The following is a 1136239-nucleotide window of genomic DNA, read 5'->3' as shown; positions in this document are numbered from 1 at the left end:
GATTAACATTTTCCTTAGGTGGCTTATTAGGTTAATGGTGGTAAGTGCAGAATGGACGTGGGTTACGGTTGCATTGATAGGCAGCGAGACGGATGGAATGTGTAATCAACTGAGTGTTTAGGCAAGGCAGATGGGATTGTTAGGGTGAGTATATCTGTATGAGGACGAGTGGAATTGGTCTGGAGCAAAAGATCATTGCATTAAACGTGCAATTGGCTATTTCGTCATTCAATGAGGCCATGCAATTGTAAAAATTGTAATTCCAGTACCATGACCAGAAATTGTGATTGATCAAATGAATTTGGAAGCCGTTGGAAGGGAAAACAAAATCCTCCTCCCCATTTACTCGAATATGTCTATGTGTAATCAGAAAACTTCCCTGCCACTTTCCATAAGTTGGTGACGTCACAATGGCTCTGGTTCATTAGCTAGTTCAGGAGGAACCTTTGTTAGAGATAGGAAGATTATGCATTTTGAAACCCAATATTAGACGACCAAATTATGATTATTTATGCCGCAAAATTCTGAATCTATGCTGACATCATGTGGCTTAAAAATTGCACTTATGCATTTTCATAAAAATTATGCAACATGTATTTTATTTTTGAAGATAAGTAGAGATATTTGATGGTTGGTGGGGTACACAATTGTATTAATATATATAATAATATTAGTATTAATACTATAGTAGTGTAGAAACAGACATTCTGCCCAGAAGGTCATATTTTTTTTACAAAAAACAGGGTCCACCGTTTTGTATCGTATTGGCCACAATAATACAACTGAGTCGTGAAAGTTGCCAAGAATTAACAATAATAAACCGTATAATAATATTGTAAATTTTTGTTTCATTGAATTACTACAGAAGGTGAGGCATTAGTTTTAACGTCCTGAATTTAAAAAATAATGCATTGATGGTAATTTTTGTGAAATTTGTTCGACTTTGAGGCCCAGTAATTTGTTTAAAAAATTACGTATGAAAGACGCTTTGCATCCAAATGTGCACAAATGTATTGGCAACAACTGTGCCAAGTTTCAATTTCCGCACTAAAAAAAATCGTTTATGAGGGTACGTCCAGCTTTTTCTGATTTCAGCCCACTTGTCGCCTGGTCAATCCTAAGCGAAGAGACCATGTGCTTCGCCGCTCTGCATTAATTTTTTCTTCTCTTGTGGATAGTAATTAACGAAGATAAGATTCCATCTAAACAGCCAGCGTATACCAGCACTGGCGCAGCGAGGGGGGGGTTTGGGGGATAAACCCCATCCTCCACAGCGCTCATAGCAATGTTTAAGTTAAATCTATTTTACTTAATTGGATAAATATTGCTTATAGACTAGCGTGAGGATTAATAAAATATCCCTCAGAAGGCTGTAAAAATCACCATTTTGAACCGTTTATCTTAATTTTTTCCGGCGGAAGGCCTCCGCACTTCCCGCTTACCCTGGTGGGTATTCCACACTCCCAGACACCCCAGTATTAGTTGCACGCGAAACCCCCCTAGCCTTAATTCCTAGCTGTGCCCCTGTTTACCAGGACCCCTTCGTGACATTTTCTCCTCTCTTGATGGAGCTTCGAAACCTCGGGCTTCAGTCCACTAGAACCGTTCATGCTGCGGGGTGTTCTTTCAGGTAGTGCGTTGAAATTCTCGTCGGGTGCACTTCCTGTGTGTGGTTATTCTTTATTTATGATTGGGGATCTTAAGAAATGGGAATAGGCAAAAAAGAGACTCGGAAGTCTGTTTGTGTGTCAGGTTTTAATAAATTCATTGGTAGGGTGGATCTCGAGGACCTGTTATTGCATTAGTACCTAATGGAAAGAAAATTCCTTAATAAGGGGTGTTTGAAGTTATTTTGGACTTGAATCCCGCAGCCTTATATTCATGTGTTATTCACAGGGAAAACACGATAAAAATTGGCCCTATCATCACTTTCCGTGCAGCTGGTTGAGGTAATATATTTTAAACATGCAACTCCATGCGGACAGTTTGGACACAGAATAGGGACCTACGGAGACTCCGTAGGTTCTTATTTTGTGGTTTGGACATGGCCGTTACTCTTAAGACAATTTAGTTCCAAGACTCACCGAAAGGCATTTCCTAAGGAGAATTTCTGCTGCTGGGAAGGAAAACCCCAAACAAAGTGTGCAGTGGGGAAGTAAAAATAATCAACGAGCTTTGTAGTAGTTCCTCAAAGGACAAGTTGACTTAATAGGGATTTAATAAAGCGCAATACGTCAGTTTACTTTTGGTCGACTTCCATATGGCGGCTGATTTTCTGAAAAATAGTGATTGCTTCCAAATCTCACCAAACAATCCCCTTCATTTGTTTCAATAACGCCTTGGCAACCCAACATATTCACAATCTGACGTTGAAACAGCAATTATTTATGCCATAGTTGCATTTGAGCCCTCGTAGATCGATTTTCTATCCACTTCCTCAGTCTGTCATCAGTGGATTCCGTGCCGTGACGTCACGCTCCGATGAGGTCGTGTTTTCAAGCAGCCGATGAAGATGAATTTTCAAAGACTCATAACTCAGCTAAAAAACATTATTCATCTGCGAAAATTTCGGTGAGTACATTTGAGATAGAAACCTTCGATAGAAATGTCCGATTGGTTATGAAATTTTCAACCCCATATCACTGAAATACAATCTGTTATTATAAAAAATGCATGGAATGTTTGAGACCTTGCAGCGTAATCGAAACTAAATTTAAACCTTTGAAAATTGAAAATATATTCATTAGTTTAGAGAACGAGATACATAAAACAATAATTATTTATTAAAATTGCTTGAAAAATTATCATAGAGTAGCGCATTATGTAACGCATGTTTACAAAAATTTTCGACGATACTGATTATATGTCATTAAATTTATAAACTATTGAATGATAGCATCCTAAATAAGGCGAAGTCATCTAAATCTCATCCGGCCGCTGGCATTGGATTCAATTAAATGCCCACTGCGCTTGAGGGGATAACACTATTTATACGTTTATTTTCTTAAGCCTTCTGTTGATTTCTCTATAATAAATTTGTGTCTATATTCCATTAGTAGGAATTTTTCGTTTTATGATACGAGTTTATTCATTGATTAGCAATAAAATCAATGATTCATTCATTAGCATTGACGTTATTAGTGTCCGGATATATTTAAAATAAATGGCTTTCCTATTTCGTGGTACCAATTCGGCGATTAAGTACGCAGAGGAAACGGCTTTTATGGTGCTAAATTTATTTTGGAGGTGACGAGACGAGAGGAGAGTCTCAATTCTGCAATAAAAAGTTAAAATGAACAATGGTCGCGTCGCTCAGTGCGCCAAAATCCAAAAAAGCTGGCCAAAAGTCGAAAAATGATGTTTGTGCAAATCAACAAAAAACAACATATCCATTATTAAGCATGTACTATTTAAGATAGGCTACCATACAGATCATGGAATACGTTAATATAATTTTTACAGCTGGTCAAAGTAGAGCACGTCAGAGTGATTTTAGCGACCAAATACCCACACAGCACACGGACACCTTTCGGACATCCGGTGATTCGCCAAGGGCCAAGTGGCCTATGGACGTCCTACGGACGTGCGAATTCATGCCAAAGTATGTCCGCTGCAAGTCCGCATGTCAGTAAAAAAGGTGGCCTACGGACGTCCTGAAAGTGTCCGCTCCGGACACCTTCAGGACACGTTTAGGTTAGGATTGCATTTTGTTCGATACAAATAAATAATAGGTCCAGACAAGAATTTAAATAAATAAGGCATCAATTCCATGCACAATATTTATTTGGCTTCTTAAAATAATACAATGCAAGAAACTACATACATATTATTTAATTTTCTTCTTCCCCTGCAACCGCTCCTTGGCGTGCCTTAGCCAGTTTTGGATGGCAACCTCCACATCTTTTTCAGCGGTCATGCTCTCCTGCACTGCTCCTGTAATAATGAAGTATATAAACATTTCATTGTAGCAAGAAATTGTATCTTGTACGTAACAAGCAGATTACATAAGACAGGACGCTACAGTCTTATTAGTCACGTGTTTAACATTCTTAAGGTTTCAAAATTAGGAAACCTGTCCATTACAGACTGAATACATTTTACAAACTTTTCTTTGACTTTTTCTTGTTCTTAAATAAGAAAAGATTTTTAGTAAAAATATTATTATGTTAGTAATGTATATATTATGATTAAGAACATTTTTCATAGAACAATTGTTGCACTAGATTTTAATCCCAAATATGAGAAGACTGTTTGCCTGTTAGACCCTGATGCACCATCTAGCAAAACATTCTTTGATCCATCCTTGCCAGACAGCTAAGTAGAGGTCTCGAAAAAGATATTGGAAAAAGCATTCAAATGGAGGATAATATTTCTGAACAATTGGTCTCTGCTTGAAGATTATGACTACACTAGAGTGAATTGTGGAGGTAAAGAAAAGTGTTACAAAAGCTGGAGCTAAGGAAGACTAATGCGGAAGAGCTGAATATGATATAGGAGTAAAGGAAACTAGAAAATTTAAAGGAGGAAGTTTAAGTGGACTAGATCTCTTGGGATTAGTGTGAAAACAGCCACACTGATTTGGCACACAAACCACTTAGCTGCATTGGCCGAGATGCAACTTAAAAAAATAGAAACTTTGAAAAACTTGCTGTAGTTAAGGTCATTCCATGATTTAGATCTCCGAATTCTTCCGATCTTAATAATTAAAATAGATCTTCTAATGTAGTCTGGTATCGAGGCAAAAGTGACAACCTAGCTCACTGGCAATATTCACATTTCGACAGAGACATAACAGGGGAATAGCAGCTAAGGCCTGCTGTGAGCTACTGAAATTTCTATAGCTCCTACAATAACACCTACTTCAAAACATCTTAGTTAGCTAGAGCTACTAGAAAATAGTAGCTTCTGTAGTACTGTGCAACTACCATCCCTGTTGAATAAGTTATCCCATTCTTAAGTTCTACAGGTGTTATACATCGAACTTTTATAGAGCATGAGATCCTTTTCAACCATGTTTTTGGTAATTATACCTCCCATATGCAGAACAAAAATTTTTTTCAAATGTTTGAATTACTTGGTAGTGGAATCTGCATCTGAAAATAATACATAACAATACTATTTTCTCTACCTTTAGCATGGAAAGGTGAACCTTGTATTACAAGATGTTTAATAATTATTTAAATTTACTTTATATGAGCTCCCTTAACAGGAGCAACTTGCCAAAAAAGTATCCAGACCAAAATTATTCCTCCTTGCCCAAACCTATATAATAATCAAACGAATACTTACACCTCTCTCTCATGCCTTGCTTTAGCATGTTCCAGCCAGCTCTTCACTGTAACTTCCACACTAGAATTGGTGGCTGTATCGTCCTGGTTCAGTGCAACATCTGTAAAGAATGAAGACAAATAAGTATACAGACAATTATAAGAAGAGAGACATACAAACTTATAAATAGAGATAGGAACTAAATAAAAATACAGATAAGCTATTTTTATTCAACTCCACTACATGAAAGCTATAGTCAGTAAATGCCTCCAGGTAAATATATCAGGTTCACGATACTCTACACCAAAATGTGTACCGATGGCTGTACGAAAAGATGCACAAGTTCTATTTTCTGGGTATAAGATTTCATGCAGCAGTTTGAGCAAATAAATGAACCATGAAACATAGCCGTAAGGTTTGTTTACATAATATATCACTTACAATTAGACCTTGTTTAGATTCATCCCGAGTTTCTTACAGTCGTCCTATAGTTTCCACTAAATTAAATGCATGGATGACTAATAGCACAGTTACTTAGTTTGTAGTTAAATTAGTTTATAGTTTAGTAGGTTAGCAAAGTTTGGCAGAAAAAAATATATTAAACGCAATAAAGTCACGTCGGCATTGTAATTTTTTAATCCCTAAGCCTTATCTTTACTGACATAATAGATCATTTATTTATTTAGGACCTAAAATTTTTAATTATTAACCTAGTTCCATCAAACAGATAAAGAGTATTACAACTTTTTGTAAAAAGGCTAAACATTGGTGGTTATCCTATCATAACATTAATGTTCTTTTTCGATGCGTGCGTGAATATACATATCGAAAGAAATCACACGGTGTAGTCCGATTTCAAAGAATTAATAATTTACGTGAAACCTATTAATCATACATGCGTGTTGCAAAATCCCCCGGTTACACGTAAATACAATTCCTAGTTATATTTATTGCCAAGAACCCTACTTGATTTGATTTAGGAACGGAACCAAACGGACCGTTTGGACTTTGGTTTGGACTTCAAAACAAATTCAGCCGTAGCCTACGTTATCAAAACAACAGGTTCTATTTTATACGCTAGCACTTACATTATTTCCTATACGTTCTCGCGTACAGAGACTATAGTACAAGAACTTCCACTTTACAGTATATCATGTAAACAAGGAACAAAAGCGAAAATTTCACCATGAACAACGGAAAAAGACGCTACCTTTAGTTGCCAAGTAACGGTTATACCCAGATGGTCATGTTGTTCCAAGCAGAGCCATATTTTTCCTCGAGATGTTACAGGCTGAGTTATAAGAAATATAAGCAGCATGCGGAAACACTATACTGCCGCCAGTGAACGCCAAGAAAAATTATTTAGATGTCACATCAAACTTACTTGGAATTTAGCTGCGTTTTTGTAACCGCCAAACCACCATGCTGTCTCCTGTTATAGAGCTGTGTCGTTCATGAATGAATCGTTCATTTTGAACGGTTCATTGGCATGAACCGAATGAATCGAAATACGCTCCTCGTTCAAATGGTTCAAAGAGTTCATAAAGAATCGTGTGGTTCATGAAGAATCAAAGAATCATTTAGAATCGAAGAATCATTTAGAATCGAAGAATCATTTAGAATCGAAGAATCATTTAAGAATCGCAGATTCGTTTAAGAACCGAAGAATCATAAGAATTGAAGAATCATGTAAGAATCGAAGAATCATTTGAACAATCGTCGGAGTAGTAGAAGTATAAAGGTCTTGAATTACTTCGCGGGCCGCGGATGACAGTAGGTCTTTCTACCCAGTCAACACAGGAGTCGTGATGAGGTCATATAAGAGGTCGTACGTGAGACCTCTTTTAGACTCGACTCTAGGAGGTCTTAAAGAGGTCTTCACGGCTCATGCTGTGTGACTCTTGTTCGACTCGACTAGTAGTATAAGGTCTAAAGGTCTGGTTACACGGATATTTACACGTACAAGTTAATGTACGAGTGCATTTCCCAAATAATGAGGGTGAACTTGCCTCTGAACGTAAGACATTAAAAAAAATAGAGGACGTATAATGTCTTTGAGATATACTAAATTGAGGAGACATTTATAGACCAAAGATTGGACCAATGGATTATAAAGTACATTTTTTTCTTAATTCTCCACCATTCCAACGGTGTGGGTATATTTCTCCTGTATTCTTATTTCCCCTGTAACTTCGTAATTCCGCGCGGAATAAATTTAAAATGGCGGTATTGCGAAAATACGAACGGAAAGTTACACCATAGTTACACAATCGGCCCCCTTGTGGTAGACCACAGAAACGACACATTCAGTTGTTAGTTGGCGTGGGCGCGTGGGTTTCCTTGTGATTCGGTGTGTTTGTTTTGCGACTCGGCTTCTTGTATTATTTGACCTCTGCTTCGTTTGGACTTTGCTCTCCTGTTTTGACCTCCGCACCTGATTGAACTACCCTAACGGAACCTTTATTGACTTCGCGCGTAATTTGGACCTCTCTCTCCCGTTTTCGACCCTCGCACCGCTTTGGACATTCCGCTCAGTGAATCTATTTTGACCCTGCCTCCTTCGGACTTTCTTTGATTTTCACCCTGCCTGAATCGGACTATTGCATCGTTTTACTTGCCCGATTTTTCTGGGTCTGTTTTGACATTTGGTGGACTTGAGTGTCGTCGTAGGACGCGTGCGTGCCCGGACATCGTCTTGAATTTCCGAACTGAGTGATGAGCAAGCCCGGAAACAGTTGGTGAGCCATATCTTCAATTGATTCATATTTCTTAAGATGTGAAATATATTGTTTCTATGCAAGGTTTTCATTGTAGTAATGAGCCATGAATTTTAAACATTTTCCTGAAATAATAAGCATTATGAATTTTAAACATTTTCCTGAAATAATAAGCATTGTGAATTCCTTAGGAACTGGGTATGATGATCCAAAACATTCTAATTGAGATCTTTCTTGCACTTCGCAGAAGCTGAAAGTAAAACTCATTGGAGGAGCAAGTGGAGATGCCCACCTGAGGAGGGTGTTGTCGACCCTCCTGACTAATGAGTTAGCATATCAACTGACGTGGACTGGTCCACAGCATGGGAGCAAGAAAGGAGGGTGCTCCCAAGATACCATGTCTTTAAGAACTACTAAGTTTGCAGATACATTGATTGGTATGAATAAGTTTTCCTCCTGAATGGTATTTAGGTGGCTTATGAAGTCTACTTAATCATTTCCTCAGCCTTATAGTTATTTTCTATCACCCTTATGATGAATATATTTTCCAGCTGCTGTAATGGAGTCCCATTGTTCAAGCAACATTGCCAGCTTGGAGAGAGTAGCCAAGCAGTGGCTGCAGCATGCAGGAGACCGTTTGAAGTATGCCGGAAAAAAAAATGTTCCTGCTGTTTAGTTGTTGATATTGTTCCCATTTCGTGTCCAATAAAAAATTGTTCATGCCTGTAAAGTGAATTATATGTCTACTTATGACTTCCCATGCTTCCTTCCATTAGTGGTTTAGTTGCCTTTATTGTCAGTTCGTTTTATAATTTCTGGTGATTTATTAACAGGATGAGGAATGCATTTGTTAATCCAGCCTCTGCCAGCTTAACATCTAGGTAATTGATACTATTTGCCAAGGAACCAAAACCTTGGGAGATTGGTTGATGGCTGTCTACTTTTTTAACTGGAAACTTTTCTCTAAATGGTTATTTCTATTGAGTAGGTTAATGTTTTGGTATTTTTATACCTCTCCCTAGTGTGTTTGAATGTGTAGCTACTCTATTTCCTTTTTAATAACAAAGAAGATTGGTTTCTTTCACTGCTTTTTTCCAGTAATATTCATGGTCAGTAAGTTTTAGAACAACGGAATTACTATATTATTAACAGACGGTACTGTGGTCTCCCGGGGGTTATATAGGCAACCCGGCGTATTATGAATCGATTTTAGCGCCATCTTTCGGTATAATTAAGCGATGATAGATCGTAGTTCTACCATCAATCAACAGATGGCGCCCCCTTCGCAGCTACGGTCTTATAGGAGTCTTACGGGACCTCATGCAGGAGGTCTTTAGGAGTCTTACGTGACATCCTTCATGACTCTTGTATGATTGCATAAGACCTCATAAAGACCTCCTCATGAGGCATTTGAGACCGTGTCATAAGACTCATACAAATTTGTATGAGCTCTTTAAGACTTCACATAGGACTCATGTGTGTTGACTGGGTAGTCATTTAAGAGCAGTGGCGGATCCAGAGAGCCTCTAAATATTACCATTATATCTTGGGTTTTTTAATACACCTTTATATTTAGAGTTAAAGAAAATAATAATTTTGTTCAGTTGTCAGGGAAGGTTTACTCCCAATCCCCCCCACGTTACCTAGGTTACCCCAGGTACCTAGCCCCCTTCTTGTCACAATCTTGAATCCACCTGCACTGCACTGGTTGAGAGTGAATATTCCATGAATTACTCGCTTATTATATGGAACCTATGGAACTTAACGTTCTTCATCCTCCGACAGTTGATACATAAGAAAACATATCAATAGGAATATACTGAAAAATAGGAATTACTTAAATTCAATGAGACAAGAATAGCAATATTCCTTATTAAATGTTTTGTATAAGAACGGAATATCTAGGACGTATATATACTCGCTTGAGAGGTTAAATCTTAATTGCCTCTTCTTGAATTACTTCGTGAAACATTTATTTTATTTTCAATGTCACTATGGTTTCATTAACTAATTTTTTGTAGCATAATTGATTTCATTGCGGTAGCATCATGATCATTCTCTTTTGATGCTAAAAGGTTAAAAGCCCTCTGAGAGACTGACGCATAATGCCAGGTGGCTCAGGCTTTAATTCTTTCTTTGAGCAGCTTAAGGTTCGTCGCTGAATTTTTCATAAAATCACTTTTTTCCTAGAGTTAATATGACAAATGTTATCCCGTTTCACCCGTATGTTGTAGGGGTCGCGTGCGCCATGATGCCTAACAATATTGCTAACACCGCTGTCAGAGGTACCTGCGTGTTGCGTGAGTTACCCGGAATAATTTCATGACCACTTTGCTCCCGATAAGTCTGTCTGTTTTAGGGAAAATTTCTTTATGGTGTAACGCCAATAGGGTAGTTTCCTTCATCAAAGAAAACAAAAGTCATTGATGGCGATTCGTTACCCACCATTAGTGTATTCATAATACACAAATTATTTGGTTTTTGAAATACCGGTTTAGACGAATGGCAAGGGTCAAATTTTAACCTCATTTGAAAAAGGCCAGATTGGCGCCCATGCGATTCCACGCCACGTGACGTCACAGGGACCTAGTTTCTACACGAGAGGATAGGAGTTATGCATCGTCAGAGGCTACCAATGCATGCATGAGGCACAGAGCTCAGGGAAACATGTCTTAATAATCACCTATTAAAACTGGCTAAGGTCGGAAAGTTTTCTTCGCTTGATAAGGTATTAATAAACCTTTTTTAAGCCATGCGCTACCAGACAGGAAGGTACTCAGCTACCCGTTAGCATCCTGCGTCCTATCAGCGCTCAGAGCCTCGATCAAGGTCACCTACCAGGCGGGAGGGGGAACCAGAAATGCGTCGCACGGACTTTTTCCCTTCATTCCTACTTACGCGTCGCGTTTTCGCGCGCTTGAAATTTTTCACTTTTCATTTGATCGCGAAAAATAGATATCGTCATTTAAAAATCTAAAAGCGTGAAATACGTACTCCAGGAGTAATAATCTTTCGATTTAGGCAATAAAAAAATAATAGGAAACCACCCTATTAATAGAATCTAATTTAATAATGAATCACCGAATACGAAGGAAACATGTTTAGTCGTATTTCTCGATTATTACCTTAAATTTTTATATGCATATACTCATGAAGATATTCTTACTAATAATTACATACATAATTATGTAAGTTCATGCGTACAGCCTTCAATGTTTTCGGTTAACTCTGGATTATTTCGCTTCATTGCAATCATTTGATTCACATTGTTCGTTTAGCTCGCAGAGTTCCTTTAGTTCACGTTGTTCATTTAGTTCGCAGAATTCATTTTGTTCACGTTGTTCATTTGGTTCGCAGAATTCATTTAGTTCACGTTGTTCATTCGGTTCGCAGAGTTCCTTTAGTTCACGTTGTTCATTTAGTTCGCAGAGTTCATTTTGTTCACGTTGTTCATTCGGTTCGCAGAGTTCATTTAGTTCACGTTGTTCATTCGGTCCGCGGTGTTCATTTGGTTCATGTGATTCTTTATGAACGACATGAAAGAACAGTTCATTCACATGAATAGAACCGAATGAATCGAATCACGGAAATGAACCGAAAACCCCACCTCTACTCCAGTATTCCGTTCCGGTTCCTCTGTTGGAAAGGAGGAACGGAGGAATGTGAGGAACCATGGGAGAATCTGTATCGCGGAGTAGCGGTAGATTCAAAATTCGTTCGCCACCAAAAAAACTAGAATTTCAATATAAAGTAAAGGTACGGCAGTACTTACCTTCTATTGCCTATCCTTAAATTGGACAATTACAATGTCTAATCTGGGAATGAGGCCATCGATGCTGTGATAATTTTAGGAGAATTCTTACCATTAAAAATTAAAATAAATTTAACGCGTTATATGTTTCATTAAAATACTTTCCAATCAATCGCCTCTGATATTTTTTAATCCCTAGAGAGTAAATATTAAATAATCAATAAGTTGAAAGAGTTCATTAAACCTGTAGGAATGGAATGTCCCCGAGACGGCTACGCGACGTCCGCAGGACATTGGTACATAATATAAAATTTCAGTAAAAATCGATAAATTCCATTATTCCTGTTGTTAATTTTTGTAAAAGTTGCTAAATTTGTTTAAATTTAAGTAATTTTTATAATCATGAAAGAGTACGGGTTTATTGTTCATCCAACGCTTCTCAATCGTACAACATGCGGAAATTTTTAATTTTTTGAAAGTTGCTAAAATTGTTGCTAAATTTGTTTAAACTTTAAAAATTGTTATAAATAATGTAGAGAGTCATAAGTTCGTTCAATTGTTGTTGTTTAACCCGTAAGGCATGTAGAAATTTTTAACGCTCGTAAATGTTACTTAAATTGTTGCTAACTTTGTTTAAACTTAATTAATTGTTATAAACAATATAAAACTTAAAAATAGCGTACATTTGTAGTTCTTAAACCATAGAAGCGGTAAAAATGTTAAATTTTTTTTTCGTTAAATAGTTTATAATTTCCTCCCAGAGTCCACACTCCAACAAGAGGATTACATTTGGTTACCTAAAATAATCCTCAAAATATCTCTTCCTCCACGAAAAATTTCCTCTTCCTCGATCGGGAGGAAGTATTCTGGCTTCAGAAACGAGAGAGAGTTTTTTTTCTTTCTCCCTTCTCCTATACTCCCTACTCGGAGGAGGATCTCGAGACTTTCTCTCGGAGTTCCTCCTTGAGGAGGTGAGTGTTTTAAGAGGAAACCAAAACTCCCAAACCCTGCATAATGGGACACTAGCTGGACGTCCGCTGGACATCCGAGATAGGACAGTGTGCGGACGGATGGCCAGGACAGCCGGCGGATGTCCTCTGGCTGTCCTGAAAATCCGCGGACACTGCGAGGACGCGACGGACGCGCAGCGGACGTCCTCTGGCAAAGATGTGCTGTGTGGGTATTTTCCGTTGAAAATAGCTAAATTTGTGGCTTCATTACAGGGTCGTTAAGAATATTGGTTTCAAAGTATTTTTATCCGTAAAATTGATCTTCATGAAATGAATAGAGACAGTGTTTGTATCATTTTTCTAGTTAATATTTTTATAATTTTTCAAAGACTGTGTCGATTTTTCATTGAATTTTATGTTTAACGTTAATTATCGTTTATATCGACATCAGGCTACGCGGAGTTATTTGCACTGTGAGATAGACAAAAGCATATAGAATAATTATTACGGAGGCTTCCGCGGTGACTTGATTGGTGATTGTTTTTCGGGTTCATTCCGCGTTGACTCATATTTTTGCGAACGACAGAAGACGGGATTTGCTGGAACGCGCCCGAAACTGTCGTTCGCAAAAATATGAATCAACGCGGAATGAACCCGAAAAACAATCACCATATAGAACAATGTTTAGAATGCAGTTTTTGCGATAGCTTGCGATTCTAATTTTAGCTACCATATTTATGTAAATCCATACCGGCCACTCGGACTCGGCGGGACTAAGCGAGGAAAGGATATGATATCCGTGCATAAAGACGATGGAATGCCTGTTCAATGACATTTATCACTTGAATTCATATTTTATGAATAAATTTTATCTTGATTTTTGCAAATTATACTAGGTATAAATGGCTAAATTCAACGTACATCTTTTCGCAAATAACAATTTCTTGCTGTAGTAGTGACTGGCAATTCTACGATTAGGAACTCATTATGAGGTTTCTCACCAGAGTTATGGGCTGAAATAGCTTAGAAAGGATTTTCCCAGAATTGCGGATTTCCCTCAAGCATCATGGGCAGGCTGCGGTCGAGGGGTTTAGGGAAGGTCATGCACGTGCAGCGGCAGGTGCCCGCGCCGGCTGGTTGAGAATTTGCGACCCTCCGTACTTACTGGCCCGATAATGCTGGTTTTACAACCTTATCGGTGTTGACTCTTTTCTACTTCCCCTAATTCATCATTAGCTATCCAAAGTAATGCTTTTTACACTTTTTTGTCTGTTTTTGCCTTCCCTTACCACCACTTTTCTGACTAATGGAATAGGGTGGTTTCCTATTATTTTTTTATTGCCTAAATCGAAAGATTATTACTCCTGGAGTACGTATTTCACGCTTTTAGATTTTTATATGACGATATCTATTTTTCACGACTAAATGAAAAGTGAAAATTTTCAAGCGCGCGAAAACGCGACGCGTAAGTATGAATGCCGGGAAATCTCTCCGTACGACGTATTTTTGGTTCCCGCTGCCGACCTGTGAGGTGACCTTGAGGCGAGGCTTAGCGCTGATACGACCCAGGCTGCTAGCGGGTAGCTGAGTACCCTGCTGGCTGGTAGCGCTTGGCTTAAAAAAGGTTTATTAATACCTTATCAAACGAGGAAAACTTTCCGACCTCAGCCAGTTTTAATAAGTGATTATTAAGACATGTTTCCCTGAGCTCTGTGTCTCATGCATGCATTGGTAACCTCAGACGATGTAAAACTCCTATCTACTCGTATAGAAACTAGGTCCCTGTGACGTCACGTGGAGTGGCATCGCATGGGCGCCAATCTGGCCCTTTTCAAATGAGGATAAAAATGGACCATTGCCATTCGTCTAAACCGGTATTTCTAAAACGAAATAATTTATATATTATGAATATACTAATGGTGGGTAACGAATCGCAATCAATGCCTTTCGTTTTCTTTGATGAAGGAAACTACCCTATTGCAACGCCTTCTGCTTGTCCGCCACACGTACCACATGCATCAGTTGTCCTAGAGAGAATGTCGAGTGAACATCCACTGTAAGTGACTATGCTGTGTAATAACACTGAATTGATCTATTCAACGTTAGAAGCGCTTCAAATGAGGATATAGTTACCTACTTGTACCTGGGAACCTGGCCTCCTTGCACCCGCCTCCGATTCGTTGTGACTTCAATAAGTGTACTCTGCATCAATCGAAAAAGATTTTACTTTCCATTGTGGCGAGAAGCAGTTTGAAGTGCTAATGGTTAGCAAAATTTTAATTTTTTAAATGGATTCCTAGTTGGAGTCCGCAATTTGTTTTTTGCTATCCATGTAAGAATGATGATAGTTCGGCTGTCGATGGAACTGATTACCTGATATTTATTTCGGAGGTTGCTGCTCACCTCTGATCCCTTGATATCTTCGATTTCATTTCATAATAGTAATTTGAAGGAATATCTAGATCCAGAAGTGAAAAAAAAACTGATTGACTACGGGAATTATGAATGTGAAGATAAGAGTGATGGCGAGTCATCAGAGGATGAGTGAACACTTTTATTTGATGCCTTAACTGAGTAAAAATATTGATTCAAGTTTTTGACAGTGAAATTATTAGCTGATATTTCTTCAATATTAAAATTATAAATTATCATGGTTCTCCCACTGGTTCACATTAATGTTTCATTGCACTCAACTACTTATTATTTGCGGTGCCTTCATGGTATGCACCCTTATCTGGCGGTTTTACCCTTGGGTCTTCGCGCGGAGGCCGCGAGCGGACGGTAATAAAGCTAACGGTTCGCGCGCTCCCCTAGCCCTTTTCACTCGGCGGCTGCCCATTAGTGTACCCAGATTTGTTCTTTTACTTTGAATACGTGTAAATGTTTCCAATCTAGAAATTGAGTTTTCCCGAAATAAGCAGTCTATTCAACTGGCTCGCTCATTTCTAGCCGAGTCAGTCTCCTTTCAGTGTTCCTTGTCGAATTGCCGAAGGACGTTACTGAGTAGTTGCTCAGTTATGGAAACAACAAAAGTGACTTGTCAAGATTTTCATAGTGTGGTCTTGGAAAATAGAGAGGGGACTATTCACAAAGTTTTAATACATGGAGTGGGAGTTGTGAAACATGACATTCTTCCTATTGTACGGCTTTCCGAAGAGCCATTTGAACCCGACACAAGGAAATTAGAAGATTAGAACATATCGGGAAAAACATGCCAGAAAAGTTTTTTTTACTCAAATTTTACCTTAAGCGCAACTATTGGATGGCTTTAACGTAGTCAACTGTAGAAAAAATTCTATTTTCCCTTGATATTTCCTGGGCAGAAGCTAGGCGTGCCCCTTTACAGTTTGCTTCCCGCATCACATTCGCCAATTTTAATTGTTATCGCCCATCTAAACAATATTGTGGCCTCCATAATCTTAAAGAAGTTCAATTGCATCTTTACAATACACAATTTGTAAAAAGTTTCGTTAATTTATTAATACTTTAGACTAGCGACTTTTGGCCAGTTTTTTTTCTTCAATTTTAGCCCACTGTGCGTCGATGCTTCTTCTACTCTCCTGATCTACCACAAGCCACTCACTACGGCAGATATGCAGATTATTTCCATTCAAAAAGTAATAAGGTATTTTAAATGCATAAATTTGCTAACTAAAATATCAAAGTGGTCGGACGTAATGCTATGTATACATTTCCCGAATAAAACACGCATCACAAATAAAAAAGAACACCAAAATAGTCATTAAGAGATGTTTTAGTCTTTTCAGACAGCCAATAAACTCCATTTCTACGAGAAAAAAAATATTTTTTAAACAGCATACGTACCATATAAAATAAATAAAAGTCAAAAAAACTTGAAAAAAATATCGAGGCAATATGGATAAGTTAGTAGAGGTTGCCCATCAGAAAGACAAGTCCTTCTAGTGTAAACATAATTGATAAGGTATACTTTATTTAGGGATTGAGAATACGTAACTCTTTATTATATTTGATGCTTGAAAATATTTGTACTACATAAACGAGACACAATTGTGTCCCCTTGACAATTCGTTATACATATATATAATAGGGTGGATTCCTATTATTTTTTATTGCCTGAATCGAAAGATTATTACTCCTGGAGTACGTATTTCACGCTTTTAGATTTTTAAATGACGATATCTATTTATTTCGCGAATGAAAAGTGAAAATTTTTATGCGCGCGAAAACGCGACGGCTAAGTCTGAATGCTGGGAAAAGCCCACTTGATGTCATTCTGGTTCCGGCTGTCACTTTGTGAAGCCACCTTGGTGCGAGGCTTTGAGTGCTGATACGATGCAGGATGCTAGCAGGTAGCAGAGTACCCTGCTAGCTGGTAGCGCTTCGATTAAATAAGGATTATTAATACCCTACCAACCGAAGGAAACTTTCCGACCTTAGCCAGTTTTAATAAGTGATTATTAAGACATGTTTCCCTGAGCTCTGTGCCTCATGCATGCGTTGGTAATCTCAGACGATGTATAACTCTTATCTACTCGTATACATAGAAACTAGGTCCCTGTGACGTCACGTGGAGTGGAATCGCAAGGGCGCCAATCTGGCCTTTTTCTAATGAGAATAAATTGATCATTAACATTCGTTTAAACAGGGATTTCTGAAACCAAATAATTTGTATATTATGTATACACTTACGGTGGGTAAGGATTTGCAATCGATGCCTTTCGTTTCCTTGGATGAATTGATTGACTACCCTATTGTTACCTGAGGCGATCCAAAACGGTTTTCGAGTACGCTCGTATCTCAGCGATGAGTAAAAAGTGAGAACCGATTGCATTCATAAAAAAGTTCGTTCCCAGGGTCAAATGTAGAGAGGCCTTGATCATTCAAGTTGTAACACAAAAAAGGTTTAGGGAACCAAAAGTTCAAGAAAATTATAAGAACGCTTTATTAGTTTTAAAAAATGTTTACTCATAAAAATTCCTTTGATTTTAATTGCATGTTTTATAATAATATCACTTTTTTGGATTCAAAGAAAACTTTTTTGAAATATTTCGTCTTCTTCTTCTTCTTCTTCCTTCCAGGATTAGGCTACTAAGCCTGTTCCGGCTCCACATCACCATCTTTTCCTTGGTCTTCCTATACTTCTCTTGCCAAATGGTTGATATTCCATTGCTTGCTTTGGAATTCTTTCATTTGGCATTCGAAGTAAATGTTCTTTCCATCTATGTTTGTATTCTTTTAATTTGTCAGTGACTGCTTGGACACCCAGTTCATCTCTTATTTGAGTGTTTCTTATTTTATCCAATATTGTGCAACCTTTAACTGATCTTAAAAATTTCATTTCAGACGATTCTATCTGCCTTAATTCCTTCTTTTTTGTTACCCAACATTCTGATCCGTAGAGTACAGTAGGGACTGCCATCACTTTGTAAAATTTTATTTGTGTTTCTTTTCTTGTTTTGTTCTTTAGAGTTCTTCTGATAGTGCCACATATTCTCTGGAAAGTGTTAACCTCATTTATAATATCTTTTTCCTCGTCATATGTTATGTCGCATCCTAAGTACTGGAAGTGCGACACTTGCTCCAGGACTTGGTCCTCAATAACAATTTTTGTTCTCATCGGGTTGCTTCCTAAAAATGCCATAGTCTTTGTTTTGTTTTTTGAAATTCTCAGGTTGTATAGCTTGCTCAACTCGTGTAGTCTGTGTACTGCCATCTGGAGTTTGTCCTCTTTATCTTGTATTATAACCTGATCGTCAGCAAACAGCATCGTATTTAAGTATTGAGATGGTCCTATTTCTATGTCTGGTGATACATTATTCTCTTTCCACATTCTTAGAACATCATCTATGTATAGATTAAACAAGGTTGGGGATAGGCTGCAACCCTGTCTAACTCCTCGGTTAATGATAATTTCTTGGGTGATCTGTTTCCCTGTGTCAATTACAATTCTGGTGTCTCTGTATAGACTCTGGGAAGCTTTTATCAGATGTCTAGGAAACCCTCTTTTCTGCATAACTGACCATAACATTTCTCTATTTACACGATCGAATGCTTTTTCAAAATCTATGAATGCCAGATGCGTTTCCAGATTGAACTCTCTTCGTTTTTGAATTATTTGTTTTAAAGTAAAAACATCGTCGATGCAAGATCTTCCCTTCCTAAATCCAGCCTGTTCTTCTAATAAAATGGCATCAGAGATAGCTTGTAGTCTAGTATTTATTATTCTACTGTAAATTTTGTATGCAGTATTTAGTAGGCTTATACCTCTGTAATTCTCTGGATTATTTCTTTTTCCTTTTTTAAACAATGAAACAACCTTCGCCACATTCCAATCCTTTGGGATTTCAACCTTTTTCAACACATGTTGTAAAGATGGAGGATTCTTATTTGTAGGGATGTACCTCCATATTTTATCAGCTCTGATTCAATTCCATCTATGCCAGCAGCTTTCCTATTTTTTGTCTTATTCAGAGCACATTCTAGTTCTTTCAAATCAATAGGGTCTACTCCTATTGTTTCCTTTGGAGTGTTGATCGTATCATCTAATGTTGGATCATACCATAATCTCCTATAGTGTTCTATCCATTCTTCCTTCGGTACAACATTTAGTTGGGCAGTATCTTTCTCTGATTTGTTGAGTTGTTTCATCAGTTTATATGCTATTTCTTGCCTACCATGAATATCATCCTCTACTCCACTTATAAATCTATCCCATGATATCATATGTGCATTCCTTATTATTGCTTTCGTGCGGTTTCTGACCCTGTGATATTTTTCTTTCGTTTCCTCTGTTTTTCTCTGTAGGTATTCTCTGTATGCTTTGTTTTTATTTTCGATGGCCTGTGCTATTTCTTCGCTCCAGATTTTTAAACCTCTTTTCCGTTTCTTTTTATTTCTGGTGCCCAAAACTTCATTAGCTATTTGTAAAATGGCTTTCTTAAGATTTTCCCATTCCTTATTGGTGTCATGTTCTGGTTTTATCTGTTCGAGCAGTTGTGTAATCCTGTGTTGGTACAGTTTTCGAATACTACTCTCTTTCAAAAGGTATGTTTTGAAGATTTTCTTTACTTGACATTGTTTCTTTTCCGTATTATGCTTCTTCCACCTTGCCCATAGTTGTATTTTTGCCTTAACAAGGAAATGATCGGTGCATATATTTGCTCCTCTATATACATGTGTATCAGTTATCCTCGAGGCTAATTTTCGGTTAACAATTATGTAATCAATTAGGGATCGGTGACCCCTGGCTGACCAGGTGAATTTATTGATATCTTTTTTCTTGAATGTTTTCTATGTGTTCGTTACTTTTAATTCGTTGAAAGTTATAAATTCTCTTAATTTACTTCCATTTTGGTTCAGATGGTCTTCTCCATGTACTCCAATCAATTGTGGAATTGGCTCTTTCCCAATTCTAGCGTTAAGATCACCAGCTATTATTACGTAGTCCCTGTTATTTAACTTCCCTATTTCTTTTTGCAGTTGCTCATAGAAAATCTCCGTTTCTTCCTTTTTCCCATCTTCAGGTGCATATGTTCCAAGTATTGTTAAATAACCCCTATCAAATTTGAGTCGCACCGTTATTATTCTTTCGTTTATGAAAGTGATATTCCCTGATATTATTTTTCCATTTTTTGTCTATTAAAACACTCACTCCACAACGTGCTCTTTTATTCTGATCAACTCCACTGTATATCATTACGTAATCTTCCAAGTCTTTTGTCCCTTTGAGTTTCTTCTTTGTTTCAGTGATGACCGCCATATTCACTTTGTATTCTTTAAGGGTGTTGTTAAGTTCTAACTCGTGATTGCCTAAGCCTTGTACATTCCATGTGGCTATGTTTAATATATCCGTTATACCCGTATTCATGTCCTTACTTTTGCCTAGTCGTCGTCTGTTGAATCCTAACCTATTCCGAGGCTCTCTGTGAAGCTTATGAGTTAAAGAAGGTTTTACATGGGCAGGTTACCGGCCTGTCGCACAACCCCCAACCTGGAGGACCAGTGGGCTACACTTAGTCAGTCCCCTACCCTTCGACCTGTCTGGCTTGGGTGGCCCTACCAGGAGCATACGCTCCCGCCAGCATAGCTCTCCGGGTCATTGGGGCACTCAAACCTCTCCACCACGATAAGGTGGTAGCCCTGGGAGAGGGAAATATTTCGTTTTGAACTAAATTTAATTTCGATTCTAGGGGGCGGGGACTAGTCCCTGCCGGGTACGTCCATGTTAATTACATTTGCAACGGATTGTCTGCAAATGCGAGGAATAACGTGGGAAGGAGATGAATTTGATGCATTGTGTCATCTTATATGTAAATTTCGGTTATGATCCCTAATCAGTGCTGGTAAAAGCACAGAAAATAAGTAATTGACTAATTAAAAAAGTAATAAAAACTGTATGCTTCAGCTGATGATGAAATGTGGCGATCATCATTCAATTGTTTGTATTTACGAGTCTTCACCTTTATGCTTTTAATTTTGAGTCGAGGCTATTGTAGGCCGCAGTGGAGTCTGATGTTTTATCCCTCGCTCCATATTATAGTTATCTATTTGGCAATGCGCTCAAAGGGAATAATTTCTCTGGATTCCGTTTACGAAACCATCGCGAATAATCGCTACCATTCCCACTCTCGGTGAACGCGATGCATCACTGCATTTCGACCCGCTGCAGCGGGTCCGTCCTCGCAGAAAAATCTGATCGAGTTGGATTTTCTCTTCGTGAAGGCGGCAGTACGCCTATATTTCGAATCGGTGTGCGTTTATTGAAAGCTTAGGTATGCAAATATGAGGGAGTGGGTCTAATGGGAGTTACGAATGCTATTTATTCCATTATTCACTATTCATTGAAGTTTTAAGCATAGATATTTCGAATATTTCCTAAACATGAGATAAATGTTAACCCTAGATTAGACTACAATCACTGAGGTGCGTAGAATCGCATAACGCACATCCAATAATCACTGTTGATCCCGTACGAAGTCATCGTGAATGATCGCTAATATTTTCACTCGCGCGGTAAACATGACGAATCCATGCCCGCCCGAATCCGTTCGGCTGCCCGCATATTCTTCATTGTTTGCGGGCTTCAAATGCAGTGAAGTGTGGTCACGTAGGTACCTCCGCATGACGCAATTCAGAGTTGAGTGTGGAGAAAACTTATTCGGATTGGTACGAAGTGACTCTGAATTTCGTTCAGTTTCTGGGTAACCGTGTGATGAGAGTGTTGAATTTTATTCCCGAGTGGTTGGGACGCCTTTTCCGTCTTGAGAAGATATTATTCCCATATTCTAATAACATGAAGGAAGTGATTTATATACATATCTTACACACGTAAATCTTTCGTTGTGCATTGTGAAGAATTATATTCGTGTATGTGGATTGAGTGGAAAAGGTCTTAATTTTGCAATCACTGGGTCAGCACGCGCCATAATGTTAAGTGTGTTCGACGGTTTGCTTGTGGAAGCATCTTGTGGTGATTGTGTTTGAATGTGTAGTTTGTTGTGTTACCATGTGAGATACCGAAGAGGATTAACTTATCTAACGATTAACGGATCATACGATTTGGATTCATTCTCGCGGATAGAGTCAAATTACTCTAAATCCAAGGAAATGTGCAAGTACTCATAAGTTTTACCTCCTAAAACTAATTATTATTTTATTTATGCAGTAGCTTGTGAGAAAACAATTATTTTAGCTCTATGTATGTCACTCAGTGTATTTAGAATTCTTTATCGTCGAGGTGCTGCATAATTTTACTATAAAACCCACTACCGACCACTGACTGACTGATTTATACTAACATTTGGTTTGAACGAATTGAGATACGAAAAAAATCATGTTATCCACCCCCTCTGAATCTCTAGGAAACTCTTTAGAAACATTACTTTTTCTATCTATTTGTAATCAAGCGAAAGTTAGATATCACTAAAAATGCTTAGATCAATAGTAATTGTCTTCCATCGCTATCGCCTCCGTGGTTCAATCGGCTAGCGCGTTCGGCTGTTAACCGAAAGGTTGGTGGCTCGAGTCCACCCGGGGGCGTTCTTTTATTTCACTTTGCTTTTCGTTCCTCATTTTCTTTCAGTTCTGTTTGAAAAATAAAACGCAAGTTGTAATTGCTCAATGTTTTTATTAATTTGTAGCAATTATTGTTAACACGCGGATCACCTGTTGCTATAACCCAATTGTATGAGTACCCGCCTTGAACTGTAATTTCTGGTTCTACATGACTAGAGTTAACGCTGTCTATACACAGGGGCTTGTCACACTTTGAGCCCAAACTATTTAGGATCTTTCATATTTCTCCAACCTCGGGATACCCACGATTGCTCAGAATATGCCCGATGAAATGGTAACAGGGTAATTGATATGTCGTAGAGCGCACTTCCGACCACTGACTAATTGCAACAACTACAACGGTCCCGTTATTGGGTTCAGTAGTGGGAATTTGCCGATCCTGGCGCATGACGTCACAACGTCGCCTCTCTCACTCCCAGTGCATTCCAGACACGTGCCGCACCCATAGCTTCTCCCACTCGAGTTGGATATGTTCCCATTAGCAGTTACCAAGGTCTTAACACGTGTGGTTGCAACGTGACTCCTCCCACTCCCGCATATAAATGACTCCCGAGTGATTATTACCTCATTCAACGTTAACATGACCTCCAGAACTGTTGCTGAGCTGCGAAGAGATCCCGAAGCCTCCCTGGAGGACACCAATCTCCGGGTGGAGAAGCAGTCAGATCCGGATACTTACATCGTGTACATCCCTCAACGAGGCACAGATTTTGTGCTCTCGGTACTTTTTAACGAAGTTTACTACTGCGTATTCCGACACCAGAGAAAGATATTTGAAGTGATCGGACATAAAGTGACTTTCTCCGGCTTCGAGAATGAGAATGGTGTAGTGGAGAGATTTAACATAACGAACCAGGATGACATCACCGATCCGGAAAAGCGACGCCTCGCGGACAAGCAGCACCCAATCATCTGGTTGGATGTGTACGAGTGCTACCAGCCCCGAGTCTACGCAAAAGGAGGAGGAACGAGGACTCAAAGTGATTGTATTGACGGACCAAAACCTGTTTGTTATACAGACCATAGAAAATCAAAAGTGGATTATGGTACCACAGACGCCATTAAAGGTACCCGTCTGAGAGTGATAAAGTTTATACTCAAAATTGAAGTTGATATGTATATTTATTAACAATAAATATATTAAATACTATACTATGTGTTTTTTATTTCGAAATGAAAGACCAGGGTAAATTTTAACAACAAAAGTTTATTTTCTTCAACCACACACAGATGAGTTTGTTACATTGTTCACCATATACATGGTTTCATAGTTCATTTCCCCACTCATACTTATGTTATAATCCTCTTGAAACAATTGAACAGCACGTCTGAGCGCAGACAGTTCTCTAGCACTCTCGTTTAAATAACCACATTCGATTAAATATCCCCAGATACAATCATATTGTCTCAATTGTATAGCATCGTAAATGATCAAAGTGAACATGATGATGTAAAACAATAAAATGATACATTTGACTAGAAAATCTAACATATTTTATTTCGTATACACCAATCAGCTAGCTTAAAACAATTTTTTCTGGCACATTGTAGATTACCATCCATATGAATTTCAATTAAACAACCCTCATTCGTGGTCAATTTCGTGAATGAAGGACACCCATAAAGTTCCAGATTAGCCACACAAATTCCCTTGGGAAGAAGACTTGTTAAGAAGGCAGCTTTTTGAGCACCCTTTGTGAATAGATATTTAAAATTTTTAGTATAATTGTGAAGTATACTCTCCAGTTCTGAATAATCCACATCTCCAGAGTATTCGCACAAGCCGTGATAGTTGTTTCTCAGCCAAGAAGACTCTTTTGTAAAGAGCAATCTCTGTGGTGATTTAAATAACCACGTATTACAGCATTTATTCTGGACAGCGATAATTGCCAATTCTTTGACAATAAAATGTCCATTGCTACCCGTAAATCCTTGAAATTCGACAATGGCACCCATCGTGATGTATGTCCAACTTACAAGGTTTTTACACCCAATGCCAGGGGTTGAACTTACATCAAGACTCTCTAACTTACGGAACTTTCATTCACGCCAGAGGTTAGAAAGCCTTTCACTCACACAGGCTATTCATCAGCCGAACCATACGCTATGAGTACCATCTCTAATTCAAGTCTTTCAAAATCACAATCTGTGATATTCTTTGCTAATTTTGTGGCGAGAAAATGTCTCACTTTGTCACGACTAGCTGAAAGTCTCTGGAGAAATAAATCAATCAGCTTGAAGAGTTTCACCAATGCAAACCACTCTTCTTGCTTTAAATTAAAGGTCTTTTTAATAACCAAATGAGTCTTCCCAAAGTAATTCGCATAAGCCAAACAGGAAGTTAAAAAATGCTTTTCTCCTTTGTAAAAGAACAAATCCACATCCTTTTCACAGTTCAAGATGTTTGCCCACTCGCTTTGTGAAACAATTACACTTTTTTTTCCAACTTGATTAAATTGCACAACTGATTCAAAGTCTCTACCAGGATCGTAACCAATACACACACTCTTTGTCTTTGTTTTGTTCAAATAATACACAGTTTGAAGAAGTAAATTGTCCGATTGTCCAATAGAAGGAATAAAATTTCCAGCAGGTTTCTTTCTCTTCACCGGAGGAGACTGATGGTCTGCATCCACCGATGACTGCATGACGACTGGCGTATGGTGACGTAACCGTCCTTATTTAGAGGTTGATGTAGGAGGAGGGGTGGGGGAACAGTCATCCGGGCAAGGATCAACTTCGGTTTTGAGACGGTTATACTGGAACCACTGGGCGAGAGAATGTGCATCTCTCAATGCGCAAGTGCTGTTGCGCAATTTGTGACAAGGATTGAGGCAGGAAAAGGCAAGAAAGGAACATTTTTCGGGAGGGGGACAGTTTAACTCTTTTTCGAGAGAGATGAAAGTGCGTCCCGTCAGATCGGTCAGGAACTCACACTCTGCTTCGCTGAATGCGTAGAGAGCGCTTGCACCCTCAGTCATAGCTTCCAGGGTAGTTGAAAGTTCGGTGTGTGAAATGAATCCTTCGTTGAAGGATGTCTCATCTCGTTGTAAGGGGTCTGGGAAACGTAGCTTCTTTCCTCCAGCGATGAGCTTCCCATGTTTCTTGAAACTGCCCCAAAATAAACGATTTGAATCCACGTCGACGGCTGCAAGCTCCGTCACCCCGCCTTGGCTATAAGTCACAGATACCACGATCTGCATTCTGCGGCTGTTTCTTCTCAAATAATCACCTCCTCTTCCTGCTCATCGTATTTATTCGGGAACAGCACCGCTGAGCTCTGGGATGACATTTGGCCCGCCGAACCCGCTTGAAGGTCTGATGAAACAGCTTCAGGGCTCGACAGTCGTTGAGATGAGGGATGGTGTGATGAAAGTGTGCGAGGAATTTGTGTAGTGTTTGACCTAATGATTTACTAGCGGTATAGAGGCAGCAGTATTCACCGCAAATATCCGAACGAAAGCTTTGAATTTGAACGTGATTGCGAGTGACTGAGAATGACTTTAAAAAATTACTTATATTTGAAACAAAAGGAGGTAAGCCGTAGGAATCAAAATACTCTGCATAATTATTATGTAAATAGACTGCAACCCAGTGTGAACCCGGTAATTTAGATGGATCTAAATTTATTATGTAAACTCCATTTCGTGGTGATTTTGGTAACCTATCAGATGCGTAAACTCCGCGAAATATATTGAGTGGTCTCAGTAACCTGTTAATTTGAATTCCATCCATGACTAAAAGTTTGTGATAATGTTTCTGTTTTTATCAATTTCCACTGTTGCATCATACTCTGAGAAAAGTAAACACGTAACCGTTCTCGATAATTCGTTTTCAAATCTCGCCTCTATTCTCACCACACCTCTATCTCCTAAACTTATATAGTCCTCATTACCCGAATCATCGGGTGTTAGATCGAAGACTAGCATAAAATAACCGTGTCCAAACATATCGTAAGTGATTTGATTACCCCGATTGTAATGCTTTATCCCACTTCCTGAGAATATTGTGTCATACGCTCGCGCCCAATACTTTTTACTTGAAAAATTGCATTGTAATCCCTCGGACGGAATTTGCACACCGTTCACAAAGAGTGAAAAATTCTCGAGCGAATAGTGAGAGAGAGCAAATGGATTCTTATTCAAACTTCCCGCATATGCTTCATTATCCACCATCGTAAAAATAATTACATTAGGTATTCGACCCACGATCGCATTGTCAAGGCTTAAAGTTCGTCCACCAGAAGGAACAGTAAAGGTTTTCAACTCGGTACGCTTGTAGTGATATTTGGCATTGTTGTTTTCCAGGATTTTATTATGTGCAACTAAAATGGATGGGTTAATATCGAAATGTTGAACGTATAAAGTTGCGTCTAAAATTTTCAATAGTCCATCATCATTCCCTCCCATAAGATGGAAAGCATGATTAGAGAGCAATAGTCTTATACCGATGTCTACTCGATCCATCATTAATTGTATCTGATTAAAAACATCTACGTGCAGTTTACCATACAACTCAACCTCTGCACTGTTCTTAAACCAACCCTTACGCCTTGTATAACCAGAATTTGAAGTATCTGTCAAGTTAATATCGTCTCCCGTGTCCAACTCCCACCCCACATTTCGTAAATGTGTTTTGCTCGCATCTGTTCCATAATTTAACACATTTTCCAGGTAGCTTCTGTAATGGTAATTATCCTCTGATGGTGTGACCAACGTCCCATTGAAATAAACGTTACACTGCTCGAACAGAGAGTGCAGAATATTGTTCACTACTCCCGGTTGATTGGTAGCGGATTCATTGTAATCAGTCCCGTCTTTTTTGCAAAGTTTCACTTTAAGTCTAAGATATATACTATTCAAATCCTTATACGCATCCCCAGAGTCTTTGATCAGGAATTCTATAACCGATCGATTATCTAGCGAAGATATGGGTTTGTAGGACACGAGTCTTTTTGCCAAGATGTTAGTTTGCACCGGCGGATTGGGCTGAAATAAATCCAACGAAGTCAGCATATGCTCTGCCATTATCGCGAAAAAATATCTCCTCCAACAACCTTCTTTCCTCTTCGACTTCTCATCGACTGTCGCTTTTTTCTTACGCAGCTATGTTTTATTTTATTTAACCTTGGACGTTTCGCGATCCTCAACCCACCCCCAGACATGCCTTTTATCTTTTCCTCGGCCTTGCGTTTCAAGTTCTGACCTGCCTCGTTTATTCTACTGCGCAGTATCTCCTTAACCGGTTTTGTTCCAAGGTCTCCAAGAGCTGCTGCCCCAGCGCTCGCGGCCTCCTTACCAACAGTCTTAAGCCCGCTAAATAGCAAAGGTTTTGCAAATCGCCACAATCCCGTGAGGAAACTCCCGATACCTCGTCCCTTTTGCACCCTATAAGAAGCTCTATACAAGGATCCAATCTCTCCTCCCACCTGTTTTGAATAATAACTATAATATCGATCCATCACCGGCGCCATCTCGTCGTAAAATGATGTACTAACGTGAATCAATTCTTTTTTATAAAGTGCAGCACAACTATCGAGCTTTGCTCCCCACTATGAAAAGAAATTGCTTCACCGAGTTTATCAGCAAAAAGAATTTCAACACTCTCGATATTGTTTTTCTCGACGGGGTAGTAATAAATCGGATTGAAAGTTTGATATTCACCAATTTTGACATTTATGATGCGGATGCATCGACTCAAAGTGTCACCCACCAACTGCGGTTTTATTATATCTGTGTAAACGTAAACATTTTTTGAGGAGGTTGCAATGCTTCTTTTTCCTCTTTTTCCTTTGTCTTCTTTAGTGTTAATCTCTACCCTGGCATCATCGATGATATCAGCTAACTCATCATCTGTCAACGTTGAATCTTTAAATGATAATCTAATAAGAACTGCCGATAATAATGATAGGTCATTTTTTATCTTTTCCTTGCCTTTTCCACTAAAGCCTGACAAAGTTCTATTGAATAAGTTAGCAAACGAATCATACGTTCCCGGAGACAACGAGTATTTTACTCCGCTCGCAAAAATTTGCGCAGACCGTGGTAATATGCGTTCATCAACTCCAACCTGGTTAATCCTTACACTCAGTTTATCAATATAACGCATTACTTCATTTGAAATGTACGTTTGTTTTTGTGTACTGGAGGTAATATATGGTTTTGCAAATGCCGCCGCAATACTGTCATAAGTACCAATGGGAATTGTAAAGTATGAATCATCTAAAAGTTTCACGTTTATAACTTCTTTATCCCCTCGAACTAATCCCTCTTCAGTCCGGGTCCTATTATCCTTAGGAGGCAATTCGTCTGCTACGTGAGGCGCTGGAGTAAAGTTTTCGATAACAGCTGGTGTGTCTTCGGAAACTTTTTTTACCTCAATAGAAGGAATCGAAATCTCAGCTAGACCGACATACCACTCGTTATTTTCTAAATCGATGCGATGACTCAACTTTGTACGATAATGAGCGATTGTATTTCTTGGGAAAAAATCCCTCGAGCTATCGCTGGGTAGTGTAAGATAAAATTCGTTCATATTTTACGCACGGAAGAAGCTGAAATCCACGAGTTAAAAGACGGTGGGTATCCGTCCCACTTGATAAAATACTCCAAATTAGGACCACTCCCCCGACGTCTCAATATTTTCTCGATCCTGTACTCCGTGTCAGGAGACACGTTAACTTTGACTAATTCTTCCGCATAGAAACTACCCTTTATATCCTCCCCGTTCAAATCATTCAATTTATAGGTTGGTATTAGTTTCATTCGATCAATGTTTGTAACTTGAAATATTTCCTTGGTATAATTTGGTGTGTATCCTTTGGTGAATGGAATCCTCTCTTTACTAATCCTCACATAATCACCTTTATTAAATTTTGCATCCGTCTTCTTTAAGCTTTTTCTCCGACTAGCAATGATAAATGCATTTTTAGCATTCACTTGAGAGGGAGCGATCCTAATACTAGAATGCGTACTATGGTTATAAGAACTGATGAGTTTTGGAAGCACATCGATATATTTGTAAGTTGCGTATTTTGTAAAATATTTATACATTTTTGTCTTGAGAGTTCGATTAAAGCGTTCCACGAGGCTAGCTTTAATTTCAGGATTATTTGTAGTGTAAAACTTTACACCTTGATTCGAGAGAAAACTTTTAAACTTGCTATTAACAAATTCCCCTCCCTTATCGCTCTGAATTTTCAATGGTTTGCGCTCGCGAAATATGACCTTAAATGCTTCTATAATTTCCTCTGGTCTTTTTGACTTGAGAGGACTAGCCCACGCATAACGGGAAAATATGTCTATTACGGTTAAAATGTAACAGAACCCGTTGTTGTATTTTTTTCAAACTTCTCAAATCATTTAAATCACATTGCCAACACTCATCTATATAGTTTACTTCGTAACGGTTTCTAACATACTTTTTTCTCACCGGCTTGTGACGCGTGTACGCTTCTTGAGATTCCAACCACTCGCGAATTGTTTTTATAGGGATTCCAGTCGCTTTATTTAATTTTTTATCTGTGGAAAAACCAGCAGGATGTGCGGGATTGTTGTACACGCTAGCTATTACGTCGTGTCCCACTCTGCCCCGAACATTTTTGGTACCCTTTTTCGCTTGCTTCGCCTTGGAATTGGTCTCGGAGATGTCCATCGCTCCTTTGGAGATGTTCTTTGCTCCCTTGGAGGTGTGCTTGGCTCTCTTGGAGTTGCTATTATCCGCTTCATTTTTCTCGGTGGAGAATCGCTTTCGATTTGTTCCTTTATTCGTGCCCATGTCGAATCCAACTCTGAATTTGTCCTCCTAATTTCGTCTAACCGCCTTCTCATTGCATCGCTACCCTCATATAGCCGTGTTGGTGGTGAGTGTTTCACTATCGGAACGTGTACGGGAGATTTAAAGTCTGACACTGAGTCGAGATATTTATCGAGTATTCTTTTATACAAATGCCACTTGTCAATATCCTTGAGCCCTTTACTCGCTAACACAAGTTTCATTTCCTTATCCAATTTACTCAACCTAGCCTTTGCATGACTTCGATCAAAGACTTCGGGACTCACTACGAGCATTTTCTGCAAACTCATTTTCCCAGCAGGCTACCGATCACACCGCTTAAAATCGAACCCAGTAGTAATGGCAAAAAGCCACCTTTTTGTACGAGAAGCGCTCGTTTTCTTTTTACACTCGTCCTCCGTTCAGCCAACTTTCTCAGTGTGTTACGATGCTTGGATAATTTTCGTTTCAATCGCTCATCGATCTTATGATTTCCGTTTAGAGTATTGAGGCAACAATCGCAAATTGTTTTAATCAACTCCTCGTCCGAGCTATTCAATATGGCAGTACGTAATTTAGGCTTTGCAGATTTTAGGACGTGGAGCAAGTGTTTATTGTTCTTCAACCTTTTCATCGCGTTGGGGCATGTAAATGACAGTGGCCCCGTCTTGGGGAAAAATTTTGGTTCTAAAGCGGAATCTCTCGTCCGTATCCTGACCAAGATCTAGAACCAAATAACCGAATGGTTCTTGCGTAACCTGTTTATATACCCTCTCCAATTCCCCCGATTTTTCCGGATAGACCTGCCTAGCTAAATGACCAAATTGTAACTTATCTCTGGGATTTTTGAACGCTACAATATACTTTGAATTCAATGATATGTTTCTCGATTGCTGGCTTTGATAGAAAATATTCTGCGTGATCAAAAACACCGAAATGTTAAAATGATGGCTACCTCTGGTGAATAATCTACACACATCTTTGCTGTAGGCTCCCTCACTCATTAAATCATCTATAACGTACAAAGTAGGAACACCACCAAATTCTTCGAAAGGAGGTATTTCAGAGTAAAATTCAACTGGTATTCGTATGTTAGGCTCACTCCCTGGGGCACAGCACCAAACCACTTGCTCTATTGGACTATCTATCATATAATCCAATTTTTCCAAAAACTGCGTGACAAATGTGGTTTTTCCACAACCTGACGGACCCGCGCAGATGCATGTGAAAGGATGTTTCCAGGCCAACGTCATGATTAACACTGGAATTATGATTACGATGAAACTAGTTTTTATCAATTTCAATCATTACCAAATGCCTGATCATGTGTACGTTTCCGTGGAATTTTGTAATGTCCCCAAGCAAGCGTATTCATTCCATCCTCGCAAATATATCGTTTATCATCGGATGCATTTAGTGTCACCTTATTTATTTTAACAGTGTATAACTCGTGCATTTTGCTACGGATTACGTTCATCTTTCGAAATTGCGTCGAGTTCTCTCTTAAACAATTAATATAATCACCAAATTTTAGGCATTTTTCCTTCACAGATTTCGTTATCCCCTTTGCCTTCTTTTTTTCTTTACCCGATTCCATCTTGAATGAGTACAATTTGCTTCTTAATCCAACGAAAGCCGTCATAATGAGACCATCGCATTCGTCTTTGAACTTTCCAATGACCTTCTTGTTTTTTTCAGAATAACACGGATGTTCTTTTGGATAATTCGAGGTGTCGAATGCATCTAGGTATTCTAGCATATCTCTGTATACATCATCCGTTCTAATCTCATACATGAAGCTGTCAGTGTCTGTGTAGGCGAGTGACAATTTATTTTGGTACTTGGGCAGCATGGTACGGTAATGAAAGTCGTACATTAGAGTTTTGCTGAGATCGAGAACGCAGAAACCAATATATATTGGCTTAACCATTTTGATGGTGGCTTTCCGCATGTGAACGGCTACTAAAGACTCGTTGAAAATTGTCCTATCCAAAAATGTCGATTTATTGATTAATTTTTGAAGTTTTTTTTCGCTTGTCACTAATTGCATATTCATCCGTTTCCTTACATTCTCCATTGTCTTGCCAAATACGGCGTTATTCATGAGCTTGTAAAAGTCCTTCTCAAACTCATTTTTAGCAACTTTTCGACGATCTGTATTTAGGTCAATATAGGTCTTTAACCACGAAGACTGTTTGAACTCGATAACTCTGTGCACTTTTTTGAGTATGATGCCTAATTCTAATGCCTGTTTCAGGTTCATGTAATGAATTACATATTTACTTTTATTTTCGAGGGTGGTCAAAAGTTTTTCGTGTTTACCGTTAGGTGGTGTCTTGTTTTCCGGGCAAAGAGGGAAATCTGAATGCGTATCGTGCAACCGATGTGGGTACTCAAGATCCACTTCGAGAATGTATCCATTTTCACTGTCATCGGGAACATTTTCCACGCCTAAACCGTCAATTTATTCCTGAGTTAACCACCGAAATTCACCGTAAGGAAGGGGTCTGGAGAGTGCCCATCCGTAGAGATTATTCGCGTCAAGATAGGTTAAAAATATCGAATCTTTACCTGGGTCATAACCTGACATGTACTTATTGTTCGATGCGCAGTATCTTTTACAACACTGTGAAATTCCTCCGCGAATTCCGTTTTCGATCATGAGTATCATATCGTAATCAGTCAAAAGCTCTAGCTCTATTTCGGTATATTTTAGCATTGCATCAAATGTTAAACCTGGTGCAGTGTAATACCACGCCGGATCTAACTTGTAGGCTCCGTAGCACACGTCGCGAAAGTTCTCAAAAACATCGGCGAGAAGAGTGACGTCACTTTTCAAATAAACATCACTGTAATCACCGAGTGTTTCACATCCAAACGAAGACCATACGTTCAAAGCGTGACCATAATCTTCATCTGACACATGCTCGTCGTTCAACCTGTTGTAAAATTTATCCTTGTCCGGGAGCAAGGTTTCATCGAGCTTATTCAACGAATCAGTGTAATCATAGGGATAAACCCCCTTTCGTGTAACTAGTCGCGTCTTGTCACCAAAAATTTCTGAGGTATTTTTAAATTCAGTCAGGTTCGAGACTAGAGAAGCAAGAGAAGCGGGCATAAATCGAAAGGTATCGACAAAACGAATTTTGAAATTATCCTCTATAGACTTGGAAAAAGTGATATATTTTTCTTCAGAATTTGGAATAATGAATATTTCCCTCTCATCATAGTCTAGCTCTCGTACAATGAAATGACCATCATACGCGGACAGGTTATGAATAAAAATTGGAAGAAATTGAGGCATCTTATACTGAACATTGCAAAACGAATGAGCTGGACCTCGATACTGTCCCGTCAGGTGATCGTGATCCCTAACCCTATCCTCGTTCAACTCATTCCCACAAATGTGGCACGTCGATGCGTTTTGGAAAGCGCTCTCTTTTTCCTCTGTGAGTGGTGTTATAGGAATAGTATTTTTGTACAACTTGAAAACCTTCTGGGCTTCATCTTTTATACTTTCAATAAAAACACGTGCTGCATTAGGCCCTCGATACAATACTGGCTCCTCGCATCCGTTTGGAGTCATCATGATATAACAAAAGCTGAATGGCTCATGCTTCTGTATGATGTTAGTGAACGAAGTATTAGAACACGGTTCGCATGTGTTTACATTTTTCAGTAGACATTCAAAATCGGCATATATCACGTAAGGTACACGGAAAGTGCGATTAATGTTGGTAAATTTCAATAATTTATTGTTCTCGTCTGGTAGCACTATTTTACTTGGTGTCCCCGTTCCTCTACATAATTCTTTGTGAGCCTGCAATTTTTGTTCGTCATGATAAAGAGTAAGGCAACGTTTGCAAATAAATATTTTGTGTTGATGTTTTGTTATTTGGGAGCCTACGAGTTTTTCAAAATTCTTTATCCAGCAGTAGTGAGCAGTTGTTTCATTGGTTATGTAGAGGAGGTCGCGATGATCCTCGAGCTCACAATCTACAATTTTCAAAGGATATACATTGTTTTTATCATCTAGTCCAAACACATTAATTGAAATGTTATTGGTGCGCTCGAATTTGGGGATATCCTTCAGATCGACTGGGTAATCGAGACATTCCCAATGGTAACTTTCATGAAATATATTAGTATTATACTTTGAAACTCTCTGGGGATCTTTTGCGATATTTTTTGCCCATATCGCATACTTGAAACAAAACTGGTCTTCATTTTCCACGTTTATAACTGCTTTGGTATTTTTTATCTTTCGTGGCAAATCTATATACGTTGAACCTCGAAGGGGGGTGTACTTGTTAATACGGAGCTCTAAACCTACAACTTCAGCCAAAGTCCATCCTGACCCTTTTGCTTGAAACTCGGACTTTTCTTTTAAAAGTTTAGAAAATTTCTCGTCCACAATCTCATTTAACTGATCAACAAGTAGGACACGGTGATTACTAGTCTTAAATGAGGTATCTAGCTCCTCATGTTCTCCTTTTCGAAATTTGCAAATCAATACAAGGTTGAACTTTATACTTCTTTGCGTCCTTATTTGCTCTCTGATTTTCTCAATCAACAGAGTTTTTATTTCACCAAGAAAAGTTACAACGTCCTGAACATCCCCCTCGGGAGTTATCCAAAATGTTTTTAGCCTGGATCTAATTGCCGATTCGATTTCATTGAACCCTCTCCCTATTTGCTCGTTAATTTTCATCCGGTGTGCGTTGGTATTCTCATGAGGCATAGCCTCATCAATGTTGTAGAAGATTTCGCAGTAAGAGCAAAATTTTCTACCATTTGCTTTATCTAACGCATCTTTCATTTCATGATAAGTTTCCATGTCATCAATGCTTTCGTTTTCAAAAGCTATTTTTCTGTAAATGCACGCTAACGCTTGTTCAAGTTCTTCTTTAGTTCTATATGCATTGTTTTTAAAGTTAAAAATGATGTCTGTAATGGATGTCATGATTAAAGTGAGAAATCTGAAAAAATAGAGAAAATTTTATCTCATTCTTCGTCTTGGATCAAATATGGGATCATAAAAACGTTCGATTCTAACCTCGTAACGCGTACCATCTACTTAAAATCTCAATTTAAATAAAATATTAGTTTGTTCTGCGATAATAATTCCCTCAAGGTGGTATTTTAAGTTGAGAACTTGGAATATGGCTAAAAAGTTGGACTTACCAAGATGTAGATACGATATGGTTGTCTTCGTTGAGAGCAGATGACGTTTTCTTTGAGGAGTAGTCACCAAGAGGAAGTTCTCGGATCAAATGACGAGATTGCAATGAATGCTTCCGTCTTCGATCGGTATTTATAAAAGGAAATCTTCTCCTCCTACTCTTCAGCGGATGGCTGCCAAGTGGGTTGAGAAGACTGTGAATGATGTCAGCTGCAGAGGTATTCCAACTAAGTGGAAAAAAAACCGAGGTCAATCCTCACGGATAGATGACAAAGTTATGCATTTCCTTACACCTAAATAAGGTAAGGAATGCGCAAAGCTGCTACTGAATGACGCCAGCAGTGTGGCACATACCTAGCTAAATTATCCTCGGGTGGATAGCAAAGTCGTTCCCTATTTCCTTTCACCCCAAATAGGGTAAGAAATCCACAAATAAGGGAGTTAGACCACCGCAGGAATTATCTCCTGAGTAAAGGGGTCACATCCTTGGAGTGAGGTGATTTCTTTTGCATACAAAAGATCAGTGGACACTTACTCATCAACATTCAAATTTAAACTATGGTCCTATTTGTTCAAATAAGGGAGTTATAGACGGTCGTAGGAATTATCTCCCGAGTATAGGGGCCACGCCCTTGGAGTGAGGTGATTTCTTTTACATACAAAAGATCAGTGGACACTTACTCATCAACATTCAAATTTAAACTATGGTCCTATTCGTTCAATTAAGGGAGTTATAGACGGTCGTAGGAATTATCTCCCGAGTATAGGGGCCACGCCCTTGGAGTGAGGTGATTTCTTTTACATACAAAAGATCAGTGGACACTTACTCATCAACATTCAAATTTAAACTATGGTCCTATTCGTTCAATTAAGGGAGTTATACACCATCGCAGGAATTATCTCCAGAGTATAGGGGTCACGCCCTTGGAGTGAGATGAATTCTTTTACATACAAAAGATGAGTTGTCACTTACTCATCAACATTTAAATTTAAACTATGGTCCTATTTGTTCAAATAAGGGAGTTATAGACCATCGCAGGAATTATCTCCAGAGTATAGGGGCCACACCCTTGGAGTGAGATGATTTCTTTTACACACAAAAGATGAGTTGTCACTTACTCATCAACATTTAAATTTAAACTATGGTCCTATTTGCTCCAATAAGGGAGTTATAGACGGTCGTAGGAATTATCTCCACAGTATAGGGACCACGCCCTTGGAGTGAGATGATTTCTTTTACATACAAAAGATGAGTGGTTACTTACTCATCAACATTCAAATTTAAACTATGGTCCTATTCGTTCAATTAAGGGAGTTATAGATGGTCGTAGGAATTATTTCCCGAGTATAGGGGCCACGCCCTTGGAGTGAGGTGATTTCTTTTACACGCAAAAGATGAGTGGTCACCTACTCATCAACATTCAAATTTAAACTATGGTCGTATTTGTTCAAATAAGGGAGTTATAGACAATCGCAGGAAGTATCTCCAGAGTGTAGGGGCCACGCCCTTGGAGTGAGGTGATTTTTTTTACACACAAAAGATGAGTGGTCACTTACCCATCAACATTCAAATTTAAACTATGGTCTTATTCGTTCAAATAAGGGAGTTATTAAAGATTTTCTTACAAAGATACCTGCTACTAACCTATATTCTCCTAATACCATCATTCATATATTGGCCCACCGAATCTAAACTATTTGCTCTATCAAAATTTTTCAAACGGAATTATTCCTTTACTCATCTCCCCGAATTTTAGAGGAGAAAACGAGATTACTAGGACCAGGATTTCTACCATACCCTTAGTATCCTAGGATACTTAAAAAATTTCATCCTGTTTTTTGACCGGGAGTCGAAGGGGGGTATTGAGCATAACACGCTCATGAATTTTCTCGGTTCTAAAAGCAATAGAAAAAATAGGAAAAATCCGAAAAACTCAGTTTTACGGATCATATTTACCTTAAAGCGGCAAACTCCTTCGGCGTCCGGGTCTCTGATGATTCTTCCGGAATTCAATCAGAATTCATAAAGAATTCCTACAGAATTCACTTCTAGAAGACCTGCTCGATGATTCAGTTGGACCGATGGAATCAGACTAGTTCTGAGACCGCTGGTGATTCTCTCAGAGACTTCACGGCCTTATATACTGCTTAGAAGGTACCGTGGAAGGGGCAAATCTAGGCGTAACCTACCCATCCCACTTGGATCGCTTGGAAACGACTTTCACTTATAGCCTTGTCTCCTAGGCGTAACCTACCCATCCCACTTAGATCGCTTGGAAACGCCTTTCACTTATAGCCTTGCCTCATACCATAGACAATATGTGCAGTTTTTGAGGAGGGTTCTGAAAATGAGTATTTATCGCTGTGGTGACGAATTTTTGGAAATGCTAAAGTATTCTAGATTGAATTTGATGATGATAGGAATTTGAATGGTGATCATAGCGTAAATATTAACAAAGTTATTGCGATTTTTAATAATCAACAATTGTTTATAAGACAAGATACTATTTATCTTCATAACTATGACTTGTATCGAAAAAGTGTAGGAGACCTTTTTTACTGATAATTATTTGCTCTTTTACTAAAAAGGATTTATTTTCAAAAATGTTCAATAGCAAAGTAGTTAGAGGTATTATTTCGGTTATTTCCGATGCCGAGACGGGAAAATACGATTCACGTTGCAACCGCACGTGTTTAGACCTTGGTAACTGCCAATAGGAACATATCCAACTCGAGTGGGAGAAGCTATGGTCTCGGCACGTGTCTGGAATTCACTGGGAGCGAAAGGGAACGTTGTGACGTCATGCGCCAGGATCGGCAAATTCCCACTACTGGGTTCCTTATGCATACACGTGTATTATCCGGTTTTCAGCGGACATAAGACCATTTATTCCGTTTTTACTCGGGAAATATCGGTTTTTACTTGAGATAAAACACGTGTAATACACGGCCTATATGCCAGTTTGCGGCGGTTTGTGTTGTATGGCGTTTGGCAAACTTGTATAGATTGCGGTTTCACTTGAAAGTACACGAAAACTGATTCTTTCACTTACTTAATCACCATTATTCCCGTGAATTTCTGCGAATTGCGAATGAATATGAAAGTGAAATATGTGAATTTCTGCTCCGTGGGCATTTTCGTGCCATTCGAAGTCCACTTTTAAGTTTAAGAAGATATATATACCATATGGTATATGCTGTTAGAAATACTCTTAACATTCAGAAATATGCTTTAAGGAGAACGTAAGTTAGTAGGCCTCATTAGAAGTTAACTAATATATTTCTATATTTTATTATTTATTTTTAAGTCCTAACACGCGCTCTCATCGGTGGTGGAAAAAACTACATTCTGCATCAATGTAGTCGATCTCTCTTAATTTAATTTTATGATCTGTTCTACCGTAGTATGTTGGCGTTCGTAGGATATGGTTAACTCCCTCTATATACACTCCCATTACTCCTTTACAAGGATGCAAAAATTATTAAACTATTAGGAATAAAATTATTTAGATAAAATTTGGGGGGTCATAACCCCTGCAACCCCCCCCCCCCTACATCCGTGGTTAGTCGCATCAAGAGCAGTGTCTTATCTAACGAAGTTAGCCATATCTTACGGACGCCAAAATACTACGGAAGATCAGATCATAAAAATAAAATAAGAGGCATATACTGTAGAAAAGACAGATTCAGAATGTCTTTTTATTCACGATCAATAAGAGATTATAACTGCAGCGATAGAACTAATAAATAGATTTGATGACTTTGTAGTGTATCCTACTAATGCATACCTTAATGCATGTTTTTATATAACAGCATGTGGTACTATGATTTGTTAGTATGCTTACGATATGTTAGTATGTTAACGCATGTGGTACTATGCGTTACGTTTTTTGGACCGTGTGGTGTGCATGTGGTAGTCCAATTGCATGCTGCATGATTGATCATCCCCTGCCAAACACCTTAGAGGTGGCTCGCAGGGTATTATGTAGATGTAGATCTGTTTTTGCAGGATTTAGCCGGCAGTGAGGGCGAGCCGTAACGCAGCCATGGAACTCCTTTATAGATTGCAATTTCTCTTGAATTCATATGAAAATTCATTTTTTTACTCACCTTATCACTATTATTCCCGTGACGTTCTGCTCCGCTGGTATACTCGTACCAAGTGTCCACTCCAAAATATCTTGTCGCTTCAAGCTCATTACCGTGACAGTCCCGTCGAACAACAGGATAACTTTCCAGGAAAAACCGTAGTCCAGGGTCACTGCAAAATTACACCGAAGAATATAGCATTAGAAAGGTTTTTGAAGTAGTTGCACGTTATAGACATTGCACAAATCCGATTGCTTGAATAAATGTTTAAGTGTTATCATCGTTATCTGTATAACTTGTAGGAAATATGTTGATAAGATTATTTAACAAACAAATGGTAGTCTTAAATGTCAATAAATTACCAAATTCTTTACGTGGATTAAATATATTTCTGAGAAACAGGGAGGTTATCCGATAAATTGAATAAATCACTTGTAAAATATTATGGGACTGAAAACTGAAATACAATTTCGATAATCATTCAGTGCAACCCGATAAGTTTATGGAATATTAATGAGGGATGACCATTGACATGGCAGCGCATAGGGCGCCATTGCACACTCGCGGTGGTGCGTAGAACTACATTTGAGGGAATTTACGAAAATATATTTATATTGTCATCGCTAACTCAATCGCTGCCTCAAACGGAAGGTTCATTTGCGTAATAATAATAATAATAGTTTATTTACGGGAAAAACCTCCCAATTACAAAAATGCACAAATTAACACAAGATTGAAACATTTCCAAGCTCCCAAAAATACAGGAACAATCGCACAAACTTGCTGCAAAAACCAACAATAGAAAAAAACAAACACAGCAGTCAAGAATAACAGATTGAAACAGTCACACATCTCTCAAACAGTGGAAACAGACACTATCACCATACACAAGAACAAATCATCCAAGTCATTGCACAAACAAAGGCAGCTCCTTCCTTAAATTCTTTGGATTTAAATTAAAAAGGTCAATGTTACTACATTTGTAATTAATGCTCCGCATAGTTCTGGTTAAGGGTGAGTGGAAGGCGTAATTTCTATTAGAATGAGGGAGTGAAAACATGAATGTTTGCCTAGTGTTAAAAATGGGGACATGGAAAGGGATCATTTCTACCAGATGGACAGAGTCAATGTCTCCATGCAGTAGACGGTGAAGGAATGTTATGTCCAGGTGTAATCGACGGGTTGCCAAAGGTAACAGATTAAGAAGGGATAGTGTTAAGTCATAAATAATAGGGAGGATGTTAAATCTGTAGGATACTAATCTAATGAATCTGCGTTGCACACTCTCAATAGCTTAGATGTGAATGTTATAGAACGGGGACCATACAATAGAGGCATACTCAAGAATAGGGCGGATTAAAGTGCAATAGAGGATCTTATAAGTATGAATATTATCAAAATCTCTTGAAATTCTGAATATGAAACCCATTGTTTTAGTAGCTTTTATGACTATGGATTGGATATGATTCTGAAATGTCAGGGATGAATCAAATGTAACACCTAAGTCACATATTCTACTAACTCTAGAGATAGTAGCATTATTTAAGCTATAGTCGTACATAATTGGAGACTTAATTTTATGAAAGGTTATTACATTACATTTTAATGCGTTTAGTGCCATGAGGTTATCATTACACCATTTTTCAAATTTGTAGAGACAATTTTGCAATTTGTTACAATCCTCAAGTGATCGGATGCAGCCATAAATTTTTAAATCATCAGCATATAGTAAGTACTTGAATGGATGCAGGGGGAAGTTGATATCATTAATATACATTAGGAACAGAAGTGGCCCCAAATGCGACCCTTGTGGTACACCAGAATTGGCAGTGAAGACAGAGGACAGAACTCCGCTCACTTTAACATACAAGTTCCTATCATGTAGGTAACTTTCAACCCAGGCTAGAAGTTGACCACTTATACCATATGCTTTTAGTTTAGCAATTAGAATTTTATGATTAATTTTATCAAATGCCTTTGAAAAATCTGTATAGATTGAATCAACCTGAGAGTGCTGGGACATGGAATTTATTATGTATTCTTGATATATTAGGAGGTTAGTTACAGTGGAACGACCTGGCCGAAATCCATGTTGCTCTTCCACTATCAGCGAGTTTAAGTCAGGAGCTATTTTGTCTACAATTATGCTCTCAAGAACTTTGGTTATTACAGACTGAATTATAATTGGTCTGTAGTTCGACACATCAGTTTTATCTCCACTTTTGAAGATGGGTACAACATAACTGGTCTTTAGTGCACTTGGGACTGTGCCACTTTCCAGGGATTTATTAAACAATATGAACAAAGGATAGGCTAATGAATGACGACAACTTTTTAGGACGATTGCAGGAATGTTGTCAGGGCCAGTACCCTTTGTTAGATCTAGATGAGACAGTTTGCTGATAATGTTTTCACAAGAAATGTGAAGCTTGCTCAGATTGAGTGTTGTGTCATAGTTAGGTATAACTAAGTTGTCAGGCTGTTGATTGCTGTAGACTTTGACAAAACAGGAGGCAAATAGGTCAGCTATTTCTTTATAATTTTCAGCAATCATATTGTCGTAGGTCATGTGGTGGGGAAATTTGTCCATCTGTTTGGTATTCTTGACATAAGTCCAGAAATATTTAGTATTATGTGAAATGGATGATTGAACCTCGTCCATATACTTAGAGTAGCATTCTTTAGATAGGATTTTGCACTTCCTTCTGATTTCAGAAAATTTTGCATAGTCTAAATGACTCCCAGTTCTTTTAAACGTTTGATGATGCAGCTTCTTAAGACATATTAAATTTCTGAGCTCAGCAGAGAACCATTTTGGAAAGCCATTACTTTTGATGTTAATGATAGGAGTGTAGAGTTGGATAGCATTGTGGAGGACACTGTAAAATGAGTGAGTCGCGTTATCAATATTTTGATTAGAGAGTATTTGGGGCCAATTAATATTGATCAAGTAGTTATCAAGGCTTTCAAAATCACAGGCTTTGAAGTCATACAATTGCATTGAATACTCAATCAGCTCAATGGGGTTGGACAAGCACACATCAAAGTAAAGGGCGGGATGATATTTATCACAGACAGTAAATGGATCACATACAATATCACAGTGTAATTTGTCAGAGGATGTAAACACCAGGTCAAGGAGTGTACCATGCTTATTGTGAACAGAGTTCCTTTGAGAAAGCCCTAAGAATGACATACCGTTAATAAGGGCCCAGGCTTGGTGATAGGATGGATTATTGTCCGTAATATTTAGCCAGTTCACATTTGGCACGTTGTAATCACCGGCAATTACAACTTCCGAATATTGAGAAGAATTTAACAGGTTTTCAAGTGAATAAACGTGAGCCTCATAACAGTCAGGATGAGATTTGGGGGGTAGGTACACAGCACTAATCAGGATTTTGGAGGAAGCACCAGTGATGGCCACAAATAATTGCTCGATATTGTTTACCGGCGATTTAACAACCTGAGCCTTAAGCCCGTATGACACTTGCCAATTTATTGGCCAATCCATTGGATATTGGATTGTGTACCCACTGACACACGCCAATTTCTAGCCCAATCTCAGTTTCACAATATTGGGCACAATTTCTTGGCCAATCTACAATTTAGAACAGGTTCTATTTTCTCGAGGCCAATCTCCAATCAGAACTCAGTCTTGTCGACTCCTAGTGGCCAAAACTAGAAGCTCTTTGCAAAACATTTCACCTCGGAATTTTAATATCATATATAAAAACTTTACAAGCATAGCAACCCATGAAATAGCTCAAATAATTAATGTGTACTTTGAGAGAATATAAATTCACAAACATCAACTGTCTAAAGTGGGTAATTCGGAAATAACATTTCGGATATTTAATGAATAAAAACGTCGTGTTTCTCCTCGATAGCGTCTATATTTTGTTTATTTTACAATTATTAAACTATTTTTCATGATTTGAGCGCTAAAATTTCGGGTGAAAGTCCCAATTGATGACACAATCTCTGTTTATTCGATGAACATATTCCAGCCAAAACGAGCCGCTACGTTATCTTGGCTCACCTATGAGATCACCATATTGCCTATCTCTCATCATTCAAGGAACTCACCCGAATGAAATTTCGAGCAATTCGAGAATATCTTTGCAGCCCCTCGAAATAGTTATTAAATTTACAATTATTATGCCACCTCCCATTCTGTAGCTCATTGGCAATTAACCTGCGTCTTGAGATGCTCTTTTGTCATTTTGTGTTATGTGGCGTTCTCTAGTGGGGTATTAGAACACTATAACGGCCAATATTGGTGTAAATATTGGTACGTGTCATACGATGCGTAAAGCCCAATATTTTTACCAATATTGGGCCAATTTATTGGCCAATATATTGGCCAATAAATTGGCAAGTGTCATACGGGCTTTAAGGGAACGATGTACTCCAATCAACACACCACCACCGGATAATTTATCTGATGTTTCACGCGAACGATCACATCTGAATATAGCATAGTTATGAATTAGCAGTTCACAAGAGGAGATATCGTCGTTCAACCAGGTTTCTGTCAGAATAAATACATCATAGTGAGAAATGGAGATTGCACTTCGTAGGTGACTGAGTTTAGTTCTAATACCTCGGGTATTTTGATAATACACAGAAATATTAGCTGTATTCAATCGTTTTTTGATGCTTGCTGATTCACAATTTTGGGAAAACCATTCATGTACTTTATCGTTCGTAGACGTAAATATTGAAAGCATACCACTTACAGTTCAACAACTTACTCCGTACTCCAATTCTATATAAGCAGATCTAATTGAGGCATCTTAAGATCATTTCCCAGAGAAAAGATAGGAAACATTTATTTGAAAAAAAATGCACGCAAGAGACCGACACTTACGGCCTGATTACACGATACATTAAAACGTACAAGTTAATGGGTAAATATATGAAAGCGTGAATGAACACGACAATGCACCGTGTAACCACCCAACGTAAGCGAATGCACGTATGGAAAATAGAACCTGTTCTCATTCGGTTCATGCATTAGTACATGTTCCATTCATATCCACCAAAATCGTTCATGAATACACACATTACCTAGTGCTTGTTAACGTACCGTTTAAATAGGCCTTAGACAGAAAGGCATACCCTTAGAAGGAAAACCAATTTTCCCGCACACGGATTAAAACGCAGGGCGGCCAGATTTGTGGCGCGTTTTCAAGTCTAAAAGTGTGCAAATTGCATCATAAAAATGGAACAATTGACCTTATTGATGTATTTTAATGGAGAATTGCCAAACAACGACGAATCAAGCATTGCAATGCACATTATACGATGAAAATAATAATAATACACATTAATAATATTTTACTCACGTACCCAAACACTTCCAATCACGTTAATGTCGTCACACCAAGCCGCTGTCTGCGACAGGTTTTCTTCTAACTCTGACATCACATGCACTCATTATTTAACTGTTTTTAAATTTCCTTAGGAAACTCTGTGTGCACCAAAAAAACAGTCACTTCGCTGCACCCATGTATCCATTGGGTAGTTACACAGATGTCGTAGAAATAATGGGTCGGTGGTCCGCTGATGTACACACTATGTCACGCTATCAGTGTGCAAACAGTTTGAAATAAAAAAAAGAGAACGAGTCATGGTGCGATGACTGTTAACAAGACCGTTTAGCTAGGGTGGGGGGAGGAAATTCAGGATGTGGGGAGGATTTGTAATAGAATGAAGAGACGCCTAGTTGAATTGAGCGTTTAAAATCGTCGGAAAGTCAAAAAGGCCTACGCACTGAGAAAACCGAACTTGTTAGCGCAACACAATGAAAGCAGGCGTGACGACAGGAAAACAAAAGACAATCGGTGTTCGAAAGCGTTGATCAAAAAGTGATATTATAGTTTTATAATTATTTTAAAAGTATTATTAAACAATATTACATTTTAAAATTAGTTTTAATTGAATATTACTTATTGCCTGAACATTGATAATCTATTTTCATTTCTTTTAAGAAATAACTGAAACTAAATTTTTCGTGACGTCATAAACGTCCTTCACTCACGTGACGAATCACTCACGCGGAGCTCCTAACCTTCTCAGTTTCCTGCCAACCGTCGTGGAGTTAAGACGTAAGTAAACACGCCATATATAAGTTTTTTTTTATTTCCCCGTGTCGTACATTTGTCATTGCTATATCGTTTCAGATATCAGTAAATTTGCTGTGGTTAGTGCTGATAATAATTCGTGAGTTTCTCTGCTTTATTGAGATTTTTCCCAACTTTGATTATTTTTTACCTTTTGCAAATAACCTCAAGGTTTGAAGGTAGCGTAATTGTGATATCTTCGCCGGTGATTGTATGACTTTATTGCCCAAGCCAAAGATACGACGATAGTGTGGATATTTTGTTTTACATTTCCAACCCGTTCCTTATTCATCACATCTTTTTCGCTTTCACGGGTTCGATTGATGTCGTGAAACGGGATGCACCTAAATTATTCATCAATTGCGTTCGATGTCTAGTAATCTAGTTTCAGTAATGTTGTCAGCAAGTCTCGCATATCAGTTGTTCGTAAATTGTCCGTTGCAGCGAATCTTATTGCGAACTTATATTCACTAAGGCGGATTCTGATTAGTGAGACATGATTAAGATACTATGTGAATTGTTTTACGAAGTGCTTTTCCCAAAGTCATTCATACTTACTACTTCGATGATTTCAAATAGGTTTTGAGAACAGTTCACATATATGAATTTGTTCCCCATTGTTGGCTGAAAACGTTTGTTATGAGAATTCTCGTCTTAGTAGCTCTTGCCGCAAGAATGTTCCGAGTTTTATGGGGCGTGTCACCTAGGAGATGGAATTTTTGCACGACTGCCCCATTTGACCGCCGATTGTAACACCCAGATGTTTTCAGTCACGAGAGGTTATGTGGATATCCTAGTGGACTCTTTCCTTAATATTTCGTGTTAATATTTAAAATACAATTCTCTCCTATGTTTTATCAGTTAATGGTTGTGATCACGTAAATTCATCACAGTTATTCGAATATTTCGTCTGAATTCATCCAATAAAGACTTCTCAGCTTTCTTCTTTAATTTTCTCTTCCTGTCCGAGAAAAAGACATAAGCAATTGACAAGGAAATTGAATATTAAGTGGGTTCACTATCATTTTTCACTAATTTAATTTACTACCTATTTAAAATTTTCCGTCTTCGCTATAGCAAAACGTTGCTTCGATATCAGTTAATTATTCAGATGTTGTGCATTTTGTACTCTTGGTTTGCACATGATGACACATTGTTTTAATATGTCTCCGTTTCTCATTATTTCCAGTAAATCGATTGCGTGTGAAAGTAGTGCAGTGTGAGTTATACGAGTGAAATTTCTGTGAATTATTTTACATCGGGGAGAGTTTCTGAGGGGAGAAATGGTATGTAGATTTATTTTTCTTAATTACACAATATTTCATAATGTTATATGCCAAAAAGTGCCATTGATGTGCTATATTTAACTCGAACTAGAAGCAATTGTTTCTTACATGCACGGGAATATATGCTTTCGTCTACGAATAGACGATTTCATGTTTCTTTGGTTTGTTTGGCACGAATGGAATTATTATAAACAATTAAAGAGAAAATAATGGATAAGATCGATAGAACCTTGTATGTTTGGTTTTCTATGCATATCTTATGATGGAGGTGACGGATTTAAAAAAAATTCCCACTGCATAGTTTACTTGTTTCAAAATTTATAATTTTACCACTTAGTAGCCTCTAAAACTTTTCCTACACTTGAGTATTCGTCATGGATACTAGCGGAATAGGAATGAGCTTGCCGAGTGACCTTCCGAATGTATTCTCGCTTTGAAAATGGTCGACCGTATTTATTTCGCTGCTGTTATTATTTGGGAACAGCTGATTGTTTCCTTGGCAACATAGCACGTTTATGCTTCCATGCTACTTATTGATTCGCCTGCTGTTAATCGATAATATTTGAACGTTATAAATAGTAGCAGATAAATAGTTAATAGTCTTGTCTTCTGGGCATATATTGAAAAACTACTCAATGAACTTCAATGAACTCCCTTCTCTGCAACGCAAGTACCTTCTGATATGTTATTGCGTTGGTCTCTCTACTGTATGTTTAAAAGGATGGCAAAGCCTTCCCCAATGAAAAAATTGTATAAACCTGTTTCAAAATTTTATACAATTTATACAATTGCCATGGCAATGTATAAGATTGTATAAAATTTTGAAACAGGTTTATACAATTTTTTCATAGGGGTTATAACTTGACCTTTCACTTCTTCCGAAAGCATTAAGTCATAATTTCAGTTGAGAATTAATTGTCATTAGGAGATCCTTGCCATATATATTCAAGGTTAACTCCCAAACAACGTATTCAGCTGTTTTCATTTACCGTATGAGACACCAGAATTGGAGTAATAGTCTTCGTAATGAAAAAAGCAACATAATGTCCTGTAAAATGTATGGTTGAAAGTATGATCGGATGAATATAACTTGGCTGCTTACTCCTTTACGAAAGAGAGTCGTTGACCTTCAGAGTTACTCACTTGAATTTTAGTATTCGCAAAGCTTTGCCGGTTCCAAAGACTGGGTAGTTTAGGTCTTTCTTCTTTTGAAGGTTGACCTCGTTGCTGCGGACATGACTCCAAGCTTAACTTCATTTTTCCTTTTTTTATGTCATTGTTGGCTGTGATTCTCATTTCTATCGCAAACACTTTTACGCATTGAATTCTCAATACTTTTTCTTCTGTAGTACTCTGCATGAAGAGATGTGGCCTGAGTAAGTGAAAGATGAATTTTGCTTTCTCTTGAACTATTGTGACTTGCTGCAGCCATGACTACAAGCATAACTTCATTTTCCGATATTTCTACCTTTTACATTCTATTATTAGAAATGCATACTATTCATATCGCCAACACTTTTACAAATGAATTCACATCGGTCTTTTTCCACTAGGTTTTTCTTCTGCAATATTCTGTATGAAGAGATGTTGACTGAGTAAACAATTAATGAATTTTTCTTTTTGTTGGGATTTGTGCTGGAATACACTCCCATATTTATCGAATATGAGTGCTCTTTTTTTATTGTTTTGATATTTATTTTTTTGTGTTGTGGTCCATGGATACTTTCGTTCCGGTGACTATTGCCGTTAAAACGGTTCTGCCATTTTTAGTGTCGTCCAATTTTTTAGTAGGCGAATGCGTAAAATCGAATTTTTTCTCATTTTGATATTTTTTCCCTTGGTTATTTTCCAAATTGGACATCATGTGGTGATTGCTTAGTAAGTTTTATGTCGGCCCACCAAGTTCTTGTAAACCATGTGTCACAGCACACTATAAGAAGCGGGTAATTATTTGGAAAAGGTGGGAGTATAAACGGGGTAAATATCAATATGGCGGAGAGTGACATGCGTGGTAATCGAAATAGTAAAAAAACATTGATACAAGCATTGCGCTTAATTTAGAGCAGAAGGGGAGTAGGGGGGTAAAAGTCGTTCTACACTGGGTACGAAATTGTATGTCATCCACCTTCATGCCCTTTCGGGTATGCCAGGTAGGTAACCATTGTATTTTTCTGATCATTGAAATTTCGCAGAACGGAAAGTGAGGCCAAGAGAATGTCACATGACTGTACAAGTACAACCTGACATTTTAAAACTATATACCCTTTGTACTTTTGGAAATTTAATCACGTACTTCGAAGGAAGACAACTCCTAAAAGAGTCATCTACGAATTCTTCCCCACGCCTCACTGAATGAATTTACCCTCATCGGTATATCTGTGAACACTGCCGTGATCTGGAATTGAAACTGCCAATCGTTCACGTGGCGTAGTGGGTAAAACTGTCATCTACATCTACATCTACAAATTACCCTGCGAGCCACCTCTAGGGTGTTTGGCAGGGGGTGATCAATCACCAGCATGCAGCATGCATTTGGATTCCCACATGCACACCACACCGTCCAAGAAACGTCCCGTATAATAACAAACTATACTACTATATGCTGTTAGAAATAGAATATAGAATAGAAATTCAGAAACATGCAGTAAGTTTTACATAGGTTAGTAGGCTACACTACAAGTCATGCAATCTATTTACGCGCTCTATTGCTGCCGTTATAATCTCTTATTGATCGTGGAAAAAATGACATTCGGAATCTGTCTGTTCTGCAATCTATCTCTCTTATTTTATTTATATGATCTGATCTTCCATAGTACGTTGGCGTCCGCAAGATATGGTTAACTTCGTCAGAAAAGACACTGCTCTTGAATTTATCTAAAAGGTTTAGTCTATTTTTCAATCTACGGTCCGACAGAGATTCCCATCCGAGTTTATCTAAGAGGTCAGTTACACTAACAAGACTATCGTAACGACCTTTCACATACCTGGCAGCTCTTCTTTGCACGCGTTCTAACTCTGTTATTAAGCCTTTTTCATGAGGGTCCCAAACACTGGCAGCGTATTCCAAATGTGGTCTAACGAGGGAAAAGTAGCTAATTTCTCTCACTTTGTCGTCGCACTTTCCTAATATTCTTGTAACAAAACCCATTTTACGATTAGCTTGACCGGTTATTTCTCGAATATGTTTATTCCACGATAGATCATTATTGAGTCTAACCCCTAGATATTTCACAGATTCAACTGCCTTTAACTGCGTGCCCCGAATGACATAGTTACGCTGTAGGGAGTTATCCTTCTTCCAGAAATTCATTACGACGCATTTTTCCAAATTTAATTCTAACTGCCAAGCATCGCACCAAGCTTGGATAGCAGCAAGGTCATTCGTTAGTTCATCTATATCTTTGCTGGAACGGATTTCTCGGGATGCGTCCGTTCAGGTCAGGAGCTGGAGGCAGAATGTCATGCTACGGATCAAAACTTAATGATGGATGATTGGGTTTTGCGCACACTATGTGCACATTTTTCTAATCACAGAAACTTAGCAGAAAGTCGCGTGAGGTGTGGAGGATTTCCCATTGCTATAGAATTATGAAGCGCTTAGGTATTTCTTTGAATTTTAAACTCCTGCCTTCCATAACCATTCCGACAGTTGACCGTAGAGGAAATTTTTGACCACATTTTCCTCGTTATTTTTTCGGTTCCACTAACCATTAGCGTGCGCGTGCGATGCATCACGGCCTCGTCTTCCTCATCCATTCAAAGGGCAAATTCCTCGATGCTCGAGGTTAAGAAAAAAAAGACTTCGCTGTTTCACAAAATAAAATATACTAGGAATGGTGGGATCGGATACCTCGGATCCAAATATCCGCGGATATTGCCCTTCATCGGATACATCTGATCTAAAGTCGCGAAAGACGTCGGATCTGAATCCGAAATTTTAAACAATAGCTTCAGTGATTGCAACGCCCCGCAATAAGGGAGAAAAGAGTGCCGATTCTCTCTTCGAATGCGCCGTCGCATGCGATTCTTGCCTTAATCATGAACCGTTTTGTTTGAAAGCTCTCGCACAGGTTTCGTAGCAGAATTTTAGCCGTGGAAAATAAAAAAGGCAAAATACGACTGGCACATGGTTTTACTCTTCCCAAGAGATTGAATAACCATCTACATGTAAATGATACCCTGCGAGCTACCTCTAGGGTGTTTGGCAGGGGGTGATCAATCTCCAGCATGCAGCATGCATTTGGACTCACACATGGACACCACACCGTCCAAAAAACGTCCCGTATACTAACAACTAACTAATTGAATTACGAAACATGCATTAATTTTTACATAGGTTAGTAGGCTACACTACAAGTCATGCAATCTATTTATGAGTTCTATCGGTGCCGTTATAATCTCTTATTGATCGTGGAAAAAAAGGCATTCTGAACCTTTCTGCTCTACAATATATCTCTCTTATTTTATAAATATGATCTGATCTTCCGTAGTATGTTGGCGTCCGTAAGATATGGTTAACTTCGTTAGATAAGACACTGCTCTTGAATTTATTTAAAAGGTGTAGTCTATTTTTCAATCTACGATCCGACAGAGATTCCCATCCGAGTTTATCTAACAGGTCAGTTACACTAACAAGACTATCGTAACGACCTTACACGTACCTGGCAGCTCTTCTTTGCACGCGTTCTAACTCTGTTATTAAGCCTTTTTCATGAGGGTCCCAACACTGGCAGCGTATTCCAAATGTGGTCTAACGAGGGAAAAGTAGCTAATTTCTCCCACTTTGTCGTCGCACTTTCCTAATATTCTTTTAACAAAACCCATTTTACGATTAGCTTGACCGGTTATTTCTCGAATATGTTTATTCCACGATAGATCATTATTGAGTCTAATTCCTAGATATTTCGCGGATTCAACAGTCTCTAATTGGGTGCCCCGAATGATATAGTTACGCTGTAGGGAGTTATTCTTCTTCCAGAAATTCATTACGACGCATTTTTCCAAATTTAATTCTAACTGCCATGCATCGCCCCACGCTTGGATAGCAGCAAGGTCATTCGTTAGTTCATCTATATCTTTGCTGGAACGGATTTCTCTGTAAACTACAGCGTCGTCTGCAAATAATCGTAACTTACTCTGCACTACTTCGCCAATGTCCTTTATATAAAGAAGGAATAGGAGTGCGCCAATGACACTACCCGAGGAACGCCAGAAGTGACTCTAACCTCATTGGAGACTGCACCGTCTAATATACTACTATTTGGACGCGGTCGCTCAAATGTTCTCTTATCCAGGAAATGACATCTTGGTCTAGACCATAAGATTTCAGTTTTATTATTAACTTTCCATGGGGTACTTTATCAAATGCCTTTTTAAAATCAAGAAAAATCGCGTGTACTGGAATGTTATCCTCTCCGGAGATTAGAATATCGTGGGCGAAAAGCGCTAACTGGGTTTCGCGCGATCTGCTTTTCCTGAATCTATGTCGACTTCTCATTAACAAGTTTTGCGCGTGTAGGTGTTTCATTACCGAGCTGACTACGATGTGTTCAAGGACCTTGCATGAGATGGACGTTAAAGATATCGGTCTGTAATTAGATGGCTGTTCCTTGTCTCCACTTTTGCATATTGGCGTAACTTTAGCGATTTTCCAGTCATTGGGTACTAGGTGTTGCTTGATGGATTTACTGTATATTGACTGTTTTCCCACTGTCCCTCTCATTGGGATTTTTCTTCCTCATAGGAAAATCCACTAGAATAGGTAGAAGAAAAATTGCGTATGCTTGGTTTCGCTAGGTAGGGTAGGGCCTCCTTCGCTTCTATAGCGCTTGGGTGTTTTATCCCTATTCCCCTCCCTTCCATTCCTATCCTTTCCCTGGAGGCGTCGGCGGGCTCCGATCGCGACGGCGCGATCCCCTTGAGAGATCCCCTTGAGCTCTCATGGTTCTCTGTATATTGACTGCAGGTAGGGTGCTATTTCTGACGCTAGTTCTCTATATACGGGAGAAGGGATTTCGTCTGGACCAGGTGATTAATTTGGACTGAGCTACTTCAATATATTTTCTATTCCGTGCGTACTAATGTCAATAGGCGGTATCTTTCGTATGCAGAGATTGTCAACGGTCTCGGGTGAGTTCTCGGAAGCTCGTGAACAAACGATATTTCTCGGGTTTGCAGCCAGGTTAATGCTTTTATGCAAGCCGACGTTTCGGGAGACGACATGTATCCCATCCTCAAGGCTGTGTTACTTTATGGAAGTCCAATTTCACACTCAAATTTCTTTCATTAACCTGGCTGCAAACCCGATAAATATTCGTCACAAGTATTCACCAGGAAAAATTAAAATCGTTTGGTTATATACTAATTTCTGGCTAACCTTAATTTGCACCCATGGCCATTGCACGTATTTTGTGTTGTTTTAATTTCGTCATGCGAATCAAAACGTAATGTTATAGCAGTTTTTTTAACCTTCATAACCTTCTCCCCGAATTTGTTTTTATTTACAATTAGCTGACCCAGCGAACTTCGTACCGCCTATTAATCACTGAACAGTTTCGTTACACCATTTATTAATTAAGAGCGGATTGTATTGATTTTAATAAAATTAGAATACGTTAATGAGTTAATAAAAAAAATAAATAGACATAAATAAGGATACCAATGGCTCGTTAGAAATATATTTTCTTTATTCAAACTATACCGGGGAAGTAGACAAAGGCATTTACTATGGGGAGGGAAAAAGTATCCCAACAAAGTTTGTGTCGCCACTATCGCTCCGCGGGATAGTCGGTTTCCTTTCAAAGGGGTATTTATTCTTTGGTCAGTGAGAGAAATTCAAACAAGGCACCCCATATCCTTTCTTCGTCGTCCAAATACGCGACCGACTGATTCTGAGTCTCCCGCAACCCAAAGCTTGACTGGCGATGAACTCCGTAGAATGGGGAACTTGTATGAATTTTTTTTATTTTACAGGCGGACAGAAAATTATTTTCTGAATACAACAAAGAAAACTGCATGTATATCTGAGTTTTCCTTCGCGAGATATTTAATGATAAATATAACGAATTTTAAAGCGCGGGAAAAACTCCCTCACCCCCCAAGCCACTGCCGACGAAGCCTCGATGACGTCAAAGGTGCCTAAACATCACGCGAAGCTATTGTTGTCATTGTTTTTAATAGTTGCCAGAAGTTTTTAGAGCTTCGTTTGTTAGACGTGTTGATTATTTTATATTTATAGATAAATATCCGACGATAGAGGCTTGGAAGCCCTCATATTTTGCATTATTTATAATATTAATATCCGAGTAAGGGCATAAAATATAAAAATGGAGCAGTTAAACCAAAAATTTTATAATACCTAAATAACATCGTTGTAGGAGTCTGAGCCACGGCCATTGGAAGGGGGATACGTCAATTGTAAGTTGATGTTATCGACGGCATATCATTCATTTAAGTATGTAATTAGAACGATTTTGATGTTTACTAATGTCCGCTATACTTTTATATACAATAACTTCGTCCGTTTATTCGTAGGTATCGGAGAATTCGTCGTTTAGGACTGTCTGTGCTTGTATTATGGTGTGAATTCCAGTCAAAGCAACTTTTGCTCGCTGATTGGAGACAGCTATAGGAACATTTTTTGTGCCAAAATAGTGTTATTTTCAACGTGACATCTCCCGTTAAGCTACTGCTAATAATCACAGTGCCAGTGGCTGTAATGCACAAAGTTTGACAAGATTGAAAAATATCGGCCATGAGTTATCAGTGTTCCATCGTGATTGAATTGTAAAAAGTGCTATTACGCTATCGATAAATGTCTAACAGTAGTGTAAAAATTGTCAGTGGCGTGCTAATCTCCGTTGTTCACCGTAGATATGACATTTCACGATCACGCTATTGAAATAAAAACTGAGTGTGAAGTTTGTTATTCCATTATTTCAACGAATAGTAGTGAGAAAAGTCACCTGTATCACTTGTGTGGGCTAATTTAAGGGTTTAAAACAGTGAATAAATAGTTGTTTTCATCATAACGAGTTTTGTTATTGTAAGTTGTACGTGATGAATATAAGAATGTGATAGTGACATCCAGTTTTTGATAAGAGTATTTGCCTATTTCCCACTATTTTTATGGTATATGCTATTATATTGTTTATGGATTTACCTATATTATTGAAATAGGTTGTAGCTTGTGTGTGTTTTGGCAGCGGAACCGATTCGCGATCTCACATGTGGATTGTGTGCAGACTGTTTTGCTGTGAATTCGTACCATAGGACCTTCTCCGCTAATTCGGCGTTGCCAAATTCAACAGCACAGCTTACTCTAATGTCAACAGCACAGCTTACGATCGTTATCCTCCAGTATTACAAGTTTCTTTTACATCTCGATTTGCCGCCGACGTATAGCAATAATATGTCTTAACAAATTCCATGAGGGTCGTGGCATCAATTTTTGGTGTCCTATAAAAAGGCTGGTGTCCTATCACCCCATGCCACACGCCTTTTAGGCGGCTTGAGGGGTATTGTGTAGATGTAGATGAATTTCAGGTGTGCTATTCGAACGAGCGGCAACGTTATCATCCATTTCTCTGATAACTAAAACATACGAAGTGAAACGCTTGTCCTTCATCATCCCGATGTCGCATTATTAATATCCCAAGTAATAATCGAGGCACAATAGCAATAGCAAAACTTGCCCAAGAATAACAGAACAAAATAAAGTGACGATGAGCGGCTAAATACTCCCTCAAAACAAATTTTACACCATGCGCTCAGCGTATTTCCCAACTCCCTACGGTTGTTTAGGCACCTATGACGTCACGCCTGGCCTCGGCAACGCTCGGGTGTCTTCGCGCAGTGGTCGGCTCAGAGAAATTTTTCTCGATTTTAAATGCAATTTTTTTATTTCTTTTGATGTTGAATGGAGAAACTGAAGGTATTTTTGCGAGCTAATGTATCCATTTGACTTATTCAAAATAGTTTTTAGAGCAATCTACGACCCATGCAAGTTTCTCATTGAGGCGCATTCGACGACATCATGTGCGCACATTGGGAACGCTCCTCCGAATTTTCCTTCGCATATCTCAACGAAACGGCAAAAATCACTACGGACCATAGCAAGCTTTCTCTTTAGATAAACAAGACAGTCAACGAGCAGTTTCCATGGGCCACGTATTTGAATGCAGTTGTTTTTGAAGAAGTTTTAGCTTTTCCGGAAGGACTGCCGTGCACATTGCCAGACCGCGTTTATCTTTCGATCTAGAAGGATATGTTCCTATCTTGATTTATGATGACGTTGTCAGCCGGCGAAAGGGATAAAAAGGTGCCAGCTTGTTGGAGGCAGGCTTTACAGTGGTAGAAATATTGCCAAGGATGAATAAAAATTGAAGTGCCGTGTATTACTCGGAGAAACGCAACAGGGAGGGTAATGAGGCATTGAAAAATCTGACTGGTCCTCCACCTGAGAAGTGACCGATTAGGACCGAGGTGTATCCCGGAGATGTTGATGCTGACATATAATACATCGAAGTGCTGATTATATTTCGCATGTAATAAAAAGAGAGATATTGTCCCAAGTGAAGTGTGGATTCATTTGAGTATATTTTTCGTCCTTCATTTTTTTGTCCATATCAATGTAGATATTTTATTTGACCCTTAAATATTGTCAAAAGTAATTTGCCAGCAAAATATCATGCATTGTTAAAATTTTTCAAAGTTGGTTTTTAAATAAAATGAAAGGAAAGTGAGGTATCAAACTGCAGAAAATTTCCTTTGGTCGGACTAAGGGAAAACATCATAAGGGATTTTCCATTGCCATGATTATGCCTTGGCAGATCCTTCTTCAGACTGTTATCTTTGTTGAAAAAATGAAAGGAATTACACCGAAGTCAAAATACAGTAAAATATCCAGACAACTTTGAATGAGCGTTACTACCGTTCCCTCACTCCGAAAATTTACAAGTGCCGGAATCAATGGATCATGTTAATCTTAGCGAAGATTCAGAAAGTAATCAAGAACGTGATAAGGAAGGATTCGGAAACTCGGAGGACCCAAATTTTGGACCGAGTACATGTGATGGACCTCATTTTATAATGCAACAGGATTTAAATGATCTAATGTACGATTTAAATTTTATTCAAAAAGCAGGTTGAAATCTTAGGACCACGATCAAAGAGTTGGAAATTGCTGGATCCAAATACGAAACTTTTGATGTCTCGATCTCGACATGACGAATTTGATTTATTTTTTCTTCAGAAAACTATTTGCCTTTTACAATGATGTTCTCGCTGTTGTGGATACTCTTAATTCTGAATCTAACACATATGATTAGGGTTTGTTCATTTATTCCTCATAGGTTATTTTAATGCTAATCTCTTACATAATGGCAATGAGCTCCCATGAATATTGTTAACTCATGAAACTGAAATAAAAGAATCTTTACGACAATATGCAGTTTTTTTAATTGCTTTTCCTTTTACGTGTAGTGGTGTTATTATTACTAATAGCTGCTGGAAAAAATATAAGCAAAAGATTTCACAAGTATTCAGTACTTTATAACATATACAGGGTGTGTCCTGAAAGTAGTAGGACTGATTTTTTCCCACACACGCGGACGGTCGGACGGAAGTTTTCTGGGTTGTAGGTGGTGGAAGGGACTCTAACAAAGCGCTGCGAACACGCGGCAGTCGGCTCTGAGCTCTTGCGGAGTGTGAATCGTATTTCTTCCAGACCTCTGTCAAGTGACCTCGTCACGGTGCGTCATGGAACGTTTAGTGGAGCAGCGTTACGCAGTGAAATTCTGCGTTAAACTCGAGAAAAGCGGCAAGGAGACCCATGAACTCATCAAGGCAGCTTACGGGGATAGTGCCATGAGCAGAACAACCGCTCAACGTTTGAATACGACCCAGAAACGAAGCGGCAAAGTGCAGAATGGCACACAGCGACATCGCCGAAACCCAAAAAAGCTCGCATGTCCAAATCGAAGCAAAAATCCATGCTCATGTGCTTCTTCGATTCTAAAGGTGTCATCCACAGTGAGTTTGTGCCACCAGGGCAAACCGTTAATGCAGCTTTTTACGTGCAAGTACTGGAAAGACTGCGAAAACGCATTTTCCGCGTCCGACCAGCCATCGCCGCTTCGTGGATCCTTCATCATGACAATGCGCCGGCCCACACCGCGTTCATTGTCGTTGACTAACTGGCGAAACACGGCGTGGAAACCCACCCTAAAGCCCGGATATCGCCCCCCGGACTTCTTTCTCTTTCCCAAGCTCAAGACCCCTCTGAAAGGGCGTCACCACGGGTCGGTGGAAGCTCTCCAAAAGGCCGTGACGCGCGCTGTAAAGGACATCCCGGAGTCAGCCTTCCAGGAAGCGTATGCTGCGTGGAAAACTCGCCGGCAGCGTTGTGTCGATGCTCAAGGGGACTACTTTGAAGATTTTTGAAGCGATGTACCTATATGAGAAATACATTTTTTGTTCTCGACTCAGTCCTACTACTTTCAGGACACACCCTGTAGTGTTGCCGCGAGACGAGACTTGCGCCAGTCTCGTCTCAGTCTCGTATTCCGCACTCGGGTATCGTCTCGAGTCTCGTCTCGGTCTCGAGCGAGACGAGACGAGACTCTCGTCTCGTTACCCCCAAAATAAATTTAGCACCATAAAAAGCCGTTTCCTTTGCGTACTTTGTCGCTAAATCGGTGCCTCGAAATAGGTTAGCCATTAATTTTAAATATATATTGATGTGGACACCAATCACGTCAATGTTTGTAAAATTATTGATTTTGTTGATACTCAATGAATAAACTCGTAGCATAAAACGAAAAGTTTCTAAAAAGGGAATAGAGACACAAATATGCTGCAGAGTAATATGTTAACCCCTCAAGCGCAGCGGTTATTTAATTAAATCCCTTCCCAGTGGCCGGATGAGATTTAGATGACTTCGCCATTTTGGTATGCTATCTTTCAATAGTTTATAATTTTCATGACATATGATCAGTATCGTTGATAATTTTTGTAAATATGGGTCATATAATGCGCTACTCCCCCCTGCGTATACCCTCCTTCCCATCTTATATTCTATGTTATATTAATCCTTTACAAAATAGGGGGGTGAACAGTGTAATTATCCCTTAAAAACTTCTCCACTAGCTACCATTCATATGTCGTAAAAAACGAAGAAAATTGGTTATTTTAATGTCTTTTAAAGTATTTTTTTTCAATATTCACCCCCTAAATATTTTCAACCCCAGAGAAATTTGTCTCTATCTTGACCCTGATAGCCTTAAAACATCAATTTTTTTCAATCAGAAGCAGAGAACAATAGTAAAAGTGCCTTGAAAAGCGAGAAGTTTAGATAAGGGGTTGTTTTCCCCGATTTTGGGGTTGCGTAAAAATGGAGGGTGATAGAAAAAAACGGAGGTCATTTTCGGATTCAGCAACCCAAAATTGACCAGAGATACCCTAAATTGTAGCCAGGCATTTTTTGAACTATATTTTTGCAGAACAGTGTAATTTATCGAAAAGTAATTGTAGAATTATATTTCAAATTTAATGCTTTGTAAAAACGTTAACGTTACTTCGTCTTAACAGAAGGAAAGTTTTAGGGATAAAGCTATGCCAAATACCAAATGGGTGGTTTTCTATTATTTTTTATTACCTAAATCGAAAGATTATTCGTCCTGGAGTACGTATTTCAGGCTATTAGATTTTTAAATGACCATATCCATTTTTCGCGATTAAATAAAAAGTGAAAAATTTCAAGCGCGCGAAAACGCGACGGCTAAGTAGAAATGATGGGAAAAGTCCGTGTGACGTATTTCTGGTTCCCCCAGCTGCCTTGTGAGGTGACCTTGGGGCGAGGCTTGAGCGCTGATACGACGCAGGCAGCTAGCAGGTAGCGCTAGGCTTAGATAAGGATTATTATTCCTTTATCAAACGAAGGAAACTTTCCGAACTCAGGTGTTTTTAAAGTGTGATTAATTAGAGATGTTTCCCTGAGCTCTGTGTCTCATGCATGCATTAATAATCTTAGGCAATGTGAAACTCCTATCTGCTCGTATAGAAACTAAGTCCCGGTACGTCACGTGGAGTGGCATCGCATGGGCGCCAATCTGGCCTCTTTCAAATGAGGTTAAAATTGACCGTTGCCATTCGTCTAAACCGATTTCTAGAAACAAATAAATTGTATATTATGAATACACCAATGGTGGGTAAGGAAATGCAATCAATGCATTTCGTTTTCTTTAATGACGGAAACTACCCTATTTAGGACATATATCTGAATTTCGAGACTTTCCAGAGTTTCGTGGATGTGGTATCGTGTCGTCTCGTAAAAAAGTGGTCTCGTCTCGATTAGGATTTTACATCCACGGGCATTGTTGACCAGGAATTATAGAGTAGATGACCATAGACTGGAATTAAAATCTACAGCATTGCGGATTTTGCAGTACAGATGTAAGTATAATCGAAAGATCGAATCGATTATTGTAGCAAATACGCAAATTGGCCTATTTTTAATAGTATATCCGTTGGACCAATGAAATGTTGTGAATGAGTACATATTGGTATTCCTCACAATGCCCAATAGAAATATGTTTTGTATGTAGTCTCACGTTCGATATATATCGAATATGCTTTTTCTTCAAATATATCGAATTGCCCTAACATATAGGGTTTTATATCCAAGGGCATAATTTACCGGGAATTATATAGTAGATGACCATTAACTGGAATTAAAATCTACAGCATAGCGGATTTTACAGTACAGGTGGCAGTTTAATCGAAAGATCGATTCGATTATTATAGCAAATACGCGAATTGGAATAACTTGATTAGTATATACGTTGGACAGAAGAAATTTGGTGAATGGGTACATCTTGGTATTTCTCACAATGACCAATGGTAATATGTTTCGTATATAGTCTCACGTTCGAAATATATCGAATCTACTTTTTCTTAAAATATAACGAATTGCTATAACACATAGGATATTTCATCCAAGGACCTAATTGACCAGGAATTACATAGTAGATACCCATAGACTGGAAGTTAAACCAATAGCATTGCATATTTTACAGTACAGATGTCAGTATAATCGAAAAATCGATTCGATTATTATAGCAAATACATAAAATTGGCATTACTTGAATAGTATATCCGTTGGCCCAATGAAATTTGGCGAATGTGTACATCTTGTTATTCCTCAAAATGCTCAATGGAAATAGTTGAGCATTTTTTGGTTCTTTCTCCAATTCAAGTTTCTTAAACGTATTCATATATTTATTGTGATCAATTCGTTTCGTTCTTTAAACCTTCCTGTTGTGACTGATGGCCGGTAAATAATAAAGATATCTCTCGCATCGATCACCATTTGATACTACTCGAATTTATTAGCAGAGATCAACAACAACAACAATACTCATCTCTATGTAAATATAGGTATTGAATCATCCATAAACATAAACATTAATATAAACATTATTATACACATTTAATATAAACATTTAATCACATTAGTTCTCCCCCACTTATTTGAAGACAACATAGTCTTTAAGATAGGTCGGCCTTTGCCGGTTCCTGGGAAGGTGCGGTAGGAGGCTACTGGCCGAAGGAGACGGGGTTGGTCGAACGACTTGCGGAGGAGAAGGTGCCAGCGGCGATTGGTGGGTTGGCGGCAATTGATAATCAGGAGGCACCCCTGCAGCTCCTGCTGAGGATGGCACACCCATTGTGTGTTGTGGAAACAAAGGCGAGAATGTGACTTGTTTCTTCGGAACCAAGGTGGCTATCAGCTGATTGATGTGACGTTTTATGATTCGACCGTTATCCAACTTTACGATGTAATGGCAATTGCCGAGCTTCTTTAATACGATGCCAAACTGCCAACTGTGATGAATTCCTGCATAAATCTTCACCTGTACTCTCTCCCCCAACTGGAGACTGCGAATTCGTGAGTTAGTATGTTTTGTTGGGACAAAAGCTTTGCAGTTGGGAAGCAGGGCATCGAGACGAGTGCGGATCCTCCTCTTTAAGTACAGCTCTGCAGGAGTCTGACCTGAGGCCAAAGGTGTTGCCCTATAGCGGAACATAATGTCCCGTAACTTGGTGGTCAGTGGAGTAGGATCATCAGCAGCAGCCTTAAGTCTCCTCTTCAATGTCTGGATGCTGCGTTCCGCAAGTCCATTTGTGGCTGGGTGATTAGGTGCGCTGAACTTCTGGAATATTCCACGCTCTTTGCAGTATTTTAGGAACTCTTCGCTCCTGAAGATGCTTGCATTGTCTGACACCATTACGGAAGGGTAGCCATGTACTGAAAAGATGCCTTCCAGCGTAGCGATTGTTGTGGCAGAGGATGGAGCGTCACGGATCATGCGGACTTCTGCCCACTTCGACCTTGCATCCACACACATTAGGAAAAATTGGCTATCAAATGGCCCTGCAAAATCAATATGCACCCTCTCCCAATTCTCATCAGGCTGATTCCAGGGATGAATAGGTGCTTTTGGCGGACTGTGACGGACCTTAGCACAGGACTCGCAACTCTTCACAAGACGTTCTATATCTTTGTCTAAGCCTTCCCAGTACACGTATCTCCTGGCAAGTTGCTTCATCTTCGTTACTCCCAAATGCGACATATGAAGCTCTTTAAGAATTTCTGCTTGGAGAGACTTCGGAATTACTGCACGATCAGAGCGGAACAACATGTCACCAGAGACAGTGTACGGGCTATCCTTGCGGCTGGTCTTGAGCTCCTGTAGAAGCGCTTGCAACTCTGGATCCTTGGCGGTTTCCTCAGCAACAATATCTGCAGTGATTGATGCGCTCGAGATTTGTAGCAGGGTTTCAGCATGCAAAGCGTTGATTTCTTGATCGATAGAGATTTCTAGAGAAGGACTAGATGTAGAGGCTGGGGCGCGAGATAAACAGTCAACATTCTCATTCTCTCTCCCCTTCTTGCATCGAACTGTGTAATCAAGACCACTGAGAAAAGATGCATACCTCAGTAAACGCGAAGAGGTCATCCGTGGTAGTGGACGATCTGGGTGAAAAATCCTTGAGAGTGGCTCATTATCTGTGACGAGAACGAAACGCTTTCCGAAAATGTAGTTGAAGAAGTGCGTTGTTGCATATATAATGGCCAAGGCCTCTCTGTCAAGCTGACTATAATTAGACTCAGCCTGCGTCAGAGCTCGTGAGGCATAAGCAATTGGGCGCTCGTGACCATCAATATTATGGCTAAGTACTGCAGCTATCCCAGTTGGTGAGGCATCAGTTGTGAGTATGACTTGCTTTGATGGATCGAATGGAATGAGTAGTCTATCCGAGCACAACTCTGATTTGAGATTTACGAAGGCAGCTTCTTCAGCAGCAGACCAAACGAAGCGTTCACCCGTTCTTAGCAAGCGGCGTAGTGGATAGGACTTTGAAGAGAAGTCTGGAATAAACCTGGAATAATATGTTACTAAGCCCAGGAATCTCCTCAATTCACCTAAATCCTTTGGTCGTGGCATTTGAGAAACTGCTTGAATTTTAACTGGGCACTTTTGAATCTGATTGTGCGACACTACATGACCAAGATAACTGATGCTTTCCTTGAAGAATGAACATTTGGCACGATTGAGATGAAGATCATTCTCTCTGAGGCGTTCCAAACATGCAGTAAGATTTCTGGTACATTCTTCAAGATCTGAACCATGACAGATAATGTCATCGAAGTATGCCTCCACCTTTGGTAAGCCATTCAACAATTGACCTAGAATGCGATTGAATTCCGCTGGAGCAGTCTTAATCCCGAAGCTGAGGCGATTCATTCGGAACGTGCCTTTGTGTGTTGAAATCGTTTGAATCTTGCTCCCTTCTTCATCGACCCGTAAATGCAGGTAAGCCTTGTACAAGTCCAATTTGCAAAAATACTTGGAACCTCTGAGGCTGTGGAGAACCTCGTCTATTCTGCGGATGGGGTAATTTGATGCAACGAGTCTAGAATTCACCCCACATTTGTAGTCTACGCATAGCCTCACTCCTCCATCGGGCTTAGGTATTACCACGAGTGGCGATCCCCAGTCACTTGATACAATGGGAGTGATGACACCTTGTTTTTCCAATGTGGATAACTCTCTTTCAACTCTCTCTCTCAATGCAAAAGGAACATCTCGTTCACGGTTAAAAATGGGTGTCACGCCTTCTCTAAGTTGAAGATGTACTTCGACGTTTGGAACACACCCGATTCTTTCTTCAAAAATTTGTTCATATTTCTTGAAGATGTCTTCTAGTGAGGTAACTACTTTCACATTGACAACTGTGCGAAGACCTGATTCATGGTTATCTATTTCTTTTAGACTAATTCCAAGTCCACGAATCCACATTCGTCCGAGTAGAGCATCATGCCCTGCTGGTACTATAAATAGATCGGCGTCCATTGACTTCCTATTATAGGTAACTGAGACCGTAACTTTGCCTATGGGTTTGATGACGTGGTCTGAGTATGAGCGGAAAGAAATTGATGTCGGTTGAAGCGGTATATTAAGTCCAAGTTTGTTGAAATCGGGTTCTGAGATTAAAGAGAAACGCGCACCTGAATCCACTTCGAACAACTGCGGCTTGTTATTGAGAGTGACTGTTACGATGTATTTATCGGTGTCTGGTCCAACTTCATACAAATCCTCAGTGTCTTCGATGCGAGTGATGCCATAATCATTGTTTGAGTGACGATCTTCTTCTTGTTCTTGAGAGCGTTGAGACGACAGGGTGTTGGTCTTCGATTTACGGAGCAGGGTGGTGATGCAGACTTTTGAAATGTGACCGATTTTCCCACAGGAAATGCACTTTAGAGATTCGCGCATTGTTCTGCAATCTCGCGATTTATGGTTTGTGCGACCACATTTGAGGCAAATACCATCAAGACCTAATGACCGATAATTAATATGCCCTCTAGAATTGCGGGAATGGGAAAAATGACGCGGATGAGAGTTGGACTGACGGCGATTATCTTGAGACTCGGAACTCCGGCGACTGCGACGTTTTCCTTCTTGACGACGATAAATCTTATTTGTATCTGCGGCTTGATCCGATGTCTTCTCAGGCGATTTACTCAACTGTCCCGATTCGAAGCGAGATGCTTCTAGTGCTGTGGCTTTCGTCAGGATTCCGTCGAAATCCTTGAGATTTGTCTCTTGCAGTATCGCTTCTCGTATCCAGCTATCCTTCAGGCCTCTGATAAACTGAGCACGGAGGAATATATCAGCTATTGAGAACTTCTTTTTGCAAGTGGTAGTAGGACAAGTAGCGTAGAAATCACAGTCTTTAAGCTTTCCCTTCAGCGATGCGACGAAATCCGAGATTGATTGATGCGGCTGTTGAGTAATGCTGAGAAAATAATGCTGTGAGACGACCGTTGAGACTGATGGTGACAGCATTTTCTCGAAATGAGCCTTCAAGGTTTCGAAATCGATTTCTTTAATAGGATCATCTGGGGCGGAATTCTGTACTCGGATACCGACGATCGTCGGTGTCGGTAGCTACCGACGATCGTCGGTAGCACCGATAGAAATGTGATTCACAAAACGCCGCTACCGACAGATTGTCGGTGCAACCGACAAATTCGTGACGTAATGCTTTTGTCGGTACGAAAGTGGCACCCGCACGCGAGGCTAGGCGCCTCGACCAATCATATTTCTCCTTTGTTTGCATTAAACAAATGAGGCTCCGAAAACGCCATCTGTTATTCGTCAGCCCGCGAAGAAGTTAAAAAGAGTTGATCACTGCTTTGTGAGATATTTACGATGTTTAATCACTCTGCGAACACAATTTCTTACTCCCGTTGGTGCGATGTGGCTTGTATTCCGAGATTTTGCTGTATTTACCATCGGATTTTTTCTAGCCCAAGTAAAAAAGCCTTTATATTCAAGGATTCAACGGTCATTGATAGAAGAACACCGGCAACATTTGGTGCTCAATGTATTGGAATTTTCAAGTATAATTGTCTTGAAGAGGACTTTGTATGCTACATAATTGTTCACCTACGCTTATTTTAATTGTATTCTTGGGATTAGCAGTGACAAAATTATTTTTATTAGTATTGTAACAATGTACCTTCATCTTGAGCCACGGCTTGTTTACATCGTTTGCCTCATTGTTCGCCGTAAGTCCGATACTTCCACAAGGGTAATTATTTAATTAGAAAACATTTTTGTCGCTTGAATTCACATTTTGGGCTATTTAAAATACATTCGTTGAGAAAAATACCGAGGTTCCGCGGATGTCACGGAAGGTATCATCAGTATCATCGCGTCAAGTGTTGTGATTGTGAACTTGAGTGACATACTTTACGCTATCTATTTGGAAGTGTTAACTTTTGCATTTTGATACCATTTGTGTGTTATTTCAAACTTTGCGTTGATATGACTTTGACTAAATATGCTTGATCAGTGTTAATTTGTGATATACCGTTGAAAGTATGAAGGTTTTCTCGTGTTGAAATGAAATTTTTGTAGTTTTATGATGAATAATTCATTAAATGTTTCCTTGTTTCGTGCAATCATTCTTTTTATTTGCCCCTTTCTACCGATGGAATACACGGTACGTACCTACTCTGTGCTCTTATAGTAATAATGAAAATCTATCTTGAAGTCCCGTACGGCGTTTGGTTAGTATGGTGAAGTAAATTCAGCATTAATTTTACGGGAAGTTTTGTGCACCGGTAACGACGTCAAAGAGTGAGAGGAGTTAAGTGATGCCATTTATATTCTTCTAAAATATAGTAGCAATAGGCTTTTTCTATTTCGTCGTTGCTGTCTGATGCTCTCAAGAGTACTTACGAAGGTAGGAGAGTTATTTTCATTATAAACCCCATTCTCAGATGCTCACTTAGGGTATTGAAGTTAATATGAAAGTGAGCGAAATGTCTACGTATATGTTTCATTGAAAGTGCATCAATAGGCATTCGTTTTTATTGAAAAAATAAATTAATTTCGGATCCAAACTTTACGAATCAACAATAGATACCTATCGTGTCTTGTTGTGAGTAATTTAAAAGCAAAGCAATACGTTACATACTTAAAATTACGGAATATTTATAATGTAAAATACATTACGCTATTGGAACGCATAATGCAATATACGTGTAACATTGGTAAAGTTAAATACTGCTCCCACTGTGTAAATTTTACGTTTCAAGTGTTTAATCAATCATTTTTATTATAAATAACATACAATTAGAGCGCTTCCACGGATCTAGCGTCGTAGATTATGATTTAAAATCGTCAGCTTAGGCCGAAAAGTGTAAACAAAAGTCCGCCATGTTGCTAAAAATTTGTCGGTAGGTCCTACCGAGCGTTTTGAAATCGTCGGTATGTACCGACGGGTTTACCGACAACTGTCGGTGGGATAACGACAATCGTCGGTAAAACGTGTCTCCTGAATCGCTCGTACCGAGACTTATCGGTAGGACCGGCTTACCGACACCGACAATCGTCGGTACGGTGTACAGAATTCCGCCCCTGGTCCCAGAAATGCAGCAAGATTATTGTAGTGATCTTTTCCGATCGATGAACGCAGGAGTTGAGCCTTTTTTATATCATCGCTGACGTTCTTGAGATCGCAGTAATTATTGAAGCGTTCCATATACGAAGAAAACTTTTCAGTTTTTGCGTCGTAGGCTTCAAATGGAATTATCTGCGGAGCTGGTGTGGTTTGCTGATTTTGCTGTTTGATGACGGAAGTCAGCGCAGAAAGTAATTCTTTGAGCTGTTTTGAGTCCATTATATCCGGGTTAAATTTACGTAAATAAGCGTCGACAAGGTTTTTTCTGGTCTTTGAACTTCACAATCTTTCTTTTTTTTAATCCTCGTCGCCAACTTGTTGTGACTGATGGCCGGTAAATAATAAAGATATCTCTCGCATCGATCACCATTTGATACTACTCGAATTTATTAGCAGAGATCAACAACAACAACAATACTCATCTCTATGTAAATATAGGTATTGAATCATCCATAAACATAAACATTAATATAAACATTATTATACACATTTAATATAAACATTTAATCACATTACTTCCTCAGATATTAAAAGGTGACAGTATTAATAGACATACGTCGTCAGTAACATCCGAACATTACTTCATTATTCGAGACATATTAATTCCGATAGTCATTTCCGAATTAGTCTCTGTGCGTTTATTTTCTAAAAATGATGTTTTTTATTTGATTCAGTTTGGTGCGTTCGAACCCTCATAACAAAAAATGGAGGTACTACAATCCTAGGGTAAGGGCTAAAATACGAAAATCGACTATATTTCACAAGTTCATCCGTCATTAAATTTAAATTTCTCTCCATTACGTAAATATAAAGTTGAAAACGTTCTCCTAACGTTTATATCATCGTGGTAACTAAGACGACCTTAAGTATTGTTGAGGGCGAATGAGCGAGTTGTTCGCCCATTTCAATGACATTGTGATTGTTTTTTTCGCTTTTTTTTAGCAACTTATGGACCCAACCCAGGTGACATTTTTGGTTGGCCCTCTGTTGGCAGATGGTGGGACACAGCGGTTGGCCCATGGTATGATTTGGCCACCTCGCCAACCGTATCCCAACCAACGATTCCCCACCGATGGGCCAACAGAGCATTACAGTCGGGCCTTGGTATTCCCAACCCAAGGCCAACAAATCTCCAACGATATACCGTTGGCCCTTTTACATTCTGCCATCCGTTTCCCAACAAAAGCTATATTTTACTGGCATTTCTCATTTTTATAGAATGAAAGTTAAATTAATTTACCTTCTCACTTGATACGATACCGGTAGATAGAATCTTTACCTTTAACTCCCTATAAATCAAAATGAAATTAAATACATAAACAATCAATGCTATTGGACAAAGTAAGGTTACAGTGGTTAAAAGTGGAAAACAAAAAATCAATATCAGTTCAGAAGGTCCCCAACTTTTATTTTCACAAATTAGGACAATTTTTATTAGGACAAAATTAGGAAAATTTCAACAGCACCTTTCCATATTACAATATGGCACACAAAAACTGTCCATCTTCTTTGTAGGGCAACAAAACACACTTACATAAAATCTGGGTGGACTGCAATTTGCATCCAGGTACTAATTTTTTTACTACAGATATACCAATGGTACCACTTCTAAGAGGTAATTCAAAGAAATACTCCTTGTCACACTGCAAGATGTACACCCCTGAGTTATTTGATTCAATTGCCTTCACAATTCCTATTCTCTGGTCTTCGGTAACGAAATTTTTAAGTTTAGTCCATTTTACTTAATTGGATCAGTTATAAATTAATTAATCCTAACACAATGCTATATTACTTATAGCATAGTGTTAGGATTAATCAAATATCCCCCAGAAAGCCGTAAAACTCGCCATTTTGAACCATTATTCTTAAAACTTTCCTGGAGGACGACCCCGCAACTCCTGCTTTCCCTGGCGGGTATGCAATACTCCCACACTCCTAAGTATTACTTGCGCCTAAAACCCCCCTATTGGAAAATTCTTATAAGAAAATTTCTTATAAAATTTTCCTACAAGAAAATTTCTTACAACTATCAGTTACAAAATGTTATTAATAAGAAATTTTCTGATGGAAATATTTATTATAAATATCATATCAACATGCTTAAAACACTTGCGCAAACTTCTATAAAAAGCTACATAAGATTTACATCCCTACTGAGAGTACAAAGTTAGCATTATACCTAATTCAATCCAAATGTAGATGCCTATATCTGGTATACAGCAAACCTAATGATTTTCCATGAACCAAATGTAGATGTCTATCATTGGTGTACATCAAAAAGGACACTCAAGCTCAGCAAAGTTCACCTGACTGGCCAGACAAGGCGATATACCGTAGAGGTCTTTCAGGGCATGGGTTCTGTATAGGGTTAACATCCTCACATGCTAAAAGAAACTAAAATCAATGAAACCAACGATAGCCTAGAATGATGGACTGATAATTGAATACGACTTTGGCAATCATTACACAATGAAAGATACAGGAATCGCAATAGGGAATATGATTTAACCTGGAAAGTTGAAGAAGCAAATGAAATAAAATTCAAGTTCGACTGGGGATAGGTACTTCAAGAAATTATATGGGAAGGAAAAGTAAAATTTGATAAATCAAATGCATATGAGCAATGTTTATTTAAGATACCAGAGAGATGAGACCTCTATCATGCAGATTTGGATAGATAATGAAAGAAATAAACAAAGCAAAATGGAATTTGATGCCATTTTGGAGAAAAGGATATGTAGAATATGGCTAACAATAAGTGCAAAATTTAGGGATATTAATAGGAATCACAGAAAAATTGATTGAGTATAATAGTTGATGTATTTTCCATAAAATAATAACTGTGCAGATGTTATTTAGGTTTACTCATATAAATTCAATCTCATTCTCTTCAGAGAGGTCTAAATCACTCACTTTGTCCATTGAAACACTGTTTTCATTAAAACTTCCACTGATACTAGATATGCCACAATCTGAAAAAAATATACATATCGATCTATCTAAATTAATGATGAAAAGTTTAAAATTCCACGAAACTATCTGCTTAAGGTAACATGATTTTAGGAATGCCAGTTTTGTAAGACTTACCAAATGAGGTCAATGACTTATTTTTGTTAGAATCACTCGACTTATTTTATTTAACTGCAATCACAAAGACATACAAAGACATAGTGAATGATTAACATATAAAAGCAATCCCTAACAACCAAACAAGTTTTGGTTGTTAGGTTGCTAGGGAACCATGTGAACTGTATCCTGCAACGTATGCAATCGTACTATAATGGTATGATGTCCCAACGGTGGCCCAATGATAATCCATTTCGTAGGGCCATCGTTGAGGATTTCCGTTGGGCCAACAGCATAAACCGTTTCGTTGGGCCGACGAACAATATCTGCGTTGGGCCAACAGCGGAATTTGGTAGGCATATCCACCCACAATGAGCCAACCGTGACTACGGTTCCCCAACCGAGGCCCAACGGTCAATGTTACTTGGGAATACTTGAACACAGGTGACACAAATACGTTCCCACCCCCCTACTTACCCGCTTGATGAATTCAAGCGCCCATCGACTCGTATATATATAGACTAGCTGACCCGGCGAACTTCGTACCGCCTGACAATCAATGAACTTACAATTTAGTTACACCACTTATAAATAGAGCCAAAGATTATTGGTGAATAAAACTGTAAATTTCCTCATTAAAATCTGTCAATTTCGATTTAAAATTTCGCCATATAGCTTCAGTTTCGTCATAAAAAATACAGTTTCTTGTCCTCCTTAGAAATGTACTTTAAACAACTTCTCGTTGAACGACAAGGTTGCACGTCAAAATTACAACCAGGGAAGTAACACTCCAGAAGAGAGCGAACTCGTACACAATCAATGTCTTCAGAAAAGTTAAACCAACAGTGAATGTGATAATTGACTATTTCACTAGTGGAAGACACTTCCTTTGCAATACAATATGATATTAACAAAACACTGAGAGCATCAAGTACATCAATGCGCTCCAAAGAGGCTGAGGGATCACTAATGGTCACAAAGAATATACGTCCTTTCGAGCCGCGTCCTGCAAAGCAATGAAAAATTCTATGTGTGAATTTCCCGTACGTACATCAGTTATTCTAGTGTACGTACGGAAGTGGTGGGGGAAGGGAAATTTTGCGTCGTACGTACTCTAGAATAACTGTTGTACGTACGGGAAATTCACACTTAGAAATTTTTCAAAGAATCATGAAAAGTTAAAGTCCAGGGGCGGAATTCTGTACACGGATACCGACGATCGTCGGTGTCGGTAGCTACCGACGATCGTCGGTCGCACCGATAGAAATGTGATTCACAAAACCCCGCTACCGACAGATTGTCGGTGCAACCGACAAATTCGTGACGTAATGCTTTTGTCGGTACGAAAGTGGCACCCGCACGCGAGGCTAGGCGCCTCGACCAATCATATTTCTCCTTTGTTTGCATTAAACAAATGAGGCTCCGAAAACGCCATCTGTTATTCGTCAGCCCGCGAAGAAGTTAAAAAGAGTTGATCACTGCTTTGTGAAATATTTACGATGTTTAATCACTCTGCGAACACAATTTCTTACTCCCGTTGGTGCGATGTGGCTTGTATTCCGAGATTTTGCTGTATTTACCATCGGATTTTTTCTAGCCCAAGTAAAAAAGCCTTTACATTCAAGGATTCAACGGTCGTTGATAGAAGAACACCGGCAACATTTGGTGCTCAATGTATTGGAATTTTCAAGTATAATTGTCTTGAAGAGGACTTTGTCTGCTACATAATTGTTCACCTACGCTTATTTTAATTGTATTCTTGGGATTAGCAGTGACAAAATTATTTTTATTAGTATTGTAACAATGTACCTTCATCTTGAGCCACGGCTTGTTTACATCGTTTGCCTCATTGTTCGCCGTAAGTCCGATACTTCCACAAGGGTAATTATTTAATTAGAAAACATTTTTGTCGCTTGAATTCACATTTTGGGCTATTTAAAATACATTCGTTGAGAAAAATACCGAGATTCCGCGGATGTCACGGAAGGTATCATCAGTATCATCGCGTCAAGTGTTGTGATTGTGAACTTGAGTGACATACTTTACGCTATCTATTTGGAAGTGTTAACTTTTGCATTTTGATACCATTTGTGTGTTATTTCAAACTTTGCGTTGATATGACTTTGACTAAATATGCTTGATCAGTGTTAATTTGTGATATACCGTTGAAAGTATGAAGGTTTTCTCGTGTTGAAATGAAATTTTTGTAGTTTTATGATGAATAATTCATTAAATGTTTCCTTGTTTCGTGCAATCATTCTTTTTATTTGCCCCTTTCTACCGATGGAATACACGGTACGTACGTACTCAGTGCTCTTATAGTAATAATGAAAATCTATCTTGAAGTCCCGTACGGTGTTTGGTTAGTATGGTGAAGTAAATTCAGCATTAATTTTACGGGAAGTTTTGTGCACCGGTAACGACGTCAAAGTGAGAGGAGTTAAGTGATGCCATTTATATTCTTCTAAAATATAGTAGCAATATGCTTTTTTTGCAATATGCTTTCGTCGTTGCTGCCTGATGCTCCTAAGAGTACTTACGAAGGTAGGAGAGTTATTTTCATTATAAACCCCATTCTCAGACGCTCACATAGGGTATTGAAGTTAATATGAAAGTGAACGAAATGTCCACGTATATATTTCATTGGAAGTGCATCAATAGGCATTCGTTTTTATTGAAAATATAAATTAATTTCGGATCCAAACTTTACGAATCAACAATAGATACCTATCGTGTCTTGTTGTGAGTAATTTAAAATATTAATTATAATATAAAAGTATAATTACTAATAATATAAAAGTAAATTAAAATACTTGTTACTTTAATTGACAACTTATTTGCATGCTTCACCGTCACAGATCTTATACCTCAACAATAAACTGCTCAACACGCTGATACAGCGACAACATGGTAACTTCGGGAATAAATAGCTACATCCCTAGTAAAATAGTAAAAGAAGGCAGCGAACCGAGATGGTACGACGCGGAAGTGAGAAAATCATTGAGGCGACAGAGAGCGTGTCATGCTAAAATGAAAAAAGTCAGCACGGATTTATCCGCTAATGAACGCGAGCTAATAATTAAAAAATATAGGATGACTAAAGCCGCCACGAAGGAAGCGTTCAGGAATGCGTTCACGAATTTTAAAAGAAAAACACTAGTAGAGCAGTTACAGGATAACCCAAAAGCATTTTGGTCATATGTTAGGGAAGTTCAAGGTAAACGATCTACCGTATGTTCGCTGAGAAACGACAATGGAGATGTGTTGACAAGCAGTTACGATAAAGCCAATTTATTAAATTCCTACTTCAACAGCGTGTTCATCGAGCCTTTCGAGAACTCACCCGAGACCGATGACAATCCCTGTCTACATAAGATGCCAGCTATTGACATTAGTACGCTCGGAATAGAAAATATATTGAAATCGCTTAGTCCAAATAAATCACCTGGTCCAGACGAAATCCCTTCTCGCGTATATAAAGGACTAGCCTCAGAAATTGCCCATTACTTGCAGTTAATATTCAGTAAATCCATCCAGCAACGCGAAGTACCTAATGACTGGAAAATGGCGAATGTAACGTCTATATTTAAAAGTGGAGACAAGGAACAGCCATCTAATTACAGGCCGATATCTTTAACTTCCATTTCTTGCAAAGTCCTTGAACACATCGTAGTCAGCTCGGTAATGAAACACCTAGACGCGCAAAACTTATTAATGGGAACTCAACATCGATTCAGGAAAAGCAGATCGCGCGAAACCCAGTTAGCGCTTTTCGCCCACGATATTCTAATCTCCGGAGAGGATAACATTCCAGTACACGCGATTTTTCTTGATTTTAAAAAGGCATTTGATAAAGTACCCCATGGAAAGTTAATAATAAAACTGAAATCTTATGGTCTAGACCAAGATGTCATTTCCTGGATAAGAGAACATTTGAGCGACCGCGTCCAAATAGTAGTATTAGACGGTGCAGTCTCCAATGAGGTTAGAGTCACTTCTGGCGTTCCTCGGGTAGTGTCATTGGCGCACTCCTATTCCTTCTTTATATAAAGGACATTGGCGAAGTAGTGCAGAGTAAGTTACGATTATTTGCAGACGACGCTGTAGTTTACAGAGAAATCCGTTCCAGCAAAGATATAGATGAACTAACGAATGACCTTGCTGCTATCCAAGCGTGGGGCGATGCATGGCAGTTAGAATTAAATTTGGAAAAATGCGTCGTAATGAATTTCTGGAAGAAGAATAACTCCCTACAGCGTAACTATATCATTCGGGGCACCCAGTTAAAGGCAGTTGAATCCGTGAAATATCTAGGGGTTAGAATCAATAATGATCTATCGTGGAATAAACATATTCGAGAAATAACCGGTCAAGCTAATCGTAAAATGGGTTTTGTTAAAAGAATATTAGGAAAGTGCGACGACAAAGTGAGAGAAATTAGCTACTTTTCCCTCGTTAGACCACATTTGGAATACGCTGCCAGTGTTTGGGACCCTCATGAAAAAGGCTTAATAACAGAGTTAGAACGCGTGCAAAGAAGAGCTGCCAGGTACGTGTAAGGTCGTTACGATAGTCATGTTAGTGTAACTGACCTCTTAGATAAACTCGGATGGGAATCTCTGTCTGACCGTAGATTGAAAAATAGACTAAACCTTTTAGATAAATTCAAGAGCAGTGTCTTTTCTGACGAAGTTAACCATATCTTGCGGACGCCAACGTACTACGGAAGATCAGATCATATGAATAAAATAAGAGAGATAGATTGCAGAACAGACAGATTCCGAATGTCATTTTTTCCTCGATCAATAAGAGATTATAAAGGCAGCAATAGAACTCGTAAATAGATTGCATAACTTGTAGTGTAGCCTACTAACCTATGTAAAAATTAATGCATGTTTCTTAATTCAATTATTATTTCTAACAGCATATAGTAGTATAGTTTGTTATTATACGGGACGTTCTTTGGACGGTGTGGTGTGCATGTGGGAGTCCAAATGCATGCTGCATGCTGGTGATTGATCACCCCCTGCCAAACACCCTAGAGGTGGCTCGCAGGGTATTATGTAGATGTAGATGTAGATGAACTGAGCGGCCATTGACGCAAAATTGTAATGCGGTTATATAAGGAGGATAAACACACTTGTCGACGCCTTGCATAGGTTTATCAACTTACGAATAGACTCTCGAAACGCATCTTGCTCGTATGTCGAAGAATTGCTGTATATATACATGAATCAATCTTTAGAGCACTTTCAGACGAAATGATTTTCCGCGGGCGTCGTCCACGGCACGGAAAAGCTGGTCGAAAGTAATTTTTTCAACTTTTTTGAAGGATTTTTTGAAAGTACTATTCGTATTCTACACTATATGATCTATGATATAGGCTAGGATCTACTTCGACTATTTTATGGTTCATAGTAGTTTGTATAAATGGACAAACATGAGCCCTCCGGGATAAAAACGCCTGGCGCGTAAAATCACTCATTTTTAGAGAAGTTCACCTTCATATAAAGAAGGTTTCAGATAATTTATGGATATTAAAAAAATACAGAGCATAAATAGGTATCTTCGTGTACAAATACTGCTACCGAGCGGCGCGCCGCCCGGTCGGCCTGGCGGAGGTCTGGTGATTTTTTTAAATTTCTATAGTTCATTTCCATTGGGAATAAAAATGTTTAAATTTTATGCTATTTTAATTGAATTTTTAAATATAAATAGTAATATCGTTTTGGGCACCTCCGAGGCCCCCGGAGATTTTGACGCGAATAAAAAGCATAGAGTCTATAGAATGTATAGCAAAAGATAAATCTTGCTACTATTTGCGACTTTGGCCTCGCGATGGTTTTATGGTGAACGGTGCAATGCGCTGCCGCGACCTCCGCCAGGCCGACCGGGCGGCGCGCCGCTCGGTAGCAGTATTGTGAGCGCGGTGTATTCCGAGGAAAGGTTACACTGCCAGGTTTCTTTGACGTTATATTGCTCCTTTGTTTTCAATACGGGATCTATTTATTATAGATTTCTCTTTCCTTTATTGCATGTAGGGCTTTCCAGTAGCCCCAGCGTATGATATTCAGTGAGGCTCGATATTCATCAGAAATAATCTTTAGAACAGCAACAGTGGCGAATATAATCGAACTTCTGGCCTGTGCAAGATATGTTTCAAGAATTTCTGGATTTTTAACTTTCACAATATCCAGAATACCCTTTCGTCGTCACACGTTGGGAAAGCGGACTCTTCAAATGTATTTCATAGCACGCTAATTCACTGGAAGCCGCCGCACGGTCGAAAAGGATTATTGCAGCCAAAAAAGGGTAGCACCCGGCCGCAGTTTTATTGCTCTTCAACGAGGTTTACCCGATCTCATATTTGTCCTTCATTCTTAATGTGTGCTTGGAATGAATTGCTCTCTGACTACCCTCAACATTCGCCGTACACCATTTACCATGGTCAACTAAGAAGGGGTTCAGATACGAAAGGGGCCCAAGGCCGAGAAAAATAAAACCACCGAAGGGACGTAGGCGTGAAAAAACCCCAACCCTAAGAGTCAAACGTCGCAAAGAAGATACCAGAATCTTTTGCGGTATTACCAGATCCTGGAAGGTCTTCGAGGTTCCGAAAACCAATGAGTGACAATGCCTGGACGGTCCATGCCTTCACTATCATTGCCACGATGAAATGGGAAGTTAACGATAAGGCAGAAAAGCAGATGATAATGATACAGAGAGGAAATCATTAAGCGTCCCCACATAGAACACACAATCGCTAAGAAAGTACTATCGTTTTCGAAAGTATGTAGACACGCCATAGTCCCACTTAACTTATGGGGCCGGGTGGTGAAAACTTGTGAGGTTGCCACATAAAGCGACTTGCATCCCTCACTCGTATGCCACCGGGAGCCGACGGTGACGGAGGTGGACGCGACCTAGCTACCGAAGCTGGAGTCAAACTGCAGGAGCATAAGCCCATTCAGAATTAAGATTATCGGATGGAATGTACTGGGATAACTCACGTCCACGCTCACATTATGACCTCTGAGTGTTTTCTTTCAAGCTCCGTGGCAGGGTTTTCCTATCTTTAGGTTCATATTTGGACTCAGCGTTTATCTCTTACCAATGAGTCGATCCTTGGCCGAGTAGGTCTCTACTGTGCGCGGTGGTTGCGGCAAAGTTCTGGGAGGGTTCGATTACGAAATTATATTTTTTCACTTTTTAAAGGAGACATACTGAACATCACAACAATCTTTGCAGATGACTCCAGAAAAAGTTAGTACTTGCTGAATTTTTTAAACCACTGAAGTTATTAAAATGATGACTTTATAAGACAAGATTTGTGTTCTTGGTTTCGTCATGTGTGTCAAAATGAAATGATATTGCCGGGTTTTTAGCCTTCAGAACCTTCACGTACTTCCCGAATTTGTTTTTATTTACAAATTGTGTTTCATATGTCAATTGTTGCGAAGACTTGCAGAGGCCCAACTAATCTCTCAGTAAGGATTCTTCCAGTTTGTCCCTGGGCGAAAAAACACAACATGTTGATGTTATGAGCTATCGTAAATCCACAATACCTTAAGAAAGAATTTCTTTTTTGTTTTCATTTGTGATTGTAGGGGCACGCACAAGATGTCGCGTCTTCTAAGATGTTTTAAAGAGGACTTCATGGCTATCTCACCCAAGAAACGGAAGCAAAAGAAATAAACGATATTGACGATTGAGAATTAGAAATGAAACACCTCCACTATGATTGTAGTCCGTCTATTAGGAAATTCACGTTTTTATTCCATTTTATTTGATTAAATTTGAAAGCAGAGTCACCGCCATAAACATAAAAAATTATCTACATCTACATGTAGTACATAATACCCTGCGAGCCACCTCTGGGGTGTTTGGCAGGGGGTTGCTAAATTGCTTATAATTGCTAAATACCGGTGCAAATAAATAGGTAGTTCATTGGCTTTAAGTTCTTTCTTTGAAAATCTTAGAAAATATTTTGACATAATCAATTCCTCCGTTATCCGTTATTATTTGCATTCAACTTCGTGAAATGGACTGCCACCTAATCAGGTTAAAAAGAGTTGTATTTTCGACGAAGTAGCAACGATATTAAAGGTTTGATTCAATTTGGGAGCAGAGTCACCGCTATAACTATTAATTACTAGTAACCGCCATTTTAAAAATTGCAGAGTACAGATCGTAATGAGTATATATATATGTCGTTTATCGTTTTGAAGTTCTTCCTATGAAGGTTTTCGTTTATGTTTTGTATTAATTAAAATCATATCTCCGTATTTATGTTGCAAGTTTCTGTTGAAAAGATGAAGTGCGTCCTATACGTACCATTATGTCCTTTTAAGCATATAGCCTCACCTTAATTAGTTGTACTAAGATCACCAGGGAAACATTTTTGTTGATAAATTATTAAAATGCAATAATTTTAGCCTAAATTAATTGGGAAATAACTATTCGTTGACGTGGGTCTGACATGTCTCCTCTTATTTGAGATTAAAAACAAAATGTAATAATTACTGTTCAAACTATTCCCTTTATTTTGATATGAAAGTTATAAAATGGAATTCAATGATTGAGGCTCCGTAATACACGTTAAATTTATTACCACAAGCAAAATATGACTTCACCAAACATAACGAACGTAACGGTAAGCGTATTTAACATCTGGTCTATTTCTTCGGCTTCTGGGGGGGGGGGGGGGGGACGTGCCCCCGTCACCCCTTAAATCCGCCTAGGTCCTCCACCGTTATCGTAAGTCATCCATCTGAAGATTGGTTGGGGTAGCAGTCCACTCCATTCTCACGTCACCTGATATTTATTATCATATTTTCGTATTTCTTCTCCATTACACCCTTGATGAACTCATCTATTCATTCTGGACGATCCGTTGCTCACACAATGGGACTATCTCATAAAATTCAAGTATTAATTTTTATATTCATAGATAATTAAGTGAAAGTTATTAACATATGAAAATTATGACTTCATAATTCTAATATTTTTGTTGCTACAGAGCTTCAAAGTTCGCGAAAATTTCTAAATTCTTTCGTGCTGCAAGAACGTCCCTGTGACGTCAGAATGCGAGAATCAGAATGAAAATGTGATGTCATAATGACGTCAGTTAGCAGATTCGCTCCGTGGCAATAACGAACAGCAACGACGATACCAATTCATGACTTGAAGGGTGTGAGAAAAATAATTGTGAATAGCTTTAAATATTTTACGGCGCACTCATTTTACGATGGCTGACTAGCTCCGACTTCGTTACGGCACATTTTGGGAACATTCTGAGGGTAGATTAATATATGGCCGCGAATTTCTTCTCCGGAAATGAAGATTTCTCGGCGCAGAGGTGGGAAGCCGAAAAATTCAAATTTAGCAGAAATAAAATCAACTATCTTGTTCGCCGGTAATCTAGAGCTTGGATATTAAATTGTATGAGAAAAATCCTCTAAGAGACACGTAGGATTTTCTAAAATTCTGACAAATAGTCTACCGGCACCACGTAAACGTTTTGTGTTCTGGACTCTGACGTCACCCTCAGCCAACATGGCGATGGGTCGTTAGGCTCGCAAGATTTTCATAAAATATTTCAGAGTGGAATTTTACGAATAATACTCAGGTTAGATAAGGACTTCTTTTACTGCAATTTCCAGAGTGGAGGATATTTTTTCATCGCGTGATCATTCATTTTCAGTGAAATTCCCAATTGATCCATTTGATTATAAATATAATCTCTATGCATCTCATATTCATCTTCCTTCTGCAACTTCAAATTTCTTAAGATTCCACCAATACCTATTACTTCCTACCTATCTGCTTCTGACAACGTCCAAGCCTACCAGGTGACCCTCGCGTAGAATGCCCGCTTCGCCTGCGCTATTCTACTATTTTTTTCTTCTTTCGCTCATCGCTTGTGAATCGGTAACTTCTGAGAAAGTATCATTTTTCAGCTCTTAAATCTTTTGCTGTCCTACTTAAATGTTTTTTCTCGTCCCTTCTCCTTTGCTTCATATCTTAGTTTTCTTTTCATTGATTTGTAGCTGCTTTATTGCCATCATCCTTTCCACACTTATTGGTCTTCTTCAATCCCCTCTCTGTCCCAGCTATGGCTTCTATTTGGTCCGCAAATCGTCAAATCGCAGCATTGCCACTAATTTTTCCTCCTTGGACATTGACTCATGAAGCCTTCTCTTTGATTTTATTAATGGCCTTCTTGATGTAAACAATAATGTTGTGGGGCGGAGTATAAGCTGATCCCGGGCGCAATTTATCTACGGGAATCGTTTTCCATTGTTTACTATTTCATATGATAACCGTCCTTCGTGCCTGCTTTGTTCTTTCTCCTGTCATGTGAGCGTGTATTCCTGGGTCCATCTTGTGGCACTATCCTTTCCGACCACGCCGGATGGCCTCCCATTTTTTTTATACATACATGAGTCATGGCCTTGAGTTGGTTGTACCGCGATCGTGGAATTCACTCTGTTACCCAGGGGAATGGCTGCCTGGCGAAAGACACGAACGTTTTACCTCAGAGAAAATAGTGATACTAATTTTATTTTGTATTTTAAATACAGAAGTTTACTAATTTGGGTGTATTATATAAATTCTTTCGATTTTCAGAGTGGTGCCACGTTTAAAGCTAATAGTACGACAGGAAATCGAGAAAGATGGCTGGTATGATTGGATTGAAAGGTTTTTTCTTATTAGTGACAGTCGTCCTATTAGCAAAACTATTGGGAAAAGCGGACTATGCAATGGGATAGAGGAGCAGCTTGCCCATCTGAACCTATGTCACAGTATTGCGTGAGGCATCGCGCGCCGTACACGCTAGCAGGCACACATTGGTTTTCAGCAGTCAAAGTAAATATTTTTGTTCGATTACTTTCATGATTTTTGTTACATGAATATACATCGAAATCTTAGTATTTTTCCTCCATATAAGGTAGACATTCCTCGTTCAATAGCTGCGATTCCTTTGTTAGAAAGTCATTCTGTATTGACATTGCTTTTTTTTTTGCGAAAAAGTTTATGAGTGCTGTTGTGACATTCTTCCTGGGTATGGTTGTGACTAGGGATGGTCGGATCGGATACTTCGGATCCAAATATACGCGGATATTGCCCTTCATCGGATGCATCGTGTCTAAAGTCGCGGAAGACTTCGGATCTGGATACGAAATTTTAAATAATAGCTTCAGTGCATGCAAGGGCAAGTTCAGTGCATGCCCCATAAGGATGGAAAGAGTTCCGATTCTCTCTTCGAAGGCGCCGTCGCATGCGATTCTTGTCCTACTCATGAACCGTTTTGTTTGAAAGCTCTCGCAGAGGTTACGTAGCAGAGTTTAAGACGTGGAAAATAATAAAAAAATAAAAATACGACTGGCACATAGCGTGACTCTTCCCAAGAGATTGAACAATCATCGGGGTAATCTCAGCGTCAGAAATTTGAAAACTTATTTGGATCCGAAAATATCCGATCCGTAAGATTCGGCTCCAAAAATCAAGCATCCGATCCGAATCCAGATCGGAAAAAAATCCTGGATCCGTCCATCCCTAGTTGTCGCACAGGTAGAAGTTGTTTTTTGATGAGACCAGTTTTAAAACGGCAAGGCCATTATTCGTGACGAGTCTCAGTGCGACTGATTTAATGGTTAAAAAAATATGTTACAATCTGTCGCTGACAAAATCAAATTACATTTGTCATACTCAAATTTATGCATAAAAACCATAGTTACGGAGGGATTTTGATGGGGCAGCAGCCATCAAAATACTTAACACGCAGCGCGGACATTTATTTTGGACTATCTCCTTATGGACTTTGTATTTCGATAGAATGCCTTTAAAGTGTATATAGAAATACTTACTACACTTCGCAACTAATTGTTTATGAAGACTGATGTATTGATTATAGAGTATATGTGAAGACTGACATAATAATTTTAGATGCTATACTGCCTTATTAGTTGTAAATGATTAAAGTGTTCTCAGATTTTATTTATTTTGATATTAAGTTTCAATGTTTTCAGAAAGAAGGAACCATTTCTTGTAATTAAAATGGTTTCAGACCATCTTAGAGTATTTTGGAAACTGTCATAACCGCCCATGCAATGTGGTCGGTTATGGTACTTAATTTTTCTTATAACTTGCTCCTATGAGCTAGCAATTGTGTTCAGGGATACGAATTTAATATTAAAATGTGTATTAATGTACAAATTACATAAGAAATACTCTTTGTTGAGCTTAGTAGCGTACTGACAGAAACAAGGGCGATTAAATGAAAATTGTCACAACCGGACCCAGTCTCCCCTACGACAGACTTTCCCAGGGACCTGACCGACCGATTTCCATCCTTCCACTATTCATTCATTCGGTTCTCAAAATGCTTATAAACTACCGTTTAGGGCCTCCATATGCAAACTCCTGCCTCTGACTTTCGTCAACCGTAAAGTCTCAACTTTGAAAGAATGACCTCGCCTCCGCATTTACCCACGTAAACTTGACTCTATCTGTCGTTAGGGCAACGACTGAACTTGACTTAATCTGACGTAGTACTTAACTGATGACTGAATCTTCCATTGACGTAAATGCGAGCTTGGGCACACATGAGTGTGGGCTGTCCGCGCGCGCAAGAGCCATCCGCGTGGCCACTCCGCCGATAATCCGCGCGCGTTAAGGGCCACTGAGACAGGGCAGTGCTTTCACATGAACGTCCGAAGCGGACCAAGCAATTTGTGATTGGAAATAGAGCGAGATTTAGAGATGACAGTGCGAGCGCGTCTCTTCCCCATGTACATATAGAGTGAAGGGGAGTGGACGTGCGAAAACAATTGAAAACTTTCGTCAAGATGGACTGCTTTCAACTGTCTTTGTGCCACAATAGGGTGCACCCTAAATCTCCTTTGACGGGTACTTTTCTTCCGTATTTCTAACATTTTATACAGCAATTGCTTGAATTGCACTTGGCAGTATGGCGTTCTTCTGCCTTGGCAAGCTGAACCAGCTGATATTGCCCCGGACGAAGAGAGATTCCGTCCGCGCCAACGTGAACAGCGGCGACCGCGCCCTGCGTAGCGCGGACCGTCCCCGTGAAACGGACCTTAATCAAATCACCACTTATTGCAATGCACTATTTTCGTTAGTAGTAAATTTTTATGTAGAACGATAATTACGTTGTTTTCAACATTTTTTGCAATGGAAGGATGAAATGCACGTATAATTTTATATATTAATTTCAGTAATTATATTGTTTTACAGAACAAGGAATTAACCTTAATTTTCCCTGCAAAATCTTCTTCAGCCATAGCGAAAATTTTTTATACATAGTAGTACATAGCATACAAAATAGTTTACTATTTATGTTTTATTATTAAGTATCATTTACACTTTGAAAATGGATTGATATTTAGAATTAATACTTTTTTGGAATCCAAAGATGAATAACTCGTGGACTTTAATAAATAACTTACAGTAATATATTTTGTTTAACAAATCAAAGGATGAACTTTTATTTTCCCTGAGAAATCTTATACAACTATTGTAAAAATTTGTGCTAATAATATATTCTTACCACGCGTTATTATAAGTTTTTAAAAATAAAAAGCCAACGGATGAAATAATTACATAATGGGCGTGGAAACGTCTTCCATTATCCTGAATATTTCCATTGTATGATGGATACAGCAATCTATGTAGTTAGCTAAAATTACGAGAACTCGTACAAATAATGAAAACAAATTAACTTGTAAATAAGTAGCATGAAATGGCAACAAAAATTTGGCATATAAATGAAATGTATTAATTAATATTGATATTCACCGATATGTTAAAAATAAACTTCAAAACTAAAATAATATTTTTATATTTATCTATTTCAGGGTGAACGCAGAAACTGCTTATCATGAGTAATAAGATCGTGCAGTTTTCCGAAGCAAACAGAAAGCTGACACAATGGAGGATTCACAATGAAGGAGATACAGCATGCATAAACATGACTTCGGAAGGCGTGTTTGCGGTAGATGGATCTCCTATCAAGTAGAGGTTTTCAGTGATGAGCAGGAAGCTGCCCATTGCTGTGGGTTTATTTTATATAAATCAGTGATTTCTGTTATGCCGTTAATATTTTGTGTCTTTCCCAAAAGAATTCATCGGAAGAAAAGGTAATTAGCATGATATATATACCGCGGTATAATCGTAACATGAGGTCTCTCTTTGATGAGTGTGTTTCAAAGAGGGACCAGCTGGTATTATGAGCTATGAGTTGAGTTCAGTTCTAGGTAAAATCGGATCCGATGAGGTTATTATATGGTGATAGACTCAAATAGCAAATGGGTCTTCCTATGAGAATTCTCGTGAACACAAAGTACACAAAAACACATGGTGAAAAGAGAAAACTTGAAAAAAAGGCGCCATAAATACAAAAGGTATCAAAATGTGCACAAATTAGGTCTAAAATACAAAACTTAAGTTGGCACGGATAAAGGTATTATATTGAGCAAATTGATGTCTGTGATTATGATTCTTTGTTGGTGATTCATTTTTTGGGTGACTTTGAATTTGTATATCATATATACATGTGCACTAAACAGTCCTATTACAATATACTGTATATATCAAGGTATTAGGGTTACATAAGGTCTCTCTCTGATATTTCTTTATAAGAGGGACCAACTGGTCTAATAGGGTATGAGTTGCATTCAGCTCATGGTAAAATCGGATCAGATGAGGTTATTTTATGGTATAGAGGCTCATAAAGTAAATGGGTCTTCCTATGAGAATTCCCGTGAGCACAAAGTACACAAAAACACACTGTGAAAAAATTCACATATTTAAAGGGCGCCAAGCGTAAAAAAGGTACCAAAATATTAACAAAGAAGGCCTAAAATACAAAAATGAAGTTGGCATGCATAAGGGTATCATGTGGAGCAAATTTAGAATGTAATTATGATTTGTTTGTTTAGTGATGCATTTATTGGGTGACTTGCAAACTTGTATTTCATGTCCATGTGCACTGAACCAGCCATATTACAGGATAATGTGGAAGAGAGAAGTCAACAATGTAACCTCGAAGAAAAGAAGCGATACGATATGCGTGACAACATTGCGTTTTTTGCGATGCGTTGCGCGATTGAGCGAAAATTTCCTTTTATTTCGTGCGAACGGCGAAAGGATCCGTGTGTCCTCCAAATTTAGGAGGAGAAGAGAGAAGATGACAAGAGAAGAGGACCTCAAGAAGATTTATTTTAGTTTTTTTTGTGTCGAACCAAGGTTTGGCATGCGCTGTAAACCATTGCATTACACGGGGATGAAACTGTGTCACTTGGATGGAAAAGTGGTCATTTCCTCCTTTTGTCATGGTGACTTCCCGTACATTGTAGTGGGGCGTATGCTATTCCTTGGGGGAAGGGTTATTTATTTTCCTTGTATGTACTCTCTCCCTCTCTCCCCAGGATCTAGGTCATCAGAACTTCACGTGAAGAGGACCCCAGCTTCATAACTAGGTTAGCTTTTGGGCCTTTAGGGCCGTGATGATTGCGTCGAGTAAGGCTAGGATTTTTAGCTCGCGTTAATTTTAGTTTTTTTTGTGTCGAACCGAGGTCTGGCATGTGCTGTAAACCATTGCAGTGTATGGGATTGGAACTGTGTCACTTGGATGGAAAAGTGGTGATTTCCTCCTTGTGTCATGGTGACTTCCCGTACATTGTATTGGGGCGTATGGAATTCCTTGGGGGAAGGGTCATTTAATTATCTTGTATGTACTAACCCGCTCTCTCCCTAGGCTCAAGATGTTCCCGTGGCCGAAGATAAGAAGACGTCTGAAGATTGAGACTATCAGTTAACTGAAGATGGGACGCGAGAAAATCAACCAGGAATTTCTTCACATGGAGATCGGTAAGAATCAAGTTTTAAAATACATTTCTCCATTGCTCCTATGGGTGTTGTTTAAATTTTTATATTTTTACCACATTATGAGGCTTAAGTAATTCGTTTGGTGGGCGGGTGAGCTTAAGTGTTTCCCATGGACTTATTTGTTGCTAAGTTTCCGAATCAAATTGTCTCACCCGAGTACCATTAAAACTGAAATCGCTCTATAAATCGAAGCTTGAATAATAAAATGATATACAGTTATACTTAATATGAGTTCTCAGCAACCAATTACTGTTTCAACTTAGTTTTCAGTTGGTTATTTTTTAAATTTTAATCCTCTTTTTACTGTATCCGAATGATTGTACATTTTTTAAAAATTCTTGATGCATATTATACCATTTGGAATACTTTCCTCTAGGGATGAGTCGATTCCAAATGTCGATTCTCGATTCCACCGATTCTCGGGCGCGGAATCGGAATCGAGAATCGATCGCCTAAAGTCGATTCCGATTCCATCGATTCCAGGAAGATAAATGTTTTGAGCATAGGCTATAATTTTGAGGCATAAATGCTGCCACATACCTGAGCGGCCGCGGTGTCAGCCTTGCCCGTGCGGAGGATACGCCCGGCACGCGGGTGCTGCGACGAACATACCTAAGCGGCCTCGGAAACATGAAAATGTCGGCAGGAGCGACAAACCGACGAACCCTGAATTGGCGCGTGTTCATGAGCAACTCTTAGAGAAAAAAAAAATTGGAAACCTCGGGATCGGGAAGCAATGCATGCGTTTTCCGTTCTTTTATTAACCGCTGGTCACGGCAAATCAAATTATTGCGATTATGAATCACATTCGGAGAATTCATCTGGACCACCAATTTTAAAGTACAATAGATCGAAATATATTTTTTTTTATTTTAGAATGATGTTTGAAGTCTGGTGATAATAAAAACGTGCATAGAGCGAGTTTTCCTGTGAAAAAAAGTTTCTTACAAATACGCGCTGAGAGCGGGTTTTTTTATGTGTAACTTTTTTAGAATAACACGTGTCTGCGTCAATAATAAAAAAAATTAGACACATTCGCGTTTGTATAGCCCAGTTTCATCAATGCAACCCTTGAGGAAGTTAATACTTGCTTGGCATAAGCCGCCGCGGCCTCCGGGCGGACTCGACAGGTTGCGTTCGGGCGCCACCGTGCACCCGCCAGGCTGCTCTGGTATGTATGGACGCAATGAACGCTACATTATTGTTTAGCCACCGAGGCCAAACGAGAATGTAGCCACCGCGGCTATTGTTATTTTTAGGGATGGTCGGATCGGATACCTCGGATCCAAATATCCGCGGATATTGCCCTTCATCGGATACATCGGAATTGAAGTCGTGGAAGACATCGGATCTGGATCCGAAATTTTAAATAATAGCTTCAGTGAATACAACGCCCCATCAGGGTGGAAAGAGTTCCGATTCTCTCTCCGAATGCGTCGTCGCATGCGATTCTTGTCCTACTCATTAACCGTTTTGTTTGAAAGCTCTCGCAGAGGTTGCGAGTAGAATTTCAGCTGTGGCGAGGATTTTCAGCCAGAAAATAAATAAGGCAAAATACGACTGGCACATAGTGTGACTCTTCCCAAGAGATTGAACAATCATCGGAGGAATCTCAGCGCCGTAGGATAATAACCACGTCAAAAGTAACTACGTCGCAGATTTCAGAAAACCAGCCTCGGCCGTCCATCAGCCCGTGCCTCTGTTGTTTTTTTTCGTATCCGAAATCACACGGACCAAAAATCATTGTCTTATAAGGAAAATATCAAATCACACGAAAAAAATTGACGCGTGTTTCATCCCTAACTCGTCTCACCAACTGACCTTTTTGGCCTACCTGCTTCAATTCTCCGTTTCTAGACGTCAAATGTTAGGAGAGTGACTTTCTGGGCCCGAAGATATCTTGATAGCTTTTCAGCTCTAATTGATTGCCACTCAGTTTTCTATCTACAATTCTACAATTACACTTTCCTGATATGCAACATTGTCCAAACAGCACAATTTTCAAAGAAACAAGCGCAGCATTAACCCCTCAAACAATTAGAGACGGATCGGAAACGCCAACTACATGTATCACGTAGCGCGCCCGGCTTCCCTTTGAAGGCAACGACGTCATTGAAGCAAGATCTGACTTCTTCGTCCAACTCCCTCATTTGTAGCCTCGTTGTTTGAAATACGGAGGGAGCGTGCTCTTTCCTCTCCACCTCTCATTTACGCGCTCCTTCCCAGTGGCGGAGCCATGGGGAGGGTCCGGACCCCACCCCCCGAAATATAAAAACACAGTTATTGTCCTTCACAAAAGAAAACAAAATATTGAAAAATCATGAATTTACAAAATTTTTCTTTAACAAATTAAGTTTTTCGATTATAGAAAGTGTTAAAATTAGTTTAAAACCCATTATTTTGTGCCCGGTTTTTCAAAAATTTCCCCCCCTGGTTTTGGATCCCCCCCCGATTGAAATTCCTGGCTACGCCACTGCTGCTTCCTCTCCACCTCTCCTTTACGAGCTTCTGCTGCCCACCCCTTCCTCATGCTGAGCGGTTGAACACATCATCGCACGTGACGATAATGCCGTTTTAAATACTGTTAATTGTGTTGCTTATTGATCAGTGCAATTCAATTTAATGATACATCGATAATAATGTCTTTCATTGTGCATAAACATTTCCAATGAGATAAGCAGAACCAATGAATGCCGTGTGCATGCAATGTGGCGTAAATTATCGCGAGGATGTGCTAAATCCACCTCACCATAGTCGATGGCAGGGGGGTAGCCAGGAATTTTGTTAAGGGGGGGTCCAAAACCAAGGGGGAAAATTTTAAAACAACAGGGTACAAAGGAGAGAGTTTCAAACTAATTTTAATCTAATATTTTTTCCCTTTTATGAAGGAAAGTAATTGTGTTTTTATATTTAGGGGGGTCCTCTCGCTGTGCCACTGGTCAGTGGTTCATCCTAAGATTTTTCCTATTTTCATTTCCAAACCCAAGCGTAACAGTTTAGGCCCTGTGTATGTAAAGATGTTTTTAAAAAACAACTTGAAAGCCAATAAAATAATTTTTAATTTATAAAAATATTAAAATGTGCATGAAAATCTAAAAAGCATTCTATTGATTGTATGTTCCCACAATAAACTTGAATAGTGACTTTGTGAAATCGCAGGAATTTGAAAATGCATTTGGATTCGAAAATATCCTATTCAAAAGATCAGGCTCCAAAAATCCTGGATCCGTCCATCCCTAGTTATTTTATTCCATTCAATTCTTAAATTTTAACGACAGCAATGGTACAGATAAATCAAAATCCCACCCGTTAGGAGGAGTAAGAATCGATGGAATCGGAATCGAGAATCGGGAATCGATTTGAAGGAATCGAAAAAAAGTGGAATCGACTCATCCCTACTTTCCTCATTTTTCGCCATTTCTGCGCCATTAAAAGAAGACATCTTTTGTTCTCTTTGCTTAAGAAGAAATTTAAATTTATCCTTTTTTAAACGTCGTTGCGTGACACACGTTGGCATGCCACGATCCCTGAATGCAATCAGTTTTTTCAATTTTCTTAAGAGCGTTTGAATCTGCAATCAATGCATTAATCTGTTGAATCATGAATCATATTCAAGATTTTTTCCATTCCCTGTTAATGAATTTGACTCTTTCCCAAAAACATTCCTAAAGTAGTTATTTTCGGAGCATAACTTTTTTATTTTTGTGAATAAGCTTGAATACCATTGAATGCGTAGATAACATTAATACTGTTGCCTACATAGTGATTCAATGGAAATAACTTTAAATGTATTTTTCACAGACCTCAATTTAAAGCTTTGAAACATAAGTGTAAGTTATCTTCAGGCTTCAGGTCACCATTTATTCAATAACTTAGTAAACCACTCTGAAGAAATTTCTCCATATTCCCCTGAAAATTAGATTTTTTATATCATTCCTCTCTGTCGAAATGAATCCCCTTTTCAACTTTTCGTAAAGAAGTATGACGTGCGCTTTTTATTGCATTACGTACAATCAGCGCACGGCTGCATATAAAGTCATTTCTTGTGTCCCAATAAATCTCAGTGCATTTTCATGGAGTTTATGTGAATCCACGGAGGAAATTCAATTCCCATTTCTCTCTCTTCAGCTGCTGGTCATTTGATCTTGGATGATGTGGGCAGGAAGCTGTTGAAAACATCGCGCTAATCCGGAATGCGATATTTCACAGGATAGTTCACCACAAAAGGTAAGAAAATCATTCTTTTACGCTTTTTCTGTGTGCCCGTCAATTAATTAATGTGAATATTTTTTAAAAAGGGGAAGAAAATTCTTTTATCCTGGTTAAATGCGGTAATATTATTTCTCTGGAATTTTTCGTTGTGGTATATGGCAACTGATCGGATACTTTAGGAACGAGACAAGTGTTCCAGGAAATGGCGGATTTTTATTCGGAGACCTTATAATTTCCTCAATTTTTGCCGTTTTTTAGAGTGCATGGAAAGGAGAATTAAATAACGAAATAACAATAATTGAAAAAGAATTAAAATAATTCTACAGATTTCACCGTAATATCAGTTACGGTTACCGTCAATAGGTACCATAGTGTGACGGTCACGCCCGTCACGGTCTTGTTCCGGGGGTTGGGCGGCGGCCGCCCTGGGCTCGCGTAATCTTCCAAAGCTAGGTCTTTCTCCTTTCTTTTCCCCTTCCCCACCACCCTTAGCGTTCCAGCCCCCAGGCATGCGTGTGTGTGTGAATGGGTATTCTGGTGATCTTGGGTCGAATGACCAAGTGGTTATATAATGATGTAACGGCCACTTGACCCGGCCGAGTTGTTTTATATAAGTCCTTTTGTGCAATGTCATGTGACCCTCTCCACCCCGCAAGTGGTGAATATAAGGCGGGTGGAAGGGAGTGATAAGGGGGGTCTTCCTTCTTGGGAGCCGCGTTAGCTGGTTGTGAGGTACTGCGGAGTCCGGGGGTTGATTTGGTGAAAGTTGTCTGATAAGTTGTCAGTTACTTTACGAAAAGTGTTCAGCAATTTGTCTTACGGGTGAGACTTAGACAACCATCGCTGAGCATCGCTGGGAAAGCTGGGCCAGGCAAAGGGCATATTGAGGTGCAAATTGGAGAACGCCGTATGTTGATGCAGGTCTCAACGCCTGCAGCTGGACAATAATTATAACGCCGCGAAGTCGTTTTGCCTTGAGATGGTTTATTACAATTTAAGAACAAATTTGGTTGCTAATACAATGAACAGGTGAGTCGGTTCTGCTCCCTTTCACGACTCGCTTCACGACTGCTCTCGTCTTGTCACCCGCACACACTCCCTCCGCGAACCGCCGGCAGCGCCACGCCTCGTCTCCCCGGCGAACCACGACGGCGGGAGTTTGAAAGGCCAACACCGTGCTAACCGGAGTGCAAGGACTGCCTAGTGCCTAGTCGAGGCGGGACTTGCCATCTGTCGAAATTTCGCTCCGCGGGCGTGAATGCCACAGCATCCTTCGCGAGCAGGAGGAACGACGGAGACGGAGGCATCCAGCGTTTAAGCACCAATCCTGCCCAACTTAAGCCTGCAGAGGAGGAGCGAGAAGATACGAGCGACGAGGCAGTGGGTGTGTATCGGCCACACAAACTTGTGTCGCCCTGCCATATAAACCCCCCCCCCCAGAAAACGCCGTATAATCGCCCTCCAAGTATCCCCAGTGATTACTTCCCATTGTATAACTGGACAATAAGACAACTCCCCTTTTCTCACCACAATCGCTAAGTAATTCAAAGGACTCCATCGCCTTCAGCAATTCATAATCAATTCAATGCTCTAATGAACTGTATTTGACTCATATCTGCCTAATATTCACTTACGCTAGAAGGGTAATTGATCCACGATTATTGTAAATTCATTGTTAAATCATTGTGTGTTGCTAAAATTTAATTCATTTATGTTTCACGTACATCATCCGTAATATTGATCACCCATCACATCCCTCACTAGGATTATTCTTGTATTTTTTTGTGCCAAGGGTCATTTTTATTGGAATTGTAAATTTAACCAGTGCAATATATGTATGTGAAATTGAACTAAACTCGAGTACGTGTGGTTATTTGGGGCGTCAGCTGGGGAGCTGGGGCTGCGTTGTTCCTGATTACCTCCCCCTTGAATCGTTCCTAACCCACTTCCCGATCTCAAATCCTTTGATAAATGAGAAAACGACCCACCAAAAGGGAGGAATTCTTCGGGGTTTGTCAATATAGGGGCGGGTTGTAGGTCGCCGTGGGGACGAAACGTCCCACCCTGTTGCCGAGGACCCTCCACAAGTGTTGTCGGTTCCCCCGCCTTCGCCGCGGCCACCACAGATAGCGGCGAGGTGGAATGGACCGTCACAATAGTTATTCATCCAGTCGGGGTGGATATCCGAAATCCAGTTCAACATAAGTTTGGTAGTATTCCTATCAGCTGAATTAATTCCTGCTAAAGTGAGCGTTGACCGATGAAAAGTACCTACGAATTTTTACTAAACTGCTCTATTTTTGCTCATTGTTTTTCCATATTTTTGTTAATGAGATCGGCAGCCTTTAAAAATTGATCATCGAGTTCGCTGCAAGCTTTTCTGTTATCTTGAAATTTTTAGTTCGATGTTTCGGATGTAAAAAAATATTTTGCGCCAAACAAGTGTCGTGCGTGATTTTATATCCGTCCTCCCCCCACTCCTCGATGGAGAAATAATTCTCAACCGTCGTCCATTCTTCCAGGAGTATTTTTCAGCTTTGCGAAAGAGAATGACGATAATGTATACGTGACTATATCTGGAGAATCGATTTCCGCGGGATGCTGAGCCGAAAGTCAATTTGTTTTTGGGAAATGATATTTAAAGGTTCCCATTAATGGATTTGTTGTTGTGGTTGGGAAGAGGTTTCATTGTAGCTTCATTTGGCCTTAAATTCTTTAATGGTGTCACAAATCACATAATGTATAAAAACTAGTATGACTCTATTTTATTATCTTTAAATCACATGTAGGGTACATTACTATATGCGATGGAAATGTAAATAACTTATAAAAATTAATATTAATTAGAAAAGCAGGACAGGAAAATATTTTATAGCACCTCTCAAAGCATCTAATTTTTGGCAAAATGTAAATGATCATGTAGTGCATTTATAATGGTTTCCAGAGATTTTTAACGAAGAATAGTAAAAGCACTAACTGGGGCTTAAAAATGAAAAAAACTATATTCACTCCAAGAAATCCATATTTTTCGTATCCATTTGATCCAAGACGATGATTTATACCACATGTTCTAAGGTAAAATAATTTTCGTACAAAAAATCTTATTTGATTCAATTGACTCTTACGCCATTTACGAGACTGCAAGTAAAATTTGGAAGTATCAGGATGTTCACTTTCCCTTTTTTATGCGTCTTTTTTTAATGATATTTGATTTTTTGTAATATTATCATCAGAATGATTTCATTATCATATTTTTCCATCGTGTAACAGTGAATCTTAATTTTTCCAATCGGTATGCTCCATGTTTTGTAGTTTAGTATTTTGACAGGTGAATTTTTTTTTTTCAGCTGTTAAAATGTCAGTTAATCCTTGCGTACGTTAATATCATTTGCTACGCTATCATATTGACCCTAAAGGCGTGGGGCATAATTAAATATTTCAGTTGAATTTTCCCCTCTCAAGGTGCCATCCATTTCTATTTGATCCTGAGAGTGTTTTTTTACGCTTCGTAAAAGATATCATACCAGCCCCATTAGATGAAAATTAGTTTTTTTCAAATAATTTTCGTTGTCCGTTTTTTACCCTTGTCTTCGTTTCGCTTGTTTTTTCAAGGATGACAAATTAATCTTTTTAGATAATACCAAATTTTTAGCAGGGACCTAATATTCAGCGACGACACTGAATAATTTTTTTTTAATTTCGACATCCATTCCGTTATTTATAGAACTTAATCATGTGAGTCAAATCCTTTTTTTCTTTCAATTATATTCTTAATTTTTCCACTTGGTTATGTGAAGAATTTATGCCTTACAACACCTTTATGCCGTACAAGGAGACCTTTCTACCTCATTGTTGAGTACATTGGATATTTGTTTTTCAACAGGATCTCGAAGAAGAATATTTAGGAATATAATTAACGTGGAATGCCTCCACATTGACCAATTGAAGTGACTCAGGAACTCGGGGATATGAAGAAGGAAACGAATTGTATAGGCTGAGAAGTGAAGAGCGTCAAGAGATGAAGACACAGTGGGAACATATGACCCATTTGAAGAATCAAGAGATGAAGAATGGTGGCGATCCGAAGACTGAAGACTTTGATTGCATTTTGTTTTTGATATTTTGCGTGTATTTGAATTGTATGCGACTTTTTATACTTTTTGATTAATTTGATTTAATTTGTGTCAATTAGTGAATGAGATTTAGTTTGTGTGTGAGAATGGAATGAAGTGTGAATGTGAGAATGATATTTAGTATATATGTATAAGGAATTGAGTAAGTGTGGGTTATATGACGTGCTTTACGCTGAATGAATGTGCCTTATTTGATGTGAATGACGTTGTTACTTGGTGTGAATGATAGTGTTTTAATAAGTCTGATGAAGTATGCTATTTCGTGTGAATGAGGTATGCTATATGATGTGAATGGGGTATATTATTTCGTGTGAATGTTGAATGCTGTATGATGTGAATGAAGTATGTTTTCTTCGTTTGAATGAGGGTGTAATATAGTAAAAATGAGTATGGTATTCGTGTGAATGAGGTAGTTTTTTATGCGAATGATGTGTGTTTTTTCGTGTGAATGTGAATTGTTATATTGTGTGAATGAGGTATATTATTCGTGTGAATGAAGGTATATTTGCCGGCCTCGGTGGCGGCGGGGTAACGTCCTCGCCTGCCAAACAAGAGGTCGCGGGTTCGAGTCCCGCCTGGGTAGGTTTCCCTACTCCAGGGCATGGTTGTTTGTGTACGTTTACTTGTTAAAATTTGTTGAATACCCCGATGTAAAATGGCCAATAAGAGCTGTATTCGGTGGTTTGAGGATAAAATAAAAATAAAATAAAAAATATTAATTAGTCTGAATGATGTATGCTATTTCATGTGAATGAGGTATTATGTTCGTGTGAATGTGGTATATTATTGGTGTGAATGTGGTGTATTATTCGAATGAATGAGGGTATATTATTAAGTCTGAATGATGTATGCTATTTCCTATGAATGAGGTATATTGTTCGTGTGAATGTGGTATAATATTCGTGTGATTGAGGTTATATTATATAGTACGAATGTGGTGTTATATGATGTAAATGAGGTATGTTATTTCGTGTGAATGTGGAATGCTTTATGATGTGAATTAAGTATGATATTTAGAGTGAAAGAGTTATGCTATTTCGTATGAATGAGTTATTTTATTTGCTGTGAAAGAGGGTGTATTATTTAGCCTGAATGACGTATGTTATCTGTGTGAATCATGGTATGTTGCTTAATGCGAATGACCTTGTGTTACTGATTGTGAGTGTGAATGAAGGTTTCATATATATTTGGTGTGAATGAAAGTGCCATTTAGTTTTCATTTGAGGAAGCCATTTTAAGGGATGGCTGAAGTAGTGCTTGTTTCTATCGTAGAACTTGGGTAGCGTAGAGTAGATGGTAGTGTAGTGCATGTCCCCCTCAAATCCAACTGCGTCCTCAACGTGGAGAGGGGGCTGCGAGCATTCAGATACAGATCCGTGTGCGTATCTGAATGCTCGCAGCCATCACCACCCTTCTCACAGAGCGGCGGTACTTTCTACCTTAGTACATCGTGCCAAAGCCATCGCGGACACGGAAAGTCTTCCAGATGAGATGAGATATTTGAAGAGAACATTCCGGCAAAATGGATACAGTGACCGACAGATCACTTTGGCCATGAAAAGAACTTTTAACGAAAATTTGTCGGGTGGGAAAGAAGAGTCTAAGCCTGTAGCCAGGGCCGTTCTGCCATATATGTCGACAGTATCTACTAAGATCTCGAACATTCTCAAAAGATACAATATAGAGACAATACATAAACCTATTAGTAAACTGAGGGACCAATTAGTGAAGGCAAAAGACCCCGTTGGCCTAATGACACCTGGCGTCTACCAGATTTCCTGTGAATGTGGCCAAATCTACGTGGGAGAGACTGGTAGAACGATAGCCACCAGGATTAAGGAGCATCGGAGGCATTTCAGACTTGGACAGCCTGATAAGTCTGCTGTGGCTGAACATAGCATTAATAGGGATCACCAAATTAAATGGGATAGCGCCAAATTAATCTGCCGTTCCAACAACTTCTGGGACAGGCTCGCTAAGGAGGCCATTGAAATTAGGCTTAATGAAAATAATTTCAATAGGGACACTGGATACAAAATTAGCAATGCGTGGAATTTTGCGTGGAAACCATTTTAAAGAAAATTAAAAATCATAGAACCCCACCGTTTCATAAAAATTCAGATTTTTCCGGCCGATCAGGGGTAACTTAATTGTTGCAATTTGTTTATAGTTACTTATAAACATTCTTTAATCAGTAAAAATTTATTATTCACCCTGAGGACGATGAACGAGGCGTTCATTGAAACGTTGGTGCCTATAAATCAAATCAACCGGTGGAAATCCCGAGAGGACTTCACTCAAGCTAGAGTAGCTTTGTCCACAGTGGAAGCAGAGTCAATGGCCATGATAGAGGCAACCAAGGTCATTTGGCTGACTAGTTTGCTTGTAGAGATCGGACAAGATAGGTTTTTGCCTAAGCCATGTAGGATTTTTGCTGACAATACTGGTGCTATTAGTCAGACAAAACGTGAAATGGTATCTGAAAGAACCAAGCATGTGCATAAGGATTGTACCTATGTTTCTGAAAGATGCTGTGGAACAGGGAGATGTGGAATTTGTTTATTGCTCATCTAGGGATAATTTAGCTGATATCCTAACCAAAGTTTTAACTGGGCCAAGGATAAAGGAAGTAATTCCCAAATTAGGATTAAGAGAATTGCATTCTGATTAATTTGTTTTTTTTTTTTTTTGTTTATGTCAGTGAAGTGTTCCTTTTTTTTTGTATTGTAAATTAATTGTGATCGAGGGGAGGTGTTGGATATGCGATCTCAATTGCTTTTGGATTCATGCTAATGCAGTGTGTCATTATTGTGTACGAGTTATGATTATGTTTTGTTTCCTTTTTTGTGACGAATAAAGTTTCGTTTTTTGTTTCTTGATATACAACCGGAAACGATTGGAGAATGGCGTGGTTTATTTCTTTTTCCTCGCAACCGATATCTTAAATTTGGAGTGAATTTCTAATAGTTTAGTGTGGTTGAGGGTATACGGCATTGCAATAACCGGAAAGAGTAAGTTGTTTTTTTTCCTGTGCCTGAGAGTATATATAAAGGCTGAATGAGGGTATTTAATTTAGTGCCATGAGCGTTGTCAAGAGTGAGTTAGACACTGTAATTAAGTGTGAGTAGGTGAATGTTTTTGTGTGAATGTTTTTGTGTGAATGTCGGCATGTAATTTAGCGTCAACGAGGGAGTTGTCCTTGTTATCAATAAATGTAAGCACTATGGTCTGGAGTTCATGTACAAATGGACAGAAGTATGGAGGTAAGCGAAAAAAAATAAGGTTATTACTCACAGTATTGGAAATCGTCCTATGATACAGGTGATCTGAAACTACTGCCTACCATCATAAAAGTTGCAAAACATGTCCAGACTTGACATGACTTTGTGATTTTATTGTACCTGTCCCAGGTGAGGCCACGATCCCTCTTCCCCTCGACCAAGGATCTTTCACAGAGTGTTAGTCATTTGAATCGGGTATCGCAAATCAGCTGCGGTATTTAACACGCAGGCCAATTTCAGTTCACGTTGTGGCTGATGGAATCGAGCCATGACAACGACTGATTGAATAACTTACTCCCTCTAACAATTGCATCGGTATCATCAGGCAACCACACGGTTTTTGTGTATACATATATGTAACAGATTTTTGGAATTAAAAATGTTACTAATTAATAAGTAAATGAATAAATAAATACGCGTAAAATATGACTCTGGTTAAAAATGGTAAAAGGAATCATGGTTCATCAATGGAATTAAAACCAATAAATAATAAAATACTTGGGAACAAGTTTTGGGGATAAAACCCCCTTAAAACTCATAGAAATTTTTAGGTTAAATCCATTTTACTTAATTGCATTAATATTACCTATTGAATAGTGTAAGGATTAATAAAATACCCCTCAGATAACCATGAAACCAACCAATTTGAACCATTTAATTCGGATGTATCTTTAGAAAAATTGGTTTAAAATGTAGTATAAAATAGGGAAAATGGGTATCATAAAAACATGAATTTTAGAGATTTTTAATAAATGAGTTCCTTTTTAAAGTTATATAGAGGTATATATAGGGTAAAAAATAGAAAACATGTGGGTGTCAAACAGTTATCGGCCCATTTTGTGATGATAACGCGTGATGAAATGCAATAGATATCAACATGTTGCAATGTCTATAAAAGTCATTATGAAAACGAAATTTATAGCCTAAGCGCGCATCACGTGGTCACTTTTCCGTACACACAGTGATAACTTTTGCGATGGCTTTTCATTCGATTGGTCCTCCATTTGTCATTAAGAAATACATAACACATGTTATTTGTGTCACGTGTCACGTTCTGTACAGAACGCGACTCGCGGCACGAACTTAGTCCATTGGAGCTTTGGCGCGTGTGGGGCGGTCACCCGTGGTGAGATATACCGGGTACCAACCGACAGAAATGAAAGATATACTTGACTTGATTCACTAGATGTGTATTACGTGTCGCTGTGAAAAATCATAAAAACGATAGAAAAATCCGAGAGTGGCATTATCATCAGGTATGTCCGAAAAACACCCTAAACATATGCCGCCCTGAAATAAAATTTTTGTTAAAAAACAGTTTCTAATTAAATGCATAGAAATTTTAGGTTCATATGAATCATTGAACATAGAACCCCTGCGTGAGATATGTAGACTTTAAGAACCGATTCAAAATGATTGCTGTAAAAGCAATGTACAGGAACAGGAATGTATATTATAGTTCTAATTACCCAACCTAAGTTCTGAAATATGAATTAGGTGTGACTGCAGTGTCCATTTCTAAGCTTAAGAGGAATATATAACTAAATACTACGCTGGCAGTGACGTAGCTAGGAATTTCGTTCGGGGAGTCCAAAATCAGAGAGGAAAATTAAAAAAACGGGGTAATATTAAGAGGGCTTTAAACTAATTTTAAAACTTTTCATATATGAACAAATGAAGTTTTTTCGACTATAGTCGGAAAAACTTTATTTGTTTAAGAAATATTTTAGAAATCATGATTTAGGTATCAATATTTTGTATTCTTTGATGAAGGAAAGGAATTGTGTTTTTATATTTCGGGATTGGGGGTCCGGACCCCCGAAATATAATATAACTCCCCCGGCTACGCCACTGTACGAAGGTTATAAATAACAATATATCTATTGCAGTTGCGTAAGAACGCTCGCTTTATTTGCAGGCTTTTTTACATTGATTTAATGTGACTATAACGTGTTAGTCAAAGATCCCAGGCATGAATTGTGTTTAGCGCGACGAATTTTATCACATACTCATTCGTCATGATCGCGAATGATAACACTTCAAGGCAGAGACGGCGCTAGCAGGTGCGGGGCTAGGGGCGAACCTTCAGTGCGGGGCCCTTCACTAAATAAAATATTAAACTCTATACCCCATCTACAAACTCGAGCATTTTGAATCCCTACCACTCTCTGGCTAAGTATGTGTTCCCCTCCCAAATTCAGACTTCGTAATCACGCCGTTATGATACGATCACGCAGTTGAGTTCAAAATAGTATAATACAAATAAAATTTATAATTATATTCATTCATAAAATTATAACGTAAAATAAACATAAAAAGCGCGCTTTATACTTTAAATTACTGCATTATTATTCCTTATTCATAATATTATTTTTTGTCTAGCACGGACTTAACAATACAGTAATAGTTGAAATTGCGTTTTCAAACTATCGTATATTTTAATTTTTTTCACGAACGCGGGGCCCCCAAAGCGCGGGGCCCGGGGCAGTCGCCCCGGTCACCCCGCCCTGAGGCCGGCTCTGCTTCAAGGGGCTTATTACGAACGGTTCACCACATGCGGTGAGAATCCGCCTGCGGTGTCGTTACATCCGGAAGCGCGTTCACCAATGACCACGAAGCGCGTTCACCGCCCCCGAGCGATTACGAGTGGCCGCCGCGCCGCACAGTGGGGCGAAGTGCCTGAAAGCTGGTCAAAACTAAAAAACGTTATTGAATCTATTCAAAATTTTGTGCTTTAAGGTTTTTGAGGTCGCTGACTATGAACCTGCTCTTATAATTTTGCAAAAGTTGTTATTTTTGTAAAACCTGTGTAAAAGTTGACAATCATTGCGTAACTATCGTTTGATCGGATTTTAAGTTCTATAGTGAAAATACGTTTACTCGATTTTTTTATGGATACACCTATTCACGAAATAATAAAATTTAATGGGATTTATTAATTATAATAACAAATTAAAAAATCAACAATATGCAAATTCAACAACAAATAAAAATAATAATTGTATATGAAGGAAGCAGATAAACATATGTGCTCGCACACAGCTCATTCTTCTTCTGAATCTTCATTATCTGAAGTGAATTGGCGTTCTGAGATATCGGGAGCAACAAGCATTTGCCTCACTTCATCACTAAGAGGCTTCATCACTTTAGGAACAAGGTCTTTTTGAGATGAAATGACCGGGTCCGAGTAAACCATTAGCCGGTGAAACATATCGCTCATCGTCAGGATTCTGGAGCATTTCCGCGAATTTTCGAGGCGGAAGCGCTTCAAATATTTATTTGTTGCTTCCTGGGCTTCCTCTGACATCTGCCCAATGGGTAGCAAAGCATGGGCTATTATATGTTTTCCATGCAGTAAAATTTTATGCACGGCTGTGGGCATATTATACCATGGGTATAAATCTACAAACATTCTAGCGGTCCTCAGGGAATATTCCTCGAAAATATCCAAATCAATTTGATACTCGCAAGCGAGTACTTGTAAAATATTGTAGAAACTTTCAAGTAACTTTATGTCCAGGCCAGTGATAGCAGCCGATACATTTGTATTTTGAAAGAAACGGCGAGCAGTATTGCCGTCATTTGTGCTGCCATAGACTTGTTTCGGCCGATCAACGATCAAATTTAGCTGTTCTCGCAAACCATTCTGCACAAGAGTCTTACGCTTTTCAACGATGGATTTCTGCAGGGGATCGCGAACTTGCCATACTTTAACGTCCAACCTGTATGACACATGCAGACAACACTCCAACATTCTTATCCATGCGTGAAGAGTGGATAGACCTAGCTGACAGTAGTCCTCATTTATTGGCAGCTGCAGAATATCGTCGATGTTGTTGAACACCGTAGTGGTGGCTCCACACAGGTAGCACCTCTGGTTTGATGATGTATTTGTTATTGCGTTTGCAACCTTACCATCAATCATGGTTAATCCCAGCTTGTACTTCACCTCCACAATTCTTCCATCGATTTCTGTTGTTAATGGGACGAGATTACATGCCTGCTGTTCCACATCATGGATAGCTCCAATTGTATGCTCTTTCGTCTCTTTTACGAACTCAACTTTTAAAGGACGGCAAAACCGAGGTGAAGACGGTCGTGGGTTTTTCCATACAACAATTTCCCCTACCCTGTCAGACGATGTAAGCTGCAGTGGGACCAGTGACGTCAAAAACAAGTTGGAATCGTCTTTTTCCACGCCATCACTATCCATCATTTTTTGTTTGTAGTTCTTCTGCCCAGAACTTCCATCGCAACCCCACTTCACTATGAGCTGAAGGTCGCCTACTACTTGCTCTGGTAAGGCATGAATTACTTCTTGTTGGAGTAACAAGATGCGCTTTGTGGTGTGATCAAGAAGGGCCTGGAGTTCGGTTTCCGCACTCCAGTCGCGGCACAAGATATTTTTCGGGTAACATTCTATTTTAGCATCTGCAACTAACTTATAAGGAGGTACCATTCTACTGTTTTGCATAATCGACCAGTTTCGTAATGCCTGGTACGAACTTTTTGTTTGGTGTGTTTGCACTAACCAGGCAAGAGCACGCTCAGGAGTTGAAGGTTCTTCGTGGCTCTCCTCAAGCGACGAGCGGTATTTCCGTGCTTTGGTTGGCGACCCTAGGGCTGCATTCATAACAACCACTGCTGCGTCAGTTTTTCCTTGAGCACGGAGAGACATTTGTGCTGCATACGCCAACTCTTCGGGTGTGGCTTCAGAACGCATCTGCTCAGTGCGTCTCCTTTTTGTGCGATCACTAGCTGCTGTAAAGTCCGCCGTTGGCCGGCCATCTTTTCCTGGAGCGCTTTCGAATTTCTGGTGAATATCTTCGAAGTAGATGGTAGTTGTGAGCCAGTCCTTGTACATACCGTTAAATCGCTCCACAAAACGGTTGGCTTTATTCCATCTGCTTTTCATATCTGATATTAACGATCTTAACCGTGCTCTATCTCCCTCAGACAGCGTAAAAATGCAGCCGTATTTGCTACAAATTGCCTCCTCCACAGCTACATATACAGCTGAAGATGTCTCCTTCCAAAGTGGCCGACTCAATTCAAATATTTCCTCACGTGTAAGGCCGTATGTTTTACCTACAATATTAAAAAAACGCGTAGTATTGTATCAAAACTGCATCTCACTATGCAGGCATGTTTGAAGTACCAATAATCCGCAATGAAGTAGTATCAGGCTATGCACTCACCAGAAAAGCGTCTTGCTTCCATCATGTTGGACTTTTCTAAACAACTCAACAATCCCCATTGGTTACCATGTGGCTTTATTTAACGTTCTGGTTATTGACATTATATATTTTATTTTATTTTCAAAAATATAAATTGAGAATCGGCAATCCTCGAAAAGACTAACCACCGTAAATTTAATGACTTCTACTTATTATTTTCATCAAGAAACCCATAAGCAGCTATAAGCAAAATTTTATTATTGCAGTCTATATCTAAGGTCTTCAGCTATAAGATGGCATAGATATTATTTTCATGCAAAGCCGTTCAGAGTAACTTTTCAATGTTTTTTTGTCGATTTTTCATTTGAAAATTCAATATATTTCCTTATTTTTGATCAATAATAACTTGGATAGATTGATTTCTGTCATATTTAAACAATATATACTAAAATACACTGGTATCAGGGGAGATAAATCATTTTTGATATTTAAAATTGGTATCAAATTAGCTGCACTACATATTTTTAAACACCGCTATCGTGGAGCGGTCCCCTGCCGTGGCAGAAGGTAACCGAGAAACTTTCATTTGAACATTCATTGAAAACCGCAGGTGAATACTTACAGACTCCTAGCATACGCATTAAAGTGGCAAAACTATTTAACTACCAAGCCCTATATAGAAAAAACATAAATTTTAATGTTTATTTTTTTACTTTTGACCACGATTTTGGTGTTTCGCCCCACTGTGCGCCGGTCGGAGGCACCATGCCACGGCTTGGGGGCCGGTGCGACCCCCCGGCCGGATAACATGCCTTTGTGACTCTGACCCCTTAATGGCGGACGTTTGATTACCTTTTTTGGTCGAGCTCGTGTTTACAAAGAAAAATATCCTACGATAGAGACTCGGTAGCCCTTATAAGTTTATTATTATTTTATATTTTTTTATGTTTTCACGGCATTTTTGCTGGTTTTAGGCGAGGTACGGGTATCACCAAGTACTCTCGTCTCTTTACTCTGTTTTGAAAAATTTTCTGACAATCCGGCAGGTATTTAAAATTGCTGCTTTTTGTATGGTAATAAACAAGTTTTTCGGCAGTCCAATAGTTTGAAGACCTTGATGGAGTGAATGAGGCACTACTCCTGTGGCGGAGATACTCGGAGAGACTCGGTAGCCCTTATAAGTTTATTATTATTACTTTATATTTTTTTATGTTTTCACAGCATTTTTGCTGGTTGTAGGCGAGGTACGGGTATCACCAAGTACTCTCGTCTCTTTACTCTGTTTTGAAAAATTTTCTGACAATCCGGCAAGTATTTAAAATTGCTGCTTTTTGTATTGTAATAAACAAGTTTTTCGGCAGTCCAATAGTTTGAAGACCTTGATGAAGTGAATGAGGCACTACACCCGTGGCGGAGATAATGATGGGTATTATGTGTACTTTATCTGATTTCCACAATCTCTTGATTTCATTTTTAAGTTCTTCATACTTTTCCATTTTGCTGGTGTAGGCTGTAGTGATATTATGCGAATTAGGTACGGTAATGTCTATCAAGTACGTTTCATTGTGAGTTTTATCTTGTACTACTAGATCAGGTCTATTGCTATGGACTGTTTTATCGGTAATGATTGAACGGTCATAATAAATCTTACAGTGGTCGTTTTCAAGGATGGTTTTAGGTGTGTACTTATAATAAGGAACTCCATTTTCTATGAGTTTATACTTCAGAGCTAATTTCTGGTGTATGATGTTGCATATTTGATTGTGACGGTGCAGGTAGTCTTTTTGTGATAAGTTAGAGCATCCACTTGTGATGTGCTGTATCGTCTCAGAGGCATTATCACATTTTCTGCATCTGTCATCCAATAAATTTGGGTTTTTAATTATATATTTTTCATAATTTTTTGTTTTCACCACCTGGTCTTGTATTGCGATCATAAATCCTTCTGTTTCTGGGAAGAGTTGCCCATGCCTGAGCCATGCGTGCGATGCATCTTTATCGATTTCAGGGGCCTCCAGGGCATGAGGGTGTCTTCCGTGAAGGGATTTAGCTTTCCATATTGACATTTTACTGTCTATAGTAACAGTGGTTTCACTAACTTGCATACTTTCGTCAGATAGGTTTAACGGTGTGTATTTATTGTCTGCGTCACAGATAGTTCTCAGGAGATCCGAGGTAGATTTCTTGCTGAAAAAATATTTCCGTAACTGAGAAAGTTGTGAGTTGTGCTGATTCTTGATGTCTACGATACCCCTTCCACCAAATTTTCTGGGCAACGTGCTCCTCTCTATATTTGAGCTTTTATGGAGCATATTTTTCTCTGTCATTTGGGATCGAATTTTTCTTTGTAGGTCGTCTAGATCTGTTTGTGACCATTTGATTATACCAAAGGAGTATGTCAGGAGAGGGATGGCAAAGGTATTAATTGAATTAGTGAGGTTTCTGCTGTTCAATTCCGTGCGAACAAGTTTCTTGATTCTATTTTGGAATTCAGTCGAAAGTTTTTGCTTTATCGTAGAGTGGTCTAGTCGTCTTGCTTGCTGGAATCCTAGGTATTTATAGGTATCTCCCTCATCCATGGCCTCTATTATTTGCCCATCCAGTAGTGGAATATCATTCCTTTGTACTTTACCTCGGAATATTGTGATAGTTCTACATTTATCTATTCCAAATTCCATGTTTATATCCTTAGAAAATATTTCAGTTAAACGGACTAATTGATTTAGATTATTATTAGATCCTGCATATAGCTTGAGATCGTCCATATAGAAGAGATGCGATAGAGTGTGGCATCTTGGTTCTTTTCCTTTTATTTTGACTCCATATTGAGTATTATTCAGGAGGTTTGATAGAGGGTTTAGCGCAAGGCATAACCATAACGCACTCAAAGAGTCACCTTGAAATATTCCCCGTTTGATTTTGATATTATTCGTCTGCAAAAGACCCTCGTCAGTTTTTATGTGCAAGATGGTGCTCCACTTTTTCATCACAGTATGGAGACATTTAATAACTTCTGGGTGAATTTTATAGATGTTTAGTACTTCAATAAGCCAGGAATGGGGAACAGAGTCAAAAGCTTTTTTGTAATCTATGTAGCAACTGTGTAGGTTCCTGTTCTTTTCTTGTATTTGTTTAAGAATAATTGAATCAATTATCAACTGTTCCTTGCAACCTTTGCTTCCTCTGTGACACCCCTTTTGCTCTTCCGTAAAAATGTGGTTCTCATCTATATGGTTGTTGATGACTTCTGTTATGCAAGAGGTGAAAATTTTATAAAATGTTTGTAGACAAGTAATCGGTCTATATTTTGATGGATCGTTACATGCAACTTCTTTTGGCAATAAATATGTTTTACCTTCCATTAAAAAAACTGGAATATTTTCTGGAAACTTCAAAAATTGGTTTATATATTTCAGTAGATGCTTATGGCAGCTGGTGAATTTTTTGTACCAAAAGTTGTGTATATTATCACTTCCTGGACTTTTCCAGTTATGGGTTCGGCTAAGAATTTTTTCCAGAATTTCCATTGTAATAATGGGGGGAAGCATAGTTTCTATGTTTTCCGCTGCTGTTCTTTCATTTCTCATCCAGGTCGCATTTCCATTATGGGATGTATCATTCGACTATATATTTGACCAAAATTTCTCCACTTCCTGAGAGTTAGAATTACTTAGGTTTTTATTTTGACAAGAAATAGATTTCTTCTGTTTGTTATTGCCCAATGTTCTGTAAAAATTTCGTTGATTATTTTCAAATTGGGAATTCTGTTGTTTTCTTCTTGTGCATTTATTATATCTGTTGAGTCTCATTTTTGTGGCTGCAAGTTTTTGCTTGAGGGTGTCAATAATTTCTTTTATATTTTCATTTGGTTTGTCATATTGAGTGTGGGAACGGTATTTTATGAATGCCTTCTCAACTTTTTTTTTAATGATGTACTTGGATTACCAGTCGAAAACTGGATTAAACGTGCAAGGTCTTGTCTTAAGGCATCCACTTTCCGTTCTAATCGGACTTTCCATTTTGGTTTGCGCCAAATGCGTTCTCCTTTGACCATCGGCGGTCTTGGCTCCTCCCCATTGTTGCCATTACTGCTATTCGGGACAATCCTGCCACCATTGCACAAAACAGCTGTGGCTGCTCCGCAGTATATAAAATCGTGTAGGTCTTGAAATGTTTTTTCATCACTTAAATATACCGGTAATAGTTTTTCATTTATTATACTAATAATTTTTGCAAGCTTGACAGACGATTGTTGTTTGGGTATTCCTGGTTTGCCTGTGGGGTCTAGTCCTCTATACTTGATAAGGCACGTATTGAACTCATCTTCCACACGTTTGTACAGTGCCTCTTCACAAATTGAAGCTTGGTGTTCTGTGACAACCGTGTCGATATTATCCTGTTGTTCGCCGCTGATGTTGGTCTCCCCGACGGCCGCGTCTGTTGTCTCGCATTCAAGGTGATTTCCCATTCCTGTGCTTATGTCATGTGAACTATTATCCGTAGCTAGGGAGTCGTAGACTTCTTGTTTTATTTTACTTAGCATGGGCTTTGAGATGAGGTTATTTCTGAATATTGTTCTAATTTGGTCGGATAATCTTTGAGGTGTTACATTACAGTTGGGGTACATTTCTTTGAATTTTTCATGCAGCTTTCCTCGATATGCCGTCATGTCAGTTTCATTATTTGTTACGAAAAAATACATACGCATGATAGAGCAGTTTATTTCATGGTTCCATTTCATGCGCATACGTTTACGGCCAGCTTCAGTGGTCTCAGGAAAAAGTGGATTCTGGGAAGCACTTTCAGCTGTCGCAGCCTGTGTAGGTGTTGGGGTGCTGCTTATGTGGCGGGCTGTATTTTCTTCGGGTCTCCCGGTCAGCACCCGCCTCCTCAGTGCATGACCACCGTCGGTTCGCATACTGTTACCTCCAGCGACGGCTCCAGAGGCACCCTGGCGATCCCCAGGCAGCGGCAGGCCATCCGAGGCTTCCGATTTAGTCTCCATCATTAAGAATGGGTATTGCCTTTTATACCTACGGCCAGGTACAGAGACAGCCGCCCCTAACATGGGGACAAACGCTGACCAGGACGCCGCCCAATATGGGATCAGACGCGCCTGGATTTCGGTTTCCGTTTTGGTCCGCGGGTGGTATTTTATTTCCCACCTACCCTGCATATCTGCCGAGCATTCCCCTATCCGCCACCTGGGGACGCGCCCGATGGGGGACGGAAAACCCGACACGGGTTATTATTATTATTATTATTAAATAATTGGTTACAAGTCGACCATGTAGTCAGGTGGTAACATAAAGTTATTACACAATAATATACATAAACCAAAATGCAAAACAAAATACTTAGTACCACAAATTTTTTAAAAAGCCCTCAACAAAACCATTTTTACACAATACATGTCCCCGTATACCTAGCACCAAATCAGCAAAAATACATTACATATCTACATTTACATTGCCCTCAAAATCCATTTTTACACAATAATATACTAAGACCAAAGAAAAAAAACAAGAAACACAAAATTTTAAAAATATACAATTACAAAGCCCTCAAAATTCAATTTTATCTACCCTTTTGGTAAATATAGAGGCGTGAGTTGGAAATGGGTCAGAAAAAATTTCTTCGGGTAAGCCATTCCAATCCTCTATCCCCCGATGTAGGAAGGAAAATTTTATTCTATCTGTCAGCTGCCTTAAGGCAGCTGACAGATAGAATAAAATTGGGGCCTTAATCTTATAATTATGATCCCTCCTCCCTAGATAACTTGGTCCTTTTAACCGCTTCGTTAGCTCCCTCCACGCAGGATCACCACTGTAAGTTTTAAATACACACTTCAAGCGTGCTTTCTTCCTCCTTGATTCTAAAGAATACCATCCCAGCGTTTTTAACATTTCCGTGACGCTTGCCTTCCTTCTGAAATTTCCCAAAACAAATCTAGCTGCTAATCGCTGAACTTTTGCTAATTGCTTGATCTCACGATTCAAATGAGGATCCCATACTGATGCTCCGTATTCTAGAATGGGCCTAACAAACGTTTTGTACGCGAATTCCTTTGTTTTTTTACAGCTTTTTCCAAGGGTCCTCATCAAAAAATGTAACGCCCTGAAAGCTTTGGTCGCAGTTTTTTCGATATGAGTTCCCCATTGCAAATCCCAGCTTAATGTCACTCCTAGGTAATTACAACATTTGGTTTCTGACAGTAAGTCACCCATAATATGGTAATTATTTTGTACACAACTCCTACCTTTCCGAAATCTAATTAGATTAGTTTTGCTGGCATTGATGATCATTTTATTTTCTTTAGACCATTTATCCAAATTATTTAGGTCATTTTGTAAGATGATACAATCATCTACTTTGTCTATGACTCTATAAATAATGCAATCATCTGCAAACATTCTAATTGTGCTCTTTATATTCCCACTAATATCATTTACGTAGATAATAAATAGCAAAGGACCTAGCACACTTCCTTGCGGTACCCCTGAAGTGGCATTGAATTCATCGGAAAAAATATCGCCGACTCTAACACGTTGTGATCTACCTACAGTAAATGAATTTATCCATTTTACGACCCTACCATCCAAGCCGAGCGCGTTTATTTTTTTAAATAGAATCTCATGATATACCCTATCAAAAGCTTTTGAGAAATCAATCAGAACCCCATCGATTTGCTTCCCGTTGTCAAGCCCCTCCACCAAATCCTGATAAAGAGATGCTCATTGACTTTCACAGGAGTAACCCTTACGGAAACCATGTTGTCCTTCCCAAAACCAGTTCTTTTTTCTTAATACCTCCTTGATATAGTCCGCGATCAGATGCTCCATTAATTTACACACGATGCAAGTTAGACTAACCGGCCGATAGGAATTGACACTATCTCGAGGCCCTTTTTTGTAGATGGGAGCTATGTATGACTGTTTCCAGTCATCGGGTAAATCACCATTGTTAATTATTACCGTGAACAAGTGTTTAAGAAAAGGAACTAGAAAATTACCTAACCTTTTAATTAGTTCCCCCGGAAGACCGTCAGGTCCACAGGACGCGTGACTTTTTATTTTTTTCAATCTATTTCTTATATCACTGCCTTTGATTTCAAAAGAGTCAAACGAATGATCTTCCCCAACTATTGGTGATAATACTTCATCTTCACTGTACACTTTGGAAAAAAAGTTCTTAAAAGCTGTGGCTTTTGAATAATTATCGTTTACAATACGGTCTTCACACTTGAGAGAAATATTTTCTAGAGCATTATACCCTTTTCGTCTCCTTCGAATATATTTGTAAAGCCCACTCCAGCCCTAGTCTTTTAGTGAGTTCCTCAAATATGTATCCTTGGCCTTTAATTTTTCGGCGTTTAGTTTCTTATAGGCATCCTTATAATCACTTAAATATACGCCCCCTCGATGTCTTATCTTATGAAGCCTTCTCACTCGGCGCTTAAGCCTTCTGATTTTTGCGTTATAATATTCGGGATCGGGGTTTGCTTTTAATATTTTGGAGGGAACGTATCGATCTGATCCTTCGATTAGTAGGCTTTTGAAATTTTCCCATACTTTATTTACACAATTCCCATTCCCTACCCATCCCAAGAATCTTTCCGCTAGAAAATCACTAAAACCAACCATATCCATCCTACTATATTGCTTGCACAGTTTTCCTTTTAAGGGTTTATTGGACTTTCTACACTTAACAGACAAGGAAACCGCCTTATGGTCGCTTATGCCGTCAAGAACATCGGAAGAGATAAACATATCAATAGGCCTCACTAAAAACACATCAAAATATTTTCCCCACGGGTAGGGTCCTTAACTACCTGAGAAAATCCCCCTAGCCTTACAAGGTCATTTACTCTCTGCTGCGCCTCGCCTCCCGTTGCAGTTCGGGCTTTCCCACATGAGGTAGGTTGAGGTCCCCCACTATAATTACCGGATTATCCCTCCCGCTCGCAACTTGGCCCTCATACAATGTGTTTAAACGGTCAAGGATACCTAGGCCGTCATTTGGAGGATTATAGACCGCAGTTATTTCAAACTCCCTGTCGGTTCCTGGAAACAGAAGTACGCTAATCATTTCATAGGTCTCATCCACCCTATACAGAAGACAATGTATATTTTCCTTTACGCCGAGAAATAGCCCTCCCCCTCTGCCGGCCCGGTCTCTTCTGTAAACCGTAAATCCATTGGGAAAAACCTCATCATTCATTATATCCTCATTCAACCATGATTCAGTGCCAATGATGATATCCGGACATTGTATTTCGACAATTGAACTCAACTCAACTGATTTGGATGCGACACTTCTACAATTTAATTGTAGTAATTTCAAATATCCATTCGACGACTCCAACATCTCAACTGAATCTTGGCATTCCCCATCCAAAATATTTAAATTTGTGCAATTTACATTGATATTATAGTCCAAGTTTTGTGTAGTAACCTTGTTTGTCTTTTTAACATCTCTCAAAACAACACCTCCCGGACCCCTACTCAGTTTCCCTTCATTAGGACGGAGTTTACCACATCACATAAAAGTCCTCCAAACTTCTTTGTACCTCTTCTATTTAGGTGCAGTCCATCTCTACCCAGATCATATTCCTTAACCCAGCAGTTTGGATCAACAAAAAGCAGTCCTTTTTTCTGGCAAACCCACTCGATCCCTTCATTAATATAATCAATTCTGTTTGGGTCGAAATTTCTTCTTCTTAAGATACCACTGATAATAATTGTTGCTCTTTTAAACTTTTTTCTTGCCGCGGAGCACAAATCCCATAAATATCCAGTTATGTGATCGTCAGATTTAGCATGTTTAATATCGTTGGTACCCACATGCAATACTACCACTTTTTCGTCACGCCGATCATCCAAATTATTTATTCTTTTCTCTAAATGCTCTGTTCTAATTCCGGGTACCTAAACAGTCCACCCGAAAGTTGTCCGGGCAAAAATCACTAACAAATCTCAGCAAAGAGTGTCCCATAATACGTACATTTGGCTCAGCAGCATTCACAACTAGAGACTCATTTGCTTCTAATTTATCCCTAATGTCCCCTCCTTTTCCTGAATCATTGGGCTCACTCTGATGCATCGACCCAACACCGTTTTTACGCACAGATGAACTTACGTCCTTCTCAGCAACAATCCCACTTCTTTTTCCTTTTGCTGTTGAACGTGAGTATGATCTCACATCAACTTCAGACCTCTCACATCTTGTCTTACCTAGAGTTTTTGTTGTTGTAGCACTGGGAATCCGCCCTCGCAGTCTGTTATTCTCAGCTTCTAGCACTTCAATCCGTCTCCTTGCTTCGTCCAGCTCCGTAGTCAACCTCGCGATTTGAAGTTCCTGCTCAATGGTGAGCTGTCTCTCCCGCTCGACTCCACACTTCCAGCAACTCCATCCATCTTTAACGCATTCTTCCAAGTTTGATCTAGAGCAGTTAAAGTGGAACCAGCAACTACACACTCCACATTGCACTCCATTCCGTAGGTGTTTGTGACAAACGGAACATTTAACCCCGACCGTAACTTCCGACTTCCCAGACTTTGTCATTTCAAGGCAAATTTCCCTTCACCACGAGCAACGCGGCCAAACACGTCTGGCCCTCACGACGGCCCGGAGATTTATAAATTCCTGAAGTTCGAAACTTTCACTGCGATCACGATTTCCTGTTCTATTATTGCTATAAATTTTCACAAGAATTATTTTTTTAGCCAAATGGGACAAGTCTAGGGTTTAAAAAGAAATTAGAAAACTTTTTAAAATAAGGGCAACCCTACTTTAAACAGACCAAGCATATGGTCGCTCATTGGCCCATCTTATTCTGATTCACACAATCATTCCGATGTCTCTTTTCCCGTCGCCTCCCGTATTTAAAACTCTCATTCTGTTAAAATACAAACATGAAGTTTAAAATCGCTTTTAGCAGCCGCGCGTTCTGAATAGACGATGTCAGCGATGGTTTCAGGGACGTTGCCAATTGGAGTGAAAAAAGGATGGAATTTCTATCATTGGAGCCATCGACTTAATTTAATATAAAAGTTCAGTTGTCCGAATACTTTTTGTGCGACACAGTTGGAGTTGTTTTTCTTTTTCGTTTTAATTTTCGAAAGTTTATATTCTGTTGCTGTAGTTGCAGTGTACCTATGCATTAACAAGGCGTCTATAGAACACATTGATATTTATTTCAATTCAGAAAAAAATCCGCAGCACCGGGAAAATGAAAATTATAGCTAGAAACAAGCAGTGGCGAAGCGAGGGGGTGGGTTTGGGGGATAAACCTACCCCCCCCCCCCCAGAGCTCAGAATATTTTGTAAGTTTAATGTATTTCATTTATTTGGAATAATAATCCTTATAGAATAGTGTAAGGATTGATAAAATATCCCACCGAAAGCCGTAAAACTCACCATTTTGAACCATTTATCTTTTTTTCTGACGTAAGACCCTCTCGCATCTTCCGCTTACCCTGGCAGGTAGGCCACACCCCCAGACGCATCAGTATAGTTGTGCCTGAAACCCCCATAATATTAATTCCTCCCCTGAAAACAAGAGCTGTCCGAATGCTTTATGCACTAACTGCACCTCACTCTCACGGCACGAAAGAAGCGAGGAAATTGCTCTCCAAGACTGACTTCCCTGCTAGCGGAATTGGTCATGGTCTATCCCACTCAATAAGGGCAAGCAACTTGGACGCGTCGCAGTATTCGCTTTGCACTTTCGAGCGTCTTTGCCCGGGTCCCATTTGACTCTGAGTGATTCCTGAGAGAGCCTCGCATCGAGCGCCCCCCTTCCAGCAGATGGGGATGACTGCAGTTGCGTGCGGGATGAGGGGAGAGAGTGAGGGATGCATTTGAGCTGCCTCGTTTCGGCAAACTGCGCGTGACGTCGTCTCCCCTCATTCCCCCCCCCCCTCTCCACCACCTAAACCGCGTTCCTCCGCCCTCTCCCCTCCTTGGCCCTCATGGCGGTATCATCGCTATCATCGTACGTGGAATATATCAGATGCCCCGTTCACATTACCATCTTTCTTAACCAGCGTAAGATGACGTCAGAACCAACGCGCGTTCACACTCGACCATGGTTAGACCCTGGCGACATCTGATGAGTGGTAGAGTAATTCTAAGTGAAAAATGAATTGACAAGAGCGAATACCTTGTTGGAAGGAAATATAGAATGTGCAGGGAAAAGTTCATGTGTTAATTGCAATGATATTGATGATGAATTTAAACATATGTGCATATTATGAGCTGCTTATGAATTAAAAATTGCATTCCAGCGTCGACAATCATTGTTCCTTGCTACGTAGAAGGTAATTCAAATGTGTTCGTCCAACTAATCATTTCATCCATAGTGTGGCTTGCATTCTTCTACTGCTCTATTTAATACGAATGAAAGCGAATATTACTGATAATTAGGTTGATATCAACAACATATACTACTACTTGCCCTTGATTCGGATGTGTCGACAAATCATTGATGTAGGTGAAGAAAATCGAGGACCTAATCTTGAGACTTGAGCCTCAATTTGAGACACTTGTGATTTGGGATGGAGATACACTTTTCGCTGCATTACATTCTTAGCTATTATTGTTTTCTGACTTTGACAAAGGACATGATCCACTCTGATGCTATACCGTAAATTAAAACTCTTTTACCTCTTCTTCAAATGTGGACGAATAACTTGCAGAATGTGACAATTGTTGAAATTTAACTTATGAAATAAGAGAGAGAACGTGGTAATTTATGCAATATGTGGTATCACCCGACGTTTCTAAATTTATTTTCTATCGTTACATCTGACTAGCCGTTAGCCTGATACTTTATATTGATATGGGAAGAACTTTTGTTCAAGGATGAACATAAGTGATCTTTTTCAAACTGGGACAAAGAACTCTTACCAAAACATTAAAATCATTGTGACCTTCGGATTTTTAGTATGGTAGTTTCGCACATTTTACTTAATTCTAGCAAAATATTAATATAGATTATTCAATCTGTCCGTAACAATACAATACGAGCTAATAGCTAATTCACTACGAACTATAAAGTATATCGCATAACTTAAATCAGGTTTAAAATCTCATAATATACAACACATTACGGAATGAATCAATAGCACTTTCCTTAGAATTAATTCTGACGAATATAATTCAACAATAACGGCCGTCTCCTCTTCGAAACTTTATTTTCTGTTTTCTTTCCTCCTATCCCACTTCGTTGCTGCTTCGCCTTCTTCTTTTTCTAACCAGCTTTTAACCAACTTGCGTTCACACCCGCATGAACTACCGCCAACCATGGTCGGAAAACGGTGGTCAGAATCCCAACCACGGTTAACGGGAACTTGCGTTCACACCTCGTTTTGTAACCATGGTCGGGGCTAACCGGCGTAAAAAGGACGTAGTGTGAACGGGGCATTAAGGGAGGTGCAATGTTATGCAAGGATAGGTTCAGTTGTTTAAGTCAATCAAATTTCATTTCATTTCTAATAAAAAAATTACACCCTCCGTTATATATTGCACCCGAATGTTGGTTTGGATAGGTGAGGGTAGAGCTCAGTCCAGGATTAGCCATAGGCGCGAGAATATCATATATTCAGGGTGGGGGAGGGCAGTTCCTTTTTACTCTCCGCCTCCTCACTCTTCAAGGATTTTTTTAGGGGCGTCCGGACGGGTTAAGAATGTTTCGAAGTGCGAGGGAATGGAACTGCTGCCCTCTATACAAGCCCTGCATACATGCGAGAGAATTAACACGCTTAAGGATTAGTAAAAGATGAGCTATAATTCCCACCGCACAAGGATCCTCCGCTGATGCATGCTGGTTACGGTGACTCGAAGTTTGGCTGAAGGGATGGGAGTTGCTGAAGGGGGAGCCAGTTCGGCCAGGGGCGGCGTGGCCAGGTCGGCTGGTCGGCAATCGCCGAGGCCCCAGAGGGCCTAATGGGGGCCCCCACAACGCTCGCGTCTATGTTGAAGCGTATAGGAAAAGTGTAATAAAAAAGACTCTGATAACCTTTTTGCAATTATAAAATTTAACGTTTTCATTAGTTGCTCTATGCGTACAACATAGCGTAATAATATTACATAAAAAATAAAGTTATGGTATTAGGAGATAAAAGAGAACCTGATACTATATGGAAATTCGAAAAATTATTTTAGAGGTCTTTTATATTTTAGTGCAGTTCAGGGATGCCGACTTACAAAAAATATTTGGGGGGGGGGGGGGCCAAATCGGGGATCTTGCACAGGGAAATTTTATAAGTAGTGAGTTTTTTAAGTATTTTAGGGGAGCCATATGATCAAAATCAGAACCGTGATAACTCGAATCTCGATATCTGGACATAGGCGGATCCAGGGGGGGGGCACGGGGGCACGTGCCCCCCCCAGACCCTTAAAAATATGCTAGATTTTTAATACGGTCCCATTATCATTTCGTTCGTTTTGTATGACGAAGTATCCTTGTGCCCCCCCCTGAACAAAATCCTGGATACGGCCTTGCTTGTGCCCCTCCCAGAAAGAAATCCTGGATCCGCCCCTGTATCTGGAATATACGGGGAAAATCGTCAAACCTGACACATTTTTTTCCTACACCCATAATGAATTTTTGAGGGGGCTCGGGCCCCCTCTAGCCCCATGGTGTCGGCGCCACTGGACCAATTCACTAAATAGATAATTAATAGAACCATAATACATTATTAAATTTTAGAATTATTTTTTTAAATTCCTATTTTATTTACTTTCATATAGTTTTTAAGAGCCAGAATAGAGTCAAAATCCATTTCGCTGTATGCATGCAGGGGGTTGGCCTCACCTGCCTTGCCTTCTTACCTCTCCTTCACTTCTCCCTCCCCCCCCCTTCAAACCCCCAGGGGCCTCTGATAACACTGTAATGGCGGCATTTTTCTCTTGCAGTGCTGTCTCAATTCTCCAACCACGTGGCGAACACCATGACCTCAAGCCCCCACTCCACAACCCTCAAGACCTATGGTATGCAGTGGCGCAGCGAGGGGGGTTTTGGGGGATAAACCCCCCCCTCTCGAGCTCAGAGAAACTTTAAGGTTCAATGCATTTTACTTCACTTGATTAATATACTTATAGAAAAGTGTAAGGATTAGTAAAATATCCCTCAGAAAGCCATAAAACTCACCATTTTAACCATTTATTTTTAAAAATAAAAACAATAACGTCACCATACATCAGTGGTCATGCAGCCGTCGGTGGATGCAGACCATCAGTCTCCTCCGGTGAAGAGAAAGAAACCTTCTGGAAATTCTATTCCTTCCATTGGACAATACTTCTTCAAACTGTGTATTATTTGAACAAAACAAAGACAAAGAGTGTGGGCATTGGTTACGATCCTGGTCGAGACTTTGAGGCAGTCGTGCAATTTAATCAAGTTGGAAAAAAGTAACAGTTTCACAAAGCAAGTGGGTAAACATCTTGAACTGTAAAGAGGACGTGGATTTGTTCTTTTACAAAGGAGAAAAGCATTTTTTAACTTCCTGTTTGGCGTATGCAAATTACTTTGGGAAGACACATTTGGTTATTAAAAAATCTTTTAACTTAAAGGAATATGAGTGGTTTGCATTGGTATAACTCTTCAAGCCGATTGATTTATTTCTCCAGCGACTTTCGGCTAGTCGTGACAAAGTGAGACATTTTCTCGCCACAAAATTGGCAAAGAATAACAAAGATTGTGATTTTGAAAGACTTGAATTAGAGATGGTGCTCATAGCCCTCATAGCGTATGGTTCGGCTGATAATTAAAAGTTGTCCTTTTAAGTGTGAGTGAAAGGCTTTCTAATCTCTAGCGTGAATGAAAGTTCTGTAAGTTAGAAAGTCTTGATGAAGTTCAAGTTCATGAAGTTGACAAAACGGCTAATTTTATGGTGCGCGGAGTCATTTATTGCACTTGTGTCTTAATTTTTGAATTCTTCTTACAACAAAAAATAAATCAGAATTGAAAATAAAATTTCCTTTAAAATGACGTATTATTCAATATTATGGCATGCACTGAAGTCAAGATATAATTTTGCAAAGTACAGCGGCATATCATTTTGACGCCGACAGTTGGGATAAGTACGTACTTTGTGTGGGAGACAGAGGTCTTTAAGTAGTTCCTGAGCTAATTACATTCAGATGCCAATGAGGTTTGTTTCTCCACCACTGCACTACTAAATATTTCCTTAAACCCACATGTACGGCTGCTTTGTCATTTGCCATATGGGTACAGTCTGGGAAATTTAAAATGAAAAGTTGGTAGGAATCTATGGTCTTCTTTTCCTCTAATGATAATGAGGGTGCAAATCCCAGGTTTTGAGAGTGTTGGGTTTAGTTATGGCATTTGGGAGCAAGAGGTAACTGTGGGAAGAATGATATTTTGCAGTAAAGGAAGTTGAAACACCAAGAATGATATGAACCAAATATGAAGACAAATCACGTTGTAATGAAATTATTTAGTAATAACCTTTCAATACATATATTAACAAAATAAAAAGGATATTTCTCACAAAAAGAGATGACACTGAAACCATGCATTAACAAACTTAAACCATATGGCACTGTCAAACTCATAATCATAACAATAATGTTAGCTTTTCTTTGTCCTCTTATCTTTATCTCTTATTTTTATCAATAATATTAGCTGCTTGTCTGTACAGAAATAACTAATTCAATCAAAATACATACTTCCAAACTATTTCAATAACTAGAATTTGCACTCCTGGCATCATTTCCTGTAATTTGAAATCACAATCGCACATTGATTGTAAAACATTGAAAACCTTACTGCAACACTCAAACACATGTCAGTATAAGGCATTGTACTGAGGAGTGGATTTGAGAGATGATAACACATGAGGATATTCCAAATTTATACCCTACTTCTTACGGAAACTGTGAGTCATAACAGAGAGTAAGTTCTTTACTTCTGCAGCAAGAATTCTTGTTAAACACTTTCCACAAAGATCCACAAATAATTTGGATGGACATTTTCCTCACCTAAAAAAATTTTTCCAACTTTGATAGAAGATACAGGTAACTACAAAAAGTCTAGAGTAATAAACTTATCACAGACAGAAAACTGCCTCAAATAAATGCATGATCTTAAGTAAATACCAGAGACAGCCATTAACTTGATAATGGTTTACATCTACATTCCTATTCGAACTTTTCTCAAAGGTTGAAACATTTACATAAACTTAATAATAAAATGAATAACCGTATTGCCATGTTATCCTTATCTAATCAAACAATTGAGGAGAAAAGCATTACATGTGTATTAACAACAAAATTCAAGTCATCAACCACTTAGTGAACACTTGAAAATGGCAGATTGTCCAAAAGCACCATGATATTTCCCTGTAAAAACAAGCACACAGCACTGATGACATGCTTGATGCATAGGTCCATATTTAAATAGCCTTTGTATGTATACTGCACTATCACTGCAGTCATTCTTGGTTACTGGAAGCAGTCAACGACTGAACAACTTCCCTTGATGTCAAATCAGGACCAGCAGAGAGAGACATGTGAGAATACCCACTATTCTTCTTAACCGCTATTTGTCGCAATACCTTTCGAATTCTCGCCTCTTTGGGACTGTATATATAGCCTGGGTAGCGAATCTTGTGTTCTTGATCAGCTCGTCGAGCAGCAGCAAAGTAAGACTCTTTAGCATCAGCGGGCAACTCCTTCCACATGGCACCCAACCTAACACTAATGTCCTTATTTGTTTCTCCGTGATGAAGGATGGCCAACTTACGACGCCACTCATTGGCAAAAACCATGAAAGCATTTGGAGGCCTGGGAATTTTGCACCGTCCTTGAGAAAACATTGTTTTGCGAGCAGTATTCCCTAATTTTAATGGTAGCACTGGGTCCACTTCCTCACAAATCTTTTGGAGAACTGTACTTGGGCCAACTGCTTTGGGTAATTCATGTCTGTTTGGAATTACTTCTGTAGCAGTAGCGAGGCTAACTTCACTACTAACTTCCACTGGATTTCCTTCCTTCACCTAGTAGATGAAAATAACATTAGAAGATGATACAATGTCACTATATATAAGGGTAGTTTTATCATGAAATATATTGTTCGTACGCAGGTTTCCACGGTGATTACTTGAGTTCAGCATTCTTTTGGGCTGCATCCGCGTCCGTTGTCGAAGAACCACAACAGTTTCGCCAGCTCTCCTGCCAGCGTCCTCAGATGAAGGATGAAGTGAAGCTTTTAGTCCTCTCTTATATAGTCAATTTTTGGTGCCAATTCGGTGGATTTCTTTCGACCAATCAGGGAACGTCCTCGTATTTGCGTCGAATATACCTTTTCCACGCGCTGTGCAAAGGATAGCTATCCTCCCTGTTAAAGTTCGCTGGTCTTTTGACTATCTCAATGGCCTCTCTTATTATTCTCGGGAAGTACTTGTCTTCTCTCGCAATTATTTTGGCGTCGTAAAATAAAATTGAATGTCCGGATTCATTCCAGGCGTGCTCCGCGATGGCAGAGGCTTTGAACTGTTTGTTTCTGGTCGCTCTTCGGTGTTCGCTCATACGGGTGTTCAGCGCTCTGCATGTTTCACCAATGTACCATTTACTGCAAGAGCATGGCACTTGGTACACGCCTTCGGAGAGTAGTGGTGAGATTCTGTCCTTGGGCCCGGGTAGGATGTCAGCTATGGTGAGATTCTGTCCTTGGGCCCGGGTAGGATGTCAGCTATAGCTATCTTAGTGACGCAGTTGAACCTGGTCACTACATCATGCTTCCTCAATACTCTCGCGATTTTCTCAGACGTCCCTGCGATGAAGGGGATGGTGACATAAGCCTTCGGATCCGGCCTGGCGGCATCTTCCGGGTCAGGCGTCGCGGGCACTTGTCCTCTGTTTTCTCCCTTCTCGGCCCTTTTCAGGACCATGTTGGCGCTGTATCCATTTCTTAGTAAGACTGATGTCAGGTGCTTCTTCTCGCTGGCAATTGAGTCCGAGTCGCAAATTTTATATGCTCGGTTAACAAGAGTAGCCACTAGTGAGCTCTTATGGCTGGGATGGTGATGTGATGCGTCATTTAGATAGCGGTCGGTGTGTGTAGGCTTTCTGTATACACTGTGTCCAAGCCTTCCATTCCCTTTTCTCTTCACCAGGACGTCCAAGAAGGGTAGCTGATGCTCTTTTTCCAACTCCATAGTAAATTGGATGGCGTGATGCTGTGAGTTCAGATGATTCAGGAACCTTTTTAGTTCTTCCTCGCCGTGTGGCCAAATCACAAATGTGTCGTCAACATATCTCAGCCACAGTGAAGGCCGCTTGTCGTACGACAAGCGGCTCTCCGAAGGCGTGTACCAAGTGCCATGCTCTTGCAGTAAATGGTACATTGGTGAAACATGCAGAGCGCTGAACACCCGTATGAGCGAACACCGAAGAGCGACCAGAAACAAACAGTTCAAAGCCTCTGCCATCGCGGAGCACGCCTGGAATGAATCCGGACATTCAATTTTATTTTACGACGCCAAAATAATTGCGAGAGAAGACAAGTACTTCCCGAGAATAATAAGAGAGGCCATTGAGATAGTCAAAAGACCAGCGAACTTTAACAGGGAGGATGGCTATCCTTTGCACAGCGCGTGGTAAAGGTATATTCGACGCAAATACGAGGACGTTCCCTGATTGGTCGAAAGAAATCCACCGAATTGGCGCCAAAAATTGACTATATAAGAGAGGACTAAAAGCTTCACTTCATCCTTCACCTGAGGACGCTGGCAGGAGAGCTGGCGAAACTGTTGTGGTTCTTCGACAACGGACGCGGATGCAGCCCGAAAGAATGCTGAACTCATGAAATATATATACTAAACTTAAAATAATATTTAATACAGGTTTTCAAGATTGGAGCTAATTAGCTTATATGCAGACATACAGCCAAATAAGTTAATAATACAACTTTTAAAAATGAAATTGGCTGCCTTATGAAAAACGTCCATGCTTGTGAAGTCATTTCATAGTTTGATGCAGTCTTTAGATACCAAGTCTGTCTGGCCTGTCAAGCCTGTCCAAGCCAAATTGGATTGGTAATGAATGAATTAAGTTAAGTCACAATAAAGGTCTTTCAATACAAGTTCTTATGTGAGACTTCAAGATCCATGGTATTTTTGAAACAAGTTACAGTGAAAGCCCAGGATAGTGATGGTGGCATATAGTAAGAATCACTTTATTGTGAGTGATAGCCTTTGTACTGTGTAACAGCCTAAGTTTCACATGTAAAATAAATCGGATATAGCGAGGCCAAAAGTTCCTTCCACTGTATATGCTCGGTATTACAACTGATATCTCTATTGGCGATGCACTGCCAAGCAAAAATGAACCAATGTGTTTTGTATTATCTGTTTACTAAACTAAAAATATAGGTAAGATGTGCATCATATTTACAACACTTAAAGGTACCCATACAAAAAAATCTGTGCTGTGACTGCACTAAATCTGCACTGTAACTGGACTAAACTCTGTGTTTAGCACAGTCAAAGTACACTTTTCTGTACTAGACTGTACTATGGCAGCTGAAATTTGAGAAAAACTGTAGTGTAATAGTGCTGAATCACTGTGCTGAAACTGTGCTAGAACTCCCACTGCACTGTGACTGGGCTGGGTAACATGACTGGAGCTGTACTATGGCTCAAACTGGACTGTGACTGGGCTGGGTAACATGACTGGAACTGTACTATGACTCAAACTCCACTGTGACAGGGCTGGACTTTCACTAGTAACTGACTGGAGAAAATAATTACTATGTATATTATTTCGTAAACAATCAATTATCATTTCCATGAGTAAATGAATGCGTAAATTATATAAAAAAATATGTTGACATTACTGCGGCAATGCATAGCTCCAGCTTGCTTATTATTTTGGTAAAGTATGGTCAAAAGAACAACTTCCGCCGATACTCCTCCATCTTTGTTGCACAGGACTGGTGTTGTATCATTACTTGTTTACGTGCTCTCATCCTCTGAATTCTACGCTGCATGATGGATATGTCGATGTAAGAACATGAAGAAGTGAACGTTGCATCAATTACATTGAAATTAGCTACTTAGCGAGGAATTTTTCTGTGGGTGAAGTGATATTGTCGATTTTGCTGAAATGCGTGTGGTTCACGATGAATCAACTGTCCTCGATTGATTCCGACGACTTGCAATCTACTCCTTGCGAGGCACGAGAGAGTTGAAAAAATGCATATCTTTATTTTTACTCTGTTAAGAGCACGGCAGCAACTAAAGATCTTCGGTATTCTATTAAAACTGACCTCAAATTGGGTGAATAGTATATGCTGAATATATGTTATCACGATGGTGTGCAGTTTGCATTGTGGCTGCTGGGGGTAAGTACTTAACTTCTCTGAAATTAAATTCAGACAAATTTAAACAGTCAAATTTTGACAGAACACTTTATTAGCTATAAGTTTATACATATGTAATGTGTGTTCCTTTTAATTTCAGGAAGGAAGCCAAAGAGGTGAATGAATTGAGCAGCCATGCCTTATCAAGACTTTCCAGTCATTGTTATGAATATAATCATGAGTATATTTGTGTTTAATAAATTTCTTTTCATATCTTATTGTCAATTATTGTGCTCCACGGCGTTAGAACTTAAACTTCATCAATAAAAACTATCAAGGTGGGCTTATGTGTGGCAACTGGACAAATAGCACTGAAGTAAATTTTGGTAGTTTTTATGTTAACACGTTGCGTACGGATGGCGAGAATTCTCGTCATTTTTTTCCCGAACGTTCCGGACGGATGACGAAGATTCTCGTCATTTAGGCGCGTCAACCAAAACAATTTTAAAGCGTGCAATCCGTATTCGTTAGAACGTTATCAGTTGTTGTTCGTTATTAATAATGAATTGATACATCATTAAGTTTGATTGGGTAAAGTTATATTCTAAACATTAGCTTTTTAACTATGTTTAAACCAAAGGCATTACGCCCGAATAGGCACATATTTCCATTCTCAACACCTCCACCCAGAATCGGCGTTCCTCTTCTTACCAGCGTTGGCTTCTTATTTATCGTTTTCCTTGAGTTACCCCACACACTTGGCTTATTATTTCCAAAGAGTTTATCCACATGGCCTTGTTTTATCTAGCGAGTTTGACCCTTATCTTCATCGCCGCTTCTTCGAGATGCACTCTCAGCAAGTGGACTGCTCTGCTCCGTCAACATAAACATTCTCGACAAAAGGAACTGGGGGACTCACAATGAGGCCCCCAGTTCTTTTCGTCCATGCCATGGAGGGAGATGATGCTCTCTTACTTGTTTCCTGCCTCTGGGTTAGTTTCCTCTCCTAATGTGTCAAGAGCAGTTGGTGTTTCCCTGAGTCCAAGTGAATAGAACATTTGGTGTCAAGTTTTTCTCGCTTGAAGGTTTGCACGCATTTGTGCTCTAAAAACCACTCATAAGAATATTCCATATTATGGCATCACATCGGAAGGACAACACTTTGGATGAAGAAGAAATTTTGTTAGACTTGTGTGCTGATGATTTGTCAGATGTACCATTAGGGTATGACGAAGATAACGACGAAAGTGAAAGCGATTCTGATGTTGTGGTGAATATGAAAACTAGAAAACGTATTCCTCTAGTTATCAGTGAAAGTGACTCCGATGCGAGTGAAAATGAAGACAATACTTTGGCAGGAAGTTCTACTTCATGGGAAAAAATAAATTTTGAGAGACATTTAGAGCAATTTTTGGGCCAACCTGGAGTGAAGCGATTACCAGAAAATTCCAATTACATCCTTGACGTAGTCTCACTATTTCTTGGTAATGATTATTTTGAAATGATGTGCCATCAATCCAATTTGTATTACTGTCAAAATAAGCATAAATACAAAGAATCGCCAAAAACAGGGAAGTGGTCAAACATAACCATGGCTGAAATGAAAAAATTCTTTTCTATTTTGATTCTGATGGGTCAAGTGAGGAAAGATACACTGAAGGAGTATTGGAGTACAGATCCTTTCATCGAAACAAAAATATTTAGAGAGCTACTGACGAGAAACAGATTTGAGCAGATATGGAAAGCGTGGCATTTTAGTGATAACGAAGCATTCTCAGATACTTCGGATAGACTATATAAAATAAGACCCACCCTGGAATACTTAGTTGAAAAATTTCAAAATGTGTATAAACCAAAGCAGGAATTGTCACTTGATGAAGCCATGATTCCATGGAGAGGAAGATTGAAAATCAAGACCTATAATCCTGCAAAAATTGTAAAATATGGTTTACTAGTTCGAATGGTTTGTGAAAGTGATTCTGGCTACATTAGTAATTTAGAAATTTATTCAGCCGAGGGGAAAAAATTAGAACAAACCATCTTGTCTCTTTTGAAGCCACATCTCAATCTTTGGCATCATGTCTATCAAGACAACTATTATAATAGTGTGAAAATCGCAGAACTGCTCTTAGATAACAAAGTAAGAGTGTGTGGAACCATAAGACCAAATCGGGGACTCCCTCCCACGTTGAAGAGCGAGGCAAAAACTTTGAAAAAGGGACAGAGCACGTTCTCTCGTAAAGGTGAGGTGTTACTAGTGGTTTGGAAAGACAAGAGGGAAGTAAGAATGATTAGCACTGTTCATAACGCCAGCATGGGTAACTCAAAGGTAAAAGATAGGGTTACAGGACAGTCAATCAGAAAACCCACTTGTATTCTAAAATACAATGAGTGCATGAAAGGTGTTGACAGGGCGGATATGTACTTATCCTATTACTCCATCATGAGAAAAACAATGAAATGGTCGAAGAAAGTCGTGCTTTGGCTAATAAATTGCGCTCTTTTTAATGCTTTCAGATTTTATAAAACTCTAAACAAAAATAATGGCATTTGATTCAAAAGCTTTTTGCTCCAGACCGCCAAAGAGTGGGCAGCGAGTAGGCAGGAGTCGAGTGAATCATTCTCGGACGATGACTGCGATGATAAGCCAACAGGACGGGCCCCTTCAAGAGATCACCCACAGCGCTTATCGAGAGACCTTAGCAAACACCATCTCGTTCCTATTGTGGGGAAGGGGACGAAAAAATATCACACAAGAAGATGCAAAATGTGCGCTACGAGAAAAATTAGAAAAGAGACAAGATATGTGTGCTCAACTTGCGGCATTCCACTCCACAAGGGAAAGTGTTTCATGGAGTATCACACGAGAAAAAGATTCTGAAATTATTTGTGAGTATTGCATTCAAAATTGCATGAAAAAATTTTAATTTTTAAATAAGTTATGGCATTTTTTCGAATGGAAGGTTTTCTAAGTGAGTGATGTTTAAAAAACCGCCGGAACAGAGGGTTAAAAGGAATTTAAATACCCCGGTACGCAACGTGTTAAGTGCCTGTTGATGTGCAGAATAGGATTTGTCAATTTTTCTCATAGAACCTTAGTGCTTCCATATCAATGTTGTTAGTACCATCAACTTTGTTTATATTAAGAAATGGAACGTAACAAATTCAGTAAGTGTTTGTTAGAAATATGGACTATCTTTCCTTAGACTAGCAAACATTTGAATGAGTGTAGTCGTTTTGGCCACTGTTATATCTCTGCCATTTTCAGGTTGGATCAGTCAACCAATCTTCACAAACACCTAAAAAGGGAACTACATATATATCTTTGCTAAATGGCCTATCTTGATTTTATTCTGCTTCTTGTTTTCAATTAGATATGCAGGGAATGCAATAGCCACTTCTAGACTGTGAATTATTGATTCAAGGAAAGAGTAGTTTTTAGTAGTATTTTCAAAAACTCAACAAAGCTGACATTATTGTCATGAAATAATGGCAAAATTATCTAAAAACTTCTCAGCATACCTAATATATTAACTTAACCCTTTCGCTGCTGTGAATGTACCTGGTACATTCACTCGGCAGGCTGCTATGAACGCATTTTTAAATCCTGCCTGTCATGCGGTCAACACTTTCACTGCATGTGACAGGTAGGTTTCCAGAGGGTGGGCCACAGTGAAAGGGTTAAACTAGTTATGTACACTGTTTTTACAGCTTTCTTCCGCAATCTCAAAATATAAGAACAGGAAGAAAATCATCAAGCCTGTGGAATCAATGTTTCATATATATAAAGGAAAATATCCTGTTTCTTTCTTTTCATACTGATACTCCACCAGATTATGCCTCAAATGACTTATTTGCTGTTTACATTTGTCCAAATTTGAACAAAAGAAAAACAGTAAACACGGACGGCTATGAGAATTACATGGGTTTATTCAATACCTTTGGATATAATGAGCACTCGATTTAGTGAGTAATTTCCAAGGGATTATGATCACTTTTAATTCCAGGCTTCACTTTTTCACTTTACTACATACGTATACATTAATCAGGAATTCCTCTCCCAGGATTTGAACTAGGGACCCTTTAGTCAGAAACCAAGTATATAGTTAAACCCTTTAGGCTGCTGTGCTCTCCTCCTTTTAAGTTTACACAAGACAAAACGGAACATCCCAATGTAAATTTGGGATAAATAGAGGGAGGTTGAACTCAAAAACTGCTATAAAACTATAGATTAAAATGCAACGACATGTACTCACACTTAGAGTTTTTGGCAACGGAGACAATCCATTTCCTGAACTCGAATTTGAATCAGCACATTCACCACTGCCTATTGTGACCTCACCATCTGAATCACGGATTTCTTCCTTCACCTGAATTGATAAAATTTGTTTCACAGTAACCAATTATGTACTCTCAAAACAAGTCTCCATGCATCAAACATCAATGACTATAGCTTTTTATTATGAAAAAAATTTGACAACACCAGACCCTTGATGGCACTGGAAATCCAGGCACTATATCTTCAACAATTTTCCTGTGACTGCTGTGTATACTTCTTTCTTCTCTTCCTTCTATAGCTAGCCATTCAAATACTCCGATAGATATCAAAATTATTGAATGGCTAGCTATATTTATAAAGGTATACACCTATTTCAATTCCAGATACTTAAAAGAAACTATGTAATGAACTTAGTAAGGTGCACCACATATGTTTAATGCACATGATCTGGGTATCATAATATAGTAACATCTTCAGGTCTGAAGGTGGTAAAAATAGTTTCACAGTGGCAACCAATTAATCACAGATTCAGAAGGATTACAGCTTTTTATGTCCGTAGCCCTACTGCATATCCTTGCTATATAATTTTTTTACAAAATGTTGAGAATGGAATGTTAAAAATTTTTCAATGAAGGTCAGATTAAATACTTTTTGCACAAACAACAACAATATTTTGGTTCCCTTTGATTGCTACTCGTCTATGACCAAAAGACTTATTATTGGATTTATATAAAAAAGGAGACAGCAACCCATTAAAGGATGAACACACTGTGGGTGGCACTACAAACCATGGAGCCCTGTTGTGGTTCTAGAGATGAGGGAGAGATAAGAGATGGGGAAGACATTTTCAAAGCCCCAAAAACCTCGGGCAAATAACCAATTGCCGACTCGACCTTGTTTGTATGTTCCTAAACTTCTAAAGTGAATTGAATTGGATCATGTGGAATTGGATCTGAAGTGGATTGAATACTCACATGGATATCTTGGGGATGATTTGAACAGCTTTCTTCATCTGGTACAACAAGCAGATTGGCACTATTAGAAACACAATTGTCTCCAACTTGGGTGGCTTTTCCAACAACAGGATTTGTATTCTGTCCAGCCTAATGAGAAAATTATATTCCTCTAAAGTATTTCTATAATTGGGCATGGGTTGAAAATGAATGCAATTCAACTAAAAATATGCTTAAAAGCAAGCTGATATGCATAGTATCATAAACACAGATATAAATATGCTATCTTCGCACTACCTCACTGAATTTTCTTTTTTTGCCAGTGTGTCCTCTGCTGTATCTTCCGCTGCTACCAGCTCCACTACCCGCAACTTCGTTTGTAAGACTTTCACTTTCCGAATGTTCTTTATCACTGGCAGAGGACTTCTTGTGCCTATTTTCATAGCTTCCCCGTACATCTGACAGCCCTTTCACTTCTAATGCCTCTGCAACAGCAAGAACTCCTTCCATTTCCTGCTCTGCAACCTAAAATGGGAGAGACCTATACATCTTGAAAATTCCCAGGCCAAGTGGAAAAATTCTCCATTGGAAAAATATCCCTCATAAAGTACAACAAAATAGCACTCAATGGCCTTAATTGCAATAAAAAGTGTACTGTTCGCAGAGTCAATAATGAAAGTTAAATTAAAAAACTAAATGAATTTCGCACATGCAATTTTTTATACAACCAGTTTGGTTGCGGAGAGACATCCTCTAGTCTAACCAGCAACACAATGAAACTGCTAGCATAAAGTTATGTATGTGAAATTTATTAAGTTTTTTATTGTTAACACCTTGAGTGCGGCATGACGTGACATCACGTCATGGTGCGCTATCCCCTGGTGCTGATGACGTGATATCACGTCATGCGTACCCCGAGGGCTCCGGCCCTCTGTAAGAGCTCGGTTCAGTTCTATTATGACATTTTTCGCCTCTAAGTTGCTCAGCAGGGATCTAGCAGCGCATTTGTGAACGCCGTTTCAAGCAACCTTTCCTGGGAGGATCGGGAGAATTTTTTTCTTTTATCTTAAGGTAAGCCAATTTCCATTCATATTCCCCTTGTATTTTATGCTATTATTTTTATTTCTTTCTATTAGAGCGTGAGTATTGTAACGTTACGTCGTAAAATCTGGTTGATTTATCACGTAGGCCCAGACAAGGGAAATACTCCAACCGTCGGTCTCAAGCTGGATCAGGGAAAGACTCCACAAACAAGAAAAACAGCTCACAAGAAAAAGGTAGCCAAAAACAATTTACGAGTTATTACCGTACGATATCTATTCAAAGTAGAGTATTCAAAAAATCAGAAGTATTACAGAAAACAATGATAGTAATTCATGATGCCAAAGGAAACATTACCAGCTAAAAACCAGCAGAATAATTGCACTAAATTTGCCATGTCTCACTAGACATGCGTCAACGACGACTCCCCGAGCACAAGAGAGCTTGGCTATGCAGGACAAGACAGGATGTGAGGGGAGGGATTCTTCCAGGGAGTGGAGGGGTAGCCAGGCGAATTCAACTACTGCCCCACTGATGCGTCACTGCCCCTGCAGAAACGGCCGCTCCGCAAAACACCATTCCCTGGTTTTGAGACAACAGCATACCAGCCAGAATTTTCCCCTCAACTTCTGGGTTGGAGACATCAGTTGAATCAGAGGGATATTCATTGGAACACATGGAGGGGAAGGAGATACTGGGGTGAGGTGTTGGAGGGAGAGAGAGTTGTGATAGGACAATGGTAAAACTTCTCACTCCAAGTGCAATACTAAAGCCTTAGCACCGATTTCCCCTTGCTTGCCAAGTAGTAAGTATTTCTCCGCAGTAGTCCTATATAAGTCTTGCATTGCAGGTAGGTTGGTTCGGGGTTGTTTCGGGGCTGTTTCAGAGGCTGATTCCAGAGGCAGGGTTTTCAGAGACAGGATTTTCCAGAGACAGGATTTTCCAGAGACAGGATTTTGCAGAGACAGGATTTTGCTACAGGCCTTTTGCGCGAAAAATCCTTTGCGCGAAAAAACCTTAGCGCGAAAAGTTCTTGGCGGGAGAAGTTCTGCAGATAAGTTCGGAGGAAGTTCGAGGAATTTCTGGGGGGGGAGGGGTACCAGAAATTTTTGGGGGGGGGGAACACTAAAAAATGCCACAGTATGACACATTTTATTTGAGTTATATTTTACAAATAATATGTATTAACCATCTGGAACTTAATTATGAGTGATTATTAATTGTTTATTACGTTTTTATAATATTTAGCGAGAATTTAGATATTTTTTCCATCCTTCCTTTTTTAGCTCTCTGCCTTCTCTAGGCGAATGTACACGAAGAAGGAATAGCGGGAGCTCCTGGAAGAGATGGGCATCAGGCATTCTCTGAAAACTCCAAGCTAGAAATTTAGAGAGGAGGAGGGTGGGGAGGAGGTTGAACCCTCACAGTCAGGTACTCCGTTGCCTCCTTCTACGCCCGATCCCTTTATGTCAATCCCTGGCCCATCCCCTTTGTCTATTCTTTCCCTGAACCCTCTAACAATACCGTCAGTCTTTCTCCATCCCAACGTCCTTTGCGGTGGACCCGTAGTTCAGTGACCCCTCAAAATATCACTTTCATAGAAAACTCAGCTCTCACCATTCCACCCCCTTCCAACGACCCAAGTGTTTTTGCGTCTCCTTTTTCCAGACACCCTCTTTCGTATACAGACATACTTTCTTGTAATCTCCGAAAAAATAGGTTAGCGTTTGGAAACAATGACCTATGACGAGTTTTACCTTCATAGGCCTAATATTTCAGAAAGTAGGTATTCCTATAACCAATATATCCGACTAATGGAGCATTGCTATCTTGTTTGACCTTGTTTGCTTTCATGAGTCGTGATTGATTCTTTAGCATTCTTCAAGCACTTCATTTTTCACCGAACACCGGCCAAAACGATTCAGAGCCTGAGTGTTTCCTTTAAAAAAATCCGTCCATTTATATTCATTTCACTCCTCCATCGATTCCCTAATAATTCCTTCCCGAAACTATGCACACTTTTTCATGTATCGTGAACCCACCGGAAAGATTTCCCTTTATAAATTCCGTCTTTCTGTCATTACATCCTTTATTATTCCATCCTACATTCCTTATCCCAAGCCACTTTTACCATCATTATCTCAATCCCACTTTCCTGAACTCATCCAAGAGGAAGGTGGCAGAAAGAAGTATCGATGGTGCAAGTATTGCACTATTGCGGTGCAAGCACTCTCGGGCTTAGGAAAGAGACCGCAGATATCTACACTGGCTGCAAGGATTCTCCTCTACTCTGTCCCGAGTTTTTTTCTTTCTTTCATAAGAAGGCATAAATAGTATTATATATTTTTGTATCATATATTGCAAATAGCATTACAGGTTAAATATATTGTTATAAAATTTGTGAGAGAGGTATTTCCTACATTGGTAAAACATACATGACTGTACTTGTATATAATATATAATTTGAAAATGGTCATCATTTCGATTGTATTGAATTTGTTTTGGGTAAATACAATAGTTTTTTCATGTCATGTGATTCCTTTTTTCAATAGACTAGGGCTGCTACATAAATAAGAAGTAACTAGAGATTTCTAAGCACGATGGAATTAGTTTTTCCCTCGTGTAATAAGAAAGAAAACATTGCTTTCGGTAATCGGGTATGTAATAATGGGCATAGATGCTGAAAATCTATTCCTAGCAATACGTATTATTGAATGGTTTACTCGAATTGATATTATTATGCACTAAATGAAAAAATATTATAGCTGTAAAAATTTACATCATTTTCAGATTTTCGCAGAATATTCGTAGTTAGAACCGCGATACGTGGCCTAAATGAAGATTACTTGTGAGATATTAGTTTCAGTTTTTATGTATTAACTTTTAACTCGGTCACATCATATTGCATAAATATGTTATTTGCTTGAGTTCAGAAGATAGTAATGAGGAAGTTATGGGTTGATTATTTCTGTTTCCACATCCATTATTATTTCGGCCCCGGAATCTCCACCCCAACGACCCAAAAAGGACATGTGTCAGCAAAATCATTCCTCATACCTTCCTCATCTTTTTCATGTGCCGATGGCACTCCCAAAAAAGCTATTCCTAGTTCTTACAAGCGGACCGACTAAATTTTACTATCATCCCTCGCTTCATCTCCGTACCCCCTCCAACCTTACAACAGTTGGCAGGAGTGGTGCACGTCAAGAGACACCCTAATACACCGTCGGAAAATAATCTCGAAAGCAGAGTGCCAACCATCTCAAGCACCTGCAGTGAAGGGACTACATAATGGTATGTGAAAACCATTTTTGTTAAATGTGAAGAAAGCTGATGTTAATGTCGTATGTGAAGAAAGGAATTGGAGCTGAAAACAAGAAACGAGTAAAGGAATTTGTGACGAGAATAGTGGCTTCAGAAGAAAATGTAAAAATTATTCAATATTATAGAACCCTACCCCGATACTTAGGATTACTAGTACAAGGAATACGCCGAAATATCTTGCCCAGAATTACCATCACAATCAAACAGCTGTTCACGGCGACTCCTTGTACTTATAACTTGCATCACATTCATCTAAGCCAAAAATTTCCCTGTGGCAATGGCAAAATACCAATGGCGATACCAGTAGAACATTACAAATCCATTTTCCTAGTATTTTTTTGGATACATAGCGCAGAAAATAAATTGAAAGAAAACGGAGGCGCGGGGAAAAAGCCGACAGTATGCAACCCGCATCACGTTTTTATCCCGCTGTGCGGGTGACGTGATATCACGTCATAAATAAAAAAATTCATAGCTAACAAATTAGGGCCAAGAAAATTTTTTCATTATTTTTCCCAGCTCTTTTGGCACCCATGCATGCGTTTTGCATTAAAAAACGACATCCGCACCGGGGGTCGATTTTCAGTTTTACATGGTCAGCATTGAAAGTGTTAAGTATGAATGTGAAATATGTATCTATTTTACACAGTTCGAAGAGGCAGGGCTCTTGACGAATAGGTTGTAATCATAAGTTACTCATCAACAAATGCTCTTCTCTTCCCAGCACAAGGGAAATATATAAAAAAAATTCTATCCCTTACCTTCGTAAAAGGAAAATTAATAATAAGATTTAGGCTTAGAAACCATAGAGTACCATGTGAAACTACGAAAGATCATTCAAAACGTACAAAGGCTAATTTCCAGTTCTTTAAAGGAAAAATCTTCTATATACGAATATAATTCTATAATTAATAGTGCCTCTGGAGCAGGCAATGTGAGGATGCTAAAGGATTTTCCTGAAATGATATCTAATCCATGCTGTAATTTCTCACACAAAGATTATTATTGCATGGAAGGTACTTAAGAACTTACCTCAATTTCTCCACAGTACATGAAGCTGACCACAGACTTTAAATGGCTGAATTTCATCCCATTTACAATTATGACTGGATTCTGCTCTTTGTGGTATGAGAATAGGTCCTGGAAAATTAAAAAGATAGCATTTTTAAAATTAAAATTATGGGGTAAGTATCTGTGAAAGGGATAGGTGGAAATAATTGACCTCTTACAGCTAATAAATATGGAAAGTCTCACCCACAGCCAGAAATAATAAAACTTTTCATCCTGAGTGAGAATTGAGCAAAGTCAAATTTATTAACTCCCTCTCAATTAAAACACCAGAAGAAACATAAACCTGTCCAATCTACTCAACTCACGTCGGCTCTTACAACAATTTGGCACCCTCCCTTCGGCATGCTGAAGAGTTTTACTCTATTACCATAATATCCATCGCTTACCTTTTCATTATTTCCCTAAATGAGCTGTTAAGTCAAAAAACCTAAGGATGATATTGCCCAGGAGGTACCTGATAGAACTGGACCCAAGAAGTCAACTCTCATGACTGGAGATTAAAAACACTTGGCAATAGAATTACTGGAAAGTGTGTATGCATGTTTTTTGATTGTGGTAGTATAATCTCTGGCCTGCTCATATGATTACAAACTGTTTTTATTCCTACATTGAGGGAACAATTCCAAGAAAGATAACCTCTAGCTGATTGTATACAGTATATATAACTATATTATAACTATAGTTATATATAACTATAGTTAATGGATTTAGTTTACATGTGTCTCTAATGGTTTCAACAATCACCTGACCCATGGGTTTACTCCAGCTTAAGTTAAAATGCGTTACAGTTAACATCATTGAGGGGTATTTGGGGCTAGTAAAAAATCTTTAACAATAAATAAACATATACCATGACACAAACAAAAGGACAGACCAGTATAAAACAAAAAACTACCAGCAGCAACTGCATACTAACCTGAAAATATGGGCTACAGGCGGAAAGAACCATCCGATGAACTTTTAAAAACTTTCCCTCACAGGACAAGGTAACATCAACCAATGCCTCACTTGCAAGCTGATCAAGGAATACCTAAGGAGTGGGAGAGCAATATTACTTTCCTTAGAAGGTAATGTAACAAAATATACTTGAAATAATACATTTGAAATACCTGCAGCATATTGTTTGAATGATTATTCCAGCGCAAGTTGAAAATTTGACGAGTGGTCATGACATTGTCAGTTGCCATTGTATTTTTTTTTGTTTTGGCTGGGCACCACTGAAAAATAATAGAATAAAATAGGATATAAGAGAGATTGCAAACAACGTCAAAATTTAAATATCGGTCGACATCCGCAAATGAAGAAATTGAGTCGCTTCGTCAACAATGGACAACAATAAGGCAGGTAAGAATTTTCCTCGCTTGCAGCGGAAAGGAAAGATCACTTATTGAATATATTCGTATTTTCAGGAATGAACAGATGTAATTAAGATCGGATGAAATTAGGCGCTTGAAATACTTTTAATATGCTTGAATTGCTTGAGTACAAAAAAGATGAAACAACAATGGCGATGAAGACCCCTCACGCACAACAGAGGCGCGGAGATGGTCAACCATATCTTGCCGTAGTCGCGGCATAAGCGCACGTTTAAAAGTAAATTAATTTCAATACATATTAAATGATCAAACGGAATCAAATGGTCCATCAATACCGAATATTTCATTAAGAGAGTTGACTAAATAACACAAGTCTGCTGACGTACAATCAGTTCTCAAAACATAGCGATACTATAAGTAAGTAAGAAAACACTATCAAAAAGTTGGTCCTTGAACGTGCCATAGTTAATCCTGGACCATAAATTTCGAAAATAATGGTTTAAATATTTAAAACTACCATGCACTCACGATCAAAATGAAATTCCCACACAGACAGACAGGTAACAATTGAGAGTTGGAGTCCGCTACTGTGGCTACTGGCGCCACTTGTTTATGAATTGCACGTAATTTGTTTGCAAACGTACTGCCGCGTAACTTCTTTTTGTGATACTAAGTGTTTTTGAAGTCGTTTTAAATTACTGCGGAATCGCTTTGTGATTATTGTGAATGCTAATGTATACTTCGAAGTTATTAAACCAAACTTCTAAGTATGGGGAAGGATGTGATGGTTCGTCAATATTCTCTAGCTCATTTGATGCTGATAAATTCAGTTGTTTGCGGTCTTGAAGTCTCAGCAAGTGTAGGGTACACGTATTTACCTCCTCTGTTACTGAAAGCAGGATTCTGTGCAGCTACTACTGGTTTTATCCTGGGTATCGGTGCGTATATGCAATGTTTTTGGCAATGCTTTTTTATTACTTCTTAAAAATTACATTTATTACAAAACTTCATCCCTTGGAAACTGCACAGGACCGTTATTAGCCCTTTTATCAGTTCCTCATATGGGTCGCGTTGCGGACAAATCTCGGTGGAGATTGGGAAGGAGGCGTCCGGTTATATTCATGTTTGCTGCCGTACTTTCAACGTCACTAATCACCATCATAATCGGACAAAAGGTAGTGAAAAATGCTAGTGGAGATGCATCATTCACTATGATAGGGTAAGCATTTGTTTATAAGCAAAACGCGTTTTGCCTTAAAAGACAGCGTTTCCTTTCTCTATCTGTGTTTTGGAATTATTTTTTCAGCAATATTAACTCGTTTACCTTTTTTTTTGCTTTTCTTGCGCACTGATCTCCAAGCAGGCGAAAGAACTTGGTTTGAGACTTTTTCCGTCCTGGATTGAAACTGAAATCAAATGCCTCTTACTGTTATGTTAACTATGTTGAACTCTTGAAATGATGCTAATAGTAATTAAATGATTAATTAAATCAATTTAGGTTAATTAATATTTGGAAAGTCGTAAAGGATGTAAATTGTATGGAGTAAATGGTTGGTGATTGTGATAATCTCATGAAATAGTGCATCCCTGCACATAGTTATCATATCTTGAAATGCATCCCATGGTCTGTTGAAGTTAGATGATATGAAAATGTCTTGTTTCAGAATGTTTGAACTGACTTGATCTCTCTGTTTAACGTCAGTGTATGTTTTAGCCTGAATTTTCATTAAGTATACATGCGTAGACTGTTGGACTCATGATACAATTTTTAATATACTTGTATGAAGTACTTTTGTGGAAGTTTCAGCACTAATTCTTCCTCGAGTGCCCACATCTCACAATTGTCTTCAACAAAGTAATTGCCATTGATATTTGGAAGGTGGTTGACACGAACAAACTATAAGTACCTACACCTTACCTATGTTATTATCTTTTTTAGTTATGCCAGTTGCTGCCAGAAATGGCAAGTGAATGCAATAACCAGAGAATATATTGTATCCGCTTGCTTATGTCAGTGTAAGGAACTGTAAATCCTCATATTTGCATAACGTTACGTACTCAGCTGTAACATATCCATTGGAAATGAACCTGATTACCTCCAAAAAAAATTTCTATCAATAGTCAGTCATACTACCAAACATGAAACATGTACCATTTAAACATGTTCTGGAAAACTATCCACCGAGTAACAATCTATATAGGCTAAAGTGCCTAATGCTATTTTCAGCCAAATATTTTAGGTATTTCAGCTATTCATTTTCTCATGCATGTGTGATCTTTGCGGATAGTAAATTTTATTGTCTCTTCTATTGTTATGTTTTCCAACAGTGCTGGGCTTCTGATGATTGGTGGGGTCCTCCTCGACTATTCTTCTCAGGCTGCTTTTAATCCTTGTGAGGCTCTCCTCTCCGATCTGCTTGAGGGAGGATCCCGTTCCAATGTGGATGCTGGCTTTGCTGTCTACTCGGGTCTCCTGAGTTTGGGTGCCTGCCTTGGCTACCTAATCACGGCAGTTCGATGGCCACGACCCCTCTCAGGTTCGCTGCTTGGAGGCCAGGAGGGGGCAGCATGCGGAGTCGCACTTGCTCTCCTCCTTGCATCTGTCGTGGCAACAGGCGTGGCTGCCAAGGAAGAGTCGACCTTGTCACTCAGTGTCCAGCCTGGATCCAGCCCCCTCCGAGCTCACAGGGTAGATGCCGGTGGCAATATACTGTGCATTGCCTTTCGTCATGGTTATGGTGTTCTTCCTCTCCTTAGATCACCATTTCATACTCTACGGCGAGTAACTGTCTCAATTTTTGAAATGGTAAGTTGGAAAGAAATAGTGGCATTCATGGATGATTCAATGTACCTATGTACTATGATTACATATGTACGTAAATGTGTTCAGGAACTGCTCTCACAATAGGGTAGTTTCCTTCATCAAAGAAAACGAAGGCATTGATTGCGATTCGTTACCCACCATTAGTGTATTCATAATATACAAATTATTTCGATTTAGAAATTCCGGTTTTGAAGAATGGCAATGGTCCATTTTTATCCTCATTTGAAAACGGCCAGATTGGCGCCCATGCGATTCCACTCCACGTGACGTCACAGGGACCTAGTTTCTATACGAGTAGATAGGAGTTATACATCGTCTGAGATTACCAATGCATGCATGAGGCGCAGAGCTCAGAGAAACATGTCTTATTAATCACTTATTAAAACTGCCTATGGTCGGAAAGTTTTCTTCATTTGATAAGGTATTAATAATGCTTATTTAAGCCAAGCACTACCAGCTAGCAGGGTACTCTGGTACCTGCTAGCATCCTGCGTCGTCTTAGCGCTCAAGCCTCGCCTCAATGTCACATCACAGGGCGGCAGCGGGATGCAGACCGACGTCACGCAGAGTTTTTCCCATCATTCCTACTTAGCCGTCACGTTTTCGCGCACTTGAAAATTTTAACTTTTCATTTAATCGCGAAAAATAGATATAGTCATTTAAAAATCTAAATGCGTGAAATACGTACTCCAGGAGTAATAATCTTTCGATTTAGGCAATAAAAAAACAATAGGAAACCACCCTATTCCAGTCAGGTTAATAATCTGTTTTTTTCTGGAGAAGGAGAGTTAGAGGGGAAGGAATGGGTTTCAGCTGTCTTTCAAGCAATGAGGCTATGAGCAAGGGACGAACACGTCCGACCTTGTATGTGACATCATTGTCTTCAAAGCGAAGGCAGGCAAGCTATTTGATGTATGCAGTTAGCGTTACCTGAAGTTTTCAGTCCGTCTTGTCTTGTTTGAATGCGCTCATGCTATGCTTGTTTCTTTGGAAATTGTACTGAAAGGACTTTGTTGAATATAAGTAGCCTTATTGTAACTAGAAAGCTTTGTGTCAATCAATTAGAGCTTAAATAACTTAAATGCTGTCAGAAATGTTTCTTGTTAGGTCTCCTTCATTTTGAACCTTGTGCATGTTGTAAAATCATGCAATTGCTGAAAGCTATCGAGATACCTTCGAGCTCAGTACGTGACTCACCTAAAATTTGGCCTCCAGAAACTGGGAGAATTGAAATTGGTAGACCGAAAAAGGTAAGTTAGTGAGATAGGGTAGGGATGAAACATGTTTCCATTGTTCATATGCAACTTGATATTTTCCTTTGAGGCAAGTGACTTATGGTTTGTGGGGTCTCGGAAAGGAAAAAAAAACGTCAGAGGCATTGGCTGATTGTGGTTCCGTAAAAACTATGACATGGTTATTATCCTACAGTGCTGAGATTCCCCAGATTGTTGTACAATCTCTTGGGAAGATTCATGCTATGTGCCTGTCGTGTTTTGCCTTAAAATTTTCTATGGCAAATATTGAATGAAAAAATTCTATGGCAATACTCCTCCAAGAGCTTTTGAACAAAATTTTTCATGAGTAGGACAAGCATCATAGAGCAATGGCATATGCAAAGAGAGGATCGGAACTCTTTCTACTCCCTCTTATAGGACGTTGCATTCACGAAAGCATTGATTTAAAATTTTGGATTCAGATTAAATTTCTTCGACGAATTTGGATCCGGAGTATAAGGTGAATGGCACTATCCATGGATATTTGGACCCAGGATATACGATCTGACCATCCCTAGTATGCATCATAATGTTAAGACTGCGAGTGAATACCTACATATCTCAGAGCTCAATACATATCGTGTAAATTTAGCTGAGAAAATACCACGTAAATTTTTTTTATTGAAAGAGGAAATTTTGATAATTGTCGAAAGTCCAGGCAAACATCTGCAACACCGCACAATAGGATTAAAAAAATGCCACAAAATTTTTTGCTTTAGCTTTGATGCTCAAAATAGGGGTTCGTTTCTTACACGTGTGCGGCTCTTACATGCGCTTTTATGGTATTTGGATCCGAGGTTTCCAATCCAACCATCCATATTGTAACCAGCCCGTTCAATGGGTCCTCCCTTCCCCTGATGCCTACGTCCCAAGGAAGTGGTTATTTGCAAGAATAAAAAAAAAAATTGGAAAATTTTGAAATCCCAGATGGGTGTTGGGGTTCGCCCACGAGTAAAATACGCTGATGATTCGGATGGAAATGACGGTTAGCCACCTTACAATACAGAAATAACAACTTATTATAACATCAAAAAAAATTGTTGAACAATGAAAGGACCAAGTTATAACAACCAAAGAGAAATCAAAAAAATCCCTTTTCCCACACACGAACAGTGTTCACCGTATACGAGGAGGGGGGGGTCTTCACTGGGGGGGGGGGGGAATGGAGTGCAGATACTTTACGTTCTGTCCTTGACGTTACTGCGTCCGTACGGCTCCGCGGTGTCGAACTTCCTTTCCTTGGTTTCACTCACCACTCACTACAACATCGTTGCACTCCTTTTTCTGTCCTCAGTCCTCACCCGCCGCACCTTTTTATGCCGTCCCTCGGGACGGCGGCGTGCGAAAACCAGCCATGCTATCGAATCATCCGATTCGATAGCCCGCGAGTTCAAAACAAAGCATACAACATAAAATAAAATGTTGAATTAAAACTTTTGGGCTATGTCGCCGCGTCAGATTTTGGGTGGCCCCAACGTTTCCCGACCGATGCTGGTCGCTTTCTCAAGGGAATCTGAAGAGGTGGGATTTAAAATTTTTAAATCCCACCTCTTCAGATTCCCTTGAGAAAGCGACCAGCATCGGTCGGGAAACGTTGGGGCCACCCAAAATCTGACGCGGCGACATAGCCCAAAAGTTTTAATTCAACATGACGAGCACCCGCGAAAGTTTTAACGAAGAATTACGACGCCTCTATGGGGAGGAATTGCGACATCGATCGAAGAAATTCGACAAACTCCGAGCCAAGAAGTCATCGCTTCTGTGCCAACTATCCTTTCTACTACGTTGCCGAGACCAGCAGATTCTGCCAAATTTCCTGAGACTACGTCACCATCTTCGCTCTCAACGCACACCCCGGATTCTTCACAACGCCAGTAAACAATTACTACGAGCAGCTATTCAAGAGACCCGCCGTGAACTGGACCACGTCGGCAAGGAACTTTTCAACATTCACATCATTCTCGCCAATGCCATGAAGAAGGAAGATTTCGAGAGGCTCGACAGGATGACGGCATCACACATGATCGCGGTAGCAGAGACTACGACGGAGAAGCAGAAGAGGAAATTTACAAGATTGGAAATTTCACAGAAACCCTACAATCCACAATGCGAGGCAAAGGTCATCGTCAACCTCTCAAAACTTCCCCTGGACCCTGCCGCCCAGTCGATCCTTCAAAAAGGATTCAATTACGCGCTGACGCCGAAGAAAATTCCAGTAGAAGAAATCATCAGTGGAGTAGAGAGCGCCATTGGCCACTTGCCCCCCAGCGAGGCTGAAATAGTTCGACAGGACGCCTGCCGAATCCTCAGAATGAAAAGCAAAAACCAGAAGCATAACACCACCATGGCGGAGAGAGAAGCCCTTAGAAAATTGAAAGAAAATGAGAGCATCGTGATTTTACCAGCTGACAAAGGCAACGCGACGGTCGTCCTGGAGAAAGAAGACTACGACAAGAAGATGGAAGATTTACTCGCGGAAGGACCTTATCAAAAGATCGACAGAGACCCAACCGCCCGATACAAGAGGATAGTGACAGAAATAATCAAGACGCATATACCAGATCCCGCCGATAGAAGAAGACTCAACCCACAGGATCCGAAAACTCCGTGTATCTACGGCCTGCCGAAAATTCATAAGGAAGGAGTGCCCCTTAGACCCATAGTCAGCGCCATTGACTCACCAGCATATAAACTAGCGAAATATCTGGCACCGATCTTACAGCCCGCAGTAGAAGACGCTAAATCTTTCGTGAAAAACTCGCAACATTTTCTTCAGATCATTAGTGGCGTCAAGGTCAAAGAAGAAGACATCCTAGTCAGCTTTGACGTAACATCGCTCTTCACAAATATTCCTTGTGACGAGGCGGTAAATATCATAAAAGACAGGTTCGGAGAAAACATCGCCAAGATGACAGAGATTTGCCTCAAGAGCACTTTCTTCCGGTGGAGGAATAATTTTTATCAACAGACGTCTGGAGCAGCGATGGGTTCCCCTCTCTCCCCAGCAATTGCAAATATATTCATGGAGCACATAGAAGATACAGCCATTCAGAACGCCCCCTACAAGCCGAAGATTTGGGTGAGATATATCGACGACACTTTTATCATTTGGACGCACGGCAAAGAAAAGCTTCAGGAATTTTTTACTTATTTGAACGGGATCAACAGCAACATAAAGTTTACAATGGAGGTGGAGGAAGGCGGAAAACTTCCATTCTTAGATGTCCTCGTGGAAAAGAAGAAGGACGGAACATTGGGGCATGCAGTGTATCGAAAACCTACAGCAACAAATCGGTACCTGCACGCCTTATCTCACCATCATCCAGCGCAAATAAATGGAGTGGTCAACACGTTAATTCACCGCTCCTACAAAATAAGCGACCAGAACAACTTTGCCGAAGAGAGGAAGAAGCTAGAGGCCATTCTACGGGCAAATGGATTCGACGACAGAGTTATCTCTCGAACATTTAATAAAGTTATCAGAAAGAACAATGAGATCAAAATCAACACTGCAGAAGCAGCGAACTCCTCTGTTAATGACCTCAGCGACCAGAAGAAAGCCTTCCTGCCATACATTAAGGGGACGACTGACAGAATAGGAAATATCCTACGCAAATTCCAGATAAGGACAATATTCTCGCCTCACGTACAAATAAAGCATCTATTGAAAACCGTCAAGGATAGAACTCCACTACAAGTCGAAGGGGTATACCGAATTCCTTGCCAGACCTGTGGGAAGAACTATATCGGCGAAACAGGCAGATCGGTTAAAACACGTCTAGAGGAGCACGAGAGAGCAATTCGACTGGGGCAGTCAACGAAGTCCGCAGTAGCCGAACACGCAGCGCTGGGCCACACAATCGACCTTAAGGAAGCAAAAATTGTTGCGAGAGTGAAAGGCTTTAAACAGAGACTCGTAAGAGAAGCAATAGAAATATCTAAAGAGGAGAAAAACAACTTTAACAGAGACACTGGCCTTAAAATCAACCGTACTTGGCAACCCGTAATCGGCAAAAATAATCGACAACCTACTCCTCCAACCTCTCACTCCCCTCCCCCCACCACCTGACACGTATACCTATATATACCAATTTTAAATCCCACCTCTTCAGATTCCCTTGAGAAAGCGACCAGCATCGGTCGGGAAACGTTGGGGCCACCCAAAATCTGACGCGGCGACATAGCCCAAAAGTTTTAATTCAACATGACGAGCACCCGCGAAAGTTTTAACGAAGAATAAAATAAAATGGTTGGTGGCTAACCGTTACAATATTAAGCATCATAAGGTAAAGACTACCAGTGAATATGTATCTTCTTATCTCTGAGCACCATACATGTTGTGTTAGCTGAAAAATTCTTCGTAAATTTTTAGCATTGAAAATGGAAATTTCGATAATTGTCGTAAGTCGTGGCATACGTCTACAACACTGAGCAATGAGACAAAGAAAAATGCTGCAAAATTTTTTTATCTTTAGTTCTGATACTGAATGTAGTTGTGTGTCTCTTACACGAGTTTATACAGCACTGCAGCTTGTCAAGGTGTAGTCTTAGCCAATCAAGTTGGAGTTGACTCCTGGAAAATCAAAGTTGAGAGTTGAAGTGAAGTACATAGTACATAGTGGAGGAACACAAGAGGAGCCTGCATTGGGTGAGAGAAGTGAAATTTGTCATGGAGAGAGGTAGAGATAGCAACAGTGTGGGGTTATACTAATGCTCTTACAAACTGTTAAAGAGACTGCCATCATTGTATTCACTACGATAAGGGCCCTTGTCTTTGTCAAACACAGTTGACAACGACACACAGAAATCGCAATCAATGCAGGTTTAGAGACTCACAAAACGGACTGTAGAATAACCTGATAGAGGACAATTGAGGGTGATGGGAAATGGAGGTTGGGTGAGGAAGACACTCCCGCCCTTCTCAAGGCTGGACGTCCTCCTGAAGAGCGCAGGCAAATCGTTCGCAATTCTCTTCTTGCTCATTATTCCTCACCTATTCAAGTGACAACTATTATTTCTAAAGGGCATTGAACATGCCACCACGAGACCTTGCTGTACACTTTCAATTTTTCTCTCCATCCAACCCTTACAATACACAATATCCCATTTTTGAATGAATATATGCAAAAGGTAAATCTGTGCTTCTATCAACTTTATTATACAAGACATACAATTATATGATAAACTTGACCAGTGATAGTGTGTTTATATGCATATCTTAGCTAAGCATGTGTAGATGGCTCTTGAGGCAAATTCAATCTTGATCCTTCATGTAGCTAAAGAAAGTACATCTATGTATTTACTTCACGACGCAAGACTTAAAGTTCTATAACTGTGAGGTCATTCACAGCATTTATGCATGAGACAAATCTTGACTTTTGATCTTTTCTTTCTCTTTGTCCTTCCCCACTGCTCACCATACCACCATTTTTGCTTGTTTCCTGAGCATTGAGATGCAGGAGAAGGCCTCTCCTCTAGTGTTATGTATTGTCTCTGCTCAAAAAAGGTCTTCCTTTCTCTTACCTCCATTCACATTCTTTTTGCCTTGTGTTTTGGTTGGAAGACAAAAGACAGCTGAGGGCACTCAAGTTTCTTTTTATCAGATGCAATTGCTGACTGACACATGGTAAAAATAATGGTTATATGGGCTGAACATAGCATTTGGAAAAAATATTATTATACTTAGTACATACACAGCTTCATAAACCCTGGTATTCAAAAGCATTCAATGATATTTGATCAGTTTTTCTGGTAAAAAATAATTCAGAGTAAAAAATTACCTAGTATCATTTAATTGATATTGTTCATTCCCTCTAATTTTGGATGTAAAAAGGGGAGAGACATGAAACACAGCATCTTGCTTGTCTTGAAAGGAGGTGTGGTACTTTGCATTGAGCATTTTGACAAAACAAAAGCACAGTTTGATATTCCACACCATATTTTCTTAACGTTTCCACCAAGACTTAAGAATATTCTGTGGCTGTGTCACTCTGGGGCACATTAGAAGTAGCAATGGAAAGTTTGCTACCTTCTTATTTAAGTTCTTTAAATAAGACTGCAAATACACACTGACTGTTTCTGTTAGTGGTTTTATGTCTTTTTTTTTACTGCTTTGGTTTCCTATCCATTATTTTCTATAAATACATTCCTCAGATTTTTAGAATGAAGAAAACTACCTGCCACAGGACTACATTTATCCATCCTCTCCCTAATAGCTGGCTGATAAAATCGAAACAAAGGTATACGTATATGCTTTCACAAATGCCCTCATCACCCTAATTGTTTCAGAGCCTGCCATTTTGATCTTTCCTTATTTGCTTCATGAGATGCTCTGGCCTTGACATGCCTCCTATCTCCTCTAGTGACTCCTCTCACGACCTATTCCTATTTTCTTCCTAAGTTCACCAAGTGATACAATTCGAAAAAGCAATACAGCTACAATGTACAGTGAAACCTCGATATAACGACACCCCACGGTGCACTAATAAACACTCGCTATAGCGAATTGTCGCTTTACCGGAGGTGGAGCAAATATTAGCCAATATACCTGTTGCGAACAGATATACAGGAACAGGAGTGGTGCGGCGACAGATAAACATCTATCCGATAAACGTAAGCATAAATCCAGACGAAAGACGATGTTTTTTTGCATCACTAAATTTCCTTACTCAAATAACGACCAACTATTCGAACAATTTATAAGCGCCGCACTGAATAAAAATCATGCAAAGCATTGTTTCGTCATCATTGTATTTATCGAACGACAGTTTACCACATAAATTTGAGACTGAGCACTCCATTAACTTCATTTCTAACAGATCGCTAGCAATTACAGAGGTTAAGGAGTCTTGATGAAAGTCTTCCGGCGGTGAAACCCTCGCTATGGCGAGAGCCAACACCGAAAGGGTCTCGTAAAAACGAATTTTTTAACACGCTTATTATAGGGTCAATTGACGGTGCATCGGCTATCTCTCGTAATAGCGGGGGTGTCGTTATAGCCCGTACTCGCTTTAACGAGGTTCCACTGTACATAGTTACCTACATGATTTTGTGTAGATAAGTCTGTCGAGTTTGAAAGCAAAAAAAGAGTGAGCAGTAGTAGCATTCACAAGGGAGGCAACAAGCCCACTACTTGTTGGCAAAAACCTTATCCTCATGGAGTAGAGACAGAGGGAGACATCAATTGGTAATCGAAATCCTTTAACCCCTCAACGCCGTCATGCGTACCCAGTACGCTTCCTGATGTACTGTATATAATATTATTTCTCCGCCAGATGTTGTATTTTAAATTAAAACTAATTACTCTATCTTTTGAAGAAATGTTTTCCCTCTCCAATAAAATATTCATAGTGACTTTATGCCTTCAGGATTTTTTAAAATATGTATTTCGATGAAATTCTGTTTTAAACCGCCTTGACGAATTCGGTTCAAAAACTCAAGGCATTCCTTCAACTGTACAATCTTGAAAACTGCCGCCTATTCTGCTTGTGAGACGTCTAGAAGGGTCAGCTACTTGAGCTTGAGATACGGTATCTTCTGAGCTCACTGCCATCTCTCCGTCTTCTCCTTGAACGTCGTCACCTCAAACCCCAAGTGTGTTTGGTCCGCCTCGTTAGTTCTAAGCGAAGGGGCCATGTGCTTCGCTCTGCATTTATTTTTTTCTTTTTTTTATGGACAGTAATCAACGAAGATAAGATTCCTTCAAAACAGTCAGCGTGTACCAGGACCTCTAAGATATTTTCTCGTCTCTTGATGGACGTTCGAAACCACGTGCTAGCTTCAGTCCACTAGAGTCATTCATGCTGTGTGGTGTTCTTTCAAGCAGTGTGTTGAAATTCTCATTGGGTGTACTTCCTGCGTGTGGTATTTTTATCTATTATTGGGGATCCTACGAAATAGGAATAGTATTGAAAGGCAAAACAGAGACTCGGAAGTCTGTTTGTGTGTCACGTTATAATATATTCATTGGTGGGATGAATTTCAAGGACCTGTTATTACATTCCTACCTAATGGAAAGAAAATGCCATTACAAGTGGTGTTTGAAGTTATTCAGGAGACTATTGAATGCAGCAGTCCTAAATTCATATGTTGTTCGTAGGAAAAACACGTAAAAAAATTTGACTTGTCATTTCGCGTGCCATTGGTCAAGGTAATATTTTTGAAATATCCAACATCGTATGAACTGTTTGGACAAATTATTTATTCAAATCGCTCAAAAAATTATTATATAGTAGTGCATTATATTATGCAAGTTTACAAAAATTTTCAACGATACTGATCGTATATTATGAAAGATATAAATTATTGAATGATAGTAAGCCAAAAAGGCAAAGTCATTTAAATCTCATCCGGCCGCTGGGATGGGATTTAATTAAATGCCCGCCGTGCTTGAGGGGTTAAGGGACTTCTGAACACCACACTGTTCTGACACTGTTAATTGTCCAATTTCCTCTGATTATATGCGAGGAAGCACTGCTCTTCCAATCACATGCATAGCTTGCCATTAGTCCGCTTCAGCTCTACTCAGGTGGGCAAATTTTTTTTAAGTGTAGTTCGGAATGGTAACCTAAATTGATATTCTGATTTTTTAGGAAATCTTTACTTAAACTGGAATATTTTAGATGGGAATCGAATTATCCTTTCCCACAGTGTCCAACTTAAATATTTTCAGGCTAGTGTTGGATCGCAATATGATAAAAATTAAATGTGTATTTTCAAATCTGGATATCCTGTGAATACTTTGTTTGTATAAATGTGAAACATTATCCATTTTGCGATACAAGGGTAGAATTAATTGTTTGAAATGGCTTTTTTAAACATATATAGGTACTAAAAATCAGTAGGTAACATAATATTATTGCTTACTACACTATAAACTGCAAAGCATCTATTGTTGATGTGAAACTTCCATAAGTTGCGCTCAATGAAATTTCATGTTATGACATGATAATTTTCATGGACCTGGTTTTGTGAAATAGTATGGATGTTGAGATAAAAAATGCTTAGACTCCACTTTTATCTACAGTAATGCATCTAGAAGTGGCAGCTCGGTTTCTTGAACTCCTTTCAGGACTTCTGCCATCTCATCAAAAACAAAAATAGCCTACCTGTACTTAAGTGTAATGTTTGAGTGTGTATTTAAAATTTAACTTATGCTGAAAGTTTTATGCTAATTCTCAGAAGGATGTGTTTTACAAAATAAAATGTTTGTAAATATAATATTGGTGGAATTTCTTTTTGATAATCAGAAAAACTTACTCAATATAATTGTGTTCAAAAGCTAACAAGATTTTGCTACAATTTCTGCTTTATGCGAAAAGGCATGGATATGTATTCCATACAAAAAAATCAGCAAAAATATGGAATAATAATAATAATAATAATATTTATTTGCCCAAGGATACAATATGTCATGATAAAATCATTAAACAGGTATATAGGGCACGTCAAAATTAACAAATTCAACATAAGAAAATGCTACATTTCAGATTGAAGATATTCTTTTATACTATAAAAACACTTCTCTATTAAGTAAGCAAAGACCCTCTTTTTAAAAACATCAATATTTTCTATACTTTTAATGTTTGCAGGTAGGTTATTATACAATTTTGTACACATGCACTCAGGCCCTCTAGATACCAGAGCTAGGTTCGATTGTTTGACATGAACGTCATTACATCTCCTTGTTTCATAGGAATGTATCCTATTATTCATAGTAAAACAACCTTTATACCTTTTTACATATATGACACTCTGATATATATATACGCAAGGTACAGTGAGTAATTTAAGGCTTTTAAAAAAAGGGCGACAATGAGCTCGATACTTTAGTTTGCACATACTTCTCACAAATTTCTTTTGTATAACAAACACATCATGAAGTTGGGGCGAAGATCCCCATATTATAATTCCATATGAAATTCTTGAGTAGAATAGTCCATAGTAAAGGGTTTTCAGAACATACTGGCTTACACTATGCTTTAATACTGATATAAGATAAAACACTGTATTCAGTTTTTTACATAGGTGCTCTATATGTGCATCCCACTTCATATTTCTATCCACATAAATTCCTAGAAACTTTACACATTCCATATCATTAAGATAATTATTTTTACATTGCAGTAGATCATTGTCCTTTGGGCTGTGCCCAGCAGAAAACAATATCACTTGGGTTTTATCATCATTTAGCCTTAGTTCATTGACATCACACCAAGTTTGCATGCATTTTATTATATATTGACTGGAATCAATTAACGCGGTCAGATTTTTTCTTTTTGATAAGATGGTTACATCATCTGCATATAATACACACTTATTATCTTGGGTTACAATTTTATTAGGTAGGTCATTGATGAATATTAGAAAGAGAAGAGGACCCAATACTGACCCCTGTGGTACTCCCTTTTTGACTTCTAATGTGGAGGAGAAATAGACTGTCCCATCTTTCCTGTATGCTACTTTCTGTTTTCTTCCATGAAGATATGTCTTAAGCCAATTTAGAGGAATGCCCCTAATACCTATTGATTCACATTTTTTTAGCAATTTGTCATGATCCACAGCATCAAAGGCTCGGCTCATGTCAAAAAATATCCCCATTACCTTATTTTTACTATTTATTTCCTGTGTAATATTATCAATTGCATTAAATAGAGCCAATTCTGTCGATTTTCCATGCTGAAAGCCATATTGATGGAGTGATATTATGTTTTGCTTATCAAGATAGTCAATGAGCCTTTTACAGAATACATACTCCAATGGTTTTGATTGTATATCAAAAAAGTGGACTTTGGGAATTGATACTAAATGGCATTTTTTTTATGTTCTCAGGCTTTCAATGTACCACGGAGTGTGTATACAGAAGTGAAGAAATCTCCAGTTGTTCTTCAGCGATTATTCGTGGCCGATGTGTCATCGTGGGCTGCAATCACGTGCCACGCTCTGTTCTACACCAACTACGTTGGCCAAGTGGTGTATGGGGGCAGTCCTGTTGCAGGCGTGGGCACGCTCCACGAAGCGCTTTACAACGAAGGCGTACGAATGGGCTCCTGGGGACTACTCCTCCACAGTCTCACTGGCAAGTCGCTCTCTTTCCATACAATTTTGTAGCCAGAAGCTGTAGCATTTGCAATTGTGATTCATTCAGAGTTACAGTAGACAATGCAAACAATGTTATTATGAAGTTCTCATTTTTACAAAACAAATCATTGTCCCGATGAAAATGCTAATCCAATCTATAGTAAAAGGAACATCATTACGAAATTTTTGTTATTAGGACATTATGAACCTCAGTTCTGGTCCTGGGGGTTATAAGGTGAACTTTATTACAAAGTTCCTAGGATAGGCAACGACCTGTTTTATAACACACTAACAGAGTTTTTAAAGGTGGATGTACACTATGCTACGTCATAATCATTGCGCTACGTTTAGGTTCTCCTCGTGCACTGAGCCCAAGAGCATCAATTATAGTTCTTTCCTCAATAGGAGATACAGTGAGTCCTCGTTTAACGTCACTTACCGTTCCTGAAAAATGTGACGATAAACGAAATGACGTTAATCGAAGCACAATATCCCATAAGAAACAATGTAAAAAGTGAATATCGGCTCCTAGACCTCACAATTCCTACGCGAAAAAATTTTAGCGTTTCATATTTGGGCCATTTCTTACGATGGGAATGCCAAACTATGGCATAAACACGAGTCCCTGTCTTCATTGACGGCAATACCAGCAGCGACGTACATCCTTCTCCATTTTTGTATCTTCCCGCGTTTGTTTTTTCGGCTTCGCTATGGTGGTCACCTGGGCATCATCATCGCTGAAACATTGTCGCAGTTACAGAAACCAAGATTATTGAGAACACGGCGAAAAAGTGACGACAAATACTCCGAGTTCAACACAGAAAAATTCCTAGAAATCACTTTTCAGGTTCCAGAAAACCGTTAAGTCAAGTAAAATTTGCTAAAACTTTACTTGACATTTGCGCACCTACCTAAGAATTCATTTTGCAGAAAATTTGCTATAAACGTAATCGAAATTGACAATGAACACACCGTTTTACACTTCGTTTAGACTGACTGTATTACCGCCCACAAAACGAACAACCTGCAACGCCTGCCGCTTCGCATTTTTTCTCGCGCGAAATTTAAAAGACCTGACCAGACCTGACGTTATCGCGAAGCAAAGGTGCGATAAACGAATGACGGTCTCAAAATTTTCGTGACGTTATCGCGAAATGACATTAAACGGGGTGACGTAGAACGAGGACTCACTGTACTTCAGTATGCACGCAACATCACGCAATAAGTTTCACCCCTGTGGAATCAACGTGACTCACTCATTACTGTTCGTAAATTACGATCATTGTGTCCTCTTCTTATGAGCATTTGAAAAATCAAGCGTGCCCGAAATCTCAAATTCGGTGCCTTTGGAGTTGACCTATGTGAGTCACAGTGAGGCGTAAAGGAACTCGCACTTTGGGCACAGTCTGAGCAAAGCGTCAATTAAATCTGTTGCGAAGTCGGTAACTATTCAGTGTTTCACATCAGCGGATGGTACATTTTATTTGGCTCCATTTGCATCGCACATGCAGCTAGATCAGTTTGACACGATCGTGAGTTAATTCAACATTGTAATGCAGTGTTGCATTATGCAGGATAGCAACACTTTTCGATGCCTTGCATAGGTTTATCAACTTACGAATAAGCTCTCGTAAACCATCTTGTTTGTCTGTCTAAGACTGTCTGTATATGTGCATGATTTAGTTGCGTGTATTGTAGACTCGACTCTGAAGCTATTCCACAGTGGGAGTGGAAGTACAGGAGATTGAAGAGATTAGGAATTTTCGTTAGGCATGTTTGTTTTGCAACTATTCCTGAAAGAAACTGTCTTTGGAAGTTCGTTATTTCAAACCTGTGGTTTTTTGGTCCTGTGAACATTGTAATAACGAGAGTTTACTGTGATGCAACATGAGGTCTATTTTGTTTTTGAGTTCGTATGAAAACCTGGAGTCTATTCGATTTTTCGCAGTAATCCCTTCAAACTTTCATTTCTAAGGAAATGCGTCAACATTTCCATACTAATTTTTAAGTCCATATACATACACTTACTGAAAAAAGGTAATTGGAGAATATGATTACTGATTGTGTTTGAACATTCTATTTGCTTTCAGCCTGTGGCTATACAACTTTTCTTCAAGACCAAATGATACGAAATTATGGCCTGAGGTGGACTTATCTCTGTGGCCTGATGACTTTTTCAGCTTGTATGTTTGGAATACTAGTTTCATCTGACATCAAACTTCTGAATTTGTTTGCCGCCTTTTCCGGTGTGGGATTTGCTGCTATAACCACAATACCCAACTCATTGGTTGCCATATACCGGTCAAATCAACAGGTAAATATTTTATACTTCATGCCTATGGTTTTCCTAGCATCAATGTCTGCCTTTTCATTCAGGTAATTGCCAATCAATTGACTCTCATTATTGTAAGGAATTTCGAGCCTCCTGTCTCATAAAATTTACGAGGATACTGTTCATTACAGTGGAACTTCCCTGTAAGGCATTTTCTAGGTTTGAAAAGATTCTGACTTTGTTTTATTAATGTTTTAACATACTATGGGATTTGCTTTTGAAACACAAAGATTTCAAGCTTAAGAAGGTTTTAGTGAGGATCCAGCTTATAAATGTTTCATTGCTAATTGGCTTGTTGGAGTTCGGGCACAACAAATGTTCACTCAGACATTCTCTAATTTTCATTAATTTTTCTCAATTTTCACTGATTCAATTTCTTGCCTGATAAAACTAGTATCAAACCCTAAATTTTGCAGAACCCGTATTTTGTAAACTAAAGGCTTTGTATATAAACTCCCAATTGTGTTACCATACCCAAAACAACGTAATAGATATGTTATAAAATTCAGAAATAAAGTGTTCATGCCTAGGGTTTTGGCCTGCTATATGTGATATTATGAGTAAGTCATAGGATAAAGGTAGGATATGATTAATTCCATATGAAGGATAGCAATTCTGTGGCTTGAGCAAATGAGTAAATTAAAATGGAAGAATCGAAAGCATAGCATTTGCATGTCAGCATTTCCTGCGAGATACACTGCAGACAAACTCAACCAAGGAAAAAAAAATATGTATTAACAAATATTAAATAAAAATTTATGGCTTACCGATGTATGTGTATTTAGTTAGTGTATTATTTGTGTAATGGGTTAATAACACTTAACAGAATAATTAAAATTTTGCAGAAATAGTGGTGCTTGAAATAGAAATAAAATAAAAAATAAATGATATTTACACTAAGATGTATGCTCAAATTTCAGATTACTAAACGAATTTACATAGCATATATCATAAGATATCTAAAGATAGATCTGACCATAAGCTTTTTAAACAGTAAGCGATCTAAACACTTTCATACAAACATTTGGCTTTATGATGCACAAAGGTTAAGAAAACCCTTAGCTGTTTCACAAAATAAAATATATTGCGACCGGTTTCGATACAGCGTATCATCATCTGATGATACGCTGTATCGAAACCGGTCGCAATATATTTTATTTTGTGAAACAGCTAAGGGTTTTCTTAACCTTTGTGCATCATGAAGGAGTTTCACCATGTTACGCCAACCACCATCGCATTTATTTGGCTTTATGTTTGAATTGCTTAAGAGATGAAGATGTGACGTCTTGCGCAGATAGAGGCAAGGTGTTCCACAATCTGCAGAGCCTGTTGGAAGAGTTAAAAAAATTCTAAAGTAGACCAAAGAGCATGCTGGGGTCACCAAAGGATAGGGATATCCCGGAGGAGCGGAGCGGAGTATATCGCCTAAATTGCGCCGACTGTGACGCGATTTACATCGGCCAAACAGGGAGGAGTTTTTCCATCCGGGCAGCCGAGCATCAGATGTGTCATAGACAGGGGAAGGATCACTCCCAATTTGCAAAACACCTTAATGACATGGGGCACATTAGTGACTTCATCCCTACCATTCTGCATTTTGAGAAGAAAGGACGGAGATTAGACGCTTTAGAAGAATTGGAAATTTTAAGCCACAGGGACTCATACCTTGTTAATGACCACCTTTACCCTTCTCGCTCCCCCCTCCTCCACTTTCCCCCTTACTCATCCACCCCTCCACCCACCCCACCTACAGTGACGCCAAACCCAGCTCCAACCCCAACCCTTACCTCCCCTAACCAACGACTCCTGCTATATATATACTGTCAATTTACCTAAATCTTCACCTTGATAATGTTACTCTGTAACGAAACCATGGTCGGTGCTAATAAAATATTATGTGGAAATAGCAAAGTTCTTGATCCTTGTATTCGTGCAATCACAACAATAGCTTCGCGTGATGTTCAGGCACCTTTGACGTCATCGAGGCTTCGTCGGCAGTGGCTTGGGGGGTGAGGTAGTTTTTCCCGTGCTTTAAAATTCGTAATATTTATCATTAAATATCTCGCGAAGGAAAACTCAGATAAACATGCGGTTTTCTTTGTTGTATTCAGAAAATAATTTTCTGTCCGCCTGTGAAATAAAAAAAAAAATTCATGCAAGTTCCCCATTGGAATGGTTTGAGTACAAATATTTTTCCACTAGCTGAAAGTGTGCCTTGTATATATTATGTGGAACACCAGGATTTTTTCTTAATATCTCTTTATCCTATTTGCTAAAAGTTGTTATTGATAAATATTGATGAATGCTGTTTGCGTTATTAATTATTTTTGTTATTTTCTTTTGGTTTTCTTTCTTTCTTTTTAAGACTTACTTTTTCGATGTCCGTGAAGACAGAGGATCTGGGGAAGATTTTGCAGTGCTGGATTTGGCGTATTACCTCGGGCAAATCCTCCTCTCTGTCGTCATGAGCTACATTGGGCAGTTACTCGGTCAGCCTCAGTGCTATATCATATTTGCTGGGCTCGCTGGCCTAGCATCCTGCTATTTTGCCAACAAGGTAATATTTTCACCCTGCCAATTGAGTAGCTTGAAAGGCTTTAATTAATAAACCACTGCACTGTGTCATGTTTTCATGTGATGAAAGTCCACCTATTTGCAATTATATGTACTATCTTTGCTGTTTATACAGTGTATGTATTATAGTTAATGTATCTGGACCAAAGATTCTGATATTTTTGTTAAAACTTTTCATGGAAAGAAGAGTGAAAAGTATTGTGTGACTGTCACTTGGAGTGGCTACGTATTTTATATGAATGTTGAATTTGTAAGATAACATTATATTAACTTGGTATTATGCAGAGGATTATATATGTTGTGATGAAATATATTTTATATTGCCTTTTAAAAGATACTTTTCATGTGACATTTTTAGTTATTTTCCTTAGCTATGTTTCCTTCTATTTAGGCCATATCTTTTAGGCTTTTGAATTTGTTCATAGTGTTCTTTGACTCATATTATAAGTATTTTATTATGTGTACTTAAAAATGTTTAAAAAATCCTAAACATTGCATACATTCCTCAATGTTTGGTCACCATAATAACTGGTCATTCTAATCTAATGCAGTTGAGCACCCTAAATCTGAAATTTCATAATCTGGGAGCACCCATAGTCTGACAATATTACCAAGGCATACTTTGCAGGAAACATTGCTTAGAGCTGAATTAAATGGCACTCTTCTTCACCTGCAGGAACTCAATGCTAACTATGAAAGAGAGAAAATGATATACATAAAGTGAAAGTAATACAAATATCTAATTCATAAATACAGTAGAACCTCGGTTATACGACCCTCAGATATACGATGACCTCACTAATACACCAATTTCTTTTGGTCCGGAGAATAACCCATGTATTTCTACCTCGGTTGTGAAACTTTTCACTTATACGATGACCTCGCTTACGAAACGTATTTTTCCAGTCCAATGAGATGAAATATCTCACTTATATGACTTGTCAGAGAACTGCTCTATGAGAAGATTGGGTTACATGCACCAATTTTAGTCACAGGAGGGGGAGTAGTATGTGCTCATTACATAGATATGTCGATAAAGAATAATAAGTGTTAATGTTGAGGGATACTATTTATTAGATATTAATATAAACTATGGTAGATGATCGTCAATCCGGAATTATATATACTACGGAATATCTATCATTAACAGAAGATTTTCTTGAATTTTTCCAAGGTTATGTTTTCCATTGCCCCAGCAAAATAACATCCAAATAAGCCGATAAAAGTCCTCGCGTACCAAAATTTTGGCTTCCAAGGTCATCCAAAAAATATTATCGTATTTGCAGTGTGGACGAAAGTCGATGGTGACTCAGCACAGTGGTAAAAACAGCATGTGTGGTCTCATTCTGCGGGCTTATCCCACTTCTGCGGGACAAATTGCGCCGGGGTGAAAGTTGTTTGTGCGGCACAAAGATCAAAACAGACCCAACTTGTATCTCAGTGGGTTTTAATTAAACATAGCTGGGCCTTGAATAGCTATCAGTCTAACTCTGCCCGGTGGCAAGCCTTTAATTTTTTAACAGAATGAGAGCTAGTGTTAATGCCCTCAGAGAATAACTCACGTCGTCAATCGTCATGTAAACATTAAAGTCAAATTCAAAATGTGAAAGATAAGGCAGTTCCTTTCAACTCAGGAATGTCTCATAACCATTATATCGAAGTATAAAAGTGCCCGGTGTTGTTATCAGAAATGGGAATGCAATAATTCCGTGAAGACAAATCACATGGCTTGTGAGTCGAAGTTCCTAGCGCTGATTTTGCAGAAGAATGACAACAGATAAGCTATACTCCGTAGATTCAATATACTATTGCTAAAATTTCATGGGAAAATTCTTTCTTAGTGCATAAACGTGATAGAGGGGGAGATTTTTCCGGGCTCTTAATCTATTTTTGTTCATTCATCACTGTCGGCAGTTGTGCGATTATTTAAGGCAGGGGAGTTTCCCTGAGTGATGTATTTTTAAAATGCACCTGTTTGCGTGTCTTACTCGTAAGCATCGTGGGGTTTTTCGTTCCAAAGGGCAAACCAAATTTACTGCTTCAAGTGGGCATCCTGCGGCATTTGTACTGCTAATGGTAATTGTGTATCAAACGTAGAGAAACGTGTAGTTTTGAAGGACAATACCTGGTTAATAGTCAACATCTGTCTTGCCGAGTAATTTTCTTTACGCTAAGGACCTGATTTTTCAAAAATCATCTTTAGATGCCGTTATGAGGATTATTGCAACTGAAAATTATATTTGTGTCAAAACCTGCGGTTTAAAAAATTCGAAGGAGTCTGTACATTGCTGGACTAAATGGTGGATAGAAGAAATCGGAAATGCTTATAAGTGAAGATTGCAGTGGCGGATACATGTGGGGAAAAGGGAGTGCCTGCCCGCCCTCCCCTTGCAGGGCTGCCCGCTTTGCCGAACATTGTAGAACCACAAATGTAACTCTTTCATATCATAAGATAGCATTGTCTTGTATACAGTAAAACTTCGATTTTACGCACTTTGATTTTACATCAAGTCTCGTTTTTATGCAGTGACATTCAAGTCCGCCCGGAAAGCATTGGGAATTGCAATGGCAGAACTTCGATTTTATATCTTTTCTTGATTTTACTCAGTTTTTTTTTATTTTGTGCAGCATAACCCCAGCCAAAAGGAGGCTGCTATTTTTGATTTTATGCAGTTCTCTTTTGACTTTTTACGGAACAACTGTAGTATTGAAGATAATTCTGATCTCAAGTTCATCTACTTATCGTCAAGTTTCTCAAAGAATAATGCATGCCTATGTTAGGGTTCAATAGACTGAATCAAAACATAGGTATTGCATTAAAATGTGCACTAACAAAGCTAGACTGATAACAGCAACTGTGCTTACCATTTACAAACCATGTCGTTCCAAATTATGTTCCCGCGTAATTACTTGATATGTTTTGTATGGTAATGGCATATGATTGAGTAGTCGGCACCCCAAGGTCATCGGAGCCGGGCAACAGTTCATATCATCGTCCGCTAGATGGGAATGACGTAAAAAGCTTTAAAGGCAATCCAAGGTCGACTTTTGTCCTTCGCCAGGAGCACCTAGGGAATGATGCGGCTCTATATTGTGTTCATTTTCAGCATTGGAAAGCCCTGACTGGAGTAATATGAAGTTATGTTCTTTATTCATATCAGTGAGTTGCAAAAATGAATACGGGAACAGTTGATGTGACGTTGTGCTGTTGAGCGTGAAACTGAAAACATTGAGAATCTAATTATTGCTTCCCGCCCTGTGGCCTCTCAGTAATTTTTCAGCCTCCTCTATGTTAATGAATATTCCTCTTGGTTCAAATTTGCCCCAGGAGGACACCAAAACCACAAAGATAATGCAATTGCCGTCTATGCGTAACTACTTTTGATTAAGAAAGTTGATCCTCGGACATCTGAACATAATGACGAAAGGTCCATAAAATCAGTGATAGCACTTGCTGCTCTTTCTTTTTTTTTTCCCTCCTTAAAGTAGAGACCTAGCGATAGACGACTATTCTACTTCGAAAAGACAGCCGCGACGTGACTAATCAATCACCATTTTTTGCCACAAATTGGAAGCATGCTGAGAAGAAAACTTCAGTTTTGTGCCTGAAAAGTTTGGTATTTTATTGCCTTGAATTATTGTTAATTTTTGCCTTGATTTTACAGCTTGAAAACCCATATTAACCATTATAATCGAAGCAGTTGGTAGTCTATAGATTCGTACATTGTGTTGCTGGCGCACTTTTTCATTGTGTTGCAGCTACCTCCTCCAACATCATATATGCAACATAGAAAAGATAAAATACAATGGCACATTATTTTCTTTAGAATATGTAGATCATGCACATGTTTTTATATGATTTCATTGGGGTAATAGCAAATCAGCTCAGCCTTGGACTCCTGCATGCTGTCAGAAGCATAGCTCAAGCATGGAACTATGTTTTGATGGAAAATATCAAAAACTGCTAGATATCAGCAGGTTATGGAGAGGTAGAAGACAATATGGCTGAGGAGACCATATTTAGTTCTCCTTCATAACAGGATCTACTTGCTAATGAACTCGAACTGTTCAATCAAGTTTGCCCAATAAACCCAGATGCTTAATCAATTACCTACAATGAGATAGATGAAGGCTTGACTGCAAATGAAGAAACAGTGAGTGCAGAATTGAACAACACACCAGCTGTGAAGCTCGAGGAAGAGAGTGGTGTAATTGATGACAGTGATGCAGTGCTTGTTAATCCTTCCCATAGTGATATTAAAGAAGCCTTCAGGCATTTGCACAATTTTTAATGCACATTCAGAGATTAGTGAAGGTCATATTGAAAACATTGATGCATTAGAGGCAGTTCTGAATAAAATATTTGAGAAGGGTTTGCAACAAAGTAAAATCAAAGATGTTTTTACCCAACATGAATGATTGCATAAAATAAGATTTTTTTTTTTTAATATCTCCATAAATCAGAGCTTTACAAGTTTGAGTAAGTGTTCTAATAATAATTGTGCAAATTATCCTAAAAAGTATACTCCTCATCATTACCAACTCTTGATTTTACCATAGAGTAAATATATAATACATTAAGAATATACTTACTCTATGATTTCACACACTTGGATTTTACACAGAGCCCATATTTTGGTCCCTCCAACTGCATAAAATCGAAGTTTTACTGTAGGTATTACCTTCACAGTAGAAATGGAACCCAACAACCAGCTAAACTTTCTTGATCTCTCCATATCTATATTTGTTGATAAACACGAATTTAGTGTGTACAGAAAATCCTGCTATAGTGACTCATGCCAGTTGACCTCCCATAAACTATTCGTCTTTCATTCAGTGCTTCATAGACTTGTCAATTTACCATTACATTTAACCAATTTCAATCGTGAACTTTCCACAATTAAATCAAATGCAGTTTCTTATGGATGCAGCTTAAATACTAAATAGTTAATACTAATTATTAAAATCCTTCAGAGAAAGTTGAAAATGCAAGCTATTTCACAGCTTGGGTCCCTTCCGCCCATCACAGAAAAATCTGGAATATTGTGCTGATTTTTGTTTGTTGGAGATCTCTCCAATAGGCTTGCTTGCAAATCCCCAATTAGTATAATACCTGCAATTTTTCTTTTTACAACCCTTCTACTGTCGAAAACATTTTATGTAGTTATAAGGATAAAATGGAACCCTTCCATTTCTCCAGCATGTACAAAGTTAATTGTGATTCATGCTATATGTCAGCAATCAACAGGCCAGACAAGCAGAAGCACAGTGTAACCAGAATGAAAGAACCCAAATGGGGGTGAATTATCACTCACGCCAAAGACTTGCTGTTGACTTGTCATTTCCGTCCAGAAATTCTTCACCTTGAAAATAGGGGCACTAGGTTAGACATTTTAGAGCTACTTCTAATTGTACAAAGTGATATGAATAAACAATCCATGATAAAAAGAAGAACACAATGGTAATTTCCACACTTTTAATGTCACAACTCAGCAACCGACCATGGTTTCAACACCTAAGTGTCATGGTCGGTTGCTGAGTTGTGACATTAAAAGTGTGGAAATTACCATTGTGTTCTTCTTTTTATCATGGATATAAAGAACTTCCACAAAATCGAGCTGGATACGATTTTATATGAATAAACAATTTTTTTGTCACCCACTCTCCTCTCCCGTCCTGAAAACAAATGGTCGAATTCTTTCTTCAGCCACTCTTGAACTGACTCCAACCTCCACTGGGTTTTTCCTTCTACCCACCCACCCACTCCCTCCGTATTGTGTGGACCATTTTTTCTTCCTGCAATCATTTCCCCGAACCCCTGCCAATTCTACCCTCGCCCTTTTCTCAGTTACACTTTTGAGGACTTCTCTCCCCCTTGCCTCACAGCTACTCACTCCGGCCCACCCTGCATTTCTAATGCCCTTTCTAATCTTCTCCACCCCCTTCCTTGGCCTTCCCCTGTCTGTGGTCTTCCCCTAATGTCATTCTTCTACTGTCCTCCTCTCTCTCGCTCCCCAGGGTTTTTCCATATCTATTTAGTTGTATCTTTTCTCACTGTCTCCACTCTTTATCTCTATTTCCTGCTCCTTTCTCAAACTTGTCAAATCCTCCCCCAACCCTTCCTCAAAGCTACACGTAAATGTGATTTTCTCATGTACAATAGTGTCTTGTACCAGATGGTGGCTCTGTGTGCCAAAATCCATCGTACACACGAAATAATTATCAAATAGGGCAATTACCTTTAATTTTAATTCTTAGATGCCTGTTTATACATCGATTGGAAGCTAATGCTGTCTAGCCCCCGCTTACAGATCAAATGCAAATTTTGGGAGAAAGGGTCTTCAGGACGTCCTTCTGCAGCATGGCAATTCCGAAAACAGTTCTACATATCTAGTAAGGCCTTTAACTTCACCCTTGCAGTCAGTGATTAAGACTGCAGTGTTACATGGGTAACACTTTTGTTCAGCTGAAAGGGCATTCTTCTCTGAGCCCCTTTCTATTTTCCGTGTAGGTAAGAGACAAATCTGATTCAATCACTAGGGCAATGGCTTCCTGAGGTGAGTATGGCTGGATGAACGTGCGTACTCCATTTCAGATGTGACTTTTTCCAAGCTTCAGCTATTTTAGATGCTCGAATAGGAGTACATAGAGTGGAGATCCCCTTTCACCAGTCCGACCCCTTTATTCCTACCTTGGGCTCAAAAAGCCGTTTCGGTTGCAAACGTTAGGGCCGTTGTTCTTGTTGCAGTTGCCTCCTCCACTCTCAACTTACTCTCCTTGTCTCTTCTTTGCCAACTGCAGCCTGCAAAAATTTACTCAGCAATTTGATTGAATATATTGTGATGTGCAGAGTTGTAATTGAATATTGTTCATGATATTGAAATTCAATTAAAAATACCTGCAGTTTTGGTGGTCTTTTTTGCAGTTCACGGAGTATTAATTGCAATCTTTGCTTGCATTCAGTCTCCATGGTAGCAAAGGAAGTCCTCTTTCACGTGGTGAGACTCCACTTACAATTTCTTTTGCACTTCCCCACAAAGCCGATGCACCGTCCCTTTCATTATCTCCTCTATCACCTTGTCGTTGGGAATACTGTAAGGCTTCATCCGAATGTAGAGATACACACTCATAAATTGATGACCATGTGAGATGTTTTCCCTCATCTACTGCCTATACAATTCATTCCTTGGTATCATAGCCATCACCATAAGCACACTTTAGAACACATCAAAGAATGCTTCTAAAGGCACTAGTGGCCCTATCTCAGTCATTGTTGAACATATAACTGTGAAAAGTACCTAAGTGACAAAATCTTCATGGTGGCGATAGGTGGGAGGGTTTATTGCTAAAATCAGGGCCGGCCGTAGCAGGTGTGGGGCTAGGGGCGAACCTTCAGTGCAGGGCCCTTCACTTATATATTATGTATAGGCAGAACATGTGCAATGTCGGAAAAACTACACTTGCAGTAGTACTATTGCTTCAGTGGAAAGACATCATGAAGCGGATCAAGCCAGTACATCGAAAGTAAGTCCTCCTTGTACAAGAGTACACGTAAATAACTCAGCTTTTTGTTTTAACGGTGGCGGCGGGTAATGCCCTCACTTGCCAAGCAAGAGGTCGCGGGGTCGAGTCCCGCCTGGGTAGGTTTTTTCCTGTCCAGGGCATGGTTTTTCATGTACAATTAATTGTTAAAATTGTTCAATACCCCGATATAAAATGGCCAATATGAGCTGTATTCGGTGGTTTAAGAATAAAATGAAAAACAAATGAAATAAATTCCTTCTTTTGCTGCGATAAACGGAATGAAGAATAGAAAGGAAACGAGCTGAGAAGTATTGACTTAGAATTTGTAAAGTTACTACACTTTCATTCAAAGAATCGGTCCTGTGTATAGCTCATAATAATTCGTTCTGATAGTAATTTTAAAAATATCATCGCTCGCATGAGGTTTAACATAATTTAGTAGCTGCTGAGGCTAGTTATCGTCATGGTTGCAGTTTCTTTTTTAAAACCGCCCACTGGAAGTAAAACTGGTTCTCCCCGAGGTGAAGCATTGAATCTAGCCATGGAAGAAATATTAGCCTACATCGAGAGTACTGACGACTGTCAGTCTACACTGGAAGAATTAAAAACTGTTTGCAAATATGGTAATAAGGTTATTATCACTGATAAACCCGAAAAATTAACATTTATATGCTTAATTGGTAATCATAATGATCGATTAAATCAAGAAAAGAAGAGTGACTTTAGATTCTGGAAGCTGCGGCAGCAATCATCCGAGATGTTATTCAATCGTTAGCCATTGATAATTCTCTGTATATATCCTGACAAACACTTATGTGTATCACTAGTCTTGAAAATGGTACAGTGGAACCGAAACTAGTCGGCAATAAAGTTTGTGTTTTGTAGAAAAGCAAAGTAATTTCCTTCCAACCTTTCTTGAACACTGTTTAGCACTGTGTCAACAATTGGGTAGAAGAATTCGATTTTGAATTTTTCTTCTTGAGATTGGTCCTTCACGTCACTACTTTCATAATCAAACTTCTTCCTCTTCCGGTCTTGACAGGTGCCCTTATCAGCTGTGTTGCTGGCCAACACGGCACCGCGCCGATTGCGATGAATCATCACTCCTCCCCTCGCCACACTACGCCTTCAACTACCTAGCCGCGCCCGCTCTCACTCACATCAAGTTCTCTCACTCGTTGTTATCACTCACACGACACGGTACTGTACTGACAAACACAATTGCACAATAAAAATTGCTGCATTATTATTCCTTTTTCATAATATTATTTTTTGTCTAGCACGGACTTAACCATACAGTAATAGTTGAAATTGCGTTTTCAAAACTGTCGTATATTTTAATTTTTTTCACAACCGCAGGGCCCCCCAAAGCGTGGGGCCTGGGGCGGTCGCGCCGCCCTAAGGCCGGCCCTGGCTAAAATATGCTGCAAATATCTTAGCAGAGTGAAAAATATAGTTGCATTCTCAAGCAAATATCTTGAAAACATGTATGAACCAGCATCATATTTTTTTATCGCACTGAGAGCACATGCTAGCCATTTGGTTCAAAGTAATATATTGGCCCGACATCCTTAGACATTTTTTGTAGCCCATGCGAAATTAATGATATTCTAAAATCTGTAGCTTATCTACTACCATACTACCACTGACTACCATAGATAGTGAGTATGTGTATTTTTTTTAATGCGGCCACTAATCAGCGTCAATTCAATGATTGTTACAATGTTTAAGCTTAGGCCTCCCTAACCCCCGCAGGCCACCCACTTAAACTTTATTGTAGGTATATGTGTATTACCAGTTTCAATAAAACTTCCTAAATTATGCATGTCATCATTTGCCATTGCTACGAAAGTAAAGGTAGTTCAAGTTATCCTTCGTGCTCCCCCACCCCTTGAGCTTTTTCTGTATCCGCTACTGTATGTAGGTGAGGTCCGCTACTGTGCTGAGGTGAGGAACCAGATGCTATCCGTCTCTCTCTCCAGGGAATAAAAATCGGATGTTTAATTCGGAGAGGATACCTCCAAACTGGTCACGCGGTCCGTTAACTTTTAAAAGTCCATGTTTAAATTTGCATGAACATTTTTAAAGAATTAAACGTCTGAATAAATGTTACTTTGTACTAATTTTTCACGTAATTTGGGCCCCCAAAACAGTATAACCTAAAAAATTTCATTTCCAGAGGTTTGAGCCCTCCTGGGTTCCTGGTTGCTTCCTTTGCCTTTGCAGGGGACGAGAACAGCTGGGGGGGGGGAGACGTCCCCTCAACTCTCCTTTCTGCTTTCATCATTCTCATGCCACCTCTTGTGCCAGCAATTGACTCCCGGCATGTTGATAACTTATGGCCTGTGGCGAGTGGTGTAGCCAGGGGGGGTCCGGACCCCCCCGAAATATAAAAACACAATTATTTTTATCCATAAAATATAACAAAATATTGAAAAATTATGAATTTGCAAAATATTTTTTTAACAAATGAAGTTTTTTCGATTATGAAAAGCGTTAAAATTAGTTAAAAACCCTCTACTTAGTACCCTGTTTTTTTTAAATTTTCCCCCCTGATTGGTTAGCCCCTCCGCACCCCCTCCCACCCCCGAAAGAAATTCTTGGCTCCGCCACTGCTTGCGGCTTCTTCTCAAGAAACTCGTGAAGGTCCGTTCCCTTGGAGCTCTAGGTGTGTTGGAAACGCAAGGCGTCCTTGTTTTTGAGCGGAGGTGAGTGGGTGGAGCCGAGGGAGTGCGCGCGCTCTTTGCGAGGTATTTGGGTCAGTCTCTTTTTCACATCTGTTTTTCAATCTCTCCGATGCATAGAGAGCCCTGTTATAGCCAACGTCTCGTATCTACTATTCGCCCAGCTAAAATAAAATGCATTTCGTTCAGAATTTTTTTATGGTTACATCTCCGACAAAAATTAATCGCGTTTTTTATGCAAATGACAAATTGCTCATCACGAAAACGCGTCTACCGTTCAAATGAAACAATGTGGGTAGGTGAAATTAAACCATAAAAATTCCCGTTGGAAACAGCCAGGTTAAATAGAGCACCTCGAAGTACATAACCTCTGAAAGTTCGGTAAGAACATTTCTCGGAGCGAAAGGAGAATTCTTCGGAGAGAAATTAATGGAAAAAAATTTATGATGTTCGCGTCCTCTATGATTACCCGGTCCTTTCGTTTTTCCTGTCGCGCGATGAAGGAGGATTGATTTAAAAAATATATTTTCTATATTTATTCTTTAAGCACTCGGATGAATCGCACATTTTAGCTCATATTGTTTTAAATTATTACCCGGGCCTATTCTAAGCATTTTTCTAGTGTAAGCAAACAACATCCCCGTCAAAAATAATCTGAGAGTTTATAGGGGTTCTCTCTGCGTAAATTTTACAATATATACAATTACTTTAGGAAAAAGGGCTGTGATATTTTAAGGCTTAAAAACCAGCACTTGGGCGCCCCACAGTGGGCTGAAATCTAAATGTCAAATCATAGAATAATCAGTGATAAAAATACTGAAATAATTTTAGTTCTAAATTGACGTCTGTCAATTTAGTATAAAATGATCTCAAAATATTTTTTTCCATTTATTTTTATACTGAAGTTTTTGTGCTACTGTTGCGTTATGTTTTAAAATACCTAAATTTAAATCATGTCATAATTAAAATGAATACATTTTTAATCCGTTGTAGTGAAAGTTTTATTTCTAATGATAATTTTTATTACTTTTAATTAAACAATTAATTAAATTTTTCACGTGTTTTTAACATAGTGTAGAGGAAAACTTAATGTTTTTCAACTTACCTCACAAAGTGTTTATTACCATCTTGTAAAACAAATTGTCAACTTTAATTGTAAAATGAAAAAATCCTGCCTTCGTTTGCCACCCCGCCTCTCCTATGTGCGTGAATGTCCAACCGCACGACGCGGTTAGATGCGAACATTTTTTCAGACTTAGTTGTAGTCGATGGTAATAGGGTAGTTTCCTTCATCTAAGAAAACGAAGGCATTGATTGCGATTCGTCACCCAACATTAGTGTATTCATGACTTACAAATTATTTTGTTTTAGAAATACCGGTTTAGACGAATGGCAGGGTCAATTTTATCCTCATTTGAAAAAGGCCAGATTGGCGCCCACGCGATGCCACTCCACGTGACGTCACCGGGACCTAGTTTCCATACGAGTAGATGGGAGTTATACATCGTCTGAGATTACCAATGCGTGCATGAGGCACAGAGCTCAGGGAAACATGTCTTAATAATCTCTTATTAAAACTGGCTAAGGTCGGAAAGTTTTCTTCGTTTGATAAGGTATTAATAATCCTTATTTAGGCCAAGCGCTACCTGCTAGAAGCCTGCGTCGTATCAGCGCTCAAGCCTCCCTCAAGGTCACCTCACTTGCTGCAGCGGGAAGCAGAACGACGTCACGCGGAGTTTTTCCCGGCATTCATTCTTAGCCGTCGCGTTTTCGCGCGCTTGAAAATTTTCCGTTTTCATTTAATCGTGAAAAATAGATATCGTCATGTAAAAATCTAAAAGCGTGAAATACAAACTCCAGTAGTAATAATCTTTCGATTTAGGTAATAAAAAAATAATAGGAAACCACCCCATTTGCTAAAAGTGAGGCGAAATTACTTTTTTCTACACTTGCATACATTTAACATTCCATACTGTTCCAATTTTTCAATGGGCACATTACGATTTCTTTCACAAGACATACGATTGCTCCGACGAGTGCTTGGTGCGAAGGCTTCTGCGTGGCGCTGGTAATGTAGGCTGCATTGTCCGGGTTTCACCGCGTCGTGGTTGTGTTGGAACAAATAATAAGGCGGGTGCAAATGATACAACCGGGCGTCTGCAAAGTAATATATTCTAAATCCTGAAAAACCCAATTCTAACCACTATGCACTCGCATATTCTGCTATCTGCACTCTCCTTTGGCATTTTATAGTTCCCATTAGCTCAAACATTGAAGGGCAACGCGAGAAGCGGAGCGTCGCGTCGCCGCCGCGGCAGCGGGCATTACCCTGCCGACCGCGTTATAATCCCTATATATTGTGCCCGTGAACCCAACCTCCGAGTTATGATTCTTATCTAGCGTGTAAGAAGTTCTGTAATCGATACATAGCTGTCAGTTTGTATAAATGCCGCATATTGCTTTATTGCCTCGGTTTATGAATGGGTTTTTGTACTTTTGAGGATCGCTTCTCTCTTCGACTTACGCGCAACCGATTTCTACAAAGTTGCTAGCACAAAGGGGTTTTCCACTAATGCTTATTTCAATTTGATTGAAAAATATTCCCTTTCACGATTTTACCGAGAAAATTAGTCAATTTATCTTCGTTAGTACGAAGGATTTCAGTACTTGTGTTACGGAAGAGAAGAACCAGGGTTTATTATCCCTAGATCCAGAAATTTCAGCTTTGAGGCCAAACTACCAGTGGCGCAGTGAGGGGGGGGGGGTTGGGGGATAAATCCCCCCCCCCCCAGAGCTCAGGGAAATTTTTAAGTTTAATCCATTTTACTTATTTGGATGAGTATTACTTATAGAATAGTGTGAGGATTTATCAAAAAGCCGTAAAAATCGCCTATTTGAACCATTATTCTCCAAAATTTTCTGTAGGATGGCCCCCGCAACTCCTGCTTACCCTGGTGGATATGGAGTACCCCCACACCCGTAAGTATTGTTTGCGCATAACCCCCCCCCAGCCTTAATTCCTAGCTGCTCCCCTGCAAACTACCACTACTGCGCTGAAGTGTGAAGGATAATGGTAGTGAAGGATAAATCGGAACGATAAAAAGGTACGTTTTTCCAGTGAAATATCTCAGTGACTGTTTGTATTATCCAGGGAATTTTATTCTAAATTTGATTTCCTTGTCCCGTGATTTTCCCGCAAAATTTCATCAGATTCATGTTTAATAGCCTAATAAAAAATAGTTGTTGGAAAGATTTTATCGAGCTACTAGTAAAAATATGGAAGATATGATTTTTGGCCAGCTTTTTTCGATCTCGGCCCATTATGCACCCCCTTCTGCTTGGCGCCGCAGCGCCGTCAAGTGCTTTGCTTACCGCAACCGGCCGTGAGTATTCCTGCCCCTTCCTGGCGTAAAAAAGCTGTAGAAACTTGAAACTTATATGTACGATATTTGGTAATAAAATGTTAGGGAATACATTCTATATTAGGTGATATTATGTTAGGCAGCAACTATAAAAACATCCATGTATGCAAAGAATTATCGCAGGCTTTCCCGGCGTATAGAATTGTGGAAGGTTACTCGGGATTTCTACCGGGTCAGGTTCTCCAACTCCACCTCAGCCTGATGACGATGGACAACTCGTTCATCGAAACGTCGCGTCGGCCGAGATGGAGTTGGAGAACATGACCCGGTGGAAATCCCGAGTAACCTTCCACATTGATGCATGCAATCGTTACCCCATTCTACAGAATAAAGGGCGCCAATAAACTACCCTCTTTTACTTAAAAATTCCTTCGACCGGCTCTTTTGGAGAATTTGAGAAAGAGAATACGAAGAAACTGAAATGAAAAAAAAGTATATGAAGGAAAAATACCAAAACAATCAACCTAACCAGTAATCTTGAAAACTCAGCGCGTGCGAAATCTAAGAGTGATATTTGCAATCGAGAGCACCTTTTTTAGCACTCTTATGTCCAAATATAACTTCTGAATGCTGAGATTCAGGAACATTTTTGTCCACATCACTTTCCATCCTTTTAATTCTGCCATTTTCATGTATCTATGAACCATCGTCTGCTGCGTCCATTTTTGCTTGTCATCGCGTGAAAGGAATACGTTATGCATGACTTTCAGTTTTTGACACCATTTATGTGAAATGACGGGAAGATGAACAAGCAGCTTTCGCAATATTGGTTATTTGCTGTTTTATATTCTTAAAAGAGTTCATGGATGATATGCATCTTCTATTCCACAGACCAATTATACTATAGGTATAGGTAGTCCAAGGACGCGAGCAGAAACGCCGTTTTTCAAGACACATTTTTTTCGTTGAAAATATTAAACATCACTATTTGAAACATTCTGGTAAGCTCCGACCATAATGAGATTTTTTAATGCCAGTCACTCAATGAAAAGTTAAATTTAATTCTTGACGAATGGATTAATTTCTCCGTGTATTGTACATCATAATGGCTATTATAATTATAGTTTGTCCTGTCCAGAATAGTCCACATAACAATTTTTTTCTTTCTATGGAGGAAACCGATGCAACCGCGCTTGTCGCCAATCACCACTACCTCCACTATACTATACCATATTATCTACTATACTACTATCATATTATCCACTGGCAACCGTGGTCACGGCAAAGAATTGCACAAATGACACTCTCCTTTTTTATCGAGCAATTTCGTCAGAAAGTTGAGAATAAAACCTACATCTTGCTCGTATTTAAAATTATTTTCTTAAACTTATACAATTATAGTTAGTATTTCAGGTCGATAATAAATTACAAAACTACCTTTCAAAGAAGATCACGATATATAATAATGGATTACCAATTCTAAAAGAAGTTACTAATGAAAGTAATTGCAAGGTGGAAATTACATATAATTATATTTTTAAGCGTACGCTTAAATCTGAGAAACAAAAAATATATATTAAGCGTCAATTATTTAACGAACCATTAATTATATCTCAAATACTATTAATTTCACGATCGAGTGTTTTTATTTCCAAATGAAAATTGATAAGAGTGTTTGGGATGCCGGAATTGATTTAATATACTTGATTCAATACTAGTGATGGTTAATGTTAGGGTTGAGCATGCAGGGATTAGGTTTGAATGTGGCGGTCATGTCAATTTTTTATGCGGCCACCGTCGGAGGTTCGATCGCGAAAATCGTTTGATTTTTTTTTTTAGAGAATTTAGGTATGTATTTACATAAAAACTAACATTGAAATTTAAAGCTACCCGAAATCACTACCACCGTTCCTTTCCTTGTTTTTTTCTTCCACTCCTCCCCCACTCCTGCCACCTTGCGTTTCGCGCCGTTTCCCCCTCCCCCCGGCCGCTCGAGTATTTTCTTATCAATTGAACTTGGCAACGTTGTGGTGCAGTCGTGCAGTGAAGTATTCCTGCATCATTAACTTTCGCAACAGGCCGACTTGCGGTTTTCCGTTTTCTTGTTGCCTTCTTGTAGGTCAGCCCTCGTCAGTTACATCACGCTGTTTCATTTTGAAAGGAATGGCAGAAGTCGAGTGTAACCCGAAGAAAATCAACATGTCCTCGCTCGCGCAGCTTAAACAATTCACTACGGTGGTAGCCGATACCGGCGATTTCGAAGGTTTGTTACAGAATGAGACGGCTTATCTTTCTTTATCTGAAATTAGTGTATTTCGCTATCCTTTCTATTGAATGTACATGTATTTTCAGCCATGAAAAAGTACAAACCGACGGATGCAACCACAAATCCATCGCTTATTTTGTCTGCTGCCAACATGCCGCAGTACAAACACCTGATAGAAAAAGCTGTGGATTACGCAAAGAAGACGTCTAGGTTTGTATGCACCGTCATAAGTTCTTTTGATTCGTGTGAATGCTATTTTCAATGTACCGGCTAAGCTATTAATTCTATGTAGAGTACGTAATTTCAATCAGTATGCCTACTGATCCTATTCTTGTAGTTATCTGTAAAACAACTCTGCCGAGAATGAGATATTACCAGCATTAGAATCTCATGCGTGAACGTAAGGTACTGCCGTCTTCTCTCGGGGAACTTAACCTGTTATAAAATTGTTTGTTCTACGATATTCTTTGTAAGGACCTAAATCCCCTCCGAATACACTCAGAATTGATTTTGAAATGTTTTCTATTATGAACTTGCGACTTCACTATATAAGTGGTACTTTTAAATTTTTAAAATGTCATAGATCTCATTTGTGCAAACCTTTATGATGCTTTGCTGATATTTAAAGGGTCAACTATTACTATTTCTCGTAGCATTGGGAGACAAATGTTTTCTCATTTAAAGTAGGTGTAGCACGTTATGTTTCATCAAGGGAATTTTATTTCATTGATATCCATCATGATTTCGATGTTATCCCAATTTTTTCAGTGACCACTATTTCTTAGGAAATCCAGCTGGTTAATCAGTGTTCATTGAAATAGGGAGTTATGAAGGTATCAGTTAAACACGCTATAAGACATAATGTGTGTAGACCTGTTTCATTCTCCCCCTCAAAACTGAATTGAGACATTGGTAGGTCAAATAGAGGTCATGGAGATGAAGGCTTAAACTTGTAGTCCTGTGTTGGTTTTCAAGGATGAAAATTAATTAATAACTTGAACCTTAAAAACAAATGTATTGTCTATTGAAAGATTCTCACAACTGATATTTATATAAAGAAAACAACAATGCACTTAGTAACTCACAAAAATAAACATTGAAAATGCATTCACGTATATTCCAACGCTCCTCCATTTCCATGTTAAACCCACACTTCACACATACCTAAGGCCCCTTGCACACACCGATTTTGAACGGCCAGTAAAATATCGTCCCATATTTTACAGGCTAAGCGATGCTTGCACACACGCCGGATTTTTACCGGTCAAACGATATGTTTTTGAGCCGACGCTGGCGATCCACAGTGACAATGTCCGGCAACTAACCAGCATTTTGCCGTTGCTGGTGCATGATCGGTGGGTCATTGCATGTCAGTTCACCCAGTCATGGCACCCACAGACTACGATTTTGATGAAATTTTTGTCACCAGCTACTATCACTTATCTCATGACCCATGTAAAATAGTTTGCAAGATATGAGGAGTCGAAGTTTGAGATGTTTGCTCAGAAGTGGCGCTAGTGGGAGTCAAATTCCAGAGTGCAGGGCACTGGGTAAAAATTCATAACTCAGACACCACATAATATATTTGAATGAAATTTTGACCCCTTGTCTATCCAAGTACATAGCTTCCATAGTAATGTCTTTCATTCCCCTTGGATTGTTATGTCAGCCAAAATGATGTCAACAGTTGTGAATTAACTGATTTTTTTAGCTCAAAAACATTACTTCATATTTTCAGAACTATATCAAAAGGCAGAGTAGTTAACTCATCCAATGTTTTTTCTAATTGAAGGTAATATATGTGCTCGAATATACTGTGAAATAAAAATGGTGGTGTTTTGACTGCCACTATGAATATTTCAGGTTTTACTTTTTTTCTGTCTCCATGAGAGGGATTTTGGACACATACTGTAAGATAATAACCCTGAGAGTGCTCACAAAGTTTGCAGAATACCACATGTAAACCAGATGTAGACATCTATATGTGGTATACAGCAAACCTAATGGTTTGCCGTATACCAAATGTAGGCGACTTCATTTGGTCTACATCAGGTCTACATTCGGTCTACATTAGGTGCAAATGTCTTCCTTTTTTGGTCTACTGGTAACTTATAATGGTATAATTTTGGTCTGCGGTTATACCAAATGTAGACGTCTATATTTGGTCTACATTAGGGGCAAATGTCGCCCATTTATGATAATTTTGTTCTACGGTTATACCAAATGTAGGCGTAATTTTTTTTTACAAAAACAGGCATTTCATACTGCTAACCTTGTAGCAATATGTGTTATTTTCAACTGAAATGAATTTATGGCAATTATGCGGAGAAGGTATTCCTATCCCTCCGAAAATGCTAAAAACCCATCACGAATACTTAGGAGAACCTTATCAGGATCTCCTAAGCACTAAACCTAATTATAATTACAGACAAAAACACTGAACTCCTATGAAATAACAAATAATCGGTTGCTCTGCATTCTTTTCGTGTATGTAGCGGGGTTTGGAAAGCAATAATGCCAATTCAGGGAGCAAAAGAAAACGCTTTCTAAAATAATGAAAAATAACTTTTAGGCAGTTATCTATGAAAAGCAATATACAGTTAACGAAACACAAGACATGCACTTATTGTAGAAAGAAACTTTTATTTCATGATAATGTGACAAAGCTTCACCATTTCCTTGGTTTGACGAATACGAATTCACAGCAAGTGTATGCACACAATTCACATCTGAGATCGCGAATCGGTTCCACTGCCAACACACACACACAAGCAACAACGTATTTCAATAATATAGGTAAATCCACAAACGATATACTAGCACACACCATAAAAACATAGTGGGAAATAGGCAAATATAATCATCAAAAACTGGAAGTCACTACCATACTTATATTAATCACGTACAACTTACAATCACAGAGCTCGTTATGATGAAAAATACTATATATTCACCGATTTGGAGACTTAATTAGTCCATTCAAGTGGCACAGGTGACTTTTCACACTGCTATTCGTTGATATACTAGAAAAATAAACTTCACAAACAGCTTTGATATTGATAGCTTGATCGTGATATATATGTCATACCCACGGTGAACAACGGAGGATAGCACGCCACTGACATTAACATAACTGTCAATTTATCGATAGCGTAATAGCACTGTTTACAATTCAATCACGTTGGAAATCTGAAAATACAACTCTTGGCCGATGTTTTTCAACCTTGTCAAACTTAACTGTCACAGTGCATTACAACCACTGGCACTGTGATTGCCAGCAGTAGATTAACGAGAGTTGTCACGATGAAAATAACACTATTTTGGCACAAAAGATGTTTTAGTAAAAACCGAAAATCTCCAAGCATAGCGAACTAAGTTGTATTCTCTGGTGTTCACCTAATAATACAAGCACAAGCAGTCCTTAACGGTGAATTTTTCAGTACCTACGAAGAAATGGATGAAATTATTGACTGTCAAAACATAGCGGGCATTAGAAAATATCAAAATTGTTCTAATTACATAAATGGATGAGGCGCCGTCGATAACATCAACTTACAATTAACGTATCCACCTCCAACGGCCGTGGCTCATTGTCAGACTGCTATACAACGATGCTACTGACTTTTTGGTTTAACCACTGTTCCAGTTTATATTTTATGCGCTTACTCAGATATTAATATTGTAAATAATACAAAATATGAGGGCTTCTGAGCCTCTATCGTCGGATATTTTGCTTTACATTGGAAATAACCAACACGTATCACAAACGAAGCTCTCACAACTGCTCGCAACTCATAAACAATCAAAACAATACACTAACGTGGTCTGCAGACGACCAACTGTGTTATCATCTCCAGCATACGGCTCGCGTATCGTAATACATCGCGTATATTTATGGTCTACAGGTAACTTCCATCATTTAAGTTACCTGTAGACTTGAAATATCCCAATTGCGGTAGTAGTACATGGCGTATATTTTTGGTCTACAGCCTTCCATCGGTTAAGTTACCTGTAGACTAGAAATATCCCAAATGTATACGCCTTCAATTTTTCGTGTATTATATATCGCGTATATTTATAATTAGCTGTTTCAGGCGTAACTCTCTGGAATCTACCTGTCATGATGAATATACATGACATGATATTTATGTGAAATAACTAATGTTTTCTTTGCTTTTCATCACGCGTATATTTTTGGTCTACAGCCTTACATCGGTTAAGTTACCAGTAGACTTGAAATATCCCAATTGCGCTAGTAGTACATCGCGTATATTTATGGTCTACTGGTAACTTCCATCGGTTAAGTTACCTGTAGACTAGGAATATCCCAAATGTATACGTCTACAATTTTTCGTGTGCTCTCAGGGAAACTTGTATAAGTGTATCCATACCTTCTTGAGGATATATTTGAAATAATGGTCGGTAAATCTAAGACCAAAACATGTAGTCTAGTGAATGTGGCTCTTGTTCATATAATTTTTTTAAGAACAATACTTTGCTTGTGGCAGCTGAGGGGAAAAGAGTCCAAATGGCTCAGAAACTGTGAAATGATGCTCTTTTCCTGGAGTTGACCCATTTTTAGTTCATGGAAAAATGGTATCAACATACATTAGACTCTTGCTGTGTATTAGAGGATAAATGGAAATCCTAATTTAAGTAACATTATTTAAATAATACTCTTAAATTATAAAATTTACTTTCAAAAAGAGGTGAAATGAGTCCGGCTGAACTGCTGTTGTAAAGTCAGCCTCACTTTCACTGAAGAAGTACATTCTTCCAGAACCTTTGGTGATGGGAGGGCTGACAGAACATATGATGTTGCTGATGAGTACGTAACAGACATCTTCTCTCTCCTGTGAAGGCCAGTGAAATGATCTGGCAGGTTCATAAGGGTGCATAAATTTCACTTTCACATCATGTTCTTCCTCGTGTTTAGAAATCACTAATCCAAAAAAGCAGTGGTCATCATAAGCACATGCAATGTTTGAGATCCTTTGAATTTCTTAGCAATGATTAAAAGCTCCTCTGTCAAAAAAACATCCCGCTCCTAATTTGACGACGCAGCATATGCTTCTTCGATACTCCATTCCCATGCGGTGCATTTATCATAGGTATGTAAACGGGCTAGGGTAATGTTTCCCAGAGGAGATGAAGATTTTGTACATTAAGGAAAATATTTATATGATCGCAATCCCTCTCCAGAAAACCCTTAGACTACAGTCCGGCCGGCGAGAGTTGTCCGATGACAGTTGAAAAGGAGGGCCGAAGAACCAGCACGGATTGAGGCCAATCATTGCCTCCAAAGTGCACCTCACACCCTCGCCTAGTCATGCAACAGTTGTCACATGCATGTGGAGCTCAGAAACCTAAGAGCACTTTCTTCGAAACACCAAAACAAGGGATTGTCCCTTTGAGTCTGTCAGTGTCGTCCTCCCTTCTGGCTCCTTTCTTCATAGGAGCATTTTGTTTACGTTTAACGTGGGCCTTTCTTACCTGGCAACCTTACCCCCCCAACCCCGAACAATTCTCCAGACTGTGTAGAGAGGGGTGAACTCAATGCACCCGAGCATCCTTTTTGAGCACGATCCAAGGCAGGGGGCTGATTTATGGGGCCTCAGCATTCAGCAGAAGAGAGCGATTGAAAAACTTCTACCATCCCATCGACTGGATGCGCCCAATCACACGACAATGGAGATTTGGGGTGTGGTTTAGGGGTGGGGTTTATTCGCAAGGAGGGGTGGAGTGTACTCGGTCTCAGGGGCATAATAGTGTCAGGTGGTTTGCATGAGTGCATCATATCCGAGAAACTTAAATATTTGGACATAAAAATTATTTATTTATTTTTTATTTATTTTATTCTCAAACCTCCGGATACAGCTCTTATTGGCCATTTTACACCGGGGTGTTCAACAAATGTAACAAGTAAACGTACACAAACAACCATGCCCTGGACCGTTGAAACCTACCCAGGCGGGACTCGAACCCGCGACCTCTTATTTGGTAGACGATAACGTTACCCCGCCGCCACCGAGGCCGGCAATTACAGATGAGTGTGAGAGTAGCTGGACTTTCGAGACTGATGTCCGGAGCCGGTTTGGCATCTCGTCATTTAGGTAGTTCATAAGATTAAAGAAAGATACAATTCTTGCAGTAGTGAACGAACTAAGAACACCTAGCACTCAAAAATATTTGTGGCAAGAGGAACATTCACAAACGGAATCTGTACTATTCAAGTGGTTTGTCAACAAAGGTCTGCAGAACTGCCCATAAACGGTGTGATGTTGTAGACGAACACTGATTACATTTCACATGGGGAGAAATTTCTTTGCAAGCAGTATCTTCGACCACCGAATCATGCCATATTTCGGTGAATCTTTCGGCCTATTTTCTAAACTGTCTGATGTACTGGTTAAATATTCGAAAGCTCAACAAAACTGGTATTTCCACCTTGATGTATTCGCAAAATTATCTGAAAACTTCCACCGCTTACCAAACGTATTGATTCCGATTAGTTACGCTGTTTTTACAGCTTTCTTCGGCGATCAAAAAATACAAGAACAGGAATAAAGTCACCGAAACTGGGGGAATTATTATTTTATAAAATTGAGAATCCCCCGTTTCCTTCTTTAAATATGTTGATACTCAATTATATTGTGCCTGATAATGACTCTCTACCGGTTTAACTTCATTAAATACCACAGAAACAAAATAAAAACTGTAAATATGAAGGATTTGGGTGGGTTTACAGAATACAACTGAATGTGTCTTACAAGGATATTTATCCAAATTATGTTAAATATTTTTCTTTGTTAACTTTTTTGTCTTATATTTCCTATTTTATATACATTTTAGGAATCTGCAAGAGCAAGTGGAAGCTGCTGCAGATATGCTTTTTGTACTTTTTGGAATGGAAATATTAAAAATTATTCCTGGACGAGTCTCAACTGAAGTTGATGCGAGGTAAGTTAAGAATTACCTGCTTCTGACATCATGCTTTAATGCATTACCACCCAGGAAATTGTCTTTTCAAATATGGTCAAAGAAGTTTAGAATTGATCCCTTAGGATAGGAATGAATTAAGGATAAATTAAGTTTAGCTTAAGTGTCACGCTCCATTATCTCGTTTGTTTGTTCGGTTGTAAACCACCCATTTGGAAGTTCCTCAAGGAAAAGTTTTCAAGCACGAAATATTATTTCAATTAGCTTTTTATGTTTATATTCAGTACCAGATGACCCGGTGATCTTCGTATCATCTTCGTAATTGTGTGTACATAAATCAATTGCAGTTAGTTCTTCTCGCTAAAAATTGAAAACGGCTGAACTGATTCAGCTAATTTTGGTTATAGAATATCTGTGGAAGTCTGATTTAATACTCCTGCTGTCTTTCAACCACTTTTATGTCATCATTGTGTTGCAGGCAATTATGTCAACCAATACGAACCTAACTACAATTTTTTTCTGTCAGTACCATTTTTGGCCTATAACTGTGAAATATGGTTATTAAATAAAACTTCCTTGCGATAAAAATTGATATAATATCTTCATTTACATTAAATACAACTCAGTTACAATAGAGTTCTTCAATTTAATCCGTTCTGATAAACTTTTTTTGTTTGTGTTTAAATATGCAAAGATGTCGAAGTTATTTGAAAACAACTCACCTTTTTGAATTTTGACCATTAAAGGTTTAGAATCATTTCCCATTCCAGTTACTAGTGAATGTAATGGATTTGGTGGTGGAACCCATTGAGGTAATTTTACTTTTCCTTTAGCACTACATAATCTAGTAGATTCACCGCTGTATGTTAACGCCTTACAATATTGAGAAATGAATTTAATTTTCCCAATGGCTGCTGATTTATTGGCCTAATAACCTACAACCCTATCGTAGTTGAATGCTACTACTCGTTCCAGGGTCACACGTGCACGGCTTCTTAATCGTTTAATTTCATGGTGTCGTGCTCGCTGTGTTGTGTTTGATGCTCACGAACTCTTGCATTCTAAGCCTATCCTCTTCATTTTCAGTCCCTCTATAATGCAATTCTGCCATTTCTACACGACTATTAATTATTATCTACCTCTCGCTGGTCATCAATTCGGTTAGCAGGTAAGGTAGCTTGTGATGTTTTCGCTCACTTAATTTGTGAATAAATAATGACGAATGAACTTCTAAATGACTAAATCAAAGATTTATTTTGTGAATAAACATTTGAATAATTGATGAATTCTTCTCGGGTTCTCAGCCAGGTTAATTCTTTTGTATAAGCCGACGTTTCGAGAGATGACTTGTCTCCCATCCTCAAGGCCGTGTTACTCTTTCAAAGTCCAATTTCACACTGAAACAATATGACTGTTTACCGAGGACAACAATACGGCTCAGGTGTCGTACAACATTTAATTAATACGTTAAACTGGGTACATTTAATTTTAGGTTGTCATTTGATAAGGAGGGGAGCATCAATAAGGCCAAAAAGCTCATCAGCCTGTATGAGGAACTGGGAATAAAAAAGGAGCGCATTCTAATCAAGCTTGCATCAACGTGGGAAGGCATTCAAGCAGCAAGGTACGTACAGATTAGCTAAGAGGCAAGATGTTGGCTGGTCTAGGAGGAGATTGTGTGGAGTCACTTTCTTCCAATGGTAATACATACATAGGATTGGAAAGTTTGGCTGTTAATGAACTTTCAAACTGATTTCAGAATAGCTCAAACATTAATGGAGTTACATTTCACTGAATATTCAGTTATTTGTAATATTTCTTATCCTGCCATGTGAATGGTGGTGAAATATACAAGAATTGCTGTGAGAAAAAATTCCCCTGGACCGGGAATCGAACCATGGACCTTAGGCTTTCCACGCAGACCACTATGCTATCCAGGTTCTTTAATTCCCATGGCAATTATACCGAACCTGAGCCATGGTCTCCATGAGCCTCGATATAATTGCCATGGGAATTGAAGAACCTGGATAGCGTAGTGGTCTGCGCGGAAAGCCAAAGGTCTGTGGTTCGATTCCCGGTCCAGGGGAATTTTGCTCATGGCAATTCTTGTATATTCAGTTATTTGTTGGGAGTGTGTGAATTGCTAGAGTTTAGCTTGGAAAGCTCAACTAAGATTTGTGATAGTTAAGAATAGACAGTAATGCTAGCTGTTTCATTTGTGTATCCTAACTATTAATATGTTTACATTTTGTTATGTAGGACTTGCACTTTTTATGAAAATAAGTATAAAAATGCTTAATGTGTGCTACTATCCATTTAACAATCTCTAAGATAGCAAGAATCCCATTGTTGCAAGTGTCTCATGGTTGAATGGACATGCATGCATTAATATGAAGTCTATAACTTTAAACATTTTCCTTTTTTCATTTCTCCTCTGTCACAAATCTGTGGTATTAATATTGTCTGATTTTAATTGTTATACATTAAAATTCCGGTGCATGTTCCTTAGATATACATTCATAACATATTTTGGAGAGTCATGCTAGTGGCTTCACTGGATAAGAGGGCTTATTCATTGACCGAAGGCTCAGCAGTTTTTTTTCTTCAGAAAATAGCTTTGGAAAGGTCTCAACCATACTGTACTGTTGAAGCATCAGTAGTAAGAGGTAGTAGAATCTACTGATTGAATATGTATTAGGCATCTAACCTCTTTCTTTTTCTTCATCCTCCACAAAACTCCTCTCAGTGCCTTGTGAGGCATCTTTGGGCATTATATAAGATTGGAAAAAATCAGTGGTGATGTTTGTTTACAGATTTATGTGGTGATGAATGGGTGAATTCAACGTCAATTTTCAGGTTGAGTCTGTGCATGTTGTTGAATAATCCATAATAGCTTTGCCAGCTTTCCTGCTGGCGTCCTTAGGTGAAGGATGGGAAAATGTCGTGGTCCTCTCATATATATGGAATTCTCTTCAGCCAATGAGGAATATCCTCAAATTTGCGCACATTAATTCTTTCGGAATAATGTGCTGTGGAGTGAATACCCATTTTCCCTGTTGAAATTATCTGGTCTTTTCACAATCTCTTATTTTTCTTGGGAAATACTTTTATTCTTTTATTTACATGAGGGTGGCTGGAAAAGTTCTCGGAATGGAATTGAAATAAGTAATTACTACATCACTGAAACTTTTTTTATTTTTCAATGTAGTCTCTTTGTAGATTAATGCATTTGGTCCAACGATGTTCCAGTGCCTTGGTCCCATTTCGGAAATAAGATTCCTCCAAGCCTGCAAAATAGTTCTCAGCTCTGGCTATCAGCTGTTTGTTTGAAGCGAATCTTGGTCCATTAAGAAAAATTTCAAGTTTTGGGAAGAGATGGAAGTGTGAAGGAGCCATATTAGGTGAATTAGGAGGGTGTGTCTACAATTCATACCTTAGTTTGAGTAATTTTGCCATGGCGACGGCGCATTTGTACTTGCATTGACTAAATGGAATTACTTACTTCCTTGCTAAACCTTATCTTTTGTTGCAATTTGTCGAGGAGGTTAGCCTTGTATTCTCAAGTAATTGTTTGCCTAGTGGGATCTACAAACAGAATCCCCTTCACATTCCAGAACTCTGATGCCATGTCCTTTCCAGCCTTAAGAATTGTCTATGCTTTCTTTGGTGGTGGGGAATTTAGAAGGTTTCCACAGCTTTGACTGTTGTTTTGTCTCCGTGGTATGGTAGTGAACCCAAGTTTCATCTTTGGTACAAAACATTGTTTTGCTAAAGCACTATTTACTGCAAGGACATGACAGAATGGTGACATAAGCCTTTGGGTCCAGTTTTGAATCTTCCTCCAAGCCCTTCATTAACCTCTTGGCCCTTTTCAGGACCATGTGTCCATTTCTTTGCAGTACTGTTGTCAGGTGCTTCTTCTCATCGACAATTGAGTCTGAGTCACATATTTAATATGCTCGGTTAATGAGTGTGGTTACTAGTGAGGTCTTCTGGCTTGGGAGAGTGAAGTGATGCAGCATTTAGGTAGCGGCGGGTGTGCATAGGGTTTCTATATACACTGTACCCAAGCTTCCCATTCCCTTTTCTCTTCACCATGACGTCCAAGAAGGGCAATTTATGCTCCTTTTCCACCTTTGTAGTAAAGTGGATGGTGTGATGCTGTGACTTTGGATGAATCAGGAGCCTTCTTACTTCTTCTTTGCCATGTGGCCAAATTACCAAAGACCTGCCATTTCTTAAGTAAAGTCCATTTAATTAATACCTCCAAAGTACATGTTATAGCTTTGGCTTACTCATCTCAGAACATGGCTACTTGGGTGGCTAGAAGTACAGCTCGACTGCAGAGTAGAGTTAGGTGAAGCGTGTCGTCGACAAGAGGTCTTGGCCAGGGCCGTTGGCTATCGACAGTGTCTTCACGGAGCAGCGGCTGCACGATGTTGACAGTCTAAGAGATAATGAGCGAGAGCGCGACTTTTGGGGAAGTCCCATATTGATGCCATTTGTGCTCCTATTTGTCTCCAGAATGTTCGACAGTCATCAGGCAGGTGGAAAGGGAGAAACTGCGAAGCATTCCCGACCTCTCTGTGCCAACCTCTTTTAACCCTTTCGCTGCTGTTCTATCTCCGAAAACATTCTCCTCACATGCGGCGAAAAGGTTAAAATGCATTTCGTGGGCCCATGGAGCAGGTACTTCATTAGTGGGCGTGGTACACCCTCCGAAGGGTCGCTAATCCGCGGCCCTATCCTCGACGAGCTCACCCACGCAGGACCGTCTCCTCGACCCTACCAGCAGGGGCCTACCTCCCGAAAAGAACCGCTGTGACTGCAATTTCAAAATCAATCAATCAATCCGATCATCAAAAAATTATTGTTTTCATCGCACTCCTGCCAATCACACCTGCCATCACAAAAACGTGGCTTCGGACAACCAGAAAAATGGTCATTTTAGCAAAGTTAACAAAATCTGTGTTTTTCATTGCAGAAACACGTTTCAAAGACGTATTTGATTGCATTATTGGCAAGAGTGCGATGAAAACAATCTTTTTTTGATGATCGGATTGATTGATTGATTTTCAAATTGCAGTCAGAGCGGTCACTTTTCGGGAGGTAGGCTGCCTGCTGTCGAGGAGACGGTCCTGCGTGGGTGAGCTGGTTGGGGATAGGGTCCCGGATTAGGGACCCTTCGAAGTGCTTCGGCGAAAGTGCTGACCACATGGTAGGGAGGAAGAAAAAGTACATCCACAGCAGTCTGCAGTGCGGACATAAGTAAGGTAAGTCCACAGCAGTGAAAGGGTTAAATATACTGTGAAATATCTCTTTAGCGGAATCTTTCGGGACAGCATTTTTTAAGACAGCATTCCACTTAACTCAAGGTTTGACAACTCAAAAATGACCGCGAAGGTCAAATCACGTCTATTACATGCGTCGCCTGAAAGGTTGGCTTGACTCTAATTCTACATGTTATAGGCGAAATTGTCATGAAATAACAAATGACCAGCATCACATTGTGGTTAGACTTGTTTGTTTGAAGAAATTAACATAAAAAGTGATCCATGCAATAATCATATAAGCTGTCATTTTTGTCTGTTTTTCCTGTATAACACAACTCTCTACGTTGCCAATAGCCCCATGTAAGCCACTAAATAAATCAGTGTTACCTTTGTTGAGACTACATTCTGCTAGTTTTTTTAACGAAACCAACATTTCTCGGTAGGATGTTTTGTTTTCTTTACATGTTACGGTTATATTTACTTCATCGGATTCATAGGTTTCGTCTTCTTTTACAGGCGGTCCCCGACTTTCGTACACAATGCGTTCCCGAAAACTTGTACGAAAGTCGAACCATTGACTTCCATACTAATTAGGGGTTACGTTCCAAAAGAGCGGAATATACGTACTAAAACCTTTTTTTCGCGGATTTTATTTCAATGGACTTAATTTTAATCATACGTCAATAAAACTCCTCAAATCATCTAATTTCAGTCGAAAGTACGCTGAAAATGCAAATAAAAGTTTAAAAAAACAAGAACTCCGTTGGCTATCGAATGAAACTTCCTCTTGGCGTTTAAGTTGACATTCCACTTATTACGTCCACTATAAATAAAAATACATATCAAGAAGCATAACAAAATGTAGTTGTCGAACCCGCACTCTGGATACCTTTTAATTTTTACACCAACATTCGACATTCGGCAGGTGAAATTCGTGATCGCGTTTATTTCGCAGGTTATTCAAAAAAGACAAACGGAATTCGGCTGATATTTCGTGCAATATCATTTCTGAAGGTGTACATGAATTAAACAGCACTCAAACGAAAAGAAACACAATTAAAAAGACGATCTTACTAGTTTTATTGAAAGCTATTTGATGATGTCTAGTCAACTTCTTTTGAAAAATATCTCCAATGAAGGCTTTCTTATTCTCTCGATAAAGGAGCCTATTGCGGGCAGTCTCTCTCCCAAATAAATCACCTAGATTAGAGTCTACTACCGACAATTCCCTTCATTATATACGTTCGTTTTGTTCGCATATGCTGCCATTTGAAACAATTGAATGTTGGGATGCGCAATAAACATCACAAATATTTTAGAAGGCAGAGATCTAAAAAACATTCAGGTTTCATCTCGTTATAGATATCACATGGTTGGTAGTCTTTCATTTATACATGAACCGTGCATTTCAATTGCTCTACGGTTTCCATATCCTAGTTGTTTGACTCGCCAGCAACAATGCTCCAAACAATATTGCGTCTGGTTCTGAAGCACTCTAGCTGCCCATCAGAGGCTTTAAAATCTAATTTTCCTAAATAAACTGCAAACTCTTTTGCCTTTTTTTGCACCATTGGACCTGACAATGGAATATTCCTCGATCTTGCTCGCACAAACCATTCCCAAACTAATTCGTTTAATTCTTCCTATTCGCTGAGAGGTGTATTCTTCTTTGAACGAAAACTCAGGCCTAAAATAGTGGACAGAAAGAGCAATTATTTTATGGTGTGTCGTTTTGCAAACTATTGTGTTATGGGATATGAAGAAATATGTTTCTAAGGACCTACCCCTTTCAAAGTCTTTCTTAATTACGTCCTTCTTCTTAATTGCTTCATAAACTTGTCAATACATATCTTTCCACAATTAACTTCTCATGTGCCTTTCTGCCTCACGGAAAACTTTTTTTGCTCAAAACACTCGATCAAGTCCAGTTTATTTTTTAATAAACTGGACTTGATCGATAAATAAACCGCAATAATTTAGAAAGAGAGAGGTAAGAGGAGGGAGTGTTGATGAGTATTTGATGCAATGTACGTGAAACAAAACTCACAGCAGGACATTAGGCTCTAGAGGAGGGTTAGCGCCAGGTTTAGGGACACGTGGAAGTGTTTTGGTCAAGATTGATGCCATATTCTTCCTGAGTCCCTCGCGTGACGTGATGTCTGTCAACAATGACGTACACCATAGAGAACGAATGACAACTTAGGCTGGTTCCATTTTAAGGATTGTTTTCTTCGGGAGAGGGCTTTACAGAACATTTTAGGATTTCATTTCCTTACGGTAAAAATTATCCTTGCAATTATTTTTCTTGGAATTCCGCTTAACCCATATACTCATGCCCAGGAATCGATTCCGTTTCCATGTTTGACAGTTTCCGTTTAACTGAGGGCACCTATACATGTAAAACACTATTGCAACCACCAGAGCCAACATTATTTTCCGGATGAGACAGGTTTCTGCTTAAATCAGGTTCATGTCTCACTGTATATTTATCATCCACGTTAAGCAAGGCAAGCAGCGCTCTTGTCACAAACAGGATACAATGCTGTCTGGGTGGTCTGAGTTTCAGGCGGCTATCGACCACTATTTAGAAAGATAATTAAAGTCGTGAGCATGGAGGCGAAGAAACAGGAAAAAATGCTTAAGGAAAGGCACAGGTGGCCTCCGTAGAATCATGAAAATGGGTGGCCCCTTTGAAAAAGGCGGCTGAGATTAGAATTTGGAGGAGAGTGGAGATGGGCAGAATTTAGAAAGTGGGAATTGAATCAAGTTATTTCGAGCAGTAAGATAAATTAGCGTATGGTGGAAAGAAATGAAATGGCATTGGAAGCGACTGGCCATTTGAAAAGCGGGGATAGTTTTAGGTTCAGAACCAGTAATAGCCAATCGGCACATAACAATGTATACTTTACACATCAGCCCATATTGAGGGCAAAATGGCTCCTCTGGGCGTAGTCCAGTGCAAGCTCCCAGTGCATCAGAGCAATGGGAGCGAGTCTTTGCGTGGTCCAGTAGAAGCTACAAAAGCTCCTGTAGCTTTCTTGTACGTCACGCATTATCTCAGTATATTCGCTTCTCTCTCACTACAAACGCTCCTGCAAAAAACGTGGATGGAACCGCTCTTCAGCATGAGCTAAACTATATTCAAGTTAGTTTTGATATCTTTGGGCATTAACCCTTTCAAAAACAAGTGTTTGATAACCATGCTAAACTCAATTTTCTCCATTTTTATAAACAAACAAAAGTTGTTCACTACAATCGGCATCAATGATGAAACTATTGGATGGATAAAACTGACAGCTATTCACAAGTGCTATTTTCCAGTCAAAATTAATTTTTGATGTTAAGAGAGTGCCGTATATGTCTGAATATAGTCCCCCCCTTTTCTTCCAAAAATGCCCGTGGTAAAAGTAAAGGGGGGGACAATATTCAAACGCATCTTTTTAACTCCGAAACTGAAGCCTCGAAATTAGGGGGGGGGGGGGAGACTATATTCGGAGAAATGCGGTAATTTCTTGGCGATTCTAAGCACTTATTGAACTACCCTCGTATCTGTCCAGGATGGAGGCGGTGTCTGGCTGTCTTTCATCTTGGAAGCGATGAATCGTAGGCTATGGACTTGAACTAAATTCATGAGAGAATGTGCGAAGGGCTTCAGTCGGTGCCTAGGGAGTGTCTTAGCAGCAAACAGTGGAGTAGAAGCAGCGGCCGGGACAAGACATGTATGACAGCAGTGAAGACGAAGATGAAAGTGAGGAGGAGTATCTTAAATATTGGGCTATAGTGGTGAAAAATTTCTCGGGATTCCCACTGGGTGTGGTATTGGGTTAATTCTCCCAACGTTTCAATGGGTGAGTCTGCCAAAAAAAAAGTAAAGTTTTGTCTGCCGTAAGAAAGCACCATCAAGATAAAACCCCTGAAGACGATGGCAGACTCAGCCATTGAAACGTTGGGAGAATTAACCCAATACCACACCCGGTGGGAATTCCGAGAAATTTTTCATCAATCTATAAGCTGGGAATACCTAAAATTTTACATTGGGCTATATTTTCCACCAATTTATTTTGTAGGCTACTCGTAATGAGGAGGCACTTCCAACTCTAACCATGAACTTTCTTGTAGCACTTCTACCCATTCCCCCATGCCGAGAGATCTTTCTTTCCAAAACCTTTGTCTACTCTCTCCTATTGCCTTTTGCTGATCTTCCTGACATCAAACTTACGCATCCAAAACCCCCCTCCACTTGCATTTCCCAGTGATGACTTGGAGTGCATCGTAAAAAAACATGGCCCCCAAACGTAGTCTGAGGCAAGGCTGAAGGCCCTTAACCCACCCCTATTCCTCCCACCCGCTGCACCCTTATCTTTATCCTGTCCCCACTTCCTCAACCAGGCAGCACTCATCCCACTCTTATTTACCCCATCCCCTTGGAATGCTCTCTGACTGTGGAAGGGAATGGTTCATCTCTTCTTGCAACAGGGGTAAGTTTCTAACTGGAGAGAGGCTGGAGAAATATATTCCATTATCGGGGAAATGAAGAGGAAAACTTTGCTATCCACATTCATTTTATTGGCTAAGGCACGTGTTTTGTTATATCTTGACATATTTTTAGTCTGATCTTGCTCCCGTGAGACTTGGCGGATTAGCATTCCCTCCCCCTCCGTTCACTCAAAGATAAGGATGAGCCAATGCCTGCCACGCCAATTGTGTAACTGACCCTAATTATGATAGCCAAGTTAGGAAGCAGGTGTCGCGTGTTGGGGAAAACTAATCAAAGCATCAACTTTTAAAATCAGTTATTTTATGTTTGTGACATTAAAAAAATAGCAATCTGCTTGATATTTGAAAAGATTAAGCCAAAACCTGACATCAGTCTGAAATTATGAGCTATTTTTTTTGTTTTGTTAACCTAATATAAACATGATCAGCAAATGCAGTTGTTTTCTTGGAAACGTTTTACTTTAACCCCGCCCTCCCCTCGCTGCTCAGATACCTATCCCCATAGGAAAAACCCTCGTCCCAAATCAAGGTTGCCCCTTCCCCCCTCTTCGATTCTTGTTTAACCCCTATCCCCCGCCCTCTCAACCAGTCCATTCCCTTCTGATAGATGTCCTCACTGTCATATGTATGTATAAATGTAATATGCATGTAAGATCAGTCACCTGAAGATGTAACTACGTTACGAAACCCGGGTCGTGCCCAGATTATAATAATGGTGAACCTTGTAAAGTTTTATCCCATTATTTCCATTTTAAATACAAGATGAGCTTTGGCAGTTTTTAAAAGTATTTTTTATAGTAAAGAGAAAGTTATTGTTAAAAGGGGAGCGTGTGTGTCACCTTTGGTTGCTCTCGAAATGATTCTCGCTCACTTCTACCTCTATGACACTTTATTCTTCACACTTATACAAACAGGACTCTCCAACCCAGACACTCTCCGTGTCCCTCCGCACACTTGACTTCCCTCAACTCAACTGTCCTTACGGCTTCTCGACGCGTCCCAACGCGTCCCCTTGAGCCACCTCTGTTGGTTCACGGTCACTCCCTCAGGGGGCAGCATCTCCCGGGGGGGACACGCCGCCTGGCGGCGTAACATTATGATACATCATTCTAGCTCAAGGTGGACGATAGTGTTATTCCTTGACACCATACTGTCAATTGAAGAGGCAGACACTAAGACACTAGCGTCTATGGCATACAATATGGGAAGTGTATTAGATACAATTCAGCAGCTATGGTAGGTTGTTTATACATATGAGGAAAATCCATGGGCCTAGAACATGTTTGAGTAGAATTTGTCACATGCAAGTGCAAGTTCCTCTTTGCCACTCTTGAGTCTCATCGTCCTACTCCAGCGGCACTAAATTTGAAAGTTTGGACGTACTTGAATGTTTTGAATGTTGGTATCTCTGAAAGTTCAGAAGTTGGGTGCTCGCAAGGAGAGGACTCAATGTATTTATTCAATTCCATAGGTTTTTGGTGCAAAATATCTAGGGGTATTATCTGCATTTTCATTATTTTGATAAATGTCTCTGTATAGTTGCAGTTTTTGTCTTTGAAATCTTTGTGCTGTCATATTATAGTTCAATTTGCATTCCTATGATAATCCTGTTATCCCAAGTGTTCCGAAATTAAATATGAAAGGAAGAAGTCTGTTTCTGTAATTACTTCAGCCTAAAATATTGATACTTATCTACTTTTTCAGGGTACTCGAGAAGGATCATGGTATCCACTGCAATCTTACTTTATTGTTCTCTTTGTGCCAGGCTGTGGCATGTGCTGATGCCAAGGTGACTCTAATATCACCATTTGTTGGACGGATACTTGATTGGTAAGGGTATAGTGTAGAGATGGGTCGAATAGCAGATTTCTCGAATTCGAATATCGAATTCGAATATTAAATCATTGCTCGAATATTCGAATACCTCGAATTTCGAATACCTCGAATACTAAATGATGAATGCTGGAATGTTTGACTCGGTTGCCTATGCAGCAGGCAACACAAGATTTTGGGGAGTAATTTTGATTTACTTCAAAGGATTCGAACAGGAATTTAGCTGATTAATGAATATTTTAATTTTATGGAAACAATTGGGCATATAATTAATTCAACTAACATCGCTTTACCCCCACTCCTGCTGCCAAGTGCTAGCTGACAATCTGAGGCGTTTTGCAAAATACAGGTGCTTCTCCACCGGATTTTCTTCAATTATTTTCAGTCCATCTTTGGAAGTTCTCACGAGATAAGCAGATGAATTTGAATTTCTAGCGGGGAAAAACCCAATATCCTGAGAAAATATCCCTTCGACTGTGAAAAAAGAGATTTATAGCATAACTCATAAATTGTAACTTGATGTATGTTTTCGAAAAAAATACCGCATCAACTTCCGAGAAGCTCAGTTGCGAGGATATTGAGTTTCGCCAGAATGCTAAGTCTCCCTCGTATTTTGACCTTTATTTCTTTGCGTAAATTGCTTAAATAAACTCAGAAATATGTCGTGTTTGGTCTTATTCTAATTGAAATTACGCGCACATTACTAATATTTCAATTCAATAAAGGTGTAACATCAATTGACGAAAGTCATTCTTAGACACCTTTTGTGCTAATAGATGACTCATGCAGCGGTTGACCTCCACAGAAATGGGGAACTTCGAAGCTAGTAGGAAAAAAAAGGTCAGTGGGGGAGAAAAGGGAGGGCCCGAAACAAGCTTCTATTGTTCTCGTGTAACTTGGTATTTTTTCGAAGCTAAGGTCTTCGTAATATGATCCCTGCGCGAGCTGTGACCTTTTTTTTATTTCAAAGAAGAGGAAAGCTTCAGAGGGGGGGCTGGTGCTGAGTGGAGAGGGATACCAGATCTTGGGAAATGCGCTAATGTAAGTATCCCACGGTACTCACACAGCAGTTGACCTCCAGAAATGGGGAACTTCGAAGCAGGTAGCCAGAAAAAGGTCAGTGGGTGAGAAAAGGGGGGAGGGCGTGAAACACGTTTTTTTTTGTTCTCGTAACTCGATATTTTTTTCGAAGCAGGGGTCTTCGTAATGCGATCCCTGCGCGAGCTGGGAACTTTTGTTTGATTTCGGAGAAGAGGAAAGCCTCAGAGTGGTTGAGGCGAGTGCAGAATGGAGGGGGATAGCGGATCGTGGGAAATGCCCTAAGGATGCTATCCCACGGCACTGAGGTTCTCCTGGTGGGGGGAATCGGGGATTTTCGGATTTTTTCACCCGACCATTTTCTGTTCCCCTCGTCGAACTCTTTTCACCGCTAAAATCCACGAATTTGATGTAATTCGTCAACTTGCGTAAAACGGCACTGCGAGCACTAAATGACTACAGTTCTCTACATTTTTCCGAGTCAACTACCAACGACGTGCGTGCGACAGTGTATGACGCGAAATTCAAAGTATTCGAGGTATTCGAGGCGGTACTTTTCGCATAAATATTCGAAACCTCGAATATCGAATACTTTCTAGTATTCGAGGTATTCGAGTATTCGCGGATACTATTCGCACATCTCTAGTATAGTGTGTGATAAATAAGTTTAGAGGAACTTATACCTTAGTATTCAACAAGAGGGTTAATAGTGAAATGTTCTATGATTTTTGCCTCAATCTGTTTAAAGTTAAGGCTGTTTTACAGTGTGAATTTTCATTGGAATGATTAATATTTGAATGAAATTTTGAGCATTTTTTAATTTGCTTGAACAATTCCGTGAATATTATGAGAGTGCAGTGTCCATCTTGCCACTGGCACCACCTTCGTTTTTTTAGATCATCACAAGATACAGCGGATGAATCGAAATAAATATAGCAAAGTGAGGAAAGAGATTAAGCAGATGGTTTACCTACTCGTGAACATACTACATATAAAGTCTTGGGTTTTTCTTTTTTTTTACATGCTTATTTTAGGGTCAAATGACGATGCCTGGGCTAACTCTCATAATGGCGGGGGTATCGCAATAGCCCTTACTCGCTTTGACGAGGTTCCACTGTGGACAAGTGTCAACTCGAGCTGGGCATACAATTAGCTCGAATTAAATTTTAAAAATTCAATTTCAATATTATGATTGTATTTTCAATTAAAATTTTATATTGTTACAAAGTTCAGTCATTAAATTGGTAAAAAAAACAAATAATTTAGTTTGTAGTTTTGACCGACTTATCAATTGTTGTAGTGTTACGAACTCCTAAAAACGTATCCTTAAGAAAAAGATGAATTTTTTGTGAACTTTTTCTATTTTTTAATGTTCTATATGTCATCCGGGGCTGAAACGAATCCAATGAACCTAATATCATTTAAATAGGTGCAGCCGTTCTTGAGTTATAAGTGTTCTAACTAACCCGATTTTAGACTTTCTTTTATATATATTTATAGATTATACAAATGATTTTTAATCTTCTTTTGAGTACTTGTTATTGTAAAAAAAATAGCTTACAAGAATGTTTGTACAAAAAGATATAAGAATTGCTTTTTCAGTTTCAGAAAAATCAGTTTTATTCATAACTAAAATATTTGACTCACGACTTTTTGTAGGCATGTGGCCAACACGGGAGTGAAGACTTTTGAACCAAAAGAGGATCCAGGTGTCAAATCAGTTACTCAGATTTATAACTACTACAAAAAATTTGGGCACAAAACAGTTGTCATGGGAGCATCATTTAGGAATGTTGGTAAGGAGTAGTACATCTTTATTTTGTATTTTTTCCAGGTGAAGGTGGTTGAAATTGCATGCATTGTGTTGACAAATCAAAATTGATCCATTAATCCAGGCCACCTTTTTCTGCCTGATTTGATTGGTTTGTGCCTAACCAATGCATAACCCTTATCTGTGAATGATTTATCAGCTCTGTTTAGCACTAAAATGACATTATAAAAGACAAGAACTTAATGTAAAATATGTAGGAATGGTAGTAGTACAGCAAGAACTGGTCAAGTTTCCTTCTTTTGTCTGGAACGTCTTCGGGTGCCAGACTATGCAAAAGTGTGTCATCTAAGCATCAGAGGTACTATGTAATCATACAACAGGTACCGTATGGGTTTCAGGAGAGCAAGTCTGTAACTCGTGTTTTCTCACGAAAATGGTAGAAAGGAGCTTCGTGAAGTGCCTGGATGAGAGTTGTCGCTTTCCCCAAGTCTCTATCGCTTTCTACTGGAGGAAGGAGACAATTTGTCGTCTGGGAGAGTACTAGTCTCCCGAACCAAGCCTGTAAGCCCTCTCAAATGCCTTCCGGCATCCCGGACGGGCGCTTCAGTTACGTCCCCCTCTCAAGAGCCCAATGTATCTCTTTCTCCCATGGAGAAAGTGCGTCTCTCGACAGTGTTTTGTTTTATTCTCTCAACACGGCGCATTTTCTTTCAAACCATATAAGATTATTGCTCTATAAGATGATTGATTTATTAAGATGAGGTGCATTTAGAAGAAGTGGGGCAATTCAGACTGGTGAGAAATTGTTATGGTGTAAGACCCCTGATGGTCTAAGGGGTGTCGCCAATCAATTGGCAGGGATATTTGGAAGGAAACTCATAGACTACGGAGAGATGATTTTATTCGACCCTTTAACATTAGTCGCCGTCACGCGTCCGACTCCACGACGTCCTTCTTCCAACGGCCCCCTCCACTGACCTCTCCTCCCCATTCCTCATCCTCGGCCATCGTCTTTCTCTTTCACCCAGCTGTGCAGTTTCCCACGGGAGGATGGAAGATGAGAGCAAAGCGACCCGACTCTTCGCAGAGACAGAAACACATGACTCGGGAAAGAATATGAAGGAGAGTGTAGGTGATGGGTTGGGAGCTTGGAAAGGATGGGAACGGAAATTGAGTCTGCTGTTTCTGTCTATTCTACGAAGAATTTCTAAGTCTACAGAATAATAATAAACTGTTCGAGGCGAGGGAGGAAGATTTCCGGCTGCATTAGCGGAGAAGGTTGTCCTATCCGTCCTACCAAGGTCTGATTCTCTACCTGCTGAAAATCCATCACGAATACTTAGCTGATCACAGACAGCCGTAATCAGAGACAAAAACACTGAAATCCTATGATATAACAATAATATGTAGCTCTGCATTTTTTTCGTGTAAGTAGTGGGGTTTAGAAAGCTAATGCTAATAGGGTGGTTTCCTATTATTTTTTTATTGCCTTAATCGAAAGATTATTACTCCTGGAGTACGTATTTCACGCTTTTAGATTTTTAAATGATAATATCTATTTTTCGCGATTAAATGAAAAGTGAAAATTTTCAAGCGCGCGAAAACGCGACGCGTTAGTAGGAATGATGGGAAATCTCTCCGTACGTCGTATTTCTGGTTCCCCCTCCGCCCGGTGAGGTGACCTTGAGGCGAGGCTTAGCGCTGATACGTCGCAGGCTGCCAGCGGGTAGCCTAGTGCCCTGCCGCCAGGTAGTGCTTGGCTTAAATAAGGATTATTAATACCTTACCAAACGAGGAAAACTTTCCGACCTTAGCCAGTTTTAATAGGTGATTATTAAGACATGTTTCCCTGAGCTCTGCGCCTCATGCATGCATTGGTAACCTCAGACGACGTATAACTCCTATCTTCTCCTATAGAAACTAGGTCCCTGTGACGTCACGTGGAGTGGCATTGCATGGGAGCCAATCTGGCCCTTTTCAAATGAGGATAAAAATGGACCATTGCCATTCGTCTACACCGGCATTTATAAAACGAAATAATTTGTATATTATGAATACACTAATGGTGGGTAACGAATCGCAATTATTGCCTTTTGTTTTCTTTGATGAAGGAAACTACCCTATTCAGAGAGCACAAGAAAAGCACTTTCTTAAATAATGGAAAATAACTTCTAAGCAGTCACCTATGAAAAGCAATAGACAGTGAAAGAAACACAAGACATGCCCTTATTGTTTAAAGAAACTTTTATTTCATGATAATGCGACATAATTTCACCATTTCATTGGTTTCACAAATACGACTGCACGGCAAAACCATCTGCACACAACATGTGAGATCGTGAATCGGTTCCGCTGTCAACACATACACAAGCTATACTAATGTACTTCAATAATAAATGAATATCCACAAACTAAATACTAGCTCACACCATAAATTTAAAGTGAGGTACAGGCATCCCCCGAGTTACGTAAGAGATGCGTTCCGGCAGACTCTGCGTAAGTCGAACCTTTGCGTTAGTGCTTCAGAGATTTTGATCGGCGCAGTGAAATTCTCAGCAGAGAAATGCGCGGTAAAGTTTCATTCAATTCACTGCGATATTCATGAACTCTACCGCATATTCTTACGTTATTAGATACAAAATCGGTAAACATTAATATAGTCTGAGAGTTGCATCTCGAGCATTGCCAATCAAAATGCGTAATATTATTCCCAGAGTTGACTGATTGCGTGGATTCGGGAAAGTACGGTATCTCAACGCTACATTACTAAACTGAATACTTAAATTGATTCATTATGTTATACTGCGATCTAAGGGCCCAAAGAATGTATTGTCTACCTACCTTTAATCATTATATCTTCTGCCTTTTATGTATTACGTTGACCGATGAATCTGGTGGTTTCACTGTCACAGTTAATACACGTAGGAGGAGAGTCTAGGATTACGAGCAAATAACACACAAAAAAATACCAGTAAATTACTATATTCTTAGATACATTCACACGCACATACCCTCAATCGTTCACGCACGGAAGCATACTTTCATTATCTCATATCTCAATAAAATAATGTGAAAATATCATCATTTGAATATTTACTGCGCTGGAAACATCGAAGAGTATTTCCCAAGCACGAACCTAATTAAAAGTGAGCTTTTATTCAGCCAACTCCGTCATTAACGTGCACCAAAGTTAGTGGGGAAAAGCTTTAAATGACGCAATATTCATTTACAGTTGCACACAATATGAGAAATGAGAAAATGCAGCTGTATAAAATTTTCCGCCAGAAACATGTAAAAAATTACGCAATTAATATCGTGTGTCAACTTTTCCTTAACTTTTTCGCGGCGTTCATTGCCAACACTCAAAATTTCAATGCCGTTACGTGGGTACTAAACAATTCTTTTCCGCAATAAAAATTTCTGCTAGAACTTCATTTTCTTTTAATTCCACAGATGGAAATGTCCAAACTTAAGGATACAATTTTTAAAAAGTTGAAAGTCTGAGTTCGGGTGTGCATGCTGTATAACAAGTTGTATCGTACGGGAATGAGCGCAACCACATCCATCGCTAGAACTGCAAATTTTTAATTGATTGCTGACTTGGGATTTTTAAGTGATTTTTCTACAGAAATTAATGAAAATTCCTTCGAGGAATGACAAAAATAGGTCACTTTGTTATTTTTAGCAAGTAAAAAACTCGATAACTATTCAATTTTTTTTCTACCATAGGTTGTACGAGCGAATATCTACTTCTTCGCGCTCGCATTCGAAAATTAACGTAATCATTTGAAATACGGTTATCACTTACGTAAGTACGGATTTACGTAAGTCGAGACATACGTAACTCGGGGGATGCCTGTATAGGCAAATAAAATCATCAAAAACTGGAAGTCACTACCATTCTTATATTCATCACGAACAACTTACAACCACAGAGCTCGTTATGATAAAAACTATTTATTAATAACTGATTTAAAGCCATAAATTAGCCCATGAAAGTGGCACAGGTGACTTTTCTCACTAATATTTGTTAATATACTATAAAAACAAACTTCACACTCAGCTTTGATCTTGATCGTGAAATGTCAATCTACCTGCGATGAAAAATGGAGGTGAACGTGCTGCTGTCAGTGTTTACATTGCTGTCAGGCATTTATCGATAGTGTAATAGCACTGTTTAAAATTCAATCAAGATGGAGCACTGATAATTACAACTCATAGCCTATATTTTTCAATCTTGTCAAACTTTGTACATTTATGCGGCTATGTATTTAATCTTTGAATTTTTTGTGTATGTTGACTACATTTTTTTTTAATTCAGGTGAAGTTCGTGCACTTGCTGGATGTGATTTACTTACCATTAGCCCTAAACTCCTTGAGGAACTGGATAGCAGTAATGCAGAGGTTCAGTGTGTTCTATCCGAGAAATCAGGTGAGATAACCTAAATGTGGGAATACACTGTAAGCCATATCCAGTTAGTGAGAGTGTGTTTGCTTTGAGTTTTTAACTCTCATGTGTAATTTTTTCAACAATATTGACAGCACTGCATTCAAACGTGATGTAATTTATATGTTAAGCATTTGTCTCAGAATTTGCTGACCCAATCCTAGTGATCTGTCGAAATGAGTGTCTCTGTACAGTGTTCCTCCTGCTTCAAGTTGAGAAGCTTTATCCAGATTCTTCAGGTAAAAAGATATGAATCATTCAATATTTAAAGCAAAATCAAAACTGTGAATGGGATTCAATAACTAATTTTTGACTGTGTTGGGTCCAATTTGTAAGCAAGTCTTAAATGGTCGTCTTTACCTTGGCCACTGCACGATAAAGTGAGGTTTTAGCTGAAGTAAGTATCACAATCATCTCAAGGGTCTAACTTTAAAAAGTGGGTCTTCAGCTGCTAAAGTCTTAGTATCTCATTGGAATCTTTCATGTCGGCAGTGGAAGTTACAAAAGAGTAAACAAAAAGTTGACACATGATTGTTATTGCTTAGTTGTTCCCAGGGGCTGGGTTTCTGTGTTGTTCTGTGCTGTTTGATGAAGTTTTAATTCTTGTTCACCCTTATTGTGTGCAAATGTTTTTGTGAGCATCATTGTTGACAGTTTTTCCTTGTTAACCTGTTAGTATGTTACTGTATAAGCGCGTGTAAGAGGCGCACCTTTTTTTCCCAGAAATTGCAGCCGAAAATGGGGGTGCGCCTCTTACACAATCTTCTTATCTTCCCCCCTCCCCTCCACCAGTCGCAAGTCCAAGTGGAACTGAGTGGCCTTAGTTTTCAGCGTGAGTCAGTCATCTGAAACCCTGGGTCAAAATCAAGCGGCAGGCAGGGGAGTTTCTCTCTTAGTGACGTATTTTAAAATGCTCCTGTTTGAATTTCTTGTGAGCATCGCGCCGTCACGTCAATACCTCAGAGGTGAACATGGAAAACGTCACGTGGAGTTTTTCGCTCTGTAGGGCATGCTAAATTTACTGCCACGAATGGGAATCCCGTGACTTTTACACTGCAAATACCGTATAAGCGTGTGTAAGAGGCGCACCCCTATTTTGAGCATCGAAGCTATGAAGAAAAAAATTTTGCAGTATTTTTTTATACTATCGCGCGGTGTTGCAGACGTACGCCTGGAATTTCGGCAGTTATCGAAATTTCCTTTTTCAATACTATTTGAAAGAGGAAATTTTGATAACTGCGGCGGTAATAGCGGCATAAGAGGGAGTAGAAAAAGTTCCGATCCTCCCTTCGCATACGCCGTTGCTCTACGATGCTTGTCCTATTCACGAACAATTTTGTTTAAATGCTCTCGCAGGGGTATTGCAATAGAATTGCAGCCATGGAAATTTTTAAGGCAAAACACGACAGGCACATAGCATGAACCTTCCCAAGAGCTTGGACAATAATTGGGGCAATCTCAGTGCCGTAGGATAATGACCACGTCGTAGATTTAACGGAGCCACACTCGGCCCTACATCAGCCTATGCCTCTGCCGTTTTTTTTCTTTTCCGAGACCCCACAGGAAAATAGGAAAATATCAAGTGACAGGGGAACAATGGAAACGTGTTTCATCCCTACCCCGTCTCACCAACTGACCTTGATCGATCTCCCAGTTTCTGGAGGCCAAATGCTAGGTGAGTCATCTACTGAGCCCGAAGATATCTCGATAGCTTTCAATAATTGTATGACACGTACGAGGTTCAAAAAAAGAGATCTAACGCGACGAATATCTTACAAAATTTAAGTTTTTTAAGCTCTAATTGTTTGACACAAAGATTTATAGTTACAACAAGGCTACTAATATTCAAAATAGTCCAAACAGGACAATTTCGGAAGAAACAAGCGAAGCATAAGGGCATTCAAACAAGACGAGACTGATTGGAATCTTCAGGCAACTCAAACTGCGTATATGTATCACATTGCTGCGCCGTCGCCCCTTCACTTTGAAGGTAACAACGTCACATGCAAGATCGGACGTGTTCGTCCCTTGCTCCTTCACTCGTAGCATCGTTGCTTCGAAGACGGAGGGATCGCGCTCCTTCCCTTCGACCTCTCCTTCCGCGCTCTTCACTTAGAAGCATTTCTTATTTCTTCTATCCACAATTTAGTCCAACAATGAACACACTCGTTCGACCTTTTTAAAGCGCAGGTTTTGACACCAATATAATTTTCAGTTGCAATAATCCTCATATTAGCGTCTGAAGATGATTTTTGAAAAATCAGGTCCTCAGCGTAATGGAAATTATTCGGCAAGGCAGATATTGACTATTGACCAGGTATGTCCTTCAAAACTACGCGTTTCTCTACGTTTGATAAGCGATTACTATATGCAGTATAAATGCCGTGGGATGCCCACTCGTGGCAGTAAATTTAGCGTACCCTCCGGAGCGAAAAACCCCGCGCGATCTTTTCCATGTTCACCTCTGGAGTACCGACTTGACGGCGCGATGCTTACAAGAAAAGCGATCAGGATCATTTTAAAAATATGTCACTATGGGAGAAACTCCCCTGCCAGCCGCTTGTTTTGACCTAGGGTTTCAGATGGCTGACTAATGTTGAAAACTAAGGCCACTCAGTTCCTCTTGGACTTGCGACCGGCTAAGGGGTGGGGGGGGGGGCGGGAGGGGGGTGGGGGGAGATAAGAAGTTTGAGTAAGAGGCGCACTCTCATTTTCGGCTGCGATTTCTGGGAAAAAAGTTGCACCTCTTACACGCGCTTATACGGTAGTAATCGCATATCAAATCTAGAGAAATGCTTAGTTTCGAATGACAATACCTGGTTAATAGTCAACATCTGTCATGCCGAGCAATTTCCATTACGCTGAGCACCTGATTTTTCAAAAATCATCTTCCGCGCTAATATGAGGATTTTTGCAACTGAAAATTATATTGGTGTCAAAACCTGCGGTTTAAAAAATTCGATCGAGTGTGTTCATTGTTGGACTAAATGGTAGATTGAAGAAATCTGAAATGCTTTTAAGTGAGGAGCGCGCTCCCTCCCCTCCGTATTTCAAGCTACGAGGCTATGAGCAAAGGAGCAAGGGAAGAACACGTCCGATCTTGCATGTCACGTCGTTGCCTGTAAAGCGAAGGGGCGAAGGCGCAGCAATGTGATATACGCAGTTTGCGTTGCCTGAAGTTTCCAGTCCGTCTTGTCTTGTTTGAATGCGCTTATGCTACCTTAGTTTCTTCCTAAATTGTGCTGTTTGGACTGTGTTGAATACTAGTAGCCTTGTTTTAACTATAAATCTTTGTGTCAATCAATTAGAGCTCAAAAAACTTAAATGCTGTCAGATATACGTTGCGTTAGGTCTCATTCTTTTTAGAACCTCGTGCGTGTCATACAATTGCTGAAAGATATTGAGATATCTTCGAGCTCAGTAGGTGACTCACCTAGTATTTGACCTCCAGAAACTGGGAGAATTGAACCTGGTAGACAAAAAGGTCAGTTGGTGAGATGGGGTAGGGATGAAACACGTTTCCATTGTTCCCCTGTAACTTGATATTTTCCTATTTTCCTGTGGGGTCACAGAAAGGAGAAAAAAAAATGGCAGAGGCATTGGCTGATACAGGGCTGAGTGTAGTTCCGTTAAATCTACGACGTGGTTATTATCTTACGGCGCTGAGATTGCCTCGATTGTTGTCCAATCTCTTGGGAAGGTTCATGCTATGTGCCTGTCGTGTTTTGCCTTAAAATTTTCCACGGCTGCAATTCTATTGCAATACTCCTGCGAGAGCTTTTAAACAAAATTGTTCGTGAGTAGGACTAGCAACGTAGAGCAACGGCATATGCGAAGAGAGGATCGGAACTCTTTCTACTTCCTCTTATGCCGCTATTACCGCCGCAGTTATCAAAATTCCAGGCATACGTCTGCATCACCGTACGATTGGATTAAAAAAATGCCACAATTTTTTTTCTTTTTAGCTTCGATCCTCAAAATAGGGGTGCGCACTTACGGGTGAGGGGCCTCTTACACATGCTTATACGGTAATTACTGAGTGGACTGATAAGAGTCTCTTTTGTAATTAGCTTTGTGTATTGTAAAAGCACTTCCAGCGATGTATAGACTCAAATGGTGATACTTTCATGCCCGTTTATGACCATCTTGCAGATTTAACTGCACGTGTTTGTTTACACTGAATGTAGTCAAAGTTTAATGGCATACATACATGCAAGTTGGGTTAAATAGTGACTTGTGTCACTTTAACTTGAAACTTTACCATTCCCTTGAACATTTGCCAATCAATGTTACCCTAAGTGGAGGCATACTTTGAAGGAGGTATGGGAGTGTATTGAAGTCTTTTTTGTTTAGCATTCTTTAAAAGTTGGAATTTTGATGGGCTTTATGCTAGATGAATGGACTCACTCTTGTTTCATCATAACAAGTGAATGCATGGCCAAATCATAGCCTTAACAAAGTATAAACAGTTTAGACTATGACCACTTAATAAAATGCATTATGTGTGAGAATGGATTTTTCTCAATAAATGTCTGTGTTCCACTCCAAATGACATGATTTCAAATCAGTCAAGGAAAAATACTGTGCATTCCTCAGCTGGTCAATAATACAGTAGACTCTCATTAATAATAACAACGTTACTACGAAGCAAATTGATGGTCCCGACAAAAAGGCCTATCCACGCTATAGTAAAAGAAACATAATTACAGAATTTTTGTTTTCACGAAATTAAGAACCTCAGTCCCGGTCCCAGCGGTTACAAAATGGACTTTACAACAAAGTTCCACAAATAAACAACATCATATAATAAGCTTCATTCCAGTGGAGCCATGGTGAACCACTCATAAATTGGACGCACAGTTAGTCCTCTTCCTACGCAGATTTGATTTACAAACTTTCAGAGATACCAGCATTCAAAAATTTCAAATTTCGAATTTGGCGCCTTTCAATTTGTGCAATGCTACGCGGTTAGGCATAGAGGAACTCGCACTTTGGGCAAAATCTGAGCAAAGTATTATTGAATCCGGTGTGAAGTTAGGAACTGTTCAGCCTTTCGCCCTTTCTTCCTTGGTGTAGAGAGCGATTTTTTTGTCTCCGGCTGTGTTGCACGCCCACTTAGATCAGTTCGTCACAAGCGTGAGTTAGCGCATAATTGTTATGCAGTGTTGCATTCTGCAGGATAACCGTACTCCTCGATGCCTTGCATACAGTGCGGCCGGCGAGAGTTGTCCGATGAGAGCACAAAAGGAGGGGCAGAAAACCCTGCACCAGCACGTTTTGCAGCCAATCGCTGACCTCCAAAAGCACCTCACTCCCTCGCCTAGTCGTACAATGTCGTTAAGAGCATAAGAAGCACTGAAATAAGCCTGAACCACCAAAACAAACCCTTTCTTCGAATTACCAAAACAAGTGATTCTTCCTTTGGGTCCTTCATGCTCGTCGTCCCTTCCGTCTCCTTTCTCAGGGTTCCCACTCAACCGTGAAAACCTTAAAACCGTGAATAAGCCGTGAATTTCATCTACCGTGAAAAAACCTGGAAATAGCGGTGAATTTCGTCATAGATCCTTAAAAATGTATCAAACTTGATTGTAGAACAACGATAGACAGGTTGAAAGAAAAAAAAATGATATTTCAAGGTCATTCACGTGCAGGCAATGTCCATGCATTTACCTGCACACGTGTATTCGAAAGTGCAACTATTAATTGGTCCGTATATGCCATGGCAGCGCATTGACCTAAAGCCTGCGGTTGGAAGATGTTAATCCTGGCAAAATATCAGGCACTTCTTCACTTCCCTGCCACCCTGCTCTCTCCATTTTCCCACACACACCCTTTCGCCGGACATGAACTTTGCTAACGATAGGTGACGTCATAATAGATAGCACTGTCATTGCTGAGTTTGCATTCAAGGCATCTGTTGCGTTTGTTACATTTTTAGTTTACGTGCGGCCGATGATTGTTACGTGATCAATATTTCTGCCTTAAATGTCCTATCTACAAACCGTGAATTTGAAGACATTTAGACCGTGAAAACCTGGAAAAAACCGTGAATTGTATAATGTAGTTAGAGTGGGAACCCTGCTTTCTTCACGGAACCCTTTTGTTTAAAAGTTAAGTTGGTGTTTCCCATTCTCACTTGGCAACCTTGCCCCCTACCCCGACCTAGACCATTCTGCCTGTTATCGGACAACTGTCAGCAGCCAGACTGTAGATTTATCAATTTATGAACAAGGTCTTGGAACACATCTGGTTCATATATCGAGGACTTATTGTATTCGGGAAGATATCAACTCCAGATTGCGTCATGCCGCATTCTTCTATTGAGAAACTGAAGGGAATTTTTCTGTTTTGCACATAATTTAATCGCGTTGATTTTATATAGGTTTTTTTCGACGATTCCTAAAAGAAACGTTCATACGAACCTCATTATTATGAACCTCCAGTTTTTCAATCCCGTGAACAAGGTAATAACCTCACCAAAATCTAATCCATCTCAGAAATGTGACTGTCAACGAAATGCAACAATGGTGCAGCAACAATAACCTCATGCTCAATGAAGAAAAAACTGTCTCTCAGTAATTCCTGTATAAGAGGTCCAAGAAGATGGATCTCCTTCCCAGTAATAATAAAAATCCACGCGGAAACAACATAAATACCTCGAAGTTCCTTGGGCTTAGCATTTCCCAGACCCTAGATTGGTCACATCGTATTCAAGCCGTAATCAGCAAATTAGCTGTAGGCACCTATATGATTAGGATGTTAGCACCTGTTGTGACTTCCTGTATTTTGCTAAAATACACTCTCACTTATCCTATGGCATTCTGTTCTGGGGAAATCAACTGCCTCAAGAAGAGCTTTTTCTGCCCAAAAGCAAGCCATCAAGTCAATGTTTCAAGTCTCCATACGAACCCCTGGCAAAGCTCTTTTTTCAAATGCTAAAGTCCTCACACTGCCTTCTTTATATTTATTTTGACATGTGCTTGCTTCATACTCTCCAACAGGAACAAATTTCCTGCAAATGCCTCTTGCCACAATTACTCTACTCGCTCCAGAAATAATATACACAGCAATCAGCAATTCTCAAGTTCTCTCTGCCTGAAAGGCCCCTACCACTCCGCCTCTGCAATTTTTAATGATACCCCAGATGAAATTAAAGCAGTCTCTTCACCTGCTTTGTTTAAATCGAGGGTTAAAAATCTCCTAATCAAAAGGTGCTGTTACAGTGTCACTGAATGTCTTGAAGACTCATAAAAACATGATATCGTAATCTGTATTGTATTGTTTTCCTTTTTCTTTATACATATATATGTGGTATACGCATCTCTGAACGTCATTTGTACAGTGAATCCTCGTTCTTCGTCACCTTGTTTGATTTTTCAAATGCTTATAAGAAGAGGACACAATGATCGTAATTTACGAACAGTAATGAGTGAGTCATGTTGATTCCACAGGGGTGAAACTTATTGCGTGATGTTGCGTGCATATTGAAGTACCCATTTCTCCTCACTCAGTTGTTACTTGACAATGATGTAGTATCATCGAAACTCGAGTCGTCGTAAAATTTTATTTTTGTGGAAAATTGCAAGTAAGTGTTTCATTATGAATCAATTCCACTCCATCCCGCTTGATTCCTCGAATTTTATTGAAGTACAGTGAGTCCTCGTTCTGCGTCACCCCGTTTAACGTCATTTCGCGATAACGTCACGAAAATTTTGAGACCGTCATTCATTTATCGCACCTACGCTTCGCGATAACGTCAAGTTTTTTAAATTTCGTGCAAAAAAAAAGGTGAAGCGGCGGGCATTGCAGGTTGTTCGTTTTGTGGGGCGGTAAAATAGTCAGTCTAAGCAAAGTATAAAATGGTGTGTTTATTCTCAATTGCGATTACGGTTTTAGCAAAAATTTCTGAAAAATGAATTCTTACGTAGTTGCCCAAGGTTTTACTTGACGTAATGGTTTACAGGAACCTAAAAATTTTGTCTTCACTTTTTTTTCCGAATGCACAATAATTTTGGTTCCTGTAACTGTGACGATGTTTCAGCGATTATGATGCCCAGGCGACGCTCGCCCAGGCGACCACCATAGCCAAGCCGAAAAGCAAATGCTGGAAGATACAAAAATGGAGAATGATTTAACGTCACTGCTGCTATTGTCATCGATGAAGACAGGAACTTGTATTTATGCAATAGTTTGGCATTCCCACCGTAAAAAATGCCCCAGATATAATACGCTAACATTTTTTTTGCGTAGGAATTGTGAGGTCTAGGAGCCGATATTCACTTTTTACTTTGTGTCTTATGGGATATTATGCTTCGATTAACGTCATTTCGTTTATCGTCACATTTTTCAGAAACGGTAAGTGACGTTAAACGAGGACTCACTGCTCAGAAGGTGACTCACGTAGCATTCGAACCTCCAGAAACTCGGGGAATTGAACCAGGTAGACCGAAAAAGGTCAGTTGGTGCAATGGGGTAGGGATGAAACATGTTTCCATTGTTCCCCTGTAACTTGATATTTTCCTGTGGAGTCTCGGAAAGGAAAAAAACGGCAGAGGCATTGGCTGATGGAGAGCCGAGTGTGGTTCCGTTAGGCCCCTTGCACACACACCGATTTTTGGACGGCCAGTAAAATATTGGCCGATATTTTACCGGCGAAGCGATGCTTGCACACATGCCGGATTTTTACCGGTCAAACGATACGTTGCTAAGTTTTTGAGCCGGCGCCGGCGATCCACAGTGACAATGGCCGGCGCCGGCGTGTGGTCGGTACGTGTGCAATAGGCCGGGCCTTATTTTTCAGAATTGCGAAAATTTATGTTTTCCTGGTCTCAAAATGATCCAAATGGTGCTCATATTCACGTGTTAAAATTTGGTTACTTTAAAATAATGGCAACCCGTGCCCCAAGGGCCCTAAGTACTAAGGACCCTCAATTGAGTTTTTTGGGGCCGAAAAAGCGCAATTTATATGTAAAACGTAAAAGTAAAGCCCTTTAGGGCCGATTTTCTGTTTGTTTTAACCTATCTCTAAGCGTTTAGGAGCGATCGCCCGTCGTAATGCAATCCCCCCCCCCCCCTTGGGCGCCACCCCGCACCGCGGAACCGCTGAGGTATGTCCCGCACCACTTACTAGAGACTTCCCCTCAACCCCCTCCCCTCCCTCGGCAAACACTTTGCTCCTGATGTCAAGATCTAGCCTCTGAAGAAATGTGCTTACCTTAGAAAGAATTTTATTGCCATAATTATACTTCCAATGCAAGAGATCAATTTATTTTCACTCTGTCCATGAATTTCGGTACATTAACCAAAATAAAATAGATTTTCATCGTATTTCTAATTTTTCACTGACATCCTATATTTGGCAATGAAAGTGCCTTTCCGCACGTAAGGGTTGTATTGCGATCAAAAGTCACACTTAGTAATAAATTTTGAAAGCTCTCTTCCTTCAACGTGACTGCCTAAAAATCTTGAATAAGTTTCACTTTTCTCGCTGCACAATCATTTCCCACTTGATGACCCCGAATAATTTGCAAATCGTTCTTGTATGTTCATCCCATTCTCGCATGTTCACATCAAAGAATGAAATGCATATTTACAATACATTAAGTAGCTTTCTCGAATTAGTGGTGACAAAATTTGGTATAGATACCTTAGTCATGTCTTTACGTTTATAGAATGCCTTCTTCGGTGGATCATATTTTCCCACACAAGACCACATACGGCGTATCACGTTTTTTTTCACACCTAGAAATGGATCCGTCAAAGAATGACAGGCCTACCAACTCCTCACTCATGTACCACAAGTGGTTGGAAAACCTCTTTTGTGCTGCTTTCGCTATGTCTAGGTTAGCACTTTCGTAATTAACAAGTCTTTGTAGGAACTGCGGGTCACTGATGGAAGCTAATGCAACCAAAGGAGCTAAGAACCACATCTTTTCATTTCTTCTTGAATATATTGAAATCTATTTAACCAATAACTGCATTTCGTTCTCCTCTTTATTTGCGTAAGATCTTTATTTCTTCAGCCCGAGCACATTTATCCGAGAGATTAACTGCACTTTCCTCCTTGCGCGTCAAAAATTCAATGGTACCTCTCCTTGCAATGTCAAGCAAATCACCAAGTTTTGTTGCGAAAGATTCTCTTCTCTTCATATCCACTGTAGTTCGCACTCTCTTTATGCCGTTGCACGTTCATCCATTCTCTGCGTCATTTTTCTAACTTTTCAATCGCCTTATTTTCCGTAACAACAGGAATTCTAGTTTTATACTATGGATGAGACGCATTTCTCACGGTTTTTCTCGCACTAAGTCTTACAAATTTCGAACCCATTAGGTGATAGAGAAAATACATAGTACTTCTCTCACTGTCGGTAAATTTGAGCCGAGTATTTCTTCACTTTCTTTTCCAATCAGTTCAATGCCTGGATTTAGTCTTGATTACATGCCTTTCCTTGTTGTTCTATTCTTAAAATGAACGTCACGTTCATGATAAAGTATTTATTTCACCACTTTTCTCCTTGCATCCTAAAAAACTTAGCACCTTCTATCCTTTGCACACTATACACAAGAACTATCTCTATCTATCCTTAGTGATCTACATCCGTGAACTGACTGCCTCGTTTCTTCTTCCTTGAATATTTCTATCTACTGTTGGAGCCCTGGAAGCCCTGCTCATTCCCTTCATTCCTTTATTATTCAAAGACACATGTCTATCACATGCTTATAATATTTTGTACATAAAAAGCACTTTGGAACAAAGCCTGCTGGAATGGTTCGCGGCCGTTTGGCAGCAAAAAATCAAGGTTTAAAGGGTCGGTACCCAGTACATAGGACGGCGTTAAAGGGTTAAAATTGACATTATAGGCTTTAACAACATAAATCATGACACAAGAGGAACAACCTATTCAATACTGTACCACTAACATGTAAATCTTGTCATCAGGAGCAAAGTCTTTGCCGAGGGAGGGGAGGGGGTTGAGGGGAAGTCTCTAGTAAGTGGTGCGGGACATACCTCAGCGGTTCCGCGGTGCGGGGTGGCGCCCAAGGGGGGGGGGGGATTGCATTACGACGGGCGATCGCTCCTAAACGCTTAGAGATAGGTTAAAACAAACAGAAAATCGGCCCTAAAGGGCTTTACTTTTACGTTTTACATATAAATTGCGCTTTTTCGGCCCCAAAAAACTCAATTGAGGGTCCTTAGGGCCCTTGGGGCACGGGTTGCCGTTATTTTAAAGTAACCAAATTTTAACACGTGAATATGAACACCATTTGGATCATTTTGAGACCAGGAAAACATAACTTTTCGCAATTCTAAAAAATAAGGGCCGGCCTAGTGTGCAAGCTCCAATGCTCTCCCATTGTTCACTATTGGAATGTGGACGGCCGATATTTTACCGGCCGTCCAAAATCGGTGTATGTGCAAGGGGTCTTAAATCTACGACGTGGTTATTATCCTACGGCGCTGAGATTGCCCCGATTGTTGTTCAATCTCTTGGGAAAGCTCATGCCATTTGCCTGTCATGTTTTGCCTTAAAATTTCCCACGGCTGCAATTCTATCGCAATACTCCTGCGAGAGCTTTTAAACAAAATTGTTCGTGAGTAGGACAAGCAACGTAGAGCGATGGCGTATGCAAAGAGAGGATCGGAACTCTTTCTACTCCCTCTTATGCCGCCGCAGTTATCAAAATTTCCTCTTTCAAATAGTACTGAAAGAGGACATTTCGATAACTGTTGAAATTCCAGGCATACGTCTGCAACACCGTACAATAGGATAAAAAAAAATGTCGCAAAAATTTTTTTCTTTACAGCTTCGATCCTCGAAAAAGGGGTGCGCCTCTTACACACGCTTATACGTTAGTTCCTGATCTGGCCACTTTCATACGCCAATCAGCTTTGTGTTAATTTTTTCCACCACTGTGCATTGTCAACATTTCGACAGTTATAACTGGTAAAGGTCTTTATGCTAATATCCGAAAAAGTTATTTATTTTGTAGTTTTGTATGTAATCATCATGTATTTCAATCAGGTTAGTTTATTGTGGATTCAAATTTGCTGGCTCCTCCATACCCTTATCCATAGAATGAGACAATTTTAACTGTGAAAAATGCTATGTACGCAACTTTATTGAAGGGGTTGTGTAGCCTAGTCCGTGGCCTAGAAACTGGTTTATGCCACATTTATTCTTTCAGCATCTCTTAGTTGAATTCTTTTAATTTCAGCCCTTAAAGAAGATATTGAGGCAATGGAAATGAATGAGAGTGCATTCCGTTGGCATTTAAATGAAGATCAGATGGCTACTGATAAGCTGAGTGAAGGAATAAGAAAATTTGCTCAGGATTCAAGAAAGCTGGAAAAAATGTTAATGGAATTGCTTGGGAAGGCTTAATTTAGGGTGGAATCTCAAATGGAGAGAATGCATTTAAAGAGAAAAATATTTTTCATAACTGTTGAGTACGAATGGGTGCTCTCAAGACTGCTGTTTTTCCATATGATCAAGAGTGCATTATGTCAGTTGATTTATTCAAACTTTTAACTTTTATTTTCAGTGTGTGGTCTGTTAATTAAAACTAAGCTTATTTTGCATTTATCTAACAATGAGAGGTTTTGGTCATTTTCTTGAAGGATATTCTGTGTACTTTGTTTCATTACTCTGTAAACGGAATTAAATTTGTTTTTCAAAAATATGTGTAGTTTTGTTGATCAACTTTAAATCTGATAACTTCCAAAGTTGCTAACCAAATGTGCCCAGATCCATGAGAGTCAGGCAATTCCGCCTTTAAATTTTCATGCAATGGGGATTCCCCATATCCTTCGCCTTTGTAATATGATGTATTTTCCCCACTCCAACCTTAAAGATTTGGGCCAGTATCTTACACTGCCACCTGGGGTACTAGGTCTTACCTGGGACAAAGACCATAGATGCACTAGAGAGATTGTAACAGAAGAATGCTATGGCCACATACATATGACTCATTGGTGTTTGTTCCACCAATTAGGCGTATAGTTTGCTTTGTTGTAATTAACTCGCCATATGCAACTGGCTGTGGTGGCAACAAGGTGCACCTGACCTAATGGCTGAACATGTTGCTCCATTTTGTGAACATGGTTTCTGTGCTTCTGCTGCAATGCTTGAAGTGTGATGATCATGGATCAAAGAGGCCTGTCTCTCCATAAGGGTGGTTTTCTCCCCCTAACTATAACCTGCTGGTCTAGTTGCAGACAGATGAGGGCTTTCCCCTATCTGCAGCGTGGGGGCATGTCCTTAGGGCCATGTGAAGAGCATCGAGACTGAGGCAGACCACTATATTAACTCTCAGCCAATGGTAAGAATAATGACAGGTGTTGAGAATAGAATGATAGCCTAGTGTATGGAGTACTTGGCGGCTGAACCGGGTGGAGCCTTTAGACTCCCCAAAAGAAAAAAAATCCTGTGTATGTGAGATGGCCCAATGAAGGAAATGGCCCTTCTACCTTTAATGTGTGATGCTAACTTTTTTGCTGCATTTGGCATACTCCTCACCCATCTAAGGTTTGGGTTGAAATGGTTTTTGAGTGAAGTCTGAGGCAAAAATCAAATGTCAGATAGGCCATCGAGGGACAATGGGGGCTTGAGATATGCTGTGTATTCCAACAGTGACTCCCCTGTGAAAGAAATGTGTACATTCCAACAGTGACTCCCCTGTGAAAAAAATATGTACAAATTTTAAACAGGTTAATATAATTTTATCATAGGGACTGATACACACCAATGTACACATAGCAGCCTGTAGGTAGTTACCACAAATTAATGTTGACGGGCTCCATTCAGTAAGTGCTTACATTGGCACTATTAGGCCGTGTAAGCCCACAAATAACAGTCCTTTATACCCCTCCTTCACCATTGAGAGCGTTGAGAATGTTTTAGGGGCTCCCTACATGTAAACTGAAGCTACAAGGCAAACTGGGCGTGACGCTGTAGATTTCAAACTCCAACTTTTTTTTAGCGTTTGGTAAGAAAATAAAGTCGGTAGCGAATAATGGGAGGCGCTGCAGAGCATTGGTATCATTCATTATACCACTCCCGTGGTGTTGGTTCTCGCCTATTGTTCACAACGCCCCCGGAAAAATCTTGGTCTTGGGTCTGCGACGGCATATTGACGCGCAACGCTAAAATGTTAGCAAAGATATGGGGGGTTTATCTCGTCAATTAATCAATTTTGATAATACTCTCTTCATGGTCCCTGACTATTACGACTGTCGGTAGTCAGTTTTGAAAAGATCGCTGGTATTATAGAATCCATATAATAATTGGGATGACCTTTTAAGGGCCAACGTTATTTGCGTCGCAACCGTCGCAACTCATCTGTTTAATTGCAAATGTGCAGTCACATTTAAACCAGGAGAAGTCTTGACTTAGTTGTATATCATTGTATTTGAGTTTTATAGTCGTACGATTCGCACGTGAGAGGTTATTAGCAGCATATGTAAGCTCACATACACCCATTTTAAGCCACCTGTCTATTGTGATGCGAGTGGTTTCGTATAAATATGGATTCGAAAATTTATGTCCTCTCTGCAGTTGTTTTGTTTGCAATTCTCCTATTTCAAGGTAGTAGTACTGTTCCTAACGTTGTAATTTTAGATTCTTTGTCTCTTTGAAACCAATATTTACCAGAGTTATGACTATGTTGCTGGTTTTCTTAACGTATTTTATGGATACTGTTTCGAAACCCTTGATACAGTTGTTGTTGGGAAACAGTCTGATTTAAAAGTGCCGAGAAGAGCAGCAAGAGAACGCCGCCAGTTGGAGAGCCAACATAATTGCCAGGACATTAACAACCCATGTAAAGGAAAAGGAATATGCGACGCAAAGGACCCGGAGAAGTAAGTGTGTTCATAGCTAATTATTTAATTCCCTTACAATGAATGCGCGCATCATAGTTTCCATGAATTTTAAGTGCTTTTTCACCCACTTTCATCATTTCGCACTTTTACTTTATTCTTGCGTAATTACACTGGACACACAATTAATGTGATAATATCTTTTTTTCATGTTTTTACTGTATGCTTACGTAACTTTCAGTTCACTGTATTCGTAAATAGGATTAAACCTAAAGGGCTGGTCACATATGTAATGTTAACACGTCCCATTTGTGAATCCATGAATGATTCGGTGGACATGAATTAATTAAAACAGGTTTTGGGGACTTTACTATGGAGAATTTTATTCCCACATTGCCTACAGCATAATTTTTCGGGGTTCATCCTGTAGGGCCTTGTCCATTTTCGGAAAAGAGCCATTCGGCTCATGACTTTTTCCAAACGTAATGCCCCTTGCCGTCCCCTGTTCAAAAAACTGGATATATTATCAGTGCCATGTGTATATATTTTTCATATACATACTTGTATGTACTAAAAGAATCCCATTATGTTAAGAACCGTGATGTTCACCATCGTTCTACCAGACAAGTTGATCAGCTGCATGTTTCATGTGTGTGCACTAGGTATGCAGGTGCGGGTCCAAACTGTATGGGCCTTCAATTCTATAAAAAATTGCCAGTTGAGCTTAAGGCACCATTGAGTGTAACTGCTTTTAAGACCAACCTCCTAAAATATCTGAAACTAAAAATGCATCATTCTATTGATGAGCTTCTAAACAAAGTTTGACGTATCTCATATCCATTGTATCTTTGTGCATATTGTATATATATAATATACATATTGTATTATAATGATTCTTCAACCAGATGTGTTCTGTATCAGTGTAACCTTTGTATTACTTGATCTCTGGACACAATAAAACATTACATATTTTGTGTTGGTGCATTTGCAAAAATTGGTGGTTTCACGGTGCATTTTTTTGTCCATATTCACAGCCATACATTTAGTCATTAACCAGTTAAGTGTAACCAAGCCTTTACAATTTGTTATGATCCAAGATGGTGCTACTATATACAGAATAGCAGTAACCTTGGAACTTCCCACCTTTACAGGTAGTTTAGTTTCTACCCCTACTGCAAGTATATAATATTTGTTAGATTAGGGCATGTAGTAGCATTGCTACTATTTCGCTAACGCATTATCTGAAATGTGCATTAAAACCTTCATTGGCTACTGAGCAGGCCAAGAAGAAAAGAGGACATGACTGCGAATGTGACACATTAATCTTAAACTTTTACCATCACAGGAAATTCACAGTTGCCGCTGTTGTTTAACATCATCGCGTTGACTTAAGTGAAGAGGTTACTCACTTGGGAGAAGAAAAAAATGGCTGTGTGAATTTTCCGTCGATTGGCTGTGCAGTCAGTGGGTGCAACCAGGGGGAGTGAGGGCCCTGAGGAGTACGTACTGCTGAGGATATTTTCCCGCAATGCGACTGCTTCATAGCTGCTTAGTTTGAGTGCTCAATAATTTCTCGGAGTGATCTTTTTGGCTGCATCTTGCCTGAGCAATGGTCTCTGATTGGTGGAAGCTCAAATATTAGTTCTAGGTGGCCAATAGTGTGTTGCAAGAGTATTAAAAAACCCTTGAGACGGGCTAATGTTTGAGCAGCTCCTGTGTTGAGCGACAGCTTTGAGTGCTCTCTCCTCCTACATGTGCCCACTGGCACTGCAATGATTATTTACCACCGCCTTTCAAATACTTAGTGTCATCACGAGCAAGTGTCAGCTTACACTCTTGACACTTTATTTTACCTTAAATTCTATTAATTCATATGCTCAGTATTGATTGCGCTATTGGAAATTTGCAATTGAAAAATATTCAATTGAACCGTTCAATTGAAATTTCTCACTTTCTCAATTAAATTCAATTGAAAATATAACTTCATCCAGTATAGTAAATTTCTATGGTAGGATATACTTAAAGTCTAAATTTTATGAATGCCAGCTTCTAAATAAATAATTTATGTAAACAGAAATTACAGTGATTTTTCTTTTGAAGAATACTGTCGTAAATACTTCAATTGTGCTTTTCCATCTTCTTGTGACCTTCCATCACCGGTCTATCAATTTTAAATAGTTATAGAAAAGCGATAGAGTTTTGCCATCATCATTAGTACTCCAAATGTACCAGAGCTACATCTTCATGAGTTCAAACAATCTTGAATAGTCATCGTCAAGCAAAATCTTTGCCTCAGTTACCTGTTATCCTGCCTTCTGTTTCAAAATACCTCCATTGCCAGTGAGTATAGCATTAATCTTTGACTCTTTTTCCATTTCAACCCTCTATTTGAATTCCTTAAATTTTTCTAAAACTTCATTCTTGTGTCTCATTATCTTCGCGAAGTACATGTACGTGAAATCATTTATCTGTATAAGTGATGTAATATCTCCCCGCACCTAACGATGCTGGTTCAAGAGGCCCTTCTGCATTCAAATGCATCAACTCCTAAGGATTTATTCACATCTTGAGTTAAAGTTCTATCTTTTACTTTTGCCTTGTATACAAACCCTGTATTTCTCATTAGAATCTCTTATTTCTTCTTGATTAATATCTTTAACCCTTTTTCGGTCTCTACTCTCTTCAGTAAACTTTATGCCATCTATTTTCTTAGAGTCTTGAATGTTAGTGCCCCAGTCTTCTTTTCCATAGTTCAGTAACTGCTTTATTCACTTGCATTAGATAATTATCATATTCATATAAAATTCGAGGAATCAAGCGAGATGGAGTGGAATTGATTCATAATGAAAGATGATTTGCAATTTTCCACAAAAATAAATTTAATGCGACCCGAGTTTCAATGTTACTACGTGATTTTCAAGGTACATACAAGATCTTGAACCTTGAAAATTGCTAAACTTGTACCTTGAAAATGATGTAGTAACTTCGAAACTCGGGTCGGATTAAATTTATTTTTGTGGAAAATTACAAATCATCTTTCATTATTAATTATCTTATTCTTCCGTATTCTTTTTTTCTCCTCTTCTTTGTTTTCTGTATTTTCAGTTTCCAATTTTCCATCTTCTCCTTTTCCTTATTTTTCTCCTCTGACTCTTTCTGTTATTCTTCCTTTGTCATTATTAACTTCCTAATTATTTCCTTCATGAGTATCATTGAGGCTTTTATGAGGGGATGACATTTGACAAGGTTCCTTCTTCTTATATGTAATGCACCTGCATCTTACAATGGGCAAAGTGATTCCACATTCAGGTGAAGATGTAAATGTACACATGTAAAGAAGGAAGAGTGAAAATTCTAGATTTAGCAAAGGTTTTACCTGGAGTGCGAATAGGGACTTGATACATAGCTTTGAATGCTTGTTTTTTAGTAGAAAAGCTCTCTTGGCAGCCGATGAATTCCCCAAAATAATATACCATGAGAAATATGAGGATCGATTTTTGTAGTAGATCAAAAAAGTAGAATATTTTATTGAGTTTCAAATGAAACCATAGTAATTAACCTCTGGATTATATATATATGCCTACAGAAATTTTCAATTTCGTTCTAAATCTTCATGCCACGATCACCTCACGCATTCAAGAAATACCTAATATCCACTCGAATCGGCACTCCAGCTCTCCCTGCCTTAAAAGTCCCTACCACTCTGCCTCTATCATATAAAATAAGATACCAGAAGGAATAAAAGATGGCACTTCACTTTCTTTGTTTAAAAAGAAATTGAAACTTCTTTTATATAAAAAATGCTATGATAATGTTGTGTAATATTGGGAAGATGATTTTTGAATTGAATTTGTTGTAGGTAATCTGGAATCTCCTTGTGCCTCCATGTCCCTGCTATTGGTTGTGCCAGGTTTTAACGTTTTTGCGCTATTTTAATTTTTGTGTTATTTAAATTAATATTACTTTGGAAAATTGTTAACTTGATGAAGCTCACTTGTCATGTATGTATGTGATTATATTTTATTCTTTTTTTTACTTTAGACATGCAGATGTATGCTCTGCCAATGGCAAAATAAATTTATTTTAATTATTTCATTTTTAAGGTGTATTTGCCATTCCCGTCTTTTCGAAGGTGATAATTGTGATCAAAGAGTGAAGCATTGTACGCCTACAACATGCATGAACGGCGGCACATGTGAGGAGTATCAGGCCACTTTCTTTTGCTCTTGTACACCGCAATATGAGGGAGTCCGATGTGAAAAAGGTACATTTTGTCATTTTTTACATCCTGTAGTGGGTACATTGCTATTAGTGAATTCTGAATCACATAATTATCTTTGTAGTAGAAGGTATTTCATTGGTTTTTTCAGAATTGATTTTTCTCTCACACTACTTAGAAGACTACTTAATCACTATTTATGACCCTGCCTCTACTCAATATTCAGCTTCCTGCCAAAATTGCTGTTGCCTCAAACTGAATTATATACCCCTTATCACCTAAAAAATTGTATTTTATACATGCAAATACATTTCCTGGTCATTTTATGCAGTAGCATCAACATCATATGGTTTTCTATTCTGCCAGCTTGACCCACCTGCTGGCAAAATAAAATACTTAACAGCATTAGACGTGTATGTTATTTTCTGTTATTCAGAGCATATCATGGTGAAATAATTGTGCAAAAATATAAAATGCCCTATTCAAGGTATGAATTAAAATAAAATCTAGTTCTTAATACCATATGCACCTTAAAATTCACCGTCAAATCTAAACTTTTTACTGGGGATAGTCAGATCGGATACAAATATCCGCGGATGTTGCCTTTCACCGAATAATTGGGATCCAAATTAGCTGAAGACATTGGATCTGGATCTCAAATTTTAAATTAATGCTTCAGAGAATGCAGCGTCCCATGAAAGGGAGTGGAAAGGGTTCCAATCCTCTCTCCGCATGCGTGCACTGCGAGGCTTGTTCTACTCATGAACCATTTTGTTTATAAGCTCTTGTGGGGGTTATGATGCAAAATTTCTTCTGTGGAAAATTTTAATGCAAAATATTACAGGCACAGAGTGTGACTCAGTCCCAAGCAATCATTCGGGGGAATCTCAGCGCCATAGGATAATAACCATGTCAATAGTAACTATGTCACAAATTTCAAAAAACCACCCTCTGCCCTTCATCAGCCCGTGACTTAGATATTTTTTCCTCCCCGATACTACACAGACTATAAATCATTTTTAGGATGGCTCGGGCTCCGTGATTTTTGCGAAAGTAAAATTTTGCAATCTTTTGCAAATTTTGCAATCTTTTGCAAATTTTGGCACTTGATCAGTTTTTACACAAATTTCAATGTTTTTGACTTTTTTTGTGGTTCTTTTCCACAATTTCAAAAATATTTTTGATCATTTCACTACTTTTTAAACTTCAAACTACTACTACAAACTACTTCAGAAACTGTTTGTTTTTTAAAAACAAATTCGCGAATAAAGTTGAAGCAGCAAATTTAAACTATGGGCTCTCAATGCCACCTCATTTCCTTATCCCAAAAACTCTCATTTGAAGAGTCATCATCAATATTGCTACGCTGCCACCAAGTTCTTTTTCCCAATCAACTAAACATTGCTTGTTCCAACAAGTGTCGTGGAGAAAAGTTTGCAAAGCGGCCTATAGCATGTTGAAGACACGGGTGCATTCACGAGGAGTGAGCACTAGGCCGTGAATTGCATTGGAGTGGTGGCTGCTACATGAACCTTCCTGACTGCGTTAGCGATTCAGTAGGGCACCCTAGTTTTTTAGGCATTTATATCTAGGCTTTTATATCCCATAATAACACGCCCCTAGCACAACGGATTGCTTCAGCAGGAACGAGTGCTAGGGCAAGAAGCGGCCTCAATGAATGTTCCGAAAAACCACTCTGCTCTAATAGTGAATGCGTTCGGGCCGTGGCTACAACTGTTGGGCTCTGGGATTCCGTAGCACCTGACTTAGTCCGAACAAGGTGGTATAGTGGCATATTTGGAATCAAATGCTCGCGTGTTGCGACATATTTCAACTATGATCGAGCATTTTAATTCATTATCAACAAGATTTTTTAGAAAAGTAAGGAGGAGTCCCATGAAGCTGGACCATCGGCACAACAGGTTTCACCGGAAGACTTTAGGTAAATGAAAGACAACCAAGCTAAATAAAGAACAGTTCAACTATGATTTAACTGAAGCATTTATAAAGGCTGTTATACTACTCGAAAGAATAGAAAATCTTGCTTAAAGAGGTTTCCTCAACAAAAACTGCCTTGGTTAGTTTTTCTTTGGTGATAAAAGAGGTTGTAAAAGATAAGCCAGGTAGAATAATGTGTGACAAAACTACTGACCCAACTGGGAAATGAGTCTTCATTGTTATTATAAAGCCATTTAATTGCTCAAGTAAGAGGTGTATTTAAGTAGGTGGAGTTAGGGTTTTGGAGAACCCAAGTGGTGCAGTATATTCTAGAGGAATACTGAAAGTGATTGCTGAGTTTACTGAGACTGAGGCATTAACTTTGAAAATGTAGTGGCAATAGTTACAATAACGGCTAGGTACAGGGGCGGATCTAGGATTTCTTTCTGGGGGGACACAAGCAAGGCCGTATCCAGGATTTTGTTCTGGAGGGGGGGGGCACAAGGATACCTCGTAATACAAAACGAACGATATGATAATGGGACCGTATTAAAAATCTTGCATATTTTTTAAGGGTATGAGGGGGGCACATGCCCCCGTGTCCCTTACCCTCCCTCCCTCCCCCCCCAAGATCCGCCTATGGCTAGGTACAGTGAAACCTCTCTTTAGCAGAATCTATTGGTACATCATTTTTTCCGGATAAGACACTATTCTGCTTAACTCATGGGTTGGCAACTCAAAAAAGACAGCGAATGTCAAATCACGGCTATTACATGTGTCGCCTGAAAGGTTGGCTTGACTCAAATTCTACATGTAGATGAATTGTTATGAAATAACAAAAGACCAGCATTACATTGTGGTTAAACTTGTTTATTTGAAGAAATTAACATAAAAAGCGATCCATACAATAATCATATAATCCGCTGTTTTCCTGCATGACACAACTCTCTACGTTGCCAATAGTCCAATGTAAGGCAATAAATAAATCAGTATTACCTTTGTTGAGACTAAATTCTGCTAGTTCTATCAATGAAACTGACATTTCTCTGTAGGATTTTTTGTTTTCTTTACATATTACGGTTATATTTACTTCGTCGGATTCATAGAAAAAACATTCACAGAAAAACTTTAGACTTGGGTCGCCATATCCTTTTTTCGGCGACCTGATAACTGAATCTCCTGCCCCCACAAGTGCAAAATCTCATTGCACACATCCAATACACCTCGATGTTTTGCCAAAAAGTCCAATCCCATGATACCATCAACTCCTTCCCACTCGTCCACAACTTGCACTTGCATGGGATAGACGTGATTACCCAAGCGTAAAGACACCACCTTTTGCCTGTATGTCCAAAGCATCCTCCCCATGATTCCTCTCAGGTGGCACCTCGGCCTTGAGAGTCCATAACGACCTCTTATTTTACTTGATATTAAAGATACTTGGGCTCCTGTGTCGATCAAAAGTGTGCACTCGCGTCTATATGCCCTTCACTCTTAAGTCGCCCTCTGCCGCATTACAGTCTGTCACAGGAATTGTAACGTTTAGAGGCACCCGGTGCTCGTGGCCATGCCAGTGCCATTTATATCAGGCCCAGGTCTTCCACGATGGTGGCATTCGCGAGGGATGTGTCCCACCTGGTCACAAGCATAACATTGATCCTTGAGTGGCAGTCTGCATTCCCATGCAAAATATCCAGGTTGGTTACAATTGAAATGCTTCCTCTCGTTTGGTACCCAAAAAATCTTGAGTGGGTATTGGTGGCACCTGTGGTGCCACCTTCACTTCAATTGCCTCAGCCCGCGAGCGCTTCTCACAGCGTCGTCGAGGGCCTTCGGCTCATCATGGTGGTATCTGTGCTCTACCTCACTGGAAAGTCCATTCAAGAATGGGTCCAATGCCCTCTGCTCGGCTTCAAATATGGTGGCCTCAAAAAACTCCTGGGATCCATTTCTCTCATAAGTGTTCACGTTAGCACTCCTTACCCAATCAGCGAAAGCCACTATATCCTCCATTGGGCCCTGCTCTATCTGTGAGACATTCTCCCGATAAAACCGAGCCTCAATGTTTCCACTTATACCTTTCAGTAATCACTTGTTTAAAGTCTTCATAAGAAACGGCATCACAGCACTTCTGCTGCACCATTAGGCACATGCAATTTTGCCACCCGTAACCTATACCTATAACAGTTGACTATGTGCTTTCCGATCACTTGGCTTTAGAGTTAAAGGTTAAAGGTACAACCAAACTCAAGAATGCAAATGGAACGATTACCTTGATGGCCAGACCTCAATGTGCTTTAGTCAGACCCATCACACCTGCTGGTGTATGAAATCTTAAAAGTCTTCTGTCGAATATCACCTGGTTTTCACTCTTAAAACAAAATGGGAAGGAAATTTTTAAACTCTTCTTTTCTGAATTTATGGGTTTCTTTGACATGTGTTTCCCAAAAAAGTTATCCAGGACCAATTCAAGAATATCTAAGATGGCTTATTACACTCCTGACATTCCCGTGTAAAGGAGAGACTTGTTTCTGCCCAAAAGACATACATATCTAATAGCAACAAATTAAACAAAGAACTCTTAACCAAAGTACAGATTGAATATAATCAGCAGGTAACAGATGCCAAAAGAGTTGCTAACCTTGAATATATCTCTAACTTTGGTAACAAACTTAAGGCAGCATGGGCTGTAATTAAAAAAGAGGCTGGCATAACAAAATCTTCTTCCGATCTCGCAATATCTCCAGCTGACCTCAACAAATTCTTTATTGAGACAGTTGAAAACATAACTTCAACTACCTTTCTTGACAAAGCTGAAGCTATTTCTCTGCTAAATAAGTACACAATACACAGAAGACATTTTAAGTGGAAATGGGTAACACCTTATGAGATATTTAAAATAATAAAAACTAATAGCAAAGACATTTATGGTCTCTCTAACAATCTCCTCAAGAGCTGAAACGAATCTATAACTGAGCATCTCAGTATCATTATCAATACTTGTCTTCAATCTGGTGTCTTTCCGCATCATCTCAAATATTCAAAAGTGACCCCAGTATACAAGAAAGGCCCCAAGTATGACCCCAACTCATATCGCCCTATTTCTGTCATACCGATCTTTGGTAAAATCTTTGAGGTCATTATTAAATCTCAGTTGTACAACCATTTAGAAAATTGTGGTTTTTTCAGTTCATTTCAACATGGTTTCCGTAAAGGTAAAACCACCACACAAGCCCTCCTATATATCATCAATATCATTCACAACTCTTATGAAGACCAATTATCTGTTGCCCTTACCCTTTGTGATCTCTCTAAGGCTTTTGATTGTGTCTATCATTCAATATTACTGCAAAAATTGAAATACTATGGGGTCTCAGGAGTGGAGTTAACATTCTTTCAGTCATATCTTTCTCAGCGCCAACAGTGTGTTGAAATGAAGGGAGTGCAGTCCTCTTTCCTCCCTACTCAATTTGGTGTTCCCCAGGGGTCTGTCCTGGGTCCCATTTTGTTCATAGTAATGATCAATGACCTACCACATTGTAATCCCTCTAATTGCATCCTCTACGCAGATGATACAACCTTAATGGATGTTTGTAAAAGTACTACCTTTGCTGTAGAAAGGGCAGAAAATCATCTAGCAATAGCTGATGATTGGTTTATAGTAAATGGCTTTCTACTAAACAAGGAAAAACTCAAAAGCTTATCTGTAGCCATAAGCCTACCTAAGGTGATCTGAAGCCTACTAAGTTACTTGGGTTTTACCTCGATACTAAACTTAGCTGGAGCCATCACATCACTGAAGTAAACAAAAAGCTTTCCAAAGCTCTCTTTATCCTAAGAAAGCTAAGCTTGATAATCCCTTCTGATTTCATGCGTTGTATATATTTTTCATTTTTTAACAGCCATTTAGACTATGGTTTGGAAATATGGGGGAATGCCCCTGACATAAAATCTGTATTTCTGCTACAAAAAAAGGCCCTCAGAATGCTCACCAAATCACTGTCTAGGGAACACTGTCGTCCAATTTTCATGAAATTGAAAATTTTAACTGTTTATAGCATGTATGTGTATAAAGCTCTGATATATGTGAAAGAAAATCTTGATATCTTCCCTAAAAGATGTGAAACTCACAACTACAGCACAAGAAATAAGAACCTCTTATCATTAAACCAGTGTCGATTAGTGAAAACCAAATCTTCTCTTCCTAATAATAATAATAATAATTATAATAATAATTCTTTATTGGTTCCAGGACATGTGGTCAACATGTATAGAACAAGTATAGTATGTACTGCACAAAACAAAACATAAACAATGAAAGTAAAAATTAGAAATTCAAATGCAATGACATATACTCACCAACAGAATAACAAGAATTGCTCACCAGATACAAGTACAGTTTTTTTCTTAAAGGTGCTCATAGAGCATATTTCCCTTAACTCTTTCGGCAATGCATTGTAAAAACTCACTCCAGCATAAACAGAGTTTTTAGAATACATGTTTAGATTATGGGGGACAATCCTGAAGTTTTTAGATGCTCTTGTGTTGTAATTATGTATATCACCATTTACTCCAATCTCGAACATGCTTTTGTATTGACAGATAAAAACTATAGTTGAAAAAATATATATACATGGTAATGTAAGAATACCCAGAGATTTAAAATGCTCCCGGCAGCTACTTCTACCAGAAATACCTTGAATGATCCTAATGGCCCATTTCTGGAGTCTAAAAAGCATAATACTGTGTTGAGAGTGGCCCCAGACCACAATTCCATATTACAGCCTACTATGGATATACACATGGTAGACAGTAGTTGGTGTCGGTGAGCGATTTGATCCTTCTAAGGAGGTAACATCCAGATGCCACTTTGGTACAAAGAGTATCAATATGAATTTCCCACGATAATGATTCATGCACATATAGTCCCAGGAATTTCGTTTCATTGGAAGAACTGAAAATTTTGCCATTTACCCTCAGAAGTGGAGTAGAGGTTATTTTCTTTTGATGTGTATGAAACTGAATAAACATAGATTTTTTATCATTTATGACCACATTGTTGTCATCACACCATTTACTCATTGCATTCATGTTTCCTTGTACTACATCATAGTTAAAATACTTTGAGGAAAATAAATAGGTTGTATCATCTGCATACATGTAAACAGTACCACCATTAAAATATGAGGGAAGATTGTTAATATATATGAGGAAAAGAAGAGGACCCAAAATAGACCCTTGGGGAACACCTTTAGTGACTGTTTAAGGGGTTGATGTTGCATAAGTGCTTATAGTCGAGGAGAAGATACTCACTGATTGAGATCTACCTGTTAGGAAGGATTTTATCCACTGATTTGCTATGCCTGAGATACCATAGCTTTCAAGTTTAGAAAGTAAGATCTCATGATCCACAGAATCAAAAGCTTTTTTTAGGTCATAGAAGATTCCTGTAACAGAATTGTGTTTGTCAAGTTCACTAATAACATTGTGAATGAACTTAGCCATGGCAATTTCAGTTGACCTATTTTTCATGAAACCAAATTGTTTTTTAGAGAGAATATCAAATTTATTTAAAAACGATAAGATTCTGTTAAAGATGACTTGTTCAAAAACCTTTGAAAATACAGATAGAACAGAAATTGGTCTGTAATTATTCATATCTTGGGGGTCACCATTCTTGAAAATTGGGACAACTCTCGCTACCTTTAATTTCTCTGGAAAAATACCCAGTGACAGTGACTCATTAACTAAATATACAAGTGGAGTCATAATAGCCATTTTTACATTTCCTTTCAATATGGTGCCAGGAATGTTATCATAACCAGCAGAGTGTTTCCTACTAATTTTAGTCAGTATGCTATTAATTTCTTTCTCATCTGTGGGGTAAAGGAGGATAGACTGAGAATAATGAATTCCGAGGTTAGGAGAGTTAACAGGATTCTTAATATAGGAATTAGGTTATTTAACCACCTGCCAATTACAGCCAGAATGACCAGTTTGTCTACATTTAAGAGGGTGACTCATAATTGGCTTGTTTCTCATCCTTTTTATTCTCTCAATGAATTTTTTACGCACAGTACTGATGGCTTTGTATTTTGATGTAACCTATATATTCGATTGTATGTGATTTCCCTTGCATATTTTTGTACTACTTTTTCCTGACGAGGTCACAGTATTTCTGAATACTATTGACCAATAAAATTATTATTATTATTATCTGCATCGACCCATCCTCTAATTTCCTCTATTTTGTCTAAACACTCAAAAAACGCAAACACATTCGCGGACGGGCTCACTCCCACAGGCGATAACAATGAAAACTTCCTGCTGTAGGGGATTAAGCTGGGATTAAGGGTGCTGTTGCGTTCAACCAATCAGGATTTAGGGGCTTGATTTTCACAGGCTAACTCACGTAGCCTCTCATGGACCTCCTCTATCACTTCCTGCAACTCAACCTCTTTTCCGCCAACACTAACTTGCCCCGCCATGATGATCTTACCTCCTTATTCTGCAATGATATTCCATCCTCTGGTCTGCTATAATTAGATCGACCAATCCCACTTCTGACACCAAATTGTAAGTTGCCATGGCCCTCTCGTCGTCGTCGCCCAGGGGTTGATGATAGGGAAAATCGCAGAGGAAACGGGAAGAACTCATGTCGGGAACAATCGCACTTTATTCTCACTTCAGTATTGTCCACACGCCGACCACCCCAAGGAGCTGTCGCCTTCTCTCTTCGGCATTTCCGCTGTTGGGTCAGGTGCATGGAAAGATCCCACTCTCAGTGTTGCCTTATTCTCTAGGGAGTTGGGAGCATGGGAACAAAAAGGGAAGAAGGGCTGAGTTTGGATGGGAATGGAAATGAGGCGAGGAAGACGAAAGCCACCACTTGCAATGCTCAAAATAAGGGTGCATCTCTTACACACGCTTATGCGGCATAAGCGTTTTGAAAAAAAAAAACAACTCGAAAGCTTATAAAAATTATTTTCAATTCATAAAAATATAAAAATGTGAATGAAAATCTAAAAAGTATTCCTTTGATTGTATGTACCCAAAAGAAACTTGAGTAATTAATTCCTTTTATAGCAGGAATTTGAAAATGCATTTGGATCCAAAATTATCCGTAGATGCAGCTTTAAAAATCAAGGATCCGAGCCGGATCTGGATCCAAAAAAATCCTGGATCTGTCTATCCCTAATTAAAATTGTTAAATTTATAATTAACTGTTTCGGAGGATTCGGGGTAAATTTTGTTGCTTATTTTTCTAGCTCAAGAGGAACACAATGAAAGAGGTGGTGGAGGACATTTCATTTGGTATGAAATGGACATTCCTGAAGGCTCAAATCAGACTTTCTTAATCTTTGTGCGAGATGTAACACCACTTTTTCGCTATGAATTTTCATCTGGAGATGGATTAAAATTCAATGCAACCGATGATGCATTCGATGAAACCAATAATGCTCGTATGCTTGCGTTACAGTATTTTAATATTAATTCAGAAGATATTCCTTCAGGTTAGTCCTATGCTTATTTTTACTCCTACTAGAAGTGGACATTGTAACTAATTGTAGATATTTTTGGTATTGAAAATATTGCTTTCTCCCTGCTTATGAAAAGATACCTAGGTGTACATACATACATATACATTTTGATGAGTTTTTGCTACTGTGAATGCACAAATTCACAGCAGTTGCTGTCCAAGTAAAATTACACAACAATCAACTTTGTGTAACTTTACTTGGCAGATATGTACTAAGTTTTCAACTGAATAATTACATCAAGTTAATTTATTTTGAATGTGGTTCTGAAGTACTGCATGGAGAAAAAGCAATTTTCAATGACCACTGATGGAAATTAAATGACATTGGAGAAAATTTGATATTGGAAGTAAGTACATATGTATGTGGTCAAAGTAATGAAATGCCCTCAATGATGATGAATAATTAATTACTGTAATAGTAAGGAAAATATGCCATCTTGTGTAATATGTTGAACGTGATTGAGCAAAGTAATAGTCTCCAAAATGCACTACCACGTCTAAAAAAATGCCCAGTTTTGCTTTTGCAACTAAATCAATGACAATGGCAATCTAAATTCTTTTCTCATCAAGTTAATATGTAGTATATCATTTTTTATAAAAAGAGAAAAAGGTCGTTTTTGGAGTTAGAAGTATAATATGTTTAGGCAAATATTCATGGCAAACTAAATTCGACTGCTATGAATAGAAATTTAATTCTTTCATCCATTAACTGTAAAAAAGTATACACACATATAGATCCCGGTGAATGTGTCCATCGGTTATTTGGAGCAGTTGCTTAATTGGGGCAGATCTTGAAGAACAGAAACCAATTGTAGAAAATCCTAGAGTTTTCTATACTTAACTGGGACAGCATGCCGCTTTATTGGGCCATGAGTCGGCGACATAGGCTACACCCGCAACGATATTAAAAAATTTTCGTACTGTTTTTTTTTAACATTCTACTTATTCTTAAAGCTCTTGTAGTTATACTGTCCATTAGAGGATTTGGATTCAGTTTTCCGGCCTCGAGACCTCATTCAACGTAATGTTGTTTTTAAGAGGAGAGGAATCCTCTGGCAGCAGTTTGGCTGCAGATGATAGAATGAACCCGGGATAATGACAAAGATAAGAAGTGGCGACACCCATGCTGAGGGTTTACGATACGAGCGGATATGAGCCAAATTATAGATATTACTCGCCGATGTTGAGCTGAGGAGACTGGTTGAGATGAACAATGTTGCTTAACAAGAGCATTTTGTTTGCGACATCTTGCACAAAATTCAACCGACTCATGTGGTCTATCCCCTCTCCCACTTTCGACTACCAATGCAACTGAGCTATCGCTATTAAAAGATTATAAATATAAATTCCTTTTTTTTCCATCCTCATCTCAGCAGTTGATGCATGCCCAGAAGTCATTTTTCTCTCCACTCGCAACTAGTCAACTTAGAAGGTAGAGTCTAAAACCAGTGTCTGTGGTGTGAATGTTTGGTGGAATTTATCCTCTGTTCTATGATCTAAGGGAACCCTTAATAATTGATATTGTTTAAGTGCTGAGAGTTCAATAACACTCTTGAGTAATATGCCACATAAGGACCTTTTACTTGATGAAAAAATTAAAGATCATCCCCAATCCAGTCATTGTCGTTTGGCTGAAACTGAACTGGAGTGTTGAAATCGACGATAGCTTGGTTATTGCAGCAACAGGATAAGAGGAGAGAAGAATAGAGACACAATGGAAAGCAAGTACACACCACCCCCAAAACGCAAACATCAAGGTAAGGATGCAGATGTTGAGGAGGCCTTAAACCAATAGTTTTCGATTGTGAGCGAACAAGGGGTTTGCGTTTGCAATCCAGTGTTAAAAAAGAAGTCGGAGGAACTAGTCATGACCATTTTAAGGCAACATATGGTTGTCTGTCTAGATGGAAGACCAGAAACGAAATAAATTTTAAGAGAGTATATTAAAACGAATATTAAAAAATGTTAACAAATAAACTATTCTCACAGAATTATTAAGCAAATGAATAGTTTGATAAATTTGATTTGAATTATAAACATTCTTTAGTCTTCTTTCTATCATTTAAACGTTTGTTTATGTCGTATACGGGATAGTTTGCCTAATTGGGGCAGCCGCTTAGTTGTGGTAAGGTGCACCTGTCCCGAAGTGTCCCAATTAACAGGAATCTACTGTAAAAGAATTAAGCTATCTTGTGTTATGCTTTACTGTATAATTATCAAAGTAATGATAATGTTGGAAGTTTGATATGGGATGCAAGCAGCTATTGACAATTGATTCTGTAATACTTCAACAATTCTGGAAAAATAACAGAAACTTTAATGTTGCCTATATAGACTGCAGTAAGGCATTTGACAGTGTCCCACGTACAGTACACTTATCCTGATTATCCTAATGGGCTAATTAACGATGGGGAGATACGCCATGAATAATCGGGAAGCACGGATAATCCAAACTATCACTTAAACGTCTTGTAATGTTCATAGTTTACGTAAAACAAACAATATATTATTATTTATGCAGTTATTCTGTTGTTTAAGTGTGCTTCCCGGACTCATTGAGAGCTTTCTTCAGCAATTCACGATCTTTTTACCAGCTATGAAATTGTTTTGCTTGTATTATTAATGCTCCATGCTTCCTGGTTTCGAAAACCATACATCCGTGGCTGTGCGATCACGGATACAGAAAAGTGGTTTGCACGAATGCTTCAAAACCACTGCTCGACATCAGAAACTACACTGTCCGGCACCACGCCATGTAGGCACATGTCGCACAAGTTGCTCGGGTTGCAACTGCTGCACGACGTGTATCCGTGATCAAGGAGCGAGGTCGCACACTGCGAGGCTTGGAAAACAGGAACACGGTGCTTCCGTGAATGCAACTAGTGCGTGATCACTTCCATTTTACGAATGTGATTCTAACGGAAATCCAGGTATATCCTAGCATTAATACCATAATTCAGATGATTAGGCATAGTTGCATATGTTGAAAGTATAGTAAAAAAACAAAATTTTTGTCAGAGAGGGACACAAATAACTCACAGCGCAATGTGAAATCCTTCGGGCTATAGTAGTTGTTGCTCAGTAATTACTTCTTCAGAGCATTCTTAAATGGAATAGGTGGAAGACATTTATGTGATGATTTTATGTGGTAATTTGTTATATTAAGAAATTAAAATCTCCTTGGGAGAATTCCTCTTAAAGAGGTAAGGGCAAAATTGCAAAAAATGCATTTAGAAATGATAAGGAATCCAAATAAGCAAATATTAATTCATGCAGATGCTGAGAGCATACATGTTCTCACTTTAGGTTGTTGAAAGTGATCAAGAAATAGGGGCATTTTTATGTTTTTCAACCACGTTTTAATTAATACAGTTTGAAAGTTCATCACATTAGCGATAGGGTTTGTTTAAGGAGTTCCTATGAGAAACGTATGCTTTTGGGCAGATTTATGATCGTAAGTGATGACACAAGATTAATGGATGGATGGATATTTGATATATAGTAGACCTAGTAACTGTTGTTTTCTTTTTTGTGATCATAAATGATGTCTTGATGGACCTACATAGTTACTTTTTGTGTTGTGGAAAATAATGTCTCCCTGATAAAAAAATGATTATTCTGTATACCTTAGTGATTTAAATGTAATTAAAATTTTCAGAGCAAAGGAGCTATATATATGTTCATCATGTTTACCGCAGTGCTGGAGTTTATTCTTTGACTATTAAAATCCTGAGTTTTGACGTTCTTGTGATGGAGACAAAGCTTCCAGTGGTAGTGTATTCTAACCCTGCGAAATGTGTTCCACAAATATCTGCTATTCACGGATGGTTAGTATGCCAACAAGTCCTAGTGATTAGTTATTATGTAGTATGACTCCTAGATTATGGTAAATAAAAGCTTCACTTAGTGGTATAAAAATGGACCAAAATTCCATGTATGAAGTTGGTATAAAGATCCATTTTGTGATAAGGGCGGTAAAAAAAAGCTTTGAATAAAGCATCCTTTGCCAAGAACATAAATGAACTTTTATTGAGCCAAATACTACAAAGCAACACATATCAAAGGGGGAAATACTGATCACAAGGTAATACAAAATATTGAAAACTTCTAACTTAACTTAGCAACTTCCTGACATAGAAAATAATGAAGAGTCTACTTGTGCATGCAATTTTATAGCATATAAATAATCTCCTCATCCGAAGTTGACCAAAATTCCTGTCCTTACAATATCCTTTAATATATTCCACTAACGTATCCCAGCTTGTCCACCTTGTTAAAATAGGAATAGGAACTAGTTGGCACAATTTTCTCCGATAGAGTACTCTAATTCCTTAAGTCTGACAGATATCTATGCTCTCTTCAAGAACTAAAGTTTGCATAGTGCAACAAGTGTTGAGCTCCTGAAGTTGTGTAAACCATTATATGCTGGCTACTAAGTTGAGCTTGTAGGCCCAACACTGTACATGTACCATGTCTTCATAGAATGGTACCATTAACACTTTGAAGTGCAAGCCCAAATATTCCTTTGCAAAAAAAGTCAAAACATTGAAATTGGTGTAAAATCTGAAAATCTTGTGCGACTCAGCAGATAGATAGAGCTATGAGGCGAGAAAGTCTTGTTTGGTGAGTTGCTACTCCCTCCCCTCCACACACCACACACGACTCCCTCCCCTTTGCAGACCCCACACGACTCTCTCCACGCACACTGGACGTGTTGGAGTCGTGATCGGTGGAAGCCGGCTCCATGCGCAAACGATTCCCTCAGCGCACAATGTGCACTGGAATTGTGCAAGGTGAAGTCAAGACTCCTGGTGCTCACGACTCCCTCAGCGCACAACGTGCACGTTGGAGTCGTGTGCGGTTGGAGTCGAACTCCGCAGGCACGTAACTCCCTTCGCTCACACTGTGCGTTGCATTGGAGTCACGTGCACTTGGAGTCGCACTCCATGCGCACACTGCTCCTTCCACAAACATTTACCGTGTGAGGCTCATCGCAACGTTTGGCAGGTCAAAGGGAGCACATGGCACTATTCGCAGGTAGCCCACTGCTCACCTTTTCATGCCGCTTGAAAGATTCTCCTGAACTACTTATTTATTGAATGAGAGTTTACCACTTGAATTTCCATGTTAACTTCATTTAGAACGGATTGTCAGCAATTACAGAGATTAGGGACTCTTGGTGAAGGTTTTCTGGCGATGGAAACTCTCTCTGTGGAAAGTGCCAAAACCAAAAGGGCCTCGTAAAAACGAATTTTTTTTTTATATGCTAATCATGGGGTCAATTGATGGTGCTCGGCTATCTCTCGTGATGGTGGGGGTCTCACAATAGCCCATACTCGCTTTAATGCCGTTCCACTGTACCTTGGGTGTATTCATGGTCTACATTGAACTTTTATCGGTTAAGTTAGACCGTATACTTGAAATAGAGAGATTTTATACATCTGCCATTTTTCATGTGCTCTCATAGTATTTAAAGCTAATCATGTTGGTAACTGTGTTACTTTATTTCATATATTGATTCTCATGATGTGTGCTGATTCTAATTTCTGCTTAAAATTCTTTTGTTACCATAATTATTTCAGTGGAACTAGTTTTGATACAGAAGTTTCTTACTTTCGTGCAATGACATTTAGTTTCTATCCGAGAGTGACCACTGGATGCACTAATACAAGAGTGGAATTCAAATGGCATTACTACATGAGAGTGTATCCTTATGAATATCCTTGTGGTAAGTAAGTTAATGCTACACCATGGAAATTCCTCTTTTCCTTCTTTTATCATGGATTATCTTTCACCAAAATTTTCAGAGTAGGTCTTGTTATAATTATTAAATTATATAATCATCAACTGCAATGCAATGTGTGAATGAAAAGTAATAACTTGGTTGATCTGCATGAATTTAGAAAAAAAGGGCTAAAAGCTTGTTTTTGAAGACACCATTTTGTATTTCTGATCTGAAAGAGACACTGGCCAAAATTGATCTGCAGCCATGCTTTTTTTGTTGGGAAAATGGTTAAAGGACTCCTTTTGCAGTTTTGTTTCCTTCCTCTCTTTATCTTTTTGAGATGTACAGTGAAACTGAATTTGAGTTTTTTTTATAAAATTTCATGACTCATTGTAAAAATGGCAAAACTTTTTAGATATATCTTCTAATTAAAGAATTGAATATGTAGCATTACCATCTAATGTTGTCTCTGAGGATTTTTTCTTTGACCAACCATGGAGGATCCATAAGAAAGTATCAGCTTTCTGTCCTTTTCCCCACCTTCTCCAGACCTAACAAAATAAGCCTGAAGTAGATTTAGTTATTGATAAATTAATCATATACATTCAGAAATGAAACCTTAAATTACCTTAATTTTCTTCCTTCTTGTCGGATATTTCAGATTCAGTACCTACTCAAAACTTTTTTCTATAAGCTACGTATGTATTCAGAATTAGCATAGTCAATCATGTACTTCCCATAGGTAAAATGGAAATGTCTGAATTGAATGAGGGTATGGCTTACTGACCCCTTGATTTCTCATTAAATTCGGAAAAGGTAGCATAAATTACTACACATTCTGGTGCACTGTTAAATTGTGTTTTTTTTTATTACGTACATAATTTTCATGGGGTGCATTTATGTCACTAAAAAACAATCCCCTTTTTAACCACTGGTAGTAACAAGGGTGATGTCTATATTATAATTATTTAATTCCACATTTATGTGGACCACTCAGGCTCTAATTCATCCATTAATTATAGAGATGTGTGAATAGTATCCGTGAATATTTCGAATACTAGAAAGTATTCGATATTTTAGGTCTCGAATAATTATGCTAAAGGTACAAGCTCGAATACCTGGAATACTTTGAATTTTGCGCCATACATTGTCACACGCACGTCGTTGGTAGTTGACTCAGAAAAATGTAGAGAAATCTAGTCGTTTAGTGCATGCAGCATCGTGTTAGGCAAGTTGATGAACTACATCAAATTCGCTGATTAGAGTGATGAAAAGAATTCGACATGGGGAACCGAAAATGATCGAATGAAAAAATCTGAAAATCCCCGGTTTCCCCCACCAGGAGAACCTAAGTGCCGTGGAATAGTTACTACGTAGCACAATTCCCAATATCCGCTACCCCCTCCATCCATCAGCCCTCGGTCCCTCCTCTGATGCTTTCCTCCTCTCCGAAATCAAACAAAAGGCATGCAGCTCACGCAGGGTTCGCATTAGGAAGACCATAAATGAAAAGCTTCAAAAGAAAATATCAAGTTACAGGAGATTAATAGAATGGTGTTTCACTCTTTCTCCCCCACTGACCTTCTTCTGCTTACCTGCTTCGAAGTTCCCCATTTCCGGAGGGCAATTGCTGCATGAGTCACCTATTAGCCCAAAAGGTGTCTAACAATGACTTTCAGCAATTGATGTTACACCTTTATTGGATTGAAATATTAGTAATGTGCGCGAAAATTTAAAAAGGAACAAGACCAAACGTGACATATTTTTGACTTTATTTAAGCATTTTATGCAAGGAAATTAGAGATGTGCGAATAGTATCCGCGAATACTCGAATACCTCGAATACGAGAAAGTATTCGATATTCGAGGTTTCGAATAGTTATGCGAAAAGTACCGCCTCGAATACCTCGAATACTTTGAATTTCGCGTCATACACTGTCGCACACACGTCGTTGGTAGTTGACTCGGAAAAATAGAGAACTGTAGTCATTTAGTGCTCGCAGCGCCGTTTTACTCAAGTTGACGAATTACATCAAATTCGTGGATTTTAGTGGTGAAAAGAGTTCGTCAAGGGGAACCGAAAATGGTCGGGTGAAAAAATCCGAAAATCCCATATTCCCCCCACCAGGAGAACCTCAGTGCCGTGGGATAGCAACCTTAGGGCATTTCCCACGATCCGCTATCCCCCTCCATTCAGCACTCGCCTCAACCACTCTGACGCTTTCCTCTTCTCCGAAATCAAACAAAAGGTCCCAGCTCGCGCAGGGATCGCATTACGAAGACCCCTGCTTCGAAAAAAATATCGAGTTACGAGAACATTAAAAACGTGTTTCACGCCCTCCCCCCTTTTCTCACCCACTGACCTTTTTCTGGCTACCTGCTTCGAAGTTCCCCATTTCTGGACGTCAACTGCTGTGTGAGTACCGTGGGATACTTACATTAGCGCATTTCCCAAGATCCGGTATCCCTCTCCATTCAGCACTAGCCTCCCCTCTGAGGCTTTCTTCTTCTTCGAAATAAAAAAAAGGTCACAGCTCGCGCAGGGATCATATATTACGAAGACCTTAGCTTCGAAAAAATACCAAGTTACACGAGAACAATAGAAACGTCTTTCGGGCCCTCCCTTTTCTCCCCCTCTGACCTTTTTTTTCCCTACCAGCTTCCAAGTTCCCCATTTCTGTGGAGGTCAACCGCTGCATGAGTCATCTATTAGCACAAAAGGTGTCTAAGAATGACTTTCGTCAATTGATGTTACACCTTTTTTGAATTGAAATATTAGTAATGTGCGCGTAATTTCAAAAAGAATAAGACCAAACACGACGTATTTCTGAGTTTATTTAAGCATTTTACGCAAAGAAATAAATGTCAGAATACGACGGAGACTTAGCATTCTGGCGAAACTCGATATGAGCAGCAGAACTTCTCGGAAGTTGATGCGGTATTGTTTTCCGAAAACATATATCAAGTTACAATTTATGAGTGGTGCTATAAATCTTCATTGTTACAGTCCCATACAATCATAGGCGGATCCAGGGGGGGGGGGGGCACGGGGGCACGTGCCCCCCCCAGACCCTAAAAAATATGCAAGATTTTTAATACGGTCCCATTATCAGTGCGTTCGTTTTGTATTACGAGGTATCCTTGTGCCCCACCCAGAACAAAATCCTGGATACGGCCTTGCTTGTGCCCCTCCCAGAAAAAATCCTGGATCCGCCCCTGCATACAATTGGGATATTTTCTCAGAATATTTGGTTTCTCCCTGATAGCAATTCCAATTCATCTTCTTATCTCGTGAGAACTCCCAAAGATGGACTGAAAATAATTGAAGAAAATCCGGTGGAAAAGAGCTTGTATTTTGCAAAATGCCTCAGATTGTCAGCTAGCACTTGGCAGCAGGAGTGGGGGTAAAGCGATGTTAGTTGAAATAATTATGTGCCAAATTGTTTCCATAAAATTAAAATATTCATTAATCAGCTAATTTCCTGTTCGAATCATTTAAAGGAAATCAAAATTACTCCCCACAATCTTGTGTTGCCTGCTGCATAGGCAACCGAGTCAAACATTCCAGCATTCATCATTTAGTATTCGAGGTATTCGAATATTCGAGCAATGATTTAACCCGTTAACGCCTAGCGGTACCATATGGTACCAGCCGGTAGCGCAATGCTAAACGTAACTGTTTTGTCTTTTATTGTAATTTATTTGGGTTTTTGAGAGCTTAAACATAATAAAAATGTTTTTTTTTTACATTTTCCCGAAAAGTTTGCTTTTTTAAAGCTGAAATTAACGTATTTATAGCCGTTTGAAAATTGAGAATTTTCAGCTATGCGAAAAAAACGGAATTTTTAGTGCAAGCGTTTCGATTTTCTTTACTTGTGTCTTATGTACTCATAATATGAAGATGTTTTTACGTAATTATGATTGTTATAACATGTAAATTTCATATTAAGCATGGTATTTGTATGTGAGCCTAGTATTTGGGATGTTATGATGCAAAACATTTTGGTGGTACCATATGGTACCGCTAGGCGCTTGCACTACCATGTTTTGGCGGAAAGCGTAAATACCAATATTTCTGTTGTTTTCGTTTTCTAACAGTTATTTATTTTACAATTATTTATTTTTCATCATTTATACTATAAATTTTGCGTTATTTAAATGTTATAACGCATATTGAATGAGTACATAAATTAATTTTTTTCTTGTAAGGACGTCATCCAAGTACATAAGATCCTGAATTGTCCGCATTTTTTCATAATCTCGTACCCTCACGAGGGCTCAAGGAGTGGGAGGTATAATTGCATACCTGAATCCTATTTAGAAGAACATGAATAGGAAGAGTATCCGTGTACTCAATTAGGAAGGGGGCATGCTGGGGAATAAGGGGGCTTGCTAAGGGGAAAATTCAATGACGGCTGGCGGCGAGAGACGACCACGCGACAGGCATCACTTCGACAAGAGCAGCGTAATCCTAATTTTTGTCTAACGCATCACAATCACACTCCGATTCACACTTTCATGTGCTAGTAAAACCGAAATAACTTACACATACTGCTTATAATGTAGCATGTGCTGCTGCAAAGAGAGGATGAATACCTTCCTTCTGACTTAGGAAAATGGAATAACGAGTGGACGCCAATTTTGCTCGAATTTGAAGTTGCTGTTCGAAAAGGTGGACAGTCAGCTGAGTTTATCTCAAGAAATGTCTGAGAATTTTCAAAAGTGTAGTAAAACTGGTCAGAGCCGTAAAGCACCCAAAAGGTATAAAAATAGGGAGGAAGGACGCGTTTTTGATGATGAAGAGGTGGTAAAGCACGAAAGGATTTCTCGTAATCCTGATTACCAACTCACTGTTTCATTCGAAGCATCTCCAACTAGAATATTTGAACTGTTCTTTGACGAAAATGTCCTTACACACTAAGTGTTAGAGTCGAATAGGTGTGTACAATTCTGCAACAGTTATGACCCAAATATAACGCATGAGGTACTGAAAATATTTGTTGCAATTCTTTTTATAATTTGGCATAAAACGACTCCCAGTAAAAGGCACTATTGTGAGGCAGCACTAAACGCCAGAAATAATCTTGTTTATTACACAATGAGACGTAACAGATTTCTACAACTTCGTAGGTTTATTCATTGCGGCAATAACACCGCTATGGATAAATCATATAAGATATGGAAAAGAAAGATTCGGCGGATATTTCTGAGAAAAGCAGTCCTTGAGTTTCAATGAGTCGATAATGTTCTCTTTTGGAAGACATGGCTGTTAGCTATTCATGCGGGGGAGGCTAATTAGGTTTGGCTAGAAAGTGTGGTGCATCAATAGCTCAGATAGCTACTTCGTAAAACTCAGGAATGTGAAAGCCTACGAAAAATGAATTGGGAAAGATAGTGTGGGGGTCGACAAAATGTTCGTGGCCCATTTTTACTTGGATTCTGGATGCAATGACGCCTAACGTATGGATGCTGATGCGGAAATCGTGAAAAAACATAACTCAGCCTGAGTTCCGATGGCCAGTAGTATAATCACAGCTGGATACAAGGATCCCCTAAAATGTCAAGGACGTGCTCAATTTACCAGAAGTGCGACTGGAATGGGGTACTTGGCTAAAGAAATAGATTTGTAATTGATTCATGTTTCAAAGATTGCATTCAACTGACAGCGGCCTATCTTCTTTCCAATGCCCCTGATAGGTTCGACGGGCACAACCAACAAATAAACTCCAAGCCCAAGCGGGGACGGTGTGCTACTGAAAACTGAACCAGTAGAATAGAAACAGAATGCTTGAAATGCAATGCAGTGACTGCTTTGTTCATTTCCATGTGCGGCAACGGCTGAGTGAAACACTAAAATCATGTTATTCTTGATTTCTACGTCAATTATACATAACTTCTATTTTATATACAATAATATTTAATAATTAATTGAATATTATCGATATTTGAGCGTAATTTTGGATGAAAATGAATGTATTTTCCGGAAAATAATAAATATTTAACGTTTATGGCTTTAAAATGTGATTTCCAAAAAGTTTTTCAAATTTTGATTTTTTGACCCCTTAAACGCCTGGCGGTACCATATGGTACCAGGCTGTATCTCGCTAACTATTAGAGATAAAAGAATAAAATTTGCACTGAATGACTCAGAATTTCATTCATATTAAAACATATGATTATCACAAAAATCGCAGAAACTTTTTAATTCAGGCGTTACCGGGTTAATATTCGAATTCGAGAAATCTGCTATTCGACCCATCTCTAAAGGAAATAAATGTCAAAATACGACGGGGACTTAGCATTCTGGCGAAATTCAATATCCTCGCGGCTGAGCTTCTTTTAAGTTGATGCTGTATTTTTTTCCGAAAACATGTATCGATCGATAAATTGTAACTCGAGTTACAATTTATCATCACAGTCACAGAGGAAGGGATATTTTCTCAGGATATTTGGTTTCTCCCTACTAGGGATTCGTATTCATCTGCTATCTCGTGAGAACTTCTAAAGATGGACTGAAAATAATTCAAGAAAATCCGGTGGAGAAGCGCGTGTATTTTGCAAAATGCATCAGATTGTCCGCTAGCACTTGACAGCAGGAGTGGGGGTACAGCGAGCTACCTGTTGAAAATAAGAAGTTGGATGAAGCCGATTATCAGATGGACGTGCTGCTGAAATGGCATTTGGTAGATAAGAATATATATATCAGACAGAAACCCATCGTAGCAGTGTAAATGCCAAGACGGCATGCTATCATTTTTTCGCGAGGTGGTGTGTCCCCTTAGAATATTTGAAAGAGATGTTAGTTGAATCAACTATATGCCCAACTTGTTTCCATGAAATTAAAATATTCCATAAATCAGCTAAATTCCTGTTTGAATCCTTTAGAGGAACTCACAATTACTCGCCAAAATCTTGGATTTCCTGCTGAATAGGCAACTTAGTCAAACATTCCCGCATTCATCGTTTAGTATTCGAGGTATTTGAATATTTAAGCAGTTATTTAATATTCGATATCCGTGTTCGAGAAATCTGCTATTCGACCCATCTCTTATTAATTACATTTTTTGCTTAGGATCCATCACATTACAGCATGCAGCAATATTTTTCTTTTAAGGGAATGGTTGAGGTAAATTTTATACAATTTGTCTTTATTTGTGAGTTCCCCATGTAAATTAAAAGTTTTAAAAATGTCATTAAGTTTTTATATTTGGCAGAACAGGATTCTTCATTGTAACTTTTACCACAATTTTTAAAAAATCAGAAATTTTGGGGGGTGGCAAGTTTGAAGACAGAGATCAAATAATTTAAAGGTGCATTCAATTCGCTCTCAAATACCTCTTCTTCTCTAGATCTCTTTGCCTCCTGCACCAGTTTCTACTGCCAACTGCAAATCCTTTCATTCTGATACCCCCCTTTTGTCTATGCATATTGCAGAGTACCATTTACAGTAAGTATCATAGAGGGCTCACTGCACGTACAAAACTCTTAGATATTTTACACATAGTTCTGGAAGAATTAATCATGTGATAATCAGAAGTAAGAAAATATATTCTGAAGCAAAAAGGGTTGCTACTTTTAGTGTTGACAATACTTAGTCAATTTTATTAATAAGAGTAGTTATAAAAATATATTGTACATTTTTTTCCATACTGGTCACCTTTAATTTGTTCTCAACTCAGTTTCAACATTTTTATGTTTGTATATACTGTGCCGGTCCCGTCTCCCTGGTATGGTTTCCGAAGACGTTAGGATGAGTGGGTTTTGCAAACGAGACGACACGTACGTATTTGTTTTCCCCTGAGTCGGAGGAGTCACTGCTTCCGTCTACCACTCTCCTCCTCCGATCCGGACTTAGGGAACACCGGTTTCGGGCGGCCAGCGCCGTTGGATTTGCTCTAAAGCTAGTAAAATTGGTGTGGGGCAGAAGAATCGCTACGTACTGTTACCAAACTCCCACCTTAAATAAATTAGATTCCGGTTCTTTTCCTTTTACCATAAATCACTTTTAATGAACCGTTAACAAAATAACAACAAAAAATACCCCCATAGACATTGAAATACCCTCCAAAAAAACACAAAAAAATATATCTTTAAACACGAATATACCCTAACACTCAATAAACCCTCATACACAATATTGTTTAAACAATGAAATTCAGAACAATTAAGTAATGCCTTCGAAAACAAAAGAAGTATTTTAGTCATTAAGGCAATTTAAATAGCAACCCATTTACAATGGTGAGATCAACACTCTTTAGCAATGTCAGTTTTTGTTTGAGAAAGATGAATTATCGTCAATGCAACTTTGAGAAAACAGAGAACAATGAGGGATTGACACAAAAACACTGGTCCTTCCTCTTCTTCGGACGAGAGATAGAGAGAGAGCACGAAACACTCACTTTTTTGGGGGCACACTATTTTAGCTGTGACCAGCTTCACGAGAAGAAAATAGGGAAATTGGGGAGTTGTTTGCTTACGCTTCCATTCTGCGGCGGGGATCTGGGCCAGAAGCCACTCGGGCCAAAAGCCAGCTGATTGCATCTGCAAAACGTGGCCAGTGCTTCCTCCAAAGATTTGACCCCTTCAGCGCCCAGGAACATGCGTACCAGCTTACTCAAGGCCCTCTTCAGCCTTTCCTTCTCTTTGGTGCGTTTCCGCCGTAGTGCCTTTTAAATTTCTCTCCTCTGTTGTGCGTTCCGACTGTACACCTTGTTCTGTCTCTCTCCTCTCTCGCCTATGCTCGGCCTTTTTATCCCATCTCTTTTACCCATCGTTCCCCCACACTAACGTCGTCTGCACCTCACGTACAGTGATGACGTTAGCGGGGAACTTAGCGAACTACATTTTTGCATTTCACTTGTTCTCCGAGTCAACATGATTTGAAAAATTATACAATTCTAGCGATTCAAAATTATATTACACAAAAAATAAAATAAACCACTTAGCAACAAAAAACAAAATAAGGCGTTCCGTCACAATACGTATATATCTTTTGCATGAAAAATCTGAAATATTGGTTGGTATAAAGTAGAGATGTACGAATAGTATCTGCAAATACTCCAATATCTGAATACTAGAAAGTATTTGATATTCGAGATCTCGAATAATTATGCTAAAGGTATAACCTCGAATACTTTGAGTTTCACGCCATACATTGTCACACACACGTCGTTGGTAGTTGACGCGGAAAAATGCAGAGGACTCTAGTCGTTTAGTGCATGCAGAACCGGTTCAGGAAAGCTGACAAACTACATCAAATTCGTGGATTAGAGTGGTGAAAAGAATTCGACATGGGGAACCGAAAATGATCGAATGAAAAAATCCGAAAATCCCCGGTTTCCCCCACGAAACCCCTCAAAAAAATAAAAAATGGTGGGAAGAAATATCGACTTTTGGGTACCTTCTATTACGCATTGAGCTACTGCTCCCAAACTGTTCCACTCATCGGAAAGATCATCACGAATTCAAAGACTGCAAGGATGGGGGCTTCACCTGATGCGTTTTTTTTTTAAGCTGAACAACAGCTCTCCAATGACGCATCAAAGTTGATAAAGGATCAAAATATTTATAAGACACGGTCTCAGGTGTTACTTTGTGGAATTGCTTCATGTTAAATGAAATAAAATAACTATGTTTTATTCCACTCTTTATTTTAAATCGTACGACCGGTTTCAACACTTAGTGTTATCATGGGGGGGGGGTGGGAAGGAACATTACAGCTGTTTTTTGAAGAAAGGAGTGGGGGAGGCTTTGGGCTGGCTTGCATGGGATAAACGACAAGGAACAAAGGGGGGGATAAAGGGGTGAGGGGTTCTCAAAAGGTTTAGAAGACATGAGGGAATCAAGGTTGAGGGTCGTAGGGGGGTGGTAGTGTGACGTTAAGTAAAGGTGACTGGGAGGGGAACATATGGTCATTACAAAGTTTAGTGGGGCAACTCACAATTTCAAACTGTTCTAAGAAGTCCATTTTTCTCCCCTTGTCAATACAATGTAAAATCCTGGGTTCAAAATTACACCAATGGTACTCGTCACACAAATGTCTTGCTATTCCAGAGGATTCGTCATTATTTAAAAAACATCGTCGATGTTCTTTCATTCTCACGTTAAAGTTTCTCCCAGTTTGTCCGATATATATTTAATCTCACAGGTATCACACTTCAACTGATAAACACCACTTTTTTGGAGATCATCATACTTGTCTTTTGTATTAAAAAGGATTTTACCCACTGTCACAGGATTAAAAATGACACTTTTACATTATGAATTACATTACACAATTTGTATGATACATGGGGTATGAAAGGTAGCTTGCACCAGCGTGAAGGATTTTCAGTATTAACTTGAAAGGAAGTTATAAGATTTATGGCTTGTTTTTTGTTACATCTTTCAATAAGTTTATCGATCAGTTTTGGGTCGAAGCCATTTTGTTGGGCAATATACTTAATGGTATTTAATTCCTTCTTAAAATTGTCTTGAGACATAGGGATACTTTTTAGCCTGTTCACCGTTGATTTTAGCAAAGCTGTTTTATGAATACGGTGATGGTTTGAGGTTATTGGAATAATGACATCCGTAAACATAGGTTTACGGTAGATTGAAAACTCATGTCTTCCCGTTCTAATATCGATGTTTAGGTCTGAAAAGTTAATTTTAGGTCCACCGTATTCCAAGGTGAACTCGATTGATCGGTGCAGAGAGTTTATGAATGACGTGAAGGTATTCAGCTGACGCAAGGTACCTGACCACAAACATATAATGTCATCGACGTAACGGTGACAATAACATATGTTACTTACCAATGGATGCTTACAATCAAATAATTTATTTTCAATTTCATTCATAAATATCTCAGCTAGAATTGGTGACAAATGTGACCCCATAGCAAAACCAGACGTTTGTTTATAAAATGAACCGTTAAATAAGAAGTAATTTTGTTCAATACATATATCCAAAAGTAATTTTATCTCCTTTAACATTTTCTCATCACCACCTTAACTTTTTATTAACTTTACCGCTAAGGTTGAGGCTTCCTTGGCAGGGACAGACGTAAACAGGTTAGTCACATCAGATGAAATGAGCTTGGAATTGGGAGGGGGTTGCACTGTTGATATTTTTGTCACTAAGTCCACTGCGTTCTTAATACTAAATTTAGATTGGAAAGAAGAATAATTTCTCAACAGACTATTTAATTTCATAGACAATTTATGACATGGGGCGGTGAAGTGAGAAACAACTTATTTAAGTAAATGAAAAATCGTAGCACTTTTCCTCAAGAATTCTCGTGGAAAAGTGCTACGATCTTTCATTTACTTAAATATGTCTAACTTCCACCAATTGAAGCCTGAATCTGTTGAACTTATGAGAAACAACTGGTCGAATAGGGATATTGGGCTTGTGGGTTTTAGGTAGGCCGAAGAACCTTGGAGGTAAGGGGTTCATGTTGAATAGTTTCCACTTGTCATCGGCACTAAAAACACTTCCACACTTTGCCACTGCAGCTTTAAGTTGATTATGGAATTTTGTAGTAGGGTCTTTGGTCATCACTTCAAAATCATTGTTGTTTAAGAAGGTGTCACATTTACTCACGTAGTCGTCTCTATTCAAAATCACCACACTGTTACCCTTGTCGGCTTTTGTCATAACAAAGTTCACCTCCGACATCGAGGTTTTAATGTTCTGAATAATCTGCATGTGCAAGCCATTTCGAGGTTGTTTTAATTGATGAGACAAAAACTTAGATATAATGTCTGCGGCTATCTGTTTTCTACCGGAAGATTCTTTGTGCAGGGCAAGGTCGCACTCAGCGGCGACGTTGATAGCGGCTTTGCGGGTGAAAGGTGTGTGGGGAGCGAATTTATAGCCATTATTCAGGAACTTCATCTCTTGTTCCAAAAAAGAATGATTGGATAAATTCATCACTCTGGGGTAAAACGTTATATTATCTAAAACCCGGAATGAATTTCGATTGGACTTCCCCAACTGGGAATCACACAAATTTGCGAGTTTTTTATTCACAGTGTTGAGTTTTTGGAAGGCGATTACACTCACCCGACACTTCACCCGTTCTTCTAAGTGATTTCATTCCCAGATCGTGAGTGAGCTCGTCAGGTCCATGTGTAGGTAGTGAGAGATGGAATCCCTGATCCCACACCAGCACTTCAACTCCTTCTTTATCCAAATCTTCTTAGCCAAGGCAACCGCTGCAATTGCTGGTCTCGATGTTGATGAGGTCCATAGGTTGACGTATCTGGGGGTAACTCCTAGCTTCAGACACCGGTTGTTGAAGTAGATGTTGAGGCTCGCCACCCGATGTATAATTGACAACTTGAAAAATAGGTACGCCTTTTCTGCTAAACTAGCACTTTTAATATAAGACTCGGTCTCAGGCGTTACTTTGTGGAATTGCTTCATGTTAAATGAAGTAAAATAATTATGTTTTATTCCACAAGGAATAGCAAGACATTTGTGTGACGAGTACCATTGGTGTAATTTTGAACCCAGGATTTTACATTGTATTGACAAGGGGAGAAAAATGGATTTTTTGGAACAGTTTGAAATTGTGAATTGCCCCACTAAACTTTGTAATGACCATATGTTCCCCTCCCAGTCACCTTTACTTGACGTCACTCTACCATCCCCCTATGACCCTCAACCTTGATTCCCTCATGTCTTCTAAACCTTTTGAGAACCCCTCACCCCTTTATCCCCCCCTTTGTTCCTTGTCGTTTATCCCATGCAAGCCAGCCCAAGGCCTCCCCCACTCCTTTCTTCAAAAAACAGCTGTAATGTTCCTTCCCACCCCCCCCCATGATAACACTAAGTGTTGAAACCGGTCGTACGATTTAAAATAAAGAGTGGAATAAAACATAGTTATTTTATTTCATTTAAGATCAAAATATTCATTAAAATAATTTTTAAAAACAGCATATGCAGGGGCCCCCCAGAAACATATATGAATATATATTTATAGGGCCCAGGCCCTCTCTGAAACTTCCCTCTCCGTCCTGATTGGCTTTCGGACTGCAATCTTTGAAGTGAGACCATTTCAACACTTTTTCACTGTTGCAAGTTGTAAAACTGTTTTCAGTAGTAGTGGGTAAAGCCAAGCAGAAGAGAATGAGGATTCATGGAAAATGCAGCTCTCCAAGCGAGAAAGAAATCCTTCCTATAGGACCCTGCTGCCTTTTGTCCCAGTTCCGCATGCTGGGAGGAGAGAGACTTCTCTTTCAGCTCGAGGTGACGATCGCCTTCCCTCTGCCCCAGGCGATGTGTGGGAGACTGACCGAGAGTTAGGAAGAGGGGAGGTCGGTAAGGAGAAGGGTCCAGGTAGTTGTAGGTGAGAGACCAGAAACGTTGCCATGGAACTGAAGAAAAACTGTTTTGTCAATGTAGACTTGCAGGGCGTTATCATGACACCATTGAGACTTGCTGTTGATACTGATTTGGGTGCTATTAACTAGATCGCTCCTGTTTACCTCAATCGAAATGATCAAGGTGTCATTTGTATATGGAATGGCATTTTGGAGGAGGGCTTTGTCATTAATAAAAAAATTAGGAAAAGCTATGGCCCTAGGATAGAACCCTGCAGTACTCTTGTGTTAACAGTTAGGGATTTGACTTGGCTACTGTTATACTTTCTGCTGTTCTGGAGGTATATTTGACAAATCGTTGGTGGTCAGTTAGGTATGATGACAACCAGGAGAGAGCTTTCCCCAAGATGCCCTCTGTCAGCAGTGTGGTGAGAAGAATTGTATAATTATTTCGATCAAAGGCTTTGCTTGGATCAAAGAAAACACCAGCTGCTAATTTATGCTCCTGAAAAGCTATGCATAGTTGCTCTAAAAGCTGAAAGATGGCCGTACTTGTGGATCTGGATTCACAGAAGCCATATTGAGCACTTTTCAGTATTTTAAAGGTTATAAGTTTACTCATGACACGATGGTAAAAGAGTTTTTCAAATATCTTAGAGATAGCAGACAGTACAGATAGAGGTCTGTAGTTTGCTGAGTCATTCAGAGAGCCTATATTATGGATTGTGGTAATGGAAGCATATTTGAAAAGCTCTGAGAAGATTCCAGAGCATATGGAGGAATTAAATATGTAAAAATTAAATATATATTAAATATAATATTAAATATATTAATAGAAAGGGGACCAGCAATGATTTTGGCAACATGCTTAATAATAGGCATGGGTATACCATCAGTACCTGCTGAGCAACTATTTTTGAAGGAGTGAATAATCTGAATAATTTCAGGTTGCGTGCTTGGGAAGAGAATAATGCTCTGTTTGGGGTTGACTGCTTTGAAATCAATGATGGACTTCAGGGTTGAGGGTGAATAACAGAATTGTTTGTTGAAGCTGTGTGCAGTGATTGATGGATCAGTGCAAGAAGTTCCATTGAAGAGGATCGGGGAGGGGTCAGGGTTCCACAGGAGGATTTTGTGTTATCTATGACCACTTTCCATGAAGCCTTTAAAATGTTGTTTGAATTTTCAATCTCCCAGACTCCTCTGTGCACAATGAGTGCGTTGGAGTCGTGAGAGTTGGACTCCATGCGAACACCACTCATTTCATGCGCACTGTGCCCTGGGATTGTGCGAGGTGAAGTCAGACTCCCAGCGCCCATGACCTTCTCAGCGCACACTGTGCTTGTTGGAATCGTGAGCGGTGACAGTCGGATTCCTTCCACAAACATTTTCTGTGTGAGGCTCATTGCACGTTTGGCAAGTCAAAGGGAGCACATGGCACTATTCGCAGAGGGGTAGCCCACTGCTCACCTTTTCATGCTACTTGAAATATTCTCCTGTTTCATTTTCTGGGTATTACTCTAAAGAATCTCATATGACCCTTATCGTAATTCTCTTTCCTGCATGTTCTATGAATCTTGAAAGAAAAATGGTGGAAGATGCTCATGTTAAAGTTTTCAGCAACGGCAAATTTAATAAAAATAATATGTTACAATGATACAATACAACGAAAATTTGTTCTATCACAAACAACTAAGATTAATCGAGGAAATGAATTATGAATTGCTAACATGATCATGTAGTTTTGGAGGGATTATTTTGTTACAACAGAATTTTTTAAATTGTCGTCATCTCTAAGCACAGGAGATGGAATACAGTTTCCATCTTCCATGAAAGTGATAACATATCAGCAGAAATGGTTCCTCAGTTATATCACCTGTTAAACATTGTGACCATGCAATATGTGATTGATTTGAATGCAATTTTTCAAATTATGATCTACGAAATGTTGCATTTTAAATGTTTGTTCCGAAATCCTCCCCTCACCACCATCCCCTCTTCCCCTTTATTCCACTCCCCTCATCCCCCCTCCCCTCAACATAGAGGCACTTTGCCGAGTTGCACAGTGCGAGTGGCTCTCAGGAGTGCTATGAGCGGTGAGGCAGCTCCACAAAAAGAGTCGTTTATGCCATCACTACTGTACATCAATTAAGGATTTCATATCATAGCTGGATGAGGTTGAAGATATTTCACAAAGATCTTTTCATTTGCACTCTCTCAACTTCTTTTGTGACTTTTTAATTTTTTCCATTTTCAGCGGAGAATTATGTGGAATCAGATGATACCTTCTTACATTCAGTTGAAAAAATTGGCCGTCCTTACACCTTTTTGGATAGTGGATATCTATTTATTATGGTTGTGAAGGAAATTGATGACAAAAATATGGAAAGAACTGCCACCAATGCAGCCATGGTATGTATTCTTTATGCCATAAACCTTGTTTTAAGTTATGCAGTTAGGTATTATGTTTTAATGATCATAAACAAGCGTAAAGTTATAGAAAGCATATGAGTGGGTTGGAAGCCAATGGGTACAAGTGATTTCTCTTTTCTGTACAGAGTTAGGTACAGAAATTCATCTACATCTACATATATACCCCGCAAGCCACCTAGAAGGCGTGTGGCAGGGGGTGTTAGGACACCAGCCGTTTACAGCGTGTGGGAGAAGGCACTTTAAATTAAATACTAGTGCCGGGTAACGAAGGAACTTTATTATTGAGGCACCGTCACAATACAAGGCAAACTGGTGATTCGCTGGCTTCGCGAGAACTGCCTGGCTGCTGGCATCGACGTATTTATATAACCCTTGCCCGAACATTCTGGAAGGGCGATCTGGAAGGTTCCCCCGTCCCCTAGAAGCTTCGGGCGAAAATCGAGGGAATAGCCGAGCGCCGGTTGAATGGTGCCACAAGGTAATGAAAAAAATGAAGTGCTCTAACGAAGTTGGGACTAGCGTTTATTTAAGTCCTTTATGGTTCGAGGGAAAAACGAATTCCCATATCTATCCGTTCGGCAAAACATCTCTCTTAATTTATCGCTTCTATCGAACCTGGAAATATAGTGTGGCTCCAATATAATGTTCTCTGTGTCTCTCTTAAAGATGTCCATTCTCAATTGTTCAAGCAATCTAAGCCTAGCGCGCAGCCTCCGAGTCTCCAACGGCTCCCGGCCTAATTCGCTTAACATCTGGGTAACAATGTCTGTACGCCCATAGCGTGCAGCCTTCCTTTGTATTTTATTCGGTTCGCGGATGAAGTCTTTCTGCCCCGGATCCCTTACCCTCGCTGCATATTCAAGGTGCGGTCGGACGAGAGTGAAATAGCACCTTTCTTTTACTATCTCATCCGAAAATCTTCCCACAATATGCTTGACGAATCCTAATTTCTTCAGGGCTATGCCGCAAATATTCTTTATATGTGTTCCCCACGTAAGGTTCGAGGTTATCATAACTCCCAGGTACTTCACTTTTTGTCTGTTGCCTTTATGTTAATGCCATCCACTGCATAGACATGGTTAGAGTTGGACGAATTAGGTAATTAGGAAGGTAAAGGAAACAAACGAGATCAATTGGATACTTAGTAGTGCATTTGATTTTCCACTCGACGTCAGCACACAACAGAGACTCACTCATTTCTTTTGGCAACCAGGTTTTTGTCTATTTGTTCTAACAATTAACTTTACCTCACTTGATTGAGAAAAAAATCACTTGTACCCCTTGGCTTCCAACCCACTCATATATGATGTTCTTTTTTAAAAAAAAAGAAATCTGCCTTTGAACCATGCATTTTTAATTATTTAAATATTTAGCACTACCTAAATAAATTGTAATCATCTAGCTGTTAGTTTGTTATACACGACTACAGTGTGGCTTGTATATTAGGGCAGATCGGAAAAATCATTTTTTTTTCAATTCCATCTGGCACAGTGAAAAAAAGTTGTGGGGCGAAAAAAAATAAGTCCCGAAAATTTTGAGACCGCTAGGTGAACCCCTGACCCTCGCTCAAATGCAATAGGGGGCGAGGGTCAAAATTCTAAAAAATTAATGTTTTATGGCCATTCCCTATAGATTTTGCTGAGTTACTGTCCTTCTAGGAAAAATTTTGTGCATTTTGACACATATGCCACCATTAAGCCACAAAATGCCAAATTGGAGTCCATGTCCACGAAGAATATATTCCAACGCCCACGCAGCATCGTGGATACAAGAGCTGCAGGCCACTCCTGTCCCCTCCCCGCTCGCCTCTCCCCCTCCCATGCCTCGAATACAGCAAAATTCATCCTGCATGTATATCCTTGATAACATAAATCGGAAGATGTTAGGAGTGTTAAAAGGATGCGTAGTGAGAAGACTTGTCCTTTAATTGGTGCCTCCTCGGCATAAATCTATGTTACCAACTTTTAGAGAAGTAATGAAATATTTTTAGATCCGAGAATGCAGGCAAGGAGCCTACTATCTATGAAGAGGCCTCTCGAGTGGCTATAAAGGTGTATGAACTTGGGATATGTGCTTCTATTCCGGTATAAACGTATTGTCCGACAGCTGTGACTAAATGGATTTTGGACATCCCCTCCCTTCATTGCCTCTCCCACTCTCCAAGTGCACCAAAATTCACACCAAGTGCGTCTTTCTTCGTAAGTCTAACTAATATCTGATGTTTCAGCATCATCTGTGGAGGAACAATCATGAAAAAATTATTCAATTACATGCTCTCCAGTCTGTATTTCTTATGTTAGTGTCGTTCTTCATCTTTCGCTCTATGTTGTATCTATGTTGTACCTGTGTATATAAAGAATAATTTCTGTCAGTTTGTGACTAATGACTGCCACCATAGTCACTTTACAAGGGCATGTAAAGATCTTCACAAAAATTACATAAGAATTTGTAACACTGCCCATGGACCCAACTCAATGGGTTTAGAGATATGTAACAGGTTACCACATGAGGTTATGCTTGAAAAAAAGACATCAATTTTCAAGGAAAAACTGAAAAAGTTTCTGCAGGATCACCTGTTTTACTCCATAAAAGAATTTCTGTTGTCCAAACATTGACATGCCCTGTGCTTATATTATGTATATATGTTTAATAATTTAGCATTGTATTTTCTTCTTTTTTTTCCTCTACAATTATGACGTGTCCTATATTTGTACATTTGCAACAAATCCTTGAACAAATAAAAAATTATTATTATTATTATTCGCTACTCTCAACAAAGTTTAGATGACGTCTTTCATGAATCTTTCAACCGCATGTATAATAAAAGGATTATGTAACTTCAAAGTTGAACATTTCTCAAAAAAAATTTTAATTTCCACAGCGCTAAGGTCAGATATAATGGCGTAACTTTAATATTTTTTCCGTCCATCCCATCTCACCTCGTCACAATCAATCAGCTACTATGTAGCAGGTACCGTATAAGCGCGTGTAAGAGGCGCAGCCCTATTTTGAGCATCGTAGCTAAAGAAAAAAAACTTTCCGGCATTTTTTATCTTATTGCACGGTGTTGCAGACTTATGCCTGGACTTTCAACGGTCATAAAAATTTCTACTATCAATACTAATAATTCTCGCAGCATTTTTCAGCTGAATTTACACGATATGTATGGCGCTCGCAGATAAGTCGGTATTCACTTGTAGTCTTAACACTTTCAGTGCGGATGACATACATATATGCCATGAAGGCTTTTCCACTCAGGCGGAAGACATAAAGGTATGTCTTTACGAGTTTGTTTTTCCGCAGGTCACAAGGGTGCTCCGAGGGCGCCTAGCATTACTTTTTCACCCTCCCACAGTTCGGGAGTGACCTTACACCATTGCGGAAGTGTCCGTTTCTTGTTCTAAGAGTTCCTTCATTTATAGTGTTTTTTTTTGTTTACTTTGGTGCTATTTTTGGAAAAATTTGGCAGGTTGAGATTTTTCTTTTCATTTCTTTCACCTCTTTTTCATTATTCTTTTCGTAAATATCCCTTTATGTCTTACAAATGGATTATTTTTTTAAATTAGTTTTTTACCTTCCTTTTTAATTTATTCCTATTTTATGTGCTTTCATAAAAATTATGATTAGACTAACTAAGTTATTTAAAATATTTATCCCCGTTTCATACTCACTACAAAAAAATCTTAGTGCGGTGCTTCAGTTCATTATGTTGTATTTCTATTTATCCTGAGTGATTCTTTTGGGTCTTTTTCCTACTTTTATGTACTTACAGTATTGGGCTGTATTTTCTTACTCATGTATTTGTTTCCTTAGCTTTGTAAACAAAATTGCGGGAATGAATAGATAAACTCATTTACTCAGGCATTTTACGCATTTCGGCATTTAACCACTATTTATTCCCTAGAATTAGTATTTTTATCTTATTTTTTTAATTTATTCATATCTCATGTGCAGCCACAAAAATTATGATCAGACTTAGTTTTTGTTAATAACATTTATGCCCGTCTGAAAACTCACTATTTTATTCCAATTTGTTTCCATTGCGGTCCATAAGTTCATATTTAATACTTTATTAATAATTTTTTACATCATTATTGCAAATTACTTTTTTTTTACATATTCTGAGATTTTTTTTTCTAATATTACGGCATATTTTCTCATTTGTAGCTCCATATTAATTACTAGTCCTCTGTTCATTATGGTGTTTTCATTTTATAGGTAATTTATACGTTCTAGTGTTAGGTACAGATACAGTCTTACTTTTCATAAAAACTAACATATTAATCACATATGCAACACTCCATTACACAAATTGTAATATTTTGCTGGATAATTTTTAAGGCTCAAGGTTGGAGTCCCTCCCTACCAGCGGCACTCCGAGGGATTATTTCAACTTGCAAATGAAATTTTCTTTGAAATAATCCTCTCGTAGATGGAGAAAAATGTATAAAGTATTTTCCTCCGAAATCCTTCACCAAGGGCCCTCACTAAGGGCATTATGGTTTGGAAGCCATTGGGCAGGGAAGAACTGGAAACTTGGCTGGGCCTTCTTCTCCACATGGGCGCAATTAGGGTTAACATGATTTCTAACGATTGGAGGAGGTTAGAGTTAGTGCGAGTACCGATATTCGGGGAGAAAATGTGCCATGATAGGTTTTTAGGAATGATGCAGGCTTTTCATTTCTCCGCAAACACTCGAGAAAATGAACCTTTACCTAGGCTGTATAAAATTAGACCCCTGCTCGACTGTCTCCACCAGTCCATGAAAGACATTGTTTCTCTGGGTAGGGAATTGTGCGTTGACAAAAAAGTGTTTATTCCATAAATTTATATTTTTCTTGCCGTTCATTGTGTTCTATTTCTGTGGCTTGAAAAAATTAAATCTACAGCCTTTGAAACAAAAACTTACACCTAAAGGCTAATTCCAAGATATTTTTGTCATTAACCTAAGGCATCAGCGGTAGAAGAAGTCGTATAAACGGAAAAATTATAAGTTTACTTCTTCATATAAGTAAAATTACATGTGTGTAATGCGGGTGGCGTGAATTGTCAATTAGGTACTGGTGACGGGTGGCATACATGTATGTCATTAACGTTTTTTACAAATTGCATGAAATAGAAACGAAAAATTTTGCCAATTCTGTTGTATTACTTCCAACACCACCATTATGAAGGAAAATCACCCATCCGTCACTGGAGGTTACGGCGAAAATATCATCTGCATTGAATGTGTTAACCTTATGATGCTTACTAGGGATGGTCGGAACGGATACCTCAGATCCAAATATCCACGAATAATGCCCTTCACCTTAATGTACTTTGGATCCAAATTATTGGAAGAAATTGAATCTGAATCCGAAATTTTCAATCAGTGCTTTCGTGATTGCAATGTCCCATAAGAGGGAGTAGAAAGAGTTCCAATCCTCTCTTCGCATATGCAGTCGCACTACGATGATTCTCGCAGCTGAGCTTAAAGCCACCGAGTGCGTCCACCGGGTTGCGGATGGTGGGTTGACCTTTAGATATAGAGGTTAACTGCGAGATAAGCGAGTTCTCTCGTCGAATTAGCAGTCGTGGACAAAAAGCGGCGGTATTCTGAGGGGGTATTGGGCTACCCTTGGGTAAGGTAGACCATTTAAAAGATACCAAAACCTGTGAAGATACTGTGACTTGGCGACTGGGGGCCGCCAACAATTATGCCTCTCATCACCCGGGGGAGAGGGCAGCAGCTCTTCTTCACATGTGCGAAGGTGGAGACCATACTGGTCGGTACAGCGACACACATTCCACTACGGGCGTGGTAACATTTACTTTAACGGCTGTAGTACTGCGATGTGGAAGGCAAGGGGAAACCACCACATTATCATCCCAAGGAGTCACAGCTACTCCACTCAATTTATATAATGACATGATGGAATTCTCTCGGGTAAAATATTCCGGAGGTAAACTAGTCCCCCATTTGGATCTCCGGGCGGGGACTACTCGAGAGGGTACATCGGTCAAACGAGATAGAATGTTACGGATAGGAACATGGAACGTCAGATCACTTTGTACCTGCGGTAAGCTAGAGAACTTGAAGGTGGAGATGCGAAGAATGAACCTCGATGTATTAGGCATCAGCGAAATAAAGTGGCCCCAGGAAGGAGACATTTGGATTGGAAGCTACAGAATGATACACACGGGATCGCTAAATGGTAATGCTGGAGTAGGCATAATGCTTAGAAAGAGCGCCGGGATGCGTGTTAAAAGCTACCTGCAGTTTCATGAAAGGATAGTAATGGTGAAGATAGATACTAAACCCGTAGCTACTGTAGTGGTACAGGTTTACATGCCTACGTCAGATTATGAAGACGAAGAAGTAGAAGATGTCTACCAAGATATAGCGGAAGTTATCAAGCAGGTAAGAGGGGAAGAAAATCTTATTATTTTAGGTGACTGGAACGCTGTCGTCGGCGAAGGTCAAGACGGAATAATAACTGGGAAATATGGGTTGGGTAACCGAAATGAAAGAGGAGAAAGGCTACTTGAATTCTGCACGGAGCACAGGCTAGTGGTTGCCAACACTTTATTCAAAAATCCCCTGCGAAGAAGATACTCGTGGAAGATGCCAGGAGACCGTAGAAGATTCCAAATCGACTACATTCTAGTGAAACAAAGATTCAGGAACCAGGTGAAGGACTGCAAAAGCTATCCAGGGGCAGATATCGATAGTGACCATAATTTAGTCATGATGAAATACCACCTTAAATTTAAAAAGTTGAAGAAAGCCGTGAAAAACATATGGCAGGTTGAAAAATTGTTTCTGTAAATTGAAAGGAAATTGGGGTTCTTTATAATGACAGAAGAATCATCCACAGTTTATACAAAAACCAAGTAGCCGTGATAAAATCAGGGCCCAGCTGTGAAGAAGTAAGAATTAAGAAAGGAGTGCGACAAGGCTGTACATTGTCACCCGTAATTTTCAACGTTTACATTGAGAAAGCCATTAATGAAATCATAGAAAAGGAATTGGGAGTGAATATCCATGGAGAAAAAATTAGCATGCTAAGATTTGCCGATGACATAGCCGTTATAGCAGAAACAGAGAAGGATTTGAAAAATATTCTGGCTAATATGGGTAGGGTAATGAGTAGATATCAACTGAAAATAAGCACGAAGAAAACCAAGATCTTAGTATGCAGCAGAAGAGAAGAAGTCAAGACCAACATTAAAATAGGGAGGCAAATACTGATAGAGGTGGATGAATTCTGTTATTTGGGAAGCAAGATAACTAGTGACTGGAGAAGCAAGAAAGAAATTATCAGCAGAATAGCCCAGGCGAAGAGAGCATTCCACCAAAAGAGAGACCTGCTTACAGCGGGAAACTTAAATATGGAAGTAAAGAAACAATTCATAAGAACCTACATCTGGAATATGCTCCTATACGGAAGTGAGGCATAACAATGACCGCAGCGGAGAAAGCAAGGATAGAGGCCTTTGAAATGTGGTGCTACAGAAGAATGATGAAAATCAAATGGATTGACCGAGTTAGTAACGAGGAAGTCCTAAGAAGGGTAGGAGAGAAGAGAAGCCTCTTGAGACATGATGGCCTGATGAAGACAATCGTCGAAGGGCAAGTGGAAGGCAAGAATGGAAAAGGAAGACCTCGGACAAAATATATGGAACAAGTAAAGAGAGATGTGAAAGAGAAGAATTACGTAGGTGTGAAAAGATTAGCTGATAGGAGAACTGAGTGGAGAGCTGCGTCAAACCAATCCTAGGATTGTTGACCAGTGATGATGACTACGATGATTGCCCTACTCATGATCAATTTTTTTTTAAAAGCTCTCGAAGGGGTATCGCAACAGAATTTCAGCCGTGGAAATTTTTAAGCAAAACACGACAGGTACATTGCCTGAATCTTCCCAAGAGAGTCACCTCCCAAATGAGTCACCTACTGAGCCCAAAGATATCTTGATAGCTTTCAATAATTGTATTTTGAAAAAAGTAGCTTATAAATGTTTCTTTTAAATAAAATGTATTACTCAGAGAATGAGTTCTTCTTCTTCAGATGACTCTTTTTAACTTAATTTTTTTCTTTGTACCCTCATAATTAATGGCTTTTATTGTTTTGAATTGAATGTATATTTGTATGGGTATTTTTATTGTTTTTTTTTCCTCTTTTTGATGTGCCTTATATCATTGTACATACTGCTCTCATTTTGTATATTTGATCGCAGAGCAAATAAATATTATTATTATAGCAATTGTTAAGTTAGCATATTGAAGTACTCATTTCGGCTTAATGCTTGATTCTTTAACCCCTTAAGTGGGGAGAGCGACTTTAGTCGCAAGCGGACTCCGCTCCCCATGTGGGGAGCGCGACTATAGTCGCGCGTGCCGTCGCGTCGCAATGTTATGCGGAGAAGGCGTGAATATACATTCTTTATGCATCATCGCATGTTTTTTGCTTTGTCAGAGGTTCAATACCAATAAATTTTAAGTATATTGCCATTTTTGTGCCATAGCTTTACTATAAATTTTTTTTTCGAAAACGGCATCTCTGAAAATCGGTGGATTTGCTCCCCACCAGATGAAAGATAAGGAAATTTCTGCCCCCAACCAAGGGGTTAAAGTGCCAAGGTTTTTATATACCTTAGCTTTGTTGCGATTCCTCAACTTAAAACGAATGTACAGCATTCAAATTTGTTTTTGCGTCTACTACTTTTGCTACAGATTCTTTTTGGCCCCAGTTCCGGTCCTTACTTGAAGAATCAGTGGAGCGGAAAACCAATGAACTGAACCTCCCCATCCCCAATTTCTTTCAATAAATTATAAATGAGGAGTGTCCACTTTCTTAAGCAAATTAGCACAAAACGTGATATGTTCATTGGCACCATTCTCTGTATCTTCATAAACTCATTCCATTAGCTTCAATAGAAAAAAGCAAACGTGCTTCATTTCAACTATGAGAATGAAAAACAAGAACTGCCCTTGATAATGTGAATGCACAAGCAAGAAATATGATTGGTGAAAAAGTAATAGATTATATATATAAATTATGGGAATGTCAGAATGAGAGGTGGTATCAAGGGATGTAATGACATCAAACTCAAATTTTGAGGAATGACTGTGGCTGTTTTTTTTACTCATTTTGGCTCAGTTGTCTGTGCACAAACCTTACTCGTATGTTAGAAAATGATCCTCACTATGTAATTACTGTATTTCTCTGAATATAGTCCCCCTCTGAATATAGTCCCCCCCCTTATTTTGAGGCTTGAGTTTTGGGAAAAAATTTTAAAAATGGGTATGAATATAGTCCTCCCTTAACTTTTATCATGGGCATTTTTGGAAAAAAAGGGGGGACTATATTCAGACATATACGGTATGTAAGATTTCTCAAATTCATGGTTTTTTCCTCAGTGCTGGTTTAAAATCATCCATCGCCCTCCCCAGGCTGTTATATCTGGTGGAAATCAGCGAACAGTGGATTGGAGGAAAGAGTTTGTTGTCGATGGATCCTCTTCAACTGACATTGACACTGATCCTGCTTCCAGACATTTGATAGTGTGGAAGTTCACTTGGTCTTGCTGGAATTCAAAGCATCCAGAAATCTCAGAGAATTTCTGCAAAGGGAGAAATGCAACACTTCCAATCACAGGTAATTAACTCCTGCATCTAATCCCTCCAGAGCTTCAGTGAGGGAGTTCACCCGATGTGTGGGAAAGCTTGAAAATGTGCCTAGTGATGTGATGTGCAAGCAGGTTGGCACAAACGTGTTAATCTGCAGCAGAGCAGCCACATTTAAGGAGGAGTCCCCTTGCAATTGCGACTCCCCCTTGGAGCTAGACTCCCTCGCACTGCTTCCATGCGCCTCTCCTCTAAATGTGATTCTAATACTTTGCATCATAGAAAGTTCAGTTCCTAGCGAATGTATTTTTTCCAAAGCTCATCATATTATCGCTGAAAGGAGAAATAATCTTCCTGGAGATAAAGTATCTGTATTTTTTCCTAAATAATAATTAGTTCAAAGGATCCATTAATTTTTCCAAGTACGCTTCCGTGGAGATTATGATGATATCTGGTGATTTTCCCGGGTATTCTTCTGCGTTTATCCATTTTGTTGGACAATATTTCGCCAACGTTCCAGTTGGCTTCCTCAGGTCCACTGAAGTGTCGATGCAGACAGTTGTTCATATTATATACACCCCGTTTGCCGCCTTTTTTGCGGAGGTGTGCCCTGATTGGTCAGGATCTTTGAAGACCCTTTTTCATGCGCTGGCGATATTGTAGCCGTCTTCACAGTTGAAGTTCTTTGTTGTTTTGGCGATTACAATTGCCTCCCTGATTATTCTCGGGTAGTAGCGGCCTTCTTTGTTCAAAAGAGAGGCGTTGTCAAAGTCAATATTGTGTGTCGGTCCACTCCATTGGTGTTCCGCCACCGCTGACTTGGTGAAATATCTATTTTTTACTGCCCTTCTGTGCTCTTGGACTCGGCATTTCAGTGCTCGTGATGTTTGGCCGATGTTAGGACTCATTGCAGCTGCATTTAATTTGATATACTCCTCCACAGATGTCTTTAGGGTGGACACGATCAACACGAAAGACCACCACCGTTGGGTTGGGCCTTAAGTTGGCCCTGAATTTTCCAAACGTTAACGTCATAACAGATATCACTTTTCATTGCTGCGTTTACATTATATGTATCGTACGTATGGCGTATGTCGCGTACATTAATTTTTAGTTAATATACGGCCGGTGATTGTCCTATTTTTCACTTATAAACGGACCATGAATTTGATGACATTAAGACCGTGAAAACCTGAAAAAAAAACGTGAAAACCTGGAAAAAACCGTGAATTTCATTATTTTGGTAGAGTGGGAACCCTGTTTTTAGGTCCCAGTCTGTTACGTACAAACTTATCTCGGTCTTGGGGGAAGTTTATGCAGTGCTAGACAGATGCTTGACTAACGCTCAAAATCTCATGAGAATAGCCCCTAAGGAGCAGCATTAATATGAAATGACTTTCGGTGTGACAGTTATAGAAACTCAGTTTGGAAAAAGTTGACTGTGTAAACGTGCCCCAGTCTACCCTACATCTCCGGGTTTATTCTCTTGAGTCAAGCATCTTCTGATATAAAGCAGTTTTTCTTTTGTTATCAGGCACAAGAACAAATATAGTGAATGGTTTACCAACTCGCCAATACACCACACATATTTGACCATGAGAAAGACATGGGTTTTCTACATTCATGCCACAAACACTCACCTTGTGATGTGTTCATCATCATCACAAATGAAACGCAGATTGGAACTTAAATTCGTATGAACTCAAAGGGCATATTGGTTGGGATCATGGTAATCCTCGGAATGAACTTCCTCATCTTTGAATTTTCCTTCGAATGCAGTTGCATAAATCAAATTGTCACTCTCTTCCTTTATGAACTCCACCATGTATATTTAAAATGAGAGTTTCCATGATGAAGAATGCAGGCATATAAAATCGTATCCGGCTTGATTTTGTGGAAGTTCTTTTATATCCATGATAAAAAATGACACTTAGGTGTTGAAACCATGGTCGGTTGCTGAGTTGTGACATTAAAAGTGTGGAAATTACCATTGTGTTCTTCTTTTTATCAAGAATGCAGGATTAATTTATTTTTAAACATTATTTTTGTGTCACTGACTGCGATGAAATCATAGTTGTTTTGTTTGAATAGATATGTCATAATTTATATATTCTTTGATTATGTATTATGTATTGTCTGTCCCATTTCGAGGCAATTGCTGCTTCACTGGTGGGAGGGAAAAGAACCTTCATCATAAAACCTGAAAGATTTCAGGTGGATGCAATATTTTTCCATTGAATTTGTGCACCACTGAAATGTTTTTTGAAGTGAAAACTTCTTTAGCGGCATTAAGCACTTCTGCGGGATGGGGAAAAAGCATAGAAGGGCCATTTCATCTCAAATCAGGCAGATAGTGCAAAATCATGTCAGGTGACCATCACAGATTTCTCTGGAACTTATAAATGTGAAAGCAGTATCCTTATGATGAATAATGATGCCTTTATCTTTGCTCAGAACTGAACCTTTATAAAGTTATTATCATTTGAACATTGCAGTGTCAGGCCTCAGGGTAAAAAATGAAAAATCACATAAATACTAATTACTAAGGAACCATGGCTTGTAAAGCAGTGGTTATTGTTTCATTTTGAAGAGAATTCATTTATGCACATTCCGGCATAACTTTTAAGTCATTTGAAGCAATAATAAACAAATAGGACTTGTTTAAACAATAAAAATTAGTCATTATTTAACAATTTATTACTAAAAAAGGCCACCTTTAATTTTCTTTAAAATTTCTCACTGGGTATTTTAAATGTTCTGCTTTCAATTAAAAAAATAAAAAAGGTAGTATTTTTATGCTTTTTGTTTTAAGGCATGTCAAACAAAGTTAGGCATGTTGTCGACTCTTTTACACCAAGATAGTATACCTTCAAGGGGGGGAAAAATGTCGTTTCATTCCACTTAGCATTCATAACAGTGAAAAGTTCATATCTGAATGATTGGTCACATCTATTGAGTGAAAGCAAGTTCAATCTTGTTTACTTCCACGGCATCCAGTGTGTGCAAACACCCACTGCTACTGGCTGCAAACGGTCAATGAGTCACAATTTGCACAGTGTATTTTTCAATGGCACTTCACATAAGTCTTCCACATACTTTGGGCCATGTGGAACATTTTGATGGACCATGTGGATGCATAAACGAGACACTAATGTCATTCTCTTCTAAACACACTACAGTGATTTTAGAAATGCACCAGGTTTTTCGGAAGCACACGATGAAGTCATACATGGTGAGATTTTGAGTACTGTATGTCTTTATATCCGAATTTGTTAGTGTCACAGCCTGTTTGATTGTGCGGATTACAGATCAGGGTATAGTTGTCACGTATGTGTTAACACCAAGACATGAAACTGTTGATGCCTTAGACCATATAAGAACTAGACCCGCCATTCCCCACCCCTACCCATGTCTCGCCGTGTGGCCAACATCTCCCCTCCGCTCCCTTCCTTCCCCTCCCACTTTTAAAGGGGCGTGACGTCACGGTTGGGACGCTCATCGTCGTAGCGCATGGCTACGAATGGGGATTCACTGTATCACTGCGGTATTTTGACCATTTTTTTTCGCGATTTTTCAATTAAAAGTACTAATATTTATTGCGTTATGTACGAGAAGTATTCTCTCAGCCATGGTTGGATTGAAGAACATACAATTAATGAACAGTGGCCTTTTTTCGGCATTGGCAGCGACGAAAAATATTGTGGCAGTAAAATGAAGACAAAGCCCTTTGTAAACTTCCGCAGATTTTTTCTTATCTCGTTTGCGATCTAGCATCATTCGGAACATCGTTACAAAAACATGAAATCTTGCACAAAAGTTGTAAACGAGGGGAATTTTAGAGAGGAAAAGGGTCATGGTGTAAAGAATTTGCCGGTCGTCCACGAAGTAACGCGGCAACGCCTTCGCATATAGTAATTTTTAAACGGTCAATTATGCGATGCAAATTGAACTGCGCGCTAGCGCTAATAAAAAGGGATGTCAACAAATCAGCATTCATATTATTTAGGTAAGTAATTTAGTTATTTCATAAATGCATAATTTTTTACTTATCAGAAAGCTCTCGTGTTATTTATATTTTGCGATGGTTGGAAAAAGGTCTAGCGCCGGCTTTGCAAGTGACACCTACGATTTACGTACGCCACGGAAAATTCTGGGAATAAATAATACCTATTAACATATTTATAATTAGAAAGAAAGAGAAGATTGGATTAAAATAATTTTAAAGATAAATTTGCTTTAAAACAATCAATAATATTTAATTCATTGAATAACTTAATAAATATATTCTTGTAATTTTGTAAGTATGTACTTACCGAGTTTTCAATGAATTTTTAAAAAACTATTTATGACATGATTTTATTTTTTAGATTTTTGTCCTAATGCGTAACAATAGAGGATGCAAATTCAAAGATCATCTAAGAAGTGAATGTCATTTTATTTAAAAAAATCCAGGAGCGATTACTTTGTCCAATGTATGAAATGTAACGGGTAATTTTCTATTTTTCACGGCAGTAGGAATGATATTTCGAAGCACTTGGAGACGCAAGAGCATAAAAGATATTTAAATACTTCTGCATCTTCCTCCAAAATACAGAAATTTATAATAAAAACGAAGAAAATAAACTAGCATCAGCAGAAGGATGTCTTTCCAAGCCATTTTTCATACTCATTCCTTCAGATCTAAGGCCTGTACATCACAAGTTATCAAATCGGTTTTGCAGCGCACATGATACATAATGCCCTTCAAACAGTTGCTTTTTTGTTTCCCGCAGATGTGGAAAATATTGTCATTAAAATATATTTCTTTTTCTACATTACACTGTGCGTCTTCAAATGCTGAAAGAATTTTGTGAAACTGCGGAAGTCGAATGTATAAGAAAATACTTGGTTACAGTAAAACGCGCTAGTTACCCCTTTCGTCAGCTGTAGATAGAATTTTTAAATTATACCACACCATGAATTCCTACTTTCTCTATCAGGCTTAATGTCCTAGAATTGTAGAAGAGAGTTTTGAAAAAGAATCCTAAAATTTAGCTAGAGTTTAAAAACAATCAATCACCTTTTTTTAAAATGCTATGGAAGTTATTGAGGGTGATAAAATTTTGGTAATCGAAGTAGCGAATGAAGTTTAAAATATCTGAATCAAAAGCGGTCAGAAAGTCAAAGCGGTCGACTAAAATCTCTATGACCTTTGACCCCCATTATGACTTTCGGAGGTCAAAATAAATTGTTGTACGGATGAATGAACTGTGTAACCGACTTTGGCACTCTTCAAAACCTATGGTTTGACACGTTGGTTGTCATGATGGCCAGACATTCAACTCTATGACCTTTGACCCCCATTGAGACCTCGGTGGTCAAAAAATCAACAATACGGATCTATTAACTGAAAAATCCACTTTGGCACCCTTCAAAACATCTGGTTCGTAACCTGGGTGTCACGATGGCCGGACGTTTACCTCTATGGCCTTTGACCTCCGTATTAACCTTGGAGGTCAATTAGTGAATAATACGGGTATTTGGACAATACCAATGACTTGGGTGCCCTATAAAATCCATGGATCGACACCTTTGTTGGTATGCTATTCTTTTTGCCACCCTTATGACCTTGACGGTGACCTTACTGGGTCAACGGTTGAATTTTCGTAAATGAAAGTGTTTTTTTTTCGGGTTTCTTGTGTCCGAAAACCCAAGAATTGACATTTTGGTCAATGAAATTCAGACATTTTTCAATCTCGATTTTTTACATTAAAACCACATAAGGCAAATTAAAATTTTTGGTTTGGACCCAAATTGTGAGGTCAAAAGGTCAAAATTGTAAAATTTTGCTCAAAATCAACAAAACTTAGGACTTTTCCCCATAATTGTGCCAATTTTGATAAATATTGCTCGATGCAAAGTTACTAAAATTACAGGTCAAAAATGATACACGACCCTTGGGACAGTCTTAATATTCATTTACTAGGAATGTCACCGTTAGGTTAATCTACTAGTAATAAGTAATACTTCTAAAATAATTTTGCCTTTTTATGGACCCCTCCCTTCATCCTTTGTGAGATATCGTGGGATTTTGCTCCACGCCTTCTTTCTAATCTCACGTAGGATTTTTCAAAATGCGTATTTTCAGTGTAAATACGTTAATCTAGGCTTCATTGTGTTGGGTTTATAAATAAAACGATTTGTTTAATTATTTTTATTGAAGATTACCGAGATCGCAATAACCTGATTTTTGCGGAAAAAATTACGTGATACTTGCCAGAACCCCTTCTTTTTACTTAGAGGGGGTGAAGCCATGGTCTAGGGGGAGGATAGCCATGGTCTAGGGGGGGAAGCCATGATCTAGGAGGGGGGTGGGGCAAGCCAAGTTGTGACATTTTAGCATGGAAAAGATGAATGAAACCAACATTATAAGAACATTATAACAGCGCTTTATTAGTTTATGAGATTATTCCATTGAAAAAATATTTTTATTTCAGTTACTTAACTTATACTAATACATATCATTTTTTGTTGGTTTCAAGAAAATTTGTTGAATACTTTCGTTTCAATTCAGTACTGATTTTGCTTAAAGACTTTTGCGATTTTTGCTTCTAGGGGGACAGCTGCTCCCCCCTGCCCTTCGCTGGGTACGCCCATGTTTACATATGACATTCTTAATCAATTTATTTAATACGATCGCTTCTCGCTTTATCTTGATTTAATTAGCTTTTTCGCACAGTCAAGGCTATAAAATGCCTTAGTTCATCGTAAAAATATATTTATTAAGTGTATAATCATTTTGCGTGCCCAATATCGTCACTTTTCAGCGACTTTGCAGCGGATGAGCGTTAAAATATCTCAAGCGCGCATATGGAATATCGTCTGCTGTCCCAACCGTGACGTCACGCTCCCTCATCCCACTCACTTCCCCGCTGTGCGATGTTGGCCACAGCGTTCCGCCCTAATGGCAGGTCTACTTACTTAAATGGTCTAAGGTTGATGCCATGTACTGGTGCTCCTTTCACCTAATTATTTTTTTGTCTAAATTGAGCTAGTTAACATGTGTAAAATGGAAGTTTCATATGAGGCAAGAATTTAATTACTCAAAGAAAGTGATAAATGTCAAACATGTACTTCATGGGAAAATAATGTCTCAGCAGCTTTTGAAGAAGCGAGAGTGAAATGTCTATGAGCGACCATGTTCAAATTTTATCATTCTTATCCACAAGTTAATCTAAACAACATAAATTGGCTGCTTTTCCAGTTTCAACCAAACATACGATTGACATATCATGCAGAGCTAAAAAAACAACTAGGAATATGGGCCAATGCTTATGTATACTGTTGGCATCCTCTTTCTCAATGGTGCTCAATCAACATTGTGCTCTCATTTTACTTAAAATAGGAAATAGTTCAGGGAAGCTATTCAAAAAGAGAAGTTGGTAACTCTAATTGGTGTGGGATTGGTGCTTCATTTTGACTTTTCCGAGAATTGGAGTGTGATTCTTCCAGATAAAGTACAACCCTATCACTGGCAAAAAGTACAGATATCAATATCTACCTGTGTGGAATATAATAACTAAGGTATGCAGGCACTTCAGACGATTTCTCACATGACACTGCACATGCTTTTCTTAGGATGAATCAAATAGAAGAACAATAGTGTAAAAAGATATCATATGGAGAAATAAATCATATATATTTTATAAAAGTCAGTCACTAATTAAAAAAAATAGATGTCAGATATTTGACGTCGGGAAAGGTCTTAAACAGGAAGAAAGTCATAGGTGGTTGTTCAGTGCAACTGGACATGAATAAGGGCCATCTGATAGAGTTGTAAGAATTGGTCAAAAATTATGCCACTAACTAAAACCTGAGATATTTCAACTGTGGCAAGTAAATTCAAAAAGTACTTTGTTGAACATGTGAGTATATCCTTGCCTAATATCAAACTTTTGCATTTAACACATGTTAAACTAGCCGAATAGGCTAATTTCCTTTGTCAAAGAAATCGGAAGGCATTGATTGCGATTCGTTACCCACCTTTAGTGTATTCATAATATACAAATTATTTGGTTTTTAGAAATCCCTGTTTAGATGAATGTTAATGGTCAATTTTAACCTCATTTGGAAAAGGCCAGATTGGCACCAATGCAATGCCACTCCACGTGACGTCACAGGGACCTAGATGCTATACGAGTAGATAGGAGATTTACATCATCTGAGATTACCAATGTATACATGAGGCACAGAGCTCCGGGAAACATCCCTTAACAATCAACTATTAAATTGCCTTTGGTCAAAGAGTTTCCTTTGTTTGATAGGGTAATAATAATCCTTATTTAAACCAAGAACTACCTCCTAGAAGGGAACTCTACGCTATGGTGAAAGGAGCACCTTACATGGCATCAACAGTTTCATGTCTTGGTGTTAACACATACGTGACAACTATACCCTGATCTGTAATCCGCACAATCAAACAGGCTGTGACACTAACAAATTCGGATATAAAGACATACAGTACTCAAAATCTCACCATGTATGACTTCATCGTGTGCTTCCGAAAAACCTGGTGCATTTCTAAAATCACTGTAGTGTGTTTAGAAGAGAATGACATTAGTGTCTCGTTTATGCATCCACATGGTCCATCAAAATGTTCCACATGGCCCAAAGTATGTGGAAGACTTATGTGAAGTGCCATTGAAAAATACACTGTGCAAATTGTGACTCATTGACCGTTTGCAGCCAGTAGCAGTGGGTGTTTGCACACACTGGATGCCGTGGAAGTAAACAAGATTGAACTTGCTTTCACTCAATAGATGTGACCAATCATTCAGATATGAACTTTTCACTGTCATGAATGCTAAGTGGAATGAAACGACATTTTTCCCCCCCTTGAAGGTATACTATCTTGGTGTAAAAGAGTCGACAACATGCCTAACTTTGTTTGACATGCCTTAAAACAAAAAGCATAAAAATACTACCTTTTTTATTTTTTTAATTGAAAGCAGAACATTTAAAATACCCAGTGAGAAATTTTAAAGAAAATTAAAGGTGGCCTTTTTTAGTAATAAATTGTTAAATAATGACTAATTTTTATTGTTTAAACAAGTCCTATTTGTTTATTATTGCTTCAAATGACTTAAAAGTTATGCCGGAATGTGCATAAATGAATTCTCTTCAAAATGAAACAATAACCACTGCTTTACAAGCCATGGTTCCTTAGTAATTAGTATTTATGTGATTTTTCATTTTTTACCCTGAGGCCTGACACTGCAATGTTCAAATGATAATAACTTTATAAAGGTTCAGTTCTGAGCTGAGATAAAGGCATCATTATTCATCATAAGGATACTGCTTTCACATATATAAATTTCAGAGAAATCGGTGATGGTCACCTGACACCCCTCTGCCTGATTTGAGATGAAATCCCCCAGAATTCATGGGAGAGTGACTGACCCGACACCGCGATTGCTACAGCGAGATCTACATTTCCGTCTTAAAATTCTTCTCTAAGTATCACATCCTCGGTATTGTAGTGGTCAGTATCCCCGCCTGTCACACGGGAGACCGGGGTTCGATTCCCCGCCGGGGAGGATTTTTTTCTCAATCTCATACAATTTAAAAAATTTTACAATGGATATTTCAACTACGCAGGCTGATTAGGTGTAGTAAATAAACTTTGTTAATATATTGTTAACATATAGACTGCTAAAGTCTTTTTGTTTTAGAAATATTAAAATTGAAAATAAAAATCTATAGTGTATATTGTATAAGTTCATTAAATATAATGAGCTCGTGCATGTAGAATGAACTTGTAGAAGAGTGTACTCGCTATAAAAATACAGGTCAGTACAATTTACGGCTGTTTCTTTTGTATGCATAGTGAACAATTATAGGTTTAAAGCATATTAAATAAAAGAAATAAAAGCATATTATATTTTAATATATAAATGATGCTACTTTCTATTCATACACATCGAATTTTTAATATATATTTAATAATTAACAATTTGCTGAAAAAAATAATTTCAATTTTTGTTGAAAAATGAGTATTACTGGAAAAATTAGATCTTCAATGATATTAAATCTACGTAAAAAATAAATGGATAATTATTATTTCAGTTTTCACTTCTGTCGGCCAGTCCCACGACTGCCCCGGTTTTTTTTTTTTTTTTTTTTTTTAGATAAATGGTTGGCTGTTAAAAAAATCATACATCTTCAAATTGGAATATTATTGATTTTTAACTACATAAATTAATTTCTTAGATCTCAAACTACCCGTTGCTTTTTCTATTGAGATGCCTTTTAAATGTGACTACAGTATGAATTCTCTTTTTTTTTATTCTGAGCTTTCTTTGCTTGACAGATAATATTTTTATTATTATGATTTTTCCAGGGTCCACAGTAGTAGTTCCTGGAGAGGCATTGAAGGCAAATGAAACATATATTTTCTCATTGACTGCATCTGTAGGAGAAAAGGTGTCCATTCCAGTGCAGCAGGAAATCATTGCTGTTGTGAAAACTGTGGTGGCATTGGAACTACGGTAAATTGAGTTCTTTTTACACGCTTTTATTTAACTCACTCTGTTTGTGTGTTTAGTTCAAATCTTGCAATCGAAAATTCGACCACTTTCCGACTTCCAATCGATCTGAAACTTTACAGGAAGTCGTATTCCTGGTGACAATACAATGTTTACCACTTTCGAACATCTTGTGGGCATTTTGATCATTATAAACATATTAATTTTAAATATGGAATTTTCAACATGGCGGATTTTTTCGAAAAAAATACGTTATCCAATGTCAAACATGTATTTTGGTAAATCTTTAGAATAGTTTAAAATCATTCCAAAAATATGTTTCGTTGCTTTATTTCAGTAAATATACAATTATGAAAGTTAATTACTGATGATTATAAATGATTTTAACTCATGTCAAAAGAGCATAACAAGGTAGTTTTTAGTAGTAGTGAAGACTAAAAAGTAGAAAATAAATACTTCTTTAAAAAAAACTTAAAAAAAAACACGCTTTTATTTCGCTTGGAACAAGTAATAAAAAATATATTTCAAAAAATGGACTAAAAAGTAAAAAATAAATTTTTATATGAATAGTTCAAAGAACCTGGGTAATCCATAATATTTTCACTAATAAATTTTTGAAATGATAATTCAAAGAACCTGGGTAATCTATAATGTTTTCTCTAAAAATAAAAGCGTGGGGGCCTCACCATATGGTGTCATCAGGTGTGTTCTAGATATAAAATGTAATAGAAATTTAGTGGAGTAGTATTTTTATGTAATGGAGTAATATGTTATGGTGGGGGCCCCGCGCTTTTATTTTTAGTGAAAATATTATAGATTACCCAGGTTCTTTGAATTATCATTTCAAAAATTTATTAGTGAAAATATTACGGATTACCCAGGTTCTTTGAACTATTCATATAAAAATTTATTTTTTACTTTTAGTCCATTTTTTGAAATATTTTTTTTATTACTCGTTCCAAGCGAATTAAAAGCGTGTTTTTTAAAGAAGTATTTATTATAATTAATGTGTATCATAAAACTCGCTATATTGGACCAAGGAAAAATTTTGTTAAATTGAAGTTGATGAACTCTGACATGGGAAAACATTTATTTCCACTGTTCAAAGTAGTTAGGTAAATCTTAATCAACCTTTCAGGGGACGAATAAAGATAATAAATGTAAAGGAAGAACTTGGTGTCACTCATTGATTTTATTTTTACTTCTTTCACCAAGTGCAGTGTTGATGTGAGGTTTCTAAACATTCTGCTTCCATTGGGGATGAGATGAAAAACTCATGTTGGATAAAATCAATGCTTACTTTTTCAGGTGCAAGAAAAATTGTGCTGACTTTGTTTTGCCCCTGGAGTCTGTAATATACGAGGTGGCATGTCCATCTTGTGAAGGTCATAAAGTGTCCTATTCATGGACAATGGTACCTGGATCCTCAAATAAAAAAAAGGAAATTGACTGGGAGAAGGAAGTGGAGAGAGGAAGGAATTCCAAGTTATTAATTATTTCATCAGAATGCCTGCTGCCTGGGGATGTTTATAATTTCACCGTAGATGGTAATGCCATGGGTTTGATATTTGGTTTCTGGTTCGGTGTAAGGTTTTGGTTACAGGGGTGGGCTGATAATAGGGTGGTTTCCTAGTATTTTTTAATTGCTTAAATCGAAAGATTATAACTCCTGGAGTACGTATTTCACGCTGTTAGATTTTTAAATGAAAATATCTATTTTTCGCAATTAAATGAAAAGTAAAAATTTTCAACCACACGAAAACGCGATGGCTAAGTATGACTGCTCGGTAAACACCGTGTGATGTCGTTCTGGTTCCCATGGCCGCTAGTGAGGTGAACTTGGGGCGAGGCTTTGAGCGCTGATACGACGCAGGATGCTAGCAGGTAGCAGAGTACCCTGCTAGTTGGTAGCGCTTGGCTTAAGGGTGTTCTATCCTAATTCAAAAATCCAAATTCAACCGTCGCCGGATTTTAGTTGCGAAGTCGGCCGCTACGGCCAGTGGAATGGGAAGCCTCCTTGGGTGGAGGGGAGGAGTCGCTGATTGAAGGAAAAAAAAGGAAAGGAGGAGGGGTCGAGCTTCGCTCCGACCGAAAAAAACACCCGACGCTGTATCAAGTTTCACTGCGGAGGGGCGATATTGAGAATGGTCAGGATTCGGAGGTTGATTTTTGCTCTCTGGCGGCATTAGTCCCACTTCAGCCACTCGGTTGCCGTTTCTTGGAAGAATCCAAATACGCACGCTCTCGACGAGGCTGGGAAGTGCGGCCGGCTTCTATGAAGAAAGGCGATTACTTGCATTGTTCTCTCCTTATTCGACTCTCCTCGAAGGGGAGATCTGGTCAACGTTCATATCACAAAATTGTTAAGTGCTATTCAAAAAATCGTAAAAGTCAATTATGCTAACCGAAATGCGCGTACTTCGTGAAACTTTTTTTTAAGTACAACTTTACATTTTTACGTTTTTCCTCAGTATGAATGAAATAGTAATCACCCACGTCCATTTGAAAACGTGTATTCAATACAGTTACTTTCCGAAACATGTTTATTCAGTAATCATAGCACTGCAGGGAGAACACTAATGAGACAAATGACAAATAATGAATGAACGAAAATTGATTTTCTATCATCTTTAATATTTATTGATTTATATGGTAGGAACATCATAAATTGCATATTGCATCAGAACATCACATACAGCTTTAATAAGGCCAATAACCCTGAATAGATCGCATTGGGTCATATTGACTTTTTCTTCGATGTTTTTTTAATAAAATGATGCCGTTCGAACTAGAGTTTTTCTGGTCTCTAATTTCTTGTAATTCTAACTCTAAGTAACGTTTAATATTCAAAGTGTTCCCTAGTTTTGCTGCAACCGAAGTTTTGACCCGATGCGACCGAAAGTGTTACAATTTATTCTCGCTTTCGATCCATCGTGAAAACGATTAAAATTCATTCGCTCGCATTTGGCTTGATGACTCATCTTCCTGGAATACACCCATGTGCAAAAAGTGTGTGTGATGAATCATCAGCATTTCGCCTCTTTTTGCGCAGAATTATTAGTTATAATTGTGAAAATCACAAATCTCTACTTTAATTCTGTTTCTGGAAATTATGCAAGAGATCGTGATACTAGGCAGTTGAGTGAAGATGATTAACTAGCTCTTATTAGTCCCCTTTTTCTCTCAGGTGCGTATAAAATTTCCCGTGTTGATATTAGGGAGATTTGGAGCAAAGAAGTCTATCAAATTTTTTCCCGTACACTGGGCTATCGGATTTTTTTTCTACGGTGCATTAGATTTTATGACCTTAGCACTGACTACAAAGTAATAAAATTGACTAGTAAGCCGCAGTTACTGAGTTCATTAATAAAATATCCAAAAAAAATTGAATTTACAAATACACCATCCGAGTACATCACGATCCTTGACCAACTTATACCATTTCGAGGCCGATGTCCTGTAACGCAGTATCTATCCAAAAGCAAAAGAAATATGGTATTGAAGTCATTGCTGTGGTGGATGCTAGGAAAATTTACCTAAAAATTGAAATTTATATGGGCACGTAGCCAGATGCCCTTTCAAAGAATCCAATTCACCTCATGAAATTGCCAAACGCTTAGCAGAGCACAATGAATGCAGAGGAAGAAATATTACCAGTAACAATTGGTGTACCAGCATGCCTTTAACAGTAGAACTTTATCAAAAAAAGATTGGCTACAGTAAGGACGATGAGTAAGAACAAAGCAGACTTTCCTCCTGAATTTCCCCCAAGAAAAAATAGAACCTTACATCATAGGCGAGGGGCAGGGGGGGCAGCTGCCCCCCCCTCCAGAGGCAAAAATCGCAAAAGTCTTTCATCAAAATCAGTACTGAATTGAAACGAAAGTATTCAACAAATTTTCTTTAAACCCACGAAAAATGATATGCATTAGTAGGTATAAGATATGTAAGTAAAATAAAAATATTTTTTCTAGGAAATGATATCATAATCTAATAATGTGCTGTTATAATTTTCTTAAAATATTTGTTTCATTCACCTTTTCCATGCTAAAATGTCACAACTTGGCTTGCGCCCCCTTCTAGACTATGGCTTTCCCCCCCCCCCCCCTAGTTATGACCCTGGGTATGCCCTTGTCTTACATCCTTCCCTTTTTGGCTTTACTCCCGATATTTCCGCATTGTAATACCTACGTTTCAATAAAATCCGTATAGTACTTACTTCTGCCATTATCCATGACGCAAGTATTACTGCCTCAAGTGGTAACAAAATGCTTCCTGACATTATATCATTTTACAAAACTATCAAGGGGGTGTGGATTCAAATGATCAGCTTTGCTCAAATTATAATGCCTTCGACATCACATGTAAAATGACCTCCTAAATCCGAATATGAACTCTGTTTTTCTCCATCACCCACCATTTTTGGGGGAACTCCCCTCCCTCCAATTTTTACCACTTATCGGTCATTTGGAGAAATTAAAAGGATTATTTTAGCATTTAAATTTTTCCTAGGGGTTTTGAGGGGTGCAAAATTCTGAAAAAATAATATTAATGGTAAAGATGTAGATTTGAGGGAAATTAGTCTCCGTAAATTGTGTAATAACGCATTAAAATGACCAATTTTGCCATTTTTCGCAAATTTTCACGTATTTTAAAACATTTCTAGCTTCTATTTCACATCATCCTCCCTGAAATATAATAATACATAACAGCAAGAAACAGCAGTATTAATAAAAATATTTTGCTGTATAGCATAGCAACAATAATTAAAATATGTAGCCATAGCTCGGAAGATTCACTTTACTACTCTGGCCCTCGCACTGCCTCTCCCGCTAAGGATTGGACGGCAATTCTCTTGATTTCGCAGCTAAAAAAAAAGAAATGTAATACTTTCTAGTTCCATGCAGAATATAAAACTGAGATTTTATATTTTCATTGGATTAAAAAAGATGATTTTTAAAGTGTTTTTTTTAGTCATTAACGGAAACTAATCCCCCTAAATGTACATCCTTACCATTAATTATCATGTTTTAGAACTTTTATACTCTCAAAAGCCAAATAAGAAATATAAATTCTAAAATAATCCTTTTCATTCCTCCAAATTATTGCAAAATTGATGAAAATTATAGGGGGGCCTTCCCCCAAAAAATGGTGGGTGATGGAGGAAAACGGATTTCATATTCGGATTCAGGTGGTCATTTTATATAAGAATCAGCAGGAATGGTACCAGGGCTCGAGAAAAAATTATTTTTTCCGTCCAGTGTTACAGTATCGGCCGAAGAACGAAAATGTGTCCCTTTCCATGGGATATTGTCTCCCTTTTCCGACACAAAGCGACTGATACCCTTCCCGTATTATGTTTAATTTCTTTGCGATTTCCCTCCACCTGTTGCAGTAGTTGCACAATAAATGATTTATGCACTCTACTACGGTATCAACTGCCCAGTACTGGGCAGTTGATACCGTAGGGTGGTACTTCAATCAATTTCTTCGTAACGCTGCTGTCGCCATCACCTACGAATGAAATGACAGTATTATAGTATCTTCCAGAACAATAACACTGAATTATTCCGTGCCTTATATTATCGTACCAATTATCCAATGATATTTTAATTCGCGCATCTTTATACCTGTTTCGAACCCTTCGACTAATATGTCAGCTTCCATTACTGTCGAGGATTTGCTCCAATTTTTTTAGCATTGCTCTTTCACCTCCGATTTTGTATCGCTACTTCTCGCACAAATACAGCAGTATCTGTTCCTCACTTCAATAAACAAGACCTTCTGAGTTCGAAAGCCGACAATACGGGCCTGTGAAATGAGAGAGAATTTTAATTTTAATGCTATCAAAATGTAGTTTAAAATAAAAAAATTACATCCAATATTGTCCTACAGAAGAATCTCTCTCTTATTCCAATAGTAGATATTAATGCCAATGTGTTGACAAAATTCATACTGCTACATTTGGGCAATAGTAAAAGTTGTTGGACTAGTGTGCTTCTCAATATTTCTGCTCTTTTAGGTACCTGATGGATTATAGGTATGAGATCATAATTATTGGTCAACAATCCTAAGATTGATTTGACGCAGCTCTCCATCCTTCCCTCCTATCCGTTAGCCTCTTTACAGCGACATATTTCTTCCCTTTTGCATCCTTTATAATCTGTCCAATGTAACTCATTCGGGAGCGTCCCTTGCCATTCTTCCCTTTCACTTGTCCTTCTATGAATGTTTTCATCAGGCTATCAGGTCTCATAATGTGGACAAGTAAGTTGTCCCGTCTTCTGCTTAAGGTTTTTAGAAGTCTTATTTTTTATCCCACTTTTTTTGCACTCATTCATTATTTACACGTTCGATCAATTTTATATTCATCATTCTTCGGTAGCAACACATTTCGAATGCTTCCACTCTTTGACTTCTCTGCTGCTATCAACGTCTGAGCCTCACTTCCTTAGAGAATCATACTCCATATGTAGCATATGATGAATTGTTTCCTTACTTCTATGCTTGTATTCTCAGATGTAAGAAGATTCATCTTTTTGTAGTAAGCCCTCTTCGCCAGCGCTTTTCTACTATTTCTTTCTTGCTTCGTCCATCGTTGGTAATTCGGCTTCCCTGGTAAGAAAACGCTTTCACCTCTTCTAACTTTTGATTTCTTAGCTTAATGTTTGTCCTAGCCTCCTCTCTTTTGCTCCATACTAATATCTTAGTCTTCCTTTTGTTGATTTTCAACTGATATCTGGCCATATTCCTTTATATATTTGTCAAAGTCTTCTTAAAATTCTTCTCTGTCTCGGCTATGACTGCTATGTCGTCAGCGAATCGTAGCATACTATTTTCTCTCCGTTAATATTGACACCCAAAGCCTTCTCCTTACAATCACCTAAAATTATAAGGTTTTCTTCACCTCTTACCTGTTTGATTACTGCTGTGATATCTTCATAGACGTCTTTAACTTCTTCATCCTAGTAGTCCGTCGTAGGTATGTTAACATGTACCACTACGGTATCTACCGGCTTAGTCTCAAGCTTTACCATAATTATCCTTTTATTTAGCGCGGAACCTTTTTCCATGAATATCGATCGTATGATCCTTATCTGTTACATAATTAACGGAAGGAGGAATATTTCTCGCAGTTTTTCAAAGTAAATTAGTAAAGGCATTAGAAATAATTTATCCCCTACGAAATTAAAGCGGGCCAAATGTTGGCAAAGTCGAATCCATTAGTTCGTAATCAGACATAGCTTAGTCCTAAGAAGATACATTGAATGAATTACACACAATTTGTACGTTGAAGATGTTGTTATAACATTGAAATCTAGGTCACATTAACTTTTCTTATAATCGTGGAAAATTGCAAGTGTTTCTTTCAATATGGAAAAATTCCGCTCCATCACGTTTGAATCTTCGGATTTTATTTGTAAGTTGAATTAAGTATATGTTTTTATGTAGAGCGTTTTGAAAATCATTAATCATTCTACCAAATAAAGTTGTTAAGCATGGAACGGCAACTATAAATTATCTACCGTGTAGTGGTTAGAGTTATTCGTAAAAGAGGATATTCCAGCGTCACATGCAAAAGGTTTTGTGCTCTCACTCATACAAAGTATGTACTACATTGAACAAGCAAATTTGTACGCAGTCACGCGCACGAGTGCATAGTTAAATACACTAGTGCATAGTTAAATAAGTATGATAATCGACATGAAAATATCATTTGACTAACCTGGGATTCGAACCCGGATATCCCCGATGGCCGGTTAAATATGCTATCACTTATACCACGAAGCAACCTTTTTCCTTGAATATGAAATTCACTGACTCTTTTTACTTGTGTCTAAGATTCGCCTAGAAAAAATTACTCGGTAATGTAACGGACCGGCAATCGGGAGGATCTGGGTTTGAATCGTGGCTAACATAAGCGAAATGTTTTTTTCGTGGCAAATAACAGTCTTGGTATATATGTAATCTCATTCATATTAAATAATAGTGTAGTATAAGATCTAAAATTCCCTTCGAAATTAAAAAAATGGGAGACATATTAAGTACAAGACCTAACTTCAATGCAGGGTTCCATCCCGGAAGGGTCCATACAGTGTACTCGAGGGGTAGAGAAAAATTGATCGGGTAATGCTCCTGAGAAATTTTAGTTTCTTCCCAATGACTACAACCGCTCTGCGGTGATGTTAGTATCATTCTAAACTGGAGAACTTTTAATGAAATTACATTTAGTTGTCATAAATTTCTAGACGTCTTATTATGCCTAATAATTTCAACAGTTAAATATAATGAGTCTACCTGATCCTGTGCACTAGTATTTTACATGAAGTCTCGCATATTTATATCGCAATGTGGTCGTTTACTCTGGCACGAAATCTTAATTTTAGTTAATAACTCGGTCGATGGATGGGTAAAAAAAACTAACTACCTCGTTCAGTCATTCTCACAAAAATTAGCATTGAAAAATCGCGGAAGTTGCCGCCCACTTCTGAGAAAAGTTGCATTCATCATCAGAGTTTCGGTTCATTACGACCTGTAGTGAGAACAATTCATTGAGAGAATCAATCGCTCAGAAGAGTGTAAGCAGCACGTGAAACAGGTTGTTGGTGAGAGATATAACGCAAAGTTAGTTTGCATAACTTCACTCGAGCGAAATAAATATCCCACATTCGAGTTTTATCTGTGTGTATTGTTTGTTTTCTCGTCACTCCTGTTACACAAGTAAAATTCTTGTCTTATACTTGTAAAACTGGTTTGCAGGTTCATTGGATCTCGCGTATCTAATTTTTGCATACAACAAGCATATTTACGCAAATAGTTAGATAGATAGTTAAAGATTAAATTCGGTCATCTAGACGTCGTCGCTGTATAACATCGACCAAACATCAACCCCTGCTTAGTGATACGGTGGTTCAAGTTCAAATTCTTTCTTTTGGGTGACTCATGTAATGATTAATAATGGTAATTTTAATAAATAAGAATATTTTTATAAGAAAATAACTTTTCGAAATTTCTCCCTCGATTGCAAGTTATCGAGAAACATATATGTCGGAAATACGAGACAAATAAACCAACGTGATACTTTTCATATTGTGTTTTGATGACATAACGGTTACTTTTGAAAATATTTAGACACGAAATGAAGATATGCACGTTATATTACCTACTCAGTGAAATATTTATTCTTGGTTAGCGTCAGCAAGAACTTAAAAGGCAATGGTGCAACCTAGAATCTAATTGATAATGTGCAGTATATTCTCTGTATTCATCTTATTTTCAATGCTTGGTTACAAAAAATTAATATATTATAGTCACAGCCAATAAATTATCGAGAGGTAGGTACTTACTTTAAAGCAGTTTCTCCTTCTGTAGTGTAAATAACATCTATTATTGCAGGTTTGTAATGACTAAAATGGTTAAAATAATTTGATAGTCTATTTCTTAGCTGCATCACGTTTTTACAGATTTTACGTGGATGAAAATACGTGTCTAAAGATATACTAACTGTTAATAAAGCACTTAAAATGGATTTATACATTCACCATTATTCCTAGTCCTTCTTTTCCACCTTCCCACAAAAGATATGCTTCCTCTTTGATTTCCTTTCACTTTCCATGCATAAGAACAGAAAACTTGAAAACTCGCGCTAGCCCCGTTTCAAACATGCCGCTCGCAACACAAGAACACAGGGCTTCGGATAATAACGAAAAAAACTGTTGGCCTGCTGGGGCCCGACCACGGGTCAGACGGGCTTCTTAGGTCGAGGAAAGCATAGAGGAAAAAAAAACAGATGTAGGGGACACAAGAGACGATGGAGGGGAGGTAGTGAGAGAGACTGCTGTGGGGTGAGAAGCTCTTTCACCGAGAGTGGGGGTTCATACAGCAGCGCCATGGAAGAAAAGATCGTAAGCGCTTGACGTTGAGAAAACACGCTCGGGAAATTGAGCTATAGTGTGGTTATTACAAATATTACATTGATGAAACGTATCTTATTTCCAAGAAGAAGGATGAATGTTCTCATTTCCCGAAAAAAAAATTCAAATCGCATTTTCTACGTGGTCGAATTACATCGAGAAAACAGGCGTTTTATTGTGTTTTTCAGCGCAAATAACTAATTAACAAATGGTTTTCAAATAATTTTTTTTCACTTGCCAATAACAATAATCTTAGCTTAAACCATATCCAAAACAAGTTCTCTCCAGAGTGTATAATAAGCGAGCAAATGGCAAGCAACCTGAAGTCTGCAGAGCCGTTTTTCGCGGAGGTATAGAACACCCTTAAATAAGGATTATTAATACCTTATCAAACAAAGAAAACTTTCTGACCTTAGCCAGTTTTAATAAGTGATTATTAAGACATATTTCCCTGAGCTCTGCATCTCATGCATGCATTGGTAATCTCAGACGATGCATAACTCCTATCTACTCATATAGAAACTAGGTCCCTGTGACGTCACGTGGAGTGGCATCGCATGGGCACCAATCTGGCCTTTTTCAAATGAGAATAAAATTGACCTTTGCCATTCATCTAAAACGGTATTTCTAAAACCAAATAATTTGTATATTATGAATACACTGATGGTGGGTAACGAATCGCAATCAATGCCTTTCGTTTTCTTTGATGTAGGAAACTACCCTATTGAATGAGATTGAAATAATAATATGGTCACTTATTCTTCTCAAATCATTTAGGTTTCATACAGATATTAAAGCTCTTATGGTACTCACTCTTATTGCCAGGTTTGCCAATAAGGACTCAACAAATCAATTTTGAACTATGGACTACTGTAGTAGTGTAACCTACATACCATTGATTTAAATTAAGTGCTATTATGTTCCATTTTCGAGACAATTTCTCTCCAATGTTTTTTCTCCTCAATTTGTTTCCGGATATGGCTTAAGTGGTAAAACTTATTATTATAAATGTCCTATTGTTGAGTGTAGGGCCACCATGAAGAATATTTTTCAAAAATATATGCATATGTAGTAGTCTTTCGTCATTATAAAGTTATTAGACTTTCAATTTCAGAGGTTTATATTTACAAACTTCATGTGAATGTTTCTATTCAGAAACATCTAAAAAAGCATTCCATTTTTTACGCACGGATTAGCGAATAATTTATAGTTTCAATGGATTTCAATTTTATTATGATCTTAATTTGATTGTAGTTATAAATTTAGAGTAATTTGAGACTTGCTGATAAGATTGGCAATGGGGTAATGCACAGGTGTTTCCCGTAAAAAGCATTTCAATATGCTATGGGAAAATCATGCATTGCATCATTCTTTGTCCAAATGGTCATTATCAGTGGATGTTTGCTTCCTATCATAGACAGTAGCAATGCCAACTCAGTGTAGTCATGTATCATAGAACATTTTCTGGTGGTTGAGAAGAAGTCCCCAACTGATGGGTTAGGAGGACAAGGATACCGGCGTGCTGAATATTTTTGGTCTCTGTTTCAGTGACTCAATGCTGCGAACATTAAGCATTGCTGAAGTGTATTGTGAGCATGAGAAATGGCTGAAACACTTATTAGATAAATGTGCTCGAAACTTTTACTCAATACAGAACATGAAATCTCAGAAAACAATGTCATATTATTGAAACAAACTCCTAACCATTTACTTAATGCCTATGAAAGTATGTGCAAAAACAAGAGTAAAATTGTCAACAACGACCATGGACCCATCCCACTCAGCTCACTTTTTTCCATCATCGAATAAGAAAGTTTCAATCAATGCATCATTCATTCAATAACAGTGTAAAGTATTTTAATTTGGTGGTTATATTAACAGTTTACCTAACCTGAAATCCCAGAGTTCATTAAAAATTTCTTCAAGACCCTTCCCCCCTGTTCCACCCTCACCCCTCCCACTCCCTCTTCTCCCCCTATTCCTCATGCCCCCTTGTCCCCTTCCCCTCCCCCACTCTCCTATTGCCATTGGTCTCCCCTTAAGCAGTGCTATCAAAAATTCTTCAGGCCTTCACCCTCACAGTTTTTACATTCCTCCCCTTAATTTTCACCCCTCCAGTCCCTTTTCTATTGAAGTTAGATTGTCCTCCCATCCCCCCCACTTTCGACCTTGTGTTGGGAGCGCGTTTCTCCTTCAGCTCGCTGAGGAGGGCCACATTGTGTATTTTATCCAATCTGGTCCTCGTCCCAATGTGTGTGTGATTGTTTTCAGAGTGCTGAGTATTTACATTAACCAAACACCAGGCATCCTTAGCAGGGTCTTTCCAGCCCTTAAGAATCCTGGGTTGTAAACCAAGAATCCTTAGTTTGGGTCCCTCACAAGGATCTTGTTTTGGTTTGATTGTGTGTGTGATTTGGCTATTCCTATTAGGCCCCCTGGGGTTTGGTCCCTGCGGTGGAACTCTTTCCTGCACACTGTTTAATTTTTGCAAGGTGGACGAGGAGTGGGAGATATTATATATTTGTCCAATTGAGTAGTTTTTGTTTCATGTTACCACCATATTTACTCATCTATCCTGCGATCCCCCATTTTTGGGCCGGCTCGTGAGGGAAAAAACTTCTTCGCGCTTTTAGTGGTCTAATATTGTCGTGTCATCCCGTGGACAGCTCAACAAGGGGCGACTCAGAATAGGGATCTTGGACTAACGCTGAGGGATTCCGGACAGCGAAGGTGGTCCTCTAGGAGGGACGGTATCGGTGGAAATGAAAGATCCCGGGTTTGCCGCAAGAAGTGTATTTGATTCCGTCGATTCTTGCACGAGAGTGATCTCCTCCCTCGGCCTCTCCAGGTAAATCGTTGACCTTCCCTTCCCCAGCCCTGTGGGCTCCCGCTACGTAAGTCCCGACTCTTGACGAAATGACGATTGACCTCGAGTCAATGATGCGTGCAGTTTTTAAGGCATCCCTACATCCGTCCACCCCTCCCCCCCCCCCCCCCTCCGTGAGTTCTAGAACCTTCCAACGGTACGCCATTCTTTGCTGAAAAGTGCAAACGCATCGGCAATCAAAAATGCTGTTCCTGCGGCAAAATTAGCGCAGTGCGGACATTGTGGCTTTCCTTTTATGAAAGTGCAGATGCACCGTCTATCCGAAAATGCATTCCTCGCCATCAGCACAATCAACACCGTGCAGGCATAAAGGAAAGTTGAAGAGTCCCACGCAAGAAAGGTGAATAGACGATGATGAGGACGCATAGGCCGACCAAAAGAATATGCACACATCAACAAAAAGAGTGTGAGGACTTAGTCGAATGCAAAATGAAGTCGGGATTTAACAGTATAATTTTGAGGATTCGTGTAAGCCGCACAACCACTTTTTTCACCGGCATTCTCGGAAAAAAGGTGCACAGCTTCTATGAGAAAATACAGTATGTATATCTTTGAGAACGTGGAGATGATTTCCACTGATATTTTTCTACGTGTCTGAAAGGAATGTCAGCGGTGGTACTGCGGTTTATGCTACAGATAGTGAGTACTAGTGAAACCTGGAAGTTGAGATTCTTTCGCTCAGAATGAAAAACAGAGACAGATTATGACTCCTTTACAGAGTAAAGGATAAGTGCGGGGAAAAGGAAAAATTTGGTGTTATGTGACAATCTGAGATCGGATAGCTTTGCAGAGATGATTCCTTATCCTTACACAAATATTGCACTATTCATCTTTATGGTGAATAAAGGCTTATATCTATCCTCTCAGGCTCAATTTTGTGGAAGTTCATTTTATTCATAATAAAATGAAAAAATTTTTATTTTATTCCACTAATTTATATAAGGGTGTGACTAGTTTCGATAGAGCAGCATCGTCATCAGATATGTACTTATGAATGTATATAGCAGCGGCGTTATTATCAGACACACAGAGTCGAATCAAAGGCTTGGTTCTTATATTCGTTCCAGGTTAAGGGAGAGGAAGAAGGTAGGGGGAAGAGGTCGACACTTGTAGGTGTGAGTAGGAGAGGAAACGAAGGCCTTTGGCAGGTTTGGGTATTGCCAGATTGCTGGTGGCTAAGGTAGCCAGTTGTGAGGGTGTACGTGGGAGTGGGGGGCAGGGGAGAATTATGGGTTTATGCTTTTTCTGTTGCGGTTCATGAGGCTTCCAGGAGTGGGGAAAAATTCTCAAATAGAATGTCATTAAGAAGAGGACATTTCTTCATATGCCTCCATATCCCCAACTCTTCTCTCTGTCCATTCTCCTCCGTTTGTCTTTGGGGTGCATAAATTTTGGGGTGAAATCACTAGTGTGGTTTTTTTTCTGCAGGTGTTTCGGAAAGTGGGACTGCAAGAGGTAACACTTCTGGAAGCATCTCTTGTGCTCCTCTGCTCTCATGTGGAAAGTGTGCCCTATCTGTCCAATATAGGCCGCAGAAAATTCGTTGCATTGTCACAAATATACCCCACTGTGTAGTGGCACATCGAGGGAGGGCGGTTTTGGGGGATAAACCCTTCCCCCAGAACTCAAGGAAATTTTAAGTTGAATCCATTTTACTTAAATGGATTGATAATACTAATATAATTATGTAAAGATTAATAAAATATCCCTCAGAAAGCTGTAAAACTCAGCATTCTGAACCATTTATCTTTCAATTCAGCAGTTTGTTAATCTCACACCTACCACTTATCCTGGTGGATATTCCATACCCCCACACACACTGTTATCAGTTGCACCTAAATCCCCCTAGCCTTAATTCCTAGCTGTGCCCATGCCACTATGTATTCTCTAATGGATCTCTTTATCCTATGTTTTATTGAAATTTTTTAATCGTTATTGTTGTAAAAGGCTATTTTAAAATTGTCCTTAGGAAACAGGTTGCTTATTTCCTGTGAAAGAACTCCGTAATAGGGCAATTCTCCCCTCTTAAATGTATCTGATGATGATGTCACTGCATCGAAACTAGTCATACATTTATATAATTGGTGGAATAAAGCAAAGGATTTTCTCATTTTAACAAATGAATGAAGGCATTGATTTAAGAACGAGGGACTTATTTAGCCATTCCTCTCCCTCCTTGGCCATCTTTCGTAGTCATTGTGTGGCTATAATGGTTGGTACACTGGATTCTCCCATCCAGGCCCAGTTTCATAACTTCCCATTTGTGGTCTCCTCTAAAAACTCCTTGATTCTCTCCAAACTCCCATGGTGTGCTAATTGTTAATACGTATGAGGAAAATTGATATTGACAGGTTTTTGGGTATTTGCGTATTCAATTTCATCTGTTGTGATGATTTACAGCTTATCAAGCTGGAGATCTATGCCTGTAGCTAAATGGCCATTGGCCCAATAATAATTAATCCATTTGTCTTTTGATTGGTCCATGGTGCGCATTCAATGTTTATCACGAAATTTTTGAACTCAGGAGAGTGTCGGGGGCTCAACATGATCGCATTCATAGTGAGGAAACATTGTTAAGCCACTCAAACAAATCTGTTTCATCTACACTTGATGAGAGCACAAAAACTCTTAAATTAAGGGATGGAGAGGTAGAGGATCTCTCCTTTATCCTGGAAAGAATCTATATTGGCTTTCTGGAGGATATAATTGTGGATATTGGCTAAAACAGAGAGATATATATCTGTGTGACTCATCCTGGGAACTAAGGTATTCTCATCCTTACAAATAGATATGGAATAAAATAAACTGCCATCTTTATTTCCTTTGAACAATTTACCCCCTCTAGCAGACCTCTGACACATTCAAGGTCCGCTGATCCACTGGAAACACTCTAACCTCAACCAAGAAAACCTTACTGCTCTTGGGGCACATTCATTGTTTGCTTGGAAGTTCGAGAATTCTATAGAGCCTGTCTTACGGATTATTTGTAGTTTGCAATACTATGGACATTTTAAATCCAGTTGTTCAAGCTTCAAACTTAAACTTACAATCACTCATAACTTTTTTCGATGCTGTTGGAACCGCGACTTAGGCTCATAATTGCATGCCAGAAAAAAATTGTAATAAGTCTTCTTGTACAATATGTTTAACCTATCCTTATCATTGGGACCATGACGTTATGAACTTTGGAAAAAAAACATACTTTGTAATTACATTGTTCATATTAAAGAGAGTCTATTGTATGCTGTTGGCCAACAACAGTGACAACTTTTCTTCTTTTAACTTTCCCAGTTAATTTTTCATGAAGTTACAGCCATTTGAAAAAATTATAAAAATGACTGTTCATTGGAGAATAGGGAAAAATGGCTGATTCTCAAATTTCTATAATGTGGCTGTCGTGTTGAAAATCGTTATTTGAAACTGATTAATTAGCATTCGTTCTTAACAATTGGAAATGAGCATTATGTATATTAAGAAGCAAAATATAAATTTCACAATTATTTAATAATCACAAAATAGTGTCAACATTAACAGTTTTTGATAGCTGGTCTTGAAATCCAAGGAAATGTGTGACAAGCATTAAAAAATTAATCAATCAGCTATGTCACGTTCAGTGACTTCTGCATCTCTTTGACTTGTCTCAGCAAGTTTTTTTTCCTATCTATGGTATTAACTGGAGAATTTTTTTCATTGGGATATTCAAAGCAGAAAGAAAAAGTTATTTATTTTTTTTCTTACTGGTTAGTGGTGTCAAGGGTGCCCATAGTGATTGGGGGATCGACCTCTCCAAATGCTCAAAGTGTTCCACCTCTGAATGAATTCCCTGAAATGTATCCCTTCGCCTTATAAATAGTCTGCCTGAAATGCACAGATTGAAAGCTCCCCCTATCAAATGGGAGTAAAAATTCACAGCTGTATGTTGGGAAAAATCAATTCAAATAACATGGTACTTTCAAAAGAGGCATTAAATAAAGAAAAAGAAAATGTTCATCGAAAAAAGCTATTATAGTGTGAATGAATATTTGAATGAGGGCTACTTATTTTTGTAATTTATGTAATGAATGTAATGTTTTTTAATGTATATCCTTAATATAGGTTTTTATATATTACATTTGTGTTTTTTCTGTATAACATATATGGCGAGACACCAATTTTCTTTTAGCTGGTAATGATGCTATGAACTGTATATGTTATTTGTCAATAAATTATCATTATCATTTTTTTTCTGGCCATGGCTTTGAATGGGGAACAAATTGATGCATGTCGAACGTTGCTTTTATAAGTTATTGTGCTAAGTATTTTTAGTATCCTATGTGCGTAATTTAAAAGTTATTAATGTAAATCGCATTGTCCAAAACCGCCCATGCATAAGGCCAATGCACCCACAAGGTCGATGCATCGTCCATTGTCCTTATCTTTGATATGTACAGTCATGACCATCTAAAAATTAAGGTTATAAAATAATCTAGCTTTTGTTTTAAGACTTTCGTTATAACTTACAGTTACAGTGGATGATCTACATCAGGAAGGAAGCAGTGGTGTGACATTGAATGTACATCCTGGTTTGGTGGCTGGTAAGTGCACCATATCACCAGAAGAAGGAATGAGCCTGATTACATTATTCACCATCAAGTGCGAGGGTTTTGAAGATAACTTGGAGAAATCAAATGCTGCCCTGTTATACCAATTCTTTCAGAAATCCCTTGGTGATGACGGAGAAGAATCGTGTAAGCATTCCTTGATATTTTCATCCTGTTTTAATTCTGTTTCTCCATTTTATCATAGCCCCCTCATATCACTATCCATTTTTTTATTTTAATGAAGAGAGTACACCCACGTTTAGCAAGTTAAAGTGGACATATGATTCTCTGGATAAAGACTTGAGCACCAAATTAGTTTGACCATGATACAAAGTTAAACGGGTTATCTAGTTCTAAATATTTTTAGAGGAATTAAATTTCAAATATAGTTGTCCATTTTGTTGCTACTCCCAGCCGGAATTCATCATTCCACTGTTCTGCTGAAGTTGACGTGGATATTTCAATAGCTAAGATGAGACATTATTGTTATTAATGAGCTGTCTAATTCACCTTGATTGCCAATCACTTTTCTTTTTCAGTGTCTCTCTTAGATCAAGACACTGAAGCAATTGGAGAGAAGCTAATTCTAATGCCTGGTGATGTGCATAAAGACTACACTGCCACAATTGTCATCAAAGTTTCTAACCATATAGCGATGAATGCAATGTACAACTTGACAGTCAAGGTATGTTGTACTTGGCACCCAATTATTCTCTTGCTCATTTGTTCTATGAGGGTGAGCTGGAGTGGCTTAAGCAAGTGGGGGGAGGGGCAGGAAAGTTTCTCGCCACGTGACTTTCCCTTTGCCAATGAGGAGACAGCAGGCGTGGCCCAAGTCAGTCGCTCTCAGACCTCCATCGAGTTAACATCGGGAATCTGCTCATGGAGCAATGTTGCCAAACCTCTCGCGTTCTCCTTGTATGTCTCAAAGTATGCCTTCCACCAACAGTGCCTCATTCTGCGCCCCCCAATCTTACCCCTGTTTACACTGACGGTTCGAAAGATAACTCTGCTTGTGCATGTGCTGTGTTCTCCCTTATCCACGGGAACATCAAAACGAAGCTACACCTGATGTGCAGTGTTTGCACGGCGGAGCTTTATGCTATAAGGACAGCTCTTGAAGCCCTAGGTGACTACGGCGGCTCGTTTTTCATATGCACTGACTCCCTGAGCTCGCTACAAGCCATCTCTGGCTTCTCACCCATGCACCTGATCGTGCAAGAAATACACTCCCTGCTGCTGACCCTTACGAGAAAGGGTTTTAATATCTGTTTTCTGTGGGTACCGGGACATGAGGGGATAGCTGGGAATGAGATAGCAGACGCTATGGCCAAGGAAGCTCTGAAGTGACGAAGAGTTTGCCTTAACGCTGGTTCCCTACGAGGACTTTAGAGCATCTCTAAGAAATGCGGTATTGGAACAATGGAGGGAGTCGTGGAGGAATCTGAACAATAACAAGCTCCGTGGCATCAAGGACATAGTAGCAGCGTGGCTCTCCTCAGCTCGTAGTAATCGGAGAGAGGAGGTAGTACTCACACGATTGAGGATAGGGCACAGCCCCCTTATCCATGCGTATCTCTTTACTGAAGAGAAGGAACCTCCCCAATGTGATGATTGTAGGTGCCCGTTAAGTATTAGAACCATCATGTTAGATTGTGTTAAGTACCGCGAAGCACGGAGACGGAATAATCTAGGGGGAGACCTAGAAGCCCTTTTAGGAGACCATCCTACCAACTTAAATAGTACATTTTGGTTCCTCAGAGAAATAAACATTTTTAATAAAGTCTAATTGCGCACACTCTTTGTACGAAGACATCATATGCTGTGGATCACTTTCTACATAAGTTTTGTAATCAAATTACACAGTAGTGGTGCAAAATGACCTAGCCGTCGACGCACCCTAAATCCAAACACTAATACTACTACTCATTCAGCGTGGTAGCTGACAATGTCATGGGCTTCTGAGAAAGGATTATCCCCAATGCCTTCCAAATGAGTAGATATATTGTCTTGGCACCGGGGCCAAAATACCTGTGGCCACCCAGGACTCACACGTTTCCAAATACATATACCACTACTATTTCAGCCTCCTTTTAAAATGATTATTTGTTATGTTAACATGATGTAAAACACGTTTGAAATTACAAACTGTGCCAAAAACACTACGAAATGTTTCCCACCTGATAATAACCTGTACCCACTTGATAATTGGCATGAATATCTTAAATGTAATCGTAAGAGCAAGAGAATCAAGAGCATGTCTAATTGAATGCATCCATTGATTGCCTCACAAGGGTAATCAACACTTGATGTGCCACCGGTGGCATTCTGGAGGCATTCATACCGGAGGAGATTACATTAGGAGATATTCTGACGAATTATTTTGTAGTAGTTTTGGGGTTATCACTTTTTAGTATGCAATGAACCACATATTGGGAGTGTTTTCAGGTGTTGCTTGGTTGCATTCTTGAATCATTCAGTGTCCATTTTTCAGTGATATGCCTACAATTGGGTATATTTTTGCTGTAAATTCATTATTTTAAATTCCTAAAAATTTTGTGGAAAAGTGCCAATAAAAACTTTTTCGTGAACTTTCAAGAAGTACTGAGAACAACAAAATTCAAACTCACTTTTGAAAAAGGGATTCATTTTTGGTGGAAAAAGTCTCCAATCTTATGTAATACCTTAAGTACTGTACAAAAGTGGGTTTGGAGTGCATTAACTTGCTGAATGGAGGCTGGCGCGTACGAAATAATGAAGGCTTACGTAACAGTTTACAATTTCAACAACACTTTTAATATACACTTCGACTTGAAAATGAACAACAAAATACATAAATGGATTATTCTCTGCATTAAAAAAATTAAACTATTGATACTGGCCAGTTAAATACCATGTGACAGCAATTAATGAATAACAAAAGAAAAGAAACTCTGTTTAACAATTGTTGGCGTAAAAGACAGCAAAATGGTGGAGTAATGGCAAACGCCAATTCCAAATAATCACTTTCTGTCCTATTAACTACAATTAACCATTCACACACACGGGGAAAAGGGAGGGCATAAAAAAATATTTAAAAATAATGCACGGGAATGTATCACAGTTCTTCTTATCTTCAATGGTGGGGGAAATGGGGCTCTTCTGGTTCTGCTGACTTTGGGGGGGGTATAGGTGGCTTGAGTACTTATCGCTCTCTCTGAGTTGTGGCTGGAGAAGGCTTCCTTAGCTGGCTCTGGTCAACGTTGATGCGTCTCCTCTCGCTGTGGGATGAGAGAACTTCTTCACTGGGCGTCGTGGAGTGACATTTTTCTATTTTGCGAGCCGGAAATCTGTTCGATACTTAGTACGCGTCTTCAAACCGACTTGTCCAAGGGTGGTAACTTTAATGAAATGAAAAACGCGTAAAGATACTTAGTGGACTGTATTAACAATCGGAAAAGGTTCACATCACAGAATAGATGCTTCTCGGTTGTGGTCACGCCGAACACTGCCCCCTTGTCTCTGTCTCTGAGCGTGCAGCCCTCGCACTAAATCATGTCACCCTAGGGCCGCCACCCCCGACCCCACCGAAGGCCCCTAACCCAGTCCTCCACTCATAGATCCATCGTCGACCTCCACTCACCCCAACCCTAAGGTCCAAACATACCGCCCGCCAAAAGGGACTAAAATTCCCTATTCTCATTTTGTGAAGGGAAGGGACACAATTTTGTGACGGGACGTTTAAATGTTCCCTTTGAGTTCCACACTGTGGCCACCCTGACAAGTCCATCAGCCCCAGGATGCACCTCGTCGATAACCGCAAGCTTCCAGGTTAATGGGGGTGTATTGTCGTCCTTGAGTAACACCACCATGCCAGGGCGAACGTTGCTGGATTCCCTTGTCCACTTGGCTTGCTGTTGCAGATGTGTCAAATAATCATTTGACCAGCTCCGCCAAAATTGCTGAAGTTTTGCTTGGAGTAATTGCCACCTGGAAAGCAAACCAGCACGAGTATCGCTCAGATCTGGCTCATGAAGGGAAGTCAAGGGAGCTCCGATGAGAAAGTGACCAGGTGTTAAGGGCAAGGGATCATTGGGATCATTTGACAAAGGTGTTATTGGTCGGGAATTAAGGCATGCCTCTATTTGAGTTAAAAGGGTTGCTAGCTCTTCGAACGTTAGACAATTGGTTCCCATAACCCTTCTCAAGTGATGTTTCACTGATTTTACTCCTACCTCCCAGATGCCTCCGAAGTGTGGAGCTCTCGCAGGGATAAAGTGCCATTGGATGCCTTCTTGAGCACTATAATCCTGTGTGATGCTTGATTGTTGAACTGCTAGGAAAAACTCAGCTAATTCTCGTAGTTCTCTAGCGGCACCTACAAAGTTTGAACCATTATCGCTGTATATCTGGGAACACCTTCCTCGTCTTGCAATAAATCTTCGCAATGCGGCAAGGAAAGCTTGGCTTGTCATATCACTCACAACTTCTAAGTGAATCGCCTTGGATGCCAAACAAACAAATATGGTGACGTAACATTTCACCTTTGTTTTAGTTCTCCGCGAACCAGACTTGATGAGCAACGGCCCAGCACAATCCACTCCTGTGTTTAAAAATGGTCTTTCAGCCGTAACCCTATATTGTGGAAGTTGCCCCATAAGTTGTTTTGCTGCCTCTGCCTTCAACTTATAGCATGTCAAGCACTGATGAATAATTTTCTTTATCACATTCTTGCCATTGATGATCCAGTACCTTTGTCTCAGGGATGAATGTACTGACTGACAACCAGCATGCAACAATCTTCTGTGTTCTTCCTCAATAATTAACTTCGTAAGATGATGTTCAGGGGGAAGAATCACTTGATGTTTTTGCTCAAATGGCAGTTGAGAAGCTTGGAGCCTTCCTCCTACTCTGAGAATTTGATTTTGACAAATCAATGGGTGCAATGACTTCAGCTTGCTCTTGTTTGAGACTGCTGACTTGGTCAAGAGATCAGTTATCTCGCCAAAATACTCCGATGGTTGCACTAACTTAATGCATACCATTAGGGCTTCTTGCAGCTCTGGACTTGTAAGTGATCCGCTTCTCCGTAGCGACCGTTCACGATGCACGTTGAAGGTAAATCTCCGCTTGTAAGATATTTGTAATCTTGATCTATGTAAACTTGAGAATCGAAGAGTGATATCCTCCTGAGTTACTGCTAGACAAACAGTGTGTATCTTTCTTTCTTCATTATGAATGTTCTCGGCAAATGCCTCGTGTTTCGATAGCCAACTTGCAGGTGAATTCACCATCCATGCCGGCCCATTCCACCATAAGTTGCAATTAATGAGGGCATCTCCAGTATTTCCCCTAGAAATCAAGTCTGCTGGATTCTCACCGGATAAGATATGCTTCCATTTGCATCCGGATACATTCTCCTGAATTTCTGAGACTCTGTTTGCTACAAATGTTTTCCATCTTGTTGGGCTTGTTGCGATCCAATGCAGCACAATTGTGGAGTCAGTCCACAAAAAACATTCCGAAATCTCTACCCTTAATGAATTTATCACCTTCTTGTACAGGCGTGAAAGTAGAAGTGCACCGCACAACTCCAATCTCGGAATGGAAATCTTTTTCACAGGTGCTACCTTAGATTTGGCGCATAGAAGTTTGACATTGATGTTTCCGTCAGTGTCGGATGACCTTAGGTAAATGCATGCTCCATAGGCTTCCTCGGACGCATCTGAGAAGCCATGCAGTTGCAGTTCTTTGAGGTTGTTATTAATAGTGACTTGTCTATCTATCCTGATGTTGTCAATGAAATGCAATTTTCCGTACCAATTCATCCACTGTTGTAGCAGATCCTTTGGAAGTGGTTCATCCCAGTTCAACTTGCCCAACCAAGTTCGCTGCAGGAAGATCTTGCCTAGGATGACAATAGGGCTTATCAGTCCTAGTGGATCGAAAATTGATGCTATTGTGGCTAGTACCTGCCTCTTTGTTGGGTGATTGGCAACCCTTGAATCATCTTGATTACCCTTTAGAATTTGAAGTTTGTCTGTCCCTGGATGCCACAAGAGGCCTAAGGTTCTTACACCGTCACTGCCATCCAAGTTCAAAGGGAACTGCGTTCCTCTTATATCTGTGGGAATAGCGTTGAGCAGTGCAGGGTTATTTAAACACCATTTTCTGAGCTGGAATTCACCTTTCAATAGTAATTGTTGAAGTTGACCTTGGATCTCGAGAGCTTCGTTTAAGCTCTGACAGCCGGAAATACAATCATCTACATAGAAATCTTGTAATAGGATTTCTGCTGCCTTGGGGTACTCTTCAGCTTCTTCTCTTGCTAGTTGTTGCAAGCATCTAGTGGCGAGAAATGGAGCTGACGCAGTCCCGTAAGTAACTGTTTGTAGCTCATACGTCTTCACTGGCTGATCCTCTGACTGTCTCCAAAGTATTCGTTGGACTCTGCAATCGTGATTGTCAACCTTGATTTGCCTGTGCATTTTCTCTATATCGGCAGTGAAGGCTATCCGATGCATGCGGAACCTAAGAACAATGGATTGTAAATCGTCTTGTACTGTAGGTCCTACCATGAGGATGTCATTTAGTGATTTTCTATTTGTAGTTCTTGCTGACGCATCAAATACAACCCTAGTCTTAGTTGTAGAACTACATTGCTTCACTACTGGATGATGAGGTAAATAACATGTTAAATGTGTCTTTGATGGCTCTTTGACGAGTTTCATATGACCTAATCTTTCATATTCATCCATAAATCCAACATATTCCCTTCGTAGGTTTGAGTCCCCTTTGAATCGCCTTTCAAGTTGCTGCAGTCTTGACTTGGCTGCCTCTAGAGAGTCTCCTAGTTCTGTGGGGTTCTTTCGGAACGGAGGTCGTACAATGAATCCACCTGTATGGTCTCTCCTTGTATTTTTGACAAAGTGATCTTCGCATTCCCTTTCCTCGACTGTTGAAGGTTTCTGGTTCATGTCTTCTAATTCCCAAAATCGTTGCAGCTGCTCTTCTAGATTGCTGCACTCTCTCACTATGAATGTTTCCAATGGTCGAGGCTCTGCACATCTATCGTCAGGAGTTTCAAACCTTCCAGCTAAGATCCAGCCGAATTCTGTGTCCAGCAAAATCGGATAAGGTCCAGGTCTCACTTGTTTACCTTGTTTGAGAACACTGAAGAACACTTCTGCTCCAATCAGCATATCAATTGGTCCTGGCGTGTTGAACTCAGGATCTGCTAAGGTAAGTTCTCTTGGAATGTTCCAGTCTTGAGTTGCGACATATGACGCTGGGATGTGCCCTGATATACTAGGAAGTACTAAACATTCAAGCTGAGTGTGGTAGTTACTGACCCGTGAGTGCATTTTCACGGTAGTACTATACTTGATGGTTGATTTGGTACTATTAATGCCTTGTATTGGCACAAAGCTGCGCACCTTCTTCAGTTTAAGACGTTGAGTTAGTGCCTCAGTGACGAAGTGAGCTTGTGAACAAGAATCTAGTAATGCTCTGCATTCATGTAACCTTCCGTCACTACCTTGTATCTGCACTAATGCAGTAGAAAGCAAAACCTGAGAATGTGGTTTGCCTTTCACGGAACAGTATGTCATCGCATTGTTGAAGGGAGAGACGTTGTCTCCGGGAGCGTTCACTTCTGACTGTGCAGCCTGCTGAGAACTGCCACACTGTTTCTGACGCGAATAGAGATTCTTCTTGAATTCAATGTGAAGTAGAGTGTGGTGTTTCTGCTTGCAAATATGACACCTTCCTGCTCTGCACTCTTTGATGTGGTGATTCGGGTATAAACAGTTGAAACAAAGGCCCTTTTTCTTCACGAGTTCCTTCCTCTGCGGAACACTTTGCTGGGTAAATGTTGGACATTTATAAATTGCATGGTCATGTTAGCAAACTGGACACTCATGATTTGTTGTGACATAACTATGGCTTGTAGATTGGACTCGATTGCATGATTCGCGTTGTTTGCTGGTGGTTGATTTTTCCTTTTGTGTTTGATTGGATTTAACTACCTCCAATGCCTGACACTTAGCTTCTAAAAACTCAATTAGTTCATGCAATCTTGGGAACTGTTGGTTGTTAGCCTTCACCTCCCATTCTTTGCAAGTCTGTTCGTCAATCTTCTCGAGCAGAAGTTGAGATAGCAGCACTTCATGCAATGGCGTGTCAAGCTTTAATGCCTCGATCGCATTGTAGTTGCTAACTAGCTGATTAAGCACCATTCTTAATTCATTTACAGACTCGCATTTCATCGATGGTAATGAAAATAATGTCTTCATGTGTGCGGTTGCTATAAGTTTCAGATTGTAGTAACGTTTGCAAATTATTTCCCATGCAACCTTGAAATTCTCTGATGTTATGGGCAAATTTTCAATCAATTGATGCGCTTCTCCAGTGAGCGCTGACAGCAAATAATGATATCGTTGGATATCATCCACCGAATTGTTTTCGATGACCAAACTATTGAAAGTATCATAAAAATGTTTGAAGTCTATTACCTTTCCACTAAAGCTGGGTAATTGGATGTTTGGAAGTTTTAATTCCCGTTTCCCGTTATCTCGACCACTGCTATGCCTGGAGAGCGACTCTTGTGAGTGTGAAGACTGCGCTTCTTGATCTCTTTCTATAATGCTTCTCATTTTTCCTACCACTGCATAGTAGGTATTTTCAAACTCGTCCCTGTCCGCTTCGTGAGCCTCTCCTTCCTCTTCTAATTCAAGTTGTAACTGAATTTCGTCGTACTCTTTCCATATGCTTGGCATTTTATCCAATCGTACTTGAACTTGAGTGGCATCTGATTCTTCTACGAAATTATCGAGGAAAGTTTTCGCTCGTGTTAATTTACTCTTTGCTAAATCCCTTTTTCTAATAAGCACGCCTTTGGATGGCATGATAAAGGTATGGATAGGTGATTTAGGGATAAATACAATGCAAGAAAGGAGAAATAAGCCAGACTTAAGCAATACTTATCTTAGTTGGCTAGCACGCCATGCAGTGACGGTGATGTTGCGATGAGCTCCTTGCGGCGTGAGAGGCTTCCGACGACCTTATCTGCGTCAGCTGTGCTCCCGCCGAAGTCCTCCCCTATGTCCCCCGATGGTCCAGAAAATGCGTCGTAGATGCTAGCGCGGAGTAGGGTGCTTCCCCTGGTGAGAGGCTATTCTTGACGCTTGCCGCCCGCCGTGATATGTTGACGGAAGCAAGGACGCCAGAATTATCCCTTTTGAACGTGCACTGTTGAAGTGATCTCCCGCTATCACCACTGTAATGTCATCGTAATCAAACTCGGGACTGTTCTGGAAGCAACGTTCACTGGAGTATTCGACGCGTGGCTTAACAATACAACACTAATGCACATAACACTAATATTATGCACAAACCGATCACATCTATCCGGCCCGAAGGACCAAAAAATGTTCGATACTTAGTACGCGTCTTCAAACCGACTTGTCCAAGGGTGGTAACTTTAATGAAATGAAAAACGCGTAAAGATACTAAGTGGACTGTATTAACAATTGGAAAAGGTTCACATCACAGAATAGATGCTTCTCGGTTGTGGTCACGCCGAACACTGCCCCTTGTCTCTGTCTCTGAGGGTGCAGCCCTCGCACTAAATCATGTCACCCTAGGGCCACCACCCCCGACCCCACCGAAGGCCCCTAACCCAGTCCTCCACTCATAGATCCATCGTCGACCTCCACTCACCCCAACCCTAAGGTCCAAACAAAATCTCCCTCTCGTCTCCTCTTTCCTAGCTACTGCCGTAATCAAAGGGTCTAGCCGGTTAACCTGAATCCGCCCAATGTAACAAAAATGTCACACCCTGTATCGCTCCACTGCAATGGCTCTTGCATCGTTCGGGCACGGTATATTGTTGTGTTTTATACCTTGTAAGAAAGAGGAAGCTAAGTGCTTCAATTCAAGGTAAGAATTGTCAAATGAGAGTGAAGACCTATCCTTTAAGTACCCCTGGTACTTAGGTGCCTTCGCTAGACACTAAAAATGGACGTTCGCTTTGTGTAAATATTTAATTTTTTCATTAACTTTATGCGCTACAGCGACAATTTTTGGTATGTATCAACATAATGATACAAAATTATTAATAATACATTAATATGTTTGGTATTGCTTTCCATTTCTGTAATATACTCTGATAAATGTTACTGTGACATAAATGTCACATTGGGTGGATCCCTATGCAAATCTTCAAAGTTTTGAATTTTTTGCTCTAGTTAGTATATATTGCATTTTCAACGTTTTTCTTTTGTATTCCCGCCAAAAGATTTATTATTTTTCAATAAATCGATAAATTTGCATTTATTTACTTTTATTCCGATAATTACTTTTGAATTAAAATTTTTAATATTAGGGATATCGATAGCTCAGCACTGTGTGAACCCAAATAGCTTCCGGAAAACGAAGACTTAGACGAAGTACAATATACCTTGAGCCACCAGAAGCAGCAATTGTTACTGATTAGGACATTGCAGATGACCAGGCTGGTGGACTTGTGGAAAATTTAACGGGAAGACAACTTCGGGCAAGAGTGGAGCTTGTTTTGCAGCTTGATAATGATAATACTAATGAATTTCAAGAGAAGTCCGGAAGAATTTCGGTACCAGTTACATGTAAGGAAAAGGATTCGAAGTCAACGAAGCTTACGTCACTTCTCCAATAGAAGAAAGTAAAAAGAGAAGCTGCCAATTTGCGACAAGAAGGTCATTTTTTAAGAAATAGGTTATTCCCCGAAACAGATCTTCCTGAATAGAGGGAAAAATTAAGTGTAGAAATTTTTTAAATTGTTTTTTCGGATGACATTCTTTTTTCTCATGGCAGAATTATATAATTATACTACTTCTATTGTTTTTTCATCTTCTAGCATCAATAAAGAGGAGATGAAAATTTTCATTGGAATTTTACTGTTATGAGGTTGTAACTGGTTTCCATCCAAGCGATGCTCCTGGGAAGATTCTGGGGGTGCTCACAACTCAATGGTTACCGTAGCCTAGCGAAGGAATAGGTTCTTTGTGATGAGTAGATACCTTCACTGTGCAGACAATACGATGCCCGACATAAGAGACAAATTGTGGGACCTTCGCCGTAGATCACTACATTGAAAGAGCGTTTCAAGGGAATTTTTCCCACTGAGAAAATTCTCTTTTAGCAGGAGAATGATTGCGTATTTTGATATCCTTCCTTGCATGCAATTCATTCGGCGGAAGACAATCAGTTTTAATGGTGGTGGTGGAATATTTTTCCTTGGCTGTTGGATGTAGCTGTTCACAATCTTAAGCTGTTCACAATCTGTTCGCGAGCGAAATATGGTCATTGAATGTCACAATTAGAGATCAGGCGTGTAATAGTGCAAACATAACTGGCCATACATCGATGCAAAGCCAAGTATATCCGCCGTACTACTTCATTTTCAACAGAGGCAGACAGTTACATATGTTATGATGCTAATGATCAATTAGTCTCTGTTTTAGTGTAACAAAAGATTGCGTCGCCGTGCTGGAGAACATTGCGCTTCCGTCAAATGTACTGCATGCGATGCATGTAATATGGAAAAATATTTCTTTACTACTTACCACTCAAAATGGTACGTATATGCCGGCATTGAACTCTAAATCAATCTTTAGGTTATATGAAACAAATTGGCTCAAATTTCATTCAATTTTATACTGTATTACACTCTTATGTGTCGCGAGAATATTTATCAAACATGTATATTTATTCTATGTATTTTCCAAAATTGAGAAATGTATTTTCAACTGTTTTACTTATTAGCCATGTAAAAATATTATTTAAATGTACCTTCAACAAATCCATTGATTGTGTCAATTCAAGGTTCTATAATTTCATAACACTCCTGCCGAAAACTTTACATAAATTTAAAATAATTTTTCTTGGTGTGCATTTGACAAGTTTATAATATAAACATTATAAATTTGAATAAACACCACATTTGTGAAATAACATTGTAAAAATCCAAAAAATTTGTGCATTTAAAAAAATCACAATTTAGATCGAAAAATTTATGAATCGCGGGCAATGGAACTCAGAAAATTATTGCTAAATTTTTAAACAATTTACTTTAAATTTAAACAAAAGCTTTAAAACAGTGTATGTAATTAATAATATGTTTTTCTAGTGTATTTTTATCATTTAAATGAACAGTCCAGCTCAAATGCAAAAAATATTTGCTTTTTCTGGGGAAATATTACCTTGCACCAAAAGACAACATATCCGCCCAATGTGACATTTATGTCACAGCCTGTATCTCGGAAACTACTCAACCGATCAACGTAATATTTTCAGAATGTAGTAAAAATGAGACCTTAACCATTCTCCTAGAATATGAATTATTAATCTAAAAAAAAAATATTTTGGGCGGATCCAGGTTCAGATGGTGAAAAGTGCCCCCCGAGATTTTGAAAAATAAAAAATATACAAAAAAAAATATGATGAGATTCTTTCCCGGCGTATTATTTGAGTGAAGTCCTCTCGGGATTTCCACCGGTTGATTTGATTTATAGGCACCAACGTTTCAATGAACACCTCGTTCATCGTACTCAGGGTGAATAATAAATTTTAACTGATTAAAGAATGTTTATAAGTAACTATAAACAAATTGCAACAATTAAGTTACCCCTGATCGGCCGGAAAAATCTGAATTTTTATGAAACGGTGGGGTTCTATGATTTTTAATTTTCTTTAAAATGGGATTCCACGCATTACTAATTTTGTATCCAGTGTCCCTATTGAAATTATTTTTATTAAGCCTAATTTCAATGGCCTCCTTAGCGAGCCTGTCCCAGAAGTTGTTGGAACGGCAGATTAATTTGGCGCTATCCCATTTAATTTGGTGATCCCTATTAATGCTATGTTCAGCCACAGCAGACTTATCAGGCTGTCCAAGTCTGAAATGCCTCCGATGCTCCTTAATCCTGTTGGCTATCGTTCTACCAGTCTCCCCCACGTAGATTTGGCCACATTTACAGGAAATCTGGTAGACGCCAGGTGTCATTAGGCCAACGGGGTCTTTTGCCTTCACTAATTGGTCCCTCAGTTTACTAATACGTTTATGTATTGTCTCTATATTGTATCTTTTGAGAATGTTCGAGATCTTAGTAGATACTGTCGACATATATGGCAGAACGGCCCTGGCTACAGGCTTAGACTCTTCTTTCCCACCCGACAAATTTTCGTTAAAAGTTCTTTTCATGGCCAAAGTGATCTGTCGGTCACTGTATCCATTTTGCCGGAATGTTCTCTTCAAATATCTCATCTCATCTGGAAGACTTTCCGTGTCCGCGATGGCTTTGGCACGATGTACTAAGGTAGAAAGTACCGCCGCTCTGTGAGAAGGGTGGTGATGGCTGCGAGCATTCAAATACAGATCCGTGTGCGTCGGCTTGCGATACACGCCATGTCCCAGGCAACCATTACTCTTCCGGTGGATCAAGATATCGAGGAAAGGAATCTTGCCGTTTATTTCTTTTTCCATAGTAAACTGAATGTTTTTATGTTGGTTATTCATATGTTCTAAAAACTTCATTAAAGCCTCAGACCCATGAGGCCAAATTAGGAAGGTATCATCCACATATCGGAAAAAATACCTTGGGCGTAGCGGAGCTGTGGAGAGTGCCTTTTCTTCAAAATGTTCCATATAAAAATTTGCAATGGCTGGAGATAGAGGGGATCCCATAGGAACTACGTCCGTCTGCTCGAAAAATTCCTGGTCATATTTGAAATAAGTTGACGTCAGTACGTGATGGAATAGTTTCACCGTGTTGTCATGAAAAATATTCTGCAGCAACTCAATGGTGTCAACGAGTGGCACTCGAGTAAAAAGGGACACAACATCCAAGCTGACCAAAATGTCCGTATCTTTCACTTTAATATCATCCAGGATATTCACAAACTCGGCCGAGTTTTTGACATGGTGTTCACCAAGCCCAACATACGGAGAAAGGAGCCATGTTAAATATTTAGCCAAGTTATAGGTGGGCGAAGCGATAGAACTCACTATCGGTCTTAACGGCACTCCTTTTTTATGGATTTTGGGCAGTCCATAAAGCCTAGGGGGAGCCGGAGCATCAGGTTGTAGATTCTTTGCTTCTTCAGGTGCTAAACCGGACTTCTTGATGAGGGAAATCGTCTTTCTTGTTACCGCTTCTGTGGGGTCTCTATGCAGTTTCCGGTAAGCCTGGTCTTCTAGAATATCACGTATTTTATTACGATAATCTTCGGTTTTTAAGATTACGGTGGCGTTCCCCTTGTCTGCTGGCAAGATAGTAACCTCCTCGTTCCCACGAAGGGCTCTGATGGCAGATCGTTCCTCTCTGGATATATTAGGTTTTGGTGGGACGGCTTAAAACATAGGTGGGACTTAAAACATAGGAAACTTCGACCCTCACTTCTTCGGCCAAATCATCCGGAAGTTTACGAACAGCATTTTCTATTCCACCTAAATAATCTAAATATGGGATGGTCTTGGGTGCTGGAGCAAAGTTAAGTCCCTTGGACAATGCCGTAAAAGTTGCCTCGTTAAAACTTTCATTTGTCAAATTAATAACAACACGTTTTGGGTCCAATGGAGGAGCGACAGGCTTAGACTTTGGAAGGCGATCGCACTTACTCTTCTGTCTTATTTTCTCCTTTTCCAATAAAATTTCTCCAATGGCAGTAGTGACTCGGTCAATAAATTCCCAGTCCAATTCTCTCTCCTCTGGACGCACACGGATCTGTATCTGAATGCTCGCAGCCATCACCACCCTTCTCACAGAGCGGCGGTACTTTCTACCTTAGTACATCGTGCCAAAGCCATCGCGGACACGGAAAGTCTTCCAGATGAGATGAGATATTTGAAGAGAACATTCCGGCAAAATGGATACAGTGACCGACAGATCACTTTGGCCATGAAAAGAACTTTTAACGAAAATTTGTCGGGTGGGAAAGAAGAGTCTAAGCCTGTAGCCAGGGCCGTTCTGCCATATATGTCGACAGTATCTACTAAGATCTCGAACATTCTCAAAAGATACAATATAGAGACAATACATAAACCTATTAGTAAACTGAGGGACCAATTAGTGAAGGCAAAAGACCCCGTTGGCCTAATGACACCTGGCGTCTACCAGATTTCCTGTAAATGTGGCCAAATCTACGTGGGGGAGACTGGTAGAACGATAGCCACCAGGATTAAGGAGCATCGGAGGCATTTCAGACTTGGACAGCCTGATAAGTCTGCTGTGGCTGAACATAGCATTAATAGGGATCACCAAATTAAATGGGATAGCGCCAAATTAATCTGCCGTTCCAACAACTTCTGGGACAGGCTCGCTAAGGAGGCCATTGAAATTAGGCTTAATAAAAATAATTTCAATAGGGACACTGGATACAAAATTAGTAATGCGTGGAATCCCATTTTAAAGAAAATTAAAAATCATAGAACCCCACCGTTTCATAAAAATTCAGATTTTTCCGGCCGATCAGGGGTAACTTAATTGTTGCAATTTGTTTATAGTTACTTATAAACATTCTTTAATCAGTTAAAATTTATTATTCACCCTGAGTACGATGAACGAGGTGTTCATTGAAACGTTGGTGCCTATAAATCAAATCAACCGGTGGAAATCCCGAGAGGACTTCACTCAAAAAATATACACATGAAGTGCATCCAAAATAATATGTTTCCCCAAAGTTTCAGGCCTCAACAATGGAAAATAACTCCAAAAAAAATTGAAACACGATTTTTAGTTTTTTAACCATATCTCCAGTATTTATTTCTTTAAAATTGTTATTGTGATTTTAAAATGTAAATGCAGTTACGTTTTACCATCCTGATTTTTTTCAAAAATTTTTGATCCAAAACTCAACTTTTACATAAGTTTGAAATTTTCAAAATTAAATTAAAAAATTTAGGAAACGATAGTCACGCCGAAAAAATATATGTTGTCACCCCTACCCTGAAGTATAATTTTAATTTTTTTCAGATTTTTAAAATTGGTGGAACACGGTCAAAAGCACGAATAACTGCTTCGCGCCATTTGCATCTATGTATTCCAAAAGGATATTTGATTTGATTGTTGAGAGCAACTATTGTTGATCAGTTTCTAATATTATCGAGTAAGAATAAACATTAACATGAACAATGCCTATCACACTTAGATTGATCGTACTTATTTTTTATAACCATGCTGTTAAATTTTAAATTCCTAATTACTGCGCGAGTATGACAGAAGCGGTGATAATTGGTATATCGCCTTTTCGAATATGCATAATGGCCGTTTCCCTGGAAAAATCATTGCGCAGGTTAGTATTGAAAACATTTGTTGAAATTGCGAGAATCGGAGCCTGCAGTTAGAGGAGGGCCTATTTTCCCCCCTGATAGCAGCAGCACATTCTCTCGTGCGTTGTACCAATTCACCGCTTTTCACGAAGCAATTTTGACTCTGCTTTCGTACATACGTAAGATTGCGCAGTGATGTGACCGGAGTAAAACGGCCTAAGTCATACTAGTACACCATTTACGGCACAAAATATGTTTGAACCAGACCACGTCACTAATTTCCTAAGAAATTCCTTCATAAACTAAGCTGTGTTAAGCGACTTTTTGTGTGCGATTTTTTCCTTGCAATGAATGCCACGCCTTACAAATTTTAATCCATATTCTGTTTCCTTGTAGACATGACTGTCCATTAGAACAGATTCAAACCAACAGATTCAAACAAATTCCCCTAAATCCGAACGAATCTTCAAATTACAAAAGTGGGCCATACGAATTATTTGTAATGCAAGACGAAGAGACAGTTGTAGAGACCTATTTAAAAAACTGAAGATTATGCCTCTGTCTTGTATTTACATGTATGAGTCAATATTATTGGTAAAAAATTTTGGAGGTAAATTTAACTTGAAGACAAATGAAAATGTTCATAATCATGATACGAGAAAAAAATCTAATTATATAACTAGTACTCACAACCTTTCTCTGTTCAGCAAAGGGCCTGCATATATGGGATGCAAATTGTTTAACAATTTACCAGATGGAATAAAAAATGTGCAAAGACTAGAATGTTTTAAACATAAATTAAAAGAATATTTACTTGACAATTGTTTTTACAATGTAAAAGAATACTTGTATAAAGACATGTAATATTGCTGTATTTTGTTTAAATTTCTTTATATATGTACGGTCACTTTATTGACCGTACATATATAAAGAAATTTAATATATGTCACTACATATCAACGGGGCCAATAAAATATTTATTTATTATTATTTATTATTTATTGGCTTTAATGCAATGCTCTACCGATGAAGTTATTAACAGTATGTTTGTAAAACCAAGAAATAGAATGGGTATACAATTTAAAAATGAAGTCATATGTAGCAGTAGCTATGCTTTATTGCAAAATGATTTTTTATATTACATTTTAAAATTAATTAAACAATATCTCCATTATATAATACCATTCATAGAAAAGGGCAAAAAACACTCTTTATTTTGTTACAATAAACATTTCGTCATACCATCCTTAACATCACAATCTCTAACCCTGTCAGTTATTTAATATAGGGTATCGTATCTCTTCGCGTTCCTAAACTGAGAAATGGAAACCTCTACGACTCAACTTCGTATGTCATAGGGCAGCTGCCTGGTTCCTTTGGAATACAATAATTGCACTTTTCTCAAGTTGAAATTCCGCCATTGCTCCTTCCGAATGTGGTGTCTCTGGTTCCTCTTCTGTCTCGGTGAATACCAGGTGCCAACGGACGAGATTATTCGACTGCCCTATTTTTTCTACAGAATTGGACTAACTCTTACAATGTACACGCATGTAGACTTTTATAATCAACATTCATGGAAACCTGTCTCTCACTTAGCAATTAATTCCGAATAATTTTCTCTCTCAGTGCTGCACGTGACTCGTACGTATTGTTTCACATTCACTGATTAAGAAATTAGGCATCAGAGAAAGCCTATTGCTGGCATTAACAATGAGGAGGTGTCATTGACTCGTCGAAAACCCTTCCCCGAATATTCAGTCATATTCTCATACTATTGGGAAGTCGGCTTAAATGTAGGTGATAAATACATAGTTAATTAGAGTCAGGAGATCATTCTTAAAAATCATTTTCGGCAGACGTATTTGTAGAAGCTTGGGGGCTAACTTAACCTTTCGTCAGGCGCAGTATTGGAATTGCTGTGTTCAGGCGCAATTTGCCTTGCAGGCAAAGATGTAAAATAACATAAATGACTCTTAGCGCGGCTAAGTAGTTCGCCTTTAAACTCATAAGCGCCTTTATTAGCGTAGTCTAACACATAAATTAATTATTATTTGTTATGTACAATACAAGGATATATTATATATCCGATCAAGTTTTTATTTCGCTTTATTTTACCATTATTTTGCTTAATTATGCTTGGCAGGGAAAGCCTATTGCTGGCATTAACCATAAAATTCTTAACTGATATGTTGGCATAAATGTGAAAACCGAAAGGCTGCATGTAGCGTTAGAAAGCAAACAGATACTATGAGTATAAAAGGTCTATGACCCCTATTGGCAAGAAAAGCGCCGAGTCTGTCAGATCCATTGCTCCCGAATGAAGATTAAAGTTTAACAGTATGGTTATAAACAATAATTACGATCAATCTAAGTGTGATAGGCATTGTTCATGTTAATTTTTATTTTTACTCAATAATATTAGAAACTGATCAACAATAGTTGTTCTCAACAATCAAATCAAATATCCTTTTGGAATACATAGATGCAAATGGCGCGAAGCAGTTATTCGTGCTTTTGACCGTGTTCCACCAATTTTAAAAATCTGAAAAAAATTAAAATTATACTTCAGGGTAGGGGTGACGACATATATTTTTTTCGGCGTGACTATCATTTCCTAAATTTTTTAATTTAATTTTGAAAATTTCAAACTTATGTAAAAGTTGAGTTTTGGATCAAAAATTTTTGAAAAAAATCAGGATGGTAAAACGTAACTGTATTTACATTTTAAAATCACGATAACGATTTTAAAGAAATAAATACTGGAGATATGGTTAAAAAACTAAAAATCGTGTTACAATTTTTTTTGGATTTATTTTCCATTGTTGAGGCCTGAAACTTTGGGGAAACATATTATTTTGGATGCACTTTATGTGTATATTTTTTATTTTTCAAAATCTCGGGGGGCACTTTTCACCATCTTAACCGGCTAGACCCTTTATAGTCGACTTCCACGCCTCGCTGCTTCTCTCTCTCTCTCGTCCACATGATTGGATCAGCAGACAACCAGAGCCTCCGGCCGCGATTCCAAGCTGAATAGAGTTCCAGTCGTCGTCTGTACTCCGCTTTTATAGCCCCGTGAGTCACTTTTTGGGGGGGGGGGTGGGGTAAGCAGAGGAAAATCCAGGATAGCAGGTTCTTGGATCCTTCAGTAGGGGAGGGGGGGATTTTCGCCAAAGTTTGTGGAGGGCGGGGTTGGCGGGTTACATCACCTTCAGCTTGCTATGTGCAGGTGTTCTTGTTTCACAGTGGGGTGGGGTAAACTTGCCGCGAATCACGTACACATCGGAAATTTCTGCTCTTCCTAGGCGGAAGTATCGTGGGAGGGGGGGGGATGGAAAAATATAGTACCGGGTCATTCTCGCTTCACTTCCCATTCACACACACACATTCACACAAAATTACGTAAGCCTTCCCTACCTCGTAAACGCCAATTTAAACGCCCATGAACCGCGCCAAACGGCACCCGTTACAGTATCGAAATAAACCATTTTGAGTTGAAGACATAACATGGGCATGGATTGTTTCAGCTATTAAAATTGATGCAAAAATAACTTTTTATAAAGAAAAATAACGATGTTTTTTTTAATAAAAATAGGTGTTAAAAAACATCCTGTTTATGAAGACGTTATGGCAAAATAATTGAATCAGATGAAATGCATTTTGGGTTAGTTTTTAAATAATCATTAATTAATGCATTCAATAAGTACCTACTTAATGTTAAAATTATGTATCTTTTGCCTGTCGACAGGCGAATGTCTTGCTCAAGGCAAATGATTTCTTCTGTGGAATTTTTCGCACTTATATACACTGGTGAGTGACTGTGTAAATGTAATCACATCGCTAGTCCTGGTGTATCAAAAATAAGCCAAATATAATTCAATTGGAATCCAAGTTCGATTCAAGCAGTTGTTTTATGCATAGCTACAGCTGTCAGTTAAGTCACTATCATCTCAAAGGTATGAGAATTTTTATACTGGTTTATTTTATCACTTAGGTATGACTAAATTTATCTGTACCAATTAAGATTTATATTAGGGATTTAAAATGATTTCAAAATAATAATCTAATTGCTTCATAATTGTGCTAAAATGACGTATTATTCTAAAAATATGAAGTTGAAAAAAGAACTACGCAAAAAAATAAGCCATTACTTCCTACATATCCATATGTATGTTATGAACAAAATGAGATCAATTGGTACTAGACTTCATAAGAGCAACACCTGATGCCGGCCTCGGTGGCAGCGGGGTTAAGTCCTCACCTGCCAAACCGAAGGTCGTGGGTTCGAGTCCCGCCTGGGTAGGATGCCCCTTCCCAGGGAATGGTTGTGTGTGATAGTCGTTGTTTCATGTTACATATTTCCTCCAATGTGAAAGGCCTTAAATGATTGTTTCCGGTGCGATGAAAGTAAATGAATAAAATATTACGATACCTCCGCTGCACAAACGCTCAAAAATTGCCCACCGAATCAAATCCGCTCATCTAGTGCTATTAGGGCTACAACTTCCTTAACTCTTTCGAGATGGTGGAGTTCTCTCCTTAGGATAAATTGAGGTCTGAGCTCCATGAGACTCTTTGGTTCCCTCTGTATGGAACATTTATGTTGGACATTTGTTAGGAAAGGTCTTGTGGATAATCACTCTCTCTCAACATCAACCTTTTTCGATCCTTCCTAGTGGGGACTTCTCATTACCTTGGACTCCGAGGGTAGTTGGTCTCCCTCTTCACCCGGTTTATAACCCTACCAGTGGCATTGGTTTGCTGTCAACTCATGCTTTGTTTATATGAATGAGCTATATGGATGATTGTTGCTTGCACGTAAATTGCAGACTTCCAATTGAATTCCTCGTTTTATTCTGAGAATTTTCAAATTTTGAACAAATGGATTTGATGCATTTACAATTTCCATGTTGATTTTTGTACTGAAATCAAGATGAAGTTAATATTTATGGTAGAATTTTGTTTAAATATTATAATGCTGCTCAAAAGACAAAGAATTCAACTCTTAGTTTATATTTTTTGAGAAAGAAGCATATATTTATTTTGCAAACTAACTGAATGAACAATTGTATGACTGCGGTCCCTTACCATTAAGAGGGGTAATATAGGATGAGGGGTCCAGGTACCTGCTCCCAGATTTCGAGAGTACGGCCCAAGTCCCGCTAGTTACGTCCCGAAACTATGACTTCGCAAACCTGTGACCGTCATAAAAGGGGGAGAGTAAGGAAATGAATATTTTCGGCATTCGTTCTCCTGCGCATAAAAATCTTGGTCGAAAATTTGCGGCTTTCGTCTCCCGGGTCAAGAAACGTCCTGCCGCATATTTTCATTGTTAGTAGCGAAAGGTTTAACTCTCTATAGGATGTGTGTACATTAGGATAGTTTGAACCTTCCAGTAATATGAGTGAGTCAACCAGCAGATTCCTATGGCATTTTGGCTAATATTTAGACATTGTGTGAAAGTGGTTTAGAGATCCTCCTGACAATCAAGTTGCCTTATTTCCTCAAATTGTTTCTTTGTGTAAATCATGAATTTTTTCACTGCATGGGCCACTTTCCAACGCGACGAATTTCCGTGGGCCGCTGTTCACGGCACAGTGCCATGAAATCCAGTGAGTCTTCTCATCCGAAAGCAGCCTGAATTTCATGGTGCCGTGCTGGAAATGGCAGCCGGCAAAAAGTCATTTCGGCTGAAAGCTGCCTCAATGTAACTCCGTGTGTATTTCACGGCATAGCGGCACATCGCCACTATTTGCCTCTTTCAGACGAGGCGGCTTTGCTCTGGCCGTCGTCAACGCATGGCACCGTGCATTCAAATAACCATTGGTCTCAATGGATGTCTTCAAACGAGACGAATCGCGTAGCTGACGGCACGGCGTTGTCGACTGTCAGCAAGGCGTTCATTTCAATCCGGCCTGGTAGTGCGTCGTCTAAGGCGTGAAATACACACAGTGCTACCTTGAGGCTACTTTTAGATGCGACGACTTTTCGTTGGCTGCCGTTCTCGGCACGGTGCCATGAAATTCAGGCGGCTTTCAAACGAGATATCTCTCTGGGTTTCACGGCGCTGTGCGTGAATGGCGGCCCGCGGAAATTTATTGTGTCGGAAAGCGGCCAATGCAGTGAAAAGTTTCAGCTTAAATATACGCCTCGAAAAACAATTTTGTGGGAGAAGCATGAGCAGAAGAAAAAAATGATGAAAATCTTGCCTGAGATAGTGAAAATTGCCCATGAATCGGATAAAATCGCAATTAGCTCGAAATTCGTGTATTCGCAGGAAAAACCCGGAATTCGCGGTATAATTCGAGTTATCGCATTTGCAACTTTTGCATGTCCCTACTCATTGTTTAGAAAATGCAATTTATGTACTGAAAATTACTGAGTCACTAAAATATGATGAATCCATTAGCTGTATTGCACATGTTTCTTATCAACATATATAGCCTCTACAAGGTACTACATATTACCGTTTTCTTTGAATAAAGTTCCTGTGTTTTGTTGCACTGGCTTCACAATGATGCTAAATAGGTATGAAAAGTACAGTGTTATAGTGGTAGAGTTTTGTAGATTCCAATTCTTATGATGTTGACAAAAACCATGGAAAAAGTAATATTATTTCATGAAAGGGTATGAAAGAGGAAAATATGTGTGCAGCGCAGGCCAAATTTAAATTTAAAATTTGGATTATTTATTTGCTAATGAGTGAGTCGGCACACCCTAAAGCAAGACAAAACTTTCAAAAGGTGTCTGATTCCAAGTCTTTGTTTGTTTTTATTTCATGTATGATGAGAAATTGAAATTATTATCATATAATTTTTAGCATTGAATTCAGAGAAGCTGTAACATAACAAGATTCTTGGCATAATTTACTTCTAACTGATCCTACACATTCCCATGAACTTCATCCATAATCATATATCTTGTAACTTTGAGCAGTAACGAATTTCTTTTCCATTACATAGCTAAAATGAAAGCAATAAAATTTGCTATTGTTTCATTTGAACTCAGGTTTTCTTAAAGCACATGAAATTATCGTAAAAGTGAAAATCTCTTTGGAATTATCCATCCCACTGTGCCTCAATCGAAGAGGCTCATGAACTAGTGCTTCCCATTCGTTGTGGGTTAAAATGCTCAGATGATCTAATCCATTAGCCAGCGTATAGTATGGTAAAGGCTTATCCACTTTTTTTAAGTGATCATGCCGGAAGAAGCATAATTATTTTTGCATACAACTACCTCGAACTACCTACTACTCAAACTTAATCTGAGCAAATGCATGTTGGTACATTTTTTGCAGAGTTTGTCCAACTTCAACTATGTTTATGCTGTGGATGGTATTAACATAAAGGCAACAGACGAAGTGAAGTACCTGAGAGTTACTATAACCTCGAACCTCTCATGGGGAGCACATACAAGGAATATTTGCGGAATAGCCCTGAAGAAATTAGGATTCGTCAAGTATATTGTGGGAAAAATTTTGGATGAGAAAGTAAAGAAAGGTATTATTTCACACTCGTCCGACCGTACCTTGAATATGCAGCGACCGTATGGGGTCCGGTGAAGATAGGCTTAATCCGCAAGCTGAACAAAATACAAAGGAAGGCTGGACGTTTCATCAAAAACTGCAACGGGTGTACAGACAGTGTTACCCAGACGTTAAGCGAATTAGGCTGAGAGCCACTGGAGACTCGGAGGCCATTAGTCCATATCTGCCATTTAGTCCAACAATGTACACACTCATTTGAATTTTTTAACCGCAGGTTTTGACACTAATATAATTTTCAGTTGCAATAATCCTCATGGTAGTGTCTGAAGATTATTTTTGAAAAGTTCAGTGTCTTAGGGTAATGGAAACTATTTGGCAAGGCAGATGTTGATGATTAACTAGGTATTGTCCTTCAATACTATGCCTTTCTCTACATTATGCGATTACTATTTGTAGTATAAATGCCGTGGGATGCCCACTCGTGGCAGTAAATTTAGCGTGCCTTCCGGAGAGAAAAACCCTGCACGATCTTTTCCATGTTCACCCCTGAGGTACTGATGTGATGGCACAATGCTTACAAGTGAGAAAAGCAAACAGGAGCATTTTAAAAACATGTCACTAAAGGAGAAACTCCCCTGCCTTCTGCTTGTTTTTGACCTTGGGTTTCAGATGACCGACTCACGCTGAAAACCAAGGCCTCTTAGTTCCCCTTGGACTTGCGTCTGGTCAAGGGGAGGGGGGAAGACAAGAAGTATGTGTAAGATACACACCCCCATTTTTGGCTGCAATTTCTGGGAAAAAAGGTGGGCCTCGTATATGCGCTTATACAGTATTCTTGATATTTCAGGTTGAACCGTTGATTTCGTCATCGGATGATATAAATGTTGCTGAAGAATATATTGAAACTTTCACTTCCGGATCTGAGGACTCAATTCTTCACATGCTTCAATCTGGAAATGTACCAGGTGTAACGTCTTTTTCTCATATCATAATTTCATGTCTTTTGCTATTTAAAAGTCTTCATAACTTTGAAACTTTGGAAATAGCTCTTTGCTATGGTGATAGCATAAATACTCTACGCACGATATTCCACTCCCATAATTCCATTGATTTCCACCAGTAACGGATACAGAAGAAACTCAAGGGGGGCACCAAAGATATTTTGGGCTACCTATACATTTATTGTAATGAAAAATCATCAAGTACATGCAAAATTAAGATATGTAGTTTTATTTAGACTGATTATGCGCTTATACAAGACAATGCTGTCTTATAATATAAAAAAGTTACAATCGTGGTTCTGCAATGTTTGGCAATACAGGCAGCCCTGCAGGAAGGGTAGTGCTTGCCCCCTGCATTCCCCTTGAGTATCCACTACTGATTCCCACAGGTCGCAATAAATAGCGGCACTCCAGTCACTAGGATACAAATCAACGTAATTATTAACCCGCAAGATATACGCTATCCAATGAATGTAATTGTTTATTGCTCAAACTGAAGCCCAATCTACACAAGAATTTTTCTGGGTGGTTGTCAAATTATGTGGATTCCAACGTGCACAATTTTTTTTTCACGGCTAAATGTTTGTGTAAAATCTTGTGTATGCTAGTCATTAGAGATGGGTCAAAGAGAACTGAACTGCCAAAATGAACTGTTCACTGAAATGAACCGGTAATAAAACAAACAGTTCTCTAAAACTCCCAGTTCACTGTTCAAGACTGCACTGCATACGTGTGGCATATTCGGTCCATCAGTATGCTCACCAAGAGGTATTTTGAACTGCAACTTACTCCATCAAGTGCGTGGCGGCTACAACAGATGGCGGGTAAGATGCAAACCATTCAAGGCCAGCGAAGCGCGACATAGACGACTGAGCCCCACCCTTTCTTTCTCTACCATTCCTCTCTGTCCATAAAAACGAACAGGATAGCTCCTGAACATTTCGATTCCCCTAATATTTCAAACGGGTGTTCAAAATATTAGGTTCATTTTACCTGTTTGTTTTCTCAGGGTGTTCATTTCTCAGAGGCCATTCTTTTCCCCAGGGCTTGCGGAGGGTATTCATTTCTCAAAGGGCATTCATTTCTTGGAGGGTTTTCATTCCTCGAAGGGCGTTCTTTTTTTAGGAGCTGTTCATTTGGGATCTCGCATTCATTTTGATCTCTTGTGCATTTGAGCATTTGCATTCAATGAACAGGATGCATTGGTTCTGGTTCGCGGTCAATTTACGGGTTGGTTATCTACTCGTAATGTGTGCTATGGTTCAAAGTTAATTTAAAAATCAAGTTAAAACTTTATTTTGATTAGTTATAATGATACAAAAATCTATTTCAGCAAACGGAAAAGTTAAACATAAATTATTTAACTGTGTCATATCCACTATATATTTTGCTCTTAAATTATTCGTAATGGAACGAACTTTTAACTGGGTTAATCTATATTATACCATGCGTTCCTTTAAGAGCTCTGAACTGATGATTTTGGGAAACAAAAATTTGGCTTCAACTTTCCTCAAATTTCTTGTTTGTAGTATAATTAGAAATCGAAGGGTAAGCACTTGGTACTCTTCTGGAGAAAGTATACGGAGGCATATATCCAGCATTTTGGAAGGAATGAAAACAATGTGTTACCTATTGCGATTTTTATTTGATGATATTAGGTTTGTGACGTTGTGACATTTTAAGTATTTTTTTGATGAAATCTTCTCGGGAAATCAGCCGGGTCAAGATTGACATTGCTGCCTACGTTTCAATGGCCTTCTCTGCCATCGTCTTGAGGGCGAATAATTCGTTAAATTCACCTCAAAAGGGCTAACTCCTTCTTTGCTTTCCACGGTTAATATTTAAATATGTTACTGAATTCCATGGGTGTAACATATTTTACTATTTTTATATTCTACCAAAAGTACTAATTTAGCAATGAAACTGATTAATTCTCACCATCTTACACATGCTATTATTGACAGCTCATTGCATCGTTAGAGTGGATAGATACCGGACACAGACTGTACCAAGGAGAAAAAAATCGATATCTTACCGAGGAGTCTAAGAGAGAGATTCACAAATGACGTTTATACTAAAAATATTTATAAAGAACAGTTAGCTGTGTATGAAAGTCTAAATTGCTCATTAGAGCAACATTTAAAAACTTTTCTGGTGCTAAATATGCGAAAAACATCAGACACTGGGCTGATAAATATTAATTCTGGCTCATTCTACAAGTGGACAGCAGATATTATCCTGCAAACGGATAACCAAGTTAAGGCACGGGACAGTATTTGCTTGAAATTACTATGACAAGCTGCACAAACCATATGATACCACACTAAGCTTTCATTTACTCTAAACATCCGATAAACAGTATTTTCTTCCTGAATGACCCTGACTGTTCGCCGCGAACAGATATTTTGAACTGTTATTTTTACTGAACAGGTTCTAAGTGAACGGTTCATCAAAATGAACAGTTTAACCCACCTCTACTAGTCATACTAGTACCCAAGAATCCCTCAATTTCACAGTATGTCACATGACAATTATGCTTTATTACTTCGTGCACATTATCGATCTTTTCTACAGTACAATCGATTTTGGATGACCTTCTTTAAAGTCGTTCTTGAATTAACCACGGTCGCAATTGAATTCACTAAACCAGTGATATACAGTAGTGCAAAATTGCCAAAAGCCACAGTGAGTTGATTGATGTTCTGTTGTAGAGATAATTCAATTCGAAAGTCATACTAAATTATTGCACGAAAATCCTTGCGGTATAATTACATTGTTTGACTGAGATGAAATTTTCAACTTACAGTAAACAATACAAATAGTGCTTGCACTTCAAGGCATTCTGAATACATATAAAATCAAAAATATCAAACTTTGAGATATATATGTCAGATTGCACCTGGCTACACCACTGTTGCAAGTTCCGAATTCATAAATAGCTATCTTCATAGGTACTATATATCGAGTTGATTTTGTTTGTTGTCTTTACTTAATTTCTTTCCCTAACTCCGTTTAGAAAAATAAATCACTCGTACCCCTTGGCTTCTCACCCCCCCCCCCTATATCTAATACTTAAAAATTTGCAGTTAAACATTTACAAGTGAAATGTTTTCCCTCATAATGATTTGCAAGTAGGTACTTGTAAATGTGGTCCAGTGGTTACGGTACTGGAATATATACCATTCTGAAGTTCCATGTTCGATACACATCTGTGGTAATTTTTTTCATAATATCCTACTTTTTTTCATTTGCAGAAACCTGATATTCATGATTTTCAGTGAAAATTTTAATTCTGTGCGAGGAAATGTTTATGTACACTTGCAACGTCTGATGTTTTCCCATTTTTTCATACAGAAGCTTCCTTTGAATTTTTTCATTTTCACGTTGCAGCACGACAATGTAGATACATGTTAGATACTTATGTATTTGGTTTCCTTTTATGCTACAATATGATATTGTGGACTCATTCTTACCATTTATGCCTAGTTTTCCAAATGGATTTCGTTATTATTTGAACTTTTAACACCCAGCAGAGTAGGAAAAAACATAACCGGGGAAAAATGTATTCTTTGATGATTAAAATTGATAATTCTCTTGATGGAAAAAGCAAAATTTACCATAAAGACGCTTCTCTGGAGCCTCTTGTTAGATGAGTGATAGCTTGCTGAGTGAAAAGATGCTTGACCATCCCCGGCTCCGGAGGAATAACCCATTCCCTCCCTGGCTTGCAAGGGATCTGGATTTCAAGGGTTCTTTTCAAACGGTTTGAAAACTAGGCTTGAATTGTAAGAGTCCACAAACCCGTATTGCAATATAAAAGGAGTCCAAGTACATGTGTATCTTAACAATGCGTCCGCTTGCGACAAGGAAATGAAATAATTCAAAGAGAAAAATTGGGAAAACCTCACATGCCGCATGAACACAAAAAAAAATCCTTGTACAGAAAGAGTGAAAATCAGGCTTCCGTAAAAGAAAAAGTAAAAAGACGTAATAAATAAGTACTGCAGGTCAGCAAAACTGTTGTTGCCAAAAGCAAATGGACACAGTGAAAACCCGAAGAGAATGCAGAGATCATCTGATCAACGCAACGAAAATCTTCGTACCTACATGAATTTTTGGATATTCAATTGAATAAAAGTAACAGAAGCAGGCGTTACGTAGTGGAATGGCATTCTAAGTTTTTAAAATAACACAAAGATGGCAATATTCCACAGGTTTATTTTCAGTACAACGCGTTTCGACCGTTAGGTCATTATCTACATTATTAAGATGCACATGTTATTGAACTTGATAATGACCTAACGGTCGTAACGCGTTATACCGAAAATAAACCTGTGGAATATTGCCATCTTTGTGTTATTTTTTAAAAATTCAATTGAATATTTGGAAATTCAATTGAATTAAATTGGAATTTTCAATTGAATCAGCCTTTTTTTTTTTCAATAGGGTGCCAACATTGCTGTATCTCTTGACTACCAATGGAAGTGCCATTGGAAGAAAATTGGTGCAGTGAGCTGCAGAAATATGTACTGGTAGTTTGTGGTGTCTGTTTCGTTTGAGGGGAAGCCCTCGAGAGATTGTTTCCCATGAGAGTACCATGTCTTAAATGATCTCATTGTATTTCACATAAAGCTCTGATTGAAGCACTGTGTCTTATCTTTCTCTTTTTTACATTGCCAAGACTCTAAAGTTTTGGTGACCTAATATTTCCTTCAAATGTGCTTTATATGTTTTTGCAGAAGCAATGCAGTACGTCCATGCGTTAACTGAGCTTATGTCTGGAATAGAAGGTACTGATGATGATCAAATTGCTGATACATATAATAATTTACGTGGCCAGCTTTTGGATATACTGAGTGAGGTATTATTTCATCCTTCTAGTTAATATACTTAAGCAAATTTTGGATCGAGTTTAATTTTTGTAAAACTTGATCAGTAATTTTAAAATCTTGGTCAAAGTATGGGTCACCAATCAAATACAGTGGAAGATCGGTTTAATGATTGTCCATTATCTCCAGATAATTGCTCTCTACATTGAGTGCTCTTTATATCTGGAGGTGAAGGAGTCCCTTAATATCCACTTTTCTTTCATATTAGTGCTGTTTCCCAAAAGGAATGAGATTTGCTCTTGCCTTACCTTGCATATTTGCATATAATTTGGCAATTGAAATATGTATCACATAATAGTTATTGGTGGTCATTACCAAAAAAGCATGCATCCATGGCTGCATATTGTAAAATGAGTGGGGATTTCATGGCGGATCTGGGATTGTCAAGGATGGGATTTGGAATCATCAGGTGTCAGTCAGTGTACTGTAGCGTTACGTTGTAAAATCTTCGAGATTGTGAACGTAAGCCCCAGACACAGGGATTTCCAATCATCTGTCACAAGCTGGTTCTGGGAAAGACTCCACAAACCAGAAATCAACACTCAAGAAACAATTGTCACAAATTTACGAGTTATTTTCAATCAATATCTATTTGAAGTAGAGTATTCAAAATCAGAATTATTACAGAAAACAACGATAATAACTAATGATCTCATAGCAAACATTACCAAAAACCAAGTACAAGCTGTGTAATTTTGCAGAAACCACCCATCTCAGCCAAGACATCTGTCCACCGCGGGCGCCTAAGCAAGAGAGAGCTTGCGAGCTCCGAAACGTGTCAGGGTGGAGGGGTGGGAATTTGCAAAGGAGTGGAGGGGTAATAGGGCAATGTTTAATTAGCTGCAAAATCTGCCATGTAAATCTACCCCTGTTGACTGGCACCACTTCAAAACATCCTTCATCCAAGCCGGAGTTGGGGGGTAGAACCGCGTACTGCCGGATTTTCTCTCCTCAATCTTCTGGGTTGGAGACATAACCAAGTGGTGTGATTGCTGGTAGAGGCAAGTCATTGGAATTCATAGAGGGGAGAGACATAGTGGGGTGAGGTGTTGGAGGGAGAGAGAGTTGTGATGGGACAAAGTGGAGTACTTCTCACTCCAAACTGCATACTTGAGCCTCAGCACCCATTTCCCCTTGATTGCCAAGGAGTAGGTATTCCTCCGCCGTACTACCTATATAAGTCTTGATCTCCAGGTGGGCTTGGCATCGGAGGGTTAGCGTCGTAGGGCTGCCTCGAAGGACAGAGTTCAGAGACAAGAGTTCCAAGACTTAAGAGTCTCCAAGCCTTTGAGTCAAAGGGCCTTTGTGCGAAAATCCTTTGTGTGAAAAACCTTAGCGCGAAAACTCCTTAGCGGGAGAAGTTCTACAGATAAGTTTGGAGAAAGTTCAAAGGAATTTCTGGGGGGAAGGGGGTACGAGAATTTTTTGGGGGGGTACACTAAAAAATGCCACAGTACAATGGCTGAAACCATATTCCAGACACTATACCTAACAGTTACCTCACAAGAAATTGCATCCGATACAGTTGTAGCGGGACGTGGTTCTGTGAGTATGCAGCAAAATTTCTCCATCCGCAACACTTGGAAACCATTAATGAAGAGCTCTAGTGTAGGCAAGCAATGCATAATTGTGGCATCATGCTGCCACAGATGCGTGTGTGGAGCTTGGATACAAGCGCTTAAAGCTGCATTTAATTTGTGAGTGAGGTTGCCCTTGCTCATTGACATTAGTCAGTGTTGCTCATTTTTTTTCTTTTCACTCTTCAAGATTGATATAATGACTTAGACAATCAGGCTCAGAATCGCAGTCTGAAATAAATATCCCACTTTGATGCTAATGCTTTATTTTAGTTTTGATGCATAGGTCTGAAAACTTAATTTCCATAGGATGTTTTCATCCATATGTGTTTTGGGACATGTGAAATAAGCCAAATAAGCTGATACACTACTTCATTCGTTCACATGACCCCTTAAGCACAAACATACAAATAAATTCATAAGATAGGACAGAAAGAGATTGGAACGATTAACAGAAAAAGGAAGAGGACAACGATGCTGTGGTATATGGATAAAAGCCAGAAAAGTGAAAATGCGGCCAGTTTGGGACTTGAACCCAGAACCTCCCCGTTGCCGGCTGGGTACTCTACCAGTTGCCCAATTGCACTACCAGAACACTTTGATTTACCATGATTTCAGTGGGGGTTTATACACAGAAAACTCCCTTTGCTTTGGCCCTCAAGAGTAACAAATGGATGGCACTGGGGCAGCTCACCAACAGAAGAAATCGACAAGGACACAAGAACGAAAGGAAAGATACACACTCACTAGTTAATTTAGGAGGAGTATACTTTTTAGGATAACACTTGCACATTATTTTTAGAACACTTACTCAAACTTGTAAAGCTCTGATTTATGGAGATATTAAAAAAAAATTCTTATTTTATGCAATCATTCATGTTGGGTAAAAACATCTTTGATTTTACTTTGTTGCAAACATTTCTCAGATATTTAATTCACAACTGCTTCTAATGCATCAATATTTTCAATATGACCTTCACTAATCTCTGAATGTGCCTAATACAACTTGTGCAAATACCTGAAGGCTTCTTTAATATCACTATGGGAAGGATTAAAAAGAACTGCATCACTGTCATCCATTACATCACTCTCTTCCTCGAGCTCCAAAGCTGGTGTGTTGTTCAATTCTGCACTCACTGTTTCTTCATTTGTAGCCAAGCCTTCATCTATTTCATTGTAGGTAATTGATTACATATACAGCTAGGTTTATTGGGCGAACTTGTTTGAACTGTTTGAGTTCATTAGCAAGTAGATCCTGTTATGAAGGAGGACCATATGGTCTCCTCAGCCATATTGTCTCCTACCTCCCCGCAACATGCTAAATTAGTTATTTTCATTATGATTCTGTCGTGATCATAAATTACGTAGGGTATGATTTTCTTCTGGCAAATATTTGAAGTAAATTCTTTTCGGGCTCTCCGTCCGGCTGCCGTGCTCCATCATGTTTACGGACATTAAAATGGAAGACTGTATTAGTCATCAAGGCCATTGATACCGGGACTTAGGTGCCATGTTTATATAAGTCTCTCTTCTTTTATGCTGACAGGAGCAAGGTTTCTACCGGAGCAAGGCTGGAGAAGCATCTTCTGTTGTTGGGGAAATAAAGAGAGAAACGTTATTATCCATATTCACTTTTTTTCCTACGACACACATTTCATCATTACCATCATCATTCATATTTAGGTGAAGTATTGGTTCACTTTCCTGTATTCCCAAAAATGGTAACCCAAAACGTGTACCATAACCTCATTTTGTTTTTGTGTTTCTTTCTTCATTGTATTGAAAACTATGCAAAGTATCATAAATAAAGAGAAAAGATATTCTTTTTGTTAGTCCTAAAAATTAGTTGCTCCATCATTGTAAAATAAATATCAGTGTGGAAAGGACAAAGCAAAAAGCTAATTTCTATTGAAAGTCTGTTGGAAGGAAGAGAGACAATTTTATAATCGCAGCTCCTCACACCCTGTAGGTATCAACGGCATTGATCTTCGATTGAATTGTCGGCTCAGATCTTGCCCATCCGCTTGGTGTCGGGTCGATTTTAAGGAGTAGGTTGCAAAGTTGTCTTGATTTCCAACACCTTGCCTGTGATGAGCACCAGGGGCACAGATAAGAATTAAGGCTGGGGGGGATTTATGTGTAACTAATACCGGGTGTGTGGGAGTATAGCATACCCACCAGGATAAATGGTAGGTGCGACATTAATAACTTGCGGAATTTTAAGATAAATGGTTCAAAATGGTGAGTTTTATGGCTTTGTGGGGGGTTATTTATTAATACTTACACTATTCTATTAGTAATATCAATCCAATTAAGTAAAATGGATTAAAATTAAAAATTTCTCTGATCTCTGGGGGTGGATTTATCCCCTAAACCCCCCCCCCCCCCTCGCTGCACCACTGATGAGCACTATGTCAACTATAGGCAGAAGTTCTGCAGACATGTGGTCAATACCACTGTCATTGCATGGTGCAACAGCTACCTTAACGGCAAGCGTTGTAAACCAACTAAGGCAATGGATGTCATTCATGCCTTGGCTCTTGAATACTTTTGCAAATAGAGGGGTGGTAAATGTTAATTACGCAAAGGGATTATTTTCTTTATGGGGGTCAGATTTTCACTTTTAATTTATTAATTAATAAAGTGGGATGTAGTTTGTTAGTTTTAAGTTTCCAGCTAACACTAACAACACACAACACACTACTCTTACAATGCAAAATTGTGCCCAAAATTAAATTTACTGTAAACTGGCTGGTTATAGTGAACAATGGTTCACTGGAATGGCTTTTGAATGCACCTGTGGCACCCAGTCATGTGTAGGGACATGCAAAAGTCGCAAATGCGATAACGCGAATTCCGGGGTTTTCCCGCGAAATACGCCATTTCCGGGGTTTTCCCGCGAATACGCGAATTCTCCAATTCATGGGCGATTTTCACCATATTTTTCTTCTGCTCATGCTTCTCCCATGAAATTGATTTTCGAGGCGTACATTTAAGCCGTAATTTTTTCACTGCATTGGCCGATTTCCGATGCGAAGAATTTCCATGGGCCGCCGTTCACGGCACAGCGCCGTGAGATGTCTCGTTTGAAAGTCAGAGAGATGTCTCGTTTGAAAGTGGCCTGAATTTCACGGAACCGTGCCGTGAACGGCGGCTGTCGAAAAGTCGTCGCGTTTGAAAGTAGCCCCAAGGTAGCACGGTGTGTATTTCACGCCATAAACGGCGCACCGCTGGGCCGGATTGAACCTTGCCTTGCTGATCGTCAGCAACGCCGTGCCGTCAACTGCGCAATTCGACTCACTTGAAGACATGCATTGAGACCAGTGGTTAAATGAAAGCACAGTGCCGTGCCGTTGACGATGGCCGGAGCAAAGCAAAAGTCTGAAAGCGGCAAAAAGTGGCTATGCGCCGTCTATTCCGTGAAATATACACGGAGCTACATTGTGGCAGCTTTCAGCCGAAACGACTTATCGCCGGCTGCCGTTCCCGGTACAGCGCTGTAAAATTCAGGCCACTTTCCGACAAGACGACTCTCTGGATTTCACGGCGCTGTGGCGGGAACGGCGGCCCGCGGAAATTAGTCGCGTCGGTGAGCGGCCAATGCCGTGAAATAATTACGGCTTAAATATACGCCTCGAAAAACAATTTCATGCAGAGCAGAAGGAAAAAATGAAGAAAATCGCGTGTGAGTTGGTGAAAATCGCCCATGAATAGGAGAAAATTCATGATTTCCACAAAGAAACACACTCGAGGAAAAAAGGCGACTTGTTTGTCCGGAGGATGTCTAAACCGCATTCACGATGTCTACAAAGCCAAAAATACCATGGAAACTGATGGTTGACTAAATAAAATTACTGGAGGGTTCAAGCTATCTAAATGCTCACATTCGATAGAGAGTTAACCCTTTCGCTGCTAATGACGAAAATATGTGGGAGGACGTTTCTTGGCCCGGGAGACGAAAGGCAAAATTTTTGTCTGAGATTTTCCTATGCAGGCCTAATGCCGAAAATACGTTTCCTTGCTCTCCTCCTAATATGACATTCGTGGGTTCGCTAAGTCTTAGTTTCGGAACCCAACACAGGCCAGCACCATAAAACTGGCAAAATCTGTAACTGCCGAAATCCGGAAGCATGAACCTAGACCCTCATCTCTTATTACCCCTCTTTGTGGCAAGGGACCGCAGTCATACAATTGTTCATTCAGTTAGTTTGCGAAATAAATATACATACATGGTTCTTTCTCAAAAAATATAAACGAAGAATTGAATTCTTTGTCTTTTGGCAGCGTTTGCAATTTTTAAACGAAATTCTACCATAAATATTAACTTAAACCTCGATTTCAGTATAAATTCATGAATTTAATTGGTTAATGAATTAAATTGGTTAATGCTGACGGTAGAGCTTCATTCAAAATTTTAAAATTCTCAGAATAAATCGAGGAATTCAATTGGAAGACTGCAATTTACATGCAAGTAACAATCATCCATATTGCTAATTCATATAAACAAAGCATGAGTTGATAGCGAACCAATGCCGCTGGTAGGGTTATAAAGTGGGAAAGGAGGGAGACCAACTACCCTCGGAGCCCAAGATAATGCGAAATGCCCACTAGGAAGGATCAGTAAAGGTTGGTGTTGAGAGGGTGTGATTATCCGCAAGACTTTTCTTAAAAGATGTCCAGCATAAATGCTCCATACAGAGGGAACCGAAGAGCCTCATGGAGCTCAGTCCTACATTCATGCTAAGGAGAGAACTTCGCCATTTTGAAAGGGTTAAGGAAGTTAAAAATGAGCCTCGAGAATATTCATAAGAGTACTTTTTTAGATAAAACCACTTATTACATCTGCAAAGCATGACAACCTCTAAAGTAGCTGCTGTAAAGTCAATACCTATGCAGATGGCTGAAAAGGCATCAACCAAACTTAGTTCTCTTATGGTAGAAGACCTAAGCAGAAAAATAGGTATTTGAAAAGATCTCAGTTTTTGATCCCCAAGAAGTTCCCTCTACAGACATGAACCCTGACTTAAAAATAAAACATTCATGGCCTGGAATCAATGGAGACAGAGAAGTTGAGGTTGGGAGAATACAGAAATTACTACAAAAGCAAAATTCCCGGGGTTCAGTGGATGTAATTAAATGTCTGAGATATCGTTTGCATCTAAGTGCCTTTAAGCAATTTGGATCCCTTCTGCAAACATCGACTGAGAAAGATTTCTTTCCTGCTATAGCACTGTGTTAACAGATAAGAGAACAAATGTAAAAGATGACAACTTGATCACAATTGCAATATTTCATTTGAAATTACAAACATTTAAAAGTAAATTCTCCCTACGTAAGCTAGATATATGGATAAGCGAAGGATAAAATATGTAAAATAGGTAAATTCAGTCAATACTCCATGAATATTATTGCCTAAATTATTCCAGGTCAATAATATCCTAAATTTAGGGGAATGGGTGGGCCACTGGAAGGATGGCTCTCAATCAACATCAATTATTTTGCCGTGAAAATAACACCGATTTCAGGGAAAAATAACATCGCTTTTGTAGAAAAATAACACCACTTTGGGCCATAAAATAACCCCACCTTTTGCATGTCCCTAGTCATATGTCTGGAGTGCCCATTAAAATTGGGACGGAAACAGTGAGTGATCGGTACTGTGAGATGTTGTAATCATGAATATTGGATTTGTCGCGACTCAATTAACATTTAGGATAAGTGTCGTTGGATTGTGTTTGAGTTTCCTTTGGGGTCATACACTGTATCTTTTGTGATATTAAAACTTAGTTTTCATTGATCTCCATCGGTGCAAGATCTGGCACTTTTGGCAATGCTTAATACTCGTGTAAGCACATGCAGTGCATTAAATGATGCCGTAGAAAATGTGCCCAAAACACAGTTCATTAACCTAATAGCATTTAACTTAAAAACAGTTAATTTAACACTTTAATAAGGGAAGGTGGCCTCCTTTCCTTGAAGGTTAGGTCCATATGTACCACTACAAGTATATTCCATGGATTCCAAAGCCTATATTGCCTTGGCCCAGAACTCCATGTGACCTGAAGAAGATGACAGTGCACACAGGAGAGGCTTCTGAGGAGGTGATGCTCTCGACCTTCCATTGACACTGTCAAAGAGTTGGTCAAAGAATGATATAACTCGGAAGTGTCGGCTGCCTGTGGCTCAACACCACTACCAGCTGAAAGTAATAGTGGGCAAAATTAGCAGCAAATCACCAACTGTATTTATTTGAACACTTGGTGTCACCAAAGTTTATTCAGAAATGACATGTCCTTGCACAAATGGCCCAAAGGACTGGCATCACTCTTTTCATCTAAGGTACATACTCCCGTATTACAGATGACAGCCGCATAACAACTGAGAGCCGGTCTATAAAACCCCTGTGTGCATTATTTCACCATCTTCTTAGGGACCACATGGAAGTCTGATAGCTTTGGCAGATATCGCTTCTGACCACAATCCATGGAATATACTTACAGCACATGATGCCAGGAAGCAATTCCAGAGACACCTAGGAGAGAAAACTTTAAATCTTTGGTGAGGAGGCCATTTCCAATCCCCTTCAACAGATGAGGAGGGTCATAAAAAAGGGATTATTTTCATGCCATTGACACAAAAATAATCACCCCTGTATTCCTCTCCACGCCTGAGGACAGCTGCTTTTGTGTTCTCATATGTGGGAATGTTCACCAGGGAACAGTTAGTGGGTGCTTGGTCGTAAATTGTTGCGTACAGTGTGAGTCCACAATCCAACACTCGACCTATAACATCTGAGAGTAGTTGGGACAATGCCAAAGTATTCGCACTACCAGAATGAAAAACATAAGCCACAGGCTGCTTAAATGTAGCTACTTCCTATTCAGACACCATTTTCTGTGGTGATGACGTGATGATCAAAAACTAATGTCAATGAAAGCAAAATTCGATAGAAATATAGAATGAACTCAATGCAGAGCAGGCAATCACAGCTCATTATTATTATTATTATTATCATAAATGCAATTACTTACTAAGAGATATTGGGAAAGTGATGTTTGGGAGTTTATTTGTTGATGTTATTTTCTGAAATGGTACTGAAAATTTAGATAAAAGTGTCGAGGCTTCCTTCCCCAGAGACCGAGGTTGGAGATATAAATACAACATCTGTTGCAATATTAGCATCGTAAGTCAACAACTGCAGTATCTTCTGAGGCACACGGCCGGTCACCCTCACACGGGTGCCCTAGGTTCGAGTCCCGCAGAAGCCGAATGTTTCTATTCTTATAATTTAAGGAATCTCTGTTACAACACAACCCGATTCATTTAGGTCAGTTGCATCAGTAATGCTTTCATTTTACTTTTTAGATTTGTAATACACTTAGGAATGAGTACTTACGGTACGAGTTAGGGGATATTATTTTCCCGTTACAGTCTCACAGTAGGTTTAGATTTTGAAGGTCCGTGAATACATTAACAAATATGAATTGCTTCAATTATTCGCCGTAGTACCCTAAGACCAAATTGAATGAACTCAATGTTAATTACACTTTGACTAATGGAGGGGAAAATGGCTGGAAATGACATTATGGATAAAAGAATTTTAGAGCCGGAGAATACCATTTTCAGAAACTAACATCAGCATTTAGATCCAGAACATCACTCTCGTGATGTCTCCTTGTTAGTAGAATTATGCTCAGATATCAATAACTGTGTCTTTGAAAGATCATCCCACATTTATATAAAACAACTGGAAAATGCAATATGGATTCATAATGTCTAGAGGTGGAAAAATGAATTACAGACCTAATAAATTAGTCAAATATTATCACTGTTCTGAATGAAGAGACTTGAAGGCATTCTGTAATAATACACCGTGAAAAAATATGTCAATAAACGCAAATTCACGGCAACGAATATTTAATATGATGCCATTTGGACTAATGTCACAGGTGCTTTACATCAAATTGTGATACACATTTGAGTTCACTTGACGCTAATATCTTACAACTTACTACTTTGCCGAAATGATATGCCTGATAGAGATGATATATGACGTCTTACTAAGTGAAACAGTAAGTGACACAGTGACACGCATTCTTTGTGTTAATTATGTGTCACGGAAAAGTTGAATTTCTTTCATTCTTAAATCGCAACGCTTGATTTATGTATTTAACTAGATTTCACATTAAATGACCCAGCACATGCTAGAAAATGTATAATTCCGATCATTTTGAGGTATGAACGTGTCTGTGAGACACATATTAACTTTGCATTTTTAACCTAAGATTTGAATAAACTCCCACAACTGCCACCTAGAATATCACATGGTACATTGAAAAAATAACAAGTTCCTTACCAAAAACTGAGTTTCTTGTTTTCTCCACAAGTAGGGACACAGCATTGGGGCCAACCCATTCTACCTGCAGGTTGAAATAGAATTTATTATGGACATCACAAGAATTCAAGCCGAATATTTCTTTCATTCAGAGGGCTATCCATAGATTAATCTTTCACTTACCTAGTATCCAATAAATACCAAACACTAAAACCTGATTAGCCAAGTTCAAATAATTAATCCCGCGCTGTCAATGTCGGAATGAACGGCACAAATCACACCACGTGTCAAAACCTGAGCTGTTTTTCTTCAAATTGTTTCAAAAAGTGACGAGTTCAGGCACGATTTGCAGGTGGGGTGTAACGCCGTGCTCATCCTCCTCAGAGTCCATGCCATCGGGAGCAGCTCTCATTGCTTGCTCATGCAAAGGTCCCCACTCTCTCTGCCATGACCCTGGTTCAGTCTTTGCTCTACCCAAGAACCCTAGAACCATGTAAGATTCTTGGCTGTACCCATCATTCCGCAGAAACAAAGCCACTGGATAGCGAGTGAAGCACTGGCCGTAAGAAAATATGAGAGAGTCAACAGAAAAAAGTAAACCGGGCTTTTTGTTGATAGGAGGATTCCCTACATTGCAGCAACACCAGATGGTGTCTTGTCAGATGGTGATGATATGGTGGAAGTGAAGTGCCCTCACCCATGCACGGAAATTTTACAGGCAATAAAAATCTTTTCTTCTTGATAATGCCTTTTATAGCATTGCTGAATATTATGACATCTGTTGCTGTCTGTAAATTTTAGGAATGTACGTATGTTATGTGTTAGCTTTATATGTTTTTATGTAACGATTATTTTTGTTTCTCTTGTTATACTAACGTAATGAGGTAATTTTTAAATTGACACCTTCCAATGTCTCTAACACCATATGGAATTAAAGAATATATTATTATTATTAAATACATATTCACATTAATTATGAGCTGCAATATATTTTTTTTCAATTCAATCCTTCACCATGAATCATGTTAATATTTTATTTTGTATGAGATTTTCTTTTCTGACAAGGAGACATCGCCAAAGTGATGTTCGGGATCTGGAAGCAGATGTTATTTTCTGAATATGTATATATAGGTAAGGTAGAAAAAGTGTCACGGCTTTCTTCCACATTGGCCCGGGTTCGAGAGATATTCGCATATAAATATTTTGTGCAGTATGAATTCCCATGAGTAATTGCTTTAACTACGGCTGTGGCTGTGCAGTCTAGGCTGCTAGTCCTCTAACCTATGGTGGGTGTCCCAGGTTCGAGTCCCAGTGTCAGCAATATTTTTTTCTCTCTTCTAATTTTTGAAATCGCTGTTACAATTCATCCCCATTCGTTTTATTTAGTTACTTCATGATTTCTTTTATTTTCATTTCACCACGCAAACTAGAGAATGTATTTAATTATTATACTACACAAATTAGAGAACGTATTTAATAACTTACAGGCAAATTTCCGGGGAATTTACTCATCCTCGCCCTAGCCATTGCTCCCACAGCCTCTTCGAATATTCATAATCTCAAGTCATTCTTCTCGACAAATAAACACCATTGTCTATCCTCACATTTAGTTACTGACCGTAGCGTACCCGATCGTTTTCCCGAAACGTTTTTCCGACAACCTTTTTCCCGAATCGTAACGCGTCCTCTTTCCCGAAAGCTTTTTTCCCGAAACCCTTTTTTCCGAAATATTTTTTACCAAACACCTTATTTTCCAATCGTATAAAAATGAGTTCATATTATTCAAAACCAAATATATTCATACACAAGATACATCATTTTTTTAGAAAATTATATTGTGCGCGATAGCTCTAAGAAATTCAAGAAAATTCCTATCTTTCTTGTAATCTTCATATTCTTCTACAACCAATTTCAGCCTCTCGTGCATGTCGTACCATTTCTTTTTTGGCTTGCCCTTGATACTTTTCCCAACACTTAATTCAATCAAGGCAATCTCTGTATCAGCTTGTTCTTTCTGCAGCTCTTTTACAGCTGAGTATAAATCCGAGTGGTTTTTCCCGACTAGTAACCTAAAGCTGTTATTCCAACCTTCAGATGCATTATTTGTTGTTGCATAACCTGCTGAGGATATTGAGGAGGAACAGTGCGTCGTCTGCCAACAGCTTTTACACCAATAACGTATGTTTCTTGAGAATATTTCATAATTGGCTCAAGTCTGGGAATATTTTTATCCGCGTACTTTCTTAGAAGCTCGAAAGTTGTTTCAACGTCTTCAACTAGAACAAACGCTAAAGCCAGAATTTTCTCTTGTCAATAATAAACAATAACAGTGCCATGGAAACACATTCGTAGCAATGGAATCATCGAACAAAAGTTTCGAAAAAAAAACGTTCGGTATAATTGACTTTGGGAAAAAGGTTATTCGGGGAAAAGGTTGTCGGAAAAACAATTCGGGAGAAAGGTAGGGAATCGACCCTAGCCAGTTTCCCCTGCTACCCTTCAAGTACAATTACCCTGAGTTCCAGCAGCCTAATCAAACTGTTTTCAAGGTCTTCTTTGTTATCTTTCGTACCCATTTTCACACAATTGGGCCGTCTCATTCAGGGATTATCGAGGGTAAGCTGTGGAGGGAGGGTTGTTGTGACGGAAGTCTTTGAAGGACGCTAGAAGGCAGATCATGAGGGACGTATGGTGAGTGGAGGGATGATCTGTTGTAAGGATCGAGATTTGTTGGGAAGACAGTGGGTGGGCTGTGAAGAAAATCTAATGGAGGGAATGCCCAGTGGAAATGATATTTTGAATAAAAAACGTTGAAGCCGGAAAATAACGGTGCTTCAGAAATGGAATAAAAGGCATTGAAAGTGGAGACACACGCGTCAAAAACCGGGGAACGATTCATGAATAGATGTACAATCGGTTAACTGATGCGAGGCAGAGGTGTGCATCGGTGCACATGATGAGCACATTACACAGAAATTCACGTATAAGTAATTATATATGTCCTCTAATTTGCGTGGTTAGTCACAATTCAGAGTTTGACTTAAAATCCATAAATTGATATAAAAATAAAAAAATTGCAAAGTAACTAAATAAAACAAATCGGGATGAGTTGTAACAGTGATTTCAAAAATTAGAAGAGAGAAAAAAATATTGCTGACCCTGGGACTCGAACCTAGGACACCCACCATAGATTAGAAGACTAGCAGCCTAGACCATGCTACCAAGTCCATAGTTATGAGGGAGTGATTAGTCAATGGAAGTCATGCTGGGCGAAATCTTCACATACGATTATCTCTCGAACCCGGGCCTATGTGGAAGAAAGCCGTGACACTTTTTCTACCTTACCTATATTGTTTCAGGAAATAACATCTGCATCCAGATCCCGAACATCACTTAGGCGATGTCTCCTTGTGAGTGTTTCATGTCTGCTTTTGGTAACGTTTTGTGTGTTGCTAGGTTTCTATGGAGACCCTGTCGGATGTTAAGCTGGTTTCAAATGCTCTGCATAAAGTTGCATCTCCATGGGCTGGTGAGAAATCTGAAGGAAGTAAAACTGAAGAAAAAGGAATGTTCAATGTATCTTCTGTGCTGGCTGAGAGTGCGGGGGAATTGATTTTCAAATTGGCCACTGCTCTCTCGCACGAGGCTGTCTCTCAGGAGGACTTTTACTCGACACAGGACGTGAATCAAGTTGCTAGGTAAGAATGAAACTACCTATTATTGTATTGAGGGTGTTCGAAAAACACACTTCAACCCTCTCCTTCCTGACCCACCCAAAACCAGTTGTAAACAATTCCCTGTTGAGAACAAAATTTAAATAGAGTAAAAACCGGCGGAAAACAAATTTGTGGAGACCAAAATAGTCATGACTTCAATGTGGAGGGTGTCACTGTAAGGAGGTAATGTGCAAGTTGCGTTATCACAGGGACATCCAAGTATGTATTCTGAATGTTAATTGATGCAAGTCAGGTAAGTTTATTAACCTTTTCCCTACTATACACATATGTATACGTGTGGACGTTTCCTGACCTGGGAGATGACGGCCATATATTTACGTGTGAGATTTTGCCGGCCAGGATAACGAAAGCCGTATATATACTTTTTCTACCTCTCCCCCTCATAGGACAGTCGTGGGTTTACATTGTCTTTGTCTCGGGATCCAACACTGCGGAGTTTAGGATTTACCCTCGGAATCCGGGAGCAGGTATAACCCCTCTTAGCGGTGAGGGACAGTGGTCGTACAATTGTTTATCCAGTCAGGTTTCGAAATAAATATTTGTTCATTTCTCATAAATAATAAACTAAGAATTGAATTATTTGTCTTTTGAACAGCATTTACAATTTTTAAACGAAATTCTACGATAAATATTAACTTATATCTCGAGTTATGTATAAACATCAACATGGAAATTGTTGCTGCATTAAATGCGTCAATATTGACCTTAGAACTTCATTTAAAATTTGACAATGCTCAGGAAAAAATTAGGAATTCAATTTAAAGTCTGTAATTTACTTGCAAGCAACAATTATCCATTTGCTAAATACATATAAGCAATACATAAGTTGACCGTGAACCTATGCCGCAGGTATGGTTGTAAACCCGGAAATGAGGGGGAGCACAACTACTCTCGGAATGCGAAGTCCCTGCGTGGAGGGGTCAAAAAAGGTTCAGCAAGACCCTTCTTAATGAATGTCCTCCAAAAATGCCCCGTACCACGAGAAGGAAGAGTCTCTTGGGGCTCAGTACAGCAGTCATGCTAAGACGAAAACTCCGCCGTCTCGAAACGGTTAATTTTGTTTCATTCTTCATCAAGCATTCCCTATAGTGATGATAAACGTGTGTTATAATTTACCATTAAATATTGAGGCTATCATTGCATCATGTTCAATCTGGGTATTTGTAATTGAAATGATTGCTTTTCTCATTCATTCATATTTAAACCTAATCCCTTCATTAAATTATAGTCAGAAATAAAAGGATGGCTGAAGTAAATGCCTGTTACTAATAAACTTTAAAGTGCTCTGTAATTTTACTAAATAACTTGTCGATTTTATTCTTGGAGTGCAATAGTTTAAAGTGATTTCAATTGATTGTGTCATACTGGCAGCTTTCTGAAGCATTTTTGCATGAAAGAGCACATACATATTAGGTACCCTTTAGATTGACAAAATGAAATGAATTTTTGGAATCCAAAAAAAGTGTGCATGTACTGCTATGTCTGTATGTTCAAATCCACAATACTTACTATTAGAGATGGGTCGAATAGCAGATTTCTCGAACTTGAACCTCGAATTCAAATATTAAGTCATTGCTCGAATATTCGAATACCTCTAATACTAAACGATGAATGCGGGAATGTTTGACTCGGTTGCCTATGCAGCAAGAAACACAAGATTTTGGGGAGTAATTTTGATTTCCTTTAAAGGATTCAAACTGGAATTTAGCTGATTAATGGAATATTTTAATTTTATGGAAACAATTGGGCATATAGTTGATTCAAGTAACATCTTTTTCAAATATTCTAAGGGGACACACCACCTTGCGAAAAATGATTGCATTCTGTCTCGGCATTTACACTGCTACGATGGATTTCTGTCTGATGTATACATTCTTATCTACCAAACACCATTGCAGCGGCACGCCCATCTGATACTCGGCTTCATCCAACTTCTTATTTTCAACAGGTAGCTCGCTTTACTCCCTCTCCTACTGTCAAGTGCTAGCGGACAATCGGAGTCGTTTTGCAAAATACACGCGCTTTTCACTGGATTTTCTTCTTCTTCAATTATTTTCAGTCCATCTTTGGAAGTTCTCACGAGATAAGCGCATGAATTCAAATTGTTATCAGGGAGAAACCAAATATCCTGAGAAAATATCCCTTCCTCTGTGACTGTGACAATAGAATTATAGCATAACTCATAAATTGTAACTTGATATATGTTTTCGAAAAAAAATACCTCATCAACTTCCGATAAGCTCAGCTGCATGGATATCGAGTTCGTCTTTCTGACATTTATTTTCTTGCGTAAAGTGCTTAAATAAAGTCAGAAATATGTCATGTTTGGTCTTATCCTTTTTTAAATTACTCGCACATTACTAATATTACCTTTTGGGCTAATAGATGACTAATGCAGCAGTTGACCTCCAGAAATGGGGAACTTCGAAGCAGGTAGGTAGAAAAAGTTCAGTGGGTGAGAAAGAGTGAAGGGTGAAACACGATTCTATTATTCTCTTGTAACTTGATAATAATAATAATAATAATAATAATATTTATTTGCCTGGAGATCTTGGTACATACATGTTCCATGATATATGGCACGTCAATGTTTAGTTACAAAAAAAAAGACATTTAAGGAAATAATTATAAACATTACCCATACAGAACATATTTGCACAGTTAAATATTTGTCAATAGAATAAAATAAATGTGTCAAAAAGAACTCCTTCACCTTAAATTTAAAACTAGACATTTTTTCCAAGCTCTTAATGTTTCTAGGAAGCTTGTTGTATAGTAGTAGGCCCATGTTAAGGGGGGAAAGGCTGGTTTTACTGGTTCTGATGAACTTTACATGTAAATTGTTAGAGTTCCTGGTGTAGTGGTCGTCAATACTATCGTTGGTAGCATACAGACCAAGATTGCGTTTAGCACAGATGATTGTACTCAACATGTAAACACACGGAATTGGGAGAATGGAGAGTTTCTTGAAAAGAGGGCGACATGGAGCTCTAAGGGGTGCACCACACATCAGTCTCACTATCTTCTTTTGTATTTTAAAAATAACATGAGCACAGGGAAAAGGGCCCCAAAAAAGGATGCTATAAAGATATAATATATTTTCTTTCAAAGCTAAGGTCTTTATAATACAATCCCTGCAAGAGCTGGGACCTTTTGTTTGATTTTGGAGAAGAAGAGGAAAGCGTCAGAGGGGGAAGGAGAGTGCTGAATGGAGGGGGATAATTGATCTTGGGAATTGCGCTAATGTTACTTTCCCACGGCACTGAGATTCTCCCTAAGGTAGTTCCATCTCCTGGGGAAGATTCAAACTGTAACTTGATATTTTCTTTTGAAGCTTTTGATTTATGGTCTTCGTAATATGAACCCTGGGCATGCTGGGGCCTTTTGTTTGATTTCGAAGAGGAGGAAAGCGTCGGAGGAGGGGCCGAGGGCTGATGGATGGAGGGGGTAGAGGATTTTGGGAATTGTGCTTCATAGTGACTATCCCATGGCACTGAGGTTCTCCTGATGGGGGACGCCGGGGATTTCGGATTTTTTCACCCAATCAATTTCGGTTCCCCACATCGAACTCTTTTCACCGCTCTAATCCACAAATTTGATGTAGTTCGTCCACTTGCCTAAAACAGCACTGCATGCACTAAATTACTAGATTTCTCTACATTTTTCTGAGTCAACTACCAACGACGTGCGTGCGACAGTGTATGGCGTGAAATTCAAAGTATTCCAGGTATTCGAGCTTGTACCTTTAGCATAATCGAGACCTCAAATAATGAATACTTTCTAGTATTCGAGTATTCGCAGAAACTATTCCCACATCTCTACTTTTAAGTAATGCAGATATGAAAACGTTATGTCTTCAAATATTCTTTATTGATTTACTCATGTTCTCAAGCCACAGAACTACTTTCCCTCATTCACAATTAACTTTATCCTACCCTAATCTTATGTCTAATTATATTGTGCATGGCAGATCAGAAGTCGTAACGTGAACTTTATTTCTAACTTTTAATCTATAAAATATGGGCTTGGTCTGTGAAATTGAGGATATTTCATATGACGGTGGGAAAAAAAAAACTTTTTAGACTGTTTTCATTGCCCATAGCTCTTTTAGAGCAGATCTGTTTCTGAGGATAGTTTGTGCAAAGATGAATGCAGTAGACATATGGATCATTTTTATCGGGAAAGTATTTTGGTATATAGCATTAGGTCCTCAGAAACATAAAAAGCTGATTTTCTCATTTTATTTCTGCAAAATAGAAAGTGTAAATTAAAAATTTATTGTGATAGGCCTATGCATGCATCCATCCTTCTCTTTTTTAATGATACGAATGTAAAAACAACATCTGTACAATGAATACGGTGTGGTGTGATTAACCCTTAACCAGTGACGTGAAATATTTGTTACATTACTAAAGACATGCGGTCTTGGAGACCGCAATAAATCAAAAATTCATAAAATGTTGCAACGCCATTGTTATTCTTTTGTTTAACTTTTTTTTTAAATGCTTAAGTATTCTTAAACTTATATTAAAATTTTTACACTCCCAATACGAACCAATTTGTCATTAAAAATTGTGATTTGAAGCAGGCTGAAAAAACTGATGCCCAAAACACTTGAGATGTAATTATTCTATTTATGCATCAATATGTCGCCAGATTTAAAAAAAAGCCTTAAATTTCAAAGTTGGAAGGCTAAGTAGTAAGTAGCTATGAAATTTATCCAGCTTATTCCATTCTTGATGCTTTCTTATGCTAGTGACGTACAGTCTCACAGACCGCTAATCGAATTGAAATTCAAATTTACAAAATTTAATAAAAGGAACATTAATTTTTAAGAGTGGGATGTCCTTGTTGTGCAAAAATATGAAGCTAACGAGAATTATAGATATTTTGAAATCTTAATTTTGAAAATATTCATAATTTTAGAAACTCTCTCAGACGTCACGCACGTCACCGGCCAAGGGTTAATTGAGCGTGTGAAATCTTTTCTCCGTTGGCGCTCGAGTGTTCTCCCCTCCCCTTTCGTGCTCTTTCACTCCCGATCTACTTACCCTCCATCTGTCCATCCCTTCTCTCTCACTTCTTCTCTGGCCCTCTCCTACCAGACTTCACTCACCTGAGGAGTGAAGGCATTTTTATCATTCCCTACTGAAGGAAACCCTTTTTTGCTGCATTACAAGGGAAAACCTTTATCAGCTATAACAGCAGTAAGAGCAGCAAATTCACAATTTTCATGTCCTTTTTCATGGATGGAAAGTCATACAAAATGAATGCAAGCATACAGTCATTTCCAGTGATAAATTCTCCTCCGTAACATGTAATATTTTTAATAATTTTATTGCATGCGCAACAGAGAGAACAAATGTAAATAGGAAAAATTAACCTCCAGTTAATCTTCCTGAATTACGACCCTTTTTCAAAACATTTTATTATTTCATTAGTGGATAATGACACAATAATATTCAATGGGTACTTTGCCTTCTTAAAGAAGCATGAATAAAATACCATGTCAAACATCCGGCTGAAATGCAGCGCAACATTAATGCACTCAATGATGTAAATGGCCGTGACAATAAATAGCTGTGGGGTATATTACTGCCCCCACACTCCTACATTCTCTTCCACTAACCAGCTGAGCAAGTCAGCATATTACAAAAAGTCAGATATCATACGTACATAGGCAATTCATTCAAAGAAATTTTTCCTTGAATTATAATTCTCTATAAATACCGTATAAGCGCGTGTAGGAGGCGCACAGGTGTATGAGAGTTTTGAGCATTGGAGCTAAAGAAAAAAAATTTGCAGCGTTTTTTTTTTTATCCTATCGTGTGGTGTTGCAGACGCATGCCTGGACTTTTGACAGTTATCAAATTTTCTTCTTTTAACACTAAAAATTTACGCAACATTTTTTTCAGCTAAATTTGCACGATACATATGGCGCTTGGAGATATGTAGGTATTCACTTGTAGCCTTTACCGTATGATGCTTAATAGTTATGGTCGGATTGGATACCTTCGGATCCAAATATCCACGGATAATGCCCTTCACCTTATACTCTGGATCCAAATTCATTGAAGAAATTGAATCTGAATCCAAAATTTTAAATCAATGTTTTCGTGAATGCAACGTCCCATTAGAATGAGTAGAAAGAGTTCCGATCCTCTCTTCGCATACGCAGTTGCTCTGTGTTACTTGTCCTACTCATGAACCGTTTTGTTTAAAAGCTCTCATTGGAGTATTGCCATAGAATTGCAGCCATGGAAAATTTTAAGGCAAAACACGACAGGCACATAACATGAACCTTCCCAAGAGAATGAACAACAATAGGGGGAATCTCAGCACCATAGGATATTAACCACGTCGTAGATTTCACGTATATTGGAATGTGCATTTTTGTATTGCGTGGTCCAGATATTACCATACTTGGCTCAACTCGATACTCCCGAGTAGTTTTCAACTTGACTTGATACTGAACTTGAGATGAAAAGAGTGCTCCTTGCAAATTCCCACAAAATAGTAATTACAGTCATATCTTATATAATCAATAGGGAGAATAAAAAATATATAAGAAAGCCTGTCCCTCTTCTTTTTGCATCTTGTAAAGCACTGAAAGGGCCGCATTTTGCTCCAAGCAGAAGAGCTAAGATCACTTTTCTGAAAACTCCTGTAGTTGCACTGGTAATTCTACTTTCTGAAAATTTTAAATGGAGATGTTTTGAGTTGGATGCAACAAGAAATGTTACTTAGAGTATGCACTCAATGGAGTAATTGGATGAAGTGTGTTGCCAGCTAACCCCTCCCATGCCAAAATGCCTGTACTTATTCAACAACTTTCCCCCTCCCAAAGAAAGAGGAACCTTGCCCTTACCTCTGTAGAGGAACCTCTCCTTTGGAGAGCCCTTCCTCCACCATTCCACTCATACCTCCACTCCCCATCCCCTTATACTGAAGGCTCGTTTGTTCTAGATCGAGTGATCGTTCTGCAGGGGAATGGGACATCTAGGCTCGGCCATCTCGGTGCAGCTGTCTTGGCGCAAGCCACCTTTGTGTAAGGCCATCTCGGTGCAGGCCACTTTGACGTCTTGGCCTGAAAGTGGGTTTGCAGTTGTGATTTTTTCTTCTTGGGGAGATACAATGGTACCTAGTTTGTCAGTTCGGCTGATAACGCAGGATATAAATATGCATTCAAACATGAATCCAAAATGAAACAAAACCTAAGGACAGGCAGCATATCAATTACTCAGTCAATCAAGATTGATTAAAATGCCAGAACTGCTTCAATCATACAAAGACAGAATATAACTAATGGCCTCAAATACTTTGAATTTCATGCCATACACTGTAACACGCACGTCGTTGGTAGTTGACTCGGAAACAACGTAGATGAGTCTAGTCATTTAGTGCATGCAGCACCGTTTAAGGTAAGTTGATGAACTACATCAAATTTGCGGAAAAGAGTGGTGAATAGATATTGTTAGACTCGGGAATCAAAAATGGTCGGGGAAAAAACTGGAAATGAGTGTTTAGTATGCTTTGTGCAATTCTAGTATTCAAGGTATTCCAAATTTGGGATATTTGAATATTCGAGCTATGATTTAATATTTGAGTTAGAAAAATCTGCTAATCGACCAATCTCTAGTTTAAACATATAAACAGGCAATATCGCTTTGACGATTTCCATTTTTACACCAATTGATCACTTTAAATGTATCTTCTAGGTTTATGCTTTTTCTTGATAGCTTCTTGATTTTTTTTCCCACATTCCTGTTTTTTGTCATTGTTCTCTTGGTTTGTACTCCTTATGGCTTCAATTCTCCCAGTTTCTGGAGCCCAAATGCTAGGTGAGTCACCTACTGCGCTCAAAGATATCTGGATAGCTTTCAGCAATTGTATGATTGTATGACATGCTCGAGGTTCAAGAAAGAATGAGACCTAATGCAATGCATATCTGACAGTATTTAAGGTTTTTAAGCATAGCATGAGTGCATTCAAATAAGACGATACGGACTGGAAACTTCAGGCAACGAGAACTGCGTATATCACATTGCTGTGCCTTCGTCCCTTTGCTTTGAAGGCAACTACTTCACATGTAAGATCTTCCCTTGCTCCTTCACTCGTACGTTTAAGAACAGAGGGAACGCGCTCCTTCCCCTTGACCTCTCCTTCAATGCTCTTCACTTATAAGCATTTCCAATTTCTTGTATCTGCCATTTAGTCCAACAATGTACACACTCGTTCGAATTTTTTAAACAGCAGGATTTGACACCAATATAATTTTCAGATGCAATAATCCTCATAATAGCGTCTGAAGATGATTTTTGAAAAATCAGGTCCTTATCGTAATGGAAATTACTCGGCAAGACAGATGTTGACTGTTAATCAGGTATTGTCCTTCAAAACTGCGAATTTCTGTACGTTTGATATGGAATTACAATTTACAGTATAAATGCTGCAGGATGTTCGCTGGTAGCGGTAAATTTAGCGTGCCCTTCGGAGCAAAAAACCCCACGTGATCTTTTCCATGTTCACCTCTGAGGTACCGACGTGACAGTGCGATGCTTACGAGTATGATAATAATAATAGTAATAATAATATTTAATTTCCTGTTGGCTATACAAGTATAACATAGGATTTAGTCCAAAAGGAAGAAAAGTTTATACAAAAGTTGCATAGAAATTACAAATAAATGATAAGCAGTTAAATACATACATAATTATATTAATTTGTCATTAAGATACTCATCAATGCTATAATAGCATTTCTTAAGTAGCGGTTCTTTTAGCTTATTTTTAAAAGTATTATCACTCACTGCACATTTTATTGGATTTGGAACTTTATTATAAACCATAGAGGCTGAGTGGTGAGGACCTTTTCTGCTTACATTAAAAGGCTGATTATTCAGATGGACATTGTCTTTACCACGTGTCCCGTGGTTATGGATTGACGAGTTGGGCATAAACAGGTGCCTATTGTTTCTTACAAAAGTACAGCAATTCAAGATATAAATACAGGGGAGAGTAAGTATTTTAAGTTCTTTGAATAGGGGTCTTCCTGGGGTCCTAATTGAGACCCTTAGCATACTCTTGATAGCCCTCTTTTGTATTGAAAATGCCTTTATTGCAGCACTATTATTATCCCAGAATACAATTCCATAAACTAAAAAAGAATGGATTTTGGCGAAGTAGATGAGACTTAGAATCTGAGTTGAGGTAGTTTGGGCAAGTTTCCTGATCATATAGATCCCAGTATTCATTTTATTGATTAATTTGGTTATGTGAGGCTGCCAGTCAAGGTTCTTATTGAGATATGAACCGAGAAATTTAGTGGTGTCACAGTGAAGTATAGTGATATTTGAGTCTTTTCTGAGAAGAGGGCTTTGAATTGGTGGGTTTGTTTTATTATGAAAATGAATGAAGCATGTTTTGTTTTCATTAAGAAGCAGGTTGTTTGACCGGCACCATTTGGACATAGTTATTGAGGTTTGACGGGCTGCACTGCTAGCATCTAGAAAATTGTCACCTATGTTCAGTGTGGATGTATCATCCGCATAAAAAGCATACTGGAGCATTTTAAAAATATGTCTAAGGGAGAAACTCCCCTGCCTGCCACTTGTTTTTGACCAAAGTTTTCAGATGACTGACTCATGCTGAAAACCAAGGCCACTTAATTACTCTTGGGTTCGCGACTGGGAAAAGGATGGAGGGGAAGAATAGAAGTTTGTATGAGAGGTGCACCTCCATTTCCTGCTGCAATTTCTGGGAAAAAAGGTGCGCCTCTTACACATGCTTTTACGGTATTATTATGTACAATTTTGTTATTCTGAATCTTGTAATGCTATGTTTCAGACAACTCATGTATGTTGGAGATAGATACATTATTCAAAATCATTCTGAAAATCTGTACCCAAAAGATGATGACTGGAATGAAGACATTCCTGAGCAAACACCTAATAGGTTCGGAAAAGAAAAAAATGAAGACTATCCCGATTATATGGAATTTGATGCAACATATCAAGATAATTTATTGAATGTAAGTTCCTCTTGCCTATTTTAATGTTCCATATTCCCCTCATTTTTTGGCTCTTCATCATGTCATTGGTATGAGGTGTAGAGTGATGTTTTCAATCTTAATTGCAGTATAAGATGGCTTCATTTTGGTATTTGGAAGCACTTAAAAGTATTGGTCGGTCTGTTGCCTATTATTCATACTTGGAGGAAAAACCTGTTGAGGTGCAGAATAGGAACAGTTTCTTGTGTTCAAAGGTAACTAAATCATATTTTGATGTATCTTTGCTACAAATATTTACAAATGTTCAAGGAAATAAGCACGGACAGCCCAATGGCCTACCATAGTAACTGAGTCACATGAAAGTGCACATTCAAAAAGCGAAAAAGTTCCACAGATAAAAAGCAGTTGCTTTGGCTGGAATTCCTGAATTTACACCAGGTGCTCTGTCACGAAATTTGCATAGGTCTCTTCTTCCTTGATGAAATTGCGTTGGTTTTTGAGGACTAGGTGGGTGATTAATGGTGGTGGTGCTCTGCAAATGTCTCAACCTCACTCTCAACCTCATCCTAAGTTACTTTTTGGAATTATTTCTATGGTGAGCATCCTAGCAATCAAAGGTATGGCTTTAGCCTCTGGACCCTGGAGTAATTTACACGGACATGCTGCCTTGCGGCATTTTATGTCTTGCAGCATAGTCCACCTTGAAACATAAAGCCAGCAAAATTTGTGAAGGAGGAAGAGGAGGCCCTGGTAGCTTGAAGTACCCTTGGCTTTAATCTGAGCTTGGTTTTATTCTGATTACATATTATTTGTGGTTGCCAACTCAAGCGAAGAAATTTGTGACTCTGACTGCGATTGATATAATATCATCTAATGGATGCATAGTGTTAACTGTAGGTAACCCTTAGTGATGAAAGAACTGAAATGCATGCCCTGGCACAAGTTCAAGGGAATCAGAAATTTATCTCGTGAAACCTATTAAAATATGTAGGTAGAAAATAAAGTCTCCAAAAATGGTTTTTCGGTTGGCTTCGGAACCATAATCAGGGAGGATAAAGTGTGTTAGCCCCTCTGAGGATGTGGTAAGAGGTGTTTCTGTGGTTGTGGAGTTGATGTGATTTCATGGCCCAGGGGGGTGCAATCAATAAATAACCCTGTGGTTGCTGAAGTGACAGTTTTGGTGGGAGCTGACCACAAGAGGCAAATTCCGCTGCTATGGTGATTTTAACCAGCTGATATGTGTTTCGATTAATTTTTCAGTGCTCTAATCGATGAACAGAATCCCTCCCCCCTCCAATCCCCACAGTAAGCAATTTTTTCCACCTCTGTGAATCGTGTCGTCATCAGAACATCAAATGCTCCTCACTCTTACCATGTCCACAGACAAGTTAAGACACACTCTTCTCGCTAATAATGGATGACTAGCCAACTGAAAAAATGGTTCCTGAGACTTTATTTCCTGATTTAACGCATTCAGTGCGGGCCCAATTTTCATGTAAGTCGTCAAATACGGCCTTTAAAATGAGAAAGAAAAGTAGAGGGAGGTTTCCGAGCCATAACTTCTGTTCAAATACTCTTTTTTACAAACAGCATACACGGTTCAAAAGAGGGAAGCTTTCTGAAGGCCATACACACAAATGGAAGACTCGAAAGTTGATATAGGTCTCGTATGGAGGCGGAGAAAGGGCTCCAGGCCCGATCGGCAGAGCACGTCAAAAGGATAGTTTCCTTCGACAAAGAAATCGAAAGGCATTGATTGCGATTCGTTACCCACCATCAGTGTATTCATAATATACAAATTATTTCGTTTTAGAAATACCGGTTTTGACGAATGGCAATGGTCCATTTTTATCCTCATTTGAAAACGGCCAGATTGGCGCCCATGCGATGCCACTTCACGTGACGTCACAGGGACCTAGATTCTATACGAGTAGATAGGAGTTTTACATCGTCTGTGATTACCAATGCATGCATGAGGTACAGAGCTCAGGGTAACATTTCTTAATAATCACCAATTAAAATTCCCATGGTTGGAAAGTTACCTTCTGTTGGTAGGGTATTAATAATCCTTATTTAATCCAAGAGCTACTTGGAAGCAGGGTACTCTGCTAGCAGCCTGCATCGCAGCGGCACTCATATCCTCGCCCCAAGGTCACCTCACACGGCGGCAGCGGGAACCAGAATGACGTCTCACGGGCTTTTCCCAGCATTCATACTTAGCGTCAGGTTTTCCTGTGCTTGAAAATTTTCACTTTTCATTTAATTGCAAAAAATATATATCGTCATTTAAAAATCTAAAAGCGTGAAATTTTTACTCCTGGAGTAATAATCATTCGATTTAGGCAATAAAAAGATAATAGGAAACCACCCTATTGACTTGCTCTGTATCTCAGCTGGGACGTCAATTGATGTGCTCTGCACTGATTGTGTTAATTGGCCTTTGGAGTTAATTGGCTATACCTCTCAAGTTCATTTCAGGCAATTAGCATTTCCACCCATTTCTGTTCAAGGGATTCAGTTTTGAATCCCAGCCATGGCAAATCATTTTCCTTCTGTAGATTTTTTTAATTATACTCCATTCTCGCTTAATATTTTCACGCAACATGTGTTTCAGCCATTTTATGGGTTTGCATTAAGCTTGACTTTTCTTGAATTTTCCACAAGATAGTTTTTGGACCAGAGTGGTGGAATTGGGAAAGTTTATTTTTCTGCTATCAGGAAAAATCCTCTTTATTCCTTACATGTATATCCTTCTTTGTGAATTTTAATGAAAATTTTAACAGTAGACTCGCGATTATACGAAGCCAGCAGGACCGAAAAATTGGCACTTTGTAGTATCAAATTTTGTAATTTCAAACCTTTTTAATAAATGGTTGCTTTTGTTCCCACCACCCTTTTTTATCTTTAGTGACCTTTATTAATGTTTTCAGTTGTTATTAATGATATAATTCTTATAAAACGCTTGTTGCAATTGGTTTTATGCTGTGTAAGATTGTTGAATAATAATATGACCCTAAACTTCCCATTCTTTGTAGTTAAAATCAACTATCTTAGCACTAAAGAAATCCTCATCCATTCAGAAAACCTAATTAAATAACAAATAGAAAATTTTTGTATAAGAATCTAATGTTAAAAATTTGTGGCTAGTAAGAAATAGCAACTATTATGTACACATAAGATAGATATTTGTTTCCAATGTGTACGGAATTTTAACAGCAGCTGGCTTAACCGCCATTGATGTCACCCTCTATCTCTCAATGACAAGAAAAACGTGGGTCTTACCCACACAGCACACGGACACCTTTAGGACATCCGGTGATTGTCCGCCAAGTTGCCTACGGACATCCGTAGGCCGCCCGAATTCATGCCAAAGGATGTCCACTGCAAGTCCGCATGTCAGTAAAAAAGGTTGCCTATGGACGTCCTGAAAGTGTCCGCTCCTGACACCTTCAGGTCACATTTAGGTTAGGACTGCATTTTGTTCGATACTAATAAATAATAGGTCCAGACAAGAATTTAAATAAATAAGGCATCAATTTCATGCACAATATTTATTTGGCTTCTTAAAATAATACAATGCCAGAAACTACATATGAATTATTTAACTTTCTTCTTCCCCTGCAACCGCTCCTTGGTGTGCCTTAGCCAGCTTTGGATGGCAACCTCCACATCTTTTTCAGCGGTCATGCTCTCCTGCACTGCTCCTGTAATAATAAAGTATATAAACATTTAATTGTAGCAAGAAATCGTCTCTTGTAGGTAAGAAGCAGACTGAGGTGCCATGTTTATGTTAGTCTCTCTTCTTTTATGCTGACAGGAGGAAGGTTCCTACCAGAGCAAGGCTGGAGAAGCATCTTCCGTTATCGGGGAAATATAGAGAGAACATTATTCTCCACATTCACTTTTTTTTCCTACTTCACACTTTTTATCATTTCTCAACATATTTTTTGGTGAAGTATTGGTTCACTTGCGTGTATTCCCAAAAATGATACCCCAAAAATGTGTACCTTAACCTCATTCAGTTTTTGAATTTTTTTCCATGTTATTGAAAATTATGCAAAGCATCAATAATACAGAGAAAAGAGTATTTTTATGTTACAACTAAAAATTAGTCGCACCATTATCGTAAAATAAATAGCAGTGTGGAAAGGACAAAGCAAATAGCTAATTTTTATTGAAAGTCAGCGGATAATAGAGACAATTTTATAATCGCAGCACCTCATACCCGATGGGTATCAACGGCATTGATGATGAAGGATCTTCGATTGAATCGTCGGCTTAGAGGTAGATGGAGCGCCTTGCCCAGGCAGACATCCGAGAAGCATTTAATTCGATCATTCTTTAGTTTTTTCTTTTTCCCTTCCGCGCTAATATTTATTTTCGTTTATAGCACACCTATCTCTAATGCTGAAACTAACAAATAATTTTTCTATATCACAATCTTATATAGCATTATGTTAAATACTGTGAAAAAGGCCCCCCTAAAACTAAAAAAGGCCAAGGTATTAAGGTATAATTTTCAAGAGTTCACGGAAGTAAACCAACATTGCAAAATTTCAAATCTACACGTTAGTTAGAAAATAATAAGCCCAAACACGACGTATTTCTGACATCAATTTAGTTTATTCATCATGTTTATAGTAATTTAACAAAACAAAAAAATTAGCTCATAATTTCTGATTGATGTCAGGGTTTGGCTCAATCTTTTCAAATATTAAGCAGGTAGCTATTTTTTTTCAATCCCATGAACATAAAATAATGGATTTTAAAAAGTTGGTGTTTCGTTTATTTTCCCTCAATACGCGATTCGTGACCATCATATTACCGTTCAAATTGGCATTTTAGGAGCCATTGTCCCCTCCATTTGGGCTCATGTATAAACTATAATATTATCGGTGATATCCTCCTCATATCCTCATGTATAAAATGAAACTTTAAATGGAAAATAATTCCTCTTTAACTTAAACTTTAAATGAAAAATAAATTAAAATATTGAGTAACTTAATTCTCTCCTCATATTTACAACTGTTGATTTAAAGTGTCTTGTCATGAGGTCGCTTATAAACCCGCAAGAACGTTGAAATTTGAGCAATTTTGGACTTTCAACATTTTCTTGGTATGATTCAATTACTTAGGGTTTAAGTAGGAGTGTAAGAAATACCCTGCATGACCTTCCTCGCATGTTAAATTACGAAGTATTGTCTACGCAATGTTTACAAATAGGTACGTAAATAGGGGAATTGTGTGAGCCACGATATTTCTACTGAAATCCTATTTCCCCTCGATTCTCACCGTAAGTTTTTAGGCGAACCCTTTTCTTCCAAAGTTGCACTGTCTTATACGATTTCACACTTTTAATGGATCACAGTCGGAAGTGCTGATTGTTTAGATATTTACGCTGGCTTAACTAGTTTTGTTGACAATGCTTCGCCGTTGTTCGTATCAACAAATTCCAATTCCATTTGCTCTTTGGGACTGAGTCTGATTTTCCTAATTTCAAGCATTTCGTCTTTTCAAAACTCTGTATTTTCAAATAGTGTCATGTATTCACTAAAGGCTTTTCACGAGAACCGTAATTTCACCATGTATTATCGAAAATTTCATTATATCCTGCTTCGTATAATGGAGAGCTTACTGTATTAGGGATAGTAAAATGTCAAATTTTATTCTTTACAACCTTATTCAAAACAATGCTTCACCAATCATTATCTAAAGCTGATGGAAAAAAGTGATTGAAGGATAAAGAGTAATTATCCTTAAAGTTTTCTTGGATATTACGCTATTACTTACACCACTGCTTTTTTACATAATGCGACCCGGGTTGTGATAAAATAACCTCATCTTCAGGCGTAAATTACGATCTATGTACATATTTATATTATTATATTACCTAGTTACCAAATGAATTTTAAAGCGGATGCCAGAATAGGAGAAAAGAATGGGTAAACATATTCATTTATCAGAGTACTGTCCTGACTTTCTATAATTTTTTAAGTGAAAACTTCTTTAGCGGCGTCAAGCACTTTCGCGGGATGGGAAAAAGCATAGAATTCGCATGAGCATCACAGACCCGACACCGCGATCGCTACAGCATGATATACATTTAGCTCTTAAAATTCGTCCCTTAGTATCACATCCTCGGTAGTATAGTGGTCAGTATCCCCACCTGTCGCGCGGGAGACCGGGGTTCGATTCCCAGCCGGGGAGGATTTTTTTCTCAATCTCATACAATTTAAAAATTTTACAATGGACATTTCAACTACGCAGGCTGACTAGGTATAGTAAATAAACTTTGTTAATATATAGACTGTTATAGGCTTTTTGTTTTAAAAATATTAAAATTGAAAATAAAAATCTATAAAGTATATTGTATAAGTTCATTAAATATAAAGAGCTCGTGCATGAACGTGCAGAAGAGGGCACACTAGGGTGTTGCTTATTTTTTATTTTTTCTCGGATTTTTGATTTCTACCCCTTAAAATATGCTATGGGGTGCAGAATGGATATCCTAAAAATTTCAGCTAAATTGTTTAACATTTAGAGGTCGCTCAAAGAGCATAAATACAATAACATTAAATTTTCCCAATTTTTTTAAAGTAACATCAGTTTCAGGGGTAACGCACGATTTTATGGCCCTTTAGGGCCTAAATTTGCTCCATTTTTACGTCCGCTCAACAGTTTTCCAGGAATACAATACTTTACCGCGAGCTACAGCCGCGCGTCACACCCCTGACGGCGAGCTGCTCGCTCGCGGGCCGCATTCACCGTCAACTGATCACGGCATTACGCCCCCCTCGCGCCTTCCCTAGCGAAAGTCGGCGGAAGGAAGGAGGTGTTACCTAAAAACCTGTATGGTTTTACATTGTTATAAATTCTGGAGACTTTTTCGTTGAGATAAATTCGCAGAATAGATGGAACCATTAAGAATGATGTTTAGAGACAACTGTGTATGTTTTCTTACCCAAGTTTGCGTGTTTCAAATTTTCTTTAATCTCATCGCAGTCGCTACTGCACTGAATGGCGTAGAGTAAATTTTCGAAGTCGAAACGCTATTGATAAATACAATGTTGTTTATCGCGCGCAGGTTTAGTGATAGTATTCCTCATCGGCGTCCCTATAACAGCTATCGCTGCTTGTTTCGTGAAAAATAAGCTGACTTTGATTCGCGAAGTGCTGTAGTTGTTCCATCACCACCACTTAACCCTGAAACAAGAAGTGTATGCAAATACGAGACTAACGATGATGTCCGTGGTCCCGTTGCGGAGTATTATGTCGAGAATTCAAATAATTCAAGAAATACGGGAAATATATTAAATAGAGGCACAGTGTGCAGTGAGCTGTTAAAATTCAAGATTTATTTTTGACGGCCATCTACGAAACAGCTAAAGAATGACATGGAATTGAATGAAAAATTGGATCAGTTCTTTGATATTGCCGCGGTAAATGCTCTAGAAGTTATTCAAAACGATATGGATAAAGTGCTCTTGAAAATACAGAGGCGACCGGGACACCTACTTCAAAAGATCCTAAGCTTATAGAGAAAGAGTTTTCAAAATATTTTTCTTTCTGAAAAACTTCCATACATTTATTAGTTTTGAGTTTCTGCTTACACCAACAAAACTAATCACCCAATTCATAGACATATATATTATGCGCATAATATGAAATGCATTGTAAACTTGCTGGTTGGGGTGAACTTGGTTTACCGGGACAACTATAAAACCTTTGGCCAAATAATGAGATCCTTAATGAGGCACTTTATAGAGAGAGAGGCGGCAGAGAAGTCGGCGCGACGAGTAGAGAGGAAGAGAAGATATGACGAGTATAGCAGGAAGTCTGAATTAAAGAGTACACAGAAAACCAAGTAGGCCTTGTAAAACTAAATCGCTATCGATTCCCTTTTCATGTTATTAAATTGCTGTTAATGATACGTCATTCTTTTAAGAAATAATGATATTTTAATCTTAAGTAGTGAGGATGTTTCTGAAACGAATTCTATTGATGATACGCCAATGGAGTTGTCAAGTAAAAGATAGATTGGTAGTAAAATCCTCATTACACCCCAAATTGCAATGATCTTTGATGCCTTGGGCATTAGCGCGAGATATGAGCAGCAATGGTTCTTGCTGCTACTATGTTGTAGTAACAGGGGTTACTGTCTACTAAAGGAAATATTTACTTATTCGTTGAATCAAGTAATTAAATATTATTTTGCATATTACGTCATTAGTGGTTCTATAAATCTGATGGCTGATTGAAGAAATAAAAACAACATTAAAGATTCAATAACTCACCGGAATTGCTAGTGGCCGGGCCGGGCGACTGCTGAGATTGTTCACGACTGCGTTTAATAATGGAGATTAGCGAACATAATAAGCATTTTCAATTGATTCAACAAGCGTAAATAGAGGTAACTAACTGTTTTCATATCTAAGGTTTTCAGTCTATCATTTTTTGGGGATTATAGACCTGAGAATTTCCTTTTTTCATATGTTAGGTTCGAAGACCAGTGATGTAGTTCATTTAAAGGATAAACTACAGCAAACACTCGGTATGAAAAACGCCAGCATAGTATAAATACGACTCCTCCTTTCTTCCGCCGACTTTCGCTAGGGAAGGCGCGAGGGGGGCGTAATGCCGTGATCAGTTGACGGTGAATGCGGCCCGCGAGCGAGCAGCTCGCCGTCAGGGGTGTGACGCGCGGCTGTAGCTCGCGGTAAAGTATTGTATTCCTGGAAAACTGTTGAGCGGACGTAAAAATGGAGCAAATTTAGGCCCTAAAGGGCCATAAAATCGTGCGTTACCCCTGAAACTGATGTTACTTTAAAAAAATTGGGAAAATTTAATGTTATTGTATTTATGCTCTTTGAGCGACCTCTAAATGTTAAACAATTTAGCTGAAATTTTTAGGATATCCATTCTGCACCCCATAGCATATTTTAAGGGGTAGAAATCAAAAATCCGAGAAAAAATAAAAAATAAGCAACACCCTAGGGCACACGCTATAAAAATACAGGTCAGTACAATTTAAGGCAGTTTCTATGTGCATAGTGAACAATTATAGGTAAAAGCATATTAAATAAAAGAAATAAAATCATATAATATTTTAATATATAAATGATGTTCCGTTCTTTTCATACACATCGTATTTTTAATATATATTTAATAATAAACAATTTGCTGAAAAAAATAATTTCAATTTTTGTTAAAATATGAGTATTACTGGAAAAATTAGTTCTGTAATAATATTAAATCTATATAAGAAATAAATGGATAATAATTACATCAGTTTTCACTTCTGTCGGCCAGTTCCAGGACTGCCCCGTTTTTTTTTTATTTCCAACTGCTCCCTTGAGTCCAATTCACGGCGGTCATTGCATAATTTTAAAATATTCATTTTAAAATCGCTCCTATGGTAGTTGCATATTGTGTTAATCAAAATTACTTTTATCATCTTTGTTATTTTTGTAAGCACTTGTATGTTCTTTCTTCATGACTTCAAAGCTTCTTCCTGTTTGCCCATTGCAATTGCAAGAATATCCTTGCTTGCACTTAGAGCCAAAACCGTGTTCAAAGTAACAAGGGATTGTCAAATCAGTGTCTACATCTCTTTTTTTAATATATTTTTGTGAGACCAACCGAAATGGCTTAAGGTGTGGCAATGTGTCTATTCTTGTGCTTTTCTTGATGGCTAATAATTTTTGAGCCAAGGGTTCATTCAGGTTATTTTTTTTATTAGCTCCCTTGAGTTACTTCCTCGGGCACTATGCATTAATTTTAACAGTTAAATGAATGTTCAAAATTTCTAGTTCAAAGGGTGAAATGTGTATTTGTGTTGGCTGTGAGATGTAGTATTGAAATTAAAAATCATTTTTGAATTACAGTTTTTGCTAATTTACCATTGCATGTTAGAGTTTCACACTCCCAGTCCGTGAAATATGCATGTATAATACTTTTTTATAAATTTTGAGCTAGCATATTTAATAAATAATTGGTTTATCTAATTTGTACACATTTTTTTCTTCCTGGAAATATGGCTTTGATTTTCATTCAGAAATTTAGGGCTGCTGATCTTAATGGGCAGAAATTCGGGTCTGCTGATGGCTTTTCAGGGATTAAAATTTCAAAGGATTTTGCAGAAGGTTTCCAGTATGGATCTGAAGATGTCTTTGCTTTGGAAGTAAGAACCTTGACTTTTTCTGTGTTCAGTGTTTTATATGATGTTATAGAGAGCTGCAATTTTTTTGTTAAAATAATTTTGACTTTGAAAAGATCTAGGAGGAGTTTGGTTCTTTGTTTTTGGGGTTCGAACCAGGTCCAGGAACCAATGCTAAAAAGCACTAGTATAAGAAAAATAGTGGAAAGACCCTATTGAACTCTGCTCACTCATTGATAGTAATATTTTTGTTCTGAATCCCCATGCCCTTTGTGCTTTCTGCCTGTCATCTCCTAATATATATCATCCTTATAAGATGTGCATTGTTTTTTTGTCCTTATGAGGGCTCTTTTTGTGATAGCTATGATTTCAGGAGCGGCATTATTTTTGTTCTTCACAATGGCTCTGATTGACTAACAGAGTTTTAAGCAATAGAAAGATGAGCGTGCTAATTGGACAAAAAAACTCTTTTGACATTGAAAGTTGAGCTATTGAGTGGTAAATTAAGGAGCAGAACCAAGAACCAAACTGTCCTTTAATAATTTTCATTATTACATCCTGTCTCATGATGTGGCCAATTTAATATTTGTCGTAACATCTACCCAAGGTTTTCAAACACTCTTCTACTCTTTGCAGAACTTCCTCATTACTCACACAATGGATCCATTCGATCCTTATTATTCATCTTTAACACCAAATTTTGAAAGTTTTCAACCTTAATTTCTCCACTGCCATAGCTTTCCATTTGTCACTGCCATTTAGAAGCGTGCTCTAAATATAATTCCAAATGAATTGCGCCCTTGCTTTAATGCTTGTATTCACAGCTATTTGGAGATTCCTCTTTTTGAGGAATGCCCTCTTTGCTTGGATTATTACTCCACTCACTGTCTCCTCCTCTTGCTTCGTCCATTGCCAGTCACGTCACAACCCAGGTGGCAGATGCCCTCAACCTCATCTAGTTTATTCTTTTCTTATTTCATGTTGGTCTTGGCCTCTTCTTTTGCATCCCATTACCTTTGTTCTTTTTAGCATTGATTTTCAGTTATAGCATGTTCATACATAGCTTATTAGAGTCCTCTGCAGAGGTTTGGGTGGAGCACGTGTAAGAATCCAGGTGTTCCAGTTTCATGTCTCAGTTGAGGCAAATGATTTTGCCTTTCTGGAATATTTGGTCCCACACAGAAAATAAACATGTATTAGATATCCAATAGATATCTACAGATAGATAAATAGTTATCTAATAGACATCTATCGTAGATATCTATTAGATATATTATTGTCAAAATAGCAGCCTGTCTAATAGATATCTACTGTAGATGTCTATTAGATATCTACTGTAGATGTCTATCAGATATCTACTGTAGATGTCTATCAGATATCTACTGTAGATTTTTATTAGATATCTACTAATCTGTTTTATACTTATCTATATCTATAAAAAAATTTTCTAATGCCTATGCTTGATGCAATTAACATTAGTGAAAAGCTTGTCGCCGTATGATCAAAATGAAAACTAAAAAAAAAAATGCCAAGATACAGCATTGAGCCTGTGATCCCCTATCCACAGCCGCACGCGCACACTGATACACCAACTGATACTGTTGTAAATGTGCTATTTTGGAATTATGTAACAATTGTTGAAAATGCCACTCTGAAATTAATTAATTGCAGCCAAACTAAGGCCCATTCAATGGAACCACCATCAGTTCAGAGATGTGTTGGCCATTCAGAATGCCATAAAAAATACGGGATTGAAAAAGGCAAAGCAAGGAACGTGGTCTCCCCTTGTCAGTTAGGGGAGGAACAATCTTATGTAATTATAATGATTATGGTTGTTAGTACTAATCACCTTAATTCTAATAGGAGGAACAGCAGCAAAGGAAATGGCAGCTAGGGGGAACAGATGATTGCTGACGTCATGCAGTTGGCATCGATCAACGCATGACATAATTTTATAAGTCCGCCATCACTCGAGTAAAAAAACCAAAAAGTTGTCCCTTAATCAAATGTTAAATCACTTCCATAGCTCATGATTCGCATTTTTAAAGACTCTTTCGGAGATGCATCCAAAACCGCATCTAATAGATGTCTAACAGAGATATATTGTAAACCTCTATTCAAGGAGCTAGGCATAATGACATTGTATGGTCAATATATATTTAAATGTCTTATAAATGTAAAAATGAACTTGGACAGCCATAAAACTGGTAGTGACGTTCACCATCATAACACTAGGCTAAAAAATAATCTCATTCAGCCTCAATGTAGGCTGTCAACAACAAGCAAGTCTTTTGACCATGTAAAGCTGTGCCTTTTCAACCACCTACCCCGAGCGGCCAGAGACTGTTCATTACCTAGGTTTAAGCATTGTATCCACCTATGGATATGTAGCCAAGCTTTCTACTCTATGAATGAATTTCTTGAATGCAATACTCAGAATTGTGTTATTTAGCTCTAGTATTTCATTGACTTTGATGAAGACTATTGCATTGTATTGTGTTTAATGTCGAATAAATCATTATTATTATTATTATCAATTGAGTTTATGCACTTTCTCAGCTGATTAAAACCAGCTGGAAATATTCACCTATCCCAAGGTCAATTTAGGATTAGGCTCGGATGCTAAGGAAGAGAATTCACCCTATCCTGCACTGTCCGATCATACCCGACCCAGGAATCTTCTCACGATCTGGCAGGTCTGTAGTAAAACAGCTTTTTGCCCGAGGTTAATCAGTTGTTTTTTAATTCCCAGGTCTTCGACTTCTTTTTTGAATCTTTTAGACAAGACTCCCTCCGCCGAGATTATCAGTGGGTGTATGCTGACGTCTTTCAACTTCCAAATATTTTTTATTTCACCGGCCAAATTCTGATATTTTTGTGTTTTCTCTCTTTCTGTAGACTCAACATTGTGAGTTAGTGGCACTGCTACATCGACTATGTTTGCTCTTTGCTGTAATTTGTGGATCAATTAAATATCAGGCCTATTGTAATCTATGGTTTTATCTGTAAGTATCGGTCTATCCCAGTATAAAATGTGTGTATCTGTCTCTAGTACGGCGGGTGGATGGTATTTGTAATATGGTGGAGTATTTTTTAAAAGTCCATAGGTAGTTGCTAGGTTTTGGTGGATAATTTTGGCCAACTGGTTGTGCCTATTGAGATAGTCATTACCAGCAAGAGCTGAGCACCCCGAAGTTGTGGGTTCAATGGATTCACCCGTTTTCCCACATTTTCTACATTTATCTGCAATTTCAAGTTTTAATGTATTTTTTTCATAGTAGTGAATTCGTATAACTCTGTCTTGGATTGCCATCACAAACCCTTCAGTCTCCGGGTATAAATAGCCATCTTGGAGCCATTTCAGGGAGGCGTTTCTGTCAACCCAATCCACCTGTATGACTATTGGGAACTTTCCATGCAAGATTTTAGACTTCCATTCCTGCTCTTGTTGGTTTAGGTCTGGTATTTGAATCCGATCATGATTCTCTCCAAAATTCAATGGTGTGTATCCCACGTCAGCCTTTACTACCTCTTTCATTAATGCATCTTTTGACGATTTTAAGGAGGATTTCATTGACTGTTCCTGAGATCGGCATTGTCGGAGAATATTTATTAGGCCTCTACCTCCTTCCTTTCTTGGGATATATAACCTGATTACTGAAGCCTTATCATGTAAACATCGGAATTTATTCAAAAGTCGCCTAGGCAGACAGTCCAGCTCATTTAGATCCGTGTCAGACCATTTTAAAATTCCGAAGGAGTAAGCCAGCACAGGCACTGCCCAGGTATTTATAGCCGTTATCATGTTCCTTTCAGATAGCTTTGTATTCAGGATCTTCGTCACCCGACATTTATATGAATTTGCTCGGGCTTTCTTTAATTCAGTATGGTCTATCCGATGATTTTGATAAAAGCCTAGGTATTTATATGACCCATCTACAGGAAGTATCTCTATATCGTCTATACATTCCAGTGGTGTCTGAGGTTTTCCCTTATTTAAGTGAACACTGGCACATTTATCCAGTCCAAATTCCATACATATATCCTCACTAAACGTTTTCGCAGTTCTGATGAGTACCTGAAGTTTTTCTTTGCATTCGGCATTCTAATAGATGCCTATTAGTCATCTAATAGGCATCTATTAGAGATGCCTATTAGACATCTATTATAGTTCTATTATTCTAGCCTATTAGATATCTAATAGATATATGTATATCTATTCATAGATGAAAATAGGCAATATATAGATATCTATTTTTCGTGTGGGGTCGTAATGTGTCCTTGCAAGTGTCTCCAGCAAAGTTATTTCCTTGAATTATGATTCTTTTATTTTATTTAGGTGACTGTTATGGATTCAAACCCAGCATGGTGGACCACTGCCAGCCCCTCTGAGCCTGTTGTCAACTCTGAGGTTGTTTTTGTGAACTTCAAGAATTTGAATGCTGAAGATGGCACAGAATTGGTATCATCTGAAGTTTTGGGAGGTGTTGAAGTGTTTCTAGGTTTGAAGTCGTTTGAAAAGGAAGAAGTAGCTGGAAGGAATGATTCTGAAATCCCCGAAGGTGATGGTGCAGATGAGAGTGACCTCACCGTACACCAAATCCAGATCCCTGATGGAGCATCCTTCATCCTAAGTTTCGACCCCCCCAGCGCACCAGAGGATAAACTTCTGGTGGGTAGTCATAATTTAATGCAATATTTCCTCTTGAAATGTGTCCTCATTCAATGTCATCTATCATTTGTGTGAAAGTTAGTTCTCAGCTAAATTCCTGTAAGTAAGAGTGTAAATAATAATAATTATAATAATACACCCATGCCTCCCTTTGGGCAAGGGATGCATTCCTTGGGGTATTTGTGCTAATTGAATTTGGGCTAGTAATATGAGAGTGTTTTCACATTGAGGAGATAAGGATGCATTCCCGGTAGCATAAGTGTTAGGTATCGAATTTCCTCCAAACCATATATATTCCCATAAATAGCCTTAGAAAACCTTATTTGTATAAATTTCTATAGTTTTAAATATCTTTAAAGATAATCTTTCCATTCTATTCGGGTTTCTTCACCGCATTTACAACAAACGCGGTGAAGAAACCCGAATAGAATGGAAAGATCATCTAACCAACGCCGCGAAAATCTTCGAACCTACATCTTTAAAGATAGTTGGCATGCATTAAAAGATGTTTTTTCTCGTTAAAATAAATTTGTACATGCTTTTCGAATTCCCACCTTTCGAGTGGGTTGACTAACATTCTGGATAAAATGTATGCCATCTCAGGGGTTTGTGATCCATTGCCGGCAGTTGACAAATTTTAAAACCATTCTAAAAACAATTCTTTTGTCACCCTGGCCCTTTTGTTGCTCATCCAAATGATAGGCAAATGCTACTTTGAATACCAATTGATTGCTCAAGTAGTTTGTGAATGATAAATCATAACTGGCTCTAATTTGAAGTCCCTCAGGGCATAGTATCATAAGCAGCAACGTGAAACAGTCTTTATATGCCTTGAAACCTATCTCTTTTCTTCTCTGAAAATGAATGAACGAGATTGCATTCTTTTCCAAAACAATTCATCTCGTCAACATTAAAAACTATAGTTGAGGGGGAAAGGATACACTTTCAATCACAGATTGGAGTTCATCAGAAAATGTTGTGGCGACTGCACTATCAGCACCTGCAAATTCACCTGATATCCAGTGGGGGATACAGATGGGGGGTGCAGAGGGTGCATGCCCCCCCCCCCCCTTGTGGGCTCACCCATTTTGCCAAACATTCCAGAACCACAATTATAACGTGACTTGATTATTTTTTATTAGGATAAAAGTAAAGGTAACTCAAGATATCTTTTGTATCCACCCCTCGAGTTTTTTCTGTATCCGCTACTGCTGATATTGTTGCACTGAAAATACCTGCTCGCCATATAAAATTCAGGAACCAAAGGGTGCTTTCACCAAATGTCTTGGACTAATCACGTCCCTCATCTTCTTTTACATGGGTGTAAGTGGTTGCCCCTCTGAAACATAAAAACTGCCTGTGATGGTTTGGTGACTTTTCATGCAAGCAGGTTGTGTTTTAAAAATGACTAGGTACGCTTGACAATAATACTGATTTAGTAACCTATAACAACTCTAATATTACTTTGATTGTAAAAATTTGTGCATTGCTTTTATGTTTAAGACTGGGCTAAAATCTAGATGCATGACTTCCTCATATAAGAAGTAGGATTGTACATATTCCACAAGATCTCATTCTGCATTAAAGAACTAAGGGTGTCATCAGAAAAATTCATTGGACGTATCAATGGCAGTTGTGGCTAGCCATTATGTACGTCAGAGGGGCTGGAGAGAGCCTAAAGGTACAGGCAAAAAAAAAACTTGTGAGGGAGTCTTGGCACCAAGGCAACAAAGACAAAGTGGGGTCTACACTGAAAGCTGACCCCTGTTAATTGAAGAATAAGACCCTCTTCAGAGGGGGAGAGTCTTATCTTCTAAATTGTTTGAATTTTTCCTGACATTTTTAATATCTTTGATGCTGAAGTCATCAGGCCAATGGTCCTAAAACTTTCACATCTTTCTACTGCGTCCTTTTAGAGATTAGGAATGGTGTTCCTCTCAAAGTCTCATGGTATGTTTCCTACTGAATTCATATCAAAGATGGTATTGTGGTGCTGAGTGAAATGAGTAATTGTCTTTTCCCCTACATTTTGTATAAACTCTGCTGAAATATTTTTAATTCCAGATGATTTTTCATCCACGTGTCTTTTATTAAAGTGTCAAATTTGGGTCTTAAGTTTCAAGCTCCAATATCATCCTCTCCAACTTCATTTTCCCATTCAATTGTATGCAGAAGAGGGCAGCAATACTGCTTACATTTGACGTTCCTAACAGAGAGATTCAGGAAAACAAGAGCCTTTTTTTAAAGGCATTAGCAGATTAGCATATCTCACGGCAAGAATGAGTGGCAGTTTCAATCCCCTTGAGGTCTCAAGCCCCCTTTGAAATGTCTACTATGTGCCATGCTGAAGCCATTGGAGGGTGTCCAAACCACCAATGTACGATAATAATAATAATAATAATAATAACCATGATAAAAAGAAGAACACAATGGTAATTTCCACACTTTTAATATTACAACTCAGCACCGACCATGGTTTCAACACATAAGTGTCATTATCAAGGTGAAAAATTCAGTACTCTCTCTGTATATATACCCAGGCCAAGGTAGGAGGTGGGGGCATATGGAATTAGGTGTGGGGGAGTGGGAGGGGAAACGGTTTTTGGTGAACAAGTGAGTGAAGGACGAAAACATACATCGAGTGGATCGGAGTGAAGGTCAGGGTTTTGACGTCATGGGAATGCTTAACAAAGGTGAGTCCTTACAAAATAAAACATCATTACAAAGTCCATCCGGGCTATTGGCAATTTCGAAAATTTCCATAAAATCTAGTTTAAGACCTTTGTCAATACAATGTAAAATATGTATGTCAAAATTGCTAAAATGGTTACAGAGGCATAAATGATTAGCGAAACGAGATTTCCCGTCATTGTATATAAAACTTCTTCTATGTTCCTTCACTCTGTCTTTGAATTTTCTTCCAGTCTGACCAACATAACAAATTCCACAATCGTCACATTTTAATTTACACTCTCCACTTTTGTCCATACGATCGTATTTGTCCTTAGAATTAAATAAAATCTTGTCAAGTGTCATAGGGTTATAAAATGAAACATTGCAATTATTTTTAGGGAAGACATTCTGGAGTTTATAGGAAATGTTTTTAAGGAACTGTAGTTTTTAGTGATAATAAATTTATTTCACCATTGGCAAATTATACATCTGCAAGGCTAAAGTCAATATGAAATTTACAAATAATTACATACAAACATACATACATGAATACATGATTGAAAATTGCCAGGTTCTTGGGAATTCCCAATATAATCATTTCACTATGATATGTACAAACATTAGAAACAGAGTGAGAGGGTTATAAAATACTAACAGAAAGTATGGAAAAATATAGGAATTCAAGTTGCCATCTAGAAAATTTCCTTATAATGCATCCTCCAGATATTCATTAATACTGTAGTAGCATTTTTCAGCTAGGAGGATTTTTAGTCTCTTTTTAAATTCGGAAGGTGATTTGCTATTTTTTATTTCATCGGGAACTTTATTGTATAGGATCGAGGCGGAGTGGTAGGGACCTTTTATGCAGAGAGAGCTGGAATATTGGTTTGAATGGATGTTATTTCTAGAACGGGTGAGGTGATCATGGTAGGTAGAGTTTTGAAGAAAATGGGAAGGGTTTGCTTTGACAAAACAGGCACATGTAAGGATATACAAAGAAGGGAGGGTGAGGATTTTAGATTTAGCAAAGAAGATTTTACCAGGAGTGCGAATAGGGACATGGTACATAGCTTTAATAGCTTGCTTGTTTTTGGGCTGAAAAGGCTCTTTTTGCTGCAGGTGAGTTTCCCCAAAACAGAATGCCATAAGAAATATGGGAATGGATTTTAGCGTAGTATACCATTTTTAAAGCATCCACTGATACAATCGTATACAACCTTCTGATCATGAATATACCCACGGAGATTTTTTTGAGTACGACCTGTACGACCTGAGGTGCCCAATCAAGGTTGGTTGAGATTTGAAGTCCAAGGAAGTTTGTAGTATACACATCAGAGGAGTGAGTGATTTTGTCTATGTGAGGGATGAGATCCTTTTTGAAGTTTTTATGTAGGAATTGGGGTAAGACAGTTTTCTGGTTGTTAACTATCAGATTGTTCCTTTTACACCATTGATGCATTTCCATGATTGTGAGGTTAGTCCGGTCAACAATATTCTGAGCACTATTCGCAGTAACGATGTTCCATTTGGGATTTTATGGCCAATCAAAGTTTAACTCGAGTTCACGTAGTTGTGTAATCAACATTATGCAGATAAATAGAATAGAGTACAATAATAATATTAGATTTTATCATTGGCTGTGAGCAAAAATTGACGGACCATGCAGTTCCATCAAAATGTCAGGACAATGGTCTTTTTAGGTTCCTCGTGACTGGCTCTAGTTCTGTGCATTAATGCTGCTGTATTTAAATATTTTTCAGGTGGTGGTACTGAAAAATCACAGGCCAACCAGAGAGGATTTCACTGAAGATTTGATTACAGAATTGCCAAGCAACCTGGCGAAGAACGACTCATATTCAATATTTGTAAGAGGATCTTTCAATGAAGAAGATCCAGGCTTTCCCCAGTTTTTTTATCTTGCAGTTTTGCCCCATCCCAGCAACAGAGTTCCAGAGACGAAATTTTCCTACAAGTTCAGTGTAAACAACATATTGTGCAGTTATTATTCTGCCAAACTTGGAAAATGGCTGTCTGATGGATGTGAGGTGAGTAATACAGTGTGTAGCAATTTTAGCTAAAGCTCACAGTATGGCAAGTAATTTTCAGAGTTGAAGAGTCAACTTTCCAAAAGCCAGTACATAGTCCTTCCCCCTCTTTTCTGCTCATTTGATGATGTAAGCTCTTGGGGAGGGGGGGTGGAACTACCAGTGTGCGTTTTCTGAAGCCACCCGTCATTAGAACTAATAATAATAATAAAATAATAATATTTTATTGACGCCTTAGGGATACAATTATCCATGGGTTTCGTAAGATACAGAGAGACATACAAGAATCACAAAACACAGATTACAAAATATCATTTAAAAAAATTCTTGAACACTATAATAACCTTGGCTATATAGCAAGCTTCTCAATCTATTCTTAAAAACCTTTGATGAGGTAAGGGATTTCAAATCAGAGGGTAGCCTATTGTAGATTGCAGCAATAGTGATATGATCCCTTCTGACATTGGCTAAATGAATACAGATAACTGTGAATGTCACTTTTTGATCCAGTGTTGCAACTGTGAAAGTGAGAGTTAACTCGGAATTAATAAGGATAAGACTTCACAAACTAATGCAACGCAATGCAAAACTAAGGCAATTGTTTGCATTTTTACAGGTTGGCAAAGAGTCCTCAAGTGGTGGGATCCACTGCATTTGCACTCGTATGTCATCATTATACGGAGCAGCACTCTCAGCTGCACCAAATAAAATCGATCCGTTCTCAGATGTGAAGTTGTTCTTGGAAGTGGTGGAAAATCCAGTGTCAGTGGCTCTAGTCTGTACAGTTCTCACACTGTACATTTTTCTATTGATATTCGCTCGCCGTAAGGATCTCAAGGATAAAAGGAAGGTAAATAATAACTGGCTTCATAATTTATCTGATGACTTTCACTACTTTGTATCTCTTGATGTCCATTTCACTAGATAATTCTCTTGGAGTTTTCAGGTGGGTTTTGAGTCAGAATTTTCTACAAAGGTTTTTATCAATTTCTGAGTGTATGCTTAATGCTTCCCATAATCAACAAAAGCTAAAATATCAACGATTATTAAAATTCATGTGGCAAATGGTTGAAAATATTTGGTCACTCTTATCTTAGTTTTATATTTATTAGCCCTCGTATGGATTAACGAATTCTCATGATAACGCTCCCAGCAGGAGGGGTGAAACGTTTAGTGAAAATGTTACCTACACAGCAATACCCGAGAACCACCACCAACATTTACGAATTTAGATACATACGTCGTTGGATTTACATTGCCGCAGTAGGGCTACGTTATTTTTTTATTATTATCTTTCAAAGTTAGCCTTAATTGGTATGTTTCCTGATTGACAATGTTAGTGACATCTTTCATCTTCATTGCTCACCTTGTTTTGCTAGATTTAACCCATTATTGAGGAAGTGATAAATCTTGAACGCTGCATTTTTCCATTTGTTGTCGTAATTCTCTATATTTCTGTTCCCTTTGTGTGTTATTTTCAAATGAAAGTTTTATTTTCTTGTGTAATGGTTGTTTTGAATATTTTTTCTGATATGCAGTGCTGGACAAACTCTGTTTTTTAATGTTTGCATTGTCTTATTTTTTATGTATCTAAATACTGAAAATGAGGACCAAATAAAAGTCATATGTATATGCCCAGGTGATATAATTTTGCTTCACTGCGTCCGCTCATATGTTATATCTTTGCAGTGTACGTAGAAGGCTAAGTTATTAAACGTTAATAATCGAACAGGTGTAGGTGAAGTGAGAAGAGACGAGTGTTACTTTCGTGATTTTTACAGGATTCTGACGATCAAGACAAATCTTATGAATATTCTGGGAGCTTTTATGCTGCAATTTCCAAAAATAAAGTCTGATGGATTTTGAAATATAATTAATATGGGATAATAAGTGAAGTGTCAAAGAAGCCAATGCGGCTTTGGAGGTAGAGCTAGAAGAGCCTGTATTTTTTCCTCCTGCACAGCCCCATTCCCTGACCGAGGACGTTTCCTTTGAGATGGACGGGTAAAGGTGATGTGGGGGAGTGTGGCAGATGAGGTATTACTCCTGTGTTGGTGGGAAATCCAAAACAATTACTCATAGAGGTAAGGGGTTATAGGTCTTCAGGTCAGAAGGAGCGATGCATAAAATTTGGCCGTCTTATATTGGTACTTTGGGGATCAGAGGTCGCTTCTGATTGGTTGCTTCTCAGGTGGGCTCTGAGTGGTCATTGATTTTGAAGACCCTCTTCCATGTGTTGGCTAGTGTGTAGCCGTCTTCTCTGTTGCAGTTCTCAGGATGCTTAGTTTTTTCTATAGCTTTTCGGATTAGCCTAGGATATTAACGGCTTTCATTACACAGGACTTTAGGCAGATCGAAATCCACAGTGTGGCCAGGTTCCGACCACACTAGCTCCGAGATGGCGGAACTGCTTCTTTTCCGTGGCATGTTCATGTTCCCTTATCCTGGTTTTAATAGATTGGCCGGTCTGTCCTGTGTAACATTTACCACAGGAGAATTGGAGTTGACACACTCCCTTGTTTAGTAAGCGCTTGTCCTTTGGCTGAGGTAGAAGGTCGCCTGTTGTCTTGCAGTAAGTGAACCAGGTCTTCACATTATGTTTGGCCATAATTCCGACTATTCTCTCCACGGCTACCACTACATAGGGAACCTCAGCCAAAGGGAGGGTTTCCTGACAGCCCTGCTGAGGGTTTTTCTTCAAACTCCGCCATGAAGATTTTCGCTACGACCAGTGAGAGAGGGGAGCCCATTGCTGATCCCTCCATCTGCTAAGTATCCTGAGAACAGCAACAGAGAAGACGGCTACGCATTAGCCAACACATGGGAAAGGGTCTTCTAAAATCAATGACCAATCAAGAGTCCACCTGAGATCCAACCGATCAGAACTGACCTCCGATCCCCAAAGTACCTATATAAGATGGCCAAATTTTGTGCACCAACTCTACTGACCTGAAGATGCCAGCAGGATGGCTGGAGAAACTGTTGTCACCTATGGACAACTCAACACGGAGGAGGGCCCGAAAACCAAAACTCAAATTTTTTTGAGATGCAGTAGTCGAAAACACACACCATATGTTTGCTACTCAACTCAATCCATATGAGGGTTAATGCTCGTATGTTATTAATTCATTTTAGTCCACCCCTTAAATATATTTTAATGATATGAGAGAGGGAAATCGTTATGGTACAGTAGGGTGGTCCTTATTTTTAGTTTTCGAATTTCTTTTGGGACACCCCCCAGTTTTGTTCCATTTGGTGAGAAAATGAATCATGAAAATTATGTTTGCAAGATAGTTCACAATGGGTGGGACGTTTTGAAAAGCATCAGATGCTTTTAAGAAATGCTCATTACTTTTTGCAAACCCATTATGGTTGTATCCTTAGAAATGTTTTGCCATCATACCTTCCTTCTCATTGCTTTCGGCTTTTTTAATGAGTTTTATTTGACATTTCAGGCTATGGTTATATATCTGGAAGATAACAACCCAGGTGACCCTTTCATGTACTTGATTACTGTGTCCACAGGATGGGGTAGAGAGTGTGGAACGAGTGCAAATGTGAGCCTGCGTTTACAAGGAACTGAGGGAATGAGCAGGGTATGTGAGAATGGATTTGCCAAGTGACACCAAGACGTTGCGGGGGAGGGAAATAAGTTTACACCAGCATTACTGCGCATGACAGTGGTGAAGTAGCCATTGTCAAATTCAAAGGGGTATTCCTGGGAAAATGGGAATGATGGAAATTATTTAAGTGGCTCTCAAATGCAAGTTTTATTTCACTATTTTGACAAATCATGTTTAAAGACGAATAAAGAATATCTTGTCAAATCAGATGCATTATTGTTAGAGGCATTGCATCTAACGATTTGATCGTTGGATCATTCTTCCTCATAGAATAATCCTCCAAGGTCGTTAGAACATTAATAGCGTAAGCTTGGTTTCGCTTATAGTAGGGCCCGCCCGCCTCTGTGACGGTGCGGGATTCCTCGTCCCCTCCCTTCCTTTCCTTTCCTTCCCCTGGAGGTGTCGTCGGGCTCTCATCGCGGCGATGCCTCCATTCCTTTTTTTTTCCTTCCTCTGTCCTCCCCCTCTCGAGAGGCATGGGCGAATAAGTCTCAGACTTGGTTCCCGGTCCTCGAGTTGTACCCTCGCGGGGCCCGCCCTGGGACCCCCGAACCCACTGTTAGAGGCATTGCATACCACCATGGTATTTCAAGGTGTTGCATTTGTTAATGTATTGAATCCCCTGAAAAAAAAAAAACAATGTAATTCACTCGTGGAAGTGTTGGTGGTGGCACAAGGCTTTTAGATACTGCTGCCAGAGCACCTCTCTCAGAGTCACCAGCAGTGAGAATGTCCTTTATTCCAGTTATGCCTCATTATTATACCTGACCCATGTATTAATATTTTGAGCGTTCATGTTCCAATGGATCAATCACTCTCCATTTGGCAGCATGAAGTACATATTTGGCAAATGCATCCTAAGATTCGCCATGGAAGTACATACCTAAATGTAAATGGTGTGAGCGAGCCACATAGAATTGTGTTGGTAGGGTAGATTTTGAAACTACGCTATGGTAGGTAGATCATTTTTCTCAGCTGTGTTATGTTGATGTGTGCTTGCTGTAATTTGGCAATAATATTTTACTTCTGCTGAATCATTCTGAAATAAAAATCTGAATGACCTTCAGGGCTGGTGATATATAATGATATAGTAATGTAATTCTCTCCTCATGGTGTTATTTATGTATCTTGCTAATCTGTGGTAATGCATGCAGTAGCACCTTGGCTATTGGCCAATCACTGGACGATTTCTCTCTTCTGTGGCCAGATTCCGCCAAACACTCCCTTGCCTTCTCTCCTCCATTCTCCTTTTGCTGCCACACTCTGCTTTAGAAAAACTATTTTATGTGCGGAAAGGGCACAGTAATTGCAGAGAAAGTTTTTTGCACATAGTATTCATTTCTAACAAAATAATTATGAGTGCTTCTTACTTCTCTTCTGATTATCCCTTTGGTTTATCTTCTCTAGTAGGATGAATAATCCAAGCTGTACTGTACGCATAAAATTGGCCCTGGAGGATAATCTTGCATATGATTTTCTTGTAGATTCACTCTCTGGCTACTGATGGAAGTGAAATTTTGCAGTCCGGTTCTGAGGATTGGTTCTTAATACTGTGCCCTTGGTCACTTGGAGAGTTGCTTAATATCAGGATTTGGCATGATAACTATGGAGATAATCCATCATGGTAATGGGTTAATTGAGTCTTTGCTGTAAATAATATGCTCTGCTAATCTTGTGCTTTCCCAGTGAATTAACAGTATGCAATTTTCAACCAGTTTAGTTAACCCTTTCGCTCTGGAGCCTCGTGGAGGGAAATTATTCCACGTTACGAGTCTCGTGAAAATTTTTTGCTCTCCTCTGTTTAAAGCTGATGGAAGGCAGAAGTTGGCACCCATCCAAAGGCAAGGACCCTACACAGCGGGATGCCGATACCTTTTCTCGGCCACTGTCAGAGACCATAGGAGGATTAAAAGACTCCTTCACAGCACAGAACCATTGTCAACTGACTAAAACAGCCTTGTTTTATATAAAAAAATATTTGTTGTTCCCTTCAATTGTTTACAATATAGAATGAATTCCATGTGTTTTTCTGAGCATGAAGAAAGTTTAAACAAAGTACTAGCATTCATAATGACGGATTAGTTATTACATATGTATATTTCTATTCCATATCGACTAATTTGAAACTGAGCAGAACTCCGTTAATATTAATGCTAGAACTCTGTTTGAAATTTCCATGTGATTAGCGAAAAAAAAAAAGAATTCATTTCTAACTTTAGATTTATATGATAAGTAGCAAATACTTTATGGAATTGAAAATAACACAGCAAATAGCATTGGGTGACCGCATGGAGAGGATGGGGAGGGGTTGATTTGAGTGGCCGAGGAAGGGCTTGAGGCCCCGCTGAGCTGGGTCTTTTCCTCCACCATGCACCGCACATACGTGACTTTTGTTCATTTGCATCAGAAAGTAGACAACGCACTGGTGCGGCTTTTGTTCTTTTGCGAGGAAAATCCTCGCCACATGTGGCATTTGGCACGAAAGGGTTAAAGTCTTTTTGTATCTTGAATCAATTCAGTTAGTTGAAGACTCAAAGAAAATTCATCCAGGATGCACTGCTAATGAGAGATACCCTTTAGATTAGCCAGTTTTCATTAAAATTGGTTTGGATGGTAGTGCCAGTTAATACTCGAGGAAGGAAATTTTGCTCAACCTGCTTGAGGCTGAAGGGGTCAAATTTGACTCATTTGTTCTTATTGTCCACTTTTTTTATGTGACGTAGACGTATTTTGCAATGTTTAGCATAGTGTTATTTCAAATGGCAAAAAAAAACTCCTGATTTTTTACATTTTTTTAAGGTAATCTTTAATTTTGTCCAGTACGTATAGCAATTTTTCAGCCAGTAAAAGGTCCTTACGTGGCATATTGCTCAAGAAAGGGAGTGTATTGAACTTTTGGCACTAAAACAATATCACTTATTCAAGGTTCGCTTAGATCATAGAGCAGGAGATAAATCCCACCAAATATGTGCACCACTAACACTGGTTTTAGACTGTTTGTTCAGAAATGACTAGTTACGAGTGAAGAGAAAAATGACTTTGTGCATGTGTCAACTACTGAGATGGGGATGAAAAAGAAAGAAAGGAACAAAGAAACGTTGTAACCTTCCAAAAGTGATAGCTAATTGGTTGTGCAGTGGAAAGGGGGTGAGGGGATGGACCACGTGAGCCTGTTGAATTTTTTCAAGATGTTGCAAAAAAAAAGCTCTTGGTAAGCAAAATTATACACCTCAACCAGACTCCTCTGCTCGACATCAGCCAGTAATCCCTAGAAATTGGCCCATACCAACTCGTACACCCTCACCACAGGAATCACCACTTCTTTCTCAAGGCAAGAATAGGTACACTTGTGAAAAATAAGACTAAATTAAAGGAGGAGAATATAAAAAAGCAGTATTCTGATACGAATAAATTTTATTTTCATGTAAGTATAGAGTCAATGTCACCGACTCATAGCCCAATAAAGCGGCATGCTGTCCCAGTTAAGCGGAGAAAAATCTAGGATATTCTTCTACTGGGTTTTGTTCTTCAAAATCTGCCCCAATTAAGCGGCTGCCCCAATTACCTAAGTGGCTGCCCCAAGTAAGCGGTGGACCAATTACCTGAAATCTACTGTAATTTTAAGTGTAATAAGTACAATCTTCCACCAAACTCCACTTACCTTAGTTCCTCCTTTAATTTTGTTGCTGTTATCGGTGACAACAGTTTAATGAGCACTGCTTCCTGCATCTTCTGGTTGAAGACAAGGATGCCAATTCACCATTTTTGTGCTCATCACATAAGTTCCCTTCCCACCAATGTTGGGAACCGTTGTCTTATAGGTCAAAACTCTCCTCTGCATCATCCAGTTGGTACACTTTGTCTTTGTTGAAATAGGGTAATTTCCGTCATCAAAGAAAATGAAAGGCATTGATTGGGATTCATTACCCACCATTAATGTATTCATGATGTACAAATTATTTGGTTTTAGAAATCCCAGTTTAGATGAACGGTAATGGTCAATTTCAACCTCATTTGAAAAAGGCCAGATTGGCGCCCATGCGATGCCACTCCATGTGGCGCCATAGGGACCTAGTTTCTATATGAGTAGATAGGAGTTTTACATCGTCTGAGATTACCAATGCATGCATGAGGCACAGAGCTCAGGGAAACATCTCTTGATAATCATCTATTAAAATTGCCTATGGTCAGAAAGTTACCTTCTGTTGGTAGGGTATTAATAATCTTTATTGAAGCCAAGCACTACCTGTTAGCTGGGGTATTCTGCTACCTGCTAACTGCCTGCATCATAGCAGCGTTCATCGCCTCGCACCAAGGTGGCCTCACACAGTGACAGAACCAGAATGACGTCATATGGGCTTTCCCAGCATTCATACTTAGCCGTCATGTTTTCGTGTGTTTGAAAATTTTCACTTTTCATTTAATCACGAAAAATAGATATCGTCATTTAAAAATCTAAAAGCGTGAAATATATACTCCAGGAGTCTAGAATAATCTTTTGATTTGGGAAATAAAAAATAATAGGAAACCACCCTATTGTCTCTTTAGGTATCTCTGTGAGCCTCCCTGACTAGCCTAGGGTAGCATCTCTGTCTTGCTTTTGCCTTGGTCTCATCAAATTGTACATTGTTTCCAGACATGCATTGCTATTGGTGGCAAGGGAAGTATTTACAGGTCCATCATTACACTCTTGTGGTTCTTATGAGTGCCCTTCAAAGATTGAAAAGTCCCTCCAAAATAAGAATTGTCTATGGAACATAGTACCTGATTAACGCTTTTGAGTTGGTCATGTTGAGACTATTTATAGCCTGGTGCCCTTTATGAGCTATATGAGACGAAAACTTGAAAACTGCCAGATAAGTGGATGATTGCATCACTGGCTGCTGCCAAGAGGGTCACTGCCTCTACCACCAGGGCTCTCACTCAACTGTGAATAAGTCGTGAATTTCGTCTACCATGGAAAAACCTGGAAATAGCCATGAATTTCATCATAAGACCTTAAAAATCTCTCAAACTTGTTTGTATAACTTCAATTGACAGGTCCAAAGAAAAAAAAGATTTCAATTATGTTTCAAGGCTGAGCCACACGCAGACACCGTCCACCCATTTATCTGCACACATGTATTCAAAGTGCAGTTATTGGTCCGTGTGCCATAACAACATGTTGACCTTAACCATTTCACTGGTGTGAACGAGCCTTTTCCTCCTGCCTGCCATGTGCTTATGTATCACTTTTGCCACATATTACGAGCAGGTTTGCGTAGAGCATAGGCGGATCCAGGGGGGGGGGGGGGCACGGGGGCACGTGCCCCCCCCAGACCCTTTAAAATATGCTAGATTTTTAATACGGTCCCATTATCATTTCGTTCGTTTTGTATGACGAAATATCCTTGACCCCCCCCCTGAACAAAATCCTGGATACGGCCTTGCTTGTGCCCCTCCCAGAAAGAAATCCTGGATCCGCCCCTGGCGTAGAGTGCACCACAGTAAAAAGGTTAAGCCTGTGATTGGAAGCCCGGTATCCGGTAAAGTTTTCATTAACCCAGGAAAAAAATCAGACACTTCTTCACTTCCCTGCCACCCTGTTCCCTCGATTTTGCCACTCATAACCTTAAGTCAGACCTGAATTTTGCTATTGATAGGTAACGTCATGAGAGATAGCACTTTCATTGCTGCGTTTATATTCATGGCATCTGTTGCGTTTGCTACATTTTTAGTTGCTACATAAGGCCGTTGAATGTAACATGATCGATATTTTTGTCTGAAATGCCTTATCTACGGACCGTGAAAACCTGGAAAAAACCGTTAATTTTGATGATGTAGTTAGAGTGGGAACCCTGTCTTCTATCCTCCTCAAATGGGTCATTCTTGTTCACTCTCTCGTGAGCAACACCTTCCCTTATTCAGCGGTTCTCTCTCAAAGAGTCAATGAACTGGAACTCTTTCAACAACACCAACTGATGAATTGTGGCTGAAAGCTTTAAATAGATGAGGGAGGAGTTCACCCTGTACTAAACTGCTACTGGGAGGTGAATATTACACGTGAGGGGATCAGTTCCTCTCTCTGCACTTGCTATCTTGCACTTGGAGAGTTTTTTTGTTTTTGGGTGTTTGTAGGGTTTACCCAGATTGGAATTCGAGACATTTCTATCATTAACTGAATGCTCTGCCTACTTGGCTTCTGTTCCACCATAATTCATCAAAATTACTTGGTATTTAATGATTACAGTGGAACCTCGTTAAAGCGAGTACGGGCTATAGCGACACTCCCGCTATAACGATAGATTGCCGATGAACCGTCAATTGACCCTATAATAAGCGTGTTAATAAATTCGTTTTTACCAGACCCTTTTGGTGTTGGCTCTCGCCATAGCGAGGGTTTCACCGCCGGAAGACTTTCATCAAGACTCCTTAACCTCCGTAATTGCTAGCGATCTGTTAGAAATGAAGTTAATGGAGTGCCTAGTCTCAAACTTATGTGGTAAACTGTCGTTCGATAAATAAGTAGTTAATTTTGGTGAAAATATTGTGGCATTAGCATTCGCGAATGCTTAATCTTCTTTTGTTCCTCGGGCGGCAGAAAGCAGTCGGCAGCATACCCGCACGTGCGTGAGTTGCGTGAATAGAAAGCATTTGATGGCAGTCACTATGGCCAAAAAAAAACACCAAACACGTCTAAGCGAGAAAATAAAAATATAGGAGTAATATGAGAGTGTCGAAATTAATTTATCTTCCTATTCGCTCTGCAAAATTAAAAAAAAAAAAAAAGCGCCCAAGGAATGCAGACGATGAAGAGTTATAAGGAGCTTTGTTCGGGTGGTTTTGCCCATTCAAATCTGCGGGAACTTCTGAGAAAGGGGCTACGCCCAAGCCTGAAGCGGAGTATTTTAGGGATAGATTGCGAATCGAGAATTTTAAGAGTGCGGAAGGTTGATTATACTAATGCGAAGCACCAAAGCGTTATCTCCCCTCACAATTGCTGGTGATGCCTGCGGTGTAAACCTGACGTCGTGGAAGAAAGGACTCCGATCATAAGTATCTTTAGAAGTATTCCCCGCGTCATATAACATAGACGAAACGGAACTTTTTTTACATACAAGTCCCCGACAAAACCCTTGCAGTATGAGTTATTTCTTGCAATGATGCCTCTAAAGGTAGGTAGTGCGCCTTAGCGATGATGTAGGATGTACGAAGCAATGATACTCAGCGTGAATTGTCCGGATGGACGTATTTATTCTCCGTTGCGGATTTACAAGGGTGAACTATTCGGGTCACTGGTCGGAGTCGTTCTGGCGCTCTCTTTTGTCACGTGGGTAGCCGAGCATCCCCTGGTGGCCGCTGGAAGAACTCACAGAACAACTAACTCTCGTTTGCAGTGCCGTGGTAAACTCGGTGTATCATTTCAAATACGTCGCGAGCGTAACACTCAAAAAGAAACTTTTTTTCAACAAAGGCAATTTTAATCACGTCATTTTTCAAGCTTAGCAAACTTTTTACCGTAGATGATGAAGATATTACATTATCTGATAGAAAAAGTCTTCCAATGCGGGAACGTTATACAACCTTCCACCGTTTTCGCCTGTAGAAACAAATGTAATGCGTTATTTCACTTCACTGCCGCTTAACGTACAGAAACAATAAACATTCACCAATGGAAACCTTTGAGGCATTAAATAACCGCGATACTGTTTTATCAGTTAATTTTTGAATTTTCAGTGGAAAATACCAAAATAATAGAATGATCACGTAAATGAACTAATTAAGTGCATAGAAAAATGACTTCGTCGGTTGTGCATTAGCATAATATTTGACGAAACAATGCTTTCCATGATTTTTATTCAGTGCGGCGCTTATAAATTGTTTGAATAGTTAGTCGTTGTTTGAGTAAGGAAATTTAGTGATGCAAAAAACATCGCCTTTCATCCGGATTTATGCTTACGTTTATCGGATCGATGTTTATCTGTCGCCGCACCACTCCTGTTCCTGTATATCTGTTCGCAACAGGTATATTGGCTATTATTTGCTCCACCTCCGGTAAAGCGACAATTCGCTATAGCGAGTGTTTATTAGTGCACCGTGGGGTGTCGTTATATCGAGGTTGCACTGTATATATTTTGAAAAGGGAAATGACTTGAGGACTATTGAAAATATCCATACATTTTGGCTGTGCTGCTTTTTCTACATTCACGGATGAAAGGAAAAAAAACTAAAATTTTTCTCTCCTTTGAACTAGCAGGTATTGTAAACGCGTCATTGTACGTGAATTGAGAGGCGTGGATGTGAAAGGTGTTTGGATCTTTCTTGTGGATCGCTGGATATCTGTGGATGGAATGGTTTATGAAACTTTCCCGACTGGAACTGTTCCTTGCTGTAAAGTGGCTGTTGCGACTCGTGCAGAGTTGAGGAAGTGGAGAGATACTTTTACAGAGATAACATTGAGTAGTTTTTCACAGAACCACATATGGATTAGTATTTTCTCAAGGTAAATAAATATTTACTTACAAATTATATGCTAAGGTCTTATAACCCGATCTATAGCTTGCAGTAGTGGCATAGCTATGGGTTGAGAGGATAGATTCCCCCCCCTCCCCCCCATCCCAAAGCCTCAGAGAAATTTTTAAAAAAATCTCCGTGAGATTATAGTTTTAATGTCAATGTCTTTTTTGTCGAGGGCCACTTCACAATCTAAAATCAAATTTCCCACTCCTTTTGTCCTTGTAGGAATGTTTGGTACATATTTAATACCTTTCTGTAATAACACCACTTCATGAGTCTCAAACACTGTATTGGCCCAGCTTAGTTAATAGACATGCGAACAACATCAAAAATCCCATCTATCAGACCTCAAGGCTGTGAATTCAATCCGAAAACGTCGGAGAGACAATAATCTTACCGTTGAAAAGGCAGATAAAGGAAACTCAGTGGTGATAATAAATAAGAACGACTACTTGGATAAGTGCTATGGCTCCATAGAGAATAATCAAATTGTTAAACTTCCAACAGACCCTACCAAGAAGATGGCCATGTTTCCACGGCTTGAATTTTTCAATGCTAAAGGCCATGTTTTCATGGCTTTGCAGTCAAGCATGCCAAGTGGGTCCCAAGCACCATTAGGGTCCCTAGGCATGAGAGGTCCGACCCTTTCTTATTGTCCGTGTGCGGATTACCTCGGCCCATTCCGGCACGTAATGTCCCACTCAAGGAAGGTGCTTATGGTCACATATTTGTTTATAAGTTTGAATAACGAAAAACGTACATGTTGTATTTATTGAAAACCAATGCCAAGAATTACATTCTGGGTGTTCTGCTCATGGGTTCCAAATTTTAAACAGAACTCTTGCGTTTATATTACCGGAGTTCATCATCACCTAGAACAAATTTTGGAGATGGTATAGTTATTTTTATACCTTACCAGCAAATTTATAGGAGCGATATTGTTATGATTTACATGTAAAGATATATGTTATTCTGTTAGCAACATTCTAAGTGTACATTTGCAGTGAAAATTGGTGAAATATCCTATTGAACTCCTATGAAAAAGAGCCCTCGTAATGTAATAAAATATGATTCTCTTCTCTTTCTTATTTTGTGCGTAATATGAATTTATAATTATCTAAGTGAAATTGCTATATACATTTAAGTTAGCCATTTCAAAAAACAAATTTTTAAGATTCAAGTAGTTTTATGAGAATTTTTCGGGAAAATATTCATGAAAAAAAATTCAAAATGTATCATTCTCATATTTTCAGAATGCTTGTGGAGAGCAGATGCGAATGTGTCAATAAGTGTGGATTTGGGCATCATAGATCTAAAATATGTTAATGTTATAAATCGTAAAAACCTAGAAGTATGCTAGGTACATTGAAAGATTTCATTCCCTTTAAAGTATTTGTTGGTCTATGATATAAAGCCCTTTTGCTGAAAACCATAAAAATAACCGTAGAACTTCATTTAAAAGTTCTAGAGTCATTGCAAAATGAAAGGTTTACATTGATGAACTGACATTTGCTGCAATATAAAAATTAAAAAAAAATTAAAATTACACTAGTAACAGTAAACTGACTGCAAAAGTATGCCGTGATGGGCTGCCTTTGGGAAAAGGGTTGAGGATTATATTTGCCCATATATAGAGTTGCTGAGGAAAGGGTCCGGCACCCCGCTAGACAAGGTCATTAAGTGGAGGAAGCGACTACCTGCACCATTCCTTGCCAAGAAACAACTTTGTACAGGGCAAAAAAGAAATGCTCAGTCTTCGTACAGCCAAAACCAACTTTCTGTGAAGGAGCGAAAGGGATGAAAGGGTTAAGAAGTGCCGCCTTGATGGATACCGCCCAAAATTAATGGCTCGTTTCTATCGCGAGCAGTTAGGATTGGTGAGACTAGGGCAGGGAGAGGACTTAAGAGTCCTGAGGGGACTGGGTGAGATCGATCAACTCTCACTCGTATGAGCTCCTGATCCACGCTGACATGGCTGCAGCAATCAAGCATGAAGCCGACCAAAGGGCCCTTGATACATTCCTGTATGGTCTTACCGGTGAGCTATGTCGACTGTGCTGCTTGGCTGTTTGACGTGGCCATTGATACGGCTATTCGGATCTGCAAAGATCGCAGTCCGCGAGCCCCCTCGCTGGTCCGCCGTGTTTTCCGGTCTCCAGCGGAGGCGGGGCTATGAGTGCGACTCACCAAACCATCTCGTGCAAAGTTGCCCCCGCTGGTGGTGTTACACTTGTGGCGCTTCCGGCCATAGTGCTCATAAGTGCTGGCGAAAACCCTCAGAAGAGCCTTTAAATGGCAGTGGGTCCAGAGGCACCACCCAGGTCGAACCCCTGTAGCCATGTTCCTTCCACGGTTAGAGGCTGCTCAGCAGGCAGAGGATTTAGTGATGGCAGTTAGCGTCGGCGGAAAAGAATGTAAATTATTGGTGGGTACCGGTGCCCAAGTTTCCTTGGTAGCACGTGATGCGAACGGGGCGAACCCCTGTAGCCATGTTCCTTCCACGGTTAGAGGCTGCTCAGCAGGCAGAGGATTTAGTGGTGGCAGTTAGCGTCGGCGGAAAAGAATGTAAATTATTGGTGGGTACCGGTGCCCAAGTTCCCTTGGTAGCACGTGATGCGAACGGGGCGAATGACTTCGTAGGCGGTGGATTTTGAAATTCAGTGTTCCTGAGTCTGAGTTATACACTGTCGGATCAGGGACCCAACTTTGAGTAGGGTCTATTCCAGAATTTGTGTAAATTTTTAGGGGTATCCCCATATTGTATCAAGGGCATTTCGGGGGAGACTGTGTGGAACCATAGAAACGGTGTAATTAGTGTTAGGAAAGGGTTCTTATAGTTTAGATATGACTGTGGTAGATTCGGTAGGAGAATTGTAGGGACTTTTAGGGTTAGATTTCTTGGAAAAATATGGTTGATTAATTGATGCGAGGAAAAAGACGATGAAATTAGGTGACGTCGACATTTCATTGAGAGGCGAGTGCAGCATGCATGAAGGATGCGAGGATATGGTAGAAATAAGTGCTAAGGTCATTGGAGTGGACATTGAAGTGCCAATTAAATTAACTGATGGGACAGTGATCCTACCCAGGAGCAAAACAATAGTGTGCTATCAGATGATGCCCCTCCCCATTTTCCTTCTTCAGCATAGATATTGTTTGGGCTCTACCGCGCACCTTGAATGGCAACTGGTCTCTACTCACCATCCTCGATCATTTTTTCTCGATCATTCCGGTATTTAGAGATGGTGGCTATTCCATCACAGACAGCAGAAGTAGTGGCCGAAGCTCTTCGTAGGCTGTGGATTTTGAAATTCAGTGTTCCTGAGTCTGAGTTATACACTGTCGGATCAGGGACCCAACTTTGAGTAGGGTCTATTCCAGAATTTGTGTAAATTTTTAGGGGTATCTAAATTACGTACCTTACCCTTTCATCCCAGCTGTAACAGAAGGCCTCACCTTCACCACCGTGACACCGTGGAAGGTGATTTTCGGTCGCGAAATGAAGATGCCCTTCCATTGCTTAGAGAACGTAGAGACCGGTACAAGAGATTCTTATGTAGACAAACAAAGTGATCGCCTCCAGCAAATTTGGAAAGAGTGTTTGGGGAACAGTAGGAGGGCCCTTGAGTTGCAGGCGAGGCAATACAATAAGAGGAGTAGGGATGTGAACTACCAACCGGGTCAATGTGTTTACCTAAACCACCCCTGTCTAAAACCCAGCAGAATCCGCAAGTTCCACAAACCATTTTTGGGACTTTATAAAATCGTTGAGGTCCTCAATGACTTTAATCTACGTTTACAGCTACGTTTTAGGATTATTGTGGTGCATAAAGACTGCGTTAAAGTACCTATATTGGGGTGTGAGAAATACGGAACATGAATTCGCAGATGTAATCAGGGGTGAGAAAAGGCGTGGGCATCTGAGATTACCAATGGCGAGTGGGTAAGGAGTTGAGGAAGCATCAACATCTCCGGAAATCGTTTCCACCTCCCCCTTCCACTCCAAATGCAACAACGAGGAAGAAACGCACTGTGAGATTTCCCCCCCCCTTTTCCTTTCTTTGGAAGTTGATGCCATTTCAGATTTAGGGAGCGAGACTTCTTGGTCGTCAGTTTCCAACCATTTGGAGGACAAGCGTGGAGACGAATGGAAAGCTGAACGAACACGCCCACTCCAAGCAGAGCAGCCCTTACCCCAGTGTTCACCATATCCGTTGCGTAGTTGGCGGAGGGTTGCTGATATAAATAAGGAAGAGCACCCTCAAGCGATCGCATAGACCGAAAATGCGCCCGGCGCGATGCCACGGGATCGCACACTTTTAGAGCGGTGAATTCGCCAAGGAGATAGCTGTAGCGTTCGGAGCTTCATGTTTCTTGCATATGCAGACAGGATTTTTATCCTTCTCGTTGCAAAGGAATAGCTTTCTTTTATAATTCATTCATCTTTGGGTGTGCACTTGCTAACATGCGTATACGCACGTGCCGCCACTGCAGCGGAGACATCCTCAACCACCCTGCCCTCTGAAGCCCTCCCATCACTCAGTGCTAACACTCCCAAAGTGTGTCCTGGTGCATTTGAAGAGCGAAATGGCGAGATTAATAGTGACGGTGCGATGCCTGCACCTTGCCCTTATAATTTGAGGCCACGGCCAAGTTAAAAAGAGAGTGACGAGGCCATTATGGTGTTGGCTGAGTGTTTTGCCCGAGGGGCGATGAGTGTTCTTAATCAATGTGAGTGAGACGGGACCGAGTGTTTTCCATTTGGATAATGGAATACTGTTTGAGAGACAGTACGATGTTATTTTATCAGACCATTCCTGGTCTGTGGTGGTAAATTTTGATTTGTTGAAGTTAAAGAGCAAATATAAGAAATTGGGAGATATTTTTGGAGTTTGGAAGGAGAGATAGCCTAGCCTGAAGTGGTTGTATTACACGTGGGAAAGCAGGGAATCCCGGAGTGGGGTATGATATGGTGCTGAGTAAGATGTTTAGATTTAATTGATAGAAGGGATAAGCGTGGCTGGATTAATGCCGGTGGTACAATATTGAAAACAGTATTTGGGATGATGGATTCAGAGGACTTAAGAGTTTTAAATGAGCGTATTAACAACGTGGAGAATGAGGGCAGCGAAATGGAAGCTGAGATAGCTAACTGTTTGTTATTAAATCTAGCAGGAATGGTTGCTAATAATACAGGGATTATCTCGGCATTGCTGAGTGAACTAATACAATTTCAGAATGAAACTCAGACCTTCTCCAAAGGGGTAAAAATTTGGCTGGTCAATCGCATCCTGGTGGATGAGAGAAATTTGGAACAAATTGGTCATGCGTTGGTCAGTGCACAAATATGTAGATATTTCACGACTGCGTCAGGCTCTTGAAAATAGTGTTAATGGTGGATTAAGCAGTGTTTTGATTCCACCAAATATGTTATTAACAATTTTAGAAAGGATTAGAATTAATTTAAAACTACCTTACTGTGTATTTACTTTAATCTGTACTTACTTTTTTTTACTTACGTTAATGTGTACTACCAAATGGCGAAAACCTCTGCAGTTGCGGGGGGAGCACAACTCAAAATTATTAGATATGAAGTGAAACACTTTTCACTTTCCACATAAAAATGTATTAAACAACAGTCGACATGTTTTGCTGCACTGCAGCATTATCAAGACTAAACCAAGAAATTAACCATACCAATATGAATACAAAATTGCACATTCGCAAACATTTGAGAAGGTGGGCGTGGAAGGAGGGAGGGTTGGGTGAAAATTATTATTGATATCACCTTAGGAAGGAGAGATAGCCTATTTGAGAGATATTTAATTCATACATATCCGGTATTTCAACAAATCTTTGGTATCCATACTCAGTGGAACATTGGCAACACCATATTGATCGATGCAGAGCGAACCTATTTTACAATATGGAAGGGGGATGAAATAAGATTGTACAGGGTTGGTGTGCACAGCATTGTTTCATTCAGGAAGCCTGTTCATTCGTGCGAGTATCATCTATTTATACAGGTAACAGGGTAAGTCACTGTCAGCTAGACGCAATAAAGCTAGAAATCCCTCATTTCATAAGAGTGGGCCTAGGCTGGCTGTTTTCCCTACCTAGAGCAGTACAAGTAACACTCGTATGGGACCTCTAGGGAGCGAGCGATAACTATGGAGATAGAGGGAAGTGGGCTATTGGTTAAGAGTAGGCATTGCGATATCCTAGGTGATGATTTTAAACTTATGGCAATTGATCTTGGCCAGTTGCTAATGAACGGAGGTTTCCTGCCCTTCTAACACCCAATGTTTCAATGTATGACAATGATTCATCCGTGTAGAAGGACCCTGAGGTTGATTTTGATAAATTAAAAAATGAATTTGAAGTGAATATGAACTATTTCAGAGGAAGGGTTGACTTGATGAGTTTAATCGCTAAGACTAAAACTCAGAGAAGTGTATACAAGGATGTGGTGTATCGTGGTGGTTGTGGAACCGGTTGTGTCCGAGCAATTTCGATGCTTGGTGTATTTCTTTGGTGTTGTATTAGAATTAAGAGAGGTCAGTCCAATGTAGGGAGGGACGCTGACCCCCCCTGTGTGACTGAAATGATTAGCGCTACGGACGCCAAGGTAATTTTAACCCCATGTGCCAATCTCAAGATGAGAACTCCATTGATGAAGACCCCTAGATTGAGAATCAATTCCTAGTTTTATTTTTATCAGAATTAATGATTCAAATATTTTTATGTTTCAAGTTTTTCAATTGTTTAATTTTAACTTTCAATTCATGTGTTTTCCATTTGATTTGCTTTTTCACTATATCTGATTGTGTTCTTTTGAGGTTATCCATTTTTTGCTGTGTTTCATTTTTTTAATCTTTTTGTCATGTGCGAATGCAAGTGGTTGGTAAATGTGGTAAAAGTGGTTGGTTGGCAAATGCTTGATAGCATCCCACTGTGGTGGAGTTATGTCTACATTGAAACTCAGGTCAGAGGCAGCTAATGTTATTCCTTGCTTCTGTTCCAGAAGATGCCTCATCATTTGAAAAAGTGAGTTCCATCTTGTGGGTTCATCCTGAATGAGCATAGAATGGGAAGTGGTGAAAATTTTTGAATGCTGGTGTATTGATGGCATGCGTTTAGCCAGGGGCCCTCATATGTGGTTGTTGAAGTCATCGACGAGACCCACCGTTTTTTTACTATTATTTTGACGAAAATTTTGATTTTTTCCAACTTTGACTCGTCATTTCGGAGAAGTTGTTTGGCATAGCAAAACAAAACTAACGTCAGGGGAAGCCTGCATCCATGTAGTCTTTGAATCCGTGATGATCTTTCGGACGAGTGGGAGGGTTCGGGAGCAGTAGCTCAATGCATTACATGAGGTACCCCAAAAGTCAATTTTTATTTTCCACCATTTTCAATTTTTTTTAGGTTTTTCTAGGGGGAAATTCAGAGTTTTCCCCCGATAATTTTCGGTCCCCCACGTCGAACGATATCTATCTATTCACCACTATTATCTGCAAATTTGATGTAGTTTGTCAACTTTGCTAAAATGGCACTGCCTGCACTAAACAATCAGAGTCCTCTATTTTAATGACTAGCAACTACAAACATTGTGCGTGCAACAATGTATGGCACGAAATTAAAGTATTGAAGGTATTCCAGATTGTACTTGTGGCATAATGATTCGAGATCTCGAACATTGAATACTTTCTAGTGTTCGAGGTACATATTCTAGTATTTGTGGATACTATTCCCGCATCTGTTACATTCTGCACTAATCAATTCAAAATATGCACTTTTTGTTTTAAATGTACATGATAATGTAAACACAAGTAACTATTAAAAGTTTTAATGTGGAATGAGAGGTTGACCGTGGGCCTAGTAATTTTGGTGACACATCACTCTCATAACCTTTTTTTATGTGAAAGTCAGAGCTGAAGTTCAAAATATTTGTAGGATTCAATCATGTGTCAGGAGTGAATCAATTTGAGCTTAACTAATTCCCTTTTCTTAATTTTTGTATTTCCAATAGTTTTATTGAGGCAATGTAAGGGTTCAGTATATCGCTAGCATCAGGGAAAGGCAGGGTTAGTTAAAAGGAAACTCTACATTACTCAAAGCAGGTTTTATTAGGCACGTTCGTGCTCTACAGTCACCAAACACACACTCTCGTGCTCTTCGTGGACGCAACTGCCAACGCCGTTTTCATCGCACGCCTCTCCGCGTGCTATATCTAGATCCCAATTTGCGGCCACCCAAGAGGCTGCCTTCTGCTGACGCTGCACGGATCTCACGCCTAAGGCGAGGTGGAGTGGGGTGCGTGACAGGAAGGGTGATAAGACGAGAAGCAAACCGCCAATGCAGCGGTGCGTGGGTGGTGGGTGGTGAGAGGTGGAAAAAGGGGGAAGCTAGGAAAGAGGTCACGTCCCATCTTCGCGATACTTACAGCAATGTATTAAAGGAAATGAAGTGATGTGACTAATGAGTCTTTCCAATTTCTCTCTCATTTAGGCCTGCTGAAAGTACATTCACCAGTTGTCAGCGGCTGTCAATAGCTACTAATCTATTAATGACTGCGATGCTGGCGAGCATTATGTTCTATGGAGTAGCCAAAAAGCCAGGTAAAGTGTAGAAGTTATTATTTTCCCAGTTTTAAAAATTGTTGCTGCATAGAAAATTTTGCACTTGTATTGGAATTATACTGAATCAATCTAAACTGAGTTGAAGACATAACAGTATGAAATATTTTTATAATATTGCTTTCACTGTACACCTTATAACTTCCCTTGTGTAGATAGGCTCTTAACAAATTTATACTTTTAACCTTTGCATGCAGGTTACCTAGGTCACTGACTGTGAATTCCTTTATATTTTTATTAGTACCTTGCTATGTAACATAACATGTACATGTAACATAAGGAGTTCTGCAAATGCTTGATTAACCTTTAACCTCGATTTGTGATTTCAATCTGATTCTGACTTTATAACTGTAAAATTGTTGTTTCTTTATAGTGATATGTACTGATAGCATGTTAAGTCCTGTAACCAATTGATTGAAGCTGATCACCATAGGAATTCCTTAATTCTGAGTTGTATTTATTATAGGTTTTCAGTTGGATGTTGGTGGGTTTACAATTTCAGTGACAGAGTTGCTGGTGTCGGTGCAAACTGTGATGATCACAACTATTATGAACATTCCAGTTGCAATGCTTTTCAGGTAAAGTGCTTGTAAATTTTGTTTAAAAAAAAAAACATATTTTTATTTCTTCCAACTAAAATTTCTGAAATTAATTTATGATATCGGGCTGTTCTCCTACCCAAGCAGCAAAAACTTATGAAATAAATATTTTAACACACATAGTAAGAACATTTCCAAATCACATTAAAATTATTTTGAAAACATATTAGCTTTCTCTGTTTCAACTTCTAAAATGTTTTTTTCATTATTTCAAAATGATTTCAACCTAAGTTTCAAATATGTCAAACTCTTGAAGGAGTTATGAATTCAATATTTTAAAATTGTTTTGAAATAATCCACAACTATTTCAGCCTCCATTAAAAATGATTAATAGTTTTATTAAATTGATACAAACACATTGTAAATTACGAACTATGCCAGAAACACTATGAAATGTTTCCCACTTGACATTTAGCACGAATATCTATAAAGTAGTAAAAGCATCATGAGTATCAAGAGCATCCCCTTCATCGTGTATGTCATTCGATTGCTTTACAAGGGTTCTCGACACTTGACATCACCACTCGAGGCATTCCAGAGTAACTTATGTCTCAGCAGAATTAAGAAATGTAGTGGGTGGGGCAACATAATTTCCTTTTTTCAAAACTTATTAAATCCCATAGTATTGATCAGAAACTTTTTACTTATTTTTTTATATTGTAAGCTCATATCTAAAGTTCTGTTTCGCACAATTTTGAAGACTAAGCCAACGAGGTGACGTCCCCTATTCTCCAGACAATGAGTAAACCATTTTCTGGCATTTGTCGTGGCTGTTACCAGCATATCAGGGGGTATGCTGGCAAATTCATCCTGAATGTTTGTATTCAAAGCTTGCAGGGTCCTTGGACTGTGTACATAAACATGAGATATCAAAAAATTGCATAGAAAAAATCACAAGGGGCCCAATTGGGAGAGAGAGCCATAATTGACTGAAAGTGCTGGGGTAGTCTTTGAGGTTAACGTCATTGGTGGTTCTGGTTGGGTGATTATGAAAGAGAACTATTTTTTGGAAAGTATTCAGGGTTATTTTTAACAAGAGGGGCACAGTTAAGTATGTACAGTGATGGGAATGTTAGAATTTCAGATCATTATGAAGAGGTAAGCCAGGTGATCGCATAGAAACTCTGGCCATGGATTTCACTGAGTGTTTCTGCACAGAGAAAACTTTGTGGCAGCAGCTAGCATTACTCCAAAAGATGATGCCATAAGTTGGGTGAGGATATATTTTGGCATAAAATATCATCTTCAGAGTATCAATCGTAGTTACTTCTGCCAGCTTTTTTATGATAATAATAATAAAATTTATTGTTCTGCTGGTCATGTGACATGGAACTCGTCAAATTGGAAACATAGATATTGTATGCAATAATAATACAATATACAAATTTACAATATATGCAATACACAAAAAATCAATTAGAGAATATCTTCCAGGTATTCAGTCAAGTTGTAATATCGTTTGTCATAAAGAATTTTACATAATCTGCTTTTGAAAATGGCCGGAGAAGAGACAGGCTTTAAAGAACTTGGGAGCTTGTTTTATATTTGGGAAGCTGGGTGGAAAGGACCTCGCCTAAAATACTCTAAATTGTGCCCAAATGCATGTATATTGCCTCTACCACGTGTATTGTATGAATGGTAGTCACTGTTTGGTGGGAATAGAGAAGGATTGTTTTTAACCAACATAGAGCATTGCAGAATATATATACAAGGGAGTGTAAGAATGACAAGAGCTTCAAATATTGGCCTACCTGGAGTCCTAACGGACACACCTAAAATGGCTTTGATAGCTCGTTTTTGTAATGAGAAAGCTTTAGCAGTGTTTCCCCAGAAAATTAGGCCGTACATCAAGTGAGAATGGACATTGGCATAGTACACCATTTTTAGTGTGGTAGCGGAGGTAGTTGGTCTAAGTTTCCTTATCATATAAATGCCAGTAGCAGCTTTTTTGGATAGATGTTCAACACGAGTAGACCAGTCAAGATCCTCTGTTAAGTGGATGCCCAAGAATTTAATTGGATATGAACGTTGAACAATGCTGTTGTTTAGAGTTAGCCGTAGACTACTTGCAGGAGGAGATATTTTGCAGTGAAACTGCATGAAGGAAGTTTTATTGATATTAAGGGACAGATTGTTTTCATGACGCCAGTGAGACAAATGTATTATTGAGTTTTTTGTGTTCAAGAAAAGAACTTCTGGAGTAACTGCAGAATTTAGGGAGGAAGTATCATCTGCGTACAATACCACATCACTGTTTGGTAGAGAGAGGGGTAGGTCATTGATGAAAATTATAAATAGTAGGGGTCCAAGAATTGAACCCTGGGGAACTCAACAAGTAACTGCAAGTGGTGTAGATCTAAAGCTTTTAATTCCCATTTTGGATTTACTTTTCCATTGAACAATTTGTTGGCGATTTGACAGATATGACATTAGCCAAGAATGAGCTATACCAGAGATACCCATACTAAGTACTTTGTGAGATAGTATAGAATGGTCAATGTTGTCAAATGCTTTACTTAAATCATAAAAGGTCCCGATAACCTGATGGTGGTTGTTTATCGATTGGCAAATGCTTTGAATTAGTTGGAAAGCAGCTGAAGTTGTCGATCGACCATCACGGAAACCATGTTGATTTGGATGCAGGAGGTTATAATGTTGCAAGTAATTTACAATATGGTTAAACATCAATTTCTCAAATATTTAAGAGAAGATTGAAAGAATGGAAATCGGTCTATAGTTTTCTGAGCCGTGCTTTGGACCTCTTTTATGTATGGGAGAAACAATTGCTGTTTTCAGACAGGATGGAAAATGACCATGAGAAATGGATAAGTTAAAGATATCAGATAATGGTTCAGAAATCCATTTGGCTGAATATTTAACAACGGGGGTTGGGATTTCAACATTTCCCACAGACCACTTGTGAGCGAAGGAGTTGATCACTTTAAAAATTTCAGCTGGAGATGAAGGGTTGAGAAAAATTGAATGTGTAGGATATTTCGCTTTAAGATGGGAAGGACTAAATTTAGAGTTATTAAAACTGCTAAATTTTTCATTGAAGTAATTTGCTATTGTGACTGAATCAGAGATGGGTAAGTTATTGAAACTAATGACGGAAGGACTCACATATTCACTATTATTTCCTGATTGTTGTTTGATGATATCCCAAGCTGTTTTCACCTGATTGTTTGAAGAGGATATGAAATTATCATTTCCTAGATGAACTCTTGTATATGCTGTTTATAGTTAGTTAGTTGTTAGTTCCGCAAGGTAGACATTACGTAAGGAGGGATCGACAAATTTGCTCTGATGATGTAGCTGGCGCACCTATTTTCTCATGTCCAATAAGTCTTGGGAGAATGTAATTTTTTTGTTAGTTGCATTGTAAATAGTAGTCTTTCATGGAACAGCATGATTAAAGAGCATTTTGAATGTATTAAGGAAATATTTCAATAGGGTAGTTTCCTTCATCAAAGAAAACGAAAGGCATTGATTGCGATTCGTTACCCACCATTAGTGTATTCATAATACACAAATTATTTGGTTTTTGAAATACCGGTTTAGACGAATGGCAAGGGTCAAATTTTATCCTCATTTGAAAAAGGCCAGATTGGCGCCCATGCGATTCCACTCCGCATGACTTCACAGGGACCTAGTTTCTACACGAGAGGATAGGAGTTATGCATCGTCTGAGGTTACCAATGCATGCATGAGGCACAGAGCTCAGGGAAACATGTCTTAATAATCACCTATTAAAACTGGCTGATGTCGGAAAGTTTTCTTCGTTTGATAAGGTATTAATAAACCTTTTTTAAGCCAAGCGCTACCGTTCAGCAAGGTACTCAGCTATCCGCTAGCATCCTGCGACGTATCAGAGCTAAGCCTCGCCTCAAGGTCACCTCACCGGGCGGGAGGGGGAACCAGAAATACGACGTACGGAGATATTTCCCGACATCCATACTTAAGCGTTGCGTTTTCGCGCGCTTGAAAATTTTCACTTTTCATTTAATCGCGAAAAATAGATGTTGTCATTTAAAAATCTAAAAGCGCGAAATACGTACTCCAGGAGTAATAATCTTTCGATTAAGGCAATAAAAAAATAATAGGAAACCACCCTATTTACTGTCAACATTTGAGGCAGCATAGACATCCTCCCATGTCTCCTACGAAAGGTCAGACAAAAAAAGATTGATTGAATCCTCAGAGTAGTTTCGTTTATGAATTACCTCCTTTTGCTTAATAGAGCAATCTGAAATACATATGAAATATATATTCCAGTGGATAATTGATACATCATATAGTCAATATGTGATGACTAGTCAAAGTTGTCAGTGAGGATAACATCTAATAATTTTGTTGAATGTGCCTGGGAAATCATATGAGGACCAACGTTTAAGATCATACTTGAGGTACATTGAGACAGGTTGCCATGAAACTGAAGAAAAACTGTTTTTTCAATGTTGACTTGCGTTATCATGACATCATTCAGGTATGCTGTTGATACTGCTTTGAGTTTTAAAATGATTTCAAAATAGTTATCTAATTACTTCAAAATTATGTTAAAATCACTTCAAAATAATTATCTAAGTATTCAAAAATTATTTTAAAATGTACGGAAAATACTTTTGAAATGGTTTTGAAATAATATTCACACATTTTTTTGTGCAAAAAAATACACCATTACTTCCTACATATCCATATATATGCTATCAACAAATGAAATCACATGGCACTAGACTTTAAAAGAGCTAGTACATTATTTTAAAATCTTGAAAAAGTCATGAGTTTTTGCCATCTGTTGATATTTTGATTTTGAATTTATTTGACATAATTTTAAAATCATTTTTCAATATTCTTTTACTACTTGGCTATTCATCATTGAAGCAGAAACTAAACTTCCTTCTTTTTCATTCTCAACAGATATTCTGACCCAAAAGAGTTTAAAGTCTCCAAGATATTTTCAAAGCATGGCAATGAAAGAACTCTTGTTAAAGATATAGTGAAAGAAATGGAAAATGGAGCAAGTGATTCTGTGAGTTAAAGTTCTACCTGTGTATCTTATAGTCATAAACAATGAGAAGAAATTGTCACATTTATTCTTTCCTAAAGTAATTAAAATTCAATAATCATTTAAGGGTCTAGCAGGTTATAATGGTGAAAGATGGCCCCCAGATATTTTGAAAAATAAAAAATATTCACTTTAAAGTGCATAAAAAATTATGTTTCCTCAAAGTTTCATACCTTAACAATTGAAATTTATCCAAAAATATGAAATATGATTTTTGTTTTTAAACCTAATCTCCTGCTTTTGTTTTTGTAAAACCATTTTATTGATTTTCAAATGCATATGCTATTTCATTCTACCATCCTGATTTTTTTCAAAATATTTTGACCGAAAACTAAGATTTTATGTAAGTTTGAAAATTTCAAAATTAAATTAAAAGTTTTAGGAAGCAATAGATAGACACGCTGAAAAAATATATTGTTGCCCCTACATCATAGAACATTCTCAATATTTTCCAGATTTTTAAAAGTGGTGGAACCTTGCCAAAAACATTTATAACTGCTTTGCACCATTTGCATCTATGTAATCTACGAGGATATTTGGTTGTTGAGTGCAATGGTTATTGATTAATTTGTGATATTATAGATTGAGAATAAGTATTAACAAAAACAATGTAATATTATTACATATTACTATAATGGGTTATGTAACAACAACAGCCTCGGTATAATTGCCATGGGAATTAAAGAACCTGGATAGCGTAGTGGTCTGCGCAGTGGCCCGGAAAGCCAAAGGTCCGTGGTTCGATTCCCGGTCCAGGGGAATTTTTTCTCATGGCAATTCTTGTATATTTCACCGCCGTTCACGCGGCAGGGTTTGGAATATTACAATCTCACCATTGTTTACCCACGATGATGATGATGATAACATTAGTGTTCTCATCATCATCATCATCATCACTGGTCAACAATCCTAGGATTGGTTTGACGCAGCTCTCCACTCAGTTCTCCTATCAGCTAATCTTTTCACTCCTACGTATTTCTTCTCTTTCACATCTCTCTTTACTTGTTCCATATATTTTGTTCGAGGTCTTCCTTTTCTATTCTTGCCTTCCGTCTGTCCTTCGACGATTGTCTTCATCAGGCCATCATGTCTCAAGATGTGGCCTATAAGGTTGTTCCGTCTTCTTATTAAGGTTTTCATGAGGCTTCTCTTCTCTCCTACCCTTCTTAGGACTTCCTCGTTACTAACTCGGTCGATCCATTTGATTTTCATCATTCTTCTGTAGCACCACATTTCAAAGGCCTCTATCCTTGCTTTCTCCGCTGCGGTCATTGTCCATGCCTCACTTCCGTATAGGATCATACTCCAGATGTAGGTTCTTATAAATTGTTTCTTTACATCCACATTTAAGTTTCCCGCTGTAAGCAGGTCTCTCTTTTGGTGGAATGCTCTCTTCGCCTGGGCTATTCTGCTGATAATTTCTTTCTTGCTTCTCCCGTCACTAGTTATCTTGCTTCCCAAATAACAGAATTCATCCACTTCTATCAGTTTTTGCCTCCCTATTTTAATGTTGGTCTTGACTTCTTCTCTTCTGCTGCATACTAAGATCTTGGTTTTCTTAGTGTTCTATTGCAGGAAAACACAAGAGTCCATTAGGAAATAAACTTTTAATTCTGGGCTATGCACGATACAACGCATGGCGTAGTCCCGCCAACAACTGCCGGGCGTGCCCCGTCCTCACATGTCTTATCCTTGGGACAGGGCTACCACCCTGGATACAACAACTCCCCTCCACTAAAATAACCCTTTACAAACATGAAAATTAAATACATGAAAACATAAGATACATTACATAAGAAAATCATTCAAATATTTTGGTGGCTGCCTTTTTCGTGATGGGCGACTCAAAGGAGTAGAACAAGGCTTAGCCAATACAGGGCTTCTAGGCAAGGGTTCATGAGTATTCTCATGGGTAGCAGATCCTGGGCTGTCGGACTCGGAAATATCATTTTGGGGAAGTGGGATTTCAGCAACCTCCTCGGTATTGACATTAGCAGGTGGGGTAAACTCATTTCTCTTATCTTCACAGGACACAATTCTCGGACGAAGGAATTGAAGGGAGACATTTTTTTTTAGTTTCCCATCACATAAGACATCAAAGGACTTGGCACTCACTTGCTTTACTATTGTCGCAGGTTTCCATCGTTTTACGTTGTGTTTGACATCCTGTGTCCACACCGTATCACCCTCTTTCAATTCCGGTAATTTAGTGTTATGTTTGGAGGCCACCTTCTCATTACAGGAAGTCACCCGGTCTTCCACAATGCTCATTGGATTTAATAGGGACAACTTTGTTCTAAGCTTCCTCCCCAGGAATAACTCTGCAGGTTCTAACTTAGTTACAGTGTGTGGCGTCGTACGATAAGCCATTAGGAATTTGTTAATCCTACGCTGCAAGGACAATACTTCACACGATTTATCAAGCACCGATTTCTTTAGAGCCTGTTTTACATGCTGCACCCTTTTCTCTGCCTGACCATTTGCTCTTGGTAAGTATGGGGGGGAAAACAGATGTTTGGCACCCATACTAGTAAGAAACTCACTAATTTCTTGGGACTGAAAAGGTGGGCCATTATCGGAGACAAACACTTTAAACAACCCATATGCAGCTGTCATAGACTCAAGTTTTTCAATTACTGTAGAAGCACTTGTTTCCTTCATAATTGCAACAATCGGCCACTTAGAATAAGCATCTACCACAATAAGCAATGTCTTATTTTCTACATAACAAAAGTCGGCATGAACTCTCTCCCACTTAGATTTTGGCCATGTCCAAGGAGAAAATGGTATTTGAGGAAGTGAGTTTTGGACCTGTTGACATGGCTCACAAGAAGCTACCATAATTTCAATGTCCTGGTCAAGAGTGGGCCAATAGACATAACCACGAGCAAGTGCTTTCATTTTACTCATTCCTGGGTGTTGATCATGCAACAAATTTAAGACATCATGTTGTAGAGCTTTTGGGATACAAACTTTCGAACCATAGGTGACACACTGGTTATTAACAGAGAGTTCTAACTGTCTCTTAAAGTAAGGTTGTAACCGCAGATCATCACATTTAGAGGGCCAGCCATGCTGGATGTACATCCGTACTTTCAATAAATCAGGATCTTTTTCTGTGGCTAGCACAATCGACTGGGCATTCAAAGGTACACCTAATGTCTTAACTAAACATATTACATTTTCAGGAGACTCCACTGGTGTATCATCTGCCAATGGAAGTCTGCTTAAAACATCAGCATGAGGGATATTTATCCCTTTTTTATACACAATCTTAAATCTGTAGCCATGCAGTAATACTGCCCAACGCTGAAGACGTGCAGCAGCGAGGGGCTTGACACCAGTCTTTGACCCAAAAATTATTGTGAGAGAACTGTGGTCAGTAACCAGTTCAAATTCTCTCACCCAAAGAAATTTGTTAAAATGGGTGACACCAAAAATTACTGCTGCAGCCTCTCTCTCCACTTGAGCATAATTGCGTTCGGTGGAGGTAAAAGTTTTTGAGGCAAAGCCCACTGGGCGCTCTTCCCCTGAAGGAAGAATGTGAGATAGAACTGCCCCAGCCCCAACTTGAGAGGCATCACAAGTTAGTCTAATAGGTAACTTAAAGGAATAAGGAATAAGTACCTGGCTACTACTAAGGGCTGTCTTACATTTTGCAAAGGCTTCCTTTTGTTCTTTACCCCAAGACCAAGGGAAATCTTTCCTCAATAGTTTATTTAAGGGTTCCATAAAAGTAGATGCATCTGGGAGGAATTTATAATAGAATTTGACAGCTCCTAGGAAACTACTCAACTCAGACACATTTGAAGGCGCACCCATATTCACAATAGCCTTAACCTTAGATTCTTCAACATGTAACCCATGAGAATCTAGCACATGACCTAAAAATATGACTCTGTTAACAAAAATTTCACACTTAGGTACGTTAATGGCAATGTTATGTTGGGCCAATCGCCCTAATACCTGTTTTAAAACAGAGGAACATTCACACCAATTTTCAGCATAAATAAGAATATCATCAAGATACACAAATAAGTTAGGAATACCCTGTAAGATTTTTTCAACGGTTTGCTGGAAAATAGCGGGCGCAGAAGCTATCCCATACAGCATTCTCTTTACTTTAAAACAACCTACATGTGTGCTCAAAGTTAATATAGATTGTGATTCTTTACCAACGGCTAACTGTAGATATGCCTGAGAAAGATCAATTTTACAGAAACACTCACCTTTTAGTAAAGACAAATCGTCTATCAGTGGTAGTGGGTAATGATCCATACTCAGACAACGGTTTACTGAACAACTGTAATCCCCACAGATTCTCACCTCGCCATTGGATTTCGGGACCACTACAATTGGAGTACCCCACTGTGTGTTGGTCGTGGGCTCCAAAATCCCTTGTTCAACCATTTTTTCCAACTCTTTTCTTACCTTGTCTCGCAATGGAATAGGCACTTGTCTATGAGATACAAAAACTGGTACAGAATCTGGTTTCAATACAATCTGGGCGACATAACCCTTGATTAGCCCAGGCTTTCCAGAGAATACAGAAGGGAACTCTTTCTTAAGATCCTCTAACACATTTTTACCATTGGCAACCACATTTACAGCTTTCTTTGGGAAAAGACTGTACCAATTTATAGGGAGCACTTCTAGCCACGGAAGACCCATCAAGCAATGAAACTTCCCTTTGTGCACAACCAGAGGTAACACATATTCAATTCCTTCAAACATAACATTAATCTGACATTCGCCGAGTAACGATAAGGGGGCACTGGAACAATTGTATAACATAGAGGTGGGCGTCAACTTCAAGTGGCTTAAATGTTTCTTATAAATATCTTCTCCTACACAGGATGCATCTGCGGCCGAATCTATTTGCATAGTTACAGGTGCACCATTAATCTGAACAGTCAACCTGCGCCGATTTCGTTGGGTTCCCTGCACTTGATGCAACTGCAACAACCCCACAGAGCTGTGGCAGTCTTCGTCACTAGATTCCTCTGGTGTTTGTTCTAGCACGGATTTTACCATCTTTTTCTTTTTGAACTTATCTTTACTCTTTTGACGGCAGAATTTCACTGAATGCCCGTCCTTGCCACAATGGGTACACTTCAAAGGCTTGTCACATGAGTTAGCATAGTGAGGCCCTCCACAATTAATACATTTCACCATGTTCTTTGGTGATAACGGCTTACAGTGAGGTTGAGATCTCTTATTAATTACCGAAACTGAGGCAGGACTATCCCCAGTGCTTTTGGCGTATTCCGCAGATCCTTCCATATATCACGCTTTGGCCACGAATCTCTTAAAAGGAACATTTTCGCCAGCCAATTTAGTGATTATTTCTTCACTATTAAGACCATACAGAAATTGGTCAATTAATCTATCTTCCATACTGTTCCCAAAATCACAGGTGGCAGCCAACTTCTTTAACGCCAGGGCATACTCCGAAAAACTTTCATTGGGTTCACGCACACGACGTTGAAAGATCAGCCTCTCAGCACGAAAGAAGCGCACCGGTGTAAATATGGTCTTAAGCTCCTCCACTAATTGTTCGTAAGTCAGCTGGTCTGGTGTGAGAGGGTGAAGATTCACAGCTAGCTTCTCCAATGCTGCCCCTCCTATGTGACCAATTAAGAAATCCTTCTTGCCGAGATCCTCAACAGGAGGACGTAGTGTCCTCATATAGCTGTTTAGGCGCAGAAGGTAGGTCGAGATGCTCTCGACACTTTGATCAAAAACTCCTATACTCATATTTAGGCAATAGGTCCGTGAAGATAAAAAATGGCACGTACCACAGACGCGGTCGACCGATCAGTTTTTTTTCCCGAAACTCACGTAAAGCCTCAACCACACGACACATAACCCACGACAGTATCGGACTCCAAATATCCCATCCTCGTCGCCAAATTGTTCTATTGCAGGAAAACACAAGAGTCCATTAGGAAATAAACTTTTAATTCTGGGCTATGCACGATACAACGCATGGCGTAGTCCCGCCAACAACTGCCGGGCGTGCCCCGTCCTCACATGTCTTATCCTTGGGACAGGGCTACCACCCTGGATACAACAATTAGAAGCATTGGTTAATTGCTGACCTTAGTGTTAATAACGTGTGCTCGATGTAAATATGGTGCTTCCTTTTGAAATTTAATATTATATGTATATATAAACAGGAAAATGCATTCATTTTCGGCATGCGGCATGACGTAATCGAGGGTTCCTGAGTACAGCAAGTCCGATTTACGAATTAGATGCGTTCCAAAACCTTGTTCCTAAGTTGATAAACCTATGATCCGGCCGCCGAGAGTTGTCCGATGACAGGCGGAATAGTCTAGGTTGGGGCCGTGTTGCCAGGTAAGAAAGTGAAACGCCTATAAAGGGCTCCGTGATGAAAGGAGACGGAAAGGAAGACAAGCGTGAAGGACCCTGTGGGAGAATCACTTGTTTTGGGGATTCGAAGAAAGGGCATGTTTTAGTGGATCAGGCTTATTTCGCTGCTCTTTATGCATTCGACAATGTTGTATGACTAGCCAATGGTGTGAGATGAGTTTGAGGGACAGCGATTGGCTGCAAACCGTGCTGGTGAAGGGTTATCCGCATCTCCTATTCTTCCGTCCTCGGAAAACTCTCGCTGGCCAGACTGTATGCAAGGCATCGAGGAGTACGGTTATCCTGCAGAATGCAACACTTCATAACTAATGTGCGCTAGTTCACGATTGTGACGAACTGATCTAGCTGGGCATGCAACGCAGCCGCAGCCGAAAAAAATCACTCTCCGCGGCAAGGAACAACGGGCGAAACGCTGAGCAGTTCCTAACTTCACACCAGATTCAATGATACTTTGTTCAGATTACGCCCAGAGTACGATTCCCTCCACACCGCACCCCGTAGCAACGGCCAAATCAAAATGCGTCAAATTCGAAATTTGAAATTTTTGAATGCTGGCATCTCTGAAAATCGAATGTGTGTAGGAAGAGAACTAAATGTACATCAAATTTACGAGCTGTAATGAGTCTGTCACCATGATTCCCCAGGAATAAAGCTTATTATATGACGTTGTGCGTATGGTTAAGAAAGAACCATAAATGACGCTCTTGGTCACAATACACTAGGAGAACTTAAGCGTGGCGTGATTATTAAAACTTATCGTAGTGAATATGCATCTAAATGCCATAGCTTATGCGTGGAACTTCATAATAAAGTTCATTTTGTAACCACCGGGACCGGGACTGAGGTTCATAATTTCGTAAAAACGAAAATTTCGTTATAACGTTTCTTTTCCTATAGCTTGGATAGGCCTTTTCGTCGGGACCAACGATTTGCTTCGTAAAAATGAGAACTTTGTAATAACGTTGTTCGTATTAACGAGGGTCTACTGTATATCTAATAATTTGGATTGCAATATCTTAATTTGGAAATGTATTTTCTTACAGGAGAGGCAGGGCATAGATGTCATAGCTAAACGTCTTGTGGAAAATGAAGAGAAGGGATTTTCTGTTGGCAGCAGTGAAAATGTGAAGGGTGGTAAGAGAGGTTTGAGTGATGATGCCAAACTGCCGAATTGGTGCCGCCTGATTGGATGGTAAGGCTAAGTGCAATTGCCAGGCATCTCTACTGGTTTTATTATGCCTTGATTTCTGGAGGTCTTGAGACTTGTTTAAAACTTATCCTACTATCCAGAAATTTTCCGGGGGAAATGGAGTAAACCCTAGACGACATTTGCCTGCATGTCAATTATGAAAATTTAACCTTGGAGAAAATAGGAATGTAAAATTTTTGAAATTGAGATACAGGGGAATGTTTTCTGGGTCTACTTATTATATCATGAAAATTTCAAGATGGTAGTATACATTAAAAATAATTAATGTATGAATTGGAGTGGTCAAGTAGGAATGTGTGATCCATCCTCTCAATTACAATGTGGTCATTGGTAAAAGCAAGGTCTTCGTGCATCTCTACTGGGATTGCTGAATGGCTATAACCATTTTTTGTACCAAAAGTCATTGATATTACTGAACTTGTGGCTGTAACGTGTTAAATCTTCCCATTAAATTTTTTTTTTTTCAATCTTCAAATTCCCACTGTGGGAAGTTGAAGGAGTAAGGTGAAAGACTGCAACCATTGTTGGCCAATAGAAAGCCTTCAAGGAGGTCATGGGGTAACACAAGAAGTGGACTCACTGTGGGGATGCAAGAGAGTCGGCAGGGGAGTGTGGTATGGGATGACTGACCTACAGTTAATTTGCAATGAGGATCAATTAAACCATGAAACCATACTCCCAACTTGTTCCCATTCCTATTTTAGCTGAGCTCTTACATTTTGGTGTCAGAAGTGAGATCTTTCTCAGCTTTTTTAGGAAGTGCAGTTGTACCAAGTCATAAAAAATGAGTCACAATAGTTCATTGGATCGTGAAATGGACTTCCAATAGGCAGTGAATGAACTATGCATGAAACTACTGCCCCTTAAAGAAGACAGCATGAGTTTTACAGCCCGTACAAGTGGTGATGCCGGAGCTAGCAAGAAGTCAAGGAAGTCATATTCAATGATAGAGGCCACTGAATGCTTTTCGGGGTCCACAAAGGAAAACATTGATTCATTCTTCTCGTAATTAGAGCAAGTGGGGAGATGGAGTTATTAAAATGTTCAAGACAGTTCAAGAATCCATAGTCACACTTTGCACATGCAGTCAGGCTACAGATCTCCAGAGGGCAAAGGCAAGGGGATCTTTGAACTACACTGGTGCTAAAAGGGTGCTGTTAAAGCGATATTGGGTGGTGCATAGTGGGTGATTTTAGAGAGAGATGCACGTGAACATTCTAATGGGCTAATGGTACGTAGCAAATAGTGGGTTTGCAGATTGGATAAACAAACTAAATATATGTGTACTCACGTGTGGAAGGAGGATTATGCTGCTTTGGCTGCTGCTTGCCGTTCAGAGGCAGAGGTCAGAAGGTGGCGTTTTTACAAGTAAATGGCCTGCCCAGCAGGGCTGGGGAACACATGTGTACACATGCATGTACCTCGAAATGCTGGAGGTCTTCGATGCTGCTGTTGCCGCAGCCATGCATGTGCTTGAGGCCAAACAGTGAGTTTGACCAGTGCAATAGGAGCAAGAATTTCATTATTGATCCCATCAACAACAATGGCATTAGTTTGAATCATTTTTAGTCAATCAATAGTAATATTTCCGGCAAGTGATGTAGTAGGTACAGTATATTAAATCAATTTTTTTAATGCCAATTCTAGTTCATTACGCATACTTGCCCCTATATGCATCCTTGTGTTTACAGCAGTCTGGTCTTTGTCAGTAGGTTTACTTAGGAAAAACATGCTGAGCTCATCAAGTTTAAAAGTAAAATCACAAGTTTTTCCAACTTTTTGCTAGACCTAGCCGCCTTAGTTCTTGCCAGGTTGACTGAATGTCCCATTTATCTTTTAAACATTTGTGATAGTATTTATGTTGTATTAAATAGCTCTATCACCTGAAGTCAATTTTTTTCCCACTCATGAACATATACAGTGGGGTGGATCAGAAAAATAAATTTTGTTCAAGAAAATGTGGCCCTTTGAAATAAGTAGTGATGAAAAATATAACCAAAATAATTTGAGACCTCTAGGTGAACTCCTTACCCTCATTCATTGGCCATTTATGTAGAGGAGGGTCACATATTGACAAATTTAATATTTCATGGCCATTCTCTGTAGATTTTGTCAAGTTACTGATCTTCAGGGCAATAATTATGCGTAATCTAATGTATCTGCCACTATAAAGCTGCAAAATGACAATATTGAATGCGCATTATAGTAGTCATTATTTTTCAAATTTCTTTTGGGAAACCCCCTCATTTTATGCCAATTAGTGTAAAAACATTTACGTGCCTACTTGCAAACATCGTGTCGACAATACTTCATAGTTTAACATGTTAAGTGAAAAACAGAAGTGAACTTCTTTTGTGATTTATCAAAAGGTTTTGAAATCACGAAATTTGATTTTTTGATCCCAATGATTTTATAGTATCAAGAGTGAAGTGTACTTTGATCGATTCATCACTGATGACAAAGATCATCCTTTACAGCTCAAAGCTTTTGCCCCATCCCTCCGCCTTTCCCCCATCACCCAATTATGTATGTAAAAATGGACGCACACATGATGAGTCACTTGAAGATGGCTGGGGGCTGAGGATGGAGATTAGACAAGGTGACCAGTCCACATCGACAGAAATGCTGCTGGCTGCTCAGCTCCTCATCAGGTGTAGATTCTCAACCTTTTCCCTACTATACACGTATATGTACGTGTGGACGTTTCCTGACCCGCGAGACAACGGCCGTATACTTACGTGTGAGATTTTCCTAGCCAGGAAAACGAAAGCTGTATACATATATACATTTTCTAGCTCTCCCCCTTTTAGGACAGTCACGGGTTTACGTCGTCTTTGTCTCGGGACCTAACCCTGCTGGGTTTAGGATTTACCCTCGGAATCCAGGAGCAGGTACCCGGACTCCTCGTCCTTTAATACCCCTCTTAGCGGTAAGGGACAGCGGTCATACAATGGTTTATCCAGTCAGGTTGTGAAATAAATATTTGTTCATTTCTCAAGAAAAAAAAATTAGAATTGAATTATTTGTCTTTTGAACAGGATTTACAATTTTTAAACGAAATTCTACGATAAATATTGACTTATATCTGGAGTTATGTATAAACATCAACATGGAAATTGTTGCTGATTTAAATGCATAAATATTGACCTTAGAACTTCGTTTAAAATTTGACAATGCTCAGATAAAAATGAGGAATTCAATTCAAAGTCTCCAACTTACGTGCAAGCAACAATTATCAATTTGCTAAGTACATATAAGCAGTACATAAGTTGACTGCGAACCAATGCCGCAGGTATGGTCGTAACCCCGGAAAGGAGGGAGCACAACTACTCTCGGAGTCCGAGATAATGCGAAGTCCCTGCGAGGAGGGGTCGAAAAAGGTTCAGCGAGACCCTCCTTAACGAAAGCCCTCCAAAAATGCTCCGTACCACGAGAAAGAAGAGTCTCTTAAGGCTCAGTACAGCAGTCATGAATAAGACGAAAACTCCGCCGTCTCGAAAGGGTTATTGAAGTTTTTATACCCTGGGGTAGCCAGCGACGTGGCACCGGCTGGCCTCTTGAGTCCTGTAGCCACTCTGGTTAATATTTACACAGAATTTCAATTACTGCTTTACTAACTCAACTGGCCCCCTGGGTTTAGTAGCCAGTTGAGTTGCTGGCCTGGCCACCTCATATAATTAAGGCCATCCTTTAAAATAATTTGCAGCTAACTGATGTAAGCGGGATATTCAAGGTCAGTGCCAATGATCCTTGGTTTGACAATTAATGAAAACAAGCCACATTGCAATCCTATTCATATGTGTCACCATTCACAAATATCACAAATTTTCCTAACTTTGGTGTCCTATAGTTTTCTAAGTTTTCTTTTCAAATTTGAATTGAATCTGAAAGGAGTGCCAGGTTGAAATTGTTACTTATAGTGCTGAGTTGATTTTGAATGAACCTTTTATTGTAAATCCTTTTTTAAGAAAGATTTTTTTTGCAGGATTTTGTGCATCTCTTCCATTTTAATATCAGCTTATTTTGTTTGCCTGTATGGTCTGTCTTATGGCAAAGTTAAAAGTCTGCTGTGGCTCTCGGCTGTGCTAATGGCTATTTTTCAGAGATCTCTTGTGATACAACCTCTTAAGATTCTCATTTTTGCTGTTTTTCAGTCCTATGCAATGGTAGTAAGTACAAAATTAGTACATATTTTTTTTTTGTTTTATATAATTTATTAATTCTACCTTATTGCTATTATCTGTTCATTTTATCTCTGCGGGTCGGCTTTCGTAGGATCCGGGACACTATCGGAGGGCCTCGCTGAAGGGGGAGGGGCCTCGCTGAAGGGGAAGGGGTAGTACCGAGAGAGAGAGAGCAGGAGCGGCCTTAACGTTGCCAAATGTACACAGGCGCCCTAGTGTCCCACTGAAAAGGTGTGACTCATACGTGGCCACAGATATTTTGGGCCCAGCGGCGAAACATTGCATACAATGTATAGCTACTTATTTAGAGGGGATTGAGGATAATCCCATCTCAGAAGCCAGGATATTGTCCGCTAAATGCGAGGCCGCTGGTGAAAGGCTTACATAAGCGTAACATTCTGATTGCAAGGGAATTCGTGAGGATGAGGATGCAAAAAGAATGGAGAAAAGTAGCACGACGGGTATTTTATTACATAATTTATTTTGTACTTATTGCTGGAGTGGTGTGGCTAATAAATCAACCTCCTTGTCATTCCTCCCGTCAGTGTCTTAATTTTCGGAGTCACTTTCGGAGCCTTCAATAAACACGCTTGGATGTTAATCTTTTAAATCAGAGGTATACAAAACTATATAGGTTGTAATACCCAAAAGTGAATACGGAGTTGAGGAAAAGGGTTAGGATTTGTTAATAAAGGGATCGGAAAAGTACTGAGAGGGAATAGGTTGAGGGAGGGAGTCGGTGCTGATGGGAATGCAAAAGGTGAATAAAAATTTTCTGGAAAGGCGATGGAAAAGGATTGAAGTGGAAGAATAAGGAACAGTAAGTTATAAGTTGGATTTAAATGGAAGAATCGAAGAGCACCAAGAGAACGCGCGAGATTTGGCAACACAGCTAGCAGATTCACAATGTTGACGCGACGGAGGTCTGAGAGTGACTGAAATTCCGAAGTGCTAGGCCACGCCTACTGTCTGCTGATTGGAAGAGGGAAAGTCACGTGTAGATAAACTTTCCCTCCTCTCACCCCAACTCGGTTAAGCCACACCAGCTCACCCGCAAAGATAAAGTGAACAGACCTTAGGATCAGATAATACTTCTCTCCGATTTGTCTCCCATGTCAAGCATTTTTGTTTAACTTCCCAATATTTTTAGTCTTAGATATATTTCTCTAAAAGTGATTCTGGAAAAATTGTATATTGCATGAATGTAGTATACATTAAATATGTAGTAAGACGTGATTTTTCTTACAATCGCAATGAGTGAAGGTAAATTCTTTTAATACTAAACGGAAGAATAAAGAGGTCAGAATGAAGCGAGTAGCAATGCCCCTAGCTCGCAACCAAGTGATACAGTTATCATTGAGTGCATTGCTGGATTTGTGTGATGACTACATAATAAGAGCCTGGAAATATGCAATTATGTGGTGTGAAATTCAGCATGAAAAAATCATTTTCCCGGATTCCAGTGAGGTATGCTAACTATTCACACCACCATCTTCCTCCTAGTCAAATCTCTAATGGGATGTTGCTAAATGTGTGCGTATGGTGTCGACGTCCTAAGTGAACTCTGTGGTGCAGGAGGTTGTGCTTACTAAGCCAATGTTGGAGAGAATGAAGAATTTTTCTAGAGGGTTTAGCCAAGACATCAGCTCCGTGCTTAGTTAAACCCTGTTAGAGATTCCCTTTAGAAGAAGATGGGTTGGCAGTATACCTGCTTAGCATGCCTGAGTGGAAATATGGGTTCAAATCCTGGCGCTAATCGATAATAATTCATCTTGGCTGATTTCACCCTTAGTGTTGTAGTTAGATGTGACTGAAAGATACCAATACATAAATGCAATTTTTCATACTTCTTAGTTAATTATGTTGGCAAGATTTCTCAAAAATAACCACATTTGGCAATTTTAAGGCATAATCAATTATGGATATCCCAATTCAAGGGCTCGTCAATCAATTATCCCAAGAACTTTGCACCAGCAACTTTTTCAATAGATTGCCCATTTTTGGTGAAGATGTAAATGTGGGACTTCTCTCTGCCTGTGAAAGTGAATAAAATTTGTTTTTTGGGTAATAATGGAAAGTTTGTTCCTTCTGAACCAGTTTCCTAGATGCTTTGAAGAGCTGAATACCTTGGATTGTAACACATGAGGATCCTAGTCTCCTAATGCTAACGTTGTATCATTTAAGTACAAACCAATGCTTTTGTTTGCAGACCTGTTTGGTAAATCGTTAATGTATAATAGAATTATCAAAGGTCCAAGAATGCTATAACATTCACATTTAGAAAGAAGAATTTTGTGGTCAGATAATTAAAGACTACAACCGAATACTCATGTCTCCTCCTTTTCTTCTTCTTCTTCCTAGCGTTTGTCCCGCGCTATTGCAGGGTCCGGGCTATTGCAGGGTGCAATAATCAACAAAGCCTTCTCCACTTGGCTCGATCCAGGGCGTCTACTGACGTGGCGTTGATGGTCTTCATGTCCGCCTTAATTTTGTCGAGCCAGCGCATCTTTGGTCGTCCTCGTGGTCGGCGTCCTTCAGTACTCAGCCGCATTGCTGTTTTGGCCACGGAGTTCTCATCACTACGCACCACATGCCCATACCACCGCAGTCGAGCCTCCCGCATCTTGTCTGTGATCGATGCAACTCCCATTCTTTTCCGAATGTCTTCATTCCTGATGTGATCCAGGCGGGAGATGCCTAGGATCCATCGCAGCATCCTCATTTCCATGACATGCATGGCCTGTTCTTGATTTGCTGTGGCTGGCCAACATTCTGCTCCATATAGGGCCACTGGGCGGACTACGGTCTTGTATACTTTGGCCCTGAATCGTTCGGGCATTCGACGGTCGCACAATTCGCCAGTCACTTGGCGCCATTTCAGCCATGTTGCATTGATTCGAGCTCGTGTGTTGGCGGTTGTGCTTCCATCGTTGCTGATGACAGAGCCCAAATATTTAAACTTCTCGACCTTTTCAAGGTCGTCGCCGTCGATGCTGATCGTGCCATCGGTTTGAGGCCCACACTCCATGTACTCAGTCTTCTTGATGTTTAATCGCAACCCATAGTTGTCGAGTCGTACCTTCCATAGTAGAGTTCGCTGCTGTAATTCGGGTCTGGTGGTGCTGGCAAGGAAGACATCATCGGCGAACAGTAGTGACCTAGGATGCGATTCTTGGAGACAGGCCGTGATTGTGTCCATGCACAGGATGAAAAGGAGCGGAGAGAGGGCCGATCCTTGGTGGACGCCAACAGTGATTGGGAAAGGCGGTGATATTCCTGATGGGCAACGGACGGAGCTGGTGACGTTGGTGTAGAAAAGCTTCACCCATGACACGTAGACTTCAGGGGCGTCGTGAGATCTGAGGGCATGCCAGATAAGGTCGTATGGCACGCGATCGAAGGCCTTCTCCAGATCAAGGAAAGACATATGCACTGGCTTGTTCTTCTCTCGGTGCCTCTCCAAGAGCAGTCTAGCTGCGTGTATTGCATCTGTTGTGCCAGTCCCCTTTACAAATCCACACTGGTTGGGTGTGATGTGAACAATGTGTCTGAGCCTAGCATCAATCACTCTTTCGAATATTTTCATGGCGTGGCATAGATTTCTTTGTGCGGTATTGTTCATAGTCCACAATATGGTTTGTCTCGCGCCACTTCTTGAAGGCCATCTTCTTTTCTTTGACGATGCGTTGCACGTCTTCATTCCACCACCATACCTGCTTATCGATAAAGCGTGTTCCTGGTTTCGTTCGCCCAAGGACCTAATACTCATGTGAACCGAATACTCATGTGAATCCCAAGAAATCATAATCTTTTCAACGAAACTAGCATGGGCCGCATTAATGCCTTTACCTTCTTGGAAACCATACTTACCCCATTAAAATATTATAATAACTTATATATTGTTCCTCTTTAAATTTTATTTTAAATGAGGTGCAGTATTTATTATTAATACAATTGGGTCATATCATAAGTTATACATATAGAGGAATAAAACAATCCCATTGCATAATAAAACATACAAAATTCAATAGAAAAATATAAGCCATATATAATACAGTATAGTTTCATTTTAATAATTTCCCATAAGACATGATGCACAATACAGTTGATATTTAATACAGATTAAGCTGTAATGTTATTTGACACAAACCTCTTAAAGATCAATATTGAGGAATTGAAGATATATTGCCCATGCCTTCTGTGCCTCGAAAGGGCCTTAAGTTTTGTTGAGGCATTCTTATCTATTCTTAAATTCTTTGTGACTTCCCTGACTCACGGTGCAAGAACGCAAGGTGAAGGAAAAGTTTCCCATTTATGCGATTCTCACCCTGATAGTAGCCTGAGGTCGATAGTCTAAGTAGTCTGGTTTGTACTAAAAAATACTGAGATGTATCTGCATTGCAATGCATGTGTAAGTAAGAAACGAAATCAGTTTATGTCTGAAATAGGATTCTAAAAGTTGCCTGCTAACTAACCTTCCAGATAATGCCTTTAACACAATAATATCAAACACCGTCAATGCATATTGCCCTATTTTTAAGTATTTTACATACCCATTTACGGCACTCTGATAGGTGCATTCATTATTCCTAGAGTATAATCTTGGGATTTATATTATCCTACAGTTTTCTACTTGTCTCATCACACAAGAAATGTGTGCTAAATTATTATCTTTACTTCAGCATGATATATATTCCAGTCGTCATCATTCATATGTTAAAATGATGAAAAGACCTTCATGATTGTGCAAAGCTTCCACCGTTTTGATGAAATGCTTTGCATGCGAAGATGTGATTCTCTCCAGTCCAATGATCCATGGCAACTGAAAAAAAATGGCAGACCGTGCAATAGGTACCGCATCAGTAGCATTCCCCCCACTATGTCCCAACTCCATCTGAAGACCACCCTGAATTTTCGATAATTAAAACACCATTGGAAGAATTGATTACATACCTGTTTGTCTATTTCTTATCGTTTTATGGCACATCTTCTTTATATTTCATCTTTTCCCACTTCATTGAGAGCTCCAACTTAGTCTCTCCCCTTTTATTTTTTTCTGAAAGAATCTCGTAATTGTTGCATGGAGATACCATGTATGTCAATGTCCTCTTAATAGTTTTTTAAATTTTTAATGCCTGGCACCCTATGTCGCTGAAATCTACTTCGACTTATAAACTGACCTATTAGGTATGCCTTAGCATAATAGCTTGTGGATATAGGCACATTTAAATCTTTCATTGTTTGCTCCTATTGGACACTGGAAATAATTTTATGTTCATTAAATATCATGTCCATTTATAAATGATTTTGCTTCAATTTGCACTCAATATACATATTTGTTTGTGTATTATAGTTTGTATTCTGCCGAGTAAGGTAGATTTCCAAGGAGTAGTTAGGAAGCATTCTGAGAAAATCCCTTGTAACGTTTTTTATTTCCTCTTCAAACTTCACAATATTGTTATTACACTTTATAAACAAACTCGGGAGCAAAGACACATTGCACGCCACAACTTTTATAATCCAACTCCCCTGTACACTCCCTCCCGCACGGTCAACAGCAATTGATCCATTCCCCTCTGCCGCTCATTATTGCCCGCTTCATTGTCCTCCTCCCATCAGTTGTCACACCAAAATCCAACTCAAAATTAGTTACACCCCTTCCCTCAAGCACTTCCCTCTTCAATTCAGAATAAGGCCCACTCTCTTTCATACTATCTAAAAATCCTATTCTCTTCCTTCCCCTCCCTTGTTTACCTAACATTCTACCCTCTAACACCGTTTTCAACATCCCCTCCCTCCTCAGCACTCGCTCCATCCTTACCGTCTCCTCTGTATTTCATCTGAAAGCTGCCTCTCCTCACCCACCATGTCCAGCACTTCGCCATTCCTTTTCCTCTCTGTCCACTTCACCTTCTCCATTCCTAACCACACCCACATCTCGAATGCCTCCAGTCTTTTCTCATCCTCCTTCCTAACTGTCTACGTTTCTGCACCGTAAAGCCTTACACTCCAATGAGACTCTTCACTAACCTTTTCTGTAAATTCTTACACAGCAAACCTCTCAGAAGCTCCTTCTTGTTCATGAATGCCTCCTTTGCTAGCACAATTATCTTCCTGATGTCCTTACCACTGTATCCGTTTTCCTCTAATGTGCTGCCTAAGTAGTTTCATTGCCCTACCTGCTCAAGTTTTTCCCCACCTACTTTTATCTTGAGTCTCACATTCCTCGTTTGTGATGCTTTTCAAAACCACATTACCTTGGTCTTCTTATGATTGGCCTCATCCCATACTCTATGCAAAGCTCCTATAAAGTATTCGCTGGAGCCTGCAGTCCCCTTTCTTACTGGCTAATCAATGTTTGATTATCCACAAACCTACCCGGTTTGAACATCATTCCTCCCACTTTTGCTCTGGCTTCAAAAATGATAGGCCAGGGAACGAGGGAAAAGCTTCTGCTGGAGGAGCGACCGTAAATGAGGAGGGTGGGGAGGGGAGGGAGACTGCCTCAGCCGTGGTGGCCCTAATCACAAAATTCAATACCAGTACTAATAAAGACAAAGAACATAAGAAATATTTGCTTCAGATTGTTTCCCAAATTCGAAAAATGATAAAAGAGGGTACGGAGATAGAGTCAGTTCAACTGAAACCTGGCTTTAGTGAATAATTTTCTCACATTATTTTCAAAAATTAACAAATTTGTGACGATTTTCCTAAACAAAGTTAAGATTGAAGAAAGATCTACAAAACGAGTTCAAAATCCGAATTTGAGAGAGAGAGAGTCACTGAAGCATGTGAACATGATGGGTGACTGTGGGTGAGGGGGAGGGGAGGGGATGGCCTCAGCCATCTGTTGTGCTGCGACGTGCAAGCCGCATCGCTTAACACCACTCTTGGCACCAGGCTGTGCGGGCCGCAAAGCCTAAATGGTGAAAGATACATAAAAACTGATGAAATGTAAGCCCTATGGGTCATAACTTACCCTGATTACCCTTATTTTGACAGTTTTCACGAAATGGTATGACAAATTAAGGGTGTTGGTATTTAGGCCCCTCTCGCTGTCTAATTATTTGAAATTAAAAAAAAAAAATTTTTTGCCTATCCTTGTATACCCGAGGGTCTTCGAAATCCGGTTGCTGATTTTGAAATTTTAAAAAAATGTTTTTTTTTGGGACAGCCTACTAGCCCTCATTGACTTTCCTCCCCACCACTATGTACAACCCTATACCCATCACTCCAATAGTCCTTCCACCTCACTTCACATAATCCTAAGATATCTATCCTCCCTTTTGATGTCTTCTAGCTTCCCTGCCATCTTCATTGTCCTCACATTCCACATCCCTACATTTATTTCTGCCTTCTTCTTATCCATCTTCTTGATCGTCTATGCTTCTTTCTTGATTGCTGCTACTGATGATGGTGATAAATCTCAGCAAGGATTTTGCATGTTGACAAACCTGAGGACCCTGCCAACCTTGCTGCCGTGAAACTTTATGAATATTTATGTGAAAATACTTTTTATTCATTATAAATTTAAAGGCGTGTTTTCAAGAAATGTCCTTTTAGTTAAAGTGAAGTATTTTTTTGAAGACTTACATTATAGTTTGAATCCTAAAATTTTTTGTTATTAAATATGTTACAGCTCACAGGCCCTGGGGAGGAATATTTAAAGAAAAATCCATTGGCTAAAAATACTCCGGATCAGCTCTTGAATAAGGGCATTCATCGATCAAACTTAATGAGTTCAGATGGTGAAACTACCTTGCCTTCAATACGGAGACATTGGCTAAGAGGAGATCCACCGCTGACTATGCAAAAGCTTCAGGTACAATGTGCATATTAATAAAAAGAAATAAGCATTATGAAATTTCCTTAAAGCAGAAACAATACCTCAATGTAACAAAGTTTTAATGGCAAAGTTTCTTTGCATATGCAATGCAAGAAGCAATTTCGAATCTTTATTCTCTCATATAAATATATGCCTATTAATGTGTCCAACTTTTTGCTTGCAAGCCAATTGGACCCAATTTCACCCAGAATAACTGCTTGAATATGCTTGTGAATCAAGAAAACCAATTTGGATCTGTCGTAGGGAGTGGTTATAAAACCATGCCATGCATTGAATGTATTATTGGGAAGTTTGTTACTTAGAGGTTTCTGTTTGTTGCATCACTGAAGGTGATATTGCCCATCTCTTAAGTATCAATCATGGAGATAGGGTAAACATAAGGGGTTGAATGCCTTGACGACAGCACTCTCAACCTGAAGTCAAGTGAACTAATGGCCGTCATGACAGAAAGAGTCAGATTTAAGGGAATAGGATTCAGGTAGTCCATACTAGCAGCAGTGCATGAGCAACAGAAGTGCGTGAAGCAGAGGTGGAGGGGAAGGAGTCTGCATATTAATAAAAAGAAATAAGTATTATGAAATTTCCTTAAAGCAGAAACAATACCTCAATGTAACAAAGTGTGCTCCCTCCGTCTTTCAAGCAACCAGGGAGTCAAGGGACGAACATGTTCGAAGTTGCAATTTGGTGATGTCATTGCTTTCAAGGCAAAACCGGGCAAGCTACGTAATTTATGCAGTTTGTGTTTCCAGTCCTCATCTTATTTAAGTGCACGCATGGTACACTTTTTTATTTGGAAATAGTGCTTTTACGACTCTTGTTAAATATTGGTCTTGCCTTGTTGTAACTAGAAAGCTTTGAGTCGATCAATGAGAGCTCAAAAAAATTAAATACTGTCAGAAATGCGTCGTGATTGGTCCCATCCTTTCTTGAATCTCATTGCCGAAAGCTGTTGTTAGACACCAACAGGTGACGCACCTAGTACGTAGTAGGCATCCAGAAAAAGGGAGCATTGAAGCAGGTAGACCCAAAAAGGTCAGTTGGTGAGATGGGGGGGATGAAACACTCTTCTATGGTTCAGGATTGTAACTTGATATTTTTCTTGAAAAAGCTAATGTTTTATGGACCGTGTTATTTGAAAGAGGAGAAAAATAGGGTGAGGGACTTTGGCTTTTTGGCAGAAAAATGAAAGTTATCTCTAAGTAAAGTAAGAAAGTCTCCTCTACAATTCGCTGATATCATAATCCATCTTTTTTCCTCGCCTGGGACCGATGCTAAGTTTGATGCAGATGGAAGTGATATCACGCCTGAATGTCTGGTACTTTGTGGCACTGTTGTTCACAGAAACACATGAGACCTCACTCATGTTTAAGGAGACTTTTGGCCCTTCTTGTGTAAACCATTAAGAATAATAAAAATGTGTGACGAATGCTCGCCATCACCAGGACTTGGTGCTGATATGATGGCACTGTGCCTCCGTGTTCTTGTGACTGCCGAGATAATGATGGAATGCCGCATGGCAGCATCAGATGATTTGGCTTGCGGATTCATAGCTGAAAGGTTTGTTAGGTTATGTTGGATTGTACAGGTGACTCATCCTTTGCTGCCCAAATGACAGTGAATGGGATTAACGAGGTCAGTTGCGTGGCACCTCCCGTGGGTGAAAACAAGTGGGGGGGATTCTAATCCACTGCGGGTCTTCTCACTGGAGCTTTGGAAGATAGTTTAGGACTACAATATTGATTTATTTCTAGATGTGCTCTAATGAGAGCATTCCCTTGGAAAAGTATTCAGTGTAGCATATGCAAACATCAAATTTTCACTGCATGCATCTTATATCCTTGGCTTTACAGAATTAATAGGTAATCCATGCAAGATAGAGGAATGAGTTCAAAGGGTGTAGGAAGCTAGTGGGACCGTGGACGTCCGTCTCTCCAAGATCAAGGTCTGACACGTGGGGAGGGAGTGCTCCAGCTATGGAATTTCTTCTTGAACATGACCACTTAGATGTAGATACTCACCTTGAGTAATCACTCATTTTTCAGAGTGGTCTTTTTTACCATTACATGCCTGATAACTCATTGCTGATTGCAAGGAATTCAATTGTTAGTTCTGGGCGGCCAATGGTGTGTTGCTAAATGATCTTGACCCACCTGGTGTGTTCCTTCCTCTTCCACTGCCCCCTGTGCTCACCAAAGACTTGGAAGGATTAGACCTTTAGTGGGAAACTTTTGAAACAGCTGAACTTCCTCCTTTGCGGACTTTCAAGGGCTGCTCAATGGCACCTCAGTCCAACAGCTAGAGTTTCCTGTGTGTTTTTTTTTAATTATTTTGTGGAACCCTTGACTGATATTTCCCCCAGCCTTCTCCCATCTCCCCCTTTCCCTTAGGCTCTCCCTACTTGCTTCCGTCCCCTCCATGGTGTTTAAACAAAATGTTTTGGGAGGAGGTCACCCAAAGATTACACAAAATGTATGCATTTAAAATGGTCGAGAAGTGAAATTAAAAGTATTTGTGGAAAATTTCCAGTAGCTTTTGATTTATTATTATGTTAGGTTTCCACCAGATGAAGCCACAAACAGTTTTCACAATAAGACCTTTTTGCTTCCATTCTATCTACGTATAAATTCAATTCCCTTCTTCCCCCTTCCCTACTCCCCTAACATTCTTCCCACCATGGCAAAAGAAGATTTAATTTCTGAATCACTTTTCTATCCTTTATATTTTTTGTAGATGTTAGCCTCTGAGGAAAGAAAATGGAGAGAAACATGCTCTCGCTTCTTGGATATCATGGCTCTGATATTTTTTATTATTTCACTGTATGTAGTTACATACAATACTTGCGATCCTCTAGCTTGGGATAATGCCAACATGTTGGAGAAGATTATAATCTCTGGTCTCAATAAAATGGCAGAATCTAGGCGCAAGTTGGAGACTATTGCTGAGTATGACCAGTAAGTCATGATGTTTTTCATTCTCTGTTTTATGAAAACCTCTGCAAGAAAATCATAAAATTGTCCAGAAGGTCTAAATGTGAGAATATTGTTTCAAATAGAGTAATGCACATAACAGCAGCCACTGCACTGTATTACCAGAGATCAATGTGTTGGACAGTGAAATTTCTGGTTTGGTCAGAACAGGTTTTCCCTTTACTCTTGGGTGTGGTTGGAGTGCATAATACAAATTCATCTTTATTTAATCATACTATCATGATCCAGCTGTTGCTCTGACAATAATTGACAGTTCCCACAGATAAAGGACCCCTGAGGTTAAGTGCTATTTCTAAAAGATTCGCCTTGCGTATTCTCTCGTCACGGCGCTCATTATTTCTTCGCTTACCCTTTGAAATTGCCGACGCCTATCATAAACCACGAGACCACAATATCCGGCTAGCATCCGTGAAACACTCAACACTTGCCTCTGACGTCAATCTAACCCATGCCATCATGGGTAATGAATTTATATAGAATACGGTTGACTTTTAAAAGGTCGTGGGAAACTACGCATTTATTCTTTTACACGTGTCGTCCGACCCGTGGAATATTCCAGAGAGGGTTCCACTATGTATTGGTAAAATCAGAGACACGCCAAAGAGACTCACTCTCAGTTAGAACGCTGAAACGCTGTTACCTGTGCGACCGACCGTCAGCCGACGCCCAGAGCCACAAGACCCCGTCTTCACCAAGCATCAGCCGATCCACCTTCTCGCCGCCTATTCCTCAGCCGTCTGCCACTATGTATTTTGACGAGTGAGCTAAAACCTAAGTTTAAGATGTATTTATATTAGTTGTCATTAAATGGACTTTACTTAAGAATTGGGTGTGTATTCTTTTATGATGACTGCCTCTGAGAATTAAGATTCCTGTCTACCTCGAGCTACGTACCGAACCCCCTAGCATCGTGTTCTTTCAAGTTCACGACAATACATACATACCTTGATTTGTATCAATTTCAATGGAGTTGCAGACATTTCCTCCTGACACCAAAATAAAGGCACTCCCTGAGTGAATGAAATCATTTCATTTGAGAGAGTGACCAGATTACATACTGTGCATCAGACTTAATCATTATCTAGCAAACCACAATTTTTTCGCTCCTTGGGAGTACGTTTGTATATTAATAGGGTAGTTTCCTTCATTAAAGAAAACGAAAGGCATCGATTGTGATACCTACGTTACCCATCATTAGTGTATTCATATTATACAAATTATTTGGCTTTAGAACTCTCAGTTTGGACAAATGTCAACGGTCAATTTTAGCCTCATTTGAAAAAGGCCAGATTGGCACCCATGAGATGCCACTCCACGTGACGTCACAGGGACCCAGATGCTATATGAGTTGTCAGGAGTTTTACATCGTCTGAGATTACCAATGCATGCATGAGGCACAGAGTTCAGGGAAACATCTCTTAATAATCACCTATTAAAATTGCCTATCCTCAGAAAGTTTCCTTCGTTTGATAGGGTATTAATAGTCCTTATTAAAGCCAAGCACTATCTGCTAGCAGGGTACTCTGCTACGTGCTACCAGCCTGCATCGTAGCGGCACTCATAGTCTCGCTCCACGGTGGCCTCACGCGGTGCCAGCTGGAACCAGAATGATGTCACATGGGCTTTTCCCGGCATTCATCCTTAGCCATCGTGTTTTTGGGCGCTTGAAAATTTTCCCTTTTTATTTAATTGCAAAAAATAAATATCGTCATTTAAAAATCTAAAAGGGCGAAATATGTACTCCAGGTGTAATAATCTTTCAATTTAGGCAATTTAAACAAATGGGAAACCACCCTTTTGCTTTGATGTTATCAATGGTTGAGATTAGAGCTATGTGAACATTAAATTTTCAATTCAAGTAGAGTTCAAATTAGTGGGGCCATTATTCATGAGTAATTAGTCAAGTTGGAAACCCCCCCCCCCCAGACCCTTAAAAAATATGTAAGATTTTTAATACGGTCCCATTATCCTTGCGTTCATTTTGTATTACGAGGTGTCCTTGTGCCCCCCCTAGAACAAAATCCTGGATAAGGCCTTGCTTGTGCCCCCCCCCTTTCCCCCCCAGAAAGAAATCCTGGATCCTACCCTGCCTACAGGACAATGCTTCTTGGTCTGGGGGTGTGTACCAGAATTTTTATGGCCACTCCATTGTGTTGACGACAGGAATTTGTCAAGTGCATCACTTTGAATGACACCCTTCCCCTTGTTACCAGCCATAGGCGTTTGGTGACTCCCTTCCTCATGTTCAACCCTCTGAAATGGATGGCATGATATTGCCAATGAGGTATTGGAGCCACCGCAGACATTGTCTTTGAGTGGTCTTGTGTGGTCTCCGTCTGATTCTGAAACTGGGGAGCAGGGCTGGCCTTAGGGTGGGGCGACCCTTTGCCCCGGGCCCCGGGTTCGTGAAAAAAAAATTAAAATATACGATAGTTTTGAAAATGCAATTTCAGCTATTACTGTATTGTTAATTCCGTGCTAGACAAAAAATAATATTATGAAAAAGGAATAATAATACAGTAATTTTTATAGGCTTACAACTAGTTAACTTTCATATTCTAACTTGTAAAAATACGTACCTATTGAAAAAGCGTGCTTTTTATGTTTATTTTACATTATGTATAATTTTATGAATAAATATAATTATAAATTTTATTTGTATTATACTATTTTGAACTCAACTGCGTGATGGTATCATAATGGCTTAAATACGAAGTCTGTATTTGGGAGGGGAACACATACTTAGCCAGAGAGTGGTAGGGTTTCAAAATGCTCGAGTTTGTAGATGGGGTATAGAGTTTAATATTTTAGGTGAAGGGCCCCGCACTGAAGGTTCGTCCCTCGCCCCGCACCTGCTAGGGCCAGCCCTGCGTCTCAGTCTGATTCTGAAACTGGGGAGGACAATCCACTCATCCTTTCTTGTGCTTGCACTTTTTCACCGGGGCCTTTACTTTCTATTCTTTTACAATCACCCTGCTATGTTGGATACCGTTTTATTTTCCCCATTGTTGACATTTTTTGCCAAATATGAAACATCTACATTCACCAAAATTTAATAAATGAAACTAAGTGGATTTGGTTTTGAATTAGTTAATGGAAACTTTAATGAATTAAAATTAAAAGTTAACTTTTTTGAAGAGTATCCATTAACCCTAATACGGGCAAGGTGAGTCTCTTGGACTCATCGCATCACATTTTGTGAATATTATTATGTTATTGAAATGTCAGCATGTTATAATTTTTTTACTTCTTCTAATGGTATATTTCCTATAAATTAGAGTAATTCAAACTTCTTTCGGAATCAAAGTAACTTATATAATTAAATTATAAAAAATAATTTTTTCCCCTGAATTCCCACAAATCCGGGCAAGGTGACTCTGTTTGCACGAAATGTAAAAAGTAATGTGCATTTTACAAATACATATTTGGTGTGAATTGTCAAAATAATGTAAAATTATCACTATGTACATGTAATGATAAATATTTGGTGTTTTATGCAGTGAAAACAGAAACAATTAGTCAAAAGAGTCCACTGTACTCGCTGTTTGACTATGTATGAAATTAATAAGTAATGTAAAACTTTTGTTTAACAAATAATAATCAATTTTATTTAATTGATTCTAAGGTGCACAATATGTACAAATTGATGTGAAAAGTAATATTTTTCACTGTTTAATAGTTTAAAAGCAAATTAAATTAAAAGCAAAAGTTAAAAGAACCCATTGGACTCACCTTGCCCTATTATGTCAGAAAAATATGTTGCCCGTATTAGAGTTAATGTTAATAGTTGACTACATATTTAATGTTAAATTTTCTTTATTAATTTTTTAAGTCATTAATCCCAGCTATGGATGGGAGGGCAGTGGTAGTGGTTCACAATCAATTTTGTTTGACCATTATGGTAATTTTAAATGTTCTCTGTTCTTCAGTGTATTTGAGTACCTGAATGAGACGGCTCTTCCTGCATTACACGCCAGTTCTGGGTACGGTGGTCTTCCATTTGACGAGGATGAAGGCTGGACCTCACATCTTCCTTCTAAACTCCTCGGAATCCCACGTCTTCGGCAGTGGCGGACTTCACAAGGTTTCGTTTTTCTTCATTTCTGTGTTGCTGTTTGTAGACTCAATTTGGTGTCAGAGACTTATTGTCAAATTGATGTACCCATGCAGGGATGCTGTATTTTCTATTTCACAGTTAGCCTTTGCTTTCTTTAGTAGCCGCAGTCAGAGTTCAAATTCATGTATCTCTGGGCTTATGGCTGCTTTAATTGGTCACTGACGGCAGTTACGTGGCTACTTCAATTGCTCACTTAAAAGAAGTGATCTAAGCACTGGAAAAATCTTAGTTACAGAATATCCCGGGTGCCAGTGGCATAACTAGGAATATGCGTTTAGGTGGGTTGGTAGTACCTGCCCCCTCCCCCCCCCCTCCCCCGCCCCACGAGGCAATGGGGATTCCGGGGAAAAAAAAAATGATTTGCCCTAAAATATATTTTACATATTTTTGGCTCTTAAAATTTAACTTTAAGCAGATGCAGTTGCTGTATATCCAAACCAGACAATAGAGTAGTATCCTTCATCAAAGAAAACGAAAGGCATTGATGGCGATTCCTTGCCTAACATTAGTGTATTCAATTACAAATTATTTGGTTATAGAAATCCCAGTTCAGACAAATGTTAATGGTCAATTTTAACCGCATTTGAAAAAGGCCAGATTGGCGCCCATGCGATGCCACTCCACGTGACGTAACAGGGACCTAGTTTCTGTACCAGCAGATAGGAGTTTTACATCGTCTGAGATCACCAATGCATGCATCAGGCACAGAGCTAAGGAAAACATCTCTTAATAATCATTTATTAAAATTGCCTATGGTCGGAAAGTTTCCTTAGTTTAATATTAATAATACTTATTTAAGCCAAGCGCTACCTGCTAGCAAGGCACTCTGCTACCTGATAGCATCCTGCGTCATATCAGCGCTCTAAGCCTCACCCCAAGGTCACCTCACTAGCGGCCATGGGAACCAGAACGACGTCACTTGGGCTTTTCCCAGCATTAATACGTAGCTGTCGCGTTTTCGCACGCTTGAAATTTTTCACTTTTCATTTAATCGTGAAAAATAGATATCATCATTTAAAAATCTTAAAGTGTGAAATGCATACTCCAGGAATAATAATCTTTCTATTTAGGCAATAAAAAAAAATAAAAAAAAATAATAGGAAATCACCCTATTGTTTTAAAAATTTTTATCATTTCTCTGAGGCTTTGTGGGGGGGTCTATTCCTTCATTATTATCCCCCCCATACTTACGCCACTGCCAGGTGCTGTGTGCTCCGTATTATCTATGGTATGGTATTTAGAGGGAGGTAACTGGTATGTAGCTGGGGTCATTTTCACCGCAAGGTAAGGGAGGGAGGATAGACACCCTGTTGAAATTAGTCAGGTTGTAATGACGATAGGCTTAACCAAGGCTTAACGTCTCATTTGCCAGACAGTGTCTTGCAATTGACGTTCCCTCCACACTACTCTCAAGCAGGGATACAATCATCTCCGAAAAGTTTCTGCCCCTGCCAGGACTTGAACTCAGGCCCACAGGATGTGAAGCCTTCGTGATGTATTGGTGAAATTTTGCTCCCTAATTATGGCGTTAATTTGGATGACTTTCCTCAGATATCTCATTTCTTCAATCTCCAATCTTGGGTTTGTCTTTAGATGGTGAAATGAATTTCCTGAAAACTGCTGTTAATGAGACAACTTTTTTTGAAAATTGGCTTCTCTGTGAACATTTAGTATCATCATTCCGAAATTCCTCCAGTATGATAGCCCTGCGGCTTAGAGACAAATGCTAGCAATTTGATCAAGACGTTCAACCGTGGGTAATGTTGTTCAGGAATGCAAAGTTGTGTTTCTCTTGAAGTAACATATCATCTGTGATGTTGCTTGTGAATAATTAGGATTATTAGGCTTCAATTTCTTGCCTCCAAATGAGTAATTACATCCTGGAAACAAACCAGCCCCTAGAGGAAAGGATTTCATGCTAAATACCGAAAAACCTCACATATGAAACTTCCTCACTTATAAAACTTTTTTTGGTTCCCTGCTGAAAGTTTCATAAGTGAGGTTCTACTAAATATGATTCAACTTCTATCTGTAATCATGTATGTACAGTGGAACCTCACTTATGAAACTGGTTGCATTAACTCCCCGTCAAAAACATTGGAGATAAGAGCAGCCTCGATAGCTCGGTGGTCTGGTAAGCTGAAGGTCCGTGGTTCAATTCCCGGTCGAGGTGAAATTTTTCCACATGTTTTTGGCATTCATTCCATCTCCACACCACCACTATGTCATCGTTGTGTGTTTATGTTCCTGTCTCTTTGTTTAAACTTCTATCTGTAATTATGTTTGTACTTTCTCCTGTAGCGACTCGTGTGAATGCGAATCTGAAAAAATGTAAGAGATTTTTAAACATCATTCTTATGGGATATACGTAATGGCTTTGTGTGTGTTGCAGGGGGAGTGATGCAGGGGAGTGTGTGCCGTTATGGACCCCACTGGACACCTCCAAGTCCAGTGCTGCTCGATGAAAGAGTCGAAAAGATGTGGAATTGCTTTGATCCTGATGAAAATGATGGAATGTATATTATAGGTAATTTGCATATGTTCTGTCCAGCATATGCATTAATCTACCCATTCCCCTCTTGGGGGGGTAATAGGGTTACATTTATGTCATAAGAAAGCTACCCACTCAAAGTCAGAAAATTTCTGTGTGCTGAATTAATGCCAATGTGGAAATGAAGCCAAGCTTCACCCTCATTTAGGGATGTAAGTGTGTACCACTGAACTAGTGCCCGGCGTTGTAAAAAATCCATTAGAGGTCTTTGCAAGCTAGGAAAGGATCCGAGAGGAGTGGAAAAGTTTCATGTTTTTAACCTTTTCCCTACTATACACATATGTATACTTGTGGACGTTTCCTGACCTGCGAGACGACGGCCGTTTATTTACGTGTGAGAATTTCCTGGCCAGGAGAACGAAAGCCGTATATATACGTTTTCTAGCTCTCTCCCTTTTAGGATGGTCGCGGGTTTACGACATCTTTGTTTCGGGACCCAAACCTGCAGGGTTTAGGATTTACCCTCGGAATCCGGGAGCAGGTACCCGGACCCCTCATCCTTTATAACCCCTCTTAGCGGTAAGGGACAGCGGTCATTCAATTGTTTATCCAGTCAGGTTTCGAAATAAATATTTGTTCATTTCTCAAGAAAAATAAACTAAGAATTGAATTACTTGTGTTTTGAGCAGCGTTTACAATTTTTAAACGAATTTCTACGATATATAATAATAATAATAATAATATCTTTATTGTTCCATGGGTCAAACAGGTGACATAGAACATTGTCAGGGAGACATAGAACAGACATAGAACAGACATAGAACATGTGACATAGAACATCAAAACATACATGTTGTCATGAACTATCAGACAAGAATTCATTTACATTATAATAACCCTTAGGCTGTAAAAAATTTTTTAATTCTGTCTTAAAAACATTAATATTTGAAATATGTTTTATACTCGTAGGCAATTTGTTAAAAATAAGCGAGGCAGAGTGATGTGGACCTCTTTTGGCACATAATTGTTGTAAAATATGTATATTTTCACTCCCACGGGTCAGATAGGCATGAACCGAGGAGTTTGGTAAAAATAAGGTAGGGTTCTTTTTTACAAATAATGCACAGTAAAAAATGTACATACTTGGTAGTGTCATTATTTTATATTTTAGAAATAATGGCTTTCCAGGAGACCTGATGGACACATTTGCCATAACTTTCAAGGCTCTTTTTTGCATAGAGAATGCTCTAGCAGCAGCACTTGTGTTTCCCCATAAAACTACACAATAAGCCAAGTGAGAATGAATTTTGGCATAATATATCAATTTCAGTATTTCTAATGAAGTAGTTGGAGCCAATTTGCGAATCATATATATTCCCGTTGCCATTTTGCTAACTAAATCCTCAATATGATATTGCCAATCAAGGTTTTCAGTTAATTTCAACCCTAAAAAATTTGTAGAGCTAGACTGCTGAATGGCTGTTGATGAATTAGTCTTAAGTAGAGGACTCGTTTCTGGAGGACTAATTTTGTGATGGAAATTTAAAAAACATGTTTTATTTCCATTCAATTTTAAGTTATTACTTTTACACCAGTCAATCATCTGTGCTACTGATGAGCGTGCCATATCAATCACCTCCCCTGTCTTATTACCAAAACTCAGAGTAGTAGCATCATCAGCATATAAAATGACTTTACTCTGATGCAAATGAGATGGTAAGTCGTTAATAAAAATGATGAATAATAGTGGCCCTAGAATAGATCCTTGGGGCACTCCACAATTTGAAATAAGGACATCTGAGTAGTTCTGATTAACATCACCACTACAATTAGTGTTTAATTGCACTACCTGCTTACGATTAGTTAAATAGGATTTTATCCAGGCTAAAGCATTGCCATTAATTCCGATTTGGACAAGTTTACTGTACAATATGCAATGGTTAACAGTATCAAATGCCTTTGTTAAATCATAAAAAATACCAATAATTGCTTTCTGGTTGGCAAGACCTAAGATAATGTCATTAACAAGCTGAAAAACAGCAGACATAGTTGACTTGCCTTTAATAAAGCCATGTTGGGAGAGATTCAATAAATTAAATTTACACAGATAGACAATGATACGGTTGTAAAAGAGTTTTTCAAAGATTTTCGAGAAAACAGAAAGTAGTGCTATGGGTCTATAGTTATTTGAGTCACTCAAAGATCCCTTTTTATGAATTGGGCATAACACAGAAAATTTTAAATTTGTCGGAAAGTGGCCATTGCAGATTGATAAATTGAAGATATCCGATAGAGGGGTAGAAATAATTTTAGCAGCTAGCTTAATAATAGGCATAGGTACCCCATCACTTCCGGCAGACCATTTATTAGCGAGAGATTTTATGACATCTTCAACCTCGGCAGGATCTGAGGGAAAAAGAAATATTGAGGCAGAAGTACTCATCGCTTTGATAGTGGATGGAATGCTATCATCATTAACTTGACAGAACTGTTTATTAAAATAATTTGCTATGTTTTCGGGCTTTGAAACAGCAATATCCTTAAACTTTATGAAAGGTGGCGACTGTTGGGTGGGTTTATTATTCGTCTGCTGCTTAATAACATTCCATGCTGCTTTGCATGAATTATTAGATAAGGAGATACACTGGCTGTAATAATTTTTCTTAAACTCCTTGATTTGAGTTTTATAATTGTGCAGAAGTACTTTATACTCATTATAAAGAGATGGATCAGAAAATTTACATTGACGATGTAAATCTCTTACTCTAATACTCATGTCCATCAGCTCCGACGTGAATTTGACATTTTTCCTTTTACAGGTAGACTTTACTGTTTTTAAAGGAAAGGAATGGTTAAAATTTAATAAAAATTTGTTAAGGAAGGAGTTAAATTTAATATCAACATCAGAAATGTAATTCTCATCCTCCCAAATTACGCATGCCAAACTCTTAAGAAATTCATCAACGCTGCTATCATTATAAAAACGTTTAGTAATATATATTGGTGCAGTAGATTTAAAATCATCAAGCTTCACCTCAATATCAAGGACACAATGGTCAGACATATGACTAAATATGGTATTACACAAAATCCTCTTATTTGGTAAGTTAGTTACAACTAGGTCGATAAGAGTAGAAGATTGAGAAGTTACCCTCGTGGGGACATCGTTAATTACTGCTAAGCCAAAAGATTGAAACAGGGCACCAAGTTCTTCACGTTGGATAGAGGGACTTTTTAAATCAATGTTAAAATCACCAAGGATTATTAGGTAGTTAACATTACAACTTAGCACAAATTGAATTGTGTCACTGAATTCCTGTAAGAAAGAGATGAAAGAGGCACTTGGAGATCTATACGTCACAATCACCCCTAGACAGAGTTTATATGCTCTTAAGATTACTGATGCACATTCATGGACTTTTTCAATGTTATGTTTCGTCTTCTTGCATGAAAAAGACAAGGAAGGTTTGCAATAAATTGCAACACCTCCCCCTCTGTTATCCTGTCTACAAAACGAAGCTGCAAGTTTCATGTCATTGATAGCATAGCATTGTATTTAGTTAAAATGTATTAACTTATATCTCGAGTTATGTATAGACATCAACATGGAAATTGTTGCTGCGTTAAATACGTTAATAATGGCCTTAGAACTTCGTTTAAAATTTGACAATGCTCAGATAAAAATGAGGAATTCAATTCAAAGTCTGTAATTTACGTGCAAGCAACAATTATCCATTTGCAAAATACATATAAGCAATACATAAGTTGACTACGAACCAATGCCGCAGGTATGGTCATAACCCCGGAAAGGAGGGAGCACAACTACTCTCGGAGTCCGAGATAGTGCAAAGTCCCTCCGTGGAGGGGTCGAAAAAGGTTCAGCGAGACCCTTCTTAATGAATGTCCTCCAAAAATGCTCCGTACCACGAGAAAGAAGAGTCTGTTGGGGCTCAGTACAGCAGTTATGCAAAGACGAAAACTCCGCCGTCTCGAAAGGGTTAAGGGATTACATTTGAGAGATGGCAGTAGAGGATCCAGGAGAGGGACTAGGGGGCTAATTATGGGGTGAACTCCCAGAAGTGTTGGGGGTCCGAAAAAAATTGCCATTCTATCTAGTGTAAATTGGGGGGAGGGCTATAGCCCCCTTATACCCCCACCGTATAGATCCACAACTGAGAGGCGGGTAACTACATTCCTTTAGTTGAGAAGGAAAAGGGAGATTGGAAAATTTTTCAGACCGTGAGTACACTTGAAGATTCCTTGAATTAGATACATACTGTAGGGAAATACAGTGCCTATTGTAAGAGGCTGTTTAAAGATCATTTCTATGTCATTTAATGAGCATTCGATTCTTGTCCTGTCGTCAGTGGTTTTAAATAAACATAGACATTGAGTGTTACCTACTTCTTGAATTGATGGTAAAGGTTATAAAAAAGAAAATGTGCATTAGCTTTTTCCACAATAATTTTTTTATTAACCCTTATTGCATTTAGACTAGGGGTGGTCGGATTGGATACTTCGGATCCAAATATCCATGGACATTGCCCTTCATCGGATACTCAGGATCCAAATTTGCGGAAGGCATCGGATCTTGATCCGAAATTTTAAATTTATGCTTCAGTGAAGGCAGTGTCCCATAAGAGGGAGTAGAAAGAGTTCCGATCCTCTCTTTGCATACCCCGTTGCACTATGATGCTTGTCCTACTCATGAACAGTCATTTTGTTTAATAGCTCTTGTAGGGGTTATACAACAGAATTTCAACTACAGAAAATTTTGCAGGAAAATATGACAGGCACATAGTGTGACTCTTACAAATAGATTGAACGACCATCGGGAGAATCTCAATGGCAGAGGATAAAAACCAAGTCAAAAGTGACTACGTCACATATTTTAAAAAAAACACCCTTGACACTCCATCACCCAATGCCTCTAAGATTTTTTCGTTTCCGAGACCACACAGTCCATAAATCATTACCTTCGATGGAAAATATCAATTAAATTAAAAAAGAAGAACTTTGTGCTTTCACATTTATATTTATTCACGACCATGGTTTCAACGTTAGACGTCATCATCAGGTGAACTCTACAGAGGTCCATCACATCCTTTTATACCAGGCTAGGAGGGGTAGGGAGGAAGGTAATTAGGTTGAACGGATTGGTCAACAGAAAAGAGGGAGGGGAAAAAAAAAACTTGGTCATATGGTATGAAAGAAGTTAGGGGGAGGAGGCTCCCTTAGGGAGGGCATGGCAGGTGGAGGGGGAATGGTTCAGGTGAGAGAGAGGCCGAAGAGTTTGTCGTGTCATTAGCCCAGGAATTTAGGAGTGGGAGGCTTAAAAGAGGGGGGTGGGAGTCATACAAAAATTTGTTTACAATGTTGTCATTGGAACGTACGTGCTGCAAAATTTCCATTTGTTCCAAAGCGTGTAATCTAGGTCCTTTAGGTTCGTAATGAAGCATTTCAAATACAAAATCACTTCGATGATTTTCATCTAACAATTATATAGCAAATTGTGAAGTAGTCTTTTTATTTCTCGGGCAGGCTTGATGTTCTTTCACCCGCTCTTGAAATTGTCGCCCCGTTTGCCCAACACCGTTGCATTCACATTTTAACCTATACTCCCCATTCCTTTCTTCTCTTGGGATGGGATCTTTTGTGAGGGAAAGAATGTTCCTGAGGTTGGATTTATTGTAAAACGCAACTTTAATTTTATTCTTAGGCTCCTTTTTGTAAATCTTCGGCCCGATGTCCTTTAAAAAAAGGATTCTACGCCACTTGGCCGTGGATTCTTGTCGCGTTCGGGATCCATAAATTTCTCCCACTGCTTGTTTTTTTAATTGTTTCTGATATAAGCTATCTATTAACTGTTTGTTGTATCCGTTATTTTTAGCAATTAATTTAATTGTGTTTAATTCCTCATTGAACTTGGCAAGGGACATTGGAATATGCAGCAACTTATGTAACATGCTGTGAAAGGTTGATAGGAAAGGAAAATATCAAGTTATACGAGAACAATGGAAGTGTGTTTCATCCGTACCCTATCTCACCAACTGATCTGTTTCATCGCACCTGCTTCAATTTCTGGAGAACAAATCAAGGCAGGTGACAGGCACTGGACCCGAAGATGACTCGATACTTTTCGGCAATTGAATAATGTGCATGAGATTTTTAAAAAATTAGACCACATGCATCACATTTCTAACACATTTAGGTTTTTTTGAGCTCTAATTGATTAACCCTTTCGAGACGGCGGAGTTTTCGTCTTAGCATGACTGCTGTACTGGGCCCCAAGAGACTCTTCTTTCTCGTGATATGGAGAATTTTTGGAGGGCATTCATTAAGAAGGGTCTCGCTGAACCTTTTTCGACCCCTTCACGCCGGGACCTCGTATTATCTTGGACTCCGAGAGTGGTTGTGCTCTCTCCTTTCCGGGTTTACGACCACACCTGCGGCATTTGTTCGCAGTCAACTTATTTATTGCTTATATGTATGTATTTAGCAAATGGATAATTGTTGCTTGCACATAAATTGCAGACTTTGAATATGATTCCTCATTTTTTTCTGCATAGTCAAATTTTAAACGAAGTTCTAAGGCCATTATTAACATATTTAATGCAGCAACAAAGTTCCATTTTGATGTTTATACATAACTCGAGATATAAGTTAATATTTATCGTAGAAACTCGTTTAAAAATTGTAAACGCTGCTCAAAACACAAGTAATTCAATTCTTAGTTTATTTTTCTTGAGAAATGAACAAATATTTATTTCGAAACCTGACTGGATAAACAATTGAATGACCGCTGTCCCTTACCGCTAAGAGGGGTTATAAAGGACGAGGGGTCCGGGTACCTGCTCCCGGATTCCGAGGGTAAATCCTAAACCCCGCAGGTTTGGGTCCCGAAACAAAGATGTCGTAAACCCGCGACCATCCTAAAAGGGAGAGAGCTAGAAAACGTATATATACGGCTTTCGTTCTCCTGGCCAGGAAATTCTCACACGTAAATAAACGGCCGTCGTCTCACGGGTCAGGAAACGTCCACACGTATATATACGTGTATAGTAGGGAAAAGGTTAAAACAAAGTTTTTTAGTTAAAACAAGACTATACCAATATTCAACATTTTCCGAGCAGCACAATTTTCAAAGAAACAGGCATGACATTAGTACTGTCAAACAAGAAGAAACAGCCCTGAAACGCCAACGATATATATCACATAAGTCGACCAGCTCCGCTTTGAAGGCAACAACGTCACAAAATAGCAAGATTTCACATGTTCGTCCTGGACTCCCTCATTCACAGTATCGTTGCTTGAGAGGATAACGCTTCTTCCCCTCCATCTTTCCTTCACACGCCTCTGCTACCCACCCCTTCCTCTTGCTGAGTGGTCATCTTGTTCTGTTCCTGAAAGAAGTAACACTCGTCGCATGTGATGCTAATGTTGTTCTTAACATTGTTTATTGTGTTGCAGATTACGCAGTTGCAATTTAATTTAATGATACAATGATAAAAATGTCTTTCATTGCGTGGAAACCTTTTCACTGACATAAAGAGAGCCACGTGGGTTTACTGTGACGTGAAACTATCGCAAGGAAGTGCAAAATCCACCTCATCGCAGCTGAAAGATTTGCGGGCGAAATGCAGTCAGTATTCAATGAGAAAGTGACTAAAAATGGGGGAACTCGCGTGAGGAATATCAAAATTCAGTCATTAGTTTATCCGGAGATTGAGACCTATTTTCATTTCCAAGCATAGCAGGTTGCATCCTGATGTGTGTAAATAATGATAATAATAATATCTTTATTTGCCCAACGATCTAGTACATTAGTAATGGACAAGATATAAGGAACGTCAATGATACATGTAAATACAGAAAAATACAGATATACATAATTAATCAGGAATAATTACCTGTTAACATATTTACATAAAGAGTTAAAATGCATCGTCAAAGTATTCATCAACTGAATAATACATTTTAGCCAGAAGTAGTTTTTTCAACTTGGCTTTAAACAAATTAACATTATTCACATTTTTAATATCTGTCGGTAATTTGTTAAAAAGTTTGATGCCCATTTCTTTGGGCCCCATTTTAGTAACTCTGGTGCGTACAAAATTGTGATGAATATCACTTTGTGACCTAGTGTAATGACTATGTACAATGTTATTCAAAGTGAAATTTTTGAGGTTATTCTTTACATACATAACAGTTAACAATATATATACACACGGAATAGGTAGTACAAGCAATTCTTTAAATATTGGTCTACTGGGAGACCTATAGCCTTTATGAGCAATTATTCTCATGGCCCGTTTTTGTAGACAAAATATTTTAATGGATTTATAAGTTGATCCCCAGAAAATTACACTGTAAGTAACATGTGAATAAAAGTCACTGTAATATAGGTTTAGTAAAGTTTTCCTTTCCACTGTGGAACTGAGCTGTCTCAGCAAGTAACGTGTAGAACTAAGTTTGCCGCTCATGTATACAGAGATGGGCAGTATCGAAAATACTTGTATTTGAAATACGTATTTTCGATACTTTTGTAGTTTGTAATTTGTATCGGAAATACATTTTCTGAGAGTATTTTGTATTTTGTAACGAAAATACATCTAAAGAGTAGTTTGTATTTTTAAAATACATTCAAAATCAAAATACATACAATGTTTTTGTGCATAAGTAGAAAGAGCGTGCGACGAGATGGCAGGGATCCCGAATGAGTCTGTATTAGCCTGTCATATATGGGACAATATATTGCCCCTTAATTTACTTCTGTAACACCCGTAGGCCCTTGTATACTTGCAAAACGTAGTCACGTGTGGAGTATTTTGCGAAACGAAGGTTTGCATTGAGTAATTTGTGGAGGGGACTTGTAGAATCTGACGCTGTTCCCAAAGGTGCAGGAGACATTTTTCTCCATTTTATTTAAGACATTTCGCCATGGATAATGGTCTAATTGCCAGTTTCCTATAGATACGTTGCAAGAATGCTTGAGCCTCTCATTCTAAAAATAGTTCATATTTGAATTTATTTTAATTTTTTATTAGGTAAGAACTTCGGTGAAGGCATGTATTTCGTATTTTAATAGAGTATTTTGAAATTACATTTGTATTTAGTATCGAAAATACAATTTTTATAAGTAATTTGTATTTTGTATTTGAAATACAGATTTTAAAAGTAATTTGTATTTTGTATCTAAAATACATTTGACATGTATTTTGCCCATCTCTGGATGTATACAATGTGGTCTGCCCTGGACATTTTGTAATCCAGATGTATTCCTAAGAATTTACAGTTATCCACTTGATCAATAGGTTTACTGTTCAGACTTACACTGATGTTTTCTGATGGTGGGCCACTAGTCTTAAAGTGCATTAAATTGCTTTTGTTTGGGTTAATAATAAAAAAGTTATCCTTTGACCATTCACTGATCTCATTTGAAATTAACTAAGCTTGGTCAATCAATGATTGTTCAGAATTGGATGACACTGTCGTGTCATCAGCATACAAAACTGGTGTATTATTGTGATTAGAAGATAAGGATGATGAAAGGTCATTTACATATAATAAAAATAACAGTGGACCAAGAGTTGATCCTTGTGGAACACCCACTGTTGAATGACAAGCAGTTGAAGTATATTTGACTCCATCAAATTTAATGGTCACCACCTGAGATCTATTGTGTAGATATGATTTTATCCATTGATGCGGAATACCCCTAATGCCCAATCTATAAAGTTTAATCAATGGCTGGTCATGATTTACAAGATCAAATACTTTAGTAAAATCATAGAATAAAGCCATAGTTTCATTTCTCTTATCAATGGATACCAGTATTTTATCAATTGCATGAGTAATAGCAGTAACTGTGGATTTTCCTTTTGTAAACCCATGTTGATTGCTAGAAAGTAGGTTATGTTTATCTAAAAATGATACAAATCTTAAGTAGACTATTTTTTCTAAAATTTTGGAAAATGCGTTTTGCAGTGCAATTGGCCTATAGTTATTCAAATCATCAATATTACCTTTATTCTTATAAGAGGGCACAATCTTAGACACTTTGAGCGGATTTGGAAAAATTCCAAGTCTCAGAGATTCATTAACTAGATGCAGAAATGATTTAAATGATTGTAACCCTGACAAAAATAAACTCCACCATGGTGGGTACAGGAAGGGTGGCATCCTTCATGGTGGGTAGTTACCCTTGCACAACCCACGCCCTACCCACCATTAAGGGTAAGGGAAGGAGAGAAAAATCCTTCGTGTACCCTTCCTTGGAACTCCTTCCCTTACCATCCGTGTACCCTTCCTCTACCCACCATGAAGGGTAAGGGAAGGAGAGAAAAATCCTTCGTTTACCCTTCCTTGGGACTTAGCATTTATAACTGAAGAAAACATATCCTGAAAGAGTCTCCTTAGCTACTTTCACCTGCTAAAGAGTATTGAGTTCCGTACAAGAACGTAAGCAGTCTTTGAAAGCAAAGATAGACGGGCTACACAACTAATCTTTAAAATTTCCTTAAGGAAAACAATAATATACATATTCAGTGGCGTATCCAGGGGTGGGGTCCGGAGGGTTCGGACCCTCCGCCCCTCCGAAGTATAAAAACACAATCATTTTCCTTCATAATAGAAATCAAAATATTGAAAAATAATGAATTTAAAAAATATTTCTTTGACTATTGAAGTTTTTTCGATTATGAAAAGTGTTTGAATAAGTTGAATTCCAATACTCACTATCCTCTTTTTCAAAACTTTTCCCACCTGGTTTTGGACCCCCCCCCCCCCCAAACGAAATTCCTGACTACGCCACTGTACACAATAGTTTCTGTAATTGTGTGAAAAAAGCTCATTTAGAAGTTCTTCCATTCACGTTTTAGGATGTAACCTATTTGTGTGGCTGACAATGAGACATCGCTAGAGTGATGTTCAGTATTAGAATGCCGATCTTATTTTCTGAAACGAAATAGGTGTGGTTGAAAAAAGTCACAGCTTTCTTCCACATAGGCCCGGGTGCGATTCTCATCTTAAGATTTTGGAGTATGAGTTCCGTTGAGAAAGTATTCTTGTCAAGTACGTCGATAGCTGAGGTTGTTAAATCTGTAGTTCGTGATCCTGTAATATGTAGGTCCTGGGTTCAAGACCACGTGAAGGCTAATTTTTTTTATACCCTATAACTTTAGAAATCACTGTTGCAACTCATCCCCATTCGTTTAATTTAGTTGCTTAGCGATTTTTTTAATTTTTATGTTAATTTATGGATTTTTAGTTTTTATTTTATCCTACCCTTCCTGTACCCTTCATTGAGGCTGGCCAAACCCTTCCCGTACCCTCCAGGAAGGAGAGGGCGTACCCACCAATGTTCTAAAATACCTTTCATGTACCCTTGCTGAAGGGTACAGGAAGGGTACACCTATCCTTCCTGTACCCTCAATGGAGGGTAAACCTCTCCTTGATGGAGGAGTTTATTTTTATCAGGGAAAGATTTCATCATTTTTTAAAAATAATTTGAAAGCTTATAAAAATGATTTTTTTATCGGTAAAAATATGAAAATGTTTATGTTAATCTAAATAGCTTTCCTTTGATTGTATTTACCCAGAAGAAACTTGAATAATTATTTCATTTTACAGCAGACAATTGAAAATGCATTAGGATCTGAAAATATCCGAAGATCCGGCTCTAAAAATCAAGAATCCGATCCGGATTGGGGTCCGAAAAATATCCTGGATCCGTCCATCCCTAATTTAGACTTAAGACTCTTTCCTTTTCTTACTTTAATATGTTTGAACTATATGAATTTAATGTCAATTAAGAATATCACAGATATTAAAACTTGGATATCTATATGTAATATTATTTTTGCAACTTGTCGTGGATGTTACAAATAGGATATCTATGTTAGGTCGTCAAAATATCCATCGAGGAATGACAACATTTTTTTGGATGTTCATGGTGAAACAAAAACCAGATACTGTTCCACAAACTTATGTGTTGTGTTTGTGTGTGAATTGGATGAAAATATTTCTATATTTTTTTGGATATATCAACCTTATCTCGATGTCCGATGGATATCGTCTGCTGCTTGGGAATGCTACTTGGCAGCTGCTGATTCTGTGGATGATTTATTGGAAAAGTGCAAACTTGCTCTCATAATCACTCTCTCATTGATCTTTTCTGGGAAGAGGCACTATGTTTTGAAGTAGGGAAGTACATAGTTCTCTCCTAGGTATGTACTCTGGAGAAAAAAGGGATTGAACTTATAGTGAAATGAAAAGTTGGTTAGAGTTTCCTTCTACACCTAAATGATGGTTATTATTTTATGTCTGCATTTTTTTAATGGCATTTCTCATGGATCACTATTAATGAGAGAGTTGGTGGCCTAGTTGCTTTTGGTATCCATCACTTGTTGTAACATTATTGTGCTGTAACTCAAAAGAATTAGTAAGCTAATTTACAGGGCAAAGTACATAATGGCATAGTGCTGTTGAAACAAGAGTGTGAAAAAATAATGGATATTTGAATGCCTTACGAAACGAATGAGCTGGTCTCTTGTTCGAGAGTTGATTTATGTATCCATTTTAGCATGCAATCCGTGAAGGCATGTGTTTCTAGAGTAAGGTTTTATATTAAATCTTATTAATAAATTACCTGCGATGTATAAATGGCAGATTTAAAGAATGATTTTCCTTTTTTTTCAGGCTCACTGGATAGTTATAGAGATTCTGGTTTTGAAGCAGATTTAGGTAGAAACTTACAAAATTCTAGAAGAGTTCTTCAGTTCATAAAAGATAGTGGATGGGTTGATGAATTCACCCAAGCCCTTGCTTTGGAATATTCAATGTACAATGTTGATCGCAACTTATTCAGCTTTGGATATGTCTTAATAGAAAAAAATCATTTTGGAGAATTTATCACATCACATCAGGTTAGTTTTCTTAGAAAAAAATGGGCTTTCTTTTGTCAATAAATGGCATTTTGTTTGAAAAGTAATGGTTATTGCCATTTGGGAGGTAATTGTAAATGTTGAAACAAAAAGAGTTTTTATTAACTGTTCATAAATTTGATTACATGTAATACATACTAATTTTGGAATTCCAAGGGAAATATGTGTGGATTATAAAACAAAAGTTTCTGCTGATTCTGAAATGTTGTGTTAGTTCATTAACTATTTTTAAACCTTAAAGATATCATTTTTTGGTAAAATTTACAATTATTTCCTCACACTCTCCTGTGGAAGCCATTTCACATACCTTTTAAGGGCGTAGTAAAAAAGCTGCAACCTAACATGAAAATAGGTTACGGAATTGGGAACAGACACAGAAAACAGCACTGCAAAAGCACTAAATGACATTCTTTTTCAACTTAGCACAGTATAACCTTTTCTCACAAAGAACCAATAGCTGAAATTGCTTTGGTAACATTGTGTATACTGTTGTCCAAAATTCAGCTCCCTCCATGACCACCTTGAGCATTGCCGTGGAAACTAACCCAGTGAAGGTGCTGAAACAGACTTCAGAACATCCAAAAACATCATTTTCTGGCAAAATATCGTTGATAGGTGTACTTAACACCCTCTGGATGGCTTTTTTCCATTCTATTGAGCTCAAGTAGCCCATCAGTGGGTTCCATCAGTCCTGTTTGAATCATGCTTTTCCCTCTCGCTGTTTCACAGCTTCCCTCATTTGCTTGGAATGAGACATCCTCTGATAAGACAGTCAACCTGATTGCCGAGCCGCATTAAACAAGATTTGACATTTTCCTTATGCTTACATCAGGCCCACCATTTTTAGTGAATTAAATGTTTAATTGTGATTCCAGGTGTGTGCCACTTTACTATGCCAGTGCTAATAATGTCAGAGGGCCTCCATTCCCTCTGTAGGAAATAGCTATTTCCTGAGGCCACTTAGAGACTGACGTTCTGCTTTTTGCGCTGCTCTGTCCATGGGGTGGCACTGTGGAGTGTATTGCTCTGGGTTCAGCTTTTTCCCTTTCCACTCAGATATCAAGTCGCACTTGACACAGCGTAACTCATGTGTCGGCTGTCACTTGACACACCACTCTTGCATACTATTATAATATTTAAAAATTAAATTCTGAATGGACCTCTACTGGTCTAGAGATGAATAAATCTGAGTGCAATCACAAGGCTAATTGGCCTGTTTTCAGTGGATTAGAAGCATGAAGATGTGCACATTTCAGAGTGCCTACTGGTTTTGTGCTGCTGCCTTTTGAAAAGATATTTCTTTCCTCTAATCAAGAAACTTTATTGATATTGCTTCACTCGTGACATCTAATTGTTAAGTAATGGAGCTGAATTTAAAAAAAATGTTCTTTCTTAACCCTTAAGGAGATTTTGAGGTTGAAATCACATATCTGAGAAAAAATATGAGATTATGTGGGTCTTATAATTTCTTTGATACACTAGCATTCAGTTTAATTTTTTCTTTTAATTTGTAAAAAATGTGTAATTTTTGTCTTCACCCAAGGTTTAATTGAATATTTGGGTGAACTTTATGTCCGTTGGCTTTTGAGAAAAAAAATGTTAACTCTCATTTTTCAGATACTCAGTGCAAGGCTGATAGAAATCCATTTTGGGCAAAAGATTTGGGGAACAATCGGTTATTTAATCTTCATCTTAGCAACCTTGTTGTTGTTTGGGCGACTGTGTCGTCGTTGGTACCTATCTAAAGTCTATGGGGCGCCAAAATTGGAAACCAGCAAGGAATATGACATCAGTACAATGCCAAAATGGAAAAGAGTGATAGTGGTGATTTTTTCACCTATGCCCAAAGGAACTTCGATGGTGAATGAGCTCATGGGAGTGTTTGAAGAGAGAAGGAGGCCTGTGGTGCGCTCTGGGGATGAGGATCCTGAACTGAAAGGACTGCTGTCAAAAAAGCAATTGCAAATCCCCGTCGATCCTGAACTGAGGAAATCCACCCCTGTGTACCCTCGCCATCCCCTTAGCCCACCATCTCTCATTGAGTGGATCTTGATTGGAATGAGCCTTCCCATTCTCGTCTTCTATGTGTTGAGGAATAATGCTATGAATGAACCCCTTGAGCGTTTGGATCGAGGTGCAGCTGCTAATGAACGTCACAAGTTTGTCTCTCTTCAGCTGGGAGTGAACTGGGATTATGCTTTCAAGTAAGTGTATAGGGCAATCTCATCAATGGGGACTGGTATCAGAAATTGGTGATACCAATTCCAATGTGTGAATCTAAATGAAGTATCTGACACCTGGCGGTCAAATAGCAAAGGCCTTTCCATGAATGAAATTGTTTGAGCGCATTCAAGATCTTATGACTCTTTTCATGAAGAATGTTATCAATAGGAATTTTATTAGACGGTTCCAAGAAGTATGCCCTCATAAATTAATTAGCTTCCCACCCAAGGCAGTCACTTCAGTTGCCTGACATTTTCCATGGTCCATATTTTTGATCTGTACAGAGTCACTTCCCAAATGTATGTTTCCATGAGCTTGTTTTTCCTTTGCTCCAGTCTTAAGCTTTTGGAGCAGAATAGTTGCCATTTTTGTTATGAATGCTGTCTCAGCTAGGACAATATGACGCTCGATGTGTGTGTCCATAATCTTGTTCTATTGGTATGCTAATAGTGTTATTTATACCCCTAACTGTGGTTTATATATTTAAAAATTTGTCCTTCTCTGTCCATAAAAGATGGTGCATTGTATTTGGAGTGTGTATTTTCTGATCATCACTTTTTCTTCCTTTAGGTATGCCCTAGCGTGCAATGTGTGTGTTGCTACTTCAGCCCTATGGCGTGTTCTTCCATCCTTTCGACACCTGCCAGAGAAAACCTTGCAACACTCTGGCCAGGGACCTTTGCCCACCATGCTCTTGTGTTTTGGGGTTGTTTTAATTGCATTTGGATGTGGTGGTCATGTCAGTTCTCTGCTCGGGAGTTCAACCAAGGACTTCTCAACCATTTCTCAGTCTCTTTCAACATTACTAGGATGGGCTGTTGGAGTTCAAGCAAGCAAAGAAATATATGAGTATGTGTGAGCATGTTTTTCGCTATTTTAGCATATAAATTTTTATCATGTGTGCATCTATCTATGCAAATCAGATATTTTATTCCTGTGTGCAACTGGATAAGTTTTATTCATCCTTGCGTTGAGACTTGGCAGTGGCAGCGTTCGGAAAAACTCATTTATTTGATAGGGTGGTTTCCTCTTAGTTTTTTATTGCCTAAATCGAAAGATTATTACTCCTGGAGTACGTATTCCACGCATTTACATTTTTAAATGACGATAACTATTTTTTGCTATTAAATGAAAAGTGAATATTTTCAAGCGCGCGGAAACGCGACGGGTAAGTATGAATGCCAGGAAATCTCTCAGTGTGATGTATTTCTCGTTCCCGCTGCCGCCCTGAGAGGTGACCTTGAGGGAGGCTTCAGCGCTGATACGACGCAGGCTGCTAGCGGGTAGCTAAGTACCCTGCTAGTTGGTAGCGCTTGGCTTAAATAAGGATTATTAATACCTTATCAAACGAAGAAAACTTTCTGACCTAAGCCAGTTTTAATAAGTGATTATTAAGACACATTTCCCTGAGCTCTGCACCTCATGCATGCATTGGTAATCTCAGACGATGCATAACTCCTATCTACTCGTATAGAAACTAGGTCCCTGTGACGTCACGTGGAGAGGCATCGCGTGGGCGCCAATCTGGCCGTTTTCAAATGAGGATAAAAATGGACCATTGCCATTCGTCTAAACCGGTACATATTTCTAAAACGAAATAATTTGTATATTATGAATACCCTAATGGTGGGTAAGGAATCGCAATCAATGCCTTTCGTTTTCTTTGATGAAGGAAACTACCCTATTAACGGGAAAACCCTTTTACGAAATTTGAATGTGATAACAGTATAAACATATGTATTAAAATTGCAGTTGGTAATTACCGTATTTCTCCAAATATAGTCCCCCCCCCCTAATTTTGAGGCTTCAGTTTCGGGAAAAGTTAAAAAAATGCATTTGAATATTGTCCCCCCCCCCTTTACTTTTACCACAGGCATTTTTTGAAAAAAAGGGGGGACTATATTCAGACCTATACAGTAGTTATTTTAAGAAAAGCAAAATAGAATAATCACAAGTTAGTCGAAATGAACAGATGGTATAAGTAGAAATTATCAAATATATATGCATGCATATTGCTATAAAAAGTAGAACGTATGAAGATAAACACAAATGTTTGGTTATAAATACAAAAAAATATAACGAGTACCATGTACAAACATTTATAATAGATACAATCATTTAAGATAGTATAATAATATTTAAGATTAAATGAATGAGCAAAAAAACAGATTGTCAGCAAGTATAGTACATACATAACAACATATAGGGCAAGAAATTTCTCCAGGAATTTTTGATAGAATTCTTTTGCGACAGAGTTGTGAGAAAATAGGTCCTAAAAATAAATTCAAGTACCTTATACTTTATAAGAATTGGCATGGATATATGTACTTGAAATGTTGATGAAAACTTAGCTCAGAGTTGAATATTATCCCTAGGCCCTTCATAAATGTTACCTATGCCAAATGATTCTCCATTTAATTTGCATTGAAGTTTCCCTGGACAAGAAAGGACATGATTTTTTTTGTGTCAGTGGAAATTTGTTTATGGTACTTGAAGTTTCAAATGTGTGTCTCTCTGGGTATAATTGTGTAACAAGTTACTTTAGACAATCTTTCAAAAATGCAGTGGCAATCTTTGTAAAAAACTTTGTATGAATTACAATCGGAAGCGAACATAACTAACTTCAGTATAGATTGGGACTTCGAATATGTTGGCATTGATTTAAAGGTAAAAGGTGAGAAAATAATTAGAATAGCATTGTATTGATCACATCAGGATGTTTCGTATCATTTCTAGGAAAAATTATTGCTAGGCCTTAAAGAAAATAGAAGATATTACTGGCAGTGACAAAAATTACTTTTCTATCGAACGGTTAATGTATTAAACATTAACTTCGTGAAAGAAACACCAAAAAAAACATAATATCATCAACATGACCAAATCTTATAACTTATCACCACTGAATGACGAACATACGAGAGTAATGGGAACTACCTAAACCATATATGGTCAATAATATTTTAAAGTAACATTGAGCCTAACAGATGTGGTGTGTTGGTTAATGATCCAAGAGTTTTGGATCACCATGCATTGGAAATTGATTTAATATCTTACTAAAATTTGGAGACTGTAAACAAATATAAAACCTTTACAAATATTAGTAAATCCGACATTATAAATTTTAGTTATGAGCTAGCAAAATATGACTGGTCAGTGATATTTACACTGGAAAATTTTGATGAAAGTTTCAAAGCGTTTTATTTGCCATTCAGTTGCCTTATTGCAAGTATTGTATTTCCGCCTGGATTTTGTTAGGTACTATCATATTTTAATGTTTGATGTGGACGGCATCCAGCACGTATAAATCTAGCTTGCAGAAGCTAGTTTTATACGTGACTCAAACATCTCTTTGAAAGCAGGTATTTTTCCAGTTTGATATTTACTTAGACGAACTGTTCTAATGTTTTCTACAGGTCAAGGCCTTTGTCAATGCTTTTCATGATCCTCTGCCCACTATTCTTTTCGGTGTGCTTGTTGGTTGTTTCTTCACAGTTCTGTCTTGTTTGTTGTGTCTTCACAGTTGTTTCTTCATGAATATGTTAGTTGCTCATGCCTGCAACTCGGCAATGATTTCTTTTCTTTCCGAGAAGAAATCAGTTTGTCGAGTATCACATGAATCTCGAGAGAGTTGTTTCTTGAGAAGTTGAAGTGTACTTTTCAAGTCAAGAGAAAATGATTTGAGCTCGCCGATGCTGTTGTTAGGTTTTCAATTATGCATTTACTTAACAGATTTGAGGTCACAATTTGTGTAAATTCTGCTGTTGGTTCGTTGACAAGGAACGTGAATTAGTCAGTCTTCAGTTCATAAACTTTTTGTGTTCATGTTTATCATTCACACAAACTACAATTTATGTACTTTAATTTTGTGTCAATCTTCTGAGAGCACACAACACATAGTTCTTGCCAGCCACCATGTTGATTACATTTGATGATAGATACTCAATATTAGATCTTAGTTTTGTACCTATCAACTCTTGGAACTCAATTTTTAATTTTTAGTTACTGATGTGCACCATTTGTATGACAATGGCAATGATGATGGCAATAGTAATATCAAACGATGCGATTAATTACAGTGAAATTACCTTAGCTGTTCATGGTGTGGTTGAGTACTAATTGTGGCATTATTTTTTCATTGTTATAGTGGAAGTTACTTTGGGAAGATGCTCTACTGCACTTTTGGAATTGGCTGTAGTGTTTATGTAATCAACCTTTTTCTCACAATTGTGATGGAAGAATTTGAAAGGGCCCGCAGGGAGGTAGGTATCTTGTTTTGCAATTAAGGGCTAAATGTGCAAGTTAAATCATATTAGTGTTTTAAGAGTTTGTTATCTAATTTTAAATAGTCTTCATTCATAGCAGATATTAGGTAAAAATAAGTCAATTACTCTTTCTATAAGTTCTATGTACGTATGGTTTGGTTCTTGGGTTTTCAGTTCCACTATGGCTCTTAATTATTATAATATTTACAACACTGTTGGCATGTACATGCATGGTTTTGTCAAGACCGTAGAGAAAGGATGTAGACACAATGTCACTGATTTCAGGTGCATACACAAAGATACACTGTGGCGTTACATTGTCAAAACTCCCCCGGGTTTTTAACGTTAGCCCTGACGCAAGGAACTCTTTCCATCTGCCAGTGAACAAGTGAGGGAAAAACTCCACAAAGACAAACAATGTAATGAACAATAGAACAATTTTGTCACATGTGCATTTTAAATTTGTATTTCTCACATAAGTTTAACAAATGTCTATTCACTAAGTCGAACCTTAAACATACAAGAAATAACAAAACGGCACATGGCAGCACTAAACGGTAAGACTTCTTTTCAACGTCTCCATCAATGAGAGGACAATGTAACTCTGGCTGCAGCCCAGTCAAGAGAGAGCGCTCAGTGGTTGGGAAGGTGCGAGAGGGGAGGGGATGAGGTCACGGTTAGCTGATGGAACTTCGTTTGCCCAAATGCTTACGGATGAGGTCTCCCTCCAGTTTTCCCTGCAGCACCTGGATTGACTCGTGAACTCCCAGAACACTACTCATTAGTCAAGCATGGTTGGAGAAACACCACGGCAGGGGGGGGAACATCTCCCTCTCCAAAACCTTCTCTGTAATGCATGTAAGTTCCCAGATGGGGTGAGGGAAATTTTGGACAGGCACTTTGGGTGCGGCCCAACGAATGCTACTTTTGCTATCAGACGCTACAGATGGAAGTGCTCCGGAGCACCAGTCCATAGACGCTACGTCTGCTATGAGAATTTCTTTTCAGACCGGTCAGGAGCGAAGTCAAAATGGCGGAAATGAACGAGGGCGGGCACCATGGGATTATGAAATCGATGAGATGGTTTTAATTGCGAATTGAGGCGATTATGGTAATTGAATATTGATAAATATGTTCGAATATGATTTAAATTAATTTTATTTTCCAATATCGTGATTCTACAAAGTAAAAAAAGAAACTTTGGACCGTATTTCTCGCACCTACCCTCGCCTACCCCTTCTAATTGAAACTCATTACCATAGTAAAGTAAAATAGGTACTCTACCATTTTCTCATTTGAAACATATTAACTTATTATGGCTAACGACTATTATAAAAAATTAATCCATTCCATTTGTATCCTATTTTTCTTCAGATTTTAATTTATGGCATGAGTTGATGTGTCAATATATGTTTTTACAATCCTTTCCTATAGTACATGTCCCGTTTAATAATTTTTTTTTTTGCCTTTTGAATGTAAAGGCTGCTTCCAGAGACATTTGAGTTCATTTTGGGGGAGATACGAGAATGTCTACGGAGAGATAGTGCTTGCTACATATTTATTTAAATCACTGTTATATTTACATCTATTTACTATATGCGCCCACTCCGTTACTTCGTAGTCACCTTTGCAGAAAAAGGCGTCCACATTGAGCGTCCAACAACAACTGCAACGTGAGCAAACCCTCCATTGCCTCAGTGAATTCCGTTCGAATTTCCGCCAAAAAATGACTCGCTCCTCCGCAGACCCTGGTTTTTGCAGGAGCGCAAGGCGGCAAATGGGTGTGTGACGTTTTCCGTTACGCCTCCATAGCTAATAACGGACCGCTTGGGAGCTCGTCTGTGGCGCTCCGAAGCATTGGTGGCGTTCAACAGACCGCACCCTTTGTGGTCAAGTGGGGAGGGGAGAGTAGTGGGAGGACGAGGTCTTGGAGGGAGATTTGATTGCTCAGATGTGGACAACTTCCCAATCCAAACTGCACACTATGGGTCAGCACCTCCTATCCCTGGCTTTCCAAAACCCATCCATTCGTCCCCACGACTACTGTATAAGTCTTTAACTTCTGGAATGGCAGGATCGAAGACAGCAGTCTGAGTGAGACTAGGGTCTCTGAGCCTTTGCGCGAAAATAGTTAGCGTGAAATGTCCTTGGCGTGAAAGCCCTCTGACTTAGATATTAGTCTGAGTGTTAAGATGTCTGCAGAGGGAATATCGTGCAAGGATTTTCAAGGGAAAAATTTGTGAGGGAGGTATTTAAAAAATGCCGCAGCACTATATGTATAATGAAATGGTATAGTTTTTGGGTGCAATCACTTAGAGAGGTGATGCATCGATAATAGAGGTGACTTTAATGAAAATAATTCTTCATTTACGCAGTTTCACCCTTTAAAAAAATTCAATCATGCTCACTTCTTAAGCTGAATGCACAAGCACTCTCCAGCTCTTCAAATATGGAAGTTGAGATGGATAACTCTATGCAATGGGAGTCACAATTAATCATCCCTGTCAATAAATTGCCTCTCAATGCTATCTCTTGCGACAAATACCGTATAAGCGTGTGTAAGAGCCGCACACATGTAAGAGACGCACCCCTATTTTGAGCATCGAAGCTAAAAGAACAAAATTTTGTTGCATTTTTTTATCCTATCCATTTGTCCTCACGACTACTGTATAAGTCTTTAACATCTGGAATGGCAGGATCGAAGACAGCAGTCTGAGGTCAGAGGACAGCAGTCAGGTGTTGCAGACATATGCCTGGATTTTCGACAGTTATCAAAATTACCGTATTTCCCGGCCTATAAGACGCACCTGGATTTTTCAGGTTAGAATTTATGAAAAAAAACTAAAATACTTGGATAATACAAAAAAGAATTTTAATGATAACATTTTACATAAAAACGGAACTTTCATATTAAAAAAATTTTAAAATTATTAATTAGCAAATATATCAGAGTTTATTCATCATAGAACCCCAGAAATTCCTCATCACTGCTGCAAAAATCATATGCGTAGACATTTTCTCGGGAGTCGTCACTTTCCTCATACAAAATGTCATCTTCACTTCCATCCAGCGCATTGCTGATTCCACACTTTTTGAAAGACTTTATGATAGTCTCAGTTTTTACTTTCTGCCAGGAATTTTTCACCCACTCACAAACGGTAGAAATTGACGGCCGTTTCATTCTTCCGGTCAGTGTGAAATCGTGAGTTGGTGCCTCAATCCACTTTATCCATTCTTCACGCATAAATCCCTTGAATGGTTTATTGATTGAAACATCCAAAGGCTGCAGTTGAGAAGTCAATCCATCAGGAATCACTGCAAGATGCGTCTTCAGTTGTGTAGCAAGGATTTTTGCAGACTCCGTTATATGGGCCTTAAACTGATCGCACACTAACAAAGACGATTTCTTCAGAAGTCCACCTGGACGCCGGGACTACACCCTCTGCAAACCCAGTTTCATACCCTCTCCATCCATCCATCCCTTAGGATGAACATGAATATAAATTCCATGTGGAATTGTACACTTAGGCAGCGTTTTTCGTTTAAAGATCAACAAAGGAGGGAGTTTTGAACCATCAGCACAACACGCAAGGACAACAGTATAGCATGTTTTTCGTTACCGGAAGTCTTTATCGTAACTGGGTTATTCCACGTCAAATCACCCAGAAATTTTCAAAATGACACCCACCGACTCGGATTTTAATGAAATTTTTATCACTAGCTACTATCACCTATCTAATGACCCATGTAAAATATTTCCTCTCTCACTCTCATAGTTTGCAAGATATGAGGAGTCAAAGTTTGAGATGTTTGCTCAGAAGTGGCGCTAGTGGGAGTCAAATTCCAGAGTGCAGGGCACATCGTAAAAATTCATAACTCAGAAACCACATAATATATTTGAATGAAATTTTGACCCCTTGTCTATCCAAGTGCACAGCTTCCATAGTAATGTCTTTTATTCCCCTTGCATTGTTATGTTAGCCAAAATGATGTCAACAGTTGTTAATTAACCGATTTTTTTAGCTCAAAAACATTACTTCATATTTTCAGAATTATCACCAAAAGGCAGAGCAGTTAACTCATCCAATTTTTTTTTAAATTGAAGGTTAATATGTGCTCCAATATACTGTGAAATAAAAATGGTGGTGTTTTGACTGCCACTATGAGTATTTCAGGTTTTACTTTTTTTTCTGCCCCCGTGAGAGGGATTTTGGACACGTACTGTAAGACAATAAGTATAAGTGTATCCATACCTTCATGAGGATATATTTGAAATATTGGTCAGTAAATCTAAGACCAAACATGTAGTCTAGTGAATGTGGCTCTTGTTCATACAATTTTTTTTAATAACAATACTTGGCTTGTGGCAGCTGAGGGGAAAAGAGTCCAAATGGCTCAGAAATGTGAAATGATGCTTTTTCCTGGAATTTACCCATTTTTTCAAGTGTTTAGTATAGGGACAAATTGGTATCAACATACATTAGACTCTTACTGTGCATTAAGAGGATAAATGGAAATACTAATTTAAATAATATTATTTAAATAATACACTTCAATGTGTTTAAGGCATCTCCCGAACATCTCTGGAGGCTCTCTCGGGCAACTAAACGCTTTACAATACCACCAATTCCATCACATGGGGATTTTACATGGCTTGTAGCAAAGAATGTCCATGATGCCATTAAAGAGAAATCCTGGTAATGCTTGCAAAGATTGAGAAATTTTTTGCAGTTCTTGTACCGTCCTGCACAACCATCACTAAAGTAACTCAATTTTTTGACTAAAGTAAAATTTTCCTTCACAAAGCAAAATATTATTCTTTGGGTTTCATAAACAAAGGCTACATCATGCTCCAAATCATCTGACAAGATGCATAAACTGAAAATAATAAGCTGTTTAGTCAGGTGATCTCGAGTGTAAATCACAACAGGGTGTACCGTACAACTATCACTTGTCCAGTGATACCCTTGTGCCTCATCTTTGATAGCATATGAGTAGTTCTCATCGAAGTCAAGGAGAACAACTGCTTCATGGGGTCCAAGATTTTCTTTCATTTGCTTAAGGTAGTTTGCCTGTACCTTCATAATAAATGAATGGGGCACCAGTTTTTCCACTCTTTCAATTAAAGTTAATCGGTACTCATCAAATGTCGCAAGGAAGTTCACTAGTTGAGATCTGTCACGGGAAACACACTGACTGTATGAAACTTCATCTCCAGGGTCACATTCTTCAAACGTTTTCAGCAGTAAGCTTTTCAACTTTTCACGTGAAGGACACTGAGAGCAATGTCGCAGTATACAGTCCCTATTTTTTCTAGAGCACACTAAATAACCAATTAGGTCCTGGCTTGTTTCCTCTATATTACAGGCATTAAGCAGTAAGTTGACATTTTAATGAATTGTGCAAACACACACTGAATGCGTTCCAGGAGATCCTGCTACCACAAACCATTTTGGACCTAGGTTGCAGAATTTAGAAAAGCCAATTTTAATTCTGGGGAAGTCAAATTTAAAAGTGGAATACAATTCCTTCAAGTTAGCAAGTAATAATTTCTTCTGAACACGTACATTTTTGGAGATACTTATGGAATCTTTCTTTCCAGGCATCATTCTGGAGTACTCATCACTTTTATAGAAAGTCCTAACTAATTGTAATGTTTTATATTTGCCTTCCCTTTTCTCAATTCAGGTGCAGCCAATTTTCCATTGTCTCTGAAAAGTTCTCTTGCTTGGCGGGCAGTGTACTCACTCACATGAAACTCTTCCATTACTTTCTTCCTGCTCCATGAAGTTGGTACCAATGATAACAGATGTACCTTTCCTTGATGAGTGCTTGATGTGTCAACTTTTTGTTTGATTAAGTCAATGAGCACATCCATATCATGAACTTTCTGAAGTAGTTCTTTTGGCAGTTTTGGGTCATCTTTTTCTGGAGATAATTCTTTATCAAGAACTCTTTTAACTTTCCTTTTAAAATTACTGCATGCTGACTCTACTTTCCTTTTAGCATAGGTTGACCTCCTGTGAGATGATATGCCATGAAATTTTAAAGGTGACTCCTCTCTATCTTGCAGCGTTCTGTTAAGTAGCTCAGTTGATTTTTCTTGGGATACTGTTGTTTCAAAATTCATAATACTATCATTGCTGTCACTATCTACTTCTTCAACATCAGAAAGCTCATTTCCAAACCTGGAGTGTTTCTGTACTTCCTCCCTACATGGCTGGAATATTTTCATTCCTGGCACTAATTTCCGAAGTTGGGATTTTACAGGCCTTTTCTGCAAATTCAAGACTTACATTTCTCAGTGATTTTGATATTTTCTTCTTGTGGCTCTTAAAAGGATCAAGACAATATATTTGGTAGGTTTCATACTTTTTCAAATAGTATATTCTGTGATGTTCGCAGACATTGGATAAGAATTCCCCAGGTACACCACTTCTGAGAAATAACAGCTGTTTTTCAAGTATACTCATGATCTCAATTTTGTTCAGTTGCACCACTGGTGTGTAGGTTTTTTTGAGGCAATCAGATGCAGTTACTTTTCGATGCTGCACAGTTAAAAAATTTGCTCATTTTGAAGCATAGTGGAGACACCAACCTTTTTTAATGTTGAAGTTCACAATGAGCAGCTTCGCCTAACTCATTGCACACCCAATTAATGTACAGGTAAAAATACACGGACCGTACACACAGAATAAACTTGGACACCCATGGAGCATCTTCACACAAGAAGATTTGGCAGAAGACTAAAAGTGGTATCCTAGAATCTATTTTGATTTATCATGCCCTCACTGTGATACATTGTAACATTTTATTCTTCCTAATGTAGAGGTTGCACTTAATTCTCTTATTCCTTAGGGAGATGGAATAACACTGAAAAGTGAGGCTGAATAGGTGGGATTGTATTACCTTCTCAAGTTTGTCATGTAATACAATCATATGTGAGGCAGGGGAGAAAACAATGTGGCACATAATGTCAGCATTATCTCTCCCAGTGAAATAGAAATTTAATACTCCAGTTGCCATCAAGGAATGTGGATACTGATGACAACCTGCTGCATATCTATAAGTAATACCATTTGCTCTGCCAGCTCTTCCATCACCAAGGGTTTGGAAGACCGTACTTCTTCTGTGAAAGTGAGGCTAACTTTGTACAACTCCAGTTCAGCGGGACTCATTTAATCACTTTTTCACAGATCTTAACAAACTTGAACATTGCATGTGCTTATGATGACCACTGGTTTTTTGGATTAGTGATTTCTAAACACAAGGAAGAACATGATGTGAAAGTGAAATTTATGCACCCATATGGAAAATCCCCATGTGATGGAATTGGTGGTATTGTAAAGCGTTTAGTTGCCCGAGAGAGCCTCCAGAGATGTTCGGGAGATGCCTTAAACACATTGAAGTGTATTATTTAAATAATATTATTTAAATTAGTATTTCCATTTATCCTCTTAATGCACAGTAAGAGTCTAATGTATGTTGATACCAATTTGTCCCTATACTAAACACTTGAAAAAATGGGTAAATTCCAGGAAAAAGCATCATTTCACATTTCTGAGCCATTTGGACTCTTTTCCCCTCAGCTGCCACAAGCCAAGTATTGTTATTAAAAAAAATTGTATGAACAAGAGCCACATTCACTAGACTACATGTTTGGTCTTAGATTTACTGACCAATATTTCAAATATATCCTCATGAAGGTATGGATACACTTATACTTATTGTCTTACAGTACGTGTCCAAAATCCCTCTCACGGGGGCAGAAAAAAAAGTAAAACCTGAAATACTCATAGTGGCAGTCAAAACACCACCATTTTTATTTCACAGTATATTGGAGCACATATTAACAATAATAATAATAATAATAATAATATATAATTAATAATATATATAATTAAATAAAACCTTCAATTTAAAAAAAAATTGGATGAGTTAACTGCTCTGCCTTTTGGTGATAATTCTGAAAATATGAAGTAATGTTTTTGAGCTAAAAATATCGGTTAATTAACAACTGTTGACATCATTTTGGCTAACATAACAATGCAAGGGGAATAAAAGACATTACTATGGAAGCTGTGCACTTGGATAGACAAGGGGTCAAAATTTCATTCAAACATATTATGTGGTTTCTGAGTTATGAATTTTTACGATGTGCCCTGCACTCTGGAATTTGACTCCCACTAGCGCCACTTCTGAGCAAACATCTCAAACTTTGACTCCTCATATCTTGCAAACTATGAGAGTGAGAGAGGAAATATTTTACATGGGTCATTAGATAGGTGATAGTAGCTAGTGATAAAAATTTCATTAAAATCCGAGTCGGTGGGTGCCATGCCTGGGTGAACTGACATGGAATGACCCAACTGTCTTTGCACCGTTAACGTCCACAGTTCTATTTGATGGCACATCAAATGTCAAGGGAACCTCATCCATATTTCCTATCTGTCCTATTTCAAAACACTTCATTTTTCTCAGGTTAAGTATTTGGTAGTAATAGGTATTTGTGGAATTCGATAATTTTTCTTTCGTATTCGGGTGGTAGTTTTTGTGCTATTGTGGTTTTAGTACGCATGCACAGGCCATTTCTCTTCATAAATCTTTCACACCACGACTTTGTCCCAGAAAAATCGGCAATAGGCATATCTATCGCCAACTTTCTCGCTTCCATTAAAATCATTTTTGTTGAAACAGTGATCCCGTTCTTCCTGTGATTTATTATCCAGGTCTTTACGTGCTCCTCAAGCTTTGGCCATTTCGGAGAACATGAACGTAAAGTTTTCTTACTCTTACTTGCATTTATTAAATCTACCTTCTGCTTCCGCCATTCTCGTATCATCTTCTCGGTTGGAGGTGGGCCGAAACGCCTTGCAGCTGCCTGGTTGCCGTGTTCCGAAGCATATTTCACGACTTCAAGTTTAAATGCAATACTGTATGACAATCTTCTCTCTTAAGATCCCATTAGGTTATTCCAATTTTGACTTTTTATACAGAAATTACCAAGTTTCTGTGCTTAGAAGCACATGTGCAGACTAAATAGAAAGATACGTATTACGCACTGAACTGACTGAACATCGAGCTCATACTTTGTTACCTAAGGTTAAGTCCCGGTGGTGCCGGTAGACTCGTGAGTTTATCGTGAGAGATACAATGTATTAGCATATAGATGACATCTTCTTTAGCTCAATGTATGTAAGTTTTGCAGCAGCACCCATTGCAAGATTAAACTAAACATGCTACATTGTATGCATTTCTGATTTTTCCGGGAATTTTTTTAAGGGAGTTAGACATCGACGTATTAAAACTTTATTTCTAACAACCTGCTCAAAAGAGTGCTATTATCAAAATTTTTAATGAATTGAACTATTTTCAATGCCTGATACACTAAAAAATACTTAATGGTATTTATTTATCCTGTCAAAACGGTTGCTTATTATAGGACGAAGTTATACCCGTGATATCCGTATACCATCGGCGCATAAGACGCAGGCTAATTTTACAGCACATTTTGGAGAAAAAAAAGTGCGTCTTATCGGCCGGGAAATACGGTACCTCTTTCAATACTAAAAATTTACGCAGAATTTTTTCAGCAAACTTTACATGATATGCATGATGCTCGGAGATATGTGGGTATTTACTTGTAGTCTTTAACTTATGACGCTTACTAGGGATGGTTGGATCAGATACCTTGCATCCAAATATCCTTGGATAATGCCCTTCACCTTATACGCCGGATCCAAATTCGTCGATGAAATTGAATCTGAATCCAAATTTTTAAATTAATGCTTTTGTGAATGCAACGTCCCATGAGAGGGAGTAGAAAAAGTTTCGATTTCTTCTATCCGGCATTTAGTCCAGCAATGTACACACTCGTTCAAATTCTTTAAACTGTAGGTTTTGACACCAATATATTTTTCAGTTGCAATAATCCTCATAATAGTGATTTTTGAAAAATCAGGTCCTTAGCGTAATGGAAATTACTCGGCAAGACAGATGTTGACTATTAACCAGGTGTTGTCCTTCAAAACTACGCATTTCTCTACGTTTGATATGCAATTACAATTTGCAGTATAAATTGCAGCTGCGGGAAGGCCACTTGTGGCAGTAAATTTAGCACGCCCTCCAGAGCGAAAAACCAAGTGTGATCTTTTCCAGGTTCACCTCTGAGGCACCGACCTGACGGTGCGATGCTTACATGAGTAAGAAAAGCAAACAGGAGCATTTTAAACATACGTCCTTATGGGAGAAACTCCCCTGCTTGCTGCTTGTTTTTGACCTTGGGTTTCAGATGACCGACTCACGCTGAAAACCAAGGCCACTTAGTTCCCCTTGGACTTGCGTCTGGTGAAGGGGAGGAGGGGAGATAAGAAGTTTGTGTAAGAGATGCACCCCCATTTTCTGCTGCTATTTCTGGGAAAAAAAGGTGCGCCTCTTGCATGAGCTTACACAGTATGTTCAATTTCAAATCTGGCCACAGGTAAATCTGTTTATGTATTATGCATTCAAGTATGGCCGATGAAACTATGGTGTTGTTGCATGGGGCCACCACTCCCTGCACCACACGCTGAGGCTTTTTTACCCTTGGAGTGCAGGAGCATTTTCTTTACTAACTGCAGATTTACCCCACATTTTTATTTCAACCTGTATATTTTGCCCTTGGGTCCTTTACCTCACCACAAAGATCGCTAAGAGCCTAAACTCTGAACCAGACCAGCCCTCGTGGCTGGGGGTGCACCTTCTGCAAAAGGGGTCTCTTCTTCACTCGTGGCTGGCAGCTAAAATTGTGGACTCCCACAGCCCAAGGGTTAAACTGCATAAATGGCCTGTGAGGAAGTATATGTGTATATATATCACAGCTGCAAAGCTCTTTTCAAGGAAACAGAAAATAACTAGCCTTGAAGGAGGAAGGATGCCATGGGAATTTGGGAGATTGCAATAAACGGAAACCTTGTGAATGGCGTTACCTCTCCCAACCTATCCCCCTTATTGTTCATCACCCTCCCAAAAACCCCACTCCATCTTAACCACTGAAGTACATATCTATTTAACTCAAGGTTTTTTAGAATTTGTCAAAAATGAGTTTCTATATCGCCAATTCATTATTAGTCATAAATATATCTCATCTTAATGTGAATTGCACTAGATTCAGTATGTAAAATTCTACTGAGCTATCAACTGGAAAGTTATTGGCATTATTACTATTATTACAAGTCTAATTATCAAGTGTACAAAGAATGCATTTCTTTTTACACCTACTCCTAAGTAAGATATTTCTGTAGCGGTAAGACTCTAAAGTCTTAATGGAACTGCATCAGGTTTATGCTGAGCTAGGTGAATCCAGTTACTTTACTGATCAACTTGGTAAAAATACTAAGCAATGTGGCAATTGTAATTTTGACCACCTAGGGGAAATGCTTGAATGACCCAGATAGCAAATTCATCATACTCTTCCCTACTCTGATATCTTTTTTGCTAATGTTTGTTGGTTGCTGTGATCAGTTTGTAGTCACATCGCAGTGGTCATGTAGTGTGGTGCAGTTCTTGGAAAACTGCTGGGAGTACCTCTCAGCTGTTCTACGGATTAGGCTGGGAGCTGCTAGAGACTTATCAGCAGCTACTTGTTAGGCAATTGCTCGAGCAACTAAGAGGAAATATCTTTCATAGTGACCCAAAGATCATCTTCTTAAAACCTCACTATATTTCCAGGCATGACTGAAATGAAAATTAAGACAGACTTTGCTGAGCAGGTAGTTTATGGTAGTCTCTTTTCTCGTGAACAATGACGCACTTTATAATTCTAGGTCCTACGCAGGTTGTGTAATATCTTACAACATGCACCTTCAATTTTCTATATTCTCGTACAGATCAGTGGGAGTTGTCCTAATACCTACTGCCACAAGTCTGTTGCTTGTGGCAGTGGCTTGTGGAATAGTATGTTGATGTAGGTGTAGAAAAATTCTAGATAGCATTATTTTGTGACATTGCATGGTTTGCAGTGATTTTTGAAGTGAGCCTTGCCTATTTTTTCATTACAGGTGAAAGTCATCAAAGAGGGGGACAAAAAAGTGTTTGGCGTACTTGAATTCGGGAGAGAATTTTGGCAGAGGAAAGGATTCTCATGCAAATCATGTTTCAAAATGTTCAAACGGAAAAACAATGGTGTATCTAATGGAAAAATCAGGCCAAAAGGGAAAGTAAACAGAGGTCAAATAGAGAAACATGGTAAGCGTATGAAAGGGAAATCACCAAGCAAGAGAGAGGGTACTCAGCAGATCATAGAAGATGAGGAGGGCAAGGAAAACTTGGGGCTGGAAACATTTGAAGAGGATGATGCATCAAGTACCTCTGGTGAAGATGCTGCGCCCAGCATTCAAGATTATTTGCGTCTAAGAGCTGGCGGTCGGCTTACATCTACTCGTGGACATCAATTTCAGAATGAAACAGTTGCACCAAGAAATGGCAGGAGCAAATTTAAATTGAACAGGTTCCATTGTGATGTTAGGAATCTCTCTGTTTGCTGGCTCAAAGGAAATCAAGATGGAGGAAACCCATCAAAGCTCTCTTGGATGTCAACTGATGATGGTCACAGGATAGGTGAGCAATGGAATGATTGACTTTCATCTCTGAAGTGGTGTACTTTTAGTTATCCCTCATGTAGTAAGGATTATATAATTATATTCCACAATTGAATCATTAAAAAATGATATCATTCTTTGATGGCTAAATTGTGGAATTTTATGTGATGCTGCATTTCATAATAAGCAAATTGTGATGCCCAGCATACCTACTCAGTCCTTGCTGAATTTAAACATGCTATGTTTTTGGAATTGAAAAATATCTAATATGTATCAAAATTTTCCCCTAGAACTTTCAAAATTTAGACATAAATGACAATATTTATCACTCAGTTTTTTGGCTAGTGAGACCATAATTTTTGTGAAAGAGGCATACTTCTAGATTAATACTGGTAGAAAAATGTCAATATGCTTCTTAGATGCCTATTTTTATATATGCCTCTATCTACTTGATGATATTCTGTGCCCTGTGGCACAATGTTTTTCATTGGTGTTCCTGATATCTAAAATTCACATGACATTTATTTATATTTCATGTGAGTTTTAGATTTCATGCCATTTCATGAGATTTTACATTTAATGCCCGGATATGCTGTAAATTATCAAGTCCTTGTCGTGTAAGTCGTGGCTCTCTCGTTGTTGTCACCCAACAGAAAAGAATAGGAAAAGTCGTGCAGGAGAAAGGAAAAACTCATGTGGGGAATACTCACGCTTTGTTGTCTCACTTCTTTAACATACACACCCGGACTGACCACAGTGTCCATCTCCCACTCGTCAGCGCTTCAGTTATTGGCTCGGGTGCATGACAATATGACGTTCACAGCATGTCTTACCTTACGTGGTAATGCAAGCACTTCCTGTGGCCGAAGGGGCTGGGTGGCTGGGAGCGTGGGAAACAAAAGGAAAAATGGTGACTTTGGATGGGAAAGGAAATGAAGGGAGAAATACAACAGCCGCATTGCTCATCAACTCCCCCCTAAAATTTAAAATTAACAGACATAGAAATTTGAAACACAATCAGCTCAAAAGTGTGAGTTCTTAAAGCATTACAAAGAAAATAAAATCAAAATCAGGCACAAAAGAAAAAAAATGAAACTAACGCAAATATTTTGTCCCCTTTTGTCATCACTGTCATTTCACACCCATCAAGGTGTATCATGAAAACATGGATAATGTCTTATCACACCATTTTTAGTCCTAACCAATAAATTTAACTATGACACACTTTCAAAATCACACACAAAAAATAATTAAAGAACGCAAACACAATGAGAACAAACAACCACATAATTTTCTGCCTTGATCAATGGTTACCCTAGCTCAACCTTAGTGGATTTACTACCCATGCAAACATAACGAAAAAGGTATGCATTACCCTACAATGCAAAGCTCTCCTACCTTAGAGCTCACCAACCCATTGTTAGCCTTATCAAAGTAATATTATGCTCCTCACCATTGTTTGCCCCATCATCTTTCTCCTGATTAATCACTACATGTAAGTTCCAAGCATCGATAGTCCCATTGCAAGTGGCCTTTTACACCAATCCATGGCACTTTCCCTTAATCCAAAAAAGTTTCCAATATATTATCAACCCCAAAACTCTCGTTACCAATGCCCCTGCACCAACATGGATGGAGATATGATAGGTATTTCTCAGGGGTGGAGATATGGTAGGTATTTCTCAGGGGTGAATTTCCTACCACCCGCTCAATGAAATCGCACAGCAAACCGTCGTTGGATCCTTAGTTATTTCCACATCAATTTCCCTTTTCAGCAAACCTAATTCTATTCCAAGAACCATTATACAGGTAACCTGTAACCTGTAAGTAGCGATCTTCCAGCATCAACCCACCCTCTTCAAACCCTTTTTTTCACCAAATCCACCAAGATTTCTGATTCCCCTTTTACTCTAGTGTAGTGCTGGTTCGCAAGAGAAGGATAGAGAGAAACAACGACACACTCGCTTTAAGGTCTAAAATGCAAGTGCCTTTTTTATGTCCCATTCTACAGGGGTCTAAGAGGTTGGGGGCATGAGGCTGTCGAAGCGGGGCTGGACGATGCAGAATAGGTATTCAAAATTCACTCCACAGCCAACTGCCCAAATGGCTATGCAATGCAGTAGTTGAATTTCGAGAAATAAATAAGCAAGTCAGAATTCAACAGCCATGCAACATGCTATGGACCTTGTTATAGGTATTGCAAAGTTTTAAGATCATAAAAATGTTTATAATGTGTGTGCAGCATCGAGTCATCTGTCACTGGGACTTGATCCGTGGAGCCTCTGATTCACTGCAGGATACTTGACTCACTACACTACCGGAATGATTGCGTCCCAGGGAAGTCTCAATGCCCAATATGTCGGCTGTGTCCACGAATAACCCTAGTAAAATCCATTCTAGGTGAGTCGTGGGCGAAGCGTACTTTAGAGAATATGGGGAAGAATTCGAAGCAGGATCTTTAGCACATTGTCATAATGTGACAGATATGATTAATTCCCCAGTACATTTGCGGCATCGGACCGCAAATGGAATCTCCACTATTCAAGTTGTTTTGTCCACTAAGGTCTGCAGGACTGTCCATAAACGGTGCGATGTTAAAGACGAAAGCCGACTTCATCTCCAATGGGGATAAATATCTTCGACCACTGAATCATGCCATATTTCAGTGAACCTTTCGGCCAATTTTCCATCTGATGTAGTGGTTAAACATTCGAAAACTGGACAAAACTGATATTGTTGGCATGATGTATTCGCAAAATTATCCAAAAACTTCCACTGCATACCAATCATATAGATTGAGACTAGTTACACTGATTTTACAGCTTTCTTCGGCGATCAAAAAATACAAGAATGGGAATAAAATCACGGAAAATGGGGAATTAATATTTTATAAAATTGAAAATCTCCCATTTCTTTCCTTATACATATTGATACTTAACTAAATTGTGCCTGATAATGACTCTTTACCTGTTTCACTTCACTAAATACCATGGAAACAAAAGAAAACTGTAAGTACGATTGTTTATGAGATTTCGGTGAGTTTATTCAACACCTTCTGTGGTACACTCCTTAATGCTGTGATTTATTCTGTTGGTGAAGTTTTTCAACCTTGTGAGTCCTGTGTAAAAGGAAAGCATGTAAAAAAAACATTTACAGCGGGGTCATGGACAGAAAGGATGAGTGAGAAATTGAGCCTTGTTCATTCTGATCTGTGTGGGCCAATGGATCCTGCTGGCATAAGAGGGAAATTGTATATGCTTATGTTCATTGATGACTGCTCCAGGAAAGTTTTTGCTTTTTTCCTCAAAACTAAGGAGTCTCATGTAATTCTAGAATGTTTCAAAACCTTCAAAGCTAGAGTGCAAAATGAAACAGGATATAGAATTAAATGTTTACGAACAGATAATGGCATTGAGTATATGGGCCAAGCTTTACAGAGGGAGCTTAGATCTTTCGGCATAAAACATGAAACAACAATCCCATGTAATCCTGAGCAGAATGGCCTGGCAGAGAGAGCCAACAGAGTTAAATAGAGAGGGCAAGGAGCATGCGAGTGCAATTTGCCTAAATGCTATTGGCTTGAGGCATGTTGCACTTCCGTGTATTTGAAAAATAGAGCACCGTCTGGAGGAATTAGGAATGCATTGCTCGAAGAGAGATTGACTGGCCATAAGATTAACCTTAGTCATCTGAGAGTGTGACCTTAGTCATCTGTGTTTGGGTGTATTGCCTATGGTCATGATGCTAAGCAGCTGCGAAAGAGCTGGATGCCTCATCCAAGCAGTACCATTTTGTTGGGTACTGTGAAGTTTTAAAGGGGTATTTCTTGGCAGATCTGAGAAATGTGGGAAGGTTGGTGGTTGATATCGGGAAATGCTGCGTAGGTAACATTATCTGCTCGACGTTTCACTACTGGGAGCGTTTTCAAGAGAATGGGAGGGAAACCGTTCTCGTCCCGAGCTTTTATAGGGTTCATTAACCCATTGTTGACCCTATTTGAATTTACACGGAAAGCAACAGCCATTGGTAATTAGATTGGGCCAGGAACCCTCTCTGTATGCAGCTGAGGTTGTATCCATCCTCCCTATTGAAGTTTTTTGGCCTTTACGCTTTCTCGACGGATTCACGTATAAGACGCGGATGACATTCTTCCGTCTTCGCCAATACCCGTGTAGCGTTAAACATTATTCTATGCCCTGGGCTGGAGGCTTAATGTTCAGCGACCGCTGATGCGTCCCACTGATGTAGTTTTAACGCTCTTTAAACCTTTGGGAGATGATAGAACGCTTGCTCTGTCCCACGTATCTTCTGCCGCAGCAGCAGGGAACCTCATACACTCCCATGGATTGAAGGGGAGGATGGCTATTCTTCAGTGAAGGTAGGATATTTTTAATTTTCTTCACTGTGCAGAAGCGAGTCTTCATGTTGCCTTTTTGAAGGATTCTAGCAATTCTATCGGTGACTCTGGAGATGCATAGAAGTTTAGCATATGCTAATGGCTTCTTCCCCTTGTGATCATCATCTTAAGGCAGTTGTCTTTCTTTCATTGCTCTTTTTATGAAAGAGACACTGTAACCATCACCTTTCAGTGCCCACATAAGGTGTCACATTTCACCACTGATATGCTCTGCATCACACATGATTTTTGTCTCGTTGGGTTAGCGTTTTCATGACGCAGGCCTTTTGTTGTGGGTGGTGATGCGATGTCGAATTCAGATACCTGTCGGTGTGGGTCTTCTTTCTGTACAATGAATGGCCTAGGCTTCCATCCATTTTTCTTTTAACCAGGACATCTAGAAAAGGGAGACAACCTCCTTCTTCAAGTTCTTTTGTGTATTTGATGTCTGAATGTATTGTATTTAGATGTTCATGGAATGCCTCAAGTTTTTCTTTCCCATGTGGCCGGATCTCAAAAGTGTCATCTACATATCTTAACCAGCATGATGCTCTTCACCCGTGTCAAGTGCCTTCTTCTCAAAAAAACTCCATACATAAATTGGCTATTACGGGAGAAAGCGGGGAACCCATTGCCGCACCACTTTTTTGTTCATATATTACCCCGTTGTATAGGAAATAGTTGTTTCGAAGGCAGAATTTAACCAATGCCCACAACAAGCAACTGAACACTCCCAGTTGGAGGAGTGAAATGTCAAACAGATAATGTTACCGACGCAGCATTTCCCGAAAGCAACCACCAACATTGAAAAAAGTAGGTGTGAAAATCTTCATACAAAAATAGGGGATGGAAAGTAAAGGCATGGGATGTGATATTCTTTGAGGAGAGGTTTAGGGAAAGTCAACCGTCAGATAGAGGTTTTAGAAATTCAGTCATTTTACCCAGTTTTTCAGGGAGTTGTGGGAGTGTTACTCACAATCCCCAGCTAGAAGTTGGGGCAAGTGTAAATGAGACAATTGATATGTGTTACAAGTATTGAGGATTAGAAGAAGATTGTGAAGATAGTGAGTGTAGTTTACAGTGTGGAGTCAGGGAGTGATTGTCTAGGGATGGAAATAGTTGATCATGGGGAGGAAAGGATGTATCCACTCAGACATCTAGTGCAAAAGGAATTCCCTGATCATGTCTTATTTTTGTTATCAATTAATTCAGCTTGCAATCGGCCACTGTCTTCATATAGCAATCCTCGAATAGTTGAAGAAGCTTTAAGTAGTAATGGAGATGGATGGAGGAAAGCCATGCTGCTAGAATGGGAAGCGATAACTCAAAACGGGGTCCTTTCACTGGTTGATTTGCCTGAAGGTGAGAAAACAATGAAATGTAAGTGGGTTTTGAAACAAAAGGTGAATGCAGCTGGAGAATCGGAGTGTTTTAGGGCCAGGTTGGTGGCAAAGGGCTTTAGTCAAAAGTATGGAGTTGATTATTTTGAAACTTTTTCTCCTGTAATCAGTTATCCTGCCCTAAGATTGTTTATCGCCTTGTCAGTGGAATTAGATTTACATATCACCCACTTAGATGTGACAGCAGCTTTCTTGAATTGTGATCTTAAAGAAAACTATTTATATGGAGCAACCTGAAGGTTTTGTTATGAAAGGAGCTGAAGGTTTAGTGTGTCGATTACATAAGGCAATTTATGGTTTTAAACAGGTATCTAGTAGGTCAAGCATCGCAGTTCAACGGTGCATGCGAAGAAAGGATCAGAACTCTTTCTACTTCCTCTTATGGGACGCTAAATTTACTGAAACATTTGTTTTGAATTTTGGATTCAGGTTCAATTTCTTCAGTGAATTTGGATCCAAAGTGTCAGGTGAAGGCCATGATGCGCGGATGCTTGGATCCGAGGTATCCCATCCTACCATCCCTATAGTAAGTTCACAAAAGCCTGAGATTTGAATACTCTTGATAGCCTGTAAATATCTTAGGTACAATTTATTGTGATTCAAAGTAAATTGGCTTACAGTTTTATTTGTTTGTTGGTTCATCGATGGTGTAGTTACATCTGCCAATATTCGCCTGTCATCTTTTGTGATATTGGTAATTACAGCAGTATTGTCCTCATCCAATTTCATTGAGAAAGTTGTAGCCAAAAGAAACTTCTGTTATGCTTTCGATTGTATTTGGTCTTTCTCTTATGCTGCAATTTCCTTTTGCTATTGTGTTTTTACTATCTCTACGGAAACTATAGTTTAATATACTACCCAACATAACTTTTGTTTAAAAAACAAAATAACAGTAAAGACAGCAATAAACTGCATTGTTCTTCACTGATTTACTACTTTGTAAAATGGTGTTTCTTTTAGTTAGCACCAAACAGCAGAATGTCAATGTTGCGAATGAGTCAGTAGGCGACGGACTCGTTAAAGTAAATGGTGGAGGGGTGTGCAATGGATGAGTGTATTTGGGAATGATAATAACTTGAGCAGTAGGGGTATGGGTATGGCATCTTATGATATTGGTCATTAGCCAGCCCTCGTAATCTAGGGGAGCATTGTCTGCCCTCTCGAAACTCTACCCTATGTATGGCTGACAGTGAAGAATGTTCTCTTTGCTTAGAAATATGTTCTTTTTGCACTCACTGTGCAGAACTCATTGCCATGGCATAACAGGGTTTTGGAGGCTATTCGGATAGTTTTATGAGTGTGGCATGAAACGAAATATCTTTAGTCCACTTATTCAAAATACTTAAGTACCTCCTCTTCCTGAATCATCATAAAGAGCAAGAGAGAAATGTGGGAATGGAATTATCAATGAATACTTTTCTCAGCATTATGTCCCAGTGAGCACATTATAAGTCATTGAGGTAAGGTGAAAGGAAAAAATAAGGAAAGCTCTTATTAGCAAGCAGGTTGGCGTTTTCTCATGGGTTTCTTACGGCCAGGCCGACATACATCCAGAGTAATGACAAAAATGGAGGCCTAATTTACAGCACTTCTCTAGATGTTGTTATTATTCCATCATTTAAAAGTATTCATGAAGGCATTTATGTATAAGAATAATGCATGGTACACAACGCACTGGAATTGCCAGAGGAAATGCATATGGCATAGGGGTTGTGAATAGGGAGAGTGTCTTGTGTTATTAGAGTTCCTTCTTTCTTGAATTTAAAAAGGTGTAACCATTAGTGCATTTGATGAATCAATTTTATTTCAAATAATTTGTTTCAGGTTAAGTTCAGTTCATGTGTATCTATTTCACCTAGAAGAATTAAGATGAATTTCCTGTTTCAGGTCATTTAAAATTATCGGATGGTGAGGAATTGGAGCACAAAATCAAAGCGATGGCAGCAATCACCCTAGTTCTTTCAGAACAAGAAATCTCAGGTATACTTTGAAAAGGTCGTGATGTAGCATAATTCAGCTGAAATATGTATGTTGCTTAAAAAATAAAGATTGCTCTATATTTGCTCCCCTCTTAATACTTATTGTTTATTTAAGTTTAAAGTCCTGGTTTCCATCTATGGAGAGCATGTATTTATTTTAAATGATAGGTCAGACTGATTACAAGAGGCTAACCAGAGTGTGGTGGAGCTTCTAGTGAGAAGTGCCACCACCAGCAGCAGTGATGTAACTAGGAATATACTTTTTAGGGGGGATGGGATGGCTACCCCCCTCCCAAGCAATGGGGGTCCGGGAAAATTTTTGAAAAATGACATGCCTGGATATACATTTTACATAATTTTAGCACTAAAAAATTTAACCTCAAGCAGATGCAGGAATTAGATTTCATAACTAGACAATACCTTTAAATAACTTAAATTTTATTTCTCTGAGGCTTTGGGGGGGATCTATCCCCTCATCCTCCCCCATAATTACACCACTGAGAAGCAGGGCTATTCTAACCATCATAGGGCCGGGCCACAAGTTGAAATCGATCATAATGACAGCCTCGGGACATATGTATGGCTTCAAGCAATTCTTATCTTAGCAAAAGACTTTAAGTCGGGTGGTAGCTATGGCCTATAGGCCATTATATTATGACCTGTCTTGGAGGCCATCATAACACGGGCCATATGAAATAACATTGCACACCCAAGGAGTTATTAAAGGAATTTACGAAGTGTCATCGATTGTACAGCCAATCTTTAAGTAAAATATGAATATTGCACAGGAGTGCATGCAGATTCAACGTACATTAGCTAGATGTATGGAAGCAAGTCGATTTCATCTAAAAAGGATGATGATAAAGGGTATTATGTGTTGAATTCATACGTGTCAAGAGGAACATGATGGAACTTCATGATGTATCAGAAAGGAAAGACAATGGCAGGTTCCATAAGCTATTAATTACTGCGACCGGTTTGGATAACATAGTATCGTCATCAGGCACTTGTAATGGAATTATTTCCACGTACATGTATAGTAGTCAAGAGGGATAAAGGGGTGGAGGAGAGGTTGGGGGAATGGTTAACAGCGTCAAGGATTGGGTGGTGGGGGTAGGGAGGTTTAAGGGGGATTGGGTAGTAGCGTCAAGTCAGATGCCAATAGGAATGGGAGGGGAGGTGGAGTATGTAGGCGGGGGAGGAGGGGTAGAGTGGTCAGGGTTGTGAGGGAAACTTACCCAGAGAGCACAATTGCTTGTATACAAATTGTAAATCTCTTTTGCGGTTGCAAATTGTATTTATTCTTGTAAAACCATTGTAATCCAAAACCTCCAAACAAATCAATTGTAATATGGTTGTAATACAGAACAAAAATACAATCAAAGACTGGTATGTCTCCTGAGATCTGACTCGAGACGAATAAGAAGTGCGACTGGCGGCTCTCTACAACAAAAGGAAATCATGAAGTAACTTAAGTTCATGAATTCATGAAAGTTTCAATGATACCTCTGCGTGCACATTTTTATTCCAAGCCAAGATATGAATTGAGAGGCATTTACCCTGCCATTTATTTTGTGGCACTGAATAGAGAAATTAATAGCTTAACGATGTTGATTCCAGGTCCATAGTTCACAATTTCCCATTGACTGTTAACTATGGCACTTGGGCCCTAGTGCCATAGTGCTGCATCCCTGGTGTACATTGCATTAATTAATTATGTTCACGCATGTTCAAATGGAATTAAAGAAATATCTACATCCCCATTAATATCCAAAAATCAATACATAGTAAATTAACATAATTACAATATCCACACAATATTACTATTTTAGATATTATGCTTTTTCAAAAAGCCGGCACACATCAATATCCATACAATATTACTTTTAGATATAATGCTTATTGGATATTGGTAACCATCTATGGCAGTGGCGGCGCGTGCGTATACGCATGTTAGCAAGTGCACACCCAAAGATGAATGCATTATAAAAGAAAACTATTCCTTTGCAACGAGAAGGATAAAAATCCTGTCTGAACATGCTAGAAACATGAATGCTACAGCTATCTCCTTTTCGAATTCACCGCTCTACAAGTGTGCGATCCAGTGGCATCGCGCCGGGCCAAAGGCATTGACCAGGCGCATTTTCGGTCTATGCGATCGCTTGAGGGTGCTCTGGCGGGACGAAGTATGCGGGGGGGTATATGCAGTTCAAATGGGTGAAGGGAGCAGACTCAAAACGATGCGAGTGCGCAGGCGCATGTTTTTGGTGAGTGACTCGCAGGTAGTGTAGTGGTGTAGCGGGTATAGCCGCCACGTACACTACCTGCGCCCAGGATCCTAGTCCGTCTACAGAGTCATCTGTAGGGCCATTTTCTACACTACTTCCTCATAGAGTGTAAGGAAAGGAGAATGAATTTCGCCTACCGTCACTTGTAAAGGCGTGTTTAGAAAAATTATTTTCATTCATGCTAATATTATTTCTGTTCATGCAATTTTAAGGTTATAATATGCCAGTTATATGTTTTGCTTGCGATGTATTCTATTACGACGAAATATGATGCTCATGGATTAGCATTAACATAATATAATTAAATCATCCTATATCTGCTCTAATGCACACCCTAGATAAATTACCACCAGCCGCCACTGATCTATGGATATTGTATGGATATCCATTGCTACTATAGGGGGGTAACACTTGTATGACGACTCTTGTATTTGCCACTGTAATACAGTTATATCACAAAAGAAATACAATTTACTATACATTTGTAATTCAGCTTTCTGTTACAATCGTATTACATGAGATATTGAAATGTATGATATTGATATATATGAGATATTGGCTGCACCGCACTCCCGGCCTTATGGAGATTAGCATAGGAAACGAATCTCCATAACATCCCATAGTGTCAACTATGTGGAACGCACTTTAGTGTAGTTTTCTATGACGGCGATCGGAATAAGACTGTTTAAATATCTAAAATCCATTATGATGATTAAAAAACTGGATCGTTTCTGCGCCGGAATCATTCAGTGTGTAAAGCAGACGTTTCAAGGGATCACGCGAATGATTTCATTCTCAAGATCATTCGAATGAAAATTCACCGTGAAAAACGGTCTAAATGTTAAACGTACCGCATAAATAATAATGAATTACAGCTGAACCATTAAAATCACTACCTACTCATTTAACAATGAATCAAAATTCCCACATCTAATCGCATAAATCGGTCGATCGGTCGAGGTGTTGACTTCGACCACTGTATCGATTACATCCTTTGTTTTGAACCTGTGAGAAGTGAACAAGTTTGAATTGGCGGGAACGGTTTGAGGGAGAATGAGTGGTTAGTTACATCATGTATTTCAAGAAATTGCATTATAGTAATGATATTTTTAAGTTCATACGTCTACGGCGAAGTCTGCTGTTTGGATTCGCTACTAAAGAATTCTATAAACTTGCTTAGTTTATCAGTAGTGGCTGATTTTGATAGCAATGGCGTCCCGGTTGGAGGAATGGCTTACCGAATTGACGCAGAATGGTTGCGAGAGTTTTGATGGTTGCAAGAAAACTCATTCAATTGATGATGTCTACCTGGTTGAAAAGAACGTGAAGAACATTACCAGCGTATTCAATGACGAAGCTGTCCCGGACGATGTCGAGGGTAATTTTTTGTTGCAAGTGATACTAAGTTTACCTTTCTTACCTTCGGTATGCTGTGTATTTCCTCACGAAGGAATGCAATCGAATTATTTTCTAGAGTGATCTTTATGTAACACTACGTCGGATTTTTGAGTTAGTGCTTGTGTTGGCGAATGCATGAGCTAGGAGTGTATTATCGCGCACATAGACCGTCTGTGTGTGGCCATTTAAATCATACGATAGCTTTAAAAGCTCATATCATCTTTTATATCATGTACATGCATTTTTACGAGTTCTGTGTTGTTGAAACCGTTCCCCTTTATTATCGTGGACTCGTGCGAGTGGAGTTATCATCTCAAGGTTAACTTCGCAAGCTAAAGATAATATAGAATCGACTATACAATTATCTAACCCACACATTTTGATGGGTCGTAGCCTACTCTTGCTGTTTTTAGTGTTGCTAATTTTGGTAAATTTTAAGATTAGGTTTTTTGAGATATGTATTTTTATTGGAAAATCTATATAAGTATCTTTCATATTTAAAAGTTTTTTGATGAATAGCATAGAAGTACCTGAGCCTCATTGGAATCCCTCTTGGGCCGTTAAATCTCTTAAGGCCTCTTTACACGATACAATAACATGTATTATTCAATGTTGAATTGCATGAACGATTTTGTTGGACATAAGGGGAGCGTATTTATGAATGCCACGAGTCAAATTATAACAGGTTCTATTTTCTGTTCATACATTCGGACAAGTTGGGTTGTTACAGAGTGAATTTTGGCGTTCATTCTTGCATTCATACATTTATACATTAACTTGTTCGAGCTAATGTACCTTTTAAACTGGCCTTAAGGCACAAAATAACAAGATGGATAATGTTGTTTTTACTGTTCAGTAAATGCTTCAGAAAAAATTATGATGAATTTATTCTATAATTTCATTTTGAAGAAGGAAAAGGTAGCTCCAAGAAACCAGTAATTGGAGGTGCAGGATGATTATTATTCCCAAATAATTAAAAATCCGCCCTAAATTAATATGTTACTTATATTTATATTAAAACTCTCTTTGTTCCTGGTGTATAATGTTTGGGCATGGAACATAATAATTGATTACAGCATATGAAGGTCAATGAAGTCCTGTTTGCCTTGTACATTAACTGAAAGAGTTAATGTATGAATGAGTGAATGAACACGAAAATGCCGTGTAATCACCCAACTCGTGTGAATGAATGTAAATAAAATAGTACCTGTTCTATTGATGAAGTTTTCTCGGGAAATCAGCAGGGTCAGGATGGATATTGCCGCCAACGTTTCAATGGCCTTCTCTGCCATTGTCTTCAGGGCGAAAAATTCTCCCTGGTTAGCGGCTCCGAAGTTGATTTCTGATGACATTTTGTGGTCTATGCTGGTCCAATCTTAACACTTTGCGTGCCCTGGACGTAATGTTATGTCCTGTTAATCTTTCTGAAGATTGCCACGGACTTAATATTACGTCTATTTTATTGACTTTGTTTGCGTGAAGCTGTAATGTTTCGCCCATGGTACTTTTCCAGTTTACTGCTTAGTGGTTTTGTTATTTCAAAAATCAACTGCTTGATGGAAAAAGAGCTCGTTTAATGTCTTGAGGACGAAAAGTCGTCTGTAGCTACAGGCACCCTTATCTCAGCCTACTTTGCGTGAAAATTCTTTGGAGGAAAGAACCGTTCGTTGAGGGTGCAGTGACCCTTTTTGTCATCCAGGATTTTGAATGCTATGCTTGGAACAATGCTTTTATATCATTTTCATGATTTAAATAGTTCAAATTGAGGCTAATAAAAAAATATTATGCATTTTATGGCGGTATATCATTTGTTGTAACTTTTTTATTAAAAAAAAACAGTAGATTTTCATTGTTGAAGCATACATTTAAAATTTAGCGATAATTGTTATTCAACTTATTCATAGAGAAGACCTAAGTCCATTTATATTGAAATACTCATCGATATGAATATATTTTTGATGCTAATGTTTAAAAAAATTACGAATTTAGTAAAAATGGCCGGATTTTTCAGTAGGGCTTTAAAATTAGCAGCCAGCACTCAAAGTGTTAAGGCTAAACACAACAGGCGCATTGTGTGAATCTTCGCCAAGAGATGGAACTACCATCGCAAGAACCTCAGCGCTGTAGAACAGTAACTACGTCCCACATTTCCCAAAATCCACCATCCCTCACCCATCAGTCCTCCCTCTAAACTTTCCCTCCCCTCCTTGGCCACCCAACAAGCCATCTTTCGGAATTAAATATTAAGTTACAAGGGAATATAGAAACGTGTTTCACCCCTCTCCCTTTCTCGCCAACTGACCTTTTTCAGTAATCTACCGATTCGATTGATGGATTTTTCATTCTCATAGGAAAATCCACTAGGACACGTAACATATTAATTGCGTTTCGCTTGGTTTCGTTAGTAGTAGGACCCGCCCGCCTTTGTGACGGTGCGGGATTCCTCGTCCCTTCCCTTCCTTGCCTATCCCCTCCCCGGAGGCGTCATCGGGCTCTCATCGCGGCGGCGCCTCCTTCCTTGTTCCTTCCCGTCTTCTTCCTTCTGGGTGCAGAGGAGAAAAGCTAGCGCTTACAGTCCCTGCCCCAGGAGTGTATCCCCGCGAGCCCGCCCTAGGGTTTCGTTTCCATTGACCTTTTTCAGCCAACCTTCCTCAAAGCTGCCAGTTTCTGGATGCCTATAAAATGAGTCACCAATTGGGCGCAAAAGTGTAACAATGACTTTTGGTAATTGATGAGGTATCTTTGTACGATTGAAATATTCGTATTTTGCACAGAATTCAAAATAAAAACACAGTATTTTGGACATTTTTTTAAAATTATAAGCATGGAAGTAGTATCCCTGTTAAAAATGTAAATTGGAAGTGTAATGGGGAGTAGGAGTAGATTCAGCCCGGAGTTCTATAGCCTGAAAAACTTTCTATGAAGTTGAGCAAAAGTTTCCAGTTACCTGAGAACAATAAGAAGTAGTTTCGTTCGAATAGCTTCCTCCCTCCCCTTCTGGCCAGCTCCCCTCTTTTCACGTGACCTGCCTTCTCAGTCCCCAATTTTTGAAACATCCTGATAGCATGGGTCACATATGTACTGTGTTCTTTGTGGCAACGAGTCAAAGAGAAGCCTCCTAAAAATGTTGAGCAGAAGACGTGACAACTTAGTTGGCCACATTTTGAGGCACGATGGGCTGATGAAGGCTTATCGTAGAAGGACAGGAGGAAGGGAAGAAGGGCAAGGGAAGGCCCCGAATGAGTAACATAGGACAAAGGGTTATGAAGGATGTGTAAAAGAGAAGAAATATGTCACTATAAAACGGTTAGCAGATAGGAGAGAGGAATGGAGAGCTGTGTCAAACCAATCTTCAGATTGTTGACTAGTGATGATGAGTGTTAATATAATTTCCAATGATATATCTAATAATGAAAGTATTAAGGAGTACATGCATTGATTAGAAAAGTAGGTATGTGCACATTCAGTTGTATTTCACACGTTTGTACACATATATTGTGTCTTATATTTTCGATTTTCTTCCATATGTGACAGTTTAGACATTGACAGACGGCGAATTTAAAAAATAAAAAGTCCTGACTCAATCTAGTAAAAATAAGGCGTTTTTTGGATTCAGCAAAATACATGGTTCTCCATCAATAGTACTTAAAAAAATGGTAGAATTGTAAAAATGCAGGCCTGTGTTATTAGTATTAGACCCAAACGAGATGAGGCAGACTGGAAATTCTAACTGTGCAATTCATTAGCTCTCACGTGTCAGCCTAGGAAAAAAGACTTCCAAATTTTAATGATCTTACAAGCTCCTCCCTTGCCACAGTCCGTAATCTCTCCAGTGCCTTGCTGCTAGGAAGGCAGAGTTCCCAAACACCCAGAGAACACTTTCCATCCCAACCATGGCCCCGACCCACCCATGCTTTTGCAGGCCTCCCCTCTTCCTCTCGCCGAGCGGAGGAAAGAGAAATGCCAGTTTCTCCTTTGAGGGGGCCTGCTTAGCAGGAGAAACACCAGGTGTCAGGAGAACCCTCTTTGCCACTTACAACCCTTCTACCCATCCCTAACTCAATGGTACCTTCACAGAAATTTTTATCTACATCTACACAATACCCTGCAAGCCGCCTAAAAGGCGTGTGGCAGGGGGTGTTAGGACACCAGCCGTTTACAGCAAAAAAAAAAAAAAAATGAAGTGTCCTAATGAAGTTGGGACTAGTGTTTATTAAAGTCCTTCATTGTTTGGGGGAAAAAGGTATTCCCATATCTGTCATTTCGGCAAGACATCTCTCTTAATTTATCGCTTCTGTCGGACCTGGAAATATAGTGTGGCTCTAAGATTATGTTCTCTGTGTCGCTCTTAAAGATATCCATTCTTAATTGTTCAAGCAATCTAAGCCTAGCGCGCAGCCTCCGAGTATCCAACGGCTCCCAGCCTAATTCGCTTAACATCTGAGTAACGCTGTCTGTACGCCTGTAGCAGTTTTTGACGAACCACGCAGCCTTCCTTTGTATTTTGTTCAGTTCGCGGATTAAGTCTTTCTGCACCGGATCCCATACGTTCGCTGCATATTCAAGGTGCAGTCGGACGAGAGTGAAATAGCACCTTTCTGTTCTTTTCTCATCTGAAAATCTTCCCACAATACGCTTTACGAATCCTAATGTCTTCAGGGCTATGCCGCAAGTATATATATATGTGTTCCCCACATAAGGTTCGAGGTTATCGTAACTCCCTGGTACTTCACTTCGCCTATTGCCTTTATGTTAATGCCATCCACTGCATAAACTTGGTTAGAGTTGGACGAATTCCGCAAGAAATGTACCGTCATGCATTTGCTCGTATTAAGTTCGAATTTCCCTTCTTGGCTCCACAAATGAACGTTGTTTAAGTCGGATGATAGAATTTCATATTCAGAATGATCACTAATTTCGCGATAGATGACAGTGTCGTCAGCAAATAAACGTATTTTACTGCTAATGCAGGAGCAGAGATCATTAATGTATATAATGAACAACAGGGGGCCTATTACGCTTCCTTGTGGAACACCTGATGTAACTTTTACAACATCAGAGCTAATTCCGTCAAGAACTACCTTTTTTACGATCACTGAGAAAGTCGCGTCTCCAGTTTACAACTGTTTCGTTTAATCCGCATGACTGTAATTTGTATAAAAGTTTGTTGTGAGGTACAATGTCAAAAGCTTTCTTAAAATCTAGAAATAGTGCTTCAACTTGTCTTTTCGATTCACCAGATTTTAGAACGTCGTGAAGAAAGAGCGCAAGCTGTGTTTCGCATGATCTACCTTTTCGGAATCCGTGCTGACAGTCATGGAGGAACTTACGTCTATCCAAGAAAGTCATGATATTGTTAACAACGATATGCTCAAGTATCTTGCCTGTAATAAATGTTAATGAAATCAGACAGGTCATGTCTGTTTCCCTTTTTGAATATGGATGTAACGCTTGCAATTTTCCAGTCTAACGGTAACTTCCCTTCTCAGAGTGACTTCTTGAATATGATCTTTAAGTAAAGTGCGATCTGTGGAGCTAACTCCTTGAGGACACGCGTGGGTATTCCCTCTGGACCCGAAGAATTACTATTCTTAATCGATTGTAGTTGTTCAGTTATCCCATAATGTTGTATAGATATTTCTTCCATTGATTCCTCAGTATATTCATGGATGGCATTAACATAAAGGCAATAGGCGAAGTGAAGTACCAGGGAGTTACGATAACCTCGAACCTTATGTGGGGAACACATATATAAATATATATACTTGCGGCATAACCCTAAAGAAATTAGGATTTGTAAAGCGTATTGTGGGAAGATTTTCAGATGAGAAACGAACAGAAAGGTGCTATTTCGCTCTCGTCCGACCGCACCTTGAATATGCAGCGAACGTATGGGATCCGGTGCAGAAAGACTTAATCCGCGAACTGAACAAAATACAAAGGAAGGCTGCGTGGTTCGTCAAAAACTGCTCCGGGCGTACATACAGCGTTACTCAGATGTTAAGCGAATTAGGCTGGGAGCCATTGGAGACTCGGAGGCTGCACGCTAGGCTTAGATTGCTTGAACAATTGAGATTGGATATCCGTAAGAGCGACACAGAGAACATAATATTAGAGCCACACTATATTTCCAGGTCCGATAGAAGCGATAAATTAAGAGAGATGTCTTGCCGAACTGACAGATATGGGAATACCTTTTTCCCACAAACAATGAAGGACTTTAATAAACACTAGAGTAGAAAGGGGTGTTTTTCAAGCTAAATGGGGTCCGGGCTAATGGTTTGCTGTCTGTCCAGAACATTATAGGAATTTGGCAGAGCATAAGAGGACAAGTGGCTGATCCAGGATAGGGACAATGGGGGTGGGGGCGGGTAATTGGGGGGTAACAGGAGTAGGAGGGGTCCAAACAAAATTACCATTCTACCTAGTGTAATTTGGATACCTAATGGGCTATAGGCCTCTCTCTATATCTGCCACCAAATTGTAACATACCAAAACCTTGTGAAATAAGCTCCAAGTTTAGGGCTTATTTGTATTTCAAGTCATTAACCCATTTACGGCCAACGTTGCGAAAACGCAACATTATTGAGAAATGCAAAAAAAATGTTTCAACTGAATTTTATTCAAGTAGAATTCACTTTTTTCAATAAAAACAAGTTTAAACTGATTTTTAGTGGGATTATAATGACATTTAATAAGTATTTCGATATTTATAAAAATACTCAAAATGTGTCAATTTTCGAGTCTCCTGTTAAGCAAGATAAATAATTTTTCCTAAGAGTAACTATTCCCTTTATTAAGTTTTTTATTCGTCCATGTGGACGTAGAAATTTCAATTCATAGATATTAAAGTTTATATTTCGTCAGAGAGTCAACATTAAGTGAAAATCAGATCCGGAAAATAATGTTGCGTTTCCGCAACGTTGGCCGAATCCGGTATCTATAGGCAGTTTTGCAACCCGCATTACCACATATTTCCGTCTCATAGGATTATGCCGTTTTTACTGTCAGATATAATCCTACACCTTTTTATGCCTCGTATTTGACAGATATCGTCATACTTGATAATTAAAATTCTTAGATATTGCATTCCAGTGAGATGCTACATTATTTTACCTAAATCCAATATAAATTAGAGATGCATGACAGCTTGAAAGAAATGAGTCAAAGTGAATATTTTTACAGAAGATAACGTATTTTCCAGTTTTTAATTGACATTTTTATCACAACAGATTCAATTACAATAAATAATGACTATTTATCAATTACACAAAAGCATTTCGGGTGCAATGGAATACAAAACTTTGTACATTCAATCCGAACTAGTCCTTCCTTTCTTCACGATTCAGCGATACAACCGACTTCTGCAAGATATTGGTCAAAAGAAGACGATAAGGCGTGGATTTGGTTCGGAAATGATTGAACCAAAACATATTTAGATTAATTAAAAATAATCTTCACTTTTCGGACAATTCCTGTCTGGACAAAAATGACTGATTTATAAATTATGACCTCCATTTGAGGACTTCAATTAAAAATTATTACAATTCGGAATATTTGCGCATACATTTGAAATAATGCGCAAATGGTACCTTACTTTGGTCACTACACTGCATAAATGTTCTTTTAAAACAAGCCTTTTAGATTTTGCTCTTAACTTTGGTGCTTATGTTATTCAGACGGTTTTAGGGTTCAACCAGGCGATAGAACGTTACTTCCATCGAAATTTAGGCTTTGAAGTGCTATTTTGGAATTTCTCAAGGTTATCCCTGATCCCTCGAATCATCTTATGTTTTTCGATAACTTCTTTTCATCTTGAAGGTTATTTTTTGTTTTGAAAGAAAAAGGATTACAGTAGACTCTTACAGTAGATTACAATAGAGTAGACTAGATTATTACGAAGTTCATGGGACCGAAAAACCGGAGGTTCGTAATAACGAAGTTCGTAAGAACTTTTCTTGTAGGAATCGTCGAAAAAAATAGTGTATTATAAACGCGATTAAATTACGCGGAAATATATATATGTAAACAGGAAAATTCGTTTCAGTTTTTCAACAGAATACTGAGCCATGACGCAATCGAGGGTTGATATCTTCCCGAATACATGAACTCCGATATTCAAATTTGATGTGTCCCAAGACCTTGTTCCTAGGTTGATAAAATTACAGTCCGGCCAACGAGAGTTGTCCAGTAACAGACAAAATGGTCTAGGTCTGGGTAGGGGGCAAGGCTGCCAGGTAAGAAAGGGAAACGCTTACAAAGTGTTCCGTGAAGAAAAGAGCCGGAAGGGACAAGGAGCGTGAAGGACCTAGAGGAATAATCACTTGTTCTTGTGATTTGAAGAATGGGCTTATTTTGGTAGATCAGGCTTATTTCGGTGCTTGTTTATGCATTTGACAACGTTGTATGACTAGGCGAGGGTGTGAGGTGCGCTTGGGGGACAGCGATTGGCTTCAAACCGTGCTGGCGCAGGATTATCCGCCTCTCCTATTGTGCCGTAATCGGACAACCCTCGCCAGCCGGCCTGTATGTAAGTTATCGAGGAGTACTGTTATCCTGCGAAATGCAACACTGTATTACACGTATGCGCTAACTTATGATTGTGGCGAACTGATCTAGCGGGGCCTGCGATGCATCCGGAGCCGAAAAAATAGCTGAGCCCCGCGGTGATGAAGAACGGGTGAAACGCTGAACAGTTGCTAAATTCACACCGGATTCAATGATACCTTATTCAGATTGTGACCACAGTGAAAGTTTCCCAGCGCCACACCGCGTAGAATCGGCCAAATTTGATATTTGAAAATTTTGAATGATCGTACCTCTGAAAATTCGTAAATTGAATGTGCATAAGAAGAGGATTGACTGTACATCCAATTTACAAACAGTTATGAGTGGGTCACTATGACTTCACATGAATGAAGCTTGTTATATGATGTAGCGTGTAAACTGAATAAAGAACCATAATTGACGCTCTTAGGCACAACACGAGAAGAACTTAAACGTGGTGCGATTATTAAAAGTTAAGTGTAGTGAATATCCACATAAATGCCGTGACTTATGCGTGGAACTTCGTAATAAAGTCCATATTGTAACCGCCGGGACCGGGACTTAGGTTCGTAATTTCGTTAAAACGAAAATTTCGTAATAACTTTTCTTTTACTATAGCTTGGATAGGCCTTTTCGACGGGACCAACGATGTTCTTCGTAATAATGAGAACTTCGTAACAACGTTGTTCGTATTAACGAGAGTCTACTGTATTTGTCACTGGAGCCATCCATGAAAATATAACGGAGGAGTGCCTGATAGAAAATAATAAAACCATCGACGTGAAACCGAGAGGAACATGAAAACAAACATTTGATAAAGGTCTTAGTATTGTTCGATGGAATGATAACTAGATTGTCCCTGTAGACAGCAATACAAGTTTTTCGCTTCCATTGGGCACTGGGAAAAGTTTCAGCAGAAAAAAGAAAATACTATTTCACATACTATTCTATGTAAATAAAAGAAAATACTATTCGTGTTATTGGGGAGTATAGTAAATACATGGGAGGTGTAGACCTACTTGATGATGCAAATGCAAATTACCACTCTAGAATTGAGGGGAAAAAAGGTCCTAGCTTATAAACTCACTGGCCAGCGTTTGCACTAACGCCAGGAGATTGTACAGGTTATGTAACGGAAGTAAATTTCACTGGTAGACTTCAGATTGTATCTAGCAGGGACGCATCTAAAAAGTGAAGTGAATCAGTCAGTAGATGACGTACCCCTATACAATTTGCGTCCTTAAACATAGAAAAAATTAGGCCATGTAATTCATCGCGGATTCGTGAAGCATGAAAGGACGAATTTGGCCATAGAGTTAAAAAAAATTTCAGTAGTTGCCGAAACAGTGTAAAAGCCAAACCATGTATGAATGTACAAAATCTTGTTCCATTGCACCCCAAATGCTTGAGTATTTCATAACTAGCCATTAATTTTTGTAATTCAACCTGCAATGATAAAATTAAAGTCAATGAAAAATGTGAAATACATGCTCTTCTGAGAAAATTTTCGCTTTGACTTATTTCTTTCAAACCATAAAGCAAGTCTATTTTATAGTGGATTTAGGTCAAATAACAACAACATCTCATTGGAAACATAATATCTAAGGATTTTATTTATCCAATATGACGATATTTGTCATATACGTGGCATAAAAAGGTATAGGATTATATCCGACAGTAAAAACAGCATATTCCTATGAGACGGCAATGTATTGTAATGCGGGTTGCATAACTGCATACAGATACCGGATTCGGCCAACGTTGCGAAAGCGCAACATTTTTTTTTACCATAAGCAAATTTTTTGGAGGCCCATATTTTCAATTTACCTTATTTAGCATGTTATTAGGTAAAATGAAGAGAAAAAATTATATATTTTCAAGTATTTCTTTACTCGGCCGGTAATGGGTTAAAGTAGGTAAATATATCAGAAAATATTACTAAATACTTTTTTATGAAGTGGCAACCTCCAAAAATTTCGATTTCATCTGATGTGTGTGTTTCGACCCAATGGGGGGGGGGGGGGGGGGGGTGTCATAGCTCCCTTAGCCACCCGTGCAGGACTATTTCTTCTCTCACTTTTTATTTAATCGCAAAAATAGATATGGTCATTTAAAAATCTAAATGCGTGAAATAAATACTCCAGGAGTAATAATCTTTCGATTTAGGCTTATAAAAAAATAATAGGAAACCACCCTATTGTCCCATCTCAGTTTACTTTGCACCCTCTCCTCCCCCTGGCTGGCTGCTCACCTCTCGCGTTAAGAACCCATTTGTCCCTGCTTCCTTTTCGCTTCTTGTCTCCCCTTCACCCCTTGCTCTTTCCTCTCATTATCCACAGCTTTTTACCCACTTCTCATTATCTCTTGGTCTTCGATTCAGGCCATTGAAATTCCCATTTTCTTTGTCCTCACTATTCCATCACCCGATGTCGAATCTTGAAAATTATTATTGTTTGAGTATCCCTTTAGGCTCTGACCAGTTCCTCTCATTTCTTCTGTCCCTCTTGTGTACAATAGCATTTTCCAGGCCATTTACCCTTGACCCCTCCCCCACAGCCCCTCTTTGCCTGTTAGTAAAAATATTTTGCTTTCTTCTTACTGACAAAATGTCCTGTTTCAACCTCCTCGCATTCTTTCCCTTTGGTGCCCACTAATCCCTAAATGGGGTTAGTTCCCATCTTAGGATCCCAGCCACACCCAATGCTAAGCCTATGCTTACTCCTCTGTTTTTGTCTGGTCTCTAATTTAATTAACAGGCAAGCTTAAATAATTTGATTTCAATACCAGATTGTGAAAACAGCCAATACGCATACAAGAAGATAGAAGGTAAGATCCAAAACCATATCCACTTTATGGTGCAAAACCTTTTCAGTTGGGTGGTGTTTCCTTGAGTATGTGCCTTTTTGCATTTGAGATGGCTTTGTGCCCTCCCATTTTTTACCTTCAGATTCGTAGCTACCTTAAGGTGAAGGTGGTCCGAAACTTTTGAATTTTGTACTTAAACCCTTTGCAGTCCAATTTTTCAAAAGTCAAGTTGTCTGCTCCAAATTAATTTTTAGGATAAAATAAATAATTGATTGTTATCTATTTTATTGTTCTTGCAACACGTAATAAGCATATAAATGCAGTGCCTAGTGAATTTGAGCTCTACTCAGCGTTGGATCTGATTCTAGCACTGGCTGTGTCGAGCCAGCCTTGACGTTGGACCTCCAAGTGTTTTTCATATTGAATCACATCCCTGGTTTCACATAAGCTACCATGGAGATTAATGGTTTTATTTTGGGACTTGGGAGTTGCAGTAAATCCAACGCATGCTTGCTTTGTGGTTCAAAAAAAGGGTCATTCACTCAGTCCTTCATCCAATATTTACTAGAAGAATTCAGTTGATGGATGGGGAATTTGTTGCAATGAAAAACTCTTACCCATGAAACAAAAAGATTCCCCGAAAAATGAAATCTTCCCCATTCAGCCGTTTGCTTGTGTGTATTAAAAAAATGAAAATGCAAATGTCGTTGCCCCCCCTTGGCAGTAGTGGACAACATGACCAGAGATGCAGCTCATGCACCTGGTAAAGGAGAATCTTCTATTTGGGAGGAAATCACTTGCCTGAGAGTAAACCACACGCAGACTGTGCACAAGGCTGAGAGTTGGTGACATGCTCAACAGGAGTTCGTGACGTGATCAACTAATCTGGGAATGTTTTAAGGCTGTCCAATTTTCCCTACATAGAGCTTGAGAAATAGGTGACAAATGGAAAAATCTCTTTATTTCTCAAACTCATGTGGGGGACACATCTTCAAAACAAATGTGGGGGACTCTGTGGCAGTCATCAGTGGAAGAAAACATATGTCGACAAGCCCAATTGGAAAACATGGTGTGAAAGCAGAGGTTTTCCATGTGTATTATAACAGCTTCAATAAATGTGATAAAGATTTAATTTTAAATAGAAAAGAGAAGACATAACACGTTTCACCAATTTTTCGACACAATCAATGCAGAGTGAAGCGCAGCCACTTGAGAGAGCCATGCACTTACTGGTTCTTTCCCATCCATAGCATCCATCCAAAGCTTCTGAGAGTGCTTGCAAAGTATACACAATTCCTGGCCTGTAATAAAAGGGGGGGAAATAATTTCTAACTATCATTATTGGCAATAATATAAAATTGAACATTGATGAATGAGCTCATTGTGATAATTTTGTGTTTAATTGAAATTGTTGAAAGGGTCAAAAATTGTGCACAACTGTGTGACAAAAATATTCCATTCCATTCCGTTAGTCATTCAACTGTGCATAAGGCTGCATAAATCACAGGTCATTTGTTAAAAGAAATAGTTCACTTGAAGACTTCGCAATGGTTTCACCATTCAAGCTTGTTGATTTTCATGTAAAATTTCCATTGAAGAAACTGTATAATTAATCAAATTGTTTTTTTTTTCTGTCCCCTTCTGCTATAAAAGAACACAGGGCGAAGTGTGGGTGACTCGTATCATATCGGCAGGGATAGAGGAAAAATCGAGTAGGGGGAGTTTTGAGTGGCAATGAAAATCTCATATGCTACATTTAAATGTGAAAGTGTTAATGTTTTTAAAGTACCTACCAGTTTTGTTGTTTAAAGATGTTAAATCTTATGGAAAAAGTGTGAATAATTAAGTACATGAGTAATTGGAGTTTTTTCCTCTATCTCTTTAGTATCAATAAACTTTTGTCATCCATTATGTGATGTTTCACTGGCGTCTTCCTTGCGTGTACCCTATTTGTTAAGGGGGATGCCGACTTATAAAAAATATTGTGGGGGCCCAAATTGGGGATATAGCCCTGGGAAATTTTATAAGTAGTGAGTTTTAAGTTTTTTAAGCATTTTAGAAGAGTTATACAATCAACATTAGAACCCTGTTAACTCAAATCTTGATATGTGGACCCTCCGTGGAAAATCGACAAGCCTGACACATTTTTTCCTCACCCACATAACAAATTTTTGAGGGAGCTCAGGCCCCATGGAGTCGGTGCCAATGTTTGTTAAGTTAATGACGAGTATGCTACCTTGTTTGTATCGTGGGATATGCAGTGACTGTAGCGGAATATAAGCTTTTGTCACTTCGATTTGTTTTCAATGCTTGGGTATCAGAGACAAGTTTGGAGGGAATGTAATAAACGCAATCATGTGACATACAAGATTTAAGGCCATTTTAATTCTGCTATTAGTACTAAAAACTTATGTAAATAATCAGCAGGTTTTGGGGATAGTTCCACTTAGACAGATTACAGTTGAACTATGTATGTAGTTCATTTAATCTTCTGGGTAAATTTTGCTTCTTCATTTATTTTCGAATCTTCCTGCAAACTGGTTATCATCCCAAATTGTTTGCTATCTAGCTTAATAGTGGTGCATGCTATAATTTTTTTTACCTTTCAAATGTTTTACAACTCATTTATTGTCTTTCAGACTTGATGTATGCTTTATTATTTGATGAAGAAATTGGAATTCTCAACTTCATACATGAAGCATCCTGCCATAGTGAAATTTTTAGCAAATCCATTGCTGACGGATTTCACCTTCTATCGTACTTAATTGAGGTCAACAGGAGGAAAAAAATTAAAAAATACACCCAGAAAATTGAGGTAACATGCAATTGCTATCTATCCTTAGTCTTAATCATATCTACTATTTCGCTTAACTGTCTCTGGTGCCAATTTGGAAATTGGAATTTTTTTATATTTTTTAAAAGTACCTCATTGTGATGAGGACCCTTTAAAGTGCCTATTTTAAAAATGTAACCTCTGGAGATGTTGAACTCTTTAACAGTGAAAGGGGAATCTTGTGAATTTGATATGTCTCCAGTTGCAGTGGTGGTTAGATGGCTTTCACGGAGATGTAGGACTGGTCTTCCAGTTAGCTTTTCTGTGCCACTCTTCCCTTACTGGTTGATCAGCTATGTAGTGAATAATATTGCTAATTTTAGTCACCTGTGAGTCTGAATTTTTTTTCTGGTGAATTAAAATTGATTTAATCTTAAACCATTGAAAATATACAAAATTTGCTATGAGAAAAAATTTCCCATGGACCGGGAATCGAACCACGGACCTTTGGCTTTCCGGGCCAATGCGCAGACCACTATGCTATCCAGGTTCTTTAATTCCCATGGCAATTATACCGAGGCTCATGGCACTAAGTGTTAGGCCCTCGCGGTCCATCAAGGATGACAATGCAAGGGAGAAAGGACTTCCAAGAAGCCACAACCGCTTGAGAGCATCAAGCCTGCGCTAAAGCCTCGCAAAGCGGTATGTGTAATATTTCTAATCCTGCTGCGTGAGCGGTGGTGCAATATACAAGAATTGCCATGAGAAAAAATTCTACTGGACCGGGAATCAAACCACGGACCTTTGGCTTTCCGTACCAATAAAAGTAAGGTTCGATATTGTGACGGAGCACGCAAGGTACTGCAATCATATCGCATTACAAAATTTGATGCAGTCTGTTGAACCTTACTGCAGGCACGCAATATTCTTTGAGAAACTAAGTAGGTGAAATTGTGATCAGCATTATCTTCAATACTGTGGTTGTTCTGCAAGAAGTCAAAAGACAACTGCGTAAAATCAAAATTTGCGGCCATTTTTGGGGTTGGGGTTATGCTACGCAGAACAAAAAACTGCCGAAAATCAAGAAAAGATGTAAAATCGAAGTTTTGCCGTTGAAATTTCCTATGCTTCCTGGCCAGACTTGAATGTCGCTGCGTGATGTAAAATCAAAGTGCTTAAATCGAAGTTTTACTGCATTGCCTGTAGGTATTTTTATCCTTTTCATTTTTTTGATTAGCAAATCCAAAACTTTTTCCTTCGTGATTATTTGCCAATAGATTATCATTTCTTGGCGCAGCTACTGGCGGATGTGCTTAGCTGACCAAGCCATCTGCCTGATAAGTGAACGTGCTGACAGCAGTCAGCCATTTGCTGTTTGGAGTGAAAGAAATCCTCACTTGGTGCTTACAGAGCTGAAATGAAATAGGGCAGACTGCCAAAACAAACCTTTGTCCTCCAGTCATAGAAGCCTAAATTTTTATCTGTCTTGGTGAGAGGACTCCATACCCATAACATACACAGCTACAGTGCAAATCTGTCTGCTGAATGCAGCCACTAGGATTGAGTATTGTTGCAGAATTCGTATGGCAAGTTTTCAAAGTTGCAATTATCTTTAGTGCTCTGCTTTTGCTATTCTAATAATCAAAGCAGAGAACTTGAAGGAAATTGTGCGTCCCCTTACCAAAAACAAGAATTTATTGCAAGGAATGAACAAGGAGAGGCTGCAAAGAAGTAAAGGGGAGAGTATAATGTGCTAACAGCTCTGGATGTAATATAAACCTAAAAAAGTGATCTAATGGTAGCAAAATTTTTGCCTCCTCACAGTACAGCAATAATTCAACCAATGGATCAAGGAGCTATAGCAGTCATGGAAAAGCGTTTTCAGGGAAGATTATTAAGATTCTGGCGAGGGAAGAGGAGCACATACTCCAGTTTCAGAACAATAATTTTAAGTTTATTTAAATAAAACATTAAGATTAAAGAATAATATAAAATTTAATCAATATCTGTTTCATGGCGTATGCTCTTATCTTATATAATGCAAAATATTTTCCAAATTACTGAGTAAAATGTTGATAGTATGACCTCATTTAATATTACCTTAATTATTTGTGTTTTTCAATGATTGGAGCCTCAGCTTGCATCCATTGGCATAAAGAATGAACAGTTGACTTAATAATATGTGCAAGGGAAAAGAAAAGCCAATATCAAGGAAGCTCATTTGATACCTATTTAAGAACATACATAATGATTGAATAGTCAAGGGCGCAGAGTAAGCAAAATAATTAATCTTAAAGGCTGCAGTACAAGGTTTATATATTCTTTTACCATTATTGGTTATGTATATGTGTTACATTATTGTGTCTGATACAGTGTGTCCTCGTTTAACGTCGTCCCGTTTAACGTTGTTTCGCGATAACGTTGTCCAAAAATTGAAACCCTTCATCATTTAAGGAGGAACCTGCGCTTCGAAATACTGCTTTCATTAGTTAGATAAACTCGATAACAACGAGTTAAAATCGCTAAATTAGTCATTCATAAAAATTAAAAGTAATGCTAAATCAATCAAAATAGCTGTACAATGCATGAATTTTACTTAAAATGGAATAATCTAGTGATATGAAGAATGGCTGTTATATTGACTCTTAGGTATCGGAAGAATTTAAATACTTTCTCTGGAAATACAGTAAAGCTTTATAACTACATCATTTGTGATGAATAAAATTAACTTAACTAATGAGACCTTTTGCTCTGTTAATTTCAACCTAATTTGGAAAAATGGTTTATTTATAATTGCTGACCACCAACTTGACAACGCTGCCAACATATCGTAGTTTCACAGCGGTTGAGCACCTTTGTTTGTTTACGTTACCTCGTAGAGTTACGTTGCATTGTGACAATATTACTCGTTTTATTATCCCTTTTACTTAGCCTTAAGTTATTAAATATTACCTTTGGGCTGAAGTGATGGCGTCTTTATGCCGATTTAAAGGCAAATTTGTGTCTGAAGGTAAAGGTAAGAGCTTGGATTATTTGAGGAAACGAAATGTGGCCGAAAGTGAATCCATCAATTCCATCGAAGCGATTTCAACGAGTGCATCTGTTGAAGGATACCGAATCGTTTACGTGCATTTTTAATTTCTTAAGAACTCTTTGCAATATTTCCCAATATAAAGTGTCCATCATTGTTTAAATAATCAATGTTTATGTCTTGATTTATGAAGATTAAAGTCCCTGTCGAATGACTGACACAAAGCTCTTTAATGTTTATTCTTTGTAGATTTTCCATTCAATAGCCTCATCCATACTATTAATAAGGAGTTGATTAGTGAAAATTAGAAACTAATGTTTCAGTTATAACCCAAATGTAATTAGAATCATTAGTATCAGGATAATTAAATAATACTTGTTCCTAGTGCCGAAGTTTCAGTAAATTTGGAAGGCTGGCATTGCAACTTCTACGGACTCACTTATGTCAGCTGCCATCGATTGTTCAGGAATGCATCCTAATTTTTATCCTCCTGCAATGACTTCATGAATAGGTAAATGTATTTACTGTTGTTTTTTCAAATTATGCTAATTGGACCTTTGGAAAACGTATCAAAGTAAATTGTTTGGTCAGTGAAAAAGGAAGTACTCTTGTCTATTTTATTTTATACTTTCGAAGAATTAAATGGGTGAGTATTCGATTAATTAGTACGTTCGCGAAGTTGTATTTCCAAATACTACATAGTCGGTACCCAACGGCAATATGCTTGTCTCGTGGTATATTCATTTACCTGTACACCTTATTCTAGATATTTAATATCAATTAAACTGATGATTAAATACATAATGCGCTAGATTTTCTACTTTACGCTTAGAACTTCTATTTAAATAAGTATTTTCTATAAGTTGAAAACGATGCATATTTTTCGAAATAAACGTAAAAAAATTTGAAGTAGTATTCAGAAGAACAGATAAACTATCGCAAGTCTCATTATATTCTATCATTTTCGCTTTTGAAGCGATACGCCGACAATTTCAAGGAATGTATTGAATTCCGGTCATGATTATTCGCATGTTTAATAAAATGTAGTCGCATATAGGAATTACTTTAACAACCAGCACTGATAAATTTCATACTTCGGTGTATAGCACGTTTCGAGATGAACTGAATATTCGTTTAATGAATACGTATAAAAATGACTCCGAAAAATCCAATTCACTGTCATTTATGCAGCGGTCAACAGGTGCAATATCGCTCTTCATATTTAACCTCTGTATATTTGCAACGTTGCCACTACTTCCGCCGCATAATGGCTGCTCGCTCTGCAGAAAACCGGAAGTATGTTCTTTAAACTTAAATACTGGCGCTAACATATCGGTAACCCCTTCTAAAAAAATACATATATTAAGCATCGATGTCTATTCTATGCTGTACTAATTTTTCAACGATAAATTTCGGGCCAAATTTGAGATAAAAAATGTTTTACAAGGGAAGGTCATCATTCTCCCATAAAGACAATGTATTTCAAGGTGAAATCCGTCATTTTCAAATCCGTAAATCTTTCTTAAATGGCCGGTGACATAGTAATATTTTTTCACTATTCGATAGAAAAAATAATGAGCAACAACATATGTCAAAATAAGGGGAGGTTTTCGGGCATGTTTGAAATGATGGTTCCTCCTTAACGTCGTTATTGCTTCGCGATAACGTTGTTCAAATTATGCGCGGCGAAAAAAAAAATGAATGGCGAATAGAACGCAGCGCATCTGATGTATAGTAAATATTACCATATTAATGCGATTGGTAATTTTCGTTCGACAGAAAAGGTTGGCGTGGGTAGCGTATGTTAACTATGCATCTGAGCGAATAATTATCGCCTCATTTACCCATTATCCGTATATTTTTCTGATGCCAACCGAAAAAAATGTCCACGAAGAAGAGTGGCTATCCTGGTGGTTCTTCAGACGTGAAGAAAAAACGGCGATATTAGAATAAAAACTTGGTATTATTAAAAGAATTGAAGAAGGTGCAACTGCTGGAGAGATCGGTCTAGTTTTAGGTTTGCAGGTCGAGTTTTTACAGTTAAAATTTCTTCTGTTACTGAAAATATCGATGTTTCGCCATTAAAAATACTTTCTTTTTAGTTTTTATATTTCATTTAATAATGCCTTCTTCCCAACCTTTTCGTTATGAAAATTCGTTTCGAATGAATCGTTATCATGCTGAAGTGAAAAATCGGTAATGAATGTTTCTCGCGATTTCCGCCGGGTTAAAGAATTCATATCATCACGAAAATTGACTCGCCCTTCGTCCTCGTGCTTCCGAGTGTCAGATTCAGATTTTTTTCATTTTGGCCTGATTCAGGTGTCTCCCGATTGGTCAAGAAGTCTGCTTAAAGTTACGGCTCCGATAATTGGCCTCCTTGGATTCTCGCCCGGGAAATTCTGGATTCTTCACGAAGAAATGGATTGTTAGGAACATGGCTAGGAACCAATTTAAATTTTTTACATTGTTTCTTATGGGAAATACTGCATCGCTTAACGTTGTTTCGCTTAACGTCGACTTTTTCAGGAACGAATCAATAACGTTAAACGAGGACTCACTGTACTTTACACCATGTCTCCCGCTGTTTAAGAGACTTCGGTTACTCCCAATTCCTAGTGTTTATATGTACAGGCGGTCCCCGACTTTCGTACACAATGCGTTCCCGAAAACTTGCACGAAAGTCGAATTGTACGAAAGTCAAACCATTGACTTCCATACTAATTAGGGGTTACGTTCCAAAAGAGCGGAATTTACGTACTTAGGGTGCGATTCATAGACGACACTGAAATTGCTCACTTTACAAAGTCTCTCTTTACTGTAAAGTGAGACTTTAGCTAAAGTTCGTTTCAGAGTCGTTCCAAGGATCTCACTTTATAAAGTGGAACTTTAGCTCCTAAAGTCTCGATCATGCATTGAAATTTTTGAGTGTTGGCAATGAACGCTGCGAAAAAGTGAAGAAAAAGATGACACACGATATTAAATGCGTACTTGTTTACATGTTTCTGGCGACTGGGTTTTCGTGTTGTATTTTGCTAAGACTTATTAAGCTGTATTTTCTCGTTTTCTCATATTATGTGCAAATGTGAATGAATACTGCGTCATTGAAAGCTTTTCCCCACTAGCTTTTTTGTACGTTAATGACTGAGTTGGCTGAATAAAAGATCACTTTTAATTAGCTTCGTGCATTGGTAATGCCCTTCGATGTTCCCAGCGAAGTAAATATTCAAATGCTGATGTTTTCACGTCATTTTATGATCATTTTCTATGATTAACTGCATACGGTTGTTTGGACTACATGTTAGTCGAAGTTTGATGGTGTACGTTCATTGAAGGTGGGTGAAATAGTGAAATTCTCTCGCGTTAACTTGGAACTGCCAATTAATTTGAAGATTTACCGATCAGTGGTTGTCTCAGTTGGACGCATATTTTGAATGAGGTATGGGTGTTTGTTGAATTCTTTTGTGCTTACCAATATTTTAATTCTTGGAATGTTGACCTAAGGGGTTATATATTCTAGAGAAATCGACGAGAATGTGCAGTCAAGAATATCTATATCATCAAAACCAATGAATGAATGGCCACGCAATGAAACATGTTGAATGTGAGAATGGACTTATATCAATAAATATCTCTTTGTCTACTTTAAAAGATGCCTCGACATATGTGAATACCTAACCCGAGTATCCATTCACGAATTTTGCAGTAAAAAATGTCTGTGATGCTGCGTAAATAACATTTCATAACAATCCTACATCCTCGAGAAAACATTGCTTTGCTGCTGATAATATATGGCTATGAAGGAAAGTACGTTTTACTTTTTATTGCTGCCTTTCATGACGAGATCTTATATCATCATTGTAAACATGCAAATGTATAGTCGAAAAACGAAACAGAAACTCGACTCTAGTTTCACAATCACAGAAACATGTTAAGCGTGATATGGAGGCATACGGAAAGAGTACATTAAGCAAATATTGAATGAAAACGCTTAAAATGCAATGCAAGGTGTAGAAACTAGTATTTGGCTGGCCAAACGATATGAAAATCAAGTCTTTGTTTACGAAGGCTATTGACCCAATGTAAACAGAATTTTGCTATCATATTCAAGTATCTTTAAGGAAAATTCTAGAATATGAACGTATAAATAACCTAAGAACTTAACAATTAACTTGTATATAAAATCAACATAAATTATGCCAACCTGTTCAACCAATTACTGTGTTGTAATTATCACACGACCGATAGAGTTAAACTTCAAAATATAAGAATTGGGTCATCTCCATCAATACCGACTCGATATATATTCAGGGAAAAGACATATATTACTTGTATGGTTATTTCTTGAAACGCGCCAGTTTGCTGCTGTGTTCTCACCAAAAAATTAGTTCATATTCATTTCCGTAACCCAAATATCTTCATATTTCAACTTCAATAACAGCCGGTGCAGCCATATTTATTCATCCGTAAAGGACACTTTAGCCCTAAAGTGAGCTCCGGTTGGGCACTTTACGGTAAAGTGACGATTCGGCCATTTTTCCCCTAAAGTGGCGTTTATGAAACGGAAAAAGCAGACTTTAGCCCGGCTAAAGTATACTTTAGCCTAAAGTGCCGTCTATGAATCGCACCCTAAAACCTTTTTTTCACGGAATTCATTTCAATTGACTTAATTTTAATAATATATTAATAAAACTCCTCAAATCATCTAATTTATTTCGAAAATACGCAGAAAATGCAAATATAAGTTTAAAAAACAAGAACTCCGTTGGCTATCGAGTGAAACTTCCTCTTGGCGTTTAAGTTGACATTCCACTTATTACGTCCACTATGTATAAAAGGACATATCAAGTAGCATAAAAAAATGTATTCGTTGAACCCGCACTCTGGATACCTTTTAATTTTTACACCAAAATTCGATATTTGGCAGGTGAAATTCGTGATCGCGTATATTCCGCATGTTATTCAAAAAAGACAAAATACAAACGAAATTCGGGTGATATTTCGTGCAATATCGTTGCTGAAGGTTTACATGAATTAAACAGCACTCAAACGAAAAAACACAATTAGAAAGAAGGTCTTACTATAGTTTTATTGAAAGCTATTCGATGATGTCTAGTCAACTTCTTTTGAAAAATATCTTCAATGAAGGCTTTCCTCTTCTCTTGATAAAGGAGCCTATAGCAGGCAGTCTCTCTCCCAAATAAATCACCTAGATCAGAGTCAATTACCAACAATTTCCTTCATTATATACGTTCATATTGTTCGCATATACTGCCGATACTGCAGTTTGAAACAATTGAATGTTGGGATGCGCAATAAACATAGCGGGAATTTTAAAAAAATTACGGACCAGCGTCCGAAAGTCCGAATTTAGCGTACGAAAGTCGAGTAAAAGGTGTCAATTTTGAACGTACGAAAGTGCGAATTGTACGAAAGTCGAGTGTACGAAAGTCGAGGACCGCCTGTATGATGTTTGTGTGTCTGTCCAAAAAAATCTAGTAGACTATGTGACAAATGATAGGATTCATAACTATAATACCAGAAAGCATAAGGATTTTCACCCAAATTTTGTTAGGACTACTATTGCAAAGCATGGACCAATGTCCATGGGGTTAAATATTTACAATCATTTACCCCTGGACCTCAAAATTAAGATAGGTACCGCAGTATTTAGGAAAAAGGCATTGAACTTTTTCCGCTCCAAAATGTTTTACTCTTTAAAAGAATTTTTTTATTCAAATTTTTAAAGGAGTGGAATGAGTGATTATTTTTAGTTATATATACCATTTTTTAATATGTATTTTACCATGCATGTACCATGTATTTTATATTATCTTGTACATGCACTTTTTGTAATTTATTGACATGCCTTATATTGATGCACAATGCTGTTATCAATCTCTGGGCAAATAAATACTAAATACTTGCAAAAAACTGAAATCATGTCTTCAGTAGAAATCAAGTTCTACACAAAAGTGGCTTGATTTATAAATTTGTTGAATGGATTTGGAAGTGATGGCATCAGTTTTTGATGAGTCAAAATAAATATTTAAATTTAATTTTTTTTTCAGGACCACTGTTGGAAATTTTGGATGGAGAAGGATGCGTGTGTGTTGAAGGAGAATGCTTTGAAAGTCCTCATTTCTCTCTATGTGAATAGTGATCTAGAAACCAATGCATCCAAGTTTGAGACTAGAATTAATCAATTAATGAGGGAGATAAGTGTGGTAAAAAAAGTAAAAGGTTTGTTACTAATTAAATTTTTTAAATTCATTTTGCAATGCCAAATAGGGTAATGTTTACATAATAACTTTCATGAAGGCCTTTGTCGTGCACATAATCAAGGAAAACTGAGTACTTATGTAATCACCAGAAATATAGTCTCTGCTTCTTCAATGTCATGGAGAAATACAAAATTTATCCCTTTTGAATGATGCTTGTGATTAAAAAATATTATTGCGGTAATCCGTTAACAAAGTCTTTGCACCTCTGAACAAACTTCGGCAGTTAGTCTGGAAAAAATGAAAACTCAGGTTCCACTATCTTACTTCAGTTTTTTCATTCTCAACCGTTAGTAAAATAACTTTGAACAAAGTAAGTCAACCAACCTTAACTGCCCAAGTACGTAGTAACTTTTGTGTCAATAAAAACAGCATTGTCCGCTAAGAAACGAAATTATGTATTTCATAGAAACCTTAACAGCTTGTAGAGAAAGAAGCAAGTTGCCACAGTCGAACCTTTTGCAGTCCACCAAGATTATTTTTTTACCAAGATTATTTTTTGCGGCAACTGCTTGTATTTTGAGAACCATGTGGGTATACATATCGGAAGCGAGGAAAGGGAAGCAGCAGGCTTATTACCTATTTTACCAGTTCATGCTTTGAGCGTATACCATCATTGTCCCAAAAAGGGTGATTTATTAGCTGAGCAGAATACTATAGCGAGGCACCAGTGGAGTGGGTTGTTCAGAGTTGTCGTCACGTGAACTGAGAATGAAGGCAATTCATTTTTTTGTTAGGATTTTACTATTGAAATTATTGGCAGCATGCTGCAATAGGTATGCTGCGGCTGCAATAGCCATGCTGCAAATGTGTGTATATAATGTTTTTATTAATTATTTTTTCAATTTTCTCATCATGTGATGTAATTTAGTTTCACAGCTTCAGTACCATCTTTTGGGTGTTTTGTGCAAGAAGTATCCTGGAAAAATGAAACCAAAATTTGAAACTATATCGAGACTCTTCATCTATCAACTAGAGCAGAAGGTAATTATCAATGGATTTGAAACAGTTGAAAATGAACATCTTAGCCTTAACTTTTTGTAGGGATTGGCTGCTTCATACATATTTATACAGTAGATTCCGTTTATAATAATAATAATAATAATATCTTTATTGTTCCATGGGTCAAACAGGTGACATAGAACATTGTCAGGGAGACATAGAACAGACATAGAACATGTGACATAGAACATCAAAACATACATGTTGTCATGAACTATCAGACAAGAATTCATTTACATTATAATAACCCTTAGGCTGTAAAAAATTTTTTAATTCTGTCTTAAAAACATTAATATTTGAAATATGTTTTATACTCGTAGGCAATTTGTTAAAAATAAGCGAGGCAGAGTGATGTGGACCTCTTTTGGCACATAATTGTTGTAAAATATGTATATTTTCACTCCCACGGGTCAGATAGGCATGAACCGAGGAGTTTGGTAAAAATAAGGTAGGGTTCTTTTTTACAAATAATGCACAGTAAAAAATGTACATACTTGGTAGTGTCATTATTTTATATTTTAGAAATAATGGCTTTCCAGGAGACCTGATGGACACATTTGCCATAACTTTCAAGGCTCTTTTTTGCATAGAGAATGCTCTAGCAGCAGCACTTGTGTTTCCCCATAAAACTACACAATAAGCCAAGTGAGAATGAATTTTGGCATAATATATCAATTTCAGTATTTCTAATGAAGTAGTTGGAGCCAATTTGCGAATCATATATATTCCCGTTGCCATTTTGCTAACTAAATCCTCAATATGATATTGCCAATCAAGGTTTTCAGTTAATTTCAACCCTAAAAAATTTGTAGAGCTAGACTGCTGAATGGCTGTTGATGAATTAGTCTTAAGTAGAGGACTCGTTTCTGGAGGACTAATTTTGTGATGGAAATTTAAAAAACATGTTTTATTTCCATTCAATTTTAAGTTATTACTTTTACACCAGTCAATCATCTGTGCTACTGATGAGCGTGCCATATCAATCACCTCCCCTGTCTTATTACCAAAACTCAGAGTAGTAGCATCATCAGCATATAAAATGACTTTACTCTGATGCAAATGAGATGGTAAGTCGTTAATAAAAATGATGAATAATAGTGGCCCTAGAATAGATCCTTGGGGCACTCCACAATTTGAAATAAGGACATCTGAGTAGTTCTGATTAACATCACCATTACAATTAGTGTTTAATTGCACTACCTGCTTACGATTAGTTAAATAGGATTTTATCCAGGCTAAAGCATTGCCATTAATTCCGATTTGGACAAGTTTACTGTACAATATGCAATGGTTAACAGTATCAAATGCCTTTGTTAAATCATAAAAAATCCCAATAATTGCTTTCTGGTCTGGTTTAATGGGTCCACCAGTTACTGGGGGCAGCGGCTTAATTGGGGCAGATCTTGAAGAACAGAACCCAATAGAGGAATATCCCAGAGTATTCTCCGCTTAATTGGGACAGAATGCCGCTTTATTGGGCCATGAGTTAGTGACATAGACTATTCTCATGACGAAATTGAAATTTGTTGTTTTCAGAATACTATTTTTTTTTTTCCCTCCTTTGATTTACTCTAATTTTTCACAAATGTTCCTATTCTTGCCCTATTTTGAAAGCTCTTGTTGTTATATTATCTGCAAGAGGATAAGACTTTTCCTTAACAGGACTTATTAAAAGACATTCATTCAGTGTCGCCCGAGGCTGTGAAAAATATTTTTAACTAAATTGTTATAATTCTTAAAAATGATAATAAATTAACTTAACTCACTGATTTATTAATCAAATTAATAGTTTAATAAACTTATGTTGCATTATAAACATTCTTTTATCTTCTTTCTATCATTTCAACATTTGTTTATGCTCATATACAGGACAGTTCGCCTAATTGGGGCAGCCGCTTAATTGGGGCAAAGTGCACAAGTCCTGATATGTCCCAATTAACCGGAATCTACTGTATTAACAGTCACATAAATCTTAGGCTTATGTAAGGTGCATAATTTCAGGTAAGGAATACAGTAAACTCTCGATTATACGAAGTCAGCGGGACCGGAAAATCGGCACTTCGTATTATCGAGTTTCGTAATTTCAAACCTTTTTGATAAGACGCAAAAAAATGTTTGATTTTGTGTCCTCTGTTTTTAAATGTTTTAGGCGGTTATTAATTATCCAATTCTTAGAAAATGCTTTTTGTTATTGATTTTATGCTTTGAAAGATTGTTAAATAATTAGACCACCATAAACTTCCCATTTTTTGTAGTTCAATGTCAACAATCTTAGTGCTTAAGAAATTCCCAATCAGTTTAGAAAACGTAATCAAATAATGAATTGCAAAGTTCATGAAGAGAATTTAATTTTTTTTAATTTGTGGTTAATAGCGAATAGCAACTATTAAGTACGCATAAGATAGATATTTGTTTCCAACACCCATGGGATTTTAACGGCAGCCTGCCTTACCGCCATTTGTGATGCCCTCTGTCGCTCAGTGATAAATAAGAAAATCAAGGGTCATAGCTGGTTTCCAAAATAACCTTTGTAAGTTAATATTTCGAGTTCCGCCATATTTTCAGCTGAATCTTTTTAATTAGGTAGTTATTTTCTATTAGGCTATTGTGCTCCGTCACCTTTGCAAACGTTGCTACGTAAGACTCTATTCTTCATAAGAAACATTGATACTGAGTGTGAGGTACCATGTTTACATGCCGTATTTACATGTAAGAGCCGCGCACCTTTTTTCAACAAGTGGGCTGCAGGGCTTACATGATTTCTCAAAATTAGTTTAGACCGCTAAAAGTGCTAAGAAGTTTAGTTCCTCACGGGCAAAATGCCCGAAAATGGGGTTGCTCGGGATACACGAGGGCGCAGCTTACTCACGAGAGTAAAGTACATTAGTATGTCTCTCGTCCTTAATGCCGACAGGAGCAAGGTTCCTACCTCGGAAAAGAAGGTTGAGAAGCATCTTCTGTTATCGGAGAAATAAAGAGAGAAACGTTATTATCCACATTCATTGTTTTCCTATAACATACGTTTTATCATTTCTCAACATGTATGAAGTATTGTTTCACTTGCGGGAATTCCCAAAAATTTTACCCCAAGACCTGTACCTCAACTTGATTCAAGTTTTTATGTTTCTTTCTCCATCATATTGAAAATTATGCTGAGGATCATTGGTATAGAGAAAATATTTTCTTAGAGTCAACACTAAAAAGTAGTCAATGGAAGTGTTGGAAGTGCCTCTTCTTTACGATTAGCCTGCAAAATAATTAGGGGGTAAATAGAGCCCAATATTTGAGATAATTCTTCTCATTTTCATCTTCTTCGTCACTGCTGTTGTGTCTGGCCCCAGTCACTGCTTCTTCTCCACTGTTTGCATCTTAGAAACCGACTGAAGCCCTTTGCACATCCTATCATTAATTTCGTTCAAGCCCATTCCGTACGATTCAGAACTTCCAGAATGAAAGAAAGTTGGACGTGGCCTCCCTCGCGGATAGATTACAAGGTGACTGGGCAAAAACTTAATTCACTAAATCATCAAATCTCCGTTCGAATTAGCTATAGAGGAGTCATTTCGCCCTTAACATGTGCTCGTGCATAAACTATGATATCATCCGTGATATCCTTACTACCTCTTCTCATCTCTCGTCGCTGACAACCATCGTATTTTCCCCTCTTTCCTTCCTCTCTTCTCCAAAATGTAACGTTGTCTCTAAAATGAAACTTTAAAATGAAAAATATTTCCTCTCTCATTGAGTGAATTATTTATATTTTCAACTGTTGATTAGAAAAGTGTTGTCACGAGGTTGCTTATTAACCTGCAAGAACATTGAAATTCGAGTAATGTGATGGACTTGTGACATTTTCTTGGTATGATTCAAATACGTATGGTTTGAGTAGGAGTGTAAGAAATAACCCATGTGACCTTCCTCACATGCTAAACTACGAAGTATTGTTGACATGATGTTTACAAGCACGTAAATAGGGGCATTATGTCAGCCACGATATTTTAACTGAACTCCTACTCTCCTAAATTCCCACTAAGTTTTTAGGCGAACCCTTTCTCTCCAAAGTTGCACTATCATGTACGATTTCACACTTTGATACACCACAGTCATAAGTACTTGTGTTTTTGCTGCTTTCGCTGGTGTAACTGGTTTAGTTGACAATTTTTTTGCCACTGTTCGTATAAACGAATTCCATTTGCTCCTGGGGACTGAGCCATAAGTTTGTAATTTCAAAAAATTTTGTATTTTCGAAAATTTGACTTATCGAATAGCACCATTTATTGAAATACAGGCTTTTTGCCAGGGCCGCAATTTTACTTCGTATTATCAAAAATTTTGTAATATCCTGCTTCATATAATCGAGAGTTTACTGTATTTCTTGAGTAGAGGCTGCTTTAGGTTATCATTTATTTACATATTAAAATGATGTAAAGATTCGGCAATGTATGTGCGAAAATATGAAGCTCTCTAATGCTTGAATTCTTTTTAGGTCAAAGATAAGGCTCTGACCAATCTTAGGGGCCGTATGGAAGGTCTTTGTGGCCTTCTGCATGTGTATTCCTTGAGTGATCAACCTTCTAACGAAATCATTGTAATTGATGCTGTAAAGGTTCTGGTGAGCATGCGAAATCTCAGCACTAAGGAAGCACCCAGAGGTAACTGTTTCCATTTTCTATTTTAGTTCTAGGTTTAATTCTAGCAATCTGGTTAAAAAAAATTGAAGTAACAGAATCCTCAATTTGGAATTTTCTTGATTTTTGGAAATGATTCCTTCATTTGGAGGACCCAAAAAATTGCATAGTTGCAAAATTTAACATACAGCAGACTCCCATTTATCCGGCTGCAGTGATTTTCTTCCTTAGGGTGCAGAAAATCTACTGTCGGTTCTCCTGTTTCCTCTACTTTGCCGATTTTAACCTCCTCGTCTGACTTCTACGTTCCTTATATTTCTCGTTCTCTCCACCACGTAATAAGTGGCTCTGACAAGCATAGCCAAGGCTCGCGTCACTAGCAAGAGTCACGTGTGCATCGCACTAGCTGCATTCATGGGAACACCGTGTTCCTGTTTCCCAAGCCTCGCAGGGCACGAACATGCTCCGTGATCACGGATACCCATCCCGCAGCAGTTGCAACTTGAGCGAGAGGCAACTGGCGTGGTGCCTGACAGTATAGTTTCTGACGTCAAGCAGTAGTTTTAAAGCATCCGTACTAAATGACAGAATAACTGCATAATTTACGTAAATTATGAATGTTACAAGATATTAAAGTGAAAGTTATCCGTGTGTTCTGATTATTCGTGCCATTTCTCCCCATTAATCGTTAATTAGCCCACCAGGATGATCGGGAGTGTGCTTTATTTATACACAGGAAATTACCTTTGATAATTAAGCATGGAATTCAATGGAAGGGGAACCCGCAAAACTTGCCATGTGCTGATTATTGTTTCGACATAATTTTTCTAATAGCTTTTGTGGGGGCACAATAGGGGTGTACTGTCTGGTGCCATAACAGTGATAGTGAAATGATACCATGGACAAAGATGATTTTTTTGCAAGCAGGTACATGTATATTTTTAAATTTGAATTATTGACTACATTGCGTCTCTCTGAAAAAATTGAGGGGAGACATTACTTCTGTTGTACCAGTAGTTTTTTTGCGCCACACTGCAAACTTACATAATCATCTTGAATTTTCAGTGCACTTAAAAAATACAGTCACTTTCCCAGCAATTTTTTATACACTTAGAGAACACAGAAAAGAAAATTGACACAACTATAATTTCTTTGTTAGCTCAAACGTTGAAATACAGCTGTAAACAAAAATCTGAGGACAACCCCATTGTATTGAAGAAAAAATTATCACTTTGAGCTAGAGAAGCTCCTCTCGGCTATCATGCTGCAAACTTTTATTATCATCTTGAAATTTCTGTGAATCCCATATTTGTGAGGTTTGCCTACCCTCATGGATCAGCATCTCTGAAATATTCTTTTGTTAACTTTCCATTGGAGGACCAATAATTAAGTTCTTTCTTTCTCTCTGTCAGCTGATGTTTCGTTTCAACTTTGGACAAGGCCTCCCTTTTTGTAGCCTGTAAAATTTTCCATTTTTTCAGGGCTTAGTTTAAGCATATGATTTGCTCCTTGGACTTATAACTTATGTCTAGTATGGCCTGTAGTGAGAGCAGCGTTGTAGCGAGAGATTTTTTTGTGGTTTATTAGCCCATGTGGAAAAGCAAAAAGAAATCATGTGCCCATAATAAGTGCTCCTGTTTGCTGTATCATTCAAAACAAGCCCATTTTGCTGGGGATGTCATCCAGGATGCATAGATCTCAGGGCAATCCATGCTAGCATGCAACCGTGGAATGGTTTGCTCGGCGACCTGCTGACGACTTTCTCTGATTACCCTGTATTTATGTTTCAGCTGCATTAAACCTGTTTAGTGTTCATGGCTCCCAATTTTCACGTCATATACTGAAGGATTACTCAATTTGGCATACAAATCTCTGGCATTGGGCCTCTTCGGACCTTGCCGAAGACAGTATACCTGGAAGGTCTGCATTGAAAAAGTTCTATCAGGTGATTTCGGAGCTGTTAATCCAAGACCCTGCTGAAGGTGTTCATCTTATTTATAAGGTAAGTGTTTCACTTGATATATGTGCTAGGATCATTCAAAAAGTAATGCCCCATATTTTTCTCTCAGAGCATATGCATTGTTAAGAGTCAGAATTAGGGGAAAATATGCATCAATATATCTTGTCCATATTCAATTTTTTCTATGTAATCCCTGTTACGTCTATGGCCGTGTGCCAACTTTTTGGGGGGGCATGTATTCCCTGATGGCTGGATGAAAGCTCTTGTCTTGTAGGCCGACTGTGGGGTCGATCATGGAGCTCTGTTTCTGCATCTCCTGAGACTGTAACCTCCTTTACCCATCGCCCAACTGTATTCCTACCAACTGTAGCATTGCCATATTCTACACACAAATGTTTAGAGATGTGTGCCATGGTTTCTTTTTCTGCACACAAGAATTCAATAACACTGCACTGCCTTTAACGTGAGTCATATGCAGATGCAATTTCGATTGTGCTCAATTGTTCTGCCATCTGCTGGAACGGTGACAAACTTCACCGGTACCCGACCGTTTTCCCGAATCGTTTTTTCTGACGACGTTTTTCCCGAAAGAATTTTTTTCCCGAATCGTAATGCGTCCTCTTTCCCGAAAGCTTTTTTCCCGAAACCCTTTTCTCCTGAACATGTTTTACCGAACACCTTATTTCCCGATTGTATAAAAATGAGTTCATATGTTTCATAACCAAATATATTCATACACAAGATACATCATTTTTTTAGAAAATTATATTGTGTGCGATAGCTCTTAAAAATTCAAGAAAATTCCTATTGTTCTTGTAATCTTCATATTCTTCTACAACCGATTTCAGCCTCTCGTGCATGTTGTACCATTTCTTTTTTGGCTTGCCCTTGATACTTTTCCCAACTCTTAATTCAATCAAGGCAATCTCTGTGTCAGCTTGTTTTTTCTGCCGCTCTTTTACAGCCGAGTATAAATCTGAGTGGTTCTTAGAAGCTCGAAAGTTGTTTCAACGTCTTCAACTGGAACAAACGCTAAAGCTGCCATCATGAACTGTCGTTTTGAGGGTTCTATCTGTTGGGTCATTTTAAGGGACTTGGAGTCCCACTTGTTGAATTTTACGATAAATAGCTTGTTTTTTATACAATCGGGAAATACGGTGTTCGGTAAAAAATGTTTCGGAGAAAAGGGTTTCGGGAAAAAAGCTTTCGGGAAAAAGGTTATTCGGGAAAAATGGATTCGGAAAAAAAATTTGGGAGAAAGGTTGTCGGAAAAAACGATTCGGGAAAAAGGTAGGGAATCAACTTCACCAGTGCAGAGAACAAACATAAATTGTGAAGTATTCAACATTAATTTACATTTAAGTTTTTCCTTACATACAACATAACTCATTTAAGTTTTTCTTTACATACAGCTTTATATACTTATCGAATGACAAATATGAAAGAGAAGAACTACGTCAACTGTGAAAAAATTAGCCGGTTGGAGAATGGGCTGGAAAGGAGCGTCATCCGTGGAATTTTGAACAATTACAGTACACTTATCCTGATTATCCTTGTAGTTTTCATAATACAGTGGAGCCCCGCTAATCCAAAATCCGGTAATCCGAAAATCCGCTTAATCCGAAATCTAAATCAGAAAAAAACAAATCTTTATAAAATCTAGAAAAAACACGGTAAGATATTTTTGAAAATTACAGTATGTTTTTTAGGTTGGAAAATGTAATAAACAAAACAGTGTCACAGAACAAAACTACATTGGTTTAAAAAAAGTCTGTAGCATTTTTTCGTCGGAGAGTAGGTTGTGCTGCTACCTATCGGATTTCTTTGCAACTACGAACACAAGCGGTAGCCGTGCAGAGCTTTGGCGTACATAATGAAGTTGTTTGTTTCTCATACCGTACGGATGTGAAATGGCGTTTCGGCGATTAATTTATGTAGTTGCACGTTGTATTTAATAATTTATCGTTAAATTAATAACAGTCCGCTTCATCCGAAATATTCGCTAATCCGAAATGGGTCCGGTCCCAATTATTTCGGATTAGCGGGGCTCCACTGTATACACAAATTAAACAATCTATTACTAACTATGTACTTCTACTACTGCTGGGCTTGCTCTCGCGGCATCTGTGAGTTTGAGAGAGAGGGGAGACACTGCAGCAGCTCACCTAATTGCAGAAATAACAACTACGACCCCTACTCGGGCCATGAGAGTTCTTTCAAAGTGGAGGACGAGTGAAAAGGTCCACACTGAGATGACAGTGGAAAAGGCACTGTCATTGATGATTGCGTCTGAGTTGACCAAGAGTCAATATCGGTCTTTCCGTAGGACAGCTCTGAGCCATGGACACGATTTGTATCCCGGATACGACAGAATAGCGCTAACAAAAAAAGGACTTTTATAACGAAGGAATTAAAATAACCGAGACCATGTGCGAAGTAAACCTTCAAGCACCACTGACCCAAACCATATCGGGAACAATAGCCTGCTTAGCCACCACTTCCACCTCTCAAGAATTAAAATGTGTGGTGAACTACACATTAATCTCTAAGTACGGTTTTGATGGAAGTTTGGGCCACTCTCAATATAAACAAATGTGGCAACAAGTGGATGCTGTAGACGAATTCCTATTCATGAGTTCCCTTGTATCTCTTAGTTTGATTAACGACGCTACAGGTAACGACTCAAGTCTTATTTCCACTTTCTCTTGGTTAATTAAATTTATCTCTAAACTTTTGATAAAAAATTTAACTTCCACCAGAGGCACTTCTCACATCTGGGCTCTACAATTTTAGGTGACACTATCTGGGAAAACCCACGGCCGACGTCGACACGATTTTGTCATCCCATCCGCTTTAGGTGAAAAAAAGAGACGAAAGAAGTTACAAAATCAGAGACATTACCTATACATATTGAAAGGCAAGTGGATGGCGTTAATGATCAGGAATTTACACGATCAAGTTCTGTTTACTACTGACAATGATCAACGGAAAAGTCATGCTTATATTGCTCACCTTATTTTCCTAATTTTTTCTTAATCTTAAAACCCATATAATTTATTATCCTACAGGAAAGTATAGTCATTTCGAAATTAAGAAAAGCGATAGTTTTTAGTTTGCAACACACTGACGGACAGCTGAATCATGAGGTTCTAAATCTGCGGAGCAAGAGCGTCGGGTATGAATAACTTAGGAGATGTAAAATATCGTACACCTGATATCGATAAATATTCTGTTGGTTTGTGTACGCTGCACTGCCACATATGATTTTCTGAATGCATATTGTATATAACTAATAACTTCAGGCTTTACTTTGTGAAACCTCTCCACATTGGAAGTAAGGAAATAAAACTTTGTAAGGTTCACTGTTATTTAATTATGGGCACGACCCGGGTTTCGTAACTTGGTTACATCGTCAGGTCATCGTCAACCTGACGATGTAACCAAGTTCTCAACCTGACGATGTAACCAAGTTACGAAACCCGGGTCGTGCCCATAATTAAATAACAGTGAACCCTACAAAGTTTTATTTCCTTACTTCCAACATATTGTATATGTCGTATCGATTGGAATTTAAACAGTGTCATTTGATAATTTAAGCTTTAATTTATTTTAGTTAGGAAAGGAATGCTAAGAATTTTTTCAGCAAAAATTGGTAATATAAATTAAAATAACTATTTTGAAAAAGATGTTCGGGGATTTATTCAAAAACGTACTTACAGGCAAGTGGAAGTTTGAAATCTCTACACTCCAAAAACAAATTCAAGTCACTTTCACAAATTCTGCGCACTCAAGAGAACTTAACTTTCCTACACCACAGTCAAAGTAGAACTGAGGGTATGACACACGTTTTAAAAAAGCTAGAAGTTCCGATGAATTGTCTACCTAAACTACCCTATCTTCATCGTATCTGCTTCAACATCTTTCTAGTACTAACTGTAGGTGCCGAACATGAGATTGTCACGCGATCCATAATTTTCGTCCATAAAATTTAGATTATTTAGTTGCCATCAGATGTTATGCCCTAGCTTCATGATTAGTAGTTATGTTAAGTCACTGAACACTGTATTATTAGCCATATTTATGAACATTATTCTCTTCTTCTCAAGAAGAAAACATTTTATGGATATAAAGTAGAACTGAGGGTATGATACACATTTTAAAAAAGTTCCCGTGGAAATACCCCCGTTAAGACGGTCAAAGGCTCCACTCCGCGGTGTCATAAAACGACCGTTTTCGAAGTAGAATCCTGAGGGTCAGGGATCGGAGAGTGAAGAAGGTATAAGGGTCTCAGCTGGTATCTTTCTGGTAGGTCTTTTTGTATGAGTCCCAGGAAAACAACTCACTTTTTCGAGGTTTGAACGCTTTTAATAGAAGTATGGTCTTCGATCGTATCCAAAGAAAACGAAATCAACTTCGATGAAACGTGCAATAACATCGCATGAAAAACCTCCACTGTGTTCACCGTAGACCATTTGAGAATCGGTGTCTTGAGGAAAAACATAAAAACGGTGAATGGTGAGCGTTAAAACCCATACAGCTTCAATAACCTTACCGCGTCGCGGCTAATCCAACTCCCGACGCGCGGAGACGAACCCTGCCGCGCGGTCGAAAAATCAATGTCATTTCCGGCGACGCAAACTTATTTCAAAGAAAACTGCATAAAAACCTTAAGAAATCTTCAACAAATGCTCTCATATAAGTTACTCCGCGCGACCTTGCCGAAAACCTATTTGAAACTCTACCTAAATGTAAAACTTTGTCGAAAAATAGTATCCGCCATTTTGTTACTGCACGGTAAGAATTTCTGGACGGTATTCTTTAAGATTACGGAAAATTAAAGAAAAAACACCATGCCAACAGATTATGTGGTTTTTTATTTCGCAAGAATCCACCCATAACTTCACCATCCACTTACTTTGGAAGATTTTCAGAGAAAATTGAAGACAGGCGTTTTTATGGAAATTTGCTCACGTTTGAGCCTCTGTATCTCAGTAACGGGTAGGATCTATGTCAAATGAAGTACATATCCATAAATTTCAATCATTTCTGAGTATACCTGCGAAGTTTCAAGTTTATACCTCAAAGAAGCCATTTTGTAATTTTGTCCGGCTTTTTCCGATTTCCGCCCACTGTGCACCGCTCCATTTCTCCCCCGTGAATACCGATGACCTTGAAGGCTTTAGCGTAGACCCTCTACCTGGAAGTCAATCGCCCGGTAACCTACGACGGCAAAAATACGTCTCAAACCGTATTGCTGAAAAAAAAACTCATTTCCACTAGCCCCACGCTTAATTAACGATCTAAATTATTTATTATCATTCTGTTAAGGAGACGAGATAAATCTTCGGTAGGCCGGCTATCTGGACCCAATGACGAGTAATACTTTTGGCCATTGCACAGCAATGGATTTCGATTAATATATAAACTAAAAAGAAGATTTGAGGCAAGCAATAATATTAATATGCGTAAAATGATAGAAATTATGTGTGTACTTAGCGCAAGTTCATGTTTTATCACGAGAGCGTTTAAAATTTTTGATTAGGCTACACTGCGTTGCAATGTTTCCCCGAGGAACGAATTTGCGCTATATCGAAATTGCGCTATACGAGACATGGGTGTACGCACATTTTCTATTATTTTAGATTGCTTTCCGGAATCGTTAAGAGCTTTTTCTTCCTGACTGCGATCTTTTTCGCGGTGATAACGTGATTATACTCGTATTCCTACTGCAAATGTAATACTTGGCCTACCCCACCTCTGTGGGACAAATGGAGGAAAGTTGCTTGCACAGCACGCCATTTAAAACCGGTGTCTTGTTTCTCAGTGGGTTTAAATGAGACATAGTTTGACCTTGGAATAGATGAAAGAGAGGATTTCTGAGTGAACTGTACAAAAATATATTTGCCTAACAATGGAATCTCCACCAAGATTAAATTAGAAAGGAGTGGAAGCCATCAATGAAAAACTTTCTCAGAAAACCATCGTGGGAGCCGCCCTTAGAGAAAAACTCATGTCACCAGTTGTCACGTAATCATTGAAGTCAAATTCATGAAGTGAAAGCTAAGGTAGTCACTGGTGATTTAGGAATGATTGAGCACCACTAGATTGAATCTAATAAAAACAGTATCTGAACTGGGATCAAAGGGGAGGGGCAAAATATTATATACGTGAACACAAATCACCAGACATACAAGTCACAGGTCCCTGTGCTGAATTCGTGAGAGAATGCTGTAAAAGTAGCCCTGCCTGGTAGATTCAATGTACTCTTTATTTTAAATTTATTCCTGAATGGTATGTGCTTCAGCACACGAACAATAGTAATGCCTGCTTAGTTAAGCGGTACATCATTGAAAGTATTCCGCTGGTGGAGAAGTCCGCTCCTTCATGCAGATAACAAGTGCACTCAGACAAGAGAGGAAGCAGGGTCACTGGATCCCAGCACCATTATCAATTTAGGCATTTAATTTGAGGATTCAATACAGCTTAAACTAACTGTTTTGCAGTTCAATAATTCTGAAGGAATGTCGGGATCAATGATTATATTATGTAGTACTTATTTAAAACCATAAGAGCAGTTTCAGCCGTTATAGATTTCATCAACAAATTAAATCAAAAAGCAAATCCATTGGGATTCTACCCTCTACCTTGCTTAATTGCTTCTGCAAAACATCCACTGTTTGCCCAAAAATTCCAGAATTCCAGGGTGCAGGAGGTGCTGAGGCAAAGCATTGTGATTTGTGGTACAGCATTTGTTTTCCATCCCATCAAGTGTGAATGAAACTTTGTAATAATGGTTTTTTTTTGATATGTTGGGACTGTGAATTAGGTGTTTAATATTGTACCATTGAAAAATGGCATGATATCACTAATTTTACTGTATGTTAGTATAATGCTTTGGTCAGGACTGAACGCTGTATTCCATTGTATTAAGGGAAGCTTAATGCCTCCTTAGAGTGATGCCTTTTCCATATTATGTATACTTTCAGCATTTCAAAATGTTTTGCTAGTTAAAATATTCCATGGAAGAAAACATGGCAGAACACATTTATTCAATGCAGACATACACGAAAACTGCAGAGAAAGTTTGAAATTTGGAATGAGTCTTATGTAACTTTGAAAGAAAACATTTTCCGTTTGTTAAGCAGTGGTATTTGTTACATTTTGTTGGGTGGAAGTATACTGTGCATTGATTCCTCATTCCTGTGGACCCTTACATTCATGTTGCTGGGGCACAATCTTCCAGACCTTAGAATTCAAACAGGCCACCTTGAATCTAAATGAATTGAAACAAATTATCACTGTGAGTGTTAATTATTTGTTTCAAACCCAGCGTGGAAAATGTTTACAAGTTTAATATTTTCTCCTCATTTTATTGTATTCTTGTGACTCTAGGATTTGATGCAGGCACTTGAAAAACAGGAATACTGGAGAGGCTTTGCAGTTGTTGGATTTGGATTCCTCTCAACTGCAGCTAAACATCTTTTTGGCAACAATGAAGTATTAAAAATCTTCAATTTTGTCGAAAGTAAGATTATGAAGAAATTTTTTAGGTAATTATGGAACTTTTGTGCAAGTTTAATTTTTTAAATGAGTGACCTAGGTTACATAAATGTTTTCTGATGGTTGTGAAGGCCTGGTTACACGGTACATGAGAATGTACAAGAAAATGTGAGAATGTCTGAATCTCAGAATGAACGCGAAAATGCACCGTGTAACCACGCAAAATGTAAGAATGTATGAATTTCTGAACGCCTGCTCTAATTTCATTCAGACAATCATACAATTTGAGCTCAGAGTCACCTGGTGGCAGAATACGAAAACGACACATTCATTCCATCTGGCTTGTATAGGCGACTTCTTTGTTTACGTACGGCCCCGATAGTTATTTCGATTTGATATGATCTTGCTTGACTTGGATATCTCACTGATTGGATATGGGTAGCGAAAGAATGGAACACAAGAAAAGGGGATGGGTAAAATGAAGGATCAGATGGAAAGGCCCTGAATGTATGAACCGCGAGAATTGTCCAAGATTGAGATATAAATGATTGTTAAAAGGTCATAAAAAGCATGTGATAGGCAAAGAAATAAGATTCAAATACTATATATGCTGTATTTACTCAAGTTCCTGTTTTTGAATCGAGACCGACTGCAAAGCGAGTCGAAATTTTAGGTGTTGTGTTGACATGCAGCGAACGTTATGGGCATCGCAGTAATAAATATTGAATTTACCTTGCCAAAAGCCTTATATTTCTCGTATATTCCTGTAGCATGCGCCGATTCACAGGAGAAGGATGGAGAGAAATCACGACACACTCGCTTTCAAATCTAAAATTCAACTGCCTTTATTATGTCCTGTTTATTATATCACAAGGCTTAAGGGCACGAGAAATTTTGAAAATGTGCTTTTATTATGGAACACTACTATCCAACAAAATTTTAACGATATCGGCGAAAGACACTTTGAGAATATTCCTTGTTAGAGGGGCTCCTTTTGACGAGAGGCCGGCCGCCCATTACATTCCTTATTTTTCACCGTGGTTTAATCGTAATCAGTATTTATTCTCGTAAACAGCCACTTTCCTTATAATTTGATCCTACAATGGGTAGAATGATAGGTACATTTATAGAGTTGTTTACAAAGTGAAATAAGTTAACTTGATAAAATCCTGCGGTAACCCTGATTTAATAGTGTACTTACGTTGAGGATATCCCGTTGACAATATAGATAATGTATTTGACTCCATTCTGCGGATCATCAACCTCTCATTACTCTTATTTTTGTCCCTTCGAACATAAGCAAAAAACTTCTCCGGCGAGTAAATAGAGGTACTAGATGTCGGGGCACTTTATATGGTTTTATGGGATACACTATTTATATGGTTTTCACACGTTTTTCTGTTGAAGGTCCATGCTACAATATACTTACTGCATTAAGCAAATGTTTTAGGTGTGTAACGTAGATCACAATCTGCAATCAACTTATTTTAATTTAATCTTTCCAAAGCCCCCCAAACAATCGCCTTTATTTATTTCAACAACGCCTTGGCAACCCAATATATTCACAATCCGAAGTTGGACGTTAAAGCGGTAATCATATTCGCCAAATTTGCGTTTGAGTCCCTAAATAGACAGTTTTTCTATCCACTTCCTCAGTCTGTCATCAGTGGATTCCAGGCCGTGATGTAACGCGCACACGCTCCGTCACGTGTTTTCAAACAGTCGATGAAGATTATTTTTAAAGACTCATATCTCAGCTATAAAACATTATTCATCCGCGAAATTTTCGGCAAGTACATTTGAGGTAAGGATCTTATTATTCTAGTACTTTTAAAAAAGTTTGCATGTTCCCCATTGGTTTATATTTGAAGTTGAAATAATTTGTTGCGCATTAAAAAATGTACGAAAAAATGTCCGAAAAAATGTACCGTGTAACCACCTACTCGTGGATCTTGTCCATGAGAATGTACAAGAATCTGTTCAGAAAACCATTCAGAAAAATGTACAGATTCTTGTACATTCGAATGTACCGTGTAACCAGGCCTTGAGACTCTTATTACTCATGAAAGGATTACATATTTTCTTGATTGTTGGCATTGTGAGTTTTTTATTTACCAGTTTCAAATAGGGTTGATTCTGATTTTTTTCTTGTCTCTTTTTCCAATCTCACATGAGCTTGTGTTGCATCCGATCCTTCTTTGAAACTATCAAGGAAAGTTTTTGCCCGTGTTAATTTACCCTTGGCTGAAGCCCTCTTTTTAATCAACACGCCTTTGGATGGCATGATTAAGGTATGGGTAGGTAATACAGGAATAAATGCAATACAAAGAAATGAAATCTAAGCCAGACTCAAGCAATACCGTATATCTCTGAATATAGTGCTCCCCCCTTTAATTTTGAGACCTCAGTTTTGGGAAAAAATTTAAAATGCAAAGGAAGACTATTTTTCTGTGGTTAGCAAGTTAAGATTCTAGAGTCGATAAAAACTATTTTTTTCTATGAAGATTAAGAACAAATCTGTTCACATATTTTCCATCACAACAAAATAACTATACCTAAAACATGTTGTGATTCATTGCATGTATCAGTATTTTATATTTCCTTACCCAGATGTAATGAAGAAATGAGAAAATTTTTCAAGTATCCAAGGCTATTGTATTTTTTTAAACATTCACAAATTATTGATATTTTTGATTTACAAATGACTACAGACAATGTCAATATATAAGCTTTAACTTAAAGCTCATGAACAGTATTGCATTCGGCCCTGAAACTTCCTTAGATCCAGTGTAACAAACCCATCAAGTCATCACAAATCCAAGTGACTAGAAGAATTTAGGAAATCTAAATAATATTGTGATATATAAATTATAAATATTATAAAAATATTTCCATCAAATGCCTGCAAAGTAATATAATTAAACTACAGGACTTACAAATATCAAAGTAATAAAATTAAGAAATAAACTTTTTCTAACAAACATTAAAACTGAAAAATTATGATATCAAATTTCAATGCCTCGTTTCGAATCATTGCATAGGTTACACAAAGAGCTTCTGCTCTGCATTTACGCACAAATTCGATGATATTTTCCTCTAATTCTTTGAATCTGCCGCATTGAGGCCCTCGAAATGACTTCCGCGATGTATTAGCGCTTTACAAGTGGGGTAACCGCTCTTTCCAAACTTTCTTTCCATGCCAAATTTTTCAGCCGCCATATGAATACTATGATTTACGGCGTATTCTGCAACGGCTATTTTTAAATTGACATCGAAACCCCGTCTTTGATGGCTTCTTATCTGCCGTAGGGTTGATCCTCGTCTTTCTACTAGATCCATCACCTCTCTGATAAACGTAAAATTATATTTAGTAAAGAAACTATCGCAGAAATAATTGCGAAACATTGTGTGAGGTGATTTATCGATCCTACTTACCCTGGCTAATTGAAGATATTCCTCAATAAATTGATCACACTTTCGATGCTGAGTCATTGGATTTCGATCAAATGCAGTAATGGTGGCGCTTCTAATAGGGTAGTTTCCTTTATCAAAGAAAACGAAAGGCATTGATAGCAATTCGTGACCCACCATTAGTGTATTCATAATACACAAATTATTTGGTTTTAGAAATACCGGTTTAGACGAATGGCAAGGGTCAAATTTTATCCTCATTTGAAAAAGGCCAGATTGGCGCCCATGCGATTCCACTCCAGGGGCCTAAGTCCGTAACTTGAATTCTCTTTTCTCCGGAGAAAGTGTATTCTCCCGTAGTTTTCTCCCGACTGTAGTCCGTAACTTGGCGGAGAAAACATCAGTTCCTGGCCGCTACCGGAGAAAACTCTAATTCTCGGTATCGGATAGGAAGAGCAGATAGGTATGAAAAATATTGAATCCGAAGCCGGCGATACCGTGAAGAACCAATAGAAAAGCTTTGTTTCAAATAAAAAAACGAGAGGGAAATCAAACGATTCTCACCTGTAATAAGGGCTACTCGTTCATCATTAAAGTTAAACTTTCAAATACAAGAAATTGATGCATCGAAATTATAATTGATAGTGGATAAATCGATTTAAATCCATCGCAGATATATTTGTTCGTCAGTACACACAAAAGAGTATATTATACCATTGAAAAAGGAGAGACTAATGCGTAACACCAAAGCATTTTTATGTTTTAGATGTAGGTTATCTTGTATACAAACGGCCGCTGTATTCATTGATGATATATATGGCATATTTTTTTGCACTTCGGATGCTTACTTTCATTGGTGAATGCATGATGAGTATGGAAAAACATAACTATCAACGTCAGTATTACATTCATTTATCCTCGAAAAGCTGAAATACACAATGTGGGAGTGGAAAAAGAAAATTGAAAAACTTTACTATGCAGAAAAGAATCTTAAAGAAAATAACGTTACGGTAAATGTGTGAATGGTACACATTTATTACATTGCAAATACCTACGTACGAGCAATTAGTAACATATGTTTTCAAACTCCCAAAATGTTGTAGTTAAGGAAACACAAAAACCTGCCTTGCTACATTTAAAATTATCAAATACTGACAGCGTAGAAGAGCGAAAACATGGGAAAAATTGTTATCTAGAGGAATTTATACATAAAAAACAAAGCAAAATTACCCTTACTTGTACATATTTATTGCTCATCATATCACATATAGCACTACAACGCACATTTCTCCTGCAGTCTTTTTGATACTTAAAATCAGTATATTCCGAATCAACTGTTTCAATGAAAAACAATAAATATAAAACACTATTATGTAACACTAATAAAACATGATAATCGGTTTTCCAATCACTTTGCACACACTAAAAGAATTTGCACTCCTTGAAGTTCGAAAGGATTCTTCACACCTCACTTCCTACTCATCACTAAGGACTTAGAATCATATTACGTTATTTCACATTAACATTGCGAAGACAATTAAATGAATAGGCTGAAACAAATTGCTAAACCAGTTTTTGTAACACCAACAAACTTCGAATTTCAGTATCACTCTTACCGTAACCAAGACATGACGATATGACCAAAACAAAAACAAACAACAACGCACCTAAATGCGTAAAATGTAAACACTGCCAAAACCTCACAATCTCACAATGAATTGGGAATTGGTAATAGATGCAATACGTAATAAAATCAAACAGAACTTAGAAGCGAACAAACGAATGAGTTTTATTACTGAATCTTTCACAAAAAACATCACATACTTTGTGATACAGATCTCTTCTTTAGATCACATGCATGAATATACATATGTTCATGATCACATGAACAACAACTAAGACTCCCTCTCTTGGGAGGTTCATACATCAACCAAACAAAAGAACAATAATACAAAACAAGATAACACACTATACAACATCTTCCCCTTTAAAAAAGAAACTATTATATTACTACACACAACAATCAGCAGACAAAGTCTTTAAACTTACTTGGCCATTTGACTTGTCTGCCAGACCTCGTATTAACTACAGGATTACTCTCCTGAAGAGAGAATGGCTCTCCCCTTGCTGACACATTCAGATTACTCTTCTGAAGGAAGACTGGCTCTCCCCTTGCTGACACATTCACTTCATTTCTTTTGTACACTCCCCTTCCTTCCTCACCCTCAACCACATACGATCTGGGAGTTTGACCCTTTTCCAAAATAGTTCCCGGTACCCAAATGGAGTTTGGTTTCTTTTGAAACATGACCTTTTGACCCACCCGGTACTGGGGATGGCCAGGGGAGAGCCAGGGGAGAGCCAGTCTTCCTTCAGAAGAGTAATCTGAATGTGTCAGCAAGGGGAGAGCCATTCTCTCTTCAGGAGAGTAATCCTGTAGTTAATACGAGGTCTGGCAGACAAGTCAAATGGCCAAGTAAGTTTAAAGACTTTGTCTGCTGATTGTTGTGTGTAGTAATATAATAGTTTCTTTTTTCATCTCCAGCATCCAGCTGGAAGGACTCGTATACTTCCTGAGCCTCTTCACCCGCTGAATGTAGCAATATCGCTACCTTCCTGGCCTCCGTTGCCTTGTCGTAATAGGCATCCACAAACGTAACGAATTGGCGCCGAAACTTCTTCCAATTCACTGCCATATCCCCAATAGTGCTTAACGCGGCCAACATTCCAACTGGCGAAGCCATCACCGCTGCCACCAAGTTTTATTACTGAATCTTTCACAAAAAACATCACATACTTTGTGATACAGATCTCTTCTTTAGATCACATGCATGAATATACATATGTTCATGATCACATGAACAACAACTAAGACTCCCTCTCTTGGGAGGTTCATACATCAACCAAACAAAAGAACAATAATACAAAACAAGATAACACACTATACAACAGAATGAACATTAACAGGCGTTCGATGTATCCCTAAAGTAAGACTAGTTCAAATATGAAACATATCCCCTTCGCAATAGTTATATACCTTTCATCGTAATGTATGCAGTTGATTCGTAGCCTAAGTTATATACGTGCGAAATAATTTCGTCGAAGATGTTACATTCACAACACACTTCACTCTTTACTTCATCGTCTATGTGCGATCAATTCACTAAGGGGTACACTAAGGACACAAATTTTGTTCACTTATACTAGAGGCACAATGAAAGTTCACTGCACGTAGTTTCCTTGCAAATGCAGCCATACAAAAATTTCTATTCTCATCACAAATTACACTACATACGTTGCCTGCCTAACTTGAAGAATGCATTTTCGTGTTCTATTTTGTCACAAATACGTAAAAAACCATATTAGAATAAAATTAGAACCGCAGTACGATCGCCCACAACGGTCCGCCATTGGTATTTTCCTCGTTTCTCCTATGGAGAAAATGAATCGCCGGGTCCCGGGCGGGTGACTCCAAAGCTCCCGTCCAGGGCGCGTCAGTTTCTCCAAATCACGTTACGGACTTCAGTCGGGAGAAAGATACTCTCCAGGAGAAACAGTTTCTCCGTTACTGGGAGAAAGTTTTCTCCGTTACCGGGAGAAACGAGTTACAGACTTCAGTTGGATGAAACTGGTGCTTCACGAGTCTCTTTTCTCCCAACTCGGGAGAAAACTAAGTTACAGACTTAGGCCCCAGGTGACGTCACAGGGACCTAGTTTCTACACGAGAGGATAGGAGTTATACATCGTCTGAGGTTACCAATACATGCATGAGGCACAGAGCTCAGGGAAACATGTCTTAATAATCACACATTAAAAATACCTAAGTTCGGAAAGTTTCCTTCGTTTGATAAGGTATTAATAAACCTTTTTTAAGCCAAGCGGTACCAGCCAGCAAGGTACTCAGCTACTCGCTAGCATCCGGTGTCCTATCAGCGCTCAGAGCCTCGATCAAGGTCACCTCACAAGGTGGGAGGGGGAACCAGAAATGCGTCGCACGGACTTTTTCCTATCATTCCTACTTACGCGTCGCGTTTTCGCGCGCTTGAAATTTTTCACTTTTCATTTAATCGCGAAAAATAGATATCATCATTTAAAAATCTAAAAGTGTGAAATACGTACTCCAGGAGTAATAATCTTTCGATTCAGGCAATAAAAAAATATGTTATAGGAAACCACCCTATCGTTGAACACATTGGTTTAAAGCCGTCGATTATTGCGCCTTTTCAGAAACAAATGCATTAACTATTGCGCATTCTTGTTCTGTGAAGGCGGTAAGGGCAGTGGTTGTAAACACAAACCGCACGGGCACATGGACGTATAGTAGCTACGGAGCAATGAAATGCTAAATCATCACGAAAGGTTCACTTTATCGGTTTATTTTTCGCAATGATTTAAATCGTGTATCTATTAAATGAGCGACGGGTACATATATGTACTATTGATTCAATTTCTAGTGTTCAATTAATGTAATGATAGTGTGTTTAGCTTTGATTTTAATTATTTATTGTTTTGCGTCATTAAGTGATCAGTGTTGATTGAATTATTCTAACAATACTTTTCCAAGAAAAATTAATGGCTACCCAATGGATTCTGTGAAAACGCATGTTCGATATGCTATTTGAATTGGAAGAATCGTATCTTTGCAACATTTGTGGTAAAAATTAGGGATGGGTCGAATAGTAGATTTCTCGAATTCGAATATCGAATTCAAATATCAAATCATTGCTCGAATATTCGAATACCTCGAATTTCGAATACCTCGAATAATAAACGATGAATGTGAAAATTTTTGACTAGGTCGCCTATGCAGCAGGAAACCCAAGATTTTGGCGAGTAATTGTGATTGCCTTTAAAGGATTCAAACAGGAATTTAGCTGATTAATGGAATATTTTAATTTTATGTAAACAATAGGGTAGTTTCCTTCATTAAAGAAAACGAAAGGCATTGATTGTGATTCGTTACCCACCATTAGGGTATTCATAATATACAAATTACCAGATTCCACTCCACGTGACATCACAGGGACCTAGTTTCTACGCGAGAGGATCGTAGTTTTACATCGTCTGAGGTTACCAATACATGCATGAGGCACAGAGCTCAGGGAAACATGTCTTAATAATCACACATTCTGTTTGATAAGGTATTAATAATCCTTATTTAAGCCAAGTGCTACCAGCTAGCATGGTACTCGGCTACCTGCTAGCATCCTGCATCGTAATAGCGCTCATAGCCTCGCCCCAAGGTCACCTCACTTGCGGCAGCGGGAACCAGAACGACGTCACGCGGAGTTTTTCCCGGCATTCATACTTACCCGTCGCGTTTTCGCGCGCTTGAAAATTTTCACTTTTAATTTAATCGCGAAAAATAGATATCGTCTTATAAAACTATAAAAGCGTTAAATACGTACTTCAGGAGTATTAATATTTCGATTTAGGCAATAAAAAAATAATAGGAAACCACCCTATTTGAGCATTACGCCAAAATGCTAAGCCTCCGTCGTATTTCTTCTTCTTCCCGGTATTTATTTTCCTGCTTAAAATGCTTAAATAAAGTCAGAAATATGTCGTGTTTGGTCTTATTCTTTTTTAAATTGCGCGCAAATTACTAATATTTCAATTCAATAAAGGTGTAATAATAATTGCCGAAAGTCATTGTTAGACACCTTTCGGGCTAGTAGATGACTCATGCAGCAGTTGACCTCCAGAAAGGGGGAAATTCGAAGCAGGTAGGTAGAAAAAGGTCAGTGGGTGAGAAAAGGGGGTGGGCGTGAGACACGTTTTTATTTTTCTCGCGTAACTTGATATTTTTTCGAAGCTAAGGTCTTTGTAATACAATCCCTGCGCGAGCTGGGATCTTTTGTTTGATTTTGGAGAAGAGGAAATCGTCAAGAGTGGGTGAGGCGAATGCTGAATGGAGGGGGATAGCAGATCGTGGGAAATGCGCCAATGTCACTATCCCACGGCACTGAGTTCCTCTCTATGGTAGTTTCATCTCCTGGGGAAGATTCAAAATAAGTGCCTGTCGTTATTAGCCACAAAGGACACATGGCAAACACCTCCTCTCATTTTATCAAAAGATGGATGCCGGAAAATGGTCAGTGGGGAGAAAGAGGGAAGTGTGAAACGCGATTCTATTATTTTCCGGCAACTTGATATTTTTTTCAAAGCTGTGGTCTTCGTAATACGATCCCTGCACGAGCCGGGACCTTTTGTTTGATTTCGGGGAAGAGGAAATCGTCGGAGGGGGTGGGGCGAACGCTGAATGGAGGGGGATAGCGGATCGTGGGAAATGCGTCAATGTTGCTATCCCACGGAACTGAAGTTCTCCTGATGGGGGACACCTGGGATTTTCAGATTTTTTTCATCCGATCAATTTCGGTTCCCCACGTCGAACTCTTTTCACCGCTCGAACCCGCGAATTTGATGTATTTCGTCAGCTTGCCTAAAACGGCGCTGCATGCACTAAACGACTTGAGTTTCAGAGTCAACTACCAACGACGTGCGAGCGACAGTGTATGACGCGAAATTCAAAGTATTCGAGGTATTCGAGACCGTACCTTTGGCATAACTATTCGAGATCTCGAATATCGAATACTTTCTAGTATTCGAGGTATTTGAGTATTCGCGGATACTATTCGCACATCTCTAGTAAAAATTGTCGTAATTTCCTGGAAAACGTGGCAGTATTTACTCATATCTCCGATTAATCCTCAAATAGAAAGACTATGAGAACATTAGCCATTTTACCATTATTTATAACTTGATGGTCACCTTTAGTATGCTAAACTGGATTACACTCGATTACGGTCCCCCCCCCCTTACTCTTCCTCAGCCAGTTTTGGTATAAAAGGGGGGACTATATTCGGAGATATACGGTACTTATCTTGGTTGGCTAGCACGCTGTGCAGTAATGGTGATGTTGCGCGATGAGCTCCTTGCAGCATGAAAGGCTTCCAATAGCCCTATCTGTGTCAGCTGTGCTCTTGCTGAAGTTCTCACCTATGTCCTTGAGAAAAGTGCGTCGTAGATGCTAGCGTGGAGTTGGGTGCATCCCCTGCTGAGAGGCTACCTTCAAAGATCTTAATCCTTAGGATGAGTGGGGATGACTCCAAAAATTGGATTCGCCTCGTGAGAGGCTATTCTCAACGCTTGCCGCCCGCCGTGATGTTTTGACGGAAGCAATGACGCCAGAATTATCCCTTATGAAAGGGCACTGTTGAAGTGATCTCCCGCTACCAATACTGTAATTTCATCGGAATCAAACTCGAGACTGTTCTGGAAGCAACGTTCACTGGAGTGTTTGACGAGTGTTAATGATAACAACACTAATGCACATAACACTATTATTATGCACCAACCGATCATATCTATCTGGCCCCAAGGACCAAAAAAGGGTCGTGATTAACAGGCGGGTTTCGGTTGGGACAGGCGCCCAGTCTCTCCGCCACACTCATGCCTATCGTTTCGCTCTCGGGACTGGTACCAGCGACCAGTACGAATGCAGCTAGGGTCCCAAGACCAAGATGGGGTCTGGGAACCCCCCCGTGTCTCCGGGGGGCCGCAGTAGAGCCGGTCGCAGCCACTCGCACTCCCGCTCACCTCAGTGCAATTCACCTTCGCCGACTCTGATCCCCAATACCTCACCAACAGGATCACACTCATCCTCCTTAACATGCAGCCTGATTGGAACGAGGCAGCAGCCCAGCAACCCAGAGGAGCCACCTTCCTGTCTTCCTATTCTCCTCAAGGTGATTACTGAGTCCAGGGCCCCCAAGACTGTCAGCGTGCAGGGGCCACAGCAGCAGAATCCCTGGCATACCTTTGACGCAGGTGCTCCAATCGGAGCCACAGACACAGCCGCTGGTCTCTTTTCCCAGCTGTCAACCAGCTGTACCCTACACACCCGGCACCCAGCCCCTCACGGAGGATCGGCGATTTCAGGACCTCCGCCTGGAGCGTCCCCCAAATACTATTGAACTCCCACCCGAGCAGGAGTGTCTTGAGCTCTTGAACCTATTACGCAATAACGCATCCTCAGTCAAACTTGCCAAGCGTGACGGCCACGAGGTATCCCTTCTTCTCGGGATAGCTGCTGACTGAGGATGACCCGGTCTCCGCTGGCATGACTCCGGCGAGCCGGATGACCCGATCGCCCTCAGCCTCACCCTCTCGGATGCCGACTCGGGAAGCTCCTCTTGTGACGACGACGACACTGCCTCCGTCACCTCAACACTGGACGACGGCATCAGCCAGAGGACATCAGACATCGAGGAGTTCGATGCCCCAGAGGACACGGTTTCCAGTGGACCAGGATTCGGATATAGGTATTCCCCCACTTGACGGACCGGACATGCTTCCGCTAGAGGAGCTGCTTACACGGCCACAAACTATCCCTATTGCGGTGAGTCCTGAATTTGAAATCTTGCCTAGGATAAAAGTTTACCCCAATGGCGATGAGTGCTCTATCCAGGCTACACCTCGCAATCAAAATTATCCCATGCTTACGTGCCCTGGACATCCCGAAACTGGCGGGATACGAGGCCTGGATATGCTACACAATGAGGTTGCCTTATTTCTTACTTTCTAACGTGTATAAACGCAACACAAAGTGGCTCGAGAAGTGTTACAACGAGCAAGTGTTCCATCAAGTTCGCCGGTGTGCTCCCTCCCGGGTATCCTACATTGGGTACGCGGATGCGACACCTTTCCAGTGGGCCATCGTGTCACCACAATTGGACATCAAGCACATCGAGCCTTTGAAGAGCAGCAGCCCATCTATTACGCGGAGGGGATGGCAGCCTTAAAAGGGATGACTATTTTATTCAACAATGTTCCTGATTTCTCAGAGGTCGTTATATATGTAGATAACCAATCCGTCCTTCATGCTGTGCGCAAAGGCTCCGGCCTATTGTTTGAACATGAATTATATTGTAATTTGTTGCTTGACATAATAAAGAATGCGACGCGAGTCGCGTCCTGGAGGTTTGTCCCCACCGAAGCCAATCTGGCCGACCATCCTTCTAGGACAGTTCTCCCTGCTGCCAATCTAGCCTAGGCCGGCCATCTTGGTCGGTTTGGGCTATATAAGGCCGGGGAAAGCTGGACCTGACGGTCATGATTAACTGATGGGTTTCGGTCGGGACAGACGCCCAGTCTCTCTCGAACGACCAAAAAAGATGCTAAATATGCCTCTTCAAATCAACTTGTTAAAGGGTGGCTACTTCAATGAAATGAAAAATGGGTAAAGGTACTTAGTGGACTGTATTAACTAGTAGAAATGGTTTACATCACAGAATAGATGCTTCTTGGCTGATGCCATACCAAGCACTGCCCCCCTTGTTTATACGTCTCTGAGGGTGTGGCCCGCGCACCATATCAAGTCACCCCAGGGCCTCCCCCACTGTTGGTCCCCACCCCAGGCCTCCACTCATACATCCATCACCGCAACCTCCGCTCACCCCAACCCTAAGGTCCAAACACAAAGTGGACCGCTTTTTTATGAGCATTTTCATTGTGATGATTATGAGCTTTCTGAGCTCAAAGTGGACCACAGCATAATATCTAATCTTTTAGTAGATGCTAATTCCCGACCTCTTCCAGGAAGCTGGCTGTTCCTATTTAATTTGATGATGATCTCAAAATTCAAAAGATTTTGGTGTGTAGTGTGCTCAGTGGGAGATAAATTTTGTTCCATTGAAATAAGATCACAAAACCGATGCCTACTTTCAATCAACTTTGTCATCTTTACTTTTATCTCTCATTATATCTGTTGACATTATGAAAATAAATGAATGATTTATTAATTGCTCGAAATAAACTCACAAACTCACATGAATAATTTTGTTCTGAGAAGCAGGCAGTCATTAACAGCCGTACATGTTTATATTCTAGGCGAGGGAAGGACTATCAGACATCTCTTAGTTTGTTGCCTACATACCTGGAAACTTTGGGTATAATCACTAGCAATCTTGATCATGTGACCATGGATCAAGTTCTTCCTCTTCAAGAAATAACTGTTCACCTGATTGAAAATTACCCCAACTTTGATCGAATGAAGAACCACCAATGTGCAGAAACAGTGATTACTGTAACCTGTCAATTGATGAACAAAGGCTCTCTAGTTAATGTTTTCCTGGAAAATGTCTGTGAGTAGTGCTGATTTAGTTCTAATGTTTTAATTAAGAGTAAAATTTTATTGATAAGTTTCAACTCTTAAGAGAAATGTGGAAGTTATAGGATGCAATGTTGCTGTATGGCTTGCAGAATTTTCAATTTTGTTTAGATTTCAGGACCAGCTGTGGCTTACAGTAGACTCTCGTTATTAAAAAGTTCACAGGACCGAAAAGCCGGAGGTTCGTAATAAGGAAGTTCGTATGATAGTTTCTTTTAGGAATTGTTGAAAAAAAAAACATGGTTTGTCAAAATTTCGTCTCTCTTCAATCTCCTGAACTTACAATCACTCTGCAAAATAGCTTCAGATTCAAGTGTATAATGTACGTGCTTAAATTATGTGCTAAGATATTAAAACAGGCACATTTGTTTAATTTTCTCAATAGAAGAATGCGACATGACGCAATTGAGGGTTGATCTCCTGAATACATAAGTCCTCGATATACGAACAAGATGCATTCCTTCGAATTACCAGCGATGGATGGAGCAAGAAAGAAATACACAGTAGAATAGCGCAGGCGAAGAGGGCTTTCTACGAAAAGAAGAATCTTCTTACAGCTGAAAATACCAGCATAGAAGTAAGGAAACAATTCATCAGGTGCTACATATGGAGTATGTTTCTCTATGGAAGCGAGGCATTGGACGTTGACAGCAGCAGAGAAGTCAAGAGTGGAAGCATTCGAAATGTGGTGCTACCAAAGAATGATGAAGATAAAATGGATTGACCGTGTGAGTAACCATGAAGTGCTAAGGAGAGTAGGGGAAAAGAGAAGCCTCCTAAAAACATTAAGCAGAAGAAGGGACAACTTAGTTGGCCACATTTTGAGGCACGATGGTCTGATGAAGACAATCGTTGAAGGACAAGTGGAAGGGAAAAAGGGCAAGGGACGGCCCCGAATGAGTTATATCGGACAGGTTATAAAGGTTGTAAAAGAGAATAAATATGTATATATGAAGAGATTAGCGGATAGGAGAGAGAAATGGAGAGCTGCGTCAAACCAATCTTAGGATTGTTGACTAATGATGTTGATGATGCATTGCTTGAGACCTTGCTCATAAGTTGGTAAACCTATGCAGGGAGGGCATCGAGGAGTGCGGTTATCCTGCAGAATGAAACACTGCACAACAATGGTGTGCTGACTCGCTATGTGACGAACTGATCTAGCGGTGCGTGCAATGTGGATGGAGCCGAATAAAATGCACTGTCCGCGGGAAGGAAAAACAGGCAAAATGCTGAACAGTTACTGACTTGAAGAAAGTTCTGAGGTTTTCCCGGCGTATGATGTTGTTAAAGTTATTTTGGGTTTCCCACTGGATAAGATTCTCCATCTCTGCCGACGTTTCGATGGACGACACGACCATCGAAACATCGGCAGAGATGGAGAACCTTATCTGACTTCACAATGGATTTAATTGGCACTTTACTCAGTCTGTGCTGAAAGTGCGAGTTCCTTTACGCCGCACTGCGTCGCATTGGCCAACTCCTAAGGTGCCAAATTTGAAATTTTGGGAACGCTTGAATTTTTCTCATCTTTGTATCTCTGAAAGCTCGTAAATCGAATGTTCGTAAGAAGAGGACATACTGATTGTAATTTCTGTGTGGTTATGAATGGGTCACCATGATTTCACCGGAATGAAGCTTATCATATGATGTTGCGTGCATACTGAAGTACCTCTTACTGAAGAATGAGCCATAATTGATGCTCTTGGGCACAGTGCACGAGAAGGACTTTAACGTAGCGTAGTGTATATCTACCTAAATGCTTTTGTTTATTCGTGGAACTTCGTAATAAAGTTCATTTTATAACCACCACAATAGGGACTGAGGTTTGTAATACAGTGAGTCCTCGTTCTACGTCACCCCGTTTAACGTCATTTCGCGATAACGTCACGAAATTTTCGAGACCGTCATTAGTTTATCGCACCTACGTTTCGCGATAACGTCAAGTCTTTAAAATTTCTCGCAAAAAAAAGGCGAAGTGGCGGGCGTTGCGGGTTGTTCGTTTTGTGGGCGGTAATAAAGTCAGTCTAAGCAAAGTGTAAAACGGTGTGTTTATTGCTAATTGCGATTACGGTTTTTGCAAAAATTTCTGCAAAATGAATTCTTGCATAGGTGCGAAAGGTTTTACTTGACATAATGGTTTTCAGGAACCTAAAAAGTGATTTCAAGGCATTTTTCCGTGTAGAACTAGGAGTTTATGTCGTCACTCTTTTCACCGAGTTAACAATAATTTTGGTTTCTGTAACTGCGACGATGTTTCAGCGATGATGATGCCCATGCGAACAACATAGCGAAGCCGAAAAGCAAATGCTGGAAGATACAAAAATGAAGAAGGATTTACGTCACTGCTGCTATTGTCGTTGATGAAGACAGGAACTCGTATTTATGTGATAGTTTGGCATTCCCTCTGTAAAAAATGCCCCAGATATGATACGCTAACATTTTTTTCGCTTAGGAATTGTGAGGTCTAGGAGCCGATATTCACTTTTTACATTGTTTCTTATGGGATATTATGCTTCGATTAACGTCATTTCGTTTATCGTCACATTTTTCAGGAACGGTAAGTGACGTTAAGCGAGGACTCACTGTATTGTAAAAACAAAAATTTTGTAATAATATTTCTTTAACTATAGATTGGATGGGCCATTTTGTAGGGACCGATGATTTGCTTCGTAATAACGAAAACTTCTTAATAACAGTGTTCATATTGACGAGAGTCTACTGTAATAAAAAACTTACCCTTTTCTTTAACTCATTTCAACATGTCACACTAACACAGGGAGTAAGTTTTTTTAAATTCATCAGGACCACTAAAAAATGAGTAAAAATGAAATGAAGTTCATAGTAATATTCTGCATGGTAATGCTTTTAAGTAGAGATGTGCGAATAGTATCCGCGAATACTCGAATACTAGAAAGTATTCGATATTCGAGATCTCGAATAGTTATGCCAAAGGTACCGTCTCAAATACCTCGAATACTTTGAATTTCGCGTCATACTCTGTCGCTCGCACGTCGTTGGTGGCTGACTCGGAAAAATGAGAACTCTAGTCGTTTAGTGCATGCAGCGCCGTTTTAGGCAAGCTGACGAACTACATCAAATTCGCGGGTTAGAGCGGTGAAAAGAGTTCGGCGTGGGGAACCGAAATTGATCGGATGAAAAAAATCCGAAAATCCCAGGTGTCCCATCAGGAGAACCTCAGTTCTGTGGGATAGCAACATTGGCGCATTTCCCACAATCCGCTATCCCCCTCCATTCAGCGTTTGCCCCACCCCCTCCGACGATTTCCTCTTCCCCGAAATCAAACAAAAAGTCCCGGCTCGTGCAGGGATCGTATTACGAAGACCTCAGCTTTGAAAAAATATCAAGTTACCGGAAAATAATAGAATCGCGTTTCACCCTTCCCTCTTTCTCCCCACTGACCATTTTCCGGCATCCATCTTTTGATAAAATGAGAGGAGGTGTTTGCCATGTGTCCTTTGTGGCTAATAACGACAGGCACTTATTTTGAATCTTCCCCAGGAGATGAAACTACCTTAGGGAGGAACTCAGTGCCGTGGGATAGTTACATTGGCGCATTTCCCACGATCTGCTATCCCCTTCCATTCAGCATTCGCCTCACCCACTCTTGACGATTTCCTCTTCTCCAAAATCAAACAAAAGATCCCAGCTCGCGCAGGGATTGTATTACGAAGACCTTAGCTTCGAAAAAATATCAAGTTACGCGAGAAAAATATAAAGGTGTCTCGCGCCCACCCCCTTTTCTCACCCACTGACCTTTTTCTACCTACCTGCTTCGAATTTCCCCCTTTCTGGAGGTCAACTGCTGCATGAGTCATCTACTAGCCCGAAAGGTGTCTAACAATGACTTTCGGCAATTATTATTACACTTTTATTGGATTGAAATATTAGTAATGTGCGCGTAATTTAAAAAAGAATAAGACCAAACACGACATATTTCTGACTTTATTTAAGCATTTTAAGCAGGAAAATAAATACCGGGAAGACGAAGAAATACGACGGAGGCTTAGCATTTTGGCGTAATGCTCAAATAGGGTGGTTTCCTATTATTTTTTTATTGCCTAAATCGAAATATTGATACTCCTGAAGTACGTATTTAACGCTTTTAGAGTTTTATAAGACGATATCTATTTTTCGCGATTTAAATTAAAAGTGAAAATTTTCAAGCGCGCGAAAACGCGACGGGTAAGTATGAATGCCGGGAAAACTCCGCGTGACGTCGTTCTGGTTCCCGCTGCCGCAAGTGAGGTGACCTTGGGGCGAGGCTCTGAGCGCTATTACGACGCAGGATGCTAGCAGGTAGCCGAGTACCATGCTAGCTGGTAGCGCTTGGCTTAAATAAGGATTATTAATACCTTATCAAACAGACTGTGTTATTATTAAGACATGTTTCCCTGAGCTCTGTGCCTCATGCATGCATTGGTAACCTCAGACGATGTAAAAATCCTATCCTCTCGTGCAGAAACTGGGTCCCTGTGATGTCACGTGGAGTGGCATCGCATAGGCACCAATCTGGCCTTTCTCAAATGAGGTAAAATTGACCATTGCCATTGGTCTAAACCGGTATTTCTAGAGCGAAATAATTTGCATAATATGAATACAGTAATGGTGGGTAACGAATCACAATCAATGCCTTTCGTTTTCTTTAATGAAGGAAACTACCCTATTGTTTACATAAAATTAAAATATTCCATTAATCAGCTAAATTCCCGTTTGAATCCTTTAAAGGCAATCACTATGACTCGCCAAAATCCTGGGTTTCCTGCTGCATAGGCGACCTAGTCAAACATTTTCACATTCATCGTTTAGTATTCGAGGTATTCGAAATTCGAGGTATTCGAATATTCGAGCAATGATTTGATATTCGAATTCGAGAAATCTACTATTCGACCCATCCCTACTTTTAAGTTAATGTATATTTAAATTTTCTTAAAATGTAATCCACTTGTTTTTTACTTCCCAATTTTTTTAGCTCTTTCCTGAAAAGTGTTATACAACCTTCTTAGTGAAAAGAGAACATTTAATCAATAAATTTATTGCCTCATTTGGCACCAGTGGCGTAGCGAGGGGGTTGGGTCTGGCATTCCTCCCCCCCAAATATGAAAATTCAATTACTTTGCTTCTTCATTCAAGAAAACCAAACGTTGAAAGTTCACATATTAACAAAAGATTTCTTTGAAAAATGAAGTTGTTTTGATTATAAAAAGTGTTAAAATCAGCTCGAAAATTAGCTCTAAACCTCTCTTTTCTAACCTATATTTTTAATGTTAATAATTAAGGTTTTGGACCCTCCAAATGACATTCTTGGCTACTCCACTGTGTGGCACCTTTTAGTGACTTAAAAATGTATAATTTATTAATATAAAGCCATTCCAATCATTGCAAACCCTAAAAACTGAAAAAATGGTTGGTCCTCATTTAGTGCTTTAAAATTTTGTCCCCCCTGAAAAACGTTGAATCAGGATTCCACTGTATTCTGAACTAGCGTTCAAAGCTCGCCTACGTGCACCTGGAGTAGGCAGACCATGAATCACTTTGATTCTTTGAATGAGGACTTTTTTCCTAAAATTTTCCATATTTTTTGTTGTTAAAGTGCCTATATTTCCTAGATTTTACCTGGTTGATTCTATCTACTCTTGCTGAAATTTTGCGTGATATTCTGTTTTAATGATCAGGCATTCAAAGAGGAGAGGCTCTTATGCAATTGTAATTCATTCATCACTCGTGATCATAACAGCGATTATACTTAATCAAATTGCTCACTTAAATAAAAGTGATCTAAACGCAGAAAAAATCTTAATTTTGGAATATCCCAGGTCCTGTATGTTCCACATTTTGTTGTGGCATTTTGAGGAGGTAAGTGAGTGCTGAGGTCAATTGCTCCATGAGGTAAGGGTAGGGAGGGAATGGTGGATAGGAACTCTGGGGCAGCATTAGCCAACTCGTAATAAAAGGTACAGAGGAGGCCACAGCTTAATGCTCCATCTGCTGGACAAGAGTGTTGCTCTTGAAGTGTCCTTCATACAACTCTCAAGCAAGGATACGGCCAGTCATGGGGCTTTGTGGATGCCATGCTCTGATGCTGATTGTGACAGATTTCTCTCTTAAGTTTAGTTGTGTTTTGACTGACAGGCATCATAATATTAGTCAGGATAATTTATCTGCTCTGGCCAGTATTTGTGTTGAAATAAATACTATATAATATGCATTCAATCAAGTAAATTAGTTAATATGTATATGATTTTATTATTATTTCCATTCTACCTCGCCACAATTTTGTTTTAATTCTGCTCACTCTACGTACCTCCTGACTCTCACTACCAGTTCCAACCCTCTAGTCTGCCTCCTGCTAACCTCATCCTGAAGTTTCCTCTACCATTATACATATGTTTACACCAAGTGCATTCTTCTTTCTCTCATGCAACCAACTGCCACACACCTGTGAACTCATCTCAGATCGGCCATGGAGATCTTTGTGTTTTGTGTGCCAAACATTGAGAATATGTCACGGAGATTTCCATGTTTTCTTAACAAAACTTATTCTGCTTCTTTAATATGATTTAGTTACTTATGTTCCCGTTTTTTTTGTATTTGTGTATGTGCTTTCAATGATTTAGATTAATTTTACACCATTCAAATTTTGAATTTTTAAATGCATGTACATATTTAACTTTTAGAGGTTACTAACCTGTAACCTGTAATTCTTTTTCATGTCACAGTATATCAGGGTTTGTTACGCTCTTGCTCTTTCCCCATACAAATGGACATAGAGCTGTTGAAAGAAGAATTAAAGGACAGAGGCCAAAATGCATCTGCAGTCACTGGCAGTCTACAATATGTGCCATTTTGGCAGGCATTATTTACACCTAGCAGATCACAGACGAAAGGTATTTGTCTCCACTGTTCCTTTGCTATTTTGGGAACCTAAATCAAAACCATGAGGTAAATGTTCAACTTACATATATTGCCTCTTCAATTATTATCTCATTGTGGTTGCGGACTGCTCTAATATTTTATGCTTGCAAAATGGGGAACTTGCAAGAGTCATCGAATGCTATAAAAATATTTTGAACAGGTAAAACGGATATATAAGCTCGCAATAATACCTAAGTTTCTCCATTCACCTTAAAAGAAATAAAAAATTGACTCTAAAAACTGAACAAAATTTCTCTGAGCCGACCACTACAAGAAGACAACCAAGCTTTGCCGAGGGCAGGCATGATGTCATATGCACCTAAACTGCTGTAGGGAGTCAGGAAATACACTGAGTGCATGCTGTAAACATTGTTTTGAGGGAGTAGTTAGCAGCTCGTCATCACTTGTCAATGTGTAGTTATTCTTGGTAAGGTTTCCTATTGCTATTGTGCCACAATTATTTCTTGGGATATTAATAATGCAATATAAGGATGATGAAATAGAAGCATTTTACCTCATATATTTCGGTTATCAGAGAAATGGAAGATAATGTTGCAGCTCATTCGAATAATATATCAGAAATTGATTCCACGACCCTCATGGTACATATTTATAATGACATTTCATTGCTATAAGTCGGCAGAAAATCGCAATGTAAAAGAAACTTGTAATATAAGAGGATAATCGGTATAATGCATGAATGCCTTAATTTTTCTGGTTTATTGGGATGTTCCATGCTTCTGTGCATTTTCTAACCATGTACTACCCTGTTTATTCCATTTTCATCTAGTTTTATGTTTTGGCCAAAACACTTATTACTTGACACACTTATAGATATTCAAGGGTTCTTCAGAAAGTACCTTCGCCAAAGATTTACTTGTGGAAATATCTGGTGTTGGCCTCAAGAATTATATACCAACACGTCTTTAGATGCATCGACTATAATATGTTTCAACAGGGTCACTAGCCCCTACCTTTGCAACAAGGGAGTTCAACACAGCAGTGATGGCATAAATGACTCTTATTGGTGAGATGAAATATGAACTGAATATGATTTGAAATATGAACTTTATACCATTGAATGATCACCGACCCAATTAAAAATCATCGTTGGACTCACTTTTGAGTTGAGGAGGCACGTTTGAAGGCCCTTGTAGCCTTAACCTTATGATGCTTACTAGGGACGGTCGGATAGGATACCTCAGATCCAAATATCCACGAATAATGCACTTCACCTTAATGTACTTTGGATCCAAATTTGTAGAAGAAATTGAATCTGAATCGGAATTTTTCAATCATTGCTTTCGTGATTGCAACGTCCCATAAGTCATTCCTCCCTTCTCATACGCCGTTGCACTACGATGCTTGTCCTACTCACGATCAATTTTTTTAAAAGCTCTTGTAAGAGCATTGCTATAGAATTTCAGCTGGGGAAAATTTTTAAGCAAAACACGACAGACACATAGCGTGAATCTTCCCAAGAGATTGGACAACAATCAGGGAAATCTCTGCGCCGTAAGAAAATAACCACGGCGTAGATTTCACAAAATCACCCCTGGCCCTCCATCAGCCCATTCCTTTGAAGTTTTTTTCCTTTCCAAGACCCCACGGACCATAAATCACTTGCCTCAAAGGAAAATATCAATTTACGCGGGAACATCAAAACTTGTTTCATCTCTACCCCATCTCACCAACTGACCTTGTTCGATCTCCCAGCTTCAATTCTCCCTGTTTCTGGAGGCCAAATGCTAGGTGAGTCACCTACTGAGCCCGAAGATATCTCAATAGCTTTCAATAATTGTATGACATGCACAAGATTCAAAGAATAAAGAGATCTAATGCGACACCTATCTGACAGAATTGAAGTTTTTTAAGCTCTAATTGATTGACTCAAAGATATATACAGTTACAACAAGGCTACCAATACTCAAAATAGTCCAAACAGCACGATTTCGGAAGAAACAAGCGTAGCATTAGTGCATTCAAACAAGACGAGACAGTCTGGAAACTGCAGGCAACTCCAACTGCTTATGTCACATTGCTGCGCCTTTGCCCCTATGCTTTGAAGACAACGACGTCACATGCAACATCGGACGTGTTCTTCCCTTGCTCCTTCGCCATCAGCCTCGTTGCGGAGGAAAGACGGAGGGAGCGAGCTCCTTCCCCTCTAACTCTCCTTCAGCGCTCTTCACTTATGAGCATTTCTGATTTCTTCTATCTGCCATTCAGTCAAACAATGTACACACTCCTTTGAATTTTTTAAACAGCAGGTTTTGACACCAATATAATTTTTAATCGCAATAACCCTTATAATAGCGTCTGAAGATGATTTTTGAAAAAGCAGGCCCTTAGCGTAATGGAAATTACTTGGCAAGATAGATGTTGACTATTGACCAGTTATTGTCCTTCAAAACTGTGCTTTTCTCTACGTTTGATAAGCAAGTACAGTAAAACCTACAGCAAGTACAGTTGGTTACCTTTTTTCCTAATTACTGTTAGGTATTCTCTCATATGGAACAAAATGGCCATAGCTAATGATTAACGTGTTACTTTACTGTGTTAATTACAGCATATTAAAGGCGTATAAGACAAAAAATAAGGGTGAAACATTTATTGCTGAAAATTTCATTCCATGTAGGTAACCACGGCTGCATTAATGGTCTCTAGTTGTCTCAGTATGATTTGCGGAGGTAGTTCGGCCATCTCAGGGGTATCTCCTAGTGGAGGTTTTACGAGATAAAGAGGTTCACTATATAGAGGTTTGCCTATAAATTTGCATGTAAATCTGACGGGACCGTAGGGATGGTATGAAGAATGGAGGTTTATGATGTAAAGAGGTTCACTACATAGAGGTTTTACTGTACTAGATGCAGTATAAATGCCGCTCGTATGCCCACTCGTAGCAGTAAATTTAGCATGCCATCTGGAGCAAAATACCCCGTGCGATCTTTTCGACATGTTCACATCTGAGGTACCTACCGACGTGACGACGATGCTTACGAGTAAGAAACACAAACAGGAGCATTTCAAAAATACGCCACCAAGGGAGAAACTCCCCCGCCTCCCGCTTGTTTTTGATCTTGATTTTTAGATGACTGACTCTCACAGAAAACCAAGGCCACTCAGTTCCTCTTGGGCTAGCGACCGGAGATAGGGAGGAGGGGAAGATAAAAAGTTTGCGTAAGAGGCGCACCCCATTTTCGGCTGCAATTTATGGGAAAAAAGGTGCGCCTCTTACACGCGCTTATACAGTATTTTGCTTCAAATTGAAAGTAATCAACATGTCTCACAAACAAAGCTCTCAAAACTGATGGCAACTCATACAAACAAATCAACAATTGTTTCAGGTAATTTTTCGGCACAGATGACATCATCGGCAGTGGCTTGGGGGGTGAGGGAGTTTTCAACGCACTTTAAAATTCGTTATATTTGTCATTGAATATTTCGCAAAGAAAACTCAGATTTACATGCGGTATTCTTTGTTGAATTCAGGAAATAATTTTCTGTCCGTCTGTAAAATAAAAAAAAATTCATGCAAGTTCCCCATTCTGATAGTGTTTATATTTTTCACTGTTGGGGTTTTTGATTTTTCATGCATTGGGACTACAGAAAAACCTTTATTTTTCACTTCTTATTGGAAAAATATAAACTGTTGGTAAATTTTATCCTGAGTAAACTGAATTCATTAAAAGTAAATATTTGAAATGAGTGGGTGGATCGTGTTATTTGAAATGTATTTGCTACAATAGAAGAAAATTATTAGTCACTGAAACAAAAGTATCGCTGAGATATGTGTTGTTAGAACTTAAATATCGATATAGATTGATAGATGTTCCTAAGAATTGTCTCATGCTAATTGATAGGGGTATCAATCAATATGATTTACACTTTGGGATGGATTATCTGGGGGCTATTTCACATCCATGCATGGGCATAAATATGTGCAGTTGATATGACACAGTGATTGAAAATCCTAATGATTGCTATCTTTTGTGTAGCCAATTGCAATATGAATGTAGGTACTTATTTAGGTGAATGATCATTATCTCCTTTGCTTTCCCCATGCTAAGAATGAAAGAGGTGACGTGGGAATTTTGGCGAGTTCCTTTTAGTTGAGGTGAAGCACTAGGAGTGAGGCTTGGACATACATTTTACGTGAGCTATCTTGTGAGACCCAGTTGGGTTAAATCCCAAAGATCAGTGAGGGATGGTACCTGCGTAAAGCAAGGTATCTTGTGGAGGTACATACATAATTAGCTGTAAGTTAGCCCACACATGCCTACTCATTGGTCTCTTTTAAAGCTCTATAATGCAGAATTCCACACTAGGGTGCTACAAAGCATACTGCTCTGGGGTGCATCCCATCACCTGGGTGAAATTTTCAAATTGCAAAAACGAATAATAAGAATCATTACTTTCCATCAAATTAAATCTCCCTCCAAGCCCATTTTCCATTTCTTAAAAATCCTCCCACTCCCCTGCATATATTTACTTCAGCTTATTTTACATGTTAGGAAAAACCTGATTCGGTTCTCCACTAATTCTGATATCCATTCTCATAACGCAAGAAGGAAAAATGACCTGCATTGTTTCTGTATAAGAACTGAAAGGTTGAAATGTGGCCCAAATGAAATGGGAATCAGAATTTGCAATAAATTACTTAAGAAATTGAAAAATATGCAAAGTGCCAGTCTCCTCAAGGTGAAACTTAAAGACTTTTTACTGGAAAAAATGTATTACTCAGTAAATGAATTTATGAGTGATGACTCTCTCGAGTCTTAAAGTATTTCCATTTCCATGTACAGTTCATGCCACTTATGTAAAGTCGTCTGTGTTTTTTAATATTTATTTTTTAATTCCCTGCATTATGTATCTAAATTTCTTTTTGACGTGCCATATATCGGTTATGTTTTTCTATGTATCTGATCTATCATGGCAAATAAAGCATTATTATTATTATTATTTTCTGTGCATAATTTCAGAAAAATATGATTTGACAGTAGCTCTTTCTTCAAATTAGGAATTGATGCCTCAGATTATGAGAAAACCTTGCAGTTATTGTTTCACCAGTTCATCTCATCGACGCAGCTTTTGCTGAGCAGACTTGATTTGTCTCTCGTCAAGGAGGAGGATGACATAGGGGTTTGTTTTTGCTTTCCTGCCATTATTCATTTTGAAAATCTGGCAGGACCGTTTAGCTTATCAAAAGTAACAACTTTTATTTTATAGGAAGTATCTCCTGTGGAAGCGAAGAAAAAATGTTTGCGACCCAAAAATGAGTATGGTCTTGCATCTTCTACACCCAAGGATTTTGTCATTTTTTGCAATTTGGTTTCTATAGTCTCCAAAGTATTTCCCAGAGTGGAGATGCACTTGATGGAAGACCATCTGATTCACATAACTCTAGTGATAATTGGCTATTCAGAAGACTTACCGTTGATCAGTGGCTTTTATAAGCTATTGGAGTCCTGTCTCCTTGTGTACACTGAGCTGAAATACTTTGAGGTAAGTTTTGTATCAATTACAGTGAAACATCTCTTTAGCGGAATCTCTCAGGACAGCAGTTTTTAAGACAGCATTCCGCTTAACTCAAGGTCTGACGACTCAAAAATGACCCCGAAGGTCAAATCACGTCTATTACATGCGTCGCCTGAAAGGTTGGCTTGACTCTAATAGGGTAGTTTCCTTCATCAAAGAAAACGAAAGGCATTGATTGCGATTTGTTACCCACCATTATTGTATTCATAATATACAAATTATTTCGTTTTAGAAATACCGGTTTAGACGAATGGCAATGGTCCATTTTTATCCTCATTTGATAAGGGCCAGATTGGCGCCCATGTGATGACACTCCACGTGACGTCACAGGGACCTAGTTTCTATAGGAGAAGATAGGAGTTATACATCGTCTGAGGTTACCAATGCATGCATGAGGCGCAGAGCTCAGGGAAACATGTCTCAATAATCACTTATTAAAACTGGCTAAGGTCGGAAAGTTTTCTTCGTTTGATAAGGTATTAATAATCCTTATTTAAGCCAAGCGCTACCAGCCAGCAGGGTACTCAGCTACCCGCTAGCAGCCTGCGTCGTATCAGCGCTAAGCCTCGCCTCAAGGTCACCTCACAGGGCGGCAGCGGGTACCAGAAATACGTCGTACGGAGAGATTTCCCGGCATTCATACTTACACGTCGCATTTTCGCGCGCTTAAAATTTTCACTTTTCATTTAATCGCGAAAAATAGATATTCTCTATCGTAACAGGCTCAACTTTGTGGAGGTTCATTCTAATAAATAAAAGCGAACAAACTATGTATAAATCCACCAATTTATTTATGTGGTACTACTAGTTTCGACGTAGCGGCGTCATCATCAGGTACAAAGGCTACAAAGAAACTTAAGCTACTAAGAAAAGAAATAAATAAATTGGTGGATTTGTACATAGTTTGTTCGCTTTTATTTATTAAAAATAGATATCGTCATTTAAAAATCTAAAAGCGTGAAATACATACTCCAGGAGTAATAATCTTTCGATTTAGGCAATAAAAAAATAATAGGAAACCACCCTATTCTACATGTTATAGACGAAATTGTGATGAAATAACGAAAGACCAGCATCGCATTGTGGTTTAACTTGTTTATTTGAAGAAATTAACATAAAAAGTGATCCATGCAATAATCATATTAGCTGTCATTTTTGTCTGTTTTTCCTGTATAACACAACTCTCTACGTTGCCAATAGCCCCATGTAAGCCACTAAATAAATCAGTGTTACCTTTGTTGAGACTACATTCTGCTAGTTTTATTAACGAAACCAACATTTCTCGGTAGGATGTTTTGTTTTCTTTACATGTTACGGTTATATTTACTTCATCGGATTCATAGGTTTCGTCTTCTTTTATACTGTCTGTCAAGGAAGCGAAACATTGTTGTTGATGTTTTAATACTTTCCCTGCCAAATTAATCCAATTGATGGCATTCAGCCCTGATATTTTTTTGATTGCCACGGACACTGTATTTGCAGTATCTGCAGCTGCTAATAATGATTGCATAATGTACATCCTACATAGTGCCTTTAAGAAATCTACTTCCTGCCTGATCCATTGGCTGATTGATGCTATAATATAGTTGAGTTTAAAGTTGTGTTTACCTGGAAACCAGGATAGCTCCACATTTGCAAAGCAAATTTTAGAATGACAGATTGCATTATCAAGGAAAAGTTTGACCTCCCTACCTATCCTCTTCATTTCGGCATTGAAACTTTTAATCCACTCTTCCATGATTGATGACATGTTCCATGCTTTTTTTATTATTTCTCCATTTGATCAGTTCTGAAAATTGTGCAGTATGTTTTTTTTGATACCATATCTTTTATGTTTCAAATATCGAAAACCGATTTTTAATTTTTGTGTTCCGTCCTATTATGAGAGAAAACACTCATTTAGTTAAATTTATACATGTTATTTAACCCACATTCATTCTTTCTAAAAAACATATCGACACAAAGAGTTTTCACTCATGTGAGCTATCCATGACAGAATGCTACGATTTAATTACATAACAAGGCAAATTAGGCAGTTGCCTTTGTAGCGCATGAGTTTAATTTCATTTGTTTTTTTGCTGGTCATTCCTAGGTATCATAAAATGTAGATCATCAATTTATGTAAAATATGTATGTTTTAGTTTTATTATAGAAGTTAAGTTTTTCAGGCAAACAAAATACATATGTTTGAATGCGTGTCTTTCCCTCATTCTGCCTACTGGACCACTGGTGTGGTGTTCAGATCGCAGTGACTGAACCTGTAAGAGCATTTTGAAATATTGTTTTGAAAGTAAAAGCTCTATCAAAAAATTAAGTTAAATAGATATTGTTATCGTAAAACGAAATTATATGCTGTAAAATACTCTTGAGCATTGTGAAAATAATCGACAAAGGTATGTATTGTGAAAATAAAATCAAATATTTACTTACAGCTGTGTAAGTAGCAAAGTTTTGGTAAAGTTTCTAGAGAGTGTTCAGTTATTATTACATTGTTTTACTTCTTAGGGCATGAAAAACCCAGGAGAATCAATTAATTTGAGTCCAGCTGATGGTGGCAAAGTTAACAAAGACAAACTACTTTCCAAGCTGAAGAAATTTCTGCAAAATATGTTGGTGCGGATGAAGCATTATAAGGGTGACCTGAAACTTTCATGTCTCCAAGTTCTTCTGGCCACACCAACGCCAATCATTAGGATCATACTACCTCATCTTGTGTCACCCATGAAGGTATGTATGTACCTGCGTGAAGTTTCCTAATGGCAGGGAGGCAATATCTCTTCAGAAGGAAAACATTAAGGGAATTTGGCATGGATAAATTTTTCATGGATTATCAACTTCAAGAGTTTTCCCACTCATATTGTACCTCATCTTGCAAAGTGACTTCGTTTAAAATAACTCGGACTTAAAATACATGAAAATCTAACTTTAAGGTTGCAGTTTTACTCGGAGAAAATTCAAATTCATTGAATGGATTGGCTGACATGTATTCAGAAATTCTGGGTATCTTAATTTCCCATTAGGCTATACTCAGTTGATATTAATTATTGTTTGCTCCAAGAGGCATGATTAATGAAATAATTAGCAACCACCCTATTTATTACGCTTTGAAATGGTAATGCAGTAGAGAAATCAATTGTTTTCAGCCCTGAGCTCATAAGGAGACATTGCAAGAGTGATGTTTGGGATCTGAATGTCAATTTTATTTTATGAAACTTTAAAAATGGTGTAGAAAAAATATCACAACTTTCTTCTGTGGGTTTGAGAGATATTCCCATGTAAAGATTTCACACACCATGACTTTCCTCGAGTAATCGCTTCCCTTCAGCAAGTGACCTGGCCGTGGTTTCAGGTGCATTTGCTTCTGTGGCTTTTGCCGTGTGTGTTCATGGTTCAAGTCCCAGTGGAGTCTATTTTTTTCTTTCGTAAAAATTTAGAAATTAAATTTTGCAACTCATCCCCTTCCATTAAAGTTATGTAGTTGCTTTGCTATTTTTTTATTTTGAAATCAGTTTATGGATTTTAAGTGAAGATGGATGAGATTAAACAGGGTTCCCACTCAACGGTGAAAACCTTAAAACCGTGAATTTCGTCTACCACAAAAAAACCTGGAAAAAGCCGTAAATTTCGTCATATAACCTTAAAAAATCTCTCAAACATGATTTTAGAACTACGATTGACGGATCAAAAGAAAAATCGATACATTGGTCATGTTTCAAGGCCGAGTCACATACAGACACTCTCCACAAATTTTTCTGCACACGTATATTCCAAGCACAATTATTGGTTTGTGTGCCATGACGACACATTGACCTTAAGCCTGTACCAAAGACTGGTAACCAAAGAATTCATTAACCCTGGCAAAAAATCAGACACTTCTTAATTTTCCTGGCACCTGGGTCCCTCCATTTTCCCGCTGACAACCTTTAGCGAGAGCTGAATTTGGCAAACAATATGTGACGTCATTAAAGAGATAACACTTTCATTGCTGTGTTTGCATTCACGGCGTCTGTCGCGTTTGGTAAATTTTTAGTTAACGTGCGGCCGATGATGGTTATGCGATCAATATTTCTGCCTAAAAGGTTTATCTAATAACCGTGAATTTGACGACATCTAGACCGTGAAAATCTGGAAAAACCGTGAATTTTATGTTTTAGTCTGAGTGGGAACCATGTACTACTAGTGATAACGGAAGTTGCAGCTGCATCGTCAAAATGCCCGAGTCGAAAAATAAGACCATTTGATTGAAGTTCTTTTGCTCAGTTACTCCGGCCTGGTTCAGGATCGTCTATTTTGTTAAAATAAATTAGGTTTCATCGATATTTTTTAAAATAATGCTCAGAATGCAGACACTTCTGTGGCTCTACTTTTAAAGTTATGCTTTTACAACCTTCATGTGTCGATCATAATTAAATTTCCACTTAACGAAGTGACTTGATGTCTATTGCATCTTTCATTTACTTTTACCTCATGAAGTACATAATTAGATTGACGGATCCAAAGAAAAATAGGTCAGTCACTCGCACATACCAACTGTCCACGCATTTATCTGCACACGTATATTCGAAGCGCAATTATTGGTCCGTGTGCCATGGCGACATATCGATCTTGAGCCTGTGATTGGTAGACCGGTAAACAAGGTGTTTGTTAACCCTGGGGAAAGATCAGATACTTCTTCACTGGGGTTGACTCATGCAATCTCTACTTCCTTCATGTCCGCTCCCACTCCCCCAACTGCCTTCACTTCCACAAATCCCTTCCGGTACAGTTTGACCTTGACTGGTCAACATCAAACATCATCATCGTAAGCATGCCTGAGTGTGGCATAATCCTCGGTTCCCTTGAGCTGTATTCAACCGCACACGAGACCGTGGCAATAAATGCACTTTTACAATAAGAAGCATACATTTAAAGGTTGTGGATAACATTTTTCTTAACTCATGATTGGTTAACTGTTGAAGAATCTTTTAAAACTAATAAAGAATTTTTTTCTCACCACCTATTGTCTCTTTCAATACTAGAGACTACTAATCTAAGTAAATTTGAAACATTCCTTGACAGCAAGTAAATAAAATAAATCCATTTTATGATGGGGATTCTAATGGAAATTATAGGCTCGGTGTAGTCTAGCATTAAAATGCAATAATTCTGGTGGTTTGCATCCAATTTATCGATATAGAAAGAGGTCATGGAAAACATTGAACGAAAGTGTGAATCGTGCACGGATAGTCCCCAACATGGATATACTGCAGCCGGATAATCAGGAGCTGCTGTACATATCTCATTGTTATTAAGTTACATTGGACAAAAGCTGATTGAACTGTTCAAGTTTGTTGGTACGCAGATTCTGTATTGTTGGAGGACTAGATATGGTCTCTTCAGCCATATTGTCTTCTACCTCCCTATCACTCCAGAAGTTTTTAAGAATGAAACATTGCTCGCGCAATGCATCTGACAGCGCATGCAGTAGAATCCAAGGAGCCACCTCTGAGATGCCGTTATCTAAAGGAAATGATATGAAAATATGTGCTTGATGTGCGCATTTAAAAGAATAATTTGCTAATGTATATTATCTTACCTATGTTGTGAATATAATGCTAGAGAAGGTTGCTGCGGTCTTAAAGGTTTGTATGATTCCCTTGTCCTAAGGCTGTGTCTTGCTCATGGTGTTTGGTTCCAAAAATAATAACTTGACATTATTCTGGTCAAGGCCTTCCAAATTGTGGATAGCAGTATTGTTGAAATGACACATTGCAATATTTCCACTTATAGATTTATTTTACACTACGCGTTTCATCGTTACAGCGACATTTTCAAGTGTGAAAAAAGTCTTAAAGATTTTCCTTATATATCATGGTGCTTTAAAGTCCCCCTCACCCTGCCTAAGTTCGAGACCCTAAAACGACCCTCCAACCCCCCCCCCCCCCACAGCCTTCAATATGCTCACTTCTCGTCACCCAAACCCCATTCTCCATCTTACTCCCACCCTCCCCTCAAGCACCATGATATATAAGGAAAATCTTTAAGACTTTTTTCACACTTGAAAATGTCGCTGTAACGACGAAACGCGTAGTGTAAAATAAATCTATAAGTGAAAATATTGCAATGTGTCATTTCAACAATATTACGAACTTCCACCACATCGTGCCTAACATCATACAAGATGTGGATAGCAGCTTTATCAGTTATCAGCTGGACATTTCTTTTTATCTCCAGCGCATTTCCACTCAAGATATAGACCTAACTAATTCCAATATTTCTTGACACTCTTATTACTGTTTATACATCTGTTTTCTTATCTCATTCCATTTTGCTTGCAGACTGTTTTTGAAATCGGTTGCAGCAATTACAAGATGGCTGATGCTGGGATAGGCGCTTTGGAAAAATGGAATGTTGAACTCCCCTCTTCGGAATGGGACCCCGTGCTTAGGCAGATACTGCCATCTCTGAACTCATTCATTAAGATTGGAGGTAATTTTTAGCTGCTTCTCATCTGTTTGCTGTTGCTATGCTGACATTGTGATTGCAAATTTCTTACTCCTCAGCAATGCCCCCTCTGAGCCACTTCACTCCTCTCAAATGCCCCTTCTGTTTTTTTTTCTGTTGTGTGGTAAGACTAGCAAAGCAACCTGCACTTATTACTAAGATTTGTTAGCGCTTCTATTTATCAACATGGCGATCCCTTCCATCGTCAGTTGAGCTTATTTCTGCTTTTCTGCTTCAATTGCCAAGAGTGCACATGCAAATGCAAATAGCTTTGTTGATGATCGTTGATGATTAGATTTTCAATTATGATTGAAATAGAAAATAATTCAGATAATTAAACCAGCAATTCTATTCAGGATTAAATAAACATGTATAATTCCTCAATCACGATGAATGCGACTTTTTTCCTCATAGAACTTTTACTTTACCTTCGTTCTTCCCTCCACTTTGCTAGGTTTTGACCCTTTCTTTGTTTTCTTGGGGCAGACATATTCACTTTTTTTATCACTTCGCTCCTTTTTTTGGCATTGTTTGGCAGTCGGCATCTGAATGATTTCAAGCACTGTTGCACTAATGCGGTGGCAGACACTGGAGACTTCAATTTGTTCCTTATGTTCCTCATGCACACCGGCCACGGAGGGGAAAATTTCCCCTCTCATCCCTCTAGGACCTCTTTCAAGGTCTTTGCAACAGTCTAGACTCAGGGAATAGCGTATGAAAGCAATCCGTTCTATTTCAGACAGAGCGCTCGGGGCGAGAGAAGTGAGAACTAAGATGACTGCGGCCGCTGTCATTGGTGCCCATTTTGGGACTGAAATCCCTCAAAACTCTCATTTTTCATTCCTTAACCCTAATAAGGGCAACATGTTTTTCTGACGTAATCGGACAAGGTGAGTCCAATGGACTCTTTAAACTTATGCTTTTAATTTAAACTATTAAACAGTGAAAAATATTACTTTTCACATCAATTTGTACATATTGTGCACTATAGAATCATTTAACATAAAATTGGCTATTTTGTATTTAACAAAAGTTTTACATGTGCCCCTGATATAAAATCAGTGTTTCTTTTGCAAAAAAAGGCAGTTAGAATACTAACTAATTCTCCATCTCGTGAACACTGTCGCCCACTATTTATTAGATTGAACATTTTAACTATTTACAGTATGTATGTGTACAGAGTTTTACAATATATGAAAGAAAACCTTGATCTTTTCCCTATAAGAAGTACAACTCATAACCATAGCCTAAGAAATAAGAATTCCTTATCACTAAATCAGTGCAGATTAACCAAAACCCAATTCTCCATGCATAATTTAGGTATCAAGCTATTTAACCATCTCCCTATCTCAGCCAGAATGGCTAGCTTGACCAAATTCAAGAGTGTGATTCACTCATGGCTAGCCTCACAGCCATTGTATTCTGTCAGTGAATATTTTACTCTTAACACATGGGATATTGTATTCTAATATATTCATATACTTTCTATTATATTTCATTTATTTTTATTATTTTTATTAATTGTACACTGCCTATGAACCGCGACTATCTTTTCTTGTACATTCTATATGTATGTGCAATTGAATTTCATCTGTGACGAGGTCTGTGTATCTAATGAATACTATTGACCAATAAAGATTATTATTATTATTATTACATTACTTATTAATTTCATACATAGTCAAACAGCGAGTACAGTGGACTCTTTTGACGAATTTTTCTGTTTTCACTGCATAAAAACACAAAATATTTATTGTCACATGTACATAGTGATAATTTTACATTATTTTGGCAATTCAAACCAAATATTGGTAAAGTGCACATTAATTTTTACATTTCGTGCAAACAGACTCACCATGCCTGGATTTGTGGGAATTCAGGAAAAAAAAATTATTTCTAAGTTACTTTGATTCCGAAAGAAGTTTGAATTACTCTAATTTATAGGAAACTAGCCGACCCGGCGACCTTCGTACCGCCTTACATTCAATGAACTTAAAGTTTAGCTACGCCATTTAAAAATCAAGAGCGGCTGAATCATTTTTAATCATATTTGACTTACAATAATAAAATAAGGACACAAATTCAATAAAACTACGTAAATGAGTATCAAAATTGCTTGTCAGAAAGGAATTTTCTTTTTTGAATCTACATAGGGTGGATCGGAGCATGTTTACGCGGATTTCTTCAATGTATTTTTGTCAAGCACCTTCTGATAAACAACAGTTTTTGTTTTGTTATCAGGCGCAAGATAAAGCGGATGGAAATAGATAAATATAGTGAAGCAAAGCAGTGACGCAGCGAGAGGGGTTTTTGGGGGATAAACAACCCCCCCCCACAAGAGCCCAGAGAATCTTTTTATAAAATATTTTGTTATTAATATTTGGGGGACGGATGAGTCACAAACGTGACATATTTAACTATTCATACACCTGCAAAATCCACCATTTGAACCATTTATCTTAAAAAATGTGTGGGAGAGGGCCCCCGCACCTCTCGCTTACCTTGGCGGGTTTTCTATACACTACAGACCCGCCAATATTAGCTGCGCCTAAAACCCCCTATCCTTAATTCCTAGCTGAGCCGGGCTTGAAGCGAAGGCAGAAATACAGCGAATAGTTTACCGACTCGTAAACATGCCACATATAATTGTCCATGAGAAAATCATGGGTTTTCATTAGCACATGAGAACAAACATCACAAAAACTGAAAGACTGACCATGCGATTTGTTAATCGTTATCACGAGTGCAACCACTGGTGCAACACGAATTGGAAATCGATTCTGTTTAACCCTTTCGCACCGAATTCCGCACCTGTGCGGCGAGGATTTTGTTTCCTCAACTACGAATACCACACCAGTGCGTCCTGAATGTTCTTACCCTAACCAACGAATGCCGCGCCTGTGCGGCACAGGCCGAAAAAGTGACCGTGGCGGACACAATAGACCCACGGACGTGGTCGCCCCTTGTGATCCGCCTTAGCGCGAGCCCAGCCCCTTCTTCGGCCGCTCAGGTCGACCCTTTCCTATCCTCTCCACGCGGTCAACCACTGTTATTTGCAGTGTGTTTTCCAAAAAAATATTTGTTGCTTACTTTTGAAATCCAATGCTAGAAATGAATTCATCTTTTTTTGCTGACCACATGGAAATTTCAAACGAAATTCTAACGTTAATCTCAACGGAGTTATAGAACAACAAGTAAATACATTAAATCCGTCTAAATCAACGTTAGAACTTCGTTTAAAATTTCTGCACGCTCAGAAACAAAACACAAAATTCATTTTGAATGTAAAAAAATAGGTGCGAGCAACAAATATTTTCATATATTTTGCATTAACATTTTAGCCAGTTGACCGCGAACTCGTGCTAGGAAGGGGCTTTTAATCCTTCTAGGGTCTGGGACAGAGGCAGAGGAAAGGGATCGGTGCCCTCTGAGTTGGGTCCAAAAAAGGTTAGGGAGGTACCCACTGCCTTTAGTCGACGCGGAAAGGCTTCGTACAGAGGAGTAAAGAAAACTTTCAAGAGACTCGTATTAAGGAAGAATTTCCTTCAACGAAGGTCCGGCGCGAAAGGGTTAAGCTCAAAAGGGCATAAAAGTTGGGATCATGGAATCTTCGGAATGAGAACTTCCTTATCTCTGAATTTTCCTTTGAGTATAGTCGCGTGAATCACATTTATTATCAGTTTTTTAAATCACCAAACTGCTGGATTCCTCGACAGGAACACGGACATTACCGATTGTCAACAATTGCTTGGAGATTTGTTTACAAACACGGTAGTGAAGTGTCAACTTGAGCTGGGCTTACTTAGCTCGAATTAAATTTAAAAAATTAAATTTCAATATTTTGAATAAATTGAGTTATTAAAATTAGAGATGGGTCGAATAGCAGATTTCTCGAATTCGAATATCGAATTCGAATATTAAATCATAGCTCGAATATTCGAATACCTCGAATTTCGAATACCTCGAATACTAAATGATGAATGCTGGAATGTTTGACTCGGTTGCCTATGCAGCAGGCAACACAAGATTTTGGGGAGTAATTTTGATTTCCTTAAAATGATTCGAACAGGAATTTAGCTGATTAATGAATAATTTAATTTTATGGAAACAATTGGGCATATAATTAATTCAACTAACATCGCTTTACCCCCACTCCTGCTGCCAAGTGCTAGCTGACAATCTGAGGCATTTTGCAAAATACAAGCTCTTTTCCACCGGATTTTCTTCAATTATTTTCAGTCCATCTTTGGGAGTTCTCACGAGATAAGAAGATGAATTGGAATTGCTATCAGGGAGAAACCAAATATTCTGAGAAAATATCCTTTTGTCTGTGACTGTAACAATAAAGATTTATAGCACCACTCATAAATTGTAACTTGATATATGTTTTCGGAAAAAAATACCGCATCAACTTCCGAGAAGCTCTGCTGCTCATATCGAGTTTCACCAGAATGCTAAGTCTCCGTCGTGTTTTGACATTTATTTCTTTGCGTAAAATGCTTAAATAAACTCAGAAATACGTCGTGTTTGGTCTTATTCTTTTTGAAATTACGCGCACATTACTAATATTTCAATTCAATAAAGGTGTAACATCAATTGACGAAAGTCATTCTTAGACACCCTTTGTGCTAATAGATGACTCATGCAGCGGTTGACCTCCACAGAAATGGGGAACTTCAAAGCTGGTAGGAAAAAAAAAGGTCAGTGGGGGAGGAGAGGGAGGGCCCGAAACACGTTTCTATTGTTCTCGCGTATTTTTTCGAAGCTAAGGTCTTCGTAATATGATCCCTGCGCGAGCTGTGACCTTTTTTTTATTTTGAAGAAGAGGAAAGCCTCAGAGGGGGGGCTAGTGCTTAATGGAGAGGGATACCGGACCTTGGGAAATGCGCTAATGTAAGTATCCCACGGTACTCACACAGCAGATGACCTCCAGAAATGGGGAACTTCGAAGCAGGTAGCCAGAAAAAGGTCAGTGGGTGAGAAAAGGGGGGAGGGCGTGAAACACGTTTTTATTGTTCTCGTAACTCGATATTTTTTTCGAAGCAGGGGTCTTCGTAATGCGATCCCTGCGCGAGCTGGGACCTTTTGTTTGATTTCGGAGAAGAGGAAAGCGTCAGAGTGGTTGAGGCGAGTGCTGAATGGAGGGGGATAGAGGATCGTGGGAAATGCCCTAAGGTTGCTATCCCACGGCACTGAGTTTCTCCTGGTGGGGGGAATCGGGAATTTTCGGATTTTTTCACCCGACTATTTTCGGTTCCCCTCGTCGAACACTTTTCACCGCTAAAATCCACGAATTTGATGCAATTCGTCAACTTGCGTAAAACGGCGCTGCGAGCACTAAATGACTACAGTTCTCTACGTTTTTCCGAGTCACTACCAACGACGTGCGTGCGACAGTGTATGACGCGAAATTCAAAGTATTCGAGGTATTCGAGGCGGTACTTTTCGCATAACTATTCGAAATCTCGAATATCGAATACTTTCTAGTATTCGAGGTATTCGAGTATTCGCGGATACTATTCGCACATCTCTAATTAAAATGTTATATTGTTACAAAGTTCAGTTATTAAATTGGTAAAAACAAAACAAATAATTTAATTTGTAATTTTGACCGACTCATCAATTGTTGTTGCGTTACTAACTCCTAAAAACATATCACTAAGAAAGAGATGAATTTTTGTGAAATTATCCTTTTTTTAATGTCCTATATGTTATCTGGGGCTGAGACGAATCCAAAGAAACTAATGTTATTAAAATTGGCGCAGTCGTTCTCGAGTTATAAGTGTTCTAACTAACACGATTTTCGACTTTCTTTTATATATGTAGATATACAATAAGAAGAAGTGAAAAACTTGTAACATGCTGACATTTCAATAACATAATAAAATTCTCAAAAATGTAATGCAATGAGTCCAAGAGACTCACCTTGCCCGTATTGGGGTTAATCACTTACTCACTTATCTGAAAAGTATTGGCCACGAGAGTTGGTGTGTTAAACATAAACATCTGACTAAAGGGTGATGCGTAAGCAGAAACGTCATTAATGGATTCAATATTCCACAGAGATTCCTGAAAATACCCATTATTTCCAATAGCGCCTTGCATAGATGTATGATTTGGAAAAAATAAAAATAAGATACCGACTTGGCTACATACTTTTCCTTGAATATATTGAAAACCACATGCCTGTACAAGCAAAATCAACTGTACAAGAATGGAACGTGTAGAAGCATGCAATATAGGGGTGTACTGCATCCTCTTAACCTTTTCCCTACTATACATGTATGTATACGTGTGGACGTTTCCTGACCCGGGAGACGACGGCCGTATATTTACGTGTGAGATTTTCCTGGCCATGCTAAAGAAAGCCGTATATATACGTTTTCTAGCTCTCCCCCTTTTAGTACGGTCGCGGGTTTACGTCGTCTTTGTCTCGGGACCCAACCCTGCGGAGTTTAGGATTAACCTTTGGAATCCGGGAGCAGGTATAACCATTCTTAGCGGTAAGGGACAGCGGTCGTACAATTGTTTATCCAGTCGGTTTTCAAAATAAATATTTGTTCATTGCTCGTAAAAAATAAACTAAGAATTGAATTATTTGTCTTTTGAGCAGCGTTTACAATTTTTAAACGAAATTCTACAATAAATTTATACGATAAACTTATATCTTGAGTTATGTATAAACATCAACATGGAAATTGTTGCTGCATTAAATGCATTAATATTGACCTTAGAACTTCGTTTAAAATTTGACAATGCTCAGATAAAAACGAGGAATTCAATTAAAAGTCTGCAACTTACGTGCAAGCAACAATTATCCATTTGCTAAATACATATAAGCAATACATAAGTTGACCGCGAGCCAATGCCGCAGGTATGGTCGTAAACCCGGAAAGGAGGGAGCACAACTACTCTCGGAGTCGGAGATAATGCGGAGTTCCAGTGGGGAGGGGTCGAAAAAGGTTCAGCGAGACCCTTCTTAACGAAAGCCCTCCAAAAATGCTCCGTACCACGAGAAAGAAGAGTCTGATGGGGCTCAGTACAGCAGTCATGCTAAGACGAAAACTCCGCCGTCTCGAAAGGGTTAAGGCCTTAAGAGAGGAATTTTTATTGTTCATCATTGCTTCAGAAACTTTCACAGGGTTTTGGTATTGATTGGAGGCAACTTTTTTTTTTACTCATTGTCATATTGTTTGTACACCTACAGGTGTTGATTCTTAGTTGAATTGTCATGGTCAGTCGTAGCTAGTGGAACTCTTTAATAGTGAATCATCAAATTCATCACGTTTTATCTGTTTTTGAAGTAGTTTTAATCATTGAAACATTATTCCTTTCAGACCACCATGAAATTGAATCTAGTGTCGGCCTGACCATGGAGAAACTGAACAAGGCATCATCCTCCAAGAGGAAGTATTTGGTCGCCAAGAGGAGACTGGAGAGAAAGGGTAATTGGACGGATTTGAAAACACGTGAGGAGATGCAGAGGAAGTGCCTATTGTTTCTTGGACAGTTGTCACCCTCTACAGTGCAAGCATTCATTGGTGATGAGAATGATTCGGAGCAAGTCATGGCGTGGGATACCCAGGACCATCTCCCCCTCGCAATACCTTTTCCAAATATCGACCAATACCCCTGCATTTACATAGGTGAGTTTTTTGTACGTCAGAGAATGTGTATGGCAGCTAGAGCTCCGCAAAAGTGCTTAACTGCGCTCTGCCGCACTGATCGTGAGACATTCCCCATTCCACGCTTTTGATGGAGAAATGGAACATAAACGAACAGCCTGCTCTGTGCTGAAGTAATTGGAAACCTTTGTGTCCGTATATGGCCTCAACGAATCCTTGAGTATGAGCAAGTATTTGCCTCTTACTCACCTCACCTCCCGAAATATTATTTATGCCTCATTTTTTGCAGCTCTTCAGAATGCTCCTGCTATTGGGAGATTTGAGGAAAGAAAATTATTAAGCGAGTGGCAAAGCAGCTGCCAAGTTTCAGATCTGGAAATTATTTTTGGCTGCATATTTTAATGGTACAAAGGTTTAGGCTGTTTATCTCACCTCTTGAGAATGTGTCCTCTAAATTAACTTGTAACTTCATTTCTTGACTTTTGTACATGTTTTTGGGAACAAATTATGCATGTAATGTGAAAACTTCCTTGAAATATGGTAGTTTTTTGGATGTATACAAACGTATATATACATTGTGTATATCCAAAAATATCCAAAGATCCGACACCTGAAATGAAGTATCTGATCAGGATCCGTAAAAATCCTGGATCCTTCCACCCCTAAATTAGTATCAAAATAATAATAAAAAATGTATATCCTGTTTACATTTCCCTATAATGATGTAGTAACAAAAATACTGTGGGAGATGGGAATGTTTTTCAAATTTCACTCCCACTGGTACTACAGAAAATACCGAAACTCCATGTCCGAACTGGGACGAAAGTGGCACCACTCAATTCGTTGCAATACTTTTGAATCCAACTATAAATACTCACTTAAAGTATGTCTTTGGATGTTGAAAAAGTTTTTCAATTTCTTTCAGACAAATTTCTGCCGCGTATTGTGAATCTTTCTTTAAAATCAAGTGAGAGAAGAACAAGAATCGCAGCCTGTGAAGTGCTGCATGCGTTCATCATGTACCTTCTTGGCAAAGGTGAGCTAGTACTGCTGTACCAGGTAATAAGAGTGCTCCATCCTAGTTAATGTAATTTTGGCCTCATTAATAGATAGGGTAAATCGCTGATTGCAAACAGGGGAGAATAGGAACTTAGCCTTGATAACCACCAAACGAAGAAAATGGTGTCTGGGATTTTATTGTGGTTATTGTTAGTCGTCACTAATTCATATTAGTGAGTCTTGCTAAGATTGTTGTATTTTCCTCTAATGCACAGCTAATGCTTGCTGTAGCTAACTCTAACACTGGGGAGACCACGTTCCTTGCTCTGCCTTTTTCAATGCCATATTTTTTATGGCATTCTGAATGGCCAACACATCTCTGAACTGATGGTGGTTCCATTGAATGGCCCTTAGTTTGGCTGCAATTAATTAATTTCTGAGCGGTATTTTTAACAGGTGTTATATAATCCCAAAACAGCGCCATTCTTCCAAGAGTGTCTGTTGGTCTAGTGGTCCAGCTCTCACCTTAGGGGCCTGGGTTCGATTCTTCAATATGACAGTATATTTTGTAGTTTTCATTTTGATCATACAGCGACAAGTTTTTCACTAATGTTAATTGCAGCCAGCATAGGTATGAGAAAAAATAATTATCGTCATAACGGCATTTAGGTATTTAAAGCGGTGTCATTTTGAGCGCGGAGATATGAGGGCTACACTAGCAACATTTGGTGTACGCTAAAATGTTAATTTTTTGTATTGCTTATATTGATCAACTTCCAGATTAAATATAAAAACCACTTCTTTCAAGAGCACATGTCCTTAAGGCCCATGGTGAGCAGCAATATGCGTGCAGATATAATAAATCAGAAGACAAAACGAATATAAATTACCATATCTCTTGAACAACAGTAGGTAATTCACATTACTCCAAAGTTAACTTCAAGTACCCTCATACTAAAAGAGCCATTCCGAAATATTAATTCATTTACCAAATAGGATAGAATAAAAGTTGATTAAGTAAAATCAACAATTACGCCAAAAGTGTCTTTTGCTCGCCGCTTCCCAAAATCTTCTGCAGCCCTGCAGCATAATAACTAGAGGATCACCTGCAAATCTAATTTCTTTGAAAAAAAAGCCACTTATTGCCCACATTTCATTTTGCCGCATGTTCTTGAGGACAGTAGCATGTGTAGTCTTTATATTTCCGCATTCGAAATGACACTGCTTTAAAGACCTAAACGCCGTTGTAATGATAAAAAAATTTTCCCTTGCCTATGCTTGCTGCAATTAACGTTAGTAAAAAACTTGTCACCGTATGATCAAAATAAAAACTACAAAATATACTGTCATGATTAAGTATTGAACCTGGGCCCCCCAGTTGAGAGTCGGATGTGCTCGCCATTAGACCCACGGCATCTGGTGGAAGGCTGTTGCTATTATGGCATTATATGACGCTTGTTAAAAATACCTCTCGGAAATTAATTACAGCCAAACTAAGGCCCATTCAATGGAACCACTAACAGTTCAGATATGTGTTTGCCATTCAGAATGCCATAAAAAATACGGCATTGAAAAAGGCAGAGCAAGGTACGTGGTCTCCTCTTGTAAGTGATAAAAATGTGGATTAAATGCCCAAGTCTGTTTGTGGGTGAGGGCTCAATGTATAAAACATGCATTGTGCAGATTTTAAATTCCATGAAAAGTGTATGTGTAGCATTGCCAAAGGTATTCATGACTTAGGAAAAATGACATATCAGCTAGGGTTAATAGAGATAAAAAATTGCAAAATTTAACACTTTCTCTTAAAATATTTTTGCTTATCCATAGATAAAGAGATATGTACTGCATGAGTATATTAATCTTTCAATGTTATTTCTTTGTGTAACCCTTTCAACCAAAACCCAATGTAACACAATTTAGTTCTTAATATTCTCATAATAACACCGCCAAGATTTTCTATAACACTGAAATCACATGGTTTTAAAACGAATTTTAGCAAAAAATAAAACCACTTTCACGGACCTCTAGTTATTAGTATTGATTAAGTTAACCAGTGTCCTTCACTTTTAAGACGCAGGTTAACTTTTTTGAGGCCAAATTTAGAAAAAAAATTGCGTCTTATTTGCCTTCAAATATGGTATTCCAATTAAATCTGTACGAACATGTAATGCTTTCCTATATTTGTTAGTTGTGCTCTCTTGGACTTAGGCACAGCTTCAAATTGTATCACCATCACAATTTGTCAATCAAACTCCAATCTTCTGGAATATCTGCTGTCATACAAAAGGTATTGAAACTAAAGATGTGCGAATAGTATCCGCAAATACTCGAATATTAGAAAGTATTCGATATTCGAGGTCTCGAATAATTAAGCTAAAGGTACGCTCTCGAATACTTTGAATTTCGCGACATATACTGTTGCACACTGTCGTTGGTAGTGAACTCGGAAAATTGTAAAGAACTTAAGTTGTTTAGTGCATGCAGCTCCGTTAGAGGCAAGTTGACGAACTACATCAAATTCACGGATTAGAGCGGTGAAAGGAGTTCGACATGGGGAACCGAAAATGATTGGGTGAAAAAATCCAAAAAATCCGCGGTTTCCCTTACCAGGAGAACCTCAGTGCTGTGGGATAGTAACATTGGCGCATTTCCCACGATCTGCTATCCCCCTCCATTCAGCACTCGCCTCATAACCCACTCTGACGCTTTCCCCTTCTCCAAAATCAAACAGAAGGTCCTCGCTCACGCAGGGATCGTATTAGGAAGACCTTAGCTTCAAAAAAAATATCAAGTTACACGAGAACAAGAAAAACGTATTTCACGCCCTCCCTCCTTTTCTCACCCACTGACCTTTTTCTGGCTACCTGCTTCGAAGTTCCCCATTTCTGGAGGTCAACTGCTGCATGAGTACCGTGGGATAGTTACATTAGTGCATTTCCCAAGATCCACTATCCCCCTCCATTCAGCACTAGCCCCCCCTCTGAGGCTTTCCTCTTCTCCAAAACAAAAAAAAAAGGTCCCAGCTCACGCAGGGATCATATTACAAAGACCTTAGCTTAAAAAAAAATACCAAGTTACACGAGAACAATGGAAACGTGTTTGGCGCCCCCCTTTTCTCACCCACTGACATTTTTCAGCCTACCTGCTTCAAAGTTCCCAGTTTCTGGAGGTCGACCGCTGCATGAATCACCTATTAGCCCAAAAGTGTCTAACAATGACTTTCAGCAATTGATATTACACCTTTATTGGATTGAAATATTAGTAATATGCGTGTAATTTAAAAAAGAATAAGACCAAACACGACGCATTTCTGACTTTATTTAAGCATTTAACGCGAGGAAATAAATATTAAAATACGACGGAGACTTAGCATTCTGGTGAGACTCGATATGAGCAGCTGAGCTTCTCGGAAGTTGATGCCGTATTTTTTTCCGAAAACATATATCAAGTTAATATGTATGAGTTGTGCCATAAATCTCTATTGTTACAGTCACAGACGAAGGGATATTTTATCAGGATATTTGGTTTCTCCCTGCTAACAATTCGAATTCATCTTCTTATCTCACGAAAACTTCCAAAGAGTGACTGAAAATAATTGAAGAAAATCCGGTGGAGAAGTGCGTGTTTTTGCAAAACGTCTCAGATAGTCCGCTAGCACTTGACAGCAGGAGTGGGGGTAAAGCGAGCTACGTGTTGAAAATAAGAAGTTGTATGGCCGAGTATCAGATGGGCGTGCCACTGAAATGGCGTTTGGTAGATAAGAATGTATGCATCAGACAGAAATCCATCCTAGCAGCGTAAATGCCGAGACGGCATGAAATCATTTTTCGCGAGGTGGTGTGTCCCCTTAGAATATTTGAAAGAGATGTTAGTTTAATCAACTATATGCCCAAATGTTTCCACAAAATTAAAATGTTCCATTAATCAGCTAAATTCCTGTTCGAATCCTTTAAAGGAAATCAAGCTTACTCCCCATTATCTTGTGTTTCCTGCTGCATAAGCAACCGAGTCAAACATTCCCGCATTCATCCTTAATATTCGAGGTATTCAAATATTCGAGCAATGATTTAATATTCGAATTCGATTAAACACGAATATCGAATTTGATATTCGAAGTCGATATTTGAGTTCGAGAAATCTGCTATTCGACCCATCTCTAATTGAAACCAATTGTGCAAAGAAAGTTTAAGTGTTGGTGGAAAATTGCCATTTACATTGGGTTATAATTCCACCTGATTAAGCCTGAAGCAACCCTCACTGAAAAGTCTTGATGGAAAGTATTACTTTTCCTGGCAGAGAAATTCATTAGGTATAGCAACAACAATGCTTGTGACAGCTTATCTCTAGTCCTGCTGTCTATGTAGAATTGAAACGTACAGAATTGTTTGGAAAGAATAATGTCAGCGTCAACAGAGTTATTGCATGTTATAGTTTTTATGATAGAGGCTCTAATTTATATCTTTTCAGGTGTTCAACTATCTGCAAAAAATCCAAACCAATTGTCAAAATTAGTCGAGAAATTGGCCCCAAGCATTATTCAGTTGGGATGCTGCTCGGATGACACTGCCAAGACATTGTTTCAGAAGCTGATGTTCTCTTTGTCCAATTGGTACGCAAGGAAATTGGACAGCCAAGAGTCTTTTATTTGGATTGATGCGTTGTTTGTGAGTATACTTCTTTGATTCATTTTATGAGAGCGCCAGCAGAGTGGTAATACATTTGGCAGGTGTTTATTTTTAACTAATAATTCATAATCCAAAATTTAGAAAGAGAAATTCCCCCTCCTCTCTAAATCTTCTACCCTAGGGTCCTACTCTTTTCTATTTTTCTTTCGCCTTGAATCTTTACTGATATAATGCAGGGTACTCTTTACAAATGTTTGTCTTAAATTTTTGAGAAAATTGAGGGAAAATATCATGGAATTTCTTGATTTCAGTGGCCATTCTATTATGTCATTGAAAGGAAAAGTGCGGCATTTTTATTTTGTAGAAGCTTCTTTTCTTTCAGTGGCTGTTTTAATTTCTTCTGCAATTCAATCCAAATACTCTTGTTTTATATTTGAGGATGGAGTTTGTGATGCTGACAATGCAGCCGTCAGAGAGCAGTGCGCCGATTGCCTCAAGGAATTTGTTGCGAAAATGTTGACTTCTGAAGGAGGCGGCGGCAGGAAGCTTGTTTTGGGTCGTGTAGAGGATATGTTGGAAAAAATTTGCAGCTTTAGCCTTCATTCAAACCAATACAGGCGCATAGGTTGGTGTGATTTATATTTATTTTTTGAATTGCAGTAATTTCAAACCGTTTGGGTGTCCAAAAGCTAGCTAAAGATTGAAACCGTTGGAGGTTGTTTGATATTTTACCAGAGGAAAGAGCGATTTTATACTGTTGACGCCGAGAAATATGTGTGCCCATGCCCATGTTTCAGGCAGCCAGTCTTTGTTGGCATTACTTAAGGTATAGCATCCTTTTTGGTACGTATGAATTGCTTTCTGTGAGCAGTGGGCTGGGCCCGGAATGTGGACAAATGACAGAAGATAAATTGTGCTCCTCCATCAATCATGAAATTATTTTTGAAATTTTCAAAATTAGATTTGAACCACTATTGTTATTCGTGATATAAAACTGATACCTTGACAGGAGTCATACTAACCATTGATACATTGAGTTCTTACGTATGCATAATGATTAGGCCGTGCATAATAAAAACATACTGGTGTTGGATTTTGTTTGTAAATTACATGGGCCCTTAATTGGCATGTAATAATTAAAAAAGTATTTATTTGCCTGAGGATCTAGGTACTGTAACACTTGATTATACGAAGCAGGATATTACGAAGTGAAATTGTGGTCCCATCTAAAAGCCCGTGGTAAATACATGGTGCTTTTCGATAATACGAAGTTTTGATGAGGAATGTTTTGAAATTTTGAAGTTTGGGCTTGGTACCCATGAGCAATTGGCATTAGTTTTTACGAATTACGGCAGAAAATTTATCAACAAAACTAGTTATTCCAGCGGAAGCAGCATAATAATCAATGATTCTGACTGTGGTGAATCAAAGTGTGAAATCTTAAATGATAGAGCAACTTTGGAGGTAGAAAATCATATCCTACGTAATTTATGATCGTAACGGAATCTTAATAAAAATGAGTAATTTAAAAGATCGTACTTTCACCTGACGATACACAAGGAACTACAAATATTAACCTATGAAAGTTAATTTGGAAATTTGCTATGACCCTCGTTTGTCTTTTTTTCTTGTCGCTGAGCGGTAGAGGGCGTCACAAATGGCGGTCAGGCAGACTTCCTTTAAAATTTCATAGGCGTTGGAAACAATTTTGTATTTATCTTTTGCATAGAAAATAGTTGCTATTCACTACTGACCATGGAATTCTCAGATTAAATTCTTGTACAAAAATTTTCAAGGTGTTATTTGATTACGTTTTCTAAAATGGATGGGAATTTCTTTAGCGCTAAGATCGTCGATATTCGACTTGAAAGAATGGGAAGTTTAGGATCGAATGATTTTTTAGTAGAGATGGGTCGAATAGCAGATTTCTCAAACTCGAATATCAAATTCGAATATTAAATCATTGCTCGAATATTCGAATACCTCGAATACTAGAATTGCACAAAGCATATTAAACGTACGATTTTTTCTTCTATTTCCCTTGATGGATGTATTAATAAAAAGGTGGAACCTCGATCTATCATTTTCAGGGGGGAACGAAAAAAACGATGAATGCGGAAATGTTCGACTAGGTTGCCTATACAGCAGGAAACCCAGGATTTTGATGCGTTATTGTGATTTCCTTTAAAGGATTTAGACAGGAGTTTAGCTGATTAATGGAATATTTTAATTTTATGGAAACAATTTGGGCATATAGTTGATTCAACTAACATCTCTTTCAAATGTTCTAAGGGGACACACCACCTCGCGAAAAAATGATTGCATGCCGTCTCGGCATTTACACTTCTACGATGGATGTATACATTCTTATTTACGAAACGCCATTTCAGCGGCACGCCCATCTGATACTCAGCTTCATCCAACTCCTTATTTTCGACAGGTAGCTCGCTTTACCCCCACTCCTGCTGTCAAGTGCTAGCAGACAATCCGAGCCGTCCATTATTTTCATTCCATCTTAGGAAGTTCTAACGAGATTAGCAAATGAATTTGAATTGCTAGAATGGAGAAACCAAATATCTTGAGAAAATATCCCTTTGTCTGTGACTCATCTATACCGTGTATCAACTTCCGAGAAGCTCAGCTGCGAGGATATCGAGTTTCGCCAAAATGCTGAGTCTCCGTCTTATTTCTTCATCTTTCCGGCATTTATTTTCTTGCGTAAAATGCTTAAATTAAGTCAGAAATACGTCGTGTTTGGTCTTATTCTTTTTTAAATTACGCGCACGTTACTAATATTTCAATCCAATAAAGGTGTAATAGTAATTGCCGGATTTTTTCACCCGATCAATTTCGGCCAAAATCTTTTCACTGCTCTAACCCACGAATTTGATGTAGTTCGTCAACTTGCCTAAAACGGCGCTGCATGAGCTAAAAGAATAGAGTTCTCTCCATTTTTCCGAGTCAACTACCAACGATGTGCGAGCGACAGTGTATGACGGGAAATTCGATGCATTCGAGACGGTACCTTTGGCATAACTATTCGAGATCTCGAATCTCGAATACTTTCTAGTATTCGAGGTATTCGACTATTCGCGGATACTATTAGCCCATCTCTATTTTTTAGCAATCTTTCACTGCATAAAATCGTTAAGAAAGAGCATTTTTTAAGATTCCATCTTAAATAGCCACCGAAAACATTAAACAAGGCCAATAAAGACAGAAAAAGGGCGGTGGGAAGAAAAGCAAACATTTTTTCGCGACTTATTAAAAATGTTTCAAATTATGAAACTCAATATTACGAAGTGCCTATTTTCCGGTCCCACTGACTTCGTATAATCAAGTGTATTCTGTATACACATGTTCCATGATACGGGGAATGTCAATATTTAGTTACAGAATGTATCTACAGTATGTATATACATACAGTAGCAGCCCGGTTTTACAAGTTCTCAGAATACCTCAGAAATTACTTGCAAAACCGAGTGCTAGTTGCATCTCAAGATGTTGAATAAAATTATTAATTCCGAACCTCTTCAACGTGTTTCGGCTGTGAAGGATTTAGGCGTCATTACTGACACCAAACTTAATTTCTCGGAACACATTCATTTAATCAAGAGCAAAGCTATGTCACTTTTAGGTCTCCTCTACCGCTACACAGAAATAGCCAATCCCACAGCTCTAAAATCATATTTCTCTGCATTTATCCTTCCAGTCACCGGATATTGCTCTCCCATATGGTCCATCGCAGCCCCCTCTAACCTCACCTCTCTTGACAGTATAACAAGCTTCTTCGCCAGAATCGTAAGACACAGAGTTCCCCACTTACGTGACATGTCCACCAGCTCACTCTTATCTTCCCTATTAATGACTGATCTCTCCCAACAAAGGATTAAAACAGACTTAAAACTCATTCACAATGTTCTAAATTCTCACATTGATTGTCCTGATTTGCTTTCATCCATTAATTTCAGAGTGTCTTGCCGACCCACTCGTACACATTCCTTACTCCGTGCACCTATCCCTAGACTATCCCTCGTTAAGCACTCACTCCTACACCACCTTTGCTCCTTGCTCAATTCATTACCAGACAATATTGACCCGTTTTTTCTGCCCTTAAACTCATTTATCAAACTTGCCATGTCCCATTCCTCGGCTAATAAATAAACCTCCCTCTCCACCTCCCTTTCCTCGTGCCTTCTCTTTTGTTCTTTACTATCTTATGCCAATGCTCTCTGTTCAAATTTTTTATGTTAAAATTTTATGTTTGTTACTGCGTCACTTTAAATTGGCAGAAATGCTGTATGTGAGCAACACCTTAAATAAATAAATAAACCGAACAATGCCCTATAATTGTTCTTATTTGTAGTTTTTCTTTTGTTTCTGTGATATTTAATGAAGTAAAATAACGTAAGAGTCATTATTAGGCACAATATAGTTGAGTATCATCATATTTCAAGAAAGAAATAGGATTTTTAATTTCATAAAATATTTATTCCCCAGTTTTGGTGATTTTATTTCCGTTCTTGTATTTTTTGATCGCCGAATAAAGCTTTTAAAACAGCGTAATTAGGTAACTAGTCTCAATTAATGTGTTTGGTATGTGTTGGATGTCTGTGGATAATTCTGCGAATACATCATACCGACAATATCAGTTATGTTGAGTTTTCGAATGTGTAACCAGTACATCAGATGGAAATTGGCCGAAAGGTTGACTGAAATACGGCATGGTCCACTTGAAAAGTGCAGATTCCATTTCTGGTCCCATGCCACAAATGTTTTCGGCTTTTCCTGTTAAGTGATCCTAGTTCATTCACTACTGCACAAATTTTATCTTTCTTTAATATAGTGAACAACTTAAATTACAAGACAGCAAACTGCCTCCAATATCAGTCTTTAAAGTCCAGCTACTTTCGCTCTTGTCTGTAATTTTAATTTTAGTATTATGATCGAAATATTTACATTTCCTGGACATAATGCACTCGCACAAACCACCTGACACTATTATGCCACTCCGCCCCTAAAAGCAAGTAAGCTCCACCCCAACTCTCCATTGTCGTGTGATTGGGCGCATCCAGTCGAAGGGATGGTAGCAGTTTATCAATCACTCTCTTCTGCTGAATGCTGAGGCCCCATAAATCAGCCCCCTGCCTTGGATCGTGCTCAAAAAGGATGCTCGGGTGCATTGAGTTCACCCCTCTATACACAGTCTAGAGAATAGGGTAGTTTCCTTCATCAAAGAAAACGAAAGGCATTGATTGCGATTCGTTACCCAACATAAGTGTATTCATAATACACAAATTATTTGGTTTTTGAAATACCGGTTTTGACGAATGGCAGGGGTCAAATTTTATCCTCATTTGAAAAAGGCCAGATTGGCGCCCATGCGATTCCACTCCACGTGACATCACAGGGACCTAGTTTCTACACGAGAGGATAGGAGTTTTACATCGTCTGAGGTAACCAATGCATGCATGAGGCACAGAGCTCAGGGAAACATGTCTTAATAATCACTTATTAAAACTGGCTAAGGTCGGAAAGTTTTCTTCGTTAGATAAGGTATTAATAATCCTTATTTAAGCCAAGCGCTACCAGCCAGCAAGGTACTCAGCTACCCGCTAGCATCCTGCGTCCTATCAGCGCTCAGAGCCTTGATCAAGGTCACCTCACAGGGCAGGAGGGGGAACCAGAAATGCGTCGCACTGACTTTTTCCCATCATTCCTACTTACTTTAATGCGTCGCGTTTTCGTGCGCTTGAAATTTTTCACTTTTCATTTAATCGCGAAAAATAGATATCGTCATTTAAAAATCTAAAAGCGTGAAATACATACGCCAGGAGGTATAATCTTTTGATTTGGGCAATAAAAAATAATAGGAAACCACCCTATTGTTAGGGGTTGGGGGGGTAAGGTTGCCAGGTAAGAAAGGCCCACGTTACACGTAAACAAAATGCTCCTATGAAGAAAGGAGCCAGAAGGGAGGACGACAATGACGGACTCAAAGGGACAATCCCTTGTTTTGGTGATTCGAAGAAAGGGCTTGTCATTGTCCATTCATTAACACATTCAATGCGGGCTCGATTTTCATTGAAGCTGTCAAAATCGGCCGTAAAAGTAAGAATGAAAAATGGATGGATAGAGGTTTCAGCACCATTACTTCCGTTCAAATACTGCTGTTTACAAACGGCGCACACGGTTCGAAAGAGGGAAGGCCATGTCTGAAGGACAACCACACTATCAGAAGACTTAGGATATTAGTCGTGTACAGAGGCGGAGAAAAGGCTCCCGGATCGACTGGCAGAGCACCTCGTTGGGATCGCATCTCAGCTTAGACCATGGGACCACGGCAATTGGCGTGCTGTGTACTGAATGTGTTAAATCCAACCAAACTAATGTCTCTTTCATTCCGAAAATCTGCATCAATGTTGAGTCAATAAATGATTTAGTGATTTGATATTTTTTGTTAACATTTTCTATTGCAAAAATTAAAAAAGCTAGAGAATTGGGATGGATGGATTAATTTTTTTTGGATCCGGATTGGATCGTTGATTTCAGGTGTTGGATATTTTAGGATTCTGGTTCCAAAGTACCAACTTTACACGATCGGTTCTTGATACTGGTTCCACAGGCCAAGAACTGGCTGGAACCTACCGAGAACTGGGTACTGGAACCCATCACTACCCACCCATTACTAATAATAATCTTTAATTATTATTTAAAATCGGTCAGTGTATTTTGCCTTTTTGATGTATAAGTAGTCTCTATCATTGACACACTCATGTTTTATCTATCTGGACTGTTGCGCAAGTTCAATACCTACGTATTACTCCTGTGTTTAAATCAAATTATAAAATACAGATTGGAATAAGGTTGGTTAATAATGAGTTTTTTTTTCAATTTTAGGGGCAGCCATGGCTTTGAACAGTTTAATCCCAGCCTTTGAGGAGATTTCTCTATTGAATCCTTTTGCTTTTGAGCTGCTTTATTGTCAGCTGATGGCATTGGAAATGTCTGATGTTGATGGCTCAGCTTCTTCTAACTGGTGGATGATTCGTTGCATCAGACATTTGGAAAAGATTGTAAAATCACAAGCTAGCGTATTCAATGTAGAGGTAATGTGAATCTTATTCTCAACCCATTTTTCCATGTGTTCCACTTTTGCAACACCTTACACCTTGATGTACTTTAATGCCCTTGGCTCATTAAACGCCAATATGATGCAATTTTTCTTCTGAACCTCTTTATAAAGGTGTGTAACATTACAAAGTGAATAGATTTGGTATGTTTTTCCAACCAGTTGCAGCCTGTGACTTCAATATTGGTCATTATTTTCCAAGTGGTTTTCCTGGGACTACGTATGAACAACTTTTTGCCTTCTATACCCCCGTGCTGTAATTATTTCTGTTAATTTTCGATAGTGAACAGTTATTAGTGCTATGAGGTGAAGATTTTGATACACTTATTTTTGTTTTATTTATGTATAATCTGTTATTTGCCAGTGTTCCATGCACAGCCTCCCTCAGCAATTTATTCACTTCACTTTCTGATTCGGATTCATGTACCATGATGTGATGTGAATAAGGGTAACTAGGTGACGTGAAAACGTTGTTCAATAGTTAGTTTTGTGTGGAAATTCATCCTTTGATTAATTAAGTCAGGAGAAGAAAACAGATGTTAATCGTGGTCATGCTGATTTGGGGCTTTCCCACTGGGGGGTCACACTGATGTCATGATCAACTCATCAATGAGCCCAATGCCCCTCTTCTTACCTTTTTGGGATAGTACACTCATGCTTTGTTTAGTATATTCCTTGAGGTCTTTGTGCTAATTGAATTTGCCTAATTAGATACCATTTTAACATAGGGAAGATAGGGATGTGTTCCCTGTAGCATAGGTGTTGGGTAATGAATTTCTGGTAAACCATGTACAGCGCAACCTCGATATAACGACACCCCACGGTGCACTAATAAACACTCGCTATAGCGAATTGTCACTTTACCGGAGGTGGAACAAATAATAGCCAATATACCTGTTGCGAACAGATATACAGGAACAGAAGTGGTGCGGCGACAGATAAACATTATCCGATAAACGTAAGCATAAATCCAGACGAAAGGCGATGTTTTTTTGCATCACTAGATTTCCTTACTCAAATAACGACTAACTATTCAAAAAATTTATAAGCGCCGCACTGAATAAAAATCATACAAAGCATTGTTTCGTCAATCATTATATTTATCGAACGACAGTTTACCACATAAATTTGAGACTGAGCACTCCATTAACTTCATTTCTAACAGATCGCTAGCAGTTACAGAGGTTAAGAAGTCTTGATGAAAGTCTTCCGGCGGTGAAACCCTCGCTATGGCGAGAGCCAACGCCGAAAGTCTCGTAAAAACGAATTTTTTAACACGCTTATTATAGGGTCAATTGACGGTGCATCGGCTATCTCTCGTAATAGCGGGGGTGTCGCTATAGCCCGTACTCGCTTTAACGAGGTTCCACTGTATATTCCTATTAATAGCCTTAGAAGACCTTGCTCATACAAACATTTGTAGTTTAAAATATCTTTAAAGATAATAGGCATGCATTAAAAAACATTTTATCATATCTTATTTAACATATTTAAAATAAATTTGTACGTGCTTTTGAAATTCCCACCTTGTGAGGGAGTGAGTTATGCAGCTTGGCCCCTTTGTGTTAGGGTCCATTTGAATTTAATGTAGAAGATCTTTGCTCAACATGTATATCCATCTTAGATCTCGTGTTATATTGGTGAATGTCACAATTTAACTCGTACATACTCATATTCCTTTTCACAAGCAAAATAGTTTCATATACGTACAGAGCAGGAAGAGGTATGATTTGAGATTTACAGAAATAAAACTAATACTTACTAAAAACAACCTTGAGGTTTGTGTTTTCTAATAAAATGAAGATGATTTGCCAAATTTGGTTAAATCTATGAATGAAGGGGCAAAAACAAGATCAATTTTGAGTGTAATGACCCACACAAATGGCTGTGTTTGAATTTTACTGATGATCCAGGTTTAATCAATTTATTTTACCACCATGGTGTAGAAATTTGCATCAGTTGTTTTCAGTTTGAAAAAATATCTAATAAATAGGCCTGTAACAAGTAGTTAGTTTTATATTAAGTAGTTAATTTGTGGTAATAGCTTGGTACTGCATTGATACCATGGGCTGAATTTATCACTCAAGTGTTTCCTCCATTTGCAATAGGATGCGAAGAAGAGGCGAAAACCTCCAGAATTTGAGGGAGTCGTTATGAAAGATCTGGTATGTTGGCTTCTCAGCAAGATAGGATCACTTGGTTACTCTTGCAGAAAGGAGTGCATGAGACTTTTCCTCAGCCTGGCTCCCTGTGTTCAAGGTAATGTGGTGATTTGAATTGACGTGTGCCTTGTTTTTTTAATGGTGGTTGCTAAGTGGGCGAAGCTCCTTATTCTTTTGGAAAAGTGGGAAATACCTTAGCCCTAAATTTAGCATTTACAATCTCATTTTTATCCTTGTGTGTAACATTTACTAAGCCTTTATCTTCATGATGTCTCCATGTTCATGTCTCCATGAGTTTACACGCGGTGAAACCCAGGAACATGGAGACATCATCTAGACAACGCCGCGGAAAACTACGCATCAACCTTTATCTTCATCTTACTCACAGTGGTCACACATTTTTAGTCATAACTATTGCCTCTTTTTCCCTTAAACTCAGCTTTTGAGCCTCAAACTAATCTGGTGCAAAGGAAATTAAGATAGTATTTTTTAATTCCTGAAAATTGCATTAGTTCCGGCTTGGAATCAAAATCTTTTGTGCATGTTATTATATTGTGGGAGGACATCCTGTTTAAATTTTATCTTAAGGCAAAGAGAAACTTTTTTTTTGTTTTACTCACGATCCCCTCTTTACAATACTTTGCTGCCTACTAAAATAAAAATAGAAAGCTATTGATGTGTGATGAGTTCTAGCGAAAAGTGCCTTTCACTGATGTCATTATTTTCATAGGATACTCTGGGCCAGAATATTTCATCAGCAAAGTGATTGAGGATGATGGGGTACACAGAATCATTGGTATCTGTGAAGCAGCAATTCATTTGGAAAGATTTCCCTATTGGTTATCCTCTGTTGGCACACAAAAAGAAAAATGCTCGAGGGAAGATATTTTATCTTTGTTGGATTGGTTCTCTTCACTCTCAACTTCACTGCAGTGCTATGTATGGATTTTTGAGAATAATTTGCTGCAGCCCACCCAAATATTTTTTGAGGATGGTCGTCAAAAGATATTCAGTTGTGTTTCAGAATTTTTGTCTTCACATGAGAAGTTCAACAACAAAATTTTGGATGGTCTGTCTGAGCTATCTGTTCCTTTAATAAGTGTTTTGCGAGAAGGTGAAGGAGAAAAGTGTTGTGGGACATCAGTGTGTGGTGTTTCTACGTTTGTTTTCAAATTTTTGTGCTGCCTGCACCGTGGCTCAACAACTAATGAGTTTGTGAAGAGTGTGTTTAGTAGATTGTGGACTTCAAGCTTGTGGAATTTGGTGGCAAAGTTGATTTTCGAGCCTTGCTTGAAAGATTGTGATAAGGGAAATGGAGAAATTTTATCAAAAGTTTTAAAAAATTTGTTTGAAGTCTTAGCAAGTCTTCCAGTTGCGTCAAGTGGAGCCTTCTTCAAAGCCTTGGACTCTAAAATTCAACGGATAAATATCTGTGAATTGGAAGAAATACAAGCTGTATTAACTGGTGATAAATTGTTCATGTATATGGACTTAGTTGAGAGTCTTCTTTTCCTGCAAGAATGTTCCCCAAGCAGTGGAGTTATAAAGGTAATTCGATGGGTGCTATAATCTTGAAAATTGATTCATGATTTCCCAATTTTGTGAACTAAGACGCTATTTCTCATTATTGAAATGCTTTCAAGTACAGTGAGTCCTCTTTTAATGTCACTTACCGTTCCTGAAAAATATGATGATAAACGAAATGATTAAAACATAATATCCCGTAAGAAACAATGTAAAAATTGAATATCGTCTCCTAGACCTCACAATTCCTAAAAAATGTGAAAAAAATTTTAAATTCCTAAAAAATGTGAAAATTGTGAAAAAATTTTAGCTGGCATAAATACGAGTTCCTGTGTCCATCAACGACAATAGCAGCAGTGACGTAAATCCTTCTCCATTTTTGTATCTTCCTGCATTTGCTTTTCGGCTTCGCTATGGTGGTCGCATGGCGAGCGTTGCTTGGGCATCATCATCGCTGAAACATCATCACAGTTACAGGAACCAAATTTATTGTGAACACGGTGAGAAAAGTGATGACAAAAATTCCGAGTTCTACACGGAAAAATTCCTTGAAATCACTTTTTAGGTTCCTGAAAACCATTATGTCAAGTAAAACCTTGTGCTTCTACCTAAGAATTCATTTAGCAGAAAATTTGCTAAAACCATAATCGCAATTAACAGTAAACACACTGTTTTACAATTTGTATAGACTGACTGTATTACCGCCCACAAAACGAACAACCTGCAATGCCTGCCGCTTCACCTTTTTTCTCGCGTGAAATTTAAAAGACTTGACGTTATCACAAAGCGAAGGTGTGATAAACATATATTGTGTGTATTGAATAACGATCTCAAAATTTTCGTGAAGCTATTGCGAAATTACCGTATTTCTCTGAATATAGTCCCTAATTTTGAGGCTTGAGTTTCAGGAAAAAATTAAAGAAACGGGTTTGAATATAGTCCCCCCCTTTAATTTTACCATGGGCATTTTTGGAAAAAAGGGGGGACTATATTCAGACATGTACGGTACATTAAACGGGGTGACGTAGAACGAGGACTCACTGTACGTTAAATATTCTGTTTTAGATTGTAGGAAATATTCTTAGCATATGTTTTATTCTTTGAAATTATCCAAAACTTTAAGTCTTTTTTTTTTTAATTACATGAATGTGTTGTTTTTTTATAACATCTGTGAATTCATCGATCACTTTCATTCATATCTTTTAGTGGTCTTATATGAACAAGTTGGATGGAAACCGCCTGCTGCAGTGTATATTTGAGGCTCTCTTTACCCGTGGGAATTCTGATATTGTATGTGAACCTCTAAATCACACTAAATTAAAATACCTGGAATCTTTGTTGAGGCTCTCGTTGAGAGAAGATGGAAAGGTATGTATGTGTGGACTTGATTATATTTTGCCAAGAACATGGTTCATTTCAACCATCCCAGATGTTCGTTCTCCCTTGTTCCATTCACGATAATACAGTAAACTTTTGATTATACCCTGTCATTGGGGCCAAAAAGTGGCTCTCTGTGATATCAAATTTTGTAATTTTTAGAATTCTATTTGTAGAAAATGTTTACTTTTGATTCTCTAAATTCTTTTGTCTTTTGGAAATAATTTTAAACAATTGTGGATATCATCTGTGAAGGAATTCTTCGATGAATACGTATTTCAGTGCAAATTGCGCAAAAAATCCAGGATCCAGGTCATGGAGTATGATTTTTTCTCTGTGGATTTTTTGCACAATTTGTGCATTGTGGGTGTCTCGTGTTAAGTTATCACTGTGGCTAGTCCCAGTACACTTAAACTAATTTTTCAGTGCATTTCAAGCATAATTTATTACAAAATACTAGACATAGGTCGAATAGCAGATTTCTCAAACTCAAATATCGAATTAAAATATTAAATCATAGCTCAAATATTCAAGTATCTCAAAAATCGAATACTAGAATTGCACGTAGCATAGTAAATGTTATTCATCTATTTCACTTGATGAATGTATAAATAAAGAGGTATATATTGTGACGGAACGCTCCCGTGAGCCATGCACCGTCGAACTGAGATTATTATCCGAGTTCTTAATTTTTCGTAGGTTCTGGGGCTCGCGGTCAAGATGGGGACTCGCGGCATTAAACGCAATGGCACAGCAAGGGGATGAATGACCTCGCACACAGCGAATGACTGTCATACAAAAATTTATTAGAGAAAAATAAACGAACACTTCTGTCCTTAAACGCTAATGAGGGATGGAATAGTGATGCTGAATTGGGCGAGACATCAATGATACACTTGCAGAAATAAAAATGAAGCAAATATGCCATACACAAAAAGAAAGAGAAATCTTATATCTAATAAATGAGGGATGAGATGATTGTTGGGGTAAATGAACAAAAATGGACAAAAATAACACTGTATACTCTCAGAGATTGCTACGACACGGGCACTCGAAATCTTGCTGCACTTCAAAGGCAATTATGAGTAATGTTCGTCGTTCTACTATCAAATGTTACATGCTCCACGTTCTGTTCAATCAAAAATGAGTCTGACGTCAACCAGAAGGGATGACGAGAACGGGAGAATCGTGATACAATTAAAAAATGGTCTTCAGACCGAGAAAGAGAGACGTGAGTTTGTGTCAGAAGCCACATGAGTATTAGGATGACACACGTGCACACTGGGGGACTTTCTTCGTACAGGGCGCGTGGGCTGGCTGGAGCGGGGGAGGGATCGGGATTATTTCCCCGTCCCGGGAGAGGGTTTAGAGTACTTAAGTGTCAAAGACGGCGGGTCCGAATCCTGGCCGCCGGGTCACGATGCGTCGATCGCGGGGAACCACCTCCCGCAAATCCTTGGACGATGTCGTGATGTCCTGACGAAAAAGCAAGGACACTTTTCTCGTGTCTCACTGTACTCCACGCTTCTCTCTCCGCACGCCCTTCCCCTGGTCGCGTTGCCCGACCTCCGAAATTGCCGTAGCCCTCGTCTGTCGCAGCCCCGTCTTGTCGCCCCACCTTGGCACTGTCACAGCTGACCTCCGTCTCCTCTAGCGGATCAACTGCCGCTTTCTCAGGAATCCAACCAACCCCACATCCCACAATACCGGGCCTTATATACCCTTTACAAAACAAAAGACATGCTAAATTCTAGCAGACAACATAGGAAAAAGAAAAGAAGGTCGCTCATCACCCGCTGTAGCCGCGCGCCAATATGAATCGGGGAGAAGAGCTGGACGCAGAATGCGCCGTGACGAGGCTTTTCGTCACAATATCAAATACATTTTTAAGTAAACTTTTTTATTTTGAACGAATTCCCCACATTGATTGTTGTTGCTTTACATCAGCTATTTTCGGTTGCACTATTCCTAAGGTATCTGTTTTTGTTGGGTGACATTGCTTAGACAGACTTGTCATCTTTAGAGCCAGTTAATTTTTTATCATCTCAACTGTGTTTGAATCTTTAAAAACACTTATTTTTAATTGTGGCGAAAGCGGATAACTGATCTTTTTCCAGAAATTCATACTGACTTTTAATGGAAAACAGAAAATCATTGACTTGTAGATGACAATGCAAAAACTTCTCAGTTTTTAGAAAATTAATAATGCTATTCACAAGGGGGAAAACTTAAGAAACTGTGACTGCACTTCCACAAGCAAGAAATGTTGCTCCTTCGAAAACATCCAGCATATCAATCAATTGCAGGATAGTATTCCACTGTGGTGGAGTGATGTATGCATTATACTTGAGATAGAGGCAGCTAATGTTATGGCTTGCTTCTGTTCCAGAAGACACCTCATCATTTGATAAAGGGAGTTCCATCTTGTGGGTTCATCCTGAATGAGCATAGAATGAGAAGTGGTGAAAATAATTTTTTGAATGTTGGTGTATATGGTATGCGTTCTGCCAGGGGCGTCAAAGGGGCTGCCTGCGTATGCGGTCGTCGAAGTCACCGACAAGACCCTACGTTTTTTAACCATTATTTTAACGAAAATTTAAATTTTTTTCAACTTTGACGCATCATTGCGGAGACGTCGTTCGGCAAAGAAAAACAAAACTCACATCAGGGGAAACCCGCAACCTAATAGTCTTCCAATCTGTGATGATCTTTCTGATGAGTGGAACAGTTCGGGAGCAGTAGCTGAATGCGTGACGGAAGGTACTTCTACTGTCGATTTTTTTCCCGCCATTTCCACTTTTTTTGAGGGTTTTTGAGGGTCGAAATCGGGGGTTTTCAGAGTTTTCCCCGGATCATTTTTGGTACCCCGTGTCAAACGATATCTCGATTCATCCACAAATTTGATGTAGTTCGTCAACTTGCCTAAAATGGCACTGCATGCACTAAACGACTGGAGTCCTCTATGCAGTTTCCTAATCATCTACAAATGACATGAGTGCAACAATGTTTGGCGCCAAATTCAAGTATTTGAGGTATTCGAGATTGTACTTTAAGCATAATTATTGGAGATCTCGATTAATGAATACTTTCTGGTATTCGAGGTATTCTAGTGTTTGCGAATAATAATCGTACATGTCTACAGAATACATATTCGTCCTTGTATTCTGTAGGGCGTGCAGTTTAATACCTGCAAGCTCCGCTCTGTCGAAATTTCCATCGAATTTCAAAATGCGAGCAAATCGTACATTGTCCTCTGTAACACAATAATTTCAATTTTATAACCAAGGCTCAAGGTACAAAATATAGCTACTATCAGCATAACATAAGTTGAATGCTTGAAGATGTAATTTTTTTGCTGTGGAATTTATCCAGAGCTCAATGACGTCATAGTGAAGAAAAATGTGTCGAATAATCATGCGAATGGCTAAACCTATGCATCTTACCATGCAAAATATTTAAATTTCAATGACCTATTCATTTGTATTTTTTTTAGAACAAATAAATGCTCTTCCCTCCTCCCAATGGTAAAAATCTATTATTTCATGAAATCTGTTGTGGTGAAAGCCCGGGCAGTCTATGCTAATGGCACCTAAAGTAAACTCAAGAAATATAGATGTAGGTTTCTGTTAATTTTCATATCGATTGATGCTAGTAATACGATTTCTAAGTACATAATACTGTAAAGAAGAGAGGGGCTCTTAGACAAAAAGTAAGGTCTCCAATGACACCAATTCCGAACACGAGCTGCTAAGCAAAATTTGAGTACAGCATTGCATTCCTTGGTTCCTACGCAAAAATTTATAACCACTCACTTCACCATAGGTCACTCAGTCACTGTGTAGCAGTCGTTAAGGATGAAGCTCCCTCTTAGCGTGCCTGCCTGGTGTGAACTACGCTAAGTCATTTGATTTTTGAAAGTGAAAAAGTTTTCTTCAATAGAAATTTGTCACAAGTTAGTGGAAGTATATGACGAGAAGTGTATGGGCATCAAAAACGTGCGGAAATGGTGTTGATGGATGGGAAAACTTCCATGAAGAGCAGTGGTTGAGGGGGCTTGAGGTTGCCGGAATCAACTGCGGTTCGAATTGACGAGTGCACTGTAACCGAAAAATAACCCTTCATGAGATAAAAGAAGTTCTTAATGAAGGGAATGGCAACTTCTCCACGCAGAATATTGTGTCGGAGGTCCTCTGCAATAACATGTCAGGTGGGTCCCTAAGCAGCCCACCAATGAACACAAGAAAAAGTGCGGCCACATGTGTCACATCAAACGATCTCCATACTCAATGAATTTGGCTGGGATATCACCGACCACAATCCTTACAGCCCAAAAATTGCCCCGAGGTACTATCACCTTTTTTCCGCTTTCAAAATCCTCCTTGGGGGACAGAGATTCAAGTCAGACGAGGGAATGCAAGATGCAGTCGACAGTTGGCTGCGAGACGTGGTGGGAGAGTGGTACGATGCCGGTATTAAAATGCTGGTTAAAAGGATACAAAAAGTAATTGATAATCAAGGCGTCTATGCAGAAAAATATCAAAATGCTCGGCCTTTCGAATGATATACGCAAAGTTGAGAATAAATTTATTTTCCATTTTTTTTAAAATAGGAGACCTTCACTTTTCAATACCCCCATAGCAATCAGAAGGATCAATCCATAAATTTGGCTATGAAATAAAGGCTATGATGCCACTGCATCCTCACATCCAACACATTCCCTGAATTCCATAAGAATTGACAAAATGCACGTTGCCACAAATTATTGTGGGGAACAGGTTTTTCTTTTCACTTTTTGTATCCATCCTTTCTCTGATTGGGAACTTGCTACTGTTGCCAAATGAATCATGCAATTGTCGCGTTAAGGGAAAGAGTTTGTGAAACAAACAGAAGGAATGAATGGACGGAGGGGTGTGTGGCTGGCTTTGGATGCCTAGAGGTATTGCTAAATAAGAGATTGGAATCTTAGATTGGGATGAAAGGAGGAAGTTGAAAGGGCTGAAAAATATGTATAGGACATAAATAGTCTGGCAGTCCACATTGCTCTGAATTTTCTCAGGAATGGATAGGATGATAAGGAGAACTTACTTTTTATTTGGTGGAAGTACTATCTTGCTTTCATCCTCTTCATCAATGATGTTGCTAATGGTACCAGGCACCGGTTCCTCAAACAACACTTCTGATGTTGCATCCTTGCAAGACAATGTGGTCATTTATTGATACATGGTTCCTTGAGGTAATGGGCATTGATGCTCTGGTAAATTCCACTAGCTACAACAGTAGACAAAATCGACAGCAATGTACCTAATTTTTCTTCAAGAAAACTTTACGTAATCTTTAATAATTTTAATTTTCTCATTTGGAATTCTCTTCTTCTAAAAGCTAGGCTTTCGCCGTTAAAATTAATAATTGCACTAACACAGTCTTTGGGGTGTAGCTGCATCAAGTCGTCACTCTTCACATTACATCACACACTCCTCTTCTTTTTATTTTAGGTTGTGAGGGCCCTGGGTCATGAAATTATAAATATGTACATTCCCAACTAAAACAATACTGAGCTTTTATCATGCTCCTTAGCATGCTCCTTTTGCACTCTCTAGAATGGAAGGAACTGAAGCCCAGCGCTCTCTTTCTCTTAAATTAGTTTGGGACCATTCTGTATGAGTCAGTGCCTCCAGAGAAAATAAACACGAAGCAGCCTACCTACCTACCTACCACACACAGCACAAACTGAGATAGCTCAAATAGTGCCTCAACTAGTTCTCAATGCGAGAATTATTCAAATTCCTGCTGGGAGAACTTCAAATTCATGTCGCCTCTACTATGGCGGACTCTTACTAGGAAAATGATTTCATGTTTATCTTTTTACATGATTGTTATAACCACCTTATAATGCCTCTTCATTATTACTAGAGAATGTTCCCCAACCCTCCTTTGCATCTGTGATAAAGTTCAAATACAGTAAACTCTCGATTATACGAAGCAGGATTTTACGAAGTTTTCGATTATACGAAGTGATATTGCGGTCCCGGCGAAAAGCCTATGCTAAATAGATGGTGCTATTCGATTATACGAAATGTTTTGAATTTACGAATCTTGGATCGGTCCCCAGGAGCGAAAGGCATTCTTTTATACGAACTATGGTAAAATGTTTGTCAATAAAACTAGTTACGCTGGTGTAAGTAGCTAAAAAAAGTCAGCTCTTCCAACTGTGGTTCATCAAAAGTGTGAAATCGTAAATGATAGTGCAACTTTGGAGAGAAAGGGCTGGCCTAAAAACTCACGGTGGGAATTTAGGGGAATTAGGAGTTCAGTAAAAACATCGTGACTGACATAATGCCCCTATTTACGTGCCTATTCGTGAACATCGCATGTACAATACTTCGTAGTTTAACATGTCAGGAAGGTCGCGTGGGGTATTTCGTACACCCCTAATTAACCCTTTGCACTGCTGTGAACGTACGTGGTACGTTCGCAAGGCAGGCTGCTGTGAACGTACTTCGAAGACTACTTGACTACTTTTCGCCAAAGCACTTCGAAGGGTCCCTAATCCGGGACCCATTCCTCGACGAGCTCACCCTCACTGGCCCCTCTCTTCGACCCTCCGAGCCTTTCTCCCCAAAAGTGACCGCTCTGACTGCATTTTGAAAATCTATCAATCAATGCCATCATCAAAAAATAATTGTTTGCATCGCACTCCTGCCAATCAGGCATTCAAGTACATCTCTGAACCGTGTTTCTGCGATGAGAAATAACGATTTTGTTAACTTTGCTAAAATGGGCAAGTTAATAAAATTGTCATTTTTCATCGCAGAAACACGGTTCAAAGACGTACTTTATTTCCTCCACTACAATCGCAAATTGCTGGAAATCGGCCGGATTCCCTTTGATAGCGCATCATGAGGATGTTCTCGAGGTTGGTAATTGATACAACTAGCCTACTAGTAATTCTACTGCTATAATGTCACGGCTATGGTTGTTTCGTTACGTTATACCTTCAGGAAGCTGCAGCGGATAAAATCGCAGAGGAGATTAGAGGCATAAAAGATGATTTTGAAAAATTCTTGGAAAAAGCAGGAAGAGCACAGCGCGCAACATCAAACGATTATATTGCCCTTGACGATGATCTCCGGGCTTGCGACAATGGGACGCCAGTACCCGCGTCGGAAGAAGCAGTGGCCGGGACTAGTCAAAATAGCAGTGACGACGAAGATGAATGTGAGGAAGTAATTTCAGCAAATAAAAAAGAAGTATACGCTGCCCTCCAAACATTAAGATATTTTGACCTGGGTAACGAGTTAGGTCCCCAATTTCATTCCCATTTATGCCAGTGAGAAACCATGGTGGAAGCGGAGATGGAGAAGGGCAAAAAGAAAAGAAAAAAATAACGGATTTTTCTGGGTAATATCTTTTCGTGTATATATTAGCCTTCCTGAATAAACAACTTAAATATCTTAAGCATTGGGCTCTATTTACCACCAACTTAATTTTCAGGCCACTCGTAATGAAGACGCTCTTCTAACTCTAACCATGAACTTTCTTCTCACGCACCTCCCCGTTCTCCCATGCCGAGAGATCTTTCTTTCCAAAGTCTTTGTTTACTTCCTCCCATGGCCTTCTGCTGATCTTGCTGACACCCGCTTACGCATCCCAAACCCCTCCTTCCCCAGCATTTCACATTCACTCCCTCCCTAAGGTGACGGAGCCCGAGTGCGTCGCAAAAAAATATGGCCCCCAAACGTGGACTGAGGCAGAGCTGAAGGCCATTTCCCCACCCTTCTTTCTCCTGCCCCTTCACCCCTCGTTATGCTGACCACACTTCTTTCCTCAGGCAATCCCATCCCACTCTTATTCACCCCACCCACTGGGAACATTCTCCAAACTGTGGGGAATGGCATGGTTCATCTTTACCGGCAACGGTGGTAAGTTTTTAACTAGAGACAGGTTGAAGAAGTATCTTCCACTATCGGGAAAATGGTGCCGTGCTTATTATTGTCTCTCTTCTTCTCTGCTGGCTTTTCAATTGAAATTGTTTTCTTTGCTCTTTCCACACTATATTTATTTACGATTATGGCGTGACTATTTTTTAGTGCTAAAGTTAAGAAAATCTTTTCTATATGTCAATGATCCTTTACATGACTTTCAATACGGCGGAGAAAGGAAAACGAAAACTAAATGAGGTGATGGTACAGGTTTTTGCGTGTCATTTTTGGGAATAACGCAAGTGAACCAATACTTCACACACGTTGAGAAATGATGAAACGTCTCTTGTAGGAAAACTATCAATGGGGATAATAACGTTTCTCTCGTTATTTCTCCGATAATGGAAGATGTCTCTCCTGTCGTTTTCTGGTTGGAACCCTGCTCCTGTCGGCATAAAATATGAGAGAAATACTATATGAACATAGCACTTCACACCCGGTATGAAGAATATGGTCCTGATGAAGAATAAAGTCTTTCGTAGCAACGTCTTCAAAGATGATGGAGCACAGTATCCGGACGGAGAACTCAAACAGAATTTACTTCAAATATTTGCCAGAAGATATCCTACGTAATTTATGATCGTAACTAAATATCAATGAAAATAACTAATAGAAAAGATAGCACATTCAGCTGAAAATACGGGGTGACTCGAAATATTAACTTACGAAGGTTATTTTGGAAATGAGTTAAGGCCCTCGTTTTTCTTTTTTTTTTCGTCACTGAGCGATAGAGGGCGACATAAATGGCGGTTAGGCCGGCTGCCGCTAAAATTCCGTGGGTACTGGAAACAAATATCTATCTTATGCGTACTTAATAGTTGTTATTTGCTTCTAACTACAAATTTATAACATTAAATTCTTATAATAAACTTTGCAATTCATTATTTGATTACGTTTTCTAAACTGGTCGGGAATTTCTTAAGCGATTGTTGATATTGAAGTATGTACAAGAAATGGGAAATTTATCGTGGTATAATTATTTAACGATCTTTCTCAGCATAAATCGATAAAAAAAAGCCTTTTCTATAAATTATACCGAGAATAACCACCGAAAACATTTAAATAAGACCACTAAAGACAAAAAATGGCGGAAGAAACAAAAGCGAACATTTTTTCGTGACTTATGAAAAAGGTTTGAAATTACGAAACTCGATTTTACGAAGTGCCAATTTTCCGGTCCCCCTGACTTCGTAAAATCAAGAGTTTACTGTATGAGTAGAGATGTGCGAATGGTATCTGCGAATACTCTAATACTAGAAAGTATTCGATATTCGAGATCTCGAATAATTATACTAAAGGTATGCTCTCGAATACCTTGAATACTTTGAATTTCGTGCCATACACTGTTGCACACACGTCGTTGTTAGTTGACTCAGAAAAATGTAGAGAACTCTGGTCGTTTAGTGCATGCAGCGCTGTTATAGGCATGTTGACGTACTACATCAAATTTGCGGATTAGAGCGGTGAAAAGACTTCGACGTGGGGAACCGAAAATGATCGGGTGAAAAAATCCTAAAATCCCCGGTTTCACCCACCAGGAGAACCTTAGTGCCGTGGGATAGTAACTACGTAGCACAATTCCCAAGACCCGCTACCCCCTTCATCCATCAGCCCTCGATCCCTCCTCCAACACTTTCCTTTCTGGAGGTCAACCGCTGCATGAGTCATATATTGGCCCAAAATGTGTCTAACAATGACTTTTGGCAATTGATATTACACCTTTATTGGATCGAAATATTAGTAATGAGCGTGTAATTTAAAAAAGAATAACACCAAACCAAGGTATTTATGACTTTATTTAAGCATTTTACGCGAGGAAATAAATGTCAAAATACAACGGAGATAGCATTCTGGCATTACTCGATATCCTCGCGACTGAGCTTCTCAGAAGTTGATGCAGTATTTTTTTCCGAGAACATATGTCAGGTTAAAATTTATGAGTGGTGCTATAAATCTTTATTGTTACAGTCGCAGACGAAGGGATATTTTCTCAGGACGTGTGGTATCTTCCTGCTACCAATTGGAATACATTTGCTATCTCGTGACAACTTCTAAAGATGGACTGAAAATAATTGAAGAAGAAGGAAATCTGGTGGAGAAGTGCATGTATTTTGCAAAACACCTAGGATTATCCGATAGCACTTGACAGCAGGAGTGGGGGTAAAGCGAGCTACCTGCTGAAAATAAGAAGTTGGATGAAGTCGAGTATCAGATGGGCGTGTCGCTGAAATGGCGTTTGGTAGATAAGAATGTATACATCAGACAGAAATCCATCGTAGCAGTGTAAATGCCGAGACAGCATGTAATCATTTTTTCGCGAGGTGGTGTGTCCCCTTAGAATATTTGAAAGAGATGTTAGTTGAGTCAACTATAAGCCCAAATTGTTTCCATAAAATTAAAATGTTCCATTAATCAGCTAAATTCCTGTCTAAATCCTTTAAAGGAAATCACAATTACCTGCCAAAATCTTGGGTTTCCTGCTGCATAGGCAACCTAGTCAAACATTCCCGCATTCATCGTTTATTAATAATAATAATAATAATATTTAATAATAATTATTTATTTATTTCACTGTTGGCATATACATGCATGGTTACATCAAAAGCATACAGATGGGACTAAGACATAAGTTACAATGTTTCAGGTATATATCCATTGATATACCACGTAATTCCTTAATTATTTAGTTCGAATTTCAATTTTAAAAGCATTACACAAAGGTACACCATAATTATTTAACCAAAATGTAATCATTTAAAAAGTCTTTTATATCATAATAACATTAACCAAGATGGATAACCAAGATGGCGGCGGAGACGGTTTTGCTTAGTTGCACGTCGTGAAATTTAAGTTTCGAGGTCGCGGATAAAGTCATTCCGTGTGACGTTTGTGATAATATTTATCACCATAAATGTTCTGGCTTGAATGAAATATGTTTGCGCATACTGAGTGACCACATGTTCATTAGCTGGAAGTGTTTTTCTTGCCGTTATCGGAAGCACCGGCTTGCCAACATGGCGTCCGACATTGATGAACTGAAATCGGAGTTTAAAGCTCTGAAGCTCGAGTTTTTGGCCCATATGAAGCCGACCATCCCCAAAAAAGTCAGTTTCGCGGATGCTATCTCGGCGAATCTCGTTCCTGAGATGGGAAAGTCGAAAGACACGATGCGACAAGTCGCAACATCAATTAGTGAAGTGACGGTGCAGAATCAACCTGTGAATTCGTCAAGAATTAATGGCGGGTCAGTTGCCAAACCTGATGTACCTCCTCGTCATCTGCCTCGGATAATTGGATCGCCTGATACCCCGACTTCTAAGTTCAGTGGCAGGAAAAATGTGTCCGTGAATGTGAGCCGACCGGGTGTTCCTACCGCCGAGGGGGCTGACAGCGAAACCGACGCTGACGGCTTTACGAAAATTACACATAAGCGTAAATCCAGAAGAAAGGGCACCATTTTTGGATCAAATACAGTGGTCAGTGATGAGTGTTCCTTCTCCGGAGTGCCCCGACGCGTAAACCTATACGTCGGGGATGTGAACAAATCAACCACATCGGAGGAAATAGTGAACTACCTAAGAAGAAAGTTTCCCTCCAGCGATTTCGAGTGCTCCACTCTAAACTGCGGCCGAATATATAATTCTTTCGTGGTTACCGCCCCCATGAAACTTTTGAATGTCCTCCTCAAGAGTAAAACATGGCTGGACAACGTCTCTATAGGCAAGTACTTTCCCCCCAAAAAGTCACTAGTGAGCCAACAGCCTGATATGCCCCCGGTTATCTCCAAATCAGAATTAAGTGCCACGAGTGTCGAATCTCTACCCCTTAATGGCATCAATAGCAATCAAACTGACTCCTCTGAGGACTTGACTGCTACACCAGTCAGCTCCTGACCAGGAGTTTCTGACCTAAACGAGTGTCGTCACAAAGGTTACAGTGAATGTAGGGAGATATATGGAACCGTGAAGTTTTTCTTCGTCAACATTCAGTGTATTAGGAATAAATACCTTGAACTAGAATTACTGATGAGTGAGCAAGGGATTGATGTTTTGGCACTAGCTGAACACTGGTTACGCCAGGATGAAATATCTTCATTTGCCATTGAAGGTCTAAACCTAATCTCCTCTTACTGTAGACAACTGCACAAATGTGGTGGTGTTGCATTGTATTGTCAACCAAAGATAAATATGATCAGTCTGAACTTGGACTGTTCAGTGGAATCAATTTGTGAGTGCTCTGGTGCTATACTTAAAGTGAGAAACCAAACTCTTGCAATTTTATCCATTTATCGGCCTCCTGGAGGCAATTTTAGCATTTTTTTTAAATATTTTAAATGATGTTCTTGTGTCTCTAATGGCCAGAAGACTGAATGGTATAATAATATTCGGTGATTTAAATGTTGATTTTCTAAAAGATTCCACTATGAAGAGTGACCTCATGAATTTGCTTTCCTCCTTTGGGCTACAGGTTGTAAATTCGGAACCCACTAGTGTTACTGCAAATTGCCAGTCCCTCCTTGATTATTTTATCACGAACATCCCAGCCTCCAAGCTAAAATTAGAAACTATCAATACTGGCCTGTCTGACCACTTTGGCCTCTGTGTGCGTGTTGATAATGACACTCTTATCCCCAAGCCTCCCAATCGTCTTGTTGCCAAGAGAATTTTCTGTAAGAACTCCATGATGGATTTTGCTACCTCACTGGAGCTGCAATCTTGGGAGGACGTTATCTCGGCTGCAAACTGTGATGACAAATTTAGTGCTTTTTTCAATGTTTTTATCATGTATTTCAATGCCTCCTTTCCCCACAAAAAAGTTAAACTGGGTATGGCAAATAGAAACTTTAAGATTATCTCACCTGAAATTGTTGCTCTATCTAAAAATATCCGGGAACTTCATCTTAAAAGTAAATTCACTGATCCTAATCTCTGAAAAACATACCAATCAGCCCATAAGGAATGCCGAACCCTCATAAACAACACCAGGAAATATAAAATTGAACCAACTATTAATAATTCAAACAATATTATTAAATCGACATGGAATGTCATTAAACATCTTACCACTGCCTCAAATGTCGAAATCAAAAATCCTCCCTCTATGAGCTTTGGAGGCATCAGTGTCTTGGAGCCTGAAGCGATTGCTGACTTGTTTAACACTCACTTCTGTAATGTTGCCACAAAACTCCTCAAAAAGGCAAACACACCGAATCCCCCACAAAAGCACTTCCATCAACCTATGTTCCTTTTTCCCACAACTCAGGCAGAAATTATAAAAACTATCAACTCTTTTGGTAATAAATTTTCTACTGGCCTGGATGACATCCCTATGCCAGTGTTGAAAGCTGTTGCACACATCATTGCACTACCCTTGGCTGATATCATAAACTCATCTTTCTCCTCTGGGTGCATCCCTACAAATCTCAAATCTTCCCGTGTGATACCTGTTCACAAAAAAGGTTCTCGCGAAAATGCAGATAACTACAGACCGATATCCATCCTTTTTGTTTTTTCGAAACTAATGGAAAAATTGTTCTTCACACGTATGTATGAATATTTGTCTTCAAAGAAGCTACTCCATGACAACCAACATAGTTTTCGGACTGGTAAATCTACTACAACAGCCTCCTTTGAGCTCATAAACGAAATACTACTAGGCCTAAACGACAAGCTACTAACCCTTGGAATCTTCTTTGACCTAATAAAGGCTTTTGATCTCATTGACCACAACATTCTAAGAAATAAGTTCTGTGCTTTCGGCATCGTTGGTTTGCCTCTTAAATGGATCATGTCCTATCTGAGTGAAAGGATGCAAGCTGTCTGCTATTCCATCAGTCACTCTACTGTTAAATCCAGTGCCATGAAACTCTCCTGTGGGGTACCCCAAGGGTCTCTCCTGGGACCGCTCCTATTCCTATTGTTCATCAATGACCTTCCAAACCACCTATCCCATGGCAAATTAATTCTCTATGCAGACGATACATCTGCTATCATCACAGCCGACAGTCCCCAAAACCTAATCCATCTCAGGAATATTACTGTCAACGAAATGCAACAATGGTGCAGCAAAAATAACCTCATGCTCAATGAAGAAAAAACAGTCTTCCTTCAATTTCTGCATAAGAGATCCAATAAGGTAGATCTCTTCCCAAGTAATAATAAAAATCCACACGGAAACAGCATAAGTACCTCTAAATTCCTTGGACTTATCATTTCCGAGACCCTAGATTGGTCACATCATATTCAAGCCACAATCAGCAAAGTATCTGTAGGCACCTTCATGATCAAGATGTTAGCACCAGTTGTGTCTCTAGATACTTTGAAAAAGCTGTATTTCGCTAAAATACACACCCACTTATCCTATGGCATTTTGTTCTGGGGAAATTCAGCTGCCTCAAGTAAAGCCTTTTCTGCACAAAAGCAAGCCATCAAGGCAATGTTTCAAGTCTCTATACGTACCCCAGGTAAACCTCTTTTTTCCAACACACTCCCTTCTTTATATATTTTGACATGTGCTTGCTTCTTACACTCCAACCGGGACAAATTTCCTGCTAATGCCTCTTACCACAATTACTCTACCCGCTCTAGAAATAATATGCACGCTCAACAATACTCAAGTTCTCTCTGCCTGAAAGGCCCCTACCACTCTGCCTCTACAATTTTTAATCATATCCCTGAGGAAATTAAATCCCTCTCTTCACCTGCCGTGTTTAAATGGAGGGTTAAAAATATTCTATTCAGAAAGCGCTACTACAGTGTCTCTGAATACCTTGAAGACTCTCATAAAGACATGTGATATTGAAATGTATTTTTGTACGGTTTTTCCCTTTTCTGTATTTTTATTGTATATATATTAGGGATGAGTCGATTCCACTTTTTTTCGATTCCGATTCCAATTTCGATTCCTTCAAATCGATTCCCGATTCTCGATTCCGATTCCATCGATTCTTATTCCTTCTAACAGGTGGGGTTTTGATTTATCTGTAGCATTGCTGTCATTAAAATTTAAGAATTGAATGGAATAAAATAACTAGGGATGGACGGATCGAGGATTTTTGGAGCCAGATCTTTCGAATCGGATATTTTCGAATCCAAATGCATTTTCAAATTCCTACCATGAAACAAAGTCATTATTCAAGTTTATTGTGGGTGCATACAATCAATGGAATGCTTTTTAGATTTTCATACACATTTTAATATTTTTATAAATTAAAAATTATTTTATGGGCTTTCAAGTTGTTTTTTAAAAACATCTTTACATACTCAGGGCCTAAACTGTTACGCTTGGGTTTGGAAATGAAAATAGGAAAAATCTTAGGATGAACCACTGACCAGTGGCACAGCGAGAGGACCCCCCTAAATATAAAAACACAATTATTTTCCTTCATAAAAGGAAATAAAATATTTAAAAATCATGAATTTACAAATGAAAAAAAAATGAATCTTTGAAAAATGAAGTATTTTCTATTATGGAGGGCGTTAAAATTAGTTTGAAACCCTCTCCTTTGTACCCTGTTGTTTAAAAATTTTCCCCTCTAGTTTTGGATCCCCCCTTAACAAAATTCCTGGCTACCCCTGCCATCGACTGAATTCAAATTTTCCTCACGCACGTTTCCCACGAATTTTACTTTCTCATCGCATACGGACTTTTGTTTCATCCGAAAATGCTTCAGTATTGTGAGGTGGATTTAGCACATCCTCGCGATAATTTACGCCACAGTGCGTAATTTTATAAAAAACCGGGCACTAAATAATGGGTTTTAAACTAATTTTGACACTTTTTATGATCGAAAAACTTAATTTGTTAAAGAAAATTTTTGTAAATTCCTGATTTTTCGATATTTTGTTTTCTTTTGCGAAGGACAATAACTGTGTTTTTATATTTCGGGGGGTGGGGTCCGGACCCTCCCCATGGCTCCGCCACTGGGAAGGAGCGCGTAAAGGAGAGGTGGAGAGAAAGGAGCACGCTCCCTCCGTATTTCAAACAACGAGGCTACAAATGAGGGAGTTGGACGAAGAAGTTAGATCTTGCTTCAGTGACGTCGTTGCCTTCAAAGCGAAGCGCGCTACGTGGTATATGTAGTTGGCGTTTCCAATCCGTCTCTAATTGTTTGAGGGGTTAATGCTGCGCTTGTTTCATTGAAAATTATGCTGTTTTGAAAATGTTGCATATCAGTAAAGTGTAATTGTAGAATTGTAGATAGAAAACTGAGTGGCAATCAATTAGAGCTGAAAAATAAACATAAATATCGTCAGGGATGCGTCTCGTTTGGTCTCATTCTTTTTTAAATCTCGTGCATATCATCTAATTGTCGAAGCTATCAAGATATCTTCGGGCCCAGAAAGTCACTCTCCTAGCATTTGTCGTCTAGAAACGGAGAATTGAAGCGGGAAGTCCAAAAAAGGTCAGTTGGTGAGACGAGTTAGGGATGAAACACGCTTCAATTGTTTTCATGTGATTTGATATTCTCCTTAGAAGACAATGATTTTTGGTCCGTGTGATTTCGGATACGAAAAAAAAAACAACAGAGGCACGGGCTGATGGACGGCCGAGGCTGGTTTTCTGAAATCTGCGACGTAGTTACTTTTGACATGGTTATTATCCTACGGCGCTGAGATTCCTCCGATGATTGATCAATCTCTTGGGAAGAGTCACACTATGTGCCAGTCGTATTTTGCCTTTTTTATTTTCTGGCTTGAAAATCCTGGCCACGGCTGAAATTCTACTCGCAACATCTGCTAGAGCTTTCAAACAAAACGGTTCATGAGTAGGACAAGAATCACATGCGACGACGCATTCGAAGAGAGAATCGGAACTCTTTCCACCCTGATGGGGCGTTGCATTCACTGAAGCTATTATTTAAAATTTTGGATCCAGATCCGATGTCTTCCGCGACTTTGGATCCGATGTATCCGATGAAGGGCAATATCCGCGGATATTTGGATCCGAGGTATCCGATCCGACCATCCCTAAAAATAACAATAGCCGCGGTGGCTACATTCTCGTTTGGCCGCGGTGGCTAAACAAATAATGTAGCGTTCATTGCGTCCATACATACCAGAGCAGCCTGGCGGGTGCGCGGTGGCGGCCGAACGCAACCTGTCGAGTCCGCCCGGAGGCCGCGGCGGCTTATGCCAAGCAAGTACATATCAAGTTCCTCAAGGGTTGCATTGATGAAACTGGGCTATACAAACGCGAATGTGTTTAATTTTTTTATTATTGACGCAGACGCGTGTTAGTCTCAAAAAGTTATGTAGATAAAAAAAAAACGCTCTCAGCGCGTATTTATTAGAAACTTTTTCACAGGAAAACTCGCTCTCTGCACGTTTTTATTATCATCAGACCTCAAGTATCATTCGAAAATAAAAAAAATATATTTCGATCTATTATACTTTAAAATTGGTGGTCGAGATGAATTCTCCGAATGTGATTCATCGCAATACTTTGATTTGCCGTGACCAGCGGCTAATAAATGAACGGAAAACGCATGCATTGCTTCCCGATCCCGAGGTTTCCAATTTTTTTTTCTCTTAGAGTTGCTCATGATCACGCGCCATTTCAGGGTTCGTCGGTTTGTCGCTCTTGCCGACATTTTCATGTTTCCGAGGCCGCTTAGGTATGTTCGTCGCAGCACCTGCGAGCCGGGCGTATTCTCCGCGCGGGCAAGGCTGACACCGCGGCCGCTTGGGTGTGTAGCGGCCTTTATGCCCCAAACTTATAGTCTATGCTCAAAACATTTATCTTCCTGGAATCGATGGAATCGGAATCGACTTTAGGCGATCGATTCTCGATTCCGATTCCGTGCCCGAGAATCGGTGGAATCGAGAATCGACATTTGGAATCGACTCATCCCTAATATATATACTTATGGTAAACGCTTCTCCTAATGTCTTTTGTACTTTTATATTGCATCTTTTTTTGTATGCAATTCTTGACGTAGCCATGCATTGTATTTTGCCAACGGTTATAAATAAATATTATTATTATTATTTATTAATTAGTAACTCTTTGACTCTCCTTTTGAACACATCCGGAGAGGTAATAGCTAGAATGCTGTTAGGTAGTTTATTGTAGAGTTTTGAGGCCGAGTAGTGAGCTCCTTTTGCAAATAGGGAATATGAATGCTCACTCTTATGTATGTCATTTTTAGAGCGGGTGGAGTGTTCATGGAATACAGAGTTAAGTGGAAATTTATCAGGATTTTCTTTGACAAAACCAGCACAGGGTAGGATATAGATACAGGGCAGAGTCAGTACACAGGCTTTGGTAAATAGCGGTTTTCCTGGGGTACGGATTGGGACTTGGAACATGGCTTCAACACCTTGTTTCTGGGCAGAGAATGCTTTGCTGTCCATACTTGAATTTCCCCAGAACATAATGCCATACGAAATATATTATTGCACTTTCGCATAGTATTTCATTTTTAGTATGTCAATGGACACAACAGGAGCTAGCTTTCGAACCATGAATATACCAACATATATTTTTTTCACAATTTCAAGAACATGGGGAGACCAGTCCAGGTGTTCTGTTAAATGGAGACCCAAGAACTTAATGGTGGTTGCCTTGTTTAAACGAGAGACATTGTTGCCTGTTAAAAGATTACTCTTTTTGTAGTTTTTACTTATAAATTGTATGAGCTGTGTTTTTTCTTTGTTTACTACGAGATTGTTACTTTTGCACCATTTGTGCATTTCATGTATGGTGGTTTTGGTGTATTCAATTAATTTATTAAGGGAATCAGCTGAGACAATGGCAGATGTATCATCTGCATAAAGGGTGGTGGTGTGATAGGTGATTTGGGAGGTCATTTATAAAGAGGAGGAACAATAGAGGTCCTAATATGGATCCTTGGTGGACACCAGAGTTTTTGATTAGAGGATACGATTCAGTAGTTTATGTCTTATAGGAGTCCCTGTAAGAGTAATTCACAATTTGTTTTCTGTCACTTAGATAATGATATAATCCACTCAAGTGCTATTCCAGAAATTCCTACATTTTGAAGTTTGTACTTTAAAATGTTGTGATCTATGAGATCAAAAGCTTTGCTCAAATAAAAAAATATGCCTGCAGTGAGTTTACTATTTAAGCTATGGAGAGCATTGTTTAAGAGCTCATAGGTCGCAGAGCTGGTTGATTTTCCTATTTGGAAGCCGTGCTGATTTTCAGTTATGATTTTATGCAATTTCAAGTGGTTGAATACCCGAATATGAAACAATTTTTCAATTATTTTGGAGAATACAGATATGACAGCTATTGGTCTATAGTTTTCTGCATTTTTGCGTGTCCCTATTTTAGGAACAGGAGTCACACAAGTGTATTTGAGGATTGATGGAAAGTGTCCACTTAAAAAAGAGGAATTTGCCACGTCAGCCAAAGGTATAGCAATAGAGTGAGAGACAGCTTTAACAACATGCATTGGGATGCCATCAATCCCTGAGGAGAATTTGTTTTGAAAGGAGTTGATTATCTTTACAATTTCAGCAGGGTAAGTTGGGAATAGAAACTTTGCATGAGGTGAAAGAACATGGTTTATGTTTGATGGGGAATTAGTTGGATTGGAGGAAATTGAGCAGAAATGGTGATTAAACATATTTGCTATTTCTTCAGGGTCGGACACAGTGATTCCATTGAAAATTATAGTGGTTGAGTCATGAGTTAAGTCATAAGTTGTATCAGAGGCTTTTGTAAAGTGATTGATGACGTTCTAAGTAGATTTGACAACATTACCTGAGTTACTAATGTAGTTCTCAATAATAGCCTTTTTGTTGTTGAATAAAAGGGCTCTGAATTCTTTACGAGCCTTCAAATAAGTCTGGTGAGAAATTACATCACCAAATTTACTTTGAAAATGAAGCTCACGAGCCTTCTTAGACAGAGCAGTAAGTTCTGGGGAGTTTATCTTAAAATTGTCCCCTGGTTTTTTTAACTTTATCCTTTTCATGGGGAAAGCAGCATTAAATTGCATCTGAAATATATTTTAAAAGGCACTAAACTTTTTATCACTATCTTCGGCTTGAAACACTTCATTCCAAAATTCTTGCATTATCATTGTGGAAAACTCCATGATATATGTATTCACTTGAGAACATTCTCCTATAAGTATATACTGGATTGTGATTCACTAAGGATAGCTTGGAATTAATGGCTACATGAAATCCACAATGGTCAGATAAGCCTGTTCTAAAAGTTTACACTCAAAATCCATTTTTGAGATATTTGAAATAACATAGTCTATGAGGGAAACAGATCGAAGGGTTATCCTAGTGGGATCAACATTTACCATATGTAGGCCATAAGAGGTCAGCAGATTCAAAAGGTCCCACTTCATTGAGGGGTCTGTTAAAAAATTAATGTTGAGATCCCCAAATATTATTATACCATCAACATTTCTCAGCATTACAAACATAAGTGAATCATTTACTATATTCAGAAAATCAACAAAATTGCCTACTGGAGGCCGATATATAGAAAAAACAGCAATTTTTTTATGTTGCACCTTCAGTAATGTAATAGCACATTCACGCACTCTTTCAATTGAACCCTCAAAGTGCATATCAGTCATGTTGATTTCAGGTCTACAGTACAATACAACTCCACCACATTTCTGCTTTACCCGAGAATAGGAAGCTATTAGATTAAAGCCATCAATGGAACACACATTAATTTCACCTTGTTGCATCCAGTGCTCCACAAGAACTAGCACATCTACTGATTCACTGTTCATTAAAAGTTCAAGTTCATAATTTTTATTTCTGAGGCTCTGGATATTTACAGAAAGGAAGTTTACGATCTTATTCTCACCCATTATCGTTTTACCTTTTTTCTGTTGCTCAATGTATTTGGAGTTAAGGTTTCAACTAGTCAGGAACTACTCAGTCGTTTTCAAGTTGCCGGTGTTGGATCTCAAAGTCCTCACAGTGCTCTGAGATACACTCGCAGTTTCTTCCTCCTCCGTCCTCGAATATTCGGACGATTCGCTCTCAACGGTTGTTTGCCTGTTCGTTTCAGTTGATTTTTGTTTAAACCTGAATTTGCTTATTCGCACACCCTCAGGCCAAGTATCGTTTTTGTACATGGCTTGCATTAGCTCATAATCAGCTCCTAGTTTAAGAGAACAACCACTTTCATTGCCATTAATTTCGTCACACGAGAAATCCCCATTTGGGAATCTTGCTTTTAGGTAGTTCACTATGTAATCACTTGTGGTTCCTGCCTTGACCCGGCTCAGGTTAAACCACACTCTGCGGAGTAAACCAAAACAATTTTCTTTATTTGTGACGTCTACATTCCTACCAAAGACGACAAACCTTTTCTTGGGGTATTTCTTTCTTTGACGACTTGGTTGGAATTTATCATCACTGTCAATCTCTAGTTCGTCAACGTTTGTATTTTTCCAATGGGCAACACTAGTTTGACTGCTAGCCACCGGATCATTCGTAATGATGTGCTCATTTCTGGCATTTGCACGTTGAGACGGAAATATTTGTTTGCCCTTGCTATTCGAGGCTGCCTAATGACGCTTTAGCATTCCCGTGACTGGCTCCCGACTGCGTCGCATTTGTGGGCGACTTCCTTACGGACGGCAGGATTTTACTGTTCTTATTCGTGGTATCCGCAAAAGTGACCTTTTTCACCTCGTTACGGGTTGATTGCAGAGCTGCAAAACTGTTTTTGATGGCTACGACTTGATATTTCAGTGCCTCAATATCATTCACCATGTTGCTTAGCCGAAACTTCTGTAGTCAGCACTTCCAGTTGATGAAGCTATGGTCGCTTAGCACTTTTAAACAAATCTTGTTCAAGCCTGAACGCTTATAGTGAAAAATACTGTGACAGGTTTCGCACGGAATTACTTTTTCCGGTAGTTTGATCGATACTTTGCATGAACCACATTTTAGCGTGTCTACTTGGCCCGCCATAGTATTTGAGGTATTTGAATATTCGAGCAATTGTTTAATATTCGAATTCGATATTAGAGTTCGAGAAATCTGCTATTCGACCCATCTCTAAATATGAGTAATTTTAGGCTTGGAGACTTGCTATTTATGTAATGATTTAATTGTAAGAACTTTGGGCATAAGAAATACCCCGTGAGCACATTCTTCTGTTTTTGTAATAATAATAAATAATAATTCTTTATTGATTCCAGGACATGTAGTCAACATGAATAGAACAGGTCAAGTAGGTACACAAAACAAGCATAGAAAATAAAAGTAAAATTAGATATTCAGATGTAATGACATAAATTCATCAACCGCCTCACCAGATACTGGTGGAGTTGATTCTTAAAGTTAAATGTAGATCATATATCCCTTAATTCTTTAGGTAATGAAGTGAAGAATCTCACACCAGCATAAACAGGGTTTTTACTATACATGGTAAGATTATGGGGGACAATCCTGAAGTCTTTAGAAGCTCTAGTATTGTAATCATGCACATCACCATTAATTCCAATATCAAACATGCTGTGGTACTGAAAGACAGAAACAATAGTTGAAAATATATGTGGACAAGGTATTATTTGTCTGTTTGACATATTTTATTTGTCTGTAGAACCAACTGCTCTTTCCAATATGGCATTGTCTCCATATGGCTAGGTCTCCTAATTCTTCTTATATTAATTATGTACCTTGCACTTGGGTTGATTTTATGTCATATTCAATTAGGTGTTTGACTTGACAACTTTGTATTCGGAGATGATTGTGTTACTCTGTTGATCATAAATTAAGTTAAAACTCCCAGCGCATTATTTATCATTTCCCTATTTCACTTATTTTTCAGGTTGAGAGACTAACATCACTAATAGCTGATGATCAGGAAGTAAGGACCATGTTTTCTCAGTCGAATATGACTAAAGGAGATCACTTTTTAATATGCTTCAAGTCATGTATAATGTCTCATCTCTTCGCTAATCTCAGAAGTTCATTTGACTGTCTTCTACAGACTTTACTTTCAAGTAAGAGAGAAGCTGCTTGTAATACAATCATGAAAGTTATCCAGGATTTATTTGCAGACAAAAGGATAAAGCAAAGGTATTTACTGTAGACATTGCAATGGTAATTAATGCTCCAGCAAGTTTTCATCACTTGTGTGGAAATCACTTATGAAAGTGTTATTTCATTTGCAGGAATAGTACATACTGTATTTCTCCTAATATAGTCCCCCTCTGAATATATTCCCCCCCCCCCCCTTAATTTTGAAGCTTCATTTTCAGGAAAAGTTTAAAAAATATGTTTGAATATATTCCCCCACCTACCCTTAACCACAGGCATTTTTGGAAAAGAAGGGGGGACTATATTCAGACATATACAGTAAATCATGATTTTTTAAAATAAGTCAAATTTTTCGACTCATAATTTATATGGCATTGTTTTTTAAATCAGGTATTTTTTTATTTTAATAAATCCGAATACATTGTAAAGTAAAAACTGTTGATGAATGTGATGTTAAATTATGTCACTCTCTTTTAATTAAAAAGTTTTTATGATTATGATGTACACCCTAAACAAATTCTGTTGCTTTCTGGCTGTTTTAGTGTGGCATAAAGACTTACAGGCATCCCCCGAGTTACGCAAGAGATGCGTTCCGGCAGACTGCGTAAGTCGAAATTTACGTAAGTCGAACATTCTGCGTTAGTGCTTCAGAGATTTCGATTGGTGGGGTGAATTCTCAGCAGAGAAATGCGCGGTAAATTCTCAGTGAAGCTTCATTCAATTCACTGCCATATTCATGAACTCTTCCGCATATTCTTATGTTATTAGATACAAAATCAATAAACATTAATATATATTGAGAGTAGCATCATGAGCGTTGCCAATCAAAATGCGCAATATGTATTATTCCCCGATCGGGTGGATTTGACGTTGACAGCAGCAGAGAAGTCGAGAGTGGAAGCATTCGAAATGTGGTGCTACCGAAGAATGATGAAGATAAGATGGATTGACCGTGTGAGTAACCATTAAGTGCTAAGGAGAGTAGGGGAAAAGAGAAGCCTCCTAAAAACATTAAGCAGAAGAAGGGACAACTTAGTTGGCCACATTTTGAGGCACGATGGTCTGATGAAGACAATCGTTGAAGGACAAGTGGAAGGGAAAAAGGGCAAGGGACGGCCCCGAATGAGTTATATCGGACAGGTTATAAAGGATGTAAAAGAGAATAAATATGTAGCTATGGAGAGATTAGCAGATAGGAGAGAGAAATGGAGAGCTGCGTCAAACCAATCTTAGGATTGTTGACTGATGATGATGATGACGGGTGGATTTGGGAAAGTACGGTATCTCAACGCTAAATTAATAAACTGAATACTTAAATTGATTCATTATGTTATATTGCGATCTAAGGGCCTATAGTTTGCATTGTCTACTTACCTTTAATCATTATATCTTGTCTTTTATATGTTTATTACGTTGATTGATGAATCTGGTGGTTTCTATATCACAGTAAATACACGTAGGAGGAGTGTCTAGGATTACGAGCAAATAACACATAAAAAATACCAGTAAATTACTATATTCTTAGATACATTCACACGTACATACACTCATTCTTACACGCACGCAAACATACTTTCATTCTCTCATATCTCTATAAAATGACGTGAAAATATCATCATTTGAATATTTACTTCGCTGGAAACATCGAAAAGTATTTCCAATGCACCAAGCTAATTAAAAGTGTGTTTTTATTCAGCCAACTCAGTCATTAACGTGCAACAAAGTTAGTGGGGAAAAGCTTTCAATAACGCAGTATTCATTTACATTTGCAGACAATATGAGAGAACGAGAAAATGCAGCTTACTAAAATCTTTACAAAATACAACACGGTAACCCAGTCGCCAGAAACATGTAAACAAGTACGCAATTAATATCGTGTGTTAACTTTTTCTTCACTTTTAGGCAGCGTTTATTGCAAACACTCAAAATTTCAATGCCTTTACGTGGGTACTAACCAATTCTTTTCCACAATAAAGATTTCTGCTTGAACTTCATTTTCTTTTAATTCTACAGATGGAAATGGCCAAACTTAAGGATACAATTTTTAAATAGTTGAAAGTTGGAGTTCGGGTGTGTATGCTGTATAACGAGCTGTATCGTACAGGAATGAGCGCAACCACTTCCATCGCTTGAACTGCAAATTTTCACGTTGATTATTGAGTTGGGGTTTATAAGCGATTTTTCTTCAGAAATTAATGAAAATTCCTTTGAGGAATGATAAAAATGGGTCACTTTGTTTTGTTTAGCACGTAAAAAACTAGATAACTACCGTGAGTCCTCGTTCTACGTCACCCCGTTTAACGTCATTTTGCGATAACGTCACGAAAATTTTGAGACCGTCATTCGTTTATCGCACCTTTACTTCGCGATAACGTCAGGTCTGGTCAGGTCTTTTAAATTTCGCGCGAGAAAAAATGCGAAGCGGCGGGCATTGCAGGTTGTTCGTTTTATGGGCAGTAATACAGTCAGTCTAAACGAAGTGTAAAACGGTGTGTTTAATGTCAATTTCGATTACGTTTATAGCAAATTTTCTGCAAAATGAATTCTTAGGTAGGTGCGCAAATTTTAAGTGCGTAAATGTCAAGTAAAGTTTTAGCAAATTTTACTTGACATAACGGTTTTCTGGAACCTGAAAAGTGATTTCTAGGAATTTTTCCGTGTAGATACCCAGGAGACGCTCGACCGGGTGACCACCATAGTGAAGCCGAAAAAACAAATGCAGGAAGATACAAAAATGGAGAAGGATGTATGTCGCTGCTGGTATTGCCGTCGATGAAGACAGGGATTCGTATTTATGCCATAGTTTGGCATTCCCATCGTAAAAAATGGCCCAAATATGATACGCTTAAATTTTTTCGCGTAGGAATTGTGAGGTCTAGGAGCCGATATTCACTTTTTACATTGTTTCTTATGGGATATTGTGCTTCGATTAACGTCATTTCTTTTATCGTCACATTTTTCAGGAACGGTAAGTGACGTTAAATGAGGACTCACTGTATTGGATATTTTTTCTAACATAGGGTGTACGAGTGAATATATACTTCTTCGCGTTCGCATTCGAAAATTAACGTAATCACTTGAAATACGGTTATCACTTACGTAAGTATGGATTTACGTTAGTCAGGGCATATGTAACTTGGGGGATGCCTGTATTAAAAATTCGAGGTATTCGAATAATCGAGCAATGATTTAATATTCGAATTTGATATTCGAGTTCGATAAATCTGCTATTGGACCCATCTCTAATTAATTTACAGCTTTCCCTTGACTTTTTTTTTAACATTTTTTTTCTGGGTCCCTACATATTATGCGCTAAATACATAAAGAAGCAGTATCAAGGAAATTGGACATATGCAACCCACACAAGACCATCCTCACAGGCTGGGTGGCCATTGAGTCATCTTTGTAATGGCCTCTATTATGGCGTATATCACTGCGTATTTTGTTAACTATCTATAAAGATTATATAGAATAAGTTAGAAAATCAATTTATCTCTAATACAATTCTTTGTTTAAATAAATTGTGAAGTACATAAATATTTTTTTCACTGCGGTTTTTGCACTGCTGATTGTTAGCTACGTTGAATCATCGAATGGGAGTATCCCATAATTAATCTGAATTCCTGTATTTCCTGTTCCAGTGTTCCTGCTTGTGTTCTTTGTCTAATTACATTTTACGTCTTTGCCGAGATATGATTTTTTCCTAGGTTTCTTAATATTTGCTATTATCTCCACCAATTGAAAAATTCAGCCAACAAAATTCTATACTCTCCAAGCTATGGAGAAAATGTCCTCTAGAATAAATTTTCCAATTTATGACTGTTTGGACAAAGAATAATGCTTCTTATTTTAACCAATGCACATTGTAATGCATGTTGCATTATTTGATCATCATTCCTACCTATGTCTTAAATGATTCTATGTTTATAATTATAATTAACTTGTTGACGCTGTGACATTAAAACATTCATAAAAGCTTGAAATTATTTTATGAACAAGTAAAAAAAAAGCAATGATTTTTACAATTCCTGATAGGGAACCTTCATACAAATTTTGTGTATGCCGATGTTTGAGTTTTTAGTCTAGTGAACTATGTAATTTGGAGATTCTGCTGTACTTCCAGGACTGTAGCCAAAAACAATTTGGGCGATTGTTTTTTGGGAGGGGGTTCATTTTGGTGTGGTTCATCGGAAGGGGGTTCACTTAAAACTGAAAAGCGTCTCTCTAACAAACATTATGGGGTTTTTCTGCACTCTCAAAGCTTTCCACAGTCTTGAGTAGTGCTAACTTGCAACCTTATAAACAATCTGTCACTTGCACTAATCCTCTTCTTGATTTTTCAGTCAAATGGACTTCACCTTCATCTCTGATTGCCTCTCAACTAACTGGCGAAATTTTGAAGATTTGACCCAGAAGAAAGAGTGGAATTTAAGGCTGCTGGAAATACTGCTAGCCATTTATGTTGCTGTACCAGGCTCAATTGAAATTTTCCAAAGAGACAAATTAAGTAAAATTTGCATAACTTCGGTGTTGCTAGATAAGCAGCCTTGTCTTGAGGAGACAGCAAAAGCACTGCAGCTTCTTCCCATTATGATCCGTAATCAGGATGAAGAGACCATTGAGGAATTACGGTGAGTGATTATTTACTTGCTAATGACCTCATTTTTCTGGGGAATTTCTCTTTACAGTATGTCTCCAAATTTAAAGCCTCAAATTTTTTAGTCTACACTTTTGGAAAAAAATTCTCTTGTGCAAAGCAAGCCTCAATACACAATTACTTGATACTTTCTATGCTCTTGGTGTGCAGCTGAATAAATTTATTACATATTAGGTTAACAAAAATAGTTCCTAATGTGCTAATGGATGTTTTAAATGTATTCCCATACATTAAATTCATTTGTCAACTATTTTTTTATCAGATTCACTAAATTTTATCGTAAAGCGAAACATCACTCATGATTTTTTTTGTCATTAAAATCTTAGTATACCATTTGCATACCCATTTTTCATCTACATATTGAAGTCTGATTGACATAAGCTAGTAATGACACTCTTAAACCTACTACTTGTAGAATGCAGGATTAAAAAGGCTCTTAAGTCAAGGCAGATGCCACGTTGCTGTGTTAGATTGCACTTGAAATGATTGTAATTTATTATAATTTGTAATGTATATTTGTCTTAAAAATTTGCATTTAGGTCTAACAAAAATGGGTTTGAAAATCTACATTACCTAAATAGTTTCTGTTCTGCCTTACAGCATAAACAAATGGCACTCACAATATACTTCATGACAGGGATGATGCCGAATGCAAATATCACAGACAATTATTTGATGTGATAAACTAATTGTTATCCTATCCGCTACCACAGATTTATGTATAATTTATTTTCCCACTGAAACAGTGCACATAGCGGAAGACATCACGCATTAATGTGTGTGTGTGTACCATAAATGTTGTTTATTGTTTACATGAGATGAAAATGCTTAGTATTCCACCCATGGATAGAAAATGAGATTTTGAGTGAAAAAAGAAATTGTAGGAAGCGGCATCTACACTTTCTATCATCTCAAGATGTTGTGCACTGCATTAAAATGACTTGACAGCTTATCCTATGAATGGTAATTTATTACTCCATGAGCAATATTTAGCGGAAAAATGCATGGCTGTTTATATTTCTTTGATGACTTATTTCAAGACTTTAAGGACCTCCTTTCAGTCAGTGTTTCAAAAAAATAAGACTTTCCTGGAATATTTGCCATAGTCACAAGATACAAGTCAACATACTGCCATCACAGGGTGTCCCGTAGGCCGGCCCTCATTTTTCAGAATTGAGAAAAGTTATGTTTTCCTGGTCTCAAAATGATCCAAATGAGGTTTATATTCACGTGTTAAAATTTGGTTACTTTAAAATAACGGCAACCCGTGCCCCAAGGGCCCTAAGTACTAAGGACCCTCAATTGAGTTTTTTGGGGCTATTTCTATGTAAAACGTAGAAGTAAATCCCTTTTGCCCCAATTTTCTGTTTGTTTTGACCTATCTCTAAGCGTTTAGGAGGTATCATCCGTCATAAAGCATTCCCCCCCAGGGCACCACCCCGCACCGCGGCACCGCTGAGGTACGGCCCGCACCACTTACTACAGACTTCCCCTCAACACCCTCCCCTCCCTCGGCAAAGACTTTGCTCCTGATGACAAGATTTACATGCTAGTGGTACAGTATTGAAAAGGTTGTTCCTCTTGTGTCATGATTAATGTTGTTAAAGCCTATTATGTCAATTTTAACCCTTCAACGCCATCCCTTGTACTGGGTACAGACCCCTTAAACCTTGATGTTTTGCCGCCATACGGCCGCGAACCATTCCAGCAGGCTTTGTTCCAAAGTCCTCTTTATGTACAAAATATTATGAGCATGTTATACAATTGTGTCTATGAATCTGGTGTCTGGTGTCCATTGTGTCTGAGTAAAGTGATGAAATAAATACTTTATCATGAACATGACGTTCATTTTAAGAATAGACCAACAAAAAAAGGCTAAATCAAGACTAAATCCAGGCATTGAACTGGTTGGAAAAGGAAGTGAAGAAATACTCGGCTCAAATTTACCTACAGTGAGAGAAGTACTGTGTGTTTTCTCTATCTCCTCATGGGTCCGAAATTTGAAAGACTTAGTGCGAGAAAAACCGTGAGAAATATGTCTCATCCATAGTATAAAACTAGAATTCCTTTTATTACGGAAAATAAGGCGATTGAAAAGTTAGAAAAATGACGCAAAGAATGGATGAACATGCAACGACATAAAGAGAGCGCGAACTACAGTGGATATGAAGAGAAGAGAATCTTTCGTAATAAAACTTGATGAATTGTTTGGCATTGCAAGGAGCGGTACCATTGAATTTTTGACGCACGAGAAGGAAAGTGCCGTTAATCTCTCAGATAAATGTGCTTGGGCTGAAGAAATAAAGTTCTTACGCAAATAAAGAGGAGCACAAAATGCAGTTATTGGTGGATTAGATTTCAATGTATTCAAGAGGAAAAGATGTGGTTTTCCGCTCCATTTTCTGCATTAGCTCCCAACAGTGACCCGCAGTTCCTAAAAAGACTTGTTAATCACGAAAGTGTTAACCTGGACATAGCGAAAGCAGCACAAAAAAGGTTTTCAAACCACTTGTGGTACATGAGTGAGGAGTTGGTAGGCCTGTCATTCTTTGACGGATCCATTTCTAGGTGTGAAAAGAAAAACGTGATACGTGATCATGTGAAGGAAAATATGATCCACCGAAGAAGGCATTCTATGAACATAAAGGCATGACTAAGGTTCTATACCAAATTTTGTTACTACTAATTCGAGAAAGCTATTTAATGTAAATATGCATTGCATTCTTTGATGTGCACATGCGAGAATGGGATGAACATCCAAGAACGATTTGCATTTTATTCAGGGTCATCGAGTGGGAAATGATTGTGCAGCGAGAGGGTTGAAACTAATTCAAGATTTTTAGGCAGTCACGTTGAAGGAAGAGAGCTTTCAAAATTTATTACTAAGTGTGACTTTTGATCGCAATACAACCCTTACGTGCGGAAAGGCACTTTAATTGCCAAATATGGGATGTCAGTGAAAAATTAGAAATACCAGAAAATGTAATTTATTTTGGTTAATGTACCAAAATTCATGGACAGAGTGAAAATAAATTGATCTCTTGGATTCGAAGTATTGTTATGGTAATTACATTCTTTCTAAGGTAAGCACATTTCTTTAGATGCTAGATCTTGTCATCAGGAGCAAAGTCTTTGCCGGCTTTAAAGGGTTAAAATTGACATAATAGGCTTTAACAACATTAATCATGACACAAGAGGAACAACCTTTTCAATACTGTACCACTAGCATGTAAATCTTGTCATCAGGAGCAAAGTCTTTGCCGAGGGAGGGGAGGGTGTTGAGGGGAAGTCTGTAGTAAGTGGTGCGGGCCGTACCTCAGCGGTGCCGCGGTGCGGGGTGGTGCCCTGGGGGGGAATGCTTTATGACGGATGATACCTCCTAAACGCTTAGAGATAGGTCAAAACCAAGGTTCTTAGACGGTAAGGTTGCCTCATTCGTAACTGCGCATGCGCCAGCAGGAGTCCCGTTACGTCACTGTAGACCCTGCATCCCAGCTGATCCTAGCCATTTCATTGTTTGCACGCTAGAAATTGAGAGAGAATAAGTTCCTGAGACCTTGCGCCGCCTTGTGTTTAACGCGAATCTGAAAACATTTCCTGCAATTTCACTGGAAATCGTCTTTGTAATCCACTACTCATAAGACGAACTTTTTGTGGGTGAAGAGCGCCATTAATCGTCGGATATGCCAGGCTGCCGTTGTACTGTGGCAACGTGCTCCAACAGCTTGTCGAAAACGAAGAAAGCTGGACGGAATGTCTCATATCACAGACGGATGCTTAAATTGAAAAATCTTTTTATTGTATATATTAACTAATCGAATCATTTACCGTGTCTCGCCCCTCACACATGTGAAGAAAGTGAATCGGTCAGACAAACTAAGTGGATATGCTAAAGATTTCGTAATCAAGAACTTAGATGCCCCTATTGCATTGGAAAATCTGGAATTCTTCCCTTTTAAGGCAAATTGAACTTAATATTTTGCGCACTCATTCATGCAGGGACTATTTTGCAAGTTCATCGTTTATTTCGTATGCTATGAGTAACATCGTGTACCAATGGTAAGATATCAGGTAAACAAATTTCTAGTACTAAGTCTATAATTTTGAGTCCTTTCGCATGCCTTTGAGAGCTATTGAGAAATTTTCGAAATTAGCATATGGGAAAAGGTCCTTAGTTTTGTTGAGTGTAAGCAAAATTTTACAATTTTGACCTATTGACCTCACAATGTGGGTCCAAACCAAAAATTTCAATTTGCCTTATGGGGTTTCAATGTTTAAAAAACCGAGATAGAAAAAAGTCTGAATTTCATTGACCAAGATGACTATTCTTAGGTTTTCGGACACGAGAAACCCGAAATTAATACTTTTATTCTCGAAAATTCAACTGTTGACCCAGTAAGGTCACCGTCAAGGTCATAAAGGTGGCAAAAAGAATAGTATACCAACAAAGGTGTCGATCCATAGGTTTTTTGGGTGCCCAAGTCATTGGTAAAGTCCAAAAACCCTTATTATTCACTAATTGACCTCCGAGGGTCACAATGGGGGTCAAAGGTCATAGAGTTAAACGTCGGGCGTTTCCTATTACTTCAAAACGTATGTTTTGAAGTAATAGGAAAACTAATGTCCCTAACCAAAGGTTTAGAAGGGTGACCAAGTGAGTGGTGTAGTACACATATCCACTGTCTTTTCCGACCTCTACGACCTTTGACCCCCATTATGACCCTCGGTGGTAAAAAAATCGACAATATGGATCTGCGAACTGCAAAACTGACTTGGGCACACTTTAAAACCCATGGTTCCACACTTTTGCTGTCATATTGGCCCGAGGTTTAACTCTATGACCTTTGACCCCCATTGTGACCCTCAACAGCAAAAGTCTATGAGCGGATCTATGAACTGCCTAACCGACTTTGGCACCCTTCAAAACCTATCGTTTGACACGTTGGTTGTCATGATTGCCCGAGGTTTAACCCTATGACCTTTGTCCCCCATTGTGACCCTCGGAGGTCTAAAAATCAACACTACGGATCTATGAACTGCTTAACCGACTTTAGCACCCTTCAAAACCTATGGTTTGACACGCTGGTTATCATGATTTCCCGACGTTTAACCCGATGACCTTTGACCCCCATTGTGACCCTCAGAGGTCAAAAAATCAACACTACGGATCTATGAACTGCCTAACCGACTTTGGCACCCTTCAAAACCCATGGTTTGACACGTTGGTTGTCATGATGGCCCGACGTTTAACTCTATGACCTTTGACCCCCATTGTGACCCTCGGAGGTCAATTAGTGAATAATAAGGGTTTTTGGACTTTACCAATGACTTGGGCACCCAAAAAACCTATGGATCGACACCTTTGTTGGTATACTATTCTTTTTGCCACCTTTATGACCATGACGGTGACCTTACTGGGTCAACAGTTGAATTTTCGAGAATAAAAGTATTAATTTCGGGTTTCTCGTGTCTGAAAACCTAAGAATAGTCATCTTGGTCAATGAAATTCAGACTTTTTTCTATCTCGGTTTTTTTGACATTGAAACCCCATAAGGCAAATTGAAATTTTTGGTTTGGACCCACATTGTGAGGTCAATAGGTCAAAATTGTAAAATTTTGCTTACACTCAACAAAACTAAGGACCTTTTCCCATAAGTACATATGCCAATTTTCATAAAATTGCTCGATGCAAAGTTACTAAAATTACAGGTCAAAAATGACACACGACCCTTGGGACAGTCTGTATTTTCAAAGCCCGGCGAGGAATGAAAACGAGCATAATTTCTATTTAAAAAGTTGCAGAACTGTAATTTTTTGAAGCAACTAATTTGGTTTTTGCGTATTTTCCTCCCAGCCATATTAATCTAAGTTTAAATTATATTGCGGAAGTAGCAAGGAAAACAGTGTTTTGAGAGTTACCGGAAGGAAGTGTGGACACGGAATCAACTCGCACACCTTCCCATTTCATCACTTCATCAGGAAATTATGGCGTCTGAATACACGAATTTATCTTTTTTTTAATCTTATCATCATTATTTTCATAAATCGGCCTTCAATTTAAAAATTCGGCTTATAGTGTTCGATAGAGGGTAAATTCAAGAACTCGCTGCGGTAAGCAGTTAGGCCCGCGGAAAGGCTAGAATTTGAAATGGCGCTGGATGTTGGGTCTACAGTGACGTCAAGCCAATGGGAGCCCGAGTCGCGAATGAGGCAACCTTTACTCTAAGAACCTTGGGTCAAAACAAACAGAAAATTGGGGCAAAAGGGATTTACTTCTACGTTTTACATAGAAATAGCCCCAAAAAACTCAATTGAGGGTCCTTAGTACTTAGGGCCCTTGGGGCACGGGTTGCCGTTATTTTAAAGTAACCAAATTTTAACACGTGAATATAAACCTCATTTGGATCATTTTGAGACCAGGAAAACATAACTTTTCTCAATTCTGAAAAATAAGGGCCGGCCTACAGGACACCCTGTGATGGCAGTATGTTGACTTGTATCTTGTGACTATGGCAAATATTCCAGGAAAGTCTTATTTTTTTGAAACACTGACTGAAAGGAGGTCCTTAAAGTCTTGAAATAAGTCATCAAAATATGTGTCATTAGACGAAGTTGATGAATATTTGCAGTTACAATGACATGAGTCAGCTATATATTTACAAAAACTCAAAAGACTATTTACCTGCACTCCTGCTATTCAATTGACCCATTGTTTCTAATTGCATGAGGATGAAAGTGTACACTGAGGGATGTGATGAATGAAAAAGTGAAACCATCATCTTCCTTGCATTCAGGTCTCACTTACAGCAGTTAATTATCCAGCACTTTCACAATGAAGAAAAATCTGAGTCATCTTCGCAGACAAATGAAAATCCTGATCGTGGAATAATATTTGAGAGATTGCTTGTAGCACTTGAGTTAACCAGCTCCCCAATGCTATTGAAATTCATCATCTGCCATTCAAGTGGAGGTAGTGTTGCTTTGAAGCCTGATAGTTTGGAAATATCGCTCTCTGAGACTGTGAAAAGGTAAGAAACTCATCTTTCAAGGTAAACTAAATATCATCACTTCTGCTATTTAAGTAAATTGTTTCAGTAAATATCTGAAATTGGAATAGTTTTTTTATGATGTACAGGCGGTCCCCGACCTTCGCACACAATGCGTTCCCGAAAACGTGTACGAAAGTCGAATGTACGAAAGTCGAACTATACTAATTAGGGGTTACGTTCCAAATGAGCGTAATATATGTACTAAAACCTTTTTTTCACAGATTTTATTTCAGTTCACTAAATTTTAATAATATATGTTAATACCATTCCTCAAATCATCTAATTTCTTTCGAAAATACGCAGAAAATGTAAGTAAAAGTTTAAAAAAAAAAAAAAAATGCGTTGGCTATCGAGTGAAACTTCCTCTTGGCGTTTAAGTCGACATTCCACTTATTATGTCCACTATAAATAAAAGGACATATCAAGAAGCATAACATAATGTAATAGGGTAGTTTCCTTCATCAAAGAAAACAAAAGGCATTGATGGCGATTCGTTACCCACCATTAGTGTATTCATAATACACAAATTATTTGGTTTTTGAAATACCGGTTTTGACGAATGGCAAGGGTCAAATTTTATCCTCATTTGAAAAAGGCCAGATTGGCGCCCATGCGATTCCACTCCACGTGACGTCACAGGGACCTAGTTTCTACACGAGAGGATAGGAGTTATGCATCGTCAGAGGCTACCAATGCATGCATGAGTCACAGAGCTCAGGGAAACATGTCTTAAATAACACCTATTAAAACTGGCTAAGGTCGGAAAGTTTTCTTCGTTTGATAAGGTATTAATAAACCTTTTTTAAGCCATGCGCTACCAGACAGGAAGGTACTCAGCTATCCGTTAGCATCCTGCGTCCTATCAGCGCTCAGAGCCTCGATCAAGGTCACCTACCAGGCGGGAGGGGGAACCAGAAATGCGTCGTACGGACTTTTTCCCTTCATTCCTACTTACGCGTCGCGTTTTCGCGCGCTTGAAATTTTTCACTTTTCATTTGATCGCGAAAAATAGATATCGTCATTTAAAAATCTAAAAGCGTGAAATACGCACTCCAGGAGTAATAATCTTTCGATTTAGGCAATAAATAAATAATAGGAAACCACCCTATTTTTGTACCCGCGCTCTGGATACCTTTTAATTTTTACACCAAAATTCGTCATTCGTGATCGCGTATATTTCGCATGGTATTCAATAAGACAAAAGACAAATGGAATTCGGGTGATATTTTGTGCAATATCGTTGCTGAAGGTGTACATGAATTAAGCACTCAAACGAAAAAACACAATTAGAAAGAAGATCTTACTAGTTTTATTGAAAGCTATTTGATCATGTGTAGTCAACTTTTTTGAAAAATCTCTCCAATGAAGGCTTTCTTCTTCTCTTGATGGCAGTCCCTCTCCCAAATAAATCACCTAGATTATAGTCAACTACCAACACTTCCCTTCATTGTATACGTTCGTATTGTTCGCATCGTTTGCATATACAGGCATCCCCCGAGTTACGTATGTCTCGACTTATGTAAATCCATACTTACGTAAGCGATAACTGTATTTCAAATGATTACGTTAATTTTCGAATGCGAACAAGAAGAAGTATATAATCGCTCGTACACCCTATGTTAGAAAAAATATCGAATAGTTATCGAGTTTTTTACATGCTAAACAAAAAAAAGTGACCCATTTTTATCATTCCTCAAAGGAATTTTCATTAATTTCTGAAGAAAAATCGCTTATAAATCCCAAGTCAGCAATCAACGTGAAAATTTGCAGTTCTATTGATGGATGTGGTTGCGCTCATTCCTGTACGATACAACTTGTTATACTGCATGCACACCTCCGACTTTCAACTATTTAAAAATTGTATCCTTAAGTTTGGACATTTCCATCTGTGGAATTAAAAGAAAATGAAGTTCAAGCAGAAATCTATATTGCGGAAAAGAATTGTTTAGTACCCACGTAACGGCATTGAAATTTTGAGTGTTTGCAATGAACGCCGCAAAAAAGTTAAGAAAAAGTTGACACACGATATTAATTGTGTAATTGTTTACGTGTTTCTGGTGGAAAATTTTATTAAGCTGCATTTTCTCGTTCTCTCATATTGTGTTCAACTGTAAATGAATATTGCGTCATTGAAAGCTTTTCCCCGCTAACTTTTTTGCTCGTTAATGACAGAGTTGGCTGAATAAAAGCTCACTTTGAATTAGGTTTGTGCTTTGGAAATACTCTTCGATGTTTCCAGCAAAGTAAATATTCAATTGATGATATTTTCGCGTAATTTTATTGAGATATGAGAGAATGAAAGTATGTTTCCGTGCGTGAAAGATTGAGTGTATGTGCGAGTGATGCTATCTAAGAATATAGTAATTTACTGGTATTTTTTGTGTGTTATTTGCTTGTAATCCTAGACTACTCCTACGTGTATTAACTGTGTCAGTGAAATCACCAGATTCATCGATCGAAGCAATATATAAAAGGCAGAAGATATAATGATTATAGGTAGGTAGACGATGCATTCTTTGGGCCCTTAGATCGCAGTATAACATAATGAATCAATTTAAGTATTAAGTTTAGTAATGTAACGTTGAGATACCGTACTTTCCCGAATCCACGCGGTCAGTCAACTCTGGGAATAATATTACGCATTTTGATTGGCAATGCTCTAGATGCAACTCTCAGACTATATTAATGTTTATCGATTTTGTATCTAATAACGTAAGAATATGTGGTAGAGTTCATGAATTTCGCAGTGAATTGAATGAAACTTCACCGAGAATTTACCGTGCATTTCTCCGCTGAGAATTTCAACGCGCCGATTGCAATCTATGAAGCACTAACGCAAAGGTTCGACTTACGCAGTCTGCCAGAACGCATCGCTTACGTAACTCGGGGGATGCCTGTACTGCCATTTGAAACAATTGAATGTTTGGATGCGCAGTAAACATCACAGGAATTCAAAAAATTTACAGACCAACGTCCGAAAGTCCGAATTTAGCGTACGGAAGTCAAGTAAAAGGTGTCAATTTTGAACGTACGAAAGTGCGAATTGAACGAAAGTCGAGGACCGCCTGTAATTTATTACATGTTTTAGTGCTCTTAAGGCATTCTTTAGCTTCTCTTCTTTTCTGTCATAAATTGTGTGTTTGAATATATGCAAGGGATGGTTGGATCGGATACATCAGTTCCAAATAACCACTGATATTACCCCTCATCGGAAGTATCGGATTCAAAGGCACGGAAAACATCAAATCTGAGCCATAATTTAAATTAAAGCTTCAGTGAGTGTAAGGCCCTGTTAGAGTGGAAAAGATTTCCGCTTCTCCCTTGACATGCAATACACTGCGATGATTGTCCTACTCATGAACCAAATTTTTTAAAACTTCTCACAGCTCTCTACTTTGCAGAATTTCAGTCATGGAACAAATGGAATATGGAATGGAATACAAACAGCACCTTCCCAAGAGATTGTACAACCATGAGGGGAATCTCAGCTTTGTAGGATAATAACCACGTCAAAAGAAACTGCGTCGCAGATTTCTCAAAACCGCTAATCCCCTCCCGCGGCCCTCCATCTCCCCTTGGTGCATGCCTCTGAAGTTTTTTTGTCCTCTCCAAGAGCGAGCAGACCATAAATCATTAGCTTCGAGAGAAAATATCAAGTTACATGAGAACAATGGAAACAGTACTCGTCCTTCCCTTGTCTCACCGACTGACCTTTTTCAGTTTACTTGCTTCAAGTTCACCCTGTTTCTGCAGGCAGCTGGTTTGTGAGTCACCTATTTTACCCAAAGGTGTCTAGCGACAGTTTACGGCAATTGGGTGACATGCACGAAATTAAAAGATGAATGAGAGCAAACTAGACGAATTTCTGATATTTTCTTGTTTTAATTGATTGATATGAAGCTTTCTAGTTGCAACAAGGCTATACCAATACTAAACACTGTCCAAACAGCACGATTTTCAAAGAAACAAGCGATGTGTGAGCACACTCACACAAGACGAAACAGACCGGATAGTGCAAATGCAAACTGCGTGTATCACATAACTCACCCATCTTCGCCTGAAGCCTATGACGTCACTAAGTTGCAAAATCGGACGTGTTAGTCCCCTAGCTCCCTCTAGGTAGCCTCGTTGCTTGAAAGATGAAAGGAGCGCGTTCTTTCCCCGCCAATTCTCTTTTATGGACTTCTGCTGCCTAACCCATTGGTGAGCCGTCACTCGTTCTATTAAAGGTTGTTTAAATTGAAGTCTATATCGCTCTTAATTGTGTTGCTGGTTGAACAGTTTCATTTTAATTTAATATTAGACGATCCTTAAAAGAGTGTCTTCCATAGTGTGGAAACAGTTTTATTTGGATGGGGAGAACACAGTATATGCCATGTGCGAGCACTGTGACGTGAAACTATCGCGAGGAAGTGCAAAATCCACCTCACCACTACTGGAGCATATGCATCTGAAAAACAATTCAGTATGCATTCAGAAAGAGAGAAAATTTGGGGAAAATGTGTGTGAGGAAAATCTGAAAATATTAAAATGTTTATGATAATCTCTACATTATTTGTTTTATTGTATGTGGCCTGAATAAAGTTGAATAATTGCTTCATTTTTTAACTGGTAATAAAAAAAAACATTTGGATCTGACACCTGAAATCAAGGATCCAATCTGGATCTGAAAAAATCCTAGATCTTTCCATCCCTAGTGCATATAATGTGAATGCGTCAGGATGTCATATAATTATTTGGCATCCTTATTTCTACTACAAGGCTCGTTTTTATATTACCAGCAGGATATTTTGAGTTCAATTTTTAATTTTAAGCTAATGTTTTAATGAATGTTCAATTTAATTGGTCTAGTCTCTTTGTTTCACTGAGTATTTCTTTAAAATATCTTAGGATATGGAGTCAGAGTGGTGACTATATTCTGGCTTCCCACTCCATTGGCCTGGGTTTAAATCCTGGCGATGGCTATTCGTCAGAGATTTGCTCTCAGAAATTGCTCTCTGCTTGAGTGTTGTGTGGAGACTATTTCAATGACTGTGTTTCCCTCCATCGGATGAGATGCTGTGCCTAAGGCTCTCACGCTTGGCACCTTTCGTCATGATCAGTCCAATGCTGATGCCAAGTTTCTATCCACTTTTCCTTCCCTGCCTATTCACCTGGGATATGGGATTTTACTCAATTGTTTTTGCATGCTTTGCAGATCAAATTATGACCAGCAGCTTAAGCTTCTAACGGCTGTGTACTCTGTGGCCAGTGGTGATGGTACAGAAAACATTCGTCTTGGTGCAGTGAACAACTTCCTCTCCAAACTCATCAAAGTCAGTGACCAGAGCATTGTTGAAACTTTTTACAAGGAGTCTGTTGCCACAATTTTTCAAACCCTCAAAAAAGGTTTTGTCGATAATCCTGTTGGGAAGAGGAGTCAGCTGATATCAAAAATTGTCAGCTTCCAGCTGCTGCAAATAATGTTTGTTGGGCTCAATAAGCGTCTAGAAGAACCGGAATGCTCAATTTTCTTGGAGGATAAAGGTGTGGAAATGCGCGGTAGGAGTATGATTCAGAAGCTGATGCATATGTGCTTGAACGGCATGAGATTAAGGGAGCATGATTCCCAGCTTAAAGAACTGGGAGATCTCATGAGAAGGTATCGATGTGCAGCCTACAACACTGCAGTTTCCATCTTGGCAAATCTGAGAAGGGAGACCAAAGCTTTTAAGTATGTGTTCGAAGCGTACTTGAGCGAAGGTAAAAGACTCTGGGAGTGCTTTGTGGACACCTCTTCGCCCAAGCACCTCCCAAGCAGTTTTGATGTGGAGCCAGAGGTGGTTGCCGTTGATGCACCGATTTGTGAGGGAGAAGAGTCTCAGAGGAAGAGGATGCGGTTGGATTGTAGTGTGCAGAGCAGCGTCTTTCTGAGCACTCAGGAGTACCTGGCGGACAGCACACTAAATGAGGACATCACCAAATTTGATTATCTGCACTGCTCTGTTCGAAGCTTTTGCTGGATCAACAGGGAGCCAGGTGGTGATGGTGTGAATCCAATCGGGGTTAGTACCTAGTGATTATTTTAAAATCATAAGACTGCCTCGGTAAGCTTAGGGCTGTATTCTTAGTCGACCCTACATATCCGTCCCTATATAACAAAAGGCCCCTACATGCGTTTCTCAGTCAACCCTACATAAGTGGTGGGGGGTAATTCTGTCGTCAAGTTCTCTGAGATGACGTAGATGATGGCGCAGCGCCAATTTTCCACTCTGGTGGCGTAATGGGAACTAACTATGAAACTAAGAAAAGACCTCCGATAATTTTCGGGCGCATTGTTAGGGTAACGGCTCAAGGTAAATAAACAATAGGTGTCGTCCGCCAGGTTGTGTCGGTACCACAATAATCACTACAAATACTCTCATATCGAGCCAAAAGTAGAACGTAATTGTCCTTAAATTACTTCAAAAGCGGTCTGTACAAGATAGTAATAAGTACGGAGCATATATGATCATTTACGTGGGAACTTATGTTGCATCATCAAGGTTCATCATTCGTTTTCACCTTCCGTAGTTAAGTTTATTATATGGCAAATAGTGGCATGAAAATACGTTTTCTATGTATATACGTAAACGAAGTATTGGTTTCCCAAAAGTATACCGAGTGCCAAATGTGAAAAATATTATTATATATTCCTAGAAACAAGGTGATGTAATCCGTTATATTGTTCTTACTAGTTCAATCAATTTTATAATTTATTTAACTTGGTGGTTATAAAGTGGTAGTATTATTATATTTCCGCTGTGTTACTGTACATTTTAAAATGGCTTGTGTGGGGTCGTCTCCCTTAATATCCATTGTAACGTAGATTCTTTAATCGAAGTGATCAGCAGACAATATTTGGCTGCCATGTTTTTGTAGGGTGTAGGGTTGGTTTGGGTACCCTACATCAAATAGGGCCCGTTTAGTTCCAAAAATGGCCATATTTAGGGCTTGATTTGGCGTATGTAGGGCAAGATCGGTTTATGTAGGGGCTGATGACGTATCCAGGGTCGGTTGACCCTACAGGGTCGACTGAGAATACGGCCCTTCACTTCCTTCTTCCTCCACCTCTCTTTTGGTGTGGTATGGACCTTTTAAGTGTACCTAATGATTTCAATCCCTGGTGAAACCCAGTACATGTAATTAATTTCTTTATGTGAAGCAACCAAGTATCCATTCTAATTACTTCTATGTAGTAAATCTATTTAATTACATGATCTTGCTGATAGATCACTTTATATGCACTTCTGGATAAATTAAATACTTTTTGAGCTCTGCATAATCTTCATAATTTAGGTACAAAATTGCTTTTTTGCCCTATTTTGCATTTTAATATTGTGGTTGTGTATCTCCTTCCATGGTAATTTGTAATACAACACATTGACATATTTTCAGCAATAAGAATCTATCCTCCTGTATAGGTTATCGTCCATTTTTGTGTGTAATATATTGCTGGTAACAACGTAGAAAATTGAAATTAAAATGAAGCAGTTTTGGGTCATGGTGGGCTTAATTCATTAACTACACCAGCTTCTAAGGAGTGAAGTGTAAATAACAAATTTTCCATGCCATTCATTAGGAAACAAAAGATATGTAATTGTTTCTGAGGTATTTGAAGTGTCCCATTTAATCGAAATACAAACCAATCAACTAACCATAATACCAAATACTTTTACCAACAAAATTAATGAAGGAACAGCCCAGTATAAAAAGAAGCATTTGTAATAGAAAAATAAAAATCAGCTGCTGAAGGAACAGATGCCAAATAATGACTTGTTTGATAGAAGAAACAATACCAGAACAACTGTATTTACTTGAATCTAAGATGAACACGACCCCCCTAATTTTGGAACTCCACTAGGGAACAAATTTTACTTAGAAAAGTAATGACCGCATAGATGTTACTGAATATGGCCGGTCTGTTTTTCCCAATATTTTTGGAAGATAAGTAATAGAGAATAAGAAAAATGTGGTTCTTTTTATTTTTAATTTAACCCGCCCGTAATCAACAATTGATGTATTATGATTAGTGAATGAGGCAGCCCATTTCTTCATCGTGGGGGCATCTTATTTTCAGAGTGGGGTGACATCCTCGTTGCCTGTGCAGGTGATGCATGAGAGGGATCCTGCCAATGAGCATGACTGCATGACGTCCGTCACCACCCTTATCAAGCATTTACTAGCAGAAGGAATTCTCCCCTCTGGCAATGACTCCCAAGTGAGTTGGAAATGTCTTTCTTTACGCTATCATTGAAAAATTAATTATGTCATCAATAGAATTAATATTCATGTTTGGTGGGTCTTATTCTTGGTATGTGGTGCATTTACTTGCAGGTAGGCAAACTTCTCACTAGGTAAATTGGAGTGGTATAAAAAAAACTCTCCTACTGATTACATGTAATTTTGAAGTGTGAACAGTTCTAAAGTTCACATAATGGCATGAAAGTTATTTTATGCAGTAGTAAGAGTGGTACTGTTGGACAGGCGGCATGATCATTTCGATCACCTACTTACAGGTAGATTTTTTGAGCCAGTTGTTGAGAAAACAAACATTTGTGGAGACTCTTTCTTAGAGATGTCTCCGGAAGAGCTCGTGTAATGGAATGAAAAACCCTATCATCGGAGGAGTTCAAAGTTTTCCTGAGACTAATATTTCACTTGGGAATCATTTCTCCAAACCAGCTAGCCGACTACTGGAGTACTGATGCAAAATTTGGGCATCATTATTTCTCTCATAACATGTCGCGTGATCCGGGACATGATGGCAAGACATGTTCTGCATTTTGCCAGAAATCCGGTGGATGGAAAATGTAAAGACCCCATTTTCAAGATTAGGCATATTGTTTACCACTTTCACTATATTATTGAAAAAGATCATTACCCTCATCAGAATTTGTGTATATGTGAATCTATGGTGGCTAGGAGAGGAAGGCTTTCTTTATCCAGTACATAAAATTGAAGCTCTTATTTCATTTGTTTCCTTCGACTAATTCCGAATCATCTGATTAAAAGTTGTGGAAAAGTTTTCTGTACATACTTGTAAATCAAGGCAACAGCGGTGGAAATCAAACCATTCTCATGCATAACAATACCATATTTTATCGTTAGTCTAGCATAAGTTATGCCTGTCGAAAAAACGTCATCGTATGTTGATGACATAACTCAGAGCAGTGTGGCCCTGTAGCACAGTCAATGTCTTTTCTTTTACATATGATAATCCCAGACACCAATGACATAAACCCAGTGCAAAAGCAACACAAATAGCTTTACTGCAAACTTCGTGAACAGTTGTACTTATCCTGAATTATAGTCAACACGCTCAGTTTTAAGCCAGGCAATATTGAAATGCACGGAGCACATCAATTGACATTGTGCCAATTTTTGCAAAAATAATTAAAAATTTTGCTCAAATCAAATATAGACATGCATAAGGGACTGTACTAAACACAAGCAAAAAAAATTTTTTTTGGCTGATTCAGATGACTTCCATGAAAATCAGGCCCGCATTGAATGTGTTAAAGCCGGTGTGCCACGGTCAAATTCGCTGAAATGATGAGGCTAGCTCGTCATGTGCTCCCTTTGAGCTGCCAAACCCGCGAGCCGTGAGCCTCACTTGGAAAATGTATGTGGAAGGAGTCGTGTGCTCATGGAGTCCAACTTCCACTGCTCATGACTCCAACTCAACGCACAGTGTGCACGAAAGGAGTTGTGTGCCCATGGAGTTTGACTCCCACCACACACGACTCCAATGTGCACATTGTGCGCAAAGGGAGTCGTGTGCACATGGAGCCGATTTCTACCACTCAGGACTCTAACACGCACAGTGTGTGCTGAGGGAGTCATGTGGAGGGGAGTGACTCACCAAATGAGGCTCTCTCTCTCTCGCCCTCTCACAGCCCTATCTGCTGAGTAGCACATTTGAACTTCGCGCAGTGCCCATCACTAGAGTGTCACCAGATTTTCATAATTGTAGTGCTATTTAGGGAAGCAATAAATGTAAATATTTTGAAAGTTTAACAATGTTAAAATATGCATAATGTACAGAAAGAACTCATGTTTCATGAAATATAATGCATTGGAAGTAATGAAATGATTTTATATGAGCAGCGATAGCCGTGTTCTCGATTTATTTAACTAAATATGTACTCTACAATACGAAATGATAACCACTTTTTATTTCACTGTTTTTCGATGATTACTAACTACCTAATATCATTTCATTACTTACCATTCCATTAATAAAAAAAAAGGATAGGAGCACAATATTCAGCAAGTAAAATGGAAGTGGGTGGGGGTTAATGCAGTTCCAAATGTCACAAATCACTCAATTTTCACTAGCAGAGGGAGTTTTTGTCTGATTGGTATGCAAATCAGGGATTATATTAAATGCTTCTTTGAGAAATTTTCCTTTTTCTTTACCTGAAAATATCGTAAAGTAATCAGAGCCATTATAAAGAGTGTATGTAATTATAGTTTCATTTATTTATTTTTTGTACTTTTCCCTCAACTTCATCATCTTACTTCTTTGTCTGATTAAAATAAAATTGATTGCAAAATATTGAAATACATTTGGCATTAATTTTTATGAAACTTTGATTTTCAGGATTTTGATTGGCTGAATTCTATAAAAGAATCTATTGAACACTCGGACAGACATGGCAATGTCAAAATTTTTCTTGTCAGAGTTGTATTAAATTGTGAACAAGAATTGGCTGATCATGCAGAGATATTAATGACACCATTAATGATGCAAGTGGGTAATGGCTTTCTTGGGCATCGCATCAATTACTTAATATCAGATGTGGTAAGTATTGGAAGGAATAAATCTGAATTAACAGTGTTGCTAAGTTCTAGCCATGTAATTCATGAATGCAAATACTTTCAGATTCAGACATTGTTGGGGTGGTGGAGGAAAAACCCAAATATAATGCTGTCAAGGACCCACACCACTCAAATGTTTCACTTCTTTGCCTTGAAGACTGATGAGCCCCATTTTGCAGACCTTATTTTTAAAGAATACAAAAATATTATCAGGTAATATTTTTTTAATGATTGAAATAAAATTTATTGGCTTGGTCTGAAACTTTTTTTGTTTACATGACACAGTGTCAGCAGTGACTGAAGTCTCCTACAGTTTGCTCTAGCAGTGTGGTTTGTGCCAACTGGTTGATTGTGTCCAACTTGTTGTTTACCATTTTGATGTGAACTGGTTTACACCAAAATATGCTCGGCGATAATGGCACAGCATAAGACTCTTTTGCGAGTGCTGAAGATCCCTGAAAAAAAAAACACTCTTGAAAACCTCTTTTTCTAGTTATAGCATCATAAAAAGCAGTAAATATGATGTATTAACTCATTCCTTATAATGAGGAGTAATTGCATCAATATTTCAATGTCTACCCAGATAGCACAAAGTAAGAGAGTTATCAGTTTCTTATGGTTTTCTTATAGAAAAAAATTCATCAAAATGTAGCTTGTTTCTCTGGCAAATCCTTCATAACAGCAAAGTAAAGCATTTATTTTTCACTTGACTTGCATTTTACCTAAATATTCTAGTTCTTTTGTTAACACTAAATTTCTTTTCTTGACCATCTACCATCTTTTCAGTTTTTATGCATGCAATTGGTTGCTTTTTTTTACTACTAAAACAGTAAGTTTTTTGCATTACAAATCCTCATTGGTCCCATATTTGGCCAGAATGCAGTGCCTTGGCATTAAGAGATTTGATTTGCTGATGTAGTGGTAAACAAGTTATTAATTATTATTCATGTTTTTGCATTGTTGCAGGGAGATGTGTGAGCAGTGGATGGATTTGATTGACGTTCCGTTTGATGAAATATTGGCCAAACTGGAAAGTGAGAGGGAAAGGAGTAAAGACCTTGGCTTATTTCTGTCTCAACTTTTTCTGAAACATTCCAAGGAGCCATGGCGACCAGGAGATAAAATTAGGTCAGTGTCTGTTGCTCATATCCATTGCTGGGATTAATGGCTAAACAATTAATTTTTGAAAATTATGTTAACTATTTAATTTAACATTAGAATGACCAGGGTAAGCTGCATACCTATAATGACCGCCAGCGGTCAATTGACCGTTCGCCCTTTTCTTGCGCTCTTTCATTTTTTTCCCTCTAAATTTTTACCATACGAGTGTAGAAATATCATGATTATGTTTTACGGTTAGATGTAGTGCTAGGAAAGAAACTGGACTTAGCAAAACAATATTAATTACACCTAAAATAATTTTTGTAAAATAGAAATGTCTCACTTGCATAGTTAAAAAATAATAATTCAAGTATTTTTAAACACAAGTACCTTATCAAAACATATTATTTGCTATAGTTTTCTTGGTTAAAAGCATATATCAGATAAAAGAGAATCGAAAAAGACAGCATTAAAATAAAGCACTACAAATTTGGTCTTAAGGTATGTATTTCTTTACTCTATTATCACGTTTGAAAATTTTCTGATTACGTTCACACATGTATTTGGGAGACACACATCATTGTTATAATGAAATAATTTTCCTGGAGCACAATAAAAAACATTAACTTTTTCACATGTAAATAAAAAAACATGGGATTTTTCTGGGTCAGAAACCGTGGTGCAAAGGAGATGCCAAAAGCCGATATCGTCACTTATAAAGATGCCTTGCGGAATCCAGGTGATACTGCTGTCATTCTATGACAACCAACGTGGTGAAAACTCGAAATGTCAACGAGTTAAGAATGCCGCGGTAGACTACGAGACAGCATAAGAGACAGTGCTGAGATGAAATGAGCAAAATTGTGGAATGAGACGCGTATGAATCTGAAGGAAATAAGAGAACGCTTTCGGAATGTATCGTTATGTATTTCATTTTATCGATACTCTGAGTCTCTGATTTGTCATTAGCTTCTCACAGGGTTCCCACTCAACCGTGAAAACCTTAAAACCGTGAATAAGCCGTGAATTTCGTCTGCCATGAAAAAACGTGGAAATAGCCGTGAAATTCGTCATGAAACCTTAAAAGCCTCTCAAACTTGATTTTAGATCTACAATTGACGGATCAAAAGAAAAATAGGTTAGTCACTCGCAGATACTGTCCATGCATTTATTTATCTGCACACCTATATTGGAAGCACAATTATTGGTCTGTGTGTCATGACGACACACAGACCTTAAGGGTGTGATTGGACGACCTTTCACCAAAGTGATCATTAACCCTGGCGAGAAATCAGACACCTCTTCACTTCCCTGTCTTCCCTCCTTTTTCTCACTCACAACCTCTAGCCGGCCCTAAATTTTGCTAACGATAGGCGACTTCATAAGAGAACTTTCATTGCTGCGTTTTGCATTCCCGATGTTTATCGCGTTTGCTATATTTTTAGTTAATGTGCGGCCAGTGATTTTTATGAGATCAATATTTCTTCCTAAAATGGCTTATCAAACAGACTGTGAATTTGATGCAATTTAGACAGTGAAAACGTGGAAAAAACCGTGAATTTTATAATTTAGTTAGAGTGGGAACCCTGTTCTTAGTAAGATGTCTTCTAGAGATCAAGCGCGTCAGGATAATGAGACTGACATATGGAGTGCCGATTGACTCAGAAATACAGTAAAACCTCTATGTAGTGAACTTCTTTACATCATAAACCTCCATACTTCATACCACCCCTACGTTCCCAGCTGATTAACATGTAAATTTATAGGCAAACCTCTTTGTAGTGAACCTCTTTATATCGTAAAACCTCCACTTATCATACCAAGGAGATACCCCGAAAATGACCACCGCATAACGTACCAAGACAACAAGAGACCATTAATGCAGCCCCGATTGCGTACATGGAATGACATTTTCAGCAATAAATGTTTCACTCTTTTTTTTTCTTATATACCTTATTATGGTGTAATTTTCACTTTAATCATTAGTTGTGGCCATTTTGTTCAATATGAGAGCATACCTAACAGTAAATGAGGAAAAAGGTATCCAAGTATCCGAATCATTTTTAGTGACTGTTGAATTGAGAGAGATCACATCATTTTCTCTCGAATCATGGTAAAAATCATGCGATAGCGTTTGCTTTCTCTAATTATCAAATAATAAATATATGTTCACTGATGCATGCATGTGTGTTTAAACACATAAATATAATGGTTTAAAAGACAGTAGTGCCTTTCATTTCCAATGGATATGACAAATTGGTGCCTATCACTAAAACCTCTCTATAGTGAACCTCCATACATCAAATTGCCCAAATTTTGGTCCCCTCCATTACGATGTGAAGAGGTTTTACTGTATATTGAAACACGTTCAATGAGGGCGTTGTAGAAAATATCTATGGAGCATGCTGAATGGAGGAATATTGAAGGAAACCATCAGAAGAAATGACAATCACGGGAAAGCGAGACTGTGATAGCAAACGAGTTGACGGGAAGGTGTTTAGAAACATCCATTTTATTTCCATCTGTAAGTGCGTGGTTTCTATTGGGTTGGCACTCCAGAGGAATTATTGATATCAACTCATTTAGTGAAGGTATTTATTATCAATCACACACCGTGCGTCGCACACATGGCCTGCGGCCTCTACACATGAGTACTTTCCGTCGACTGCCTCTGGCGTCATCCCCGTCCTCTTCCCCACGTGGCCACACCTTCCCGGAAGGTGCTGATGGCAGCATCACTCCCACGCACTCTCATGAGTGCCTATGCATGGGGATCAGAATAGCATTACCATCCGGTTTCACGTCTCTGCGAACTCAAGATGTTCCGCTTACAACTATACCCCCTCCAAAGTGAATTGTTGAATATCCCAAAACATAACAATTCAATACTAGAATACATGGAAACCATTAACATCACAATAAAACAAAGAAAGATGAAAAGTTACCCAATGATAGAAGAAAGAAAGAAAAGAAAAAAAAATTAAAGCACTTAACAGAAAACCGTACAAGTTGAAATATATGAATCAATTCAAGTGGATCAATAGGTCCAGAGTTCAATCTTCGGCCGTGGCCTACACTTTCCTAGAATCACAAATTCCCACCCTCCCAAGCACTCGTCATCTTTGCACAGGAATCCCTTGGATTTTAAAAACCCTCTTGGCAATTCACTGCCCACGACCCCGCCCCACACTACTGATGCACTTCACACATTACACATTATCACTGTTAAGCTATACCCTTCATTTTTACAACCTTAAATCTAACATTGCATACCCATTATCCTCCCCTTAGCTCTGTCAAACAATTGACCTATTAATTTATACTCATTATTCATTCCTTCAAATCAAAATTAATTACCACCATCCAATCGTGTTCTATTAACCCCACATCTTGTCCACAGTCAAATACCAAACCGTTTTTTTTTTATGGCACCAATTCTTGAGCCATTTCAAGTCCCGCTATCCCAGCGGCGACTAAAATGGCGAATACCAAGGTCATTGTACTTGTTCGTCTTCCTCTAGAACCGTGGACAAGGGTCCTTGTGATCGGAGCGAATAGGAGTGTGAAGGCGCAGGAGAAGGGGACAGGGGAGGGGCTGCGGTTCTCTCAGCTGTTCGCTGTCGGCTGCGGAGGGGGTAAGGGGACCGCCTTGGGAGGAGAGGGGAAGGCGGTGGAGGGGAGGCTGCTTCGTTCCGCTGGGAGGAGCTCTCCTCTTGGTTGGGAGGGGGGGGAACCACTCCTTTCCCCTTCACTGGCGCCTCGCCGTCTGGAGGGGATGAGGGAGGGGAGTCAAACCCTTCCCCGCTATCCGTTCCCAGCTGGCTGGCCTCTGGAAGGTCGGCGTATCCCCGCGGCTCCACAGATTCGAACTCTATGTCACTGCAAGAGGGTAGAATTGGGGTTTGGGGAGGAAGGGGTGGATTCTTCCGGGGTCTTCCTCGGGGGCGAGCACGTCTCCTTCCTAGATCTGGGGGTGGAATAGAACCTGAATAAGGTTTCACACGATTCACATGTACCACAATTTTTCGAAATGGAAGCTCCAACTCTAAATTGCAATCGGACAAAACTCTTATCACTCGATACGGCCCTTCCCAGGGGCAATGAAACTTTTTCACTTGCCCTGGCTTCAAACACGGGTCGCGTAAATATACGTAGTCGCCCACCTCGTATCTGCGTTGTTTTCCCTTTGTTTTTACCCCCTCTGCTTGCGTCTTTTGTGCCCTCCGATTGTTTTCCTTGCAAACTTCCCACAACTTTGTTAGTCTCGCACACAATTCTCCCACAGCCGGGTGCTTGGACGGGACATCGTTCGCCGCCATGACTTCAAAGGGGGAGGCCATCGGAAATCCGAATATCACTTCGTGGGGGGAGTACTCTGTACTACGGTGTTTTTTAATATTATACACAGAGACTGCATAGTTTAATAAAGAATCCCAATTGTTGTTATTGTAATTCACGTAATGGCTCAGTATTTGGGCGATCGTGCGATGCACTCGCTCAACCCTCCCGTTCGCCTCCGGGTGATACGATGACGTGCGTAATCGCTTCACTTCGAGCAGTCTACACATCTCGTGGAACAACTCCGATTCGAAATTGGTTCCCTGATCGGTGAGGATCGTCTTTGGGACTCCGAATCGCAAAATCCAATTTCTAACAAGCGCCGCAGCCACCGTCTCCGCAGTTTGGTCGGCCATGGCCGTCATGACTACATACCGTGAAAAGTGATCCACAATTGTCAATATGAACCGGTTTCCTTTATCTGTTCGCGGCAAAGGGCCTACAATATCTAGCCCTAAGAACTCAAACGGCCGCGAGGCATAAGGCACTTCCTGCAAGGGGGCCTTAGAGCCTCCATACGGGCTTCTTCGATTGCACGCAATGCAGTGCTTGACGTGCTCCCTCCCGGCTCTTTCGATACCTGGCCACCAATATTGCGATACTAGTCGAGTCACCGTTGCTTCCCTACCTAAATGTCCCGCCATTATATGATCATGGCATTGCTTAAGTATTTCCTCCCTACAGCTTCTCGGCACCACAGTCCTATTCCCCCGTTTCGTTTTCCTAAACAACACATTGTCGATTACCGCGAAATTTTTGTCTTCCCTCCACCCTCGGCACTCCTCATCACTCCCTTGCGCATCCGCGAAGTCTATCGCTCCCTCAGCGACCACGCCCCTCACCTTCCGGCTGAGCGTGTCGGCATTTAAATGCGCCTTCCCGGGCTTGTGCGCTACTTCGTAGTTGTACTCGCTTAACTTAAGTGTCCAACGCATTAGCCTGCTGCTTGGATCCTTGAGACCAAACAACCACTTAAGAGCAGCATGGTCAGTTACGATCAAGAATTTACGGCCGAACACGTAACACTTAAACTGTCGCACTGCCCACACGACAGCGAGGAGTTCCTTCTCTGTTGTAGTATAGTTTATTTCGGGGTTTTTCATTTGCCGAGATGCGTATGCCACGGGGTGTTCCTCCCCATCGATCACCTGCGATAACACGGCCCCTATTGCGAAATTACTCGCGTCCGTAGAGATGATGAAAGGTCGGTTGAAGTCGGGGTAAATTAATACCGGACTACTCGTCAACGATTCCTTTAAACTCTCCACAGCCTCGTCACACTCAGGCGTCCAATTAAAAGTAGTCCCTTTCCGCAGCAACGCCGTCAGTGGTCTGGCGAGCACGGCGTAGTTATCCACGAACCGGCGGTAATAGTTTGTAAGTCCTAAAAATGACTGAATTTCCTTTGCCGTTCTCGGGGTTGGGTAATCGCGCACCGCAGCAACTTTTTCTGGGTCGGGCCTGATCCCGTTGGCGCTGATAACATGGCCAAGGTACTTTACTTGTGGGAGGGCAAAGTGGCACTTAGTCAATTTCAACGACAGGCCGGCCGCTTCCAACTTCTCGAATACCTTGCTTAGCCGTGAGGCGTGCGTGTCAATCGAATCGCTAAACACGATGACGTCGTCTAGATAAACTAAACATTCCGACGGCGTCATCCCCCGTAGCACTCCATCCATCATCCGTTGGAATGTCGCGGGCGCGTTTCTAAGTCCAAATGGCATGCGGACGTATTCGTAATGGCCGCTGTTTACGATAAAGGCGGCCTTCTCACGCGAGTCCGCGGCCATCGGAATCTGGTGATATCCGCTAGTGAGGTCGAGGGTCGTGAAGTACTTACATCCGCCTAAATATTCCAAAGTCTCTGTGATATTGGGAAGGGGGTAAACATCTGCTTTAGTGATAGCATTAAGGGCCCTAAAGTCTATGCAGAATCGATAGTTTGGCTTGCCATCCAGTGACTTTTTCGGAACCACCACCACCGGAAACGCCCACGGGCTATTGCTAGGCTGGATGACCCCCCCGTCTAATTGCTCTTTCACGAAATTCTCTATCAGGGGCTTCAGGTGGTGCGGGGTCCTATAGGGTTTTTTATAAATCGGGCGGGCATCACCCGTCGGAATTTCGTGCTCCACTAGATGAGTGGCAGGGGGCCCGCCCGTTTGCGTAAACAAATTCTGAAATTTCTCAATCACTGGGGCTAGTACTTCTCGTTCCTCCCCTTTCAAGTGCCCCAACTTATCCCGAATGTCCCTTCCGAATTCACTCACTTCCATTACCCCAACGCACTTTTCCTCCCATCCAGTTGTCCCCTCTTCGCGGCCCGTTTGAATGTCCTCACCCGAGTGCACCTCGCTAACTCTCGCGATCAATGTCCCCTTGTTTAGCGTAAGTGTATCAGGTCCAAAATTAGTTACGTGTGTGGTGACGCTTCCCTCATCGCTCACCAAGCACACACACCTGGCCACCCGGCACTCCTCCTCCTCCAGGGCAGATTCCACCAGGCACTCCTGACCCGGCCGCCAAACTTCGGTGTCCAAGAAAATAGGCAGGAGTCGCACGCTCCTACCCGGAACGATTTCAGCGCGCAGGAGTCGAACCGGTACGTCAACTGCTCCATGGCGATGGTACGTCCTCGTGGGGTATCCTCGTGGTATCTTTTCGCCCCCTCTCCTCGCCGCGTCGGGGTGGAAAGGGAGATCATGGTCGGTCGCCGCCGCTAGCGCCGGGTCCACTACCGGTGACAGCGGGCTCCTCGTCCCCGCAAGAGCGGCCCCATCAGCCGCGGGCGATGACGGCCCGTCGGTCGGTCTCCTCCTTCCCCCTCTCTTCTTGCGCTGGGGCGAAACCACGCCCACTTTTCCTTCCATCCCGTCGGACGGGGCCCGCTGATAACAACCCACCGCGCCCATCGCCGCCTCCCTCCTAGTCGACGCACTCTCTCGCGCGTCGGCCAAATGAACTATTTTTCCATTCAATACCAATACTCCCCGAGTGAGATCAATTACTGCGCCGGTTTTTTCTTAAAAAGTCCATCCCCCACAGTCCAGCATAGTCGCCCAGCGAGTCCACCACTTGCGCACGCAGCATCAGTGACATGCCGCCAACTCTCAAAGGGGCCACCACTTCGCCGTAATTTCGCATGTGCCCCCCCGAAATCCCTCGTATCCTAAAGGGTGAGAAAGTGGGGGTCAACTTGCCACTGCACTGTCTAGTCATTAGGGAAACTTGGGCTCCTGTGTCCACTAGCATAGGCCACACCCGTCCGTCCTTCTCCACTCGCACTACCAGTCCATTTGCCTCGCGGAGCGAGCAAACAGGTGTGATCGCCACCTCCTGGGGGGACCGCGTTTGGCGATTAACTCGGCCCCACCCTAGTTTAAATCCGGCTTTCTGTCGCTCGACGGCCGCGGAGTACTCTTGCAGTCCCTCGCAAAATGCCCCTGGCGGCCGCAGGCGAAGCAGGGCCCTCGGGGGCGGCTCGGACATAAGCGTGCGAAATGACCCTCCTTCCCGCACGAAAAACACGCCTTTGCCGTCGATGCAAAGACTTCCCTCTCCTCAACTGGCCTCTTCGCACGCCGTTCCACCTCCACGATGCGCGTGGCGTTCTCAATGGCGTCATCAAACGTCGCTGGCATCCTCAGTCGCGTTTGTCTACCCACCTCGCCAGAGAGACCGTTTAAGAAGGCATCCAATGCCCTCTGGTCGGCCTCTTCCCGGATGGCAGCCACCCTCTCCTCAGTGCCTTCGACAGAATAGGTCCGTACATTCGTTTCACGAACCCGATCCGCGAATTCCTGTATGGTCTCCCCCGTCTTCATCCGCAGGGTGGACAGCAACTCCCGGTAGTACCGCCGGCTTTTGCTTGACCTGTATCTCTCCTTCAGCAGTTCGGTAATCTCCGGATAAGTCAATGCCTCTCTGCCCTCAGCCTTGGCTCGGCAATACGTGTCCGCGGCCCCCTTTAGTCGCAGCCTAATCGCATGCTGTTTCTCCTCCTCCGTCCACTTACTCAGCAAGGCAGCCCTGTCGAACCGTTCGATAAAGGCATCCACATCCTCCGCTGGTCCGCCGCAGAAATTCTCAACCGAGGCTAAGAGGGCGAAATTCGGTTGTCTATCCGCGTAGTTCTCAGCGGTCGGGGCGAGGGGGTGCAAGGGTCTCTCGGCCTCCCGAGCCTTCATTCTCGCGTTCTCCTCCTGCAAGTCCTTTAACTGCGCAGTCAACGTGTCTAACGCGCGTTGGATATCCATTTCTTGGCCCGATATGCTAACTCTGCCCGTCATCCTCACTTACCTTCACTATAGACTTGATTCCTCTCTTTGTTGGAGGCCAACGTCGCACTCTGACACCAGTTGTAAGCGCGTGGTTTCTATTGGGTTGGCACTCCAGAGGAATTATTGAAATCAACTCATTTAGTGAAGGTATTTATTATCAATCACACACCGTGCGTCGCACACATGGCCTGCGGCCTCTACACATGAGTACTTTCCGTCGACTGCCTCTGGCGTCATCCCCGTCCTCTTCCCCACGTGGCCACACCTTCCCGGAAGGTGCTGATGGCAGCATCACTCCCACGCACTCTCATGAGTGCCTATGCATGGGGATCAGAATAGCATTACCATCCGGTTTCACGTCTCTGCGAACTCAAGATGTTCCGCTTACACATCCATTATATTAACAGTTTATGTGACACTGGTAACGATCACCATAAATGCCACTGAGCGACAGACCACCGCATCAATTTCGGGGAACAAAGAACAACACACACCTTAGTGCCGCAAACTGTGAAAATTTCAACTGCTGTAATTTAGAAAAAATTTTTATGCTTTGTTGCATTTAAAATAAATTTCATTATTCCAATCAACTGAACACAAAAAAGTTTTCACCGAATTTTTGCAAAAGATGGTTTTTATTGGAGGATCTAAGAGAAAATCACCAGTTCTGGCGAGCCGGATGACTACAGAGTGGTCTGAACTACTGGAGTGGGTGACTGCAGCATCTTTGACGAGAAAGTGACCGGCATGCAAGTTGTAACACATCGCCAAAAGGGTATTCCTCGGGCACTCACACAGGCAACGCGTATACAGGAGAAGCGGGGATGCGGCAGCGTCTGGCCTGGTTGGCAGCAGCTACACACGAATGCAACAATGAATTTCAGCTAAATGAATGTTCATCACTGCCCATAGAATGCTAAGTTGGCTTATTTGTGACTCTTTACAATGCAATATACAGAGGGTCCCGGACTTTCGCACACAATGCGTTCCCGAAAACGTGTACGAAAGTCGAACCATTGACTTCCGTACTAATTAGGGGTTACGTTCCAAAAGAGCGTAATATACATACTAAAACCTTTTTTTTTCACAGATTTTATTTCAGTTCACTTAATTTTAATAATATGTTGATAAAACTCCTCAAATCATCTAATTTTTTTTCGAAAATAATCAGAAAATGTAAATAAAAGTTAAAAAACAAGTTGGCTCCGTTGGCTATCGAGTGAAACTTCCTCTTGGCATTTAAGTTGACATTCTACTTGTTACGTCCTCTATAAATAAAAAGACTTATCAAAAAGCATAACTAAAAGTAATTATAGATCCCGCACTCTGGATACCTTTTTAATTTTTACACCAAAATTCGACATTCGGCAGGTGATGGCATATATTTCGCATGTTATTAAAAAAAGACAAAAGACAAACGGAATTCGGGTCATATTTCGTGCAATATCCTTGCTGAAGGTGTACATGAATTAAACAGCACTCAAACGAAAAAATACAATTAGAAAGATCTTACTAGTTTTATTGAAAGCAATTTGATGTTGTCCAGTCATCTTTTTTGAAAAATATCTCCAATGAAGGCTTTCTTCTTCTCTTGATGAAGGAGCCTATAGCGGGCAGTCTCTCTCCATAATAAATCACCTAGATTAGAGTGAACTACCAACAATTCCCTTCATTGTATGCATTCGTATTGTTCGCATATACTGCCATTTGAAACAATTGAACGTTGGGATGCGCAGTAAATACCGTGGGAATTAAAAACAAATTACAGACCAACGTCCGAAAGTCCGAATTCAGCGTACGGAAGTCAAGTAAAAGGTGTCAATTTTGAACGTACGAAAGTGCGAATTGTTCGAAAGTCGAGTGTACGAAAGTCGAGGACCGCCTGTGCCTTGGTTTTGCTTATGCATCTCTCCTTCACATAAACTTTAAAATTATGCGTAAAAACTGTTTTAAAGACATGGCAGTCAAACTTAAATAGTATTCGTGTGTGGTAAAGTGCACACTGTGATATTTGACAAAATTGACACAAAGGAGAGTTGGCAAAGAGAGCTAAATTACGCCATACAACACGAACATGGTCAATTGACCGCTCACAGTCATTCTAGGTAAAAATTGAAATTTTTCAGGACATGAATTTTTTCCCCCCAATAAAACCTCATTTTCAGGTTGTGTGTTCCAAAATAATAAAAGTAAAAAAATCTCAGCGTTATTGATTGAAAAATAAAAAAAATTGTGCACGAAAGAAAAATGCGGACGGTCAATTGACTGTCATTCTAGTGTTAATCATTACTTTTTATAAAAATTAAAATTTCGACTTTTATTTGTTTAAATTTTACTGAGTAATAACTACAATTTATTTAATAATTACAGGTAGCTCCAATAGGGTAGTTTCCTTCATCAAAGAAAACGAAAAGCATTGATTGCGATTCATTACCCACCATTAGTGTATTCATAATACACAAATTATTTGGTTTTTGAAATACCGGTTTTGACGAATGGCAAGGGTCAAATTTTATCCTCATTTGAAAAAGGCCAGATTGGCACCCATGCGATTCCACTCCACGTGACATCACAGGGACCTAGTTTCTGCACGAGAGGATAGGAGTTTTACATCGTCTGAGGTTACCAATGCATGCATGAGGCACAGAGCTCAGGGAAACATGTCTTAATAATCACCTATTAAAACTGGCTAAGGTCGGAAAGTTTTCTTCGTTTGATAAGGTATTAATAAACCTTATTTAAGCGAAGCGCTACCAGCCAGCAAGGTACTCAGCTACCCGCTAGCATCCTGCGTCCTATCAGCGCTCAGAGCCGCGATCAAGGTCACCTCACAAGGCGGGAGGGGGAACCAGAAATGCGTCGCACAGACTTTTTCCCATCATTCCTACTTACGCGTCGCGTTTTCGCGCACTTGAAATTTTTCACTTTTCATTTAATCGCGAAAAATAGATATCGTCATTTAAAAATCTAAAAGTGTGAAATACATACTCCAGGAGTTATAATCTTTCGATTTAGGCAATAAAAAAATTATAGGAAACCACCCTATTACATGTTTTACAATAAATATTCAATAAATACATACATGCATACATATATGGCTCAAGCCTATGAATGTATGATATGAAAGCTCTGAAAAATGAAATTGGTGTTAATAAAGGCTTCTACGGTGTTATGTGTTGAATGTCACCATCTTCTGGGGCTTCCAACATCGCTCATAGTTTATATTGATGAGAGTTTGACAACAGTTAATTTTAAAGTTAAGTTTGTTGCCAATATTAACAATGAGCGTGGTTGGAAACCCCAGAAAATGCTTGCTCTGCAAAATGTTTTAATATTGATTTCCTTGGTTCATTTCAGGTTCCTCAAAGGCTTGCAGTTATGTTACTCCAAAAAAACTGATAAATTCCTTCTTCTAAAGTCTTCCTTCGTAATTGGTCAAGTTTTAAGGTAAATGAATTACAATTGCCTTTGATGTGTAATGGTATTCATTGTCATCTATGAATAATTAAGTTGACAATAAGGTGTGAAAGGCCCTTGGAAGACCGACTTTTCTCTCTCAGAATGCATTTGCTGTTGCTTAAGATATTGCTTGCCATAATTTCCTAGTTTGAAAGGTTGTTGCCCACTCATTTTTTGTCTTTCTTTTAGTTGTAAAACTATGTGTGTATGGTTTTGGGGAATACACTATCAATAGTTTGTAGAGTAAAAACATGCTTGATTCAGGAATCATTTTTGAACAAAGAATACCAAAAATGAGACTTGACTTGTGACTGAGGTCAGTTGGTTATTCTCTAACTCAAGGGGGTTATTCTGTAATTTGAAGCTCCATAACTTTGTTGCTAAAATTAGCTTCAGAAAGCTACTACCGACTATAGTATTCTCTAACGTCGAAGCATTACATAGTTGCAGGGGGCAGTTGAGCCTACTGGTTACATATTGGTGTTCTTGAACAGAACTATAATTCTGTGCCTAAGTACTGGAATGGAGGGATGGTCGGATTGGATACCTCAGATCCTAATTTGCTGAAGAAACTGAATCGAGGTCTGAAATTTCAAATTAATTCTTCAGTGAATACGGTGTCCCATAAGAGGGAGTAGAAAGAGTGATAATTTATCCAAAGATTGAAACCTATTGTCATTTCCAAATGCAAGTGTAACCATTTAAATGCTGTATGTGGGCGTAAAGATATTATTAGTGATGGGTCGATTCCAAAATTTTATCGATTCTGATCCCGATTCCGATTCTGACATTTCAATTCCGATTCTACTGATACCGATTCCATTGATTCTGATGCCATAGGCTCCAAGAAAAATATCACTTAATTCCAGGCAACAAGAAAACCACTTTAAAAATATTACTCTGTGAAAGAGTCAGTCAAACAAATGCATCTTTCATATCATCACTATGTAATTAAAATATAACAGCTAAATTTCAAAACAGAGCATACCTGAAAAAGTGGTGTTACATGATAGGTATTACTTTAGAATATTAACACTCATGTTTAAATTTAAAATAAAAGTATCTCCTTTAATATCTATCTTTTATTGGTAATATCTTATCATTATCAATAATGTCTCACAAATTTAGTCTCCTTATACAGACTAAATTTTTGCTCAGAAAGCAAAGCATCTTCACTGTCAGGATAAAGCCTGTTGCATTTTTCATCGCATATTTTTCCTGCAGAACTGGCAGAATTTTAAGACACTGAACACAGTGGATGGTGGTATGGCAAGAAACCTCTTCACTAATACTTTCAGCCTTGGGTAGGAGATACAAGTCTTTCAGTATTTCCTAGGGAAGGAATTTGGTGGTGCATTCTTCTATGATAAATAAGCTTCCACTTCAGCTTTAACAGTGTTTGCTATGGTGACTTTGGGTACTTTTCCAAATGCATCACTGTATCTCGACTATATACCTGTCACAGGCTCCCTAGTCTGCATTTGCTCTTTCGAATATAAAAGAGATTTCCAAGTAGCACTTTTTGATCTCGAGTCGAGTTGAAAATTACTCACAAGTATCGAGTCGAGTATGATATTTCTGAACCAGGCAATACAGCAATGCATACTACAATATGTTCTACTCCAATTTTCAATGATGAATGCCTAGCTTAATGTAAGAAGGAAAATATAATGAGGATCGTTGATGGTTATTGCCAGAAGTAGGAGTTTAATGAAAATTAATGTGTCTTCAACTGTTCCATAGGGAAAATTGAAATTATTTAACCCCAAGTAATATGTCGACCATATATATGTATCTAAACTACAAGGGAGAGCCCTGAGTATAGTAATTTTCACAGCTATAATAAAGATTACATACTAAGTATGTATATGAATCATGTAATATTTGGCCCTTTCAAATTCTCAAGCAGAAAATCCAATTATTCTACATGCTCAGCCAGCAGGTTTTGACATCTCCATGTTACAGTATTACTGCCTGCAGAAAATTGGCTTTCACTGCAAACACACAATTGTGTGACTGGGCAAGTATTTTCCTACCAAAATTGCAAGATTTTGGAAACTTTGGAATTTTTATTAAAAATTATATCAACGATTTATTTGGACCTTGAATCTTCATGGAATTCAAGTGGACGAAGCGAGCGAACTATAGAACTAAACTTTAGTTTTGTAGAGCCAAAAAATTCTATACTTCTCACGTCATTTAATCAGCGTTAAAATCTCCTGCTTTTTTTAAGTTCAAGAAAGAAACTAAACGCTACAAATGAATATCACATCGGACGGACGCAGTAATAAAAAAGGCTAAAAGATGCCTTGTGATATGAAAACCCCCATCCGCGCGACTCACCTCGGCGAAGGTGGAAAGGGAAAAAGGGTATCAGTTGTTGCCTTTCATGGAAAGAGTTCATTTTTATCTCTCTTAAGCATGCTGACTTAATTTCTTTACTTTACTTCAATACCCGAGCCGTATTTCTTATGCGTGGGATGGTTCCGAAAAATTTATCCAATCCTTAGTATTTTCTTTCGAGTAATGCGCTAAATGGCCTAGTCAATCTATACATAATCCTTTTTAACATCCTCAGTTTAGTGTTTTAAGTCAATTAAGACGATTATCCATGCTTTACATGACGATTTTCAAGACTAATGTTTTAAAAAACTTGAAAAATTGGCCTCAGTTACCGAGCCTCAGAGGTCCGCGGCGTGTAGGTCAGCCTTGAGGCGGGATTGAAAAATCGCTCTTATTTCCTTCGTCGCAAACTTGTTTCCAAGACTTCTACTTAGTAATCTTTAGAAATCTTTACTTTATATTGTGGTTTAAATTTTCCGAGTTATATTTTTCTGAGGCGAAAGATAATGTCTACTTTATGTCAAATTTCACATGAAAAACGGGTCGGCCATTTTGCGTCGTAAAACCAGACAGATGAAAGCCAAAATCTTCATAAGTCATTGAAAATATAGGAAAAACACCAGGTCAAAGGAATATTACGTTTATTTATTCCATAAAACTCATACCAACGCAAAACCACCAGGATTCAAAGATTTTTTGAGGAAAAACGATATCTCGCGTGGCATTGGCAAATTGGTCATGCTTGGGCCACTGTATCTCACTTAAGGGTCATATTTATGTAAAATGGCATATAAATCTATATCTAGTAATAATTTATGAGTATTTAGGCTAAGTTTCAAGTCTCTATCCCCAAAAAGGTCATTTTGGACTTCATTCCAGCTTTTTCCGATTTCGGACCAGTGCGCGCGGGGTAGGAAGACGAACGGCCGCCGCGGCTGTCGTAAAGGTATTCGGCGCCCATGTCGACAACTATAGTGTATTCGGCACGCTGAAACTACCAGGCCAAGGCATTAGAATGACTTATCGGCTTTAAAAACTGCATTATTACATGAGTTTCATGATAGCGCTTCCTGTCGGCAGATCGCTGGACCTAATAGACTCGAAAGCTCTGTAACCTTAACTACTCGACTCGACATTCGTAATACAACTCGAAACGCTCGAGTCGAGTACCAACTACTCGACTCGACTTGAATTTTCGAGTACCTACTCGCACATCCCTAGAAGACATGTGTTTTGTTATCACGATTACGTGGCGCGAAAATTCAAATGACTGCTGGAAACGCGGTTGTATATTTTGTGGTTTGAAGTACTACTGGAATTGGAATCGATTTTTCACCTTGGCAAGTACTCGTTTTTGATTCCGGTTCTTGCTTGAGAATCGAGGAATCGAAGAATCGAGGAATCGAACCGACCCATCACTTGATACTATAATTTAAAAATATTACTTGAAGGCTTATAAAAATGATTTTTTATCACTTGAATTATTAAAATGTGATCGACAATCAAAATAGCATTCCTTTGATTGAATGGGCCCATAAGAAACTTGAATAATGACTTTGTTTAGGCAGGCAATCAAAATGCATTTCTATCAAAAAATATCCGAAGATCCGACTCCTGAAATCTGGATCTTAAAACAATCCTGGATCCGTCCTGCTCCGTAATGGAATGTGTCATAAAGTGTGTGTCATTTTTGAATTTGATGTGTGATGATTTTGATGAATTTTTTCAAATTTGCAGAATAGGTTCTAAGTTTTATTTAACGTAAAATATTTGAACAATGTTGTCATTTTTATCTCACAATGTGGATCCAAACACTAATTTGACTTGGCAATGTGGCATTTCAATGTCAAAAGTTTTAAGATGTAAAGAAATCTGAATTTGATGGTGTGAATGACACCAGGTTTTCGCGAATGGCAAAAATGATGGAAGCACTTAACTAGCAAAAATCCAACAAATTAATGGGACACTCTGTGTACTGAATTAATTTGTATGCAGCGAAAAATTAAATGGAAGAACTGGACAATCTTGGCTGTTATTCTTACTTGCAGTGAAGTATTGAAGTGCATAATGAGGAATTTTATTTTTTCTACAAGTAAAAACTTGAGTTTTCAGGTAAACTTCTTATACCCCACATCTGAGGAAGCTGCACAAGTTTCAGAAAACATTTGGTATTCAGGTTGCTAGTTAGAAGATACCAGAGCTGAAGCCTTGAGTTAGAGCACAGGGCTTTATTGAGTTTTTGGCTTATAATATCACTGAGCACACTGGCTAGCTTTTCTTGTATTCTTTGAATTACAAGTATTGAATTAGTAATCAACCTGCAAATATTATAGAATGTGTAAAACTTACTTTCTAAGTCAAATAATAATTTGAAAAATGGTGAATGGAACTTCGTGATCACTCGAGAGAGAGAGTTAAATGTGCATTTCATTAAATGATTAAGTTATTAAGTTAATAAATAAGTGCTGATCTGGGGTGATGTGACATTTTCTTCTCTTTGTTGTATATTTCCACCTTCCTTTTCTCTAATACAGTGTGTCCTCGTTTAACGTCGTTTCACAATAACGATGTCCAATAATTGAAACCCTTTATCATTTAACGTCGTTAATGCTTCGCGATAACGTTGTTCAAATTATGCGCGACGAAAAAAAATGAATGGCGAATAGGACGAAAGCGCATCTGATGTATAGTCAATATTACTATATTAATGCGATTGATAATTTTCATTTGACAGAAAAGGTTGGGGTGGGTAGCGTAAGTTAAATATGCATTTTAAGCGAATAATTATCACCTCATTTACCCATTATCCGTATATTTTTCTGATTCCAACCGAAAAATGTCCACGAAAAGGAGTGGCTATCCTGGTGGTTCTTCAGACGTGAAGAAAAAATTGGCGATATTCGAACAAAAACTTGATACTATTAAAAATATTGAAGAAGGTGCAACTGCTGGAGAGATTGGTCTAGTTTTAGGTTTTCAGGTCGAGGTTTTACAATTAAAATTTCTTCTGTTACTGAAAATATCGATGTTTCGCCATTAAAATACTTTCTCAATTTAGTTTGTATATTTCATTTTATAATGCCTTATTCCCAACCTTTTATCGTTGCGCTGTGCATGAATCGTAATCCTGCTGAAGTGAATTATTGGTAATGAATGTTTCTCGCGATTTCCGCCAGGTTAAATAATTCTTATCAACACAAAAAGTGACTCGCCCTTCATCCTCGTGCTTCCGAGTGTCAGATTTTTTTTCAATGTACATACCTTCTATTGTATACCTTTGGCCTGGTTCAGGTGTCTCCCGATTGGTCATGAAGTTTGCTTAAAAGTTACGGCTCCGATAATTGGCCTCCTTGGACTCTCGCCTGGGAAATTCTGGATTCTTTACAAAGAAATAGATTGTTAGGAACAATTTAAATTTTTTACATCGTTTCTTATGGAAACACTGCATCGTTTAATGTTGTTTTGCTTAACGTTGAGGTTTTCAGGAACGAATAGACAACGTTAAAGGAGGACTGACACTAATGTTGACTATCCTGGAGTGGTTTCACTATAATGCACACCTTGTATGTGAATTAAAAATTTTATAACTCAATAAAAGTAATGTGCAAGAAGTTCCCTTTATATCAGTTTGATTGTGTATGTACATGTATTATATATGCAACCCTCTTACATAAAATTTAATAGATTGTGAAGAAATTCCTTTCTTTAATATGTGTTATGTTTTTTCTATATGTATCAGGACTATAGATCCTGAGGACATTGGCAAAGAAATGTGGAAATCTCTGGAGGAAAGTGAAAATGATTTTATTTCTTCTGTGATCAGTCGACTACAAGAAATGAAAACTGGAAAACAAAAGGAAAATTTTTTAAGGAATATTTTGGAGATACAGCACAACTACTCCAGCATTGTGGATGAGTAATGGATAATTGAAAATATTTTAATCACATGTCAATTTTTTTTCTCTCAAGTATTCATTTCAACTGTCTCATTGATTTCTGAAATATTTTTTTCAGGTTTTATTCATTTATTCTATGCCTCCTGCCCAAAGTGCAAGGAAAACTCCGAACCATTGGCATGTCCTTGATTTCCTCTCGTGTGGAGAAACGGCCTTTCTATGAGTTGCGAGATCAGCTGCAGCAATGGCTGACAACTAAGTGCGTGTTACACATTCATAATTTTTTTCATTGCATGTTCTCAATTAACATTATATCTTCTGTGGAATCATCATTTCATAACTTAGTATTTAATAAAAATTTGTGTTGTTAACACTTTGCGTGCAATGGACGTAATATTACGTCCTGCTAATCCTTCTGAGGATTGCCATGGACGTTATATTACGTCTTTCCATTTAATTGGCTTTGTTGCGTGAAGCCGTAATATTCTGCCCGAGGTACTTTTCCAGTTTACTGCTTAGTGGTTCTGTTTTTTCAAAAATCAACTGCTCGATGGAAAAAGAGTTTACTTTATGTCTTGAGGACGAAAAGTCCTCTCTAGCCACCGGCACACTCATCTTAGGCCACTTAGTGTGAAAATTCTTTGGGCCAATTGACCGTTCGTTGAGGGTGCATTTGATAAAAATATTTGTTTCGGTAACCAGTGGACGAAATCTTCGTGCCACTATAAAAGCTTCGACAGTTAGTCCGGAGAAAAAACAGGATCCACTGTGTACTTCAAGTTTTATTCTTCAACCATTTTTAAAGAGTCACAACAAAGTAAAACACAACAAACCCTTGACTACAAAAAAGTACATAGATACTTTTTTCTGTTGATAAAAAATGGCATTGTCCGCGAATATACGAAATATACATTTCATGGAAATCTTAACACTCCCCCTCGGACAACACCTGTTTTGAAAATGCAATAATCATTTCACCTTCAATCTCTGAATGAGTACCAAACAACACAAGACATTATAATTATAAAATATTCAAACATCTTAAATTCTATTGTACAGATCCTTAAGTCCTATCATCTTTGATAGCACTTTGATTCTTGTCCCTGGCAGTCTTTTAGTAAATATATCCGCTGTATTCTTGTCTGATGGTACATATATAAAATACACCATTTTTTCTTTGACTTGTTCCATGATGAAATGGTATTTAACAAAGAAATGTTTGTTTCCTTCAGTTATAACATCATTTTTGGCAATGGCAATGGAACTCTCATTATCACAATATATAACACAAGGTTTAGGCATTAAACATCCTTGATTAATTTCTATTAACAACTCTGATAACCATACTATTTCTTTTTACTGTTTAACACTTTGCATGCCATGGACGTAATATTACGTCTTTCCATTTAATTGGCTTTGAATGCCTGAAGCCGTAATATTTCGCCCGAGATACTTTTCCAGTTTACTGCCTAGTGGTTCTGTTTTTTCAAAAATCAACTGCTCGATGGAAAAAGAGTTCACTTTATGTCTTGAGGATGAAAAGTCCTCTCTAGCTACCGCCATCCTCATCTTAGGCCACTTAGTGTGAAAATTCTTTGGGCCAATTGACCGTTCGTTGAGGGTGCATTGACCCTTTTTGTTATCCAGGATTTATAATGCTTTGCTTGGAACAATGCTTTTTTATGATTTCCATGCTTTAAAAAGTTCAAATTGAGCGTATTAAAAAAATTATTAAGCATGTTATGGCGGTACATCATATGTTGCAACTTTTTTATTTTTCAAAAACAGTAGGTTTACATTGTTAAATTATATGCTTAAAAATTAGCAATAAATGTTATGCAACTCATTCATAAAGAAGAGCAAAGTCCATTTTCATTGAAATGCACATCGATATACATATATTTTTAATGCTAATAATAAAAATTTTTTAGGAATATAGTAAAAATGGCTGGATGATTTTTCAGAAGGGCTTTAAATTTAGCAGCCGGCACTCAAAGTGTTAAGTGTAGCATCCGAAATCTGTCCCCCCCCCCCCCCCTAATTGGAGAGCACCTGTATGGTCGCATATGTTTGCTCTTTGTAAGAATATTTGCACTATAATCATTGGTATTTTATGGAATCGGCCAGTGGCGGGGCAAAGGAGGTAATAACCCCCCTTTGGTGAATGGGGAGGTAATAGCATTTACACTAGATAGAATGGTAATTTTTTCCTACCCCCACTACTGCTGAAATTTTAACCCCCACTTAGCCCCACTCCCTTGTCCCTATCCTGGATCCGCCACTGGAGTTGGCTAGAAAACTAAGTTACACTTAGTATAATATGCAGTATTATTTGCTGCGAACAATATATACATTAAATTGTTTTCAAAATTTAATTCATTTAATTTCCTCATTGAAAGCCGCATGTCTTTCTGGATAAAGTAAGCTCCAGAGCAGTCCTCCCCTCTAGATTGTGTTTCAAATAAGCTGTCGTTTCACGAAGAGCGAACGAAGAGCACAAGTGGGGGTGTTAAATGTGCATTGTTGCACTTCTCAGCTTGAACATATCCATCTTTTGCCGTTGTCTGAAAATTGATGTCAGGCACCCAGCAAAATACTGTCAATTTCATCGTAAAAGTTGTCAATAACAGGACAAACAATGGATAGTAGAGGAGACACCTATGGGTAGATTCTATACTAGCTCACGCCACCTTAAATGATTGTGCTGGCATCTGCGTGTCGTTGACCAAACTAGGTGCATTCTGGGAAGAGCACTACCCTTTCATAACAATTTACTCGTAATTAAACATGATAATATATTTCTAAGGAAGTACCCACCAATTCATAATTCATACTTGGACGGTTCAATCTGAGCACACTTATTTCCTCTGTGCACTCCAGCAGACATTTAGGAAAAATTCAGTAACTTACTATAGTTATTTTTATTGCTACTGAATTTAGAAGTCATACCAAAACATCACAATAAAACTCAAGAGAGTATGTGCAATTTCTAGTACGTACAAGCATTATCAAGTGATGACTATACCCTGAGCACTACTATATAAACAACATTAACCAAATACCCAAATTCATCATCCTTTTTAAACAGTCTTCATTCCTTGTTTTGGAAGGTAATGGTAAGGGATGAATATTGCTTACTTGCAGACTTAATAGTTCGTAATAAGGGTCATGCAGAAGGAAAGAGGGTGTAGTTGATGTGTAGTTTCCCGCGGCGTTGTCTAGATGATGTCTCCATGTTCCTGGGTTTCACAGCGTGGATTTTCTTTGTGACGACAGTTTCGCCGGTATTCCAACCGGCGTCTTCAGGTCGATGTCGGGATTCAATTTTTGGTGACTTAGTGTCGAGGTAATGCTTGATTTGGACACATGTTGGCATTGTGTCCGTATCCCGGCAACATTGAAGGAAGGCCAAGGAGCACATGAGTCTCTCCTTTTTCTTCCTCAGCTTTTCTGACCTTCTTGTCTTGCGGTTGACTTCCTCCCCATAGAGGCGCGTGAAGTTGATGCGTAGTTTTCCGCGGCGTTGTTTAGATGATGTCTCCATGTTCCTGGGTTTCACCGCGTGGATTTTCTTTGTGACGACAGTTTTCTCTGTGCCCATGGATGGATTGAGAGAAGGGGAGGGAGCATTTGGTATTTGTGGGATGACAGCTATTGTAATGCAAATATTGCTGTTTATTAGTGTTTTTATTGTGCTGCAGAGGTTTGAAATTTATTATTTGAGAGAAAAATGTCCACATCAAGGTATGTGATGTGAGTGGAGGAAGAATAGGACGTGACGTTCAAGGAGGAAAACGAGTTGAGGGAAGAGATGAGAGTGATTAGGGATTCCATGCCATGTGGCCACAGAAGGAAGATGTCATCCATGTATCGGACCCAAAGGGTGGGTGTGAGTGGGTATGAGGAGAGAAAAGACTGTTCTTGGGAAGCCAAGAAAAAGGTTGGCAAAGGACGGAGTGAACCTGCTCCCCATTGCACAACCCCAAGACTGTGTGAAGTGATCGTTATTGAAAGAGAACGAATTGTGTTTCAGGATTATCTCGGAAAGGTCGACGAGAAACTTTGTACTCAGAATATGTGGAGTGGAGTGTTGGTTGAGGAAGTGTTGTAGTAGATTGGAGAGGCCTTCTGCGTACAGTAAAGAAGTATTTAGGGATGGGGACGTTGATGGTCGCCATCATGACGTCTTTGTCTCCAGGAAGGGTGGTGGAGTGAAGGCGTTGGAGGAAGTGATACTTTATTTGTGTTATTCGTAAGTTTATGCTGGAAGACAGGGAGTGGACTATGAGTAGTTGTTAGTGGTCAACAAAAGCAGATTTTCGTTCTGTGGGAGATTGAATTGAAATAATCTATCAGACGGCCAGGATTATTAACTTTGTGATTATTCAGTAGGATGTAGAAATGAGGGCTATGGAGGTTGGGAGGTGACAACAATGAGATGTCTTGGGCTATTAGTCCTTCCTGTGGTCTGACTTTTTCAAGAAAAGAAAGAATCTCTTCTCGGAATGGGGGGTTGGAAAAGGCAGGAAAAGGTTGGTGAGCTGAAGCATCGTACAACTGCTCGAGCACCTCATTGTTGTATGTACTCAGCCTCATTCATTACGACCACAGTAGAGCCTTTGTTTGACAGAGTGATGATGATGTATGGGTTGCGGATCAGGCACCTTAAAGTCAACTTTTCTGTTTGTGGAAGGTTGTCCCTAGGTTTTATCGATTTTATGAAGGATCTGTCTGAAAGTTTAGAGAGGAGGACATCACTAAAAATTTCGATAGGATGGTTGGAGGGGAGAGGTTTGGGTTCATGCGAAGAAGTACAGCAGACTCCCGACTACGTATCCGGCTGCATTTTATCCAGGTTGCGGATTATCCCTGTGCGATTATCACTCTGGCTCAATTTTTTCCAGGATCTTTAAAAAAAAAAAAAAAATTCGGATGAAAAATCATCAGAATCACGGCATTAATGCTAGATACACTGGGCTTATAATGTGACTACGTAGGTTTCCGCGGTGTTCAGGTTCCAATTTCTCCATGTTTCTGGTGCAACTGCGTGGGTTTGTTGGTGATGACAACAGTTTTGCTGGCATTGCTGCCAGCGTCTTCAGGTCGAAGATGATGCCGGTCCACGATTTTTGTCCTCCTTATATAGGGGGTCAGTCCCGCCAGTTGTGGCTGCCGCTCTCTTATTGGTCTGCCTAATGAGCCTCCTCCAATGGGCATCCAGATGGTAGCCGCCGTCTCCGTTAAAATTGTCCGTCCGTCAGTCAGTAACAGAGACAACGGCTACCATCTGGATGCACCAGCTCTAAGGCAAAAATGTAAAACATTTTTAATTTTAATTCTTCTGATTGTCATCTATTGTAATTGAATGATAATGCTTGCCGTTATTTTAAGACTATATGTACATATTTTGTTCCATATGTGTGGTACTTGGGTAAGAGACAAATGAAATGGTGCCTGATTTATTTTTTATAAATATTCCTTTTAGTGTTCCTGAAGATCAACAAATCGCTCTGAAAATTGTGAAGAAAATTCTTCCTGAATTGCAAGATAATGAAATCTGGGGTATTGTAATTAGTATTCAACACCTTCGAACATCTGCAAGCACAGGATGCCGGAAATTAATGTATGAAATACTAATTTGGGTTTTTGACAATTTCTGGTAAGTAAACTGAAAGTCTTCAGTAATGGTTAAATGTTTCAGCTGTGTGTCTTTCAATAATCAAAAATGGCTCATCATATGTGAAGTTATACTGTTTATACTCTTACTATTCACTACTCTTTAATATTTAAAAAATACCATGTAGTAATCTAATTCATTCTTGAACATACGTCTCACATAGTAATGTATGCAGGGTTCCCACTCAACCGTGAAAACCTTAAAACCGTGAATAAGCCATGAATTTTGTCCACCGTGAAAAAACCTGGAAATAGCCGTGAATTTCATCATAAAACCTTAAAAATATCTCAATCTTGATAATAATACTATGATTGGCTGATCAAATTCGATATGTTAGTCATGTTTCATGGTCAGGCACGCGCAGACTCATAGTCTACGCATTTAACTGCACATGAATATTCGAAGTGAAGTAATTGGTCCATACCATGGTACGTACTATATGACGGCACATAGAGCGTTATTTTCCATTTTAATGGCGGAAGTCTGTTATTTTGTCCGAGCGTTTCAATTTCAGTGATAGCTGGGAATGGACTTTTATTGAAAAAAGGACAAATAAAATAACTTGCAATTCTAATAGAACCATAATGCCAAAAACTATCTTTGTAACTCGAAGTTCGGTTCCCACAAAAAATGAGGGCGCATGCCATATGCTTCAAAATATGAGTTTGTCATTGGAATTTTACTTAAGGAAACATTTATATGGCAAATAGGCTTTCAATTTATGGCAATACAGTGGAATCCTGATTTAAGGTTTTTCAGGGGGGACACAATTTAAAACACTAAATGCGGACAAACACTAAATGAGGACATGCCATTTTTTTCAGCTTTTAGGGTCTGTAATGATTGGAATGGCTTTTTATGAATAAAATATATTATTTTAAGCAACTAAAAGGTGCTGCATGCAGCAAAAAATTCATTGATTAAATGTTCTCTGCCCTATGAAGGTTGGATAATACTTTTCAGGAATCAGCTAAAAAAATGGGTAGTAGAAATAAGTAGGTAATGAGAGGATGACAATTGCTTTAATGAAATATTTTAAGAAAATTATAATGTACATCAACTTAAAAGTATTCCCTCGGAATATTATTATGGACGTTAGTGATTCCATTTTTACTCATATTTCAGTCGTCTCAATGAAATTTTAAAATTTGTTCTATAAAAGTGACATGTAGGTGACTATAGCATTTCTAATGTAATAAGAAAAGGTGTAAGCATGTCCTAAAAAAATCGTCATTGCAACAATAAAGATGAGTAAAATAAAATAACAACGGAAGATTGCTAATCCTGAATTCCAAACTACCGAATGACTAGTAAAAGGGAGGTTTATTGGAATTTTGTCAACTTAACGTTTTCTGTAGCGTGCGAAAGATCAACAGAGAAAAAATCATTCGCCTTGACCGGGATTCGAACCCGGATCCTTTAAAACTTAAATCCCGGTATACTTTAAAACTAGTTTTCTGTAGCCTCCGCGAAACGAGGGATTTATGAGCCTTTAAAAAGCCTCCTGTGCGCACATTTTGGATTTCGAGGTCATCCAAAAAAGGAGAATCTTATTTCTAGTATGCCTACAAGTCGATGGTGATTCAACTCGATGATAACACCAGATTGTCATATATCCGCGGCCTCATGCAGGTCGAATGGAGCCGGGAGAAGTTGCTTACACGGCGCGCTAATCACCTTGACGCCGACTCACCTTGTTTCACCGCAGCCTTTAATAAAATTTGGTTGGACCTTGAATAGCGATTTGCTAAACTCTGTTAAGTGAAAAGGTTTAATCTTCAACAGAACTGGATTTCTTCTGACAAATTGTCAGTGCCTCTAGAGTTTGGCAACTTCGTCCGAGTTATGATGTCGAAGTCAACCACCAAGGCAATCCTGCTGGATTTTCGTGTTTTTCCGCGCTCCATCCGCGATCTTTTTTTACCGCGATTATGCGGTGATTTTTTTCCGGCATGAGCGATTTATTTAGAGTCATGGACCGTGATAGTTCGTCATAACTCCGATTGTCATTCCCTTTTGACATAAATTAGCCCCAGATAAATATCTTTGAATCGACAGCGATATCAACCAACCGAATGTCGGTAAATGGGCTCAGGGATATCTAAATTACGATGTGAAACAATGTTGTTCCGTAGGGAAAGAATGCTCTCTTTCACGATCATGACAGGGGAAACGCTTCCTCGGTTCTTTTTCTGTTCCTCTGTGGAAACTGAAATCTATAGAAAGAATCATCTGGTGAACTGCGCAAATGATATTGTGTCTCCTCTTTTGGAAAGAGAAAGTAGATGACTGGAAAAATATTGGGCTATAATTGGACTGCCCGTAGAGAGTAGAGTTGAAAGGGGCATAAGCCATCAAGTGAAAACATTACGAGAAAACCGTCATTGTAGCGGCCCTCAGAGAAAAACTCGTGTCATCAGTCGTCAATTATCATAGAAGTAAAATTCCGAAAGTGAAGGATAAGGTAGTTTGAGGTTATTAAGGGATGACTTTGCTCCATTAGATCGGATTTGATCCAAAAAGTGCCTGGTGTTTGGACTAGAAAGGGAGCGAAACATTACGAGAAGACATCACCCAGCTAGCGAGTTGAAAGTCCCAGCGCTGCATTCGCGGAAGAAAGCAGTTGAAGAAGCGTTCCCCGGTATTCTATCGACTCTTGGTAAACTTCTATGGGACTCTTCTTGTTGATGAGCAGAAATTCGAAGATTTGGATAATCATTTGCACGAACCGTCATGAAAAAACTTTAAATCGGGCAAAAAAATCTTGTGCGGGAAAAATTTTTACGACCATAAATGCGGAAAAATGCAAAATGCGGAAACACTAAATACGGATTATTTTTACATATTTCTAATAGGGAATGAATCGGGACCCCAAAAAATAAACGCTAAATGCGGAAAAACGTTAAATGCGAAGACGTTAAATCCGGATCCGACTGTACTAGCTCTCAATAGACTGCGCTCACTTCGTATGAGTTTATGTGAATAATAACTTGAAAGTGAAAGTAACGTGTTTCAGCAGGTATTTATTTTGTCTTTATATATTCAAAACCAAGTGCATTATAATTACATGAAATTGATTTTTTGATATTATTACATTCTATAAACAATTTTAATATTTTCTGGGATCTCAGGAAGATTTAATAAGGGGAATTTGGTTACTGTGCAGTAATAACAACGTGCGCAAAAACCAATCTCTCGGCGAGGAATTAAGAAAGGACTTCCGGTGTCCAGGTGGAAGAAGGTCCTAAGGGCATTCGCGTATTAAAGGAAGCCATGGTATTTGGCGTCCGGGCAAGAGCGCGGTTGGGTTGGGCCTTTGGTCGGCCCTGAATTTTGTAAACGAAAGGCGACGTCATAACAGATATCACTTTTCATTGCTGCGCTTATATTCACGCCGTCTGTCGCGTACGTTAATTTTTAGTTAATATATGGCCGGTGATTGTCTTATTGTTGGCTTATTAATGGACCGTGAATTTGACAACATTGAGGCCGTGAGAACCTGAAAAAACCGTCAAAACTTTAAAAAAAAAAAACCTTGAAAACCTGGAAAAAACCGTGAATTTCATTATTTAGGTTGCGTGGGAACCCTGTGTATGTTATGTGAGGCAAATTATGTTGTTCAGTTATGAGTAGAAATTTGTTATGGAGGGGATTAATACCTTTTTTTGCTCGGCTTCTCTTCTGTTACCTTATTGAATGATAATGTTTTACCCTCAATTATAGACTGTACGCACACAGGTATTTTGTTCCTCATGCTTGGTTCTGGGGATTGGAGAGACAAATTTGCCATGTGATGTGGGTGCTGCTGAATTTGGGAATTTGCTGTGTGTTGTGGTGGTAACCAGTATAACTAGGGGTCCACAGAGTAGAGGGAATTTGATGAATCACAACACAATGAGAAAAACTTAAATAAAAAACGTTTAATTTGATAATAATTAATGAGAAATGAGAAAGTAATTGATTGTAATTTTCCAAACTGTCATTTTCAATTTCATACAAAATTAAGTAGAGTTGCTAAATGGCTGAGTGAAAAGAACCCACAAAACATGTACAGTGGAAGCCCAGTCAAACGAGTGCCCATAATCCCTCTGAAATTACTTGCTAAACCAAGAGCTCATTGTATCTGAAGGTGTTTAATAAACCCACCAAAGTCTCATAATCGTTCGTATTTACAGTTTTTCTTTTTTTCCATCGTATTCAACAAAGTTAAACAGGTAAAGAGTCATTATCGGGCACAGTGTATTTGAGTGTAAGCATATACAAAGAAAGAAACGGGGGATTTTCAATTTCATAAAATATTAATTCCACCTGTTTCGGTGATTTTATTCCCACTCTTATATATTTTGATCGCCAAAGAAATCTGTAAAACCAGCTTAACTAGTCAGAATCAATATGTTTAGTAAGCAGTGGAAGTTTTTGGATAATTTTGCAAATACAGCATGCTGACGATGTATGATTTTTGTCGAGTTTTTGAATGTTTAACTAGTACATCAGTCAGTAGGGAAAATAGGGTAGTTTCCTTCATCAAAGAAAATGAAAGGCATTGATTGCGATTCGTTACCCACCATTAGTGTATTCATAATACACAAATTATATAGTTTTAGAAATACCGGTTTAGACGAATGGCAATGGTCCATTTTTATCCTCATTTGAAAAGGGTTAGATTGGCGCCTATGCGATGCCACTCCACATGACGTCTCAGGGACCTAGTTTCTATAGGAGAAGATAGGAGTTATACATCGTCTGAGGTTACCAATGCATGCATGAGGTGCAGAGCTCAGGGAAACATGTCTTAATAATCACCTATTAAAACTGGCTTAGGTCGGAAAGTTTTCCTCATTTGATAAGGTATTAATAATCCATATTTAAGCCTAGTGCTACCAGCCAGCAGGGTACTCAGCTACCCGCTAGCATCCTGCGTCCTATCAGCGCTCAGAGCCGCGATCAAGGTCACCTCACAGGGCGGGAGGGGGAACCAGAAATGCGTCGCACGGACTTTTTCCCATCATTCCTACTTACGCGTCGCGTTTTCGCGCGCTTGAATTTTTAACTTTTCATTTAATCGCGAAAAATAGATGGCGTCATTTAAAAATCTGAAAGCGTGAAATACGTACTCCAGGGGTAATAATCTTTCGATTCAGGCAATAAAAAAATTATAGGAAACCACCCTATTGGCCGAAAGGTTTACTGAAATACAGCATGATTTGGTGGTCGAAGTTATTTCTCCCCATTGGAAATTAAGTCAGCTTTCGTCTCTAACACCGCACCGTTTATGGGCAATCCTGCAGACCATTGTTGACAAAACCACTTGAATAGTGCAGATTCCATTTGTGGTCCCATGCCACAAATGTTTTTGGCTGATAAGTGTTCCTAATTCGTTCACTACTGCACAAATTTTATCTTTCTTTAATATTGTGAACAACGTAAATGACGAGACATCAAACCACCTTCAGTGCTGAGGCCCCATTTGCCCTCTGCCTTCGATCGTGCTCAAAGGATCGGGTGGATTGAGTTCAACCCCCAATAATCGGAGAGTTTTTTGGAGAATGATTGTGGTGATAAAAATATACAGTTTGTCCCAAAAAGGATGACCCGATTTTAAATAAGATTATTTATTAGGAAGAAGGGCTTAACATCATCATAGTGTATACTAAATTACTCACAAAAGACAAAAGTTTATAAAAAACCATCATAAATGTTCAATATATCCTCCATTGGCTGCGCGGACGGAATCTAGCCGATAGCTGAATTCAACTCAAACTGAGTGTAAGGTGTCTTCTGTCACTGAAACTACAGCAGCTGATATTCATGTTTTTTGTTCATCAATGTCACGAGGTAAGATAGGAACATAAATACGCTGTTAAACATTTCAGAAAAGGAAAAAATCGCATGGTGTTATGTCAGGGGACCTAGGATGCCAAGAATGTAAAGCCTGGTCTCGCGGTCCTGTACGTCATCTTCAGCGAGACTGGCTGCATGTTACTGTTAGACCAATGGTCTAAAGGGTGCATGCTCCACATCAGCGCTCGTAGTGACATTCAGTGGATTTTTCTAAAACTCTAAACAGTGCTGATCACATCTAGCGCTGTTTCGCTTGCCTAGTGGAATTTGTTTCAATATTATTACAAGTTAAAATTGGGTCATTCTTTTTGGGACACACTGTATATTACATAATGTGCAATATCTTCAGTTCCTCCAAAAAAAAATAACCTTGGGCGGTTTACATACCTATGATAAAAGCATTGAGTTCACCCCTCCATATAATCCGGTTGCCAAGAATTGTCTGATGACAGCCGGAAGGGCCTAGTTCGGGGTAGGGGGTGAGGTTGCCAGGTAAGAAAGGGAAACGCCCATGTTACTTGTAAACAAAATGCTTTCGTAAGGAAAGGAGCTGGAAGAGACGACGACGTTGAAGGACCAGATGGGACAATCCCTTGTTTTGGAGATTCAAAAGAAGGGCTTGTTTTGGTTTCTTAAGCTGGTGGTCAGCACAGCAAGGCTACAATTCTTCCTGGGCAAGTGAAGTCGGAAGAAGTCATCTCTACAATGCATCGACAGCTCATGTAACAGTTTCTGTCTGTGCCATGAAGTGTTATAGTGATACATGACTGTTATGATGTCCTGCTTTTGACAGATTTTTTGACAGGCTGGGAGTACTTTTTTCAATAGAGGGAAACAGTTACAGGTGGCGAAGATCAATGCCATCATTCAGCAGAAGTTATGTTCCCCACAAAGCAAGACTTGGCCAAGCATTGCCAGATTCAGGGTGCTCAACTGTAATTCATTTTTAACTATGTATGCTTATTGTGTTTGCATTATGATATGAGCCATTTTTTAGGAAATTAATCAAAGCGCATGGCTTTTCTGGTGAAATCTGAAAAGATAATCCAAATGTGAAATAACCCCTGCTCATTTTAAAAGCACATCATATGCAGTACATACGATTACCATGGTGCATTTGCTTCAACTTGTATTCTTTTCCTTTTTTTGTGCTTTGTGAATTGTTAGAAGTGATGTACAGTTATTTTGTTATGGGCTCACAAAATTAATTAAATATTTTTATTACCATGGTGATGATCCTTTTCTTAACAGCCTAAGTGATTGGGAGCAGACACCAGGAACCTCAAGTGAAGATCAGGAGGATGGGAACCAAACCCTCGGTGATAAAGTCACGGAAATGCTTCTATTTGGTTTGGTAGATGAAGAAATATCCATCCAATCACTTGTTTTCTCCTTCTTTGAGAAGAAACCAGGCTTGAAGTCTGGTGATAATACCCAAACTCGCTTCCTCAACATTGTGAGAAAATTATATAGCCCAGAGACGGAGTCATCATTCCTTGGATATGCTTTGACCTTGCTTCTGTCTCCATTGTCATCAACGCCTAAATACAAGGAGTTGCTTTTTGAACATCCATTAGCTGATTGTTGTTTTGTTGTAAGTAATTCTGAGTCTTTGTTGTTGAGAGTGCCTTTTTCTGGAGTGCAAATGCATTTTCAATATTTTTATAATGAAAAATGACCATGTTTTGAATGAAATAATTTTTCTGGTCTCTGATTAACAGGATTACCAGCCAAGGACTTCCATCAGGACTTTAGATTTGGACATGTCTCCCATGTTCACCGACTCCCTAGCCACTACCTTGACACAGGTTCATCTGGACCCACAATTGCAGTCACAGAATTCCTCTGCAATCTCCTCAAAGATCATGGCTAGCCAGAGAAGCCTGGTGTTTTCTGGAGGTAATGATCAGAATGGGGTTCCATTGTGTTTTTTTGTCATGTGTAATCTCCTTCATCTCAGAATACCCATTTCATAGCAGTTTATAAAGAACTGCTCCTATCATGATAGCAGTATATTCTTGATTAAATTTTCTTTTAGGTACGTTAGCTTCACCGTCCTTTGGTGTTTCTGGGCCCTCTGGTGATGGCATGGAAGGCAGGTCGAACACATTGTTGGGAAGTTTTATTCCAAGAGGTGAAGGTAATTTTGTTTGTGATTTTTTTCTGCTTTTTAATAATTGTGAGCAATGTAATTGTATCGATGGCCCTTGTGACTTTACCTTTGCACCAAAGAATTATACAGTAAAACCTCTATGTAGTGAACCTCTCTACATCGAAAACCTCTATACATCATACCAACCCTCTGGTCCCGTCAGTTTTACATGTAAATTTATAGGCAAACCTCTCTATAGTGAACCTCTTTATATCTTAAAACCTCTATATATCATAGCAACGAGACACCCCCGAGACGGCCTAATTACCTCCGCATTTCGTACCGAGACAACTAGAGACCATCAATGCAGCCGCGATAACGAACATGGAATGACATTATCAGCGATAAATATTTCACGCTTATTTTTTTCTTATACACCTTTAATAATTTTCACGTTAACCATTAGTTTGGGCCATTTTGTTCCATATGAGAGCATACCTAACAGTAAATAAGAAAAAGGCATCCAACTCTCCTAATCATATTAAGTGGTAGTTAATGATGAATATGACAGAAGACATTGTTTTCTCTCAAATCATGGTCAAAATCTTGCGATAGCAATCGCTTTCATTTACCGTATTTTCCGGCGTATAAGACGACTTTCTAGCACCTAAAATCTTTTTTAAAAAGTCGGGGTCGTCTTATACGCCGGAAATGTGGCAGCAAGGAGGAGGGGTGGCCGCATTGAACAAACACTTCACACATTTGCAGAACCCTAACCCTAACCCAGTGCTGAGATCTAATATACCAGGCTTTGTGAACTTCCATGTTAAAAGGAGGCCAAGGGAGAAGGGGTAGTCTTATACGGAGAGTATAGCACGAATTATATATTTTAACAAAAAAGTTGGGGGTCGTCTTATACGCCCAGTCGTCTTATACGCCGGAAAATACGGTACTTATGGCTTTATTTTCTTGTAAGTGCCTACATACAATGTTCAGTTAATAAAAGAGGCGACCAGCGCAGCTTATAATCACTTGCTGACGGAAATATTTCAACCAACTTCACTCCCATCCATGGAGACAGAATTACTCGACCGCATTGCTACTTCTGCTTCTAAAATGAAAATATTTCATGAATATACTGCGACTCGAAATAAATCAAATACAATTTTGCAATTATTTCATTCCCACATTTCCCAGTGTAGCACTTTCTTACTACCGCCTTGGTAATTTTTTCGATGCTTTCGTGAACGATCGTAGTTTATAATTTATTGCGCTTAGCGACATATGTCTTGCCTGCGTATTTATGCCGCAAAATCTGACTCTTCCATCGGGAGTCCGGGATGTCAATTTCTAGCAATACTGACGAACATCAATCCATGCGCGACAATGTTAGGTGAAGGAGACAGCTAATTAGCTGATATGCGGTAGGGCAATGAAATTTCTTACCGTCGCCGCCGCATTCTAAAGTAGTTCGCCCAGCATTCTCGCCGGGAAATCACGTCCTTTCGCAGACCTAGCATTTTTGTGTGCCCCTGACAGATTTTTTCTTCGGAACACTACTTGCATTATATTTTGGAGAGAGAGAATTCAATGAAATTTTCAAAATTGTGCTCAATTTCTTGTCTATTTTTTGCAGTAGTCACATGTTTATTTATATTTTTATAATTTTTAACAAGTCACATGTTATAAGAATGATAAATCAGTTCTCTAAAAGATATTATCAGGAGTATTTTCAATTATTGCCTATAAAATATAAAAATTACTTAATTAATCATAGGCTGATGATGGATTCGAGAAATAAAAGAAGGCGACTACTTGGCATTACCACATAATTAGCAATTTCTCTAGCCATCAACGAGGGCTGGCAGAAGGAAGATGTAGCAGTGACCTTTGGAAAGCCATCATTCACCCTGACATCTATTTTAAACAACCAAGGAAAAACATGAGAAACTGTCTATCTAGGCTGCACAATTAAAACACTCAGGCAGTGAAATAAGAGGATGAAGAAATTATGTTGAGAAATATAAAACTATTGTACTTTCCTCCGAACACTATTAGTAAATTGAATAATTTCTTAGGTCAAAAGGCATTAACGAAAACAGCTAGTGATTTATTCATCGTGAAAATGACATTAAAAAGTGCTCATGTAATTGAAAACATTATTTCGAAAGAGTTTGAAAAAAATTTTAAGCAAAACGAATAACTAATTTATTTTCTAAAAAGGCCTCTTTATCTAGTTACTTTACCTTTGTGTAATCCTTTTCCTAATGTATAACTGTAAATATATGTTCACTTATGCATGCATATATGTTTAAATATAGTTATTTAATGATTAAAAAGACAGTAGCACCTTTCATTTCCCAAGGATATGAAAAAATGGTGCCTTCCACTAAAACGTCTCTATAGTGAACCTCCATACATCAAATTGCCCAAATTTTGGTCCCCTCCATTACGATGTAAAGAGGTTTTACTGTACAATTAATATGTTAGAGCTTATGAATAAACCTATGTTTCCGATTTTGATAAAAATTAACCCCATAGTCCTGTTATTGGCTGAAGTAACAGATAGATGACATTTTTCTGAAAAAATAATGGACTTTTAAGTGAAGTCATGCTTTATGGAAAATAATTCTCCCTAGAGCTGTTTTTCAATCATTTAAAGTAATAAATAGATGAAATGAAATTCCAGCGTACAATCACAAATTTGGAAATACTTACTCCTCGTAATAAAAAATACATTTTGTTCAGTTTTCAGGAGGCCAATTCATGTGAAGAGGAGGAGTTTGGGCCGGCACAAGAGCAGGGCATACTATGCAACAATAGAAAATATAAGGTCTGTTCAGAGGACAGAAATGATAGAAGAGAAAGCAAGAAAAAGAGATTCTGAAATTACCTTGCATCGAAAGTTTCGTGTTGGGGATTTTCCTGACATACAAATCCATTACTGTGATATATTTGAGCCTCTGTGTGCTGTAGCCAAGGTAATGACTGATAAAGTAAAATTTGAGTAGAGAGGCCAGGAGTGCCTCTGTTCACAATGCATCATGTCTTCAACTTCCCATTCCTACTTTCCCATACCTTCCCCTCATTCAACTTGTATTTTGATGTTCTTACACTTTTTGGAGCCACCTTGTTTTTTTGCATATAAGCATACAGGAGTGGATATTTGGATTTAACTGTTTCAATTTAGTTTTCATCCAGTTGTTATAAAAACCTCACCTGAAACAATACAAATACATACATGTATTTAATATTTTCGTAGAAATGATGCCAAAACAGCGGTTCATTCATCCAAATTCACCAATTTGAAATAGGTGAAATTTCTAATTATTAATGCTTGAATTCTTATTTTAAAAATGCAAATGACAGTTATACTGCTTTTCTGCAAAGCAAATATTTACTAACAAAAAATATTTTACTGCATGACTGCATGGTCACCGTACAGGCTGTAGGTAACAATTAAAGCTAGATAAAGGAAAACATTATACCCTCGGTACTCTAATGAGTTAAGCTAATGAATTAAATGAGTCACTGAACTGCCAATGCCAATGGGATATCAATTTACATGTTTATTTGTCTTTTTTTAGATAGAGGCATGAAAGGGTGAAAAAACTTCTTAAAGAATGGTGGCTTTCTATTTTCTTAAAAAATCATAGAAATTAAATACCGTATTTGCACGATTCTAAGATGACCCCCCCTTTTTTGGAACTCCACTATGGGAAAAAAAATTTTCTAGAGGAAATAGTTCGATGCGGGGATGTTTGGCTAGGTTGCCTATGTCCCAGGAACCGCAGGATTTTTTTGTGTGTAATGACAGGAATAGTGGTACTTTATCGAGACACTTAGGTCTTATTGTTGATTCGACTAATAGTTTCTTCGGAGGGGCCATGGTCCGTAGACGAATAAAATTAAACTAGGTAGTGAAAATGAAACTTGACTTCATTAAACCCACACGGAAAACACTCGGTGGTATGAAGGCAAGCCACCCTGGAAAGTACGGAACCATTCGTGCGAGCTATGCTATCCCGTTCGGCGTACGCAGAGCATACTGCAGAGGGTGAAGTATGACCATATGAACGCGCCATGAAATTTTTTGTCCCAAATCGCGTATCGCCAGATGGGCGGATGAATTCGGATTGTTATTAGGGAGGAACAAAATATCCTGAGAAGATATCCCTTCGTCAGTAACTCTGACAAGTGAGACTTATGGTATAACTCGTAAATTGACAACTGATAATAACCTGATATCCTGTTTTCGGAAAATAATGCCGCATTAACTGCCGAGAAGCTCAGCTACGAGGATATTAGGTTTCCCCAAAAATCACCATCGTATTTTTCCAGCTAGTTCCTTGCTTAAAAATACTTAAATAACGTTAGAGATATGTCGTGTTTGGTCTCAATCAAATGATGGATGCGGGAAAATTATACGTCGGGACCACGATCTTCAGACGATCGATGCCGGAAAACGATACTTCGTAGATGCGAGAAAAAATTACATTGTCTGTTTGGAGCTTTATTTGGTACCAGGAACGACGAACGATATATGCATGCGGGGAAATGATCAATGTGGAACGATAGATCGGCTTTCCACTGTATAACTTTTCTTTTGAAAGCGGCAGTGTAATGACTTCTTTTCTCTGCAATCGTAATACTCTGAAAGGCACGGGAACACAATTGAATTGATCTCTCTAATCAGAGTCAAATCATGTTGCCTTCTTACTGTTGCTCTGAGAAAAATGCGATGTCTTTGTAGCTGTTTATCCCGCGACGGCATTGAGGCTTTAACTTTACAATTTAGGTAAATTGTAACCAATCACACGAACATTTTGTGAGTTGATCAAGGTTTAACTTGAATGGAGCCGAACCCAGGCTACAGCAGGCGATCTCACGGATACGGCAGAAGTGCACCCGGCGACTGATCGGCACGCACCGAATCTTTGCCTGCTGCCTTAAAATGGAAAATGATTTTTTACTTGAACGCAAAATTAAATAAGCTAAATTACTGTACAGCTATTTTTGACGTTGATTTTTCGTTGTATAGCTATCAGGTGGCAAACTCAGGTGTCCATAATTTTTCCGACGTAAATTATGCAGCCCGATTGACGTCGAGAATTTTGCATCCGATTGTAAGTTGAACCCTCTTTTCTGCAGGAGTTAGGAGGAAAAAAAACCTTGTCTTAGATTCGTGCAAATACGGTATCTGTTGATGCCAGTGGATTGCTTGAACATGTTAGAATTATGACCGATAGGATATTTTATCTTAGTTTTAACCAAGTTTCAGAGACTTAAAATGGATTTATGTCTTTACATTTTAAAAGGCAGGACATCAATTTTTCACAAAAAATGGAATAAAACTGCCATTTTAGAAAAAAATCCATTTAAATAATTCACAACAGAAATTTTTATAGTGTTTTCAAGGCATCTGAAGAGTGCTTTGAAATTTGTCATCGCACACCAGCGACAAATTCGGGGTTTTTCACTATTTTCCAACTACAGTGCAACCTCGATATAACGACACCCCACGGTGCACTAATTAACACTCGCTATAGCGAATTGTCGCTTTACCGGAGGTGGAGCAAATAATAGCCAATATACCTGTTGCGAACAGATATGCAGGAACAGGAGTGGTGCGGCGACAGATAAACATCTATCCGATAAACGTAAGCATAAATCCAGGCGAAAGGCGATGTTTTTTTGCATCACTAAATTTCCTTACTCAAATAATGACAAACTATTCAAACAATTTATAAGCGCCGCACTGAATAAAAATGATGCAAAGCATTGTTTCGTCAATCATTATATTTATCGAACAACAGTTTACCACATAAATTTGAGACTGAGCACTCCATTAACTTCATTTCTAACAGATCGCTAGCAATTACAGAGGTTAAGGAGTCTTGATGAAAGTCTTCCGGCGGTGAAACCGTCGCTATGGCGAGAGCCAACACCATAGGGTCTCGTAAAAACGAATTTTTTAACACGCTTATTATAGGGTCAATTGGCGGTGCATCGGCTCTCCCTCGTAATAGCGGGGGTGTCGCTATAGCCCGTACTCGCTTTAACGAGTTTCCACTGTAAGTTGTGTCTCCTATGACAATGATGACAAACTCTGTGTTGCTCTGTTCTATGATTTTCTTTAGCGCATTCGCTTGGTCCCCTCAGTTACCTTTCAAACCCCACATCATCTTGTTTCCTGTACAGAGCATCCCAAACATACTAGCAAGATGGTGCCATTTTGGTAGTGTGTTTGGGTAATTTTAGTGGGGTAGTTTTGGCAATGCAATTGAGTTTAGTTTTGGTAGTTGCTGCAGAGCAATTTTCATCTCTGTGGTTTATTTTAAGTAAGAGGAAGAATATCTGAATTTCCGTTCATGAAAAGTTTGGAAATATCTTTTCCATACATCATACTTAACTTTCATATTCATGTACTTCTCTACTGCTTGGATATTGAAATCTACCTTTTGGGCATTTAAAAAATCATATAATGGGTAACATTTAATTTTAAAAAAGCTTTTTGTATTGCGTATATTGTTCCCTGTATGAATAAACGATTAAGTGCACCAATCAGATATTTTGCTCGTGACGAGATGACAAAGACTACAGTTTTGTCGTTCTCATCATTTTTCGCGTGTTCTTTTTCACTCTTTGAACCGTAGAAGCAGAATACTATTTTCGTTTGAACAATGTTTAATGATTCATTGTGGTAGTTAAATAAACAATGAGTGAAATGACATGTATTACATGACTCTATGGAGCTTCGGAAGAAGTTCATACCAATCAGGGTTCCCACTCTAACTAAATTATAAAATCCACGGTTTTTTCCACGTTTTCACGGTCAAAATGTCGTCAAATTCACGGTCTGTCGATAAGCCATTTTAGGAAGAAATGTTGATCACATAACAATCACTGGCCGCACATCAACTAAAAATTTATCAAACGCAATTCAGACGCCGTGAATTCACATGTAGCAATGAAAGTGCCATCTCTTATGACGCCACCTACTTATCCTTAGCAAAATTCAGGGCCGGCTAATGTTAGTGAGTGGGAAAACGGAGGGAGCAGGTGTGTAGGGAGTGAAGAAGAGTCTGATTTATCGCCAGACTTAATGAACACTTTGGTTACCAGTCTTCCAATCACAGGCGTAAGGCCAATGTGTCGTCATGGCTCACGGACCAATAATAGGGAGGTTTCCTATTATTTTTTTATTGCCTAAATCGAAAGGTTATTACTCCTGGAGTACGCATTTCACGCTTTTAGATTTTTAAATGACGATATCTATTTTTCGCGATTACAGTGAGTCCTCGTTCTACGTCACCCCGTTTAACGTCATTTCGCGATAACGTCACGAAAATTTTGAGACCGTCATACGTTTATCGCACCTTTGCTTCGCGATAACGTCAGGTCTGGTCAGGTCTTTTAAATTTCGCGCGAGAAAAAATGCGAAGCGGCAGGCGTTGCAGGTTGTTCGTTTTGTGGGCGGTAATACAGTCAGTCTAAACGAAGTGTAAAATGGTGTGTTTATTGTCAATTTCGATTACGTTTATAGCAAATTTTCTGCAAAATGAATTCTTAGGTAGGTGAGCAAATTTTAAGTGCGTGAATGTCAAGTAAAGTTTTAGCAAATTTTACTTGACATAACGGTATTCTGGAACCTGAAAAGTGATTTCTATTCTGGTTCCGCATTTCTGGTTCCCCCTCCCGCCTTGTGAGGTGACCTTGATCGCGGCTCTGAGCGCTGATAGGACGCAGGATGCTAGCGGGTAGCTGAGTACCTTGCTGGCTGGTAGCGCTTGGCTTAAATAAGGTTTATTAATACCTTATCAAAGGAAGAAAACTTTCCGACCTTAGCCAGTTTTAATAGGTGATTATTAAGACATGTTTCTCTGAGCTCTGCGCCTCATGCATGCATTGGTAACCTCAGACGATGTATAACTCCTATCCTCTCGTGTAGAAACTAGGTCCCTGTGACGTCACGTGGAGTGGAATCGCATGGGCGCCAATCTTGCCTTTTTCAAATGAGGATAAAATTTGACCCTTGCCATTCGTCAAAACCGGTATTTCAAAAACCAAATAATTTGTGTATTATGAATACACTTATGTTGGGTAACGAATTGCAATCAATGCCTTTCGTTTTCTTTGATGAAGGAAACTACCCTATCGCGCTTCAAATATATGTGCGCAGACAAATTCGTGGACAGTGACTGCGAGTTACTGACCTTGAAACATGATCGATGTGTCGATTTTTCTATTGATCTATCTATAGCTGGTCTACAATCAAGTTTGAATGATTTTTAAGATCTTATGATGAAATTCATGGCTATTTCCAGGTTTTTTCACGGTAGACGAAATTCACGGCTTATTCACGGTTTTAAGGTTTTCACGGTTGAGTGGGAACTCCGCAAATGCTTTAAGTTCAGAGTTCTACCATTTTTGTGCTGATAGCAGTAACCGCAAGACATGTACTGTCTTTGACGTCACTGGCTTTTCCTGCTGTGTTCCACGGCATTCTGATACATTTTCTTGACATACCTTTGATTAACTTTTTCCTAAGAATATTAATTTTTTGTGGATTTAACTAATGGGTGTTATTTTTTTCCAGAGAGATTCTGTGATTGCGCAGCAGTTGTTTGTTTCAATCGCCAGTGGCATATTGGAGGGAAGTGATTGTTTTGAAATGCTCGCCGAAGGCAGGAAAGCATTCACTAATATTTTGAAGCGAACCAAGAACTTTTCTGGTCACATAAGAGCAGTCCTAGAAATTGCTTTGAGAAATGTCAAATATTTTGAATTAAATGTGGATTCCGTTGTGAAAGGTTAGTACTCCTTATTGTAAATAATATATCAATGGTTAGTTGGGTCCATGTTGTTGCTTTTTTCCTTATGTTTTATATTTTTCTTTCAGTGATTGACCCCAATGGTCTTGCACCCCTAGCTTGTCTCTTCCTTGAAGCCAGATTGAATAAATGGCGTCCTGAGCAAAAGTCTAGACTCTATGATCGCAGAAGAGCTGATGATGACAAAAAACTCTGGCTTCAGCTTGCCATGTGAGTGGAGCCTTGTCTAAATTTTACCCCTCTTTATCCTTCCAGTTTTTTTATGGTATACGTAAATATTTGGAAAAGTTGCGGTTCTGATTTTTTTTTCAATTTTGTATGAAATGTACGAGTGCTAATTTTGATGGAGTGCTTGAAGTACATATACAGTGAGTCCTCGTTTAACGTCACTTACCGTTCCTGAAAAATGTGACGTTAAACGAAATGACGTTAATCGAAGCACAATGTCCCATAAGAAACAATGTAAAAAGTGAATATCGGCTCCTAGACCTCACAATTCCTACACGAAAAAATTTTAGCGTATCATATTTGGGCCATTTCTTACGATGGGAATGCCAAACTATGGCATAAACACGAGTCCCTGTCTTCATTGACGGCAATACCAGCAGCGACGTACATCCTTCTCCATTTTTGTATCTTCCCGCGTTTGTTTTTTCGGCTTCGCTATGGTGGTCACCTGGGCATCATCGCCTGGGCATCATCATCGCTGAAACATAGTCGCAGTTACAGGAACCAAGATTATTGAGAACACGGCGAAAAAGTGACGACAAATACTCCGAGTTCTACCCGGAAAAATTCCTAGAAATCACTTTTCAGGTTCCAGAAAACCGTTATGTCAAGTAAAATTTGCTAAAACTTTACTTGACATTTACGCACGTAACATTTGCGCACCTACCTAAGAATTCATTTTGCAGAAAATTTGCTATAAACGTAATCGAAATTGACAATAAACACACCGTTTTACACTTCGTTTAGGCTGACTGTATTACCACCCACAAAACGAACAACCTGCAACGCCCGCCGCTTCGCATTTTTTCTCGCGCAAAATTTAAAAGACCTGACGTTATCGCGAAGCAAAGGTGCGATAAATGAATGACAGTCTCAAAATTTACGTGACGTTATCGCGAAATGACGTTAAACGGGGTGACGTAGAACGAGGACTCACTGTATATGGTACAACTTCTGTGCTGCGCATGCACACCTCTTGACATGCACACACAGGGAAAACACAACTCATTCCACGCTTAACTATCAATCCTCTTGGTGCAAACCTTTTTGCTTTGGGTATGCATTCCCACATAGTTTTGAGTCCCTGCACGTGTGGACACAAATAAATAATGATCAATGTTGGGGAGCATTGGGTATAAGCTGATGCCATGTGCGACATTCCAAAATATTTTTTCCATTTGTAGTAGGGTGGATTCCAGGGTTGTTTGTGGTTACGTACGTATACCATCATAATACCTTCTTTGATCCTTTCCCTAGCAATCCTGCCATGTGACCATGAATTCCAAGTTTCCCTCTTATCTGAGTACTATCCTCCCCGAGGAATGCCGGGTGACCTGCTACATAGTGTAACCCCACCGTGCGGGGCACATTCGGGGAGGGGGAGATTGGAGGGCAAAAGGGGGGGGGCGGAGGTGTAGCGGGGATATTCCGTGCACCTGGGGCGAGGGAATGGGATTTTGGGAAAGGGTAGGAGGGGAAGTTTAGGGGTGATGAGACCTGAGACAGGAGCGTTCGGATAAAGAAAGCCGTTCGACTGCGTAGTTCGCTCAACATAAATTTAATGAGTTTAAATATGATCATTTACAAATACAAGCAAATCAATGGCAAAAGTAACAATTAACTTCTTCTCCTTGAATTCAATGACATACAACGCATAATTCACTATGCTGCACAACAGAAAAATTTCAGTCCTTAACCTAAACCCAAAAAAAAAATCACGCTACACGTTTTCACATTCATAACCCATACAAAAACCACAAGAAAAGGGGACAAAATAAAAAAAACAAGAAACGGGGGGGGGGACGGAAATATGAAACAACGAAATAGATATTGCACAGAAATTCACACGGTAATAGGGGGAATACTGTCCTCTTCTCTATTTGTGCGGGGAATTTTATCAATGTTTTTAATGAATTCTCTTCTTGACTTGGTGAAGTGGGAATTTTCTTCTGTTCCTTGAGGGGGGGGGGGGTTTGGGGGGGGGTATGGGATTTCGTGGCTTTTCTCTTACAGTTTGTCGAATTTTCGGGGCTCTCGATCTGCTGATCGTGGCGATTCCGTTCCGCGGCGTATGCTGCTCTGCGTCAACTCCGGCAGGTTCACGAGTGGGAGATGGCTTCTCTGCGACAGTTGGGAGATCCTTTCATCGGCACCACGAGTCTACCTTGCAACTCCGACTCGCGTTGGGCACCCTCTTTCTCTCTCTCTCTCGGGATCTCTCCACCAACTTTTTTTCTCTGCCTCCCCACACTCCGCCTACTCTTGGGAGCGTTTTTTTTTTCGGAATCGCCAAAAAAGAAAATCATCTAAACCCCTTTTCCTCCGGTGCACCACGTTATATAGCCATTGAGGGGAGGAAACACCGGGGAGGGGGGGTCAGGGGAAATAAAGGGATGATGCACTTGGGGCTGGACGGTCACTTCACCAAGGACACGGGGGGGGGGGGAGAAACCACGCTCTTCTGCGTCTTAAGAATTCGACTTGCACACATATGGAGGGGGGGGGGGAAGGGAGAGCATTACAAATTGTGGGGAGAAAATAGGGAAACATCAAACGGGGACTCAATGATTCATGGCACTCACGCACACATTCACACGGACACATATCAAAAGAAAAAAAAAACGGCCTTCCTTTACCTTGCACTCCCGTCTCATGCGCCACTATGTAAGCGGGCAGAATGCACCGGTTACATATGCCCTCCTCTCAAAGGAGGAAATACGGGGAACGTATTTACGAAAAAAAATATACAGGCAATCCGCCCAAAAAAAAAATCGCGATTCGCGAGGGGAACGCCCTCCTACTCAGGCGGAGCAACACACAGTTAAAGGCGGAATACAAAACATCGCCTAGGGAACGCGTCTGGCAAAGGAAAAAAATTAAATCTCGGACATGTACGGAATTAGATTCCCGAAATTGTACGGACCTATCAATCCGCCGTCTTCTCCTTCCAACTCGACAGCATTTGGGGCAACGATACGGCGAATGACATATGGTCCGCTGTACAATGGGAAAAAATAACATTGGGATGATTATATCAGAATAATTTTTACAACAGCGCGCGTAATAGTTGCTCATTCCAAGGAATGCACGAAGGCTCCGAACGTTTTTCGGCCGTTCGCAATCCACTATCGCCTTCACCTTGTCTGGGTTGGTCTTCGTTCCCTTAGCATCGATAACGTATCCCAAAAAATGGATTCCTTTCCTTAGGAAATTAGATTTCGTTATGTTTAACCTTAAATTTGCTTTCTCGAAACGGTTGAAGATATCCCTGATACCTTTTTGAAGCATACTTTTAATTTTTGGACATAAATGGAGCCTCTCCTTCTCCTTATGATTCAACTCGTGGGCTGGGATCCTTCCTACCCATAGCGTTGATAAAATGGGGACTTCCACTTTTATGCTCGGCAGGTTTGGGTGGGGGAAGTCGCTCGACCCAAACTCCGTAAGTTTTCCGCCCGCGGAGGTGGAAAGGAAAAATCCATAAGAGATTGGGGCATATTATCCTCATTCCGATTCTCTTCGCCCCCTTCTCTCTCATTTCCCTCCTGTCTATCTGCTTGAGTCTGCCCTCCTCCTCGGCTTCCACCGTGGTGCCACGAGCTAAACCCCCTGCGTGACGGATTTCTTATCGCGTTTACGTTAGGGTGGGTCTCTTCTGCCCTTCCTAAATGATTTTGGGACTGGTCGAATCGTCCGAGCATAATTAAGAGCTTGTCGTAAGTGGCAACTTCCAAACTACGGAGCAAATCCTGAACATATGGTGGGAAATGTCTTACCAATAATGCCACCATTTCCTCCTCATTCTCCGGCGGCTCACACAGTTTGATTGCTGCGATTTTCCGAGTCGCGTATTCCTGCATGCTACTTACCGGCGTCCTCCTGTACATTCCCGACATAACTTTAATTTTATAATTTATCCGATGCTCTTTACTCCAATACCGCGCGACAAATAATTGTTTGAATACTTCCATCTCCTCCGGAAAAGGAAAAATAGTATCCGCCCATCCCTTTGCCCCTTCATCCAACATCTGATAGAAAAACCGCGATCGTATCTCGGGCGGGATGGCGTGAACGGAATAATAGTTTTCAACTCCCCTCATAAATGCTATGGGGTGTTCATGTGGTTTGCCACGGAATTGTAAATTAGCCGGGGGACTCGGAAAATTAGTCGAAGAACCCGTACCACCTACCTTCATTCGACGGATCCCTGCTACCTCTTCGGCAATATCTCTAATTCTTTTTTCGTGGTGGATCTTCTCCTCCTGTACACCTCGGGAAATTATTACAACTTGCTCCCTTACCACCTCTACCTTCTCGTTTACTTCCCTTTTTACTTCCTGAACGCGTTCGTCCACTATCTCCCCAATTCCTTCAATCTTCCCATTAATTGCCTCCAACTTCCCTTCTAGTTTCCCCCTTTCATCTTCCTCAGCATCGAAACGCTCTTTCATGTCCTTCATTATTCGTTCGAATTTCTCGTCAAGTTTCCCCTCTAGTCTTTCAAATTTCTTGATATCCTCCTTTCTGGCTCGCTCGGCTTTTTCAAATCTCTCATCAAGTCTTTCCTCAGCTCTTCCGAATCTCTCGTCAAATTTCTCCTCTAGTCTTTCAAATTTATTGATATCCTCCCTCCTAGCTTCCTCAGCTTTTTCAAACCTCTCATCGAGTTTTTCCTCTAGTCTTTCAAATTTATTAATATCTTCCCTCCTAGCTTCCTCAGATTTTTCAAACCTCTCATCGAGTTTTTCCTCCAGTTTTTTAAATAACTCATTAAGGCTGGTAATTTCGGTGCCTCCACTCCTGTGCTCTATTCTATCCTCCGCCTTCTCCGCTTGCGGCTCCTCATCCCAGTTAGAAACGTCAATGATTTTCACCTCGCTACTGGCATCTGACCCGTCCTCATCGTACCTAGGGGGTTCGCGATATTCTCTAAAACTCTTACCTTCCGGTTCCATCGCGTACGAGAGTAATTATTACAACAAAATACACAAGGAAAAAATAACAATGAAATTCGCACTTCGCTGAAAGAGTAACAATCATGAAAATCACGCTAAAGCAAATCGCAATCAAGGCTACCACCGCAACACAAGTTACCCACACTTTATCTAATACGGTGGCCAACTGACTGACGCCCACCAAAAACACAATTAAATCCGGACATCTTACAAGAACATGAGCAGAAATGAAAGGGACGCATACAAAATTGGGAATCTGATTCGCAAATTTAAGAAAAAATCGCTCCACGAAATTTCCGCGATCTATGCAAAACGAAACGAAATTACTTATCACTCCGCTTGAGTCACTCGTGTCCCTGTTCGGGCGCCAATGATGTAACCCCACCGTGCGGGGCACATTCGGGGAGGGGGAGATTGGAGGGCAAAAGGGGGGGGGGCGGAGGTGTAGCGGGGATATTCCGTGCACCTGGGGCGAGGGAATGGGATTTTGGGAAAGGGTAGGAGGGGAAGTTTAGGGGTGATGAGACCTGAGACAGGAGCGTTCGGATAAAGAAAGCCGTTCGACTGCGTAGTTCGCTCAACATAAATTTAATGAGTTTAAATATGATCATTTACAAATACAAGCAAATCAATGGCAAAAGTAACAATTAACTTCTTCTCCTTGAATTCAATGACATACAACGCATAATTCACTATGCTGCACACAGAAAAATTTCAGTCCTTAACCTAAACCCAAAAAAAAAATCACGCTACACGTTTTCACATTCATAACCCATACAAAAACCACAAGAAAAGGGGACAAAATAAAAAAAACAAGAAACGGGGGGGGGGATGGAAATATGAAACAACGAAATAGATATTGCACAGAAATTCACACGGTAATAGGGGGAATACTGTCCTCTTCTCTATTTGTGCGGGGAATTTTATCAATGTTTTTAATGAATTCTCTTCTTGACTTGGTGAAGTGGGAATTTTCTTCGGTTCCTTGAGGGGGGGGGGGTTTGGGGGGGGGGTATGGGATTTCGTGGCTTTTCTCTTACAGTTTGTCGAATTTTCGGGGCTCTCGATCTGCTGATCGTGGCGATTCCGTTCCGCGGCGTATGCTGCTCTGCGTCAACTCCGGCAGGTTCACGAGTGGGAGATGGCTTCTCTGCGACAGTTGGGAGATCCTTTCATCGGCACCACGAGTCTACCTTGCAACTCCGACTCGCGTTGGGCACCCTCTTTCTCTCTCTCTCTCGGGATCTCTCCACCAACTTTTTTTCTCTGCCTCCCCACACTCCGCCTACTCTTGGGAGCGTTTTTTTTTTTCGGAATCGCCAAAAAAGAAAATCATCTAAACCCCTTTTCCTCCGGTGCACCACGTTATATAGCCATTGAGGGGAGGAAACACCGGGGAGGGGGGGGTCAGGGGAAATAAAGGGATGATGCACTTGGGGCTGGACGGTCACTTCAACAAGGACACGGGGGGGGGGGGGAGAAACCACGCTCTTCTGCGTCTTAAGAATTCGACTTGCACACATATGGAGGGGGGGGGGGAAGGGAGAGCATTACAAATTGTGGGGAGAAAATAGGGAAACATCAAACGGGGACTCAATGATTCATGGCACTCACGCACACATTCACACGGACACATATCAAAAGAAAAAAAAACGGCCTTCCTTTACCTCGCACTCCCGTCTCATGCGCCACTATGTAAGCGGGCAGAATGCACCGGTTACAATAGCTACAAATATTTAACACACCATTCACAAATATTCAATAGGGTGGTTTCCTATTATTTTTTCACTGCCTACATTGAAAGATTATTACTCCTGGAGTACGCATTTCACGCTTTTAGATTTTTCAATGACGATATCTATTTTGCCCAATTTAATGAAAAGTGAAAAATTTCAAGTGCGCGAAAATGTGACGGCTAAGTATGAATGATGGGAAAAGCCCGTATGACGTCATTCTGGCTCCCGCTGCCGCAAGTGAGGTGACCTTGGGGTGAGAATATGTGCGCCGCTGATATGCAGGCTGCTAGCAGGTAGCAGAGTACCCAGCTAGCAGGTACGCAGGAAACTTTCTGACCATAGTCAATTTTAATAGGTGATTATTAAGACAAGTTTCCCTGAGCTCTGTGCCTTGCATGCATTGGTAACCTCAGACGATGTAAAACTCCTATCCTCTCATGTAGAAACTAGGTCCCTGTGACGTCACCTGGAGTGGCATCGCATGGGTGCCAATCTGGCCTTTTTCATATGAGGTTAAAATTGACCATTGCCATTCGTCTAAACTGGGATTTCTAAAACTAAATAATTTTTATATTATGAATACACTAATGGTAGGTAACGAATGGCAATCAATGCCTTTCGTTTTCTTTGTTGAAGGAAACTACCCTATTTGTGAATGCCGGTAAAGACTGCTGAGCTGGTTTTATTTCATCATTTCAACTTTTTTTTCAGCATGTACCAGCAAATGGAAGAATACGATGTGGTTCATGGCATTTTCCATGACATGTTGAAATGTGAAGATAATGTGAAGAAGGCACTGGAATATGAGAGATCTGGCCACTGGAGTAAAGGAAAGACTGCTTTTCGTGAAATCCTTGAGAATTTGACCCCTGGTGACAGTGACGTCGAATGCATTGAGGATGATTATTACTATGAAGGGTATTTCAAGGTACATCTCAAAAATTCATCTCTGTCCTGGAATTCTCTAAGTATAAAATTCAAATGGTGTGTATACTAATGGTCCATTAAAAAAAGTTAATTCAGGGAAAGAGTTTGTTGCATAAGGATCTTGCAATGAGAATTCTTAGTTTCGAATGCCAGTGACTGCTTTTACAGGGCTTAATGCTGCAGGTGTTGAGTCAATCAGAAAAAAAATTAGAAAATTTCAAGGAATCTGAAACTCAATGGGGATATGACTACTTAGAGTGGAATATGTGCAAATGCTAATGAATTGGTCTTTGACTTCAGGTTCTTAACTTTTTTGTTTATTCTGTCTTCGTTTCACAAATTTGTGGATTAGCATGATGGGTGATTGTAATATCAATGTGATTTTCTCGACTATAATTTGGACTTCAATTTTCTCTGCTCTCATATAGTTTGCTGCTCTCTTCAGTTTCTCTTTGCTTAAGAAAGGGTCTAGCAGGTTAAGATGGTGAAAAGTGCCCCCCTATGTTTTGAAAAATAAAAAATATACACTTAAAGTGCATCCAAAATTATGTGTTTCCCCAAAGTTTCAGGCCAAAACAATGGATAATAACCCCCAAAAAAATTGAAACACGATTTTTAGTTTTTTAACCATATCTCCAGTTTTTATTTTTGTAAAATCGTTTTCTTGATTTTAAAATATAAATACAATTATGTTCTACCATCCTGATTTTTTCAACATTTTTTGACCGAAAACTAAATTATTACATAAGTTTGAAATTTTCAACATTAAATTAAAAAATTTAGGAAACAATAGACACGCCGAAAAAATATATGTTATTACGCCTGCTCTAAAGTGTATTCCTAAATTTTTTTCAGATTTTTAAAATTGGTGGAACAGGGTCAAAAACACGAATAACTGCTTTGCGCATTTGCATCTATGCATTCCAGGAGGATATTTGGTTTTATTGTTGAGAGCAAGGTTGTTGATCAGTTTCTAATATTATTGATTAAGAATAAACATTAAGATTAACAATGCCTATCATACTTAGATTAATCGTAATTATTGTTTATAAACATTCTGTTAAGCATTAATTTCCTAATTACTGCGCGAATTGGACGTAATTGGTATATCGTCTTTTTGAATATGCATAAAGGCCGTTTTACGCGGGTCTAGTCATTGTGCAGGTTATTGAAAACATTTGTTAAAATTGCGAGAATCGGTGTCTGCAATTAGACGAGGGCCTATTTTCCCCTCTAGCAGCAGTTCAGCACTCGCCTCACCCACTCTGACGCTTTCTTATTCTCCGAAATCAAACAAAAGGTCCTCGCTTGCATAGGGATCGTATTACGAAGACCTTTGCTTCGAAAAAAATATCAAGTTACACGAGAGCAATAAAGACGTGTCTCATGCCCCCCTTTTCTAACCCACTGATCTTTTTCTGGCTACCTGCTTCGAATTTCCCCATTTCTGGAGGTCAACTGCTGCATGAGTACCGTGGGATAGTTACATTAGCGCATTTCCCAAGATCCGCTATTCCCCTCCATTCAGCACTAGCCCCCCTCTGAGGCTTTCCTCTTCTCCGAAATAAAAAAAGGTCCCAGCTCTCGCAGGGATAATATTATGAAGTCCTTAGCTTTGAAAAAAATATCAAGTTGCACGAGAACAAAAGAAATGTGTTTCGCGCCCCCCTTTTCTCACCCACTAACCTTTTTGAGCCTACCTGCTTCCAAGTTTCCAGTTTCTGGAGGTCAACTGCTGCATGAATCACCTATTAGCCCAAAAGGTGTCTAACAGTGACTTTCGGCAATTGATATTACACCTTTGTTGGATTGAAATATTAGTAATGTGCGCGTAATTTAAAAAAGAAAAAGACCAAACGCGACGCATTTCTGACTTTATTTAAGCATTTTACGAGAGGAAATAAATATCAAAATAGGACGGAGACTTGGCATTCTGGCGAGACTCGATATGAGCAGCAGAGCTTCTCGGAAGTTGATGCGGTATTTTTTTCCGAAAACATATATCAAGTTACAATTTGAGTGGTGCTATAAATCTTTATTGTTACAGTCCCAGACGAAGGGATATTTTCTCAGGATATTTGGTTTCTCCCTGCTAACAATTCGAATTCATATGCTATCTCATGAGAACTTCCAAAGATGGACTGAAAATAATTGAAGAAAATCCGGTGGAGAAGAGCTTGTATTTTATAAAATGCCTCAGATTGTCAGCTAGCACTTGGCAGCAGGAGTGGGGGTAAAGCGATGTTAGTTGAATTAATTATATGCCCAATTGTTTCCATAAAATTAAAATATTCCATTAATCAGCTAAATTCCTGTTCAAATCCTTTAAAGGAAATCAAAATTACTCCCCAAAATCTTGTGTTGGATGCTTCATAGGCAACCGAGTCAAACATTCCAGCATTCATCATTTAGTATTCGAGGTATTCGAATATTCGAGCAATGATTTAATATTCGAATTCGATATTCGAGTTCGAGAAATCTGCTATTCGACCCATCTCTACTTTAAATGTTTTGGTTACAAGGCCGGATGAGCCGTGGTTCTCAAAGAGGTGATTGACAACTAAGGTCATTTGCACCATGAGGGATGGGTCAGGAGGAAAGTTGGCGTCAGCAAGTTGGGATCTGCTCTTAACGAAGGGCCATGTGGTGGGAGAGAAGAGAGACTCCGTAAAGCACTCAAACAGGTACAGGGGAGTCTTGGGAAAATCTCTGCCACTGCCAGGCATTAAATGGGCATCCAAATTGTTGAGTTTGCTTTACAATGTACTGCATTAGACAATTAATGATTTATTACCAGTATGAGTTTGTTGTGGTGTTTTTCATAGTTTATGCAATAGAACTCATCACCCAAATTGGTTCATAAATGTCAGGTGGCATTAATGATAGCCATGATCTTCAGTCCAATGATTATTGTTTATGCTGTCCATATTTTTGAATCAGTGGTTTCCATTAATGTTAATTAATCATTAAATTCCAATTTTCTAGTGCTTTGAAAGTCTGTCTCGGTGGAGTGATCTCAACAAAGTTGTGATGAAACAGCTGGAAGACAATTTTGATGATGTTTGGAGTGATGGGGCATTTTTTGTCCCTTGGCTCATCAAGTGCCAAGTAAATCTTGGCTTGGAGCATGATAGCAATACAAAGGAATTTTACCAGTATATCAGTACGCTAAAGGACAAGGACCAGAAGGATTATCTTCAGGTAACCTATTTAACTCTCTGAATCCTGGAACTATGAAACAAGGGCAAATGACGGTCTTTTTGAAAGTTTATGACCTCAAGTGCCCTTATCAAGGGAAAGGAGCAAAGGGGTAGGAGAATGGCTAATGAGCTACCTACTTAGCTTGAAGATATTTCGATAGCTTTCAGCAGTTGTATGATTGTTTGACACGCACGAGGTTCAAAAAAGAGTGAGACCCAACGTGATGCATATCTGACAGCATTTAAGTTTTTTAAGCTCTAATTGATTGACCCAAAGATTTATAGTCACAACAAGGCTACTAATACACCCATGTCTCGTATAGTGCAAGGAATGCGTTCCTTGGGGTCTTTGCGCTATACGAATTTGCGTTATACGAGAGCATTTTAACATTGGGAAGATAGGGATGCGTTCCTGGTAGCATAGGTCTTGGGTATTGAATTTCCTCTACAACATCTATATTCCCATAAAAAGCCTTATAAAACATTATTTATACAAATTTTTATAGTTTAAAACATCTTTAAAGATAGTATGCACGCATTCGAAGACTTTTATTCACGTTAAAAAAAATTCTTACGTGCTTTTGAAATTCCCTCCTGTCGTGCGGGTGGGCTAACATCTGCTATCTCATGGGATCGTAATGCGTTGCCGGCAGTTGACGATTTTTCAAACTAGTCTAAAAACAACTATTGTGTCACCCAGGCCCTTTTGTCGCTCATCGAAATGACAGGAAAATGCTACTTTGAATGCCATGTCATAGCTAGCGGAGTTTATGAATGATAAATCATTTTAATTTGAAGTCCTACGAGTCATTAGCAGCTACGTGAAACAGTCTTTAAATGCCTTGAAACCTGACCCAGGTTTTCCTTCCCTGAAAATGAATGAACGAGATAGCATTCTTTTCCAAAACAATATCGTCTCGTCAACACTAAAAACTGGTTGAGGGGGAAAGGAGCCACTTTCAATCACAGCTTGGAGTTCATCAGAAAATGTTGCGGTGACTGCGCTATCAACACTTGCAGATTCACCTGATATGGCCGCACTGAAAATACCTACTTGTCGTTTAAATTCTGGAACCAACCGGAGCTTTCACTAAATGTCTCGAAGCGATTACCACTCTCGTCTTTTTGTACTGATTCACTATGAACTTTCCGTATGTGTAGACCACTTGGTTGAAGTTGGTGCGGCTGAGGTCACTGATGTTTTAACTTCGTCTTTATTCAGAATAAGGCATCGTGCGTTTAAACTTCCGCGCAATATCACTTTGACGCTCTCCATTTTCAAAGCTATAGACCTCTTTCAATTCCTCTTCTAAGTTTATAGTTTTTCTTGATAAATTCTTGATTTTTCTACACGCATTCCTATTTTTTGCCATATTCTCTTGGTTTTTACTCTGTATGGCTCTATCTAAATCACCTTCTCCTGCTGAACTCTATCCCTGAGACGCAGAAGGCCTATGACTGCGGGGAGGGAACGAAACCATTGTGTTTGAGACACTATAGCGGACCCTTTTATATGTTGATGCTATTCATGCGCAACTCGGCCACTGCTCCATTTCTCCACCGTGAATACCGATGACCTTGAAGGCTTTAGCGTAGCGTAGACCCTCTACCTGGAAGTCAACCGCCCGATAACCTATGACGGAAAAAATACGTCTCAAACCGTATTGCTGAAAAAAAATCATTTCCACTAGCCCCTCGCATAATTAACGATCTAAATTATTTATTATCATTCTGTTAAGGAGACGGGATAAATTACTTCGGTAGGCTGGCTATCTGGACCCAATGACGAGTAATACTTTTGGCCATTGCACAGCAATGGATTTCGATTAATATATAAACAAAAAAGAAGATTTGAGGCAAGCAGTAATATTAATATGCGTAAAATGAAAGAAATTTCGAGTGTACTTAGCGCAAGTTCACGTTTTATCACGAGAGCGTTTAAGATTTTTGATTAGGCTACACTGCGTTGCAGTGTTTCCCCACGAATTTGCGCTATATCGAAATTGCGCTATACGAGACATGGGTGTATTCAACATAGTTCAAACTGGGCCATTTCGGAAGAAACAAGCGTAACATGAGCGCACTCAAACAAGACGAGACGGACTTGAAACTTCAGGCAATACAAACTGCGTATATCACGTAGCTGTGCCTTCGCCCCTTTGCTTTGAAGGCAACGACGGCACATGCAAGTTCGGATGTGTTCTTCCCTTGCTCCTTCACTCATAACCTCGTTGCTTGAAAGATGGACGGAGCGCGCTCCTCTCCTTCATCACTCTTCAAATAAATGCTATTCCGATTTCTTCTATCCACCATTTAGTCCTACAATGTACACACTCGTTCGAATTTTTAAAATTGCAGGTTTTGACACCAATATAATTTTCAATTGCAATAATCCTTTGATCCTAGTATCTGATGATGATTTTTGAAAAATCAAGTCCTTAAGCGTAATTGAAATTACTCGGTAAGACATATGTTGACTATTAACCAGGTGTTGTCCTTCAAAACTATGCATTTCTCTACAATGATAATTGAAAATGAAAACTTTGTGCATGTCCACAGTATTTATAATAATACTTCGTATTTCAGTGAATCACCTTCGCCATCATCAGGTACAAAAAAATTTCAATTTTTTATTATTAGTATTTTCATTTTCAATTATCATTGTAATAATATGTTCCATAACATCTGGCCAAACACCATTGAATGCAGCGATTTTCTGGCTTTGATATGCGATTACTATTTGCAGTATAAATGCTGTGGGATGCCCACTCTTGGCAGTAAATTTAGCTTTCGCCCTCCGGAGCGAAAAACCCTGTGTGTTATTTTCCATGTTCACCTCTGAGGTACCGATGTGTAGACACCTATAAGTAAGGAAAGCAAACTGGAGCATTTTAAAATGCATCAAGATACGGGGAAGATAAGAAGTTTGTGTAAGAGACGCACCACCATTTTTGGCTCCAATTTCTGGAAAAAAAGGTGCGCCTCTTACATGCCCGTATGTGGTAGTTTACTGCTGTACTGTACTATAAAGCCAGCTGAAACTCCCAGATCAAGTCAATTAAACGATCTATTGACTTCACCTACGATTCTTAAGCGAGTTTGAATAGTGCTTCCTGTTGGCAGATTTCTGAACCAACTGGCCTCAACAGCTCTGCAAATGCAAAACTACTCGACTTGGTATTAGTCAAACAAACTCAAAGCATTCGAGTCCAGCGCCATCTTCTCAAATTTTTGAATGCTTTCACATCGTGTCATAGTAGAAAATTTTCCGTGCTGTTGGCGGAGTCACTTTTGCCTCAGGCGATTCAAGGCAATTGTCTCAGTGTCATTGAGGGTCTTTGACATATTATGGTGGCATCTTCAAAAGACACCTCAACAGAAGGCAACAATGAAAACTTGCAACTATCTGGGCTGACTGTAGGATGATTATTTTTTGCTGTTGCATTCAGCTAACTAAAGGCTTGATTTTTGCATGTTAACTCATGCAGCTTCTCATGAACGTCCTCTTATCACTTGCTGCAACTCTTGCCACTAATGCTAACTCAGTGCGTTATGTTGGACTTACCTCCTTTTCCTGCTGCGCTATTCCGTCCTCGGGTCTGCAATAATTAAAATGTCATCATAGCACTTCAAATACCAAGATGTCAGTTGCCGTTGCACTTGTTGTGCTGTTTCGCCAAAGAAGGGAAGGGAATGTTTGGGGAAACTGGAAGGGATCCTTGGAGCTCCCACATTTGTTTTACCGCCAGCAGCACATCATTTCACGAGTGCTCATGCATGCCACAAATGCCACGACACTCTTGTGGTAGCCCAATGGCTGCGAGTGACCAGCTCTCAGTTGGTGCAGTTAACCTTTTGCATGATCATGAGGTAGAAACAAGCAGCCATGGGTGAGCTGTGGGGAAGATGAAACTGCTCATCAATGATAATAAAGATTTGGTTGAGCCTTGCACTCAGCAAGCTGCTTCTTCAACCACCCATCAGAACATATGTATACATATTTTCTCAGAATTATAGTCTGTCTGGTTGGAAATTTAAAGGAGAATTGTATAATTTTTTTCAAAGTATACAAAATTTCAGTCAAATATTCTGCCAGAAGATGTAAAGATGTTGATTTTCTGCATGTATCTGCATTTATAAGTGCCTCCCTGCACAATAAAAATTCATAACTCCTTCTAAATTTTCTCACATTTTGCTCATAGCTCTTGAATTACATTGAATCTCTCGCACAGAAGTGATCCAAACAAAATCAATGGATGGCCTTATGTTTGTTACATCATAGTGCCTCAGTAGTTGAAGTTGTATTGGAATGCTTAAAGCATATTTACTGAGAACATAAATAATAGTGTGTATTGAGATTTTTTTATCTTTGCGCTTACGTATCCTACTATGAGTAAATGTATGCTTATTTTTTCAGAGTAAACACAGCAGAGAACTTGCTCTCATTTACTCACTTTTTGGGCAGTATGAACGAGCCAGAAATTTTGTACAGGAGTACTATGATTCATTTTTGGAAGAATGGCCTCTTCTTAGTCCGCTATCTTCCAAAATTAAGGCTCCAAAATTACTGAGTACCCAGCTGACTTCAGAATTGTCGGTAAGTTTATTTCCATTGAGTTACATTATGTATTTAAAATCATCCTTAACTTAATAGATCTCTTTAATGTATTACATTAGGTGAGCAGGAAAGTTGCCATTATTTGTTTTGATGTCTGTGAAAATATCAGTAAGTTGTAAAAATGCTTTTTGTATACCTTGAAGGATGAGCTCCAATCTTTTACCTCAGTTGTCAATCTTTCAAAATATGAGTCTTTCCATGCCAGTTTAGCCTACCCAGGTAGCCACCCAATATTGGGTCCAATATCATTTGCCAATGTTTTTATGTCAGTAGCCAATTTAGGGAATACGTCCAAATGATAATGTTTTGCATTGTGTAGCCAATATGGTTAAAGATTGATAATCCAGAATGCCTGGGTCCAGATGCATTCCGCATTAACACTTAGGGCCGGTTTTATAATGTCTGGTTAAACCTCACGTTAAGTTGACGTGGAGATTACGGTAACGTGGAGTTTAACGAGAGGTTGTGTTTTATAAAGCAAATCCTACCGCCGGTTGGCTGATGGGAACTTTAACGATAGGAAAGCGCAGCTACTGTAATTCTCATACCAACAATTGATCGCGAAAAGTGAAACAGACGAAAGTCAAAATTGAAAAAAATCGAGTTGGAGAGTGGTGAAAGAATTGTTTACGTTTGTTTTGAAGTGATGGTTAGCTTTGAAAACGAAGATGACGCCAATATTTTCGGTTTTAATCGTTGACGATCTTATGGTCAATCATCAGTGTGTCGTTAAAATAAAAATACTCGCCTCGATCTGTGAATATTTGGCATGTGCAAGTGTTAATTGTGTAAACCATAAATTACACGGAGATAATGAATTACTATTTGTTAATGGATTGAATCAAGGTGGAGTCCCTTTGCAAGAAATAGTGGTAGATTAACCTTGTTTGTGCTTATTATTCGAGAACGAAGATTCTCATTTGTATTGTGAAACCAATTGAAATGGTTTTCTATTGAGTACGCCACCAGAGCGATTTTAGGAACATTTTGAGGCTACAATTTAATCATAATGACGATAAATTTTAATCATACTTTTGCAGTAAGATATATCTTCTTAGCGTTAGTATGGCCGTTACGCTAATTTATTATCATCTCTGCGTTCCCTACGGAATTAGGAACAGCCTGCAAGTTGTGAATAATCAAAGCCTTTCCCGTTTTCAAAGTACTCACCATGGCCATAATTTAAATAACAGAATTTATAACCAACCACCGTCTAATAGAAAAAAACATCAGTGTTCATTAAAACGATAACGAGGCTTCTGTCACAATGATGTCATTGTTATGATCAATTCATGGTAATTCCTTTGATGATTTTTGTGTTTTTATAGAGCATTTTCAGTTATATTAAAATTTTCACAATGAGGAGGTATATTCAGCCATGTGCCACTCGTGTTACAGACACGAAAAGAATTGAGCCATATAATTGTCAGCTAGCAGCAGATATTTCATAACTTTAAATTATCTCATCTTGTTTATGATTATATATATACATATACTGTTAAGAAGCAATATGTTTCATGAAATCCATAATCTCTGGCTAATAAATTTTCAATAAGGGACAGGACTAAGTTTAAATTTCTTCATTAGAGATACCAAAATCTATTGCATGACACCAAGTAGCCCTTACCATTGAAGTATAAAGTGAAACATATTTTGATACTGGCTGTCAATAGTGTAGTTGATATTGTAATAGGGATGACTGTGAGTCTTTATGGTAATGCCATTGAGAATGTATTCATTGCCATTTTAAATTGAATGGATGTTCAGAAATCACTGATTATGAACATAGCTTCACAGTCAAAAATTATAATTAGAGAAGAATAAATAAAGTTTGAATAACTTATGCATAACCCTACCACAGTTACTTCAAGGGCTCCTGCTATCCAATTATTAAATAAATGTACAGTTTGCAGCAAACCTTTCATACTTTACAAGTAGGCTGCATGTTGTTGTAAAAATATGCATTTGTAACAAATATTGCAACTCTTTTTGGCTCATAGCTTGGGATGGGGGATCTATTCTTTATGTTAATACTATTTTTGCAAACCTTGTGTAAGAATAAGTTTTAAGTGCTAACATAATTAACTTCATATCTAATCAACAGCAAAGGCTTGTGTTGTATTTAAGATTCAAGGGAAAGAGATGGGGTGCAAAGATATTCAAGTTTCTGGGTTCAATTTATAAAAAATCTGTCAAAAAACATATCTAATCAGAATGAAAGCATTAATTTTCAACTCTCAGTGGTGTTTATGAATACTATACTATATATGTGATAGATATTTTCTTTTATTCTCAGCCCACAAAATATGAAGCTTTCATTGAACATGTTTTAAATATTTAGCAGATTACTAAATTATACAAAGACAGTAGTGGATCCAGGATAGGGACAAGGGGGGTGGGCTAGGTGAGGTTAAAATTCCAGCTGTAGTGGGAGTCGGAAATAAACCACCATTCTATCTAGTGTAAAGTGGATACCCAAGGGGAGTAAATTGGATACCCTCCTTAGCCCCCCCCCCCCCTCCATGGATCCGTCACGGTACAAAGATACAGTTATTTATACAGCATTTAAAGAATTTATTTGTATCAAATGCAAAGCATAAGGACTCCATCATTGCAACTGTCTTTTGGGATATGAGTTTTCAATAGAATTATGTTGTTACATGTAGTCACAGTAAGTAATTTTTTTTACTAACTACTTCTGGGGTAATCCTTTTGATTGCTGTACCAAGTCATCTCTGAATGCACCACACTGACATCACTCACTTATAATTAATGTATGTACTTCCACTATCATAAATGCAATAGTATGACTTCCTCACAGAATTTTACCGTACCATGTTCTATTTATGAAGTGATCATAGAAGCAATTTCCCTTACATCCACTCCACTTCCATAAATCTATTAAGAAAATTTGCCTATGTGACATGAACATAGACTGTTTCTCATTACATACGTTGCAGCTATGCATGTTAAAATATATCTTTAGTGATGCAGATCGCAGCGAGACAGATGAGACAGAGATAATCCTTGGAATAAATAAAAAGAGGAGAATTAATGGGAAAATCACAGGACCAAAGTGCAAATAGAAGTCTGGTTAAGATATATGGAGTAAGGTTTGCTATGGAACTGGTATTTTTGACCCAGAAGGAGGATAAGAATGTATAGATAAGATTGACAGAGGAAAAGGAAGTAGGAAGTGCTAGACGAGATAAATGAGGCAAGGGAATTAATGCAGGAGATGAATGTGAAGTGTTCATCAAGCTTGAAATGCCGACAACAGGGATTAAGGTAAGGATTTTGAGTAACAAGCAAGGGCAGGGAGACAATGGTTCTGGAATAAATGGAATAACCATGTATGTTACTAAGAAATATGTCAACCTTAATGAGTAAATCACTTATAACAGTAAGGAATGGAATGAGATATCAAGTCATGCATGATTATAAGTGTTGATGATGTTATACCTAATCGATTTTTTGAACGTATGTACTCATTAGTGACAGTTCAATGGATGGAGCATGAAAAAATTAATAAAAGCTACGTATGGGATTGAAATCCCAAGAAACTAACGAGTGTACCAGATATGTGATGTAAATTGGCTGTTATAGGAATATGTCTTCACTTATCCTTTGAAGACTTATTAAACATATTAGTTAATTAAACGTCGACAAGTAGTAGTAAGGGTTAATATTTTAGGAAGAAACCATACCAAGGATCCCACTTAAGACTTTGATAGAGTCATTAGTAAAATTAGACATTGCAATACTTCCACTGATTTTATTATAATAAAAATCAGTGGAAATACTGCAATGTTTTATTTTACTAATATGAAGAACTTCCACCATATCTTGCTCAATATCATACAAGGTACTTTGAAAGAGCTTATCGATGAAAAAATTTCAGTGGTCACTGATAAGCATAGAAAATAATGAATGGAATGGTGGTGAATGCAGTCATTTCATGTAAATTCATCCTCATGAGCAAATACATATGTACACAGACAACAGCTTTCCCCAATAGCAAGCAAGAGTAGCCCAGCTGGCTCAATATTGTAAGAAATACAACTGACTCTGATTGTTTCAAACATTCCCTTAGCAGACAATGCTTGAGAACCTCAATAAATATATTCCCTTAGCAGACAATGCTTAAGAACCTTAAAATAATATTTATTTGATTGATCTGGCTTTGATATCATATATTCCATATTTTCCATGAGTCTTCAGGTACAAGGGTCCAAATTCTCTTGAATTAAGGCTCAAATGTATGGAATAAAATTAAACTTTTTCAGGATAAGTATCGAATTGTTTATTTTCACCATATTAAAACATTCAAGCCTGAAATAAGATAAGTATTGGTAACCAAATTGGCACTCTTATATTTTAACATGAGATATCTAGATGGGCACCACTGATTCTATGGCTCTGAAGCTACTTTTGATGGCAGATGCACCACTGATTCTACAGCTCTGCAGCTACTTTCGATGGTAGATAATTTGCTAGGAGGTTTTAATAGTACATAACCTGTGTTTGGCTACGAACAGCACTTAGGCAATAAAGTCGCAATTTTTTCCGTTGAAGGCTACACATTAGAACGCTCAGAGAAGAGAAGGCTTTTCTTGCTTAAGGTGCCTTTCCAAATCTTTTTCTATCAAAAGGATAAGAGGTCATTACTTTAGTCACAAAACGTACAATAATTAGTAAACTTCCACACTCCAAAGGCTCATTTGCCTCACAAATTCATTGATATATCATACCATCTTATGAGCAAATCAGTCATTCTTACTTTTTTACCCACACGACCTGTATTGGTTGTATCAATTTGCCTTTCTCAGCTTCCAAAGAAAACTCAAACAGTATCTTGTATACATTACGTACGAAACGTGCTAAATACTTTCTTTTTCACGCAATATTTCACTTGCCTCACTTATTCCTATATATTTATCTCCAAGAAATACCAAGCCGTACACCAAATATTGTTAATGGACTTACCTACAATTTTTATAGTAGTACTTTGACAAACATCCTTTGGAAAAGGAAATACGAAAATACTTTCACCTCATAACATATATCCTCAGAAGTAATTATGAATTCTATAGTGACATCACATGCTAGTAAATCAGAATGCAATCAGTAGATACGATCTTTTTCTCTCTTTCGATTGCCAAATACGAAACTTGGCTGTTCTTCTAATTCAAACTGTCTTTGTAAACACCGACACATTTAGAAATCGTTGATGAAGTCAGCAAAACCAGGTAATAACAGATTTCTATACCTACACTCCTGTTACACCTCCTTCCTTCCCTCCGATATGTAATTCTAGTATTTTTCATCAACTCACTTGGCTGGCACAAATCATAACAAACTCCTACGCCGGCACAAATATTGCATAACTTCAACATTTTCAGGGGTTTAGCACACGATCTCCGACTGCAGTCCATAGAATAGACAATATTATTTATTGGATGGTGATTATTATCAAACTTGAGATGTTTGTAAGGATTTCGTAGCGAATACCGTAGAATAGTGGTCCGTTCCGGATATATCACCGGTCTTATGGAAATATTTCACTTATTACATTGCTATTGTGGTGCTAAAAATATTGGAAATTGATTGCTGATATCGTAGATACGGATAAAAACGGAGGATGCTGCGCTTGGTCGATTATTTCTTCCGTATATTATCGTAGGGTTCTTCAGCATTTCAAAACATCCGCCATTTTCAACAATTTAAACTTCACGTTAACTTTTTACCCGAGGGAAATCCATGGTTTAGCTTGACTACCACTTTAACGCTCAGATTTGGCTTAACCATCGATTATAAAACAGAATTCTGGGACTTAACCGACGCTTAGCTTAAACTCCAGTTTAACCAGACATTATAAAACCGGCCCTTAGAGTGCCGGCTGCTAAATTTAGAGCCCTACTGAAAAATCCAGCCATTTTTACTGTATGCGTACATTTTTTAAAACAACAGCATAAAAAATATATGTATATCGATGTGCATTTCAATGAAAATGGACTTTGCTCTTCTTTATGAATGAGTTGCATAACATTTATTGCTAATTTTTAAGCATATAATTTAACAATGTAAACCTACTGTTTTTGAAAAATAAAAAAGTTGCAACATATGATGTACCGCCATAACATGCTTAATAATTTTTTTAATACGCTCAATTTGAACTTTTTAAAGCATGGAAATCATAAAAAAGCATTGTTCCAAGCAAAGCATTATAAATCCTGGATAACAAAAAGGGTCAATGCACCCTCAACGAACGGTCAATTGGCCCAAAGAATTTTCACACTAAGTGGCCTAAGATGAGGATGCCGGTAGTTACAGAGGACTTTTCATCCTCAAGACATAAAGTGAACTCTTTTTCCATCGAGCAGTTGATTTTTGAAAAAACAGAACCCCTAAGCAGTAAACTGGAAAAGTACCTCGGGCAGAATATTACGGCTTCAGGCATTCAAAGCCAATTAAATGGAAAGACGTAATATTATGTCCATGGCAATCCTCAGAAGGATTAGCAGGACGTAATATTACGTCCATGACAAGCAAAGTGTTAAGAATATTTATTTCCACTGAATGCATAGATCAGTTGTCTGGATGTACGCAACTCTGAAACACGAAAATATTTTGGAGGAACATGCGTTGGCATCAACAGAAATGATGCATTGTGGACTAAAGGGCCAGGTAATGAGGAAAACCCAATCAAATTCATAGAATTTATGATGGAAGAAGAGATGAAAGAAGGTTCAAAACATTTGAAAAAGCTCTTTGTCTGTTTATCGTGAAGGTAGGGAAGTTGTGAAAATAATCTTGTGGAGACCTCCTGAAAGTGGAGAAAAAATGGCACAGAATTTTACAATCCGACTAGACTAGTCTGGAGTGTTTTCTTTCGGGCTCCGTGGCGAGGTTTTTCCTGTCTTTAGATGCATATTTCGACTCACTGTCAACTAATGATAATGGACTACGTATTGACAGTAGATTATATTAATCAAATGTTGGCTGTCCATATCGAGACAAGATAGGCAAAATGATGGCAAATGCATATTCTGAAGCTGATTTAGGGAAAATATTCAACTGATATTTGTAGTTACTTCTCTTGAAATGACTGAATTAAAAATAAAGCAATTGTTTTTTCAGTTGTTTCTGCTGGTTATGAATAACCATGAAACACATCAGCTCAACACTGATTTCAAAAGGCTATGCAGCATGTGGGAGGTTAATCTTCCGAATAAAATGGAGCCTTTGAATCATTGGGACCACAGAATTGCATGTCGTCAATTCTTCATCAAGAAAATGATTGCCTCTGATGTTGCTAAAGGAATTCCAGGGGAAGATCATGGTATTGATCTAGATAAAATATCTGCGATTGCAACTCTTTCGCTTGTGGATATGGCAATTTCTGCTCAAAATTTTGATATTGCTGACAAGTATTTGAGGAATTCCGAATCTATGGTAAATTTTTAAAACTATTTGTCACATTCTTGTTATTTATTATTCTGATAGATTTAATATTTGTTTTATTGTATAATTTCTTTGGATTTCTATAATTTCTTGTCTATCTATGTTCATCTTGTTATGTATATATAATGTTGCCTTCTGTCTTTGATTGTTTACAAGGGGCTTTCGAAAAGAAGGGGATTGGAGGCCTCTTGTATAACATTGTTCTTCATTTTGTGTTTTTAAATTAGTAGACACTGCATTAAAACTACATATTTTTAACGATGTTGATGTGTTACTGGGGCACTCGCATGTAATCTTCAACTGTGCCAGAGTTCGTTTGGATATTTTATGTTTCCATTGCAAGTTTGAATGTCTGGCAAGACCCCCAGAGTCCCCTTTCACAAACCCTTGGAACCGTATCGCAGTGTTGTTTTTGTCCTGGGTTCTGATAGCATTGCTTTCTATCTGGAGGAGAAACAAAATGACTGCTGTGGAATCCATGCATTGAATGAATGAAATTAATCAAAAATTCATCCTATTTAGCTGAAAAATCACTCCAATTCTGCCTTAAGATTACAATGGCACATCTCGAGAGCAATTCTTCCTCGGGTGAAAGGCGGGAACTGCCAGCCTGATTCACCCCCTCAGCTTAAATGGTTTGTGGAAGCATGGAAGAGTTTAGGTTAGTGCAAATGATTAGTAATTGATTCATATTTATCATTTAATTTTCTATTTGTCATTAATACTTCACTTTATCCTTGCAGTGAGCATATGTGAGGAGGGTACTGAGCTCTTGGATAAACCTGATTTGTACTTGAGAGCCATTCAGGAGATGTACACTGTGTCAAAGTCAGTCCATAGAGTATTCAGAAGGAGCACAGCAGAAATAGATAATTTGGACATTGACATCCGGATGAATATCCAAAGACTAATTCATTATTCTTCTGGCAGGTAATCACTGATAGTGTATTTCACAGATACAGTTTTGTGTGCAGTTTTTTCTTTGCTATGGTGTATTTTATTGTGGTGGGATGCCACTTTTGCCAAAAGGTGAAATCGGGTATTATATCATCAGCGGTGAAAATTTAAACAGCATTAAACTAAGTTAAAATTATAATTGCTATTCATCCGCTTGCTCTTATTGCCTAATGATGTTTTCATTGGATATAATCGGAAACTTTCTCAAAGATGCAATGAATACAGCCTAAGGTTTGCCTTCTAATTGGACAAAAAGCCCCTTTTACTAAAGAAAATGGAGCTACTTCCGTGCTAAATTAAGAACTGAAAGCTAAAGCCATTAACCAAATTGGAGCTGATATATAGGGAAACTGACGCATCCGTAGTTGTAACTAAATTTTCATTTCTTTGAGCTTTGTTATCTATTCCCTGTAGCTCTTTCTGTAGGGGCATTGGCTATATCTCTCACAGGGAAAATTACTCGTACTAGAGGACATTGGTATTTGGAAAAGGCGACCGACAGCTGAGGTCATTTGCGCCATGAGGGAAGGGTATGGAAGTAAGGGTGGAGAGAAACCCGGCGTCGGCGTTAGCCTGCTCTTAACGAAAGGCGTCAAGTGGACCACGGCTTAACGTCCCTTCCGACGGACGGAGTGTTGCGCTTGAAATGTCCTCCACACAACACTCAAGCAGGGATCTGGCAGTCTCTGAAAATTCTCTGCCACTGCCGGGATTTGAACCCGAGTCTACAGGGTGGAAAGCCAACACTCTAGCCACCACACCAACCCGATCCCCGAGGACATTGGTATACCTAGTGTTGTTAACCCATTTACGGCCAAAGTTGTGAAAACGCAACATTATTGAGAAATGCAAAAAAATTGTTTCAATTGAATTTTATTCATATAGAATTCGCTTTTTTCGATAAAAGTAAGTTTTAACTGATTTTTAGTGAGATTATAATGATATCTCATAAGTATTTCGATATTTATAAAAATACTCAAAATGAGTCAATTTTCAAGTCACCTGTTATACAAGATAAATAATTTTTCTTAATAGTATTTATTCCCTTTATTAAGTTTTTTATCCGTCCATATGAACGACTACATTTCAATTAATAGATATTACAGCTTATATTTCGTCAGGAAGTCAACATGAAGCGAAAATCGGATCAGGAAAATAATGTTGCGTTTTCGCAACTTAGGCCGAATCCGGTATCTATAGGCAGTTATGCAACCCGCATGACCACATATTGCCGTCTTATAGGAATGTGCAGTTTTTACGTTCTGATATGATCTCACGCTTTTTTATGTCACGTTAATAGATATCGTCATATTTGATAATTAAAATTCCTAGATATTATGTTTCCAATAATGTGTTGTGTTCTTGAATCTAAATCCAATATAAAATAGAGATGGATTACGGTTTGAAAGAAATGAGTCAAAGCGAATATTTTTACAGAAGATAACATATTTTACAGTTTTTAATTAGCATTTTTATCAAACAGCTTGAATTTTAACAAACAATGACTATTTATGAAATACATGAAAGCATTTCGGGTGCAATGGAACACAAAACTTTGTACATTCATTCAGAATTAGTCAGCCTTCCTTCACGAATCAGCGATATCACTGACTTCACAACAAGATATTGGTCGAAATAAGATGAGAGGGCATGGATTTGGTTTGGAAATCATTGAACCAAAACATATTTATATTAACAAAAAATAATCTACACTTTTCAGATAATTCCTGTCTGGACAAAAATGACAGATTTGTAAATTATGACCTCAAATTGACGACTTGAGTTAAAAATTATTACAAATCGGAATATTTGTGCATAATTTTCAAATGATGAGCAAATGGTACCATACTTTGGTCACTATGATATTTGTGGCATATGTATATGTGGCTTAAAAGGCATAGGATAATATCTGACAGTAAAAATGGCATATTCCTATGAGACGGCGACATGTGGTTATGCGGGTTGCATAACAGCCTATAGATACCGGATTCTGCCAAAGCTGCGAAAATGCAACATTTTTTTTTTACCATAAGCAAATTTTTTTGAAGGCTCATATTTTCAATTTACCTTATTTAACATGTTATTAGGTAAAATGATGGAAAAAAATCTGTGCTCTTGCAGCCGTGCACAGTTTTCGGAAACTAGGTATCGCACAGAGGAGTAAGAATACGAATGCAATCACATTATTGCCACTAAAAAGATCACAGTCCGGAAGAAAGAGTTCTTAATGATTCCAGATAGAAATCTAAAATAACATCAAATGTGTGTAGATAGTAATAATAGGTTGATTGATGTACTATCATTTGCAAAAGTCTTGCAACAAATCGAGCGGCGCCACTTTCGCTCCACAAAGATTGTGCCCGGAAATTGTATGGTTTTCGGGAGTATGCAACAATCCAATACTAGTCTTCATGGTTCAATGCATGGAGAACGGGTCATTGGGTGGGTGAGGTATTTTGTCATCCTTTTCAGTCTCGGGATTTGACCGCTTCCATTTAAGTGAAATTAATGTTCATGATATTCCCCTGAACACATTGTAGCATTTAATGCAGTAGGAAAGATCGAAGGTAATTCCTCGGAGAGATTTTAAAAAGTTTGTTGCTTGGCTCTTTTTGAGTGATCTCAGCTCTTTTCGGAGAGCTGGAAATCACGAGTCGTTCACTGTGAACATGGCAGACTTTTGTTTACATCTATCGACTCGGGTTGATGTTTTAATACAATATCTACAACATATGATACGAGGCAGCTTTGAAATTCCCAATGTCTCATCGTATAAATATCTGAGCAAACACGTAAAATATGAATTAGTTAAGCTGATCGGCATTAATCGTTGCGTAAGTAATAACAGAGTTCTCTGACGTCCGTCAATCGGTAAAGATGTATTCCTTTCCACTTATTCAAAGTATGACGAGGAAAACTTAATTCCAGCTAAAAGTCCCATTTTTAATGATCGTCGGATTTCAACAGGTATTGTTTGATAATATGTTTTACTGCTGAATTAGTGTGAATGCGAATAATAACTCTAAGCTGCTATGGCGTTGATGATTAAGTTATCTTATTTAGATGCAATCATCCCATCTATATACAGCCCTTGTGGTGACTGACTGATGGATACAAATTCCCGACCACTTCTAGAAGTCCTGGAGAGCTGAAATTTGGCACGCGTGCGGGGAACCCGAAATGATCCGGAGGAAAAATCCGAAAACCGGAAGTTTCCGCCACGTGTCGTCGCTAGGACGACAAAATGGCCGAAATCGCGCTTTTTCCGGGGACCCTCTTTCGGTTTTTATTTCATTGCGCGCGAATCGTGCGTGCCACACGAGTCGTTAATGCATTTTTTGAAAGCTGATGAACGTAGGCACGTAATTAAGTAAATTTATTAGTTTATATTTGAGAAAATTACATCCAAAATGGCGTCCAAAAATTGATTTTTCGAAAAAAAGTTCAAACTTTCCCCTCCCCTTGACTTAATTTAAGGTGTTGGATAACGAAAATGATTATTATATATGCTCATAACATCGTCTATGAAATGTATGTAACAATTTTCTTTCATCGTGCTTGGTTACGCAGAAAAAAATTAAAGTATTCCGAAAATCACCGAAAATTACGATTTCCAGAAGATTAACACAAGGTTTTGTCAATTTATACCCGACTGATTTCTTTCAAACTTTGTAGTTACATACAACTATGCATTGTCTTTTAGAAACCATAAACATCTAGTAAATGATTTAATGGATTTAACCGCGAAAAAATAAAAATGGCGGGCACTACTCACTTTTTTCGGGGACTGGTTTCCTTTTTTTTGTATTACTCCTGAAATATGGATGTCATAGGGCACACTACTGTTAGATATGACAGTGAATGAATGTGACCATATGGTATCGTCATCTTTAAACCCCCCGAAACCCCCTAAAAATTAAAATTTGCATATAAGTAGCCTTTTCGGGTATTTTTCGTCACGATTCCGCCACTTTCCCAAGCCTTGCCACTCATCACTACGGTATTGATGTGGACGACTGATGACCCCTGGTAGGACAAACCTATAAACCCCCGGTAAACCCACATACACCCCCCTAAAAATAAAATTTTGCATATTAGTCTACTTTTTGGGTACTTTTCGTGACTATTCCACCGCCCCCAACGATTCATCCCCACGGAAATTATTTGAACGGATGGTGACCACCTGGAATACACACATATAAACCCCCGGAATCCCCCTGAAATACCCCCCAAATGTAAAATGTGCCATTAAGTGTCCTATTTGGAAACTTCTCTCAAACATTACGCCGCACTTCCCGTCCCCTCTGAGCTCTAGATCCGGAATATTTGGTGAGGGCGAGCCACCGTAAACCATATGGGAAAAATACCAGGAAACCTCCGATCACCTCCTGGAACATCGCCAAAAAAAATTTAAAAATTTAAAGTCGCCTTTCCGAGTAGTTTTCGTCACAATTTAACCAGTGCCTCCACCACTTATTAAAACCCCTGATAAGCCCGTGAAACCTCCCAAAACCATTTGCTAATAAATCGCCTCTGCGGTAAAAGAATCGTCAGACCACTGTTCCGCACCCCTAGGACATATCGGCACGGAATTTATGAGAACGATTTCTGACCACTGGTTTAACACAACTATAAAACCCCCGGTATTCCGTTGGAACCCCCGGCAAAAAAAATGAAAAACTTACCATTAAGTCTTCTTTTATGGGTACTTGTCGCCACTAGTACTCCGCATTGCACTACCCATTACAATCATCGCTACGTGATCACTGTGGACGATTGGTGACCGCATGCATAACACATTAAAACCCCCGAATCTCCCAGGGCACCCCTCTCGGTGGAGAAGAGCATTAATGAGGACTAAGCGAAGCAGCCGCGGGGGGCTCCTCAATCCCAAGGCGGCGAAGCCGCCCCAGAATGAGGAACGGCGAAGCCGTTCCGAGGAGTAACTGGCGTAGGCGAGGAGGAGCTTCAGTAACCCTCGGGCGGCGAAGCCGCCCCGATGTTCAAGCGGCGCAGAAGCTGTGGACTCCCCCCATCTCTGGGCGGCGAAGCCGCCCCTCAAACGAAAAACGGTGAAACAGTTCCGAAATGCCTTCGCCCTCTGGGCGGCTATGGCGACCTTAGACGAGGAACGACGAAGCCATTCTGAGTATTAAGCGGGGTAGCCCCGGGGGGGCACACTCAACCCCTGGGCGGCGAAGCCGCCCTTCAGCGAGGAACGGCGAAGCCTTTCCGAGGAATGAGTGGGGCGCCTCCCTACCCCCTGGCCGGCGAAGCCGGCCCCTAGCTGAGGTGTAATTATTCGAACTTCAAAAGTCTTCGAATGACCACAAAAGTAGACGGCGAAGCCGGAACCGGGGATTTTAAGGGGCGGAGCCCCTTAACGAGCGCGCGCAGCGCAGCGAGTTTACATATACACTGATGAATTCGGGATAATGTAGATTACTTATTTAGCATTATTAATTGAATTATCTATTTGCATTAAGTAGGTTACATTGTATTAGGAAATGTGTTTGTTGGCAATACGTTTTATGTTTAAGGCATCAGTGGAACTGCAGCTCATTTCATAAAACCTTTCAAGTCGAGTAAGAAGGACGTAAGCAAATCCTAACAGAATTTCTGTTTGTAATGAATGTATACGCTTGCTTCATTAGAAATACAAATACCGAGTTTGAAACATAATAACATATAATAATAACTTTAAAAGACGATACCATACCGAAGTCGCAGGCGACAACATCATTATATTCCTATTGTATATACTAACTAGCCGAAACATAGAGTATGCGAAAGCCTCCGTGCTCAAGTTATAATCATATAAAGGAATAAAAGACTAATATACCGAGAAAGTGATTATTTTGATCAAAATCGTTCAAGTGAGAATCCGTAGCAGAAGCACATGAAGGAGCTCAGTGTTACAATAACATCAAATAATCAAAATTATCTCAGAATGGCCTTGAGCTAGAAATAGCTGAGTGGATAAACATTCGGGCTGGTGTCAGAAGGGGCCCGCGTTCAAATCCATCCCGTGGCCGAAAATTTTTATCCTCCGCACAGCCGTATTTTATTTTAAAGTTTTTTTTATTTTTGAAATTTATGTTAAGAGGGTACCAGCTGTTGAATTTGAGCATTAATGCAACAATTTGTAATTTAAATGACCGTGCGACGGGAATCATGCGTAATTAGCGCGGTAGGACGAATCGATTGCATTTTCTTGAAGGAACTCCAATCAGAATCACTGGTGAATGTAATTCCTAGTGCTATATGGTTTCCTTTACAGGTTCGTAACTGCTCAACATTATTAACCTTTGGAATGAGAACTATCGTAATAATCTAAGGTTCCATATACGTAATTTCTTAAATAGATCAATTTTATCTGATTAAAAAGAAAATTATGATTGATATTTTGCGGCGATTATGCTGTCCGTCTATGTAGTATGCTGCCTATTTGTCATCAACTTTTCGCCATTTCCTACCAAGTTAATTTCTCCAGTAAAGTTTTTCAGAACAATTTTACCCTTTTTCGTTTCGTAAATGAGCAGTGACGGAAACTTTTCTGAGAGATAGAAAAAGATATAAATTAAGTGAAAAATTTTACTTTTAAACTTTAGGCTTCAGTATTCTACAATCAGTGTTTTTAATACAGTAATTTTGTTGGAAAGGGACAGAATGTGAGACTTATAGCTGATCTACTAAGTACAGTGCAACCTCGATATAACGACACCCCACGGTGCACTAATAAACACTCGCTATAGCGAATTGTCGCTTTACCGGAGGTGGAGCAAATAATAGCCAATATACCTGTTGCGAACAGATATACAGGAACAGGAGTGGTACGGTGACAGATAAACATCTATCCGATAAACGTAAGCATAAATCCAGACGAAAGGCGATGTTTTTTTGCATCACTTAATTTCCTTACTCAAATAACAACTAACTATTCAAACAATTTATAAGCGCCGCACTGAATAAAAATCATGAGAAAGCATTGTTTCGTCAATCATTATATTTATCGAACGACGGTTTACCACATAAATTTGAGACTGAGCACTCCATTAACTTCATTTCTAACAGATCGCTAGCAGTTACAGAGGTTAAGGAGTCTTGATGAAAGACTTCCGGCGGTGAAACCCTCGCTATGGCGAGAGCCAACACCGAAAGGGTCTCGTAAAAACGAATTTTTTAACACGCTTATTATAGGGTCAATTGACGGTGCATCGGCTATCTCTCGTAATAACGGGGGTGTCGCTATAGCCCGTACTCGCTTTAACGAGGTTCCACTGTACAATCCTTGGAATAACCTATGTAATGGTAATCCTTAATCGTGCACGCACCACGGCGCATATTTTTAAATATAGGAAAGGCTTATCTTGAGGTATTTATCAACTATTTTTCTAGTGCGTACTTTCTTCAAGCAAATTGTGGCATCAACATGTATATTATAGTGCTACAAATTGGCCCTATTTACACTATTTTGGAAGTACGTGAGAATCACTTACAGCCTGCAAGTTTTACTCAAGGTAACCTACGTCCTCGTCCCTGGCTGGTAAAGTTGCGATAAAGATGTAGGGCAAGACGAGGTGCAGGACCTATTAGCTGACCAAAACTACGGCCCGGGAGCACCCGATTCAGCGTTAAGAGCTGAGGGAGCGGCTTAATTATGCGCAAAGTATTTTACCTCCCAAATAGATGCGCAAAGTATTTCCCTCCCTAAAAAAGGGCGAATATTCGTTAAAATTGACTTTCAATTTTATCTCTGTCCGTTGTTGTTAATGGAAACCTTACCAATGGAGGCATTCATGGATAGGGAAAAGTCGTACTATTAAGTCACTCTTTACGTTGGTTGTCCTTAATAATATAATAATGGCCGAAATATTAAAATCGAAACAGTAACTAATTTATTATAACAAAAAGAAGATTAATGCGACATGATCACTAAATATGTTAGTGTTATCGTAAAAATTTAAGCCTCTCCTAGATATGTAAAGAGTAAAAATAGAGACACATTCTGCTCTCAACGATGAGGCCTAGCGATTTTTTTTTGGCAATCAAAATTCCATTTTTTTCCCGAAGAAACATTTCCATCGGTGTTAATATATTTATCCATTTAACAAATTGATAATTAATGAAGAAGAAAGCTTATGGAGCTATCTTTATCAGCTTCAACCTACGTAAAGAATTACGTTATAATACGTTAAATATGGTGGAGACGACAGAGTCGTGTTTTTTTCCGGAAAATTGCCGGTTAATTTTTTTTCATTTATTAATTCTTCTATATCGAACAAATATTTCAACAACTTAATATAAAGTCTCCTGAACGACGTTGAATCACTAAAAAAAAGGGTTATGAGCGAGTTGATTTCTGTTCCTAATGGCGAAATCGCCCCAGCCGGCCTTATGGGGTTTACTATTGGAAGCCAGGCGTCATAGGTAACCACTCTTTTAACGGGTAAATATTTTCAATTATCTACTCCAGTCAACTATGGGAACAAAAATAATCTCAAACGCCGCGACGACTTAACAACATCTACGCTCGTTTACTCAACTGAACATCGTAATGATTTCCTACGTCTCACTCCCGTGTCACGATGACCCGTTCGTGAGTCGTTCCCGAGCTACCATGAAGATTCATACGTAGATAGTGATCATTCAAACTTAATGGTGGCCAGAAATCGACAATGGAGCGAAAGTGGCACCGCTCGATTTGTTGCAAGACTTTTGCAAATGATAGTACGTACCCAGATAGCACAAAGTAAGAGAGTTAACCGTTTACTATGGTTTTCTTATGGAAGAAATTGATAAGCAGCTTATCGTAAGCTAAGGGACTTATATAAGGCAAGGGTAAGATGTTAGGGGAGAATAGGTAAGGAATGCTGTCAAATTTCCTCAGGCAATGTTAGTCACTTCTGTTGGAGCGCCAAAGGCGGCTGAACAGCGTACTACAAATGCTACGCGGCTCATCTCGACATGAATTTAAAGGCTAACGGTGAAATTAAGCGAGTCTTTTTAAGGGTTTAATAACTGATAACAGATTTTCCAGTAAATAGAAAAAAAATTATTAACTGCAAGCGACCGGCTTGTGAAGATATAAAGCATAATACAAGTACTCTGTCCATGTGGTGGAAAGAAAAAAAATATATCATCAGGGAGAAACGAATGTACGACCTACGTGTCCAAAGTTCTGTACGCTAACCACTGCACCACGGCAGCTGATGGAAATGGAAGGCGTAGTTACCGCTTTAAAATTCAATTATGTAGAAAAACTTGTTTGGTATGTGCATGAAAAACTGAAATTATTCAAGGTCCATACATTTTAACATTTATGAATTTTAATTTATGGCTTGATAACCCGATGACTACAATATGTGTATTAGATGTTCCTTCCGGCATTTTTATGTTATTCTACGTCACTATTCTTGTGAAATTGTGTGTTTTTCTTACGACCATTGTTTCGCCATCAGTTCATAAATGTGAATGATTTTCAAATTATGCCGGTATGATGTTATTTCTCCGCATAATACAGAAGCGCCAAGAATGAAAACATTATTCTTGTACTTAGAGGCCTTAATAAACACTCTGAAATGATGGGATAATAATAGCATCTACGGAAGTGCTGAAAGTTTGGCATCCATTTTGCCATTACTCTGGATGTTTGTCGGCCTGGCCGTAAGAAACCCATAACAAGCTTACTTGAGAAGCGCCTTCCTTATTTATTCCTTTCACCTTATCTCAATGACTTACAATGTGCTTGCTGGGTATATGATGAAAATAAGAAGGAATTATAGTGAAAGTTAGTATTATTTGTGTTTTCTGATTATTTGTGCCGTCTCTCCCCATCATCATTAGCCCCTTTTTAGGATAATAAGCAGTGTACTTACTGTGTTTGCTTCTCCAGTTGCTGGTCATTCAAAAGACTCCGGTAGCATCGATTACGCTATAGTTTTCTCATAAATCCTAGGGGTAGTATATTGTTCTACCATATTGTGGCATCCCACCCCTGGCTCGCCCGGATACCAAAATAGAACCGGGGGAGACGTCGCACAAAAACAAAAGAAAATATATATATCCACGTGGATCCCTCCCGCATGGGACCTTCGGGACAAAACTATGCCACTCTCTTTGTGTAATTCACATAAATTAAAAATATTCCCCTTCTTTGGAAATAATTGCGGGTGGGGGGGGGTTCCCGATTCAACCTGATGGGTGACGTTCGGGCGCTGATGCACTCGTCCAACACGCATTCACGGAAAGAAAAACGAACGGGGCGAAAGGATGGGCGAGGGATATTTTTCCTTGAGGTGACCCGTGAAGGAATTAAAACAAAACACTTACTCAACACTTTCAGCGAAACAAAATATAATTCAAACAAATAAGGTTGCATATGACAAAAACGAAAGAAACCCTCTTATACACTAATGAAGTATGAATTGGTGAGAGCAATTTATGAAACATCAATGATAAAAAAACACAACAATATAACGTGATTTTCAAGATGAAAACCAGAATAGCAAATGATAACAACAAAATAAAGTTCGATTGTGAACACGTAAATGATGATACACTTTCAATTATTTCTTGACTGGGGAGGTAAATGAAAGTCCATCCCAAGGAATGTAAATTTTGGTGCGAATGTTAATTTTACTTGGTGATTAATTTCACTTTCGCTGAGTAACTGGTGCGTTCTGTGACTGTCTGTCTTAACACTTGGCAGGAGACAAGAGGGGGCTTTGGGTGGGGGGGGGAATGTTGCGATCTTACTTTATCGTTGTCCGAGGTTAGACCAGGTTGGATCCAACAAACTCTCGTTCCATTTACTGCACTCCTTTCTCCCTTGTTGGAGGAAGCTGCATCGGGAACGGAGGTAATGCGTCCTCTTCAGCTGGTCCTTGCTCCTTCGGACAGGGGGGGATTGGTCTCTTCTTTCAGACCAATCAGTATGAAATGATCTGTTTGGGCCCCTCGTCTTCCCTGCCGTGTGTCGCACTCAAAATTCGGGCATGGGCTCCGCCCGACAGTCACTTCAAAATTCTCTCTGCTTCTTTTACGCGCACCACATTTTATTATCCCTCAACTTGGGGTGGGGGTGACGCAAAATGAAAAAAGGGGGAGTAACAGGCCATTCACTCGGGAAAAACCTGAGTTCCCCTCCTCCCACACACACACACTCACACACAACAATACAAAATCAGCGTAACCACATTCATCCCCACTTACTAATCCACACTTTCCTCCACGGGCCGTGGTCTGGGGGGAGGGGAGGGGGTTTGGGAAAGTTCTATGGAATGGAGCGGGTAAAATGGTAGGGAAGATATGCGCCGAGTAAAAATGCACTGTAAGGGGGCTTGAACCATTAAAATATAAGTGCATGTAAGAGATGCACCTTTTTTCTCAGAAATTGCAGCCAAAAATGGGGGTGCATCTCTTACTCAAACTTCTTATCTTCCCCCCTCCCCTTCACCGGTCGCAAGTCCAAGGGGAACTGAGTGGCCTTGGTTTTCAGCGTGAGTCAGTCATCTGAAACCCAAGGTCAAAAACAAGCAGCAAGCAGGGGAGTTTCTCCCTTAGTGACATATTTTTACAATGCTCCTGATTGGGTTTCTTACTCGTAAGCAGCGGGTCGGTACCTCAGAGGTGAGCATGAAAAAGATTGATCGGGGTATTTTGCTTCAAAGGGTGCATTAAATTTACTACTACGATAGGGCAGGGTGCTGCGATACTGCTGCCAGCAAAAACTCAATGTTCCCACTGCCAACTCCTTCTCTGTGCAAACTTGGTCATAAATTCTTTTGTCAGGCGTAAGCTTCGCCCATGGGTGAGTCTAGAGTGTATAACTTTCTGAATTTGTGCTCTTTTCTGTCCCTGGTTCCACGCTCCACATACTTTTATACCCTCCTTGATTGGGAGAGGGGCGTGAAGAGGAAGGGGGGTCTTAACAAAGGAATGTTTTCACTTGAAATCTAAACACTTCACTATCCTATTTGATTTCCATTCAACACAACTGACTAAACCTATTCACTTCACTTTCCTCATTCACACACATTTACTCACTCTCACACACAACTCCACGAGCCGAGTCGGGAGAAAGGGGGGGGGGGAGAAGGGTGAGGCCAAAGGAAGTGGGGAAAAGGGGGGGGAAACCAAGGAACATATACCATAATCGGATGAACCATTACAGTATATATAAAATCCATTGGTTAAAGAACTACAAATAATCACTACATATAGTTATATAGTATGTTATTCTAAGAGAAATCTTCAATCAGAAATCAAACTTAAAAATTAAACTGGGGAAACACTATAAGATCCAATAAATCATTTCTGCAAAACAGACCTGATATCATATTGGTTTACTGGAAGGAAAATCATAACATGACCATAGTAGTAGTGTAACGCTGTCATATTTGTGTTTATTGACTTTATGTTTATTGATAAAGTTGTTGCTACGGGTATTTTGGTTGTTGTGGGTTGTTGACTGGAAAAATGAGAGAGATTGTGTCGCGTTACAAATATATATCAAATAAAAGAGCATTTTAAAAGTTTAGTTGTTGGAACCAATTCGTATACGCGTGTGATATTTCCACTGAAATCTACTAGAGAGCGATAATAGCAAAGGTGGCGTTACAGTAGTAGTAAAGGTGGACCAGAGCCTCAAGAAAGAATTTGAGGAAAGAATTATCAGGAGTTGGACCAGTAGATTTTAATCATGTGGAAAGAGAAGGGAGTTTTCTTGCTGCTAAATGTTTTCTTCACCCGTAGGGATTAATCATAAATCATTAAAAAATGGGGTTGGATAGTTAAAAATCAATTGCAATACAATTTGCAGGAGGTTATAATTCTAGAAATTTGTAGAATTGCTTGACGGTTTCTGAATGTATTTTAACTGAGCTAGTGTTGTGGCAATGTATGATGCTGTCATCCAGGGGCGCAGCTAGAAATTAAGGCTAGGGGGGGTTTTAGGCACAACTAATACTGGGGTGTCTGGGAGTGTGGAATACCCGCCAGGGTAAGCGGAAGGTGCGGGGGCACTCCTTCAGAAAAATTTCAATATAAATGATTCAAAATGGTGAGTTTTATGGCTTTTGGAGGGATATTTTATTAATATTTTCACTATTCTGTAAGTAATATTAATCCAATTAAGTAAAATGGATTAAACTTAAAAAATTTCTGAGCTCTGGGGGGGTTTTATCACCCAAAAGCTGCTGTCATCAATCCAAGATACCATGTGAGGGAAACAAAAGCGAGAACACTTGCAAATGCAAATTTTGATAATCATTAGCACACATGCAGTCTAATAGTTCTTCTATTGGTTTATTTGCAAAATTGGGATAGTTTGATATTCTAGAATGGGCCCAGTTAATGTGAGTCATCTTCATTCTGCTGAAGTGGGGTTGATGAGAATAAATAGCTGCATGTGTTTGTTGGGTTAATTTTTGATCTATCTATGATATTTGCTTAGAAAAGCAAACTTTTTGCTGCCATGTATATATTTTCTTTTAGCTGCCTGTGCATGCATCACTAGTAAATATCAATTCAGCAGTTATGAAATTTCTCAAATATAATATGTATTCTGCATTTGATATTAATTTTCCTTATTTTATATTTTTTCTTGAAGCACATCATCTATGGTTGAAAGAATATCTGAATACACCATAGAACTATTGGAAAAGTCAGTTGATGTGGCAAAAGACATTTCTGATAATTGCATTGCTGATCAATACTTGGAATTGGCTAAATTTTGCCAATATTTGATGGAAGATTCAGCAGGTAGAGTACATTTGATTTGCATCTTTCCTAGAATACTGCATATATAATAATTAACTTGACATTCATTTGTAGGTTGTGGTTTACATTCTACTGGAGTTATTTATATGTTGGGACATTTTTGGATTATTGTTAAGTGTTTTTTTTCATTGTTGATCAACTATGTTGTAAATATCAATGTTTTAATTACATTAACTACAAGTTGTTGGCACAGAGAGTTATATATTACTATTTCCTTAAAAGTGCTGTGAAACTATCTTGAACTTTGATTCGAGGATAATTATGAATAAAGTATGAGAAACTTTACAATGTGTAAATCTGCATTTTAGAGGGTTTTAGCCCCACAGAGCACATGGACATCTTCAGGATGTCCTTAGGCTGTCCATATTTTTGCCAGAGGATGTCCGCATATCGGTAATAAAGACTGGATATGGACGTCCTTTAGGTGTATGCCCCAGACAGCTTTAGGACACTCAAAGGACACATCTAGATTTGGACTGAATTTTGTTTGATACTAATTAATACTCGGTCCGGTCAAGAATTTAAATAAATAAGGCATCAATTTCATATGTAATATTTATTGGATTTCTTTAGTACAAGAAGCTAGCACAAGAAATTACATGTGTCTTATTTTTCTTCTTCCCCTTCAAGCGATCCTTGGCGTGCCTAATCCAATTTCTCACAGTCACCTCTAAACCTTTTCCAGGGTCAGGTGCAAGGCCATCTCCTGCAATGCTCCTGTGATGATGAAATATGTATATCATTATGGATTGTTGCAGGGCATCGTCTCTTGTAAATAAAGGGCTGATAAGATATGACTAGGAAGCTATTGCGTCATTACTAGCTTAACATTTTTGTGGAGATGTGCGAATAGTATCCGTGAATACCTTGAATACTAGGAATTATTCGATATTCGAGATCTCAAATAATAATGCTACAGGTAGGCTCTCGAATACTTTGAATTTCTAGCCATACATTGTCACACGCACGTCATTGGTACATGACTCGGAAAAATGTAGAGAACTCTAGTCGTTTAGTGCATGCATTCCATTACAGGCAAGTCCATAGTCCGTTATAGGCAAGTTGACTAACTACATCAAATTCGCGGATTAGAGCGGTGAAAAGAGTTCGACGTGCGGAAGAGAAAATGATGAGGTGAAAAAATCAAAAAAATCCCCGGTTTCCCCCACCAGGAGAGCCGCAGTGCCGTGGGATAGTAACTACGTAGCACAATTCCCAAAATCCGCTATCCCCTCCATCCACCAGCCCTCGGCCCCTCCTCCGACGCTTTCCTCCTCTCCGAAATCAAACAAAAGGCCCCAGCTCACGCAGGGTTCGTATTACGAAGACCATAAATGAAAAGCTTCAAAAGAAACTATCAAGTTACAGGAGGGTAATAGAACCGTGTTTCACCCTTCCCTCTTTCTCCCCCACTGGCCTTTTTCTGCCTACCTGCTTCGAAGTTCCCCATTTCTGGAGGTCAACTGCTGCATGAATCACCTATGAGCCCAAAAGGTATCTAACAATGACTTTCGGCAATTGATATTACACCTTTATTGGATTGAAATATTAGTAATGTGCGAGTAATTTAAAAAAGAATAAGACCAACACGACGAATTTCTGACATCATTTAAGCATTTTACGCAAGGAAGTAAATGTCAAAAAACAACGGAGCCTTACATTTAGCATTCTGGCGAAACTCGATATCCTCGCAGCTGAGCTACTCGGAAGTTGGTGCGGTATTTTTTCCGAAAACATATATCAAGTTACAATTTATGAGAAATGCTATAAATCTCTATTGTCACAGTCACAGACGAAGGGATATTTTCTCAGGATATTTGGTTTCTACCTGCTAGCAATTTGAATTCATCTGCTTATCTCATGAGAACTTCCAAAGATGGACTGAAAATAATTGAAGAAAATCTGGTGGAGAAGCTCGTGTATTTTGCAAAACGCCTCGGATTGTCCGCTAGCACTTGACAGCAGGAGTGAGGGTACAGCGAGCTACCTTTTGAAAATACGAAGTTGGATGAAGCAGAGTATCAGATCGGTGTACCACTGAAATGGCATTTGGTAGATAAGATTGTATAATACATCAGACAGAAATGCATCGTAGCGGTGTAAATGCCGAGATGGCATGCAATCAATTTTTGCGAGTTGGTGTGTCCCCTTAGAATATTTGAAAGAGATGTTAGTTGAATCAACTATATGCCAAATTGTTTCCATAAAATTAAAATATTCCATTAATCAGCTGAATTCCTGTTTGAATCCTTCAAAGGAATTCACCATTACTCGCTATAACCTTAGGTTTCCTGCTGTATAGGCAACCTAGTCAAACATTCCCGCATTCATCGTTTTTTTTTTTCATCCCCCCTGAAAAACGATAGATCGAGGTTCCACTGTATACCTTTTTATTTATGCACTCATCAAGTGAAATACAAGAAGAAATGTACGTTTAATATGCTTTGCGCAATTCTAGTATTCGAGGTATTCGAGCAATGATTTAATATTCGAATTTGAGAAATCTGCTATTCGAACCATCTCAACTTGGTCATAAAATAATGAAGTTAAAATTGTGAAACCTGTCCATAGTAGGCCCGGAATATTTTTGAAACTTTTCTTTGAGAGAAATGTGTTTTTGGTTCCCATCTGATGATGAAATTGAATTTCATATGTGGAGATTAGAAAACAGAAGCATAAACTTGTGCTTTGCATAAATTTGCCACTTTGAGTAGAAGTACTAATAATGATGATAATTAATGATGTTGATAAGGTATACTTAATACTTTCAACTCTTTTCTAATTGAATTGACTATAGAGGACATGAATCAGTGAAGAAATTATGCTGAAATAAGTGATTATGTATTTCTATACCAAGTAAAATAAAAAAAAAAAATAATTTTAAATATAAGGTTACTAGTACCAGTGAATATATCCTCACTCTAGAAACCCTTCAGGTAAAATTTTGAAGAAAATATGCATCAGAGAATGAAAAGTTACCACGTAGCATTCTACTTTTTTTATTCTATTCATTTTTTCAACCAGTGTCGTTACCCTTTTTGCCTCATTGACCATGATATAGAATAAGCATTTAGAGTCTGTGGATGAGAAGATACTTTTCCAGGAGTAAGCTAGACAGCATTAATAGAAATCCAATTGGTCTTCACTTACGGATATCAATCCTAGCCAACCTAAAACCATTCTCATAATTCACCTGGTAGTATCTGAGGCAGTATTTCCTCCAATTATCCCCAGTTAGACTACCTGTTTAAGAAGAATAGTAGCAAAGAACATTGTTCATATAGCCAACATAACATATGACACATTGAAGTATGAATGTCAAATATTTTTGGGTTATGTGCCCCACCATCTCATCAGCACAAGGTTCATTTTTTAATTGCTCTTCCAAGGTCCTCAACTCAGTTCCTGTGGATATATTTAATAATACTCAATAAATTAAAATATTATCGTGGATTAAATTCTTTTGGGATTCCCTAGGGATTCCGGGTTAGAAACTCAATTTCTGCCAACGCGAAAAGCTCCGACTCTGGGTACGGAACGTCGCGACACCAACGCGTCTGCAGAAATGGAACTTCTAACGCAGTGGGAATCCCGAGATAAGTTGACCCTCATCATTTGCCGGGAAAGTATCAAATCTTTTTTTGAAATTGTACTCCCCTTCTCAGAGCAGTGGGTGCTGGGCTTCGTGGTACGATGGTTGCTATTTATATTTAGAGTCTTGACAACACCGTGACTTGAAAATTTAGTCTCTGAAAAAGTGTACAGACGAGGACCTCAAATCTGGAAAGCTTGGGAGCAAAGGGTTTCTGGATTTCTGGCCTTCAGCGTCTATATTTTGTTAATTAATTAATTTATAAATGCGTTCAGGCTCTTGTGCTTGTGCATGTGGGATCCCTACGTGTCCCTGCCTAGGTTGTTAGCGTGTTTCCATAGCATGTGCTAACTTCCTACTCGTCCCAGAACATAAGGCTCGGAGAGTGGTGCCACGAGGTGGCAGGTCGAAACACTAAGCAGAGGAATTTTCAAGTGTTCTGGATTTGTGGTTTTCCAGGTTCCTGGATTCCAGATTTGAGGTCCTCAACTGTAGTTAACTCATGTACCTTTCATGTGATAACTTCTAACACATTACTTTTTACACTCGATGTAATATTTCCTGGAGTTTAGGTCAATTTTAAAAGAGTTTCGGCCAACGTTTCGATTTATTTTTAAATCATCATCAGGGCTATGTAAGAAAAACATATGAACAATATAAAATACAAAGATAAAAATGATATACAATATTTATGCATAAAAAAAGGTACAATCGGGTTTTTTATACAATAATATAATGATAATAATACAGTGAGTCCTCGTTCTACGTCACCCCGTTTAACGTCATTTCGCGATAACGTCACGAAAATTTTGAGACCGTCACTCGTTTATCACACCTATGCTTCGCGATAACGTCAAGTCTTTTAAATTTCGCGCGAAAAAAGAGGCGAAGCGGCGGGCGTTGCAGGTTGTTCGTTTTGTGGGCGGTAATACGGTAATACAGTCAGTCTAAACGAAGTGTAAAACGGTGTGTTTATTCTTAATTGCGATTACGGTTTTAGCAAAAATTTCTGCAAAATGAATTCTTGCGTAGGTGCGCAAGGTTTTACTTGACATAATGGTTTTCAGGAACCTTAAAAGTGATTTCGAGGCATTTTTCCGTGTAGAACTAGGAGTTTATGTCGTCACTTTTTTCGCCGTGTTCACAATAATTTTGGTTCCCGTAACTGCGAAGATGTTTCAGCGATGATGATGCCCAGGCGACGCTCGCCCGGGCGACCACCATAGCGAAGCCAAAAAGCAAATGCTGGAAGATACAAAAATGGAGAAGGATTTACGTCACTGCTGCTATTGTCGTCGATGAAGGCAGGAACACGTATTTATGCCATAGTTTGGCATTCCTATCGAAAAAAATGCCCCAGATATGATACGCTAACATTTTTTTTTGCATAGAAATTGTGAGGTCTAGGAGCCGATATTCACTTTTTACATTGTTTCTTATGAGATATTATGCTTCGATTAACGTCATTTCGTTTATCGTCACATTTTTCAGGAACGGTAAGTGACGTTAAACGAGGACTCACTGTATAATATATTAAAATAATATTATATAATTATATAATATATATATAATTTTCGAAACGTTGGCTGAAACTTGTTTTAAAATTGACCTAAAATCCAGGAAATATTTTATCGTATAAGGTCGTACGAGGTCTGAAAAAGGAAAAAAAAAAAATATTACTTTTTACTAGTGATGGGTCGATTCCAAAATTTTAACAATTCCGATCCTGATTCCGATTCTACTGATACTGATTCTGACGCCATAGGCTCCAAGAAAAATATCACTTCATTCCAGGCAACAAGACAACCACTTTTGACCATATTTTTAGTTGAAGAGGTATTAGCAATGATGAATATTAACATCAATTCTTTTGCATGTGTGTTGTATTCCTGTTTTTCTTCTTTTTTTCAGATTATAGGAAAACTACAAAATCTCTGTTCGGGTGATTTTTTAAGTTATCCTCCTAGCTCTTATTACTGGAGTTTCATTTTCGTAGATCACACTAATTATGTTACTAAATATGTGTTTGCTGAAGTAGCCAGCTGTTCACCGTACCATCATGGTGTTAGTTGTGTGCTATTCATTATCGAAGTTAATTGTATTTCAGATGATCGTGAAGAGTTGAGCATGAGGTCAATTCTTAAAGCAATGGCTCACGGATCCCAGCAAGCAAGGCAGTGGTTCCCATGCATCCTGCTCTTCACACGATTGTACTCGTCCTTGAGTGGCGTATTTAAGAGTGAGGTGAGAAGAAATTTTAAAATAGTTTTTACCTCTTTAAAAATGTAAACCTTGATCAGCTAAATTGGAATTGTTCAGGTTCCAATTGTTCTGTTGGTGCTTCATTTGTGCTACTTTCTGCTCCAGAAAAAGTAGTTTTTTTTTCAATATTGAAAATGAATTGGTTGAGAGTTGAATTTAAGAATGATACTTATAAATTATATGGGAGCATTAGCAAGTTGCAGCATTCACAAGTTGATTAAATGATAGTGGTTTGAATGGATTTATTTTTATAGTAATGAGTGAAGTGTGACTTGATGGCAGCGTTGATTCGTTTTTTCGCTCAGTTTTCCAGCACTCATTGTAAATTTGTTATCGTGGATGTACTCAAGTTGAGCAAACTTCTTTTCTCGAAAAATCAGTTTTGCTGTCATATTATGTCATTTTTAAAGTTTAACTCTTGCTGTTGGATTTTTTTTAATAGACTCAGTTATATATGTTTGAAAGTAATGAATTTATTTTTTTATATACAAATTAACGAAATGCTCAAATGGAATTTCCTACTTCCACTTGGTGAAATCCATGTTGTACTTCTTAAATGTTTGTCTTGCATAAGTTTTTTCGTTTGTTTCTATGAAGTCTTCTCGTGTCCCAACTTGGATGTTCCTCAGCTGGACAAGTCAGATACTAGCTCACCTCAATGGCTCCTCTTGCTCCACGTTGACTGACTTAGTGGTTCGTATGGCGGAAACATATCCAGCGGCCATAGTTTATCCATTTCAAATCAGCATTGATAAGTACCAGAAAGAAAACTCAGAGGAAATGAGAGCTCTTACGAACAGGTAAGTGCCTTCAAAGTTGACACCCTCTCCCTCTTATCAAATTATGTGCATACATATTAACCCGGTAACGCCTGAATTAAAAAGTTTCTGCTATTTTTGTGGTAATCAAATGTTTTAATACCAATGAAATTCTGAGTCATTCAGTGAAAATTTTATTCCTTTAGCAATAATAGTTACCGAGATACAGCCTGGTACCATATGGTACCGCTAGGCGTTTAAGGGGTCAAAAAATCGAAATTTGAAAAACATTTCGGAAATCACATTTTTAAGCCGAAAACGTTAAATATTTATTATTTTCCGCAAAATACATTCATTTTCAGCTAAAATTACGCTCAAATATTGGTAATATTCAATTAATTATTAAATATTAGTGGTTATAAAATATAAGTTATGTATAATTGACGTAGAAATCAAGAATAACATGATTTTAGCCTTTCACTCTGTCGTTGCCGCACATGGAAATGAACAAAGTAGTCACTGCATTGCATTTCAAGCATTCTGTTCTTATTCTACTGGTTCAGTTTTCAGTAGCACACCGTCCCCGCTTGGGCTTGGATTCTATTTGTTGGTTGTGCCCATCGAACCTATCAGGGGCACTCGAAAGAAGATAGGCCGCTGTCAGTAGAATGCGATCTTTGAAACGTGAATCAATTACAAATCTATTTCTTTAGCCAATTACCCCATCCAGTCGCACTTCTGGTAAATTGAGCAGGTCCTTGATATTTTAGGGGATCCTTGTATCCAGCTGTGATTATACTACTGCCCATCGGAACTCAAGCTGTGTTATGCTTTTTCAGGATTTCCGCATCAGCATCCATGCGTTGGGCATCATTGGATCTAGAATCCAAGTAAAAATGGGCCACGACCATTTTGTCGCCCTCACACTATCTTTCCCATTTCCTTTTTGGTAGGCTTTCACTTCCCTGAGTTTTACGAAGTAGCTATCTGAGCTATTGATGCACCACACTTTCTAACCAAACCTAATTGGCCGCCCCCGCATGAATTGCTAATATCCATGTCTTCCAAAAGAGAACATTATTGACTCATTGGAACTCAAGGACTGCTTTTCTCTGAAATATCTGCCGAATCTTTCTTTTGCCATGCCCATAAAAGGGCGCATTTTCCATATCTTATATGATTTATCCATAGCGGTGTAACCACCGCAATGAATAAAACTACGAATTTGTAGAAATCTGTCACGTCTCATTGTGTAATAAACAAGATTATTTCTGGCGTTTAGTGCTGCCTCACAATAGTTCCTTTTACTGGGAGTCGTTTTATGCCAACTTGTAAAAAGAATTGCTACAAATATTTTCAATACCTCATGTGTTACATTTGGGTCATAACAGTTGCAGAATTGTTCACACCTATTCGACTCTAACACTTAGTGCGTAAGGACATTTTCGTCAAAGAACAGTTCAAATATTCTGGTTGGAGATGCTTCATGAAACAGTGAGTTGGTAATCAGAATTACAAGAAATCCTTTTTTGCTTTACGATCTCTTCATCATCAGAAACGCGTCCTTCCTCCCTATTTTTATACCTTTTGGGTGCTTTACGGCTCGGTCCAGCTTTTGAAAATTCTCAGACATTTCTTGAGATAAACTCAGCTGATTGTCCACCTCTTTGAAAAACAACTTCAAATTCGAGCGAAATTGGCGTCCACTCGTCATTCAAGTTTCCTCAATCAGAAGGAAGGTATTCAGGTATCCTCTCTTTGCAGCAATACATGCTACATTATAAGCAGTATGTGTAAGTTATTTCGGTTTTACTAGCACATGAAAGTGTGAAAAGTATCTGAGTGTTGATTGAGATACATAAGACAAAAATAATTTAAATGATTAGACTGCTTCTAGTCGAAGTGATGCCTGTCGCGTGGTCGTCTCTTGCCGCCAGCCGTCATTGAATTTTCCCCTTAGCAAGCCCCCTTAATCACCATCATACCCCCTTCCTAATTGAGTACACTGATCGTCTTCCTATTCATCTTTCTAAATAGGGTTCAGGTATGCAATCATACCTCCCACCTCTTGAGCCCTAGTGAGTGTACGAGATTCTGAAAAAATGCGGACAATTTAGGGCCTTACGGTAGACTCTCGTTATTACGAAGTTCACGGGACCGAAAAATCGGAGATTCGTAATAACGAAGTTCGTAAGAACGTTTCTTTTAGGAATCGTCGAAAGCAATAGTGTATTATAATACGCGGAAAGAAATATAAACAGGAAAATGCGTTTCAGTTTTTCAACAGAAGACTGCGCCATGACGCATTCGAGGGTTGATATCTTCCCGAATACATGAACTCCGATATTCAAACTCGATGCGTCCCAAGACCTTGTTCCTTGGTTGATAAAATTACAGTCCGGCCACCGAGAGTTGTCCAATTACAGACCAAATGGTCTAGGTCCAGGGAGGGGGCAAGGCTGCCATGTAAGAAAGGGAAACGCTTACAAAGTGTTCCGTGAAGAAAAGATCCGGAAGGGACGACGAGCGTCAAGGACCTAGAGGAATAATCACTTGTTCTGTGATTCGAAGAATGGGCTTATTTTGGTGGATCAGGCTTATTTTGGTGTTCGTTTATGCATTTGACAACGTTGTATGACTAGGCGAGGGTGTGAGGTGCGTTTGGGGGACAGCGGTTGGCTTTAAACCCTGCTAGCGCAGGATTATCCGCCCATCCTATTGTGCCGTAATCGGACAACCCTCGCCAGCCGGACTATGTAATTTATCGCAGAGTAAGGTTATCCTGCGTGATGCAACACTGCATTACACGTATGCGCTTACTCAAGCTTGTGGCGAACTGATCTAGCGGGGCCTGCGATGCATTCGGAGCCGAAAAAATAGCTCCCCGCGGTGACGAAGAACGGGCGAAACGTTGAACAGTTCCTAAATTCACTCCATTTTCATTGATACCTTATTCAGATCATGATCACAGTGAGAGTTTCCCAGCGCCACACCGCGTAGTATCGGCCAAATCGAAAGGCGCCAAATTTGAAATTTGAAAATTTTGAATGCTCGTATCTCTGAAAATTCGTAAATCGAATGTGCATAGGAAGAGGTCTGACTGTACATCCTCTTTACGAACGGTTATGAGGAGGGCACCCTGACTACACAGGAATGAAGCTAGTTATATGATTTTGCGTGTAAACTGAATAAAGAACCATAATTGACGCTCTTAGGCACAGTAAACGAGAATAACTTAAACGTGGCGCAATTATTGAAACTTAAGTGTAGTGAATATCCACCTAAATACCGTGACTTGTGCGTGCAACTTCGTAATAAAGTTCATATTGTAACTGCCGGGACCGGGACATAGGTTCGTAATTTCGTAAAAACGGAAATTTCGTAATAACGTTTCTTTTACTGTTGCTTGGATAGGCCCTTTCGACGGGACCAACGATTTGCTTCGTAATAACGAGAACTTCGTAACAACGTTGTTCGTATTAACGAGAGTCTACTGTATGTACTTGGAGGACATCCTTATAAAAATATTAACTTATGTACACATTTTATATGCGTAATAACATTTACATAACGAAAAATTTATAATATAAATAATGAAAAATAAATAATAGTAAAATAAATAACTGTTAGAAAACGAAAACAACAGAAATATTCGTATTTACGCTTTCCGCCAAAACACGGTAGTGCAAGCGCCTAGCGGTATCATATGGTACCACCAAAATGTTTTGCATCATAACATCCCAAATATTAGGCTCACATAAAAACACCATACTTAATATGAAATGTACATGTTATAACAATCATAATTACATAAAAACATCTTCATATTATGGGTACATAAGACGCAAGTAAAGGAAATCGAAATGCTTGCACAGAAAATTCCATTTTTTTTCGGATAACTGAAAATTGTCAATTTTCAAACGGCTCCAAGTAAGTTAATTTCAGCTTTGAAAAATCAAAATTTTTGGGAAAATGTAAATAAAACATTATTATTATGTTTAAGCTCTTAAAAACCCAAATAAATTACAATAAGTGACAAAAAAGTTACGTATGGCATTGCGCTACTGGCTGGTACCATATGGTACTTCTAGGCGATAACGGGTTAAAAAAGAGACTCTGGTCTTCACAGCTGTTACGTATAGATTTGTGAATCCATGATGAATAATGCTTTTTCAGTCACAATTAAGAATATGCGTTTCAAAATAACTAATTTGTGTTTAAATTGCATTTATTCTATTAGTGGAACAGTTAGTTGTATTTTTAATGCTTCTTAAATTCTTTGAGACAATTTTTTATGCCTTAGATTTGTTATTGTTACATTTGTAGGTGGGCAGTTATACCTGATTGGTGAATTTAACAGTGCTAATATTTTACTGGATTTTTTAATCCTTTGTTATTATTTGCCTTATTTAATTTTTTGCTAAAACTGTTATTAGTATAACTATAGAATAATATCTGTTTCTAAGTGCCTTAGATATCTGCCTTAAAATAAATCTCTTTTTCCATGTGTCTGACCACTGTTGCCTAAAGGAGTATTTTTTCACCTTTTTCAACTGAACTATATGGGCATACCCTGCTTAACATAAATTTTCATTACATTGTCTTTTGTAATAATACAATATGGCTCCAAAGATCACATTCCCTTACATCCAACTGGAATATTTTGCTTTAACATAGCTATGCTAATGCACCGTCAATTGATCCTATGATTGGCTTGTAAAGAAATCCATTTTTATGAGGCCCTTTTGGTGTCAGAACTCACCATTGTGAGATTTTCCGGTGCTACACCATGTTTCCCTAAACTGTATTATTGCTAGAAATGCGTCAAAAATGTAGTTAATATGTATTGCTCAGTCTCAAATTCTTGTGATAAACTGTCATTTGATAGATGCATAGAATGCCTTCCTCTTTTGAGTGAAAGAGCTCCGAAATCTCTCCCTTCCAACTCCCCATTTCACTTTCATTAATGATTTATTATGGCACAGCTGTTTGTTTTCTTGCTTTGTGGTTTCGGAGAGGGAAAAGGGTGCGAAAGATGATTGATTGGCTGAAGGGAGGGAGGTTTAGCAGTTGAGTCTCCTATGTTGCTGAGCTTCCCCTGATGCCTCCGTCTCTTGTGGAAGATTCACAATTGTGGCTGTAGTATTTACCACTTTTCAAATAAAATTCCTAGATCGTGGACTAAGTTTTTATGATGCTCCCAATTAAATGGTGTATTGGTCTTCTTAGAATGTGCAAAAACTGGTGCAGGCTGATTTATTGGACCAACGTTTTGCTTTTAATAAACTAAATTTGTTAGTTTTTCCTCTATAAAAATAATTTTCCTCTTTCATGATTCTTTGATGTGTTTAAGACCAAAGCATATAGTTAACACTGGGAGATAATCTTTATTATAATATCTTATATATAAGTTTGCTGGAAATAGAAGATTAATTTAAATGTATTTAATGTGCATGGAACAAATTTTTTGTTCAGTTTTTTCAATATCTTGCAGCTCCATGTGATTTCAAAATACTTATTTTTCAGATTGGAGAAAATTTTATTTAGAAATAAACTCCTTGAAAAAATGCTGGAATCCTTAAAATATGTATGCCTTCCTAATGTGATGCTGAAGGGCCATTTGGAGAGGATAAAACTCCTCCTTGATTCGCCAAACTGTGGTGACGCTGAGGTGATGGAGCAAGCCAAGTCTCTCTTGGTGGATGAGCTCTTCCCGCAGAGCAGAGGGAGGGGAAGGGGAGTTGGTGCCCCTCACCATGGCACCATTATCCCACAATTGAGAGAATATGAGAAGGATATCCGAAAGATTGTTGGTGCTTTATCTGCATCTCTCAGTGAGAATAAAAGAAATAACATTCTCAAACAACTTGACGATTATGCGAATGTGATGAAAAAGAAATATAAGAAACCGCCCTCTGAACTTAAATGCTATAGTCTGTGGCTGCATGAGTTCCGATCATTGGGTCATCGTGAATGTGTGGAGTTGCCTGGGCAGTACTCTGGAGATTTTGAGCCTAGGGTTGAGGAGAATGTGAGGATTGTTGGATTTCTACCTAAGGTAAGTGCACTTACATAAGGAAATTTATTGGCATCTTGGCAAAATTGCTTCATAAGGAAATGTAAATTTTGATTTTCCTATAAGGTTGCTTAACACTCTGAATCTCTCAAATCGTGGATATCTGCAAACTTTCTTTGGAATTTACAATGAGGTAAACACTTTGCTGATTCTGAAATTTTTTCTGTTATTCTTGGTTACAACAAGAATGAAATTTTGAAAATTCTATCTATCTATCAATAGGCATTTTGCAAATATAAGTCAATGCAATGTTGCTTTAAAAAGCTTTAGGACAAAGTTTATGGTGTCTCTTCGGCGTCTCATAAAAATTTAGTTTCCTTTTCTCCTTTTGATGTCTTTGGCTACTCACTGCAAATATTTTGCGAACTCATGAATACATATGCACTCAATGTTAGAAGTTACTTCATTATTGTAAATTCATCATTTGTTTTCGATTTCTATTGGGTGTGATGATTATTCTGCAGCAAACGAACTATAGTACTTAGCGTTAGCTTTGTAGACCAAAAATTTTTTTCTTTATTTCCCACTTCCTTTAATTAGCCTTAGCAAATCTTTTCAAAAGAGTACTAAACGCTACAAAGGAATAAACAAAAATTGACATTGGACGTATGTAGTACAGTAGACTCTCATTAATATGAACAACCTTATTATAAATTTCTCATTACTACAAAGCAAATCGTTGGACCCGACGAAATGGCCTATTCTGCCAATGGTAAAAGAAACGTTATTACAAAATTTTGAACTTCAGTCCCAGTCCCATCGGTTACAAAAAGAACTTTATTACAAAGTTCCTCGAATGACAGAGATGGGTCAAATGAAAAATGTAAAAGCTGGAGCAATTTCCACAATTTTAAATTTATTAATACTACCGGTTTTGCTTTACAGCATCATCAGGTACAAATATATCAAGTGCACTACGTCTTAAATAGGGAAGGCAGGATGGGGGAGGTACGACGGGAAGGCGGGGGAAGGGGAAGAAAGGAAGGGAAGGGTGTACAGTCACGGTGCTTGGAAAGACAGAGGATGGAGTGGGTGAGGAAGTATGACAAAATACACTAATTGGCCTTAATGCCTTCACTCCAAAGGGGATGGTGGGAAGGCCTCTGGCTCCATACTCCACTGGGTACCAACTCTTGCGGTCGCTCAGCCCGGTCACCTACCCCTGGATGCCTCATGGTGTCGAGGAGGATGGGGGGGGAGGGGCATTCCGCGTCCTGGTGGAAAGAAGGGATTAATTAAGAAGGGAACGAAGGCTTAATGGAAGTCAATGGATAGGAGGGGTGAGCTGTTGTAGTATGGAAGTTCGTTGAGGAGGGGCTTTACTCTTTTTCCTTATGTTTATATCTATTTGTTCCAGGGCATCAAGTTTTCTTCCTTTGTCGGCTACGTGGAGAATAACGGGATCAAATTCGCATTCATTGCCCGAATTTAACAGGTGTTTTGCTACCATGGATGTCTCGTCACCGTTTTCTTTGCACTTCTTGTGTTCCTTCATTCTTGTGGTGAAATCACGACCTTTTGGCATACATAGCTCGCCTCACAATCACAAAATACCTCATATACCCCGCTCAGTTTAGTTTTTTTCAATAGTGTCCTTGTTTTTACATTGTAGTTTTTTTTGGCAAGTTGGTGTGCAGAAGGGGACTTTGTATTTGTCCTTTGGAATGAGATTCCCTATTTTATATGATAACTTGTGAAAAAACGGAAGTTTACACCACTTTCTTCCATTATGTATTGATGTCTGCTGGCAGGAGGGAAGTACTGATGCCAATCGTGTGCTTCTTCCATTTCTTGGAGAGGAGAGAGTTGATCATGTCGGCACTGTATCCGTTGGTCACTGCAATCTTCATAATGATCACAAGTTCCTTTTTATAATTGATCTCCGACATGGGTATATTTATAAGTCTATTAATCATTGAATTAAAGCTGGATAATTTATGTGAAATCGGGTGATCGGAATCTGAAGGTATTACTTGATCCGTGTAGGTAAAGCCTCTGTCACCATATAGGTCTCCTTTTGTAAGGGACTCATCAGGGAGGGAGGTAATATTTACTGCAAATCTATCTTTGGGCCCTTTTTCTGGAGCCAGAGGTTCTAGTATTCCACCCCTAACCACACCTTTGCTTCCTTAGCTTCTTCCTCCCCTCCCTCTCCCATCCCAACACCCTCTCCTTCTCTCTCGCCCTACCCAGAACCTCGACCTTCAACACCCTCTCAACCAGTAAGGAGTAGTGTATGGATTGATAATCTGGTGGAACTTCCAATTATCTCTCCTTTGGTTGGGGGACAGGCCGCAAAATTATTTTAGTCTCCTATTTACTTGAAGGTTTTTTCAGTAGGTTGTCGAAGAAACAAACATATTTTCTTAGAGGTGTCTTCTAGAGAGCTCCAATAACAGACTGGAAAAACCCTATCAGCAGAGGAGTTCAAAGTTTTCCTGAGACTTATATACCACATGGTGATTATTTCTCCACACCAGCTAGCTGACTACTGGAGTACTGATGCAAAATTTGGGAATCATTATTTCTCTCATAACATTTTGCATGATCAGGGACATGATGATGAGACATGTTCTGCATTTTGCCAGAAATCTGGTGGATGGAACATCAAATGACCCCATTTTCAAGATTAGGCCTATTGTGTTGCACTTTCACCATAGTATGGAAACAGAGCATTACACACTGCAGAAGCTGTTTGTAGTAGAATCCATGGTGGCTAGGAGAGGAAGGCTTTCTTTATGCCAGTACATAAAATTGAAGCTCTTATTTCATTTGTTTCCTTCAACTAATTCCGATCCTGTGATTAAAATTTGTAGAAAAGTTTTAAATACTTGCAAATCAAGGTAACAGTGGTGGAAATCAAACCATTCTCATGCATAACAATACCATATTTTATCGTTATTCCAGCATAAGTTATGCTTGCCGAAAAAATGTTTTATTTGATCCGTGCCGTGTTGTCGTATGTTGATTTCATAACTCGAAGCAGTGTTGCCCTGTAGTACAGTCAATGTCTTTTCTTTTACATATGATAATCTCCGACACCAATGACAATAACCCAACACAAATAGCTTTACTGCGAACTTCATGAACAGTTGTACTTAACCTGAAATATAGTCAACACGCTCAGTTTTAAGCCAGGCGATATTGAAATACGGAGCACGTCAATTGACGTTGTGCCAAATTTTCAAAAATAATAAAAATTTTTGCTCAAATCGTATGTAAAACATGCATAAGGAACTGTACTTAACACAAACAAAACAAAAAAAAATTATTTTTAATTGGCCGATAGTGACGACTTCATGAAAATCATGAATGTGTTAAGATATCAAACAGCAGGAAAAACTAGCATTGTGTGCTAAAACCTAAAATCTGCATATTTTTTCATCATTTGTTGACGGAGGGCCATGGTTGACATGATGGGGATGGGGAGTGTGGGATAAAGCCCCTGATGCATTCCTCTCTACTTGCACCTCTATATATATGCCTGTTAATTTTCTCTCAAGGTTGCTGTGATGACATCATTGAGACAACCCATATGCATAACAGTGATTGGTTCTGATGCCAAAGAGCACAAGTTACTTGTCAAGAATGGTGAGGATCTTCGCCTTGATCAAAGGATTGAGCAGCTCTTTGGACTGATGAATAAAATATTGGCTGCTAATGCTGCAACGAAGGAACGGAGGCTTCACATTAACACTTATGAGGTGAGAATGTAAAGAATTAGGGTCATGTTTATTTTGATAAATTTGAAAGTTCTGTAGTCTTTTAGAAAGAAAACAGTAATATCATGTGGGAATGAATAGATTCCCCAGTTTTCAAGAATAAGAAATTTATTGGAAATAAATGGTAGATATTTTGTGCGTAATATAACACATCCATCAAAATCTGGCTTAGCTGGAATGACCCTGGCTATGGTAGAAAGCCTCTGTGCATGCACTGTAAGAGTGCTTCAATCAGGATGGCCCAAATCAAGTTTTTTTTTTGTTTTTTTTTTTGTTCTCAAACCACCGGATACAGCTCTTATTGGCCATTTTACACCGGGGTGTTCAACAAATGTAACAAGTAAACGTACACAAATGACCATGCCCTGGACCGGGGAAAACCTACCCAGGCGGGACTCGAACCCGCGACCTCTTGTTTGGCAGGCGAGAACGTTACCCCGCCGCCACCGAGGCCGGAAAGTATGCGGGTGGGGGATGCATTTTCTGGTGCAGTTTCATCATCGTTGCACAACTAAAGGTTAAATGGTTCTCTAGATACATATTTGGCTCTCTTGTCCTGTGCTCACCTTAATTGGAATGCAATTAGAGTGCTTACTTGGGGCATTTCCTTGTTTTTTTTTGTTGTACGACTGAAAAAGCAGTTTACCAATCTGAAAGCAGGCCTTTTAGGTGAAATTTAACATTGGTAAGTTTTTCTTTGGTCTTCAAAAGTTGGATGCACTTTTGCTGCACCGCAGTGAGTGCCGTGCCAAGCACTCGGTCTTGAGTATCTCCTATCAAAACAAATGTGCCACCACCACCTTGCAGGACTGCCCTCTTCACCATCTTGAGTCTTTTCTCCATATAAAGCTATTTGAGGATCCTTTCTTATAGCCGTTTGACACAGTACACGGAATTATGCAGGTTAGAGCTGCATTAATTTCTAAAATGGTGTGGAATTGTGCGAATGCATGAATTATATTAGAACATGGGCTATTTTACCGTCTCGCGTCCACGCATTCTCGCATGTTTTCTAGCAATTCACCGCTTTACACGACGCAATTTTGATTGCGCCTTCGCACGTGCGTCAGATTGCGCAATTCCGTGTACCGTGTAAAACGGCCTTTACTTATAGACCTTATGTCCGCTGGCCAAGTAGCTTATCAGTTGAGTTATAAGCGTGGTGCTTTGACATGTAGTTGCTTGGGAAACAGATATCAAACACCTGAATGGTGAACTGTTATGCTTGCAATTACTTTTGTGATGGGTGATCCTGTCTCCTTTCAACTCAATTAGTTGTAAATCACACTGCACTCTCACATACATGTTTTAATGAGAGATGGGTCGAGGAGCAGATTTCTCAAACTCGAATATCGAATTTCAATGTTCTTCTATTTCCCTTTGATGAGTGTATAAATAAAAAGGTATACAGTGGAACCCCGATCTATCGTTTTTCAGGGAGGACCAAAAAAAAAAAAACGATGAATTACGGGAATGTTTGACTCGGTTGCCTATGCAGCAGGAAACCCAAGATTTAGGGGAGTAATTGTGATTTCCTTTAAAGGATTCAAACAGGAATTTAGCTGATTAATGAAATATTTTGATTTTATGAAAAAAATTTGGGCTTATAGTTGATTCAACAAACATCTCTTTCAAATATCCTAAGGGGACACACCAACTCGCAAAAAAATGATTCCATGCCGTCTCAGCTTTTACACTGCTACGATGGATTTCTGTCTGATGTATACATTCTTATCTACCCTGGTGAAAATGATCTGTTCACGAAGCGTTCAAGAAGCATTAAACGAAGCGTTCAGAACCTGTTCACTAAGTGCTCATGAACTGTTCGGAAACCGTTCACGGACTGTATTTTGGCCCATTGAACCGTGACGAACCGTTCCAATAAGCTGTTCAGCAGGCGTTTCCCAACTGTTCATGAGGCGTTCAGCTGTTCATGGAGCGTTCTGTAACTGTGCAGGAAGCGTTGCACGAAGTGTTCAGAACCTGTTCCCGAAGTGTTGATGAGCTTTTATTGAACCGTTCACGGACTGTATTTTGGCCCATTGAACCGTGACGAACCGTTCCAATAAGCTGTTCAGCAGGCGTTTCCCAGCAGTTCATGAGGTGTTCAGCTGTTCATGGAGCGTTCTATAACTGTGTGGAAAGCATTGCATGAAGTGTTCAGAACCTGTTCCCAAAGTGTTCATGAACTTTTATTGAACCGTTCACGGACTGTATTTTGGCCCATTGAACCGTGACGAACCGTTCCAATAAGCTGACCCCCTAAATCAGCCTATGCATAAAGGAATGAAAGGTCATTACAAATTTTTGTTACAATAAAAGAATATATGTAAAAAGAATTCAATTTTACATACATAATATACCAAAATTCTTGTCTCTTCTTTTACATTTGTGTACAATTGAATTCTTTCTGTATTTTTTTGTGACCTACAATCCAAGACATTAATTATCATTGGTAGAATTGTAAACACTTCCTGTACAGTTAAAAGAATGCTCCATGAACATCTGAAAACACCTCATGAACAACTGGAAAATACCCCATGAACAGCTAATTTGAACAGTTTGCAGCACTTCAATGGGCCAAAATTCACTCCAAGAACGGTTCCCCAACAGTTCATGAACACTTCTGCTACAGTTACTGAACATTTTGTTCCACACTTCTGAAATGTTTCTTGAACAATTTATTTTCACCAGGTATGCAACCTTTATCATTCATAACAATTGTATATCATTTTCAGACCTTTACACTAAGGCGTTAATCATCATGATCAGGAAGCTGTGGTAGATATGATTACAAACTGTAGCGAGGTTGAACTGAAGTGTTGCATACCAATGAAACTAAACGGTTCAGGGAGAGCTCTCAAGTCTTTGGGAATTAAGATTTTCAAGCTTCTGCCCTATTGGAAAATTCTTATAAGAAAATTTCTTATAACTATCAATTACAAAATGTTATTTATAAGAAATTTTCTGATGGAAATATTTAGGTATTATAAATATCATATCATCATGCTTAAAACACTTGCGCAAACTTCTATAAAAAGCTACACAAGATTTACATCCCTACTTAGAGTACAAAGTTAGCATTATACCTAATTCAATCCAAATGTAGACGCCTATATCTAGTATACAGCAAACCTAATGATTTCCCATGAACCAAATGTAGATGTCTATCGTTAGTGTACATCAAGCAAGGAAATTCAAGCTCTGTAAAGTTCACCTGACTGGCCAGACAAGGTGAGATACCATAGAGGTCTTTCAGGGCATGGGTTCTGTATAGGGTTAACGTCCTCACTAAAAGAAACTAAAATCAATGAAACCAACGATAGCCTACAATGATGGACTGATAATTGAATACGACTTTGGCAATCACTACGCAATGAAAGTTACAGGAATTGCAATATGGAATATGATTTAACCTGGAAAATTGAAGAAGCAAATGAAATTCAAGTTTGACTGGGGATAGGTACTTCAAGAAATTATATATGGGAAGGAAAAGTAAAAATTGATAAATCAAAGGCATATGAACAATGTTTATTTAAGATACCGGAGAGAATGAGACCTCTGCATACAGATTTGGATAGATAATAAAAGAAATAAAGTAAAATGGAATTTGATGCCATTTGGAGAAAAGGATATGTAGAATATGGCTTACAATAAGTGAAAGATTCAGGGATATTAATAGGAATCACAGAAACACTGATTGAGAATAATAGTTTATGTATTTTCCATAAAATAATAATTGTGCAGATGTTATTTAGGTTTACTCATAGAAATTCATTCTCATTCTCTTCAGAGAAGACTGAATCACTCACTTTGTCCATTGAAACACTGTTTTCATTAAAACTTCCACTTATATTAGATATGCCACAATCTGAAAAAATATACATATCTATATAAATTTATGATGAAAATTTTAAAATTCCACAAAACTATATGTTTAAGGTAAAATGATTTTAGGAATTCCAGTTTTGTAAGACTTACCAAATTAGGTCAATGCCTTATTTTTGTTAGAAGCACACAACTTATTTTATTAAACTGCTATCACAAAAACAGTGAATGATTAACATATAAAAGCAATCCCTAGTAACCTAACAACCAAACAAGGTTTCCATGTAAACAGTATCCTGCAACGTATGCATTATGGTTATTCATGGCCCATTTTGAACTTCCATCGGTTGAGTCATCTGTAGACTCTAAACAGACAGATTTTTTAAGTCAAAAATTTTTCATGTGCTCTCAGGGATATATATACTAACAAGTGGCATAAAAAGAAGCCTCCACTTCTTGGAACCGTTTTTGTCAAATACCATGCTGAAAACACCAGAAAATTAGCAGAACATTACTTAACAAAGAGTTATACATAATTTCCATAAATGATCTTATATAGAATTCCTTAAATAATTCTCAATTGCCAACATAAGTTATGGTAACTTAAACGCCTACCGGATGAAAACCTCGAAGGTAGGCGACCCACGCAACATTCTTATAGAATTCTGTAAGAAATGCAGAGTTCTTATAAGAATTTCTGTAAGACTTATAGAATCCTATAAGACCTGTAGAATTCTATAAGTATTACAGAATTCTTATAGGTTTTTATAAGAATTTCTGTAAGACTTATAAGAAATTTCCAATAGAGTGGGGTTATTTGCAGTACTTTTAGTTATTGCACAAGCTCTGGATTGTATTTGAAAGTCACACACTGACAGCCTTGTTTTCTTTGCTCACATTATTGTTGTGCATAGCAACCTCAAAACATTTGTACTTATATATTTACACTTTTATTAAAACTGTCTATGTGAATATATGTTACCCTCATTGAGAATAATTGCCAACATAAGTCATGTACATTTCACCAATAACTCAGCATAAAAATTCACGCGGAGTTAGAGCACTTTTGAATTTTTTTACATACTAGCCGTAATTTTAATTGTCTTCCCTTATAATGCACTCATTCATGTTTCTTTTAATTCATGCTTATCATTTATGTAAAATAGTGAATCATGAATAGCATTAATTAAATTTTACATTTATTAACTGTGGAAGAAATGGGCTGGACTATTGAAATAAATAATATGTTCATGAAGCGTTCTTGTCCAACTGTGCAGGAACCGTGCATAAGGCGTTCCGTTCATGGGCCGTGCGTGGGTTCCAGGTTAGAGCGTGGGTACATTTCCCAAACACTTCATGAACAGCCCGGGAAATTTTTCAAGTTCTAAGTCAATATCTGATCCTAATTTTGCTTAGAAAATTATGAACACAATGATGGTTGTTTTCCTTAATTCATGATGATATGTTAATGATCATCAATTTTGTAAAATAGTGAAGCATGGATAAATAATTTCATTTAGTAACTGTGGAGGAGATGAGCAGAACTAAAATATCTGTTCATGAAGCGTTCATGTCCAACTGTGCAGGAGTCGTGCACAAGGCGTTCCGTTCATGGGCCGTTCGTGGGTACCAGGTTAGAGCGTGCGAACTATTCCCAAACGCTTCATAAACAGCCCAGGAAATTTGTGAACCGTTTGTACAGTACGTGCACAGCTTACGAACAGTTAAGCGAACAGTTCATTTTCACCAGGGTACCAAACGCCATTTCAGCGGCACGCCCATCTGTTACTCGGCTTCATCCAACTTCTTATTTTCAAAAGGTAGCTTGCTTAACCCTCACTCCTGCTGTCAAGTGCTAGCGGACAATCCGAGGTGTTTTGCAAAATACACGTGCTTCTCCACAGGATTTTCTTCAATTATTTTCAGTCCATCTTTGGAAGTTCTCACGACATAAGCAGATGAATTCGAATTGCTAGCAGGGAGAAACCAAATACAGTAAAACCCCTCTTTTACACTTTTGAGGGGACAAGGAAAAAAAGTGTAAATCGCGGGAAAGTGTTAAATCGAGGTTAAGCAAAATTTAATGAAAAATAACCCCTTTAAGTATAGTTAAATGTTATATTTTTCATATGAATAATGTTTTAAATGAATAGTAAGTATAAAACATTTAATTATGATAACAAAAAATTCTTTATTAGTACTGAACTCTCAGTGAGGTAGATCATACAAAACATCAGTCTTCTGAAAGAGATCCTTTAACACAGGACGATAAATAAGTAAATACTGATCAATCAGTAAAATGGATAAACATTTTCCATTCATTCCATAAAATTAAAAAAAAATCGTCTAAAGTAAAAATATTTTAATCTTAGGACAAACTTAACAAAAATATTTGACTTAAAATCCATTTAACATTTAATTAAAAACTATATGTATCACCCTTAACTCTCAAAAAGTCTTCTCAAAATTTAAAGCAAATAATGAAATATCACCGAATTTAAATTAAACATTCTGGGATGAATTCAGTGATTAAAAAAGAAGCGCCATTACAACATGTTCTTTTAATTAGCCTTCTTCTGGGAATATTCCATTATCTTTGTTTGCTTGGTCATTTTATTTGTCCAAATTATTTCTACTCTTTTTTCTATTATATCCAACAGCTCTAATTCTTTCTCATTTCCTGCAACAGTTGATAAATGTAGCCTCAGTGTACTGACAGCAGACATAGCATTGATTGTGCTTTCTTTTGGCATTTCTGTATCATCATCATCCTCCTCACTTGCTGTCTCATCACTGTCATGCAGGTCAATTATAGCTTCATCAATAGTAAGTGACTTAAATGTTGGTAATAGCTCATCCACTCCCACAAAATTTGAAAAACTTATTTCATCTCCAAGTAATGGCAACTGATCATTGGCTCCCAAAGCTATATTACCACCCCTCCCTTCTTCCAGTGATTCTTCACCATCCTGTTCCAATTTGCAGTCTTCAGAAAAACTAAATCCTGCTTTTTTAAAACAATTAGTGCTTAATTGTGCGTAAGATTAATTGCTTTTATCACTAGAATCTTGCGGTAGTTGGATTTGAATACATGGATTATCCCTAAATCTAATGGCTGTAATTGGCTGGTACAATTTGGTGGGAAGAACACCAGTTTTATATTCCTCAAATTCATATTTTTTGGGTGGGCTGGGCAATGGTCTAAAAATACTACAATTTTTTGGTTTTGTCCACCCATCTTGGCATCTAGAGACGGCATTTGCTCCTGAAAGAAATGTGACATCATCCAAGCTTTGGTATTAGCGGCATAGGTTGTGGGATATGTCTTGATATTTTTGAAACACCTGGGATTTTTGGATTTTCCAATGACAAATGGCCTTAACTTTTCACTACCACCATTAGCATTAGCACCTAACAATACCGTTAAACGAGCTTTGCTATGCTTTCCACTATGGCAAGATTCACCTCTAAACTCTAAAGTCTGATGGGGAAGTGTATTGAAAAAAAGACCAGTCTCACCTAAATTGAAAATTTCTTTTGGAGCATACCCTTTTATATGCTCACTTAAACAATGTTCCTTCCACTGTGCCACTGTTTGGGGATCAAGACTATTGGACTCACCAAAAATTGTTTTGTATACAACATTATGCCTAGTCTTAAACCTGCTTAACCACCCGTTTGAAGCCTTGAAGTCTTCAATTCCCAGCCTTATTGCCACATGTTGCACTTTTTCCTTCAGAATAACTCCACTGATGGGTATGTTAGAGGATCTGATGCAGTGAAACCATTCTTTTAAAATTTCTTCTAGGGTATCATATTTCTAATACTTTATATATTTTCGCCTCTTTGCACTGGGTCCGCATTCCACTGCATGGGTTTCTATGTTTTTGCAAGTTTTAACAGCAGTGTATAATGTGGACACTGGAATCCCAAGTTCTTTGGCAAGGGAAACGCGTGAACCTACATGGGAGTCAACTCTTCCCAAAAATTTTATTTTATCTTCTATTGAAAAAGTTTCTGGGCCATTCCGTATTTGATTCGCGTTTATTGACGCTGTCACGAAAAAAAAGCAGGGAAAAAGAGATTACGATTAAAACGACTTTAAAATTAATCGTAGAACTTTGTAATAACGTACGCGAAGGAGAACACCCAGTGCGTGGATCATCACGAGAACGACCACGAATATAAACATAGCGTCTATATTCGTAACTGCGATGCTTACAAGTGAAGTGGAAAACCTACAATACTAACCACCAACAAATGGAATGAAATTTAAACTTCGCAAACAACCTGTCTCAGAAAATCCTGCTAGTGGTAAGAAATAAATGAAGAAGGAATTATTCTCGTAGTTCAAAGAGGCCGTATTAATGATAGTGGCGCTGGTAACAGGTATGCCAAAAAGGCAAGGAGCTTGTAAATACAATTTCCTTTCCTATAATTACTACCTTCTTGCAAAAAGGTTATCCCTACCTCCGATCTCTTAAACTCTTTCTTCTTGATTACGGTGCGCTATCCGCCATGTTCCCTTTGGCAGCCTGGCGTAAATAGCGGGTCATTTGAAATTTCGTCAGCGTAAATGCGGGGAAGACTTAACATCGTAGAGATACTTAAATCATCGGGACCTGACGAAAACGTCGCAAATTGCAGGAAAACGTATATTGCGGGGGCGTAAAAGCGAGGTTCTACTGTATCTTGAGAAAATATCCCTTCGTCTGTGACTGTGACTATAGACCATAACTCATAAATTGACTCTTGATATATGTTTTCGAAAAAAAATACCGCACCGATTTTTTCACCCCATCATTTTCGGTTCCCCACGTCGAACCCTTTTCACCGCTCTAATCCACGAATTTGATGTAGTTCGTCAACTTGCCTAAAACGGTGCTGCGTGCACTAAACGACTACAGTTCTCTACATTTTTCCGAGTGAACTACCAACGACTTGCGTGCGACAGTGTATGACGCAAAATTCTAAGTATTTGAGGTATTCGAGACGGTACCTTTAGCATAACTATTCGAGACCTCGAATATCGAATACTTTCTAGTATTCAAGTACTCACGGATACTATTCGCACATCTCTAATGCTTACCATTAAAAATCAAATGTAAACCGCAGTGGCGTTTCTTTGCTCACACAAAATCCTCTCCTTTTTTCATTTACCCTTTGTTGTGACATCGCCAACCAGTCACTGTAATGTGATTGCTGCATGTCATACTCATTCACTACAGGCTTCTACTGTAACTTAAGAGACTATTTCTCTGACTGACCCATTGATTCTTTGATTGGTTGTTTAATGCTTAACTAATGTTTTATTTTTAATTTTAGGTCACTCCGTTAACTAGAAGCCTTGGAGTAATTGAGTGGGTTGACAATACTCTACCATTGCGAAATCTGTTGATTTTATCAATGGACCAGGATGAGCAAACCAAATTGTAAGGATATTGTTTTGGTCTCTTCGATAGATAGTAGCAGTTAAAATACTGTCTCTATTATTTCAATTCTTTTTCTTTTTTTACTTTAGGTGGTAAAGTTTTAGTTGATTTAATGTGGGTACTAATTACTTGACGACATTTTTTTCCAGCAATGAGAGCTGATATTGAGGATGGGGTTTTTGAGACCTACATATTTAATCACTCAATGCCATTTTACATGCATAACAAATGTTGGAGTCATATAATGAATAACCATTTGGATGGCCTATAAATCAGTATGCTTTTAAAAATTAGCCCTAAGGCTGCACTAGTACAAAACTGGTAGTATTTATTTTACAATGATTACAGTTTCATGGACAAACAGGTTACTTAGTTGCAAAGTTTTTTGCAGCAGAAGAAAGTCAATGGTGAAAAACTGCCGAGATAAAATCAATTGTTTGCGAGGTTACTTTGTGGAATCTTTGCATGATAGATTAAAAAGTAAACTTTGTTGTATTCCGCACAATGTTTATTGAAAGACTTGACCAGTTTCAATCTTTTGAGGTCATTATCAAGAGTCAAGTAAGGGAGTCAAGAGACGAACATGTTCAAAGTTGCAATTTTGTGATGTCGATGCTTACAAGGTAAAGCTAGGTGAGCTGTGTGATTTATGCTGTTTGCGTTTCCAGTCCTTCTCGTCTTATTTGAGTTTGCTCATACTATGCTTGTTTATTCTAAAATAGTCCTGTTTGGACAGTGTTGAATATTGGTCTAGCCTTGTTGTAACTAGGAAGCTTTGAGTCAATCAATAGGAGCTCAAAAACTTGTCAAAATACTTAAATAATATTCGCTTCTCAATTGAGAAACGAAACATAAAACTGCACACCACGTACGCTATTAGCAATACCTCTTAACGAGCTCAATCAGCCATTAGCAAGTACAGTGCAACCTCGATAAAACGACACCCCATGGTGCACCAATAAACACTCGCTATAGCGAATTGTGGCTTTACCGGAGGTGGAGCAAATAATAGCCAAATTACCTGTTGCGAACAGTTATACAGGAACAGGAGTGGTGCGGCGACAGATAAATTTATATCCGATAAACGTAAGCACAAATCCAGACGAAAGACAATGTTTTTTTCCATCACTAAATTTCCTTACTCAAACAACAACTAACTATTCAAACAATTAATAAGTGCCGCACTGAATAAAAATCATGCAAAGCATTGTTTTGTCAATCATTATGCCAATGCACAACCGACGAAGCCATTTTTCTATGTGCTTAATTAGTGCATTTACGTAATCATTCTATTATTTTGGTATTTTCCACTGAAAATTCAAAAATTAACTGATAAAACTGTATCGCGGTTATTAAATGCCTCAAATGTTTCTATTGGTGTATGTTTATTGTTGCTGTACGTTAAGGGGCAGTGAAGTGAAATAACGTATTGCATTTGTTTCTGCAGTCAAAAATGGTGGAAGGTTGTATAACAATCCTGCCATGGAACTTGCAAATTTATGATCAGAGTCCTTTCTTCCACGACTTCGGGTTTACACCGCAGCGATCACCAGCAATAATGAGGGGAGATAACGCTTTGGTGATTTGCATTAGTATAATCAAAGTTCCGCACTCTTGAAATTCTTGATTCGCAATCTATCCCTGAAATACTCCGCTTTAGGCTTAGGCATAGCCCCTTTCTCAGAAGTTCCCGCAGATTGGAGTGGGCAAAACCACCCGAACAAAGCTCCTTATAACTCAACATAGTCTGCATTCCTTGGGCGCTTTTGTTTTTTTTAATTGTGAAGAGCGAATAGGAAGATACATTAATTTCGAAACTCTCATATTACTCCTTTATTTTTATTTTCTCGCTTGGACGTGTTTGGTGTTTTTTTGGCCATGTTGTCTGCCACCAAATGCTCTCTATTCACGTAACTCACGGACGTGCGGGTATGCTGCCGACTGCTTTCTGCCGCCCGAGGAACAAAAGAAGATCAAGCATTCGCAAATGCTAATGCCACAATATTTTCACCAAAATGAACTACTTATTTATCGAACGACAGTTTACTACATGAATTTGAGACTGAGCACTCCATGTTAACTTCATTTCTAACAGATCGCCAGAAATTACAGAGATTAGGGACTCTTGGTGAAGGTATTCCGGCGATCCCTCCGGCAAAATACTCGCTATGGTGAGTGCCAACAGCAAAAGGGCCTCGTAAAAACGAACTTTTTAAACATGCTTATTATAGGGTCAATTGACGGTGCATCGGCTAACTCTCGTAATAGCGGGGGTCTCGCTATAGCCCGTACTCGCTTTAACGAGGTTCCTCTGTATATTATTTCAGTTACTTCTCAATCAAGGAAACAGAAAACTGCAAACCACTCGTGAGATTAACTAGCATAATTTAATTTCAGCAGACATATGCGAATTTGAAAAAGAAATTTACATTAAAAGTAATGAAAGTTGCGAAAAATTGTTATCGGTTCCCAGTCTGGTAAATAACCTTGAAACTTGTAAAGTAACAATGAACGGGACGAACAGATGGAAACGCCAATGTCGTCAAAAGCATAAAAATTTACATCCGTACAAAGTCATATGGCTTCAATAATAATTTTTTTAATGAGTCAAGGGATTTGGCAAGACGTTTCTCAAGTTAAACAATACCATTTACACAAAAGTGATTAATTTTTTTAAATTCTACAGTGGAAAATCATAAAAGAATCACGCATTTTATTCTCATTAATAACATCAAACCAGAGGTAGAATTTCATACTTCGCAACATGGATCACACTGAGTCAATTATCAAAAGGAACATTTTTGGTGCCTATTACGTAATACGCATGATATAAAATTTTCATTAAATATTTCTCCATGACTGTCTGAAATGTGTTATTTTGGTCTTATTCTTTTTTGAATCTCATGCGTGCCATTGCCGAAAGCTGTTATTAGGCACCTTTGGGCCCAATAGGTGACTCAACTGGCAGTAGGCATCCAGAAACATTGGGGCATTGAGGCAGGTAGACCAAAAAAGGTTAAAGGTTGGTTAAAAGGGGGTAGGGATGAAACTCCCCACACAGCACACAGGCATCTTTAAGACGTCCAGTGACTGTCCGCCAAGTTGCTTACGGACAACCGTAGGCTGTCTGCATTTATGCCGGAGGATGTCCGTATGTCAGTAAAAAAGACTGCCTATGGACGTTTAGAAGGTGCCCTCCGGACACGTTTAGATTAGGACTGAATTTTGTTACCAATAAATACTAGGTCCGGACAAGAATTTAAATGAATAAGGCATTGATTTCATATGCAATATTTATTAGATTTCTTTAATACAAGAAGCTAGCACAAGAAATTACGTACTTCTTATTTTTCTTCTTCCCCTGCGAGCGCTCCTTGACATGCCTAATTCAATTTCTCACGGTCACCTCTGCATCTTTTCCAGGGACAGGCATGCTCTCCTGCACTGCTCCTGTGATGATGAATTATATAATGGGGAACTTGCATGGGTTGTCGATTGCTATAAAAACTATTTTAAACAGGTAAAATGGATATATTAGCTCGCAAAAATACCTTAAGTTTCTCCATTCAATATCAAAAGAAATAAAAAAATTGACTTTAAAATCGAGAAAAATTTCCCTGAGCCGACCACTGTGCGAAGGCTCCCGAGCTCTGCCGAAGCAAAGCGTGACGTCATAGGTGCCTCAACTGCTGTTGGGAGTAGGGAAATACACTGAGCGCATGCTGTAAACATTGTTTTGAGGTAGGATTTATCCCCTCATCACCAATTGTGTATGTGCTGTTATTCTTGATAAGTTTTCCTATTGCTATTGTGCCACAATTGTTACTTGGGATACTAAAAATGTGACATCGGGATGATGAAGTACAAGCGTTTCACTTTGTGTGTTCAGTTATCAGAAAAATTGATGAAATTCATCTACATCTACACACTACCCCACAAGCCACCTAAAAGGCTTGTGGCAGGGAGTGTTAGGACGCCAGCCTTTTTTTTAAGACACCAAAAATTTATGCCACGACCCTCATGGTAATTGTTATGAAAAATTATTGCTGTACTTGAGAGGAAAATCGAGATGTAAAAGAAACTTGTAATACTGGAGGAGAATGATCGTATGCTTACGAGCCGTGCTGTTGAATTTGGCAATGCGGTATTAGCGTAGAAGGTGGTCCGATCCATCCTACAGTGGTGCGATTCTCTTCCTCTTGAAAATCCATTACAAATGCGTAGCTGGAGAGCCTTAATCACAGATAAAAACCACTTAACTCCTGTGGAAAACAAATAATCTGTTTCTCTGTATTATTTTCAAGTAAGAAGATGGGTTTGGAAAGATAATGCCAATTCAGAGAGCACAAGAAAATCACTTCCTTTAATTACGAAAAATAACTTTCAGGCAGTCATCTATGAAAAGCAATTTATAGGTAAAGAAACACGAGAAATGCATTTATTGTTAGAAGAAACTTTTATTTCATAATAATGTGACAGTTTCACCATTTCATTGGTTTCACAAATACGAATTCACAGTAAAACAATCTGCACACAATTCATATGTGAGATCGCGAACCGGTTCTGCTGCCAACACACACACAAGCTACAACCTATTTCAATTATATAGGTAAATCCATGAACAATATACTAGCACATAGCATAAAAATATAGGCAAATACAATTATCAAAAACTGGAAGTTGCTACCATTCTTTTATTCATCATGTACAACTTAAAATAACAGAGCTTGTTACGACGAAAACAACTATTTATTCACTAATTTAAAGCCTTAAATTAGCCCACGCAAGTGACACAGGTGACTTTTCTCATTACTGTTCGTTGATGTAATAGAAAAGCAAACTTCACACACAGTTTTGATCTTGATAGCTTGATCGTGAAATGTCATTGCACTACTGTTAGACATTTATCGATAGCGTAATAGCACTTTTTACAATTCAATCACAATGGAACACTGGTAATCACAACTCTTGACCGATATTTTTCATTCTTGTCAAGCTTTGTGTATTACAACTACTGGACCTTTTTTGGTCCTGTGAACTTCATAATAATGAGAGTCTTCTGTATTACTTTGGATGTTTAAATCTGATAGCACTAAAAATGATGAAAGAGTTATGTCTAAAAATAGCCCTCTGTGTTAAAATGTGGTACATCAGTGTTATGATGAAAAAGTGGCTCATACCACAAATAAAATAGCACTTGGTAAAGAAGCAGTGATAGGCCAAACTTTGGTCAGTCAGTATTTTTTCATAGCAGCTGCAGCAGCCAAACCAAAGCTGTTTTCTCAATTTGGTGACAAAATGATTTCTTCTTTTTGGCATGTAAGTGATACATACATATCACCATTTTCAGAAGATCACGTTGGAGATAACAAATGTTATCATGTTTTTCCAGTCCTTGCGAGTGTTGTTGTTATTATTGTTGCATTGAGTATTTAGCATGCTCTATCAGCTAGAGAGGCATGCATGGGCATTTTACTCTAGAGAATTTTATTTTTTATATTGATTTGAGTCATTGATGCTATAAAAATTCATAAAAATGAATGTAATGCTATGTGTAATTCATAATATACTCATTTTAATAATGTTCATCATTTCTTCACATTCATTGGCTTAGATCTATCATTTCCATTTCATTAAGTAGGGTAGTTGAGCTAGGTATTTTTTAAAGTTCTTTTCTGCTGCAGGAATAGTGTGTGTGAAGAAAATATGAACTGGATGGGGAAGGGTACCAACAACCTAACGGAAGTATTCAAGTACAGCATGAGAGAAACTGTAACTGCATTCACTGCAAGGGCCAATGCTTTTCAATGTGACTTATTGAGGTGAGTTGGATATGTGACTTTCAAATGTGTACATAAGTATCATTAGATGATAATACGATAATACTGCAGATGACCTTGGTGGTGAGTCACCACTCGGTTGTCTCTCCAAATGTATTCATAGCTAAAAGATTGGAGTGATGGCATTCCAGGGTGTCACCTGCTCTTCTCTCAATTGCCATTTCAATTCTTTGAAGGTGAGCATCTATCATATGCTGTTACTTGGCTACTTACTTGGATGTCTCAATTTGCCATTGACAGAACAGTTAAGGTACGTTTTCATGAACGCGTTTCAGGCGAACCGACGCGAAAGCGAAATTTTCAGCCAATCAGAAGCCCGGATTTCTTCGTGTGATATCGCGCACGTTCGCCTAGCTTCGCATCTCCCGAGATGAAATATGTTCAACTTTCGACGCGTGGGACGCGTAGAATCTCAAACATGGCCGACCAGCGAGGTTTCGTTGATGAAGTTATCATTTCGGAAATCCGGGTAATTTGGTAGAAATGATTTTGTTTTTATTATTTGTGATGGCGATAAAGTTTTAATTTTATTTACGTTCATTTTTCTGTTTATTTCTGCTTTACATTGCAATGTTATCCGTAAGCCGGTGCATCAAAGACAATGATTGAACAGCGTATTATCATGGATATTAAAGCTGTTAGGAGATGTTTGTGTATTTCGACACATGAAAACCTTAATTGGAGGTATTCCTGAGGCATAATCATTCGCGATCATGTTGAATGACGTGATTAAAGTCGTCATACTAGACGCAATCCATGCTAAGGATATCACCCAGCACGTTAAAATCACCTCTAGATCGATGTAAAAAGCATACAAACAAAGTTTTCTTGCGCATATGCACTAGATATGGATATGGAGTAACTACTTAGTGCAATTGTGTGCATCAAGTATTACTCTTAAGCTTACAAAGGGAAAGTTTAATCACATCTTATTCACATTTCAACGCAAAGGTTGATTATGAACATTAATAAAATATTACTGTGTTTGTGTAGGCATATGTCATGGCAACCGATTTAGTCCAGTGGTTAGCGCCCAACGCTACCATGCGGAGGGCCCACGTTCGATGCTGCTTGCAGGTGTATTTTTTTTTTACTTTTTAATGTATATTTTTGGCATAAACTTACGTTAAACTATTATTTTTATGATTTTAAATCATAAGAGTGTTTTCTGGATTGAAAATATTTCACATGTGCACGCTACGTATGTTTTATTATCTTTTGATTTTGATAGTTTTTATCGAACTGCTGTGGCCATTTCGGTATCAATTACCAAACCTGTTTGATATAATTTATCAAATTGGTTTGGTAATTGTTACTAAATTTTTCAATGAGCCATATGACGACCGAAAATTTTGATAAATTTCATCAGAATTCGATAGTTCTAACTAAACCATTTCTGGGGACATTCTTAAGTAATTAAAAAATGACTCGCGGTCGTTAAGCCTCATCTCTTGGAGGAGATGATGGTAGTCTCCCTGCCTTCTGCGTTCCTCAAATATTGGGCGAACCCACCACCTTTTTCTTGCATATCGCCGTCTTCTTAGTAAAACAAGGCCCAATAAGGCATTAAACCTCCATTCCATTTGTACAGGATTCAATGGCAGTACTGCATCCATTTCTTCCCTTCAAATATTTTCGCAGAAATACACTCCAACTCATATATCTGAAAGTTAGTTTGCAACAATCACACACGGTCGTGTCGTTTCTTTTTTCATAATTTCTTCTTTGCCGTAGATGTCGCGCAAGCACATCCTACGCGCAGGTTCGCTTTCGCTTGCATGTGAACGGTTCACGCGAATACGTGACGCGTATCGTCGCGCGCGTGCGCCTCTGACGCGTCTATGAAAACGTACCTTTATTCTTCAGTTCCATGGCAACCGGTCTCAATATACCTCCAGTATGATCTTAAATGTTGGTCCTCATGTGATTTCTCAGGCACATTCAACAAAATTATTAGGCTTTATCCTCACTGACAACCTTGACTGGTCATCACATATTGACTATACAGTAAAACTTTGATTTTACTCAGTTGGAGGGACCGAAATATGGGCACTGTGCAAATTCAAAGTGTGTAAAATGAAGAGTTTGTATTGAGGAGGAGTATAGTTTTCAGGATAACACTTGCTCATTGTTTTTAGAACGTTTAGTCATACACTTTTGTATAGTTCTGATTTAAGCCAGAACAGGAACCAGAAAAAAAGTCTCATATGTGAGGTTTTACGGTAAAGGAGCATGAAATCCTTTTCAATCGTGTCAGATATATGTTTCCCGGATTCAATTACTCATTTGGAGGCAAGAAAATGAAGCCTAATAATCTTATTTACTCACAAGCAACACCACAGATGACGTGTTACATAAAGAGAAAAAAACGTTGCATTCCTGAACAATGTTTCTCATGGTTGAATTGCTAGCATTTCAGATGCGAGAATTGTTAGGAAAGACGTCAAAGGGACCTAGTTTCTATACGAGTAGATAGGAGTTTTACATGGTCTGAGATTACCTATGCATGCATGAGGCACAGAGCTTAGGAAAATATTTCTTAATAGTCACCTATTAAAATTGCCTATGGTCGGTAAGTTTCCTTCGTTTGATAGGGTAATAATAATCCTTGTTTAAACCAAGCGCTACCTGCTGTTAGCAGGGTACTCTGCAACCTGCATCATATCGGCGCTCATAGCCTCGCACCAAGGTGGCCTCACACAGCGGCAGCATGAACCAGAATGACGTCACATGGGCTTTTCCCAGCATTCATACTTAGCCGTCGCGTTTTTGCGTGCTTGAAAATTTTCACTTTTCATTTAACACGTTTGCGGCTATTGTGAAATTTGCCATTTCTTCCCCGTGGGCGTCAATTTTCGTAAAAATTAAATCGATCCAATCATGTTAACATTAATGCACACTTCTTTGGTATAGTTGAAAATGATGAATTGCAATAAATTTTGGAAAACCTACTCCACTCCATCTCGCTTGATTCTTCGAGTTTTACACGCATTACACGTTTTATTTTCTTCTGTATTTATATATTGTCACCTAAAATACCTTCAAAACGTACAAAATAGAAACAATGAAATAATTTATACACTTACTATTATTATAAGCCCAGAATGCAATATTTAGCTATTAATTAATCCCCTTTTGCATATGCAACAACGTATTACACGTTTTATTTTCTTCGATATTTATTTACTGTCACGTAAATACCTTTAAAATGAACAAATAAGACGTGCTTTTAGATATGAAAACGATGAAATAATTTATTTACTCTTCTTATAAGCCCAGAATGGAAGCATTCAGTTATAAGTATCGGAAAAAATTCAGTATTTCACAGTTTTTTTGCAACTGTTTCGAGCCTTCATTACACTCTTTCTATTTCACTGTGATGCCTTGCTTCGGTTTTATTGCTTTGGGAACAAAATGCAGCAGAGGAAATCATACATCCTGTTCCTATTGTCATTGTTAGATGTTCAATGCTTTCAGAAAGTCGCAAAAATGGTTATCCCCAAAAGAACCGGGAAAACCTCTACCTTTGTGACGCTGGCGACCGACCGCTCAGTCCGCAGCACGCGATAGGAAACAATGGCTTTCCCTTTCTCTCGCCTTTCGGGGTGGACGTTCCATGGGATTTCGTAGACTCAAGACGGGCCTAACCGCACTTGTCCGGCGCTTAGAAAAGGCTAGGGCTGACGATATTCCGCACCCAACCTCACGCCTCCTAGGAGAGGGGTGGTGGTTGGGGCGGAACCTTTGAATCTATTATTTCCATAGTCTGCGGATAAGAAACCAAATTATTATTGGCATAGGTGAAGCTTTGCTTACAGTTTTATTGCAGGCAGACCCACTCGTGGGTGCAGTTATTATCGTAAGCTTACCCACAATTGGGTGTTGCAAGTAACCCTTAGGAGGCTAATCCCTGACAGTTTCGTTTTTGACTAATCTTGTACGGCATCGCTTCTCACATAGTGGCCTTGTCGCAACAACGCAATCCACACGTCGAGTTTCAAATTAGTCGAGCCGAGCGGAGGGCCTTACATGTACGATGGTGACAAAATTTTCCTTGCAGTGAGAGAAGAACTTTCAGTCTTGGCTAATAAACGAGTGCCACTGGATATACGAGTCCATTTTCCTTGTCTTTTTGTGGAGCAGTGATTTTTGTGCTATTAGTGGCAAAGAAAAATTAGAGGAGATGGCTGACTCAGATGCATCTCAATTTAGTTCTGACTCCGATGATTCATACATTCCATCCGATTTCGAAGAAGACAGTGAATCTTCATGTTCAGAGGACGAAATTGGAGAAGATTCACCTGAAGAGGAAGAGCATGTTGCGTTATCAAGCTCCGATGAATGGGGAGACTGCACCAATCGTACAGATGGTACCTTGGAGAGGTCGATTACATTTTAGGCAGTACCTGCCTGGAAAGGCTCATAAATATGGAATAAAATGCTACAAACTGTGTAGCCCTGACTCATTCACGCATAATTTGCAAGTGTACTCTGGGAAAAGTGAAGTGCCAAACACGAAGGAGAAGGTTGGACATGGACACAAAGTTGTACTGCAACTAATATAGGGACTTTTTGATGCTGAGTGGACATTGTACATTGATAATTTTTATGCAAGTGTGAGCCTAGCTGAAGACCTTTTGGGTAGGGAGACCTATGTTTGTGGCACAATGCGGGCGAATCGGAAAGGTAATCCGCCAGAGGTTCGTCAGAAAAAGTTGAAAAGGGGGGAAATTATTGCAAGGCAAAATGGAAAAGGTGTTAGAATGATGAAATGGCTGGACAAAAGACCACTTATGATGATATCCTCTAATCCCGACCTTGGTGAGATTTTGCAACCAACCACGTCAAAATCTAAGCGAGGGGAAATAATGAAACCAAAAGCCATCATAGCTTACAATAGCGCGAAAAAAGGGGGTAGACATTTCCGACCAAATGTCTGCTTATTATAGTTGCATCAGACGAATTCTCAAGTGGTATAAGAAACTGGCATTAGAACTGCTTCTTGGGACATGCATGGTGAATTCATGGGTTTTATATAATAATTATGGCCAAAATAAAAAAATGGAAATGCTGAATTTTCGAGAGAAAGTTATTGATGGATTATTGAAAGAAGATGTCGTCTTTAGCGATGTGGCTGGGGGAGGTGTTCCAGCTTCGAAGAAGTGGAAGTCCTTGCACAACCTAAGTAAATATGAAGGTACTGCGAGGATAGGTAGGAAGAGATGACTTGATCCTGCGAAACACAGCTCGCGCTCTTTCTTCACGACTTTATAAAATCTGGTGAATCGAAAAGACAAGTTGACGCACTGTTTCTAGATTTTAAGAAAGCTTTCGACACTGTACCTCACAACAAACTTTTATACAAATTACAGTCATGCGGATTAAACGAAACAGTTGTAAACTGGATACGCGACTTTCTCAGAGATCGTAAACAAAGAGTAGTTCTTGACGGAATTAGCTCTGATGTTGTAAAAGTTACATCAGGTGTTCCACAAGGAAGCGTAATCGGCCCCCTGTTGTTCATTTTATACATTAATGATCTCTGCTCCCGCATTAGCAGTAAAATACGCTTATTTGCTGACGACGCTGTCATCTATCGCGAAATTAGTGATCCCTCTGACTCTGAAATTCTATCATCGGACTTAAACAACGTTCATTTGTGGAGTCAAGAGTGGGGACTCGAACTCAATCTGAGCAAATGCATGGCGGTACATTTCTTGCGGAATTCATTCAACACTAACAATGTTTATGCAGTGGATGGCATTAACATAAAGGCAACAGACGAAGTGAAGTACCTGGGAGTTACGATAACCTCGAACCTCACGTGGGGAACACATATAAAGAATATTTGCGGCATAGCCCTGAAGAAATTAGGATTCGTCAAGCGTATTGTGGGAAGATTTTCGGATGAGAAAGTAAAAGAAAGGTGCTATTTCGCTCTCGTCCGACCGCACCTTGAATATGCAGCGAGTGTATGGGATCCAGTGCAGAAAGACTTAATCCGCGAACTGAACAAAATACAAAGGAAGGCTGCGTGGTTCGTCAAAAACTGCTACGGGCGTACAGACAGCGTTACTCAGATGTTAAGCGAATTAGGCTGGGAGCCGTTGGATACTCGGAGGCTGCGCGCTAGGCTTAGATTGCTTGAACAATTAAGAATGGATATCTTTAAGAGCGACACAGAGAACATAATCTTAGAGCCACACTATATTTCCAGGTCCGACAGAAGCGATAAATTAAGAGAGATGTCTTGCCGAAATGACAGATATGGGAATACCTTTTTCCCCCAAACAATGAAGGACTTTAATAAACACTAGTCCCAACTTCATTAGGACACTTCATTTTTTTTTTTTTTTTTTTTTTTTTTTTTAATAGTTGTAAACGGCTGGTGTCCTAACACCCCCTGCCACACGCCTTTTAGGCGGCTTGCAGGGTATTATGTAGATGTAGATGAATTGTTACGAGAGAATATGTAAAGAAAAGAGAACGAAAGAGGCGAGCAAGAGGGCAAAAAAAAGTGAACACATTTTGTGAGGAATGTGATGGACACCCTACAATGTGCTTGGATGGTTTCAACAATATTCACCATTGACATTGTCAAAGAAAATGAGTGAATATATTGAAAATAATGTAAATAAGTGATTATATTGAAAATAGTTTGAAATTATATATGAGATTCGGCGAGTTTTCGTTGTGCTCATTTGTATTCCCCATTTAGAAAATTGTTTCCATTGACCCAATTAGGATATCCAAACTGAAAATGATATTTACAGAAAAACCTCTATGTAGTGAACCTCTTTACATCGTAAACCTCCATACTTCGTACCAACCCTCTGGTCCCGTCATATTTACATGTAAATTTATAGGCAAACCTCTATATAGTGAACCTCTTTATCTCGTAAAACCTCCATACATCGTACCAACAGGACAGCCCCGAAACGGCCTAACTACCTCTGCAAATCGTACCGAGACAACTAGAGACCAATTAATGCAGCCGCGATTACCTACATGGAATGACATTTTCAGCGATAAATGTTTCACGCTTATTTTTTTCTAATACACCTTTAATAATTTTCACGTTAACCTTTAGTTAGGGCATCCAACTCATCATCATCATCATCAGTGATTACTGTCCTTAGACAGGTTTCCACTGGACTTCTCTCCATCTTTCTCTATCCTGAGCATCCTCCTTTAGGTCTTTGTATTTTCTTCCTCTTCTTATATCATCCAACATTCCCATCCTCCTTCTTCCTCTTCCTCTCTTTCCTTCTATCTTCCCTTCTATTATTCTCCGTTCCAAACAATTCCTTCTTAATATATGCCCTAACCAACTTGCCTTCCTCTTATGAATCATATGTATTAATTTTCTTTCCTCGCCTATTCTTCTTAGAACTTCCTCATTCTTCACTCTGTCAGTCCACTTCACTTTCAACATTCGTCTCCATACCCACATTTCAAAACTTTCTAAATATCTCTCCTCCTTCTTTTTAACAGTCCATGATTCACATCCGTACAACACTACACTCCACACAAAACATTTCATAAACCTCTTCCTCATCTCTATTGGAATTCTTTTTGCTGTTAACAATGCTTTTACCTTTCCATACGCTCCTTTACCTATTGATATCCTTCTTCTTATTTCCTCAGTACAACTTCCATTCCATCTTACCAGACTTCCCAAATATTGGAAAGTCTGTACTTGCTGTATGATATTTCCTTCTAAGGATATACAAACACAACCTTCTTTTCTGCTGATTCTCATCACCTTGGTTTTATTTATGTTTAAGTTCATTCCAAATTCCCTCCCCACATCCATTATATCATCCATCACTTGTTGTAAATCTTCTTCACTTTCTGCCAGCACTGCCTGATCATCTGCATATTTAATTGTTTTTATTCTTTCTCCTCCTATTACAACTCCTCTAGCTTTTTCTAAAGCTTTCTCCATCATTTTTTCTGCATAAACATTGAAGAGCTCTGGAGAAAGGCAGCACCCTTGCCTCACTCCTCTTCCTATGCCAATTTCTTCTGTTTCATCATCTCCAATTTTTATAACTACTACCTGCCTACAATACATCTCCTTTATTAATCTCCTATCTTTCCAATCAATGCCAATGTCTTTCAAAATTTTCAATAACACATTCCAATTAACCTTATCAAATGCCTTTTCCCAATCAATAAAGCAAATGTACAAATCTCTATTCACTTCCATCATTCTTTCTCCTATCATCCTCAAGCATCCTATTGCATCACGAGTCCCTTTACCCTTTCTAAATCCAAATTGATCTTCTCCCATATTTTCTTTAATTCTTCCTTCGATTCTTTTTAATATAATCCTTGTAATTACTTTGGTAACATGGCATATAAGACTAATTGTCCTATAGTCTTTACATTCTTTGGCATTACATTTCTTTGGTATTGGTATTAGAATAGTTTTAAGTAGATCATCAGGCCAGCTCCCGGTATCATATATCCTATTGATTAAATTTGTTAATCGACTCATTGCACTGTTACCTAGGTTCTTTAATGCTTCTGATGGTATTCTATCGCATCCCATTGCTTTCCTTTCCTTGAGATCCTTGATTGCCTTTTCCACTTCTCTTCTCAGTATGTTTGGTCCTCTATTCACCTCTTCACATTCCCATTCCTCTTCCAGCTCCATCTGAGAATGATCATCTTTACTATCATATAGTTCTTTCACATATTCTTTCCATATGTTTTTGTTTTCCTCAACACCTGTTGTTATCTTTCCGTATTTATTTAACATTCCTTGTTTACTTATTTTCTTTGGCTCTCTTTTTGTGAACTTTTTAGCTGTTTTATACATTTCTTCAAATCTCCCTTGTTCTTCTAGGACTTCCATCTTTTCGCATTCTCTCTCCATCCACTCCTCTCTTGCCTTATCAGTTAATCTTCGTAGTTCATTGTTAAGTTTCCTATATTGCCCTTTTCCTTCTTCAGTGTGAACATTTTTCCACTTTCTCCTTTCCTCCATTTTATCTATCATGCTCTGAGTGATCCATTCCTTCCTATTTCTTTCCTTTTGTACAACACCAACTTCCTCTTCTAAGACTTCCCATATTACATCCCTAATGTTATTCCATTCCTCTGATACCTCATTACTTTGTCTTACATCTTCCAATTTTTTCTCAACATTTTTATTATATGCTTCATTCTTCTCATTTTTCAGCTTTATTACATCCCATTTCCTTATCAACCTCCCTTTCTTAACAAGCTTCAGTCGTGTTCTTATATCAGTAACTAGAAGATTGTGGTCAGAGTCAGCATCTGCTCCTGGGTAGGTTTTTGCCATTTTAACACTATTCTTAAATCTTTGATTGACAATAATAAAATCTATCTGATATCTTGAAATATCTCCAGGTGCTTTCCACGTGTACAACCTTCTTTTATGATTTTTAAACCAAGTATTTGCAATCCATAACTCCAAGCGCTCACAAAAATTTATCAATTTTTCTCCAACTATCCTAATAATATTAAGTGATGGTAAATGAAGACAGAACACATCGTTTTCTCTCGAATCACGGTCAAAATCGCACGATAGCACTCGCTTTCTTTTACTTATGGCTTTATTTTCTTGCAAGTGCCTACATACTACGCTCAGTTAATAAAAGAGGCGACCAGCGCAGCCTATAATCACTTGCTGACGGAAATATTTCAACTAACTTCACTCCCATCCATGGAGGCATAATTACTCGACCGTATTGCTACTTCCGCTTCTAAAATTAAAATATTTCAAGAATTTTCCGCAACTTGAAATAAATCAAATATAGTTTCGCAATTATTTTATTCCCATATTTCCCGGTGTAGCACTTTCTTACTACCGCCTTGGTAATTTTTTCGATGCTTTCGTGAACGATCATAGTTTAAAATTTATTGCGCTTAGCGACAGTCATATGTCTTGACTGCATATTTATGCTGCGAAATCTGACTATTCCATCAGGAGTCCGGGACGTCAATTTCTAGCAATACTGAATGAACATCAATCCATACGCGGCAGTGTTAGGTGAAGGAGGCAGCTAATTAGCTGATACGCGGTAGGGCAATGACATTTTTTACCGTCTCCGCCGCATTCTGAAGTAGTTTGCCCGGCATTCTCACCGGGAAATAACGTCCTCTCGCAGACCTAGCGTTTCTATGTGCCCTCGACAGAGTTTTTCTTCGGAACGCTATGTGCATTGTATTTTGGAGAGAGGGAATTCGACAAAATTTTCAAAATTACGCTCAATTTTTTGTCTATTTTTTGCGGTAGTCACGTGTTAATTCATTTATTTTATAATCTTTAACAAGTCACATGTTATAAGAATGATAAATCAATTCTAAAAGATATAATAAGGAGTATTTTCAATTACAGTGGAACCCCGATTTATCGTTCCCGCATTCATCATTTTCCCGCATTCATCGTTCGCCGCTCCTGGTCCCAAATTAAGTTCCATAAAGATAATGTAATTTTTTCCCGCATCTATCGTTCCCCGAAGTATCGTTTTCCCGCATTAATCGTTTAAAGATCGCGGTCCCGTCGAATAATTTTCCCGCATTCATTGTTTGATAAAAATGAGACGAAGTGTTTACAATGTGTTATTTATGGCTAATCACAACAGACACAGTTTGAATCTTCCCCAGGAGATTGAAATGCGATAGGGAGAAGCAGAGTGAAGTGGGATAGTTACATAAGCGCATTTCCCAAGATCCGGTATCCCCCCCCCCCCCCGGTTGAAGCTTTCTTCTTCTCCGAAAAAAAAGGTCCTAGCTCGAGCAGGGATCGTATTACGACGACCTTAGCTTCGAAAGAAAATATCAAGTTACTCGAGAACAAGAAACCTTTTTCACGCCTCCCCCTCTCTCGACCGCTAACTTTTTTTTAGCCGACTCGCTTCAAAGGTGGAGGTCAACTGCTGCATGAATCACCTATTAGCCCAAAAGGTATCTAAAAATGAATTTCGGCAATTGGTATTATACTTTTATTATATTGAGATATTAGTGATGTGCACGTAATTCAGTAAAGATTGATACCAGACACGACGTATTTCTAACGTTATTTAAGCATTTTAAGCAAGGAAATAGTTGGAATAGTACGATGGTGATTTCTGGCGAATACCGATATCCTCGCAGCTGATAGTGAGCTTCACGGAAGTTGATGCGATTTTTTTCGAAAACAATTACGAGTCTGGTTACAATTTACGAGTTATGCTACAAGTTTCACTTGTCTGAGTTGCTAACGAAGCGATGTCTTCTCAGGATATTTTGTTTCTCTCGACTAGCAATCTGAATTCATCTGCTCATCTAAGGCTACGCTACTTATTGTTAGAAATGAGTGGGTAAGTTGCCTTCTCTATAGGATAAAAAATTTAATTGCGCTGTCATATGGTCATGCTTCACCCTCTGCAGTAAGCTCTTGCCTACGCCGTACGCGATAGCATTAGTGCCGAACTTCACCTCGTACGAGTGGTTCCGTACTTTCCGGGGTGGGTTGACTTAAAACTAGCGAGTGTTTTCCGTGTGGGTTCAATGGAGTCCGGTTTCATTTTTATTAGTTTTATTCTTATTCGTCTTCGGACCATGGCCATTCCGAAGACACAAGTGAGAACTTTAAAAGATGGACTCAAAATAATTGATGATGAAGAAAAGAATCCGGGCTAGAATGCGTGAATATTGCAGAACGCCTCGGTATGTCCGGTAGCACATCACGGCAGGGGTGGGGGTAGAGCGAGATCCCAGGTGAAAACAAGAAGTGGGATGAAGCCGAGGATCAGGTGGGCGTGCCGCTGACGATTAACGCCACATTGCCTCAATCATATTAAAAATTTAATTGCTAGAAAGGAAGATTTCCAATAATAAACTATTTTTGGCCTTCTTGATCCATCTCATAACCAATCACTGCGACGGCGAAATCAGTTGTTTGAGGCATAACACGCACATTTCTCGCGTAAATACGTGTACTTGAAATGGCATTTGATGGATAAGAATTTTTACAGTGAAATAGCAGTGAAAATTCCGAGTGGAGTTCAAAAATTTTTTAGCAAGGCGGCTTGTTCCCTTAGGATATTAGAAAGAGAGATAATTCGAATCAACAATATGACCTAAGTGTTTCGATAAAGTAATAATAATCCTGTGATCAGCTGAAATCTCGTTTGAATCCATTAATGAATGTCATAATTCGCAAAAATCCAGCGGATCCTGGGACATAGGCAACCCGGACAACCATTCCCGCATTTATCGTTTTCCCGCATTCATCGTTCTTTTCATCCATCCCCCTGAAAAACGACAGATCGAGGTTCCACTGTATTTGCCATAAATATGAAAATTACTTAATTAATCATAGGCTGATGATGGATTCGAGAAATAAAAGAAGGCGACTGCTTGACATTACCACATAATTAACAATTTTCCTAGCCATCAACGAGGACAGGCAGAAGGCAGTGACCTTTGGAAAGCCATCATTCACCCTCACATCTATTTTAAACAACCGAGGAAAAACAGAAGAAACTGGCTAGGCTGCACAAATAAAAAAACTCCGGCAGTTAAATACGAGGATGAAGAAATTATGTTTAGAAATATAAAACTATTGTTCTTTCCTCCGAACACTATTAGTAAATTACAACCCTTAGACCAGGGAATTATTTCTTAGGTCAAAAGGCATTAACGAAAACAGCCAGTGATTTATTTACAGTGAAAATGACATTTAAAAGTGCTCGTGGAATTGAAAACATTATTTTGAAAGAGTTTGAAAAATTTTTTAAGCAAACCCATTGACTAATTTATTTTCTAAAAAGGCCTCTTGAAAAAGTTACTTTTACCTTTGTGTAACCATTAAATTGTAAATATATGTTCACTTATGCATACCTATATATTTAAATATATTAATAAAATGGCTTAAAAGACAGTAGCACCTTTCATTTCCCAAGGATATGAAAAAATGGTGCCTACCGCTAAAACCTCTCTATAGTGAACCTCCATACATCAAATTGCCCAAATTTTGGTCCCCTCCATTACGATGTAAAGAGGTTTTACTGTACTATAGTTTTGAAATGTTTTCTCTATTTTTTTTTCGATCTAAATAATTTTTCCGGTGTGTATTTCTCCATTTTTGTTTTCCCTCTAAATATCTACGGAAGTGGAACATCTTTGATATGTGAAAGCCATGTAATTGAAACGGTGAGTGTAGTAGTATTTCAACGTGTAATCAAGGAAGGTAATCGTCCTTCTTGTAGGGCCATCTTACAGTCTTATTGAAAACGAAGAAAGCATTTCTAGTGATGCATAATGCCAGGTAAATAGTAGGAATGTTTTAGTTAACCTCTCTTCGTCGTAAAATGTAAATAAAGCCAAACCAACTTGATTTATATTTCGATATACTTTTGATAGACGATACAAAACATAATATTTACGTCTAGAGATTGCCGTGTCAGAAAATAATGGCTCAATAACGAATCAACTATATGTAGCTCTCGTCTACCTTCAATATGACTGCAATATTCTTTATTTTCTTTTATTACTCAATAAACTTCATAAAACTGGCTGAGGAATTGATATGAATGAGAACTTCGTACGCAACACAACTAGAATTTTTTAAAACACCTATAATCGACGGATTGGCAATCCGCAATGCAAGAATTACGTATTTCATAAAATTATGGAAGTTGATTACCGATGATCGAGTTCATTTGAATATCTTTCCGATTAGTTAAACTAAAATTGAAAATATTTCACGCACAAATGCAAATACAACATCAAATACTGAATCTTTACATCATTGCCCTTCATTTTACTTGCAACCTTTCTCTTGGCAAAAGTTCGGTTTGGCATCAGTAAAAAGTTGACTAAAAACTCCTGCATGGGCTATGAAGAGCGTAATAAGTCCGTCCTCATGGGTGTACGTGGCCAGAAGTTCCTATAGTTTGCATGGGAAACGTGACCACCGGTGCGTCATGCGTTTCTAAGCTCTATGGGCGGCATTCCACCCATGATTCCGGGGATAGACCAGCCATGACCCACCGGTGGGTCATGCCGCCCTGAATGTGTTAATCGTGAAAAATAGATGTTGTCATTTTAAAATCTAAAAGTGTGAAATACTCCAGGAGTAATAATCTATCGATTTAGGCCATGAAAAAAATAGGAAACCATGCTATTGTTTTCAAAAATTGGCTTCTCTGCAGTCATTTAGCATCATCATTACAAAATTTCCCTTGAGAAACAGGCCGGCGGCTTAGTGCAAGAAATGCTAACAATTTGACTAAGGGGTTCAACCATGGGAATCATTGTTCAGGAATGCAAGTTTATGTTTCTTTTTAGTGAACGCATCATCAGTGTTGTTGTTTGTGAGTAAGTAAGATTATTAGGCTTCATTTTCTTGCCTCCAAATGAGTAATTGCAACTTGGAAACATATCAGAGCTAATTGAATAGGGTTTCACTCTCCCTTACTGTATGAAACTTCTTCACATGTGATACTTTTTTTGGCTGTTTACTGAAAGTATATACATAAGTGAGGTTCTTCTGTGTACAGTTGATGCCGAATTCTGATTAATCATGAAAATCAGCCAGAAACTGTATGCATTTGTGATGTTCGAATTGCATGTTTTGTGAAGCTAGCTTATGAATAAATTACCAAATACAGTCGGATCCGGATTGAAGGTCTTCGCATTTAACGTTTTTCCGCATTTAGCATTTATTTTTTTGGGTCCCGATTCATTCCCTATTAGGGAAATGTAAAAATTATCCGTATTTAGTGTTTCCGCATTTATGGTCGTAAAAATTTGTCCCGCTCAAGATTTTTTATGCCCGATTTAACGTTTTTTCATGACGGTTCATCCAAATCTTCGAATTTATGCTCATCAACAAGAACAGTCTCATGAAAGTTTACCAAGAGTCGATAGAATCTACTGGGGAACGCTTCTTCAACTGCTTTCTTCCGCGAGCCCAGCGGTGCGACCTTCAACTCGCAAGTTGGGTGATTTGTCTTCTCGTAACGTTTCGCTCCCCTTCTGATCCAAACACCAGGCACTTTTTGTATCAGATCCGATCTAATGGAGCAAGTCATCCCTTAATAACCTCGAACTACCTTATCCTTCACTTCTTGAACTTGACTTTGATGATACGTGACGACTGATGACATGAGTTATCCTCCGAGGGCCGCTACAATAATGGTTTTCTCGTAATGTTTTCAATTGATGGCTTATGCCCCTTTCAACTCTACTCCCTACGGGCAGTCGATTATTAGCCCAATATTTTTTCAGTCGGCTACTTTCTCTGTTAAAAAGAGGAGGCCCAATATCAATTGCGCAGTTCACTTGAAGATTCTTTCTATAATCCATTCCAAGGTCAGTTTCCACGGAGGAACAGCGAAAGAACAGAGGAAGTGTTTCCCCTGTCATGACCGTGAGTGAGAGCATTCTTTCCCTACGGAACAACATTATTTTACATCGTAATTTAGATATCCCGGAGCCGATTTATCGACATGCGGCTGGTTGATATCGCTGTCGATTCAAAAATATTTATCTGGTGCTAATTACTGTCAAAAGAGAATGACAATCGGAGTTTTGACGAACTATCTCGGTCCATGACTCTAAATAAATCGCTCATGCTAGAATAAATCACCGCATACTCACGGTAGAATAGATGAGCGCGGAAAAATACGAAAATCCGGCAGGTATCCCTTGGTGGTTGACTTCGACATCATAACCCTGACGAAATTGCCAAACTCCAGAGGCACTGACAATTTTTGGATGAAATCCAGTTCTGTTGAAGATTAAACCTTTTCACTTAACAGTTTAGCTAACCGTTATTCAAGGTCCAACCAAATTTTTTTAAAAGCTGCCGAGAAACAAGGCGAGTCGGAGTCAAGGTGATCAGCGCGCCGCGTAAGCAACTTCTCCCGGCTCCATTCGACCCGCATAAGGCTGCGGATATATGACAAGGCATCTGGTGTTATCATCGAGTTGAATCACCATACTAAAATAAGATTCTACTTTTTTGGATTACCTCGAAGTCCAAAATGTGCACATAGGAGGCTTTTTAAAGGCTCATAAATCCATCGTTTCGCCGAGGCAACAGAAAACGTCAAGTTGGCAAAATTCCAGAAAACCTCCCTTTTACTAGATATTCGGTAGTTGAGAATTCGGGATTAGCGATCTTCTGCTGTCCCTTTATTTCACTCATTCCTCATGATTTTTCGAGTACCTACTTACACCTTTTCTTATTATATTAGAAATGCTATAGTCACCTACATGTCACTTTTACAGAAAAAATTCTAAATTTCATCGAGACCACTGAAATATGCATAAAAATGGAATCACTAATGTCCATAATAATAATCTGTGTGGGAATGCTTTTAAGTTGATGTTTATTAGAATTTTCTTAAAATATTTCATTAAAACAATTGTCATCCTCTCATTACTTATTTTCACTAGGAACCCAATTTTTTTAACTGATTCCTGAAAAGTATTATCCAACCTTTATAGGGCCGAGAACATTTCATTAAAGAATTTTTTGCTGATTCAGCACCTTTTAGTTACTTAAAATAATATTTTTTATTCATAAAAAGCCATTCCAATCATTACAGACCCTAAAACCAGAAAAAAATGACAGGTCCTCATTTAGTGTTTTTCCGCATTTAGTGTTTTAAATTTTGTCCCCCCTGAAAAACCTTAAATCAGGATTCTACTGTACATTTATCAATAGGTGATTTCAGACTTAACTGTCTGATTTCCATACATTTATTATGTATTATTGATAAATTTTATTAACACGTTCCATGCGGGTGGCATCATAAGATGTCATGAATGTCTTCCATGGGTGGCGGGTGACATCATAAGATGTCATCAGTAGTACATCGTTTCATTATTTTTTTTCGTGCCAGGTTTTGATCCAGAATGTCTTTTTTCGACGCAATTTAGTAAATTAAGATTTCATCTTTTCAATGGTATTATCCGTTTCTGAATTCTTTTATATCCTCTACCTCTTATCTTTGTTTTTTTTTTCGCAATATTTTCAATATTTTGGGTCATGCTCTTCGTCACCTCATGTATTTTTTTTTTCTTTGTTATCATTGCGTGAAATTTGTGCATTGATATAACGACAGGCAGGGAGGAACTCATTGGTGTTTCACCTGGTCAATATAAGTTTCATGGTGGGTTTTTTTCCTCACTCCAAAATTGCTACATATCCTCGCTCCTCCACTCCAATGCAGCACACAATTACCGATCCTGTGTTTATAAAACGTTAGCAGCACATGATAATTTGAGCTTCCTCCGCAGGAGGTCTTACATTGTTTCTTATACCTCGCTCACCTTACCCCTTCCGTCCATTCGAATGAAGAGTCCATTTTACAAATTGTCTGGAAAATTCTCTGTTCCGGGACTTACTCCCGGAGGTTGAAACATTGTTTCATTACTACCCTCACTTCACACATGCTTCCTACAAATGTTAGTCGCGAATGGTGCTCTGTCCTACCACACGGCATTCTGATTCTGCACCTCAGCTCAAGAGTTCAGCTTACATACGTGCTGCCGTGAGATATTGTGTTTTCAACTGTAGGCGTTTGAAATGCACAGGAAGAAATGTATCTCCCATTCAGAAGATACCACCACAACCGTGCTCAATTCTGGTAAGTGTTCAACACTCATTCTTTCATGTTCAGTAGGATAAATATCTTAATAATGTATTTATATTTGTATAATAAGGAGCAGGAAATAGGAGAAAGAGAAAGTTGGAAGATGAAAATGGCAAGAAAACTGAAGCAGAAACAGGACCATCCGTCTCCGGTGTGTTTCAATATCTGCGAGTGCAGTTTGGAAAATTTATTCAATTTTAAACATCTTATTATTTTTTGCAATAGTTAAATAATTTTTTTAATCAATAGCTAGGATGTTCAAAGAATGATCCTTAGCGAGCCCTAACACAGAGATTGACCGAAGACGACTTGAGGAGGCTACTATCTGAGACAGATTCTTTGGGAGAAGATGAGGATTTATGGGAGGAAAGCGCGGAAGACTTCCATTCTGAAATCAGCGACAGCGAAGATGAGAGTGAGGATGAGGACCTTGGAGATTCTGAGCGTGACAGGACCAATATTTCTGCAACTGATTCTATCATTGAAACCATGGCACCAAACCCCTCAGCTACCGATAGATTTTGTGAAATGTGGAAAAATGAGCAGCCTGCTATCACATGGATGCCATTTACTGGTTGTCCCGGGTTGAAGGAATCCCCTGCTGGCAATCACCCACGCCTTTTTTTTGACCTCATAGCCAATGAGGCATTTTACGACCTCTTGGTTTCAGAAACCAACAGGCAGGCTGAGACCCTTCAATCGGCAAATGTATCGCCACATGCCACAATAGCCCACTGGAAACATATGTCGAGAGACGAATTTCAAAAGTTCCTTGGGTTATTGTTCCACATGGGAACAATTAGGCTTAATAGAATCCAGGATTATTGGAAAAAGGACGATTTATTCAATTTAACGTGCTTTTCACGGTACATGCCTCGGGATAGGTTTCTTGGCATTTTGCAAACGCTTCATTTCGCTGCAAATCCTACGGAAAATGAGCCTCTACCAGAGGACAAATTGTTCAAAATCAGGCCATTGATTAATCATTTTCAAGGTAGAATGCATGCCATTTATTCACCTGCTAAAGATTTATCGTTGGATGAATCAATGGTTTTATGGAGAGGCCGTCTGATTTTTCGACAGTACATGAAAGGAAAATGTCATAAATATGCCATTAAAATTTATTTGTTAACGGAATCATCCAGAATAGTAATTCGAATGCTGGTATACACTGGGTCTGCAGATAAGGAAGTAGGAGGTCAGGGGCACGTAAGAAATGTAGTACATAAACTACTTCAGTAGGGGCTTTCTCTAACTCGTTAACGTTTTGTTGTTAACGGGTTGTTAACGAAAGTCCTCTCTTGCAACGACACGCTCTTATCGAAAGTGTATTTCTGTATCTCACCTTAACGACAGCTCGTCGTTGCAAAACAAGACCACGGCTCGTCGATAGCAAACAATACACCGTCGGCGCCTGCGAGTGAGGCTAGAATTTTCAACCAATCACATGCCTAGATTTATTCGTTCGGTAGCATTAAGAAGCAGTGCCTAACTACGGTAACTAATAAACGATAAATAGTCACCATAAATAAACAAGAAGCTGCTAAAGAACGCACCGGTCGATTTGGAAAAGAATAATAAATGATGGAGAAAACTGATGAGTATCATTTTAGTAGTGGATTCATTTACTGTTTTTATAATGTGTCGTAATATATTTCCATGAAGAAAAAAATAAAATAAGGGGGAAATTAGTGTAAGTAAGCGTGTATATTCAAGTATTCAACAGTCGTCGATGGAAGAATATCGGCAACTTTTGGTGCATTATGTATCGTAATTTTCAAGTATAATTATCTTGAAGAGGACTTTGTCTGCTACTTACTCGTTCACCTACGCCTATAATAATTTTACTCTCGTGGTTATAGTAGTGACAAAATTATTTTTATTAGTATTATAACGATGTAAATTTCGGAGTGCATCTTCAGCCACGGCTTGTTTACATCGTTTGCCTTATTTCCGCTATAAGTCCACAACTTCCACAGTGGTAGTTATTCAATTAGAAAAACTTATTGACGCTTTCATCATATTTTGGGATGTTTGAAATCAATTCGTTGATAAAAAATACCGAGATTACGCGGATGTCATGGAAGGAATCATCGCGAGTGTTGTGATTGTGAACTCGTGTCACAAACTTAACGTTTTTTAGTGTCAATTTCTTGAATAAAGATTACGGAAGTGTTAATGTTGTTGGTGTTGTTGTTACTTATAATTATATTCTACGCAAAGCGAAGATAAACACAATAAAGTAAACATAGAAAAAAATGCGCATTTAAGGAAGTAATATAATATTTTCATAGTCACTCACCATGTTGAGGCATCGAATTACTGATTAAACTCACACAAAAGCAAAACGTAGCATAGGTTAATCGTTGGTAGCCACAATTAGGCATAGAAAATCACTGCAATCAGCAACTGCAAATGATATTAAAATAAGTGTATGCATGTACCCATCAAAACACAGGCATATTATTCGTTGGGACTTAGTTTAACAGCATTGCAAAAGTTAAAAGTGACGACTAATGAGTTCTGAGTAAAAGAGGGAAACCGTTATTTTTTTCGCGAACGGTGGCTTTAGCCAGCCAAAAAAGGTATCAAAGATCTGTCAGTGTTAGGGCCATATCGGGGGTTATTCAAACGGTTGTTCCGAATTAAAAGTCCTTCGAAAATTAGGATTCTGAGTATTCCTAAGTCGTTCTCTCTGCACTAGATGCTTGATTATATTTGCTCTATCCTCAAGAGTGATTAGCTTCCTACCTAAAAAGTGAAGTCCCATCAATCGAGCCGAAAGAAACTACCGACTAAAAATAATCTAAGCACCAAAATTGGAATGTGTAAATATTATTTTCACACCAATTTTTACAAGGTTAATAACTTTCTCAAATCTACTTCAAACAGCACGTTTACTCCCCCGCAAAAACTAATGTCTCTGTTGCCACTATTTATACTAATTGATTACAGCAAAACGTTTTAAAGCTTTCCATCTCCTTCGCAAAAGTGTTCCTACAATTTTTCAAGTGAATATACCTTTATCGCTTTGTTGTAGCAGAATTAAAACTTTAAAACCGATACCGAAAAACATTATAGCGGGCGTCGATAAGCTTAAGACGTGCTCTCAAGCACCCGGATAAGGTATCGACAATTTTCGTTAGTGCTACCGAGAAAATATCGTTAAGCAAGCGTAGAGAAAACCAATTGTCGTTAGTTAAGATTTTCGATAAGCTAACGACGTAGCAACGTCGATAAGACTTGCTATCGAGTTAGAGAAAGCCCCTACAGGGCCGAAAGGGTTTTGGCCATTCTGTTTATTTAGATAATTACTACAGCAGTGTGCAATTGTCTAGAGAACTTCTGGGAAAGGAAATATATTGCACAGGTACATTGCAGGTAAACAGAGCAGGGAATCCCAAGGAAATTGTGTCCCAAAAAATTAAGAAGGGTGAAATAGTAAAGCAGTGGAGTCATGATGGCATCTGCGTCTTGAAATGGAGGGACAAATGGGGCGTTTTGGTCATCACCTCCGAGTATGGGAGCCAGTTGCTTGAGGTCCCTAACAGAATAGGAATAGTGAAATTAAAACCGGAGGCGATAGTTATGTAAAACAAATTTATGAGAGGCATTGATCACGGCGACCAAATGCTAGCATATTACCCCTGTGAGCATAAATCGGTCAAGTGGTATAAGAAATTAGGAATACACATCTTTCAGTTGATCATTATAAATAGTTATGTATTGTATCAAAAATAGTGGACACAAAAAAACACTGTACGAGTTCTGCATAGAGCTAGTACGATCCCTGGTAGAAGCACAAACAGGCCCTACCTCACGTCCATCCACACCGAAGCCCCCCGAATCTCATTTTTCCACTTTCTTTCCTGCCAATGGGGGGAATAGACGGAAACAAAAGCGATGCCGCGTTTGTCACACCAAAGGAGTCAGGAAGACCGTTACCACTTTCTGCCCAGATTGTCCGGATGAGCCTGGATTATGTCTTCGTCCCTGCTTCATTGAATATCATGGGAAGATGCCAGAGAAATAATGAATATGTATTTTTAAGTGTAATGAAAAAGTTAATCTTTATTTTGTATGCTATATATTTTGATAAGTGCTATATTTATTTTTACAACAATGTATTTTACTTTAAACTAAAACAAAACATTAAAAATGTATAATAGCAATGGTTTACTTTCAAAAAAGCATTGTAGTGGTCATGCAGAGAAAGCCTGCAGCAAATTGTTGGAATCAAAAAAATTGAAGAAAAACGTGTATTCTTCTTCATCAACTTATATTGCTTCCTAGCTAAGGCTTCCTCGGAGTATTACATACTTTGGAAGGACCTAGCCAATTGGGTTCTCTACTGTGAATTGCCAAATGTCCGGGAAAAATGTAAGTTTGCTGTAGAGAACCCAATAGACCATTGCCCGGACCATTGCAGTGTTTCTAATCATTTGTTTTGTTTTCGATATGCAGGAAGCTAAAAATACTTCACAAAATATTGCAGTTTAACTGTCAAAATTATATCCAGTACTTATTATTATTTAATGTTAGCAACTAAAATTGAAATGAACTTTAGAATAAGAAGGGGTTTGTTGCAATTTGAAAAATAGAATTTGCTGGTATTGGTGTATTGCCGGTTGCACACATACATTGTTTCGCCATGGCGGACGACATCTTAAGATGTCACGAAAAAAAAGTTTAAAAAGAAATATTTCCCGTATGTTATCGGCAACTTTCGATATCAAGGTAATCATTATAAACCGAAATATATTGGAAATTAAAATAAAAAAATTCCGTCACCCGGAACACCCAAGATTTTTCGGCCGCATGGAATGTGTTAATTTACTATTAGTTATCCTTGGAAGAAATCCTCTACAATGAATCAATACTTAATTTTTTCCTCCACTCACTGTTTTCTGCGTTAATAGAGCTATAAATGAAATAATTAAGTCATATTAAGGGAATTCTATGGGAAATAATAAGCCTTGTGCATCCTTGCAGTACAATACGATAATTGTGCTGTTTTTGTGTCTGATATTGTTTTCTTTTGGAGATTGCATGGGAGGAGGGTGAATTTCTTAGCAGGTAATAATAATCTGCAAAGCAGATCTCTGTTTGGGATGTTCACTGTTATTAACTTTTTCTGTCTCCTTTCTATGCCAACAGGCGCTCGCTACTGAAACTCAGCCTCTCTCTTGATGGCTTCTGGTCTCTTCGTAATGCTTTTGCAACCAGTCATGCAGTCCTCTGCATTGCGCATTGGTTGCTGGGAATTGGTGACAGGCACTTGGCAAACACATTATTTTCCATGGCGAGTGGCAACGTCATTGGCATTGACTTTGGGTACTCGTTTGGCACTTCCACGCAGTTCTTGCCTGTGCCCGAGTTAATACCTTTCAGGATGACGCCTCAAATAATGGGTCTTATGCAGCCCATGGGAGAAGTTGGTGAGCCCATCTTTTTATTAGAATTTCAGTTATTGTGTCATAATTTTGAAAAAGTGCATCTGAGTATTTCTCTCTTGTTTCAACTATGCTTTCCAATAATTTTTTTCTAGGGTTAATAAAAGAGTCCATGATCCATGCCTTAAGAAGTTTTCAAGAGAACTATGAAATTTTGCTTGCAACAGTGGATGTGTTTGTGAAAGAACCATCTGTGGACTGGCTAGATCAGGCTCGAAAGAAATCCAAAAAGGAAGGAGTGCCAGCCTCCAAATTAGGTACACCCAGTTTAAATGTTTATGCATTAGAGAAATTTCATTGAAATTATTACTTATTGTTATTATTATGTATTAGAGTATTTAGAGAAAACCGTGTTGAAAGACCACTAAACTGCTGTGGACTGGGAAGTCATCTATGATGGATGGCTCTCTAGCACTTGTGTACTAGCAACTCAGAATTCAAGCTGAGCCAAGTTGAAGAATTAAGACTGTCCTGACTTGAGAACACTTTCGAAATTCTTGTTGAGGTGGCAGTACTTAATACAGGAACTGTGTATATGGCATGCTTTAATGCCATGGAATACCTATGGCCGGTAACTCTTTAAAATTTAATTGTTCAATTGGTCTTTTTACCAATTTCTCCCAATGATGTACGCTGCTTTTGTCTGATTGTGTGGGAGAAAAGAGAATACTAACGTTGATCAATTTAAGTGTGCTGGGACTAGCCGCGGCGATAACTTTGCGGAGTCACCCATCGCAATGCACAAATTGCACAAAAATTCCACGGAGGAGGAATCATTTGTCTCGACTATGATTCAAGCCCAGAGCCCCCAATTTCCGGTTGAATTTCCATGGAGGGTAATGATGCCTCAGTAGCGTAACTGGCTAAGGCACTCCACTGGAATAACTTGCCCTGATACCCACTGGAATAACTTACCCTGATTACCCCTATTTTGGCAGTTTTCGCGAAATCGTGTGACAAATTAAGGGTGTTGGTATTTAGGCGCCTCTCGCTAACAAATTATTTAAAATTTTTTGAAATATTTTTTCCTTATCTTTGTATACCCGAGGGTCATCGAAATCCAGTTGACGATTTTGAAATTAAAAAAAAAAAAATATTTGGGACAGCCTAGTGGTGGGTGTGTGGGGAGGTTAAGGGGGATTGGGCAGCGGCGTCAAGGCCAGTAGGAATGGGAGGGGAGGCGGATGGGGGGGAGGAAGGGTGGAGTGGTCAGGGTTCATTCAGTGGTCAGAGGAGAAGGTCAATTTATCAATGATTTCTATACATGAGTTAATGGTGAAAGCATTGATGAGGCTGTTGAATCTTTTTCTTCTTTTAGTCCCAGCATAATTAGCAGTATGTATGTATTCAGTTATTAAAGCTTTAACTCGGCCATTACCTCTTTCAGTTACACAAGTGCTTGTGACAATAGAAATACATAGTGGTAAAGGCCAAGGGAGTGTGTTGTGGGTGCATCTTAGAGAACATAGAAATTTCAAGAGCATCAACGCGAAACCAGAGTGTGTTAAACTGGAACAGGGTCAATACAATTTCTCATTTGTGAAGAGGCCACTGAAAATGGTACAATAGTTGCTATGCACGGTATTTCAAGCAACCACTCCAGACTTCAAAACAGCTGACCAGAGACTGCCTCTAATGTCCATGTCATTGGTTTTTATCAGTAAGAGGAAATGCGACATTCCTGCTGGCTGGCCGCTGTCGATCTGTATGTCTCTTTTATGCAAATCCCATGGACAAGTTTCCTATCATTTCTTCTTTGCACCAGGGAAAGAATGTTCACTGTTGCAGTTTTCCATTCATAGAGAATGTTCATAGAGGTGCTGTTCATAGAGGTATCGTAGAACTGCCGTAGAAGGTGTCCTTTTCAAAGTTTTCTATGGACAGGTTCTCCACTATTGGCAAAAGTGGCAAACCCATTGCTGCATTGATTTTGTTCGTAATATCATGGGAATCACAAATTTCGAAGGCAGAATTCTACTAGGTTAGGTGTGGGTTTTTTGGAAGCACCTTTGTTTTAAGTCCTTGATGACCACATCTCCTTGGCAATCGGGAAATTAGTAAATAATGACTCCGCATCAAAACTGACCACTCTATAAATCATTATTTGGCTCTCTGCCTTGACCATCTCAAGCAACTCATTCGCAAAGAAGCACATTAACCTTTTCCCTACTGTACACGTATATATACGTGTGGACGTTTCCTGACCCGGGAGACGACGGGCGTATATGTACGTGTGAGATTTTCCCAGCCAGGAGGACGAAAGCCGTATATATACGTTTTCTAGCTCTCTTCCTTTTAAGGCGGTTGTGGGTTTACGTCGTCTTTGTCTCGGGACGCAATGCTTTCGGGGTTTAGGATTAACCCTTGGAATCCAGGAGCAGGTACCCGGACCCTTCGTCTTTTATAACCCCTCTCAGCAGTAAGGGACAGCGGTCATACAATTGTTTATACAGTCAATTTTCGAAATAAATATTTGTTCATTTCTCAAGAAATATAAACTAAGAATTGAATTGTTTGTCTTTTGAGCAGCGTTTACAATTTTTAAACGAAATTCTATGATAAATATTAACTTATATCTCGATTCCAGTGTAATTATCATATTACGATTGATAATGCTTACCCGAAATTGTTTTTAAATATTTTTTTCGCGTTATCACTCGCAGAATGAGAACATCAAACGTCTGAACCCAAGAATGACTGAGACAGAAGTGAAGGGAAACTTTATAATCAAAAAGAATTGTGGGTATGTGAACGAGAATGAACTTTACCCATTCTGAGAAATATGTTTCTATACTGATGGGTAGAATTCCAGAGAAGGTCTTCATGAGTTATTTCAGCCCGTGGTGGAGCATATTTTCCAAACAAAATGAGGGATTTAAAAAATTCCAAGTAAAAACATAATTATACTGATGGATGCAATTCCAGATAAGCTCCACAGGTGTTCTGAATGCCCGTGTGGAGCGTACTTTCCAAGGGATACCAAGGTTGCCCTGTGGCAGACAAAGAGCTTTTCTTGCTAGAATTTTTTTTACCTTGAGTAATGCATTTCGGAGAAATAGTTAATGAGATTTTTGGAAGGGTTTGAATTCGATAAGAAAAATTTTAGGAGCATATATTTGGCATCGAAGTAATTGATGCTTTAAATCCGTTAAAATTGACCTTAGAACTTCGTTTAAAATTTGACAATGGTCAGAAAAAAATGAGGAATTCAATTCAAAGTCTGCAATTTACGTGCAAGCAACAATTATCCATTTGATAAATACACATAAGCAATCCATAAGTTGACCCCGAACCAATGCCGCAGGTATGGTCGTAAACCCGGAAAGGAGGGAGCACATCAACCCTCGGAGTCCGAGATAATGCGGAGTCCCCGCTGCGAGGGGGCGAAAAAGGTTGGAGCTCAGAGGGTGTAATAATCTGCTAGACCCTTCTTAACGAATGCCCTCCAAAAATTCTCATTACCACGAGAAAGAAGTCTCTTGGGGCTCAGTACAGCAGTCATGCTAAGACGAAAACTCCGCCGTCTCGAAAGGCTTAATAATAATGCAGTAAGTCCTCGGCGTACAAATCCTTCCAAGACCTTGTTTGTTAGTTGAAAAACGTAAGCAAGGTAACAAAAAGTGTAGTTATCCTGCAGAATGCAACACTGCAGTACAATTTTGTTTTAATTTACGATGGTGGTGATATGATCTTACTGCGCTTGCGACGCAGCTGGAGAAAAATTTTTTGTCGTTCGGGGGAAGGAAAAAGTCATGAAATGCTGAACAACTCATTTGACCACAATTGAATTGATTGCCCAAAAAGCGAGTTCCTCCATGCCATGCAGCGTTGCGTCGGCCAACTTCAAAGGCACCATTTTAAATTTTGGGTGTACATACTTCAATAAAGTTGGTAAGTTGAGGACTTAATGCAATAGTTTTACTATCCAGAAAACCAGTGCAAAGTCTAAGTGTCATAGGCTTTGTCAAGACATACCGTATTTCTCCGAATATAGTCCCCCTCTGAATATAGTCCCCCCTCCCTAATTTTGGGGCTTCGGTTTCGGGAAAAGTTAAAAATATGCGTTTGAATATAGTCCTCCCCTTTAATTTTACCATGGGCATTTTTGGGAAAAAAGGGGAGACTATATTCAGACATATACGGTACATACAGCATATGCATGGATTCATATTCCAATTTGTAAATTAGATCGTTTATTCGCCTGCGATGATACAAACAAAACCATGTAATATGCAATTCAATGTTCAACCATTAAATATGAAGAAAAAAAATCAAATGCTTTTTACCTTCTTTGCATCAATGAATATATTTAGAAATTAATTTTTGAGCCTCATTTTACCAAAGTATAAACACGTGTAAGAGACACACCCCTTTTTTGGCCATCGGAGCTAAAGAAAAAAATTTTGCAGCATATTTTTAATCCTACCAGTTGGTGTTACAGACGTATTCGTGGACTTTCAACAATTATCAAAATTTCCACTTTCAATGCTAAAAATTCATGCTGCAATTTTAAGCTAAATTTGTACAATATGTATGGTGCTCAGAGATAAGTGTGTATTCAGTCGTAGTCTTCACATTATGACGCTTACTAGGGATGGTCGGATCGGATACCTTCGGACCAAATATCCATAGATAATGCCATTCACCTTATTCTTCAGTTACAAATTTGTTGAAGAAATTGAATTGAAATATGTATTACATTTTAAATCGATGCTTTTGTGAATGCAGCGTCCCATAAGAGGGAGTTGAAAGAGTTGCGATCCTCTCTTTGCATACCCCGTTGCACTATGATGCTTGTCCTACTCATGAACAGTTTTGTGTAAAAGCTCTCGTAGGAGTATTGCTATAAAATTTTAGAGGTTGAAAATTTTAAGGTAAAACAAGTTAGGCACAGAGCGTGAATCTTCCCAAGACATTCAGCAAGAATATCAGTGCAGTAAGATAATAACCACGGCGTAGATTTCACAAAACCACCCTCGGCCCTCCATCAGCCCATGCTTCTGACGTTATTTTTTCCCTCTCCGAGACCACACAGACCATAAATCATTAGATTCAAAGGAAAATATCAAGTCACACGGGAACAATGGATACGTGTTTCATCCCTACCCCGTCTCACCAACTTACCTTTATCGGTTTACCAATTTCAATTCTCCCAGTTTATGGACATCACCTACTGAGCCCGAAGATATCTTGATAGCTTTGAGTAATTATATAACAAGGTTCAAAAAAGAATGAGATCTAACATGACATATATCTGACAGCAGTTACATTTTTTAAGCTCTAATTGATTGGCACAAATCTATATATGTAGTTACAACAAAGCTACCAACTTTTACCATAGTCCAAATACTCAATTTCAGAAGAAACAAGTGTAGCACGAGCGCATGCGAACAAGGAAAGATGTATTGGAAACTTCAGGCAACGCAAGCTGCGTACATCACATTGCTGCGCCTTTGCCGCTTTGCTTCGAAGGCAACAAGTCACATGCAAGATCGGACGTGTTGGTCCCATGGTCCCTCACTCATAGCCTTTGTGTTTGACAGATGGATGGAGCGCGCTCCTTCCCCTCTACCTCTCCTTCCGCGCTCTTCACTTATAAGCATTTCCGATTTCATCTATACACCATTTAGTCCAGCAAGGTATGCACTCGTTCGAATTTCTTAAACCACAGGTTTTGACACCAATATAATTTTCAGTTGCAATAATCCTCATAGTAGCGTCTGAATATGATTTTTGAAAAATCAGGTCCTTAGCATAATGGAAATTACTCAGCAAGATGTTGACTATCAACCTGGTATTGTCATTCAAAACTATGCGTTTCCCTATGTTTGAGATGCGATTACTATTTGCAGTGTAAAAGTCACGGGATGCCCATTCATGGCAGTAAATTTAGCGCGCCCTCCAGAGCGAAAAACCCCACGTGACCTTTTCCATGTTCACCTCTGAGGTACCGGCTTGACGACGCGATGCTTGCAAGTAAGTAAAGCATACTAGAGCATTGTAAAAATACGTCATTAAGGGAGAAACTCCCCTGCTTGCTGCTTGTTTTTGACCTTGGGTTTCAGATGACCGACTCACGCTGAAAACCAAGGCCACTCAGCTCCCCTTGGACTTGAGAAGGTGGGGGTGGGGGGTAAGATAAGAAGTTTGTGTAAGAAACACCCCCATTTTTGGCTGCAATTCCTGGGAAAAAAGGTGTTTATCTCACATGTGTTTATACGGTAAATTGCTCTATGGTGGAGACATTTATTAATTTATCCGTCAGAGTGATACCCTCATGAAAAGGGACTTCAGCACTCTTTTTTGACTTGCTACGGTAAACATGTAAATTATCCTTATTTCTTGTGTGGTACGATTGGTAATCAGTGTTTTTGGTAAATTACTTAATATGCTTACCTCAGCTGTTATCTTAAACCTTAAGCAAGATGCAATTACTACCAATATCCAGCCTATCATAGGAAGAAATGTATGGTGGGTACTCATAGTTGTGTACCTCTTGTGATGGCTTTTATCCTAGCATTGTCTGCTTGCTACCAACCTTGAACTTGTATGTAGCCTTGGTTTATATGATTCAGTCCTAATTCTTTTTTAGTTCTTATAAAGCTGTCAATTTTCTGGTCCTATGGAATTTATATTTCGGGAAGTCAATCTTTAGCTTTTTTCTTGCATGGATACTCTGTAATTTTCTTTGGGGTACACATATATTCTTGTGTGTTTACTTTCAGATGAATTTGATGCAGCATTTGTGAAGGGGAAGATCGCGCTCATGAGACGGAAGTTTGTGGGTGGCACCAATCCTAAAGAGATTACGTTAGAAGAACTTGGTGCCAGGTTCATTGATAGACCAGACATTTTGCGAAAGATGAAGGAAGTAGCAACTGGTGATTTGAGCAGAGACCGTGCTAAGAAAGCCAGTCTAGGATTGACTTGTGAAGAACAGGTTAGTGTCAGTTTCTCTAGTTTAAATCCTGGAATCAGTGTTCCGCATGGAAGTTTTCTGGGTTAATACCGCATAGATTCATTCCCAGGAGAGCCACAGTTCACTTCCTTGCAATTTTTTCCGCTTTGAAATGTCTCTTTGTGATGCCACCTCTGAAGTAAAGAATCCTTCCATCGGAAGTCATGACAATCAAAAGTCGGTGGTGCAGATTGACCGGCAGGAGTTCCAATTGTACCGTAACAGTCATTGTCATTGTAAGTCAAAAATCAAGGCATTGGTTTGAAGCAGCAAAATTTATGATCGTAGCTGAATCATAATGAAAATAACGAATTGAAAAGATCGTACATTCACCTGACAGTTCGGAAGGAACTACACATATTAACCTACGAAGGTTATTTTGGAAACGGGCTATGTACCTTTTTTTCTTGTTACTGACAAGGAGACTTTGCCTAACTGATGTCAAGAAAGAAGATGAAACCTTTTTTATTTGAAAGTAGACACTTAGATAGGAATACAGTTGAAGGGTTTTGTCCAAATACGCCCGGGTTTGAGAGAAAAAAGCATTTAAAAATTGAAAAATATGGTCACGTTGAATTTAATGTTAAAAATTTCACCCATTGTTTAAAAGCGTTTTGGCCGAGTGGTACCGTGCCGCGCTTCTGGTGTATAAGTTCAGGGTTCGAGCCTCGATGTCGGTAAATTTTTTCCAGTCTGCCACCTCCTCCATTTTTTGTAATCAGTTCCATGTTCTTCTAATTTGTTCATTTCGGACGTTTTATATTTTTTTTACTTGACTGCTTTTTGAGAAAAGCCCTAAACTGACATTTATGTAGCTAGCTAACCCTTGCTTCGAATTATTCTTTCCATGCCAAGATTCATCAAAGCAGGAGTTATAAAACGGAGGTGCTGGCATCGATGTGAAGGGAACTCATTTCCAAAGCAAAATATTTTAAACATGGATGTGTCCGGAGAGTCTCCCGGGTTCCTGCTGTATTAGTATTTAGAATAAACAACAATTTTCACTCGTCTACCAATGCGATCAATTTGGAGTATTCCAAGTGTTAAATGTCGCTCTTGCTCCTCTGACTGTTTTTGCTCTCCCGTAGTCTATTTTTTCACCTTGGTAACTTAATTTTTTGTGTAGGTATAATAGGATTTTGGAAGGAAAGAAAGAAATTTTGTCCACAAAACCTGAATAGTTGAAGGGCTAGACGACACATAGTAACCTGGATAGTAGGTTGAAGTACAGTATATATTTTTCGTTGGAATTGTGTCTCCATAAAGCCATTTTTGGGCACCCTGCCGACCATTATTCCCTATTCCTCTTGCCCTAACCGATCGATGGGCGAGGTATGCTTTGCTCCCACAAACTTACTCTCCTCTCATTGTCAGAGTCCTTATTTCCGCGTATTTAGGTGCCTAGAGATTTCAAACAAGCTGTATAAGCTGGGGAACGAATTGTCGTTACATGTGAATTTTTAATTACCTGGAATATACTACTCGGGCAACTTAAAATTTGTTCATGGCCCGCACCTGTTGAGGTCTATGTCCAAATGATAGTACTGTTTTTAGTTTGGCTTGTTGGCTCGTCCCTTCCCTTTCCTTTTTTTCGTGGCCTCGCCAGACTCCAATTTTCCTACGCTTCTTTTGCTTTTTCCCGTAGCACGATATCATTCGTTTTTCTCTTGCTTTCATTAAGTCCGCTTTACACGGTGAAAGATCATTCGAATGATCTTTCGAAAGATCATTCGAATGATCCATCATTCACCGTGTATAACGGAAATTTCCTGGAAATTTCCAGCGTGAATGATCATTCGAATGAACTTTCAGGCCTGTTCTAATTTGCTTGAATGATTTCCGTGAATGATATGAGCGCACGGCGTCCATCTTGCCATTGGCATCCACCTCGGAATTTTAATATTTTATATAAAAACTTTGGAAGCATAGTAACCCACAAAATAGCTCAAATAATTAATATGTACTTTGAGAAAACATAAATTCACAAACATCAACTGTCTAAAGTCAGTAATTTGGAAATAACATTTCGGATAGTTGATGAATAAAAACGTCGTTTTTCTCCTCGATTGCGTCTATATTTTGTTTAATTTACAATTATTAAACTATAGTTCATGATTTGAGCGCTAAAGTTTCGGGTCAGAGTCCCAATTAATCACACAATATCTGTTTATTCGGTGAACACATTCCAGCCAACACGAGCCGCTACGTTACCTTGGCTCACCTATGGGATCACAATATTGCCTATTTCTAATCATTCAAGGAACTCACCCGAAAGAAATTTCGAGCATGTCCTAATTTGCTTGAATGATTCCGTGAATGATATGAGCGCATGGCGTCCATCTTGCCATTAGCACCACCTCGGAATTTTAAGATAATATATATAAACTTTGGAAGCATATTAACTCATGCGATAGCTTAAATCATTAATATTTACTTTGAAAGAAAGTAAATTCACAAACATCATTCCTCAAAATTGAGTAATTTGGAAAAAACATTCCGGATTTTTAAAGTTCAAAATCGTCATTTTTCTCCTCGATTGCGTCTATATTTTGTTTGATTTACAATGTTATTGTTACAATGTTATTGTTTACAATGTTAAATTTACTGTTTATTCGGTGAACACATTCCAGCCAAAACGAGCCGTGACATCACATTGGCCCACCTAGGAAGTCACAATCTCACGGGGTTGCCTATAATTCAAGGGGCAAACCCTATAAGTTAGCCCATGAATATCACAGTCCACTTTCTTCCCCTGCTTCGATAGCAAGCAATGAGATGACACTGAGTCAACTTCATTGTAGAAAGTATGAGGATGCTGAAGCGCACTCTTTCGAAAATAGAACAGGTCGCTTCCTTTTTTCTCTTCACGTTGCAACGCACACATGTCGCGAGAATGAATTGACGAGAAATAGGTGGTTAGGAGTAAAAAATTAACAAACAATATGGTTGATTTCCAACAGTAATAATACATTTAATAACCAAAGTAAGCTTTAGGAGCACAATACATAAAATACTAAATTGCCTGAGGATAATGTACTCTTGCCGTTGGGAAGAAGCCGGGCACGAGAGAGAGTTCCTTCCTTGTCAGAGGTCAGTAGCAGAGAGAGCGAGCCAGACCGCTTACAGGATCGCGGCCGCGCTCGAAGCAGGCGTGAGAGGGGAGGTGTAGGCAGAGGAGGGGAAACAGGTTTCACGCTGACGATTCACCTTACAATTGGGTAAACGGTGGCGGAAAGTAACGATAGTTCACACATGGCATAAAGAGGCCGACACCGTTGGTGAATTCACTATAAATTGTGAGCAGTTCACAGGACGCGAGGATCAGCGGCACGCGTGGATCAGGCAGGCACGACGTACTCTGTAGCTTCGCGAGAAGTCTCAGAGGGGTCAAGTCTCAGAAGGGTTGAGTCTCAGAGGGATTGAGATCTCGGAGGGATTGAGAAAGTGCCCATTATGGCACATCCACCCACTGATGTGTTTTGAACAAAATGAACTAAAGATGGGGTGAGACTTTTTCACCCAGAACAGATATCCCTTCCAATAAAGAGCTTCCCCTGAACAATAAGCAAATAAGTGAATTAATAATATTGAAAAAACATTTATTTCTGACCAATCCAAACCCCTCGATATAGCATATTACATTATTGTAGAGTTCCCATAAGTTAATCAGCAAATATTAATTGTTCAGACATTATTATTAGCATTACTATCGTTGCACTCATGATACAATATTGGCAACGTAATCATTCATTATCAGAGAAACGATAGTTTAGAAATTACCAAGAAAACCTTAAAATACATATTATTTAGATGCCTCCATCTCTGCCTAATTTTACACAATATACTGCTTTGGCAAACAACAAAGATACATGACAAGGAAATAATAAACTTCTGACTTTTAGAGAAGTCCTTAATATTGTCACAGACTTCAATAATCACGACAGATCAAACAAATCTAACAATAACATTAGTGATAAATCATTACATAATAGATAGAAAATAGGATAGACGAGTGTGGACCTTGTTATATTATTTTTTTTTTTTATAATTCAATCTTTGTAATGATATTTTCTTATATTTTTTTTGTTGTATTTTTTTTTCATTCATTCATATTTTATTTCTTTCATTTTTTAACCAATTTTGATGAATATACATTTTTTTTATTTTATTATATTTTTTTTTTCATTAATTGTTATAATATTTTTTCTTTTCTTTTGTTGCTCCATTAAGGAGATCTTTTCTGATCCACACCTACCGTCTTACAAACATTTTGGATAAGAATTCACAGAAAAATATTCACTGGAACAAGAGAATTCACAATTATCAACTTTTCTTCCATCTCAGTGAGACACAAACTAATTAGGATGAACCATAACCCTTTTTACTTGATTAGGCCAAGCATGAAAAACTAAGGTTCACTATACCAGACATCAAAAGGCATAGACATCATAAAACTCCCCATGATAACATGGATGCAAGGGTGAGAATATAAAGAATTCAAAAGTAGTGATGCAGTATAAATAAATCACTGAAAATTTACACAAGGTAACCATCGAGAAACTAGATGAGATGGTACCAATCAGTCGTGAACCAAGTAGGAGGCAGAGAGAGATGAAGAGTGCATCTTACCCGTTTACAAATGACATTAACTATTTTGTCCACTGCTTAACCACATGTGGATCAGAGAAAACACAATTGCCCACTATATGTCGTAGACACCAGATAAATAATTGCATTACAAGCAAAATATAAACAATTTGAATAAAATCATCCAGCAAAATGCTCTAAATATTACTTAGCCAGTGCCATACTGGGTTTGAAAAAACGTGGAAGAAGTAATTTTGCATGTTCAAGAATCGAAAGACAGAGAGCATTCAGCTAAATGTGGGACAAGAATTTAAATGAGCTTTACTGAGAAGCTCGCAAACAGGGGAATAAAAACAAGTCAATGGCTGAGGTTAAATGGTCAATTATTCAAACAGCCTTATTCAACAATTCAAGTATTCAGTATTTCAATAATTCATATTTAGAATTCATCTGTCGACAGACAGGATAACCCCATAAATCCCCCCAAAATATCAGCCAGAATACTGCTGGGTGCTGACTGCGGAAGGCAAGCCAACCGGACGATGGGAACGCAACCCCCTTACGCCAAATGTGGCTTGACATAAGCCATCTGTGCCAGGAATCTCAATTCCATCAGTGGCAACAGGTCCCATTCTGGGCATTGCAGGTGTTCAGGCCATCAGCCATGAACAAAATATCATCTTCCCGAGCAAACAGCTGACTCGGGTTAGTAACCAACTTGGGTTAACACCATCCCTGGGTTGCTCCCATCACTTCAAAATCAGGCCCCCAATAACTTGGGTTGGCGAGTTGGCTGCAGTATTGACCATGAATAAACTTGGGTTAATGGCATGACCCATAAAAAGCAAATAATCAATTCACTATTTGGCAAACAGTGAATTTTCCCACTCACAGAATGAATGCTCTCATAAATTTGTGAAAACAAAATGGAATCAGTCAAGAGTGACTGGCAAGTGACATCTGGTGTATGTGACGACATATAGATGGGTAACACAATACCAATTGCACACCACTTCGGAGTAGAGAATACTAAATTCATTATATTATTCACTTATTATCATAAATTATTTGAGATATTATTCATATTTTCAGTAAATTATTAATAGACCACTCAAATATATATTTTTTTATATAATAATACAAGTTGCCAGTAACACAAATTGAAATCGGTAAACATAACATCCGATAGTTTTAGCCAAGTAGACTGGATTAATTACAGTAGGCCTTCAAATGAGAAACGTGTGCAATTTTCTCCTTTTTTGGTGACACCTTCAAAGCTACTGTGACAGGAGTAAGCATTTTAACAATTGTGAATGGGCCTTCCCATTTTGGATATAGCTTGGCAGTTTTACCTTTTAATTTGGAACTCAAGTGGTGAGTTTTGAGAAGTACCTGGTCTCCCACCTTGAATTGAACATCACTTTGCATCTTATTGAACCTTACTGATTGTCTCTGGTGTGCATTTTTCAAATTACTTAGTACCTCAGATCAAAAGGAAGACATATTGTTTGTATCAATACCATCATTAAACATTTCAGGGGGAATTTCCCAGACATTATTCAATGGGTGTGGCAACTCACGACCCAAGAACACCTTAGCCGGAGAGTGGCCAATACTAGAATGACGAGCTGAGTTAAATGAGAAAGACAGATCAGGAAGAAATTCCTCCCATTTATTGTGAGAATTATGACAGAGGGACGAGAGGGCACATTTCAAATTTCTGTGAACCCTCTCCGCTTGGTTTGCCTTAGGATAATATGGTGAAGTGCAAACATGAGAAACACCAAGCTTAAACATTGTATCATGAAATAACCTTGATTTAAAAGCAGAACCATTGTCTGACACAAGAAATTTTGGATATCCAAATTTGGGAAATATTTTCCTTGACAACAGGTTAACAACCAAGGAGGCACTTGCACTCCTAATGGGTTCAATGAAAGTGAATTTTGAGAAACCATCAATTATTGTGAATGCATACTCATTACCATTCTTGCTACGGGGCAAAGGACCCACAAAATCTACATAAATTCTCTCCCAAGGGTAAGTTGAAAGAACAGAAGACATTTGCCCCTGTGGGAGACGATTTAAAGGCTTAGATAATTGACAAGAGTGACATCTTTTGACCATATCAGTGACTTCCTTCCTCCAATTTTGCCACCAAAACTGACGTCCAATTTTCTCACTAGTTTTGGAAATACCCATGTGGCCACTGGTAGGAAGGTCATGAAAATATTTAAATAACATAGGCCTTATAGCAGGCGGTACTACAATTTTGGGCTTTTCAGCTCTGTTTGTGACATGGCACAGAAGATGGTTCTTTAACTTCCAGCCCGGGTGTGACTCTGGGTCTCTCGATAAATCCTCAATAATGGTCTTTAGACCAGCATCAGAAATTTGGTGCTCACGAATATTTACAAAAGAGAGAGGGACATGATGCAGAAAGAGAGAGCTCTGGCAAGCCGTATCAGACTCATTGGGGCGAGATAAGCAATCAGCAACACTATTTTGCTTGCCTTTTACATGGTGAATGACAAAACGAAAAGCAGATAACTTTAAGACCATACGCCCCACCTTTCCTAGCTGCTTAGGATGTTTGAATAGCCAAGTCAAGGCATTATTATCAGTATACAAGTGAAAAGGTTTAAATTGCACGTATGACCGGAATTTTTCAACAGCCCAACAACAACTCATAGATTCTAGTTCATAAGAGGGCAGACGTTTTTCATGATCATTGAGCATCCTACTAGCATAAGCAACTGGCTTTAAATGACCATCATAATATTGATTTAACACAGCCCCTAGGGCAACTTGGCTGGCATCAGCATACAAGTGAAATTCTTTGTCAAAGTCAGGGAGAGATAGTACTGGTGGATTAGTTAAACACTCTTTTAACTTTTGGAATGCTTCCTGCAGCTCACCGTCCCAACGAAAAACAGCACCCTTCCGTTTCAAGCGAGTCAACGGTGATGACAATTCGGCGAAGTTAGCGATGAATTTAGAATAGAAAGAAGACATACCAAGAAAACGTGACACCTCCTTCACCGATCTCGGAGTGCGGAACTCTCTGATTGCTGCAGTGCGATCTGGGTCCACCATAAGTGCCCCTTCAGAAATTCTGTGGCCAAGGAATGCAATGGATGTTTGGGCCATTTTTAACTTGTCAGGATGTACCGTGAGTCCTGCCACCCTCAGTTTGGATAGCACTGCTTCCACGTCCAACAGATGTTGCTCAAAGTCCCTCGAGTAGATACACAGATCATCAATATAAGGAAAAACACAAGCATATTTAAGGTCACCCAATACCAAGTCCATCAACCTACAAAAAATTTGGGGTGAAGTCGTTAGACCGAATGGCAGCCTAGTATATTGATACAGACCGAGTGGTGTAATAAAAGCTGTGTACTGCTTTGCCGTTGACGAGAGAGGAATTTGATAAAATGCAGAATTTAAATCGATAATAGAAAAGAATTTGGCCTTACCCAAATACTGGAAGGCATTTTCGACATTGGGCGTGGGGAAACAATCCGCCTTTACCTTCTTGTTTAACTTACGATAATCAACCACCAACCGATCAGATCCGTCCTTTTTGGGAATTAGAAACGCAGGGCTTGCCCATTGAGAATTAGACGGTTCGATAATTTTATCGTCCAAAAGTTTTTTCAAGTGACTTTTCAATGCTTGTAACTTCGGCGGCGATAAAGAATATGGGGACGAACGAATTGGCTGATTGTCAGTCACCTCCAATTCATACTGTAACAGGTGTGTCGCGCCATGAGAATGACGGACTACATCGGAGAAACGAGATAATACGCTGCTCATTTGTTTTTCAAGTTCAAACGGCGAAGCGGGAGCGTCACGAGCGACCAAGTGCGAATTAGTTTGGCGTAAATTACTATTTTCGCCATCGGTCATGGATTTTGCCACACAAGTCGAATTGAAATCATGCTCACTACCGTCGTTTTCAGAAATAGTGGAATCCAAATCGTCTTCTATCAGTTTTTCACGAAATGGAAATACGCGATCCGGAGACGACGCAAAAGAAAAGCCATTCGGGTGAATAGAAATAGACACCTTCTTAATGAAATCCTGTCCTAAAAGACATGGAACCGGGAGAGAACACACATAGAACTGATGTTGCCATGACAACGATTTAATTTTCACACGTAAAGTCACTTGAGTGCGAAGTATAATTTTATCACCGGCGATAGAATGTAATGGAATTGAACAGCCTTGTCTACGACTTCGTCTGCATTTATTAATATTGTTCCAAAATCGTTCATCAAGCAAAGACAGAGTAGACCCTGTGTCAAGCAACGCGTCTCCAGGCACGCCCTGAATTTGAACTGGGATATGAGCAAGGCCGAGGAATGCGTCACCGCAAGCAAAAGTCAGCTGTGGCCGAGACGGCCTGTCTCGAGCGTTCAAATCACGTATTTTCTTTCGACATTCTCGCTCAACGTGACCACGTTTTCGGCAGTAATGGCATGTAAGAGTAGAGGATTGAGGAGAATGAGGAAATTGAACAGTGGGGCGCGATTCGGAAACAGAATTTGAGTACTCAGCTCGTGTCATAAGAGCTTTAGCGGCATGAATCAACATTTTTCCCAAGTCGACCAAATTCGTGGGCTTTTGACAAAAGAGCAAAACAGACTGCGTTAGAGGATTGAGACCATCAAGAATGACTTCCACGAGTTCGAGATCGGTAAACTTTTTTCCTAGTGCCTTATTTGCAGACACGATAGAATAATAGAAATCACGAGGGTTTTCGTTAGGAAATTGAAATCTTTTGAGCTTCTGAGAGACCAAACGGTCAAGCTCGCGATTGGAGACGAAAGTGTCCCAAATTTCGGAGATAGTTTGCTCCCAGGAAGCATTCCTACGAATAACACCCAGCCAGAAGGGTCGACAATTTGGTGGCAGCTTACATAGTAAAAGAGTAAATAAGTGAGTTTGAGAGGTCAGGGCCAAATCTAACAACTCTGAGGTTTTACAAATAAAACTAAACCATACACTAGAAGACGAACTTGACGAAGTAGGAATTTCGTCAATCAATTGACGTACTACATGCAGACCGTCCGCGTTATCCATGTTGACTATGGATTCGTGTTGCTCGAGAGAGTTAGCTGAGCCTACGTTTGACTCTACAGCATTCAAGGAAGTTTGGCGAGCATTAAGACGATCACGCCGGTCTGACGACGTGGTGAGATACTCTACCGCGTAGGGGTTTTCTGGATTTTGAGACATGAACGCAGTAATCTGCAGAGCACACAAACACTGATGCGAGGAAATAATTATCAGAGCAAGAGACCCTAAATAAGTCACACCACAAGGCCTGAGTCGATGTCACGACACTCTTAGAAAACACAGTAAATACGAAAACAAGTGACTTAAGAATATGCACACCAGAGAACACAGTGAATAACTAAGCAAATCAGTAATACATACGATAGCAATAGCAGAAAATACCTCGATCAAGGTGCAGTGAAATACAAGTAAACCATTTAAGAGAATATTGTGGAAATCAGTGCCCAGACAACTTAAAGAATACAAGAAATGACACTCCATTAGTTAAACCACCTGTCAATTTGACCAAAATCCTGGTCACGGCACCATTTTGCAACGCACACACGTCGCGAGAATGAATTGACGAGAAATAGGTGGTTAGGAGTAAAAAATTAACAAACAATATGGTTGATTTCCAACAGTAATAATACATTTAATAACCAAAGTAAGCTTTAGGAGCACAATACATAAAATACTAAATTGCCTGAGGATAATGTACTCTTGCCGTTGGGAAGAAGCCGGGCACGAGAGAGAGTTCCTTCCTTGTCAGAGGTCAGTAGCAGAGAGAGCGAGCCAGACCGCTTACAGGATCGCGGCCGCGCTCGAAGCAGGCGTGAGAGGGGAGGTGTAGGCAGAGGAGGGGAAACAGGTTTCACGCTGACGATTCACCTTACAATTGGGTAAACGGTGGCGGAAAGTAACGATAGTTCACACATGGCATAAAGAGGCCGACACCGTTGGTGAATTCACTATAAATTGTGAGCAGTTCACAGGACGCGAGGATCAGCGGCACGCGAGGATCAGGCAGGCACGACGTACTCTGTAGCTTCGCGAGAAGTCTCAGAGGGGTCAAGTCTCAGAAGGGTTGAGTCTCAGAGGGATTGAGATCTCGGAGGGATTGAGAAAGTGCCCATTATGGCACAACGTTACCTTTCTTCTCTCGCACAGGAATGACCTTTGTTCGACTACATTGTAAAGGCTGTGTACACGAAGGAACCCCAAACATAAAAACTCATGGTCGACCGGCCTTCAACCTTGAGGAGCTTTTGCTTTATGCTTATTATGTTCTTTTTTATGGGAGCTGGAAGCTGCGGCGTCAATACGGCACTGAGATAGGATTTTTCTGAACGAGTAACAATGTGCAGTTTTTCCCCAAATTATATTTTCACTAACTTTATAATTTAATGAATCGGGAGGGAAAAGACCTCGGGCAGCCATTTGAAGAGTAAGTTCCCTTATGATCATGTTACAGAGCACACTATCTTGAAGCATAATCATCTTTGCTCTGCAGCGAAAACAACCAATTATGTACTTCGTTACGGGATTACAAAACGCACGATTTATTAAAGTGGTTTTCCGCTGTCAAAACGTATCGTTCTAATTCCTCTCATTACTTAGTGCGTCATACCCCACCGAAAGTCAAAGCAATACCGAAGTATATTGAAGCGCACATGTAAACAAAGCGTTCCATCGTCTGCGAGCTCCAAAACAAATCATGTGGTGAGAAACGGTCGGAAATATCGTTAGAATCGAAATACACTATCGATAGTCGCACCAGTGCGCATCGTTTCTGCGCAGAACTTTCACCGAAATCATTCACCGAAATCTTTCACCGTGTATAGCGGTACCGGCGAATGAATTTCTTGCGAAAGATCATTCGAATGATCTTTCGAAAGATCTTTCGAATGATCTTTCACCGTGTAAAGCGGCCTTTAGATCTTATGCCCACGAGAAATCTCTGTCGCATAAAGGACCATGAATTGGAGGAAATACCTCCATAACATAAGGCACAAATATATCAAATTGAATAATCTGCCTTTTCCACTGCCTTCTCCAATATTTATTTATTGCTTCGCCTCTTTACAGGAGTTCGGGTGATAATTGTAATAAAACAAGTAAAGCAAATAATTGAAAAGCACCATGCTACTCTATAAAACTGCTACCTGAACATTCGCCCTTGTGATTCTTTATATCTTCAAGGAAACATATTTCCCTTAAATTTTTTCAACAATTCAATTCTCTACTAACTTCGAGGCATACTATGCATACCTCAGCATGTCATTGAACGCTGGTTAGGACAACTGATGACGCACGATTGAATGGATTTTTATTCCATCCTCACGTGAGGAAATATCTGTTTTCCCTTGAAGGAGTAAGGTGCAGTTCTGGTTTCGTGCAATAAACTGCTTTAATTGCCTGTAAAAGTGTGCATCGCACGGTTGCCTTACGGATGTGCACTTCGGTGGTATAGTTTTTACGCTGCATTTTGGTTATCCTTCCTCGTCGATAAATAGTTCATCATAAATGGCACTATTTTTTGTCCCCCACAAATCAATAAGCAATAAAAATGTATTGTTTTTACCGCATGGCCGGAGAACATTTTTTTAAAATTTGAAATACAACCCATTCGTAAGTTTTCCAGATTTAGAGTGCACAATAGAAACATTTAAAATTCACTCTCCAATTTCTTCGCTCACTTGCGGACCAAAATCACCTCCAGGTTCTGACAAGCACAATAAAAACTTTAGGAAGCAGCTTTCCTGAGGCTGTGGCATTACTGCCTCAGGAAAGCTACATAATAGCATTCTGCAATGTATATGAGTGTATTACTTTGATCACGCTCCCAAGAGCAACCTGAACAATATTCTCCCTTTCTCGATCGCATTCTCTATATATCCACTTCTACAGACACCCGGTCTGATATGTATTAATTACGAAATCTATTACATTTGGAGATGGGGCTTTTTGTTTGCTTCGAAAACGTCATTGCCGATTGCAACATTTCTTCAGCACACGCTTGCTCGCCCGCTGATACGTATTTTGTTATTTTACGTTGTACGATTCGGTGTCTCATCTTGAAAGATGCAATCCATGAAGCACTGGCAGAGAACTCAAATCCTGGAGATATGTGCTGAAATCACGCTGAAATAGCATATTCTTGTATATTCCGAGTCATCACCGGCTCATTCCTGTTTCTGGCTTCCACAAAGCGATCGTATACCCATCTGTCGATCATTTCAAGCTTGGCGAGTTTCGTTCCCCTTGATTTTATATCTTTCTCTCGTATGGAACCCGGGAAACTCTCCGGACACATCCATGTTTAAAATATTTTGCTTTGGAAATGAGTTCCCTTCACATCGATGCCAGCACCTCCGTTTTATAACTCCTGCTTTGATGAATCTTGGCATGGAAAGAATAATTCGGAGCAAGGGTTAGCTAGCTACATAAATGTCAGTTTAGGGCTTTTCTCAAAAAGCAGTCAAGTAAAAAAAATATAAAACGTCCGAAATGAACAAATTAGAAGAACATGGAACTGATTACAAAAAATGGAGGAGGTGGCAGACTGGAAAAAATTTACCGACATCGAGGCTCGAACCCTGAACTTACACACCAGAAGCGCGGCACGGTACCACTCGGCCAAATCGCTTTTAAACAATGGGTGAAATTTTTAACATTAAATTCAACGTGACCATATTTTTCAATTTTTAAATGCTTTTTTCTCTCAAACCCGGGCGTATTTGGACAAAACCCTTCAACTGTATTCCTATCTAAGTGTCTACTTTCAAATAAAAAAGGTTTCATCTTCTTTCTTGACATCAGTTAGGCAAAGTCTCCTTGTGAGCAAGAGAGTGCTTCACAAATGGCGGTTAGGCGGGCTGCCGTTAAAATTTTGTAGGCGTTGGAAACTAATGAGTGGCTATTTTCCAGTCCAGCTGACTTCGTGTAATCGAGAGTTTACTGTATATACTCAAAGTGCAAAGTGGTCCAGGGGAAGGTGCTGCCACCTAGCTGGAATGCCACTCACTAGTGGCTCAGTCTGATTGCTCGGAACTATGCATCTCTCTTTGCTTGAAGCGCCAATAGGGTGGTTTCCTATTATTTTTTTATTGCTTATATCGGAAGATTATTACTCCTGGAGTATGTATTTCACGCTTTTAGATTTTTAAATGACGATATCTATTTTTCGCGATTAAATGAAAAGTGAAAATTTTCAAGCGCGCGAAAACGCGACGGGTAAGGAAATCTCTCCGTGTGACGTATTTCTGGTTCCCCCTCCCGCCTTGTGAGGTGACCTTGATCAAGGCTCTGAGCGCTGATAGGATGCAGGATGCTAGAGGGTAGCTGAGTACCTTGCTGTCTGGTAGCGCTTGGCTTAAAAAAGGTTTATTAATACCTTATCAAACGAAGAAAACTTTCCGACCTTAGCCAGTTTTAATAAGTGATTATTAAGACATGTTTCCCTGAGCTCTGCGCCTCATGCATGCATTGGTAATCTCAGACGATGTATAACTCCTATCTTCTCCTATAGAAACTAGGTCCCTGTGACGTCACGTGGAGTGGAATCGCATGGGCGCCAATCTGGCCCTTTTCAAATGAGGATAAAAATGGACCATTGCCATTCGTCTAAACCGGTATTTCTAAAATGAAATAATTTGTATATTATGAATACAGTAATTGTGGGTAACAAATCGCAATCAATGCCTTTCGGTTTCTTTGATGAAGGAAACTACCCTATTGTCAATGAATATAAAATGGCACTCAATGTTGCTCTTCAACTATAGTTTTTCATTTATGACAGCGCTGTGACCTCATATTGAGATTGTGACCTTCCACCGATAGCCTTCTCGCCATGATCCATCTCTTTTTACACCTGAAAACACTCCTTGGTGGACATTAATGCATCAATGGTAATAACCTCATCGGACATGCTTTTGAGAGCACATGGGGATTTTTTTGTTGCCTTAAACAAATTTTTGGCCCATTTATGAAGGGGCATTTCACTTTAAAATACATGTATTAACCATTTTTTGGAGGGTGCTCACCATGGGCTCAACAGTCAGCAACATTTTATGAAGAAGTTAAGGGAAAACCTGTGCCACTCTATAAAAACTAACGCCATAATACATACGTATGTATATAGCAGTAGTGATTTTGGGAAATGGTGCAAAAATTGTGCTTTGCTCTGAAGTTAAGTTGATGAGTATACCTGTTCCCAATCGTTTAAATTATCTTATACAAATTTCTTTCTGGATGTACAATTGATGTGTTTTTATTGGCTTAGCTCTCAATTCATTTATTTTTTTATTCCAGGTTGCCTGTTTGATAGACCAAGCCACTGATTATCATGTCCTAGGTAAAACATATTGTGGGTGGTGGCCATGGCTATAATTATTTCTAAATTACTCCATTTTGTGATCTATATATTTTAAAAGTTGTGTAATCATGGTAAACATGTTTAGTATTGTGTTTCTGAATGGATCATTTTTGTTATTGCACATCTTGACTATGTTGTTTCATATTCATTTACAGTCCTGCTGTAAGTTACGGAGGGTTACTTTGAGAATTGTGATATGTACTTTTAAGTCTGTGAATCCTTCAATATTTAGTGTGAATTTACTATCAGAATTTTTGTGTGGCCTATTTTTCAATAAAATGTTTGTTGAAAAATAGCTTTCTTTTATTCTGCTTCACGCACTTAATGTGGCAGCATCCAGCCATGTGTTACTCATGACCTTCAGCCCTTTTGACTGTATATATGCCATTTTTATTAATTTGTAACACCTAGGATATGATGGCCATCTTAGCCATTACACAGCCTCTTCCATGACAAGTCTGGCTTCCAAGATCATGGAGAGTTTCTAAAGTGTAAATAAAGCTGGTGATGCTGCTAATGGATAATATGTGGTAGCATTTGTTGCCTCTCTCTGCAAGTTCACGCCTCCTCTATGCAGGACCGATAGAGGTTGGAGAAGGTTGCATGGCATACACGGCACTCAGTTCATGGCCGGCCCTGGCAGGTGCGGGGCTAGGGGCGAACCTTCAGTGCGGGGCCCTTCACTTAAAGTATTAAACTCTGCACCCCATCTAGAAACTCGAGCATTTTGAATCCCTACCACTCTCTGGCTAAGTATGTGACAAACGCAATTGCACATTAAAAATTACTGCGTTATTACAAAGGAGCAAAACTCCACAATTCACTCCCTCAAAATATTAAAAAAATCAACAATTTTTTTAAATTCAAAACTGAGCTAAAAAATTTTTTAATACAAAAACCTTTATATTCTACTGATGAATTTTATGCTGTATGTAAAGAAAAACTTAAATGAGTTATGTTGTATGTAAGGGAAAACTTAAATGTAAATTAATGTATTAAATATTGTCCTGATGTATCTTTAATTGTCATTTGCGTACATACTGTGTTCTATTGCCATTGTTTGTTTGTGTTTTATCCTTTATGTAATGTAACTTGACGAAGCTATGCAATTGTATTGCCTTCAGTGAATAAATTATTATTATTCCTTTTTCATAATATTACTTTTTTGTCTAGCACAGACTTAACAATGCAGTAATAGTTGAAATTGCGTTTTCAAAACTATCGTATATTTTATTTTTTTTTTCACAAACGCGAGGCCCCCCAAAGCGCGGGGCCCGGGGCGGTCGCCCCTCCCTAAGGCCGGCCCTGACTCTGTTGATCAAAACTGACTGGCAGTGTATCCCGAGGTATGTACCTACCTGGGATCGAAAGAAAACACGGTGGAACTTGAATGCAGCAGATGTCCATTGAAATGAGAAGAAGAGCCTGTAGCGAGGGTGGTCCTCATGGACAAGGTGTGAGGGCTCATGGGAGCCCTTTGAGGATATAATGCACTGCGGCCAGCACCCAGCAATTGTGCTGATTCGCCCAATCACTTGGGGAGGGGGGTTTGGATGGGAAGCAAAAAGGAAAGAGGTGCCGCCGCGATAGGAGCCCGACGACGCCTCTGGGATGGGGAAAGGGTAGGAAGGGATGGGATGGGGAAAAATACCTTAACGCTAGAGAAGCGCAAAGGGCCCATCTAAATAGCAAAACCAGGCATCAGCCATTAATGTGCAGCCAACGATTTTGGAGGATTTTCCGATTGAAGAGAGAAAGCCATTGATCAAATCGTTGGAGAACAAGAACCCTGGCAATTCACGTGGCACCCACGTGAGGGATGAATTTTACTATTTTTTTTATGGTTTGGACAGTTTACTCTGCATGGCCATTTGAAGCCGGGTTGTAAGGGTGGGGGTACAATAACGTTTGATTCCATTTGTACACATGTGCTTGGAAAGGACTATGGAGCGCAGGTGGGTTCACACATTGGTGGATGAGAAGGGTGAGGGAGGAAGTGGCAATCCAACATTCAAGCTTGGAGATGCAGATGGTGGGGTGAAAGAAGCAACTTCCACCCACTCAATGGTTGAATTGACCAGAATTAACAGAGTATGGCCAAAGTAAGAGCGTGCAAAGAAGTCTAAGTGGAGTCTCAACCAAGGCTCAGTGGGCAATTTCCTAGGGCTGGTTTCTGCTATGGTGGGATTCTGTGCTAACTCTCACATGACTTAATCATGGCCTCTATGTCTGACTCTGTGTTTTGCCGCCAAGCATAACTGCGAGCAATGGATGTTGCCTGTGCAATCCCTTGTGGATCAAATCAAGGGCAAGGCACTGCAAGCACCACTGCCATTGAGAAGGCGGCTGCCCATGACACTCAGGGAGCCCCTATTTGACCTCTGCGTCGCTTGAATGCACTCGAATGTGAATGGCAGATTGGAGGACTTGTGAGAGGATAGTGTTCTTCTGTGTCCACTCACAGGTAGAGGCAGTGGTCAAGGGGGAAGACAGAGGCCCCATCTGCAGATAGTGCAGTTTGTACATTGTTTTTATTAATCTTTGATGGTGAATCATTTACAGTTATTTAGAATAGGATGGGGAGTAGTATTCCTCCCTGAGGTACTCCAGTATGAACTGACTATGCTGATACTATCTCGTTTACAAAGCAAGGATATACATATGTATGTAAAAACATAGTGTGTGTGTGAGTGAGGTTTCCACCTCCTGATTTGAGGTGCTAGGTTTTGGGTTTACCAACTACTGCAAGGGAAATGTCAAGAAAGGCATCAGTCACGTAATTTTTGGGCAGTGAAATAAATAAATTTATTATTATTATAGCGATTGTTCATGCATCAGTACATATTTTTTTACTATCATTAAAATTGTCAGATGATTACTTTATTTTCTGGCGAGAGTGTCATGTTTGTCATAACAATGCAGTAAGGGTCTTGGATTGAGTGGATTACTCTATAAATGTTGGGATTCCTATTCTGAAATGGTTAAGCAGAGGAATGTGTAGATAATGGTCATTGAAAAAAGCAGCCTACTGCAAGCAGAGTTGAAAGAGGCCCTAGTCATCAATGCCTTCCAGGGGTGCCAACTTACAAAAGATATTGGGGGGGCCCATACCGAGGACCTTGCCCCGGTAAATTTTATAAGTAGTGAATTTTAAGTTTTTTAAGCATTTTGGAAGATTCATATGATCAACATTAGAACCCTGATCACTCGAATCTCGATATCTGAACACTCCGGGGAAAATTGACAAGCCTGTCACATATTTTCCTCACATCTGTAACAAATTTTTGGGGGGGCTCGAGCCCCCTCAGGCCCCATGGAGTCGGCGCCACTGATGCCTTCCTTGTAAACCATCGTACTAGTTGCCCTTGAAGAACAACTTGTCATGCTAATCATCGTGTATGTACGCATGTTAGCAAGTGCACACCCAAAGATGAATGAATTTATAAAAGATAACTACTCCTTTGCAATGAGAAGGATAAAAATCCTGTCTACTTTTGGATGTGATATAACGCTCGGAATGCTACAGCTATCTCCTTGGCGAATTCACCGCACTGCAAGTGTGCGATCCCTTGGCATCTCGCGGGGTGCAAATTCAGTCTGTGCGATCGCTTGAGGGTGCTCTCAGGCGGGACAAGGTAAGCGGGGGGGGGGGGGGCAAGTACTGTTCATATGGGTGCTGGGAGCAGACTCTAAACGATGCATGTGCGCACGTGTATGTTTGGTGAGTGACTCGCAGGTAGTGTAGCTGCCACCTACGCTACCTGCACCCAGGATCCTACTGTCTGTAAAAAAAAAGGGGAGACGCCCAAGTTTGACGACCTCTATCGTCCAAACAAATGCAAAATGAAGATTCAATGCTACAAAAAGCATATGAAAAAGAATTTATTTCTACGTTGGATCATTTACTTAAAAAAAATTTGCGCCATAGTATTTCCTGTACTTATTTCTCTCTAAAAAATACCCATTTTTGGGGCATGAAATCAAGTTGCCCAGCTTTGAGCGCTTGGTATTCTCGTAGTTTTTATTCCAATAACTTGGAATTTTGTTAAATGAAAGCCAGATCTATTATTAATAGTTTATAGAACACAAATTGTTTATACCTTGAAAATTGACGGATTTGTTTTAAACATCGCAAATCTCTGCTAACTTCGAAACCAATGGGTCAATTGAAAATTGAGCTTGAAATAATTTAAGTACATGCACGAGGACTTCCGGAAAGTCTCCATTGTCGTTGCCCTACTAGGATTCATCGTTGACAATAACATTCAAAACGCATTTAGTAAAACAACTAAACTATTGTAAATTCATGCGACAATTCTGATAACGACTAGTGAAGCAGAGAGGATTTTGTCAACCCTAAAACGTGTTCAAACATTCTTACGTAGCCAAGGTGGATGAGGACAGGCTCACTGCTTTGGCAATGTTTTCAATTGAAAAAAAGTTCCAGGATGGTATTGAAGGTTTCAATGACAAGGTGATAGAAAAGTTTGCTCATAAGAAGGAACAGAGAATGAATTTCACATACTGTCACTTGTAAAGGTGTGGATAGAATAATTGTTTTCATTAGCATTCCTATATTACATATGTATTTCTGTTCATGCAGTTTTAAGGGTAGAATGTACCAGTGGTATGTCTTGCATGCTATGGCATGGAAATATGATGCTCATGGATTAGAATTAACATAATATAAATAAATCATCCTGTAAATATCTCCTCTAATGCACACCCTAGATAAATTACCACCTGCCACCACTGCTAATCATCACCTGATCATTCCAGTCAAATTCAAGGGGCGTGAAGCAAAGGAAGAAAGCCTCTGTTGATCAATTGACACCGTTAGATGTGATGAAAATTGTATCTGGTGTTGTACAAGAGCTCTCCTCTGAGTTGCATTGCTTCCTGCCTGTTCTTGCAGTAAACAAGGCAACGTTGCAGACGTGTCAATGCGCAGTAATTTGCTTTAAAATACCCTTTGGGGAAATCCTCCAGCGAATGCTTTTTTGGATTCATTATATTATTATTATTACGGCTCTTCACAGTGACTCTTATTGCATGATGATGTTCTCTCTCCATGTTAGAAGCAGATGTAAATAATATTTTCATAGGTCAATACATATATTAATTAAAATAAAATTCCTTTTTCTGTTGAAAATTGAGCTGTTTTAGTGTTAAATTAAGAATTAAAATTACAAATGATAGATCTCTAATAAGTAAGCATTAATTATTTCCCTCATCAAGAGATCATACTTGTAAATAGTATCCATGTACTGGTATTTTTGGGGCTTCTCTTTCCTCAAATCATAAAATAGCAGGATTATTTTTTTAGTAAAATTTAGTTGGCCAATGCCTTCTCTTTGAATTATTATTTGATGAAAGGTTGACTTTAAATTCAAGAAAAAATACCCACATCTTTCTAGATACTTATTTTATATTTTGAAATTGATGCATTGTACATCTGTGATCTAATTGGCACATTTTTTGTGCATATGGAGGCATGTGATTACAGGAAACATGGTGAAAAGGAACTTCTATTCTTTAAAATTCCTAACAGGAGTGCTTCACATGTAAAAACTCGGTTGCAGATGTAAATTGTCATTTGTCGTCTTCCTTGATATCTTGGGTGGTGGTTTAAATTTAGGGTGTACTCGTTTCTTCTGTCGAATTTGAGTGATCATGATGGTCAAGTGGTAAAGGATCTCTGCAACACTGAGAATGGATGCACCCAGGAACAATCCTGCTGTCCCTCCCAAAGAAACTGCTTTGCAGATGTCACATGGAATGTGAGGAAAAAACAGTAAATTTTAACCAGTTCACATATTAATAATGCTAGGTAATTTAGTTTCAAGATATTAACTAATTCAACTGTTTCAAGTTCTAGGCTACAGTATAAAAATCAGATTTATTGTAATAATTTTTTGTGTAAATCTATTTATGTATTGATTTTCTTAGAAGTTCCTCAATTTTGTGCACTATTTGTGAATTGGTAGATTCATTCCCAATTCTTTTACTTGCATCCTAGCATTAGCAATTACCATGTTTAAGTGTGCAGTTATTGAATTTAGTGGTTAAAATTAAAGATAGCATGTATTGACTGCATTGATAGTATTGCAGCCATAGGCACATGATATTAATATGAGCAGATATCACCTTCGTGTATGCACTTGTATTGTGAGTTTACTATACGAGCTGATTGCTAAAGGGGGAGCTGGAGAAAATATACACATGTATGTAATTTTTTTTAGGAATCAATTCAAGGGGTGCCGCTTAATTTTATATTTTTAATTTGTATCTTTGTATAGTGTGGTAAATATGTCTAGTATGGGGGGTCCCTTCTTTTCCAACTTTAACATTTTATTTATCCCTTTATTTTGCCTGAATACTTCTAAAGCATGCTTTTGTAAAGTTTTATTGAGATGATAACATTCCTGCCTTTGCTGAATTGAACGCAAAAGTTCTCAAAAACCATGCCTAGATTAATGGTGCTGAATCACGATTGGGTCGGTGGCATGTATGTATTTGTCAAAGTAATGGCTAGTACATAGTTATATATTGGTTATTACTTGGATGTCTTCTGATAGAAACATAAGCATATAGTTACAGTAATTGCCGCAAGGAATGCATATTGAATGAGAGGTGCCTATAAAAGGCAGGAAAACTAAAAGAAAATGCCTTTAAACTAATTATTGGTGTAGTACAATTTTTACAACGATAGGGAGATAAAACTGACAGCCAGAAACTGTACCTTGATTGAGATTTGTTCGGTTGTATTAATTTTAGATAAAACTAGCAAGTCGAATGTGCTCATTGTGCATTGTCCACAGCAGGTAATGACAAGCAATTTCGTCAAAGAGCACTGCAATGAAGGCAGCAACAGAAGAAGGTCCTTAACATTGCTGGATAGGCTCTCTTTGGCAATGGTGGGAAAAAACATTGCATCATTCGAGTCTTAGTTTGACAGGATGTATGTGCTTGGAATAGGAATACAATACAATCTATCAGATGTAAAAGAACGATAAAGGAAAGGCTCAAGATGTAACGGACATTTTTAATGAATAAGAAATTCAATATTTTCTCACAGTTCAGCATTATAGTTGAGTGCATGAGATTCTGCACTTCAAGAAATTCATGCATATTGTGTTGCACTCATCAGAAGTGTTGTTTAATTGTAACTTTTATTTTTACCGTTTTATTATTAACAATTTTTTACCTGTAGAACATTTGTATTAAAAAAATGTACAATTGAAAAGTAGAGGTATTCTCTCTTTTGGAAAAATAGATCAGGATATCATTGTGAATACAATCATACTTATTTCTCGACTTGGCAAAATTTTCTGTGTCGTAAAAGTTTTGATTTGAGAAAATAAAGTATTGATAGTTTGAAGAGCGGAGGAGAAGTCTGTTTTCTTGACTATGAGAGGAATCTTTAATATCAAGACTAACAGTAGTTAGACTTCATAATGATGGTATAGACGTCAAAACTAGTTGACAGCTAACAATAAAAAGTTTGTGGAACTGTACTGGTTTTGTTTCACCATGAACATTACACTGGGTTATTGAGAGAATAGGGTGGTTTCCTATTATTTTTTTATTGCCTATATCGGAAGATTTTTACTCCTGGAGTACGTATTTCACGCTTTTAGATTTTTAAATGACGATATCTATTTTTCGCGATTAAATGAAAAGTGAAAATTTTCAAGCTCGCGAAAACGCGACGGGTAAGGAAATCTCTCCGTGTGACGTATTTCTGGTTCCCCCTCCCGTCTTGTGAGGTGACCTTGATCGAGGCTCTGAGCGCTGATACGACGCAGGCTGCTAGAGGGTAGCTGAGTGCCTTGCTGGCTGGTAGCGCTTGGCTTAAAAAAGGTTTATTAATACCTTATTAAACGAAGAAAACTTTCCGACCTTAGCCAGTTTTAATAGGTGATTATTAAGACATGTTTCCCTGAGCTCTGCGCCTCATGCATGCATTGGTAATCTCAGACGATGTATAACTCCTATCTTCTCCTATAGAAACTAGGTCCCTGTGACGTCACGTGGAGTGGCATCGCATGGGCGCCAAATTGGCCCTTTTCAAATGAGGATAAAAATGGACCATTGCCATTCGTGTAAACCGGTATTTCTAAAACGAAATAATTTGTATATTATGAATACAGTAATGGTGGGTAACAAATCGCAATCAATGCCTTTCGGTTTCTTTGATGAAGGAAACTACCCTATTGCTAAGAGGAAGTTCCCTCTCTCTCTCTCCCTCTCTCATCTGTCCAACGAACCATATACTGTACGACACAATTCCTTTCCATTTGCTTGTGCTGGTTCCTTTTGGAAAATGAAGCAGAGATGAGTTGAAAGAGTAGTGGAGAGGTCTATTGAAAATTCCCACTGTCACCCTGACAGCACGTGGTAGGCAAAACAGCTATGTACGTACCCACAAGATCCAGTCTGGTTCGTACGATGCTCCGTCGGAAGCGCTCGCTGGGAAGGGCACTCATTCTCACAGTTATCATTGGTGGATTTGTTGGCGGCTGACTATATGGAGCAAGAACGTTGAATTTTAGGTCACTTTCAAACAGCTTTTCACCGTGCGTTGCCTGTGCTGATCTGACAACAATTGCCTTTTGGCCCTGAACTACTATAAATTTTAAACATGACATGGACCCAGGGCCGGCCTTAGGGCGGGGGCGACCGCCCCAGGCCCCGCGCTTTGGGGGGCCCCGCGTTCGTGAAAAAAAAAAATTAAAATATACGATAGTTTTGAAAATGCAATTTCAACTGCATATTACTGTATTGTTAAGTCCGTGCTAGACAAAAAATAATATTATGAAAAAGGAATAATAATGCAGTAATTTTTTTTGTGCAATTGCGTTTGTCAGTACAGTACTGTGTCGTGTGAGTGATAACAACGAGTGAAAGAGTGCTTTCGGCTTACAACCAGTGGCGGCGCGTGCATATACGCATGTTAGCAAGTGCACACCCAAAGATGAATAAATTATAAAAGAAAACTATTCCTTTGCAACGCGAAGGATAAAAGTACTGTCTGCATATGCAAGAAACATGAGCCTCCGAACGCTACAGCTATCTCCTTTTCGAATTCACCGCTCTACAAGTGTGCGATCCCGTGGCATCATGCCGGGCGCATTTTCGGTCTGTGCGATCGCTTGAGGGAGCTCTGGTGGGACGAGGTAAGCGTATGTATGTGCTATTCAAAGGGGCGATGGGAGCAGACTCAAAATGCGAATGCGAACCCATGCGAATGCGCACGCGCATGTTTTTGGTGACTGACTAGCAGGTAGTGTAGTGGTGTAGCCGCCACCTACACTACCGGCACCCAGGATCCTAGTCCGTCTACAGAGCCATCTGTATAGCCGTTTTCTACACTACTTCCTCATAGGGTGTAAGGAAAAGAGAATGAATTTCAACTACCGTTACTTGTAAAGGTGTGTTGAGAATAATTATTTTCATACATGCTAATATTATTTCTATTCATACAATTTTAAGGGTAGAGTGTACCAGTGATATGCTTTGCTTGCTATGTATTCTATTACGACGAAATATGACGCTCATGGATTAGGATTAACATAATATAATTAAATCATCCTATATCTGCTCTAATGCACACCCTACATAAATTACCACCAGCCGCCACTGCTTACAACTAATTAACTTTCATAATCTAACTTATAAAAATACGTACCTATTGAAAAAGCGCGCTTTTTATGTTTATTTTGCGTTATAATTTTATGAATAAATATAATTATAAATTTTATTTGTATTATACTATTTTGAACTCAACTGCGTGATGGTATCATAACGGCGTAATTATGAAGTCTGAATTTGGGAAGGGAACACTTACTTAGCCAGAGAGTGGTTACTCTACTCTCTACTCTTACTCCCAGGGCCATACATATCTAAGTAGATATTTGGCCGCACCAACAATCCTCTTCCATCTATCTCTATTTCCTGCGTCCTCCTCGGTCGCTCCTAATCGCTCCAGGTCTACCTTCACTTGGTCCCACCACCTTCGCCTTGGTCTTCCTCTTGGCCTTCTTCCTTCAGGATTCCTCATTATAACTTGTTTTAAATGATTAGTGTCCTCTCTTCTCAAAATGTGCCCAGCCCATCTAATTCTTCTACATTTAAACTCGCACACTACATCTGGATCCTTGTATAGCTCTCTTAATTCTCTATTGTGTTTTCTCCTCCACTCTCCTCCTTCAGAGATTGGTCCATATATTTTCCTAAGGATCTTATTTTCAAAAACAATTCATTTTCTTTCTTCCTTTTTATCCAGTTTCCAAGTTTCACTTCCATATAACAGTACGGGTCTTATGATTGTTTTATATATTCTGATTTTAGTAGTGTGTGATAGTAATTTTGAGGACATGAGTTTGTTGCAGGCGTAGAAGCATCTGTTAGCCAGATTTAGCCTGTTTTGTATTTCTATTGCTTCTTTGTTTTCTCTTGAAATAAAAACGCCTAAATACTTAAAGGAGTCCACTTTTTCAAATTTGTGGTTGTCTATGTAGAGAGGATTTTGATTTCTGTTCATTTCATTTCTTGTAAAGTGTATATATTTAGTTTTTCCATCATTTACTTTTAGTCCTAGATTAGCTGTTTCTTCCATGAAAAGTTTTGTAAGCCGGCGTATGTCGTCTAAATTTTCTGCTAAAATTACCACATCGTCTGCAAAAGCAAGTATATTTATTCTGGAGCCAATTGTTACGCCTTCGTCCATTTTTGCTACTTTTTGAAGAGCTTCTTCTATTGCTAAGTTGAATAGGATTGGGGATAGTCCATCACCCTGTCTTATGCCTGCCTTTATCCTGAAAGGTTCCGACACCCGTGCATTTATTTGTACTGAGCATGTGGAGTCTGTCATACTTGATCTCTGCATTTCTCCAGGGTTTTACCCTGGAGAAATGCAGAGATCAAGTATGACAGACTCCAGGTCCAAACCCTGGAGAAATGCAGAGATCAGACCATCGCCGCAGAAACCTACGCTCTGTCATACTTGTTTTAGCGAGGTTTATTAGCTTTTTTGGAATTCCGAACTTGTCCAACTTTTCCCACAGTCTCTCTCTATTAATACTGTCATATGCTTTTTGGAAATCGATAAATATTGCAAAAAAATCTTTATTAAACTCCCAGTACTTCGATATAATTTCTTTGAGGATAAATATTTGATTTGTTGTGGACCTGCCTTTTACAAACCCTGCCTGGTGATCTAGAATTATTTCACATGTATATTCTTCAATACGATTTAATATTATCTTAGATAGGACTATATAGTGAATGCTAAGGAGTGAGATTCCTCTAAAATTACTGCACTCTACTTTCTCTCCTTTCTTGTGTATGGGGACAACTATTGCTTCCCTCCAGTCTTTTGGCATTTCTTCTCTTTCCCATATTATTTTCATTAATTCACATAGCTTATCTATGACTATATCTCCTCCCGTCCTCAATAGCTCTGCAGGTATTTCATCCTTGCCAGGAGCTCTATGGTTGTTAGGCCTTTAACTGCTGCTTTGACTTCTTCTCTAGTTGGTATTTCTACTTTGGGTTGTACATGATAGTAGATATCTTCGTTATCGTAGTCAGGTGTGATGTCCACTCCTTCTTCATTTAATAGTTCATAGAAATATTCTCTCCATCTTTCTACAACTTTCTGCGTCTCCGTTACAATAATTCCCTCTTTGTTCTTCACACCGTATGACTTCGGGGTGAATCCTTTTTTAAAGAATCTTACTTTTTTATAAAACTCTCTTGCATTATTTGCTGTCCGCTCTTGTTCTGCTTTTTCAATCAAACTGTTTATGTATATTCGTTTTTTCTTTCTTAATATCTTGCTTGTTTCTCGATTTATCTCATTGTATCGTATTTTATCCTCTAAGGAATTGCTGTTCATCCAGGTTCTCTTCTTCTCCCTCCGTTCTGTTACCTTCAGCTCACATTCTTCATCAAACCAGGGTTTTTTGTTGTTTTTTTTATTTTTCCCACACACTTCTCTTGCTGTTTCCAGAATATTTTCCTTAAAGTCGTTCCATTTTTTATCCACATCTTCTCCCAGTGAGAAATGGGTGGTGGAATCCACGTGGAACCCACGTGGAGAATTAACGTGGATACCACGTGTTTTTGGTCGTGGAATCAACGTGGAACCCACGTGGGAATTTGGTGGAAAAATTAAAACAGCAGTAGGTGCTGTCCTAAAACCATTAAAACCTCAACCACTCTATATCTAAACCTTCTATATATGTGTCTACGATTTTTCATGTGCTCTCATGGCTGCCTTTCCACGATTTATATAAAAATAGAATGTGCGATACATTTTCACATAACTAGCGTGGTTTCAGGATGTTAAATGACGAAATGTCACCAGAGAGTTAAGTTTCACAAATTAGAAATTCTGTTTAACATTTTATGATAATCACCACAAATCCACTTGAAATCAACGTGGATTCCACGTGGGTCCAACCACTCAATATCCACCACTCAACGTGGATTCCACGTGGGTTCCACGTGGATTCCACCACCCATTTCTCACTGGGCTTCTCCTTCCATTGGCAGTTCTTGTAGAGCTTGAAACCTATTTTCCACTTTCATCTCGAATTCCTTTGCTACCCGTATATCTTTTAGTTTTCCTGTATCTATATTTGCATTACACTTTTCTTCTTTCCTTTTCTGAATCGCTATTCTTTGGGCTATTTTGACTAGAACTAGTACGTGGTCCGTCCCGCATTCTGCTCCCCTAACACTTCTTATATCTGTTATGCTACTTTTGTGGCGTTGATCAACTAGGACATGATCAATCTGGTTTCTTGTAGCCCCGTTTGGAGATGCCCATGTGTATTTATGTATATCTTTTCTTGGGAACATTGTGCTGGATATTTTGAAGCTGTTTGCTAGGGCGAAGCTTGCGAGACGAGTCCCGTTGTCATTTGAGTCCTGGTGAAGACTCTCCTTCCCTATGCTGAAAAATGTCTTCTCTACCCACTTTAGCATTAGCATCTCCTAAAACAATTTTCATATCATAACTTGGTAACTTATCCACTTGTTCTTCTAGAAGTTCATAAAAACTATCTTTTTCTTCATCTTCTGCGTCTTCTGTGGGAGCATAAAAGCTGACTAGAGATATGTTTTTAAACTTTCCCCTTAGCCTAATACTGCACATTCTATCGTCTTTGGCTTCAAAATGTATCACAGATTCAGCAATTCTCTTATTTACAACAAAACCTACCCCCCCATAGTATCTATTATCTTTCCGGCCACTATAATAAATAATATATTTTTTTGTGCTAATCGTTCCTGCTAAAGGCCACCTTGTTTCTTGTAGGGCTACAACATCCATGTTGTATCTTTCTAACTCCTGTCCTAGAATGTCACTAGCTCCTGGAGTTGCCAAGCTTCTTATGTTCCATGTACCAAATCGTAATATTTTTGGGCATTTCCGAGTCGTTATCCTTTTATTCCGTCCAGTTTCCGAGGCTTTTTGTTGGTGATACGTAACATTTGTGTTTTACAGGGCGGGTTGTTGGCCCAGCGCCCAACCCCCAACCTGGAGGACCAGGGGTTTGCTTTCGGAGTCACCTCCTCCTAGGTTAGCGGCTTTCACCACAGCTCTGAGATCCTAACCTGACCTCGGTTTTATATCAGAGTTTCCTTCTCCTAGCCTTTGAGTACCCAAACCCTATCGTACAAGGCTGTACGGGCAGTGCTTATTTAATGGCGGCACTTCCTCGCCATGACACAGCACTGTCATCGGGCCCTTGTGGAACTTAATTGAGTGTGATTCCGCCACAAATCACCCTCCCACGCCCTCTAGATGCTGCCGCCTCGGTCCGGGGCTGCTTATTCGGGTTACCCCTTATTCACAGCTGTCCACCATATCTGATGGAGTGTTCGCTATCCGCCACCTGCGACCCACCCAATACCTGAGGCTCGGTTCCCATAACAGGGTGGGAGCCAGAGAGTGGTAGGGATTCAAAATGCTTGAGTTTGTAGATGGGGTATAGAGTTTCATATTTTAAGTGAGGGGCCGCGCACTGAAGGTTCGCCCCTAGCCCCGCACCTGCTAGGGCCAGCCCTGCTCACTGCCCGCATGAAGCAAGTGCATGCACTTAAGAATGAACAATCACTATTCCTGAGTGAGTACGATCGGAAGGAGACGGATGTAAGTCTCAGATCGACAGTACATACTTGGAGCGGATGAAGAACACAAGAAGACCCGAAGGAGAGAGGACTTCAGTGGAGTGGAGTGCAGTTCAACGCATCTGAAGACACTCATCAGAGCCCATCGTTATTTCAAGTTGCTGGGCAGCAAAAAGTTGGATCATGTGAAAGAGGCATTAAACAAAATTTTTGAATTGTGATAATTGACTAAATAATTTTGTTGATATTTATGATTGAAAATGGGTATCAAATGTATCTAAACAAAATTGGACTAGAAATGTGGGACAGAAGTATTTAAGATTGTTTTTATGTTGAATTTCCAAATTTAGAGTAGAGGCTTAGCGATGCATTGATTGAATGGCCTTTTGCAGGATTATGTATCTGTTCTTCTCGTGTACAGCACTCATTTTCACATCTGCCCTCCCCACAATAAGACAATAAATGATTTCTTAATGCAATATACAGAAAAGATACGGAGAACATGTGGCATTGGAACAGAAGTAAAGACAATGCTGAGAAAGTAGTCATGGCTACATATCTATTTCCATTTTCTTTTTGGGCTTGGCCTTCCATTATGAACCATTTTTCTAGACTTATAGGATTAGTATTTAATATTTTTCCATTTTATTCTGTAAGGGATGTTGAGTATTAATCTTTTATGAGCAATTTTGATTTATAACTCACGGAATTTTTGTCTTTTCCACGATGGTATATTCGGGCTCCATGCAACCAGAATCACAGTCACACACTAGCCCGGGCTTCTTGCTCCAGCTTGTTCGCAAACTTCTTAGTGTGCCTGTGGGATAGGAGAATCAGGAGATAGTGGCTGAAAGATGGAATGAATTTCGTCTTTGTAAAGCTATCATTTGCATCAGGGCCGTCGGGTGGTGTGGCCGCGCCCGGGGCGAGATTCTGTCAAGCGCCCCTCCCCTTCCCCCCCCCCCCCGGGGCGAACGCACCACAACTTACACTCAAAACCAAACACAATGCGAGCGGCAGGTGTTTACAGGAATACAGGAATCCCGAATCACCAAATAACAACTAACATATTTGTTTTTAACATTTATTCACAATCCACGTACAGTATTGTTGAAAATATTCAAACCAAGATAATATACATATGTACCTACGAATGTTAAAGTTGAAAGGAAATAAACAGAGGCACTAAACACTGAACGGCATTCGTCTGGCTTTTGCATGAGCAAATTTTATGAGCACATCCTTAAAATCTATTTTTCTCGCCAGTTCGTTTTCAATAGATAAGATGGCTAGTGAATTTAGTCTTTCCTGTGACATTACGGTTAGGGGGCGCACAACGGCAGTGATTGAGTAGGTGCGTAGGGGGCGCCGCTTTAGAAAACGTAAACGAAAAGCACACATATTCAATTACTACATTTTGAAAAGATAATGACTTAAGATAACAAATATTTTAGTTATTATTGCAGAATGTTAATTTTGTTATTGTAAAAACAACTTTTTAAAAATTCTGGCAGTAAAAATTTTTGTTTTCCCTGACTCAAGATTCCCGTTTATTCTACCGCAAAATTCCCGTTTTCCCTGCCGTAGCGGCGCCCCCCTGGCCGCGGCGCCCGGGGCGACCGCCCCGGTCGCCCCACCCACACGACGGCCCTGATTTGCATATACCTATTGCTATGGCTTTTATAATATATAGAATTTAGAATATATGTAATAAGTACATAGATGATTGCAGTGGCGTAACTGTGGGGGGGGGGGGGGGGGAGGGTTGAGGGGGATAGATCCCCCCCCCCCCCCAAAGCCTCAGAGAAATAAAAGAAATATTCAAAACCATTGCCTAGTTTTGACTTACAATAACTGCATCTGCTTAATGTTAAATTTTTTAGTGCCAAGATGATGTAAAGTGTACATATTTCCTAGCATGTCCTTTTAAAAAGATTTCCCCGAACCTCCCAAGAGGGGAGTTGCCACCCCAGGCCATCTCATCTGCCCCCAAAGCATATTCCTTTGGTCATGCCCCTGGACAATTGAGAGTCTCCGGTGGTATGAAATCTACTCCTCAACCAAAAATTCTCTGTATTTTAGGTATTCATTTGCTTATGGTTAGAGGTACGTGAAAATAGCACTTCAAAAGGTTTAGGTGCCACTAATACCGGGGTGTATGGGGGTATGGAATACCCAGCAGGATAAGCGGTAGGTGCGAGATTAATAAATTGCAGAATTTTAAGATAAATGGTTCAAAATGGTGACTTTTACGGCTTTATGAGGGATATTTGATTAATACTTACACTATTCTATTAGTAATACCGATCCAATTAAGTAAAATGGATTAAAATTAAAAATTTCTGAGCTCTTGGGGGGGGGGTTTATCCCCCAAACCCCCCCCTCGCTGCGCCACTGCAAGGTGAGGCCGCAAGGATCACTCAGGAGCTGGTGTCCCGGTTCGCCTCTGGTGGTGTCGACTGGCCTCCAGCTGACGCCCAAAACCACCGTTGGTATCTACATTGTCACTATCACCCTCGGTCACTGCCGCGCTCAACCAAAGTTTCGCCAATATCGCTATCCGCCATAACGCTATTCTAAAATCGTGAGACAGCAAGATCCGCCTCGTGACAATGCGAGGCGGGTGGAGGAGGATGCGTTCGTTCTCCTATCGACTGGTTCGAGTCATCCGTGGGTGCTTTGGACGACATGTTTGTCGGTGGCGGCTGCTGACCTTCTTCGGACCCCGCGGCGGTTGCACATGCGGCGGGGATCGGCTAAGGTGTAACTGCGTACTATCCAGGAGCGGTTTTTTTTAATGGCGACGCAATATCTACGAGGTGACGCTATGAAGGAACTCAATTCAATGTCAAATGGCAAAACATAAAAATTTCATTATCGCTAGATAGAGATCGCTAGCGATCTTGAGCAGCGATTAAATAAACGTTGTCAACGTCTCAGTTTGAAAAAAAACACCGGTACCAGGAAGAAATCGAAAGAGATGGAAGTGTTTCTGTCTCCCGGCAACTGTCGCATAGGTTGGCGAACTCGCCGAATCCGCGCCCTTTACGAGTTCGTGGCGGAAGCATTCGAAAACGGGCTGGTGGCGGCGGTGTAGCTTGCCCGCGCCCACTTCTAGTTTGAGTCCCAGCCAATAAGCGACGGCGCAGCATTTCAACAGCGTTCAGCCCGTCCTACTTATTGTTCATCAAACCTTTTTGACCTGCTGTATACTTACATAGCAAGCCATGGGCGTACCCAGCTCCCCCCCCCTCAGAAGCAAAAATCGCAAGTCTTTAAGCAAAATCAGTACTGAATTGAAACGAAAGTATTCAACAAATTTTCTTTAAACCCACGAAAAATTTTAAGTATTAGTATAAGATATGTAACTAAAATAAAACTATTTCTTCAAGGAATTAATCTTATAAACTAATAAAGCGCTGTTAAAATTTTCTTAAAATGTAGGTTTCATTCACCTTTTACATGCTAAAATGTCACAACTTGGCTTGCCCCTACCCCCTAGACAATGGCTTGCCCCCTCCCCCCTCCTAGTTATGATCCTGGGTACGCCCTTGTTGCAAGCCATAGTTGACCGTGTATATGTTGAATATCTGTAACTTAGTCACATTTATATTTGCAATTCACCTACTATCCATTCAATTAGGAAAGAAATTTATGAAGTATTGAACATGCTATGGTTTTAAATTTTTACTTACTTTGATATTTTGTAATGCATGCTAGGCCTTTTACGGTGCATGTGTGATTCCATCCTGGAAGATGAAGAAAGTGTTAGAGTTTTTTTTACAAGGTGGCATTCTGAAATTTGCTGTGGATGGAGGATGTTTTGCTTAGCGAGGCAGTTAGTTACCTGGGGGTGTGGGAATGAAGTGATCCGTGCAGTTGCACATGTCCATCTGGGCGGTGGCGTGGCACTCGACCACGCAAGTGGAGTACGAGTACTGCTCGTACAATGGAATGCTTCCGTTTGGCTTCTCCCACGGGAACCTGCACAGTCGCTGTGAAACTTCTAGGCCCTCCACTCCAACCTCATTCTTCACTTCTTTCGTCTTTGTCCAAAGAAAAACAAAATAAACTTGTGTTGATAGCACGTCGACCACAAGAAGCACATTATGTATGCTATAGCCCTGCAGCACAGCTCCCGTCCGCAGCCACAATTTGTCGGATGCTATTATTTTTTATTGCCTAAATCGAAACATTATTGCTCCTGGAGTACGTATTTCACGCTTTTGGATTTTTAAATGACGATATCTATTTTTCGCGATTAAATGAAAAGTGAAAAATTTCAAGCGTGCGAAAACGCGATGCGTAAGTAGGAATGATGGGAAAAAGTCCGTGCGACGCATTTCTGGTTCCCCCTCCCGCCTAGTGAGGTGACCTTGATCGAGGCTCTGAGCGCTGATACGACGCAGGATGCTAGCAGGTAGCAGAGTACCTTGCTAGCTGGTAGCGCTAGGCTTAAATAAGGATTATTAATACCTTATCAAACGAGGAAAACTTTCCGACCTTGCTAATTTTAATAAGTTATTGTTAAGACATGTTTCCCTGAGCTCTGTGCCTCATACATGCATTGGTAACCTCAGACGATGTAAAACTCCTATTTACTCGTATAGAAACTAGGTCCCTGTGACGTCACGTGGAGTGGCATCGCATGGGCGCCAGCATAGGTGGATCCAGGGGGGGCACGGGGGCACGTGCCCCCCCCCCCCAGACCCTCAAAAATATACAAGATTTTTAATACGGTCCCATTATCATTGCGTTCGTTTTGTATTACGAGGTATCCTTGTGCCCCTCCCAGAAAAAAATCCTGGATCCGCCCCTGGGCGCCAATCTGGCCTTTTTCAAATGAGGATGAAAATGGACCATTGCTATTCGTCTAAACCGGTACTTCTAAAACCAAATAATTTGTTTATTATGAATACACTAACGGTGGGTACGAATCGCAATCAATGCCTTTTGTTTTCTTTGATGAAGGAAACTGCCCTATTTGTCGGATGGTATTAATTTTCATTTCCCATTGTACGGATAAATGGGCAAAGAGCACTCTGGTGGAGCAATTGGAAATCCATACTCAGCGGTTGACGTGTGCTGGTGATTGACCACAGCCGCGACGCTTTGTCAGTCTACTGGAGCCTCGAGTGAAAGTTGGTGAGGTTGGGAGTTGGTGCTTTGCAGGGTGCCACATATTCACAAGCAAAGTCAAATGCTTACTGTGTTCATCTAACTGGAGCTCTGAGGTGTTTCCAAAACATTATGACTGCTTGAGCTGACTTGATACGCAAGACTAAATGTGAAAACTCATGCAATTATTTGGGAAAACATCAGGAACTAATGTCAGGCAAGTTTTTTTGTGTGTCTGTTAGATTAGAGAGAGAGAGAGCAAGTCATGTTTAAGGCATGCTCCTCTGGTCTTACCACATTGGCAGTGGCGGCGATAAGGCCCCCCCCAGACCCCGTGCTGTCCCCGTGACGAGCGGGAAAAAACAATCACCAGTAACTAAGGCAGTAAACTGCACGTTCTCATTAAAAATAAGTCACATACGGGTGTATGCCGCGTGTCGTGATGGAGATTGCCTCGACGTTTCGCGACCGACTGCTGGTCACTTTTTCAAGGGAATAATTTTGGGATTGGTTTTTTGCTGCCTTTTCATATATTTCAGGTGGGAGGGGTTGGCGGAGGGTGTGAGGAGTTAGGACTGGAGGGGAAAGATAACGAAATGTTGCGGATGTCTGATGTTCCAAGTACTGCTGATTCTTAATCCAGTATCACTATTATGGTTGTCCTTGTTCTTCTTTATTTCTATGGCCTTGCGGATAAGTCGGGTTTTAAAATGTTATCTGCGTTTTAAAATCTGTGTTTAAAATGTTATCAATGGGTTTGAGGAAAGATAGGAAAACCGGTGGAATGAACTCATTTGCACTCACTGGATAACTTAGAACTGGAGTGGATAACGTTGAAAAAGGTCATTTAATGAAATTACTGCACACTAGCCATTGGCATACCGTAATGGAGTCACATGCTTATGCATGTGATGTGGAACATTTCTAGAGAGAAAACCCTTGACTGACTTGGACTGGAATCAAAATACAGATAATCTCTAAAATCCTCACGATATGTCCTCCCAACACCCCGGGATCTTCTGCCTCTGAAGATCCGGGTTCGCACCCCTCTCAACGTATTTGTCACATTTAGGACATTTCCCCCTGAATTGTGTAATTTTTGCGCCCCTCCGGGCCCTTGGTCAGTGGCTGACACTTTGAAGACTAACCTCTGCTTGAGTTTGTGTTTTTCGGTGTGCCCTTCAAGGCCATCCATCCGATAGGCTGTTCAGCCTGACTCAATTTCAACGCTCCATGAAGCAGCACACAGCTTCCTTGTTATGCCTTCATTTTATCCGGTCAAATGGGGTTTTGGCAGCACTACCAAGCTAGATTTTTGACATGAGCATAAGGGTAGTGAAGAGAAGTGCAGACTTACACTTTGATAGTGGCTCGAATGCAGGAAAGTTGCATTGATATGTACAGTCACTTTAAAAAGTCGGTCTACATATCCGCTGCAGTCGTCTCCGCCAGTGGCGCAGCAAAGGGGGATAAACCCCCCTCCCCAGAGCTCAGAGAAATTTTTAATTTTAATCCATTTTACTTAATTGGATTGGTATTACTAATAGAATAGTTTAATTATTAATCAAATATCCCTCATAAAGCCGTAAAACTCACCATTTTCAACCATTTATCTTAAAATTTCGCAATTTATTAATCTCGCACCTACAACTTATCCTGGTGGGTATACCACACCCCCACACGAGCGTTCCACATTTAGTTGACAGTATGGGCTCTTATGGAGAATCGTTTCCCATGTTAATCTCCATAAGGCCAGGAGCGCGGTGTTGTCAACAACAGCACGAAAATTAATGTTGCGTTTTGCACTTATTCAAAATTGCATTCTAATGTAGAAAAAGGTGCTGCATTCATTGGTGCCAATAGTTTTTCGATAAAAATTATAACAAAAGCTATAAAAAACATTTCCGTAAATTTCCGTTAGAAACGTGTATTTTTTTACTTTATCTTTTTCTCGCAATTTCTACCTGACCGTTGTCTGTATTGCATTGAATTTTATGCAAAAAAATTCTTCACACTATTTTTTTCTTGAAAGTCTTCACCAATTGCACAAATATTAAGTTTTAATGTTGTTATGCCGACGTAACACACTTTAGGACAAGAAAATTTTGATTTTTGCAAGGTAAAAAGTAGTCGCCTACTAACTTACGTTTCTTACGTCGTAGGTCCCTATATGCTGCGTATCAAATGTGAAGAAAACTGTAAGGTTATTTTTGGTGAAAAAATCATTAACTTACATCAATTCTGAAGCGAGTTACAATGTTTTTATCTTAAGAAAAAATATTACGGTGCCGTTGGGCCGGGCTTCTTGCTTTTTCTTGCGCGCAGAGGAAAAATTCTCGGGCGGAAAAGGAGTTTTTTGTCAATGCATACTATGAAATGTATTTATCTGTTCGTTTGATATCCTAAACAGAGAATACCTACTCGTACGTCGTAACAGCAGTGTTTTTATCTGAATACATTAATTCACGAAAGTAAGCAAGCGGCTTGGAAGTAAGACTCTTTCGCCTTGGGTGTTTAGGTCACATCGTGGAAACCAAGAAAAAGAATATCTCATAATCTGTACCAAACACTACCCCATCCAGTGCACGCATTTACAAAAGGGGGCTTGGGTTTTTTCTGAGTTCCTTTCATAGGGTACCATAAAACCTGCCCCAAAAGCGACCCAGGCCGAAGGGGCCGAGGGAAGAATTTACGAAGGCGTTCAGTTTGTCATTGCATATTTTTGGAGTGAACAAGTGTTGTGTGGTCTGCTAAATTTGAGAATTGTGAAGTGTGTTTTACACTTATCTTTGCTGTAACACGCCCAATCAATATGTCCGATACAAAGAAGAGGAGAAAAGGTGAGAAGCTGATAAGCCGCGAAAGACGGTTGGTGCTCAAAGTCTTCTCGTACATAGGATATCTCTCAGCATTAGTGAGGCCTGCCGAGAAACTTCGATCGCTACTGGGTGCTCGGAGTCCACTGTTTACAGAATGAGAAAGGAAAGCTCCCGTGGTCCATTGGTAACTCATTCAAAAACTAAAGAAATTAGACAGCCTTACAAAAATACGAGGGCAGTGATTTTCGACGGTTTGTTGAGATCGGGAATTAGAAGGAAGGTACATGAATCCTTCGTGAAAATTATTCCTCCGACTTTAAAATCCATCTGAAACCCGGTGAATATGGATAGTATTCTCCCAGATTACAAAAGGACCACACTATATCGTCTTCTTTTGGACATAGGCTTCGTGTACGAACGCAGGGGGAAAAGAATCATCCTTATCGAAAGGGATGATATTATTAGTTGGTGGCACAATTAATTATCTAAGGTAGCTAAAAAAATATCGTCGCGAGCACAGGACGAGTGTATATACAGGCGAAAGTTGGATTAATGTTGGACAAATAGTGAACATTAGTTTGCGAAACAAACAATTAGAAAAACCGCGTCAAGCTTTCCTTGCTGGCCTTAATACTGGGCTCGGCCCCCACTTCCCGAGGAGGACGATTTGCAATTATACACGCAGGAACGGAAAATGGGTTCATAAAAGGAGCATCGCATGTGTTTCTGTACAAAAAGAACTCAATGGATGAGCATGAAGAAGTGGGTGGCGAGTGTTACGAGAGATGGTTTGAGCACTCACTTCTTGCAAACTTGCATTATCTACCACTATAATTGATCCTTCGGACTAGATAATGCCTCTTGTTACTCAAGGAAATTGGAATCCTTGCCTACTACAAGGTGGAGGAAAGAGAACATTAAGGAAATTAGCTTTGAAGAGAGATCTTTAATTTACAATAAACCAAGTACGGGAAAATTTTGAAAAATTAAAGATTGATGATGTCTTATACAACGTCGCCTTTCATGTAATACTAGCTAGAACCAAAAAATATTGCATAATATGGAAGGAATAGAAAATTTGCCTCATTCAGGAGCGTCTATAATTTTTATTATCCTTCAATTTATTGTTATTAATTACATTACAGATTATTCATTATTCAGCTTGTGCATTGAATAAATACGTACATGAAATAACAAAAGACTTTTACCTTTATATTGCAGCAAAGGTATTGTAATTTACGCTAAAAAATTCCTTAATTTACGTCGTCTTTCGTGTGATCCCTAACTCCTTTTTGAACTAAACCATTTTGGCGCTCTATTATGTGTGGTTGCATACGCTGTTAGGATGCCTGCCGGCGGAGCGGAGGTTTGGCAACACTGTTATCCATAAGGCCCGTACTGTCAACTAAATGTGGAACGCTCTATAGTTTCATCTAAACCCCCCTCGGCCTTGATTCCTAGCTGCGTCCCTCATCTCCGCCATTTTGCGAAGTCGACCTTCGCGTTTTGCCTACGCGTTACGCTTGTCCACTGCGGATCGATTTCACTTGATCGGGTTGTGCAAATGGTGCAGATTGACTACTTTAACCCTCGCCAAGAGCCCCAAGCACGATTTCAGTGGTAAGAACCCTACAGTCACTCCATCTCCCCACAGCCAAACAATTCCACCATCGAAAAAGCGGATTTTCCGGCGATTCGCGCAAGGAAGAGAGAGGAACATCTGAGTCGTTTGGTAAACTTATACAGCACAAATAGTGCAAATAAAATTTTCGGAGCATTCCGAGCACTACAATACTGCTTTCTCTAAATTGTTTTGTGAGAAATACGTATACATATACATACGCAATTGTTAATGTTGTCATTTGCGTCACAATTACCATCAATGCTCGCGTTCACCCGAGTGGGCGGCGAAGGATTTTCAATCATTTTTCAATGTTTACAAGTGAAATAGCAGCCACTCCCCAAGTTTAAGTTTATTCGGAATACAATTGTAGTTAGTCGTACTTAAGTAGTGCCTGTATTTTGAATGCCGCAACTTTTTTCCATCCTGTAAATAGAAAATAAGAAGTGGTATATTACTTTTTTTACCTGGAAAAACTACCGGTAAGGCATTTTTTTTACGAGAGAAGATAATTTTTGCTTTATATTTTTCAGATGAGCAATCTGATTGGCTTGAATTGCTTTTAACATAATTATAATTTTTCATCGATAGAATCACCGTGATATTTATGGGCATTTAGCAAAATGGCAGGCTTTTAGACCACAGTACTTCGTAGGAAGTGTTTTCCTTTTCTTTTAGGGGAACACTCTACATGCATTGGTATGGTCCAGTTCTTTTTTTTTTTCAAGAAAAATATTGCGAGCAACATTAGCATTATGATTGTGAGTCAACCAGTGATGGTGGTCGTGGAAAAACAATTTACCTGTAATTCTGAAATGAACAAGGTATTTGACTTTTATTAAAGGTCTCCTGATAATGTTGGATTACATGGAGGGTTTTACGAATCACCCCGCCTGCGTCCCTCGCAACTCGAGCTAAGCATTTCAATTCACAGTAACGAACGCCCATATGCGCATTAGGGCACTTTCATTCTATCCATATCCTTACTTTAACCCTTACCTCAAATCTTTCCACTATGGATAGCACTTCTTCATTTCTTTTCCTCTCCTTCCATCTCACCTTTTCCGTTCTCTTTTATGCTCACATCTCGGATGCCTTCATTCTTTTCTTGTCCCTTTTTTGCCAAGTTCACGCACCGTGAAGCGCTACGTCCTAATCAGTATATTTGGTAGCCAATCAACATAGTTCGTATAAATGGGGTAGTTTCCTTCATCAAAGAAAACGAAAGGCATTGATTGTAATTCGTTACCCACCATTAGTGTATTCATAATACACAAATTATTTGGTATTTGAAATACCGGTTTTGACGAATGGCAAGGGTCAAATTTTATCCTCATTTGAAAAAGGCCAGATTGGCGCCCATGCGATTCCACTCCACGTGACGTCACAGGGACCTAGTTTCTATACGAGTAGATAGGAGCTTTACATTGTATGAGATTACCAATGCATGCATGAGGCACAGAACTCAGGGAAACATGTCTTAATAATCACCTATTAAAACTGGCTAAGGTCGGAAAGTTTTCTTCGTTTGATAAGGTATTAATAAACCTTTTTTAAGCCAAGCGCTACCAGCCAGCAAGGTACTCAGCTACCCGCTAGCATCCTGCGTCCTATCAGCGCTCAGAGCCTCGATCAAGGTCACCTCACAAGGCGGGAGGGGGAACCAGAAATGCGTCGCACGGACGTTTTCCCATCATTCCTACTTACGCGCCGCGTTTTCGCGCGCTTGAAATTTTTCACTTTTCTTTTAATCGCGAAAAATAGATATCGTCATTTAAAAATCTAAAAGCGTGAAATACGTACTCCAGGAGTAATAATCTTTCGATTTAGGCAATAAAAATGGACCATTGCCATTTGTCTAAACCGGTATTTCTAAAACGAAATAATTTGTATATTATGAACACAGTAATGCTGGGTAACGAATCGCAATCAATGCCTTTCGGTTTCTTTGATGAAGGAAACTACCCTATTCTTTCTACTAATCAGAATACTTCTCTTGGTCCTTCAGACACAACTCATTCTCCTACTGTTACTAATTCTAATCGAAATCCAGTTCCGGCATCTAACGTTCAGGCAAAAAAGCCAAAAATCCCGCCAATACGCCTGGCCGACACCACAAAGTGGCCTTTAATTCATCAGCGACTTGTTAAAGCCTGTTCCTCTCCGCCAGTGTCTCATGCAACTAGTGTTCCATCAGCAATTTTAAAGTGTCAATCTGTCGATGATTTCATTAAGATTAAATCCGTGCTAGCTGAATTAAAAATTCCATATACCACGTATCAACTCCCGGAAAACCGCCGTCGCGAGTTCGCGCTTCGCGGTACCGTTGCCTCAATGACAGATTCAGCAATTCTAGCGGACCTTCAGTCCCAAGGTTTTCCGGTACTTTCAGTCAAACGCATCTTTTCCACCAGGCCCTCAGCCAGTCAACGCGATTCCGGTATTAATTCTGTTCCACAATATGCCACAAAAGTCTGCCATATTTCTACTGATTCCGAAATAGACATTCCTGCATTTTTCAACATCAAATCAGTTCTCGGTCTAAAAGTAACAATAACAAATTTTGTAAAACCTGCGGTCCCTGTCCAATGTCACCGCTGTCAAGGCATTGGACATACCAAAAATCACTGCTCTCTTCCTCCGAGATGCGTTCGCTGCGGTGAGGACCATCTCAGTAACGATTGCGTCAAACCAAAAGAACTACCGGCTAAATGCGCTTTGTGTAAAGAAGCCCATCCTGCAAACTACCGAGGCTGCATTAAGCATAAGGAGGCTAAAGCGGCAATGACCGCAAGACGTGCAGCAGTTTTTCAAAATCCTACCAACCCTCCCCCCCTTACAAAATCATTCGCCTCTACCGCTAACCCTGAATCCTTTCCTTCCCTGTCCACCCAAAATAATTCCTCTACTCCTTCAACTTCCGATAACCAAGATCTCCTTTCATGGCCATTAGGAATAAATTCACACTTGTCATCCTTAAATATAATAGCCGAGAAAAAATAATTTTTACTTACTCAACTGCTAATCATCCATTCCCAATAATTGTCCAGGCTACAAGGCTATACAGACATCTATACAAACTTTACTTTACAGACATCTATCCAAAAATTACAATTTATACTGCCTTAATAATATCACGTCTATGTGCCTTTTCTATGTCTTACCTCCTTCCAATCGCAGGTTTAATTTATTTTACTGGTCCCTGCACAGGAATGCAATATTTTATAGATTTAAACTAATACTCAATCGACAAAAAATGGAAAAAAAGAGAAAAAATAATTCAATTGAAATAAAAATGTAAATTCTTTTGCTGTCTTGTTGCAAAAGAAAGCTATAAAAAATGAGAATAATTCCATAAATAAAAAAAATGCATTGCATTTAATCTTTCCGTTTTCACAGTACAAACATTTACACTGACAGCGATACAAATGCGCCATTTTATTAATTCATTTTGTCAACTGGCTGGTTGTGGTGAGTTCGTTCTCACCGGTACAGCAGAATAGTGACAGTTAGGTCCATCATTCGCCCTGAAGACGATGGCAGAGAAGGCCATTGAAACGTTGACAGCAATGTCCATCCTTACCCGGCTGATTTCCCGAGGAGACTACATCAATACGCGATAGGTATTTATGGTTGATTCGTGAAGTTTGGATCCGAAATTAAATTGTAGTTTCAACAAAGGCGAATGGGCTGCTATTTGGGATTCATGTACTTATAATGAAATATTTTCATGGTCATTTTGTTCACTTTCTTCTTAACTTCAATACCTCTGGTGAGACTCTGAGAATAGGATTTATAATGAAAAGAAGTTTCCAACCTTCGTAAGCATCCTTGCGAGCATCAGACGGCAACGCCGAAATAGAAAAAGCATCTTGCTGCCATATTTCAAAAGAATGCAAAAGGCATCACTTGATCCTCACACTCTTTGACAGCGGCGTAACTATTGGGGGGGGGGGGGGGGGAGAGGGGATGTATCCCCCCCAATGCCTCTCAGAAATTAAAAATTTATTTAAAATCTTGTCTGGATTTGATACATAATAACAGCTTCTGCTTAAAGTTAAATCATGAGTGTCAAAATTATGTAAAATACATTTCAGGCATGTTATCTTTCAAAACATTTTCCAGAACTCCCCATTTCCTGGGGGGGGGGGGGTTGCGCCCACTAATCCCCCTCAACACCCCACTCCCAAAGTCCCCCCATCCCCCCCCCCCCCCAAAGCATGTCTCTAGTTACGCCACCGCTCTTTGACGTCATTACCGGTGCAAAATACTTCCGTTTCAATCAATGCTGAATTTACTGACTAAAAACCATACGGGACTTATATAAGTGTTTTAAATTATAAGAGCCCTGAGTTGGTACATACCGTGTATTCCATCGGAAGAAAGGGGCAAATAAAAAGAATGATTGCACGAAACAAGGAAACATTTAATGAATTATTAATCATAAAACTACAAAAATTTCATTTCAACACAAGAAAACCTTCATGCCTAACGACGTATATTATAAATTGACACTGATCCAGTATCAAACGGCACCGCAGACGGCAGTGCAAGTCATATTAACGCAAAGTTGTTTGAAATAACGCGCAAATGATATCAAAATGCAAACATTAACACTTCCATATGGAAAGCGTAAATTATGTCACACAAATGCGATGGTGGTTGGCGTAACATGGTGAAACTCCTTCATGATGCACAAAGGTTAAGAAAAAGACTTCGCTGTTTCACAAAATAAAATACATTTGCGACCGGTTTCGATACAGCGTATCATCATCTGGCAATTACGAGTATCAGCACATAGAATTTGTACCCTTGAAGGCGTTAGAGGGGCGGTGGAGTGGAGGTGGAGAAAGGGGGGGAATGGGGGAAGGGAAGGTAGGTTTGGGAAGTACGTCGCTGATGGGTCACGGACTGCACGGGGTAGCCGAGGGTTGGTGTATGATGACGAAATACGGGGAGGGGTGTTACTGTATGGAGTGGTGAGTGGCATCCTTAATGGTTTCTCGGAAAAAAACATTGAACAGTGGTGAATGGTGAGAATACAATGGCTCGTTAACTAATGTGATGTTGGGTGAGGTTTGGCCCACTAAAATTTCCAACTGCTCGAGTGCGTCAAGCCTAGGGCCGTTGTTTTCTTTATGTAGGACTATCGGTTCGAAATCGCTGGTGTGGTCGGAATCCAAGAGGTGTTTGGCAAAGTGTGAGGTTTCTTTGTTGTTAATAAAACATGATTGATGTTCCTTGGCCCGGATGTTGAAATTCCGTCCAGTTTTTCCTAAGTAACAGGAATTGCTGTCATTACATTGGAGTTTATATATTCCGCTGTGTTCTCCGGCACTAATTTTGTCTTTGTTACTGCCTAACAGTATGCCTAGTGTATTTTTACTGTAAAAGGCAGCTTTCACTTGATCTTTTGGTAATAATTTTTCGGTTCTGTTGGATATACGACCAAGATAGGGGATTCTACGCCATTTCCTGTCATCATCTTTCCCCTTTCTGTGTGAATAAGGTTGAGTGCAAGTCGTTTTTGTTTTTGGTGGTACAGTTTGTCAATGAGAAATTCGGAGTACCGAGCTCAGCGGAAAACGATGTTCCTCGCGCTGGCCGTGGGGACCGACTTTTGAAGGTGACCGTACTTGCTAAATAGAAAAAAATATTCAAATTGGATATCTCCTGATTATTCTAAGTATTCAAATAATAAAAATAAAATCGCTGATTTTTTCTTAAAAGTCCTTATCTTTCTCCCAAAGTTTTATTATGCTCGATGAAGCTTATCATGAGTACCAAGATAGTTTATCAAAACCTTAGAGGTCGTGTTGATTCATGGTGTAAACGCGTTGCTACAGAGCAAACATAGTAAAAATAGAACAAACGCACCTTTGGTGCTGCTCTTAGCTTTCGTTAATCGATACTGGAAAAATAGTTAATTATGTAGTGTATTCAGTGAATTATCTGAATACTGTGTGGTCTAACTTTGCTCTGGTAATGTCTACTTAGTGAGTGTCTGAGTGTCTACTTAGAGCTAAGTGAGCAAAATGTTGGCAATTGGGTATTTATTTTGAATCCAGCAGATGCGATCAGTCATCCTAAAATGAAAAATAAATAGTGATAAAGGAACGAGAATTCACATTGCAATTCACTGACCAATGCCATAAGTCTAAGAAACGCAATATTTCTCGCTTACTCCCAGCAACTGAACCTCCTCTCCAAATGAACCCCCTGCTGAAAATTTTCTCAGGCCACAGCTTTGTTTATGGCCACTAAAAAATTGAGATGAAAAACCAGTGACGGAATCAGCAAATTACCTGAAACTCCAGAGTTAGCCATTCACCCCAGTTGACTTGGGTCCTCTCGCTCAGAGGCTGGTTCTTGTAGGGAACGTCGAACGGAGAGTGGAGAAACAGCTGAATGGTGGTGAGCGTGCATTCAGATGTCATCGGTGAACGGAATCGCATTCAAAAATAGGAAACACATTAATGAATCATCCATTCATTCAGAGGAGTGCAATCCACTGAAGTCCTCTCTCCTTCGGGCCTTCTTGTGTTCTTCATCCTCTCCAAGTATGCATTGTCGAACTGAGACTTACATCCGTCTCCTTCCGATCGTACTCACTCAGGAATTGCTCATTCTTAAGTGCATGCACATGCTTCATGCGGGCAGTGAGTGCACTCTTGGGAGACTAAAATCAAGGAGCATTTCAGTGAGAAATCAGTTGGAGGTGGCTGGAAAAAGACATTTAAAGTCGACTGCAGGAAGCTGCAAAAGAAGTTCTCGGGTGAAGAAAGACTGTTAAGAAAAATCAATGGATGAAGTCTCAAAAGACCCACTCGCTCATGGAAGAAAGTGCAAGCATACAAAACCCAAGAAGGGCAACTGAAGTGAAAGGAAGAAAGGAATAAGTCACGACGAGGGAAGATAGACAAATGCGGATGTAGAAGATTTGCGAAGATATTTTCAGAATAGCATCTCACATGGAAAAGTAGAAGCTGCCTTTAGGATTGTAATATGTAAAGCAGTTTGAGGAGCAGACCCAGACGGCACAGGAATTTTACGTATCTGGATATGAGTGTGGACCATTAAGATATAAGAAATCGCGCTTAGGAAGTTACTGGAAAGGTTTCATTTCTTTATTTCCTTAAATGACGAAAGAAATATATTAAAATGATACAAGAGGACTGGTAAATTCATATGCATCGATAAAATTGTATTTCATACGCCCTAATTCGCTAAATACTCGCAAAATTTTGCTTTTGTCTAAAATATTTCGTAGACGTTCTGTCACTATATTTCTCTTGAACTATGATTCCAGCTTTTAAAGCTGCGTGAAGTACAGTGGATGTAATATGTGCAGCAGCCCTCTCACTTACGCTATATCTCTGGGTTATTATGCAGCCTCAGTCAAGTCTAATTTGAATATGAACTTTCTTTCTTTTGGTTTGGTGAATGCAACATCATTAGCGCACCACTCGTCACGGTTTTCCTCATCAACGTGATTATCCTCAAAGTATTCACAATCATTCAAATACGACAACCGTTGATTCAGATGATTTCAGTTTATGCCTCTCATTTATATGATTACGTTCAGCCCTTTCTTGCATTTTTTGGCTTACGGATTCAATAGTTCCAATTCGGAATATTCTTCGACCCTGCAGATTCACAAGAAACTGATACCTACTCTAAGATAGAAACATTTTTTCCTTATGACAGACACATTCGGGAAAGTTTGCCCATTTGCAGAAGGCTATATCAAATAGTTCCGTCGCCTCCTTAGTAGAAGACTTCAACAAGCCATCCTGTTTTTTGAAGTACCATTTTACTCTATAGGATTTAATTTGCCCTATCGTTTTCATCATATAGCGTGTGATGAGTTGAAGTACTCTGGTTAGCGTAACTTTCCAAATGGCACACACCTTGACAGAAACTTCAGTGATATCTTCTTACACGAAAATATGGTTACATTACCGTCGGCGATGGCATAGAAGAGCATACTCTCATCCTAGTGACTACCCTTGACAACTTCAGACATGATTTCCACGTTTTTGACTGAAAAACATCTCTATTTCGCGTCATCTGTCGCATGCATGTCGTAAAATGAGTAGGAGTGTTGCGGGTTGCCTACCCAACAAAACTGCTTTCTGAGACGCGATAAAAGGTCATTTTCTCTATAATGAAAGGCAATAGAGCTGACGTATTAGGTATAAAATCTCAAGGAAAGACCAATGTTATACCTCACTGGAAAAAAATGAGTGCTTGCTAAAACCAAATTTAAATTATATACATTTTTAACGTTTTTCGTTAAAAATTTCGAAATTTCAAGACAAAATGGCGAACAGAAGATATTAAACGATTTTGAAAAATAATCATATTTGTAATACGCACCCGGCTATGCAACTTTTACCTGGTATTACGATTCGCTCCTAAAAGAAAAGTGGCAAAACGAGGTTTGGTTTAACGGCTGACATTACATCAATTTTTAACGATGCAAAGATTACTCTGTGATCGCTTATACCGTCAATAATATCGACCAGTTTTATCAACTTAGGGTGGCTTACTGCTAAAAGGCCTAATATCTCATTTCCTCTCGTTGGCTTGTCAACTACTTGGGCGAGAGAGTGATTAGCAACTACGTTGAGTAAGCTCACGCTGATTTCTCTATTCCTTGAATTCGGTTTTACAGTGTAAGTATCCCAGTTTATGGATGGAATATTAAGATCTCCCCCAGTTACTATTACAATTTTACTGTCTCTCTGAGCAAATGCGGATAGTTGATTTTCTAGTTGGTACATTAATATCGACTTCGGAGGTCGGAGGTCTATAAAAAGAGCAAACATGAACACTCCTTTTTCTTCGTGTAACTCTAACTTGAATAAAGGAAGAGAGAAGAGAATTAAAAGAAAATAAGTTGGTCAGCGACTGCTTATCTGTTTCCCCGTCGCGTGGCAGGCACTGCAGCAGCTACAGGACCAGGTTGCTTCACGATATTACTACACTTTTACAACTCTAACTACTTCGCAAAATATGATTAGGAGAAGTACGCACTAAATCACTACACTAAGGAAAACTGATTCAGCGGCGTGAAAGCCCAAGGTGATCGCTGTCGGTCAGTGAAGAAGTCGGTTTCAGGAGCGCAGGGCACACAAAACCTCACTCTTCGAGAGCTGGTCAGAGAATGCAATGCGTATACTAAGAAAGATCCGAGTTGTGATATCTTTTTTTGCTCAAATGTTTATGCTGGTGATTTGGCAGGACTTACAGATTTTTTATTAGGCCGATACATCTACATCTACTGAAGTGACATAGAGACTATTACTCATCCCAAACAATTTTTCAAATACTTAAGCGCCTGGTACGGGTACGTTTTAGAAGCTGAGGCTGAACTATACGTAAATTTTTGCTTGCATTTTGATGAATTCGATCATAACAATAGCAGATGTGTGAACGATCTTGTTTCATTGGCAATTATCATTGAAAAAATCGCATTTCGTCATGGACTATGTAATGTCTAATTTAGTGTCAAAATAAATAAGAATTTACTCTTAATTAATAAAACTACTTGGGACCTTGTGTCGAACAGGGAACTTCCAATTCCCAACGGTCACTGCTGGCATAATGGCGTCGCTACTGGCGCTACGGTATTCCTGCGCGCTTCGTATCCTTTCATACGCGCTTCGTAGCGGAAATTGACATGCTTCGTACACGCTTTGTCGACAGGCCGTACATGGATAGTATCCATTGACGAAAAAATAAAAATTTATGATATTATTTCCTTGAAAAAATGAAACTATTTTTTCAAGGAAATAATCCCATAAATCCCATGGCTTGTCCCCCCCCCCCTAGTTATGATCCTGGGTACGCCCTTTATATTGGCCCTTAGACTGCTCGAAGAGAAGAGAATGGAGAAGAGAAAACCCACTTTCAATGCCTTTGTGGACTTAGGAAAGGCTTTTGATAATCTGGATTGGAATGCAATGCTCGCAATCTAGAAAAAAAACTTGGGATTTTTTTTAAATGACCAAATCCATCCACAGTTTATATAAAAACTAAGTAGCCGATCGGATTAGATGTGGATTCAGATGCAAAGAAGCAGAAATAAGGACAAGACGAGAGCAAAGGGAGCATGTCTACGCGCTGGATGTTGGGAGGCTGTCGTTGGTTGGAGATCAGAGGCCAACAATAATGCAGAAAATAACCGGCGGACAAGGTTGAACGGCATGGCGACAGGTATTTTTTATTCCATTGTATCAGATTCATATTTTGATGATATCAGCGAATGCGAAACCCCTAAGCAAAAATGGAAGATTTTGGAGGATCTTTCGACAGGTTACGGACTTCTTGACCAATAAATTTTTCTTACTGAACTATGTACAATGCGTAAGAATGAGTGTGCATGACTACTTCAGTTCTATAAATGAACGTGTTTAGAAATTGAAGAAGTGTGGCTTTGCATTGTCAAATAGACAAGTAGCAGCGTTCAAGTTCCCCACAATTTCCAAGTGAAAAAATCGCGAGACTCCTCAGAAAATTCGACGTTACAACACGCTTCAACTGTGTTAAGAAGACTGGAGAACTTCTTCCGACTCCTAAGGACCTCTAAGGTATCTAACCTCACACCTACGAAGGAGTTTATGAAATTGAATGCAGTTGCGGTATGCCATACATCGGGCAGACCGGGAGAGCTGTGAAGTGCCGCATTCAAGAACATAGAAGAGCGGTGAAATACAAACAATTCCATCTGTCGGCTGTGGCTGAGCACATTCTCAGTGAACCTGGACACGACATCAACTGGGAAGAAACAAAAGGTATCGCCAGAGAATCCCGATATTTTCCGAGGATCATCCGAGAGGCGATTGAAATATCCAAACATCCTCATAATTTCAATCGAGAGGATAGCTACGCACTACACAGCACATGGAAGAGACTCTTCGCCCCATACCCCCACGCTATTGGCCGCAAGGCGACCAATCAGGGTGAACCTACACCACTGGGCTGCCTATATAACGGCGGCCAAAACACGGCAATTTCACTTCGACCTGAAGACGCCTGCTGGAATGCAAGAGAAACTGTTGTCACCAACGCAACCACGACGCGGTGAAACCCGGAAAATGCAGCCTGCATTACCAGCGCACCGCGGAAGCCTTCGCACCAAGTGTGGCTTTGCATTGTCAGATGGACAAGTAGCAGCGTTTTGTATTAGAGGATTGCCAACAGAAAGATTTGAAGGTCTCACTAGAAGTTTAGAAGGAGAGCTTAAGAAAAACTTTTACAAGAAGAGAAGAGGTGCAAAGCAGACAACACAGTTAATTGGCGCTAATGGCGCTCTGAAAGCCAGCAAACGAGAAGAGAAGGAGAGTATAATAAAGTGAATTCCTCTGAAGGGAAGAATGCAGATTGGCTGCAAAATAAGCAAACCGGAAGTGAGTTCAAGCAGAAGAAGAAATATATCAGGTTTAACATGCAGCAGCAAGGAACGTGGGACATAGTGAAGCGACTTATAGATCGCAATGTAATTGGTAGTAAGTGGGTTTTTGTGAAGAAAAGGGACCAAGAAGGTATGTAGTGAAGTTTAAAGCAAGGTTGGTAGCCCAAGGTTTTAGCCAAATCCATGGCATTGGCTATACTGAAACCTTTTGCCCAGTTATACATATGATAACTATTGGAGTTCTTATGGCTATTGCTATTGAGAATGAATAGCAAATGAAACGTATGATGTAGTATGAGATTATTTAAATAGCCCCTTAGAAGTTACTGGAGGTTCATGGAGCAGGCCCCTTGCATGAGCAAATTAGGTATGGATCCAGATAATTTTGTGTACAAATTATTAAAAAGTGTTTATGGTCTTAAAAAACCCGGTAGAAATTGGAACAATTTTTTGAAAGATTGTTTGTTGAAGACTCGACTGAATAAGTGTAAAACTGACCGTTGTATGTATTTTTCTGGATCTGTTATTGTCGGAGTGTGCGTTGATGACTTTCTTGCGATAGGCTCACCTTAGGAGATTAAAAAGTTAAGGAAAAAATACAACAATACATGGGGATAAAAGATTTAGGATATTTGTCTGACCTATTGTCTTTGAAATGTGTTAAAAATAGTGGAAATGGATTGATTGTTAGTCAAGAAAGGTATATCACAGACATTCTCCATGAGTTTGGTATGAATGCTTGTACGTATGCCATTGGAAGTGGGAAGTATTGTTTGAGAAATGTGTATTGATGAGATTGTATTTGATAAGACATTGTATCGCAAGGCAATAGGATGCTTATTGTATCTAGCTGGAGGGACAAGACCGACAGACTTTTCCAATGCTGTTTGAAGGTTGATTCAATACTGTGAGTATCCAACTAAACAAGACTGGAAAAGTGTTCAGCAGATTTAAACTGAAAATCAACATAGAGAAAGAAAAAATATTGGTCTGTGGTAGAATAGAAGACCGACCACTAGTAGTGTTGAAGGAGCTCTACCACTAAGGTACCTAGCCAATTGACAGACGAAACAAGAACGAAATAGTCAGTGGAATAGCCCAAGAGGGCCGAAGAAAGAGGGGATTCTTCCTCAGAAAAAGGAGAAGTCTTCTTGCAGCTGAGAATGTAAGCGTGGCAGAGTTTCAATTTGGTAGGACTTGCATTTGGGCGAATAGGGACAAGGGGGGAGGACGAGGTAACTTCCCGGCAGTAGTAGGGGACCCAACTAAATGACCATTCTATCTAGTGTAAATTGAATACATAAGGGGACGGGTGGTTGTGGACCCTCTCTGGTTCTGCCACTAGATTTTAACGGGCTAATAAGGGTAAGTTTAGGGCTAATTTGTATTTTAATTCGTTATCGAGGGTAAATAATATATCGGAACATATTACTAAATACTTTTGTACGAAGTGAAAACCTCAAAAAATTTCTATCTAGTGTTTGTGTTTCGACCCAGTTGGAGGGGGGGGGGGGGAGCAGCACCCTTAGCCCCCCTCCCTAGATCCTCAACTGACTTCTTTATGGTAACGAGGGACTGTGGCCGATGAGGGCGTGAGAGAAATCATGATTGGATTGGCCTTTCAAATGCGGTGTTATGGGTACGAATGATGATCAGATCGAATAGATCGATATATCGTGAGAGAAATCGGAAAGGTCTAATTGTAAAGTGGGGCAGAAGAGAAGTCTTTTTGAAATCTTGGGAGGAAGTCGGGACAATTTGATTGGCTACATGGTGAGATTTAATGAAAGTTATGGTCGAAGGAGAGGTGGAGGGGGGGGGGGGGAGAGCAGAGGGAGGCCCTTTTTATGAAGTGCAGATAGTGAAGGATGTCAAGATGATAGCGGAGGCGTTGAAGATTGGCCGATGGGAGAATAGAGCGTAGGATTGTAGGATCAAACCATCAAACTCAGGATTGATGGCAGTTGATGACGATAGGTGGAGTAGCTATTTAATAGTACTTAACTTACCTTGATGGAGTAATTTGTTTGGAAATATAGGACTCCGGGACCAGTTTTCCTGTTTGAGAAGAACTTTCTCTTGCGTATGCTGCTTGACTTTCCTCCCCTCCTGAAGTAGCTCCTGAGAAAATTCAAAGTCCGGATTCAAATGATGTTTAAGGTGAGGCTGCGACTATAATGGAAGAGACATTGTTCGCTCTATATGAACTGAATCACGAAACAATTTTTTCTTCAAATGACAACTTCTCTGAGACCTCTGTCACCAATTCCGATTATATTTACTGAAATTCTTTTGTTGACATTTAGTTATTTGAATTGCGCTGTCGTTTACGCTACATACCTAATTGGAATATACCACACTTTCCGCCGTTTGATGCGGAAAGCACACTAATTACCGTACGAAAAAATTCCCCTGCACCAGGAATCAGAGAAACCTGGAACTGTGGACTTTTTTTGGAGACCAGTACACACAATCTAGGTCCTCTGATTCCCGTGTTTACATTTTACTTTTTTGTGGCTTTATCATAAAAAAATTATTCCTCTATACAAAGGAAGCAGTAGTCAACAGAATATAAATTCTTATTGTCCCATCTCCTTACTGAATCATTTCTGTAAAATTTTTGAGATAGTGTTTTCTTCACGTATCACAGCATATTTGGAATATCCGAATTCATTATCTATTGCCCAGCATGGCTTTAGGAAATTAAGGTCCATTACTACTGCCACTTAAAAAATACATTATATATGCATTGTGAAACGAAATGATGAGGAAACCATTCAGAGAAGATGGATTTCATGTGAAGGAAATTCAAAGAAATTGTTTTGTCTTATTTTTATATTGTTTACAGCAGCACCTCTGGAGAAAGCATAGTGAACCGTGCGTCATGTGCGATTAACAGCGCTGAAAAAACGATGGCTAGGAGTGGGAGGTGTTTGTAGTGTGAGGTATCGATATTGACAGGCCACCGCAAAGTATAGGATAGTATTTTATTAATTTACTGTTATTATTAATATTTTTGTTTCCCAAGGCAAAAAAGATAAAAAAAGCGTCAATGTTTGCATGTAAACAAAGTGTATTTGGCATAGGCGGATCCAGGGGGGGGGGGGGGCACGGGGGCACGTGCCCCCCCCCCCAGACCCTCAAAAATATGCAATATTTTTAATACGGTCCCATTATGATTGCTTTCGTTATGTATTACGATATATCCCTGTGCCCCCCCCCCCCACGACAAAATCCTGGATACGGCCTTGCTTGTGCCCCCCCTAGAAAGAAATCCTGGATCCGCCACTGGTATTTGGTGCAATCAAGTCGTTTAAAGTTAGTGTTGCCGCGAGACGAGACGAGACTTGCGCCAGTCTCGTCTCAGTCTCGTTTTCCGCACTCGGGTATCGTCTCGAGTCTCGTCTCGTGCACCCCAGTCTCGTCTTGGTCTCGAGTCTCGGACGAGACTCTCGTCTCGTCACCTCCAAAATAAATTTAGGACCTTTAAAAGCCGTTTCCTTTGCGTACTTAATTGCCGGATCGGCACCACGAAATAGGAAAGCCATTAATATAAATTTTTAATACTTCCTGATCCGGACACCACTTACGTCAATGCTTGTAAAATCATTGTTTTTATTGATACTCAATGAATAAACTCGTAACATAAAACGAAAAATTTCAACAAAGGGAATATATAGATGCAAATGTACTACTACAGAGAAATCAAGAGAAGGCTTAAGAAAATAAGCGTAGAAATAGTGTTGACTTCTCAAGCGCAGGGGGCATTTACTCCAATCCCATCCTAGCGACCGGATGAGATTAAGATGACTTCACCTTTTTGGCATGCTATCATTCAATAGTTTATAGCTTTCATGACATATCATCGAATATTTCTGTAAACATGCGTTATATAATACGCTGCTCTATGATAATTTTCAAGCAATTTTAATAGAAATTTATTGTTTTATGTAACTCGTTCTCTAAACTAATGAATTCATTTTCAGTTTTTAAAGATTTACATTTAGTTTAGATTAAGCTGCGAGATCTATAACATTCCATGCACTCTTTTATAATTATATGATGTATTTTAGTGATATGGGGTTAAAAATTTCATAACCAATTGGATATTTTCGATAGGATTACTCGTTTTGCCTACTTGAAAAATTATAACTTTGCCCATTTCTTTGAATTTGTTTTATTATTTCCGAATCATTTCATATAAGTACTTACGTTCTGTTGTTTCTAACGTCAAGACGGAAATATTGAAATGACTTTATCTTAGTGATTCTGCTTTGTGTGACATGAAAGGAAGTTTTGGAATGGAAGATTGGCCCACTTAGGAAGTTGCAAGCTCGCCTGGTTGCCTATAACTGAAGGGGCAAACCCCATAAACTAACCCATGAATGTCACAGTCCGCTTTCTTCCCCTGCATCGATATTGAAAGAACAGTGAAATCTCTGTGGTGAATATTTGAGGTACTCATAAAGCCTTTAACTGTAATTGCGCGCAATATCCCACAAGATATCTTGAGAGCACTCGTAGCCATGGGAAATGTAATGGGGAAGTAGCATGCAATGAGATAACACAGAGCCAAATTAAAAGTAGAAAGTATGAGGATGCTGAAGCGCACTCATTCGAAAATAGAGCAGGTCCCTTCCTTTTTTCTCTTTCCGGTACCTTTCTTCTCTCGCACAGGAATGAACTTTGTTCGACTGCATTGTGAAGGCTATGCACCCGAATGGACCCCAAACATAAAAACTCATTGTCAACCAGCCTTTACCCTTGTGGAGCCTTTGCATTAAGCTTATTGTATTTTATTTTTTAATTGGAGCTGGGTGCTGCGGCGTCAATACGGGACTCGTCTTAATAATGAATGGTTTTTCTGAGCGAGAAACAACGTGCAGTTTTGCCCCAAATTATTTTGTCACTTACTTTATAATTTACTGAATCGGAAGGGAAAAGACTTCGGGTAGCCATTTGAAGAGTAAGTTTCCTGATGATCATGTTCTAGAGCGCACTATCTTGAAGCATAATCATCGTTGCTCTGCAGCAAAAACAACTTATTATGTACTTCGTTACGGGATAACAAAACGCACGATTTATTTAAGTGGTTTTCCGCTGTCAAAACGTATCGTTCTAATTCCTCTCATTACTTAGTGCGTCATACCCCACCGAAAGTCAAAGCAATACCGAAGTATATTGAAGCGCACATGTAAACAAAGCGTTCCATCGTCTGCGAGCTCCAAAACAAATCATGTGGTGAGAAACGGTCGGAAATATCGTTAGAATCGAAATACACTATCGATAGTCGCACCAGTGCGCATCAGTTCTGCGCATAAAATTCGCCGAAATCATTCACCGTGTATAGCGGTACCGGAGAATGAATTTAATTCGAATGATCTTTTGAATGAAAATTCACCGTGTAAAGCGGCCTTTACACAGATGCTAAACGAATTGGGCTGGGAGCCGCAAGACTCGGAGGCGCTAGGCTTAGATAGCTTGAGTAATTGAGGATGGATATCTTCAAGAGCGACACGGAGATCATGTTAGAACCCCACTTAATTTCTAGGTACGGCAAAAACGATGAAATAATGGAGATATTTAGGCGAACGGACAGGTGCGGGGATTCGTTATCTCCCACGCACGACAAAAGGATTAATAAATGCTAAGCGTAAATTCGTTAGAACATTTCCTCTACATATGAATACGGCGGGTTTCCCGACATCCCCCGCCACACGCCTATTGAGGCAGCTTGCGGGGTAGTATGCAGATGTAGATGACCACTATAAAACTTTTATTGACAAAACGGCCTACTACACGTGCACGGTAGTGTCTTTATTTATCAAATAATTAGTCAAAAACTGCCGTCTTTGAGTCGTAAAAATCCCAAATAATCCGGAGGAAAATTCCCCAGACGCCCACTCCCCCACCCTTTGGTCCTCACTTAGAACCGCCTTTGATATCAGGCGTATCACTGTAGGTTGTGAAATAGTAGATCGTTTCGTTCCTTTGCGTTTGGCACAATACGCATATTGAAAATAGACACTAAGCGCACAAAAAAATAAAATAAGCGTACTAAACGAACTAAAAAATAAACGCAATTGTTGAGATAAGAATGAACTGCACGGAAAGTTGACTCGAGCGCGTCATAGGCGGTTTTTTTAACTATCAAGATGAAAATACTAATATTCCAACATGCCTGAATTTGTATTTAAACTCTCATTGTGTAGTAAATAGAACAGGAACCACTGTTCTTGTTCAGCCAATCACTGAAGTTTTTTGAGATGTTATTAACATAAAAGTTTTTTCTTCTTCTCATTTCTTTTCAGCACACCGCTTCTATAAACATGTTTCATATTTGCATATTTCAAAGAGCATGAAACTCTCTTTTTAACCAAACCAGCATTCGCTGAACTACAACGGTGTACTAAGAATTTCGCGATCTGTGTGAGGAAAAAAAGAGAATATTTATGACTACATATTTCACCAGGGCGATATGTTATACATTACCCTCAAAATCAGCGTAATATAACGCGGTGCATATATGCAGAATCGTAATTGATGCTATTTGAAAAAGGGCCCAGGCCCACGGGGTGATAAGCCAGCACTCTAGCCCCTGCACCAACCCAATCCCCCTCAATTATTGTATCATCTCATTATTAACGTGGCCCCTCCTCGCGATGAAATTTTGGTCATCCCTAATACGTAATGGGGTTAATTTGAATGACTTTCCAAAGGTCTCTTTCCATGTCTTCAACCGCAAATCTTGGTTTGTCACCACATTATAAAATGAATTTCCTAAAAACTGCAGTTGATAATCCAATAGGGCAGTTAACTTCATCAAAGAAAACAAAAGGCATTGATTGCGATTCGTTACCCAACATTAGTGTATTCATAATATACAAATTATTTGGTTTTAGAAATCCCTGTTTAGACGAATGGCTATGGTCAATTTTAACCTCATTTGAAAAAGGCCAGATTGGCGCCCATGCGATGCCACTCCACGTGACGTCACAGGGACCTAGTTTCTACACGAGAGGATAGGAGTTTTACATCGTCTGAGATTACCAATGCGTGTTAATCCTATGCCTATTTAAGCCAAGCACTACCCGCTAGCATGGTACTCTGCTACCTGCTAGCAGCCTGCATCGTAGCGGCGCTCATAGCCTCGCACCAAGGTGGCCTCACGCGGCGGCAGGTGGGACCAGAATGACGTCACACGGGATTTTCCCAGCATTCATACTTAGCCGTCGCATTTTCGCGCGCTTGAAAATTTTCACTTTTCATTTAATCGCGAAAAATATACATCGTCATTTAAAAATCTATAAGCGTGAAATACGTACTCCAAGAGTAAAAATGTTTCGATTTAGGCAATGAAAAAATTATAGGAAACCACCCTATTGTCCCAAATTGCGTGAATCGTTGGGGACAGCGATTGCCTTCTGCCCTTTGCTTTGGGATTCGACATTGATTTCGGAGTTCAATCGAAAATAGAGGCTTATTTCGCTGTGCATCGTCGGTAGGTGAATATTGGCTCTGTTTTTAAGGAGGAATTGCTTAAGGTGCTGTCAGGTTACAGTTTACCTATTGTAAGGCTACACTACTTATAGTATTTCTGGCGGGGACTCCCGCTCGGAACTAGACCGCGAGAAGAAGATTCGAAATGATAGTATGCGTTGATATTCTTCCTTTTTTGTACAATCATTCTCAAATCAAAGTTTCAGAGTGCTCACCTGATTTAAAATATAGATTCCCGGTTTGAATATCGTCTTCTTCGCATGGGCACCGAAGTTTCAATCGTACCGTACCGTAGACTGCGTGCGTTGGATCGCATGTGTTTTGTTTGATTCATCATCGCGATTTTTGGGTTGCGTTCGTATGGTGCCGACCGAAGATCTTAAGGTGTGCCGCCCTTTCTATCGGCCATGGCTCCTCTAGCATAAGTGCTACTTCGTTTTGCTTCGATTTTTTCATTCGGATTTGCCATTTTAGCAAGGGATGTGCGAGTAGTACCTACATTTTGATCTCGAGTCGAGTATCCAGTCGAGTTGAAAACTACTCGCGAGTTACGAGTCGAGTGGAGTAGTTTTCAACAATTATATCAACAATTTTAATGGATCTTGAATCTTCGTGGAATTTAAGTGCACGCAGCGAACGAACTTTAGAACTTAGTTTCTTTATTTCCTCATTCCTTTAGAAACTACTTCTTTTGTAAGTTCAAGAAGCATACTAAACGTAACAAAGGAATAAACGAAAATTAACTTCGGACGCACGTAGTACTCAAATACGCTAAAAGATGGCACGACTTGTGCTGATTAACGACGGGAAAACCGGAATTGTCCGCTAAAACCTAAAACTTACATATTTTGTAATTGGAATTCTTAACAATTTTTACATATTCTCTCGAGGCTTGAGTAAAGAAAGTAAGGCATAAAAGTATCGCATGAGAAAGTATGAATCATGGCTGTTCAACAGGATAGGGGAATTTTTTTCGCAAGCATTTGCGACACCTATTCTTATTGTTGTTTTTAAATATAATATTTGTAGCTATAAAAATGTGTAATTCAGCCATAACTTTCAAATTTACGCAATATTGCCTTTCCTTATGATAGCTAAAAGTCTCTTTCTAATGATTTATATTTTCGGTCGAAGTCTTAAAAAAAAAAAAACAAATTAAGGTGACATTCGTGTCCTCTCATATAAACTGTGTTGTTGCTTCGGATTACTGTAGTGAAATCGAAGAATTTCGGAATTTGCCAGCGTTTATAGCATCGTACCTAATAGATCTTCAAAATTTGGAGTATCGTAAGAAATGCGTGACTCTTGCGCAGTTAAGGACTGCCCTTCCAAGGGTTATAAGATTTTCTGTTTTCCTCGTGCGGTACCCTGGTAAGTCACATTTATTTTTCACTGCATCTGCTATCATGTGTTGTGAAACACCGTAAACACGGGCTACTTGAGCCGTGTGGACCACCTTGAGCCCAAAACTGAAAAATGAAGTTTGGTTCTCTGCGTGCTCTCAACATCGCTATATAGCGACGTAATTCAGTGCTTTGCTGGTAGGCTTATAGGCAGTAGGTGGAAAATACATCGAGTGTAGGAGGTTAGGGAAGTCACCACCGAGAGCAGTACTGGTTATATAACAATTGCACCCGTGTTTGTTGTTTATTTCACTCTGCAAACTTTCGTCTGTATAGACATCAGGAAGGAATAGCCTAAAACTGGAGATAAGTTCATATATTTCATCCTAGGTTTGTTGTCACAGCAAAAAGAGGCCTTTTTATGTCCTAAATAGGTTATTAACTATACAGTATGTTGTTAAGTATAACTAGTATGTACACATTATCTAAAATCTCGGGTACCTTGAGCCCATGCAATCAAGAAATCCGAGTTTTGCCGAAATGTTATCACTTTACCTCACTCTGAATAGGCAACTATTATTTCACTCAATCATCATTTGGCGTTTCTCTCGACGTAGAAATAAGATATTTTCATTTAAATGTGAGGTTTTCCGTAATGTTATCACATTTGCTCACTCCGAACAGGCAACTATATTTCACTGTACAATCAGTTGTTGATTCCCTTGGCGTAAAAATATGATAATGATAATTAAATATGATGTTTGCCGCAATGATATCACTTTCTTTCATTTGTAACAGGCAACCATATTTCATTTTATCGTCAGCTATTGATTCCCATGACGATAAAAGAAGATATTTGTTAATAAGTATGAGGTTTGCCGCAGTATTACAAATTTCTCTCATTTGGAATGCGCAACTTACAATATTTCACCCAATCACAATTTCTTTACTTCCTCATCATTACACTTCTTTCAATTACTTCCAGCTCCATATTTTTATAACAATTTCCTTTCCTGTTTCTCTAAAATAACATTTACATTTGCTTTGGAATTCTACGTTCACATTCCATGATACCTACGTGATTTTCGTATGCAACGGCGCCAATGGCATAACCTTCCATCAATAAGATTTAGACGTAACTTACTTAATGACAACTATATTACCAAATCATGAATAAATAGCAATATACGGTACCAATATATATAAAAAAAGAAAATGCGATCTCAAGGATAATTTCAGTAATTCATTCCAGCAACAACAACCTCCATCATACGCAAACTATATTTCGATGTTGTAATATTGTTTCCTTCGATTCTGTAGGCACAGCATCACTCCCACACATTATATAAGCATTATTAACAAGTTACCCAATATCGATTATTTTAATCTAAGAATAGGTCGTAATTTCCGCAAATAAAAAGATTTAAAAAGACGACAACAAACTGCGTATCAACGAGTCTTCACTTGTTTTTACCCATCTTTCATTGGTGGAGATACGTTAGATGACTTCTAACTTCGGATATATTCGGATTTTCCCTGTTTGGGAAGGAGGGGGAACCGTACCGACTGGTTTGAAACCGACGACCTTACAGAATCGCTGAAATCGCTGAATGATGTCAAGTCGGTGGGCTTGAAAGGGAAACCGATCGGTGCGGTACCGACGAAATACAGAATATAGCCCCAGGAAAACTGTAACTGAACTCAATTTTAATGCAGTTTTTGGCTCATTTTCCTGTTATAGCCGATTTTCTGTTATGTTCATGCCTGAATGGACTAGTCCACCATTTTTTTTTGTCAATTTTCGATTACGATATAGTTTGAAAAATAAACAGCCTTGTATTTTCAGTTTTTAGATACGTCGCCTGCTGCTCCAAATATTAGCGACGAAAAATCAACGTCCTCATCCTCTCACATATAACTTATTGACGTCATTCGAAGAGGCTTTTCTTTAAGCTGATCGACGTTAATGTTGGTGCCATTAATACTTCGTTGTGCATCATTGAATGGCTCGTTGAAATTTTGTTGCGTGTTTTTATCGTGAGAGACCTTCGTCGATGAGGAAGAGATCATTTTCTTCTCCTACATAGCTTGGGTCTATGTCTGCTCACTTACCTACATGCTGTTATTTTGTGCGTACCTACCAACTCCTTCGTCCTAACGCAGTCTTCGCTATTTTATATTCACCATCTCATCGTTTGGTGGTTTATAATTAAGTGGTGATTCATCGCTATTGATTTGTGTACAATAGGGTGGTTTCCTATTATTTTTTATCGCCTAAATCGAAAGATTATTACTCCTGGAGTACGTATTTCACGCATTTAGATTCTTAAATGACGATATCTATTTTTAGCGATTAAATGAAAAGTGAAAAATTTCAAGCGCGCGGAAACGCGACGGGTAAGTATGAATGCCGGGAAATCTCTCCGTGTAACGTATTTCTCGTTCCCGCTGCCACCCTGTGAGGTAACCTTGAGGGAGGCTTGAGCGCTGATATGACGCAGGCTGCTAGCGGGTAGCCGAGTACCCTGCTAGCTGGTAGCGCTTGGCTTAAATAAGGACTATTAATACCTTATCAAACGAAGAAAACTTTCCGACCTTAGCCAGTTTTAATAAGTGATTATTAAGACGTGTTTCCCTGAGCTCTGTGCCTCATGCATGCATTGGTAACCTCAGACGACGTAAAACTCCTATCTACTCGTATAGAAACTCGGTCCCTGTGACGTCACGTGGAGTGGAATCGCATGGGCGCCAATCTGGCCTTTTTCAAATCAGGATAAAATTGACCATTGCCATTCGTCTAAACTGGGATTTCTAAAAACAAATAATTTGTATATTATGAATACACTAATCTACATCTACATCTACATAATACCCTGCGAGCCACCTCTAGGGTGTTTGGCAGGGGGTGATCAATCACCAGCATGCAGCATGCATTTGGACTCCCACAATGGACACCCGTAATGGTGGGTAACGAGTTGCAATCAATGACTTTCGTTTTCTTTGATGAAGGAAACTACCCTATTTCAGCTGCGTCATTGTCGAGTTCGATGCAATGCTTTATCGTTATTATTTAAACCGGAATTCTCGCTGATTAAAGAGGTTGGGTGCCTTTTTTTATGAATCATTATGCGTGCCATGGTACTCACGGTGGTGTCTGGACGGAGAGCGCCGAGTTGAAGACGTAGCAGGGGCCCATTTCCGTGAGCATGGGTCGGAAGTGAGTGCAGCAGTCTATCGGATCGCCGTTCCAGCTACACGACGTCATGAGCTCGCGACACGTAGATCTTACCTAGAGGTGGAATATGCTTGCATTAGACATAAAGTACCTACTCATGTGGAACCTTAAACGAATGACATTACGGTGAATTGGGGCACATTACATCAATTAAGCCCCAGTTATCCGAAGCATGCCGTGAAGAAGCATTCGTGGACGTTTGAATGTAACAAAGGAGCCTATTTCGGAATTTAAATGTATTATTGGCTTTTTTTTTTCCAAATATTGTAACTATTTTCATACAAAATACTTACTTTGTAAAAAACACATTCCTTACGTTCATAGTAACAGATTGTTCAGCATCAGGCAGCAACGTCATCCACTTTCCACGGAACATCGCCTCGTGTTCTGCAAAAAATCGCAGTGCAATATCTCCGAAAGCAATGTCCAACGGAACAAATTCTACGGAAACAGTAGAGAATGGCGTCCTTGTTTTTCAACAGAAATTATTTCCACAGATCCGGACGGCAAATGAGCCAGTTCTCCTTAAGAGTTCCTTGCAAATATCACACCTACATTCTACTCTAAAGACAATGCTTTCCGAAGAATTCATTTCGTGCTTTCCACAGAAACGTTCATTGGCGTATTCTTTGAGTAGATTTAATTTGCCGGCCTCGGTGGCGGCGGGGTAACGTCCTCAGCTAGCCAAACAAGAGGTCGCGGGCTCGAGTCCCGCCTGGGTAGGTTTCTCCAGTCCAGAGCATGGCAGTTTGTGTAAGTTTACTTGTTACATTTGTTGAACGCCCCGGTGTAAAATGGCCGATAAGAGCTGTATCCGGTGTTTTGAGAATAAAATAAAAAAAAAGTGAGGTCGGGTTCATTGAAGCTTTCATTGAGCGTGAATACGAGGCACATTTTTCAGTGCACTGCGAATAATAATATCCTAAGTAATGGAAAAAGCAATTTTAACTACACGTTGGAAATTCGTCTCCCATTACATTATTCTAGCTTATCAACTGTATGCATGTTATCGTCTGCTTAATTTTCAGAATGCTGGCCTTATTTTTTTGTGCCAGTGCACGAAGTACGAAATATAATGTGAAGTATAGCGTGTATTGCGTTTAACTTTTTCTTCAAATATGAATATTGATAGACACCTAATTAATTCCTGTATCGGTGCCTTGTAAATTGTTCTTGATAATGTTTACGCACTATTTGAAGGCATTTTTCAACCTGAGAGTGAAGTAATTTTAATTTTAAAGGTCTTACGTGACTCTCCTCGATTGCAATGGATGTTAAAAAATATTTCTTTAAGCTGCAATCTATCAATTTCGAAGTTTCATGCTTACAACGTATATATTCAATTTACTTTAAAATGCTGCTGCTGTTGACCGTTCTGAAATCACTGCCTTGCTTACAGTGGCGGCAGTACTGCTTTCCGTTCCGTTTTGCGGCAGCAGCATTTCTTTTGTTAATAACGGAACGCGCTCATTCGTTGCACGCTATCTGCGATTGCTACGAATCAACCCCTCCTGGATGGGGAGTAGGCCTTATTCTGAATCGAAGAGCTCGAAGAAAGGGGATTTTAAGAGAATGCTTTCGAAGTACTCCATGCAAACCTACCTTAATCTTAGAACACTTAAAGGAAAGGTAGCTTTATTTCCCGACTCACTTGTCGGACGATTTTGGGCAGGTCGCTCGGGCACTGGATGTGTCCCTTGTCGCAGTGGGCCGCGCACGAGTGACACGTGCCGTCGAAGAACGCCATGTCCTTGAGGAAGAGGTCCATGTTCATGTCCCGATCGCGGCCGTACATCCTGTGCCGAAGACATTTGCATTCCGTCACGCTAATCGTACAAGCAATCAATTAATTGATCTCTGCATTTCCTCCGGGTTTCCTTCCGCGTCAGCTGGTTTGTGCACACAAACCAGCTGACGCGGAAGGAAACCCGGAAGAATTGCAGAGATCAAACCATCGCCGCGGAAACCTACGTTCTAATCAATTAATTACCCATGCCGCAACGGCGAGTGATTCCTAGAGCCATAGGCGGCATTCAGAGGCCAAAATTAGAGTGGTTATCACCACTTGCGGTGAAATTGTTCGGTCCACTTCGAAGGAACGAGAAAAATAGCGAGAAATTCTGGGAACGCGCATTGCCGTTGTCACTTGTATTTCATGCGCTTTTCTCCCTTGTTTTGTTAATTCGAACTATGAATGAAAAATAGGGCGGATGGGATCATTAATATTGAGGAAGTGAACTGATGAGAATAAGCGGATGGATGCCGCAAACAAAGCGCTCGAGCGCAATGTGCTTAGCTTAGTTTACTTAGCACCCAGGCTAACATTGTCATCAAAGGATGTGATGATAATTTTTCTTGAAGTGTCAATTTAATTTCATGTATATTTTTATTCCTATTATCTGGACTTTGTTTTCCTAAATAGGCATACCTATGGCAGTAGGCACCACCTGGAGGCTTGCTCTGTCTTTCCGAATCAGACTCAATTTTGCATGGCCTATCACGGGCATTTTGTGGTAGTACTCACTACATCAGGATTACACGGTTCGTTTCCATAGCTACCTCGACTTGTAATAATGTCTCGTTTGACAGCTCTCCGACTGTGATGATTTTCATTCAGAATTACAGAAACTCCCCCCCCCCCCCCCTGTACAAGGTTACACAAAAAGGAACGGCGGAGCTATGATTAAAATCTTGACCCTTGTGTCAGAAGGTAGGCGCTCTTCCCATTCGACTGCTACGCGTCCTTCCGGCCAACGGGCCCCATTCAAATTTAAACGTGTGCTTGATAAATACATGAGAAAGATAACAGAGGCGTGATTAAAAGCATACTCTCTAATAAAAACTGGAATGAAGACAATGGAATACTGCTACCCCTCAAGTGAAGCCAAGCAATTGCGCACGTGGCCATCTTGGGCTCCACTTTAATAGCACATGGGAAATCGCGCAACTTTGAATTTCATTCCCTGGGCTCATTCACTCATTTCGGATGAGGTCGCGACTTGGAATGTGAGTTACTCGGATCCCGGCTGACAGTTTGTGCACTGCAGAATGCACTTTTCTTTTAATCTAGTCATGCACATTTACTACAATTAGAAACGTAGGTCGGCCATGTCGGAAGGCTGGCCTCAACTGATCACACCCATGGTCAAAGCGAACGGCATTCCGCTGCATAGAGATCACTAGTCAGCTTAGTCAGCACTATGCGATCGGTTTATCATCAGTGATAGTTTTTCATCGATCTTGAATTATGGGCGTCTGCTTCCATCCCAGCACCGCTTCGCTCTTTCTGGGTCATTGGACTCGGAACTGACTCCAAGCGTAGGCTAACTATCGCACTAGTTTCTTGGTGCTCACTCGGAGTGGATTGTTGACAGCAGCTGAGGCATTTAGCAGTCACTTGGCAGTCTCCTGGGACCATAGAGGTCCCTGGAGGGGGCGTATCCTATCCTCTCCAACAGCGGGAAGTGAAGCCAGGGGGCGTGGCCAAATTGCGCATTTAGCCATGATGCCAGGCCCCACTATAACACAGAGTCTTACGATGCAACGACCAATTTTTGTTCTTAACTCATTAAATAATGCCTTTAGGAATTTTTCGCGCAAGGTACGATGAAAATAAATAGTAATACATGCCCAAAGAATAAATTTATGCTGGATCAGAGCCCTTGTGACCTGCAGGAAGACAATAATCAACGGACAATGAGGTGTTTAGTCAAGCATAATTGACTCAATGTTACTAGCAAAACAATGGCTGGCAATTCGAAAATTGCATTAATTTCAACTTTAGGAATCTTAATCCGGAAATTAAAGATCGATTGAATATGTTGCTATGCAACCGTCGTTACTTCTACGAACATAGTAGTCACCATTGAACTCGTCATGAACTGCTCCTGTACGATAAAAATATTGACCAAACCAGAAGTTAAAATAATTTTTACGACATTACGCAGAAATACCTCACGACTTTGTTTCTTATAATTCCTCTATGCCTGGGACTCATGAGCGAACCAAATAGCGTGTTAGAAAATTCCTTGGTAACGTGAAATGGACGATGAATGTATGCAGTAAGTGCTACACTGAAATGGACGAGTGCATTCTTAGATGAGTGCCTTGCAAAGTGTGGGGTGGGTGTGCAAAGTATTCGGATGTGATTTTCACGCCTCCCACTCAAAATGTACTCTTCATCGTCTGTCTCTATCCTAAAATAATCCACGCTATGACACATGGAAATTGCATTTAAAATGATGCATTATTATGCAGGGTTTTATGGAAGTACATGTCTAGCATGGGGAAAATGTTAATTACAGCCAAGTTATATGTGTAATTTTGATAAACTGACGTAACCGTCGTTATGCCTTAATAGTCGTGATTTGAACACAACGTAGGGGCGTCGTCACCAGACTGCTTTTTTATTTATTGGCGAATGAATTATTTGATTGAACTCAAAGCACGTTAGTTGCATGAAAATTTGCTGCGTATGGCGCAATTTGTGGCTCATTTTTTCATTCATTTAATAATTGATTTTATGTCATTGATTCCTTTATTCTCAAATGATAAAAGTATGAGAGACAGTGTCATAATATCATATAAAAGCAAGCGCTTTCCATGAGTTTTATCTCTCTTCTGGAATTACTTAACTTCGCTGACTTGAGTAATTCTCAAGCGTCAAAATACAATATGTTATATAAACATTCTTCATACCTAAACATGGAAATTATATGAATAGGTGGGAAAAGTGTCGCTTGAAAATGTAAGCGTTGGGTATTCTGTGTTCTTAAACTTGATTTTCAGTATCAATTGATTACGGCGAGAAAAACTTTCACTAATTTATGGGACATATTTTCAAGAAGTGCTTCTTTTGAATTCCGCTTTTAGCTTCGCCACCGATGCTAAACTGCAGATTCATTCATCCATTCATTCCCGTCCTCATGCGTTTCGAATACACGTCCTCTACACATAAATCTAACAAGTGAGTGCGATATTGCGTGTGAGGGCCGTATGGGGAGAGAGTGCTCTTTTCCGATCGCCTCTCGTTTCCTGAGGCCGTGTTGTCATGGCGACGCGTCCTTGCTTCCCCCCTTCCCCCTGCACAGGAGGATTGCCTTGAGAAGAGGCTGTTGGACGTCCGTGACGTCATACAGCGAGAGCACTTACAATTAGCGTAAGACATTGATTGCGCTGTGCGACTGTTTCCTCGTCGCTTGCGTCACAAGTCTTTCTGCTGTCCCTTGTTTCGGCACAACTTTGAATGAATGGATTTTCTGATCAGAGGGTAATCCATTCGAGAAAAAAGATATTCCATTATCATAATCTGCTCAGAAACAATTTAATATCATACAAATTAATTTCTTTTAAAAGCACGGAATGGTTTTGTGATGATTTGATGTTGAACGGTACAGATTTCCAAAATTTTTAAGATTTAAGTTGGAAGAAGTTGCAATATATGTTGGCTTGAGGGCGAAATAATGGATTAGATCGTTTGGACATTGGGGTAGCTCCCCTTTCGAGAATAAATATTAATCAAGGAGTCTGCCTGTGGAAAATGGATACCTATTGACACGTAGGAGGTAATTCCATCGGCAGTGGATACGTATTCAATACAAAGCAATGCAAAACTTGGAAAAATGTTAATTCCTGCTTTAAGTCAAAAACGAATAAGTACCACGCATGAGCTAATTATCCTTTGAAAACACATTTAATGCGTTTAATGAATCACTGTGCACTTATAGAGTAATTCATAATGGGGAAGATTATTCAACTAACTAGCATGATTCTGATGGAAAGAGGTAGATTTTTCAAAAAAGGCTATTCGGGCTTCCATCCGGGTGGTCTCCCTCCATTCTGCCGACGTTTCGGAACACGAGTCGGGTTCCATCATCAGGGCTAATGGTGAGTGGATGAAGTTTGCCAGCTTATTTACTTTTCAGTTGGTTGTGAGGTCTAACGTGATTGGCTGGGAGGCAGCCAATCTTATTTTCTGGAGTGCCGGTTTCCATACATTACTTAATGAATACCCGGTGTCACGGTTGAGGGTGTTAGTAGTCAGCCGGATCTCGATGGATTCCTTTACCAGTCTTTTCCAGAAATCAGTCTCGCAGCATAGAATTTTCACGTGGCCCCACTTCACCCTATGATCGGATTCAATGGCGTGTTCCACAACCGCGGATTTTTCCGGTTGGCAGAGCCTAAGGTGTCTCTTATGTTCTTTGATCCTGGTATTGATAGTTCTTCCCGTTTCCCCAACGTACACCTGCCCACAATCGCAAGGAATTTGGTAGACCCCTGAAGTTTCAAAACCACAAGGATCCTTTGCTTTAACAAGTAGATCTCTTAGTTTGGAGCATGGTAAACGTCGGCAGAATGGAGGGAGACCACCCGGCTGGAAGCCCGAATAGCCTTTTTTGAACATATTCGCCGGGAAAGCATCAGATTTTACTTCAGGTAGACTTTTCGTTTGCATATTGAGTGAGAAAAAAACCTTATTCCCTTGTGACATACGTCTAACTCGTGCTGATTCCACGATACATTTCAGTCACTTGGGTAAGTATTTACCAATGCTCCGTTTGCAATGGGACCCGATGCCAATTTGAAAATCCTTCTCTTCTGCTTCCACTGCATCTCCATTGACTCTTCCTCTCGAAATAATCGATCAAACAGAGATTGGCTTCAGACCTCTTCCGCAACTCGCCTGCTTCTCCCCCACCCCCTTCCAGCACTTTGATGTCGTTCGTTGCCGTGGGGACATGGACCGCGTCGCCTTCGCGATACACCTGCACCTTGATATTTTTTTCTTGTTCATGTATTTTAAGCTTAACTTGCTATTATATGATCCACAAAGACCTTCGCCCTTGGGTAATTCATTTTCCCAAAATATTACAGTGATAAAATATTATATAATTGCCATCAAGGACGAGTAGTTCACGCATTAATATGTACAGTTTTCATAAAATGGCACCATGAAGGAGGAACACCTCAGTCTCACTCTTGAGGGATTGGCGATAGCTGTTTTGTTCACTGCATCATTAGCTACACCAAGAACGCGTTTCAGCACTTCTGGCGATAGGCGACTGCTTTCTCCTTTCCTTTGCATTTCGAGGGGTTTCAAAAATATGTTGGTGTATTTGAATCATGTTCTGGCGACCTCACACGTTCCTACGACCTGCTCCAGCTTAGCTTGATTTACGCTCTTTAATATACTCACAGAAAATTTTAAATTTTGGATAATTTAATCGGAAATACTTAAGAATCACGTAATGAGTGATTCATTTGTTAAGTTCAATGAGGACGGTTCAAGGGTTGAGTTTGCGAAGGAAAGATTGGGAGCCGATCAAGGTTTGCTACTCTGCCCTGTATTCCGCCTTGGTGCTATTTTTCAACATTTGAAACGTCAAAAGCCGTTCTGTAAGAAAAAGAGACTCCGTTCAGATTTTTAATTTTAATTTTCAAACGAAAGAGTTCCCTGTGGTTGGCACAAGGCCATAGATTAAGAATATTAAAGTTAGTCCAAAGATACCCACATGTACGGGTTGCAGCAGAAAATATTGATTTTGTCGCACAGTTCTACTTATAAATGAAATTCGTAATAGCATAGTACTTAGTGACTTTATGGCTACTATTGGAAAGATTTATGGAATGAGGGAGGTCAGGTTAAATCGCTGGAGCTCCGATTAAGACCTTGCTGCTAGCCTTGAGGTCATGGCTTCGAGTACCTCGAACTTAATCAGAGCAAATACATGGCGGTACATTTCTTGCGGAATTCGTCCAACTCTAACCATGCTTATGCAGTGGATGGTATTTACATAAAGACAACAGACGAAGTGAAGTACCTGGGAGTTACGATAACCTCGAACCTCAACACATATAAAGAATATTTGCGGCATAGCCCTGAAGAAATTAGGATTCTTCAAGCGTATTGTGGGAAAATTTTCGGATGAGAAAGTAAAAGAAAGGTGCTATTTCGCTCTCGTCCGACCGCACCTTGAATATGCAGCGAGTGTATGGGATCCGGTGCAGAAAGACTTAATCCGCGGACTGAATAAAATACAAAGGAAGGCTGCACGTTAGGGTGGTGCGAAAAAACTCAAGTTCCAAATTTCGTGTCGTAATAGTGCGGAAAAGTTGCGATGCGTTAATACAAGAAGAACAAAAAAAGAATTATTAAAATCGGACGTCATCTTCCGATCCCGCAAAGCACCTGAAAAAATGACAAAAATGAAAAAAATTGTTTTTTTTTCGTTGTAAAAAAATTAAATTAAATTAATATCATTTAACGCTGTAGCAAAAAATGATTACAAATAGCATAGGTTATTATTTATATATGCATATTTATGGCTTTTAATTGTTATTACCGATCACACAAGATCATAAAAAATGTATAAATTTTCAATTTCGCCTATTTTTCAGAGTTTTGTAATAATTACTTGAGGATAATTTTTGAGAAGTTTTAATTAGCTCTTTAGATCAAAAATGACAATAAAACTGACCACTAGAATTGAAAGGCAAAATTACACTTTAAAAAGTCAGCATGTTAACCCTATTGAAACCGAAAGTGAAGATGTTGAGGTTTTAAATGACGCAACGCGAAGTTCAACAATCAAGGAGAAATTTGTTGACTAGGAAGATTACATGCCTAGTACATCCAAAAATATATAAATCATAATGGCAAATGAGGGTAAAATTCCAAAGTACAACTTTTCATTGTGATCAATACGATGATAAGGGTGTCTCACCGTACAGCTGCTGCTATAGCATCAAGTGCACTTGTAGACATTGGAGTTATAACTGAAGAATATACTTCTAAGTTCATTGACCGATGTAGAATTAAAAGGATTAAGAAAAATATTATAAGCGATTTACAGCAAATCCATCTTGATTTAGGTGAGCTACTCGGTTATACTTTGACGGAAGGGTAGACAATACCATAGTCATAGAAATGATTGAATCGAAGGAGTACTGTCGGACAGTTATAGCGGAACACCATTCTCTAATAAAAGAACCGGATTTTGTGTATTTGAGTTATGTTTCTCCAAGCTCCGGGTCTGCTAAAGATATAGTGGTCTCCATACTATCTTATCTCTCTGATCAAGGAGTATCATTAGAGTTCTTAGAGTTAGTTTGCTGTGATGGCACGAGCATCAACATTAGATGGAAAGGTTGCACTATTAGAAAGCTCGTAAAACACCAATGACACCCGCTGCAGTGGGCAGTTGGGTTACTTCATTTCATTGAATTACTTTTGTCATATTTTTCAGTATTTAGATGGTGAAACAAGTGGCCAAAAATCATTTATTGGGCCAATTGGACTAATATGAATGGTTATGGAAAGCAGTTTGAATGTGAAATTCTACAAGTTGATAAATTTTGAGCAAGGACCAAAGATACCGTATTGACATCAGTCAAGCAATCACAAGTGGCGACTTTCCAAATGACTTAGCAAACCGGGATACTGGACCATTTTCACATGCTAGATGGCCCGTGTGAACAGAGCAAAGGAAACCTCTCGATACATACCTGGATATTAAAAGAAAGTAGTTTTCCCTGTTATTGAACGGAACTCTAACTTTGATCACGAAGAGAATGTATTAATGGCGATGGTTTTTGATTACAGAAGGCACATTAGAGAGCTAGGGCTAAAAAGTGTATTTAAAGCCCGACAGACTTAACCAAAAGGCAAACCTATCGTAAACTTCATTACTTCTACCACGAACTTCTAAATAACTGACCATATAGAATTGATTGACTGGAATGTAGTCAAACTGTCTACTCCACCTCTTCCTATGAGAATAATTACTAATGAAAAAATAGCTTATTTCATTGAATCTGGCGATAAACAAGATTGGGACATTATAACTTCCCATATCAAACGCAAGTAATGGAGCCGTGTGTGAAATTGGTAACGGAGGCATTCCTTAAGCTTTGTGGCTATCGATCCAGTGATGGATTTATTAGGGCTAATTCAAATCAAGGTCCATTATGCCAGACCTTACCACTAAATCGTAGTACAAAGTAGTTTTCAAAAGTTAAAATTTAAAAGAAGGACAAAAAATTTAAATATCGTAGAAGCAGTAACCCTCATTGGTTGGATGAATGGAGGGTGTGGGTAGAACTCTAAGTGCAGCCACCTCTCCGCGGTGAGTTCTGGGTTGTTTAAATATTATTAAATAATATATAAACAAAGGAAGAGCTGCATAATCAAACATGTATTTTAGACTAAAATATTACCTTAAGTTATTATGACACAACTCTGAAAAACCGGCTAAATTGCGAAATTTATACATTTTTATTGATCTTGTGCGATCGGTAATAACAGTTAAAAGTCATAAATATGCATATATAAATAATAACCTATGCTATTTGTAATCATTTTTTGCTACAGCGTTAAAAGATATTAATTTAATTTAATTTTTTTACAACGAAAAAAAAACAATTTTTTTCATTTTTGTCATTTTTTCAGGTGCTTTGCGGGATCGGAAGATGACGTCCGATTTTAATAATTCTTTTTTTGTTTTTCTTGTACTAACGAATCGCAACTTTTCCGCACTATTACGACACGAAATTTGGAACTTGAGTTTTTTCGCACCACCCTACTGCACGTCTCGTCAAAAACTCGTTTAAAGTATACCGGGACTAGCCGCGGTGATAACTTTTACGGGAGTCACCCGCAATGCACATTCGTGCGAAAGTTCCACAGAGAAAAAAATCATTCGCCTTGGACTGCTTGTAGCATCATATGCTCAGCAGTCCAGCATCACCTTGTCCGGTAGTGTCCGAAAATATCCACAGGGAAGAATGACGGGCGAATGATTTTTTCTCTGTGGAACTTTCGCTCGTCAAAAACTGCTACGGGCGTACAGACAGTGTTACCCAGACGTTAAGCGAATTAGGCTGGGAGCCGTTGGAGACTCGGAGGCTGCACGCTAGGCTTAGATTGCTTGAACAATTGAGAATAGATATCTTTAAGAGCGTCACAGAGAACAAAATATTAGAGCCACACTATATTTCCAGGTCCGATAGAAGTGATAAATTAAGAGAGATGTTTTGCCGAACGAATAGATATGGGAATTCGTTTTTTCCCCGAACCACAAAGGACTTTAATAAACGCTAGTCCCAACCTCATTAGATCACTTAATTTTTTTTAGCTGTAAACGGCTGGGGTCCTAACACCCCCTGCCACACGTCTTTTAGGCGGCTTGCGGGGTATTGTGTAGATGTAGATGTGGTGTCACGAAAGATGGGTGCGCCTCTTACGCGAGTTGATGTGGATCTGCAAAAGGTTTAAGAAGATTCGCTCTCGATATATGACGCTTCACCCTTTTAGTGCCAGCCTTTTTTACCTGCTGAGCGCGAAGAATGCCAGGGCTTTTTTGATGAATTTGCACGATTTCACTTAAAATTTTAAAAAAATTCTAATATGAATGTGTTGAAGCTAGTTTTTTTTATTTAAATTTCTTATACTTACGTCATTGATTAAAAAGTTCCCCTATGTTGTTATCTCTTCTGTACAACTTGCGAAATATATTTAATTTTTAAATTAATTTAAATACACCGGGCCAATAGATCGGCCCGTGGCATTCTTCGCACAAAGGGTTAAAATGGAAATGCACATCTTATACGGAATTACAAAATATTTAAACTTAACTAATGATAATAGGTCACATAATTATGTTTTACCTTAGCCCTAGAATTCTTATTTGGTTCAAAATACCCAGTTCCCCGACAGCACACGAACTGCACCATGCATGAAATATATGTGTGAAAAGTACTTCCTCGAGTCCACTCTATTGAGGTGAATGCTGTGGGAGGGAGGGTTCTGGCCTTACATTATGTGGGCAATGCTGCCGATCAATAGCGATCACATGTACTGCAAATCTCGCGCTCCAACCACATGCGTATGTCCAAGTGGTTTTCTCGATACTTTGATAAGTTAATGATATCATATTCATGGGCGTACCCAGTGCGGGGCAGGGGGGCAGCTCCCCACCCCTACAAGCAAAAGTAAATTTAGTTAATAACGAAATTTTTGAACAAATTTCCTTTAAATAGAAGGGCAGTGATATTAGTGTAAAACATGTAACTAAAACAAGAATATTTTTTTCCGCTCAAATCATTTAAAAAATAATGAGTCTTTGTTTTGGTTTCCTTAACCTTGTTTGTGCTACAACTAGATCGTCCACGGCTTGCCCCATTCCCTCTATTTTTGATCCTGGGTACGCCCTTGAGCATATTCCTCGAGATACAGCAGGCATCATCAAAGGAACAAGGAAGATGATGTGTGTAAAATAAGAACATCCGATGAGAAGAGTCCCCACTCGTCCATCGGAGATAAGTACTAGTTTGCAGTGAAGTGCGCTCCCTTAATACAAGCATTTTCCTTTAGTTAAATTGCGCAACAGTATAAAATATCTCAAGTGAAGGAATGATTGTACAAGTCATGCCACTCAAGGTCATCTAGAATGCAAGCATTATTGATCCTTAGGATTTTGACCGAATTTGGAAAAATTGTATTGTTTTGATTACTGAGGAAACCAACCGCAAAGCCTTTTTTTTGTAAATGCAACGGTTTACAAGAATTGAAATTTGACAAAGCGTCTTTGCGCTAGGCGTCACATCTCTATTTTTTAAGAAGATGCAAATGCATTCAATGGCCAGTAAACATTTTATGGGTTTCGAATGGATAAAGATGATTGGTTAAAATTGAACGATTAACTATACTTAATTACGTAAGCACTCCAGCTTTCCCACCCTAACCATTTTTTTTAAACTTGTAGAGGAGGTTTGCATTTACAACATGTATGGTATGAATAATATGCATGTAGTGGCTTTATTGTCAAAAATCCATTAAAAATTTGAATTTGTAATTAAATTGATAGTAAAAATAGCATTAAAAATAATTTCAAATCGAAACCTCATTTAAATCTACTGATGCATGAGACACACTATCAGACAGATATTTCTACGATCTCGGAATAATCCACCAACCTTTCGGCCACGTCGTACAGCTTGTCTGATTTCACTTCGCACGCGCTGATTGCCGGGAAATCGGTGTTCCAATGCGCGTACGTCGTATCCACGACGAAACTCACCGGTTGCTCCTTGTAGTTGCGGTAGGAGGCGTCGGTGAGCAGCGCCATTTCGACGATCGCGAAAGAAAGGAGCAGAGCCCAAGCCAACCTCCAAAAGGAAAAGGGAGATTTCAGTCGTCATTATCACTCCGATAATATCCATTTTTAAAGATTACAAAGACCGGACTCAGAGGCTTACATCGACATCTACATAATACCCTGCGAGTCACCTCTAGGGCGTTTGGCAGGGGGTGATCAATCACCAGCATGTAGCATGCATTTGGACTCCGACATGCACACCACACCGTCCAAAAAACGTCCCGTATACTAACAAACTATACTACTATATGCTGTTAGAAATAATAATAAAATTAAGAAACATGCATTAATTTTTACATAGGTTAGTAGGCTACACTACAAGTTATGCAATCTATTTACGAGTTCTATTGCTGCCTTTATAATATATTATTGATCGTGGAAAAAATGACATTCGGAATCTGTCTGTTCTACAATCTATCTCTCTTATTTTATTAATATGATCTGATCTGCCGTAGTATGTTGGCGTCCGTAAGATAGGGTTAACTTCGCCAGAAAAGACACTGCTCTTGAATTTATCTAAAAGGTTTAGTCTATTTTTCAATCTATGGTCCGACAGAGATTCCCATCCGAGTTTATCCAAGAGGTCAGTTACACTAACAAGACTATCGTAACGACCTTTCACATACCTGGCAGCTCTTCTTTACACGCCGTTCTAACTCTGTTATTAAGCCTTTTTCATGAGGGTCCCAAACACTGGCAGCGTATTCCAAATGTGGTCTAACGAGGGAAAAGTAGCTAATTTCTCTCACTTTGTCGTCGCACTTTCCTAATATTCCTTTAACAAAACCCATTTTACGATTAGCTTGACCGGTTATTTCTCGAATATATTTATTCCACGATAGATCATTATTGAGTCTAACTCCTAGATATTTCACGGATTCAACTGTCTCTAATTGGGTACCCCGAATTATATAGCTACGTTGTAGGGAGTTATTCTTCTTCCAGAAATTCATTACGACGCATTTTTTCAAATTTAATTCTAACTGCCAAGCATCGCACCAAGCTTGTATAGCAGCAAGGTCATTCGTTAGATCGCTTAACTCTAGGGGGGTGAGGGGGAAAGAACCCCCCTCCAGAATCCTTAAAATAAAATACTCGTATTGCAGCATGACGTACCTATACTTCATGGGCGTACCCAGCGAGGGGCAGAAGGGGGGGGGGGGGGGGCAGCTGCTCTATCCCCACAAGAAGCAAAAATCGCTGAAGTATGTCAGGAAAAACATTACTGAATTGAAACGAAAGTTTTCAACAAATTTCCTTCAAACCCATGGAAAATGATTTGTGTTAATATAAGATACGTTACTAAAAGAAAACTATTTTTTCAAGGAAATAACTTCATAAACTAATAAAGCGCTATTGTTATTTTCTTAAAATGTTGGTTTCATTCACCTTTTCCATGCTGAAATGTCACGACTTCAACGACCATGGTCCCCCCTTGTTATGATCCTACGTAGGTACGCCCTTGCTATGATTCATACAATTTTTCTTTATTGTACTCTCTCTCTCTCCCTTACTTTCTCGGTTTCTCAACACGTGCGTGCGATGGAAATTCAGCTGAAGACGGAGGCTTGTCGACTGCAGTCAGCCTTTTAGAGTAGGGTGGTTTCCTATTATTTTTTATTGCCTAAATCGAACGATTATTACTCCTGGAGTACGTATTTCACGCTCTTAGATTTTTGAATGACGATATCTATTGTTCGCGATTAAATGAAAAGTGAAAATTTTCAAGCGCGCGAAAACGCGACGGCTAAGTATTAATGATGGGAAAAGCCCGTGTGACGTCAGTCTGCTTCCCGCTGCCGCATTGTGAGGTGACCTTGGAGCGAGGCTTTGAGCGCTGATACGACGCAGCATGATAGCAGGTAGCAGAGTACCCTGCTAACTGGTAGCGCTAGGTTTAAATAAGGATTATTAATAATTAATTATCAAACGGAGAAAACTTTCCGACCTTAGCCAGTTTTAATAGGTGATTATTAAGACATGTTTCCCTGAGCTCTGCGCCTCATGCATGCATTGCTAATCTCAGACGATGTATAACTCATATCTACTCGTATAGGAACTAGGTCCCTGTGACGTCACGTGGAGTTACAATGCATGGGTGACAATCTGGCCTTTTTCAAATGAGGTTTAAATTGACCATTGCCATTCGTCTAAACTGGGATTTCTAAAACGAAATAATTTGTATATAATGAATACACTAACGGTGGGTAACGAATCGCAATCAATGCATTTTGTTTTCTTTGATGAAGGAAACTTCCCTATTAGGTCCGGTAAGTATTTGAGACAACGGGGGTCGGTTTGTTTAAAAAAATATAATCATTCGAATAACCCAAAGTTTGCGATTTATTGAGAACCTGTCTATAACACAAAATAAATTTAGCTATTTTTCTAAAATACATACATTTTATACAAAGCTAAATTTCTTGTTTCGTTTCCAGATGTGGTTTGCTATTTAATCTGATCCTCCAAAAGTCAAGTCCTACTACTTATCGCCGCAAAAAAAGGTATAACGCTTAACTCTAAGCAGTTGTAAGAAATTCTGCCGAAGGGTCTTTACATGTATCGTTATACTCATTGTTTATTCGACTACAACAATGAATCATTTAACAGTGTTTAAACGTAAAAGTTTGGCTTCTACGGTCGAAAGAGCGAAGGAAAACACAGGGAAAAAATGAAAACGGTGGAATGGTTGTCTTCTTCGTTCCGTCACGGGCAACATATTCAATTGGTGCATTTATTTGTATTTTTATAGAGAGAACAACATATTTTCATTATAAAGAGCTTTTTAAAATTAAATTTTACCCATTCCTTGATTTTTAAAATGGCCGAAAGGTAGATTTCATTTTCCGAGGTTTAAAAGAGTGCATGGTTATGTATGTAAGATACGTATGCTATATTATGAAAAAATATTTACAAACTTTTCATGTAAGGAAATGTTTATTTTGTTCCTCCTACTTAAAATATATCACAAAAACGAAAATCGTCCCGCACGCTATCATAAGTCCCGAATATGCCCAGCATGAATTCTTATAGCTCCCTATGGCTTCAGAAAGTCTACGACGCGACGTCACTTCAATTGCCTTGAGTTCGTTCGTCGAGGTAATGCCGTGATTTTTGCTTCAGGTCGAAAGGAATAGCATCGGTGGTGAACGCTCCGAATGCACCAATTTCTCAGGAAAACCCTTTTGAATACACTAACCAGCTCAAGTGACTCGTTTAATGGGAAACATGCACAATTTTTTCAAAGTATTACAATAAAGAGGTCCCTATCTCAAAGGTACTCACCGAAAATTCCGCGGATGAATAATGTCTTTTAGCTGAGTTATGAGTCTTTGAAAATTAATCTTCACCGGCTGCTTGAAAACACGACGTCATCGGAGCGTGACGTCACGACACGGAATCCACAGATGACAGACTGAGGAAGTGGATAAAAAATCGGTCTATGCAGGGGCTCAAACTCAAATATGGCGAAAATAATTGCTGTTTTAACGTCAAACAGCAGATTGTGAATATGCTGGGTTGCCAAGGCGTTATTGAAACAAATGAAGGGGAATGTTTGGTGAGATTTGGAAGCAATCAATATTTTTCAGAAAATCAGCCGCCATTTGGAAGTCGACCAAAAGTAAACTGTCGTATTGTGTTTTCTTAAATCCCTATTATGTCAACTTGTCCTTGATGATTTTTACTTCGATATATTGCAATCAAGAGTCTGCCCTTCTACTCTCTTAGCGAAAGAATGGTGTACCGTGCGATGACGTCAGAGGGCATTTCAGGTCATGTGACATCAAGCGATATTCTATCACTTTTAATAAGCATTTAATGACGTTTGTGTAGTGCTAGGAGCGTTTTGGCTTATATATTTGGACTCGTGAGAAAATTGTCTATTCAATAAGACTTAATAGCACGATGAACAAATTTTATGCATGTTCCCCATTACTTAAGTGGTGTCCCATTCAACTCAAATAGGATTCTTCTGTTATGTTGGTACGCATGCACCCCTGTTCATTTATCTTTCCAGCAAAACAATAATTTTCCCATTTTACGCGGCCGATAACCCCAAAGGCATCTCAGCTTGTTATTACGAATCGCACAGATTTCATTCAAAGCCCATTTTAATCCTCCCGTCAAGTGCTGTTCATTTGCCGCCACTGATTATAAATTTTAATAAAATTTACAATGTTATGACGATGAGTTGAAAGTGTCGGCAGTGGCAGGAGAAGGCGTCTAACTGAGATAAACGGCGTGCCTCCTAGCACGTAAAAACCACCCGATGTCACTGCGGAATGCCCAAGTTCATTTGTTTTTCTCATTGAATTTTTTTTTAATCTGAAAGTATATTGGCATCTGCTTTTGATAGCTTTCAGTGTGGTCGTGACGTAACGAGTCGGCGTAGAGGATGGGAAGGCAGGTGCCTGACGGGTGGGGATATCTCACGGTTAGTCTGCGGAGCATTCGTATGTGAGCCATTGAATAGCTCTCTAAGTTCCTAATTACATAAAATACCGTGGAATGGGCGGCCTCTACATCCTCTCTGCCTATGATCATTCAGTCGAAAGACAAAACTGTCAAAGACGCCCTTCAACCCAACAAAGGCTGAAGTCCCATTAGAGTGTTCTTTCCACTTTATCTGCAACAACGATGCGATTTTTTTTACGGTCTCCTCGTTAGCTATGACACGTGGTAGCACTGTTACTCAGAGAGTTTTTTTTATATCTGGTGGAAGGAATTTCCCGAATGAGTTTTTCTCTTAACAGACCTTGAGTTGAAAAAACTGATTGCACTCGATTAAAATTGCTCAAAGGAAAATTTAGTAAATTGCGAGTATTTTCCTTAATATTTTCTCTAAAAAACCCTTAAAAGCAGATCACTTTTGAAGGACTTGGTGGAGTCATTAATCGTCGCCTCGCCTGCGTGAGTGTGGACGGGCGATATCAACAGCGCCGCAGCACATTTTGACATGAACGCACTGGACGAAAGAATTGGTTTGCGTCTTCACTGAAACGGATTAAAACATGTGCATAAAATGGCAAAATTTACGCCTGCTTAGATTTCGAATGCAAAGAAAAAGTCGGGACAAGGACCGTCCTTATCGTGAAAGGTCAATTTTGACCACGCTCTCTGAACAGTAACGATTACTCATGGGTAATGATTGATTTAAACGAATAGAAAACGAGTATATAATTATGAGTTAAAAGCACAATTAATTTTCACGTTTACGGTGCGTTTTCGTCGATGTGAGCGATACAGCACGGACGGAAAAACCGCATCCAATTGCTACGAAAGCTTATGGCAGAGCGCAGAAGAAGCGAAAGCGGTGTTGATCTCAGGCGGACAGCAGCAAACGGGCGAGCAAGAGGCGAATGATGACAGAAAACTTAGGTGTGGTTCGCGGGATTCCATTATCTCAAGCTTCGACAAATACCTAATGCCATTTTCAGGTAGAACTAATGTGAGCAAATTTCTACATGATTGTGATTAAATATACGAAGCAAACACGTAATTGAAAGTGAAAAAACTTTGTGAATGTCCACAGTATTTATTCAAGTATGACGCGTTTAAGCGATTCATCGCTATCATCAGGTACAAATGCATGGTTTACGTCAAGAAGTCTTACATATGTACATGCGGAAAGGAAGGGGTATGGTTATGAGTTGGTGGAAGTGGGAGAGGGAGGTTGGGGGGTAAAGGATGGGGGAATGGAGTGGGGAGGCGGATGGGATGCGTAAGGAATTGGGGTTCGGCTGAAGGTTTTAGCGGGGGCAGGGCTAACAGCGGGGAATGATTAAGGAACTCAATGTCGTTCATGAGATTTACTTTGCGTTTCCTCCTTCTGGTGATCTCCCACTGCTCAAGTGCGTCGAGCCGACGTCCTTTATTCTCGAAGACTAATATTTTTGGGGTGAAATTGCACGAATGGCCCTCGTTGATGAGATGAGCGGCTACCTGGGATTTTGCGTCTTTCTTTTCATAACATCTTCTATGTTCTGCTGCCCGTACTTTGATATTGCGGCCTGTTTGACGTATATATTTTGCGTCACACGAGTCACAGCTGATTTCATAAATGCCGTGTAATTGAATAAATACTGTGAACATTCACAAAGTTTTTTCACTTTCATTTATAACAGCAATATATTCCACAACATCTCACCAAACACCGTTGAATACAACGTAATTGAAACTAAACAGTGTGTAGTATGTAGAATGCCATTCAAGTAGTTGCCTTCCAACTTCTCCTGTCCTATCTCTTCAACTTCCTGTGGTGTAATTAGGAATATGCTTTGGATCTGGGGGGACGACCCCCTCTCAAAGGCAACGGAGGGTCAGGACAATATTTGAAAAATTACATGCCTGGAATTACATTCGACATCATTCTGGCAGTTAAAATTTGGGTATCAATCGTACCTCCGCGGAAATAATCACAACAGAGAACACATTAGCATACTATTTTTTATTCCCCTGAGGCTTTGGGGGGGGGGGGGCATCCATCCACCCTCATCCCCCCTTAGTTACGCCACTGTCATCGTATACGCAGATATGGCTTTTAGACGCCATTCTGTCTCTTTGAAACTGGATACAAGTTAATAAAAATTAGCAATTTTACCAGAAGAGATACTATGAACAGTGAGGATTTCACGGCTTATAAAATTTAAGTATGTATGATGGATCCATTATCTATTTGGTGCAGTGGCGCAGCGAGGGGGGGGGGGGTTTGGGGGATATACCCCCCCCCAGAGCTCACAGAAATTTTTAAGTTAAATCTATTTCACCTAATTGGATTAATCTTACTTATAGAATAGTGTGAGGATTAAGTAAATATCCCTCAGAAGGCCGTAAAAATCACCATTTTGAACCATTTATCTATAATATATACAACCCGATGTGTGACAGATAGCTCACTCACTCATTCACGTATACAAATTCCCGACCACTTCCGGACGTGCTGGGAAGACGAAATTTTTACAGGTCGTGGAGAAAAAATATTCATCGGGGGGAAAAGTCCGAAAACTGGAAAAAGTGGAACGGTTTTCGAGATATATCGATCCGAATTAACATTGGAGCCTTATGGGACTAAAACTTTTTCCATTCGTCGCCTACTTTCACACGTCACCGGAACGTGAAATTTCACTGACGGAAACTAGATTTTTTGGCCGATTTTTTGATTAGAAACATTTTGCCATATTTTGATTTAAAGTATTTTTTATAATTTTTTAAAATTTCCAATGCTTTTCTTATGGGCCTATCTTTGGATTTTTTTTAAACCAACTTTAAATCGTTGTAGGATTAATTCCTTAACGTATGAGATACAAGATTTTTCGGTTGATTTTTTAGTGTCGTTTCCTTTGCAATATTTTGATTTAAAGTATTTTTTTTAACTTTTTCAAATTTTCAATGCTTTTCTTATGGGCCGAATTTCGGAATTTTTTTCACCAATTTGCAATAATCGTAGGACAAATTCACTTAAATGCAAGATACTAGATTTTTTATTCAATTTTTCGGCTATCTTCATGTATCCAAAAGACGAAATAATTTCGAGTTATTAACGATTATGTATTTCCATTGAAATTGCGACTCCTACAACGTTTGGTAACTTACAACACATCCGCCGTGAAGTTTGGATTCCCTCAACACACGATTTTCAATTTTTCGGAATTTTTTTTCGCCACTTCCCGACGACGTACGGACACCAAATTCAGGTGAGTGACGTCTTTCTCGTGCCCCTACGTGCCGCAACCAGGAGAACGCAGAATATTAAATTTTAACGGGTGACACCGTCGAAAAAGCATGCTTACACTACAGCTACAGAGCTGAAATGTTTATCCAAGGTACACGATGCCGCGTTATACAGAACAAGCACTTTAGGTCCCCCGAAAACCCCCTGTGACCCCCCCAAAAAAATAAAAATTACTTAATAAGTCGTATATTTCGTGTACCATTCATCCCAGTTGTATCGTTTTTATTGATTACATCCTCCAATATTATCCCCCGGCAGCCTTCGTAAACGATAGGGGATAGCCGGTAGTGCTCACTGCTTGGTAAGGAGTGAAAACCCGGGCGGCGAAGCTCCCCCAGCTCCAGGAACGTCGGACGCACTCCGAGGAGTCAGAGGCGAGGAAAAACTCCGAGAACCCTCGGGCGGCGAATCCGCCCCGACACGCGGAGCACCCGAACGTGTGTCTTACGAGGGGGGAGGGCAACGATGCCCCCTGGGCGGCGAAGCCGCCCACGGGCGAGGAACGGCGAAGCCGTTCCGAGGAGTCGATGGCCCGGGGGTACACAGGTAAACCTTGGGCGGCGAAGCCGACCACGGGCGAGGAACGGCGAAGCCGTTCCGAGAAGTCGATGGCGCGGGGGGACCCAGGTAAACCTGGGGCGGCGAAGCCGCCCCATCACGAGGGTGGGCGATGCCGTTCCCAGGAGCCGACGCCTCGGGGGGACTCGGGTAACACTTGTGCGGCTAAGCCGCCCTCCCACGATGAACGGCGAAGCCGTTCCGAGGAACTAGCGGGTCTCCGTCACAGGGCTACCTCGATATCTGGGCGGCGAAGCCGACCCCTGACGAGGAACGGCGAAGCCGTTCCGAGACGTCGGGGGTGGGACGGCGAAGCCGTCCGGTGGGGGCAGCCGGCGAAGCCGGATGCGGGTCGCCGATAACCCTCGGGCGGCGAAGCCGCCCACAGGCGAGGAACGGCGAAGCCGTTCCGAGGAGGCGACGGCTCGGGGGGACACAGGTAAACCTTGGGCGAAGAAGCCGACCACGGGCGAGGAACGGCGAAGCCGTTCCGAGAAGTCGATGGCTCGGGGGGACCCAGGAAAACCTTGGGCGGCGAAGCCGCCCCATCACGAGGAAGGGCGATGCCGTTACCAGGAGTCGACGCCTCGAAGGGACTCGGGTAACCCTTGGGCGGCGAAGCCGCCCTCCCACGATGAACGGCGAAGCCGTTCCGAGGAACAAGCGGGTCTCCGTCACACGGCTACCTCGATATCTGGGCGGCGAAGCCGACCGCTGACGAGGAACGGCGAAGCCGTTCCGAGACGCCGCGGGTGGGACGGCGAAGCCGTCCGGCGGGGGCAGCCGGCGAAGCCGGATGCGGGGGGGTTTTAGGGGGCGTAGCCCCCTAACGAGCGCGCGCAGCGCGGCGAGTCTATATTATATACAACCCGATGTGTGACAGATAGCTCACTGACTGATTCACGTATACAAATTCCCGACCACTTCCGGACGTGATGGGAAGACGAAATTTTTACAGGTCGTGGAGAAAAAATATTCATCGGGGGGAAAAGTCCGAAAACTCGAAAAAGTCGATCGGTTTTGGAGATATATCGATCCGAATTAACATTGGAGCCTTATGGGACTAAAACATATTCCATTATTTGCCTACTTGAAAATGTCACGGGAACATAAAATTTCACTGACGGAAACTAGATTTTTTGGCCGATTTTTTTATGTGAAAAATTTTGCCATATTTTGTTTATAAGTATTTTTTATAATTTTTTTAAATTTCCAATGCTTTTCTTATGGGCCTATCTTTGGATTTTTTTAAAACCAACTTATAATCGTTGTAGGAATTAGTCCTTAACGTATGAGGTACTAGATTTTTTGGTTGATTTTTCGGTGTGGTTGTCTTTGCAATTTTTTGTTTAAAAGTATTTTTTTTAACAATTTAAAATTTCCAATGCTTTTCTTATGGGCTCACTTTGGGAATTTTTTTGACCAATTTGCAATAATCGTAGGACCAATTCAATTTAATGCAAGATACTAGATTTTTTTCTTAATTTTTTGGCTATCCTTTGATATCCACATGTTAATCGAACTTCGAGTAATTAACGATTATGTATTTGCATTGAATTTGCGACTCCTACAACGTTTGGTAACTTACAACACATCCGCCGTGAAGTTTGCATTCCCTCAACACACGATTTTAAATTTTTCGGATTTTTTTTTCGCCACTTCACGACGACATACGGACACCAAATTAACGTGAGTGACGTCATTTTGGTGCCCCTACGTGCCGCTAACCGGAGAACGCAGAATATTTAATTTAAACGGGTGACACCGTCGAAAAACCATGCTTGCACTACAGCTAAAGAGCCGAAATTTTTATCGAAGGTAAACGATGCCGTGTTATACGGGACAAGCACAAAAAGTCCCCCGATAACCCCCTGGGACACCCCCAAAAAAATAAAAATTATTTAATATGTGGTATATTTCGTGTACCATTCATCCGAGTTGTTTCGTTTTTATTTATTCCGACTGGGAATTGTGTCGGCTATATTTACGCGTCAAGTTCAATTATCCTGCCCTATTTACACACCCGCAATAAAACTTCAAATTTTTAAATGTATATTTCTTAACAAAATAGTAGAGGCATAAAAGGGGTTCCAGGACATGGACCCCTAAAAGCGATTTTTTAAAACCACTTTCCCATAAGGTACGGCTACGAAATTCACACGAGTAATGCCTTATTACAGCGCCTATGCACCGCTATGTGGAGAACACAGAATTGGTAACTTAAATGTGAGTAAAACGAAAAAATTCATTGTTCCCCTAAAGCTAGATCGCTGAAATTTCTATTGTACGTAAACAAAGACCTTTTATGCAGGAAAACCCCTCGAAATTTCACGTGGCTTCCTTTAAGACCGGGAAAAAAATTCTTTTTTTTCTGTAAAAAGCATGTTCTTCGGTGTTTTTGCATATTTCAGCAGTAATTCCCTTCTCCTATGACTCATCGCTAAGGAATGCATTGCGATGATTGTGACCGTAGTCAGTACATTCATAAAAAACCCCTGGAAACCCCCCGGACCACCTTCAAAACATCGTCATAAGCTAAAATGCCACATTCACGGCTAGCATCAGTCTATGTAAACAATGGGGGATAGCTGGTAGTACGCACTGCTCTGTGAGGAGTGAAAACCCTGGCGGCGAAGCTGCCCCCGCCCCAGGAACGACGGAGCCATTCCGAGGAGTCAGAGGCGCGGAAAACCTCCGAGAACCCTCGGGCGGCAAATCCGCTCCAACAAGTGGAGCAGCCGAATGGGTGTCTTACGAGGGGGGAAGGCGCCGATAACCCTTGGGCGGCGAAGCCGCCCACAGGCGAGGAACGGCGAAGCCGTTCCGAGGAGTCGACGTCCGGGGGGGCAACTGCAAACCTTGGGCGGCAAAGCCGCCCAGAGGCAAGGAACGGCGAAGCCGTTCCGAGGAGTCGACGGCTCGGGGGTACACAGTAAACCTTGGGCGGCGAAGCCGCCCCAGCAGCAGAGAACTTACGGGGGGAGGGCGCCGATAACCCTTGGGCGGCGAAGCCGCCCACAGACGAGGAACGGCGAAGCCGTTCCGAGGAGTCGACGGCTCGGGGGTACACAGTAAACCTTGGGCGGCGAAGCCGCCCCATCAGCAGAGAACTTACGGGGGGAGGGCGCCGATAACCCTCGGGCGGCTAAGCCACCCACAGACGAGGAACGGCGAAGCTGTTCCGAGGAGTCGACGGCTCGGGGGGACCCAGGTAAACCTTTGGCGGCGAAGCCGCCCCATCACGAGGAAGGGCGATGCCGTTCCCAGGAGTCGACCCCTCGGGGGGACTCGGGTGACCCTTGGGCGGCGAAGCCGCCTTCCCACGAAGAACGGCGAAGCCGTTCCGACGTACTAGCGGGTCTCCGTCAGAGGGCTACCTCGATATCTGGGCGGCGAAGCCGACCCCGGACGAGGAACGGCGAAGCCGTTCCGAGGAGTCGCGGGTGGGACGGCGAAGCCGTCCGGTGGGGGCAGCCGGCGAAGCCGGATGCGGGGGGGTTTTAGGGGGCGTAGCCCCCTAACGAGCGCGCGCAGCGCGGCGAGTCCTATCTATATACAGCCCTCGTGGTGACTGACTGACTGATGGATACAAATTCCCGACCACTTCCAGAAGTGCTGGAGAGCTGAAATTTGGCACGTGGGCGGGGAACCCGAAATGATCCGGAGGAAAAATCCGAAAACCGGAAGTTTCCGCCACGTGTCGTCGCTAGGACGACAAAATGGCCGAAATCGCGCTTTTTCCGGGGACCGTCTTCCGGTTTTTATTTTACTGCGCGCGAATTGTGCGTGCCACACGGATCGTTAATGCATTTTTTGAAAGCTGGTAAATGTAGTAACGTAATTATGTTATGTTATAAGTTTCTTTTTAAGAAATTTGCTGCCAAAATGGCGTCCAAAAATTGGTTTTTCGAAAAATATTTCATAACTTCCGCTGCATTCGAGTTAATTTAAGGTGTAGGGTAACGAAAATGATTATTATATATGCTTATAACATTATCTACGAAATGTAGGCAACAATTTTCTTTCGTCGTCCTTGGTTACTCAGAAAAAAAATAAAATATTTCGAAAATCACCGAAAATTACGATTTCCAAAAGATTAACACAAGATTTTGTCAATTTTAACCAGACCGATTTCTTTCAAACGTTTTGCTTACATACACGTATTTATTGTCTTTCAGAAAACATGAACGTTTAATAAATGATTTAATGGATTTAACCGCGAAAATATAAAAATGGCGGGCACTACTCACTTTTTTCGGGGACTGGTTTGGTTTTTATTGTATTACTCTCGAAATATGGATGTCGTAGGGCACACTTCTGTTCGATATGACAGTAAATGAATGTGACCATATAGTATCGTCATCTTTAAACCCCCCGAAACCCCCTAAAAAATTAAAATTTTACATAAGTAGCCTTTTCGGGTACTTTTCGTCACAATTCCGCCGCTTTTCCAATCCTTACCACTCATCGCTACGGAATTGATGTGGACGATTGATGACCGCTGGCAGTAAAAACCTATAAACCCCCGGTAAACCCTCATACACCCCCCCCAAAAAATAAAATGTTGCATATAAGTCTACTTTTTGGGTACTTTTCGTGACTATTCCACCGCCCCCAACGATTCATCCCCACGGAATTTATGTAAATGGATGGTGACCGCCAGGAGTACACACATTTAAACCCCCGATATCCCCCTGAAATCCCTCCCAAATGTAAAATGTGTCATTTAGTCTCCTATTTGGGTACTTCTCGCAAACATTACACCACACTACCCGTCCCCTCTCAGCTCTAGATCCGGAATATTTGGTGAGGGCGAGCAACCGTAAACCATACGGGAAAAAATACCAGAATGCCCCGATCACCTCCTGGAACATCGCTGAAAAAAAATTAATGAATTTTAAAGTCGCCTTTCCGAGTAGTTTTCGTCGCAATTTAACCGGTGCCCCTACCACTTATTAAAACCCGCGAAAACCCCGTGAAACCTCCCAAAAAATTTCTAATAAATCGCCTCTCCAGGTAAAAGAATCGTCAGACCACTGTTCCGGACCCCTAGGACTTATCGGCGCGGAATTTATGAGAACGATTTGTGACCACTGGTTTAACACAAGTATAAACCCCCGATATTCCGTTGGAACCCCCGCAAAAAATGAAAAACTTGCCATTAAGTCTTCTTTTATGGGTACTTGTCGCCACTATTACTCCGCATGGCACTACCCTTTACAATCATCGCTACGTGATCACTGTGGACGATTAGTGACCGCATGCATAACACATTAAAACCCCCGAATCTCCCTGGGCACCCCTCTTGGTGGAGAAGAGCATTAATGAAGACTAAGCGGAGCAGCCGTGGGGGGGCTCCTCGACCCCAAGGCGGCGAAGCCGCCCCACAACGAGGAACGGCGAAGCCGTTCCGAGGAGTGACTGGCGTAGGCAAGGGGGAGCTTCAGTAACCCTCGGGCGGCGAAGCCGCCCCGACGTCCAAGCAGCGCAGCCGCTGTAGACTCCACCCATCTCAACTCACACACAACCCCTGGGCAGCGAAGCCGCCCTCCAGCGAGGAACGGCGAAGCCGTTTCGAGGAATGAGTGGGGCGCCTCCCTACCCCCTGGCCGACGAAGCCGGCCCCTAGCTGAGGTGAGATTATTCTAACTTTAAAAGTCTTCGAGCGACCACAAATGTAGACGGCGCAGCCGGAACCGGGGTTTTTAAGGGGCGGAGCCCCTTAACGAGCGCGCGGAGCGTGCGAGTGAGTTATATAGGACAGGTTATAAAGGATGTAGAAGAGAAGAAATATGTAGCTATGAAGAGATTAGCGGATAGGAGAGAGAAATGGAGAGCTGCGTCAAACCAATCTTAGGATTGCTGACTAATGATGATGATGAATATTTTTTTTAAATGGGGTCATTTTTGTGCCGCCGTTTTGGGAGGGGACGTGATTAGGTTTAGGAGACATACCTTTCAATCCAGTGAAGTTTCTTCTCTCCAATGTATTTGATTCCGTGTATCGAAGTATTGTCGCAAAAATACCTTATTCTTCTTAGCATTGTGTGCCAATTTCATAAGCAGTGGCGGTAAAAGTTGAGGAAGAATTCACGTGAAAAAAGTTACTGAGACAGGAATTGGAAGACCTAAATTATTCTTGTTATTTCTGAGGTTATAAACTAGTCTGAATGTAAGCAGTCTGTTGGATCGCTGCGAAAGCCTTTTGGCTGGTGAGTCCTTTTCATGTGATGTGTCTTCCCTCAGTCGCTCTTCATTATCGATTCCGTCAAATGCTTTCGTGATCGTTTGATTCAGTCGCGATAAAAAAAGTCTGTCGGACGTACAAGAAAAATGAATTAAGACTGCCTTTTGTCGTGAGTGAAATTCTGTGTCACAAGTAGATGTTCTGGTAATTATGGACTGGATTGGCAAAAGGACTTATACGTATTTACCGCATGAAAAGATGACTTCATTCGAAGGCTGTTTGTAGCGCGGATCACGGCAGTCGAATTCCCAGCGAATCAAATAAGTTTCTGTAGTGTACCCCTTCCAAATACCCCCTCCGAAATTACCTCCCCCTCTAAATGAGGGCCCTCCACCCACGGCCTTGTCCAACTCCAATTTGAATATCATGAAGGCGTTTTACTTTTTTAATGCTACTCTACTCAAGAACTCAATGTTTGGTCTCCTTCCGATCCCAATAGTTTTCGATCAACCTCTACAGAAATACCTATGTGAATACTCGCAGTTTCGCGATCAGGAAATGAGTGACGCGAATTCCACGCTGAGCCTCTGACTCCGCGAAAGAGTTTTCCTACCGGCAGATGGACTGATTGAATTGACTTCTTCTTCACGAGGGCGGCATTGGGCGACGGCCATCGGCTCTCTTCCCTCATCCGCCGCTGAATTCGCTTCCGTGCGTGGCGCCACACTTCTCGTAGCGGTCGCTCTGACAACGAATCTTCGGGGACCGAAAAATCCAGCTAATCCGTGGTAGACCATACTAAGCAGTTGCATCCCCTTCCAGCCTACATGGAATGTGTGGTATTCACGCGTCTGTGGCTTAGACTGGGCGATCTCTACCCTCACCCATCTCAACCAACTTCGGGTTGTGCACTTGAGCGTGTTCGAGTAATTTTAAACTAATTATCATGGAATCGACATTCCCAGACGTGACTTGGAGGAAGTTCGTCTTCAGTAAAAATGGTAAAACTTGTACAAATAGTGTAGTTTCCTTCGTCAAAGAAAACGAAAGGTATTGAGTGCGATTCGTTACCCACCATTAGTGCATTCATAATATCCAAATCATTTGGTTTTAGAAATACCGGTTTAGACGAATGGCAACGGTCAATTTTTATCCGCATTTGAAAAAGGCCAGATTGTCACCCATGCAATGTAACCCCACGTGACTTCACAGGGACCTAGTTTCCATACGAGTAGATAAGAGTTTTACATCGTCTGAGATTAGCAATGCATGCATGAGGCACAGAGCTGAAAGAAAAATCTCTTAATAATCACCTATTACAATTACCTAAGTTCGGAAAGTTTTCTTCGTTTGATAAGGTATTAATAATCCTTATTTAAGCCAAGCGCTACCAGCTAGCAGGGTAATCTGCCACCTGCTATCATCCTGCGTCGTATCAGCGCCCAAAGCCTCGCCCCAAGGTCACCTCACTTGCGGCAGCGGGAACCAGAACGACGTCACACGGAGATTTCCCGGCATTCATACTTAGGTGTCGCGTTTTCGGGCGCTTGACAATTTTCACTTTTCATTTAATCGCGAAAAATAGATATCGTCGTTTAAAAATCTAAAAGCGTGAAATACGTACTCCAGGAGTTATGATCTTTCGATTTCGGTAATAAAAATATAATAGGAAACCACCCTATTCTTGCAAAACCCACAGAAAAACTTTCATTTGGCATGACTGGTGTGTGGATGGACTAAACTTAGGTGGAGGTCGGAGATGAGGAGAGTGACGATGGAATTCACTGAAAACAGGCGAAAAGGAAGGTGAGGGACTCTTTTGAGGCATCGCCTAGTCTAACGCTTTTCTTTTCGAAGTGGTGGTGATGAGTGTTTCGAAATCAATTCATTGCGTGCTGCTGCTACTCGTCCAAACGCAGGCAATGCCATCCACGCATCGATAACACGAGAAAATAGCATTTGAAAGCGGTTGCTCAAGAGTGGAAAAATACATCTTAAAAATCGTCCTAAAAATTCTGTCAGGAAAAGGGTTCTCCTTTTATTCCTTTAGAAATTTTTGTTTTCTATACAGCGTCACAAAAATTACGAGCACTTATCCATAATTTTATTAATAATTGAATGTATGATTTTATCCTTTCCGAGTGTATCGTTTGTGTTGTGGCTTCACCCTAATTAGACCTCATTAGAGCTCATCAGCGCCAACTTCTCAGTGGCCGAGTCTGTGACCCCCTTTAAGACTAAAATAAAATTTTTTTGTTAAAAAAAGTACCATTTTATGACCTGAAGACGGTGGTAAACTGAGCCAGTTGTCATTAATGAGCCCTATTTGCAGGTGTGCAGAAAATGTCATAAAAGTTACTTTGAATGTCCTTTTACTCCGGAAATAACCTTGTAAATAATTTTAATAATTGTAAGCACGACACCAACCGAATTTTCGAAATGTATTTCAACGATTGTGAGACAATTCATATCGGTCGAAAGAAATGAATTTTAAAATTAGTGCAGAAGCGCATTTAGGAGCTACATTAGGGCCAGGGCCACGGTAGGGTAGGGTAGTGACATATCTTCTTGGCTTCCGGTCTCATGCGGTGTACCTCAAGGCTCCGTCTTCGGACATCTCTTGTTCACTCTGTATACTCTCGATCTGACTACGAGCATCAATCACTGTCAATATATGCTCTACGCAGACGACTTACAAATGTATGTTCATTCTACCGTAGAAGAGCTTCCATACAAAATCGACATGATTAACTCAGAAATTCGCTCAATATGCAGCTGGGCTGAATTGAACTCCCTTCAGTTAAACCCAAACAAAACCCGAGCTATAATTTTTGGTAATAAAAGACTTCTAAACACAATTGCTTATGACAGCCTCCCAAATTTAAGTGTCGCTTCCACCACTGTGCCAGTTACCAAGACTGTAAGATATATTGGACTCACGCTCACCTGCATTCTATCATGGGATCAGCATGTGCTTGAAGTATGTAATAAAGGGAATAAGGCTCTTTATTTATTGAAATTAAAAAAGAAAAATCTCCCTATTTCCACGAGAATTATGCTTGTCTCATGTGTTATCTTCTCCATTTTTGATTACTGTATACTAATCTATAATGACTTACCTATAGTGTATTTGAAATGTGCCTGCAACAGTTAATGAACTCCTGTGTTAGATTTATATTTGATTTACGTAGAGATGAACATTTGTCCCAATTCTACACTGATCTGAATTGGTTACCTCTTCACAGCCGAAGAGATTATATCCTGGGATCTTTTCTGTTCTCCTTATTCCAAAAACAGACTCCTGCATACCTGTACGAATTATTCATCCCCCGCAAAAAAATTACTGGAATTTCCACCCGCCGCACAGTGAGCGAAATGCCCAAAAAGGTGGCCAAAATAGGAAAATATGAACTTTGTATATAAGGTTGTTGAAACTTTGTATTGGGTAAAGGAAGAATGGAAGCGTCCGAAAATACAATTGTAAAGGCTGGTGAGTATGTTTACGCGTTGATGAACCACTGTGAAAGTGATCTCCACGTGAGTAAGAACGGCCACTGAGCAGCGCAAGAATAAGTACTTGTACTTCATAATAACGCTACTGCTAGTGTAATTGGGCGATTTTCGTTCTGTAAAATGGATTTAGCCAAGCAATATAAGTGCAATCTAAATAAATTTTTTAAAAATTGCTATAGGTTAATGAATTGGCAGTATTAAAGTTTTTTGTGACTAAAATTAATACAATATTATTCGAAAAATTATTTAAATATTTAGTCATAAGTTTATCATTCTGTCTTTTTCTGCGTACTAACAAACATATCATCAATCTTATACATTTAATAGTTGTTATGAAACAAAAATTTGCTGCCCCAAACTGCCCCTCGCGAAGTTTAAGCCATTTAATTAAGATAATCACATGGCCACGCGCCGGGTTCCAGAGTCTGTAATCTACACGCTCATTATGTTTCCGTTAAAAACATGAATATTTTTATGCGAATGTGTTTAGTTATGAAATTCAATTAAGAGTACTTATTTTCAAGTTTCAAAAATTGTTTATACGTTTTGTTATTAACTATTAAAATTTTAAATGAGCCATCGAAAGACGTTATAAATTTCACTTGTGATTTCAATACTCTCGATCTATATATTTCGACGATTCCGATAATCTTCCGGTGAAAAATACAAGTTTTTTCAATATGAAACTACAAAAGTACAAAGTACATTTGTAGTTTCATATTTTTTAGGAGGAATGTGGGCTTGGTTTGGAGACGTTTGGGGGAAGAGTCGAATTGGTTTTCAGCGCGGTGAATCGGCTGTTTGGTTTACGGGGAAGGAGTCGGTTGATGGTATGCTGGGACGGGGAGGGTGCACCATGCATGCACCCTTCTCCCAACTTGTTTGTGGGCTAATGTCCGTGATTTACAATGTTTCCTCCTTCACTGTACAAATGACACATTGTATCTTTCTATTGTATTTAATGCTGTCAACCGTGAGGCAGATCGGGGGATATATGCACATGCCATATTACTAGTACGTATAGTAGGATTCGAGGCTTTGAATGTTTCATACATCTCTCCAACAGACTGCACATGAAAAGTTGGCAAGTCCGAGAGCCTGGTTTATAAGCAGCAATGGAGATTAGGAAGAAATCTATTCAGGAGGGATTCAGGTCTCACCTAGGCCTCATTGTTGACAGGCCAAAGCAAAGTTTTGGGAGTAGCAATGACGGAAACACAGCTCGTCGTTTCTTTGAAAATAGCAGCGTTTCTGCGTCCATTACTGGCTTGGACTTCAATTTGATTAAACGTATGCATACCATTTTGCAAGTCATATCCTGCGGCCATCTAATAGATGTAGACATATTTGAGGAGTATGCAATTGAAACTGCCCGTTTATTCGTGCGCTTATATCCCTGGTTCAACATGCCAACAAAGGTGCATAAACTACTTGTATATGGAAAGGAATTAATTAGAAAATCCTTATTGCCCATTGGGCAGATGTCAGAAGAAGCTCAAGAGGCGTGCAATAAATATTTTAAGACGTTTCATGAAGATTTTGCACGGAAATGTTCACGCCGAAAAAATATGCAAGATGTTTTTTCAAGGCTGTTGGTTTTTTTTCATATCCGTTAATAAGCAGCCAAAGACCATTGCCAAAAAAAGAAATTGCAATTCTTAAGCAACGAAGCGTTGATTATGACAATGCCACCGAGTGTTACAAAGTCTGAAGCTTCATGCTCATCCTCATCGACCTCTCCTGGAGTATATTCCGACAACTCTTCAGACGCCTGTGACTGATGTCCACCTAAACTCATTGCTTACAAAGATGATGTCAGTGCAATAATTAACGTTTGTTTGTATCATGAATTTAATTGCTACGCATTTAACTACCCTATCATTGTTATTTATATAATAATAATAATAATAATGCCAGATAAATATTTTGTTCATCTATGTTATTCCATTATTCATATTTTTGTAAACTTAAAACTACTTACTTTGCCTATATTTCATAGTTTGTCTTATTTATTCTGAACTTTAATTACTTTATATCCCATAATCCATCTTTTGTTAACTTCTTCAATTCTATAACGTAATTAATATGCCACATTATTTAATCTTTATTCCTACGATGAACGAGTCAAGATACGCTCACTTGAATTATTAAGTCCACCATTTTGGATTAGCTATTGCTTTTTTTATTTAATTGTGACTTCAGAATCGCACTAAGCAACCTCAAAAACATATGAAACGTCATCTTTTAGGCCATATAGCAATAGTTTTTAGTTTTGACCACCTTTTGGGGCATTTCGCCCACTGTGCGCCGTGTTTCTGACCTTCAAATTCCTCAAGCCCGCACCAATATATGTTTCAAATCTCTTTTCATCCAACTGGGTCTAGATTCTGGAATTCTTCCGCCAAATATAAAGACGTCACAATCACTTCAGTCGTTTAAAAGAAGGCTGTACTTCTATTTGAAGTCCGGGGCTTAATAGGGAACTTGCATATATTTCAGATATAATCAATAACCCCAAAATTATATAAAAATATATGCTAGCATACCTCGGTGAAAGTTTTTTTTATTATTGTATGACGTGGTTTGCGATATTTAATGCATCAAAGCTCACGAGAATTTTCAAATGTAAGTGAGAATTTAAAACGCCCGATGATTGGCTGGTAGAAAAATGACGTCATAGTTCAGTACGAGGAGACACGGCGGCACGGCCATAGTAGAGGTTGCATACTTGAATACCAGGGACGGCGTGGTTATGATTCATTTATTGAAGTGCAGACGTATCGGAGTTGTTCATTGTGACTTCAGGGCTATTATTTGATCTATTTCTCCTCCATTGAAAGCGATAGATTGCGTAAAGATGAAGGAATATGGTAATTCCTAGGCTGATCCTGGCAAGCTTCCTGTTACTGATTCCATCATGATAACATGGTATTTTAGTGAAACTGTAGACTTCGTCGGCGCGGAAAGTCGATGGCGAGAAATGGAAAGGTAGCTGATGTGCATCTGAAATGTTTTATAGTTCATAACAAAGTGAGACTTGCGTATAATATTGGCGAAAGCGTGTACTCATGCGAAATGTGTATTCTTTTGGCAGTCCGGTAGAGTCTTATGGTAAACTTATTTCCACCTCGAAGCTGTCGATGATACTTTCAACTTAAAAATACCATGCCTGGAGGGCGACAGGAAGCTCTGAGGAAGCCAGACTGTTAATGCTTCAATTTAGTTGCGATAATATAGACGAACTTCCAACACAATCTACGGTCTTGTGACTCAAAACCCCGAAGCCACTTCCTATTCTGCAGAAAGAATCGGTCAATCGCACTTCGATCAATATAATAGACACAAGGTCTTCAGGTGTTAAGAAGTTACTTTTGTAATGAAAGCCTTCCTAAAGTAGCATTAAAATGTGAATATTTTCCAAACAGAGTCTTTAATACATTATGGGAGCTTTTCTCACGATATATCTGAAACCTACTCTAAAGGCGAGCTCATCGTCATTGCGATCGGTTGTCACTTAAAAATTCCGTATTGGAAATCCTAAAGGGATGACCTTCGACGATGACCATGATCACCTGCACTCTCACTATCACTGGAACCCGTGGTGAAAATATCATCCCAATCCAATTTCTATTTGGTTTTAACTGGGGAAAGAGCAACATAGAACTGCACATTCTTTGGGCAACTTTGGGTTTGACTTTCCCTCAATCACCCCATTTCCCCTGTGGTGCACATCAGTCCTATCTTTATACGATGGCCTGACAACCTTTAAATGGATCCTTGGTTTATCCTGACAACCAACTAAATGGAAATTGCTGATCCACACGTCTTCCTCTATCTCCACAGTTTCCAAATCAAGGGCCGCGGAACATTCCTCTTGTGACTCAACTGTTCCTGAAAAGCAAGCAACGGCGTAGAATAAAATCAAAGAATGCTGCGATTCATTTTTTGTGACCACCTCTGGATTCCATTCTTTTTCAATCTACAACTTCCTTTATCTTTTGGGGTAAACTATGGGACAAGATAACGTTTAAATAATTTCATTAATTTATAACAAAATATAAGTTCTAAAAATACCCAAAATCCATTTTATTAATCCGACTGATGAGTGTAAATAAATGTGGAAGATGATTGCTGTAGACGTAGTAGTTTTCCCTAGGTTGAGTTGCAAAGTTCATGAAGTTGACAAAACGGCTAATTCTTCGGTGCGCGGAGTCATTTATTGCACTGGCCGTGTCTACATTTCTCAATTTTGTTGTAATAAAATAAATCAGAATTTAGGATAAAATTTCCTTTAAAATGACGTATAGTTCATTATTATAGCATGTAGTGAAGCCAGGATATAAATTTGCAAAGTACAGCGGCACATCATTTTGACGCCGACAGTAGAAGAAAACGCTGTCTTCTTGGCTGGCACTCGAATGCATGAGGATCAACGTTGCTCTATATTTTCATATCGAATTGTCGAAAAATCTCAGTTTCAAGTTATTCAGTCGATGAAATATGGAAATATTATTTATATTAAAGTTACCTTCGCTCACATAGCACACGGGTTTATCATTCCGTTTATTATACTCTTATTTTTCCGTAACGCTCATCCCGACAGACGGCTTGCATCGAGGCTTTTCTTCTAATTTCCTCCGTGGGAATGCAGACGAAAATTTTTTCTGGGGTGTTATTGCACAGAGGAATAATGCACCACTTGTAATTTTTCCTTATTTCACCCATGTTCTCCTTTAAACGCAACGTGGCTCATCCATACCTGCAGTTACTGGGCTTGGATCTTGGACTCCTACTAAACTATGACGTCACGGCCTAAGATTAGTGGGGGCGGTATTTTTTAGCCCGCGAAACTCAGGAGACTTTAGGGAGTCATTTTCTAGTGTATAAACTGAATTTTAAGCGGAAAAAAGTATATTGCGGTACCAAGTGTTTACTGTAGTATATCAGCATACTGTTTATAAAAAGTATGCAATTTCCCTATTCAGTTTCCTAAACTCATTAGAGTTATCATCTTAAAGTTGTGATGTTATCAAAACTCTCTACATAAATGTGTATATGTATGTGTGTGTTCATTACTGTCTACGTTAAAACTTATATTTTTGTGTTATTACTATTGAATATTTTACATTTTTTGTATAAATATCTACTACTTGTTAGCCTAGCAATAATCTCCATAATGCCTTATTTTTGTCAAAATGCCTTTTATCAAGATGTAGAACATTTTTTGTATTTTCCATTTTTTTCTCTCATAAGTTTTACCTAGAGCATAATAAAAATATTCTATTCTATTCTATGAGTGTACGCTCCTAGAGATTCCCCTTAGAGTGCGATTCATAGACGGCACTTTAAGCTAAAGTATGTATACTTTAGCCGGTATGAAGTCTGCTTTTTTCCCTTTCATAAGCGCCACTTTAGAGGAAAAATGGCCGAATCGTCACTTTACCGTAAAGTGCTCAACCGGAGCTCACTTTAGGGCTAAAGTGTCCTTCACGGATGAATAAATATGGCCGAAGCGGCTGTTATTGAAGTTTAAATATGAAGATATTTGGGTTACGGAGATGAATAGGAACTAATTGTTTTGTGAGAACACAGCAGCAGACTGGCGCGTACCAAGAAATAACCAGAAACGTAATATATCTCTTTTCCCTGAAAATATATCGAGTCGTTATTGATGGAGATGACCCAATACTTGTATTTTGAAGTTGAACTCTATCGGTCGTTACAATACCTAGGAAATTTTTATGATTATGTGATAATTACAACACAGTTAGTGGTCGAACAGGTTGGCATAATTTATGATGATTTTGAATACAAGCTAATTATTAAGTTATTAGGATATTTATGTGTTTATATTCTAGAATTTCCCTTTAAAGATACTTTAATATGATAGCAAAATTCTGTTTACATTGGCGTCAATGGTCTTCGTTAGCAAAGACTTGATTTTCATGTCGTTTGGCCAGCCAAATGCTAGTTTCTGTACGTTGAATTGCATTTTAAGCGTGCAAGTTAATGTACGTTTGCGTGAATGATTTTGGTGGACCGGAACGGAACACGTACGAATGCATGAACCACATTAGAACAGGTTCTATTTTCCGTTCATGCATTCGCACAAGTTGGGTGGTTACACAGTGCACTTTTCCGTTCATTCTCGCGTTCATACATTTAGATATTAACCCGTACGTGTCAATGTATCGTGTAACCAGGCCTATAGACTTTGTGAGCATTAGCAAAAGGGACGGCAGGGACCAACTTGCTTCACAGCACCACAAAAGAACTCCTGCCTACGACAACTTGCTAGCAGTGCATTCCCTTGCTTCGGAAGTGGAAGGCTCGTGGCCTCGTAGTCCCTACCACTTCAGCCTCGGATGGCGAACTCTCGGCGATAGAGTGCCCAAGTTAATGGAATTGGATGACATGGAGCAAACCCAGCTAGCCTATTGTGCCAAGCCATGGATGGCTCTTGCCTTCGAGGGATGGTGGGACACACATCCATGCACGAAATTTTGCTTTGGACAACATATTGGGTGTATGAATCAAGGGAGCGTGTTAGAATTCGTTAATTACGCAAATAAAATGTTAATTTAAATCAATTAGTGAGGCCTAGGCGAGACAATAACATTTAATTACAATATTGCAAACAAGTAGGATTGCTGTGATCTGCTGGCCTCCCTTTGATGGTGAGGATAAATCAATCAAGGGTACCTAGGGTGTAGGTGATTTTAAATTCTCGTTTCTTCCTTGTTAGTAAAATTCTGGCAATTGGGGAAACCTGATAGCACCAAAGAAATCATTTTTAATAGCCTTTTTATTTATATATTTATTTTTAGGGTTTTGGGGGGGTGCGTGAAGGTCTAACTGCTCATAGTACAGTTTCGCCACTGGTCATTAGCGCCCTGATCTGTGCATCTAATGTAAGTGATTGGCTGCCAAATGAAGTATTGCATCCGCCAAAGAGCATGCTCGCCAGCCGGTCCCCCTATGCAGCGGCAGTACATGGCCCAATCATGTAAACCCCTTCATTACTCCCATAGCACGTACTTACATAAGTGGTGTTGACGTTTTAACTCATTGTATGTGAAGATATCTACCGATTCGATCGATGGATTTTTCTTCCTCATAGGAAAATCCACTAGAATTGGTAGAAAATTAATTGCGTATGCTTGGTTTCGCTAGGTAGGGTAGGGCCTCCTTCGCTTCTATAGCGTTGAGGTGTTTTTCCCCGTCCCCTCCCTTCCGCTCCTATACCCCTCCCAGAGGCGTCGCGACGCGTCGGCGGGCTCCCATCGCGGCGGCGCACAGTGGGCTGAAATCGAAAAAAGCTGGACAAAACCTCGAAAATGGTTTTTTTGAGTATGGAAGTTGAAACTTTTCACAGTTGTTGCCAACACATTAGTGCATTTTTTGACGCAAAAGTTTTTTCATAGGTTAATTTTTTATATGAAATACATAGCCTCAAAGTTGAACAAATTTGGCGCAAATTGCCCACTTTGAATTTTTTTCGAAATTCAGCATGTTTAAACTAATGTCACACCTTTAGTAGTAATTCAATAGCAACAAAAATTTACAAAATTGTTAAACGGTTTGTTAGCATTGATTACCATCAACTTTCACGACATAGTTGTTGTATTTGTGACCAATACGATACAAAATGGCGGACCCTGTTTTTCGTCGAATTTTTGTGTTTATGTAGGATTTTAAAAAAAGGATCACCGAGTTACCTCGAGATATTTACACCACATATACTACAAAGTATATAGATTACGATAATCGGAAGTACAGCTGCGACCACCTGCGACGCCGAAATTAAGATCGATTTTTCGAACGTGCGGCACCGCCCGGAGCTGGCTGCTGGCCACGGGAATTGCCGTACTCGACGGATGTTGGATAGTGAATCATTTTAAGCAAATTTATTGTATAAAAGCTATGATATATTATTACTACATTTATTTTCCTTTTGTTTTAACCTGATTTCTTTACTGTCTTGTAATATTTATCGTCGATGCAGTACAAAATGGCGGACGCTAATTTCGGTAACATTTTTGCCCGTGTGTGGCTGTATAAAAAGAAAGACCCCGAGTTGCTTTTAGACATTTACATCGTAATTGCATAAAGTCTTTTAGAGTCTCCATCCACAGAAATAATCTGTGACCGTTCGCAACAAACAAAATAAAATCGATGTTTTTACCGTGCCGCGCAGTCCGCGGCTGCTCCCTGGGCGCATGGAATGTCGTGACGCAGCGTGCATCGTACAAGAGATATAAAGCGCTATGAATGCATAGTCTTTGTTGAGGATGTATTTAATGTTATTATTAACTGTATAGGCTTTTAGGCTTTTTTCTCTGTCCTTCAATTTTGATTAAAAGTTATCAATAAATATCTAAATAACTGTTGAACTTTCCCCATGTACGTGCTATAGTATCACTCCGAGTCGGTTGAAGAACTGTCGGTTTCACTTCCAGGCTGCAGGATTTCTGGGTCATCGTCATTTAGTAACAGTAAATTCCTCTTTTCTATCGGCATTCTTCGGGATATATTCGTAATTAGGGGTGCGGCGTTGGATATTACTGTATCCGAGGTCAGGAGGAGCCGGCGAAATAAGTCATTGTTGGTAGATATTCTTGAGTGCTTCCTGCTGAAGCTTTCTCAATATTTTCTGGTATCTTTATTGCGTGCTTCAATTTCTTCTTCAGATAATTGCCCTAGAGGAAGAATCATCTCTGAAGCTATATCTTCTCCGTGTATTAGGACCTTATGAACGGTCGGAGGCATGTAAAACCATGGGTACAGAGTGACAAAGAGCACAGCGGTTTCCAAACAATAATCTTTGAATTTATATTCTTTTATGGGTGTATCACTGGAAATAGCCTTCAAAACCGTTGAAAATCTTTTGATAAGCTCTTCATAAATTTCTGCAAATTAAGCATAAGAGATTTAGCTAAAATTATAAGGCAGCTGTTGACAGAAATGCCAATCGGGGTTGTAAAGTCAGACCTGCTTTTTCATTATAATATGAATTAAAATGTTTTTACCTAATATTTCAGATGACAGAGTGGGATTTTCAAAGAAACGGCGAGCCGTCGTTTGTTGTTCAGCACCTTCTTTCGTCACATCAACAATCAAACCCATTTCTTCTTTAAACTTATTTTGTATTAATCCCCTTCGGTTTAATAGCAGTTGCTTTGGTCTTCGCGGGCCTGATTGAGAAAGTTATATTGAATGATATGATAAGTAATTTTCATAGTGTAAAAAAAAAGTTCTCTATCAGTAAAATTACAACCTACCTGCCACTGCTTAAAATCCAATATGTATGAAATATGTGGATGACATTAAAAAAAATCTTATATAGCAGTGCATTGTGGAAATGCCAAATTTCAGATTTTTCCTTTTTACAGGTCGGTTTTTAAAGTCTTCAATTCGATTCATTTCCGAAATTTTTGCACCACGAACAAAGCATGTCATGCTTCCCGTCTCAGTCAATGCATTGCGGACCTAAAGTAATTAATTCATGCTATCAAGAATGAAAGAGTAGTTCGTTTCAGTTATATGGCAGTTATGCTCACCTTTCCATTTACCATTGTGAGAAGCATGGAGAACCCGATGGTGTAATCTCCCAAATGAATCGGCCTCAATTTTTTTATTTGCTTCTTAAGGTGCATCTCTTCTGCCTTGGCTATTTCCTTTGTTTCTTTTTGCTCTGGTTGGAGTGGTCGTTGTAATTTCCTTCACTAATTTGGAGGCCGCCTCATCTCCTTCCTCTCTTAATGTCATCGATGCTGCGAATGATAAAGTTGAAGCTAGCCGCGAGAAGATCTAAGACTTTCAGTCTTCCACCTCTTAGTTCTTTCGCTAACTTTGTCAATTTTTTTCCGGGTGTTCACCTCCTTTTAATGGGATCAAAATGAGTAAAAAATTGCCCTTAAATCCATTGAGATAATGCAACAACTCAGGTCACTTATTAATCGAATATACTTACCCGAAGAATTAGAAGCTCTTGTCAATTCTACAACGTTTTCTGGTACTTATATAGGTGCTTTCAGCCACTTAATATTTCTCCTCAAAAATCTCTCATTATTTCTACTGCAGGATTCCCATTTATTTTGGTAGCGAATCAAAAAATATCGTTTAAGACAGTCACTAAGGCCCTTCGTAGCTTCAATACTACCTTGCGCGTGAAATGTTTTCGTCAGATATTTTATTAAAAATTCATATCTCTCAACAAAGGATTTATATCCGGATTTGACAACTTTTTTTATGAAGCAATAGACGAGTTACCTCGGGACCAGACATTTTTATAATTGCTCCAAATTTGTTAATACCACTGGTTCTATTTCAGTTATAGAGTTACCAATAACAAGTAACATACATGAAAATTAAAGATAGGGCTAGAGGCGTTCATGGTAAATAAAAAAACGGAAAAGGGACCGCACACGAGCAACATGGGGTCATAAAAAGACTATTTTCGCGACTACCGTAGGGGGTGGACGGGCAAATACCAACCTGCTGTGGGCTGGTCGGCTGGTTTTAAAATCTATTTCGTCTTTGAGGTTAGAAGCAGGCTAATAGAGCCGTTTTACCCATCGAAGGGGTACAATGCACGTGCGGAATTGTCAGAGTTTCAAGTCAGAAAGTTTTCCTTCGGCAATTAGGTAAATAGTCACTAGTCAGTAAAAATGGATAGAGGAGCGAATTCATTTACCAAAAGTGACAACAAACCAACTTGAAATGAAATAGTAATAATTATGTTGGAATCAAACATAACCACAGCAAAGACTTCATAGCGCTTTATCATGTACGCTGCGTCACGACATTCCATGCGCCCAGGGAGCAGCCGCGGACTGCGCGGCACGGTAAAAACATCGATTTTATTTTGTTTGTTGCGAACGGTCACAGATTATTTCTGTGGATGGAGACTCTAAAAGACTTTATGCAATTACGATGTAAATGTCTAAAAGCAACTCGGGGTCTTTCTTTTTATACAGCCACACACGGGCAAAAATGTTACCGAAATTAGCGTCCGCCATTTTGTACTGCATCGACGATAAATATTACAAGACAGTAAAGAAATCAGGTTACAACAAAAGGAAAATAAATGTAGTAATAATATATCATAGCTTTTATACAATAAATTTGCTTAAAATGATTCACTATCCAACATCCGTCGAGTACGGCAATTCCCGTGGCCAGCAGCCAGCTCCGGGCGGTGCCGCACGTTCGAAAAATCGATCTTAATTTCGGCGTCGCAGGTGGTCGCAGCTGTACTTCCGATTATCGTAATCTATATACTTTGTAGTATATGTGGTGTAAATATCTCGAGGTAACTCGGTGATCCTTTTTTTAAAATCCTACATAAACACAAAAATTCGACGAAAAACAGGGTCCGCCATTTTGTATCGTATTGGTCACAAATACAACAACTATGTCGTGAAAGTTGATGGTAATCAATGCTAACAAACCGTTTAACAATTTTGTAAATTTTTGTTGCTATTGAATTACTACTAAAGGTGTGACATTAGTTTAAACATGCTGAATTTCGAAAAAAATTCAAAGTGGGCAATTTGCGCCAAATTTGTTCAACTTTGAGGCTATGTATTTCATATAAAAAATTAACCTATGAAAAAACTTTTGCGTCAAAAAATGCACTAATGTGTTGGCAACAACTGTGAAAAGTTTCAACTTCCATACTCAAAAAAACCATTTTCGAGGTTTTGTCCAGCTTTTTTCGATTTCAGCCCACTGTGCGGCGCCTCTTTCCTTATTCCTTCCTCTCCAGCCCCTCCCCGGGTGATCGAGCGTATAAGCCTCGTGCTTGGTTCCAGGCCCCGCTGTGTTGTATCCTTAAGAGGGTTCACCTTGAACCCTCATATTTCTTGTACGCGAAGATTTTCTCGTAGGTAACTGATTGATTTGACGTAAATTATAGCATTTATTTACGAATGTATAGATGAAATTAGTTTGGCATTCTGCCTCCGTTTTATTTTCATCATAGTTATAACGGTATAACAATTTTTAATATCAATTTTTCGTCATGACGACATTCATAATGTACTTGTGACAAAAATATTTCCTTAGTTAGACTGGCACGTCTGTTAAAAGGCAGATTTCGAGCTTAACTTCCGGAAAATATAGACAATAACATGTAACAATATCGAAGGCTGTATTTCATTGTCGGTGAAAGAAGTGCAAATACAATTAGTCCATGAAATGAAGCATTTTGGTTTGCAATTTTTTCAAACTGAATCGATTTTCTTGAAATTTTCACTATAAGTAGGGAATACACCAAGAATCAAAATCTATATCATGCCGACGGGCGCTTTTACCCTGGGGTGGTTTCCACCCCATCTCGGGGGTGGAAATTTTAATTATATTTGACCACAGAAGTCGATAGGAAAAATCGTAAAAAAAATGTTCCTTCCATTTTTTGCGTCAAATTAATATTTTTCGAGTTATTCGCGATTGAAAGTAACAGTTTTTTTGACAAAAAAATCAACGATTTTAATAGGTTATAGGCAAATAACTTGAAATTTATTAATTTTATTATGAAATTGTTAGTTACAAAACTGTAGCTTGTAAAAAATTAAATAAAAATCTTATTTTATATTCCCTTTATGACCAATTCGGACCCAGCTACAACTTGCTGATGGTTATCTTTTGTTTGTCATGCGCCAAAATTTGAAAGATTCAATACCAAATAGCGGGAAAAATGTATTTTTCGAGGAAAACTTATGCAATCTGTATTAAAGTATTTAAAAAAACTTTCTTAAAATGAGAAAAAAAATATCATGAAATTTGAGCGAGTTATATTAAAAACAAGATCAGTCCTTACTTTTTTCTACGAAAAAATCAGTGAAAACAACTCCTTACTACCACACTAGACAAAATTGATCAATGCCCTTCAGAATTTCTCTTTATTTAAGTATTGTTAATTGATCCTAGAAGTTTGCTCAATTTACAATTCTAAATTTTGAAAAAAATGGAGCTAAAAGTGAAAAGCCATTTTCTACAATTTCGTTGAAAATGCTCCTTTTTCAAAATAACTCCAAAAAATTTTGGAGATATGAAAACAATGCTAGAGTAATAAATTTTAGCTTCTTTATTGCCAAATATTTTGGTGTGTTTAAATTTTCTGTACAATAAATATTTGGTGAGTTATTGATAATTAAAACATCTATTTACAAGGGAGCTCCACCTTATTTAAACCCTTAAATCCCTCCCCTTTCAAAATTAAGGGCTCAAAAAAATTTTAATTCACATGACCTCGTAGTCAGTAAAAACCCTACAAAATACTATTTTAATGAACTTTCAATCATCAAAAATAAAGGAGCTATGTTTGAAATACCAATCAAATTTATTTTCAAAAAATTCGAAATCCACAATTCAGAGCATAACATTCCTCATAACCAGTATATACTTTGTGTGCTTTACGTTCGAAGCTAACGATACACTCAAATTTGCTACAAATTAACACACATACCCATAAGATGTATATATACATACACATATGTGAGTATGTGTGCTCTCGCTCACAGTGACCTGTGTGAATTCATGTGGTGGGAAGACTGGAAGCCATACAGTCTCCGTTTGATAGTGTTTCATGTAATGTCTACATAAATGTACATTTATTTGTTTATGTTACCATGACGAAGGTTGTTCTGCTTATGCTATTGTTATATCTTTTCTGTGCTGTGATTAAAACCATCAGAGAAAAAAGTGAATACATAATAAAAGGAGTAAGAAAGTGATTGAGAAGATACAATGTGATAAATAATTTATATTTTAAGGGTAAATATATTTTTTACATTAACCCCCAATAAGGGCTTATTATCTTATCCAAAGTTATTTTCAAAACATACAAAAAATAATTATACAATTAATTTATACTAAATTTTACCCGTTTTTAGCTTTAAAATATAATTTTATAAGTTTTAGCTTTTAGGGGTAGTTTTCACCCCTAAAAATAAAAAGTGCCCTTCGGCATAGTATAGATTTTGAGGGGGTATGATTAGTCTAATCCCAAATTTTTATGCAAATCGATTCGGTTTGAAAAATTTTATGAAGGGGGTATGATTAGTATAATCACAAATTTTTATGCAATTCGATTCAGTTTGAAACTTCTTTTTTACATTAACCCCCAATGTGGGTTGATTATTATGGGTTGAAACACCTTAAAATTATTTTCGAAACAAAAATTAATTATAAAAATAATTTAAACTAAAATTTACCCGTATTTAGCTTTAAAATATAATTTTATAAGTTTTAGTTTTTAGGGATAGATTTCGCCCCTACAAAATAAAAAGCGCCCTTCGGCATACTCTAGATTTTGAAGTAAGGGGTATAATTAGTCTAATCCCAAATTTTTGTGCAAATCGATTCAGTTTGAAAAAATTGCAAGGTTTTTCACTTTTATGAGCTTCATTTCCTGGACTAAATGGAATTTTCCGATTTAAGAGAAAACGATCATTTTAGCGCATGAATTATTATTCAATCGGGTGATAATCGGTAAAGAGATGTGTTAATGTCACGTGTGTACGAGTATTGTGTCCATATTCGAATGGCGAATTTCACTCGACTGCAGACAAAATAAAATATTGGGTGATGGGAGTGATAAGCTTTAAAATAGCTTGACATTTATAAATAATCGAATGTGAATTATTTAAAAATTAATTACTCTAACGAGGAATCCACGACGATATTTGGATTACCGGGTCATAATTACTTTTAAAATAAATTACGTCATTCACCTAAGCAGGGTGTTGATATTTCCGATCTCATTGCATTGTAAACTTAAATCAATATATGTCGGTAAGTGTTGAATGTTGAGCGGATAATAAATGTTACAATTGACAGATGTTATGCCAAAATGACATCCAGAAATTTTCACTCAAATCAGTTAGAAACTGCAGTTGTTACGCGAGAGTATCGAATAAGAGATAATCGATCTTTATCGAAAGTTATAGGTTAAATATCTGGTTAATATGGGTAGGAGAATGGGTAATCGAGGCCTTCGAAATGGGAGAAGCAAGAAAGGAATTATCAGCAGAATAGCCCAAGCGAAGAGAGCATTCCACCGAAAGAGAGACCTGCTTACAGCGGGAAACTTAAATATGGAATTAAGAAACAATTGAAGTAAAACAACAATAAAGAAAACAAGAACCTACATATGGAGTATGCTCCTATACGGAAGTGAGGCATGGACAATGGCCGAAGCGGAGAAAGCAAGGATGGAGGCCATCGAAATGTGGTGCTACAGAAGAATGATGAAAATCAAATGGATCGACCGAGTTAGTAACGAGGAAGTCCTAAGAAGGGTAGGAGAGAAGAGAAGCCTCATGAAAACCTTAATAAGAAGACGGAACAACCTTATAGGCCACATCTTGAGACATGATGGCCTGATGAAGACAATCATCGAAGGACAGGTGGAAGGCAAGAACGGAAAAGAAAGACCTCGAATATAATACATAGAACAAGTAAAGAAGGATGTGAAAGAGAAGACATTCGTGGGTGTGAAAAGATTATCCGATATTATGATAATTGAGTGGAGAGCTGCGTCAAACTAATATCAGGATTGTTATGGATTAGTGATTATGATTGGAGCAAATCTCAGGGCCCTCCAGTTTTATATCCAGTTATTTAGAGAGATGTTTCTAATCAACTATATGAGAAGCATTTTCCTGATCTAAAATATGAGACTAAGGAGGCGGATTTAAACACTGCCGACCGCATGTCTGCCGGCGGTCAAAGTTCGGAGAGCGGAGCGAATAATCCTAGCTGGCCCTTTAATGTTTACATTGTGAACCGTTCAATCTTGAGCTGATGGAGAGAAAGAAAGTGATAGCTGATACTCTCCATACAAACACGCATGCTCTTATCATATCAAAACAAACGCCAAATCAAATACCGAATTTATGTAGACCCACTCGCAACAATTTGACTTGTTTTGAACCTCAACAGCTAACTTGTATGTTTCTTCGATCACTGCACAAACCGTGCTTCATCTGAAAGTCTACGCTGGAGTCCTTACGATAGTTCTTACGATAAAAAAACTACTTTCCTGGTTAACTTTACCGTGGAGAACTTTATATTTGTATTTTTATCAGCATGTAACGTATTATTACACAATTGCAAAGAAGAGAGTGTAAGTACACCAGGACTTGACGTAGTCACCCGCCACCCGTCACAGCCACTTGACGTAGTCACCCGCAATGCACAAATTGTACAAAAAATCAGTGATTTTTTTCTTTGGATTTGTCGCACATGTAAGAGTGTATTGTTTTCAGCTCACGTTCTAATTCTATTTTCAGTGTTTAACTTTAAGCTTCTGCCGTCGTAGACAACATACTACACTCACAAAAGAAACCAGTGTGCCCAGTATGTGTTGTATTATAAACTGGCTGGTTGTGGAGAGGATAGTTTGAATGAAAATGGGGAAATGTTCTCGCCAGAGAGCTGTAAGGCGCTCAAGATATTGTACCGTGTAATGATTGGCTGAGACGTACCCTTTGAATATGACTTCAACAATGCCACGTGGGTGCTGGGAAATTTTATCGATGGAGATGCCAATTTTGCAACCACGCCACGCTGCCATAGTTTAGGCCGTACCCGAGTCTATTGTGCATTGTTAAGGTGAGTATTTATCCATAATTTTATTGGGCAAATCATAATATTTAACATTCATAATTATTTTTCATCATAAAACCATCGTACATATTAGTGTGAAGATACATTTAAAGGAACTTTGCAAGCAACCAGGGACCCAGTGAACGGCCATGGTCATCGTCCTTTCAAGAGCTAAGTCCGGTTTCTGTTTACGGGGGAAGCACATGCTGCTCTTATAATTTAGACCATTAATTCATCCAAAAAGTTGTGATTTATCATAAGTTAACAAAATCGCATCTACCCTACGCAAATTTCAACAAAAATCACCAAATATGTATGGACTAAAGCATGGAAATAAACTTTAAAATATTATGATTGCAATGAATTTGAACGCGAGCGAGAGAGTAAAAATCCTCCAGGTGAATAAACGGCCGTTGTGAATTTTTGCGAGAGCTAAATCCCATGAGCTATTGGAGACTTGGTTCGCTTTCGACCGGTTGCTGTACGTGCTCTCATCACACGCTCTTAAAACGTACGTGCTTCACTTGTGCTTCGAAATTTATACATCACCGATGCGCGGTCGGCGTGTTTTTTCAGCCTTTTGGATTTTTCAATTTGGTTTACCGTGAAAATAATACGATAGCCTTATTTATGCTGATTTCTGATGGGAAATCTCAAATTAAGAGAGAGCCTCAAGTGTGGCTGAAATTAGTACAAAATGAAACCAGTTCTTCCGTAGGAAAAGGTCCTTTGGAAAGTGAAACTTTGACCTTCGTTTGTTTGTCTGTAACAGTGGCCAGGGGGGCGACTTTCTTTCCACGCCCTTCATTTTCATGCCGTTTGGGGTTTCCCGCTACTCTGCACACATCCGGAAAATACGATCTCTGCTCGACTGCCTCGCCTCCTCTGCCTCCTATTTCATCTATTGCTTCCCCGCAATTTTCCCTCCCGGTGAGATAACTTAAGATGGGCGGAGCAGTCGGAGTAATAATGGCGCCCCTTCCAGAATAGCGCCCTCCTCGGTCGTTTCACTCATTGGTGTCAACCCGAGAACCCTTGTCATTCAATCGCACGCGCCAAACGCAAAAAAGAGTATTAAAAGAACAGACGCAACCTAAGCGGAGTAATAATGGCGCCCCTTCCAGAATAGCGCCCTCCTCGGTCGTGTCACTCGTTGGTGTCAACCTGAGAACCCTTGTCATTCAATCGCACGCGCCAAACGTAAAAAAGAGTATTAAAAGAACAGACGCAACCTATGCGGAGTATTAACGGCGCCCCTTCCAGAATAGCGATATCCTCGGTCGCTTCACTCGTTGGTGTCAACCCGAGAACCCTTGTCATTCAATCGCACGCGCCAAACGCAAAAAAGAGTACTAAAAAAGCAGACGCAACCTCAACTTCCGAGAGAATTGCTCCGAGAGAGAGAGAGCGATGCAAATGAAGAGCTGTCGCGAAATTGCGCGATTTGAACCTCCATTTCCGGTCCGCATTGGAGGGGAAATCTTAACGACATCACAGAGTCCAAGTGAAGTGAAACGAGGATTTTATAACGCTAATGCTGTCAGAACAATTTCGTATTCTAACATGTCAAGGTCGTAGAGCTCATATTCCCGATTTTCACTTGTCTTTTGTCATTCACACGCACAGGAGAGTCATCTCCCAAATCGCTCGCCTAAAACTTATTCTATCATTATTTTAAATGATATATCATAATAATCCATGAGCCATTCAGTAAACTGCCTGAAAATGCGTTTGGTGGGAGGTTTTTGTTAAAGGAATAATATTATTATTATTAGAGGACCAGCCGTTGCGTTTAAAAATGAAGAGGTGATTGAAGGGCTGAATTCCACCTGCCATTCATTGAAGCTTTTTATTGTTCGTAGGTAAAACGCTATAAGCTATAGATAACGGTTCGCAAGATTTTCTCTTATTTTATTATTTCTATCGGACCTGGGAATATAGCGGAGTTGTTAGATGATTAGTCGCTCTGAGAGATTTACGTCTTCGATTGATTTGAAGCATATCTCTCTTAGTCTCTGACTCTATTGTGGCTCCCAGCGTGATTTACTCAAAGGAATAGTCTGCTAATCTAAATTTAATGTATTTTTAGCATGCATTCTGAAAAAGCATGGCATAAATTACCCTATCAATCATAAGTTTAAGAGGAGTAAAATTTGATACAAAATATTTCCACGGCTTCCTGTGCTCAACGAGTCCCGAACTCTTCCCATCTGTCCTCTCACGTGATATTGATCTTGTTCTCCATGGACGTCGTTATTAACAGTGACCAGTAGCCACGGGGGTGGGTTATCCGAGTTACAACCCTTGAGCCTTTAAAAGTGGCTAAAATACCCCTCTGGGCTGTTTTCCTTACACCCCGAAATCCCCCCCCCCCCATTTCAAACTTCTAGCTACGCCACTGGTTATTAATATGGGCTATCGGATATCGTCGATTACCATTCAGTGGTTTATCGATTAACCGTAAGTGGTGCGAATTAAACGCTTGTCTCTTTTTCGCTACGTCTCTCACTGCTAATTCGTACTTCCTCCATGATGGTAATTTCGTGTTGGTCACTAATCTCTGCAAGTTTTCTGGAACTAAAGAGGATTCCTCGTCAAATGAGGTGTACCTATCATTCCTATGACATCTTCAACATATTCCCTACTTCTGGTATCATATCAATCGATGGAGGAAATATTTTATTTCTCGTGGTTTATCATTATAAAAATCGATTTTTGGGATCGTTTGCTTGGCTGGCTGTCCTGTTTGGTTCCTTTCACCTGCTATCCATTGGAATCGAGTTTGGACCCTTGACATCGTCCACACATCATTCGCGGCACTGGAAATTGAACGGTGGGTCTATGACGTCACTCTCGCGTTCCTCCAATCCACCGCTTCTCGGCCCTCTCTCCCTCAGGCGATTCATTGGACAACGTAGGTACTCACCTACTCACCAATAGCGTGCTCTCTGACTAGGTTTTCTTCTCTAGGATTAAAATTATGAAACGAATGTGCAATAACAAATGATTAACAAGTTTCTCGTATACATATTTCGTTCGGCATTGTTTGCATCTGCTTTAGAGGGCACGAAGTCTTCTTCTCTCCGAGTTGCACACTTCCATGCACGCATGTTGATGCTCCAGAATGGATCCGTTAGCAGTGGAAACGCAATGAACTTTCATTCAACAAATGGCAAAGTGGAAACGGATAATTTTGAGAAATCATTTGGAAGCATGAATCGATTTAAACCAAGTTTAGCGCCGATTTTGACGACACGAGTGGCGACTTTTGTAAACCCTTGTAAGGAATGGGCGGTGGGTGACGACAACACATTCAGAGACCGCGACTTAAGGCCCAATCCTCTTTTCCTGGAGAAAGGTCTTCAAAGAAGCAGCCATATAACGGGTAGCCATGAGCATCGGTGCATCGGCTGCGTGTTGCCAAAGGTCCGCGGTTGCATTCCCGGGACAAGGGACTTACTGTTCATGGCAATTCATATATGTACTCATAATGCCTGACGTTGACAATACGACTTTAGCTATTAAACTTTATGGAAAAATTACATACTTTCATAGTTATTTAAATTTAAGATTACCAGCACTTAAAACTCCAATACTTACCCCTTCCCTTACCCACTGAATAAATATCTGGGAACGCAACTTCGATGGTGAAGTCACGTGCTTATTCTCTTTTGAACTTTTGAGAGACTGGCTTATAAAGTGAGGGGGATCATGAGTCGCCATTTATTCTCCCGTTCCATTCGATCGCGGGAGAAGGATCCGTTTTTATTCTTGTCCAATTTTCCGATGCTTGTCCAAATGAGTGACAACGTCGCTTTCATCAACTCTGCCGTCTCAATGACAACATGTTCACAACAATGTGAGGTGACCATGGCGTCACCTAGGGTGCGTTCGGGGGAGCTCGCTATCGCGCTATCAGCGCTACACGCTTAGATTGCCGTTCGGGGAGGCTTTTGGCGCTTGTTACCATGATGCTCCCCGAACGCGAAAGGTGTGTACTTGAAGCTCGTTGCTACCCGAACGTAAACAGCGCGAATTCAAAAATGTACATATAAACGATGTGTTTGTATATGTAAACAACGACTTGACAACGAGCGTTCGGGGAGACAGATAGCGCGATTTGGCGCTGATAGCATCTTGTGCCTCACCTCTCTGGCGATAGCAGGGCCGGCCTTAGGGCGGGGCGACCGGGGTGACCGCCCCGGGCCCCGCGTTCGTGAAAAAAAATTAAAATATACGATAGTTTTGAAAACGCAATTTCAACTATTACTGTAATGTTAAGACCGTGCTAGAACAAAAAATAATATTATGAAAAAGGAATAATAATGCAGTAATTTTTATTGTGCAATTGCGTTTGTAAGTACAGTACTGTGCCGTGTGAGTGATAACAACGAGTGATTACAACGAGTAAGAGGGCCCCGCACTGAAGGTTCGCCCCTAGCCCCGCACCTGCTAGGGCCAGCCCTGGGCGATAGCATTCAGAGCGCGTAGTAATGACGTCGGCGCTACCAAATGATGGCGTCATGACCTCGCTCACAGCGAACGAGCTCCCCGAACGGCGATAGCGCGCTATCAGCGCTATTTGCGAGCTCCCCGAACGCACCCCTAACAATATCAATTTCTGATTTATTTGTGGGTCACTCTTGTAGTTAAAGTTAAAATAGTGAATTTCGGTGCAGAAACTTTTCAAGAATGAGCTTGAATATTAAAATATAGCTTCCTTAGGGACTTACCGATGTAAGTTCATCTTGTACTTGCTCGGCGTAAATCGTGGCATAATTATTTCGAGTATGAGTGCTTTCCCCGTTTTATGAATGCCGAATGTTTTATGAATTTATTATAATTAAATGCCGTTTCAAAAAACATTTACACTAATAATTTTCAATGCATTAACTGTCTTAAAATTCAATATTAGGGAAAAGTTTACGTTTTAATAAAAATACAAATACCTAGCGATTAATAGATCTTTAAGGTATAGTTCTTTGAAATTCTATTCTTTTTTAGTGCTCATTTTTTTTCATTTTTAAGCTTTTATTTTAAACATTTTACAAAAAGGTTTTTACAGTAATTGTCCTTTAATTGTAGTATACTGAGCATATTTTTTCATAATGTGATGGAAAATATAATAATAAAAAAATTAAGCAAAAAATATATTAATGATATAAGTTGAATGATTTTTTTGAATGAATTTTCTCAGTATCTAAATGGGGAACTTGCATGAATTTTTTTTATTTCATAGGCGGACAGAAAATTATTTTCTGAATACAACGAACAAAACCGCATGTAAATCTGAGTTTTCCTTCGCGAGATATTTAATTATAAATATAACGAATTTTAAAGCGCGGGAAAAACTCGCACGCACGCACGCCGAGATTTCCAAAATTTTTAACACACTATTCCCAGCCTTAAAGGCTGTCTACAGTGCATTTCAAGTTTTTTCGTTTCTAGTAAATTTTAATCAGTAAAGTCACAGTGTGGCAGATTGTGATAATTAGGGGGAGGGGATGTGGTGGGGGACTAAAGCGTATTTCGGCGTTTTATGTTTACCAATGTCGGTTGGGGAATAATTCCATAGGTTCTGGAGTAATTCATTTTCAGTATATTCTAAGGATCGCTCGAATTTTGCAAGATTTGCCTTTAGGTCCACTAATATTGGAATGATTTTAAGGTCCTTCCGAATGTCTTTATTTCGAATAAACCAGGGAGCGCCTATTAGTTTCCGAATGATTTTATTTTCAGTAGTCTGGATGCGGTTGAGGTGGGTTTTGGCTGCCATGAGCCAAACCGGCGATGCATAAGATAGAAGTGGTTTCAGCATTGTGTTATAGAGAAGCAGTTTGGTCTTCAACGATAACGCTGACTTTTGATGTAGTAGTGGACCAAGCGAACGAGCAGCTGCAAGAGTTTTTCCAGTTGCATAATTAATATGCTGCTTCCATCTCATTTGCTTATCGAGAATTACACCAAGGAAGGTGGCTTTCTCTCGGCGGGGAATCTCAGTGTTGCCGTAAAAGATTGGCTCTCCTATGCCTGCTCTCGGACGTCGGGAAAACGTTATATGAACGCATTTTTTAGGATTGGCCGACAATTTCCAAGTATTTGCCCAGTCTTCATAGATATCCACTTGGCGTTGAAGGAGCTCAGCTGTAGTTCTTGGGTTTGAACCCTGGGCAATGAAGGTGGTATCATCTGCATAAAGAAAGGTTGAGGCGCCGGGAATGGTGGGAAGATCATTTGTGAAGAGGTTAAACAGGACAGGGGAGAGAATGGCGCCTTGAGGGACACCAGAGGAAATAGGAGCAGTTTCGGAAAAGGAGGAGTTGCATTGGACGAAGAAGGAGCGATCTGAGGTGAAGGATAGGATTAATTTTTGGAGGAATAAAGGAATAGGAAGAGAGGAGAGTTTGTAGATAAGGCCCAGGGTCCAAACCCTATCGAAGGCAGCTTCTAAGTCAAGGAAAACAGCTTGCGTTATCCATCGGTGGTTAAATCCGCCGATGATGGTTTCCGAGAGGCGTAGAATTTGATGCGTCGTGGACGTGTGTCGCCGGAAGCCAGTCTGCTCTGGCCTTATACAATTGTGCAAGGAAAGGTAATGTTGGAGTCGGGAATGAATTAAGGATTCGAAGACTTTGGAAAGGGTATTTAAAAGGGATATTGGACGGTAGCTTGAAGGATTGGTAGCAGGTTTGGAAGGTTTAAGGATCATTATAATTTTGGCGCATTTCCAGGCAGTAGGGAAGTAGGAGATTTGGATGAGAAAGTTAAATAGGTCGGCGAGGAAGGCTATTGCAGGAGCAGGGAGATGTTTGAGGAGTTTATTGGAAATTGAATCCGGACCAGGAGCAGACTTGACTTTCAGGTTGTCAATGATGCTCATAATTTCGCTTGTGGAAGTTAAGGTAGGCCGATCAATCGGGCAGAATTTCAGGCTCATCCAGTGATTTTCAGCTTCTTCTTCAAGTTCGGACGGAAAATTGTTGGTAAAGCGTTCTTCTAGGATGGCCTTGAAGAGAGCTGCTTTTTCTGCGTCAGTTGTTGCAGTGGAATCATCAGAGACGAGCGGAGGAGTAGATTGAGCCGGATTCTTAAGAGAGCGAGCCATTTTCCAGACGGAGTTGTCGGACGCTGAGAGAGAGGCTACCTTTTTGTCCCAGGTAGCTCTCCGATGTTGTCTGATGAGGGAGTTGACTCGGTTACGTAGTGCCTTGAATTTTTCATGGTTTTCTCTTGTTCTGAGGGATTGCCACAATTTCCTGGCTCGATTCCTTTCTTTAATGACTGACAAGATTTCCACTGGTAGAGCGTCATTTCTTTGTTCTTCCGGAATGAGGAATTTTGCGTTGTTGGCACAGGAACTAATTGTATCGGTAAGCGAATTGATGCAGTTGTCTGCATCGGAGCGGGAGGACAGCGGAAGTTCTTGTAGTTTGTAGAGGTTATCTCTAATGAGACGAGAAAATTTATTGAAATTTATTGCCGTCTTCGGTGGAGCAATACGGGAGCTTGGAGAGCAGTTGATGGAATAAATAAGTGGGAGATGATCGGAGGCAGCCGAGTCGATGGTAAACGGATTGGCGATTGGAGGCATTTTGGTAGCAAAGGCAATATCAAGGATGTCGTCAGTGCCATTGTTGCAGTAGTGCGTGAAGCTGGTTGGGGAGAGAATCGCAGCATTCCTTTCGTTGGCGATGAAGAGCAGTTTGCGTCCAGCTGCATTAGTGGTTGAGGCTCCCCATTTGATATGCTTCGCATTGAAGTCACCACCTAAGAAGGCACGTTCGTTCATCATCAAGATAATCGCACGAAGATCATCCATGGACAGCTGTTTTGGCGGGTGGTAGATGGACCAAAGATGGATGTTGCCAATTTTTGTTGGAATATCAGCGCCGACTGCTTCCAATGATTGCAAGTCAGGGGGGGGAAGTTGAGTAGATCGGAGAGAAGTTTTGACCAATACTAAGACGCCTCCACCGGTTTTGCCTTGGCGATCGCAACGGAATTGCTTGAAACCAGGAATAAAGAGTTTTTTGCCTGAGGTCAAGTGAGTTTCTTGAATTAATGCGATGTCGGCTTGGTGCTCACGTAACAAGTGCAGCAATTCTTCAGTTTTGGTTGCAATGCCATTTATATTCCACTGGAATATCCGTAATTGATTAGCAATGCTTTGTTTATCCATCATTGATAAACATTAGGGCAGCTTGAATAATTTCTTCTAGAATAATGTCTAACTTCGGTTTCTCAGATGGAGTAATTAATTTCTTGATTAATGAAGAAAGCCAGGAGAATAATTTTCTTTTGGTTGAAGGAGGGAATAGGGAATTTATAGTATCATGGATAGAGGCAGGTTGGGGAGTAGGAGCTGGAGGAGGGGGAGCGGGAGCTTGAAGTGAAGGAAAGGTAGTAGTGGAGCTAAGGGAGGGAGCAGGAGGAATGGCTGCAGCTCGGCGCGTTGACTGGAAGCGCTCAGCATAAGAAATGTATGAAGGACACTGCCTGTAGTTTGCTGGATGGCTTTCTCCGCAATTTGCGCAGGTTGGGGGAGCTGGTTTGATTACAGTGCACTCAGTGTGAGAGTGTTGTTCTCCGCATCTCACGCATCGCGTTAGTAGTCCACATGATTTGTGCGTATGACCAAATCGCTGGCAGTTTTTACATTGGGGTGGACCAGGAGAAGGCTTGAAGGTTTCGAAAGATACACCCAGATCGCACAGGTTGGTGATTGCTTCATACTTTGGACGATCAGCAAGAGATGAAAGTTTGACTTGAAAAAGCGGAAGCAGTCTGGTTTGCAGCGGCGGAAGAATAGCGGCGGGATCTTCAGCTAAGCGCTTGTCGCGTGCTTCTTGTTCGCGCCGGGTAGGACGAGTTGTACGGAGTTGAACGATTTCTTCAGGAATTAAGGATCTATTGGCCAGGGACGATTTGATGTCCGAGATATCAGTATCAGCAGGAAGACCGCGTAGAAGGAGAAAGATTTTCTTGTCTTCTGGTAATTGGTACGTAAAGTACTCCCACTTTTTCTCTGTAAAGAGACGAACTATTGCTCTAAAATCAGACGATGTAGTCGGTTGCACCTTGATGTTGGATCCGGTAGAATGGCAAACCGGTGGGAAATCACAAACGGATTTAATTTCTTTTGACTTTGATGACCAATCGGATGGATTCTTCAGAAATATCGGAGGAATAGCCGATTTAGGTTGACTCCTAGGAAGACTTGATGAGGTTGAGTCCTTTCGGGAACGGTGAAAAGCCGAAGGAGCTGATGATACATCTTGACGCGTAGAAGCATGCACGGGAACATCAGTTAACGCATCAAAACGGTTTGAAATTGCTACTGGGGTAAATTCTTGGAGCGGAGGAGTTAGTCTGGCACATTTCCTTTTCATTGGTCCTACAAAGGGCCTATCGTCCTCGTCGGCAGCCTCAGGATTTGCAGAGCTTGTTGCGTTGCACGGACCTAAAGAGGGCCTATCGACTTCTGGAGTGCTTGTGGCGTTGCACGGACCTAAAGAGGGCCTATTGACTTCTGGAGTGCTTGTGGAGTTGCACGGACCTAAAGAGGGCCTATTGACTTCTGGAGTGCTTGTGGCGTTGGACGGACCTAAAGAGGGACTATTAGCGGACAAGTTAGAGTCGATTGACGTGGTTGGCGGAAGGCCAGCTAATTGCCTGAATCGCGGGTCAAAGGTAAGCTTTTCAGGGACGCTGATAGTAATCAATTTCCAATTGGGATTTGAGGGAGCCACACTGTGACTTACCGCGTCAGGAACCGGGTTGGTTGTGCCGCAGGATGAGGCACCGTTGACGCTGGCTGCTGAGGTCGGCTGCGCGAACAGTCGCTCAATGTCCTCGTCGGAGTATGCGTTGTCAGCGTGGAGAGAGTCGTCGTCCTCCGATGTTGACGCCATGGCGTCGCCGCCAGGCGGGTTGTCCGGATGCTGGTTGACGCAGCAGTCGGGAAAAGGCACTTCACTAAGTAGAATAAACTTCTTGACGCAGAAGGTGATCACAAGGCTGTGTATGGGTACACTATGCTCGCAGTACCACAAGGTTGCCCCCAACGCGGGAAAAACTCCCTCACCCCCCAAGCCACTGCCGACGAAGCCTCGATGACGTCAAAGGTGCCTAAACATCACGCGAAGCTATTGTTGTGATTGTTTGTAATAGTTGCCAGCAGTTGTGAGAGCTTCGTTTGTTAGACGTGTTCATTATTTTATATTTAGAGATAAATATCCGACAATAGAGACTTGGAAGCCCTCATATTTTGCATTATTTATAATATTAATATATGAGTAACGGCATAAAATATAAAACTGGAGCAGTTAAACCAAAAATTTGATAATACCTAAATAACATCGTTGTAGGAGTCTGAGCCACGGCCATTGGAAGGGGGATACGTTAATTGTAAGTTGATGTTATCGACGGCATATCATTCATTTAAGTATGTAATTAGAACGATTTTGATGTTTACTAATGTCCGCTTAGCTTTTATATACAATAACTTCATCCGTTTATTCGTAGGTACCGGAGAATTCGTCGTTTAGGACTGTCTGTGCTTGTATTATGGGGTGAATTCCAGTCAATGCAACTTTTGCTCGCTGATTGGATACATCTAGGAACATTTTTGTGCCAAAATAGTGTTATTTTCAACGTGACATCTCCCGTTAAGCTACTGCTAATAATCACTGTGCCAGTGGTTGTAATGCACAAAGTTTGACAAGGTTGAAAAATATCGGCCAAGAGTTATCAGTGTTCCATCGTGATTGAATTGTAAAAAGTGCTATTACGCTATCGATAATTGTCTAACAGTAGTGTAAAAATTGGCGTGCTAATCTCCGTTGTTCACCGTAGATATGACATTTCACGATCACGCTATTGAAATAAAAACTGTGTGTGAAGTTTGTTATTCCATTATTTCAACGAATAGTAGTGAGAAATGTCACCTGTGTCACTTATGTGGGCTAATTTAAGGGTTTAAATCAGTGAATAAATAGTTGTATTCATCATAACGAGTTCTGTTATTGTAAGTTGTACGTGATGAATATAAGAATGTGACAGTGACTTCCAGTTTTTTATAAGAGTATTTGCCTATTTCCCATTATATTTTTATGGTATATGCTAGTATATTGTTTATGGATTTACCTATATTATTGAAATAAGTTGTAGCTTGTGTGTGTGTTGGCAGCGGAACCGATTCGCGATCTCACATGTGGATTGTGTGCAGACTGTTTTGTTGTGAATTCGTACCGTAGGACTACCTTCTCCGTTAATCCGGCGTTGCCAAATTCAACAGCACAGCTTACGATCGTTATCCTCCAGTATTACAAGTTTCTTTTACAACTCGATTTGCCGCCGTCGTATAGCAATAATTTGTCTTAACAAATTCCATGAGGGTCGTGGCATCAATTTTTGGTGTCCTAAAAAAAGGCTGGTGTCCTAACACCCCATGCCACACGCCTTTTAGGCGGCTTGCGGGGTATTATGTAGACGTAGATGAATTTCAGGTGTACTATTCGAACGAGTGGCAACGTTATCATCCATTTTTCTGATAACCAAAACACACGAAGTGAAACGCTTGTACTTCATCATCCCGATGCCGCATTATTAATATCCCAAGTAATAATCTAGGCACAATAGCAATAGGAAAACTTGCCCAAGAATAACAGAACAAAATAAAGTGACGATGAGCGGCTAAATACTCCCTCAAAACAAATTTTACACCATGCGCTCAGCGTATTTCCCAACTCCCTACGGGTGTTTAGGCACCTATGACGTCACGCCTGGCCTCGGCAACGCTCGGGTGTCTTCGCGCAGTGGTCGGCTCAGAGAAATTTTTCTCGATTTTAAATGCAATTTTTTTATTTCTTTTGATGTTGAATGGAGAAACTGAAGGTATTTTTGCGAGCTAATGTATCCATTTGACTTATTCAAAATAGTTTTTAGAGCAATCTACGGCCCATGCAAGTTCCTCATTCTGTACTCCATATTCCGATATTCTACTTCAGTAAAACTAATTCTATCCTATCATGATATTTTTATAAAGTTGTCACAAACGTTATTGATAGCTAAAATTAGCAAAAATTAATCTTGACTGAAACTTATCCAAATATTTTGTGAATACATCGTCAATGAAAGAAATATGAAAGCTATAGGTCTTGAGTTACAAGTAGATATACGCCATAATTTCATTGAATAAAGGCGTGAATCGCAGTTTGGGAACGAGAGCTCTGAGCGAGTACCTATTTACAGTACCATCTTGAGATTAATTTGTTTGAGGCAATGATTGCTTTGATTAAAAAATAATAAATTTTATTTTATTTTTTATTTGAGTTATATACGTAAGTATCTCCGAAATATGATCATAATATTTATTACGCATAAAATGAGTTGTTCTAAATCGACCACAACGGACTTCCACGAATTCTAAGCACGTCTCATCTGTAGCATGCTTATATTAATATCTGTTGGTCATTCCGAATTGCCTCTGAAACATTGTTTATTCTGATTAAAAGTTCATTAACACTGTTTAACTTGCGTTCGTACACCAACTTCAACCTTGCGCTGTAGTCACGCACAGGGCCGGCCCTAGCAGGTGCGGGGCGAACCTTAAGTGCGGGGCCCCTCACTTAAAATATTAAACTCTATACCCCATCTACAAAGTCGAGCATTTTGAATCCCTACCACTCTCTGGCTAAGTATGTGTTCCCCTCCCAAATACAGACTTCGTAATTACGCCGTTATGATACGATCACGCAGTTGAGTTCAAAATAGTATGAGATACAAATAAAATTTATAATTATATTTATTCATAAAATTATAACGCAAAAGAAACATAAAAATCGCGCTTTTTCAATAGGTACGTATTTTTATAAGTTAGATCATGAAAGTTAATTAGTTGTAAGCCTAAAGCAATTACTGTAAAAAGAAAAAAGATAGTTTTAATTTCACATGCAGGTCAAAATGGCAATGAATTAATAAAAATAAACTTACCCTTGCATTGAAGTTTAATCACTCTTATGTAGTGGGTTATAATAAAAACAAAAAATTCTTTTTCATGAACGCGGGGCCCCCCAAAGCGCGGGGCCCGGGGCGGTCGCCCCGCCCTCAGGCCGGCCCTGGTCACGCACTGCATAGGTGTTGCACAGTTCGGAGATGAAAAGGATGCAGTCCGAGTTCAATGCAATCCTGGCATGCGGGACTCCAAGCCGTGTAGAAAGGCTCGCTGCAAGGCTGTCTTAAGCCTGAATCACACGATCATTTTTTTTCGTCGCGAAAAAAAATGATCGTGTGATCACTATCGCGATCACTGCGCGAAATGATCGTCGCCGGCAATTGTTTTTCGCGATCGCGATGAGGATTCCCATCGCTATTTTTCATCACTCGTCCGGTCGCTTTTTCCGTCGCTAAAACCGTCGCTAAAACCCCATATCAGCCAATCGGAACGCATTCCCCTATGGAGCGATTGCAGCGCAACGTTTGACAATTGTGGGAACGACATAAAGAAACAAACACGCTATATAATTTCGTGATGTGGGTCCTATGACAACGAGCTGTGAAATGATGCGAAAAGCGACGGCGGGAGTGACCGTGTGATTCAGAAAAATGATCACAAGAGCGATCGCTTTTCGCGACGGGAAAAGTGATCTCGATAGTGATCACTTTCGCGACGAAAAAAATGATCGTGTGATTCAGGCTTTAGACTGATGGAACATCATCCTCATGCTGACGTTCTGATGACAGGGTGAATGCTCCTTTTGCCCGGAGCTGTCGATAGGAATCGGAAAACACTCTGCGGAAATTAGGAAATCGCTGACGATGTTCGCGGGCAGCAGCTGACTCATTCCCATCTGCTCACGAATGGGTATTCTTCTCTCGTGAGAATAGAAAGCATTGCTTCTGAGTGCACAGACTTCAAAAGTAAAAAAAAAACGGGGCAGTCGTGGACCTGGCCGACAGAAGTGAAAGCTGAAATAATTATTATCCATTTATTTTTTATATAGATTTATTATCATTAAAGAACTAATTTTTCCAGTAATACTCATTTTTCAACAAAATTGAAATTATGTTTTTCAGCACACTGTTTATTATTAAATATTTATAAAAAATACGATGTGTATGAATATAAAGTAACATCATTTATATATTAAAATATAATATGCTTTTATTAAAATGCTTTAAACCTATAATTGTTCACTATGCACGTAAAAGAAACTATCTTAAATTGTACTGACCAGTATTTTTATAGCGTGTACACTCTTCTGCACGTTCATGCACGAGCTCTTTATATTTAATGAACTAATACAATATACACTATAGATTTTTATTTTCAATTTTAATATTTTTAAGACAAAAAGACTTTAACAGTCTATATATTAACAATATATTAACAAAGTGTATATATTAATCTCTATTGCATATATATATCGTCTACAAAATAATACGCACTGTATAGAAAAAGTACATATGTATAGTAGAGAACTAGAAGCAGACAGATGCCAGTATTCAGTATGTAAAAGTATAGCGGTGACCCAACCTATACCATTGTATACACTATACACACTATACATATGTATATCTCGCTGTAGCGATCGCGGTGTCGCTCGGTCGGGTCGGGATGTCGGGTCGGTGACGCTCACGCGAATTCTATGCTTTTTCTCCATCCCGCAAAAGTGCTAAACGCCGCTAAAGAAGTTTTCACTTCAAAAATGGGTATTTCAAGTGACGATTACTGCGATTCAATTAAAATATTCGAACTGGAACGGGTGCATGAATGCTGTAAACAACAACAATGGGAATGGTCGTTCATTATAACGGGAAATCACAGCAACAATTAATTAATTAGGCGTACATTCTCTTGGGCATCGAACCTCTTCGACATTTTATTTAATACTCTGGATACTTAAGGACATTAAATAATGTTAGGTTGGACGAAAGTTTGCCATTATGATTGCCAGAAAGAATGGGGAACATGCATGGAATTTGTTCATCATCCTAGTTAGTCTCATTGAATAGAAACTTTTTCTCACGAGTCCAAATATATAAGCCAAAACTCTCCTGGTACTCCACAAACGTCAATAAATGCTAATTAAAAATGCTCGATTATCGCATGAAGTCACGTGACCGAAACGCCTTCTGACGTCATCGCACGGAACACCATTCACTTCGCTAAGAGAGTAGAGTGTTAGAGGCTTGAATGCAAGATATTTAAAGTAAAAATTGCAATTATTATCGCCAAATTTGCATTTGAGCCCTCGTAGATCGATTTTCTATCCACTTCCTCAGTCTGTCATCAGTGGATACCGTTCCGTGACGTCACGCTCCGATGACGTCGTGTTTTCAAGCAGCCGATGAAGATCAATTTTTAAAGACTCATAACTCAGCTAAAAAACATTATTCATACGCGAAATTTTCGACGAGTACATGTGAGGTAGAGGCCTTCTTATGCCAGTACTTTAAAAAAATTGTGCATGTTCCCCATCAATTTCAAAATGGGTGTGATTGCGCAATCGTCTGGTTCATACTCGCTCAAAGCTGTCGTTTCCATTTTGTGATTGCTGCCTTCTTCATTGACTGAAAGCCGAACATAGCGGTGAATCCATTCATCTTCAGTCACTCACCCCTCTTGTGTAAAGCGTCCGTTGATGTAGCTAATCGCTACGGTAACGGGGAAAAATTTCAACTCCCTCCCCATCCGAGGAAGGCTGCATAACGGTCACGGCATCAATTAAGTTTCCATATCATCCCTGCTAGTAATGAACGAGGAATATTTACTGCAATAAATAAAATAAATTTTCTTAATAATTAGCTATGAAAAGTTTTATGTTATCTCGGAAAATTAAACTTTTATCGTAAACAATACACCTTTTTAAGTTGAAATGTCTACGATTATTCGGAGTCCATTGTAAAAGTAAGCATAAAATTAACGGAAAATATCTCGAGCACAATAAGCACAAGTTTTAAATCCCTTCCGTCAGGTCGCATTACGTTATTCAGCGTTTTCATGGTTACTGCCAAGGCCCTTATATACGGGCCATGGTTACTGCAAAGCGCACCCAGCAAAATGTTTGCGTTGTCATAGCTCTGTAAATAAGAAGTTGCGACTACATGTTTGTAGGACAGAAATGCTTAAAATGGTCTCCCACAACCAGTAGCAGAGACAGAAAACACCCAATGGGGTGGCGAAAAATATTTCTTGAGCTACCTTCGCTTTTATCGGAATGAAAAATAAGTCGCATGCAAAGTTTAAGAAAGTTTCATTCCAACTGATTATACAAATATACAAGATAATGCTATCTTATGATATAAAAAGTTACAATAGTGTAGTTTCCTTCATCAAAGCAAACGAAAGGCATCGATTGCGATTCCTTACCCACCATTAGTGTATTCAAAATATACAAATTATTTGGTTTTAGAAATCCCTGTTTAGACGAATGGCATTGGTCAATTTTAACCGCATTTGAAAAATGCCAGATTGGCGCCCATGCGATGCCATTCCACGTGACGTCATAGGGACCTAGTTTCTATACGAGTAGATAGGAGTTTTACATCGTCTGAGATTACCAATGCAAGCATGAGGCACAGAGCTCAGGGAAACATCTCTTAATAATCACAGATTAAAACTGCCAATGGTCGGAAAGTTTCCTTCGTTTGATAAGGTATTAATAATCCTTATTTAAGCCAAACGCTACCTGCTAGCAGGATACTCTGATACCTGATAGCATCCTGCGTCGTATCAGCGCTCAAAGCCTCGCCCCAAGGTCACCTCACTTGCGGCAGCGGGATCCAGAACGACGTCAAACGGGGTTTTCCCAGCATTCATACTTAGCCGTCGCGTTTTCGCGCGCTTGAAAACTTTCACTTTTCATTTAATCGCGAAAAATAGATATCGTCATTCAAAAATCTAAGAGCGTGAAATGCGTACTCCAGGAGTAATAATCTTTCGATTTAGGCAAAAAAAAATATAATAGGAAACCACCCTATTATGGTTCTGCAATGTTAGGCAATGCGGGTGGCCCCGAAAGGGGGGGGGGTCGCGCCCCCCACATGTATCCCCCTAACCACTCCTCAAGTATTGCGGATCTGTCCTTAGGCCCCTCTGGCGATCGGATGACGAAACAGCGGGCGATTTGCAATCCATCTCTGTCCGGTGGTGCATAGACTACGCGTTTACTACGAGCGTGGCGATTCAACCCATATATTTTATAATTTTAACATAGATACCTATTGCGATTAAAGAAGTAGTAACTTCAAAAAACATTCGACGAATAATGCATATATATTTTATGAAGTCTAGCTTCAAAACATGTCACATTTGGAATCGCTTTTTGTATAATGCTGTAAAAAAATGGAATTGAATTTTCATTGTTAAGATGGTAGTTGTAGACCGTCCCTGAGTTTGTGTTACTCGGCATAAACAATGCAATGCAATGCAAACAATGCGTGTACATAGTCAATGGCGCAAGTGCAATGCCTCGAAGAGAAATAGTCTGACAGGTTTAGCTGACCGTTTACAGGAGTCGTAGCTCTGAGTAGCTATGGCCAGGGCCGGCCTTAGGGCGGGGCGACCGCCCCGGGCCCCGCCCTTTGGGGGCCCCGCGTTCGTGAAAAAAAAATTAAAATATACGATAGTTTTGAAAACGCAATTTCAACTTAAGGCTCTCGGATACCTTGACCAAAAACTACGCTGCAGACGTCTGGGCAGATTCGTCTGAGGCCTCTGTTATTGTATGCACATAACATTTGAATGCTTACTTACGAAGAAGAAACATCGATATTTGAAAAGATCGTCGTAATTTTTCATTTCTCGTTTTTCACGCTGCGATACTGACCACGGAAAAACACTAAATTCGGCTAAATTGGCTGCCTGCTACGGCGTGTAAGATGACGGAACCCAAAATGTTTTACAGTCTTTTTAAACGATAATTCTTTATCTTCATATTAATCCATGCCATTTTAATATACTCATCATAATAGCGACACTAAGTCAATCTATTCGAACCTCTGCACGCTATTTTTGCGTTCTCATCGGCAGCAACATTCTCCCGTTCAAATCGCCCTCAACCACTGAGCGAGTCTCAGCGTGCGGGAGAAGGGGAAATGGAGGGGTACAACGGGGACAACGCTTGCACGGAGTCCAGTTCGCCGGCAGCCGCCCAGCCGCCGAGTAGAATGTTATGGTATTGCTCTTGCTGCGTGAGGGTTGCTTTTGTACGTGTGATACGCGCTTCGGAGCCGAATTTTAATCTAGTTCAACAACACGCTCTGGGACAGGAATTGATTCACGGTAGACGCGCAGAATGCCACATACTATTTAACAATGCATGATCTTTTTGCCAAAATACTGCCATACCATGATGATTTTTTCCGTGAATCTTTTGTTCCGATGTTATTACCAAAAGACATATGAATACAGCTAAGACGCATTTCCCACATAACATGCGTGGAGATGTACTTCGTACATTTACTATCGGTAATGCAGGTTTATTCACAGCGGGGAGGATTGCTACAAATGACGCTGGTCAGTTTATATCCGCTTCAGTACTGTATTGTACCCTGATACATCAGTACATTTCAAGGGTAAAATTTTCCTCTCTTCGGTGCAATCTCCCTTGCCATAATTTTATACGAAAAATAAGATAAATTATATTAATTCTGCTTAAAATAAAAGATTAGCTTTAGATTTGTAAATCTCGAATGTTTATTTTTAAGAAATTCATTAGTTTAAATGCCTAAAACTATGTAACTAATATAATTCTTGATAGTTCGTGTCACGTCATAGATTACGCATCGTGTACCAGCGTGCATATTTACATCCGTGTGTTCTATTACCGAAATTTTCAATTTTCTGTAATTGAAGTTTTTTCTAACGTGCAAGTCAAGAACTCATGGACAACTTGTACTATGCATGATGCATTGCAATAGGTTTGCTTAACTCATAAAAAAACTTATGCTAATTCTACGGTGCTTGTCAATTGCCAGGAAAATATTTAGGAAATCGGTCTCTTTCAACCCACTCTTGCACTCTACGGTCTCTAAAATAGATTTTTCTACATCTGACGTCTTTTTTGGCTATTTGAACAATTGAGACGGAAACTTAGATAGGTAAGTTATAATGCATAAGATATAACAGCATTATCGAATTCGTGGTTCCTACATACAAGGTAATGGTCTAATTTTTCAGTGGAATGAGTGTCGCTTTTTGGATACTTAAAGATAGATAAAATCTATAGGCTATAGTGGATGCATTAGACAAGAGATGCGATGGATATGGAATGAGGATTACTCACAAGAAGACTAAAGTCATAATTAAGTTAACCAAATTTCTAGGAAATTTAAATGTATCCACGCGACGTTTTACTCCCTTCGCAATAAATGTTACCCACAATTTATTAAAACTATTAATAATGTGTTAGTGCAATCATAATTAAACTACTTGATAATCTGCTGGTGAGGGGTATTAAAATTCGAGCAGTTGGATGCTGATTCTCCAAAAAGCAATAGACTGATTGCTACAAAATATAATTTGAGCCGTTCTTCCCTATAAATTTATAGATTTACAGTTCTCCCTTTACGTCACCATTACCTTTTCAAAGTATCCAAAATTTTCTACCCCATAAGTGGATATAAACCTTAAGAAGAACCTGAAACCAGTGTGTTAAATTTATAAATTATATATATAAATACCCTACAAACACAAAAAGGATCAAATCTGTATTTTAGGGAGATTTCATAATACATCAAATCTAGATTTCCAAATCCTTTTTAAATACGGATTAAATCTATTTCCGAAGTTTCTGCGCCACTAGCGGCGCTAGCGTCGGTGACGTAATTTTGCAAAATGGCCGAAACATTAGTGATGAAGTGTGAAAGTGTGTTTTGTTATTGTTACTAAACGACTAGATTTGACCGACACGAGCTGCATATGGTTTATTTGCTCCATTATCTGTTATATTTTTCCTTTACATCCATCGATTGCATAAGTATCGTATTTGCACCTCACAGTAACCTGGATCTTCCGTATGTAGTGAACTTTATCATTCAATATACATGTATAGTTTTTTTTAAAAACCATATTCCATTACGTTGGTGCACATTTATGTATTACGTTGGTTCATTATGAGCTTCATTTTATGACTGTATCGTAATGTTTCAATTTGTAAAGTGCCTCTGAAAATAGTAACGAGGGATGGTCTTGGCAACAAAAACGACGACGAGGAGAAATTTTTCGTTTCTCAATGTTATTCGGTGGGCTTATTGAACTCTGAACTCCGTTTCCATAATTCCCTTCAGATTCCTTCTTTTGTACCTGGTTTCTCCATTAACTTTTTTCTTACTAAGCCCATGGTTGAACTGTGCTTTTAGTGTCCTCAGGTATGTCAACTTCAATGGCTTTGTTATTTTGAACCTGTTTTCTAACTGAACCTTGCAATATAAAATTTTTATCATTTCTCTCCCTAAAAATTCACTAGAGTGACCGTTATTGGGCCCATGGTTGAACTGTGACTTCAATGGGCTCACTTATATTGACTTAAATGGCTTTGTTTTTATGAATCTGCTTTCTATCTTAACCTTGTATTATAAGCATTTAACTCTGCCGTGAGTGTCGTCATGTTTGTTGATTTCAATGCCTTTGTTTTTATTGATCTGCTTTCTCCCTGAACTAGTACTTTATAAATTTATTTTATATTGACTGCAAAGCCTTTCACTGCCACTTTTCTATGTAGTATATTGTGTTTATCTTTCCTCCCTTTCTGGCTGCGGCAGGCCAGTGCAAGGGGCAGGAGGAGGCAAATGATGCTCAACATCAATTAGATTCATGGTAATTTGGAATTCTATATAATGATAATAAAAAATACTTGTGATTTTTTAATAAAGCATCAATTACTCTATCTCATGTTTTTTATCCATATTATTAACCTTTTTCCTCAAGTCAGTGTATTATTGTGAAGTGGCTACTTAATGCATTTTTCCACCTAAAAATCTATGACATTGATAAGGGCACATTAAAAGCTAGTTGAATTAATAAATTATTAATTTCATTGTAATTTGAAATGCTTGGAATTTGTATGTGATATAAATAGATATTTGTACCTTTTTAATAAAATATCAATTATTATGAGTCATGTTTTCTCAATCCAAATAAACAATCTTTTTCCTTCAAGTCAGTTTATTATTGCATGGTGGTTAGTTAATTTTTAAAGATTTTGCTTATTGGGTGCTTGATAATATAATTCTTGTTGGAGCTAAGGGGTGAATAGGTAGAGATCTTATTGTGGTGGTCAGAGGGTTTTCCCTTCAGGGAAGCTTCCTCAATAAGATCATTAATTGTAACGCAAAGGTTCCTTGATAAAAGTTCAAATGAAAAGCAGTACTACAATGTATCCCAGGAAAATCTAGATACTGAAATCTGTATTTAATCCCTGAAAAATCTGTATCGTGGGGCGAGATATTACATGTATTAAATCTAGATATAATATGAGAAAAAGAGGACATAGCAACACCTTTGCAACAGATTAAATCTAGATATTATTGAGATTTCGTGGATTTCAAAATACGTGTTTAATCCAGATTTAATCCTTTCTGCGTTTGTAGGGTAAGACCAACAAAACTTTATATTTTGCCGACGCCAAATTCTACCGTTCAAACACTCATTTGTCTGTGTAAGACAAAATTATTTTCTTGATGGTCAGAAAGTATATGAGAATCAAATAGTTTAACATTCTTTTTTTTTAATATTAAATAAATGGTAACTTAATGAAGAAAATCCAAATAAAATCATTTGTCAATGGTGCGTTTAATGCTCAATATATTTTTTTTGCACGACAGGTTGAAATTTAATAAAAAATTGTTATATTTTCAAGCATTAATTATGTTTCGTATCTGGTCTCTTACTAATTTCTTCAATTCGTATTGTCATTTGTCTTGAGGTATCCTACAGGCAAGGCCGAAATGGGATTCCTACTTTATCCTTATTTATTTGAAATGTAAAATGTGCTTTTAATGATGATTCCACGGATAAATAAAAATAAATTGGTTAATTATTTATGCGGTTCGTAAAGATTCACGAGCTACGATTGTGACACAAGATAAAAGTAGGTGGACAAGAACGGAGAAAGTGAAGCGGACGGAGACGAGGAGGAACGACGAAGTGTAGGACATAGTACGAGAGGAGAGAAATTTTTGTTGCAGGAGGGAATGTTTGGTAGACGAGAGATAGGAAGGAAATAAGAGATTTGATGGAAAGGAATTTCATAGTGAATTGAAGAGGAAATCCAAGAAAGGAGAAAGTACAGCCAGAATGTTTCGTAAATACTCATTACAAACCTACCTTAATCGGTAGGTTACTTTAGTAATAATACATAAATTTTGACACATATTTTTGTACGAATTATTTTTATGAAAATTGTAAAAGTGTCTAAAATAACATAACACGCGTCTTCGTCATCCCTATCGTCCAGTTGCAGCCTCCACGTAGAAGAAATATCCTCCCGAGATTCTCCACTTGATGATTACTGTGAAATTCGGGAAGGGATATTTATCTGAAGCGAAGATCACAAGTTTTTTATGAGATCCAGGGGAAACAGAATATTTCACGAAAGGGGTATTGTATATTTTTCTTTTGTACTCCACGTCGATTTATTTAAGAAAAAAATTAGAGGGACAAGGCTTTATGGGAAAACCTCATGGCGGAGAAGTTAAAAACATTTTACCTTCTTCCAGAATTATTTAAATTGGAAAAAGTGGGAAATTAATTTTTTTATGCATCGAGAGTAACGTTTTTCATTGAAAACGAAATCTCTACGATATTTTGACGGGTTGAAACACCATGAAGAACAAACGATATTTTCAAAAATGTCAAGGAATAAATTGTACCTTTCAATTCTTACTTGCCGGATTATATCGCTACTACAGGAGATTACTCTAATTAGTAACCAAATCAATTTTCTTTTAATATTTGAATACTTCCGGGTTTTTGGAGACGAAATCTCACTAATCTCTGTGCTCTACACTTCCGCAAATAATATCCATTTCCCAATCTCGAAGACCGCCGTGTTTCCTTGAGATACGTCTACTTCCATGCGGCGAAGAGATTATGCGCGGTGACACTCTCAACAGTCACAAACCCAAGTCCCAAGTTGGCGAGAGGGTTCCCAAAATTTCAGTCATCTAAACCCCATCCCCTCCACATCGCCTCCCCTCCCTTCCCTAAACACTGCCCCCTACGTGCCCTCCCTCGAGTCCAAGGCCACTTACTAGTAGGCTAGGCTCACTAGCCACTAAGCAGAGTTTTTGAGGGGTGGGGGAAAGGATCCAAATCTCGGAAGTGCCCGATGTACCCGGCAGCCTTAAGTCCGTGCTAGACAAAAAATAATATTATGAAAAAGGAATTTTTATTGTGCAATTGCGTTTGTCAGTACAGTACTGTGTCCTGTGAGTGACAACAACGAGTGATAGAACTTGACATGAGCGAGAGAGGATGACGGGCTAACCGCTCATCCCCTAGCCCCCCACCTGCTAGGGCCGGCCCTGGCTATGGCCTTACACTTGCTCCGAGCGGCGAAGTGAACTGTTATGTCATGGCAATGTAAGTGTTTGGCATCGTATTTGTTTACCGCGATGTTGAAGGCCAAACCCAGGCGGCGAAGCGAATGTGCACTCATGTAATCACCGCACGGAAAACCAGTTAAGCAACTACTTGGAATAATTACGAAGCGATAGCTATCCTGAGAAATTTTCTCAAAACTTGGATTCTAATACATGAATGCAGCTCTGCCAGAAAGTTGCCTTTCTTTTGTTTTTTATGCATCAAATTTGGATTTAAAACTTACCTGTATACACTCTTACCGATGCCGTGATATGCGGTGTTGTGCTATTTTATCTTCGTCAGAATGAATGGACAAGCAGTGGTATTTGAGTGGCCAGCAATACTAGGTTTTCTTCGCACCTGTTGAAATGTGATTATGATCTCATGCGGTCGGTGAAGATTTCGAACCGGGTAAGATTTTCAATTTCTCCTCCCAACATTCCGTCAGCGTTTTTCTAACCATGGGCTCCTGATTCCTTGAGGATGACGGGCTAACCGCTCATCGAAACGTTGGAAATCTTACCCGGAGTGGAACCCGAGATATCTTCACTGCCTTTGTTCCCCGGCCAAAAACCACACATTATCTCCTAATGTCTTTATATTTTTGTGCATTGCCATTTGGAATGTATGACACTGTCAATGGCCACTTAATATTTGTGCTTAAGCCTGAATCACACGATCATTTTTTTTCGTCGTGAAAGTGATCACTATCGCGATCACTTTTCCCGCCGCGAAAAGCGATCGCTCTTGTGATCATTTTTCTGAATCACACGGTCACTCCCGCCGTCGCTTTTCGCATCATTTCCGATATCACAGCTCGTTGTCATAGGACCCACATCACGAAATTATAAAGCGTGTTTGTTTCTTTATGTCGTTCCCACAATTGTCAAACGTTGCGCTGCAATCGCTCCATAGGGGAATGCGTTCCGATTGGCTGATATGGGGTTTTAGTGACGGTTTTAGCGACGGAAAAAGCGACCGGACGAGTGATGAAAAATAGCGATGGGAATCCTCATCGCGATCGCGAAAAACAATTGCCGGCGACGATCATTTCGCGCAGTGATCGCGATAGTGATCACTTTCGCGACGAAAAAAAATGATCGTGTGATTCATGCGATGGAGAAAGCACCGCTGCGTTTGTGCTCTTCGAAATCTATCAAATATTTATCTTTGAAAGTCTTTCCAGAACTTTGCTTGCGCTTCTCATCAATTTTGTTGGAAAACAGCTTTTCCTGATGCGTTCCAAATGTTGTGTCTCCGTTCTGATGAGTGAAGCAGGGCGTACCTTTCCCGTGTTATACTTCCAACGCTTTGTCGTTGATTCAATGACGCCATTTACGTGTTTTCCCATCACATTCTACAGAATTAACGTCTTTGCGAGACACTGTGTTGACTTAGTTGAATTCTTCTGCACTAACCACTAGAGAAAGGGTTAAATTCCGAGCATTACGAAGGATTGGTAGCAATGTATTTTATTTCGGCCTTTTGAAATCTATGCGGTCGATAACGCCTTTGTTCAATTTTTTAGCTTTCAATATCACGTTTAGTCTAGATCTTGTTTAAAATGTTATTCCTGTTGTTTATTGCAGATTCGATCGTGAGCTCATTAGTTCCCTCTTATCATTATCGCTGATTCACATGAAAGGACTCAAATTCAGCGCTGTCGGTGTGACTCATCGAGGAAAAATTTCATTTCTCGATCACTTACATAAAAAATGGATGAGGTTTTTGTTTATTTATGTTTCAGAATATCTTTTCCGGAGAGTGATAGTAATCGATAAGCTTCCATTGCACACCACTAAGAAAAGCCATTTGCTAAGTTCGCAAGCACATCGATTAAGAATTAATTAAATTTTACTGTAATTAATATTTCTACTTATATTTCATGTGTATTTATATATTTGGTAAGAAAATTATGTTATCATTTGCGGTTCGAATGTGATATTTTCAAATGCACCACAGTGCAGGTATTCCATTACAGGTACTTATAATTTTGAATATTTTATTTTATGAATAAAATTCATAATTGATTCTTTTTTTGCCATTTTTTCATCTTGTAGACAAAATATTTATTATGACTGTGGGTTTCGACAGAAAATTGGATTCTCTTCAATGTTTTTTCACGGAAAACGATCGCGATGTTATGTGAATGTGCAGTGTCCATTCGTATCTAGCATCTGAAGCCATATAGGGTTTGGAGTGGTTGCATTGGCTTCCTTTCTCGTCTTGAATCCCTGCTTGAATGCTATGTGGAGGACATTTCAAGCGCAACACTCCGTCCGTCGGATGGGACGTTGAGCCGTGGTCCCCTTGGCGCCTTTCGTTAAGAGCATGCTAATGCCGGCACCAGGTTTCCCTCCGCCCTCTATTCTTCCGAGCACCCACAGCCAAGGAATATTTCGCGTCGGGCAAACAGAAAGTGAAAAAACCCGCAATCGGTATATTTGGCGCACCACTTACTGTCGGCGTCAAAATGATGTGCCGCTGTACTTTGCAAATTTATATCTGGACTTCAGTGCATGCCATAAATATATATAATACGTCACTTTACAGGAAATTTTATTCTCAATTCTTATTTATTTTTCGTTCTATGAAAAATTCAAGAATGTAGACACGCGAGTTCAATAAATGACTCCGCACACCGTAAAATCAGCCGATTTGTCAACTTCAGGAACTTTGTAACTCAACCTAAGGAAAACTACTACGTCTACAACATTCATCTTCCACAAAAAGTTTCAAACATTAATGCAGGTTGATGCGTAGTTTTCCGCGGCGTTGTCTAGATGATGTCTCCATGTTCCTGCGTTTCACCGCGTGGATTTTCTTTGTGACGACCGGTCGACCTGAAGGCGCCGGTTGGAATACCGGCGAAACTGTCGTCACAAAGAAAATCCACGCGGTGAAACCCACCCAGACGGCACAGAACCCTCCGCATCTAATTCGTATGTACATAGTACCCATTGACTACGGGGATACTGTGCCGCTCCGTCGCTTTTCGTCAATGGATAATTTCCATTCGCGGCCTGTTGACGAAGCGCGTACGCAGCATGTGAATGTCCGCTACGAAGCACGTACGATAGGATACGAAGCGCGCAGGAACACAGCATTCAGGCTAATCTCAATCGATTAGGTCGAAAATTAGATATATCGTAACTCGCACGATCGAAAAATGTATCGAACGCAACACAATCGATAGCTACCGACCGTAGCGAGAACCTTAATACGAATCATTATGAATTGTAAGTTCTCAAGAGGTAAATAATACTATATCATGGTATTTAGAATGCATGATACAGTATTATTTACCTATTGAGAACTTACAAAACTTATTCGGCCACTTAAATAACTGCGAAAAATGAGATTCTCAAGGCTAATTCACGCATCCCCAGCATTCTTAAGTGGCTCGTACTTACTTGGAAACCTTGAGATGTTAATAAGAGTAAATTCTTATTAATTTTGACACTAAATAAGACATCACATAGCCCACGAGCATTAAAAAGCTTACCCTAAAGCCTGACGAAATAAAATTTTTAAATAAAAATTGCCGATGAAACAGGATTGCTGACACATCTGCTATTAGTATGATCGAATTCATCAAAATGCAAGCAAAAATTAACGTATAGTTCAGTCTCAGCTACTAAAACTTACCCATATCAGGCGCTAAAGTATTTGAAAATTTATTTGGGATGAGTAAAAGTCTCTAGGTCACTGCAGTAAATGTATCAACCTATTAAAAATATGAAAGTCCTGCCAAATCACCAGCATAAACACTTGTAAAATAAAACATGTTATCTCTTAGATCACACCTCCGATTTTATACTTACTTTGCATGAAGTCACCACCACAAGAAATTTTAAAGAGGCAGGAAAGAAAAAACCCACAGAAATACAATACATATATTATGTATTTTCTATTGTCAACCACAATAATATTTCCAATTTTCTCTTCTATCCCACATCTAATTTAGCGAAACAATTACTCTTATTCTCTTTCGAATAGAAAATTATTTAAAAGAGGACTGGTCGATACATAAAAACTATCTTCAATACTTTCTCCGATGAACGTCCACTATCACAGCATCAACTTGCACAAATCAAATCCACAAATATGTCACTTCTGCCACAATGTCTGTCTTCTTGGCGACAGGTAACAGTGAAGCAATGGTACCTTCCTCCAATCTGGGCACCTTCAATTCAGCAAGAATTTTCTCCTCGTCTTCTCGTCCAAGGCCACAGATTATTTTCTGATATCACAAGGTGCGATGTGAAGCTCACACACCTAAAATTAATAAATAATAAAATACCATGTAACTTATTAGGTCAAATCATATCCAATTTTTGGTATTTCTGCATGAGAAATCAAATTACTAGGCTCGTAAATATAGTAAATATTTGTATGCCTGATATTTTTATTGTTTTAAACTATAGCATAAGATAATTTGAAATGATAAAAGCCGACGTGTAATACACCATAGGGCAAGCTAAGAAACAATATTCGATCCTATAAACCCGGCAGCTTATTCCTAGTTTCTCCTTTAACCACACGTTTACTGAATGAATTAATACAAAAAAGAAAACTAAAATGCAAGAATTTTCAAAAGAATTGCTGTTACAATATTTTGAATGACCATTTTTAGTACTGAATAGTACTATAGTACTCCAGTACTGAATAGTTCGGGATGTTGATGCATCAACATCCCGAAGCCACTTCTAACTTAAAATTACATCCAAATAATTACAGCGAGAAAGAGTACATACCTCACAGTTTTTCGTAGGGGTGAAATGTTTCCTTCTTATCGCCCAAATGCACTTCTTCTTCAACTCAGGATCTTTTGGAAAGCTAAAAACTTGAACCATGTCCCGGAGTTTCCATTACATCCCGACAATACACACACGAAAGGCATTTTTAACAAAAATATCTCACAAACACGTTTCTGAAGCCCAGTGAATGAAATTAAAGAATAAGGGAAACTTCACCATTACCAGACACTCTATTTTTCACAAACTTAACCACAAAAATCCCTGAAATGTGGTGAGACGTGACGTAAACGATGCGATCTCCAACGGCTTGTGAAGGCATGTGATCTTTCTAGGAGGATATGGCACGATGGCACCACCCGCGAAAGAAAATAGTCCCAGACCGAATACAGTTTTATCGATGAGATACAATTTTATCGATGCATATGAATTTGCCAGTCCTCTTGCATCTTTTTTCGTCATTAAAGGAAATAAAGAAACAAAACCTTTTAAGTAACTTCCTAAGAGCGATTTTTGTATCTTGATGGTCCACCCTCGTATTCAGGTACGATAACTTCCTGTGCCGTCTGGGCAGGAACATGGAGACATTAATGCAGGTTAATAAAGTTGCCTTTGCGTATTTTTAAAACGCATATTTTGTTGTAAAATAACGAAAATGTTTAAAGATTATCTAGTCCGACAGTTTACCCCGAAAGAAAAAATAATATTGATAGAAAAACTTCTTAATTCATTTGAAATTTTTCTATGATCCATAATCTATAACAATATTTATATTTGTGAATGTCAATAACTTCTATTAATGCCATGTTGCCAAACGGGGCCGCGCCAGGCTAGTGCTGGTTACCAGGAAGTAAAGTTTCGCGCGCAAGACGTGGCAACGCAGCATTCGTTCGCTCCGGCGTATTTTTTTAATGCCCATACATAATCTATATTACATAAAAATCATGAATTTTCGGATCATAGAAAATTTTCAAATAAATTAAGATATATTTCTATCACTTTTATTTTTTATTTCGGGGTATACTGTAGGACTAGATATGGTTTAAACATTTTCGTTATTTTACAACAAAATATGCGTTTTAAAAATACGCAAAGGCAACTTTATTAATCTACATTAATGTTTGAAACTTTTTGTTGAAGATGAATTTTGTAGTTGAATCAGTTTTCCCTACGTTGAGTTACACAGTTCATGAAGTTGACAAAACGGCTAATATATTTTATGGTGTGCGGAGTCATTTATTGCTCTCGCGTGTCTACATTTTTGAATTTTTCATAGAACGAAAAATAAATAAGAATTGAGAATAAAATTTCCTGTAAAGTGACGTATTATATATAATTATGGCATGCACTGAAGTCCAGATATAAGTTTGAAAAGTACAGCGGCACACCATTTTGACGCCGACAGTAGGAATTTGCTTCTCTTTCGACGGAAGTGCTTTTATATCTTCTCTTGGTGAAATGCCAATTCAAAGCATCCATTAAAATAACTAACGGAATCCTTATAAGGATCATTATCATTTTCGGATTCAAATCGAAATTACGCAAGAGTGAACCTTATTTTTTTATAAATTATTCAAACTGAAGATGCAGATTTGTTTTTGGTTGGTGAAAGTTTTCTTCAAACTAATGTTATAAACGGAAAATATTAGTTTTTTCAACGGTTGGATATTTTTTTTTCGGAAGTTGTCGACATTACAGGATACACTAATTTTTTCATTATGTATAACACATTTAACTCGTAAGTATGTAATAATAATAGTTCATGAAATTACAATTGGTAAAATAATTTTTCCCATTGTTCTGCCTTTCCCGCCCTTCCCTTTAAGTCACTGATGTTAAGGGTCATTGGGATTCAACGCGATCGTTGAATACTCGAAGTCCCACCAGATTCCGCATGCATCACTTTTTCACTGAAAATCGATTCTCCTCATTCTCTTACGTCCTTCCGTGTGTGTGTGTGTCTGTGTGTGCCATTTATACTTCTCGAACGTTCGTTCGGTTGAACATTCTCATTTGTTCTTGGCAGAAGTCCTAATCGCTTTTTATTCATGCCGCGTCGTCAGTCCTTCAGCTGTTCCAATGACAAACCTTTCGATCAAGGCTGGTATCACAGAACACACAAGTAAAGATTAAAAACTCACATTAAAAATATATTTTATTTCATTTTTTATTATTATTTTTATATTTTATTTTATTTTTTATTATTATTTTTTTATATTTTATTTTATTATTTTTTAAAAAATATATATATATTTAAAATTTTTATTTGTGTCTATGTTTTTTTGTGGCCTATCATGGCATTTATTTTTATTTATATCACCTGATCACTTTTCCCGTCGCGAAAAGCAATCGCTCTAGTGATCATTTTTCTGAATCACACGGTCACTCCCGCCGTCGCTTTTCGCATCATTTCACAGCTCGTTGTCATAGGACCCACATCACGAAATTATAAAGCGTGTTTGTTTCTTTATGTCGTTCCCACAATTGTCAAACGTTGCGCTGCAATCGCTCCATAGGGGAATGCGTTCCGATTGGCTGATATGGGGTTTTAGTGCCGGTTTTAGCGACGGAAAAAGCGACCGGACGAGTGATGAAAAATAGCGATGGGAATCCTCATCGCGATCGCGAAAAACAATTGCCGGCGACGATCATTTCGCGCAGTAATCGCGATAGTGATCACTTTCGCGACGAAAAAAAATGATCGTGTGATTCAGGCTTTACATAGCCCTGATGATGATTTAAAAATAAATCGAAGCGTTGGCTGAAACTTGTTTTAAAATTGACCTAAACTCCAGGAAATATTTTATCGTATATTAAACAAGGTCAATAAAAGGAAAAAAATAAACAAATAACCAGTGCAGAGAGGCAACCCACACAGAGCCAAACCAGGGAGCAAATTTCTCGCTCGATCTCTGTGCCCTCCCTTAGACACTAACTAAGAAGCATGCATGGCCTAGAGCACGTGGTCTCGTTTCCTCCGCCTTACCTGTATCGGCCGTGAATTCGTGATTGCGTAGCGTGGTCGTTATGATAGATCGCTATCGGAGAACACGCTTACGTCACTCATGGCATCGAGTATTTGATATATTCCCAGCGATTGCCTTTTATGCAATTTCACCTTGCAATCGTTACACTTCTATACTGAAACTATCCATCGTTATCGTAAGATACTCTCGTAGACGGTCAGGCGCGAAATTTTCCCACAAACGGATAATAACTAACATATTCTTTATCTGTATCCCTCCGGAAAAATTACTCTTCATTTATGGAGATACATTCTTCTTTTGGAAGTCCGTTGCACTGTCGGTAGTGAAGTGGTACTACAGCTGTTGTGGGTAATGTAAATACTGCTTCGTGGTTCCCCGTTTTCTTTTAATCATCATTTATAATCGCATATTGAAGTTCATATAAGACTTTTCTCTCGAAATTTGTTCTGTTTGTGGGTACTGCAAGAAGAGGAAAATTCGGAATTCTGATGGAATGCAAATATTTGCTGCTCGTTAGAATTTCATTAACACCAATTTGGAAAACACGCCAGTGGATTAAAAGACCTTGAAAATATGACCTGGATTCAAACATCTAGCATATTTTTCTCTTTAAAATTTGTGCATTTCAGCACTGAATTCATTTTCTTTTCAAAATGAGCGTGCATCCCAATGACTTTAGTTTTCCCGCGTTCCAATTTGGTCAGGCGCAGCCGAAATCGCGTAGTGTAAAGCGTTGAATTGCCAGTACGCATGCGTGAATGCATGCACGTGAGCTAGCAAAATATTTCTAATTGTATTTCTAATTCCGTTAACGCATTCGCGCAATTGCGCGCCATAATGACAAATGAATACTGTGCAATTCCCTGCCTCATGTGAAACGGCCTTCGAATGCAAAGGTCGTTTGACCAACCGTATTATGCGGTCCAGGAAAGAGGAAATCCATTAGTGTTGCATCATTATCTTATGCTATAAATCACTATGTTTTGGACATTCTGATTTGGCAAAATTTATTCCATTCGAAAAATTTTCATGTCGTTAGTTGTAGCCAATTTTTCTTGCAGGGTGAAGACGCAGCGGTAGACAATTGTTTTTCTTCAGAAAATTGAAATCTCCTAAACTTGACGTTTTGACAATGAAGAAAATGGGCACTTTCAGGAGAATATAATTATAAAAAATTATAAAAACTCGTGCATTTTTCATTCACAATACGAGTACCATAATAAATGATGAAAATATTTTCAAATATTCATTTCAGAGTATGCAAATGGTAAAATCCATAGGTGTGCCAGCTAACTACCTATGTTTGGTGTGTTTTTAAGTCTCAATGATATATTCATTTTATTCATGATAATTTCTAGTTTATATTTCCCCTTGCTCATCGGCACATTCATAAACATTCTAGCACTAATACGGTACTATTTACTTTTGTTGCGCCACAACCAAATTATTTTGTTTATCAATAAAGACAAACTCGAAGGGGTAGTTCTGGGAAGAGTTGCCATAATTTCTAAATAAATGTGAAAATTAATGTAAATTCTATCCGTGACACTGTTAAATAAACTCTTTGTAATAATCATTTTACGCGAACATAGCTGCCAGCACTTCGGATCCGCTTTCAATGTATCCATGGTTACGCGCTGTGGCTGAATGATGGGATCGTTGCCTAGGTACCTAGGTGTTGTGCCTATCTGGATTGGATCGCTGTGCTGCATGTCGTCGCTGCTGCGCTCTGATTGCGTGCGTGTCTTTCCCGTTTCGGTGCGTCGCAAGGCCGTGCGCTTCCACCAATGTCATTGCCACCGCCACCCGACGTCACTGCCTGCTCACGCAAGCCCCCTCCAGCCACTCCATCGTCAATTGCCCACCACGTCACCGACTCTCGATTCGAGGGGCTCGCTGCCGAAGCACTTTCTGTACGAAAACTAAATAAAAGATTAAAAACAAATGACAATAAAACGTTAGGAAGTTCATTGTTTGTTGAGAATTTTCAATTAAATTTTAAGATCTCCCAGCAAAGAATTAACTATTACCTTTATATGTATTTTGAAAACATAATCTGCCACTTAGTAGTAGAGCATCATGCAGGGGTAATATTTTTTTGTACTTTGAAAGGTAAAAAAATCACATATTTTTGTGCATTCCTATAATGGTGAGTGTGTACGTTGTAAAATGTATATTCCCGCTGTAATGCAAATATCTTTTTGATATAAAACTACTATAAGACGCGCTTAAGATAATATTCGTGATAAAAATAAATATCACTGAAGCTTACCAATTTCCTAATTATAATTTAATTAATTCCTCCATCAAAATATTTGAATATTTGAATCTCGTGTAATTTCGGGTTTGGTGAAAAGTTAATGAAGCTTCTGTCGAATCATGCTTTGGGGAAAATTGATAATTATGCAATAATTAATTAATTTACAATTAATTGCAGCTGCATTTAAGTATGATAAAAAATCTTTCTAAATCGAGGCATAAATATTTTTTAAATATCTACGGAAGGCAGTCAACATGTCATGAGGTCGAAAAAATGTCATTTTATCTCGAAAAAATACTGAAGTAATAATTATATTTCAAAAATGTCCTATGTCGATCATGAATGGCAATAATATCACATCGTTCAAAATTGAGAATTGAAGTCGATTATAAAATCGAATCGTCGATGAAGTAAGATGTAAGGAATGCTTCCTCCAGAAACGCGGAGTTGGAACCGGCCCTGCTGCAAACTCAGAGACCAATTGCAAAAAAACGAGGACCCCCTTTGACTCGACACCCTCTTCATCTCTCATTTGCTTCTATCGAACTTCCTTCTGTCTTCTTTTCATTGCTCGTCTTAGGCTAAATGCCCCTGCCTATATTACACCACTCGGACCTCACCTTCTAACTATCCCAAGAATTGTTTTTCGGAATAGATAAATCTTTGATAAGTGATGAAACGTTTGACTTAAAGTTATTTGATAGATGGGAAATAAAGTCGTTGATGGTGCAGAGTTTGTGGGATAATCGCACATGGTTTAGGTTAATTAATTTACTAATACTAAGGCGGTAATGGAGAGAATTATTTTGAAATGATTCCAATTTTTTGCAGATTGTTCTATTTTTTTGCGAAGATTTTCCATGCATACAGCAGCCGTTATGTATATTTTTTCGCCATTGGATTCATTTGTAATTGCAATCCACGATGGTGCTGCATTTGTAAGTATTGGCCTTATTGTTGTTATTGGTATTGTTGCAAATGTACACTATTATTTCAGGTGACATAGAGTTATTATTTAAACTGGTCCCAAGCCGGCTTCTGCGCCAAGTGCGTTCGTCGCAATGTTTTTTTCGTGTTCTTTGAAGATTAATTTCGAGTCCCCAAGGTATGTGGACTTGTCTTGGTATCTTATCAAGTATTGTCTGATTCGAAGGATTGGACATCGCGGTTTGGAAATGTGAGGAAGATTACTGTTTCAGTTTTCTCTGCGTTCACACTGATTCTCCATTTATTGTACCAGACGTGTACTTTCTCAAATTTGTCTTCCGCTATTTCACCGGCTAACTCTGCGTCCTTGCGCCTCGTGTGTAGGTATAGCCGCGCTGTCCTCATTGAGTGCTATTTTCGTGCGCCAATCCTCCGTATCTCCCGGGAAGTCAGAAGTAAAAATGTTAAAGAGAAGCGGTCCGTATATTGACCCTTGAGGGACCTCTGTTGCCATATTTTTCGGGATACTTTTCTCATGTCGCCATTTTGCGTCAAAAGTTCTTTCTCTGATGTGAGGGTGAGTCCATCCACCCAGCCAATCTATGTCGCTCCATTTTAAAAAGAATGCCGTATTGCCAGACTTTGTAAAATGCTTTGGAAGGATCGAGAAGATTTCCTACTGTGATTTGATTTTCATTAAAACCGTCTGAAATGAATTATGCCGCTCGATGACTTTGTTGTGTCGTCGAGTGATTGGCTCGGAAGCCAAATTGTTCCGGTGGTAGAAAAACAGCAAAAGAGAGGAGGCTAAAACAAACATCAACCTAGGAAAGCATAAACTTGAAGAGGTGAACGAGTTCTCTTACCTGGGAAGCCGAATTACCAGCGATGGACGGAGCAAGAAAGAAATACACAGTAGAATAGCGCAGGCAAAGAGGGCTTTCAACAAAAAGAAGAATCTTCTTACAGCTGAAAATACCAGCATAGAAGTTAGGAAACAATTCATCAGATGCTACATATGGAGTATGTTTCTCTATGGAAGCGAGGCTTGGACGTTGACAGCAGCAGAGAAGTCAAGAGTGGAAGCATTCGAAATGTGGTGCTACCGAAGAATGATGAAGATAAGATGGATTGACCGTGTGAGTAACCAGGAAGTGCTAAGGAGAGTGGAAGAAAAGAGAAGCCTCCTAAAAACATTAAGCAGAAGAAGGGACAACTTAGTTGGCCACATTTTGAGGCACGATGGTCTGATGAAGACAATCGTTAAAGGACAAGTGGAAGGGAAAAAGGGCAAGGGACGGCCCCGAATGAGTTATATAGGACAGGTTATAAAGGATGTAGAAGAGAATAAATATGTAGCTATGAAGAGATTAGCGGATAGGAGAGAGAAATGGAGAGCTGCGTCAAACCAATCTTAGGATTGTTGACTAATGATGATGATGAGTAGAATTTTGTCACTCTCCACGTAATTTTGAATGAGTGGGACTACAATTCTCTCTTATAGCTTTTCGAGGTTTAAGAGCAATGACAGTGGCCTTATCTCTTCGATAAGCAGCATCTTCTTTTGCCTCCTTGGAATGCATTTAATTAGAGACTTTTTCCATATATTTAGGAAAGCGCCCGGTTTTTATTGATTTACTATTAAGCATGTCGACGATATACATGCCGGGTACTATTGGAATTTTCTTGATACTTTTGTTCGACATATAATCATCTCCCAAGGCTTTTCTCTTGAGAAGGTTTTTTTTATTATTTTCCGGATGTCATCTCGAGTAATTTCGGGAACGGTTTTTGTATCTATTAATCCCAGTTGCAGGGATTTATATTAATAATTGCGTTGGTTAATGGAGAAAGTTTTTTCGATATTGTTCGCCATTATGTCTGCCTTTTCCTTTAGTCAATATGTCTCCCTGTCGTCACTTTCTACTTCGGGATCCCTTGTGGAGTTCGTCCTTTGCAGTGGCGTAGCCAGGAATTTCGTTCGGGGGGGGGGGTCCAAAACCAGGGGGGAAATTTTTTGATAAACCGGGCACTAAATAATGGGTTTTAAACTAATTTTCACTCTTTTCATAATCGAAAAAACTTGATTCGAAATCGAAATCGAAAGAAACATTTGGCGAAATCCTGATTTTTCAATATTTTGTTTTCTTTTATGAAGGACAATAATTGTGTTTTTATATTTCGGGGGGGACGGGAGGGGGGGGGGGGGGGGTTCGGACCTCCCCCCTGGCTACGCCACTGGTCCTATGGATTTCAAATTCTTCCATTCTGAGCCGTCAATTATATTTAGTGAAATAAGTTGGTCTTCCCATCACTCTCTCGCTCTAACACCTCCCTTCCTATTTATTTATTTAGTGCCCGTATTTTATTTCCGAGGTATTATGTGCCTATATCGTTATATATTCTTCACGTGATGTTTCTTTCACTAATGAGGGTCTTCATATAATGGTTTAGTTCTTTCATCGGACGCTTTCTTTTGTTTTATTGGGATAGCAGTGTGCGTGGCATCTATAATCGCTTCATCTGGCGTTACTGCCATATTGTCTAGGCGTTTTTCATTTTCGTATGTTTTAATTCTTTGCACCACCGTCTTTCGGGACAACCCCCCCACCCTTAGTCTGCCAGCCCGTCTGTCTGGCAGATCCGTGAGTTTGAATTCAAACTGACCACAGATCGCTACTCAAGGCGTTAGTTATTGCTTCAGCCGTCTCACTGCCATTGTCAATAATTCTTTTTCCGTGCACTCTCGTCGGGGGAAATCACTCGCCGGTGCTTTTTCTGAGTCCATTCGTAAAATAGCTTCCCAATATTTTATCTTTGGGGCAGGGCCACTGCGTGTGCTCGCAGTTAAAATCGCCTCCGCAGATGTCTGGCGTGTCGTAATGGATGAAAAGTTCCACGTCTGCGAATATGAATTTCTTTGTCGGAGGTAAATAGCATGAATGTATTACTATTTATCCAATGTCCGTTACTATTTTCGCGCCTTCGAGGCTTGTCATCTTATGTTCATCAGTTTCCTCGCACCTGAGTTCGTGCTTGTTATGGTTAAAATTGTTTTAATTACGTCCTGTCGAAGCACGCCTTATCCTGCTCTGACTGAGTTTCGGAGACAATGCACAAATTCTCAGCTGCGACGCCACTCGGCGATGCGTGGCCCGGAGCAGAATTCGATTGGCTGGCTCCCGGCCAATCACGTGACACCGGATACACAGGATAAAGCCCGCCTACTTCATCCATTCGCAATCAGCCCTGATGATGGAACGGAACTAGGGATCCGAAACGTCGGCAGAATGGAGAGGGATAACGCGGCTAGAAGCCCGAGAGAAGAGCCTTGTTTTGTCGAAACGTCGGTGTTTTTGATTTATTTGTGATTGACTTTTGGCTTTCCTCACTGATTTATCAATCTACACGGAAAAAAATATTTGATTAAAACTATCAAACTGGTGTGATAGGGAGTATTTCTTGTTAAATATACTTAAAATTTGATGTAAATTATTAAGCACTTGATATATTTTATCAAACGCTCTTGATATATTTCATCGAAAATTTTAATATTTCATAATTTGGTTAATTGTACGAAAGAGTTCGGTAAAAATAAATGAATTAATTCAAAACTATTCATATTTCGGTAACTTTCGTCGAAGTTATGATTAATTTTACGAAGGTGCTTCTTTTTTTGGTAATAATTATCAAACACCATATCGTTAGTCAAATTTGGTTTGGTAGAATTTTCTAATCTTGTTTCGTAATCTATCGAACGGTCTGTCGTTCCTCTTTTGTTTATACCAATACGCAAAACAGTTAGAAGATTCCTAAACAGACATTAAGTACCTACTTAAAAGATAGTTGGTAGAAATTATTTTATTTTCATTATTTTTGATGGCAATAACGCTTTAATTTTCATCATCCTCTCTTAAGCTTACGTAGGGAAACCGCAGTCACAACTTATTAATATTTCAAGAAATTAGTCGAGTAATGTGAAAAATAATTAAGAAACGTTTTTGTAATATTTATCGTGGCAACCGATTAGCCTGGTCGATAGTCTGTTATTACGCGTGGGGGTCCGTGTTCAATACCCTATGCAGGCACATTTCTTTTTCGATTGTTTTGTATTTATTTCGAGGAAACATACATTTAACTCCTAAGTTTATGATTTTCAATCAGGAAAATGGTTTTCTGGTTGAAAAATCTTTCATCGAGTCACGCTACATCGGTTTTATTGTACGTTTGATCTTAGATGTTTTATCAAACTAATGGTTACCATGTTGATAGTATCTATCGAACTACATTTATCAAACTTGTATGGTAAGAGTAACAGACATATTAAATGCTCCATATGAATCCACATTGGGATGACTTTGATCAGAAACTGGTATTTTTAACTATACTTTTTGCAGTGTTTACTCGATTTATGTAATGATTTATCAATTAAAATGTAGTTAACTGCAGTTTATTTTATTTCGTAGAGTCGTTATGTTGAGATATTAAGTTGAGTTGAGTTCTACAATGGAATATGCTCTCAACGCTTTTTGTGGTTGAATTGAATAATATAAGGACTATGTCTGACTCGTAGAATTTATTTTATTTTTTAAGTCCCTCAGAAACACGTTTCTCTTCTATAAAAATTTATTTTCATATTGTAGCCTACGTACCTTGCGCTCGTTTTACTTGAAAGTGGAAATATTGCTAATGGGCAATTCCATTTGTGACAGAATTACCTATAGAGATAACTATGCCATAGGATAGTTCGATAAAATTGTGAAATACAAAAAATGTCAAATTCTGACTAAAAATGATCAAAAAACATTTATGAAGGTAATTTTCACATGCATAAACAAAATAAATTATCGAAATTATCTAAATGTGCCCAAAATTATCAATTGACGGAGTTACTGCCACGTCAATCTACTAAGTGTAATATTTCCTGCATCTTCAAAACTCTGTGAATCTAAGTATAATTTGAAAACTCTCTGAATAATGTTTCAAATACATATTTCATAAAATAAAATCATTTAGCTTTATATTTATCAAGATAAAATATCTATAGCCCAAATATTAATTTGAGAGATAAAGATGACATTTTCATGGAAATGCCCTAATATCTAACATAGCCAACTGAAAAATAAACGATTCTCAAGTAACAAATGGCAGGCAAAAAGTATATGACCTTACATAGTGAACATAAGATGCCGCAGGCCTTTTTAGAGGATGTGGGGGGCAGAGCCCCCCCAGCGAGCAAAAGCGAGTAATAAGATATCACGGCGTTTGTGTTGGAAATTATTATGCAACCGATTTGGACTAGTTATTAAGGCCGTTTTACGCGGGGTACGGAATTGCGTATGTTAGAGCTGCATTAGTTTCTAAAATGACGTGGAATTGCGCGAATGCATGAACGTAATTAGAACCGGGGCTATTTTGCCGTCTCGCATCCACGCATTCTCGCATGTGTTCTAGCAATTCACCGCTTTACACGATGCAATTTTGATTGCGCCTTCGCACGTAAGTCAGATTGCGCAATTCCGTGTACAGTGTAAAACGGCCTTTAGGGCAAGTTGCTACCATGCCGAAAGCCTGGTATTCTATGCTTCCTGCAGGCCTATTTTTTCTCCACTTTTTTGTATTTCTTTTGCAGAAACTTAAATTAAACTACTATATTTATCATTTTCAATCAGAACAACGTTTTTTTAGAATTTAGAATAGAATTTATTAAATTGGTTATGGTATAGCTACAGAATTTTTCAATGTTCCATATGAACCGAAAAGTTTGATGAATTTTATCAGAATTAAATAGTTCTAACTAAACTTTTTTTTCCGTGTACCTTGGGTCTCCTCTCCGACTTGAAAGCTCAGAGCATTCATGCGGTACAGTTTTTAATTCCGAAGAATACTATCGTCGTTTTCATTCGTTCGATGATTCAAACTCAACTCGCGTGGCGCTGTCTCATCCACCACGTGATCTCTCGATTCTCCTATTACTTTGTCGCGGGTGAAATTGACTCGATTTGCCGATGATTTCTCTACCAGAATCAGACGTCATTTAACGTTTAGAAATTTTTCATCTTGGCCGTGGCATAAATATCGGAGTATTAACACTGGAACTACCGATGGAGTCATTTTGTCTCCTCGCTATGTACGCGATCTTCTGATATACTTTCGAATTTCGCATGTAAAAAAAAATTATTACTTTAAGTAATGTATCAGTTAAAGCCGAAATAATCAGCAAAAACATAAAATGATTAGGTAGAAGTCAGTAGGCCTCGATTCCGTAGTTCTAGGAGGGATATAAAGTCCGGTATTTCTAGTGTTAAGGGACCGACCTCGAAGAAATATATTATTACTTATTTGCAACCGTTGGCCTTGGATTTACCTATTTATTGGAGTTGGGCGTATTCCTCTAACTCCGCTATGACTTTAAATCTTTTGCATTTTTTATTGAAATAAATAAGATGATTAATTAGGTGGAGATCGTACTGCGACACTTGACAATTTTACAGCTTCACACTTCCATTTCAAATAAACAGCTTCCAACTCGATAAAAATGCTCTCAAGATTTCATAGTCGAATTAAATGCAATCTCTCTATCTGTTTTTCCTCTCTCCGTCTTAATGAAAAGCGCCCTGCTCTCTTCTTCTGGCACGCTCTCCAGCCTCAAGTATTGGCAAGGCCCTCGTTCGTTTTCCAATGACATTTAGTTCACATTTTCCCACAATCTCCTTCCCTCTCCCTCCATTCGCATTCCACAATTACTTTTTGCCATTTGGCTGCGTTCGTGAGTCATCAGCCTCGAGATTATGCATACCAAGAAATTCCCCAAATCGAATTCGTATTCAAATCGTTTCGTTCAAGTGCAAGGAACCTTCACTGTGCTTCCTATTATTTTAGGATTCCGTTCAAAGCAATGCTGTGCGTGTCTTCATCATCATTAGTCAACAATCCTAAGATTGGTTTGACGCAGCTCTCCATTTCTCTCTCCTATCCGCTAATCTCTTCATAGCTACATATTTATTCTCTTCTACATCCTTTATAACCTGTCCTATATAACTCATTCGGGGCCGTCCCTTGCCCTTTTTCCCTTCCACTTGTCCTTCAACGATTGTCTTCATCAGACCATCGTGCCTCAAAATGGGGCCAACTAAGTTGTCCCTTCTTCTGCTTAATGTTTTTAGGAGGCTTCTCTTTTCTCCTACTCTCCTTAGCACTTCCTGGTTACTCACACGGTCAATCCATCTTATCTTCATCATTCTTCGGTAGCACCACATTTCGAATGCTTCCACTCTTGACTTCTCTGCTGCTGTCAACGTCCAGTGCTGCTGTCAACGTCCAGTGCGTGTCTTATCGGTGGTATCCCCGGTGAGCGTTGTTTGATCCGAGTCCTCGTCCCAAGGCTCTTCCGATGCCACTATTTGTTTAAGTTTGAGCTTGGGGCATTATCTCCGGTTTTGCAAATCACTCAAAACACGCGCCCTCTTCCGCATCCGCCTCCCCCTTCGCCCCTTTCTGCCCCTTTCCCTCTATTCGTTAAATCAATCCTGTCCTCTCCATCCCTCTCCATTACCTTGCTTTACTTATTGGCGCGAATATTCCCTAATACTTAAGCCTGAATCACACGATCATTTTTTTTCGTCGCGAAAGTGATCACTATCGCGATCACTTTTCCCGTCGCGAAAAGCAATCGCTCTTGTGATCATTTTTCTGAATCACACGGTCACTCCCGCCGTCGCTTTTCGCATCATTTCCAATATCACAGCTCGATGTCATAGGACCCACATCACGAAATTATACAGCGTGTTTGTTTATTTATGTCGTTCCCACAATTGTCAAACGTTGCGCTGCAATCGCTCCATAGGGGAATGCGTTCCGATTGGCTGATATGGGGTTTTAGTGACGGTTTTAGCGACGGAAAAAGCGACCGGACGAGTGATGAAAAATAGCGATGGGAATCCTCATCGCGATCGCGAAAAACAATTGCCGGCGACGATCATTTTGCGCAGTGATCGCGATAGTGATCACTTTCGCGACGAAAAAAAATGCTCGTGTGATTCAGGCTATATCAGCTAAATACTGTTTGAACAATTGCCTTCTTCAACGTCAGAACAATGGAATCACGAATCGACATTGTTATGACTACTGCCAATCAGAGATCTAAGGAGAAAATGAGAATCTGTTAGAGGGGTTAGGGGGCGCTTTTGCTCCAAAGAGCGCGGGTTCTGATCCCGGCGGTGATTTTTCAGAGGAAGCGTGCTTGGGTGGTGCGCGTTGATTCATCACTCCGTCCGTCGGTTGGGACGCTGTGGCGTTGTCCCCTTGGCGCTATTCCTGAGGCGCTGCTTATCGCCAACTCCTCCTTTCTCTTCAATTTCTCTTCCCTCGTGTCGCCACTGACCTCAGCTATGATGCAAATACATGCTTGCAGTATCATGACATTCAATTTTGTGCTGCCATCTGCTCAGTGTTTCTGCCCTAAGTCGTGTTAAGGATGGAAGAAGACGATTGTGCTAAATGAGGCGTTGTTGTTTCAAATTCTCCCGCAATGTCTTCCCTTGGGACTCCTGTGGTTACTCGAAAACATCCAAATATTAAAAAAAGCTAAGTCGTGAGGTTTTTTTTGACTCTAGGTCCCGGAGGATACATCCGGTTATGAACCTGGTACCTACCACTACCTCTACTCCGGGCTACCACTCCTAAACCTGAAGTTTGTCCTGGATAGGCGAGGGTAGAGCTCACGCAGGCCTCTTTGTTTTCTTCGTTTAGGATTGGGGCCAATAAGTTTTCTTGCTCCTCCCCCTAATTCGAGGATATTTCTTTGGAGAGCATACTCTGATGCATGAATAAGTTTTCACGGGCCCCCAGGCAAAGATTTCGTCGATAGCCATCGTGGTCAATGCTGACTGCGCCGTTGATGCGCTGTGCCCAATCGAACCCGATGCGATGGGACAATCACCATCCGCTGTTGCGGCTGTGATTTCGAGTAAGGAAATGCAAAGGTCATTCTTTTTCTAGCTGGCGAAGAAATAACTCTTACATCGAAAGATGTCAATGAGAAAATGCTGAATGAATAAAACGGTATGGTATTTGGAGGAGGCGACCGACAGCTGATTGAAAATTCTCTGCCACTACCGGGATTTGAACCCGAGCCCGCCGGGTGGGAAGCCAACACTCCAGCCACCACACTAACCCGATCCCCATGAATAAAACCATAGACTAAGTATACGTATTTAAATGTTGGTTTTTATGGCATTTGGTGGCAACTAGGGACTCCGTGCTTCAAACCCGAGGGGTTTAAATCGACTCCCTTTCCAAAAAAGTTGGCTGTAAAATTGATGCGGGCAAAAAGCATGGCGCAAAGTGCTCGAAATAATTCTTCAATGAGGACGCGAGGAAACTGGATGTGTTGACGAGAAAAAGGGGTCACGAATCGAGAGGAGGAATATTTGGAGGTGGAGACATTGATATTATGCAAAATTAGTCGTACAATTTGAGAAAGTAAATCGGAATAAAGCTCCAGATGAATTGGTGGGTGTTGAGAGCAGTTGCTACGGTGACCTCACAAGATTGGCAAGTTCCTCCAGCCATCAATTAATTCACGTTCATCCAGTTTCACTTGCTGATGTTTTATTTCAGACTCCTCCAACAGTACAGCTGAATTTGGAATTGTCGCACAGTTACGAGAGTGCGCTAACTAGTTCGGAAATTGACGTTTTTGCTTTTAATTACAGTATATTCCGCTTAATGGGTCCACCGGTTACTTGGGGCAGCCGCATAATTGGGGCAGATCTTGAAGAACAGAACCCAATAGAGAAATATCCCAGAGTATTCTCCGCTTAATTGGGACAGCATGCCGCTTTATTGGGTCATGAGTCGGCGACATAGACTCCCGACAAAATTAAATTTTTTTGATTTCATAATACTATTTTTTAATGTTTCCCTCCTTTGATTTACTCTTATTTTTCACAAATGTTCCTATTCTTTCCCTATTTTGAAAGCTCTTGTTGTAACTCTATCCGTAAGAAGATAGGACTTTTCTTTAATAGGACTTAGCAAAAGACATTCATTCAGCGTCGCCCGAGGCTGTGAAAAATATTTTTAACTAAATTGTTATAATTCTTAAAAATGATAATAAATTAACTTAACTCGCTGATTTATTAATCAAATTTATAGTTTAATAAACTCATGTTGCATTATAAACATTCTTTAGTCTTCTTTCCATCATTTCAACGCTTGTTTATGCCCATATACAGGATAGTTCGCCTAAAGGGGGCAGCCGCTTAATTGGGACACAGTGCACAAGTCCCGATGTGTCCCAATTAACCGGAATCTTCTGTATTATTTTTCAACCACAGTGCATATAATTACTCAGAGGTACACAGTATCTTGTTCTCTAACGATTGAAAATTTTATTTAGTGTAATTTATTTTTAGCAAATGCGTATTTTGGTTTCTTTTTTCTTTGCTGTGTTTCGATTTTTTTGCTCTTGTTATATACGTGAGGAATACGCTTCTAGCGATAACACTTGGATTATATAAATAAATCAGGAGACGACTACACATAGAAACGCAGAGAAAAAGGGACGCTCACAAAACGTTTTGCATTGCACCGTTGCATTGCGGAGTGCCTGTCATTTGTCACGGGGTGCACGCTGTGTCCCCCCCGCCCCCCCCTTCCCTTCCGCCCTCCGCCGCGCTCATCTATAAAGGGGGGTGTCTGTCGAGCACCCGACTCAGTCAGTGTCCGCCCTGATCGCGATTGCTCTCTTGCTCAGCGGCAGGAAGGGAACGAAGACACGACGGCCGACGACGAAAAGAGCGGAACAACATCATGTATCTGCTCCCGGTGAGTGTGCCAGCCTCCATCTTTGTCAACCCACCGCTCAAAACCATCCACCCCATGTTTCGAACTTGCCGGCGGTGAAATTCACATTTGAAGAATAGATGAACCTGAGACGCGTAGAATCCTGCACAGTTGCTCAGAAAAAGTCTCAGGGGAACATTTTCCCACAGTGAATATTCCAACAATTTAATCTCACATATTATATAGAAGTTAAATATTTTTGTAAACTTTAATATAAATTAATTTCTTCCCATTTCAATGCAAACTCTGAAGTTAAAGCATTTGCACTCGAATGAATCGAACTCGGCGAAAACTCAGGACATTATTCTTGTACATAACCGGATGTATTCTTGCCGTGCATTTACTACGAGTTTGCTATTAACCGTATTACCCCAACTGATGTGGGTATTCATCGTATCTATTCGAGTTCCCCTGGTTCCGTCCGAAGATTCTAGCATGCGTGTGCCCAATACATCTATTTGAGAAATCATCTTAGTATTCAGATTTTCTTTCGGTTGCTCCAATGACTGCTTCAGCCACAGCCATGAGTGGAACACCACCATTGCCACGGAGGAATTTCTGTCTTTCGGATATCCAATGCATGTCATTTTTCCGAAGGGAGTCACTGCAATGTAATGGAACTGGACATTCTCTGGATACGTAATGTTCGCTGTTTTAGCCACGACTACCCTTAGATACTACATATATTTCAACGGATAATAATTTAAAATTTCACAAAATGTGCGATACGAAAATACTAAAGTGAATCTGAATTGTTAATCTTAATTATTTTGAGTAGCCGTGGTATAAAAGAAATCGCTGCCATATTTCGGATAGATTTTGGTGATAAAACGTCTTTTCCTGTTCGATGTTTATGGCGTCATTTTCTTAATGAAACTTTCAAGTTTCCAATTGATATTTTGATTGATTGCGATATTTATTCAGACACATATTTTAACGTATCGATTTTAAGTAGGGCATGGTACTCATCTAACAAACAATTATAAAAATCATGCATTCAGGTTTGAGAAATAATTTTTATTTTCACGCAATTTGTTCACTTTTACATGTAACACAATACTTATCTTCCATTGCTGCAGAAAAAATTAAAAACTGCAATTATTCATATAAATGTAAAAGACAACCAAATAGTGAACTTGCCCCTCACGTGGGGAAAGAGTCTTAATCCCATTACGGGGCAAAATTCCTAATCACAGTTTTCACATGTGATCTCTCTCTTTCCAGAATATGTGGTGCTCGGCTCTTTCCTCCATATTTTACATTCACAAGACATTATCGGTGCATCTGAGTACAATTTTCCACAACCCCCATGGCCATCATCAGTTTTTCCGGTGAACTGAATTCCCGATTGCCGTCAAAAAACCGTCAGAATACGTTAGTGATGAATCCTTTTACCTTGTTATTAGATATCTTCACGTTTAGTTTCTGGGTGTAAGGAGAAGTCGTGAGCATTTCAGCCCAACTTTGAGTTTTTGCGCCGCTTTTTCGCTTGTAATGCTTTTTAATAATGTCTAATGTTCTCAAGAGAGACATGTGTTTCCCAATGTCTGCGAGGCAAAGTATTCTTAGGGGTGGAAGATTGAAGAGGATTGAATGGACATGAATGTGGTAAATGAGTTAAGGGAGGAATATCTATAAGGGTAAAAAAGTTTCTCTATGTTCATTTTCTCTCCCGGAGTTCCCTCTTTTTTAAATTTCATCCTCTCTTCGTTTCGAATACAACGTGTCTGAGGCCGATTAAGGAAGGAAATCAGACTCAAAAAAACACTTATGGGCCAAGTGAGTAAATAGCGCAAGTCTATAATCCCTTTGTTGCATTCCCGACTATTGCTGCTTCCTCATAGGCCCTCCCAAATGGTATTGCTTCTTGGAACCGAGTGATTCCTATTCCGGGGTTAGACGTCGTTCATTTATCACATATGTAAAAACTTTACAGAGGGCCAAAAAAAGTTTTATCTACTAGCTGAGCTTTGTGTGAGCTATGAGAAGGTAAAGACATAACTTGGATGAAGTGAGTTTTACGGAATTCTATTGTAGGAAGGTAAACATGGGAGGTACGGTTGTCTAAAATTAGCAAGACTGAATCATCAGCAGATAGTTTTGCATTTTTCTTAAAATGTCTCAGCTAGTCAATATAATGTTCGAATTGATGAAACCCGAATCGATCGTTATGAAATGAGTTTCAAGAGGTGCTCCAACTGTAAGTTCATTTTTCAAACTTATCTTACAATTATATCTACGAATAAAACACCTGAAACAATTATCAAACAAGTACATGGGGCTGGAGTCAGAGCCCGTGGGGTAAGAGTCCTCACTCACTAAGAGCACTTACTACACTCAATACGCCATAACACTACTGCACGGTGAGCTGCGAACTTGCAAACTGCTTGAATTTTTGAGGCAAAGAATGCATATAAGGGAACAATAAACATAATTGTGGTTAAATAAACGTCCAAAGCACAAATAAAAATTACGCGGTCCTACAAATTAGATCAACGCCACGTAGAAATGAAAAATAAGAAAAACTCACGCTCTGTCGTTCGTTGTCTTCCCCTTTGCTACATTAGGTCACGTTAATGTAAACTGATTCAGTACATGTGGCATCATCTCGGCATTCGAGAAATGTTTCGGAAAAGGAATCTCGCCCCATACGGACTCTTGCCCCGCACTTCCCTAATGCGAGTGGATCAGAGTGATCAACTTTTAAGCGCAGTGTTTGTGAAGGCAGCATTAGCAAAGCATGGAAAGAGTGTTTCTCATCAAGCCTTCCATTTTTAATTTACCTACATTCTATGCATTTTTTGAACAGTGAGTAATAATTGTAATCAATCACAATTTGCATATAGTTCATGTGTAACTTAGGCTTGGATTACTTTGCTTGTAATCCTCTGCCGATTATCTCTATGCTGTTAAAAATGTCTATTCATTCGAAAATATATTTTGTGATGCTCTTTTTTTCAATAACAGGGAATGTTAAATCCTCACTCATACTATTCATAGTTTTCACTTTGTTTATTATTGTGAGGTATAGCAATTTAATCGTGTTTAAAGTAACTCCACCTAATTCTTGGTGTCATTAGGTTGGAGGTAAATGATATTTATTTTATCCCCTTGTCTTATGAAGTAATTTCGGGTCAATATGGCAACAATTGCACTCTAAAATGTCGATAATTGTGCATCGTAAAGGGCCGTAACTAAATAAACATTTAATTTTATTGTACAAGATATGTAATGAATGCTTCGGGATATCGTGGAATTCTTATCATGTTTGTTCATCCATATCTTATCCTCTTGATATTTAGCCAATTATGCGCGTATTTATATTATATAATGGTAAGATATAAGTTAAATAATAACTTTTAATTTCTCTGGGTATAGTCTTCAAAAGCAAAAATTAAATATTTGCAAATGCTGCACTCGCTCATGAGTGTCCATTGCGCTCGATCAGGCAGTATGCGAATATATATATGATAATATGCATTCAGTGAGTACGTCAAACGAACGACAAAGACCCATTCCAAGTGAAAATTCGTTTGTTGATATTTTTAAGAAGGGATTTGCACATTCAATTTCATTTGCTTAATGAGACGTCTCGATTTGTCGATTATTCCGAGTGCCAGTGAAGGGCACATGAAGCTGTCTGAATGGATAAGGGCATTCGCATTGGACATATCGGGAAAGTAGCGAAACGCGAACTTGCTTGCTTACGCTGTGGCGCAATTGGTACGATATCCTTATGCGCTCTGATCAAAGGTCTTCCCTCCCTTTCTCGACTCTTTCTTCTCATTTCCTGCTCTCTTTGCCCTCCCAACCGTTCACGAACGATTCATATTCGAACGCGAAGGAAATTTCACAAAGTTGTGCCGCCTGATTATTTTTTTGTCGTTATTTTCGATACTTTGTGGTTCCTCTAATTTGTGACTCCTACTGTATTCAAATTTCTCAAATGCAATGCATTTGCGATTTTATGAATGGATTTATCCAAAAGCCTTGCTAAACAGTAAATTGCTACAGCTAATATTATTTCTTTGTATTTACCTCTACTTTTTACATTATGATGGAGTCACTGCATGCGTTCATTGTGCTTTCATCTCGATAACATTGACGTCAAGTGAACAAGGAAAGTTTATATAAAGAGAGTGCAACATGAATATCCAGGATCAAAAAATAGCTTGCTACTACTGCATAATTGTGACGTGTATATTCCTTATTATCGTATCATAAAACACGTATCACAAATTCAGGATTTGTGATATCAAGTTCCTTCACATCGATTGCCATGAGATAAAATTCCCATGGACCGGGAATCGAACCGCGGTCCTTTGCCTGACTGGGCTATTGCGCAGACCACTGCTCTACCCAGGATCTACACTTTTTCTGAGGTGCTAGGTGTTGTGTCGGATGGCAACACGAGTGAATATGAGCTCCTAAGAGGACTTTACCCTATGACCCCATTCCTGCACTAACATCGCCGTCAGCGGCAAATTTGGTGCCTGCACTGAAACTCACATTAATTGTCCATGAGAAAAAAATTACTACGAAAATGAAAAGGAGACTTCGTTCATTTCCACAGATTTATTTCGTCCGTACGACATGTTTCGTCGAAACAGCTCCTTGTGTTTGGCGAGCCATTCCCCTAACGGATGGTAAGTCGTTGAAATCGACGGGGGCACATTTGGACATTCTCAGGGGCGTGTATGTGGAGAGTGCGCAAATGTTTCATTTGGCATTTTTGATGCTCGCATTTCCACGAAGCATCGCCTTTATTGGCATCGAAAGGGATTCGATCCCAGGACCCCTTGAGCAGTGTCCCCTCATGTAAAACTATTTCTCAATATATGTCAATTATTGTTTCCACTTTCCAACGCTGCATTTATGCGCTTCACTGATTGTTGACGCTGGAGGCTTTCCCATTGAAACTCATGACGCCAGCAGCCACGCCCCCTCTCATCGAAACTGGAACGTGATGCAGAAGTTGATTGATATTCTCCGCTCTTCCTCCGCTCAAACCCCACTCTCTCATTCTCGGCTCTGGGAAAACCCCCTTCTTGTTATTCAATCATTTCTGTCGCGACAATCACAATTATCGTATAAGAGGTCGGTCGAGGCAGGTTTATATCGTATCTTTCTCTCTCTCTCTCTCTCTCCCTCTCTCTCCCTCTCTCTCTTGTATGCCCGCTTTCTTTTCAATCATCCTTAAAACCCATTCATTCAATTCCTTAACGCGCATCTTGACTTGTTTTGTATCTATTGAATCGAATTATTGTTTCCCGAATTTTTTTCCAAATTCTCATTTTATATCCGAAAGCATCAATCAAATAATGAAAATTCTTTGAGCAGAGTAATTACCTTTAAAGTATTGTTAGAAAATCACTCCCGGAGTAAAAGAAAGTAAGGAATAAAAACTGCCATTCTGGCCACGAGGTTGCTGTGATGTCAGATACAGCTTAGCCAGTCACTTGCCAAACATGGCTTAAAGTTTTTTTCTTTTGTTGTGGTGTTTGGACTGCAGCGAGAGTTCAAGGGTTTTCGTCCTGTACTTCAATCTCCATCACCGCTGTCCATTTATTGACTCATCGAATTTATTATTTAATAGGAAATAACATGTTTTTAGATGTTTTTATGTAGTTCTTACCTCATTTTTATCCTTTTTTGTCTTCAGTTGAAGTTGGTTTATTTATTTTATTTCATTCGACTCCCTTTCAGTCAAAAAATAGCGAATTAGGCCTCTTCAAAACACATTAATGCTCTTCACGCGAAATGCACGCATCGGAAGCGTTTAAACAGCTTGTTGTTTCTGCTGGTCTAGACCCGCCGTCCAGATCTCAATTCCCCGACGAGACAGCAAGCGGGGGCCAAACCCATGTGCAGTGTTCTCGAAATACCGCCCCAAAGAATATCCCCTCCAAATGAATCCCTCCCTCTTCTCTTGAAATTCCATTTCTATTTTGATCACCCTTAAACGCGTTATTTGTCCCTCACACTATTTCTCCATTGCCTCTATTAACCATCAATAGGGTAGTTTTTTTCATCAAAGAAAACGAAAGGCATTGATTGCGATTCGTTACGCACCATTACTGTATTCATAATATACAAATTATTTCGTTTTAGAAATACCGGTTTAGACAAATGGCAATGGTCCATTTTTATCCTCATTTGAAAAAGGCCAGATTGGCGCCCATGCGATGCCACATCACGTGACGTCACAGGGACCTAGTTTCTATGCGAGAAGATAGGAGTTATACATCGTCTGAGATTACCAATGCTTGTATGAGGCGCAGAGCTCAGGGAGACATGTCTTAATAATCACTTATTAAAACTGGCTAAGGTCGGAAAGTTTTCTTTGTTTGATAAGGTATTAATAATCCTTACTTAAGCCAAGCACTACCAGCTAGCATGGTACTCAGCTACCTGCTAGCATCCTGCGTCGTATCAGCGCAGAGCCTCGCCCCAAGGTCACCTCACTTGCAGCAGCGGGAAGCAGAACGACGTCACGCGGAGTTTTTTCCCGGCATTCATACTTAGCTGTCGCGTTTTCGCGCGCTTGAAAATTTTCACTTTTCATTTAATCGCGAAAAATAGATATCGTCATATAAAAATCTAAAAGCGTGAAATACGTACTCCAGGAGTAATAATCTTTCGATTTAGGCAGTAAAAAAATAATAGGAAACCACCCTATTCCGATTTCCAACATGACAATCCGATTAAAAAATACTCCCGCACGGCGTGGGACGATGAGTAGGGCAGCCGTGCTCAGGCATTACAAGGACTCATTCCACAAGTAGGTGGGTAGGAATCGGTGAGGCTAGAGCTCTTCACATACCAAGTCACTGGCATACGAATTCAGGCAAGGGGTTTCAGTTACTTTCTCTGAATGATCAGGGGTTTTATTTGGGAGTGCCCGGAGGCTTTTCCCGGGATTTGAACCCGGTACTTTGATATTTGGAAAACGAGTCTAAGTTCGAATAAATAAAACGGACAGACTTTGTATAAATCCAACAATTTATTTTCGTGGTACCTCAGATACCCTGAGGATGACGCCGCTGCGCCGAAACTAGTCGTACCGCGTAAATAAATTGGTGGATTCATACAAAGTTTGTTCGTTTTTATTCATTGAAATGAACTTCCACAAAGTTGAGCCTGTGACTACAGAGATTATTAATGAGTCAGTTCTAAATGTTCTGAGTTCCTCTTGACTCTGGGCGCCCGCTGAGTGAGCGGAGGGAGAGATTTGAACGCCTGTCTCTCATTCTGTAATCGTACTACTCTTAAGGCCGTTTTACACGGGGCACGGAATTGCGCAGGTTAGAAATGCATTAATTTCTAAAATGGCGTGGAATTGCGTGAACGTATGAATGAAATTAGATAATTTTGCCATCTCACTTCCGCGCATTCTCGCATGTGTTCTAGCAATTAACCGCTTTACTCGGAGCAATTTTGACTGCGCCTTCGTAAACACGGCAGATTGCGCAAGTACGTGCCCCGTGTAAAACGGCCTTTAATGTGTTCCCAATCAGCGCGCACTCAACAAATCACTTCACAAAATCGGCACTCGCGGCGCTGACAGGCATAGCGATCCAAAGTCTATCCGCGATAGGTGGGGCTGTGTCATTCGAATGTGTACTCTCGACACGTCCTGGTCGCGCCGAAGGCGCGATTCCTTGCTGTACCTGTGAGCATAGACTCACCCAAACCAGCCAGTTGACAATGATTTATTAAAAATAGCGCACGTGTTCTGTGGTGGGAGTATTGTGTTGTTTGCGTGAAATGGAAACATAAAACTAAATTTTGAGAGACATTTTGGCCTTAACATGACCATCACATTGATAATAATTGCATTATTGATCATAATGTATTCTTATGTTTTTTTATTGGGTTATTTAATATTATTATATTTTTTTCTGTATATTTTTTAACCAATATATATTTTTTATTGGTTATTCTTTTAACTCGTTTATTTATTTATTATTATTATTCCTGATGGTGTGGTCTATCAAATCCTTTCAATTCCTCGCGACGGCAAACGACATATTGCAAATATCCAAAGTAAGTGGATCGCCCTGCATCTCAACGCCGCGCTAAGGCAATTTTTGAAAACAGATGAAAATGCTCCCTCTTGTGGCAATATTAATAACCGTGCGGGAAGGACGATGGCGTCTTCATTGCTATCTCCATTCGCTTCAGCAGCGAAGAACATTCTCCAGGAGAATTGGTCTCGCAGAAACGTCGCTTGTTGGTCTTCGGGCCATTTCTATATTCGCTCAGAGAGGGCAACTATGAGCAAGGCATTGCCACATCAACGGGAGGAGACCCGTGTACAGTGGCTCTCCAATCAAAGTTTTGAATTCAGCAGCTGAAAAACAATGTGCACAAATATTTCACGGACATTTAATTTAACTGAAAGCCACTTCTCTGATCATATCAGACCTCCGGCGCTGCGAGGTGTTGTATACCACGAAGGCGCGGTGGAAAGTGAAAGACCCTTCTCTCAAAACATCCGCCGCAAAAGGAGGAAAAAGCTGAAGCAAATGCTGAAGAGTCTGGAGTCAATGCTTCTTTTAGAAATGGACAAAGTTATCAGATGAAATTGTTTTATGTTTAAATGCTGATGCCATTCAAAATATAAAAATAACTGCGCGTAAGAAACGTTTCTCTCGGAATGCGTCCTGTCGCTTGAGCAGGTGCTTTGGGCCATCCTAATTTAGGGCGCATGCGCAGATGCAACTCCGGAGGTCGCCGGCAGTGGATAGGCTCGCCCGAGAGAACCACGTTGCGTCGAGTGTGCCTTTGTGTTGAGCAGTGCGCGTGGACAGGTGTTGTAACAGAGGTCAAACACGCAGTTGGATGAACAGCGGAGTAACCCCATGCGAGGAGAGCAACCTGCTGCACTCCGGGTGCGGCCGCTTCCGCGCCTTTGTTCCGCAAGGCGAATGTTGTCCCGAGGTCACTTCACCTTGTTTGAAGCGCACTTGGCAGTTTGGGAACACACAATTTGAGGACTGTTTGGAGGACAATTCGATGGCAATTTGAGGATTTGGGGTTTTGGGGGATAAACCCCCCCCCCCCCCCAGAGCTCACAGAAATTTTAAGTTAAATCTATTTTACTTAATTGGATTAATCTTACTTATAGAATAGTGTGAGGATTAAGTAAATATCCCTCAGAAGGCCGTAAAAATCACCATTTTGAACCATTTATCTTAATTTTTTTCCGGCGGAAGGCCTGTGTACGTCTCGCTTACCCTGGCGGGTATGCAATACCCCAAGCACCCCAGTATTAGTTGCGCCTGCAACCCCCACTAGCCTTAATTCCTAGCTGCGCCCCTGCGTGACAGCCGAATGATGAGGGCACACTTGTCTTGCGACTTCTGTCAATCCATACCACACGCACGGATTGATGGAAGATTTTCTGCTGTAAACTACTATCGAGGCTGCAAGCCAATGCGTCAGACATACCCCATCGCAATATCCTCGATCCCATCCGAACTTCGTAGCGTGGCAACGTTTCTTTATGCTGACTGTCCTCTAGCAGTTTTATGAGTGGTTCGTGTCAGAGCGAATAATAATCATATGTTGGAGTAAACCTCTTTAAACTCGACCATAAGAGGTTCACTGCCTGCAGATAACCTATTCTCCATTTAACTTCTCGTTTTGGTCACCTGATGCGCTCGTTATCGAGAGGTTCATATCATGGAGAAAAGCAGGTGTCGTGCAAGTGCTAGGTTGAAGTTATTTATGGTAATTGAATTTAAATGTGCAGTGCTGTATGTTGGGTGCTCCGCTGGCCTCCGTGTTCTTGCAACGACATGCGAGTTAGTTAGGTACGACATTAATATGGAGTGCGAGGAGCACATTTATTTTCCGACTTGAGGCAATTGCGTGAAATAAAATGCGATTTCGTTTCGATGCAATGCCAATCTCCCAAGATTGTACATACACGTGTCTAAATTCCCAATTAATTCTAAAAGATTCTCAAACATAATGCCAAAAGATCCGTTCCAAGTTCTAAATTACAATTTGGAATAGGGCAGTGGGGCATTTTGAAATGGAATCCTATCATATTTGATTCGAAAATTTATATTTTAAAATTTCTAAATAGATATAACAAATACGAAATTCTGTCACTAAAATTTCTTCACTTATCCAACTCAAGAATTCAGTCAATTCAGATGTGCTGTGAGCATTGAATCAAAGCGATGGACACTGTAACATTAATTAAAATAAATACATTGTCATTATCCTATATTTATTGCGAGGATTCAAATGAAAAACGTCATTTAGATTAAACTTATAGCATCAAACATACATTCTAGCAAAAGTTCTGCCAGTATCACTTGAGGCCTTGATTCTCCTCTTAAATTATGTAAGTAATAAATTAAATTATGCTTTCTCTTCAACGATCTTAAACGTTTGATTACTATTTATTTCAGAGTAGAAGGTTATGATCTCTTGAACTGAAAGTCATCTAGATATTCTGGTGAGCCAGGCACTGGTGTCGCGTGTGTTGTATCCAAATAAATGTTTAAAAGACTGGCGATAGGTTGAAATTGGAAGGGGAATGTTATATGGCATAGGCTCTCATCTCTCCTCGTCACTTCAAATCTAATTTAACGATGGCCTCACCGTGGATTGATGAGAAATTCTTTTCACCACATTTGAATGTCACAAATCATCTCAGGAGTCGAGAATATCCATTACTTTTTGTAATCATCCACTGGTAATACTCTTTTTAGTAATTTCCATTACGTCCCTTTCACAGGTTCTTTGGAGCGTTATGCTCTTCTGCATTACCCTTCCTATCCTGAGTAAGCTGAAGGCGTGGTTTCGTGTCTTTTTGATGTCAAAGAGGCTTCCAGGACCCAAAGGGCATCCGCTGTTGGGACATGCTGCTGAATTTGCATCGAAAGAAAGTAAGTGATCAACTTATCATCAAGACAAGAACATGTTCCGTCCAAAAATTCATTCCTTTAAGTTAGCTACTTAATGCGAAATAAGACGTGTGATTCTCGGCGCTATGTGGTGGGCATTATTATTAAATTGGGCGTTGCACTATATTTCCACAAAATGTATTTACGAACGATGCGTTTCGTAATCTCTAAAACATTCTCAAGTGCACTGTGTTCTAATAAGTTTCTCCCTAAAAAGTTCCCTTTGCTGTAGTGGAGGGGGAATAAGGGTTATGGAGGGGGTACGTGGGCTGTGAGTGGGAGGGTAAGAATATTGAGGGGAAGAAGAAGCGAGCGGCCTGCCGCTCTCCTATCCGCCACGCTACGTGGAATATTTTCTTCTCGGATGCGCACTCAATTTGACCATTTTGTGGCTTAAGGGTAGCAGATGCGTCAAAATTCAGGAAATATTTTGTCGTAATGGCAGTAACTCGGCAATATCTATTGGAAATGACTATAGTGTATTAAAATTTTCGATTTTTGACCGCCCCCCCGTAAATTGCATTTGAGCGAGGGTCAGGGGTTCGCCTAGAGGTCTAAAATTTTTAGTCCTTGTTTTTGATCAGTCCCACAACTTTTTTAATTGGGCCAGATGTGTTTGAAAAAAATCGATTTCTCCGATCCGTCCAGAGCGGGTGACGTCACTACCTTTTGTCCTAACAGACAGTGGAAACGAGACTCCAGGGCGGGATCGCGGGAATACGCTTCTGGGGCAGGGACTGTAAGCGCTAGCTTTTCTCCTCTGCACCCAGAAGGGGAAGGACGGGAAGGAACAAGGAAGGAGGCGCCGCCGCGATGAGAGGCCGACGACGCCTTCAGGGACGGGATAGGCAAGGAAGGGAAGGGACGAGGAATCCCGCACCGTCACAAAGGCGGGCGGGTCCTACTACTAACGAAACCAAGCGCACGCTATTAATATTCTACCGATCCTAGTAGATTTTCCTATGAGGAAGAAAAATCCGTCGATCGAATCGATAGATTGTCCTAACAGACAAAGAGTTTGAGGGCTCTCGGTGAACCCTTCGAAGGATACAACGCACCGGGGCCAGGAACCAAGCCAGTGGCTTATACGCCCGATCACCCGGGGAGGGGAAGGAAGTGAAGGAAAAAGGATAGAGGCGCCGCCGCGATGGGAGGCCGCCGACGCCTCTGGGAAAGGATAGGAACGGAAGGGACGGGACGAGGGAAAAACACCCCAACGCTATAGAAGCGAAGGGGGCCCTACTATAAGCGAAACCAAGCGTGAGCTATTAATTTTCTACCGATCCTAGTGGATTTTCCTATGAGGAAGAAAAATCCATCGATCGAATCGGTAGATTGTCCCAACAGACAGTTGGGAGTCTCAATGACTACGCGTTATTGTGTCACGTGACTGGCGTACGATTAGTGAAATGATACATAATTGTGCCCTTGGGATCCAAGATGAATCGTACGAGGGAAGCTGAGTGAATTTTGAGGAGGAAACGCCATGACATTTCCCCGATGACGGTATCTTAACTGGCGAAAGCACTCGAACGGAAATCGGGGGATCCGGGTTCGAATTCCGGTCGAGGCGAATGATTTTTCACCGTGGAATTTTCGCACATTCGCTGATACGGATCAATGATTATAGTATCTACCTATACAGATATATTACTATATCTATGTACTTACAGTACTATATCTATATACCTATATCAATATACCTATATAGATATGGTACCGTCGGATCATAGTACCTATCGATTAATTAATAACACATTTTTCTTAAATTGTCGATTCCTGATCTTTTATTGCAACATTAATATAATTTTCCTACTCCTTTAGCAATACGTATGATGACAGGGTAGTTCTTCGATGATGAATAAGTTAATTTTTAATCGTAAACTGAAGATTAAGTCTTTGGAAATTTAGATCGGAAGTCGCACTGCGTTTCGCATCTTTTTTCTATTTTTTGTTAAATGTGGATTCGTTCGTGGATTAGTTATGTGACCAGTCATTTTCACGGTCTCTTTGACCTTGACCTACCAATTGACTGGTAGGTCAAGGTCAACGTGTGAGTTGAATTTCAACGTGCAGGGAAGGCTTAAATACGTCTTCACAGTTATTGAAGCAATGGCTTACTGTTTACGGTAGGTTTAGCTTACATAAGTTTCGCCTCCAGATATGTTACGATTGCATATTCACGCCTGGTTGCGACGGTCCATTTGAATCGGTGAAATGGAAGAAAATTGGATTTTATTAGAAATGTGCGAACAAAATTATCCGGAGGAAACGTAAATTTTTGCAAATTTGAACAAAAGAATGAAATTCAGTCGCCATTTCCTGCCTCATCATCATCATCATCATTAGTCAACAATTCTAGGATTGGTGCATTGTCGCAACTCTCCATTCCTCTCTCCTATCCGCTAATCTATTCATAGCTATATATTTCTTCTCCTTTACATCCTTTATAACCTGTCCGATGTTACTCATTCGGGGCCGTCCCTTACCCTTATTCCCTTCCACCTGTCCTTCAACTATTGTCTTCATCAGGTCATCATACCTCAAAATATGACCAATTAAGTTGCTTCAACTAAAATTGCCTCTCTTGTGCCCTTGCTTTTCCTAAATCCCATTTAGTCCTCATCTAGGAATTCTTCTGCTCTTCGCTCTATTCTCCTGTAAATTATTCTTGTCAGAATTTTCGACGCATGTGTCGTCAAGCTTATGGTCCTAAAGTCTTCGCACTTCTATGCTCCCTTCTTTTTGGTTACGGGAATGATGATGTTATTCTCGAAGTCACTAGGTAAATCTTCCGTTGAGTACATATCGTATTGTTTTATACAGTTGATTTAAGACCTTTTCTCCTGCATTTTGATGAGCCCTGCTGGAATATCATCTTTTCCTGGGGAATGTCATCTATTATTTCGCAGGTCCCTTATTGCAGCGTCAAATTCCGATCTTAAGATGCTCGCTCCCGTGTCATCCTTTTCTTTTCGATAGTTTTTGAGCTGAGTGTGCTCCGTTTTATAATTCTTCCAGGTATTCCTTCCATCTCTCGGCTTTGTCTTCGTTTTCAATTAGAATATTTCCATTCTCGTCCGTTATGAAATTACATCTACGATAGTCTTGAATTCTTACTTGAGAAACTTGGAGGAGATCGCATCACAATCACATGAAATATGCATTATTGCATATTTAATGAATGTATGCACGTACTGACAGAGTAATGGAGAATTTGATGAATATTTACCTTTTATACATGTATGTAAGATAAATATAATACTTGAAATATCATTAACGCCTTGTAATTATGCATTCATTTTATGTGTGACTGTAATAATCTATTTAGTTAATGCATTGCTGGTACCCTTTTCACGTTCATTTAAGTACCTACCTTACAAACAAGGGGATAATCGAGGAATTGTAACTGATTTGCCGGTAAAGATCGCAGTTCAGTCAAATTTAAATAGTATTCCTTATGTTTTCGAAAATGTACGTAATGCGTGTACTATATTAATTAATTTCTTAACTAACAGTTCCTTTCCGTTCTTTCTCAAGTTCACATACAGCTACTGTATTTGTAGTTATGCTGTATAATGCTGGAGTTTCTGATGCTGGGACATTAAAATTGTCTCTCTATCTTTGATGGTACGGTCTAAAACATCAACTGCCAATTTGTCTTACAAAATTATGAAATCTTTCCCGTAGTATTGAGTTGCATTCGATGAGTGGAGTGAATTTTCATTATTTCTTGCAGAATTCTTCGAGAGCGCTAAGGAGTGGGCCAAGGAATTCAGCATGCACAAGACCTTCATCCTCTTCCATCCTCTCATCCTGCTGCACTCTCCGGAGACTGTGCAGGTAGGTAACTGGCAGGGGGTGACACTGCGCGTACACTCGAGGCAATGGGATCCTCCCTGATCACCATGGGAACTTGGCAATGTCTCCCTATTTTTCAATGTTTTCGCCACCAGAGGGCACATTTTAATCTGTTTCTCGTGAAGTCCGAAGCGCGGGGCGATGACTGCGTAGCGATCCATTCCCATCAATATGTCCAGCATGATACTTGAAAAGGAATAGCTTTGAAAAGTTGAGATTTCGATATCATCAAGCATTTCCCTTGGGATTCGTTCTCTTCGCATTGGAAAGGCTTGCGCGTTCCAATTACCCATAGAGCTGCTCTGGCGGGATTAATTTGCAATTATACCACCAGGTAGGGCCACCCATGCCAGATAGGTCGAAGGTAGGAGCCAGATGAAAGGTAGTTCACGTGATGGTGTCACGTAAAAAAAACTCTGTTGGAATGGAAGTGGGAAACCCTACCATCTACCTTTCCCTGAAAACATGGAGTACAACCAAATGAGCCTCGGAATCTCATCGCCCGGGACCCGTCCGCAAAGGGCGGATACGACATGCGAAATCCTTGCAAAGACTTATCATCGTCAGCAGCAGCAATGGAGAAAGAAGAAAAGAAGACCAAGAAGGTGGAGAAGAAGAATTCGGCCATAAATGTAGGGTCGTGGAATGTGAGGACAATTATGAGGGCTGGGAAGTTGGAAAATATCCAAAGGGAATGGATAAAGGGAGGATAGATATCTTAGGATTATGCGAAGTGAGAGGGAAGGACGGCGGGGACTATTGGAGTGATAGTTATAGGGTAATATATAGTGGTGGGGAGGAAAGTCAAGGATGGGTATCTTTAGTATTGAACGGGAAAATGGGTAAGCGTGTGGAAGGTATAGACTAAGTAAGCGTTAGGATTCTGGTGGTAGAAATTGAGGCGAGGCCCACCAATGTTGTGGTGGTCCAAGTTTACATGCCCACTAGCAATCATAGGGAGGAAGAAGTAGATGAGGTATATGAACAGCTCGAGGAAATAATTAGAGACTCACCGGGTAAGAAAAATCTGGTAGTGATGGGGGACTGGAACGCCTCAGTCGGGGAAGGGAGGGATGGAAACGAAATAGGAGATTTTGGTCTAGGAATACGGAACGACAGGGGAGAGAAAGCAGCAGAATTTTGTAGGAGAAACAAACACGCGGTTCAATCTTCATAAAGGGCGAAGGTACACGTGGAAAAGTCCAGGGGATGCGGGGAGATATCAAATAGACTACATTATAGTAAGACAGAGGTTTAGGAACAGTGTGAAAAACTCACGCAGCTTCCCTGCAGCGGATGCGGATTCGGACCACAATCTAGTGCTCATGAAATTCAACGTAAGATTCAAAAGACTTATGAAAGTTAGGAAGGCGAAGAAACGGAACGTAGAAGCCCTGAAGGGGAGTATGAGGAGAGAATATCAGGAACTAGTGGACATTAGTATACGGGAGATAGAAATTACCAAGACGGTAGAGAAAGGGTGGGATAATATTGCAACTGGAATAATCAAAGTGGCTGAGAAATCAATTGGCTTCGTTGACAGGCGAAGGATAAAGAAGTCGTGGACATCAGAGGAAATAATAAAAGAAATGGAGGAGAGAAGGAGGTGGAAGAACGTGGACAAGGAGCAGGGTGAAAGTAAGTGAAGGCAAATAAATAATCGATTATGGCCTGAAACTAAGACGGCAAGGGAGGCTTGGTGGAAAAGATATTGTAAGGAAATGGAAACTTTTCAGAAAGAAGGAGAGGTTGGCGAATTGTGCGCAAAAGTTAATTCGCTATCGAGCGGCAAAAGAGCACAATCCATGACAAAAATTAAGGCTGATGATGGGAGGATGCTAACCGAGCGAGAAGAAGTACAGAGTAGATGGTAGAAATACGTGGAGGATCTGTATGACGAAAGAAACAGGCCAGAGAGATTGACTTTAGAGGAGGAAAGTGCAGTGGAGGAAGATAATCTTGGGCCGGAGATATTAGATTCGGAAATAGAGAGAGTACTTCGTGATATGAAGGCTAGTAAAGCAGTGGGCTTTGACACTGTACGGTGTGAGCTTCTGATGAATCTAGGAAGGGATGGTGAGAGAAGTTTTTTCAAACTAGTGCGCACTATCTATGAGGATTTGGTCGGAGGATTTCTTGACGACGGTTCTATTTCCGCTACCGAAAAAGAAGAAAGCTGTGGAATGCGGAGATTATAGGACTATCAGCCTAATATCGCATGCGGCGAAAGTGGCACTGGGGATATTGAACAGGCGAATGGAGGCGAGGGCAAACGAGTATTTGGGTGAAGATAAGTGTGGCTTTAGAAAAGGGAAGTCAACTTGTGAATGAATAGCGATTAAACTTCATTAATTTAATTGATATTTATCGACGAGGCGTTTGTGACGTAATAGAACGTCTGTGCAGGTATTGGAGATGATATACTCGGAGATGGCCGATGGACATATATTCACAGTTTATCATTATTTTCGAGGATTTAATTGGAGGAGATTGAAAGGAGTGTTTGCAAATGGCACCAGATGGGGTTTGAACCCGGGACTCAGCCTTCAAGCGCTGTTCCGACGCACTAGACCTCCACGTTCTCGCTCTAATTGGACGAATACACTGCATTTAATTACTGCGAACGTAGAAAGTAGAGGTCTTACTTTGCTTATAAATATTATTAGCTGTCCCGGCGAACTTCGTACCGTCCAATAATCAATGTTACACAATTTCAGTTACACAATTTATGAATCAAGAGCGGCTGCACTAATTTGAATAATTTTTTACTTATGTTGATAAAATAATAACAATGATTCAAAAAATTACACAAGAAAAGAATTACAATGGCTTGTTAGAGGGAAACTTTCGTTATTCAATCTATTTAGGTTAGATATGTGCGCGTATAAGGGGATTTTTTCTAATTTTATTGTTTTAACTTAGGAAATTGTAGACATTGTAGGAGTGGCGTAACTAGGAATATGCTTTTTGGGGAAGGATGGATAGGGTGGCGACCACCCCTCCAGTCTACGGGGGTTTGGGAAAATTGTTGACAAATTTCATGCTTGGAAATACATTTTACATCTAATTGGCACTAAAGATTTAACTTTAAGCAGATGCAGTTCTTAAATGTCAAAACTAGACATTATTTTTAAATAATTTTCAAACATCTCTGAGGCTTTGGGGGGGGGGGGGGGGATCTATCCCCTTATCCCCTTTCCCCTCCCCATTGTTACGCCGCTGCATTGCGGTATTATAAAGCAGTTATTAAAGTCATAATATTATGCATTTAGTTGTTGGACTATTAGTGCTTTTAACCACAAAAAATGTTTTTTGGTCCAAGTCTGTTGCATAAACTTGCCCTGACCTTAATGCCGTTTTACAAGGGGCTCGGAATTGCGCATGTTAGAACTGCATTAATTTCTAAAATTGCGTGGAATTGCGCGAATGCATGAACGAAATTAGATCAGGAGCTATTTTGCCATCTCACGTCCACGCATTCTCGCATCTTTTCTAGCAATTCACCGCTTTACACGACACAATTTTGACTGCGCCTTCGTACACACGGCAGATTGTGCAAGTACGTGCCCCGTGTAAAACGGCCTTTACGGCAACTTTACGTAACGCTAGACCGATGCTTGACTGACGCTCAAAACCTTGTGAGGTTAGCCCCTCGGGAGCAGCATTGCTACGTCATGACTTGTGGCACGCTAGTTTTAACTCGGCTTGGAAAAGAGCACTGCGTAAACATGCCCCGGTCTACCGTGCACGTTCGGGTATATTCTCTTGAGTCAAACACCTTTCGATGCACAACGGTCTTTGTTTAGTTATTAGGCGCAATAAAAATAAGGCGGATGGTTTACCAGTACATGAGCATGCCAAATATATTTTACCATGAGAAAGATATTGGGTTTCTAGGTTCATGTCATACCACAAACAATCAACGATTGGCCTGTGATTTAATAACCGTCATCGCGAATGCAACGTGAATTGGTAATTCATTTCGCTCAAACTCAAAGAGCAAATCGGTTGGAATTATGGGAATCCTCGGAACATGGTCGTATCCAGCGGGGGGCAGGAGTGGGCAGCTACCCCCCTCTACAAGCAAAAGTAAGTTTATTTCCCAGCAACAAAATTTTTTTAGCAAATTTTCTTCAAATCCGAGAAAAGTGATTTTGGTATAAAACATGTAATCCAAATAAAAATATTTTGTCTAAGCAATTGATTTTGAAAACCAACGAAGCGCTGTCATAATTTTCTTAAAAATTTGATTTCATAACCTTTTTTGTGTTACGACTTGAAAGACCACGGCAATACGTATCATCTTGCACTTAAGTAATGCAATCATTTTGCAATCTTAGTTAAATCTCTGTGGATCCACCTCACTTTTGCACCAATCAGCGCGCTATTATTTTTACCGTGGATATTGTCGGTAACTCTGTTTTTCTATGCTTCAGGTTGTTCTTCGGGGTAACAGGCACTCTGAGAAAGGCTTCATTTACAAGGGATTGCGGGCCCTACTCGGAGAAGGGCTCATCACCAGCAAAGGTAAGAAATACTGCATATTGCACAGAAGTCATTATATATATATGAAATTAAAAAAATGCCCATTTGATATTTATTAAGATACGAAACAACGATGAAGATTTTCTTTCTCTGAGGAAACCACCGTTTATCTCCGGATATATTATCTCTGGTGGCGTCAATGAAGAATGGTATTTTCTCCTGAAAGAATGCCTAAATTTTCAAACATGTCGCACGACGTGCAATAAATTGTTATCAAATGAGCTCAATACGTAATTATCCTTATGTCTGCCAAGCATTTTTATTCTTTCTCTTGAGTGTTCGTTCCGTAAACTGAGTGACACGTTCAATAAACGAAATATTTTCCAAGTTGGTACGTGCGTCGTTTTGACCGTAAAATGAGCCCACTGGGGTAATGACTTTTTGTAAAAAAAATTGATTTCCTGTGCTACAAAAGGATGAACTTTCGCCCAAAAATAATGTTAGAAGTCTTAGTTTTGTTCTATTTTTTTAAAAAAGTCACCCACAGCAAGAAATCACTAACTAGAATTTCAGTCATCTACAAGGTACATCTCAGCTATTTCTAGAGTCTTGTCAAATGTTCTTCAAAGATTTCAATCTCTATGATGGAACTCTATTGAGCAGTCTGGATGTTTGTAAGACTATCTGAAGTCTTCTATGACAGTATTGTACTTTATATTTCTCATTAGAAATGTCTAGAAAGTTCTAGAACATTTTCAAATTTTTTAGTATCTAACTGTATAAGTTTGTGCTTTTCTTATTAGTTCTTATTCTTATTTTTTTTATTAATTTGTTCCAAGTCTCCAGCTGCAATTTAAAATCATAATGTCTCATAAGATTAATGAAGCTACAGCAGAAAGGAACAAGAAGGTCTGGGATAAGAATCTTACTCAATTTCAAGATTCACATAGGAAAAGAAGAACTGTTCCACTAGAAGAACAGTAACTGGAAAAGAACATCAGGGTACCACTGAAAATCCAAGTTGTTGGCCTCTATATCTAACCCTTGGACCATCTATCAAAGGAAGGAAGTAACGAGTGAAAGAGATTATGGAAGAAGTTACAAGTTTGTGACAAAAGAAATTAAATTTCCTAAATTTATCAAATCAAGTAGTAAAATGAAAACTACAACATGTGCTAAAACCTATGATGAATTTGTAAAGCGAGGAAAATACTATTCATTGAGTGAAGTATTTGACATAACAAAAGAAAATGGTGAATGGCTGATCAGTGAGGACAGAAAGTAATATCATCTACAGATTGAGAGTAAAAGAAAACTAGGGTAAACTACTGGAAAGGCAGCAAGTAATGAATCTATTCATTCCACCAAAAGAGGAAAAATGCCTTAGGCATCCACTTCCTCAACACCAACTGCAACAATAATGTCAACTTGTGTATCAGAGACTGAGAGTGAATATCAAAGAGTCGGATGGAGAAGAACACGCAAGCACATGTAAGAAGTACCTACAGCAAAACCAAAACGGCAGCAAAACCAGTAAAATGTTTAAATTTATCAACCAGCTAAGCATCAGCAGTCTGTAAACAGCAATTACAAGATGGGATTAATGTCGATATGCCTTTACAATCGGGTATTTACAGAACCACTATTAAAGAAGCCGTTACAATAAAGGAAAAAATGAAGAAAACGCTACAATTAGAAAAAAATTTAACTTAAAAAAATTGATGGAAATTGTAATAGAAAAAAATGGAAAATTATAAAGTTGATTGTTGCGGACACTACAAATGTGAATACTGGAAGTAGGAATGGAGTTGTTATTCAGTGTTTGCTGAAAAAAAACTAGAAAAGCCACAATTCATTGCCTGTCAGCACCATATTCTTGATCAAGTTCTTCGCTTAGTAATGGATAATTTAATAGGAGAAAACAAGAAATCTCCCAGCATTGAATATCCATTTATTCCTAAACTTGTAAATAATTATGAACAACTAAAAATGAATTTCAACAATGCTAAAGAAGTGATTACTGAATCAGCAGGATGACGTGATGATATGAAATTTTTATTTCATTAAACTCGGGTTTTCCGTTTTTTTAAGAAACTGGAAGATTTCCTAATGGAAAGTTTCAGAAAATACTTAATTTAAGTAATTCCAGGTGGAATTCCTGAGCAATACTCTAGCTCTTTTGTCATTTATTCTTTTATCAGAAAAAAGAAGCTCGCTACTCAAAACTTATAGATTTATCTCTTATAGTTAGGCAGATCCAGTGGGGTAGCTATGAATTACGTTCGGGGGGGGGTCCGGAACCAGGTGGGGGAGGGGGCAACCGAACCTGGAGTCCAACTGCAGGGGCAACGACACAAGCGGAAAGCGGATGGACTGCACCGATGCCCAACTCGCGTTGGGCCGCCGCCATTTTGGGTGTTTACGTTCGGGCTCTCGCCGCTCGCAGATTCTCGGCTACTACTCGGCTTCGAAGTCTCGACTTTGTAAACCATCAGGGATGCCGACTTACAAAAAATATTGAGGGGCCCAAACCGGGGATCTTGCTCCGGGATATTTTATAAGTAGCGAGTTTCAAGTTTTTTAAGCATTTTAGAATATTGATATGACCAACATTAGCACCGTGATAACTCGAATCTCGATATCTGGACACTTTGGGGAAAATCGACATGCCTGACACATTTTTTCCTCACACCCATAACGAATTTTTGAGAGGGCACGGGCCCCTTAAAGGCCCCATGGAGTCGGCGCCACTGTAAACCATAAACGGCGCACAGTGGGCTAGAATCGAAAAAAGCTGGCCAAAACCTCAAAATCGATTTTTTTGAGCTAGGAAATTGAAACTTCGCATACACATTCTCAAATAAATTGTGCATAACTTCCCAGATTATTTTGGTCCTATGTTTACACTTTAACAATATATGTGAGGTCAAAGTTGAGCAAATTTAGCGAAAAACGACCACCCTCGATTTTTTCTGAAAATTGCCGACTTTATCCTCGTGCAGTGGTTTTATAAATAGATTTATCGACAAAACTGTTATACCATCTTAATTGACACTTCTTATTCTTTCATTTGAAGGGTTTTTAAAGATTTTGTTTCATCAATAATCATAGATACATAACAAAATGGCGGAGCCTGTTTTCAACCCATTTTTTCACATAAACGTAGAAAAAAAGTAGACATTGTCACCGGCTTACACTAAGTAACTTATATCATGTCGTTCTTTGAAGCTTCTACATTGTGAATCTAAAGTCAAACCTTGCACCAATTTGCAACCCCGAATTTTAAATAGTTTTTTCGAACGCACGGACGACACCGGTTCTGGCCGGCGGCGGCGGAGAGTACGGCGACGCGGCAAGCGGGTGGATGCAATATGGTCCCATTCACTTTTATGTGTGGATAACAGATATATTAGTGACAGAAAATAATCACCAGAAAGTAAAATTTATAAATATTGCTACGAATGACTCTCATTATGCAATCGCTGGGCACTGCAAAAGGTGCACTGAAAGGTTTCCTTCTTTGAGTGCATTCCATGGGGAATGGACTTAAATCGCGTGCTTAAAGTGGGGAAACGGACTCTTTCATTAACAAACAAGCTCTATTTCTAGGCAAGAGCCTTCGATGACCCATAGCTTCCACTTCCTAATCCTCCATACATATTTAAAGGCCTTCTGACCACGGTCGTTTTACAGTATTGTTGTAGTGCCGAGCCCTTCGAACTTGTTTTTGGTTTGAAGTTTGAACTCCTGCTAGCTTTAAAAGTTTCGGAAGGCATATTACTCACATCAAATAATGTATCCTTCCTAAGAAATACAGTTTATTTTAATGTATGCCTTATGCTCAATTTAAAGTATTGATTTAAATCTCTTACCTATATATCAACGTCATTATTCTTATTAAACTGCGCTGCTGACAAAATGGTCATTTTTCAGAAATATTTTACCATACAAACATAACATAAACAAAAGCAGCAAAATTTACACTTTTCCCAACTAACATACTGCAATTATCACTGTCAGCAATAAAAGGTTACTGTTTTTCATTCACTATCTGACGAGTTTTTATCACTTTCTCTGTCTGAGCTAAAGCATTGTTTTCCTTTTTCAAAAACAGATCCATTACATTTTTCGGCAAGCTGTGTGTTTCCTCCAGTTTAATTGGCGTAATTTTTGTCATTATCAGTTATGATATTAGTAGTTGTCTTCGGAATAAATCCCTATTTGTGGCCACTCGTGCCATTTTTCTAGTCAACCGTTCACGGAACTTTCTCACGTCCTTATACCGTGCCTATATCGCTTCCCCTGTCAGTTGTCGCAATTAAGAATGGACTCTTTTGCAATGTCAGCTCCTTGAATGAAGACCTTATGTACGGTTGGTGGCATACCATAATTGTATTTAAAGCGTCAGTGTGAGAGAGAGAAAATTAAATTATTTGGAGAGGAAATCTAGAATAATTGTGATGACTTTTGAATACTTGTGCCTGTTTCATGCTTGGCCTAAGGAACAGCATTTTTTACCTAAACAAGAAGGCACAAAGGTGCTCACGAGCAATAATTCATGAGACATAAGCCCTCGTTCCCACGTGTGATTATATTGCGCATGTCCTAACTGCTGTCAAAGCCGTGTTTGCAAATTTAAGTGCACTTTATATGCGACGCGAAACTTGGAACTGTGGAAATGTACGTTAAGATTCGAGTCGCAGTAAGATGCAGAACCATTTTTGGAAACTTCTTATATAACCTCTGCTACAATAATTTCACTCGGGTAAATGAAATCATATACTCGCGTCACTCTCCCATCGCTGGGGTTAATATTATATCCCTGGCATTTCAGATTTTCGAAGACCCTTGCACCGATATTTTGTGAGCTGCATGGACACAATTACTTAGTGAGAGGGCCTCTTAATCTGACATAACATAATACTCGGGGTTGCATTTTATCCACTTGGCAAGAGTTCTTGCCTCCGAGGATGGTCACTGTATCTTCCTTTTGCATTCGTTTTCCTCCTAGTCGTTCTCTTCATACAACCCTAAAAACATGAATTGACGTCCATCTGCACTGGCTAAACTAGAGCAACATGTAAATTGTGCTGCATAAGGAATAGTTATTAATTGCTTTAAATCAAGAATATAAATTAAATAACCTTACTGGATAAGAATAATGAACTCTTCAAGCACCAAGACAGTACTTGATTTGGCAAATTTCGGCAAAATCAAGTACTGTATTGAGCCATTTTCCATCACGTTTAAGGAATATATTATCTGTTATTGTTAAAAAGTTTATTAGTTAGTAAAGCACGCGATTTAAGTCCATTCCCCATGGAATGCACTCAAAGAAGGAAACCTTTCAGTGCACCTCTTGCAGTGCCCAGCGATTGCATAATGAGAGTCATTCGTAGCAATATTTATAAATTTTACTTTCTGGTGATTATTTTCTGTCACTAATATATCTGTTATCCACACATAAAAGTGAATGGGACCATATTGCATCCACCCGCTTGCCGCGTCGCCGTACTCTCCGCCGCCGCCGGCCAGAACCGGTGTCGTCCGTGCGTTCGAAAAAACTATTTAAAATTCGGGGTTGCAAATTGGTGCAAGGTTTGACTTTAGATTCACAATGTAGAAGCTTCAAAGAACGACATGATATAAGTTACTTAGTGTAAGCCGGTGACAATGTCTACTTTTTTTCTACGTTTATGTGAAAAAATGGGTTGAAAACAGGCTCCGCCATTTTGTTATGTATCTATGATTATTGATGAAACAAAATCTTTAAAAACCCTTCAAATGAAAGAATAAGAAGTGTCAATTAAGATGGTATAACAGTTTTGTCGATAAATCTATTTATAAAACCACTGCACGAGGATAAAGTCGGCAATTTTCAGAAAAAATCGAGGGTGGTCGTTTTTCGCTAAATTTGCTCAACTTTGACCTCACATATATTGTTAAAGTGTAAACATAGGACCAAAATAATCTGGGAAGTTATGCACAATTTATTTGAGAATGTGTATGCGAAGTTTCAATTTCCTAGCTCAAAAAAATCGATTTTGAGGTTTTGGCCAGCTTTTTTCGATTCTAGCCCACTGTGCGGCGGGTCGAAATATGTATCCAAAGAAAGGAAGAACCTCGTCCCGAAGAAAACACCCTGATGCCTTGTTTCCACTACGAAGGGTCTACAGCGGTTAGGGGATGATGGGTAACCTGACCAGCGTTCCAACGGGAAGTTTGTCCGAATACCCTGCCGGGAACAGAAGTTTGGGGGAGGTAAATAGTTGAGTAACGAAATAGCGTGTGATGAAAATGTAGGTTCAAGTAGCTAGATTGTTGCATTTGATCAACATTTATTTAATGCTGTGGCGAAATTGGATCCGCCTCCGGAACAAATGGAAGAAGAAATGCGACGGAGGAGGAACCTGAGGGCCTATATTATAAATAGGTTACGAAGAAAACCCCGGCATTACATTAGAAGAAGTTGACGGTTTGTTAGCAGTCAGGGGTTTTGGGATGGAGATGTTCCCAAATGACCCGATGCTTTTCAAAAAACATATCGTATTCAGCGGGATACATTTCAAATGCTGTGCAATAGAATAAGGACTAGCATCGTTAAAATAAGTACGCGCACGCGAGAAGCTATTCTCGTCCCTAAAGGATAGCGATTGCACTGTACTACCTCAAGTTTGGGTCAGATCTTGCAGTGGTGGAGGTATTCTGCGATGTCAACATAGGCCGCTTTTATACCCGAGCAGCTAAGTCTGCCCACACCTGTTTGTGGCCTTTAAATGTACCCCGAAACCTCCGTTGGATATTTTCCTCTTCATAAATCGAGAGCAAGATCTCCGTCTCGTCGTCTAAAAAATTCTTTCTCTCAGGATTGGCCATCCCCGCTCTTATTAAAAAAAATGTGTACTCGCAACGTTTTTCCTGCCTTCAATAATTGCCTGATCTCGTGGTTGTTAGACGAAATACGTTCGTCAATTGCTCACTAGATCAGGAAACTAGCGTTCCCACTACGATTTCTAACCCGCGTTACCTGCTAACCCGCGTCAGCCAACCCGGGTTACAATTCTGACCGGGGTTGGCGCTAACTGCCGTTTCCACAACGATATGTAACCCGGGTCAGCGCTAACCCGCGTAAGAAGGGCGTAGTTGAAAAAAGGCATGAGAGCCCAGTGCATTCCATTCACTAGTCTAAATTCCGTCAGGGGTTTTTCCCCTGGAGTTTCGCCTGCGTGCCTCGTCGGTGCCGTCAAGGCAACGGATGCCTCGCCTGCCAACATTGCAAGTTTTCACCCATTTACCCCCATAAGAAAAGTGGGACAGGTGGGAGTCCACATATGGTTGAAAAAGATAGTACGTCGGAATGCATATATTTACGGTAGATTTAATGTTTTAGTTTTTCTTGCTGCCATTGTTTTCTTCCTCCATACATTCGCTTTAAATTTAGTTCTTATAACCAGGGCCGGCCTTAGGGCGGGGCGACCGCGGCGACCGCCCAGGGCCCCGCGTTCGTGAAAAAAATTAAAATATACGATAGTTTTGAAAACGCAATTTCAACTATTACTGTATTGTTAAGTCCATGCTAGACAAAAAATAATATTATGAAAAAGGAATAATAATGCAGTAATTTTTATTGTGCAATTGCGTTTTTGTTTTTATGATAACCCACTACATAAGAGTGATTAAACTTCAATGCAAGGGTAAGTTTATTTTTATTAATTTATTACCATTTTGACCTGCATGTGAAATTAAAACTATCTTTTTTCATTTTACAGTAATTGCTTTAGGCTTACAACTAATTAACTTTCATAATCTAACTTATAAAAATACGTACCTATTGAAAAAGCGCTTTTTATGTTTATTTTACGTTATAATTTTATGAATAAATATAATTATAAATTTTATTTGTATTATACTATTTTGAACTCAACTGCGTGATCGTATCATAACGGCGTAATTACGAAGTCTGAATTTGGGAGGGGAACACATACTTAGCCAGAGAGTGGTAGGGATTCAAAATGCTCGAGTTTGTAGATGGGGTATAGAGTTTAATATTTTAAGTGAGGGGCCCCGCACTGAAGGTTCGCCCCCAGCCCCGCACCTGCTAGGGCCGGCCCTGCTTCTAACTGCCATTGTTGTTGTTCAATCTTGTTCCATGGTTAGAAAACTAGATTTTGTTGAAACGATGGACCTTCTCTATCGGCCCGTAGGTTCCAAGTGGCACGCCCACCGCAAGCTCATCACCCCCACCTTCCACTTCAACATCCTGGAGAGCTTCGTGGACGTGTTCGTGAAGCGGACCAATCAGATGATGGATCGGCTGAAGGAGAAGGCGGGCGGCGAAGTGTTCGACATCTGCCCCTACACGCAGAAGCTCACGCTCGACTTCATCTGCGGTGAGTTATTCGCCCACAAGTCGTGGTCTAAGTTTAGCCTGTTCGTAGAAAATAATGGCAATTGATTTCAATTAGAATTCAAGAGAAAATTATCCTCACAGTTTTTCGGCGGTCGTAGAAATAAAATAGCGTGGTTTGGACGCCATCTATTATTTTTCTGCAGAACTATTACAGCAAAATTCCGCACACGAGGTATTGAAATTGAGTTACTTGTTTGAGGGAGAACGAATTCCCATATCTATCCGTTCGACAAAACATCTCTCTCAATGTATCGCTCCTATCGGACCAGTAAATATAGTGCGGTTCTAGTATTATGTTCTCCGTGTCTCTCTGAAAGATATCCATTCTCAATTGCTCAAGCAATATAAGCCTAGCGCGCAGCCTCCGAGTCTCCAGCGGCTCCCAGCCTAATTCGCTTAACATCTGGCTAACGCTGCCTGTACGCCCATTTGAGAGACAAATCACCAATGGCGGCGCTGCAAGCGCTGACGTAATTTGCCAATATGGCCGACGCATCGGACGCATCGAGGATATTGTTGTGACGATAACATTCGTGTAATAAGAGGAATGGTCGAGCTACTGCAAAAAATAGAGCATAAGATGTCAAGAAAGGTTTTTCTCAGTTTTAAGGTGGTATTTCGATACGTAGGGCCAACGAAAAATAACAATAAAGATTCATAAAGTTATAAATTATTACTGAAATATCCGCTACTAGCTCACGACGATTACACAGAGGGTTCCCAATGACCATTAATTCGTCACGCCCATAAAAAACACTATTCTTTACGGGTTAGAAGAGAAAAAGTATAATACGTTGGTTGCCTTAAACCTAAAAACCACCGTCAAAGAAAATGAAGAATAGCAGCAACGAGTGGTAACTTAAAGGTAATAACAATATCTCCACTCTTGGCTCTACACATGAACATTGTTTAAATCAGATAATAGAATTTCAAATTCAGAGTGATCACTATTTCGCGATACATAACAGCGTCGAAATCAAATAAACGTATTTTAATGCAAATTCATAGGTCATAGAGCATAGGTCAATTATGTTTATAATGAACGAAACAGGGCCGATTACTTCCTTGTGGGACACCGGATGTGTAAAATCGATTTTTCGATTGATGCGCAGTATGGTATGTGTTTGGTAGAATGCTTCCACTTGGTTTTTGGTAGAATGTAGGCCACTGGTCTGTGTCATAAGTTCCGACAAGTTAACTTATCGTGGCTTTAACATCCAATGGACGCAACTTCTTGGTCTCGATCTAGGGTAGGGTAGATGCAACTAGGGTAGACTGGGGTACGTTTACGCAGTGTACTTTTTCCGAAACTGATTATAACTGGCTCGCCACCAGTCATGGAATGTTGATGCTAATTCCTACTCGGCATTCTCACTTGCTTTTGAACATCAGTCGAGCATCGTATGCCGAAAGAAAAACCTATTTTCTGTCAAGGTGAGTAAATTTTGCGCTGAACTTATTGAAAAGTATTGTGACTCATAATAATTATTTCAGTACAAACAAATATATTAGAGTTGCAGAATTTATCCTTTATTCGAGAAATAGATATTCTGTTTTCATATTTTCTATTAATTTTCGATTCACGTCAAAAATAAATACAATCACGGCGTCGGGGCACATTTGCGCATTGACATTGGGGCACCTTTACGCAGGTTCTTAATGCGTAAACGTGTCCTTGGAACTTCTTTGCCTTGGCCTTTCTAAAAAATCATTTTTTTAATATTTCCAACCTATTAAGTTTTGCAAATCATCGTGTAATGCTTAGTTTAGTAACAAAGAAAAAGAAAAAAATTATGGCACAAAAAAGCGAATACAAGAAATTACGTAAAAATCCTAGTTTCTACGGAAGCAGAAGAAGAAAACAGCAAAGCAAAAAGTATGAAACCGAAAACTGCATGAAGGAAAAATTTGGTACGCTCTGGAAAAAAGAAAAGTCTGTTGCGTAAACTTGCCCCGATTTCGAAATCGGGGCAAGTTTACGCAACAGACCTCGACTTGAAAACATATTTTTTGCGGTCAAAAACACAAATATGCCATCAACTGAATATATACAAATGTTGTCTTTGTTAACTGCTTTTTTAAACCACAATGTCTAAAATTTCCTAAGTTAAAACATAAAAATTAGAACATAATTTGAAAAAAATCCGCACAAACGTGCCCCGATTTACCCTATTATAACTTGGCCTAAGGATTTTTTTTTCTTTTCAGAAACTGCCATGGGAACACCGGTCAATGCTCAAAATAACCAAAGGCTCCAAATCGTTTCTGCTATCCACAAGTGAGTAAATGTTAAGCCTTGATTAGCTATGCTTAAATACTACTCAGCTAAGAATAAATTATGGATAATAAATATATACTATATAACTGCGAACTTGGCGTATTGTTAGCGTAACTAGCTCTCTTCATGACTTTGTCAAGTTGCTTTCTGAGATTTATGTCTTTAAATTAGTCATTAGGATTTCAAATTAGTGCGCCAATTTGTCAGCTTACATTTTGGAAGTCTGTGACCCAGTTTTTTGGACTCACTGCCATGTCCTTGCACTTCGTTGTAAATTAGTTAAATAATTAGGTCTTTTTGCTTTGCCCATCATTTCGTTCCAATCCTATGCATGTCACACGAGAAGGTCGATTTGTACTTGAGGATTTCTCGTCATTTTCATGTTTTCCAAAATCTTCTTTAGGTTGGAGGAGATTGGAATTTACCGAATGATCCGGCCTTGGCTCTTGTCCGATTGGCTCTTCAAATTCACGAAGATGGGCAAGGAGCAAGACAAGTACAAGAACATTCTGCACAGTTTCACCAATAAGGTGGGTGGTTCATTTCTTCATCTTCCCTCAATTCAGCAGCTGCTCTCGACACCTTTTTTTACTTTGCTCGGGTCCATGCAACTTTAGCGTAATCAATGTCTGGCTCATCCAGGTTCTATGCCTGACCTGACGAACTGTCACTAATCTTGCTAATGCCTGGACAATATATACTCTTATGATAATATGAAACCTAATTTTTACATTTGAGATTGTTATTATATTCCGGGGGTGGGGTAGTTAACTTTCGTTTCTATTTCCCGACTGTATTTAAATTATTTGACTTTTATCATTGTTTTCACTTTTGTCTCCCAAAGTTGGAAATTTCACATTAATGCGTGATATTCGTTCGGTTTTCCAAGGAATTCTCGTATTAATATGATATATTGTACTTAAATACTTTTTTCAAAGTTCAGTTGATGTTTGGAGCGGAATTAAAGGAATAAAACTCACTTTTGAATGTTAGTAAATGCCAAATTTCCACTGTACTAACAAGTATTGGTTGAAAATTGCAAGTAACTTTTGAATTGCCCCTACCTACAAGAGGATTCCTCCTGATTAAAACTGAAACAACTCTATATAATCACTCCTGAAAACGAGTGGCGGAATCTTTTATTGACGTTAATTCATTATTAAATCTATGGGCATACCCAGCGAGGGGCAGGAGGGAGCAGCTCCCCCCTCCCCCCTAGAAACAAAAATCACAAATATCTTTAAGGAAAATAATATTTTTTCAAGCAAATAATTTTAAAACCAATAGAGAGTTTCTTACAGTACAAAAACTAATAAAGAGCTGTTACATTTTCCTAAAAATGTTGGTTTCATCCACCTTTTCCATGCTTAAATCTTACCTATAACTTGAACAAACGTGGCTTGCCCCTTCCTAGTTTTGATACCGGGTATGCCCTTGATTTAATCAATGATATTTAAGTAATGCTTTAGAGAGAAAGTCGAATTTTGATCGTCTTGTTGCTCTGTTGTTTCTCATTAACCCGTTAACGCCTAGCGGTACCAAATGGTACCAGCTGGTAGTGCAGTGCTAAACGTAACTTTTTTGTCATTTATCGTAATTTTTATGGGTTTTTGAGAATTATAAATTAATAAAAGTATTTACATAAAAAAATTTCCGAAAAGTTTTCTATTTTAAAGCTGTAATTAACGCATTTAGAGCCATTTTGAAAATTGAGAATTATCAACTAGGTCAAAAAAACGGAATGTTTAGACCAAGCATTTCAATTTTCTTTACTTACGCCTTATGTACCGTTAATATAAAAGTTTTATTATGTAATTATGATTGTTTTAGCATTTTTATAACATATTAAGTATGGTTATTTGATGTGAGCCTAATATTTATGAAGCAAAATATTTTGGTGGTACCATATGGTACCGATAGGCGTAACTATTAGTGGAAAAAGAATACATTTTGCACCTAATGACTCAGAATTTCATTGACATTTAGTTACATGATTACCACAAAAATCGCAGAAACTTATTCATTCAGGCGTTAACGGTTTAACGAATGTTTGTGATGGGTTTGTGGATCCAATTGCAGGTGATCACGGAGAGGAAGGAGTTTGTTCGCAATCGAAGCATGGAGAAGGCGATGGGCATGAACGAGGAAGACACGGGCGCCACCGGAGAGGGTGAGTCACGACCTCATCAAACAATCGCCTCCATCAACAAACGCTAGTTCTAGAAATTGCAATTCTAATCCACATTGTCACTTTCTTTTTGGGTTATAAACTACTGGTTACAGACAGAATGCATGTGCCATTTTGACAAACTACTGATATAAGCTTCGCTATTCCGTATCAATCACGATAAAAACTGTAAGGGCGATGCGTACTACTCTTTGAGTAATAAGAAAATGAATTCTCTAATTGAAATGAAATCAGGATAGTACATGAAAATGGCGACACGGTTGGCTTAAAAAAATTGAAAACCTATATACCGAATAATGTAAAGGTTTATATTATGCACATTCTTTGTCAAAAATTTTACTTTTTAAGGTCGAGGGATTTCGCCGATGATGGTGAACTTTTCTTTAACAACAGATGCGAAAATCATTTATTTCGAATGGACAATAATCCACCTCCATAAGAGGCGGAGCTTGAGTAGAAGTTCGTGGACATAAACCAATTTTCGGCCGAGGCTAGTTTGCTATTCGTATTTTTTTTGTAACGGAAAAATATGTTCTCGTGTAGGACCTAGCATACGCTAAGTAGGTTCATTAAAGGCAGAGGAGGATGCGGAAATGAATATTTTGATGGAGAAGTACTGCTGTTGATTCAAGAAGAAGTTAATGCCTTGAGCTTAGCGGAAAATATTCGTCCTCTGAGGGACACGCTTTAATTTAAATGTCAATTGTACATCATTGGTGCAATGAATGTTTAATTAATTTTTTGTGGTTTATTATTTTTTGGAGTTTCTTTATGTAAATGCAAATGAGGTAAAATCAATCCAATGATCTGACTTACGTATGTGAAATATATTGTTTTAAAATTTTACCATTTTTCATGTAGGGTAGTTACGACCACAAATTTTTGATAGTTGAATAAGCGGCGATGTGCGATAAAACGTTAATATGCGATATATGTGATTCAAAGCGATTTATTTGCGATACTCTGCAACTGCGGGCGTCAAACGGCCTAATTATTGCTCTCAAAATATTTATCATCAAATTTGAAAAAGAAATTACGCCATGTACGAATGTTTTCGATGAAAGCGCATCGAGGCGCGACATAGTTCAACCATAGCTTCGATCCGCGGTCTCCTTGCGCATGCTGTGCATCTATTCACCTGGTAAACTCGTTGAGAAAAAGGTGATTAAAAGCTGCTTCGGTGGCTGATAAAGTTTGTACCGAAACTGAATATCCAAAGGCACTCTCATGTATGGAATGAATTTCCCACCGTGGCTGATAAACTTTCTGCGTCGAAGATATTCATCAACTCTCTTGTTTTGTATTTCATGTTGAAATTGTTTTATGATTATTGCAATGAAGTGCCTAATGTCCTTTCCTGCTGCGGCGCAGATCACCTTCTCATACTCTGTCATTTCGATATGATGCCTCCTGTCATCAAAAGGTTGCCACCAAGTGATAAAGAAAGGCCGCGGAGTGAAAACGATTCGCGCTGGCGTGGACTCCACTATCCAATTCTCCCCGAATGATTCTCCGTCTGTAATTGAGCTCCCAGAACTGGAGGGAGCTCTGATCGGCGCTGATTCTGGGGATCCTGACTCACTTCCAGGCCATGGCGAATGAAATATCGTCTTCCTAATTTTCAGCGTCGTTCGAGAGAGCGCTTTTCCCCCTCACGACCGATCGTGTTTTGTCTTTTCTATCGTATTCTATGACGTAGGTATGTATCGCTCAAATATTTGGTTGTCATCTCGGGGTTTCCATGGAAACTAGAAAAATATCAAAGCCAATCTTTGCAAATGTAAAGAACCACATAATGGAAAATACTGAGGTAAAGTATTCAGGCCGCTATACACGGCGAATGATGATCTTGTAAATGATGATGCTGAATGATCACGTGATCATTCACAGGATCATGCGAGAAAAATAGAACGTGTTCTAATTTTCAGTGAATTATCATTCGCGAATTGTTCCGTCATTCACGGTCATGCTGAATGATCATGCGAATGAAATCAAATTTGAAATGCATGTTGACCGCAAATTAGAGTCACGGTCTTTTTGATTGATGGCTATTTCGGAAGAAGAGTCGGAGAGGAGAGGAGGTTTTGCCTTTAGACCACTCCGAATTGACGCTTCTATTTTGCTGCCGTCTCACTTGTTCCAAATTTCCATTATTCCCTCGAAATCGTCAGGATATATAGGGGTAACCATTGTCAACATTTCCCTCATTGTATCTAAAATGTGAATATGTTTCTTAATCTTTTTCTCTGTGGTCAAATTCCAAGCACTCAACATAGGTAAATGTCGAAAATAGTCTATTCTCAATGACATGGAAATTTCACTGTGATAACATTTGGCAAGTAATTTTTCAGGATGTTCGGCATAATGATGCTAATGGAATGAGCACTTCTTAACGTTTGCCGCAGCGGTGAACACTTGGTTTCCGCGCATTTTGACACTTCTTATCTTTGCTCAGTGCCATGCTATTCGGACTCTTGTTTCCGTTGCATGGTGCTTGAATCTCAAATCGTTGTTGAATTGTTGTATCCTCTCATCTCTTCATTTCCTTTTTGTCTTAGGAGGTCACCTTCAATCTTGTGATGAAGGTTTGCAGCCGCTAAAGTCTACCACCAGTGAGAAATTTGAAGATAAAATCGGTTCGTGGAATATTTATAAAAGAAATATGTACAAATATAAATTTCTCATCCGAGTTAACTCTGGTTTAGCTTGTGTGTCCACACGCATGGTTAGTAACCATTGGTTAACTCAGTTGGGGAAGTTTTGTTTTCTTGATAGATATTAAATTCATAGGATACACGGGACTTCCACCGCACGGTACATTGATGTCAAAGACCTTGCATGTATTAGCTTAAATGTTTATATTTAATGGCGGGAAAATTGTAATGTGCTTGCTCTAGAGGAGGATATGTATTTTTGTGCTCGGGCTATGATGTATCTTGACAATCGGCTGAGTTCAGGCTTTTTGGATGACGATATTTGGTGGAGGCGAGGGTAAATGTCCATGATAAGGGAGGGAACAGTGGAAGTAAAGACGGCGTCTGCTGAAAGGCGCCAAGGGGACCAAGGCTTTACGTCCCATTCGACGGACGGAGCGTTGACCTTGAAGTGCCCCCACCACACGCCCAAGCAGGGTCAGGGTAATCTCTCCCTCCGTTAAGATTTGAACCCGGGTCCATGGGGTGGGAAGCCATTCGATCGTACCAACCCAAACCCCTAATAGGTATACGTTGATGCTTAGAAAATTTTATCCCAAAAGATCTCGTTTCAAATTCAAACATTTCGAAGAAATTGTAATGGAATTGTGCCCTTAATTCTTATCCAAAGTTGCTTTTAGTTCATGAAATGATTGAAGGATTGGAAAACACATTTTTCGCGGAAAGAACTTTGACCCAACTGCCACTGAATTGAAAATGAACACTTCCGGAAGCCCCCCCCCCCAAAATTCCGCAGCGATATCTATGCTTGCAATTCGTTCCCAAAAAGCGCGGAAAGAAACAAGGCCGAAGGTGTTGCATTCTCCAAAAACTGGTCGTCACAGATAGGCGGCAGCATTCAAATTTCTCTTCTTCATTAAATTTTGAATTCCACGGACTGTTCTAATGCAGTGCGTCGCCTTGGCGAGTGGGTCAGCGTCGACATTTCTCACAGATTTCGGCGCTATGAGGTCGGCTCTGCTCTCGCGACGAGGAGATTGATTGCGACTCGGAAATGGCCGCTCTCCGCATTCCCACTCCACGCGTCGACGCCAACTGTCGCGAGGACTTCGAAGCGAAGTAATGGTTGGAGTGGAGCGTCGAATGTCTGCGGTTCAGAACTCGTGTTCGCCTACAATCGCCGCATTCCTCCATGTTTAGTCACTAGTGATATAAAGTAGAGGGTATGAGGCAAGCCACGGTCGTGCAAGTTGTAACACAGAAAAGGTTATGAAGCCAAAATTTCAAGAAACCATGAAAGCGCTTAATTATTCTTTTAAAATTATTTGCTTGGAAAAAATATTTCCATTTTAATTACATGATTTATGGGCAATTCCATTGGTGACGGAATTACCTTTAGAGAACACTATGCAATAGGATATTTCGATTAAATCGTAAAATACTAATAATTTCAAAACTTTTTACTGCACATGATAAAAAACATTAATGAAGGTGAGAATCATACACAGAAACAAAATTAATTATCGAAGTACCTTCTAAATATGTACGTCCATAATTAACTGTGACGGAATTACTACCACGTCAACCTCCTAAGTGTAATGATTTCAAACATCTTCAAAACCATGTGAATCGTAGTGTTATATGAAAGCTTTTAATAAGGCTTTTAATAATGTTTCAAATACTGATTTCATTAAATTCAATCACTTAGATTTTAATTCATCAAGATAAAATACTTCAAGCCTCAATTTTAATTCGAGAGAAAAAGTTGACATTATCATGGAAATGCCCTTATACTAATATCTGCACTTTTCTTGGATTTGAAGAAAATTTGTTAAAAAGTTTCGTTTTAAACTAAATATACTTATGATTCTTTTGGGGTGCACCTGCCCCCCCTCCCCCCGCTGGGCACGCCCATCTGTAGTCATCTGTACTGAAGACGAAGATCAAGCGTAGTTTCATTTTTGGAGCTCAAAGAATTGGGCATAAAGTGTTGCATGCGTCCGTTCTTCATGAAGAAGCCCTGGGAATTCCAAGTGTTGAAAGAGGGTTTGTTGGAGGGGACGAAAACATTTCGTCTCAAAATCGGGTGTTCTCCTAAAATAGAAGTAGCTCACTTTTTTATTGTTTTCATCTTTCAGCTAAAAAGAAGAAGGCTATCTTTATGGATCTGCTTATAGAATATTCAGAAAATGGACGACTTTTGACTGACAAGGACATTCGTGAAGAAGTCAATACATTTATGTTCGCCGTAAGTATATTTGTATTGACTGTGATGTAAACACCTAGGTTTTTTACAATTATATTTTATAGTTAAAACTGTTTAATATGTGGTTTCAATAAATTCTTCCTCCTGTGCATCCTTCAGTTGATCACGTTTTCCATTCCGATTTCCGCTACAGGGGCAGAACACGACCCAGCTAGCCATTAACTACTGCTTATTTCTATTGGGTAATCATCCCAAAATCCAGGTACGTGCGTCCACTCGTCCTCGCTGATTGTGAGTGCGCTTTCTTCGATTGCATTGTTGGCATCCATCTTTGCTCGTTTCAGGACCGCGCTTACGAGGAGCTGGAGAGCATTTTCGGCTCGTCCGACCGCGACCCCACCACTGCTGACCTGCGGGACATGCGATACCTGGAGCAGTGCATCAAGGAGGCGCTGAGGCTCTACCCCTCTGTACCGGTCATCGCGCGCACCCTCACCCACGACGAGACCATAGGTTCGTACGTGACCACTCCAGCAGGAAAGAAACGCGACCGAAAAGAGTTAATGGCCATTGTGTGTAGTGGAGGTTTCGGCGAGGAATTACGCTCAATTTACGAGCGAGCCACCGACATTTGGCATGTGCCTTACTCACAAAACTACACTTGTCAGTCCTATTTACAATGCTCTCATCAAATTATTGCGACCAGATTTAAGAAGGGTAGTTTCTTTCATCAAAGAAAACGAAAGGCGTTGTTGCGATTCGTAGCCCACCATTAGTGTATTCATAATATACAAATTATTCGGTTTCAGAAATCCCAGTTTATACGAATGTTAATGGTCAAGTTTAACCTCATTCGAAAAATGCCAGATTGGCGCCCATGCGATGCCACTCCACGTGACGTCACAGGGACTTAGATGCTATACGAGTAGATAAGACTTTTACATCGTCTGAGATTACCATTGTATCCATGTGGCACAGAGATCAGGGAAACATCTCTTAATAATCACCTATTAAAACTGGCTAAGGTCGGAAAGTTTCCTTCGTTTGATAGGGTATTAATAATGCTTATTTAAGCCAAGCGCTACCTGCTAACAGGGTACTCTGCTAGCTGCTGGCAGCCTGCATCCTATCGGTGCTGATAGCCTCACACCAAGGTGGCCTCACACGGCGGAAGCCGGAACCAGAATGACGTCACACGGGCTTTTCCCAGCACTCATCCTTAGCAGTCGCGTTTCCGCGCGCTTGAAATTTTTTACTTTTCATTTAATCGCGAAAAATAGATATCATCATTTAAAAATCTAAAAGCGTGAAATATATACTCTGGGTGTAATAATCTTTCAATTTTGGCAGTAAAAAAATAACAAGGAACCACCCAATTAGCAGTGGTTGTGAAGAATATTAAGCCATGTAGCTAGCAGAAAGTGTTTGACTATATGGAGGTTTCGCACAGCACAAAAGATTAATCTAATACTTTGGAGAACCATATAGCCATACCTTTATAGCAGATTACACTCTCAAACTACCGTACGACTAACCCCTACCTGAAATCCCCCTGCAAAAACAAAACTTGAAATTTACATGTTACTTTCACTTGGTCATCACTAATTATGGGAGAGGAAAGGGCTGATTGCATGCTTTGAAGTAAATTACTGATGCCATTGGTGACGTATAAATCTTGTCATGGGGGCGTTTGACGTTGTATTGTCAAACAGGGAAGCACACTCTTCCGGCCGGAGCGGACGTCCTCATCCTGCCGTACGTCCTTCACCGGAATCCAGACCAGTTCCCCGACCCGGAGACTTTCAACCCGGACAACTTCCTGCCCGAGAGGGTCAAGAACAGGCACCCCTATTCGTACATCCCGTTCAGCGCCGGACCCAGGAACTGCATCGGTAAGCCAACGAGAACATATCCAACCACAAATCCTTACTCGTGCGTGGAACATGAGCGGGAAATATTCACCTCTTGAACGTGAAACTCCTCAGCGCGTGACGGGCATTCGAAAAGGATCACATATGTATGGAGGATCATAGAATCATGAGCGAAAGCGTGAGGTTCTGCTCCTCTGTAAGAAAATTTTGTCTTCTTATCGTGAAGATTTAAAAATTTTACTTCTCTGAAAGCAAAAAGAAGAAATTTTAACGCTTATATCTAAATTCCCGATCGATCATTGTGACATGCTTAATGACTTCTGCTAATTGTTGCCCAAATGAAGCAAAATTCACCATTTTTGATTTATCTCGAAAAGCAAAAAAAATACCTCATTGCATGCCGGAATTGTTGAAAGTTGGATGGGTGGCAATACGAGCTCCTTATGAAGTGGTCAGTGGGTACAATCTATAGAAATGAATAAAAGGAGACTGCTGTGAATTTATCAAACTTGCTTAGGTGTCGGGGGTCATACTCGCGATACAACCCACCTTCATGATGATGTATTGCTCTCCGATTACGTTTGTTTTCCTAAATCAGTCTGATTTTTTCGAAAAAATGCACCCCAATGCCACTGGTGGTATTAGCTAATTTTCCGATTGTGTTATTAAAACTATTAATTAATAATTTAATGCTCCTATTGTGAAAAAATGCGAATCTAAAATTTCGGAGACTCGGATCCCACAAGAGCCTGAGGTGGGGGGGGGGGGGAATAAGGGGGGACTTCCCCCCCCCACCTATCCCTTTGAGGCGACTGTTCCTATGCATCCCCCTGACAGACTGCGCCCTCGAAAGGCGAACAGACGCTCACTCATCCCAACTATTTAAAGACTCACATCGTTTCGATTGTATTTTCCTCATTATTTCATGACATTTAAATTATTCATTAATTGATTAGTTGGAAAATGAACTACTATCACCAGTGGCCATAAGTTAATGTTTTTTTTCGACAAAGCAGTCCTATTCCGGGAATCAAACACCCACGGATTTGGGGGATAAACCCTCCCCCCCCCAGAGCTCAGAGAAATTTTTAATTTTAATCCATTTTACTTAATTGGATTGGTATTACTAATAGAATTGTATGAGGATTAATAGGATATCACTCGGAAAGCCGTAAAATTCAACATTTTCAACCATTTATCTTAAAATTCCGCAATTTATTAATCTCGCACCTGCCGCTTATCCTGTTGTGTATTCCATACCCCTACACAACCCAGTATTAGTTGCACCTAAATCCCCCCCCCCCCCCCAGCCTTAATTCCTAGCTGCGCCCCTGCAAACACCAACGGAGACCAAACCATGGTAACTACGCCCATTTTGGGAAATACCGGCGAATACTATAAAGTCCAGCGTCATGCAAACGAAATACAGAGCTTAATTAATGAAATTATGATTTTCCGATGAGTGGATATTAACGGAATAACATCCGGTGAGGGCAACCCGTACCACATCTCACCATCAAATTGCCCTCGGAAGCAAATGTCTCGTGTCTAGTTGGGACGACGGTGGGGAAGGGCGAGGTAAACCACTCATGATTGTTTTTTTCCCCCGTCTCCGCAGGCCAAAAATTCGCAGTCCTCGCCGAGAAAACTGCTCTGTCTTCGATCTTGAGGAGATATCGCATCGAGTCGCTGCACAGCCAGGACGACCTCGTCGTGGTGCCAAACACGGTGCTGGTTCCCAAGAAGGGCATTCGCCTTCGCCTGATCCCACGAACGACGGCAGAAGCAGACAGTGAACGCGCGGCCAAGTGAACAAGCCTCACCTTGTGTGTTCCCTATGCGTTGGTTGCACTCGATGAAAATGAAAGCCCCTCACCCCTCCTGCGCTCCACTCTCCGAACGGAAAGGTGCCTTCAGGGCGAAACGAGCAGCTCTTGAATGGTTTGTTTCGCAATGCAAATTCGGGGTGAGGAAGGGGTTTGAGTGCACCTTAACATTTGTCATTACAAAACTTTTATGTGAATGTGACTTTCGAGGAATATTTCCAGCTGATAGCATAAAAAGCTCCTTGTTGAATCGGGAACATTGCAGCTGTTGAGGGTAGCCCAATGATAAAGGAATTCCGTCTGGACGGCCGAGTGTTCTTGAGGTGTGTCACCTGCTTCTTTGAAGTGAGTCTATGTTAAACAGTGGAAATATTACTCCGAACAATGTATATATATGTGTGAAAAACTGTGAAATGCATCATTTCAGTGAAATGAATTCACTCAAAGGAACTAAAAAGCAAATTGTAACGCATTGTAGTGTAGCCTTTAATCGGATTATAAGGTAGTTAATGTGATGTGGTGAATAAATATACTATGTTATTTTTTCATATGGTCTCGTTTTGTTTTTTACCCTTGGTATGAATGGATCTCGGATTAGAACAGTAACGGATACAGAAAAAAACTCAAGGGTGATGGGGGCTCAAAAGATATTTTCAGCCACCGTTACTTTTACCGTAGTAAAAAATAATCAAGTCACATGCAAAGTTTAAGAATGTTTTATTTAAACTACTTATTTACATATACAAAACAATGCCATCTTATGCTATAAAAAAGTTACAATTGTGTTCGGCAAATGCGGGATGTTCCTTAAGGGGGACATGCCCCCCCCCCCCCCATATGTGTCCGCCACTGTATTAGAAATGGATAAATATGTATGGGATGATATAAAGGTCCACAAAGAATTGAGCGATATTGCTGCTTTGAAACAGTTTTGGGCGTGGTTTTTTGTGGTCTTCCATGGTTTCTGATGAAGATCCAACCGATTTACAAAGACGAAAGAGGCTATTAACCCATTTATGCCGAAGGTTTGAAAATGAGAATTTTACCCTGATTTTTACACATTGTAGATAAATGAATACACGCGTATCAGTAGTGGATTTGCCCATTGCTCCAAAAATGGAACACTGCTAAATAAAAGCTTATAACTAAAACAAAATACGTTGTTTCACAATTTTCCTCATTAAGCACTATAGGTTAACTATTACTGAACATGCAGGAAAAAATTTACAACATTTTGGCGTAATGAAAAATAGTTATTAATATAACATTAGAGATGGTCTCAGAAAAACCGCCTTGAAAAAAAAACGATATTTTTAAACACACTGGCCGCTATGGATGGGCAAAACTGACTAAATCTTTGCGCCCCATAATAATATATATCTTTATAAAGAGGCACAGAAAGAAAATCCGTGGTATATTAGTGTATAATAAGTCGTATTCATTAAATTAGAAAGTCGCGTCAGGTGTTCCAAAAATGGAACACTAGGCATAAATGGGTTAACCAGATTGTTCTAATAAATATTCTGTCAATTGCTACCTATGCCTTTTAGTGTAAAATTTCCAGTTGATTTCGATAGACACACGTGTTAACCAATATTTAACCACAGAAAATTCAAAATCCGACTAGGTTTTTCAGACGGCGCGGCGGGTTTTTTGTTTGGAATTTGAAGGATTAGCATGTAGTAATGTGAAAATCAAGCTATCATCCTCAGTAGTCTGTAACTTAGGAAGTGTTCGAGATCGTGATCTTATAAAATTGCTGGCATTTCCATCATGAATGCCGTCTCCATAGAATTGACAACTCAGAGCTCAGAGAAATTTTTAAGTTTAATCCATTTTACTTATTTGGATCAGTGTTACCATAGAGTAAGTATATACTTACTCTATGGTGTTACTCATAGAATAGTGCTAGAATTTATCAAATATCCCTCAGAAAGCCGTAAAACTCGCCATTTTGAACCATTATTCTTCAATTTTTTTCCGGAGGAGGGCCCCCATAACTCCTCCTTACCCTGGTGGGTATGCGATACACCCACACCCGTAAGTATTGGTTGCGCCTAAACCCCCCCCCCCCCCCAGCCTTAATTTCTAGCTGAGCCCCTGATCGTATGTGAAGGGGAAATTATCGGGTTCTTTTCACAATCAGATAGAACAGAGGCTCCCAATCTATTATTTTATAACTTTTAGTAGGAAAGTAAATGGAACTAGGAGAGAATATTTATATTCAGGGACGGTTATTCCAAAAAGTGACCGATGTAAATACTAAAGGGTGTATTTAATGAAAGATTTAGGGTGGGAGGCAAATGTCGAACAATTAACAAAAAAGGCGTTTAAAATGTTACATTGAGTGATGAGGAATCTTAAGGAATGTGGTCGAATTGTGTTCGGCAAATGCGGGATGTTCCTTAAGGGGGACATGCCCCCCCCCCCCCCATATGTGTCCGCCACTGTATTAGAAATGGATAAATATGTATGGGATGATATAAAGGTCCACAAAGAATTGAGCGATATTGCTGCTTTGAAACAGTTTTGGGCGTGGTTTTTTGTGGTCTTCCATGGTTTCTGATGAAGATCCAACCGATTTACAAAGACGAAAGAGGCTATTAACCCATTTATGCCGAAGGTTTGAAAATGAGAATTTTACCCTGATTTTTACACATTGTAGATAAATGAATACACGCGTATCAGTAGTGGATTTGCCCATTGCTCCAAAAATGGAACACTGCTAAATAAAAGCTTATAACTAAAACAAAATACGTTGTTTCACAATTTTCCTCATTAAGCACTATAGGTTAACTATTACTGAACATGCAGGAAAAAATTTACAACATTTTGGCGTAATGAAAAATAGTTATTAATATAACATTAGAGATGGTCTCAGAAAAACCGCCTTGAAAAAAAAACGATATTTTTAAACACACTGGCCGCTATGGATGGGCAAAACTGACTAAATCTATGCGCCCCATAATAATATATATCTTTATAAAGAGGCACAGAAAGAAAATCCGTGGTATATTAGTGTATAATAAGTCGTATTCATTAAATTAGAAAGTCGCGTCAGGTGTTCCAAAAATGGAACACTAGGCATAAATGGGTTAACCAGATTGTTCTAATAAATATTCTGTCAATTGCTACCTATGCCTTTTAGTGTAAAATTTCCAGTTGATTTCGATAGACACACGTGTTAACCAATATTTAACCACAGAAAATTCAAAATCCGACTAGGTTTTTCAGACGGCGCGGCGGGTTTTTTGTTTGGAATTTGAAGGATTAGCATGTAGTAATGTGAAAATCAAGCTATCATCCTCAGTAGTCTGTAACTTAGGAAGTGTTCGAGATCGTGATCTTATAAAATTGCTGGCATTTCCATCATGAATGCCGTCTCCATAGAATTGACAACTCAGAGCTCAGAGAAATTTTTAAGTTTAATCCATTTTACTTATTTGGATCAGTGTTACCATAGAGTAAGTATATACTTACTCTATGGTGTTACTCATAGAATAGTGCTAGAATTTATCAAATATCCCTCAGAAAGCCGTAAAACTCGCCATTTTGAACCATTATTCTTCAATTTTTTTCCGGAGGAGGGCCCCCATAACTCCTCCTTACCCTGGTGGGTATGCGATACACCCACACCCGTAAGTATTGGTTGCGCCTAAAACCCCCCCCCCCCAGCCTTAATTTCTAGCTGAGCCCCTGATCGTATGTGAAGGGGAAATTATCGGGTTCTTTTCACAATCAGATAGAACAGAGGCTCCCAATCTATTATTTTATAACTTTTAGTAGGAAAGTAAATGGAACTAGGAGAGAATATTTATATTCAGGGACGGTTATTCCAAAAAGTGACCGATGTAAATACTAAAGGGTGTATTTAATGAAAGATTTAGGGTGGGAGGCAAATGTCGAACAATTAACAAAAAAGGCGTTTAAAATGTTACATTGAGTGATGAGGAATCTTAAGGAATGTGGTCGAACTACAAAGGAGAAGGCGTGTGAGACACTAATCTGGCCGATTTTAGAGTACGCGTCACTAGTGTGGGACCCGTATGAAAAGGGACAAACTGAGTCCATCGAGAAGGTGCAAAGAAAGGCAGCAAGGTACGTCATGGGGAAACGCAAAAAGACCGAAAGTGTCGGTAAAATGCTGAAAGTACTGGGATGGGACACACTAGAACGGAGAAGAAAAATAAATAGGCTTTGCGCACTCTTCCGCACACTTAAGGGGGAAATGGCATGGGGGAACTACGGAGGAAGATTGAATACCCCAGCTATATTGGTAGGCATGATCACCAATACAAGATGAAATGCCGGCCGCAAAGGACTAACGTAAAGAAATTCTCGTACCTCAACAGGACGATTACGGAATGGACTACCTGCAGAACTGTTTAAGCACTACCCTAGCAACGTAAGGATTTTCAAGAAGAGGTGTAGAGGATTAATATTTGAAAATTAATATCACTGAATTTTAAATATTCACTTTCTAGTTTCATTTTGGTAATGTATTTCTCGTTTGCAATATTTTAGTTTTCTTTTTATTTTGCATAAACTGTTACCACCTGGCAAATAGCCAACTTGTAACTTGTACAATATAATAATAATAACCTTTGTTCATTGTAACTTAAAATTAACAGAAAAGCAATCTGAATATAAAGTGTCTTCTAAAGAACTTAACATGTGATATGTTCCTATTGAAAAAAATCATTTGTGAATGGGTAAAAATTTCAAGCCAACTGCTATTGCAGATATAGTAAATTGAAACAGAAAAACGTTAATTCAGGAGAAGTAAACTTTATTCGGGCCATGTGTAGATAATAATAGTCAAAAATTAGCAACATTTTTTTCCTTTGTCTTTAAAATAATCATCACATGGGCGTACCCAGCGAGGGGCAGGGGGGCGGCTGCCCCCCCCCCCCCAGAAGCAAAAATTGCAAGTTTTTAAGCAAAATCAGTGCTGAATTGAAGCAAAAGTATTCAACAAATTTTCTTTAAACCCACGAAAATTATATGTATTAGTATAAGATATGTAACTAAAATAAAACTATTTTTTCAAGGAAATAATCTCACGATAATGGCTTGCCCCCCCCTAGACCATGGCTTGCCTCCCCCTAGTTATGATCCTTGGTACGTTCTAGAATCATAAATTGTATAAAATATATCCTCTCCTCTGTTGCGTCCTGACAAATAGTGACTAAGTAAAATATTTTCTTCAACTTCGTTGTTAATCAAATATCTTGCAAGCAAAACAGCAACATTAGCGACATTTTTACTTTCATCAACTTGAATTGCGAAAAATTTCCTGTTTTTCATTCTGTATATAATTTATAAATTATTGTAGATTTATAAATAATTTATAAATTATTGTTATTTCAAGTTCATCAGGCATAACCTGAACTCTTCGTGATATTGTGCTATTTGACGGAGGAATTCTGCAAATTTTCGATACTTGTTCTTCACCAAGCAAACCTCGTACACCATCCTTTAGATCTATGGGAATTTGATTCTCCTTGTGTAATGATAAATGAGTATTCAAATGAGTGAAAATACTAATTACATAATTAAGAAAATGGCAAAAAAATAGCGTAAAAATTATTCGAATGAGATAGTTTTTTCCTTTTTCTTATATTAATAACAAATGAAAGCATGACATGTAACTGTGTTACTGGTTACATCAGTTACTGGTCATGACCAGTAACTGATAGTGTTTACTTCCTTTGTTCAACTGGGAAATTTCTATCGCTGCACTATTTCGTTGCCTGCCGTCCACAATAGGCCGGCCCTTATTTTTCAGAATTGCGAAAAGTTATGTTTTCCTGATCTCAAAATGATCCAAATGAGGTCTTTATTCACGTGTTAAAATTTGGTTACTTTAAAATAACGGCAACCCGTGCCACAAGGGCCCTAAGTACTAAGGGCCCTCAATTGAGTTTTTGGGGTCAAAAAAGTGCTATTCCTATGTAAAACGTAAAAGTAAAGCCCTTTAGGGCCAATTTTCTGTTTGTTTTGAACTATCTTAAAGCGTTTAGGAGATATCGTCCGTCGTAATGCAATCCCCCCCAGGGCGCCACCCCGCACCGCGGCACCGCTGAGGTACGGACCGCACCACTTACTACAGACTTCCCCTCAACCCCCTCCCCTCCCTCGGCAAAGACTTTGCTCTCACTGGCAAGATCTAGCCTCTGAAGAAATGTGCTTACCTTAGAAAGAATCTAATTGCCATAACAATACTTCCAATCCATGAGATCAATTTATTTTCACTCGTTCCAAGAATTTCGGTACATTAACCAAAATAAAATACATTTTCATTGTATTTCTAATTCTTCTGACACTGTTAGGAGCGGAGAACCACACCTTTTCCTTTCTTCTTGAATATATTGAAATCTATTCCACCAATGACTGCATTTCGTTCTCCTCTTCATTTGCGTAAGAACTTTATTTCTTCAGCCCAAGCACATTTATGCGAGAGATTAACTGCACTTTCCTCCTCGTGCGTCAAAAATTCAATGGTACCGCTCCGTGCAATTTCAAACAAATCATCAATTTTTGTTACGAAAGATTCTCTTCTCTTCATCTCCACTGTAGTTCGCGCTCTCTTTATGTCGTTGTACGTTCATCCATTCTTTACGTCATTTTTCTAACTTTTCAATCGCCTTATCTACCGCAATAACAAGCATTCTAGTTTTGTACCTTGGTTGAGACGCATTTCTCACGGTTTTTCTCGCACTAAGTCTTACAAGTTCGAACCCATTAGCTGACAGAGATAACACAGTACTTATCTCACTCTAGGTAAATTTGAGCCGAGTATTTCTTCACTTTCTTTTCCAACCAGTTCAATGCCTGGATTTAGTCTTGATTACATGCCTTTCCTTGTTGGTCTATTCTTAAAATGAACGTCACGTTCATGATTAAGTATTTATTTAACTACTTTTTTCTTATATCCTTAAATACTTAGCACCTTCTATCCTTTGCACACTATACACAAGAACTATCTCTCCACAGTGATCTACATCCGTGAACTGACTACCTCGTTTCTTCTTCCTTGAATATTTCTCTCTACTGTTGGAGCCCTGTAAGCCCTGCTCATTCCCTTCATTCCTTTATAATTCATAGACACAATTTTATCACAAGCTCATACTATTTTGTACATAAAGAGCACTTTGGAACAAAGCCTGCTGGAGTGGTTCGCGGCCGTATGGCGGCAAAAAATCAAGGTTTAGAGGGTCGGTACCCAGTACATAGGACAGCGTTGAAGGGTTAAAATTGACATTATAGGCTTTAACAACATTAACCATGACACAAGAGGAACAACCTATTCAATACTGCACCACTAGCATGTAAATCTTGTCATCAGGAGCAAAGTCTTTGCCGAGGGAGGGGAGGGTGTTGAGGGGAAGTCTGTAGTAAGTGGTGCGGTCCGTACCTCAGCGGTGCCGCGGTGCGGGGTGGCGCTCTGGGGGGGATTGCATTACGACGGACGATATCTCCTAAACGCTTTAAGATAGTTCAAAACAAACAGAAAATTGGCCCTAAAGGGCTTTACTCTTACGTTTTACATAGGAATAGCACTTTTTTGACCCCAAAAACTCAATTGAGGGCCCTTAGTACTTAGGGCCCTTGGGGCACGGGTTGCCGTTATTTTAAAGTAACCAAATTTTAACACGTGAATAAAGACCTCATTTGGATCATTTTGAGATCAGGAAAACATAACTTTTCGCAATTCTGAAAAATAAGGGCCGGCCTAGTCCACACCCTTAGTACCATGCGCCTTACGTACGACGTTATTTTGACTGCGCCTTCGTACACTCGTCAGATTGTGCAATTACGTGCGCCGTGTAAATAGCCTTTAAAGGAGGAAATGCTTGCTTATGTTTTTTCCAACTGCCACTGCGGAACAGCCCTAATGGAGGGTCAAATTTATTATTACTTCGGCTTCACTAGGTCTTATTTACCCGCCGATTTTAGAAAACTGGTAATTTATAGACCATAGCGAATTTCTGTTTGCATAAACTGATAGAGGTGGATGAATTCGGTTATTTGGGAAGCAGGATAACTTATGACGGGAGGAGCAAGACAGAAATTATCAGCAGAATAGCCCAAGCGAAGAGAGCATTCCACGGAAGTAAAGAAACTATTTATTAGAACCTAAATTTGGAGTATGCGTTTCTACGGAAGTGAGGCATGGGCAATGACAGCAACGGAGTAAGCAAGGATTGAGGCCTTTGAAATGTGGTGCTACAGAAGAATGATGAAAATCAAATGGATCGACGGAGTTAGTAATGAGGAAGTCCTAAGAAAAGAAGGAAAGATGAGACGCATCATGAAAACCTTAATAAGAAGACGGAACCAAGGGCGTATCCAGGATCATAAAGGGGGACAAGCCACGGTCTAGGGGGAGGGGGCAAACCAAGTTGTGACAATAGTTTATGAGATTATTTCCTTGAAAAGTAGTTGTATCTTAGTTACATATCTTATACTAATACTTATCATCTTTCGTGGGTTTAAAGAAAATTTGTTGAATGCTTTCGTTTCAATTCAGCACTGATTTTGCGTAAAGACTTGCGATTTTTGCTTCTAGCTGCCCCCCCTGCCCCTCACTGGGTACGGCCATAGACGGAACAACCTTACAGGCCATATCTTGAGACATGATGGCCTGATGAAAACAATCGTCGAGGGACAAGTGGAAAAGGCAAGAACGGAATGTAAAATGTGGCCTGACTGGGCTTCGAACCCAGAAGTTCTCGATTACGGTGTACGAGAGCTGTGCACCTGTTGCACTGTTAGGACTTTTAAGCCCTACCGGATAGGGGTGTGACGCGCGGCTGTAACTCGCGGAAAAGTGTTGTATTCCTCAACAACTGTTGACCGCACGTAAAAATGGAGCGAAAATTGCTCCTGAAGATCTGTTAAATTGTGCGTTTCCACAGAAAATGATGTTATTTACAAAAATCGGGGAAATTGAATGCTAATGCATTTGTGCTCTTTGTGCGACTTCTAAATGTTAAACAATCGAGATGAAACTTCAAAGATATCCATCCTACGACCCATAGCATATTTTGAGAGGTAGAAATCAGAAATCCGAGAAAATAAAAAAACAAGCAACACCCTACCCTCATTCCGACGCGTAGTGCCAGTGGCGGGGCCAATAGCATTGCCGAACATTGCAGAACCACGTTAGGGTAGTTTCCTTCATCAAAGAAAACGAAAGGCATTGATTGCGATTCGTTATCCACCATTAGTGTATTCATAATATACAAATTATTCGGTTTCAGAAATCCCAGTTTATACGAATGTTAATGGTCAAGTTTAACCTCATTCGAAAAATGCCAGATTGGCGCCCATGCGATGCCACTCCACGTGACGTCACAGGGACTTAGATGCTATACGAGTAGATAAGACTTTTACATCGTCTGAGATTACCATTGTATGCATGTGGCACAGAGATCAGGGAAACATCTCTTAATAATCACCTATTAAAACTGGCTAAGGTCGGAAAGTTTTCTTCGTTTGATAAGGTATTAATAATCCTTATTTAAGCCAAGCGCTACCAGCTAGCATGGTACTCTGCTACCTGCTAGCATCCTGCGTCGTATCAGCGCTCAGAGCCTCGCCCCAACGTCACCTCACTTGCGGCAGCGGGAAGCAGAACGACGTCACGCGGAGTTTTTCCCGGCATTTACCCGTCGCGTTTTCGGGCGCTTGAAAATTTTCACTTTTCATTTAATCGCGAAAAATAGATATAGTCATTTAAAAATCTAAAAGCGTGAAATACGTACTCCAGGAGTAATAATCTTTCGATTAAGGCAATAAAAAAATGAAAGGAAACCACCCTATTATAACCTCTTTTATGTCATAAGATGGCATTGTCCTCTATATATCAGTTTAAATAAAACTTTCTTATACTTTTCACGTGACTTGATTATTTTCTTATTACGATAAAAGTAAAGGTAGCTAAAGATATCTATTGCACCCCCCTCCTGCTTTAAGCTCCTTGAGTTTTTTCTGTATCCGCCACTGAAGGTAGTACTAAGGGCCTTGGTAGTACTAATGAGCAGTGAAAAAACCGGTTATGAACAAAATCCGCTTTATTTTGCTAGCCCATTCAGGAGAATCCAACACAGTATTCATAATGTCCGGATTTTCAGGTATTAAATAGCATGAAATGATGTTTTTCTGTATTTTAACTGTCTCATGACTGTCTAGAACTAATTAGGATTTTTATAAACAATGTCGAACTTTCCTGTAATCAAGGGTGCAGTCAGGAGGATGTATTGGTGGTGATTTTGGGGAGGGGGACACGACCCAGGGGGTAACATCTTTCTAGGAAAATGTAAACATTTTTATCTCTTCAAATCATATTTTATGCTATTTTGGCACTTATAATTACACATGACGATGAGTCGTCTGGGAGCTGTTTTGCTATAACATATTGGTGGAATACGATAATTTTATTTTACAGGTTAATATTTTTCTGCTAAAATTAATTGGTTTTGGGGGAGGGGGGGCACGTGCCCCCTCTGCCCCCCCTGGCTACGCCACTGACTGTTATTTCTGTTCAGCTTGACAGCGATGAGCTTCAAAAGACGTGCACTGGAATACGGTCATCGCGAGTCACGGGTCACCGCGGTCAGTATGAAAGATGAAGCAGAACACTTATAATTTGATTTTTGTGTCACTGTATGTAACACTTAAAATTTACACGCTATTAGTAACTCCATGAGCTGTCTGTCTAAATGTTCCTCGAAAAACGCTGTTTAAAACCCGCCTCCTCCGCTAAAACAGATGAAGTGCGGTAAACCAAGCAGCGGGCGTAGTCCAGTACAAGCTCCCAGTGCTCCGAAGCACTGGAAGCGAGTCTTTTCGTGGTCCAGTAGAAGCTACAAAAGCTCCCGTGGCGCTCTCGTACGTCACGCATGACGTCACTATATTCGCTTCTCTCTCGCTACAAACCTACAAACGCTCCCAAGAAATAGGTGGGCGGCTGGAGCGAACCGGTTTTCAGCGCGAATTTGAACGAGAAGGAAGGCAAAAGAAAATGGTGTTCATAACAATTGTGGACCTGGCCGGCAATAATATGACCATTTGGAGTTGATTGAAGAAGTCGCTAAGAGAGCCTGGATAGTAAATGCTAAAAACAAATGGTTAAAGAACTATTCGGGGGATATTACGGTGAGGCAAATGGCTGTAACTCAATGGTTTCAGAGTCGCCACGGGCCAGATCGGGGAAGAAATTGAGCGGCAAGACCAAGATATCTTATAAACTTTGTTGTTGTGATAATTAATTATATATAATATTATTTAATTATTAGTGGTTTAAGCTTGAGCTAGCGAGAAGGGTAGATAGAAAATGGCTATTCGAAATTAATAAGACATGTAGTGAGTGAACTTTCCGGTCGAAGCATTCCGTCCGTTACATAAGAATTATGTTAATTTTGTAAGTTATATTGATTTATTTGTTATTTAGATCAATTATTAGTTATTTGAACTTGATATTGCGTGAAATTGAGATAGAATATGACTTCTTAGGTTAGGGTACGTGAACTTCTAGTTAAAGCATTCCGTTTGTTGCTATTTGGCGGCCAACCTAGGTTTTCTTCAAGCTTTCCCCATGAAGATTGTATTCTCTGTTAAATGATGATATCTTCCTCTAATCTTCAACTGAAGTTTAATCAATTATTGATGTTCGGTTGTATTTTACTTATGTAATTTTCTTAAGGTCAGGTTGACACGCGCATTGCATTTATGCTTAAGGCTCGTTGTTGACGAGATTGGTTCAAGTGTAGGACTGCTTTTGAGACTGTCATACAATGCCATGAGTGCAATTGATAAATCGTATAAAGGACACTCCACTTAAGGCCTTTTTACACCTGCATAAATCCGCACAAGTCTGTATGAACGCGAGAAAGAACACGAAATGTACCGTACGGTTGCGTTGTTGCACGTTAAGTGGTTACACGTGTAACCACTCAACTTGTGCAAATGCATGATCGGCAAATTTAACCTATTTTAGCTAGGTTCAAACATTCGTACATGTTCCGTTTCGGTCCACAAAAATAATTCACGCAAATAGGCCTTAAATTGTACGTGTATCGTTTAAACGCAGGCTTTTAGGTGAGTTAAGTTAATTAGGCTTATTTTTGGTTTCATTGAAGTTTCTCTAATAAGGTATTTAATCATTCTTATCTTCTTTCATATGTATCATATGATCTGCTCTTTATAGTTTAAGTTTATCACCTTGTTGTTAGAGGATTTGCAAACCACTGGGTAAAATCTTCAGGACAAGCATCGGTCTGCTGTGGTGCCCGATCATGGTATCCAATGAAGATCTAATATTAAATAGATTTCTTGTGGTGTACCCCATGGTCATATTCTTTTTGTCATTTATATTACTGACCTCTCTAACAAGCTAAGTAAAGTACAAGGGGCTATAACAATCCCTAATTCAGACGATCTAATATCCGAGCAGACGATACTAGTAAAACAAACGACTAACAAATGCTACAATCGCTCCAGCCGTGATCCAGTAGGGTAGCACTGGGAGCGATAGGAGCGAAAGTGGACCACGAATCTGTAGCGTCTGAAGCGGGAGCACTCGGGAGCATTGGGAGCGTGTACTGGATTACGCCCAGCAGCAGGAATTGGCAAACATTTGCTAGCTTATGCGCGTGCAGAAAGAACTGCGAAGGTAGGAATGGGATGAGAGCGACTGTTGCAATGTAGTACATTATTTATTGAAAGTTGATTGTCGTTATTTTTGTGAAGTGTATTCATGAGTAATGCATTCAAATAAGTGAATTATTATTTCTGCTATTCGATTGGAAACCCAAGAGAACAGATCAGTAACTCGGGAATTTGGTGTATTTGCGAATGGAGTGTGCAGTAATTTAGCTAGTTTCAGTTTTCCAGCGGTGGGATGTTCTGTGGAAGTAGCATCGTGTTTAATTAATGTTTTCCTCTAACATGTTCTCGGAGGTGTGGAGTATAACCATACGTACCGTGTGATAAATTATTTTTACATATAATTGAAACACCGGCAAAATGTATATTCTGTGGTGCTCTGTTTATAGATAAATTATTGTGCTTAAAACAGACGGCTACAAAGCAGAGATATAACTATAATGGGATTAATCAATACGCTTAAGAAATGTTCAGTTGGTAAAAATACCGTCTCAGGTTTATCAAGTATTTTATGCTCTGGTGGTAGTGGTTCATATTTGCCTCTTAAAGTTCTAAGTTGTTGTTATGCCACTCCACCGAACTCAGCGAGCATTCTACCAAAACAGGCTCAAGTAGTTATTTGCGGTGCGGGTGCTGTTGCTAATTCTGTCGCTTATCATCTAATTCAGTCTGGTTGGAAGGATGTGGTCGTACTTGAGCAGCATTCGTAAGTATTCCTTCTTTTAAAATTCCAAGTTTAGCGCTTCATTTTGCAAAAATGAATTATTAACATCTATGAATAAAACATAACGTAATTAACGGATGAATTTATCTTCATTCCAGCATCGGCCAAGGAACGTCTCTTTTTGGATCTGGTACTTTGGGGCTTTTTAAGCCCTCAGCTGAGAGAAATTTGATATCCTACAGTATTCAGTTGTACCAGTCACTGCAGGATCTGGGGTATAACATTGGTAATAATGAAAATTATCAAGGTTGACTGTTAATTTATGAAATAGTCAGATCTTTTTTGGTTTTGGAGTAATCTGAATAGAGTTGTTTTATTTTGATTCGACCTCATGTTCCTTGATAAACTTAGTTTGAATAATTCTGTTACTCCATGCTGGTTTTTACTATGTGTTCGAAAGTATCATATTGTTGTAGTCACTTGTCATCATGTGTTTTTATTCTATGTTGTTTGATTTCAAAATGTGTGTTGTCCCCCTGTAGGTTTAAAGCGCTGTGGCAGCTTAAATTTAGCACAAAATAAGGATAGGCTGATTGCATTGAAGAGGAGAGTGGCCTACAGCCTGCCAAAAGGACTACGATGTGAGGTAATTTAATTTCTCCTTAGATTTCTAAATTATCTTACCTGATTCATTTCTTTTAGCAGGAAACCCTGTGGGACAAATTATGAATATAGAACAGGTTCCCAGCCTTTTCCTTGAGTTCTCCTGACTGGCATTTCTCCCTTCCAAACTCCAGTCAGCTATTAGTGGATAAAAGTTATTAAGAATATTGAAAAATTAAGAGGAGTGTTTTACTTGAGTAGTTTGTATGAATTATCTGCTTTGTATATAGTGATGCAGATGTCATGCAAAATTCTTCATTTCTCGATGTAGGTTGTCACTCCGGCGGAAATTAGGAATCTTCATCCTCTGCTGAGGACAGAGGGGTTGGAAGGGGGCGTTTGGGTTCCTGACGATGCCACTGCCTCCTCCTCTGCTGTCTGCCTTGCACTCGCCACTTTAGCACAACAGGGTGGTAAGTGCTCATGGCAATTGTTATTTAGGAGTGGGGTTGGCACGGTGCCCTGTGTCACACCTTGGTGATGGGGATTGTTCAAGGGACTTCTGTTCCCTGCTTGAGCGCTGTGTGGCTGATATGTATTTCACGCCCAGCACTCCATCCCTCAGGTGGTACGTATGTATTGCTGTGCACCTTTGTGTTGTGACAATTCCAGTAGGGAAAAACTATTTGCTTCAACTGGAATTCTAACCATAAATTTGCACCATCCGCTCAACCGTGAAAACCTCAAAACCGTAAATAACCTGGGAATTTTGTTTATTGTGAAAAAGCCGTGAATTTCGTCGTAAAACCTTAAAAACCTCTCTAACTAGATAGTTGAACTACGACTGACAGATCAAAAGAAAAATCGATATTTCGATCATGTTTCATGGCCGAGTCACGTGCAGACACTGTCTACTCATTTATCTGCACGCGTGTAGGTATTTGAAGTGCAATTATTGGCCCGTGTGTCATGATGACACATTGAGCTTAAGCCTGTGATTGGAAGACCAGTTACCAGTATAGTGATTATGAACCCAGGCAAAAAATCAGGCACTTCTTCACTTCTTTAGCTGGACCTGAATTATGCTAACGATAGGTGATGTTATGAGAGAGAGCACTTTCATTGCTGCGTTTACATTCATGGCATCTGTTGAGTTTGTAGCATTTTTAGTTAACTTGCGGCCGATTATTTTCATGTAACCAATATATATGCCTAAAATACCTTATCTGGAGACAGTGAGTTTGACAACATTTATACGGTGAAAACCTGGGAAAAACTGTGAACTTTATAATTTAGCTAGAGTGGGAACCCATTCGACATTTGCTTCAACTATTAAGCCATCTTCTTTGTCTGCAAATTTTCGTGGGAAGAATTTGTAATGGTAGGATTCCTGATGCAAATTAGGGGGAGAAAGATTTGAATCAAAGCAAATGATTTTTGCTCCCTGCAATACTGCATGTACAGTCGGATTCAAAAGTATTGCAACAAATGGACCGGCACCACTTTTGCCACAGTTTTGAATTTGAGTTTCGGTATTTTCTATTGTACCAGTGGGAGGGAAATTAGAACAACATTCCCACTTCCTGCAATATTTTGATAACAACATCATTAAAGGGAAATGTACGCGGGATATGTACGGAGACTATGAGGGTTCTAGGTGAACCCTCTTAGGGATACAACGCACCGGGGCCGGGAACCAAGCCAGTGGCTTATACGCCCGATCACCCGGGGAGGGGCTGGAAAGGAAGGAAAAAGGATAGAGGCGCCGCCGCGATGGGAGGCCGCCGATGCCTCTGGGAAAGGATAGGAACGGAAGGGACGGGACGAGGGAAAAACACCCCAACGCTATAGAAGCGAAGGGGGCCCTACTACTGACAGCGAAACCAAGCGTGAGCTATTAATTTTCTACCGATCCTAGTGGATTTTCCTATGAGGAAGAAAAATCCATCGATCGAATCGGTAGATGCAGGATATGTGCAGTGTTTAATACCACATAAATTGTGCAGCTCATGCTAGATAATAAATATACGTCCAGAACATCACTTTACTTCCTCTAGTAAGTTGGCCGATCCGTCGAAGTATATTGTCTTACAATTAATGTTGAAGCTTTTCGATCAGCGGTAGCGAACAAAACATAAACATGAAATATCCGCCACAATATCACAGCAAATAATTCCACTGAGTGTTAAAATTCAGTTTGATTTAGTGACAATAGAGTAGACCATCTATGTTAATTTTCTGTTGTTTAGATGTATATTTAGCGTTCATTGCATTAAACCTCCTAAGCCCCTAGAGGAACAGCTGAAGCGAAACAAGAAAAATTGCACAGAGAGCCAAGAAGTGCATGACTAAATGAAGTGGCAGAGGCCAGAGTAATGGAACAGATAAGGATGCTTGCAATCAATGCATATGTGCTTTTTAGAGACCTCCTGAAACCAGGATCTATAAATATTTTTTTTTAATTTCATAGATGTACTGTGAATGATACAGATGGATTTTAAATTACATATGTTCTCCGCTTTTCGGTCTGTTTAAAAATGTTTATTGATAATATTTATGGCATTTTGATAGATGTGTTTGTATATAAATTAACAATTCTAATAAGTGCTCAAAAAAGGGCAAAATATCTATAGCTCAATTAAGCTGTTTTCCTAGTTCAATGAATAAATACCTGGTAAGAGGTAACATTTTATGGTGTGATAGGTAGAAGTTTGTAACTTTTTAAAGTCGTAAAAATTTCCAGGACAAAAACATTTTATTATGATTGAAAGGTGTGTAGTTTCATGGTGAGAGCAAATGTGTATTAGCACTCTACTTGCTAGTGCTAAGGTTTCTTTTATTTCTGATATGCAATGGGATATGGCATTAGATTCTCCCTTCCCAAACCCTCAGAACTTGAGTTATGAATGATTACCCTTGCCCCTTAGGGCCTCCCTAAACCCCTCATCCCCTCTTGACGATACATGCTGGCTAAAAATGTCCATAACTTGTAGTCCCGACCTCAGGAAAGCAATCCACGAGGTCAAACAATCTGAGATTCTGTTGTAGCTTTTTTCCTAGTCGAATACTTCACTATGTGGATGATGACTGGGGTCAATTGATTGAGTCTTCAATTCCTTCCCTAAGATTCTCAATGTGTGTCTAGTTTTTTTCTCTCGTAACCTATACTACCAATGTGAGACTGTGCACTCCAGCATTGTTTGAACTGATTGGGGCTCTGTTAATGTTTTTGTTTTTCAAGTTGACTGGTACATAAATGTTTACCATTTTATTGGTGTTTGCCCTAAATTGGAGTGCTTACTTATTTGTTGACCTTTTCTCTCCCTTGTACATGGTTGAAGCATGCGTGTGATCAGGTCTCTTGTTTTGTTTTTCTGCAGGTGCGCAGTACATAGAAGGATGTCAGGTGGAATGGGTTCTCACGGAGAATTCCAAAGTGAAAGGAATTCAGACCAACCTCGGCAGTATGGATTGCCAATATTTTGTCAATTGTGCTGGGATGGTAAGCAGTTCAATCTTATGGTGTTTCATATTTTGGTCCCGATGCAATGCATGCTTGATTCATGGGTACCTATATCATGAGCACACATCAATCATTGTTGATCTTTGAATTGAAAGGGTGGTCATCTAAAACGTGACTTCACATTTCCACGAGCTTGGTTGTAGAGTAATTTCCTTTGGAGATGTTAATTTGGCTGATAATTTGTCAGCTAATGGTAAGCAGTTCCACTTGAACATCTTTAGTTCATTTTAGTAAGAATTTGAAAAGCTCACTCCGCCTCCTTATATCGTACCGTATAAGCACGTGTAAGAGATGTACCTTTTTCCCAGAAATTGCAGCCGAAAATGGGGGTGCGTCTCTAACATGAATGTCTTATCACCACCCCCTTCCCCTGTCGCAAGTCCAAGGGGGAATGAGTGGCCTTGGTTTTCAGCGTAAGTCAGTCATCTAAAAACCAAGGTTAAAAACATGCAGTAGGTAGGGAAGTTAATTGCATATCAAACGTAGAGAAACGCATAGTTTTGAAGGACAATACCTGGTTAGTAATCAACATCTGTCTTGCCAAGTAATTTCCATTACACTAAGGGCCTGATTTTCCAAAAATCATCTTCAGACGCTGTTATGAGGATTATTGTAATTAAAAATTATATTGGTGTCAGAAACCTGCGGTTTAAAAAAAATCAAAGGAGTGTGTACATTGTTGGACTAAATGGCGGATAGAAGAAATCGGAAATGCTTATAAGTGAAGAGCACAGAAGGAGAGGTCGAGGGGAAGGAGTCCACTCTCTCGACCGAAAAAGGTCAGTTGTTTAGATGGGGTAGGGATGAAACATGTTTCCATTGTTCCCATGCAACTTGATATTTTCCTTTGAGGCAAGTGATTTATGGTCTGTGGGGTCTCGGAAAGGAAAAAAAAACGTCAGAGGCATTGGCTAATAGAGGGCCGATGGTGGTGTTATGAAAAATACGGCGTGGTTATTATTTTACAGTGCTGTGATTCCCCCGATTGTTGTTCAATCTCTTGGAAAGGTTCACGCTATATGCCTGTCGTATTTTGCCTTAAAATTTTCCACGGCTGCAATTCTATTGCAATACTCCTATGAGAGCTTTTAAACAAAATTGTTCGTGAGGAGGACAAGCATCGTAGAGCAACGGCATATGCAAAGAGAGGATCGGAACTCTTTCTACTCCCTCTTATAGGACGTTGCATTCACGAAAGCATTGATTTAAAATTTTGGATTCAAATTAAATTTCTTCGACGAATTTGGATATGGAGTATAAGGTGAAATGGATGTGAAGTATCTGATCCAACCATCCCAAGTAAGCATCAGAAGGGTAAGACTAAAAGTGAATACCTACATATCTCCGAGCGCCATACATGTCATGTAAATTTAGCTGAAAAAATGCTGCGTAAATTTTTATTATTGGTTGTGGAAATTTTGACAACTGTCTTAAGTCCAGGCATACATCTGCAACACCATGCGATAGGGCAAAAAAAATGCATCAAATTTTTTTTCGCTCCGATGCTCAAAATAGGGGTGCGTCTCTTACACCCACTTATATGGTAATTACTGCTTCAATATTAGTAGAAAAAAGTGAATAGTGTTTCACAATTTTTGCACGCAGGTAGAACTACTGAATTGTGGAGAAAATATTGATAAAATCATGGTAAGGCAACTCACCAAACATGATAATGTGGTTTCTTCTTTGTGGTCTTTTCTTGAATTCTTCTATTTGCTTTGTATAGCTGTGAACAATTTTCATTTATGTATTATGCTGTGTGGGAGAAAGTGAATATCTGTAGTTGTGGCTCCCATCTTGGGGCTGAAATCCAATTGAGAGTCATTAAGTGTCTTTTGAATTTCATACATAGTGGGCTAGGCAGTTGGGACAGCAATGCAGCACAAAAGTTAAGATACCGGTCAATCCTGCGGAACATTTTTATGCCAAAACTGGGCCGATTGGAGGGGTGACATCGACGTCACAAAATGGCCTTCCCACTGTTCGTGATTATGATTCACATGTGTACATGCGGGAATGGATTGATCCAGAAACCAGCGGAAGTAAGTATCCCAATTGTACTTCAACTAAATGAGCATCCTGAACTTTTGTAAGTAATAAATTATTCAAAATGTTTGTGAAAGTAATGATAATTTTATTCTAACTCTAGTATTATGGCATCAATCAATTTAAAAATCGTATACATACAGCTGATTTGCTACCCAAATCTTCAGTTTCAGACTTGCATAAATTTTTCCAAAACAATTTTTGTCAATTTTAAAATTACAATTATTGGTGGCATTGAAAGTTTATTCTTAAAGCCGTAGGTGATATGGTTTACAGCCATGAGGACATTCAGAGACTTGTATTGTGTATATATATGCTTACTGCATTACTAATGGGGTATGGTAGTACTGCATGGGAGAACTTTATACAATCCTTTGTATGAGCTGCCACCAAATTTTATTTTTGAATTGTAAGGAAGGTAGGTTTAAATTTTAAAATAATAGTTTTCTCTAATTCTGAGGATAAGCATTTGGTACAAATTAACATGCAGTTTTATATGTGTATCTATTGCAATGTTATATAGGTTTATAGCTCTAATAATTTATATCAGGCTCTATGACTGTATGATGGATAATACTTCAAATTCAAAGCACTTTTTTTTGCAAGTATCTGAAAAATTTGTTTGTGAAAAATGTGCAATTTTTTTGCCAAAATTTCCTTGGGGTATATATTTAGTTTGAGATGAATATATGCAACAGCTGGTTTGAAAAATCTATTTTTATGAGGTAAACTTGTTCCATTATAAAGAGTTGTGGAACTAACTCAAAATAAGGTCCAAAGTATACAAGACCTTTAGGTAGAGGTCCGTGAATTTCGCGAGACGCAATATCGCGAAGTAACGCGAAATCGGTAAATTAAAACAAAATTTTGCATTTTGTGCGATGTTAGGTGGATTAACGAAAAAATCAAATCTAATGAGTCATAATCTGTTAATGCCTAAGCCTTCATTGTTTAACGCTGCCAACGTTCATTTGCTCAATCTCATTACGATTACAAGGTCAATTGGCTCGTTTAGTCTCGCGCATAACGCATCTGCGTAATATCGTGCACTGCAGTGATTTCTCCACCAAAATTTGCCGTTAAATTTATCACAGACTCTCTCTTCGATTCCCATGTATCAATGCTGAAATATTTAGAATGGGGCGATTTCTCACCTGAAGAATTAGATATTATGAATTAAAAATGTGCGGAAAGAAATTTAACGCGGCCGTGGAAGAGCGGAAATACAAGCTCACGCGCCCGGTACGCATCAATGCAGAGTAGTAATTCCGGTGACTCACCGCGATGCATTAGACAGCATTATTGGATAACTTGTTGCAGTAAAACCTTGAGTGTGTGTCAAATGTAACAATTTCGTTGACTTAAACACGGCAGCTGGCTGGGACCGGGCCACCGTTCATGACACGACGCACAGCGTGGCAGAGAGTCGTCTCGTCTGAAAGCGGGCTGAATTTCACGGCGTCGTGACGTGAATAGCGGCCGGCAAAAAGTCGTTTGTTCAGAAAGCGGCCTCAATGTAGCACTGCCTGAATTTCACGCCGTAGACGGCGCACCGCCAGGCCGGATTGAAATGGGCGCTGTGGTGACCACGGCGGCTGTCAACGGCGCGATTTGATTCATTTTAAGACATCCATAGACACGTATGGTTATTTGAAAGCACGAAGCGCTAGCAGTTGGGAGAAGGTAAGGAAGGAACGGAAAGGATAAGAGGAGAGGGGGTTCTCCTTATTAGCGGACGGATCGTCGGATATTCGCCCTCCAATGAGCTAAAATGCAAAAAAAAATCATTTGATTGTGCTGGGATGGTAAGCAGTTCAATCTCATGGTGTATCATATTTTGGTCCCGATGCAATGCATGCTTAATTCATGGGTACATATATCATGAGCACACATCAATCGTTGTTGATCTTTGAATTGATGAGAAAGGGTGGTCATCTAAAACGTGACTTCACATTTCCACGAGCTTGGTTGTAGAATAATTTCCTTTGGATATGTCAAATCATCGACATTGGACAAATCTAATATCTAATTCTGCAGGTGAGAAAGCGTCTCATTCTAGAAGTTTCAAGATCGATAAATGGTAAATAATTTTTCAATTTTCTTTGAATCCGATTATGTTTTGTTATGTGCACTTCTTTCCCTGCCTTTCCAGACCGATTGGCAACAGCTGTAATCAAAGCTAAGCGATTTTGTTGTATCTAGCTGCTGTTCTACCTTCCCTCAGCACCTGGGTGAGGGGTATCAGAAGGGAACCCACAAAATGAAACATTTCGGCCAATTTGTAAGTTATACAGTACTATGGTTATACCGTAGCTACCAGCACTCAGTTTGAAAACACCACCATGGTAGGTTGTGTTTTGGGGTTGAACTGTTTTTTATCGTAGTTCCAGCTTTAAATATCGAACTAAGGATAGGGATTTTAAAATGCCAAAAGCTAGTGATACTATTCATATCAGGGCACGTGAATTCAGCTGAGAAGGATTTTATGTGAAAGACAGAGTATTACTGTGCAAAGTTTGCGATAAAAGATTTTAATTGGAAAGATGTGACACTTCGTTAAAGCACATCAGTAGGGATACACATAAACGTGCGAAAGAAAGGGGACCCACAAAACGACAGCTATCATTTGAACACACAGTCACTCACTCAAAGAAAGGAAAGGAGGAGCTTGTTGTTGCTACTACAGAAGCATTTTTAAAGGCTTTATTTAGTGTAGAGAAACTTGACAATACAAAAATTCTGGAATGGCTCTCAAAGTATACACTTATAAGGTTGTGGGGATTTGCCGTTTGCCGTTCGTATTCGCCAAGACTACATACTTGAACCATTTCTTTCATGTGGTTTTATCAGAAATTTTAAACAATCGAAATTGTGTTAAATGTTATGTAAAATGCTTAATAAAAGCATAAGTATTCATGAAACGTGTACCATAAAATAATAAAATGCCTATAAACCTTGGAAAAATGTAGCATTGTAATAACACCGCCAAGATTTTCTATAACACCGAAATCACATGGTTTTAAAACGAATTTTAGCAAAATATAAAACCACTTTCACGGACCTTTACCTTTAGGTCAACCATTTCCCCTCGTTTCATAACCTTTTGTGAGAAGGGGTATTAAATATTTATAAATGTAAAATTTCATATTCATTCTATTTCTAATGTGTAGCTCATTTTGGTGAAAACATTAACATATGCAAATGCTTGATCTTGTTTTGTTACTTGGGCAATAGAAAGCAGTCGACAGCATACCTGCACCTTTTCGTCTTCCCTGTGCCCATTCCAGGATCTTTCAATGCCCTTCAGATCACTCTAATTCTGAAATTTCTATTCTACATTTCTAATGGATATTTCTGAGACCTGGTTGGCGTAGAGGTCTTGAATGTTTTGGATTTTATTTTGAGTTAGTTCCAAAAATTTAAAAAAATTTACTTAGTTACCCTAAAAAACAAAATTATTTTTTGAATCTGCTCTAACATGTGCCCTCAAAGAAATCTTGGTCAATGTGTATGCAAAAAGACCAAAAGAGTCAATTGTTTGTTAAATTAAATTGTGGAATGACCTCTGTGCATGTGCATCTTCACTTGTGCTTGTGTTTCAATGTCTCTCTCTCTCTTGCAGTTGGTGTTCTCGTTGGAGGGTTTGAGAATGAAGCCAAGCCTTTGGCTTTTAACAACTTTGCTGACAACTGGAAGGAAGGATTAACTGCAGATTGGAATCACTTTGGTGAGTTTCACGTACGTGTAGCATTGATGGAATCATGCTCATTGAAAACAGTCTTTTCCCATGTTTAGAGGTTGGTACTTATACATATGGAACTGCATTGAAGTGAGTACAGGCTGTTGCGAAACCCCCATCATTATGAGAGATATCCGAAGCACCATCAACTGACTATTATGATTAGCACGTAAATAAATTAGTTTTTACGAGGTCCTTTTATTGTTGGCACTTGCATTAATCAGAGTTTCCATTGCCGTAAAATCTTCACCAATGGTCCATTATCTCTGCAATTGCTGGTGATCTGTCAGAAATGATTATAACATGGAGTGCTTAGTCTGGAATTTATGTGGTAAACTATAGTTTGATAAATATGTAGCTCATTTTGGTGAAAATATTGTGGCATTAACATATGCAAATGCTTGATCTTCTATTGCTCCTCGGGCGATAGAAAGCAGTGGGCAGCATGCCTGCACCTTTTCGTCTTCATGCCCTTCTCTGAATCTCTCAATGCCCTTCGGGTCATTCAAGAGGCAGCTTCCGAAACCTATCTTCTATTCAATATTCATTTTTTATTCTTGTTTTAGTCTTTTAATAGTTTATATTTGTTAAAGTTGCGGGTAATAAATTTTGTACCGGCCATGTTGGCTGTTCTTGATTACAGTGGAAGGTTGCTTTACGAGTGCTCATATTCCCTTGGAAATTACTTGCTAAACCGAGCGCTTGTTGAATCCAAAGGTGAGAATAGACCCCCCCAAGTTTAATAGTGGTTCATATTTACAGTTTTTCTTTTGTTTCCATGGTGTTTAATGAAGTTAAACAGGTAAAGAGTAATTATCAGGCACAATCTAGTTGTCAACATATTTAAAGAAATAAACGAGGGATTTTCAATTCTATGAAATATTAAATCCCCCAGTTTTGGTGATTTTATTCCTGTTCTTATATTTTTTGATAGCCAAAGAAAGCTGTAGAAACAGCGTAACGAGTTGGAATCAATATGTTTGGTACGAGGTGGATGTTTTTGAATAATTTTGCGAGTACATCATGCTGACAATATCAGTTTTGTTGAGTTTTCAAGTGTTTCACCAGTATATCAGTCAGTTGGGAAAATTGGCAGAAAGGTGGCATGATTCGGTGGTAGAAGATATTTCTTGCAAAGATATTTCTCCCCATTCGCAATGTAGTCAGCTTTCGTCTTTAACATCGCACTGTTTATGGGCAGTCCTGCAGACCTATATTAACAAAATCACTTGAATGTGCATTTCCCATTTGAGGATGTTCCCCTTGCCGCAAATATTTTTGGCTGCTAGGTGTTCTGAGTTTGGTCACTGCTGCACGAATTTTATCTTCGTTCTTTAACCTTTTCGGTACGAATGACCAAAATATGCGGCAGAACATTTTTTGACCCAGGGGGCGAAAGCTGCAACTTTTCGTCGGAGATATTTCTACACATGCGAACGAATGCCGAAATATGTGTGTCCTTGCTCTCCCCCTTTTATGACAGTTGCGGATTTGCAAAGTCTTAGTTTCGGGACCTAACTAGCGGTACTTGGGCCGTACTCTCGAAATCTGGGAGCAGGTACCTGGACCCTTCGTCTTATATTACCCCTCTTAATGGTAAGGGACCGCAGTCATACAATTGTTCATTCAGTTAGTTTGCAAAATAAATACGTGCTTCTTTCTCAAAAAATATAAACTAAGAATTGAATTCTTTGTCTTTTGAGCTGCGTTTATAATTTATAAACTAATTTCTGTGATAAATAATAACTTATATCTCAATTTCAGTATAAGCATGAAATGGAAATGCATTAATACTGATGGTAGAGATTCGTTTAAAATTTGACAATTCGCAGAATAAAACAAGGAATTCAATTTGAAGTCTGTAATTTACGTGCAAGCAACAATCATCCATATGGCTAATTCATATAAACAAAGCATGAGTTGACAGCAAACCACTGCCACTCGTAGGGTTATAAACCGGGTAAAGAGGGAGACCAACTACCCTCGGAGTCCGAGGTAATGCGGAGTCCCTGCTAGGAAGGGTCGAAAAAGGTTGGTGCTGTGAGTGTGTGATTATTTGAGGCACCCTTTTTCACGAATGTCCCGCAAAAGTGCTCCGTGCTGAGGGGTCCGAAGAGTGTTGGGGCTCAGTGCAGTCGTCATGCTAAGAAGAGAACCCCACTGTCTTCAAAGGGTTTACCCTTTAACGGTCAAAAGACTTGCGATTTGAAAAAAGTTACAAAATTTGGTGCATAATGAATATTTTACATGATTAAATAAAAATTTTTTTTTCTAAATTTTTATCCCAAAATGTTATTTTTTGCTAAAAACTTGAAAAAATTTAGAATTTTTGCAAGTATAATATGTCCTCTATATTTTTATCTACAGCCACCATCTTTTACTGAATGATTTATGAGTATTTTATAAATAAATAACTATTTATACAATTTTTTCCTCCTGCGTCCTTTGTTGCAAATTTAACATTGAACTTATTGCAGTTTCGCGCGTTGAGGGTTGCGTTTCGTTCAAGGGGCAATCATTACTCACCTTATACATTTTGGTACAATGATAAACCTTTCTGTGCTGATTCTTTCTGATAAATATGAACAAATTATTTTAGATACTTTTTTTTTATTGGGAGAAAGAATGAACTTTTATCTCCTGCGTTTACAAAATACTTCACATTTACAAAATACTAATAAAAAAAGAATTTTCACTCCTATAAATAATATAATTTTGCGCATTACGACTTGCGAAATTGACTGAAACAGTCCTTACAAAGAGCCACATTGCATTCTTTACAAATTCCGTTGCTCCTTTTCTCTTTCTTTTTGGTTCTACAACTTGTACATCTCCGATATGTTTCAATTTTTTTTGGCATATGCAAACCTACATTCATAAGTCGAATTGTATTTTTTACTGTTTCAGCGCCGGTTGAGCTTCTTTGCTTTTTTGCATAGCCTTTCATTGGCATATAACCTGATTTTTTCTTAGAACAGTAGTTACCAATTAGTTCATTCACCAGTTTTGACCTATAATTTAGATGAATCTAGTGTTTTTGCCCCTTATGCTTCAGTATTTCTTTATATACAATAAAGCAATTCACTATGGCACAGTCAAAAAAATAGTAAAAAAATTTTACCCACCATCGACGTGATTTTTTCGCGATATTATATGTAGATAGGTATTGATCAAACCTGTCTACTCTACCCATATATTTATTGTAATCCACAATAGCCTCTGTGCATGGCACTTCTTCGCGGTTGCCAATTCTATTTCTCCTCAGAACTTTAGTAGGATTTGCTGGATTGTGCATTGTACTCACTACACATACAGGTTTTTTTCCACGATCGAGCTACTTGCATACACTAATGTCCCCTGCCATGGCATAGTCAATATCCAACTTCTTCATCCTATTATTCTTTACCAGCTGGCCATCAGGAAAATATTTTCGGTTTGGTCTTATTGTTGCACAACTAAATAATTTTTTTTTCAAAAGATCGGACATAAGCAATAAAGAAGAAAAAAAAACTATCAAAGAAAAGACAATAGAACAATTCCTCGAGACCTTTGCTAAGTTTACTAACCACTTTTCCCCCGAGACCTTTAGCGGGACATCCGTCACCATCCCTCCCTGTATATACATCAAAAGAAACCAAATAGCTGGTAGCAGCACAACACATAAGCCACACCTTGAATCCCCGTTTTATTGGTTTTAGAGGCATAAACTGCTTCATTGTGGATCTCCCTTTGAATGCTACCATGCTCTCATCAATAGAAAGGAACCTAGAAGGTGAATATGCCGAGGGAAATGTTTCGGACAACTGATTCAGCAACGGGCAAATTTTATAGAGGCGGTCAAAATTCTGTGACCCTCTGGGGGGCATTTTAGTGTTGTCATTGATGTGTAAAAAGCGCAATATTTTAAAAATCTATTCAATGACATGATACGAGCAACTCGTTCACAATGAAAGTTTCCATCTGTCGACCAAAGCAACCTGATTCTGGGCAAGTAATGGAATCCCATAAAAATAATAATCCCTAGCCATGCTTTGAGTTCCTCAACGGTTAGTTCTAAATTCTGCTCGTGTTGTTCGGCATACAAATTAGACTGTGCCACAGCTTCAACGAGAAATGCATCCGTGATGAAATGTAAGAGAAACGCTAGCGGAGAATGTAAATCTTTCGGAGCAATATTTGGGCCTACATGCTGATTGAATGAAGCATCAGTGAACGTTTTACGATCTCTCCCCCGTTTACTCCATCTGAACTCTTCTGTTTCATCATGGTCGAAGATCCTTACTCCACCTTCGGGTTTACTTTCACTGGAGTTAGAAAATTTCCCTCTTATCGACTGCACTGACGCTGAGGACGAATCACTGCTGTAATCTTCGGGAACGTAATCTGAGTCATCAGACTCCGACTCACCCTCAACAACTGTCTTCAAAGTACTAGCCTCGATCTTCCTTTTCCCCTTGGCTTGAATGCCCGATGTGCCAGGGATCATGGACTCGGGCGACGATCGCACTGGGATGGACTTCCTTGCTTTCTTTGCAGTACAATCTCTTTTTGATTGAACTGAGTCTCCGTCATCGGCATCTGAGTCTCCGCCGAAGTCTGAATTACATGCCTGATCATCTGGAATTTCCAGCAGTGCAAGCTCTATTTCTCTTGCCGATAAATTTTCCATGGCTAAAATTTGAATAATCATTTATTCATAAAACGAAATAAAGTAATGTAGAACTGCATGTCAACGAAAAAATTATGAAAAGACTTTGGTTATCAACATATAAAAAAACATGAACGTACCTCTTTGAAAATAATCCCCTATTTTCTAGTATCTCTCTTCCAACTGTGCAGCAGAGGTTTTACTCTTTGTAAGTTTCTGAGGAAGACTGCTGCAAAATGAGCCTACTGAGAAATGTCCTTTTCATAGCTACGATCTCAGAAGGACACAAACTAGACATATTTAGTTTTTGAAAGATACTTAGCAGAGCCTGAATATTCGTCAAGTCGACCACTGTTGAGTGCAAGCGATACAATGTAAATAATTTGAGTTACATTTTACCCACTCGTATATCGTGAAGATTTCCTCTCCAGCTCTATATTTGTCTACAGCTGATAACAAGTAAGCAGTTCACCTAGCCGAAAAAAAGAGCCGTCCGTCTCGCCTGCTGAACTAGTACATCGCGTCTGCTGAGCTAGTTCATCGCGTGAAAAAAAAAATGTTTTCCTCCTTAGAACGTTTTCCTCCTTAGAACGTTTCCCTCCTTAGAACGTTTCCCAACTAAGAACGTTTCCCTCCTTAGAACGTTTTCCCCCTTAGAACGTTTCCCTCCTTAGAACATTTCCCTACTTAGAACGTTTCCCTCCTTAAAACTTTTCCCTCCTTAGAACGTTTTCCTCCTTAGAACGTTTCCCTCCTTAGAACGTTTCCCTACTTAGAACGTTTCCCTCCTGAGAACATTTCCCAACTAAGAACGTTTCCCTCCTTAGAACGTTTTCCCCCTTAGAACGTTTCCCTCCTTAGAACATTTCCCTACTTAGAACGTTTCCCTCCTTAAAACTTTTCCCTCCTTAGATCGTTTTCCCCCTTAGAACGTTTTCCTCCTTAGTACGTTTTACCCTTAGTACGTTTTCCTCCTAAGTACGTTTCCCACCTTAGAACGTTTTCCTCCTTAGTACGTTTCCCTCCTTAGTACGTTTTCCTCCTTAGTATGGCGATTTCTCTCGGTCCCAGTACCATCGGAACAAAATACAGGTAAAAGTATTTGGTTAGTACGTTTGAAAAAATTGCGCTTTCCTGGTTAGTACGCTCAATTGCTTGCCGTGACGCAACCTGCAATTCGTTCTCTAGTATCTTCTTAAGGGTCGTAAAGCTTCGAATTCATGATTTAATTTATTATTACTATCCATAAACTTTCTTGCATTCATTTCAAATCTCTTTCTTTGCCCGTGATTTATCCAAATGCATTTCTCAATAGGGTGGTTTCCTATTATTTTTTTAATTGGCTAAATTGAAAGATTATTACTCCTGGAGTATGTATTTCACGCTTTTAGATTTTGAAAGGACGTTATCTATTTTTCGCGATTAAATGAAAAGTGAAAATTTTCAAGCTCGCGAAAACGCGACGCGTAAGTATGAATGCCGGGAAATCTCTCCGTGTGACGTATTTCTGGTTCCTGCCGCCCTGTAATGTGACCTTGAGGCGAGTTGAGCGCTGATACGACGCAGGCTGCTGGCGGATAGCTGAGTACCCTGTTGGCTGGTAGCGCTTGGCATAATTAAGGATTATTAATACCTTATCAAATGAAGAAAACTTTCCGACCTTAGCCAGTTTTAATGGGTGATTATTAAGAGATGTTTCCCTGAGCTCTGCGCCTCATGCATGCATTGGTAACCTCAGACGATGCATAACTCCTATCTACTCGTATAGAAACTAGGTCCCTGTGACGTCACATTGAGTGGCATCGCATGGGCACCAATCTGGCCCTTTTCAAATGAGGTTAAAAATGGACCATAGCAATTCGTCTAAACCGGTATTTCTAAAACGAAATAATTTGTATATTGAGTTCAGCATTCTTTCGGGCTGCATCCGCGTCCGTTGTCGAAGAACCACAACAGTTTCGCCAGCTCTCCTGCCAGCGTCCTCAGGTGAAGGATGAAGTGAAGCTTTTAGTCCTCTATTATATAGGCAATTTTTGGCGCCAATTCGGTGGATTTCTTTCGACCAATCAGGGAACGTCCTCGTATTTGCGTCGAATATACCTTTTCCACGCGCTGTGCAAAGGATAGCCATCCTCCCTGTTAAAGTTCGCTGGTCTTTTGACTATCTCAATGGCCTCTCTTATTATTCTCGGGAAGTACTTGTCTTCTCTCGCAATTATTTTGGCGTCGTCAAATAAAATTGAATGTCTGGATTCACTCCAGGCGTGCTCCGCGATGGCAGAGGCTTTGAACTGTTTGTTTTTGGTCGCTCTTCGGTGTTCGCTCATACGGGTGTTCAGCGCTCTGCATGTTTCACCAATGTACCATTTACCGCAAGAGCATGGCACTTGGTACACGCCTTCGGAGAGTAGTGGTGAAATTCTGTCCTTGGGCCCGGGTAGGATGTCAGCTATCTTAGTGACGCAGTTGAACCTGGTCACTACATCATGCTTCCTCAATACTCTCGCGATTTTCTCAGACGTCCCTGCGATGAAGGGGATGGTGACATAAGCCTTCGGATCCGGCCTGGTGGCATCTTCCGGGTCAGGCGTCGCGGGCACTTGTCCTCTGTTTTCTTCCTTCTCGGCCCTTTTCAGGACCATGTTGGCGCTGTATCCATTTCTAAGTAAGGCTGATGTCAGGTGCTTCTTCTCGCTGGCAATTGAGTCCGAGTCGCAAATTTTATATGCTCGGTTAACAAGAGTAGCCACTAGTGAGCTCTTCTGGCTGGGATGGTGATGTGATGCGGCATTTAGATAGCGGTCGGTGTGTGTAGGCTTTCTGTATACACTGTGTCCAAGCCTTCCATTCCCTTTTCTCTTCACCAGGACGTCCAAGAAGGATAGCTGATGCTCTTTTTCCAACTCCATAGTAAATTGGATGGCGTGATGCTGTGAGTTCAGATGATTCAGGAACCTTTTTAGTTCTTCCTCGCCGTGTGGCCAAATCACAAATGTGTCGTCGACGTATCTCAGCCACAGTGAAGGCCGCTTGTCGTAAGATTCCAAGGCTGTCTTCTCAAAGCTTTCCATATACAGGTTTGCCACAACCGGGGAAAGGGGTGAACCCATCGCGGCTCCTTCCGTCTGCTCGTAGTAGCTGCCATTCCATAAGAAGAAGGAATTGCGAAGGCAATGCTCCACTAATTTCGGAAAGTCCTTCGGGATGCCACAGCCAGTGAGTTCTCTGATGATGTTAAGAGATTCTTCGATTGGAACGTTGGTGAAGAGTGACTCAACGTCGAAGCTGACCATAATCTCGTTGTCGTTGATGACGGTGTTTCTTAAGATGTCAATGAAATGCGCCGAGTTCTTTACGAAGCTTGGTGTCTTTCCGACGTGGTTCTGCAATGACTGCGCTAAGTACTTGGCGAGTCGATAAGCCGGAGCGTCGATCTGGCTCACAATCGGTCGGAGAGGTGTGTCCTTCTTATGAATTTTGGGCAGGCCGTATAGTCTCGGTGGTTTCGGGGCAGTCGGAATCAGGCGTCTTCGCTCTTCTTTAGGAATGAGCGATTGTTTGATGATGGCTCTCGTGCTTCTTTCCGTTTTGGCCGTGGGATCAGTTTTCAACTTTCTATACGTCGGACTGTTGAGGATTAGTGAGATTTTCTCGTCGTACTCTTCCCTGTTTATCAAGACTGTAGCATTGCCTTTGTCAGCACGTAAAATGAGAATTCCCTCGTTGTCTCTGAGCTCCTTTAGGGCTTTCCTCTCCTTAGCGGTGGTGTTCGGTTTCGGCGGTCTTGAGTCACTGCGCGGAGGTAGACGCCGTTTTCATGTAATTGTCTTCGGGAAATCTATGAACCATTGTGATTTTTATTCACATGGTAGTTTTTCAATGTAGCGCTCATTTTCTTGATTTTAAAGGAGAAAAGAGTTCATGAAGGCGATCCTACGAGAACTACCGATAGTAGTTGTAATTATGATGACTTTTCCACAGATTGCAATTATCCCGACAGCCATTATTTACTTTCCTCGTTAGCACGTTTTCCTGGTTAGTATGTTCATTTTTTGCGGTCCCTTCAAAAACGTACTAAACAAGTTCCACTGTATTGTGAATAGTGCAGATGACGGGAGACAAAACCGCCTCCTGATATCAGTATTTGAAGTCCTGCTACTTTTGCAATAATTTTAATTTTGGTGTTAAGGTCCAAATATTTAAGTTTCCCGGACATGATGCACTCGTGCAAACCGCCTGACGCTATTATATTATGCCCCTGCAACTGACTAAGCTCTGCCCCTCCAAGTGAGCTAACTCCACCCCTAACCCACACCCTTAACTCTCGGTTGTCGTGTGATTGGGCGCATCCAGTCAACAGAATGGTAGAAGTTTATCAGTCTCTCTCTTCTGCTGAGGCGCCTTCTGCCTTGATCATGCTCAAAGGATGCTCGGGTGCATTGAATTCAACCCCCAATAGTCGGAGAGTTTTTTGGAGAATGATTGCGGTGATAAAAATATATTTCATAGTGTACAATATCTTCAGTTTCTCCGAAAAAAATAACCATGGGCGGTTTACATACCTACAATAAAAGCACCACATGGGAATTGATTAGCGAGGTCGCATATGCTGCATCTCAAAATTCTGAGCAGAATATTTTTTTTTGACATAGGAGAAATCATTGTCAAGAGATTCAGAAGATCTGGTGTAGGAATCAACACTTTTTTATTGCGCTCACATAGTACATATCCCTTGAGGGTATCCTTCATCCAACAAGTGAAGCCATTACTTCAAACAAATTTAAGGAATTGCATGGAAGTGCAACACAGTTTTGCTGATATGATGTGAAATTTTGAATCATGCAGAATTTTGGAGAGTACGAAGAGGAGATATCGAAGATCATTATGATTGGTTGCTAAGGAGAGGATTTCTACTATCGGCACAGTAATTCTGCTTTTACAAATTTTTTTTACAATTGATCATTCAGCGGTTATGACTCCTCGTTCACTAACCTAAGGTTGATTGTTATTTCATCATCTTGGTAATAACTGTGATTTTCGTACGTGGCAACAGCTGACGATGTCTTGATCAAACCACATTCCGATGCATGTATGAAATATCAAAATGTATTTTGCCGGATAGCATGCAGCGATAGGTAACGTTGCTCTAGTTTTCCATGAGTTGAAAGTCAATGTAAGGGTGCTGATCTAGCTACGACAATGTTGTGCTTTCAACTTCCATACCCAGCACAGGGAAAGATGAAGGGGGCTTCCCTACAATGTAAATTCCTGTGCTTAGGGCATAGCCTATTGCCAAAGAGGAAGGGGGGGGGGGGGGGAACTACCGTATTTGCACGAATCTAAGACGAGGTTTTTTTCCCTGGCAACTCCTGCGGAAAAGAGGGTTCGTCTTAGAATCGGATGCAAAATTTTTGACGTCAAGCGGGTTGCATAATTTACGTCGGAAAAATCATGGACACCTGAGGTTGCCACCTGATAGCTATACAACGAAAAATCAACATCAAAAATAGCTTAACAGTAATTTAGCATATTTAATTTTGCGTTCAAGTAAAAAAAATCCATTTTTGGGCAGCAGGCAAAGATTCGGCGCGTGCCGATCAGTCGCCGGGTGCACTTCTGCCGAGTCCGCAAGATTGCCTGCTTTACCCTGGGTTCGGCTCCATTCAAGTTAAAGCTCGATCAACTCACAAAATTTTCGTGTGATTGGTTACAATTTACCTAAATTGTAACGTTATAACCTCAATGCCGTAGTGGGATAAACTGCTACAAAGTCGTCGCATTTTTCTCAGAGCAACGGTAAGATGGCAACATGATTTGCCTCTGATTAAAGAAATCGATTTAGTTGTGATTCCGTGCCTTTCAGAGTATTACAATGGCAGAGAAAAGAAATTATTACACTGCCGCTTTCAAAAGAAAAGTTATTCAGTGGAACTCCGATCTATCGTACCCGTATTGATCATTTTTCCGCATTCATCGTTCGCCGTGTCTGGTCACAAATAAGGTTCCATATAGACGATGTAATTTTTTCCCGCATCTCAAAAGTATCGTTTTTACCGCATTGATTGTTTGAAGATGGTGGTCCCGACGTATAATTTTCCCACATCAATCTTTTGACGAAAATGAGACGAAATAAATACAATGTGTCATTTATGGCTAATAACTACAGGCACATAGATTAAATATTCCCCACGAAATGAAATCACCATTGGGAGAAGCTAAAAGCCTTGGGGTAGTAGCATAAGCGCATTTCCCAAGATCCGCTATCCACCTCCATACATCTCTCGCCTCCCCCCTCTGACGCTTTCCTCTTCTCCAAAATCAAACAAATGGTCCCAGCTGGCGCAGGGATCGTATTACGAAGACCTTAGCTTCGAAAAAAATATCAAGTTACACGAGAACAATAGAAACGCGTTTCATGCCCCCCTTTTCTCACCCACTGACCTTTTTCAGCCTACTTGCTTAAAGTTCCCGGTTTCTGGAGGTCAACCGCTGCATCCAATCACCTATTAGCTCATAAGGTGTCTAACAATGAATTTCGGCAATTGGTATTATACTTTTATTAGGCTGGAATATGTGCAATGTGCTCGTAATTCAAAAAAGAACGAGACCAAACACGACGTATTTCTAATGTTATTTAAGCATTTTTAAGCAAGGAACTAGTTGGAAAAATACGATGGTGATTTTTGGCAAAACTCGATATCCTCGTTGCTGAGCTTCTCGGCAGTTAATGCGGCATTTTTTCCGAAAACAGGATATCAGGTTATTATCAGTTATCAATTTACGAGTTATACCATAAGTCTCACTTGTCAGAGTTACTGAGGAAGGGATATCTTCTCAGGATATTTTGTTCCTCCCTACTAACAATCCGAATTCATCCGCCCATCTGATGCTACGCTAATTAGAGAAGAATGGGTAAGTTGCCCTATCTTTGGGACAAAAAATTTCATGGCGCAGTCATATGGTCATGCTTCACCCCCTGCAGTATGCTCTGTGTATGCCGAACGCGATAGCATAGCTCGTACGAGTGGTTACATACTTTCCAGGGTGGCTTGCCTTCATACCACGGAGTGTTTTCCGTGTGGGTTTAATAAAGTCAGGTTTCATTTTCACTAGTTTAATTTTATTCGTCTTCGGACCATGGCCCCTCCGAAGAAACTATTAGTCGAATCAACAATAAGACCTAAGTGTCTCGATTAAGTACCACTATTCCTGTCATTACGTGCCAAAAATCCTGCGTTTCCTGGGACATAGGCAACATAGCCAAACATTCGCGCATTGATTGTTTTCCCCTAGAAAATTTTTTTCCCATCGTGGAGTTCCAAAAAAGGGGGGGTCCGTGGGATCGTGTTCGTCTTAGATTCGTGCAAATACGGTAACTCCCTCTCCCACTGTCATCTTCCTCCCATTCCCGTCCCACTGATAACTGGCCCTAACAAAAGGAGAACGTGAAATTGGAGTGTGCAGAACGTACTTAAGGCCGTAAATCACATAAGTGCTTGGACATAACTGGCTTTAGGTTTTGTAGGTATGACTCACATCTTGCATTTTTATTTTAATTAACGGATAATACAAAACATAATCATTGATACTTGCTCAGTGGTGCATCGCCCTCGAGAAATATCTGTCGTAATACGGAACGTACACAATGGAAGGAACTTTTTGACCTCGCTAAATTGGATTTATTTTACATGTAAATGTAGGGCGTTTGGCAGTTCAAAGACTATCACTCGCTAAGACGCGATTCCCGTAAAATGCCGTACTTCTATCCCAGGGGTCACAGACTCATCCATGACCTGTCTCTGTGGACTCCATTTTACGGGAAACTGAAATTCGGCATCAAGGATGCAGCTTCTGCCATTGCCACCATCCCCCCAACACCTATTTGTGCAAATCAGACCTTAAGGATGCATTTTACCAAATCAAAGTTTCCCCTGAACATGTGCAGTTCTATGGCATCCGTGCCAGCGGCAAATATTATTCATTCCGCCAGTTGCCGATTGGCCATTGTCTCCCCCCTGCAATTATGCAAAGGTGGGCCCGAGCCGTCACTTGGGAGATTTTTAATCAGTTCTGTGTTTGTGTTATCTCACATCTTGACGACTGGCTGGTGTTTCTCAGTGATTCCTACAACAAAGCGTAAACAAGATTTATGATGTGCTCCCGTTTTTAGAATATGACCTTGGTATTACTATAAATTGTGCAAAATCAATGCTTGTGCCACGACAGAAACTTCTTTATCTTGGTGTGTCTATTGATGCCGTCCTGACACAGTTCAGCTTCACCCCTGCCACGCTTGCGCGGCTACACTTTACGGTTGAGAAAGTGAAAGGAAGGTGCTAATTTGCTCTTGTCCGACCGCACCTTGAATATGCAGTGAGCGAATGGAATCCGGTGCAGAAAGACTTAATCCGCGAACTGAATAAAATACAAAGGAAGGCTGCGCGTGGCCTCAAAAACTGCTACGGGCGTAGAGACAGTGTTACCCAGGTGTTAAGCGAATTAGGCTGGGAGCCGCTGGAGACTCGGAGGCTGCGCGCTAGGCTTAGATTGCTTGAACAATTGAGAATGGATATCTTTAAGAGCGACACAGAGAACATAATATTAGAGCCACACTATATTTCCCGGTCCGATAGAAGCGATAAATTAAGAGAGATACTTTGCCGAACGGATAGATATGGGAATTCGTTTTTCCCCCGAACCATAAAGGACTTTAATAAACGCTAGTTCCAACTTCTCTAGAGCACTTCATTTTTTTACCTGTAAACGGCTGGTTTCCTAACACCCCCTGCTGGAGTATTATGTAGATGTAGATATTGTACTCTGTTTTTAAATATAATAAAGGATTCGATGCATGCAGTGTCCTGGAGATTCGTGCCTACTTGCCGACCGTCCATCGTAGACCGAACTGCCTCCTGTACATGCCTAGGTCGGCCATCTTGGCCGCCTCAGGTATGCCTATATAGGCAGGCATGCGGGACCGAAATGGTTGAGTTGGAAATTGGCGGCTGTTGGCAGGAGTGCCCAGTCTAAATGCACGAATGCAGTACTAAACCAGGCTTCCACTGTAGTTAAATAAATAAGAAGCCTGTGTAAATTTCACTCGAGTCTCCAATCCATGGATTTGATGGGATTTGACCAAACCCCTGCCTTCAAACCTCTTTTAATTCTCGTTGTTTTCTTTCAGGGCCAATGTGGGAGAAGGCTGTGCACAGAATGCCTTGCCTTGCTGAGGCTGGGCGTCCTCAGCTCATCAATTGGCCTGATAATTTTACACCTGATGGAAGATGGATTCTAGGCGAAACATCTGAAGTACGTGTAGTTCCATTTTTATTTTTTACTGTCTAATATTTAGGATCCATCAAACAGTTTGATGCAGAGATGACCCAGCATATATACCCAGCCTAACACAAAGGGGGCACTTTTGCTATTCTATTATATACATTCTTCATTAACCTCTAATTATATTTATTTTAGTGACTTCCAGTTGGCCCGGAGAATTTCTCTAAGCCACATTTTCATCCTTTTCTCTTCCATTGCTACATTCACAAAGACTATTCACAAGGACTATGACTGGGATAAGTCTACTGCCACTACGGAGACTTATTTTTTACGGGACTCCGACATCAAGCTCAGCAAACATGGTGGTGGGTCATTTGAAGCACAAGATTACTTTACTTTTCAAAGTGGAATATCACAATTAATACACAGGTTTTAGAGGAACACCTTTCACTGTAATTTTCAGTGTGGAGGGTAGTTTTTTTATTGCATGATCATCTATTTTCAGTGGAATTCCCCTTTAAAACGGCACATTCATTACTATACCGGCTGGAGGGTGCAAAATACATAAAAAGAAGCAGTATATGTATGTGAGAGGCATTTTTGGACAGAAATTTTTTAGTGGAGAGAATGTAAGGTGTAGAATTTCCCTGAGGAAGTATTTTCTGAGCCACTGTTAGTCCTCTCGGATTCGATCGGACATTTTTGGCTGGGATTTGGGAAAGGAAAGTCCAGAGATGTTGGAAAAGTAAAGTTTATTACTTATGACATCGCACCTCGCATAGCGACTGCCCACCCGAGTCCTCCTCTGCTGCTCCTTCACCTTGCTTTTATCCCCAGTCAGCCATTTGTCGTAATTCGGCAAATGGCGTTGCATTCACATTCCTAGGGAAAGGTGGATGGCACAAAGGTTGGGGAGGAGGCATCTCTGCGAGGGAGGGGAGCATTGCTGCAATCGGGCAATCGGTGTTTGTTGCACATTCCTCCAGTGTGAGGAAAGGAAAAAGGTAGATGGGACAAGAAGGGGGGGAGGTGACGAGGTATGAATGCTGACATAGGTACTTACACCACCCTGTAACTAGTCCTTTTCTCAGTGTATAATCAAAGAGACTACTGTCCATAAAAAGAATTGGGTATCTAGGGAGCTATTTCATAATTTCTTGTATATGCTATTCCTTTACTTCGCATGTGCTCAAATACAAGCTACAGAATAAAACAAAGAATAAATTTCGATGGAAAAATATTTTTCAGCAAGAAATACCGTGCCTGAACCCATAACTTATGCTTCAGTTGGTGACCGTGATTCAAGCGTCCGCTCTTATTTTCTCGACTTCACGTCTAGAGTCGGACGAGGTGGATTTTGAAAATTCGTTTCTATCAAAGTTACATTTCCACACTCTCAGATAACCGTCTTTCTAGCGTTGTTGCTTAATATCGCAATGCGCAGTAGATCATGAATTGATTTCACCGACCGTTGGTGGAATCCCAAGGAAAGTACTTACAATAAACTGTTCGCATCCAAGTCGGTCGGCGCAGTATCTTACACTAACTCCGAATTGGCTTAGGATCGGAAGCAATCTGTGAGGTGAATAGCCAGATAAGTGCGAGATGGTTTGCAGGCAATTTGGACTATGTGAGTCTAGGAAACTTGGAGTTGGAACACCTTTGAAAGGCCTCCCCCAACTCGGCCATTCCACCAATTTCTCATGTTGTGCACACGCATGGGTGGGTATGCGCTTATCTTTGAAAAATCCAGTGGAAATCTTATGGGAACGTCATTGACATCTGGTGGAGAATAGCAAAAAGAAGAAAGGTGTAGCATTTGTCCCATAAGCATTACACCTCTGTCTTACTCTATGATAATACATACCTATTATCAATTTTAGTGGGATACCAGGAATGGATTTGGCATATAGCCTGTTCAGGAGATGCTAACAAGGAGACATCGCCAAAGTGATGTTCGGGATCTAGATGCAGATGTTATTTTCCAAAACTATATAGGTAAGATCGAAAAAGTGTCACGGCTTTCTTCCACATAGTTCGAGAGATATTCGCATGTAAAGATTTTGCGCTGCAAGACGTCCCTTGAGTAAGCGCTCCCTCTCAACTACGGCCGTGGCGATGGGGTTTAGGGCATTGGTCCCCCATTCTGTTGTTAGTGTCCCGGGTTCGAGTCCCAGTGTCGGCAATATTTTTTCTCTCTTTCTAATTTTTGAAATCACTGTTACATTTTATCCCTATTCGTTTTATTTAGTTACTTCACGAATTTTTAAATTTAATATCAATTTATAGATTTTAAACGAAACTCCAAATGTGCCTTACCACGCGAATTAGAGGACGTATATAATGACTTACCCGCAAATTTCCGGGGAATTTGATCATCGTCACCCTAGCCATTGCTCCCACAGCCTCTTCATATATTCGTAATCTCAAGTCTTTCTTCTTAACAAATAAACACCATTGCCTATCTTCGCATGCAGTTACTTACCCTACCCAGTTTCCCTCCTACCCATCCAGTACAATTCCAGCAGCCTACTCAAGCAGTTTTCGAGGTCTTCTTTGTTTACCTTTCGCACCCGTTTTCACACAATTGGGCCTCGGCGTCTCATTCAGGGATTATCGAGGGTCAGCTGTGGACCGAGGGTTGTTGGGACGGAAGTCTTTGAAGGACGCTAGAAGGCAGGTCATAAGGGAGGCATGGTGAGTGGAAGGATATTCTGTTGTAAAGATCGAGATTTATTGGGAAGACAGTGGGTGGGCTGTGAAGAAAATCTAATGGAGGGAATGCCCAGGGGAAATGACATTTTGAATAAAAAACGTTGAAGCCGGAAAATAACGGTGCTTCAGAAATGGAATAAAAGGCATTGAAAGTGGAGACACACGCGTCAAAAACCGGGGAACGATTCATGAATAGATGTACAATCGGTTAATTGATGCGAGGCAGAGTTGTGCATCGGTGCACGTGATGAGCACATTACACGGAAATTCACGTGTAAGTAATTATATACGTCCTCTAATTCGCGTGGTAGGGCACAATTAAGAGTTTCATTTAAAATTTATAGATTGATATTAAATTTATAAAAATTAGCGAAGTAACTAAATTAAACAAATGGGGATAAAATGTAACAGTGATTTCAAAAATTAGAAAGAGAGAAAATACTTTGCCGACACTGGGACTCGAACCCGAGACACTAACAACAGGATGGGGGACTAACGCCCTAGACCACACCGCCACGGCCGTAGTTGAGAGGGGCGTTTACTCAAGGGGTGTCATGCTGCACGAAATCTTTACATGCGAATATCTCTCGAACCCGGGCCTATGTGGAAGAAAGCCATGGCACTTTTTCTATCTTACCTATGTAGTTTTAGAAAATAACATCCGCATCCAGATCCCGAACATCACTTTGGCGATGTCTCCTTGTAAGTACATATATGTACAAAAATTGGCTCGTCTAGAATTTTGATCATTTTGCACACCCCATAGTTCTAGCATTGCAAATGCATCCCAATCCCCAATCCTGTGAGTGTCCCATCCTAAAGCTGTTTGTCTCCTCTGCAGGTGGGGAACTATTTTGTGGGCGTTGGTCTCAATGGCAATGCCCTGCAGGGTGCTGGTGGCGTCGGCCGTGCGATCGCCGAGTGGATAATCAGTGGAGAGCCTCCGAGAGGGGACCTTCTGCCTTTCGATGTGAGGCGATTCACCGACTTGCATAATAACACTCATTATTTGCGTCAGCGGACAAAAGAAGTTGTTGGTCGGTAAGAAATGAGATTCAGAGCTCTGATGAGGATTATTTTCACAGCAATGCATTACATGTCCGTTGGCTTTAGTCTAATCCAGAAGGAATGAGTTAACTTATGCCATAAATAATTTTTAAGAATGATCAGCCTCTCAACTAAGTTTGATACATATATTTCAAAGCTGCCATGTGGGTGGGTGGGTGCCACTGAAATTCCCAAAAATGTCCTTGCAAAATAATTCCCCTGGACCAGGAATTGGCTTTCTGTGACACTGCGCAGGACACTGCTGTTTCCATATTCCTCCGTATTTATTCTGTTTTAAAATTTCTGTAAGAATGAATGAATGAACCTGGACACCATAGAGTGGTCTGCCGCCCACTCAATGGGAGCCCACGACCCCTGACTGCATGAGAGGAAGGTGGTATGGTGGCATATTTGGAATTAAATGCGCACGAGCTGCAATAATTTCAACTATGATCAGTATTCTAATTCGTTATCAAAATGATCTTTTCGAGATGGCCGCTTTGCACAACAATTTTCAAAGCTCCTTTTCCAGCAGAAATTTTCAGAAATTTCCAAAATTCGTTTGCGGGAAATGTCTAGATTTTTGTTAATGATAGGTGGTTAACACGTGAGTTAAAAGTGAAATTCATATCGCTAAGTGTGATATTTTTGCCATTTGGAATGCCAAAATTCGTTAACGTGATTATGAGTAAGTTGGCAAAGGATATTATGCTTTTGACATATAAAACCAAATTGTAATATACAAATAATGCATTGCAAGAATTGATTGCATCACAAGGATTCCTGACAGAAGCACCTAGCCACGGTTCTTTAGAAAAGTAAGGAGGAGTCCCATGAAGCAGGACCATCAGCACAACAAGTTTCACTGGAAGACTCTTTAGGTAAATCAAAGACAACCAAGCTAAATAAAGAACAGTTCAAATATGATTTAACAGAAGCATTTATAATGGCTGTTATACCGTATTCCTGTGAATATAGTCCCCCTCTGAATATAGTCCCCCCCCCTAATTTTGTGACTTGAGTTTCTGGAAAAATTTTTAAAGATGGGTTTGAACATATGGTTCCTCCCCTCCCCCCCCTTAACTTTTATCATATTTTTGGTAAAAAAGGAAAAAGGGGGGGACTATATTCAGACATACGGTACTACTCAAAAGAATAGAAAATCTTGCTCGAAGAGTTTTCCTCAATAAAAACTGTCCTGGTTAGTTTTTCTTAGGAGTTAAAAGAGGCTGCAAAGTCTAGGCCAGTTAGAATAAAGTGTGACAAAACTACTGACGGAACTGGGAAATGCATCTTCCTTGTTGTTAAAAAGCCACTAATTGCTCAAGTAAGCGGTGTATTTGCATAGTGTTGACTCTTTAACAGTTTGAAGCCCGTAGTATTTTCATGTGCAGGTTGCAAAAAAAGGGCTTTTATTGTTTTTATATAAAATCATTTCCTAATCTGAAAATAACATTTAGGAGCCACTAAATGACAGCATCTGGCATACAAGAAGACCAGATAGCTGTAGAAAGAGGCTAAATTGTTCAGGCCAGAGAAATATGCAGGGATTTTCCTCAGAATCCATTACTAAAGCCCATAGGCGGATCTAGGGGGAGCATGGGTACACGTGCCCCCCCCAGACCCTTAAAAAATATGCAAGACTTTTAATACAGTCCCATTATCATTGCGTTCGTTTTGTATTACGAGGTATCCTTGTGCCCCCCCCCCTCCAGAACAAAATCCTGGATACAGCCTTGCTTGTGCCCCCCCCCCCCCCAGAATGAAATCCTAGATCTGCTCCTGCGAAAGCCTGAGCTACTCAGGCTCGGGTCCCTGGCAGAAAATATACATCCCAAGGAATATTTGGGCTTCAAAGTGTTAATGGTACCATTCTATGAAGACATGGTACGTATACAGTGTTGGGCCTACAGGCTCAACATAATAGCCAGCATATATTGTCTTCGCAATTTCAGGAGCTCAACACTTTGAATTACATTATGCAAACTTTTGTTCTTGAAGAAAGCATCAATACCTGTCACACCTAAGGAACGATTGCCCTAATGGATAATGGATTTAGGTTTTGTAGGTATGACTCACATCTTGGATTTTTAGTTTAATGAACAGATAATACAAAACATAATAGTTAATGCTTGCTCAGCAGTGCATCATCCTCGAGAAATATCTGTCGTAATAACTAGCGTACATGGTAGAAGGAACTTTTTGACTTTGCTGTATTCGACTTATTTTACATGTAAAACATAGGCTGTTTGCCGGTTCAGAGACCATCACTCGCTAAAACACACTTCTGATAGAATGCTGTATTTGCTAAACCGGGCTTCACTGTGTGACTTTTTGTTGTATTGTGGCTCCTTCTCCTCAAAAATTTGTAAGAATCAGTCACTCAGTGGTTGGTAGTGGGTTTTATAGTATGTATATGCATTGATAATTTGTTTGAATCTGTTTAAGAGCAAAATGAAGTGGCCTGGGGACACTTTTGTAGTGGAAGCTATAGGGTTATACACATAGGATATTTAAATGGTAATGCTGGCGTTACACGAGAACAAAAGAAACCTTTTTCACGCCTCCCCCTTTCTTGTCCGTTGACCTTTTTCAGCCTACCCACTTCGAAGTTCCTTATTTCTGGAGAACAACTGCTGCATGAGTCACCTATTAGCCCAAAAGGTGTCCAACAATGACTTTTGGCAATTGGTATTATACTTTTATTAGATTGAGATATTAGTAATGTGCACATAATTCAAAAAGGAATGATACCAAACACGACGTATTTTTGACTTTATTTAAGCATTTTACGCAAGGAAATAATTGTCAAAATACAACGGAGACTTAGCATTCTGGGGAGACTCGATATGAGCAGCAGAGCTTCTCGGAAGTTGATGCGGTATTTTTTTCCGAAAACATATGTATCAAGTTACAATTTATGAGTCTTATTTAAAAATTTATCTTTATTTAAAAATCTTCCCCAGGAGATGACATATTTCTTACGCGTCATTGTGGAGCCGTTGTTTGGCATAAAGAAACAAAACTGACGTCAGGGGAAGCCCGCATTCTTGTAGTCTTCGAATCCATGATGTGGGGGGAAATTGAGGATTTTCAGATTTTTTCCCCCAACCGGATCCCCATGTCATACAATATCTTTTCACCACTCTAATTCGCGAATTTGACATAGTTCGTCAACTTCCCTAAAACGGCGCGGTATGCACTAAACGACTAGAGTCCTCTAAGTTGTTTCGGAGTTAACTACCAATGAGACGATGTGCGTGCAACAGTGTATGATGCAAAATTCAAAGTATTCGAAGTACTCGAGAGCGTACCGTTAGCATAATTATTCGAGATATCGAACATCGAATACTTTCTAGTATTCGAGGTATTCAAGTATTAGCGGATACTATTTGTGCATCTCTACAAAGAACGCATGGCAATTAAAGAAACTAAAGGAGCCAAAAAATTAACAAACCTTTCATGGGGTAGTGGAGAGTGAGATAGGATTAGATAAGACAGAAATCAGTGGAAAATGTCTGGGGGAAAACAAAAGTGGGAAATAGGAGGCTACTAGAAAAGTTCAAGGGAGAAGTAAATTTGTCACAAAAAAGCCATGGATCACAGTTGAAGCCCTAGACCTTATTGAAGAACAGAAAAAGTGTAAGAATACTAATACTGAGGAAGGACAGGCTTGCTACAAGAGAATAAAGAACAAGATTTGTCGCTAAGGGAGGAAAGCCTGAGAAGCGTAGATGATGAGCATATGCAAGGACGTGCTAAATAACCTCGTATGAGGGAAAGTGGCAGGGGCCTATCACGAGATTTAATACTACATATAAGGGGTCATTATGGAAATATTTTGATTGAAAATGGAGACAAAGCCAAGAGATGGAAAGAAAACCGGAAGGAAAACTTATACAGCAAAAGCAAACTCAGTTCTAAAATTATTGAAGATGAAAGTGACGTGCTAAAGGATGACATGGGAGCCAGCATCTTAAAATCAGAATTTGACGCTGCAATAAGAGACCTGTGTAAGAATAAGGCCCCAGGAATAGATGATACATAGGTAGTCCAGTAGAGCCAATCAAAAATGAAGGAGAAAAGGTTTTAACCCAACTGTATAAAGCTATCTGCTCAACTATGCTATGTACTCAACAGGAGGTTCAACTTGTGACTTGGAGAAGAAGGTCATCATTGGATGGAGCTGGAGCATACCAAATGGCTGACACACACCTACACCTCTAGACTGCTATGCATTCAGTTGAGGTTGCATGTGGGACTATCGAATTTTGTTCCGAGGATCTCTAGCACACCAAATGTCAGGCTCCACCACTACCCAGACTACCCAGGGTTCAGTTGAAGTTACTCACTGCGCTGTCGTGTTCATTGACTCAGATCTTGAGCATATCAAAAGCCATTTGCTCTGCACTCACTCTTGACTAGTAAGTCTCATGCAGCTAACATTTTGAGCATAGACTCTGGAGGAAGCCCAAGGTCCCTGGTTGGATTCTCAATTCAGAGGAATTTTTTCCCATTGCATGTGTTGTGAATTGCAAGTGATTGTTTACTAATCTTAATGGAGAATGACATTAAACAGGCTTATTATTTTCACAATTTAGAGTGCGTGGTATGTGTGCATGTATCAATAATTGTACCTTAAAAGTGAACTTTCTTATATTTAGTTTGTTTCATAGGGAAGTTTTATGTTCCATATAGGTTTTTTTCTGCATGAAAATGAAGTACATATACCCTTAGCATTTAAAGTGTTCCTAAGGTTGTATGCAGAAGTCCCCAAAAGGTCACATTTTTGTTATTTAAGAGTACATCAAAAAACGTCAAAGTAAAAGTTACAGTTACCATTAGTAATGAGGATTCTGATTAGCTTGTTCAGTGGCAGTCCCTGATTGGCCCTCCTACGCTGTGGATACAAAATTAGTCATATGAAAATGAAAATTTAGCTGGATAAATTAGTTATTGAGAGGTGAATTGCGTTTGATCACGTCAAAATTTCATTTTCTTTTTTTTTTTTTTCGTGTCTATGTTTAGTGACTGTGTTTTTGAACATTCATATTATGTGCTACGTTGCATCGCATTTCTGCAAAACATTGAATATATATATATATATATATTGTGGCGGAACATGAAAACGCCACCTTTTTTACTGGGTGGGGAGGGCATCAATGGTCCCGAGTACGGAATGATCGAACGATTATTGAGTACTTTGAAACATAAAAAAAATATATTTTCCACTTTGAACATAGCATACACACACACTTATTGAAATTAAATACCCTGATGAGAATGGGGTGAACGACAAGTGCACAAGATGATATGGTTCGATTGCCCCCCCTCCAAAAGAAATACAAAAAAAAGCAACAATTTATGATTGGTAGGATTCGTGGGCCGAGTTTACAATTTGCCCAAATTAAGTTTTTAGGCTGCTCTCGTGGTAACACTGAATTAGATTTCTGACAAGGAGTCAACAGTTTGGTGATTACATACGGCGCACCGGGATGGAGAGAAAATACCCAAATAATTTGGATACACAGTTTGGGGATTAAATCGGGTCTGGGTGAACGAGCACGGGGACGGGTCGCTGACTGCGACGTTCTTACGGTTTCTCGGAGCCTTGAGCAGTAGGAGCCGTCGATGATGCGACACGTTGGACCCCAAATGTCCGTGGGATCGGGGGTACTTTTCCTCCCGACCTCTGGGCGTTGGTCCTGCTTGTCGCTCGTCTGCAATGTTGCTCTCCGCTGCTGGCTACCTCCGTAGACAATCTCGTCCCGCTAACAGCACTCTTTCTGCACACCCAGATAGATGACGACCAATCTGGCACGTCATCAATCCCTTTCTGCGTCGATCAGGATAGCGTTTCTCGCCCGTCGACCGTACTAGAATTTCTCGCCTGGAGGCTCTCTCCGTCCGCCGCTTTATAGTGATATTGGAGGGGGATGATACACAGGGGATGGGTTCTTTTGGGACAGGAGGGGTTGCACTTGGGCCTCACTGTTGGGTGGGGCAATCATCGGTCCGAGCCGACCAAACACTGAACATTTGTGAGTCACATTTACCTCATGCCTGGGGCATGACACACTATTACGCACACACTCAGACATACCCACGCTCATCCACACATATGTGATCATCCCCTACTCGGGTCTTTACATAACGAGAGAAAATACGTGACATAAGGTCAGTATGTCACAATTGCCCCCCAACACGAAGGAATTTTTCATTGCGAGGGATGAAAGGGGCCCCGCAAAGAAAAATGAGTTCGTGTTACATGGATGAACAAAATAAATCACACAGGTAGAACAGATTTAGTCTCAAAAATATAGGACAAGGGAAAAGTAATGACAAAAAAAAAATACACAATTAGATTCCTTAACACCCAGGCAAATTACCTCGAACTCAATGCCTTCTATAGTGATCGTAAGTAAAACCTGACGAGTGATGGGAGGAGACTTCCGACTATCAGCACATATGATACAAGATCGGTTCAGGGGAAAGCAAGGTATCATGGTTTTGATATCTAATTCTTTGAAATATTCCTCCGAGATTGCGGAAATTTCGCTGCCCGTGTCTAACAGCGCTTTACTCTGAACGCCGTTCGCGGAACAATTCACGATCGGACAGCAACGCCTCTCGGCATAAATAATTCCTTTCCTTTCGTCCCCTGCGCCTTCTACCTCAATTTCGTAAGTCGCGATGATCTGACATAAAACCTCCGCTTTTTCCGCGTCGGCTGGACACCGGAGGGAGTCTAGACCAGCCGGCGCGAGTTTAAACCTTCCTCCTGGTTTAATGGGGACCCACTACAATGCGGTTGAAGGGAGGATTGTTTTTCTGATGGCAAGTTGCCTCGCCCGCGTCCCCCTTTGAATGTGACTGAGTTCACTCGGTACTCGTTATCAGCTGTCGACGGCCTCGTGTTACTCGACCCGTGCTGCGAACCTTGGGGATTAGCATTACCCACTGGTGGCGCGCTTGACTGATACGTTTGATCATATAACCCAAGCAGCATTATTAACCGATCGACCGTCAGCTGTTCTACAGATTTTAGCATATTTTGCACATTTATGGGAAATTGTCGGATTAATGAATAAATAATTTCCCCTTCAGACATAGGTGGAGAACACAATCTCGCTAACGCTACTTTCTCCGTCGCGAATTGTTTCATCGTGTTCATCTTCGTTCTTACATACTTGCCTGTGATTACATGCATACGAAAATTGTATTGAGTATCGGCATCCCAGAAATTCGACAAAAACTTTTCTTTACATTCCGCAAGTGTGGCCGGAAGCGGAAATAAGGACTTCCCCCACGTTTTGGCATCTCCTTCTAACATTTGAAAGAAAACTTGCGGTTGTAATGCGTGCGGAATATTTACCACCGAGAAGTAATCATGAACTTCCTTTATGAAGGCAATGGGATGTTCGTGACTGAGGGCAGAGAAGCTTGGCTTTGTGAAAGACTGGGCAGGCACAGAAACTACCTGCGAGGTTATGCCCTTTTCTTTAAGAGTGACAATTTCATTTTCAAGCGATTTAATTTTTTCGTCGCGTGCTTTGAAACTATCCTGCTCGCTTTTCTGTGTCGCTACCACTTCCTCAACGTTCTTTTCCAACACCTCGGTACGAACCTTAACATACCCTACTTCGGAAATTACCACCTCTCGACATTGTTCGCGCACCTTCCTGGCGGTTTCATCTATTTTTATTTCACAACGAGTTTCTACCTCACCTATATTTCTATTCATTTGAGACACCTCCTGAGAGAGAGTCTCCTTCCAAGTTTGAATCTCGACTTGTATTCTCTCATTATTGAGTTTAAACTCTTCGCGTAACGCAGCATTGTCAGCCTTTAGCTCATCATGCATCGACTTAGTTTTACTTGTTAAATCATCATGCATCGACTCAGTTTTAAGTTCGATGCCGGTAATTTTACTTGTTAAATCATCATGCATCGACTTAGTTTTACTTGTTAAATCATCATGCATCGACTCAGTTTTACTGGTTAACTCGTCATGCATCGACTTAGTTTTACTGGTTAAATCTTGGATCAAGGACACGAGGGTCTTAAGAGTGCCATCCCTCGAATCTTCCGGTAATAACTCCCCCATATGGTCACTAATACGGGCGGTCGATGATGCTACCTCACGCTCGTTCGGGGTACGCAACACCATGCCTGCTAAACCAGTTGTTATGCAATTGGTTTCCGACCGACCGCTGCCCGCATCAGACTCGTCATCTTCGCTTTCCTTCTCCCGATACTTTGAAAATGCCGATTCTTTATTCCCAAGTTCTGCCATAGTGGCATGCGAAAAATAACCTCGATAAAACAAAATATCCCTTAATAATACAAAACAATGCCAACCTTGTGAAGGTGTACCTTGCCAGGGTTAAGACGCCTTTTATTTATTTTGCGTACTATACGCATTACCAATCGTGCCGCGAGTTGGGCGCCATTTATATGTGGCGGAACATGAAAACGCCACCTTTTTTACTGGGTGGGGAGGGCATCAATGGTCCCGAGTACGGAATGATCGAACGATTATTGAGTACTTTGAAACATAAAAAAAATATATTTTCCACTTTGAACATAGCATACACACACACTTATTGAAATTAAATACCCTGATGAGAATGGGGTGAACGACAAGTGCACAAGATGATATGGTTCGATTGCCCCCCCTCCAAAAGAAATACAAAAAAAAGCAACAATTTATGATTGGTAGGATTCGTGGGCCGAGTTTACAATTTGCCCAAATTAAGTTTTTAGGCTGCTCTCGTGGTAACACTGAATTAGATTTCTGACAAGGAGTCAACAGTTTGGTGATTACATACGGCGCACCGGGATGGAGAGAAAATACCCAAATAATTTGGATACACAGTTTGGGGATTAAATCGGGTCTGGGTGAACGAGCACGGGGACGGGTCGCTGACTGCGACGTTCTTACGGTTTCTCGGAGCCTTGAGCAGTAGGAGCCGTCGATGATGCGACACGTTGGACCCCAAATGTCCGTGGGATCGGGGGTACTTTTCCTCCCGACCTCTGGGCGTTGGTCCTGCTTGTCGCTCGTCTGCAATGTTGCTCTCCGCTGCTGGCTACCTCCGTAGACAATCTCGTCCCGCTAACAGCACTCTTTCTGCACACCCAGATAGATGACGACCAATCTGGCACGTCATCAATCCCTTTCTGCGTCGATCAGGATAGCGTTTCTCGCCCGTCGACCGTACTAGAATTTCTCGCCTGGAGGCTCTCTCCGTCCGCCGCTTTATAGTGATATTGGAGGGGGATGATACACAGGGGATGGGTTCTTTTGGGACAGGAGGGGTTGCACTTGGGCCTCACTGTTGGGTGGGGCAATCATCGGTCCGAGCCGACCAAACACTGAACATTTGTGAGTCACATTTACCTCATGCCTGGGGCATGACACACTATTACGCACACACTCAGACATACCCACGCTCATCCACACATATGTGATCATCCCCTACTCGGGTCTTTACATAACGAGAGAAAATACGTGACATAAGGTCAGTATGTCACAATATATATACATGTATATATATATATAAGAACAGAAAAGAATGCAAACTAAATAAATCGGAACGTTGGCTATAACTTGGTTTCAATTGACCTAAACTCCAAGAAATATCATAAAAAGTTATTAAACAAGGTCAAGAATAGAAGAGATTTTGTTTGAGGGGAGTTTTTGAAGAGAGGAGTTTGATCATCAGGGTTTCTCATTACCGTGCGTACGTAGGCAGTTGGCGGGACCTATAGCATTTGTTTGTGGAATGGAATTTTTGCTCAGTGGGAGTTAGTTAATTATGTAGAGGTTTTACTGTACATACTGATTCTGCTTGAAGTGCAATGTGTGCCTAGGATGGTGTAGTGTGATATTGTTTTAACCATTTAGGAGCATGATAGTTGTTATTTATTGACTATAATTTTGACGGAGTAGAACTTGGGTTGTCTTGATCTGTGGTCCTCTTTTTGGAACTTTCTTTTCTTCATTCCAGGCACTATTCTATCCTCTATCCTTTGCAAACTGAATTTAAATATGCACGAAAACTCCGATGCTCGCCCCTCTACAGCGTTTTGGAGACCAGGGGTGCCGTATTTGGCGTTAGAATGGGATTTGAGAGAGCCTTGTACTTTGACACAACTTACACAAGTATGCTGTTTGATGCATGGCTCCCCTACTCTCTATTGGTTTATCCAAAACCCTCCAATTTCCAGCCACTAAAAGTTTCTCGCCTTTGCAGGAGGTGATCCCCTGCCTCAGATGCCACATGGAACTTTTGGGAAGCCCAAATTTTTTGATTACATGCGAGAGGAGTATATAGCATGTCGAGAAGGAGTGGGCATCATTGACATGTCATCTTTTGCCAAGTTTGAAATCAAGGTTAGTTAATCTTTATTACAAATTATTTATTTGGTGAATAGACGACTTGTGTCACATTGGATCTCATCATTTGGCACTGTACAAATATGGGAGGAGTCCATTATTCCCCAGACTGTGAGTAGGGATTTTAACCCTTACCTGCCAATGTCTACGAGTGGAAAATATTTTTTGTGCTGCGAGTATCATGAGAATATTTTAAACTGCTCTATATGGAGCTAATTTTTTTAGTGGAGTAGCCCTGGTACATATTGGATGAAGAATCTTGGTGGGCAAGCATTGGCCGAGGAGTGAGACAAGGATGTCCTTTATCGCCACTGCTTTTTAATGTACAGTTGAGGACCTCAAATCCGAAAGCTTGGGACCATAGGGTTTCTGGATTACTGGTTTTTCTGGATTTCTGGTCTTTTGAGGGCCTTCCCAAAGATATTTCCCATTTTTACTTACTCCTCTTTGATTTAAAGTAGGACAGGTGAATTCTCCATTTCTCATCACTCATCAGTCATATAAATCAAGGAGAGTGAAGACTTGTTTCATTACTCGTATTTTTCCTTTGTGAAGGGCGTGCATGTGTTCACTCACGACACATGCACGTAGATGCAATTATGTAGCAAAGTAAGCCTTGAGCCGCTCCGAATTTCTGGTTTTCCTGGTTTCAGGATTCCGTATTTGAGGTCCTCAACTGTACTACCTTTTTCTGAAAATTCATCTTGACTAGGCCAAAATACACCGGAAAAATAAAAAAAATACACAAAAAAATCTCGCTTGTACCATTTTTCCTTGTCAGCATCCACAGGGAAAGGCCATGCGACTACAAACTCATTGCTCAGTTTAAAGTAATCATTAATGTATGAGCAAAGATCCTGATGAAAAAAAATCATGAGTCCGACGTTGCTTTTAGTAAAAAAAAAAATACTCATTCATGGTCACGGGAAAAAAATGGCTCTTTTTCAAGGCACATAGATATGACACAATTTAGGGAAGATATAAGCTTATACTCATGATTAAACAATATTGGAGCATGCATTATCTCACTATAGCGTATGCTACTGGCTCTTAGCGTAGGAAACTCATAAGCAATCTTGTGAATGTACTTCCCAACGCACTGTTAATTTCGTGCTTTCAGGACTATTCCTACCAAACTATCTCTTCCATGGGTAATGGGTGACTGAATAGTATGGTATAAAATGTAAAGGCAGAAGAGAGCCATCAGAAAGTTTTCTCCAATTTTAGTCCAAGTGAAGTTAATTCATTTCTCATTCATATGGTGCTGCCTTAGTGATATCCGGGTTGAATTTCAGACTAAGTAACTCATGTTAGTGTGACTGATAGCCAGGCTTACATTGTAACATCTCTTGTTCGTATTGAGGTCTATCTTGCCATGTCAGAGATAGCAATTTGCAGTGTTGGCAAAGAACTTTGGCAAGGATCTTTGCTCATACATTAATGATTACTTTAAACTGAGCAATGAGTTTGTAGTCGCATGGCCTTTCCCTGTGGATGCTGACAAGGAAAAATGGTACAAGCGAGATTTTTTTGTGAACTTTACTTTTTTGCAGCTGAATTACTTCATGCAGTGATTATTTAATGATAATCGTGGGATCATTATGGACCACTTAGCTTTAGAAAAAAAAATCATGGCTTTTCATCTCACAGGAATGGAGTTATGGACGAAAATATAAATCGCTATGCATTGCACGTTGCGGCACTTTAGGGGTCACGCCCAAATTTCAATTGCTCATATTTCATTAACCTTTTCCCTACTGTGCACGCATATGTATGTGTGGACGTTTCCTGACCCGGGAGACGACGGGCGTATTTATACGTGTGAGATTCACCCGGCCAGGAGATAGCCGTATATATACGTTTTCTAGCTCCCCCCCTTTTAGGACGGTCGTGGGTATATGACGTCTTTGTCTCGGGGTTTAGGATTAACCCTCGGAATCCGGGAGCAGGTACCCGGACCCATCGTCCGTAAGAACCCCTCTCAGCGGTACGGGGCAGCGGTCATTCAATTGTTTACACAGTCAATTTTCGAAATAAATATTTGTTCATTTCTCAAGAAATATACACTAAGAATTGAATTATTTGTCTTTTGAGCAGCGTTTACAATTTTTAAACGAAATTCTACGACAAATATTAACTTATATCTCGAGTTATGTATAAACATCAACATGGAAATTGTTGCTGAGTTAAATGCTTTAATAATGGCCTTAGAACTTTGTTTAAAATTTGGCAATGCTCAGATTAAAACAAGGAATTCAATTCAAAGTCTGTAATTTATGTGCAAGCAACAATTATCCATTTGCTAAATACATGTAAGCAATACATAAGTTGACCGTGAACCAATGCCGCAGGTATGGTCGTAAACCCGGAAAGGAGGGAGCTCAACTACTCTCGGAGTCCGAGGTAATGCGGAGTCCCAGCGTGGAGGGGTTGAAAAAGGTTCAGCGAGACCCTTCTTAACGAATGCCCACCAAAAATGCCTCGTACCACGAGAAAGAAGAGTGTCTTGGGGCTCAGTACAGCAGTCATGCTAAGACGAAAACTCCGCCGTCTCGAAAGGGTTAACAATTGATAATTGGTGGCTAAAATTGTACACAATATCTAGTTTTACCAGGATGTATGACCATGGCAAGTTTCATGAAAATCAGAGTCGGTGGGTGTTATGGCCTGGTTAATTTGAAATGGAATGACCCAATTTTTAATTTTTGAAATGAATTCTTTGTTTTTTCAAGTGCGTAAGCAATTTTAGCGTTACTATAATTCGACTCCTGGCATTAAATTCTTAGTACCTTGTGTTTACTAACTTTGTTACTATCAACATGATAAATCCATTTAATATTCTACAATGTGTAAAAAATGATAGTTATTCTTATGAAAGTATGAATTATTGAAAATAATAAGCAATATTTGTTTTTAAAAACACTGCTAATGCAAGAGGGTGACGCAAAGAAAGGGTTGGAGGGTCTAGTCCAGTGGCAGTGGAATCAATCAACTTTAAACAATAGGATTGGCAAAAGAATTTATGGGGAATTCTATGGGATAAAGCAACTCTGTATGATGGTGTGTGGAGGCGCATGGGTTGGGGGAGCAGCAAGATGATCATTAGCGTTAGCGAGAAAGGGGGCGACTGCTTCTACAACGGGTCTAGGAGAATGCTGGACTGCAGTGTGCTTAAGAGGGCAAAAGCTCGACCCCCCTACAATGGGAACTCGTCACCTGATGAGAGAGGAACAAAATTAAACATACTCACCACCAAAATGCAACACTAAGGTCATTGTATGTGTATGTATGTATTATGAATTGTATAATGTTTTACTTGCTCTTTTTTGTGACTGTAATTTTTACCTCTTTTGTTATGCAGTCTCAATTGTGGCAAAGAAGAAATGATCAGGTGTGTCCCAGAAAACGTTAATATGTATATGTGGTACTTTGAGAATGCTCTTTTGATTTTATTGCTACTGTGTAGTTAATGATCCCTTTTCCCCTTACATATTTTAGAGCTGTAGGCCAGACCAGGCACGGGTAAATATTTACCATATTGGGAGTTGTTTCTGCTGTATTTGTTCCTTGTGGAACTATTTGAAGTGCAAGTGGAGTATTCAAATTTAGTGTGTATGAATATAAAATATCCTGAATGATTGTAGTTTTAATGTAATAGTGATTTCATTATTAATTTACATTAATTAAGATTATTTTGAAACTATGATGGAACTTAGTGAATTCACTTGATTGGCAGTTTACTTAATCTAAAGAACTAAAAATAACATGCTACAAATATTTATTTTCTGATTTCATTTGTTTTGCAATTTACTCACAATAATTTAAAGTTTCATAGTACCTACATTAATATGTTTATTTTATGTTTATATATATTTTTATGACAAACTATATTTTAAAGTACTATTAAATACTAATAATACTATTAAATTTGTATCGACATTTTTTTACCAGTTACGTGTATGATATTACTGTTCTTAATCATCTAGAAATCAGTAGTATGTATCAGCACTGTGATATCCACGTGACACCCGGAATAATTTATGATAATTTCTACGTTAACGTTGCAATCAATTGAAGACACATGGATAGAGATAGTCTTTCTTTTATCCTCCCAACTCCATTTAAGGTAGGTAGGGGAGAGTGGGCCACAACGAGACAAAAACCAGGTTCAGGTGAGCAGCTAACAAAACTGGTGGAATTCGTTGCTCCTTTCTCATCTTCTTGCATAACTGTAGGAAACTCTCTGTTACCACTTCTGTCAGTTACAATGCTTAAAGGAAGTCATCTTCTGTAAATACGTCACTATCAAAAAGGGAAAATCCTATATTTTTTTAAGCCAACCTTAATGTTAGGTGGAGTCATATCTTTTTCGAAAGCCATTCCAACACAATGCGGAACTTGATCAATGGTTACATATTGGTTTGCCTTGATGGCGTAAAAGTCACCTTTAGGAAGATGATCAATTTTTGCAAATTTTCAGGTAGGATAAGAGTAGTTACTTAAAACTTCAATAGGTCTTGTCAACACATAGAATTTTTCAATTTTAGTACTGTTTTTTGTATTATTTATTAGCTTTTTTTCTATAAGTTTTGAATTTTAAATGCTATAAAATTCAATGGGCCATACTGAGACACCTGAAATCTGTCTCATTGTGGCCCAATGTGCAGCCTTTGATTGTTTTGATCGTACAACTTGTTTCAAGAGTGGTGGAGTTAATTTAAATATGTATATTGAAATGTCAGACTTGAAACACTCTTTAATGCTTTACTATGAAAAATCAAAATATCCATCTTACCTGAGTAGTAATGGACAATGAAAAACAGCAGTATTCCAACTTGCTCTATAAAAACATTGAAAGTACATCAATCTGCGATAGAGTGATTGCAGCCATATGCAAAGTGGAAGCTTGTTTAATAATGAGTTTTATGCTATTCCCCAAAAGATGATAGCAAAGCTAAATACTATGCTCACTGTCTCAAAGTGGCCCTCTCTCCCCTACTTTGTTTCTGAAGTTACCACCTGACATTTTACACTCATTTCATTTCACTTCCTTAACCCTTTCGCGCCGAATGCCACGCCTGTGCGGCGAGGATTTTTTTCCATAAACAACAAATGCCACACCTGTGCGGCGTTAATTTTCCTAATCTAGGCAACGAATGCCACGCCTGTGCGGCACAGGTCGGAAAAAGTGACCGTGGAGGACACAATAGACCCACAGACGCGGTCGCCCCTCGTGATCCGCCTTAGCGCGAGCCCAGTCCCATCTTCAGGTCGACCCTTTCTTATCCTCTCCATGCGGTCAACTACTGTTATTTGCAGTGTGTTTTCCAAAAAAATTTTGTTGCTTACTTTTGATATCCAGTGCTATACATGAATTCATCTTTTTTTGCTGACCACATGGAAATTTCAAACAAAATTCAAACATTAATATCAACGGAGTAATAGAGCAACTAGTAAATATACTAAATCCGTCTAAATTAACGTTAGAACTTCGTTTAAAATTTCTGCACGCTCAGAAAAGAAACACAAAATTCATTTTGAATGTAAAAAATCGATGCGAACAACAAATATTTGCTTATATTTTGCACTAATATTTTAGCCAGTTGACCGCGGACTCGTCCTAGGAAGGGACTTTTAATCCCTCTAGGGTCTGGGACGGAGGCCGAGGAAAGGGAACGGCGCCCCACTGAGTTGGGTCCAAAAATGGTTAGGGAGGGAACCACTGCCTTCAGTCGACTCGAAAAAGCTTCGTACAGGGGAGTAAAGAAAACTTTCAAGAGACTCGTATTGAGGAAGAATTTCCCTCAACGAAGGTCCGGCGCGAAAGGGTTAATTCTTCATGTAATAAATAGGGAATTTGTAGTGATTTGCTTCTTGCCATAGTTTTCACCAACGTAGCCGTGCGGAAAAGGTCGTGATTATGCATGTATGATAGCGATATTTCTATAGTAAATGCATTTATTTGTTATGCTTATTTATAGTAGTAAATTGCTAGTATCTAAATATTCATTTGATTTTTTTTTTTTAAAGTGAAATTTAGTTTATAGCCTGACATGTGCACTGTATAATGTAATGAATATCATTTGTGGCTCCATTTTATTTGTACTATGTATGTAAGTGCCCCGGCCTGAAAATTGTGCAGGTGTCCGCGGATAATAATAATACAGTGGAACTTGTTTAGTACGTTTCTGAAGGGACCACAAAAAATGAACGTACTAACCAGGAAAACGTGCTAACGAGGAAAGTAAAAAATAGCTGACAGGGTAATTGCAATCTGTGGAAAAGTCGTCATAATTACAATTACTATCGGTAGTTCTCATAGGATTGCCTTCCTGAACTCTTTTCACCCTTAAAATAAAGAAAATGGGCACTAATTTGAAAAACAATACCATGTGAATAAAAATCACAATGTTCCATAGATTTTCCGAAGACAATTACTTGAAAACGGCGTCTTTCTCCCGTGATTTATCCTATATGTATTTACAGAAAGAGGACAAGTAAAGCTAAGTCATTTCTTTTTTGTCACAGCATACTCGGAGAATATAAAAACAACCCTGAGTATGTCAACGGGTTGTTTTTAAACATCATAAAAATTGGACAAAATTATATTAACCTTAAATTACGGCAACAGCCGTACACATTCGCTTCTGGGATAAAGCCATATCGATTGTTAAAGCGATCGATATATCGAATAATAACACGCAAGATTATTAGATTACGACGTAATTACAAGAAGATTTTATACAGTTGAAATTTACTTTAAAAATTTGTTTAATGCCGTCAGCTTTCGTGCCGAGATCGAGTATTTTTAAGCTAAGCTTCGTGTGGAGATCCAGAAAATCGTCTGCTCCCGCAGCAGTAGTCAAATACGCACGTACTCGGTAGCATTGACGTCGTGCAGTACTGCTTTAGATAAAGTGGGAATTGGATAAGACTCATTTCCTCATCATGATAACTCGTGCAATAGCAACAATTGCCCACTCGTGAAATTTGTGCGCAGTGGGCACTCCTGAGGCAACAGAGGGTGAGGAGCTCAGGGTGGGGAAAATTGGGGCTTCTCATTGGCTGCAGTTTTGCATAGTCAGACATTCCTGATAAAATCATCACGTCATAAGAATTGAGAAATGCATTTGTAATCACGGTCGAAGAAAGATATGTAGAATGAATGCAAGAATGTCAATGGCTAATAATAACAAATTATATCATGAATTCGGAGCTTTACGACCCTTAAGAAGATACTGGAGAACGAATTGCGGGTTGCGTCACGGCTAGCAATTGAGCGTACTAACCAGGAAAGCGCAATTTTTTCGAATGTACTAACCAAATACTTTTGCCTGTATTTTGTTCCGATGGTACCGGGACCGAGAGACATCGTCGTACTAAGGAGGAAAACGTACTAAGGAGGAACGTACTAACCAAGTTCCACTGTAATAATAATAGTCGATGTAGCAGTGCCACTAAATCACAATGTTGAGTCTACGGAAAGAGAGAAAACACAAAAATATCAGAATTTGGCCGGTGAAAAAAAAAATCACCCACTGATAATCTCTGCGGAGGGTGTCTTGTCTAAAAGATTCAAAGAAGAAGTCGAAGACCTGGGAATTTAAAAACAACTGATTAACCTCGGGCAAAAAGCTGTTTTACTACAGACCTGCCAGATCGTGAGAAGATTCCTGGGTCGGGCATGATCGGACAGTGTAGGATAGGGTGAATTCTCTTCCTTAGCATCCAAGCCTAATCCTAAATTGACCTTGGGATAGGTGAATATTTCCAGCTGGTTTCAATCAGCTGAGAAAGTGCATAAACTCAAATAATATAATAATAATAATAAATTCGTTTATTTCGTGGGCCTTGTGGCCCATGAGAAAATTATTGTACAACTTATACAAGTTCAGCATGACATTACAATCATAAAAGAAAAGAAAAATGAAAAGAAATACAAAAGATTCACTCGTTGCAGACCGCCAGACAATTTGGCAAAACAATATTATCGAAAGGAAAAATATCATTCTGCGATATAACTGACTAATTATTACAAGAAATTAAGGCGACAATTTATTATGACAATTGTGTCACACAAACAATATTTTCAAAACAAAATAAATGACAGATTGGTATAACACTCTAATTTAACACAATTTTAAACTCAATTTTCTGCAACAATATGTGTGATCCAAGAATATGTTTGAGAAGATTATTTTACAACTTATACAAGTTCAGCGTGACATTACATTCATAAAAGAAAAGAAAAAATCAAAAGAAATACAAAAGATTCACTCGTTGCAAACCGCCGTTAACATCATGGAGTTGCATTGGATTTAGCAAGTTCTTGGTATTTTTTATGATGGTTGCAAGACAAAGGCAACCTGCAGAACATTGGCGATCAGATACATACCATGTAGCTGATCCATCCAACGAGGGATTTGTCTCTTCTGACCCTCGTCGTCAGTTGGAGCTGTTTTTGAGGGCATGGCTTATGCCTGTCTGTATTCCATGTGTGGTGTGCAGTGAAATGTTCTCATAACAAAATGCTATGGACGGCCTTAATACGTTCGTTTAACTGAAATTTCGTTGCATTGAAATGTGCTGAAATCCATATGGATGAAAGTACATCAACAAAACACTTGATGAAACACCCAAGATACATATTTTGGCAAATACAATCGAAAATACCTAAAAATCAGATTCATGTGCTTACCAATCGTAATTTGGATGGTTCTTAATATGTAACAAAGTACAGGCTTGAAAACTTTTTATGCCCACACCACATAAATTTTATTATTGATACTACTTACATACTACTACTTCATGGAGAATGTCAAATTATAAACATTTTTTACATTCACTGTACACAAATCTATTTGCACACATCACTTCTTAAAAAATCACTTTTTTTTTTTTGCACACGGTGTTTCACCTAATATCGTTCTACGAACTCGCTCATGATGTCAATTGAGTTCACGGCAATAGGTCTCTGAACACCTACTTAGTGAAAGATGTTTCTGAAAAGTAGGTGTAATTATTAAGCTTAAAGTTGTAACAATATGGTTGTAAAGTCATCTATTTATTTATTATGAGCATTTAAAATACCTCATACAAGCCATCAAAGAAAAACATAACTCGCACAACCGCCATCTTGAATGACGTCAGCTCATACAATAGTTTTGTTGTGTTGTTCTTAACCAACTTGATCGTGCACATTTTTCAAGTTTACAGTCGAGATATTGTGGTAATTACGCTTTTTTTTGTGCCGTAGTTATTCCTCGATATGTCGAAGCGTAGCTTCAAGTACTGTATTGTGCCTAAGTGCAGCAATACGACTAGAAATGCTCCAAATAAATATTTTCATACAGTCTTCCATGAAGACAATCGTCGAAGGACAAGTGGAAGGCAAGAATGGAAAAGGAAGACCTCGAACAAAATGTATGGAACAAGTAAAGAGAGATGTGAAAGAGAAGAAATACGTAGGTGTGAAAAGATTGGCTGATAGGAGAACTGAGTGGAGAGCTGCGTCAAACCAATCCTAGGATTGTTGATCGGTGATGATGATGATACAGTCTTCCAAGACATAGAACAAAGATTGGTTTCGATGAAAAAGGGCCAATGAATGTGAATGAATGAATGACGAAAATTAATCCTAATATTAACACAATGTTTATCAGATTTGACACAATCCTATACTAATCTTCACCAGTGGAAAGATTTTTCACTTGCTGACTTTATCCATTTCCCAGCGAGGGGATCTCTATTGGACACTTTTTGAAAAACTTGTATTCCTCAAGGAGAATAATTCAACCAAATAGAGCAAAATTTGAGAAGTTTTACTCTTAAAAATAAAATATACACAAAAACATACTTTTCTCAAGCACTAGGTTTCCCAGATAGCACATATTTTGCCTTATCCCTTGTGTAAAATTGTAACTATCCTTAAGAGCAAAAACAAGTTAAATATTTTCTAAGATCTCTCTTCCATACAAATGTATTTTTTATTTCAAAAAGTATTTCAAATACTGTTTTAGATTTCAAACACCCAAGCCAAAGTCAAAGGTATTGTGCATTTCAAAGACTCCTAGGTCTGTATTTTGCCCAGCCCTGCTTACATAATACTTGAACTGCTCTCACGTTCAAAGGTTTGCTCATCAGAACTAGCTATGCAATCATGGCAAGAAAGGCTCTTAACTTCCACCACACCGTCCTCTTCAAAAACTCATACCTCCACGTAATAGGCCTTATTCTCTCTATAGCTCTAATTTTGTGCTCGGGGCGTACACGAGCTCGATCTAATCATTTGTTTTGATTGTGCATAATTTGCACATAACCAATGTCGTCACCGTAATCATCTCGTCCGACCCTAATAAATGGAATTTCATTGTTAAATATCATAAACACATTCAATACGTACTTTAAAAGAGCCAGTAATATTAAATTCCCATACCTTTGCATCTTCAAACCCCCGCTTTCATATTGTATGTAGCAATTGCAGTTGCTTATTTAAGCAAACATTGCTGCCGTCGTAATTTTCGGCAAGTTTCTGGACCCATCTTAAGTGAAACCAGGATCCGTTTGTTTATCATGGTAAAAACCTCCAAAACCTTACGTAAAGACGTTAATTAAATCGAGAAAATTGGTAAACAATGCGCAACGCCACTGATATTTCCCACAGAATTGCATGAGCTGACGTCACTTTCCGGCTGGCCAATGGAATTACGATTTGAAGTGGGTGTGTTTGTGGGACTGTTACTGTCATTTCTTTTGCAAATTCTTGAGAAAATACGTGAAATAAGTGCGTTAAAAATGCATCAATGACGATTTTACAACAGTTAACGATTTTTAGTTAATATTTGAAGGGGTATTAAAATTTTGTCCAGACCTATTGATGGAAAGTCTTCCTTCAACAAAAGAAGTTCATGTTGATTGAGAACCATCTTGTGTGCCTCTGCCATTGACACAGGCTTTGAAACGCGGATGACCTCTGCCAGTTCCTCATCCTCTTCATCGTCATCTTTGTCCTTCCTGGCAATTCCCAACAAGAAGTCTTCTTCAGAAAGTTCTTTCCCGGACATCCGAAGTGACACGAGCGAAATCCTCAGCTGTGATTCTGATGGCCCATCTAACTCCCTGCATATAACAGGCCACTGCTCCTCCAGATAGTTTATTTCATCAACACTGGATGAAGGTCCCGAAACATCCAACTTTACAAAAACAATAGGGTAGTTTCCTTCATCAAAGAAAACGAAAGGCATTGATTGCGATTCCTTACCCACTATTAGTGTATTCATAAATCATAATATACAAATTATTTGGTTTTAGAAGTCCCAGTTTAGACAAGTGGTAATGTCAATTTTAACTGCATTTGAAAAAGGCCAGATTGGTGCCCACGCGATGCCACTCCACGTGACGTCACAGGTACCTAGTTTCTATACGAGTAGATAGGAGTTATACATCGTCTGACATTACCAATGCATGCATGAGGCACAGAGCTCAGGGATACATGTCTTAATAATCACTTATTAAAACTGGCTAAGGTCGGAAAGTTTTCTTCGTTTGATAAGGTATTAATAATCCTTATTTAAGCCAAGCGCTACCAGCTAGCAGGGTACTCTGCTACCTACTAGCATCCTGTGTCGTATCAGCGCTCAAAGCCTCGCTCCAAGGTCACCTCACAATGTGGCAGCGGGAAGCAGACTGACGTCATACGGGCTTTTCCCAGCATTCATACTTTGATGTTGCGTTTTCGCGGGCTTGAAAATTTTCACATTTTTCATTTAATCGCGAAAGATAGATATCACCATTAAAAAATGTAAATGTGTTAAATACGTACTCCAGGAGTAATAATCTTTCGATTTAGGCAAATAAAATATAATAGGAAACCACCCTATTGATAACTGTTGTTTTATCCTATGACCTCCACGCCACGCAGAACATTATTAATGTGTCTAAAATGTTGACACTAGCGTGGATGGCAGCCACTATGTTGCTCAGTACTCACCTGACCAGACAAGCACGGTAATGAGCCTTCACCACATGTATGATACCTTGGTCTAAAGGCTGTAAAATGGCGGTACAATGCGGCGGCAAAAACAGCACTTCCACGTTATCTAGATGGCACTGAATGCTGTTGTGAGTAGGACAATCATTGATCACTAAAAGAATCTTCTTCGTTTCCATTTTCATGCGGTGGTTCAATTGGAGGACCTATTCTCTAAAAATGTCTCCAGTGACCCAGGCTTTCTTATTATTCGTTTACTCACATGGCAAATAATTAATACTTTTGAAACACCTTGGATTTTTAAACTTCCCTATCATAAGGGGCTTGATTAAGTCAGTTCCAGTTGCATTTGCAACTTAACAGCACAGTTATTCCATTCCTTGGAGTGCTTTCCGCCTGAGCAGTGCTCTCCCTTAAATGCCAGGGTTTTGTTGGGAAGCAGTTTATTTATTTATTTTATTTATTTAAGGAGTTGCTCACATACAGCATTTCTGCCAAATTATAGTGACGCAGTAACAAACATGAAATTTTAACATAAAAAATCTAAACAAAGAGTACAGGCATAAGATAGTAAAGAACAAAAGAGAAGGCAAGAGGAAAGGGAGGTGGAGAGGGAGGTTTATTTATTAGCCAAGGAATGGGACATGGCAAGTTTGATAAATGAGTTTAAGGGCAGAAAAAACAGGTCAATATTGTCTGGTAATGAATTGAGCAAGGAGCAAAGGCGGTGTAGGAGTGAGTGCTTAACGAGGGATAGTCTAGGGATAGGCGTATGGAGTAAGGAATGTGTACGAGTGGGTCGGCAAGGCAAGGTTTGTAAAATAATGCAGTTTCGTCGGCGCTGTAGACGTTCGCTGGTTCATATTTCCGAAGAGCTTCTTTTAAGTGTTCTCCCTTCCATGATTACACAATTTCTTGCTTATCTTTCGATTCCCCACAAATAATTTTGTGGCGTTCACGCAGCAGTAGACCACTTATGGGAATACTGTTGTTGCAACATGTCACGAACCAAGTGTAAATTGCTTTGTCCTCTTCTTCATAATTGCCTGTTTGAACCTTCTTTCGCTGAGGTCCCATCGAATCTGTCCCAGTACTGTCTTCTATCCTCGGACACTGCTTCAAGAAAGGTGGAAGCATAGAAGCACTTATCCCATACTTCCTGCAACATGGCCTTTCTTCATCCCCTTATCCACTTCCTCAAAAATTTTCAATTTTTCTTTCAAAGATAACTGTTTTGGCTGCTTCTTATCCATTCCCAAACAAACAACATGTCTAACACAAGTCACTATCGAGCAGAAAAATGAACCAGGGGATGGATGGCATGTCACGTAATGTCACTGCTTATACAAGCCCAGCCACTTTGGCTCACTTAAACAGGCCAAACGTACGTAGACTCTTATTGGCTGCTTACGTCCCGCGGCTCACAAAACAACCAATTACAACTGTGTTTACTGTTGCAGCCAGAGTCTCGCATAAAACGGCCAATCGAAGACAGGCTCTTATTGTCTGGCAACTAAGAATCTTAGCCACTCATTGGCTGCTTGCACCCAGCTGCTCACAGAACAACCAATTACCATCGCGTTTATTGTTCTCCGCCAGGGCTGATGCCACAGGAAGGATAACGAATGGGCAATGCTTTCAGTGCATGGGAATAAAGCCTGTACTGGTTATTAAATGAAACGGAAAACCAAAATTGGGAATTTTTCCATTCATGATTGTAATTTATGACTTCGTTATGCTGAATTTCAGCCAAAAAAATATTTTCGTTAAAAAGGTACCCTTCTACAATGAACAATGCAGGATATGTCAAGGGGACGGAAAATAATTTTGTTATTCTGAATGTTTTGTTACACTGGCATTCGTTTGAAAGACATTTCATTGTGTGTGTGTGTGTGTGTATTGAAAGTGGCTACCTCTTGCATAGGCTCTTATTTTCCATGAAAAGGGTATGAATTATTGGCTTAACATCAAAATTGAAGGTTACCTAAGTATTTCATATTTTAAAATCTCTTGTGTTTCCAATCTGGATTTCCAAATCAAATTAAGTTATCTCTATTTGACAGACTAGGTAAATTTTCATCTCAAATTTCTGAAATATTTTTTGAGATTGATTTAACCATCTTGTTTTAGTATGAAATAGTGGAAAGTTAAGTTATTTTAAGCTCATACTTTGTGTGGAGCAGTACATCATGAAGAAATTGGGAACAGTTTATCTTTACATTCGTTGAACACGTCTAAATTGAATGCATTAGGATTACTCATAAGGAGGTATACAATGTCCAGTTTATTCAAATGAACATTGTATTGAAACTGTTACCAATCAAGTGCCTCTCATTATACTCATCTCTAGCTGAAACTGTTGTAGTAATTACTATGCAGAATATGAGGGCCTAAGAATACAGAATACATACATACAGACATACTGTAACGGTTCAAACCACGAGAGAGAGTTCACTAGGAACACTTCGGAGGGGGGCAATCTGGATTGCAAAGGAATTTTTTTTTTTTTTTTAGGACGTCGGGAAATTCCAAGCTTACGCCCTTCCGTGATTTCCAAGCCACCCCTAGCAATTTACGTGTCGGGCCGACTCTGATCCATACCGTTACAATACATATGTTTAGTTTGCATTTAAAGCATACGAGTGAGTGATCTCATTATAAACTCAAACAGTGATGTAGCTCTTGAGATAGGCTGTTATAATTCTTACAGATTTATTCTTCTTGTGTCTATCATTCTTGGGAATAGTTTCCCTTGTAAACCTGGAGCAGTCATGGCACTTAGAATGTTAGACTCGGCGGACCCCTAGTTGTAGTGAGAAGGCTGTACTTTGCTTGTTTTATTTAGTATCCCTTTTAGATGGGTCGGTAGGAGCATTTTCAAGCATTCCTTATAAATTTTAACCGTAGCTTGATGATTTGAATGAACTCTTTTCAGTCTGCCGGGCACGAAGTTGTCTCTTACCTGCAGCACCTCTGCTCGAATGACGTGAACATCCCAGTGGGAGGAATAGCGCACACTGGAATGCAGAATGACCGTGGAGGCTATGAAAACGATTGCATGCTGGTCCGTCAGGCAGAAAATTGGTTGGTATTCAATCACTGGTTCTGACCAAATATTCAATGTATATTTCTGCCAATGTATTGATGGCCATCAAAGAGTCGGCTGCAGATATGGAAAGCCTAACCTAGTCTTTGAAGTCTGAGAAAATTCAGTGTGGACCCTGATTGTTTTTTTTTCCTTTGTTGTGCAGTTACTACATGGTCTCCCCAACCAACCAGCAGACTCGCATCCTCAGCTGGATGCGTCGTCACTTGCCTGCAGACAACTCGGTGGGACTGTCTGATGTCACGTCCATGCACACTGTGCTCAATGTAGTTGGCCCAAAGGCTCGGGAATTGATGTCGGAGATGTCTAACACTGACATGCATCTCATGCCGTTCACATATAAGGTTTGCAACTTTTCAGATGCATGTGGTGATGTGAACTGACCTGTGTTGACAATTCTACCACATAATTAACATAAAAAATGCACCAAAGATTGTGTAGCTCACCTGTTATCACATTTTAAATACAGTGGAACCTGTTTGGTACGTTTCTGAAGGGACCACAAAAAATGAACGTACTAACCAGGAAAACATGCTAACGAGGAAAGTAAAAAATAGCAGTCGGGGTAATTGCAATCTGTGGAAAAGTCGTCACAATTACAATTACTATCGGTAGTTCTCGTAGGATCGCCTTCCTGAACTCTTTTCACCTTTAAAATAAAGAAAATGGGCGCTACATTGAAAAACAATACCATGTGAATAAAAATCACAGTGTTTCATAGATTTCCCGAAGACAATTACATGAAAACGGCGTCTTTCTCCTGTGATTTATCCTATATGTATCTATAGTAAGAGGACAAGTAAAGCTAAGTCATTTCTTTTTTGTCACAGCATACTCGGAGAATATAAAAACAACCCTGAGTATGTCAACGGGTTGTTTTTAAACATCATAAAAATTGGACAAAATTATATTAACCTTAAATTACGGCAACAGCCGTACACATTCGCGCTTCTGGAATAAAGCCATATCGATTGTTATAGCGATCGATATATCGAATAATAACACGCAAGATTATTAGATTACGAGGTAATTACAAGAAGATTTTATATTATTCAGTTGAAATTTACTTTTAAAATTTGTTTAATGTCGTCTGCTTTCGTGCCGAGATCAAGTATTTTTAAGCTAAGCTTCGCGTGGAGATCCAGAGCATCGTCTGCTCCCGCAGCAGTAGTCAAATATGCACGTACTACGTAGCATTGACGTCGTGCAGTACTGCTTTAGATAAAGTGGGAATTGGATAAGACTCATTTCTTCATCATGATAACTCGTGCAATAGCAACAATTGCCCACTCGTGAAATTTGTGCGCAGTGGGCACTCCTGAGGCAACAGAGGGTGAGGAGCTCAGGGTGGGGAAAATTGGGGCTTCTCATTGGCTGCAGTTTTGCATAGTCAGACATTCCTGATAAATGGCCATATTTTATTATTCATCGCGTCATAACAATTGAGAAATGCATTTGGATAAATCACGGTTGAAGAAAGATATGTGGAATGAATGCAAGAATTTTAATGGCTAGTAATAATAAATTAAATCATGAATTCGGAGCTTTACGACCCTTAAGAAGATACTGGAGAACGAATTGCGGGTTGCGTCACGGCTAGCAATTGAGCGTACTAACCAGGAAAGCGCAATTTTTTCGAATGTACTAACCAGATGCTTTTACCTGTATTTTGTTCCGATGGTACCGGGACCGAGAGAAATCGTCGTACTAAGGAGGAAAACGTACTAAGGAGGAACGTACTAACCAAGTTCCACTGTACAATGAAAAATGGAAAAGATTCATTTTCTGGCACTTGGAGTCATTTAAAAAGCTTTCCAATTTATACAATTAAATTAAGGTAAAGTTGAAGCGGGATGTGGGCAGGAATGAGCTGAGGGGAGTTGAGGGCTCTATTGTGTGCTTTGCTTTATTTCCTCACAGTTTTTACCCTCTCTTAACACATTTTGCATTTGAAGTTTTAATAAGCTGCTTGTTGTAAAATCTTTGGTGCTTATAATTTCTTGTTGTTGTTCCACTATGCATCACAAATTCACTCAAGCAAATGCTCTTAAATCCCTTGTCTCCATTCAGCCTGTTCTATTTTCCTCTTAAATGGTATAATAGATGGCCTAGTTTTGGAAATCTTGCTGCCTTTTACTGCGAGAAGGCTGACGTATAACTGCCCTCTCTGGATGTTCGTAAACTGCCTTGAAAACTGAAAACATTTTACAGTGATAATAATTGTTATTTATCCTTCATAAATGTAATGTTCAACCCGCATACTTCTTCCATGCCTTAAAGCACCAAGCGTATTCTTCAGCATTAGGAAGAAATCTAGATGCATTAAGTTGAATTAAGTATTAGTACATGGTAATGAAAAATGTAAAATCTTGTAAACTTTGTGCGGACAGGCTTGGCAGTCTTTGCACATCCTAATCACTCAAAATGGTGTGGCAGTGAAAGGATTTATAGTTCATGTCATGAGTACTGATCAACAATTTATTATTTTACTTTTAATGCTTTATGGATGAATTCATCTTACTTCTTTGAGGGGTTTAATTAGTGAACACAAAATCAAATGACGTATCATCCCTTTTTATATGATATTGTTTATCTGATGTTTTAGATATAAATAGTAGGATGAATTGTATTGTTGCTTTTTCTCCAGTCATGTCATTTTTTTCCTTACAGAAAGTGAATGTTGGATATGCTTCTGATGTGATGGTTATGGCTTTCACTAATACTGGTGAAGCCGGATACAGCCTCTATATTCCATCTGAGTATGCTCTTCACGTCTATGATAGGCTCATGAAGGTTTGTCTCTATAATCTATACTCGCTGTGCTGTTGTTGCATAAAGTTGTTAATAAATTCAAAACTTTATGCATTCATTTGTTGGCTCTCCATTTTAAACTGAAAAAAAATGCATTTAGGTCTTAGTGTTGCCCCACGCTTGGGGAAAGTTTATGTTACGCTAGACCGATGCTTGACTGACGCTCAATATCTCATGAAAATAGCCCCTAGAGAGCAGCATTAATATGTCATGACGTGTGGCACGCAAGATATCACTCAGTTGGGAAAAGTGCACTGGGTAAACCTGCCCCACTGCCCAATGCATAAACTTGCCCCAGTATGCCATACACATTCGGCTTTATTCACTTGAGTTAAGTACCTTCTGATGTACAACAGTTCTTGCTTTGTTGTCAGGCAGAAGAACAAATAAAGCGAATGGTTTGCTAACAAGTGAACATGCAACATTTATGTGACCATGAGAAAAACATGGCGTTTCTAGCTTCAGTGTGTAAACACTCACCTTGTGATTTGATAATCATCATCGCGAATGCAACATGACTTGAAAATTGAATTCGATTTTAACTCAATGGGCATATCGGTTGGGATCATGGGACTCCTCACATTATAATGTTACTGCTTTGTTTGATAAAGGGAAATGTGATTTTGTTCTCTCATTCTCTATTCCTAACTATTAACATAATTGAAATCTCATCTACACAGAAACTTATGTTTAAACTTTACACATCTGATGAAACCATCATTTTTTTAAAAGGTCGGAAGAGATTATGGTGTGAGAGATGTTGGTTACTTCACGTTGAGGTTCTTACGTATTGAGAAGTTCATACCATTTTGGGCCGAAGAGTTGGATTGCGTCACGACCCCATATGAGGTTGGAAGAGGATACAAAGTGAAGCTGGATGTGAGTATTTTGCTCTTATTGTGTTCATGCTATCTTTCTTTGAAAGGGTAATAAGTTTCTCTTATTATTTGTCACTTACAAATGATGAATCTTACGAATTTTTTCTCATCATTATTACATATTTGCAAAATAATACGATGGCGATTTTCAAACCTCAGTCTGATGCTAGTTCCCAGGTTGACTACAGTAACATATCTGTGATTAATGGCCGGTTGCAAGAAACTTTCGCTATTGGTTCGATAGCTATGGGTCTCATAAAGTTATGGAACTCATAACTTATTTTGGGTTGCAAGAAACAATCGGTCTCATAACCTAGCTCCCGATAGTTATTGCTTCGAGCACGTAGTTATTATGAAATCAAACAGATGGCGTTACCGTCGCAACTATAGCAACGTAAACAAATTTGAAGTGCGAATTTTGAAAGGTAATAAATAAACACGCGAAGAAGCCACTGAAGCCTGCTCAAATCAACTGAAATGGCAAAGCGAGGGAAAAACTTCAACGATATTGAGAGAAATCTAGTTATTGAACTGGTCGGTGAAAAGAAAGACATAGTAGAAAATAAGAGGACAGACGCCGTTTTTCTGAAGGAAAAAAATCGCAGCTTGGGAGGAAATAACAAGGCAATACAGTGCCGTAAGCCAAACGGGGTTAAGGACAACCAAACAGCTGCATGCCCTTTATGATTTTTTGAAGAAGAAATTACGAAGTGATCAGCACGATGACCGGGTTATTATCAATTTCCTTTTACTTGAAATTGTATGCTATTCTATGCAAAGTTATTCCTCATTACTAATGTTATTGTTCCTCAATAGATTGAACTATATAAAACTGGAGGAGGAAGTTTTACAAGAAAACTCGACAATACAGGAGAGAAAATTATATCAATGCTGGCACCCCAATTCAAACCATTGGCAAATGCATATGATTCGAATGCAACTTTTTATGGAGAAGGTGATTCATAAATTTTCCATTTATGATTAAATTGTTTTAGCATGAATATTTACACCTCATAAAATCTAACTTGCCAGATGCTCATTGTATACCAAATTATGTCTCTACTTAACATAAACCAAAGCACACAACCTGCAATCAATAAAAAGAGAAAAATAATCAAATCTACAATAAAGAATTACATACCAAAAAATGCAAAATTCTAGACACAGAACAGAGGATGAAAGACGAAATATCGAGAAGAACATCAGTAATCATGGAGAAGGAGGAAAAATTAAAGGACTTGGAAATTCAAATAAAGCGTGTTGACCTGAAGTGCAAAGAAATTGAGCTGGAAAAGAAAAGTTTGGAATTGAATAGAATAAAAAGTCTACATGAATTCTGTGAGCATGAAGAGAGTTAAGCATTGTGATATACAGTAAACTCTCGATTATACGAAGCAGGATTTTACGAAGTTTTCGATTATACGAAGTGATATTGCGGTCCCGGCGGAAAGCCTATGGTAAATACGTGGCGCTATTCGATTATACGAAATGTTTTGAATTTACGAACCTCGGATCGGTCCCCAGGAGCGAAAGGCATTCATTTATATGAACTATGGCGAAATATTTGTCAACAAAACTAGTTACGCCGGCGTAAGTAGCTAAAAAATCAGCGCTTCCAACTGTGGTCCATCGAAAGTGTGACATTGTAAATGATAGTGCAACTTTGGAGAGAAAGGGTTTGCCTAAAACCTCACGGTGGGAATTTAGGGGAAGTAGGAGTTCAGTAAAATATCGCGACTGACATAATGCCCCTATTTACGTCCCTATTCGTAAACATCGCATCGACAATACTTCGTAGTTTAACATGTCAGGAAGGTCGTGCGGGGTATTTCGTACACTCCTAATTAACCCTTTGCACTGCTGTGAACGTACCTGGTACGTTCGCAAGGCAGGCTGCTGTGACGTACTTCGAAGACTACTTGACCACTTTTCGCCAAAGCACTTCGAAGGGTCCCTAATCCGGGACCCTTTCCTCGACGAGCTCACCCTCGCTGGCCCCTCTCTTCGACCCTCCGAGGGGTGGGCCTCCCTCCCCAAAAGTGACCGCTCTGACTGCATTTTGAAAATCTATCAATCAATGCCATCATCAAAAAATAATTGTTTGCATCGCACTCCTGCCAATCAGGCATTCAAGTACGTCTCTGAGCCGTGTTTCTGCGATGAGAAATAACGATTATGTTAACTTTGCTAAAATGGCCAAGTAAATAAAAGTGTCATTTTTCATCGCAGAAACACGGTTCAAAGACGTACTTTATTTCCTCCACTACAATCGCAAATTGCTGGAAATCGGCCGGATTCCCTTTGATAGCACATCATGAGGATGTTCTCGAAGTTAGTAATTGATACAACTAGCCTACTAGTAATTATACTGCTATAATATCACGGCTATGGTTGATTCGTTACGTTATACCTTCAAGCTGCAGCGGATAAAATCGTGGAGGAGATTAGAGCCTTAAAAGATGATTTTGAAAAATTCTTGGAAAAAGCAGGGAGAGCACAGCGCGCAACATCAGACGATTATATTGCCCTTTACAATGATCTCCGGGCTTGCGACAATGGGACGCCGGTACATACGTCGGAAGAAGCAGCGGCCGGGACTAGTCAGAATAGCAGTGACGACGAAGATGAAAGTGAGGAAGTAATTCCACCAAATAAAAAAGAAGTACACGCTGCCCTCCAAATATTAAGATATTTTGATCTGGCTCACGAGATAGGTCCCCAATTTCATTCCCATTTATGCAAGCAAGAAACCATGGTGGAAGCGGCGATGGAGAAGGGCAAAAAGAAAAAAAAATAACAGATTTTTAGTAATATCTTTTCGTGTATATAAAAGCCTTCCTGAATAAGCAACTTATTTATCATAAGTGTTGGGCTCTATTAACCACCAACTTATTTTTCAGGCTACTCTTAAAGAAGACGCACTTCTAAATCTAACCATGAACTTTCTTCTCGCGCGTCTCCCCGTTTTCCCATGCCGAGGGAACTTTCTTTCCAAAGTCTTTGTTTACTTCCTCCCGCGGCCTTCCGCTGATCTTGCCGACACCCACCTTACGCATCCCAAACCCCTCCTTCCCCAGCATTTCCCATTCACTCCCTCCCTAAGGTTACGGAGCTTGAGTGCGTCGTAGAAAAATGCGCCCCCCAAACGTAAACTGAGGCAGAGCTGAAGGCCCTTTCCCCACCCTTCTTTCTCCTGCCCCCTTCACCCCACCATATGCTGACCACTTCTTTCCTCTGGCAATCCCCATTTCACTCTTATTCACCCTACCCACTGGGAAGATTCCCTGATTGTGGAGAAGGGCATGGTTCATCTTTACCTGCAACGGGGGTAAGTTATTAACCGGAGAGAGTCTCAAGAAGTATCTTCCACTATAGGGGAAATGGTGCCGTGCTTATAATTGTCTCTCTTCTTCTCTGCTGACGTTTCAATTGAAATTATTTTCTTTGCTCTTTCCACACTATATTTATTTACGATTATGGCGCGACTATTTTTTAGTGCTAAAACTAAGAATATCTTTTCTCTATGTCAATGATCCTTTGCATAACTTTCAATACGGCGGAGAAAGGAACAAGAAAACTAAATGAGGTGAAGGTGCAGGTTTTTGCGTGTCATTTTTGGGAATTCACGCAAGTGAACCAATACTTCACACATGTTGAGAAATGATGAAACATCTCTTGTAGGAAAACAATCAATGCGGATAATAACGTTTCTCTCTTTATTTCTCCGATAATGGAAGATGTTTCTCCTGTCGTTTTCCGGTTGGAACCTTGCTCCTGTCGGCATAAAAAGAAGAGAGAAATACTATATGAACATAGCACTTCACACCCGGTATGAAGAATATGGTCCTGATGAAGAATTAAGTCTTTCGTAGCAACGCCTGCATATATGATGGAGCACAGTATCCGGATGGAGAACTCAAACAGAATTGACTTCAAATAGTCGCCAGAAGATATCCTACGTAATTTATGATCGTAACTGAATCTCAATGAAAATAACTAATTGAAAAGATAGCACATTGAACTGAAAATACGGAGGTACTCGAAATATTAACTTACGAAGGTTATTTTGGAAATGGGTTAAGGGCCTCGTTTTTCTTTTTTTTCTCGTCGCTGAGCGATAAAGGGCGACATAAATGGCGGTTAGGCCGGCTGCCGCTAAAATTCCGTGGGTGCTGGAAACAAATATCTATCTTACGCATACTTAATAGTTGTTATTCACTCCTAACCACAAATTTGTAGCATTAAATTCTTATAATAAACTTTGCAATTCATTATTTGATTACGTTTTCTAAAATGGTCGGGAATTTCTTAAGCGATCGTTGATGTTAAAGTATGAACGAGAAATGGGAATTTTATGGTGGTATAATTATTTAACGATCTTTCACAGTATAAATCGATAACAAAAAGCCTTTTCTATGAATAATACTGAGAATAATACCGAGAATAACCACCGGAAACATTTAAATAAGACCACTAACGACAAAAAACGGCGGAAGAAACAAAAGCGAACATTTTTTCGTGACTTATGAAAAAGGTTTGAAATTACGAAACTCGATTTTACGAAGTGCCAATTTTCCGGTCCCCCTGACTTCGTAAAATCAAGAGTTTACAGTATGTAACATTTTTATTCCAAATTTTGCATTGATATAGGGTTGATATTTAAAAGTATTAAATGAAATTGTTTGTGCTAAATTATTTGATTTTAATTCATGGAAAAGCCAATAATCATTATCTACAAATTTTTCAATTGAATTCCTACTGAATTTCATTCAATATCACAAGTGCCCAACTCTTTTAAGGGGTGGCCCATGTAAGTTATAACTTGAATCATTGTTCCAAGGACTAATCTAGTGCCATACACTTTGAGTGGAGGATATTTCCTACCTGCTTCAATGTTTATGGGCCAAGCAGAGTCAATTCATGAAAGTTTCCTATTCTTGAGCTAGAACATAGGGCTGTGAGTGGATCACCTCATGAAGCATGCATTACATACTTTTGGAGCAATTTTTTAGAATAGATTTTAAAAATAAAATACTATCAGTCATTTTCAATTGCAAATTAGAATAGCCTTATCCATTAAAGTCATGACTATTCCAACCTTAACATTATCTCAATCTCCTTAACATTATCTCAATCTCCTTAACATTATTTGCCAACCAATTGCAATGCATTTTGAATGCTAATGAGGGCTTTCATATCGCTTTGGTATATGTTGCATTATAACTTTAGAGTGAATTGTTGGGGCTCCAATACAAAGATGCTGCACTCCTAAACACACATTTAGCAATCGTTTTAGTCAAACTCATTGCTCGGTCCTTTCTACCAGGCAATTAGCTCAGTGTACATCTTGGCACACAACCCATGTAATTTTATCATTGATTTTAATTTTTTTCTGCATATGGCAAAAGTAAACTTCATGTATATTCAGTCATTTATTTTACTGAAAATGAGTATGTAACTCAAACAGTAGTGATATAATTAATTCAAAGCAATATAAGCAAACATAAAATACAATATACTGGGCTGTTAACATTTATTTATGAAAGTAAGTTTGGGGTGTACGACCAAAGTTTAATTAAAATAGGTGTCAATTATTGTATTTCTGATAGCATTCCCAAGAGCATTTGGGTTTTCCTCAATAGCTTGATCTTCTGCCTCCCCAAAGTCATCCACATCATCAATATGGTCATCAGGAATTATAGACAAATTATTCAGAACGGCTGTTGCTACTATTACAGACAATGTTGTACTTATAGTAGTCCTTAGACCAAGTGATAAGCAGGGGAACCTCCTTTTCCATACCCCTATTGCCCTCTCAACAATGTTCCTTGTTTTTATATGGGAAGAATTATATCGATGCTCTGCAGCTGTGGCTGGATTAGCTACGGGTGTCATTAGGTATGGCCTGCAAGGATAAGCACTGTTTCCCAAAAGATAACCACTACCTAACTCTTTAGATTCCAATTGAGCACGAATAAAGGAAGCATTGAAAATTGTACTATCGTGTGTGGACCCAGGCCATCGGGAAACAATATCGATAATTTTTAGCTCTGCATCACAAACAACCTGCACGTTGATGTATAAATAGCCTTTTCTATTGCGGAACAGTTCTGCATTATCTCCCCCTGGAGACTGAATTGGTATGTGTGTACCATCGATGCAACCAATCACAGAAGGAAACCCAGCAGCATTAAAAAACTTTGTTTTCATATTAACTAAATTTTCAATTTTAGGGAAACAAATGTACTGTGGACGGAGGAGGGCCAATTGATGTGTTACTTTCTTAATAATCCTGCAAACTGTTGATTTATGCACTCTAAATGTATCTCCTACAACTATTTGAAAAGTTCCTGTGGCAAAAAATCTTAGGGTAATGAGTAACTGATTGAGAGGTGTGATGGACTTGCTTCTTCTAGTCAGTGGCTTTAAATTATTTTCAATTTTTTGCAGAATGTCCATAACCAAATTCTTATTTAATCTGAATCTTTCACAAAATTCTTCATCATTGTTGAGGTGGAATGGATTTTGTCACTCCCTTATGACTCTCATTCTTGGTACAGCTCTCAATATATCAAGTACTTCTTCATCAGAGGATGTTGAGAATGCTTCACTCTCCTCGATTCTATGAAATTATAAGATATTTAGGAAGTGAATATTCCATTAAAATTCAATTCATGGTAGCATAAAAACATGTTACCATATACTATTTTATGAACATAGGTCACAATATGTAGGTGCTAAAACAGCTTAAATTCAAATTTTAAATTAAATTAAAAAAAGCTTATATTAAAATTTTTTCGAATGTCTATGTTCTATGAGAAAAAACTTTGACTTGTCCATTAGTGTTAAATTACCTAGTTTAAGCACCTTGTTCATTTTTTCTGATCCAATACACCCATGTCTCGTATAGCGCAAGGGATGCGTTCCTTGGGGTCTTTGCGCTATACGAATTTGTGTTATACGAGAGCGTTTTAACATTGGGAAGATAGGGATGCGTTCCTGGTAGCATAGGTATCGGGTATTGAATTTCCTCTTAAACATATATATTCCCATAAATAGCCTTAGAAAACTTATTTATATAAATGTTTATAGTTTATAACATCTTTAAAGATAGTATGCACGCATTTGAAGACTTTAATTCACGTTAAAAAAAATTCTTACGTGCTTTTGAAATTCCGTCCTGTCGTGCAGGTGGGCTAACATCTGCTATCTCAGGGGTTCGTAATGCATTGCCGGCAGTTGACAATTTTTCAAACCAGTTGAAAAACAACTATTGTGTCACCCAGGACCTTTTGTCGCTCATTGAAATGACAGGCAAATGCTACTTTGAATGCCATTTCATAGCTAGCGGAGTTTATGAATGATAAATCATTTTAATGTGAAGTCCTCCGAGTCTTTAGCAGCCACGTGAAACAGTCTTTAAATGCCTTGAAACCTGATCCAAGTTTTCCTTCCCTGAAAATGAATGAACGAGAATGCATTCTTTTCCAAAAGATTGTCGTCTCGTCAACACTAAAAACTAGTTGAGGGGAAAAGGAGCCACTTTCAATCACAGCTTGGAGTTCATCAGAAAATGTTGTGGTGACTGCGCTATCAACACTTGCAGATTCACCTGATATCGCCGCATTGAAAATACCAGCATGCCGTTTAAATTCTGGAACCAACCGGAGCTTTCACTAAATGTCTCGGAGCGATTACCACTCTCGTCTTTTTTTACTGATTCACTATGAACTTTCCATATGTGTAGACCGCTTGGTTGAAGTTGGTGCGGCTGAGGTCACTGATTTTTTAACTTCGTCTTTATTCAGAATAAGGCATCGTGCGTTTAAACTTCCGCGCAATATCGCTTTGACGCTCTCCATTTCCAAAGCAATTGACCTATATCAATTTCTCTTCTAGGTTTATGGTTTTTCTTGATAAATTCTTGATTTTTCTACCCGAATTCGTATTTTTTGCCATTTTCTCTTGGTTTTTACTCTGCATGGCTCTATCGAAATCACCTTCTACTGCTGAACTGTATTATTGAGATGCAGAGGGCTTACGACTGCGGGGAGGGAACGAAGCTATTGTGTTTGAGGTTCTGTAGCGGACCCTCTTATATGTTGATGCTATTCATGCGCAACTTGGCCGCCGCTCCATTTCTCCCCCGTGAATACCCATGACCTTGAAGGCTTTAGCGTAGACCCTCTACCTGGAAGTCAACCGTCCGATAACCTACGACGGCAAAAATTACGTCTCAACCAGTATTGCTTAAAAAAAACTCATTTCCACTAGCCCCACGCTTAATTAATGATCAAAATTAACTCATTCTGTTAAGGAGACTAGATAAATTACTTCGGTAGGCCGGCTATCTGGACCCAATGACGAGTAATACTTTTGGCCATTGCACAGCAATGGATTTTGATTAATATATAAACAAAAAAGAAAATTTGACGCAAGCAATAATATTAATATGCGAAAAATGATAGAAATTTCGTGTGTACTTAGCGCAAGTTCACGTTTTATCACGAGAGCGTTTAAGATTTTTGATTAGGCTACACTGCGTTGCAATGTTTCCCCGAGGAACGAATTTGCACTATATCGAAATTGCGCTATACGAGACATGGGTGTATGTGTAGTATCATGACTCAAAAAATTCTAGTAATACCCCAGTAGTCTACCAAATTAGGCTGATGTTGGACCAAGATGGCAATGCTGGCTTTCAATGGCCATGATGGAATGCCAATGAAAGCCCATAATGGCCCAATGTTGCCTACCCCTTGTAGCCCCACATTGGCTACCCCACAAAACACAATATGAGATACCCCATCTGGTTACATTGGTTTCCCCATGAAACTCAACATTGGCTCCCCATTACATCTATGATGGTGAATCATTGAGTTCATTATAATATATTACGTCTCAGCACTTATGGTTCCATGATAGCTTTCCTACTTACATATTCACAGCCCACTTATTTGAGGCTATGTATGTAAATTTATACTTAAAGACTCTTACACCGTTGCACATAGGTATATAGGGATAACAATAGTTAACGGTGTTTTTATGGCTATGGAGATGTTTTAATTTTTTAAAAATCAGCATTACAAGCTATGAGGGAAAATATTTGGAAATGAAATCCTGTAACTGGGGTGACATGTTCCAACCAGAAAATTCATGAAGCATATCCATAAACTATCACAGCAATTTCAAGAGGCATTAACGTGGTTTATTATGATAGTCACTCCAAAATTGAAATTATAAAAAGTTATCACAATATTTACTCTTAAAAATATTAAGAAAGTACACAGGCATAAGCAAAATTGCAGCAGGTGTAGCTACAACTCAAAAGAATGAATACTAATACCCTCATAGTAGTACACCAACTTCTATGCACACTTTTTTTTCCTTCAATCATAAATGCTAAATGCAAGACATATAATTGTGTGGTCATCTTTTGAATATCAAGAAAAAGTGCTGATAAATTCTAAGGACCATTACAAACCTGTTGGATGAATGTGATTTTACCAGTCATCATGAGTATTTTTAAATATGTTTGACTTTTCTTTTAAGGAAGAGTTTAAGGAAGATGAAAACAGAATGCACACAAATTCGGCATGGTGTGTGAAAATACCTCTCAACATTTCTATAACTTATACAGAAAATCAATTATTCAATAATAATTGCTATTTTATTCTGAAGAGAATTAGTTCCATGCATCCATGGCTTTGGTATATTACACTAAATTGAAAGTGAAATGCTGATTTAAGGACCTCCAAAATTTGTGATAATTTCATCAATGGATAGTATGAAACAAGATTACTTTCTAATTATGTAATGATCACTTTTTATTAAGCACAGGAGCTATAGAAATCAAATGAATTCCAATTAGCTGAAAATCACTAAGTACACCTTCAGCACTCTGCCCTCACAGGTTCTCTAACAACAGAATTATTGTAGCTGCTCCGTCAAACACATATGAATTTATTACTATTGAAGATACTTCAGATAAGTATATGATTGCTTGGATCTTAGCACTTGCCACTGCCCAAACAAAATACTTTATTATTGTGTAGCTGAGGCAATTACTGTTAGGACTAAATATTGTCACATTTCATGCCAATTGTAACATGTTTTACAGGTTAATCACTCTTTCATTATTTTATTATTAATTCCATACTCTGCTATTGTAAACTTTATCGGTCAAAAAAGAATTTGATACAACCCAAATTTAAATAATAAAGGAAGTTTTCAGTGTTGTCCTCAATGCTTCTATCAAAGTTAAGTAATCCCTCAATTACACACAGGTATCACAAAATTCTGCTCCAGGAACGTTCTAAAATACACTTTTTCAAGTTTACTCAAGATGACCCGGATAATTAATGTTCAATGTTCGTAAAATAAACGACAACTTTAATACCACAAAGTTTACACTCTGACTGACTTTTACTATTAGCCCTCCTTCATAGTAAGACTTACAGTCGATAAAGTGAACATAAAACACTGCGACTATCTCAAGGATTGTAATATCAATACAAATAGAAGATGAGTGACATAATAATCTTTAAAATCTATAAATGAGGGAATGCCAGCTAAATACTGCAACCTTGCCCATACCTGATATCTGACGAAGTACAATAAAAAATAACTCAATTCCACAGGATGAATTTACAATTCAGGACACTGATTACCCCTGTTTAACTTAAATTAATGGAAATAACATCCCTTCACGGACGACAAAGACGACAAATAACAGGCGATGCTCATTGATACGTTCTTGCACACGTCGATTATCTTTTTTTCATAGCGCGGCAGATTCAAGTGTAATATTGCAAGTTACGAGAAGTTCTCACAGTATTTATTTCAAATTGTACGCCACACGCCTTCTATTATGACAAAACTCATTCAAAAGCAAAAAAACTGCAATATAATGATAGTTAGAGGTTTTATGAGCATGGTAAAAATCAGTTTCTCTTGCTAAATTCTACTCTTACCTCAGAAATCATCCAACCAGCTGATTAGTCGTCCGCCATTTTCAAGAGTTATGGAACTCATAACTACCTATTTAACCCCACTCATTCGGCCCGATAAGTTATGAAACGGTTTATGGGACTCATAAAGTTATTGAACGTTCCTGCAACGCAAATTGTTTGGTTGCTATGGCTTATGAGTCCCATAACTTTATTGAATACATACCGTATATCTCCGAATATAGTCCCCCCCCGAATATAGTCCCCCCCCCCCCAATTTTGAGACCTCAGTTTTGGGAAAAATTTTAAAATGTAAAGGAAGGCAATTTTTCTGTGGTTAGCAAGTTAAGATTCTAGATTCGATAAAAACTATTATTTTCTGTGAAGATTAAGAACAAATCTGTTCACATATTTTCCATCACAACAAAATAACTATACCTAAAACATGTTGTGATCCATTGCATGTATCAGTAATTTATAGTTCCTTAACCAGATGTAATGAAGAAATGAGAAATTTTTTTAAGTATCCAAGGCTATTGTATTTTTTAAACCTTCACAAATTATTAATATTTTTGATTTCCAAATGACTACAGACAATGTCAATATATAAGCTTTAACTTAAAGCCCATAAACAGTATTGCATTTGGCCCTGAAACTTCCTTAGATCCAGTGTAACACACCCATCAAGTCATCACAAATCCAAGTGACCTGAAGAATTTAGGAAATCTAAATAAAATTGTGTTAAATAAATTATAAATATTATAAAAATATTGCTATCAAATGCCTGCTAAGCAAAACAATTAAACTACAGGACTTAAAAATATCAAAATAATAAAATTAAGAAATAAACTTTTTCATACAAACATTGAAACTGAAAAAAAATTATATCAATTTTCAATGCCTCGTCGCGAATCAGTGCATAAGTTACACAAAGAGCTTCTGCTCTGCATTTGCACACAAATTCGACGATATTTTCCTCTAATTCTTTGAATCTGCCGCATCGAGACCCCCGAAATGACTTCCGCGATGTATTAGCGCTTTGCTAGCGCTGTAAATACTATGATTTACGGCGTATTCTGCAACGGCTATTTTTAAATTGGCATCGAAACTCCGTCTTTGAAGGCCTCTAATCTGCGGCAGGATTGATCCTCATCTTTCTACTTGATCCATCACCTCACTGTTGAACGTAAAATTATTTTTAATAAAGAAAATATCACGGAAATAATTGCGAAACGTTATGCGACGGAATTTATCGATCCTATTTACCCTGACGAATTGAAGATATTCCTCAATAAATTGATTACACTTTCGATGCTGAGTCGCTGTATTTCGATCAAATGCAGTAATGCCGGCGCTTCTGGTTTAAAGTCGTCGATTATTGCGCCTTTTCAGAAACAAATGCATCACCAATTGCGCATTCTTGTCCTGCGAAGGCGGTAAAGGCAGTGGTTTTAAACACGAACCGCACGGGCACATGGACGTATAGTAGCTACGGACGCAATGAAATGCTAAATCGTCACGAAAGGTTCACTTTATCTGTTTATTTTTCGCAATTATTTAAATCGTGTAGTTATTAAATGAGCGACGGGTGCATATACTATTGATTCAATTCTAGTGTTCGATTAATGTAATGATAGTGTGTGTTTAGTTTTCATTTTAATTATTTACTGTTTTGCGTCATTAAGTGATCAGTGTCGATTGAATTATTCTAACAATACTTTTCCATGAAAAATTAGCGGCTACCCGATGGATTCCGTGAAAACGCATATTCGATATGCTATTTGAATCGGAATAATCGTATCTTTACAACATTTGTGGTAAAAATTGTCTTAATTTCCGGTAAAACGTGGCAGTATTTACTAATATCTCCGATTATAATCCTCATAAATATACTCAAATAGAAAGACTACGAGAACATTAGCCATTATGCCGTTATTTATTACTTTATGGTCACCTTTAGTATGCTAAATTGGATTACACTCGATTATAGTCCCCCCCCCTTACTTCTCTGCGGCCATTTTTGGAAAAAAAGGGGGGACTATATTCGGAGATATACGGTATGTATCGTTCCTGCAACCGGCTCTAAGTCTGTGGAAATACAAGGGCAGTGATGAATGAAAACATATGTGTTGTTGCGGTTTCAGGTTATCATTTTAAAATTTTCAATGACTTTCAAATCAGGTTCGATACATCATGTACTTTACATTGTAGTGACTTCATGCTAGTTATTATGCAGGGTTCCCACTCAACCGTGAAAACCTTAAAACCGTGAATAAACCGTGAATTTCGTCTACCGTGAAAAAACCTGGAAATAGCGGTGAATTTCGTCATAGATCCTTAAAAATGTATCAAACTTAATTGCAGAACAACGATAGACGGGTTAAAAGAAAAAAAAAAAAACGATATTTCGATCATGTTTCAAGGTCGAGTCACGTGCCGATACTGTCCACGCATTTACCTGCACGCGTGTATTCGAAAGCGCAACTATTAATTGGTCCGTGTGCCATGACAGCACATTGACCTTAAGCCTGCGATCGGAAGACGTTAATCCTGGCAAAAAATCAGGCACTTCTTCACTTCCCTGCTCCCTCCATTTTCCCCCTCACACCCTTTAGCCGGACATGAATTTTGCTAACGATAGGTGACGTCATGAGAGAGAAAGCACTGTCATTGCTGCGTTTGCATTCAAGGCATCTGTTGCGTTTGTTACATTTTTAGTTTACGTGCGGCCGATGATTGTTATGTGATCAATATTTCTGCCAAAAATGCCTTATCTACAAACCGTGAATTTGATGACATTTAAACCGTGAAAACCTGGAAAAAACCGTGAATTTTGTGATGTAGTTGGAGTGGGAACCCTGGTTATGGCTGGCATATTAACAGTCGCTGCCCATTATTCAAAGTTATTTAGACAAATATAGTAGAATCCTGATTCAATCAACGTTTTTCAGGGGGACAAAATTCAAAACACTAAATGCATAAAAACACTAATGAAGTACCTGACATTTTTTACAGGTTTTAGAGACTGCGATGATTGGAATGGCCTCCTATGAATAAAACTAGAGATACGCGAATAGTATTCGAGAATAATCAAATACTAGAAAGTACTAGATATTTGAGATCTCAAATAATTCTGCTTAAAGTACCATCTCGAATACCTAGAATACTTTGAATTTCATGCCATACACTGTCGCACGCATGTCATTCGTTGTTGACTAGAAATAACGTACAGAACTCTAGTTGTTTTGTGCATGCGGCACCATTTTAGGCAAGTTGACGAACTACATCAAATTCGCAGATAAGGGCTGTTTCACATGGCTGCGGACAGTCCGCGCTACGTGCCTGGGGGGCGGAGAGCGGTTGCCATTGTTCACGATGGTGTGGACGCTGTTCACATTGGCACATTGCCAGCTGTGTGTAGCTTGCCATGGTAGAAGAACGTCACTCAGCCAAGTGCAATTGAAACTACATATTGCTGTAGACCAGGTTAGAAAAAAAAACGGAAGAAAAGTGCACTTTGTCAAAGGAGGTTTTGGGTGCTCCCTATTGTGGCACGAAGAGCATTAACACCCGCATTAGTGACCATATTCACTGAACTATGCACTGATGAATATAATTTTTTCAATTATTTTCCATGTCAATTAGACTATCCATAGCGAAAAGACGCCCTGTTATCTCCAAGCTCGCTCTAATTCTACTGACAAATCTACTTGGTCTGCATTAGCCGTCTGCACAAACCTGTGGCCCGTACGCAAGCGGATGATCCACAGGGCGGAGGGGATGGCTCCTTCACTCGCGGACGGTCCGCACTCGTGTGTAAACTTCCATTAATGTCAGTGGGACTATCTTATCTGGGTGTGTAGCGCAGACTGTCCGCGTCCATGTGAAATGGGCCTAAGAGTGGTGAAGTGATAGATATCGTGTTTGACGTGGGGGATGGAAAATGATCAGGGAAAACTCTGAAAACCCCTGATTTCCCCCTCGAAACCCCTCAAAAAAATTGAAAATGGCGGAAAAAAATAGACTTTTGGGGTACCTCACGTCACGCATTCAGCTATTGCTCCTGAACTATTCCACTCATCGGAAAGATCATCACAGATTCAAACACTGCAAGGATGTGGGCTTTCCATGACGTCAATTTTGTTTCTCTATGCCGAACGACATCTCCGCAATGACGCGACAAAGTTGCAAAAGGATCGAAATTTTGGTTAAAATAATAGGAAAAAAAATGGTGGGTCTTTTCGAGTACTCGCACGACCATACCGCGGGCCCCTGGCTGAACGCATACCATCAATACATCAACATTCAAAAAATTATTTTCACCACTTCTCAATCTATGCTCATTCAGGATGAACCCACGAGGTGGAATTCGCTTTTGAAAATGATGAGGTGTCTTCTGGAACAGAAGCAAGGAATAACATTAGCTGCCTCTATCCTCAGTTTTAATGTAGAAATACATGTAACTCCACCACAGTGGAATACTATCCAGCAATTGATTGACATTCTGGATGTTTTTGAAGGAGCAACATTTCTTGCAAGTGGAAGTGCAGTTACAGTTTCTTAAGTTTTCCCCCTTGTGAATAGCATTATTAATTTTCTAAAAACTGAGAAGTTTTCGTAGAGTCATCTTCAGGGTTTCGTCAATGAATTGCTGTTTTCCATTAAAAGTCGGTATGAATTTCTGGAAAAAGAACAATTATTCACTTTTGCCACAATTCTTGATGTATGATTCAAAATCAGTGCATTTCAAGATTCAAATAAAGTTGAGATGATAGAAAATTAATTGGCTTTAGAGATGACAAGTCTGCCTAAGCAATGTCACCCTACAAAAAAAGATACCTTCGGAAAAGTGCAACTGAAAATAGCTGATGTAAAGTAATAACAATTAATGTGGGGAATTTGTTCAGATTAAAAAAGCTGATTTTTAAAATGTATTTGATATGTACCTTTTTATTTATACAATCATCAAGTGAAATAGAAGAGTAACATTTACTACACTTTGTGCATTTCTAGTATTAGAGGAATTCGAAATTTGAGATATTCAAATACTCAAATTTGAGAAATCTGTTATTCGACCCATCTCTAAATAAAATATAATTTCAAGTTACTAAAAGGTGTCACCTGCAAAAAATCCATTAATTAAATATACCATTTTTGTCTGCTAAATATTTCAGTACATGGCTTGTGATACCTTGATGTGGCGATTTTGCACAACAGAATTCATGCCATCAGTGTTCGATATTTATTCCTTGAACTTTCTGAACTAAATTAGGAGAGGAATGGAAGTGTGTTGAAGTTAACATAATCAGTGCCGCCGCCCTAAATTACTTATAAGCTATCCAAAGACAACTGCAGTTTTATGAAAAATGTGTGGTGCATGAAAGATAATTTTTTTTATTTTCCTTAGATGTGGGAAAAAATTGCATTGCCTTGATGGACCTTTCTTTGGGACCAGGAACGGCAAACGATGAATGCGGGAACGATAGATCGAGGTTTCGCTGTATTCCCTACTCTCTCTCTGTTCTTGCTCTCCACATTTGCAAATTTGGTGAACGCTTATTATTTCCAATGCAATGGAATTACAACGGCAATGATAAGATTGGTGTAGCCTTGCATTAAAATGCATTAATCATGGTGTTTCTGCTTCCACTTTTAATTTTTATTAAGATCGCTAAAACATTGATGGAGGGTGAAACTCGTGCACAGATAATCTATAAAATGGATAATCTGAATCCGCAGCCAAACAATCGGGAAAATGTAAAATGAGTTTCTCCAAAAGCCGTAATGAGTTTCACTTGTGCGTTTTCACCAACCTGGGTTTGCTGCAATGGTTTGCTGAGATGGGGAAGGACTGCAAGGGACCAAATATGGCCTCTCATCCGGCAAGCCTTGGTACCCACTCACCCCCGACCCGTGCTTCTTGAGCTTATTCTCTCTCGGCAGTTTTTACCCGTGTGTCTAAGGGTCTACATTTGTGTGTGCACATTTACCTGTCAAGGCCTTAGAGCTAATTCCCTCACATTCAGCAATTCACAATCGGGAGTCTAGCAGTGTATGTGTTGCAGCAGGGGCACAGCTAGGAATTAAGGCTGGGGGGGAGGTTTAGTGCAACTAATACGGGAGTGTGTGGGGGTATAGCATACCCACCAGGATAAGTGGTAGTTGCGAGATCAATTAATTGTGGAATTTTAAAGATGAATGGTTCAAAATGGTGAGTTTTACGGCTTTCTGAGGGATATTTTATTAATCCTTACACTATTCTAGTAGTAATGTCAATGCAATTAAGTAAAATGGATTAAACTTAACATTTCCTGAGCTCTGGGAGGGGTTTTATCCCCCAAAACCCCCCCTTGCTGCGCAACTGTGTTGCAGAGCCATGGCCACGTAGTGTTTCAACCTTTGTCCAGGGTGCATTTCTCTGGCTTAAACAGCATGCCAAAGAACTTAACCAACCAATATGTATGAATTTCAGTGTGGATTTTCAGTGCATGAAATGTATTTCCAATGAGAAAAGTATTTAATATGTAGATAGAAGAAGCAGCTGCAAAAATCTTCATGGTGGCAAATCTGTTTAAATTCTATGAATACATAATAAGTATTTTTGCTTTGTTTTGAAATTGAATTGTATTTTTTTTCAGAAAGAGGAGTATTTCATCGGCAAACATGCTCTTCAGAGGCAGAAGGAGACTGGCGTGAGAAGGCGATTAGTATTATTCACATTGGACGATTTTGATGCTGACAATGAAGTGTGGCCTTGGGGAGGAGAGCCAATCTATCGAAACGGACAGTTTGTGGGCTCAGTGACATCAGTTGGGTGAGTTGAGAGCCTCATTGAAGAAACGCCTATACTTTTAAGGCACATTCATTTGGCTTATCCATTTTAATTTCCTTGTATAGCTTATTAAAACAACTTGTCTGTTTCCACACTATTTTATTTTTACCAACCATGGTTTCGGCAGCTTGTGCCATTGTCAAGGTCTGCATTGTCAGTAGCACAAGCTGCCGAAACCATGGTCGGTAAAAATAAAATAGTGTGGAAACAGACAAGTTGTTTTAATAAGCTATATATCAAAGATTTCCACCGCATCACGCTGGACACTGTATCTTTTATTAATTTCCTTGGATGGCATCTACACCCATGGCTTACTTAGTGCAATGGGGAACATGCACAATTTTTTCAAAGTACTAGAATAAGAAGGTCCCTATCTCAAATGTACTCACCGAAAATTTTGCGGATGAATAATGTTTTTTAGCTGAGTTATGAGTCTTTGAAAATTAATCTTCATCAGCGGCTTGAAAACATGACGTCATCGGAGCGTGACGTCACGGCACGGAATCCATAGACCATAATCCATTGGATAGACTGAGGAAGTTGATAAAAAATCGGTCTATGCAGGGACTCAAATGCAACTATGGCGTGAATAATTGCTGTTTTAACGTCAGATTGTGAATATGTTGGGTTGCCAAGGCGTTATTGAAACAAATGAAGGGGATTGTTTGGTGAGATTTGGAAGCAATCGCTATTTTTCAGAAAATCAGCTGCCATATGGAAGTCGACCAAAAGTAAACTGTCGTATTATGCTTTATTAAATCCCTATTAAGTCAACTTGTCCTTAGAGGAACTACCACAGCTCGTTGATGATTTTTACTTCGATATATTGCAATCAAGAGTCTGCCCTCCTACTCTCGTAGCAAAGTGAATGGTGTACCGTGCGATGAGGTCAGAGGGCGTTTCAGGTCACGTGACATCAAGTGATATTCTATCACTTTTAATTAGTATTTAATGACGTTTGTGGAGTACTAGGAGAGTTTTGGCTTATATATTTGGACTCGTGAGAAAATTGTCTATTCAATAAGACTTAATAGCATGATGAAAAAATTTCATGCATGTTTCCCATTTACATATACTAGTACAATCCCGTTGCTTAGGGACACATTCAAATGCTGCTTAACCTAATCTATTAACTGTAAATTCTCATGATAAAACGTGAACTTCCGCTAACTACACATGAAATTACTCTCATTTTATGCATAGTATAGCATTGCTTACCTTAAATGTTATTCTTTGTTTATAAATTCATTGAAATCCAGTATTTGCAATGGCAAAAAACAATACTCGCTGTGCATCCGGATAGCCGACCTACCAAAATAATCTATCTCGTCTCCTTAACTGAATGACATTAGTTTATTTAGATCATTTATCAGTTAGGAGCGAGTGGAAATGAGTTTTTTGAAAGCAATACGGTTTGAGATGTCATTTTTGCCATTATAGGTTATCGAGCAAATTGAATTCTGCGTAAAGAGTCCATCCTAAAGCCTTTGAGGTCATCGCTTATCGTCGCTGAGGTAGCGGTGACAGAGTTGCATATGAATAGCATCAATTCATAAAAGCCATTAAAGAATCGGAGAGTGAGTCTCAAGCACAATGGCTTCATTCTTTCCCTGCAGTTGTAGGGCTTCTGCATCTTAGGAATACAGTACGGCAGTTGCTCAGCAGTTGAAGGTGATTTTGATAGAGCCATACAGAGTAAAAACTAAGTGAACAATTGCAAAAAATAGGAATGTGGATAGAAAAAGTTATCAAGGTATTGCTTTGAAAGTGGGGAGTGTCAAAGTGATATTGAGCATATGTTTAAGCTCACGGCGTCCACAGTTTGCACTATTATTCTGAATAAATATGAGGTTAAAACGTCGGTGACAACGCCCACACCAACTTCAGCCAAGCGGTCAAAAGGTACGTGAAGTTCGTTGCTGGAAAAAAAATGGAAGGAATTCTAATTACTTGTATTTATAATAGATGTTCTTGTGATGTTCCTATATCACAAGCAGTTATTTGTGCAAACGATGTGGCATTATTTGAATCCATGGAAGAAGATTAGGGTGGTGTTCGCTCTAAGACATTTAGTGAAAGCTCTGGTTGGCTCCAGAATTTGAAACTGCGAGCAGGTGTTTTAGTGCTGCGATATCAGGTGGATCTGCAAGCGCTGATAGCACAGTGGCCGCAATTTTTCTGATGAACTCCAAGCAATGATTGAGAGTGACTCCTTTCCCACTCAACTAGTTTTCAATGTTGATGAGATGGGATTGTTTTGGAAGAGAATACAATCTCGTTCATTCATTTTGCTTTTAGACTGGTTTGAAAATTTGTCAACTGCCGGTAATGCACAACGAAACCATGTTATGGCATGCATTTTTTCCTTGATGCCCACTAGCACAAAAGCGAATTGGGAACTTGCATGAATTTTTTTTATTTAACAGGTGGACAGAAAATTATTTTCTGAATTCAACAAAGAAAACCGCATGTAAATCTGAGTTTTCCTTCATGAGATATTCAATGATAAATGTAATGAATTTTAAAGCATGCCAAAACCTCCCTCACCCCCCAAGCCACTGCCGACAGAGCCTCGATGACGTCAAAGGTGCCTAAACATCACACGAAGCAATTGTTGTGATTGTTTGTAATAGCTGCCAGCAATTGTGCAAGCTTCGTTTGTGAGACGTGTTGATTATTTGGTATTGATAGCAAAATATCCGACGATAGAGGCTCAGAAGCACTCATATTTTTTATCATTTATAATATTAATATCTGAGTAAGGGCATAAAATATAAAAATGGAGCAGTTAAGCGAAAAATTTTATAATACCTAAATAACATCGTTGTAGGAATCTGAGCCACGGGCGTTGGAAGGGGGATACGGTAATTGTAAGTTGATGTTATCGACGGCATATCATTCATTTAAGTATGTAATTAGAACAATTTTGATGTTTTCTAAAGTCCGCTATGCTTTTATGTACATTAAGTTCATCCATTTATTTGTAGGTACCGGAGAATTTGTCGTTTAGGACTGCCTGTGCATGTATTATGAGGTGAATTCCAGTCAATGCAACTTTTGCTCACTGGTAGGAACATTTTTTGTGCCAAAATAGTGTTTTTTCAACGTGACATCCCCCGTTAAGCTACTGCTAATAATCACAGTGTCAGTGGTTGTAATGCACAAAGTTTGACCAGACCGATGTCTGTCAAACTTTGCTGTTACATGAATTACTGCATTATGTTAAACGGAAACAGTAATCTTTTTATAACTCATGTCATCGACATTTCTGCGAAAAAATAGAAATGGCGGACACTTCCCATTTTTTTCGGGAAGGTATTTTCTATTTACTTACATTCTCATAAAATTTGGATGCTGATTGGGGGATTTTTGTTAAATGAGAATTGTAATGTAAGTGACCACGTAACCTTGTTATTATTCGAGTGGGTTTTTACTTACACTGCTGCAAAAATTCCGTCCGAAAATATGTTTCAAGGAAAAAAAATGCATTTCCTCCCATTTTTTTTGCTGCCCTCGACGTACCTTTGGTATATGGATGGATATGGGGGCAGAGCGTTGTCAAACGCTGAAGCCGTCGGAAGAAAGTGCAGCTTCTCTTCCATCCTAGCCGGCAAAGCCAGCCCCCGAGACTGGTGGCATAGCTTCGAGGAACAGCGAAGCCGTTCAGAGGAAAGTGCCGCGGCAGGGACCACATTTACCCCCTGGCCGGCGAAGCCGTCCTTGGGGACTTATGGGGTGGAGCTGCGAAGGGTGTTCCGACAAAGCCAGCCGTGGCGCCACCAAGGGTCCCTTTTCATCCCACCTGGCTGGCGAAGCCAACATAGTTAGTTAGAGACTAGTATAAAAATTGTTTGAACACCCACAAAATTAGACAGCAAAGCCAGATTCGGGGATCCTAAGGGGTGTAGCCCCATAACGAGCGCGTGCAAAGCGCCAGGAGTGTAATGACATACATGTATATGGTTGCATTTTTGATTTGTCATAGCAGATGGTGTTTCTAGATGTGTGTGTTCCTTTCAGCTATGGATTCACTTTGGACAAAATGGTCTGCCTTGGATTTGTACGTCATCCCAGTGATGCCAGCAAAGGCTCTCCACCTCCCCCCCCTATCACCGCAGATTTCATCAATGCCAAAGGAACCAGGTGAGTGCTTTCTTTGAAATTTTTAATGGCTCATTTGGGTGTTATTTCGCTTGGGCGACGGAAAACATAGCATTGGCAAAATTCTAGAAAATCTTCCGTTAGAGATAGACGATATAATATTTCCTGGAGAAAAAAAATAATAGTTAGAGATAGATATAGATAGCCCGCTATGTGCACAGTACACAGAGATAAGACTAAAATCGGAGAACATGCTGCAATCTTCTCAAAGAACAATTCTCTGACAAGTGAGATATTTAATGCTAAGGGGATGGAAAAATATGCTTCATGACCGAGATCGTCGTATAAATGAAAAGTTTCACAATTAAGGTTTGACATACATACTTAGGGAAATGCAAATGGGGTTTTTCACAGGATCAAAAAAAATCGGTGTATTAATGGGGTCATCGTACAACTTAGGGTCGTATATCTGAGGTTATACAATATTTATTTGAGGGATAAGATGCAAAACCATTTTTTTCATATCAAAATATTGCATTAAATTGTGCATAATATCAGAGAGGAGTTGAGAGGGCCAGCCCTTATGGGGAAAAAGATTGTTGTGAATTGCTGTTGAGAGAGGGCAGTGTCGTGCTCCCGCACGGGCAAACGTACCTTGAGTACAGCTCCTCAGCGATGGATGGGCATTCTCCCCTCCAAGAACTCCCCTTTCTCCTCGGTCTGAGGGAAAGCGAATGTCTACTCGGGCTGTTTGCGAGGGAGAGAGAAGAGTTGGGACAAGAGGGGGCTGGGGTGCAATCAATAGGAGGGATTTCTTTCTCGCCTGGCGAGCTGCGTCTTCCACGAATCCTTCCCTCTACCCTTTGCTTGGCTTTTCCCATTCCTACCAAAAACAATTTAACAACATGCAACTGTGTACATATAAGTGTTGAAACGGTCTCATACATTTCAAATAATGTGGTTGGAAAGCAAGGCAAAAGAGAGAAGTAATTTTGAGGGGGGCCCTGGCATCCCCAAATTGATGATTGTGAGTGAAAAATGAAGCATCCTTCTTAATTGAAAACTCAAAATTACGTAATATATGGCCGTAAATTAATCATCACTTCCGCAAAAAAATAATCCATCCGTCCGAAAGAACAGATTCTTAAATTTTTAATGCTTCACCATTCTGGGTCCTTTAGGAGATGTGATGAGATTTGATGAGACGTCCCTCATGGCTTATTTTGATTATTCAAACTCAATGGATATGTATAATCAAGGGGTTAAAAGATCTGGGACATCTTGGCAGGATGAAAAATGTTGGCAAGTAAAAATCAGTCTTTCTTGTAAGGTGCATGCAGCATAACTGGAAAATAACTGATGCATATTTCATATCTGCACAACCATGATGAGCAAAGATCCCTGTTCCAAAAACCCTAGTTGCAACAGTAATATTTACGTATTTCTTGCTAACAATTGGTATGGGTTGTTTGGAGACGTTTCTATGGCTACTAAGGTCTGTTTATGCATTCATTCTAAGGCTGCTGGAGGGCCTCTGATGATGAGTTGAGAGTTTGCTTTAAATATCTTATCATCAATTTTTTTATCCTTCATAACTCTGTCACAGCTGTTTAGTTAGAGATTGTGTGTGTTGTTGTGTCGTCGCAGGTACGAGGTGGACATAGCAGGCAGGAGGGTGGCCGCTCGTCCCCACTTGCACCCCCCCTTACTCTACTCCAGTTCAGCGGCCAGTGACTCGAGCAAGGAGTATGCCGATGGTGGCCTCAGATACCGTCCAAAAGTCAGGGGTGAAGCCGTGGTCAGTGCACGAAGCATGCACACTGACAGTGATATCTTGAACGAATTTACATCGTAAAGCAATGAGGCGTATTGAGTGTGGGTAAGCTTGAAGTACTCTATAAAATAATTTTGCTGCTCACTCTTGAGCGTAATTGTGGTATAGCTTTAAGTGATCCTACAATGATTATGGCAGTTCTGGACAAAAAGAAATGAACCACTCAGACCTAGACTGATAGCTCTTTAAAGCACCACTCTTAAAAGTTTTACTAGCGGCCAATTATCCAGAACGGGATCCTACTTATATTGCATAATGCCTTATCAGCTTTGGCATTTGTGAGAAAATCAAAATTGGTGTCTACTTAAAGAGTTAGTGATTATTGTTGTGATGCAATCGCACAAAAGTAACTTTAGATATTAATACAGAAATTATCCCTCTTTTGAATTTGATGTAATCAAGAAGCAATAGGGATACTTTGTATCAGTAATTTTGGTTTGTTATGACTTGATGAGAACCACAAGTGTAAGAATGTGAATGAAGGACAACTGTGTTCTGTTATGCAACCAGGATATTTAATTTTTCTTGATTTTCTACTGTGCTTTTTGAAAGTACCCTGAGCTTGGGTGTTGGATGTGGTTCATTAGTTTTTTTTTTCTGTGTTAGACTCACAAGTGGTGATATTTAACTGCTACATAGTAAACTTCAGTTTGTATTTAGAACTTAGGTTTCAAAGAAATTTTTTGTTGAGTACATGAAGAAGCCCAGGTGTCTAGCCATCTTTAACAGATTGCATATTTTGGATTTTAACTTTCAGGTAATTGATTTGGTTCCACTGTCCTTTGCTCTTTCACTCATTCCTCTCATATTATGTATTGATAAAATTTGATGCCAAATGGTTGTCCATCATGGCCATAGTTTTTTTATTTTGGTACGAGAGGATGATCTTTTTGAAATAATGTGGGAATTATCTCCTATCTGGTCTGATGCATAATGGAGCAATATTCCCTACATGACTTGGTTTTTGTCAATAACTGGAAATAAGTAGTTTCTGTGGGGTCCAGGATTTCTGTTGTTATTGTAATAATATGGATATATTTTGAAAATGTGGATAATTCACCATACATAGTTGTATTTCATATTTTTTAAGTTTTGTCTCTAGGTAGAATTGTTTCATTGACTCTAAGCAATTCATTGGGTATGCTCCTCAGTGAATGCCAAAATACATTGAGGATGCTGCCACTCTTTTTCTGGAGAAGTTTTTAATGCTAGTGTTAGGGCTACACATTATGTCATATAATTTATTATTCCGTCCCATTGTGTACAGTAATTTGTTGCGTTTTTGCTCTGAGTAAGTGGGATGGCAGGTGTACTCTCTCTTGTTATTATGCATAGTCAATGTCTATTGAAAATCATAATTGCTTTTAAAGCTCATGTTATCTCTTTTAGTGAACAGTATTTGATGTTTTTTTAATCAATTTCTTTGCGCGACACTTGAAATATGATTTCAAATGGAGGATACAAGTACATTTCATTTGCTCACTCTTTGATAAATTTGTGATATCTAGTCATGTCAGCTTGATTTGTACCTTCAGAAGCTGATTAAATATCTAAATATCCTCTTATGATTGTGCCATACTTTAGTGTGATATACATACATTGTACATGGTATGGCTCTACATATGTATGTCCTTATATAAGGTTGTTTGTGTGTGAAAATGATTCACTGGATAATAACAGTGACGAGGGCATTCTTTCCTGGTGCTAAAGGTGGCAGAACAGTATATAGTCTGATATTTTCATGTCATCCAGTGTCAGTGCGGCAATGAACTCCCTCTGGAATAGAAAACTACTCTCAGCCAAAAAAGGGGGAGTAATTCTTTTTCGGTCACTTCCCCCAGAAAGTAAAAATGCTCATTATTAACCAGTTCTTGTTCGTAAGATATACTAATAATGGTCCTTTAGTGAATGATGAAGTCATAAATTTCTTAGAAATTACGAGTATTTGTCTGTACAAAAGGGTGTGTGTGCATGAAAATATCACGTCAATTTCAATCGAGGCTTTCCTTCACAGTCTATCGATGTATAGAAGCATTCAATGCAGTCTTATTACTGTGTAGAATTTCAAGTGTGTGCCTTCACCCAAAACCAAATGAATGTGAATGGAGCAACTGACTCATGCTCAGTTTGAAATGTTGTTGACTAGTGAAGTACTTATTTTAAATCAAAGTGCTCCAACTAAGTGTTAATCTCATCAAATGTAGGTTGTTTTGGCTATCATCGGCTGTCATTGTTTTGAATATTTTATTTCCTTGTGTTACACATTATTCAATGTTTTCTAGCTTTACCAACCAAATGCGCATATTGCCTTTTTCTTTTATCAGCAAAGAGGAACCTTGCCTTGAAGGAAAGATATTTTAATGAAAATTCAGTCTTTGGTCTTTCTGTTAATTTAATTGAAACATATTGGCCCTTTGAGCTCGTTAAATTATTCGAAAGTGTTGCATGTATTAAGGCAATAGGAATGATCTTGTTGAATAAAATATATTTTGTGGATTGTATATGGGACATTTATTTTATCTGGGACTTCTAATGCAATATCCCATGAAGAAGAAATAAATTTAACTTGTCTGATTGAAATCTATTTCCCCTTGGGTTTGATAGCATTATGTAGCAGCTTCAGAAGTGGTACTATGTATTCCTTCAAATGTGTGTCTGCATTTTAGCTGTATTTCACACATGAGCAGGTGATTTTTATTTATCTATCATTGTCAAAGCTCATATCCATGTCTCAGTGAATGGCACAGAAAGGGAAAAAAGAAGCTGCTGCCTGTGTTTAGTACTGAGGCCTATGGTGAGGAGGCGCTCACAAAACACTCTCCATGGTGGCATCTGTTCAAGTGTGTGGGAGATACATAGAGGGAGAGGATGTATGTGACCTGAATGCATTGCACGAATATGTACATATTTCCAAAGTCCTCCAAACGGCACAACTGCCTCTGAGACTGAATGCCTGCAGTCGGAGTTGGCGGAAGTGGTGCCTGACCACCTAGCAAATGTTCCCGAGGCAGAGCAGCATTTGCCCAAGGGTTTGCGACCCATTCTGCTCACTTTTTAAAAGGGGTTGCTCGAGGTGGTTTAGGCATTTGCCAGGGTGGGAAGAAATGGCCATGGCTCCTTAACGTATATATACGTGTTGACGTTTCCTGACTCGGGAGACGACAGCCGTATATTTACATGTGAGATTTTCCTAGACAGGAAAATGAAAGCCGTGTATATACGTTTTCTAGCTCTCCCCCTTTTAGGACGGCCGCGGGTTTACGTCGTCTTTGTCTCAGGACCCAACCCTTGCAGGGTTTAGGATTTACCCTCGGAATCCGGGAGCAGGTACCCGGACCCTTCCTCTTTTATAACCCCTCTTAGCGGTAAGGGATAGCGGTCATACAATTGTGTATCCAGTCAGGTTTCGAAATAAATATTTGTTCATTTCTCAAGAAAAATAAACTAAGAATTGAATTATTTGTCTTTTGAGCAGAGTTTACAATTTTTAAACAAAATTCTATGATAAATATAAACTTATATATCGAGTTATGTATAAACATCAACATGGAAATTGTTGCTGTGTTAAATGCGTTAATAATGATCTTAGAACTTCGTTTAAAATTTGACAATGCTCAGATAAAATAGAGGAATTCAATTCAAAGTCTGTAATTTACGTGCAAGCAACAATTATCCATTTGCTAAATACATATAAGCAATGCATAAGTTGACCGCGAACCAATGCCGCAGGTATGGTCGTAAACCCGGAAAGGAGGGAGCACAACTACTCTCGGAGTCCGAGATAATGAGGAGTCCCTGCGTGGAGGGGTTGAAAAAGGTTCAGCGAGACCCTAATCCGCCGTCTCGAAAGGGTTAATCCAGGTACCTCCGAACACAAACTCAGATGGCCTGTGGGAGATGATGGCCAGTTGGGGTTTTGCATTTGCCTGCTGGCCTCTAGTTTATATGTACATAGTAGTCCCATAATGCTATGTTGTTATTCCTTGTCCAATGCACCAATAATTGAAGAGAATTATTGTCCATTTGCATGCATCATCCTTTGTAACGGAGCATCTTGGAAAGACTCCATTGTGCCTCTGTGTGTGTGCATTGGACTCAATGAATGAATGGTAATTGTAGGAGGTGAGTTTTAGTGGAGAAACATCTCCATGATATTATTATTATAGTATTCTACCGATTAAGGTAGGTTTCCATGCAGTATTTGAGAAGTGATCTGGAAGCCTCCCCTTCCTTCCAGCACTGCCTTCTTTAATTCACTGTAAGACCTACTCTCTTTCAATCAATCTAAACATCCTATTATTTTCCTTCCCCCCCCCCCCTCGTTTCCCTGACATTCTACCCTCTAACACCATTTTCAATATCCCCTCTCCGCTGAGCACCAACTCCATCCATACCATCTGTCTCCTCCGCATCTCATCTAAAATCTGCCTCTCTCACCCACCATGTGCAGCACCTCATTGTCCTCTTCCTCTCCGTCGATTTCACCAAACCCACATCTCGAATTCCTCCTATCTTCTCTCATCTTCTTTCCTTATTGTCCACGTTTCCGCATCGTTGGGAGCTACACTCCAGATCAAACTCTTCAATAATAATAATAATAATATAATAATAATAAATAATTTTATTACTCCCCGCACAAATTACATGACATTAGCAAAAATTGAGTAATTTTAGGTAGCCGCGTAGGATAACCTGTTTGAGGCTACCATCCAAAATAATAACACATTATGCCTTACATATAGTGTAGCTCATTTTGTGTTACCTTAATAATCTATACTGACAAAGCTTAAGTGCGTACATGAAAAAACAGCTAAAGTAGCATTTATAATTCGTTTACATCAATATTTTATAACAATACATATTTGTTCTACAATTTCTTTAGTGAGAAGCCAAGAATGTGTATTTTGCAAAAACTTTTTTTAAGACTTTGAAATACAGCACGACCAGGGTAACAAATTAAGAACCTTTGGTCCTACGTACAAAAAACATCTTTTAAACAAAGTCAAATTTGGTTGTGGTGAGGGCACAATCCTTCACTAGCCTTTTCTTTAAACTCTTATATAACGATCCTCTGAGAAGCTCCTTCCTGTTCAAGAACACCTCCTTTGCTAATGCAATTCGCTTCCTGATGTCCTTACTATTGTATCCGTTTTCCTCTAATGTGCTGCCTAAATAGTTGAATTGCTCTACCTGCTCAATTAATTCCCAAGCTACTTTTATCTTCAGTCTCACATTCCTTGCTTGCGATGCTTCACAAAACTATGTTACCTTAGTCTTCTTGTGATTAATCCTCATCCCATACTACTCGCACTGCTCGTCTAATGTATCCACTATTGCCCCCAGTCCCCTCACTGACTGGCTAATCAGCGCCTGATCATCCGCAAACCTTACCGATTTAAACAACATTCCTCCCACTTTCACTCCAGATTTCTCGTCTCGTCCCACTCTTCTCGTCTTGATCAACTCATCCCACGCTTCTCTTAACACCTCCTCAGCGTATATGCTAAAAAGCAGCGGGGATAAAGGACAACTTTGTCTCACTCCTCGGCCAATGCTTACCCGCCCAGATTCTCCCTTCTCTAGCCTCACTTGTGCAGTCTTGGCCATATAGAGATTACGAATCAGTCTCCGTTGATCTTTCTCATAGATCCTGCGCACTAGTTTGAAAAATATTTCTTACTATCTCTCCCTAGATTCTTCAGCAGCTCACACGGGATATTGTCCACGCCCACTGCTTTCCTAGCTTTCATATCACGAAGTGCTCTCTCTATTTCCGAATCTAATATCCCTGGTCCAATATTATCCTCCTCCACTGCACTTTCCTCCTCTAAACTCAATCTTTGTGGCCTGTTCCTTCCATCCTCCACGTATTCCTTCCATTTACTCTGTACATCTTCTCCCTCGGTTAGTATCCTCCCACCTTTAGCCTTAATTTTAGACATGACTTGTCCCCTTTTGCCGCCCGATAGCATTTTAGCTTTGGCGTACAACTTGGCGCCTACTTCTCCATCCTTCTGGAACTTCTCCATTTCCTCACACTGCCTTTTCCACCAACACTCCCTTGCCCTCTAATTTTCACATCGTAATCGATTATTTATTTGCCTATACATTCTTTTGCCATGCTCCGTGTCCACATTCTTCCTCTTTCTTCTCCCGTCCATTTCATTTACCATTGCTGCCGTAACCCAAAGCATCTTTATCCCTCTGCTGTCAACATAACCAACTGACTTCTGTGCCGCTTTGACTATTCCTGTTGAGATATTATCCCACCCTTCCACTACAGTATCTGTACTTCCAATCTCCCGTGTACTAATGTCCACTAGTTCCTGATATGTACTCTCTCCACATTGGTCTGAATCCACATCTACTGCAGAGAAGCTGCACAAGTTTTTCACTCTGTTCCTAAATCTGTGTGTTACCATGATGTAGTCGATTTGATATCTCCCCCCATCCCCTGGACCTTTCCATGTGTACCTTCGCCCTTTATGATGATTGAACCACGTGTTTTTTTAATAAATAATTTCTTTCTCCTGCAAAATTCTACTGCTTTTTTTCCCCCATTATTCCGAATTTCTAGTCCAAAATCTCCTATTTTGTTTCCATCCCTCCCTTACATGACTGAGGTGTTCTAATCCCCCATCACTACCAGATTTTTCTTACCCGGTGTGTCTCTAATTATTTCCTCGAGCTGTTCATACACCTTATCTACTTTTTCTTCCCTATGATTGCTAGTGGGCATGTAAACTGAACCACCACAAGATTGGGTGGGTTGCACCTCAATTTCTACCACCAGAATCCTATCGCTTACCTGTTTTATACCTACCACACGCTTACCCATCTTCCAATTTAATACTAAAGCTACCCCTCACTGGCTTTCCCCACCACCACTATTTATAACCCTATAACCATCACTCTAATAGTCCCACCCATCCTTACCCCTCACTTGGCATAATCCCAAGATATCTATCCTCCCTTTATCCATTTCCCTTTTGATATTTTCTAACTTCCCTGCCCTCATCATTGTCCTTACATGCCACTTGCCTACATTTATAGCCGACTTCTTCTCCATCTTCTTTTCTTCTCTCTTCATTGCTGCTGCTGGTGATGATGATAAGTCTCTGCAAGGATTTCGCATGTTGACCACCACGAGGACCTTGCCTACCTCGCTGCCATGCCTGATACCTGCCCTTTGCGGACGGGTCCCGTTCAAAGAGATTCCGAGGCTCATTTGGTTGTACTCCCATGTTTTCCGGAAAGAAATACAGTCGGATCCGGATTTAACGTCTTCGCATTTAACGTTTTTCCGCATTTAGCGTTTATTTTTTTGGGTCCCGATTCATTCCCTATTAGGACAATGTAAAAATTATCCGTATTTAGTGTTTCCGCATTTTGCGTTTTTCCGCATTTATGGTCGTAAAAATTTGTCCCGCTCAAGATTTTTTTGCCCGATTTAACGTTTTTTCATGACGGTTCATCCAAATTTTCGAATTTATGCTCATCAACAAGAAAAGTCTCATGAAAGTTAACCAAGAGTCGATAGAATCTACCGGGGAACGCTTCTTCAACTGCTTTCTTCCGCGAGCGCAGCGCTGCGACCTTCAACTCGCAAGTTGGGTGATTTGTCTTCTCGTAACGTTTCGTTCCCCTTCTGATCCAAACACCAGGCACTTTTTGTATCAGATCCGATCTAATGGAGCAAAGTCATCCCTTAATATCCTCGAACTACCTTATCCTTCACTTCTTGAACTTGACTTCGATGATACGTGACGACTGATGACACGAGTTATCCTCAGAGGGCCGCTACAATAATGGTTTTCTCGTTGTTTTCAATTGATGGCTTATGCCCCTTTCAACTCTACTCCCTACGGGTAGTCGATTATTAGCCCAATATTTTTTCAGTCGGCTACTTTCTCTTTTCAAAAGAGGAGGCCCAATATCAATTGCGCAGTTCACTAGAAGATTCTTTCTATAATCCATTCCAAGGTCAGTTTCCACGGAGGAACAGCGAAAGAACAGAGGAAGTGTTTCCCCTATCATGACCATGACTGAGAGCATTCTTTCCTTACGGAACAACATTATTTTACATCGTAATTTAGATATCCCGGAGCCAATTTAACGACATGCGGCTGGTTGATATCGCTCTCGATTCAAAAATATTTATCTGGTGCTAATTAATGTCAAAAGAGAATGACAATCGGAGTTTTGACGAACTATCACGGTCCATGACTCGCTCATACTGGAAAAAAATCACCGCATACTCACGGTAAAATAGATGGGCGCGGAAAAATACGAGAATCCGGCAGGTATCCCTTGGTGGTTGACTTCGACATCATAACCCTGACGAAATTGCCAAACTCCAGAGGCACTGACAATTTTTCGGATGAAATCCAGTTTTGTTGAAGATTAAACCTTTTCACTTAACAGAGTTTAGCTAATCGTTATTCAAGGTCCAACCAAATTTTATTAAAAGCTGCTGAGAAACAAGGCGAGTCGGAGTCAAGGTGATCAGCGCACCGCGTAAGCAACTTCTCCCGGCTCCATTCGACCTGCATAAGGCCGCGGATATATGACAACGAATCTGGTGTTATCATCGAGTTGAATCACCATCGGCTTGTACGCATACCAAAATAAGATTCTACTTTTTTGGATGACCTCGAAATCCAAGATGTGCGCATAGGAGGCTTTTTAAAGGCTCATAAATCCCTTGTTTCGCCGAGGCAACAGAAAACGTTAAGTTGGCAAAATTCCAGAAAACCTCCCTACTAGATATTCGGTAGTTGAGAATTCGGGATTAGCGATCTTCTGCTGTCCCTTTATTTCACTCATTCCTCATGATTTTTCGAGTACCTACTTACACCTTTTCTTATTATATTAGAAATGCTATAGTCACCTACATGTCACTTTTACAGAAAAAATTCTAAATTTCATCGAGACCACTGAAATATGCTTAAAAATGGAATCACTAATGTCCATAATAATAATCTGTGTGGGAATGCTTTTAAGTTGATGTTTATTAGAAATTTCTTAAAATATTTCATTAAAACAATTGTCATCCTCTCATCACTTATTTTTACTACCCATTTTTTTAGCTGATTCCTGAAAAGTATTATCCAACCTTCATAGGGCAGAGAACATTTCATTAAAGAATTTTTTGCTGCATTCAGCACCTTTTAGTTACTTATAATAATATTTTTCATTCATAAAAAGCCATTCCAATCATTACAGACCCTAAAACCTGAAAAAAATGGCAGGTCCTCATTTAGTGTTTTTCCGCATTTAGTGTTTTAAATTTTGTCCCCCCTGAAAAACCTTAAATCAGGATTCTACTGTAGTTGGTAGGATTTCCCACTTCCATTCCAACAGTGTTTTTAACGTGACACTATCACGTGGACTACCTTTCTTCTGGCTTCTACTCTTTGACCTATCTGGATGGCCCTACCGGGAATAATTGCAAATTAATCCCGCCAGTGCAGCTCTAAAGGTCAAAGGAAATCGCAAGCCTTTCCACTGCGACGAGGTTATAGCCCATGGGAAAGGCTCCATGATTTAAATCAAACAATATGTCACTTTACCACAAAGTTCTATTGGTGTACGATGCGTAACTAATTTTACATCATTTTAAAGTACACTGGTTACAAAATGTTCCGGCAACTATTTTTCTACATTCAGCAGAGGGGGTGGGAGAGTGGTAAAAGGCATTGCGAGATGTGCTTGAGATATAGATACCTCCCCTGCACAAATGCTCAACAATTGCCCATCGAATCAAATCTGCTCATCTAGTACTATGAGTAAGGGCTATCTAGATGAGCGGATTTCATTCGGTGGGCGATTGTTGAGCGTTTATGCAGTGGAGGTATCGATATAGGGTCGCAACGAGTGGCATGCAACCATGTGCTCATTCATTAAAGAACTCCTTGCTCCATTTCCATTTTTCCAAAATGTTTGCAGCCATTGCAGAAATTTTTTGACATGAGAGAGGTGAGATCTCCCAAGGCCATACATATGAAAGGCTCTGACAACCATTGTTGGGCCCTCTGCAGACAACGGTGACCACCGATTGGGCAAAGAGAGTCACGTGACTCGGACGCGCCATTTTGATTCCTCATTCTTTGTGCTGATACCTTTGCGACAGGTTGATACAGGGGCGCAGCCAGAAATTAAGGCTGGGGGGGTTGAGGTGCAACTAATAGCGGGGTGCGTGGAGGTATGGAATACCCACCAGGAAAAGCGGTAGGTGCGAGATTAATAATTTGCCGAATTATAAGATAAATGGTTCAAAATGGTGAGTTTTACGGCTTTTTGAGGGATAATTTATTAATCCTTACACTATTCTATTCTATTAGTAATATCAATCCAATTAAGTAAAATGGATTAAACTTAAGCATTTCTCTGAGCTCTGGGGGGGGTTTTAACCCCCAAAACCCCCCTCGCTGCGCCACTGGGTTGATACATGGTGTTTACGATATTCTAATGTATTCTGGAAACGTTTTATGTGGACTCTTTGCTCCGTTCGGAAATCTAATTAGGATTTCTAACGTTCACATCACATTTATTTTTATCTTTGATCTAAATATTGATCGAATTCCGTACTTTGCAATGCTAACAGTAGGCATACAAGAGCGTACTCAGGATAAAAACTAAGGGTGGACAAGCCATGGTCGTTCAAGTTGTACCATTTTACATTTTAGCATGGAATAGGTCAATGAAACCAACATTTCAGGACAATTATAACATCCCTTAATTAGTTTTTTAAATTATTCGCTTAAAAAACATTTTAGTCACATGCCCATGGGCGTACCCAGGGTGGGGAAGGAGGGAGCAGCTGCCCCCCCAAAGAGCAAAAATCGCAAATGTTTTTAAGGAAAATAATATTTTTTCAAGCAAGTAATTTTTAAAATTAATAAAGAGCTGTAACAGTTTCCTTAAAATGTTGATTTCATTCCCCTTTTCCATGCTTAAATCTTACCTACACCTTGAACAGCCATAGCTTGCCCCCTCCCCCCTAGATTTTACCCTGGGAACGCCCTTGTACATTCCTTAAACTAATATTAAATAAAAATTGTTGAAAACTTTCAATTCCATCCAGTCTGGTTTTCCTTAAAGACTTGAGCGATTTTTGCTTCTAGTGGAGGGTAGCTGCCCCCTCCTGCCCCTCGCTGGGTACGCCTATGTGGGCATACTCTTTGACTGCGAAATCATGCCCTTCTGCAGTAGCTTAGCTAGGGATAGGCTCTGGGGGGATGGGGTGGCGACCCCTCCCCCTCCAGGCAACGGGGCCCAGGAATAAATCTTTGAAAAATGACATGCCTGGAAATACATTTTACATAATTTTGGCACTTTAGATTTAACTTCAAGCAGATTTCGCTATTATATGACAAAACTAGATACTATTTTTAAATGATTTTTAAATTTCTCTGAGGCTTTGGAGGGAGTTCTATCCCCTTATCCCTCCCATAGTACGCCACTGCCCTGCTGTAGTGCTGCTATTGGATATAATAAGCGATTAGAAAAGGGATTTCAAGTTTTATCCTGAAGTCCAAAAGGAGATTTTTGAATTCCTCCAAATTAAGGTGGACTTCATGAATGAGAAGGAAAGAATAAGCGTTCTTTTAATGGATGAAATGGCTAATGAGGAAAGATTGGAGTTTGACAAGAGGTCTAAATTTTGTTTGGTTATACGACATTGCCTCCTGAGGCAGTGACTATGCATGCCTTGGTGTTTATGTTGGCTGGGGTTTCCACCCGCTGCACAGTGGGCGAAAATTGGAAAAATATAAGGTGTAAGGTGTATATGCAGTTTACTTTGAAATAAGTTTGCAACGCCGGATATTCAATTGATTTTTTGATCGCACGGCAGTGTTCGTCTCCACGCGTCAGGAGCTGGATTAGCCGTGATGCGGTAAGGTTATTGGAACTGTATGGGTTTTAATGCTCAGCATTCATCGTTTTTAAGCTGTTCTTCAAGACATTAACCCTCAAAGGGTCTATAGTGAAGAGAATAAAAGAGGTAAATGTGCACGTTTCATTAGAGTTAATTTAGTTTTCTTTGGATACGATGGGGGACCATGCTTTCATTAAAAGTGTTCAAACCTCGAAAAAGTTAGCTATTTTCCTGAGACTCATACAAAGATAACACCTAATATCTACATACCCTCTTTAGTTTGCAATCCCTAACACCCAGGGTTCTAAGCGAAAAAGGTCGTTTTGTGACACCGCGGAACGGAGGCTGTGACGGGCTTATCGCGGTATTTCCAGGAGAACTTCTCGCTTTTTAAAAATATGCATCATTCTCTCAGTTCCATCCGACCATTCCCAGACAGCACACTGGTAACGGTATACATATACCGTAAGTATATCCATCAAGTATGCTGTGCGTTTTCTTTCTTTAAGCATTTTCATCGTCACTTCTTTTTTTCTTTCACTTTGTTTTTATTTATGCTCGTGCTATGAAAGACAACTCATGCCCATGATACATTTACCATGCGTTCTTGCCCGTGAACTTATTAGGATATTGTATAACCCCGGGTTCTATCATTTTGAAGTCTCTCTTTTAATCTTATATAGGATACTTAAATCATTCTATGGAAAATGCCTCCTCACTTGGTTACACGACGCGATGCCCATATGATATTGAAATCGGAGAAATAAATCATTGTCCCAGAAAAAATTGCTGCATAATTTATTGCGGAGGCTGAATTTAAGACACAACCTTGACGCTCTGAAATCTCTTTATGATTTCCTGACAAAACTCATCTTACGGCCATACCTTAAGGAATTGGCAGAGATGACCCGAAACAATGAACGATTTTGTGGCTACAAAAACTGGCTCGCAGAATCTTTAAAATTTCCAGAATCTGCCCTTCCATACTATCACGGTACTTCTGCAGGAGCCGGTTTGCATTTTTGTAAAATGGTTTTTCAGATTGATTGATTCAATACTATCCTGCCTTTAACCTATGTTACAGAATTTATATTTAATTTGCCAGGCACTCCCGGGTGGCAGAAAAAGAATTGCACACCTCAAGTGTTTGATCACGTATTCACACCGTGATCAACTGATCCAGTGAACGTTTGAAAGTTAATCGGAGAGTAATCTGGCCTGTGACGTGTCTGCCTCATATTTGAATTGCCTAATCTCATTCGGTGAAGCTACATTTTAATTTACAAATAAATGATTTGCTCGCTCAATGCTATTGATTTTACTAGATATTAAATTTCCTTTAGCACAGAGCATTAGTAATACTTTTTCCAGGCCTAATTGAGGAGCTCTATTTATGTAGAACATATTATATTATATAATCTATTTAAGATATTACTTTTTATACAGTATATATATTGGACTATGAATATCTTTTTAGTACTTTGGATTGTTTCAACTCTCATTATCAAGTTTTAGCAATTATAGCTCCTTTATTCCCACATTAGTCTTTAAAAATAGTCGAACATTTGCTTCCTTTTCAAATTTAATCTAAGTCCTCACCTGATTCGTCGGACCATCAGGGATGTCGACTTACAAAAATTATTGGGGGGCCCAAACCAGGGATCATGCCTTGGGAATTATAAAGGTAGTGAGTTTTAAGTTTATTAAACATTTTAGAGGAATCATATCGTCAACATTAGAACCCTGATAACCTGAATCTCGATATCCGTCCACTCCGGGGAAAATGGATAAGTCTGACACATTTTTTCCCACACCCATAACAAATTTTTGAGGGGGCTCGGGCCCAAATGAGTCTGCGCCACTGCGGACCATCATTGGTCCTTACTTTTTAATCAGTTTTTTATGCAAAGAGGCCACAATTAAGAGATGAATTGCCTCATTTTCTAATACCGAATGCAGAGATTTTCAAAACATTTGAAATGTCCTACACCTTGATTACTTTCTTCAGAAGTACATTCTATGCTGAGAGACGATACATTGCGTAATTAGGTGTACAATCGAAAGTATAAAGACATTCATTCTATCGCTAAAAGAAATACCGTATCCTTGGCGAGTAATATGCGTAGTAGGGTAAAGGAGGGTAAGAGTACGGGCCTAGTGGATTTCGGGTTATATCGTAGCATTTATAAAAGATACAAACCTCAAATTTTAAATCAATGTTATTGATTAAGTGCAAAACTAATTATACAAGGTTTGGTTGTACTTCATAAATATCCAAGCAAATGAGAATTTTCTGAGAAAAAAATGTCATTTGCGTACTCTTGGCCTACTTGGAGGTTAAGAGTACGCACGTGGGTGGCTAAGAAGAAACACTAGCAGAGGTCGCAAGCAAAAGATCCACTGCCTTCATAAGCAGTGCAGTTCCCGTGCCACCACTCCTTACACATGCCGCACTGTATCCAGTGCACATCTGCACATGTTTCTCCACATCCTGGGCAGGTAAAACTTTCATCATCTTCAACGGGAAGTATGAGCTGCAATTGCGCTCAGTTGGGTGAGATATTGGTTTCCTAAACACGCCTTTGTATTTTTAATTTGTTTTTTATTTTGCTGCTTGTTTCTACCGTTTTCTTTAGTTTTCCTTTTAAGATCTCTCACCGCCATCCTCTTTGCTTTTGCCATCTCCATTTCCTTTTTCTCCTTTTATCTCTCTTGCAACATATTTTTGAATGGGGAAGAGGTTATTACTTCGGACTTCTGTGATGGTTTTTTGCCCTTTTTCTGGCCTGTTACAATTTGAGGTAAAGGTAGAATCGATGTTATACCTACTTTGGGTTTATGATAGGCCTATCTGAGTTATTTTGTTTATATAGCTGTCAAATTTATCCGTGGCGAATCAAAATTTTAGTCAACATCCATCAATAAGCTTACAGATCTTTGAAAATCTTCTTTTGATTTCTGTGCTGCTGCTAAATCAGTCAGGTGTTGAGTTGATACTTCATTTTAATGTTCCTTCGATTGAAGTGGAAAAACATCCGGCTGGTCAACTCATAAATTATTACTGTGAGGCTAAGAGTACGCAGGGAGGCTAAGAGTACGCAACCCTGCGTACTCTTAGCCCTCCTTGTGATGATTTACGGAATATATACTTGGTGCCAGCACAATGTAGAAACTTAGCTCGGACTTTTATCATGTGTAGCTACTATTGTGTACTTTTATTTAATACTAAGCAAAATTATTAGAAAATATGTTATGCTTATTAAAACTCTTACGTTTTAAGTTATAAATATTACATAGAAAAGTACTAAAAGTATGTTTTACCTCATAAAATCCAGGCAAATTGAGGACAGTCGATGACATTGTGGCTTGATCTTCATGTGTGGTAGACGAACTAAAACGCCAAAACTAAATTTCCCTGCCGCGCTGCCAACAGTAAAATTACCATGCGTACTCTTACCCACCTATACCCTACATGCAAACATCGTCCGCTTCAGGAATCAAAATGGCCGCCGGATGAGGTTGTCAGAACCTTACACATATATGGCCTTGAGATCTCCTTTCTCCCAGCGTTTTCTGTGTTTGACCGTCTGGGTGGTGAAGCTGCGGACCAATACATGTGTAGTTTATCAGTGTATGTTATATCACTGTATATTTTTGATGAAGATAGATAGACCAACCTAGAAAGTATCGAGGACATGCTAAGAAGAGTGGGAGATAAGAGAAGTCCTCTTTAACACTTTGAGTGCCAGCTGCTAAATTTAAAGCCCTTCTGAAAAATCCAGCCATTTTTACTGTTTTCGTACATATTTTAAAACATTAGCATCTAAAATATATGTATATCAATGTGCATTTCAATAAAAATGGACTTTGCTCTTCTTTATGAATGAGTTGAATAACATTTACTGCTAATTTTTAAATATATAATTCAACAATGAAAACCTACTGTTTTTGAAAAATAAAAAAGTTGCAACATATGATGTACCACCATAACATGCATAATATTTTTTTAATTACGCTCAATTTGAACTATTTAAAGCATGGAAATCATAAAAAAGCATTGTTCCAAACAAAGCATTATAAATCCTGGATGACAAAAAGGGTCAATGCACCCTCAACGAACGGTCCATTGGCCCAAAGAATTTTCACGCTAAGTGGCCTAAGATGAGGATGCCGGTAGTTACAGAGGACTTTTCATCCTCAAGACATAAAGTGAACTCTTTTTCCATCGAGCAGTTGATTTTTGAAAATACAGAACCACTAAGCAGTAAACTGGGAAAGTACCACGGGCGAAATATTACGGCTTCACGCATACAAAGCCAATTAAATGGAAAGACGTAATATTACGTCCATGGCAATCTTCAGAAGGATTAGCAGGACGTAATATTATGTCCATGGCACGCAAAGTGTTAAACAGTAAAAAGAAGACGGGACAGTTGGATGGGCCACATGATGAGAGATGAAGTTGAAGGACAGAGAGGTGGATGGGAAGAAGGGCCCTGAAGGAATTACAAAGGACAAGTTATGTATTAAGGATGAGAGAGAAAAGATGACGCTATGGAAAGGCTAGAAGAGTGGAGAGCCACATGAAATCAATCCTACAATTGTTGACTAATAATGATGATATTTCTATTTAAATATTGGCTCCAAAGTCTTGTAGGCTCAAGTTTAGATACGAATGAAAAATAAAGGTTGGGAAATAAATAATTGCATCTCACTTGCTTCAATTATTCTGCATTTTCATAGTTAATATTTTAATTTTAGAAATGCATTCTAATGCCTTTACCATGGTTGTAGCAAGAGAGGTACCTGTTATTGGGAGTGTTCTAGCAAAGCACTGGCTTTTATTTTTCATAACTTGGAAACAAGTTCTTGAAATTCCAACAGAGTGAAATGCAAAGGTGGCACAAACCTTTTGTATCTTCTGGCGTAAGTTGTTATCTTTTATCTTCTACAAAAAAAGTTTAAAAAAAATAGAGTGTAGCATATCAAGACTGGGGCATTCTGGAGTTGCATTCTTAGTAATGTTGTGTCGAAGCTGACTAAAGTTTGATAATTATTCCAGGTATTGGTTGCTTAACTTTGAATCCAACTCCTTCTCATCAGGTTTGCGAAAATATTCTTTCCTCTTGATTTTACCCAATGTGCAAGGCAAATTGCATGCTATATGTAGCTATTACCACTGATTGTGAGTGGGTTTATGTAGACCTAATGCTGGGAAGTTTGGGAGTTGATCCAAGCTTCTTTGTATTCAGCATTGGTCAAGAAGTGCCACTTGTTTGGGTACACTTTGTCCTTCAAAAGAGTTAAAATAGGGCAGTCTAAATATTTGGGCAAAGCTTAAGAGATGGAGTTGGATGAGGAGTAATTGAGGACCTTGCTTCATGTAATTATCGCTTCACTTTCATACCTTGCATACAGATATTGACCTTTAAAGATGAACCATTTTCTTTTTTTCCACGTGCAGTGTGTATAGTGACCAAGGTTGTTTTCTCGATGTGGTGGCTGTGGATTTCTAATCGTAGACTGCAGGCAACATGGTTTTTGGCCAACCACTATCTTCTCAACATCGTGTAATTGGTGGGGAATGGATTTGACTTAGATGGGCTTTTCAATGTATGAAGGTATGTATTTTATGTTATGCTGAGGGTAACTTATGAAGGTGTCCAGCCAGTTGCAGGCTTTTTGGTGTTCTTCTTTTGAAAATTGAACTTTTCATATCTCTGAAGTCAAGAATTATTCTAAGTATGATTTGTGGCGTTTATTTCATTATGATGCTTCTAGGTGCGAGGCTCGTTTTATCGTCCTCTTATTTGGGGAAGGCATTAATTTACTTTGAGATGTTATCTACTTATCCCCATAGGAATTTTTGGTTCAAGTTATTGTTATTGGAATAGAATCATAGATTTGAAGCTCTTTATTAGAATATTTTTGGGCCTTCAGAATGATACACATATTAGCAATTTTATTGGGGAAATGAGCTTCATGGTATGAAGCATTTATAATCACAAGCCAAATAAGACAACGGCTGTGGCCTTTTACATCTGTGAGATTATCATGTTACCATTTGGTTCCATTACTGATGGAATGAATACTCGCTCACCACTGTGTCAAATTTCCTAAAGGAGTCCCAAGAAAGAGTGGGCGTCTTCACTTGAAGGTGTGCATTTTTCTTTGAATAGGAAGTCATTTCTAGTATTTAGTAAGTTTGTGGATTTTTAGTTTTTGGTAATTGGGATTGAAGCTGAAATTGTGTGCTAATAGTGTTGATATTGTGCACGAGGAGATATGAGTGGCTTTTTACTTACTTAGTAAAAATATTTTTAGTGAATTTAATCAGTAAAAGTAAAGTTAGAATGATTTATCAACTTCAATTTCTATTAAAATTTTACTTCTTGCTAATTAGGAATGTGCTTGTCAGGAATATCTGGAAAGTGACACTTTTTGTCTTTAAAACTTTCGGAAAAAGGGAATTTTATTTTACAATCTTGTAGCAATCCATCATCCCTAATATATCGAGGAAACTCTGAGGAAACAGAGGTGTACAAAATGTAAGCTGGACAATGATGGCTTTAATGCAAGAGCGTGAGAAATATGAGTAGTTATTTCATTCACCTAACAGGAAAAACTAATTATGAGTATGTAATTCTTACGAGTTCCCCCAACACCCAGAAACTAAACGTGAAGATATCTAAAAAGAAAGTCAAGGGTTGTAGTACTAAGCGGCGGTTTCTGAACGGCAAACATAGCATTCACCTAACAGGAAAAACTGATTATGACTATGTACGTTGTGGAAAATTGTACTCAGATCCACTAATTGTTAATTGGATAATGTGTTATGAATGTAAAACGTGGAGGAAAGAACCTTCCACCTCATTTTATGGAAAGAGAAAGTTCACATTGGAAAACTGTGATTAGAACTCTTGCCCCATAGTAGGAGGACTCTTGCCCCACAATGGGAGGACTCTTGCCCCACAATGGGAGGACTCTTGCCCCACAATGGGAGGACTCTTGCCCCACAATGGGAGGACTCTTGCCCCAAGTGAGGGGCAAGTTTCCTATTTGTTTTTCTCTTACATTTTGCTGATTAACTCCAGTTATTAATTTATTCTGCAGCAATGGAAGATAAGTGTTGTAGTACATGAAACAGGGAACAAATTGTGAAAAAATAAAATAATAGGTTGAACCTGAATGCATAATTTTTATAATTGTTTGTTAGACTCTTGCCCCTCATTCCACACAGCCACATAGCTTCACACCAATTGAGTTAAATTCACAGGCCCATGGCTTTGTGTGTGGTGAGCTCTACCCTCACACATCCAAACTAACCTTTGGGAGCAATCATGGAATGAGAGAGATCTCATAAATTAGATTGCAGTTCAAATAGCATAAAAAAAACAGATAACGGGAAAAGAAATTGGTGAATGAGCGTTGCATTGACTACCAAGAAGAAAGAGGTGATGCAAAACACTTCATATTAAAAAAAAATTGATTATGTCAAAGATTGAATCTAATTTTTATTTTTATACACTTTCTTGCATGGGTGAACTACTAGTTGTATTGCTTATTATTTGTTGCAATGTAGGTAGATCCTTGCTTGAGAATTTTTAAAATATTGTATGTTGTTACCTTGAGGTTACTTCATGGGGCTCTATAATTGCAGCTGTAGGACAATCATGTAATTTGTTGGTGTCTCATTATAAAGTTAGAAGAATAGTTGCATAGGTGTTATGTTTTGTTAAGAGGATCCAATTAAAGAAATTCACTTGCGTTCAGAGATGTGAATAAATTTCCCATTTTTGACGAATGAACCTCGAAAATATAAGAATCATTTTCCAATGTTGAATGTTGAACTACCCCTAACTTTTAGGGCCTTGGCTTTGCCGTTTATCTTCTTCCGGGTCGAATGTGAGATAGTTTTGTACTTTTAAGACTGTCTTTTCACCCCTCTGAACAACTCAAAAATTGTCGCCAAAGAAGTTGATTCATTGGCCAGCTGAATACTGAGGTAGTAAATGAACTTCATCACTTCAGCGTGTGTGAATACGCTCGAGGACAGGAGGCAGTGGTTTCCATGGGTGCAGACCGTCTAGGGTGCGTGAAGGGGCTGTGGCAGGAGGCCCCCTATCATCTTGCACGATGGATGAGGGGGGTTCAGGCCAGCAAAGAACGCCACGCCATTCTCGAGGTAGCTGTCGTAAGGCACTTCCTTGAGCAGCCGCATACCTTGGCGCAGGATGATGGCCTGCGAGTAGATGCTCGTGTAGATGCCCCACGTGGCTCCCATGCCAACCGCCACGGCCATCTTGTGCCTTGCCTCGATGAGCGCCTGCCCGATGCCCTGACCCCTGTACTCCCGTGACACAGACAGGCCCATGGGCTCCAGCACGTGGTCCACCACAACACGGGATGACCCCCTCTCGTACGTGAACATGTCCTGGCCCTCATGGCAGTGCTCGAGGAAGGCCACCAGCCTCTTCATGCTCGTGAGAGCCGCGTCCTTCTCTTGGTGCCTGTGAGGGGCTGCCCTGGACGCCACGCGGACGAGAGTCACTCCAGCCTGTGGTAATGACCACGAATGATGTGATATGTATATATTTAATATCGTATATGTCTGAATATAGTCCCCCCTTTTCTTCCAAAAATGCCTGTGGTAAAAGTAAAGGGGCGGACTATATTCAAACGCATTTTTTTAACTTTTCCCGAAACTGAAGCCTCAAAATTAGGGGGGGGGGGGGGGACTATATTCAGAGGGGGACTATATTCGGAGAAATACAGTATTTTTTCTTGTTCAATGAAAATGCAATTTCTGTAGTTTCTAAAATGGAAACCAATTTTTTCTATTACAGATGGTGTAGGGCGATGAGAAGTATATCTGTATTTGTAAATTTTAGTGAAAATTACATTATTTCATGCTGCAACCTAGTTCAGTCTTCAACACTGCCCTATTACAGACTAAATAAGTATGTACATACTGAGTGATGAAAATGATCACAATGTACAAGTTTCAAATTATTTTTTTGAAGATTCTTCAGAAAAGTCTGTGTCTCTGCCCTAAATATGAAATGTATGCTATACCTTTATCATAAAATGTTTATGCTGCCTCTGATAATGGGGAACTTGCATGGGTCGCCGATTGCTATAAAAACTATTTTGAACAGGTGAAATGGATACATTAGCTTGCAAAAATACCTTAAGTTTCGCCATTCATTATCAAAAGATATTTAAAAAATTGACTTTAAAATTGAGAAAAATTTCTATGAGCCGACCACTGCGCGAAAACGCCCGAGCTCTGCCGAAGCAAAGCGTGACGTCATAGGTGCCTAAACTGCCTGAACAGACTGATCTAATGATTATCTATCAAATGATTAATAATGGAAGCTTAGCTGTAAACATGTATATCGATGTCCCATCGTGGTGTTAATCATTCAGTTTTCATTTTTTTTTGTTTCTGTAAATTTATATTTAAGTTTTTTTCACAAGTGCAACTGTCACTATTTCATTAAAAAATCTAGAATTTTGTAATCATAGAGCTAACCTCTTGTTGCGATATTTGTTACTGTTATGAAATTTGAAAATGCTCATCCCTGACATGTGTGCTATTACTTACTAAAGCATTGTTATTTGCTTCATCCACGGCACACAGTGAGCAATTTTCTTCCAAGGCATTTTTTATGAACTGCCTTAAATCTTCATTGGAGTAGGCAGCATTGTTTTTGCGAAATGTTGAAGATAACGGCTCATCTTGGAAGAAGTGGTCTATGAAGTGTTGCGTGCATTCCTCCCTTCTGTCGTCCGGAATGTCTTCAACACGAAAGGTTTTGTAGCGCAGCCACACTTGTTTGGGCACGGATGCCGGACGAACAAAAGCTCCACTTTCTCCCATCGTCCCTGAAAGCAGTAAAAATTAACATTAGTTTTGTACTTTATTAACTTTCAATTGAAAGCTTTTGAGTAGGGAATCCAGAGTGAAGAAACCTTTGAGAAACCTGGCAAGACATGGAATTTTGTTGGGTCTGGAAATTTATGGAATGTCAGTAACATTGGCAAAGAATGTCATTTTGCTGTAAATTAGAATAGTGATTTTTTTCTTATTCGGGTGAATCATTGATTGTTGAGAATGTCTCACCCCACGTTTCATTCAGGTGATGCTCCAATTGAAGTGTCAGAATGCATCTCATCATCCAAATTTCGCATAAATGGTTTTAATTGAATGTTTCATTGCACTTAATCATATTTTTAATGATGTATGTTCAGTAGAGATGGGTCGAATAGCAGATTTCTCGAACTCGAATATCGAATATTAAATCATTGCTCGAATATTCGAATACCTCGAATTTCGAATACGTCGAGTACAAAAACAATGAATGCGGGAATGTTTGACTCGGTTGCCTATGCAGCAGGAAACACAAGATTTAGGGAGTAATTTTGATTTCCTTTAAAGGATTCGAACAGGAATTTAGCTGATTAATGGAATATTTTAATTTTATGGAAAATATTAGGCATATAGTTGATTCAACTAACATCTCTTTCAAATATTCTAAGGGGACACACCACCTCGCGAAAAATGATTTCATGCCGTCTCGGCATTTACACTGCTAGGATGGATTTCTGTCTGATGTATACATTCTTATCTACCAAACGCCATTTCAGCGGCACGCCCATCTGTACTCATCTTATTTTCAACAGGTAGCTCGCTTTACCCCCACTCCTGCTGTCAGGTGCTAGCGGACAATCCGAGGCGTTTTGCAAAATACACGCGCTTCTCCACCGCATTTTCTTCAATTATTTTCAGTCCATCTTTGGAAGTTCTCACGAAATAGCAGATGAATTCGAATCGCTAGCAGGGAGAAACCAAATATCCTGAGAAAATATCCCTTCGTCTGTGACTGTGATGATATCATAACTCATAAATTTTAACCTGACATATGTTTTCGGAAAAATATACCGCATCAACTTCCGAGAAGCTCAGCTGCGAGGATATCGAGTATCGCATGAATGCTAACTCTCCGTCGTATTTAGACATTTATTTCCTTGCGTAAAATGCGTGAATAAAGTCAGAAATACATCTTGTTTGGTATTATTCTTTTTTAAATTACGCGCACATCTCTAATATAACAATCCAATAAAGGTGTAATATCAATTGCCGAAAGTCATTGTTAGACACCTTTTGGGCTAATAGGTGATTCATGCAGCAGGTGACCTCCAGAAACTGGGAAATTTGAAGCAGGTAGGCTGAAAAAGGTCAGTGGGTGAGAAAAGGGGGCGCGAAACACATTTCTATTGTTCTCTTGTAACTTGATATTTTTTTCGAAGCTAAGGTCTTCATAATATGATCCCTGCGCGATCTGGGAACTTTTTTTATTTCGGAGAAGAGGAAAGCCTCAGAAGGGGGGCTAGTGCTGAATGGAGGGGGATAGCGGATCTTGGGAAATGCGCTAATGTAACTATCCCACGGTACTCATGCAAGAATTGACCTCCAGAAATCGGGAACTTCGGAGGAGGTAGGCAGAAAAGGTCAGTGGGAGAGAAAGAGCGAAGGGTGAAACACGATTCTATGACTCTCCTGTAACTTGATATTTTCTTTTGAAGCTTTTCATTTATGGTCTTCGTAATACGAACCCTGCGCGAGCTGGGGCCTTTTCACCTTTGGTTTGATTTCGGAGAGGAGGAAATCGCTGGAGGCCGAGGGATGATGGATGAAGGGGGTAGCGGAAATTATGCGCACATCACTAATATTTCAATCCAATAAAGGTGTAATATCAATTGCCGAAAGTCATTGTTAGATAACTTTTGGGCCAATAGATGACTCATGCAGCAGTTGACCTCCAGAAATGGGGAACTTCGAAGCAGGTAGGCAGAAAAAGGCCAGTGGGGGAGAAAGAGGGAAGGGTGAAACACGGTTCTATTACCCTCCTGTAACTTGATAGTTTCTTTTGAAACTTTTGATTTATGGTCTTCGTAATACGAACCCTGCGTGAGCTGGGGCCTTTTGTTTGATTTCGGAGAGGAGGAAAGCGTCGGAGGAGGGGCCGAGGGCTGGTGGATGGAGGGGGTAGTGGATTTTGGGAATTGTGCTAGGTAGTTACTATCCCACGTCACTGAGGTTCTCCTGGTGGGGGAAACCGGGGATTTTTTTGATTTTTTCACCCAATCATTTTCGCTTCCCCACGTCAAACTCCTTTCACCGCTCTAATTCGCGAATTTGATGTAGTTCGTCAACTTGCCTATAACGGCGCTGCATGCAATAAACGACTAGAGTTCTGTACAATTTTCCGAGTCAACTAACAAAGACAGTGTGCGACAATGTACGGCGCGAAATTAAAAGTATTCGAAGTATTCTAGAGCGTACCTGTAGCATAATTATTCGAGACCTCGAATATCGAATACTTTCTAGTATTCGAGTATTCGCGGATACTATTCGCACATCTCTAATGTTCAGTTATTTGTGAATCAGTCTGAAAAATTCTTCGAAGTCCACGGAAATGCAGGAAATATCATGGAGATATTTGAGTGGCCACCCAGATATCTAAATATTTGAAGTGCAGCATGGATATTCAGCTGTTAGTTTATTAACTCTACAAACATTAAACTGTGGTGGAAAAAGGCCCTCTCGGCCCTTGCTGCTGGCCTAGGTGCAGGTGTGTATCCAGGGGGGGACTTTGGGGGCACCCCTAAAATTATCATCCTTTCAGCTATTGAGGAGATAATGTCTGCCAATGGTGAATGTTGCCTTTAACTTTCAGCTCTATGCTATAGAAATTCAGAGCTGTCTTACTGAAATGCATACGTATATGAATTTTCCTTGCATGCAAATTGGCAACCTCCGAAGAACCACGTTCTAGGCATAATTCTGGTTCCATGCTACGCGATTCGCTCGCTGCCTCCCAAGGTTGCAATTTTATTAATGATAAAATTTTTAGTACTGATCATCTTAAGACTACAATGGAAAATATTCTAAAAATTTCTTGTCTTTGGTATGATTCTTTGTGTCGACAGAATCACCTGTTTCAGCAGAGATATTTTGTTTTTCTAATTGATCAATCAGAAAAAAGTGTTGGAAATTCAGTTTTGAAACTTGGCCATTTCATTGGCTGGTAATATTCGAAGGATGCTGCATTACACAAAAAGGCGCTCAAGTTTCACCGTCCACCGTGGAGAATAAAGCAAATATCTTTTTTCTATAATACGGCAAAATCACATCCTATATATCTACATCTTATATCCTTTAGTTAACTAACATTTATGAATGTTTAGTTTTCGTGAAGTCATTTGTTAATGAGATAATAGCTTTCAAATTCGAGTCACTTTTCTATTAAAATAGACAGAAATTACTCTAATTCGTCACTAGATGTTTTTTATTATCAAAATTGGCGTTAATTATGGCAAACGGTTGCATTTGTAATGACATACTTTAATTTTTATTGCTTCAGTAAGCTAGGTGATCCGATTCCGTTACATAGCCGTTATAGGGTCTCAATTTGTGGTAGGAAACTGCATGCCTCGCACTCGTCAATTCTAGAGAAATTCTCACGTGCAGTTATAGATACAGTTATTAATTTATTGATGTATTTTCATGTTCTAATAAATTTTGTCTTGAAAAATGTTGTGGTCATTGCAGTTATAACTATTGTTGATCGCAATCACCTGCCCACCCTTTATCTTTTATCATGCATGCAAACTTCTTGTGGGAGAAACCTGCTATGTGATCATCCACTATTGGCTGGGTTGCGCTAGATGTTAATTTACTGTGTTCCATATGATTTGACAAGGGAATTTTAATGGATTGGTAAGGGAAATTGTATTCAGCCAAAAAAGGGAGTTTCAGCCTGGCATACAAGGGAGTTTTAGTCTAGCCAGCCAATGGAGTATCAATCTAGCTGGTAACCAAGGGAGTTTCAGTCTAGCTAGCCAAGGGAGTTTCAGTTTAGTCGGCCAAGGGAGTTTCATTGAAGTAGCTGGAGTACTTAATTGCACTACTACTGCACTGCCATCCCTCTTCCAAACTCCACGGGTTTTGTTTCAATTTCAATGCAGTTTCAGCATAGAAGCAAGGCAGTGAGTTTCAAGGTTGTTTCAGCCCAGTTTCACTCAAGTTTCAAGGGAGAAATTTATACTTGAGAGAATTCTCACGTTTTTCTTTTATTTCTTAATGCGGTGGGCACGGGGTCACTTCGTCGACGGATTTTGGGGCAGCAAAGCACTGTGTGGGTCATTGGCCTGTCAAACGCGATAACATATCTTTCGGCTCTGCGCTCTTAGCATTCTTCTGAACCTTATATCGTAAGTGCCACTTACACTACGAGGCAGGAATCTTAAATTGTCGTATCAGGAAAGATAACTTTGTTTCCCAGAGCTGTTTATTTCAACTTTTGATAATGCATGTGTGTAATAAAGATTAAATTACGATTTTTAGAGGAGAGAGTTGGAGGCAATGCGTGCGTCATTGTATAGGTATGTTACTTTATGGAATAGTCCATCGTGAAGCATTCATCGCGGAAATCGATTAGGTTATCAAGGCCCTTTTCAATAGCGACAAGAAATCATTAAACCTCTTGCGTATAAGCTCTACAGTTCATGAACCGCTACCGGCTTCGTAATGATATAGGTTGTCGCTCTACGTTCCTATTTACGAACAATTTAATGCAGTTCACACAAAAGAGAGCGTTCGCGGGAGCAGCAATAACTCTCGGGCGGTGGTGCGCCGTCCTACCGCTAAACTGCATATAGTACCAATTATTTGTGAGAATGAAAGAAAATGGCATTTGCAGGTTGGCATCGCCAAAGTATGAAATGGCGACGATGAATAAGTGACGAGTCGCCTGATTTATGGATGAGAGTGAATTTTCTCCTCCCACCTGAATATCTTCATAGTGAGTTAAGCGAATAGGGTAGTTTCCTTCATCAAAGGAAACGAAAGGCATTGATTGCGATTCGTTACCCACCATTAGTGTATTTATAATATACAAATTATTTGGTTTTAGAAATACCGGTTCAGACGAATGGCAATGGTCCATTTTTATCCTTATTTGAAAAGGGCCATATTGGCGCCCATGCGATGCCACTCCACGTGACGTCTCAGGCACCTAGTTTCTATACGAGAAGATAGGAGTTACACATCGTCTGAGATTACCAATGCATGCATGAGGCGCAGAGCTCAGGGAAACATGTCTTAATAATCACTTATTAAAACTGGCTAAGGTCGAAAAGTTTTCTTGGTTTGATAAGGTATTAATAATCCTTATTCAAGCCAAGCGCTACCAGCCAGCAGGGTACTCAGCTACCCACTAGCAGCCTGCGTCGTATCAGCGCTAAACCTCGCCTCAAGGTCACCTCACAGGGCGGCAGCGGGAACCAGAAATACGTCACACGGAGAGATTTCCCGGCATTCATACTTACGCGTCGCGTTTTCGCGCGCTTGAAATGTTTCACTTTTCATTTAATTGCGAAAAATAGATATCTTCAATCTAAAAGCGTGAAATATGTACTCCAGGAGTAATAATATTTCGATTTAAGTAATAAAAAAAATAAAAGGAAACCACCTTATTGATTCTTGGATGCAATCGGGATCGTCCTTCTGTTCGCATTTGTTTTTCTTCGCGGCAACACTACCCGCGATCCTCTTCGGGGTCATCTAGTGAGGCCACTCAATATTATAGTGGCCCCAATTCACTCCCCTCGCTTTCAGTCTTTCCCCACAGGATTTGACCGGGTATGATGAGCCTGAGTTCCGCTAAATGAATGCGGTGCTGTTGGGCCGAGACGGACGATCAAAACGAACGGCCGAAGAGCCATTGATGCCCCTCCACAACCAAGCATTTGTCGCGTCAATGAAATAAGGGCACAGATTTGGTTCCGCGTACACCGCGTTACTAGGCATGGGCAAAAAATACCGGTATTCGGTAGTACCGAGTACTATTTTTTTTCTACTTCGGTAGTACCGGCCAGTATTTTTTAGCAGTACTACCGGAGTATCGGTACTAGAAATACCGGTACTTCGACGCCGCTGCCATCTTATGTGTTATCAATGAACTACCTACCCAGCTAATTAAACAATTGAGTATTTATATTATCAATTTATATAATCGATTTATATAATCAAAGATGAACGCTCTCCTAGCATCACATACAGGATGATTTAATGTATCCGCGACGATGCGTGGGCGTTGGAATATTTTCTTCGCGGACTCAAATTAGGCATTTTTTGGCTAAACAGTGGCAGATACGTCAAAATGCACGAAATATTTGTCTAGTAGAGAAGTAACTCGGCAAAATCTATAGTGAATGACCATAAAATATTATATTTTTAGAATCATGACCCTCCCCCCCTAAATTGCATTTGAGCTAGGGTCAGGGGTTCACCTAGAGGTCTCAAAGTTTTCGGGACTTATTTTTGATCGGTCCCACAACTTTTTTTCATTGGGCGTGATGGATTTGAAAAAAATCGATTATTCCGATCCGCCCTACTGCACGTGCTTACCTCAAACATCCTTTGGAAAGGTTCTTTGCTCATCGATGATTTCGCTGCGTCAAACAGTCTTGAGGATAAAGGTATGGTTTTACGTTCGTAAATTATCTTATGGGTTTCTTACGGCCGTGCCGACAAATATCCAGAGCAATGACAAAATGGAGGCCTAACTTGTAGCACTTCCTAGATAATGCTATTATTCCATCTTTGTAGCGTATCATGAAGGCATTTATGTGTAAGAATAATTTTTCCATTCTTGGCGCTTCTGTAGTATGAGAAGAAATAACACCATACGGCCATAATTTGAAAATCATTCACATTTATGAAATGGTGGCGAAACCACGATCGCAAAAAAAATGTTTTCATATTAATGGCGATGCACAGTGGGCGGAAATCGAAAAAAGTGTGACAAAACCCTAAATTTTCACTATTTTTTTGGTAAACAAAAATGGTACAGTCCGATAGAATAATGTCCAAGGATTAAGGAACTATGGCTATTTCAATATTTGGTACACCCATTAAATCATTAGAATCCGTTAAAGACGAGAAAAAATTATAAAAAATGTCAATTCTGAATTTCTTCAAAAATCGAGTATTTACTTTCGCTATTGAGCCGTTAATATGGTTTTCCATAAATTTAAACGCATATTTTGTAAAAGAGTAAATCTTTCCTAAGAATTACACGGGATAGTTTATTTATTTTTATCAATTTTTCATATAATAATTAAACATTCAAAAGTGCATTGTTTTTGGACTATTTTTGACATAAAGTGGAAAAAAACTTTATGAGGGCGACTAGACTCGATCTTAAAATTCATATGGAAATAAAGACCTGAATCTTAACTATATGATCCAAAAGAAAAATCTTGCTCCAACTTGCTACCTTGCTTGTTGATGGGATATGTATAAAAAGTCAACGCAGCCGCCCGGCCCAGCCGCGGATTACCCTGATTTGGTTTTTGCTCCAGTTTAAAGCAAATAATGGTTCCACCACTATTATTTTTACCCAATTGTTAGGAAAGATGTGAAATCTAAAAGTAAAGGCAATATTTTGTCCAAAAAAATTTCGTACTCTCTTGTTGCACATAGAAAGTAGAAAATTCGCCGCTGCCGCCGGTCACCCATGAGCCCTATGAGGACGTGTGACCATACGTCGGCAGAGTGCTTTGTTCCCTTATTCGTACTTATTCTCACATACATATGAACAGGGAATTTCCCGCACTTTAGGTCCCTTCAAACTAGAAATCCCTCCGACCTTGAGGAGAGGGAAAGAATCGAAGCAGGCGCGGTCAGTGCACACGACCGACAGACCGTATTTGTTCCTTGGGGCGGTAATCCGCTTCCACTACTAGTAGTTCTCTAAGTAACACCTCTTGACTACTCCAGCTTATTGTTCCTTTAAAATGTGGGGCTATTGAATTTGGTGTTTGGGGCTAGGTTGTTTCTTTGAAACTCGCCGCTTTTTGTTTTACCACCGCAGCGCACGTGCATCGGTTAATGCCCTCCAAAAGATCGCTTCTCTGGAAGACGCTAGTGAACGAGTTAGCTGGCGATTTACCGGGCGGTTTTCCCAAACATTCACACGTTCTATTGTCTTAGATAATGTCTTGCTTCCTCAGTTTTACTCATACGGTCAGTCTAACTTAGCTGGTGAGTGTTGAAACATCGACGTCTTTTAGCCACAGTGACTACTGACAGAGGAGTTCTCCTAGGTGAGCCCATCGATTGGTTACCGGTTGTCGAACTTACTCTAATACAGAGAGGTCGTACACGACGGAGGGAATACATTAATCGGTCACAGGTATGATTAACACCACTAGTTGTAGAAATATTTTATGTCGATAAGGCAACGTTAGAAAATGTAGCAATTTTTTGTGGCTTGTGGATTTAGAAGCTTTTATCTCCGACAGGGGAGAAAATGAAGAGGAGGAAAGTGACTCGAAAAGAACTGCACGATGGTATGTGCCAAGGAATGGTGTAGACGGTAGAGTCGAAAAAACTATTGGCATTCAAATTTCTATTGAAAAATTTAGTATTGGGGGAGATGCAGAGATAAAGGATTTTTTGGGAAATTAGCGACTTCTAATTGATGAAGATCGTTTCCGCGAGTATTGCTCTTCCACTGCCGCCCTTTATGTGGAGCACTCTGAATGGTATTATATACCCCCATCTGTGCATAAGATTCTAATACATGGAGCGTGTATTGTAAACGCAGCAGTGCTACCCATTGGACAATTGTCGAAGGAGGCCCTTGAATCGAGGTACAAGGATATTAGGAGGTTCAAAGAGCAGCACTCCAGAAAATTTTCCAGTGCAAAATTTTATTTTTCTAAGACTTCTTCTATCTTCGGACGCAATAGTATCCTCATCAATCGATTCGAATCACGGAAATGTGAAGGTACCTAAGGGAGCTAGGAACCTCCCTCTGATTGACGAGAACGCAGAGTCAGATGGAGGCGAGGTTGATTCAGGTGACGAAGACCTATAACTCTATTTACTCAGGTATGCATTATTTCCATTTCATTAGTTATTCATTTCAGAAACAGTAATATGGTTTTAACTTCTAATGAAAATAATCGAAAAATACTTGCATTAATTTTCGTGGAATACATTGGTAAAATCCATATCCTTAATATTACCATAGAGTAAGTATATATAGAGAGCTCACCACACGTACAAAAATCGTATACGTTTTTGGTGTAGTTCTAGAGCAGTTAACCAGATGTCACTAGAAGAATTTTGGCAATTTTTTTAATTTGCTCGTTCCACAAGTCTAAAAATATATTCTGAAGCAGAAAGGGTTGCTACGTTTAGTGAAGACATTAATTATTCAATTTTGTTTATAACAATTGTTATAAAAAATATTTTCTCGAATTTCGGCTAGTTACTTCACTTTTCCGAGTTTATATTCCTAATCCATTTTCCGGCAGACTGTTCTTAGTATAAAGTTGAAACTTGCAGGAAATGTTCATAGCACATTTCTTTCCATACTAATAAACTTTAATTTGTTCATAACTCAGTTTCAACGTTGTTATGTGTGTTTATATATCTTTCGGACGAAAAATCTGGAATTTTGCAGGGTAAAAATCAATCGCCTGCTAACTTTCGTATCTTACGATATAGGTCCATATATGCTGCGTATGAAATTTGGACAAAACTATAAATTTATTTTTGGTGAAAGAATTGTAACTTTATCTCTATTACAAGAGGAGTTATGCATTTTTAATGGCCGCACCTCGTCAGGCTTTCCGTACTGGCCTGGGTCTACGCAGAAAGCGCCCGCCTCCTATGGCAAAACGAACTCCGCCGGAGTTCGTTTTGCCATCAGATATGTTGGCGAGGTGAGGGTTTTGTTTTGACGAGGAAGCTTAGACGAGGAAGAGATTTTCCGTGAGGGAAGATCTTTTCGCTTCAATAGACAATATAAATCTTATTGATGGTCATCGCATCGTTGAACGATCAACATAACGAATGAAATATATTTCGCGTAGTGTGCTTCAGAACTTCAGTTAGGAAATACCTCACTTTGGTGACGTGTAAATGCTATTTACAACACCAAGTGCCGGAATATTACAATAAAAAGGGAATGCGAGATTGGATCTCTACACTGAACAACAATGCCCTGATTGCATTTCGCTAACGGTCATAGCCTCTTCACCACAGTTAGTAACTAAAGCTTAAAAGTATTTGGTAATGAATTCTTAAGCGCGCAGCTGCAAACGAACACAAAGAGACATGGATCAGCAGAAGCATTTTTGGGAATAGGGGTGGTCGGTGACCTTGATTTGTTTGCTCGCTAGCGAGATGAGTAATGCCCCATTCTGTTACCACGTCGAAAATGGAAAGGTTTCTTTCGGCTTTACCAAATTTCTACTTCGGGTCTTACGTATGAGGCCGGGGATCATCTAATGCATGTTTTTGTCTTTCCTTGAGGCCTTATTCTGATCATAGTAGTGATAATCGTCGTCTCGTCAATAACAAGACGCATTGTCGTTTGAGGAAAGTTTTGTTTTAAGCGTTAGCATTTAGTTGAGGTTCTTAAAAGTAAAACAAATAGCGGCTGCAATTGGGCCCAGGTTCACTCATTGCTTAAATTCTTGCCTCATTATATGAATGAATCCCTTCTCCCAGGGGCCGAAAAACTAAATATGTAAAAATACATTTTACGCGGTGAGCATTTATCAATGAATCATTTAGCAATATCGAATGGAGTATTTTTGGCATATTCCGATTGTAAGTTGTTGCGGCACTAGAAAAATATGGCGATTCAAAACTATCCGCCCTCCCCTTTTTTCGGAATTACACCTCTTATTATGCAGTTTTGTGAATCGAAACTGCAAGCAAAATTTGCTTCGTAGGCCTCATGGGGAATCCTAATCCGTAGGCTAAAATATGTTATCGCGTTAGAATCTTGAGTTATCCATTCATTAATTGTTATAAAACATTTGATTCTAGGTATATTAGATATTGATTGCTTTTCGTACACAATTTAACAATCCAAAACCTATTTTTTTGTCTTTGATAACAAGTTATTCATTTAAATACAGATTTTCAACACTAATACAGGATTTGTTATAATCATGCAACATAAGGTTGGTTCGAAGATTTTCGCGGCGTTGATCAGATTATCTCTGCATTCTCTTCAGGTTTCCACCGCGTCCGTTGGCTTTTGTCGAAACTGTTCTCGCCAAAAGGCAACGGACGCGGTGGAAACCCGAAGAGAAGGCAGAGCTCATGCAACATAAAGTTTTAAGTCCAAACTTCGAACTGCAACCGACCTGTTGACGAGCCTTTCCGGAGATACTTCCTCTGAGTGGCTGAAATGTCATCTATCAATGATTTTCCCGAGGTGTAATCCTCATTTTTCTCCATTGTTGGGGACTTATGTCCCGACGAGTAAAAACTAGTGATGTGTTTTTAGAAGGTTAAAAAACTTCCATCTGATGTAAAAAAATTTCGACGGAGTCGACGTACAAGTAGCCCTCCGGCGCGAGAATGTAGGAAAATAAAATTGTGCGATATATATAATTATATTACCTTTGCTAATGCAAGTACATCTCACCGTATGAAAGTTAATCACAACCAAGTTGATTTTGATCAATCAATTAGAAGGTTAACGAAGAAGATTTGATTATTTCCAAAGCAGAAAAAAGGAACAGTGTGCTAATCCGTAATAAGGTCTCATGCATCGCCAAATGTGATGATGTGTTGGAGGATTCCTCATTCGTGATTCCCCCCGTGATCCAACGGATAGATTCCAAAAAAGTGTTAAAAAAGCTTTATCTTCCTGCTGTAATTTATAAATTAGCCACTAAATTAAATATCATCTTTAGGCAATTGCCTGGTTTTTCACCAAAATATAATATTAATAGCCCCATCATTTTGCCACAGAAACTTCAACACCTCATACGTTACCATCCAACTCCAAGCTAGTTTCATTTGACGTAAAAAATCTATTTACTTCTGTACCTGTACAAACAACTTTGTTACTTATGAGAGACTTACTGAGAGACCACAACATTAAAAACAGTGTGTCTAGTGAACTTCATTGTCTAATGGAACAGCATGCCAGCCAAAATTATTTTTTGTACAGTAAGAATATTTATCACCAAACAGACGGCCTTGCAATGTGGTCCCCCCTTTCACTTGTAATAGGCGAAATATTTACGGACAATTCAGAACGCCAATTATTTGATTCGGGCATTCTATCTTATCCAACATCTTCTAATACCGTTATGTTGACTACATCATTTGCCGCTGGACCGGAAGTGTCAGACAATTAGATAATTTTCTGAATCTTTTAAATCCTCGACATCCTAATATTACCTTCGTAGTAGAAATAGAATCCAAAAAGCAACTAAACTTTCTCAATCTCTCCATATCCATAGTTGGTGACAAACATGAATTTGGTGTATTCAGAAACCCTTGTTATAGTGATACAATCATTCCGAGTTACTGATGCCATCCAACCTCCCAAAAGTTATCCTCCTTTCATTCTATGTTACATAGATTGATCTATCAATCCGGCATTTACAAAGTTAATTGTGAATCATTCAACTTGTGTTTCATTGGTCAAACAGGCAGAAGTTTTATTATCAGAATGAAAGAACATGGGAAATTGGGATGAAACGTCACTCTCGCCAAACATTTGGTACAGACTTTTCATTCTTGTCATTTTCAACCATAATTTTCTCCACCCTTTCAGTAAGGTCACAAGGCTTGATGATTTAGAGCAATTTGAAATAGTACAAATTTATATAAATATTCTTATTAGATATTAGATGTTCCCGTCTCCGCGGCGTCATAAAACGACCGTTTTCGCAGTAGAATCCTGGGGGTGTGGGATCGGAGAGTTAAAAAGGTATGAGTCTCAGCTAGTATCTGTCTGGTAGGTCTTTTTGTATGATTCCCGGTAAAACATGTCACTTTTTCGAAGGTTGAACGCTTTTAATAGAAGCATGGTCTTCAATCGTATCCAAAGAAAACGAAATGAAATTCAATGAAACGTGCACTCACCTCGGCTAAAATACCTGCACTGTTTTCACCATAGACCATTTGAGAACCGGCGTCTTGAAGAAAAACATAAAAACGGTGAATGCTGTGCGTTAAAACCCATACAGTTTCAATAACCTAAAGGCGTCGCGGCTAATCGAACTCCCGACGCGCGCATACGAACCCTGCCGCGCGATCGATAAATCAATGTAATTTTCGGCGTCGCAAACTTATTCCCAAGATAACTGCATAAATACCTCAAAACATCTTCAAAGAATGCTCTCATATAAGTTACTTCGCGTGACTTTGCCGAAAAATCATTTGAAACTCTACCTCAATGTAGAACTTTGTCGCAAAACAGTATCCGCCATTTTGTAACTGCACGGTAAGAATTTATCGATGATATTCTTAAAGATTACGGAAAATCAAAGAAAGAACACCATGCCGACAGATTATGTGGTTTTTTATTCTGCATGAATCCACCTACAACTTCACCTTCTACTTACTTTGGAAGATTTTCAGAGAAAATTGAAGACGGGCGTTTTTATGGAACGTTGCTCACGCATAAGCCTGTGCATCTCAGAATCGGGTAGGATCTTTGTCAAATGAAGTGCATATCCTTAAATTTCAATCAGTTTTGAGTATACCTGCGAAGTTTCAAGTTTATAACTCAAAAAAAGTCATTTTGTAATTTTGTCCGGATTTTTCCGAATTCCGCCCAGTGTGCGATATCCCACGGTCAAATTTGCATCAAAATTTGATGCAACTAACGCGCACCCTGTTCCACGGTTAAAATTTCATCCAACTGGCTTTTGGTACTATCATTTGTACAAAACTCCGTTGTGTCAAAATGTATAGGGCAGGTTCTAAATTTTCATCCAATAGGATGAAACCTACCATTCACAGGGCCCTTGACAAAAAAGCATCGCCAAGCGCTGACACAGAGGCCACATAGGTTAAGCCGGTGTCCCACGGTCAAATTTGCATCAAAATTTTTGTCCAAAAAGTTTGATGCAAATTGCAAATATTTTGATGCAACTGGACAGGGGTGTCCCACGATGCATATAATTTGGACGAAAAGGAAAAAGACGATATTTATGTAAACAAATTTGGAAGCTTATGGAAGTGAAGGATTCTTTCTTTTTTAGCAGGCGAAATTGTCTGAACAGGCCTCTTGAACATTAAAGAGGCGAAAAAAAGAAAGCAGAAAGAATGCTGAACTTGGCCTTGGCTGGAAAGGGGAATGAAAGCGTTGGAATAAGCATGCTAAACATGATGGAGAAGGAGTTTTTCGCCGATATTCCCGTACATTATCGATAATAAATGACGATAAGTGAGGATATTTGCATGTCCCTTATTAGCAAGCCTGAGGGCAGAATAAAACGGCAGGATATAAACGTGAGGCAGTTTATTCCCGCGGTGAAAATATTATTAATAATTAGATGGATATTGTGGTTGAGAAGATGTTATGAATAGTGCTGTAAATGTGCATTTAAATCAAATTTTTCCTCTCCTAATCTAGCAGTTGCTAAAGACCAATTTTTGCTCATTTTTACTTTTAGGACCACACCAGGCGATGAAATAGACGATCACGAACGTATATATATATATTCTGAATAATGTTTTGTGAATTCACTTCGCGGTATGGTGACATTATAAATTCAAAACTAAACCATTTAGTATTCAATACAGTACTAATGAAAAAACTCAACCGGTTTCGATATTTTCAGGTATTTATCTAATATATTATGGACACAAAAATAAACTTTGTTGTATTCCACACAGTATGCATTAAAAACCCAACCGATTTCCTTCTTTTCAGGTCTTTAGCGTTAATTGTATGGTATTCGATCGCTTCTCAGAACGACTTCAATCGCGCTTTGGTAATCTATTGAAGTAAATACGATAGGCTGCATGCTCTGCTAATGGGAAAATCCACTACTGGCTTTCCTTTTTTTCAATCCGAAGTGGCAAGAGACCCGTTTCCCGAACACATGCCGGACCTTAGGGACGTGGGAAGTGGTCCTTAGTCGGGACCTTTTGCTATCTTAACTTGGTGCACCACCCAACTTGAGTTTATTGCTTTCCGAGGGGCGGTCTGACCTGCAATTGAAGCTACACGTGTTAATAGATGAGGTCTTTACCCTCCACCCGCCTCCTTTTGGACGGGTTGTATTGCAGGTCCGCCGCTAGCATGCATTTTCGCACAAAATCTAAACATTTCACATTCTCTTTACGGGGTCCAACCCTACCCCTACAAGTTATCTGGGGGAATGGCCACATTTCCATGGCTCTTCTTTTTAACTCCGTCCTAATAGCGGTCAAAACATTTTGGTACCCTTCAGTTTCTCCTTTTCTGTCGATGTGAACGCATACCCATTACTAATTGAGAAGTCCTATTTGGCCACAGTTTTTGTGTTTAACAGTGATCTCACAAAGAAGTTATAGTGATGTGATAACTAAAAAAATGTGATTCAGTAATTTATTAGTTCCTGACAGCCACATAAATAAGGATTATTGAGCAGGTATACTATGTTTCATTTATTTCCGTTTCTAGTTTCCGTTTTTTTAAATTGGTCTGAGACGAGGCACGCACTATTTTTCATATTTTCCCTTCTATTTTATATTTAAAATTTGTAGAAAGAGGACTGCTGTATAGCTTTTTACAAACCTGTGTAATTATTGTTGACTGTCAAAAATTTCATGGACATTTACGCGGCGAGAACTGCACGGAAAAATGCTGGAGAAAAAAGAGAAAACTATAGTTGCTCGAAAAAGGAATTTGAATGCTTATCTAGGGGGTTGTTTCAGATTACACGGAGATGAAAGGCAAAACTTGAGCTTATTAATTTTTTGAACATGAAATTTTTTTATTCCGACGAGAGAAGATGGCGAGCTAGTTCACGATCAATCTCTTTTTTTTAGAGGAATGGCAACTGGTTGAACAAAATTGTTGATTTCCCTTATGTATTTCGCAACCTTCCAAGCACCTCGGGTTCGTATTTTCCTAGTATTTTAATGGTGACATGGGGTCCCCTGGGATATTGTTCTAGTAGTCTCATTTTTTAACAGGTACATCCGATATGCAAAGGGGTAGGCCAAGTAAACAATTCACTGACGTTACTACGCGCTCCAAAATTAGGAAAACGAAGCTGCTTGAAGTCAAGTAATTTGCAGGAGTAGAAGAAGAATTCATCTTTCAATTCTCAACAATTTTGAGATCTCTGTCTTGCGGATTATTGATTGGTCCGGTAAAATTTAAGAAGTTCTGCTTAAATACAGCGTAAAATTTTGTGAGACATTATGGATGGTTTTACATGCCACCCACGGAGCACAAAGTGCATACATGGTGCAGATGTAATCGAGTCGGCTCTTCTTCCTATTGAAGAACTATCGGAGGAGGCCCAGGAATCTCGCAATAAAGATATTAGAAAATACCGCGAGCATTACGCGAGAAAAATATCTCGAATTCATACGAATGAGGATATTTTCCGGTGACTGATCCTGACATCGAACCCTTTTATTAGCACATTAGGAACTGACTGAACAAATGTCGGGGCCTTAAAGATCTTTCGCAGGAGGTTCGTGATCTCTTGGTCTTGCTAGAGTCTCAAAATTCTGCGAGCGAATGCGAAGAGAGGGATGGGTGGGATTGGGAAGAATCTGATGATGAATAATTATAATACATAATCCGTAAAGTTATAAATCATTAACCATGCTTATATGAGAATAAAAGAGTCACTTAAATACTATTTTGACATTTATTTAAAAATTACTTTAGTCCATACAGAAGAACCTCACGAAATCTGGAAATCGCACCTCTTTAACGTAAGTCAATGAACCCAACAACCCTCTTGTTAGCCTTTTTTGTTTATTGACTAATTTCAAAGATCATAAACTCATACTTCATAACTAATTATCATTTATTTTCATGTTTTATCATGATTTGCGTTCGTCTATGCAGTTAGCATTACGATTTGCCATATAATAAGTTAAAGTTCCAGGTATCGCCTAAAATAATATTTTTTCGTGAAAATAACTGCAGAAATGAAAGTAGCATGCCAAAAAACGTGTAGAGAGCAATTTTCAAAGACATCCAACGAAAATCTGATTTTTGTCCAACTTTTTCGCGATCCTGGCCACTGTGCGCCGCCTCTCCTTCTCCTATGCTCTCTAAGGCCGATGTAAACATCATCTTCCTCTCCTTCGATGCTAGGGGGGACTGACAGAGTTGGAAGAGGGGGAGCGGGAAGGAAAGGGGATAGGCGAGGTGACCTTGAAGAAAAAGACCCTCTCGCCTCTGGCAAGCTACTATCGTGCCATCTTCCTGCTTTTTGAGAATTAAAACTGTCGATACGATTTCCTCCTATGCCGTGAGCCCTCTATATATACTTACTCTATGATATTACATAGATACCACGCATCTATACATTCTATGATGTATGGATACATCACGGTTAAGTTGTTTAGGGTTATGTATCAAAGTTTCTAAGTCAGTGATAGTACTTTTATGAATATAATAAGCATCTAACATGCAGCGCTTTTAATATTAAAATTAGGGAATTCTTACTGTTTCCGCCATTTTATTTTAGAGAGGCCCCTGATTGTTCTAGAGCAAAAATAACATTAGAATCGGATTAAGGAGGTAAAAATAATTAATTATCGAAAAAATCGTGGATCTACGTTGAATAATAACGGAGAAATTAGTTTTGTCAAGCTTTTTTCGATTTCCGCCCACTGTGCGATGTAGGATATAAAAATTCGGGAAAGAAAACTCTAATATCCAGGGCCGGCCTTAGGGCGGGCCCCGCGATTTGGGGGCCCCGCGTTCGTGAAAAAAATTAAAATATACGATAGTTTTGAAAACGCAATTTCAACTATTACTGTATTGTTAAATCCGTGCTAGAAAAAAAATATTATCTTTTTTCATTTTACAGTAATTGCTTTAGGCTTGCAATTAGAATCATACTAGGAAAAAAGATTGAGTAAAGAAAAGAACACCTACATAGCTTTTGTTGATCTTGAAAAAGCTTTTGATAGTGTTGATTGGAAGCAGCTCTTTACCATAATGAAAGAAGCAACGATAAATTACAAAGATAGAAGAATTATCTGAGGTCTCTATAGAGAAGAAATTGCAGTGCTGAGATTTGGACAATATGAACAGCAGTCCAAAATTAGAAAAGGAGTGAGACAGGGATGTTCATTGTCACCTGCGCTATTTAACTTATACCTACAAAGAGCACTGGACGAGGCAGAGAGCAACTTACCGGAAGCAGGAATTAAGGTCCATGGGCAGAGGATATATAAGCTATGTTTTGCGGACGACTTAGCAGTCTTGGCAGAAAGTGAAGACCAACTACAAGAAGTGCTTAGGGAGATGGAAGTCACGCTGGCTAGATACAATCTAAAGTTAAGCAGGACCAAAACCAAGACACTCGTTGTAAGCAAAACAGGAATACCAGAATATATAACTTTGGGTAATACACAGCTGAACAATGTAGAAGAATTCACGTATTTAGGAAGCAAGATCACCACGGATGCCAGAAGCAAAAGGGAAATAAGCAGTAGAATACAACAGGCAAAAATAGCTTTCAACAAGAAGAGAAAGATATACGTTTCAAAAAACATGAGTATCAAGATTAGGATGAATCTACTCAAAACTTTTGTATGGAGCATAATGCTTTATGGTAGTGAAACTTGGACGATAGGAGCAGCAGAGAAAAAAAGAAATGATGCTTTTGAACTATGGTGCTACCGTAGAATGTTAAAAGTTTCATGGGTAGACCGGGTAACGAATGAGGAGATACTGGAAAGACTGGGAGTGAAAGCAGACCTGTGGAGAATTCTAACTGCAAGGAGAAGTAAATGGGTTGGACATTTACTGAGACAAAATAACGGATTGGTAAAAACAGTTTTAGAGGGCACTGTGGAGGGGAAGAGCGGCAGAGGAAGGCCGAGGTTGAGCTATATCACCCAAGTAATGAAGGACATGGGCTGCAACAGCTACCTAGAGCTGAAGAGGCTGGCGGAGGACAGACAGAGATGGAGAGACTGCTGCAAACCAACCCAAGGGTTGATTACTTAGAAGAAGAAGCTTTAGGCTTACAACTAATTAACTTTCATAATCTAACTTATAAATATACGTACCTATTAAAAAGCGCGCTTTTTGTGTTTATTTTAAGTTATATTTTTATGAATAAATATAATTATAAATTTTATTTGTATTATACTATTTTGAACTCAACTGCGTGATGAATTTGGGAGGGGAACACATACTTAGCCAGAGAGTGGTGGGGATTCAAAATGCTCGAGTTTGTAGATGGGGTATAGAGTTAAACATTTTAAGTGAAGGGCCCCGCACTGAAGGTTCGCCCCTAGCCCCGCACCTGCTAGGGCCGACCCTGCTAATATCAATAATTCATTCTTCGGGTTAACTGAACAACAGTTAAAATTCATAAATGTCAGATTGTCTGGACCTTTAATGAATTCATTTTGTTTCATGCGCGAAGCATCTAAGTTTTTCCATACATTTACATTTTAAATTGGTACCTACGCCGTTGTAGTTTCATCTGACAATGTGGCGTAGTGGTTTGCATGCACAGCTTATGAACTGTAAGTTACAAGTTCGATTCTCCCCGTACTAATTTTTTTTCTTGCCGCCGTGAGGAAGAAGTACGTATATTAGGTACGCTTTGTATACAAATAAATGCCATGATAGGCCACAAAAACATACACACAAATAAAAGAGAACTCACGTTAGTTTCTATCAAATTTTCGACCCCTTAGGGTCTTCGTCGGGAAGGAGGTAAGAATATATTTACCAGTCAGTCGCTTGCGGTTTTTAATTTTTTTCTATTCACGGGAAAATCTGTTATCAGTTGTTTAGCTCTTATAAAGACTTGCGAAATTACAGTGTTAGGCTTTGAATTCATGTCAGCTCTTAGCAGCGTAGCATTTGTAGTACGCTGTTCTTCTTCTGTTCTGTTCTGTTTCTTTCGTGAATGGACGCGACAGTGGACAGCATGCACAACTTTAGTCCCCCTGTTATATTTTATTGTTTTATATTATCTCTTGTTCACTTAATACACCATTATGTAATGACCGTGACACCTTACCAGACAGGTCTACCACTTCTACCACCACGTGCAGGGTTGCCAACTGGGCATTCATGGAAACATCACATTGGCACATGGCTGCCAGCCATGCATAACACCCTCCCTTGTCCACATGTTAGCGGTTGCATTCCATTCCCCATGAGGGGAAGTTTATAAATATCAACTGATTTGTATGGTTTCACCTTAAACAGAAAATCACGACCAAACTTCATTTAACGTTTGTTTCGTAGAATGAAATGAAATGAACCAATGAAATCATTTGACAAAATTTTCCGAAACTCCGCAGATCCGTCCGTCCGTGGCCGCGTCCTTGGTGGTAGAGGGCATTTCCAATGCACGCAGGGGCAGTTCATCTACATCGATATCTATATAATACCCCGCAAGCCGCCTAAAAGGCGTGTGACAGGGGGTATTAGGACCCCAGCCGTTTACAGCTTTAAAAAAAAAAATAAAAAAAAAGTACTCTGGCGAGGTTTGTATATACTAGCGTTTATTAACCCTTTCGCGCCGAATGCCGCACCTGTGCGACGAGGATTTTCTTCCCTGAACAACGAATGCCACACACCTGTGCGGCGTGAATTTTCCTACCCTATGCAACGAATGCCATGCCTGTGCGGCACAGGTCGAAAAAAAGTGACCGTGGCGGGCAGAATAGACCCACGGATGCGGTAGCCCCTCGAGATCCGGCTTAGCGTGAGCCCAGTCCCTTCTTCGGCCGCTCAGGTCGACCCTTTCCTATCCTCTCCACGCGGTCAACTACTGTTATTTGCAGTGTTATTTCCAAAAAATATTTGTTGCTTGCTTTTGAAATCCAGTGCTAGAAATGAATTCATCTTTTTTTGCTGACCACATGGAAATTTCAAACGGATTTCTAACGCTAATTTCAACGGAATTATAGAACAGCTAGTAAATTTACTAAATACGTCTACATCAACGTTAGAACTTTGTTTAAATTTTCTGCACGCTCAGAAAAAGAAGCAGAAAATTCATTTTGAATGCAAATAAATCGATGCGAACAACAAATACTTGCATATATTTAACATTAATATTTTAGCCAGTTAATCGCGGACTCGCGCTGGGAAGGGGCTTTTAATCCTTCTAGGGTCTGGGACAGAGGCCGAAGGAAAGGGATCGGCGCCCCGCTGAGTCGGGTCGAAACATGGTTAGGGAGGGAACCACTGCCTTCAGTTGACGCGAAAAAGCTTCGCACAGGAGAGTGCAGAAAATTTTCAATAGACTCGTAATGAGGAAGAATTTCCCTCAACGAAGGTCCGGCGCGAAAGGGTTAAAGTCCTTTATAGTTCGGGGGAAAAACGAATTCCCATATCTATCCGTTCGGCAAAACATTTCTCTTAATTTATCGCTTCTATCGGACCTGGAAATATAGTGTAGCTCTAATATTATGTTCTCTGTGTCGCTCTTAAATATATCCATTCTCAATTGTTCAAGCAATCTAAGCCTAGCGCGCAGCCTCCGAGTCGCCAGCGGCTCCCAGCCTAATTTGCTTAACAACTGGGTAACGCTGTCTGCACGCCCGTAGCAGTTAGTTGGCTTGGATGGCGAAAGGTAGCGTGGAGGTCTACCAGCTCGGTAAGATGGCGAAGGGTTTGAAGAGCAGCGCTTCCTCGTAATAAATATGATAATCAGAGGCAAAGTGGAGGGTATAAGGGGTCGTTTGCATGCGGGTTGGGAGCGAGGAATGAGCCAGCCCCGAGGGACGATTGACGCGACGGATTTGCCGAGGAAGGATCGAGTTTGATTGTTCGAGGGTCGAGAGGGAGAGCGGCCAATACGTGTCCATCCCAGTCGGCTTCGAGATGAGCATTTAAATTGGTCCATTGAAGTCGCCACTGACGGCCAGAGCGACCCGAATTTCACTCGGGAGAAAAAAGCTATAGTGAGAGCCAGGGCCGGCCCTAGCAGGTGCGGGGCTAGGGGCGAACCTTCAGTGCGGGGCCCTTCACTTAAAATGTTTAACTCTATACCCCATCTACAAACTCGAGCATTTTGAATCCCTACCACTCTCTGGCTAAGTATGTGTTCCCCTTCCAAATTCAGACTTCGTAATTACGCCGTTATGATACCATCACGCAGTTGAGTTCAAAATAGTATAATACAAATAAAATTTTATAATTATATTTATTCATAAAATTATAACGTAAAATAAACACAAAAAGCGCGCTTTTTAATAAGTACGTATTTTTATAAGCTAGATTATGAAAGTTAATTAGCTGTAAGCCTAAAGCAATTACTCTAAAATGAAAAAGATAGTTTTAATTTCACACGCGGGGCCCGGGGCGGTCGCCCCGGTCGCCCTGCCCTAAGGCCGGCCCTGGTGAGAGTTGTTGACCGAAAAAATATATATTCGTGCTGATGATGATCAGATATCGAATTTCTAACGTTCACACGCTAATCCTCGCCATTAAAAATACTAATGCCGTCCGGTTTACTTTGAGGTTGACTCTCTCTCTCTCCATTCTCTAGCACTCCACGAAGTATTAGTGAGTATTGAGAAGAGCGCGCGTGGGTAGCGGCCAGTCAAAACGTCATGCGTATCACGTGACGTGAAAAAAAAAAAAAACAATTGGGCCGGGTGGAAAAACTGGGCACATCAAAATTAATGCAATGCATTAAAATATTTTTTAATTTACTCGACTATGAAATATCATTAACTGTGCTTCCCTTGAATGGTTTTGTTCGTGGCTTCAAAATGCAGAGCAATACTGCACCATTTCGATAGTCGTGCGCAATTCACGTGACACAATAGATACCACAAAGGCATTTACGCCCTCGAGGTAGGTACACACATTTTGGGAGCAATGTGGTGAGGTCACCCTCCTTATCTCGTTATCAGCTCGGCGTTGCGTCGACGCCACGAGTCGAGCTCCCGCTCCGCAGCGGCCCTTCACAGCTCTGCCTCAGAATCAGGGGCCTAATGCCGGGTCTACCCTAGTAACTTAAGTGACTACTTAAGTGGGCTCTCTATTTAAGGTGGTAGTGTAGGTGTCACCAGCTTCCTTTTAGTACACCTCCACTTAAGTCATCATAGAACCCAACTTAAATTGCGTAGGCAACTGTTTACGCACGGTTGACGCTCTTCAAGTGTTGTAAGTGGCACAAATTAATACCCATCCCACCCCTGACTCGGCCCGTTGATTATGTTCTAAGTTGTGCTGTATTCCATGATGTGGTTATTGAGCGTTCTATTTCGTTAGTTTACTTCTAGTGTTGGGGATATTAAATCGACGAATTTATTTTGTGGAGTTTCTCATCTTATTGTTGGTTTTATTTCCGTGAAAACTAATTGATATGCCTGTTGCTCACGGTGAAACTCGATTTATAAAACTTAGAAACGTTTTAAGGAATTTTAAAACTGACAATGAGACGACGTTAGAGGATCCGGTGAAACAGTTAATTTTCCATGGTGTCATAATCGAAAATAACGTGAACGAATGCACTTAGTAACATCCCACACACTGCAATTGAAACCATTTCATAGGGCTTCAATTTTAGTCCTAAGGATGCTGAGGGGGATAAGATATGGCGATTTCATTGGACGTGGGAGGAATTAAAGGTTATAATTTAACATCAATGGTTTTAATAAAGGAGTGGAATTTGACTAACAATAAGTGTTTTCGTTTACGTTATGAATATGTCATTCCACGAAGTCAAGCTTAGTAATGCTAAATTCCTCTGGCTCCATCACCTCTCGCCAAATAGCGTACCCTCAGGGACTGATATCGGTCTTTCTTCTTCAAGCGTAGCTACTGCACCACACTTAAGATTAGACTTAAGTGAAGTCACTTAAGTTAAGTCTGTAGTGTAGACAAGGCATACTGGATTCCTTATGTCCCTATTCTGTGGCTATCTTAGACCATTTAAGTAAGTAGACCTGCCATTCGGGCGGAACGCTGTGGCCAACATCGCACGGCGGGGAAGTGAGTGGGATGAGGGAGCGTGACTTCACGGTTGGGACAACAGACGATATTCCGTATGCGCGCTTGAGATATTTTAACGCTCATCGGCTGCAAAGTCGCTGAAAAGTGACGATATTGGGCACGCAAAATGATTACCCCTATGAAAAAATTGTATAAACCTGTTTCAAAATTTTATACAATTTATACAATTGCCATGGTAATTGTATAAATTGTATAAAATTTTGAAACAGGTTTATACAATTTTTTCATAGGGGTATACACTTAATAAATATATTTTTACGATGAACTAAGGCATTTTATAGCCTTGACTGTGCGCAAAAAGCTAAATAAATCAAGATAAAGCGAGAAGCGATCGTATTAAATAAATTGATTAAGAATGTCATATGTAAACATGGGCGTACCCAGCGAAGGGCAGGGGGGGAGCAGCTGTCCCCCTAGAAGCAAAAATCGCAAAAGTCTTTAAGCAAAATCAGTACTGAATTGAAACGAAAGTATTCAACAAATTTTCTTCAAACCAACAAAAAATGATATGTATTAGTATAAGTTAAGTAACTGAAATAAAACTATTTTTTCAATGAAATAATCTCATAAACTAATAAAGCGCTGTTATAATGTTCTTATAATGTTGGTTTCATTCATCTTTTCCATGCTAAAATGTCACAACTTGGCTTGCCCCACCCCCCTCCTAGATCATGGTTTCCCCCCCTAGACCATGGCTTTCCTCCCCCTAGACCATGGCTTCACCCCCTCTAGGTAAAAAGAAGGGGTTCTGGCAAGTATCACGTAATTTTTTCCGCAAAAATCAGGTTATTGCGATCTCGGTAATCTTCAATAAAAATAATTAAACAAATCGTTTTATTTATAAACCCAACATAATGAAGCCTAGATTAACGTATTTACACTGAAAATACGCATTTTGAAAAATCCTACGTGAGATTAGAAAGAAGGCGTGGAGCAAAATCCCACGATATCTCACAAAGGATGAAGGGAAGGGTCCATAAAAAGGCAAAATTATTTTAGAAGTATTACTTATTACTAGTAGGTTAACCTAACGGTGACATTCCTAGTAAATGAATATTAAGACTGTCCCAACGGTCGTGTGTCATTTTTAACCCGTAATTTTAGTAACTTTGCATCGAGCAACATTCATCAAAATTGGCACAATTATGGGGAAAAGTCCTAAGTTTTGTTGAGTTCAAGCAAAATTTTACAATTTTAACCTTTTGACCTCACAATTTGGGTCCAAACCAAAAATTTTAATTTGCCTTATGTGGTTTTAATGTAAAAAATCGAGATTGAAAAATGTCTGAATTTCATTGACCAAAATGTCAATTCTTGGGTTTTCGGACACAAGAAACCCGAAAAAAAAAACACTTTCATTTACGAAAATTCAACCGTTGACCCAATAAGGTCACCGTCAAGGTCATAAGGGTGGCAAAAAGAATAGCATACCAACAAAGGTGTCGATCCATGGATTTTATAGGGCACCCAAGTCATTGACATTGTCCAAATACCCGTATTATTCACTAATTGACCTCCAAGGTTAATACGGAGGTCAAAGGCCATAGAGGTAAACGTCCGGCCATCGTGACACCCAGGTTTCGAACCAGATGTTTTGAAGGGTGCCAAAGTGGATTTTTCAGTTAATAGATCCGTATTGTTGATTTTTTGACCACCGAGGGCTCAATGGGGGTCAAAGGTCATAGAGTTGAATGTCTGGCCATCATGACAACCAACGTGTCAAACCATAGGTTTTGAAGGGTGCCAAAGTCGGTTACGCAGTTCATTCATCCGTACAACAATTTATTTTGACCTCCGAAAGTCATAATGGGGGTCAAAGGTCATAGAGATTTTAGTCGACCGCTTTGACTTTCTGACCGCTTTTGATTCAGATATTTTAAACTTCATTCGCTACTTCGATTACCAAAATTTTATCACCCTCAATAACTTCAATAGCATTTTAAAAAAAGGTGATTGATTGTTTTTAAACTCTAGCTAAATTTTAGGATTCTTTTTCAAAACTCTCTTCTACAATTCTAGGACATTAAGCCTGATATAGAAAGTAGGAATTCATGGTGTGGTATAATTTAAAAATTCTATCTACAGCTGACGAAAGAGGTAACTAGCGCGTTTTACTGTAACCAAGTATTTTATTATACATGTGACTTCCGCAGTTTCACAAAATTCTTTCAGCATTTGAAGACGCACAGTGTAATGTAGAAATAGAAATATATTTTAATGACAATATTTTCCACATCTGCGGGCAACAAAAAAGCAGCTGTTTGAAGGGCATTATGTATCATGTGCGCTGCAAAACCGATTTGATAACTTGTGATGTACAGGCCTTAGTTCTGAAGGAATGACTATGAAAAATGGCATGGAAAGACATCCTTCTGCTGATGCTAGTTTATTTTCTTATCTTATATACTCTTATATACTCTTATGGAGAATCGTTTCCCATGTTAATCTCCGAAAGGCCGGGAGCGCGGTGTTGTAAATAACAGCACGAAAATTAATGTTGCGCTATGCGCTGATTAAAAATTGCATTCAAATTTAGAAAGAGATGTTGCGTTCATTGGTGCCAATAATTTTTCGATAAAATTTTTAACAAAAGCTATAAAAAACATTTCTTTATACTGCCGTTAGAAACGTGTATTTTTTTACTTTATCTTCTTCTCGCAAGTGTTGCCTACCCGTTGTCTGTATTGAATTGAATCTTCGGCACGAAATTCTTCATACTATTTTCTCTTTGAAGGTCTTCACCAATTTTACAGTGATCGAGTTAAAAAGTTGTAATGCCGAAGTAACAACCTTTAAGGCGGGAAAGTTTTTAACTTTTGCAAGGTAAAAAGTAGTCACTTACGTTTCTTACGCCGTAGGTCCCCATATGCTGCGTATCAAATTGGAATTCTTAAGAAAAGTAGAGAGTTATTTTTAGTGAAAAAATCAGTAACTTACATCAATTCTGAAGGGAGTTTTAAGATTTTGATCTTAAGAAAAATATTACAGCGCCGCTGGCAGGGCTTCTTGCTTTTTCTTACGCGCAGAGGGAAAATTCTCGGGCGGAAAAGGAGCTTTTTGTCAATGCATACTATGGAATATATATCTATTCCTTTGATATCCTGAACAGAGAATACTCGTACTTCGTAACAGCAGTGTTTTTATTTCAATACGTAGATATACAAATACAATCAAATTTTAACGGCTTGGAAATAAGACGCAACTTTCGCCTTGGGTGTTTCGGTCCCGCCGCAGAAACCAAGACAGAGAATATCTCATAATCTGTGCGAAACACTAGCCCTTCCAGTGCATGCCTTTTACAAAAGGGGGCTTAGGTTTCTACTCAAGTTCTGTTCATAGGGTACCATAAAATATGCGCACCAGAAGCGACCCTAGTCTAAGGGGCAGGGGGAAGAATTTACGAAGGCGTTCAGTTTGTCGTTGCATTTTTTGGAGTGAACAAGTGCTGTGTGGTCTGCTTAAGTGTGTTTTACACTTATCTCTGCTGTAACACGCCCGATCAATATGTCCGATACAAAGAAGAGGAGGAAAGGTGAGAAGCTCCGAGGCCGCGAAAGACAGTTGGTGCTCAACGTCTTCTCGTACTTCAGGAAATCTCTCAGCATTAGTGAGGCCTGCCGAGAAACTTCGAAGGCTACTGGGTGCTACTGTTTACAGAGTGAGAAAGGAAAGCTCCCGTGGTCCATTGGTAACTCCTTCAAAAATTAAAGAAATTAGACAGCCTTGCAAAAATTCGAGAGCAGTGATTTTCGACGGTTTGGTGAGATCGGGAATTAGAAGGAAGGTACATGAATTCTACATGAGAAATATTCCCCCGACTTTAAAATTCATCTTAGGCTTGGTAAATATGGATAGTGATCTCTCAAAATACAAAAGGACTACACAATAACGTCTTCTTTTGGACATAGGCTTCGTGTGCGATCGCAGGGGGAAAGAAGCATCCTTATTGAAATGATATTATTCCAGTGCTGTAGTTGGGAAAAAAATTTAGGCGTTACTCAACAAAATTTGCCAGCAGCTGAACGTGTATTATACATCCGGCCGCGATTGAAATGCCAACAACAACTCTTATATTAGTTCCGAGTTGTGCCACGAGGTAGCTCTGAACAAGTAAAAAAATCATTTCCGATTTTTCTCTCTGAAATCCAGTGGACAATTTCCAGTAGGGCTATTTTTTATAGATTTAAAAAGTTAGTTTAACCGGTATGCTTATAAAGAGTTTTACTTTTAGGGGGTACGCCATACTGGCTCGTGCCGGCGCAACTACAGCACCGTATTATTCGTACACGATCCTCAGGCAAGGGGTATTTATCGATATTTGAAAGATTATTGCTATTCATAATTTATCTGCGTCACAAATTGCATCATAACTCTGGCCAAACGACAGCCAATAAATTTAAGAAGAGAACTTAGATAAAAAAAAAACATAAGCACTAGCTCTAATAGGTGCGTGTGTAGGCAATTCGTTAAAATAATTGTACGATATAATATTTCCTGGACAATTTTATTTCAATTAATATTTTAGGTTAATTTTAAAACAAGTTTCAGCTAAAGTTTCGATTTATTTTAAAATCATCATCAGGGCTCTTAAATAATTGTATTACATGTTGTCAGTAATGTTATTTACTTACCTCGTCCTAAAATTTTGCTGGGTGAAAATAATTCTGGTGGTAGTGAATTATTTTACTAATATAATTACGCATACATTTATTATCTGTTAGTTATCATCGAGGCTATCGCGTTTTATCTCCTTGCTTGAGTCGATAATGTTAGGATCCACACGGATATGAGATAAAATTTCAAATAGATTATGGATGGTTTTACAAATTGGACGTTCCATGGTTAATCTTTGGAGTGAAGGAAAACAGTAAAAACAAGAATCGGCTACTATTTATTCCTGACTGTCTATTCGATTTATCCTTGATTTTTTATTGACGCTCTCCGCAAAACTAAGGCACGTATGAATGCTTATCAAGAAGGTCATCTTTCTTACGGCACACGTCTTACACCTTACGTCAGTAGAAATAGACGTTTCGCTTACAGTAAATTTTAATGATAACATTGAAAAGCCAACTATCTGTCTGATATAACCATCGTTGTCTTGTGAAACACCGCCTTTCAAGTAATACTCGCCAGAGCCGAAAAATATCGCATAATATGGAAGGAATAGAAATTTTGACGCATTCAAAAGTGGTGAATTTTATTATGCTTCGCGTTATTGTTATTTTTTACATTACAGATCATTCATTATTCAGCTTTTGCATTGAATAAGTACGTACATAAAATAACAAAAAAAAACTTTTCCTTTTATATTGCAGCAAAGGTATTTTAGATACGCTGGAAAATTTCTTAATTTACGCCGTCTTTCGTGCGATCCCAAACTCCTTTTTGAACTACACCATTTTGGCGCGCCATTATGTGTGGTTGCATACGCTGTCAGGATGCCTGCCGGCGGAGCGGAAGCTTGGCAACACTGTTCCCCATAAGGTACGGTCAACTAAATGTGGAATGTCCTATAGCTGGTAGCAGAGTATCGTGCTAGCAAGTAGCGCTTGGCTTAAATAAGGATTATTTTTACCCTATTAAAAGAAGGAAACTTCACTGAAACAGCTCAACCATCAACGCTGTCAGCACAAAACTTCAAGACAAGTTTTCTGAACAATCGTTGAAAATGTACACATTCTTCGTATGTACTAATCGAAGAGATTTATAAAGTGTTTGGGATATTGCTACTCTCACGTTATCACCGTCTACCTAGTCGATGGCTTTATTGGAGGTCATGTTGGAGGACCCCAAAGTTAAAGCTTTAGCGAACTTCAAGCAGAATTTCGATAGAAGCACTTAGATATAAGATTTAGATATGGTGAATAAACCACTGCTGCTAAGCCCGTTTTGGTCATAAATTTAACATTCAAGGATATAATGAGGAATTTTAAAGTTTATCTAAAGAATAATATGGTTTTCGATGAGTGGGAATGATCAACAAAAATTGAGAGTATGCAACTCGCGTGTGCCACCCAAAGTGTCTGACTGTGGTGGCGCGCGCTCACTCTCGGTGCGATATCTCGGGAACCAAATGACAGAAATGAAAGAAATTTTGAGGTGATACACGGATAATATCTAACAAGTCGTTGTGAAAAACAGAAAAGTGATTGAATAACCCGAGAGTTACATCATCTTCACTTATGTTCGAAAAACACCCAAAAATACCAAAATTTCAAAACTTTAAGTGCGATGCGGCACGTTTTCCCGGCATCCGATTGCAAAAATAATTTTCATGGTTTATTTTCTCACCAAATGGAACAAAACTGGGAGGCGTCCCAAAAGAAATTCAAAAACTTTAAAAATAAAGACGACCCTAAAGTCCATACTGCACCATCGAAATAGTTTATCAGTCAATGCGAAGAAACAGGTTTGAAGAAATTTCAAGATTTCTGCATTTGACAGATAATAGGAGGAATGATGGCAAGGATAGGCTATATAAAGTTCAACCTTTGTTTGAGATTTTGACCAAGGCTTTCAAAATTGTAAGCACTGGAGATGGATCATGGATGGAGACTGGTGGATGAATCAATCAACCCCTATTATGGTAGATATGGCTGCAAGCAATGTATTCGAGGGAAACCAGAAACATTTGGGTTTAAATTATGTTGTACAGTGGAACTTGGTTATAACGTCATCAAAGGGACCAGAAGATTTTTAACGTTATATCCGAGTGACGTTATAAAAAAAGCAGCCTTTAATCTGAGTGAAAGGAAAAAGTAAAGACGCAAATGTTCTGCTATTTACAACACTGTTTATTGAAATCTACTCGTACATTGGAATATGTATAATAAAAAAACGTTAATAAAAAAATGATATTCACAATTAAATATTTTATAGCCTAATAAAAATCTTACTTTATTGTCGAAAAAAATCTGTGATCTTCTTTTGAACGGTCCTTTCAGAAATATAAATTCCCTCCGTTGGGCAACAAACGTCTTGAAGCGCGCTGAGTGTTGAAGCAGTGAAGAGCACTTTTGCAACCTAAGAATCGCTAAATTTTTGACGCTATACCCGAGCGTCGCAATATTTGTCGACGATATAAACGGGTTTTCGTACAACATAAAATGTTCAGTTTTGGCTGGTCTGTATAAAATGTGACGTTAAACCCGAGTTGACGTTACAGCCGATGTCGTTATAACCAAGTTCCACTGTATTTCCGAATCAAGTGGATACCTTTATCATGCTGGAGCCAACCTTGAGAGAACAGATCTTGGTCGAGGAGATGATGCAGTTTTAGGACTCGTGGATGAGTGTGAATTACCACCAGGTAAAACATATATGTTGACAACTTATTCACATCAGAAAAGCTGCTTAGAACGTTGCCTGGAAGGAGCTTGTGTGGCACTGGAACACTTCGTGAAAATAGAATCAATAGTGTATATAACCTTCCAGAAAAAGCTGAATTTCAAAAGTCAAAACGTGGGACTGCTCAGGATAAATTGAATAATTTCTAACTATGATAATAATGTAATAACCATGATTACTAATGGCATACGTAATAAAATGAAAACTGTTGTTCGTTATTCTGTTTCCGAAAAGAAAAAAATAATGTTCCAATGACAGTGGCGATCGGAGAGTACAATTCTCACATGGGTAGAGTGGACCTGTGCAATCAATTCATGGCAAATTACTGGACAATAATTAAGAAAAAAATGGAGGTTCACCTATTTTAGATGAACTTGGATGTATCAGTAGTACTGGGATGGCTACGGTATAGAAAACTGGGATGCAGGGTCACACTGATGTAGAATTTCAAAATGCAAATGTAAATTGTTCTCGTAATAATACTGTAATAATATTCAACATTATATTATTTGAAAAGTCAAAACGCGGCTGAGCTTAAAGCCACCGAGTGCGTCCACCGGGTTGCGGATGGTGGGTCGACCTTTAGATATAGAGGTTAGCTGCGAGATAAGCGAGTTCTCTCGTCGAATAAGCAGTCGTGGACAAAAAGCGGCGGTATTCTGAGGGGGTATTGGGCTACCCTTGGGTAAGGTAGGCCATTTAAAAGATACCAAAACCTGTGAAGATACCGTGACTTGGCGACTGGGGACCGCCAATAATTATGCCTCTCATCACCCGGGGGAGAGGGCAGCAGCTCTTCTTCACATGTGCGAAGGTGGAGACCATACTGGTCGGTACAGCGACACACATTCCACTACGGGCGTGGTAACATTTACTTTAACGGCTGTAGTACTGCGATGTGGAAGGCAAGGGGAAACCACCACATTATCATCCCGAGGAGTCACAGCTACTCCACTCAATTTATATAATGACACGATGGAATTCTCTCGGGTAAAATATTCCGGAGGTAAACTAGTCCCCCATTCGGATCTCCGGGCGGGGACTACTCGAGAGGGTACATCGGTCAAACGAGATAGAATGTTACGGATAGGAACATGGAACGTCAGATCACTTCGTACCTGCGGTAAGCTAGAGAACTTGAAGGTGGAGATGCGGAGAATGAACCTCGATGTATTAGGCATCAGCGAAATGAAGTGGCCCCAGGAAGGAGACTTTTGGAGTGGAAGCTACAGAATGATACACACGGGATCGCTAAATGGTAATGCTGGAGTAGGCATAATGCTTTGAAAGAGCGCCGGGATGCGTGTTAAAAGCTACCTGCAGTTTAATGAAAGGATAGTAATGGTGAAGATAGATACTAAACCCGTAGCTACTGTAGTGGTACAGGTTTACATGCCTACGTCAGATTATGAAGACGAAGAAGTAGAAGATGTCTACCAAGATATAGCGGAAGTTATCAAGCAGGTAAGAGGGGAAGAAAATCTTATTATTTTAGGGGACTGGAACGCTGTCGTCGGCGAAGGTCAAGACGGAATAATAACTGGGAAATATGGGTTGGGTAACCGAAATGAAAGAGGAGAAAGGCTACTTGAATTCTGCACGGAGCACAGGCTAGTGGTTGCCAACACTTTATTCAAAAATCCCCTGCGAAGAAGATACACGTGGAAGATACCAGGAGACCGTAGAAGATTCCAAATCGACTACATTCTAGTGAAACAAAGATTCAGGAACCAGGTGAAGGACTGCAAAAGCTATCCAGGGGCAGATATCGATAGTGACCATAACCTAGTTATGATGAAATGCCACCTTAAATTAAAAAAGTTGAAGAAAGCCGTGAAAAACATATGGCAGGTTGAGAAATTGAGGGAGGTTCAACATCAACTGGCTTTTAATGAGGCTGTAGAAAATAAAATAGGGGAGGATCCGACCAACAAACCAATGGAAGAGAGTTGGAAAACCATTAGAAGTGGTCTGCAGGCGGCAGCTGAGGAAGTTCTTGGTAAAAGAAGAGTCGTTATGAAAAAACCATGGATCACGCAGGAAGTATTAGATCTCATTGAAGAAAGAAGAAAATACAAGGCTGCGAAAACAGAGGAAGGACAGAATCGTTACAAGAGGATAAGGAACGAAATATGTCGTAAAGCGCGGAAGGCTAGAGAAACGTGGATGAAAAGCATTTGCGAAGACGTGCAAAACAATCTTAAACATGGAAAAGTAGAGGCCGCTTATAGGATAGTGAGGAACCACTTTAAGGAAAGGGGCGTAAGATGTAATACCCTTAGGGACAAAAACGGAGAACTATTGATTGAAAACGAAGAAAAAGGGAAGAGATGGAAGGAATATCTGGAAGATTTGTACAAAGGAAGACGCCTCAGAACGAATGCTCTCGAAAACGAGAGGGAAGTGGATGCCGATGACATGGGAGCCCCAATTTTAAGATCGGAATTTGATGCGGCTGTAAGAGACCTCAGGATAAATAAAGCGTCTGGCATTGATGACATTCCTGCAGAACTAATCAAAAATTCAGGAGAGAAGACGTTGAGCCAGCTATACAAAATCATTAGTGAAATGTATACAACAGGTGAGATACCGAAGGATTTCGAGAGGAACATTATAATCCCTATTCCTAAGAAACGAGCGGAGAAGTGCGAAGATTTTAGGACCATAAGCCTTACTACACATGCATCAAAGATACTGACAAGGATCATCTATAGAAGAATAGAACGAAAAGCAGAAGAGTACTTGGATGAGGACCAATTTGGATTCAGGAAAAACAAAGGCACAAGGGAAGCAATATTGGCCCTAAGACTGCTCATAGAAAAGAGAATGGAAAAGAACAAGCCAACATTCGTTGCGTTTGTGGACTTAGAGAAAGCATTTGATAACGTGGATTGGAGCACAATGCTTGGAATCCTAAAGGAAATTGGGGTTCTTTATAATGACAGAAGAACCATCCACAGTTTATACAAAAACCAAATAGCCGTGATAAAATCAGGGCCCAGCTGTGAAGAAGCAAGAATTAAGAAAGGAGTGCGACAAGGCTGTACATTGTCACCCGTAATTTTCAACTTTTACATTGAAAAAGCCATTAAGGAAATCAAAGGAAAGGCATTGGGAGTGAATATCCATGGAGAAAAAATAAGCATGCTAAGATTTTCCGATGACATAGCCGTTATAGCAGAAACAGAGAAGGATTTGAAAAATATTCTGGTTAATATGGGTAGGGTAATGAGTAGATATCAACTGAAAATAAGCACGAAGAAAACCAAGATCTTAGTATGCAGCAGAAGAGAAGAAGTCAAGACCAACATTAAAATAGGGAGGCAAAAACTGATAGAAGTGGATGAATTCTGTTATTTGGGAAGCAAGATAACTAGTGACGGGAGAAGCAAGAAAGAAATTATCAGCAGAATAGCCCAGGCGAAGAGAGCATTCCACCAAAAGAGAGACCTGCTTACAGCGGGAAACTTAAATATGGAAGTAAAGAAACAATTTATAAGAACCTACATCTGGAGTATGCCCCTTACGGAAGTGAGGCATGGACAATGACCGCAGCGGAGAAAGCAAGGATAGAGGCCTTTGAAATGTGGTGCTACAGAAGAATGATGAAAATCAAATGGATCGACCGAGTTAGTAACGAGGAAGTCCTAAGAAGGGTAGGAGAGAAGAGAAGCCTCATGAAAACCTTAATAAGAAGACGGAACAACCTTATAGGCCACATCTTGAGACATGATGGCCTGATGAAGACAATCGTCGGAGGACAGGTGGAAGGCAAGAATGGAAAAGGAAGACCTCGAACAAAATATATGGAACAAGTAAAGAGAGATGTGAAAGAGAAGAAATACGTAGGAGTGAAAAGATTAGCTGATAGGAGAACTGAGTGGAGAGCTGCGTCAAACCAATCCTAGGATTGTTGACCAGTGATGATGATGATTATTTGATGCTTAAAAATTCAAATAAAAGTATTAAAAACTATCGATGAAGACATAAGTAATGAATTATATAGCAAAAACGTGCATCAACACAATTAAATTATAATGTACATATTTGACCCCTCAAGTGCCCAGATGTATCTCAAGATATGTAAAGGATTAAGCACTATGCAATTGTTGCAGATTTTTTAAAAACATTTTTTCCCGCATCAGATATGATTTCTAATCATAATTGAAGTGAAAATAGTAAAATATTGGGAAAAAAATCTTCTGGGCATTAATGGGTTAAATTAAGGTCGGTATTTGAAATAATGATACAAATATCGATAGTTGCCTACGCACCGGCACTATTACTTGGGTAAACCTTCGAATCGTTCTTGCAAATGTTTGGCCAATTACTGCTGCAAACAATCTTACTTGATTCTCTTTGGCCTAATTTCTGATGAGGTTTCCCGTCCTCTGTCCTTTATAGTAAATGAGGCCACACAACAAAAAATGTCCAGTGTAATATTAAAACTTCGTGCCGTGGCTTGTAATGTCGAATATAATCAGCATGGCCGCTTAGAAAATGGCCAATCATTGAAGCATCCACCTTCAGGAGATTATTTGGAGAAGCTTCACGAAACCTGATTCCATCATATGCACTTAATCGTATTTTCCTTAACTCTGATCAGACCCATCGACGTTTCCCAATGCAAACGCAGTTTACCGGAACTTAGTTACCTTGCACGCTGATGAGGTAGAACCAGAGAGTAAGAATACACTTACTCTATGGTAGAACGAAATGACGTCACATGCCGAGGGGGGGGGGGAGCTGCAGTGGCGCAGCGAGGGGGGGGGGTTTGGAGGATAAAATCTCCCCGGAGCTCAGAGAAATTTTTAAGTTTAATCCATTTTACTTAATTAGAATGATATTAAAAATGGAATAGCGTAAAGATTAATAAAAATATACCTCAGAAAGCCGTAAAACTCACCATTTTGAACAACTTATTTACATTATAATTCCGCAATAGGGTGGTTTCCAATTATTTTTTATTGCCTAAATCGAAAGATTATTACTCCTGGAGTACGTATTTCACGCTTTTAGATTTTTATATGACGATATCTATTTTTCGCGATTAATCGAAAAGTGAAAATTTTCAATCGCGCGAAAACGCGACGGGTAAGTATGAATGCCGGGAAAAAACTCCGCGTGACGTCGTTCTGCTTCCCGCTGCTGCAAGTGAGGTGACCTTGGGGCGAGGCTCTGCGCTGATACGACGCAGGATGCTAGCAGGTAGCTGAGTACCATGCTAGCTGGTAGCGCTTGGCTTAAATAAGGATTATTAATACCTTATCTAACGAAGAAAACTTTCCGACCTTAGCCAGTTTTAATAAGTGATTATTAAGAGATTTTTCCCTGAGCTCTGCGCCTCATGCATGCGTTGGTAATCTCAGACGATGTATAACTCCTGACTACTCGTATAGAAACTGACTCCTGACTACTCGTGACCTCACGTGGAGTGGAATCGCATGGGCGCCTTGCCAATCTGGCTTTTTTTTTAAGGAGGTTAAAGTTGATCATTGCCATTCGTCTAAACTGGTATTTCTAAAACCAAATAATTTGTATATTATGAATACACTAATGGTGGGTAACTAATCGCAATCACTGCCTTTCGTTTTCTTTGATGAAGGAAACTGCCCTATTTCCTAATCTCGCACCTACCGCTTATCCTGGTGGGTATACCAAACCCCCTCACACCCCGGTATTAGTTGCACCAAAACATCCCCCAACCTTAATTCCTGTATGCACCCCTGAATAGCAGAGCCCTACGAAAACAATGCAGATTAAATATTAATTATTACAAAAACTAAGCCAAACGTAATGTTGTTAATCGATAGCAATGGTACGTATTTATGATTCACTCAATCGAATGAACTACCTTGCAATCCTAATCCTCCCGGATGCAAATACTCTATTGATGGGTAATGGGGTAGCCTACTGTCGGCGTCAAAATGATACGCCACTGTACTTTGAAAATTTATTTCTGCGCCTGTGCGCATGCTAAAATAATTACTAATACATTATTTGAAATAAATTTTTTTTCTTGATTCCGATTTATTTTTTGTTTTTTGAAAAAAATATGAAATGTAGACACTCCAGTGCAATAAGTGACTCCGTGCACCGTGAAATTAGCCGTTTTGTCAACTTCATGAACTTCGTAACTCAACCTAGGCAAAACTACTACATCTGCAGCATTCATTTTCCACAATAAGCTGCACACATTTACGTAGATCAAGAAAATGGAGGGAACCGCGACTAAAAAATTTTTTCTTCGAGTGATGGGGTGAGTTAGTGAGTGAGTGTTCTTTAGGGGGCTTTATAGTATATGGATTCCTATGCTTTTATGGTAGCAGCTGCATGAAATAAGTCGTGCGCTTCATACAAAAAAGGCATTGGCCTCATGTGGTAAGTCTAACAAAACTGCACTCCTAAAATCACGATGCCTTAAACAGACAGTTTCGTGGATTTTAAAAATTTTCTTCATTAATTCTCAATCAGTGTTTTGGTGATTCATATCAATTTCCCAAAATCTTGCGCTTATTGTTAACCATGTTCTAAGCATCTTTTCTCCAATGGCATCAAATTCCGTTTCACTCTGTCTATTTCTTTCATATCTATTCAAGTCTGCATGTACAGGTCATTCCCTCCGGTATCTTAAATAAACATTGCATGTATGCATTTGATTTATCAATTTTTCCCTTTCCTTCCCATCTAATTTATAGAAGAATACCAAGCCAAACTTGAATTTTATTTCATTTGCTTCTTCAATTTTTCCTGGTTAAACCGTATTCCAATTCCTTTATCTTTCATTGCTTACTGATTGCCAAAGTCATATTCTATTATAAGTCCATCATTCTAGTCTATTGCTTACTTCATTGCGTTTTAGTTTATTTTAGCATGTCGGGACGTAAACCCCAATGCAGAAACCATGACCTGAAGGACCTCTAAGGTATCAAGCTTTGTCTGGCCAGTCAGGTGAACTTCATAGAGCTGGAATGTCCTTGCCTAGAATTTGTAAATGTTATCCTTTTGATATGCTGCAGCTGAAAATGCCATCCTAAGTTATTAGCAGGTACAATTGATAATTCTTCGACGGTAGTCATCAAAATTGCCATAAATTCCTTTTAGGTTGAAAAACTACATATTACTATTAAATTGGCAGAATAATATGTTAGTGTGAAAAAATATTATGTTTATATTTGGTTGAACTATCGACCTAAATTGTACGTTACTAGTAGACCAAAAATGAGTGACATTTGCCCCTAGTGTTGACAAAATTTATACCTGATGCAGACTAATTATAGACGTCTACATTTGGTTTAAATTAGGCATTAAACTAACTTTGTGTTCTCAGGGATGTACAAGGTGTGATCAAAAAAAGACCAGACTGATTTAACCCGGGCAAGCTATTCCGCGGATCGAAGCGAAACAAAGTGTGTCATATTGCGACATATCTGTTGTCATATTTTATGTCGAGTGGTTGCGCAGCAGAAGCGGTACGCGCCTCAAGCTGTTCGTCGCCGCGGGCAGTGGCAGCAATGAGGGAGCCAGAGGAACGGGGTGTGTTAGTGAAACTTTGTTTCAAACTTGGAAAAAATCTACGGAGACATTTTAAATGATTCAGCAATCTTTACACTGCAGTGCAGAGATGATGAACTTATGTAAAAGGGAAGGGAGCTTATGTACGTTGGGAAGTATCGAGTTGCAACGTGTAATACGCAGAGATCAAGACCAAACATAAGAACATAAAATTGTAGCAGTGTTACTGAGAGGAGCAAGTTACTTTTTAGCAATATAAATTGGATTCAAAACACGAATGGTTTGTTTTCGTATGATGTTCATTGAAAGAATGGTGGAGAAAATTGTCAATTGCACTAATATTCAGGTAGAGAAAGTCACTGAAAATTATTCTCGTAAAATAGATAGTGAAACAGACAGGAAAGACTTAGTGTTCCTGAATAGTATTTTACTTTTAGCCTGAGCAAATAAAAATGAGTTACAGAATTTTTTATTATTTTGGAACCACAATGGATTAGGAGTGGAAACTTGTTATTACTCCTTGAGCCATAACATATTTCTCTTATCGCCTTTACCATTTTGTTTCGACAACGTGACTGCTAGAGTAGAGAAAATGAAAAGTGGCAAATTAGCACAAAGTAGGGATGTATTTGAGATGTTTGCTCGCAATACACGGCAACATTATAGAATTGGGCCATGAGAAAAAGCTGATGAGCAATTTATTCCTTTTCAAAGGAGATGTTCATGTAGGCAATATTTACCTTCCAACCCCGCCAAAATATAGCATCAAAAGTTTTGCATTGGCAAATTCGATTGTATTTGAAGATGTACCTACTCAGGGTGGCAACCAGAGGGTCCATTTTTTGTAGATAACTGTCCAAAAGAGGAGTTAAAGCGAATGTTTTCTTTTGTAAACAGAAACGGTAGGAACATAATTTGAACTACTGGTTCAATAATATTCCGCAAGCAGATGAAATTCTAAGCAATAATTTGACGATTGCGGGAACAGTGCGCAAAAAATAATTAAGAGATTTAGCATTGAAAGTCGTATATGTAAAAGAAAGAAGAAAATAGCAGCTTATTTTGGTTTAGGAAGAAAAAAGCTCTAGTTTCCTGCGTCGTAAAATGGTCAAAGAATGTAATTCTTTCGCCAACAATTCACACAGCTTATTCTATCAATGAATCCAAGACGAACAGATAATAAAAGAAAACAGGAAATATTGACCTTTTATGACTACACTGAAGGAGGTGTAGCCACATTAGACAAAATAGGCAGCACCTATCATACAAACAGAAACATCAGGAGATGGTCCATGGCCATTTTATTTCATTTGCCAAACACTGCTGACATCAGTGCATTTGTTATACCTAGGTATTCCAATTCACTATCACATTGCAAAGAAGTTTTCTTCGTGAGATAACTCGATCGTTAACTTTTCCATACAGTAAAATTAGATCGATATTGAACACGATCTTTAGAGACTTGAAAAATAGAGGAATATGCGTAAAATGAGCCTGAGAAAAGGATGAGGATAAAAAAAGGAAAAAGTTGGAAGATGTGTTTTTTTCCAACAGATATAAAAACAAAAATATACTGTGAACTGTGTTAGAAACTAATGCGTGGTATAATTTTGCTGAAAATTTTAAGAAGTGATTAGAAGCAAATAAATAGTTTGCATGCTTTATTTTCTACAATCTTTGGATTCAATAAAACTTTTCAATAGCGCGAAATTAAACTTCTGTTGAGGACTACATATTTGTTAGTTTACCTTTCCAATGATGTATATAATTTGTAACAGGAGTATTTCAATTTATAAGTGACCGTAATATCATCGTAAATTTTTCCTCAAGAATACATTTTGGGAAATCGATTCAATATCGATAAGAAAACTAATTTAATACATTTATTAGTATTTACGTAAGGCAAATAGAGGTCGACGCTGAAAATATGATGAGATAAAGTGATTGATGTTTATAAAAGTATATTCTCATGCCATGTATTTATATCTCAACATTTCAACTGTGTTCTTTGGCTGAATCAAAAAAGAAAATTGGCAATTTTTCCGGAGGAATTTCGACTACCCACTGGATAATAGGGTATTCAAAAATATTTTAATAAAGAAATAAAATTTGAATTTATGGTTTGAAATGCATAGTATAGCCATTTCTAAATAAACAAAGGATACGTCGAGATGTGAAATTTTCAAATAATAAATACCATTTGAAAGAAATTGAATAAAATCTTTTGGGGTGTCAGAGACACCCCACGCGACCGTTTATGTTCGGAAAATGGGCGCGACTACCGCTGGGTTAAAACTGGCTAAGGTCGGAAAGTTTTCTCCGTTTGATAATGTATTAATAATCCTTATTTAAGCCAAGCGCTACCAGCTAGCAGGGTACTCAGCTAGCCGCTAGCAGCCTGCGTCGTATCAGCGCTCAAGCCTCCCTCGAGGTCACCTCACAGGGCGGCAGCGGGAACGAGAATACGTCACACGGAGAGATTTCCCGGCATTCATACTTAGCCGTCGCGTTTTCGCGCGCTTGAAATTTTTCACATTTCATTCAATCGCGAAAAATAGATATCGTCATTTAAAAATCTAAAAGCGTGAAATACGTACTCCAGGAGTAATAATCTTTCGATTTAGGCAATAAAAAAATAATAGGAAACCACCCTATTGAAGCTAATTTTACGGCGGACCTGAAAGAACCCGAAAGGTGGCTGACCAGATAGGCTCCGTGAGCTGGAAGAACCGTTCGCAATGGTGCGTCGTGAGCCAAGGCATGTACTTTGAGGGTGACAAGTTCGATGAAGCTGTATCCGCGGAAGTAAACAAGTTATAAAATCAGTCGTCTTTTTTTTATCCCACCTTGTAAATCTTATGTAGCTCTTTTTATACAAGTTCGCGTGTTTCAGCATGATGATATGATATTCATAAAAAATATTCCCATCAGAACATTTCTTATAAATAACATTTTAATTGATACTTATAAGATTTTTAAAAATATGAATGCTTCTAGTAAAGATTTTCTCATAAGAATAATTCTTATAAGAAATACGCCCAATTTCTTATAAGAAAGTTTATTTGCAGAATTTTCAAATAGAATGGTTTCCTATTTTTTTAAATTGCCTAAATCGAAAGATTATCACTCCTGGAGTACGTATTTCGCGGTTTTAGATTTTTAAAGGACGATATCTATTTTCTGCGATTAAATGAACAGTGAAATTTTTCAAGCGCGTGAAAATGCGACGGTTAAGTATGAATGCTGGGAATAGCCCGTGTGACGTCTGGCTGCTGCTGTGTGAGGCCACCTGGGTGCGAGGCTATGAACGCCGCTAAGTAAAGGGTAATAGATTGAAATTTATCGACAAGTCATGCAGATCGGTTCATGCGTTGCCAAGATATGCGTTCAAGAGACCTAATATTTTTCAAATTTAATATTTAATTGATATAATTTTACTCTTTGTACAAAAGATTCGTTATAGAGAAGCACTTGTTCACCTTTTCCAAATGTTCTATCAAAAATAGGCGGTGTGGTCCAATGGCGCAGCGAGGGGGGGGGGTTTTGGGGGATACACCCCCCCCCCCCCCCCCCAGAGCACAGGGAAATTTTTTAGTATAATCCATTTTATTTATTTGTATCAGTATTACTTACTGCATACTGCAAGGATTTATCAAATATCCCTCAGATAGCTGTAAAAATCGCCATTTTGAACCATTAAACTTCAAAGTTTTCTGAAGGAGGGCACCCGCAACTCCTGCTTACCCTGGTGGGTATGCAATACCCCACACCCGTAAGTATTAGTTGCGCCTAAAACCCCCCCTAGGCTTTATTCCTAGCTGCGCCCCTGGTTAAGTATATTTTACCGCTTGGATGAAGAAATTAACGGATAGTCTGCCCTTAAGTTACTACTATGCAATAATAATTTTTTACTGTAGCTCATTGTCAGTCGAAAACTTTTCCTAGTTATTAATAATCTATAAATGGTTACCTCGTTTATTCATTTCCTATCAAATTGTTTTTATTTTAAAATTTGTTTTGCGATTTCATTCATATTAATTCCCCAAAATATGCTACTAACTAAGGAGGAAATATCTCTCCTCATTTCTGCCGTGTTATATAACACTGGACGATATCCCCCTGTGCACTGATTGGTCAGTACTCTCTTCCACACGTTGCTGACCAATCAGCGCACAGGGGGAGATCGGCCATTGATATATAACACGGCAAAAAATCATTTTATAAACAAATGCGCAAAAAATTGTACAAATGTTGTCTGGCTGGTTAGGGTGAACTGGTTTCGCCGGGACAGCGGGAACGCGGCTGCGGCGCATCACTTAAGGCTCCCGGATACCTAGTCCAAAAACAACGCTGCAGACGTCTGGGCAGATTCGTATGACGCCTCTGTTATTCTATGCACATAACATTTGAATGCATATTTACGAAGAAGAAAGATCGATATTTGAAAAGAACATCGTAATTTTTCATTTCTCGTTTTTCACGCTGCAATATTGACCACGGAAAAACACTAAATTCGGTAAAATTGGCTGCATGCTACGGCGTGTATAGTGACGGAACCCAAAATTATTTACAGTCTTTTTAAACGATAATCCTTTATCTTCATATTAATCCATACCATTTTAATGTAGTATTCATAGAAGCGGCACTAAATCAATCTATGCGACCCTTTGCACGCTACTTTTGCGCTCTCCACGGCGGCGACATTCTCCCGTTCACATCGCCCTCAGCCACTGAGCGAGTCTCATCGTGGCAGTGGAAGGGGACAACGCTTGCATGGAGTCTCTTGCCTTCAGTTCGCCGGCAGCCGCCGAGCTACCGGGTATGGCGGGAGAGAAGTCTGTGTCATTGCTCTTTGCCGCGTGAGGGTCGCTCTTGTATGTGTGATGCGTGCTTCGGAGCCGAATTTTAATCTTGTCCAACAACACGCTCAAGGACATGAATTGTTTCACGGTAGGAGCGCAGAACGCCACGTACTATTTAACAATACATGACCTTATTGCCAAAATACTGTCTTACCATGATGATTTTCCCCTGAATCTTTTGTTCCGATGTAATTACAAATAAAAACATATCAATACAACCAAGATGCATTTCCCACATTGCATGCGAGGAGATATACTTCGTACATTTGCTATTGGTAATGCCGGTTTATTCTCAGCGGGGAGGATTGCTACAAATGACCCTGGTCGGTTTATATCCGCTTCAGTACTGCATTGTACCCTGATACATCAGTTCATTTCGAGATTAAAAGTTTCCTCTCATCGGTGCAATCTTCCTTGCCATAATTTTATACGAAAAATAAGATAAATTACATTAATTCTGCAAAAAATGAAAGATTAGCTTTATATTTATGAGTCTCGAATGTTTATTTTTAAGAAATTCATTAGTTTAAATGCCTAAAATTATGTAACAAATATAATTCTTGATAGCTCGAGTCACGTCATGGATTACGCATCGTGTACCAGCGTGCAGATTTACATCCGTGTGTTCTATCACCGAAATTTTCAATTTTTTGTAATTGAAGTTTATTATAACGTGCAAGTCAAGAACTCATGGACAACTTGTACTATGCATGATGCATGGAAACATGTTTGCTTAATACATAAAAAACTTGCTAATTCTAAATTGGTAATTGTAATAAAAAATGCTAATTCTGCGGTGCATGCATTTGTCAATTGCCAGGAAAATATTTAAGACATCGGTCTCTTACAACCCACGCTTGCACTCTACGGTCCCTAAAATAGAATTTTTCTTGGCTTCTTTTTTGTCTATTTGATCAATTGAGACGGAAACTTAGATGAGTAAGTTATAATGCAAAAGATATGGCAGCATTTTCGAATTCGTAATTCCTACATACAGGGTAATGGTCTAATTTTTCTGTGGAATGAGTGTCGTTTTTTGGAAACTTAAAAAGAGATGAAATAATTTAGGACTAGTTTTGTGTCTCTCATTATTTTAAACTTAAACAGAATGTCATATCGCACACTATTTAATTGATTCAGGGATCCATAATTTTTGAAAGAGGTAACAGGATGCACGAATGAGGAAAGGATTCCGCACTCGCATCATCGCAATCCACGCAACACCGCATATTTTGATATTTTGCAGCATAAAAATGCGATAATTTGATTCTCTTCCACCCACTGTCCTATTCGTCTCTCGTCAATCCTTAGACCCTTGGTTTTTACTACAATTTCGCTCGCAGTTTCATCATTATCAACTAAGCCTTATAAACCGAAAAAATAGGCATTAGTTTCAAATAATGTTACATTTTCATGGGTATCGAGTGAAGGACCTCTGGTTAAATTAGAATGAAATCACTATGGCAAATGCTTATTTCTTTTATCGGAATAATCTTATATTTCCCTTGGATTGGAACTGCCCGAAGAATTTTTAAATCTGGGATAGAAGTCATTAGAATATATGTTTGCACTGGACGCTTCCTCCGAGACGATACAAGTTCAAATGACGCAAGTCCTAAAACAGAGTAGCTATCATGGGCTTATCTTGAACTGTTCGTGATATCTGGTGATTTTTCCGGGTATTCTTCCGCGTTTATCCATTTTTAGGACGATATTTCGCCAAGGTTCCAGTTGGTTTCCTCTGGTCCACTGAAGTGTCGATGAAGAACAAAGAAGGCCGCTTCTACCCGAGAATAATCAGGGAGGCAATTGAAATCGCCACAACAACAAAGAACTTCAACCTTGAAGACGGCTACACTCTCTCCAGCGCGAGGAAACGGGTCTTCAAAGATCGCGACCAATCAAGGCACACCTCCACAAAAAAGGCGGAAAACGGGGTGTATATAAGATGAACAACTTTATGCATCTTTTCAGTGACATCAAAACTATCGAAAAACTTGCCCAACATCCTTGCATCTGGGCGGAGACCTCAATGGCAAAAATACCGACTGGGGCTGCCGTACCACCAACCTGCACGGTAAGCTCCTGAAGAAAATAGCTGCTTCCCACACAATTCAAATTTCCGCTCCTGATTCACCGACTCACTTCCCCCCTTTCCCACACCTTCCGGACATCCTAGACTTAGTCCTAACCGCAAACCTTCCCACCACCATCGCGCCGAGCACCATTGATAATGCTGCCTCGGACCACTGTCCAATAACATTTACCATACCACTCTCCCACGAAATCCTGCCTCCTCCTAACCCCCGAATAAACTGGAAGCAATTTACAGAACTCTCCTCCAAGACTTCACTACCAGATCCCCGAACCTTGAAAACTGAAGCACAGTTTGGACCAAGCAGTTGAAGACTTCACCGGTCTCATCCAAAACTTCCTCAAGTCTGCCACCTTTCCACCAAAACCTGAGGACATGGCTGGAGAATGCCTACCAGCAGTTATCCAAGACACCATCCAGAAACGAAATGTGGCTAGAAGACTTTGGCAACGAACGTTCCTTCCAGCGGACCACAATCTGTATCGAGCCTTAAAAAACCGAGCCACCTCCCTGCTCCGCGAACACAACGCCAAGAAATGGGATTCAATGGTAGAAGCTCTATCACACAAGGACCATTCAGTCTGGGAACTTGCCAGAAATCTGAAAGGAAAACGCCCCCAACCCAAACCACTCATCAGACAAGACATCACGGCTGTAACCAACGCTTCTAAAGCCTGCCTCTTTGCAGACCATCTGGCCGAAACCTTTCAAAATCATCTCCCCTCTACTCTGGAAGCAGACGCTACTACGGCATCCAACTCTCTCAAGAACTCACCATCACCACCATTTCCAATCATAGCTCCTGCTGAACTGCAAGAAATAATAAACAATCTCAAACCTCGCTCCGCAGCGGGCCCAGATAAAATATCAAATCGGGCTATTAAAAACCTCCACCCAAAAGCCATTGCTCACTGTAGCGCCGGTTCGCTGGAGAAGGATATTCAAAATAACGTTCGCTCACTTCGAGGTTCAAACCACAACTCCTTTATTCTCTCTCTTTTACAACGGGCCCGAAAGCCTTTTTTCCGTTGAGGGCTTCACGCCCCCACCTCTTGGGTTTCCCCCAAGAGTCCATGCCCTGAGCAGTCGACCGCGCTCTCCTACACGGCCCCCTCCTTTCAAAGGCGTCGCGCCCTCGTGACGGTCAGCATAGCGGGAACCTTCGCTGTCTTCGGACCTGGGAAAGTTGGCGCCTTTATCTCCTTACCTCTGAAACGAAAGGAAAAGAAAAGAGACCTCCCCCCACCCCCGGAATTACTCCTTCCTCAGAGTCCAGCTTGAAACCTTTGTGGTTCCCTTGTCACCCGTCTGGGATATCGCATGGTCGGCTCAATAACCGCTTCAGCTGGTGGCCCCTCTCTCGCTGCCGGAGTCGCTTGGCCCTCATGTGTTGGTGGAATGGAGAAAAACTTCCATCCACCCCCTCCGCGGACGACAGGTTTTTCCCTCGCTGTCTCGGCCTCTCTTGGCCCATCTTTTGTCTCCTCAACTCCGTCCGTATTATCACATTCCTTTTCCGTGTCTCCTCCCGGTCTTTCCTCCCACCTTTTGAGTCGGTTGAAGTGTACCACTAGGCGGCGGCGAGGATTATCCACCTTCTTCACTCGGTACGTGACCTCGGACAATTTCCGTATGATTTGGAAAGGACCCGTCCAGGGGCGATGGAATTTGCGACACTTCCCTCTTGCCGTAGCGGGATCGTGGAGCCATACCCTTTCCCCTTCCTCAAAGGGTGCACCGTGACACCGGCGGTCGTATTGTTCTTTTTGCCGGAGGTGGGCCGACCCAAGCCTCTGTCGTGCGAGATCATGGGCTTTCTCGAGGCTCTCTCGCAAGCGTCTCACAAAGTCGCCTTCTTTCGCCACCCCCCTCTGCACGTCAGGGATCCCCCACTCTAACTCAATGGGGAGGCGCACTTCTCTCCCAAACATAAGGAAATAAGGTGTAAATCCTGTGCTGCTGTGTTTGGCCGACCGATAGGCTAGCATGACGGAATCCAAATGCTCATCCCATTCGGATTCCATATCCGTCCACTGGCTCAACATAGCTAATAATGTTCTATTGAACCGCTCGACTTGGCCGTCCGACTGCGGGTGGTAGGGTGATGTTCTTGTTTTTACCGCCCCAATCACTTTACACATCTCTTGGAAGAGGCGGGATTCGAATTGGCGTCCTTGATCAGTATGGATTTCCCGTGGCACTCCCCACCTGCACACGAAGCCCTTAACATGATGCGCCACTGTTTCCGCCTCTTGGTTATGCATGGCATACGCTTCGGTCCACTTGGTGAACTCGTCAGCGACCACCAATATATATTTATTTCCAAACTTTGTTTGAGGAAGTGGTCCTAAAATGTCCATGGAAATCCTTTCCATCGGTCCTCCCGTCGGGCAATGACCCAGTGGTGCTCGTTGCTGGTGAGGCGGGGATTTCCGACGCGAACAATCTTCACACGTGCGGCACCAAATTTCCACGTCTTTTGTGTATCCGGGCCAATAGTAGCGCTCTCTCACTTTACCTAGAGTTTTCTCATACCCTAAATGGCCTCCGACGGGCGAATCGTGCAAAGCCCGAAGAATTTCGTCCCTCGCCTCAGCAGGCACTATTATCTGTAAACGTTCGGCGTCTCTTCCTTCTTCTTCCCACCTTCGGAAGAGAGCCCCATCCTTAAACACTAGCCTATCCCATTGTGTCCACAAAGCCTTCGCCTTCGGGCAGTCACCCCTCCTCTCTCCCTCGGACGGCCGAATTCCTGCTTCGAGTGCTTCCATTACCCTTCTCAGCATGGGGTCTTTTCTTTGCCTGTCCCTCACGCTTTCACTGGGGGCCTCTAAGACGGCGTCGATTTCCGCTGACATCAGCTCCCCCTCTCCCCGGGCGCACTGTTTACAAACAGACCGGGATAAACCGTCGGCATTTCCATGTTTGTTTCCCGGCCGATGCACCACTAAAAAGTCATACTCCGACAATTGCTCAAGCCATCGAGCAACTTGTCCTTCCGGTTCTCGAAACGATCTCAACCACTGTAGGGAATTATGATCGGTGCGCACCACAAACCGTTTGCCTAATAAATATTGGCGAAAATGGCGGGTAGAATTTACTACCGCCAAAAGTTCACGCCTCGTCACACAATATTGTTTTTCGGCACGTGAGAGCGTCCGACTATAATAGGCCACAACCCTTTCCTCGCCTTCCTGTCTCTGGCTGAGTACGGCCCCGATACCCATCCCGCTAGCGTCACAGTCGAGCGTAAATTCGCAGTCCATCCGCGGGAAGGCCAAAATCGGTGAACACGTTAGCTTTCGCTTAAGAGTCTGAAAGGCGTCTTCACATTCTGCACTCCATTTAAATAAGGCATGCTTTTCGGTCAACCTGTGAAGGGGGCAGGCTATCTGTGAAAAGTCTCTAATAAACCGCCTGTAGTAAGACACAGTTCCTAGGAACGCCCTAAGCTCCTCAAGGGATGCTGGAGATCGCCATTGTGTGATCGCGGCAATTTTATTAGGATCCGTCGCGACACCATTTTTGGAGACTATATGGCCTAAAAATTTCACAGATTGTTTCATGATTTGGCACTTCTCAGGCTTAATTTTCAGTCCCGCCTTCCTTAGGCGTATCAACACATCTGTTAGCCTTTCTACGTGCTCCCTAAAATCCCTTCCAAAAATTATGACGTCATCCAAGTACACCAAACAAGACCTCCACTGTGCACCCGCGAGCACTAGGTCCATTAGTCTTTGGAATGTACTGGGTCCGTTGCACAATCCGAAAGGCAGCACTTTAAACTGATATAGACCGTCACCAGTGGTAAAGGCTGTCTTTTCTCGATCAACTTCCGCGACCTCGCACTGCCAGTATCCTGACGCCATATCTATTGTGGAGAAAGCTGTTGCGCCGGCGAGCGAATCGAGAATGTCGTCCATGCGGGGGAGGGGATAAGCATCTTTGTGAGTCACGGAATTCAGACGCCTATAATCAACACAAAATCGCGTCGATCCGTCTTTCTTTTTCACAAGAACGATCGGTGAACTCCAAGGAGATGATGATTCTTCGATTATATCGTCCCTCATCATTTCCTCTACGATTCGTCGCACTTCTCCGCGTCTGTGGATTGGCAATCTCCGGGGAGGTTGCCGAATCGGGGACACATCCCTAGTCTCTATTGTGTGCTTAAGAATGTTTGTACGCCCTAAGTCGTAGGGTCCTCGAGAGCACACATCTGAAAACTCATTCAACACTGTTTTGAGTTCCTCTATTTCCGCTTCACTAATATCGGCACAGTTTAAGTCAAAGAGGGAAGATGCTGGGGGAAGATGCGCGTTCTCCAGACTAAAAACGGGCTTTTGACATGTTTCCACTTGTTCTCGACAACACTCGTGCAATACGCCCACTTTCGTGTCTTTGTATAGAGTCACTGTCTCTCCCAAGGGATTCAAGAAAAGCATATTCACCGTATCCTTCACGTTATGCAAAATCCGCGCACCGAAAACGCCATAACGCTCTAAAAGTTTTGGGTTTGGCTCGATTATCCCCTCTTTTTCTTTGAACCCCGGGTCCGAGCTCACCAAACACTCCACTACCACTTCGTGGTGAGGAGGAAGAACAACGTTCTCCTTCAACGTCACTGCGCAGCCCCACTCGCACTTTCCCTCACTTGTAAGAAAAGGCACCGCTTTTCCGCGGAGAAGAATGCAATTCCGGGAAAAAACCACGTCACACTGATGTGCTCGCAGAAAATCGGCACCCAGGAGGCATCCCTTCGATAGGCGCGGGGCGATGAGCACATCATGAGAGAACTCTTCCCCTCCGATCTGAAGTATCACTTCACCCTTCCCAAGCACCCGTAATGGCTCCCCATTCGCCGTTATTAGTGTCACATTGTCTGTTATGATTTTCCCCGAATTTTCGGTGCGGCTCCATATTTCTTCCGATATCAATGACACTGCCGCTCCCGTGTCTATTAGTATCTCGACGGGGATCCCCGAAACGGATCCGCGCACCAGGGGCACTGACTCGGACAAAATTGTCCAAATTTCCTTAACTCCGCGTCCTCCGACGCCCTCGGGCGGTGAAGTAGTGTCTCGGTTTCCTTTTCCGTCTGCGGCCGAGAAGGTTACCGTCTCCTCGGCCTCCCATCGTTTCCCGAGAAGGAAAGCCGTGGGCATTCGGCCCTCAGATGGCCCTCCTCGCCGCACATCCAACAGCGCGGCCGATCTCTGCGCCTCACACTGGAATTAGGGCGCCGCCTCTCCGGAGCGGGAGCGGGGTCGTGGTCCTCACCACTCGACATAACCATCCCTCGTAGAAATTGCAACACCTCTCTCATTGTCTCTGAGTTCTGTGTCAACGCGGCCTCCACTCTGTCCTCGCGACCACACCCTCGACTCCCCACACCGATATCCTGTGACCTGACGAGCGTCGCCGGCGCCAACGCATTCACTCCCCTGGTGGATGACTCGGCGAAATGGATTGCCTCCATCTCGATTGCAACGCCGATTGCTTCCTCGAGGCTAGCAGGTCTCGCCTGCTTCACCCACACCCGAATGTTCCCGTCGAGCCCATCGAGGAAGCGGTCGCGCACTACGGCCTTTCTCGCATCCTCGGGCCAGGAAGGGTATGCGCGCCGAGCAAGGCGCCCGAGGTCCGTGGCAAAGGCGGCGATGTCTTCTCCGGGGTTGCGCGCCCTTTGGACGAATCGCGCCTTCTCCTTCTCGCTCGCTTCCCTTGGGTTGAAGCGCCGCCCCAACGCCTCCCGCGCCTTTTCATAGCTCCCTCTGTTTTCCTCCGGCAGATCACGAAACGCCGAGAGAGCGTTTCCTGTGAGGCAGAGTCTCAGGTAGAGCGTCTTCTGCTCCTCAGGCCATTTATTTATTTCCGCCACTGTCTAAAATTGGAAGACCCAGTCTTCCCACTCCTCCGCACCACTAAACTTCTCCGGCATCACCATACCCGCCATGGCTGCCGCCGCCGAACCGCACGCAAAATCTCAGGATCGAGAACACAATCCTACCGACTGCGCCAATGTAGCGCCGGTTCGCTGGAGAAGGATATTCAAAATAACGTTCGCTCACTTCGAGGTTCAAACCACAACTCCTTTATTCTCTCTCTTTTACAACGGGCCCGAAAGCCTTTTTTCCGTTGAGGGCTTCACGCCCCCACCTCTTGGGTTTCCCCCAAGAGTCCATGCCCTGAGCAGTCGACCGCGCTCTCCTACACTCACCTTAGAAATCTGTTAAACGCCTGCTACCTACTTTCCCACTTCCCTCAACCTTGGCGCGCAGCCAAAATCATCATGATCCCAAAACCTGGCAAGCCCCAAAACGACCCAAATAACTACCGGCCAATTAGCCTACTCAACTGCCTAGGTAAAATCCTAGAAAGAACTAACCTAGCCCGATTAAACCCCGAAATAGAAGACGCAAAACTCCTCCGAAATGAACAAACCGGCTTCCGACAGCACCATGCAACTACGCATCAAATCACTCGCCTTGTGGAATACATATCCTTTGGCTTCAATATCAACAAACAAACGCATGGGGTGTTCTTGGACCTGCAAAAGCCTTTGACCGAGTCTGGCACTCCGGAATAATCCTCAAACTCTCCAACCTCCCGATATCCACCTACATCCAAAAATTGCTCCTCTCTTTCTTATCAAACCGCTCCTTCTATGTACCAGTCAACTCCGCGTGCTCCCCACCCAAACCCAAAACCCAAACGTCGCAGCCAAATACGTCCAAGAACACCTCCATGATGTTAAAAAGTGGATGGACAACTGGAAGCTAAACATAAACGCCAGTAAATGCAGCGCCATAACTTTCGCCAGAAAAGCGAAATATAAAAACACCACAAAAACCTACTATGGAACTGAAGAAATCCCTGATTCCAAGGAGGTAAAATTCCTAGGAATAATGCTGGATCCAAAGCTCTCTTGGAACAATCATATAGCTTACGTCACCAATAAGACACAAGCAGCAACCAATTCCCTCAACCCACTGCTCAACAGAAGAAGCCGAATGAAACTCGACACCTAAAGAACAATCTACCTTGCCATGTTACGCCCTCTTCTCACGTACAGCTACCCAGCATGGGCAGGGACTTCATACTCCAATCTAAACAAACTATACGTCATCCAAAACAAGATACTCAGACGAATTGTTGATGCACCACGGTTCGTCAGAAATGACTATATCGCCAATAACCTAAAAATTCCTCCCCTCTCCCAACACCTAACCAACCTAAAGGACAAATTTGAAAAATCACTAAATACAATAGACAACACACTCATACACGACATATGGGACTACCATCTTTTCAGTGGACCTGAGGAAGCCAACTGAAATGTAGGGGAAATATTGTCCTAAAAATGGATAAACGCGGAAGAATACCCGGAAAATCACCAGATATCATCATAATTTCCGCGGAAGCTTACTTGGAAACAATTGAACCGCTCGTTCACATCACTGGGCCTTAGGTCGTAGGCGGCGGAAGACTGACTTGATGTTTGTGTGTTCATTGATGTTGCCACTTGGTCTTCCACCTCTGGCAGCCCTTCCTTACTCTAGAATTTTATTTATACGCTATTATTATTAATAAAACATGTGCACCTTCCCATACACAATTTCGTCGATTTACCTGCGAAGCCAATATTTGCAGTAAATACGCCGCAAAAAGCATCTTTTTAACGCTATATTTTTTTTACTCACGTCTCGAACTGAAAGCTTTGGTTGAATAAGTAATCGTCTCCAGAATCTCCCGAAGAACAAAGGAACATATTCACCAATAAAATAACTTTTTAACAATTTTATCAATTTACTTTTCATGCGTGAATAGATTATGTGAACATTCACGCCCATTCTAACATTGGCAACAACGTCCTCCAACGATACACCGCCTGAAAATAGCCAAAATGATTGAGTCCGTCGTGCATCGATACTTATTAGTCAATTTATCTGTAGCATTTTATAAAAGTAAAATAGTAAAAAAAATTATAAAATTAATTTTTTGCGATAGATATGTTATGCTTCGTTAGTTTTTACCAGAAAGACTTCTGCCGGGAATTGCATTTGAAAAGGGATTTAAAAGTTTTCTTTACAGAGTAGCGCCATGCAAATTGCATTAACATATGAAAAAGTATGGTATAAAAGTGAAAAGCAAATAAAAGAAAGCATATTTTTTTCATGAAGAAAGCATTGGTGAAGTGGTATAGCACCCTTGTCCGAAACTTATTTTATTGCTGGCACTGATAACTCAACATTTTTATATTTCTCACAGCGAGCATCATTGTAATATATGGTAATGAACAAATTGATAATATTAACAGTGACTCCAGAGATGCTACAAATACAGATCTAGAAGATACTCCGCAAACCAACAAAACAAAATCTGACGCAGAAATTGCCCATATGGTGCTGGTAGAATGTATGCCACCTCCCATCCCACATAAATATTGTGGTGGATATATGTTATGGTAGAGAGAAAAGTTAACTTCAAAAGTCTATAGTGGATGCATTAGACAAGAGATGTGATGAATATGGCATGAGGATTACTCATAAGAAGACTTAAGTCATAATTAAGTTAACCAAAATTCTAGGAAATTTAAATTTATCCTCGCGACGTTTTACTCCCTTCGCAATAAATGTTACCCACAATTTATTAAAACTATTCATAATGTGTAAGTGCAATCATAATTAAACAACTTGATAACCTGCTGGGGAGGGGTATTAAAATCTGAGCAATCGGATGTTCTACAAAAAGCAATAGACTGATTGCTATAAAATATAATTTGAACCATCCTTCCCTATATTTGTAGATTTACAGTTCTCCCTTTACCATCATTACCTTTTCAAAGTATTCAAACTTTCTACCCCATAAGTGGATGTAAACCTAAAGAAGAACCTGAAACCAATTTATTAAACTTAAGATCTACAAAAATTTATATTTTGCCGACGCCAAATTTAACCGTTCAAACACTCATTTATCTATGTAAGACAAAATTATTTTCTTGATAGTCAGAAAGTATAAGAGGATCAAATGGTTTAACATCTTTTTTTTGAAAAGATAAGATATATGGTAACTTAATGTAGAAAATCCAAATAAAATAATTTGATAATAGTGCGTTTAATGCTCAATTTATTTTTTTGCACGACAGGTTGAGATTTAATAAAAAAATGCTATTTTTTCAAGCATTTATTATATTTCTATCTGGTCTCATATTACTAATTTTTTCAATTCGTATTGTCATTTGTGTTGAGGTATCCTACAGGCAAGGCCTAAATGGGATTACTACTTTATCCTTATTTATTTAAAATGTTAAATGTGCTTTTATTGATAATTCCACGTATAAATAAAAATAAATTGGTTAATTTATTATTTATGCGGTTCGTAAAGATTCACGAGCTACGCTTGAGAACCATAGAGTTATTACACTCTAAGATGTGAACGAGTGGTTCAAGATACGCTCATATTAGCTACCCTGTTTTAGAACTTGCGTGATTTGAACTTGTATCGTCTCTGAGGAAGCGTCCAGTGCAAGCATATATTCTAATGACTTCTATCCCAGATTTAAAAATTCTTCGGGCAGTTCCAATCCAAGGGAAATATAAGATTATTCCGATAAAAGAAATAAGCATTTGCCATAGTGATTTCATTCTAATTTAACCAGAGGTCCTTCACTCGATACCCATGAAAATGTAACATAATTTGAAACTAATGCCTATTTTTTCGGTTTATAAGGCTTAGTTGATAATGATGAAACTGCGAGCGAAATTGTAGTAAAAACCAAGGGTCTAAGGATTGACGAGAGACGAATAGGACAGTGGGTGGAAGAGAATCAAATTATCGCATTTTTATGCTGCAAAATATCAAAATATGCGGTGTTGCGTGGATTGCGATGACGCGAGTGCGGAATCCTTTCCTCATTCGTGCATCCTGTTACCTCTTTCAAAAATTATGGATCCCTGAATCAATTAAATAGTGTGCGATATGACATTCTGTTTAAGTTTAAAATAATGAGAGACACAAAACTAGTCCTAAATTATTTCATCTCTTTTTAAGTTTCCAAAAAACGACACTCATTCCACAGAAAAATTAGACCATTACCCTGTATGTAGGAATTACGAATTCGAAAATGCTGCCATATCTTTTGCATTATAACTTACTCATCTAAGTTTCCGTCTCAATTGATCAAATAGACAAAAAAGAAGCCAAGAAAAATTCTATTTTAGGGACCGTAGAGTGCAAGCGTGGGTTGTAAGAGACCGATGTCTTAAATATTTTCCTGGCAATTGACAAATGCATACACCGCAGAATTAGCATTTTTTATTACAATTACCAATTTAGAATTAGCAAGTTTTTTATGAATTAAGCAAACATGTTTCCATGCATCATGCATAGTACAAGTTGTCCATGAGTTCTTGACTTGCACGTTATAATAAACTTCAATTACAAAAAATTGAAAATTTCGGTGATAGAACACACGGATGTAAATCTGCACGCTGGTACACGATGCGTAATCCATGACGTGACTCGAGCTATCAAGAATTATATTTGTTACATAATTTTAGGCATTTAAACTAATGAATTTCTTAAAAATAAACATTCGAGACTCATAAATATAAAGCTAATCTTTCATTTTTTGCAGAATTAATGTAATTTATCTTATTTTTCGTATAAAATTATGGCAAGGAAGATTGCACCGATGAGAGGAAACTTTTAATCTCGAAATGAACTGATGTATCAGGGTACAATGCAGTACTGAAGCGGATATAAACCGACCAGGGTCATTTGTAGCAATCCTCCCCGCTGAGAATAAACCGGCATTACCAATAGCAAATGTACGAAGTATATCTCCTCGCATGCAATGTGGGAAATGCATCTTGGTTGTATTGATATGTTTTTATTTGTAATTACATCGGAACAAAAGATTCAGGGGAAAATCATCATGGTAAGACAGTATTTTGGCAATAAGGTCATGTATTGTTAAATAGTACGTGGCGTTCTGCGCTCCTACCGTGAAACAATTCATGTCCTTGAGCGTGTTGTTGGACAAGATTAAAATTCGGCTCCGAAGCACGCATCACACATACAAGAGCGACCCTCACGCGGCAAAGAGCAATGACACAGACTTCTCTCCCGCCATACCCGGTAGCTCGGCGGCTGCCGGCGAACTGAAGGCAAGAGACTCCATGCAAGCGTTGTCCCCTTCCACTGCCACGATGAGACTCGCTCAGTGGCTGAGGGCGATGTGAACGGGAGAATGTCGCCGCCGTGGAGAACGCAAAAATAGCGTGCAAAGGCTCGCATAAATTGACTTTGTGTCGCTATTATGAGGAGTATATTAAAATGCTATGGATTAATATGAAGATAAAGGATTATCGTTTAAAAAGACTGTAAAACATTTTCCGTTCCGTCATTATACACGCCGTAGCAGGCAGCCAATTTTGCCGAATTTAGTGTTTTTCCGTGGTCAATATTGCAGTATGGAAAACGAGAAATGAAAAATTACGACAATCTTTTTAAATATCGATGTTTCTTCTTCGTAAATAAACATTCAAATGTTATGTGCATAGAATAACAGAGGCCTCAGACGAATCTGCCCAAACGTCTGCAGCGTAGTTTTTGGACTAGGTATCCGGGAGCCTTAATGCGTGAGATTTTTTAAAATTAACTGTTTGTTAACTGGCTGGTTGGGGTGAGCCAACGCTCTCCGGTACAGCATGAAATCGCGCCTTCGACGCGATCAGGACGTGGATATTATATTAAAACTTCTCACCTTCGACCTGGAGACGAAAGCAGGATGGCTTTCGAAACTGTTGTCATCCGTAAACGACAGACGCGGTTGGAGAACCCGAAAATTAGCAGTCATCGTGAACAACGCCGCGGAAACATACGCATGAATCTCACCGATATTAGCTAAAACCCTCTTCGCCGCTCATGGACTCAGCCAGAAAAAAATATGGTGGGGTTCACTAGGCAGTACATCTAGAAAGTATTAGGCATGGGCAAAAAATACCGGTATTCGGAAGTACCGAGTACTATTTTCTTTTCTACTTCGGTAGTACCGTCCAGTATTTTTTTAGCGGTACTACCGGAGTATCGGTACTAGAGATACCGGTACTTCGACACCGCTGCCATCTTATGTGTTATCAATGAACTACCTACCCAGCTAATTAAACAATTGAGTATTGATAATATATCAAGCGAAGTAGGCCATTTCCAAGGAGATTGTAAATATACCATGACCAAACGTAGAATCTGACAAGGATCCCGAGAGAACTTCACACTTCATATACGCCAGGAAAACACCAAAATTTAATGGTATGCAGCAAAATCATTGCCTTTAAAAACTCCATCGCTTTCACCCTTATTCTCACCATGTATTTTTCCGCTATTTTTTCGTGAGTTCGTAAATCCAGTTAATGATTTTTTCAGTGTTTTCTTTCTGTATGTTCTCTATTTTGCCGAAATACCGGATAATTATGGTAAGACAAGCGTTAAATCTCAACTTATTAACATATTTCATCAACTATGAAAGTACCGGTATACCGGTATTTTTTCGCCGGTAATACCGGGAGAGTAATATTATTGCTTTTTAATACTCATCACAAAAATACCGGTACTTTTTCAAGTACCACCCATGCCTAGGTAGTACCTCCCGATCATTTTTGGGGAGGGATTGAACTCCAAGAGTATCATTTCAGTATTTGTCCGAATAGGTGACGCCTTATTTTGTTTAAATGAGTCCAAAAACATTGCAGCATGCTCGAAGTTCAATTCATTTTCTGAGATCAAATTCACAGAATTTGCATTGACTGAAAAACTTATTGCGGTTTTGCTGAAAATCATAGGACAGGACTCCTTTGTTAGACCCTATCTTAAACTGCAATCTATCAGTCGACCGTGAAGTGCATTGCGTGGACACGGACAACGGAGAAAGGAAACTTTGTTGATGATCATACACTCACCATCGTTTCTGAACGCAGTCTACGCCTCACGTGGACCTGAAAACAGCATCATATATCGAGCTCATGGTAGCTGCAAAGTAGGCAGCTAATTAAACCAATTCCATCCACTGCATGTTTTGAACTAAAGCATCAAACTTTGACCTCCTCAGGTTACGATATCTCAGTTTGGTATTATTGATAATGAATTTAAATCTAGTATTAAATTAAACTCAAATAAAGTGAGCTTCGTTTACGTGAAAGATAATTATTCAGTGATTCGGTAAAAAACGAAATATTTTATAGAGATATTCGGTTTAATTTGCTGGGCGTTATTTTAGCTTCCACTCGCCGACGAACGGATCATTGGAGAGGCAGAGAAAGCGGAAACGACATGGCTGCCGTTTCGGACAATTCCCTCTCCGTCACGTTTCGGGTGTGTCCATGAATATTAATCGGGCCATTCCTGTTCCAAATGGTGCTTGGAAAATCCTCTTCGAATAAGGATATGTAGTCGCCGAACAGGATTCAAAATATATAAAATCTTATCCGGCTCGATTTTGTGGAAATTCTTTATATCCATGATAAAAAGAAGAACACAATGGTAATTTCCACACTTTTAATGTCACAACTCAGCAACCGACCATGGTTTTAACACGTGTCATTTTCAAGGTGAAGGAAGAAGGTTCAAAGACAGAGTGAAGGAACATAGAAGAAGTTTTATATACAATGACGGGAAATCTTGTTTCGCTAATCATTTATGCCTCTGTAACCATTTTAGCAATTTTGACGTACATATTTTACATTGTATTGACAAAGGGCTTAAACTAGATTTTATGGAAAAATTCGAAATTGCCAATAGCCCGGATGGACTTTGTAATGATGTTTTATGTTGTAATGAATCTCCTTTGTTAAAAATGCATCCCCATGGCGTCAAAACCCTGACCTTCACTCCGATCCTCTCGATGTATGTTTTCGTCCTTCACTCACTTGTTCACCAAAACCGTTTCCCATCCCACTCACCTAATTCCATATGCCCCCACCTCCTACCTTGGCCTGGGTATATATACAGAGAGAGTACTGGTTTTTTTCACCTTGAAAATGACACTTACGTGTTGAAACCATGGTCGGTTGCTGAGTTGTGACATTAAAAGTGTGGAAATTACCATTGTGTTCTTCTTTTTATCAAGGATTCATATTGCTCCAACAACGAAGATTCTCCCGCAATGGAGAGACTTAAAGACCACTTACTCTCAACTTTTTTTACTTTCACTCTGTAATTCATCCCAAAGGTTGTGTGGTTGAGGGCAGAGCTCACTCCAGACCAAGCTGATATTTGTGCCAAGGTTCTGATCAGCAATATAGCCCCTTTCTTGATTAACACCAATCGCTCACGGGGCTATACCAATCAATCGAGCACCACGCAGCGAAGGATTCCAAGTGAGAAGAAAGGGATTTACCTCAGCCAGCAGCAGCAGGGCACCACCCCCAGGCCCACCACCATGAATAGGGTGGTTTCCTATTATTTTTTTATTGCCTAAATCGAAAGATTATTACTCCTGGAGTACGTATTTCACGCTTTTAGATTTTTAAATGACGATATCTATTTTTCGCGATTGAATGAAATGTGAAAAATTTCAAGCGCGCGAAAACGCGACGGCTAAGTATGAATGCCGGGAAATCTCTCCGTGTGACGTATTTCTCGTTCCCGCTGCCGCCCTGTGAGGAGACCTTGAGGGAGGCTTGAGCGCTGATACGACGCAGGCTGCTAGCGGGTAGCTGAGTACCCTGCTAGCTGGTAGCGCTTGGCTTAAATAAGAATTATTAATACCTTATCAAACACAGGAAACTTTCCGGCCTTAGCCAGTTTTAACAAGTGATTATTAAGACATGTTACCCTGAGCTCTGTGCCTCATGCATGAATTGGTAATCTCAGACGAAATATAACTCCTATCTATTCGTAAAGAAACTAGGTCTCTGTGACGTCACGTGGAGTGGCATCGCATGGGTGCCAATCTGGCCTTTTCAAATGAGGAAAAAATTGACCATTGCCATTCGTCTAAACCGGTATTTCTAAAACGAATTAATTTGTATATTATGAATACAGTAATGGCGGGTAACGAATCGCAATCAATGCCTTTCGTTTTCTTTGATGAAGGAAACTACCCTATTAGGCGATTTAAACCTACTTGTGGTTCCACTCAACATTGGAGTGAGAACGACTCGTTGAAACTGAACTGCAGATTGGTCGACGCATGTCTTATAACGTCAAAAAAATAATAATAATTTACATGTGGCAAAATATTTTATATCGGAAAACTGAAAACAGGACCTCACAATTCATCACTCGAACAACTCGGCCTCATCATAATTTGTACGTGGATATCACTGCAGGTAGATATTATTCAATTGATCTGTTTAAAACTAAATTTTTTTCCATCACAAAATTATTGCGATAAATTTTATATGTAATGTAATTTAGGGTGAACATTATGCGCAAGAAAATTACCACGCATCAAATAGATTTTTAATATCAGTTTACATTGCAGTGGAACATACATCATGTTAATCTGATGGATTAAATTTCATTCACACGAATATCCTTAAACGGAATCGATTACTTATCAAATCCTTTTAGACAAACCCAAATTTTGTGTTAGTTGAAGAGCAGAAAATTAACAAATGGCAGTCGATTGAAATCCTGTGTTGTGAGGACAAATTAAGCGGGCGACCCAATTGAGGACAATTTTTAATCTGAATCATTTTAATTTGTTACCTATCTGTTATCGCGATTCCTTTATTTTTTCGATATTATAACTATGTTAAGTAAAAAGTGTCATGGAATGTCCTTCAAACTAAGTTAGGCTTCCCTACCATGGCTTTTGCCCATATCAAGGATTTAATCTATGATAACCACTGCTACATTTATTGTACTATTAAATTATGATCACCATTTAATCTTCGTGTTTCTCTGGTTTTCAGTGCGTTTCTTGACGTTTGAGTACGTAGGCAGTTCCGCTGATAATCATATTCTGTTCAGAAATCACTTTCCTGCATCTCAGTGGCATAAATTAAGCGAAAACTTTGAAAACATGTTATAACCATCTCGAAATTTGCAGAAAGTCATCCCATTTCATATGCAGGACGCTGCGGATGCAACAAAGAAGTTCGAATTGATAACGGGTTCGTAGTGTCGGAATTAGGCCTGGTGGTTGTGCTGACGCAGTGATGGATGTCTCGGCGCGCTCGCATTCGGCCCAAATATTGACACTGCGCGCATTCGATTCGCTTTCTGTCGACGCGCAGCATCTGCTCCTTTGGTTACCCAACCGGTTGAAACCGCAAAGATCACCCCACTGCAGCATTGTTTAAAGAGCTCTCTCCATAAATTTGCAAAATCACTGCCGCAAACAAACGACGAACTGATCGCTCATCCCTGGGTTTATAACCTACCTGAAAAAACCAAGCACAAACTCCCAAAAACCGCCTTCCTTTCGTCCCATATCCCTTTCCCCTAATTAACCAATAAACAGAATTGCCATGACTCACAAATAGCCAGAAACCAAAAATAATGAAACAAGTAGTAGACAGCCATTGGCTGGGAACTACTGAAACCAATGAAGAAAGTGAAATACGTTGCGTGCGTGCATATCTCCCCCACGACGCGAAACGGCCTCATACTAGTGATAAATTGTCTGGCGTGAAAGCTTCGGTTTCGTTGGTTGCTTCAGGCGTTCTCATTTCGTTTGTTTGTCCATCACTCTTGTTAGGCTCTGTGCAAATGAAGAATGGAAGAATCATTAAATCATTTTCCTGAGTATTTCCATTTCACAAGGTAAAATTTCCAAAAACAGTGGTGCACAATATCATGTACAACCAGTGAGGGCTCAGGGGAGCCCTTCGAGGATACAACCACCGGGGCCGGGACCCAAGCCCGTGGCTTGATCCGCCCGATCACCCGGGGAGGGGCTGGAGAGGAAGGAAAAAGGATAGAGGCGCCGCACAGTGGGCTAGAATCGAAAAAAGCTGGCCAAAACCACAAAATCGATTTTTTTGAGCTAGGAAGTTGAAACTTCGCATACACATTTTCAAATAAATTTTGCATAACTACCCAGATTATTTTGGTCCTGTGTTTTCACTTTAACGATATATGTGAGGTCAAAGTTGAGCAAATTTAGCGAAAAACGACCACCCTCGATTTTTTCTGAAAATTGCCGACTTTATCCTCGTGCAGTAGTTTTATAAATAGTTTTATCGACAAAACTGTTATACCATCTTAATTGACACTTCTTATTCTTTCATTTGAAAGGTTTTTAAAGATTTTGTTTCATCAATAACCATAGATACATAACAAAATGGCGGAGCCTGTTTTCAACCCATTTTTTTACATAAACGTAGAAAAAAAGTAGACACTGTCACCGGCTTACACTAAGTAACTTATATCATGTCGTTCTTTGAAGCTTCTACATTGTGAATCTAAAGTCAAACCTTGCACCAATTTGCAACCCCGAATTTTAAATCGTTTTTTCGAACGCACGGACGACTCCGGTTCTGGCCGGCCGCGGCGGAGAGTACGGCGACGCGGCAAGCGGGTGGATGCAATATGGTCTCATTCACTTTTATGTGTGGATAACAGATATATTAGTGACAGAAAATAATCACCAGAAAGTAAAATTTATAAATATTGCTACGAATGACTCTCATTATGCAATCGCTGGGCACTACAAGAGGTGCACTGAAAGGTTTCTTTCTTTGAGTGCATTCCATGGAGAATGGACTTAAATCGCGTTCTTAAAGTGGGGAAACGGACTCTTTTATTAACTAACAAGATATTATTTCTAGGCAAGAGCCCTCGATGATCCATGGCCTCCACTTCCTAACCTGCCATACATATTTAAAGGCCTTCGGACAACGGTCGTTTTATAGTAATGTTGTAGTGCCGAGTCCTTCGAACTTGTTTTTGGTTTGAACTCCTTTTAGCTTTAAAAGCTTCGGAAGGCATATTACTCACATCGAATAATGTATTCTTTCTAAGATTAACAGTTCATTTTAATCTATGTCTTATGCTCAATATAAAGTATTGATTTAAATCTCTTACCTATATATCAACGTCATTATTCTTAATGAACTGCGCTGCTGACAAAATGGTTATTTTTCAGGAAAATTTTTGCCATACAAACATAACATAAACAAAAGCAACACAATTTACGCTTTTACCAACTAACATTCTGCAATTAGCACTGTCAGCAATAAAAGGTTACTGTTTTTCATTCACTATCTGACGAGTTTTTATCACTTTCACTGTCTGAGCTAAAGCATTGTTTTCCTTTTTCAAAAACAGATCCATTACATTGTTCGGTAAGCTGTGTGTTTCCTCCAGTTTAATTGGCATAATTTTTGCCATTATCAGTTATGACATTAGGAGTTGTCTTCGAAATAAATCCCTATTTGTGGCCACTCGTGCCATTTTTCTAGTCAACCGTTCACGGAACCTTCTCACGTCCTTATATCGTGCCTATATTGCTTCCCCTGTCAGTTGTCGCAATTAAGAATGGACTCTGTTGCAATGTCAGCTCCTTGAATAAAGACCTTATGCACGGTTGGTGGCATACCATAATTGTATTTAAAGCGTCAGTGAGAGAGAGAGAGAGAAAATTAAATTATTTGCAGAGGAAATCTAGAATAATTGTGATGACTTTTGAATACTCGTGCCTGTTTCATGCTTCGCCTAACGAACAGCATTTTTACCTAAACAAGAAGGCACAAAGGTGCTCAAGAGCAATAACTCATGATACATAGGCCCTCGTTCCCACGTGCAATTATATTTCGCATGTCCTCACTGCTATCAAAGCCGTGTTTGCAAATTAAAGTGCACTTTATATGCGACGTGAAACTAGGATCTGTGGAAATTCACGTTAAGATTCGAGTCGCAGTAAGAGAACAGAACCATTTTTGGAAACTTCTTATATAACCTCTGCTACAATAATTTCACTCGGGTAAATGAAATCATATGCTCGCGTCACTCTCTCATCGCTGGGGTTAATATTATATCCCTGGCATTTTAGATTTTCGAAGATTCTTGCACCGAAATTTGGTGAGCTGCATGGACACAATTACTTATTGAGAGGGCCTCTTAATCTGACATAACATAATATTCGGGGTTGCATTTTATCCACTTGGCAAGAGTTCTTCTTGCCTCCGAGGATGGTCACTGTATCTTCCTTTTGCATTAGGTTTCCTCCTATTCGTTCTTTCGATACAACCCTGAAAACATGAATTGACGTCCATCTGCACTGGCTAAACTAGAGCAACATGTAAATTGTGCTGCATAAGGAATAGTTATTAATTGCTTTAAATCAAGAATATAAACTAAATAAGAATAATGAACTCTTCAAGCACCAAGACAGTACTTGATTTGGCAAAATTCGGCAAAATCAAGTACTGTATTGAGCCATTTTCCATCACGTTTAAGGAATATATTAACTGTTATTTTTAAAAAGTTTATTAGTTAGTAAAAGAGTCCGTTTCCCCACTTTAAGAACGCGATTTAAGTCCATTCTCCATGGAATGCACTCAAAGAAAGAAACCTTTCAGTGCACCTCTTGTAGTGCCCAGCGATTGCATAATGAGAGTCATTCGTAGCAATATTTATAAATTTTACTTTCTGGTGATTATTTTCTGTCACTAATATATCTGTTATCCACACATAAAAGTGAATGAGACCATATTGCATCCACCCGCTTGCCGCGTCGCCGTACTCTCCGCCGCGGCCGGCCAGAACCGGAGTCGTCCGTGCGTTCGAAAAAACGATTTAAAATTCGGGGTTGCAAATTGGTGCAAGGTTTGACTTTAGATTCACAATGTAGAAGCTTCAAAGAACGACATGATATAAGTTACTTAGTGTAAGCCGGTGACAGTGTCTACTTTTTTTCTACGTTTATGTAAAAAAATGGGTTGAAAACAGGCTCCGCCATTTTGTTATGTATCTATGGTTATTGATGAAACAAAATCTTTAAAAACCTTTCAAATGAAAGAATAAGAAGTGTCAATTAAGATGGTATAACAGTTTTGTCGATAAAACTATTTATAAAACTACTGCACGAGGATAAAGTCGGCAATTTTCAGAAAAAATCGAGGGTGGTCGTTTTTCGCTAAATTTGCTCAACTTTGACCTCACATATATCGTTAAAGTGAAAACACAGGACCAAAATAATCTGGGTAGTTATGCAAAATTTATTTGAAAATGTGTATGCGAAGTTTCAACTTCCTAGCTCAAAAAAATCGATTTTTTGGTTTTGGCCAGCTTTTTTCGATTCTAGCCCACTGTGCGCCGCCGCGATTGGAGCCCGCCGACGCCTCTGGGAGGGGATAGGAGCGGAAGGGAGGGAACGGGGAAAAATACCTTAACGCTACAGAGCGAAAAGGGCCCACTAAATGGCGAAACCAAGCATACGCAATTTCTCTTCCACCATCCCGGGGAGATTTTCCTATGAGGAAGAAAAATCCCAGATAGGGACAGTGGGAAATATCATGTACAGTGTCATAGATTACTATACAGTGGCTAGCTTTTCTCCTCTGCACCCAGAAGGGGAAGGACGGGAGGGAACAAGGAAGGAGGCGCCGCCCCGATGAGAGCCCGACGACGCCTCCTGGGACGGGATAGGGAAGGAAGGGAAGGGACGAGGAATCCCGCACCGTCACATAGGCGGGCGGGTCCTACGACTAACGAAACCAAGCTTACGCAATTAATATGCTTCCAATCCTAGTGGATTTTCCTATGAGGAAGAAAAATACATTGATCGAATCGGTAGATAGATTACTATACATTACGAGAATATCGTTGCCTTGTTCCCAGAAAATACCTATACACCCGTTAAAAAAGTTTCCAAATAAGTTATCAAGCAGATCGTGGCCAATGCGATGCATCGCAGTCGCGTGCGCGTGAATTCGTTTTCGTCGGCTGTGGAGGGAGGCTCGGGACGCGGCGGGGGGAAGAGTGGGCTTCATTCAAACGCCAAAACGCGAAATCCTACCGGTCGCATTCTGTACTAAAGGCCCGGTGACATGGTACCTGCATGAATACGTGAATGTCCAAATGCGTGAACGATTCAGGTGGATTGGAACGTGAACGAATCACATGAGATCGGGCTCTGTTTGGTGTTGGCTCGCAATATGGGTGGTTACGTGGTGCATTCATTCGCGTTTAGACGTTAACTCGGCCGTGTTGATGAGAGGCGTGTGAACAGGTCGCAAGTAGTGATGAGCGATATATCGCTAACTGTGATTGAATCACCGTTACTGAAAAGTAGCAGTCACTGTCGGTGACTTAAAACTCGAAATCACTGTGACTGGATCACTGGATTCGGTGAAGATAGCTCTGACTGCTACCAAGTGATATGCGATATATCGCCACCTGTGATTGAAGAGAAGTAGCCGATCACTGCCGGTGATAAATCACCAAATACTCGAAATCACTGCGACTGTGAATACGGTGAAGTTAGCTTCGGCAGCTACCATGATGCTACCAATATAGTAATATAAGGATGTCTTATTCATCTTTTATGACAAATAAGAGGTTCTGTACGAAATATACAGCTAAAGCTTTGAATCGTGATGCTTTGATTATAAATATGTATAAAAATGATCGCCCCTAATCAATTCTTTTACCACATCAAATTTACTTAATTATTGTAATTTAAACTCGGAATCAGAACTATTCCCTCAAAAAAAAATATTTTGCCTAATTTTACAATTTTCTAAAAGTTTATTCGTTCCTTTTGGGGAGAGCTGATTCCTTGGAATTGGACAAAGTAGCAGGAATAGCAGCTCCACAAATCACCGATGACTTTTAAGAGTGATTCACCTCGGTGATCGCAATCGCAGTTAAGAAACACCGTTACTGATGAGTAGCAGTCACAGGTAACGAAGTGATCGGAAAATCACAGTTCCTCTCATCACTAGTCGCAAGCGTGCGCGTGGCCCCCACCTACCTTCTGAGTTTGCCGGTGGTGTCTCCGCCTCGTGCTGGCTGCTTCCTCGCCTGCTGTCTCCTCTCTTCTGCCTCGCTTTTTTCTCTCGCGCAGATGAGCCGCGGGCGGCGTGTTTAGAATAGAAGACGGAAGGGGGCCGGCCGAAACCTCCCACTAACACCCCCCCCCCCCCCACCGATTGCCCTTGTTATCGTGATCGCTGTTGCGTCACTCAGCGAGGTTCCACGCGGGAAATTCATTTGAATTCGGTACTTTGAATCCGCCTCTGACGCCAAGATAAGAACAGGAGCTCTTCATATTGTAACTCTAGAACCGCATCAGAGGTGACGATGAGTCCTGTTCTTTTTCTCTTGTTGGGTAGTATTTTTGGCTGGCGTTATTGAATTGTCATGAAAAGGGACTTTGTGACTTAATTCGGAGTTCATCCTCGTTTAGCCCATCTTCCTAATGCGTGTACGGCGGTGAAATTTACGTGAGTTGCCAAGAAAAGTATCCCCTGGTCCGGGAATCGAACCTCAGTCCTTTGGTTTTGTGAGCCACTACGCTATTCACGTTCTTTAATTCCCGTGGCTTAGTTTCTATTGGCTGGAATTCCGTTTTCGGCGGAAAGGATCATTTTCACTTCTCATGGGTTTAAGGTGGTAGTGTAAGTGTCACCAGCTTCATTTAAGTACACCTCCACTTAAGTCATCTTGGAACCCAACTTAAATTGCGTAGGCAACTGTTTCCGCACGGTTGAAGCTCTTCATGTGTTGTAAATGGCACATAATTATATCCATCTCACCCCTGAATCATCCCGTTGATTATGTTGTGCGTAGTGTTGTATTCCATGATGTGGTTATTGAGCGTTCTGTTTCGTTAGTTAACTTTCTAGCGTTGGGGCTATTAAATCGACGAATTTATTTTGTGGAGTTTCTCATCTTATTGTTGGTTTTATTTCCGTGAAAACTAATTGATATGCCTGTTGCTCACGGTGAAACACGATTTATAAAACTTAGAAACGTTTTAAGGAATTTTAAGACTGACAATGAGACGACGGCGGAGGATCCGGTGAAACAGTTAATTTTCCATGGTGTCATAATCGAAAATAACGTAAACGAATGCACTTATTGTTAGTAACATCCCACACACTGCTATTGAAACCATTGCATATTTAACCTTAACCAGGGCTTCAATTTTAGTCCTAAGGATGCTGAGGGGGATAAGATAATGCGATTTCATTGGACGTGGGAGGAATTAAAGGTTGAAATTTAACATCAATGGTTTTAATAAAGCAGTTGAATTTGACTAACAATAAGTTTTTTCGTTTACTTTATGAATACGTCATTCCAAGAAGTCACGCTTAGTAATTCTAAATTCCTCTGGCTCCATCGCCTCTCGCCAAATAGCGTATGCTCAGGGACTGAAATCGGTCTTTCCTTTTAACCTTATAAATCCAAAATGGTTAATTCACCGAGTTTGGAAGTTTATTTCAAATAACCGTGGCTTTGGATCTCATGATCACCAATTGCTCTCCTTGATCTTCATCTGTCAACATAACTGTTTCCCGATATAGACAATCACGGCGCTGAAGTCGACTTAAAGCTCAAGTGTAGCTACCGCACCACATTTAAGATTATATTTAGTGGATTCTGGCTAACCTTGCATCCAACTCCCTTCGATGAGCTTCAGCTCTTGTGAGAGCCCTTGGTGCTGTGGTGTTTCTGGTTCCCCCCACACAGTCTGTTGGCTGCTGTGGAGAGGGACCAGGCCCCATAGGGGACTGTAGGGTATCCACAGCCTGCCTTGGCTCCGAAGCAGAGCCAGAGACAACAGCTGTGGATCCCACAGCTTCCACTATGGGTGTCTCCTCCAACTGGTGGGGTTCACTCCATGACCCAGCGGCATCTTCATTTTGAAACATAAAATGGATAAACGAATTTAATTTTTCGTGGTGAATACTTCTGATGAATATTTCTCGGGTTTGCAACCAGGTTAAAGCTTAAAATTGGACTTCCATTAAATAACACAGCCTTGAGGATGGGAGACAAATAGTCTTACGAAACGTTGGCTTGCATAAAAGCTTTAATCTGGTTGCAAACGTGAGAAATAATTATCATAAAATGGATACTTTCAGATATGACTACATGGAATTATTACTTATGAAAGTTATGTTACAAGTTTCATAGTATCATGGAAAATCTTTGACAATCAATAACTGATTATTTTAAAGGCCTTGAACAGCACAGCACCCAAGATCCCCGGCAAAAATATTCATTGACCTAGGCAGTGGCAGCTTGTGACTTAGCCAGTGATTCTTGATTTTAAAACAAATCACTGGTCATGTTGCCGGGAAGTTAATTTCCGCTAAATTTACAAAAAAATATAAAAGTTAAAATATGGCGAGATAAACTATTCTTAAATTGACTGATTTGTTCAATTTTTGACTTAATATATCTTATGTTTTAACTTAAAATATCAATTACATATTGATCACTGTCAAGCCCACTGGTTATGCCACTGGGAAAATCACGGTCTCATTTCACTGGGAAACTCACTGAGTAGTCACTGAATTCACTGTGTACATCACTGAGAAGTCACTGTATATTTTTGCCAGGGATAAGCGAAATAGTGTATGGGTATTTAGGTATCCTTGAACATTACTTCCACTCATTAGTGCAATCTTATTATGTCTTGATAAACTTTGAGGTGTACAGTTGACAGAATTTTGTTCGACAAAAATATTAAATAAGTAATCAAGATTATTTATTAATAAATTTCAACGACCCGTTGACCTTACCTTCTCCTCCGAGGTCTCCATCAATGACAACAAAATCTTCAGGGCCGCTGGGTGCTTCCATCAATCGATCACTATCCCCAACTGACAACAGATAGTGATCGATCGATGGAATTGCCACTTCCAACTCTGGGATGGTGCTGTCTTTCGACGTGGATGGGCAAGGTCTTCCGCCTGTACCCATCCGACGTCGTGCTTCCTCTGCTAGTACCCTTTTCCTCCTCATCTTGATATTATCCCACGCCTTCCTCAATCGTCTACAGTTTCGATAAATAAATGGAAAACAAAGAAACATTTCGTGAAAGATATAATGGCTAAGTAATAACAAATTTTAAGTTACACGAATAAAATAAAACCGAAATACATCATAAGATAAGCACAGTTGAACTGATTTACATATATATTCCAGAACCGATCTCGAAAGCGTTATATAGCAAAAACTATTCGATTATTAGATCATCCTATATGATGTCGACTTACCTGGCTTACACATCCATGATTATTAAAATCTTCAGTTAATTTCTGCCAACATCTTGCCTTGCTTAAAACGGACTCCGCATCCGAGCGCTTACACTCAATTACGTCCTTGTACTTGACCACCAAATTGCACAAAATCTCCTGCTCCTGCCTGGCCATTCGCTCCGACTTCGCCATATTTCTGTTTCTATTGTTGATATTGGCGGGTATATCCCCGGTCGCTTTCGGTATATCGCTACTGCGCATGTCTGCGCAAATACGATTCGAAAAAATTACCATGGAACAATGCTGGAAGAATGTCAACTCTGAAACCAGAAACATCGTCGACAACAATGCGTCATTTCCGCTGGCTCAAACCCCTCCTCCTATGAGCCGAGCTGGAGAAGGCTTTTATGATACGATGCGGTCGAGGGATCTCCTCGTCGACCTAGGCCGGCTTCAAACGAGGCCATCCTCAGCTCAAACTTCGAGGGGACTTTTATGATACGGGCCATATATATAAGTGAAGTCACTAGTTAAGTCTGGGTGCTTTCCATTCAGGCGACTCACGTGTCACATTGTGTTAACTCTAGTCAACTCCTAGCCAGCCACGAATGGAAAGCACCACATGCGCAGTAGTTGATGCGCGTAGAACTTCGTAGAACACGAGTTTAGAACACCGGGAAATTTATCCAAAGAGAACGATGTAAGTGATTCAGAATGAAGAGCAGGAATGTTTTTTGTGTGTATTATTGACCAATGTTGGATTCTGATCATTTGGATTGTTCTCTTGACCGTTTAAAGTAAAACTTGTGCTGAAAATTGTCTTTTATTTTAGATGAACGAAGAGCAGTTTATAGACTATGTAATGGAAGAAGTACATAGTAGCAGTAGCAGTGATGATTCCGAATCGAGTGTAGAAAGTGGAACCCGGAGTGAAAGCCAGGAATCTGGGGACGATATTATCATAGAAGAAGAGCTTCTTTTTCCTGTGATGAATTTAATGATGAACGGGCAGAGACTGAAAAGGGTTGATAACTTTTTGGAAATCGCTGATGCAAAAAGTGACGAGGAATTTAAGAATGATGTTTGATTACAGCGGAGGGTAGTGTACAAAATATTAGGTAAATTATTAATTAATACAATTTTAAACATATTTTTGTTAAAGTAGTAGTATTGAAAATTGAAACGATTAAAAAAAAGTCAACATGTAAGCACCAAGGTGGTTCCCATGAAATTAGAACGGATAAGTTTATAAAATGGCAGTAGAAATCCCTACACTTGATGTCGTCGATTAAAATGTCTGTAGAACATTGGTGCAAATGTAACGGTGGACGAAAATAGGTCGCGTTTGTGACTTAGTTATAGTCGCGGCAGGTATATTTAAAAATAATATCACTCAAAATCACAAAATTTTAAAGTAGCAATAAGAATCATCTCACAATTGCATAATAACTACAGCAAATTTAAAAAAAAATGCATTATTATCTCTGCATATAAACTATTAATTTAAAACGTCATACCTCTAACATATCGCACACTTTCCAATAACTAATTAAAAAAATGTTTCAACTCCATTTCCAATGCAGGTGAAAGGCGCCAAAACAACTATGCATGCGCAATTCGTCTGTCCGCTGTCTTAAACTCAGCTTTTCGTCAGAGTCAGTGTGAGTCCGCCTGTGTCGGCAACTCCAACGAATGGAAAGCAAAAAACACGACTTGTGTCGACGCAAGTGAACTTGTGTCGACGAATGGAAAGCACCCTCTGTAGTCAGCCCCCTCCAACTCCCGGCCGCTAGGTGGCCCCAAAAGCTTCCGCGCGAGGGAATCGCCGATAGATGGTGCTAGTGGGTGTCCGCGCGTCCAGCATAACGAAGTTGCATTGAACCAAATACGATTCTTGATCGCTGGAACATCGAATTTAAAATTAATTTAACTGAATTGAGCACTAAGACGCAATTTAATAGCCTTTTAATTTAATTGACAGCCAGTTAGAAAGTCTATGTACAAAAAACATTGCCTTTAGAAGGAATTGAATATGAGATGTTATCGTCTGCTAGCAGTCGTATTTTATTAGCTCTACTGCATAAAACAGAAGTTATTACGTCCCAATCGTAAAAAATTTATAACATCACGGTTTAACACGGTTCACCATCTATCGGCATCAACATGATAATCAAGATAACCGTCACTGAAAAGCAAAGTCGATGCACACCTTAGTTGCCCACCTTAAACAGGCAATCCTTAGCAGGTAACTACAAGGATACGGTCTGTAGTCAAGGTGCGTATAATAGGAGGTGGTCTCAGCTGAAACTCCGTGCGGGCGTGACGTCACGAAGTTCCCAACGTAGACGTATGCCAGGGAATAACAAGCAGGAACCGGGTCGTGATATCGACTTTCCGCATCAAATTCTTATGAGTTACAACAAAAATATCGTTATTAGCCATCAGATTATGTTGTGTACTCTTCCGGAATAACCCCATTTCCTTTTCAATCGCATCACAAGACCAGCAAAGTAAGCAGAATTATCGTATTCTACATCCTATAGTTTCACCCGTAAAATATCGTAATGATCATGCTATTTGAAATTATAAACTCACAAGAGGAATAAGCTACCGTAAAAAATAGGTAACACGTTTATTTTATTTAAGTATTTCCAGCTTTAAATTTTAAACTGAAAACCACGACTGCAGATTTGCAGCCACTTCAAAATTGCAAATGTCTATTGCTATCAAGATAAAACATTTACATGTACCTAATGTAAATATGTATCACAACTATCATTTTGGCTAAAAATAAATATCCTCTGCGCCTATTATCCTATTATACGCACCTTGGTCTGTAGTGTAGACAAGGCAAATGGCGGCGCATCAGACAAGGGAATAATATTGCGCGCAAGGAAGACAAGCACGACCCTCCCTCACTTGCGTGGATTTAAATCTTGCGTGGCTAAATAAAGGTATGGTATATCTGGAGACTACTACGTAAAGTAACTTTTGAATAGAGCCTCAAAAATTAAAAAAACCTGGGAAAGAGGGAAAAAATAAATAAGAATAATGAGAGAGAATAATGATTAATGGACCCCTGCACGCTTCGCCGTTAACGGTCATTTGTTGAGCCCATCAGAGATGAATCGGTTTAGTTTACGAATTGATGAAACACCGAAATAAGGGTTGTCAAGTGTACGTGGAAAAAATCTTTCCGTCCATTTAGTGTTGATTTATTTCCACGCAGTGGAGCGTGGTCCAGCGACCGCATCCTCAGAAGCAGGCACAGATAAATTGATTCACGCACGAAACGAACTCATTTACCGCACTATGCAAGCAAAGTCAGTTCCCGGGGGACTAGATGAGTTATTGCATTCATTCTTACCATTGTTTGAATTTGCATTCGCACCACGTTGGTTCCAGAAATGCTCACAGGGCGGCGGTGAACGCACAGCGATTCATGTACTTTCGATATTTGTAATACGGTGTCTGCCATTGCGAGGAATGGCATGCATTTGATATATATATTCGCCATCTTTCTACATCCCTCCAAAAATTCATAAAGCTAATAACCCAGGCCGCCCCATAGTTGCCTCTCGAAACTCTCCTACGGAGCGCATCTCGGCCTTCGTTGATTTCTATCTCCAACCCTTCGTTCAGTCCCTTCCATCATCATACATCAAAGATTCTCATGACTTCCTTTCTAAACTCAATTCCATTTCCCTCCCCCCCAATCAGCCCATTATCATGGCCACTATTGATGTAACCTCACTTTACACTTCAATCCCTCATTTTGAGGGACTCGCTGCTCTCCGCCACTATCTTTCATTACGACCCACTCCTCAAAACCCTAGCACTGACTTTCTTCTTGATCTTTCCAATTTCATTCTCACCCACAATGCCTTCTCTTTTTACAATAACTACTATCTGCAAATATCCGGCTGCGCCATGGGAAGTAGGTTTAGCCCTTCTTATGCAAATCTTTTCCTTGGCCTGTTTGAAGAAAACTTCCTCACCAATTACCCTCTAAAACCTTTTCTTTGGCTCAGATACATTGATGACATTTTCATTCTCTGGCCTCATGACATCGACTCTCCCAATACCTTTGTTTCTTCACTTAACGCTTCTGCCTCAGTCTCTTTCACCTCTTCCATCTCCAAAACCAATATCAACTTCTTAGATGTGGACATACACCTTTTAGACAATAACAAATTCAAAACATCGGTTCACATCAAAGCTACTAACAAACAACAATACCTTCACTACAGCAGTTGCCATCCACCACACACCAAACGTTCCATCCCTTATTCCCTCTCTGTCCGGGGACACAGAATCTGTAATAACCCCGAAGACCTTCAAAAATTCCTCTCCAAACTCCACACCTCTCTTCTTCACCGCGGCTACCCCGAAAAACTCTTGATGAACAAAATAAGAAAAAAACCGGCAATTCACAATAAACCCCGCGCAGACAAACATTGCTCTCCTTCTCTGCTCACAACCTACTTTCCTGGTGCTCATTTGCTACAAAACATATTGAAGGACTTGTACCCCATCCTTTCCAAACACAAGTCCACCTCTCAGATTTTCCCTTCCACTCCTCGGATAACATTTAAGAGACCACCGAATTTAAACACCATATTTTAAGCCACCCGCCCTCTCCAAAAGTCGCAGTCAGTCACTATCTCCACACCCTCACCTTGCAATCGTCCCAGGTGTAAAACCTGCAAGATATTCTCTCCACCCCCTGCCTCTTTTCTCCCCAAGCTTAAATGCCTACCGATTTTCCCTTCCACTACTTGTACTTCCACCAACATCATTTACCTTCTTCATTGTAATTTCTGCCCTGCTTTCTATATTGACCAATGCACTACCCCTCTCAATCTCAGAATTAACAATCATCGCGCTCCTGTTGTCCATCGTCCCCCCACTCCTCTCTACCAGTTCCTACACATTGTCTTTCACATGATTCCATTTTCAATCAATGCTACAAAGTATCCATTATTGCCTCCCTCCCTCCCACCGACTCCGCCCTGAACCTCCACACCCTCGAATTGGCTTGCATTTGGCACTTTCAAGCCAATAGCTTTCCGGGTCTGAACGTCGCATCCTAACTTCTATTCCTAACTCCCCCTCCCCATACACCTCTCCCCTTACCCCTCTTTTCCCTTTTCCAGCCCTCTCCTTTCCTCACCATTCATACTTCAGCTGAGGAAGAAGCCTGAAGTGCTTCGATAGCTTCGAGTTTATTTATTCAATGTGAGTGTTTCTTTTGTGTGTCTCTGTGCTTATCGATATTGACTTGAACTATTTACACACGTTTGAAAAATACTCACACGAGCATTATAAATAATATAAAGGAACTTCTTTTGCCCTAGGGTGGGCACACAAAAAACTTAAAGATTGATAGAAAAACGAAAAATAAAATAAAAGTGAGGAAGTTACGGGAAAAATCTGGAAGTGGTCGTGTTGTCTGAGAGGATGGGGAAAAGGTCTTTTAGGGTCCTACGCAGTACGTCCACGCCCGGAAAAAAGGTCGTACAGAGGGAAAGAAACTGCATCACCGAACCCCTTCCCGATCAATTCCTTGCCTTCCCTCTCCCCTCAGTGTCGGACATTTCCTGCACAACAAAAAACATTGTGTATACACCCATGTCTCGTATAGCGCAATTTCGATTAGCGCAATTTCGATATAACGCAAATTCGTTCCTCGGGGAAACATTGCAACGCAGTGTAGCCTAATCAAAAATCTTAAACGCTCTCGTGATAAAACGTGAACTTGCGCTAAGTACACACGAAATTTCTATCATTTTTCGCGTATTAATATTATTGCTTGCTTCAAATTTTCTTTTTTGTTTATATATTAATCGAAATCCATTGCTGTGCAATGGCCAAAAGTATTACTCGTCATTGGGTCCAGATAGCCGGCCTACCGAAGTAATTTATCTAGTCTCCTTAACAGAATGAGTTAATTTAGATTATTAATTAAGCGTGGGGCTAGTGGAAATGAGTTTTGTTTTAGCAATACTGGTTGAGACGTAATTTTTGCCGTCGTAGGTTATCGGACGGTTGACTTCCAGGTAGAGGGTCTACGCTAAAGCCTTTAAGGTCATGGGTATTCACGGGGGAGAAATGGAACGGTGGCCGAGTTGCGCATGAATAGCATCAACATATAAGAGGGTCCTCTCCCAGGGCTACCACCTTATCGTGGTGGAGAGGTTTGAGTGCCCCAATGACCCGGAGAGCTATGCTGGCGGGAGCGTATGCTCCTGGTAGGGCCACCCAAGCCAGACAGGTCGAAGGGTAGGGGACTGACTAAGTGTAGCCCACTGGTCCTCCAGGTTGGGGGTTGTGCGACAGGCCGGTAACCTGCCCATGTAAAACCTTCTTTAACTCATAAGCTTCACAGAGAGCCTCGGAATAGGTTAGGATTCAACAGACGACGACTAGGCAAAAGTAAGGACATGAATACGGGTATAACGGATATATTAAACATAGCCACATGGAATGTACAAGGCTTAGGCAATCACGAGTTAGAACTTAACAACACCCTTAAAGAATACAAAGTGAATATGGCGGTCATCACTGAAACAAAGAAGAAACTCAATGGGACAAAAGACTTGGAAGATTACGTAATGATATACAGTGGAGTTGATCAGAATAAAAGAGCACGTTGTGGAGTGAGTGTTTTAATAGACAAAAAATGGAAAAATAATATCAGGGAATACACTTTCATAAACGAAAGAATATTAACGGTGCGACTCAAATTTGACAGGGGTTATTTAACAATACTTGGAACATATGCACCTGAAGATGGGAAAAAGGAAGAAACGGAGATTTTCTATGAGCAACTGCAAAAAGAAATAGGGAAGTTAAATAACAGGGACTACGTAATAATAGCTGGTGATCTTAACGCTAGAATTGGGAAAGAGCCAATTCCACAATTGATTGGAGTACATGGAGAAGACCATCTGAACCAAAATGGAAGTAAATTAAGAGAATTTATAACTTTCAACGAATTAAAAGTAACGAACACATTTTTCAAGAAAAAAGATATCAATAAATTCACCTGGTCAGCCAGGGGTCACCGATCCCTAATTGATTACATAATTGTTAACCGAAAATTAGCCTCGAGGATAACTGATACACATGTATATAGAGGAGCAAATATATGCACCGATCATTTCCTTGTTAAGGCAAAAATACAACTATGGGCAAGGTGGAAGAAGCATAATACGGAAAAGAAACAATGTCAAGTAAAGAAAATCTTCAAAACATACCTTTTGAAAGAGAGTAGTATTCGAAAACTGTACCAACACAGGATTACACAACTGCTCGAACAGATAAAACCAGAACATGACATCAATAAGGAATGGGAAAATCTTAAGAAAGCTATTTTACAAATAGCTAATGAAGTTTTGGGCACCAGAAATAAAAAGAAACGGAAAAGAGGTTTAAAAATCTGGAGCGAAGAAATAGCACAGGCCATCGAAAATAAAAACAAAGCATACAGAGAATACCTACAGAGAAAAACAGAGGAAACGAAAGAAAAATATCACAGGGTCAGAAACCGCACGAAAGCAATAATAAGGAATGCACATATGATATCATGGGATAGATTTATAAGTGGAGTAGAGGATGATATTCATGGTAGGCAAGAAATAGCATATAAACTGATGAAACAACTCAACAGATCAGAGAAAGATACTGCCCAACTAAATGTTATACCGAAGGAAGAATGGATAGAACACTATAGGAGATTATGGTATGATCCAACATTAGATGATACGATCAACACTCCAGAGGAAACAATAGGAGTAGACCCTATTGATTTGAAAGAACTAGAATGTGCTCTGAATAAGACAAAAAATAGGAAAGCTGCTGGCATAGATGGAATTGAATCAGAGCTGATAAAATATGGAGGTACATCCCTACAAATAAGAATCCTCCATCTATACAACATGTGTTGGAAAAAGCTTGAAATCCCAAAGGATTGGAATGTGGCGAAGGTTGTTTCATTGTTTAAAAAAGGAAAAAGAAATAATCCAGAGAATTACAGAGGTATAAGCCTACTAAATACTGCATACAAAATTTACAGTAGAATAATAAATACTAGACTACAAGCTATCTCTGATGCCATTTTATTAGAAGAACAGGCTGGATTTAGGAAGGGAAGATCTTGCATCGACGATGTTTTTACTTTAAAACAAATAATTCAAAAACGAAGAGAGTTCAATCTGGAAACGCATCTGGCATTCATAGATTTTGAAAAAGCATTCGATCGTGTAAATAGAGAAATGTTATGGTCAGTTATGCAGAAAAGAGGGTTTCCTAGACATCTGATAAAAGCTTCCCAGAGTCTATACAGAGACACCAGAATTGTAATTGACACAGGGAAACAGATCACCCAAGAAATTATCATTAACCGAGGAGTTAGACAGGGTTGCAGCCTATCCCCAACCTTGTTTAATCTATACATAGATGACGTTCTAAGAATGTGGAAAGAGAATAATGTATCACCAGGCATAGAAATAGGACCATCTCAATACTTAAATACGATGCTGTTTGCTGACGATCAGGTTATAATACAAGATAAAGAGGACAAACTCCAGATGGCAGTACACAGACTACACGAGTTGAGCAAGCTATACAACCTGAGAATTTCAAAAAACAAAACAAAGACTATGGCATTTTTAGGAAGCAACCCGATAAGAACAAAAATTGTTATTGAGGATCAAGTCCTGGAGCAAGTGTCGCACTTCCAGTACTTAGGATGCGACATAACATATGACGAGGAAAAAGATATTATAAATAAGGTTAACACTTTCCAGAGAATATGTGGCACTATCAGAAGAACTCTAAAGAACAAAACAAGAAAAGAAACACAAATAAAATTTTACAAAGTGATGGCAGTCCCTACTGTACTCTACGGATCAGAATGTTGGGTAACAAAAAAGAAGGAATTAAGGCAGATAGAATCGTCTGAAATGAAATTTTTAAGATCAGTTAAAGGTTGCACAATATTGGATAAAATAAGAAACACTCAAATAAGAGATGAACTGGGTGTCCAAGCAGTCACTGACAAATTAAAAGGATACAAACATAGATGGAAAGAACATTTACTTCGAATGCCAAATGAAAGAATTCCAAAGCAAGCAATGGAATATCAACCATTTGGCAAGAGAAGTATAGGAAGACCAAGGAAAAGATGGTGATGTGGAGCCGGAACAGGCTTAGTAGCCTAATCCTGGAAGGAAGAAGAAGAAGAAGATATAAGAGGGTCCCCTATTGAGTCTCAGACGCAATAGCTTCGTTCTCTCCCCGCAGTCGTAGGCCCTCTGCGTCTCAAGAATACAGTTCAGCAGTAGAATGTGATTTTGATAGAGCCATGCAGAGTAAAAACCAAGAGAAAATGGCAAAAAATACGAATGCGGGTAGAAAAATCAAGAATTTATCAAGAAAAACCATAAACCTAGAAGAGAAATTGATATAGGTCAATTGCTTTGGAAATGGAGAACGTCAAAGCGATATTGCGCGGAAGTTTAAACGCACGATGCCTTATTCTGAATAAAGACGAAGTTAAAACATCAGTGACCTCAGCCGCACCAACTTCAACCAAGCGGTCTACACATACGGAAAGTTCATAGTGAATCAGTACAAAAAGACGAGAGTGGTAATCGCTCCGAGACATTTAGTGAAAGCTCCGGTTGGTTCCAGAATTTAAACGGCATGCTGGTATTTTCAATGCGGCGATATCAGGTGAATCTGCAAGTGTTGATAGCGCAGTCACCATAACATTTTCTGATGAACTCCAAGCTGTGATTGAAAGTGGCTCCTTTCCCCCTAAATTAGTTTTTAGTGTTGACGAGACGATATTCTTTTGGAAAAGAATGCATTCTCGTTCATTCATTTTCAGGGAAGGAAAACTTGGATCAGGTTTCAAGGCATTTAAAGACTGTTTCACGTAGCTGCTAAAGACTCGGAGGACTTCACATTAAAATGATTTATCATTCATAAACTCCGCTAGCTATGAAGTGGCATTCAAAGTAGTATTTGCCTGTCATTTCAATGAGCGACAAAAGGTCCTGGGTGACACAATAGTTGTTTTTCGACTCGTTTGAAAAATCGTCAACTGCCGGCAATGCATTACGAACCCCTGAGATAGCAGATGTTAGCCCACCCGCACGACAGGAGGGAATTTCAAAAGCACGCAAGAATTTTTTTTAACGTGAATTAAAGTCTTCAAATGCGTGCATACTATCTTTAAAGATGTTTTAAACTATAAACATTTATATAAATAATGTTTTCTAAGGCTATTTATGGGAATATATACTCGTATGTTTTAGAGGAAATTCAATACCCAAGACCTATGCTACCAGGAACGCATCCCTATCTTCCCAATGTTAAAACGCTCTCGTATAGCGCAAAGACCCCAAGGAACGCATCCCTTGCGCTATACGAGTGCATACTGTTGTGCCAGAAATGCCCCGCTTTTTATATTGGCTTATCCACCACTCCCCTTTGCATCCGAATGAACGGGCATCGCTCTTCATGCAATAGCGTTTCTTCTGTTTCTGCTTCCCTTCCAGTCGCCGTTCATGCTTCCTCCCACAAAGTTCTGTATGACCAATGCTATAGAGTGGGAATATTGGCCTCCCTCCCCCCGTCTACCACCCCCCTAGAGCTGAAGGACTTGGAGCAGGCATGCTTATGGGCTTTCCGTGCGTTTTCTGGTCCAGGAATCAACCGCGCCCATTAGAAAGAGCACAACCAATCCCCGTCCACCGTTTTTCCTCCCTCCATCTTTGCCCTCTGCTTTGCACCCTTCCTCACTTTCCCTCCTCTCCTCACTTGAGAAAGATGGGCTGCGTCCCATCGAAAATTTGTAGAAACAACCTTTCCCCGTAAGTTCCTCACTTTTATTTTATTTTTCGTTTTTCTATCAATCTTTAAGTATTTTGTGTGCCCACCCTAGGGCAAAAGAAGTTATAACTTAATTTTCGGTGGCATTACCACCTTCCTCAGAGTTAAGTAAAAGATATATATATTACATCATCGACTGAAAAAAAGTTTAGTTAGAACTTTAGAGCTGCTAGTTTTTTATGAAATGGTCTAGCCGGTTAAGATGGTGAAAAGTGCCCCGAGGTGTTTTGAAAAATAAAATATATACACTTGAAGTGCATCAAACATTATATGTTTCCCCAAAGTTTCAGGCCCCAACAATGGAAATTAACCCCAAAAAATTGAAACACGATTTTTCGTTTTTTAACCATTGAGATGAGTTCCTAGCTAATGCCTATTTCAAAAGGAAAAAAAGTCCTCACCAAATCCTTCTTCCAAAAAATTTTAAATATTCATAACAAATTTTGGAATTAATAAATAAAAATCTATATAATATGACTTTTTGGTGGTAAACATACCCGTAATTTCTGATGTTAGCTTAGGTTCAGAAAAAAACGTCGGGCAGTGTTCCCATCATTAGTCGTGCCTTGACCATGCTTTAACAAGGAGTCTCAAGCAGAGATTCATGCATATCTGTTGGGAGCGGTATATCCTTCTCTAAACAACATCGAAATTTTACTGCAAACCTGACACTGGTTCTCTTGCATTCTTTCCATATCTGGATATACCCATTGAAAACGTATTTATCCATGAAATTCTTCAACATTTCCTTTGTCTTCTCGTATTTCCCCAATTTTAACTTATCTTAAAGATATTGAAGGGCCAATTCACGTTTTGACGACAGCGAATATCCCATTTCATTAACAATAACGTCATGTATTTCTTTGCGGGTTACGTTCATACGCTCGATTTTCTCTCATCCGAAATGTTAACAATCTAAAACACCGCGTATGGAAAGCGAAATTAGAACATAGTTCCCTAAATAATACACACGTTCACAGAGATATTTTACTTGGAAAACGTACCTTTTTATCGTTCCGAGATATCCTTCACTAGTGGTAGTTCGGCCTCAACGCTGAAATTGCACGATATAGGGAAAAAAATCCTCGTTCTTTGCTTCCATAGCACAAGCACGCACATCCTTTCGCACTCACGAACACAAAATGACTAATTTTCTCGGTATAATTGTGGAAGAGAATAGTTTTCAACCAATTGGAGAGAAGCATTTGTGGAAAACCCCGTGCGAAGGGAAGCGATCCTCAACAGTGCAATAACCCTTTCATAGATCGAGGCAATAAAGCAATAAGCGGCATTTCTACAAAGGGACAGTTATGAAACGAGTACAGAACTTCTTTAACGCCAGATAAGAATCATAAAACGGTGGTTGGGTTTTCGGGTACAATAGGGATTAACGTGGTCGGCAGGGTAGTGCCCGCCGCCACTGCGCGGGCGGCGCTCCGCCACACGTGTGCCCTTTCCAGTGTTTGAGCTGATGGGAGTTAGGTATAAAAGGCCTAGAAGAGTACGGATAGCAGAATATGCAAGTGTATAGTGTTAAGAATTGGGCTTTCCAAGAATTAATATATAATTCTTTGCAGCCGCCCGCTTCCCGGAACAAGAATATGACTTGTCGGCGCAATCGTAGAGTCCATTATATGACTTATGAAGGAAATCGTAATGTGCTCTTGGAAAAATTGGTACAATAAGACTAATATGGCATGCTAAATGTATACAGAGTTTATAAGTGTAGACAAGTGTAATTTAGGCTCACTTTTGGCGAATTATCGTCGACTACAGCTAAGTCTGAACAAAGGTTAGCAAATAACCACCGCGTCGGGCGGTTGGACATTCATGCACGTAACTTGACGGGAGAGGCGGGGTGGCAGATTGGGGTAGGATTTTTCAGTTCATAACTAAAGTTGACACTTCATTATATAATGTGGTGCTAAACACTTCGTGAAGCAAAGTGAAAAACATCAAGTTTTTCTCTACATTATGTCAAAAATACGTGAAAAATAGGACATTTTAATTGTTTAAATAAAACTTATAAATATTATCGCTAGAATTAAAAATTTCACTACAATGGATTCTAAAAATGTTAATTTCTATTATGTAATGATTTAAATTTAGGCATTTTTAAATATAACGCAACAGTAGAAAAAAACTTCAGTCAATTTTTTCAAAAAATGGGGAAAACATTTTGCGATCATTTTTCATTAAATTGAGAGA

The 1136239-nt window shown here is 39.3% G+C and overlaps 10 protein-coding genes, 2 long non-coding RNA genes and 1 other non-coding gene across 18 annotated transcripts; 9 read left to right on the top strand and 4 right to left on the bottom strand.

Annotated features, from left to right (window-relative positions):
* The first annotated feature begins 7203 nt into the window (after nt 1-7203).
* Nucleotides 7204-8715, top strand: LOC124162247. Its single transcript, XR_006865517.1, has 3 exons — nt 7204-8006; nt 8233-8422; nt 8537-8715. It is a non-coding gene; the product is annotated as an uncharacterized LOC124162247 (long non-coding RNA).
* Nucleotides 8716-22632: 13917 nt separating this feature from the next.
* On the top strand, nt 22633-22706 carry Trnan-guu. The gene has a single exon. It is a non-coding gene; the product is annotated as a tRNA-Asn (tRNA).
* Nucleotides 22707-61725: 39019 nt separating this feature from the next.
* Nucleotides 61726-65040, bottom strand: LOC124163069 (uncharacterized protein K02A2.6-like). The gene has a single exon (XM_046539854.1). The coding sequence runs from the start codon at nt 65038-65040 to the stop codon at nt 61726-61728; it is 3315 nt and encodes a 1104-aa protein (XP_046395810.1).
* Nucleotides 65041-86450: 21410 nt separating this feature from the next.
* Nucleotides 86451-95565, top strand: LOC124162388. The gene is made up of 3 exons (XR_006865551.1): nt 86451-86698; nt 90845-90943; nt 94812-95565. It is a non-coding gene; the product is annotated as an uncharacterized LOC124162388 (long non-coding RNA).
* Nucleotides 95566-118963: 23398 nt separating this feature from the next.
* Nucleotides 118964-136425, bottom strand: LOC124161976 (broad-complex core protein isoforms 1/2/3/4/5-like). Of its 3 annotated transcripts, none has more exons than XM_046538262.1 (8): nt 136361-136425; nt 135626-135733; nt 135433-135546; nt 134478-134585; nt 129378-129605; nt 129102-129230; nt 128105-128218; nt 118964-120543 (listed from the first exon to the last, which is right to left on the bottom strand). In XM_046538262.1, exons 2-8 carry the CDS (start codon nt 135701-135703, stop codon nt 119980-119982), a joined length of 1335 nt encoding a protein of 444 aa, XP_046394218.1. In that variant the 5' UTR covers nt 135704-135733; nt 136361-136425; the 3' UTR covers nt 118964-119979. The 3 variants fall into 3 exon arrangements, with proteins under 3 accessions (XP_046394218.1, XP_046394217.1, XP_046394219.1); XM_046538261.1 differs by lacking the exon at nt 136361-136425 and adding an exon at nt 136168-136245; XM_046538263.1 differs by lacking the exon at nt 136361-136425 and adding an exon at nt 135975-136081.
* A 41-nt stretch (nt 136426-136466) lies between these two features.
* Nucleotides 136467-156252, top strand: LOC124161975 (solute carrier family 45 member 3-like). Its single transcript, XM_046538260.1, has 6 exons — nt 136467-136770; nt 136862-137051; nt 138161-138638; nt 150761-151007; nt 153100-153323; nt 155707-156252. Exons 1-6 carry the CDS (start codon nt 136602-136604, stop codon nt 155944-155946), a joined length of 1548 nt encoding a protein of 515 aa, XP_046394216.1. The 5' UTR covers nt 136467-136601; the 3' UTR covers nt 155947-156252.
* Nucleotides 156253-171502: 15250 nt separating this feature from the next.
* LOC124162041 (probable transaldolase) lies at nt 171503-210228 on the top strand. The gene is made up of 8 exons (XM_046538373.1): nt 171503-171748; nt 171838-171961; nt 178604-178711; nt 180183-180314; nt 190165-190290; nt 192991-193127; nt 197424-197534; nt 209766-210228. Exons 1-8 carry the CDS (start codon nt 171649-171651, stop codon nt 209930-209932), a joined length of 1005 nt encoding a protein of 334 aa, XP_046394329.1. The 5' UTR covers nt 171503-171648; the 3' UTR covers nt 209933-210228.
* A 1404-nt stretch (nt 210229-211632) lies between these two features.
* Nucleotides 211633-453439, top strand: LOC124161924 (polycystic kidney disease and receptor for egg jelly-related protein-like). 2 transcript variants are annotated; one of them, XM_046538185.1, is made up of 39 exons: nt 211633-212134; nt 212268-212409; nt 216471-216631; nt 225793-226038; nt 229723-229891; nt 231647-231792; nt 247356-247510; nt 256934-257171; nt 267519-267666; nt 268972-269210; nt 284967-285191; nt 285584-285729; nt 309663-309780; nt 314556-314677; nt 328074-328315; nt 338200-338383; nt 338491-338616; nt 348417-348542; nt 352858-353190; nt 357624-357908; nt 358525-358758; nt 361364-361504; nt 363016-363155; nt 369768-370013; nt 378539-378648; nt 379133-379244; nt 384183-384294; nt 391770-391918; nt 395922-396105; nt 403760-403942; nt 406697-406917; nt 410883-411037; nt 413463-413597; nt 426261-426487; nt 428123-428709; nt 429299-429583; nt 432873-432987; nt 445029-445587; nt 453252-453439. In XM_046538185.1, exons 1-39 carry the CDS (start codon nt 212074-212076, stop codon nt 453353-453355), a joined length of 7611 nt encoding a protein of 2536 aa, XP_046394141.1. In that variant the 5' UTR covers nt 211633-212073; the 3' UTR covers nt 453356-453439. The 2 variants fall into 2 exon arrangements, with proteins under 2 accessions (XP_046394141.1, XP_046394142.1); XM_046538186.1 differs by having other exon boundaries at nt 211634-212134; nt 369765-370013; nt 429299-429577.
* Nucleotides 453440-456639: 3200 nt separating this feature from the next.
* On the top strand, nt 456640-755656 carry LOC124162866 (DNA-dependent protein kinase catalytic subunit-like). The gene is made up of 57 exons (XM_046539551.1): nt 456640-456691; nt 456812-457009; nt 471021-471196; nt 480257-480428; nt 481338-481450; nt 485955-486120; nt 487887-488098; nt 495449-495606; nt 508859-509112; nt 515879-516046; nt 521095-521216; nt 521304-521579; nt 524118-524339; nt 527930-528080; nt 535433-535741; nt 536646-536756; nt 541187-541383; nt 541783-541969; nt 548245-548453; nt 550585-550735; nt 551369-552186; nt 553369-553530; nt 576303-576553; nt 580858-581145; nt 587966-588199; nt 593418-594264; nt 596319-596459; nt 598845-599045; nt 599127-599275; nt 600029-600190; nt 612139-612228; nt 618323-618499; nt 618598-618738; nt 623965-624138; nt 631249-631591; nt 631719-631896; nt 632036-632137; nt 634838-635070; nt 640689-640902; nt 640992-641133; nt 648554-648770; nt 651755-651970; nt 656387-656566; nt 663728-664042; nt 664574-664712; nt 664795-664981; nt 678621-678772; nt 684490-684626; nt 685242-685444; nt 690929-691460; nt 694982-695182; nt 704354-704460; nt 710145-710282; nt 733085-733365; nt 733476-733637; nt 740106-740320; nt 755300-755656. Exons 2-57 carry the CDS (start codon nt 456841-456843, stop codon nt 755375-755377), a joined length of 12030 nt encoding a protein of 4009 aa, XP_046395507.1. The 5' UTR covers nt 456640-456691; nt 456812-456840; the 3' UTR covers nt 755378-755656.
* Nucleotides 755657-760719: 5063 nt separating this feature from the next.
* On the bottom strand, nt 760720-815687 carry LOC124163068 (pickpocket protein 19-like). Its single transcript, XM_046539853.1, has 10 exons — nt 815536-815687; nt 804212-804356; nt 802472-802614; nt 792492-792603; nt 785650-785742; nt 773353-773551; nt 773201-773254; nt 770211-770322; nt 763789-763889; nt 760720-761118 (listed from the first exon to the last, which is right to left on the bottom strand). The coding sequence occupies exons 1-10, from the start codon at nt 815685-815687 to the stop codon at nt 760922-760924; spliced, it is 1308 nt and encodes a 435-aa protein (XP_046395809.1). The 3' UTR covers nt 760720-760921.
* A 79884-nt stretch (nt 815688-895571) lies between these two features.
* On the top strand, nt 895572-936939 carry LOC124162377 (cytochrome P450 4C1-like). 2 transcript variants are annotated; one of them, XM_046538892.1, is made up of 14 exons: nt 895572-895669; nt 906444-906594; nt 910352-910455; nt 914910-915000; nt 923163-923348; nt 925577-925646; nt 926050-926176; nt 927726-927816; nt 930393-930470; nt 932627-932736; nt 932888-932956; nt 933039-933207; nt 934407-934586; nt 936184-936939. In XM_046538892.1, exons 1-14 carry the CDS (start codon nt 895655-895657, stop codon nt 936375-936377), a joined length of 1635 nt encoding a protein of 544 aa, XP_046394848.1. In that variant the 5' UTR covers nt 895572-895654; the 3' UTR covers nt 936378-936939. The 2 variants fall into 2 exon arrangements, with proteins under 2 accessions (XP_046394848.1, XP_046394849.1); XM_046538893.1 differs by lacking the exon at nt 930393-930470.
* A 12106-nt stretch (nt 936940-949045) lies between these two features.
* Nucleotides 949046-1032730, top strand: LOC124162945 (pyruvate dehydrogenase phosphatase regulatory subunit, mitochondrial-like). 2 transcript variants are annotated; one of them, XM_046539706.1, is made up of 19 exons: nt 949046-949769; nt 949886-950013; nt 950270-950373; nt 950662-950803; nt 953711-953832; nt 955706-955895; nt 959522-959626; nt 973471-973595; nt 977122-977321; nt 987341-987495; nt 987587-987726; nt 991091-991120; nt 1002654-1002802; nt 1002970-1003168; nt 1005495-1005617; nt 1006368-1006514; nt 1024101-1024276; nt 1028315-1028437; nt 1030043-1032730. In XM_046539706.1, the coding sequence occupies exons 1-19, from the start codon at nt 949504-949506 to the stop codon at nt 1030248-1030250; spliced, it is 2832 nt and encodes a 943-aa protein (XP_046395662.1). In that variant the 5' UTR covers nt 949046-949503; the 3' UTR covers nt 1030251-1032730. The 2 variants fall into 2 exon arrangements, with proteins under 2 accessions (XP_046395662.1, XP_046395663.1); XM_046539707.1 differs by lacking the exon at nt 991091-991120.
* A 16869-nt stretch (nt 1032731-1049599) lies between these two features.
* Nucleotides 1049600-1119989, bottom strand: LOC124162484. The gene is made up of 3 exons (XM_046539037.1): nt 1119892-1119989; nt 1051718-1051998; nt 1049600-1050667 (listed from the first exon to the last, which is right to left on the bottom strand). Exons 2-3 carry the CDS (start codon nt 1051991-1051993, stop codon nt 1050197-1050199), a joined length of 747 nt encoding a protein of 248 aa, XP_046394993.1. The 5' UTR covers nt 1051994-1051998; nt 1119892-1119989; the 3' UTR covers nt 1049600-1050196.
* Between the last annotated feature and the right edge of the window lie 16250 nt (nt 1119990-1136239).

This window comes from Ischnura elegans, chromosome 7 (genome assembly GCF_921293095.1).
Source record: "Ischnura elegans chromosome 7, ioIscEleg1.1, whole genome shotgun sequence".
NCBI lineage: Eukaryota > Metazoa > Arthropoda > Insecta > Odonata > Coenagrionidae > Ischnura > Ischnura elegans.
The sequence above is the reverse complement of the archived record's forward strand: the minus strand, read 5'-3'. Positions and strand labels throughout refer to the sequence as shown.

Coding starts and splice junctions, on each gene's coding strand:
- LOC124162377 (XM_046538892.1), top strand. Junction 930,471..932,626: donor GAAATTTGAAGATAAAATCG/GTTCGTGGAATA, acceptor TTCATCTTTCAG/CTAAAAAGAAGAAGGCTATC. Junction 932,737..932,887: donor TCAATACATTTATGTTCGCC/GTAAGTATATTT, acceptor TTTCCGCTACAG/GGGCAGAACACGACCCAGCT.
- LOC124162945 (XM_046539706.1), top strand. CDS start 949,504: ATGGGATTAATCAATACGCTTAAGAAATGTTCAGTTGGTAAAAATACC. Junction 959,627..973,470: donor TGCAGATTGGAATCACTTTG/GTGAGTTTCACG, acceptor GTTTTCTTTCAG/GGCCAATGTGGGAGAAGGCT. Junction 1,028,438..1,030,042: donor ATCAATGCCAAAGGAACCAG/GTGAGTGCTTTC, acceptor GTGTCGTCGCAG/GTACGAGGTGGACATAGCAG.
- LOC124163068 (XM_046539853.1), bottom strand. CDS start 815,687: ATGGCGCTGCTCACCGACGCCTCCTACCGCAACTACAAGGAGCAACCG. Junction 802,615..804,211: donor TGCCCAAAATCGTCCGACAA/GTGAGTCGGGAA, acceptor TTCCACCTCTAG/GTAAGATCTACGTGTCGCGA. Junction 773,552..785,649: donor ACGATCGGAAGGAGACGGAT/GTAAGTCTCAGT, acceptor CTTTGGACAAAG/ACGAAAGAAGTGAAGAATGA.
- LOC124161976 (XM_046538261.1), bottom strand. Junction 129,606..134,477: donor TGTACTGTGGAGAAATTGAG/GTAAGTTCTTAA, acceptor CTCCCATTTTAG/GTTGCAGAGCAGGAAATGGA. Junction 128,219..129,101: donor ATCATCCCCAAGATATCCAT/GTGAGTATTCAA, acceptor TTATCAATTCAG/GTGAAGGAAGAAATCCGTGA.
- LOC124161975 (XM_046538260.1), top strand. CDS start 136,602: ATGGGGAAGGATGTGATGGTTCGTCAATATTCTCTAGCTCATTTGATG. Junction 137,052..138,160: donor GCATCATTCACTATGATAGG/GTAAGCATTTGT, acceptor GTTTTCCAACAG/TGCTGGGCTTCTGATGATTG. Junction 138,639..150,760: donor CTGTCTCAATTTTTGAAATG/GTAAGTTGGAAA, acceptor TTATGTTCTCAG/GCTTTCAATGTACCACGGAG.
- LOC124162484 (XM_046539037.1), bottom strand. CDS start 1,051,993: ATGGGAGAAAGTGGAGCTTTTGTTCGTCCGGCATCCGTGCCCAAACAA. Junction 1,050,668..1,051,717: donor AAGCAAATAACAATGCTTTA/GTAAGTAATAGC, acceptor TCATTACCACAG/GCTGGAGTGACTCTCGTCCG.
- LOC124163069 (XM_046539854.1), bottom strand. CDS start 65,040: ATGCGCGAATCTCTAAAGTGCATTTCCTGTGGGAAAATCGGTCACATT.
- LOC124162866 (XM_046539551.1), top strand. CDS start 456,841: ATGGCGTCCCGGTTGGAGGAATGGCTTACCGAATTGACGCAGAATGGT. Junction 664,043..664,573: donor TGAGGAATTCCGAATCTATG/GTAAATTTTTAA, acceptor CATCCTATTTAG/CTGAAAAATCACTCCAATTC. Junction 664,982..678,620: donor ATTCATTATTCTTCTGGCAG/GTAATCACTGAT, acceptor TTTTTCTTGAAG/CACATCATCTATGGTTGAAA.
- LOC124161924 (XM_046538185.1), top strand. CDS start 212,074: ATGGATTCGAAAATTTATGTCCTCTCTGCAGTTGTTTTGTTTGCAATT. Junction 357,909..358,524: donor GGCTGTCTGATGGATGTGAG/GTGAGTAATACA, acceptor GCATTTTTACAG/GTTGGCAAAGAGTCCTCAAG. Junction 413,598..426,260: donor TGATGGAATGTATATTATAG/GTAATTTGCATA, acceptor CTTTTTTTTCAG/GCTCACTGGATAGTTATAGA.
- LOC124162041 (XM_046538373.1), top strand. CDS start 171,649: ATGGCAGAAGTCGAGTGTAACCCGAAGAAAATCAACATGTCCTCGCTC. Junction 180,315..190,164: donor GAAGGCATTCAAGCAGCAAG/GTACGTACAGAT, acceptor CTACTTTTTCAG/GGTACTCGAGAAGGATCATG. Junction 190,291..192,990: donor GTTGGACGGATACTTGATTG/GTAAGGGTATAG, acceptor GACTTTTTGTAG/GCATGTGGCCAACACGGGAG.